At 43.0% G+C, this 855,000-nt stretch overlaps 3 protein-coding genes and 5 non-coding genes across 9 annotated transcripts in view; 3 read left to right on the top strand and 5 right to left on the bottom strand.

Moving 5' to 3' along the window:
• BACE2 (beta-secretase 2) overlaps positions 1 to 35,529 on the bottom strand; it is a 68,173-nt gene extending 32,644 nt beyond the window's left edge. The window contains exon 1 of the mRNA XM_049785430.1: positions 34,922 to 35,529. Within this exon, the coding sequence (XP_049641387.1) occupies positions 34,922 to 35,233 (312 nt within the window). The 5' untranslated portion in view covers positions 35,234 to 35,529. The remainder of the gene's footprint in view (positions 1 to 34,921) is intronic.
• A 105,798-nt stretch (positions 35,530 to 141,327) lies between these two features.
• On the bottom strand, positions 141,328 to 141,434 carry LOC126026663 (U6 spliceosomal RNA). The gene has a single exon (XR_007501887.1). It is a non-coding gene; the product is annotated as a U6 spliceosomal RNA (small nuclear RNA).
• Positions 141,435 to 145,665: 4,231 nt separating this feature from the next.
• Positions 145,666 to 145,772, top strand: LOC126026758 (U6 spliceosomal RNA). Its single transcript, XR_007501978.1, has one exon. It is a non-coding gene; the product is annotated as a U6 spliceosomal RNA (small nuclear RNA).
• Positions 145,773 to 178,725: 32,953 nt separating this feature from the next.
• On the top strand, positions 178,726 to 768,414 carry DSCAM (DS cell adhesion molecule). The gene is given in 34 exon segments (XM_049785384.1): positions 178,726 to 178,846; positions 283,252 to 283,569; positions 294,719 to 294,865; positions 515,477 to 515,623; positions 525,658 to 525,936; positions 533,549 to 533,824; positions 540,185 to 540,481; positions 541,167 to 541,442; positions 568,342 to 568,620; positions 581,441 to 581,560; positions 601,622 to 601,795; positions 635,627 to 635,823; positions 637,848 to 637,944; positions 638,521 to 638,649; positions 642,609 to 642,776; positions 651,073 to 651,143; positions 670,791 to 671,031; positions 673,463 to 673,609; positions 676,549 to 676,704; positions 684,277 to 684,410; positions 709,521 to 709,607; positions 709,610 to 709,676; positions 711,507 to 711,624; positions 712,725 to 712,888; positions 714,357 to 714,455; positions 717,087 to 717,275; positions 718,406 to 718,696; positions 722,616 to 722,792; positions 730,777 to 730,807; positions 737,402 to 737,517; positions 741,678 to 741,827; positions 752,885 to 753,082; positions 754,714 to 755,016; positions 767,987 to 768,414. Coding segments are annotated over 34 exon segments (6,042 nt in total). The 5' UTR covers positions 178,726 to 178,803; the 3' UTR covers positions 768,343 to 768,414.
• On the top strand, positions 269,336 to 269,442 carry LOC126026578 (U6 spliceosomal RNA). The gene has a single exon (XR_007501802.1). It is a non-coding gene; the product is annotated as a U6 spliceosomal RNA (small nuclear RNA).
• LOC126026895 (U6 spliceosomal RNA) lies at positions 594,715 to 594,819 on the bottom strand. The gene has a single exon (XR_007502091.1). It is a non-coding gene; the product is annotated as a U6 spliceosomal RNA (small nuclear RNA).
• LOC126026653 (U6 spliceosomal RNA) lies at positions 629,310 to 629,416 on the bottom strand. Its single transcript, XR_007501877.1, has one exon. It is a non-coding gene; the product is annotated as a U6 spliceosomal RNA (small nuclear RNA).
• Positions 768,415 to 840,894: 72,480 nt separating the features above from the next.
• Positions 840,895 to 855,000, bottom strand: part of PCP4 (Purkinje cell protein 4) — a 50,214-nt gene continuing 36,108 nt past the window's right edge. For both annotated transcript variants that reach the window (XM_049785414.1, XM_049785415.1), the window contains exon 3: positions 840,895 to 841,334. In XM_049785414.1, coding sequence (XP_049641371.1) covers positions 841,207 to 841,334 — 128 coding nt within the window. In that variant the 3' untranslated portion in view covers positions 840,895 to 841,206. The remainder of the gene's footprint in view (positions 841,335 to 855,000) is intronic.

The following is an 855,000-nucleotide window of genomic DNA, read 5'->3' as shown; positions in this document are numbered from 1 at the left end:
CATGGGGACTGGGGCCAGAGTGCAGTGGGAGGCCCTGGCCTTGCACAAGGCCAACCTGGGCTCCATCCCTGGCACCTTAGAAGGTCCCGGAGCCCCGCCAGGATGGATCCCCGAGTCAGAGCCAGGAAGAAGCCCTGTGCATCGCTAGGCATGGCTGCCTAATAAAATAAGAGTGGTGGAGTGGAAAGATGGCTCCACAGAGCTTAGCAAGGGGAGAATTTAGCCTCTGATCCACACTGAGTTGGAACGAGAGTGCATCCCTGGGCCTCATATCCTCGTCCTGGAAGCCTGAATGGACCAACCATCCACCCTGCTGGTCAGAGCCAGGGCCACTGGCCACACACATCACCTTCAGGTTTCTATGAGGTTTTATTGACAATTGTGAAAACACAACTCTTGGTCCCTCAACATGAGCCAAAAGTTTGACACACATCCCCAGATCACTTGAGGGCCCCAGGAGTTTGTCCCATTGGGCCTCATGGGTCCTTGTAATCCTTACCCCAACTTCCTTTTTCCCTAACCTCTTCTTTTGGTATGTAAAATCCCACCTGGGTTGTAGGACCTTCCCCACCTTGGTGGGTGGGGTTCTGGATAATGAAGAAAGGGTCTGGCTTTGGGCTCCAGAGAGAAAGCACATGGCATAGGCAGGACAGGGCAGTGAGAGCACATGGCAGAGAAAGGCCATGAGGAATAAAGCAAGCTGACTCCAATGAATATCTTCTTAGACTGCTTGATGTATTATTTCTCCTCCACTGCCCTGCTTCATCAGACCCATCCATCTAAGGAATTAGAAACATGGTGCTAGGGGTGGGCTCACCAACTCATTGGTTTATATTTTTATTTTACAAATTTTCACATGACCTCATGTGCTTTTCCTGGCACAGGGCTGAGTGCTGCTGATTTTTTTGGGTGGGGGCACACCCAGTGGCACTCAGGGGTTACCCCTGCTCTGTGCTCAGAAATCTCTCTTGGGAGGCTTGAGATGTCGGGGATCAAACCCAGGTCAGTTCTGGGTTGGCCGCATGCAAAGCAAATGCCCTACCACTGTGCTATCACTCCAGTCCCACACACTGCTGTTTTTGAAAGCAGGTATTTGGCCCCTCTGTGTGTGTATGACTGTCTTGGACAGCTACAGCGGACACTCCTTGGCCCTGGTGTCCCCTGATGCATCTCCCCACAATCTTAAAGGGTATCTTAAAGGCTTGTTTCTTGTTACAGGTTTGAAGAATGAGGCTGCCCACATCTATTATTACAAGAGCCATTGTGTGGATGTGCTGTTATCTATCCAGGCCAACAATTTTCTATTAATTAATAATAATAATAATAATACCCAGTGGTGTTCAGCGGTTACTCCTGGATCTGCACTTAGAAATCACTCTTGTCAGAGCTCGGAGGCCCATATGGAATGCCATGGATCAAAATCAGATCAGCCTCATGCAAGGCAAACACCATCCCTGCTGTGGTATCACTCTGGGCCTTATTTTTTATCTTATTTACTATTTTGGTTTTTAGGCTACACCCATTTGTGTTTAGGGATAATTCCTGGCTCTGCACTCAGGAATCACTCTTTATGGTGCTCAGGGGAGCCTATGGAATGCCAAGGATTAAACCTGGGCCAGTCATGTGCAAGGCAAATGCCCTACCCACTCTGCTTTGGCCCCCAACTATTTAGTCTTTAAATTGGCATCAGAATCACACGGTTCCAGAGTCTTTATGGTTGCAACAATGATGCTCCCAAATCGCTGCACCTTCACCACTACTCAAGTTCCAAAGGAACCCCTCCCCCCAGACTTCCCTGTGTCACTCCTGGTTCATTCTCCCCCACCCACACATTCCTTGCTGATTCTAACTCTCCATCTTGTCCCTCCTCTCCCCACAGACAGACTCCTCTATCAGCCCATTTCAGATGTGGGTACTTCTGATCTTCAGGTGGGATAAACAAAAAGCCGAGGGCACTTGGGTTGTTTCCAGATTCTGGGTATTATGAACAGTGCTGCGATGAACATAGGAGTGCAGAGGGCTTTTTGTTTTTGTGTTCGTGGGATATCCCTAGGAGTAGTATTGCTGGGTGGGTCATATGGAAGCTCAAATTCTAGCTTTTTGAGGAATACTTATATTATTTTCTCAAAAGCTGGACCAGTGGCAATCCAACCAGCAGTGAATGACAGTCCTTTTCTCCTGCACCCACTCTGCTTGTCTTTAAGCCAACCCCAAATTGTCAACCTATTTTCCTTCCTTCTTCCCTCTGTCCCTCTTTCTTTCCTTTCTTCCCTCTCCATACTTTCTGCTGCTCCTTCCTTCTTCCTTCTTTTCTTTCCTTTATTCCTTCCTACTTCCTCCTTTTCTTCCTTCTTTCCCTCTTTCCCTCCCTCCTCCCTCTTTCCCTCCTTCCTCCCTCCCTCCATCTTTCCCCCTTCTTCCTTCCTTCCTTCCTTCCTTCCTTCCTTCCTTCCTTCCTTCCTTCCTTCCTTCCTTCCTTCCTTCCTTCCTTCCTTCCTTCCTCTCTCCTTTTTTTCATTTCTTTATTTTTTCCCTCCCCCTTTTTGGAGCAATGCCGAGAATCAAACCCAGGGCCTCACACCCCCAAACAAGTGTCCTATGGCTGAGCCACATCCTCCCAGTAGTTTGAGGAGACAGATCCATCTGGTCTGTGTCTCTCACACATGATTTTCTTTGACATCCTCCCTCTCAGCACTGCCTATGCCCATGCCCATGAGAATATTCGATCCACTAAGAGCCATGTGAAGTCTCTTTATGAAGAAATCTTTGACCTCTAGGGACTGTTTTGCCTTCCAAATCTGTCTCCCACCCCAGAGGCTGACTGAGGTCTTAGCCTTTGCCCTGACCCCTCATGACTACTCCCGGATATCTCAAAGTTCTCAGGCCTTCTATGCCTGGGACATGAATGGAATGGAATCAGGGTTTTTTTTTTGGGGGGGGGGGAGGAAACCCTGGAACTCCACACGATGGCTAGGGAGAGCAAGGCAAGACCTTTCCCAGCCTAGAGACAAAGATCTCAGATGCAGTGTCCCTGTTGAGGCCTCTGTCCCTCAGCAAACAGAGATGGTGCCCTGTGGCTCCAGCCCCCCAGTGCTTTGCCCAAGGGGCATCTGTGTTCAGCCCAAGGCAAGAGATATTTGTAGAAGATGCTTGGGAGAGGAAAAGAAAGAGGAGAGGCAGAAAGGGGACATGTATACCTTCCTTCAAAATGTAGAAAGAGCTAGAGAGGAAGGAGAGAGAAAGACTGAGAGAGAGAGAGAGAGAGAGAGAGAGAGAGAGAGAGAGAGAGAGAGAGAGAGAGAGAGAGAGAGAGAGAGAGAGAGAGCAACCACCCTCATTAAGCAGCCACCCCACTGCATGGCGGCGTCTGGTTCATTGTAAGTCCAGGCTCACCCAAGCCCTGACTCATGCAGTGGCACACACTGGCTGGATGCGCTCACGGTAGCCGTAGCTGCGTGTCTCTGGAACCAGAGTCTCTTGGGTCACTCAGGCAACCGGCAGCTAGCAGCCGTGCGGGAAAGGCCTGCAGCTAATCAGATGACATTCCACCTCCATGCCCAGGGCTCTGGGCTGTCGGCTTTCACAGGGCCATTGTCCTCATCATAATGGCCCTGTGACTGACACAATCTCTCCACCCCAGTCTCTATGTCTTGCTAGGACCCAATGTTTGCACACACACAGATATAGAGATGCACACACAGACACACACATGAACACACACAGACACAGACATGCAGATACACACATGGACACACACAAAGACACACAGATACACACATGGACAGGCACATAGACATACCCAGACACAAACACACAGACATACAGATACACACAGACACACAAAGACACACAGACACAAAGACATACATGGGCACACACCAGACACACCCAGACACACAGATATACACAGACACACAAATACACAAAGTCACACGTAGACACAAACACACACAGACGCATGTGGCTATCCTCTCCCCCAACTTCTTGTTTATCCCACCTGAATGATCAGAACCGCCCACATGTGGAATTGGGCAGGTACAGGAGTCTGCCTGGGGGGAGAGAGGGGATAAGATGGAGAGCTCGAATCAGCAAGGAGAATCAGCAGAGTCAGTCAACAAGGAGCCCTGTGGAGCAGCTGAAAGGGAGGGAGACAGAGGCAGAGAGAGCCAGAGCAGGAGCAGAGAAGTGGCTGCTTGGAAAAGACTCGGCATAGAGGCCATGTGAGGAAATGCGTATGTTAGGTTGGGACTGTGAAATAAAGCTGGCTGACTCCTGGAACTTCATCTGACTGCCAGTGAGATCATGCAGCGTTTAGATCCGTGGGCATAAGGGGCTGCAGGCACCAGGCCAAGCCTAGAAAGGCCTCACCATCCCCACATCAACTCTAGAACTCTTTAATTTATATTAAAACAGCAACACACACGTGCATCCTTAAGCCTCCTCACTGCCCAGTGCTTCCCTTTGCATAAGTGGGTTGCAGAGAGAAGGTCACCCTAGCCACAGAGGGAATTCCTGGCTGCATCTGCCCACTTGCACCCCCTCATTCATTTCTGGTGAGGCAGGAACCGGCCTTCAAAGAAATCTGAGTTAAAGAGAAAGGATCCTGCTCTGGGCTGTGCAAACCAGCTGAGCTTTCCCCAGAGATGAGGGTGAAGAAAAGAGACATTTCTCACATCCATGCCAGACCCGGGACTCCTGTTCCTCTTCTGCCCATCCCAGGTGCAAATGGAGACAGAACCCCGCTGTTCTCCAAATGCTGCCTCACCTGGAACAACCAAGTTCAGAACCCCGTGTCCCGGCTGCCTTTACTCCACCAGCACCTTGAGTTTCCATGTCATCTCCCACCTCCTTGGACTCTTCTCCATCCACACCTGGCCACAGCCCCCCAGAAATGACAAAGGAAACAGACAGAGCCTGCAATGCACAGGGAAGGTTTTACATGTCTCAGGATTCAGAAACACGGGAGAGACATGACAGTATCCATGCAGTGCAAATAGAGAGAGCAGAACAACCCATGAGAGGTGGAGACCCCGGTTCTTTCCCCTTGGCAGCCTCTTCCTGCAAACCCAAAGAGCATCTCGCTCTGTACCTAGGGTGGGTCACTACAGCAGCTCTGTCAGAACCTGGGCCAATATTTACTGATGGCTGGTTCTTTGCTGCTTCCTTCCTGCTCATTCTGGGTTATCAGGGGTAGGCAGGATCTTTCTCATGGTGGGAAGTTGGAAAACAGTAAACGAAGGAGCAGGGGTGAAGAATGAGGGGTCCTGGGTCTTCTCTAACCCCCTCCCCACAATGCCCAAAGTCAAAAATCCAGCCTGTGAAGATGGAGCAACAGTACAGTGGGGAGGACACTTGCTTGCATACAACTGACCCAAGTTCAATCTCCGGCATACCAGGTGTGTTTTCTGAGCTCAGAGTGAGGAGTAACCTCTGAGAGGCACTGGGTGTGGCCCACAAACCAACCAACCAATGACAAAAAGAAACCAACCTGTAGTGCAAGTCCTGAGACCAAGTTTGGAGTCTAGGACCCAATAGGGCACATTTCTGTACATTTCTAAACACAACAACCATCCCTACACAGACACAAACAGACCAACACACAGAGAGATAGATCCCTGCAGCCCTGTCACCACCCCTGTTGCCCAGCACAGCCCACCAGGCTTCCTCCTGACTTTATTTCTCCTTCCAACCCCTCTTCAGCCCCAACTGTTCAGATTCCATTTCCAGTCCAGCTCACCTGTACCAGACACCTCCCAGTGCTAAGCTGCTGCTCTCACCTATTCTCCCTGAAGCTGCAGAAAACCTCAGTCTCCCTGTGAGACTCTCCTCCTTGGCCTTCACCCAGAGGCCCCCTTCCTCGAACTCCTGGAGTTCCTGGAACTCCCTAGCACCCTGCTCTTGATGTTGCCCCAGTCCTGCAGCAGACTCAGCTCACTGGACTCATCTATCTTGTTATAGCACTGGGAATTCTACGTGGCAAAATGCTCTCAAGGGCAGAGAAAGGGGCTCCCAGAAGCACCTGGGCAGTGCATCCTCTTCAGCACCTCGGACAGGGACATGGGTGTTTTGTTTTTATTTATTTTCTATTAACTTTGTTTATTTAATGACTTATTTAAACCCCATGGTTACAAGGTTGTTCTTAAAACAATTGGTTTTTCACCCATACTAAAGTTGTTCATGGTTGAGTTTCAGTCATACAATGTCCAATGCTTGTCACCAGGGCATACTTCCTGCTACAATGTCCTCATTTCCCCTCTTCCCTCCTGCCTATCTCTGGGGCAGACATTTTCTTCTCTCTCTCTCTCTCTCTCTCTCTCTCTCTCTCTCTCTCTCTCTCTCTCTCTCTCTCTCTCTCCCTCCCTCTCTCTCTTTCAGTCTCTCTTTCCTTTTAGACATGGTGGTTTGCAATATTGCAATATTGAAGGGGTACCATACCTAGCACTTTCCTTCCTTTCAGTTCCTGTCCAGAGTGATCATTTTCAACTCTCACTGTCCTAGTGCTCCCTTCTCAGCCCTCACTGTGCTTCCTGTCTTTTAGACAAGTTTTCTTCCATGGACTGGTCCTCCTGGCCCTCATCTCGATTGTCTCTGGATATTAGTGCCACAGTATCTTTTTGTTTTTCACATCCCACGAATGAATGCAATCATTCTAGGTCTATTCCTCTCCCTCATTTCACTCAGCATGATCCCCCCCCCATCTCCATCCATGTGTAAATGAATTTCATGACTTCTTTTTCAGCACGTGTTCAATGAACACTTGAACCAGACCAAGAAGAGAGGCTCACAGCTTCCTGCCAAGCAGTGAAGCAGTGACTGAGAGGCAAAGGCACAAATTCCAAAGGAGAGTGTATGAAGCACATTGCTGCAAGTGAGACACTAGCCTTGCATGCAGCTGACTCCCCACTGATCCCCAGCATTTCACTGGGCACTCTGAGCCCTACTGGGAGTAATTCGAGTGCAGAGCCAGGAGTAACATCCAAGCTCTGCCTGGTGTAAGCCCAAAATTAAAGAAAAAGGAGAGAGATTGAGTATGTGTTGTCTATCAAGCAAAAACAGTGTGGCAGGCCTACTGGTGACACTTAGAAGAACTCCGAGGTACTAAGGGTTTGGTGGATGGGCAGAAGCATAGATGAAGGGTGGGGAGTTCAGTTAATAGTGCATTCTTTTCTTGGGTTACTCCTAGCTTGTTTGTGCCAGGCTCGGGGGGATCCTAGGGGATGCTGAGGATCGAACCTGGTTGGCTGCAGGGGAATATCTAAGGGAAAGCTCCACCAGGCTAGAGATTGGGTCTTGTACAGCTGTTTGCTCCACCATCTGGAAGAGGCTGGTCCTCTCCTGAGGTGCAGGGGGATGGCAGAATTATGTGGGTTATAGTGTTGCTCACACTGGTTCCACATGTTAGCCTCAGGTGCTTCTGCATTCAGCCCTTGTGACAGAACACAAAGTTCTGGGGCTCAGGATTTGAATCTGGGCTGATGGATGCAGGTGGTGGGGACCGGGGAGAGCCCCTACAACCATGCATCAGGTGATGAAGAGAGGCCCTGTCCTCACTCTGAGGGCCCCAGCAACTGCCTCTGTTTGGCGGAACCTGTTTCTTCCATTGTTCAGGGTCTCTAAGGAGAGAGAGAAAGGAGAGAGACTAGAGAGAGACGATGCCTGCATTCACCAACTCAGATGCCCTGACAAGAGAGGAAAGAGCCTTGGTTGGAAGAAGAAACTGAGTCTTGGACGAGGAGAGCTAAAAATGCGGTTCCCAGCTCTTATCTGCTTGGCTGCCCTCATTCTGCCCACTGGTTGCCATGATTTGTCCCCCACTGTACTACTCCCTCTACTGTACCAGCCCCAACTGTGCCTCCCCCTACTGTCTGTCACCCACTGTCTCTCCCCCCACAACACCCCCAGGTCCCTCCCATCACTGTCCCAGTCCTTATTGGCTAGACCTTGGCACCAACCTGCCTGCCCACAGCTCCCTCTCTCCTCTCAGCTGGCACCTAGCCCTCACCCTCTGCACTGCTGCTCGCCAACCGCCACCCTCAGGCAGCCCTTTGCGGCCGCAGTTCTGGGCAGCAGTAGCTGTAGCTATCAGACGTCCCTTCTCTCTCCATCAGCAGCTTAATAGATGGAAAATGAGCCGATCAGCCCAGCAGGGGCTCATTGAGCACTAGGATTCTTCCGGCACTGGCCCATCTGTCGAGAATCCTGGCAGGGGAGCCGCAGCCAGGGCCTTTTGGGCCCATCCTGGAACTGTTTGCCTGCAGTTGCTCTGTGCTACTGCAGGAGTTGACCTTGTTATCCGGGTCTCTTGGAGCACAAGTTAGAGGCCAAGCTCATATCCTCTCTCAAATTTTTGTGGAAGATGGACAAATGAATGGTTACATGCTGTTCTGCCACATATTAGGTGTTTTGAGAGAGAGAGAGAGAGAGTGCATACATGAAGGCCAAAAGACATTAGAGAAATCAGAAGATCTTGAGTTATGTGTCTTCAATCACTACCAGTGCTGGGACAAGGCTCTGAGAGAAAGGCTTGTCTTCTCTACAAAATAACCAGGATCTAGGAACAACCTAAGTACCCGAGAACAGATGAATGGCTAAAGAAACTGTGGTATATCTACACAATGGAATACTACGCAGCTGTTAGGAAAGTGAAGTCATGAAATTCTTTCATACATGGATGGACATGGAGATTATTATGCTGAGTGAATGATTTAGAGGGAGAGGGAAAGACAGAGAATAATATCGCTTATTTTGGGGATGTAAGATAAGTAAAAGATAGTGTGGTAATATCCAGAGACAATATCGAGAGTCAGGAGGACTGGTCCATGGTAGGAAGCTTGTTGCAAAGACCGAGGAGTGCAAAGAAGGGAGCACAATGACAATGAGAGTTGGGAGTGATCACTCTGGACAGGAACTGGGTGCTGAAAGGAGAGAAAGTGATAAGCATGGTAACCCCTTCAAGAACAATACTGCAGACAGCAGTGTCTAAAAGGAAGAGAGAGACAAAGAGAAAGAGAGAGAAGAAAATGTGCTAGAGACAGTCAGGGCGAAACTGTGGACTTTGATGGTGGGAAATGTGGCCGGGTGAAGGGTATGGGACATTACATGACTGAAACTCAATCATGAACAACTTTGTAATAATATCTCCAATGTAATTTCATCTCCAATTAAAGAATCTATTTATACATTTAAACTTAAAAGAAAGGTGAACCACAGAAGAGCAGAATGGCTGAGTCCACAGCCTGGAGGCATTGAGCACTTTTTGGGCCACTTGCTTTGGCTGAATGTAGAAATCTGGGGTGCAGGCAGATTGCTGCAGGGGCTCTGATTGGAGTCACCCTTCTGAACATCCTTTTGAACAGAGATGTATTGATGTCAGTAGCTAAAACCCACCATGGGAAGTAGGATGTGTGGGAGAGGCTGCACAGGTGGAGGGGAATCTGACATGTGACAACCATCAGTATCCCCCTCAAGAAGAGGCATGTGAGGGTATCTCAGGCCCCTCTCTGCCCACTCAGGCTCTTTCACGCACCCCAGGGTCAGTTATTTGTCCAATACTGGTTTCAAGGTCGTATACTGCTTCAGGGCTTAGTGATGTAGAGCTGCTTAAAACACACCCCTAACCCCAAGCAGGGCAGGGAGAAAAAGGATGTAGCACAGGGGTGCAGATGTTTGCTTTGCCAGCTCCCAATTTCCTGGTTTGTGCAATGGAACCATCAATGGAACCTTTCCTTCCTTCCTTCCTTCCTTCCTTCCTTCCTTCCTTCCTTCCTTCCTTCCTTCCTTCCTTCCTTCCTTCCTTCCTTCCTTCCTTCCTTCCTTCCTTCTCTCCTTCCTTTTCTCATTCCTTGCTCCCTCCCCTCTTTACTTTCCTCCCTCCCTCCCTACCTCTCTTTCTTTCTTTCTTTCTTTCTCTCTTTTTCTTTCTCTTTCTTTCTTTCTTTCTTTCTTTCTTTCTTTCTTTCTTTCTTTCTTTCTTTCTTTCTTTCTTTCTTTCTTTCTTTCTTTCTTTCTTTCTTTCTTTCTTTCCTTCCTTCCTTCCTTCCTTCCTTCCTTCCTTCCTTCCTTCCTTCCTTCCTTCCTTCCTTCCTTTCTTCCTTTCTTTCTTTCTTTCTTTCTTTCTTTCTTTCTTTCTTTCTTTCTTTCTTTCTTTCTTTCTTTCTTTCTTTCTTTCTTTCTTTCTTTCTTTCTTTCTTTCTTTCTTTCTTTCTTCCTTCCTTCCTTCCTTCCTTCTTTTTTTTTTTTTTTTTGGTTTTTGGGTCACACCCGTTTGATGCTCAGGGGTTACTCCTGGCTAAATGCTCAGAAATCGCCCCTGGCTTGGGGTGACCATATGGGATGCCGGGGGATTGAACCGCGGTCCTTCCTTGGCTAGCGCTTGCAAGGCAGACACCTTACCTCTAGTGCCACCTCATTGACACCTTCTTTTCTTTTCTTTCTTTCCACACCCAGTGGTGCTCAGGGTTTATTCCTGGTTCTGTGCTTAGGAATCACTCTGGCAGGCTTGAGAAAGCCTATGGGATGCCAGAGATCAAATCCAGGTTGGCTTAGTGCAAGGTAAACACCCTCTCTGCTGTGCTATCTCTCTAGTCCTTACCATGGGACCATTTCTCTCTCCTTGACCCTGTGTGGCACCCTGAGTATCCCTCCAGTGGGAGAACACTGAGCTTTGATCATGGGTCTCTTGGTAGGTCTTTCTGGGCTGTGGAATTTCCTGGAGTTTCACATTTTTCTGCTGGCAGGATGGATCTACCCACTCCTCACTCTGTCCTGTGAATGGATGGAGGCAGATGTTTGAACTGTTCTGAGTGCCAGGCCAGAGCCAGGCCCCACCCAGGCCTGTGGTGCCAATCTAAACAAGGGTCCCTTTACCCTTGGCAAAGAAAAGGCACATGGGATTGTGGGTAAGCACTTAAATGATGGCAAGATAGGTGAGTGTGGGAGGACAGAGGCTTAATTCTCAGAGCCAGACTTATGTGACTCCCAAGTGGTTGTAAATAATGAGAGTTGTCTCCTGTTGGCCCCCCCAAGCCTGTAAGTCCCAAGAACTTGATTTATTCCTTTTACCCCAAAGTTTCCTCTGGCTATTACTTCCCACAGGCATTGAGACTGATTCTTAGAGAAGGTAAAGTGTCTGAACTTTAGCACAGAACTTTCAAGAGTTTCACCAAATGCTGCCTTTGGCTCAACAGCAATTAGAAAGTCATCCCAGATCTGAACTTCTGAGAATAGATCATGGGATGCCACATCCCTGGGTCCCAATTGTACAATAGAGTCTACTCAATATCAGAAAAAAATTGGCTTTGCTTGTTTGTTTTTGGGCCACACACAGCTGGGCTCAGTGGTTACTCCTGGCAGGCTTGGGGGACCCCTATGGGATGCCGGGGATTGAACCTGGGTCAGTCACATGCAAGACAAATGCCCTCCCCTCTGTGCTATGATTCTGACCTCAACACCAGAATATTTTTAATAAAATATTTTCTTTTTATTTGTTTATTATTATAACCAGAGTCTTGAAGAGTCAGTCAGTGCCTGCTTTCATGTGGGGTATTATTTTGGGGGGAGGTGCTCAAGGAGTACTCAGAAGGTCCAGGTTTTACTCTAGAAGTACCTGAGGATGAAGAATTGTTAGGGACCTATAGTTTTGGGGATCACCAGGGCTACCCAGGAATGCTCAGGACTCAGGGGACACCAGCCATATCCAGGAGGCTGTGAAGTGCCAAGGCTCAAACCCAGGCCAGACACAGGCTCAACACAGGCTCTAATGCTACCACAGCTTTGCGACCCCTTGTGAGATATAAAGGCTCATTTCTCAGAGCTTGTGACCACTCGTCTGTCCGCACATCAAAGTTGCTGCTTGGAACTGGTTTTAGTATATTTTATTTTATTTTGGGGCCACACCTGGTGGTGATCAGGAGTTACTCCTGGCTCTGTGACCAGGAATCACTCTTGGGTGGGCTCGGGGAACCCTATGGGATGCCAGTGATCAAACCTGGATCAGCCGCATGCAGGCAAATGCCCTCCCCACTGAGCTGTCACTCCAGCCCCTGATTTTCTATTCTGTACCTGCCTCATTCATGGGACATAAGATTCTTGCGTGGGCCAGAGAGATGACAGGCCTTTGTAGCTTAGCCACAGTCACAGCTACTACCAGCAGGAACAGGGCTGTGAGAACGGTCACCATGTGAGTCTGTAGTGGTGGCAATTCCCAAGAATGCCGTCATCCCATAAATCTAGAAGGAAGAGCCCAGAACACCACATCTGGGCAGTGGAGCCTCAGGAAGCTCCATCTTCTCTCTCTCTCTCTCTTTCTCTCTCTCTCTCTCTCTCTCTCTCTCTCTCTCTCTCTCTCTCTCTCTCTCTCTCATACACCCACACCCACACACATGCATCCTTGTTGGCCAACAGAACACTAGGTGATAAGATTGCATCTATCTGGCTCCCTTTCACCCTTTCTGCCCAGAGAGATATGGGGGTGCCTCCACCCCAGCTTATCATGGACACAGCTGTGCAGACATTGTCTTTGCCCAAACATGTTTCTCTCTAAAATCTTCTTGCAAGTCTCTGGGATCCAGCGAGATTGCTCCCAAGCTAAGCATGGGGCCAACCCTGGTTTGATCCACCAGTGCTGGGCACTGCCCAGGATCCCTCGAATATTACCAGGAGTCACCCCTGAGCACACAGCCAGGAATAACCCCTGAGCACTGCCCCCCCAAATAAGCATTACCCAAAAAAAGTATTTGAGGGATTACCAAAAATGTCCCTAAGTATTTTGAGAGCTGTTCCCTGGTGCTCAGGATGCAGAGGCAAAGGGACCGTCTCCGGTCTCCGCATGGAGTCACGCCTCAGAGTGGATTTGTCTTTCCTCAGTCTCTGCTGACAGTGGAATAAAAGCCCTAGGAAGCAGCATGGTGAATTTGAGGGTTAGGCACTGAGTTAAAAAATGTGATTTTTCAGCAACTTTCTCCTTTCCCTCAACAGCACGTTCCTAAAAGTCCATCTATTGGTCACGTGGGTTAAGGGACTATCACTGACTCAAACAAAGGAGAACAGCAAAAGCCAGTTTTGCAGTGGGAAACAGACCATTCAGATCACAATCTATTCTTGACCTGTGGGCACATAATCCGCTCTGGTCAGCCTTTTCAAAGTGGCCTCTCTAGGAAGCTGCCACAGAGAGCGGGGAGTGTAGTGAGGACAGAGAAGGGAGCACTAGGACAGTGAGAGTTGGGAATGATCACTCTGGACAAGAATTGAGTGCTGAAAGGAGGGAAAGGGAGAGGCAGGGTACCCCTTCAGAAACAGTACTGCAAACAACAGTGTCTAAAAGGAAAAAAAAAGAGAGAAAGATTGGAGAAGAGGGAGGAGGAGGAGAAGGAGGAGGAGGGAGAGGAAGAGAAGGAGGAGAAAGAAGAGGAAGAGGAGGAGGAGGAAGACAAGGAGGAGGTGAAGGGCTTATAACTGAAACTGAATCATAACCAACTTTGTTTTGTGGTTTTTTGGGGTTTTTTGGTGTGGGGGGGCACACCAGCAGCTCAGGTGTTACTCCTGGCTCTATGCTCAGAAATCGTCCCTGGCTTGGGGGACCATATGGAATGCCAGGATTCGAGCCAGTCCATCCTGGACAGGCTGATTGCCAGGCAAATGCCCTACTGCTGTGCTATCTCTCCGGCCCCTCAATCACGAACAACTTTGTAACTAAAAAAAAAAAAATTGTTATGAACCTTGTAAACCACAGTGTTTAAATAAAGTAATTTAAAAAAATGGCCTCTGATCTCAGCATGTCTGAGCCTATTTTCTCAGTGAGAATGTACATGGTGCCATCTGTCATCACAGGGCATTTTGGAAGCAAAGACATCCTTAGGCTATGCGTGCCAGGGGACACTGAGGCTCAGCCAGGCCTTGTCTGTGACTGGTCCTAAGCACTACCTCAGCCCCTCCTAGCTGACAAATCCCCTGCTTCCCAGAGACATCTTTCTAAAGGTGCCATCTTATCTGCATCCCACACCTGAACCTCTCTGCTTAGGATCTGATGCATCCCCAAGTCAAAAGTGTTACCCAAAGGCCATCGCTGGTCTCCGGCTTGAACCCTCTGCTCAGTTCAGGTCAGTTGCTCAAACAGGCTATTTTCTGGGCTCTGGCAAAAGTCTTGGCTCCTTCTTTTTTTTTTTTTCCCTCTTGTTAAACCCATGAGGGCAGGAGAAAGATATTTTAATAGACACATGGCAACCACAGATATCATTCTCTGCTAAAAAAGATGTTTTAAAGCCCTTTAAAACTGAGGCCCCTCAGGACGGACATCCAATCTACACATTTTATGGCATCTAGATAGCCTGAAAGGACGCTGACCCGGGGGAGAAGTAAGGGACACAGCGCTCTGTTACTCCTACGCCCCTGACAGACAGATGCTTCCCAAAGTCGGCTTTATAGAAAGGTCACACGGAAATTTTCCTGAACATTCTAGAAAGAGGGAGAAATGATCACTTTACAAAAGAGCAAATTGCAGCCTCTTAACCTTGGAACCGCTGATGTGAGTGTGGGGGGTTCTGGTGCTCCTGTAGGGAGGATGGAGACAGCTGGGTCCTTACTTCCAGCCCCCTCATAGGGGCTCCTCGCTTGAACCCAACTGCTCTTGGGATCACACTAGACACCATAAAAGGCACCTCAGTTTGACAGTTCCCCAACCCAAGTCCCAACTCGAAGGTTGAGTCTCAGCTTCCTGTTCTCTTGCTGTCTGTCCCACAGTTCACTGTTGGGGTGCCTGATGGGAACCTTCTGGGGTTCCTTTGACACACAAGCTCATGCCCTTCTGTGCTCATAACCAGCGGCTACCCTACTTCTTGGATCACATGCTTCCTCACCCTCCCTTGCATCCTCCCTGTGCTCCAAGGTGCCACCTACAGGGGGACCCCCAGATTTCTCCGTGGCACCCATTGCCCCACTCAGTACTCCCCAGAACCCCCAGTATGAGCCAGACGGAGCTAGTGACCAGACTGGTCAGTGTCCCAGCTGGGACGAAAGGACCCAGAGGACTCGGCTACAGCCTCTGTGGGCCGACCAGGCTCTGGCAGGTCTGAGCATGTGGGCATCTGCCTCCAAATGGAGCTTCTGGGCTAATTGGGGTTAAGGAACAGAGACACAAAGGAGCTGGAGAGAATCTGTGTGCATTGGAAAAACACTGGAGATAGAGGAGGCGTACAGTGAGATAGAGAGATAGAGTGAGATATAGGCAGAGATAGATAAGTAAATAGAGAGAGGTAGAGATCAAGAGATAGGTAGGTAGAGAGAGATAGAGATAGGCAGATAGATAGATGATAGACAGACAGACTATTGATTAGGACTCTCCATCCCTGAGGACAGAGCCTGGCATTTGACCTTTAAATCACACTGCCTGTGGCCAGGTTATCTTTCCACTCTTCTACCCCCCATATACACAAAACAGAAACACACACAGACACACACACAACAGAGACACACTTTACAGAGACACATAGACACAACAGAGACACACAACATACACAGGCACAATTGACACTCATTCACAACAAGCACACACAACAGACATACACAACAGAGACATACAACAAACCCACATAGACACACAACAACATAGAGACACAGAAGATATGCACACAACAGAGAGAGAAGTGCACACAGCCCCGTTCTGCAGGAACACAAGCTTTTGATCCCAGCAGACTGGTTTCAAGTTGAGGGCAACTATTTTAGAGGCTTCCTCATGCCCCAGTTTGTTCAGTGAGGATTTATGGACCAAGCCCATGCTCCATCCTTGGTGGATATTTAGGAGAGAGAATCGGGGGCTTCAGGTTCATCCCCACTCTACTTCTGGTAGACTGAAGGTTGGGGGGGTCAGGGATGGCATCCTTAGTCCCTGTGATACCCCTTTCCCATGGGTAGCTGTGCTCTGGCATCCTGGTCCCCTTGAGTCAAAATCCAGGTGTGAAAACATTGTTACTGGTCTTGCACAGGGCAAACTTCAATTCCAGCACCCCAGATGGCACTCCCAAACACCAACAGGAGGTACTCCTGAACACAGAGCCAGGAGAGAGCCCCGATCACTGCCAAGAGTGGTCCAAATTCCCCTCTGCCCACCCACACTCCTTCAAAGCCCAGATCCAGTCCCAGGTCCCAGTTTAAGGAGCCAGCCACCTTTCCTCCAGCCACCTTTCCTCCAGCCACCTTTCCTCCAGCCACCTTTCCTCCAGCCACCTTTCCTCCAGCCACCTTTCCTCCAGCCACTTTTCCTCCAGTCACCTTTCCTCCACGTACTGCTGGCGCTATCTACCCTGAAGCTACTTACTTATTCCAAGCCACAAAGTCCCTTGAAACTGCTTCTCAGTCCGAGACATGTGGCCAGCTTGTACGATTCCTCCCAACACCATGGAAGCTGCCAGAAAATAGGGGGACCTACTAGGAGTCTTTCACCCCCCTACACCATCCTCTTCCCACATGAAACATCTGGAGTTTCCAAGCAAAACCCAGTTTGTTTGTTTTATGGGCTACACCTGGTAGTGCTCAGGGCTCACTCCTGGTTCTGTGCTCAGACATCACTCCAGGAGGAGTCAGGGGACCCTATGGGGTGCTGGGGACACAATTCACATCCACTGTGTGCAAGAACTTTGCCCCTTTTCTGATATCTTTGGGGCTTCCACCAATTTTTGTTTTAATCAAGGATAACGGACTTGGGGTGTGCTGGCCCCTGAAATATTGATGATTGTTTGGAAAAAATTAATTGATAACAGGTCAATGAATTTTCTCCATGCCCAGGAAGACAGATGCCCTCCAAGAACATGGTGCACAACGGGTGGGACAGAGGAAGCAGACAGACGCCATGACCCGCTGCACCCGTGACCCTCCAGGCCACTGTCCAGCCACCTCCGTCCCCCTCCTGCCTGCAGGATTAAGTGGAGTGGGAGCTGCCACTTAAGTCCTTAAATCTCTGGTCCCCAGAGGAGGCAGCCAGGTCGGATCGATGGGAAGGCAGACGGGAGGAACCGCAGTACTAGGCAGGCTGCAGGTTGAGTGCCGGCTCGGCTTGGGAGGGCAGCGGCCAGAGGGGTGCATGCAGGAGCCCTGATTTTCTCACTCACCGGCTCTGCACGTTCTGCCCTGAGTGGCTGCATCTTGATTTGTTGGAAACACGTAAATGTCACGATGTTCTTGGGGTGTTTTTCAAAGGGCAGAAGTGACTGGGGCTTGGGTCACTTTTTTCTTAACCTTTTACTGAGAAAGGCTAGGAAAGGCAGGGAAAGGCTGGGAAAGTGGGGAAAGATTGGGAAAGACTGGAATAGGGAAGGAAGTTCGGGAAAGGCTGGGAAAGAAACGGGAGCTAAAAATTCAGAAAATAAGGTTGGTCTAGGCAGGATAATCAGGTCACAGTGTCACTTTATTCCTGAGTTCCCATCTTCACCCCTAATCTCTGATGATGCTCTGCTAGGTGATGGGGGGCCTGGAAAGCCAAGAGAGGGGGAGGGTGTGGGGCTGCCCTATGGCCACTCGAGCTCCCTTGGGTTCTGGGAAGATGCGGTGTGTCCACACAGATGGCTGTCACAGCAACACACTGCAGATGACTTTCTTTCCTGGGCCCTAAGATGGATGTGGGGTCCAGTGGGGTGGGCTGCCTGCTTCCTGGGATACACATGGTCAGTCCTTCTCCACACCTTCCAGAGGGGACCCCCATATAAGGACACAGGTCTGACAGGTGGTAGGGCTCAGTTCTGGACCTCACAGCCCAGAAGTGGTTTTCTCTGGTGTCTCAGAGAGCCATGTTTCAAAGTTCCTGGGAATGGGGGGCATGGGGTGCAGAGACAATACCAGGCAGGGGTGATGCCTGAGATTTAGCGAATCTGGGGTTTTATTCTGAGGTTCCCTGGGCAGGGATATATGGTCCTGCCAATCCACAGCAAGAGGGCGTGCAGGACTTGGACCCGGTCCATGAAGTCTCTGCATCCTGGGTAAACTGAGGCCTACGGGAGCCGCTATGAGAATCTGTACAGACGCCCCCTCAAGCTGGTCAAATTGAGTTGTAGAAGCAGGAGAGGTGCTTCTCTGAAGCAGAAACATACCCCCCACCCCGTTTGTCCTCCATCTCCTTCCTCTCCCTGTTAAATAGTAGGAAAGGGGTGGAGAGGGGGTCAGCTGGCCTGGCACCATCCATTCACCTCCCTGCTGTGAGGATTGTGAGGTGATACAGGGGCACCCTGACTTCTCAGAGTTCCAAAATAGAGGGAGGGGAGATACAAGGCTGTAAGTCACACCAACCAAACAGGAAGCAGAATGAACACGGGGTACAGCTCCAGGAGACCACAGTGAGGAGGAGCATGTGTTTGGTCTAGGAGATGCGTTCAAGGTCTCATCATGTCTGGGAAATCCCTGGCATAGGCCGTTGGGAACCCCAGGGCAGTGACATATGGGAAACACTGGGGACCCTAGCTAAGGTCACAGTTGCTCCAGGGACTGGTCAGGGACAGCTGAGCCAGGCTCAGCTTTCCAACAGGCCCCCCAGACCAGGAAGGAATATTTGTGATTGATTCCATATAGAAGGAAAAGGAGAGATCCCACCTTGTTGGAATAACATCTCCTATGTGCTTAGGTCTCTGCATAAAGCTTGACACAGATTGAAATACACACAGCCAGGGCCAGAGAGATAGCACAGTGGTAGGGTGTTTGCCTTGAATGTGGCTGATCCAGTATGGACCTGGGTTCAATTCCCAGCATCCCATATGGTTCCCCAAGCCTGCCAGGGACAATTTAAGAGCTAAGAGCCAGGAGTAAAACCCTGAGCATTACAGGGTGTGCCGCCCTCCAAAATAAATAAATAAATGAATAAATAAATAAATAAATACACACAGCCAGGGACCACCCCCAGGCTGAGTTCAAACCTTACTTAAAAATCACAGTTATATGGAGGAGTCCAGGCCTCAGTTTCCCAACTTGTACAGTGGGGAAAGATAGGGTAAGCTCTCCTCTTCCCTGGTCATCTCTAGCAGGCAGCTCCTGTGATCCAGACAGCTCTGTTCCTTGCCTGTTTTGGGCAGGATGCTCAAAGGGAGTTTTGTAGGTAGTAACCAGGCCCCTGTGCAGGAGGAGAAATTGATGCTGGGTGTGGGGAGGCCAGGCAGTGCCCTGGGAGACACTCTAGAGCAGGGTCTATGGAAAAAAAACTTGAGGTTGACTCCTGGCTCTGCTCAGGGGTCAGTCCTGGAGGGAGCTCAGGGAACCATATGGTGGGTGTGCTGGGGATTGAACCCTGATTGGCCACATGCAAGGCAAGTGCCCTCCTGCTATGCTGTCACTTTGCCCCGAAAAGGAAGATATTTTTAAAATTTCTCTATTTAAACACCATGGTTACAAGGTTGCTCATAATACAGTTGGTGTTTTATTTTTCTCACAGATACAAAGTTGTTTGATTGAGTTTTAGTCATACAATTCCAACACCCTTCAGGGCACATTTCCCACCACCAATAAGCTCAATTTCCCTCCTTGTAACCCTTCCCCCAGGGTTCCTTTACCTAAGTTTTCTTTTGAGATGTCAATCCCACCTGGATAATCAGACCCTCCCACACCTGGGATTGGGAGGCTGTTTTAAATAAAGAATAAAAAAGTCTGGGAGGAGTTGAGGGAAGAAACCGTGAAACGCAAGGAGGGGCAGCAAAAAGCTTAGCAAAGAAAACATGTGAGGACTTGCACGTGGTGGATAGGGCTGTGGAACAAAAGCAAGCTGGCTTCGATGAAACTTTAACTGACGGCTTGTGAATTATTTCTCCGCCGTTATCCTGCATTTTCAGACCCGCTGGCCAAAAGGGCTAGAGGTACTGTGCCAGGGAAGGATTCACCCAACATGCGGATCTCTATATAATTTTAGTTTCATTCAACACCTCCTGACCTCCTCCCTGCCTGCTTCTGGGGTAGACATTTTTCTTCTCTCTCTCTCTGAAAAAGAAGATCTTAGCTCAATGTTAAAGCAAGAGTGATAGCACAATGAGTAGGGCATTTGCCTTGCATGCGGCCAACTCAGGTTCGATCCCCAGCATCTTATATGGTCCCCTGAGTCTGCCAGGAGTGATTTCTGAGCACAGAGCCAGAAGGAACCCCCTGGGAACTGCAGAGTGTTGTCCCCAAACAAAACAAAACAAAACAAAAATTAACCCTGAAAGAGATGGTCTGGATTACTCAGCAGCACAGATTCTGGCATCACTGCCGAGGTCAGCAAACTAGAAACAGAGGCTTCTGGTAAAACATGCCACTGATGCTCCTGCAGATCTCGGGTACTCAAAGCCTGCTCACTGCAGGGACTGACAGTGTGCCAAGGACACAAGCAGAACTAGAGGGCACGCTGGCTGGGGCAGAGGGTGTGCTGGTAGAAGATAGAGAGAACATGCTGGCTGGGGTCAGAAGGTTCTTGGTTGGAGGCAAAGGCTGTGCTGGCTGAGAACAGCTTGGGAATAGTGGGCATACTTGCTGGAAAAAAGGGGTGTGCTGGCTCAGAATGGAGGGTGTGCTGGCTGGGGAAGGAACAAAATAGCTCAGATCAGAGAGCTTACAGGTTGGTGCAGAGGGTTTTTGGCTTGGAACAGAGGTTGTGCTGGCTGGGGGCTGAGGGTGCTCTCTAAACTGCTGCAACTCCTCAGTATGGGGGAGCATATCCCTGAACTACCTCCCCTGTATCCTCTTCTTAAGCTGTATGCTGCTCTCTGTTCCTACCCTCCCTTCCTCAGCGAAGGTTCTGAAAATTGGTCCTGGATCCTTTGCAGCTGCATCCATCCCAGGTGGAGTCCGGCTGACATTTACTCAGCCTGTCACCTGCCCCCCACTGCCGCCCTGAGTCCCAGGACAGACTGTGGACGTAGGCTTTGATGGAGAGCAGTGATCATAGTCCATGGGACAGTCAGCCAGTGATTTCCCTGTTTCCCCTTTTCTCCCCAAAGGAGCTTCTGTACCAGCCCCTGGTGTGGGTGTCCAAGACGAATGCTAGATGCCTACCTAGCCCAAGATGATACCTAGACCCTTGGCTACACGGTCTTGTTTTTTTTAGAATATTCTCTGAGCAGAAATGCCTTCCACTGTCCTTTCCAATCTTGCAGGGAATCTCGGCGTCTTTATTGCTTTCGTAGCAGGGCTGCTGCTAGATTCTTCCCATCCTGTCTCACACCCAAGCACTCCTTGACTGGCAGCCTGACAGAGACCCTGGGGTGCAGTGAGGGGACCCTCTGAGTCAGGGTCTGGCTGCTCGAGGACCCGGCCAGAGGGAGGTGGCAGGGCTGGGACATCCCCTCTCACGTGTGCACGGTGGTGATGGGTGGTTTCTTCAGTCCCTACAGCCCAGTGGAGTTTTTCATGGTGTCAGAGCCAGTCTCCTCTCTCTGTCTTTTCCAACCATTGACAGCTCCCACCTCGGCTCCCTTTTCAGCCTCGACTGTGCCCACCGAGTTGGCCACAGAGATGATCAGGGCTGCCCACATCTTATCACCCTCACCGGCCAGGGAGCCAGGACTGCTCTGACCTGGGGTGCCCAAGAGGTCCCCATTTTTAGGAGCTGCAGGGAGCAGAAAAGACAGCCCCAAGTGGTCGCAGGCGGTGCCAAAGGTGGACGTGGGTTAGACACGTGCAAGGCAAACACTGCACAAAGCCCAGTTTGACTCTCACGGGGAGCACCAAACCGAGGTCACCCGCATCCCAGTCTCCTTCCTTCCCTCCTCATTTGCTGTGTGGAAGCTCCACAGATTAGCTCCAAGGAGGGGAACATGTGTGAGAGTGTCAGGGTGCAGGACTCAGTGGGGGATTCCCTGCAAAATTGGAAAGGACAGTGGAAGGCATTTCTGATCAGAGAATATTCTAGAAAAATAAGACCGTGTAGACAAGGGTCTAGGTATCGTCTTTGGCTAGGTTAGGCAGCTAGTGGGGGTTGGGGGGGGGCTGGCTGGAATCCATTCCTCAGTCAAGAATGTCAAGAGAGAGATTCAGAAAGTGCGTCCGACCTTCTGTTCCTGGCACATAGATCTCTTCAAAGGTGGTTCTGGGACTCTTTCAGCCACCCCTGACCCCCAGCTCACTGTCCCTCCAGAATCTCTGCTTAGCTAGGCCCAGAGTTCAAAGCAGCCTGAGAGCAGACAAGGGGGCATTCCTAAGTGAGAGAGCAATGAAAGAGTGAGAGAGAGTGAGTGAGAGCGATCAAGTGAGAGAGAAAGAGAAAAAGAAAAAGTGAGAGAGAGAGCAAGCGGGATGGAGAGAGAAAAAGATTGAGAAAGAGTGAGCAAGAATGAGAGAGAATGACAGAGAATGCTACAGCGAGCAGGACTTGGGATCAGTAGCGTTGGAGTTGAGTGCATGCAGCTGTCCGCAGACCTTCCAACTCCTCTGCAGGGCTCCGGGCAGGGGGGACACTGGACACAGCAGACCTGTCCTCATCAGCTCTCTGCACAGGGCCCCCAAGTCTGTAAAGGTGCCCACCTGTGCCCTCTGGCAGTATTTCCCACACCTGTCCCACCCGGTGTCTCTTCCCAGTAGCTGAGCGGTATCCAGTGGGTGAGTCACTCGGAGTGACCCCCTGCCCAAGTAGGGGCAGAATTGACCAGTGACCTCCCACTCTGTGACTCTCCTCGGGGACAGCTGAGTCTGTCCCACTGACTCACAGGCTGAACCTGGCGTTCATACCTCTTGGGACTCCCAATGTCATGAATCCCCTACCTGCACCCACACTCTGCATCTGTGCCTTTCATTTTCATTCTGCACTCCACGCTATAATGGGGAGCCCCAGTTTATCTCCCGGAGGGTCAGACACACATTCCATAATCTGCTTTGGGGAGGCCCCAAGACAGCATTGAAGCATTGACAAACAGGTCCCTTTGGCACACACCTGAGTGGAATTTTCTTCCTTCATTTTCATTTTTGCAAGGATAGCCATGCTGACTTGTCAGTGGATTCCCAGATGCATTTTCCTGGGAAATTCCAAGTTCTGGTGATTTCTGGTGTCAACCCCTCAAGCAACCTATGAACCCCTGAAGCCCCCTCAGGTACGGATCCCACCATAGCCTGACTCCAAAATGACACAACTGGTTTTAGAACAGCAGACAGAGAAGCACGGGGGAATGGAGTTCTGATGCCACATTTTTTTCTAATTTTGGGACCCCAGCCAGGGCTTCTCAGGGACTACTCCTGGCTCTGCAGTTGTGGGTGAGAGACTCACTCAGCAGTGCTCAGGGCTCTTGAGTGGAGTGATTCAGGGGACCAGATGCAGACCTGAGGTCAAACCTGGGTCGGCCGTGTGCAAGACCAGTGCCATTATAGTGCTTTGCTGTAGCAGTCCAGCTGTATTGGAGTGTGGCCACTGTAAAACATGGGGGACACACACCCTCTGTGGGGGTCCCTGAGATAGTCCTGTGACCTGCAACCTGAGTCCAGCCACCTGGTCCAATCTGTGATGATCACAGAGACTGCAAATCACGTGCCCTGGCTGAACCTGTGTCCTGACCCTCTTGGCCTCCCCCTGCACAGCCCTGTCCTGTGGGGTCGAGGGGAACCCCCAGGCACAGCCCTGCAGCAGGGTGAGGAAGCCAAGCCCCAGTCCATATCTCCTCACACTTCCTTTTCCTCTACAAAACTCACCCACCAGAGCCAGAGAGGAAACGGCCAAGCACGCGAGTTTAGGAGGGGTGGAGTGGGGTGTATGGGGCAGCTTGGGCCCCTCAGCCTCCTGTGCCACCCGGCCGGCCAGACACTTTGCGAAGAGGCACTGACTACCTCGAAAATAAGCAAAGCCCTGTCCCATCCCTGCTGGCCTATGGAGGACCCTAGTGCTGGGAGGAAGCCTGAGTTTATCAGTGACTGTCTACAGATTCCTGATTCTTGTTCTATCTTTCCCTAAAGCCCTGAGCAGACATTGCCCCTGGCTTGGGGTTGAGTCTCAGACCAAGGGTGTGGAGTTCTCAAGCCCTGGGGTGTCAGGGATACCAGTCCCACTTGGGCTATGCAAAGGGGTCTCCAGGGTTATGCAAAGAGGCACCAGGGTCAAACCCAGTAGATGCATGAGACCCCCCCACTTTATGCTTTCCCATGCCCCCAATGTTTGTTCCTGAAGAGACTCTTTATCTTGATTTACAAATGTTGGCTTGGCCAGCAACATAGAAAATCCTATTTCTTATCTTTTGGTTTTTTGGTTTTGGGCCCGTCAAGGACATTTGTTTGGCTGGATGGATGTTTTTGCCACCACTGTCTGTCCTGCCTAGCAGCCGACTCATCCCAGCCTGCAGTGCTCATGTGTGGGATATGCCCGAAACACTCCGACTCCCTCTTCCTCTCAGTCTCGGGCAGGAGTCCTCAAATTACAGCCCGCCAAAAGCAGGCCCATAACTCCCATTGAAATACTGACAGGTTTGCTGATTTAACTTGACTAGTTTTTCATTTTAAACATTGCATTTGGTAAGCTTCATGTTGTGGGCCAGTTTTTCCAGCCCTCACCTCTATTGTCTCTGTGTATTATTACAATAATGCCTTATTTTTCTTTTTTTTTTTTTTTTGGTTTTTGGGCCACACCCAGTAACGCTCAGGAGTTACTCCTGGCTATGTGCTCAGAAGTTGCTCCTGGCTTGGGGGACCATATGGGACACCGGGGGATCGAACCGCGGTCCGTCCAAGGTTAGCGCAGGCAAGGCAGGCACCTTACCTTTAGCACCACCGCCCGGCCCCTGCCTTATTTTTCTTAAACCCCATAGATGAGTGAGACTATTCTGTGAAGCTTACCACAAAGAGTGATGAGTGCAGTTAGAGAAATAACCACACTGACAACTATCATGGCAATGTTAGTGAGTGAGAAAAATCAAATGCCTGTCTCGAATACAGTAGGGGCTGGGGGAGAGGGGGATGGGGGCAGTGGTGGTGGAAACGTTGCACTGGTGAAGGGGTGTTCTTTTTTTTATACCTGAAATCCAAGTACAAACATGCTTGTAATCATGGTGCTTAAATAAAGATATACATTTAAAAAATAAATTAAAAAATAAATATTGTATTTGTTCCCATTTTGTTTTTTATTCCAAAATAATATAAAAGGTTTGAGGACTGGGATGGAGCAATGATGCAGCAGTAGAGTCTTTGCCTTGCATGTGGCTGACCCAGGATGAACCATGGTTCAAACACCCCCCCCATCCCACATGGTCCCCCAAGCCAGGAATGATTTCTGAGCATATAGTCAGGAGCGTCACTGGGTAAAGCCTCCCAACCAAAAGTTTGAGGACCCCTGACCTAGCAGGTGGAACAGGCTGGCCAAGAATTGGGGAGCTTCTTACCAGCACCCCAACAGCTGAGTCCTTCTTCACTGACCCCCTCCTGTCCTGTGTCTGCACACCAGCCCCCATAATAGATGCTGAATAGGGTTCAAGGGGCTCTGGATGTTCCTGAAGCGGTCTAAGTACCACCAGACCCAGTCACCGTGTAGCAAGGCTTTCCCACAGAAAGCCAGTGGGGTTTCTGGTGACCTTCCTCCTGGGGAAGGTTCTAGAAGCTGAGATTTCCCATCTCTGCCCTTCCCCCTTCTTTTACTCTCACTCTCTTTCTCCCCTTCTTGCAACTGATCATTTTGTTTGCTCAGGGGTTCCTGCTGGCACTGTGCTCAGGAGTCACTCCAGGCAGTGCAGGAGACCTACAGGATGCTGGGGATCAAACCCAGGTCAGCCTCACGGCAAGACAAAAGCCCTCCCCACTGTGCTATCCTCCGGCCTCTGCTGTTGCCCCTTTTAAAGCTCTGCTTCATTTCCGCTGATAACCGGTGGATTAACGATGGAGCCCAGTCTGTCGGAAGGCCGCTTTGGCAACCAGAAATGCTCACGCAGAGAAAGGGCGGCCCAGGAGCATCGTGAGGAAGAAGCCAGAAAGAAGCTGAACAGACATTAGAATGCTCAGCTTCGTAAAACTGCCAAGTTGCTAAACAGAGGAGGTGAATTAGACTTTCCCCTGTTCACCAACAGGCCCAATGAATTTATTATACAGGGCAGATCATACAGGGGTGCAGAGTTTGCCTGACAGGCAGCCAACCCTTTGCCCCCACACACCACGTAGGGTCCTCCCCAAGCCCAGTCATGAGTGACCGTGGAGCACAGAGCCAGGAGGACGCCCTGAGCACTGCCGGGTGTGGTTCAACCACAACTCTCCATAAAATAAATATTATCTGAGTCACACCCCTGCTGCCCAAACACCGTTCAAGATAACACAGTCACCCCATATGCAAGCATGGGCCTGAGAGCAGCGTGCCTGCCTTGTTGGCTTAATGTGCTAGAGAAAGGCCTGTTTCTTGGGGTCTCTGGCTTCTTCTGTAATTTTCGTGTCCTGGGCGCTGAGCTATGAAGACCAGAACTCGGGCCTTGAACTGAAAGGAGGGTTTTGTGGCAATGAACAAATGCCCCACATACCAATCTCCTCCGCAGGCTGGTTTGTCCAGGCACAGGGCTCTGAGCTTGGGCGGCCCAGAGAGGAGGGTTTCACCCTTTAGGACAGGGAAGTTTGTGGGGTGTGGCTGGGCATGTTGGCAGATTTGGACTTCCTGGTGAGGAAATACTTGGGTATTTTCACTTGCCTTTGCACACGGCTAATCCAGATTTGATCACTAGTCTCACATTTTGTCCTCTGAGCCCACCAGGAATGATTCCTGAGCACAGTCAGAAGTCAGTCTTGAGCACCGGTAGGTGGATGGTTCCCAGCTTCCTTGCAAAAGAAGTAGGATCTTTCCAGTAAAACAAGCCTTTAACTCAGAGCTTCTCAAATAGTGGGGCGCGCCCTCGGGGGGGGGGGCCTCGAAGCTCCGTAAAGGGGGAGTGTTTAATCTCGGCAAACACTGTTATAACAAGCTAAGCCCCATATTTATGTCTCTGTATGTCTCTGGAGCTGAGAGTTGCTATGTCCTGCTTCAAACCCCGCTTCGAAAAGCTATGTGTTGCAAAACATGCTCATTGAAGCCATTAATCCAGGCATCACCTCTGATTTAAAAATCAGCTCAAACTGTTTTTATCTATTTTTGTTTTGCAGGTTAAAGTTTTTTTTTAAATAAAGATACTATTTACAGTCACGTGGGGGGCGTGAAAAATGTTTTCTTCTTCCTAGGGGGGCATGACAGAAAATAATTGAGAAGCACTGCTTTAACTAGAAAGGCCTGGTAGAAACTTGCTGGAGACAATCCCAGCCATAACTGTCCATGACCTATTAGCTTGCCCCAAGTCTGCCCATGGCAGGGCACTCCTCGTCTCTGTAGAGCATACTGCAGGTTTCCTGGGACCTTTCTGGTTGTGGAGGAAGCCACTGGCTGTGTTTCCACCTTCCTGCACACAGACACATCCTTTTTGTCTTCTCAGAGGGGCTCCCCAGGGTATAGGTTTTCTACTACAGAGCGAACATTAGTTCCCAATCAGACCCCTTTTCCTTCCTTAGTTCCTGTCAGCCACTCCTGCACTATTCTCATCAAGTTGAGAACCGCCCCCCCCACCCCCCCACCCCCCCCCCCCGCCAACCATATGTGGGTTGGAAGCTAGAGGCTCACCAGAAATGCTCAGAAGGTCTGAGGACCACCTCAGGAAGTCTCAGTGTTGTGACTGGGCCACAGTGAATGTGAATGTAAGACCTTAAGTATAGGAGTGCTGTTTGGGAGAAAACCCCAGACTGCATGTGACTATGATGAAACACCAGAGGGGGTTAGGGGGTTGTGAATTGGAACCTGAGTACTGTGTATTTACTGACCCTGTCCCTGTCCTTGACTGTCTCCCTGGCCAAGGGAGCAAACATGCTTTATTTATTTATTTGTTTATTTATTTATGTTTGGAGGTTACACCAGTAGTGCTCAGGGGTTCCTCCTGATTCTGCACTCAGGAATCACTTCTCGAGGTGCTCAGGAGATGCCAGGGATCAAATGTGGGTTGTGCAAGGCCAATGCCCTCCCTGTTGTGTTATTACTCTGGGCTGAGCAAACCTGCTTTAAAGAAAGCAACAACTAGGCCAGGAATTAAATATCCCATGTGGGACAGAGGAAAACCTTCAACCAGAGACTCATCAGGAATGGGGACATTCCCTCTTCACACACATCCAGAGCAGAGCCACTGACACCACTGACACCCTCACCACTCTGTCCCCAAATCCAGAGCCACCTTTGCCCGATAGGTGGGCAGAGCAGAAGTGGGGGAGGAGGATAGAAGAGAAGGGTCCTCCTGGGAGTCCAGAACAAGCTCAGAACACAGCAGAGACCCCAGAAACCCCTGGTAGGGGAGACAGAACCCAGCACGCACCCCTCTGGTTCCTGTTCCTTGAATCTCACCCTCAGCTGAACCACAGAATCACAAAATTTCCACCTGCCCCAAAAAAATCACCCCAAGTTGTGTTGGGTGCCATTTGTGAATTCACCCCACATGCTATATTTCCAACCCCAGGTGGACAGGTCTGAAACAGGGTAGCCGTGAAGAATTAATAAACCAAGCCAGTCAGGAGAGAATCATGGAGTCAGTGGCTTCTCACCCTGTTGTCTCTCTGCACGCCAGGCCAGACTGACCTTCCTATATTCTCCCAGTACAAATTCACCGGGAGAGGAAAGATAGAGTGAAAGAAATCCAGGTGGACTTTTACATATCAAATGGATAGGTTTAAAGAAAAGGGAAAGATGGGGGAACATCTTTGTTTTGGTTAATAGCTGGGTGTGACTTAACATGCCCCCTTTGAGGTATGAGACTTAATTCATGATGCTCAGATTTATTCCCATCAGATAGGGGGTCAAGCCTGGAGCCCTCCACATGCAAGGCAGAGACACTCAGCTCCTGAACTGCACCCTGACCTTGAAGGTCTGAGCCCTAAAACCAAGTCCAAGACAGATGGACGAGCCCCAGGGATACAAGGATGGCATCCCTGGCTCTGAGTAGCAGCAGCCACTGCAGAAGGAAGACACAGACCACTAGAGCCAGAGACCATGGCCGCCTTCTCTTTCAGCCAGCACCCACCCAGCCTGGGGGAAGGCAGGAAAAGAAGATGGGGGCCTTCAGAGCAGGGGAGACAGGCCCCTGGCAGCATTTGGCTGATAGGGACAGGCGATTGTGGTGAAGAGGAGGGGAGAGATGTCTGCCTGAGGCAGCCCTGTTCCAGCTTTCCCTGCTAGGGCTACCCCCTATGGGCAGGGTGGGCACCTGAACCCCACCTGATCCCAGAATCTAAGCAGGAACTTTGAACCAAGGAATGAGCTTGTGGGAAGCAGCTTTGTTCCTTCTCATTCTTCTCACCCCTTGGTCTTTTCATCGTTTACTGCTCCAGTTGCTGCCATCTGGGTGGGCCTGTTGATCTGAGAGCTGGCAAGTCCATCGATTGGGGCACAGTGAGCTTCTCTGTTTGCTTTGGGGCCACATCGGCAATGATCAGTCCTAGCTCAGTGCTCAGGACTCACTCCTGGTGGTGCTCAGGACTTACTCCTGCCTGGGTGGTGCTCGGGGGAAATTCCTGGCTTTGTGCTCAGGAATCACTCATGGCTGTGCTCAGGGATCACTCCTATTGGTGCTTAGGACTTATTCCTGGCTCTGTGCTAGAAATCATTCCTGGGGGCCGGGAAGGTGGCGCTACAGGTAAGGTGTCTGCCTTACAAGCGCTAGCGTAGGACGGACTGCAGTTCGATCCCCCAGCGTCCCATATGGTCTCCCCAAGCCAGGAGCGATTTCTGAGCTCATAGCCAGGAGTAACCCCTGAGTGTCACCGGGTGTGGCCCAAAAACCAAAAAAAAAAAAAAAAAGAAAAAAAGAAATCATTCCTGGTGGTACTCAGAGCTGACTCCTGGCGGTGCTCAGAGAGTAACTCTTAGTTCTGCACTCAGGAATTACTTCAAGGGGTGCTCAGGGATCACGCCTGGTGGTACTCAGAGGGGCCTTATGAAATGCTGGGAATTGAACCCAGGTGGGTTCAATGTGCAAGACAAGTTCCCTTCTTGTTGTCTTCTCACTCCAGCTGCCAGTTCTTGGAGAAAAAAACCAACTCCCAAGCTGCATAGGATGCACTGGTGCCTGACTTCCATCTGAAATCACCCCCAAATTGAGGAAGGTAGATGATCAAGCCAAATGTGCTGGGTTTAAAATGTGGGTCTCCCTCTCTCCCAACACTAGTGATCCTTCTACACACTGCACACCCGCATCAACCAGACACTTAGCCCGCTGTTGACTGCATCAGAGCTAAAATGCCTCAGAGAAGCTTTCAGTAGAAACCGTGATGCTTCTGGGAGGCCATGGCCTGTCCGGAGACGCAGAGCTCTGCCCCCTCCACGGCTTCACTGTGCTCACACCAAAGCCCCTATTTTCCCTCCAATAGTGGAAATTGCTGTGATTATAATCCCTTTAGAACACCATTATTCTTATTAATAAGAGCAAATTGCTGGTTCGGGCAGGTGCCGTTTCTCCAGCGCGGGAGAGAGTCACATAATGGGGCTCAGACCAGGCATTCATCTCCATGCCAACCCGGCGTGGCTCCCTCGTGGGCCTCTGGGAAGTCACTGAGCCCCCACCCGGTGTGACACCCCCTGGTCATCGGTCATCAGCTGAAGCTCACACGTGGGAGTGCAGAGCTCAGGTGTGGCGGTTTGAGAGATGCTGGTGTGCTGGGGGTGGGCAGGGATCGGGAAGCCTGAGCGAAAAAGCGTCCTCAGTCCAGTGTCCTGTCCAGGTGCCGTTTGTCCTTCTCCCTCTCTCCTGCCCCTTGGTCCTGCACAGGTCATTCTCCCTCCCCTGTATCCCACCCACTAAGTGGGTAGAAAAGCCTTGAGGTCCTGAGTGAGAATGGCAAGGACGCTATTCTTTTGTTTGTTTATTTCTGTTTTTTGGGCCACACCCGGCAGTGCTCAGGGGTTACTCCCAGGTCAGCCGCATGCAAGGCAAATGTCCTACTGTTGTGTTATCGTTCTGGCTCCAAAGATGTCATTCTTTTGTTTACTTTCATTTTTTTCCAGCCATATCTGGCTATGCTCCATGCTTACTTCTGGCTCTGCACTTGGGAATCACTCTTGACTGTGCTCAGGATGTGCTATGGGATGCCAAGGATTGAACTTGGGTTTGCTGCATACAAGACTAATGCCCTCCCTGCTGTGCTATCTCTCTAGCCCCCAAACTTTATTCTTTTTGGGGGGAAGCACACCCAGAGGTATTCAGGGCTTACTCCTGACTCTACACTTAGAAATCACTCCTGACAGTGCTCAGGAGACCCTGTGGCATGTCAGGGATTGGACCAGAGTCAACTGTATGCAAGGCAAGCTCACTATGCTGTCATTCGGCCCCCTGAATTTTGTTCTAAAGTTTGTCTCGGTGGTAATTCACCACTCGCCTTAGCACTATGTTTGTTGGTCTTTGGGGGGGCATCCATCTGGGCTGGTCCCCAAACTGCTGCCGACAGAGGGGAGGACAGGGATGTCCCAGTATGGGTCAGGTCTCAGGCCCACAAAGAATCCAGACAGAAGATTTTACTCAGTGGCTTCCTACTAAATCAGGCTGGCACAGAGGCATCACTTTCCAGCCAGTCTAAACAGTCTGTAGCGGGAGAAAAGACCTTTCCTGGGCTGGAGAGATAGCACAGTGGTAGGGTGTTTGCTTTGCATGCCGCTAATCCAAGAACAGTGGTTCGAATCCTGGCATCCCATCTGCCTGCCAGGGGCGATTTCTGAGCACAGAGCCAGGAATAATGGTTGAGCGCTGCCAGGTGTGACCCAAAAATAAAAACAAAAACAAAAACAAAAACAAAGACCTTTCCTGGAAATGGGGTTAGGCTTAAGTGAAGAGCAGCCTTGAAAACGTCTATTTCCTCAAAAAATTTAGGTGCAGGGAGGCGGGAGCTCATTGGCAAAATGCGACCTGCCTTGCGATGCTTGTGAAGCCTGGCGTTGTTGGGTCCCTGGGGTTCATGCCTGGGGTTCTGTTGTCAGCGGCCTGTGCAGTCCCAGCTCTGCCGCCAGCATCATAGAGAAAGCCACGCGAGTGCTGTGTCCAGGAGTACGGCTGGTACTGGGCAGCAGTGTGTGCGACCTTTGGCGAGCACCCCCAGAGAATGTGTGTGAGCATCCAAACACACAATCAAGTTGGACACTCGTGTAAGCACCGCAGTGAAAAGTGGGCAAATGCCAGTGTTGGCCGGGGCTCCAACAGAGAAAGGGAAGGAGGAAGAGTGAAACGACGGGGTGGGGGCATTGATTCTCTCCTGCTCCTTAGATTTCATCGTTCTCAATTAAGGGGATCAGATTGGTGAATAAGGTGTTACTGATGTTATTGCATTTATAACATAATAATATTCACAATCATATTAATATAATATGATTTTATATAATTATGAGTATCACATAATTATACATACGATCTATTTTATTTTTTAACTATATATAAATATAAACAATATATTTATAATTATAGTTATGATCATGTATGATGTTACATTATTATAATAATTATTGTTGTTGAAGTTAGGGTCCAACTTCCTCCTGGCTCAGTGCTTGGGGCTCGCACCTCACCTGGCTCTTGCTTCTGGCAGTTCTCAGGGAATCCCATGTGGTGCTAGGGATGGGCACAAGAATCTTTCTTCTGGTACCATCTCTTCAATCCTATAATAATTCTTTATTTCTTGTTTTAGAGCCACACCCAGTGCTGTTCAGGGGTCACTCCTGGCAGACTTGGGGACCCTATGGATGCTGGGGGTCAACCAGTTCGGTCACATGCAAGGCAAAAGCCCTCCTCACTGTATTCTCACTCTGGTCCAGTTAAGACATGTTTGTAACTGACTGTTCCAAAGTAAGACGCTTTGCCACTCTCGAGGCTGCTGTCTCTTCCCCTCGCAACTCTCTCCTTTGGTCCTGGGGCCAGACTGCCCCAACTCCATGGTTTTACAGAGTCTATTTTCCTTCTTCCATTCCTCCAAACTAGTGGAGGAGAATTGCACTCTGGACAAGAACTGGGTGCTAGAAGGAGGGAAAGTGAGATTTGCAAACCACGGTGTTCAAGAGGAAAAACTGAAGGGGAGAGGGGGAGAGATACGGGATGGGGGGAGAGAGAGAGAGAGAGAGAGAGAGAGAGAGAGAGAGAGAGAGAGAGAGAGAGAGAGAGAGAGAGAGAGAGAGAGGGAGAGAGGTTGGGAAGGACTGATAAAAGGAGGGAGGGAGGGAGGGAGGGAGGGAGGAGGGAGGGAGGGAGGAAGGGAGAGAAAGAAAAGAAAAATGTCTGCTTTAGAGACAGACAGGGAGACAGACAGGAAGAGGGTGTGAGGGAAACTGGGGACACTGGTGGGAATGTGCCCTGGTGATGGGAGTAGGATGTCATATGACTGAAACTCAACCATGAGCAGCTCTGTAACCTTATCTCATAGTGATTCAACTAAACGATTGATAAAAAGAAAAAATACATAATTTTAAAAGTCCACAGAAGCTACAGTCTGCCTGAGGCATGCTTTCACCATGCCTGGTGGAGGGGGCATGTATGTATTTAATGCCCTTTCAAAAGAGTATCCCGAGACCAGGAAAGTGGGTCCATCCTCCCAGCCTGTGAAGTCTCATGAGGGGCACCCGCTGGGTCCTTCTAGCAGACTTGGGGGGCGGGGGCAGGGCAGCAGAACCACATGAGAGGCTCGAGTTAAGCCTTCTCAGCTTGCCTTCCTTCCAGAAGCCAGGCCAGGCCCACCAGCCCTGCAAACAGTCTTCTTTCTCAGGCCAAAGGCCAAACTGAGATCAAAGACTCCAGGATCAAAGTCTTGAGCAAAACAAGCTTCTGAGCGGTTGTTGTTTTTCTCCTTTATTTTTTTTTTTTGTAATAAAAAAATAATCAAACAACTACAGAAGTTATACGGCAGAGTAGTTTCTTGGAGAGAAAAAAAAATCAGCCCGGTGTGTCTGTCCTCTGAAGAGAGCCTTGAATCAGTTCATTAGATTTACACTCAAGTCATGAGCGTGATCTATTTGTGGAGGAACCCTTGCTGAATTAGAAGCCAAATGACAACGTTAAGAATCTAATGAAAGGGCCCAGAGAGATAGCACAGCAGGGAAGGCTTTTGCCTTGCAGAGAGGGACCAGCAGGTTTTACCCTCAGCATTCCATAGGGTCCCCCAAGCCTGCCAGGAGTAAGCCCTGAACCCAATGCCAGGAGTAACCCCTGAGTTCCGCTAGCTGTGGCCCCAAACCCCTAAATGAATAAATAAATTAATTAAAAGTACAAATACAAAAATACAAAGCCTCCTCTTGGGTGCATTGGACTGATAAGGAAAACCTGGCTTGAATCCCACTTAAGTTGGGGATTTGAAAACGGGAGTGGAATAACCTCATGAGATTGGGGGACTTTTTTTGGTTGTTGGGGGGTGGTTTATAAGATTGCCAAGCCTAAGAAATGGGGAGTCTTGGCAAAAGTGCCCAGAGATAGAACTGGTTGAGAGAGCAGGGGAGCTGTGTGCTCCAATTTCAACCTTGTCTTGGTGGGTAGGTGGGTCCCGCCTGGATCCGGGTTCAGGTCAGCTCTTGCCCCAGAAACTGGGAACCTGGAACCTTCGCCCAAGCCTGGGACCCCTCCCAAATCTCTCCAGAGCCGAGGAACCCCAGAAAATGCCGAAAGCAAGAACCTTGACCATCTATTCGCCCCCCCCCCCCCAGCAGCCTCAGGCACCAGCTCCCGGGACCCTCAGCCTCCTGGGTCTCTTCTTTGGGGGGACGCAGGCTGGAGGTACAAAGCTCCTTCGAGAGCACCCCGGTGCCCCTTAAGGGACTCCTACCAAGTTTTCCAAACGCTTGCTCCAACCCTCGCCCGACAAGCCTCTCGGTGCCTCCTTTCTTCAATCTCCCCATCCACTCTGCAGAAACCCAGCTTTGGGACTTGGGCAGGGGGTCCCGCCCAAAGTCCCCTTTCCCCCAGGAGTCTGATGACAGCCCGTGTTCGTGTGTGTGAGTGGGGGACCACCTTACCTTTTGCGGGGGGGTCCCTAGTTGCATCTCCAGGTAGTAGCCGCGCCCCGAGTCGCCTTGCAGATTGTCCACCATGGCCAAGAAGTTGACCGGGCCCCCCGCGGGTTCCAGGGCGAGCGCCAGACCGTCTGCGCGGGGTGCGGCGAGGGTCCCCGGCTCTTGCGTGGGCACATCCCGGCTGCTGGTGGCGGTGGCCACTTGGAGGGGCAGCAAGAAGGGCGCAGGGCCGGGCGCCGGGGCGGCGCGCAGGAGCCCCTGTGCCAGCAGCGGCAGCAGAAGCGCGCGGGCCAGTGCTCCCATACCCAGGCCCATGCGGGGATCCCGGTTTGGGGGCGCGCCCGTGTCCGTGGACCGCGGGACGTCGGGCTGGAGGGCTCGCGGGGTCCGAGGGGCTGTAGGCTGGGCTGATCGGCGGCGCTGGAGAAGAAGGAGCCGCCCCAGCCCGTGCCAAGTTGTGCAAGTTGGTGGCCGCTGCCCCCTCTGGTGGCCACCGCTGTGCGCTCCTCCCCCGTCGCCAAGGTCAGCTCCTGGCACTGGGCATCCACGGGGCGCCGGGGGCTTGTCCAGCCCGCGTCCTCTGCGCCCCGGGGGGCCCCTGGGGTCTCCGCGCTGCGCACTGCGCGCCTTCGGCAGCCTTGCAGGGCCAGCGGAGGTGACGGTGGCTGGCGAGGCGGCTGGGTCCAGAGGGGAAAGTTTTTCGGGAACCCCTTAAGGGGGCAGCGAGGGCAGAGAATGCCCGCTCGCCCCGAGCCGCAATTACCCCTTGATCTGATTGCGCACCCCGCCTAGGTCCCTGGATTCCTGCAGTGGCTTGGATAGGTGGGTAGGTGGGTGGGTGGATGGGCGGGTGGGTGGGTGGGGTCACCTAGGAAAGTGGAGGGTCTGGGAAGTGCCCGATTCTCCCCTGGAGTCTGCGAGACTGGCCACCCCTTGCCAAGAACATCTCCATCTCCCCGGAGCTTAATTTGGGGTTCCTGGTCTTCCTTTCCAGCCTGCGCCTCTGAGTGAATTAATTTGGAGAGGTCTGGGTGGAACAGCTGGGAGGCGCCCCCCGACCCCCAAGATACACCTCTTTGCAAAAATTGAGGGCGAGGGGCTTGGCTCGCAGCCTGCCCGGGTGCACCCCGGTCCCCCACCCGCGCCCACCCGGCGCGCCCGCCTGCAGCAGGGAGCTAGCTGGTGCGGGGTGGCGTCTGCGGCAGAGTCTGGGCTTGGGCGCCCCAAGCTCGTGCATAATGCAGAACGCGGCTGCCAGGAACTGTCCCTCACCTGGCCCGGCTCCCTCAAAGCCCTCAGCGAAGCTGCATCCCCGTCCGAGCCAGCCAGCTCCGAGCTGCCCCTCTACACCGCTGCTCCCCCATGCCATCCCACTCCACCGCGCGCGCGCGCGAAGATGATCTAATGAATACTCATTTTAGCCAAGGACTCGGAGACGCAGAAATGTGCCAGCTTGGAGGTGTCGTTACTAATCACGGGGGACCCTGGTGCAAACTAAAAGTTCCCGATTGCGATCTAAATCTAGGGGGGGGGGTTGTAGGTGGGACCCCTCACCTCCTGCAAGGGTTTTTTCATCTTGGCCCGTTGCAAAAACAAACCACACGCAGGTAGGTCTTGGAGCTTGGGGCAGAGATGTTTGGTGCTAAAGGGTTCATAGCTTCTGCAGTTGCTAGACGATCTACGTTTGGTGCTCCTCCCACGTGTTCCCTCTTTTAGGGGGAGTTTGGGGGCACACTCAACGATGCTCAGGGCTTCATGCTGACTCTGCGCTCAGGAATCACTCCTGGCAGGCTCAGGGACTCTATGGGATAGAGGGATTGAACCCTGGTTGGCTGCCTGCAAGGCAAATGCCTTCCCCTCTGTGTTATCACTTGGGGGGGGGGGTTGCTGTTGTCGCTCTTGGAGATGGAGGGAACTCTGTTAGGATGCACAGATGACTTGGCTTCAAGGGACACTTTGCCTAGGCAAGACCCCAAGTTTAGCTGCCCCTCCTCCCCCAAGCAAGACCTGGCAGGGTCTTGTGGGGCAAAATTATTCCTGCCCAGGGAACACAGTGCTGCAGCACTCCTAGGTTTATGTTTCTGATTTAAGAGTGCAGGGGGGGTTTCTAGGAACTCTGGAGGAAACACGTGATTTGGGGAGTTCCAAGGAACTCTTGGGGGATCACAGGATCAGCAAGAAACTCACGTAGGACGTTGGCACAGGAGTGATTCCCCTTGGAGGAAGTCTTGGACTCCAACAAGGCTGTGCACTCAGGCCTGGCAGTTGTGTGTCTGTTCAATCACCTTTGGGCTTGGGGGTGGGGGGATCTGGTGTTCCCCACTTCCATCCCTCCTCCCTCCTTCTCTCCAGCCTCCTCCTGACATCATTCCAGTCTCTCAGCTTCCTTCCCCTTTTCCCTTCCCTTCCTTCCCCTGGCCCACCTCCCTATTCTCATCTCTCACCTCTCCTCTTTCCTTCCTGTCTGTGCCCACTTTCTTCTTTCTTTTCCCCCTGTTTCTGTCTGTTTTGGGTCAGGAGGGGTGGGCCTCACCCATTGGTGCTCAGGACTCACTCCTCTGTTCTTGTTGTTGCTTGTTTTCTGGGGACACCCAGCACTGCCCGGGGCTTACTCTTGCTCCTGTGCTCAGAAACAACTCCTGGCAAACTGTGGGGGACCCAATGGGATGCCAGGATTGTGGGTTGACTTGTGTGCAAGTAAAGGCTCTCCCCTCTGTCTCTGGCTCTGGCCCCAATCTCACTCCTTGGGCAACGTGTGTGGTGCTGGCTTGGAACAAAGCCCAGCTCCCTCCCCTCCTGCTCTTCCCCCTCTGGTCTATCTTCCCCTCTGGTCTGTTCCCCCTCTGATTTTCCCTGCCCTGGTCTATGTTTATCCATACACCAACAAAAGTGCATTGTTGGGGGTTCCCCATCATACAAAGAACAAACAAACATCCTCACCGAGCATGTCTGAAGGGAGGTGGAAGGAGTCTCACCTGCCCATGAGGGCCCACAGTCCTTGGCAGGATCAGGATTCACAGCAGACATGGACACACAGCACAGACTGCGCACGCCACACACTCCACATGCAAGCCTCCATATACAACATATATCACACAGCACATACCACACACTGCAATACAACACACTTTATACATAGAGAGTTCCACACACCACACAACATTGTCCATATACAACACACTCTACACAAACATTATCTACCTAAAACACCTACCACACAACAAAGTCCACGCACAACACACTCCATACACAATATGTCCTAGACACATGTCCTGCACACAGATGACAGCGAGATGCACCAAGATGACATGTTCCTTCAGGTCCACCTCCCCCACACAGCACATTCCGCACATAGCACAGCCCACACAGCATGTCTCATACAAGACATCTCTCATAAAGCACATCCTACAAGTAATACATTTCACATACCGCAACCCAAGACGCAGTACATACCACACACAGCATAGGCAACACACAACACATGCTACACAAGCAAGCCTAACACACAGAAACCCAACATACAGAATACGCAAAACACAGCATGGCCAACCCGTAGCACACATAATACACAACACATGTCATACAACACATGCCACACAGCATAGCATATATATAGGACACAGAACTGTGTGTGCACTCTACTGTATGTAGCATGTGTGTGCAGTAGGCAGTCACGTGTGTGACTGTGTGCTGGGGCCTAGCCACTGCCAGCCTTCAAGTGGCTGTCACTGGGTATATTCTATGAGACCTACCACATATCTGGGCTCAAGGAGGAGACACTGGTCTCTATGATACTGTAGGGATCTGCAGCCTTGGAGGAACCCATCAGCCAGCCTGGTCCCTTAGAGCAAGGCCCCTGGGGACCTGCCTTTGGGGGGCAATGTCCTCTCTCCCTGCCCCAGGTGCTGTGGCAGGGCTGTGTCTAAGCACTTGTGAGCCCCGCCAGGGCACAGTTAGGGCCCAACAAGCGCAGGACCCACTAGGTGTTTGGTGTCCCTGCAGGACCTGGTCTCACACCAGAACGTGGGGATGGATGTAGTGTGCCCCATTCAGTCCTTCCTTATCCCTGACTACAGCCTGGGATCTCATCTGTCCCTAGCCATAGAGACCTTCCTGACACTGACTGGATTGTTTGTCTTTTTTTTTTTTTTGGTTTTTGGGCCACACCCGGTGACGCTCAGGGGTTACTCCTGGCTATGCGCTCAGAAGTCGCTCCTGGTTTGGGGGACCATATGGGACACCGGGGATCGAACCGCGGTCCATCCAAGGCTAGCGCAGGCAAGGCAGGCACCTTACCTCTAGCGCCACCGCCCGGCCCGGATTGTTTGTCTTTTAAAATAATTCTTTTCTTTCATTTTTTTAATTATTAAGGTTTTTTTATACATTCTTAAGTTCAATAACCATGGAATACAGAATTACAAAGTTGTTCCTGATTGAGTTTCAGTCATACAATAGCTCATAGCTTTCACCAGGGTACATTTCCAGCCACTAATGTCCCCAGTTTTTATCCTGCCTTCCCCCCTGCCTGCTTCTGGGACAGACATTTTTCTTCTCTCTCTCTCTCTCTCTCTCTGTCTCTCTCTCTCTCTCTTTCTCTCCTCTCTCACTCTTGTCCCCCCTTTTAGACATGGTAGTTTGCAATATTGTTCCTAAGGGGTACCGTGCCTATTCCTTTCCTTCCTTTCAGCACCCAGTCATTGCCCAGTGATCACTCACAACTCTCACTGTCACAGTGCTCCCTTTTCTGCCCTCACTGCACTTCCAGCTCTTTGTAATAAACTTCCCACCCTGGACTGGTCTTCCCTGCCCCTGTCTCTATTGTCTCCAGACATGATTACCATGCTATCTTTATTTTACATATTCCCACAAGTGCACTCGATCATTGTGTCTTTCCCTCTTCCTCTGCCCCACTTCACTCAGCATAACTCTCCATCTCCATCATCCAACATCTAAGCAAACTTTAGATTTCCTTTTCTCTGACAGCCACATCATTTTCCCTTGTCTGGCAGCTTCACTTATTTCTGGTCTTTATTTCCAAGCACAAGGAAGGAGCTGTTCTAGACTAGCAAGTGGCTGGGAGAGCAAGTGAGCTCTTATTTGAGAACCAGGACTCAGGCATGCGGGCTGAGCTGGGGCTACCTGGGCTTCTGCAACTGTTGTTTTCTTTGCTCCTCAGACAGTGACCCCAACCCTCCTTTAGAACTCATCTCCCTTTTCCAGCGCCCTGTGTCAGCAGGAACCCGGCTTCTAGATCCTTCTACGACAGACCCTTGGGGACTAGATGGCCTTAGGGACCCCTCCCAGTTCCAGCCATGGGTATGGGATCCCTGGAGTCCCTGGCTGCTTGCTCTACTTTTATGACTCCTGGTCACCAGTGTTGGTACATTGAATGGCCCATCATTGCCCTGATGTCACTTTGGGAAGAAAAGAGTCTCAGGAGAGACAGCCCCTCAGTTCCTTTGGGGACTGAAGATAAATCCTCACATGAGGAAACAAAGCTGATGCAGGAAATGACTCAAACCATCCAAATCATACAAGAGATGAAACAGGCCAGGAACTGCCACTAGGGATGAGCAGCAAGCAAGCTGTGGAGATCTCCCCGAGTCACAGACTTTACTGAGAAGAGTAGGATCACCCACAAGGCTGGAGAACAGGTTGGGATCGGGGACAATCTTGAGGTTCTTGTCCCACCTTACAAAAAAGTCATCCTGATTAGGGGTGAAACCTGGTTGCTCCAACAACTCCCCCTTGAGTTTTCACTAAAATGCAGAAGTATGAGTTAAACCAGAATAAATCGTGTCTAATGTTCTCTGTAAAATGTGGGGACCTCTATCTGGAGGCTAAAAAGCTGGTTATATTTGGGTAAAAACTGATTACTCCAACAGGGGACCTTAGATTGTGTCCCTTCTCACTGTACTCTCAACTGGGCCCCTCAGGGCAGGAAGGGGGTCACGTCAGGGGTCACTGAGCAAACCCAGACTCAGAGGCTAGGGACACGGCCATCCCTGAGAGGTGTCCCCAGCTCTGGCCACAGACTGCCAATACTCTTGCTCTGCCTGGTCCCCCGGGTTCTGACCTGCAGACCTCAGGGTGAGGGTCTCTTCCTGGCTTGCTTCCAGGCTTTTGTTTAATTTCTCTTTCCACATGCTCCATCTTTTTGGTGTGCTGAATCTCCCTGCTGGAGCCCCTCAGAGCTGGCCTGCTGCTCTTGCTCACACAATGACCCTTAGACTCTGGACCCAGGAATGAAGACCTTTTCAGATTAAAGATTCCAGCACTGCTGGCCCCAGGAAAGGCAGAGGGGCTGCCTGCCAGGAGGACACCTTAGCTGAGTATCCACCCTGCTTTGTCTCTGGAGGGGACTTGTCTGGAAATAATAGAATTTCTGGTTGTTCATCAAAAGGCAATAAGGCCTGTTAGGGGGTCACACAATCTGAGGTACATCTTCACCGTCTCCAAACCTGGGAGTTGACTGTGAATATAATGACCGAAATTCCTCCTGCTATTCACCGCAGAGCATGAATAAATAAACACTTTCAGTTGGCTATGATTTTATTAAAAAACTCACAACAGCAACACTCTATTCACAATATAATTGCATCGTCTGGTGTTATCCTAGGTGTGTGGGGGGAACTTGGGAAGAGAGACCCATCATTTTTTGTTTGTTTGTTTTAGTTTTGGGACCACACTCAGCAGCACTCAGGACTTACTCCTGGCTCTGGGGAGCCTATGGGATGCTGGGGATTGAACCTGGGTTGGCTGCGTGCAAGGCAAATGTCCTTCTTGTTGTGCTATCTCTATGACCCTCAATTTTATCTCTAGTTTTGTAATGAAGAAATGGGTTAAGCTGTTGATTTGTGAAGTATTGGAGTGAGGGAACATGGAAGGGGGAGTTTTAGGTTTCCCTCTCGAAGGTAAACTCCCTTCCTTCCTTCTTTCCTTCTTTCCTTCTTTCTTTCTTTCCTTCTTTCTTTCTTTCCTTCTTTCTTTCTTTCTTTCTTTCTTTCTTTCTTTCTTTCTTTCTTTCTTTCTTTCTTTCTTTCTTTCTTTCTTTCTTTCTTTCTTTCTTTCTTTCTTTCTTTCTTTCTTTTCTTTCTTTCTTTCTTTCTTTCTTTTTTCTTTTCTTTCTTTCTCTTTCTTTCTTTCTTCTTTCTTTCTTTCTTTCTTTTCTTTCTTTCTTTCTCTTTCTTTCTTTTCTTTCTTCTTTCTTTCTTTCTTTCTTCTTTCTTCTTCTTTCTTTCTTTCTTTCTTTCTTTCTTTCTTTCTTTTCTTTCTTTCTTATTTCTTTCTTTCTTTCTTTTCTTCTTCTTTCTTTCTTTCTTTCTTTCTTTCTCTTTTCTTTCTTTCTTCCTCTCTTTCCTCTTTCCTCTTTCCTCTCTTTCTTTCTTTCTTTCTTTCTTTCTTTCTTTCTTTCTTTCTTTCTTTCTTTCTTTCTTTCTTTCTTTCTTTCTTTCTTTCTTTCTTTCTTTCTTTCTTTCTTTCTTTCTTTCTTTCTTTCTTTCTTTCTTTCTTTCTTTTCTCTCTTTCTTTCTTTCTTTCTTTTTCTCCTTCCCTTCCCTTCCCTTCCCTTCCCTTCCCTTCCCTTCCCTTCCCTTCCCTTCCCTTCCCTTCCCTTCCCTTCCCTTCCCTTCCCTTTTGCTTTCTGGATACAGACAAGCAAACTCAGACATGCCTAAAGGACTTGCCTTGAACAATCCCTTCTGCATGCAGCCCCATATACCACTAGGCTTGACCTTCCTCCCCCTAGGGTCATAGTCTATCTTCAACTTGTTTTGCTGAGTCTGATGGACACCCCTGTTTTATGTGGTTGCAGCAACTCATGGCCCGGCTGAACAGCTGGTGAGTGGGTGCAGGGATTTTCTGGAAGTTTCCTGGAAGAACAGCATGAGAACCAGATTCTTTCCCACACTGTCCTGTTAGGCGCCCAGTGGGGTAAGATGGGCTCAGAATGGTGAACCTTAGGTCTCCTTTACCCCAAGTTTCCTGAGCTAGGGGGTGTAATCTGGGCTCCAATAATGGAGAGGAACTGAGGGGATCTCTGCAGAAAGAGGCAGGACAATGGTGCTGAAGAGGGAGTATGACACAGAGAGCACTGGGGTGCCCCAGAGAGATGGGGGGGTCCCTAGGCTGACCTGCCCTGGCTTTCTCAGACAAAGCCACTCACCTGGCCCCAAGATTCTGAAAATGGGGGGTGGGCTGGACATGTGGTGAGTGAGTCCAGAGCCAATGGGGTGACTCATTCTGGGGAGCCGTAGCAAAGTTGGCAGCAAGAAATGTTTTTCTGAACTTGCAACAGGCAGAAATTAATTCAAAATCCCCCCACGCCTGGAATCTGAGGAATTTCTTGCACCTTAGGCCAAGTTACCTCTCTAACCAAGGGCCAGGAAAAGGCTGCCAGGAAGCTGGGTCCAGGGAGCAAACCCTAGGGTGGCAGAGCTGCACTGGGGAGGGGTCCCCAAGAACACAGCCACCAGCCCAACATGGTTGTGTGTCCACGTGTGGAATGAGCCTACTGGAGATTTGTGGAGTGAGCAGCTGGGTGTGGGCTGGTGACCCTTGGACCCAGGAAGGCCCCCAGGAAAGCACCCAGCAGTCCAGCCCCTCAGGGCCCTCAGAGTCCTCAGAGCCAAGCCGCATGGGCAGGTCACGCCACATGACCCTAGGCTGCTCTTGCTGCCAAAACGCCTCTTGGAATCCGCAGCCAAAGACTCATTTGGCAAAAGGCAGCTCTGGGAAGTGGCAGCATGTGGGCAGCGGCCAGCAAGGCTTCTGTGGGGCCTGCCCCGAGCTCTGCAGTGAAAGCGTGCGTGTGTGTGTGTGTGGGGGGGGGTCTCACATGAGGGAAGTTCCCAAAACTTTTCCCAGAGGCCCCTGCTTTTTCTAGGTGCTTAGTGCTCCCCCATGAACCGAGGGATGCTATAATTCCACGGGGTTCCTCACTTCGAGCCTGGAGCCTCTATTCAGCATTCCACAGCTTTAAGTCGGGGCCAGCGCCTCAGTGGGGATCAGACACACGAACAGGTATGGACATACAGTGGTCTCTTGCATGAACATTGGCTTGTCTTTACCCATGAACACATACCAGCTGATGTGTATGGGCATCCATAAACACACACGTGTCCATCTACATAGACCGAGGATTGTGTGTTCATATGTGCTCATATCAAAGCAATCTATTCTCATGTGTGCATATATGTATATTCCTGTGTCTCTGGGGAGGTACCTGCCTGTGTTAAGGTGTATAGAAGCACACGCATCTCTACATATGTGTATGATTACACAGTGCTATGCAGGTATATCATGTGTGCCTGAATGCAGCTACATCTGTTATGTGTCTGAGCATTCATACTAGTGTGTTCTTACATATAGTGTACTGGAGCAATCATATCTATGTACACATGTGTATGTATGCATGCTTAGATGCTGCTACATCTATGTTATATGTCTGTGCATTTGCACTAGTTGTGTTCCCATGTATACACATAGGTGGCTTCATGCACAGACACATGTATCCATACCATGCATGCACTCACCTGCATGTACTCACCTGTGTTGACATGCAGGCACACATATGTTCATGCATGTGCACACATGTCTGAAAATGAACTCTGAGCAGCCATGAGCCCAGGAGCTTTGGGGTCCCGAGGCAATGTGTGACTCTGGATGACTGGGTGATCCTGCATGACCTGTGTGACTATGTGAGTCTGGGTGCAGGATAACTGGCAGGGCTTAGGAGCGCAGGCTGGGTCCTGGCTGTCTCGTGGGATCCTGGGAGATAGTAGAGAAAGAAAGAAACAGCCAGAGTAGAGGAGAAAAGCCGTGAAATGACATTTTCTGTGTCACTGATGAACCACGTGCAGGACCTTCCTGGAAAGAAGCTTCTGGAAGTGAATAAAAAACCTGTGAACTCACCGGACCACACTTACACTCACACCAACTGGGATGGATTTCTCCACTTCATTCGAGTTGTCACTTTCAGATTCTGGGATGCACTGGACACACCCACAGGGCCTCCTGACCCTCCCCCTGCTGGGTGCATACTGATACCTCACTGACCCACACTGAAATGCCCTTGTCAAGGTCATTGCCTCCAGGAAGACTTCAAGTCCATCTACCAAGTCTCACACACCAGGTGGGTCAGGAGACTGTGGTCTCCAACGTGGCCTCCCTAATGCCCCTTCCATATCCTATTTGCTCTTCCGTATCCACATCTCCACCCAGCATGAGTCACCATGGCATGACATGGCTCTGTGTCTGCCAGATTGAGTGCTGGCATCCAAATCTTGGACCATTCCCAGAGTCCTGAAGTTGGCACAGCTCATGGTAAGTTTTGCTCTGAGTAAGTTACCCACAGAGAGTTGGGGGGCTCATGATTGAGGACTCTGGAGAATAGCCTTGCTTATAAGCACCGCCCCTGTTTCCTCTAAGTTTAGGACACAGTGAATATCCCCTAAGCCTGGAGCAAGGAAAGATATAGAGAGGATGAAGGTATTGGGGTGTTGTTGTTGCTTTTTTTGGTGTGGGGGAGGTCAACTTAGCTTTGATTCAGAATGTAGATGCATTTCTGATGGGCTGTGTGACAGCGAAAAGGAAATCTTCCATAATGGGAAAGGCAAGAAAAGACCCCTAAATGCTTTGTGATAGCTCCAGGGACAAATTTAGCCTTGAGACTGCTTGGAAGGGAAGGAGCCAGTGGGATGAAGGTCTCTGCTAAGTGGACTCTTAGACAATGTAAGTAGAAAACAGGGTGAATTAGCAATGCTGGGCGGGTATGTCTGGGGGGTGGGGAGACATTCACCAAGCCAGCTTTCAGATAAAAATCCAGCTCAGTGTACTGGGGAAACAATCTCTTCATGTTGACCAGTGTGTCTTAAAAATAACCAGCAGGTGCCAAAGCAGTAGAGATGAGACACTGTGATGAGGATATGTGCTCCCTCAGATGCGCTTACTGAGAACCAGAGCTCAGACCGAGGCCACAGTGCAAAGCAACAGCCTGCAAGCCCCTATCTTGACACAATCCTGCCTCTGCACAGCTTAGGAAATCACTTCCTAAAGCAGAGATGTGTGGAAAAATAGTCCCAGGAATGACAGAGGAAGCAGAAAACAAATATTGACTTAAACTCACCTCCACGAAAGATCCCAGAGCTAACACAGGCTAAAAGGGGAGGCAAAGAAAGCCTAAAGAGTAGGATTTTTCTACAGTGTTCTAAAAGTATTTTTGTGGCGCTAAATGATGTCCACTTCTGACGGGGACACATTTTTCATGTAGATCACAGACACTTGTTAAGTGTAAATAAGCATGGCCTATGTTTTAATGACATCAAAACTTTTATTTTGTGCAAGAAGGAAGAAGTCATTGAGAAAATGCCCACCTGGAGACATTCTTTTGCAAACTCAATGTGGGGGTGACAAGAGCCTGAAGTTTCTCATTCTTTGGTCTCTCTTGGAAGGCTGAAAGGAGGTAAACCAGTTGTTCCTTAAACTTTCCCCCAGAGTTCTTGGATTTCTTTTTTTTTTTTTTTTTTTTTTTTACATTTTTTTTATTTATTTTTGATCATAGTGGCTTACATATTGTTGACAATGATATTTTAGGTACATATTTACATAAAATCAGGGGGAATTCCCATCACCAAATTGTCCTCCCTACACCTCCGTTTTTGTCCTACCACCCATATCCTCTTCCCTCACCCCCAGGGTAGCTAGGATGTGTGGTTTCCTCTGTATCTAGCCTACTGCACAGTAGTCTTGCACCTCTTTGGTCCCGGTGTCTCCCTTGTTTCCCCCTCTAATTGGGGGGGCAGGACTAGCTAGTTCAAGTTACGTGGTTTTGTTTAAAGGAGAGAAAAGTAATAAACTGGGGTAAAAGTCTAATACGCCGAAAATAAGTGGAATTCTTCCAGAGGTTTTCAACATCTTTTTGTACTGGTGGAATGTTTCACCTTTTTTCTCTCCTTCATTTCTTGGATTTCTTTTTATGTTGGCCACACCCAGCTGTGCTCAGGGGTAACTCCAGGCACTGTGCTAAGAAATTACGCCTGAAGGCTCAGAACTGGGAGAACACATAGCTCACTCTGTCTCTAGAAAGATCCCCCTTATCTGCAGGCGACCGTCAGTCATCTGTTTTCTGGCACAAGCTCCACATCTGTCCTCACACTGGGGAAGGATTAATGGCTAAGACAGTGGTCGGCAACCTGAGGCTCGCGAGCCACATACGGCTCTTTACACTTTTAATTTGGCTCTTCTGTGTGCCAGGCGGCCACTCCAGGAGTCAGGACTCTGCTCCTAGCCTCGGTCAGTGCGTGCCCTGTGTGGCTCTCAAAATAAATTTCAATCGTGGTTTTGGCGAGATTTGGCTCAGTTGAAAAAAAAGGTTGCCGACCACTGACAAACCACATAGATGAGATCTCAGCTCTGTCCCTGCCACTGATAGAAGCAGGCAAGGGACTGAACATCTCCAAGGTATGTATTTTTTTTAAAGACAATGTCAGTTCCCAAGTCACTGAACAGTGTTGGATGTCTCAGGGTTATATTAAAAACAGTCCAGCTGTGGGGTCAGAGCAATAACACAGCAGGGAGGGCATTTGTCTTGTACACGGCTGACCAGGGTTCAATCCCTGGCATTCCATATGGTCCCCCAAACCTGCCAGGAGTGCAGAGCTAGGAGGAACCCCTGAGCACTGCTGGGTGTGGCCCAAAAAAAAAAAACAAAACAAAACCCACCAACCCTCCCCTAAACCAGTCCAGCTGGATCCCTTGGAGAAGCATATGAGTGTGCAAATTGCTCAGAACCAATGAATGCTGGTGTGATCATTTCTTAGGCCAGAGGACTGTGGAGTGAGCACTAGAGGAAGAGAGAGCTCTAGGAAGCTCACATGGAGGGAACCCAACATGAAAAGCAACATAGGGATCACATGTGGAAAAGATGTATCTACACTGTCAGTTGGAAACTGGCTCAGCACTCACTCCTACCCAGTCACTGCTTCCATTTTCTCTCCTCCACTGTGTGGCATGGCCTGGCATCTTTGGGAAAGACACATGCCAACTTCTTCCTGCAGAACCCTGGCACCCTTGAGCATGGTGACTTCTCTGATTTCCTTATGAAGCTAGTCTCCAGCTCCACTGGCACATACTCAGGGCTTGGGACAGTTTCTTCTTCTCTCCTAGGACTGGAGAAGTTGATCTTGGGCAGATCCCCCAATCATCATCTCACAGAGCTGCCCCCACCCTCGGTGTCTCTCACATACCGTGTCCATCTCTGCTGCTGGCCTTGGCAGTGACTCTTGACTTCCTGGCATTGGGGGAAGGATTACAGTTTCCCAGTTGTCTCTGCTCTGGCCTCACCTACAAGTTTGCTTTCCTTTTGGAGACGCTTTTGGGTCACACCCAGCATATTCCAATAGTATAATCCCCCTTCTGGCATTTGGGCCCCAAAATCATTTCTTCACCTCCACTGTGATTGGGTTTGCTTTCAACTGGGAGTTGTTGACTTTAAGATTTCATATTTTTCAGAAAGGAAGCTTGGGTTTCCTCTTCCTCATTTTTCTTATTTTGCCATATTCAGAATCCTTCTTACCCTGGAGTTCGGGAGTACCCTTGAGAAACTCTTCTTTTTAGTGTTTGTCTATTTGTTTTTGAGTGACTTTTTATTTTTCTGGAGATGAGATACCTGGAGAAGGGATTTGTCCCTGTTCACTTGTACAGTATATGTAGGGACACTGAACTCTTTGGCTTCTGAAGGAGAAATGGGTGTTTTCTTTTTCATTGTTCCCCTGCACAGACCTTGTGCCTGTTCCTTGGACAGCTATAAAGAGAGATGAGTCTCGTTGAGTTGGTTCTGAGCAACCAAAACAACTCTATGTGCCTCACTATAGATTTTTGGTGTTTGTTTCCTCTAAGGGATTTGGGACACTGATTTTACCAAACCTTGAACGACTTTGGTCTTACTTCCTCAATGTATTTATTTTTAACTTTTAGTTTACTTTCAGGAGCATGTCTCACTTAGTTGATCATAATACAGTTGTTTCCAGATAAGTGAGAACAACATCATTAACAAGGGAAAGAAAGAGAACCAGAGCAATAGCATAGCGGTAGGTTAATCGCCTTGAATGCTGCCGACCTGGGACAGACCAGGGTTCAGTTCTCAGCATCCCATATGGTCCAACAAGTCTGTCAGGAGCAATTTCTGAGCACAGAACCAGGAGTAACCCCTGAGCGCTGCTGGATGTGGCTCCCCAAAAAGAAAGAAAGAAAGAAAAAGGAGGAAGATAAGAGGGGAAAAGATAAAAAGCATATATTTCATACTCTACTATTTAGTTTCTCTCCACCCCAGGCTCCACCCACTTACCATATCACTTAATATTTACTGCATCATGAAGGCAGCCTTTTTCTCCTTCTCTTTAAGTCAGATGACTTCTGTTTTGGAGTTTTCCCATTAAATGCCCTTTTCTTTCCGAGTGTCCAATGGCTGGATTCCATCCCACGCGGGGTTTCTTTGAGACCCTTCTTGTTCCCATCCAGACTTCTCCTGTTGTGTTTTTGTTGTTCGGCTTTTCATTCCTTTATTGAGATGCCCATCTGTTCCAACATTATGCTCATGTTTTCAATTACGTCTCTCACCACAGCTTGAAGAGTTGTTTTAAAAACCCTTGTCAGCTAAAATTTTATAATACATGCCTTGTCTGGGTCATTTACACATTATTCCTTTCTATGTTTTTTCTCTTTTGGGTTTCAGGGCTACATTCAGTCGTGCTCAGGGCTCACTCCTGGCTCTGGGTTCAGGGGTCCCTCCTAGAGGTGTTTGCGGGGATCATCTGCAGTACCAGGACCAAATACAAGTTGGCAGTGAGGCAAGGCAGGCGCCTTACCCACTCTGCAATCTCCCTAGCCCTACCCATCCATTTCTCTCCAGGTATCAGGGTATGTTATTTTGTTGACAGGCCTGTGATTTATGGACTCGATGCTGGACATGAGAGATGCTGACTCTGATGCTGACATCAGAGAATGCTGACTCATTCAGTGTCTGGATCTTCTTGTCTTCCTCACAGAGTGGTGTAAGTAGCCAGTTTACCACGATTCAGCCCAATCGCTTTTAGGACTTGGTATAAGCTTTGGGCGAACAGGATTAGAGTGCGTTATCTCTAGGGCCAGGGAGTTACAACGCTTCTGAGCATTCCCTGTGTGCTGGGAGCTCTACGGCTTCTGAACTTCGCTACTTCTATATCTTCCAGACTTTTGCAAGTTCTAGAATCTGTTTGATCCACAGTCACCTGGGTGTGGCCCTTTGCCTTTGTTTCTCCCAAAGTACCCACAATTTGGTACCAGTGAAAGACAGACTGAGAACTATACCCCTCCATGACTTATTTCTGAAGTCTGTGATGTTTTCTCTCATCTTATACTCAGTGAAAAGTGCTTCTATGAGCCATCAAACTCTGTACACGTTCTGTCTGGTTTGAATGACGGCCACCTTGTGCTAAGACATGCTTTCTCATGCTGTGGGACATGCCTATGGCGGGAAATGAGGAAGTACTGTGGCTTTCCTTGTACCTCTCTTGTCTGGCCATATCAACATCCAGCGCCCACAAAGAATTGTTCCAGAGATGCCGCCCAGTTTCAGAGCATGTGTGGAGAGAGGGTGGGTTGGGTACTGATTAGGCCCATGTCCCTTTGGGATGGCCAGAGAAAAGGTAAGGAAACAGAGTCAGGCTTCTGAGTTTGTCCAGTCCCAACTCTTCAGTTCACAGATTCATGGAATGATGCTTGTGACAGTTGGACACTGTTTCCCCCGTAGCGGTCCCTTTCTGAACCCCACCAGTTACCTTATATGGCAACAGAAGCTTTGTGTCTGGGTTGAATTAAAGAACTTAGGAAGGGGGCAGGAATTTTTCTGGATCATCTGGGCATGGACACAATCTCAAGGAGCTGGAAAGATAGAGGGGCCAGAGCAATAGCACAGTGGTAGGGTGTTTGCACATGGCCAACCCAGGACACATCTGGGTTCGATCTCCAGCATCCCATATGGTCCTCCGAGCCAGGAGTGATTTCTGATTGCACAGTCAGGAGTAACCCCTGAGTGTTACCAGATGTGGCCAAAAGCCAAAAATAAATAAATAAATAAATAAAGACAGAGAGAAGAGAAAGATAAATAGAATAAAGAGAAAGAGAGAGATAGAGAAAGAGAAAAAAGAGAGAGAAAAGAGAAAGAAAAAGATAAAGAGAGAAAAAGGAGAAAAAAAGAAAAGAAAGGAAGGAAGGAAGGAAGGAAGGAAGGAAGGAAGGAAGGAAGGAAGGAAAAAAGAGAGGAGTGAGGGAAAGAGGAGAGAGATGAGTGAGAGACGAGAGGGGAGAAAGAAAAAGAGAGAGAGAGAGAGAGAGAGAGAGAGAGAGAGAGAGACATAAAAAGGTATCCCAGAGTTAGGGACACTTTGATCATGGCAGAGGGGCACAATGAAGGCAGCACCCCCAGATGATGCAAGGTCAGGGAGACATTCTCCCCTCCAAAAGAAACTGGGCTCTGACATTCACAAGGGCCCGACAGTGTCTGTGCTCTTCCAAACACCAGACCCGTGGTCCTAAGTTACAGCAACAAGAAACTAAGACGGTGCCTCTACTGATCTGTCTTCCCCCTCCCCACCCCTGGAAAGATCCTGAGAAATGCCTTGGTGAGCAAACACTAACAATATTCTCCACTGTATGCCATTTGGATGAGTCAGACATGGGCCTAAGCGAAAGCCCTTCAGGTTTCTAAGAGCCCAGAGGAAACTACAGAGGGGCTTGGATGTCAGCAAGTGCCTGGACCAGAGTCAGGGAGAGCCTGCCTTATTTCTGTGATGCTCAGCCACAAAGGGGGGGGGGGCAGATGCTTCTGAGCGCATTCTGCTGACACTGGAGTCAGCTTTCTTGGCATCTGCTAAAATATTTCTCTTCCAGCCTCCTCCTTCCAAGCCTTTACTCTATTCCCTGGAGTTCAAAAGCCTATAAAGTCCCACAATGATTGGCTGGTTGAGTCAGGAGGGAAAATACTGTATGTATCTGCTGCAGTGAGAAACTGCCAGGCTCAGACAAGCTGCCTCGGAGGGGGTCTCACGCCAATGCTAGGCCTGGAGCCCCATTTGCATCGCAGAGAAAACAACCCACTGGACTTCTGATGTCAAAGGCTCCAGTAGGACTTGTCTTGGTAGTTGAGCAAAAAGGAGACTTCTTATCTGTGCCCATGTGAGCCAGACACCAGCTCCAGGCTCCTTCCCAGGCCAACAAAACCAGCTCTTGGACTATGAAAAGAAGAAGTTCAGTTCTGGTCTCACCTCTCTCTCTCTGGGAAGACCAGCTAGTGGCTTGTGGCCGGAAACCACACCGGCTCAGGAGTTACCCAACAGTTCAATTCTTCCTATAAGATTCTGTACTATCCTTTGGGCACTGTGGCTGGCAAAGGTTGATCTGCCCAGCACAGGTACCCATATCCCTTCAAGGGGCCACCATGGACATCAGACTCACATCTCATTTGGGCTCGTTGTGATTCTGAAGACTCTTGTGGGCCAGGACAAGCCGTTCCAGACTCATGCTCGGGGGAGGGGGTGCACATGGCACTCATTATATAACCGCATCCCTGCCCACTGCCTGGTCTGTTGGTAACGGGCTCAGGAACCAGCTTGCTGATGCTCAGAACCGTTTCCTTGGCAGAACCCCTTGTGTTTCTCCGCAGCCCCGAGAAACTGGGAAGGAGCCAGAATTTCTGGAGATTATGAAATATTACTCACATGATCCTCATGGCCACATGGAAGCAAGGGGACCTGTTTGTGATGTTGGGGAGCTGATTCCTCTGGCGTGGCTGGAAATAGGAGGAAGAAGGAAGATTGAGGAGCAGATTGATTTATTGCCCACAGAGTGGGTGCACCAGGAACCTTCAACTTTTAAAAAAAAAACTTGCCCTGCCCTCTGCTCTGTTATGGGTGGCGATTTAGTATTCCGTAAGTGCCGGGATTTTTAAAAGTTCTATCTGAAGACTCTGGGGAGGACATTTTATGGGGAAAAACATGAATTAAGGACAGGTATCCACCCAATTCAGGGTGTCTTTCTGGCTAGAGCAAAAGGGCTGCCAGGCCGAGTCTAAATGATCTTGTTGGCTGCTTTTATGCTTATTTCTTGCCAGACTTTAACATTTCATTTTATTTTGGTCACATCTTAACAACTGGGCAAACCTTTCTTTCAACTCATGGGAAAGAAGAAGTTATTTGGGCACCTGATGTCATTTCATTGCTAAACTTCATGTAAAACACGATTGATGAAATGTGTAGTTTCTTTACCAGATTTATATTTGACACATGAAAACAGAATAGGAAAGAGAGACCAATTCAAATGTATTTTGCCCTTATTCACTTGGATGACTGTTTTATTCTCTCTCTCTCTCTCCCTCTCTCTCTCTCTCTCTCTCTCTCTCTCTCTCTCTCTCTCTCTCTCTCTCTCACCTTGGGGGGAGAACAGGAACCAATCCAGAGGTACTTCCAGCCCATGAGTGATAAGCACAAGCAATGAAGAATTATACAGAATAGAGTGGAAACCGGTTACTTCAACAGGGAACACTGGGGATCCCTTAGATCCAACTCAGGTGAGCCAAGTGCAAGGCAAGTGTTCTCCCTGCTGTGTTGTAGCTCTGGCCCTTCAAAGGCAAGTACCTTAAGCTCCAGCTGTCCTCTTACACCAAAGGAAATTCCAGGGGGCCGGAGAGATCACAAAAGACCTAGTGCAGGCTTTACATGTGGGAACCCGGGTTCAGTCCTCAGCAAGATTCCCTGAACACTTGCTTCTGGGAGCAGTCCCCAGACCCAGAGTCAGGCATAGTCTCTCCAATCTCCCCACCCCAAAAAGAAAATACCAAGAAAGATGGTCTTGGAGAGGCTGGGTGTCCCCACTGAGGGGCATGATTCTGCCAGTGGAGAGCAGGGAAGGGATGCCACAGACCTGGAGCTGCTGGGTACTAGCCAGGCCAGGGAGGCCTGGTGTGGGGGTGAGGGTCACCGGAGCCCATTTGTGCCCAGGATCAGGTTGCATCTCAGCGGCACCTGTCTTGGGTTCACTCCTTTTGGTTCGTGGCCAGCACAGGGACAGCGTCTCCATTTGTGTCCCTCCAGTGCCCTCTACTGGACACTGCACGCAGCACAAGCTGCAGTGTCCAGAGGCTCAGGAGGTAGAAGGACCTACTTCCTTTGTCTCAGGGCCCCCCTCCTGTGCACCCGGGTTCCAGGACAAGGTCCCAGAGTAACCAGATTCCGGGATCCTGATGGACAGTAGCACATCAGTGTGCATGTGTGTCTTTGTGTGTGCATGTGTCTCTGTGTTGCCATGTTTCTCTGTATCTGTGTGTGTCTGTATGTGCATATGTCATCTGTGTTTGTGTCTCTGTGTGTGTCTGTGTGTCTACCTTTGTGTGTCATTGTGTCTCTGTGTGTGTCTGTGTGTACATTGGTCTGTGTGTACCTGTGTGTTTCTGCGAGTGTATCTGCGTGTGTCTTTCTGTTTCTGTGTACGTATCTCTGTGTCTATATGTGTCAGTATATGTGTGTGTGTGCGTGTGCGTGTGTGTGTGTGTGTGTGTGTGTGTGTGTGTCTGGGTTGGGGACTCTCCTGCACCCAGGCCTCACATTCTTGAGCAGAAACTGGATACACCAAAGACAACCTGAGAGCACTTTGTTTGGGAGCATCTATTTTGCTTTGCTTTGGCACCGTACACAGCTGTGTTCAGGACTGTCTCCGACTTCTGTGCTCAGGGGTCACTGCAGACAAGGCTCAGGGGACCCTATGAGGTGCTAGGGATAGATATGGACTGCCTGCCTGCACGGCTAATGGTGTTGGCACAGTGGGAAGTGAGGGTGTCCACAGGGACCCCCGTCTCTGGCCCTCCTCGGAGACACTGATGTAATATTAATTCCTTTGAACCCTCCATATTTGCCACTCCAGGGGCCCGGTATGAGATTGGGACATGGCCAGCCCTTCCTCTCATGGTGGTGTTTCTAGAAGGATCTCCTGCCGCAACCATGTGTCTCTATCTCCTAGCAAATGCCCCCCCCCCCCATCACCCTGAATCTGAGTTCTGATCAGATAATAACTGTCTTACACTGCATTCACAAGACCTGCATGATCAGGGGGATCTCGTTTCTCTTCAAATCCCCCACCCAATGCCTGGTTCATCATGTGGGACAGGGTGGAGTCTGCTTCTCCAGGGTCACCTCTTGTTATTTGGGGATGTTTGGGTCACACCTAATGGTGCAGGGCTTACTCCTAGCTCTGTGCTCAGGGATCACTCCTGGTGGGGTTTGGGAGATTCTATGGGGTGCCAGAGTGCTGTGTGCAAGAACATTTCCCTAGCTTGCTGTTCTCTCTCTTGCCTGGGGTCACCCTGGCTGTAGAGCCCTCGGAAAGAAGTCCTGGGACTCCCCTCCTGGTGGCCTTCACTCCTGTCCATGTGGGTGCACCCCATCTCCTGGCCTTCACCTGGCACCCACAGGTGGGGAGGGCATTCTGCCTTGCCTGACAACTGACCCTGTGTGGCTTATCATAGTGTTTGCATAGCATTTGTTGGACAGATGAACAAGTTGGGTACATGATCATGGGGGCTCATTTCAGCAAGTTCTCCACCTGCTTGGCTTCTGGTACAACAAGATGCCCCCGAGGAGTCCTGTCTTGCGCCTTGTTCTCTGCACAACCTGCAGTGTTTCCTTCATGCTGGGGGCAGGAGTAACTTTGGCTCAGTCAGCCTTCGGGGCTGGAGAAGATGCATGGGAGAGGGATTCAGGCCACAGGGAAGACGGTCACGGCCAAGTCCATGGCTGTCTGTTCATGAATCTATGTGTATCTGTGTCTCTATGTATTCGTGTGTCTCTGTGTGACTCTGTGTGTCTGTGTGGATATGTGTCAGTGTCTATGTGCTTCAGTGTCTGTGTGTCTGTGTTTATTGGTGCTTGTCTACATGTGTCTGTGTGTCTATGTGTTTTTGTGTGTCTATGTATATCTGTGTCTATAGTATCTATGTGTGTCTGTATACATAGGTGTGTTGTATGTATATGTGTCTGTATCTATGTGTGTGTCTATGTTTATGTGTGTCCATGTCTGCATTTGCATATATATGTGTGTGTCTATGTGTGTTTTTGTGTCTGTATCTAAGTGTGCCTATGTCTATGTGTGTTTGTGTATATGTTATCAATGTGTGTCTGTCTCTATATATCTGTACGTCTATGTGTGTCTATCTCTATATATGTGTTTATCTCTCTGTGTGTCTCTGTGTCTACACTGTGTGCCTGTATCTCTCTGTATCTGCATGCCTATATCCAGGCCTACCTCTGTGTCTGTGATACACCAATAAAGATCATCTATGTGCCTCTAACACATGTGGTCTCTGTCTCCATGTGTCTATATCATATGTTGTCTGTGTGTCTCTCTGTCCTCTTCGTGTCTATTTATCTGTCTGACTTGCACAGTTAGGCTTCTCCTCCCTATTGTTTACTCTGTAGCCTATTTATTCACTCACACAGACCCTTAGTTCCAACTATTTATTTTGTTTTCTGTTACTTCCTGAATTCTGGGGCCCATATCAGGCTTCTCAGGCCATGTTTTGTCAGGGCTCTTCTGCCAACCCATTATCCTCGCTATCTGTCATACATGATGTCGGATACTTTGATGCTTGAGTCTCAGACTTCAGCATTGCCCAGTGGCCCTGGAGTGGCCACATGGCATCAGGCTTGAAACTTGAGTCTTCGACCATGCCCAGTAGCTCTTCCTGACCACTGACTCAGCTCTCCTGCTCCTGTTTTCTCAGGGTTTCAAATCAATTTTCTGAGTAGCAATGGTACGGAAACCACAACAATTTCTCTTCTTATATTTATGATTTTCATTTCCTTTGGATCTCTGCACTTGTAGCCAATGCCTCCCATGATTGGATTTGTGCTCACTACTTCATTGTAGCTACAGGTCAGGGTGACTCTGCCTTCCAGGGTTGGGTGCTCCTGGCTGTTTGCACCTCTTGAGGGTGGAGTATCTCATGACCACATGGAACACAGACCATTTCGCATCTGGGAACCATCAGAAATGCTGGGTTAATTAGCCTCCAGGAGATGTGGACACAGCTTTCCAGACCCCGTTGTGCAGAGAGCTCAGTTCTGCCCACGCCTTGCCACCCACATGATCTCGAGGTCACTCATCTCTTGACTAACCTTGGATTTTGCCTGTAGGCCAGAGTTACTGAGTAGATAATGGGGCCCAATACTCCTGCCAGCCACCATGGCCTGATGTTTGATTTCTCCTTGTTTTAAGCTTGCTGTGCAGTAAAAAAAAAAAAAACAACAACAACAACCTTTTTTGGGGGGTTATGCATATTTATATCTATACCCAACAGAGGTGGGAGGGAACATAGGCGGCTGGAAAGGGTTTGAATCCAAATACATGCTACATGCTAGGTCACTTGACTCACATCCCTTACCCTTATGTTTATTATATTTATGTTGCTTCTGCTTTCTTTTTTTGAGATTACACCCAGAGATTACTCCTGGCTTGCACTCAAAAATCACTTCTGGCAGGTTTAGGGGATCATATGGGATGCCTGGGATTGAACTGGGGTTCTTCCTGTGTTGGCCATGTGCAAGGCAAACATCCTACTGCTGTACTATCACTCCAGCCCTCTGCCTTTTTTTTTTTTCTTTCAAATTTTTGGCCACATCCAGCAGCATTCAGGGGTTACTCCTGGCTCTGTACTCAGAAATAGCTCCTAGCAGGTTTGGGGACTATATGATGATAGGAGATGCCAAGAATCGAATTCAGGTTGATCTTCAACTACCCTGCTATTGCTCTGGTCTCCGTTTTTTTTTTTTGGGGGGTGGTGGTGGTGGTGGTGGTGGTGGTGGTGTGAGGCACACCAGGCAGTTCTTCAGACTTATTTATAGTTCTGCATTCTGTGAGCACTCCTGAAAGGTTCTTGGGGGACCATAAGGGATATCCAGGATCAAGTCATATGCAAGGCAAACACTCTCTCCACTGTACTATTGGCCTGCTCCAATTTTTTTGTTATATTGTATTCCAAAAATTCCCTGTATTTCTGTTCAGCCTGTGGGGCATTCATTTACCACAATACTATGGAAGGTCAGAATTAGTCTGGAAAATCATCCTTCATCATCCTTGATGTCTTGCATGCAAGTCACAACAGCTAGAGGTTAATCTTCTTCTCTGGTCTCTGCCAAGAATAAGCTCTTGATCCTCTGTGAGTCAATAAATTTTGAAGAACAGATTTATATTATTTTTCCCATGATCTTAACTAACTCATTCCTTCAGGATTACTTCATGTGTCTGTGTCTGTTTGTGTATCTGTATGTCTGTTTTTACACAGACACAAAATACTTTGGTTATTTTGTTTGTATGAGTTGAATGCTCAAGGCCTTTGTTTTTATTTTATCTTATCTTGGTTTTGGGGCCCCACCCAGTGACACTGAGGGGTTCTTCCTGGCTCTGCACTCAGGAATTACTCCTGGAGGACTTGGGAGACCATATTTTTGATGCCAGGGATCGAACCCAAGTAGGCTAGATGCAAAGAAAATGCCTTTATTTTTATATTCCACAGTTGTCCAAGGATGCCAGAACCATGGATGTGTTTCATCCTGTAGGAATCGGTAGGTATGTGAGCTCACAGGGTATCTTCTCCTTGATCACAAGTGCTATTTCTGGTCGACTATGTTGACTATGTCTACCTGAGGTGGATGTCATGTTCTTCCCACAGATTCCCACAGTGATCAGGATATTTCCTTATGTGAAAACCCACTTGGCCGGAGAATACCTAGTCTTCTTGGCATGCAGCTTTCTGTGTATTGATTTATTTCAGGTGAGTTTATTTGTAATATGATTCTAGGAGTGACGACCTCTATAGACGTGTAGATTAATCCTTCTTCACCGCCATTCACCTCCCTTGTCTCAGTGTCCTCTTCCCCTCCATCCACTGCTTGGTGACCTGAGTTTGAAAGCCAGGGCCCAGTTGTCATTATTTGATGGTGTCTTCCCTTTGTCTTGCTTCATTGTGCTCCTCAGAAATAGTGAGATTGTTGGTATTTCTCCTCTTTCTAACTCATTTCATTCACCTCAGTGCCATCCAGTTTGATCTACGTTGCAGCCAACTTTAAGATGTTAACTTTTCATAAAGCTGCATTGTATTCCATGGCACTTACAAACCCATATAGGCCTCAGATTTTTTACTTTTTTTTTTTTTTTCGGTTTTTGGGCCACACCCAGTAACGCTCAGGGGTTACTCCTGGCTATGCGCTCAGAAGTTGCTCCTGGCTTGGGGGACCATATGGGACACCGGGGGATCGAACCGCGGTCCGTCCAAGGCTAGCGCAGGCAAGGCAGGCACCTTACCTTTAGCGCCACCGCCCGGCCCCAGGCCTCAGATTTTTTAAATTATTTCTTCTTTTTTCTTTTTTTTTGGGGGGGGGGCTTACCCAATGGTGCCCAGGAGTTACTCATGGCTCTGTGCTCAGAAATCACCTCTGGCAGACTGGGGGACCATATAGAATGCCAGGAATAGAACCAGGTCCCTCCCAGGTTGGCTGCATGCAAGGCAAAAGCCCTATCGCTGTGCTATCTCTCCAGTCCATATTTTTTTATTATTTCTTAAAATTACTTTATTTAAATATAATGGTTACAAGGTGGTTCGTAATACTATTTTTTTCACATTTACAAAGTTGTTGATAATTGAGTTTCAGTCATACAATGTTCAACACCCTTAACCAGGACACATTTCCTGCCACTAACGTCCCTAGTTTTCCTCCTGCCCTTCCCTTGCTCTCTTCCCTGCCTGCCTCTGGGGCAGACATTTTTCTTCTCTCTCTTTCTTTTTTTTCCTTTTAGACACCAGGGCCTGCAATATTGTTCCTGAAGGGATATCCTGCTTATCATTTTATCTCCTTTTAGCACCCCATTTTTGTCCAGAGTGATCCTTTCCAACTCCCATTGTCATAATTAGACCTCAGATTTTTTTTTAACCATCCATCTGTCATTGGACAATTGGTCTGTTTTCATAATCTGGCCACTGGATTTAGTACTCGAGCAGTTTTTCTTGGTGGCGACAGGGACAGGCTGGAGGAAGGAGGCAAGAGAGTAACAGGAAAGGAGGAGGGAGGGCATGGGGGACATGCGAATCTGGGGATGCTCTGGCACATGTGTGGACGGAGGACTCTATCTCTGACTCTGAACTAGGGATCACTGCAGGGAAATGAGTGGCTGGGTTCCATTTTGAAGATTTGCCCCTCCCAGCGTTGGAGCAAGGAGGCACTGCATGAGGCTGGCATGCTTACCCTTGCCAATCCCCAGAATGTGCCAGCTCATCTGGTCCTCTGGGTCCTGCCTGAGTGAAGCCTGCCCAGCGGCTCTGGCTGGAAGCTCATCTGCATGCCCGGCTCTGCGCCCCCAAACTACAGCTCTCTTTGCTCCTCTCTGCCTGCTGTGCTCTAATGACCTCACACAGCTCAAGGTCATGTGGTCTATGAGGGCGAGCATGGTGATTAATGGTGATGTATGCTTGAAGCCATGGAACTTCACCCAACAATGTCAGATAGACAGGAATGGAAACAGAGATGGTGCTGGGCCATCTCGTCCCTTCCCCTGTGAGGGACCCCAAGCTGCCACTTGGTGTAGATGAGTCTGGGAGCCTGAATTTACAACCCAGATTGTTGTCACTGTTCCCTCCCCTCTGTGGCCTCTCTGATCCTCGGCTGGAAGCCACACCTCCCCTGGGCAAGTGGGGACACCCTCATCCCCTGTCTACATTTCCTCAGCTGTCATAGTGGCCACACCCTGCTCTCTCACAGCCCAGACCTGCAGGCCTTCTCCAACCCTCTCTGGCCAATAAATTACCTTTCTCTCTCTCTCTCTCTCTCTCAGAACCATCTCCTTCCCTCCTGCTCCCCTTGTCTCTCCCAGGCCACTCGGGTGGCAGTTCCGGGTTTCTACATAGTACCAATCCCACCACCAGTGTAACATCTCTCCACCCAAGTTTCCTGCCTGCCCCTTTGGAATAATTTATTTAATAATGCTTATTACAGGGGCCAGAGAGATAGAGCAGCAGTAGGGCTTTTGCCTGGCATTTGGCTGACCTGGGAGGGACCTGGTTCTATTCCTGGCATCGTATATGGTCCCCCAGCCTGCCATGGGCAATTTCTGAGTATAGAGCCAGGAGTAACCCCTGAGCATCGCTAGGTGTGGCCCAGAAACCAATTAATCAGTCAATAAATAAAATAAAAAATGCTTATTACAAATAAATTGTAATAAAATTGTTGGAAAAAACCTTCATTAGGGGACAGAGCAATAGAACAGTGTGTAGGTCATTTGCCTTGCATGCAGCCAACTCAGATTTGATCCCCAGGATCCCATATGATCCCCTGAGCACTGCCAGAAGTGACCTCTGGGTACAAAGCCAGGAGTAACTCCTGAACACCACTGGGAGTGACCCTTCCCCAAAACACCCTTTACTAAAATTTTGTAATAATGATCATATCTCTAGGGGCTGGAGTGTTGGCAAGCCGTAGGGCGGTAGGGCATTTGCCTTGTACATGGCCAATCCAGGACCGACCTTGGTTCAATCCCCGGCATTCCATATGGTCCCCGAGCCAGGAGCGATTTCTGAGCACAAAGCCAGAAGTAACAGTAACCCCGGTTACTGTGTGGCCCAAAAAGCAAAAAAAAAATCATTATCATATCATATCATATCATATATCATATCATATCTCACAGTGGAGTCACTAAGTCATTTTCTGAGGGCTTACTAAGCTGTTTGTGTTATTTGAGCCTTCTGTATTATTGGCTTTGTTTGTTGAGTTTAAGCGGCGTCTTCTAGGATACTTTTACATCTAATTTGGAGCATTCCCACTGAAAATACGGGGGTGTCATGCAGCCACATATGCAACCGTGTACTCCAGGAGTTCCAGGATCTGTGAGCTAACACATAGAGCTGGCTCTATGACCTGACATGGTCGTGACTGTAGGTTGTGAGTGTGGCTGCTGAGCATTCCAGAAGTATGGAGGCACCAGAGGAGGCAACCCTCAATAACTTCAAGAAAACCCCGGAATTCCCAGCCCTCAAACGGGCATACCTGGGGTTTTAGATTGTTCTGTGTCCATGTAGTGATCAATGGAAAAGTAGTAAAGCTGGGCCTTCCTTTGTGGTGGTGATTGTAGAGTGTATGTGTGTGTGCATACACAGATTCTGAAGCTTTAGCAGTTCTGGGACTTGCCCTGTACCACCAGGCACCCTAGAGCTGTTAGCTGTGAGGCTGCTGTACCCTTGAGTTAGTTTTTTCAGGTTGGCTTGCCTCTCCTTTTAGAATTAAGTGACTCTTTGGAATTGACCAATTAGCTGATATGCTGGCAGCTGTGGGTGGTGGGTGTGGTTATCAGGACTATGGACTCTAATTCTGTTCCCAGCACTGAGTATGGCTCACCAGAAATGATCCCAGACTACTGTCAAGTATGCATCATCTCAGAAAATTAAAAACCAGTAGCTGCTTGCAGTGAAGAGTAGTATCTTTCTTTCATTCTGGAAAAAAAAAAAAAAAAAAAACAAGACTTGGAGAGAGAGAACTGCTGGGTTTTTTTGCCTTTTTTGAGAGGGGGAGGGATCTTCCCTCACTGGCATTGACTCAGCTGCCTTTGGAACTGTGGTCTGCAGAATAACAGGCCTCCCAGGACATGCATGTTGGAACTATGAAGTCATGAATATATGACATCCTTCGGAAGAGGGGGACAGGGTGCCAAGAAGGGAGTCAGGGTGCTAGCAATGAAGGTGGCTACTCCAGTGACCTTCACATAGAAAATTAATCTTGGGCTACCAAAATAGATCCTATATATTTATATCTATCATCTATCTATCTATCTATCTATCTATCTATCTATCTATCTATCTATCTATCTATCTATCTATTTATCTATCTATCTATCTTCAGGGATCATTCCTGATCACAGACCAAATGTGGCACTGGGGATTAGATCCAATAGGCTTTATGTAAGGTATGTGCCCTACCCTTATTATATTGTTTTAGACCTTCACCAGGAGCTTTTGATAGGGATGAGCTGGAGTTGGGAGACAGAGAGAGGAGACAAGGATAGGGCAACAGGTCTTGAAGTCAGAGGGTCAAACCAGAGGCATCAAATACAGGATCTTCTGGAAAGTACAATACCAAAGAACAGATTCTCAGAAATTTATTCCTGTGAACATTGTGGCTTCAGTAGTGAGGCCCAATTTGGACCTCATTAATAAACTTGTGTCAATGAACTTGTGTTGTTTTGTGATGTTAAATTTGTGACAATTTGTTATAGCAGTAATAGATAAGAAGTAAAAACTTGGATGCCAGGAATGTGGTAGTGATGTTTAGGGAAAATACATGAGCAAACTTTGACCTTGGACTTGGATCTTCAAAGCTGAAAGAACTTTGAGAGGCCTGATACACAGTTCCGAGAAACATAAGCATTAGACTGAAGTGAGGGCTCTGAAAAGAGAATGAGAAGTGCAGTAAAAAATCATGAGTTGTGAAATCACCGTGAAAAGATGGTAGACTCAGAGAGTCACCTGCTGCAGGAGGTGAAGAGAGAAATGAGGAAAGAGCAGTTGGGCAGTGAGGAAAGGAGGGCCTTATTATAACGCACGAGAAGACATGATGGTACAAGGTACCACAGTGCGCAAAGGGCAGTGGAAAAAGGACGAACTTGGAAGTTCTGTTGAGGTCGAAGCAAAGTGTTGATGTCACCAAGTGAGTCCTCTAAGCTCCTCAGCATGAAAGCTAAGATGAGCATGGTCTGTATATCAGAGAAACTTGATTAAATGGACATTTTATTTATATTTTTTGTCTTTTTTTTGTTTTGTTTTTGTTTTTGGGTCACACCCGGCAGCGCTCAGGGGTTACTCCTGGAACTATGCTCAGAAATTGCTCCTGGCAGGCTCAGGGGACCATATGGGATGCCAGGATTCGAACCACCATCCTTCTGCGTCTAAGGCAAACACCTTACCACTGTGCTATTTCTCCAGCTCCCTAAATGGACATTTTAATTTGAAAAATTCTCACCCAATCCACTTTGTTAAAACCATGAAGGCATTCATGGCTGGGAAACCGCTTTTGAGAAAAGACTGCTGGTAGGATTCATAGCTATTTCGGAATGTCACCGAAAAGTCAAGTTATGAGTATTCAGGCACAAGAAAATTTCTTTGAAGAGATCAAGCACATATCACCCACATATCTAGGGTCCATATGGAATGCTAGAAATGGGGATGTAGAGTCCCAATGGCCAGGCCACCCATGTCACAAATAGAGATGGGTTTATCTTGGAGGAAATCCCCATGGTGTGATTAGGAGAGTAGCAAGGTTCTTGAGAAATGAGCACATATGAGAACATAGCAGCTGGTCTAACAGGGAGAGGGTGTTGAAGGAAAGGCTACTCTTGGCTGTGTAAATGCTGAGAGGCAGAAATGAGCTCTTGCAAACTCTGTTGGAACCAGTAGTCATCAACGCCTCTTCTTCTCAGACATCAATGCCTAGTGGAGTTTGTCCAGATGGACTGTTAAGTGTCTTTTGACCAATGACTTCTATTGTTATTTTCTACTTTTGAACTGAGCATCTAAAACTGGCTTCTCCAATATTTGACCCATTGTTTGACATGTGAAGCAAATAACATGTTGTCTAGCTTCATAACTAGAGTAACAGAAAAGGGAAAGGGGAAATATGTACAAGAAGGAGCTGTTACAGTTGCATGGAAAGCACACACACACACACACACACACACACACACACACACACACACACAAATAACTGGATTCCTGAGCTTCAAAGGAAGCATGCATTGGCCAGAACAAAATAGAAGTCAGGGTGCATACTTTGGAGGAGTATTTTTTTATTTTTCTTGTGGGTGGTGTTTGAATCAATGAAGAAATAGAGCCCTGGCCATGTTGCAGAAATGCTCACACCAAAGAACAGGAGCTGCCCTCAGGTGCAGCTGAGACAGTGATAGGACAGAATCATGGAAGAAGGCATCTGTCCTTGAGAAGGTCACAGTGTCACTTGGTAACCTTGGTAAACTGGGAACATCTACTCAAAGTGTTCATGTCCTTGAGGTGGTCCAGATACTGCTTGGGAAAATAAAGAAGATCCTTAGGAATTTCTGGATCTTTCCTCTCCTGGCCCATCCCTTATCAGAGACTCTATAAAATGGAGCCGTTGCTGTGTCTTTGGAAAGTGAGTACACTAGGTCTGTAAGAAAAATGAACAGTGCTTACCTGCTTGGTGGGTCAAGAGCTTTTGGTGGGTATTTCTGCAATAGGACCACACCTGGAGGTGCTTAGAGTTTACTCTTTTTTTTTTTTTTTTTGGTTTTTGGGCCACACTCGGCATTGCTCAGGGGTTACTCCTGGCTGTCTGCTCAGAAATAGCTCCTGGCAGGCACGGGGGACCATATGGGACACCGGGATTCGAACCAACCATGTTAGGTCCTGGATCGGCTGCTTGCAAGGCAAACACCGCTGTGCTATCTCTCCGGGCCCTAGAGTTTACTCTTGACCCTGTTCAGGGGTGACTTGTGGGAATATTTGGGTAACCCTAAGTGGTGCTTAGGGTTGCCCTAGAGTTTACTCTTGACTCTGTTCAGGGGTGACTTGTGGGAATATTTGGGTAACCCTAAGTGGTGCTTAGGGTTTCACTGGAGTCAGCTGTGTGCAAGTCAAGTGCATTAATCCCTGTTCTATGTTTCAGACCCCTGGTGAGCATTTCTTGTCAGAATCTATTACAGATGTGGGAGAACTCTCGAAGCCAAAGATGGTGCCATCCAGTCTCCAGCTCTCCTCTTGAGAAAAAATTTTAAATGCTAATCAAGGATCATCTGTTCATAGTACACTGGGCCCATGACTTCAGACATGGATTCTGCCCAAGTAGATGACATGCATCACATCAATAACCCGACTAGGTTGGGGCATGATTTACTCCTCAGGAGGTTTCTGCAACCCTTGTTTTACTGATCAAAATAATAAGTATTAGGGAATGAGAATTCTGGTGGTGAGTTCTTCTGGAGGGACTTTGACATCTGAGAACTTGCTAGAAGCTTAGCCTGAGCCTAGGTTTATTTTTTTTTTCTGTTCTGTTAGACACTGGGAAGTCAGAGAACTCGGTGGACACCCACAGCTGCCTTGGCTTTTGGAAGAAGTTGTTGTGTGAGTTAGAGGACAGCAAGCAGAATGGGCAAAGGGACATTTTGCAGTGTGGAAGGTGGATTTGTTTGTTTTGGGGCAACATCCTGCGATGCTCAGGGGTTACTTCTGGTTCTGCACTCAGGGGTCCCACTTGGTGGTGCTCAAGGGACCATATGTGGTGCTGGGGATCGATTCCAGGTCAAATGCACGCAAAGCTAAAGCTTTCCCTGCTGTCTTATCTCTCTGGCCCTTAGTAGATGTCTCTCTGTGTGTGTGTGTGTGTGTGTGTGTGTGTGTGTGTGTGTGTGTGTGTGTGTGTGAGTGATAATGAATGTGTCTGAATTGTTTTGTTTGTGGTGGGAAAGGGACACCAAGTGACTCTCTAGACATGGTTTCCAGAACTTGGTGCAGAGTCTGTCCAGGGAGAGAGGGGGGACATGCTCTCTGAGGAATGGAACAAAACCCCACCTGTGGGATTGGACAACAAACAATTACTTGAGCAGCAAATGAGAGTCCCACTTCCAGCGTGCTTGTTGGGGGCTTGTTTCAGAACAGCTGAGCAATTACTGTCAACTCCCGCACAGCCCAGATGGTCTCCACACTTTTCCGCTCCTTCCAATTTCCAATTTCTCAGCCTTTTTACACTTGTCTCCAAGATCGCCGTAACATTTCTGCTCGGATCCTCGCATGAACAACAAACATCGCGTGAGAACTCACTCTGCTGAGCATGGGTGCGTGAGAAGCAAGGATGCTTCCAGATTTCATTTAAGAAGAGCTGGAGAAGGGATACAGTTGGACCAGCTCAACCGTTCACTCATGACTAAGATTGACCGACAAACAATGAACTAATTTGATGACCATCTAGTTTTGGATATTTTCAAACTTTTATAGAACAACTTGTAGACCACAGATTAATTACACTCTGTGCCTCATTCTTCTCAATATTTTTTTGGTGGGGGAGGACAGGGGGTTTCTATCTTTTTGCAGGAGAATGAAGTCTTCTGGAGGATCCTGTCATTTCTGAACCTTCACTCAAAAAATAAAGCAAATGTGTCTCAGGTTAGAGCATCCCCTGAAGTCAGATGGGGCCTGTTACAAATCTTTTTGATGGAGTCAGAGCGATAGCAAGTAGGGAGGGCATTTTTTACTTGCATGCAGCTGACCAGGGTTTGATCCCAGGATCCTATAGTGTTCTCTGAGCCTTCCAGGACTGATTTGTGAGTAAAGAGCCAGGAGTAACCCTGGAGCACCTTTGTGTGTGGCCCCAAACCCAAACCAAACAAGACAATCAAAGAAACAAAACCCCTCAAATCTTTGTAATGAACATGGCATATTGGTCCTGATATGAAGCAGAGGTGCTACGGGGATGCTGCTGCTAGACCCTCTCCTCCCCCTCTCCTTTCCCACACCCCACTTGACCCTTAGCCCTTTTCCACCTCATCTTTTCCATACACTCATATTTCCCAGACCTCAGGTCTCCTTCCTGAAGAGATTGCTTCTCTTCAGTCGTGGCCTGACTCTCACCCACTGCTGGTCTCCACTATACACAATTGTTCAATCTCTGTTCGCTAAGACCAGTTTTGACTTTAATCATTGAATGACCTATTCCTGCTACTCCAGATCATCACAGAAGAATATGGCTGCTTGAGATAGGGACAGATGGATGAATAGATCCATATGTAAAATACCTGATAGACAGAAGATGCCCAGTGGTCGATAGGAAATACACGTCAACCTGTCATGAAAGGTAGAGGTAGCTATATTACAAACAGACTGGCATTCACCAGGAATTGTTCACTTTTGCAATTGGCACCTGATTGAGAGCAGAAGTCGAGGCCAAGTCCAGGGTCAAGAGCTGAAGTTAGGGGATTGGATTCTGGGATGTCCCAAATCTTCTCCCTCTCATTTGCTTTCCAGACCATTTTCCACACCACCAAAACTCTCCCATCCCCTTTCTGGCTGCTTAAGCCAAAGTTCTAGATGTCTCTCAGGTACGTACCCAACAGAGATTGAAGCTAGAAACCAGCAGCCTATTGATTACTCTGCTTTGCTATGAGAAAACATATTCATCCTTGGAGGCCTCTCCAGCATCCGCTTCAGCCCAACTCTCTCGTCCATCTTCAGAGTGTAGCCACTGCCATATAGCCAACCAGGCCTTCTCCCAGAAGCCATGGCGGGTTCTGACCAGTCCTAGGGATGGTGTTTGGGTATTTGCGAACTGAGCCCGCATAAAGTTTGCTCTGGGCTTTTGAGGAGGTTTGCAGGGCCAGGCCAGCCTGAACTTTCTCTCTTCATGGCCAGCAGAGGGGGTCAGTGATCCAAGACTTGGGGAGCAGCAAAGAGAGCACCTCTGAGCGCTGAACCAGGAGTAACAGTTCACATCTGAGCCCCAGGAGGAACAAGAAAGGATGAGGAGGTTCATGGCTTGAAGGTACCCCCAAATAGCCATTTGAGCGAGGCAGGTAATTTCTCTAGGCTTGGTTTGCGACTTTTCTTTGGGGGTTAGTCAATCCCTTCTTGGGTATTTGAAATCTGAAGAATGGTTCTTGGATGTTTAACTCTGTCTATATTGTTGGATCTCTTGGTGAGAATTTTCACCAAGGCTAGAGGGGCCATATCTTCTCAACAGTAGATCGAACTGAGTGTCTGAGGCTCCACCTTCAGAGCTCTTCTCTTTCTGTTCTTCCCCTCTAGTTGTGTTTGTCCAGACATAATACTAAGTGTCTCCTGGATTCTACAATATAGTCCCAGATCAAATTCTCTCTCCAAGTCTAGAGTGCTGATCTGAGTGTCTGTTTAAAGACACATGTCAACTACAGCCATACCTGGAGAAAATGGGGCTCACCAAACTCTAGCCTCATCACATTCAGAGTGTTTTCCACACTCGTCAAGCCCCCCCCCCCCCCATCCATATTCTGGGTGCTCAAGTCAAAGTTCCAGTTTTCCTTTTTGGTTTTCTCTTGTTCTCTGACTCCTTACAAAAAACTCAGCAGCAAGACCAACTAGGCTATTTTCTCTTAAAACATATGCAGTGACCTTTTATACTTTGTGCCACTTCTGACAGTAATGCCAGTGCCTCATTTGCCCCCAGCCCCACCCACTCCATGGAATGACTCTGTCAGTCTCTCCCTGTCTTCCTCTAAGTCTCCTGGGGGCTGGTTTCAAAGCAGGAGCCTCCTCCAAAACCAGAAAATAGAATTTGGTTTCTCTGACTTAGAATCTTTCTATGTGACTACAGAGATAAAACAGTAGGTAAGCACTTGCCTTGCACATGGCCAATCCCAATTGGATCTCTGTTACCCTCTCTGGTCTTCTGAGCACTGCCAGGAACAATAATCCTTCAGTGCAGAGTCAGAAATTAACCCTGAGCACTGTCAGATGTAGTCCCAAAACAAAGCAATAAAACATCTCCCCTAACTTTCTATCTTTTGCAACTAGAACCCCAGCTAGACTTCCCCATTCCCATCTCTCATAGCCTCTCATGCTCTACTCAATCAAGCTGATTTCTGATTCCATTTCCAGTGGTCTCTGCATTCTTTTCCTCCACCCTGTCCCTCTTTCATGCCCCAACACTTGCTGATCCCACTTAGAAGACAAAAATCTTCAGGGGCTTCCCCGCAAACTTCTCATGCCCTGACTTAATATGAGCCTCTGCTCAAATCACTTTCTTGGAGAATTCCTCTTCCCTGAACAGCTCTGACAGACCAATGTTCCCTTACCCTTACAGATGGTGCCAGCACATACCATTCTTGATCAATCCAACTGGTCCACTTGCTTATTTTACCAGATGCCATGAGGAGCAGGATCTTGGTCTCTCTCACTCATTGTTGGTTCTCTATGTCCAAGAATTCCAGCGCCTCTTTGTAGTAAAGTGTATGTCTCTGGTAGTATAGATGCCTGACTCCTCTGGGGTGTACCTTTTATCTTTCATTCTCTGTTGGTTCAAATCCCTCTCAAACTGGGCAAGGAGGGTGTCTCTGTGAACTCTTGAGCCATGGACAGCCCATATTCTTGGATGTTTGAGTAGACGAATGGATAAATGGGTTTATTAGATTCACCGAGGAAGAATGTGATTCTGATGGACTCTTGGACAAATTTGACAGTTGGTTCGCTTTCAGAGCTCAGTTCATGGGTCTTTTCAAAGGGCTGTGTAGACGCCAGCCAGGTTAGTCTTGTGTATAGGGCCAAGCAGAAATAATTTTTGAAAAAAAATCAATGGGTTTATATTTTCTCATTTTCTAGGTTGTCATTAGGTTGTCCTTAGTATGGGTTTGCTTTAAAATTTCAAAGTGTCTGCCTTGTGCCCAGTTCTATTTCCTTGTCCCTGACCACGCCCCCAGGTCTCACATAAAGGGTAAGTCAGAAGGGATACCCCTAGGACATTGTCCAAATGCTGTGTCTTCCTGGCAAGACCCAGAATACAAAGAGTTCAAATCCAACCACTTCCTGCCAAAGCTGATTCTAATCTAAAGAGAAACAAGACAAGTCTACTGTTTCCTTCTGGCTCTGCCACCTGATTTCCATCAGCCTTTGACTCAGCCATGAAAGACCCTGGCCCAGCACTCACTGTGTGGACAATTGAACCCCCATTATTATCTTTCTATGTCACAAAAGATGACTTGATAATTTGGGATAGTCCAATAAGACTTTAGCCAATTTGCTTTTCTTTAGTCTAAAAAAAAGCAAAGGAAAAAAATTAAAAAGGATATGCTATTTGAAGAAAGGGAAGAGAGAAAAGGAAGAAGGCATTTAAAATACAGATATTTTAAAACTACGGTTGAGAAAACTAGCATCCCAACCATTTGTATTAGAATTATAGTATTTTCCATTTAGAGAAGCAAGACAAGTTAATTGCCTAGTTACCATGAAATAAACTACGTGGTAATTACACAGAAACTCCTTTAGAAACCATAGTAATTACATGGAACCAAAGCATTCTAAAATAGATCCAAAGTTACCAAGTTCATACACAATGGAGCCATGTTTAACCTGTGTGCCATTTTCTTCATGTGAATGCTCCACTGCTGAATTCAAATGTCAATGTTTGAAGAGAATGATTTTGAACTAGAGTTATGTTCTAGAAAAGAAGTGCTTAAAACAATATTTTATTTAAAAAAGAGTGAGGAAAAGAGAGATGAGAGAGAGGAAGAGAGTGAGGTAAGAGAGAGGTGAAAGGTGTGTATTTGTGTGTTGGGGAGATCTCATTGAACTTGACTGCTGCAGTCAGCAAGAAAGTTGACTGATTTTCTCACTCAGAGAGGTGCCATTTTTCAAAGAACCAGATCCCTGGTCCTTTCCTTCCAGAAAGCAATGTTTGGTCTGGGCTTCCAGTGCCCTATGAAAGGAAGCTGTGTGGGAGCAAAAAGGGGTCAGAGCAAGAAAGATAGATACCTCACTGCACATGGCTGAGCCAGCCACCAGGTTCTCATACTCTGCCCACAGTCTCCTCCCTATAGGACCAGAGCAAACGGCCCAGGAGTGGGTGTCTGTGTGAGGCCCAAGGCAGGCAAGAAACTATGGCTCTAGCCATTCCCAACAGCCCTTGGGTGTTGCCTGATTTGCTTCTCTTGGGTTTCCCTGTTGCCTGAGCTCAAAATTGCAGGATCTGAAGTATTGATGAACCCAGGAGGAGGGGGAGGAGGAGGAAGAAGAGGAGGAGTGAGAGGAGGAAGAAGAGAAAGAAGAAGAGGAGGAAAAGAGGAAGAGGAGGAGGAAGAGGAAAGGAAAAGAAGATGGAAGAAGGGGAGAAGCAGAGGAGGAGAAGGAAGAGGAGAAAGACTGCCTTCTCTGCCAGCTGAAGAGCATTTTCCAGTTCAACTGAGGTGCCCAGCTTGCCTTTGGGCTTTTTTTTTTTTTTTTTTTTTTTGCTTTTTCTGTCTCCTGGTGTTTGAGCTGTGTTCTCTTCTCCACTAATTCTAGGGTATCAGGCATAAAAACAACAACACAGAAAGGTCTGTGTTCCATTTCACATGAGCAGCCCTTGTCCGTGTTTGCCCGGCCATGTGCAGCTCTAATTGCTGGGATGGTTTTATTTCCTAAATGATCCTTCCGTGCACTCGGGGTGATTTACTAACTGTGTTCTCATGGTTCATGGACAATGGTACTTCCATAGAAACTTCCCGCAAATAGCTCGGGCAGCTGGTGTTTTTAGAGGCTTAGAGATGGAGCTCCCTGGGAGTTGTGTCCCCAGAGTGTGGGTGAGAGAGGTTGCAGGGACCTGAAAGAGCAGGGGAGGATACTGCAGTTTAGGGCACATGACCAGAACTGGCCCCCCAACCTGCCCTTCTTCAGTACATCCATGCTTTGGGAAGCAGTTGATGTCTCCCAGGAGAGCACCGGAGTGATCGAGAGGGTGGTAGTGGCTCTGGGTGCAGTTGGGGGTGACTTTTTCTTTGTCTCCTTGAAGAAGTTATCACATGGTACATTCTAGCACTACACCCTCTACCTGAGTGTGCCTGTTCCCCTCCATCCACCAGGACCCCAGTGCCACACCACATACACACATGCTAAGCTTCCAACCAAAGACTAGTTTTTAGGTTTGCTCTCTTTGGGCATTTGTTATTTCATTACTATGTTACTTTATATACCACATATGAGAGAGAGAGGGAGAGAGAGAGATAAAGAGAGAGAGGGAGGGAGAGAAAGATATTATTCTATATTTGTTCTTTTGTGTCTAATTCTACTAGCATGATACTCTCCAGATCCATCCAAATTGCGACAAATTGCATGACTTCATTTTTTTTAATAGCCAAGTATTATTCCACTGTGTATATACACCACAGTTTTTTGTTTTTGTTTTTGTTTTATGCCCCATCACCTGTTCTTGGGCATTTGGGTTGCTTCCAGACTTTGCCTATTGTGAGCAGCGCTGCAAAACACACAGAAGCTCAGAGGGATTGTCTGAGTGTTTTGGACCTTTGGGGTTAATGCCAAGAAGTTTCTGTTCATCTCTTCTCCCCATTTTGTTTTATTTTCTAGTGAAGTTCTACGGGTATTTTATAAATAAATATAAATATAGACATCTTTATCTTGATATTCTAGCTGGCCAGCAGAGCAGAAGTTGTGTGTCTCAGACTCCTCATCTAATAGCTCATGTTCTCTTTGAGGACCTCATAGACATGTAGCTCTGACTTCCAAAAATCGCCCCATCACATGCAAGTCCAAGGGTGCCCTTGGAGAAAGTCAGTGTGTTAATTTTAGCAGCAAAACACGAGGGAAGAAAGGCAATTAACCGCTTAAACTCATGTAAAAAAACAGCCATGACATCAAGGTCTCCTGGGCACCCTCACCAGGATTCCCTGGGAGAAGACCCAAGTTATAAATAGAGCAGAACCCCCTCAAGACCCCATTATACCAAGTGGAAGGCTTTCACTTGTCCCATACTGAAGCCCAAGTCAGCCCCATGGATCCCACAAACCTCCCAGGTGTGAAGGGTCAGCAGGTGAGGGGCTGTGTGCCCTTATGAGGCACTGGACAGAGAAGCCAATGGTCACACCTGCTTCCTTTCCATTGGGTGGGAGCCCTACAAAAATAAAATTAAAAAAGGAAAGAGAGGAGGAAAAACTCAGCAGCCATGATTTTTCAGATCTGACAGGAAGGACACTGGGTGTGGTATGCCCAGAGAGTGAGGGGAAGCAGAGGGGTGGACATTTGCCCCCTCAACTTCCAGGCAGGTCCTGAGTGAGCCCCTCCTATGTGGGGTCTCCCACCCTGCTTGGCATATCTGGACCCTTGGGCTAGATGCCAAGAAATAGAATGGCGGGGCTGGAGAGATAGCATGGAGGTAAGGCGTTTGCCTTTCATGCAGGAGGTCATCGGTTCGAATCCCAGCGTCCCATATGGTCCCCCGTGCCTGCCAGGAGCAATTTCTGAGCCTGGAGCCAGAAATAACCCCTGAGCACTGCCGGGTGTGACCCAAAAAAAAAAAAGAAATAGAATGGCTGGGCCATTGGGGAGCTCAATTTCTTGTATTTTGAGGAGTGCCCATATTGTTTTCCAGAAAGGCTGAACTAGTCAACATTCCCTAGTTTTCCAAAAAGATACGACTAGTCAACATCCCCAAGTTTTTCAGAAATGCTGAACTAGTCGGCACTTTTTCATCTTCCCTGGGAGATCTGGACCCTGGGTGATGTCTGGGATGCAGTGAACAGAGCAGGACTTGGGGTGTGCAGAAAAACCTGCCCCCTAGCCTTCTTGCCCTGTAGGAATGTGGGCTCTGGGCATTCAGAGGAGGCTGGTCTGGAGCCCTGAGTGGAGCCTCCATGCCCAGCTGCCTTCTTCACGGTTGCCTAAGAGGCTGCCAGGGCTCAGTGTGGGGGCAGGTGGTGACTGGGCAGCTGGCCAGGGGCAGTGCTTGCCTTGGGAGATGGCCAAGCAGTGAGTGGGGGCCTGTCGACTCCACTGGGGAAGGCAAGGCGGGGCGATGCTGTCATCCCAGGGCTATTACCCCTGTGTTTTGACAATGCTTCACGGCTCGCTGTGTCGGTGCAATTACCGTGCAAGTGATCGCACAGCTCGTGGGTGTCAGCCCCACACTGAAGTACGTGACTAACGTCGTGGTGACAGCTGGGCACGCGCCACCTGTGTCTGTGGGGGGGGGGGTCTTCTGGGTGCCAGCCGTGCCCCTGACTGCTTCCCCAGCCCCCTGAATTCTCAGATGAAGAGAGGTGTCAGGTTTTGGGGGTTGGGCAAAGTTGGAAGGTGGTACTGAGAGGGCTTGAGAAGCAGTCCATGAAGTTGGTGAATTTATGATTTTTCTTTAATGAGCACATTCTCTATCTCCAACACAGTATGCTTTCTTTCTTTCTTTCTTTCTTTCTTTCTTTCTTTCTTTCTTTCTTTCTTTCGTTCTTTCTTTCTGTCTTTCTGTCTTTCTTTCTGTCTGTCTTTTTCTTTCTTTCTTTCTTTCTTTCTTTCTTTCTTTCTTTCTTTTCTTTTCTTTCTTTCTTTCTTTCTTTCTTTCTTTCTTTCTTTCTTTCTTTCTTTCTTTCTTTCTTTCTTTCTTTCTTTCTTTCTTTCTTTCTTTCTTTCTTTCTTTTTCCTTCTCTTTTTTTCTTTTTTGGCCATATCTGGCAGCACTCAGGGGTTACTCCAGGCTCTGCACTCAGAACTTACGCCTGGTAGGCTCAGGGGACCCTTTGAGATGATGGGGACAAAATCCAGGTCAGCAGTGTGCAAGACGAATGCCCTCCCTGCTGTGCTATGTCTCTGACCCCAACACAGTACGTGTTCTAATTCATGACTTTTAGCTGTTCCAATTGGATGATAGTCCCAGGTAGGATCGATCTGTAGGAAACAGCACAGCTTCCCATTACTGTCTGCTGTGGGGACACCCCCCTCTGTGTCAGTATTGGGGGGACTCTAGGGCATAAGGCCTTTATCAGGCTCCCAAAACCCATACTGGCAGCAAGTCAAGCTTTGGAACCAGAGTTTGAGATCTTGTCAAGGAGCTAGAGTCAGGCAGTCCCTTGAGTGCCCACCAAATCTGCTAGGCTGGATGCCCCTAGGACCACCATATTGGGAAAGATTGACTGCAGCAATTTCAGTCTCCTGCCCTTCTCACTGCTCTTAGATTCCCCCAAGTTGAGTTTGGATGGCTGCAATTTCTGAGCCAGCACATCCCGCTTCCTCTTCTTATTTGCAATGAAACTCTGAGTAGTCCAGACTGCCACAGCCTTCCTTCCACTACTCCGCTCTTTCTCCACAGTGAAAACCATCTCTAAAGTATAGATAGGAGAGATGCAAGGAAAGGGAAAAGTCCTGTTCTACAGGACAGTTCTTCATGGATGTGATACTATCACTGGACAGGAGAAAGACAGGACCAGTGGGGATGACACTTGTCTTGCAGGTGGCCAACTGGGTTTGATTTCTGGCACTACATAAGGTCCCCTGAGCAGAGACAGCTGAAATAGACCTGAACATCACCAGGTGTGCTCCACACCTCCATAAATATATATAAACTAAAGGGGCCGGAGAGATAGCATGGAGGTAGGACATTTGCCTTGCATGCAGAAGGACAGTGGTTCAAATCCCGGCATCCCATATGGTCCCCCAAGCCTTCCAGGAGAGATTTCTGAGTGTAGAGCCAGGAGTAACCCCTGAGCACTGCTGGATGTGACCCAAAAACCTATATATATATATATATATATATATATATATATATATATGTTATATATATAGTATGTTATACATATATCTATATATCTATAGTTATATATCTATATATCTGTATAGATCTATATAGATCTATATCTATATATACACAGCAACTATAACGATAGGCCTGAGCATTGCAGGTGAGTTTGAAAATACAGTGGGGAGTCAGAGACATAGTATAGTGGGTAGGACACTTGTCTTGCATGCGACTAACCTGGGTTAGATTCTTGATACCCTCTATGGTTGAAGCCCAAGAATCAAGAAGAAAAAAGAAAATATGGTCAACCCTGAAGAGAGTTAGGTGCTAAGAACAGGACCGAAGACCAGAGGGATAGTACAGCAGGTAAGGTGCTTGCCTTGCACATAGCTGACCTGGTTTGATTCCCTGGCATCCCATATAGTCACTTAAGACTGCCAGGAGTGATTCCTGAGTGCAGAACCAGAAGTAAGCCCTGAACACTTCTGGGTGTGGTCCCAAAACAAAACAAAACAAAAGAACAGGACTGTAAGGAAGTGAGTTTTCCCTCTAAGCAGACCTGGCCTACATTTGTTTGTTTGCTCCAGCTACACCCACTCCTCCTGGTCTCTCAGGAAGTTCTACTCTGGAATGTTCCTTCTGGATCTTCATTTTGGAATAGTTGCATCTGAGCTGCTGGCTGAATCATCTAGACAAGAACTCACTTTGCACCAAGTCATTGAGAATTGTCACAGATGTGAGGCCTGGGCTGTGAGTGTTCGTGTCCTTGGATGCTCTGATGTGACTCTCTCCTGTCAGGCCATCTTTTTTCCTTGTCTCCATCCTTGCTGCCAGTAGTCAAGCCCCTCTGAAGGGTATGGCCTGTACTGAGGACAAGTTCTGATCTCCATCCAGCTTTCCTCCCCTACGTCCCAGCTTCTCATAAGCCTACCCCTTCCACCTGCATGGGAACTAGTCCAGAAACAGGTCCAGATGCCTTGGCTGTGACTCAGCATGTTCTAATTCTCCCAATGAAAGACATCACTATCTTCTCTCACCTTATCTGGACTTACTTTCCTACTATAAAAGTTTCCTCCTGGTTGTTTTGAGCCAATAGAGTCATACTGTCTTTATTTTTTCTTGTCTCTGTCCTGGGGTGTTTTGCAGTGTCTGAATGAATGTCACACTCTGTGATCCTATTTTGAGATGTTAAAAAAATAAATAAAACTGCACAAAATCATCCCCAAACTAAAAATGAAAACCACTGTATCTTTGCTCAATTGTCTAGTTCTACTACAATTAAGGACAAAACATGTAAAAAATGACTTCTGGACAACCTTGAACAAAGTTTTGTTCTCTTTAGGTGGCTGTGAAGAGAAAACAAATACAATAACTGGGTATGGCAAAATATGCTTTGTGAAGGCAATTAAGCATTTATGAGTCAACCAAGAACTCATACCAAGAAGTAGTCAGTGGGTGATGGACAAATATATTTTTTAAAAAAGAATATCCATCTCCAGCAGCTAAAGGAATTTGTTCCCCCACAAACTGGGCCTCTGTAATTACTGGGCCTCTGTAATTAGTGCTCACAAAAGTGGTCAAACAGACATACCTAGGATGTGGGAATTATTCTGCCTTTTTCTTTTTTTTCTTTTTTTTTTTTTTTGTGATCCATGTAAACTTGGTTAGCTGCTATCAAGAATACACATAACAATTTGTGGAATGCCATTATTTGAAATTGTGAAATAGGAATGAAATAAACTAATGAATAAACTAAGTCAGAGTTACTGGTCAAATATTTCACTATGCTTTGATGCCTCTGAGCTTGGAACATTCACCAGTTGGGGATGAAAACAGAGTGAAAAGAGTATGATTGTATGGAAACATTTGCTTTACATTGTTTTACAGATGTTCTATTTATTTTATTGTACTAGAAAAGAGATGTCTGTGGTAGAAGAGTTCATAACTAGGAAATGCAAAGGATTAGAATAAGTTAAAATCAATACTTTTATTTTTTTTATTTTCCTCACCCCTTAAATTCAATACCTTTGATCAGCCTCTGTAGACATTTTTATTTCCAGCCTCTTGCAAAATATATATCCTTAGAGCATAGATGAGAGCAATCACAAATATTAACCCTCACTTAAAAAAAAAAACAGTTGGCAGGAACCAATCAGATTAGTTCAAATAAGGAGGAACAGAAATGATATGTTGTCCAGTAATAATTCGACAGATACAAGCTTCTTAAGGGCCAATTTATTTTAACTGAATAATATATATTATATTTTACATATATTTAGCTGATTGCAAACTTAATGTGGGGAAATAATGGCAGCATGATCTTCAAATACAGAATCCAGATCCAGGGAGGTATTTTTTAAAAGTGTAGCTATTACTGTTTGGGAAAATGCTTAAGTTATGCTCCAATAGATAGATATCTAGGTACATACTTATAGTCCTTACAATCATGAGAACCATGTCTATTTTGCTACTATGTGTTATTATTTTATAATATATATGTAAATGGAACATATATATTTTGTATATGCCTGACTATGAATTACACACGTGACCTAGTACATTCTCTATATTTGATATTTTATGTTATACATAGCAATGTCTAATTTACATGACTGTGATTACATTGTGAAGGGGTGAAAATGTTTTAATATATCTGAGTACATGTATGTAATGAGTGGATATAAGAAATAAGAAAATAAGAAAAAGTCAATAATAAATAAGAAAAACTCACCAGGCTGCCTTCCTCAGAGCATCCCAATTTAGCATCCAGTCTCTGCAGTGGGTTGTGAATAAATACATACATTGAAATCCCATGGGGAAGGGGAAAGTCTATCTGGATCCGGGCCACTGCAGGAAATAATCCAAACCAGGCTGAAGAGAGATGAAGTATGGGTCTGGGGACCTTTCCAACACATGAAGCAAGAGCAGAGGCCTGCAGGGAAGGTATTGAGAAAATATAAAACTGTATTTCTTGAGAAGTCAGGACCATTCCCAGGGATGGTGGTGGGGAGAATTAAGGTAAAGAACCTATCTAGAAGTTCTTCCTGCCCAGGTGGGTCTTTGACATGTAAATGAGGAAGCCATCATTGTTAAGAGTAAAAGCTGATCCAGCCATATTGTTTAGGTGAAGCCTGGTTGACCTAACAGTTGGTCTCTGTGATGGGAGCTGAGGGGGGTGGGGAAGCTACTGAGCATACTCAGAAGACCAGATCTAGGGGACCACTTCAGTGGCCAGGGCACCTGAGCTCACTCTGAGCCTCTACTTTCTAGTCATGAAGAGGCCAAACCTAGCTTCTCCCTTAGATTTCCAGCTCTGCCATGTCTGTTCCAGGTAAGGGCAGTGTGGTGAGAGATGTTGTTAGTCTATGTTACAGTTTGGCCAAGCCTGATCACTCATCTCAGAGGGACCCAAGACCACCCAGAGACACCAGAGCTCACATGAGACAAGTCTTTTAGAGCCTCACATCCACCTTCCTGGTAGTAAGAAAGAATCAGGCTATGGGGTTCATTGTAATTTCCTTCACTGTGTCTTGGGATCTTAGCAAGCACTGCTGTTGCCCAGTGTGGGGCTCACACAAGTGTTCATTCCCCCTTGGCCATATATGACCATGAGCGGTCATGTCCCCCGAGCCTGGCAGTATCTCTGTCTTCTGGAGGGAACTCTAACTTTGAGGCCTCCTTGCCTAATGGGGCCCATCCTCAGCATCTCTGCTGATGTCCTTTTGGGGTTACTCTGTCCTTGGGTGGGGGTGGTGGGAGATCCATCAGCTCATAAGTGCTACTGGCTCTGACAGAAAGCAGAGAGCATCAGGGTTTTCATGTGCACCCCCTTTTGAACTGGTGTCCAAAGCCGAGCCTCAACATATGCCCACCACTCATCTGACAAAGGGTTATTACCCAAGCTATATCAATGACTTGGAAAAATACAATCCATCCATTCAGAAATGGGGAGAAAACATGAGTAGACATTCCTTCAAGAAGACACCCAGATGAACAATGATCTATGAATAAAGACTCTCCATCCCTCCTTGTTGGGGAATAGGAAACAAACAATGCTAGATCACCTCACATGTGTGAGACTGGCATACACCACAATAGCAAAACAAACAAACGAAAAAAAAAATCAGTCAGTGTTGGTCTGGATATGAAGAGGGACCCTCATTCACTGCTGCTGGGAAGGTTGCCAGGCTCAACTCCTTTGGAAAACAATGTGAACATTCTCAACAAACTAAGAATTGGTACCAGAATAAGAGTACAGTGGTTAGGACCCTTGTTTTATTTATTATTATTATTATTATTATTATTATTATTTTAATTCCTTTAAACAGCATAGTTTACAAGGTTGTTCACAATATAGTCATTTTTTTCCCTCACAGATACAAAGTTGTTCACGTTTGAGTTTCAGTCATACAATGTCCAACACCCTTCACCAGGGTACATTTCCCTCCACTAATGGCCCCAGTTATCTTCTTGCCCTCCCCCCTTCCTCTGGGACAGACATTTTCCTCTCTGTTTCTTTCTTTCTTCCTTTCTCTTTTTCTTTTGTACACTGTGGTTTTCAATATTGCTACTGGAGGGATATAAGGCCCATGACTTTATCTTCTTTGAGCACCCAATTCCTGTCCAGAGTGATCACTCTCAATTTTCATTGTCCTAGTGGCTCCTTTCTGCCCCACTCTTTGTGACAATCTTCCTACCATGGACCAGTCCTCCTGAGGGATCTCGCTTTGCCTGAGACCCAATCAGGTTTGATCTTTGGCACCACTTATGTTCCCCGAGGGCACTAGGAGTGATTCGTGAACACAAAGCCAGGAGTAAGCCCTGAACACAGCCAGGTATGACCCCCTCAAACCAAAATAAATTACTGTATTTTCCGGCGTATAAGATGACTTTTGAAACAAAAAAAGTCAACCGAAAATCGGGGATCGTCTTACACGCCGAGTATATCCCGAAAAATATTTCAATATGCATCTAAACGAAAATTGTCTGAATCTTGCCACAAAACAAATTTTCTAACTCCATCCTGCACCAGTCACTGCAAGGCTGCTCTGACAGCCTCTCTAACTCAGCCAATCCAACAGGCTTTTTATGCATGCAAATTAGACAATGTGCTGTACCGAATCTACACTGTCAAAAGCCTGCTCAGATGGGCCAGAGTCAGAGAGGAAGTCTATGACAGTATAACCTTCGAACCTTTTCTTGTTGTGATTGGCTCACTGTGGTACCTACAGTTTGCAGCACAGGAACGTTCTGTCTGATACAGCGAATATAGGCTTAACCCTATGTTTTAACTGCAAAATTAAGTGTCGTCTTATACGCCAGAAAATATGGTAAATTAAATTAAAGCAAACAGAAAAGCACAGTCAAGCTTCAATGAATCTTACAATGACCCAAGTCATGGTTCCCAGGGGTCCAATCCAAGGACTCTTGTGACTGTTGCAGAGTTGACATCTATACCACAGGGAAATAAGAAACTCCCAGTATTCAGATGGTCTGAGTGAGCTGGTGAGAGGATTTCAGCTTGCACCCCACAGATCCTGCTTCCTTCAGGACCCCTTCCCAGAGTGGAGAAAACACTGCAGGGAATGTATGGGACAAGCAGAATTGAAGACAATGGAGGAAGAAGTGATGCTTCCTAACAGGAACTATAATCTAGTATTCTTGGGTCCAGATCTGAGACTCTTTATGCCACAGCGAAGGCATAGACCCTCAGTCTGTCTCTGTTTATGCAAAATAAAACAAAATAAAATGCTATTTATGCCATTTCATGTCTTTCTGTGGTGGAAGAACACAGCAAAGTCAGAGGCAATAGAGCCACAGTTTGCTACGTAAGTTACATAACCCCTTTCCGTGAGCTATGAATGAAAATGATGCCTGGAATGAACATAGCATACTGTGGATAATTCCCACTGGTCTGTGTTGTTAATTGGGCTCTGACGGCCTCACCCTTTAATGTGGAGAATACATGAATAACTGACTTTTATGCAAGCCTCCTTTCATTATGTACACATTTAAAATGCACTATTTTTAGAACTTACATTATGCGAGGAAGGATTGTTGACTACTGGTAATCCAGGAAGAAAAGTTGCATTTTCTGCCTTTGCCTGGTGCTTTCTTGCTGATTCATGGATGATGTTCAAATGTTACTGAGAAAAAGGAATGATAAAAATCTTTTTTTTTCCCCTCCCAGGGAATATAGCTCTCAAACAGGTCGAGCATGATTTAAGATCAATTTTAACTTTGTCTTATCAGAAAGTGGATCTTGAATAAATTGAGTCACACATTTCCTATATGAGCTCTGGTGTGTGTGTGTGTGTGTGTGTGTGTGTGTGTGTGTGTGTAATTTTTGCATACACTTAAGGATTCAAGAACTTTTTACTCACCAGGCCCACCCTGCAGCCACTCAGATACCAGAGCCATGGTACTTAAAGCACATCCATATAGCATTTATTCACTGAGTTGTATGGTTGACCAGATGGCCAAGAGACAATTCTTGTGTTTGGATGAGCAAAGACATAGGATGGGGTACAATGAGTGGGGAGTGGTGGCTCTTTCTCTGAAAGATCATGGTGTCAGCTGACTCAGCTTTAGGTGTGCTCTTTTCTGATTCCTTCCTCACTCCATGACAACATTGAGTGGGTGGAGTTCTAAAATACATGGAGCCACATCCCATCTTGAGGGTCATGAATCTGCCTTGTTAACAATTCCAGATGCAAGCTGACACTATGGGACCAGGGACCACACTTGGAGAAGCTCTCTCTATATGTCCCTTGGGCTCTTCACGTACATCTGAGTCTTCCACACAAGCAAATTGACCATTATGGCCCCAGGACTACATTTCTGGGTCAATATAGAGTAGCCAAGACTCCCTCTCATGTTAGAGTGAAGCCCATGAATCTCTCCTGATATTCCTTCATGCCTAATTGTATTTGCCTCTTTTCAATAGTTTTAGTTTGAGGCCATTGATTAGTGGTCATGAACTTATTACACTATCCCAGGATGCTCCTCTTGAGCTCCCTACTTTCACAGTCTCCCTCTACAAAGAAAACTAACCCCGATGATCAAGGACAAGATAAGATGCAAGACTCGCTGGCTTGGCTCAGGTTGTCATCCTCACTGGGCTGGTCTTTGAGTCCAGGTGTGTGGGGCCTGAGGGTGGCCACTTGCCCTTTTCTCCTCTCCACAGCTTCCATCACTAATGCTGAGCCCCATCTCCATCCCCAATAGCAGTGAGTCCCTCCTTCCTGTTGCTCCTAATTAGTAAATGAAGAAAATTCTGCAATTGGTTGGAAGAGCCAAGGAGGCAGAACCACGGACTGGGGCACAGGCTTTGTCTGCTGGAACCCTGGATTTGATGTCAGCATCAGAGAGTGGCCCTGAGGACTGCCTGGGAGTAGCCCCAAATGCATGAAAGTTGCTGCAATGCCTACCTTGTGAGCTAGGCACCCTACATTCTAGAACTCTTCAGCCTTCACATCCCTTGGAGAGAGACAAATTTGGGTCAGTCAATGATGTAAAACCATCAGGTCCACATAATGTCATTTCTTGAAGTAGGAACAAAAGAAAGCAAAGGCCACTGGGGGCCTCCGTCAAGCTGGCTAAAGGGATTTCAGGAGCTTGCAGATAGTGTGGTGCCCTCTGAATTCTCCTCGGGACCACAGGGAATAGAGTCATGGGCACAAACAGGAGCCCCAGGCTGCTGTGAGCTATAGCAACAGGCAAACAGCAGGAAGTGACTTGTCAGCCGCAGGGCTCCTGGGTTCTAAGGAAGAGGAGGCATCTCCCCTCTGACCACCAGCATCCCTGGTGTGCAGGCATACTTCAGGAGGAACTATCCAACCTGGGCTCCATTTCTCAGATGCACCCACTTGTTACCCCTACCCCCAAACTTTCTGACTATCTTACCTGGAGAGTGGGACCCACCCCTCCCTCCCACAGCTGGGAGGAGTCTGTGGTTGACCTGGGGAAAGGATGAGAGAGACACAGCAGGGAGAGATGAGAGAGAGGATGGATGCAGAGGAACAGGAAGAAGGCTGCTTAGCTTAGAAGCCATGTGAGATATGTACATGGCGGTTAGGGCCTTATTAATAAAACTTTATGTCTCCTGAAACTTCATCTGACTGCTGTGGATCATTTCTTCGCCATGACCCTGATACCCACAAACCTGCCAGGCTGTAGGGCTTCAGGCACCAGGCTGGGCTGAGAAAGGCCTCTCCATCCGCCATCCACTGCTAGGACTTTATAATTAATGGTTAATGCAACACCCACTTATGGAGGCAAGGCACTCTCTCTCTCTCTCTGTTTACTCCCTTGGTTCCCTGCTTGCTCTCTCTATGCCTCCAACTCTCCTTCCCCCAAAGTTTACAGATCTCAAAAACGAACAAACAAACAAACAAACAAAAAGTGCACCTCTCCCAAGTAGGAATCACCCCATGGTAGATTTTGTGTTGCTACTGGATTTAGGTTCAGTGGGATTGCTCAAAAAGGAAATGCAGCCAGATCAACAACAGCCCCATAAATATTAGCCCGAGCCATACAAAACGCTCTGTGCTGCACAGACCCCCTCACCCACCCTTCCCAGGATGCTGTGGGGTCTGGGGTTTGCTAGTGGCTGCATTATAATGTCCCTTTTCAAGAGACTGAGGTTGCTCATTGTTCCTCCACTGGGCTGAACCACAATTAGTTAGTGACAGTTTTTCAGCCTGGGGGAGGGGAGAGCCCTTTGGTTTTATAAATGCTGCTGTTTGTCCTTTCCAATTGAGGTTCAAAGCAGTTGCTTGTTCTTTGACCAGCGCTGTGATGACTCAGAGATGATCAATATAGGGAGATGCTTCTGGATATTTCCTTTTCCTGTGCCCCTTCCGCCCACCCCCAGGAGACTTTACAGCAAAGCCTTGGCACAAATGGGCTTGTTGGTGGCCTGCTGGTCTGGGGAGGCACTGCGTGTGTGTGTGTGTGTGTGTGTGTGTGTGTGTGTGTGTGTGTGTGTGTAAAGCAAATGCCCTCTGCACTCCAGTCCGAGCACTGTTTTCATGAAAAACAAAAGATTAATGAGGAAGAGCAAAGTCTGACTGTGACAAAACACACCCTCCTTGATGTTCTCCTTTGTGCCATAGCCATCCCTATAATTCACTAATTGTGAAGAGTGGGATGGGTAGATGCCAATAGCATTGACTGTGCTTGCTTTGCTTGGTAGATCTGTGATCAGAGTGGTGGCACAGCAGGAAGGGCATTGGCATTGCACATGGCCAACCTGAGTTCAATCCCTAGCATCTCATATGGTCCCTCAAGGCTGCCAGGAGTGATTCCTGAGTGCAGAGCCAGGAGTAACCTCTGAGCATGACTGGGTATACCCCAAACTACCCCTCCCACAAACAAGCAAAGTGTAGCTCGTAATATAGTTTTCAAGTAATGCTCCCAAAAGAATAAAACTAAAAGGGATAGAACTGACATCCAGATTATCTAGTCAAATATAATAAGATGATGCAATTGAGGAAGAAGGTAAAATAAAACATGGCATAGCACATAAAGAAAGAACAGAAAGGAAGAGAAAAAATAAGTATAACTGGGGACAACAACTTCAATAATCACACCCAAACAGAGAAATTGACCAAAAATAGATAGGTAAATAAAAATAATAATAATAAATGAAGATAAAATAATATATAAAAATAAACAATGTTTTGTGCTTTTTGTTTTTGTTTTTTTCCCTCCTGCCCTGGCACAGTAAATATTGGGGTCATTCAAAAAGGAATTCATGTGGCCTAAGAGATATGGGATTTCTCCGTCCTTGGAGTATATTGTCATGGGATTAACTATAGAATCTGTTCAGGATCATTTTCTCCCGGTGGTGCTTTTGTGGTGTTTGGAAGACTTCTGCTCTGTCCTGGGTGATACAATCAGGCCTCTGTGTCTAGAGATCTCAGTATCTGCACAGATCCAGGGGTGGGACTTATGATGAAGTCAGTCTTTGTGGTTCTAGAAGTTCTGTTAACTCGGTGTCATTTTAATCCATCTTCTGTGGTTGGTGATCTTGGTCTTTGCACTGAACCTAGGATGGCACCTAGGATAGTGTCTTTTTTTTTTTTTTGTGGTGCTTATTGTTATTGTTGGAGTCCTCACTGGATATTTGACACTTCTTTTTGTACTGGTGGAGTGTTTCACCTTCTTTTTCTCCTTCGTCTCTCAAACCGATGATGAGAGCCTCTAGAAGAATTCCGCTTATTTTCGGCGTATTAGACTTTTACCGCAGTTTATTACTTTTCTCTTCTTCAAACAAAACCACTTAATTTGAACTAGCTAGTCCTGCCCCCCAGTTAGAGGGGGAAATAAGGGAGGCGCCAGGACCAAACAGGCGCAAGACTACTAAGTAGTACGCTAGATACAGAGGGGACCACATATTCTAGCAACCCTGGGGGTGAGGGAAGAGGATATGGGAAGTAGGACAAAAACGGAGGTGTAGGGAGGACAATTTGGTGATGGGAATCCCCCCTGATTTTATGTAAATATGTACCTAAAATATCATTGTCAACAATATGTAAGCCACTATGATCAAAGTAAAAATTATATTAAAAAAAGAAGGTAAAAAATCTGTTATGTATGAACTGATAATTTAAAAAACTGTATTGCACATGGATTTGATGGATATATATTACACACTTAATTTATGTAAATATAAGTAAATAACAGTATTTGACAAAAATAACAAATTCTGTGTGATGTTCAGCTTTGAGATTGTATTCCTTGTCCACGATGGAAATATGGTGCTTAAAATTGGACATAATTTGGACATAGAAAACTGGGCCATAATAAGGTGTGAACAACTTGGCAGTCTGTGACAAGCCCAAATATTTTGAGGGTCCAATTGCTTCCTTCCTTCAACATGTAGAATTTCAACAGATGGAGAGTTGCCTGCAGCCGGCTCATGGCAGGCAGTGTTGGAGGTGGGCTTTGCTGGAAGTTTCTGTCCCGGTTTTATCCATCTGCTCTTGGTCTTTCTTGCACACCTTCTCTCTCAATGCTGTTTCCACCTGCACATTCTGCTTTTCTGCTTGTGTGTGTCCCCATTTTTGAGGTATTTTCTGGGCCTTCTTATTTGCTTGTATTTTCTTTATTTGAGAACTTCTTGTGGAACTCTGGCAGAAATCAGCTTCCCACAATAGAAACAAGGGTCAGGAGGGCCGACCGGTCCAGAGTAGGGAGCTTATTACAAAGAGCAGAGGATGCTGTGAGGGCAGAGAAGGGAGCACTAGGACAGCGAGAGTTGGGAATGATCTCTCTGGACAAGAACTGGGTGCTGAAAGGGGATAAAATGATATGCATGGTACTCCTTCAGTAACAGTAGTGCAAGCCAGTGTCTAAAAGGAAAAGAGAGAGAGAAGTAAAGAGAGAGAGAAAGAGAGAGAGAAGAGTGTCTGCTATAGAGAGCAAGAAGGCAGACAAGGTGGGAAGGAAACTGGGAATACTGGTGGTAGGAAATGTGCCCTGGTGAAGGGTATTGGAATTGTTTGGCAGAAACTCAATCATGAAGAAACTTGGTAACTGTATCTGATGGTGATTCAATTAAAATTTTATTTAAAAAAATTCAGCTTTCCTCATTCTCCTTCCTGGTCATGCATGGTCAACTCTTCACCTGGTCATAGCTCTTATGTTTATTCCTTACATTGCTTTTTTGGGGAGAAGGGTCGCCTAATGGTGCTCAGGAGGTACAAGTGGGAGGACCAGACACGATGCTGTCCTGGCCTGCAAGAAACCAGCTCCATTGTATGTGGGGTCCACTCTTCATGTCCTATGCTATCACTCTGACATCTTTTTGTAACTATCCATTTTATCTTCTCTGACCAAATGTGGCTTCCTGGGTGGGAAGGCGGGTGGCTTGACCAATGTGGCTACCACAGACTCTTCCCCATAAAGGGGATTTCGGGTTGTGAGCAGAGAGTGCTCAAGTCTTTACGCTGTGACTGAGTACTAAGTACTGAGCACCTTCTGGGCACAGTCAAATCCAGCACTGTGGTGGGCATGTATACAAAGTGAATGTTGTACACTTCACTTTGGTTGTGATTTTTGACCACAAGGCTTGCTTAGGTCAACTTCTTCCAGAGCTTTCTTTAAAGTTCTTTTGGAGGCCACTCCAAGTGACATTCTAGGATTCTTCCTGGCTCTGCCCTCAGGAATTAATTCTGACAGGCTTGAGGGACCCTATGAAATGCTGGGGATCAAACCCGTCAGCCACGTGCAAGGCAAACGCCCTCCCCACTGTCCTCTCACTCCAGTTTGACCAGATTTTTCTGTATCAACTCAAAATGGAAACAATTTTTAGGGTAAGTACCCAATTTAAAAAATTTATTGCCTTAAGTTACATATGTGAGAAGGTCTTCAATAATTCAAAACAATAATTCAATAATTCAGAGTGTCTGATGGAATCAGCTTTGAAAACGGTACAGCCTGCACTTGGCATCTTGGTACTGAGGGGACATGAACGAATGGGCTGTTTGTGACTTCCCTGGGTGCTTCCACAGGGGAAGTGTGGGAAATTCCTCTGGGATATGTGTGAAGGCATCAAGAAGCGAGGTGTCCCTATAGTGAATAAAGGGGACCTATGACTCTGACCATGCATTTCTACCGCCTCACCCATTGTGAATATCCCTTTTTCTTGGCTGAGTTTCTGTGGTTCAGGAGAACCTTATGTCTCCCTGCTGGGACTCACTCACTCACTTCTTTGTTATTATTACTCTTCACTGTCAAGTCATTGTGCAATCTTTGTGTGTGTGTGTGTGTGTGTGTGTGTGTGTGTGTGTGTGTGTGTGTGTGTGTGTGTGTAAGAAAGAGTGATTGACTACCCAGAAGATTCTTGAATCTTGTGTGTCAGAGAGAGAGAGAGAGAGAGTGAGAGAGAGAGAGAGAGAGAGAGAGAGAGAGAGAGAGAGAGAGAGAGAGAGAGAGAGAGAGAGAGAGATTCTGTTATTCACATCTTTAAAAGCAACCTCCTCTCTGCAGGCCTCAAACTCCCTGTTTGAGCATGTGTTACTTCAATTTCTGGGAGAGGGTGATTCTGCTGTTTCCTGGCAGGGGCAGATATGTGGCCTTGGTTGGAATCCTTCAGCCTGGTGATGGAAGTCCTGAACTGGACACTCTGACAAGCAAGCCAATGTTCTGCAGAAATTCCTCTTTTCCCAAGTAGTTTGTTTCCTATGGATCATAGCCACCAGAATTCCAGCCCTGTGTGCCTTCTGAAACATATGTGTTGGGTGAACACTGCTCCAGATTGGGGGGATGCGAGGGGATGCCAAGTTTTCTGGTTGTCACATGGCACGAAGCTTCCTCTACTCCAGCAAATGCTCAGTTGGGGATGACCAACCCCACAGGGCATGTTTTATGGGGTCTGATGGGCATTCAGGTTGCCCTCCTTTTCTGCAAGTCTATCAGGCTTGACCTTCCTGGGTATCCACATGAGGGTGTTCTCTCATTGATGAGATCAAGTTCTTCCTTGCCTTCTGAAAAGTTCCTTTCCTTGGCCATGTGCAGAGGCAACTAGGGAAATCTTTTCCAGAAGACTCAGGGCTCAGAACCTCACCCCAGAAGGCCTGTGGCACACCAGGTCTCCTCAGGGGTACCTTTGCTCTGGCATTCCTGCCCACCCACTTCTTTCTGCTGTCTTACCTGAGGTGCCTTGGGCCCCCCACTGCCTTTCAACCCTGCATAACCAGGCCACTGCCTTGAGTCAAAGCCTTATGATCAGGCCTGCATGATAGCAAAGTGGAGAAGGCACTTGCCTTGCATGCAACTGACCTGGGTTTGATCCCCAGCTTCCCATATGGTTCCCTGAGCCTGCCAGAACTAACTCTGAGTGCAGAGCAAGGAGTAACTCCCAAGTTCTGCTTGGTGTGGCCCCCAAGCAAAAATATATAAGAATAGAAAACAAACATCCCCCCAACCATCATGATCAAGGTGCTCACTATGTGATTCTATTCTTCTGAAGTTCACAGATGGTCCAGCTCTGACCCTAGTGTGTCTAAACACAATGCCAACTAGGAACCAGCATCCTGGAACTTTCTGGGGTCACGAACATAATTGCTATGTCAACCTGAGGATGGTTTCAGACTTTACAAATGAACACTCTCACCAATTGCTCTCATAAGATGTATGCATGGAACCTGCCTGTTTAGCCTCCTTGTGTATACGTACCTGACTCACAACACCCGCCATGTGCAAGGCGAGTCCATGTTCCATGGCTTCAGTTTCCATGAAGAATGTGAGAAAGTTCTGGAGCTGGGATAGATTCAAGGTAGCATCCAGTGGCACCTCCACCCACCCACCCTAGAGCATCCACCTCACTCTAGCTTAGAACTCCAGGGCACTCTGTCTCCAAAGAGAATCCTCTTATTTTAAAGCCCAGCAGCTGAGCATGTGACTGCAAGTCTGTGGAACCTGCCTTCTGCTAGGAAGGCACATTTGGGACATTTGTTACTTAGCCGAGCTGGAGATACCCACCTGTGGGTCCATGGAGGGTGAGGGTGAGGGTGAGGAACACTAGGTAGAGAAGGGGATCATCCCGCACTTTCTGGCAGGTCCTCCTCATGCCTCTGGAATTGTTCCTGGGGGTGTTTGGAACCACAGAGAATATGTGGGGACAAGACTGCCCTGTGCTGCCCAGGAGCCCAGATACTGCAGTTGGGTCTGACTTGACTTAGTGTCCTGAGTCCTGGACCCCCTAGGCCAAGAGGGAAGGACAGTACTGGGGTCCAGATCATGTATCTGAGACACAGAAGCACAGAAATCTACCTGAGACGAACACGTGTTGCCAGGGGGCCAGGACACTGGGGACACCCCCTGTGGTAGGCCTTTTGCAAAGCAGGAAACAGCCAGCCAGATTCTCCTTGGTGGGGAAGCTGAGAGGGGCCTGGGTGAAGCCTCACATGGAGGTGTAGAACCCCTTTACTTTCGAGTCAAGCTGGTCCTGTGGTTGCCAAGTGACTCAATGGCACTATGTGGGGTTCCCCTCTGCTCACTGCCATGCTTTGCAGAGAGCAGTTGTCCCTTGGATGGGCCTCTGGGGGGGGGGGACTGGACATCTCCAGGGCTGCCTTTTGGTGGCATGGCCTCCCTTGCAGTGCTCAGAGGTTTCCAAGGCCTCACCTGTTGGTATTCAGGTATCCCGAAGCCCTGGGCATAGAAATTGGGCCAGTTGCACTCAAAGCACCTGCTGGAATCCTGTATTAGCTGTCTGAAACCCAACATATTTTTGAGGCCACTTGCATTGTGTGAAAAATCAACAAGATGCTGAGTGGGCAGGTGTGGAGATGGGGGTGTGGCATGGTGTAGGGACAGCTGCAGTCATGTCACCATCGCAGGACAGGATGGTGTGGACCTGAGCTCAGTAAATGCCACACTCTCGAGGTTCCAGAAGAAACTGGTATTGGGCTGCAAGGATACTTGGAGGGTGTGAATGGATGGGAGAAGCTCCCTGGAGCCACCAGCCTCTGGCAAAGACAATCCTGATGTGCTGAAAGGAAAGTGCTTTGTTGCACTATATTTTCCTATGTTTTTATTGTTGTTGTTCATGTATATTGGGCCCTAACTTTACTTAGGGCATTACTCCTGGTTCTGTGCTCAAAAATATGGATGCTGGGGATCAAACGTGGGTAAGCTGCTTGCAAGGTAAATGCCCTCCTTGCTGTGCTATTGTTCTGTCCCCCTTTTCACTGTATTGTCATCAGAGTGAGTAGTTCCATTTGGTGTACTGGGAGCTAAAATAATTCCAACTCTGTTTTTTTTTAAAAGGAAGGAAAGAGAAAGAAAGAAAGAAAGAAAGAAAGAAAGAAAGAAAGAAAGAAAGAAAGAAAGAAAGAAAGAAAGAAAGAAAGAAAGAAAGAAAGAAAGAAAGAAAGGAAGGAAGGAAGGAAAGAAGGAAGGAAGGAAGGAAGGAAGGAAGGAAGAAGGAAGGAAGGAAGGAAGAAAGGAAGGAAGGAAGAAAGGAAGGAAGGAAGGAAAGAAAAAGAAAGGAAGGAAGAAGGAAAAGAAAAAGCAAGAAAGAAAAGAAGAACAAAAAGAAAGGAGAAAAATATCAAAAAGAAAGAACAGAAAGAGAAAAGGACTTCAGAAGAAGCACATGAAAAAATGCTCCACATCACTAATCATCAGGGAGATGCAAATCAAAACAACAATGAGATACCACCTCACACCACAGAGAATGGCACACATCACAAAGAATGAGAATAAACAGTGTTGGCGGGGATGTGGAGAGAAAGGAACTCTTTTCCACTGCTGGTGGGAATGCCATCTAGTTCAACCTTTATGGAAAGCAATATGGAGATTCCTCCAAAAACTGGAAATTGAGGTCCCATACGATCCAGCTATACCACTCCTAGGAATATACCCTAGGAACACAAAAATACAATACAAAAATCCCTTCCTTACACCTCTATTCATTGCAGCACTATTTACCATAGCAAGACTCTGGAAACAACCCAGATGCCCTTCAACAGACGAATGGCTAAAGAAATTGTGGTACATATACACAATGTAATATTATGCAGCTGTCAGGAGAGATGAAGTCATGAAATTTTCCTATACATGGATGTACATAGAATATATTATGCTGAGTGAAATAAGTCAGAGAGAGAAAGAAAAACGCAGAATGGTCTCACTCATCTATGGATTTTAAGAAAAATGAAAGACATTCTTGCAATAATAAATTTCAAACACAAAAGAGAAAAGAGCTGGAAGTTCCAGCTCACCTCAGGAAGCTCACCACAAAGAGTGATGAATTTAGTTAGAGAAATAACTACATTTTGAACTGTCCTAATATTGAGAATGTATGAGGGAAATGGAGAGCCTGTTTAGAGTACAGGCGGGGGTTGGGTGGGGAGGAGGGAGATTTGGGACATTGGTGATGGGAATGTTGCACTGGTGATGGGTGGTGTTCCTTACATGACTGAAACCCAAACACAATCATGTATGTAATCAAGGTGTTCAAATAAAAAAAATGTTTAAAAAAAAGAGAGAAAAGGAAAAAGAACAGAAAGAAAGAAAGAAAAGGAAAAGGAAAGAACAGAAAGAAAAGGAATTAATGAAAGAAGAAAGAAAAGGAAGGAAAGAAAAAGAAAGGAAAGGAAGAAAGAGGGAGAGGGAGGGAGGGAGAGAGAAAGGCAGGAAGAAACCCCACAGCAGCAGCCTCTTCCCTTTGTGTTTCTACCCTTCCTTCATCAAAGCGAAATTTTAAATCATGGAGCCAGATTATTAATGTTCACCCAGGGACTGGAGCCGAGTCATTAAATCTTACTACAAAGCGAGGTGCAGAAAGTAATTGCACATATTTGTAAGTAGCTTAAATTGATTAAAAATGCATAAAGGAAGGCTGCAGAGGCTCCGGAGCGGGCCAGGGAGGCTCCCCGGGAGAGGGGCCCAAGTGCTGGCTGAGCTGCTCAGCAACCGGGTCCAGAGGACACACAGGATGAGCTGGCTCTGCCCTGCAGCCTGGACGGGGCCTCCACGGTTCCTGAGAGTGTTCCAGAAGTGCGTCCTGCTGAAAGGACGTTGAGCTTTATTATATGGAGCCCACACATCGTCATGTGGAACCATGCCTCATCATACAGAACACACACACTATCATCATGCATCACCATATAGAGGCCTCAGATCATTCTATGAAGCCCATGAATCATCATACAGATCCCACATCACCATACAGAGCCCACACATCAATGTACAGAGCCCATACATCAACATACAGAGCCCACACATCATCATGCAGAGCCCATACATCATCATGCAGAGCCCACAGATCATCATGCAGAGCCCACAGATTATCATACAAAGCCCATACATCACCATACAGAGTCCACAAGTCATTGTAAAGAGCCCCCAAATCATCATACAGAACCCATGAATCATCATACAGAACTCACATATCATCATCCAGAGCACACAAATCATCATATAAGCCCATGGACCACCATACAGAGCCCATACATCATCATACGGAGTCCACATATCAGAGACCCATATTTACAAAGCAGCTTTTGCCCCCAGGGTGGGATAGAGGGGAGAAATGGCATCTGGGGTACCGGGCAGAGTTTGGGGGTGGTGAGAGAACTCACTGAGGAAAAGGCCAGCCCAGCAGATGGGAGGTTTCCATCCGATTCAGTGGAAGTCTGAGTGATTCCCTCAGTCTCTTGGAGCAGGGGGAATGACTGTCTCCAAACACAAGTCACTTTTTACTGCACCTGCTTCATTTATTTTTTTTTATAATTTCTTATTCTTATTTAATTAAAGGCCAGAGCTTTAGCATGATACTGATGGGTGAATCTTGGGCATTCACTATCCTAATAACTGTCCTGCCAGCCTCCCTGCCCAGTGTCCCCTGATCCTTCCATTCACCTCACCACACCTGCCACTGTTCAGGCCCAGCTGCACGGTTGTGTTTAGATAATATGTTTTCAGTGTGTGAGTTTGTGTTGGGTGCAGAGGCCCAGTCCATTCTCTCCAATGACTTCTTTTTCTCATCTTCTTCCTTCCTGCCTTGATTTTCTTGTTCTTTTCTTCCCTTTCCTACACTTTGGGTTTATAGGCGACCTAGGCGCCACCCTTTGCTGTGCTACATTTCCTTGCCTAGTTAGTTAGTCTGTGTTCCACAGAGAAGTGAGATTACTGTGTATTTTCTCTTTGGTGGGATGTTTGAGTTACAAGTTAGCAATCCACTTCGCAGATAGAGCACTCTGATCAGAATCTGTCCCTTGTAGCAAATGGGAATTCCTTTGGGGAACAGGATCAGTACCCCCTGACCTACTTTGAAAATTGCCCCTTTGACCAGAAACAACATTTTGAAGAAAGGTGCCCTTTTCTGACAAGGTGGTTGAATAGCATCCTCTTATTTTCATTGATTTTGGGATAATGAATAAATCCTGACACTTTTGAAGGAAGAAAGAAAGGAAAAAAGGAATGAATAAATGAATGAAGAAAGGAAGGAGTAAAGGTGGGAAGGAGGAAGGAAAGAAAAGAAGGAGAAAGGAGGGAAGGGAGGGTAAGCAGGGGGAGGGAGCATACAAAGGAGGAAGGGAAGAAAAGGAAGGAAGAAAGAAAGGAAGGAAGGAGGGAGAGACAAAGAAAGGAAGGGAGAGAGAGGGAGTGAGGAAGGAAGAAAGGAAAGAAAGAAGGAAGGGAGGAAGAAAGGAAGGAAAGAAGGAAGTAAGGAGTGAGGGAGGGAGGAGGAGGGGAAAGGAAAGAAGGGAGAGAAGGAGGGAGTAAGGAAGGAAGGGAAAGAGGGAAGAAGGAAAGAATGAGAGAGGAAGGAAGGGAAAATGGAAGGATGGAAAGAAGAAGGATGGAGGGAGGGGAAAAGGAAGGAAGGAAGGGAGAAAGTGAGGAAGGAATAAAAGAAGGAAGGATGGAAGGAAGAAGGGAGGAAGGAAAAAACGAGAGAAATAGTTTGATTCAAGAAGTGGCTTCCAGTCCAGAACAAGAGGCTGAGCACGTATGTGTCTGTTTTCTTTTCTTTTTCTTTTTTTTTGTCTCTGAAAATCCTATTATGAAGAGAGTGATCAAATGGAAACTAGATTAGCTCAGAGCCAGGGACACTTGGAGGGCAACTTGCAGCTTCCTGAAGACTACAGCAGGTGGAGAAATTGTGGCTGAGGGGATTCAGGCTTGAAGGAGAGTGTAATGATGAGACAGCCCCCTCCCCATCACTCCCTTATCCTGCGTCCCAAAGCTGAGAGCCTCAGGAGGTGGGTGGGAGAGGTGCAGTTCTTACACGCACCCCTCCCCTGATGTGTTCCCACAGAGCTGCCAACACACAAATGTTCCCCTCCAAGCCAGAGGACTCCAAGGATTTCCCAGTATGTGAAAGACACAGGCATCTGAGTTGAACTGACCATCACTGGAGCCCAAAGCTGTGGATTCCGAGTCACAGGATCTGGCTATGTATATCTTCCCACACTGGCCTGAGAATGTCTGGGGGAGAGTGACATGGACCGACACAGCTCAGCTCTGCCCCTGAACATTCGCCACCATGAATGGGTGAGGGGCTTGAGGTCCCAGGATATTGTGGACAGGCTGCAAAGGGGGAGGATTAAGGCAAAGATAAATGGTAGCAGAAGACAGTCCAGTAGAAAACCTACTAATTCGAAGAATCAAAGTGTATGTTAAATTTTTAAAAATGTCCTAATTGGTATCCTTCGAGAGGTAGGAGAGGAAGTGTAAAACCCATAATGCAAAAACAGCATGTTTTCATTCTCCTTGAAAAAATACTATTAGAGAGCAAGAAATGGTCTCTGGGAAGGAAAAAATATGTTTAAAGCACAAATTCGACTGAAGGTTGAACAAGGAAACCTCTTAGAGAGTGGAATAAAAATAGAACACAACAAAGGGAGAGAAATCGGAGCGTGAGCCTAAGAGACAGCAGAGATCAATTGCAAGGGCCAACAGATAATTAGAAGAATTTCCAGAGGAAGAGAGACCCAAAAACCCTCCCCCAAACAAGGGAGATTCAGGATTTCAAAGGAATCTTAGGGGCCAGAGTGACAATCTGGTGTAGGACGTCTCTTTGCATGTGGGGGACCTGGGTTTGATCCCTGGCACCCCTTATGGCTTTTCAAGACCCACCAGGAGTTGTTTTCTGAGCTCAGAATCAGGAGTAACTGTTGGGTGTGGCCAAAGACAAAACAAAATTCCCCTCAAAACTAAAGGAATCTTAGGGGATCTTATTCTAGAAGGGTGAACACATTCTTGGGTTGAACAGCAATATGTACCTAACAACCGGCTATAGAAAGACATAGATTTCCAATATTTAAGTTTCTAAAAGTTCTCAGAGTATGATCTGGGAGGATACATAGATTGGGTAAGACAGGACGAGCCAGGCTTCCCTAATTGCCCTCACCATATTTCTTCATATCCCACCTGAGAGAACCATCATTCTCTCCTGACCATCTTCACTACACACACCACAGGCTTATTAGTGGCTCATACGCTTCCCAGAGTTGCAAAAATGGTTGCAACTGGCATAAATAATAAGTTTGAGAGTACTTTGCCTCACATGTGGCCTTGCACATTTGCCTTGCATGTGGCCGACCTGGGTTCAATCCCCGGCATCCCATATGGTCCTCTGAGCCTGCCAGGAGTAATTTCTAAGTGCAGAGTCTGAAGTAACTCCTGAGCACTGTTGAGTGTGGTCCCCCCAAGCAAAAAAAGAAAAAAAAGAAAAAGTGAGTGAGAGAAACAGTTGCCTGTCTCGAATACAAACAGGGAGTGGGGGAGGAGAGAGATGGGCATTGGTGGTGGAGAGGTTGCACTGGTGAAGGGGAGTGTTCTTTTTTATAATTGAAATCCAACTACAAACATGTCTGTAATATGGTGCTTACATATATTATTAAAACAATTTAAAAAAGAAAAAGTGGATGATTCCTGTTAAAGTAGATAGACATCAGCTTATTTGGTTCATTTTGTCTTTTGGTTTTTGGGTCACACCCAGCGGTGCTCAGTCTTATTCCTGATGCTGCACTCAGATATCACTCTTGGCTGAACTTAGGGGATCATATGTGGTGCCGGGGATCAATACCAGGCTGACTGCGTGCAAGGCAAACTCACTACCTGCTATATAATCTGACTCACTTAAAACTTCTAGAATCCCAGAGGTCTGAGATATCTAGCATCCAAAATGAAGAAGGACCTAATTAGGAGCAAGAGCCTAGCCCTCAGGGATCCCAGCCTAGTGGGGTTTTGCTTTGAACAAACTCATCTGAGTACATCAGGCCATCAGCCTTGGCCCCAGAGGAAAGCCAGAGATGCACGAAGATGTTGGGATGCTCAGCAGTCCTGAGCTGCAGCTAGGCAGAATGTCAGTGGCTCTTGCTCATGAGATAGTTAGGGCGACCACCAGAGCCATTGGCCATGCTGACATGGGGACCCCATACTGCTGACCTTCCTGTTCTCAATCAATATGGGGTTTCCCAGAGGACGAGATGCTGGAAGTCAAGTTTGAGGACATCAGCCCATCTCCCTGGTGACTGCCTGAAAATTTGGTTTCAGGGGCCACTGGGAACTGTGGGGTGCTGTCTGTCCATGACGTCCCGATGTAATTGTCACTTTTGTTCACTCATATTTAATATTTTCTCTCCTGTCTGCCAGAGGTTTCCACGGCAACAGCAGTGCGCCACTGGTCCTGAGATTGCCTGACCCAGACCATGGACAGCCGGAAGAAGGAGGTGGGCAAGGAAGGAGCCCCCACTTCCTTTCAGGAGAGGGAAGTGAGGTGGAGCCACGTCTTTGCTGCTCTGCCTTTCTCCCTGCCTCTCTCCCTTCCTCCCTTCTTGTCTTTCTCCCTCCCTTCATTCATATCTCTCTCCTTGTCTCCTTCACCCCTCTTCACTCCTTCCACTTCCCTCTCTCTCCCTCTCTATTCCCCTGTCTCTCCTTCTAAGCTCCTCTGGGCAGTAGGCAATGGGCACTATCCACCTGGCACCGTCAGCTGGGCAGTATACCAGCCTCACTTGTCTCTTCTTATCACCTGCTACAGGTATTTCTCTTTGACTTGGGCGAAGTGGAGCCCAGCAGGAGAACGTGCAGGGTCATGTTCCTTGAGGATGTCCCCTGGGCAAGATCAGACATAAACAAAGTCCTGCTTAGACCTAGAGCAGAGACAGAAATGGGTGTCCCCAAAGAGACACAGATATGTGGGCTGGGCTCCCTACCACCTTGGGCACCCCCAGGCTTCCCAGCTCTGCCCCCTGGGATGATAGAGCTCATAGGCTGATAGGGCTGGGGCTCAGTGGTATAGGAGCTCCTATGTCAGTTAAGGGGCATCCTCTCCTGCTCTGGAGCTGGACCCCGGGTTTCTAGTAGCACATCTCCTTTAGTCGAATTGGGGGAGGTGGATGGCATAGGAATCTGTCACCCCTTCAGACATTGTCCTGATTTATGAAGATATAGACCCCACATTACCCCCTAAATCTGGGCCTACTCATCTCTTCAACCTGGAAGAAGAACCTGGAAGAAGTGCCCACCAGTGTCTCACAATCTCTATGTGGTGTTCAACAGAAAAAAATTCTCAAGTAGTTTGAAAGGATTTTCCAGTCCCTTGTGGCTTCTGAAGCAAACACCAACACAAACTAACCCTCCTGAGAGGGAGGCCTTTGTATGTTTTGGTTTGGGGGTGATGTACCCTTTGTTACTCAAAGCTTATTCCTGGCTCTGTACTCAGGGGTCTCTCTTGGCAGTGCTCAGGGGATCCAATTGGGAATGGCCTTATGTAAAGAAAGAGCCTTAACCTCTTTACTCTCTCTCTAGTCCAAGTTCAGCTTTCCTAGAGCATTTGTAAAGAAACAATCTGTAGACATGTCTCAAATTACACTTGCTTAAGATGTAGCTGAGATCCATCCAAGGAGTTAGGTTTCCTTCTCCCTCCCTCCCTCCCTCCCTCCCTCCCTCCCTCCCTCCCTCCCTCCCTCCCTCCCTCCCTCCCTTCCTCCCTCCCATCCTCCCTCTGTCCCTTCCTTCCTTCCACCCTCCCCCCTCCCCTCCCTCCTCCACCTTTCCTCCCCTCCCTCCCCCTCCCTTTCTCAGTCCCTTCCTTCCTTCCACCCTCCCCCCTTCCTTCCCTCCTCCTCCCTCCCCTTTCCTCCCCCTCCCTCCCTCTCTTTCTTCCTTCCTTCCACCCTCCTTCCATCCCTTCCTTCCTTCCAATCTCCCTCCCTCCCTTTCCTTCCCTCCTCCCCCTCCCTTCCCCTCCCTCCCTCTCCCTCCCTCTCTTCCTCCCTCCCTCCCTCCCTTCCTTCCTTCCTACATCCTTTGTCTGAATATATTAAATTTGTTTATTCAGTTTGGTTTTGTTTATTCTACTTTGGCTATTTGGTTCATTTCCAGTTATTTTTTTTAATATTTTGAACAAAGGTACTATGAACAGTTATGTTCAAGATTTTGTGTGGACAAACATTCTCATTACTTGGAGCTAAATACAAAGATCAGAACCATGTGTTGTACGATTAATGTAAATTTATTCTGTCAAAGGTAAACTTTCCAAAATTGGTAAAACTTTATGGTAGTAGCAGGGTGTGAAAGTTCTTAATGCTTCATATTAAATAGGCAGTATTTTGATATGTTCTAATTTATCTACTGAGTGATATAATCTAGTTGAGTTGTTTGTCTTATTGATTTATAATAACATGTTATAATTTGTGTAGAAAATTATTCATTAGATAAGTGCACTATGAATATTTACTTCTGAAATGTGGGTTACTTTAATATTCTACACAATGTCCTATACAAGATAAGAGGTTTTTCGGGGTCGAAGCGATAGTGCAGCAGTAGGGCGTTTGCCTTGCAGGAAGCTGATCCAGGACAAACCTCGGTTCGATCCCCAGTGTCCCCTATGGTTCCCTGAGCCAGGATGATTTCTAAGCACGTAGCCGGGAGTAATCCCTGAGTGTCACAGGGTGTGGCCCCAAAACAAAACCAAAAAAGATAAGAGGTTTTTCATTTATATTTATTCTATCCAATTTATAACTTTTTCTTTCTTCATGCTCTCTACGTTGTCTAAAAAAATCTCCCTTATTTCAAGAACACAGACTTTCCCCCCATATATTCTTCTACAAGACTTAAGATTTTAGATCCAAATCTAGAATCTATTTAAGACAAATGTTGGGATAATTCTGAAAGAGATGTCAAGTCAATAAAACTCCCAAGTACATGGGTCTTTGGGTTGAAAATCCTGAGGCACACTTGGGAGGGAGTAGGCCAAGAATCAGTTTTACAGATCCTGGGGCTCCTGCAGAATGCAGCCGTATATGGTGGCCATAAGGAGCCTTCAAATTCCATAATACTGACAGCCTGGAAGCAATATGGCACATTAGATGGGAAAGTAGCATAGAAGCTCACTAAGAGAAGAGAATAACACAGTAGATCCAACTAGCAACAAGCAGTCCAATATATTCTCAATGACTTTAATAACACCATTGTGAGATACACTTTTTACAAATTTTCTCTTACTGAACTAGTTTTTAATACTTCCAAATGCCATTTTGTTGTAGAAGGAATATAGTTTCTGCTAAGTAGACAGTCTTAGATAGTGGGACAATTGGGTGGGTGGGGTTACACTGGTGGAAGGTTTGGTACAGAACATTGAATACTCAAAGTAATTGTATCATGAACAACTTTGTAAACCACGGTTTCCACATAAAGTTAGAAAAAAATAAAACAAATCTTTGGTAATTTTTAGGTGAGGATAAAATTATTGTCATATTTTTTTGTATGAATTTCCAGTGGATCCAATGCTGACTGTTCTAAGATCCTTGTGCTCAATGATTTGGTGCTTATATATTGCTATACCAATCTATCCCTATCTTGATTGTGGTAGATTTATCATAAGTCTTAACATCAAGATAAAAAATTTAGGGCCGGAGAGATAGCATGAAGGCAGGGCTTTTGCCTTGCATGCAGAAGGACGGTGGTTCGAATCCCGGCATCCCATATGGTCCCCTGAGCCTGCCAGGAGTGATTTTTGAGCGTAGAGCCAGGAATAACCCCTGAGCGCTGCCGGGTATGACCCAGAAAACCAAAAGAAAAAAAAAAAGAGAGATAAAAGTTATAGAATTGGCTTATCAACTTTTACAAAATAATCTACTGCAATATTGACTTGGACTGCATTATCTCCAATTTCTTTCATCAAATGTTTGTAGTTTTAATTGAATACAATTTGCATATATTTGTTAAATTATCTTTAATTATCATGTACTTTTTAATACTATTGGAAAGAATGTCATTGCTTTAATGTTTCCCCCAGTTATTTATAGTTATATTAAATAAAATTCAATTTTGATACTGACATTGTACTTTTCTAAGTTGACTTATTAATTCAAATGATATTTTGTAGAGTCATTAGTATTTTCTATGTATATGATCATGTCACGTACAACCAGAGGGCCTGCCACAAGTGCAGTTAGGCAGAGAAAGGACCATTATGACAATGATAATTGGAACTGATGACTCTGGACAAAACCTGAATATTGAACAGAGATAAAGTGATACGTATGGTACCCCTTTATTAACAGTAATGTAAATTACAGTGTCTAAAAGGGAAAAGCAAAGGAAGAGAGAAGAGAGAGAAATAAAAAGTCTGCCCAACAGGCAGGTGGAGGGTGGTGAAACTGGGGATTTTGGTGGCAGGAAATGCACTAGTGTGGGAGGTGTACATTGTAAGACTAAAACTCAATCATGAACAATTTTGTAACCCTAGTGTTTAAATAGTGTTTAAATAATAGGTAAACTGTGTGTAAATAATAGGAAAATGCAATAAAAGAATAACAGAACATCACTGCAGCAAAAATATATAATATATATGTCAACATATCCAGTGTAAATAGTTTATTAATGTAAACTGATATATCATTAAGGTATGTTATCTTTCTCTTCTATTTCTACTAGTAGTTTCTATTTCAATAATATATTTTATTATGCCATTATTAAATAAGTTTCTTTTTGTTTCTTTCAAAATAATATAAATATTACCCAGTTTATTATTTATAGTTTTAATAAAGCTTTAAAAATGGATAAAACCAATGTTAAAAATGGAAACTTCTCAGACTTGATAAAAGTTTTTGTAAAACTAGCTAGTTGTTTTTATTCAGTTATTTATTTAGTATCTTCCATGTATGGCCACTTCATATCTGTGTATATGTAATAAAGTCTAATTAGATATGAAATAAAACTCTTATAAAGTAATATAATTATCTGGGCATTTGGTGATGTAGTAAAAATCTTTATCCATTAAATAAATTAAAGTCTTAAAAGATAGAAAAAAATACCACCCCAAAACATAAAACAAGTAAAGGGCTGACATTTTCCTTTCTAATCTTGACACCACATGAGTACATGTATAAATACATACATATATCTATATAATATGTAACATACAGGGATTGGTATGCCCATGTGTACATGGCTGAATAAATACGTGTGTACAAATTATGTCTAGGACTGGACGTTCAATGTGAAATAAATCAAATAAATAGATTGGGGGGCTTGAGTTCATTTTTTCAGTTTGATTCTTAATATTTTCATGTGTTTATTCCCCCCTTTCCTTCTATTGGTTATTGTTGTAGTAAGAGTTGCACACATGCTTAGCCATGGTACTTTCCAAGGGTCATATGTTGTAGTTGGCTGGTACCCCACATTCATGGTAGTGGCCATCAAAGGCAGCACCCTCCACCACAGTCCTTTGTAGGGACTGTGTTTCTGTATTGTGTCGTCCATTTTGTCTACTACTACTAATATGGACTAATCTGAGAAACTTACATTTTCAAATTTAATTTTTACATTCTTAAGAGGGTAGTCTTATTTTTTAAAATTTAGTCACTGTAAAATGTCTGGTAGTCTTATTTTTTTTATTTGTTTGCTTGTTTTGGGTCATACCCTATGGCATTTAGGGGTTCGTCCTGGTGCTGCACTCAGAAATTACTCCTGGCAGACTCAGGGGATCTTAGGAGGGATCAAGCCTGGGTCAGCCTCATGTAAGACAAATGCCCTCCCTCTGTGCTATCCCTCTGGCCCCAGGTAGTCTTTTTCTTAAGTAATTCAATGTAAGTCAACTTTCTACATCTAAGAAAATAGACTTTGAAGTTCCATTAACTTTATTATTCAGCTTTCTATCAATGACAAACTCAAGAGGCCAGAGAGACAGCACAGCGGTAGGTCGTTTGCCTTGCACACAGCTGATCCAGGATGGAGTCCTATCCCCGGAGTCCCATATGGTCCCCCAAGCCAGGAGCGATTTCTGAGTGCATAGCCAGGAGTAATCCTGAGCGTTACAGGGTGTGGCCCCAAAACCAAAGACAAACTCAAATAGTTGTTTTGTTTCAAGCAAAGATCTGCTTCTAGGGGGTAAATAAAACAGAGTCCTTAGGAATGGGTGAGAGGTCACAACTAGCAGTGTTCAGGAGCAATTTCTGGTGCTCAGAGAACCACATGTGGTGCCAGGTATCAAACTGGGGTTGGCAGAAATGGAAACATGCACAAGTGCCTTCCCTCTGTTCTACTTCTTCTGCCCTATATTTTTTGACTTTTCCATGGATAATTTTCACAAGGGTGCCTGATCCACTGTGTGATATGATGAGAGACTTCGAATCAATATCAGCATGTACAGATTTTGAATTGATGTTATATGTACTGTGTTACAATTGCATATAGATATTGGTCTGTAGTGAGTGGAAATTTTTCTATTTTCTCACACAGCACAGTTTTACAGTGGTGCTGGCCCAAGAGCATGCAGCTTTGACTTGGTTACCACCTATGACAGGTGGCTTAGCACAGACAACAACATATCCCACTGTGGAGCTCCAGTAGACTTACCTAGAAGGCCTGTTGTACTAGGTGTTCATAGAAATAGATTTTTTTCTGGAGCAGGTAAAGGACACAAGGCTTGGGGGTAGGGGAGTTTCATCCTCCATGTTCCCAGAGTTGATCTACTCATGGTGGCTCTCTCAGTCTCAGAGGCTCCTTCTTCCCTATCCTGTCTCAATCGTCAGAGGAAACCTTGTCATATGCCTGGTCAAGAATCCACTCACCTGGCCCAGCTGGGATGCAGCTCCAGAATGCCTTGACTTGAGCTGTGTTTTCCTTCTTCTCTTCAGAGGTGCCTTCTGGATAGCTGGTTCCCTAAAACATCTCCAAAGCTGTTCCCCTTCAGGTCCTCCTTCCTGCATTTTTTTCCTTCACTGGAATTTATGAAGGGATTTATTTCATTTTTTAATATTTACCTCTCAGTCACAAGACCAAATTTTATATGGTCTGTTGGCACACAAATAGACAAGAATAATGATACTGATTGATAAATATATGCTATGCATGTACTCTAGATATACAGAGATATATGTATGTATTTCTTTTGGGGGGATCCACACTCACTGGAGCTCACAGAATACTCCTGGTAGGCTCAGAGGACCATAGTGGGATGCCAGGAATCAAACTCAGTCTGCCACATGCAACGCAAACACTCTCTCTGTTGTAATATTGCTCTGGCCCAATATATTTCTGAGTCTTGGTTTCCACCCTCAGGTTCAATTGTGCTCAGTTGCTTTGGAATCTCAGCGGCAACCAGGCCATTCTCAGTAAGAAAAACCCTGCCAACATCTACCTGCCAACATCTCTGCCTGGACCTTAAATGGAACAGACAAGAATAAGGGGGTCTACTCTTCTTGAGCTATACTTGTAAAGAGAGAAGTTTCTTAAGAAAGTTGCATTCATGTTAATAAAGAATCTTAATTTACTTTGGAGGGAAAAAACATCTAATTGAATAAGATTCCTCCAGCACAGTGATTTCAGGCTTTGAATAACCTTGTTAATTCAATTCAGCGACATGTCAGTGCTGGGTGAGTTGATGCTTAATCAGAGCCGACAGTGGAGTCAATTGCTTGACTCATGGCTGAAGTCCCTCCCATTCCTGTTGCTCTGCTGTTCCCTCCAATGGCCTTGAGATCACCCTTTTAGCTTTGGTCCTATGTGGCCCTCCCACACAACTCCTGCAGAAAGAGATGAAACCATGGGTATGACGCTGTCAAAAAAATAATAATCGGCCGGTGGATTACTTGCTGTATAAATCTTGCTGATGAAATATTGCTGGTCAGAGCAAAGGACATTGAACATCAAATGAGTTTCTGTTCTGTCTAAGAGACAAGCCTAATTGAATCAACCAAGCACACACATCACTCTGAGGTTCAATTTGTGGAGTTTGAGAGTCAAGGATTGCTGTCTGTCAGGGTTCTGGTACCATGTCTGCTCTCTGGGCCTTGTAGTCTGACTTCCACATGGCTGTGATCTGTGATTTTAAAAGGGACCACCTCTATGTCATGAGAAAACTCATTCAGGCTCCCTGATCATATTATTTCTGCTGAATTGGACACTCTTCATTGTTCATAACTCTTGTTCAACATCATGCCCTCACCTCACTGAATCAGTTCTGTAAGGAGGTATCTTGGCATAGCCTGGCATAAGTAGCACTAATTGGGGTACTCCTTTAGACTCCCTGTACAGCATATCTGCTGCTTCTAAGGATGGCTCTGCCTCAGTTGTCCAGAATTGTCCCCTTTGGTCAGAAAGAGGAGGGGCAGATATGCTCTTCTACCAGGAGATGCTCAATGTTCTTTCTTTCCTTTGTGTACTTTCCATCACTACTGTCATTGTTTCTATCTCTGAAGTCAGACTTTTGTCTTATTGAATGACTGGGTGGGGACTTTTGCAAATCAGAGATTTATTTTTCATTTCTTAGCTGGCATACTAAGCTATTTGCTTTCCCAATAGCTTTCATTCACATATAAACAGTGAGATGTACTATACTTCGGACTTCATTTAAAAATTCTTTAGGTAAGTGCTCTATTTCCACAATTTGCTTAACAGTTTTTAAAAATAATTGGCTTCCTGTCATTGCTTCAACATGACAATTCAGATTTTTTAAAAGAAGACTACCATGCAAGAATAAATTAAAATATGTTGATAGATTCTGACATATGGGCATTATTCTTATTTAAGTACAAGTTAGCTCATATTGGACCATGGGAACCTCTCTAAGTTGTTCTTTTGATACACTTCCATTCATTTTTAATAACCTCTATTTTTCATGGTGTGAGAAATATTTTACATTCATCTTGTGAAATTATCATCTTAGACTTGGAAATTAGCCATCTTTTAGCTGATTTTCCCCTCAACAAAGTGTCAATAAAATATACAGGATGTTGACTCCTGTATCCCAGACATAGAAATGACAGAGTTCTCCACAACAGCTTCAGGAGCCAAATCCCGTCCAGGGCATTCACAATGCTGCTCTGACGCCAACATGCGCCAGTTCTAAATTGATAATCTGACAATGAGGAAATGGGAACAACTTGATCTAAAAGTAAGTTGTCTTTCCTCATCAGCTAATGATAAGACAAAATCAGAAAACATGCCACCCTTTGATCTGTACAAAAGCCAAGATCGCTATATACAGATGACTGGTTGTTTCAACCAGGACTGGACAGTATGCATCCAGGGACCAAAAACAACAACTACAACAACAGCAACAAAAAGCTCTAGCCTAGCTTTTGGTCTACGATCTGTTCAGCAAACAAGATCTCCAATTCCAGAGATCTGACTGAGACAACAGCAACTGAACGGGTCTTCCGGAAACATAACGAAAGACCTTATCCCAGGTTCCATCCTAGGAGCAACATAATGATCAAGACCACCAACTACAGAAGATGGATTAAAACGACATCGAAGAGCATAACTGCTAGAACCACAAAGAAAGACTTCATCATGAGCTCCATTCCTTGAGCTGCACAGTCACCAAGATCTCTAGATACAGAGGTCTGATTTTACCATCCAAGACAAAGCAGAAGTCTTCCATATACCACAAAAGCACCAAGGGGAGAGTAAATGATTATGCAAGGAGTCTATAGTTAATCCCATGACAGTATACTTTAGGGGTGGAGAAACCCTGTATCTTCTAGGCCAAGGGAATTTCCTCTACAATATCCCCAATAGTTACTGTGCCTATGCAGGGGGAAAAAGAAAAGAAAAGAAAAGCACAAAACAATCATTTTTCCACATATTTATTTATCGATTGATCAATTTTTTGACGTCTTTATTTTGGTGTAGAGATTGAAGTTGATGTCTCCAATATTATTTTATTTTATCTTCTATTTCTCTTTCTTTTTGCACTCCAGCATGATTTGATTTCAGAACCGAGACTATTGTGTGGTGCTTGTCTTGAGCTGTAGTGCTCACTGGATATTTAATTTGATATTTCTTTCTGTATTGTTGTGGTGTTTCAATTACCTTTTTCATGTCCTCTCAAACTGAGGTTGAAAGCCTCTAGAAGGACTCCGCCCATTTTCAGCTTATTTAATTTTTTTGCCCCATTCTATTGCTTTTCTTTCCTTCTAACAAAACCACATAACTCGATTTATCTAGCTCTGCCTCTTAAATAGAGGGAGAAACAAGGGAGGGCACCAGGACCAAACAGATATATGACCACTAATAGTAAGCTAGACAAAGAGGGGACCACCTACTCTAGCAGCCCGGGGGGTGATGGTGGGGTATATGAGTTGCAGAAAGGGAATTGGAATGGGGGAAGGACATAGTTGGTTGTGGGGAGCCTAGCTGATGAAACCTGGGACATAGGACACCTCAGTAATTCCTAATCTGGTCACCCACGTGACCAAAAGGCCCATGCCTTGAGAACAAAGGAAATAGACAAAAATAAAGTAATTCAGAGCAGCCCAATATATCCAGCCAGAAAGAAAAATATAGAGTTTGCCTTTGTGTTAGCAAACATTATTAAGAACTCTGTTTGAATCTTATGCCTTTTAGTAAAACGTGCTCAGGTCTACCTCTTTGCCCCTCCCTATTACCTGCCCCAGTTTATGCTAATGAATGCTTGTAACTGTGATTGGTGTAAAATTTGTAACACCCCTGACGTGTTTCAGCCCTTAAAAGCTGATCCCCCAACAATAAACTTCCCTTTTTGAACAGCATGAGTTGTCTTGAAGGCTTCTGTTACTAATTTCTCTAGTTCTTCTTTACAGGTCGGTTCTGCTTGAGTGAACCCACTAATAACTAGCAACTTTCATTTCCACACCCCCGCGGGTCGGGGGACTCCCACGAAAGTTGCAGTTGGTGATGGGTATTCCCCTGATTCAATGTTAATATGTACCTAAAATACTACTGTGAAAGATATGTAAGACATGTTAAAAAAATTGTGTTTTAATCAAAAATGTTCTTTGACTTACATGTATTATTATATTATATTAATTATATGATATGTTACGTTATGTTACTATATTATGTTATGTTAGTTTACCTCAATACGTTAATCAATTTTGTCTCTTGAATAAATTTTTACAATAAAAAATATACAGGATGTAGGGCTGGAGAGATAGCATGGAGGCAGGGCATTTGCCTTGCATGCAGAAGGATGGTGGTTCGAATCCTGGCTTCCCATATGGTCCCCCTAGCCTGCCAGGAGTAATTTCTGAGTGTAAATCCAGGAAAAACCCTTGTGTGCTGCCAGGTATGGCCCCCAAACAAACAAACAAACAAAATATATGGCATGAGGCCAGAGTGATCGTACAGCAGGTAGAGGGTTTGTTTTGCATGCAGTCAACCTGGGTTCAATTCCTGGCATCCCAAACGGTCCCCTGACAACTGCCAGGAGTTATTCCTGAGGAAGTAACCCTTGACCACTGGTGGGAGTGGTCCCCAAACAAACAAACAAACAAAAATTTATGAGATGGTTGAAAAAAGTGTTTGCAAATAATATCTATACTAGTATTCAAAACATGAAAGGTGATCGTAGCAATCAATACCAATTAGAACACAAATAACACAATAGAACCTAAATAAATATTTCCTCTAAGTTGACATTCAAAAAGTGAGCAGATACATAAAAAAAATCATTCACCACCACTGGACAACAGGGAAGAGCTATGTAAAAGCACAATAACACACTCCCGCACATCTTTTCATGGTCTTGTCCCCAAAGACAAGAAAGAGCAAGTGTTGGTGAGGATAGGAAGAACTGGGCACTCTTGGGCACTGGTGTGGGAACACAGACTGGCACGGCCACTGCAGAAAATAGGAAGGAGAATCCTCAAACAAATCTTTTATTTTATTTTATTTTATTTTATTTTTATTTTGATCATATTGGCTTACATATCTTTCACAGTAGTATTTTAGGTACATATTAACATTGAATCAGGGGAATACCCATCACCAAACTTTCCTCCCCCCAACCCTGTTCCCTTCCTGCAACCCATATACCCCACCATCACCCCCCAGGCTGCTAGAGTAGGTGGTCTCCTCGTTGTCTAGCTTACTATTAGTGATCATATATCTGTTTGGTCCTGGTGCCCTCCCTTGTTTCTCCCTCTCTTTGAGAGGTGGAGCTCGATCATTCGAGTTATGTAGTTTTGTTTGAAGGAAACAAAAGCAATAGAATGGAGTAAAAAATAAGAAAAAAAAATCAAGTAAGCTGAAAATGGGCGGAGTCCTTCTAGAGGCTTTCAACCTCAGTTTGAGTGAGGACATGAAAAAGGTAATTGAAACACCACAACAATACAGAAAGAAATATCAAATTAAATATCCAGTGAGCACTACAGCAATAAAGACAAGCACCACACAATAGTCTCGGTTCTGAAATCAAACCATGCTGGAGTACAAAAAGAAAGATAAAGATAAAGATAAAATAAAATAAAATTGGAGACATCAACTTCAATATCTACACCAAAATAAAGATGTCGATAAAAATCAATCAATCAATAAATTTATATGTGGAAAAATGATTATTTTGTGCTTTTTCCCTTTTTTTTTCCTGCACAGGTACAGTAACTATTGGGGATATTGTAGAGGGAATTCCCTTGGCCTAGGAGATACAGGGTTTCTCCACCCCTGAAGTATACTGTCATGGGATTAACTATAGACTCCTTGCATAATCATTTACTCTCCCCTCGGTGCTTTTGTGGTATATGGAAGACTTCTGCTTTGTCTTGTATGGTAAAATCAGAACTCTGTATCTAGAGATCTTGGTGTCTGTACAGCTCAAGGAATGGAGCTCATGATGATGTCTTTCTTTGTGGTTCTAGCAGTTCTGCTTCTTCGGTGTCGTTTTAATCCATCTTCTGTAGTGGGTGGTCTTGGTCATTACATTGCTCCTAGGATGGAGCCTGGGATAGAGTCTTTCGTTATGCTTCCAGAAGACCCGCTCAGGAGAATCCTCAAACAAATCTAAAGGAGAAGTACCCTGTAATGCAGAAATTCATTTCTGGAATATACCAAAGAGAAACAAAAATCTCACTCAAAATAAAAAGTAATGTCTACATGATTCATTCCAACATTGTTCACAACACCAATGGAAACAACCAAAGAGGAAAAATGTCCCTTCAATGCATAGATGGACAAGGAGAATGGGACATGTGTATTACACATGCAGTAATATATTAATTATCCAACCATTATAAACAAGAAAATTTTACCATTTACAATAATATGAATGGACTTTAAAGGCCTTTTGCTAAATCATACTTGAGAAAAACAGTAGATTTCATTGGTTTATATAACCTAAAACAAAACCTAACCTGTGATAGCCTCATATTCCAAGACCAGAACATTGGAGAGACACGGGTGGGTCTGGAAGCAAATGCTGATGCAGGAAATAATACACACACACTGAAGGGGGTGAAATGGGTTCAGGAATTCCAACATGCAAGCCTTCATTCAGCTCTAAGAAGCAGACAGCTCAGTGGAGGATACCCAGAAATATAAGAGAGAGCATTTTCCAAGAATTGGTAATTTTATCAGGAAGAACCAGACAACACTCTGGGGTGAAGAACAAGTGGTCTAAACACCAGTCCAAGGTGCTACATTCAAAGGTGTCCAACCAAGGCATATATTAAGTACTGTGACACCAGTTAATCCAACACAACGCACCAAACAAAAAGCCCAAATTCATGGAAAAAGAGATCAAGATTCAGGGTTTTGGGGTCCACAGGGAGACAAAGAGGGCAGAGAAATTGGAAGGAGGTTTTAAAATATCAATGTCTATCTAGAATATCAGGAAATACAGGAGGAAATATGTAGTCTGATGGCTACAGAAAGCTGGTGGAAATGAGCTTTTAGGAAATGAAGGTGATGTGTCTGGGGTCTTATCACAAGAACATTTTCCTTCCCTCCTCTATTTCCCTCTTCTCCTCTTTCATCCTTCTCCTGCTCTCTCCCTACCTTTCCCCCAAGCCTTTTTCTCCCCTTCCCTCTCTACATTTGGGTGTTATATATAATTCCATAATCTATACAAATCATTCTGTACGCTTTAAACTTAACACAGTGATGTCTGCCAATTTATTCTCTGTAAACTTTTTTTTAAAATAAAAAGTCCTAGATTCTTTTAATAGGGAGCTGTTATTCCAGATCACACTATGATAATTTTGTTTGAGGCAGACAGTTGGGTATGAGGTTGATGACTGTTTCAAAGCCTACAGATTTTGCACATAGAGACACATTCACTCTCAGACATAACACATGAACTCTTCTGATTCAAAATAAAACTATGACTTTTTTTTCCATCAGGGGACTCAGCATTAAGTTCCCTAGAATTCACTCCAAGGAACTGAAAAGAAATATCCACATAAGGTGACTGTAGCAGATTTCTTCATTATTGCCCAAATTGGAAGCAGCAGTAGATGAATGCCCAAACATGATCATGAAGATGATGACATGTTTGCATGGCTAAAAAGAGACACAGGAAGATAAGGAGAAACCAGAAACACATTGGTACATGGGCAAAAGCCACTCTGAAGATGCTGCTTGCTAAGTAATTCCAACTATGTGACATGAAGCTGATCAAATCAAATAAAGGCAGAGCACAACAGAGCTTAGGGGCTAAATAACTTGGTACATTTGTCCAATCATATAGAAAGAAGCCATGGCTGATCAAACCCTAGTGTGGATTCCAGAGTCACATGCAATAGATTTCTGCAGAAAACCGGAGACGGAAGAGTTTTCCCACTCCCCAAACTTTTTTTTTTGTCGTGGACATCCTTCCCCTTTTATTTTTCTCCCAATCCTTCCTCCAAGGCTCCTTCCATCTCTGTGATAGGGGACTGAGGTAAACCACTGTGATGGGTGGACTGAGGAATTTATTCACATAGAGGAGGGAAAAATGTCCTGGGAAAAGTTTTCCTTGCTATGAGAGAGTCTATCTTAGAAAATAAAGCAACAGTCATTGTGTTTTTTATGTATTTAATATGTATTAATTAATCAATATTAAGTATAAATTAACATTTATTAATAATTTATTAATATTTATTGATTTCAAGACCCACCTGTCAGTGTGCAAACATATGTGTGTGTATGTGTGTGTGTTTGGATTTGGCTGAGTCAATAATCATATGAAGGAGAAGTCTGTAGAACTTAGAACTATGGTGAGGGAAATTCACACTACTTCTATGCAACCTAATTGAATCCATCTTGTGTGTGGCTGGGACTAGATGGATGGGTCAATGGAATACATAGAACAGAGGATCTAGAAGAATCTTAGTTCTGTAGGAAAAGCTCAGTTATGCTAAAGGTAGCACTGATATTGATGTAGAGAAGTTGAATGAGTCAAACAGTCAACCTAGTTCAGTCTCTGGCACTGTATCTGGAAAGAGATGATTGAACCCCACAGGGAATATGAAACTCCTGAAGACACAGCAGTGGTTTAAGGACATGGGGGCTAAAAGCCAATCAAAATTGTGGAAAGAAGGAGGAAGGGTGGGAAGATGTTGCTAAGAGAGGAGAACAGCTATGAAATAACAGACACCCATGTGGTCTGTCTAAACACCCAATTGGAGGGCAAACATGAAGAAAGACTCATAGGTTGACAAATGTGTTTGCAAAAGGGGTTAACAAAACTCTGGCATCTTACAGAGAAAGACCCACCAGCAATAAGCGCTTCACTCAGGTAAGAGAGGAGTGTACCAGGAGAGGGAGCCCAGAGTATGGAGGGAAACCATGGATGGGGTGATGCTCTTTCCACGCCCACGGTCAGGATGAGTGGTTTCCAATTTCAGAGTATTGCTCTTTGGAAATGGAACTAATACTTAAAAATGGGTTGCTGGGGGCTGGAGTATGTCTAGTGGATAGAGCACTTGCTTTGCCTGTGGTCAATCTGGGTTTTATCCCTGGTACCCCATATGGTTCTCTGAGCCCACCAGAAGTGATCCCTGGGTGCCAAGCTAGGAGTTAGCCCTGAGCACTTCAGTGTGTGGCCCCATAAAAATGGGTAGATGAAAAAATCACTTTCCCTCCACTATGACTTCTACATATGTTTTATTTTAAAGCACCATAATTTACTATCCTATTCTGTTTCATGCATACACCATTCTAAGATGTTGTATTCTAACATGCATTCTAACACCACATTCTCCACCAGTGTCTCAGAGACCTTCCCTGGACTCCCTTGATAAACTTGGCTCTGTGGGAACCTCAGGTTATATTGTCTCTGACCATGTATTATTCTCTGTTTCTTTAAGTCCCATATATGACATAGATCATTCTGTGTCTGTCCCTCAACTTCTAGCTGACTTTACCCAGCATCCCCTCCAGTTCTACCCACATAGCAGCAAATTGAATGGTTTTGTGTTTTCTTATAGCCAATATGTATTCCCTGGTTATATGCACCACTGTTCATCTATCTTATCATCTGTTTTGGGACACAGAAGTTGTCTCCAGATCTTAGCGACCATGAACAGTGTTGCAATGAACACTATTTTTGAAATTGTGTTTCTGGGCCGTAGTGGATGCCAAGAAGTAGAATCTGGGTCATATGGTAACTCAAATCTTACTTCTTTGAAATGGAGAGCCTGTCTAGAGTACAGGTGGGGGTCGGGTGGGGCGAAGGGAGACTTGGGACATTGGTGATGGGAATGTTGCACTGGTGATGGGTGGTGTTCTTTACATGACTGAAACCCAAACACAATCATGTATGTAATTAAGGTGTTTAAATAAATTAAAAAAAATCTTACTTCTTTGGAGAAGTGTCCAGACTGTTTCACAAAGTGGCTCAGTCAGTCAACATGCCCACCAGCAAAGATGAGGACTCAGCCCATCACCCCCCACCCCAAACCTCACTGATACTGGTTGTTTTAATCTTTTTTATGTGTGCCAGTCTTCCTGGTTTGAGAAATGTCCTTGTTGTTTTGATTTGCATTTTCCTGATTATAGGGCACAAAGGGCTCTCCTCACCATAGACCCATTGGCCATTTGTGTGTCTTTTTATTTATTTTTTTGGGGGGGATGAGGGTCCATACCCAGAATTGCTTAGGAGTTACTGGTTCTGTACTCAGGGGTCGTTCATGGCAGTGCTCAGGGAACCACGTAGGTGCCAGGGAAAGAACCTGGGTTGGCCGCATGCAAGGCAAATACCCTCCCTGCTGAGCTATTATCGTTCTGGCCCAATTCTGTGTCTTCTTTAATAAAGTGTCTGTTCATCTCTTCTCCCATTTAATTTTAATTTTCATTTTTTTTGCTAAGTTTTACAAATTCTTTTTATGTCTTGGATATTAAGCCTTTATTAGTTGAGCACCATGATTTTTTTTTTAATTTGGAAAGAATTTCAAAGTCAGTATTTCATTTGCACATAGCAATATGGAGTTGCCCTTGGCACCAGGCCTGGGTATACCTGCTACGCACCCCTTGAGCCCCCAAAGACTCTCCTGGGACTTGCAATTTCTTTTTTTATTTATAATATCTTTAAGCATCTTGATTACAAATATGATTGTGATTAGGTTTCAGTCATGTAAAGAACACCCCCCTTCACCAGTGCAACATTCCCACCACCAATGTCCCAAATCTCCCTCCATCTCACCCCACCCCCACCTGTATTCTAGACAGGCTTTCCAGTTCCCTCATTCATTCACATGGTTATGGTAGTTCTCAGTGTAGTTATTTCTATAACTGCACTCACCACTCTTTGTGGTGAGCTGGACTTGCAATTTCTAGTCAGGCTTCTTACATGCTCCTCGAGAGTCTGGAGTACGATGCTTATGTTTGTTTCTGTGATAGAAAATACTTTGTTTCTTTATTTCTTTTTGGGCCAACCCAGTGATGCTCAGGGGTTACTCCTGGCTATGTGCTCAGAAATTGCTCCTGGCTTGGGGGGACCATATGGGATGCTGGGGATCAAACCGAGGTCCATCCTAAGTTAGCGCTTGCAAGGCAAGTGCCCTACTGCTTGCACCACCACTCCGGCTCCTGTGTTAGGATATTCTTGAAATGTCTTTATGTTACTCTACTGCAAATATGGTTTTTTTTACTTAAAAATTTCTGGTTTTTGATTCACATTTGCCTGTGCTCAGGGTTTACTATTGGTTCTATGCTCATGGATCAATTCTGGTAGCACTTGGAGAAACATACGAAGTGCTGAGGATCAAACTGATGTTCACTGCTTTCAAGGTTATAAACCTTTGCATTATCTCTTCAGCCCCAGAACTGTAAACTTTGACTTCTCATAAGATCTGGTTTACTCTGCAGGCCTTTGCCCCTGTGCCCAGTAAACCTGGTGCTGCCCTTTTTTACATATGTGCAGGTACATGTGTGCATGTGTGTAGTAGCTCCATCATCCATCACATAGCTACTCTGCCACCTCCCTCTCACTGATCACTGTCTTGCCTTCTATTATTTATATCGATCATCTATAAGCCATTTCTATATCTTCCATACATAATAACATACATCTTCCATGAAAATAGCACAAATCTCTGTCATATGTGAGCAATAGAGGTATGCATGCGTCACATACACATAAATATACATGCAGGCATCTTCATTTTGTTGTTTTTGGCCACATCTGGCCATATTCAGGGTTTACTCCTGGCTCTGCACTCAGGTATTATTTTTGGAAATGCTCAGGGGAATCACATGGGTTGCTGAGAACTGAGCCCAGGTTGGCTGCGTGCAAGGCAAGCACCTTACCCACTGTATTATCTATCACTCTGGCCCCAGGAATTGTCGTTTTTTTTGGCCCTTTTGACATCCGTTGAACACTCACAACTATGTGCTAACACCATAAGGGCTCTCTCTGCAGCTCAGGGACAGTGGACTCTGTGTAAGCCATTCAGCTGTTTATTGGAGCACGGGGGCGGGGGTGGGGAGGCGTGCTCATCTGCTCCCTCACTTCCTCCCAGGGGATCTGCCATTCAGACAACAAAGCATCCTCAGAGAGCCCCAAGCCCAGGGAGCAAGTGAGTCTAGATTCCTTTATTCTCTTTTCTCCATATTTTGTTTTTGGGGGCTGCACTCTGCAGCTTGGTGGGGGTCTCTCTATTCCTCACCATCTCTCCCAATGCTATCTCTCTAAAAAGCGATGGGCTCACTACGGTCTGGTCTGGGGTTCCTGCTTACTCAGAACCCAGAGAGAGGCAAAGCTTGGAGATACAGCCCCTGCTTCACAGGAAACACACCCCAGCTGATCCAGGCAATCACTCCAATACGTCTTCTCCCAACAGAGATGGACAGGCAGAGCCATGGTCTCCAACACATGCCCCCTCCCCTTCAGCCCACCTGGGCAGCATAGTGACCCCAGCTGATGCTATTTGGGGGGATCTTCATGTCACAGCCTCTTCTCTGCATATCCTTTGCACAGACATTTTGGGGGATGCACCATCTTCCTTGTCTTCTCTTATTTCCATTTCCTCCACCTCCAGTTTTATGGGCCACAGTCCCCTGCTGTACAGTGAAACTCCTCCTCCCCTTGCATAAGCTAATGAATACACTAAAACTAATCACCAAATTTGGAGATGGGGAATGTCTTATCTCCCCCTCCAGACTATGAGTTACTCCCTCTCAACTCAAATCCTTCCCTGTCGGATCTGAGTTTAGAGACACAACTACATTGTCAGTCAATTCGGTCCAGAATTGTCAGACCAGCTGGAGTCCAGAATGATGGCCAGACAACCTGACTGTCCTGCAGAATCCCCGAACTTTGGTGCAAGGAAAGAATGTTCTATCCTGGGATACCCCGACTTTGCTCACTGACATTCATTAGCAGCTGGGCTGCATTTTTGAGCAGTTTGAACTGAAGGACGGATTTATTTCTCACCAGAGAAAAAAGATGATTCCTTGGTAGTCAGAGTGGTAAATGAGGTCTCCTAAGGATGGTTTGGTCTTAGAGGGCGCTCTGACCTTGAGCAATTGTAAATTTTTCCTTCATGTAAATGAGGTGACAGAGCTCTTTTCCTTGCTCAGGCCGCTGCATTAATATTTGATAACTGCCTTTCACAGCTGGTTCAGGAGAGAATTCTCTTTTCATTCTCCTCATCCTCCTCTAGCCATCTTTCAGCCCTGGCAACCACTGCCTGCCAGGACCTTTGTCTTGGCTTGCATATGGGAGAGCTCTGGAAATACATGGGGTGCGTGCAACTGTGCATAAAGACATCTTCATGATTGATGTCATGGTTTTTGATGTTTTTATTGACTGAAAAATCAAGGTTTTTGATGTTTTTATTGACTGAAAAGAGCAGCAGAAGAACCCTTGGTGGCACATGAAATAGCACCCAACATTCATAGTTCAGCATTCCTAAGGGTGGTTCTATGAGTGCTCTCTCCCAATTGTTGAGGTATTCTCTCTGAGGTATGGCAGAGAAGACGTAACACAAATGTAACTGCAACGTTTACAAACTGTCATATTCTCTGGCTGCCCCTTTAGAGGAAAGGTTGGCTACTAGTACTTTCCCTCTGGGTGATACCCTCCCAGGTCTTCCTGTGCCTTTCTGTGGACTAAGCATCTATCTTGATCTTCTACATCGGATCCTTTTCCTCAAGTAGTTTGCTGCTCTCTCAATTTACTCTACATCCTATTCCTTGTTCTTGAGATTTCCTCCTGCTTCCTACGCCTTGTTCTACTCTGTATTTCCCCTTACCAAAAGAGCTTCCTCTTCTCCCATCAAGTTGGAAGAGGTAGCCTCAGTTTCCCCTTGCCAACTGCTGTGAGCCGTTCCATTTTTGACTGCCCAATCCTACATTTTTAATGTTCTTGATAATTCCTGGGCTCTTTCTGATAAGTAGGAAGTTAACAGTCAGTTCTTCAAAAACCATAGGATTCTGCCCCAGAGTTTAGGCTCAGTAGGAGACGAAGATTAAGAGGCAATGTCTAAAGCAAATAGCCAACCTCAAAGGACTCAGCACATCTGTAGACCCATCTGTAGGATACTTTGCCTTATCTAGAACATTCTTATTAATTGATAAGAATGCAAAAGAGCCTTTTAAGGCCTGTATAAAGACTCAGGTTTCTTATAACCATCAAAACGTGCCCTACTTCATTTAGTTCTATTCTAAATTTCTCTTCAGGTGGGAAGTGCCTTCTCCTTTCTCCTCTCTTTTCTAGGAGACTTTTTACCTTCTGACTCAAGTTTTAGTGTCTTTATTACTCAATATTTTTATTCTTAAAAATAGGAGGAACCCATGAATCAGGGACCAACACTGAGACCTGCTCTCACCTCTCCTGCATAAAAATCAAAAGAACTTCAATTATTGACAGTGGTTTAGAGATTAAGGAATTGAAAGACAGTTTTGAGTTAAAACAAATTCTTGAGGAGGTACAAAGATAACAGCAAAAATCAAAGACATGAAGCAATTTTAAGACTGAAACTGGCAGTCACAAAACACACACTCAACCCAGTGCAGTGTCAGACCTGATCTACACAATCTGTGGCACCACTATCCTAGTTTTCTGGGTTCAGATTACTTATCTAACTTGTCCAACTTTCAATAATATTTTACAAACATATTAAAAACAAGAAAATTAGTCTAAAGAGTCAAAGCTATCATCAGAATCTGATTCAGCCATGTTACAAATGTTAGAAGTACTTACCTGGGAATTGTAAATAGCGGCAATGAACATTCTAAATCCTTTCATGGAAAAAGTAGATCATATGTGAGAACAGTTGGGTAAAGTAAATTGAATTGGAAACTCTTGAAAAAAAAGTCAAAGAAAATAAAAATCAAAATACAGCAACAAAACTAAAATTTTATTCTTAGACTAAGTATAGTAGAAAAAAACCTTAGAGAAGTTGATTTTTTGTGTCAATAGAAACTCCATGCTTGAAACACAAAGTGAGAAGGAAGAAAAGGAACAGAGTATCCAAAAATAGTGGGACATTTAAAGGATATAGCATGCATATCATCAGAATGCTAGAAGGTAAAGAAGTTGGAAAGAAAATTCCTCACAGACATAGAAAGTTGATACAATAAAAATCGGTATAAATACAAAATATTCTACCTATCTTAGGTCAAATTTACCATAGAAAAATATTGAAAGATGCAAGAGAGGAGAAAAAAATCTCACTTTTCCTCTAGATAATGGTTGACCTTTTATCATAAAACAGCACAAAACAAGAAGAGAATGGGGTGAAATATTTGATGATGAGAGGGAGGGAGAGAAGACGCAAAGATACAGCGACTTAAAATTCTCTACCCAGTAAGGAGGAACAAAGACTTGTTCAGACAAACAAAAACAGGAATTACGTTGACATCAGGTGGATCTTTCCTGAAATATTGTTCAAAGTGCTTTAGGAAGAAAAGAAATGATATAGATCAGCACGAGTAACTAAAAAAAGTAAGAGTTTTAACGAAGGAAAAAGATAAGGGTAAAACAACTTAATTTTTTCCCCATTTCTTTGAATCTAAAAGGTAACTGCATGGAGCAATGATAATAACCCTGTATTTTATAATTTTAGCATATGGATAAATTAAATGACTAATGGCCACATCACAAGGAATTGATGAATATGAAGATTCCTCCAAAAACTGGAGATTGAGCTCCCATACGATCCAGTTATACCACTCCTAGGAATATACCCTATGAACACAAAAATACAATACAAAAATCTCTTCCTTACACCTCTATTCATTGCAGCACTATTTACCATAGAAAGACTCTGGAAACAGCCAAGATGCCCTTCAACAGACGAATGGCTAAAGAAACTGTGGTACATATACACAATGGAATATTATGCAGCCGTCAGGAGAGATGAAGTCATGAAATTTTCCTATACATGGATGTACATGGAATCTATTATGCTGAGTGAAATAAGTCAGAGAGAGAGAAAGACACAGAATGGTCTCACTCATTTATGGGTTTTAAGAAAAATTAAAGACATTCTTGCAATAATTTTCAGAGACAAAAGAGAGGAGGGCTGGAGGTTACATGAGCCTCACCACAGAGTGATGAGTGTAGAGGAATAACTACATTGCAAACTATCCTAACAATGAGAATTATGAGAGAAATAGAAAGCCTGTCTAGAGTACAGGTGGGGGTGGGGTGGGGAGGAGGATTATTTGGGACACTGGTGGGAATGTTGCACTGGTGATGGGGAGGTGTCCTCTTATATGACTGAAACCCAACCACAATCATGTTTGTAACCAAGGTGTTTAAATAAACTATTATTTGAAAAACAAAAAACAAGGGATTGATGAAATCCCTTCATCAGGAATATTCTGTTTTAATTCATGTGAAGAGGTATACCATCATTTGAAGTAGAACAAAAGCTACTTGAAATTTTTACATTTTAAACTCTGGGGGAAGCTTTAAAAGTGTATTTAAAAATGTGATGGTGTAAAGATATAAAATGACTGGAATTATATAGGACACTTATAGTACACTTCTAATTCTCTTTGGTCTGTAAAAACATTTTTTAATGTCTGATGTGGCCACACTGGTCTAATATATTGCTGGTACTTTTGTTGCCATCATCAAGTAATCATTGTTGGCATTAATGAAAGCATATTTTTGTATGAGTTTTTAATTTCAGATTATAAAAACATCTTTAATATTTTTAAGCTTATTACATGTATGTAGGTTGTCATGGTCAATCCAAACCCCAACAAGAGATGGTTATATATAGGGTTTAATTGAAGGATAGGCAATGTAGGGAGGCCAGAAGTCTTATAGTCAACCCCCTAGGTCGAGAGAGAGTGAGAGAGAGAGAGAGAGAGAGAGAGAGAGAGAGAGAGAGAGAGAGAGAGAGAGAGACTACCCAGCAGCCATTCCCCCTACCTCTGCCAACCCCAGTAGCAATTACAAGGAGCATCTGGTAACTGACATCTTTACCCTTACAGGGACAGTAGACAACTTATAGCTAATCAGGGGCCATAGAAGTCTGTATTTCCCTATATAGGTGGTATAAGATAAAGGACCAATATCATTATGTTTTGGGTATTATCTATTCCTCCCAACAGAATAGAAACATAACCAATTGAAAGGGAGGAGGTATTTGCAGTCTATATGTCTGTCAAGGAGTGAATATTTAAAACATGTAAGAAATTTAAACAATTCAATGGCCAAGAAAAATAAGGATAATGAAGGACATTGGATAATCAAGGACATTAGAATAATCAAAGGACATTGTCAGACATTTCTTTGAAGAATAGAAGCAAATGGCTCCCGGGAACATAGAAAGGATTTCATATTAATCATTATGAAATAAAAATTAACAAATACCTTTATACTATCAGAATGGCTATTATAAACAATAATAAAAATTACAATGTATTGATGATAATGTGGATCAATTTAGCTTATTGATGGGAATATAACATGGTGCAGCAGCTATGGAAATTAGTATAGCATTCATTAAAGAATAAAATACTGGGGGCCAGAGTGGTGGAGCAAGCTGTAGGGCATGCGCCTTGCACACGCCAACCTAGAACAGACTGTGGTTCAATCCCCCAAGCCAGGAGCAATTTCTGAGTGCATAGCCAAGAGTAACCCCTGTCACCAGGTGTGGCCCCAAAACAAAACAAACAAACAATGAAAACCTGAATTATCATTTGATTCACTTCCAAGTATTTATTCAAAAGAGTTGAAATTTATATCTTTAAACATTTTTTTAATTTTTGATTTTTAATTATGAGAACAAAGATGCAAAGAAAGAGGACAAGGTAAAGTTACGGTGGAAGGACAATCACCCATAAACAACATTCTCAGTAGTCCCATTGCTGATATCTTAACTTTGAACTTTCAGCCAAAGAACATTAAGAAAAATAAGACAGAACCCATGTAACAATTACTTTGTCCCTCAAATCCCCAGATTGTAATACATAATATTTCTTAGCAGCACACAAAGCAATCTAAAGCCATAAAACTTATGTAACTCCTTAAACATTGAAGGCATAGTACTTTTTTACATTTCCATACACATGCATATTACTTTAAGTTAACCTCAAAAGTTTAAGTGGGTTGTTTTTCTTAAGGATTAGAGTCAAATGAGACACAGTAAAAACGGTGTTAAAGTGGCAATTATTGTTTGCATAGGTTCACCAAAATATGAGGGACATGGAAAGGAAAAGCCACTAAATACAAGAAGACCCTACCCCTGAAGTTTCCTGACATAAGACCAATTCTAGGCTCCAGGCAAACTAGGTTGTCCAATCCAAGTCATTGTAGTGCCAATACACTTTTATTTTTCACACAGTCTCTGTTGTTGGTATCATGCTTCTGTATTAAAGATCCTGGAATCTGCATATCCTACATTGCAGTCAGGATGGTGCAGAGCGTCCTCTCATTTCACCTCACAATTAAAGGGCAATGCAGAGAACCCTGTCCTGTAAGCAGGTCGTTGTTGTCAAGTCTTCTTAGTGCTAAGGAAAGTCTTTTTTGATCAGGTCGATGTCAGAGCCATCTTCCCTGGTAGAGGATTGCTTCCAGGTGTTGTTATAAATAACCTTGGATATTTTGTAGATAGCTTCCCTGGTTCAGAGGTGAATGGAGGATGCCATTCTTCTGAGGCCTGTGCCAGGTCATTATATCAATGTTCAGAGTGTAAGGTCCCATTGCACTACAAGATTTGTGTGTTCCAATCTCTATCAGATAAGAACTTACATGTATGTATAGTATTTTCCCATTTTAATGTGCCTATGCAAACAAGAAACAATGCCACGTGGCGTTATTGGCGCTTATGGGGGCCATAAGAGCAAGTCCAACAATCCCCATGACATGGTTCAATCATAAGCATTAAACTGAGGGACTCTTCCACCAAAATTCCTTATTGAACAGCTCACAAAGAGAAGATAAACAGTGGGTAGAATCATCACGGTAAAAGAATATTTAGAAAGAGTTATAGCTGTCAAAGAAAATACACATAAAATATTCAAAAGACATATGTGTCCATTTTATGTCTTTTGAAATAGTTGGGGGTAGTTAAATCCAATGCACAACTTCGGTCTATGATTAGGACTGTGTAGTACTGAAGTTAAAAATTTATCTTTAAATTATATCTTTAAAATTTTTTTATGATTTTATTATAGTATAGGTTATAATAGTTTATAAGTTGATGGTACTGATGTACAAAGTTACTGTACATCACCATCACCAAAGTGCCCATAACCCTCTGTCACTGACCCTATGTCACTTCTGGCCCAATCTTCTTGAGGAGGCTATATTAACTCCAGTGTTTATTGCAGACTTATTAATAATAACCAACATTGGGAAACAGCCTAAATATCCTTTGATAGGTGCATGGACAAAGAGAGAGTGAGCTAGTCTTAGCAGGAAGTACTATTCAGCCTTAAATGGAAAGAAAAATCTGCCAGATGAGATGTCATGGAAAACAGAATTAATTCTAAAAAAAAAAAAACTACTCATGGAGAGACCAATACTGTCTAGATTCATTGTCACCCGTCACCTAAATTACCAAACACACAGAGGCAGAGTGGGAAGTTTTTTTTTTTTTTTTTTTTTTTTTTAGTTTTTGGGTCACACCTGGTGATGCTCAGGGGTTACCCCTAGCTCTTCACTCAAAAATCACTCCTGGCATGCTCAGAGGATAATATCAGATGCCAGGGATCAAACCTGGGTCTGTCCTTGGTAGACAGCATGCAAGGAAAACACCCTACCACTATCCTATCACTCTGGCCCCTGGGAAGATGGTTTTAAAGATGTAGAGCAAGAAGAAATGGAAAGGAATCATTTAATAGGTAACTTTAAGATTCCATCAGACAGCAAATTCCAAGAGCTTTGCCATAGGATATTGTATCTCTAGTGAACAAGAATATACACTTAGAATATATTTGCAGGTTTAATCTCATGTTAAGTATTCATGATACAAGAACTTACACAAATGAGACACAAAGGAGACTTGGAAGCAATGAGTATGTTTGCAACTTTGATTATAATGATGACTTCATATTCACACAAATTTCCTATGTCACCAATTTGGACACATCAATTCCATTTACTATTTGTGTATCATTTATATTCAATGGAGATGCTTACAAATATGTAAAACATTTAAGTTAAACCACCAGGGACAGAAAAGGGGGTGAAATAAAAATATGAAAAAAACCCCAACATATTGGTAGATAGTAAAATTGCCATAGCAATGATCATTTGAGTAGGATAAACCAATTACAAGACAAGTCTTAACAAAGTAACCATCAGAAGACAAATATTAACAGAGCAATCATTAGAAAACATTATTACCAAAGCAACAATCAAAAACAAGATTAACAGAGTAACAAAGACAAGTATCAACAGAGCAATAATTAGAAAACAAGTATTAACAGAACAAGTCAGAAAACAAATATAACAGAACAAGAGTCAGAAGATAAATATTAACAGCAATAATCATAAAACAAGTATTAACAGTAGATTCAAAACCAAGTGGATTTTTTTACACAATAGAAAGACCAAGTTAGGTGAAATGATCAGGATGGGGGAAGATACAGTATTCTAATAATAGAAAAAAGAAAGTAGGAGAAGTAGTTTAAGGTACAGTTTTAGGCAAAAATTCTAGAATGAGGAACATAACAGAAGGATGGAGGGCTCTATTCTTTTAGAGACAAATGCATGTTTTCATCTAACAAGACAGACAGCCTCAAATATGCGTACAAAATATCGATAGAACTTAAATGAGAAAATTTGGTTAGATCAGTAGGAGACTTCAATATCCATTTTCAAATCATTGATCGATCAAGCAAATAAAAAGGGGGTCATGTTACAGGGTATGTGATCAGCATTACAAATCTGTTTCATTTGGTTGGCAAATGAAGAGCCATCACCCAGAAATGGGAACATGTCCATGCTTCTCACAGACACAGCGACCACCTTCCTTGACAGACTGTCTTCATGGTTGCAAAACCCACTCAAGTATTTCTTTTTTCTTGTTTTGTTTTTGGTTTTTTTTTTTTTTGGGCCACACCCGGTGACACTTTTTTTACACAATAGAAAGACCAAGTTAGGTGAAATGAACGGGATGGGGGAAAGATACAGTATTCTAATAATAGAAAAAAGAAAGTAGGAGAAGTAGTTTAAGGTAAAGTTTTAGGCAAAAATTCTAGAATGAGAAACACAACAGAAGGATGAAGGGCTCTATTCTTTCAGAGACAAATGCATGCAGGTTACTCCTGGCTATGCGCTCAGAAGTCGCTCCTGGCTTGGGGGACCATATGGGACACCGGGGGATTGAACCTCGGTCCGTCCTAGGCTAGCGCTGGCAAGACAGACACCTTACCTCTAGCGCCACCGCGCCAGCCCCAAGCTCAAGTATTTCAAAATATAGAAAATACATGGAGTGTGTTTCCAATCTAGGAAGGCAATAAAATAGATGCTAATAATGGAGAGACAGCTGAAAAATTCCTGAGTATGTAATGAGCATAGAAGCAATTTCTAGTTTACAAATTAAAAAAAGGAAATTTCAAGAGAAATTAAATATACTGAACTAAATAACAGTGAAGATTTAATTTATTAAAATTAGTTGCATGCTGTGAAAATGGAGAGTTGGGGACATTTGTAGCAATAAATGTATAGATTAGAAAGAAAAACTGCAATAACTAATAATATAAGTTTTCATCTTTAAAAATTAGGGACAGGAAAGTAATTTTATCCTAAATAAGTAAAAGTAAAAAAAATGATAAAAATTAGAACAGATGACAATAGAGAAAACAATAGAGAAAAATGGGAAATATATTTTAAATGACTGATAAAATTGATGTCGTTCACCGGGCTGACTAAATAAAAATTATCAATAGCAGAAATTAAGGAAAGTCATATCAATCGATTCATATATATTAAAAGTAATTCTCTAAAGTAATCTTATCTATAAATGTGATAGATAAAATGGATGACTTTCTTAAAAAGCATAAAGTACTAAAATTCAAATAAGTAGGGGGGACCTTTTACAAATTGGCAAAAACAAAACAAAACAAAAAAAAAACACCTGAAAGAAACCTTTGACAAATGTCACATCTACTGTAATAAAGCTGAGCTCTCTCCTACGTTAACGAGCAAGCAAGAATGGCCTGTCATCCCTCCCAGGCAGTACCCAGGGTGTCCTTCTGGTCTAATAATATAACAAAAGAAAATAGAAAGAGTAGAACAGAATGAAGAAAAATGCTGCCTTTATTTGTAGAGGATATGCCTTTCTCTAAAAAAAATCTCAAAGTGTGTTGGCCCAGTCAATCAGTGAGGGCCAACTTCCATCCTCTCCTCGGGAATGACCAAGGACATTCCCCTCAGCTGATGAATGGGAAAGAATGGATCCCAGGCTGATGACCAGAGACACTTTATTCCACTTCAATAATGCTTATATAGGACCAGAGGAACTGGGATACATGCAGAGTTGTAGGGCCAGGAACATAGGAGAAGGAGAGCCAAGGAAAAGTAAGGCACCAGGGAGAAGACGCACATAACAATTGGGCTTAGGAATGTCTCAGGAGCAACACGGTGGGCAATAAAAGTGACCTATAAGGTTAATAGCTAATCTCCCTTAACCAGAGCTCTCTGTGATGGAGAAGGAATGGCCCAGAGCCAAGTCTAGGAGTAACCACAAATCAGGGGGAGATAGATCCCCTGTTTCCGACCCCAGGAGTCTTGTCTCTAAATCTTGCCCCTCAAGGAGAATCCCCAGAGCAGTTTCTCTACAGGGTCTTCCAGATCAGTGGCTTTATGTGGTTTTATCTGCCAGGTGATTCGTGAACAGCATCACAGGAGGCTTCCAACATCAAAAAATTGTTCAGAACCAGCAAATGTGCACAGATAAAAACAGTCAGCACTGACCACCTCACATTGGGTAGGGCTAGAAGTGTATTTCTGGGCTTTACCCCTTCTATCCTTTTCTATGCCTTGACTTTTTAGTGCTCTAAAGATAGGAGCTGTATGATTTCCTTGCTTCTCAAAAAGCCTATATGTTTGGATCATTCTGTCATGCCCTGCTATTCCTAGTTGCCATCAGAAAACAAAGAGTCTCATTTTTTTAAATACAAGAATGAGAACTCATCCCTATGACATCTGCCTCGATACACTTTCATCATCAAGGAGATCGCCAGGCAGGCTATTCTCTGGGCTGCTGGGCCATCAGGTCGCTGAGTGCAGACATACCATCATCCCTTGCTTTGTGTCAGACTGCCACAAGAGTAGAAATCTAGTATTTGCATTCCAGACTTTGAAAGCTATCCTAAACATTCATCAATCTATGGTTCTTAAGGGCATTTTTAGAAAATGCAGTTGCTTAGAATCCAGTCCCTGTATAGAGGAAGAAAAAAAGCACAATAGAAAAAAAATGGCACAATATCATACAAAACAGAAGAAAACTGAGGTATCCTGGGAGCATTTTAAAAAGAGCCCAGAAAATTGCCATTTCTTTAGAAACAACAAAAAGAATATGAAGCGTCCACTTATTAATTCATAGGGGAATCACTTAGAAATACCCTCGTCAAATCACCATGGAAATGGTAAACAGGGGAAAGAGACTCTGGAATGAAGGAAAGTTAAAGAAGAAAATTTAAGTGGAAAATCATCTAAAAATTGGGGCTGGAGCAATAGCACAGCAGGGAGGCATCTTGCCTTACAACTCAGGTTCAATCTCCAACATCTCTGAGAGTCCCTGGAACACTCCTAGGAGTGATTTCTGAGTGCAGAGCCAAGAGAAAACCCTGAATACTGCCAGGTGTGACACACACACACACACACACACACACACACACACCCCAAGAACAAAAACAAAAAAATCATCTAAAAATGGTTCCATGTTATATAATGCCAATTAGGTCGGTGCAGTGCAGAAAAAGGTAGACAGTCCTCATGCTGATCTTGTTCAGTCTCTGGAAAGATGGGACATGTTGAAGACTTGAAGATAGCAGTACCCACAGATACTAAAGTGCTCCCATTTCCACTCCACTGTGTACTGGTGTGCAAGGAAGATGCAGAGTGAGAGAAAGAGGCTGTGGCTGTAAAAGTCGGTGCTCATCTGGGGAATTCCCTAGTGCGGTGGTGGTGGTGGTGGTGGTGGTGGTGGTGGTGGTGGTGGTGGTGGTGGTGGTGGTGGTGGTGTGTGTGTGTGTGTGTGTGTGTGTGTTCGTACATGCGCATGTGTGCAGTCAAGGTCGAGGAGTTGTGGTCTCTGCTTCCATGCATCACGTGGGAGTTTCTCCAAGCATACGAGCCTAAATCATCTCCATCTTCAGTAAACTGATGGAGTTTTCCAAGGATAAGCATTTGGAATCATTGCCCATCTGGAAACTTCCAGGCATTTGGTGATGCTGAGAGGGAGGAAAAAGAGCTGCCTTCCGGAGTCATGTGAGCTCAAATCCTGCCATGCATTGGACTGCTGCATGAGCAGACCTGAGTCCCTGTTTCTTCCTGAGTGGTGTCGGGATGCTGGTGACTTCACCGTGGGGAGAGTCATGCTGATCAGATTACGTGATTTCTCTGGTGCGGGGCTGCACCTCTGGAAGATGTTGGTGAGGAATTTTCTGCATTACTGCCTGGTACTCAGGGAGGGCTTCTGGGTGGCCTGTCTGCAGTAGACAGTGGTATGTGGAAGTGTGCTATCCCCCAAGAGGGCAGGGGACAGTAAAGATAGGATACCAGGATGCTGGCCTGGGTACTGGGAGAGCTATTGGCTATAAGAAGGATTTTTTTGCCTCCAGAATAACTTAGAAGAAATATCCATTTTCTGATGCTTAAGAAACTCTACTCGTCTCATGACTTGGAATACGAGTGTTTGCTCGCACAGCTCTGTAGAATAGAAGCCCCCTTGACAAGGCGAGGAACTTCATAGCCCTGAATTCAAACAGTGGCTTGGCTGGGTCCCCATCTGGGAAAGCTCTTTGCACCACATTGACTGTTGGAAGAACTGAGTTGCATGAGTTTGCCGAACTGAATCCTTGCTTCCTTGCTGACCAGTATTATGCGTAGTTTCTAAAGCTCTTCACCTCAACTCTGGACTTCATGTTTTTTGTTCAGTATAGAAGCAGCCTCTGGAAGTTTTCCTCATCCAATCCCTCCGTTTGTTCTTCTTCCCTTTTTAAGGTCTCGTGATTACACTTGATTAGGGGCTACTAGGATCATCGGGCATGTCTTTCATCTAAAGGTGGCTTATGAGTAGACTTACTGACATCTAAGAAGTCCCTTTGCCAAGTGATGGCAGGAATGTAACAACAGAGATCAAATCAGAGGACCCCAAGGTTACTACCAGGCTGTATCCAAGCCCGCTCCTAAATGTTAGGTTACACCTTATTTTACCTAAAACAAAGGTCATCTCTGGTTTTTTTGTATGTTTGTTTACAACTTGGATTTATCCCAAAAAAGAGATAGTCTTACTTGTAAACCTGGGTGGGACTGGCTCAGGATAGCCTGAGCTATCTGTCCTTATTTTGTCCTTGCTACTCCACCCAGAGGTGCTCTCTGTACTCAATAAAAACGACAGTTCTGGTAGGCATCTGACTCTCCATAGGAGGTAGAAGACTGCCAGACTATATGTATTTTACTCTCAGTCTGGTTTGGATTATTTCATGTGTGAACCTGACTTAGACTCCTTCACCTGAGATTGGAGATATGGCACTTGAGGTGATTTCACACCTAAGTCCTTCACAGCTGCCACTCATGCCTCTGAGTTTATTATCAAAAGTAGGTGTAGATGAGGATTTTTTAGCACAGCTCCTGCCTGTCTGCAGTCCTGTTCTAGTAGTGATACATCTTCTCCTGAAGAGATGGGTGGTGGGCATGGGGTAATGTTCCCATTCAGGATGGGAGATAATTGAAGTTTCCTACCCAACTGGTTTGAAATCTAGCCAAGGAAACATAGTTGGTTCCCAGGGCCTGGGGTCAATCTTCCCAAACTCTTAGCTGGTCCTGGACTCTATCATGACCCAAATCATCTTCTCTTTTTCCTACTTTTAACTCTGTTTCATCAACCTGTTTATTTGTTCGTAGCAGAATTTGCAGGGAAATGGGGAACTTCATCGATTTCTTTCTTTGTTGCATTTGGCCAAAAATGGTACTGCCACAGAATTTGAATAATCTTGTTCTTCCTCATAACTTGAGAGGGAAAATAGATGGTATCAGGAACAACCAGTCTTAGGAACATTGAGTGGAAATAAAGAATGATCAGACTTAAGCACCAAATCCAAAGTCAACAACACCAGAATTGATACCCAATCTACAGCAAGCTGTACACAAAGGAGACCTCTTACATCAGCAGCCCAAGGGGCAAAAGGGGGGGCTATGGGAGGCATGCTGGGAACAGGGGTGGATGGAGGACAACACTGGTGGTGGGAATGGTCCTAATTCTTTGTCACTATGTGCCTTAAATATTACTGTGAAAAGTCACTTTGATCACAATAAAAATTATTAATAAAAATGTAGTATTTCTGAGGCTATACAATTCTCTAGAACCTCTGGTATCTCCCAAAAACCATGCATGAGCTCATTTGATTAAACCAAAAGATTGTTCATGGATTCCCCACACTAAACTATGACCATCAGTGAAAATTTGTCATTGTACCATCACCGTTGTTGCATTTTCCACTTAGGACATTTTATTTTCTTTTGCAAAATTGTAGCTCCTAAAGCAAAGAGAATGCATGTGTTCATGGGTCACATGTAAACCTTGTCACCAGAGATCTGTGGGAGGGACACTCGGGGGAGTGGAATATTATTTGGTTGTGTTTACTTTCATGTTTGCAAACTTTTGACCACTTCTCAGACATTAACTCTAAGTTTATTTGCTATCTGTTTTCTGCCACTATGCATTATTTTACACTGTAAATTAGGAATATTATTAAAATATCACTCCCGCATTCCACTCAGAGAATTCCTGGTTAGGGATAAGTGATAAAATATCACATGTAAATTAATAGACATGAAAGATATTTATTTACTACTGTCCTCTAAAAAGTTACACTGAAATTTGAAATAAATAATGACTGAGCCATTTACTCAAGTAAAAAATAAATGTCATCAATGATTAGCAGTAATCTGAGCTGCCCTAATATCAAGAAATCATATGGCTATCATCAAGGAAAAAAAGGCAATACAAGTGCAATGAAGAGAGCAATAGCAAAGCAGGTAGGGCATTTGTCTTGCATGCAGCCAACCAGAGTTTGATTCCCAGCATCCCATATGGTTCCTCCATCTTGCCAGGAGTGACTTCTGAGCACAAAACCAGAGTAACACCTGAGTGCCACTAGGTGCAGCCCAGAAACAACAACAACAACAACAACAACAACAAGAAAAATGCAATGAAAGGAAAACTAGAACGCCTGACAAGAGAAAAAAATTACAGCAGAGGGGCCCACTGGGGAGGTAGTTTAGTGGGTAGGTCACTTGCCTTGCATGCCACTGACCTGAGTTTGACAGCCTGTATCCCAAATTGTCCCCACAGTCTGCTAGGAGTGATCCCTGACTGTAGAGCCAGGAATAACCCCTGAGCAGTGGCTGGGTAGGCGTTGACCCCCAAAACCAAAACAAAGTCACAGAAGAATCCGGACAGAAGCAGAGCAGCGACTCCATTGTTATAAGCAATGGATTTATCATTTTATCATTTTCCAAATTCAGTATTCTAAGTGGCCAGTGTTTTCACTTTGACCATTAAATAAAATGACCATTAATAACCAATAATAACCTGTTTCCTAATATGAGGACAATTAGAGAAAAAATCAATCAAGAATTGATACACTTGAAGTTAAATATAGAAGAGTAAAAGCAAGACTAAGTGTGAAGATTTCCACAAACAAGTTACAATGCACGTCACAATGCAGACATATGACTTCCATATGTTGGATCAGTTCATTTTTTCTTGTACTATCAAGCTGAGATCTGAGTAAAGCAACTACGTAACTGGAAAATTTTATCATTTCCCAAATTCAATATTCACTGCTGCATTTTGAAAATTAGGAAAAGCTTTCTAACTTATTATAGCCCTCAATTAATCCCTGGGTGTTTATTTCTGAGCTCCTAATATTTAGGTGAGAATGAGGAGAGTTGTCTAATCTAAGTTATAGACCTAGTTAAAGTCAATAAACATGCTACCGTGGCATGGTACATGGAGCTCGTTTGGCCAATCCAATTCATTGGAGAATCTTTCATGTACAATTCATCCCACACAGGCAAATATGAAAAGAAAAGATGTTAATGACTCTTTGGCTGTGGGCATCTTTCCCAACTAAAACTGAGTTGATTTTCTTTTATTAATGAATGTTTCTGATGCAAATACAGTGCCAAGGGTGGCTGAATTGGATGTCACACTCAGTTCTGCCAGTCTATGTTGAGCTTACTCTGTGTTGCAGGGCTTGTTGGTTCCTCTTTGCTGGCTCAGTGGCTGGCTCATTCCCTTTTCTATTTATTTAGAGGTAGACTGTTAACATTTGAGCACACTTCTTTCATGCTTTTGAAGCCAATGTGATAACGACTCCATTAGTGATCAACGTGAACATGTTAACTTGCCAGTCATTTTCAAAGTCAATGGATGTGAAATTCACTCATATTAATGAGGTTCAATGTGACCAGAAATATCAGGTATGTATTAGCCTGTGCTGACCTTGGGAAACTATTATGTAATCTTTTACATTTCTGAAAAGGCTTCAATAAGTGGTTGAAGAGGGAGATTAAAAATAATAATATTCAGTGAAAGTAATTCACTCAGCCAACAAAAGGGACTCTGTTTGTAGTAATGGACCAACCTGCCATCATCAACAACACCACCCATAAGAGGCCACAATGGTGACATTGTGTGTTCTGGAGATGCGGAAGGCTGTGATGGGAAAATTACCCTTCATGTTGCTCCTTCCACTCCATATCCAAAGGGAGCCTTCAGAGAAAACCTTTGGTTAGGACTATGCTTTCAAGATCAAGCACATGCACTTAGAAAAATTGAAATGCATTTGAGACAATGGTCTCACCAGAACCATGTGGATTAGGGGGATTTAACTGTAATTTTAGACAAGGTTAGTCTCCAGAGAGTTGCCAATAGGATTTCAAAAAAAAAAAAAAAAAGTTAAACAACCCTGGTCAATGCCCTGAAATTCCAAGCCAGGTGCCCAGTTATTGAATGAATAATTGAGTTCAGAGAAGACCAGCTCTGTATAACACAGAAGGGCCATGGCACCCCAAAGATAGTCTAATGGTCCAGAATCTACCTAGAAATGTCTGTGAGGACTGAATGTTTCCTGGTTGAAGTGATCTATTATCAGTAACTCGAAAAAATCAAAATTGAATTTACTTGAAATCTTTTAGTGGAAAGTCAAGGTGTTAGACAAAATAGGATAAGAGGCATAAGACTTTGAAGGAAAATAAAAAATATTAATCTTACATTAAAGCCAAGTCTATTGCCCAGAATACACAACCCCAAGCATATGTACTTGCATCATGGCTAATGTGCTCACTCCACAAGAGGGCTGGCCAGGTCTCTGTGGTCAGACAATGACCTTGAGTTCCAGTGTCCCAGTCTTTCACTTTATTCCCAGTTTATCCATATTCTCGTGGCTCAGAAAATCATGCATATTCATGAAATGGACAGTGAGCATGTGCAGTGGAAGGGTATACAATGACCATGTTTCACATATACAGAGAAATGTTGTCAATTGTATGCATTTTGGACATCGTGATGAGGAGGCTGGTGTTGAAGAAAGATTCTATAGTGTGGTGTCCACTGGGAATTCTGTCCAGCTGGGCTCTACAACCCTTATCAGTGCAAAAGTATCTGGAAGTTCTGCACTGGAGTGATAACACAGTGGGGAGGACATTTGTCTTGCACACTGCTGACTCAGGTTTGACCCCTAGCATCCCATAGGGTCCCCTGAGCCTGCCAGGAGTAATTTCTGAGCACAGAGCCAGGGGTAACCCCTGAACACCACTGGGTGTGGCCCTCCAAAACAAAGAAACAAACAAACAAAAATGTATCCAGTACTTCTTCTTTGGCACCATGAATGCAACAAGACAGCTGTCTCCCAGAGAGACACAGCCCCCAAATTCCTCTTAGGTTTATCTACCCTGAAGAGTCCCACTTTGTAGCCGGGAAGAGAGTGAGCAGTTGAACTTGGTTCATTGCATACAAGGCCAGTACCTGCCCATCTGTACTATCACTCAGACACCTTTGATAGGGATTTTAAGGGAAAGATCTAGGAAGAGAGGGGTTTGCTTCAGCAGGAACCAGAGGAACAATAAGATCCACTGAAACACACTCCATCCTCTCTATAAGCTGAAACCAAGTCATGGCTAGGCTGGGGGAAGGTAAACTGAGAACAAGGTGTCCTTCTCCTTAGGTTTTGGGACAAGGAGAGATGTGCTGGTCTAATACTGGTTTCTGATCCAGCTCAGCTGACTCGTGCCTTCTCTTCACCTGTCATCTTGTCCAGTTTTTTCTTCAGCTTGTTTCCCTCTTGCCATGGATCCCTCACATATTTACATAGTGACATGCCAGGACCAGCTCTGGGTGAACAGGCCTGAAGCAGGAACTCTGTGAGGATTAAAAAAACAAGACAGACAGAGAGAAAAGCATGAGATCAGGGAGTTTAGAATTTAGAATTTAGAGCCCTGACTGCTTCATCTATAGTATTTATCATTTAGAAACAGTAAACACAGGCAGGACAAACATTAGCACACAGTTGCCTACCTATGCTAATCTGACCTGGCTACTTCTTTACATATCAAAGGGGCCTAGAGTAGCTAATGCAAAAATATGTGCATTGTTTTCTGGGAAAGGGGCACATAAAAGAATGAACACAGGATCCCACCAATAGGGTCTTCGGCAAGAAAAGCTGCTGTTTCCCCTCATAACTATGGACTCCTTCCTTCCAGGTCTTTTAAAACAAATCCCAGGTTTTAAAACATAAACCACAGCCCACACTGACACAGCCTATCCAGATAGGCTGCAGAACTGGAGGCTGGTTGGTCTGGAGCAAAGCAGCTGAAAGCCAAGATCTAAATGGGGTCCTATCCCAAAGGAGAACTGGCCATTCCAAACACTCCAATTTTCAAGCCAAGACTGTAGTATGTGCATAAATGACAGGAAATACAAGGAAATGTCCCTTGCAGGAAAGCCTGGGGCAGTTCAGCATGGACCTGGAGCAGTGGTTGGTTAGTGTAATTCTTTTCCCTATGTGCATCCTGTAGCATAAAATAATTAGTGATGGGGCTGGATGGCGGTGGATGGAGGCCTTTGTGCTTAGGCCCCAGCCACGTGGCTTCATCCCCCATCCAGCTGGCAAGTTCCAGGCCCAGGTAGTCGGCGTAATCAAGACTCACTCACACGCAGGCTTCAGGAAGAATCATCTTTATTCATGCCCTAGCCACCACAGGTGTGTGGCCTATGTCAACCTTTCAAGCACAGCATTATTTTGCTAGCCCTGCATCTTATCTCCTGTTAGCCATCTTCCCTTTGGGCTCCATGCGGCCCAAAGATCCAAAAGCCAGGAAGCCAAGCCGGGCCAAGAGAGAAACGGCCAAAAGGGCCGAATCCCCTGGCTCAGAGGTTTATCTATCCTTTTCCAGACCCCTCCCAGAAATGGGAGGTCTTGCAGGTAGTTACACCTATTATCCGGTTCCCAAAACTCCTCCCAGATATGGGTGGGTCTTGGGGTACACCACATTTCCCCCTTTTTTAAATATTTTCATGCGCCAACGTAATAAAGTGAAAATTAATATACCAGCCCTTTTCAAAAACATATCATTTGCAAAATATACTTTACACCTGTAACCTAAAATTCTATTAATGCTTTTTTACCAAGCACTATTTTGGAACTTTCATGTTCCTATATTTTTAAACTATATTGGGGGAACTTTACTGTTCCTATATTTTTTCTATACACAAGTACTTCAGCATACATGCATAACATACATTTTAAAAACAGGCTAAGTACATTAAAATACACAGTAAAACATTTTGCAATTGAAAATATTAACTCTGAAAGACAACAAAACACATTTAAATTATAAAGAAAATGACTAAGACAAAGATGCAGGTGGTTAGAAATTAGATGTTTAAATGAGCTAAACTGAATTACTTCCCTTTTATTTTTATTTTTTAACTACTAACTAAGTAAAACTTCTTGCATTACCAACTACCAACTATGAGTAAAATATTATTACCCACTAATTTTCTACACCTAAAACCATAGTTTAGATTAATTTGTCCAACGCTGATCTCACCACGTGGCTTTTGTAAACTTTTAAAGTTCAGATGTTGGTTTGTTCCACGCTGATCTTACCACGTGGCTTTTTTCCGTAGTTCCAGGCTCCGCTGCCGGTTTGTGATCTGGAGCGAGGATTCCAGGTTTTTCGCTTTTCCGGGCAAAGCTGAGCCCAGCCAAGCCGATTCCAGCCGAGATCCCAGCCGAGCCGAGCTGCTTGGAGCTTGCCGCTTGGAGCTTTTTGCCGCAGGGGCTTCACCGCTGCCTTTTTTCCCCTCTGGGAGCACTTTGGATGTTCAGAGTTCCAAGTGATTTAAACTAAAAGTTCAGTTCGAAATTTCCAAAGTCGAAATCCAAATTCAAGCCAAAGGTCATTTTCAGAAAATCAGTCCACTTTAAATACAGTCTTTTTTCTCCTACGTTTCCAATTTAGACTTTTAATAAGTCTTTGAAGAGGCCCAGGTTTTTGTTTCTTGTAACAAAGTTTTAGTTTTGGGCCTGGGCCTGGGCTGGAGGTGATGCAAGCTTCCACCTCTTTTGTTTTAATTGCCCTTGTTTCCCTAGAAGGGGTCACGGCCATGTTTGAACATGGCTGCACGTGGCCCAGTGTTTTGGGCTCAGTGCACCCGAAAAGAGCCAAAATGAAACAGAAGAGCAGAAATATCACCATTTTCGCTGTTTTGTTGGGTCCAGGATTCAGGTCAAAGTTCGGAGCGCCATTTGTAGCATAAAATAATTAGTGATGGGGCTGGATGGCGGTGGATGGAGGCCTTTGTGCTTAGGCCCCAGCCACGTGGCTTCATCCCCCATCCAGCTGGCAAGTTCCAGGCCCAGGTAGTCGGCGTAATCAAGACTCACTCACACGCAGGCTTCAGGAAGAATCATCTTTATTCATGCCCTAGCCACCACAGGTGTGTGGCCTATGTCAACCTTTCAAGCACAGCATTATTTTGCTAGCCCTGCATCTTATCTCCTGTTAGCCATCTTCCCTTTGGGCTCCATGCGGCCCAAAGATCCAAAAGCCAGGAAGCCAAGCCGGGCCAAGAGAGAAACGGCCAAAAGGGCCGAATCCCCTGGCTCAGAGGTTTATCTATCCTTTTCCAGACCCCTCCCAAAAATGGGAGGTCTTGCAGGTAGTTACACCTATTATCCGGTTCCCAAAACTCCTCCCAGATATGGGTGGGTCTTGGGGTACACCACAGCATCCTAGTGAAATTCATTGTTTTGGGAGAAGTAGTTGCCACAATACTAATGTCAATGCTCTTGGCTGCAAAGTTATTGGCCCTCCAGCATCACCAAAGCATCAACACAATCGCTCCCTTGGGGTATTTTGGGGGGCAAAGGGGGGCTCACTCGTCAGTTCAAAAGCTTACTCCTGGCTCTGAGCTCAGGTATCACATCTGGTAGATTTGGGAACCACATAGGATGTCAGGTTTCAAACCCTGGTTGACCCATGCAAGGCAAGGGTCAAAGTACCTTCTGTACTATCTCTCAAGCCCTTTACCCCTATGTTTGGGGGCTTGGGAGCCACATCTGGTGGTGCTCAGGGGCTACTACTAGCTTTATGCTCAGAAATTACTCCTAGCAGACAGACTCAAAGGATCATATGGGATACCAGGGTTTGAACTTGGGTTGGCCACATGCAAGGCAAATGCTCTCCTCACTGTGCTATCACTATGGACCCCTCTGTCACCTGTATTTTGATGTCACTTCTAATTCTTCTCTGTAACTCCACCCTGGATTTAGGTGTAGCTACCTGAGACCCACCCATTTCTGGGAGGGGTCTTGGGAACCAGATATTATGTGTGACCTTACCTGCAAGACCCTGCCCATTCCTGGGAGGGGTCTTGGAAAAGGTAGATAAGCCTTTGAGCCAGGGGATTAGGGCTCTGCCCTGCTGGGCTCTCCGGCTTTTGGGTCTTTGGCCTTTTGGTCTTTGACCAGCATGGAGGTCAAAGGAAAGATGGCTGAAAGGAGTTAAGATGCAGGGCTAAGAATAGCAATGCTTGAAAAGTTATAAGACAGGCCACACACATGTGGTGAATAGGGATGAATAAAGTTGATGCTTCCTGATGCCTGTTTCTGGATGAGTCTGATTTCGCCGTTCACCTGGGCCTGGAACTGGCCGGCTGGATGGGGGTTGCGGAGCCACGTGGCTTGGGATGGCATCCACTTCCATCCAGCCCCATCGTTAATTATTTGACACAACACTTCTCATCTTTCCCAACCCCTTCCTTACTTCCCCATGAGACTTGGTAACCTCAGCTCTAGCTTCAAAGTCCAAGGGTTTGTGATCATAGGACTGTGCCACTTCCCTTGCTTTGTTTCTTTGTTTCATGTATGAGTGACATCATTCTGTACTTGACCCTCCTTTGGATCCTTCCTATCTCCACCCAACTCATGCAAACTCCCAAGTTTCAATCTTCTCATAGCTGAGTAGGGTTAACTTGTGGATATAGACCTCTTGTTTCTCCATTTCTCTGTCTCTCCATGGCCGGGTTGTTTCCACATCCTGATGAGAGTGAAGAGAGCTTCAGAATGGAAGTCATATATCTGCATAGCTAAACTCACTCCTTGATCTGCATGAGCTCATGTGTCTTCTTTAGGTTTCTGAAGTAATCAGGTTTCTTATTTCTCATCCTGAAATGAACTGGGACATCTCTGTCCTTTTTTGGTGAGTGAACTAGCCCAAAGACCCATATGTGGGTCTTCCTGATCTTCTGAGGTGGGGGAAGCCCTTTACTTAGGCCCATCATTGCCTGAAGAGAGATAGCATATCTCAGCCTCTATCTACTCAGACTGGACCTCACTCCAGAGGTGGACTGAAGACTCAGCAGCAAGCTGTCTGGGCATCAGAGTGAACTGCAAGGAAAGAACTGAAGATACAGGACAAAGGTTTTGAGTCAATTAGTTGATAAGACACATTGTGCCTTTACTTGATGATGGGCTATCAAAGTGACAATTAAAACTGGGTAACAAAGAAAAGGGAATATCATTTTCATTTTACTAAGGGATGGCCTGGTAATATTGAGGTTAAAATAAAACTTTTCTGGGAGTGGAGCAATAGTACAGATGGTAGGTCACTTGTCTAGCATGCTGCTGACCAGGGTTTGATACCCATCACCACATATGGCTCCCCAAGCATTAGGAATAAGCTCTGAGCACTGCCAGGTGTGCCACCCTCTAAATCAGTGATGGCGAACCTATGGCACATGTGCCAGCGGTGGCACATGAAGGCCTTGCAGCTGGCACATGGGAAGGTCCGCAATTAATAAATGTATAAAATTTATAAAGAGTTTTTAGATACTAAAATCTTGTTATTAAGGTTTAATTGACGTGCTGGCACTTCGAGGAAATTCTTTGGTTTTGTGCGGCAGTTAGCCATCACTGATCTAAATTAACCCTCAAAAGAGAGAAGCTTAAAACTTTTCCTAGTTTTATCATAAAGTTTGGACGCATTCTTAAAGTACCCCAAGAAAATAGCAAAAACATTAAATTTCCTAATTAGTAGAGGTCGAGTTAGTGAAGAGAAGCTAATAAAAAAAAATCAATTCAATGAAAGGCAAGAAAGGAGAAAAAGCAAAGGAATAAAGGAGAGCAAATTGAAAATAGGGGGAAAATAATAAATCCAGATATGTCCTAATGTGCTCGAAAGATAGGAGAGTTGAATGGTTGCGTCCATATTGAGATTAGGATGGGGATGTGACCCAGTGGTGGAATATTTGTCTTTCATGACATGTTCCTGCATTCCATTTCCAGAAATATGGGTGCACGCACATGCATACGTGCACACACACACACTACCGAGAGACAGTTCAATATTGGTCTTTGTGTATGGCTTCTTGAAAGCAGCATTATGTGTCTTCACTAAAAGGCAATATGAAAGGAATACATTTTTAGAAAAATCTACCTACTCAATTCTCACTCGACGAACCACTTTCAGAGGCTCATGGTGGAGACTGAGAGAGCCAGTGGTCAGCATGGGGCCGAGGAAGCAGAGGGAGCAGGGACAGTTCAGCCAGCATCTCAGGCCCCACACTATGGAAAGCAGAAGGCTCATATCTGGTCACACAACTGAGAAAGCCTGGAAAGAGGCGATCTAGTGGGTGGAAGGGACAAGACACCAAAGGAGTCTTTCATGGCTACCAAGAAAGTGATTCTTTTATTCACTCTTCTTTTTTTTTCCAGAATAAAAATATGGAACGCTTCACGAATTTGCATGTCATCCTTGCGCAGAGGCCGTGCTAATCTTCTCTGTATCGTTCCAATTTTAGTATATGTGCTGCTGAAGCGAGTACTTATTCACTCTTCTTACTCACCCAATATTTAATTACTTAATCCAATACTAGATTACATAAACTCCCTCTCCTGCCAATTTGATTAATACTCAATAATTGATTATTAATCTGTATCAATAACTGATAATACTTGACACTCAATACTCACTTAGACAAATTCCCTCTCTTGACACATTAAACACCAGGTTTTTAATCTTTTCAGTTTTGAGGAATATTTATATAAATAAATACTTATAAATAAATATAATTTTTTGGTACTATTAAAATGATATCAAGATCTTGGGGTAGCCAAATTTCTCCTTCTTTAATCCACTGAAAGTTTGAGCAAGTGTAGCAAGTCAGCCCCTGAAGAGGTTGACTGATGGTGGGATGGAGAATGAGGCCCTTTTCTTCCAGCTCGGAACACGCGTCTGCCACCCTGTCTAGCCCCCGGTTCTGAGGTGAAACGGCGGGTAAACAGCTCGCAGACAATCAGGCTCGTGGAAATATTTGCTTTATTCGGATGGACAAAACTGAAGTCCAAAGACTCAGATTCAGTTCCAGCCAGCCAAAAAAAAAAGGCCCAAAAGTGAGACTTTGTTACAAGAAACAAAAACCTGGGCCTCTTCAAAGACTTATTAAAAGTCTAAATTGGAAAAGGAGGAGAAAAAAGACTATTGAAAATGGACTGATTTTCTGAGAATGACCTTTGGCTTGAATTTGGATTTCAACTTTGGAAATTTCGGACTGAACTTTTAGTTTAAATCACTTGGAACTCTGAACATCCAAAAGCACCCTGTGAAGATGTGGGCCATAAGCTGCTTCCAAAGTGCGCCCGGAGGGGAAAAAAGGCAGCGGTAAAGTCCATCCAGCATCAAAGAAGCGGCGAAAAGCTCCAAGCGGCGGCTCGGCTGGGCTGGTCTGGGCTGGGCTCGGCTGGGCTCAGCTTGGCTCGGAAAAGCGAAAAACCTGGAATCCATCCTCCAGGTCACAAAGGTAAAACAGCAAGCGAACCGGCAGCGGAACCTGCAACCTCATGGTCTACAGAACCGTCTACGGGGCCTGAAACTGAAAGGAAGCCACGTGGTGAGATCAGCGTGGGACAAACCAGCAAGTTTACAAAAGCCACGTGGTGAAATCAGCGTGGGACAAATTAATCATTTTTAGTATAGGAACTAAACGGGTAGTCTTATATTTTACTCATAGTTGGTGATGGGATAAGTTTTAGTTAGATAGTGGTTAAAAAATAAAAATAAAAGGGAGGTAATACAGTTCAGCCCATTTAAACATCTGATTTCTAACCACCTGCATCTTTGTCTTAGTCATTTTCTTTATAATTTAAATGTGTTTTGTTGTCTTTCATAGTTAATATTTTCAATTGCAAAATGTTTTACTGTGTATTTTAATGTACTTAGCCTGTTTTTAAAATGTATGGTATGCATGTATGCTGTAGTACTTGTGTATAAAAAAGGTTTATAAGAACACAAAGTTCCCCCAATATAGTTTAAAAGTATAGGAACATGAAAGTTCCGGAATAGTGCTTGATAAAAAAGCATTAATAGAATTTTAGGTTACAGGTGTATAGTATATTTTGCAAAAATGTTATGTTTTTAAAAGGGCTGGTATATTAATTTTCACTTTATTACGTTGCTGCATGAAAATATTAACCCACCTTTGGCTAAAGGTGGAGTCAAAATTACAAAAGGCTCTTTTTATATTTCAAAAAAGGAGGAAATGTAGGGTACCTATCTGAGACTCACCCATTTCTGGGAGGGGTCTTGGGAACCGGATAATAGGTGTGACCTTACCTGCAAAGCCCGGCCCATTCCTGGGAGGGGTCTTGGAATAGGTAGATAAACCCGGAAGCCAGGGGATTAAGGGTCTTTGCCTTTTGGCCCTGCTGGGCGCTCTGAGGAAGATGGCTGAAAGAGTTTAGACGCAGGATAGCCTGGAATGGCTGAATGCTTAAAAGGTTATAAGATAGGCCACACACACATGGTGGCTAGGGCATGAATACAGCTGATGGTTCCTAATGCCTGCCTGTGAGTGAGTCTTGATTACGCCGATCACCTGGGCCTGGAACCTGCTGGTTCATGGGGGTTGCTGAGCCACGTGGCCTGGGATGGCAGAAAGAGATCCATCGCCATCCATTGCCATCCAGCTCCATCCTTAATTATTTAACACAACATCTGGCGCCCGAAAAGGGACCTGAATCCTGGACCCAAGAAAACAGCAAATATGGTGAGATTTCTGCTCTTCTGTTTGATTTTGGCTCTTTTCAGATGGAGTCAGCCCAAAGTGTTTAACCACGTAAAGCAATGTTCAAAGATGGCCGTAACCCCTTCTAGGGAAAGAAGGGCAACTGAAAGAAGGGAGGTGGAAGCTTGCATCACCTCCAGCCTAGGCCAAGGCCCAGAACTGAAAGAGGATAAGACGCAGGGCAAGCCTAGAATGGCTGTATGCTTGAAAGGTTATGAGATAGGCCACACACATGTGGTGGCTAGGGCCTAAATAAAGATGATTCTTCCTGAAGCCTGCCTGTGAGTGAGTGATTTCGCGTTTCACCTGGGCCTGGAACTCGCCGGTTCATGGGGTTGCTGAGCCACGTGGCCTGGGATGGCAAAAAGAAATCCACCGCCATCCAGCCTCATCTTTAATTATGTAATGCAAGAAGCAAGGACACAGTTTAGAGAACAGTTGCTCTTCAGAGAAGTGCTCAAACTCAAACACACACACATACACACGCACACACACTCCATTGTTACTCCCATCCCCCATTCTTCCTTCGTAACCTTACCTGCTAGTAAGACCTGCCCATTTCTGGGAGGGGTCTTTGGGAGGTATGAAGAGGTTTGCTTAGGGGCACGAAGGAGATTTATTGGGAGATTGGGAGAGATTTGGGAAGAAAGAAGGAGCAGGAGAGGAGATGGCAGAGAGAAGATGCAGGGCAAGCTGAAGGGAGAGAGCATGCTTAAATATGGCAGAAGCCACACCTGTTGGGCTAGGGCCTTGAATAAAGCTGATGTCTCCTGAAACCAGACTGATGTGAGTCTTCCTCGCCACCACCCTGAACCCTCACACCCACCTGAAGGGGTTGCAGACACGTGGCCTGGGCTAGAGGAAAAAGGCCTCACCCTCCATCATTCACCTCCATCCAGCCCCATCCAGGGCTGTTATTCTACACTCCATATCCCATTTACACTGCTGCTTCACTTCCAATCTAGAGAAGGTTTACAGTAGACTTGACACCAGGTGAAAACAAAGAACAGCAAATGACCAGCATCTGCTCTCAGTGTGATCACGTGTGGCCAAGTGTCTTCTTGTTTGCCTGCAGAGGGCATTCCTGGTGGGCAAGGCTATGCTAGGCAAATTCACCCACTGGTTCTCATTAGCAGCTGCTCAGTCTCTAGTCGCCACTATGTTTGGTTCTCTGACTCTGTATCTTGCTGTGTCACCAAGAAAGGCCAGAAAAGGAATTGCAAATTCTCCCTAGGGCTTTGGGTGATATTAAATCACTAGGCTTTGGGCAGGGACCTTATCCTATCCCTGCAGGCTCTCAAAAGTCACTCAGCAAAGGCAGCCACGAACCCACTCCACTGTTTTCAAATCTTCACAAAATAGACCTCTATATCCATTGCTTTTCTCATCCCCAGCCAGACAACTGGTCGATCTGACCTCAGAGGCAGGTTCTGGCCCCGAGGGAAAGAAATTAATTAGGCTAGGAAGCTTGTTCAAAGTAGGAGGCACAGTTTCTTCTTGCATCTCTGCAGACATTCCAAAAAACAATTCCTGCACGTTAAAAATCGTGCACCCATTTGGAATAATTGAAAGTGAAATGTGAGAGGCCTTGTGTTTCACTAATCCGTTTACAATGGTATAAATCGCTTCTCAGAGCCAACTGCCCAACGGCTGCTTGATTTAATAACTTAAATGCTGAAGTGCCCTGGGAGGGCAAGGACACAATTCTAAGCATCCCCTCCACCACTTGGGATGGTCCCAACTTTCTCCCCTGGCCTGTGGTAGCCTGGCTGTGGTCCAGCCAGCTGGCCTCCTCCCTGCACGAGTGGCCTACTGCCCATCCTGAGCCAAGGAGACCAAGGACTTGAGGATATGTCCTGGTCTGCTCCCACCATGGACAGCTCCCTCACTCCCGTGTTGATTGGTGAAGTTGATACAGTGACTCTGTCCCAAGAGCAGGAAGGGGAAGCCTGGAATTGTGGGGGCGTTGTCCGCCAAAAGAATCACTGTGCTGGTGCTCGCTTTGGCAGCACATATACTAAGATTGGAACTACACAAAGAAGATTAGCATGGTCCCTGCGCAAGGATGACACACAAATTCGTGAAGCGTTCCATATTAAAAAAAAAAAAAAAAGAATCACTATGCTGTAGTGATAATTAGTGGGGGAGGACATTTGACCTCGTGGACAACTCGGGTTCAATCCCTGATATCTCATAGAGTTCTTTGAGCCTGCCAGAAGTGATTTTTGAGCTCAGAGCCAGGAACAACCCTTAAACACCTCTAGGTGTGGTCCTAAAACAAAACAAAAAGAATCTACAGAAATGGTTGGACAACCCAAATCATTTTTGGAAATGGAAATTGGGGAGAGGGGAAAGGCAGCCCCTAGGATCAGAGACTCAACCCGACTTCTCCACCCTTAGCTCTGCACTGCTGATGGGGAAAGTACAGCTCCGCTCAGTGGCCTCAGTGTGAAGGCCTAATAAGAGGGTGATAGCAGGAGAAGGAGAGTGAAGGCTTCTCTCAGATGTGCCAAAGGATCCCTATACATTTCCAAAGCACTTAGATCCTCTCCTATTGTCCAGTGATTTCTCCAACCTACTTTTATGGCCACTTCTTTGCCTCTGTTCACTCTGGGCTCTAATTCGCATCCAGCTTCTGGGATCCATTCGGCTTCTGGTTCTTCTCTGCAGTTGGGACATAAGACCACCACAGCCACTTTTCTCTCCTTCCTTCTGCCAGAAATAGCCTCCTTATCCTGGCCTGGCCACAGTCTCCCCTTTTCTCTCCTCATGTATAACTGCAATTTAAGGAGATCATTTGACCAGGACAGCTGGTAGTTTTCCACCTGTCCACCTCATTTAATGCCCCTTCTTAGTGTTACCATCATGTGCCATGCAGAGGTTTGCTATACACCTGCAGAGGCTCAAATATAATGGTACCAGCTGCTGAGGAAAGAAAATTCTGTTACAGCCAGACAAGGGGGAAGAGGTAATATTAGAGATAAGAAGTAAGACTAGAGACAAGAGGTCAGGTTTGAATCTGCCTCTATCATGTCAGTGAGGTAGGAGGAGAGTTATGAATTTGGAAATCAAACAAATACAGTCAAAAGTGGTGCTCTTTGAATCAAGATGATTGATGGGTTTTGAATCAGTCCCACATAAGGTGGATTTTGTTTGTTTACTTGGGGGCCACACCAAGAATGCTCAAAGCTTACTGTTGGTTGAGTGCTCAGTGAGCATTTCTGGTGGGTCTCAAAGACCTCTATGTGATGTTGGGAATCGAACTCAGAGCTGATGCTTGCAAGGTCAGAGCCTTAACTCCTGTCCTCTCTCCTCAGTTCCACAGCAGCATAACCATTTTCCTTATTGTGAGACTTCTTGCTGTAGAATAGATTCTAAAGAGAATATTCGACTTCCAGTCTTTCAATTCCATGAATGGCTGGCTGATTTTCCTGGAGGTGGGACTGACTCAGAATATAAGTGATAAGTTCACCTTCTCCCATTCAGAAAAATCAGCTTTATTGCAAAAGAATTATGGGCTAAAATTAGAGACAGCTTACTGATCGGGAAAAATTTTTTTTCACTCAACACATCAGATAAAGGTTTTATGTTGTATGAAGAATATATAAAGTACACACAAAGGTTAATTGCACAAAACCTAAAAAATCCCATCAAAAATGGGGAGAGAAAATGAAGAGACACTTCTCTGAGGAAGACCAACAGATGGTCAACAGGCACATGAAAAAATTCTTATCAACACTTATGATTAGGGAAATCCAAATCAAGACAACAATGAGATATCATCTTACACTGTTAAGAATGGCATATATCAAAAATAGTAGGGACAATATCTGTTGGCGGGGATATGATGAGAAAGAAACTCTTTTTTTTTAAATAATATCTTTATTTAAGCAACATGATTACAAACATGTTTTTAGTTGAGTTTCAGTTATAAAAAGAACATCACCCTTCACCAGTGCAACCTTCCCACCAATGCCCCCATCCTCCTCCTCCCCCACCCCATGCCAACATTTGAGACAGGCATTCTATTTCTCTCACTCACTACCATTGCATGATAGCTGTTAGTATAGTTATTTCTCTAATTGCACTCACTACTTGGTAGTAAGCTTTGTATCATGGGCCTGTTCTTCTAGACCTCATCTCTATTGTCTCTGGGTATTATTACAATACTGTCTTTATTTTTTCTTAAGTACCACAGATGAGTGAGACTATTTTGTGTCTATCTCTCTCCCTCTGACTTATTTCACTTAATATAATAGTTTCCATGTCCATCCATGTATAGGAAAATGTCATGATTTCATTTATCCTGACTGCTGCGTAGTATTCCATTGTGTATATATGTACCACAGTGTTTTAGCTACTCATCTTTTGTCGGGCATCTGGGTTGTTTCCAGATTCTGTCTATTGTAAATAGCACTGCAATGAATATAGGTGTTCAGAAGGTATTTTTCTATTGTGTTTTTGTGTTCCTAGAGTATATCCCTACAAGTGGTGAGAAAGGTACTCTTATCTACTGCTGGTGGGAATGCTGCCTGGTTCAATCCCTATGGAAAACAGTTTAGAGGATTCTCAATAAACTTAAAATTGAGCTGCCACATGACCTAGAAATCCCTCTTTTGGTTATCTATCTCCAGGACAGAAAAGTATTCATCCAAAAGTATATATGCACATCTCTATTCATTGCAATACTCAGTACAATAGCCAAGACTGGAATCAACCTAGATGTCCAACAAGAGAGAAGTGGATCATGAAGATTATATATATATATGATTATATATATATATGTATATATATATATATATATACACACACACACAATGAAATACTATATAGATGTAAGGAACTGGAAGATATTATGTTAAATAAGGTAAGCCAGAAGAAGAAAGATAAATACAGAATGATATCATTTATATGTGGTAATAAGAATAACTGCATGAAAAATGCAATGATCTAAATGGGAGTTGTCTTGCACACCCTTGGCCCCAGAGTATAATGAGAAGAAGAAAAGAAACTGAGTAGAAGAGAAGAAACACAAATATGAAAGGATGGAGGCCAACTGCCAAGAGGTCTTAGGTATATTGGTAGTGTTAAAAAAGACACAACTAAATATCCAAGCCAAAGGCAACAACAATGGAATCAAGAGACCCAAACTTTAACAATCTAAACTTAAAATGGGCCCATTATACAGTCAGCTAGGGGGCAAAGGAGGTGGTATGGGTTGTACTTTGGGAACATTGGTGGAGAGAGGTCAACACTGGTGGTAGGATTGGCCCTGATTCATTGCATGTCTGAAAACAACTCTGCAGGACTTTGTAAATCACATGGTTTTAATAAAATTAAAATTAATTAAAATTTAAAAAAATCAGCTGTCAATGCTTCAACCAGTTTTGGGAAATTTCTGATCTGCATTTTCAGTCTTATGCCACTACACTTTAATTTACTTTTGACCTGTTCAGTTTTAATGCTTGTTTGCTTGAGTTTTGACCACACTAGAATGTTTTCAGTGTTTACTCTTGGCTCTGTGGTCAGGGGTCACTGTTAGTGGTGCCAGGGAATCATTTAGGGTACTAGGGATGACTTTCATTTGGCTGTGTGCATAACCAGAGAGTGCTTTGTCCAGTGTACCAGCTCTCAGCCTGGACTTAATCATTCTTTTCTCTTCCCCTAGAGAGTAAACACAGGAGTGGATGTCTGTTTGTGGCTCATTGGTCACCAGACACAGAGCCCGTTTCAAACAAGTGTTGCTCATAAACTCATGAAGTCACTTAGCCAGAGCTCCAGAGCAGCTCTTTCCTTCCTGTTGCAAATGATGGCATTTTGAGGATGACAGTCCTGCCCCCCTTCTGGCCCCAGCATCTGGTGCCTTGGTTGAGGGTCTCCCACTTCTGTTTTTCAGACTTCTGTTCCCCACTGGTCTAGCTCGGGGGCATTGGGAGAGAAGGGGGGAAGCCGTGAGTATTTTGTAAATGATTGATATTCTTTATATCTACTATATTTTAGTTAAATGTTGTCAGATGTGATTTGTAGAATTGTTTTTAATAGGGTTTTAGGCAGATGGTGTTTCCACCTCCAGTTCCACTACCCCATTATTTCATCTCTCTACATGTGATCCCAGGTTCCCTCCCATCCTCCAAACTGAATTCTTGACAAATACTCTTTTGTCTGCTTAGTTTGGGACCATACCTGGGGATGCTCAGGACTTACTCCTGGCTCTTCACTCAGGGATTACTCCTGGCATACTTAGGTGACCTTATGGAATGGTTCCCAGAGACTGAATATGGGTTGGCCATGTGTAAGGCAAGCACCATGCTTGCTATGGTAGCTACAGTTTCCAGTTGAATTATTGTTTGGTCCCAGGTTTTCAGTTGTGTTGTCTCTAATGGTTTAGAGGATACAGATCCCACAGTTCTGTAACAGAGATGAGTCCAAAGCCTCTGCGTTTTGCCCATCTGCTACTTCCAGATTCATCTTTCTTCCCCTCTACATCTCCCCTCTCTGTGATAGAGAGCCAATAGTCTAACCGTCTTTGAAATCTTACGCTCCCTAGACATTCTATGAACCACAGATTAGTGAGAACATTCGGTATTTGTCTGGGTCCTTCTGACTATGTAAACTAGATTGCTTTCATGTTAACTAAGATAGTAATAATTATTTGCTGCTGACTTGAAATCAAATTGGATAGATTTGATTTGAGAAACATGCACATCACTCATACCGTATGCCAGGCAGTATGGTCACATTCATAAAAGTAAGCATTGTTACTATTATTATTACTGAATCTTTTTTTTTTAATGGGAGAGATCTGGGCACCTAGACATTATGTAATTTGTCTGAAATCATACAGCCAGTCACGGGCAGAGAAGACTCTGAATAAGAATTGTGACTCTGGTCCTCAGTGCTCTGTAAAACTAAAAAAAAGATGACGAATGATGTTCAAACTCAGCAGTGTAGATAATTGTTGTTCTTACATCTTGGCTGTGGGTTTTGTTTTCTTTCTTCTCTGTGCTTATATCTTTCTCATGACAAGTAGCAAACTCCGATCAGATGGTCATGTGATATGGAGCCATAAGTAACTTTCTTCATAAAGTGCTATGTCATAAACATGTCTCTATGCCATTCCAGGCCATCAGAAGTGTCTCTAAGGGACACGAGGGTGCTCAGTCAAAGGAGGAGTGGAAGGCATTTCTTCCCCCAACTTCCTATTTCCCTAACCTCTTCTTTTGAGATGTTAATCTCACCTAAAGAATCAGACCTGCCCTTACCTGGGATGGGGCGGGCTATTTTGAATAAAGAACAAAAGAGTGCCTGGGGGGAGATGAGAAAGCAGCAGCAAAAGACAGACAGAAGAAAGCTTAACAGAGAAGCAGCAGAGAGCTCATTAGGAGAAGAGATGAGTTAGGCAGACATGGAGGACAGAGCCATGGAATAAAAGCAAGCTGACTCTAATGAAACTTTGACTGCTTGTGAGTTATTTCTTTACTATTATCCTGTATCTTCAGAATTGCCAGCTGAAGGGGCTAGAGGCACAGTGCAGTGCCAGGGACAGCCTCACCCAGCACGTGTACTTTATACTTTATTTTTATATTTTAATCAACAGAGGAGTTAGGGCAAGTTCAGCCACTGGGCTGAGAACTCTGTTTGCCCAAGTATTCCCTTCACTGTCTGGCCCTTGGTCAGAGCCTGACCTCACCCACCTCCAGCAGGCCCCCATAGCCTGGGCAGAGACACTTCTAGCTATGAGTAGAAGGTATCTTGGCAACTGAGCTGAGCTTCCACCTGTCCAGCAGGCCCATTAGTCCAGTCTGCAGGAAGGTTCATCTCCTCAGATGAGAGCTTTCATCTATAACTCTGCCCTTTTGTTCTTCCTCCATGTGTTGGCCCAGTTGGTCAATGAGAGTCAGCTTCCATCCTCCAGTGCATTTAGGACTGAAATTGTTCTCCCCAGCTGATGACCAGGAAAAAGCGGGTCCCAGGCCTATGACAAGAGACACTTTATTTCATTCCAATAATGCTTATATAGGACAAGAAGAACTGGGCTACATGCAGGGTGATAGGGCCAGGGATATAAAAACATACAAAAGAAAGTCAGCCAGGGGGACATGAGGCAGCAAGAAGTTTAGCATAAACATTGGGGTGGAAGGGAGCATCCTGATTGAGTTTGAGAATGGCCACAAGGTCAACAGATTCTCATTAATCCGAACTCTCTGTGATGATGGAGGGATGGTTTGGGGTCAAGCCTGAGAGCATCCACAAATAATGGAAAGATGGCACCCCTCTTTCTGCTGTTTTTCCCCATCTCTGGAGTGTGTCTCTGAAGCTTTCTTGCTTCAAGGAGAATCCTTGGGACAGTTGTTCTATGGGGTTCCAAGCAGTTTGGGAATAGCATCAGAGGGGTTTCCAACACTCTTGATCAGAATATGCTTTAGGAGAGAGATGCCATACTTATGCATGCCCTGTCAACTGCCATATTCTGGCACAGAGTATCCATTCATCTGCCTTCAAAATGGGTTTGTCCATGAAAGTATAGCCCTGGGAGTTGGTGCTTGGAAGTCTGCATTGGTGCTGGGCAGCTGACATGCCCATGACCTTCTAGTGAGCACTCTTCCAACTCACAGATGAGATACAAGCATGAGACGCTGAGTTTATAATCTCTGGGATGTGATTGGTGTTTCTGGCACAGAAGATTCTAGAAGCTGCAATCTGATCTGCTGCTCCTATTCATTATTTTCAGCATCTTCTGTTTAAAAAGCCCATAACCTGGCTTTCTGAGCACCAATAGAATCCCATGATCTGTTGAGCCTGGAATGGGAAACTCGGGTGTGACTTCCCTTCTCCAGATCTTTGTGGTCCTATAGAATTGTTGGGATATATGTAAAAGGGCAATATATACTTCCCATGCTCTGGAAAGTGTAGGGATGAACTATTCTGGAACTAGTTCGACTCTTCTTCCTTCACTCTACATTACTGTTGAAGGTAAGTTATTTTATGGTTTGCACTTTGCTTCCATGTTAAATTGAAAACTGTTATTTTCCCTTTTGGTTTTTCAGCCACATGAAACAGAATTCAGGAGTGGCTCCTGGTCATTCTTGAGGGACCACATGCAGTGCTTGGGATCAAGTCATTTAAGGAAAGTACTGCTTTACTAACTAATTCCTGTACTATCTCTCAGACACAGTATTTTTTTAATACTCTTGTTTATTTTTGTTTGGGGGCCACACCCAGAGACCCAGAGGTATGCGGGTTACTTCTGACTCTTCCCTCACTAAACACTCCTGGCAGGCTCAGGGGACCATAAGGATGCTGGGGGACCCAATCTGAGATATTTGTGTGTGAAGAAAATGCCCTCCCTACTCTATTATAGCTCCAATCCATATTTTTAATTCTTTACATAACTAATTTTCTCCTTCTTTAAAGTGTCAAATCTCTTAACAATCAAGAAGTTGGTGACTCTATAAAATAAATGTGTGTTCCTAAGAAAATTTATAATGGAGATTCTGAGACAATAAATCGTGAACATACAGTTAGGTGAGAGATTGTAATTACTTGCTATGGATAAACTGTAAGAAAATGTTCATAATTAACTTAGATGATGTTACTATTATGTCCTTCATGAGACTAAACTATCTTATTAAATTATTTAAAACAAAACTAAATAATCATAAGACATGTCAAAATATGAGTACTTTTCACTAAATAGTTTTATGTGTGAAAATCATGAATAATAGATCAATCCTTTCACACAATTTAGATGAAATTTTAAGTTATATTGTAATACATCAAAGTCACCACCCTGGCTTTATATGTTTTCTCAGGAACCAGGTTACATACATTTACCTGAACTTGTTCTTTTCTATTATTTGGACAGGGTGGAAGGGGACAGGGCATTGCTGGGAATTATACTTAGGTCCTCACACATACAAGGTAAGTAAGTGCATTACCACTGGGCCATAAAACTGTCTTTCTGCTGCTTTTACTTTTTCTGAAAAAAAAAATCTTTTTTTTCAATCATTTTTTGGCTTGTCAAACCTGGCATTTCTCTCAGTTTATTCCTGGCTCTGTACTTGGGGGCATCACTCCTGGGAAGACCCTGGAGACCATGCAGGGGTCTCAAACTCAATTTACCTGGGGGCTGCAGGGGGCAAAGTCGGGGTGATCCTTGAGTGCAAAGTCAGTAGTAAGCCTTGAACACTGAGGGGTGTGACCCAAACAACTAAAACAAAACAAAACAAAAAAAGATTCCTCTAGGGCAGGGCCACAAAATGTTGTAAGGAGGGCCGTTTGTGGCCCGAGAGTTTGAGACCCCTGCATGGGATGTTGGGGATCAAACTCCAGTTGACCTCATGCAACATGAATCCCCTTCCCACTGTGCATTAGCTTTTGGGGAGGGGGGATTGGGCCACATCCGGTGATGCTCAGGGATTACTCCTGGCTATGGGCTCAGAAATTGCTTGGGGGACCAAATGGGACGCCGGGAAATCAAACCACAGTCCGTCCTAGGTCAGCCACATGCAAGCCCTACCGCTGCACCACAGCTCCGGCCCCATGAGCTATTTCTTTGACCCCTGCATGTCGCTTAAAAATAAATCTCAGCAAGTCTCACTTGATGCTCACAATTCTGGGGCTGCTAATAAACCAGTGAAGCTGTTCAGCTTTGGCCCAGAAGACTCTACAATGACATTTTTTAGACTTTCTCAGATTAGTATTTTTCTTAGTTTTTATTTCCCTCAGAGTGTAAGACCTTTTTCTCCTTTCCTGATTAAGCTAAGAAAGAATGCTTGTCTCAAATACAGACAAGGGGTGGGAGAGGAGGGAGATGGGGGCACTGGTGGTGGGAATTTTGCTCTGCTGAAGGAGGGTGTTCTTTTTATGACTGAAACCCAACTACAATCATGTTTGTAATCCTGGTGTTTAAATAAAGCTATCATTTTTAAAAAACAAATTTAATTTTTCTTAAATTTTGTTTGGGGCTCACACCGGCAATGGTCAGATTCCTGGCTCTGCACTCAGGGATCACTCCTGAAGAAGTAGTGACCTAGGGAGCTGAAGTAATAAATAGCACAATGGATAGGGTGTTTGCTTTGCACGCGTCTGACCTGGGTTTAATCCCTAGCATCCCATCTGATCCTCTGAGCCTTCCAGGAGTGATTTCTGAGTGCAGAGCCATGAGTAACCCCTGAGTGCCACTGTGTGTGATCCAACCCCTCAAAAAATAATTCAACAGCACTAAGAAACTAAGCTCAATTCAGTGACATGGTCAAACATCAGTTGAACTTTAATTTTCTCAGTTGATAGCATTTTCCTTGCAGAGAGGCCCAGAAAGAGGGCCAAGAATGACAGAAATGGGCCCCCAGGCCCATGAGTTCGCCTGGGGGCTGGTTCTACTTTGGGGAGGTCCCTTGCTGGGTATTCCTTCCCCACAGAGGATCTATGCTTGTTGGCCATCCTGGGACCTGCAATCCAGAAACACAGAAGGGAGTCTTGGGGTTTGGCTGCACAAGTGACCCAATGCCCCAAACTCAAGATTAGATGATTGCAAACATGTGCAACCTGGTCTTTGTAGAGGAAGACCTGAGGTGACTTTTTAGCTATCACCAAGGTTATCAAGGGCATTTCACAAACTATGATCCCGTTCTTTGATTTCCCTGCATAAATAGATGCAAAACTATTTATTTGCATTTTCTGGCACTATAATCTAGGAGTAAATAAAAGGACAAAATGGTGCATATGGGTTTTGAGTGTAAGAAAAGTTTGTTAACACTGAATTTGTTAACACATGCATACCATCTCCTGGACTTAGCCTTGGACAGCTAAAGAAATATAGTCTCAGCTCTTTGTTTTTTTTTTTTAACTGAGAAAATGTCGCTGAAATCTGGAAAGTAGGAAAGGACTCTAGGAAGGTGACTTTTTACATTTCATTTGCCTTCAAGGACAAGATGGGTGCTTCTTTTACTTCAAATGCCTAATTTTTGCTTGTACTTTTATTTTTGCCACACCCTGCATTGCTCAGGGGTTACTCCTGACTCTGCCCTCAGGAATCATTCCTGGCAGGCTTGGGGGGACCATATGGGATAGCAGGGACCAAACCCAGATTAGTTATGTGCAAAGCAAAAGCCCTCCCTGCTGTGTTATTGCTCTGGCCCCCACCTTGTGACACTCTTATCCCGTATACATTTTATTATGTATTAAAAATAGCAACAGTGTTCCAAATAAAGTGACAAACTATAATTATCACAGTATATGCCAACAGGAAATATGGGTTAGATTATTTAGATTATAGATAAAACAGGAGTTGAGGTTAGCCTGATTCTTTCCTGGGGCTTTGGGGGTTACCAAGGATAAAAGGACTTGAAGAAGGAGAAGAGACAGTAAACTTTGCGCAGTCCAACTCCCTGTTAAAAAAAAAAAAATCACCCAAACCTGGAAATTGAGCTTGAAATCGTGTTGGGGGAGGAAATAAACCCTCCCAAGCCATGTGCGAGTGCAAATCCGGTGTGTTTCCACAGCAGAAGAGAAGTTTGACTCAGGTGAGAGCTTGTCAGCCCAGACAATGAGGCTTAAGAAGCTGAGCTGAGCTTTGCAGAAATGCCGGGACCCAATCTTTTGAAGCCCTCCCTGCCATTTGGACCCCCATCCTCGGGAATAACCAATCATTGCACAATTGAACAACTGCCCCCGTTTCACATCTGTGCCCCTCGACTTGCGGATCCGCCTTTGGATCTGAACATTCGCACGCTCCCATGCGCTTACATGCCCAATAAACTCTCAATAACCAGGGGTCCTGGGAAGAGTCAAGGCTCCCCCAACATTCAGAGCACCAGCTAGGCCTATGCCAACGGGGGCCGCGAGGTGGCGCCCGGCCGCAGGAAGGACAGGCAGGTCAGGCGAGTGGCATAGCAGGGTCCTTCATTCAGTCTCCAAGAAACACCACCACCAGCTTCGATTTATTTCACTTTATTTCACATTTATTTTAATTTATTTCAAACACTTCCTTTTAATTGGCATTCTGGATGAAAGACATAAAATGCATTACTCTCCCCACCTCCTTAGCTCTTCCTTAAAAAGAGATTTTTTTAATTTATTTTCTTTTTTATTTATTTTATTTTATTTTATTTGTTTTTGTTTATTTATTTATTTGGTTACAAAATTGTCCATGGTTGAGTTTCAGTCACACAATGTCCAACACCCTTCACCAGTGCACATTTTCTACCACCAATAATGGCCCCCATTACCCTCTAGCCCTCCTCTCCTGCCTGCCTCTGGATTATACATTTTACTCCACCCACCCACCCACCCCCTGTCTTTTTATTCCCTTTTAGAAACTATGGTTTGCACTATTGTTTTTGTTTGTTTGTTTGTTTGTTTTTGGCCACACCCGTTAGACGCTCAGGGGTTACTCCTGGCTAAGCGCTCAGAAATTGCCCCTGGCTTGGGGGGACCATATGGGACCCTGGGGGATCGAACCTTGGTCCTTTCCTTGGCTAGCACTTGCAAGGCAGACACCTTACCTCTAGCGCCACCTCACCGGCCCCTGTTTTTGTTTTTGTATTTTTGTTTGTTTGTTTTGGGAGGGGCCACACCCTGCAGTGCTCGGGGGTTACTCCTGGCTCTGCACTCAGAAATTGCTCCTGGCTTGGGGAACCATAAGGGATGCCAGGGATCAAACCATGTCCGTCCTGAGTCAGCCACATGCTAGGCAAATGCCCTACCACGGTGCTACCACTCTGGCCCCTGGTTTGCACTATTGGTAATGAAGGGGTGCCGAGCATATCTCGACAACATCCTTGCATTGTAAGCTCTGCCTTATGTTCAGTCAAAGAACCTGGCTCTGGGTTTCCCACCAACAATGCAGCTGTGGTTCCGTACCCCAACTGCTCCCTCCACAATTCTGCCTTCTGCATTCCCTGCTTCTCCCTTCCTGGTTCTGTGGTTCCTTTGGGAAAGTTCATCACAGTTGAGTCAGTCTAGTTCCACAGGCAAGTTCCTTCCCTTCCTCTTTATCTGTTCTGACAGCCCGCAGTTAAAGGGGTTGCAGTTAAAGAGGTTTCTTTTGGTACCATTCTTTTTTTTTTTTTTTGGTTTTTGGGCCACACCCAGCGTTGCTCAGGGGTTACTCCTGGCTGTCTGCTCAGAAATAGCTCCTGGCAGGCACGGCGGACCATATGGGACACCAGGATTCAAAATTTTGGTCCTGGATCGGCTGCTTGCAAGGCAAACGCCGCTGTGCTACCTTTCCAGGCCCTTTTGGTACCATTCTTAGGGAGACTTCCTTACAACTCTGCCAATCACCTTTTTCATTCTTTCAAAATTCCATTATTGTATGTTCAGAAACCAAGAATTTAGTCTTTCATTTTGATCTTTTTCTCTAGCACGGGATTCTTGTTTCATACTTAAGGCCTTTAGGATTTATTTCTCTGAGATTGTTAATTGTAGAATTAACAATATAGACAAATAGCGCACAGGATACAAGAGCCACCCACTGAGTGGGAGAAACTATTCACCCAAAACCCATTAGATAAGGGGCTAATCTCCAAAATATACAAGGCACTGACAGAACTTTACAAGAAAAAAAACATCTAATCCCATCGAAAATGGGGAGAAGAAATGGACAGACACTTTGACAAAGAAGAAATACAAATGGCCAAAAGACACATGAAAAGATGCTCAACATCACTAATCGTCAGGGAGATGCAAATCAAAACAACTATGAGGTACAACCTCACACCCCAGAGATTGGCACACATCACAAAGAATGAGAACAAACTGTGTTGGCTGGGATGTGGAGAGAAAGGAACTCTTATCCATTGCTGGTGGGAATGCCGTCTTGTTCAATCTTTATGGAAAGCGATATGGAGATTCCTCCAAAAACTGGAAATTGAGCTCCCATACGATCCAGCTATAACACTCCTAGGAATATACCCTAGGAAAACAAAAATCCAATACAAAAATCTCTTCCTTACACCTCTATTCATTGCAGCACTATTTACCATAGCAAGACTCTGGAAACAACCAAGATGCCCTTCAACAGACGAATGGCTAAAGAAACTGTGGTACATATACACAATGAAATATTATGCAGCGATCAGTAGAGATGAAGTCATGAAATTTTCCTATACATGGATATACATGGAATCTATTTTGCTGAGTGAAATAAGTCAGAGAGAGAGAGAAAAACGCAGAATGGTCTCACTCATCTATGGGTTTTAGGAAAAATGAAAGACTTTCTTGCAATAATAATTTTCAGACACAAAAGAGAGAAGGGCTGGAGGTTACAGCTCACCTCATGAATCTCACCATAAACAGGGACGGGTTTAGTTAGAGACATTTTGATCTATCCTAATAATGAGAATGTATGAGGGAAATAGAAAGCCTATCTAGAGTACAGGTGGGAGTTGGGTGGGGAGGAGGGAGATTTGGGACACTGGTGATGGGAATGTTGCACTGGTGATGGGTGGTGTTCTTTACATGACTGAAACCCAAACACAATCATGTATGTAATCAAGGTGTTTAAATAAAACATATATATAAAAAACAATATAGACAGCCTTCCCACCTGACTTTGTTTATTTGATTGTTTTTTTTGTTTGTTTGTTTGCTATTGTCTCTATTTCTGTGTAGCTGTTTCTGCCTTTCAAGTCAAGACCTTTCTGAAGTTTTTCTACATGGTGCCCAATTCTCTTTTAGAAAGAGTCAAAGTGTCCCTAGGAAACAGTCAGCTGATGTGACAGTGCTGTTAATTAGGGCGTTTTTCTTTGTCATCTTTAGCTGAGTCCTGCCTATTCCTAAAGGAATCTCCTCCCTTCCATACCAGTATTTGGGGAGGGCCTTTCCCATTGTGATAATCCTCCTTAGCAGTCTGTGAGTAAAGATGGAACCAGAGCTTGGCACCATGTGTCTACTTTATCCTGAAGCCTCAAAATGGGGAGCAAGTATCTGCTTTGGGGCACAGATTTCCAGCAAATACTTCCGTCCTTCAGTAAAAACCCATCTTCCAAGATACACAGGGTTCCTACTATGAGTTCGAATCTTCTCTGGAGATTCTCTTCAAGTCTCCCACCAGGATCTGAGAGGTACCTACATTAGGGGTGTCTGGGAAGGTGCATGCCCCCCACCCCGTTCCTTTAGCCCCACCCACCTCAGAGCTACTGACAGCTGTATGTAGGTGGTGGCAAGTCCAGACCTCCTTTTGATTCCTTCTCCCCCAAGGCTGTTCTTCACCAGGGTCAAGTTGGGGAATATCCATTTCCCGGTGCCCTGTCTCTGACTCTTGTCTTTCCTGGAAGTATGGGGGTGTATGTGGGATGAGGGTCTTGTAGAGGGTCTCACTGGTGCTTACCCAGAAGCTGCAGATGACTTGGGTTCCATGGCTTTGGGACTGCTCAATCAGAACAGGGATTCAGTCTGGGTGGAGCTGGTAGGAACTGCTTTTAGGAGCTCTTGATCTGTCTGTCTCTAAGCACAGCTCACCTGCCAGTTGTAGGAGGTTGGACAGTAGGGGGCTCAAAGTGCCAGCACCTTGGAGAACTTGTGAAGAGCACCTAGGAGGTGAGGGTGGCAGCTTGGCTACATCAGCCCCATAATCTCATGTGAGATACCCCTCCCTTAATGCCCTATGTCAATATTCCCTGGATGGTCAGACCCACCCACACCTGTTTGGAATAAAGAATATAAAGACCATTCTGCGTTTTTCTCTCTCTCTCTCTGACTTATATTCTGGGGGAAGGGGAGGCAGAAAAAAGAGCAAGGACTCATGGATAGAAGCAGAGAAGAAGCTGCTTGGAAAAGGCTTAGCATAGAAGCCATGTAAGGAAATGCATATGGCGGATAGAGTCATAGAATAAACAGAGCTAACTCTGATTAAACTTGAACTGTCTGCCTGTGAAATTATTTCACCTCTACTGTCCTTCTCCAGACCCACTGGCAGGAGGGGTAAAGGCACCATGCTGAGGAAGGCCTCACCCAACACTAGGACTTTAGACTTTATATTTTATAGTAAAACAACTAGCTCAGACAAGCACTGCTACATGCCTCGGCTCCTGGTCAGTGAAATGGGGAAGGTCCTCTGGACCTCCTGGGAAGCAGGAACTAAAGGTTCTTTCACATGTGGCTTTGCAAAAATAAGAACCAGTAACAAGACTTTGTCCTCTGGGTTACCCCAAGCCCCACAGGAACTCAAAAGCCTTCAACAGAACCAAGAAGTGGAGAATCCAATTTCAGAGTCCACTCAGAAAGGGGCAATCAGCTGTTTCTCATGTGGGCTGACTCAAAATTCCCCAAGAAGAATTGATTTGCCTGGTCTCCTAACTGCGTCCAAAGCTCCCAGCCCTAAGACAAGGAAAAGATTTCATCCTTGCCTACAATTTTCTTATCTAGTTGACTCAAGTAAAGCATTTTCCCTGTTTCTGGAAGAAGTTCACTGACTTCTAGCTGGACAACCTTTGCTCGCTGCCTTCTGTAAGCACCACCACATGGGAGAGACATGGAATGTCCAGTGAAGACCTAATGTTCCTAGGAGTAATTCAGGCATACAAGCCAGTGCCCACCCATGGGAAAATTGTGGGGACCAAAGTGCATGTTGTGGGGACCAAAGGTATGTAGGACCACTGATTGGAAGGGAGGAGGATGAGAATGTTTGATGGAAGCTGTCACAGGCAGAGGGACTAAGGGGAAATGTGGGGAAGGTACATTGTCACTTATTGGTGAGGGCAAGCTGGTTGCTGGAGCAACCTGTTTTCACTCTATTCAGGATAATTCTTTTTTGCTTGGGCTGTCACTCATGGACTGGAAGTATCTCTGCATGGGTCTCCTACCCCTACCTGGCACTTGGGGTGATTCTTGGGAGGTAACCCTGGTGCTGAAGGTTCTTAAAACAGCTTCTTCTTAGTTGGGTTTCTTCAGCTGGGCATAGATCTTTCATCTTATCCTCCATCATTACCTTCTTTGTGGGGCTGCTGGGGTCTCCTCAAGAAGCTGCTGCATATTGGAGGGCCAAGGTCCTTGCATAAAGCACCTCCAGTAGAAGAAAGATGGTAGATGTCGGTGTCTGGGACACTGTCCAGAGTCTTCAGCTCTTTCCCCGTCACTGCCTGCTTCTGTCACATCTGAGGGAGCTTCTGCCACCATAGGTGGGAGGCTGGGGATGAATAGACAGAACCTATGTCAATTGGAAGCATATCTGCTACCTTTCACTGGCATTCTGCCATGTCCAGATACTTTAACAGCTTTTGGACCCCACTCTCCTGTCACGGCATCAAACTCCACAGTCTTCCCATCTCCAATGCTACACAGAAGCTTCCTGGGATTGCTTTTCTTAATAGCTGTTTAGTGAACAAAGGCGGCTCATGTGGTGTCATTTCTGTTGATAATTCCATAATCATTTTAGACATTGAACCATTTTACAGTGCCCAGGTCTTGGATTGCCAGCACTAGCTTGTCTACTTGTTTCAATGCTTGGGGTATGGAGGTATCTCTGGCTGAGTCTTTTTCAGACTCTCTGCAGAGACAAGCTGGCTCATCATTTATGGGAGATGGGGTCTCTCTGGTTGAGTGCCAGTAATCAATGGTAAATTATCAGCCCTGGGAAGACCTTTATTGAGAACTCATCACCGTTGGGAAGGCACTCCTCCCCTCTGTGGTATGTGTGCAAGAGAATCTCTAGAGAGCCTGGCATGTACAGTCCAGAGTGAGAAATGCAGGTAGAGAGACCAGAGCAACATGAAGCCATTCAGAACAAGAGCCATGTGCACCGATGTTCCAGTGAAAGGCACAGCACATTCAGTCCAGCTCAAGGGGGCAGACATGGTGATAACCAACCAATTCACTCATCATCATTGCAGTCTTCTTGGGTCCCTGGGTCCTAGGTGGCTATTTGGGCACCGATTGTAAAATCACGCATGCACCATATCACCGAGCCTAGGTGAATGAGTCTTAAGCAGGGTCACACATGAAATAATATAGATCACAGTGAGGATGAAACATGTGTAGTCTGGCAATCTTTTACCTCATATCTCCACCCCACTGCCAGCCAGGACTGCCATTTTTATTGAGTACAGAGACCACCCCTGGATGGGGCAGTAGGGGACAGTGTAAGGACAGATCTTTCCTGATCTCCTGAAGCTCTCCTCAGAGAGCTAGGAAGGCCCAGAGGCCCAGGAAAGAGATCCCCAGGAAGAATCAACAGTCAAAGACATCATCACAGAGATACTCCCAGAGCTAAAGACTGCATGCAATCAAATCCTGCATGCCCAAAGAGTACCAGCTAAAAGAGACCCGAAGATATTCAGGCTCTTCTGAGTCAGTCCTATTCAGGTTTACAAATCAAGCAATCTCTGTTTGGGGTAAATGCCAGTTGTAAACAAACAAACAAACAAAAAATAACAAAGAAACCAGAAATGATCTTTGTTTTAGGCAAAATAAGGTGTAACCTAACACATGGAGGTGGTCCCTTGTAGTATAAAATAATAAAAAGGCCCTTTGGATGGGCTTGAATGGTGATGGGATGAATGGAGGGGCCTTTGTCTGCCATCCCAGGCCACATGGCTCCAAACCCCACCAGCAGGCAGGTCTGCAAGTTCAGGAGAGTAGAGGGTAGAAAATTCACTCACAGGCAGGCTTCTTTAGGAGATAATATCTTTTTTTGCCCTAGCCAACATGTGTGGCCTATCATAAGCATTTACTCTGGATCCTTATTTAGTCCTGCCTTCTAACTTGTCTTTTAGCCATCTCTCCTCCTGCTATCTTCTCCATTCTCCATCCAGGTAAATAAATTCCCTTTTGCCTCTGAGGCCAAACCTTTTGTAACCTCCCCAAGACTCCTCCCAGAAATGGGAGGGTCTTTCTTGTAGGTAAGGTTATACAAAGAATGCAGGGTGGGGTTACAGTTCCTCTCTTGCCAATAAAGAACTCGAATTAGAGGGAGTAGCAGCTTGCAATTTTGGTTCCTCAGCTAGCTTATCTACCTGTTGGTATCTTTTGCCAGTTAGCTGAAAGCTTGTGGTGGAAGTTTTCTGAACCTGTTTTATTCTCTTCAACCTTGTGTGGAATATTTACTGTGTCTGCTTCCAGACCTGCATTCCCCAATCCCAAGGGATTGGGACATGAGGCTTCCACTACAATGGTGGAGCTAGGGCAGATATCAGGGACTTGCTAGAGGAACAGGAAGTTGCCTTTCCAGGGGAAGCTGTGGTTTGTTAGGGGCCTCTTTCTATGAGAAGAAACCCAGACTTGGTCAATAGAACCAGGTTGAGAGCATAGCTCCCCAAATGTGTTCCCAACATCACTCATTCTATAAACCTTCTGTTTCTCTACTCAGTGCTCCAGATGTAATTTCTAAAGGTCAACTCAATGGTTTGTGTTGTTGTGGATGTGACTAATCCATCTTCTTCCCAGATCTTCCCTCTGGTGTTCCTCCCCAAGGTGGCAAATAGATTGGCCAGTTTCTTATAATTTGTAAATTGACAATACAATTTAGCTACACCTGCATTGTTCTCATAGTTTTACACCTGTGTTTTTGAGCCCATGAACTATTGTTATGAAAATTTGATCTCACATGAAAATGTCAGGGTGGAAAAATTGGATGTGCAAAGAACCTCTATGTTCATTGAAAAATGTTAAACTTTCAATTTTGTTTGGTTTTGGTTTTGGTTTTGGGCCACATCCGGTGACATTCAGGGGTTACTTCTGACTATGTGCTCAGACATCACTCCAGGCTTGGGGGACTATATGGGACACTGAGGATCGAACTGAGGTCCTTCCTGGATCAGCCACATGCAAGGCAGACGCTATTGCTCCAGCCCCCAAAATGTTAAATTTTATGATTAAAAGTCCATAGCATTCCACATGCCTCTGAGTACCTGTCAGAGGTGACACATGGCTGACCTTGATCCAAATCAAGTATTTAACGGCACAGGTGTTGGGTTGTGACCACACTTGTTTGCAAACAATTTTTTAACTCCCCAAAGAAGCACCAATCCATTTTAGCAATTTAAACCTGACTCCCTGTTCTGCTCTGGTGACCTCCCACCCCCCCACCTTAGGCAACAACTGAGTCTTTCTCTGAAGCAGCCCATTCGGGGCATTTCCTAGAAATGGAATCATGCAATAAATGCATGATTTTTGGATGACTGTGGGATTAATTGGATCCCATCCTACTTATTTTATGCTTTGTTGGAAACACCTTTCAATGTAGCACCTTGGATTGGTGTTTAGACCACCTGTTCTCCACCCCAAGGGGTGGTCTGGTTTTTCCTAATAAAATTCTTGGGTCTCAGAAAAACACTTTTGCATTTCTGGCTTGTCCAACTGAGCTACCTGCTTCTTAGGAGTGGAAGGCTTCTAGTGTTTGAATTCCTGAACCAGTTTCTCCCTCGGTGCATGCGTGCGTGCGTGCATGCATGCGTGCGTGCGTGTGCGTGCGTGCGTGTGTGTGTGTGTGTGTGTGTGTGTGTGTGTGTGTGTGTGCGTTATTTTCTAGATAGATGCTTGCTTCCAGACCTGCATCTCTCCAGTGTCCTGGCTTTAGAACTTGAAGATTAATTCTAGATATAATGGACTCTTTTCCCTTCCCCTCCTCTCCCCTTCTCTCCTCTTTTCCCCCTCCCTTCTTCTCCCCTTCCCTCCACCCTCTTCTCTCCTCCTCTCCCATCTTCTTTCCTTCTCTCCCCTCCTCTCCATTTCCCTCTCCCTCCACCCTCTTCTCTCCTCTCCTCTCCTCTCCTCTCCTCTCTTCTCCTCTCTTCTCCTCTCCCCTTTCTTCTCTGTCTCTCCTACCCCTCCCCTCCTCTCCATTTTCTTTCCCTCCCATCCTCTTCTCTCCCCATCTTTCCCCTCCTCTTCCCTTTTCTCCCTCTCCTCTCCACTCTCCTTCCCTTCTCTTCTCTTCCTTCCCTCTTCCTCACCTCTTCACTCCCCTCCCTTTCTCTTCTCCCAACTCCTTTATACTTTCCTCCCATCACTTCTCCCCTTCTATCCTCTCTTCCTCCCCTCTCCCCTATCTCCTCTTTATCTTCCTTATCTTCCTTTATCCTTCCCTCCCCTTACCTCTCCTCCTCTTCTCTCCTCTTCCCACCCTCCCCTTTTCTCCTCTCCCTTCCCTCCCAGCCTGCCCTCTAAAGAGAGCCTAGTGTTCATCTACTGCTAAGACACTGCCCTATGAAACCCCGTGTCCATTCAGATGTGATAGCTCCAAGCCCAGTGTCCTCCTGACCTGCAGCAGAGGGAATTTGGGGGTTTCTTCTCTTGGCAGGTGTTTACTCTCCAGAAGAGAGCTTAGAACATTCTACATACATTTTGGGGTTTCCGTAACACTAGCACAATTTATTATTTAAAAAATATAAACCTTCACCTAGTGGCTATGCACTGCTTTTTTGGGGCAAAAAATGTCATAAAACCTACAGTGATTTTTGTGGTGAACATGGTACCTTCCTGTGGGCACATTTTCTTCTCTGGGATGGGCACTGCCCTTTGCCTTTGCTTCTGGGAAGTGCAACTCACTGGTGAAATGAGTCTGGGGAGACAGGACAGGGAAGTCATTTGCCTTGCACACTGCCATCCTGGGCTTCTATTCGAACCCTGTCATGAGTGATTCCTGAGCACAAGGTCAGGAGTTAGTCATGAACACCACTGAGTGAGGTACCCAAGAAAAGGAAAATGGAGACCCACCTAACCAAGGGGAACTGGAGGGATGGGGAATTTTGTGTTAGTCTCACTTCTTCCTCTATCAGCAAATTCTGGAAAGCCCCAATGGCAGGTACTGGGGCAGATCTGTGCTCCGGTTGTTGTTAACCAGAGACTAGACTCTCAATCTGGAGTTCAGTGCAGAAATGTTAGCTTGTGTGTGTGTGTGTGTGTGTGTGTGTGTGTGTGTGTGTGTGGTGTGAGGTCACCCTTGTGTTTTGTTCTCTGGGACTGAGGCAGCTTCTGTGAAAGGAAGAGGGAGTTTAGAATGGGCCCTTCCCTCTGAAGGACAAGGCTAAGGCTAAAAGCTAGCCTTGCCTTTATCTTTCATGATCAGAAAGAAGACAGAACCTCAATATTAAAGGTTGGTCTCACCAAGGCTTCAATTTGAGAGACCAAAGAAGACTTGGGTTCTTGGACTAGGAGCTGGAGAGAGAGAGAAAGAGAGAGAAGAGAAGGAAGAGGAGAGAAGCGAGAGGAGAGAGTTTAATGTGCTGAGCCTATACTTTGTACTCAGAAGAATCAACTTTGATCCTGTCATTGCATAGTCCCTTGGCACCCCCAGGAGTAACCCCTGAGCACAGAGCTAGATGTAGTTTTGGAGCACTGCCAGGTGTAGACACATAACTCAAAATCCACAAATTCTTTGCAGACTGTTTAGGTTAGGGACGAGAGTATTTTTTCTAAAGGGCCATTTGTTCTTGGTGCTGCCTGGAGCCCAGGAACCTGATAACAGCCAGTAGAGATGCTTAGATGCACCCTAATGACACTGGAAGCTCCCCGGAGTTTAGCAGGATCACAGACAACTCACCTAGTCCACGTCGTGTGGTCTGAAAAGCGTAGATGTATCAGATTGATTTTGCCTTGCTATTCATTTTGTGTTACATTATGCTTACACATAACATTCAATAACTATTCATTAAGGTTCTCTTGGGGGGCATAAATACCTAGATATTACAGTACTCAAAATAAATGCAAAGCAACTGAGTGCCTTGAGTTCTAATCCTGTGAAAAGCTAATGGGTTGAGTTTATCACTTTCCAACAGATGAATTTAATGTGGGAAGGAAGTGTGAATCATGAGTTTTTTTAGTTTACTTTAAAAAATGCATCACAGGGGTTGGAGTGATAGCACAGTGGTAAGGCGTTCGTTTTGCACGCAGCTGTTCCAGAATAGATGGTTGTTTGAATCCCAGCATCCCATATGGTCACCTGAGCCTTCCAGGAACGATTTCTGAACTCAGAGCCAGGAGTAACCCCTGAGCACTGTCGGGTGTGTTCCAATAAATCCCCCTCCAAAAAAATGCCTCACAGAATTGACATAGTTGACATATGTTTCCAGATAAGTCAGAGGAAAGTTATTTAAAAAAATAGAAAGAAAAGATAAAAAAAAGGAAGAAAGTACTTTTTTTTAAAAAGGAAAGAAAAGAAAAAGTACATTTGTAAAAATGGACAAGCACATTTGTGAAATTAGTGTTTCTCCAATGAAGTCATTAATACAATGGAAGATCATATTGTTAGCTGTCTATTCTGTTCCATTCACGTGTTCCTATAAGGATGACACCATCAAACAAATGACATTGTCCTGCAGTTCAAAACACTATTACTAATACTATGGCGTTTGTTGTGTGTGTTCTCAGGTGTTAGCCCTCCGGGAAAAAGGATGATTTAGGGGGAAGGTGCTTACACTTGCTCCATAAAAGCCCTGGTGCTCTCAGTCAAACCTGGCATACCTGGAGTTTGGTCAGATTGGTGTCCCCAAAAGAAAATCGTAGAGAGGTGATGAGGCAGGGCCATAAGCAAAACGGTGATTCTGGGTGATGGATGCAGCAGGTGTGGCTTCAGCAGGATGGTGGCTTGGCCCACCTCTCCTCCCATAATGGCCACCTTCCTGCTGCATGACTGGTGTACCCATGGTTTTTTACAGCTTGGCTTACATCTCATTTGAGAAAATAGTGAGTCTATGGGGCTTTCCTGATGCATTGAATTGTGTATTTTTTGGACAGTAGCTGTCTGGTCTTACAGTGCAAAAATCTGTCCTGTCTCTCTTTTGCAGGAACACCAGTGTGAAGAACAAAGGTTTAGGCAAGTATTTCCCACAGTGAGAAATTCCAGCCCTCAATGGCACTGAGGCTATCTAGGGAGGAGGAATTTTTCTTGGGTGCTATTTTAGGATGCATTCTGCTTCTTCTATAAGAGAGGTTTGATTTCCAGAGGGACACTGATTTTTTTTTCTGAAAAGAGGTGACAGGTAAATAAGTTTAGGACCCTCTGCTCTTGACACTGCATACAATTTGATCTAGTTTCTGACTAATGCCCAGCACAGTCCAGTATAACTATATGCAAATCAGGAAATGCTCCGTGCATGTCTACATTGTTCAAGGCCTGGGCCGCTTGCCACCTGTAGTCAGTTATCATTTGCCATGTGGATAATGGAACCGAGGAGCAACAGTCCTACTAACTCATCCTTAATCTAATATCCTCAGGCTGACAGTGCTGCATGATCGACAATAACATCTTAATCCCATGGACATCTTTTTATGCTGCTGAACTGTAATTTATAAGGTTTCCTCTGCGTTGTAGTAAAATAAATGAATAAGGAAACATTATTTTATTAAAATAAGAAGACTTTGGGGATCAGAGAGTTAGAACCACAGGTAAGGGGCTTGCCTTATGTATGGCCTACCCAGGTTTGATGCCCAGAACCACATATGGTCTCCTGAGCACTTATAGGAGTGATTCCTGAGCACTGGGGTAAGTACAAGCAATACTAAATATGACTTCCTGCAAAGTAAACAGAAAGGTAATAGCATCAGTGAAGTGTTCCTTCTTGTCCGACCTCTGTTCTATCTTTGAGATGCGTCTTTGGATCAAGCTTCCAGAGTTATGTTTACACTTATGAGTGAAAAGCAGTTGTGGAAAACTATTTTCCAGTTCTTCTTCCTTCCTTCCTTCCTTCCTTCCTTCCTTCCTTCCTTCCTTCCTTCCTTCCTTCCTTCCTTCCTTCCTTCCTTCCTTCCTTCCTTCCTTCCTTCCTTCCTTCTTCCTTCCTTCCTTCCTTCCTTCCTTCCTTCCTTCCTTCCTTCCTTCCTTCCTTCCTTCCTTCCTTCCTTCCTTCCTTCCTTCCTTCCTTCCTCCCTCCCTCCCTCCCTCCCTCCCTCCCTTCCTTCCTTCCTTCCTTCCTCCCTCCCTCCCTCCCTCCCTCCCTCCCTCCCTCCCTCCCTTCCTTCCTTCCTTCCTTCTTCCTTTCTTTCATCACCATGAGATACAGAATTTCAAAAGGTTGTTGATGGTTGAGTTTCAGTCATACAATGCTTCTAAGCCCAGCTTTTCACCAGTCTTCACTTCCCATCACCAATGTCTCCAGTTTTCTACCCATAAACCGGTCCTTTAACAGGCACACAAGAAGTTATTTTATATTGTTTGTTATAAGTCTCCAACAGTGTCACTAAAGTCATTGTCTCTGGATTTCCTGGGCTGTTTGGTGCTAGTTAAGCCTTCCAGGTTATTGTTTTGCTCATTGTTCTTAATGAGCTTCCACACATCTTTCGCATCAATTTTGCTGTGCTCCTACTGGGATGTCAGTCCTGTGAAGTTAGGAGGTACCTGTGTGCTCCAAGAGCTGTAGAACTTGGATAATTCAGTAGTTTGGTGTCTCTCTGATATGAATGGTGTAGAGCTTGAAGTTGGGTCATATCTATGCTGGAGTGTGGGTGGGGCTCTCAGGCTCTCAGCAGGTTGGAAACTTGGCCCATCCTCATCTCATGAAGGCTTCAGAGATCTCAGCCTGGTCATCAGTCTTTATTTGTTCATTTAGTCTTTATTTGTTAATTTAAATTTCTGTCCAAATAGAAGCAATAGAAATTAATTTTCTTGCAGTTCCAGAGGCCAGAAATCCCAGACTAAGGTAATCACCAGAATTTAAGTTTGGGGTCATTCTGGTATAGAGACAATCTCTGCCTCACTTAGCCCATACGAGTCCTGTCACTTATCCTGCCACTCATGACCTCACCTTGATGAGTCCCGTCTACCTTTTTGGGTTTTTTTTGTTTTGTTTTTTTGGGGGTTACTCCTGGCTGTCTGCTCAGAAATAGCTCCTGGCAGGCACAGGGGACCATATGGGACACCAGGATTTGAACCAACCACCTTTTGGTCCTGGATCGGCTGCTTGCAAGGCAAACACCGCTGTGCTATCTCTCCAGGTCCCCTAGCTACCTTATTGTATATCGAGTATTGTTACACTCTGGGAAGGAGATTAGGTTAGCACTTCAATGGATGCATTTGAGGGGACACAACACTAACTATGGCTATCTCCTTGGGACCCTCAACTTCATGTTTGTCTTCCAACAACTTTCCAGGATGCAAAGATGTGCTGGGTATGACCAGGATCTACCCCTGACTTGCTGGGCACTTTGGACTTGTGACATTCAGGACTCTCTGAGCTCTGCCCCCACAGCAGGATCCATGATGACAGTGTGTATCTCACATCTCTGGGATGAGAAGTGAGACCAGCCTGTGGCTCATGCAGATTCTATGTCAATCTCCGTTGCACCATGACATCTGCAGTGACATTCTCATCTATCCTCTTTCTCTGGAGGATGACCAACCTTGACATCTGTCTCCAAGTGACGAGTGACAATGTCCTCATCCAGGGCACAGCAATGGCAGGTGTGGGAATCGTGCATCTCTAAACACTCACTCTCTCCCTCCTCCCTGGCCTTCTCTGTTCATCTGTGGATCCCTGTTGGGATGCCCAGTGTGGAGTGATGGCACTTCTGGCCACCTATATCCCGAGGGGATCCCCGTTCAGGATGCTGTGATGTCCCATGCATTGCATTTTCATTCCCATTTTCTTCTTGCCAGCCTACCACATCACGCACATGCACATACACCTACAACTCATGCACAGGCATCAACATGTACATCTATGCAGCACAGACCCCCATGTGCATAGAGCTATAGCTCCCACATATGTTCATCACGTATATATACTCCTCTACCAAGACATGCGCATGATTTGTTCCACACAAGTGTATATTGCACATGCATCCATGTACCTAGACTCACTGACACCCATGCGCCAAGTTTCACTACACACAGGTAGTTTGTGTGTGAGAGTACACACAATACACACATATTTCACATGTGCACACAGCAACATATCACACACAGATGCACATAATCATCTATGTATGTCACATGATACACACTTGCACTTTATGTCCATGCAATTATGTATCTGTACTTCCTTATACACACTTTGTTGCAAGTCAGCCCCTGAAGAGGTTGACTGATGGAGGGATGGAGGATGAGGCCTTTCTCTTCCAGCTCGGAGCACGAGTCTGCCACCCTGTCTAGCCGACGGTTCTGAGGTGAAATGGCGGGTAAACAGCTCGAAGACAGTCAGGCTTGTGGAAATATTAGCTTTATTCGGTGGACAAGACTGAAGTCCAAAGACTCAGCCTCAGTTCCAGCAAAAAAGCCCCCCCGCCCCCCCCCCCCCCCCCCCCCCCCCCGCCTTCCACAGACCCTTGTTTTTATCCCCCAGAATCAGGTACCACCCAATGGTGGGATCAGGTACCACCCAATGGTGGGAACAGAATCAGGTACCACCCGAGGGTGGGGGCAGAATGCCAGGTCACACCCTAGGGTAGGGCACAATCACCATCAGGTTAGAGTCAGTAACATACTAATCCCCTAAAATATTTACATACACAACGACACTTCACAGGTAGAGACAGAGACATGCAGAGACACGAACATGCAGATGGATACACCTCACACAATGCACCGCCAACATTTCTCACACCACAGACCCCAGAGCTGCATGCAGATATATATGCGTGCCTCACCTATGTGCCTTGTACATACATGGACATGCATGTCTGCATGACACATAAAAGATGAGCATACATTAATCTTCACACTGTACACCTATACTCCACACACACTGCATAGACATACACATACACAGCTCATAGTACTCCTATGTCTATGAACACATGCAGAGACCTCACAGCATACACACAAGTACAAACATATGCATAAATTAGATACCGCCAAATACATACAGTGCACACACCTCACACACATGTATAGCATATTCTATAGTTTACATTGCACAGGTGCGTATATGCACCACAAGTATGCACACACAACATATGATGCATCTACATCATACAAGCAAACACACATGTAATATCATAAGCAATTATCTCATACCACAAATACACATATGTGCCTCACCTACCAAACAATGCATGTACAAATGCACACGTGACTCACACACAACATATATCCTTAATTGCATGCACGCATGTGCCTCAAGAACACACACGCACATGTGTAAGCACATCTAGACAAATATACATGCATGTATACTTCATGTTTTATAAACCTCGCAGTTATACATGTACATATATGCTATACCACATACAAACATCACACAACACACAAATATACAAACCATGATGGAATTTATGCGTGCATTGGAACACACAAAGCTCATGCATCTCACACTCATATTCCTGCATGTATATGCCACACATGTACATGCTATGCAATTGCACACAAAATATATGGAAATTTACCCACCACCCACATGATGACATATACCATACACACCAAATTTACCACACAATTAAAACACACACATACACTTATGAGCACTCATAAGGACACATGTACACACATTATACATAAACACAAATCTCATGTGTATGCATAGACCACAATACACATGTTCTACATACCACAAACCTAGCTACATGAGTATGCATAACATACCATGCACACCACAGATATGTTCACCATACGCATGCATGTCATACAACACACTCCATAGCACATATACATACAAAATGTATCCCCACACACATACACATATGGACTGCATATGCACATATGGACATACTGCATGCCTACACAGGTCCCTTGACTGTTAACCCCCTCCCCACACACACACACAGTTGTCAGACTAAAAGAAATGATGTTTTCTTAAGGGTGTTCTGCATTTCTTATGGTGGTGGGAACCTACCCCTGGCCTTACACTGGTATGTCTGCTTATTGGGCCAGTCTCCCCCAACCCCCAGGACCTGAGCAGGCTGAGGTTCAAGCTCTCTAACTCTTTGAACCTGGGTGTCAACTTCACTTATGTGGTGAGGCATCCTCAGGCCCTGGAAGTGAGTTTGCCATCTGCCCTACATCCCTGAGCTCTGTCCTCAGGGTGTATCACAGGATGATTTCAGAGCAAAGGTTGAACTTCCAGGGCCAGTCACTGTACCCCTTTGGGACAAACAGGGCCCTGGAACAAAAGCAGCCCTTCCCAAAGTGTCTGCTCCATCTGGCTTCCTGAACTAGAAATGACTTCTGGACCCAGGTGGGGCCATGGAGCAATAGCACAGTGGGGAGGGCACTTGCCTTGCACAAGTCTCCCCAGGTTCACTCCCAGATAGCCCATTATTCCTGAGCACCACCAGGAGTGATCTTTGAGTGCAGAGCCAGGAGTAACCCCTGAGCCTAGCTGGGTGTGGCTCCAAAACAAAAAGGGTCATGTTATTGGGACTAGAGCCTCAGTGATGGAAGCAGGCCCTGCCTAGTGTCTCTGCATCAACTCAAGCCTCTGGTGGATGGTGCGGTAATGGGCCTGTTTTCCTACTGCCCATCACCAGTTGCCTACATAAGTTTGGCAAACTGGGGTAGGGGTGGGGGGGGGGTCCATTGGAATCTCACAAGTGGTGCCTGTCAAACCTCCCACATTCCAATCTCGAGGAACCTTAGAGTCCTGGAGGTTTGATAGCCACCACCTATAAAATCACCCCACGCACTGTATCTCCAACCCCAGGTGAAAGAGTCTGAATCAGGGTTGCACATGAAATAATCCAAATCAGGCTGACTGTGAAACATGTGCAGTCTGGTAGTCTTTTACCTCCTATGGAGAGCCAGCTGCCTACCAGAACTGTCATTTTTATTGAGTACAGAGAGCACCCTTGGGTGGAGCAGTAAGGACAAAATAAGGACAGATAGCTCAGGCTATCCTGAGCCAGTCCCACCCAGGTTTACAAGTAGGACAATCTCTGTTTTGGGGGTCAATCAAATGGTAAACAAACATATACAAAGAAACCAGGGATGATCTTTGTTTGAGGTAAAATAAGGCATAACCTAACAAGCACCTATGAGACTTGACTCGGCTCTTTTCAATGAGACTCTTCCCTTGACTTTCAGGCCGGCTACTCAAGGCAGGTAAACACCTACTTGTGTATCAACACAAGACTTGTGTATCAACACAGGGTCTGTGCTGGCAGCTTTTTGGGGGGTTGAGTGGGGCTATATTTGGCTGCTCAAGGCTTCCTCTTGGTTCTGTGCTCAGGGACCCTTCCTGGCAGGCTCAGTGGATGGTAGGTGGTGCTGGGGATTGAAGTGGGGTTGGTTAATTGGTTGCACTCAAGGCAAACACCCTCTCTGCTTACTGTACATGGTTCTGGCCTCTGTGCTGGCTTTGTGACCAACCCTGAATGCTCAGTTTAGCTGCATGTTCCTGCCAACAGCACCCCCCTGGGGGGGGGGGCTGGAGTGGGCTGTCTCTTCCAGAGGGCCACAGTTGTATCCATGGGAGTATCCAACCTTCCCACAAGCTGCTCTTCCTTCTTGATTTTGAGGGGACAGTCCTTGGTACCCAGACTCACCGGGAAGTTACGTTTGCTGGGAGTAAGTTCTAGGAATATGGGTGGAAAATTTAGTTTGAAGCTCAGCTAGGCCCTAAGCAAGGTCATTAACTCTTTCTGTCTGACCTGGTGCTTTATGGGGCTGGAATTGGTGTTAGAGGATTGGGGCCAATGCCCAGTGCCCTAACCCCCCACTCCCCAAATGAACCCCTGATGCTCTACAGAAGCTATCTTGAACTCATATTGTTTCTTTTCTTATATATTTTTTGCTATTATCTTTTTTCTCTCTTCCCTTCCCTCTCCTTCCCTTGTCTCCTCTCCTCTTTCTTTTCCAATTTGATTTTGGGCCACACCTGGCAATACCCAGGCCTTACTCCTGGCTCTGTACTCAGGAATTACTCCTGGCAGGCTCAGGGTTGCCATGGGGTGCTGGGGATCGAACCTGGGTCTACCACAAACATGCAAGGCAAATAGCTTCTCCATTCTTTTTTGCTTGTTTGTTTGGTTGGTTTTTTGGGGGGCCACACCTGGTGACACTCAGGGGTTACTCCTGGCTATGTGCTCAGAAATTGCTCCTGGCTTGGGGGACCATATGGGACATTAGGGGATTGAATCGAGGACCATCCTGGGTCAGCTGCATGCAACGGCAAGTGCCCTACTCCTGTACTACCACTCTAGCCCTGCCTCTCCATTCTTACGGAATTTGCTGCACCTCTGCATGTATGCCATCCTGTCCTCCTTGCCCTGAACTGGTTCTGGGACCCCTGGCCCGTCTTATTTCCTACTTCGAGGGCCCCCTCGAGCTCTGAAATCATTGCTGCTCCCTCTCAGATGGCCCCTGGGTGCTGCAGAGGAAGGTGGCCAGTACTTTGCTTTCTGGAGAGAGCACGGGGTGCAAGCAGGGGTGTTGACCCACTTGCCCTGGATTCTGGGAAGCAACTGTCCCAATCTCCCTGTGGCCAGTTTCAGAGACGAAGGCAGGGCAAGTGTCTTGCACACGCTGAAACTCAGACCTCTGAGTGCCCAAATCAGGCAGCTACTTGTGGGAGGGTGACATAGACCAGTCTCCTGCCCCTCAAGGCCTGAAAGCCAAGTTGGTGCAGGGAGGAGCGGGGACCTGAACCTGCCTCATCAGCTGACCTTTGGAACAGAGCTGCACCTGAGTTGAGAGAGGTGGAAAGAACAGGAGATTCCCTTTCTGGGGCTGGGTGGTTCTCAGAGCACTGGGCATGTGCCTGGCATGACGGTTGTCCCAGCTCAAGCACTGCCCAGCTTGCTGATGACCTGCCTGTAACCCCATTGGGTGAGGCTGTGGGGGCCCCTGAATACCCTTGGACTTGGGCAGCATTTTATGACCAGGCCCATGGTAGGCATCTTTATACCTTCTGGGTCTGGGGCTTTAAGCAGGACAGGGAAGGCACCAAAGCTGGATAGTGGGGTACCTCATGGCACACCTGTCCCTTCAGAAAGAGCAACCTCAATTGGTGCTTGGCCTTACAGAGAGGAAGCTGGCACCGTCCCCAAACTCAGTGGCACCATAGCCTTGGCACAGTGACTGTACACTGGGAATGGGGGACCCCTACCTTCTCCCTTGCACCTCATGCTCCTGATTGTGAGCAAGACTTCCAGATTGCTCTCTTCTGCCCACCACACGGTCAAGCGAATGCCATGCATGAGCTGTACCTGGAGAAATGTACCGCAGCTGAGTGCCTGTCTGGGTTCGAGTCCAGGCCCTAATATGTGTGGGCCCCAGGGCCCCCTTCTAGAGGCTCCCGGTGGCAGGCTATGGGCCAGGGATACTCTAAGGCTTAGCACCCACTTCTGATGGCTGATGCAGTATCCCAGTGGACAGGGCCATGTTGGCAATTTGGGGGAAGGGGAATGAAAGGGTAAGGGGGGGCCATAACCCCTGGCCAGCTGTGGATATATTCACGGAAGTTCAATCTAGCAAGGTGGAGAGGTGCTCCCTCACCCCTACCTGCAAAGTGGGCAGAGGGCACTGGTGGGTGGCAGGGCAGGGCAGGGCTGAGCCTACTATCCGAAGTGGGCAGTGGAACGTGACCACCTGCAGCCGCAGAGCTTAGGGTGGGGGCGAGCAGCGGCGCCAGCTCAGCTGGACCCCAGCAGGGGCCTGGCCATCTTGTGTCCAGCGCTGGTAACACCATTTTGTCTGCCTCTGCTTCACCATTTGCTGTGCCCATGGATGTGTGTGTGTGTGTGTGTGTGTGTGTGTGTGTGAAGGATGTTCAGGGGCCGTGGACGGAGGCAGTCCCTGAAGACCCCCACTCACTCACCAGTCTCTTCCCTCTCCCCATGTTTCTCCCGGGCTGCCTTGGCCCTGCCTCTGAGCTCTGTCCCTGAGCCCCAAATTCCAGCCCAATCGGCCCTTCTGTAAAGCCAAGGGAAGCCAAGCCAAGCCAAGGGCCTGGTTTAAGCTCTACAAAATTTGCATCTGATCTTTGCCAGAGTCTTGAGGAAGGTTTCTGCAGCCTTCGGTGGTTGTGGTGGTAGTAGTAGTAGGAAAGAGGTGCGGTGTTCGGAATTATTCAAATCATTCCCCGGCTCCCTCTCTTAGGTGGGGGTGGCTCCGGGGAAGGCGGGGGCTACGTGCTCCACCGGTTAACCATTCCGAGAGCGAAAGGAGAGACAGACGTGTGTGGGCCCCGGGTTGGATTTGGAGTCCTTCTCAGCCTGGGAGATAATTTAGAAAAAAAAAAAAAAAAAAAAAAAAAGCCGCAGCCTGGATTGGAGGCGCGAACCGGGCCAGGAGAGAGGGATGCGGGGTGGTGGTGGTCGGGTGGGGTAGGCAGGCTGGGGTTGGGGTGGGGGCAGTCCTCCGAGCGGGGGTGCACCTCCGCAGCACGAACCCAGCCGCTGGCTAGGCGCGGGCACCTGCCAGCCACCTTGCAGCGAGCGACCTTTCCCGGCGCGCAGCGGTGCCCTCCTTTACCTATCCAAGGAGAGGGCTGGGGGAGTGCGGATCGGGGACCCACCCACCTCCGTCCACCCGACCTCCCCAAATCTTCGGAGCCTCCAGGAGCCCGGGGGTGGGGGCGAGGTAGCAGGGGGGCGGTGGCGGCAAGGAGCTGCTCGGCTCGGAGGCTGTTCAAGAGCCGCCGAGACATGCAGCCGTGCGCCCGTGCGTAACGGTGCGGTGGTGGCCCTGGTGCGCGCGCCTGGGCTCCTGCCTCCAGCGCGCCTCCACTTTCGGGGCGGCCGCTTTAAGACTGCAGAGCACCCCAGCGGCCAGAGGCAGGGGAGGAGGACCGAAAGGAGGAGGAGGACCAGGAGGAGGAGGCGGAGGCGGGGGTCCCCGCTCGCCAGCCCGCCTGCGCCCGCTCCGCGCCCACCGCACACCCTCCAGGCGCCCGGGCAGGCGGGCAGGGCTCTCCGCGTGCGCTCCGGGGCCGGGGGCGCGGGAAGATGCGCCTCCCCGGCCGCCTGCTGCTCCCCGGAGGTGGAGGCTGAGGCCGAGGCCGGGCCTTGCTGGGCAGTGCCGGGGCTGAGCTGGGGCCCGCGCGGGCGGCTCTGCGCACCTGCCCACCTGCCCGCGGCCCCCTGAGCCCGCGTGGGCGGCGGCACACCCGGGTGCCCGCGCAGCCCGTGCCCGGGCGGCGGCGTTGGCGTTGGCGTTGGCGTCGGCGCTGGCGAAGGCGCTGGCGGAGGCGGAGGCGGAGGCGGCGGCGGCGGCGGCGTTGGCGGCCCGCGGGCAGGTGGCGAGCGAGCGAGCGGCGGAGCCGGGCGGAGCGCGGGGGCGAGGCCGGCGCGTCGCTGGCGGGAGGCCGGGGAGCAGAGGGGCATGTGGATACTGGCTCTCTCCTTGTTCCAGAGCTTCGCGAATGGTGAGCCTCGCCGGGTGTGCTCGGGAGCCCTCCCTAGCCGGCGCTGGCCGGCATTGACCGGTGCGGGCATCGCATGCATGCATGATGGTGTGTATGTGTGTGCGCGCGTGTGTCCATGTGTGTGCGCTGCATGCATTTTTCCCCGGGAGTCTCTCTTCTGCATTTTCTTAGCCATGTTTATATTTGCAGGCTCTGGTTTTTTTTTTTTTTTTTTTTTTGCATAAGAAATACACGATTAACATTTTCATTTCTTGGGGAGATGGGAAGAATGGGGGTGGGGATGGGAATTTTTTGCGCCGTAATCATTTCAAGGAGCTTACCTAGCAAAGTGATAGATTGGCGCCTAAGACTTATCCTAAGCAGCTGTCTCATCCGGAATAAACCAGGGTTTATTTGGGGGGGGGGTGATTGGGAGGAGAAGGCGAGATTGCCACTGGCACGCATCTCCTCCCCCCCGAAAGGACACTGGCCATGCGGAGGGCAAGGCAGGTGGAAGGTTAATTAAGAGCATTTGCCTGCAGGTTCTAGGCTTGCCGGGCTTAAAAAACGTTTATTTATTTATTTTTATTCTTTAACACCTGCATTTGCTCTGCTCCTGTTCATTGCAGGCAGAAATGCAGCCTTTAAGAAAACATGCCCTTCCAAATCCACCCCATGCACACGCACGCACACACACACACACACACGCACACACACACACATTACCACCACCACCTTTGCTGGGGAGTATGTCCTCCAGACATTTATGGAAAAATATGCACTGACAAGCATGACATCATCTGCTATGTGAAGACATTTATTTTTTTTTTTAAAGCAAACACCTGGACATTTGTCAAAATGGATCTGGTGGATGCTGCCCCCGGCAGCCCCTTCCCTTCCACCCCCCTTGCCCTGGGTCTCCTTCTCTCTGCTAGGTTTTCTGTGTGGATCTTTGAAAAAAAGCTGTTGCTGGCTACTGAGCCAGATGCAATTAGTGCGTGTGCCCGACCGAACCCACTTCTGCTGCCCCCACCGCCGCTGCCACAGCCGCCACATCCGCGTCAGTCAGTCTGAACTTCCATGTCTGAACACCCGGCCCTGGGCGGGTACGAGAGGAAATCGTCAGCATTTGGCATTGCCAGCCAGGGAGGAAACGCAGCTTCAATTCCTACTTCCCATTTCTGCCTCGTAGGAATGGGTGCCACTCAGAGGAAACCCTTCCTCCCGCAGAATTCTCTCTCTTCCAGAGGTACAGGAGGGAGTCGGAGAGCTGGAAAGATGGAGGAGAGAGGGCAATGCTTGGCCTTTGAGAGAAAAATAATAAACCAGAACCCACAACAATTCAGGGCAAGCAAGCTTAGAATTTTTTTTCCTAGGAAATACATCAGGTGGGCCTGGGGTCAGTGGGGGTGGTAGTGTCTGCCTAGATGGTCTATCTGGCTAGACCCCTTTTAAGGGGTGCACACACCCACCCCAGTGGGCCCAAATTGCCAGAGGAATGGCTGGGAAAAGGAGCAATGAAATGCCACTTGGATTTCTCCCGGAACCACCTGCCAAGCGCTCCAAACTTTCATCCTTCGATTTTTCTCTTTGGAAAGATTGGCAACAAGTTCCAGCAAGTCACCCATCTTTCCCAGGGGGCACTGTGACTCTGCAGCCCCCCAGCAGGCTGGGCCTGGAGGGCTAGGAGAAGAAGGGCAGGGTTTTGGTCAGTGTGCAGATGCCACTGGCGATGGGCAGGGCCTAGAAAATGGGCAATTGCTCACAGAACCGAACCCTTTCAAACAGGCCCAGCTCTACCCCCCGGAAGGGCTGTCTCCTACCCAGGGCTTTTCCGGGGCCTGGATCACAGGTGGGGGTGTCATTCCCCAATGCCTTGGGGTGGATGTTCCCAGATGACGAAAGAGCCGGGATATCACCTTGTCAACCAGCATTATTATTACTGTTATTATTATTTTGCAGTTTCATAGTTCCACATGATAAAAATAGCACACAAGAATGTCTGCTATGGAGATGTTCTCTGTGTATGTTATTTATTATTTTTTAAATCTATTCTTCCTTCTATGTATTTTTTTTTTAAAAAAGGCATTTGCCGGCTAGAAAACCAGAATAGCATGTTTAATGGGGGAAATTGCATGAAAGCACAGTCATCGAATCCTGTTAAAAATATATATAAAAAAAATTCAGTGTCCATAGACCAAGCCTTGTGGGTCATCCATTCCTTTCTCCATTCACCCCCTTTAGAGTTGGAAGATAATCACCTTGGCTCAGTGCTGCTATGCATTGGGGGGACTCTCCAATGTCACAGAGAGGTGGGCTGTGCAAATGGACATTTGCATGGCTGTGTTGCATGCCCGGATTCTGTGCTATGGAAAAGATACAAACTGACCCTGTCTCGAGGATGAGCTATATTATTAAAAAACAGAAAGCTGGGCTGGCTGACAGAACCGTTCTTCTGGCGGTGTGTGTGTGTGTGTGTGTGTGTGTGTGTGTGTGTGTGTGTGTGTGTGAGGGACTAGGGGGGAGGGGAGCACAGCTCTAGGGAGTCTCTGGGGCTCAGAGCGGATCTAAAGCCTCACAGGCAAAGAATCATACAGCGGATACCGGTGTCCAAGGAAATTGAGGAGCAGAACATGCTCCATTCATAAGACCACCTTTCAACATTGCATGCTGCCTCCTCCCAAACCATATGAGACGTTTTGTTTAAAAAAAAAAAAAAAGAAGGCAAGAAAAAGCAGAATTTAGGTTTCAACAGCTGCCGTATGTTCTGTTGATGTCCTTAATTTTGAGGAAGTCCTGGGCAGAGCCATGAATTCCGGATTGCCACCGGCAGAGCTTCCACTGTCAAGATAGATGGCTGAGATTTTTTTTTATATTAAAATAATGTATTTGTCAACATTTTGTAAAAAATAATGGTTTGTTCAAAAATAAAGCATGCAATTTTTTGGAGGGGTGTTATTTGCTATTTGGGGGATGCTGAAGCCCCGCCCCTAAGCCTGCATCTTCTCAGTGCCCGACATGGCTGCTCCTGTGGCATGAGGTAGGCACTGATTTCTGTGAGCACAGGGCGCTGGGCCGGAGGCTGGCAGGCAGCATTCACCAGGGGGGTGAAGAATGAGGAAGCTAGGTGCCGGCTTGTGAGAGGTTAAAGCCTGAGTGACCAAGTGCTCTCACCTCATCAGATGCACTCAGGGGCTGGTGCAGACTCCTGGCTCAGTGCTCTTCCGAAATACTCCCAGGAGTCCTTTGCTCACAGCTCCCGGAAAGAGAGATGGGGCTCCACCCTAGGCATGGGCACTCCACGGGTGTCTGCAGGCCAGCCCTGGGAATCCCAGTGTGCTCACTGTGGCTCCTCGGTGCCCGCCCTAAGCTTTGCCCTTGGGGCTGTGGTAGCAGGAGCAGTAGCATCAGAATCCTGAGCCTGGCATCTTGCCCCAGGATGTCCCTTTCTCAGCCTCCATGTGCCCTTCACATGATCTTCTCAGAGCCACCGAGGCAACTGGGCCATTTTAGGGGAGAGTGTGGTGCTTCTGGAGGAGAAGGAACCAGCTTCCTGGGCCCTTGGGGGTACCCTCACGCACCTGTCCACTGGGACCTCAAGACCATAAATTTGGGCTTTCATTGCAAGGGAGAAAAGGAGCCGTTCTGCGCACCTCGAGGCTTTAGAGATGGATGATTGTCATTGGCTTTGCGTCAAGGGGCTGCGAGTGAGAAATGTTGTCAGGTGAACAATGTCCAATGTCGCTCGGGCCTTCCTCCTGCCTCTCCCTCCCTGGCTGTGCAAGGCAGATTCACACGCCAGCTTGGGCTTTTAGGGGGCTGTAGCCCCAACTTGAGGCCTCTATAGGCACCCAGAATGGCAGGCCGACCTTTGCTAAATGCCAACCTCCCTCCCTCCCTCTCTCTCTCTCCCTCTCTCCCTCCCTCTCTCTCTCTCTCTTTCTCTCTCTCTCTCTCTCTCTCTCTCTCTCTCTCTCTCTCTCTCTCTCTCTCTCTCTCTCTCTCTCTCTCTCATCTCTGGATAACCTGGGCATGTGGTCACAGCCCTCTTCTGCTCCCAGGAGAATCAGGGGAGTGGGTGCTGGACAGGGGTCCAGGTAGGGCACTGCAGGGGAAATAATTTTGCTTAAAAAAAAAAAAGGAAAAGAAAATAGTCCAGTTTGGTCTCTGATTACTAGAACCACAGTCAGTTGTCATGGTGTTTTCGATTGATTTTCTGGGAGGTGGGCAGTGTGTCTTATGGGAGACTTGGGGGGGGGCACTGTGCATTGAAATTTGGGGGTGGAGAAGAGAGATTTACTTACACAGACACCTAGCTACCCATAGATGGATCCTGGAAATCCCTAGGAGAAAAAACAAGGCTGGAATTTACATATGGAGACAGCACTGGGGAAATCTAAGGCCATCACTGTTTCCGGAGAGGTCAGATTGAAGGGTGAGATTGGGGAGGTCCCTGGGAGGGTGGGGACAGTGGGACCCCAGGAGCTACACCTCAGCATCCAGGGAGGAGGGAGTGGCTCCCACCCCTTGAGCTCTCTGGGGGTGTCTTGCAGCCCCCAGAGCTGTATCTGCTCGATGCCGCTGACCAGTCCCATGGTGGCCCCATAGCCAGTAGAGGGGGCCCAGCCACCTGCATGCAAGTCAGCTGTGGGGACACTAGTGGGCGGCAGAGTCACAGCCTTCAGCAGAGCCAAGCTGAGCCTAAGGGGGGAGGATCAGATACACTGAACCCAGACACCCATTTTCCGGGGCGCCCTCCGGAAGAGTCTCCTCTCCCTCCCCAGAGCTCCTGCAGGCAAACCCTCGCCTGAGCGCTTGGTTCCTGCCATCGGAGGACAGGGCAGATCCTGCTGATATTTTCTCATCTAGGAGGGGCAGAGGAAGGAATGAGGAAAACTGAGGGAGGGGGTGTTTAAACCTGCCCCCCCCCCCAGCGGGCAGGGGCCGGTCCCCACCCAATCCCCAAGCCCTCTCCAGGCCAACTCTCCCGGATTCCTGATTAGCTGACCTTTCAATGTCATTATAGCTGGGGGGGGGGGGGAGGTCCTCCTCTAAGGCTCCTGGGTACCTGGAACTCCTCCTCACCCTCCCTGTGTGCTCACCTGGGCCAGGTGTTAACTCTTCACTTCCCAGAGAGCTGCATCCAGACATTCTCAGGCCCCTATCTTGCTCAGGTGCTCAGGTGCTTAGTAGGCTCATCTCTTCTCGACTGTTCTGAGAAGCCCCAGAATTCTTAGTGCTTTGGCCTTGGCTGAATTGATGGGCTCAGAGAAGGCAGCCTGGATGGAAGGTTCCAGCCACTTCATTATACCCGCCACTGTACTAGTGTGATTTCTCAGGCTGAAGCACACTGGGGCTGCTGGTGGGTTGTCGCCCAAGTGCCAGGGGTAGGCATGTCTGGCTGTTGCAGACACACTCCATTTTGGAATGAGGGGGTGTTGCTGACTGAGATGAAAGATCGGAAGGAAGCAGCTCAGAAACAGACTTGGCCATGCTAGATCCTAGTCAGGCTCATCCTCTCCCTTAAAAGTGTGGGGGAGAGATAGGACAGTGGGGAAGCATTTTGTCTTGCATCCAACTCCACGATTGCAGAATCCCCTGAGCCCAGAGCCAGGAGTCAACCCTGAGCACTGCTGTAGTTCCATGACCCTCAATAACAACCAAGACACAGAAGACTGGGTGCTTCCTTAGTGCCATGGAGGACAGCATAAGAGAGTTTGGGGGCTATTTGGAGAAGGGCTTCCCCAGTAAGTGAGAGTTCACCACTTTATACAGAGCTCAAGGAGGTGACAGCAGGGCCCCTGATGCAGGGCCAGGAGGGACTTGAGGAAGAATGGCCCCTCCCCTTGTCCCCACTAAAACCTTCTTTCTTTTTCTTTCTTTCTTTCTTTCTTTCTTCTTTCTTTCTTTCTTTCTTTCTTTCTTTCTTTCTTTCTTTCTTTCTTTCTTTCTTTCTTTCTTTCTTTCTTTCTTTCTTTCTTTCTTTCTTTCTTTCTTTCTTTCTTTCTTTCTTTCTTCCTTCCTTTCTTTCTTCCTTCCTTCCTTCCTTCCTTCCTTCCTTCCTTCCTTCCTTCTTTCCTTCTTTCCTTCTTTCCTTCCTTCCTTCCTTCCTTCCTTCCTTCCTTCCTTCCTTCCTTCCTTCTTTCCTTCTTTCTTTCTTTCTTTCTTTCTTTCTTTCTTTCTTTCTTTCTTTCTTTCTTTCTTTCTTTCTTTCTTTCTTTCTTTCTTTCTTTCTTTCTTTCTTTCTTTCTTTCTTTCTTTCTTTCTTTCTTTCCTTCCTTCCTTCCTTCCTTCCTTCCTTCCTTCCTTCCTTCCTTCCTTCCTTCCTTCCTTCCTTCCTTCCTTCCTTCCTTCCTTCCTTCCTTCCTTCCTTCCTTCCTTCCTTCCTTCCTTCCTTCCTTCCTTCCTTCCTTCCTTCCTTCCTTCCTTCCTTCCTTCCTTGCCACACACGGTGGTTGTCAGGGGTTACTCCTGGCTATCTGCTCAGAAATAGTTCCTGGCAGGCACAGGGGACCATATGGGACACCGGGATTTGAACCAACCACCTTTGGTCCTGGATCGGCTGCTTGCAAGGCAAACGCCGCTGTGCTATCTCTCTGGGCCCTCTTTCTTTCTTTCTTTCTTTCTTTCTTTCTTTCTTTCTTTCTTTCTTTCTTTCTTTCTTTCTTTCTTTCTTTCTTTCTGTCTGTCTGTCTTTCTTTCTTTCTGTCTGTCTTTCTTTCTTTCTTTCTCTTTCCTTTCTTTCTCTTTCTTTTTCTATTTTTCATTCTTTCTCTATTTTTTCTCTTTCTCTCATTCTTTTTATCTCTTTCTTTCCTTATTTAAAAAAACGTGTGTTCATTTGAAGGGCACATGCAGCTCTACTCAGGGCTGACTTTTGGCTCTGTGCTCAGGATCACTCTTGAGGGGCTCAGGAGACCATATGGGGCATTGAGATGGAACTGAGGTTGGCTGCATTCAAGGCAAGCACCCTGCCCACAGTGCTATCTCTCCAGCCCCCCCGACCTTCTTCCTTGCTTCCTGTTTTTGTCCTTCCTGGCTGCTGCATTGACCTTTTTTCCTCTTTGGTATGAGCTGCTGGGAGATGGAACCCCGGAATTGTTTTTTTTTTTTTCCCCTCACAGCTGACCTGCAGGCTGCAAAGCTGGTCTGAATAATTGCATTTTAAAGCAATATTTCTCTCTCTCTCTCTCTCTCTCTCTCTCTCTCTCTCTCTCTCTCTCTCTCTCGCTCTCTCTCTCTCTCTCTCTCCTGTCTCCCCCCCTCTCCTTTCTCTCTCTCTCTCTCCTGTCTCCCCCCCTCTCCTTTCCCTCTCTGTCTCATTGCATCATCAAAACTGGTCAGAAATATCAAGCTTGCACTTGAGTTTCCCCAGGACAATTTTTAAGGATTCAATTCTTATAAAAGAGTCCCCAGAACATTAAAAATAAAGATGAAAACGACTGGATTCCTATCTTCAGAATTCGAAATGCCACTAATTTCTGGACATTTCTTCCTCGTTTTTCTCATTGAATAGCAGAATCCAATGCAAAACTTGGTTCCTTCATCAAAGTAACAAGACGGCATTATGTTTTCCTCATTGAAAAATATCCAGAGTTTCACTGAAATAAAACATTAAATCAGGTGTGAATTGCTTGTAAAAAGAGCGCTTTACTTTAAGCTTGTAATATTTCTCATCTGCCGATTTTGGGAGCTCTGACTGGTTTCTGAGTTGACAGGCCTTTGTGATATTTTTTCTAAATCATTCAATAGGATTGATTTTGGGAGTGGGGTGGGGTCCTTCAACCCGGATTCTGTGCATCCAGGTCACGTGACAGGGTGGGTGAGGGTTTAGCGAGCTCTCTGCCAAGGGAAGGAACTGAAAACAGCGACTCCACCGAGTGGGAGTGACAGGGATTAATGAATTTTGCCTGCATCCTTATTCCAGTTATTTTTACGCAGAAAAGAGTAAGATTTTAGAGTGAGCAAGCAATCCTATTTATAGAAAGCTGCATTTCAAAGCGGCAGCCAGTTGGGGAGAAAAGCCCAGGAACCCTGAGTGATCACCCCAGGCTGAAGGTGGCTCTCCCGGAACCTCCCGCCCTGCCGCCTTGCACAGACAGACTCTTTCAGGGGTGCTGGGGAGCAGCAGAGCCTGCCAAGCCCCGCTGAGCGGTTGAGAAATCATTGCTTTGGAGTCCGCAGAATATTCTAGAATGGCTAGAAATGCCCTGAATATGGGTTGAAGTCTACATTGGAGTTGGAAGGCGTTGGGGCACTGTGACTGTCTGTCTGTCTGGCCACCCGTTCATGTGTCTGACATTGAAACTGTTGGAGTGTGGACAGAAGGTGGAGTCAGGACAAGGGTTTTTTGTTGTTGTTGCTGCCTCTGAGGTTGGTCATCCATGAGCAAAACCTTTCTTGAAGATGTTCAGTCATACAATAGCAGGTCAGGGACTCTGGAGGACCAGTGTCTCCCTCTGAGCTGGCCACTTTGGGGCTCTAGAGCATTATCAGATTAAGGCACAGAGATGACACCCTGCTTCACCCAAAACAGACTCTACACAGCGTCCTCTTTCCTTTCACTCACCCCTTTTGAGAGGTAAAGACCCTAGACGTAGGCTTCATGAGTTGGGAGTTGGAGAACGTTCTTGGGGTCTGTCACTTGGCTCTGCCCCTCCTGGTTGTAGATTGAGCTGGTTTGGCTGGCTCTCAGACTATGAGGCTGAAAGCCCCCCAGCTCCATGCGTTTCTCCCTTAGGTCTGTCTTGGTTTATTTTTTATTTTTAATTATTTATTTATTTATTTATTTATTTTTGGTTTGGGGGCCACACTCAGTGACACTCAGGGGTTACTCCTGGCTATGCACTCAGAAATCGCATCTGGCTTGGAAGACCATATGGGAAGCTGGGGGATCGAACCTCGTTCCCTCCTAGGTCAGAGCATGCAAGGCAAACACTGTACCACTTGCGCCACCGCTCTAGCCCCAAGTCTTGGTTTATTAATTCTCGTGGCCACCCTGGTTCAGACCTTCTCTTCCGGGGTTGAATTAGGGTGAGTGGAGCACTTATAAATGTGATGTGGTGCAAGACATTCCCCACATGGCCAGTGTTCAGGGACCTCACATCTGGTTTTCTCTTCTTCCTTTCTCCCTCTTCAAATCCTCTGCTCCCTGCTTCTCGCCGGACCTCATTTTTCTCTTTGAGCAGAATCCTACCTTTTGGACATGCTGTTGAAATCTGGGTTGAGATAAGGAAAGGAGTTAAGACACTTGCCTTGAATAAGACTGACCCTAAGTGTAATAAAGTCACCTGAGCACAGCCATAAGTGACCCCTGAGATCAGAGCCAGGAGTACACCCTGAGTGTTGCTGAAATTAAGGGATTAATTCAATAGGATGTGGCTTCCAAACCAGAAAAAAAAGGAGAAAGAAATTCTGGGCAAAGACCAGTATTGGCTTCCTCAGAGCATGATGCTGAGCTGGATTTTGTGGGCTTTGCTCTTAGACTATCTGGAAAACAGGATGTTTATTAGCCCATCTTTGCTTGCCAAGGTACTGTTGAGTGAGATCATAGAAGGCGAAGTGGAGGATTTTTTGTTTTTGTTTTTGAGCTGCACTTGGCAATGCTCAGGGGTTCTGCACTGGCAATGGACGCACCTGGCAATGCTCAGGGCTCTGTCCTCAGGAATCACTCCAGATGTTACTCGGGACCATATGGAATGCTGGTGATCAAACCTGGGTCAACAAGGCAAATGCCCTTCCCACTGCTATTGCTCTGGCCCCTGATTTTGAGGATTTTATTGCTGGTTCTGAGTCATCGGAATTCTATTTCTTATGAAAAACTACTTGATTGAATTGTTTTTGTTATCATTCAGAAATCTTGGTTGTAATGGGTATAACATTTATGGGTTTCTCTGTGTCAGATTACCTCCTCTCACCAGCACCAAAGTGTCCAACACTCTCCAGTATGGTCCATATAATTCCTCGACCTCATCATGCTCTTTGGCAAACTTTGAATTGAATTTTGTGTAAAGTGTGGGATATGGGTCCTACTTTATTTTTTAACATCCAGTTTTTCCAAGGTCATTTTTGAAGAGATCCTCTTTACTCTACTTTACATAACCAGCTCTTTTGTCAAAAATTAGTTGGTCATAATCTGGAATTTTTTTCTTCTGATACTTTATTCTGACTTCTTACTCAGAAAATCTCTCTTTAATCCAGTACCATGCTGTTTTGATTACTATAATTTTTTAGTATATTTTCAAGCTAGGAAATGAGATATTTCCCAGATTCTTATTTCTTACTGCTCTAGTTATTAGAGATATTTTATGATTCCATACAAACTTTTCTAGAACTTGAGCCTTCTAAGTCTTTGAAGTATGTCTTCAGAATTTGGATAAAAAATTGCATTGAATCTGTATAATCATTTAATAGGTTGATTATTTTGACAATATTCTTCCAATCCATGAACATGGAATGCAATATTATTCCACTTCCTAAGCTTTTCTCTCTTTCTTAAGTGACATACTCTTATGTTCCAATTTTCTACATCTCTGTTTAAAAATTAAAATATTGGGGCAGGAGTATTAGTACAGAAGGTATGACATTTGCCTTATATGTAGCTGACTCAGATTTGATCCCTGGCATCCAATATGGTCTCCTGAGCATTGCCAGGAGTAATTCCTGAGTGTACAGCCAAGAGTAATCCCTGAATATCTCTGGATGTGGCCCTCCAAAAATTGTTTTAGATAATTTTATTTAGAAAATATAAGAAAAGATGAGAGAGAGAGGGATTTGAGGGATATAGAAAGTGAGGAGGAAAGATAAAGAGAGAGAAGAAGAGAGAAAACCCTATTGAATGAAAGCAAGTGACAATACATATCAAAAAGTTGCGGGGAGCAGGTGACTTCAGAATAGAATGTGCTTAAACTATGCTTCTTTAAATATACTTCAAAACTAAGAATCTGGAACCAGATTTAAACTTGTTTTCACTTAGAATGGAGGTGTTGAGCCTTGTTAACAGCTGGTTCATGAATACAGTCTTTTTGATACTCTAAGTTTCTGATAATTGAATTATTCTGCCAAACTGCTGAAGTATAAACACTTCCTAGGAAGACTGATGGCCATGGAAACTGCCTGGCATTGAGCAGAGCCCTAATCTGTCTTATAGGTCCTGTTTATGCCTTGCATGTGCTTCAGGATGGTAGGGACATGCCTGATTTCATATCCCAAGACAAAGGCAGACTAGAAAGATAATTAGAGCTCCTACAAATCTGTGCTCTTATAATCCGTTCCTTCTCCCCACCCCACTTCTGTAATAAAGGACCTGAGCTATATTATGGAAACTTTTGAGTAAACATGCTTTCTCCTTGGAGAAACTCCACATTCATTTCTCTTCTAAACAGTAGGCCCTCAGTGGTGTGATTGGATCTCAGGCTCCCCTTGGACACCCCAAACTTCAAATCCTCTCCTGCTTAATTACAGTGTTTATTTCTTAATATCAGTGGTAGAGCATTTTTTAATAACGGATTTGTAGCTGCCAGGGTAGAAATAACAATGCTTGGTAATAGTACTTGTGAGACTTCCACACTGAGCTGAAGAATCCTGACAAGAATACCAACAAGCTTGCCTAGCAAATGGGGAGAATTTGACAGCATATAGTTGCTTGCCATAGTTTCTGATTACTCCTGGGGTGGTCATTTGTAGACAGTGGGTTAGTGGAAGGAAAATGCGGAAAAAATTGTGAACTGCTCTCTCTCTCTCTCTCTCTCTCTCTCTCTCTCTCTCTCTCTGCAGAACAGAATTTCTCATACAGAAATGTCTCAAAGTGGGTAGAATTGAAGTTAGCCCTCTCTGGTACCATGACATAGTTGTAGAAATTAGTACAATGATTAATTATTTGATGTGTGAATGTATGTTATGACTCATGCAAATCAATGACCATTACATCTTTAGTGGAGGTTGTTTTACAGTAAGTTTGATGGATAATTATATAGCAATGTAGATGCCAAAAATTTGACCTAGATGTGACCTTGGTCACATTTGCTTTGGTAATAATTTTGCTCCGTGGCTGATTGGTCTTTCTACAAGGATTTCACTTCACCAACTTAACCCCCATTTTTATTCTTTGTCAGAATAAAGTTCTCACTCTTATGTCCATGATATTTAATGCCTGGAGCAGGGAAAACCATTGTTATAGAAAGAGAAACATTATGGAGGGAAGGGATGCTCTGGTTTCTTCCTCTAGGACAGTAGATGAAGTCCAGCTGCCTCAAAGTCACACCAACCTCATGTTTCCAACACAGGTGGGCTGAATCAGAGAGGGATAAAGCATAGAGAAAAATGAGGTTTTAGGTCTAATCCAGACAAGTTCCTGTGTCCCTTTCCCCACCTGTGCTGAACCCCCAACATGATGGGGAAGTTGGCTTAACTAATAAATCATATATTTCTTGAAAGTTGGTCCATTGTTCCACAGTGGAACATGACTATGCAATGTTGGGATTTTCTTGGCCAGGGCACTAGAGCTCTTACTTACATATGGCTACTCGCTCCCCTCTTGAAAAACCCACATGTTCAAAAAGATCAGCCCAGTCTCTGACCAGGGTGGTCAGACACTAGCTAGAAAGTTAGCATGAGCTACATAAATGTATCTGGAGAATATCACATTGATTGAAATTAGTCAGAGGGAGGGGAACAGACTCAGAATAATTTCTCTCATATGTGGTATAGAAAATTTTTTTTCTAGGAGAATATAAAATACCCAAAGGCAATAGAAACAAGGAGCATAACTGATCTTCAGTAGATAACTGGCCACAAAGGGAGTGGGGGATAAGTTTGGGAAGGGAATGCTAGGACAGTGGTGGAGGGGAACATTGTTTGCTCTTAAAGCAGGATGGGGGAGCAGGGGGAAACCTAAGGACACTGATGGAGGGTAATGGACTGTTGAAGGGATGAGACTTGGAACACTGTAGGCCTGAAACTCACTCACAATTATCTTTGTACTTTGTAATTCATGGTGATTCAATTGAAAAAGTAACTATATATAAATATTTAAAAAAGAAAGTACAAATTTAGTTTAAAAAAATGAGTTGAGGGATCAGAGTGATAGCGCCAGGGGGAGGGCACTTGCCTTGTATGAGGCTGACCTGAGTTTGATCCCAATACACCATAAAGTCCCCCTAAGCACCACCAGGAGCTATTCTTGAATGCAAAACCAGAAATAAGTGTTGAGCACTGCCAGATGTGTCCCCAAAACAAACAAAATAAAAAACAACAACAACAAAAGAAATGAGTCAATTTCAATAGTTGAACCCAGAAAATCTGTTTCATTAGAATAGTCGAGAGTGTTAGGATGAGAACAGAAATTTTATTGGTGCTCAAATAAAAAGTGGACCTCAAGGGACAGCCCCTGAATGAATTTATTGATCACTTGGTACCAACCAGCAAGCCTGTAACCCACTTTTCTAAAAATGAGTTTCCCTGTGTTCTTTCTCTGTTGATCGTTTCTTGTGCTCATGCAAACAAGATGGCTATTTTGATGACATGAACACACCTACTTTTAATCGTCAGCATGCTATCAGTGTGTCCAGCTCTTTTTTCACCCATTTCTGCATCAGTTCTTTGATCAACCCCTGGAGCATCAGTGTAACTGAATCTTTATGAATAAAAATACAGTCACATTTTAAGTAGAATTCAATGTATTTGGGGGGAACTTTGCATTTTGAGTAGTGATCCATTGGGTGGGGGTGTTTGTGTGAATAGTCATGTTGTTCTTGATGATCAGTAACGAAGTGTCACGTCTGGGGATTGTTGGCTGTAGGGACCAGTAAAAGGGAAGAGCCTGAGCTGAGGTAGACATGAATGCTCCAAGAGGACAATTCATTGCAATATTAATGGCTGTGTAATGTCCACACACATCAGAAGTCAGTGGATAGAATCATGGACCTAAGAGTTGTGTGTGTATCCATGGTGTCCTTGCCCTTCTCACATGTGCTGTGTTAATGGATTAAGTTTCTTATATTTTCTCCTATTACTCCTTCCTTGTCAGACTGGATCTTTTTGTTTGTTTGCTTTACTTGGGGGCTATATCCATCTGTGCTCAGGGATCCCTCCCACTAGGGTTTCAAAGACACTCTATGGTGCCAGGGATTAAACCAGCAATATTTGAATGAAAGACAAGAGACTAACTATTGTACTATCTCTCTGGCAGTAATTGTGTCTTTTTTTGTTTTTTGTTTTTTTGTTTTAGGGTCACACCCAGCAGTGCTCAGGGGTTATTCCTGGCTCTATGCTTAGAAATCACTCCTGGCAGGCTCGGGGGGACCATATGGGATGCCAGGATTAGAACCACTGTCCTTCTGCAGGCAAGGCAAACACCTTACCTCCATGCTATCTCTCCAGCCCCAGTAATTGTGTCTTTGACCTAAACAAAACTGTGTTACTCCAAGCAGGAAATGAATAACAAGAAAGCTCCTAGGTTACTCTATTGAATGTGCTTGGGAGATCATCTGGGGCTGGGAAGCAGGACCCAGTGATGTGGACGTTTGTGGGGTCAAATGGCCATGAATAACTCTTTCCAGGGAGAATGGGATTTCTTGACCTTGACTTACTTCTTTGAGAAAAATGACCCTTAGTGAATTTTGTTTATCATACAAATTAGATGTCATCACACTAACTTGTTGCTAAGCTTGAAAATGGCAACTAAGGACACGTATGCATTTTTCATGCGTCTAAAAAAATTGAGGACAGATTTTTATTGGCAGAATGCTCCTTTCAAAATACTGTGTCCTTGATTCTTTGAACTAAAATAGACTCAACTGTGCTGGAGAGAGACCTAAATTCAGCCCCTTCCTGCGTGCTGGGATTCTCCTGTACATAATATTAAAGATAACTTTCCCTTCAGACCTCTTTCTTCCATAGGCTGATGTTCTAATGCTTTGGCAGTGGCACCGTGCTTCACAAAAGACATTATCTTTCAGGGCGGCTGCTTGGTTTTGTAGTGTTGGCAGGACACAGTGGGGAAGACTTTAAAACCAAAAACTTGGGAGTTCTGTTCCTGCTGAATTGAACATCAGAAGGAACTACTCCTTGGTCAAAACAGATGAGGGGTGTAGCTTGTGCTGAGAACTCATGGGCTCAACCCAGGGGGGTTGTGAGGAAAGCATCTAGAACAAGCTACGCATTGTGGCCTGTTGGGAGTTTTCACAGGCTGCTTGATGTGGACAGGTCAGCTCTGAGGGAACACTCTGCATCCAGGCAGCTCAACTCTTAGTCACTGCTTCCCTAGGGCCTAGTCACCAGCTACTGTTCTGTCTTCTAGCTAAATAACCAACGTGTGTTGACCCACAAGTTCTTGTCTATGACTCAGCATTTCTCCGATAAGTGAGAACTCATACGCCTTTAATTTATTATTAGGACAAGCCACCTTTAGCTGGAGAATACATTTATTCCATGTTATATATGGAATATATATATATATATATATATAATATGGATGATATTATATATGTTCATGTAGATTTTGTTTATAATATATATTATATTTTAATAGTCTAAATGACCAGTTACTATGTATATTTATCAGTATCTGAACCACATATCTTTATGTATTCTTCTTTATAGATTTATTTGGGCAGTAATTGCTGAATGTTTTCCCCTTTGGGATTCTGCCATTTGTCTCATGTCTCCATATGGACTGTGATTATTGAGTTGAGTTGATATAACCCAAAGAGGAAGAGCACCTGCTCTGTGCACAAGATTCAGAGTTCAGTCTTTGGCACTACATGCCCCCCAAGGCCACAGTACCTGAAAAGACCCTTATCTCAAGAACTGAGTTAGGTCTGAACTTTTGGGATGAGTGTTGCTGGGACTGAACCCCATATAAAGGCAGCAACATTATTGGGTACTGTATAAGACTATAGCATTTGGGGGTATCTAAAACTATTACCAATGACCTGCTGTTGCAGAAATGAGGTGATCTTCATAGAACCTCAACCAGCCTCCATCCACCACCCTCTTTTTCAGAAATAGGAACATGTTTAAGTGCATCAATCTTTTTTATTTGGAAGGAGAAAGTGATAGTCTTGGGGCCTGCACACTGCCCCTTCCCATGATAGTCTCCTGGGGGACATAATACTTCCTTTAGGGGAGCCTGAGACTGCCAGGACCTCTGAAGTTTAGCTGCAAAGAAAGCTGTCTCTCAACTTGGGTTTCCTAAGAGATCTCTGATGGGAAGACAGTCTGTTTTTTATGACTCATGGGAGAACACAGGAAAGGCATGCTGGGTGAAGAGAAAGTTCCAGGTATGGCCTTCAGTTGTAGCTTAAATCCACAAAAATGTTGGGGAGCTGAAAAGGACACCCCCTACTTCTGGCCCTGATGTCAAAGTTTCTAGACTCCTGAGCTCCTGATTTGCTTTCTATAGTGCAGTCTGTGACTTAGATCATGCTACCAGCCTCTGATAGGCATGAGGGAGAGAGATTGTGGGTGTTGCTTAGCACTCTTGGGTACATCAGAACATGCAAACTCTCAAGAATGCCTAGATGAAGAAGCCCCAAGATGGAGCTGTTCTGTGGTTTCTTCATCAGCTCTGGTGGAAGACAAGGCATAAGAATGTTTAGCATCTTTCTTTTTGTTTTTGTTTTTTATCATAATTTTTATTTTGACCAAAGTGGATTGCAAATCATTTACAGTAGTATTTTAGGTACATGGTGACATTGAACCAGGGGCATTTCCACCACCAATGTTGTCCTCCCTCCACCTGTTCCCAGTATGCATCCCATATGGCCAAGGCCAAGTCTCAGCCAACCATACTGGGATATGATGAAGCCTTAATTACTGTTTTAGTCTAGGATTGGTCATGAGTATAAAGACACTATCCCCCCATGAATCTCATTTTGCATCAGTTACTAAGAGCAGGAGGACCAGGAAAAATGAGGTTTCTCCAGCCATGTCCCCTCCAGTGACTCTGCTCCTGAATGTCTAATCTGATGACTATTAGATTTGGTTTACTCCAGTGCGCCAAGGGCTAGAAGGCATTTCTCCCTACAGGCTGCTTGTGGCCTGTTTTTACTTCCAGGCCTTCACTGTTTCCCAAAACCATCTAAACTATTTGACAAGGTGGCGAGAAAGCATTTTTTTTTTTGTTCTACTGGCAAAGGCTAGACTGCGGTCACCTTTGGAAGTAAAGGTTCTGGGGAATTAATTTGTGTAGGACAGGACATGGTGAGTGGGGGGTTTCCCAAGAAATCACCAAGTTTGGGTTCAATGTTCCTGGCATCTTTTCCTGGAGCAGAATGGCAGAGTCTCCTTGTTTTCTTGGTCTCACAGGGACCTGAAGGGAGTGCCTGTGTTTGTTGCAATGGTGCATTTTCTAAAAAAAACAAAACAAAACAATCAGGAAAGAAAAGAAAATTATTCTGCCATTTTGTTTTATTGTACGGTGTTGTGAAGACTCTGGTGAATTTGTTTTTGTAAGCCAGGCCATTCAGGAGATCCTTTTTTTCTGAATTGAATACCTGTGATCTGCAGCTATAAAGTTGTTTATAATCGAGTTTCGGTCATATCATGTTCCATTACTCTCCACCAGGGCACATTTCCCACCACCAACATCCCAGTTTCCTTCCTACCCTCTCCCCTGCCTGCCTCTGGGGCAGACATCTCTTTCTCTCTCTTTCCTTTTCGACACTGTGGTTTATAATATTGTTACTGAAGGGGTATCATTCCTATCTCTTCCCTCCTTTCAGCACTCAATTCTTGTCCAGAGTGATCATTCCCAACTCTCACTGTCCTAGTGGTCCCTTCTCTGCCCTCACTGCATTCCCTGCTCTTTGTGATAAGCTTCCTATCGTAGACCAGCCATCCTGGCCTTCCTTTCTATTGCTTGGACATTATTACCATAATAACCCACAAATAAGTGTGCTCATTCTAAATATGTCCCTCTCTCTCTGACTCATGACACTCAGCATAATCCACTCCATAATATAATGTGCAGTAGAGCTTTTGGAAATTCTGAGCCCAGAGGGGGATGTTATTTTTCCTGCATGAGAAACTAAAAAACACAGGGAGAAACAGAAGAGCAGCATGTTGTTGGCAGGTATCATGAGTAGGCATCAACTCTTAACTGGGAGGTCAGCATGGCCCATTGACTGTTCCACCACATTATTCCTAATTTGACTTTTTTGTACACACCATTGCTTGCTCTGCCCTGCTCTGCCCTTAGCCTTATAAGACAGTCTGCTTACCAGGAATGTTAGTATTTTAAACGTATATAGTTTTATGTTGCATGTGTGTGCATTCCCCTCTCCCTGTAGTCTTAAAATGTGTATGTTTTGATCTGCTGGAATTGAATGGAATCCTCACTTAAGACTAGGATACTAGAGTTGGAACACGACATCAAGTAGGCTGTTGAATTGCATGTGATGGACACAGGTTCGATGGTGGTGGTTGCAAGTCAGCCCCTGAAGAGGTTGACTGATGGAGGGATGAAGGATGAGGCCTTCCTCCTCCAGCTCGGACCACACGTCTGTTACCCTATTCAGTCTGCGGTTCTGAGGTGAATGCGGCAGGAAGAAAGCCAACAGGCAGTCAGGCTTCCGAAGAAAACAGCTCTTTATTCCATGAAGAGGCCAAAGCCAAAAGGCCTAAGACTAGGCCCCAGGAAACAAGCCCCTCGAGTTTCACAGACCCTTGCTTTTATCCCCCAGAATCAGGTACCACCCAATGGTGGGATCAGGCACCAGCCAATGGTGGGATCAGGTACCACCCAATGGTGGGAACAGAATCAGGTACCACCCGAGGGTGGGGGCAGAATGCCAGGTCACACCCTAGGGTAGGGCACAATCACCGATCAGGGTAGGGTCAGTAACATAATAATCCCATAAAATGTTTACATACACAACAGTGGTCTCCCAAGCATTACCAGGAATAATCTCTGAGCATCACTGAGTCTGCCCCCCCCCAAAAGGACTAGATACAAGATGAATTTTCTTATCACTAGCCCCCCATAGTCTATCCTAAGAATTTCTGGGCCCCAGGAATGACTGAATGACAAGAAAGGGAGAAATATTTTCTTAGACTTGTCCATCCTTTGACCCACAGTGTGTATAGATATTTACAGTGATAGAATCTTTAGCTTGTCTCTTAAAACACTCTTGGAGTTCTTCAATTTGTTGTTTTTTTGTGTTTTTTGTTTTTTGTTTTTTTTGGTTTTTGGGCCACACCCGGCATTGCTCAGGGGTTACTCCTGGCTGTCTGCTCAGAAATAGCTCCTGGCAGGCACGGGGGACCATACGGGACACCGGGATTCGAACCAACCACCTTTGGTCCTGGATTGGCTGCTTGCAAGGCAAACACCGCTGTGCTATCTCTCCGGGCCCCGGAGTTCTTCAATTTGAAGAGGAGAATGAGTGAAAAGAATGTTGCTTTTATTGAGTGTCTGTCATGCATGTATCCTTGGCTGGCTGTGTTCTCTGTGTGGGCATTCATGAACACTGGTGATGAATCTGGCCTTAAAAGAGTTGTCGACATGGAGCTGTAGTTCTATTGTAAGTGCAGATATGCTTCCAAAGAAACTGAGGAGTGAATGTTACTATCGGCCTACCCCTAACCCCTTGCCCATAAGAGGCCAGTAAACCACAAGGCACAGCCCAAATAAGCCTGTGTACTGGGGGTCGTCATCTGTCCAGCTCTTCAGTGGAGTGGATGAGTTTTTGCATCCCAGTCCTATGGAACCAAAAATTAGGACTTGGAGGTGTTGAGGGTTGACTGATGCTCATGGATGGGACTTAGGGTTCATGATTCCAGTAGGTAGAGTCATGGCTGTATCACAGGGACTACTTCAATGCATTCTGAGGACCTTTCCTCTTTATTGTTTTTAACTTTATTTAAAGAAAGTGCCTGGAGTACTTGACATAGTTGACCACAATACATTTGTTTCCATATAAGTGAGAGAAAAGTTATTTTTAAAAAAGAATAGAAAGAAAAGAGAAAAAGGAAGAGAAGAAAGAAAATTAAAAAAAAAAATAAAAGCACAGTGACAAGCACATTTGTGAAAATTACTGTATCTCTAATGAAGTCATTAATACAATGGCAAAAGGTTTAGTAAGCTCTTGTTGTTAGCTATCCATTTTGTTTAATTGATATATTTCTATAGGAATGACAGCATAAAACGAATATAGTTGTCTAGAAATTCAAAGCACTGATACTCTGCCTTTAATTGTGGGTACAAAACTGCCAGGTCTCCTGGAAGGAGAAAGATCAGGGGAGGGTGCCCGAACTTGCTCCATAAAGCACTGGTTTTATCAGCTCAAATACTGGTGTACCTGAAGTTTGGTCAGATTGGTGTCCCTGAAGGGAATCATAGAGGGTGGGTGATGAAGCAGGACCATCAGGAAAACAGTGATTGTGGGTGATGGAGACAGCAGGCCTGACTTCGGCAGAGTGAGGATTTGGCCTGTCCTCTCATCACAAGATGGTCAGGTTTTTGCTGCATGGGCCAGTGTAGCCATAATCTTTCATGGCTCAGTTTACATCTTGTTAGAGAAAGAGTTTATAAGGCTGGTCCAGTTTGAACATGGTGACTGCAACTCCCCCCTCTTTAGAAGAAAGACACTTTCTTCATAGGACATTTTTAAAAGTTCAAAAATAAAAATAATCATGATACATCTATAGAAATATTAAGAAGTTGAGTTGGTTTGAGGAAGTAAAATATCAACTTTTAAGAATCAGGGTCTAGGGCCCGGAGAGATAGCACAACGGCGTTTGCCTTGCAAGCAGCCGATCCAGAACCAAAGGTGGTTGGTTCGAATCCCGGTGTCCCATATGGTCCCCCGTGCCTGCCAGGAGCTATTTCTGAGCAGACAGCCAGGAGTAACCCCTGAGCACCGCCGGGTGTGGCCCCCCCCCCCCAAAAAAAAAGAATCAGGGTCTAACCAGGGAAGATGACTTCTCTTTGTTAACCTCTGTTACCCTTCTTAGGAAAGAAGGAGTTGGACTAGTTCTGTTTCCTCTAAGTCAGTGGCAGAAGTGGGACATGACTCTGTTTTCTATGGTTGCAGAGCTTGAGTGAAAAGAGGAGAAAGATATGAACATTATATCCCAGTTTTATGATTTTTGCCTCCTCCCCTTTTTGCCTTCTTTTCTTATGACAGAACCACATAACTTGAACCACCTTGTTCTACCTCACAAATTGGAAGAGAATTAAGGGAGGGTACCAAGACCAAACAGTCGTAAGAACATCAAGTAGAAATAAAAAATGATCAGACTTAAATACCAAATCTAAATCCAACAACAACAGATCAATACCCAATCTATAACAAGCCAGACCAAAGGGGACCATTTATACTAGCAGCTTGAGGGGCTAAGGAGGGGGATGTGGGATGCATGCTGGGAACTGGAGTGAAGAGAGGACAACATTGGTGGTGGGAATATTCCTGATTCAATGTCACTATGTACCTAAAATATTACTGTAAAAGATTTTTAATCCACCATGGTAAAAAATAAAAATTTCTTTAAAAAAAGAGAACTGACAAAAAAAAATTCAGGAATCATCATATATAGCCCATAACTCTTGGGTTTACATGTTGTATCTGTTTGCCACTTGTTCAGAGCTCATCTTCAATTTTCTTAGTGCCAAAATACTAGAATAATTTTTGGGTCATTGTTAGAAAATAAAGCTGGATATACTTTTTCTGCCCGATGAGGTGCTTATGAAGAATTGTCAATATGAGCCTACGTCTACTTGTCACCATAGTGGAACTATTTTTCTGGTGTGTCCCCAGAGCCTAAATCTAGAAAGTTTAGACAATATTGTTGACTCATTGGGCATGTATTAAAGCTGTATTTCAGGGTGCTGCATGAGAGTGCCTGGGTGCACCTTGCCAAAAGAGCATCACTCTCCCATAACTATCAGATCAATCTCACATATAAGACCCAGGAACCTTCTAGCAAGCATGGGAATTTCTGGTGTTGATATGTGGTGGAAATCTCCTGGTTATGCCCATGCTCAGAGTTGGAATCACTCACGTGTCTCTTAGCTGGTGACTTCTAGGTGGAAGGATGCTATTGTCTGGATGGCCTGATGCACACCTCCTGGGCTTTTTTAGTCTAAGGTTTCCATGGGGAACAGCCAGATCCTCAGGTGAACCCCTTTATGAAGTCAGCCTTTGAGCCTATCCAATTATATCTTACTATCGTTGTGATGTGGCTTCAGGAAGTTGTGGTGCCATTGGGTGTCCTTTCTATTGGCTGAGCAACCTGCGCTTACAGAATGCTTACAGAGCTTGAAAGACTTCTGGTCATCCATTCTGGTCATCCATCCCCTATCTTGTCTGTCTGGAGAGTTCTGGGCTAATCCTCAGCAGACCCTCCAATCTTAATGTCAAGGCTTTATGTTCCTCTGGTGAGCCCAAAACAGCCATGTGTTGTCTGTCTATTGACCCATTACTCTGTTCTGTCTACCCTTGGACATTCTCCATGGCCTGTTTGCCCTCTCTTCCCCAGAGTCCCATTGTTTCTCAATGGTTTTTATTTATTTTTCCAAAAATGACCCATTTTTCATCTCATTTCCTCCCTTGGCTTCACTCCAAATCTTGTGCTGTATCTAGTGACCGTAATTCTCACCTGTGGTCTCCTTGGGTATTTGGTGGGCACCTGATCTCCAGTAGAGAAACATTGCTTTAGAGCCTATGGTTTAGACACCTGGTTGAATCCCAGCTTCTGTGTTTCTGTATGGGAGCAGCTAGACAATGTAAAAGACACACCTGCCCTTCTGAATAGTCTCTTGAATCAATGACCCCTCACTTTGGTCCTCAGAACACCCTCATTGCAGTAGATATTTTTATCTTTCCCACCACCCTGAGATTCCCCTTCTCTTTCCATCTTCCAGTCCAGGCATTTGTGAATGTTGTTGCAGAGCCAGAAGAATCACTGGGCCATGCCAAGTAGACTTGTTTTTTCTTTTATCTGCATTTTTTCTTTATATGATTTCATTTCTCCATGATTAGATCCACAGCTTAAAACACCATCTATCTGTCCATGGTATGCTGACCCTATTGGCTGGCAAGTGTCAACTTCTGTCTCCTAGTGAGACCCAGACTTGAAAGTACTTCCCCCAGCTGATGACTGGGGAAAAAACTGATTCCAGACCGATGACCAGAGACCATTTCTTCCATTCCAACAATGCTCATTATATAAGAAAAGAGGAACTGGGATACCTGAAGGATCACAGGACGTAGAAGAAGAATAGAGGGGGGTGAGTTAGGTGCCAGGGACAAGATAAGCATGAACATTGGGGTTTAAGAATGTCCCCCATGGGCCCGGAGAGATAGCACAGTGGTGTTTGCCTTGCAAGCAGCCGATCCAGGACCAAAGGTGGTTGGTTCGAATCCCGGTGTCCCATATGGTCCCCCGTGCCTGCCAGGAGCTATTTCTGAACATACAGCCAGGAGTAACCCCTGAGCACCGCCGGGTGTGGCCCAAAAACCAAAACCAAAAACAAAACAAAAAACAAAACAAAACAAAACAAGAATGTCCCTGAGGGCTGGTGAGGTGGCGCTAGAGGTAAGGTGTCTGCCTTGCAAGCGCTAGCCAAGGAAGGACTGTGGTTCAATCCCCCGACGTCCCATATGGTCCCCCCCCCAAGCCAGGGGTGATATCTGAGTGCTTAGCCAGGAGTAACCCCTGAGCATCAAATGGGTGTGGCCCTCTCGAAAAAAAAAAACAAATAAATAAATAAGAATGTCCCTGAAGCAACAGGGTTGATAGGTATTATCTCCTTTAAACAGAGTTCTCTGGGAAGGAGGAGGGACAGTCCAAGGTGAAGCCCAATTAGGAATCACTAAGGTGGGATAGATGTCACACTCTTTGTGCTGTTCTTCCCCAACTCTGGTGTGGTGGTGTCTCTAGAGGTTTCAGCCTCAAGGAGAATCCCTGGAACAATTGTTCTACAGAGTCCCTCTGAACAAATATCTCTGTCAGGGTTATGTCTGCCAGGTGGTTTGGAAACAGCAGTACAGAGGGCATCCAACACATTTCATCCATGTTTTTGTCTTTATCTGCAACTTTTCTGCTGAGTATCAAGTGAGACTCTTCAGAGTCAACTGCCGGCCCAAGAGCTGCCCTTGAAGTTCTTGAGGTGTCTCAAATGTTTACCTGCCGGGAAATGAAAAACTGTTTTTTTTCCCCTCAGCATTTTCTTCTGTCACATGTACTTTGACTGTCTTTCATGTACTTTGACTGTCCCATTCACCCAGTGCTCAGGATGGAGTCTGGACTCATCCTTCATGACCTTCTTTCACGTCTTTTGTTCAAACCCCAGCAGGTCTCATTGGCTCTACTTTCAGGAAGTGCCCAGTGGCTCACTTTGATTTCAGTCCAGCAGTTACAATTTATGCTCGTCTCTGCAGCCCCCATCAACAGGACTCTCTGCTTCTACTTTACCTTCAACAGTTGCATTTCCAACCAGTAGAGAGAGGGTCTCATGTTTGATTTTTTAAAAATGAAGTCACTGTAAGATATAGAGCTAAAAATTTATTGATAGTTGAGCTTCAATCATACAATGTTCCAACTCCCAACTCTTCATCGGTGTTCATTTCCCATCACCAATGTCCCCAGTCATCCTCCTGTCATCCCACATTTACCCCTTACTCCAGCCTGCCTCTGAGGCAGACACTTCTGCTCTCTCTCTCTCTCTCTCTCTCTCTCTCTCTCTCTCTCTCTCTCTCTCTCTCTCTCTCTCTCTCTCTCTACTGCTATAGATGTCTACCTTTCAGGGTTGGCCCAAATTCCTGAAATAACCCCAAGATTTTCCCCTCAATTTTATCTGACCCTCCCCAGTTGGACTCAGGCTGATCATACCCTATATCAGTCCCAAAGTTATTTTTGGTGTTTTGTCCAGAAGGATGAGCCAATTCCCATCTCAGTGAGTTCACTCATTGCTCTTCCCTTCACACCACAGCCCTCCACTCCAGGCCTTCTCTTCCATCCTGGCCACACTCTGCCCAAGAATGGCTTTTGAAGCCTGCCAGCCAGAAGACTGTGAGGCATCCTGGTCGTGTTGTCTCCCCTTCTATGCTTGGATGTTCTTCCTAGCATTGATAAGTGCTTGGAACAATCAACTGACTTATCATTGTCCCTTTCAGAGGGGAAGCAATGCCCTCATCTGTGCTGCTCCCCCTATTTTGGAATCTTAGGAGAGTAACTGAAGATTGCAGGTGTCCCAGAAGTGTTTACTGAAAGATGCTCAGCTCAACAAATACTGCAGAGAGGGTATACAAGCCACTCATGACTCTGTTTTTTTATTTCATTCTGTTTCTCTCTTGCTTGCAGAGTTATAGCACCTCTGTATTCCAGGAGCTTTTTCACGGGGAACATCTGGTTTACCTCTTGATTGAAAGGTCAGGAATGATGCTCAGGGCTGGAGAGATAGTGCCTGGTTAAGGTGCTTGTCTTGGATGCAACTGATTTTGGTTTGAATCCCAGCACCACAGAGGGTCCTGAGAGTACTTCTTGGCATCATTCCTAGGAGTGGCCCCTCCTGTGCTTAGAAGTTTGACCTAATCCTCACAGCCCCCATGATAATTTTGCCCTAGGAGTTTCACCTGTAGAGCCATTTCTAGAGGAACAATAATATGAAGACCTTAATGAGGTCTGAAATCAAAACTAGCCTAATGGTAGGGAGGCCTTTGACAAAAAACACCCTCTGATCTTGAGTGCCTGGAGAATTAGTGAGATGTAGAATTCCAGGTCAGGTGCATGGAGGCTTTCGGAGAGGAGAAAGGGCTGGACACCCCAAAAATGAGAGTCTCCTCTGCTAGAACAAAGGCTATGCATGAATATCAAAAGACCATCAGCTGCTCCAAGCTATTCTCCTTGGCAACCACCCTAGCAACAGACTGGGAAGCACTTTAGGAAAACGGAATATTAACTAATCTGTGCAGAAAGGGGTGTGTGTATGGTCACCTCATCTCCTCTCTGGGGATGTGGAATTTCATCCTCTAGGGCCTATCCCTCCATCATGGGGAGATAGCCTGCACATATCTGCTTGAACATAGAGTACAAATTCTCTTTTTTCCATTCCAGAGAAGCCAATGTTCTCTCTTAATCCTGGATCCAGTTCTACTTCTCTCCTTCCCTACCTTTATTTTACCCAGTAAACTTGTTTCACTTTACTGTTCATCAGCTCCTAAAATTCTTTCCTGCAGGGGGGAAAAGTGACAAACAGAAGAAGTCTGGCTAAGAATTGACTGACTTTTTTTTTTTTTCCTGCAAAGAGAAGCCTTTTCTCCATCCTGAGTCCACGACTCCCTGAGAAATTGGGTAGCGAAGATCATCTCCCATGCTATGCAGACAAGTGTACTTCAAATGCAGGTTGAGGGCTGCCTTAAGGGTCTGGTGGGATGTATCTGTCCAATGGAAAACAAAAACCAAAAGATTGAAGGAAAGTAGTTTAGGAAGCAAATACAAGCATTGCAGGCAGGAATAGAGGGCATCCTATTATACACCCTAATAGACATCCTATTATGTATTTTAGGAAAGGTGTCTGAAATCAATCCTTGAAGCATGGGAGGTAAAAAGTGAGACAGGCAATGACCAAATCACAACAGTGCAGGTGATCTAAATCCGTTGCTGCTTTCTGTGGTGCTGTTCTGGAACCACTTGGCAGACAGGGTTCTAGAGTTATTTTTTTTTGGGGGGTGGGGGGAGAGGACCTCTGTAGGGCAATTGTTCCCAAGATTGTGGCTGAGAACTTCAGAGACATCACCGCACTAGAGATGGAGAAGGACAGTACAAAGATGGGAGCCAGTATCCCCAGGATTAATTACTTATTTTTTTTTTTTTTTTTGGTTTTTGGGCCACACCCGGAGATGCTCAGGGGTTACTCCTGGCTGTCTGCTCAGAAATAGCTCCTGGCAGGCACGGGGGACCATATGGGACACCGGGATTCGAACCAACCACCTTTGGTCCTGGATCAGCTGCTTGCAAGGCAAGCGCCACTGTGCTATCTCTCCGGGCCCAGGATTAATGACTTCTAATAAAGCTTGACACCAAGTTGTCCCTTCTTTCTCAGAGAGAGCTCTGGTTAAAGGAGATAATACCTATGAACACAGTTACTCCAGAGGTATTCCTAAGCCCCAGTGTTCATGCGTATCTTCTCCCTGGCTCACCTACCCAACTCCTCCTCTTCCTCTTCCTCCTTCTCTACCCCCCTCCTTCTTCTGTTCTTTTTTTTTTGGGGGGGGGCACACCCGGTGGCATTCAGGGTTTACTCCTGCCTCTACACTCAGAAGTAGTTCATGCAGGCTCAGGGGACCATATGTGATGCTGGGGATCAAATCCAGGTCTGTCTGGGTCAACTGAATGCAAGGCAAACACCCTACAGCTGTGCTATTACTTTGGCCCTGCAAGCTATTCTTCTATGTCCTGTTATACTGTAGCTATACCTGTTTCTCTTATCATTTATAGTAAGTATTGTTGGAATGGAGTAAAGTGTTTCTGATCATGAGCCTGGGACCCTTTCTTTTCTGGTCATCAGCTGGGCTGAAGGTCTTCTGTTCATAAACACATCAGGAGGAGGAAGTTGACCCTTGCCAGACATCAGGGTTGGCACAGAATTCATTGTAGTAGTGTTGCTTGCCATGCTGAAACATAGATACTTGGCCTTAGTATAATAGGCCTTGATAATAGGTTTTAAAACAGTGGCTAAGTTGACTGCATAATTTAGGCCAATCTATGCCAATGCTGCTCATCAGGAGATGTATGTGGACTCTCACGTGAGATCCATGCCTGTGTTAAAAGTTGATGCCAACACTCAATGCAGTTGGACTCCCAAGAGATCCCTTTCACTGTTTTCTTTGTCTTTTCTCCTGGTGCTCACCTTAAAGACTTTCTCACTGTCACCTTAGAGATACATCTGTTTTTGCTAATGGATGGTTTTAACTTCACCCAAGTGCCTACACATGTCTGGATTTCATTTGTGTGTTCAGCACACATGCTCTTCCCTGAGGGATTGTCAGTGTCCCTCTCATTGTGTTTCCAACTGTGATAACTTACTTTTGCAGGCCCAAAGTCTTGGCCTCCTAGAACCATGGACATGCATGGAGGAATACACCTGTCAAAACCTTAAACGGGCAGAAAGACAGAGGGCAGAAGGGATGCTAGTTTTCTTCTTTTATAAGACACAGGATGATGCCATCAGAGCAAGGGGTCCAAATGGGCCTGATGGTTTCATTGTGCCAAATTCCTAAAACAGAATGGTAGAGAAATTGGGGAGTGACCTACCAAGTGAATCCATATATCCACACATAGTGAGAGATATAGCCTAATAGTTCATGTAGAGCTCCTTGGTGGTTGGAGATGGGATCCTTGTAGAAGTTGGAGGACTTGTGATCATACGATGTCAACTTAAGGTTTTGTTATTTTTAAATTTGTGGTGTCATGAATTTTAGTTGAAAATGTGTAGTGTTATTTCACAGCAGTTCTTCCCTTTTCCTCGTGGGACTAAATTTTTTTTTTACTAAAAATTCCAAAAGACTTTCTAGACATAAGCCACTTGTCCTCGAGAGAGGAGCACAGGCCTGAAGTGTTCCTTTCTGGGTGCAACCCAGCACAGAGCCTGGCTGCGGGCAATCTGTGCTCAATTATGGTCAAAAGTTAAATTAGCTGAAAGAGAATTTTTCTGGTTACTTGAGTCTTGCTGCCTTTTGGACTCCATTAATCGTTGACTCATTAAATCATTTTCATTAACCCTTTCTAATGAGTCCCCCAAAGAATCAGTTTTTTCCAGCATCTTTCTGCCCTCTGTTGTTCTGGGTTTTCTCAGCTAGGGAGCTCTGGGCCTTGGGAATAGAATTCAATACCACAGGTACTGGATTCCCTCAGTGCTGAGTGAGTGAAGGAGATTGTGTTGCATGCATGTATCTTACTGGAACCAAATTGTGATTTATTTCCTTCAGTCGAGGGGAAATAATCACATTTGTACTGCAGTTCTAAAGTTTCTTTTAAATCTAGAGAAAGCCTTTTCTTTTACTTTTTAATACAACAAGCATTTCATTTTTGCTTTTATTAATCATGCCTCATCCCCAATAATGTAGGTTTTCCTTCTTCCTTCAATTAAATATATTCTGTCCTGTTTTGACTCATACACTCTCCTAAACATGACAATTTCTAATCAGAACCCCCTTAATACCTCCTTGTCCTGGTTGGAAAATTGGAGGGGCATGCATAAAATTGACTCCCCAATTTTTCATTCATTGGCGTCTTCTACAAGCAAACCTTTGTACTCACTTGGGAGCATGGAATCCATGCCTAAGGTGTCTGTGTTGTGTTTCTTTTCAATGAAAAGGTCAAGATTGCATGGAATGAGCCAACCTGTTTTTGTGCCCCAGACACAGGCCACTGCCTGGTCCCCATACCAGGATGGAGACTCTGGTCCCAGGAGTTGCCTCTTGATCTTTGGTCCCTAGAGTGCTCCATTCTTTCCTTTCTCCCCTCTTCCCTCATCGAGAGATGATGACAAATTACCTCTCTGCCAACTGGAGAGTCCCCTAAATGGCATGTGTGTCAAAGCCTTTAGAACAGAATGCTTACTCAGAGGGATTCTGCAGCCCAGGGAGTGGGCCTAATTAGTGTGCCTCTTGGTGAGGCGCATTTACGCCTCCAACTTGCTTTGCTGCCTCTTGAACACTTGTTCTGGATGATGAAACTCATTTCCATGGGTGCCCAGGGTGCTCTGTGCTCTTGTCTTGTGATCTCTGGGACCTGTGTCACCCCCTCCCAAAGAAATGCCTGCACTACGGGCATTCCCCCCAGACACTTGAATAATGGGCTTAGAGATAACAGGCAGGCAAGGGAAATCACCTTTAATCAAAGTTGCCCAGACTTGGCCCACTGGGGACGAAGCTAGTGACCTGATTGGCTGTCACATCCGCACCCCTCCCTCTTCTGACATTTAGAGGGAATCTGGTCCTACAAATGGGGAGCATGTAAGAAAGGGGGGGGGGAGAGTGGGTGTGGAAGGGGAAGCCAGAGTTGTCAAATTGTTAAGACAAATGGGGCTTCAGAATCCTAATTAAATCTGAAATTGCTTAGAAATAGGAAGCAGGTAGGTATTGTTGCTAGCACTGGGAGAAAAGTCTCAATTACAGCGTCTTTTAAAATGACCTGCACCCCTTAATTGGGCCCTACAAGGAGTGGCCTTGAAAGGACATAGAGCTGGGACTTCATTTGTGTATTTGACATTGGCATGTGGCTGTTTTTGTCTTTTTTGGGGGGTGGGTTGGAGTGGGGATGAGGCTGTGCTCAGGGCTGTGCTCAGGAGCATTCTGATTGCTCCTGGAAGTGCTTGGGGGGGACCCATATGTGGTGTTGGGATTGAACCTGCGTAAACCCTTTACCCATTTGCCATCTGTCCATCCCCATTTCTGTTTTGAATGTTTGGGTATGCCCCAAGAAATTGGAAATTTTCTTCCTCTGATCCAGTTCTCTAGTGTTTCTTCCCAAATAAGGAGACGTGTCTGTTTAGCTGGGACTCTGGTTCCCTGAAGGGCACTGAGAGACTCCAATTAAAAGTGGCGATAGCAAATCCTGTCATCACACTTCATGAGGTCAACCCCAGCACCTTATCCCCCTCATTCATAGGATATAGAAGAATACTGTAGCATTTGGCCTTTTAAGCAAATCACCAAGTAAGGAACAGAGCTAAGACTTAAGCCTCTATTTTATTTTATTAAGTTTATTATTATTATTATTATTATTTTATTTTTAAATTTTATTTTATTTTCATTATTTATTTTTATTTTATTTTATTAAGTTATTTTGGCCATACTGGTGGCATTCAGGTATTACTCCTAATTCACTCCTGGCAGGCTCAAGGGAACTATAGGATACTGGGGATCAAACCCAGGTTTGCTGAGTGTAAGATAAACACGCTCCCTGTTTGCTATCATTCCAGCCCCACCACTATTTAATTTTTATTATTATATCACATTATTACTAGTATCATAATTTGTCTTGGCTCAGGTTTCCAAGCACACAAATTTTTTTTCTGTAGGAATTTGGCTTTCATTTAAAATGCTCTTACACACACCGTGACTCAAGAGCCTCTTTCTTCAACAAAGCTTGTGTGTGTGTGTGTGTGTGTGTGTGTGTGTGTGTGTGTGTGTGTGTGTGTGTGTGTGTGTGTGTTGTTTCTGTGGTAGATTGGAGAGAGTTATTACCAAAAAACATCCGGAGCCCGAGCTTCTAGTTCCAGTGTCTAGATTTGGGGTTCATATCCTTTTATTTGGGTCAGTCTCTGGGGCCTGCTGGGTTCTTTTCTTTCTTTTTTTTTTTTTAATTTGTTTTTATAGTTTTTGAGCCACACCAGTGATGCTCAGGGGTTATTCCTGGCTATGCTCTCAGAAATTGCTCCTGGCTCTGGGACCATATGGGATGCTGGGGCTCAAACCCAGGTCCATCCTGGATTGCCACGTGCAAGGCAAATGCCCTACTGCTGCGCTATCTCTCTGGCTCTGCAGGCTCTTATTCCTATAGTCTCACTTGGGACTTTTCAGCAGTGACAGTTATCTCAATATGACAGCAAGGATGACAACAATTATTTTTTAAACACTTTCTGAAATTCAGGCACATTCTTAGGATTTGGATGTTGCATTTCCTTCTCTTGAGTAACCCTTTATTTTATGCTTCCTGCCCTCTGACAATGGGTAAAGACTGGATGAAGTAGGTGGAGCAAATTGTTGTAGGGCAAAGAGGTGGGCATTCAGCTGCCAGTCAGGTCTTCTGCATCATAACCTGTATGATTTACCACAACCTCAGAATCTGTCTCATTGGTTTTATGAGGGTCTTCTGGAAGGAAGTTTTTCTAAAAATCTAGTCAAATAGTCCAGAAGCTTGGACAATACCTTAAAGATGTGATTTGTCCAGCTGTTACTATAATCCTCACAGCTTTGCAGATCTCATTGGAAAGCAAATGTACTCATAGTTGTCCAAAAAGACACGGACACAGGCCAAGTGGAAGAGATTTGATTCACCTTGGAATCTTTTGTCTTTAAATTTTTCCACCAGAGGTTGGTGCCAGCTTTGTCCAGGGAGATAAAGAGATCCCATTTGTTCCTCCTGCTCTCTGAGTCCCTCCGATGAAGGTCTGGGCCTGTGAGGCTTTTATCTGTGTTGGTACAGATTGTGGACTCCCAGAATAGTCCTGGGTTGAAAAAAATGAGCTTCAGTCGGGGGTGGGTGGAGAATAACCTTATCTTGTGTTGTCTGGCCCTGCCCGTTTGTTTCTAGAGTCATAGAAACAAACAAGGACATAGGTCCCTCCTAGTGAACAATCAGAGTTTTGAGTCAGGGTATTTTTAGGCTGATCTGATTTTTTGTTTGCTCTTGGCAACTAGAATAGAAAATGGTGCAGAGTGAAGGATGAAATTGGAGACAATAGATTTGGCTTCCCCACCACCACCACCATTATTCCCATTAAATGTCAGTACTACTGGCCCCATCATGAGGGTGGAGCATTTCTGCCTTTTTCTTCAGAAGCAAATTAAATCATGCTTAGAAGACATGTTATACAAGTGTTGAAGTGCTTGTATTTTTTATTGTGAACTTGTATGTGCCATAATGTTTTTAAGCATTGCTTCAAGAATTGCTGGTTTTTAATTATTAGGAATAGAGAAGCAGTAGACCTTTAAGTTATGATCCTTACCATGAAACAATCAAATATACAGAATGCCTGGGCATTTTGGTCATCTGGTCTCACATCTGCTCTACTTGTTAACTTCATGGTCTAGTTGCCCTTCATGCATGTCCTAGTATATTTTATTCTTGTCTGGATGGTTCCACAATCAGTCACAAATATAGGTCAACATCTCACCTTATTCTAGCATTCTATCTTTTCCTTACCTCTAGCGCCACCTCAATGGCCCCAAACCATTGGATTCTTATCTGCTGTGTGTTTTTTTTTCTCGCTGCACTCATTATCTAGAACTGATTGATTCCTCATTCTGTTTACAAAACACAGTAACTTATATGCTATGATCCTATGTGCAATATTTTATAGACTTTTTGTGTGTGGAATGGAATGATGTTCCATTTCTTTTGTTTGTTTGTTCGTTTGTTTGTTTTATGGGTCACACCCAGCAGTGCTTAGGAGTTACTCCTGGCTCTGCACTCAGAAGTCGCTCCTGGAAGGCTCCGGGGACCTTATGGAATGATGGGATGCCGGGATTCGAACTGTAATTCGTCCTGTGTTGGCCGCGTGCAAGGCAAATGCCTTACCGCAGTGCTATTGCTCCCATCCCTGGTGTTTTGTTTCTGCTGGTTTCCTCATCTCCTAGTTAAGTGTAGAGAACATTAAGCTGCATTTTCATGCAAACAAGCTCTTTATTGTTTTCTTTCACTTTTATCTCGTGTCTCCCTTTATACTTCCAACTCTAAAGGCAGAGCTACACTCAGGGACCCAAGTCCTTACCCAGTATTCATGAGATATTCATGATCCGTCCAAAGGCAACAGCAACTTCTGTGTTGGAAGACTACCAGAGTTGCTAAGTGCTCCACGCTGGTGGCTCCTACTGGAAGCTTCTCCCATGGTTTCCAGCTTCCCTCCCTTGCTGGCTTTCTCCTATTTTCTCACTGCTCATCTCAGTAAGTGCTGGCTCTTGCAAGGCCTTAACACATGCCCCAAAGCTCAACCTCTGGCTCTCTGTTTGCATCCTCCACCTCTCTTTTGGGTGAGGAAATGCACATCCAGCTCTACTTTGAACTTCAGACCTATAGATTCAATGGTATAGCCTGATCCACATGTCCCTTTGAAAGGGAAGGATCTAAATTTTCCCTCATAAAAGAGCCTGTCCAAAGGAGAGTGGGTAAAAATGGCTCCAATATACCCTTCAGGGAAATGTGGGAGGTGGAAGGGAATCTTGTGTGGCTGCTGGCTGAGAGCTTCAATCAGGAGAATGCTGTTGGCTTGTGAGGTCTGGGTCAAGACAGGCTCCTGAGCAGAAACCAAAGGTTCTCCGAGCAAGGAAGGTTGAAGGGCTGTGATAAACTTGAGCTGAAAAATGATGCTTTCGCCAGAAGAAAATGGAGTAGTTCTTACTAAAATTGGGGGCCAGGCACTGCATGACATCAAATGCTAGGGAATCCCAGTTGTGAGCTCTTTGGGATTCTAGGGGTGTCCCTAATGCTGCTCCTAGATTATAGACTGTGAGGTGAATTAGTAACCTCTTCCTTTGAGATGTAAACACCCAAAGGGTAGTTGCTTTTGTATCTGACTTGACCCTCTCCCTCCTGGGATTGGGAGTTTGGTTTGAATAAAGAAAGGAGTGCTGGCTTTGGGCTTGAGTGAGACAGCAACTGGCAGAGAGAGCACATGACAGAGAGAGACCATGAGGCAAAAAGCAGACGAACTCCAATGGCTTTCCTCACTGGGTTGGCATTATTTCTCCTGCTACCCTGCTTCATCAGACCCATCCGCCTAAGGGGTTAAGAACACAGCATGTGCTGAGATGTAGTGTTACATTTTCTCCTAGACTGTGAGACGGTGTTTGAATACTTTTATTTTATAAGAGCCCCATTGAAAGGCAGCTTCATGCTCTTCTTATTCCAAAATATTGTTCCCATAGTTTCTCCTAAGATGTCATCTATTTGATTCCCTAAACCTGAAATTTGGGGAACAGGGAAAAAGCCCCAATTCCCAACATAGAGGCTCTCAATAGAGAACATAGTGATGATGAGTTGCAACCTGAGGAGGGTAAGAAAGGAAAATACCTGGATATCAAGTGGGCAGAGGTGCCCACTTCAGGGGAGATGTTATACACATCTTCATCCAGGAACCCACTCAGCCTGACTCAGACTGTGCGAGGGGGGGGGCACATGGGGTTCCCAGATGAGAAAGCAAATCTAGACCCAGAAAAAAATACAAGGCCTGGCGAATGGGGATCTCAGGGCTCACCAGTTGAGTGTCAAGACCCTTGGCTCCATGTGTCTCAGATCGAGCAGAGATCTGGGCAGTAGTTCCATGGCCCCCTTATGATTCTTTTTTTTTTTTTTTTTTTTTTTTTTTGGTTTTTGGGCCACACCCGTTTGACGCTCAGGGGTTACTCCTGGCTATGTGCTCAGAAATCGCCCCTGGCTTGGGGGGACCATATGGGACGCCGGGGGATCGAACCGCGGTCCGTTCCTTGGCTAGCGCTTGTAAGGCAGACACCTTAGCTCTAGCGCCACCTTCCCGGCCCCCCCCCTTATGATTCTTGCAACAAAGAGCTTGTTCTTGGGAGGACTTCCACTCTCAAGGACTAGCTGTGTTTTCTCTTCATGGTTCATGTCACATAAGGACAGATGTGATTTGAGGACTGGCTGTGATTCCTCTTCCTGATTCATGCCACTGAAAGGACAAATATGGAGGACCAACTGTGTTTCCTCATTCTGGTTTATACCACATGAAAAATGGATGTGATTTGAGGATAACTGTGCTTCCTTTTCCTGGTTCATGGTACAGGGTGGGTGATGTTGGGTCACACATAACATGTATTCTTAGCTTAGGGAAGTACAGACGTAGGAGGAGCCAAGGCAGTTAAGGGCATAGGTAGACATTCAGATTTGCTTGTTCTGCTAGCTTCTGAAATCTAGAGCCCCAAAGCCTGGTTTGGGAGTTCTGGATAATACAGAACACCCTTAGATGTGAGGATGGATTTCAACTCTCCCAGGACTTTTCCCCTTCTTCCTATGTCTTCCCATTACAACATGCAGGACCTCTCCTGTTGGGATGGACAGATGCCCATTGAGAAGGACTCAGACACCCACTTCAGGCATCCCAGCCTTTCCCTTTGTCCTGCTTGATGTCCCCTGCACTGGCTGCTATTTCTTTTGCCCCACACCTTCCCCAAGGCTACAGAGTAGTCAGCTAAGAATTTCCTTTCCTGCATCAAGAATCCTGGTGCCTCATCTCACTTGAACCTGAAGAACGCTGAGGAGAAGATTTTTGGGTGATTCTGATCAGACAAGTAAAGAAACATGTCCATAAAAGGAGATCTGGGCCTCTAGTAAGAGAGGAGGCTCTGGGTGCCAACTAGGAGCTCTTAGACACCTATATACTTAATACACATATGTATGCTGTGGTTCCCCAAATTACCCCAGTGGAGTCAGCTGGGCCTCAAAATCAGGAAGAGCTGACAGGTAATCCTATACCTTTCATGTCAGTCAAAGCAGTTTTCTCTCCTTAAGTGGAGGCTCTTCTCCCATCAACACAGAGGTTTTATGATGGTAAAAATGCATGGTTTTGGCCTCTATAGCTGCTGAAGCATCAAGAGAAGAGAAAGGTTCAAACTTGAGACAATTTGCTGATAGGAATATTTGGTCCCAATGAAAATCGATTCTCTAAAGCCTTTATCATTTTCTTTCACAAATTTTTATTTATTTTTTTTAGGCATTTTTAACCCGTTCACTCAGTGGCTTTTACTGTTCTCTGCTGTCTTCCCAAGTTATTTTCTTTGGGTGTGGGGGTCACATCTAGCAGCACTCAGGGTTTGAAATTACTCATGGCAGGCTACAGGGATCAATGGGATGCCGAGGATCAACAGGTCAACTACAAACAGCCCCGGTTTTCTCAAGTTCTTCATGGCCAGCACAGTGGGCTGAGTGCTGTTTGTGTCATCATCACTATCTTCCTGCCCATACTGAAGTCAAAGGCAGCATTTGCATTTTCAAAGCCAGAGCGGCGATCACATCTGCATTGGCCATATGGCAGATGTGCTCGAATGGTTCTCACACACATATGAGCTTTTAGCTGTGCCTTGCTCGTGGGAGACGTGGGGAAAAGAGCCGGAATTTAAGGATGAGTGTTCCTTTTCCTCTTAGCAACCACTTGTCTGAAGAGAATCTGTTTGTCATGCCTTAAAAATACAGCCAAGAGGATCCAAGTTGCTGCTTTAAGGAGAGGAATTTTCCCCTTGGGCTCTTACCTTGTAGATGGAGTGACAGATGTGCTACACAGGGGGCCATATCTCATCCCTACACCTATGGATGGCATTTTATTTATGACAGAAGAGAAGTTTCCAACCCCAGATTAGTTAGTGGCATCACAAATTTATCTAAGAGGAAGTCAGAGGACCTGAGGAACTGAGGTAGAAGCATAGTGGAACAGGGGTGGGAGGACGTAAGGAAGAGGCCATAAACCAGGGGATGTTGGTGCCCCTTATAAACCTGGGCCTGGTGAAAAGGTTTATTCTCCCTCAAACCTCCAGAGGGAGCACAAACTTGGCAACAATTCAGTGTCAGTTCTCAAACTATTTGGACATATAGCACTCAGGCCTGTAGGATAAGCTACTTGTATGTGGTGAACTCACCAAATTGGATTGGGTTGGCCTAGAAGTGATAAGAAATTATGACCTGAGATTAATTTTGTGTTTTATTTGTATTAAACATTAATTAATTACTTTATTTAAACACCCTGGTTACGAGATTGTTCATATTATAGTTGGATATTTCTTTTTCTTTTTTCCCCACAATGGCAAAGTTGTTCATGATTGAGTTTCAGTCATACAATGTCCAACACCCTTCACAAGTGCATTTTTCCTGCCACCAATTTGTGATCTGCATTTCATAGAACTGCGACTGTGGAGAATGTTCTTATTGCTGCTTCTGCTGGGTAAGAAGAGGTGCTACCCAGAGTGCAAGTGGTCTGGGGTGTTGACCCCTCTCTCTACTGATAGGTGGGATGGATGGGGTCAAGCTGGGAAGATGTCCCATCCCAGGTCATGCCCCAGCTGAGTGGTCTTGTTAAGAAACATAGCCAAGGGGCCAGAACAGTGGCACAGGGCTTACCGAGCGCTAGCCTAGGATGGAATATGGTTCGATCCCCCAGTATTCCATTATGGTCCCCCAAGCCAGGGGCAATTTCTAAGCACATAGTCAGGAGTAACCCCTGAGAGTCACTGGGTGTGGCCCCAAAAACAAACAAACAAAAACAAACAAAAATTTAAAAAAACGTAGCCAATACTGTCCTCGTGCAACAGTTCTATTGTTGCTAGCTCAAGCTCTCCACAGAGCAAGCTGAATTTTCCTTTGGGCTCAGGCTTTCTCCTTAAATATGCGACTACACATTGTCCTTGGCCCATGTATCTAGTGACCCCTAGAAGTGGTCAGTACAGTTGGTGCAAAATTAATTAATGCTTGGCACACATATAACAGAAGCAAACTGTTAGTTCTGAGCAGCAGAGCTGGACATAGGTGAATTTTGTGGCGGATGTGACAAAAATTCTTTTTTTTTTTTTTTTTTTTTGGTTTTTGGGTCACACCTGGCAGCGTTCAGGGGTTACTCCTGGCTCCACGCTCAGAAATTGCTCCTGGCAGGCTCAGGGGACCATATGGGATGCTGGGATTCGAACCAATGACCTACATGCAAGGCAAACGCCTTACCTCCATGCTATCTCTCCGGCCCCCGACAAAGATTCTTGATGAGAGGATTTCCTGTTGTGTTGTATGGCTTCATAGACATTTTCTCCAAATCAATTCTTATTCTTTTAAATATATATACATATGTACATATGTATACATAGATGTATATATATGTATATATATTTGTATTTTGGCCACACTTGGTGGTGCTCAGGAGTTAATCCTGGCTTTGCACTCAGAAATTGCTCCTGGCTCAGGGGACCATATGGGATTCTGGGACTTGATCCCAGGTCTCTGCTGGGTTCACCACCTGCAAGGCAAACCCCATACCGCTGTGCTATCTCTCTGCCCCTCTTTTAAATATAATTGTCTAATTAAATCATTTCTTAGTGTTCTATTTTATTATCTAGGTCTTAGCCAGTTCCCCTACTGCTGTGTATTTGGGGGATGTCTGTAATGTTATGGTGTTGGTTTATAGGCTCTGCACTTAAATGTTTTCAGCAACTTATTTGAAAAACAGGTTAAGAAATTGTTTTGTTATTTTCTCTAAGATCATTAATATTGTCATAGATGTGTAAGATTTTGAGAATCACCATTTACCTTTCAATGTTGTTTATGGTAAGATTATTATTTCATTGTATCTACCTTAGCTTCTCCTTTTGGGGTGTATGTGGTATTTGTTATTTACAGATGGACTTTCTTCCAGCCTGATGAGAGACAAAGTTATAACCATTTTCTCCATTTAGTTTAATGTGATTTCCCCCCCAAGGCTGTGTTGTTGCACTGCTGCTCCTTAGCCAACCACTTAGTTCATCTTGAGTGAAGTGTAGTTTTTTTATTCCCTTGAGCATATTTTTGACCCTAAATCTCTGTTGGCTGATTTGATTGTTTGATCATGTCATCTCACTTCTCAGAAGCTCTAGGCAGAATTAAAATATAGAATAAAGGATAGCTGTCTAAGTATAGACATTGTGATTCTGAAATACTTATCCCATGAGCCCTACACCTAGGCAAAGCAATTTGCATCGTATAAAGCAGGGGTCTCAAACTCAATTTACCTTGGGGCCGCAGGAGCCAAAGTTGGGGTGAGGCAGGGCCGCATAAGGGATTTCGCTAACTGAATATTGGCAATAAAAAATCTCATTAGTAAGAAAATAAATCGCAAAAAATCGCATTAAACATTTGCATACCCTGAACGGAACTGCTCGGGGTATGCGAATGTTTAATGTGATTTTTTTTCTTACTAATGCGATTTTTATTGCGATTATTCGGTAAGCGAATAATCACAAATACTGAGATATTTGAAGGCCGGCCGCAGGCCACAAAATGTTGCACACAAAATATTGTACGGAGGGTTCCAAACGGCTCACAGGCCCCAAGTTTGAGACCCCTGGTATAAGGATCCTTTTCTTACCTTAGGTGGTAATGAAAGTGAAAAATTCTAGTTGATAGTTTCCTTTTTCCACATTAAATTGCAGTCTCTTTTCTTAACCATATAAATTGATCAAATAGAAAAGAGTCAGATCTTTCCAATCACATTACCATTGGATTAAAAAAAAAGATATCCTAGGCCTTGTCCTAGGACCTGTGCAAATACCAAGATTGCTTGCTACAGTGGCCTTATTTTCACATCCACAACTGAGAGGATAAGTTCCTGACACCACAAAAAACAAACAAACAAAAAAAAACCCTGGGATATGGCAATGAGAAGATATGGAGCCAGTGATTGTTCCCATGACAATATGCTTCAAGAGGGGAGAAACCCTAAATCTCTTAGGCCACGGGAATTTCCTTCCTTCCCCAATACTTACTGTGCCTATACAAACAAAACAAAAACAAAAACAAACAAACAAACAAACAAAAAAGTGAGGTAACACCAAACCCTGCCACTGCAGCACTTGTCTGGTTTTGTTTTGTTTTATTCATTTATTTTTTAATATTATTTTCCTTCTCTTTTTTCTTTCTTTTTCACTTTTGTGGATATTATGAGGTGATTTTTTTTTCTTTTTTAGTAGTTGATACCAATTTTCTTCTTCTCTTTTCCTTAACCTTTTTTTTTTTTATCTCCAATAGAATAGCATAACTTGAATCATTCAGCCTCATAAATTGAGGGGGGAAAAGATTGATACCAGGACCAGTCATATGAATATGTAGTGTAAATAAAAAATGACCAGACTGGAACACCAAACAGAATAGATACCCAATCTATAACAAGCTGTAAGGTGGAGACCAGTTGCACTAGGATTCTGGGGGGTAAAAGAGGGATATGTGGGAGACATGCTGGGAACAGGAGTGGAGGGAGGACAACATTGGTGGTGGGAATGCCCTTTATTCATTGTCACTATGTACCGTAAATAATTCTGTGTAATGAACTTCAGTCACAATAAAAAAAAAAGAAATTAAAAAATTAACAACAAAAAGATAGCAGATTAGTAATAGTCATGTAAACTTATTATAAGCAAACTTCAGAACAAGTAATTTGTCAGCAAAAAGGGACATTTAATTAAGAAAAAGAATTAAAATCTCCAAGAAAACATTAAAATTAATTTTATGAATATAATAAAAAAATCAAAATATGAAAGTCAAGGAGCTATCGCTCTTCTTACAATTGTAGATAAGTGTCATTGTACAGTTCCTAAACCTAGAGAATGCTCAGCAAGAGAGAATTCTAAAGTTAGCAATGGACTTTGGGATATTATGATGGTGTCAGTGTATAAATTTACTGTAATATCTATTGTATTGATTTATCTATTATAATACATGTACATAAATAAAAGCATTTTTAAAAATAAAGAAAAAGACTTCTTTCTTTCTTTCTTTCTTTCTTTCTTTTTTTAACAAGACAGGGAACAAACACACTTGTCCAAGTTTTTGACTTCTGGAATTTTCCATTCAGCAATGTTTCTTCTTACATTACCAACAATTGCATAAAAGCAATGCTCAACAAATGTTTATAGAGGCTTCACTCTGAAATACTGATAATGAATTCTACATAATAAGCACACTCCTTTTCACCCTCGGCAGTTTGAATTTAAAGTACACATTTTGCAGTAATTTTGATGACTTCATTTTGAAGCAGTTCTTCAAAGATACTTTGGAAATGTCTCATGCCATAAATTTATTCATAAACCAGTCTGTCAAAAAACTTGACTTCCATGGAAGAATGTTTCTTGAGTGTGTGATTCCTCCCATGGTGGGTGCCATTTTGAAAGATCATGGCTCACATCCATGCCTACTTGGATATTGTGATCTGCTGCTATTAGGATTGGAGAGTATGTGACCATGACGTTTTGCTCCCAGACATGTTTCATTGGTTATGGGGTTTATTCCTCTCTTAATCATAAGGCTGATGAGTGCAAGGGAAGGTATGGTGTATCTAGTCATGGGTCACTACTGATTACTAATCATTATAACTCTTCAAGGGGTTGATGAATCATAAATGGGGAATCATAAATCAATAAATAAATTAAATTAATAATAATTAATAAATTAATCATAAATGGGAAGTGGAGAGAGAAGATTAGTGCATAGTATTATTTTGGCACATAACAAGATGACCTATGAGAAGTAAGAATTGAATATTTGTTTATTCAAGAAAGGGACCATTGAGTAATGACCAAGAGAACATCAAACAGGCAGTGGGAAGGAACTGAAAAGTTTGGCGACTCAAGCACATTCTAGGGTGTGTTATAGTCACCTCCCTATGGTAGTGACAAACCATGGGTCCCCCGATTCTGTACTCTAATTCGCAGGGAAAATCAAGTAATAGCTGTTTTATCCTCATGTTCACCATTCCATCTGGTGCTTTCTGAGAGCATGGAACCCCATTTAGACCTCATGTCCTTATTCTTTAGTGAAAACTTGACTCATTTAATATTTGGGTAAAGTGAGGGTCCTGGGAGGGGTGATTGTATTTATGTTATTCAGTGGACCCAATGGGATGTTTATTTTATGATAGGCCAAGGACTACACTTTGAGTATTGTGCGATTCCCATCTGCAGGAGGGCAAGAATAAGATACTCATGTCTGTAGGTTCAGCGACCCTTCTAATAATAGGGTGCATGTTTGTGGGGATAGAAGAATCCAGGGGATCAAATTGTATGAATTCTGCCTCTGCTGTGGCTAAATTTTGGTAACTCACCCTTAGCTTGTGGCATTTTGTGGCCAGCAGTCACCAAGGTTTATGTTCTGCTCTATTTGTTTATGTTTTGTAGTTGGTTGAGTGTTGCTCAAGCTCTACTCATGTGCCATCTCCCACTCTGCAGGGAATCAGCCATGGCTTTTAAAGGGATTGATTAGCTATGTCAAACCCAAGTCTTTGAACATGCCTTTGGCTAAGGTCAAATCACATGTTAGTAAGGTGGGAAAGAGGCTCCTTTTGCAGCAAGGTGAGCGGAGAGGCCTGAGCCCCTCTTAGGAAGGGTCTAGAGCAGGGGTCTCAAACTCTCGGCCCAAGGGCCAATTGTGGCCCTCCGTACAATATTTTGTGGCCCTGCCCTAGAGGAATCTTTTTTGTTTTGTTTTGTTTTAGTTGTTTGGGTCACACCCCCCCCCAATGTTCAAGGCTTACTACTGACTTTGCACTCAAGGATCACCCCGACTTTGCCTCCTGTGGCCCCCAGGTAAATTGAGTTTGAGTCCCCTGCATAACCCCAGCCAGGGAGCAGTCATGAACTCTTGCTCTCCAGACTATTTCCAGGTTGCATTGAGAATAGATGAATAGTGCTCAGCAATTGTCATGTAGGAGAAACTCAGTACATGTCTGTGAAGACAAATAGATTTGTCTTCCTTGGGCCTTGTGTCTTGAACAAAATCACATCTCATGGCCAAGTGGCTGAGTCCTTGAGACTGAGAAAACTCAGAGTTTTCTCAGTAGCTTCTGTCTCCATGGAAATGTGATCATGGACAGAATTATCTAGCTTCTGGCCCATTAAGTGATTTGATGTCTGCATCTCTCATCCAGTGCATAAAAGGACACACACCATCCTGGTGTTAAAAAGAATCACATGGTCTGTTATTTCCAAACAATTGCAGATAATGGTTTAATTTTATCACCCAGAATTTTCAGAGCTCTTGACTTGCATGTCAGATCATGTGAAGCCACTGCTATATTCTCTGTATTCTGTCCTGAATATTCTCTTATTCTTAAAACATATTTTTTAATTATAACACCATGATTTACCCAAGTTGATCATAACACAGTTGTTTCAGGCATTAAATCTTGAAAAAACTCCCGGAGAAATAGCATGGAGGTAAGGCCTTTGCCTTTTTTTTTTTTTTTTAAGGATTATTTTTTTTTAATATAAATTTTTATTTTGATCATAGTGGCTTACATATTGTTGACAATAATATTTTAGGTACATATTTACATAAAATCAGGGGGATTCCCATCGCCAAATTGTCCTCCCTACACCCCCGTTTCTGTCCTACCTCCCTTTTCCTTTTCCCTCACCCCAGGGCAGGTAGAATATGTGGTCTCCTCTGTATCTAACCCACTACTTAGTAGACTTGCACCTGTTTGGTCTTGATGCCTCCCTTATTTCCCCCTCTAACTGGAGTCAGGACTAGCTACTTCAAGTTGCATGGTTTTGTTTGAAGGAGAGAAAAGTAATAAACTGGGATAAGAGTTTAATACCCCAAAATTGGGCGGAGTCCCTCTAAAGGCTCTCATCATCAATTTGGGAGATGGAGAAAAAGAAGGTGAAACACTCCACTAGTACCAAAAGAAGTGTCAAATATCCAGTGAGGGCTCCAGCTATATCGATAAGCACCACACAGAGCCAACAAAACAAACAAACAAACAAATAGGAAAAAAAAACAAAAACAAAAACAGACAAACAAAAATCACGCCATGGTCTTGAATTGAGAAACATGGCATAGCACATAACGAAAGAGAAGAGAGGAAGAGAAAAAAAAAAAAGAAAAAAAAAAGTATAATTGGGGACTACACTTTCAATAATTACACCCAGAGAATTCGACCAAAATAGATTGGTAAATCAAAAATAGTAATAACAATAATAAATGAAGGTAATATATATATTTATATAAAAAGTAACCAAGGTTTTGCGCTTTTTGTATTTTTGTTTTTTCCCTTCTGCCCTGGCACAGTAAATATTGGGGTCATTCGAAAAAGAATTCACTTGGCCTAAGAGATATGGGGTTTCTCCATCCTTGGAGCATACTGTCATGGGATCAACTCTAGACTTTGCTCAGGATCCTTTACTTTCTCGTTGGTTTTTTTTTTTTTTTTTTTTTTTTTTGGTGTGTGGAGGACTTCTGCTCTGTGTTTAGAGATCTCAGTATCTGCACAGATCCTGGGGTGGGACTTATGATGAAGTCAGTCTTTGTGGTTCTAGAGGTTCTGTTACCTCAGTGTCATTTTAGTCCATCTTCTGTGGTTGGTGATCTTGGTCTTTGCACTAAACCTAGGGTGGCACCTAGGATAGCGTCTTACTTTGTGCTTCCAAAAAGCCCCATTCTGTTACTATTGTCTCTGCCGCACCTTTGGGACTGGGTATCATGATTATTGTGCAGGTCATAGTTCAAACCCTAAACTAGGGCTTTTTTATTGGGCCCGAGATGTATACAGTCTGGTCGTGGATCTAGCAGCCAGTCATCTGTAAATCCCAATCTTGGTTTTTGGACCTACCAAAGGGTGGCGAGACTTCTGTTTTTGTCTTGTCGTTAGTTGATAAGGTAGGCTAATCTGCTCTAAGGTCAAGCTGTTCGCATTTTCCTCGTTGTCAGGATATCATGTTAGAGCTGGGCCTTGTTGTTGGTCTCATCGTATTAAGGCCGTCCCGGATGGAGTTTGTTTCCTGGAGTTGTTGTGAAGAGCTGTGCCGTTTCTATGTCGGGGATCAAGGGTTCAAGGCTGGATGAATGGTATCTAATCACCTGAGGTCTAATTTGATTCCACATGACATATTTTCAAGGCAGGAGATATCCCTATATTTTAAACAACTATGAGTTCCTATCTCTAGTAGATAAGAGCTCTTTTTTTTTTATATGTAATATTTCCCCTTTACTTAGTGTGCCTTTGCAGAGGGAAGTGGTGTTACATTATAACGTCTGTGTATTCGTGGGTGGACTGATGGGGTAACAGACACAGGTCACGTATCAAAAAACGAAGAGAGAAAAAAGAAAAAAAAAGGGGGGGGGGAATTAAAAATGTATGTGCTCACAAATATATATGTAGGATGAACATTCAAAAAAGATAAATAAATAAATTAAAAAAAAAAAGAAATAAAGTGAGTTAACAAAATTTTTAAGGGGCCAAAGTGGTGCAAAAGATTACCTTACATTTGGGGGAGGGCAGGTTAAGAGGTGGTGTATTACAGGTCTTATGCCTATGTTGGAAGTACAGTTTTCCCCATTGTCTTTTGAGTTTTTCTTGTGGTGTGTGGGTTCCCAGGCATCTTCCTAACCCACCCCCTGCCCTTCTTCAGATTGGTAAAAATTTGTGGCAGGGAGGTCTTGGAAGAGTTCTTGCATTGGGGAAACTTTTGGATCTAGGCCCGGTTTCAAGGAGTAGTCCGCGTTAGGGGGAGATGGCAGGGAGGGCCTCGCAGTGTGAGTCCACAGGGGGGTTGGCTGTCTTTTCTTTCAGGAGACGAGGTGTGGGTTTATCTGGGTGTCCTCTCGCCTGGGAGCTGGGTACTGGTTCGTTGGGTAGGGGGTCGATCTTGATGCCTAATAGAATAAGGACTGGGGGTGAAGAGTTTTAATATGGTGGGAGATCTGGATGGGATTGAGGGGTGAAGGGATAGTTGGATTTCCAGAGGGGGGAAAGGGGAAGGTATATGGGAAGGGTTTGAAGGGAGAGAAAAGAGAAAATAACTTCGAGAGAAAAGGGGGAGAGAAAGGGAAAAAAGTAATGCGCAGAATAGAAAAAAAAAGTAGTGAGAAGAGAGGAGAAAATGGCAAGGGAATGCTGGTTTGATTGAATGTGTTCGAAGAATAGAGCCTGTAGTTTAAGTCTGTACGTCTCAGGTACTGCTTCAGTGGTCTGACTGGTCTCGTGCTTCAATTCCTAAATGAAGGTATTACCTAGAGATAAAGTGTATGTTAAAGAGTTTTCTTGTGGCCATCTCGTAGTGCAAGCAAGGTATGGTATCCCGTGTGGTATCACGAGTTGCCACCTTAGTTTGTTCGCCCTTTGTATCCAAGGGCACCTGTGGACAGAAAAGCTGAGAGGTTATTTAAAGTATAGTAAGATAAGGGCATTAAAAGGTAATGTTATGATATGTTGCCATTGCAGTCCGTGATTTCCCTTGGTGTTCTATACTTGTGTTCCTGTATGCGTACTCTAAGGGGTTATTGTGGACCTTTGTTGTAGAAGTCTGATTACATACCTGTTCTCTCTATGCTGCCGTTTCTGTTGTTGCTGTTTTCTTTGTGGTATAATGTGTAGTCAAGAGTTTGCTTTGTTCCTTTTTCATGTATTTTGGACACTTCCCATATCTATGTTGACTATTACGGTGTTCGGAGTTTCTACCCTGTTGAACCCTGTTATTTGATTGTTAGGTATTAGTTGTGTATAAAATATGTGTTCTAGGTTTTTCAGAATAGTGCTACCATTCTGTGTTTATCTTTTGTCTTCTGACTTACTTCGTTTAACATAACATGATCTAGGTCCATTCACGTTGCTGCAAAGTCTGTGATTGTATCATTTCTGACTGCCATGTAATATTCCATTGTGTATATGTACCACATCTTAATGATCCATTCATCTGTTGTTGGACATCGAGGTTGGTTCCAAGATTTGGCTATTATACTGAGTGCTGCAATAAATAGTGGGGTGCATACATATTTTGGAATGAATGTCCTTCCATCTTGGGGGTATATGCCTAGAAGAGCAATTGCTGGGTCAAATGGCAGCTCAATTCTGAGTTCTTTGAGCACTCTCCAGACTGTTCTCCATAGATGTTGGACTAGGGGGCATTCCCACCAGCAGTGGATGAGAGTTCCTTTCATACCGCATCCTCGCCAACAGAGGTTGTTTCCATTATTTTTGATGTGAGCCAACCTCACTGGTGTAAGGTGGTATCTCATTGTTGTCTTGATTTGGATCTCCCTGATGATGAGTGAAGGTGAGCATGTTTTCATGTGTTTGTTGGCCATCCTTCTGTCTTCCTCAGAGAAGTGTCTATTCATTTCATCTCCCCATTTTTTTATGGCTTTATTTGGCTTTGAGGGGCTCAGCTTTCTGAGTGCTTTGTATGTTCTAGATATCAGCCCTTTATCTGATATGTCAAGTGAAAAGATTTTTTCCCATTCTGTTAGCTGTCTTCTTGCATTAAGTAGGGTTTCTTTTGCCATGCAGAAGCTTTTTAGTTTAATATAGTCCCAGTTGTTTATATTTGATGCTAACGTTCTTGCCATTGGTGCTCCGTTCTCAAAGACCTTTTTGATATATAGGTCTTCGAGTGTTCTGCCTATTTTATTCTCAATAAACTTTATAGATTCAGGTCTGATTTCAAGGTCTTTGATCCATTTTGAGTTTACTTTTGTATAAGGAGTGAGATATGGGTCAATTTTCACTTTCGTACATGTGGTTTTCCAGTTGTACCAACACCATTTGTTGAATAGGCTTTCTTTGTACCATTTCAGGTTCTTGCCTCTTTTATCAAATATTAGTTGGCTGTATATCTGGGGGTTTATGTCTGGGAATTCTGTTCTGATCCACTGGTCTGAGGTCCTGTCTCTGTTCCAGTACCATGCTGTTTTAATTACTATGGCTTTATAGTATAGTTTCACGTTAGGTAAGGAGATGCCTCCCAGCTTCTTGTTTTTCAGTATGTGTTTGGCTATCCTGGGTCTTTTGTGGTTCCAGATGAATTTTGTGATTGATTGTTCTATTTCTTTAAAGAATTGTGTCTGGATTTGGATAGGGATTGCATTAAATCTATATAGAAGTTTGGGTAAGATAGTCATTTTGACTATGTTAATTCTACCTATCCATGAGGCTGGGATGTTCTTCCATTTCTTTAGATCGTCGTCAATTTCTTTCTGAAGAGTTTTGAAGTTTCCCTGGTATAGGTCTTTCACTTCTCTTGTAAGGTTGATTCCTAGATACTTGATATTTTTTGATACTATCTTAAATGGGATTGTATTTTTAATCTCTCTCTCCTCAACTTCATTGTTTGTATATAGAAATGCTACTGTCTTTTGTGTATTGACTTTGTATCCAGCCACTTTGCTGTATTGGTTGATTGTTTCTAGGAGTTTTACTGTAGACTCTTTAGGGTTTTTGATGTATATCATCATATCGTCAGCAAATAGAGCTAGCTTGTGTTCATCTTTCCCTACTTGAATTCCTTTGATTCCCTTCTCTTGTCGGATTGCTATTGCTAGGACTTCTAAGGTTATATTGAATAAGAGTGGAGAGAGTGGACAGCCTTGCCTAGTTCCTGACCTTAGTGGGAATGCTTCTAGTTTCTCACCATTAAGTATAATGTTGGCTGTAGGCTTTTCATAAATAGCCGTAACTATCTTGAGGAAGGTTCCTTCTAACCCTATTTTGCTGAGTGTCTTTAACATGAAAGGATGTTGGATTTTGTCAAACGCCTTCTCGGCATCGATTGATATGATCATGTGGTTTTTGTCTTTCATGTTGTTGATGTGATGTATCATGTTGATTGATTTGCGTATGTTGAACCAACCTTGCATTCCTGGTATGAATCCCACTTGGTCATGATGTATGATCTTTTTGATGAAGTGTTGGATTCGGTTTGCTAAGATTTTGTTGAGTATCTTTGCATCTATGTTCATTAGTGAGATTGGTCTGTAGTTTTCTTTTTTGGTGGTGTCTTTGCCTTCTTTGGGAATGAGTGTGATATTAGCCTCATAAAAGGAGTTGGGGAGGATTCCTGTTTTTTCTATGGTTTGGAAAAGCCTATGGAGCAGTGGTAATAGGTCTTCTTGAAATGCTTGATAGAATTCACCTGTAAATCCATCTGGGCCTGGGCTTTTGTTCTTAGGGAGTTTTTTAATTACCTCTTCAATTTCCTCTGAAGTGATTGGTCTGTTTAGACTTTCTAGATCTTCCTTGTCCAGTCTTGGAAGAGGGTGCTTGTCCAAGAATCTGTCGATTTCTACTGGGTTCTCTAGCCTAGTTGAGTATAGTTGTTCATAATATGATCTCATGATATGTTGTATTTCTTGGGGTTCTGTTGTAATCTCTCCCCTTTCATTTGTGATCCTATTGATTTGGGTGTTTTCCCTCTTTTTTTTGGTGAGTCTTGCCAATGGTTTGTCTATCTTGTTTATTTTTTCGAAAAACCAACTCCTGGTCTCATTGATTTTTTGTATTGTTTTCTTAGTTTCGATGTTGTTTATTTCTGCTCTGGTTTTTATTATTTCTTGCTTTCTGGTTGTGGTTGGATTTCTCTGTTGCTGTTGTTCCAATTCTTTGAGATGATCTTTTAAACTGTTGGTTTTGTTGTTTTCCTGTTTCTTGACATATGCCTGTATTGCTATGAGTTTCCCTCTAATTACTGCTTTTGCTGTGTCCCATAAATTTTGACATGTTGTCTCTTCATTGTCATTTGTCTCAAGGAATCTTTTTATTTCTTCCTTGAATTGTTCTTTGATCCAGCTGTTGTTAAGCAGCATGTTGTTTAGCCTCCAGGTATTAGTTTTCCTCCACTGCTTCTTCTTGACATCAATTTTAAGCTCTGTTGCATAGTGATCTGAAATGGTACTTCTAATTATCCTTACCTTTGTGGTCTTACATAGGTTGGCTTTATATCCTAAGACATGGTCTATTCTGGAGAAGGTTCCATGTGGGTTTGAGAAGAATGTGTATTCTGCTTTCTGGGGATGAAAGGCTCTATATAAGTCTATTAGCCCTAAATCTTCTAATTTTTCATTTAGAGCTCTTATTTCTTTGCTATTTTTCTGTTTGGAGGATCTGTCCAGTGGTGATAGTGGAGTATTGAGGTCCCCTACTATTATCACAATTCCCTTCATGTGTTTCTCCAGGTTTACAAGTAGTTGCCTCACATATTTTGGTGACTCTACATTAGGTGCATAGATATTGACCAGGGTTAGTGTTTCTTGATCTAATGTTCCCCTGATCAGTAAGTAGTGACCCTCTTTGTCTCTGATCACTTTCTTGAGGTTGAATACAATTTGGTCTGATATAAGAATGGCTGTCCCTGCTCTTTTTTGTTTTCCATTGGCCTGAATAATTACTTTCCATCCTTTTATTCTAAGCCTGTGCTTATCCTGTAACTGTAGGTGTGTTTCTTGTAGACAGCAGAAGTCCGGTTTATTTTTCCTAACCCAGTTCTCTACTATGTGTCTTTTAATTGGAGAGTTTAGTCCGTTGACATTTAGGGAAATTATTGATAGAGAGGACTGTTGTGCAGTTGTATTGTGTGGAGTGGTTGTTGTTACAATCGGGGGTTTGGATTGTGTAATTCGTCTCTGAGTAAGTCGCTTAGGGTCGGTTTAGTTTGCACAAATAGTTCAAGTTCGTTCATGTTTGAGAATGATTTTAGTCTGCCTTCCCATATGAATGATAGTTTTGCTGGGTATTGGACCCTGGGTTGGAAATTTCTTTCATTCAGTCGTTTAAATATGTCATTCCACTGTCTTCTTGCTTGAATTATTTCAAATGGGAGATCTGGTTTGATTCTTATGTCCTTTCCTTTGTACTTGAGGTTTTTTTTCTCCCTTATTGCTTTCAGGAGTTCCTCTTTCTCTTTGTTTTTTGCCATTTGGATTATTATGTGTCTTGGTGTGGGTTTATTAGGATCTATTTTATTAGGGACTCTCTTGACTTCTTGGATTTGTCCTGAATTGTCTTTCCAGAGGGTGGGAAAGTTCTCTGTTATTATCTCCCTGACTACCTGTTCTTCCCCCTTCCCTATTTCCTCCCCTTCTGGTATACCCACAATCCTTAGATTGTTTCTTTTGTCCTTGTTCATTAGATATTGGATTTTTCCTTCCAGTGCTTTGCCTTTTATTTCTTTGTTGGTTTCTTGATCATTTTTTGATTGCAGTTTTCCTTCGAGTTCTTCAATGTGCTTCTCCAACTCTGTGTTTCTGCTCGTAAGGCTTGTTACCTTATCTTTTAATTCCTTCACTTCTTTTTGTATGGAATCTCTCATGTTCTTTGACATTTCTTCTTTAATTTGGCTGATTCGTTCGTCCAGGGATTTCTTATACTCGGTTGCTAGGGTTTCTTTCAATTCTTTTATTAATTCTTGCATTTCCTTCCTCATGACAGCTTTTAGGTCTTCTTCCCGTGGATCTGTGCATTTTGGTGGACTTGGAAATTTGATAGAGTTTGTCATGGAGTCTCCAGTTATTAGAGATCTTTTTGCTTTACGCATTGTTCTTTGTATTTAATGGTGTATTTTGGAGTGCTGTGGCTTCTAATTTTGGCCTGCTTTGGTCCCCTTCCTGACGGTGTTTCTAGAGGGGCCTGTTGGGTGAGTTTGTTGAGCCTAGCCCTTTCTCCTCCCCTTTGCTACCTAGCGTTCACCTTCCTGCTGTGGGTCTTTTCCCTTATCTGCTCCTTATTTCTGTCAGCGGTGCAGTTCCACTCCTGGCCACAATGGTTACTGGCGCTGTTGAGCCTAGCTCTCAGTCCCCCCTCCTTTCTCTGGGAGTCAATGGAGCTCCGCCCCCTCCACGCCTCCCTTGAAGGGTTCCCTCAGTCCAACCCTTCAGGCTCTGTCCTCACCCTTGGGGAGTCCCTGGTCCACTCCAGGGTCCAGGGGGGTGGACTGCTCTAGTTCCCCTGCGAGTCCAGATGGCTGGCCCTATCTCTCCCGTCTGTTCGGGTCGCTCAACTTGCCTTTCTAGTCACCCACCTGGGGGAAGGGAGTCACTCAACCCTCTCCGGCTGGCACGCAGGGGTCCCTGGGGGAAGGGTCCGTCCCAAATGCCGCGCGCAAAGAGACAGAAATTCCCTCACTCACTCCTCCAGCCGGCCCGCCAAAGGGTCCGACCCAGACACCGGCGCAAAGAGACAGAAATTCCCTCACTCACTCCTCCAGCCGGCCCGCCGGGGTCCCTGGGGAAAGGGTCCGACCCAGACACCGGCGCAAAGAGACAGAAATTCTCTCACTCACTCCTCCAGCCGGCCAGCCGGGGTCCCTGGGGAAAGGGTCCGACCCAGACACCGGCGCAAAGAGACAGAAATTCCCTCACTCACTCCTCCAGCCGGCACGCCAGGGTCCCTGGGGAAAGGGTCCGACCCAGACACCAGCGCAAAGAGACAGAAATTCCCTCACTCACTCCTCCAGCCGGCCCGCCGGGGTCCCTGGGGAAAGGGTCCGACCCAAACACCGGCGCAAAGAGACAGAAATTCCCTCACTCACTCCTCCAGCCGGCCCGCCGGGGTCCCTGGGGAAAGGGTCCGACCAGGCCTTTGCCTTTTATGCAGAAGGTCATTGGTTCGAATCCTGGCATCCCATATGGTCCCCAGAGACTGCCAGGAGTGATTTCTGAGCAGAGAGCCAGGAGTAACTCCTGAGCGCTGTCAGGTGTGACCCAATAACCAAAAAAAAAAAATTTTTTTTTTGAAAAAAACTATTTCATCACCAGTGTTTCCTTCCCTCCACCAGTGTCCCTACTACCCTAGCCTTTCCCTTGGCAGGCACATAAATGCTATTTTATATTGTTTGTCACAACACAAATGGAATTACTTTTTTAAAAAAAATTAATATTGTTATTTAAACACCTTGATTACAAATGTAAAGAACACCCCCTTCACTAGTGCAACATTCCCATCACCAATGTCCCAAATCTCCCTCTTCTCCACCCCACCCTCACCTGTACTCTTGACAGGCTTTCTACTTCCATCATTCATTCACATTGTTAGGGTAGTTCTCAATGTAGTTATTTCTCTAACTGCACTCATCACTCTTTGTGGTGAGCTTCATGTAGTGAAGGCCCTCCTTTTTTGTCTCTGAAAGTTATTGCAAAAATGTCTTTCTGAACTTCCAGCCTGCCTCTCTTTTTGTCTCTGAAAGTTATTGCAAAAATGTCTTTCATTTTTCTTAAAACCCATAGATGAGTGAGACTATTCTTCATCTATCTCTCTCCCTCTGACTTATTTCACTCAGCATAATAGATTCCATGTACATTTACGTATAGGAAAATTTCATGACTTCATGTCTCCTGATGGCGGCATAATATTCTATTGTGTATATGTACAACAGTTTCCATTCATCTGTTGAAGGGCATCTTGGTTGTTTCCAGAGTCTTGCTATGGTAAATAGTGCTGCAATGAATATAGGTGTAAGGAAGGGATTTTTGTATTGTATTTTTGTGTTCCTAGAGTATATCCCTAGAAGTGGTATAGCAAGACCATATGGGAGCTCAATTTCCAGTTTTTGGAGGAATCTCCATATCGCTTTCCATATAGGTTGAACTAGATGGCATTACCACCAGCAGTGGATAAGAGTTCTTTTCTCTCCACATCTCCGCCAGCACTGCTTGTTCTCATTGTTTGTGATGTGTGACAATCTCTGTGGTGTGAGATGGTACCTCATAGTTGTTTTGATTTGCATCTCCCTGATGATTAGTGGTGTGGAGCAACAAATGGAATTACTAAAACTTAGATTAATAGAGATCCATTTAAGTAATTATTATATGTCTCAATGGTGTTACTAAATCATTGCCTAAGGATTTACTGGGTTCTGTTTGGTGCCAGTTGAGGTTTCTATATTACTGTTTAAGTTCACCAAGTTTGGTTGTCTTCTATGTAACTTTCCCATCAGACTTGCTGTGATGCTACTGGGCTGACACTACAAAATTTTAGGGTGTTGTGGCCATGTGGTCTAGGTTCTAGAACATATTTGGTAGCTTGGAATTTTAATAAGATTAAGTTGTGGAGTTGGGCCAATTCTGTCTGAGAGTGTTGGGAGTGGCTGGGGGTGATTATGTCTTCAGGCAGAAAGGGGAATCTGCCCCAATCTCTTCTGAGAAGATTCCAGAGATTACAGCAGAGACCAGACTAAAGTGCCCATTACATGCCACCTCTTATTTGTTGTTGTCACATCTCCAAGTGATGAGGCCTAAGTCAGAATTCAGGAACTTGAGCACTTCAAGAAGCCTGGGTGAACCTTCCAAAGTGTAAAGAAGGTAGTTAGTTGATCTGGTTTTGAAAATAAAAGGTGTGTATGTATGTGTGTATGGTGGGTTGGAGGAGTTAGGGAATGACCCAATCATTGGGAGCAGGCCAGGGTGGGGGGATGGAAATGGGGGAGCAGAGCAGGACTGGGTCGGGATTGACTAGGGCTGATGAATGTTGGAAAAGGTGCAACTGCAACCTTCTGTGGATGGCTGGTCGCCTTGTCATAACTAGAAAATGGAATTGTGGTCAGGAAATGGTTTAGGTGAGGAAGAAAAAGTCATGTTCAAATCAAAGCTTAATCTATCTGGTATTACAACACAAGGAAAAACCAGGCAGAGATATTGTGCAAGGGCTTCAAGTAAGCTACCAATCAACAAACCAGATCAACTCACCAAGGACCCAACATCAAACATATGTGTTACACATATGCCCATCCCTGCATGAAAGACTGGACATCAGCCTCCGCAGTCCTTAGTTGCTTAATATGAGATATTATCATGTTACCTAGACAATTATTTCCTTCATTTTGACCAAGACCTGGTATGATGTGCCTGCAATTCTGGTCGGGAAGCAGCATGTTGCAAAACAAAGTTAATGCATTGAATTTAACTGTGATCTGAATTGATGTCGCCCTTGTCCCTGGAGACCCCTGAGACACAAGTGGGATGGAAAAAGCTGCCATTTGTATTGTTGCCTGATGCTAGAAAAGACTTGAAAAATCAAATGCAATGGGTTGGGCTCCCTGTGCTGCCAGGAACAAAACTGAATGAATTATAAATAGGATGAATAAATAATTGAACTCTATCAGGATTGCCTCTTTATTGCTTGCCACTGGAAAAATTATTTCAATTAGAAACTTAAACTCAGGCTGATGGCCGACAAAGAGGGAATGGCCCAAGATAAATGTAAATCCCTCTGTGATATAAAAATTGGATTGTGCCGTCTCAAGTCTATTAAAAAGAAATTAATAATATCCAGGAAAAGAAGGTTGTGCCAAGGAAGGGTGTCCTTTCCCCACAGAATTGTGCTTATTTTAAAAGAGAGAAAAATCAATAGTCACAGGAGATACTTTTGTGAAAATTGAAACCACAGAGTTCACACACATGATATCTTAGTTGCAGTCAATAATGAGTCCCCCTTTTATTTGGGTTCCTTGTCCAGTCATGTGTGGGTGCATCTCTCTTACAGAGTTCTTGGTGGGGGAGGCCATTGCTTTTTCTCTGAGTATGATGGCCTTGTCAAAGATGAAAGCATGTTGTTTCATTTGTTACCACTGAGAGCAACTAATTTGTCTGGAAGAGTTCTCCATGGGTATTAGTCAAGATGAGAATATTCCAGAAAATTGATGCCATTCTTACACTTCCAGGTTTCTGCCCTGCAAAGATGCCCCACTTCTATTACCTGGTAGATAGGGCGAGATGGTTAGGACACAACTTCTCTCTGTCCACCTTGGAACTTGGGATCCTCCTCATCTCGAACACTCTCATTGCCACTGTTTGTAATCAGAAAATGCCTGTGGCACTGAACCTACCAGGGGTGGTGTGGTGTGATGTGGTGTGGTGTGGTGGTGGTGGTGGTGGTGGTGGTGGTGGTGGTGGTGGTGTGTGTGTGTGTGTGTGTGTGTGTGTGTGTGTGTGTGTGTGTGTGTGTGTGTGTGTGTGTATCTGGAGGAGGAAGAAAGAAGAAATTTAACCATGGGAAGGCCTCGATGGGGATCATTTACACATATTTACCCTATTTAGTGTTCTTGACCATTTTCAGCATGGAGAAGAATGAAGAATGATGAATTCTTAAAACAGTTTTCTTGAGAGCAAACCCAGCTGTCAGTGCCTTTATGGACTTTTTGAGTATAACAGAATAGATTTTCATATTAGGACTATCAGGAAAGCCTTTGATAATAAGATGGATCTGATATAGGGGTCACTTACAGGTATAAAGGAAATCCCTTTGACTCACAAGAGCATCATGTGCTTCTGATTTGGGGGATCATTCATCTAGTCTCATTTGGACACTTCAGAACAGAGGCTGAATCCTGGCTGAGCAGCACCCAGGAGAGGGCTATTTGATATGAGCAATAACAACAGTAACAACAACAACAACAGCAACAACAACAACAACAAAACAAAACACACAGACACACATGTATCCATGTGCTGAAGCCGGACTTTCCATTCTTAGCATCTGACTAAGAAGTAGAGCAGAAAATCAGTCCACTCTTCTGTAAGGTGTGTGATGAGTTAATGATCCACGAAGCTCTCTGGGACATAGGAAGCAGCTGCTGAGTTGGGGACTGTGTCCAAATCGTGTCCAACGTGGTGCAGTCCCATCTAGCCATGGCTTTGTTGCCCACTGGATGTCAGAGCAGATGAAGAATGAGATTTGCTGTTTATCGAGCTCAGACACTGATGCCATCACAGATGCTTTTGCTTAGAAGCCAAACAATTTATATTTGAATTATTGTCTCAAAATGTGTTCTACTTCTTTATTTAGTTGTCTTCTATCTCAGTTTCCTTTTCCCATTTCCTCAAAGAACTACTATTCCTTGATATCTCTCTCTCTCTTCTCTCTCTCTCTCTCGTTTGGTTTTTCGGACCACACCCGGTGATGCTCAGGGATTACTCCTGGCTATTCACTCAGAAATTGCTCCTGGCTTGGGGGACTATATGGGATGCCAGGGGATCAAACCGTGGTCTGTTCTAGGTCAGCGTGTGCAAGGCAAATGCCCTACCACTTGTGCCACCGCTCTGGCCCCTCCTTGGCCTTCTTAAGGTATTGTTAAGTTTGCCTGCTCTGACACTACCCTTCCAATAAAGGATGGTAGCACTTTAAACAATGATTCTAAGAGATTCAAGTCTCTTTCTTAGATCCTTTAATATATTATTATCTTCTCAACTTTAGAGAATGCCAAAAATGTCCCAGCAATAACACATTGAACATTTGCTCATTTCTTGTAGAAAACTTTGTTTCTAGATTTTTTTTTGTTTTGTTTTGTTTTGAGGCCACACCCAGTGACGTTCAGGGATTACTCCTGGCTCTGTGCTCAGAAATCTCTCCTGACTTGGGAGACCGTATGGGAGGCTGGGGGATTGAACTGCAGTCCATCCTAGGTTAGCTGCATGCAAGGCAAATGCCCTACCACTTGCGCCATCGCTCCAGATCCTTTCTGGATATCTATTCTTTTAGGTGGGAGAGATCTCTCAGGAAGTGCTCAAGAGACTTAGAGGTCACTCCCAGAAAGCCATAGACAGCTGGGCCAGTGATTCAAGGCAAAGGTCAAAGAGTAAGATGCCTCTTGGGATCTGTGGTGTTGAAGGTTCTCTGAGCCACTTCAGTGACTCTTGGGGACCATCCTAACTGTACCTGTGGTACCAGGATTTAACCAGGGTTGCACACAAGGCCTGAATTTTAAACTGTGTGCTAGCCTTCTGCCCTTGGATATCAATTCTGATAGCTATTTTAGGAAACACTTCTTTCAATGGTTAAATTTAAATCTGTGGAAGTTACATTGTTACACTTTGAGCACAGAATAGTATAACAAATATAGATGATTAAATTAATCTTTTGGATGGATTGCTACATGGTCTCTATAATCTGGTTTAAATTAAAAGTTGGGTTATGGATTTAGATTTAAATAAGCACAAAATCCCTTCCTTATGTCTTTATAGTAGAGGGATTTTGATATTAAAATAAAATCCACATGTGATATTCACAAGGGAGTTTTACACACAAAAAAACACACATGCAAACAGAACCTAGGGACCCACATCACTGAATTTCTAGGACACTGGATTTTGGAGAAAGAGGCTAAAATTAGATGAAAGCTACTGAGTGTCACTAGTTGTAGGACAGGGAAATTGGAGACAAGAACCAGGGATCTTAATTCAAAACAAAGCAGAGGGGGTATAGCTCAGTGGTAGAGCATTTGACTGCAAAACAAAGCAGAAAGATCAGGCGAATATGAGGAAGAGATGCTGTGGGCTCAGGAGGCCCTGGACCTATTCCATTTGTCCAAGAGTCAATGTTTCTTACCTTAATATTACAAAGGGAAAAGCTCTTTGTCTTGCCAACTGACTGCTTCCACTCAAAGGGACACAGAATTTATTTACAAATAAAATGGAATAGATAGGGGCCATTTTGTGTGTGTTTTTTTTCTGTAAGGTTTTCCTTAATATTTTTTAATATTTTACTTAATGATTGACTTGTTAATTTTTTTTTTTTTTTTGGTTTTTGGGCCACACCCTGTGACGCTCAGGGGTTACTCCTGGCTATGCGCTCAGAAGTTGCTCCTGGCTTCTTGGGGGACCATATGGGACGCCGGGGGATCGAACCGCGGTCCGTCCTAGGCTAGCGCAGGCGAGGCAGGCACCTTACCTCCAGCGCCACCGCCCGGCCCCGACTTGTTAATTTTTAATGTAATGGAATTTTATGTGTTCTATTCTTACCCTCCATGGGTAGATATCACCCCTTAAGGATTCAGTGTTCCTTCTTCCCATCTCTCTTGACCTCTCCCTTTCTCCTTTTCCCTGAAGTTGGGCATCTAGGTTGATTCCATGATTTAGCTGCTGTGAAGCAGTTTAGGATGAGTAGAAGGACCTACATATACTTCCATATTTTTTTCTCGTTCAGATAAATGCCCAACACTTGTTTTATGCCCTTGGAAATTAAAAGCAAATGTGTACTACTTATACACTTTGCTCCCCAATTTTTATTGCATCATCTAGTTTTACAATACCATTAATGGTAGTTTCTTATTACAGTATTCTGACAGCACACCTTGACCAGAGCCAACTTCCCTTCCCCTATGTCCCATAATCCTCTCGTATTCACTCCCCAACCTCACTCAACTTTATATGCTCAGTTCTGTGGGCCACTTCTCAGGTTCTATTACCATTGTCTATTTGCTATTTGGTTAATATGTCTTTTTATATCCAACATTGGTTAAGCATTTTTATTCAGAACACAGAAGCACTACTTTATTAGAACTACACCTGGTGGTACTTGAGGATTTCTCCTGGTTTTATTTTCAGAGCTTACTTCTTGCATGCTCCAGGGGCTCTGTGTGTTGTGCAGAGCATCAAACCAGAGTTGACTGTGTGTCAGGCAAGCATCTTAATCCTTATGCAATTGCTCCAACCTTACAGAAATACATGTAGAGGACAATCCAATACTATTATAGTTTCTTAGTGATTTGTTAGATGACACATTGCTTTTACTCAAAACAAAGGCATTTCCCCAAATTCATCCTTGCTTTAAACCTATCTCTTTGATATGTAAAAGTCTACCTGGATCTTACTCAACACTCCTATGCCCAGTAGATTTTCTATTTGGAGAATAAAGAAAGATCAGTTTGGCTTGAAATGCAGAGAGAGACCACGAGGTGAGAAGCCAACCTGATTCCATGATTCTCTCCTGACTGGCTTGTTTTATTAATTCTTTGTGGCTAGCCTGCCTCCTACTCATTTACCCAGGGTTGGAAATATGGCACGTGGGTGCAATTTCACAGTGAATGCTTTAGTGTAGAATTAAATATGCTTACTTGAGTTAATATTCGAGAGCTTCTGAAAAGACTATGGAAGCTGATTTTGATCCTGGTTTTCCTATGTGGTCTTCCCACTGAGAGAGCTTTCTAAGGCACAGAAGAAATGCTCATGTTTGAGTTAGTTCTGTTCTTGGGTAAGAATACTTCTGAGCTCCTCCACCAAATGCCTATTTTCTCTACTTCTGGTTTGTTGGGAGGGATCACTGCAGTGCTGGTCTTCAGTACTATCAGCAGGGGGCATGAAGAGAAATGGTCCATCTTGTCTTCCAGATAAGATCTTAAATAAGACCCCAAAGTCTGAGGGTAAGTAGAGGTTATTTCAGAGTGTGTGTGAGTAACCAAGCTTTTGAGTCATTTTGATCCTTGTAAATGTCCACGACTGAGGTGGTGAGGTGGTGAGGAGGTGAGACACTGAGGTGACCCAACTTGAAACTCAACAGCATAGTCCAACTGCTGGGACCTGGTTAGGAAGGTGAATCCCATTGTAAAAACTATCATGGTGGAGGTACCTCCAATTTGATCTGAGCAAGTAGCAGTGGCCTGTTACAGGCATCATGGACAATGACAGAGAGCTCAAGTCAACCTTGGGGATGCACCAGGCTACATGGGATTTTCATAGGACACATGACTGTAGTGTGCCAGGAGTGAGTAACATGAATCATTGGGTACGTGCACCCCATTTTCTGAGTCTTAAGTTGTTTGGTGACTCTCTTGGTGGCAGAAATATAACTTTCCCACTTACACTGACATTGCATTTGGGGGATTTTTCACTTCATATAATTGGTGGACAGATTTGACATCTGGTGGTAACTTGTATTTCATAGCCCATACCTGTATCACTTTTTTGTTTATGTGGAGGAGCCTTCCTCCACTTTGAGGAATCTCAGTGATCCACTATGTCTGATTAGCTGCTACTGGGCTGGAGCTAAATGAGCTAGATAACCCGCTCACATTCCCTCAATGCATAAATTGTTCAATACAGTATCTTGAGTCCATAGACTTTCTGAGCTTTCAATTTCCAACTGAAGGAATTTTAGATACGTTGGTGACTTAAACATAATTATATTTTCTATATAACATATGGTATAAATAATATATGTTCTAAATTGTATAGCTGTATCTAGTGCAATGCACAGTAATCATTTAAAATATTAGGCATTATATGTATCAATATTGTAGTTATTACTTCTATTACTCTCTTTTTTGGGGGGGGCAGGGTGACACTCAGGAATTACTCCTGGCTGTGTGTTCAGAAATCGCTCCTAGCTTGGGGGACAATATGACGCCGGGGGATCGAACTGCGGTCCGTCCTAGGCTAGCGCCAGCATACTTCTATTACTCTTGATTTAATAATGGACATCCAAGGCCTGCCTGTAGCTCCCCCTGTAGATCCAAGGCTCTGGGGAAGATATTGGTGACTTATTGGTGACCAAGGAAACCCCATAATTGGACCCACCATTTAGGTTTTCCTCATAGTGCCCAGGGGAGTACTTCCTGGAATACACTTTGGGAGAGACAACTCTCTTGAGATTTTTGTGAGGGTTCTTTTGTTCATAGTGATGCCACATTGTTTTGTGAGACATCCATGTACTACTGTTCATGGTCATGGACCCCTTTACAGGAGTCAGGATCCATGTGCCTGAGATATTAGTGTGTAGGATGGTTTGGGATGAAATAATCTCAAATAAGTAGTAAGCACAGTGGGAAGAGAGAGGGATGGATGTGTGGTAGGGAAGGGTCTTGCTTCATGAAGGCTATAATCACTATAATTACCATTCCATGGTCTATTTCATGTCTTGGTTGAAGACCTGTGACTAGAAACACATGTTACTTTATTACAGTTGTGTCTCCAAACCCAGAATTACTCCTGCAGTGATGCCTCAGTCATCAAAGCAGTGTGAGCAAGAGAATGAATACATTGAACACACACAAAACATGACTGAGTTAGGGAGTGAGTCAGCAAGTGAATGAATGAAAAGATTTAGTTTTGGAGTGATCAAGTGAATGAATGAATGAATGAATGAGTCAAAAGCCTAAGTTAAGGAGTGAGCAAATAAATGAGTTAATGAGTCAAAAGCCTGAATTAAGGAGTGATGAACAGGTGTTTCATGAGAGGAATACTGTGTCCTGTGTTCATTCTCAGATAAGTACTATTAAAATAAGACCAACCTGAATTTTTGTCATGGGTGAAATATAAGTGGGGAGTCACACTATTGAGTTACTTTTAATCCTTGGTTATAATTCAAGGTATAAATATTTCACTCCCTCTTTGGCTGTGGGAGGACCTAAATGTATCATTGAAATGTGTCCTTGGAACCATTCAATATGGAAGAGCTGATTTTGTAGATATAAAACGTTCCATCTATTTATTTGCTAGGGCAACCATGACCAAGTCCACGGATTCTCAACATACACAATAGAAAGTGATTGACACACATTGGCACACAAAGAAAGTAGAACCATCAAGAATAAAGTGTGAGCAGGGCTGGGCATGGAGATATCCTTCTGTGCCTGGAAAACTGGATCTCTTGAGCCCTCGTGTGCTTGAGTGTGTGCATCCACATATCAGTCTCTTCACAGAACACCATACCTGGTGGGTTGGGACCACATTTTACCTTAAGTAGCCCAAATGGAAGCCATATTTCCAAATACATTTACATTTTTATCTCTAGAAAGTCAGAACTTAAGACATAGAAATTTTGAGAGGACACAGGCTAGTTGAGAACACTCCCCAGATCTGGTTAAGATAAGAAAATGAATATGTTCAAAAAAGAGGCAGTTAGACTAGTGGACTTTAAATAGAGTTTCTTTGGCTTTTTTGGAATGAAGCTCAGATGTGTTTTTGGAGAAAAATAACTTTGTGTGGGTCAGAATATGAAGATGGACTACTGGAGTTCATTCTCTACTCGAAGACAATGTTAAATTTGAGAACATGGAAATAATCCCCTTCCTCGTTCATTCTCCTTTCTTCTACTGGATAGAAATCTGAAGACCATATACTATTAGGAATGATGAACCCTGAGTGTTGTTCCAGTCAGAAGTCCCATCCCTTGATCATTTGTCTCCACTCCTCTTTGTATCTCGCCATTAGTAATGATTTATCACTAACATCAACCCTTGAAGTGAACATAATGAATAAATAGCCTTTTGTGAATGGTATAACTAACCAAGTGCAAGCTCTAGTCATGGTTTAAATTTTTTCCTTCTCTCTTTCTTCAATTCCCTAAACACTTTAAGCTTTCTTTTAAGAGAGAAAGAAAGGAAAATAATCCACCATGTATCTGCTTATCCAATGAGAACGTTAATCTTTGAAAATGGGAGCAAGTATTTGCATATTTGTAAGATCTCAGAACATGTTCTTTCTTTTTGGGGGCACACCCGACAGTGCTGGGGTGGATCTTGACTCTAGGCCCAGAAATTGCTCCTGGCAGATTTTGGGGAACTTATGGGGGTACTGGGGGATCAAACTTGGGCTGGCTGCATGCAAGCCAAATGCCCTACCTGCAGTGCTATCTTTCTGACCCCCATACATTTTCTGAACTGACTCTGCATAGATAAAAAATTATTCCACCCAAAGACTATATAAATTGAATAATATTCTGTTGGATGCATTTTTCCCTAAGCTGCCCAAATGGTAGCCAGGGAAAGACAAATCACTTGCCCATAGTCACATGGGCAGCTAGTAGTAATCTGATCTTTTGATCTATGTCCCTTTGCTACTTCTACAGCTCTGTTTGGTTAATGTAGGTATTGGGTGTAAATGATCCACACTGCAAATTGAAATTAAGACTTAGGATTTCTTACATAATATATGCATATGGATGATATTTTGAAGTCTTTCTAGGCCTGTAACTGATAAACGAGACAGTATTCCATAATTATGTGGGAAGGAGAATCATATCAGACCCGAGGCTAGTGATTAGATATGATTAGAAACCACTGAGTTTGTTCTGTGTGTAAACATAAGAGTTACTGCAAATCATGGCCACCCAAAATTTCTCAAAATACATCACAGCATGGTGCAGAGATCAGATCCAAGCAGATCTAGTTACTAAGGCTACATCTTGATGAGATGGATGTCATAGGAAAGGGATGGGATCTATCTGAGCCTTGAAAAGTCTTTGTCACTTGCATAAGATAGTTCGTGATAGTACCCATCTGTGTGATGTGTGAAGAGAACTGTGAAGGGGCCAATTAAAGGAGTAAATGCATAGAACATTTAGATTGGCAGCAGACACTTATTAGTATTACTGAAATACTGGCCTCTCTTACCTGCTGGTATAATCTGTTACCTGGATTTCTCAGATTTTTCAGATGGTGACAGTGGCCACATAGGCAATAGGAGTCAAAGCCTGTCAGAGTAGACACTAGGTATCAATTTTCATGACCACTGATGCTCTTCTTGGGGTCTTTGCACCCTAGAGTCGAGAAGTCTTTGTCACAAGCCCACTGATAAATTTGACTATTTCAGGAGACAAATCCTGTGTATTTGTTTCTCTCTCTCTCTCTCTCTCTCTCTCTCTCTCTCTCTCTCTCTTCTTTGTGAGCTCTATTGTGTACTAGCTAATGTACTAACATTATTTGTCAATGTCTGACCCTTTTCTTATGATATTCATTTTATCTTTATTCCTTTCCTTGATAAGCAAGACTGGGAAGATTTATTTATTTACCCTAGTTTTGGAGAGTGATATTGGGAACATAATCTGGTGACTTCAGTCTACATCTCATACACTCTGGTATAGTGCCACTTACAAGGCCCTGAGAGACTTATTTTAAACACATGAAAACCACACAAGGAATGTTCAGTTCTATATTGTGTGGATCTTATTGTGCTCTTAGTACACATAAGCATATTATATCCCACCCAGACCTCAGAGCAGTAAAGTTGAGGAGGAAGCTCTGGAACATTGCTGGTCCTAAACACGAATGGCCAAGGAAACAATAGAACTGATTCAAGCTCAGACCAAGAATAGCAATGAATTTATAGCAATGAGGCAAGGCCAATATAGACTAATCACAACAAAGAGTACTAGAGCAGTAATGCAAGGCTAACAGACTAAACACAACAAGAAGAAAACCACAGCAATGACACAAAGCTAACACTAAAAATGACTTAAAAATTCAAAACAAAAATGTGAGACTAACAATAATCAAGGAAAACATAGCAGGCATATAAGACAAACACAGACTAACTATGGCCAAGGAAAACATAGCAGGGATGCAACACTAACAAAGGAAGCCTGGGTGGGTCATCTCTATGTCAGCAGAGGCAAACAAATCCAGGAATTAATTCCTGGCCCTGAGTTTGAGAGTCAGGGAAGCTGGATGGACCAAATTGTGAGGAAAAACTTGAGTTTCCTTTCCAAACTGCTGATCAAATTTATGGGAGGTTCAGGTAGCAGAAAGAGCAATTGAAACTGTAGGCTCTCCCATTCAACTTGAAATCTAGACCAAGAACAAATACTCTTTAAATATTTCCCAAACATTATGTTAGACATTGCACCTGTTTCCTAGGGTTTTGAAACAAGTCTCACAAGCTATATAACTGAAACAACAAAGTTTCATTTGCTCACATTTTAGAGGCAGGAAGGCTGAAAAAAACAGATCAGCAGAGTTGAATCCTTTGAGGTTGGCACAGGGTGATGTTTCATGTTTTTCACTCCAGCAGCAAACTTCCAAATGTTCTCTCCTATTTATCTCTGCTGCTCTCAGAGTGAATAAAAGACCAAAGATGTATAGAAAGTGTAGTTTGATTTATTTCAAGTAAAGTGGCTAATATATGTTTAAAAAGTATCTGGTATGCAAAGGTAATAACATAGGGGGAAAAGGCTTGAAAAAAATTGAGAAATTCATTTAGGAAGAAAATCTGCTTGAAAGATAAAAACACAAATGAGTCTTCCTATATTTTGTGATGTTGTATGATTTAGGGACTCTTCAGAGAGATAGGAGAGATAGAGGGGTGAGAGAAGGAAGAGAGAACAAGTGGAAGGAAGAGAGTGAGAGAGAGAGTGAGGAGAGAGAGGAAAGAGAGAGGTCTTAAGAGGGCAGAGTAGCTGAGGGCATCTTATAAAGTTCTAAGTTGATATATTGCAGACCCCAGGATAAGCATTTGTCTGTAAACTTTACATAGCATACAATTGATTGAAAATATCAGTTGGTAAAAATCAGAAATTTGTGGGCTGGAGCAATAGCACATCAGATAGGGAATTTATCATTCTCATGGCCAAACAAGGTACTATCCGCAGCATTCCATAAGGTCCCTAAGCACCACCAGGAGTAATTCCTGAGTGTAGAGCCAGGAGTAACCCATGAACACTGATGGATATGTCCCTAAAACAAAACAAAACAAAAACCCCAGAAATTTGATTTAAAAATATAAAATTTGATTTAAATATATATTTAAAATATGATTGTTTTGAACAGACTGAAAACCAAATCAACATCTCTACAAACTAAAAAATTAGAAAGGGGAAAGAAGAACAAAATTAATTGGCTAGTGCATCAGAAGCACCATATTCCTTGTGTAACTAAGACAGATATCTAAGATATCTGTCACAGAAATAGCATTGATTTAAGATAAGCATAATAAACAAAGAGCTCAGATAATGGCATGGAGTTAACCAGTAAATGTATTAAGAAAGTAAAATAAATCAATGGCCTAAACGAAAAGTTTCTAAAATGAAGAAGAGCAACAGAATGCATCTAGTTGTCTTAGAACAGTGCAGAGCTAGAACCAGAGTTCAGTATGATAGCAGCCTATTCTTTAGATAGACTTAAATGCTAAATGCTTAGTTAAATAGACCAAATAATTCCAAATATAAGTCTTTGAATATGTGGTGATTTATTGTACAATCAGTGAGGGAGTGATAAATCTTCATTGTAAAAATATTAGAGTAACTAGTTATTATTTAGGAAAAATATTAAGACCAGTCAGGTTACTTCTACTAGCATGACTTCTAAGTGAGATACCATAAACATTTATATGTAAAGCATAAACCAAGAAGTGTTAGAAAAGTATGCTTTAATTAAAATATTATCTTGTAGTAAGGACTCTGTCTTTGGACAGAGCTCAACCCTAAAATATTACTTATAATTTAATAAATACTGCGAAATTAAAGTGCATTATTTGGGGCACATATTTCTAATAGTAGCTTTCAAAATGCATAGCAAATAGCTTTTTTTCTCTAGTAAGGAATACTCAGAATAACCAAGACCCAACAGAGACATTAACAACCCATTTAATAGGCAGATACCTCAATCTCTGCTGACAACATGAGTGAACATCAATACCATAGGGCATCGTCACATTTTTACAAGCAAAGGTGTAAAAATGGAATTTGGCCCATGCTTGATCATGGATATGGCGAACAGAGCCTGTGACTTGTAAATTGTATGTTGGCATGTAAGGCCTCATCACAATGCTAGTAGGTCAGCAGACCAGCCACTTGCATCCAGAGACAGAATATGAATTTAGGAACCATCCTCATTTGGGTTTAAGGACCAACTCTACTACTCCGAATGGAACTTATCTCGTTGCAACATAAAAATGAAGGCAACGGCATCTACTTGCCTTGTTTAATTCAGGGATGGCATGAATTAAGTTCCCGGCACATAGGAACATTCACTGAGGGTGAGATTTTACCGTGCATGAGTGAAGAAACACTTACCTATTTGACTTACTCCTGAGTGATTTGTTTTCAGTTTGTTTTCCCACAGACATGTGTGGGAATTGCTTATAGTTACTGGGAGGGAGAGCCCTTAACATCTTAGCGTCTATGCCTAGGTCTTCTGCAAGAATTTTCAGTTCCTTGACTGTACCCAGGGAGCTCCCAGCCACAGCCATAGCACACTGGAGAAGCTTTTCTCCTGCAGGGCACACGGAAGTTGTCCCTGGCCACTCTCTGAAGTTCCAACCCACCAGTGCCTGAGTTTTTTCTTCTGCAGAGAATCAGTTGTGCCCGGCTTGACTTTGTGTCTGCTGGGTCTTCCTTCCTTCCCACTAAGAATGGCAGGTCCCCAGAGACAGGGATCTTGACTCTCTCTCCTGCTCAACTGCATCTCAGAACAGTGGATATAACTTGGGGGCTGTTTGCAATAGGAACGTATCAAGGACACTGAAAATGGCTTAGTACAATGGGAGGGCACTGACTTCCTGGAGGGAAACTGAACAGTTCCTATGAAATATTTGTATCGTTTGCATCTTATTAACCTCCAAATTGCTCCTCCAATTGAGTTCAGAGACATAAAAAGGGCGTCCTTGAGAAGTTTGTGTGTGCGCCATCACTCACTTGGGGCGCTGTTGTCCCTCCTGATATTTGATCTTGCCACACTCCATTCTATTTTAGTAATTTATGCAAGCAGATATTCTTCTTTTCCCCTTTTATGAAGTGTTTCTTGTCTTCAGAGATAAGGTTGGGAGGCCATGATCTCTGAACCATTTCAGGACAGATTTCTCTAGATATAGTTCATCTGTTCAGACTCACAAAAACTAGCAAAACATGGAACATTTATTCTCCTGTCTTTTATTATTTAAGCCACACTCAGTGTTGCTCAGGGGTTACTCCTGGCTCTGAGCTCAGGAATTACTCCTGATGGTGCCCAGGAAACCATAAGGAATGCAGGAGATTGAACCCAGGTTGACAGTGTACAGAGCAAGTTGCCCTGCCTGCTATACTATTGCCATCTGCCTCTCATGTATGTTTAAACATATTGCACTACTTATAATTTTTATTTCTTTTCTTTGTTCAGCAAATGTCTCTTCTTTCTTTTTTCTTATTTAGGATGCATGGATTCTATTTCAGATTTAAATGTAATTGCATGGACAGGAGACCATATCTATTTAAGTTAGCAAAAAGCTACCACTAAATAATCATATTATCAACTTTCTCTATGGAGGGGGAAAAGAAGAAAACAAAAGTGAGGAACTCAGCCTGAATGTAGGTCTTCCACTTAGTGAAAAGGAAGGAAGACCCAGCGGACACAAAGTCAAGCCAGACACAACTGTTCCAGAATATAGATTCTCTGCAGATGAGAAAACTCAGGCATGGATGGGTTGGAACTTCAGAGCGTGGCCAGGGATAACTTTCATGTGCCCTGGCTGCAGGAAAAAAGTCTCTTTGGTGCAATTTTTTAATATAATTATTTTAAGCACTGTGATTATAGAATTGTTCATGGTTGAACCTCAGTCATAGAAGGCATACTTCCTTTCACCAGTGCACATTTCCTATCACCATCATCCTGTTTCTTGTCCTCTTGCTCTGTCTGCCTCTGGGGCAGGTATTTGACTTCTCTCTGTCTCTCGCTCTTCCTTTTCATGGTTTTCACATGGCTAATTTTCTGTCCTTTCTTTTTTTGACACTGGTTTTTGCACTATTGCTAATCAAGGGATGCCAAGCATATCACTTTATCTCCTTTCAGCACCCAGTTCTTATCCAGAATGATCAGTTTCAGCTCTCATTGTCACAGTACCCTAACTTCTTTCACCATTCTTTGTGGCAAGCTTCCTACCATGGACTGGTCATCCTGATCCTCATCTCCATTGTCTCTGGTTATTAACATACTATCTTTTATTTTTCTTACATCCTACAAATGAGTGAGATTATTCTATGTCTATCCCTCTCCCTCTGTCTCATTTCACTCAGTATAATACTCTCCACATCCCTTCATGGATAAGAAAGTTTCATGACTTTCTTTTTTCTTATAGCTACATAATATTCCACTGTGTAGATGTACCACAATTTCTTTAGCCACTCATCTCACATGTGAGATTTTAATGACCTAAAACTGATGTTGGAATTATGGGAAAATGGGAATTAAATAAATTCTGTGGATAGCACTTTTAGGAGTGGGATTAGTCTCAGGAGACCTAAGACCTAAATTTCTTCCACCATTTGAGCACACAGGGAGAAGATGCTGTTTGTAAAGTGGGATGTGAGCCCTCACAAGACACAAAACCTGCTCTCTCACTCTAACATACAAAAAAAAGTGAACTCAGACCACTATGAAACACTGTGCATAAAGGTTAAGTCAAGGTTAACCTTGTTATTGGGCCAGAGAGATAGCACAGCTGACCCAGGACGGATGGTGGTTCGAATCCGGCATTTCATATGGTGCCCCTTGCCTGCCAGGAGCGACATCTGAGCAGAGAGCCAGGAGTAAACCCTGAGCGCTGCTGCTGGGTGTGACCCCCTAAAAAAAAAAAAGACCTCGTTATCATGCCCCAAACCGTAAGGTACATAGAAGAAAATGTAAGCAGAACACTTCATGTCACTGAAACTAAAGGCATCTTCAAGGATGAAGCATCGCTGTCCAAAAAAGTGTAAGTAAAGATAAATAAATGGGACTACATTAAACTGAGAAAATTCTGCTCTTAAAAGCAGTTACTAGGATACAAAGACTACTCACAGAATGGGGGAAACTTCACCCAATAATCACCTAATAAGGGGTTGATATCTAAGTTATAAAAGGCAATGGTAACACTTAGCAAGAAAAGAGCATCTAACCCCATCCAAAAATGGTGAGAAGAAATGAACAGAAATTTATTCAAAGAAGACATTCAGATATGTCATCAAAAGGCACATGAAAAAACTACCTTAGGAACAGGAAAAAGTAATAGTCACCATTTCTCAGCTCTTCAGAATGTGTTCTACTGTTGAGGCTTATTGAATTAGGATGACAGGTTTCAAGGTACTTTGATGTTAAGACATACCTGCTTTTAATTTGTGCGCCTCTGTACTTAAATGCTGAAATTGGGCATTTTTCAATTTTTCTATTTGACTTCCTTCCAGGTTTTCATTCCATATGTTCCCTGCTCCTTGGATTCCAGACTATCCTGGAGAGATGCCCTTCTTTTTTCTTGTTGTCTCTGTTTAGTAGACTCTTCTCTATAATGGTAGTCCTGTGGTATTTGCTTCTTGGGTTTTGTTTGTATTTCATCCTTGACAGGAAAAAACATTGGAGTGAGTGCATAATTTGACATTGATAATAGTTTTCACTGCATCTGCATGGTGCTGGATCAGCATCTTTCTGACTTCCTTTGATGCTCTTGGGTAATCCTCTCACTGTTGAAATGGGTTCCCATGTATAAAGGATTTGTCTGTGTTCTCTGCATTTCAAATCTTCTCAAACTCATCAAAGAGTGCTTAGACATAGATTTCCCCTTTGTATCTTCCATTTTGGGAGTATTTTGTTCTGTGGGCTCCATTTTTACTGTCAGAGGAATTTTACCATCACCTTCCATTTTCTTTCTCTCATAGTTTTTAATCTCCTAAGCTAAGAATGAGGTATATTTGACCTTCTTGTTGAATCTTTGTTTCTCTTAATGTTTCCATTATTTTCATCACTTCAGTGTTATTAAAGGTAAATAAAATGATTTAAAGATAAAATATGATCTTTGGCAATTCCTACTAGATCATTATCATTATAAATGATAATGATGGTGATGGTAATGATGATGACTTTAGTTTTTGTCTTTTGATGTCTTATGAATTTTGAGGGGTTATTGGTAATATTTACAAGATTTTAAGCATCTTGGATATTAAGATTTTATTAAATGAGTGGTGAGAAAATATTTTCTTATGATGTCTGGGGAGTCTTTTCATTTTTGTCACCATTTCTTTTGAAATACAAAAGCTTTTTAATTTGATGTCATCTCATTTGTTTATTTTTGCTTCTGTTTTCTTGATCAATGGCATTTAATCATTAAAGATTCCTCTAGATCAGATGTCCTAAGGTGTTTTGATATATTTTTTTCTAACACTTTATGAATTCAGGTTTCATATTGAAGTCTGTCATCCATTTTAAATTGACTTTTTTGCCTGGTAGAGAAGAGTCTGAGTTTATTTATTTATTTATTTAACATGTGACTGACAAGTTTTCCAAGCAATATTTGCTGAAGAAGATATTTGCCCCTCTTCATACTTCTGGCTTTTTATTTGTTTTGGTCAACATTTTAAATAACCATTAGCTCAGAGACTACAAATTATTTTTAATTTATGATTTGCATTTTAGTGATTTGTTATCTCTCTCTTTGGGATGGTGCATTTATTGAATAGTTGACTGTGTGTTGCATAATCAAGAGTGAACAGTTAGTGGTTGTTAAACAGTTGCTAGTTAATATATTTTAGGTGTAGGTGTGATAATGGCACGGTAGTATTAAAAGAAGTAGATGCTTACAATATTTACTGATAAAATGACACAATACTTAATATTTATTTCAAAACAATAGAGGGGATTGGGTGGGGTCATAGATGAAAATTGCTTGGCATTAGGTTCATAATATAAGATAGATGCTAGATACAAAGGAAGTTATTATAATCTTCCTATTATGTATGTATTTTTGTTTATTTTGGGGTCACACCCGCAGAACTCAGGGGTTACTCCTGGCTTTATGCTCTGAAATCGCTCCTGACAGGCTTGGGGAACTATATGGGATGCCAGGATTCGAACCACAGTCCTTCTGTATGCAAGGCAAACACTACCTCCATGCTATCTCTCTGGCCCCCCTGCATGTATTTTAAATAGTTTATATTAAAGAAGTTTTAGAAATGACAACAAAAATTGAACAGTTAGAAGAGAAACTGGAAATATTACATACAAGTAGTCAAGGTCTAAGAACCTTTTTTATGTTTGTTTTTTTGGGACACACATGACAGTGCTCGGGGGTTACTCCTGGCAGTATTCTGGGAACCATATGGAATACCAAGGATTGAAGCTGGCTGCCTACATGTCAAGCGCCTTCCCTTCTGTGTTATTGCTTCAGCCCCTCTTTGGCTTTTTGGCTCCACACATTGGGACCTGCTGAAATCTCTTGGTTGTTAATCATTGTGTTTTCTATGCTATAACTACTTCCTCCTATTTCTTTCTTTGTTGTTATTATTATAAAGAAGCATTGGGAGGAGTCAGGAATAGATTTATTCTACCTTTTTGCATAAAAAGGGCATTGTTTTTAGTTTTCTAAAGAGCAGTCTCATCATATTAACCTCCTCCAATTGATGTCCTATTCTCCACAGAAGAGAGGCAAGGATCTTGACCTTGATTTCCAAGTCTCTACAGAGTTTTCTTCCCAGATGAATCATACTCACCACAAAAAGTTGAGTTTCCATCCTTCACTATACAATTGACCCCTTTCACCTAATTCCTTTCTCCCCCTCCCCACTTCATTGGTCTTCAAGTCCAAAAGGTTTTGTTTTCAGTTCACTTGTTTTATATCTCTGTGTCCCATGTGAGTGAGAACGTTGAATAATGATCTCCATCTGAGCTGTTTCACTTAGCATAATACTCTAGGTTTCTTTGATGTTATCACACATGACAAGATTTCCTCTCTGCCTCATGTAGCTGAGTAGTATCTCACTGTGTGTATCCACCAAATATTCTTTAGTCAATCATTTACCAATAGACACCGAGGTTTCCAAAATGTTAGCTCTTGTATCTAATGCTACAATGAGCTTGGGGTGGATATGAGTGAGTGTGGATTATTTAGCTAATCATCCACAAGTGGGAAGAGGACTTATGAATTTATGTTAGTACTTTTTCGTGAAGTAAGAGTATTTTATTAAACAAAAGTTTCTTAGAAAGACATGAGGGAACAGAAAGAGAGAGAAAAAAGAGAGGACATGGGCTTGAAGTGCAAGTCTGGAATTATTTGTGCTTGCAGAATTTAATATTTTGAGGAGTTCTCATGGTGCTTCCCAAGATGGCAGTGACAACCTGTATCCCTGCTCACTGTGAGTGAGGATCAACATCACTCCACTTCCTCTTCCTGTCTCTCCACTTCCTATTCCCATCACTCCACTTCCTCTTCCTGTCTCTCCACTTCCTATTCCCATCTCTCCACTTCCTCTTCTCACACACTTCTCTTTTGGTTTACAGCCATTCTCACAGCTGTGAAGTGAGACCTCGTGGCAATTTTTCTTGGACTTTCCTTCATAGGAAGAGATGCTGAAATATTTAAATGTGCCTGTTGGCCACCTCTAGGTTTTCTCCAGAGAAGCATCCATTCAGAATTTCAGAATTTTTGCCCATTTTAGTAAGGTGCTGTCCTTTTTATATCTCCTGGAGCAGGCAGTGATTCTGGCTAATTTGGAACTAGTACATTTTCCTTTAACTGAAAGATCTTTCTTCCATCTTCAACCCACTCAATGCCTGACCCATTTCTTGAACAGCTGGATGAAATTACCATCTTCCATGGTCTTCTAGTATCACATAGCTGTGAGCACTTATGTTTTTATGTTTTTATGATCATTTGATTTAATTGTCTCATCTACAAACAGAAGTGTCCTAAGGATAGTAATTGCATCTTCTTTGCTTTACTGTTTTGATCCCTTTTCTCTTTTGAGGGGACAAAAGCATAAATCAATAGCCATGAGAAAGAGCAACCAGGGACCCTGGATGACCTCTCTAGCCTGTTTTATTTTTTGTTTGTTTGTTTCTAAGTCCTTAGATCTGCACCAAGCCCACTGCATGATTGAGTGGAGCTGTTTAGTAATGGAGTCTCAGGCTCATGTGTGATACTAGTAAGATGAAACAATGATTAACATGGTTTTCAGCATTAAAATGTTATGTATGTGTTATGATGCTTAGTGTGTGGATAGAACCTCAAGGATTTTAATGCAGTTTCACACATTGAAACTAATCTATCTTTATAACTCTATGGGATTTTATATAGGCTCATTTTCATACACTGAAATAAGACTGAGTCTGTCATTGTAACACTTAAGGGATTACCATAAAGGATCCATTAGAAGATGAAAGATGCTCGAATACTTATCCTTTCAGCCAAGTTGGACCAAGAATTTCTGCCCAAGTGCTGCTTGACCAGGTGGCTAAGAGAAGGCTCACTCGCTCCGATGAAACTTCTGGAAGCCAGGAAGACCTCTGAGACTGCCAGTTGCTTCCTATCACTGGGACAGGAACTTCACGAGTCCATACTGACTCCAAAATTGATCCTTAACATGGAGTTCATACAACTTTTGCTCCTTGTTTCACATTTCTTCCCCTTTGCTGGATTTAGAACAGTATCTAGTTTGTCTTCCTGTTTCATATCATGGGCCACTGTGGAATGTACTAGTTCTTTGCCCTGCCATTCAGATGTTCTTCACTACACCTCTTATATTACAGTCTCAGGGTGGAATGTAGAGCTCAAATTGAGAGCCCCACTCTCTGGGAAACCCCTCTAACTGTTGACCATTCTTAGAGGGTGTGGAGTAAACAACACAACTAGGGGGAAGAGCTGTGGGCCTTTCCCACTGCTGGTCAGGGACAAATGTATGTTTCTATTGTTCCTAGTGGGTGAGATGTAACTCAGTTGCCCTACATCCCATTGGGGGTACACTTAAACCCTAATTCCAATGCATCCACAAGGCTCAGAAGTACTAAGCATTGACCTTTCCAAACCACAGCTCATATTAACTGGCACATGAGACCACAGTCATTGTGCTTTCCCACACTTTCCCCTGTAAGAAAAGATCCCACATATTTTGTATGGGGTGGAGAGAGACAAATACTCTGAAATTTTCAACCACAGTGTTGAAAATGTGTCCCCTACTACATCTGGCCCAACATGCCTTTATGTGAGATTAGAGAGAAAAACAGGGGACTTGGGCCTTCTCTAGAAGGCCATGGAGATAATTGGCTTCATTGTCTGTGCTGTGTGTCTTGGGTTGAATGTTGTCTTCTCAAATATATGTTTTCTTGGAACCTCAGGATATGATCTTTGGAAGTGAAGTCTTCAGAACCAGTGAGGATCTGGATGTAAGTCATTGTGGATTTAAGGTTGGCACTCAGCCCAATATCTAGAGTCTTTATAGAGAAAAGAGATTAGGCACAAAAACTGAGAAGAGCAGGTCAAGTGAGCCTGGAGACAGAGTGAACTGAGATCTCTCCTGGCCTAGGCATGTCAAGGATGGCTGACAGGAAACAGAAAAAGGAATAGAGCTGGACCTCCAGAAAAGCTAACCTGGTCTCCACCCCAAATCTAGCTTCCTGATTTCCAGAACAATGAGAGAAGAAATCCTATCCAGTGGGAACTTGGTTATGGAACCTTTATAGCACTAGACCCTGGCAGCAGGACTTGATCTTGGGAAGTGTGTGTGTGTGTGTGTGTGTGTGTGTGTGTGTGTGTGTGTGTGTGTGTGTGTGTATGATGTGCACTGGGAAGGACAGGATGTGGAGCAGGAACATGGAAAGTTGAATCAGCTGATTTGGGAGAATGTGGCCAATGGAACTGGCCTCCCCATAGCAATGGGGCTAAACTTTGAACTCTAGATTAGCAGGTAATTGACTGTAAGCGCAGTGGGGACAACTCTCCAGGACAAGAGGCTTTTAATTGGCCAGAAATCATCTTTTGGGGTGTGAGGCTGGGATACATCTGAGAAGCATCAGAGACCTAGAAAATGTGCCAGTCTCCTGGGAAGGGTTTCTATGCTACATTGAAGTGCTTGACTATGCCATTTTTTCTTTCTTAATTTGGAGATGGTGCTGTGACTGGTTTTATTTATAATTACTTACTTTGGATTTAGGGCCATACCTGGAAGTGCTCAGGAATTACTCCTTGTGAGTCTTGGTGGACCATGAGAGGTTCCTGGGATAAATCCAGGTCAGCTGCATGCAAGATAAGTGCCTTATCTTCTATGCTGTTTCTCCAGCTTTTCTAAGCCCTATTTCTATGTTGAGATTTCTCTGTGTCACTGTTTCTTCATCCATATCTTAAAAAGCTGTAGACCTGATTATAGGTCTGGTTGTATGCCAACTTACAACCACCAGGGGATGTCTTCTGTGTGATAGCCCCACCCCCACCCCAGAAGACACCATATGGCATAATGTGCTGTCACCATGCTTGCAGTCTTTAGTCTTCTAATTTGGAAAGGAGTGTGGGGTCTGAATTCTAAGGGGGGAAGGGGTGTGTGGTGAGGAGTGTGGTTGAGTTGGTGAGGGGTATGGCCTGAGCTGGGAGAGGCGTGGCCTGAGTTGGTGAAGGCTGTGATTTTAATAGGTGAGGGGATGGCCTGAGTTGGCAAGGAGTGTGCCTGAGTTGCAGAAGCGTGTGGTCTTAGTTGGTGAGGGCTGTGGCCTGAATTGAGAAAGCAGAGGAGTCAGCTGATATGGTTGAGATTGGGAAGACTGCTGAGGGCTGACAAGGACAGAGAAGCCAATAGTCATGAACAGTAGAGACACAACTCTGGCTCAGCCTTACTGAGACTGGGGATAATGTGTGTTGATGCAGCAGAGCACTCTCAGACTTTAGTACAGAAATCGAGGCTCAGTTCCCATTGGTTTGACTTCCTGGTTTCAACCTATGTCACCCAAAGGACTATTTTTCATGGCCTCCTTTCCCATTTTACAGAGTAACGGAACATTCACCCAGTCCAACACCCACCTATGATCTCCTGGTCTGTGTAGTTAACACAGTCTGCCTTTCTGAATTTGGATTTTTGCTTTTGTTTCTGAACATGGGTGCATTTTATTTATTTATTTATTTATTTATTTATTTATTTATTTATTTTGTTTTTGAGTCGCACCCAGTGGTGCTCAGGGGTTACTCCTGGCTCTACACTCAGAAATTGCTCCTAGCAGGCTCGGGGGACCATATGAGATGCTGGGGTTTGAAACGCCGTCCTTCTGAAGGCAAGGCAAACGCCTTACTTCCATGCTATCTCTCTGGCCCCAAGGAGTGCATTTTAACTTTCCACTTAACGCCATTTTCTTATTCTTGATGTTTTGTTTCATTTCTGGCACCATATTTTTAAAAAATAAAATATTTATTTAAGCAAAACGATTACAAACATGTTTGTAGTTGGGTTTCAGTCATAAAAAGGAACACCCCCCCCCTTCACCAGTGCAACCTTTCCACCCCCAATGACCTCCATCTCTCTGCTCCCCCATCCCCGGTCTTTGAGACAGTCACTTTATTTTTCTCACTCACTACCATTGTTATGGTAGTTGTCAGTGTAGTTATTTTTCTAACTGAACTCACCACTCTTTGTGGTAAGCTTCATATTGTGGGTAGTCCAGTCAGTCCTCATCTCTATCATCTCTGGTTGTTATTACAATAATATCTTTTATTTTTCTTAAATCCCACAGATGAGTGAGACTATTCTGTCTGTCTCTCCCCCTCTGACTTATTTAACTCAGCATAATAGTTTCCATGTCCATCCATGTACAGGAAAATTTCATGACTTCATTTTTTCTGACTATCACCATTTTCTATAGGTAGGAAAATAAAATGTGAAAAATAAAGTAGTGAGGAGGAAAAAAAGAAGTGTGTGAGAGAGAAACGGGAGAAACAGAGAGACAGAAAGAGAGAGAATGAAGAGAGGAAAAAGAGGAGCCAGGAGGCAGGGAGCCATGTTACCTTGTATCTGGGTCCCAATTGATTGCCAAGTCACAGCGTGTTCTAATGCTCAACAGATCCCAAATGTCACACAGGGCCTCTGTCCATGTGACTCACAGTTCCTCCTGTCTATTAACTGCCCAGTCCTGGCCAGTGCTGACAGGGCTGGAATTAGCACCAAGTGGTCATTTGCATCTGAAATTCAGTCACAGCTGAGCTGCAGCTGGAAATGCAAGACTAGGCTCAGCTGAGAGAGAGAGAGAGCACTGTCTGGAGAAGCAACCAGGCTCTATCTCCTCACTCAGAAGTCAGGTGCATATTCTTCCGGCATTTACTCCCACCCAGGGGTGGAAGCTGGCTCATCTCTGCCACCCTAAATGCCCCCCTTCCGCAAATTGATGGACAAGGCAGGGTGGGTGGTGCCCTGGTTTGGAGAGTGTTGGGGATTGTGCCTGGCATCATCCAGCTGCATTTCTTGGAGCCTGTGGTACCCTGTGTGTGGGGGGGCTCTGTGTCCTCCTCAGCCCTGTTTCTACCTCAGGCTTAACAGTGGCCCTAGAAAGATGGTGTCTACAAGTGGCTGCAGTTAATACCTTCAGGAAAAGAATATCTACCTTAGGTCCCTTCATTTTCAGAGCATTCAACTGCAGTTTTGCATGTTGGCCTCACCTCCGAGGTCCAAACTCTAAGTTGCTCTACTCTTCAGCCAAATGCCCCTGTGAGTTAATCCCCAGCCCTTTTTCTCTGCCCCATGGCAAGCCACTTTCCCCCAGGCCTGCTGCTCTCCTAGAAAAACAGGATGGAGCTGGTGCTGTGGTTGCAATGATTTATTTCTTAATTTGAGGGTCACACCTGGTGGTGTTCAGGGCTGACTCCTGGCTCTGTGCTCAGGAGACACTCCTGGTGAAGCTCTGGGGGACCAGATGTGGTAGCAAGGATAGAAAAACTTTCTACCCACTCTACCACCACTCCTGCCCCTGATTGGCATTATTTGTTTATTTGTTTGGGGGCCACACTTGGCAGTGCTCAGGGGTTCCACCTGACTCTGAACTCAGGAATCACTCCTGACAGACTCCAGGGATGCTGGGGATAGAACCCGGGTCAGCCAAGGCAAAAACCCTACCCACTGTCCCTCTCTGTCCCCTAGTATTGCATTGATTTTAACTCAGTGGCAAAGGTGAGCAAACTTGGCACCTTATCACTTATGTCTGTCTTGTTTGCTTAATCCTCAAGGTGCTCTTGCTTCAGGCTGTTCACCTGGGGACCAGTCGCTCTGTCCAGGTTTTGGGGGACGTTGTCTATGTCCTTGTGCAGCATCTCATTTTCCAGAATGTTCCAAGTCACCTCCCAGCACCTTGAAACATATACCACGACAAGTTCTGATCCAGTGAGCACTGAATCAGGTGCCTGCATGTCCCAGAGTTCCGGTACCACCGTGGCTCCCTGTTTACATGCTGGAGGGCTGCAGAGAACAGCATCGTTCTTGGCAGCTTTGGTACTAGGCTCCTTATTGGGATGAGTAAGATCTTCCCAGGAGCCTTTTCGATTCTTCCCTCTCTCGGTGCTTAATTAGTCTTTTCTTTTTCTCTCCCCTTTCCCTTTGGTGAGTCGACAGAGCTGAGAGGAGGGAAAGGGCGGCAATTCAAGAAACCTTGTTAGAAATTTATGAAGTGCTAAAATGTTTTCTCCCCAGAGGCTGCCTTGCCAGCTGTCACCAGGGCACTCGTCGTGCCTGGTTCCCGTGGGTTCCGACTGGACTAGGCTGCCATGAAAGTAGGCACAGGGCTAAGGAAGGCAGCACAGGGGCAGGATTTTTCCCCGCCCTGCCAGGGCTGGGCAGCAGGACAGCCGGGCAACTGTAATTGAGTTGTCAGAAACCTTCCTGCATTGGGGTGTAGGGTGGGGACCCAGACATTGAGTCTCAAGAAGGATTCTGAGTCACACTCGGCCAGTTGTGGGGACCAGGGGCACAGTTAGATTCATAGCCTGCATCCACCCAGATGTCCCCAAATTCCTTTCTCCAACGGACCACACCTTCTTGCACATGTCTTCTGGGAGTCACCTCTGCTCTGCCTAGGGTGGTCCTTTGTCACCTCACACCCTTTCCTGGCAGGGACATTTCCGTTGTTCTTTATCATACATGTACCTGGAGACCACACTATGCCTAGCCTAGGTGTAGAGGGCAGGATCAGAGCTCTGGGCTGGGGCAGGGGGCAGTAACATCTGCTGCTACTTCTTTTTAGGTGTTCCACCCAGCTCCTCAGTAGACTCTTGGCATATTTTTTAAGTTTTGGGGGCCACATCCTCGGGATATTGGGATCAAACTCAAGTCGGCCCTATGAAGGCAAATGCCCTCCCCACGTCCACCATTTTTGTTTTGTTTTGTTTTCTTGGGCCACACCCAGTTATGCTCAGGAGTTACTCTTGACTGCACTCAGGAATAACTTCTGGAAGTGGTGCTCGAGGGACCATATGGGATGCCAGGATTGAACCCTGGTCATCAGAGTGCAAGGCAAATTTCCTTCCTGCTCTGCTATGGCTCCAACCCCAGGCACCATTTTTAAGTGTTTACTCAATATCATCATGCTGACCGTCCCCAACCCCACAGCCCTCTGTCTGGGGTCCTCAGGCCACCCTGTCTGGGACCCTCATTCACTCAGAGGACTCCACTCTCCTGAACCAAGCCGAAAGCACCCCTGTTAGAAGCACACAGAAATGATGGACTAGTGAAGCTCTTATAGAATTAAAGCAATTTGCAAGCTGGTGGGTGGAAATGAAGCTGGAGGCTCTCTGGGCTCCCAGAATTTTAAAGAGGTGCTGTAAACACCCTGAGGTTTGTGGGGGAAGGAGGTGAGGGAGACATGGAAGGCGGGACACCTGTGATAGTTCCTGTTGACAGTTCCCTGACCTGAATTCCCCTATTCCTTGGTGATCAATGAAATGAATAAAGGAACAGCTGGGACTTCTGTCCTTTTCCCCCCTTGGTCTTTGTTCCTTATGAGCCCTGCACAATCCTGGTAGGGGGTGAGGGGAAGGCACTAAGTTAGGGTGGGGTGTCTTTAAAATCCTGCATATCAAAACTGGAGACTGGCTCAGAGAGGCAGTACAACAAGGAGGGCACGTGCCTTGCATGTGACCTATCTGGGTTTGATCCCATCATTCCATATGGTCCCCAGAGCACCACCAGGAGTAATTTCTGAGCATAGAGCCTGGAGTTAGGCCTGAGCATCAATGGGTGTGACCCTCAAATAAAACCAGAAGAAACCCAAAACTGAAGACAGGACTTCTGTGTTGGGTACCTGGGCTCCTTAAATTGACTCCATAAATTTGCCTCTAGGGCCTTCTTTTAATTTTTGTGCCTTTTCTCTTAGCAAAGTGAAAAGGTGGCATTTGTTGCCCTGCTGTGGCTGTCAGCATCTTAATGTGATATAGGGTAGTGAAGATCTTGCTTGGCCCCACGCATGTTGCAAATGCTTCCTGTGCTCACTTACTGAGTGGCTGCCAATTCTTTGCAAGAAAACCAGGAGTTGAACAATCTTAGAGGCTGGGAAAGAGGTACCCACAGACCATTGACTTGCCCACAGTCCAGTCATGTGGTTGGAATGTGGTTGCATCCACTTGAAAACCTGATGCACTTACTAGTCTTGTAGTGTTCAGTAACGCCCATCTGATGTATTGTCAGAGGAATGGGAGGAATTAGGGTACACGTCCTAAGGCCGTATGCAGGAGAAGATGGTTAAAAAGAACCTCCATTGTTGATCTAATCAATCAGTATTGGTAACTTACTATTTCCTGGTGTGTTCAGGGACCAAGGACATTCCTTCCAGCTCCTAACAGGTCCCAGGCTAATGACCATCCATTATTCCATTCTAACACACAGAGAAACTGGGGTATGTGTAGAGTGGCAGGACTAAGGATATAAAAGATGGACAGATAGGGGGTCTTGGGCCTCTAGGGAAGAGTTTTAGGAGTATCTTGGGAGCATCACAATAGGTGATAATAATGGCTGCAAGGTCAATGGACAGTCCCATTAACCCAAGCTCTCAGAGAGGGAGGAGGGATGACCTGAATCAAGCCTGAAGCAACCACAAATCATGGGGAGATTGCACCTCTCTTTGTGCTGTCGTTCCCCATCTCTGGAGTAGTGTATATTAGAAGTTTTCTCACCTAAAGGAATAATTGCTCCCTGGAACAATTGCTCTACTGGACACTATATGCCTCATAATTTGGGGAAAGTGTCAAAGAGGTTCAACTTCCATTCTGCCAAAGATGGAAGGAAAAGTGGTAGGAATAAAAAGGTGGGGTGTTTCTGTTAAGAAGATGCCTACTGAGAGAACCTCTAAATCAGGCGGCTGCATTTTTGTTTGGGGGCCACGCCCAGCAATGCTCAGGGTCACTTCTGTTCTTGGAAATTACTTTTGGTGGCACCTGGAGATCTTTTGTGATATCAAATATTAAAACCAATTTGAATATGTGCAAGGCAAATCTCCTCCCCACTGTACTATCATCCTGGCCCCACAGTTGCTGCATTTTTATCAGTACTGATTCTTTTATCACTGTACTGTGTTAAGACTAAGAATAATCACTAGTCTTTATTGAATAGTCATTTTAATGAAATGATACAAAAATAATAAAATACACAGAAATAATACAAAAGGCTCTTCTGCAAATATCAGCCAATCATAATGATTCCCATGATTGTGATAAATGAATTGAGATTTGGATAAATTTATGTGGCCCAAAATTCCAATTGCAGTTGAGCGTAACAGAAGCCAAACAGCAGCAAAGCAAATAGAAAAGTTCCTCCAGGACTTGTTCACTACTGTAAATGCCCATGAAACCACCTTGTGCCCCAGTGACTCCTGCTCACTCTTCCTGTGTTCCTGGTGTTGAGGATCATCAGACTAGGAGGTGAAGGGGTGAGGGCAAGCTGGTGAAACCTTTTTCTTAGCTTCACACTATCAGCCCTATAATTGGTCATTTTCTCCATGACTAATGAATTGTCATTCAGAGAGGTTGAGAACATTTAAAGGCAAGCACAGGGCCAAGGGGTGAATGACTTCTTTCTGGAACAGCGCTGCTTATTCTCCTAAGCATGCAATCCCATGATGTCTTCAGTCTTGTAGTGATATCAAAAGATGTGCAGAGGGAGAAGGATAGATATAGAATAACTACACTCATTTGTGGGATGTATATATTCCACAAATATATATGTATGTATGTATGTATGTATGGTAGTCATATCCAGAAACAATAGAGACAAGAATCTGGAAGACCAGTCCATGGTAGAAGTTTGTCACAAAGAATGGGGGAGTCCAGTGAAGGTATAGAAGGTGCACTAGGATAATGAGACTTGGGAATAATCATTCTGGACAAGAACTGGGTTCTGAAAGGAGATAAAGGGATAGCATGATATCCTTTTAGTAACAAAATTGCAAACTACACTGTTTAATAGAAAAATAAGGGAGAGAAATTGTGGGGGATGTCTGACCCCAAGGCAGGCACGGGGGATGGCAGGAGAGAAACTGAGGACATCGGTGGCGGGAAATGTGTCCTGGTGAAGGGTGTTGGGCATTGTGTGACTAAAACTCAATCATGAACAAATTTGGAACTGTCAAAAAAGAAATCCAACTGTATTATAAACAATCTTATAACCATGATGTTTAAAGTAATTTAAGAAACAACATGCCTTTATACATTTTGGGGGGGACACCGTGATGCTGAGGGGTTACTCCTGACTATGCACTCAGAAATCACTCCTGGATTGGGAGACCATATGGGACACTGGGGGATCGAACTGCAGTCTTTCATAGGCTAGCACAGGCAAGGCAGACGCCTTACCATTTGTGCTACCACTCCAGCCCCACAACGTGCCTTTATAACATAATGAATATTCAGAAATCCATTAGTAAAATTATCCATTAGCAAACACACACAAGAAATAAGAATTAGGGGAAAATATATGCTAGCCTCTCATTTCTCACAGGACTTGGCATATTCCATCGTAACCTTGTTATTTTAGATATGCAAACCAGCACTTCTAATTGAAATCGAAGGACAATCATCATTTTGCTATTCAACATGGAACCACAGATGTTTTTTAGAGTATTTTAGTCTCTTAAAACATGGTTTTACATGCATCATATTTAACAAGCAAATGCTTATTGTCCCCCCCTCATCCTGGTTACCCTTAGTGATATTTTTTTTATTAAGGTTTGCTTAGATAATTCCCAAATAACTTAACAACAGAAAACAGCTCTGCTATGAAAGAAAGATAGAGTAGACTGTATTCAGTAAGAACACAGGCAGATGTGGGAATTCCATGATGTGGTTTGCAGGCTTTTGAGAGGGAACCCCAACCACCAGGCTTTGAGGCTTTTGAACCTTTCCTGCTTCCTCACCTCCATCCAGGAACTGGTTTATCCTTTGGCAGAACATGGGGCTGTTCATGGCCCCAGAAACTGTGGCAGTTGTTGCTGTTTTGATATCTTCTAACTGAGTTCTATTGGACATTGCACCCAGGTCAACATCCCAGTCATATCTTTTTTATTTTTATTTTAACATTTAAAAGCATTTATTGAGACATACTGGAATGTATTTATCTATAAAAATTTATTAATACATACTGGAAATCTTAGAGACATACAAGTCATGATTCACAATAAAAATGAGGACAAATCTAACCAGAAAGCTTTCATGTCAATTAAGGCTGGAGTTGTTTTATGGAAGACATGTATGCTGCAGGGATGCAAGGGGAAGTTGTTAGTATTCCTCTTCTTCTTCCTTCAATAAAATCCACACCAACCTCTCCACCTTCTCAAGGGCCTTCAAGAACTCTTCCTCCTTCATGTCCTCACCCATAAACAGTGAGCCACGGTATGCTTGGTGTACATTAGGTCAAAGTTGTGGTTCAGGCAAGCTCAGGCCTCAGTAGTGGCTGCGTTCTTGCTCTACTTATACACAGTGGAAGGCTAATCATTGATTGACTAACTTTGAAGCCAGGGGGACACTGATCCACAGACTTGGTCTTGATGGTGGCATTGGCAGCACTGACGTCTTTGGAAACCACCACACCATGGTATAACAGGCAGCAAGACATGCATTTCCCATGGCGAGGGTCATGCTACCATCTGGTTGGCTGGTTCAGAGCATGCACTGGTGAAATCTGCAACAGGAAAGTGTTCATGGCAGGCTTCCTCCTTGTAGGGTTCACCGGCTGGTGGTATTTGCTCCCTAATCCTGCTGCCACTGTGCTTCCTCAAGCTCCTGCTCTGTCACATCCAGGATGGTTCAGGTGGCTTCTTTGCTATTAAGTCTAAGGTGTCAAGTTCTCCCTGCCCATGTATTGGTGGTGAATTACCATGCATGCCTGCCAGTGGCACCAGCACACTTTTCATCAGCTGTGCTATGCATCAGTGCCCACACACTCATCCATGGAGTTGGCACTCTTGGCTGAGGTCCTTTCACACTTGGCTGCAGCTTTTACGCCCCCAGATCTGATGCTCAAAGTGTGTAGACTTTGTGAGATGTTTCTCTGGATCCCATCCCCACCTCACACCACACATAGATCCACATATATATCCTCATTTAAGAATCAGGTGGATGCAGTAGAAAGAGTGAACACCCCAGATCAAATGGCGTTTAAGAGAAAGTAAGAAGATCCAGGTCAGAAGGGAATCCAGTGAAATGAGTGAGGGAGATGGAGGAGATGACTTCAGAGAGCCTGGGCACACAGAAGGGTTCCGTGCAGAAGCAGCAGAAGATTAGACAGGCTGAAACGGGCTCATTTTGGCTGCTTGGTGCAGAGTGAAGAACAGTGAAGCCCATAAGGTGCCATCTGAGACATGTAGGGAATAGGAAAGGTTTTTGGACCAGTATCTACCAGTAGCTGATTCTGATTTTGTTTGAAAGCTAGACAACTTCCAGATGCCATGGATGTGAAGGGTAAGAAAAGGAGGGAAGCCACGAGGAACCCCAACGTCCCATCTGGCACTTGGATGAAGAAAAGGTCTTCCTCTTTAATAAGATGCCGCTACTTGATGAGTAGCGGCATCTTATTATTTGTGCATGAATCTTGTATGGTTTCTGGCCATTTCCTCCCACAAAGGAACATAGGTGAGAAAGAACCATATTGAGGGACTGATGATCCTGTATTTCCGAATATGGAGGGATGGAATGGTCTTGAAATTGGAGGCAATAATTAACAAGATTACTTATAAAGATTTTTGTGCTCAAGGTGCCTCAATAAACTTGGGAGTGAGGTGAGACATCAACAGCCAATTCTCCATCATTGAAAGTCAAGAGGGCATCAGTGGGCAGCTGGTTGGGTTTCGATGAAATTTGGTCCTGGGAGATGTTGTCTAGTAGAGGGGCCTGCAGAGCTATTCCTGAGTGTGGCTGCCAGGAAGCATATTCTAGAATTACACTCACTAGAGCTTGACTTTCTGTGTTGCTCTGTCCCCTTTAATGCTTTCTTTTAGCACCCAGAACAGTATTTTCAAATTCACTGTTTACATTGTACTGCTTAATTTTCAGACATGTTACTACTTAGGGCAAACACTCCTCCTTTCACTCTACTATTGCTGTGTTCCCCCATTTTGTTTCTTTATATATTTCATATGATAGAGATCATTCTATATTAGTCTTTCTCACGCTAACTTCACTCAGCATAATAATCTCCACATAATCCATTCATGTAGCAGCAAATTGTATGATGTCATCTTTCCTGATGGCCAAGTAATATTCCTTTGTGTAGATGTACCAGATTTTCTTTAACCAGTCTTTATTCTTGGGCACTTGAGTTGTTTCTAGATTTTGGCTATTGTGATAGTGCTGCAAGGAACACAGGCATACAAATATTATTTTCTCCATGTGTTTTTGGTATATCCCAAGAAGTGGAATTTCAAAATAGAAGCTCAATTCCTAGTTTTTTTTTTTAAATAAACATTCATATTGTTTTCCAGAAAGGTTGGACTGGTCAGCACTCCCACCAGTCATAAATGAGAATTCAAATCTCCACCCATCCATGCCAAGACTGGTTGTTCTTATTCTCTTTGATGTGTTGCCAATGTCTAAATGAGTGGTGATGTCTTGTTGTTGCTTGATTTGCATTTTTCTGATTGGTGATAAAGAGCAATATTTTATATGCCATTTTACCATTTGCCTGTGAATTTTAATGGACACACAACTGAAACTTAGATCACATTATAATGTACCATGACTTTAGTGGCAAATCATTTGTTAGGCTGTCACATCGTGGAATTTTGAGGGCCTCCTAAATGTGGTGAAGTTCAAGCCAAAGCCAATAATAATGTTAAACACCCTCTTGGTCAATGAATTGAACTAGGAGAATACAGATCTTTTCATCACCCCACTTGGTTGCTTTTATTTAACACCGTGGCTTCAGAGTTCCGGTTGGGCTCCCATTTTACTCGCCCTGGGGAGGGAGTATTGACAACTCCGCTGGGTGCTCATTCTAATTATAAAAGGTTTTGTTGGCTTCAGTTCATTTCTTTTGATTCATCTTATTTTATTCCTACTTTGCTGATTCTTTCCTGGTGCATTTTGCTGTGTGTTTTTTGAACATTCTTTTTTTTTTTTTTTTTTTTGGTCATTTTGTTTTCTTTCTCCAAGCTGTTGCTTTGTCCTCTCCAGGAAGTCATTCTGTCAGCATTATGATGATGGTAGCCTTGTTTTTTACACTTTCTTTTTTTCTTCCTTTCTTCTTTTGGGAAACAACCCATAGTACTCAGGGCTTACTCCTGGCTCTGCACTGCTGGCAGGGCTCAAGGGACTCTATGTGTGTGCTAGGGATTGAACCTGGGTCTACATGGGATAAGGCAAGCACACACCTGCTGTACTTTGGCTCTTCTCACCTTTTTTATGTACCTATTCATTTCATTTTTAATTTCAAAGGTAAATTTGCATTTATCCCTTTTGTTTTCATTAGTTTGTTCTGTGTCCCTTTCCCAAGTTGTATGCTTCTAAGTAATAAGCAGTCATGTCGAACATTTTGCTTTATTTAGCTCCTTTCTGAGTTGTGACTGCAATTCCCAGAGGGTCCCAGGCTCCTTCTAAATTACTAACCACTTTCATGCCTATTAAAATGTTTGAACTTAAAATGGAAATGCTCAACCCTAGCCAACTTCACGAGCATTATTCATTAGACTCTATATTCTTTTCTGAAGATGTCTATACAACCTCCAGCAATGATAATGAGATAACTTTTATCTGGCCAATGTGACAGAGAAACTCATCTCTAAAATGAATTCCCTATCCTCACAAGGCAATATCCTCTTAGAAGGATATTGCCAGCAATATGTAGATTTTTATGTAAAGCACTAACATGAAAAAATAATTTCTCCAGAGATTTGTAGAACACACAACAACACTTGACTTTTTCCTTGTTGAAAAATAAGTACAAATATTGAATTAGAAGAATTTCCTTTCACATAGTATCTAAAATATTTTTACGTGACTTCTTAGTTCTTTGAGAACATTTTTCCTCAATCACTCCTTCATCTTGTCCCTGGACACTTATGTGTTTTATGGTTTGATAGTTGATATATATGAAACGGAAACAAAACATTACTCTATAGAAGCAATCTTTCTAGTACAGTATGAAATCATGACACCTCTCCTTGGAAACTCATTTATTCATTTGCTAAGAATGGGAAGACTTCTGTAATGTACTACTTACTAGTTGGGCAACTCCAGTACAACATTTTGTACTGAAGTTTAAAGATCAGGAACAAATCCTTAAGAAATTGATGTTTAAGTTTTGATTCAAAGAATTGATGGTTGGAAATGGTGCAAAGATGATGAAGTTGTCAGCAAAGAGTTTCATGGATCCATCCAGAGATGGGTGGAAGCTTCTAGATCTAAGGCATAGAGGAGACTAGCATGCCTGGACCTTAGAAAACCCTAAATGTGAGACTGATTCTCTTATACAGTTTATTTACTTATTTAAAATAATTTTCTTTTTCTTAAAATAACTTGATTTACAACGCTGTTTATAATTGGGCCTGGAGCAATTGTACAGCAGGTAGGGCATGTGACTTGCACCCAGCTAACCCACATTTAGTCCCCAGTACCCCAAATAGTCTCCCAAGTTCACCAGAGTAGTTCCTGAGTATAGAACCAATAGTAACCCATGAACACTGTAGATGTGACCCCCCAATTAAACACCAACACCCCGACAATAAACAAAGTTGTTTGTAATCGAGTTGTTTCAGGCATACAATGATTCAACACCTATCACACCACTAGTGCTTCTTCCCTCCACCAATGTCCCCAGTTTTCCTCCCACCCCCAGACCTCTCCCCTTAGGTAACGAACTTACTTCCTATTGCTTGTTCCAACAAAATTTAAAGGGATGGCAAATGGAGTTATCGAATATAATTTATTTCAAGCCATAATTTTGATCACTGATTTAACCTAGAACAAACAAAAGACTATACTGAATCTCAATACAAACACTGACTGGCATGTCATTGCAATGGCAGCACCAAGAAAAGCATCAGGTCTCAGTTGGTTTTTTAATTTGGATTTTGGTTCTCACTTTGAGTCAAGCAGATTTGTTTCTCATGCTCTTAGCTACATCAGCATTCAGGATTGTTGCCTTCCTGATGTTAATAGCAGGAAGCAGCCGTCAATCACCAGGAGCAGCCTTCTCCTGAAATCCACTTGTCCAGAACAATCTCTCCAAGCCCCACTGTGGTGCTAGTCTAAATGTAAACCCAAACTTTCACTTTGAACCTATCTTTTTTTCCATTTAATATCATTTTCTTGTAGAGGATATATGGTTATAACTTGATTTTTTTTTAATCACTGACCTTTTAATGAGTGTGTTTAGAGCTCTGGGAATGCCAACTTGACTAAACTTTAATTTACACCTTGGTAAGTGTTCCTTATTTCATCCATTCTTCTTTTTTTATTGCTTTTTTCCTTTCTTTTAATGGATTTCTTTTTACTTTAAAATAATAATAATTTGTTGTGGGGCCGGACCCATAGTACAGCAGATAGGGTGCTTGCCTTCACACAGCTGACTGGGTTTGATCCTCAGCATCCCATATGGTCCCCAGGAGTAATTCCAGAACACAGAGCCATGAGTAACCTTGGAGTACTTCTGAGTGTGTTCCAAAAACCAAAAAAAAAAAAAAATTAAATTAAAAAAATTGCGTGCTCGCTTTGGTAGCACATATACTAAAATTGGAATGATACAGAGAAGATTAGCATGGCCCCTGCGCAAGGATGACACGCAAATTCGTGAAGCGTTCCATATTTTTACCCTACCCTGAATGGTGACTGTGCCCTACCCTAGGGTGTGACCTAGCATTCTGCTCCCACCATTGAGTGGTACCTGATCCCACCATTGGGTGGTACCTGATTCTGGGGGATAAAAGCCAGGTTCTGTGGAAGGCAAGGGGCTTTTTTCCTGGGGCTGATTCTGGGACCTTTTGGCTTCAGCCTCTTCCACGGAATAAAAGCTGTTTTCTTCAGAAAAAAAAATTGCATTGACATAACTTACTAACATTATTTAGTACTTACAAATTGAGAAAAAATTTTGGTTGGTTAGTGTCAATGTTTATGTGTTTTAGGGGTGCAATGTTATACTACACCCACCAACCAAATTTCTCTACCCACTGCAGACTAGAGCATCCTTTCCTCCTGCTCCTCCAAACCCAACTGAGGTAGCCTATGTCCCATGGTCTGTTTGTATTGGCCATTGACCCTTCCCTCATGTGGTTTCTACTCTACATCTGAGCAAGATCTTTGATGGTTTTAATTCTCCACTGACTTAGCATGAATGCTTCAATTCATATCAGAGAAAAATGCAAAATTTCATCCTTTTCTGGAGCTGTGTAGCATCATTTTTTATTCACGTAGCAGGTGTTTTGTTTTGTTTTGTTTTATGCAATTGCAAGGTTGTCCATGATTGAATTTCAGTCATACAATATTCAACACTCTTCACCAGGGCACATTTCCCACACCAATGGCCCCCAATTCCTCCCTACTCACCTGACTCTGGAGAGAAACAATTCTCTGTGTGTGTCTCTCTCAGTCTCTCTTTCTCTGTCTATCTTCCTTTGACTCTTTTAGACTCTGGTTTGTAATATTGTTACTGAAGGATCATCATGCCTATCACTTTATCTCCTTCCAGCACCCAGCTCTTGTCCAGAGTGATCACTCTCAACTCATTGTCACAGTGCTCTCTTCTCTGCACTTCCTCGTTGCACTTCTTGCTCTTTGTGGGAAGCTACCGTGAAGTTTGTAGCATTGTTTTGTTTATACAGACAACAACAAATTTCCTCACTCACATGTCATTGGGCATATATGTTATTTCCAGATCTTCCTACCTATTGTACTTTTTTGTTTATTTGCTTTTGGGTCATACCTGATGTACTCTGGGCTCACCCAGGCACTGTGCTTATGGCTCACTATGTTGTCCTTCCCGGAGAATCCAACCAACTTAGCCATGTGCAATTTAGAATTTACAATGCACATTTTGAGTTTATATTTCCTACCTCTAAACAATATTGTAACTTTATGTATTCCAAGAAGCATATAACCCACCTGCCTTTTTGCCAATTCTTTTTTTTTTTTTTTTTTTTTTTGGATTTTGGGCCCCGCCTGGTGACGCTCAGGGGTTATGCCTGGCTATGCACTCAGAAATCGCTCCTGGCTTGGGGGACCATATGGGATGCCAGGGATTGAACTGCAGTTCATCCTAGGTCAGCCGTGTGCAAGGCAAATGCCCTACCACTGCATCGCTGCTCTGGCTCCTTGACAATCATTTTTTTGGGGGGCTCATACCCGGCAGCACTCAGGGGTTTCTCCTGGCTCTCACACTCACAAATAGCTCTGGACAGGCTCGGGGGACCATATGAAATGCCGGGATTTGAACCACTGTCCTTCTGCATGCAAGGCAAATGCCCTATCTCCATACTATCTCTCTGGCCCCCATTGACAATCATTTTTGATTTTACCTCTTATTTTATGAAATAAAGCTCCAAGAGCAATATTATTATTTTGCTTTAAGTTTAAAGTTTAAACAGTAATCATTTTTTAAAATGAGTTAGTATGTTTTTAATATATACCCTTTTTACCTTTTTTGAATGCTCTTCATTTTTTTTTTAAACTTTAAAATTTTTAGAGGGTTCATTATCACTCTGTCTGAAAGAGTTTTTATGCTATTTTTTGCATTTCTGGATATGGTATGAGCATTAAGAAGCAAATCTGACCATTGCACATGTGTTTATGCTCCCAAAGAAATTGCCGAAACTTAGTGAGAAGCTCCAGAACAGAGAAGGGAGTCTCTGGGATTCCAGGGAGAAAAGTTGGGGGTTTCTGGGACTTACAATTTATCTTACTCTTTATCTTAATTATAAACAATTTAATTGTGACTTGTCATGATACTGTTTTCTTCATCTTTCCTACCAGAGCTCATTGCATTTATTAGAGATTCCACTATTTTGGGATTTCAAAATTAAAAGTTTTTACATTAATTCTTCACTATTTATTCTCTTTTCTCTTTATGGAACTCTAAATGTAAAGAAATTAAGCAACATATTATACCTCATCTTACATTTTAACTTTATTGCCTTCAGGTCTTTTCTTTTTATTTTTTAAATGTGCATAGTTTCTGTTGCTCTATGTTCTAGGTCATCGATATTTTCTTCTGCCGGATATCATGTAGTTGTTAATTCTATTTGTATGTTTTAAAGTTTGTGTATTGAATTTCCAGTCTAAACATGCTCCATTTAGCTCTTTTTTTATGTTCTTCATTTCTCTCATCAACATGCATTTGTTTCTGCCTACCATCTTGTAGATCTTAGAGAATATTTACAGGGGCTTTTTTTACTTATTCTTATTATCTGTGGGGTTGGGGATTAGTCCATATCTGGAGATGTTCAAGAACTATTTCTTACTCTGAGGTCCCAGAATGCTCAGGGACCTGTATGTGATACCAGAAATGAAACCAATACTGGTTTCCTTCAAAGCTAGTGTGCCATCCTGTACCATCTCTGTGTCCTGTACCATCTCTGGCCAGGTCTGCTTTTGTGTCATCATTTATCATTTCTGAGTTTTTCTTTTAAATGAATTCATTCTTGGTAAAAATAAATGTTTTCCTATATGCCCACGTTTTTATTGGAGAAGTCAGACATTTTACCAAGACTATTTACATTTTCTTTCTGTGGAATAATCTGGAATTTCTACTTGGTAGTAAACTGGGCTCTAGGATCTAGTAGAAACTGGTATTTTTCTCTACTCTCATGTTTTACTACTCTGTACTGCATGAATATGTAGTAAGAGAAGGATAAATTCAGCCCTTCGTTTGTTTTGTTGTGTGTTTCCTCATAGACAGAGACAGGGTTTCATATTTCTAAGTCTTATATTATTATGATGTTTTATCCAATTCTTATTCATGAGGACAGTCACACCACTGCTACAGGGCTAGGATGGGATGATTGAAACACATTAGAGTTAAATGCACAATTTTTGTAATATATGAGCCACTTTAGAACCCAACTCACAATTATTTCATAGCTTGGAATGCTTCCCAAGCATTATGAGCTCATTCATCTATCTGAGTTCAGAGTGTATGATCAAAATAAAACTAAATTTATAAGCATTTATTCCAACATAAAAAATGGTTGAAGTCTCAGAATCGGGGAAGGAGGGTTCTCTCTAGATAATATTTACACAAGGCTATGTTATGTGCTTTTTCATTTTAAAACACCTTTATAAAAGCAATTATTTTAGCAACGATATTCTTCCCTATTTTATCATAAATTTAAAATGTTTTAGATCTAGAATTTCTTTCACAATGATTATACATAATTTGCAAATCAAACGGGCAGTTTTGAGTTATTATGAATCTGATCTCTCTGAAGCAACAGATACTGTCAAGAACTTTGTGACTAATGGGGTTGAGTTGCTATTCTCCTTTTTTAAATTTAAGCACCACGATGTAAAAAGTTGTTCATATCACAGTTATTTCAGCCTCTTAATGTTTTAACGCCAATCCCACTATCAGTGTAACTTTTCCTCCACCAATGTTCCCAGATTCCCACCCCAAAGATGCCCTCTTAGCAGGCACAATTTATTTCATATTGCTTATAACAACAAAATGACAAATAGAATTCTCAGAACTTTTGATAGTTGGTCGATCTCACAATAGTTTACTAAAGTGATTGTCTGAGGATTCATTGAGCTGATTGCTGCTGGTTGAGCCTTCTGTTCTATTGCTTTAACTTATTGAGTTTGGTGGGCTTCTACACACTCTTCCCATCATATTTACTGTTGTTCTACTTGATGTGAGTGCTTTGAGAGATGGAGGAGGTGTTGCACATCTGAGTATATATGGTCATGTACTCCAGAAACTGTGGGGCTGGGCAACTGATGTGTAGGAGAAGGTTGTATGTAGTGGTAGCTGGATTTTCTCTGGAAGGAAGGGGAATCGGACCACCTCCATTTCAAGAAGACTTTAGAGTTTTCAGCTCAGAGGTTGAGCTATCTGGAGAGATTTAGTCGCTTGATGTCTTTACCACGTCACTATTCATGTTTTCTAGGATTCAGAATACTTGTCTCATAATTTCTTTATCTCTATTTTTTCTTTTCACACTTACTTAAAATCTTAAGCTTTGTAATATTTACAATATATACCTGTAGGAACTACCCAGCATTTAAAGAAAAAAAAATCTAGTTGCTAATTTGTATGTACCCCAGGTACCTTTTCATTCTTCAAGTTTACTTTCCCTAGAAGTATCTATTATTTTGACTCAACATCATTAAGTTGTATCTTGGTATATATGTGTTTTATAAAGGAGGAATAACACAATATGTTCTTTTACCATGTTTGTTTGCCTTAAAATTTTATTTATTTTTAATAAAATAAATTTTAACTAAATAGCCATGATTTAATTGTTCATGATTGAGTTTCAGTCACAAAATCCAATACCTGTTCCTTCACTGGTGCACATTTCCTGCCATCAATGTCCCCACTTCTTCCACATCCTCCTTCCTACCCTATTCCCTGCCTGCCTCTGTGTCAGATATTTTTCTTTTCTTTCTCTCAGTCTTCCTTTTTTTTTTTTCTTCTAGACACTGTGGTTTGCAATACTGTTCCTGAAGGATCATGCATATCATTTTAACTCCTTTCAGCACCAGTTCTTGTCCAGAGTGGTCATTTCCAACCATTATTGTCTTAGTTGCTATATGGTTAGCTGGATCACAATAATGTTATTAATGTCTATAGATCCTTTCATTTTTCACTATTACATAGTCATTTTTTCTGCAAATGCATCCTAAAGTAATTCCTCATATTACTATTGACTGCTATTGAATGTTGGGGTGATTTTGAGTAGACCTCCTAAATATTAATGCTGAGAACATCTCCCTGGGTCTTTATGTGTGTTTGTCCATGCATGTGTGAGTACATGCATGCATTTCCTTTATAAATGCCCAGGACCACATTACAAGGCATACATGTGTTCAGCATTACTAGATAGTGGTAAATTCTTTTCTGCAGTGATTTTTTCAGCTTACATCTCTACCAGCAGTATATGAGGTTTCCAGTGTTCCACTCCATTCAGGTTGTCTTCCTTTTAAGTTCTGTTGATGGACAATACTTAGTGATAACTAAGTATTCTCTTAACATGTGTTCTTTCAACTACTGACAGGAAGTGTAGCTTCATGTACTGTTTTCTATTTACACTTATTCCTCTGTGAAGTGATAGCCAAGTCCTCCAACCATTTTCATTTGTTTGTATTTTTCTGATGGACTTGTAAGAATTCCCTCTTTTTTGGGGTATACGCATCTTGCTTGCCTTTTGGGTACTGACTACCCTGAGGATCCATCTCTGCTTCTTGTCTCTTCTCTACATTCTCTTTGACCTATATCACCCAATCAGGAGCTTCAACTTCCCTATGCAGGCTATGGATCCCTGTTTCTAATTCATAATGTGTGATTGGTTCAATGACTCTTTAGTCTGGTCAAAGTAGCATTCTTGGTCCTTTATCTAGCCAGCTTTGTCTATGTAGTTTCCTGCTTCCTTCTTGGTGTAACTCTGAAACTGGGCATGCAAGCTCTTCAGTTTGAAATATACTTTTTCCTTTCCCTTGACTTCATTGCTCACATGCTCTTGTTCACAATATCTGGTTGCTACTTGTAAGACATAGCAGTAGAAGCAGATTCTCTTATCTTTTCCAATCTCCCATGTTCAGGAAGACATATTGTCACCCACTGCAGTCCAGTCTGGCTTCTGACCTTATGGCCAGAGGGCTAGTTTATGGATAATGTACATCAGTGTCAAAAAATTATGTGGTACGTGGCTTTTTTTCTGTGACTGGCTTTTGCCATATAAAATAATCTTTTCCAGAGTCTACCATATACTAACAAGCAGCATGTATCTATCTGCACATTCAATTCTTTGTTCTGTCTATCATGTGGATAGACAGGATTTTTGTGGTTCATTCTTCATTGGATGAATGTGTGAGCTGTTCCCACATTGGCTACTATAAATAATGTTTCTTTAAGGATATATATACCTGGATTTGCACATGTGTTTATTCATTGCATTTTAATATATTCCTGGAAGGTCACCTGAAGAATAAAGAGCCTACATTTGTTCTTGACCCTACCATCCTTCTGGTCTTTATTTTTGTTTTATATTCATATTTTGGGGGGCCATACCTGGTGGCACTCGGGCATTACTCCTGGCTCTGCACTTAAGAATCACTTCAGGGACCATAAGGTCTGCTGAGGACCAAACCTGGTTCAGCTGTATGCAAGGCAAATGCCCTACATCACTGTGCCCCCAGGCTAGCTTCTGAAGATCCAACCCAAACATAGGTCCAGAGTATGTACCAAGCCTTTCCCTAGAGACATGTATTTAGTAAGTGCCAAGTAAGTGTGGGTGCATAAAAGGCCATAATGAACCCCACACATTCTCTCCAAAATCTTGTCACTTATTTCTACACCAAATCCTGATTTTCTGGTATTTCTCAACTTCCCTCTGGTTAAAGATGACTCAGTAACCAGCCATCTATGTAGTCTTTGCCCTGAAATGATGCTCGTTATTTTCTTGGAGAACAATCTCCTATTTCTCTGAGTAATTCACCTTATAGTTTGGGCTCTTATAGCACTTTTGGAGGATTTCTTAGCTATAGCTTTCAGGCATAGAACCGTCATCAAAACTTGATCTGAGCATAGCAGCTTTCAGACTCCCTCCAGAGAAAAACCACAATTCCTGCCTGATGTATTCCTGGAAGCTTCTACTAAGTTGGGCTCATGGAGGCATACAGGGAAAGGAGTTCAGTGTCATTGCTTTTTGTTGAGTTTTTCTCATCTCTCTTTTCACCTTGTCATGTTTGAATGGATCTTACCCCTTGAATCTCACAATGTGATTCTGCCAAATGTTTTCAGCTTTCTGTTACTAAAATTGCAATTATTTCGCAGAAATACTTACATACACAGACACACTTTTTTATATTGCCCATGTCCTTCCTTGAGCAAATGTGAGTGTGCTATCATTTCTTGAACTCATTGAACATCCTCATCAGTGTCACTAATGACACCGTGTGATGATTTGTCAGTTTTGTTTATGTCTTAGGTGAGACTGTTCCTGCTCTTTGACTTCGATGGGTTTCTGTGTGTTTTCATTATTATTTTTCTAGTGATTTTGCTTTGCTGGGTATGAGTCTATGTAGTTGAGCCCCCACTGGAACATGGATTAAGCTGGAGGTCATTCTCTTATTTTCTCTACACATTCTTACAGAATGGCATGAAGAGTAACTGTGAGCAGTTTGTAAATTGTTAAGTAGATCTGTCACTGCCACATATGTAGCCATATGCTTCAGGAGCTGTGGTGTCAGCTCTTATTATAGTGTAGGTCATGGGTGGATGCTGCTAGGACCCACCAGGTAGAGAGGGACTCTGCACCCCATTCTAAAATAGGGCCCTGTGATGTCAGCTAGAGGTACGACTCACCTGGTCTTGTGGAACAGCAAGTAGAAGGTCAAAGTCCTTGTTTAGTTCAGGTTTGACCTTCCTGTCATAGCCAGAAAAATTCTGTTGAGTTTCTCCATGTTTGAATGATAAAGCAAAATGGGATTCTTTTACTTTCTTCTTCTTTTTTCTTTTTTATTTTTTTTTGCATCACATTCCTATTTATATCTGTTGTGGGAGCCTCGGCGACACCATCTGTTGGAGTCCTGAACAATCTGGAAAATCAGAAACTGTGGGAACAACTTTCTGAAAGCCCCTCTTAACATTTTTCCTAATCATACCCCAGGATATTATCTCTTGAATCTTGAACATAATTCTGACGAATGTTTTGTTTAGCTTTCTGTACTAAAATTGCAATTATTTCACAGAAATATGCACATACATACATATGTGCGCACACACAAATCTTTTTTTTTAAATTGCCCATGTCCTTCCTGGAGCAAATTTGAGTGAATTTTAAGCACAGGAAGTCCTCCATGAGATGAAGTGTTATTATTAGAGTAGATGGGTGGCCTCTTGGATAGAAGAAGCAAAAGCTGTTGGAATAGCATTTTGGTTTTCTTTTGCCTGTGGCCATATGATGTATATCATAGTGGATGAGTTGTCATTCCATTATTAAGCCCAGTGGTGTAAAATAGGAAGGCTGGTGAGCAAGACCTTCAAAATGTAAGGAGAAGTGACAGGAATCCCCCACAGGCCACTTATCTCTAACGACGAGGATGAAACATTTATTTTTAGTTTCTTACAGCCATGGAAATTATTTTGCAAACTGGTTCCAGGATGTGGATCTGGATAGAAGCTGCATGTTTAATTAAGTAATAGTTCCTAATTGCATTTACATTTGCTACCTGGCTCATTTTAACAAAACTACTTAAAGGAGATGAGAGAATATATTTAAATATGACCACTTTTTTTTTTATTAAGTTTGAATCATACACAATTGCATTGACAATAGAGTAAAATGGGAAAAAGAAAAAATCCTGGGTGGAATTAATTAGTCTTGAAGACTGACAGTTACCTCACTTCTAACAATATGTTTGGGGTGATGTCAGTTTCCTAGAAAGCTTAAGTGTAAAATCATAGAGCTGTGATCCGTATTTTTAGTTGAGTAGAACATTGCAAGGCTGAACTACTATCAACCATGTTTCCAACCTGAACCAATATTTTACCTGGCCACTCTTCATTTTTAAATTTCCTGGAGTATTGCTAAAAATAGTAGTTGCATTTTGAGAGGGAAAATCATCCAATATCCACCACTTGTAGTTCACCTCTACCTTCTTTCTCTTTGAGAAAATAGGTCGCTTTTAGCAAGTGAATTTTCACAAATATGAGCTAGCCCAGAGAGTGAGCATTGACCTTGGTGGAAAATTTCAGAGTCTTTGCCCTAGAGATTCCCCAAGAAACAATGGGAAGATACCCAAAGAATTCTGTATCGTGTAAACAATGATTCACTCAAGATTTGACGTTCTAGACTGAAGTCAACTTCCAATAGGAGAAATAGCATCCTATGCTATGTGAAATGGCAAGGGAAGGGCCTGTGACTTGGGGTATCCTATATATAGAGAGAGGAGGTATTGGAAGGGCCACTGAGGAACATCAAACTGATCATGAAAATTTTTGCTCTTTGTCCCCCCAGCTCTTCCTTGATTAGGACAACATAAAACATACAAATAGTGTTTATGATTGACACATAGCCCATGGTCTGCATGGTTTTCCCAGTTGTCCCCACCTTATGTATACTCAGGAACTCTAATGTTTTTTCACACTGGTATTTCCATTCTGGGTTGCAAGGAGCTAGAGTCTATCATTCAAATCAGCATCCTTTTCAACATGTCTGCCAGGATTTGGTCAAGCTTGAAATGTGCAACACATGAACTGAGATTTCCATACCATGTTCCACCACCTCTTCTCCTTGGTGTGGGGGAGGATATTGGCATGTTGGTTTTCCTGGATGGAAGATTGTACCTTATGAAGGGACACCACAGTGAGCTCCCTGATATAACCCCATGTGAACATCACTCCCAGAATTGCCTGTGAGTTAATCAGAATTTATACCGATGAGAGAGTGTCAATGGAAGGACCCAGTATGGGTGTCCTTTCTATTTCAGATGCTTTGTGGCAATAAAAAAAAAATCTTTCTTGGTGCTGGATCTTGCTTTTGACCCACAGTGGGTCCTTCAGAGAGATGCTAATTGTGGGGTGCCAAGGGAGGACTTAACTCTTATATCAATGCTTTTTTCTAGTATTCTTTTAACTGTTGTTGGGTTCGTTTCTCATTGAGGTACACAGATTCTGCAAGTGTCAGCTGCTTCTCTTGGTGAAGGAAGAGGAGCTCTTTTCCAGGGGTGGGGGAGTAGTTCTCTTTGATGTCTTTTTGTTCTGTTTTTATTTTGGGACCATAGCTGGCAGTGCTCAGGATTTACTCCTGGCTCTGCATTCAGAAATTGCTCCTGGCAGGCTCCAGGGATCATATTGGATACCAGGAATCAAACCTTGGTCAGTCCTGGGTGGACTGCAAGCTAGGTAAATGTTCTACCACTATGCTATTACTCTGACTCCTCTTCGGTGACTATTATGCTGCACAGCTCAAACCAAAGGGCAAGGTTTGACTGTGTGAGAGACTGTCCTTGTAGTAATGCAAAGAACCATAGATTATTAAGCATGTATTAATGCTAGATCATGCCAAGGCACTTCACCCACTGTTCTCTCTCTCTCTCTCTCTCTCTCTCTCTCTCTCTCTCTCTCTCGCCCCTCTTCTATATTCATTTCCTGAAATGGATAAGGTCATTCACATATAAGTAAACTATGGTTAATTTTTTGTGACAGTAAGGTAGACCTCTTAAGAAGGCAGTTTTTCCATGTGACATCAGTATGAGATAGAAAATAAAATCATGTCATGGGTGAATTTAACCAATGAAATTTATTAAATGTAACATGCTAGGTATTAAAATCTTTATTTTTTTGGTTTGGGGCCACACTTGGAGGTGCTCAGGGGTTACTTCTGGATCTGCACTCAGAAATCGCTCCTGGAAGGACATCCCAGGACAGCAGTATGTAAAACAAATGCCCTACCACTATGCTATCACTCTGGCTCCAAAATCTTTAATATTTTATCTCAGGAACATGTACAACTTTACTAAAAATATCAGATTAGAAATTGTGTAAGACGCATGTGTTTGGGCCCGGAGAGATAGCACAGCGGCATTTGCCTTGCAGGCAGCCGATCCAGGACCAAAGGTGGTTGGTTCGAATCCCGGTGTCCCATAGGGTCCCCCGTGCCTGCCAGGAGCTATTTCTGAGCAGACAGCCAGGAGTAACCCCTGAGCACCGCCGGGTGTGGCCCAAAAACCAAAAAAAAAAAAAGACGCATGTGTTTGCTTCTGCCATGAAAAGCCTTATTCATGAAGCAAATTACATTTGTCACTATTAATATCCAGTAGAAACCCAGACAATAATAGCAGAAGGATACCCACATCACTACCTTATATATTGTAAAAATTATTGCTTACAAAATCTTTTCTGTCTAGCATTATTTATATTTCATGTCTGCTTTTATTTTTTTAACATTCTATTTTTTTCTTTTTTTTTAGTTTTTGGTTTTTGGGCTTCACTCAGGGTTTACTCCTGATTCTGTGCTCAGAAATTACTCCTAGAAGACTTAGGGGATCATATGGGACGCTGGGGATTGAACCCAGATTAGACATGTGAAAGGAAAATACCCTATCTACTGTGCTATCTCTCTGGCCCCTGTTTTTTAAACTGTGTTTTTTAAACATATATTCAAGAGACTTACAGGGAATATTTCAAACATAATACCTAACATTTGAAGGAAAAAAAACCCTTGAAACTCAGAATGATTGAAGGAGGCCTAATGCAGCCTTGTGTTTTGCACTAAGGTCCCTGGAAAGAGGTGCACAGGCTGAGAATTGGCCATGAAAAGTGTGGTGGGAACATTTGTAGGAAAAATCAGGAAAGAGGCAAAGAGGGTAATTTTGGCAGACTTAGAAGCTGATCTGCAGTTGACCAGAATTTATTTTGATGAAATGACACCAATAAACTGTAATCTCTAAAGGGATTTCAAATGAAGAGTCTGGAATATTGACTCTGGGACTGTCATTGATCATGGGCCATGGACAAATCTGTTCCTGATGGTTGGACCATACCCTAGCAGGGGTCCTCAAACTTTTTAAACAGGGGGCCAGTTCACTGTCCCTCAGACCATTGAAGGGCCTGACTATAGTAAAAACAAAACTTATGAACGAATTCTTATGCACACTGCATCTATCTTATTTCGCAATGAAGAAACAAAACAGATACAAATACAATATGTGGCCCACGGGCCATAGTTTGAGGACCACTGCCCTAGTGCCATGCTCTGCTGAGGTTATTCCTGGCTACTGAGGAACAGGAACTACTGGCCCCAAAGAGGAATCTGGACAGACCTTGAGAATATCTACAACAAGTGGCAACAGGGAAGGCAGCTGTTGGCCAAGAAAGGGCATTGGAAAACGTGCTGAGAGCTGCCTTCCTATTCTGCTCAGAGCTTTGCCTCAGTGAGAAGCATGAGAACTGGGAGGTGGAGTACAAAGCCCAACTTTACACTTGATGAGCAGGTCAAAGCCAATCATTCCAAAGGCACTCACTTGTCTTTAGAGAGAGTATTGGGTATTCTTGTCTTACAAAATCATGTCAGTGGACCCACAGATCATGCCAGTTGTGGTCCAGTCAATTTTACTTTTATTGCTTTAGTTGAATTCGTACCATAGTATAAGACCTATAGGACCTATAGCCCTTCTGTTCCCTGAAACTGAGCAAGACTAAGGTAGAAAAAAACCAATGAAGACCTACTTCTGAAGCTTCCTGAATGAAGGAGAGGATTTTAGCCACATGTGGCTCTAAGGCAAGGGAACCTAAATCCCAAGAATCTTGAGAAGACTCAACCTTTTTTTTTTTAATTTTTATTTTGATCATATTGGCTTACATATCTTTCATGGTAGTATTTTAGGTAGGGAAGACTCAATCTTGCTTCTTAGATCTCCTAACCTGATCTCTGGACCCAGTGGCATATCCCTCATATCCCCAACATCACTGCAGAGTGAAGTTACTCTTGCCACTCACAGCTGCTCTTTGTAAAAGTGAATGGAATAAGACCTCAAGTGTCAGAGCATTGCCTGGTAGGGGCATTCGGTCAGTGATGTTCCTCTCTGCCTGGGAAGAGGATTCCTCACACCTGTGGCCCCTCTTCTCTCTTAAGGATCTGAGGCTGGTCCATGTTAGAACCAGGTTATGGGGATTGTTGGGCTTGTTACCTCTGGCCCCATATTCACCAGTAATACCTTGTGGCATTGTTCCTTTTTGCATAGGCACATTAAAATGGGGGAAATCTTATGTGTGTAAACAAGTTCTTATCTAATAGATATAGGAATACATAAAAAAAGGACATGAGGCTGAATGTGCATTTGTTTTTAGAAGGTCATATATAATTCCTTCCAGGTGCCTGAGATTCAAGCACTTGAGAACTTTTGCTTAAGTGTTGAATTCTGAAAGATGAGCTTTCTTCATTTACAAAAATAACAGTCCAGAACTTTCTATGATTGAAGTGGGCATAGATTCTCAAGGAAACAAGTGATAAAAAACCCAACATGTACAAGCAGGCTTGCATGTTTCTTCTGTCAGCTGGGAAAATCCAAAATAATGAAAAAAAAAAAACAAACCCAAGATGGGATGGAAGAAGGCTGGCAGAATCATACTCTATACATTTCCATACACTAATATTTACTTTAAACCTGCATGAAATTTTGCTTCATTAAAACTTTATTGAAACACAGTGGTCTACAAAGTTGTTTATAATACAATTGATTTGGGCATTCAATGCCATCCCTAGAGCCAGGAAAGGTGCTCTGTTCTGGCCCTGAACTTCACAGGGGGACAGTGGTGTGTCTGGCAGAAATCAAGCATCTGCCCATAGTCTGTTGTAGGGCACTTGTGAGTGATTGCTCCTAGCTGAGCCACTTGGTCGTGTCTCGGTCACCTCAGGGCCAGGCTGGGTGCTGAACTGACGGACTCTTCTGTCGCTCTCTTGCAGTTTTCCCTGAGGACCTTCACTCCAGCCTCTACTTTGTCAATGCATCTCTGCAAGAGGTAGTGTTTGCCAGCACTACGGGGACCCTGGTGCCCTGCCCCGCTGCTGGTATCCCTCCTGTGTCTCTCCGATGGTACCTAGCGACAGGCGAGGAGATCTACGATGTCCCAGCGATCCGCCACGTCCACCCCAACGGCACTCTCCAGATCTTCCCCTTCCCTCCTTCAAGCTTTAGTACCTTAATCCATGATAATACTTATTATTGCACAGCTGAGAATCCTTCAGGGAAAATTAGAAGTCAGGATGTCCACATCAAGGCTGGTGAGTATAGTGCTGGGGAACTCACGCCCTCTCTGTTCGCTGGGGAGTGGGGTGGATGGAAGGGAACAAAGACAGATGAGCCAGTGCTGAGTTTTTCCCCTCAGAATTGGGAGTTCCAGAGAACCCAGCTTTGCTGGAACTAGAAACAGACATTTCAAATGGGTTTGGTTTCAGCACCATCGCAAATGTATCTTCTCTGGGTGCATTGGTGATAGGACATCAATTTTCAGTGTCTTAAGCCCAGCATGCTTGTTTCCCACCTCCCCCCATCTTTATTTCCTTGTACCCCATCCTAGAAACGGGTATTATGAGGGAGTAGAGAAGAGAGAGGGATAGAGAAGAATTGATCAGAAATGAAACCATGGGCCACTATAGATGCAAAGTCAGGAAACAGAGTCAGAGTCAGTTTTCCTTGTCATCTTGTTTTTCTTGTGGAATGAAAAAATATTCTTTTAACACTTCTGTCTATGTTGCTAGAATGTTGTCCATTAAAATAAATCTGGATTTGATTATGTTCCTCGTAACAACAGACTGTAGTTTTGTTTTATTTTGTTTTGTTTTTGGGTCATACCTGGCAGCACTCAGGGGCTACTCCTGGCTCTATGCTCAGAAATAGTCCCCGGCAGGCTCGGGGGACCATATGGGATGCTGGGATTCGAACCTCCGTCCTTCTGCATGCAAGGCAAACGCCTTACCTCCATGCTATCTCTCCGGCCCCCAAACTATACTTTTTATTTTGGTTTTGGGTCACACCTGGTGGTGCTCAGGAGTTACTCCTGTCTGAGCTCAGAAATTACTCTTGGCAGAATTGGGGGGACCATATGGGATGCTGGGGATCAAACCCAGGTTGGCTGCGTGCAAGGCTAATGCCCTACCCACTGTGCTATTGCTCTGGCCCCTATAATTTAATTTTTAATTAATTTGTTTTCTTTTGGGCTTACACTGGGCTGTGTTCATGGCTTACTCCTGGCTCTGTACTCAGAGATTACTCCTGGCAATGAATGCAGGACCATATGGGATGCCGGAGATCTAGCCTGGTTTCACCACATGGGCTTGTGCTTTATTTGCTGTTCTTTCCCTCTGGCCCCAGACTTCATAATTTTTTAATTGCTGCCTATCAACCTTGAAGCACAGCCAACTGAGATTCACAGAGGTGCCAAGTGAGATTCACAGATATGCGGGGGTGGGGGGGCGGGTATTGGGTCATTCTCTACAGTTCCACAGAGAACTGAAAAGCCAAGTCATGGCTAGACCTCGTTAGCAAATGGAGTTTTCTTGTCTCATATTTTTTAATTCCTGACTTTCAAGCACTAGGTAGGATGACATCAGAAGATGACAGGACAGAGAGAGGTGACTTTGATTGTTGTCCTCTACCCTGGGCAGCTGGGGGAGGGGCATTGAACTCATCCTGGCAGCAAGTGAGAAAGTGCCACTTGAAGATAGCACAATAGGAGCAGGAGCTGAGGTGCTTCTGAATCCCAGCCTGTGCTCTCTTTGATGTCAGCGATCACATCCTACCAGAGAGTCATTTTCCCAGTTATATTTTGATCCCCATGACATGCTCGTGAGTTTCAAGATCTGTGCCAAATTGCACTTAAGAGAGGAAGGAAAAGATTTGTTTTAATCCAGAGAGAGAGGAAAAACAGATACCACAAATAATTAAAATCAAGCACTTTCCATGTGACTAGGGACCGGGAGAGGTGCCATGCAGGAGGGGGTCATGGATGCCTTTTTCTCGGCAGGCTGAAAGGCAAATGATGAGCTCTACACAGATTCATAATCTACGAAGTGTCACTTATAGAAAAAAATACCAGGACTTCAAGCAGCTGTTTACATGTGTTAATCTGCTACTTCTGTCTTTGAATTCCTGTCTGATCAATTCCGTGCTTACACTCTCACTTTCATGGCTACTACATGTTTTGTCCCTAGAGTGGATTTTTGTATGTCACCATGAACTTCAGAGGGAGAGAGGGGTCAAAGGTTCTTTTACAGTAGCCCTGTCCTCTTCCTCCTCCTCCTCCACAGATGGGCTCTGACTATTGGGGATCCCAGTCTGATCTCTGGATCCCAACCGAAGATGAACCCAGTTTGGATGTGATTCTCATTTATCAGTATGAACTTACACCTGACACAGGATGTACATGCTCTCATCTATATTTACTTTTAATAAACACATGTATTGTGTATTCTGTATTGGATACTTGAAAATCTGACTTCACCTTTTCTTCATAGTAGTGCTGAGAATTTTCCTGGAATAATCTACTAGACATCAAGGATAATTTCTTCTTTAGCTGTACAGAGGATTCTGATTCCTAAATGTGTTTTCAATGACTTGAATCAACATCTGGTTCAGAAGAGAAGGTTCATACTTTATGCCTCATATGGCAATTTTTTTTACCTTGACTCCTCCATCAAATCTGTCTTGCCTATATTGTTCTAAGGACCAGAATGCACACAAATCCTTTGAAACAGCACTGCTTTTGCAGTACTTATCAAACAGTCATCTTTTGTACAAGTTTGGGAAAAACAAACTGCTTCTAGTTAGCATTTGCTCCTCCAAAGACTATCATCAGAACTGAAACTTCTATTTGCAAGCAAGATGAACTAGAAGGGACCAAATATCTGACATTTACCTAAAACAACAGTGAAAACAGTCACACAGATTGTGGAAAGCAACGTTTTTCAAGTCAAGTCATCAGGCAGCATTAGAAATGGATCCTCAAACAGCTGGAAAAAACAGCAGAGTCCTTTGGTTCTTGAATTTGGTCTTGATTTTCTTATGTATCTTGATGTCTCAAATATCACTTTGTTTTTACACCAATTTTATTGCCATATGTTGGAAGCAGAGAAGCCCTTCAGTAAGTGACTGGATGGTGTGGAGCTCGCCTGCAGGGAGCACTGGTTCTTTCTCTGTCTCTAGTCTGGACCTTCTGACTTTGTGTTCCCTCTGCTCCACCTCAGCAGGACATCAGATATTTCTGGTCACTTTTGATATCTGATCCATTTAGTTCTTAATTTTCTGATACTTTCTTTTTTGTTTCATCATCCTGGCCTTATATGATCCTTTCAGTCACTTTCCAACCACAGACCGCTCAACTGTGACTTGTGCTGATAGTTTTCAGAGTTGAGTAAATGACTTTTCCTCATTAGCCTGTTATAAGTCAATAAAAATAGTCTCAATTTTTTCCTGTATATTTTCATCAAATCAAAGAATGATTTTCTTTGAAATGTAACCAACTGTAATATATCTGCACAATGGAATATTATTCGGTAACGGATAAAAGAGAGGAATAAAGCTATGAAAAAGCATGGGATCATAAATATTGAGTGCTTAGTGAAAACAGCCCATCCAAAAAGTTACAGCTTGTGATTCTTCCTACAGTAACATCTGGAAAAGGCAACATTTATAGAGAAAGTTAAGAGATGGACCTGTGGCTTAGTGGGGAAGAGAACAATGAGTCTGTGGACCCCAGGATATTTCTAGAAAGTGGAATTTCTCTGTAAGGTACTTCAAAGGTGGGGAAATGTTGGCCCTTGAGTGGGTATTTGTCTTGCATGCGGCTGACTCTGATTCAATCCCTGGCATCCTATATGGTCCCACAAGCCTGCCAGGAGTGATTTCTGAGCCTAGAGCCTGGAGTAACTTCTGAGCACCACTGAGTGTGGCTCCCAAAAATGAAAACAAAGGTAGGTACTATTACATCCATAGATTCATATATCCATACAGTACAGAGAGAGCATTGTCTCAAATCATGCATTTTGGATAACAATGTTGAAATATTGATTAATGTATTCTAATAAATTAGCACTTGAATGTCAGAGAAGAATAAGAGTATAGAAGGTGGGGAGGAGTGGGGATGTTCAGAAATTCTAAGACTTCCTGTAACATTTTTCTGCACAATTAAAGAGGATCTAGAAAAAGGTTAATTTTCAAATATTAAAAAATAAGTACATTAATATATAGGAGAAGTCTCCCAAAAGAATAATCCATGAAACAAAAATAAAATGGAGAAAAGGGTGCCAAAGGATAGTGCAATGAGTAAAGCACTTAGTTTGTTCGCAGTCAGCTTGGATTTGATTCCCAGCATCTTAAATGGTCTCCCAAGTGGAGGATATAGTACAGGGATATAGTACAAAGAGCCAAAATTTTAAACTGTGAGAGTCAGAGAGCCACACCACGCAGTGACCTGCCAAAACAGACAAACATTCACATAAAAGCATATAATTTTAACAATAATCTATTAAACATATATTGCATTTTGCCATTTTGAGGAGGGTCAAAATCCTGCAGTGATGGTGACGATGTGCTGCGTTCTCCACACTCAGAACTAACGGCAAGATGTGACACAACATGTGGCACAGGGGTCCCCTACTTAACTGCCTGTGCAGTTGCTTCCGAGGGATGGGAGACAGGAGGAGCAGCCTGGGGGCAGAACTATGCGCTCAGAGATCTCTCCTCAGAGGTCCCTCCTCAGAAGCAGCAGAACAAAATCCAAACATGGCAAAGAGCCACAGTATACACAATAATGATAAGAGGCAAAGAGCCACATTCTTTTTGGCCAGGAGCCACATGGGCTCAAGAGCCGCGTGTTCGCCACCCCGATATAGCTTCTCAAACTTCTACCTTTGATGACTGGAAGCAGCTCCAAGGAGCTCAAAAACTCCATGATCTGATCAATCAAGTCCAGAGGAAAAGACAAAAGACCAGCTTCAAAAACAGGAAACATCAGCCAGAGGAACCACATGAACAAAGGTGCGTTTATCATAGAAGTCAACATGAGGAAACAGTGAGGCAACATTTCTAAAAAACTGAAAAACAAAAAAGCTATAAATATAGAAATTTATACCCAGTGGATGTCTTTCAAATATAAGGTGACACAAAGTCATTTTAAGGAACACAAAAGTGAAAAGAATCCATCTGCGCTGGCCTGAATGACCAGACAAGTTAAAGTCTTATAATCAAAAAACAATGACATTGAATGCAATCTTGGTTTTACTCAAGGAAAGAAGAGTGACAACAAAAACTTGCCAGAGACATGAAGTCTGTTATCCCAAACCCTGTAAAGTTAGTTGACTAAATATGAGTAATAATGTTGAATAATAAAACACTGAATAGTAGTGCTTCTTTTATTACAAGATGGCACATTTTATTTATTTATTTTTTTGTTTGTTTTTTTGGGCCACACCCGGAGGTGCTCAGGGGTTACTCCTGGCTATCTGCTCAGAAATAGCTCCTGGCAGGCACAGGGACCATCTGGAACGCCGGGATTCAAACCAACCACCTTAGGTCCTGGATCGGCTGTTTGCAAGGCAAACACTGCTGTGCTATCTCTCCAGCCCCTGATGGCACATTTTATAAAGTGTGCATATGTATTTAGGATCTTGAGGTGGGGAAACTTGGGCTATACTTGGTGGTTCTCAGGGCTTATTACTGTCTCTGAGCTCATGGGTCACTCTCGATTGTTCTTGGGGGACCATAGATGGTACCTAGAATCCAAACCTGTCCATGTGCAAAGTGAGTGCCTTCCCTCCTGTATTATATATATACCTTTGCCACCCAAAATATGTGTTGTTTTAATTTATTTTTTTAGGTTTTGGGACCCACCCAGCAGTGCTCATGGCTTATTCCTGGATCTGTCTTGTCAGGATTTGTAGGGATTGTACAATCCTCTGTAGGGATTGTACCTAGATTGCCACATGCAAGGCAAGTGCCTATGTATGGATGATCTAGGCAATCTTTTCTACACTGAGTTTCTTCATGCAATTATTCTACATACAGCAGAGAAGGGAGATAATCCTGTGTTTATCCTTCTTCTGACCTACTTCACTTAACATGGTATCTTCCAATTCATCTACATTGCAGATAATTGCAAGATTTTCTTTATTTCTTAAAACACTCCAGCATATATGTATATACATATTTACATAAATATACATATATATGTATATGTATATATACCACATCTTTATAATCCATTCTGTTGTTGGACACTAAGGCTGCTTCCATATCTTAGCTATTGTACTAAGTGCTGCAGTGAATAATGGTGTGCATATGTTCTTTTGAGTGGATATTTTTGTTTCCTGGGGAAGAAATTGGAATGCTGAGTCATATGGCAGCTAGCTCAGTGCTTAGTTTAGTGTAAAATCTCCATACTGTTTCCATGGGGATTGAATCAGACAACATTCCTAGTGGATGAGAGGTCTTTAATTTTTTGTTTGTGTTGTAGTTGTTTTACCATATCTCCACTAACATATGTTGTTCCCAGTATTTTTGAGATGTGCCATTCTCAATGGTGTAAGATGATATCTCATTTGGATTTCCCAACTCATAGGTTATTATGAACATTTTTTTTTATGGCCTATTCATCATCCATCAGTATTTTGGTCTTTCTCGGTAAAATGCTTGTTCATTTTTTCTCTTCATTTCAGATTGGTTTTTGTATTTCTTTATTGATATTTTTGAGTAATTTATATATCCTGGAACTCTTGGATGTGTTCCATGTGAATATATTCTCCTATTTAACCTCCTATGCAACTGTCTTTTAGTTTTGGCCAATGTTTCTTATAACATGTAGAAACTCTTTAATTAGATCCAGTCCCTTTTGTTTATTTTTTATTTTGCTGTCTTTGCCAATGGCATCTCATCATTGAAGATAAATTTGATGTCCAAATCTTGGAAAGTTCTCCCCATATATTCCTCAATGTAATTTATAGATTCTGATCTGATCTCCAGGTCTTTTATCCAGAGACCAAATGCTTTGGATCAGCCTTGAGATATAGATCCAGTTTTAACATTTTACACGTGGTTCTCCAGTTTTCCCAAAACCATTTGTTGAAGAGGCTCTTTTTTTACTTCATGCTATCATGTTTTTGTCGAAAGCTATCTGAATATATATTTATATATTTATATAATGATATATCATGGGGTATTTTATTTTACCCATTATTTGTCACTATAGCTTTATAGCATAGTTCAAGTTTAGTGAAATGCCTCTCAGTTTTTTATTTTTCAATATGGCTTTGACTAGTCCAGGATTTATATTTTTTTGTTTTGTTTTGTTTATTTATTTATTTGGTTTTTGGTTTTTGGACCACATCTGGTGATGCTCAGGGGTTACTCCTGGCTATGTGATCAGAATTGCTCCTGGCTTGGGGGAATATATGGGACGCCAGGGGATCAAACCACAGTCCATCCTAAGCTAGTGCAGGCAAGGCAGATGTCTTACTGTTGAGCCACCACTCCGGTCCCTAGTCCAGATTTTATATGACTCTTTTATTGAATTTTTTAATTCCTTGAAGAATGTCACCTGAATTTGCATGGTTATTGTTTGATAGTAGTTTAGGTAGGATGGCATTTTAACAATATTTATTCTTCTAGTCCATGAACATGGAACATTTTTCTCACTTCATAAAGTCTTCTTCTCTTTCTTGAATGATTTAAAGTGATTTAAAGTTTCCATGGTATAGATTTTCCACCTATTTGTTTAACTGATTCCTTGTTACTTGACTTTTGGACACTATTTTCAATGGGGAAGATTCTTTGATCATTGTCTTCTTTCATTCATTATTTGCAAATAAGAATGTGACTAATTTTTGTGTGTTGACTTTGTTGATTGTGCCACTTTATTGATTCCTTGTTTTAAGGAACTTGTGTGTGTGTGTGTGTGTGTGTGTGTGTGTGTGTGTGAGAGAGAGAGAGAGAGAGAGAGAGAGTCTTTAAGGTCTTTATATATAATATTATATCACCTGCAACAGTAATATTTATTTTCTTTCTTGTTTTAGGGTCAGACACAGATATTCTCAGGGCTTATTTCTGTCACTGTACTTAAGAATTACTCTTGGTGGTGTTTGTGGACCATATAAAGTGTTGGGACTTGAACTTGGGTCTATGGTATTCAAGACAGAAGCTTAATCCATTGTATTGTTGCTCCAGTGACAACAGTGATGATTTGACTTCTTTTCCAATATGGACTCCTTTGTTTCTGTTGTTTTTTTCATGCCTGGTTACTATTGATAGAACTTTTAATACTATATTGAATAAAAGTAAAGACAATAGACATCCTTGCCTTGAACCTGGTTTCAGCAGAAATGTTTTCAATTTTTCACCATTAAGGATGCTATTGGCTATGGATTTGTTAGAAATATCTGTTACTTATTGAGAAAATTCTTTTCTTTCTATTGTGCTGAGTTTTTTTTTTAATCATAAATGGGTGTTGGATCTTGTCAAAAATTTTTCCTGCTTGATTCATATGATTTTTATCTTTCCTTTCAAAAGTTTTCCTTTAACATTATTCTAAAAATCATAAAAAGGTTCTGAGTAAATAAATGAAAATACAGTATTGTAAGGTTTTTTATTTTATTATTATTTTAAAGACACTCCTATTATAATAAGATACTGTTAATAACAAGTGTATTTCAATAAATTTAATGACATTGATATAGTTGAAATTTTCCTTTTAAAATAAAATATGGCATATTAACTAAATAAACTTCTAGTCAAAACCTTCAGTTTGTAATAAAAAAGATTCTACAGTGAAATTCCAGACCTTAATGGCTTCAAAATTGCATTCTTTATAGCACTAAAAAAAAAGAAATAATAAAATGTCTATACAAATTATTTCAGAAAACAAGATCAAACAGTATTTTCCAAATCATTTTTATTATATTGTATATTATGATAGTAAATGAAAAGAGTAAAATATTTTAAGAAAGAAAATTATAGATAAAAATTATAAAATTTTCAGATGAAAATTTTAGCAAGCTGATTGCAAAACATGGAAATGAAAATACAACATGGCAATGTAAGTCTTCAACTTCAAAATATAAGGATTGATTTGTAACTAAAAATGATTTAATTTAATCTAATTTAATTGAAAACGATTAATATAATTTATATATTATGTAAAAAACAATGTGGTAACTTTGATAGATACATAAAATATGACATCTCTGTGTGCCTAAAATAAAATATTTTGGAAAACTAGGAGTAGAGTAAGGAAGCTACCTCAGTCTAATAAAAAGTAAACATAAATTGCCTACTTTAGTTAACATCATACTGGTGAAAGATTGTTTTTCTCCTAAGATCAAGAACAGTACTCCCCAAAATGGGCTATCTCCACTTCTTGTTTAACCTTGAACTGAAGATGTGGTTAGTGCTATACAGAAATAAAAATAAGTAGGTTTGGAGAGATAGAACAGGTAAGGCATGGAGTACCATCCTTGGCATCACGTGATCCCCTGAGCATGTCCAGGAGTAATCCCTGAGCACAGAGCCAAGAGTAAGCCCTGAGAACTACTGCATGTGACCCCCCCAAATTGATGATAATAATAATAATAATAATAATAATAATAATAATAAATAAGATATCAAGATGTAAAGAAAGTGAATTCACTTGCCTTCAAAATGATGCCCATCCATTTGGAACCTGTTGGAATCCACACAGGACAAAAAACTGGAAATAAGAATTGAGTTGATCACAATGACAGGATATAAAATCACACATGTCTACATTAAGAATAGTAATTTTTAAAAGTTCTATTGATAATAGCATTGAAATCCCTAAGACTACTTAGGGATATAACTGACTCAAAATGTGTAAGACCTGGGCTAGGGAGATAGCATACATGCCTTAAATCATACCAACTTAGTTTAATCCCCAGCACATAGGATCCAATGAGCACTACCAAGTATAGCCTTGGAAGCTCCTAAGCACTGCAGGGGTGATTGGAGTGAACCCATAGAAATACAGCCTGTGCAATTTTGTATTCTCTGTTCAGATTAAATCACCTGCCTTAAATTAAATCAAACTTGGGTTGGCTACATGCAAAGCAAATCTCCTCCCTGCTCTGCTATTGCTCCAAGCCCTATCCATATAATTCTTGGAGTCACACTATGGATCCCTTGCACAGTTGTTTTGCTCACTCTGGGAGGACTTAAATGAGAGTCCACAGAGCAAGGTAGAGCTTGGATACAGCTCAGCTCTAGTCCAAGGAACTTTCTGCTGTCTGGGTTGATCTTGTTACTGTATTTTTCCGGCATATAAAACGACCGGTTGTATAAGACAACCTCCTAATTTTACAGTTAAAACATAGGTTTAGGCCTATATTTGCTGTATAAGACAGAATGTTCTGTGTTGCAACTGTATCTTCTACAGTGAGCCAATCACAACAAGCAAAGGTCCAAAGGTTCTACTGTAATAGACGTCCTCTCTGACTCTGGCCAATCTGAGCAGGCTTTTTACAGTGTAGATTTGGGTACAGAACACTGTATAATTTGCATGCATAAAAAGCCTACTTGGATTGGCTGAGTTATAGAGGCAGTCCGAGCAGCCTGGCAGTGATTGGTGCAGGATCAACTTGGAAAATTTGTTTTGTGGCAATATTCAGACAATTTTTGTTTAGCGGCATATTGAAACATTTTTTGGGATATACTCGGCGTATAAGATGACCCCGATTTTGGCTGACTTTTTTTTTGTTTCAAAAGTCATCTTATATGCCGGAAAATACGGTATAGTGGTGTCTTGACAAGTTTTCAAATCCATTTCCTTCTAAACAGGAGGAAAGAGCATTGTTTCCAAAAGCTTTGCAATGTCCTTGCACATTTTCTTACCAAGAGTCCATTTTCATGAAATGTAGATTTTAAGAATTCCAAGAGGAAGGCACACATGGTTCATTTTTATTCTAATTTAGTCTCTTGTTGTAGGGTTGTAACATAGGGGGCCCAGTCAATGGCTCTAGACATGCAAGCTACAAGCCCTACTCCTCAGAGTACCATCCCTATCCTCTTTTCTCCAGTTTGAAAGTCAAATGATTTGTCTTTAAAGTCCAAAAATTCTTTCTTGCTCCTCAATTTCTCCCACTCTCATCTTTTGGAAGAAACTGTTGCTAAGTTGCATTGGCACTAGGCAAGCGAGGGTGTATTAGATTCTGACCTATGGTGGATTGTGTCTCGGATGATCTGGGACTATAAATCTGTAAGTGCCAAAAGGAAGAAATCTTGGTGTCTCCCCATAGGATGCCAGAATAATTTATCTGACAATGTGTTGCAATGGGATGTACTACAAGAATGGAGCCTATCTGTGGAGGGGCTGACCTCATGATGCATGGCGGGCTGCATGTCTACTCAGAGCTTCTCCTTCTTGCCTTGCAGTTTTGCGGGAACCCTATACAGTCCGTGTGGAGGACCAGAAGACCATGAGAGGCAATGTCGCGGTCTTCAAGTGCATTATCCCCTCCTCAGTGGAGGTGTACATCACCGTCGTTTCGTGGGAGAAAGACACTATCTCACTCATCTCAGGTACACTCTGCGCCTCTGAGACTACAAAAAAAAAATAATGGGCCTGGGCAGGGAGCTCTCTTTAAGAGGCTGGACTGTTCTTTTTTAAGGTTGCGCTGTGGTGTTTCATGTGGGCTGGCTCTCATGCTTCTGAGCTCCTTCTATGTGTGCCCTCTTGGGCAGAAAGGACTGGTGTGTCCTGTGCGCACAGACATTAGTGCTCTGATGTGAGACTATTGGTTTACTTCTGTTCTAGAACTAGGCATGAGTGATGATTGGGAGCATGGAATGAGAGCCCTGGCACTGAAATCTCAGCAATGCCTAGATCTCAGGCTTCTCTGTTTATTTTTTTCAGATGTTTCATATATAGTTTTTAAGACATGGAAGAATTATGGGGACCTCTTGTCCCTCTTCCTAGAGATTTGCATGCAGAAGTGCTCTGCATTGCCATATGCATGTAGATGAGGGGAAAATAATGTCCAAGGTTCTTATTTTGGTATCTGGAAATGACACAGATCTGTCCTCTAGAAGGTTATGGCCCAACTTTGTCCCTGGTTTTTAAGTTGAGTTCTCAGGAAACTGGTGGCTTCAGGTGTTTCTCTTGATGCATGTCCAATGTGTGTGTTTTAATGCAATTATCAAATGTCACTTGAATGGTGTTCATTTGTATAGAAACTGTGGTACTTCTACACAATGAAATACTACAGAGCTGTTAAGAAAATTAGTCATTAAATTTTCTTATACATGTTGGATATGGAGAGTGTTATGCTGAGTTAATGAGTCCAAGGAAGAGGAATAGACATAGAATAATCACATTCATTTGTGGGATATAAGAAAATAAGCTAGTATGACAATAATATCTAGAAGCAATAGAGATGAGAACCTGAAGGGTTAGTCTATGATAGAAAGCTTGTCACAAAGAGCAGGGTAGTGTAGTTAGGGCAGAAAAGGGAACCACTCTGACAATGAGAGTTCGAACTGATCACTCTAGACAAGAACAGGATGCTGAAAGGAGGGAAAGTGCAAACCACAGTGTCTAAAAGAAAAAAAAGAAAGAGAGAGAGAAAGAGAGAGTGGAGGGTAGGAGAAAGACTTGGGAACATTGGTGGTGGGAAATGTGCACTGGTGAAGGGTGTTGGGCATTGAGTGAAACTCAATCAGGAACTTTGCAATTATAAAAAAAAAAAGAACAACAAGCACATTACAAACAACCTTGTAACCACAGTGTTTATATAAAGTAATGTAAATGGGTCTGTTATACTGGCAGGCTGGGGAGCAAAGGGTGATGTTATGGGATACAGTCTGGGAACATGATAGAGGGAGATTAACACTGCTGGTGGAATTGGCCTTGATTCATTTTATGTCTGAAACCCAACTATGAAGTACATTGTACTTCAAATACAACAATGCTAGTGACAGGAGGAGGCATGGTGACATCACTTGCACTGGGAGATTTTTTTTTCCAATTTGAGAGAAAATTTCTTGTGGGAAAACCTGGGGGATTGAGGATAATGCCCAGAGAAGAGGAAGGTCTCATGAGCAGTAGCGGGTGGGACATGTTCTTATGGCTACTCTCAACACGCTGAAGAGGGCAGACTGGCTTATGCCCCCAGTAGAAGGCTACACAGGGGAGCAAAATCGTGGGGGGCCCTCCAGGTACCTGCTTCAACTACATGAGAAAAAAGCCAGAAGGGTTGGTGTCTGGTAAGGCTGTCCCAACCACCACCCACATGCTGAGAGCTTTGTTTTTCTTGCAATGTCCCAGGACAAAAGCTGTAGTTGTCGCCCTTTTGCTGAGTTCCAGTAAAAGCTCAGACATCAAAATTCCTCAGCACTAAGATGTTACTTACCCAGTTTTTGACACTCTTTAGAAAATAAAATCATTTTGGGGTGCAGTGTCCACATGATGAACAGTCCAGAGATTCAACTAATTGCGCTGACTTTCTTACACTCTTTGTTCATTTGTTTCTTTTGGCCACTACTTTTATCTTCCTTTAGACTCATTTTGATATTTTTAAATCTCCAATTACCATGACTTTTCAGATACAAACAGAAAATTATACTTTATCATTTTCATTAACCCGAATCCGACTTTATCCATTGATGTGTAAGTGTCTAAAAATTATTTCAGACATAAAAATTTAAGAATAAAAAGGAAGTTTGAATGGTGACCCTAACATCAGCATTGACCATTACGCCCCAAGTTGGCTGGCTGTGGGTGGGATTCTAATGCAGGACCTAATTTTGAGGATAAAATTTCTCCTCCTCCCATGGGCTCCATCTCCATGGCCTTCTGTTTACTACTTACAGCTCTTGCAGGGGCTCATTAGTGGACTATTTTTGGGATTCTCCGTGTCAGCTCCTTGCCTGGCCTGACCTTCCTTCTCAAAGGCACCTGCACTGCCTCCCCAGCTGTAAACAGCTCTGGTTTTAATTACTTTCAGGTGTCAGCAGAATAATATGTAAAACCCAATTTGGGTCATAATAGACTTAAATGGTGAAATTATAAGCAATTGATGCTGAGAAAAAGATAGAGACCAAGACTCTCCTTTGCTACTAACATGCATGGGAAAGATATTTTTCAGTTAGTGAGGGGACATATTCCATTTTCTTTTCCTTTGTAATGCCAGCCCGCCACCACCCTTGGGTACTTGGAACCATGCCCAGTGAGGGAAATGAGCCTTCTAGTGGTTGTAAAACCAATAGAGATGGAGAAACATATGTTGAGGTATCAATCATTGATAGATAACAATGACAGCGGCTAGAAGGATACTGAATAGTTTATACTAGATAGCAAGAGATACGTATAAAATCAATAAATGATATAGATGCCTGGATCCAGGGAAATCACCATCAACTTTCACCCATTGATCTTAAGAGGCGAAACTCCCTGAGTTCTTTTTTTTTATTTGTAGAAATTATTGTATCTCCAGTAAATTCTTTAATACAATAGCAGAAGGTTTAGCAAGTTCTTTTTTTTTTTTTTAAAGATAAAAGATAAAAAACACAATATAAAATGTAGGTGTGTGACACCTGGTGTTGATGTAGAAACCAGTGCTTGTTTTCATAGATGGGATCCAAGGTTCAGGGGTGAATGGTCAATGTCCAATCTTCTGAAGCCAAGTCACTATGACAAGTGTTCAGGGTTTAAGGTCACATTGTAGTATAAAATTTATTTCCCCCTTTTTAATGTGCCTATGCCAAAAGAAACAATGCCACAAGGTACTGTTGGTGTATATGGGGGCAAAGATAACAAGCCCAACAATTCCTATAACTTGGTTCTAACATAAGCTCAAAACACTAAATAAACTTATCTACTAGAATTCCCTACTAAACAGGGAATGGAAGAAATTGCTGCTACATAAGATGATACCCTCAGCCTCCTTCTGAGTCCCTGAGTTCTAAGTGTTGACAACCAAGCACAGCCCGTCTTTCACTCAGCAAAATACTCTCTATATCCTTCCACAGATAAGCAAATTTTTTATTCATTTTTCTTAATAGCTGCATAGTGTTTCATTGTGTAGATGTACCACAGTTTCTTTAGCTACTCATTATTTTCAGATTCTGGTTATTGTAAAAAATGCTGCAATAAACATAGAAGGGCAGAGGGCTTTTCTCTATAGGGCTAGAACTTTTTTAGGAGTGCCCACTAGTGCCTGCTCAGTAATGCTCTAGAGGCATGGCACTGCATGAACCTTTCTTTTATTTTTTTTTTTTTGTTTTTGGGCCACACCCGGCAGTGCTCAGGGGTTACTCCTGGCTGTCTGCTCAGAAATAGCTCCTGGCAGATACGGGGGACCATATGGGACACCGGGATTTGAACCAACCACCTTTGGTCTGGATCAGCTGCTTGCAAGGCAAACGCCACTGTGCTATCTCTCCGGGTGCATGAACCTTTCTCAGACCCAATGCACAGGCTCACCTGGGAACAGAGCTATGGGTGTTGATCCTTATAAAGTTAATCCAGCTCTTCCTATCTCACTTGTGTTAGGGCAAAAATAAGGAGCCAGAACACTCACTGTATATTCTGTCCCCGGACATTTTCTTTTTAATTTCTCTTTACATGTAGCCACTCAACACCCACTGCACCAGTAGCTGTGAGGGAGTCAGGTGGGATGATGGCCCAGGAGATTAAACAGAAGAACATGCAGAAAAATGCCCAGTTGATCATGAACATGTAATTGAGAATGAGAAGAACAGCCACGCAGGTGGATAGCAAATCTTGGTGTCGCTCTTTCACTGTCCTTTCTTTTTCTTCCCTCGCTCTTTCTTTTCTTCCTTACTTCCTTTTTCTTTCTTTCCTGCTCTCTTTTCCTTCTTTCTCTTTTCTTTCTCTTCCTTAATTCCTTCCTTTCTTCCTTACTTCCTTCTTTCTTTCTTTCTTTCTTTTCTTTTCTTTCTTTCTTTCTTTCTTTCTTTCTTTCTTTCTTTCTTTCTTTCTTTCTTTCTTTCTTTCTTTCTTTCTTTCTTCTTTCTTTCTTTCTTTCTTTCTTTCTTTCTTTCTTTCTTTCTTTCTTTCTTTCTTTCTTTCTTTCTTTCTTTCTTTCTTTCTTTCTTTCTTCTTTCTCTTTCTTCCTTCCTTCCTTCCTTTTTTCTTTCTTTCTTTCTTTCTTTCTTTCTTTCTTTCTTTCTTTCTTTCTTTCTTTCTTTCTTTCTTTCTTTCTTTCTTTCTTTCTTTCTTTATTTCTTTCTTTCTCTTTCTTTATTTCTTTCTTTATTTATTTCTTTATTTCTTTCTTTCTTTCTTTCTTTCTTTCTTTCTCTTTCTTTCTTTCTTTCTTTCTTTCTTTCTTTCTTTCTTTCTTTCTTTCTTTCTTTCTTTCTTTCTTTCTTTCTTTCTTTCTTCTTTCTCTTTCTTTCTTTCTTTCTTTCTTTATTTATTTCTTTCTTTCTTTATTTCTTTCTTTCTTTCTTTCTTTCTTTCTTTCTTTCTTTCTTTCTTTCTTTTCTCTTTCTTTCTTCTCCCTCTCTCTCATAGATTTAACAATTTATAATATGAAAGCTTATATCATGGGCAAGGAGAGAACATGGGAACATGGAAATTCATCCTTCATACCAGCAACATAAAAACTTTGTCTATGTTCATCAGTGCTCCTAAGTCCTCAGACATGGCAGCCCTTGTATTTGGTCAGTTAGGAAGAGTCTGTTCATACAGGTGCAAAACAATAGAACTTGCCCATCAGTTTCTTTGTGAAGCAGGGACATCTGAGTACCCAGGGACACACATCAGACACCTACAGTACCTGAATCGTCGGTAGGGGTATATGCTTCCAAAGATAGATAAACAAAGCTCTATCGAAATTATCCCATTTCTCACCCCAATTGTTGGTTCTTCTCATTCCAGGAACAAGCCCCATTGCAAGAACTCATGAGTTTAATTGTCTCTGGCCTATTAATTATGCACAAAAATGGGAGCTCCCAACTTACAAGGCCTGGTGCCATTTGTCACCCATCCCTGCCCATTCCCTCCTTCATTCCCTGAAATTGTGCCTCTGAAGACCAATATTGGATGAAGACCATCAGCTCTGGCTTGGATATTTCAAACATTGCTCCAAATTTTCTCCCTTCTTGATGCTCTGGGGGCCTGACTCTGTATTGAACCCCATAGACACATTATCAAAGAACCCCATTTACCACCAAGGAAGGAGCATGCTTGCTAACAAGAAACAATTGGGTCAAAAATTAAGATGGATAGAGCATGAGGTGAATGTCCTGGTAGGTGCAATCAGGACCCCAGGGATTGGGTCTAGAGTGGCTGAATGAGGGCCATCAATCAAAATCACAGAAAGGATTTCACTGCTCAGTGGAGTGTGCGATATTTAAAATTCCCCACAAAGACAGTACTTAGGAATGCTAGCAGCACCTGCAACGTCCTAATTTATAACAATAGGCTCTCAAAATTTTGATTTTTGATTAAAACGTTTTAATGTGTTGATGTTTTTTGAATCATCCTTGTTGCTGAGGTGCCTATATTAGCTCACCAATCAATATTCGGAAAAATCAGAAATGATACATCTCCTGAGGGTTGGATCTTGCTGAGTTCCTTTTTTTTTTTTTATAATTTTTTTATTTTGTAATGTACAAAATACATTGTACAGGAAGTTGTTTCTCTTTCTTTCCAGTCTCCCATGTAATCCTGTACCCATAATTCTACCCATTCTGTTGTTTTTTTTTTCCGGCCACACCCGTTTGTTGCTCAGGGGTTACTCCTGGCTAAGCATTCAGAAATTGCTTGGGGGATCCATATGGGATGCTGGGAGATCGAACTGTGGTCCTTCCTTGGCTAGTGCTTGCAAGGCAGACAGACACCTTACCTCTAGCGCCACCTCACCGGCCCCTCATTCTGGTGTCTTGATGCAATGGATTTTTCTAGGGCTTGGTTTGATCCATTCAGCCATTAGCTTCATCTAGCAATCTCTCACATCAATTCAGAAATAGATGATGTCTTAAAAACAGAGTCTCTTGGGGCCAGAGCAATAGTACAGCAGTAGGATGTTTGCCTTGCATACATTTGACCCAGGACAGACCTTGGTTTGACCCCCTGGTGTCCCATATGGTCCCCCAAGCCAGGGGCAATTTCTGAGTGCATATCCAGGAGTAACCCCGGAGTGTCACTGGGTGTGGCCCAAAACCAACCTCCCAATAAAAACCAGTCTCTCTCCTCTCATTCTTTGTCTCTGTCTCTCTCTCTCTCTTCTCTCACTCTCTCTCTCTCTTTTCCAGCATACTCAGGGCTTACTTCTGGCTCTGTACTTAGGGATCATTCCTAATGGTGCTGGGGAGATCATATGCAATGGTGATTGAACCTAGGCCAACTGCATGCAGGACGAAGACTTTAACTGCTGTATTCTTTCCAGACCCCCATATTTTTGGGGACTCAGCAGTTCTTACTCTGGAGTGTTATCCAGGAATCTATCCCAGTAAATACACAGGCAACCCTGAAGCTAATGTTTTGGTGTCTATTCCAATGAATCAGAGACAAGCTTCTTTTTTTTTCCTAATAATTTTTATTGTGACCAAAGTGAATTACAAATCTTTCACAGTAATATTTAAGGTACATGTGACAATAAATCAGGGCCATTCCAAACACCAGTGTTGTCCTCCCTCAACCCCTGTCCCCAATATGCATCCCATATCTCCCTCATTTGCCCCCAGACTGCTAGTATAACTGCTCCCCACTGTGTATAGCTTATTATAGATTGGGTTTGGTGTTTGAGTCTGATCATTGTTTCTTTCCATTCAATGTTCATATGACTGTTTGGTCCTGGTACCATCCTTTCCCTGCCTTTTAACTTATGAGGTAGAAGAAGATGATTCAAGTTATGTGGTTCTGTTGGAAAAAAGAAAAAAGAAAAAAACTGAGAGGAGTTTGTCTAGAGGTTATAAATATCAATTTAAAAGAAGAAAGGGAATAAAAGAAAAACATAACAAAACAAAACAAAAACAGCAACTACAAAAAGAATAACAGCAACAAAAAACAACAACCAAACAATAACCATGAGAACAAAAAAAAAAAGAAAGGAAGACTGATGTGGCAAGGTTTTGTTCTCCTCCTCCTCCTTGTCCTCCTCCTCTTCCTCTTCTTCCTCCTCTTCCTCTTCCTCCTCCTCCTCCTTCTCTTCCTCCTCCTCCTCCTTCTCCTCCTCTTCCTTCTTCTTTCCAAAGGCACAGTAAGTATTGGAGGAATTAGAAAGGGAACTTCCTTGGCCTAAGAGATATAAGGTTTTATACTTCTTTTTGTTTAATTAACTTTTTAAAAAATTTTAGGAACCATGATCTACAATTCTGTTCATGGTAGGGTTTTATGCTACTACATGCCAACACAACACATTCCACTAGAGTCTTCCATCCTTAGCCTACTCCCAGACCATGCCTTTGTTGTGCATTGTAAACTCAATTCTATAGTCCAGGTCTCAGGTTCTGGTATCTTTGGACATCTGTTATTCTGTTTCTTTATAGCTAACATGTCAGGAAGATCATTCTCCATCTGTCTCCAGAGAGATAGTACAGTGGGTACACATAGATAGCACAGAAGCTAAGTTTCATTCAATCTCTGTAGACCACCAGCAGTGATCACTGAGCCCAGGACTAGGAATCAACCCTGAACACCACTGGGTTTGGGGGTCCCCAAACTATCAAAACTTTCAGCACCTCAGTTCCCTCAGTGAAAAACGGCAAACTCTAAGTTATAACAAGAGAATGAGTTAGGATAGGTCAAACATTTAACATGGTATTTTGATTTCTGGCATTTAGTAGTTCCTTAGAATTATCTGAAGTGCTGTTCCAAAGCTGCGTGTAACAGGGCACTGATTCCTAATCAGATAAAAAATTGATTTCTTGGGATCGGAGCAATAGCACAGCGGTAAGGAGTGTAGTATGGACCTGGGTTTGATCCCCGGTGTCCCATATGATCCTCTGAGCCAGTAGCAATTTCTGAGCACATAGCCAGGAGTAACCCCTGAGCATCACTGGGTGTGCCTCCCCCCAAAATCATAAAAAACAAAATTAAAAAATTAAAAAAAAGAAAATTGATTTTGTGTGTAACTTGCTAGGGAGAAAAGCCTAAGAAATCAATTTAAAAAAGAGTAGCTAAAAGCAAGGTTTATGACTGATAGTACAACAAATCAGATACTGTTCATTGCATGTAGCTTATACAAATTCGATTCTTGACACCATAGATGGTCCACTAATTCCTGCCAGGAGTGATCTTTGGGTATAGAACCAGGAGTAAGCCATGATGAGTATAGCTGCAAAAATAATAGCTCAATTTATGTGGAAATACTTACCTAAAAGCTTGTATTTTGGGGGCCAGAAAGAGTACTGCAGGTAAGGTGCTGTACCAAGTTTGCTCTCTAGCACACTATAGAGGACCCAGAGTCAGCCAGGAATAAACTCACCAGTGGATGTGGCTCAACAAATCAATCAATAGAGGCCAGAGAGATAGCACAGTATATACTGTATACCTTAAGGGTGTATACCTTATGCACAGCTGACCAGGACAGATGGTGGTTCAAATCTCGGCACCACATATAGTTCCCCGAGCCTGCCAGAAGAGATTTCTGAGCACAGAGCTAGGAGTAATCTGTAACACTGCCAGACGTGACCCAAAAATAAACAAAAACAAAACAATATAAAAGCTTGTAATTTTTTTTTGGGGGGGGGTTGTTTGGGCCATATGTATAGGTACTCACAGGTACTCAGGGATTACTCCTGAGTCTGGGCTTAGAAATTACTCCTGGCAGATTTGTGGGACTCTATGGGGTGCTGGGATCAAACCCAAGTCATCCATTTGCAAGGCAAATGCACTAACTGCTGTGCTCAGGCTCAAAACTTTGCAATTTCTATCCAAGAACAGAGAAGACTATGGAACACATACAGTTGATTGGACTTTCCCCCAAACAAACGATTTTGTCATCACTTCATTAAATATCTATCTACCTTCTCCGCTGGAATGAGATCATGTCAAATAAGCCCAGTGATGTCAGTGTGGGAGGTTATATCTCTGGCCTTCACTAACACAGATAAATCAGACTCTGCATGTGCAAGGCGAGTGTGAGCTCACATTAATGTGAAAGAGATTCTGTCATCTTCCTAATTGTATTTCCCGGAAGTATTTGATACCTCTGGTCAAATCATTAACAATTTCTCTGTTTCTAGACAACAATGACTAATCCAATTAACATTGATGCAAGAGATAACCATCAATAGATTAACATCTGTTTCATTCTCCCTGACCTCAGCCCAACCACCTGGAGTATGAGTTTCATCTACCTCACTTTATAGATCAGTATGAGGACCACAGAGCTTCTATAATTTATCTCAGAATAAATCTTTATTTTTACCTGTTTTATATTTTAATTATTTTTACTTTATTTAATGAAAATCATCACATAGTTGACATAGTTGGCCATTATACATTTTTTGGGGGGGGGAGAACGAGATGGGGGCATTGGTGATGGGAAGGTTGCACGAATAGAGGGTGGTGTTCTTGTTATGACTGAAACCCAACTACAATTATGTTTGTAATCACGGTAAATACTAAATAAATAATTTAAAAAAGACAAAAATAAGTGAGTGCAAAGTTATTTTAAAAAATAGAATAAAAATTAAAATGGAAGAGACTTTAAAAAAGAAAGAAAAAAGAAAAGGCACAGTAGCAAGCATATATGTGAAAATTATTGTATCTATAATGAAGTCATTAATACAGTGGCAGAAGGTTCAGTAAGCTCTTGTTGTTAGCTGTCCATTCTGTTGAATCGGGGTATGTCTATAGGGATGACAACATCAAACAAGTAAAGTTGTCCAAAAATTCAAAGCACTATTATTGATATTGTGGTTTTTGGGGTCATGTTCTCAGTGACAGGCCTCCTGAAAAAAAGGAGGATGTTGTGGGGCGGGTGCCTGCACTCCCTCCAAAAAGCCCTGGTGATATCAACCCCCAAATTGGCATATCTAAAATTTGGTCAAATTGGTGTCCCTGAAGAAGATTGTATAGGGGTGGTGAGGTAAGGTCATTGGCAAAATGGTGATTCTGGGTCATGGATACAGTAGGTGTGGCTATAATAGGGCAGGGGCTTGGTCTGCCCCTTCCTCCTGAATTTACCACAGAATAAATCTTCTAGTTTATCTTTGCATCTTGTTTCTTTGAAAGATAGAGCATTTTCATAAAAACAACAACAAAATTTATTTCAGGGTGCCACAGTCCTCCATGCCAGAGTTGACTAGAATTTCCAATTTAATCACACCGCTTTTTATTCCCCTTCCTGGCAAGCAGGGGTTGTTTTAAGCAATGAAACATTTTCAGATGTGCTGTGGTCTCAGCTAGGCTGAACTTTTCAGGAAGCTGACATATTTGGGGCATTTTTCTTGTGGTTTAAGGACAATGTTTTTTTCAAAATAGTGATGCACAAATAAAGAGAAGTCAAGTAGAAAACATTCCGAGGATAACAATAAGGTTTTTAATTTTGATGTTCTTTCAAATCTTTCCTTTTTCCCCATGGACTCAAGGACAATGTTCTAAGGTCTGACACACACAAGAAGCTTAAGAACAGTCTCTGGGAGGGTCAGTAATGAGTAACTTTTTCATCAGAAAGATGGTGCTTTTCCTTTCCAATAAAAACTCATGTTTTATGAGTAGCTTTATTTTAAAAAAAATACAAGCTCACTCTCAGGGCAGTGTCTCTGTCCAATGCTTATAAATTTAGGCCCTCAGAATATCCTTGAGAGATTTCACAGAACTCTGCTGAGAGATGCAGAACATAGGTTCCAAACCCTGTGCTCATCTGCTCCAAAGCAAAATCATGTCCCTGGAGTTTCATGGAAAGATTTGAGTTCCATGACTTGACCATTTTATGTGATAGCATTTGTTCAAATGCCACATTGAATCCTAGGTAGAGCAACAAAGTGATATTGAGACTGTCATACCTACACTCTTGGGCACATTTTACCCCATTTTCCAGGACCCAGCTCACAATGAAATCACTGTTCTGAGGATATAGCTTGTTCATTTATTTTATGAATTTCCTTGCTAATTTTAATTTATAATACATGATTTATAATACTGTTACTTACAGAATTTCAAGCATACAGTATTCCAACTCTATATTATACCACAGCCATTAGTGGTAAATTCATGATACTTTGTTTTGCTTTTGTTTGCTTTTGGGCCATACTAGTGGCACTCAGGGGTTACTCCTTGTTCTGTGTTCAGGAATTACTCCTGGAGCTGGAGAGATAGTATGGAGGTAAGGCATTTGCTTTGCATTTAGAAGGACAGTGGTTTGAATCCTGACATCCCATATGGTCCCGAGAGCCTGCCAGGAGCCATTTCTGAACATAGAACCAGGAGTAACCCCTGAGTGCCACTGAGTGTGACTCCTGCACCCCTCCCCCCCAAAAAAAAAACCAGAAATTACTCCGATTTGAATGCTGGGGATTCAGCCCAGGTCAGTCACATGCAAGGCAAATGCCTTCCTAATTGTGGTATCACTCTAGCCCCATAAATGCATGTTTTGAGTTTGATAACTATCATTTGGTCACATATTTATGACTGTACTAATGTTAATAATTTTGCCATATAAAGTTACCTCATAACCTCTTCATCAACAAAGTACCGAAAGACCCTCCACCTATGTTAAATCTGATTCACCTCATGGGTGGTTGCCCATCATCTGGATCTTCCTCTTAGTTGGCATTCTCAGATCCAAAATTCCCCATTTAGAACAGCTAGTCCCTTGTCTGGTTTTTCTGTGGACCCTAGACGAGTGAGATCATCAAGTATTTGTCCTTGTCTTGACTTACTTCACTTGACACAATGCCCTACAGCTCCACCAAGTTGCAGACAACTGAGTGATCTCATCTTTTCTTAGCGCTGTTCCCTGATCCACTGTGCATATAGATCTCAGCTTTTATATAATCACCTGTTACTATTTCCATAGCCTGGCCCTTGTATTCAGCCCTCCAGCAAATGTAGGTGTGCACAGATCTTTTTGCATTGTGTTGGGAACTGCTTTTCTTCTAAAGAGATAATACACACACACACACACACACACACACACACACACACACACACACACACACACACCTTTGGTAAACAGTCTCTCTTAGTCTGTTCTTCTTCTTCTTCTTCTTCTTCTTCTTCTTCTCTTCTTCTTCTTCTTCTTCTTCTTCTTCTTCTTCTTCTTCTTCTTCTTCTTCTTCTTCTTCTTCTCTTCTTCTTCTTCTTCTTCTTCTCCTCCTCCTCCTCCTCCTCCTCCTCCTCCTCCTCCTCCTCCTCCTCGTCTCAAAGAGGGGCATCCCAGGAATGTGGCTCCATGAAAAACACCAGACTGTGCGCAAGAGTGTTCTATCCCTCTCACCTTAATGTTATTTGTATTGGTTGTCAGATATGGAACATCCCACCTGAGACTGAATAGCACTGAAGCCCACTGCATCTCTCTCTTTCTCTTTCTCACTCACTTGCTCTCTCGCTCACCTGTGCTTGAGACCATCCGCTTACAACTGCACCATCATTGTAATCCACACACAGTTGAAGATACCTGCAGAAGGTCTTGTGTGGAAATTTTTAGCTCTTTTATGTTGGCTTGGTTGTTTGTTTTGTTAGGAAGAAATGCAGTACAATCCCTCCCAAATTAAGTGGTGAGTGTTTCCTGCTTGGCCAGAAACCATATCACTATATGAATTTAGGGCTGGAGCGATAGCACAGTGGGTAGGACATTTGCCTTGCACATGGCTGGCCTGAGTTTGATTTCCAGCATCCCATGTCATCCCCTGAGTCTGCCAGGAACAATTTCTGAGTGTAGAGACAAGAGTGACGTTCTGAGCACTGCCTGATGTGGCACACACACACACACACACACACACACACAATCAAATTAACTTGACACTCTCCAGAGGGAGAGTCAGTAGAGTACACACCCCGAAGGTCAGCCTGGGGTCCAGGTTTTGAGTTGAATTCTATGTTCTGGAAAGAGTTTCAATTAGTTTTGAAAATAATCTACAGATATGGATTCTTTTATTTAAGTTGCTTCCAGATCAAATTCTCTTAAGAATCCTAAAATGTTGAAGAGGAGATATTTTGTTTGCTTCGATTTCCCTTAATTTAGATCTTGTATCCTTCTTTTAATTTTATTGTCATGTGGCTGTGTTCGTGCTAACATTTATGACTCAATGTATCAAGTTAACTGCAGACCCTTCCCCCACCTAAGGGCCTTGGAAGTGCTCCCCATCCTGGATATCCCTTTAGCTGTCCCCATGTTTCCTTCAGTTTAACCTCTGCCTCCATATCCCACATCCTGCAGATCTTTTCTTTTTCCAGTGACATCAGAAATGGTGACAATCCCAATAATTATTCCCTTTCCTACTCACACCTTCTTTTATCTTCTGCCATTAAGAAAGGGACATATTTCAGCCTGTTTGGGCCATGTCCTCACTGGGAAAGGGGGTTTTTGGTGCCCCATCTCTGAGGTTTTGTGTGTGTGCTGATTAAATTATAAAATATAAAGTCTATGTGTTGGGTGAGGCCTTCCTCGGCACAGCATCGATAGATTCTATGGACGGTGGGTTTGAAGATGCAGGATAACAGCAGAGAAATAATCATGAGCAGTCAGTTCAAGTTTCATCAGAGACAGTTTGGTTTAGTCTATTGCTCTATCCGCCATGTGCATTTCCTCACACGGCTTCTATGCTCAGCTAATTCCAAGCAGCTGCTTCTCCTCTGACTCTCTGCCTCTGTCTCCCCTCCCATTCCCCCAACCAAACTCTATAATTCTTTATTCAAGACACACCCATCCATTGCAAGTGTGGGCGGGTCTGACCATCAACAGAGAGCTTAGGACTTTGGGGATAGGGAACCTTACACCCACCTTCATTCTATCCTATGGCAGACACTTTTCTTCTCTCTCTTTTTTCCCCCTTTATTCTTTTTTTTCCTTTTAGACAATACCCTTCCCTTCCCTGTTCCAATTTCCTCCTGTCCTCTACTCTCCCTTCACTCTCCTCTCTTATCCCCTCCCCTCTTTACCTCTTCTCTGCTCTCCATTCCTCTCTTCTCTCCTCTCCACCCTACCCATCCTCTCCTCTCCTCCCCATTCTTTCTCCATTCCTTTCTTCTTCCCTTCTTTCAGTATGATTAACTCTGGGTCTCCAATCAAGCAGATCCTGGGCCATATTCATTTTCCGCTACTCACTGCCCTTGGGGACAGGGTTTCCCAGCTTCAGTTCCTGAAACAATCATGTGCATCTTTTCAGAATAGGTGTTAGAATACTGTATCTCTGAAAGTACCAAGAATAACTTTGTAAATCATGGTGCCTTCATTAAAATAAATGAGTACGAGCACTCTAATTTCTGTTCCTCATCACCATTTTGCTGCACTGGCTACCATTATTATTTCCTATCATCTCACACTGCACAACGGTCCATTCACATCTAAAAATATTTTTTAACTGCTCTTGGTATTTGCTTCCACAAAGGTATTTGGCAATTGCTGTCTGAAAGGATTATTCTTCACGTTTGTCTTCACGGGCCTTTAGTTTTAATGCTGCCCCAGGCATGTTGGCAAAGTAAGGCTGCAACCTCTGTGGGTCGGAAGGGGTGATGGGGAGGGGTGGCAGAGGTAGGAAGGGATGTCAGAGATGTGGAGGGATGGACAGAGGTGAAGAGGTATGAACAGAGATGAGGAAGGGTAGACAGAGGAGGGAAGGGAGGGATGGATGGTAATGGGCAGGGGTGAATGGGTGCAAGAGATGTTGCTAGAATGTATATTGAGGCTGGATAATATGTGTATCTACTGGTTGGCTCCATGCTCTACAGGTGGGTAAATAAATAATACAGAGGTGGATAGATGGATGGATACATGATAAATAACTAAACCTCAAATCGGTGTGGATACAGTAGTCACAAACTCCTCCAGTTCCTGCATTGACTGTGAGACATAGCACACGGGGGACTTGTTCTGGGAACAGCAGGGAAAGATTCATCGTTTCTTTCTAGGACTCATGGTTCTGTCCGAGTTAAATCCCAGCACCTCTACAAGTCATTAGAAAGGCCTGTGTATTTTGGTGCTCGAAGACCTGGGATAAGCTCAATGGGGCAAAGTGGTCCTTGGGCTGGTTGTGTTCATGTGCCGTGGGAGCCCCTCCATCTACATTTGCACAGGGCCCTCCATTTCTCTCTGGAAGAGCACAAAAGAGTTCATGTCTTTCTTGTAAGCCTCTCTGCTGTCCTAAGGGGTGGGGGCTGGGCTGAGCCGTGGTCATTTGCCATTTCTAGGCAGCCTTAATGTCACCGCTTTTATTTTATTCTTGATTCTACACCTTGAATCTGATGGCAGATTATTACAAGCCATAATCAGACCTTTTTCCGTGAGTGGCATTTTTATGTTTCTGGCTGCATCGATCTGCCGCATTTTTTTCTCCCTCCTCACTCGCTTCCCACAATCCTCTCCTGCTTGTCCTCACCCCATGCAGCCTCCAAGGGTGTCTCTGAGGGACCCACGTTTCCTTGTTCATGCTTCAGACTTGAAAGTACTCTGCAGACGGCTTGTGCAGTTTACAGATTGGCAATTTTGCTATAATTAAGCCTCATGAATATGAAGATGCTGGGAGCAGTCCCAGGATGCTTCATGTGAGGGGGAGGATTGGCAATAAAATCCTTCTCCACTCCCCAGGACCTATTACAGTGTCAGTTTGTCTCAGTGGCAACATGAGATTTATGCCTCGGTGTGCATACTCCATATTAGCTTCTTTTGAAGCCTGAGCAGAAGGCAGCTGAGAGGCAAATTTGTCCAGAGGGCTTGACGGAAAAAAATATATTTGTATGAGAAGGTCAGTGTCTTTGAGGCAGGAGAGATTCAGAAATTAAATGCTAAGACTGTGGACTTGGGGGGGGGGGGTGACATTTTCAGGATTGCCTTTATTATGTTTTCTTTCAAGGGATTGGCTTGGTCCTGGCCAAAAAAATAAAAAATAAAAAATCTCCCAAGATGTCAACTCATTGTCACTAGAAAGAAGTTTCTGCCTCTAGAACATTCTTTTGGGAGTGTTCCTGGCAGGAAGGCTTGCTTGACCAGTTTGTGCCTTGGAGGAGGCAGGCATCTTCGATTGGGTACGTGCTCCTGACTTGTTCTGGTTATTTTAATCCCTTTTCTAAGGAGGACATGCATTCACATTCCTAAACTCAGAAAGGGCAGGTAGAGAATCTTCCAGCTGCAGCAAGTCCCTCCAGCTTCCCTCCTCCCTACATCTAATGCCTCCACTTTGACAAGGGTCCTGTGATTTTTTTCTTGAGCTGTCATCTTTCCCCTTTCTCCTTGCTTCAACACATAAATGCTGCTGATGCATCCTTTTGTATCCGCCATTTGCCAACACATCAGAGCAGCAGTTGCCCTCTTTGGAGCCTCCAAATCTTTGGCAAGGCGTGTGCCAGCCCATCTTTGTGAAGTTCAAAAAATACCATTTCCTGGGGCCGGAGCGGTGGCACAAGCAGTAAGGGTCTGCCTTGCCTGCACTAGTCTAGGATGGTCCATATTGTTCCCCAAGCCAGGAGCGATTTCTGAGCGCGTAGCCAGCCAGGAGTAACTCCTGAGTGTCGTTGGGTGTGGCCCAAAACAAAACAAAACAAAACAAAAATACCATTTTCTTATGCAGAATCTGAAAGCACTCAAAGTTTCTCCTGTTCTTCGCTGATTCTCCGCTGGAAATACAATCCCAGACTTGGTGGATGAGTTCCCTGCCCCATCTGAAAGGCACTTTAACTATGCTCTCTTGAGTTGCTTTTCACTCCTTTTACATCTTAAAAAAGACTTGTTCTCTGGTTTATTTGCTTTTATTGTCTGTGGAAATGGCCTGAATAATTAGGCCAAGGGAGAAGCACATCTTGAGAGCTAATTATTGATAGGAGGGAAAAATCAGGCATGCAGTCTGCCCCTGGTGGCTAGCCATGATCCTGCTGGCCAAGTGGGGGTTGGGTGTGGGTGTAGGGGGGTGTCCACCCAAGGTCATAGCAAGGTCAATGACACTGCATGGTGCTCCAGAGCATCAGAGCCACTCTCTTACATACAGAGTCTCTGCCATACAATAGTTGGCTAAAATAGGGGTCATGTGAAATTCTTCAGCATTTTTAGTTAAGCACAAGTATTGCATGGTAGAGCTGTTAACTAGTTAGGGAAATATGTAAAACTAGTGCACTAGGAAAGGGATGAAGAGTGTAGACAGTATTCTGCTGCCATGGAGTTGAATGGAGTAAAGTCTCAACTCCAGTCTTCACTGGTAAAAAAAAAAAAAAAGGGAATGTTATGCTCATGCTTTTTCCACCTCAGACGTCAGCCCAGCTCCTGGGGTCTTGTCCATACATTACATGTGGATTTCTATTCTCAAGTTTTCATTTTTTTGTTTGCTTATTTGGTTTCAGGAAAGGCCTGAGCCACTCCAGGTGACACTATTTTAACAAATACTTCCAAGCGTGGGTTTGGCAGTACAATGGTGCTCAATTATATTCAAGCCACCAACGTCATCCCTGGCAGTGCTCTGGGGTTCCCGTGGACCTGGGAATTGAACTCTTGCTTGAAACAAGACAAGTACTTTATTCCCTTGAGCTACATCCCAGCCGCATAGAAGATATTTTGTGATGTTCAAAGCTTGAATGAATTCATGAGGAACCTGATTATCAGTTACATTGGTGGTGAGAAGAAAATTTTAGCAAGGAAGAATGTAACTTTTTTTGGTTTGTTTTGGGACTGTGCTCAGGGTTTACTCCTGGCCCTGTGCTTAGGGACCCATCCTGGCAGGCCTAGAGGCCATTCAAACTGCAGGGAATTGAATCCAGATAGACCATGTGCAAGGCAAGTGCCCGCCTCACTGCAGTATCTCTCAGACCCCACAAAAAATTTAATTTCTGTTTTGTTATATTTGGGGTCTACACACAATGATGCTCAGGGCCAACTCCTGGCAGGTTCAGGGAGCCATATGGAACATTGGAAATTGAACCCGGGTTGGCAACATACAAGGCAAGCACCCTATTCACTGCACAATCTCTCTGGTCCCAATGAATGTAACTTTTAAGGGGGTCCCTTGAGGCTAAAGGCATAGAACAAGGGTTTATGTCCCCCTTGTGCCCCCAGGTTATTATTATAAGAGGCTTTAGGTGAAAAATCATATAAAGTGCTAGGAGCAGCATGAGACCAGGGGGTCAACCAGTAGGACAGGGAGGCCATAAGAAAAAAAGGAGGTTGGAAGTTGGCCAGGCTGAGAAACAGGTTGAGAAACAATGATTTATATTATTATTCCCTATGTTGGATAGTTTACTATCATCCAGGGAGTCGAGAGAATGCTGTCCTTGTTGAATTTAAATATTTGACTCCTGTCAAATCTGATTTGACATTATTGTAAGAAACAAGAGTTAGACCCCTTTCATAATCTGGGAGTCTCCTCATTTTTCTTCATGAGAACATGCTTCCTGGCAGAAACCAACTAAACTGCTCCTAGCTGATCCTTAGGGGGTCTGCCCACTCAGTGTGACCCAGTGCTTTCCCTGAATTGGGAATGGGAGATCCTAGAGTACCTGGACTGTGGAAACATCAAAATAATGTGCAGGTCATTATTCATACATAAACAACACCAGACAATATTTTTTCTGTTGCTAAAGTAAGGAATGAAGTATAGTTGTGTCTATCACTGCAGGTTCCAAAGAGAATCTCTGTGCAGAGGATGGGAGCATGTCAGAGTTAGTGAAGTCAGTCAGGAGGACAAGGACAAATTCCCAGTGTGGTAACTCATCAACACAGAATAACATGTTTTTGGGTGGTGGATAAAGCACTAGCTCTGGATGACAGAAACCAAAATGCCAAGGAAAGAAAAGAGGAATAAGGAAGGAAATAGGGGAGATTCTGGAAGGGAAAAGGGGCAAGGATCAGAAGCCCCTCTATGGTGTGATAGGAAAGCCCCTGTATATCTCTAAACCGTTAGATCCAGCACCCCCATAGACCCGAGGGGAGGGCAAACTACAATTAACTATCAAGGAGGCATATTTTGGGTGGGAGGCAAGTGTAGGATAGATGAAGACACCATGGGAATTGGAGAAGGGAGTATTGTAATACCAGAAAACACATTTAAAGAACTGCATAAGAGAGGGAGGGAGGGAGGGAAAGAAGAAAAGGGAAAGAAGGAATGATGGAAGGAAGTGAGGAAGGAAGCAGGACAGAAGGGAAGGACAAAATCAGAATAGAAGGGAAGAAAGGAACATAAGAATAAAGGAAGAAATGAAGGAAAAGAAAGAGGGAGGGAAAAGATGAAAGCATGAATAAAAGAATGAAGGGGAAGGAAGGGATATAGGGAGGCAGGGAGTAAGGAAAGGACAGAAGAAGGAAGAAAGGAAGGAAAGGAAAGGAAGGTAGGATGAAAGGAGGAAGGAAGGAAGAAAGTAGAGCAGAAGGAAAGAAAAAAGCAGAATAGAAGGAAAGGAAGGAACAACGGAATGAAGGAAGGAAGGAATGAAGGAAAAGAATGGAAAGAAAGGAAGAAAGGGAAAGGAAGGAAAAAAGAAAGAAAAGGAAGGAAAAGAGAGAAGAAGGAAGGAAAAAAGGAAGGGAGGGAGGGAGAGAGGAAGGAAGGTTTTGAACAGGTGGCTTCTCAAGTCACTAAGTTTCTTGGGGCCAGAGTGGCAGCACAGCTGTCAACCCAGGTTAGATCCCTGGCATCCCATATGGTCCCTTGTTTTTTTCTGAGCTCAGAGCTAGAAGTAACCCTTGAGTGCCACCAGTTGGACCCAAAAATCAAATACATAAATAAATAAATATATACATAAATAAACTTTTTTCTTAGTCATCTTTAACTCTGCACTAAATATAAAATGCATTAGTTATACATCCTATTCTTGAAATTATACCTTTGTTCACTGGAGAGCTAGACTTTGGACTCTGGATTCAAGAATTTCTTGAAGGTCAGTCATACTTATCTAATAATAAAAATGGCGGAATAGCAAGTACAGAAGGAAAGTAAAACCTGGGTTTCATCTGTGGTGCCCCATATGGTCCTGAAGCACAGCCAGGAATTGTGTGTGAACACAGAGTAAAGTGGTCCTCAAACTATGGCCCCAGGGCCACATATTGTATTTGTATCTGTTTTGTTTCTTCATTGCAAAATAAGATAGATGCAGTGTGCATAAGACTTCGTTCCTAAGTTTTGTTTTTACTAGAGTCAGACCCTCCAATGGTCTGAGGGACAGTGAACTGGCCCTCTGTTTAAAAAGTTTGAGGACCCCTGGAAAAGCCCTGATTCCTGAGCCCTCTAACCTGTCCATAAAAAAGACCCTAAAATGTAAAGTAGTCTGTAACCCAGAAAATGCCATTTCATAGGATTCCTTTAAGCCTGATATTTCCATTGGAGTTTTCAAGGCTAGATTCGTGCAGTTAACAGGTTACCTATAACTATTCTCCCAAAACATGGCTGCTCTGTATCTCAGAAGATTCGAAACCATTTGCAAAAAGGCCTAAATATAATTTACAGAGAAACAGCACTTATACACTTAGAGACTAAAGTGAAGATTGCTGTTTTTAATGTTTTTTAATGTGAATTGATTGGCCTTTTGAAGCAGTAATTACAGGCTCTATATCTTTACAGTAGCATTTGACTGGTGTCAGGCTTGTGAACTGAAACAACTACTATAATGCAGACACACAAAAAGAGAAATGACAGAAATGTCCCCTCACTCTCTCCAGCAAGCAGAGTCCCATGGATATTCACACAGAAGCTTTGCATCCTTAATAAAAAAAAAAATCCCAGGCACGAGGCCAGAGCAATAACAGTGAGGAGAATGTCTGCCTTGCACGCGGCCAACCTAGGTTTGATGCCCAGCATCCCATAGGGTCCCCCGAACCTGCCATGAGTGATTTCTGAGTACAGAGCCAGAAGTAACCTCTGAGATCTGCTGGGTGTGCCCAAAATCCAAAAACCTATGTATATTCCAGGCAGGGGCCAGGAGACCACTCTACGGGCTGGGGCATGTGTTTCACATAGGGCGCCCCAGTTCCAGTCCCCACTGTAAAATAAATCCCTAGCGTTGTGAGATCACTCCACGCATGTATTTCTTGGTTTTTGGGTCATACCTGGCAGCACACAGATTTACTCCTGGCTCTACTCTCAGAAATTGCTCCTGGCAGGCACAGGAGACCATCTGGGATGACAGGATTCAAACCACCATCCTTCTGCATGCAAGGCAAATGCCCTACCTCCATGCTATCTCTCCGGCCCCGTGCATGTATTTATGTATTTCTAACCTCAGGCTAATGGGTCAGAAAAAGCAGAGTAGCAGTAAAGAATTAATAAAGCAAGTCAGTCAGAGAGAATCATGGAGTCAGTTTTTTTTTTTACCTCGTGGTCTCTCTGCATGCCAGCCAAGCCAGAGCCAGACTGACCCAGTCCCATTTCACCCAGGTGAGGGAGGATTGAGTGGTATTTAGGTGGGCTTTTACATATCAAATGGATGGCTCGGATTCATTGTCACTATGTACCTTAAATATTACTATGAAAGATCCATAATTCACTTTGGTCACAATAAAAATTATTAAAAAAATAAAAGAAAGAATAATAAATTTACTTATTTTCTCTGCAAAAAAAAAAGAGGAAGATGAGGGAATGCCTTTTTTTCCTGTTAATAGCTAGGCGTCATATTACACCCCACAATTGCAAGCAGGATACCCTAAGTACCCCCCAGAAGCAACCTTGAGTACTTCCCAGAGCACTAACTGGGAGTAGTCTCTGAGCATAGCAGGATACCACCATCAAAACAGAAACCATCAGCAAATGGGTCAAATCAATTGTAAGTGTCCTGAGTCTTATCAGCATGTTCTCAACATGTATGTAGGGGTGGGGGCATAGCTCAGAGCACAAGAAAACCATGAAAGAATCTAGACTTGGGGAGCAGGTGAATTCTTTTCTGACATACATCCACTCTAGGTGGACAAGCTTGGGTGACCCCTGGAGATAGTCCAGATGCACCAAAGGGTTCTGAAGGGCATGAACCTTCACTCAGTTCTAGTCCCCCACTCCTATTCTTCTGCCTCTCAGGATCCTTATGTGCCCTTATGGGTCCTTATTCACCATCCTTCCTGTTTCCCTAGAAACATCCTATGAGGAGGCAGCAATTCCATGCCCTGTACATTTCCTGTGAGGAAAATGTGGGGTGTTCAGAGAAAAACCAGCTTTCTCTCCCAGAGCAGGGTCAGATGAGACTTTGGGGCATCTGCAGGATGCCATTCTCAGGATCCTCCCTCTCCTTCAGGGGTTTTAGGGTAGGCTGAGAATTTCTCTCTCCTCCCAACCTGCTGCCCTCTGAGCTGCTGCTTTCTTGGTTGCACCTGGCTCACCGCTGCTTAGTCTGGGGCTCCACTGGGCTGAGCCCCAAATTCCATGGAGCTCCCCCTACCACAACTGGCACTTGGCGCCTATTGGGCTCTGCAGAAGAAACACTTCTAGCGTCACCCGAGTCTGCTTCAATCATTCTGAGCTTTGACGGTTTTTCAGGTATAAAGCCAAAACATCCAGGGAGGACCAACATGGAATGAATCTGGACTCCATTTACCATAAAAGTGAGGACCAGGAAGTCAAACTCAGAAGCCAGGGTGGCCCCCAAACTGTCAAGCTAATTTTGGAATAAAATTTAAATTTGATTCACATGAACCCAATTTTTTGTTGTTGTTGGTATTGTTTGGGGGCCATACCCAGTGGTACTCAGGGGTTATTCCTGTCTCTGCACTCAAAAATTGCTCCTAGCAGGCTTGGGGGATTCTATGGGATGTCAGGGATGGAAGCCAGGTCAACCACACACAAGGCCTTCCCCACTGTACTATCACTCTGGCCCAAAATCCATTTTTTTAATAAAAAATCAATAATGGCATTTTCTTCCAATTCCCCATCCTTCCCCAGACACTTTCTGAAAGAGACCCTGCACAAGTCTGGCCAGTTGTGTTTGTTCACACCTTGATTGAGGGGCATAGAGTCCATAGCTGGTGTCCATAGCCATGAAGTTCAAAGACTCTTGTCCATTCTTCTTCAGGGTGCCAGGGGGGTAATCAAAGCCATCACTATCCAGGATGTGGATGCAGAGAGGACATCTGAGGGTCACCCTGCTCTGTTCCGCCCAGACTGCTCCACTTCTGTTTTTGCTGCTTGCCCATAAATCAATCTACTGCCTTCTGCCCTCCAGGGAAATTCCCTCTGGCTGACTCCCCATCTCTAATAAAATCTTGCTCTTGCCCACTGATATTCCCCTGCTCTTGATTACAGACTTCAGAACTCATCCTTGTCTCAGTACATCTTTGAATGTCTATACAGCATATTAAATCAGCTGCTCATGAGACACAGTCACCCCCCAACCAAACACTGTCCTTAGTTTTCATGATTTGAGGGGACATCAGACTATCATCACCACTGAGGGGAGAAAGGAGAATTTTCGGGAGCAAACAGGGCCGGAAGAGAGGATTGTGAAATGATCATGAAAGAAGCTGTTATTTATCATCCTGTCTTCTGGGGAAATGGTGCTGGTTTGGCAGTTCCCAAGGATGCTTTTGTGACTGAATTGACAACAAAGCACTGTCACAGGAAGCTTTCTCCTTTGGAATCTTTCTCTGTCACATTTCATGGTAGAGCCCAGTACCTGGCTTCTGCAAGTCAAGTCAAAAATTGTCTTAGAACCTTTCAGTTGTGTTTTGCAAACAGTCTATGTTAATAAAGAACAAGAGGTAAAGAACAAGAGGACTGATTCCCCCAAATTTTAAAATACGCTCCCTTGTCTTTCATGCTCAAGCCATGGTCCTTCTGGAAGTCCAATTGCTTAAATTCTTCCTTAGACACTACTTGCCAGTACAGTCGAGTCTGGTTGTTTGCTTGGGTTAGAAACATCTTCCTGGGGCCGGCGAGGTGGCGCTAGAGGTAAGGTGTCTGCCTTGCAAGCGCTAGCCAAGGAAAGGACCATGGTTCGATCCCCCGGCGTCCCATATGGTCCCCCCAAGCCAGGGGCAATTTCTGAGCGGGTAGCCAGGAGTAACCCCTGAGCATCTAACGGGTGTGGCCCGAAAAACCAAAAAAAAAAAAAAAAAAAAAAGAAACATCTTCCTATTCATAAAAACTTTGGGGTTCAAGCTCTCAGGGCTGACCACATAGTGAGAGAGGGGAGAATTTCAAAATCTCCCACAATGCATTCTGGGTCTTATTTTGGACCAACTGAGTCAAAGTGTGGGCTGGGCTGTGAGTTGCTGGCCATGCCCCAGAATAGAGATGAGATGTCTCAGGAAAGCAGAACTTAGTGCAAGGAAGCCTCCATTCTCCAGCTATAACCATCATGGCACTGTCAGCGCCAAGCCAGGTTTAATGGATGAGCAGCATTGCTGAGCCCTTTCCCCTCAGCAGTTGAAAGACCCGTTCCCTCCCCCTGAATACACACAGGGCCTTTCTCTGAGCACACACCTCCCTGCCTGTCTGTGTGTTTGGTTTTTAGGCCATCCCAGGCCATGCCAGGCAATGCTTGGGATTACCTATTTGAAACAGTAAGTATGTGGAGAGTACACATATTAACTATTCTCTCTATGTTGAAGGATCTCCAAAGATTTCCATCTCAAGGCAAAATCAACCTACTGTGTTTGAACCTCATAAATTCTTTTTGTTTTGTTTTGTGGCCATATCCAGCAGCACTCAGGAGTTACTTTTGGCTCTGTGCTCAGAAATCACTTCTGGTAGGCCTGGGGGACTGTAGGGGATGTCAGAAATCAAACTCATGCAAGGCAAATTTCCTACTTGCTGTTCTATTGCTCTGACCCCTAACCCATAAATTCTTATCCATACTCCTTACAACTAAGCTATTCTCAATTTCCTCTAATAGATTTTCGGGCATATTAAGTCATGTATGTCACAAAACATTGTTTTTTTTGTTTTGTTTTGTTTTGTTTTGGTTTGGTTTGGTTTGGTCTGGTTTGGTTTGGGTACCTTTCCTGCCAATGCTCAGGATTATTCCTGGCACAAGAAATACCTGTGCATAGAGTGATTGCCCTGCATGTGGCTGACCTAGGTTTGATCCCCAGCATCCCATATAGTCCCCCATAATCGACAGGAGTAATTTCTGAGCACAGATTAAGAGTAATTCCTGAGTGCTACTGGATGTGTCCCCAAACCAAAACAACAAAAACAACAACAACAAAAAGAAAAAAAAAACACAAAAATGTCAATAAAACAGAATTACTCCTGCTGGTGCTCCGGGGACCATATGGGATGCTGGGGATTAAACTTGAGTCTGTTTCATGCAAGGACAGTGCCCTAACCACTGTACTCTCTCTTCAGCCCTCATTCTACACATTTAAAAGCATCCAGGGGTGTTAGAGAGAAAGTTTGAGGATGAAAGTGTTTGCTTACCCAAGTTCAATCTTGGCACTACATATCAAGCACACCCTGATATGACCTTGGAACATCTGCATCTCTGATATAAATGAAACAGCAGAAGGGGGGAGAGAGCTTTTGAAAGCCTGTGATCTCTGATCATCAACAGCAAAATGGGGAAAATATGCTGTTTTCTGTTAGACAAATCGTGAATGATGGGGTGCAACCAGGCAGACACCCCTGGCATGAGAAGCTGCAGCAGAAAGAGAAACAGAAGCCTGAAACAGGGAACCCAGGATCTTCTACATTGGACTTCATGTGGGGAAATGTCTCCACCTTCTCAGACCCACCAGCTAAGGAGGCAGTGTGGCCCAAGGGTCCTGGGCCAATCAGCCCCAAGATACCTTGCACTGCCCTGCAGCTGTAGAGCTGTTTGGCCAATTCCTCCTGAACACAAGTCACAGTGAACCTCTTTGAGGAGAGATGCAAGAAAACTTAGACCCACTCACCAGCAAACACACTGTCCGTACCCATGTTTCCCTAGGTGTGGGGTTTCTGTGGGGTCTCCTTCTACCAGCTAGAGGCTTCAATGACTTTGTTCTAACACAAAACCTAGGTTCAAGGCAATATTATGTTTCTCTCCTAAGTAGCTCACACATGCCCTTAAAGTGCAGGCATCTTGTGTTTCCCTGACATTTTGCAGGGTGGAATGTTTTTTTGTTTGTTTTGTGTTTTTTTGTTTTTGTTTTTGTTTTTGTTTTTGTTTTTTTATGGTGGAATGTTTGCTAATTGTTTCTGCATGTGCTCCACGTGCTCAGGTGTGTCCTAGATGTGGACATGTGCTGATGGACATTTGTGTTCCGTGTGTGAGTTTAGAGAGGACGAGAAAGGAAAAGGCAACTGGACTCTGCTCTTGGCTTGACCTTCTTTCTTTCGAACTAGCCTTTTTGGAGATATTTACCCCATGATGAGAACATCAGTGAAACAGGTCCAAGAGCCTACCTCCCTGGATCTTCTCTTTCCTCCTGACACTCCTTTTTACCAGCTGGAATGCTGGAAAAATCCCACTGCTTCCCCATGCACCTGCTATGGCATCTCTACCATGTGGACAAACTTTCCTGCTTCCTACCTCCCTTCAGTACTTTCAGAGCTACATTCCAGGGTGCATTGAAGAGGAGGGCGTTTCCCACCCTCTATCTCTGGTTTGCAGGAAGTCAGAATTCAATTAAGGGAGGGTTGTGGGGGTGGTGGGGCTGGGGCTACATGTAGGCGAGAGGCAAGCACAAGGGAGACCCTCTGGGCTGGCAGAGTGATAGCTCAGTCTGGAGGGCATATTTTTGCACAAGGCCAAACTGGGTTTGATTCCCCTCATCCCCTAGATTCCACAGAGGCAGAAATAATTTCTGAGCACAGAACCAGGAATAACCCTGGATGTGACCCCCAAACAAACAGAAAAACAGAGGGTACCTATGATGCAAACTCCAGTTGCACAGGGTGACTGCTTTGGGGTGATTTTCCAGAACCTCCTTGCCTGCTCTTTGATCCTTGTCCTTGGAGAGACACCACCAGGGAGTACTTCCCAGCAGAGGAAAGGCAGCTCTGCACTTCCCTCTCCCTGATTCCCACCCCTCTGCTCTCTCCCTCTCTTTCTTTTTCTGCTCTCACCAGCTCCCCTCAGGCCAGCTGCCTTGGTGAGTTGTTTTCAGCTGCACACTGAGCCTGGATTTGCCTTCTGCAGCTGGGTAGCAGCACCACCACCCCTCCGTATCACCCCCAAGCTCATTAAGGGAGCTAATCAATTCCTTGCATTGCCCAAGCACAGCAGATCACCACGCGGCCAAGGCCATTAGCGGGCCCAGCATTAACACAATGCTTTCCCCGGAATCAATATGGGCTCCGTGTTGAACATGGCGTGGGCTGCTTTCCTCCCATTAAGAGACACGGATGCCAAAAAACAAGGCTTGGGATGTTTTCCAGCTTGCTTTCAGCAGGGGGACGGGGCAAGAGTCCCCTTTCTGGGCAGAGCCAGCTTTGCATGGGGTGGTTGTGGGCGTTGACAACTTTGCTTTCTCCTGGGACCCTGTGTCTCTGAGGGCGCAAAGCCTGAGTCACTGTCATTCACATATTTTTCTATAAAGCATCACTGAGGCTTGTACCCATGGAGAACACCTGATCTTATACTGGGGGATGGATCCGCGATCATTTAGATTTGATATTACTCAGATCTATCTTGGGCACAGGGTTCATTCTCTCCCAGCTCTTGCCTCAAGACTTGGCATCGTTTTCTGGCCCAGATACACAAGAAAGATGAATGTCATCAGCTAGAAAATCTAGCAGAAATTCCACTGCATCATCTCTGGCCCCTGCTATACCTTCTGTCCTAACTGTAGTGTAAATAGCACAACTTCAGATCAGCAATGGCTTCTGCCAAAGGGCTTGGGGGCTGGGGTGGTGTATTTTAATAAGATTTTAATAAATCTTAAAGCACTGTGTGCTGATCAGTGTCCGTGATTGTTCCAGCATCGAGGGACATTGTCTTATGGCCTTTATCCTCACCCTGCTCACGTTCTGCTTTTCTGGTCTCTGGGTGCAACAAAGTGGTACTAAGGAGGGGAGAGGGTCTGCATTGAGCATGCAGAAGTGGGGGGTCTTTCTAGCCCCACTGTTCCCCAGTGGAACCACTGTCCTGCCCAGCTAAAAGCAGGTGACCCCAATTCTCCCCAAGTGCACAGTGATCGGAAAGCTCAGCCGCATGACAGTTTCTAGCAACACGGACAACAAGAAGGGCTGCCTTCTATTTAAAAAAATACCCAATGCTCATGGTTTTCATATTTTCGGAGCCTATAATTACTCTTAATCAAAGTACAACAAACAGTAAACAGTAAAAATGAAATAAATGTGGTGACAGTTTGCCAATAATGAGGAGAAAATGTTCCATCTGTGTAGCCGCGAGTAAAATGGGTGTAATTACTGCTCATTTTTCGCGTAATTGCTGAGTTATTAGTTTAGCGCTTACACCCAACTGGTGAGCAGGGGGACCCACCCATGCTGTGATTACAGACGGGCTCTGCCCAGCTTGCAGTCAGGGGGTGTGAGTGCTGAGAAGGCTGGTCAGCTTGAACCCCGCCTGCTGGCCGGGCCTGGCGATGGGTTCCAGGGAGCTTTCAAGATGCAGGCTCCTTGGTTACCCCAATATTAAGCCAGTGTGTCAGTCCTGCTGTCAACAATTCATTGTTAATTGTCCTGGGTTGTTGAATTAAATAAATAGCAATGGTGCTGGATGGCGGTGGATGACGATGGATTTCTCTCTGCCATCCCAGGCCACGTGGCTCCGTAACCCCATCCAGCCGGCGGGTCCTAGGCCCAGGTGATCGGCGTAATCAAGACTCACTCACAGGCAGGGATCAGGAACCATCAGCTTTATTCATGCCCTATTCACCACATGTGTGTGGCCTATCTCATAACCTTTCAAGCATTCGGCCATTCTTAGCCCTGCATCTTATAATTCAGCCATCTTCCTTTGGCCTCCATCTTGGTCAAAGACCAAAAGAGGCAAAGATCCTAAAGCCATCGAGCGCAGCAGGGCAGAGAGACCCCTAATCCCCTGGCTCCAGGGTTTATCTACCTATTCCAAGACCCCTCCCAGGAATGGGCGGGGTTTTGCAGGTAAGGTTACACCTAATATCTGGTTCCCAAGACCCCTCCCAGAAATGGGTGGGTCTTAGGTAGCTACACCCAAATCCAGGGTCTCAGATAGGTACACCAACACTGGGTCTATTCCCATTTGAAGAGACCATTTGGGATCGGTTGTTTAGCATTCTTCGTTCACCACTTTGATGCTGGCATGTGTGTACCACCGGTGGTTCACACTTGACTCTTTAATTACACGTGTTGTAATGCTGTTGTCAATGGTTTAAATGTCAGACCTGGCTACCGGAGTGATAGCACAGTGGGGAGAGTGTTTGCCTTGCATGCAGCCAACCCAGCTTCCATCCTCAGCACTCCATTCTGTCTCCCAAGCCTGTCAGGAGTCATTTCTGAGCACAGATCCAAGAGTAACCCCTGAGTGCCACCGGATGTGGGAATAAAGGCCCCCAAACAAAAACAAAACAAACAAAAAAGCCAAATATGCTTATGAAATCTCCAAGCTCTAGAATTTCTAGAATCTCGGTTTCTAGGTTATCTTGGTCAGCTAGGAAATCCCACTAATATTCTCTGGATGATGTAGCCAGTTAATACTGGAAGCCACAGGATGTGAGCAGAACACCAGAAACCAGGAGACTCGATGGAAAACGTGGCTGACATTTTGACAAATAGAGCCTGACCTCTGAGGTGCCCTTCAGAAAGACTAAGGTCTGGGACCAGAGAGATAGTACAATGGGTTAAGCACATGCCTTACACAGAACCAGCCCAGGTTCTCTTCCTAAAAATCCTTAGGGTCCTCCTGAGCACTGTCAGAAATGATCCCTGAAGGCCCGGAGAGATAGCACAGCGGTGTTTGCCTTGCAAGCAGCTGATCCAGGACCAAAGGTGGTTGGTTCGAATCCCGGTGTCCCATATGGTCCCCCGTGCCTGCCAGGAGCTATTTCTGAGCAGACAGCCAGGAGTCACCCCTGAGCACCGCCGGGTTTGGCCCAAAAACCAAAAAAAGAAAAAAGAAAAAAAGAAATGATTCCTGAGCACAAAGCCAGGGTGGTCCCCCAAACTGAAGCAGACTGAAGTTTTATTCTGGTTTCATTCTGGTTCATGCACCCCTTTGTCCAGGCTGATGGAAGTCAGGGGAGTTCTGTTTGCATCTTGCCTTTGGTTTAAGCAGAAATGTGTGGCTGCTTTCAGACAGAATTCATTGGAGGGGATATCTGAGTCACTGTACTCTGGGGTTAGGGGTCATAAAACTGAAAATGCTTCATCAGGAGGTATTACTGATAGAGCCATTCTTGCCCCGAGATGGAACAGACTTTAAATTCGATGCTGGAAAAAAAGTCACAAGAATCCCAGACTCAAGTACTCAGAAGACTGCTTGGTTTTCCTCTCACAAATCCAGATCTTTATTGAAGTTATTGAAGTAGAGGCACCAAGAACAAGCCAAATCATGTTCTCTTTTTTCCTTTCACCCTAAGTTGCCAGCAGTAAACACTTATCTCTGGTCCGAGACACTACCCCACCTCCCAAAAAAATACAGGCTAGAGTAAGATTTGGTGTAACAGTCACTGGAGGGACTAGCATATATTTTCAAAGAAGGGGACGGAAAGAAGCCTTTGTGGTTCTAAGAGAAGCTAAAATCAAAACAACCAATTCATCCATGCCTGCCTGCAGAAATAGGAGGGACAGAGAGAGAGACAGATAGACAGAGAGGAGACAGAGAAGAAAGAGAGAGAGAAGAGACTATTTTACTACTTGGTTTTAGATAAGCGGGTAGAAATTGTGGCACAGTCTTTAAAAAAATCTCCATTCTAATCCCCCAGAGAGTTGCAACACCCCATTTCTTTTGAGCTCTGCAGAAATGTCTCCCTGTCCCAGCTCATGGTGCATTATGCATAATCCTTTGGTTGTGCTTGCCAGCTGGGGAGCAGAGATAGGGAATGTAGGGTGTTGCAGCTTTAAAAAGGGTGCTGATACTTCACCCCAAAGCAGAGAAATTAAATGGATATTTACATAATCTTTTTTGAGTTATGCTGGTTCCTTGCAATCTTCTTAACAGGTTTGAAAAAAATCTATTCAGAGAATATTAGACCAAAATGAATTTTCCTCAGCAGAAAACTCACTTTTTCTCTCTCTCTTGGGTCCTCTAGGTCTTTTTATTTTATTTTATTTTTTCTAATTTTTATTAAAGCAGGTTTTCTTTATTTTTGACTTGGCTCCTGCTGTTCCCTCTTTGAATCAGAAGCACATTCTTAGGTGAATTGTGTAGCTTTGGAATTTTAAATTCTGAGCTTGTGTCAAATCATTCATTTTACCTGGAACCAAAAAGGCCCTAAAATATGGTGTGGAAATGGTGATGTCTATCTCCTAAAATTGAAATGGAGAAACTGAAATTCACAGTATCACGTGGGAATGTTAATTTCATGTTCAGTTCACACATTTCCTGGTAGAAGAGAACGGATTCGGTTAGTGCCATGGAACTTGAAAGATTTGCTTGTGAGTCACCCCCCACCTTTTCAGGCAAAGCCCCTATTCACACACTCATGTGCTCATTACATACCTAGATATGCCCATCATGCACACCCACTCAGTCATGCTAACACCCAACATATGCATGCCCAGACACACCAAGACACTTACCCTCACTCACATGACACCCACCCATACAATTTATACAACACATCAACTCAGCTATGCTACACTCAACATACAAACATACAGACATACTAGCCATTTACACCCACTCCCCCATTCCCCACTCGGATGTGCTAACTCTCAGATTACACACTAATATACACACAACTATACAACACACCCACTCGGCCATGCTAACATTCAATTGTACACACACCCAGACACTTATATCTACTCAAGTTGCTGATATTCAATTCACACCCATCCACACTCATATACATACATCCATACAATGCACTCATTTGGCTACACAAACACCCAGATATACACCCACACTCATATATATATATATACATATATACAGGCACACCTATATACACCCATGCCCATACAACACACACACTCAGATGTTCTTATATTCTGCCACATACGACACTTACATCCATTCAGATGTTCTAATACTCCTATTAGAACCAGACACATCTGTATAGTTCATCTACTCAGACATTTCTATTACTTTCATACACTCCTCCGAACAACACATCTACTCAGACTCACTCACTAGCACTTGTATTACAGTCACACTTTTCATAATTTTTGTTTTTACTATAATCTGGCCCTCCAACAGTCTGAAGGACAGTGAACTGGCATCCTGTTTAAAAAGTTTGAGGGGGCTGGGAAGGTGGCGCTAGAGGTAAGGTGTCTGCCTTGCAAGCGCTAGCATCCCATATGGTCCCTCCAAGCCAGGGGTGATTTCTGAGTGCATAGCCAGGAGTAACCCCTGAGCGTCAAATGGGTGTGGCCCAAAAACCAAAAAAAAAAAAGTTTGAGGACCCCTGCGAGTACACGAACACACAAATACACTCTGACACACACACTCAAACAGCCATAGATGCACCAAAACTCAGGCCCACCTAGACACACAGACATTTATATATACACACACATATTCAGACTGACCCCTACTCATTACTCACAGATCCTCACACACACACCCTTTCCCAAAAGACTTACATCTTTATGCTATTTTCAGGCCCAGAGCAGCTGGGCTTCCTGTCACTGCAGTGCAACGATGTGACCCCATGGGTCTACATGTCATATGGGTTGGAGTTACTTGGGAAGCCATAATCATACAGAAAGTGCAGTGAGAACTGTCATGTCTGAACTTGTGGCTTCCCAGAGGGGACCCCAATATCGGGGGCCCTATCCTACACTGGCCAGCAGTGAGGAAACCTGTGGAGAGCCACACAACGTGATAGGGTTCGTGCTCTTCTGAGTACCTGTGGAGGCAAAAGTTAGTAATGACTCATGAGATCAAAAGAGAAATCAAGAGTAGTTTTATTTCAGGCAGGATGTGATTATATACTTTTCAGCGATGAGGAAGCGGGGGTAGGGAAAGGCATGGCTATCACCAATCATATTTCGCCAGATTAGTCTTTTGCTCACAGCCCTCAGTAGAGCCGGGTGAAGTTAGTGGGGCTGAGTGAAAAAACCACAAATCACGGATGTCACGTACACATTTTCAGATGACAGTTACAGATTACCAGAGACCAACAGTTAAATTCTTAAGTAACATGTTGTTCTTTATGCTACTGATGTAAAAGGTTTTGTTACTGGTACTCATAAACCTGTATGACACTATTTCCTTTTTCATGGCCATGATTTCTTGATCACAGTGAGAACTGGCAAGAACTGTTTGTCCTTGACATATTTTTTAGAGCTGCGTATATCCTGTTGGCCTGTCCTTTGCAGACTTTCTGGTTTCGGTTCCCATTCTTCACAATCAGGCAGGCATGAAGGCAAGCAGGCAATGCATAGCAACACTGGGGGAGTTCTACTCTCCCGGCTCCTCACATCTCCCCCTTTTTTTTTTGCTAAGCAAGAAAGATGAGCTGCCCTCGTGATGCTCAGCGCCTGTAGGGACAGCATTCCTTGAGGCTTCTCCAAGCTTTAGCACAGCGAGAGCCTAGCGAAGGACGTTTCTTGCTTAGTTTCTCAAAGACTTCAAACTGTAGCAAGGCAGGAGGTGGGGAGGGAGCCTCTTCAGTTGCAAGTTGTTGATACAAAACGGTGGGATGCTTCTTTGTAGCCTCATCAATCTGCGATTTCACGAAGCTGGTGATGCGGCGGAAGGCCCACGGACCAAAGGATAATAGCAGCATAAGGCCGAGAAAGGGTCCCAGAAAAGCTGGGAGTAAAGTAGTCAACCATGGGGTTGTAGAAAACCAGTTCTTATACCAGCTCTCACTCTGATCAAGCTCCCTACGTCTCTCCTCAAGACTTTCCTCAACTCTTTTAATGCTATCTCTAACCAGACCAGTTTCATCCTTAAATATACAGCATTCCTCTTTTAAGGCGGCGCACATGAACTGATTTTGTGCTGCTATATAATCATGGTTTCCCAGTAAGTTGGTGGCCTGGACAGGCCAGATAGTGGTGTAGTCACAGACTATCCCAACTATAGAAAGGGTTCATTCAGAGATGGATTACAATGGTGAGGGCAGATGGGGGAGACATGGGCCAGAGAAAATGTACTTGTGCAAACCCAGCCCAAGACTAGCCATGTACCTACTCACCTTAGTCCATCCCTGAAGAAATTGCAGTGCTGTGGGTACTGGGGTGTCTGGGGGGAATTGCACCCATGCATGCCTGCCAACCCAATGTCTATTCTCAAAGATGTGAGCTTGGTGTTGGGTAGGCAGATGGTAATGCCAGTGCAGGTCACACAGAGCCTGACAGTGTGTCAGAGGCAGCTACCAGGCCTATATCTCCATGGACAGCAAGAACTTGAGCATCTGTGCGGAAGCAGCCCTTTCCTGGAGATGTGCAGTGGGACACATATGTGATCCCACACTCAGATCTCTATGCTCAAATGTGTGTTGAGTACACACTCATGGCAGCCCTTCATTGGGGCATGCTTGGGTATTTTTAAGGTGCTTATGTTGTCTTGTGAACATGATTCTGCCCCATATGCTTCTGTGTGTGGTGCTATATTGAGTCAAATGTGTGTCTGCATATGTGGCACTTGTGTCTCCTTGGGCTTCTATGTGCAAATGTGTTCACTTGTGTGTGTAGAGATGTGTGCACCTGATCAAAGGCATGTGAGCACATGACTTCCTGTGGTGTGCATGTCTCCTGTGCATGTCTGGGCATGGGCATTGCATGAACAGGCATGTATATATACACATGTGCATTCCCTGTTGCTGCAGATGTCTTCCATCTCAGCATTCTCTAGTAGGGATGAAATCCTTCATGAAAGGAAAGCGGGCACACCAACAGACGAATATGAAATATGAAATAATGATAGCACTCACAGAGCATGTGGGGTCAACACATCTTCTGGCAGGAGTGCGACAAGTTTGATTTTTGCAGCAGGGAAATTTATAGGGGTAAAACTAGCCATAGGTGTAGAGAAGAATAATTAGAATCACAAAGCAAAGTACAATGGTGACAATACCTAAGCTAAGGGTGTATCTGTAAAATTCTAAGTTACAAAGGAGAAGGTTACAACTCCTGGCAGCTCTTTGGAAGCTTACTTCAAATGCAAAATTAGGATTAGGAGGAAGTAGAAAATATCTAGGAACTTGGTCTTAGCTGAGCTGAGCTGGGCTCTAATGTTTTAGAGGTCAAGTAAAGAAAGGAGACAAATCCCCTTTTTCTAAGGAGAGTCAATAGCCCAGGATCTGCATTCACCCTTGATACCCAGAGACAAAAATACTGTCCTTGCTTATAGTTGTTAAATATTATCCAGAAAAAGGGGTTCTTTTAGTAATCTTTGGTGCTGGAATTTCTGAGCCAAATTATTTGATAGAGGCCACAATTGTGCCTGAGGTTTACAAAGGAGAGATAGCCAAATAATGACCGAAAATGTAATGCCAAGCATCTCTTTGGAAATTCCTCAACCATCCTCGCAGGGGAAAAAGGCATCCATAGCGGGACTTTTGAGGAATCCCGTGGGGGTTATTTTAGTTCTCCCCAGCAGGAAAATCTGAGGATACATCTGGTGGGCTGAGTTCCCCTAAAAGTTTATGTATGCCGTGGCACCCTGTGGCAGCACATGAGCGTGCACATTTATGTGCTATATGTTTGGACACATAGTACATGCTTTGTGGTGTGCATGTGAGCAAATGTGGTATATATACATGTACAACATATGTGCACAGTTTTTTGACACATTAGCACATGTGTTCCTAATTATGGAGGCGTAGAAAATGTGTGTTGTATGAACATGTGTTCTCTATGCATGTGATTATGGCCTGAGGCACATCTTGATAGCTTTTCACTATTATTTCATTGTATTTGGATTTTGCACCAATGAAATTTCTTTTTTTTTTCTTTGAAGGTTTAGTAAGCTCTTGTTGTTAAAGTAAGCTCTTATTATTGTTATATTGGTACGTTCCTATAGGGATGACAGCATTAAACAAACAAAATTGTCCAGAAATTCAAAGCACTATTAGGCACATGTTCTCAGCTATCAGCTTCCTGGAATAAGAAGGATGCAGGGAGAGGGTGCCTATACTCGCTCCAAAAAGCCCTCATGACCTCAACTCAAATACGGAATACTGAGGTTTGGTCAGATTGGTGTTCCAGAAAAGAATTGTAGAGGAGTGGTGGTTCGGGACCTTAGGCAAAACAGTGATTAAGGTGATGGTTGTAGCAGCATGGCTGCAGCAGGGTGGAGTTTAGCTCACCCTCTCATTCTGTTCTGAGATTACTTGCTTTCTGCTGTAGGGCCATGATTTTTCGTGGCTTGGTTTACATCTAGTTCCAGAAAAGAGTGAGTCTCTGAAGCTTGCCCTGCGTGATCATGGGGACTGTGTTTGTAGGCATGGTTACAGCTCTGCAACAGTGAAATTTCTTAAAGATTTCATTTTACCCCCACATTCGTCTCAAGATTTTTTTTATTTATTTTGTTAAATTTGAACTCCTAAAATAGTTTACAGATTAAAAACGTCACATAACTGCAAGATGTAGATATTATTTGCATCTCTTATAATAAGAATATATATGTGTGCTCTATGTCAAAACTGCAATAGCTTACATCGAGATACACTCTTTGAGTGTAAAAGCCTGCTTTTATTGAGATACTCCATGATTTAAAATCTATATTACTTATGAAAGAATTGGTTTGAATAAGCTATTTAGAAAATTGCTCTATATAAACGGTGGCACAAGTAGTAGGGCATTTACTTTGCATGTGCTAACCTAGGACAGATCACGGTTCAATCCCCCGGTGTCCCATATGGTCCCTCAAGCCAGGATTATTTTCTGAGTGCATAGCCAGGAGTAACCCCTGAGCATCACTGGGTGTGGCCCAACCAAAAAAAAAAAAAAAGAAAGAAAAGAAAATTGCTTCATATGTACATTATCCTCTTTGTCAAACTGTATCTGAAGGATACACATGATGCCCTTACTTGGATAACTGGCAGATTCAAATGTGTAATGAATGTACCCCAGCTTCTTCCCTCCTACTACGACATGTCTTTGGTGTGCATAGACATGGATTAAAGTGAAGAGCAACTGACATAGGAAGAAAATCAGAAATTTTTTCAGTTATCCTCCAGTTTGATTTCTAAACCTACCATATTAGCTCTGCCGGAGAGGTCACAATTTAAGAATATAAAAAAAAAAAATCCATTAAAAGTGTAAGGGCTAGATCTATAATTCAACAGGTAGGGTGCTTGCCTTGCATGAATCCAACCCAGTTTTAATCTCTGGCATCCCATATGGTCTCCTAAGAACCGCCAAGATAATCCCTGAGAGCGGAGTCAGGAGTAAGCTCTGAACATCTCTGGGTATGATCCAAAAGTTAAAGAGAAAATTTTATGTCATAGATGGTATAATATGTATACTACAGGGTACACCTAGCTTCACTGTGGCAATGTTACACCTCCGCCACTTTCCATGGGGGCCTGCCTCTCTGTTCCCCTCTCACCCCACTCTGTTTAGATAGCCTTACTCTTGGTTCAAGTCCTGAACAGGACAAGGTCTATTCCTTGCCTTTGAATCTCCACATCCTACCTGTCTTTCTCCTTCTGACTTATCTCTCTTACTTGCCACCCCTTGTGGCATGATGCAACAGTCCAAGCTTCCTCCTTTCTCATAACTGAGTTGCACTCTGCTGCACTTCAGACCACAGTCTCTTGACCCACTAACCTCTCTTTGGGCGTCCAGCTTTGTGTTTTATCAAGTTTTCTGCCTCCTTGGAGACCAACTGATGTCCACTCGTGGGGCTCACCCTTATCTCCATCTGTAAGATGACACTAAGCTATCAACCCAAAGGAAAGGCATTCCTCCACCTTCCTCTTTCCTTTAAACCTATCCCTTTGCTATGTAAAAGCCCACTTGGATCATTCAACACTCTCTGCATGGTGAATTTTGTAGTGGGACAATAAAAAAAGGTGTTTTTGGCTTGACTTGCAGAGAGACCATGAGGTAGAAGCAAACTGACTCCATGATTCTTTTCTTTTCATTTTTTTGTTTTATTTTTATTTTTTACTTTTTGGTCACACCCAGTGGCACTCAGGGGTTACTCCTGGCTCTGTACTCAGAAATCACTCCTGGCAGGCTCTGGGGACCATATGGGATGCTGGGATTCGAATCACCATCCATCCTGTATCTACTGCATGCAAAGCAAATGCCCTACTGCTGTACTATCTCTTCAGCCCCAATCCATGATTCTTTTCTGTCTAGCTTGGAAATTTATTAATTCTTTGTAGCTACCCTGCTTCTTTGAACCCATCTACCTGAAAGTGGAAATATGCTTGTGGGATGATTTCGCAATGCATGTGTATTGTGCGGTATTAGGGGAGTGAATAAAGTTTTGCTTTTAGCCAGCATGTATCTACTGGCAGAGACGATGCTGGTGCCTCATTGCTCTCCAAAGAAACTCAGATAAAACAGAATTTGAAAACAAGAAAAAGTCTTCAAGTTCTGTGCATTACTCATCTAGTTGATTTTGGACCTGTGTCTCCAGAAGTGAAGTGAGAAGCACGTACGAGTCATTGCATTACTGCTCCAAGAGATAGAGTCCAGGAGAGTGCTCCCTCTTCTGTGTTTGTGATGTGCAAAGCTGGGGTGGCTGAGGAACAGGGGGAGTTTGCTTGGGATGTTGCAATGACCATGCAGAGAAGAGAACCCTGGATGGGGTGGGGGTACAGAGGTGGAGAATAGGGATTTGGAAATCACAAGGAGACTAGGAAATAAGCAAATCACCATCTCCACATGATCTGTGCCTTGAGCATCCATGATAGGAGATCACCCTGGAGGGGTGGGCTGAGCAGTATTACCTACACAGACTAGGGGAGTCCTCTCATCTTTGACTGTTATTAGACAAAAAAAGACAGAAGCCAAATGCCTGTGATTCCCGGGCACCCTGGGCAAGTGTTTTCTCTTGACCATGTATTTACATAAAAAATTGTATTTTGGGCCAGAAAGATAGAAAATGATTGCTATACTCAATCTCTGAATCCACAGGGGCTTTCTCAAAGCCTCTGTTCAAAGGGGAGCCCTCTGTCCCCTCCTCAGCCCAACGCCCCATCATACTCCATGCCTCTAGTTTCTTCTTTTTGAAAGGAAACTCTCCTCTTGCCATAGCAGTTCATTACAGAGATTTCCCCTTGCTCTGGCTAATGATGTTTCTGGAAATATAAATGGAATGAATGTGAGATCCGTCGCTCGTAGCAGCAAGGCTGCCCCTTTGATCCAGGTCTGAATGCCTGTGTTAAAAAAAAAATAGTTGCTGTATTGATTTTATTTGCAGCTGTTTTTGCTGTGTGGGGATCATGGGTACACAGGGAGCTCACAATGCTGTGACATCAAAGCTGGGAGTGACTCTGGAAATGTCACTGAAGCAAAGAAAGACACTTTCTCTTTAAAGATTCCTGTCATTAACCTTCCCTCTGAAAGTTCTTCTTGCAATCCCTCTGTGGAATTTGGCAATATTTTTTCTGCAGGAGAAAAATGAAAGGATCTTCCAGAGCCTCCACAACTTTAAACAATACCCCTTAGAAGTTTGTATGATAGAAACCATGCGTGTGTCTGTGTGTGTGTGTGTGTGTGTGTGTGTGTGTGTGTGTGTGTGTGTGTGTGTGTGTGTGTGTGAAGAATTGGGCACTTTCTCAGAGTCATCCACTGAATAAGATTTATTTTCCCCAATTATTTATCTAATCAATGACATTACTGGGTAGCTCTGACTTCCAGAATCGTGTTGATATCATTTGACATATGCAAGACTATTAATTGAGTAAGCCATGGAAATGTACTTAGGTATCTCATATGTCATTTCTTTATTAGGCTTGAGGACATGGCAAGGAGTGAATACTTGAAACCCCTTCATGGCTTTATCTTCTTTTCTTTTTCTGAACCAACAACATGCCTTTCAGGGTTTTGTGGCTTTTATTCTAAACCATTGTTTTCTGATGAAGTCTCTGAGCCAGCTCAGTTAAAAGAACAGTGAGGAAGACCTCTGGAGATAGTCTGGTTACACCCTCAGGGTCAATGCACTCCTAGACTGTGGCCAAACCTGCCCCTAGGTGCCAAACTGCACTGAATGTTGATGTAGGTGTTCCTTCTGGCTCTGGTGAGAAGAATTTCCAGCGGACAGGAGAGTGAATCCATGTAAAAGTTTGAATTTTTTTAATTGCTTTATTTAAGCAGCGAGGTTACAGCAATTTTTGTAGTTGGGTTTCATTCATAGATTGTGCACTACCCTTCACCAGTGCACATTTTCTGCCACTGATGTCCCCCATTTCCCACTCATGCTCTACCACAAGGATTTTGCTTCTCTCTTTCCCCTTCACCCCAAGACTGTGCTTTGCACTGCCATTAATGAAAGGATGCCAAGCATTGCCACTTTATCCCCTTTAAGCACCCAGTTTTTGTCCAAAGTGATTAGTTCTGATTGTCATTGTCACAGTGCTCCCTTCTCTACCCTAATTGCATGCTCTGCTATTTGTGGCAAGTATTTTACCATGGACTGGTTCTTCTACCTCCATCTCTATTGTCTCTGGGTATTCTTTTCTTTTCTTCTTTCTTTCTTTCTTTCTTTCTTTCTTTCTTTCTTTCTTTCTTTCTTTCTTTCTTTCTTTCTTTCTTTCTTTCTTTCTTTCTTTCTTTCTTTCTTTCTTTCTTTCTTTCTTTCTTTCTTTCTTTCTTTCTTTCTTTCTTTCTTTCTTTCTTTCTTTCTTTCTTTCTTTCTTTCTTTCTTTCTTTCTTTCTTCTTTCTTTCTTTCTTTCTTTCGAGAGGGAGGCCACACTGGCAGTGCTCGGGGCTTACTCCTGGCTCTGTGCTCAGGAATTACTTCTAGGTATGCTCAGGGGACCACATGGCATGCTGAGGTTCAAACCCAGGTTGACCATGTGTAAGGCAAACACCCTTCCCAGGGTGCTATCACTCTAGTCCTGAATTTTGTTTTCTTAACGGAAAAGCTGGGAGGGCTTTTTAACCAGTTATTTGAGAAAAGAATGGAATCAGAGAAGTAGACACTTAGTCCTTCTCCCAGAATGTTCAAGCTGGTATGCAAATGCAGATGAAGACAATGCTATTGGTGCCAGACAGGGACTGAATTCCCTTTATATAGAGGGGGGCTGCACTGAATCAACCACTCTCCCCCAGACCCTAAACCAGCACTAAGACGAGGAGATTAGACCAAAGTCAGCATATGTGTCCATGGAAATTCTCCCTTTTGTCTACACATCTGATTAATGGCTGGTGTTTAGTTTCTTTCAGGGGATGGGATTCAAGTTCCTTAGATGAAGTCAACTGGTTTCAAAAGAAGAGCAGATAAGAATAAAAGGATTCTGTAAGGTTTCTAATCCCCATTACCCAGGGTTCATTCTCAGATTTCATTTACCTTCATTCAATTAGTCAACTGTGGTCCCCCAAACATTAAGCTCTATGCTTACTCCCAGGTTCTGTCCTCACTAGTTCTCCAATTAAGCCAATGGACACAATGCTAGGGATCAGCCTCTGAAATGGCTTTAACCCCCAGTTCTCAGCACGAATGTCCCCTAAGACCTGAACTGTGCCATAATATTGGAATGGGGAGCAGGACATCTGCAGAGGCCAATTCCTGTGTGTCCATCCTCATAGAGTTGGGCACATTCACCTTAACATGTGGTCAAATTCATTCTCTTGATTGTGTATATTTGTGCAAGCTTTAAATTGATGCAGCATATCACATTGGTAGTTACTCTCATCAGATATGGAACATTTTCATCGGAGCCCCCAGTTTGCAGGCACTCCCATTCTCTTTGATACCCCAGAGATTTCCAAGAGCTCCAGGTGTGATGGCTTTCGGAGTTTTGCTTCTGTCTTTTCCTTGAGATCTGACTTCTGGTCAAGCATGCAGACCATGCTGAGACTGGGCCTTGGTGACCCACTTTACTCTTGGTGCTCAGGGGAAATATGCTGGTCCTTAGAAATAAGACCATCAACTTGTAGGTGTATGGTTAGGCTTTGGGATACATCTTGTGCAGGAGAAATAGTTGGTGCCTCCCATTTTGATCATATTCTCCATGTTCTTTTGCTAATGACCCCATATTTGTTCCATAGCAGATAATAAATTCCAATAAATAATCATAGAATGGGCACCAGGTGAGGTGCTTGGTTTTAATTGGCTTGCCTTTTTTTCCTTTTTGCCTTTCTTTCTTCTTTTCTGCTAAATTATAGCCCATCAGCTGGAGGTCCCCTGTGGCGAGCAGCTAATAATGTGCCCAGGTGCAGCCAATTTTGTTTCCTAAATAAGAAATAATAGCAGTGGGTCCCCCCAAAGTGCAGTGGAGAAGGTGGGGTGTAAGATTCTTCCCAGCAGCGCTACTCACAAGGACACGCTGCACCTCAGCCCTCTAGATGAATTTCCTCGAAGCATGGTAGTGCCGTTTATTGGAGTGATACTGCTCATGTTAAAATGGCACCTTCTTTGGTGCCCAAAAAGCTTTATGGAGACTTCTGAACGCCCTCTTCTGATGGTCTGCGGTAAGTTTTCCAATAAAACAAGCCTTTTTAAGAATAAAGAAAAGATGGGGAAAGTAATGCCTCCCATATTTCTTTTCCCAAGGAGTGCTTTAGCTATTTGAGGGTGTTTATTGTTCCAAATGAATACATGAAAAAATGCTCCACATCACTAGTCATCAGGGAGATGCAAATCAAAACAACGATGAGGTACCATCTCATGCCACAGAGATTGGTGCACGTCACAAAGAATGAAAACAAGCAGTGCTGGCGGGGATGTGGAGAGAAAGGAACTCTTATCCACTGCTGGTGGGAATGCCGTCTAGTCCAACCTTTATGGAAAGCGATATGGAGATTCCTCCAAAACCTGGAAACTGAGCTCCCATACAATCCAGCTATACCACTCCTAGGGATATACCCTAGGAACACAAAAATGCAATACAAAAATCCCTTCCTCAAACCTATATTCATTGCTGTGCTATTTAGTAGCCAGACTCTGGAAACAACCAAGATGCCCTTCAACAGATGAATGGCTAAACTGTGCTACATATACACACTAGAATATTATGCAGCCGTCAGGAGAGATGAAGCCATGAAATTCTCCTATACATGGATGTATATGGAATGTTATGCTGAGTGAAATAAGTCAGAGGGAGAGAGATAGACAAAGAATAGTCTCACTCATCTATGGGTTTTAAGAAAAATAAAAGACATTTTTGCAATAATCCTCAGAGACAAAGAGAGGAGGGTGGAAGTTCCAGCTCATGACATGAAGCTCATCACAAAGAGTGGTGAGTGCAGTTAGTGAAATAACTACACTGGGAACTATTATAACATTGTGAATGAATGAGGAAAGTGGAAAGCCTGTCTAGAGTACAGGTAGGGGTGGGGTGGGGAAGAGGGAAATTTGGGACATTGGTGATGGGAATGTTGCACTGGTGAATGGGGGGGGGTGTTCTTTACATGACTGAAACCCAACTGTAATCATATTTGTAATCACGGTGTTTAAATAAAGATCTTAATATAAAAATAAAAAAGAATAAAGAAAAGAGAGAAAGATAGTATATGGTCAGGCACTTGCCTTTAAGTGACTGACCAGGGTTCAATCTTTCACACCATGTAGGATTCTAGAGCCTTACCAGGAATTATTCCTGAATACATCTGCATGTAGCCCCCAAACAAAAATCAGCAAAAAATTGATAATAGGAAACCATTATTGATAGACACTGATGGAAATATGATTAAATATCAGAAATCCCACATTTACTTCCCTAAAAAAAGGTGAGGATTGGGTATTAGTACTTGGATTCTATTCCAGCTTTGGAGAGCCGTATTTGTCTCTGCATAAGAATGATTGAGGTTCTACCTTAAGAACATATGGAAGGAAATGAGGACTGGTGAAGGTGTTGGACATGGTGTGACTAAAACTCAATCATGATAAACTTCCAATTAATTTAGAGTTTATCTCCTTCACTGACTAGTATGCTTCTCTGCTGTTCAATACAAACTCATCCACCTCCTTCAAGATCTCCTCATTCAATATTTTCTCACTCAACATCCACAAATTCTCATTCACTTCACTCAACCTCATCTTACTCAACATCACTTCATTCAGTATCATCTCATTCAATATCTCCTCACTCAACATCATCTCACTCAACATAACCCACTCAATATTATCTCAGTCAACCTCACCTCACCCAATATCTCCTCACTCAATATCTTCTCACTCAACATCAACTCCCTCAATATCACCTCACTCAACATTAACCCACTCCATATCACCCTACTCCACATAACTTCACTCAGTACAACCTCACTCACTGTCTTGTTTGCGGTAGGCATTAATAAATGCTTATTAAATGCGCAAACATCTGATCAAACCAAATTCAGATATTCTGTCCATCTGGACATACCTACACACCAATTCTATGAAGCAGTTATCTCTAAAGCACCCTGAGCCCATATCCCCCCAATGGTGCAGCCTTGAGCCCATTATACCCTGATATGTGGTTGATTTGAATATCCAGGGCTTTGTGTGTAAAACATACTATGCTTCAGAAGTGTGGCGCAACCAAAAGAAATGTGTGCGTGATCTCGTTCATCACATTTTGTATAGCTTTCTGTTGAAATGAGAAAAGTACTAATATTCTGTATCAATTGACTACATTAATAATATTTATTTTACCAAATTTTTTCATTTTTAATGTGACCTTAATATCTAAAATGCCAGGCATGACTCTCATCTATGGAGCATGTTTTGTTTCTCTCAGACATGTGCATATTAGACAGAGGGATCTGTCATATCATGTGTGAGAAGTACCGTAAATACTCACTTGTTAAAAAGTTTATGATGAATATGTCCAAGTGACCTGGAGGCATTTCAGGAAGATGCATGCTTGCTTGAAGCCAGGGCCCTTTGAAATCATGTACCCATATGTCAGATCTTTGAATGCCTTGATTCTCCTCTTCCATGGGATACAGTTTGAGGACATGTGAAAAGAGTTTTGATAGTGGGATACCCAAACCCAAAATCAAGTGTATTCTTCATGGAAAATTAAATCTGGCATTAGATTGGAAGCATTGCTGACAGAATGCTTGGCCTGCATGGAGTAGGAACACAAAAAGAAACAGTTTGAGAGCTCTTTCAACACGTTCAGCCCTTCACATTAAATCAAATAACACACTTCTATATCACTAGGTGCGGAAAGCAATGTCCTCCATTAGTAGACAAAACACACACAGTCCTAGGGCTTGGTATTTTACATAGTGATATGGATTGTTTCATAATTTACATTTATAGCTTTTGGTTTACAACCAAGGGATCACAAGGTGTTCAATGAACAATGTGTGTGGAGAGAGGTGAAGGACAGAGAAAATAAACATGGGCTGAGCAATCAAGAAAATGAGCACCATATTATCTTGTAAGTTCCTTAATTGGTTGCCAGAAATGACCATATTTTGTTATTTTACAGTGAAATGGTGAATCTGCTCTCTTGGATATCACTGATTGTGTTCTTTCCTTTTTTAAGGCCACAACCGGTGGCTTTCAGGGCACACTTGTGGTGGAACTTGGGGGGAACATATGTAGGGCTGGGGATCCAATCCAGTTGGCTATGTGTAAGGCAAGTGCTACTATTTTTATCACTTAAACCTTCAGATTGTGTTCTAAATGGACAAGACAAGATGGAAGCATGTCATTTCTCAATAGAGACTTCTAGGGGATATCTCTTGGGCTATGTCCTAGGCCCTATTTTTTTTTTTGATATATTTGGTTCTCATGAAAAGTGTCTGGCCGCCTCAATACCTCAAAAGTGGTCTGTGAACCCATCCAGAATAATCAGGGTAACTAATTCATCCCAGGAGCACTGAGCCCTGGGATGACAGCATAATCTTGGTTTTAGAATTGTAGTGGGAACAGTTCCAGAGCTTGTGTAACCTTGTAAGTACCTTATAATCACTTGACCTTGCCTTCCCAAGGCAAACCTGACCACTCTCTTTTCCAAATCCAGGGCGGGCCTCCCTGAGAAGTATTTCCAATAGAGTCCCCCTTCTCCTCACTCATCTCACCCTCCAATAAGTGCTCCTCAGAGTCATTCCACCCACCTTCTCTACAATACTCTGGTTCCCCTCAAATCAACTTGCTCTTTCTCAAAGCTTTCATCTTCCCCATGGTGTGATTCAGGGAGCATGACAGAGTACTCTTCTATATCAAGCCAAGGCAATGCATTTCCAATGAGCATAAATCTTAATGGCCTTACTTGCTATAAATCATAAATACCCCTCACCCAGCATCGTTACATATCAGAAGGAAGAAAGCAGGCAGAACGTAATAAAAAGGCATTAATTGATAACTAACCAGGTGTTCTCTCTTGCTTCAGTGTATATTTTACGGCACTAGTTTTGCTTAATTGCTTCTGCTGCCATTAGAAATTCCACATCATGTGCAAGCTTTAACTCTTTCTGTCCATAACTGGAAAGGAACACCGAGTTAGGAATAAGAAACAACACAGCCTACTCAAAATCTTTTAAATAAAAAGAGTCTGAGAATGGTACTGGGGATGATGATCCCATGACCTAACTTGATGCAAGGAGATAAGTCTTCCCAGTAACTTATTAACCAGCATTTTATAACATTTAAGGAAATGGAGAATTTAGCTTTATGATGTACAAAGCGTCTTTCAACTTGGTAATCAATACAGTAAAGCAGCATTTTCCAAGTGGCAATGTGTTAGATGACACATTCCCAGGAGAATTTAAAATGAGTACCTTGGATGGATTCAGGTGCTCAATGTGCTTGGAGTAAGTACCATCCTACGAGTTTGTGCTAAGTGGACCATAGACACACGCAGAGTAAAAGTGCTGAGAGTCTCAGCAGTCAAAATGCCTGTTTAGCTTCATCTAACCCCCATTTCTAAAATCTACTTGGACAAAGACAACTTTGGAATCATTTTTGGGAAACAGGAAAACACAGATGATGCCAGAGAGTTTGAACCAAGTTTCTTATTTCTCTGTTCAGCAGGGCCAGTCTTCTCTCTCTCTCTCTTTCGCTTTGTGAATTGTATTCTGTAAGTTGATTCAGCTTCTGGTACTTTCCAACTTAGATGAATTTTAAAAATACTAGTAGTCCTCATAGGCATGATACAAAGAAACATGGAGCAGGTAATGCCCAAGGGTATCAGAACTGAGAACTGGTTAACAGAAAACTTAAGACAGGGTTGGGGGCTGGGAGAAGAAATTGGACATGGAGGGGGACAGTGGAGGTAGTGGCCACTTTGAATTAGAAGATGATGCTGGAAGGTGGTAAAGTGTTATGCATGGAAGTCTAACAGTAACAGTTTCTTCAACCACGGTGCCTAAGATGAAGGAAAAGTGCCTATCATAGAGGTAGGCTGGGGGTATCGGGTGAGAAAACCGGGGACATTTGCAGAGAAAAATGGACACTGGTAAAAAGATTGATGTTGGAACATTGTATATCTGAAACTCAATCGTGAAGAACTTTGTAAATCATGATGCCTCAATAAAAATATTTTTCTGAGGCCACACCCAGCAGTGCTCAGGTATTACTTTTGGCACTGCACTCAGGGATCATATCTGGATGCTTGGGAAACCATATGGGATGCCGGAGATAAATCTTGGATCGGCTGCATGCAAGGCCAATGTCCTCTCAACTGAGCAGTAGTAGCACAGTGTGGAGGGCATTTGCCTTGCATGAAGCCAAACCAGTTTGATCCCCAGCATCACATATGGTTCCCCCAAGCACTGTCAAAGTCAGTAATTCTTGAGTGTAGAGCCAGGAGTAACTGATCATCACTAGGTGTGGCCCCCAAACAAAAAAAAAAACCAAAATAATAATTTTTAAGGCATCGGTGATGGGAATGTTGCACTGGTGAAGTGGGGTGTTCTGTTTATGACTGAAACCCAACCACAATCATGCTTGTAATTATGGTGCTTAAATAAAGATTTTATCATAATAAAAAAAGAATAAAGCCCCAGAGCAGGGGTCCTCAAACTTTTTTTTTTTTGGTTTTTGGGCCACACCCGGTAACGCTCAGGGGTTACTCCTGACTATGTGCTCAGAAGTTGCTCCTGGCTTGGGGGACCATATGGGGCACCGGGGGATCGAACCGCGGTCCGCCCAAGGCTAGCGCAGGCAAGGCAGGCACCTTACCTTTAGCGCCACCGCCCGGCCCCCGGTCCTCAAACTTTTTAAAGAGGGGGCCAATTCACTGTCCCTCAGACCATTGGAGGGTCTGACTCTAGTAAAAACAAGACTTATGAATGAATTCTTATGCACACTGCAAATATCTTATTTTGCAATGAAGAAACAAAACAGATACAAATACAATATGTGGCCCGCGGGCCATAGTTTATGGACCACTGCCCCAGAGGAATGTTACCTGAGCCTCTTCAAGTTTCCTTTTATGCCAGTCTCCTCACTGTCCACCTTCCAAGTCCCTTCTCTTCTTCCCCTTCTCCCCTACCCCTCCCCAGACAACACCTTCCTCCTCAGCCTGGAAGAATGCTTGGGGTAAATGGATAAATGCTCACCAGACTCCTGTTCAGTACTGCCTGCAAAAGACTGCACATAATCTTCTCAGAAACTAGAATTCGTCCATGACATGAGCTTTCTTGACCAATTCAGCACTAATTAGGACAGTCGTGTGCAGAGAAGTCATATGCAAATAAGCTAAATGCATTTTTAAAAAAATTAAAAGGTTGGTGGTAGAGTGTAACTGATTGGAATCATTTATCTTGCTGTGATTGCTCAGCACAAACATAATTGTGATGGTTTTATTAGTTCTTTCCTGATTAAGCAAACTATAATTGTGCTCTTTGGGGGGAAAAAGTGGAGCAAATTATGAAGTTGGTGGGTTTTTAAAAGCTGTCTGGGAATATGAGCATAGAGTTTATTGATGTTATTTGTGGGCGGGAATGATCCTGGGACTATAGTGAAAACAGAGCAGAGAGTTTCATCCCACAGAGGCTAACAGGGCATTGGATGGGACTAGAAGCTGCTCCCCAGAAACAGTTTCCTTGGCAACCACTTCATAATGACCATCTCCAGACCTTGGACCAGTCGTTTAAGCTTTTGATTTCCCCATAGTAAGATGTGGGGAAGGCTGAGAAGAAAGAACAAGTCAGCCGAACCAAGTGCATCCAACCTGGACACTTGATTTGATCCCCAGAATATGTTCCCAGATTTATTATTCACCATTTCTTCAGTGATCCTGATGAATCTCTCTTCAATGCTGAACAAACAGAATGCTCCCCAGTTGCACCTGAGGCTCCTGCTCTTCCCTAGAATGTTCCAGAACAACTCCTAGAGGTGGTATCATCCATTTTGGGAAATGTTGGTCTGCACGGGCTAAAGCAATATGATGCTTACCAGTTAAATATGGGGGCCAGAGTGACAAGGCAGTGGGGAGGGCGTTTGTCTTGCATGGGGCCAACCTGGGCTGGATCCCTGGTATTCCAGATGGTTCCCAAGACTGTCAGGAGTTATTCCTGAGTGAAGAGCTAAAAATAAGCCCTGATTGCTTCCAGGTATGGCCCCAAACAACACACACATATCTACACACACACACACACACACACACACACACACACTAAAAAAATCTAGTGGTACCAGAACATGGAGAGTTCCAACTCCTGCAAAGCTGTAAATGTGATGATGCAGGTTGCTCATGGCTCTGAGAAGCTGCTAACTCGGGTATCAGGTCCTTGTTTCTTCAACCCAATTTCCATAGCACTGTGTTTCAGACCTAGATTTCACGTTTCATGCCTGCAGTTACTTCCTGAGTAAATCAGAAATAGAACATGCTCTGTAAAAACCACCTTTCTATGCAAAATATTTATTTCCTTTAAAAGGAGATAGAACTTTTGGGTGTATGTAAATTGGATGCATTTAATGCAGACATGGATTTTTTATATTTTTGTTTAGTTTTGGGGTTACATCTGGCAGTGCTGAGAGCTTGCTCCTGACTTGTGCTCAGGAATCACATCTTGCAGTCTTGGGGAGAATCCAGTGGAGCACCATAGATAGAACTTGCGTTGAGTGCATGCTAGATGCTAGTCTCCTCCCTGCAGAATGGTATCTCTCTGATCACATATTTTGTTTTGTAATTTTATTTATTATTGTTAGGGCTTATTATGTTATGCCCCAAAATCTGGTTGTAGGCAAAGTCTAGACACAGGGTAGTACTCAAGGCTTATTACTCAGGGATCACTCCAGGGATTTAATCCAGACTGATCACTACAAGGCCTTGCCATCTGTACTAACTCTCTAATCTTTCATTCTTTTTTCTAATATTTAATTCTTAACCTCATCCTAGATGATGTTTTCTGCCTTATTGGCCTTTGTGGGCATTTCAGTTTTAGGACAAAGACTAGAAAATGACTGCACAGGGGCCAGAGGCAACTCATTGCCTGTATTTGTAATGAAGCTTTATTGGCACCCCCTAAGCCTAGATGGATGTGTGTCTGGATGTGCTGACCACAGGGTGGACTGAAACTGCTGAAGGAAAGATGGAGCCTCTTAATAGAACCAATCATACCCATTCCTTGCATCTTTATGTTTTTATTTTCACTATCAGGGATAGAGTTTGAATCCCACATATTCCTAAAACAAAACAAAAGAACAAACTAAAATCAGTAATTTTCCTTAGACCCATAAAAGAACCAAAGGCACCAGGTGAAGTGGCCTTCTCAGATAGAAACCACATGCCTGCAGAGACTGTCCACAGAGATTTCCACAGCCATTAGAGGCTTCAGACTGTTCAGTTGGTTCCTTCACTGCTTTGACAGGTGGCTGTTAGTGAAATGTGGTTGGATGAGAGCTGACATATCTGGGGAGGCTCTGACTTCCTTTAGTCTGACCTCCAAGATCCTTTTTTGGCGAAGCTCAGGAAAAATTTCTTTCTGTTTTGAGTTTCAGGAATAGGAAAGTTACCTTATGAGTCAGCCAGAACATTCTAGAGTCAAAGTCATATTAAGGAAAATTACTTTCCTAGAGCTTTATCTGACTCTAGAAAGAGCCTTTAGCCAACTTCAATCCTAACTTGCTTCCTATGTCAGAGGAAGGGAGAGAAATAAAAGAAAATAAGTTACATCCAAGGATACTATAACTTGATCAATATAAAGCTTAGGCAGCTTCCCTTCCTCAATGCTTTGCCTCAACACCAATGGGGCTGGAAATGAAGGCTGTGTCTCACTGCTGAGCTGTAAGACCAATCATCAATAATAAGAAGTTCAAGGACACAGAAGCCCCAACAAACTGTTGAGGCAAACATTCAGCCCAACACCCGAACAGATTTAAATGACATTTTACACTAAAACCCTAACTATTGAAGTATGCCATTTTATATGCAATGATATATGCAACAATATATTTACAAGGAATGAGGGGCACATCAAAATACAGATGGAAAGAAAAAATGAGTCAGGACTGGAGGTAAGACATAGATGCAATATTGGGACATTGGTGTTGGAACATAAGTCATGTTGAAATTTAAAACAATGACGTGTTAAATGCTGCCATGGAAAAGGGGGACAGTGTGCAAGAGCAGGTGGAGGATATAGCAGATGAACTCCAGGAAGAAATCACCATGCAATGTTGAAAATCAAGATGGAGAATGCCTTGACAACATCATTAATGGATCTTCTGTGGCCAAGAAAGACTCAAAGCTCATGAAAATGTATTCGTAGAAACTTCTTGAACTGAAATGCGAAGAGAAGAAAATTAATAAGAGAAAAAGAACTGAGTATCAAACATGGGAGAATTATGAGAAGATATAAATCTGGGTAACTTGAATAGTAGGTGAGAAAGAAGAGCAAGAGAAATGTTTCAAGAACAGATACCTGGCATTTTTCTGAAACCAACCATGGCCACTAAATCATAGTTACAGGAATTTCAGAGAATACCAATTATGATAAAACCTCAAACTAGACACCTGAGTATATCAGATTCAAGCTTACAGAAGGTCAAGGAAAGATAGGAACTACGGACAGAAACAAGAAAGTGGAAATATTTTAGCTGAAAAGGAGCTAGGGTAAGGATGGCATTAGATCTCCAGGCACAAACTTTGAAAGCAAGAGAACAGAAAGAAATATGTAGCTTGTTAAAGAAACTAAACCAAACCACCAATGTATTGATTTATTGATGGTTAATTAGAAAGATTTTCATAGACAGAAATTCAGAAGATTCATCACGAGTCAACCTGCCTTGTAAGAAATATTATCATAGGAAGCTGAACCACAGAAGGTGGGGAATGCATTTAGAGCAGAGAAGGGACCACTACGACAAAGAGAGTTGGAAATAATCATTCTGGACAAGTACTGGTTGCCGAAAGGAGATAAAATAATGGGCATGATACCCCTTCAGTAACAATATTGAAAATCACAGTGTCTAAAAGGAGAGAGAGAGAGAGAGAGAGAGAGAGAGAGAGAGAGAGAGAGAGAGAGAGAGAGAGAGAGAGAGAGAGAGAAGATGTCAGCTCCAGAGGCAGTTAGGGGGAAAGAGGGAAGGAGACTTGTAACATTGATGGTAGAAAAATGTGCACTGGTGAGGGTGTTGTACATTGCGTGAATGAAACCGTAATGATCATCTTTGCAATTGTAAAAAAAAAAAACAAAACGATTCAACTGTATTATACACAACCATGTAACCACAATATTTAAATAAGTAATGGCTTAAAAAAAGAAAAAGAAAATATTAAAGGGGTCTTCAGGGAGAGGGTTTAAAAAACAGAGGACAGAAACATGGATGAATGCTAAAAAGGGGGAAACATCCATGAATGAACCCGTGATTCATCAAATAGAGTATGAGAGGAAGATTTAACACACAATATTATTGTAGAGATGTCGCTACTTCCTTCCCCCTTAGTGAGTGACAGAGCCAATAGGCAGGACAGAGGAGTAAGAGTTGGCAGCTAAGCTAAAAGGAATTACCAACAGCAGAACCTGACTGGCTGGTACAGATTCTCCAAAAGCAGAATACACAATTTTCCAAACTCCCATGAAATAGTCACCATGACCAGAATCCCCCACTAGAAAATACACCTCAACAAATTGCAAATCACAGACCCTTAGAAAATTAAGAGTTTTCACACTAGTGCAAAACTACAATAAAATAAAATTTAATTGAGTCATAGGGCAAAATAATTAGAAAATCTCTAAATATTTGGAGAAAGAAACACACTTCCTAATAATAATCTGTAAATCAAAGAGAGAGCATTTCAGGGAAACTTTTTAAAACATTTATAATTTAATAAAAATATAAAAAATGCAGTGAAGGCAAAGAAAACATTGCTTTCATAGAAACATACTACCTAAATAGAAAGGACTTCTAAAGTCAAGCTTATAAATCTGCAACAAAAAAGTCGGAGGAAATAGTACAGTCCAAAAGGAAAATCAATAATAAAAATTAGAACAGAAATCAATTAAATTGAAAGTTGGAAGAAATAGATAATATTCAAGAGGCTACAATCTACCTCTGTAAAAATAAAATTCAGGGATCAGGTGCTGTGGGATTGGCAAGTACTTTATGAGCTTCCATGAAAGCATGACTCCCATGGAAATCAATAGAAAGATCAATAGTGAGATGGATAAATGAAACAGAGAATGAGGGACTCACATACATACAGATCCATACAAATATAATCCACTGATTTTTTTTTTGACAAAGGAACAAAGACAATCTGATGGGAAAGAACAGTCTTTTTAACAAATGGAGCTGAAATAACTGGAAACCTATAATTTCAAAAAAAGAATCTAGGCATAAAAGCTCTTAAAAACTCAAAAATTGTCTAAAAATATAAAAATTATACAACTTTCTGCAAGTAATATTGAAGAAATCTAAGTATCTCGGTGACTTGAGATTGTGATGACTTTTAGATACAACTATAGAAAATAGATGGAGAGAAAATAGAGAACTAAAGAAAATAGACGGAGATGGAGAAGTTGAGCTTTAATGCATTAACTTCTGCACGACAAAGTCTTGCAAGGAATATATCTAAAATAGATTTATATGCATGTGGAAAACATTTAAACTTCAGTAATTAAAATATAAGCTCATGAAAACATGCTAAATATTTAAATAAAAACTTAGCTGAAAAAGAAATACTTATATAGCAAGAAGAATATTTGAGGGATGGAGGGTGGAGTACCGGCAGTGTACAGGATTTACTCCTGGCTCTGTGCTCAGAAATTGTTCCTGGGACAATATGGGATTCTGGGGATTGAATCTGGGTCAGCCACATACAAGGTAAATCCTTCCCCATGGTGCTATTGTGCCAGCCCCAAGTAAACAAAAATAATTTTTTTTTAAAAAAGCTCAACCTCTATGTTTTTAGAAAATGCAAATTAAAAAAGAAACCTACTATTAGATATCCATAAAAATATATAGAACCTTAAATTTTATTAATATCAAATGTTGTTGAGAATACAGAAAACTAAAATTTTTATTTCATTGATGGTAAAATATTATATGGAAGAATAGTTTTAATGAAAAGATTAGCAACTGCTTTTATTTATTTTATTTTATTTTATTTTATTTTGGTTTTTGGGCCACACCCGGTGGTGCTCAGGGGTTACTCCTGGCTGTCTGCTCAGAAATAGCTCCTGGCAGGCACGGGGGACCATATGGGACACCGGGATTCGAACCAACCACCTTTGGTCCTGGATCGGCTGCTTGCAAGGCAAACGCCGCTGTGCTATCTCTCCGGGCCCAGTAACTGCTTTTAAACTAAATTAATATTACTTTAAAATTCACTGATTGATGTTCAAGATTATTCTATCAGCTGAAAATTTTTGCTAAAAAATATCTTACAAGGCACAAAAATTATTGTAACTTTCTTCACAGTTGCCCCAAACTGGAAGCTACCAAATGACCTTTCAATAATGGATAAGCAAAATGTCTCTTCAGAAAGTATGATTCAATGAGGAAAAAGATGAGTGGTCAAAGTAGGAAATAAATGGTGTTTTGCCAAATATGGAAAGTCTGAAAAGTTATATCCAATTCTATGGCTCTCTGGAAAAAATTAAAACAATTAAAACAATAAAAAGAACCGGAATGTATTTATTTGATTGTTTTTGGCACCATGACCACTTTTGTTGGGAGCTTACTCCTGGCCGTGTGCTCAGGGATCACTCCTGGTAATGCTTTAGGTACATTGTGTAGTTTTGGGGGTGTATACCAGGTCAGCTGCATACAAGGCAAATGTCCTGCCCAATGTACTATCTCTCTGAATCCTAAAAGATCAGAGATTTGGTATAAAGGTATGAAGAGAGATAAAATGGTAAAGTGAAATTTTTAGGATATTGAAACCATTCCGAATGCTGCTCTAGTGGTGACCTATATTTTCCAAACCCCAACATAAAGAATGGTACTTAACATAAGCCATGGGCTTTAATTACTAACAATGTGTCAATATAAGTTCTTTGGGTGTAACAAATTTATGATTCTACTGTAAGATATTAATAAGAGGAAAAATTGAGGAAGGAGAATGGGAAGGAGTATCTGGGAATTCATTGCAACTTCTCAAATTTTTAATAAATCTACACTTGTTCTAAAAATAGCCTACTAATTTAAGAAGTGGCAATATAAAAATAAAAGGGTTTTCAGTTCTGATCTAAAGCCAAAGATCTTTTCATCTTAGAATTCTATTGAGATGCTCAGACCCTACTCCTAATTAAACCAACAGAAAAGATGTCATATGTCTGAAAGGTTATTTTCTCAAGAAATCAAACCTCCAGGTAAAATAGATGAGGTCATTTTATAGAGGAGGTGGAAGATTGTTTTGTTTTGACCTAGATGGAGAGGCTACACTTGAGACATAAATGACAGTTTATCACAGACAAGCTATCAGAAGCAACAACCAAGAAACATAGAAATAAAGACATAAATCAATTCCAGATGTTGTGAGTGCTTACTGCTAATTGAAGTGACATTGTGGTATTTGATGTTGGGTACTTTAAAATATGTTGAATCATTGGAATGGGTTTTAAAAACCTAGAAAAATCATTCAAACTAAAAATGCAGTATATTTGCATTACACAGGAAGTTATAAATTATTTTATAAGGGTTAGAGTAAATGTAGATGATAGTGCATTTTGTTTTAATTTGGAATCATATGGACTTACATATTAAGATGAATGTGGAGCATTGAGGACAGGAATATTTCTCTTAATATGATAGTCCAGAATGAGTTTTCCATGAGCTTTTTAATTTCTTTGAAAGCAATTTTAATCGATGAAACTAATGTAAGTTGCCCTTTAAATCACATAAAAGACATCATATTTCCTTAAACATGATCTGAACAGAATTTAATAGTTGCTCTTAATGTGTCCACTTAGTATCACCCAGACTATTCAGGAGGGGCTAACGTTCAAAATTACCTGGTGCTGAAAGGATTAGCACAGTACTGTATTTCTCCTCAATATTTATGTTCCCCCAACCACAAAGATATTCACTTGCTAAAGTTACAGCATACATTCTCCAATAAAGACACTAATGTTTCTTGCATTGTATTTTGCCATAGAAATAGATTTCTTAATTTTATCTGAACTGAATCTTAACAACCAAACAATTCAGTAGACTCTAACTTAGAATGAGCATCCTGGATCTCATGCCTTCATCTTGGCAGTGAACATCAGATTATTGACTGTGACCCAGTGCTCCAGCTGGTACTTTCTTCAAGGGCCGCCATTTTGAATCTGTGAAAGTTTGATAATATTCATCTAGAGCAGGGGTCTCAAACTCGCGGCCCACGGGCCATTTGCAGCCCTCCATACAACATTTACTATCGCAGTATTCGCTATCATTCGCTTACCGAATAATCACAATAAAAATTGCATTAGTCAGAAAAAAAATTGCATTAAACATTCGCATACCCCAAGCAGTTCTGTTTGGGGTATGCAAATGTTTAATGCGATTTTTTGTGATTTTTTTTTCTTACTAATGTGATTTTTTTATTGCGAATATTCGGTAAGCAAATAATCGCGAATACTTTGTGCCTAGCGCAGACGTCATTTCCACTGCTCCTGCCCACTGTCCCTTGCATTATTGGAGGCCTAAGGGAGAGAAGGGAGAGAAGTTTATTACAGAATTAGATTTTGTCATACCTTCATCTTGACTTCATCAAAGTCTGCAGCGAAGAGAAAGATTGATGACGAGCACAGACAATTTAAGAAAAAGTGGGAGACGCAGTATTTCTTTGTTGAGCACAGGGGCATCACCACATGTCTTATTTGCTCAGAGAAAGTTGCAGTGCACAAGAAATACAACTTGAAACGCCATTATTCAACTAAACTTGCTGAGGAATGTGCAAAATATCAAGGAAATGAGAGAGCCAAGCAGGTTGCCAGTCTTAAAGCATGTCTAATGAGGAACAAGATTTCTTCAAGAAAGCAACCAAAGAGAATGTTGCATCAGTCAAAGCTAGTTACATGGTTAGTGAGATGATTGCTAAGGCAGGGGAAACCATTCACAGAAGGAGAGTTTGTTAAAAAATGCATGTTACAGGCTGCAAGTATTATCTGTCCGGAAAAGAAAGGTCAGTTTAGCAAAATCAGCCTTTCTGCCAACCCTGTGGCAGAGCACATTTTTGACATGTCAAGTGACATTTATCATCAACTGTGTGAGAAAGCCAAATGTTTTGATGCATACTCAGTTGCTCTTGATGAGGGCACAGATATAACAGACACTGCGCAGCTCACAATTTATGTCCGTGGTGTTGATTGCAATTTTGAATTGACAGAGGAGATGCTCACAATAATTTCAATGCATGGCCAGACCACCGCTAATGAGCTATTTCTGCATCTGTGTGTTGCCATTGAGAATGGAGATTTGCCATGGAAGAGGTTTGTTGGAATAATAACTGATGGAGCTCCATTGATGACAGGGAGAAAAAATGGACTGGTAGTACTTGTTCAAAAAAAAACTTGAAGAGGAGGGTGTAGAGAAGGCCATTGCTCTTCACTGCATTATCCATCAGCAGGCACTTTGCACTAAATGTCTGCCATGTGACAATGTGATGTCTGTTGTTGTGAAATGCATCAACCAAATCAGATACAGGGGCTTAAAGCACAGGAGATTCCGTGCTTTTTTTTAGAGGAAATGGAGTCAGAATATGGAGATGTGCTCTATTTCACCGAGGTACGTTGGCTTAGCAGGGAAAATGTCCTGAAAAGATTTTTTGAGTTGAGAGAAGAAGTGAAAGCCTTCATGGAGAAGAATGGGAATACTGTTTCTGAGTTGAGTGATCACAAAGGGCTCATGGACTTAGCTTTTTTTGTTGACATCACATATAAACTGAATGTACTAAACAAGTTGTTACAAGGCCCAGGGCAGCTAATCAGTGCTGCCTATGACAACATGAGAGCATTCTCCACAAAACTTGTGTTACGGAAATCCCAGCTCTCTCAGATAAATCTTTGCCATTTCCCAGCATGCAAGGAACTTGTGGATGCAGGCATACCATTCAGTGGTGAGAAATATGTTGATGCTATTTTTAAGCTAGAGAAGGAATTTGATCACAGATTGGCAGACTTCAAAAAGCACAGAGCCACTTTCCAAATTTTTGTGGACCCCTTTTTCTTTGATGTGCAAGATGTCCCTCCTGTGCTTCAAATGGAGCTCATTGACCTGCAATGCAACTCTGATCTCAAAGCCAAGTTCAGGGAGATTAGTGGAAAAGCAAACATGCTTGGGCAATTTTTGAGAGAATTGCCCCCCAGCTTCCCTGAGCTTTCCCGAATGTTCAAGCGCACCATGTGCCTTTTTGGGAGCAAATATTTGTGTGAAAAGTTATTCTCTACATTGAACTTCAATAAGTCAAAGTACAGGTCTAGACTTAATGATGATCATCTTCAAGCCATGCTGAGGGGCTTAACTGCTTCCTCTCTAAAGCCAAATGTGGCTCAGATTTGTGAGAAGAAGCGCTGTCAAGTCTCTGGCAGCAAGGAATAGGCAAAAGATACCATGTTCAGAAGAACTGTTCATGATCTTCACTCAATGTTCTATTCATGTTCAGAAGAAATAATTAAAACTGTTAATAATGACGTTTGAGGATTTTTTTTTTGTGAAATCCCTTATGCGGCCCTGCCTCACCCCGACTTTGCCTCCTGCAGCCCCCAGGTAAATTGAGTTTGAGACCCCTGATCTAGAGGATATCAGCTAACCTGGGTCATTTTACACACCACTTTTTTAAGTATCAAGCGTACATTGTAAAGAAAGCTTTGAGTCAGCTATGTTGGGGTAAAAATGAAAGAAATTCTGCTCCACACTATTTTCTTGGAACTTCTCCCAATTCATTAATCTAGTAAACCATAATCAGGAATTGATTTCTTCAGAAATGTTCCTTTTTCTGATAAAGCGATATGCAGGATACCCTTTCAGTAGCAATATGGCAAACCACAGTTTTTAAAAGAAAAAGAAGACAGTGGAGGAGATAGGAAGAGGAAGAGAAGAAAAATGTCTGCCCCAGAGGTAGAGGAGAAGGAAAGAGATAAACTGGGGTCATCAGTGGTGAAAAATGTGCCTTGGTAAAGGGTATGGGACATTGTATGGCTGAAACTCAATCATGAACAACTTTATGATTCTGCATCTCACAGTGATTCAATAAAGAATTTATTATAAAAAAGAAAAGCAAATGTCCCTCCTTAGCCTTTGTTCAAAGTAAACTGAGACTAGCTAGGGAATAAGAATGAAATAGACATCCACAAACCACATCAACCCTAACCCCAATGCTACACACAGAGTATCATTTCTGGCTCTAGCACAAATCCCTTTATGCTTAGAACTGATGATGATTAGTCTCGGGATGTCTCATACTATCCTCATCAATTTTCTTCCTTTGCCTTTATAATTTGTCATTACAGTTGTGTGGGATCGAAGACTATTTTCACAGTAGAAGTTGCTTTATTTCTCTCTATTTTCTCTTTTTAATAAAAGGCTATGTTGACAGAATATTTCTTTCAGGAAAACATTAAACAGCATTTGGACCTGGTCCCCTTAGAGATGAGAACCAGAGAATAGTTGTCTTGCCTCCTCTTTTCTGTTGATAAAAATTCTTCCTTAAACCGAGGCAGCAGGAAAGAGGCCATGAATTAAACATTAGCTGATCTGATCTGATAAGCAAAATACTGAAAGCTTTCTTTTCAAAGAGAGAAGCTCCTTCACTTACAAAGTCCCTATACAACTTGCAGTTGGTATGGATTAAATGGAAATCAACAAACCAAGTGTTTCTTATTGTTTTTTTTTTTCTGGGTCAAGAAGGCTTCCTCAAATGTGTATGCAACTTTTCCAACAAAATAGACTGACTCACATAGGAGTATGTCTTTGTGATTTTGATCTTTCAACAGCTTGGACTATTTTGCATAAGCTTGTTCCTAATATATCAAAAATAACCCTGTGTCATTTTTGTGCAGCGATGCTCAACGGAAGCCAGAGGTCTTGAAAAATAAGGAGGAAATGCTTCATGTGTTCATCAACAGAACCAGGCTTCCTCTCCCTCAGGGAAGTTTATGCCAAATTTGGGGAAGAAACAAGAAGTGTCTGTCTCTCTTTGTTTCTGGTCAATGCAGATAATGGGAAAGAATGATTTAAGCAAACAGTTGCTGAAGAGTTGGTTGCATTTAGGATGAGAAGGAGTATTCATCTTCCAGAATCAACATAATCTGCAGGCTGCATATACTTGTAGCTGCGTGACAGGTCTTTGATGGGGATGATCCTTGGGGTCCTCATGGGCAATGCCTTACTGCAGGAAAAGCAGATATAATCAGTGTTATCTACTCATTGTGATGATCCTTCTTGCAGGGGCCAGGAGTGGTGTCAGTTTTAATGGTAAAAAATCTCACACCATAATCAATAGAACTGGGATCTGAGAAGATTAAGAGTGGGATGAAGCGAGATGCACAAGATACAGGGCGAAGAAATCTTGAGAATAGGTGGAGGAATTGGGATAGCAGCAGGCAAGTATTAAACTAGTCCAACTCTATTGTATACTATATGCCGTTATCAAAAAACTAAGTAAAACGTGTTCCATCTGAAGATCTGTGTAGAAAAGAAATAAAAAATTGTGGTCTGCATCCACAAACAAAATATCATTCATCTGTATGAAAAGATGAAATCGTGGATTTCAGTAGTGCTTGGACAGAATTGAAGAGTATCCTGGTAAGTAGCAGGTCAGAAGAAGGATAATTTTGTGATCTTTTAACTCATGTGAAATAGAAAGGAGCAAAAGCAAGGGAATAGATAGTGACCAAGGAAGACCATCCCAGGTTCTGTCTTTCAGGACTGAGTTTGCCAGAGTGATGTAGAGGGGTGAGAAGGGATATATGGGTAGTGGTGGGTGTGGTGCTAGATAATTATTTGCCCAAACATTAAGCTCCTCAACTATGCCACCAGCATGAAAGAAGGCTCCTGTTCCTTGATTGTTATTGCTGTCACCAATTGACTGGCCACATGTCCATCCAGTCACTGGGTGTTGGGGTGTAGTCAGTGGTGTGCTGTGTGTGGTACAGATGCATCTACCTCCTCTCCCTGTCATCTTCTCTAACATTATTATGGCAATGACCATTCTCTAGTTACACACCTCCCTCTGCAAAATGATATTCAGTCTTCCAAATGCTATTTCATGGGTGTATTCATGGAAAACTTCTGAGCTGCTCAGTAGTGTCTTTATTTTTTAGATGATGAGCAGGAGGAAAAGAGATAGGAACCAATCAGACTCTTGGTCAGAAAGGATGGTCTTGATACCAATGGGATCAGCTCCAGTGCCAAACTCCCTCCACAATGACCCTCCACCAATCTATATTCGAAGACACTCTGTGCACTTTTACTTTCTCTTCTGTGATGCCTTTCTGGCCTTTGTCTCAATTATTTGGTTAGTGACACTGGTCATCTTCCGCCATGCTTTACAGATGAACGCAATGGTCTAGTATGTTCAATATTCTAACATTTGCATTCAGCTGCAAAAAAAAAAAGAATGTTTTTGAATCTGAGAAATGGTAGAATATTGAATCAAATGCTGTGTGATATAGACAAGGGTCCAAGAAAATGTGAAAATCAAAACAAGAATGATCTTGTGTTCTTCAACTGGTGTTCCTAGGGAGAGCTTTCATATTCCATTTGGAAGCATTAGTTTCAGTGGGACACATTTGTGGATAGGGACCAATTGTTAACAGCTATTTAGAATCAAAGTTGGCTCACTGGTGAATAGTGGAAATGGGTCCCTAGTGACACATGCTTGCAGGGAGCTGATGCCATTCAGCTGTTTGGATGACTGCCTAGGAGTGCCTTCTCTGTGTAGTGACAGGACAATTAGGGAGCACAGATCGTGGTGTGCTTGTGAGGCAAGCAGGTACACCAGTTGGACAAGTATTGGTCTTTTCCTGCTTCTGGCTGGCTGCACAGTGATACCTCTAGGAGTGACCAGCCTCATCATTCACATTTGATGTGTCAGGCAGGGTGACAGAGGAAAAAATTTTCTAGAAAAGAATTTCAGGAAGTCAAAGTGCCAAGAAATTATCTGAAGTTTCAATTAAATTTAATTATTACTTCAGTTATCCAGCCCTAATTTTTGATGATTCAAAAGTGGAAATACTGAACCTCCTTGTAGATGAAGAAACTGATACCTAATAATACTCTAGCTGACATACAGAGAATGGTGGTCCCCTCAGAAGAGGAAAAATGCCAGCAAAAACAGAAGATGGTGGTAAGAACATGCAAGAAGACCACCAAAATCCAAAGCTGTTTCCCTTTGATAACACCCTGAAAACTCTGACATCTCCAGAGAGCTCTAGGCCAAGGCAGTTGAAAAATATTTCCTAACATCTTTCAGGTTATTTTCCTTTCCAGAGAGGCTCACATTCTTTTAAGAATGCCTCTCTCTCTCTCTCTCTCTCTCTCTCTCTCTCTCTCTCTCTCTCTCTCTCTCTCTCTCTCTCTCTCTCTCTCTTTCTCCTTCTCCCTCCATCTCTCTTCCTATTTCCTAAAGACAAAACAAAACCAAAAACTATCTTACTTCATTCCTCCTGAAATTCTCCAGCAACTCTAATTTTTTTTCTGTGAGGAAAGAGAAGAATCCTAGAAAAGCTGAGCATAGGTTGAGACTGAACTTGCTTGTCCTGCACAGATTCAGCCCTTGCTTCCACTGAAGGGCTGTGGCCTGCTGAGAATTCAGGCAGTGGAACAGCTCTTGCACCATGACGATTAAGTGGACTTTAGGTCTAGCTTGATGATTGCCCACTGCAGTCACTGGAATACTGGCACCTGCAATCTGGGGCTGCTCATGGAAGACTTTCAAGTCCTAACTGTTGTATCAAATAATTAACAATGGGGCTGGATGGCGATGGATGGAGGCCTTTGTGCTTAGGCCCCAGCCACGTGGCTTCATCCCCCATTTAGCCGGCGGGTCCCAGGCCCAGGTGAACAGCGGACTGAAGACTCACTCACAGGCAGGCATCAGGAACCATCAGCTTTATTCATGCCCTATTCACCACATGTGTGTGGCCTATCTCATAACCTTTTAAGCATTCAGCCATTCTAGGCTAGCCCTGCCTCTTAACCCTTTCAGCCATCTTCCCTTTGGCCTCCATTCTGGTCCGAGACCAGAAACAGAGACCCCAAAGCCAGCAAGCTCAGCAGGGCCGAAAGGGCCCGACTTCCCTCGGTCCAAGGCTTATCAAACTTTTCCAAGACCCCTCCCAGGAATGGGCAGGGTCTTGCAGGTAAGGTTACACCTACTATCTGGTTCCCAAGACCCCTCCCAGAAATGGGTGGGTCTTAGGTATCTACACCAAATCCAGGGTCTCACACCAACATTAACCACCCAGGTGGTCCCCAAGGGATACAGGTATGTTGAGAAGGAAGGTGGCAGCACTTTTTATTGGGACCACCGCACACCTCTCCCATTGACTTCAAACAGGTTAACAACTTGTACCCTGGCCCTACAGATGCCTGTCCTAATTCTTCCAGGTCTTCCCTGGCCCTGACAGAATTCCAGATTAACTTTCCCTCCTTGGGCACCAATCTCCTTTCCTATACACAGACTGCTCTATATTGCCAGACTCTTTGAGAACTGGGCCATCTTTCATGAGCATCTTCCCATGAGTATCTTCCCAGACAGGGATTTTAAGCCTGATTCTGCTCTTTACTAATCATCGACCTTGAGTTGCACACAAGTCTTTAGTTTTACTTTGAATGTAATGTCAGGACAGAAACCTCTGAGAAGTGTCAGTACAAAATCAGACACACTGGGAGGCACTGACTCTACATCTGACATTATCTGAAGAGAACTGGGATGGGTGAAGGAGATAAAATTTTGTGAGAGGGCAGGGATTCTATACAATGAAAACTCTAATCCTGTTTATGTGGGAAAAGGGTATGAAATTGTTAATTTGGAAGGCACAGTCATGCTAAGTGAACACCAAATTTTCCAGGGAAGATTTCCTACCTAGTAAATTGTCATGGGGGGGGGGGGAGGAAAGAAATAAATAACTTAAACAAGCCACCATCTTTATGTCTAAATATCTCAAGAGTTTGTCAACTAACTCTCATCAAGATTCTTGTGCTTGGTAAAGTATTTCCTTGTACAGAAATATGGGGAAGAACAAGTCAAGACTACAGCAATTTAGCAGTTTCTGACTCAGAACCAAAGTGCAGATGACCCCAGCTTTGGTTTTCCTTCAAAAGTCTTTCTCCCTAGGACCCTGTAACTTCATGTTTTATTTGGTTATTGTTATTATTATTAATGAGGTCCATGACTTACCATAATGTTGATGTTTCTGACTTGGATTTAATAGTTACTGACCCACCATCACTGCTAACGTACCCAAGACCATCCAGCCCTGTTCTAGTCACTTTCGTTCTGTCTCTGACTCCCCAATCTGTGCTTCCTTCAGAAAGGTCCATGAAAATTGGCATCTGCCCCCACGCCAATAGAACAAAGGCTTCAGAGGAGCTCATTTCTCCATTCAGAATGGAGTGTGCAAATGTCTACTGTCTGACTATCCTCAAGATGTCCAGAGTGAACAGTGCTCCTGGGACCCAGTGTACAATGTTCCAAGACCCTCACACTGAGTCCCACCATTGCTGCTTCTTAGTCATGCAAACTTGGCCTGAGTGACTTTATATCTCTAATTCTCACTTGCCCACCTGTGTAAGAAGCCTACAAGGACTATACACTGTCAAGCTACTGTTTTCAAGAGATTATATATCCGAAGTCTGATTTATCACTTTCAAACTTGAAGTTGTCATTTGAACAGCTCATCCCAGCTTATTATAGAATGCTTTCATACACACATATACACACACTCACACACAAGCACACACGTTGGGAAGAGTTTTTTTCTTCCTGGAGACATGCCATGAAATGATGCTTTGAAATCATTTCAAGTACTTTCAGAATGCCAGAGCTCTCTGTGGGAAAATGAGGTTTGAATGCTGCCAGGCAAGGTTACCAATTCATGGCTGAACTCTAGAAGTCAGACTGGAGCCCAGAGGTCGAATTTCAAACATCATTAAAATAAAAAACTATTCATTGTAGAGATGTAGCAAAATACATATAAAAGCAATTTTTTGGAGAAGTCACAATATGTAAAACATAAGTCTGACATCATATTCAGTGTGATTTAATCCCTGAAAAACACCTTACCCTGTACCCCAAGCAGTGGCAAGAGTGATCCCTGAGTGTGGCATCTGGATGTGGCCCCAGTCCTCCCACCCTCCACCCACCTACTCACCCCCACATACACTTCCCCCAATGCCCTTACCTAAACTTCCTTTATAGATGTTAATCCCACCTGGATGATCAGACCCATCCACACCTAGGATGAGACTTCGGTTTTGAATAAAGAATAATAGATGCGGGGCCGGAGAGATAGCACAGAGGTAGGGCATTTGCCTTAGACGCTGAAGGATGGTGGTTCAAATCCAGGCATCCCATATGGTCCCCTGAGCAAAATCAGGAGTGATTTCTGAGCATAGAGCCAGGAGTAACCCCTGAGCATTGCCGGGTGTGACCCAAAAACAACAACAACAACAACAACAACAACAATAACAAGAGAATAATAGATGCTAGCTGGGGGCAAGGGATAGGAAGCAAGAAAGCAGCATAGAAGCAAGCAGCAAAGGACACAGACAAAGCTCTTGAGAGAAAGATGTGAGTTAGGCAGACATGGCACAGAGACCCAGGGCGAAAAAAAGCCATGAGGGAATAAAGCAAGGTGACTCCAATGAAACTTTAACTGATTGCTTGTGAATTATTTCTTCAGTTATCCTGTGTCTTCCACCAGGCCAGCCAAAGGGGCTAGAAGTGCAGTGCTGAAGGAGCCCTCACCCAACACATGGACTTGATACTTTATATTTTATAATTAAATCAGCACACACACACACACACACACACACACACACACACACACACACACATACACACACACCCTAAGGTAGTTCCAATTCTCACTGGGCATGAGAGCTGATAGGTAGGGAAAATTCTCCTTCCTGATTTTGAACCACTCAGCCCCTATATAAATCCCTACATATTTTCAAAATATCTTTTATTTTTTAAACCTCATGTTTTTAGGGTATGGAGTTCAAGGATGAGACCACACAATTGAAACAAAGCAATGTTTTAATTCATCACTCAACAAGCCACACACTGGCTGACCAGGATCACCCCCCAAATAGGTGACCCCACCTGGGGGTCACAAACCAGATTATATAGGGCCAGAAGCAAAGAGTCTTAACCTTTAAGTTGATTGACTGTTGCCTAGGGTGTTTCATCATGTCCTTTTTTGGCTAGATGTCTAGGGCAGTATATTGTGGTTCATAGGGTTTTGGGGTCTGTGTCATTATTGTTGGGATAGAAATTTAGTCCTTAAATGGAAGCTTAATCTTGGTTTGACAAAATGGAGTCCCTTCTGCTCTTGGCTTCACAGTGTTAGTTATCACTGAATGATCTGTCCACATGTTTATATGCTCAGGAGAAACATTTTGTGATGCAGAAAGAAATTTAGTGCTGGAGGAACAAGAAGGGGTGAACAGGAAGTGATGGGGCAGGGTTTAAGTACTTCAGGCGCATGATAGTGCAGAGGTGTGGGATATCTGCATATCCAAACCAGATTAAAACCGCTGAAAGCAGGAGATCCAAACTCTAATAACCAAACTTAAAACTGTGCCAGTCAAGAAGGCAGGGGAGGGCAGTGAGAGGGACCAGGGACGCTGGTGGAGGGAAGTAGCACTGAGGGTAGGAAATGGGCACTGGTGGAAGGATGGATACTGAAACATTGTGTGCCTAAAACTCAACTAGGAAGAACTTTGTAAACTTTAGTGCCTTCATAAAATGATAAAAACTAATTCACATGCAAAGAGTACTGGCTGAGAAAGAGAGCGGATGAGAGTGAAAGAGAGAGAAAGAAAGAGACCAAAGGGGTGAAGGAGGTGGATTGCCTTTCATACAACTGATCCTAGTTTGACACCAATGCAGAGAGCGGCTCTTGAGCATAAAGCTCAGAATAGCCCCTAAGCGCCTTCCCCCCCCCTTTCCAAATTCCATGGGCTGATGCCCCAGAAGAAGTAGGACAGCAAGATCACCATCTCAGCAAATGCAGAAAGCCAGTTGGAGCTGAACTTGGCCTTTGCTTTCTTCCCAGTGGAGAGAGGCTGGTTTCTGAAGACCTGTGAGGGGCTTCAGGGTGAAACCCAGCTGAGCGTTGCTGGTGGAAGCCAGGTTGGGTGTCTGCATTTTATTTTAATTGCAGCCCAGAATCACTGCCCAAACCAAACAGCAATTTGGCCTCCACTAGTGACTTGAGTCTCTGCAGCTCATTAAAATGCCCGGAAGATTCTGCGGCTTGTGTCGCCCTGGGGTATCTGATGGGCATGGAGCTAATGAACTTCTTCCTCTATTCTTATAGGCAGCACTTTGAAATATTTTTCCTGATTTTATTGAACTTGGGAAATAGCAGATTCCTTGGAGGCCAGTCATATTTTTAAGGCTTACCTGAAAAACACAACATTTATACATGAAAAAAAAAATCAGATTTATAAAAACCAAGTAGAGAGGTGTATATGGCCAACCCCTATTAGGTTTCCAGCACTTCAGAGGGTACCTTGAGCACTAACAGGACAGAGAGAGACAGAAATTGCCCCTGAGCACCACTGGGTGTGGCCAACCCTTCCATTTCCCCAATCTTCCAAAAATGTTGCATCAGGACTGTTTAAGTGCCATCTGGAAAATTGGGAATAACCCTCTCCCAGAAGGTGTAGATTCTCCTAAATTGTGCCCAAGATGCAGAACAGAGAGCCTCTGGGAAGTCAATTGTGAGCTGAAGTCCAGGCAGAGTGAGGTACAGTAGCTCCCCAGATGTGTTTCTCTTGAGCAGGAAGGTAATTTCCAGGGTGCACCAGGGAGCCAAGCACAGATCAGACTCCCAGGATTCAACCCTCCACAATAGAGCTGGAGATGGTCACTCTGTGCCTCAGCTACTTGGAGCATTGTATAAATCTCTTGCACTTCTCCTATTCTATTTTGATGCCCTCTTGACTTGGCCTATGATCTGGGGATGTGGTGAAATTATTGCATGACAATTCCACTTACACTGCCCAAGTATGAGTACTTCTGGGAATAGCTCTATTAGAGTTGCTGTATCTTTTTTTGTTTTGTTTTGTTTTAGGGCCACACCCTAAACAGACAGGGATTACTCCTGACTATTCGTTCAGAAATAGCTCTTGGCTTGGAGGACCATATGGGATGCCAGGGGATCAAACAGTGGTCCGTCCTAGGCTAGCGCACGCAAGGCAGATGCCTTACGCCCTGAACCACTGCTCTGGCCCCGAGTTGATGTGCCTTTTAGCTCCCTTGGACCTTTGAAGACTCCTATTGAACAGAGCTGCTGTAGGAAGCTTGCGGGGGGGGGGGGAGGGCGATAAATAAGACCCTCTCCGCCCCTTTTGTAGGGCCCAAACATCATAACACATCTCATTAGTGTGATGATCTCCAGCTTTCACCACATTGAATAGAGGAGCTCAAGTGGCAAGGATGCTTTTAAAGAATGATAAACTCTAGAGACGGTCCATTCTGTTTTCCCAAATAGATGTGCTACTTGTCAAAACCTAGAGTTAGGTGAACCCCTGCATTAATCCAAGAGTTGACCATCAGAAAACTCTTTATGACAAAAAAAAATTTATTTACCACAGAATTCTCCTCTTGTATGGTGGCTTCGTTTGTAACCCCACTTGGTCATTCCTTGATTCTGGAAGGCTCTGTACAACTTCCCCAGCTAAGGGTTCCCCTCATTCTTTCCTGCAAAGCTGTTATCTAGGCTCTGCATATGCTTGATCCTTTCTAGCAGAACCTAGAAACCGGCTTTATTCTCTTTGTTCCCACAGAGATGAGCAGACCGGGGCCCAGATTCCCATTCATGAATGAAGAAGAAACTGATGTCTTTCTACAAGATGGTCTAGAGTAGGGGTCGGCAACCTTTAAGACATAACGAGCCACTTAGACTCATTTTCGAAGGGAAAAAAACCTGGGAGCGGCAAAACCATTGCGAAATTTAAAACAAATATAGCTCTGCATACGTTGTTTCTTATCTTAATGCTTTATACAGGACCGTGCATTTAGTTGTTGATCTGAAGAAAAAAAAACTTTTTCACTTAACAGTGTAAAACATTGTAATTGTGCAAATTAATGGCCAATTAAAATATTTATGTGATCCGCTCCCCACCCCCTTGCTATCGTCCCTGCTGTCGGAACTGCAGCAACGCTTCAAAAGAGCCGCACGCGGCTCTGGAGTCAAGGGTTGCCCACTCCTGATCTAGACTAGAGTATCTCTTTAGGATAGAGGAGAGGGTAAATGGAGGACTCTGGGAAGACAATCTTCCTGAGATTGTTGCTCACCTAGATGCAAGGCTAATGGCTTTTGTACAAGGCCGATGCTAGGATTCTACCTGCTGAAAAGGGAAGACTCCAGGAAGAGTATCCTGCTATGTTCTGTGTGTTGGTAGGGAGAGTGGTTTGGAGGTAATTGTAGTAAGATATTTGTGACAATAATGTCATCTTTACTGCAGTTTATGACTTGAGAAATTTCGTGTTTTGGGTTTCCTATTATTCTTACCTGGAAGACTTGTATTTAAAAAAAATGGCTATTATTTTATTATTTCTTTTTTTAATCTGCTTGGCAAGAAAGCATGAATAAAACATGCATGGCACTGGATTGGATGCCAAAGAATAGAGATTGTATTTGGGAGGGGAACGCGACTGAGTAGATGGCTGTTTCTTTATTGATTACTCCCGAGGAACAAGTGACTCGTTGATAGATTGCATTTCGGTTCCAAATAGTCATTATTTCCATGGTCTTTGAAAAATGACACCCAGAAATAGAGTGACTCTGGAGGGGCTGGGCATGTCGCAGAAAATTGCTTGCTCAAGTTTTCTTTTTTACCATCTAAGCATTAATTAATAAGATGGGAGATTCAGCTTCTGAAAGCACAACACCAATATCATCCTATTTTACTGTGGTTTCTTTTACTTTTTACACAAATGGCTTCACTTTATTTTCCAGAAGAACATTTTTTTCTTCATCTGCCATGGCCAAAATAATTCTCTTTGTTCTCATTCATTATTTGTCTTGTTAAACGATTTTCCCACATGTAGAGTGGCATAAATTGAATAGCCCACCCAGAAAAAAATCATAAATTTTCCCTTCTATCTAGCGCCTGAGACATGAAAGACTTGAGCATTCCTGTATATTCTGAGCATAATTAGTTCTTGTAAATTATTGCTATTTATAACTCCGCTAATCTATTCTTTTAATCAATTGTTTTTGATGTTACCGGAGTAAAAATAAAAATAAAGTCTTCTTTATGTCAACACAGAGGATGTATTGCTCTAAAAAAGGACATTTTCTTTACAAGTCTCCATATTCTCAAGAGCCAATGACACTGGTCTAAGCTCTGTCACCATTCAGCTCATAATCAGAGATTCTGTACATTATTCATCCTATTTAGAGATATTCAGAGGAGGGTGCACAGGAAGTGTCTTTGGTTGGTATTAGTGGAGAGCAGTAGGTCCTCTGGTTATAAATATGGTGTCAAAATGACGTGCTCACAAAGCCATCATATTAACAATATTGCAAATCATGGCGCCTCAACAAAAATGAGGTACAATAAATGTATTCAGAGCCTGTTGATATTTTTTAAATAATTTTTATTGTGATCAAATGAGTTGCAAGTCTTTCACAGTAATATGTAAGGTACATAGTGACAATGAATTAGGGCCATTCCCACCACAAGTGTTGTTCTCCTTCCGCCCTGTTCCCAGCATGCATTCCATATCTGTCTCATTTGCCCCCTGACTACTAGTGTAAGAGGTCTCCTTTGTGTATAGCTTTTTGTAGATTGGGTATCGATTCTGGTATCATTGACTTTGGGTTTTGTTCTTAAGTCTGATCATTTTTTGTTTCCACTCAAAGTTTATACGACTGGTTGAAGATCCTGTTGATATTAAGCAGGAGACTTCTCTAGGTAGTTTTTTCCTGCAGAAAAACTCGCTGTAGGCATCATGAGTTAGCATGATGCAGTTGGAATCAGGTGGGATTTGGAGTCACATGAACTCTAACTACCTCTACCTCCCTGGGTCACTCAGGTTGTTGGGAATAGACCTGGCAACTTCACCCCATTTCCTGCCTGGGGAGCAAAGGAAAAGAAACACAGACCTTGCCTCTGTCCCTGAACTCCACATGAGCTTTCTTGGGGGATTCTCCTGCATCCAGTTTGCAGCATCTCTGTACTACCTGGACTGGTGTATGCCGGTGAGTGGACACAGATGAAAATAAGATTGCATAGCTCAGAGCCATGTGGGCAGCACCAAGCCATGAGTGATACTTTTCATTCAGGCCTCAAATGATTAACAGTTGCTGGGGATTAAAATCCAGACTCACTGAGCTTTGTGGCTTTGATCTCTGCCAAATCCAAGGAAGCAGACAGGGGCTGGGGACACAAGTATATCCAGCCCAGGCCTGGCCAGAGTCTATGCTAAGACATGAAAAGAAAACCCATGTTCAGAAATATGTTGATTTTGACAGAATAGTCCAATTTGAAAGGACAGAAATGTAAACTGTGGCATCTTCAAAGACATAAGTTAGTCTATTTTTAGAGATATTTAGAAGTGGCTTTGGATAGAGATAATGTCATCTGAAGATGTTATTAGAACCTGGAAGGGACTTGCATATTTAAACTTGCCATCAGACACTGGTATTTTTCCTCTCTGTTTCATGCCAAATTACTGTCCTGTACAAAGATGAGGGGCCTGCACCTAATTTTTTTAACTTATGCCAATACCATATTGTCTAACACTTAGAAGACATTCTGCCACATAAAATATAAGGTAACTGACTTCTTCTTGGGGCCAACTCCTAAGAACTCAGTGTCTGAAACACAGCACAATCTTACTTCTCTGTTCTATAAAATCATTGTGTTAGGAAATGGAATGAGATAAAGGGAGGATGCCTAGATTACCCTAGATTATACCTAGATTACTCAGAGTTTAGGGAGGAAAAGGAAAGAGAAATACAGAAATCAAGGAGGGAACAAAGAAGATGAGAAAGGGAAGTAATGGGAACAGGGGTCCAGGGTTTGATTCTAAGGGGGAGCTGGGAGAGTGGTGCAGTTGTACCTCAAAGCAAAGACTCAAAAACACTAAAAATATAAAATCTAAGTGAAAATGGAGTGGCTGATTGAAGAGATAGTTGAGTGGACATGACAGTTGCCTTGTACACAGCTGACCCAGATTTGATCTCTGGCCCCCCAGACATCCAAAAGTGAACACTGGGCACAGAGCCAGAAATAAGCACTGATCACCCTGGGTATGGCTCCCAAATCAATAATATTTATAACCTGTTATTAATTATTAATTACTAAATATTAACAATAATAGTAATGATAGTATAATAAACAATATGTAGCACCAACCATAGCCCAATAAATCCTAGACACTAACTTTTGTAACACCATGGAGAGATAAAACAATTATTTCAAACTGATCCTTATTGATCTAAGTCTTAGTCATTCTCTTTGCCTTTGCATTATAACAACATGAAGTCAATTTATTGGTACCTCCAAGGGTGAAACAAATAAAGAAAACCCTAAAAAGGATGAAACCTTGTTTGTGAGTATTAGGATTTTGGATGGGAAATTAGGAACACTGGTGGTGGTATTGCTGCTAGAACATTTATGACTAAAATGACTGTATTATGAAGACCTTGGTCAAGCGTAGTGTTAATAAACATTGAACAAAAATAATAATAATGTGTGTCCATGTTGATTCTCTCTTACCACCTTGTCTCGGAGTGTGTCCCCAACTACTCCTTGCCAAAATGCCTCCATATTGTGCAGGGGAGCAAAGGAATACCCCTGGTTTGTTTGAGAGCAATCACTCTGCCTAGCCATCTAGCTCTGCATCTTGCCTGGGGTGTGTGTTGTGCCTCTCAGTTGTTTTTCCAAATTTTTCATTTCTGGTTCTAAATACACACATTGACTTCCTGCAAATGTTCAAGATACCCTTTCAATGAAGTCCACATTTTGTGGCAGAGTTTGTCATGACCTTCTTGATATGGACACTATGGAATTTTCAAGGTCCCTGTTCTGGAAGGTGGGTGCATAGAGTCAGCGATGAGATCAAATTAAAATCGACAGAAGTGGGGTTTCATCTTGTCTCTTTATTCTTGTCAAATAGAATTTGAACTCCACTTCTGTGTCTCTTACCTCTGTTTTCCAGTGCCAACTATGTGATCCCACCTTCCTCAGGGACCCCAAGGATTCCCTTAGTGTCCAAACCAAGCAGGCCATGACAAGAGTTCAATTTTCTCTGGATCTTATCTTTATGCACTTGGGACACATACAGTCTCCCAGTGGCTGGAAACCTCAGAAATATGTATTATATGTGTTCATATATATTTATTCATATTGCCTTCACCCCTATTGAGAAAGCAGCATTTTTTGGAATACATTCTGAAACAATGGTTTCTTTATTAGGTAGAACCCACTAATGTTTCTTGCAGGTAACTTAGGAATGATCTTTTCTTACCAGTCTTGCACTTTCTTTCTGGGAAAAGTCCTGGTTAGGCAGGATGGAAAGCAGTAAAGGATGGTTTTCTTGAGTATATTTTTTGACCTATTTGGCTCTCAAAGAAAGGAAAAACCTATAATTGGAAGGTCACAGAGAAAACATTTGATGCAGTTGCTTCTTGACATTGCCCTTCACAGATGCCTGATCACTAAACATAGTTGTGCCTATTTCTACCAACTTATGACTTCTCCATCTCCTCTGACATGAAGACTTGAACTAAGAACCAACCTCTGAGATGTTCATGTAAGAATGACCTGTGGCCAAACAGGTGACACTATGGAGTCCCATCCCAGAGGCTATCTTAGATATCTTGACTTCTGGGCCACAGGCTAGACATCGTAAGCTACCCATGGGCTATTGCTGAAGCACTTCAAACTCAGATTCCAAATCTTACCAGTGCCTGGGATCTGGGAAAGATCAATAAGGAGCAAATGAAAAAAGTGACAAATGGCGACATTCTAAGAGGAGAGTCAGAATCTGGGACTGATAATCAATGGCTGAGTTTCCCCTTTCTCTGCTTCCCAGCAGAGATAGAAATTCCACAAGGTCCAAGATACTGTCTGAGTGATGCCAGAGACTGACATCAAGTTCATGCCAGCTCTAAACCCCAACTTTCATGAGTTTTTCCATCTGCATCTAGGGCACATCTGTGCATTTGTATTGGGGGTATGTCCTAGAAACAACAGCACCTGCCCCAAGGATCCCCCACTCCCTAAATTAATAGATTAATCTCTGTAACTGGAAGTCCTAATTTCTCTGGGAGAGCTGGGAAGAAGGGCTGTGCTTAGGGATGATAAGTTGGGACTGAAATCAGCCAAAAGTTCCTCAAAGCATGCAGGCCTATGGACTCCCATTAGGTTTGGGTGGAGTCGCTCCAGCTCTCAGCTAGACTGATGCACTGGCTGAGGGGAAGACATTGAAGGAAACTTTGATCTGGGCAGCAGAGCCTTCCCTGAGCCGCTGTAAGAAAAACATAAGGCAATCCAGCCACTCAGCCCTGCCTTGCCAAGCACTGACTAGGCCTGGGAGTTTATCTCTGTATCTTGCAAAAGGAAATGTTTGCTCAATTTATTCTTTTGTATTTTCTCTCTTCTCTCTCATTTCCTTGATATAGCTTGGGGTCCTATCTTCCTTTTAGAAGGAAATATGCTTTTTTTGCCAGTTCTCTGCCATGACCTGGGGATGACTTGCAAGCTTGAGCTCTTGTGAATAATGTGGCTGTGTCAGACCTTTATGACTGGCTATGGTCCTCTTTGGGGTTTATAGACTCAGTGGAACACTGCTTTGACCCTAGAGACATGAACTTGTGCCCTTTGGCATGATGTGTGGAACTTGATGATGCTCAATAAAATAAGTCAGGAAGTAAGAGAGTCATTAGATGCTTCCACTCATGTTGGAAATATAAATGACTAAAGCTAAGGAATTGGAGAACCCCGAAATTAATTCAGTCTCAATGTAAACTGTGTTGGTTACAGGAAAGAAGGCCAAGTAGAGGAAGAAAGATTTTTTATGTGTTGAGTAGGAACATTGGTTGTGAATGTGATGAGGCCTAGGCATGTGTCAAGATGGAAACCAAAGCCATCGAATTCTATAGTATTGTGAACAACTGTCATCATCATCATCATATCTATCTTCCATTTATTATTATCACTAATGATAAATGTATTATGAAAGAGAAAGAGATAAATGCATTTAAAGGTATAAATTACACTTTCATGAATAAATTAACTAATTCAGAAGAGATTATCTAAATATTAGAATGGGAGAGATAGTACTGTATGTTAAGTTACTTGCCTTACCTTGCTGTGACCCACCCAGGCTTGATCCCTGGCACTGAATCTGGTCCCTCAAGTGCAGCCTGCAAAGATCTTTGAATGCAGTCAGGAGTAATCCCTGAACATGGCAGGTGTGACCCCCATATCAACCAGTCATACAACCAAAAATGTCATTTGATTAGAAGCAACACAATGACAGAGATGAAAGATTGTGAGCAGTTTAGTAATGGTGAAGAAATTTGGTACATCAAAACCACAAATATTAGCAGTCTTATAACCAAGTTACCTCAAACATAGACCACTTAAATATTGGCCAGAGAGATATCACGGAAGTAAGGCATTTGCCTTGCATGCAGGAGGATGGTGGTTCGAATCCCAGCATCCCATATGGTCCCCGAGCCTGCCGGGAGTGATTTCTGAGCATAGATCCAGGAGTAACCTCTGAGCACTGCCTGGCGTGACCCCCCCAAAATAAAATATGTATGGAGCCAAAGCAATAGCCCAGTGGGTAGGGTGTTTGCTTTGCACACAGCAGACAAGGATTTGATCTCTGCCATCCCATATGGTTCCCTGAACCTGCGGGGGTGATTTCTGAGCTCAGAACCAAGAGTAATACTCCAGTAACATTGGGTGTGGCCCCCAAACCAGAATAATAATAATAAGAATAATAACTATTATTATTAAAAATAAACTATCCAAGCCAGAGTCAATAACCATGCAATCATGAGACCCAGACTTTAACAACCTAACTTTAAAAGGGTGCCTGTTATTTTGGCAGGCTGGGACATAGGGGTATTCGCATGGGATGGACTCTAGAACATCGGTGGTGGGAGGTTGACACTGGCGGTGTGATTGGTCCTGAAACATTGAATTTCTGAAACCCAACTATAAAGGATGTTGTAAACCACAATGGTTTCAATAAAATGTCTTAATTAAATAATATGGTAAAAAGTTGAGGAAAGTAAATGAAGGTTTAAGATATAAAAGTACATTTTCTTCACAGTCATTTCAACACATTTCCATTCCCGTGAATGCCAGATATTTTCATCTTGCCACTTTTCCTACTGTGGCTGATTGTTTTTCGCACGTCTCAGAACTTCCCGCTGCCCAATAGATTGTTCACGTTTTCTGCTGCTTCTCTGGTGTGGATGTGTTCGAAGCTGCTTCTCTAATTTGTTGTCAGTCGAGTGATTTGGACCTGTGCACCTCAACACATACACACCTTGAGGATAATCAGTGCCTCTCTCCCTGCTCTTCTCTTTCTCCTATTTTCCAAGGTTGCATTGTGGAAATTTTTCATTCGACCTCTTTGAATAATGTGTATCCTTTATAATTTCATTGTTTGGTCTGGGGGCCATACGTAACCATGCTCAGAAATTAATCCTGACTCTGTGCTCAGGGATCAATCCTGGAAGCATTCAAGGGACCTGTTTGAGCACACATAGAACAGTGCTCAGGGCTTCTAGTTCGGTGCTCAGGGATCACTCCTGTTGAGCTTAAAATGACAGCAGAATGTGCAGAGAATTCAAGCAAGATCGGTCACAGACAAGGCTAGTGCCCTACCCACTCTACTATCTCCCTGGCCTCCTCCACTGGTTTATTTTCTTTCAATGAACTTGCATTCAGATAGATTGACATATTCTCGGGGTTCATAAGTCACTCTTCCTGCTGGTCTGAGCCGATGGGAAGGGTGTGAACTAAACCAGGGTCTTTGAAACAGAGGCTGTGGTCCTCACAGCTTTCTGGCCAAACAGACTGGAACATGCATACACACATTCTACATCTCAAGAGGTCTTGGTGTTGCTTGCTTAGGGTCTGCTACCATAGCTGTTTATGATATTTTTTTCCCCTCCAGAACTTGTGTGTTATTTCCTCAGGTGTTTTCCCTTTTTATTCTTGATGATGACCAGTCTTCTGTCCATATTTCATGCTCTCCTAGCACTCTGTGTGCTTCTCTGCTAGATTCACTCTGTTGCATTCACTCCATGATGAACTTCTAACTACATTCATTCTGTTGGGCTAGTGACATATGTAAAACCTGATGTGGTTCATTTGATCTTCTGCTTTCTTAGTGTTTTTAACTTTCCAGATACTTAATGCCCATGGTCTTCTTCCAGGATTTCTCTTGGAGATAATTTCTCCTTTTTCTCAGTATCTTAATTTTTCTTTCATTGTGCTCAACTTCTCAACTTTTCTTTTCCCTATTAGATATTCTATAATTTCACTGAACCAAGAGCACTCATCACTGTTTCTAATTCTCATCTGAAGGTTTATTTTTCTTTGTTTGGAGTCTGTTATGGTGGGGAGATCAGTGCTTCTTCACTCCCATGCCTCTGTGATAAAAGCAGAGACTCACATACATGACTGTGAGTATTGGAGATACTGCAAACCTTGAGTTGCCATGTATGCTTTGGAGCTGGAATTCTATATGTGAACAAAGCTCCTTGTACAGGGCACTTCCTCTGTTCTATAGGATCTCCCACATTTGACTGATCTGATTTCTCCAGATGGACACACACAACTTTACATTGAAGAAAGCTCTGCTCATCTCTTTCTCTGGAACCTCTGCTCTTCCTGTTTTTGCTTATCTCTTGACTGTCCTTTCCCATAACACAGAGTAAGGCAGGTATCTGGTCCCACACATTTGACTACCCTCCACTAAGCCACTCCGCCACTCCAGTCATATGTCCTCTCAATAAACTCAGTTTGGACCCCTTCTCACTTGGATTCTGTCCATTTGCAGGGGCTCAGGGTTCATCAACTTCATCAATGGGTGTATATATAATATAATTTTATATTTATATATATAATCATTTCACACCTATCCCACAAAGAGCAAGAAGTGGAACGGGTATAACAGGACAGAGAAAATGTCAGTTCCCTCCTTCCCATTACCTATCCTCAAGACTGCCATGCAATGCAGTCCCTGTTTTTTCACCCCAGAATAGTGTTTGTCAGTCTGTTTTTGTTTTTGAGGCCACACCCAACTGTGCGCAGGACTTACTCCAGACTCTGAGTCATGTTGATGTGTTCCTGAGTTACCCAACCTCATAGGTCTTTTGTCATGGGCCTCTCAGGATGTCACTTGTGGTGGTCTTGCCAGTTTTACAAGTTTGAGCCCTTGTTTTCTGTTTTCAAGAAAACAAGTTTTCCCCGTTTCTCTGTTGCCAGGCTATTGGGTGTTTTCCAGTGTTTGATTAATACAAGAAAGGCGAGTATGCATGTTTTTGTATGAGTCTTTGGGCTGACATATGTTAGCATTTCTCTTAGGTAAATACTGGGAGTAAGGATTGCATATTTAACTTTGGAAGTCACGTTGAAAAAGGTATAATTGAAACTCCTGCCAGAAATGTCCAATTTTTTTTCTTGCTGCACATGCTCCAACTTTCAGTCTAATGTGTTGTCCCCCATTCAGGTGGAATGCATTGTGATGGTTTGCATTTGTTTGGATTGTGGATGCTTCTGAACCACAATATATCTTACAGATTGTCTTGATGCTTTTTAAAAAACAATTTTCAGTTAACTTGATGTGTAAAATAGACACACATGGTAAAGCTAGCAAGTAGGGCTTATATTTTTACCCTGATAATGGACTCATTGCTTTTCTTTCTGGCAGATTCGGCTTCTGTGTGGTATAATATTCTTTCACCTTCAAACAATTTATTTAGCGCTTTGTAACACAGCTTTTGGACTACACAGTCTGTGTTTTTAATTATTTATTTTGGCTGAAAATGCTTCTTCAGCTTTCCTTGGTGATATAGAATTTGTCTAGATTCAGAATTCTATACTAACACTTTCTCTCCACAACCTCTGGAATTTTTAGACATGTATTCTTGTATTAGAGATGTGCCATTAGCTTTCCTACTTGACCTGAATATCAAGCAGGTCATTTTTTGGTCTAACTTTTGGGGGGCACAGGATTTTAATCCTGGATCTGTGCTCAGGGATCACTCCAACAGGGCTTGGAGGACCCTATGTAGTACCAGGGATCAAACTGGGATGTGCAAAGCAAGCAATTAACTCCCCTATACTATCTCTCTAGCCTCCTCCTAGGAGAATACTTTTTACTCCTCTATTTTAGCCTTTTGCAAACTGCCTCTGATGTTAGATATGATTTTTAAATTACGTTTTTAATGATCTCATGTTACTGTTAAGCTAAGCTTATAGGTCCTACATTTTATCAATGAAAATATTGATTATGTCTTTTAAACATGTGTTTTGTCCCTATCTTTTCTACCCTCTGAGACTCCAATTGTTTATATAATTAGATGGTGTGTTACAGAATGCAGGTGCTTTAAATACAGTGGCTCTCTCTTCATTATTTTTGTGTTTGTCTAGTGCCTGGCTATTGCCCAGCCTTTAATTCCACTATTTTGGTCTCATAAAAAGTGTTTGGTGTTTTGGGGGAGCTAGTGCTCCTTGGACGATTTTTCAATTCTGTGGTGCTCAGAGGTCCGCAAGGGACCTGGAAGAGCTCAGGGGACCATATGAGGCCAGGGAAAAGCCTCCTGTGACATGAACACACTACCTTTGGCCTAGCTCTAACCCAACTTATTTGAGTAGGGAGGGCTCCCATGGGGTGTTCAGGATTCCCCAGGGACACCACTTGTGATTCATGGTCATTAAAGCTAGTGGTCCAATGAAGGATCTGAAGATGTGGTGCTATGGACCCCCCAGACCACGCCAGCAATGCTGTGGGCCTCCAGGATGGCACCTAGCAATCATGGAGGGTCATGTGGTTCTGAGAATCAAATCTGCATCAGGCACATGCTAGACAAGCACCCTGACCACTAAACTCAGCCTAACACTGGTCCTTTGTGTAGTTGTGTCCATTCCATTCCCTAGTCCTGCCCCAAAAATCTTCTCTTCACTCATTATCCCATTGAGCTTTGCTCTGATTCCAGGTTTCTGCTGTAGTTCCTCATTCATTCACACTGTTGGTCAAAATTTCCTTCTAGAGTCTTCTCCAAAGATTCCTTTCAAATTCAAGGCTCGTGGTCAGTGTGTTAATACAGCTGGGAGGGTGTTTGCATGACAAGTGACTGATCCAAGTTTGATCTCTGGGATCCCATGTTACCCAGAGCTCTTCAGGAATAATATTACTAAGTGCAGAGTTGGAAGGATCCCCAGGACACCTATCAGATGTGGCCCCAAAAATAACCAAACAGAAAAATCCTGAACCGATCATTCCAACATCCAAGTCATTTCCAAATGTGTGTTCTTATGTAGAAGAAGAGCCCTATTTCCTGGCTTCTTTGTGTGCCTTTTGACTTTATAATTTTTGCTGAGTTTTGTGTTGTAGTTGAAGTGAAGAGTTTTTATCCCTGAGGTGGGCACGGTGCCCTTCTTCAGCCAGAGTGATGGTGAAGGGTGCTATTTGTTAGCCAGGCAACAAATGTTTGACATTCTAAGGAGCTCTCATTTCTTCTCCCAGATTTTCACTTTAGTCAATTCATTTGCTAAATAGATTTGTACGTTTTTTTGTTTTCCCATAAACTTCCTGAGGCTCTTTGCTAGAGCAGCAGGAAGATAAATAATATCTAGATTGCTAAATGTTCTGTGTGTTATTTTTGTATTTTAAATTTATACTGTGCCACATTGATATATTAAACTCAATTTGAAGAATCTGAGAGGAAAAAAGAAAAATAATCAAGTGTGTAAGTGTAAAAAGTTCTACAAATATTATTTAAAGAGTCTTTCACTCATACAGGATTTAAGCCTATGAAAAATAAATGGCTCTTGAGATAAATGTGCATATATGTCAAAGCCCAAGAGACAGAAAACCAGGTAAAAACTCAATGATAAACTGATTAATTGGTAGAATGATAGGTAATAGGTGATGGATAAATGATATATGGGTAAATCAATGGATGTGTAGAAAATGGACAGCTAATAAGTATATGATAAGGTAATAGACAGAGCAGCTAGCTAGATATGTGAATATCTATTCATGTGGATAAATGGACCAGTAGTTCGATGATAGATGATTGGGAGATAGAGTAATAGATCAATAATGGAATATATATGAGTGGATAAATGAATGAATAGCTATATGAGTAGATAGAAAATAAATATGAGTGAGATCAATGTATATAGTGACATATTGGATGGATCAATATATGAGTGAATTTGGATGAATAGGTAAATGGGTGGATAGGTAGATAGACAAATATATGATAAGTACATGACAGAGATAGATGAATGGATAGGTAGATACGTGGAGAGGTGGGCAGAGGGCAGATGGTTGGATAAATAGGTGATAGATTTGATAGATGATGAGTGGTTAGATGGATGTGTGGATAGAAAGATGGATAGATTTACAGGAACTAACCCTCAAGGTGTGGACCTGGTTGAGGGCTCTATCGATGCCCCTGCAACAGACTGGGAGCTCTGGGCTGCTGTCCACAGATAATTTCTTACCCTACAGCCCCTCTATTGTAGCCGAAGATCTTTCAATTGATGAAATGGTTCCGGTCCAGATCACCCAGGGTCATCTTCACCAAAAATGTTTATTGTTTGCTGATGAACCACCTCTACCAAAATCCTCTCAGACCTTTTAGTTGTGTATTGATTAATAACAGGCTGCATACTGGTGTCTGGCCCACTCTGGCCTCAGAGGGCTCTGATGGGACAGTAGGACAAGCTTCCCTGGGGTTTAAGGCCTATCACACACTGCAGTATTTGATAAGGAAGAGATTCAAGGGAGAAAGAAACAAAAGAAGCCCTCATCTGCTCACCATCCAGTACTAGAAGGGTTATTTCCAGAGGTGGAAGTCCAAGTCACATTCAAGGACCTTGCCCCCCTTTCCCATAGGCATTTGAGAAATCCTATAGCTGGAACTGCATATATATGCTCCAACTGCATATAGGTAACAACTGAAGGCTGAGTTGCCTGGGGGCAGGTGAGACCCCTCTGTCCCTTGTGAGGTTGTTGGTGAAAGGGAGAAAAAGCTCCTACAATTGCAGCCTCCAGACTAACACTGGCTCCTTATCCAAGATGCTATAGTGGGTTGCTGGGGCTGTTGACACTAATTTGCTCAATGTACCCTAGTAGTCCAGGAGAACACATCATAAAATTGGCTGGAGACACTTTGGCTTTACAAGATGCAATTAAGTGATCATGCCCCACTTCTTTTCACCTTTTTTCTACACTTACTATAAAGTCTAAAAATATGACTTTAATTCTTTGTTCCAACTTTTCTATTTGTAGTTTTCTGATTTCTTCCCTGGCCAGGTGTAGCCCTCAAGGTCCCCAAGCACTACTTGGTCCACTTTTATTGGCACTAAGCGCTACTGGGGTGGCCCAGGTACCCCCAGAACCAGAAGGCCCAAGTATCATCATATTCTTAGGACCTTTACATTGAACTGAAGGTTGTGTTGGTGAAGAACAACAGACAATGGTATCCCTGTGTTTCCAGAGCACTGCTTGACAGGCCCAGAAGAAGAAATGTAGCTGCCCTAATTTCCAGCATCAGCATACGAAACCCTATTCTAAACACCCATGTTAGTCACAGGGTCTAGATAAGAATTAAACATTTCTTCATGTGAAACTATTAGCACTGTATAAAAAAATGACATTTCATCAGAAAGGAAATATGATTTTAATAGTTTTCCTTTTTCTGTATTTTTGTTTTTGTTTTTGTTTTTGTTTATGGGCCACACTCAGGATTTGGGCATTACTCCTGGCTTTGCACTCAGAAATCACTCCTGGAGGGTTCTGGGGACCATATGGGATGCTGGAAATCAAACTTGGGTCAGCTGCATGCAAGGCAAACACCCTACCTATAGTGCTATGCTCCAACTCTTGTAGTTTTGCTTTTTGTAAAGCTTTCTCTACAGCAATAGAAAGGCAAACCTAGAAGGGAAACTTGGAGAACTCCATGGGGTGACAATGGATTGTGGGCTGAAAATGGAGACCCTGATTCATGGGGCAACCCCAATTGTGGGAAATTGAGTTATTAACATGCACAGAATATTAGAAATGACGAACCTAATACTTTACTCTTCTTTATCTAAACCAGTCTATATTAAAAATAAAAGCATATAGTTGGTTTTTTTCTTAGAACACTTCTTTTTTAATAAACTTGAAAGCTTTTATATAGGACTACAGATATTATATAGGAGATAAAATACTTGAATTGTATGCGCCAAATCTGAGTTTGCTTGTTGGAACCATATAAGGTGATCATCCTGAGACAGGAGTGATCCTGAAAACAAAGCTAGAAGTAGCCAGGTTGAATTCAGCCCAAAACCAACCAAACAAAAAAATGGCAAATTTTCTATCTTTGAGCTTCATGCTTTGTGAAAAAACGGTTGAATAGCTCTAAACTTTAGAAATTCTGGCTGGGGTGAACTTGACAGAAAGAAAGGAAGATGCCCTTGCATTCTTCTCTCTGCCTGAATCAGTCAAAATAGCAGAAATAGGAAGAGTTGTGAAAAATGTTATTCTGCACTCTCTGGAACACAAGATCAAGAGCCATCACTTCAGAGGGAATGAATTTCAAGAAAAACAACCCAAATATCCTCAAGACTGAATCTGCATATTTTTCTTTTTCTTTTTTTTTTATTGTAAGAATCTATTCAAGAGACAAAATTGATTAACATATTGAGGTAAGCTGACATAATAATGTAGTAACATAACATAACATATAATTAATACAATATAATAATACATGTAAGTCAAAGAACATTTCTGAATAAAACACATTTTTTATCATAATGACTTACATATCTTTCACAGTAGTATTTTAGGTACATATTAACATTGAATCAGGGGAATATCCATCACCACCAGTGTTGTCCTCCCTTCATCCCTGTTCCCAAGCATATATCCCTTTCTTCCTCCTTTATCCCCCAGAATGCTAGTGTAACTAAAAGCACATATGTTAACACTAATGTAAATCATTTTTTTTGCAGTTCTAGATATTTTTACTAGTGGTTTCTTAAAGGTTTAGAGTCAAAGGAGCACTGTATAAACAATGTTAGCATGGCAATTATCATTTGTGTGGGCCCACCAAAGTATGGGGGTCATGGAAAGGAAAAACTTTTGGCCTCAGTACAAGGAGACCTTTCCCCTGAAGTTTCCTGACATAAGACCATTTCTAGGCTCCAGGCAAACTAGTCTGTCCAATCCTGGTCATTGTCTGTAGTGCCCATACAGTTATATTTTTCACAGTCTCTGTTGTTGGTATCCTGTTTCTGTACTGAAGGTCCTGGAATCTGTATATCCTACATTGAAGTCAGGATGGTACAGAGCAGCATCTAATTTCAACTCAGAATTAAAGGGCGATGCAGAAAGCCCTGTCTAGTACGCAGGTCGTTGTTGTTGTTTAAGTCTTCTCAGTGTTAAGGGAAGACTCTTTTGAGTAGATCAATGTCAGAGCAGCAGTAGGGCCTTCCCTGGTAGAGGATTGCTTCCAGGAGATGTCATAGACAACTTTGGATATTTCATAGATGGCTTCCCTGGTTCAGGGGTGAATGGAGAATGCCCATACCTCTGAGGCCTGTGCCAGGTCATCATGTCAATATGTTCAGGGTGTAAGGTTCCGTTGCACCACTAGATTTGTGTGTTCCTATCTCTATTAGATAAGAACTTATTTGTATGTATAGTATTTTCCATTTTAATGTGCCCATGCAAACAAGGAATAATGCCACCTGGCATTATCAGCGCATAAGGGGGCCACAAAAACAAGTCCAACTATCCCCGTGAACTGGTTCAAACATAAGCATTAAACTGAGGGACTCTTTCACCAACATTCCTTATTGAACAGTTCACAAAGAAAAAAAAAGATAAAAAGTGGGGAAAATAAACAATCTAACTTAAGACAGTGGACACAATTGTCACCATTTAAGAAAATTTGTGTGTTCCCATCTCTATAAGAATGTGTTTGTATATAATTTCCCGTTTTAATGTGCCTATGCAAAGGAAGAACAGTATCACATGGCAAGATTGGTGCCTATGGGGATGCTAGAACAAGTACAACAATCCAATTGACTTGGTTCTTATATAAACATTAAATGGAGGGACACTTCTACAAACTTCCTTATTTAACAAATAACAAAGGGAAGGAAAGATGGAGAGGGACTCTTTCACCAAAATACCTTATTGAACAGTTCACAAAGAGGAGAAAAGATAAAAAGTGGGGAAAATAAACAATCTAGCTTAAGACAGTAGACTCAATTGTCACCGTTTATAGGAACTAATCAGAAACCTAGTATGGTAGCAACCACAGTTACACAATAAAAGAAGGAAGAGGCCAAGAGGCCGTTGAGAGTAGACCAGTAGGTAAAGAGTACTGGCCTCTTTCCAGCCTGAGAGTCCATTCTCTCATTTTTTTTTTGAAAATATATGGTACCCCCACCCGAAATGGTCCCTTCCCAAACTAAAAGTCCATCCTCCCATTTTTTTAAAATATATATGGTACATGGGGGAGGGGGGCGCTAGCCCCTGCGCAGTTTTTTTAATTGGAGACCAATGAGAAAAAAAATACCAGTGAATGTCACGATGTAATGTCCCAACATACACCAGTGCTGCATCAGCTCGCCATCCACCCCATGTGTCCCCCACTTAGTGTTGGGAGAGAAAGGGGGAAAGCCTGAGGACCACGATAGAGTCCACCTGGGCCGGCAACCAGGGAAGACCTGGAGTAGGGGAGGGAATAGGGGAATGGCTGGAGGCCTGCCAAGCTTCCCAGCACCCCCCAAGCTAGGGAAAATGCCTGCGGTCTGAGGTGTCCCCTAACCCCATACCTGGGAAGAGCCAGCCTCCAGGATCAAAGCACGGGAAGCCAGCTATCTGCCTGGCCCCTCCCTCTGCTCCTCCTCCCTAGAGTTGGGAAGGGGGGAAGCCTGGAGGCCCCTAATAAAGTTCACCTGGAACCCACAGCAGGCCACCCAAGGTGGCACTCAGGACGGGCCTAGAGTCCAGGGGGAAATAGGGAAACGGCTGGAGCCTGCCAAGCCTCCCAGCACCCCCCAAGCTAGGGAAAATGCCTGCAGTCTGGGGTGTCCCCTAACCCCATACCTGGGAAGAGCCGGCCTCCAGCATATTTTTCAAACAAGCATTTCTGATCCATTTCAAATCAAGTCAACTTAAACAAGTAATATTCACCAAGTACTTTGGCAGAGTCTGCCATGGACCAAAGTGTCAGGAAGAATTATCCAGAAGTAAATAAAATGCACCCACTTGTGTGCTCAGAGGGCTGATGTTCCAGCAAGAAGAGACAGAGAATACTCATAATAAATAAGCCATTTTACAGAGTATGTGAGTGACAAGCGTGGGAGCTCAGAGCTGGAGGAGGGGTGGCAGATAATGAGAATGATCATCAAACTAGAATGGATATGTGACTTAGGACATTTTTTAAAGTTGGCCTTTGGATGTATCATGCATTCCTCACTGATGGAAAGGGCCCCAGGCTCTGGAATTTGCTTAGCCTGGAGGCCCCAATTCAGTCACAGCAGCTTCTGAGAGAGATTTCTATGGCCCTAGTATTCAGGGACCTTCGTACTCAGTTGTTATTGGTGCTGTTGATAAGAAAGAGAAGCAATGATAAAAGAATTGTGCCCCAGTGCTTTTGAGTTCCAGTCCTGTCTTACAACAAAGACAAGGGACATAAAATTATGTCTAGGGCTACCTGGTGCCAACAACAAGGTGAATAAGTGGGTGTGGAGTGATTGGCCTGGATGTCCCCAAGCTTGAGGTAAGCATATCGATGACAGAGTTGAATCCACAATAATTTGAAGACATTTAGGAAATATGAATATGTTCTAATTTCCTCTCCATGTAAAATTTTAAAGAGGAATATGGAGCTGGAGCAGTGGCACAAGTAGTAAGGTGTCTACCTTGCTGGTGCTAGCCTAGGATGGACCACGGTTCCGATCCCCCTGCGTCCCATATGGTTCCCCAAGCCAGGAGCAATTTCTGAGTGCAAAGTCAGGACTAACATCTGAGCGTCACTGGGTGTGGCCCAACCCCCTCCCAAAAAGGAATACAATCCAATCTAGATTCACACTTGACTTTATCCCAATACTTGTCCTATGCCAACATAAAATTCATTCTAAAGTGATATTTTATGGAAGGAATATCTCCATTCATAGCCTTGTACCTTCCACATCTGGAGCCAACTGTCCTTCTATACTGTTGTCTAAATTATTTTCTTCTTCATATTGAAGAAAGATACTTCATGATCCACATGAAATGAGGATGTGCTTGGGTCAATCACCCTCTCACTCTCCTTAGTGATGCTGCAGGTGTCAGAGAAGGCAAGAAGGTTACCAAGCACTGACACCAGTAGGTGGTGACCAGATGTACCTGAGAGTCTATGGGCAAGGAAAAAGTGAATGAATGGCTGCAGAGAAGTTTGAGTGAATGAATGAATGCCTGGGTGAACGTGTGAATGCATGTGCCAATGAATGAGTGCTTGAGAGAATGAATTTATCATCAACATAATAGATCTTTTGAATGAATGAATTAGTTAAATATATATATATACATATATACACACACACATATATATATATATATAAATATACATATGTTCAAGTGGTCAGTTGCATCAATGAATGGTTGAATGAGTGAATGAAAGGTTGACTGAAAGACTGACTGAATCCATACATGAGTAAGTAAATGTTTGCATGAATAAGCACTTGAACAGAGATTGGACCCACGACATCACGATTAGTGGGGCGATTTTTTTCCAATTCTTTCTTGCCACTGTGCTTTCTCTTTTCTCTCAGAGAAGTGTGGTCTGGACCGTTGAGTACTTCAGACAATAAGGTTGCTTTCAAAGCACTCTGGGTCACATCCTGCATAGTGCCACGAACTAATGGGAGAATTAGAGCTAATTTGGAGCCCTGCAAATGTGCTCCATCTAGACCGTTGATAAATCTAAATGACTCTTGAGCAGTGAGGACCCAACCGGATGGAGAGCAGCTGCGTGGGAAGTGGGTGAACCCCGGCAGACCTTGGGCGAGCACCCAGAGAGCCTTTAATGATGTAGGGGCAGAAGTGGGTCAAAGGCTTGGCCACGTCTGCGCTTTAATGCAGAACAGGTTGAGCAAGGGTCTCTTGGTTATGCGATTAAGATTTCATTCTGACTTTTAATCTCTTACCTTCTCTGTGTGATGAAGTGTTAAGCGGACGCGGGGCCCTGGCACCCTGCCACCTTCTTGGGAAGCCTTCCCAGACTGGGCTGGCTCACTACAAAAGCGTTTGCATAGGCTCCATCGTGCCAGGTGCCCCCACCGCGCTGTGTCCCGAAGCACATGCTTACAGCTGGCTAATTGGAAGACCCTGACCTGATCCATGACACTGAAACCGTGTGACGTATGTGAGCATGATGGTGGCTGGATGAAGTCATCTGTCCTTAAATGATTTGAGCATTCGCATTTTTGCAGGACCGAGGTGTCTTTTCATGTGATCCTTCCAGGGGTGTCAAGTTTATCACCATGGATACCTGTTTTGGGGGTGGGTGGGAGGAAACACATGTGTGGGAACTGATAGGAATGATTATGGTCACATTGTCTCATTTTGTCTGTATCCTTGGAAGCCTGTAGCACAGGAGGGAAACTTGGACAGCTCCCTCTGTGTGGCTGGTAGCTGACCATTTGGAGATGTCACTTATATTTGGAGCGCAGTGCTAAGGAACAGAGTGGGCACCCCAGTTGATAAGGAAGCTTGGCAGCTCATTCCTGCATCGCTGAGATCCCCAAGGCTCAGATAGCAAATGCCTGTTTGTAGATGATAATTCTGAAGCCATTGATGATGTCTAGACAGAGACTGATTTGGGAGTTGAAATATGCTTCAATTTAATTGGTTCATGAGCACAGGAGGTTGCATTTGTGGGACTTACCTCCTGAAGCCTGTGTCCCCCAAGCTTTCCAAAACATCTCTATTAAAATGGAAAGCAGATGACCAAAGTTCTGCAGAGTCCAGTCCTCAACATGCACTAAAGTAGCCAGAAAGAAGCCCCCATTTGGATGATTGAAGTAGCTCAACTATGAAGGTTCCATTGCAGAGGTCCAATTTTGGTATATTGCTAGGGAGGCAGCCTAGACCCTGGATTCTCTTCAATGCCCAGCACAGCCATACTCACCAGTTATCAGGAACCCAACTTGGAACCACATGAGGCATCTGATGACTCTGATGCAGTTTCCTTAACACCAAGTGATCTCACTGTGCATCTGTGTGTGTGTGTGTGTGTGTGTGTGTGTGTGTATGTTGAACCAAATGTGATCGCAGGCATTTTAAATCAAGATACAACACTTAGAGATGGAGGGGCCCAAGACAGCCCCCTCACTGACACCTGTCCCTGATGCTGAGGTGGGGTGGAGTAAGGAGGCCTGCTAACCTGGGATGTTGGCCCAGAATGACAGAAGGAGCTCCTGACCTAGGAGTAAAGTCTGAGCACAACTCTCATAGACTTCTGAAGCCCCCCAAAACATTGAAACTAACAATAAAGAAGTACTGCTATCAGCGGTACCCAACTTATTTTTGGCAATCCCAATTTTGGAAGAGTCCATCCGAAATCATTCTTCATGGGTGACTTTCCTAAATCAGTGGAAATCCTGGACTTGCCCACACTCTGGTTCTGCCTTTCAAGCTGCCCCTCATACTAAGGGCAGGAGCCCTCCACCACTGATGGCAAGAAACATGGGCACTTATTCATGGTCACTTAAACTAAGGAACTCAAGAATTTATTTCATTAAAAACAAAAACAATTTTCATTTTAGCTTGACTTTTTATGCTAATTATATCACCAGATTGAGTGTTTAGTTTGTGGTGTTTTTTTAATTTTGATTTTTGGGCCACACCCAGTGATGCTCAGGGGTTACTCCTGTCTATGCACTCAGAAATCGCTCCTGGCTTGGGGGCCATATGGAATGCCGGGGATCGAACTGAGGTCTTTCCTGGTCAGCCACGTGTAAGGCAAATGCCCTACCACTGCACTATCACTTGGCTCCTGGTTTGTGTTGTGTTTGTATTCTTGGTTTTGAAGCCATACAGGGTTGTGATCAGGGCTTAATCTTGACTATTCCTGGTTGGGCTTGGGAAACCCTATTCATTGCCAAGGATCAAACGTAGGTCAGTAACATGCAAGGCCCTACCCACTGTACTATCTCAACCCATTATATTGTCAATTTACTGTACTCTCTCTTCCAACTCCACATAATGAGGTTTTTATTTTTATCTTGCCTTTTTTATATTTTAACCAAATCCGGCAATGCTCAGTGATTACTCCTGGTTCTGCACGCAGGAACTACTCCTGGCATGCTCAGGGAACCATATGGGATGTCAATGGTAGAACTCAGGTTGAGCGCATGCAAGACAAGCACAGTACCTGCTGTGCTATCACTCTGGCTCTGCACATAATGAGTTGTAATAGCTTTATTCAGACATGATTTATAGAAAGCTCATATTTCATTCACTTTCACCATATTGTTCAATGTTTTGTATATTTTACCAGATTGTGAAACTAAAGTCTCATTCTAGACCCTTCCTAAGAAGAAACCTCACTAGCCATCTTTCCATAGTAATCTGCCTGCTAGTCTAGGCAATCATGAACCTGCCTTTTATTCTTTTTCATTTTTTGTGAATAATTCATGCAAATAGTATCAGAAACTAGATGTAGTCTTTTCTGCCTTTCATTTTTCTCTTCTTACAATGTTTTGGGAGTTGCATCTCACACACTTTGTTCTTTTTACTGTCAAACAGAATTCCCTTGAGTGGAGATATCACTTTCAGTTAACACTTCATGAGTTATAAGTTTAGAAAACAAGTGTTCTTGTGAGTGTTTTGGTCTTGCCTGAGTCATAGGTGATACTATTTGTTATTTCTCAAGCATGGCATGCATTCCAGGGTGAGATAATTCCTAGAAAAATGGGTCATACCTTTGGAGGCTGTGTGAAATTCCTCGAGAGAACAGGGGTGTTGTATGGGCTGAATTTTGTTGGTAGGTGAGGGCTGTTTTGTCTTTGGAATGAAGAATTTGGTTTCTGTTGTCAACAGAGCACCTGCTAGGGATGTTCAAGGTGGGGACAAAACTGTGGTCAGGGGTCCATGTTCAATCCCAGTTCCTTCTCATTCCAAAGGCAGAGCGCTCAAATGCCTCATCATACCCTTCTTTCTGATGATCCCAACAATGATGTTGTCCATTGTCTCTCACTATTTCCACAAAGTAGCATTTCTTCACATTTGCTAACCCATGACTTCTGCTGTCATGAACCATGACATGAACCACAGTATTTGGTCTTATCTGAACAAATCACTGGGACTGAAGATTCCTGTGTCCATACCCAGCTCAATGACTCAAAGTGGGCATCAGTGCTGGGAATACATATGGAGTCCACAGAGCCTAGGGTTGACAGGACTCTCCAAGTCATACCCTTCAGATCCCCAATCAAAGCATAAATTCCTTTAGGATACCTTTCACCTCACTGACTATTAGGTCTCACATCTGCTCTGAGATTTTCTCAAGCAAGAAGATGTCCCAAGGAACTAATTCCATCAAGGACAAACATGTTCCTTCCTTGTGTTGGGTAGCAGGTGTAGACCTGGGCACTCGCCACATAGTTCTGACTGCTTCTTACCTTACTTAAGGGGGCAACAGGGGTGGAACAAGAGTTCAGCAAATACGAGAAGTGGAAGATGAATAAATCACAAAGACACCTCTTAAAGAGGCTGTGCTTCACTATCTTAGTACTGAGACATTGCTCTAGACTTGGCATGAAGCAGGCTCCTGTATGGTTTGTATGACAGGGATCATTGGTATTCTGGGCTTGCACATTTTTGCTGATTGTGTAAATGAGGCCATTAGACCCCAGAATTACAACATGAACTTGTAATGAACTTCTAATGAGTTCTATTCCTATACTCACATGGGAAAAGATTTCATTATTTTCTCCTCTATTACCCACTGCTACAAAAGTAGCAACTTACGATGTCATCTACACTGTATAGCAAAACATAAAGGCAAAACCCAATCCTTTGTGTGTGGGAGGTGTGGGTGTGGGTGTATATACACACTGACACATAAAACACACAGACACATAAACCATTGAATGTTACATATAGTTTCATTCTGTTTCCAGTGAACTTATTCATCCAATGGACCCCAAGATAAAGCAAGAAAACAAAATAATAGAAATTCAAAGAGAATTTTTTGCATGGTTTCTAAAAGTTTTTAAAAGTCCAATTGATTCTAACTTGGTGGTGTGAGGAAGAGATAAATTGTTTTCTTGACAATGTAGTCCTCTTCGAGAGACAATAAAAGGCAAATTGTCAAGGCTCCATTGACTCCTTAATATATTTTGTGTCCTGGTTGGCAAAGGAAGTAAGAGAATTGCTCCCTGCAATATCTGGTTTAAGATCCCATTGGTTAAAGAAATTTACAGAGGAAGGATCTCAAAGGCCAGCCTCAACAACGGTCTGTGCAGAAGTCAGAAGTGTGGTCATTTTTCAAATTAGTGGGTAGCAACTTGAGCACTGGGGAAGGCTGAGTTCTAATTTCTTAACACACCTGCCTAGCCCTGAGCTGACAGGCACCTGGCTGAAATACCAGGCTTCTTTGTGCTTTGATAGAACTCATGTTCATTCCATGAAGCATAACCCCTTAGCTTAACCTCAGGAATATTCTTACTAGGAACATAAGGGGCAGGTAGCTCTTTTTTTATTTCAGAAAAGGATTGCCCTTCACCTTGAAGGGACCCAACCTGCCTCCTGGTTCTCAAGTAAAAAGTTTCTGATGCATAATGATGGGTTATATAATTCAGATTGAGCCTTTGACATCTCTGAAGCACGCACATGCACACACACACACACACACACACACACACACACACACACACACACCATCTGAGAGACTTCTAGAATGGCTGGGTCTGGATCTTTCCATACCTGCCAACTGACACTTGGATACTCAGCCCTTGACTCTTTCTTCTACTAGGTAACAGATTCCTCACCCCCATTCCACACTCCCAAAGAGTATGTCTTCTCATTTTCTCATTGGTAATTATTACTATTTGTTTGGGGGTCACAACCATATGTACTCTGGGCTTACTCCTGAATCTGTGTTCAGAAATCACTCCTGGTAGTACTTGAGATCCATTTGTTGCTGCAGGCATCTTGTGTCTCAGCATCTCTAGAGGGGACAAATCCCTTCACTAAAGATGGCAGGTACACGAACGGATGAATATGAAATATAAAATAATGAGATCACACAAAATACATTGCATGGGAACCCACGTCTGCAATAGACATGAGACAAATTTTACTCTCCAGGCTGAAAGTATATAAAGGGTAAAGAGACAGTTATATCATGAAAGGAATGCCGACATTTGTTTTGAAAGTACAGGAACTATCAATGTCCATTGTTTGATTTTAAAACAAATACACATAACTTTATCAGGGGTCTCAAACTTGTGGCCCGTGGGCCGTTTGAGGCCCTTCGTACAACATTTTGTGGCCCTGCCCTAGAGGAATCTTTTTTTGTTTTGTTTTGTTTTAGTTGTTTGGGTCACACCCCCCAATGTTCAAGGCTTACTACTGACTTTGCACTCAAGGATTACCCCGACTTTGCCTCCTGCAGACCCCAGGTAAATTGAGTTTGAGACCCCTGTTTTAGGTGGTTTGTAATCTTAGAATAGAATAAGTTTCAGTTAGGAGCCAAAGGATAAAAGAAAGGCTAATTTCTTACATATCAAAGTAGTTCCTGGCCCTAGGTGTCATTACTGACATGAATTAAGGAATAGCAGGAATCCTGGTTTTCTTCCTAATAACAAATATCCTTAACCTAAGGGAATAGTTTTCTAGCTAGGGCTAAGACCCACTTCCTATGGTCTGGTTATGGAAAGAGATAAAACTTATATGAAAGGGGTACAGAATTATCCCTCATAAATAGCCTAATTGGCACTGGCCAAACCTGTTTGTTGGCAGGTATTCAAAGTGACAGTGAAAGTCTCTGAGGCAAAGTCATCTTGCTGTGGTACTCAAAGACAAGGAGAGAAGACATTGTCTTGAAGATTCTATGTTTTGACTTGGCCTTTAGAAGTAAAGAGGCTGACAGAAGGAGACCAAGCCTGTCTTATTTGGTGTGAAAATTTCTCTGGGAAAAGGAATTTGATAGAGGCCCTATTTTGGCTTGTAATTTTTAGAAAGGAGGGATAGCCAAATAATGACCAAAAATGTAATGTCAAGCATTTCTTCAGAAATTCCTCAACCATCCACTCAGGGGAAAAAGGCATCCACAGCAGGCCTTTAGAGGAACCCCATGGGGTTATTTCAGTTCTCCCCACCAGGAAAATCTGACGATACATCTGGTGGGTTGAGCTCCCCTAAAAGTTTATGTATGCTGTGGCAATATGTAGTACTGGGGATTGAGCTGGAGTTGTCTGTGTGCAAGGCAAATGACTTATCTCTGGTACTTTCTCTAACCTCATTGACCATTTTTTTTAAAAAGCACATGTTCAATTATAATATTAGAGTGTACAGACATCTTCTACATACATGTTTGTACACGTTTTATTAATTTATTTTCATATAGCCTGGCGATTTTTTCTTTTTTATATTTTTAATAATATCTTTATTAAACACCATGATTACAGACATGATTGTAGCTGGGTTTCAGTCATAAAAAGAACACCCCCTTCACCAGTACAACCTTCCCATCACTAATGCCTCCATCTCGACCCTTTCCCTCCCCCGCCTGTATTTGAGACAGGCTTTCTACATCCCTTACTCACTCACATTGTTATGCTAGTTCTCAGCATAGTTATTTCTCTAACTGCGCTCACAACTTAAAGAATAGGTTTTTATTCCAACAATAATGATGCTCACCTCAAGGTCCTTTAAACCACAATATACCTCTCTAGATATCTAGTCATACAAGGACATGATGAAACACCCTAGACAACAGCCAATCTACTTAAAGGTCATGACTTCCTGCCTCTGGCCCTGTAGAACCTGGCTAGTGATTCCTAGGTAGTGTCGCCTCCTATTGGAAGTGGCACTGATTGATCACTATAGCTAGTAGGTAGATGAAATAAAACTTTGCTTTGCTTTATTACAATTCTGTGTCTTGTCCTTTGACTCCAGACTGTGACAGTAGCATACTATAGTGCTTAGGAAGGAGGGATGAGAAGAAAGTTGAATATGGATCTGGTTGATAAATTTTTAAATTTTGAAAAATCAAGTAAAGAAATAGACTACTTCTTTAGTTTTCTATTCTGGGCCTTCAGAAAGCCCGTTAGGCAGAATGATGTCCTGGAGTTCTAGTGGATTTATGTAGTAACATGCTCAGCTTCCAAAGGAAAAATTGATCTCAGTGATATGCAACTAAGATGTTGATCTACAGAATTTACTAGAAACATTTAGAAGGGAGGTACTGATTCTGGGGTAGGGCATAAACCCTTTCTATGATGTTAAAAATAAACTCTCTTGTGCGTTCATAACAGTGTCTTGAAAGTACAGCAACAAAACCCTGGAAGGAGTTTAAAGCAAGGAAAAAGGTTGAGCTATGCGCTATGTTTTATTTTTAAGCCCTTCTAATAAAAAGTGTTCCTAAGAGGCTTGTCCTTTCCTCCAAGCTGATTGTGCAAGGATTTGTTGTCTTACAATTAGGTGCAGATGGTTTTGAGCTGTAATCAGATAAACAAGATGCAATTTAGGGATGTTTTAATTTCCGGGTTGGATTTGCATCCTAATCCTAGGCTTAAAAAAAAAAAAAGAAAAGAAAAGAAAAGAAAGAAAGAAAGAAATGGAAAGCTATTTTCAGGTGATCCCTAAAGTCATTTGACTCCAAGTACAGTCCTAAAGCACAAAGACTAGCAATGCTTCTTGCTTTCTTCTGTAAGAAGAGCAAAGGCTTTTAAATATAACATATTTAAATGTAACACATAACAAGCTACAACTATTTGTGGTGTCAGCAGTAGGGAGTTTGCAAAGGTAAGAAGGATGGAAATGCATGAAGATTGCAGATGTGATCATTTATTTTCTTGAGAGGAAAAAAATAAATTTTTATTTTCTTCTCCAAAATTTTGATCAAGTGGATTCTGCTAAAAGATGACTCTCCAGCTGAGTATACCAGGATGTCCAAGAATTTGTCTGATGGAAAATCGATAGTGATATTGACCTTGGCTTGGAGATAGTCATTGACCTTGGCTTAGAAACACTGACCCTGGCTAGACACACTAACTTTGGCTTGGAGATGCTGACGTTAATTTGGAGATCAAGATCTTGGTTAGAGACAATAAATTTGGCTTAAAGACATTGACCTTAGCTTGTAAACATGGACCTTGACTTGGATACACTGACACTGGCTTGGCCATTACCTGCAGGTTGGGTCACTGAGAGAATGTTAGGTGGTGGAAAGAAGAGAGAAACACTCTTCATGTTTAGAAGATTGATTCTAGGGAAGTGTAGAGAATTCTAGAAGTTGCTCACCTTGGGCCAAGCTTCCTGGATAACTTGGCTGCTTCTTTGTGATTAGAGGAGGTAGGAGCAGAGATCCCATGCATGTGCTGGAGGCTATAGGCAACTTCATAGGAATAGGGTGTTGTTGCTGTGCTTTTGGGTCCTTTTCACTTCTTTATATTTTAATTAAATAAGTATATTTATTTGTATATTTATACATTTGTTCTAGTTTCTATTTAAGTAATATCGTTTTGTAGTGTTATTTTTTATAGTTTTTCTGACCACACCTGGTAGTGCTCAGGTGTTACTTCTGGTGGGCTTGGGGAACTATATGGGATTCTGGAGGTTTGAACCCGGGTCAGCCGCAGACAAGGCAATCACTCTATCCATATTGCTGAATAGTCCAGCAAAAAAACTCTTCCACGGCTTTGCTATTTTTGTTTTGTTTGGGGGCCACTCCTGGCAGTGTTTGGGGGAGAATCTATGGGATGTGTCAGGGTTCAAACCTGGCTAGGTCAGCTGCAATACAAGGCAAGGTGCCCTCCCCACAGTTCTATTGCTCTGGTCCATATTTTCATTCATGAGGTCCCACAGACACGTGATTGTGCTGCATTGGTCCACCTTGCCGAGACACCAGAGCATTTGTTATCACTATGTAGAGGACTAAAGAAATATCTGGAATTTTCTGCAAGAAGAGGTTGACACCATGGACAATGTGGAAACAGGCCAGCCAATATCTTTCTGCCAATCTTGGCACAGTGAAAGGTTAAATTCATGTCCTGATTCCTCTTTAACTTGCTTCTATTTGTTAGGGGTGAGGAGGGTCACACCGCCTGTAGTCAGGGATCCAAATACAGTGACAGGGATCAAACTTTGGTGCTGTGTGTGAGGCCAGCAACTTATTTACATTTTATTTATTTATTTATTTATTTTGTTTGTTTGGGGGCCACACCTGGTGGTACTCATGGGTTTATTCTAGCATAGAAATGAACATAAAAATCACTCCTGACAATCTCGGGGGATACTGTGGAATGCTGGAGATGGAATCCAGGTGAGCTGCATGCAAGACAAATGTCCTCCCCACTGTGCTATTGCTCTGGCTCCTTATCTGCATTTTAATCTCTTCAGCTATTTTATTTTTTTTGAATTATTATTGTATTTTCTCAAACAAAACAAGAAGCTGAAACAAGCTTTTATTGCTTATCATAATCTCAACCCTTCTGTGGATTTGGGGAAAAATATGAGCCGGACTTTCATTGTTATTATTATTGTTGTTGTTGTTGTTTTGGGGCTATGACTGGTGGCACTCAGGAATTACTCCTGGCTCTGCACTCAAAATTACTCATGGCAGACTCAGAGGGATCCTATGATCTGCCAGGAATTAAACCTGAGTTGGCCTCATTCAAGGCCAATTCTCTCCCCACTGTGCTATCACCCCTGCCCCAATGCATTGGATTTTCCACTCTGGACAAGCTTCAGATTAAATTCCAGAGGGCAATCTGTTCTCTCTGCATGTTAACACATCTTCTGGAAGATACCTCTATGTCCAAATCTGGCTGTTCAAGGGTCCAGAGAGGAAAGGCTGCTGGATTGATATCCATGTGGGCCATGACAAAGGCCTGACATCCCTTCTTTCCAAAGACTCTTCCCTCAGCTCCGGTGATCAAAAGGGATTGACAGAGGAGAATACAAAAGGAGCATGGTTGCCTTAATACAGTTGGAAGTGCTGACCCTGAGCTAGGGCCAGGATGAAGGTGTTTACTCAGCATGTAGCTAGCCCATATTTGATCCCTGGTCCTGATGCAGAAGCTGGGAAGCGCCAGGCTCTGTGGGCATCCAGGATTTGCAGGTTCTTTACAAAGAGTACAAAGATGCCATGGAGGAGTCTGTCTGGTAGGAATCCTCTGGGTTTGGCCATTTGCCTTAAGCACTATCTATTCTCTTTCCTTCATATGGTCCAAACTTGGATGAGATGTGTATTAGGTCAATGAGAACAGAAGAAACTGCTGGCCGGGGTAAACTCAGGTATTCTCTTTCAATTCCACCTTTGGTCCCTGAAACCTTCCAGGAATGATCCCTGAGCTCAGGTAGGGTGTGTCTCCCAAATGGATCAATACCAACTATATTGGAAACTGCTGTAGGAGCTTCTCTCCCTTGTAGTCGTTTTCTCGGTTAATTCAAAAGTGGAAAAGGGTCCAGAGTGATAGCACAGTGGGCAGGGCATTTTTTTTTTTTGCACGTGACGACCGGGTTCAATTCCTGGTATCCATACGGTGTCCCTAGTTTGCCAGGAATAATTTCTGAGAAAAGAGACAGGAGTAACCCGTGAGCGCCACCAAGAAAGGCTCAAAAATCAAACCAAAACAAAAAGTGGAAAAGGAGCTGGGAGTGATTGCAGAGTGGGTAAGGTTTGCCTTGCGTGCAGTCAACCAGGATTTTATCTCTGGAATCCCATAGCATGGAGTCCCCAAAGGAACCTGGCCTGGCAGGAGTAACTTCTGGGCACAGCCAGGAATAACCCCCGAGCTCTACAGGGCATGACACACACCCCCGAAAAAGCAAAACAAAAAAGTGGAAAAACCTGAATAAACATTTTCCTAAGCTTATTACATATTATTATGTATTATGTATACAATATTCTACTAGTTGATTCTGCAAACGACTGTGTGCGTATTTCTACTTACTGTTCCCATGGTACATGGCACATAAGTTCTCTCTCTTTGTCTCTGTCTCTCCCTCCCTTCCTCTCTCTCTGTCTCTCTCTCTGTCTCTCTCTCTGTCTCTCTGTCTCTGTCTCTGTCTCTGTCTCTCTCTCTCTCTCTCTCTCTCTCTCTCTCTCTGTCTCTGTCTCTCTGTCTCTGTCTCTCTCCCTCCTTTCTAATCCCCCCCCATCTTTTTCTCTTCTTTTTCCCATTGGAAATTAATTACCCCGGATTCTGAATGGCGCACGGCTCATTACCAGCCACTACATTGTCTCTGCAGAGGAGGAAATCAGAAGCGGGCGCTTTAAGCATTTACTTACTTAGTTAAAGATCATCCCCAAGCACAGCCCCCTGGGAGCCTGGCTGGCTCATTGGGCCCCATGGGGAGGGCGGTAATTAAACTCCGAAGGCAGCCTCGCTGTTCAGCTCCAAGCTCGTCTTTAAGTAGGAATACACAGCGTAGTAAACTGGAAGGCCCTCGGGTGGCTCTTGCCACAGCACGCGGAGCTGGCACTTGGGTCTTGGAGAAAGCCAAATCCAGGGAAACTAGCTGATGGGCGAGGAGGCCGGCGCGCCAGAGTGTTGAGCCCGGGATGAGCGGGAAGGGGTGCTCTCCAGCCCCGCAGCAGCTCCTCCCTGCAGCTCCACGGCCTCTGCGAGATTTGCTACTACCAGGACTTGGAGATGCAGAGGCCAGGCTGCCTCTGCGGGGGCTGGTGGAGGCGGAGCATCCCTTACTGGAGGACACTTCAAGGAATTCCCCCAGGCAATCATTTCTTGGTGCAGGGGGGCGGGGATAGAAGAGAAAGAGGGGAGAGATAGGATAGATGAGAGATGAGACAGATAGGATAGATGAGAGATGAGAGAGAGAGAGAGAGAGAGAGAGAGAGAGAGAGAGAGAGAGAGAGAGAGAGAGAGAGAGAGAGAGAGAGAGAGAGAGAGAGAGAGAGAGACAGACAGACAGACAGACAGACAGACAGAGAGAGAGAGAGAGAGAGAGAGAGAGAGAGAGAGAGAGAGAGAGAGAGAGAGAGAGAGAGAGAGAGTGCAATATCTCCCAGAATGTGGCAGCGACCTTGCAGGGGTTCCCAGATGGAATGCAGGAGCCCTAGGCGTGGGATGCTGGCCAGCTGTAGCTTGCTGCTGACGACATTGGGCTGACAGTGTCCTGGGTCCCCTGTGGGGAATGGGGAAAGGTGCCCTCTCTGCAGATCGTCCTGTGGTGCTTTCCGGGGTGTGTGTGTGCAGACAGGCGGGTGGGGCTGTTGGGGAACACCTGATTGCTTTGCAGCTCCTTAGTCACCCTCCCTGGGTTTGGGGGCTCTGGCGCTTCACCATCAGCGCTTTGCTGTTCGCAGTTAAAGGCAGTGGTTTTCTATCAGAGCACAGTGAGGGTTAGAGCTAGAGAAATTCTGGGAGTTTGTGACTTCTGGCGAGTCTGTTTGAGATGGCAGGGCTCCCTCCAGGTGGATGGGAGGGTGGGAGAGAGAGAGACTGACTGAGAGACAACCACAGAGAGACACACAGAGCCATAGCACAGTGGTAGGGAATTTGACTATCAGCAGAAGGTCACAGATCAGATTATATAGAAAGGGGACAGAAGGAGGTTCTAGCTTCTGATGATCTTTAAAATGGTTGGCTGTTGTCTAGGGCACCTCCCTACTGCTTCCTCATATTCTTTCCAGATAGGCTACCTGGTATGGCCAAGTAGTTTGGGGCGGTTATTAGTGAAAATAGGCTTGAGAAAGCCTAACATGTGGCTTACAGCAAACATATGGTTCTTACAAAATGGTGGCCCTCCTCGTTCAGAAACTGAGAAGCTTGACATGTGGTGCTTACAAAATGGCTTCCCTCCTTGTTCAGAACCCAGGATCCCACATCCCCTCCTCTTCTTATGGACTTTAGTCAACTCTTTGACACTCCTTGAGGTTCCTCATCCCAGTTCCTGCACATACTGGAACTTAGCACAAGCATCTGAATTGCACCTACCTGAATAAAGTGAGCGAGGAAATTAATTATGCAATGACCTATTAAGAGCATCACAAAAAGAGTGAATGGTGGCCTACCCAGAGCAGTTATTCAGGGTGATTAAGTGAAGCACTGATCATGTCAGGAAGCAGACTCTTTCCACTCCACTCCAGTAAACTGGCTTTCACCTGCTGCAGCATCCCCCAGATAACTTCCATCTATTTCCCTTGGGCCATATACAGTCTACCTTGTTATAAAAACCTTAGGTCCAAACCCATCCTATGTTGCAAGTCCACTTCTCTTAAAGAGTCCAGAGAATGCTCTAGAAGTATGCACAAATAATAATTTTTGACAATTTCTGGGGAATTCTGATCCTAGACTCTCTTCTACTCCATGCTTGATGGTGGGGCTTACACTGGCACCTTAAAGCAGTGTTGAATTGCTGACTCTCTCCTTCTTATTTAAACTGATGCTTCTCTAACAGGAAGTTAGTCTATGTTTTAGTTAGCCTATTGTTTTAAAGGCCCTACTGATATTGGGGGCAGAAAGCTCTGGTTAACAGCACTCCCAAAACTGCCTGAGACCTCCAACCTTAGTCATAGGGTCTTACTCCCTCTGTACTGCCAGGTGGCTTCCCTGACACATTTCTATACCCTCCAGAGAAAGTCTGCCTCTCCCCCACATTTTCAGGGATTCCCTTCTGGACAACAGTAAAATTAGCATGCTCTCAGGGCAAATTCCCTTTTCCATGGTTTGATTTCCACTGTTTTGTTTTTTTTTTTAACACTTACACTTCAGTAGCAGTAGATCTTGTGAGAATAATCAGAAACCCCAAACAAATCACGTAAGTCAAAGTTTAGGAGAGGGATCCTAGGGTGACAGTTTGACCAACAAACCCTCCATCCAAAATCTGAGTAAGAGTCCAAGTATAGTTCACAAGCAAATTGAATGTTCATTCCTGCCATCAGCAGGTGTGCCATGACTATATGCCCTGGCCCCCGGGAGCTGAGTTAGCTGTATCTATAGGAGAGGCTTGTCATTCAGGCTGTGATTCTCCACCATGAAGAGAAAGGGGGTTCCTGCATCTTCTTCAGTCCTGCAACTTAAACAGCTGTTGGGATGGTGAGAATAATGTAAGTCCTAAAATCCGGTTGCCTAGAGAGACAACTGAGGGTTGTTCAAAATGCTTTCCACATTCTAATTCATTTACCCTTAATTTTACCGTGGGAAGCCACAATCTTTGCTGCTTTTTTTCCTTACACAAACCATCCTCTTTAAAAGTTAGTGTCTGGTTGATTATTTCTACTCCACAATCTCTGGTGTAGATAGGCATAATGTAATTTCCAATTGATGTCAATGGCCTTAATGAGTTGAGTTCCACTGGCCCTTTTTGACCTTATTCCCTTGGCAGCTTTCTGCAGACCTTCTTGTTTCACAGCTTCCCTAGAGATGTCACTACCTTAGAAGCCATTAAAGGGGAGTGTGGCTGAAGGTCTACCTTCTGTAGCTTCTTCACACTGGTAAAGGAGTGTAGGTTCTACCTATAAAGGGTAAAATCTCATGCTACGCTAGCTCTTAATGAGGCAATTGACTGGTTCAGTTCAGCAGTTTCAACATCTGAGAAAGATCAGATCGATTAAACAGGAGAATATTACTTAAGCTGATCAGGCCCAGGAGCAGTAAATGGTCCTTTCTATACTTGGGAGGACAGAGCAGTAGAAGTTGCTTCCTCTGAGATGACCACATGGAAGGTAAGCAACAAAAACCAAAGCATCATAGCATTATACCTATTTCCTGAGTATTTTTGGCATCTGTGTGACGTCACACTGCCAGTCTTCCTCAGTATATGCTCTCTAGTGTTACAGGTGTTGCCTGTAGAGGAGACCCAGGATTTCTATTAGTTTTAGTAACAGAAAATAAAACAATTCTGAGTTACTTCTCCTACTGTCCTTTTCAGCATAAGTTTCCCCTGGTAAAGTTCTAGCCAAACTAGTGATCACATGCAAAGGCTGAAGGCTGCCAATGGATGCAAGGATGCACACTGCAGAGGCCCAAGGCTGCCAAGTCTTGGTGCTGCAAGGCTCTCAGGGGACCCTGGGGTGCAGATGCCAGGTGAGGCCTTGTGCCTACCGAGGGTACCAATTTGTATTGACTCCTGTCTGAGACTGAGAGAGAGAAAAGGAGAGAAACTAAGTATTTTTTATTCCTTCTGGAGTTTCAGTATGCTACCAGCACCAGGGGGTTACAGAGAGAGGGAGGAAATCCACTGGCCAGAGTTGGCCATAGAAAGCCTGGGTTCAAAGAAGAAAGAAAAGGGAGTAGATACAAAGTAGGCAGCATCTCTCCAATGCATCATCTCTAGCCCTCCATGGACCACCAGACACTGCCTTGGTCACTATCCTAAGCCCCCTGTAAATGTCCAAGTTTTTCCTTTTATACCTGGTATGACAAGGGGGCATGTCATTCAGTGAAGCTATCCATGGGGTGTGTCCAAGTCCAATTGCCATACATCAACAATCACATGTTCAGCTTTCAGTTCCTTATAACCAGTCTATTAAACCAGTAAGTACACTTTTATATGCGTTACCCAAAAGAAGTGGGATTTAAGTTAAGCTTGCTAGAATTCATTTAATTCAATCAGCTACAGAAAAATAGTTTTTCTCTCCACCTGCATATTAATGCTTGCCAGATGGCTAAATAAACTTGGCTTGTTCCTTTGCATAAACCCAGCAAGACTGAAGAAACCTCTATCTGGGGCACCCACTTATTTAAAGAGAATTTCTGGAGATTGGTCATGGACAGAGCAGGTGGTTTACCAATAAAGGCATCAATACTTTACTTGTCACATCAAGGTTTTCCAGGCTTGGCTGATAGAAAGATGTAGAGGTCAGGTCAACATGATAAGCTGAGAATGGCCTTTGGTGTCCCACCCTCTGTAGGATTGTCCCAGAGGGAGCCTGTCCCACCTCTCTTCAGGTTTGGGAGAGATTCTGATCTCAAGGTTCATCCTAGGCTAGAGCAGGCAAGGCATGAGGAGTGGTCCCCACTAAAGAGAAGAAAACTTTCTCCCTGTACTTGTGCAAACCAACATAATGACATGTAGCATCAAAAATACTGAAGGTGCCAAGTAAAGATTAAAAGCAATTTTCTCAATTTACAGAACTCCATTATGCATATAATTGTAAATCCTATTTGGAAAACCAGATTTCCTGTAATTTCTAAAGCTCCAATTTTCTAAGAGCACTGTAACATGAGTCTAGAACATCTAGATCCAATTATTCATTCTTAGTGTAAGATGATACCTAGCTATTAACAAAGACGTTTCCCCATTTCCCCCCTTTGCCAAATATCTCCTTTGATATGCAAAAGCCCACTGGAATTACTCTGGAGGAGTTTGTCCAGGAATTACTTGTTGTTGTTATTATTATTATTTGTCTGGGACAATAAATTCTCTAAGGAACTTGGGGGTGGGGGGAAAGTGAGCAAATTCCAATCCTTAATCACTGATAGGATCAAATCACAATGTTTCAAAGTCACATACCCTAGCCCACTTGAATTCAGTTTTAAACCAACCAGTTTATTTTCTCTCTAGCCAATTCCCACCATTGGAAAGCAGCCAGGCAGGTGCCTGGCAACTAGCTCCTCAGTACTTCCTTCCATGATTTTATGATTCTGCCCCCTCTTTTCTCTAAACACATGCATATAACCTCAATTGATCTTCCTTTGCTCCCCCATTTAAGAATGGCAGAAATACAGCTAATATTGATCAGAAAACCCAGACTTCTCCAAGACAAATTTAAGTCCTGACAGCCATTTGATATTTGTCTGGCATTTATGATCCTTGGATCCTTATGATCCTTGGATCCATGGATCCTTGGCCTGTTTGTCTCTAGCAAAGCGATTAATATCATACTTGCAAGTCAAGCTATACAAAGACAGACCCAAGACTCAAACAAAGACACACATTTTTTGCTGAACTCAAGGGAGTGGGATTCTCCCTAGAATTTCTCTCCATTTTTTGACCAATCAAAACAGTGATACAGAGAAAACACAGCATGATGGACACAAAGACAGAGAGACACAGAATGACTGGAACCCCAATGGAACTCAAACCCAGGCCATCCCAGATGGGAGTCAACCCCAAGTATCAACCTCAATGGTGATGCTAGCACACCTTCGAGTGGGACTCAAACACATGAGGCACCTAGTGGGAATTGAACCCACGCCAGCATCACCCAAACTAAAGGACATACAAAGTCACTAGGACTTCCAATGGGACTAGAACCCACAAGGTCCCAGGGTGGGACTTGAACCCACATGTCACTCCTGGCAGCAATGCTTGTGCACCTCCAAGTGGGACTTGAACCCGTGAGACACTTGGTGGGACTCAAACCGACATCTGTGTCATTCCCAGTGGTGACAGCAGTCAAACCTCTTTTCTTGATGGAGGAGTAGGGCATCTCCCACACAGTCTCTAGCCCTGAAGATCAAAGCTGTGCCTAGTTTTTCCCCCTGTGGGTCTCCCCAGAGATTTTCTCCCTCTAGGCCTTCACCTACCTTGAGAGGATGCTGGAGATGCCCCCAGGACCTTGGCAGCTAAGTCATTTTTCAATCCAGGACAAGTCAACAAATACTAGGATCCAAAGTCAAAGGATAAAACCACACATTTTTAGTAAAGTTAAACAAAACTTTATTCTGTCAGCCACAAGTCCCATACTGACTGATGAAGACCATCTCTCAGAGAAGATGACCAAGCCCAAGGTTACAAATCAAATTATATAGGAAGGGGCCCGGAGAGATAGCACAGCATCATTTGCCTTGCAAGCAGCCAATCAAGGACCAAAGGTGGTTGGTTTGAATCCCGGTGTCCCATATGGTCCCCCGTGCCTGACAGGAGCTATTTCTGAGCAGACAGCCAGGAGTAACCCCTGAGCACCACTGGGTGTGGCCCAAAAAAACCAAAAAAATTTATATAGGAAGGAGATATAGGGCAATTCTAGCTTCTGGAGATCTTTAAAATGGTTGGCTGTTGTCTACACTACCTTCCTACAACTTCCTCATGTCCTTTCCACATAGACTAGCTGGTATGGCCAGGCAACTTAGATGGTGGTAATGAAAACAGACTTGGGACAACATGTGGTCCTTACAAATGTCATCCCTCCTTGTTTAGAACCTAAGAGAAACCTGACATGCGGTGCTTACAAAATGGCACCCCTCCTTGTTCAAAACCCAGGATGCCACATTATTAATCAGGCCCTTGGGAATGGTGTTTGTTTTAGGTCAATGGGGACAGATGGAACTTCTGGAAAAGGGAAACTGAGGCTTCCTTTTTCAAGACATTATTATCTCATTTTATGCCATGCCCCACACCCACAGTCTTTGCCTCCTTTCATTTCTGTAAAGATGAGCAATGCTTTGTTTTATTAGTGATGATGTGGACACAGCCAGCTCTTGGCTCTGGGCCCTAAGTTGTATAGAAATAAAATATCAACCCAAGTTCAATTCCTTCACCTGTCAAGAGAAAATGCATTGCCTTTAAGAAAGGGTCAGAGGACCAGTGAGCAGTGAGGACACTAATGAGATGGTTACTCAAGTGCTCCTGACTTCCTTAGGGTCTGGGCTTTTCCATCTGTAGAAATACCTTCCTTGTCTTTGTTTTGTTTTTCATATGGTTTATTTGGGGCCCATGTCCAGATGGTGCTCAAAGCTTAGTCCTGACTCTGTGCTTCAGGAATCACTCCTGGTGGGCTCATGGGTCCATATAGGATGCCAGGAACCAAACCTGGTCAGTCACATGCAAGGCAAACACCCTACTTTGGGTGAGTTGGTTACTATCACTATGGCTCCCTGGAAAGGCAATGGTCTTTGGATGGGGGGGGGGCTTTAAGCTGAAAACTAGGTACATGAGAGTACATGTAAAGGGGTGATTGTCCCTCTGAAGAATTCGGGGGAGGGCTCCCCCACATTGCTAAGCACCACTAATCCTGTAGATTTGGGAGGAAGGCCTGCCCTATCCATTCCCTGATATTCACTGCCTTTCTTCTAGCCCACCAATGACCTTTTCTTAGTCTTTTATAAGATCTTATTCAATGAATCACATGTCTATGAAAGGAATGGTCTCCATGTTTAAGAAATAAAAATCACATAGAAACCAAATGCCTTAAAAGTTATTTTGTGGGACCAAAGTGATAGTACAGTAAGTAGGACACTTGCCTTGCATATGACTAACCTGTGTTCAATCTGATACCACATCCGGTCCCCTGAACCTCACAGGGAGCATTTCCCTGAATAGTAAGTATTGATGAGCAATTTTTTATATGCCAACTAGTTGCTCTTCTGGCCTCTTCATGAGAATGTCTATTCATCTCACACCACTTTTTGAATTGAGTCATTGACATTTTTGTTGCTATATATTATATAATATACAATAATATTATATACAATATATAATATGATATATAATGCTTCTAATTTTTTATATTAGTCCTCTATTCAATGCACTGTGTCTAAGTATTTTCTCCCATTTGGTAGGGTGTATTTTTGCATACAAGGTTCTTTTGCCATGGCAGCAAACCATTCTAATGTAATGCAGTTCTATTTATTTATATGTGTTTGTGTTTTCTTTGTCAGTGGAAACAAATTCCTGGTGATACTGCTAAAATCCATACTCTGGAGAATTCTGTGTGTGTTTTTCTCAATATGTTTCATGGATTCTGTTCTAATCTTGAATAGACCCCAGTTTCTTGTCCTTCTCATCTCTGTCCTTGAGCACTTGAGCTGTGTCCAGATCTTAGCTATTGTTAATCTCAGTGTTTTGCAATTTGCACCTATCCAGAGTGTAAAATAAAAATATGGCACATAGACATAAGCATACTTTTTATGATCTACTTTAACTAGAATTTTTGGTGATATTTTAGTCCTAATATTTCTCTTTATTGTAGCTTCACATTTGTGATGAAGGTCATTTACAACCACACCCATAAATAGCATTTTAACTTTACTGTTTGGAGAGTCAATATTTCTTTTTAAAACGTTCTGTAGGGGTGGGTGTGGAAAAAAACCTGTCATTTTATAGATTTGGCGCCCAACCTTGGTTCCATCCTTGGTACCTACTGTGATCCCCTGAACCCCAGCAGGAGTGTTCCCTGAGCTTAGAGCAAGGAGTTAAGTCCTGAGTCCCACCAGGTATGGCCTAAAAACCAATGAAACAAAAACATTTCTGTAGATTTGTAGTTGTTTTTTCACTGGAAGTCAGTTAATCAGAACACAGAATGCTAAGCAGATGGTCTCAAGGAGGAAGAGGGAAACCATAATTCAGTGGGTTTTATGTAAAATAATTCATTCGTTTTTTGTTTTTTTTTGACATGCTCTTCCCTGGCCCCTGTACCAACCTCTAGAGATGTCTTTCTCCTTTAGGACTATGCTGCAGTTGAAGTGGATTCCTCTTATCTTTTTTTTTTGGAGGGAGGCACACCCGTTTGATGCTCAGGGGTTATTCCTGGCTACGCTCAGAAATTGCCCCTGGCTTGGGGGAACCATATGGGATGCAGAGGGATCGAACCATGGTCCTTTTCTTGGCTAGCGTTTGCAAGGCAGACACCTTACCTCTAGTGCCACCTCACCGGCCCCGGATTCATCTTATCTTAAAATGCATGCTTGTATTATGTATTTATTGATTTAGTTTGGGTTTGGGGTCACACCCATCTACACTCAGAGCTTACTCGTGGCTTTGCACTCAGGGATTATGCCTTTCAGGCTCAGGGACCTAGTGGGATACCAGGGGTTGAACTTGAGTTGGCCTCATGTAACATATGCACTTTATTCACTGAGCTATCTCTCTGGCTTTGTGCTTTGAAGGCCATGACCCAGCACTCTTTCTCTTTCCATTAAACAGACCCCACACACCATATCTCCAAGCCCAGGTGAATGAGTCTGAATCAGGGTCACACATGAAATCATCCAAACCAGTTGAGGGTGAAATATGTGTAGTCTGGCAGTCTTCTACCTTGTATGGAGCACAAACTGCCTGCCAGAACTATCATCTTTATTGAGTATAGAAAGCACTCCTGGGTAGGGCAGTAAGGGCAGATAGCTCAGACTATCCTGAGCCAGACCCATCCAGATTTATAAGTAAGACAATCTCTGTTTTGGGGTAAATCTAAGTTGTAAACAAACATACAAAGGAACCAGGGGTGATCTTTTTTTTTTTTTTTTGAGGTAAAATAAGGTGTAAACTAACAATCCATCAGGCCCAAAGCCCAAAGCAAAGATAAAGATACTTTGATCTCAAATACATAGGTCCAGGACAAAGGAGTCTGAATTTGGATCAACTTCAAATTCTGTAAGGTCATCAGCATGTAGAGGCAAAGAAAGTTTCATAATGCTAGCTTTATTGGTTCATGAATTATATCTTATTTTCGAAGAGTTGACAATACACTGACATACAAAAAGTGTCTATATCTTGTGCATGGATGTAAATGTATATATTTATTCTATGCATAACTGTATTTGAAATATCAAAGATATAGCAGTTCAGGATCATGGTATTTTTTCACTTATTTATTATTTCTGGACATCCTAGAGAGCTCCTGGAGCAGTTTTTGCTTTCCCAATAGATTCCAAAAGACAAGGTTGGGTAAATTGCCTCTAAAATAAGATTCAAGGGCTGGAGTGATATTACAGCTGGCAGGTGCTTGCCTTGCACAGTTGGACTGGTTCTATCCCTAGCATGCTGCCTGGTGCCACCCCAGGCACTGCTAGGAGTGATCCCTGAGTACAGAGCTGAGAGAGAGAGAATAAAAAATAAGACCTTATCATAAAAGATGGTATAATTATTACTATCTAATAATGCCTCAACTTTTCCATTAAGTGCATGTAAAATTTTTAGCTCTGAGAAATGCCCTTGGTACTTAATTAGCAAATACATGCTTTTCAATTTATGAATTAAATAAAACCAAAATGAGTGGTGCAAATGGCAGAATGGTAGGAGGATTATGCTTAGGATCTCTCCCTCTCTCTCCCTTTCTCTCAAAATACTTAAAAAGAAGCCATGCCATTTGTTGTAATGCATTTGGAATATTTGTTCTCCTCTGATAGCTATTAGCAAATGTTCTTATCTGCCACTTCTCAGGTGTACTGTTATGAGATACTGCTTTATGTGTGCCTTATTCAGCATGTAGGTCCTTCTTCTTCTACATAGGCCATGTTTCAAAAGAATATTTTAGTGCAGCTTCCTGCCTGCCTAAGGAGACCGTGAGCTGGAGCAGAGGCAGGCAGGAAGTTCTCATTATTCTGGAGTGATGTGAATTGTTTGGGACCTGTGGAAAACTGCTCTGGGAGTTCTCTAGGATGTCGAGAAAACACATGAACCAAAATAGAAAGAGCAATGACTTAGAACAACCAGAAGCCTCATTATCATTCATTCTGTGCAGGAACAGCCAGATGTTTCTATGATGGGCAGGCCTCCCCTGTCAGACTGTATTCAATCCTGTAGCATTTCCTTGATGGACAGACCTCCCCTGTCAGACCATATTCACACCTGCAGCATTTCCTCACAATGCTTAGAAAAGTTGCATCATCAGCAACATCTACTTTTCCCAATCAAAGTAATTCCCTTCAATGACTTCTCTCCTCACAGCAGTTAGTTGGTTGACTCAGGAATATTTGTTGATGGATTAAGGTGCCATAAGTAGATAGAAGAAATGGAAGTGACTACAGAGGGAAGAGGCCAGTGAACAAATAAGAAAACAAAAGAAAAGGAGTTTGACCTGAATCCTGATATATAGCAAAAACATCACAAATGGTGGTCCATGAAAAGGCAGCTGTTTCTTTTTTGCGGAGGGGTTTGGGTCACACCCAACAGTGCTCTGGGCTTACTCTGGGCTCTGCACTCAGCAATCATTCCTGGAAACTGGTGCTCTGGAGACCAAATGTGATGCCTAAGACCAAACCCAGTCAAGTGCCTTCCCTGTGCTGTGGCTCCAGTCTTGTAGCTGTTTTCTTTGTAATGTCTCTAAATCCTGATTTTTGATGCACATTTCAAACCTCTGACTCCCCACAAATTGTTATTATCTCCTTTCCCCAACATAGAAGGATCCTCAGCATGAAGGGCATGCTCAGTGTGGGGGGACTCAGAAGCCCCCTTCCTCAGAAGGGCTGTAGGATCAGAGGAGTTGATGTGTCATTGGAGACCAGCAGTATTTCCACTGTCCAGTACTGAGTACTGAAAAGCTCTGAGTCCTGGGAGAGTAATGGCAGAAACTGGTTATCCAGAGGATCAACTTCTTTGGGGTTTGTTTCATTTGTATTCTGCCTTCTCAATCTAACGGGGGAAGCACAGGAAGCTAATACACAGGTAGGGACTTGCCTTGCATGTGGCCAAACTAAGAATGATCCCTGAGCCCAAAGCCAGGAGTAATCCTGAAGCATAGAGCTAGGAGTAGCCCCTGAGTGCCACTAGGGATGAGCCAAAAACCAAACCAAACCTAAAATAATTCATAAGTTCTAATGAAGATTTGAATATGGATCCTAAATTACCATAAAGCATCCCTCGGTGTGGATGTGAATGAGCATAATAACATTTGTGTAAGGTGACCACTTAAAGTACCAAGAGTGTAGTTTTTATCATGTGTGTCAAGAGCACCTGAAAAATAAGACGGAACAAAAACTGCCAGTAGACAGATGTGGATAATGATTATTTTTATTAAGAAAAATGATCCGTATAATTAACAGGAATGTGTCTGGCTTTTTTTTCCCATAGAGAATCTGGCTGCATGGAAGGAAGGGCATCGATGCCATCCTGACCTTTTTCAAAGAAGCCCAAGTTGTGTAGTTTTCCACTTATTTCTCACATATCATTGTGCCAATAGTCGAGCTGTAAGGAGACCAGAAGAGAGTTTCTTCTCACCTCGACCCAAGGCATGGGGGCTTTTAGCCACTTTGCTCTGGTTCCATTTGTTCCATATAGAAAATGATCAGGGCTTGTAAGATGGTTTTTAGCCAGGCATTTGAAAAGGTGCCCTTCTCTGAAATGCCATGTTGGCAGCAGAAAATCTCAGAGGTGCTCTGCTTGATCCTTAGACATGCCTGGAGTCCTCCCCTAAAGCCCCCCATAGTCTTTCTCTAGAGATCCTGAGGGCTACTGGAAAACACAACAGTCCTTGTGGGAATAAAGTTCCCCAAAGACCCAGGTTATTCTGAGATCTTCTAGTTCCAAATATTGGTGTACAGTCTCTGGGTTGTTTTTCCTTCTTTCTTGTTTTTTTTTTTTTGTTTTGTTTTTGTTTTTGTTTTTGTTTTTTGGGCCACACCCGGTGATGCTCAGGGGTTACTCCTGGCTATGTGCTCAGAAGTTGCTCCTGGCTTGGGGGACCATATGGGACACCGGGGGATCGAACCGCGGTCCGTCCTAGGCTAGCGCAGGCAAGGCAGGCACCTTACCTCTAGTGCCACCGCCCGGCCCCACCTTCTTTCTTGTTAGTGTGTGAATTAGTTTGATTGCAAAGTGTCTTCACCCTCTGCACCTCCATATAAAGGAAGTGGAAGGAATTTGGAATGAAAGAAATAGATCTCAGTGTCTAAAACTTGGGGCCCATTACAACCACCTGTGGGTCTGCCACCCTCCCAGTTTTGTGGGGTAAGTCAGGGTGACTGGAGCTCTGGAACTGAGGCCCAAACAGTGAGGCAGAGTTGTACTTGGAGCTAAAAACCAGGCACAAAAATTGGACCAGGGTGTGGCTCTGGAATTCATAGATGGTGATGGCCCCACAAAAAAGGAAGGGTCAAAGTCAGGTTTCAGCTCAAATGCAGGGAAGCCTGGCTCTGAAGTCAGGGTGGGGCCCAGGCCACCAAGCACAGGCACACAAAAATGGAGGATCTTATCTCAGATGGAATCTTTCCAAATTCATCTGCAATTTTTGTTTCACCCATCTGAGCTCGGGCTTGACTCCTGACTCTGTGTTCAGAGAATCAATCCTGAAGGGGCCAGGTACAGAACTGAGGTCTGCTGAATGCGTGACAAGAGCACTGCCCTCTCTCCATTCTTTCCTCCCTCTTTCTCCTCCCTCTCTCTACCTCCTTCTATCTCTTTCTTTCTCCTGCTCTCTCTTCCTCTCTCTTTCCCTCTCTCCTTCCTTCCCTCCCTCCTTAACTCTTCTCTCTCCCCATCTGTCTCTCTCTCCCCATCTGTCTCTCCCTCTTTCTCTCCTTCCCTCAATCCCTCACTTCCCTTGCCCCTCTATTTAATACAATTCTAAGTGCCAACATTCTACTCAACCGATTTTAATATTTCACCCCACTTTTCCCTGGTTCTTTTGAACTTTTCTCTTCTGAATATAAATTACCTTTAGATAGATTTTGTTTGTTTGTTTTGGGTTACACCCAGTGGCACTCAGGGTTACTCCTGGCTCTGTGCTCAAAAGTCACTTCCGGCAGGCTCAGGGGACCATATGGGATGCTGAGAATCGAACTGGAGTTTGTACTGAGTTGGTCGAGTGCAAGGCAAATGCCCTACCACTATGCTATGGCTCTGGTTCCCTAGATAACATTTTTTATGTTCTATTGAGAAAATTTAATGTTCCAAATAGACTACCACTACATTTTCTAGACTAATTTTGTTCTACATGTGCTAGATAATTTAATGGAAGTATTTAATAAAGTAAGAATGCACACCTAAGAAAACATAATCTCAGAACATAGCTTCATGTTTTGGGATCAGGCATGTACTGAGATATTTATAGAATTCTTTCTACATAGCATGTAAAACATAAAAGCAAATAGTTCAATACTACATGATAGATAATGAGACAGGCATATTAGAGGATGAAGTGGAAGGAACTACTAATTACTAACTTGGTTGATTGGCAGATCAAGATTTAAACACAGAGACTTTAGATTAAAAATTGTTATAGGGTCAGAGAGGTATTACAGTAGGCAGGACTCTTGCCTTGCACACAATCCAGATTAATACCCAACTCATATGTTCCCTGAGCACTGTTAGAAATGATCTCAAAAAAAAAAAAAAATGATCTCAGAGTAGAGAGTCAGGAGTAGTAAGCCGTGAGCACGGTTGGGTTTTCCTCTGCTCTCCCAAAATACAATATTCTTTGCCTTGATTAATTATTGACAAATAGTTTCACACATAGGCATGTGTTCTGGGGAAGGGAGAGAAATGAGACAGATTAGGAGTCAGTTCAAGCTTTAGATTGGCAACCAAACCAGCCCAGCTCAGCCTAGTCTAGCCAGTCCAACCCAGTACAGTCCAGTATAGCCCAGTCCAACCCAGCTCAGGCCAGTCAGGCCCAGTTCTGCCCAGCCCAGTTCAGTGCAGCCCAGTCTAGCACAGCACAGCACAGCTTAGCCCAGTCCAGACATTTGACTACCTTAAACCCTCTTGTGATGTAAAATCCCCTCCAGCTACCCCTGAGATTCCTGAATTTTCTTCTCAGACTCTGAGTTTTGAGTTTTCCTTTTGAGTTCTCTACCTGAGAAAGCAACATCTTGACTTTCTTCTGAACTGTCACAAATGACATTTACTTTTTTCCCCTGTGGAAAGTACTCAAAATAATTAATATCCAAGAATATAATCTTTATACAACTACTTTGCTCCTGGAGAAATTCGAAGGTTAGAAAATGTCAAAAAGAATCTGAATTGATTTTGCCACCTGGGGTCAAATTTTCTGTTCTCATTATAAAAGTCAATTTTCATAAAAAAATCATATTCCTTAACTTGGGAATATATTAATTTCAATGGATTAAAGAAACATACAGTTGCCTGCTTAAATTTTATTTGAATACAGAGCACTGGTATTAAGCCTTTACAGTCTCTTCCATAAACTTTTGATCTTTCATAGGAATAAAGTTAAATCAAAATAATCTAAGTAAATTTTAAATGATACAACCATTTTAAATGTTAGATTATATTTCTATTGTACTATGAATTGTAATTACCAAAAATAAACAAGACTCATTTTAGAGAACCTATTTTAAGAAATTACCCTCTAAGAAGTTAGAATATTGCTAGTAGTATCAGATTATAATCACATAAATTGGTCATAGAGATTAATTCAAAACTTTGTAGTAGAGATGGAAAAATGGATACATGGATAGATGGATGAAAGGTAAATGGATGTTGGATGGATGGATGTGTGGGTTGATGGATGGATGGGCTGATGTATGGGTAGATAGATGGAAGGCTGGAGAGAGGGATGAATGGCTGAAAGGATGGAGGGAGGGATGATGGAAGAATGGATGTAAGATGGACAATAAGTAGTTGAGTGGCTGAATAGATGGGCGATGCAGACCTTTTATATAAAATCTTATAAATACAGTTTTAATTTGGAGCCACTCAATTCATCTAAATTTTTCTTAAGCAGTGTAAACTGAGTTTCTGAAAATAAGGTAAAAACTTTCAAGATATCTCCCTTTTTTATTTCAAGATATCTCCCCTTTTTATTAACATAAAGTGATTTACAGTTTGTGGTTTGGAGGGAGAGAATTTGGACCACTTTAACTATATATGTGAGATAACCGTGGATTAACTTTCTTCATTTTAGATTTCCAGATAAAAAATACTAGGAAAATATTTTTAAATATGTTTTTGTACAGTATTTTTCATAATTATTCTTCCTGTGCCTGTGAGGTGCTCAAGACATAAATGTTCATAAGAACCAGACTACCAGCCACAAAATCTTAAATGCATATTATACTTTCTTCATGCTATTACGTTTGCTGAAGAAGTTCCTAAGTCACTAGGAAGTCTAAGTCGCTAGATTAATTTTAGATTTCTAATGCAATATTTTTTTAGTGGAAAAGAATTTGGGTGTCTGTAGGATTCATGCATCAGAAAGCAGAAGTAATGCTGCTTCTCTGGCTCCTTGACTGAAGTTGCCAGCTATGTGCCAGGTCTTGTCCTTCCCAACATCACCCCACCCCAGACCAGAGACTGGGTCTTTCTGCTCCCAGTTCATTGCCATTAAATGCCAGCATTGTGCTAGGCTGTTAGCCTCAGGTTCACATGACGATTATACTTTCTTCTTCCCAAGACTTAGCTACCCCCAGTTGTGGGTGCTAAGATGGTGGCAACATCAAATAAAGAACGTAGTGAGGAAGAGGACCTTTGCCTCAGCAAATCTTGGGGAACTGGATCTAGACCTGGCAGCCCCTTATAATGCAAAGTTTTAATACCTAGTGAAATGCAATTTGTTCCACTTAAAAACTGGTTCGTTTTGTTTTCTTCTCAAGGTAACATGTACATGTGTGAACTCATGTATAAAATAAACAACCTGGGGCCAGAGTGAGAGTACAATGGTGGGTGCAGTGCTCACTTTGCACACTACCAACCCAAGTCCCATCCTCGACATCCCTCCCATATGGTTCCCTGAGTGCTGCCCAGAGTGATCCCCAAGTTCAGAGTCAGGTGTAATCTCAGAACACCAGTGGCTATACCTCTCAGAATAAATTAATTTGAATCCCCTCTGTAAAATAAACAATATCCAAGAGTTGGTGAGACCTCCCTAGGCACCATGTTTCTCAACCCCATGTAGCTGGATCTGATGAAGCAGGGTAGGGGCGAAGAAATAATACCAAGCCAGTGAGTTAAAGATTCATGGGAGGGGCCAGAGCAGTGGCGCAAACTGTAAGGCGTCTGCCTTGCACATGCTAGCCTAGGACAGACTGTGGTTCTATCCCTCTACATCCCATATGATCCCCCAAGCCAGGAGCGATTTCTGAGCACATAGCCAGGAGTAACCCCTGAGCATCACCGGGTGTGGCTCAAAAACCAAAACAACAATAACAACAACAACAACAACTATTCAGTGGGCTTTTACATCTCAAAGGCAGAGGTTACCGGGAAGAAGAAGTAGGGGGAACACCTTTTTTAGTAAAGCAGGTTCACCTTACATACCTTCCCCCAAAAAAACCCTCAACTCTCTGAATATGACTCTATACTTAAAATTTTGAGAGAGAGAGAGAGAGAAGAGAGAGAGAGACAGAGAGAGAGAGAGAGAGAGAGAGAGAGAGAGAGAGAGAGAGAGAGAGAGAGAGAGAGAGAGAGAGAGAGAGAGAGAGAGAATGCTTCCCCAGAGGCAAGCAGGGGGAGTCTGGGAAGGAAACGGGACATTTGAAGAGTGGGGACATTATGTAACTGAAACTCAACCATGAACAACTTTGTAACTGTGGGGGGGAAAAGCCCAGCTGTATTACCAACAGCTTTGTAATTACATCACTCCATATGGTCCCGCCAAGAACCATCAGGAGTGAGCTTTAAGCACAGCCAATAGTGGCTCAAACCACCCCCAACCTGAATTAAAGAAGGTAGGACCAGAGTGATAGCACAGCAGGGAGGGTGTTTGCCTTACATGAGACTGACCAGGTTTGATCCCCAACATCCTATTTGGTCCCGAAGTCTGCCAGGAGGAATTTCTGAGTTCAGATCCAGGAGTAACCTCTGAACACCGCTGGTTGTGTGTGGCCCACAGATCAAAAAAACTTTTTTTATTATTCCTCTTTCTCTCTCTTTTTTCCTTTCTCTTTCTTTCTAATTCTTTCTTTCTTTTCTTTCTTTGTGATCATTTGATACTATTTTTTTTCCTTTCATTTAAACTCCATGACTACAAAATTGATCATGATTGCGTTTCAGTCACACAATGTAAATTTAAAATATATTGAGGTTGGGAGAGATAGCACAGCTGACAGGCAGGGCATTTGCCTTGCTTGCGGCTGACCCAGGATCAACTAGGTTCAATCCCCAGCATCCCATATGGTCCCCCAGCATCCCAGCCTTCCAAACTAATTTTTGTGCACAGAGTAAGGAGTAACCCCTGAGCACAGCGGGGTGCAGCCCAGAAATAAAAAAAATATTAAAGAACTTTAATTTACAAAGATCTTCGTATTTGGGTTATAGTCTGTTCTGGCACCAATTCCACCACTACTATCTTCTTCCCTCCATCAGGGCTCCCGAATTCCACACCCCAACCACACACCTCTCCCCCCCTCCCCACCATTCCCAGCCAGCTCACTTGCCAAGCACCTCTGAGTCTGGTTTTAAGTTTAGGTCTCCTGTTCTTGCCTCTGTTGTTCGCGTGTTGGGCTCCACTATGCCCCAATGACTTGGAGCCCCTCCAAATCTCCCTGCTCCCCGTTGCTCCTCTATTCCCCATCCTCCCAGTGTCTTTCCTTCTCACATCTTTACTTTTAAAAGTGAGGAAGAGAAGCCCAAAGAGGAGAATGGGACTCGGATTTAGTTAGCGGTGTTTATTATTTGAGAGGGGAGACAATCAAATTAATGAAGGCATTTAGAATGACACTGTGAGCTTATTAAGTACATTCTGTACGGCTGGTGCTCGACGCCGGCGAACACACATCTGACTTCCCCGTTGAGCAAAATGAGCGATAATCAAGTGGAACAAATCGCGTCTATTATCCTTCCTGCTGGTTCGAGTTGCCGCCTGGAAACTGAGCCCCGATGGTTGGTTTGCTTAGCTCCATCCTAAGGAGAGCACAGGCCCTTTTGTGCAGGTTGAAGAAAGAAGAGGGTGAAAGAAGAAAGAAGAAAAATAAGATGAAGAAGAAAAGGAAGAAGTGCAAGAGGAAGAAGGAAGACCAAAAAAGAAGAAATAGAAAAATAATAAATGTTTTCCATAAAGCCAGGCAGAAGGGAAAGTGGTAGAAACTGGGAACATTGATGGCAGAAAATTTGCCCTGGTGAAGGGTATTGGACATGATATGGCTGAAACTCAAATATGAATGACTTTGTAATTATAATTTGTAATTGATGATTTAATGAAAAAAAATGTGTTGTGTTGTTTTGGTTTTGGGTCACACCAGGCAGCACACACTGGTTACTCCTGGCTCTGGGCTCAGAAATTGCTCCTGGCTGGCTCAGGGGACCATATGGGATCTGTTCTGGGTCATCTGCATGCAAGGCAAATGCCATACTACTGTGCAACATCTCCAGCCCCTAATGAAAAAATATTTTTAAATATTGGGGACTGAGGGGCCAGAGCAGTGGCACAGTGGTAGGCGTTTGCCTTACATGTGGCTGACCTAGGACAGACCATGGTTGGATTCTCCAGTGTCCCATATGGACCCCAAACCAGCAGCTATTTGTGAGCCGCATAGCTAAGAGTAACCCCTGAAAGTCACCAGGTATGGCCCAAAAACCAAAAAGTGGGGGGCTGGAAGTATTGCACAGCAGATAGGACATTTGCCTTGCAGGCAGCTGACCCAAGTTCAATCCCTTAGGCTCCCCTAAGCACCACCTGATGTGGCCAATAAAATAAAAAAATATTATTCTAAAAATATCAAATCAAGGATGTTCTCCCAGTATATGTCCCTCCCCAATATCTTCTACCCCCACCCTGATTTATGGAACTCTGAAGTGAACCCCAAAGTTTGCACACACATGCCATTTCTTTCTGCACACAGCCCCTGCTTATTACAGCCTTCCAGGGGGCCCCACTCGAAGCATTACAAACTCCCCTTCCCCTAGGAAATGGCTCAAGGAATGCTGCTGTGTCGGGGTGGGGGTTCATACTGGTTCCAAGATAGTGCAGGTATCTTTCCATCAGAAGCAGGGGTGCAGCTAATGTCTAGCAGTACCTCCCCCTGCACCCACTGAGCTCACCTATGCAACTTGTGTGGCTCAGGGTGCCTCTGTGAAGGTCTCTTCAATTCTTGGGATCCTGCACTTATCAGCCAGAGATGGCAGAGCAGTAGAAGCCATTGAATACACACACACACACACACACACACACACACACACACACACACACACACACACGTCCCAGGCCCTCTAGGGACCCCTGCTTTTGGGGGAGTAATCCCTGGCTAATTCCTCCCTTTGCATCAAGGTCCCAAACCGCTGAGGATTGAGAGTGCAAGAGTGTCAGCCATGGGCCGAACCCACAGAACTTGAGGGGCGAACTTAGCAGGATCAAACTCAGGGATATATCAGAAAGCTGGAGATCAGGGGCATATTAAGAACACCCTCAAGGGGGCCGGGCGGTGGCGCTAGAGGTAAGGTGCCTGCCTTGCCTGCGCTAGCCTTGGACGGACCACGGTTCAATCCCCCGGTGTCCCATATGGTCCCCCAAGCCAGGAGCGACTTCTGAGCGCATAGCCAGGAGTAACCTCTGAGCGTCACCGGGTGTGGCCCAAAAACCAAAAAAAAAAAAAAAAGAACACCCTCAAATATCTGAAGGTTTTGGGGGGAGGTGGGGCATGAACCCTATGCACAGCCAACACACCCCTGACCTCCCTTCCACTCTCCAGCTACAGAGCATCCCAGCTAAATAAACTGCCTTCCCAATGCAGAGGGGTGCAGATGAGACCCTGGGGTTATTTCAGGACTTCTATTTCTCTGTGGATTTTTCATGCATGGCTTCTATCCATGTGTGCCCATACTGGTGAGTGAGTTTCTGGGCACAGAGGCCCTGATTACTGAGAGCAGAATGAGGAGCATGTTCCAAATAACAGAATGGGGTGGGGGCCTTGTATGTGCTTAGCTGCCTCCAGGACAGTCCTCCCAGGGACCACATTGGGGACAGAGCCCCCGAAGGCAGCCATGGTAGTTCATGGGATCAGGGTAGTACTGAAATTTCAATTTTCTTCTGTCTCATAAAAAAGGCCAACACCACACACTGACAGAGGGGCTCTGAGGCCATAGTGGGGGTGGGCGGCTGGCAGGAAAAGCCCCCCATCTTTGCAGAGCTGAGCACAGCGCCCTGCCCACCCCTGCTGGCTTCTCTCCCTCCACCCTCCCTGGAGCTGGCTCCTCTCCCTGCTCTGACCTCTGCCTAGTGGCAGACAGAGATTCAGATGGAGATGGATTCTGACAGGCTCAGACAGAGATGCTCGGTTTCCGTGGCAACGTCAATTGGCATTCTGCAGGTAGCCGGGGCTGGCCACTGACTGCAGGAAGGTTCCAGAAGGGTGTGAGTGTGTGTGTGTGTGTGTGTGTGTGTGTGTGTGTGTGTGTGTGTGGTGGAAACTAAGCTGGCAGGAGGCTGCTTCTCGCTGTCCATAGAGTGGCAGTCAGCATGCCAGCCTGTCAGCCCACTTCCCCACTTACTGCTGAAGAGGAAGAGGCTGTAGGTATGGACTGGCAGGGACCATCGAGGCAGGGAGCCCTCTCTTGTTTCCAGGACCTCCCCCAGAGCTGAATGGCACATGAAAGTCTCACTTGTCCACCCCAGGGGCACCAGATAATTTGTATTTCAGCAGAAGTGTTCTAATCACTGAGTTTCCAGTTAGAATTAATTAGCATTTGGGGAAGTCATGATAAAACCAAGCAGTTATTAAAAAAATTAATTTGAAGAGAATTTAGTTTGGAGAGTCTTGCTTTCCCTTTTCTTTATTTTTCCTTTTTCTTGATATCTTGGCTGTGGGGTGGGGTGGTGTGTGTGTGTGTGTGTGTGTGTATGTGTGTGTGTGTATGTGTGTGTATGTGTGTGTGTGTGTGGTGAGAGTGTGTTGCTAGATAAAACAAAAATATGGAGCACAATTGAGAATATACTAGGCCCCAGAGTAAAAGTGCAGGAAGAGAAAGACAAAGATGAAAGGATGGGTGCCAGGGTCCGAGGGGTCTCAGGTGCATTGGTCGTGTTAAGAAATTACAGAACTGGGGGCTGGAGCAATAGTACAGCAGGGAGGGTATTTGCCTTGCAAGTGACTGACCTAGGTTCAAACCCCAGCATCCCAGATGGTCCCCGAGCCTGCCAGGAGTGATTTCTGAGTGCAGAGCTAAGAGTAACCTTGAGCACTGCTGGGTGTGGCAAAAAAAAAAAAAAAAAAAAGAACTAATTATCCAAGCCAGAGTCAACAACAACAATGAAATCATAAGACCAAAACTTGTAAAACCAAAATTAAAAACAGACCTGTTATGCTGGCAGGCTGGGGTACAATGAGAGGTGGAGGTGTGGGATGGACTCTGGGGACATTGGTGGAGAGAGCTTGACATTAATGGTGGGATTAGCCTTGAAGTATTATAAATCCAAAATCAAATTACAAATAACTTTGTAAATCACATTGCTTTAAATAAAAAAAAAGAATTACAAGATCTAATGATTTAATCCTTCATGGTCATGGTCATGCGCCCCCCCCCCCACCAGGCAGTGACAGCTAGAACCATTGGCATCAATACCAAGTCTTGTTTACAATATCTCTGGAATCCAGATGGAGGGTGGGGATCCAGAGCAACTGTGGGGGGCATCCCCACCATCTCTGAAAAATGCAGCATGACTCTGGTGTATCTATTTGGTGGGTACTATGAGAACCAAGTTCTTTTACAAGCTTGTCTCAGACATACAAGGTACTTCTCAGCAGGCCTGAAGAACAGTTAGAGGGGCTGTTCTTGAACCCAGGACCCTGTCTAGGCAACCAGAAGGTGTGAGATACTCCTGGAAGTCCCCTGCTGAGACCAGACAGACACAGCTTCCTCATCAGACACCTTTGTCCCTGTTGTATTTCTTGGCATGAAAATCAGGAATGTGCAGAGGTCCCAAGGAATCACAGTCAAAGCTGCATCTCTTGCTCCACTTCCCAGCTCTGTGAAAGCTTGTTCTTCCTCTTAAGGGATATGGATGTCATAGGCTCAGATATAGTTTCTAGGCCCTCATGGGCTCTCTTCAAGCCAGCAGTCACCAGAACATCTCTGATTACTCCAGAGAGGTAAAAAAGCAGGGTATAGGGTCAAAAATAGCACACAATTGTCAAGGGGTATGATTGGGTGACAGGAATTGTGGGTCACTGGATTCTTGGCACAGTGCAGTCCTGGTTTGTGTTTATACCACAACGAGGAGTCAACTTGGAGTCTGCAGTTTTCAAGGAGATGACTACTGGGAGATGCGCTGAAGAGAGAGGTATCCTAGGGCTGGAGCAATAGTGCAGCAAGTAAGGTGCTTGCCTCACATGTGCTCAACCAGGTTCTGTCCCTGACACTCCATATGGTTTCCTAAGCCATATAGGATGTAGATCCATAAGGATCAGGAGTGATCCTTAAACTACAGAGCCAGGAGTAAACCTTGAGTACCCCCCAAACAAAACAACTACAAAAAGAAATGGGTGCTTTAGAAATGGCATTGAAATGAGGACATTCAGAAAGGCTTCCTCAGTTTCTGAAAAGCCTCCAAGGAGCTGGCGAAATAATGAGTTCTGAAGTTCTAGATTTTCCTCATTATTTTAGTAAGGATGTTGATAGACTCATGAAGACTAAACCTAGGACTTGACATTTTTAATCAGCTTGACCATAAATATATATTTTTTGTTGTTGTCTTTGGGGGAGGCATATCTGGTATTGCTCAGGGATTACCCCTCACTCTGCACTTAGAAATCACTCCTAGCAGGCTTAGGGAACCTTAAGGGATGCCGGGATTGAACCTGGGTCAGCCATGTGCAAGACAAATGCCCTCCCCACCGTGCTATTGCTCTGGCCTGAATTAATTTTCTTTTTTTATTACTTGTGTATTCTTGGGAGCTGCATGGAATTTCTCTATTGTAAAGTGGGGGAGGTCAGATATGGTCTCTGCTCTTTTGGCCTTTCTCAAAAGTAGCTAAAAACACAGGAATGCACTTTATGAACTAGAAATCAATGGGCCAAGAAGAGAATTACACACAATAAGCATTATATTGTCATCTCAAATAAATCTATTTTGTTGTTATTGTTGTTGGGGGGGTGAGGTTGGGGCCTGGGATACACCCAGTGATGCTTGAGGCTTACTCCTGGCTCATTCCTCGGGGATCACTACTGGTAGTGTTTGGGGTGCTGGGGACCAAACTGGGGAAGCCACATGGTAGGTAGACAAGCTTTTACCCATTGTACTATTTCTCTGGCCCCTATATTTTAAATTTTATTTAAAATAGTTTGTACTAGATAATTTTTTTAACCATTACTACCATACATTCAAAAATTACAATTGAAGGGCTGACATGATAGTACAGTGGGGAGGGTACTGGCCTTGCATGTGGCCAACTAGGATTCAATCTCTGCACCACATATGGTTTCCCAAGCACCACCAGGAGTTATTTCTTAGTGCAGAGCCAGGATTAAGCCCTGAGCACTTCTAGATGTGGCCCCCAAACAAACAAAATATGTCTATATTATTTTTAATATATTGTTTTGAATACTATTATATTTCTATATAGAAATAAATGTAATTATTTCTAGTATTATTTCTGCTCCCAGAAATATAGAAATGAGAGGCTGGAGTGCTAGCATAGTGTTAAGGTGTTTGCCTTTTATACGGCTGACCGAGGATAGATGTGAGTTTGATCCCCAGCATCCCATTTGGTCCCCCAAGCCAGGAGCAATTTCTGAGTGCAGAGCCAAGAGTAAACCCTGAGTGCTGCCGGTGTGGCCCAAACACCCCCCCAAAAGAAAAGAAATATATAAATAATATATTTTTACATAGAAATATATTTTTATTATTTAAAATATTTCTAATTATTCTTTTTTTTGTTTTATTTTTGTTTGTTTTGGGGCCACACCCGGTGATGCTCAGGGGTTCCTCCTGGCTATGCGCTCAGAAGTCGCTCCTGGCTTGGGGGTCCATATAGGACTCCAGGGGATGGAACCCGGGGTCTAGCACCACCACCCGGCCCCTAATTATTCTTTTTTAATTAGTACATTTATTTAAGCACTATGATTACAAACATGTTTGTAGTTGGATTTCAGTTATAAAAAAGATACCCCCTTCACCAGTGCGATATTCCCACCATCAATACCCCCCATTTCCCTCCTCCACCACGACCTGCCTGTCTTCGAGACAGGCATTCTATTTCTCTCACTCACTACCATTGCCATGATAGTTTTTAGTGTAGTTATTTCTCTAACTGAACTCACCATTCTTTGTGGTGAGCTTCATACTGTGGCTGGACCTTAAATAAATGGATGATTTTGTGTGTGTGTGTGTGTGTGTGTGTGTGTTTGTGTGTGTGTGTGTTGGGGGGAGGGTGCTTCTCTTTTTGGTGCCTTAATTGCATGTCAATTCTCAGGTATAAAGTGGGTAAATTGTGATCCTTGTCAAATTTTATGTTCTCCATTACATTGCTTATTGAGTTCTTTACCCCAAGTCACAAAAACTGTGCCTGGTTGTAAATAGAACATTCCAGAATAGCAAATGCCATCAACATCTCCCCTGCACTACATTGCCCTCCCCTTCCCTGGGCCCTGCTGCTGGTTCAAGATGGTCTTCCCAAATATGACTGCTCCACGTTGGGGAGAAAAATCTAAGTCTACCCATTTTTCCACAATCCAGTTTAATAGCTCTCTGTGCAAGGATAGGCTGTGAGTGCAGGAATCTCTAAGTGCTCTTGAGATTTAAAAGGAGCAAGGAAAGAGGAGGGAGGGAAGAAGGGAGGCAGGGAAGAGACCAGCTCAAAGGGGGAGAGCAGGACCAGACTCCACTGCCCAGCCCTCTGGTTTGGAGCAGAGGGAAGGTACTGGAATCAGGGTCTCTGCTCTGGCACTGCACCCTCCTTGTTCGTGACAGTTGTAGAAGCATGAGGTGTAAAGCCTTTGCTTTCTACCAATGACCTTCACATCCTTTTACCAATGACCTTCACACCTTTCACTGATGACTTTCAGTCCTTTCACTGATGACCTTAAATCCTTTCACTGATGACCTTCACACCCTTTCACTGATGACCTTCATATTTCACTTATGACCTTCCATCCTTTCATGGTGACCTTCACATCCTTTCCCTGATGACCTTCATGTCTTTTCATTTGATGACTTCAATGCTTTCAGGGATGACCTTCAGTCCTTTCACTGATGACCTTTAATCATTTCACTGATGACCTTCAATTCTTTCAAGGATGACCTTTACATTTCTCCACTGGTGACCTTCACATCCTCTGGAGCATCTTTTGGGTTGACACTGAATAGTCCAGTGACATAGAAAGTGTTGACCTCCCTCTTACATAACCTCTACTTCCCTGGTTCATCTAGATCTGGTCTTTTGGGAAGCAGACCCATGAGGAGGCTTCTCATTTCCTCCTACGCCTAGATTTAGTGATTGATGGTTCAACGGCCATTGGACTTCAAGATTGTTCCCACTTCATATTTGAATGGAACAACTTGGTTTCAGCGGCTTGGTTTTGTTTTGTTTATTTCACCTCAGAGGAAACTTGTACTCTTCTTTTCCTCTGTGTGGTCAGTTTCTATGGATGCACAAATGTGCACATGTGTGGACATGTGCGTACTACATCTGCATGTAAATGTATATGCATAGGAGATCATGTATTGTTCATGTGTGTCACGGGTATATTATGTCAGAGCACGCTCTGATATGTAAATGCACAGCAGAGTGAATGTATATGTACAAATATTAATATGTATATGCATGTAATTAATGTGTGTGCATTTTCATGTGTGTATGCATGTGCCTGTGTGAAGACATTTGGTGAAATATGTTGTATATGTATGAGAATAGGCAGGTGTGTCTATGTTTGAATCTCCATGTGAGCACATGAGTATGTGTGAGAGTGTGCGCACGCATTGCCTGTGAGTACATAAATAAGTATGCATGGGGAGCATATGCATGTCAGTGTGTGACTGTCTAGAGTGGATATATGCCATGTGCGTGTCTGTGTGTGATAGTGTAACCATGTGTGTATGTGAAGCTAGGAGGGAGGCGAGTGTTGACGGATGTGTGTGCATGTGAGTGTGTGATTCATAGGCAGTCATGGGTGCTGGAAAACAGTGTCGAGCCATCGCCCCGAGGGTTTCATTAACTGATACTCCTTTCCAGCCTGTCTGAGGAGCTCGTGTGTGAGTGGTCACTGGCGGACATGCAGGAACTCAGGGGCGATCGACAGTGACAATACCTTGACCAGACTCATTTATCTTTGAGAGCACCAGAGTTGCTTAGGAAATTCTTGCTTATTTAAAAAATGCCAGGGTGCAGCACTTGAGATCACAGCCTCCCGGTGACCCCAGAGAGTTCTGACAAAACAGCACATGTGAGTTCTAGAACCTTCTACTCTGTTTCCTTGCAGCAGGATGGCTGTGTATTTTCCAATCATGGTTCTTTGCAACTTCTCCAAGCTTGTTTTGAATAAGAAAGCAATTACCTATAGCCAATTGCTTATTTCCTACACCAACCAAGGCCTGGGGATATAGTGTACTGGGTGAGGTGAACTAGGGGGTTCTGAACAGAATCCGGAGGGATGAGCTGGAGGCTCAGCGAGTTCACTGGAAGTGGTGGCTACCACCATCTTGAAGCAGCTCTGATCCTGGCTCCCCCAGAGTCATTTAATCAGCAAATTTGAAGCTGGAAGTTTCTGGCAGTCACCTCACACCATAGCAACTGCCTGATCCCTTAGCAATAGAAGCACTGTCAACAGATGGGCAGGAAGAAGCAGCCAGCATGGAGCGTAGATGGTCTTTGTCACTTGAAGCTACCTGGGAGACACCGTGGGTAGAGTAGAAGGAACCACAGTGGCCTCATCAAGTGTCCAAACAACAGAACAGAGTAATGTCATTTCTTGTCAGCAGCCTTTCTAGAAGTTTCTATTTGGGCTAAATAGCCATGAAGCCAGTTAGGAAGCTATTGGCGTTACTATTTACTAGCTGCCTACATGGATCAACTGTGGTTCTCTGCCTACTGTGACCAGTGTCAATAGGATAATGAGAAAACTGGGACCAATCTCTCCTGGGATTATGAATCCAGAGTCCTTAGGGGTTGGAGCCCAGCTAAATTTCCTGTGATCCATCAACCTTGGGGGGCAGCCACTCTCATAGAGTGACTTGGGTGCTGTGCAGTGAGGACAAGCTTAGTCAAGGGCACTGCACTGTCTGGAAGAAGAGTAGTGTCTTTGGTCTCTCCTCTCCCCTTCTCTTTTCTCCCCTCCCTTGTCTTCACCTTCTCTCTTCTCCCCTTCTCCTTCCTCTTCCTTTCTTATGCCTTCCTCCCTTTTCCTCCACTTTCCTTTCCATCCCTCTTCCCCCTTGTCCTCCCCTCTCCTCTCCTTTACACCCTTTACCTTCCTCTCCTCCTCTGCCCTTTCTACTTCTACATCTCCTTTCCTCCCATCTCTTCTCTCTTCCAATCTTCCAATCCTCTGTCTTTAGTTCTTTCCTTCTTTCCTCTCTCATCTTCTCTTCTTCTGTCTCCTCTTCTCTTTTCCGTTCTCTCCTCCCCTCCCTTCCCCTTTCATCTCTCTTCTTTTCCTGCCCCCTTCCCACCTGTCCTCTCTTCCCTTCTCCCTTTCTCCTCCTTTTGCTGCTCCCCTCTCCTCCCTCCTCCTTCTTCTTTTCCTCTATGAGTCAGTCCTGGAACATAAATTTTTAGAGTCGTCAGATAGGACAGAAAGACTGAGATGTGTGTGTCCCTTGGGTTGGTTCTATCAGACACATTTAATTCTGCTAATGAGCAACTTTAGAGCCATTAGTAAATACAATAACAACTTTCCTTTGAAAGTCTGGAAGACGGTTGCTGGTGGGGGGATGGGCAGTGGCAATGCTGAACCATTATAATAATCAATGACTACCCATCTGCAAAGCAATAAATAGTGTGGAGCTCAGAGCCGAATCCTGAGTATTGAGTAGAGTTCCTAGTTACACCGTCAAAGTGGTTCTCAGCTCTTCAAATATAAACAAGGGCCTGGGATGTGGCTCAGTGGTCAAACACTGGCTTCTACATATGAGGCCTGAGCTCAGTTCCTGGTGTTGAAAAGCACAGTGAGAAACTCGACCAATCTCAATAGCTGTGATTGAAAAAATCCAGAAGCGCTTGATTACATCCTACAATTACAGATCTGCTGTCAACACCCACAGATGGACAGATTCTGGGTCTTCAGAGGGTTTGTCTGGAGAGTTCTGGGAGCCAATTGCAGGAGACAGGAGCCAAGAAGAGTGACACTGAGCATAGACATGGTACCTGCTCCTCTTCTGGCAACATAGACTCTGCTCTCTGTGTCATGCTGATCTTTGTACCCATCAGCAAAGCCTCCTGCTGTGGTAAAGCCAGGCCCAGAAAGACTGAAGATAATTTTTCAAAAGCAAACTTCAACTCTGGCAGCTGTAGAGTGAGAGGAACCACATCCTGGGCTGGAACTAAGGTTAAGTTCTTCTGAGTGGAAGCAGGCCAGGCAGCCAGTAACTGCACTGGGATATGAACAGAAAACTGGGGCAACTCTCCAATCCTTGACTGGCAGAGCAGGGAACTCTTTGAACTAAGGCTAAGATACAGCACCAGATAGCGGCAGGCAAAGTGCTCTGGGACCGCAAGTCTTCACCTATAAAAGTAGCCTACTTGTTAACGCTAAAGCAGACTAATTCCTTTCAGGATAGACACAGAATGAGCTCACTCGTATGTGAGCCCTAAAGTTGCATAGAAAGCAAGCAACAGAGTGCCAGAGAAAACAGGAGAATTGAGCCACACATTTGAATGGCAGTGCTGGTGGTGGTGTTTTGTGTGTGTGTGTGTGTGTGTGTGTGTGTGTGTGTGTGTGTGTGTGAGAGAGAGAGGGGGGGGGGAGGGAGAGAGAGAAATTGAAAGGAGACGTTGCGGAGGGAGGTGGGTGCACTGTTGATGAGTGTAGTGTTGGAATAACCTGCATGGAAAACCGATAATAATAGTATAAGTCACACACACACACACACACACACACACACACACACACACACACACACCTATAATTTTATGACTAAAGTTCTGTCACTTGAGCTAAAAGAAAATACTGGAACAAATCCCTCTGTGGCATTTTCTGAGAGAGCTCAGACCTCTGACACCACCCTCTCTTCTGAACTGTCAGGGCTGTTTAAGCCACTTTCACTTTACAGTATTTGTGATGAATCCTGAGCAAACTGATTCCACACTTTCAGCAATTTTGGCCAAATTTAACCCATGGGGACTCCTCCTGTCCACATGGCACTAAGTTCCTCCAGAAAAGAGAAGGTAGTATGGCTGGTTTTAGCACATTATTATTATGAATATTTGGCCATTTAGCATGCAAGGCCTCCAAATCTTATTCATCTACTAGATGAGGTTTTTTTCCCCCCAAATCTTTAACAGAGGGTGTTCCCCAAGTAGTCTGCTGCCAGCTTCAACCATCTGTAAAATGTGTATTCAGTCATGTGGAATTTAATTTTTGTCACATATGTTTGATTTCATGCTAAATATTTGAAAGTATTAATAATTGCATTGTATAAGAGCATTGGTAATATGGACCACGTCCTATCCTTGAAGTTCATATTCTTTGTTCATCTTCACATATCCCGTTTACCAACACCTCTGAGGGTGATGGGGCTGTGTGTCTCTCCCACAATTCTTCCTGCTCTAACTCCCTCAACTTCAAGGGCTACTCATCCATGGACTTATCGCTAAAGACCAGCATGCTCCTGTTTGTGGTGTGAATCCGCCATAAACCTCATGGATAGCAACATGTACACTTCCAGAATGAATTTATCTAAAATGAAATACTATTCTTGGGAACTCTTGTCTGGATTGTATAAAATGTATATGTCTAAGTGTTATTGTATTTGAAAGGCCTCTGCCTCCTTCAAACTGTTTGATTCTGGCCAATTACTGGAGGAGAGGGGTATTTCTGTTCTGAATGTAAGAAATGATAGCAGTCAGGAAAAGTGCCTCCAATTAAAATCTGTAATCATATGTCACCACTTTCTTCATGAAAATAATTTGTGCCAACACGCACAGGACTCGGCAAGCACAACCTTACTCTTTCTTCCCCTGAACTAGTGGTCATTGCTAAAGGCCCCTCTTCTAGTCTCTCCATTGGGGAAAGGGGATGACAAATCCATCCTGGACTGATGTGAATACAAAAGAATATATTTATATCATCACTCTTTCATTAACTCTCAAGAATTTTGAGATTCGGGAAATATGTGTTGCCTTGCAAAAGGATTATGGACATATTTACCAAGCAATGTCAGAGTGATGGCTTAGTGGGGTTCATCTTCCAAAAATATATAAGGTGTGGGTTTTCAGGTAGGAAAGTCTAGCATGTTCAAGCTTGAATTTACTCATTCGGAAAACCCTCATCATAGAAACACCATTTTGCTTGGTTTTTCCATTGTTTTTGTTTGTTTATTTTGTTTTGGGGGCCACACCTGGTGGTGCTCAGGGGTTACTCCCATGTCTGCAGTCAAGAATTACAGCTGGTGGGCTCATCCTCTGTGGACTGTCATCCCACATGGAATGCCAGGGACCAAACTTAGGTCAACCTCGAACAAGGCACAAACCCTCCCTGCTATGCTATTGCTCTGGCCTGGTTTTTCCATTGCTTTAAAAATACATAGAGTTAATACCCAAAGAGACAGATGTATACTGCAGACCCATCAAACTGGATTATTTTAATATCTATATTCGCCACTGAAAGAGTGATGCCTGGATACAGGCCAAGGTGACCCAACTCCCCTTTTTTAAGATGTAGACTCACAAGAGTCAACTCTCAAATGATGTCAATGAAAAATAGATTAATACCTTTAAATGGAGACAGTTTTTGTATGTCACCATGAATTGAGAGAGAGAGGAAGAGAGAGACTGGGATTATGTTCAGAGAGAGGGCCTAACAAACTGGAAAGGGAAGTGAAAAAATAGGAGCGTCACCGAATTGATATGGAGTAAGTGTTCAAGCACTTGTTGAAACTCATAGACTGGGAGGGAAGCCAGAACTTTAGATAGTGTGCATTATCAGTCAAATTTTAATGTCTGATAAATATTAAAAATTATTAGTGCAAGGATATTGGACAGCTCGTGTAGGACAGATACTTCACATTCTACATGGTTTATTCCAAGTTTCTAATTAACTGGCCCCCTCATTAACCGAATATTGCAAACCCCCTCCCTAGGAAAGAGAGCACAGGAGAAAGGAAGTATAGGCCAGGGGTGAATCTCTCTCATAAGCACAGAGAAGATGAATGGGCGCATCTCTGAAGCCACCCCCTTTTCTGTGACCTTTTTCTTGTCTCTGAACATAGCCCTAGTCTCCCAAGTCCCATGAGCCTTTCTGCTGCACACTTCTCTGAACCCCAGAGTAGATTGATGCCCATCAGCTGGCTTTCTGCTAGGGAAATCCAGAAGCAAGCAGTGTGGGAGATTGTAGGGTGCAGGAGAGGAGAAGGGTCACCCTTGTTTTATTTCTCCTGCTCCATCTATGCCAGGTTGCTGGAACTCCCGCAAGGTCTGCTGTCATTCTTCTCCATTAACCTTTGGGACCCAAGGGAGATAATGGATTTAAACTCTGCTATCAGTCCCTGGGCACTGTGCTCATTTGAGAAATTGTCCCTTTATTAGATTCCTCACAAATTATTGGGTTCGAGGGTGCCATCTCTCCCCTGCGGGAACCCTAATCCAGTGAAGGCTCTGAGTGAGAGAGACAATCTACGCTGTTCAAAGCATGGATTAGAAAGAATACTAAACGCTAGATGCAGGGAAATGGCCCCTTTGGCATGCTGAGGGTTACCATGTAATAACAGAGCCGTGAGGGCACTTTGTCTCTTATAAAATGAAGATGTGCTACTCTGAAAGTGTTCTGGGAGAATGAATAAAAATGGGAGTCTTCCTCAGCTAGGCAAAAAGAAAAAATAATCATTGCCAAAATGTCTCTTTCTATCCCTACCCCTTAAAAAAAATAGAGATCATGAATCCTACATTTATAGAACATGCTTGTTTTAGGAAATTGAAGAAAAAGTAGAAGCAATAGTAGGAAAGGATGAGGGAAAAAATAAGGAAATGATGCCCTTTTCCCCAGCCTTGTGACAATCTTTCTCATCATCCTGATTCCTGTCTACTTTCACTCCAGTGCTTTGGAGTTGTTTGATATTTTCTAGAAAGATCTCTGGGACTTTTCCAGCTCACATACTTTAGACAGTACCTATATCTTAATAGCTGCTTAAAAATTTAATTATATTTCTGCTCCTTGACCCAATTGTCTTTGATATTATTGGCATAAAAACATAAACAAATAAGTGAAACCTCCTAGTTATTTCTCTGAAGGTTCCCAGAAAATGAGAAGGCAGCTTGAAGCCTGTTCTATCCCACATATTAAAGAATACTACCTTGTCTTTAGGCAGATATTTATAAAATAAATATATTATTAAAAAGTTTTCATTTGCGGCATCATGATTTGCAATGGTGTTTATGGTTGGGTTTCATGCCTACATCACTGTCTCCACCAGAATGTCTGATTCTTGCCACCATTGTCCTGGGGTTCCCTTCCAACCACCCTTCACCTTCGTAAACTCAATTCTATAAACCATTTTTCCTCTTCTGTGCTCTATGACCAGTTGTTGTTCCAGCATAGATTATGTTTTCTGAATTAATAACTGGGTTTTTCCAGCTACAGCCACATGAATTAGAAGTTCCTAAGGACTGTTATCCTCTATGGAGTAGAGTTCTTGGTTGTCTGTGTGGTTTACTCTGATTTTCACCCTTGTAAGACGACAAAAGGCAGGAGAGAAGCCCATGCAGACATTGGCTTACTTAGTGAAGCTTTCTGCTAATGAGATGTGACAGAGACCCAGAACATGCTGGATTCTTCAGTTTCCTACATGCCAACATGTTGTGCTTCTCTCTCTCTCTCTCTCTCTCTCTCTCTCTCTCTCTCTCTCTCCTCTCTCTCCCTCTCTCTCTCCTCTCTCTCCCTCTCTCTCTTCTCTCTCTCTCTCTCTCTCTCTCTCTCTCTCTCCTCTCTCTCCCTCCCCCTCATGCAGTGTGATCACATGAGTGAATATGAGTCATCTGCCCCTGGGTTGATAGTTGTAAAGATTTATGCTATTACTTCATTGATGTCATTCAACAGTAGTTTAAGAATTTGTTTTATCTCCAGCTTTTCCCCCTCTGTGAGTTATGATGTGGTGTAAAAACTTCTGCCAGTCTCCAGCTCTCTTTTTTGGTCAGGGCTGGATGAAATTTGGTCAATTCTATTGTTATCACGTAAAATCATCTCATGTTCTCATTCACCTCCTCTGTAGGCACCTACAGACTTTCTGTGGTTTCTAAAAGTCTGTCTAAGAATGACTGTGTCATTGCTTTATTCTGATTTTAAAATTGGCCACCTTTTCTCACCTACTAGTGATGGATTAGAATAGAGTAGAGTAGAGTAGTGTAGAGTAGAGTAAGAATAGAATAGAATAGAATAAAATAAATAGAATAGAATAGAATAGAATAGAAAACAGACTGATAATAAGAATAGGGTAGGACAGAATAAAGAGGTTATGCTAGTATAGAAATATATAAAATTTTAAATTTTTTAATTTAAGCCATTGTGATTTACAAAGTTATTCACAGTTGGGTATTTTACATACAATGTTTCAGCACCAATCCCACCACCAGTGTCAACCTCCCTCCACCTGTGTTCCCAGAGTCCATCCCTTTTCATCACCCCCTACCCCAACCTGTCAGCATAACAGGCACATAAGTTTGGTTGTTAAAGTTTGGCTCTTATGATTTCATTGTTGTTGACTCTGGCACATTATGTTGAGTCTTTAGGCAACTGGCTAGGGTCTAGAGTCAACAGATGAGACAACACAATTGAAATAAAGCAAAGCAAAGCTTTATTTCATCAACCAACAGCTACAGCGTGGCCAGCCAGGAAGTGACCCCCAGGGGATAACAAGCCAGGTTATATAGGACTAGAAGCAGAAAATCTTGACCTTTAAGTTGACTGGCTGTTGTCTAGGATGTTTCTAGGTGTTTCATCATGTCCTTTTATGGCTAGATGTCTAGAGTAGTATATCATGGTTTATAGGGCCTTGGGGTATGTATCGTTATTGTTGGATAGAACTTGGCCCATAAATGGGAACTTAGCCTTGGTTCAACAAAGTGGTGTCCCTTCTGCTCTAGGCTTCACAGTTAATGACCAAGTGTGGGTGTTGTTCTGTGTTACAAAGGGAAAACTGAGGTTAAGCAAGATGATGCCTGTGCTGTATCAAAACATAGGCTTAATACTAAAGCCTATGCTCCTGACCTAGTTGCTTGGTGGCTACCATGGGGACAGCTTTTAAGAGACCCTTGGGTGGGGCCAGATGATAGCGAAGCAGTAGAGCGTTTGCCTTAAAGCGGCTGACCCAGGACAGACATCCTATATGGTCCTCTGAGTCTGCCAGGAGCAATTTCCAAGTACTGAGCCAGGAGTAATCCCTGAATGCTACCATGTGTGTCCCAAAACAAACAAACAAAAAAAGATCCTTGGGTGACACACCAGGGCCTCTCCTTGGAAATCCAGTTCCTCATAATTTAAAGTTGTAATATCTTGATATTCCCTGGTCTTATGGCCAGAGCACTAATATAGCAGGTAGGGCACTTGCCTTGCCAATGACCCATCTGTGTTTAATCTCCAACACCCCATATGGTCCCAAATCCCCATCAGGAGTGATTTCTGAGTACAGATTAAGGAGAAAGCCCTGAGCATGGCCAGGTGTGAACTTAAAATAAAAAAAAAATGTCATAATCCTGTATTAGATCATGAACATGGTCTGGACATGGAAGTTAGGAAGAAGCCAACTTAGTGGTGCAACGGCATCATGCCAAGACCAATGTATGAGCTGCCTTCCCTCGGGAAGCAAATCTCCCAGAGATCTGACTTCCCTGGAGCCTAATATACCTGCCCTGTTGACATTTGATAGCACAGAGAGTGACATCCATAATACGTGCTAATTGTAGCCAATTTTGGAAGCCTGGTTGGGATGACTCTTCGTAGTTAGCCATGGAGAATAAATCAGTTAAGTGTCTGCTGGAGCAGGCCCAGTTGAATGGACACCATGTGGTACATGGTTTCTGGTATACTTCCAGGTAACAGCTTGCTTGTCTTTTCATAAAGTACTCCCTGCTTCCCGTGGTCTCTGGAGGTCCACAATCTACTTTCTGCATAGGGGTGTCCTCATTTTTTTTATTATTTACATGTTTTGTTTTGGAGGCCAGCACTGATGGTGTTCAGGGCTTACTCCTGGTTCTATATTTAGAGATCACTCCTGGAAAGCTCTTAGGGGACTATATGGGTGCTCAAACTCAAGTCTGTCACCTCCAAGCTAAGCTCCACCCCTGGTGGACTATCTCTGGCCTGGATGCCCTTTCTTGTCATTCCCAAAGTGTCTGGGCTGGTCTTTTGTGGGTAGAACATTCTCTGGGATCTAGTCTTGACATGACTTGGGAACACTGTCCCAGGGTATTTCTTATCTGTGTTGTAGGGACATTCACTGGCTCCTGCCATAAAGCTGGAAGGATAATTGGGACCTACCAAGACAAGCTCTGGGATGCCTGAAGATTAGAGATCAGGAGAGTACTGGGTTGGAAGATAGCCTTCTCTTCAACAACCCTCCTTTCACTTGTGTGTGTGTATGTGTGTGTGTGTGTGTGTGTGTTTAGGCCACATCTGTATGTGTTCAGGGCTTATACCTAGCTCTGTGCTCAGGAATTACTTTTGGTACAGCTTAGGAGCCAGAGATAGAACCCAGAGTCTGCTACATTCATGGCAAACACTTTATCATAGTACTGCTGTATTTTCTTTCCTGCCCACTTTTCTCTTATTTTTATATAAGTGACTTTTATACACTGACATTCCATTCAAGGTCATGCATGTACAAACAAACCAACTAGTTTCCTTAAATGAGATTTATTCACATTCCATATACTATTGACAATTTGACAATTGACTATTGACAATAAGTGGTACTTATCCTCAACCCTCATGGTAAGCGCCATAAATAGATATTTTTAATGGAACTTTTCTCATTATATATAATATAGACAGAAATTTCAATGGAACTTATCCTCACCATGTGTAATACAGATAGATATTTCAATGGAACTTATTCTCACTGTCTGTAATATAGGTAGATATCTTAATAGAATTATCCTTACCATGTGTAACACAGATAGATGTTTCAATATCTTTATCGTGAATAACATAGGTAGATATTTCAATAGAAATTTTCTTCACCGTGTGATATAGTGTTAACCATGAATAGCTGCATGATCTAGCAGAATTCTCAGCTCCAGAACTGCACCTTTTTTCTTTTCTTTTCTTTTTGGGGGGCACACCCGTTTGATGCTCAGGGGTTACTCCTGGCTAAGCGCTCAGAAATTGCACCTGGCTTGGGGGAACCCTATGGGACGTCGGGGGATCGAACCATGGTCCTTCCTTGGCTAGCGCTTGTAAGGCAGACACCTTAACCTCTAGCGCCACCTCTCTGGCCCCACCTTTTTTCTTCAAAGAGATGAATGATAAAGGTACTTATGTCATGCCTACTCTGTATCAGTGACCTAGCCAGTGTGTGGTGCCTTAGGGTGCAAGTCACAACTGTCTGTCCTACTAGAACTTTGGTGGAACAACAGTGCCTACAGGCATCCAACATCTACACTTTGGATAGCCTCAACCCCACATTCTCCTGTGTATTGGCAGTTCTCTCTGTACCAGAACATGTGGTCCAGGCCAGCCCTCTCAAGTGGCATAGCTATCTTTTGGTTTGGATTTGGAGAATCAATGGAAAAGTTTGCCTAAATCTTTCCCCAAGAATGAGATGAGGGTAAAGCAAGGGTGGATGGTGGGAAAGGGCTTCTCCTTAACATGGGGCAGGTGATCTCGGTCAGATCCAGATTATGATGCTAAATGCATGACTTTTAAACAAAATCAAGACATATCCAAATGCCATGGATAAATCCAGGATTTTGCAAAGTGTAAAGATCTAAATATAAGCAGAGGTTGAAAGTTTGAATACAGAAGAATCTTAGGAGCGACCAGAAGGTGTGGTTAAGGCCCCTAAGTGAGGCAGGGCTACTAATCATTGTACATAAGGCATCTGGAACACAGAGAACTTTTCTGCAAAGGAGATGCTCCAGAAATCCCAGGTGCCATTGTTTCAGGGGGAGGGATGGAAATGTTTCCTTGTAGAGATGCAAATCTTCAAATGCCCATGGAAGCAATGAGAGCCAACTCCTGAGGGGGTGTCAGAGGGAGCTGAGGGTTCTAGGGAAGCTCCCTGCAGCCCCACCCCAGAAAGAATATGCTCAAAATAACCTTCCTTCTGTCTCCAAAGGAGGACTCCTTTCCCAGCATGGATGGGCTCTCTCTCTCTCTCTCTCTCTCTCTCTCTCTCTCTCTCTCTCTCTCTCTCTCTCTCTCTCTCTCTCTCTCTCTCTCACATGCACACACACACACACAAGCCTGCAGGTCATGAGTATTTATTATGTCTGGGGGAGCACTGCCATGCCCGATGACAACTGTGATTAATGATAATGTGCAAACCTGAGGTAATTTGCTGACATATTGGATCTTTGTGAGGCCCCGGAATGGAAGCGCATTTTTCAAACCACAGTGTTGGCGCTCCAGGGGGCTATGCAGGCTTGACACTGTGTGTGTGTGTGTGTGTGTGTGTGTGTGTGTGTGTGTGTGTGTGTGTGTGTCATGGCTACTGCTTTTAGCAATTTTATGTGTTTCTGATTCTTTTTCGCATTTGGGATAAAGAAAAGTCAGTGTAGTGTAGTCTATTATAAGAAAAACACCCTTAGTTTGTTTCGTCACACTGGCTTTTGTACCTCAGTAAGCATAGGAATATGTGTGTGTGTGTGTGTGTCTGTGTCTGTGTCTGTCTGTCTGTCTGTCTGTCTCTCTCTCTCTCTCTCTCTTTTCGGATAGATGTTTTTGTGTTTGAGGGGTAGATTTCATGAAGTGAAATCACTGGGTGGGATGGAGCTTTGTTCCAACTCCTTTGAGAAATCTCCATCCTGTTTTCCATTGAGACCAAACCAGACAGAACCAACTGCAGTAATCTGGGGGTCCTTAGCACTTCCCCAGCCACATCACCACCAGCACTATTTTCAGTCTTTGATATGTGCTGTCTTCACTGGCCAGAGCTGGATCTCATTGTTATTTTGATATTGATTTCCCTTATGATATAATGATGAACACTCTTTCATATGACAATCGCCCATCCATATGTGGTCCTACAAATAATATCTATCTTCTCTCCCCATTTCTTGGTGGGGCTAGTCTCTATTTTTGTTCTTGTTGAGTTTGCCGAGTGCTATATATATTGAATCTTAGCCCTTTATCTTATTACTGTGTGCATATATTTTCTCCCACTTAATAGAATGTCTTTATTGTAGCTCAAGTTTCTTTTGACATGCAAAAAAAAAAATTTCTGTGTGTCTTTGCCAGTGTAGTTAAATCATTAAAAACACCACTGAGGTCCATATCCTGGGGAATTTCACTTATGTTTTCCTTATTTTATGTTATGAATTTAAATCTAATGTATAGGTCTTGAATCTACTTTGAATTAACTTGTTTATGGTGTGAGGTATGATTCCAATTTCATGTTTTGCCTGTGGCTAGAAATTGTTGTAACTATACACAAGCAAATGCCATGTGGCTGTAGGAAAAGATGAAACCACAGTGTCTAAAAGGGAAATAAAAGGGAGAGGGAAAGAGAGAAAAGAAAAATGTCTGCCCCAGAGGCTGAAAGGGGAGATGGCAAAGGAAACTGGGGACATTGGTGGTAGGAAATGTGCATTGGTGAGGAGGACGGTGCATTATATTAATCACAAACAACTTTGTCACTGTGAAAAAAAGAACTCTATTATGAACAACCCTGTAACCACATTATTTAAATAAAATCATTAAAATATATAAAAATAATAAAAATAAAACCAGTTTGAAATCCTGCAATTGCCCGCAACTTGGATGAACTGGAGGGGATAATGTTTACTAAAATAAGCCAGAGGGAGAAGAGCAAATGTCAGATGATCTCACACATCTGTGGAAAGCTGAGAAATGAGACCAGGGAATAGATAAGAGCACATGAGAGCTCAAATGAGAGCACACCCTTGACCCTTGATTACCAAACTGTGAATGTCAAGTTGGTGGAGGTAAGGGTGGGAGAATGAGAAGATTGGAAATTAAATTGGAAAAATAACCCAGGGACTTTGGTCATGAATGCTTTGGTAGTGGGAGGTGCAGCAGCTATCTATCAAAATCGTAAATATTAGCAATATTTTAACCATGCATCCTAAACAACAATGATTACATGAGAATATGAAACAGTTAAAACTTGTTTATAAAGCAAAAAGACAAATTATGTTGGAAAGTCATGGGATAGAAAGATGAAGGACTAAAAGAATATCCTGAGATATTTTTGGAGTACTTTCTGGAATTTTCTAGTTGTGTGTGTGTGTGTGTGTGTGTGTGTGTGTGTTTGTTTGTGTATGTGATGATGATGATGATCCTTTGTGTTTGTTTGATGGTGGCTCCCACAGCCAACTGTGTGTTTCTCTCCTCTCCTGTCATTTCCTCTAATCCTCGTGGGGTCATCTTTGTGTCTATTCATGTTAGGGTCATCTGGCCATTGTCATTATTGCCAGATCCCTGCTGGTTCAAGGAACTGTGTGCTCCAATATTCCCCCATGCATCAGTGCCTCTGCTCACATAAATGAGTGCCCAGTAGCACTGTGTGACTTTCTGGAATTAGGTAGGGAGTGCCTAGAAAGTTCTTCCAGGATGTCAGCAGCAAAAGAAATGGGAGCCCTGTTGGATTGGTGCCAATAAGCACAGAGGAGGGTCTTCCTCCTCTCCATCATTCATGGTGTCTGTGTCTGTATCCAGGCTCTGAATTGTATCTTTTTTTTTTAACTAAGTGCAAGTGGTGTTTTTTAATAAGCAAGCGCTTTAACCCACAAAAATGAATCCCTCTGAGAAAGAAATTCACAGATGCAATCAAATGACGGTGCTGTTATTGGTTTGATCTCTCTGCAGTATCATCCAACCTCTTTGAGTTTCCTGTCACCTACATTGAAGAATCCAAGGTGGTGTGTGGGGGTGGGGGGGGGTCTCAGTGGTGGAGTATTTGCTTTGCATGTATGAGCCCTGCTTGCATCCAGTTCCTGGCACTAGAAAGATACGACCCACAGGCACATGAATTCTGAGCCAAGTTTTGTCGTTCTTTTAGTCAGCACTCAGAAAACATTCCAGAAGTGCCTCTAGTTAACAGAAGTGAACCAGCAAGACTCGCTGGTACATAGATAGGTCAAAATGTGAGTATTTCCCTCCAAATGCTCCTTGGTTGTGTTTAAAAAAAACTTAAGTTCAGGGCTGCTCTGTCTAGCTCTTTATGAATTCAAAAATATGATTCAAGATGGAAAAAAATCTGTACAGTCTCTCCAAGAACATATGCTTTGAAACATGATGCCATCTTATGTCTCCACTGGAGAAATGTGGGGAATCATTTCCCAAAAGCTGGCCAGAATCCTGGGTCGTACAAGCTTAAGGGAAATCAGTGACCTGATTGGGAAATGTCTTACTAGGGAAAGCATTGGCCAATGCAGGAAACAGCTTGTTGGGGAGAGTCTAGGCTTAGACCGATTTATGGGACAGACAGCCTGGCAGGGAGAGTCCAGCCAAGAGCAGAGCATCCTCATAGTCCCAGGTTTCTTTTCTGGGACCCCATGTCTTTCGCCCATGGTTGCCCTAACAGTTTATCCTTTGTTCTGTGTCCTCTCTCATTATAAAAAGTGTGCATGATAAAAAGGAGACAAGAAAAGGAGGTTGTACCTGACAGAAAAATCGAGAAGCCTTTGGTCTGGGTAGTGAAAGCTAAGCTTGTTGCCCAAACAAGCCAGAGTGTCTATTTCATGCTTTGTAACCGACCCCACTGGACAGAGTTGAAGGTGCCAGTTGGGTTGGCTTCATTTCAGCAAATCACCAGCAAGAACTGCAAGGTCAGTGACCCCATCCTTTCTGTGTTTATACAGAAGTATGGGCACCTGTGTCTTTCTCTGGCACTCCCACGAGACATGAGAGAAGAACCAGTTGTCCCGAGTAGATCCAGGTCAGAAAACGATTTCCTGCCAGGCCTGTCCCTCGGGTGACCTGACATTTGCTCAGCCTCTGTTCCTGGGCAGAGATTTTGGGGGGTCTCAGGTGCAGCTGTTCTGAGGTGTGCCCTTACTTGGGTGAGCTATGCTTTCCTGGCAGCAAAGCATTGAAGAAGTAGTTGGTTTCTGCCTGGTTGGATTGCTGTGGTGGGTTGAGTTCTACTTTTTCTCAGTTTGGAGGGCCACACTCAGCAGTGCTCAGGGGTCACTCCTGGTTTTATGCTCAGGGAATCAAGAGTAAATGGTCACTAGGGACCCTCTGGTACTGGCAGTCAAACCCTAGTCAGCATCATGCAAGGCAAGTTCCTTAGCTGTTGTCCTATTTCTCTGGCTCCAAAGATTAAATTATCTAATATTCTTGCAAGGCACTAAATTATCCAATACTTACCCTGCATAAACATTGAATTTTCGATTACCCCTCATGGACAGCTGGTTGCTGGGGCTGTTGCAAGTACTGGATTAGGCATCATTGTGCCTGCAATAGGCTTATCAAAAGCAGTAGGTGGCAGGAGGCTAGCATATCTGCTGGGTGCCATCTGCTGGGTCCAAACAGTCTGGGCCTCTGCCATCCACAGCTCCCTGCTGCTCTCCAGAAGCTGTGTCCTTATCTTGACAATCTCTGGTATCTCAGCCATGATGGCCAGAGTTTGGACATAGGCCAGAGCTCTCGAAGGAAAGAGTATAAGTGGCAGTGCTGATTTGCTGCTCTTGGTCAGAGCAGCTGTTGAGTGTGCGCACAAAGAATTGTATATTTATGAAGATACACCTATGATCTGGCCCTGGATGCATGAAAGGAAGAAAATAAAGCCAATATAAAATTGATTAGGAGAGTGAGCATTGGGGGCCAGAGAGATAGAACAGCAGTAGGGCATTTGCCTTGCATGAGGCCTACCCAGGAGGGACTCGATTTGATTCCTAGCACTCATTCCCCCAGCCTGCCATGGACAATTTTTTTTTTTTTTTTTTTTTTTTTTTTTGGTTTTTGGGCCACACCCGTTTGACGCTCAGGGGTTACTCCTGGCTATGTGCTCAGAAATCGCCCCTGGCTTGGGGGGACCATATGGGACGCCGGGGGATCGAACCGCGGTCCTTCCTTGGCTAGCGCTTGCAAGGCAGACACCTTACCTCCAGCGCCACCTATCCGGCCCCGTGGACAATTTTTGAGTGCAGAGCCAGGAGTAACTCCTGAGCACCACTGGGTGTGGCAAACAACCAATCAATCAACTAATCAATAAATAAATAAGGTTTAAAAAAATAAAAGGAAAGTCAGCATTGAATGAGAGAATTATAAAATAAAAATATAAAAATTTTATAAAATTATAAAATAGGAGTGTTAGGAAGGGAAAGAGAAGGAGAGGGAAAGAGGAAAAGATAGAAAGGTAGGGGAGGAAGGAAGAGATTGAAGGGGGAGGAAAGAGGAGGGCAAGGGAAAGAGGGAAGGGGATGTAAAGGAAGGTGAGAGAAGGAGGAAAAGAACAAAGGCAAAGGGGAAGGGGAAGGATGGGAGGGGTGGGCAGCCAAAGGGAAGGGAGAGGAGAAGAAAAAGAGAAAAGAAGAAGAGGAAAAGAAATGGGAAAAGGTAAAGAAAGGCAAGCAAATGGGAAAAATTAAAGTTAAAAGTTGAAGAAAGGAAAAGAAAGGAAAGGAAAAGGAAGAGGAAAAAGAAAAGGAAAAAGGAAGAAAAGGGAAAAAAAGACAAGAATGCAGGCTGATTATTCTCCACAAAGTTGCCTCTCCAAGTCTGCTGTTTTCAGGACAAATATTTTAGGACAGATATCAGCTGTAGGTGAGTAATGTTGACATTAGGGAAGCATTTCACCCTCCCATGTAGGACACTTCAGTATCTGTACCCCAGGGGCAGGGTCACAGAGGACTGTCACTTTGCTGTTGAACCCCCTGGTTAGGAGATCAGAAGTCAGAGTGCTTCTGAACTGCCAAGATTCCCACTCACTTCCCAACCACACAGCTGGTCCGGGGAATGAACCAGAAAAGCAAAGGAATAGAAACGGGACCATCCCACAACCTGGTCCCTGCAGGTTACCGGGGCTCAATGCCATGGGGTCCTGTGCCCTAGCAATGGTTTTAGGAGCACTTGCCAACCTCTCTTTGGTGTTGGAAACATCTTTCCATGAGGCTCAAGTTCCACATTCTGGTTTGCAGCCAAAGCGTAAGTAAATGAAGCATGTTTATTCACTTGGATTAATTAGAACATTTACACTAATGATATCGCTTTTAGTTAAAAAAAAAAAAAACCACAGAGGTATTGGAAGATGTTCCTCGAAACCAGAAATATCTAGTATAAAGATGGCACCTGAAAGATGGCCCTAGAGATGGAGACTTTAAACATATTGGAATAAATTTAACTAGGCTCTCACATATGATGTTACAATTATGCTATTTAATAAATTTATATTCCTTTAAACTTATACAACATTTTTCATAGAGTACCTGTCTGCTGAAAGTTTTTAAAAATCAAACATAGGGCTAGAAAGATAGTTTAGTGGGCAGGGCGCTTGCCTTGCACACAGATGACTTGGGTTCCATTCCTGACCTGCCAAATGGTCTCCTGAACACCAGGAGTAATTTCTGATTGCAGAGCTATGAGTGACCTCTGAGTGCTGCTAGGTGTGCACCCCAAAATGCTAGTTTTCAAAAGGCAGGAGAGATAATACAGGGGTTAAGGCAATGCGCCTTGTATTAGGCTAACCTGTATTCAGTCCTGGCATGCCATATGATCCCCTGGAGCATTGCCAGGGGATCTTGAATGCACAGTAGGAGGAACCGCAGAGCATCACATCATTAGGTGTGGGCCCAAAACCTTAATTAGTTAATTAATTAATTAATTAAAATCAAACATGATTTGCAAGTAGTGTCCTGCTCCTCTAAAGAGTTTTGGCTGACCCAGCATGAGTGAACCCGCATAGTTTTCCTCCAACAAGATGATGACTTGTTTATCGATTTGCTATTTAGATCTTTTCTTTCGTTGCTCTAAGACTGGCTTCTCTCCCTCCTGGCAGATGATGACAGATGGGATGTCAGATCATCTGTCCTACAGTCCCAGATTTTAGCCTTATTTTCTCTATCCATTCTACCCATTCAAATACTGTTCACTTTCTTTTTTGGGGGGGTGGTGTGGGCCACACCCAGTGATACTCCAAGTTACTCCTGGCTATTCACTTAGAAATCACTCCTGGCTTGGGAGACCATATGGGATGCTAGGGATCAAACTGAGATCTGTCCTGGGTCAGCCGCATGCAAGGCAAGCGCCCTATTGCTTCGCTATCACTCAGACCCCAATACTGTTTAATTTAAGGCATGTGGGGAACTGTCTGCATGTCCCCTTCTTGCTGTAAACAGCTGAGACTTCATAATTCTACACACAGGATGGTTTTCTAAGTGATCAAGTTTGTCAGTTTAGTTGTCAATTCTCTCTCCCTCGTCCCAGTGTAATTACGCTTTTTGAGGGTAGTTTCAAGTTTTATTAATGTGTGCTACTTATCTTGAAAATATAATATTATTTCAAAGCTTGGGGAATATGCAGTTGATTGTGTTGGAAATGAGTTGTGTAAAAATTAATATGCAACAGTAAATGAGAGCATTTTTAATTGAATCACCCTGAGTTTCAAAGTTATGATGTTATTCAAGATTGAGTTTTAGGTGTTCTAACTCCAGTCCCTTCACCAGTGTCCACTTATCTCCACCACTGTCCACTGTAATTACATTTTAACTAGCTTTTTATGGATTGACTTTCAATACCTTGCCTCTGTTTTCACTATTCTAATTATTGCTGGTAAAAAAATGCCAACATTTGTATAGTTATCTTTGTATCAATTGAGGAGATAAATTATTTCTTAGAATGCAGGCACCTTTTAAGATATGCCATAATTTTAGAGTATGGCATAATTTAAAGTATGTCCTCATTTTTCCAAATGTCCTTCCTAGGTATAGAACATTTGATTTCCTGCAAGTCTGTTGAAGAATGCTTCTCTCCTTTCCCACAAGAAGCCCCTTCTCTTCTTCAACACTTCTGTTTTTTAGTATATTAATCTCACACTTGCCTTTAGTTCAGAATTCTAAACACGGGCTTTTTGAAAAATCAAGCATTCACTCCTTCCCATAAAATAATTGCATGGTAATTTCTGAAGACACATAGGTGCAAGTCATAAAAGACTGAAGTGTAGCAGTTATATATCTAAACAATTGCTTTATGAATTAAATCTATGTGTATGTATACCTTTGCGACTTTAAGGTTCAATTGCCTTGCAATTACTAAGAAAAAGATATTTAAAATAATATCTGATGTATCTTCACAATGAGGTAGCAACAAAGGCCCAAAGTTTCCCCAACATTATGGGAAAACTGATTTACACCATTAAGTTGGGGGAGAGGGTTGAGAAAAAGGGGTGTTTGGGTTCTGGGGGAGGAGGCGGGTACAATGGTGATAGGTGTGGTGTTGTTGAAATTGTGCATGAAAAACCATTATTAATAATACTACAAACTATAGAACCTTAATTAAAATGCATAAAATAAAGTAAAAATTGAAACTATAGAACCTTAATTAAAATGCATAAAATAAAGTAAAAATTGAATGTGTTTTTGTATCAGTAACAGCTTGTGCTTAAATGTGACTTCTGCTTCTACAAGTTTGTACTTTCTAGATTATTTAAATATAGGTACTAATGACCGAAATATGGGAGCCCTCTGGTGGTGAGGGGCCGTGAAAATTCCTTTAGTGACAGGGTTGTGTATTCTTGGATTTAATTTTTTTTTAATTTTATTTTTTGGGGGGCCCCACGCCTGGTGATGCTCAGGGGTTACTCCTGGCTATGCACTCAGAAATTGCCCTGGCTTGAGGGACCATCTGGGACACTGGTCTGAATTATTTGAAACTACATTTGGGTTCCATAGAGACCTCTAGGAGGGAAGGAAGGAGAGGAAAAAAAGAGAGAGAAACAAAGGGAGAAAAGAGAGGGAGGGAGAGAAGAAGGGAGGGGAAAAGAGAAGAGAGCGGGGCAAAGTACTTGCCTCATCTGACCAATCTTGGTTTTAATTCCCAGCACTATGATCCCCCGAGCACTACTAAGGATCACTCTTGAGCATTGCAGGTGTGGCCCCCAAATAGCAACAAAAAATAATTCCTAAAAAAGTGTTGTCCATGAAAAAGAGATGAATATGCCTTTGTTCTCAAGATCAAGGGGGTGTGGATCAATAAGTATTGGACGTACGTTGTCTGATTTCTGCAAGAATAAATCACAGCCCAGAGCCTGTCTTCTCTCTGTGATGTTCTTGGCCTGGACCACACATTAGCTTTATAAAGGGGTCAGTGACTGTGTCTGGGGGATGTTAGTGCTTCTTCCTGAGTAATAGTCCATTTCTTCTGCTCTCCTTTCCACCATGGCTGCCAAGCCTAGTCTCTGAGATGTGTGTCTGTTATGCTGATATCAACCCAGCAGCAGAAACACGCTCCTCTTTTCTTATTTTTTTCTGCTTTGAGAAACAAAGAAGCCACACAATTTGACAATCCTGCTGAATATATTTTCCCCCAGAAAACATATTTATAAGCCAGCAGGTTGCCAGATCAAGAGGCCATTGTTCCTTCCAGAAATATCTCAAGAGTGAAGTGTAATGCCTTTGAAGAGAGAACGTAATTTTGTTTCTTAAAGGAGAGGAGTGGATGCATCGTACATAGTTAATGGGACACAATGTTTAGTGTTGATCTCTGCTATTTTACTAATCACTAAAGTTGCCTTTTCCTATCTACTCTTGAGGTCAATGCTTCTGCAACATGTTTAAGCAGAGAACTGAATTTTTGGTGCAGTGATTCCTCAGAAGAGCTGTGATAAGACCCCATAGGTGCAGAGGAAAGCAAGCACACAAATGTCATGGGACAGAGGATGGACCATGTGTTTCAGATAACAGCAGACAGTGCCCCAAAACAAAGACATGATGGAAAAATTGATGCAGATGAATTCTGAGGATGCAGGGGGAGGCGATAGCACAAACAGAGGAAGTAGAAGAGAGCCTGGACTTGAGATAAAAGAGGAGCCCTAACGTGTGTTTTCAACAGTAAAATAATTCTCTTTCGATTCGTTAGTGGAGAACAGAAAAAGCAACTGCGATGCCTGCAGTGTGAAGGGGTTGGACACAGCTCTCCTGTGGAGAGAGAGTCATGGGTAGACAGAGAATTTCCGCAAGAAGTAAAACTCACAGGATTTCCTGATACCATCATGTGAGTAGGTGGGAATGATGGCGACTTCAAGAATGGATTCCAATTTCTTCAATGCTTGGAGAGTCCTGAGAATTCATCTCCTTCTGGGTATAGGAGTCAGGGCATAGTAGAGTGTGTCCAAATGTGAAACAATGGCATTGATGTAACTCCAGAGCCATACTACCAATTCTATTCACTCCCCTCTTCCTCTCTACCTTCAGCCCTGTACTGTGCTCCTTCTTGGTCAATGTGGCTCCGCCCTTTTAGAAATCAAGTTCTGGGTGGCCAAAGACATTTTCTGTTAAGGCACCTGGAACATTTCTGCACCTGCAAAGTATTCCCAGGAGCCTTGGAGAGGTGGAATAAGTAGAAGCTGGAGAAGCCGTGTTGGAGCCTGGATGGGGAGGTGAGTGAGTCACAAAACAGAAAGTCACACCAGTGAAAGTTAAGTCCTGGGTGTGGAAGAAGCTGCTTCAAGGAGTATAAACCAGTGGGATGGAAAGAAACCCATCAGAGTTTAGAGAAGGAAAGGCTGAAGTGGAAACCGAATCAGGAGAGAAACCAGAAGGATGTATTCTTGAGGGCTTCAGCCTCTGCATTCCTTGGCTTGTGGCATCACTACTATCAAGAACAATGCTACAGGCATTGCCACCCTCTGGAGTCAGTGTATTTGGACCAGTGGATCCATGAGAAGAATAGGGCTTCTCCCCAGGTTCGAGTGAAGCCACTGCAGACATATGTTTAGACCTTCCTCTGGTTTGGTTTGTGTCCAGCCCACAATACCAGCAACCTGGGATGTCCAATTCCAAGTTACGTCTTTCGTGCATTTCCTACAGGGGTAGGACTGGAATTTACCCAGCTCTAATTACTTCCCTTCCTTAGGCTTGTAAGGGTCTGTGGGCTTCCATTGGCCCAGCCAGATGAGATAGGGTAAATGTGACTCTCAATTAGAGGTAGATAGCAAGATGATAATACATATAGATGATGATATAGATATGAATATTGGCAAATATTAGCAAATCTTTTAGGAAAACGGCAATTTTTATTGTGACAGCCATTAGAATTCTTTTATTTAACCTTTGTTTTTTTATGTTATTTATTTGTTTTATTTTATTTTATGTTTTGGTTTATGGATCACACCCGGCTTTACTCAGGGGTTCCTCCTGGCACTATGCTCAGAAATTGCCCCCGGCAGACTTGGGGAACCATGTGGGATGCTGGGATCTGAACCACCGCCCTTCTACATGGAAGGCACACACTCTACAAATGCTATCTCTCCAGCCCCTTTATTTTATTTTTTACTTTTAATCAATATATTTATTTAGGCACCCCAGAATACATTTTTCCAGAATAACTTTTCATTGTATTGGTTTGATCTATCGCTAGCCTTATAGTTGAGCATAACTGTTGGTTTTCTACTGTTCTTTAAGAGAGATTCAGGGGTTCTGCAAGCATTTGTAAATATTTACTTATGCAATAGTTCTTTAATTCACATGTGTTTCCTCACATGTGTTTCTGTTTGATAAATATATTCCAATTAACGTAGCCAGTCTTTTATTGATGAATGATGCAGTTCATGCATGGGAAGCTCTGAAGTCGTTTTTGCACCTACCCGTGTACATTCATGCATTTGCACAGCCTGTTTGTCTTTTGCAACCATTCCTAGAAATGCATCTTCTCGTCCAAGGCAATGCACCTTTTAGAATTTTATCTGTATTCCAAGTGTGTAGCTCGTGGCCTTTCATCCATTTTTATTATGATCCAAACTGTATCTGGAAGGCCTGTGCCTGAAAGCATTTTTATTTCTAAAGTGTGAGAGATGAAAATAGTATCTTATAAATTTGATGAACAGTCTCTCTTATTTTAAGTGAATTAACTGTCTTTCCATATATTCCTCAGCAGTCATAATTGCTTTTTCATTTAATTTCCAATTTATGGCCCTCTCTATGTTTTTAGAAAGAGGTTGTAATTTTCTCTTAATGATTTTAGCTAATGATTTCCTAAATGATTTATAGGATTTTTATTAGCTTAAAACACTATCTCTTTTTATAATATAATTTACCAAAAAATAGCTTATTCTGATTGTTTTGATATTTTTCATTATAGAAATGTATTATTTTTCTGTGGTTGAATTTATAAATTGTATATAGCTTTGTATCGTATACCCATCTCATTTTTTTTCTAGAGTAGAATAAACTAAAAGACTCTGATAATTGCATCCTTTTATTTATGTTGCTTGTAATCTCTAGAATCTATTTTCATTCAATTAATCAAGTTTGTGGTTTTAGTTTTTCCAAAAATTCCAGTTATGTTGATACCAGTTATTTTCTTTCTTCCTTTCTCCATTCTTTCTGTTTCTTTCTTCCCTCCCTCCTCTTTCCTTCCTTCCTTCCTTTCTTTTTCTGTTTTTTCTTTTATTTCTTCTCTTTCTTCTTCTTTCTTTTCTTTCTTTCTTTCTTTCATTCTTTCTCTTTCTTTCTTTCTTTCTCTTTCTTTCTTTCTTTCTTTCTTTCTTTCTTTCTTTCTTTCTTTCTTTCTTTCTCTTTCTTTCTTTCTTTCTTTCTTTCTTTCTTTCTTTCTTTCTTTCTTTCTTTCTTTCTTTCTTTCTTTCTTTCTTTCTTTCTTTCTTTCTTTCTTTCTTTCTTTCTTTCTTCCTTCCTTCCTTCCTTCCTTCCTTCCTTCCTTCCTTCCTTCCTTTCTTTCTTTCTTTCTTTCTTTCTTTCTTTCTTTCTTTCTTTCTTTTTTTTCTTAGATTCTCCTGTTTTTCTCATACTCAAGTGATTATGTTTATTTTTCTTTCTCATTCCTTCTTTCTATTATCATTTTATTCCTATGCACCAATAGTATAGTGTTGCTTTTTCTGTGTATTTGTTTGCCTTTCCTTGTTTTAAATTTGAGTCACAACCAGCAGTGTTCAGAACTTACTCCTTGTTCTGTGCTCAGGGATTACTCCTGGCAGGCTCAGGGGGAGCAATAGGGCTCAAACCCAGGTCATTCATGTGCAAGGCAAATGCCCTACCTGCTGCTCTGTCACTCTGGCCTGGCATAATCTTAACATCGTCAAATAACTGTCAAGTACATTTCTGTCTTACGACTCACATTTCAGGTGAAATTACAAATTGGGGGGGCTAGTTTGGAACAGTTGCTTTTTTTAAATAACCATTCTGGAAAACAGTCTGCCAGTCCACTAGTACGATGTGAAATTCATAGATGATCCCAAGAATTGCACCTAGAAGAATGACCTTCAGTAAGCTTCAGGGTTACTTATCTGGATGCTCTTCGCAGACCCCAACCACAACCTTGCATTTCCTCACCTGGCCTGCAGACATTCTCTCTCTTTGTTCTTATTATGAATGGAATCTTGTTTTTAACACGGTTGCTGTTTGCTTTTACAAAGGCATCCGTGATTTTTTTTGACTCATATTTTTTTTTGTTTGTTTTCACTCAGCAACTTTGCTAGTTATCTTTACCATTGGTGGTGGTTTTCTAATGAAGGTTCATGAATTTTTCAACTCTGCAGTTGTGTTTTGTCCAAGTAATGATCATTTCCCATTTCTGTAATGCATCGTTCTCATTTCCTTCCCCTCCTGAGTTGAACGTGAAAGCATTTGCTTTTACTCCTCTGCGAGTTGTGCTCATAATCATTTCCAGTTTTGTGTTTTCCTCTTCTTTCTAGATCAAGCAGTCACTTCTTTATTTTTATTAATGATTTTAAAAATTCATAATGAGTCTGATTTCTCATTCGCTAATTTTATGGGTGTGTATTGAGGCAGGGAGGTCATACTAGGAACAAAATAGGAGCTCAGATTATGACACATCTGCTTGGCCACTATGCCATACCCTCGGCTCTAATATATTTGTACTTGAATTACTTTTAATTAATTTATTCTTTTTTCTCACCTCTTTGCATTGTTGACATTCGTTTCTAATTCTTTCAGTTGAATGGTTCATTTCATTTATTTTCTTTATTTCCTATGGTATATGTATACAAGGCTGCAATTTTTTTTCTAAAATTGTTTTTGGTACATTCTCTAGGAACTATAATTACTAGCATCATTTTCTATTGTCTTCCAATCTTTAGTTTAGTTTAGCTTTGGTTTGTTTTTGCGACTCAAGAGCAAATTCCATGTGGTGCATTTTGTTCAGTGGGAGTTATTTGCAATCAGGAACTCATGGAATAGAATGTTCTCTCCCATTTCTACTTGAAAAAAAAAAACTAGGTTCTTTGTGACCTAAAATATCTTCACATTGGCAAGCTTATTTAGGGCCAGGTAGCTAGATCAACAGGCTATTGCTTATGCTTTGCATGCTGGAGACCCAGATCTGATCCCCAGTACCACATGGTCTCCCAAGTACTGTCGGGATTCCCCATGCACAGAGCACGTGACAGACCCTGAGTCCTGCCAGGAAGAGCCCAAAACTTCTGCACAGGAATTGGGCAATGTCGAATTGCATTCATTAAGTTGCAGAATCAATTAAACCTAAAGGATATCAAGCTTATTCTGTCTGTTTCACATTTATCAAGCATTCATTCTCTGTGCATGGGGTCACAGACTGTTAAGATGTCAAGTAAAACTTTCCAAAACATTTCTGTAGGTTGGGGCCGGAGAGATAGCATGGAGGTAAGGCGTTTGCCTTTCATGCAGGAGGTCATCGGTTCGAATCCCGGCATCCCATATGGTCCCCCGTGCCTGTCAGGAGCAATTTCTGAGCCTGGAGCCAGAAATAACCCCTGAGCGCTGCCGGGTGTGACCCAAAAACCACAAAAAAAAAAAAAAAAAAAAACATTTCTGTAGGCTTTACTTTAGGTATTTGGACAAGATGTTTGCATTTTACTTAACTGCACCTTTGGGTGGTGTCCATCATCGCTTTGCCATTAGCAGGTTGTCACCTTCATGTTCTGTGCCCAGTGCTAAGACTCTAATAGATGACATTTCCACTGCTTCCTTGCTTTGCATTTGCCTGCTAAGATATCTGCATCTTTCACGTCCAATCCTATGGGTTATTCTGATATGGGTTGAAAAGATATCCCATGACATTGAGCGACGACATCAGAGGAACTCTGGTCGCTGTACGTTGTGTTTTCGATCTCAGGTTATGCTTTCTCCTCCTAGCTCCTTTTGGTTTTGCTCACTTTTCCTTCTCTGTTTCCTGTTTACTTTCAGGATGTGTATTCATTGACTTTTCATATTTTGGAACGTTAAGAGGTGGTTTTTCATTATGTTTTGGCTGACTCTACAATGAAAGCTTTCATATATTTTCTTTTGTGTTATCCTACTTGTCCAGTGATGGTCCACTTCTGTCCCCTGCAGTGTATTTGTGACCAAGGATGTCCCCTTCAGCTGATGACTAGGAAAGAACGGGTCCCAGGCTGATGCCCAGAAACGTTTTATTCCTTTCTAACAGTGCTTATATAGTATAAGAGAAACAGGTAAGTGCAGGGTGACAGGACCAGGAATATAAAAAAAAATATAGAAGGTCATTCAGGGGCACTTGAAGCACCACGGAGAAGTTTCACATAAACATTGGGGTTTAGGGGTATCTAGGGAGTACCACAATGAGTGACAATATGGCAACAGGGTCAATAGCCATCTCAATGACTCAGGCTCTCTGTGATGGAAGAGGGACAGCATGGAGTTAGGCCTGAGAACAACCACTAATCATGGGGGGATGGTGTCCCACTTTGCGCTGTAGTTTCTATCTCTGGGGTGGTGTCTCTGAAGGTTTCTCACCTCAAGAGAATCCCTGGAGCAGTTGTTCTATGGGGTTCCATCTCCAGTTCAAAAACAGCATCAAATGTGGCTTTAACTACTTTTCTTTTTGGCAACATGGATATTAATTCTTCACACTGACCTGTGGCAAAATGACCAAGTAGCCCAGGGATGTGCTGAGGTCTTACTCCTGACTCCACACTCAGGGATCATTCCTGGAAGCACTTGGGAAATTAGGGAGTGAAGGCCAGGTTGGTCCACATGATGTACCTACCAGATCTTTACTCTTGACCATATCAGCACATACAACACTAAGTAGAGTTTGATATTTGCGGTTCTTTTTTATTCCATTAGCTATTTTTTCCTAGCTGTCAAGATAATTTCATACTAACTATAAGTTCTGACAATGTTTTCATTTAAAAATAGGTCTAAAATTACATGCTATTTTTCTTGGATATAATGTTTTAGTACCACTAATATTTTATATTCTCCCACTATCTTCAAATGAGACAGAGAACTCTGACATCAGTATAATTATTAATTACTTCCCTTAGGTGACATTTTTCTTCTTTTGTGATTATAAAATGTTATATCCAAAAGTTAATTAAAATAATGAAGATAAAGTTTTGTTGATTTTGGTATCATATTTTTGGGCATTGTCAACATTTTCTATTATATATTTGAGTTTTCTTCTACAATATTTACATACTACTTCCATAATCATATATTTAATGTAATTTTTAGTTTTCTTATGTGCTACTATTATTTCTTCACACCTGGAGAATGTAAAGTCTGTTTCTCCTTGACTTTTTTATATCTCTTAAGTCTTCCCTAATTTCCTCCAGTCCTTCTTTTATCTCTCTCTCCTTTCCTAAAACTTTTCTTTCATTCTGTTCTTTTCAAAATCTTATATCCCTTTATTCTATTCTGCACTTAGCTTTTTGCCTTAGCTTTGAGAATTTTGTTCCATAGCTTATTTTTATTCTAGCTCTATTTTGTTTAATTTCTTGACTCCATTACTACCATTTCTGGCTCAGTCTTTAAGTTCCATTACTTGTTCCAGTGCTTTTCCTGACAGATGATATTTATAGAGTCCCCACTGCTAGAAACTCTTTGGTTTATTTCACAAATTAAATGGAAATTTTTATATATTACTTACTCAAAAGAAAGTTATTTCAACATTAAAACTTAACCAGATTAGCAGGGATTATTCTCTTGTGTGTGTGTGTATGTGTGTGTATGTTTGTGTGTGTGTGTGTGTGTGTGTGTGTGTGTGTGTGTGGTTTTTGGGTCATACCCGGCAGTGCTCAGGGGTTATTCCTGGCTCCAGGCTCAGAAATTGCTCCTGGCAGGCACGGGGGACCATATGAGATGCCGGGATTCGAACTGATGACCTCCTGCATGAAAGGTAAGCACCCTACCTCCATGCTATCTCTCCGGCCCCGGATTATTCTCATTTCAGAATAAAGCAACTGCTGAGGTTGAGTTCTATTTATGGATGGCTTGTTTTCACTTGCATCACTAGTTTTCACTCAGTGAATTTCTCATCAAAAGCATCAACAGGTTCTGGGAAGTTTCTAATTCAAATGATCTCTTCTCCACTCATTTTCTGTAGACCTGAGATGGGATTGATTCATTTCTACCTCCTGCGGTCTCACATAGCATGGCAAGCTCTGAAGAAGTTCTTGTCCCATCATAGTAATAATGTTTGTGATGAAATAAACCCTTGGACTTTCTCTCTCTAGGTATAATTTTCCAATTATTAGGAGTTTTTTTTCCTGTCTATGATATGACAGATTGATTGTTTTGTGGCCACTTTCTACACGCTTATTTCTTTTTTCCCTGTTTTACTATGGTGATTTGTACCACCCTTAAGGAAGCTTTTTTAAAGATAAATTAGGATTGGTTAATGACAGCATTAATAAGGTACAGCAAAGCCTAGAGGCAAGAGAAAGAGGCAAAGAGAACAGAGTGAGTCCTGGTACCAAAACTGGTTTTTCACCTCCCCATGGCTGTCCACTCTGTTGGATATCCACTCTGCTAGGACCTTTCATAGAATTTTTGTTGCTTATTTCTTTTGGCCCTTGGGCATTTCATAAATTAACAGACTTTGTTAAAACTCAGGTTGACTCTGCCACCAAAAAGACAATAGCTGTCCATTACCAACGTCTGGAGGTATCAGAGCCTCTGGATGCTGACTTTATTGACCCCGCTTCTGTTGGGCTTTTAAGCCCTGAAGGACCACTTCCTCAGGATGCCCTGCAGCTTGAAAAGCTAATCAGACCATCCTTGTGGTCCCAGTTGTGGAGCTGCCAAAGACGGGAATAGCTCGGTGCCAGGAGTCAGAGTCACACTCCCGCATATAATTAATGATTGGGCAGAACAAAATTATTTCATTGTTTTAAGTGCTGACGCTGGAAGCACACTGAGTAGCCTAAGACAGGCTCTCCACCCACCTTTTCTTTTACACACAGAAGGGTGACTTGTCAGAGACTGAACCCTAATATGGAATTCAGCAGGACTAACAAGTCTTGTGTGGCAAGAGTACATAACGTAAGGCATTGGCTAGCCCCAGAGCCCTAAAAAATATCACAGTTTCCCCTCAGACATACATTTCAGGAAGCTTGTAATATCCTTGAAACTTCACTAACCCTGAGGTGTTCCTGTGCCCCTTATGCAAAGATAGCATGTAAAGATTACTTGTAAGATGACTTCTGTAATGTGGGCTGTTTATCCTGCTTTCTCTCCACCCCCTGTAAAAAATTGTGCTTAAAAGAAGCCTGTACCTATCAATAAATGGAGCCTTGACAAGCATCGTTTTGCTTGGCCCCCTTCTTTCTCCCCATTCTCTTTTCAGGCTGGGACCCCTCTATACCCACGAAATAACCTGTCCTGCAGGCCAGGACAGTAATTTAGTGAAAACCCCTTTAGTTCTTCAAACATGAATTGTACCTAGTAAGAAACCCCTGTGAAATCTCTTCTATTTGAACATTATTTTGTGCCAGAACAAAATGGATGTGTGTCTCCTTCCTCTGATTTTCACAAAGTGCCTTTCTCTTCTGGGTAGTGTTTGTGAATTTGCTTCACTGCTATCTTATCCTTTAAAATATTTAAAATAAAAGATCTTAGTTTAAAATGTGGGGATGACGGCCAAGTGAAAATGGGTGCTTCCTCCAGAGAAGTTGTTGGCAGAAAGTTCACATACAGTTTTCTTTCTGTAGTGTTGCATGCTGGGCACCAGGGTCCTCTTTCATAGCCAAGCAGAAGAGAAGTGATAGTCCCAGTCCCACCTCCCACCTACAAAACTGGGGTCCTGCCTCTGCTCCTCACCCCAGTGCTTCACCTCTCAAATCTGGGAACAGACCCCCACATACAAATCCAAGAAGAGGACTTGTCCCCAGAATGTGGTGGGTGCATTGACATTTGAAATCGATCACACACCATGGGCTCTGGCTCTTTCTCGGTGACAGCCTTTGCCATGGTGACATTGTCTAATTGGCCCCTGTATATCTTTGCACTTCAGCACATGGTCTTATTTATTGGCTTTCAGTGCTCGCTCTGTTCCTGCTGGGCTAAGATTCAGGGCCACTCTTGATCTTGCTCCTGTGCTGGGCTCCTAATGGGGACAGGGTGGGGTGTGCGGGGCTTATTGTGATGGGAAGGTCCGGGTCAATACTTGACGTCTTGCTTCACTGCACTACACAGGAAAGAGATGCCTTTGCTTATTAAGGGAACAAGATTTCTGGGTTTTTCTCAGTCTTATTTGTGAGAGATTCCTTCCTCTCTTGAGCTTTCCAGGTAGATTAATTTTGGATAAAAACTTGGTCTGGTCTTTGTCCCCCATAGTATAGCATTTTTTAAATTGCGCATGAAATTCTGGCTTCTTGAGGGAAGAGTGTCCATACATGGGCAGCTCTGTTCTCAATCCTCCATCTCCATCCTCATCCATGATAAGTCCATAGTGACCTCAATGTTATCTGATACTCAGATGGATGGATGGATAATGTCTCACTAGTGTCTCAATCAGGCAAGAAACACCTCCTCAAGGGCTGCTGCAGAAAGGTTGGGACCAATCAGGGTTTCTCAAGTGTGGGTGCACATGAAGAGGAAGCCATGGGTTTCTTTGTCGTGGGCATTCTTTGTGCTGCTATATGTGGTTTTCCAGTCACAGGGCACAATCTGTCCGACTTGCAGCTGTCAGCCTGTCACTGTGACCTTTCCTCCTGTCATCTGCCATGGAATGATATGTCACATTTAATGAAAGTGGTACAACTGGGCACTGCTTTTCCAGGAAGCCTCACCATCCTGTTCTTTCTTCAGGGAAAGACACATTCTAGAAGAGAGTAAAACATAATTATCAGGGCTAGCATGATAAGACAATACCTTAGGCACTTGCCTTCCATGCAAATAACCTGTACTTGAACCCTGGCACCTCCTTTGGTCCTTGGGGTAACATCAAGAGTAAAAGATCCAGTCGTAAGCCTAAGCATTACAGGGTGTGGCCCCTAAAACCCGCTCTTCCTCCCTACCTCTCTCTCTCTTTTTCTCTTTCTCTCTCTCACACATACACTATATTTATTACCTGTCTCTCAGAAAAAAAACCGGAAGTTCGTATATATTAATTTAATGTTATATAATTTGTACATGAAGGTACATATATAATATTACACACAACTCAATTATTTATCTCATATGCACTCAAAAAAATGGAATGCTTTACACATGAATTTCAGTGTTATCTAATTCTGTACATGAGGATATATATATAATTTCACATCCACATTCTGACTTCTCTCTCACACACAAGATATATATTATCTTTCTGTCCCTGAGCTCAGAAAAAAGATGGAAAATTTATACATTCAGTTTAGTGTTATATAATTCTGTACATAAAGGTGTATATATTTAATCTTAAACACACAACTCTATTACTTACCTTTCCCATGAGCTCTGAATAAACGATGCAAAGCTTATACATTAATTTAAGAGCTATGTAATTCTGTAAATGAGGATAGATGTAAAATTTTACAAACACATTCTCTCACATACACACACACATCCTAAAGCCACAGTCATCTTTCTGCCTCCCAGTCTTAAAGGAACTAACTACTGGAGATATCAGCTCTCATTTTGCATGTCATTCTAAATTTATTGTGGAATTATCTAATTATATATCATTGGGCAACTGAGACACCAACGGCTCATTTCAGCCTCAGCTAGAGTGTTGCAGCTATGTCCCATTTTGGAGGATAGAAAAGAACTTTTGGCACTCGGCCTAGATCAAAGCTTCTTGGCAGCTGGAGAACTCTTAGCCTTTATGGAGAACATTTACATATTGATTCCCCCAAAATCTCATTTGATTCAGGCTCTTCTGGTCTGATGTGGGAGAGTTTGCACCTCAAGCTACAGGGGGTGAGGATGAAACCTTCAGGCTGGGACCCTCAATTGTTGGGCAGAGTCAGTCCCAGGAATGAGACTGTGATTTGTTTAAGTCACCAAGTAGCCCTGAGAGCTCTAAACAAAGAGTGGCCTTGGTTTTTTATTAGTCCAGCAGCCATCCTGACCCCCATTTTCATCACGTCCACCATCCTTCTTGAGTTAGTCCATAGAACAAAGGAGAAACTCTGAGTGCAGCTTTGGACATGGGTACAATTTAAACTAAATGATCTTTCTCAGTGTGTTCTACCACCTGACGATAAATGCAATAAAGAAAGTCATTTCTATTTAATTTCTTTGGACAATTCTTTAAGCCTGGCACTGTCACTATATGTTGAGAACCCAGGCAGGATTCTCACGAATACAAGGCAAGGCTAGAGAGCCAAGAAATACTCTACTGCATCCTGCATTTAATGTGGAAATTCCTTCACCTTCTCAAGCAGTCAGAGTTTCATCCGAGTCAGCTCAGTTTATTCCAAGGCCCTAACCGCCATTTACATTTCCTCACATGGCTTCTATGCTCAGCTTTTCATGCAGCCTCTTTCAGCTGCCCTCCATGCATCCTTGCTGCCCTGCCTCTTCTTTCTCCCCTTGCTGCTTTTCTTTTCCCCCTCCCCTCCAGGCAACACCTTTATTTCAAATCTCAGACCCCTCCCAGGTGTGGGTGGGTCTGACCATCCACAATAGAAAGTTTCAAGAGAAACTTTCAATAGGAAGTGTAGGAAAGGAGTACCTCACAATTTCTATTATATTAGAAGAAGAGAAAGAGAAGAGATAGTAAAAAGAGCTAAGGTGTATACCTTACATCCTGCAGAGCCCTGTTTTATCCCTGGTAATATATATGCTCCCTAGAACACTATTGTGAATGACTCCTGAGCACAGAACCAGAAGTGACCCAACAATAAAAAAGAAAGTCAATATACAAAATGACTGTCCAATTTTGTAGGAACTGTCAGGGTTGGTACAAGTTTAATATTTATCTTTCATTACAAATATTTCTGCATTTTGGGTTTCAAAACCATATAGCCTATCTTTTATTTCATTGAATTTTACTTATTTGGTGAGGAATATGGGTTGAAGCTCAGAACTTACTCTAGGATCTGTGATTAGGGGTCACTTGTGGTAGGACTCTGGGGCCCTATGTAGTCCCAGGGATCTACAGCATGCAAGGCAAGTGAATTGTCCCTTGTATTCTTTCTCCTGACTTTTATAATGCCCCTTGGAGATATGAATGCCCCTTTGGGATTTAAATGTCACCTCAGTCATTTTAGGGGAGGCCCACATTCTAATGGGACAGAGTATTGAAAGGATGAGATCAAATGGCCAGGCATGATTTGCTAATGATGTCAGAAATCACTCCTCTCTCTTTCCCCACACTGGTCTATGGAAGAAAATTGCAGGGTTGTTGGCAGACTTGGACCTGTTGTCTGGGCCTTGCCTGCTGTCTCTTATCTTAGTCAAGTCACCAGAACACACCAGGTGAAAAACCTTTGAAGAGGAGAGCCGTGACCCATGAGCAACGCATGGATTTAGCCAATATGACTGAAAACTCAAGATAAAAAACATGTCTATATCATTCTAGCTATTTTGTTTTGTTTTTCTTTGGTTTGGGGGCCACACCGAATGGTAGTCAGGGCTCCTGGCTCTGCACTCAGAAATCACTCCTGGCAGGCTTGAGAGACCCAACGAGATGCTGGAGAGCAAAGCTGGGTCAGCCGTGTGCAAGGCGAATGACCTACCTGCTGTGCTATCACTCTAGCCCACTAGTTATTTTCTTATAAAATATATGGAATTTCACATTTTAATTAGTAGGCATGCACTATTCAATTAGTTTTAGAAATTTTCATCTGAGTTCTGTATAAATTAAGCTGCTTCCTATACACTTCTTAGAATGAAAATGATGCTGGCAATTAAGAAGCAGCAGTAACAATACCACAAGAACTCAGTAAAAATCTCATTATATGTTATTAAAACTATATATCACTTGAATTTTCTAAGCTTAGATAAACATTGCATATATATGTATAAAATAAAAACTCAAAAATATGTAGGAGCATTGGAAATGTTTGGAAATTCTTTTTTGGGGGTGGGGGGAGGGAGCTACAGCCGGCATTACTTAGAGGTTACTCCTGACTCTGTGCTCAGAAATTACACCTGGCAGGCTTGGGGTTTGACCATATGGGATGCTGGGGATTGAAAACAGGTTGGCCACATGCAAGGAAAATATCCTCCCTGCTGTGCTATTTCTCTGGCCCTTAATGCTTAGAAGTTCTTAACTATGAAAGCTTCATGAAATCTATCCAGAACTTGATTCATGTGAATATTCTTTTCCAAAATCTTCAAGTTCTCATTTAGTCACAAACATTGGTTGAGATACCCAAGTCAAAGTATTGAGTGTCATTAAAGAATTGTGAATGTATGAATGTGATTCTGGCCAGAATTTGAGACCAACTTTGGTGCATCAAATTCATTTGGGATATATTTTCAAGCACTAGTCCACATTCAGACTGTTCACAATGCTTAGACTGTACTGGCCTTCTGTAAGCCTGGCATGGTCTGATCTCTGCTTTCCTCCCAGAGTCAGGAATATTTACACAGATCTTCGTGTTATGTTGCCCCAGTTTAGTTAGCCTACAAAAGTGTAGTCATTCCATGCTATACACAAATGGAAATCAGGGCACATCAGAAACTAGAGTGTCTTGTTCACTAGCTCCTGTGTAGCCTTCTAGAACTTTTCAATACAGATTAGCATCTTCGTTAGCATCATTAAACATTTCATTGCATCCAAGTCAAAACTTGTTTATAAAAATGTTTAAGAATTCTTAAGTATTCTTGTTTAAGAATTAAAAGAAAGCTGCTCTAACTTCTGCCTTTGAGGGAATATTTTCTTGCAGTCATCTTAAATTATGATTACTAAGGCACCTTTTTTTACTTTAGTTTTGGGTCACACCCAGTGGTACTCAGGACTTAATTCTCGCTGTCCGCTCAGGGATCACTCTCAGTGGGGCTCAGGGCACCATATGGGTTGCTGGGTCAACTGCATGCTGGACAAATGTCCTTCCTGCTGTGACCCCTAATTATTTACACCATTTAAGAAAAACACACTGATTTAAGTTGACCATAGTTGAACCACTGGCACCTGATAACTGCTTGGAGTAAACCCTGGGCACAGAGCCAGGAGTAAGCTCTGAGTACCACCAGATATGGACTAGGCCACACACACACACACACACACACACACACACACACACACACACACACACACACACACACACACACACACACCCTTGCAAAAAAAAAAAAAGAAGAAAGAAAAGAAAAGGACATATCTTAGGTCCAAAAGAGCTCAGTGGGGAATGTGCATTTCTGAATGCAGCAGAGAAATTTTTAGTTCTCAGCACCATACCTTTAACTCCAAGTACCTTGAGCACTGAGACATGAGTATCCCCTAATCACCACTAGATGTGGCTCCTAAATAAAGGAAATCTAAATTTCTTTCATGAAGCAAATATGATCAAGGTGAGAGAATACAAATGGCCAATTTTACTTTAGCTAAAATGCTGAGACTTTCACCCACCCTGAACACCCACGAGGTCTTCCCTTAATTCTCCCTCTATCCTATCAAAGGGCGACCACCCCTTTCCATGTTCACTGAGCCCGCTTCCTTCCCTGTGGCACTCTGGCCAATGCCAACCCATCACACTTACTTCCTGTACCCAGACTGAACCCCCTCCTCATTACCCCTATCCTGATAAAGAGCCACATGCCCTGTCATGAACTGGCATTGGAAGAGGACAGTCAGTTCTTCACTGAGACCCAATATGCCAAGCCAGGGCTCATGTATCACTGTCCGGTTTCTGGCACCCATGTGGTGAAGAGTCCGAGAAGGCACTCAGGACTTTCTGCTGCATGTGGCCTGCTTGGGCCTTTTCCTGGCTGGCTCTTATCTTCTCCTCTGGCTGCAGTGAGTGACTTGCCCTCTAATGTGAGCAGCATCTCCCAGCACTTTTTGGGAGGGGAGATAAAAGGCTATTACAGACCCAGATATATATATATATGTATGTATATATGTATGTATGTATATACACATACATACATACATATATATGTATATATGTATATATATATATATATATATATATATATATATATATGGAACAGATGCAAGGGGAGCATGATATTCTTTACTGGGCAGTTGGAGACATGGGCAGCAAGAAGGCAAAAGAATAGAATTTTCTCCAAACATATTTTGGGCCTCCTCAGCATTGACCTTCTTGCAGAGTTTCCCAGACTAATGGTTTCTGAGACTAGAACTGTTTTTGCTTGAGTTTTTAGCCATGGATGCTATAGGCAGCCTGGTTCTTCGGCTGTTCTAACCTTATGTTTTTATGATCCCTTAGTTTGGCTTCCACTCCAAATTTATTTACTTATGTATTTATTTATTTATTTTTGGACCACACCGAAAAAAACAGTACTCAGAGGCTACTCCTAGCTCTGCATTCAGAAATCACTCCTGGTTAGCTCAGGGGACTATCTGGAATTCTAGGGATCAAACCTGGGTTGGCAACCACATACAAGGCAAGTACCTTCACCGCTGTGCTATATAGCTTCAGCCCATACCAAATATTATTTGATGGGTTTTCTTGAGGAAATCACGTAAATCAAAGGCATCTAGATTTTATAACTGCTGATAAAGTGGTTTTATAATGAGCTGAAAGGCATCTAAAGATGGACTCTTTGAGTATTCATATACATGAACCAATCAACTGGTTCTGTTATCTTTATTTATTGGCATCAGTATTCATGATCTAAACCATAAAATAATCTTCTGAAAGGGCAGTGAGTGGAGTAAAGTGTTGGGCAACTCTGTGATTTATGGATGAAAAGGTCCCAGACCAGAAGAGAAAGTAATATATTCTGCTTGGCCATTATTACAAGAATTAAAAGTCTTTCTCTGAGACACCACATATAGAGTAAATTTGGCATTGAATACCTTTTATAAAGAAAACAAAGTTTGTGGATGGAGCCATAGTACAGCATGTAGGGTAGCTGACCTGGTTTGATCGTTGGCATCCCATAATTCCTCCAAGCTCACCATGAGTGATCCCTGAACACAAACAGGTGTGTCTTCCACCAAAAAAAAAATCAGAGCTTTTCTTAACATCAATTGAAGAAATTCTTAGAGGTCCTATATGATAGCATTCAACAATTAAAATAAAATTAGGTAAATAAGATATTAAGATAAACCAATGAAGAAGTCACACAGGAGATGAGAAAAGATTGAGTGGACTGAGTTTTCAAGTAATGGAAGGTTTTCAAGTAATGGAATGAATGAAAAAATGAGAGAAAGAGAGGTGGTTGTGGTGTTGAAGAGACCCATACTTTCTCTACACTTACAATTGAAAAATCCATATTGTTTTATTTGTTTTTTTAACTAACCATTAGAACTTTTGACTCAGACTTCTATTATGTTAAACAGTTTTCTTGGGTTGGTTTTTTTTTGGGGGGGGGGCACACCCTTTAGACGCTCAGGGGTTACTCCTGGCTATGCGCACAGAAATCGCTCCTGGCTTGGGGGACCATATGGGAAGCTGGGGGATTGAACCATGGTCCGTCCTAGGCTCTTGCAAGGCAGAGAAGCCTTACCTCTAGCGCCACCTCTCCAGCCCCATTAAACAGTTTTCTTATTAGTCCACCAAATCTGCACAAGATGAGATGAGGTAATGTCAAGACCTCAGAGATCACCTAACACAAGAATTACGTCTGAAATGTTGAAAGTGTTTGAGCTTATGTGATTGAAAGTCACCATTTACCAATGTCCCCAATCTTGCAACAGTCCAAGTTGGCATGATGTCAGTATAAGCTGAGTCACCTCACAGTCCAGTCACTGGCACACAGAATGAAAGACTGATGGTTTTATCTGGTAGAGATGGCAGCCAGCTCGAAGAGTGACCACAGAGCCTTGGCTAAAGAGCACAGGGTCAGATGGGGAGGGAAGAGAGGTAGATAAAGTGGGGTGGAAAATAAATCCCCAGATTCATACCACAAGTCTCTGCTCATTTGGAATCTTGTGTTGTTTTATTCAGAAAAGAGATGAGGAATCTTTTGAGCTTGGTCCTACTCGTCTCTACTTCGGTGTGAGACACAAAGGTTTATGCCACCATCTTGTTATATACCAAATAAGAAAATCAAGTTTCAATGGATCAATCTTTGAGCATATGATGCCATTATTTCTTGATCACGTTAACAACTTAAAATACTAGATGATGATTTTTTCAACACTCTATTTCTTCAACACTTCAACTATTTATGCAACATAACACAGTCCTGAATCTGAGAACATGCAGCATTTTTGCACTTATGTTACCAGGTTGGCTGGAATTTGACTGGCCTCTACTGGGTTGGTCCTGATTGGGTGTGCCATTGGGTGCCCAGTGGAGACTAGGTCAGCCCCACCTGATTCTCTGGTTGCTGGACCAGAGGTGCTCTAGGATTTGCTCTTCTCAGAGCCAATACAGCAGCACCAGAGACATGTCAAGCTACGTATGCATATGTCTGGGTTCCTGACATCCCAATAATATAACCTTGGAGCTAAATTATTTACTCAAAAAGCTGCATATTCTTTAGATCAGTAAAGGCATTAAAGGGAGGAAATAATGTTGAATCAGCCACACACTCGTCTCTGGAATCCTCCATCTGACTTATTGATCCTCTCACCAGCATGATTTGGCATATTTTAATGCTGAATAAGAAAGGTGTAGCTATTGATTTTATATAGGCTAGAGGGAAAAGGGAGAAGGAAAAAAAGCAGTCATTTTTCTTAGCTGTAAAGCATTTTTAAGGAAATTCTCCATCTTCAAAAACCCAAAATATTTTTTAAAAGTTTATTTATTTTGAGGCCACAGTTAGTGATATTCAGAACTTACTCTTGGCTTTGTGCTCAGGTATCACTTCTGGTGATGCTCAGATACTACCTTTAATTGCCAGAGTTGTATCAGTAGGTGGGCCACAAGGAAAGCAAGTGCTTCACACCCTCTGCTTTCTCTCCAGTTTCTGAGTGAACTGTGTATTTTTCTTCACCCACTAGTACATTGTCAATGATAGTATTAAGTTAGCTGCCCAAAAACTTGACTTAAGTTCCTGTTTCTCAAGTTTGTGAAGTAGATGCAGATAGAAATTTGCTGTAGAACCACCCTCAGTTTAGTCGTAGATGGAAACATAAAACCAGGTCATTGCTCCAACCAGGACACAGCCCGTGAAAGTGGGAAAACCCACCTTGTCTTCTGGAACTCCTTGATGGTTCAATCTTGGTTTTGCCAGTGGAATTGTGCCAGATAGTACAGATGCAAACTCATAGATTGTTAATATTATTTGACTTTGGAGAAATAATAGCATGCTCCTTTTGGTTTTTGCCGTTTATTTAAACGCTGTGATTGCAAAGTTGTTCATGATTGAGTTACATCTTAAAATGTACATCACCCTTCACCCATGAACATTTCTCACCACCAAAGTCCCCTTCTCTCACACCCTCCCACTTTTTGCCTCTGGGGAAGTCACTGAACTCCCCCACTCTCTATTTTTATTTTTAGACACTCCGGTTTGCACTGTTGTTAACGAAGGAGTGCCATGCATATTACTTTATCTCCATTCAGCACCCAGTTCTTGTCCAGAGTGATCATTCCCAAATCTCTTTGGCTTAGTGGTTTTTTCTCTGCCCTTTTTTCACTTTTTGTGGCAAGTTTCCTAAGATAGACTGATCTTCCTGGCTCTCATCTCTATTGTCTATGGATACTTTTGCCATACTGTCTTTTTTTCTTATATCCACAAATAAATGAGATTATTTTGTATTACCCCTTTCCCTGTAACTCATTTCAGTCAGCAAAATACTCTTCATGTCCATCTATGTATACATGAATTTTATGACTTCAGCTTCCTTAATAGCTGCATAGAATTTCATTGTGTAGATGTACCACAGTTTCTTTAACCACTCATCTGTTCTCAGGCACTTGGGTCATTTCCATATTCTGGCTATTGTAAATAATGCTTAGATGAGCATAAGAATGCAGAGGGCTTTTCTGTATTGTGTTTTGGGGTTCCTAGAGTATATCCCTAGGAGTGATATTTCTGGGTCATATGGAGACTCAATTTCTAGTTTTGAAAGAAATAGCCAAATTGCTTTTTAAAAGGTTAGATAAGTCTGCATTTCCACCAGAAGTGAATGAGAGTCCCTTTCTCCCTGCATCCATGCCAGCACTGATTGTTCTTGTTCTTTGTGATGTGTGTTCGTCTCTGTGGTGTGAGATGGGATCTCACTTAGTTTTGATCTCCATTTCTCTGATAGTTAATGATATAGAGTATTTTTCATGTACCATGCTCTACTTGGGTGTGTGTGCAGGTAATGCTGAAAATTTGGGTCTTATTATTATGGAGAAACAAGCTAAGAAGAAGTGAGGCAATGGGGTTAGTTGTCCCAGGAGATACACAGATGAGAGCCCGGGCTCCCGTCAGGGGAGTCCAGATTCCTGGGTGATCTACCAGCAATGAGACCCCTGAGTGTTCTCTTTAATTAGAATATGTTCAAATATTGCCAAGTGGGAAATGTTTCCAAAATAATGAGAAGAGTCAATAGCTTTGACTAATGCACTCTCATTTAGCTTCTTAAACTATAAGTTTGTGACTCTACACCTGGTCATGATAATCAATATGGGGATCACAGAAAAATTGGGAATGGTAAAATATGCATGAATATCAGCCAGAAATCTACTCATTACTAGCTATGCCATAGATCCAGTGTGTATTGTGTGTGTGTGTGTGTGTGTGTGTGTGTGTGTGTGTGTGTGTGTGTGAAGTTGTTTGTCATTGGAGAGGGTTTAAGAAACTCTGCTCAACAGCAGCATCACCTCATGGACCAAGAAAGGGAGAGTGTGTGTTCAGATCCATGCAGAGTTTACTCTAAACTTGTATAAAATTTTACTTTTGGTGTTGGAAAAAATATGGGGGAGGGCCCGGAGAGATAGCACAGAGGAGTTTGCCTTGCAAGCAGCCGATCCAGGACCAAAGGTGGTTGGTTCGAATCCCTGTGTCCCATATGGTCCCCTGAGCCTGCCAGAAGCTATTTCTGAACAGACAGCCAGGAGTAACCCCTGAGCACCGCCAGGTGTGGCCCAAAAACCAAAAAAAAAAAAAAAAGAAAGAAAAAATATGGGGGTAAGATGCTTGCCTTACATAGGGTTGAGATCTGTATCGGATTTTCTGAATATCTTCTGCAATGATTCCTGAGCACAGAGCCAGGAGTCAAATTTGTGTGTCACAAAAAGAGAGCATGATGGGAGCATGGTCAATAGCACAGTGGGTAGGGTTTCTGTCTTGCACAAAGCTGCCCTGGGTTTGATTCCAGCATTTTCTCATGATCCCCGGCACCCTCCAGGAGTGGTCTTTGTATACAGAATCAGGAATAAGACCTTAGCATCACTGGCTATGCCCTCCAAAAACAAAAATCAAAACAAAACAGAAAAACAAAAAAGAGAAAGCAATAGAGATTTCTGCCATCAGCATTGCTGATTGTATCATCATTACAGATCTATAGGATAGGAAAAAAAGGACAGAAAAGAAATGCTAACATTTCTACAGTGCTAATTCCTTCAGTTCAGCCTCTCAATGCCTGTAAGTTCATAAAAATGGAAATGGTGCTCTCTTTTCAGATATTTCATGTGTGTCCAAAATACATGCATATGCACACACCGACACACATGGGCTGTGTCGGAAAGAAAGGATTCTTGGGCATGCCATATGCTTCATCAAAAAAAGTTTTATTTCACGTGGGAAGGTTGGGCATTAATAAAAAGTAAATAGCCCAAGTATTTTAATTGATTTTTATTCTTTAAAGAGAATGAATACAAAAGTAGTATGTGCTCATGATTGAAAAACCAAGACATCCATTTAGAAGAGTAAAAAAATCACTTGAATTGCCATGAAACTTTGGTGGATACAGTGACTCTTTCATTTATTTCTCATCTCCATGTAAATATTTATGTAAATCCTCCAGATGGAAGTTTTTAATATGGATTTTTAAAAGAAACTCAGTAACTGATATATTAGGTTGTCTTTTTTTTAACCTAACAATATATTATGAATCACTTTTTTTTAGGAATAGATATATTTGTAAAGCAAGTTACTCTTTCCTCAATAGTCTTTTGATTCATTTTAATGGGTTCTCCCTGGGACATCCAGGAAAAATAAGCCCAATGGCCTTTAACAAAAGAATAAGAGCAGTTCAAGAAGGAAATATCTTTTTATCTTAACATAAGGAACTAGAGCGCTTGGATATTCTTGGTCCAAAAACACTTAAGTTGCCCACTTTAATCATGTTCTTTGGCAAGAGCAATGAAGAGTTCAAACTGGGGATCCCTATAGAGAAAAGGCCCGGCAGGGTGGAAAGTGCCCAGGATGAGAATGAACCCCTAAACTTAAACTCAGGAGTCATGCTTATGCTGAGGAGAGTCACTCCCTCCCACTACTTGGGTCCCCAGTGAGGGAAAATAAATGAGCAAAGAAAGAGACTTAGGCTTAAACCTCATGTGGGAACATGTTTGTTTCATACTCTACTACCAAATACAAAATACAAGACTCTATAATACAAATACAAAACTTAAATACAAAATAAAACAGAAACACATTTTTGTTTTAAATACAAAACTCTATAACTGAAAGTTTGACTTGAATGGTTCACACCTCAACTATAGGTAATCCATTAGATATGTTCGGGAATGTTCTATCAGCTCTGGTGTGGGGCCATGAAGCTGTGAAGTGAGTCCAGCCCTAGCAATGCATGGTTATCACCTGTCACAGGTCTGGAAAGTACTGATTCTGGAGGAGTATCAATCACCCAGTCACTTCTACAATAAGAAGCATTTTTGTGGGCCATTTGACTATCACTGATTTATTCTATTTATTAGAAAATGTTCTTAAATATTGGTGCAGTGAAATATGTTTTAGAAGCTGTAACCTCTGGGTCCAATTTTCTATCTCTTGCCAGTCTCGAGATCCAATTCCTAAATGATATTATGTGGGTTTTCAATGTTGTAAAAATAGAACCTCATGTTGACTGGTTGGACAGAGCCTTATGGGCAATTTGGAGTATGATATACACTTCAAATGTCTACATGGCTCATAACTCATGAGTCCTGCCTTGGGATACTTTGTGTATTGTTCATGCTTAGCATCACTTCATGGAGAATGGTAAATAATTATGCAGATGCAAACATCTTTTCACTTCTTCACACACAGGGCACCTTGGAATCGCTTTGTCGTAATTACAACTGAGGTGCTGCCTGTTATTTTGTTTAATTATTTCCACTTGATAGCTTGATTAGGCAAATAGCTCCATTGTTTTCCAGGCAAAATGCACCATTGGGAGCAATGACTGAGGTGGACTCTTCCCCTTGTCCTCTCCCCCTAGGGGTACCCTTCATTTGGGGGTACCTACCCCAAATGAGCAGAACTTGGTGAACCTAGGGACACTGGATATCAAGCCCAAATTTAAATCTGTTTTTCAACGCAGCAGGTCACATTGGCTGGTGTTTGGCCTTATTTTATGTCCTAGTTGTATATCTCATGGTTCATATGTTCTGGAAGGGGATGAGTCTTTGTCAGGTCTATCTGCCTACCACTAAACTCTCTCCTGATGGTCTAGGGTGTCCTCAGTGTTTAAGAAGCTACTTTGGGGGTGTTTGTAGGGAAAGGTAGAATAGAGTGTTTGTATGGAAAGTTTATATGGAGAATTTGCCTGTGTTCTGTAACAGAGCTGCTAAGTCAGGTGCTCAAAAAAGCAGAGACTCAGAGAGTACAGAGGGGTCTTGATGTTCCCTAGAAGGCAAGACCCCACACTGTGACCTTGGACTCTGCAAGGACACTGTTCAGCAACTCTTTGTGTGACTGGGAGAAACAAAGGACTCATATCTGTTCCTGTTACCAGCTGGTTATGGTGTTTACCTTGAATGCAGGTGACCCGAGTTCAATCGTGCTATTGCTCTAGCACCTAGATTTTATTTCTGTATAGTTTTTGGGTTCTTGAGGTATAGATGCCACAAAGTAGGATTTCTGAGTTCTTTGGAAGCTCAATTCCTAATTTTCTGAAAAGACTCCATATTGTTTTCCTAAAAGAATGTACCAGTCGACATTCCAAACAGCAGTGGATGGAGGTAAAGGAATGCCTTGGAAGCTCTTCTACATCACCCCTCCCTCTTCTGTTTACAAACATCCCCCCCAAGTCTGGTTGCTTCCAAAGACAAATATCACACACAGAATCATGGTGTGTGCAGACTCATACTTCTGGAAATAAATCCTAATTGCTGTTAGCTTTTAGGTAAGGTGGGAGAATGGTCTGTTGTTCATCAAATGGTCAATGATCATGGGAAAGACACGCAATAGAAGCTTTGTTTGCAATATTGCTTTTATTTTTTAATCCCAGAATACCTTCTTACCTGTCCCCCCAGCCCTCTGCATTTAGATATTTGCTCCATAAGCCTGAGAGCACAGGGCAGTTACTAATTTGATCCTCCCATGGATGGTGCATCTTCAGGCTCTCCAGCACTTGTTGTTTTTAGAAAGGATTCAGGTTATGAATTGAACTGAATGAGTCTGAGGCTGAAGGAAGCACTTCCACAATACCGGTGTACTTGTACAACAGAAAATTTCTGTCATTTTTTAGACTTAGCTGCATTTGTATCCCCTGGCGTACAAATCTCCCCATCATCAGTGCCCTTTCTTGAAATCTGGGCTGATTAGCACATTAAAATGACTTTGTTTTCATGGATTAACATGGCTTCATGATATTTGTTGGGAAAAATGCATGAAAGGGAATTTTCTTTTCTTTTACATATGTGTCTTCTTTTTCTCTTGACTTCTGTGGCATGGTCTCAAGAGTCCATTAAAGCTTTATTAAAGTGATTGTTGAGAGACAAGAGTGATGAAGGCCAGAAGTACCAGACCATGGTAGAAAGCTCACCAGATGGAGTGAAGCAGTGCAGTAAAACAGAGACTGGGAATTGGTGGTGGGAATGTTGCACTGGTGAAAGGGGTATTCTGTTTATGACTGAAACCCAACTACAAACATGCTTGTAATCATGGTGCTTAAATAAAAAATTATTAAAAAAAAAAAGGAAAGAAAACAGAGAAGGGACCACTGTGTCAATGATAGTTAGAACTGATTATGCTGGACAAGAACTGAGTATTGAATTGAGATAAAGTGATAGTCACTGCACCCCTTCATCAACAGTAGTGCAAATCACAGTGTCTAAAAGGGGAAAAATGGGGGAGAAAAAAGAGAGGAGAGAGAAGAGTAAAATGCCTGCCCCAGAGACTGGAGTGATAGTACAGTGGATAGGGCGTGTGCCTTGCATGCAGCTGACCCAGGTTTGATCCTTGACATCTCATATGGTCTGGCAAGCCTGCAAGGACTAACTTCTGAGTGCAGTGTCAGGAGTAAGTCCTGAGTGCCAAATGGATGTGACCCCTAAAAGAAAGCAATAATAAAAATTCTTGTCCCAGAGGCAGGCAGAGGAAAGGGTGAAAGGGAAACTGGGAACATTGGTGATAGGAAGTGTTCCTGAGTAAAGGGGGATGGTTCACATGGTAAGACTGAAACCCAGTCACGAAAAACTTTGTGATCACAGTATTAAAATAAAAGGAAAAATGTATCAGTTATTATCCTTATTAATGGGGTCCTGAGTCCCATCCATCTGTGCCAATATCCTTGTGAGGAATCCAAACTGGAAGCTGATATACCAGAGTTAATATGCAAAGGCTTCCATGAGTTTTGCATTTGTGGCCGCCTAGGAAAGTCAGGAAAAGGTAAATAAATTACTCAGGCAATGTGTGCAATGCCCCCTGGACTTACAGGCCTTGTTAGAGTGTCCAGTTACAGAAAAAAGGAAGGGGGGAACCCTGGGGTTGCCAAGGAGACATCGAAGTCCTGACAGCACCTTTTGCTCTAATAGTGACAAATGGTACTTATTACATCAGGGCTAATTTCATCGGATTCTGCTCTGATAAAGATACTTAACCTTTACTGATAGAATTGTGCCATTATAATTACTTAGCAAAAGACCTTATTAGACAACAGCTTCTCTGTCCATAGATGCACATTTTAGGGAGGAATAATTTGGGAGTGAAAATTTGTGCTTGCTGCAAGATCTCTAATGCTGGGAAAGCTGGAAAGCACAGGATGCTGGCTTTGTGGCTCCCTCTACCTCATTGAGAAAAACAAAAATTGTGGCTTCTGAAAGTGATTATTGAGGATCCTTGGCAAAGCGTATCCCTTTTCTTAAAAATAGTGGTCTTGGTATTCAACGTTTTAAAATAAGGCAGTATCTGGGGCTGGAGTGAAAGTACAGTGTAGTGTCTTTCTTTGCATATAGCAGACCTGCATGGGGAAATCGAAATGAGTTCCTATTTGTGTGCACATCAACCATACCACAGATACATAAATAGCGATAACTTTTTGTAGCATTAAGTCCTAAGAATTGGAGCTATGCTAGTAAGTGGGTAATATTTCGTAGCCTTTTCTTACCCCTTTGCTAGCATGGTTTCAATTTTTAGGTGCTAATGCTAAAAAAGTTGTTATTGATAATATTCCATGTTCTCACTCTTGACACCCTAAGATGACTACAATTCAGACTAAGGACTGCGGAGACAGATCTATTGTTTATGCTCAAATCACCAAGACTTGGCCCTGTTCAGGAAACCACACCTACTTGAAAGTCAAATGGTTCTAGTCCTGAGTGATATCCCAAAGGTTCCACCCCTGTGCTAGATGTCTATACTGCATTCTGTGCGAAAGGAACCCGCAAAAGGAACCCACGAAAGGAACAGGACGAATGCTGGCACTACTTTCTGAACACAGCGGCTTCATAGAGTGTTCAAAGGCAAACCCTGTGATCAGAGAGGACATAGGTATGGCAATCCTTGTTCCCTGCCTCTGTCTCACCACTTCATGTCTATTCAGGTTTATATTGGGGCTTGGGGATAGGAAGAATGTTACAAGGGATGATTTAGAGGGGAGACTTGAACACAATTTTCTCCACCTTGCTCCAGGCCTTGAAATATACTTCTTCCTCAGTGTGTCTCCAGAGCTGTCACTAATATCAGATTAGCATATTGGTTAGAAAGTAGCGTGATGATGAAGACTTACCTGTGAATGTGGTTGCTCTTGGGCTCATCCTAATTCAGTAGTGTAGTAGGCCTGCATGGCTGAATGTCCAGTTCACCACTAGAACTTGTCATATCCCCATCTGGTGGGGCAAGTCCAGAATTAAGATACAGGCAGGGCTGGGTCTATGTATGTTGAGAAAAATCTGACCCAGGTCTTTTACGAGCTTCTAGATGGTTATCCATGTTATAGCAGCATCACCCCAGTGCCATCCTCCATCCACACACAGATGGAGTTTCCCCGTGTGCCCATGTCCACTCTCTCATTGAAATGACAATAATGGTCATATTGGATCAGGACTCCCTCTCAAAGCTTCATCTCAAACAAACTTGTTGTATCTGAAATACAGTCATATTCAGAACCATGAGTTGAGGAAGCTACAAGAGTTCAATTGAAGATGGAGGTGGAAAGGGGAAAGCTCAATTCCATTTATGACAGGAATCTTCTGATCTTCTCTTGTTTGCCCAACTCTGAAAAAGGTAGGCACTCCTGATATCCTTAAAGGTTAACTCCATTCTTTCAGTACTCTAGACAATTTCTAGTGTTTCCATCTTCAAAATAAAACGCCAATTTTTTATTATAACTCAATAACAAATTAATAGATCCCTATCCAATCACAGATGTTAAATGCACTTAAGTCCATATTCATGATTATCTCATTGGTCTTTCATATGAAAGACTTTTAAATTTTTTATTTAAATCACTGTGACTTACAAAGTCCTTTATATTGGATTTAAACATACAATGTTTTTGGACTAATCCCACCACCAGTGTCAATCCCACCACCTCCACCAATGTTCTCAGTGTCCATCCCATGCTCCCATGCCACGGCAACCCACTCCAGCCTGCCAGCAGAACAGGCCTACATTTAACTTTGATTGTTAAAATATGGCCCCATGATTTCACTGTTGTTAATTCTGGGTTGGATACTTGATTCTGTCCTTTCTTTTTTTTTTTTTTTTTTTTTTTGGTTTTTCAGGCCACACCCGTTTGATGCTCAGGGGTTACTCCTGGCTAAGCGCTCATAAATTGCCCCTGGCTTGGGAGGACCATATGGGACACCGGGGATTGAACCGTGGTCCTTCCTTGGCTAGCGCTTGTAAGGCAGACACCTTACCTCTAGCACCACCTCGCCGGCCCCAATTCTGTCGTTTCTTAACACCACCAATGCACCTGAGACCCCTCGGTCCCTGTCCCCATAAAGGAATTATTTTTAAAATGAGAATCAAGGTTATTTTATGGAATTTTATATCATCTTATTTCACCAACTGTAGTTTGTGGTTGTTTTATAATTATTATTCAATTTTCTTGGAAATATGAGTTTCATGGAATGGGAAAGGCATTATCGTTGATCTCCTGTTTTGTTTTTCTGCTCAATGTGCTTATTTCATTCCCTTGAGATGTCCCTTTTTATTAACATTTTCAGTGGCTATATTTTCAGAACTGCTTTTTCTCAAGAGATTTAAAATGCATGCATTCAGCATTTATTCTAGTCATGATTATGCCTAACTTTTTATATAAATATATGCAAACAATTTTCAAGTTATGAAAACCAAGAAGAAAGATGTATGTGCCTCATGGGTGTTCTGTTGAGTAATTTTGTGTTTTGAATTCTGTTACTCTCTTCCTGCTGGTGTGTGGTTTGAATAGCAAGGGTCAAGGATTTTATATGATTATGAGGATGATGGGGCAGTGGAGAAGCGTTGATAATGATGAAATAATAGTGATGCTGCTGCTACTAATGATTGTTGGCAATTTTCTTAGTTTTTGTGAGCGTATCAGGGATATAGTCTAATGGAATTTATAGTTAAAGTAGTTTCAGGTTTTTTAATATATCATCAGATTCATTATTTTGTCATTTGATAAGTTGTAGTATGATATACTTTTCCAGAAATGGTATTTGGGGGCAGAAATGATAGCGTATTAAATGTAGAAGAAACTCTTGCTTTCCCTGCATACAACCAAGGCATAATGGCTAGCTAGAAGTTTGTTCAAATGTTGTATATTTGGCTTTTCTAATAGGTAATCTGCTTGTGTTTTGTATTTTAAGTGTTTTTCATATAATTTTCAGAAGTATAATTTCCTTTGATGCAACTGTAAATGACATCATTTTCAATAAAATTGCTTGATATTTTGTGAGTTCTTCCGATCTAAAAGCATGAGCTTTTGTCGTCTCCTAAAGACCTCATCTGTTTGTTTTACCATTTCTTTCATTATTCTAATTACTTTAAGTATTACTTACTGCATATGGGCAGATATCATGCTTTGTAATAAAACCATATCTCTATTTTAGGTATTTAAGTATATTTTTCAGAATATTACCAGATAATTATAAATAAAATTATCAGTATTTTAGTATTTTTATCCTACTTATTCAAATCATGTGGTGTTCTATCTTATATATTATACATATATATATGTACATATATTTGTTTGTTTTGTTTGGAGGTCACACACCTCCATCTTATATTTTCAATTCAATAGATCATTTTTTTTCATCTCCTCTCAAGTTGTAATCATTCAAGATTATATTTTCATTTATCCTATTATTCTGATTTCAAGTATACTATGTTTTCTTTTTTATGTTCAGGTCATTAGATGTTTTCTAAATCATCAACTGTTTGCTAGAACATTCATATTTTTGCCTTTCAGTACCATTATTCATGAAAACCATAGAGAACTCAGTGAAAAATAAGTTATTAAGTGAAAATAAATTCTCCTAGTGAGAGCCATGCTTTACTGGAATGTTGTTTTGCTGGGCCTAGCTAGATATTGATAGCCCAGAGCTATCAACTTTGATCTGCAGAAGTCAGAGTTGGAGTCAGCATCTTTGAACATTAATCAAAATTGATAAGTTAATTAAATCTGAGGTTTGTGTCGGGGGTGTTCAGGTCATCAGGGTAACATATGAGAGTGGAGTCATCTCATTGACTCCTTTTTTTCTGGTTAGCTTTACCTTTATGTCTTATCAACTAGACTACTTTTTAGAAGCAAGGTGAACAGTGCTGAGTGCTCCAACCAACCCCTTTGTTCTTTGCTTTCATTTGCTTTGTGGAAACTGTGCACTTTTTAAATCTTGGTAAGTCAATGGTTGTCCTTAAGGCCTTTCTCATTGCTCTCATTGGGAAAAGTAAAGAAGGAAGGGGAGTAAAGAGAAGGGAAAGGAATGGGAGGGAAGGGAAGGGAAGGATATAAAAGAGAAGGGAAGGGAAAGAATAGAAGGGGAAAGGGAGTGAAGGAAAAGGGAGGGGAGGGAGGGGAGAAAAGGAGATGGAAAGGGGGAGAAAAGCAAATGTGAGGGAAGGGGAGGAGAGAGGAGGGAAATAGAGGGGAGGAAAGGAAATGGGAGAGTAAAGAAGGGAAGGAGAGGGAAGGCACCAAAAGGGAAGGGAAGGGAAGAAAAGAGAAAAGGAATTGAAGGGAAAAAGGCAAGGAAAGGGAAAGGGTCAGATGGTAGGGGAAGAAAGGGAAGGGAAAGGAAGGAATTAGAGAAGGGTGTTGTAATTCAGCCCTGGATGGAGCAGGAAGGTGATGATGGGATGGAGGATGAGGTCTTTCTCCTCCAGCTCAGACCACACATCTGCTGCCCTGTTCAGCTGGAAGGTCTGAGGATTCAGGATAGCGGCAGGTAGAAAACTCACAGGCAGTCAGGATTCAGGAGATGTCAGCTTTATTCAGTCGATAAGGCTGAAGAAATCTCCCTGCCTCCCTCAGACCCTTGTTTTTATAGACAAGAATCAGGTACCACCCTAGGGTGGGAGCAGAATATCAAGTAAGGAATAATCCAATATACTATCCCCAGGTCACATCCTAGGGTAGAATACGTAAGATAATAATCTTCTGGAAATGTTTTCATATATAACAAAGAAGAGGAAAAGGAAGGGAAGGACTAGCATGGGAGGGCAGGGAGGGAAGAAAAGGGAAAGGAAGGGAGGAGAGGGGAAAGAATGGGATGTGAAGAAGGGGAAATACATAGGAAAGCTCAATATGGGTTTACAACAGGCTTTTATTCTCTGAGTGACTCTAGGCCAGATCTGGATTCATTTGGACTTTCACCTTTTTCACTCAGACACTGACCGAGAATAAGGAAACATTTTTCTTATGTTTAAGGAGACCACATATATTACAGAATTTGTTAGGTTTTATTAGTACAATCATTCATTTCTATGACCACAGGTTAACTTAAATGTCTTGCAAGGATTTGGTTTCCAAAGTCTTTGTATTTTTATGACAAATATTTAACTCCAAATTTATTTGCTGAGTTAAACTGAAATAAATATGTCTATATAAATGGAACTGTATTATAAATACATCATTGACCAATAAAGTTAAAATTTATATACATGTATGTAGCATCCATATGGTAAATAATTCAAAATAATATATAATGTATACATCAATTATATGTCTATATATGCACACCATTTTCTTTCATCAAATGTCAAATTCCAATCATGATTAATGTGTGATCCCATTTATGAAATAAATTTCAGTGCATTTTTTTCTGCTGTTCTCTTTGCAAACACTTTACAATTATGGAACTATCAACTATTCGTTTCTCTTATATCTTAAAATGTATTTCATTAAGTATTATATATCATTAATGGAAAAGAAAAACAAATTAATATATTAGTATATTATTATTCAATTCTTGCAGCTTTCCAATGCTACTTAAAGAGAAATTTAGGACATTTTCTGTTCTATTTGGAATGGCCAAATAGGAAGTGAAATGATGATCACCAACTTATATGTAAAATATAACTGACTGAACAGACCATTGTTACCTTTTCTGGTAACTAAACATTGAAATAAAAAAGTACAAAGGTGTATTAAATATTCTAGAACATTTTAATTTACATATAAAATAATATACATTTAAAACATTCTAGAACATTTTAATTTACATATAAAATAGGAGCTAAGATAAATAAAGAATAGTAACTTGAAAAGTTACTAATTTGAGAGCACCATGAGAAGTTCTTGAGATTTTTCAGCATATAAGATTTTAATTACATGATGTTTATTGAGTGTAGAGCTAGAGAGATAGTACAGTGTTTAGGGTGCATGGCTTGCATACCCAAGTTCTATCCCTGGCATCTCGCGTGATCCCCTGAATCTTACCAGAAGTTCCAAGCACAGAGCCAGTAATAATCCTTAAGCATAGCTGGTGTGAATCCCCCCCCCCGAAATAACAACAGAAAATTAAATGTTATGTGTATTGTCAATATCCTTTGCATTTATAAAACTTTCCTATTATTTATTAATAATAAATATTTTATTTATTATTCTGAAAGCATCTTAATCTATAATCCAGCCACTAGAGCATAGTATAATGCTAGACATTGACAAGAAATAGTATTTTCATTTTTTCAGTATTCTATCTCCATTACTTTACTTTATCTTGCTACTTCTAGCTATTCAATTGACTGTATTTCCATGCCCTTGATTCTTTTTACAGACTTCAGAATGGGATTCCCTTAATACATGCTGGAAGCATCTTCTAGGTCAAGCAATTATTTCTCATCTTGGTCTTCTTTGTCCTCAAACAAGAAGCGTGTTCTTTAGTCCTGTCCCCAAATCACTTGTCTGCTTACTTTGGCAAAGCAGCAGAATTTGCATTGAACAATAATCAGAGAAATGTCTGTTTTGCTTGTGAGATGTTAATTCAAAGAGCATCTGCCAACCTCCCAGAACCTACCAACTCTAGACCTTCCATGGTCTGTCTCCACAAATCATTGCATGCAACTTCCCTCCTGTAGTTGACAGAACAGGTGCAGCTGAGTGAAGACAGATTGTGGACTGAGGGTGGTGGGTCATGAAATCCACTCAGAGGAAGACACGGACTTCAGGACAGAAAGGAAACCAGCCCAGCAGAGTGGATGGGAAGAAGCCACAGAGGAAACTAAATGGAGTAGAGAACGGGAACCCTTCTACTAGGGTCAAAAGCGACCAAAGAATGAAATCAAAGATAGTTGATGCTTAGGAACAACCACCCTAATTTCACCCAGGACAGGAACTTTCTGACTGCCCATGAAACAAGGAGCAGGTTATTGTGTAGAAGGCTTGCATGCCTGGAAAGATGAGTAGCATAAGAATGGTGAGTCTTCACTCATGCTAGCTTTAGGAGTTACAATGCCATTTTCTTTTCTGCCCTCTGGAAATAGGGAGAGAGAAAAAGAAAAAAAAACATCATAAAGCAAATATGCCATTGGGCCCTTACTGAAGGGGAGATGATGTCACATCTAAGTACAGATCTTTTTGGTCTTTTGAGCAGTTACCCCTCTATGAAGTGGAGGTTGTGATGGGATGTATTCTACGTTTGTGCCAGGTGAAGGTGTGGAGAGAAAACTTGGGTTATGGTCAGTGGAGGGTTCTGGGTAGGAAGAAAGCGGTCTCTAGAGGAAGAGTGTGTGTGGCCTGTCTAGGAAGAAGAGTATAGAAAAGGGGTACTAGGTGATGGTCTGGGCTTGAAGAAATATCGGGGCTGGATGGGGCACTGCCAGTTTTGAGTTGACTAAATTTTATTAATGTGTTATTGAACTATCTCCTAAGTCCAATGGGGAGATAGAAAGGGGAAAAGGAAGAGTGGGTGAATTTGTGGGTGCCCAGGTCTCATTCCAAAGAGAAGTGGATATACAGAATTTGTTTGTCTCACAGCTATGGTTTAGAATATTAAGAAATTTGAAAGAATTTTTAAATATTTTCTTCACAATTTCTTCTTCAAGCATCTTCTTCCCCCATGATACCCCCATCTCTGCTTCTCCTTTCTTTTTCTTTCTTTCTAAATCTCTACAGGGATTCCTTTTTAAGCAAAGTGAAATGGTTTTATTTAAAGACATTTACTAGAGAAATGTGTGTCTAAGAGAAAGAGAGGGAGAAAGAGAAATGTTTGAAGGTTTGAGAGCAGGGCTTTTGCAGAGGGAAAAGTCTCTATACTGATTTTTTATTGCTTGATAGTCTATACAGATAATTTCTATTTTGCTTGTTTTTAAAATTATTTTTCTGTCTTAAAAATATCTATATTTAAGAGCTGGAGTGATAGTACAGTGGGTAAGATGCTTGCCTTGCATGTGGTCAACCTGGGTTCCATGCCTGGCATTCCATTTGATTCCCTGAGCAACACCAGGAGTAATTCCTGAATGCAGAACCAAGAGTAACCACTGAGTGATACTGGGTGTGACCCCAAAACAAACCAAAAAATCTTTTATTTTGGATCGTTTCTATTGCCACTTTTTCCTTTTCTTTATAATTGTTTTTATTATTATAGTTTGGTAGCATGTGGACAATAGCTAGTATTAACATTTATGACCTTATGTACAGTTAATACTTCTTACCACTACCCACCAAAGTGCCCAAGAACCTCGACTGTGACCCAATATCATTCCTAGTCCACTTTATTATCTTTACGCTTCACCATCATTTCAGTTGGTGTTTGCTTTATAAACCAAATTCAAGATTTTATCATTATTCAATACTGCCTATTCCCACATAGCATCATTAGTGCTCTTTGTCAGTAGACCAACTGTTGGATTAACCAACCTTCACCCTAAATTGTTATGGTATATTGGCCTTCACCCTGATCAGTGATGGCATCCTCTTTCACCTGTCAAAGACCCACCTGGGTGGAAAGAACTTCTAGATAGGCCCTTTACCTTAACCCCTTTTTCACCCATGGAGCTAGTCCTTTCTTCCTAATAAATACTGTGGTCCCAGCCAGCCTCTGTCTCTTGCTCCACATGGTGAAAAGGTCCTCAGACCTCTGTCTCATCTCTCTTCAGCCTCGTTTGGATTATTTCCAGTGATGGCCCTGCTCCAGACCCACTTTTCCCTTCCCCATGGAATCATTCACAACTAAGTATTCAATTCACCCCCCACTGAGCATTTTTAATTCAGACATTGTAGTTCTCATGTCAAGTTTCACTTGCGCCTAATTTATTAATAATTTCTCCAAAATCATCCTTTTCTATATCTTCCTGAATATATATGGCACAGTTTATGATTGTTTTAATCTTCTAATTTATTAATTCCATCACGTGTTTGACTTCTTTGACTTAAAATTTCTCCTTTGGGCTTTTCAGTTTGTTTTGGAGCCACACTCTACTATGCTCAGTGTTTAGTCCTTATTCTGTGTTTAGGGCTTAGACCTGGTAGTTCTTCGGGGACTGTATTGTGGTGCTGGGGTTTGAAACATAGTCAATTCCAAGAAAGGCAAATGTCAGGACTCTCTAGCCCAAGGCACTTTTTCTAGTAGATTGCTGACACTTTGAATTTTATGTTGTTGGGACCTAGATTCTTTAAATATTTTAAACATATTTTGGGGCCTCTTCCTGATCTGCAGTGGTTATTGAATTCACTCTGAATTTTATGCCATGTCCTGCAAGACTCTAGTCCAAACTGATTTTTATATTTTTTTTAATGTTTGAAACTTTATTTAAAAGCCATAATTCACAAAGCTGTTCAGAATAGAGTTGTTTCAGGTATTCAATGTTCCACCAATCCCACCAACAATGCGGCCTTCCCTGCACCATTCTCCCCAGTTGCCCCCAACAAACCTGCCCCCTTAGCAGGGACAAAAATGCTTGTTATAAGACATCTCACAATGGTGTTGTTGAAGTTGTTGTCTGCGGATTGACAGAACTGATTGTTGCCAGTTGAGTCTTCTGTGTTGCTGTGTTTGCTCACTGAGTTTAGTGGACTTCTACATAAACTTTCCATCTAATTTACTGTCCTCTTACTGGGTTGTTAGTAGTGTTAAATTTGGAGATGTTTTGTATCCACAAATTTGGCCACTCACACCAGAAGCTGTGGAACTGTTTTGTATTTTTCTTTAAAAAATTAAAATAAAAGACATTATTTTAATAATGCCAGAGACAATAGAGATGAGGGCTGGAAGGACTGGCTCACGATATGAAGCTCACCACAAAGAGTGGTGAGTGCAGTTCGTGAAATAACTACACTGACAACTATGGTGACAATGTCAACGAGTGAGAGAAATAGAATGTCTGTCTCAAATAAAGGGGGGTGGGAGGGAGGGAGATTGAGGACATTGGTGATGGGAATCTTGCACCGGTGAAAGGGGGTATTTTTTTTTTATGACTGAAATCCATCTACAATCATGTTTGTAATCAAGGTGCTTAAATAAAGATAATATTTAAAAGGAAATAGAAATATAATTGTGGCACCGGTGTGATAGCACAGTGGTAAGATTTTTGCCTTGCATGCAGACGACCCAGGGTGGACCTGGGTTTGATCCCCTGAATCTCATAAGGTCCCCTGAGCCTGCCAGGAGCAATGTTTGAGCTCAAAGCCAGGAATAAACCTTGAGAGCTGCCGGGTGTGGCCCAAAAGTAAATAAATAAATAATAAAAGATTAAAGGAAGAAGAAGAAGAAGAAGAAGAAGAAGAAGAAGAAGAAGAAGAAGAAGAAGAAGAAGAAGAAGAAGAAGAAGAAGAAGAAGAAGAAGAAGAAGAAGAAGAAGAAGAAGAAGAAGAAGAAGAAGAAGAAGAAGAAGAAGAAGAAGAAGAAGAAGAAGAAGAAGAAGAAGAAGAAGAAGAAGAAGAAGAAGAAGAAGAAGAAGAAGAAGAAAGAAGAAGAAGCTGTGGTACTGGGATAATTTAGCATCTTGGTGTCCCTTCAGAATTAGTCGTGGAGCCAAACCATTTAGTTTTGAGTCACCCCTGGTTCTGAACTCAGGAATCACTCCTGGAAGGCTTGGAGATTATATGACATACCAGAGATCGAACCCAAGTCAGCTGCATGCAAAACCAGCAGAGGTGGGCCATTTCTATGCCAAACGAGGTCCTTGCGTGGAAGGTGGAGTGTTGGATCATTGAATAGAGCAGATAAAGGACTCAGTCCACCTATACCTCAAAAAGGCTTCAGAGATCTCAGCCCCAAGATCTGAGATGTCTCAGCTGCGGTGTCTCCCCTAGCTTCATTGCAGAGCTGGGTTTTTGTATCTTGTCCCTTCGCATTTACTATCTGGCTCCCCTTGAATTCAACATCAATTTGCAAGGGATGGTGGGAGCCCAAACCTTACTCCTGGTAAGGAGTCACAGCATTGCTGTGACAAGTCCTTCGAGAAGCTTCTTCCCAGCCTCAGGCAATTTGCTGTCAGGCATTGGCAGGAAAGGACTGGGCTGGCTACACACAAGCCTGCAAAAACCAGGGTCCACTGCTTCTCCTTGGAGTGCCCTCTTGTGGTAGCAGCGATTTAGCTGCCTTCACCGCCTTGAAACTGAAAACTTGGTGAGCTCCAGAGTGGGGTTTTCTTTCAGAGAACATCCATCAGTGGACCGGGATTCTCCTGTCTTCTCTATCAGTAGCAGCTGAGGAGAATCATGGGAATCCCTTCTCTTGTTCTCTCTCTCTGGAGCTCTGTCCTGGCTCACTTTTTTTTTCTATTCCAAAAATCATGATTTTATCAACTTTCTTGATGGCCCAGGTTGTTTATAATTAAAGACTAAATTTGAATCTCATGAGTTACTGAGAAAATGCGTGTGACAATCTGCAACTTAGCTCTAATAAAATCTAAATAATGTTTTATGAGGCTTTCCTGCAATCTAGATACACAGATTCTATATTTAAATCTCAGATATGCAGGAAAAGCTTTGCCTCCATGTATCTGCATCATATCTATTGAAACAAACATTGAGAAGTAATATTAAAATCCACTCTGACGGGGCCAGAGCGATAGCACAGTGGGTAAAGTGTTTGCCTTGCACACTGCTGACCAAACAACCCAGGTATGATCCCTGGTACCCCATATGGCCCCCTGAGGCTGCCAGGAGCAAATTCTGAGTGAAGAGCCAGAGTAACCCCTGAGCACTGCCAGGTGTGGCCCTCAAAAATAAAACAAAATGAAAAAAGAAATCCACATATCCACACTAACATATTTGCCCCCCCATCTCTCTCTTCTCTCTTTGTCTCTCTCTCTGTCTCTCTGTCTTTCTCTCTCTGTCTCTCTCTCTCTCTCTCACACACACACACACAGACTCTCACACACAGATATTTCTCCAAAAGCATTTGTGTTGGGCCAGAATACTGGGGTTCAAAAATTACCCAGTGATTTCTCAGAGGAAAAAATAACTACAAATTGCCTCTATACCTAAAGACAAATCTCGTCAAGAAGGGTCAGGTGGTGATATGCAAATCCCACTCATAACTCACTGGAAATGGATGACTTAAAATTGCTATCGATAGAGGAAAAATGCCTCATTCGTCAAATACACCTCAGCCCAAGAGCTCCAGTCATTATAAATGGCTGAGGGGCCTCAGTGCTGGCTGCACGCATGAGCAAGTTCTGCTAATAGGCCTTGCTTGGGGTGTGTGATGGGAGGGGTCTGCCTGGAGCTTCTCTGCGGAGATCTAGGATCAGGGCAGGCAAACACGAGCCAGCTGACAAGCACAAACAACGCCTCCGAAACATCCGTTTTTATAACTCAGTTAACTTCATCTTGGCTTTGAAGTATCTCTAACAAGAACAAATGCCCATTGCAAACCCTGACAAGCTGGTGGTGATGTCAGAAGTAGAAGGAATTTAGTTTTCAGGGTATCCATATTCCTTAGGAAACATCTCTTTCAAGCCCAGTGTGACACCGCCCAATGGCCTGGCATTATTCTTCACACTTTTGTTACTGCTGTTTTTCCTTTCTGCCAACTCTCCTGAATCCAGCCTTTTCTTCCAGGTAATGAGTGTGAAGTCTCCAAGACTCCCTGGAACCTCACAGTCCTCTCTGTTTCTGCTGTCTTTCATTCAGAGGACAATCCGTTGTATTTAGTTATCTAGTAGTGTATCTAGTTGCTCCTATAGCAATGTGCTACCTTCCACGCAGCCTAAGTGACTTTATTTTTTTGTTTGCTTGCTTTTTGGGCCACACCCGGGGGAGGGCTCAGAGGTTACACTTAGCTCTGTGCTCAGAAATTGCTCCTGGTTTGGGGGACCATATGGGATGTCGAGGATCGAACTCAGGTCCGTCCTGAGTAAGCCACGTGCAAGGGAAACACTCTACCACTGTGCTACTACTCCGGCCCCTCCTATACAATTTTAGATGTTACAAATATCCATTCTCATTTTCTGCACTATTGACGCATCTTGTTCCTAGTACCTCAGAGTATAGAGTTAATGCCCTGCCCAGTTTCCTTCATTGAATCACTAATGATTCATTGGCAGTTCTCTGATTGTTTCTACTATCTATAGTCGGTTTGATCAGACATGGAGTTTAGAGCTTATATTGTTGTAGTGATCTTTTCAGATGAATATGGATTCCATCTTGGTTATATTTGTTTGTTTGGCTGGTTGGTTTTGCTGTTGTGATGAGTGTCTCTGAGCTTTCTAAAGACAGGGTATCTTAAATGGTATCCTGGAAAGGCGTTCTTGTATTAGAGTAGTTTGATTGTTTCTACTTCACATATAAAATGTGCCAGATATCTAGCAGATTACCACGCTCATGGAACATTCTGTAGCTCATGATTCTTGGAGGTTGAAAACTGAAAAGGGCACAGTGATGGTTGCTTTTTTCTGTCATAATATCACAAGGGGTGAACCTCAGGAATCAAAGGCAGCCTTCTCATTTGTCCAGCTCTACAGCAGAGGTGGCTCCAGTGACTGGCCAATGCCTAGGTTCTTTGTGATGCTACTATACCATTATGTAACATCTCTGTCTGGAGTACCTAGTCCTCCACCATCTATCTTCCACCTGGCTTCTTTTCTTTAGGGTAGTTTGCAACTCTTCCTAAATGGCTGCCTTCGCCAAAGTAAACAGTACAGATTGTAAAGCTTTGGTGTTGAAATCTGCCAGGTTGCTTGTATAACCTTCTATTAGTTGAAGCAAAAATGTCTCAAGATTTGAGGCTGGAAGGGGAAAGAGTCCCCATCCTGAATTTGGAGGAGTTTCATTACAACACTCAGAGAGTATTGACAAAGTATTGATACCTTTCATTGAGAGATTCTTTGGGATCTGTAATACCAAGGTTAGTCTCAAGACTGGGCAAGTAATTACATTGCTAGGTCATGATAAAGTAGCACAGCACAGATTTTAATGTAAGCATAATTTTTATGCAGGTATAGTTTCAGGAGGAGAAGATGCTTCTCTGAGCCTTCTTAGAACTTCTGTTTTGTTTTCCCAGACAGAGTTCCTTGTGCTCAGGGCCCTTTGCATACTACCATGATTCAGCAGGAACCTTTCCCATCTCTTTCATTAAACTCTCTTAGGAACATGAATCACAAATTATAACCCCATTTGCCTTTGATCTCTCTGCTACTGGGCATAATTTCTGTTACAGCAGAACTAGGGTTACTAGATAGAAGCAAATAATTCTAGTTATTTTAGTGAGTGCGTTTTTGGGTAAAGAAACCAAATTCAAACCCTTCTCACAGATCACATTATTTGTCAAATCTCCTAAATGATTTGATTCTTTCTTTCTTTCTTTCTTTCTTTCTTTCTTTCTTTCTTTCTTTCTTTCTTTCTTTCTTTCTTTCTTTCTTTCATTTTCTTTCTTTCTTTCTTCCTTCTTTCTTCTTTCTTTCTTTCTTTTTCTTTTTCCTTTCTATCTTTCTTTCTTATTTCCTTCTTTTTTCTTTCTTCTTCTTTCCTTTATTTCTTCTTTCTTTTTTCTTTTCTCTTTCTTTCATTTTTCTTTCCTTTTTGTTTGTTTTTGGGTCACGCCCAGTGGTGCTCAGGGATTATTCCTGGCTCTGCATTCAGGGGTCATTCCTGGCAGTGCTCAGGGGACTATATGATATGCCAGGAATTGAACCCATGTTAGCCACGTGCAAGGCAAATGCCCTACCTGCTGTGTTATATCTTCAGCCCCATAGTCCCTATGTTTTCTGTGTCTAGCCATCCAATGCAGCTGCATGGATAATAATATTACAAAAGCAGCAAAGATGTCATCCTGCTTCCCCTGATCCCAGACCCTGCCAGTCTCTTCCTGAAACTCAAAAGGTTATTTTATTTTATTTTTTTTACAGAATTCTTTATTTGACCTGACTGGCAAGCAGGACCCAAATAGAATTTCAATGATTTTATTCTCCTGCATGAAAGAAGTGTGACTGTGTGGCGATGCCTGCAGAATGCATGTACATCAGTCACTCAGAAAGAGAAGCCATTTGGGCTTTGAAAGAACAGAAACACTAAGCAAACAAACAACAACACCAGGAGTATCCCTAGAAGATGTTTTGCTGGTGTCGAGGTCACTGTGAGCTCCAACTAAGGAACCACCCACCTTACCCCCAATTCTTCCCTCTACTCCCAATATTTGGCATAAAGTCTAGCATAGGAAACTGGCTGGATGAATTCTAAGCCAGAATAGAAGTTTCCAAAGAAGACGCCCCAATATTGACTTCCTCCCCTGCACTGATTTGTTTCAATGAGCTCTAGTTCTAAGATCAGATTTCTAGGTGCAGAGGTGCTTGGGAAATGTGCCCACGGAGCTCTGCACCATATCAAAGGAGCACCATGTTTCCAAGGAAACCCAATTGCCTTCCCTTGCCCAGGCTCAGGAAGCCATGTGAGAGCATCATTGTCCCTGACTCTTCAAAGGACTGGCTCTTGCAAGCTCATTAGCAAAAATGCACCCAATGTCACAACCTTCCTCTGAAATCATTGATTTCACAGTTTCCTGCTTTCCCTTTGTTCCTGTGATTTGAAAGGTAAGTGTGGCATCTCAATCCTTTCATGTGCATTTCCAGAGCATTTTGCAAAATGGAGCTTGTTTTGCAGTAGCCTTTATGCCATAGAAAGAATTTCTTTGAAATTAGGCTTTATTGAGATAGTTGTCAAGTGATGTATGGTGAACTGGTACTGTCCTATGAGAAAAGGTGAGACAGAGAAAAAAGAGGGAGACAGGGGAGCAACTAATGCCCAAAAAGGGAGAAACTATGTATATTTATGAGGTGCTAGAAACAAAATAATTTTGTTCTCTCTCCCCCAATTCTTAGTGAACTTAATCCCAACAGTGAAGGAGTTGAGAGGTGAATCTCTTAGGTATAAATTGGATCCTAAATGTGGAACCCATATAAAGGGGCTCAGTGCCCAGATTAAGGGAGCTTTAGGAAGCGTCCTTGTCCTCCTCTACCATAGAAGGACCAAGTGAGAAGTGGAACATAGAGGACCCAGGAAGAAAATCTCACACCAGCCACCAAATGTGTGAGTTCCTTAAAGTTGACCTTTCAGCCTGAAATGTTGGTTATTTCTCCCAGTCTATGATACTATTGTTCTAGCAGCCTGAACACTGACATACAGAGAGATGAAATGAAATAGTCTATGTGCATTTATTGGCACAAAGCCTCTCAAGTAGTTGCTGCTGTGTCAGGTATAGACTTCGAAGAAATGACATCCTTGTGGAAGCACTTAACTCACAGGGCAGAGTTAATAGGGGCACACAGAGCTTAGGAGAAACCAATGATATTGGGGTCCTACCACCCTCCAGATTCATCTGAGGTTCCGTGTCATTTTAGACATGGTGATGGGGGAGCTGATAATGTTCTTACATTTCTGTAAACGTTAGAGGAAATGAAGAAAATCTCAGGGGACTATTTTGTCAGGTACAGTAGGGACTCACTCAATGTCATTTGCAGGAATCAAAAATGATCAAGGCAAATCTGACCTTGAACTTAGGATAATCTTCTATTTGTGTACAGATAATCTTCTATTTGTGTAACTGTGCTCAGGGCGGACTACTGGCAGTGCTTGGAGAACAATATGGGATTCTAGGGATTTAACTTGGATTGACAACATACAAGGCCAGCACCTTAGCACCACAAGAAGGCAGTTCAAATTGAGGCCAAACAACAGAGAATGAAAAGACACCTTCAACTTTATTTATTTAGGTTTGAGGACCACACCCAATGATGATCAGGCTTACTCCTGGCTTTGCACTCAGGAATTACTCCTGGCAGTATTCAGAGTATCATAGGGGATGCCAGGGACTGAACCCAAGTTGGCTACGTGCTAGGCAAATGCTCTATTTGCTGTACTATCACTCCAGCTACCCCTGCAGGTTTAATAATACCCAAATAATGAGAATGAGGAAACTTCCTATTCCCAGCAACAACCAATTGGCTACAAACACACAAGCATCCTAAGGGAGTGTGCAGATGGCTTTGCCCTATGTAGTTATTAGAGTCACAATCACTGTTGTTCTGTGGATATGCAAATATTGATGTTTGTGAAAGTCCCTGTGTTCAAATCTGACCTTCACTCTATCTCCAAAAAAATATTCAATGGAAAAGAATGTTCCCGAATAACTTAATAACCGCAGCTATCATCTATCTAGGGGCCTTCAGATACTCTTGTTCTCCTCTCAGAAATGGCCACAATTCCCCTTTCAAGGTTCTTTGTCACAATTCTCACTGATTTTTGGAACATACTGAAGGAAAAGAAAAAAGAAAAAAATTCCTCATCCATTCCCCTTCTCACCTGGTAACCCTCAATCCACAACTGAAACCAGAACAGCCCAGATCATCTAAGGGGAGAGATTCATATTATTCAAACATTAATTCTGATCTAACAAATATAGCACATTTCTTGGGTTGCAGGGGATTTGACAAGATCCTGAAGCTTGTATCTGCTTTCGTGAATTTATGGGTGATCTTCAGTAAAATTTTGTTCTGCGTTGACATGTGTTGTTTAGTGCATAAACATCTTTGGGTGCCTATTTTTGGTAAACTCAATAAATAATGTAGAATTTGAACTAACGTCCTCTTCCCACAAAATGAGGTTGCAGGCGAGACTGACATAAGCAACATCCTTCTCCTAAATTCAGTTTGCAAATCGTACATGACCCCTGGATGCTGGAAACTAGAACAGTCCAACATGCTTCCGAAGCACCAAGTAATGAGTTGCCCTTGAGTCAGGGAGTCTTGATGAGATGCATTTACATACACACAGGCACAAAGACAGCACCACTCTGATAATGGCTTAGATGGGGCCGCCAAGAGAGAGCGGGTAATCAAGGCTGACATTCGGAATTGACAGCTGATGGTTCAGAAGAGCCAAGGTAGAGAGTCCTTTCAGGGACTTTTGATGAGACTTGGCAAATGATTAGGACTCAAAGTCAGTCACATTGTAATTGCCAATACCTCACCTGAATCCATCTATGCCTCAGGAGACTCCAGAACTGAAAGAAAATTAGATAAAATCAAACGGAAAACAACAGAAAACACAAAAAAAATCTAAGAGAATTGTATCTAAAGAGCATGATTCTTTACTAAAATTGTGGAGTGATCTTTTTTTATGGTGTTTAAAAGGGGGGAATATTTTCATTTTGCTTTACTTTTTTTATATAGTCACCATGAAATTGCAAAGCTATTCATAGAAAAAAATCTTAAGTGCAAGATTTTCATACTTTTTTTGGGTGGATTCTTGTCATTGTTGTTTGATGACTTCAAATGAAAGCCAAGAGACATTTCTTGACAAAACAAAATTGATACAGTCTTCTCCAAGTTTTATTATTGAATAGATTGAAACTCATCAAACAGTGCTAAAATATGAACTACAAATTGCTTTTGGTTCTTCCAACCTAAAGGAGAAGAAAATGTGACCATCTAGTTTAGTTTTTTGTTTTTGTTTGTAATAGCTTCATTTTAAAGCTCGAAGCCAAAAAGACTCAAATTTTTTTGATCGGGAATTTTTCTGGAAGTAAAAATAGACCTGCCCTTTAAAGAAATGTCTTGTCTTCAAATCTGATTCACACCTTGTTTCTTTAAAACGAAAATAAAAATAAGAAGAACATTCTAGAATAGTCTCTTCTCAAGTTAAAAATATAGATCCACAACCAATTATTTTTAGAACGATTAAATTAAGTCATCGGGTTCCAACCCTGGAACACTGGTAAGATGTTTGTCTGGAATCAAATGACGGTTCTGGAAAAGAATTCACAAACCACACATGCATGTAAAGAGGAAAGACTTTGGAAGAGTTCTCCACATTCCCCTTCTCTCCTCTTCTCTAGCAACCACTCCAAACCGCTCCAAGGAGGTCCAGAAAATAAAAAAGAGTTATTCCTTTCCAACCAAGCATTTTTTCTGAGGGAAAACAGCACACCTGAAATGTGGGATCATCCAATTTCCACACCAATCCAAGTGCTACATTCAAAGATAATTCCATCCCCCGTGAGTAACAATGCCTACAGACACAGCCTGTAGTCCTACATCTCCCCTCTATTTTACTTGATAGAAAAAGTGCATAAATAATCCCACATAGAACCAATTGAGACAGAAAAGGAAGGAGTAAGTGCACATACGAAGAATTGCCATTTTTTGTATTGGAATTCGAGTTCTCGTTGAGACCTTCTAAGTTTTAAGGAATTAAACTAACTCAATTCAGATATTCCTGTCATCTTTTTAGTCAGCACTGAAGAGCAGGGCAGAAGTGCCCACCATAGAGGCAAGTTGGGGGTGGGGTGGGGTGAGTGAGAAACTGGGGACATTGGTAGAGGGGAGTGGACAGGGGTGAAGACATGAGTATTAGAACATTGTACCCTGGAATTCAATCACAGGTATCTTTGTAACTCATAGTCGATCAATAAATTAATTTTTAAAAAATAATTAGCACTGTTTGCCACGATGTAAGAGTCATTTGTTCTAGCTCCAGCTTACCCTTTCCTAAGTTTTTCCTTTATTTGAACTTTTTGTTAGAAGCTCTTTGGTATATATATGAAAGGTCCTGGGCTTTGCTCATTGAAAGTTTCTCTTTAATTGGAGACTTGACGTTCGTTCCAATCCCAGGCTTGCCCAGTGCTTTCTAACCACCTACACCATGACACTGATGGTGTAGCAGTTCTATAGATAGATGACAATGAGCTCAAGAATCATGCTAAATATGGGGCTGAAGCGGTGGTGCAGGCCATAAGGCGGCTGCTTTGCGTGTGCTAGCCTAGGACAGACCACGGTTCGATCCCCCGGCGTCCCATAGGGTCCCCCAAGCCAGGAGCGATTTCTGAGTGCATAGCCAGGAGTAACTCCTGAGCGACAGGGGGTGTTGCCAAAAAAAAAAAAATACATGCTAAATGTATCATCTGTTACTCTTGATTCGGGGGTTGTAGAATCGACACTTTTTAAGCATCTCTTTCCCCCTTTCCTAATTGTTATTGCAATGACAGGGGTCGCACACTCGGTTGCCATACCTGACTCGTCCTCCCAAGTCACTTTAGCTGTGCTGTTGTGCTACTCAAACTAGCTTGGAGCAACACACCAGAGACCTTCACTCAGGTTCTCCCAGCCTGGCTCTTGGCACGCAGGGTAAACCCAGAGAAGAGCCCCATAGCTCAGGGTCTACGAAGCAGATGAACTACTCTCAAGCCATTCCTAGATCTGAATAAGATTATCTTTCAAAATAGTTTTGCACCATTGCATAGAGAGTATTGAACAATGGCAAACCCTTGGTCTTGGATTGCAAATCTAACACGAGCAAAAATGGCCAGAGGGGACCAGCGAGGACCTAAGGCTCTTGATGGTTTAGCTACTTTGGTGGAAGTGAACTGCAATATTTTTGTCCATCAAAATCACGAACATGGATGCTTTTCTAATTATACATTTAAATAATATTCAAAATTTTAATCATAAAGGAAAAATGGTTTACTCTTAAAAACTCCTCTAGTGGATCCCTGGTATTCATTCTGGCTGCCTTGTAAGCAGAAGCAACTCTCTTCTTGGTCTTCAGTTCCATGCTGCCTGTTGAAGAATTTTGCTGAGTCACTGGCTGCCATTGCTTCCGAGGCCAAAATCCCTTCAATGCTGCTGTTTGGTCTCTATCTGCTGGATTTTTTTTTTTTTTAAGCTTGGCATGGAAATAGCTCAGGGTTGGGAGAGGGCCCAGAACTTTCTCTGACTCACACTGGTTCTCTCTTTCCCCTGAGTTATAAATGCAAGAGACACTTTCCAGTGGGAACTGGGGGAGGGGCTCATTAGAACCTGCTTTCTGGGCTCTTCTAGGTCCTTTCTAGAAGCTTCTTCGTGACCTCTAGGGCTATTTAAAGGACAGCCCAACAATGACTGCCATCTCCATTTGATTGGGGTCATTTCTAGAAAATAGCTACTCATGCATGCTCCATGGGAGTATTCTTTCTGCATTCACTTTTATCCTAAATCTCTGATTCCATTTCATTTTATGAAAGGTATGAGCCTCTTATCTGATTCTCTAGGGCCATTTTATAGGTGTTTGTACTTTTCCAAGTCCTTTTTAAATGTTGTTTCTCTTTAACCTACTTTCATATAATAAAGGAGTCTTGCTCAATGTTTGTCCCTATATTTTTGCTTATAGATGTGGGATTTTTTAAATAATATTAATAGATTAGCATGGCCAGAAGGAAGCCTTGAGGGCTAAGTCTGGAAATTTGGATCCCTAAGCAGAAAAGTGAAGTAAAGACAGAGCTAGGGAGGAAGAGGGACTCTCATAGACCATGGAGGGCCTGAGTTCCTCAAACCTGCCACAGATGAGGAGAGAGCCTCGCTGCAAGGGCTTTGGGGAACAGGATGCCCCCCACAATCAGTGAGCTGCCTACTTATAGAAATAGGAGATGCAAAGTCTTATTGGTGATGGTTACCACAAGCAACTTAACCTTATTCCATGGTCAAAGAAGAGGCAGCAAAGGTGAAGGGGAAGCAAGGGGCAATGACTATTGGCTTGCGTGGACCTTATCTCCCTGCTCTGAGACCTCCCAGTCTTTAAGGTGCCATGAGCTTGTCAGTAGAGATTATGGTCATCCTTGGGTTGGTTCTGATGGGTCCTTCTAAAATCCTGAAGATCTCACAGCTCTGAGTTCTTTGCTCCTGGACCATGAAGGCAAGAAAGAACCAAGGCTGAGCTTTTGCCTAGAGATCAGAGTCACTCCTCTGTGGAAGGATTAACTCAAAACCTACAGGAACAATTATGAAAAAGACCGCAAAACTCATTGAGGGCATTTTAGTCTCCATTCCAGAGCTCTCTCCATGGGTTCAGGAGGTAACTGTGGGGAAATTTATGTGAAACCCAGCTAGCAACTAGGATAATTTTTTTCCATAATATGAAAAACCCTCCACAAGATGAATAGAACCTTTACTTCAGCCTCTACCCACATGATCTATCCATAGAAGATATTGTTGCTATCATTTATCCTCCTTCTCCTCTACCCTGGTCTCTTGCTGCCATGTTCTCTAAAAACTTCTGTCCACATGAGTGACCATGTGTCTTGTTGTCATTGAAAGCTGTTGACCAGTGTTCAGGAGGATGATTCTGGAAGAGTGATTAATCCATCCAACAGTTGTAAGAGTCATTCTTTCTTTGAAGAACTAGAGTTGTTGGAGAGATGGTATAGCATGTAAATCACTTGCCTTGCATGCAACTGACCCCAGTTTGATCTCCATGACAACATATGATCTCTCAAGCCTTCCCAGGAGTAATTCTTGAGCATAGGAAAGTGTGCTCCTGAAACAAAACTAGATAAACAAAAAAGAACAAAAGCTGAGCAGATACTTTATAACGCCCTAATTGGATATATTTTAGACTTAATTGAATATTTAATCAGTAACAGAATTTCTTTATACAAAGTCTGTGGTTTTGATGGTAGGATGTCCATAGATGTTTGTCAATTTAGATCATCCAGTTGAGATGATTTTAAAAATGTAACAAAGAGTTTAAGAAATACGTCTAGCAAGGGTTACTGACAATGGATTCAAGTTTGGCAATTGAGATTTGCTTTTGTTTAGTCCTCTGTTATTGTTGAGCTCATTGGACAGTGTCAGAATGGACTGGAAATAAGTTGTCCTCAGCTGCTAGATTCCTTTTGTATAACATTAGCTTTCTTTTGATAGCTCTCATTGATGCTATTTTTCTTTATAAAATATTGGTCATTTAAAAAAGATATTCTCTAATTAAAAATTGATGACAAGAAATGAAAGAAAGATGGCTTCAGTGCCAGACATTTATAATGACTTATTAGATCTTTGCTCAAATGACAAGTTGAAGTTTTCTCAGCATGACATGAGAATAATTTATTATAAGACATCAAAATGAGTAAAGGCTCCATTGGAGGGAATCCTTTGTACTCTCTCTGAAGAGGAGCGAATAGTATTTTAAAACACAAGAGCTTTTTTAATTCATCCTTTACACAGGAACATACTACTTTTATTAAATACATGCTGAATTACACCAAGGGAAACTCAATAAAGTTAGTGTTGTCTCCCACAATTTCTGAATAGCCCAGGGTGGTAGCTCATATAGACTATATCCACCATGAGAATTGCTTATAAGACAAAATGAATATGTTCTACACGAAACTTATAAACAAATACTAAATGATGAGATGAAAATGTAGGAAATTGGAGCCAGAGCGGGGGAAGAGGGAGGGAAAAGGGAGAGTACAGCAGGTGAAGCATCTGCCTTGCATGTGGCTAACCTGGGTTTAATCTAAGGCACTTCATATGGTCCTCTGAGCACAGCTAGAAGTGATCCCTGAGCACAGAACCAGGAGCAAATGTTGATGGATCCAGGTGTGGCCCAAAGAGGAAAAGAAAGAAAAAAGGAGGAGGAAGGAAGGGAGGGAGAGAGGGAGGGAGGGAAGGAGGAAGGGAAGGAATATGACTGCATATCTTGAAGAATATTCTTTAGTTCCAGGAAAATGTCTATTATTAGTTAGTCTCAGCAAAAGACAATTCCAGAAAATTTTCCAAATTTTATTCCAAATAATATTTGTTAGTCATTTTTCTATTTTTTCTAAAATGGAATTTACCCACCTGTCCCCTTCCCCACCAAGTGCCCTCCAGCAAACTTCTCATTCACATGGATGATTCCCTTTCTTAGCAGGCAATCTCCTGGGCCATTGCTGAGGTTTATTTTACTATGAAAGAATTGCATCTAAAATAAATCTATCAAGAATGATACTTCATTATTGGTTGCTTTATTTAATTTTCTATGCAATTTTCCCGTTTCTTGACTCCATTGGTGTTCTTTCATTTTGGTTCCATTTTATGTCCGTGAACATAGAAATGATTGTAGAGTATCCATATTCAGCTAGCCCATTTCCAGAGACCTCTATAGTTCCTTTCAAGTCCTTCTCAGGGCTATTTACCCCCTACTCTGCTCTGCAGTTTGGGATAAATTCCTTAGAATCATGTGGGAAGCTTGGCATTGATTCTAGAAACATCCCTGATAAATTTGCTCTCCCAGGACTTGGCTTCTTCCAGAAGCTCTAGGAAATTGGGTCAATGAATACTCAAATTTAATGTCAGTCTTTTCAGACTCTGCAAAATCTGTGACTCTAAATCTCAATTCCAATAAGCATAAATCCTCTGATTAGACACTATTTCAACCCAAAGTGCAGGTGGAAACTGCCAAAGGTAGTTCCAAGATTTTCCCACCCTTTTAGTGAGAGTGCAGCTTTCTATAGTTGTCTCTTGGACCTGCTTAACATAAAAACATTCTCTTTTATCCCACCAACTGCTCTTTATATTTGGTTTTCTGGGCCAGGAGATAATTCATCAGGCTGAGTAAATATTTTGCATGTAGAAGGCCTGGGTTTGATCCCTGCCAATGCAAGCTCCCTGGACCTCTGTTGGGTGAGACCCCCCAAGATAAACTTTAGAAAATTATGGTTTTCTAGACGAGTTAGTGTAACATCTCCCTTCCTTTCCTTCTCTCTTCATTTGTAGATCCAGAAACTACTTCCTACTGGAGAACACTAATTTTCAGTTTTGGGACAACATGCCACCCCATCCTTGGGGGCAAAAAACAATTCTTCTTATTGGCTCTCATGCTCAGAAACAACCTGGTCCATTCTCCAACTTCCTCCCATTCAGGTCTCAGCCTCAGAAACTCTTTCATATGGGGCCAAAGAGGTAGCACAGCAGTAGGATATTTGCCTTGCATGCAGCTGACCCAGGATGGACCACAGTTCAATCTCCTGGCGTCCCATAAGGTCCCCCAAGCCAGGAGCGATTTCTGAGCACATAGCCAAGAGTAACTCCTGAGCATCACTGGCTATACCCCCCCCCCAAAGAAAAGAAAAAAATTCTTTCATAAGACTGATGGCCTGTTCTGCAGTTTTCTTTCCACTTTGATAAGATGGACGCATAGAATCATTGTGAGTGACATGGCAATGGAAAGACTTTCCTGTGTGGATCCCTTGTCATGGGCTTAATTTTCTGAATTTTGCCCATGTTAAAACATGTTGCCATGTTAAAGTGTGGCCCAAGGTAAAGCAATCAAAGCTCCTGAGATTCTTCTGGAGATAATGGTACAGCTGCTGCATTCATAGATCCTGGCATCTCTGGAACAGCAAATGTCTGTTCTTCGGTGCACAGTGGCATGGTGGCATGATGGCATTGCAGCACGATGGACAGTTTCCAGAAGACCAGATACACCTTTCAATTGCCAGTATCAGCAAGCCTGGGAGAAAGGACCAGCTTTCAGGCAGAAATTGGCATCTATGGTTTAGCCACCCAACATGTCTGTTTCCTTAGCCAGAATCGTTCCATCCTCTGAATTGCAATTTGTGATTAGTTTGCTCCTTGGAATCAATCCAAGCCTCTTCTTCCTGACAAAGTGTGTGATTCACACTGCACATGTTATGCTCTTGAAAGCAAGATAATAGACCATAAGTTAGGAAGGACTTGCAGAAAACAGGGTGGATCCCAGTCTGGCTTTAGAGTCCTGTAAACACAGTCACCCACACCAAAGTAGGACCCTCCATGTTCCCAGTGTGTCTTTAAAAAATCACATTGCTGCTCAGAGAGATACCGTATTTTCCAGAGTATAAGATGACCCCTAATTTTACAGTTAAAACATAGGTTTAGGCCTATATTCGCTGTATAAGACAGAACGTTCCTGTGCTGCAACTGTATGTACCACAGTGAGCCAATCACAACAAGCAAATGTTCAAAGGTTCTACTGTAATAGACTTCCTCTCTGACTCTGGCCAATCTGAGCAGGCTTTTGACAGTGCAGATTTGGGTACAGAACATTGTCTAATTTGCAAGCATAAAAATCCTCTTGCATTGGCTGAGTTAGAGAGGCGGTTCAATCAGCCTTGCAATGTGATTGATGCAGGATCAAATTGGAAAATTCATTTCGTGGCAATATCCAGATAATTTTCGTTTAGTGGCATATCGAGACTTTTTTCAGAATATACTCGGCATATAAGGTACCCCCGATTTTCAGTTGACTTTTTTCGTTTCAAAAGTCGTTTTATACACCGGAAAATACAGTAGTACTTAGGTTAAAGCACTTACCTTGCCTGCAGCTAACCCTGGTTTTATTCTTGATTCTTTGTTTTATCCCTGAGTCCTGCCAGGAGTGATCCCTAAGTACAAAGCCAGGAGTAACCCAACTTCCCTGTAACCTCTCCAAAATAAACTTAAAGTTGGTAGCAGAATCAAAGCCAGTTTTTCCATGATTAATTATCAGCTATGTGAACTGAAAACAATAAGGTAAATTAGAATCCTATGCTGTACCTATGCTGTATAGTGTGTGGATGTCTGTGTGTGTGTGTGTGTGTGTGTGTGTGTGTGTGTGTGTGTGTGTGTGTTTGCTAGAGAGTAGTTGAATCTTTCCTGGGGAAAAGAGATGTTTGAATCAACGTAGCTTTTTAAGAGAAAAGTCAGAATGAACTGTGAGCCAAGAGCAATTTTTCTCTTTCTGTGAAGTTTTCTTTTTTTTTTTTTTCCATTAAAGTAAAAGGTAGTGATCAGTGGAGTGGGGCACACAGCTGGCCTGTTTCTGTGTAAGTGGACTAGAAGGGTTGTTTGCACTCTCTACCGAAGTGAACAGAGGAGGAGGGAGAGAAAGGAAAGGACAAGTGAGGAAGGAGAGATGGGAAGAGGGATCAGTTTTGTGTCCAGAATGTCCCATCATGGGTAAGTGCTTATTTGTGATGAGCCATGTACCCACTTTTGCTGAGCACTTCATGTTGCCTAATGGGCTTTTCCCCAGGAGGCTCAGTTTTGCCACCCCTATTTTTGCAGAGCTTTTAGCTACCTCTCTGCCCTGTGCCACAGCATGTTCCCAGCTCAGCACCTTAGAGGGATTTCTGGTTCCCTTGGGCTTACCCTTCTTCAAGCACCTGAAAATCATGCCCCGCCCCTGAGCCCATCATGGGTCTATTTATGAAACCAACCATGTGAGGCCTCTTCATTGTGTCCCTGGGCCACCCTATGGCCCCATGCTTCTGCTCTGACCTCTTCTGTGAGCCCAGATTTTCACAATCAAACCTAAGAGTATGGCCACAATGATTTGCCAACTTCTCCCAGTCTCATCCTGTTAAGTACTTTCAAGTTTCCTTCCTAAGCACCTAGGATGATCCCATCCTTCAAGGAGAAACATACAAACACTTCTTAGAAGCATTGCGAATAGAATGGGGCTCACTTTTGGGTCATTCAGGAACTGACTTGAGGATTTCTGCAATCATCCAATAACCTCTCTACTATTCTTTATTTTTGTCTTGTCAAACCTCGCCGTTTGCTTAACTCAAACTCTGCAAACAATTACAACACCCCTTTACCTCTGAACAGTACTAGTGGCTGATTAATGGTACATTTGGCTCTAGGTATTGCAAGAGCAAATGCAAGGAAAACATACAATAATATTAGGTCTGGTCAATTGGCTTCCAGGGACTCTAAGCCAGTGGCTTACTTTCCTGTCATTTTTCTTTTTAGAGAGATGGACAGTGTCAGAGAGTGTCAGATGATTTCTTTGCACAAAAAGATCTTGAGAATTTTCCTGAAGTGAAACAGAGAAGCTCATAATTGGTGGTCAGATAAATGACAGCCTATGAGATATTTCCTGCGAATAAATCAGGGGGACTAAAAGGATATAGAAAGAGAAAACATCTCACTTTATTCTACACACTCACATGCAGAATCTCATTATCCAGTACAGCTGAACCATCAATTTTAGTTTTCACTCTTTGTTTACTAGAATATGGGTATATCTCCCCAAAGTGGTCTTTCACTCGACTTGGCAGTGTTTGTACTTTGATGCTTTTCCCTTCTAACTAGGAATGAAGGTTTGTGAATAGAATAGTGAGAGGCCACATGTTCACTCTAACCTGGAGCTGGAAAACCACTAGAAGACTGAATAAGGAATTTAGTCCTTAAAGGGCTGTGAGATGTCAGAATTGGTGGCAAAAAGTTCTCTCCAGAGTCACTAAGCCAGACAATATGGAATCAAAAGCTTCTGGCAGAGGATGACCTGAGCAGTTATCTAAGATGTTGCTTTTACCTTAGGGGGGGTTTGTAGATACAGACTGGAACTTTTAGGTATCCGAGTAAACTCATTAAAATTCCTTTGACTTTCTCCTGTCCCCACAGGAAATACACATATTCCAAGACTGTCAAATGTTATGGCTTAAAAAAGAAATGAATTGCTTGTCTCGTCTGCCACTTTTGCTCCAAATACAGCCAAGTCCATGGTCTTAAGATTTGTCAGTCTACACAATTAGGGAGAATGCTTGAAGAATCCCAAAAGTCTAAGATCTGGGCCTTACTCTGACTAATGGGAACACAAACTAGAACACAAAAGAAGCACTTTCATTTCCAGCATGCTTAGTGGTCCTTTACAAACAGTTTTCCCCTCTGATTCATGGTAGGAAATACATAGAGGGAAAGATATTTATTTTGGGTTTCAAGGTATATAAATATACATGCAGATACATGCACATACACAGACATACAATTTGAATAGGAAGATATGAACAACTCAGTGTGTTCATGAAAGTACTTAAACATATGACTGGCCATGTATACTCATTATCCATATACTGCATTGTATTATTTATGCTTTAGTGGGATGCCCCAGCACAGTTCAGGGAGTTGGTTCTGATGTTTCACAGTCTTACTGTGTATAATTGTGCAGAGTCAAAATTGGGTGATACATGGTTGCTTGGCCCTCTGATACTTGGGAGGACTATACCCAGTGGTCTTCAGGGTGTCAGGGATGGAAGTTGGACCTTTAACATGCAAAATAGATGCTTCAAAACTTGTAGAAATCTCCTTAGTCCCTTCATTTTACTTAAAAATGTACAGCCTGGACTGGAGCAGTGGTGCAGCAGTAGGGAGTTTGCCTTGCATGCACTGACCTAGGATGGACCATGGTTCGATCCCCCAGTGTCCCATGTGGTCCCCCACGGCAAGAACGATTTCTGAGTGCAGAGCCAGGAGTAACCCCTGTGCATTACTGGGTGTGCCCCCCCCAAATATACAGCCTCTGACATTTTTATGACCCATAAATAGATCACTAACTAGCACATAGAAACCCATCTCCTACCCCACCATTAGAATAGGGGGGAATTTTCAAAACAGTGTCTATTTTCATTCATTAAGGTTCCTGTTTTCCCATTTATTTTACCTAACCTGCATGGGTGCAGAGTCAGCTGCTTCTGCATTGCACAAGAAAGAAAGCAAAGTCTTCCACCCAATGGTAGCACAGTGTGCGCCAGGGATGTGGGGTCTTAGTGGGTTCCAGGACTGCACTCAGCTCACACTTCACACCTTTGCCTTTGTGACCTTACTGTTCTTTCATCAACACAATGTCCCCAGTCAGGGCTGGAGCAATATTAAAAAAAAAAAAAAGCACAAGCATCCCCTTTCTTCCTCCAATCACAGAAATGTCCCTGGACTGGAAATAAGGGAGGATTTCCTCTTTAAACAATAACCCACCTGATCCATCACTGACCAGGTAACAATTATCAGTAGATACACTGTTCTGCAGGAGATATTTTGAATTTCCTAACCTAATCAATCACTGACCCCCACCCAGTCTTCTGGCCTAGTATGCCCATCCCATTCAGCACCTCTCCCCAAAATCTCAGTCACTTTTCCCATGATCTCTTTCAGGGAACCTAGGCAAAGTTTATGAACTGCGGGTTCCATTTTCCAAAAGTATTTCAGTTCCTGGAACAGTTTATAGTTTCTCACCCATCTCAAGACCCTTTCTCAAGGGTCTATTCTTCCTCTACCTTGGACTTTCTTAGGATTCTCTGCACACCCACTCTCCCTGATTGAAAAGAGGACTTCCCTCTGGCCCCCCATTTCTCATCACTGTTGTTTTGAATAAAATATAAAGTCCTATTGTTGAGGTGAGGCCTTTCTCAACACGGCACCTTTACCCCTCCCACTGGCAGGTCTGGAGCAAGGTAGTAGTGGTGAAATAATTTCACAAGCAGCCAGTTAAAGTTTCATCGGAGTCAGGGACTGGCTTTAGCTCAGTGGTTACTTCGGCAAGCTTGGCTGTACAAAGTTTCATCGGAGTCATGGTCCTAACCGCCATTGCATTTCCTCACACGGTTTCTCTGCTAAGCCTTTTCCAAATAGCAGAGCTCCTTTTCTGGCTCTCTCTCCCAGTCTCCCTTTCAACTGCTTTCAAGTCTTCCTTCTGCCTCCTTCCCTCCCCCCCCCTAGATAACACCTTTTATGTGTTTTATTCCAAACCGCAGACCCCTCCCAGGTGTGGGTGGGTCTGACCATTCAGGATAAATTAACACAGGCTACTGGGAGTAAGTTCCTTACACATCACCACCCCTCAAAAGATGCTCTAAAAGTCTTAGATCTCTACAAAGCACTGATCACACTTTGTGACCATTATCCTATTTTGCTTCCTGTTGCCCCAACCCAATGCCTTCTCCAGCATCCCAACAAAATACATTCCATTCAGGTTTGAGAAACTTCTTTGTCTCTGTGTCAGAGCTGCAACAATAATGCCTTTAAAATGCAAACAGTTCTTTCCAAGGATCTCTTCTTTTAAATAACTAGAAATCTAACTAGAGGAGAGATTAATGACAGGCTGGGATGCGAGCTTGAGGAAGAAGATCTGGTCATTAACAGCCTAAATAGGGTGATTAGGTATACAGTCAGAAGCAGTGTGCAGGCTTAAATTAGTAGTGTGTAATTGAGCCTCATTTAGCTGCAGGAGAATTTCACTGAGAGAATTTTATTTACATAAGAAAAATGTCTTAGTGCAATTGCTTTAAGAGAATGGAAACATATAGATGCCAAATCACTCCTTCTTTAAGAAAGCTCTTCCCTGCCTCCTGAGCTCCTCCCTCAGTTTCAAAGGTAGGAGCTACAGCCTTTCTGGACAAATTATTTCTTCCAGGAACTTTCTCCTCTTAGTCAGTCTTTGTACTTCAAAAGATACTCTAATTATGCTACTGCAAATTGTGTTTATTTTTGGGGAGTGGAGCAATAGCACAGAGATAGGTTATTTGCCTTGCAAGTGGCCAACCCAGGTTTGATCCCCAGATCCCATATGACCCCCTGATCCTAATGGAATAATTTCTGAGCTCACAGTCAGGAGTAACCTCTGAGTGCTGCTGGGTGTGGCCCAATAAACACACAAAAATGTATTCATTTGGGGGAAAGGGATATTGATGGCCACAGCCAGCTGAGTTCAAAGATTATTCCTGATTGTTCAGGGATCACTCTTGGGGAGTTTGGGTAATCAGTGATGTCATGAATTGAATCTAGGTCAGCCACATGCAAGGCAAGTACCTGACCCACTGCACCATCTTTTGACCCTGCTTTAAACATCAACCGCAACTCTTGCAAACATGACAGAGTCCATAAGTACAATGGCTTTCATGGACTGAGCTTATTAGGGAGTTCTCATCAAAAATGAACAAGCCCACATACAAGTCTACACTGTACAGTTGTGTGGTTGAGTGGGATCAGAGGTGAGGAAGTTAGCATGAAGCTTGGCTTCTCCTTGGAATGGCAATACTGCACCCACAAAGCAGCAGTCTGAAATACTGAATCACCTCAACAGTGTAGGGGGAAAAGGAGGTACACCTCACTGTGGACAAGACTTAGAAGTTCAGAGATTTGAAGGATAAGGGTGATAAAGACTCAAATTGTCATGGAATATCTCTCCTTTGCTTGGAACTTGCCTGATTGTGACCAGATTGAAAAGGGCCATTGCTTGATCATTTACTTTCAACCCAAAGACAGTTATAGAAACCTCACTTTCTCCTCTGTTATACTAGTCAATAACTTTCCTCTATGTCCACAGCATTAACATGCTCAGCACTCATGGACAAATCTCTCCAAGTGTAGTTTCACTTCATAGACCTGAAATTGTGGACTCTTCCCCTGATGGGATCAGATATATAAGACAAGGACACAAGACCTAGAGTTCCCCCTAACCCAGAATGATCATGGGGGCCACTGTGATTTGCATGTGCTAGAAATTTGTGATGCTGTCCTCCCCATCCACTAACACAAGACCATTGTCTCCCATACATGCTGTCTGTCTCATTGAGCCTTGGAGACACTTCTATCAAAGATGTTGAGATTCACTTGTGTCTCTTTTAGATAACTACATAGAACATATGTGCCTTTAGTGGTCTGTCTAGATCTTAATTGATGAATATTTGTTATAATCTCTTTTGAGGGAGATATTTCAAACCAATTTGTTGAGCCACTCCTAAGGCTTATTGGGCCATACCTGAAGATGCTCAGGTTTTACTCCTATCTCTGTGCTCAGGGATCACTCCTGGTAGTGCTTTTGGGAAAGTCCATATACCATGCTGGGGATGGAACCATGGTTGATTGCCTGAAAGGCAAGCTCCTTAACCACTGTACTGTCTCTCTAGCCACTATACTATTTAATGTCTTAAGGAATACTGAGTGTACTTTTCAACAAACAGCAATGTGTGTCCATAGGATTCTGTCTCTGAAGAAGACCAGCAGACCTGAAATTTGTGTGATTCTTCTATTTAAAATCTGAGAGCTTCTGCCAGAAACAAATTACCTTTCCAGTAGGTATTCCTTTCCCTGGATCTTTGTCAATCCTACATAATGATTCATAATTTAAGGTGTTCTTCTAACTGATAAAAAAATCAGTTTAATCTTCCAATGGTGTGGTCATACTTTAAATAACTTTGGTTCATAGATCAATAAAACCATGTTGAATTTTATTTGTGTAAAATTAACACTTTTGTTAAAAATCATTATGTAAAACTAGACTTTATATTCACCTGGTCTTCTATTGTGTGCAGTACCGATAATTTATAATTATTTAATTTATATATTACTGGCTACTTGGATCTGTATCCTTCTATTTTTATTGATCTAGTGAGTGTGATAGTTTGTCATTACATTTTGTGGCAGATAAAAGCAATTCTGGAGGTCTTTCTCTAGTAGACGCCATGCAGATATTCTTATGTTGAGACTTTTTTTAATATCACAATATCTGAGAGAGAAGGTAATGCCACTCACTGTGTAGATGAAGAAGCATAGATATGTTCAGGCCCCATTTGTATCCCAGGTCATGCAAAAGTAATTATTTTTATCAGGTCACTGAATTGCTCAGACATATCTGTATTTCCTTCAGGTCTCCATCTACTACATCAGAGAACTGACCATAACACAGAACCAAAACAGGAGTTAATATTTTGCTCCAACCTTCTTTTGAAGTCATAAAAATTGGGAACTAGAGTTATAATAGATATGTATATGTATATTTTCTTTCAGCCCTTTTCGTTTCTACATTCTCTTTCTACATTTTTTAAACTATAGCAATTGTTAGAGTATTATTGTTTTGTTGTGATTTAGTGCAATAAAACTCAATGCATTCCACCAGAGCAATGGTCTGATATACATTTCAGGTGTGAATCATTGTCTATTGGCTTGTATATGCACTATATTGAGTTGACAATGGAAAGTCCTGCTCCATCCTTCAACTACACTTCATCTTTAGACACCAATCAACTGCCCCTTCTTCCTTCACCCCTTCTATTAATTGTCTAATGGTCTAAAAATTATTTGCTATTTTACTTAACTTATACGTTCTCTTGGTTTCTTGCTGCACCACCTATGAATGAAACCATATGGTACTTACATTCTGGACCTGACCCGTTTTCTAAAACATGATATCTTCTGAGTCTATTCATATTACACTTCTGGTTTGTTTTTAGCAAATGCCAAATTAACTTTAAAATGAAAATAAATGTAAGCGATCCATTCAGATATGCATCTCTGTCCAGTGTTTTATATTTCAGAGTTGGGCTTATATTTTGTCTTACTAAAGTAACTGTCATGAACATTGCTGCAAAGAAAGCCTGGTTTCATTCCACAGAATGACTATAACTAGAGGTGGCAGGCACAGCTGATAAAGTTTTATTCATTTGTGCCACCATTTGGCATCTTATTAGGAAAACCATCTGTTCTTTTAATTACTATTAACTCAGCTCAGACTGCAATTGCAAAAAAAAGAAAAAGAAAAAAGAAAAAGAAAAGAAAAAAAGAAAAACCTAAACTATATTTCTGACTAAGTGAAAAATTGAATCTGCTTTAAAAATCTTGTTGAAAATATTATTACCCCTGCTGAAGATATAATCTCCAGACAGTAGAGTAAAAAAAGTCACAGAGCATAATGGAAGAATAATTAACATCAGAATCGTAAAATGGGCTCATTTCCATAAAAGAATATATTATAGTCATTCTTAGAGGGGGAAATGCTCCTTTTATGTAAAGCATATGAGGAGTTTCATGTTGAAATCTAAAAAGGGGTGTTTCACCTTGCTTTCTTTTGGCTCAGACTTAAGAAGAGACTGTATATAAGCAGTGATAGACTCTTTTACCCACCCATCTCTTGAAGCAATATTTTCAGATGGAATAACCAAGCACTGTGTCTGTGTAACAGAGATGAAAAATTGAACCAGATATATAAAATGCTTTCTGTTCTAGTTCAGCTTTTCATCTCTGTTACACAGAACAGTGCTTGGTTATTCTATCTGAAAATATCTCTTCAAGAGATGGGTGAGTAACAGAGGATGCTCAATCGATCAGAGCCATATACAAGGTCACTTTGTGGAATGAAGCAAGTGCTCTGAGCAAGAAAACTAGGGCTGTGGCTAATGTATGTTGATATTTCTGGAAAAGTTGAGGCTATGAACAGAGAAAGAAGTTTTCCAGGTGGAGATCTGAGCCTCTGGATGCCCCATATTTCAGGAAGAAACATCAAGAAGAAGGATGCTATCTGTGACTAGAACCTCAGTGTAAGGAGCTCAAAACCACCAGAAAGTATCAGGTCTAAAGCAATGCTTTTCAATAGGGGTGACATTTGGCAAGTCACAAAGTCACCGAGAAAAGCTACTCTAAGAGACTCTAGACCTCTAGATTCTAGAGGTCCCTGATATTATATTTTGTATGTTGATGACAAATGGGCTAGAGAAGGAGTGAAAACAAAGTGCTAAAAATCTGGACTTTTGAACCTGAATATTGCTCTCGAGAAAAGAGAGAAATGGACCATTCTGGACACAATTTAGAGGAAGGTACATGTATATCTAGCAACATCCTTATACTGGGTGACATCAGAAGGGCAAGAACGGTCCATTGAACAATTTGTGAATATGTGGATTATGTTCAAATATTGAAAAAGATGTATGGGCGATTCCTATTGTCTGATAATGGTTCATAGAGGATGACTTGGGATAATCTCAACTGCCTAATGATGAGCAGAGAGAAGGTCCCTGAATTCCAAGATAAATAAAGGTGATGTCTACAAGGTCTTCTTCCCTCTGCCCCTCATTGAAATGCCTGAGGTACTTTATGGAAGAGTGACAGCTTTCTGTATCATGCCAATGCTCTTTTGAAGGACATTTTTTCAGAGAGGTATTAGGCAGGCTTTTCCTATGTGATAAGGCTCCAAGAGGTAGAAATAGGATGAAAACTTATATTTGTTACTTCCACTTGGGTATTTTTCGGCATATAGGGGCTTTCTTAGCATGAGCAAGCAATAAATAATAGAGAATCCTTTACCTATGTGTCTCTGGACTGTCTGTTCAGCTTAGGTATGTCTAATAGATGTGGACATCATGTCTTTTCTACATACTGTAGATGAACCTATCCTATAAAAAGCCATAACAAGCATCACACTTATTCCATAAATAATTTTTGTGATGCACGGTTGTCTACTTAATGACATATGTGTGCTCATTGAATTTTCCACAGTAGAACAAAGAGGTTTTTTGTCATTATCTTTTTGTCATAGAATAATGAAACCAACATTGAACAAAGTCAAATGTCTTTTCTGAGGTGACCCTGCTGTAAAGTGATGTTGGCATGGTTGAATTTGAGTCCTTGAGTTAAAACACACAAATAATTTTTCTTCCATAAGGAAATAAGTGAGTGAACTGCTTCCACTAAGTGCCAGGGAAATATCATTCATATGTGTACTTCATAAGTATAGAATAAAAATAACTGGATGAGAGAGATGTCAATGGGTTAAGATATTTTCTTTGCACATCAACAACCCTAATTTGGTTCCTGACATTGCATATGGCCCCGTGTCCTGTGAGCACTTCCAGAGCACAGAGCTAGGAGAAGGTTCTGAGCACAGCCTGAACAAACCCTCTCCACAAAAAAGATTGCAGTTTTGCATAGTTAAAATATTAGCAGACAGCTCTGAGTAGTCAAGGTGTATGTGGGAGGGGGGGGGTGTACACATGAGAGAGACAGAGAAAAAATAACAATTGTCTTGTAGATAATAACCCCAAAGACTAATATTTTATATGTTGAATGCTCTCATAAATGCACATTCTTAAATCCTATTTAAGAATATGAACCAACCATTTAGTCCAAGTATTAGAGGAATTTCTCATGGGGAAAGGCCCTCAGCAAGTACTATAAGAAGGCAGGAATTTGTGAACCAATATTTGTCACCACAGAGGCAAAACATGGTGTTTTCTGTTAGCCTTCATGACTTATGAGAAGGGTTTCAGACTATACCCAAGGATCCTGCCCCATTGGGGCCCTTCCCTCATCAAAGGTTTCAATCAAGTTTGCTCTATATTTCAAAATGTGACTGGGTCCTGAGATGGTCTTTGATGAGAAGTGAGGAAAAGAGCCAAGATCATTCCAACGGAGTTGTCATCAAACTTAGTCCTTTCTGTGACAGAAAACTGAACATTCAAGTTATTCTGGAACATAGAAGAGAATCTTCTTTAGCAAACTGAGTTAGTGAGAAAATTAAGGTCAATTATTCCAGGAGTAGTAACTGGAATAGAAGTATCCATCAGAAAGTATCCATGTAGTCCAAATATTGCAGGAATCAATGCATGCTAAGCCTAATTCTTTCAGATCATTTGTTATCACTTTGTACTTCTGGCCATTACTGATGATTGCCAGTCAAATCTAGTTGGGTTGCTTTACAAAAAGAAGGAACAAGAATAACTTTAACAGGCATTATTCTTTGGAGGAATGTTTGTTTTTTTTCTCACTTTGTACTATAAAGAGGCTGTTTTATTAAAGTATATAAATATGAACAAGGCCACTAAAATGGAAATACATTTCAGTGATATCCAATGTGTAGTGAAAAGAAATGTTTGATATGTGACAAATTGTAAAAGTTATTTTTAGTGGCTTTAATGTCTAGAATATACAGCATTAGCTCACCCAGTTATTCATAAAATTGCATATTGAGGACATATTTTAAAATAAATAACCAAATTAAATTGTACAAGAAGTAAATTTATTAGTTAGAGGTACTTCATGCAATTTTAATAGCTAACTCAAATTGCTTTGAAAAATTTACACTAGGTCATATTTATGATTTTTGTCAATACCCTTTTGATGGCTCTCATCTTGCCTAAGAAATCATATTTTCATTTAGCTAAACAACCAATCTAAAAATAGTGTCCTTATAAGAATGAACCAGAGTTGTATGAATTATGTTTGCAATTGCCGTATTTGAAATCTAAAATAAAACAAAGCTCTAGGAAAGACTAAAATAAACCACAGGCAGTTTCAATGAATCTCAGGAAACAAGCAATAAAATAAGGTAAATTTGGAGCATTTAATCTTTCCCCAAAGAGACAAAATTACCTATTTTTTTGGGGGGGTCCCACACTATTTGATGCTCAGGGGTTACTTCTGGCTAAGTGCTCAGAAATTGCCCCTGGCTTGGGGGGACCATATGGGATGCCTGGGGGATGAAACCGTGGTCCTTCCTTGGCTAATGCTTGCAAGGCAGACACCTTACCTCTAGCACCACTTCGCCGGCCCCAAAATTACCTTATTTTTTAAGTGAAGAATTTTATTTGATGCAGAGAAATATCCACCATGAGAAAATCCCGATCTTGGTAGGAAATAAAACTTGAGTCACTATCCACTTGGCAGTCTACTTTCTTTGTCATTCAGAGTTTCACTCTGCCTTTATTTGGTGTATCAATGACTTAGCATTGATTGATAAAAATTAAATTTTGCATGTTTCTATTTTTCCAGTGAAAATAATTTTTATCCTTTTTCAATTATTTTTATTTTATTCATAGAACAAGCATCACATAATTTACATAGTTGACCATAATAAAGGTATTAAGTGAGAGCAAATTATTTTTTAAATGAATAGAAAAAGAAAAACATAAAAGGAAGAAAAGAAAGACAAATTTTGGCCTGCCCAGTGGTTCCCAACTGTAAGAAACTGTGAGTGTTGCCTGTGCATGTTTTTCTACTGTCTTTTCTCCTGAACCTCTTGGGAGTGGGCCGAAAAGGGCCCAGAAAAATCGCTCTCCCAGAGGCTCATACAGCTGGGCCAGCATGCCAAGGAACTGCATCCAAACGTGAAAACCGGCTATCAGCAGTATTTTGCAGAAAGGCAGGTCCCCTGTTTGTGACATCAGCTGGGAAAACCTACAACTGCCCAGTGGTTCCCGACTGTGAGAAACTGTGAGTGTTGCCTGTGCGTGTTTTTTCTACTGTCCTGTCTCCTGAACCTCTTGGGAGTGGCCAAAAAGGGGCCACCAAAACCGCTCTCCCAGAGGCTCCAGAAGAGCACGGCCATAAAGCAATGTGGAGCCATGCATGCTTCTAATGAAAGAATGCCACTGCAACAAGAAGAAAAAAATCACACTAGGAATTGTGCTGGATCTCTGAAGTCCAGCATTTCTCTCTGGACTGTCTTCTCTGCTGCATGCTCGGGCCTAAGATTTGATCCCATGTGAGGCTTCATCCACAGAGGGCTCCCCTTCTTTGGAGGCGAGTCGACCCACCCAGAAAGGGTGGAGCCAGGGGAGAATGGCCGCGCTTATCATTTAGCCAATGAATATCACCACAACATGTAGAAAAACCCAAAATACAAGTGTGACAATGGGGAAACAATACAGACCAACATCAGATGTAGAGAATGAAGATGGCAACTCTGATGACCAAAAAACGGCCAACCAACTATTCAGTCTCTCAAATAAGGAGTTTTGAGAAGAAATGTGGAAGATGCTCACAGAACTCAAAGAAACCATGGATCGCGTTGAACAGAACATTAATAAGAACCAAGAAAATATGAAGACAGAAATCACAAAACTCCAAACTGAAATAACAGGTCAAATAACAGGTTTAAAAAACTCAGTAAATGAATTGAATGAAAAAAAGGATAAGCTCTCCAACATGGTAACAGAAGCTGAGGACAGAATTAGTGCTCTGGAAGATGAGATAAATAACAACTCCATACAGTGGGAGAGATTGGGAAAAAAAAAAACCTTAAAGCAAATGAACGATGGAAAAATTAGTCAAAGAATGTAAACAGATGAAAATAGAAGTCTATGATAAGCTTAACAGAAACAACTTAAGAATCATTGGGGTTCCAGAGACCCAGGAAGAAAATCTCCAGGAATAATCAATGATCAAGAACATAATTAAGGAGAAACTACCAGAGCTAAAGAATATATGCGATCAAATCCTGCATGCCCGAACAGTACCAACTAAAATTGACCCCAGAGAAAACACCCCAAGACACATCCTAGTCACAATGACGAATCCCACAGATAGAGACAGAATTCTGAAAGCAGCAATATCAAAAATGGAAATTACATTCAAGGGAACATCCTTGGGATTTACAGCAAAACTGTCACCATTAACACTCAAGGCCAGAAAACACTGGTGGGACATAGTGACAAAACTCAATGAAATAAATGCTTCGCCTAGAATACTTTACCCAGCAAAACTCACTTTCAGGTTTGAAGAAAGAATACATGGTTTCACAGACAAACAACAGCTCAGAAACTTTACAGACTCAAAACCAGTCTTAAGAGAAAAACTGAAAGACCTACTTTAAGACAAGACTGACCAAAAGACACACCAAACTTCGATATAAAGATGGCACTAAATCCCAGGACAATTCTTTCTCTCAATCTCAATGGACTAAATACACCAGTTAAGAGACACAGAGTGGCTAAATGGATCAAAAAACTCAATCCAACCTTCTGCTGCCTACAAGAAACGCACCTGAATAGTCAGAACAAACATAGACTCAAAATAAAAGACTGGAGGAAAATTATCCAAGCAAACAACACCTATAAAAAAGCTGGAGTGGCCATACTAATATCAGATGATGCAAAATTTATACTCAGTACTCATAATAGTTGTAAGGGACAAAGATGGACATTTTGTATTAATCAAGGGATATGTAAAGTAGGAAAAAATAACTCTCCTAAACGTATATGCACTGAATGAGGGGCCAGAAAAATATTTAATACAATTGTTGACAAATCTGAAAAATAATATCAGTGACAACACAATAATTGTGGGGGACCTCAACACGGCTTTGTCAACACTTGATAGGTCAACCAGACTGAAACCCAACAAGAATATACTAGACCTGAGAAGAGAAATGGAAGAAAGAGGCCTAGTAGATATATATAAGACACTCCACCCCCAGAAACCTGGATACACATTTTTCTCCAATGTACATGGGACATTCTCCAGGATAGACTACATGCTGGCACATAAAACATACCTCCATAATATCAAGAGGATAGAAATTTTGCAGGCTACCTTCACTGACCACAAGGCTCTGAAATTATATGTAAAATCCAAAGGGACACAGAAGAAAAACTTTAACACCTGGAAGTTAAACAGCTTCATACTGAATAACCAGTGGGTCCGAGATGAAATTAAAGAGGAAATCAAATCTTTCCTGGAAACAAATGATAATAAAAACACAAGCTATCAGAACCTATGAGACACAGCAAAAGCAGTACTAAGAGGAAAATTCATAGCTTTGCAAGCACACATCAGGAAGAAAAAAGGGGCCTACCTGAATAGCTTAATGACACAGCTCATAGAATTAGAAAGTGCTCAACAAAAGGACCCAAAAATTGGGAGACAGAAGGAAATAACAAAGCTGAGACCAGAAATCAATGAAGTGGAAACCCAAAAAACAATCCAAAAGATCAAAGAAAGCAGAAGTTGGTTCTTTGAAAAAATAAACAAGATTGATAGACCATTAGCAAAATTAACAAAGAGAGAAAAACTTGATAACTCATATGAAAAATGAAAAAGGGGAGATCACTACCGATATTGCAGAGATTCAAAGGGTAATCAGAAACTACTTTGAGAAACTCTATGCCACTAAAAATGAGAATCTGAAAGAAATGGATAAATCCTTGAACTCTTATAACCTCCCACGGATAAATAAAGATTATGTAGCATATCTAAACAATCCCATCACTATTGATAAAATTAAAATGGTAATCAAATATCTGCCCAAAAACAAAAGCCCAGGCCCAGAGGGATTCACTAATGAATTCTTTCAAACCTTCCAAGAGTAACTACTACCAATTCTGACAAAACTCTTTCATGAAATCAACAAAACAGGAACACTTCCATATAGCTTTTATGAAGCCAACATCACCTTGATACCTACACCAGACAGAGATGCTACCAAAAAACAAAATTACAGACCAATATCCCTGATGAACACAGATGCAAAGATCTTCAACAAAATCCTGGCAAATAGATTCCAAGAAGATCATTCATTATGATCAAGTAGGTTTCATCCCAGGAATGCAAGGATGGTTTAACATCTGAAAATCTATCAATATAATACACAACATCAACAACAAGAAAAATAAAAATCACATGATCATATCAATAGACACAGAGAAAGCATTTGATAAGGTCCAACAGCCATTCTTAATCAAAACTCTCAGCAAGATGGGTATGAAAGGATCCTTTCTAAATATAGTTAAGGCCATCTACCACAAGCCAGTGGCAAATATTATCCTCAATGGAGAAAAACTAAAAGCCTTCCCTCTAAATTCTGGCACAAGGCAAGGCTGTCCTCTCTCACCTCTCCTATTCAACATAGCACTGGAAGTACTTGCTGTAGTGACCAGGCAAGAAAAAGATATCAAGGGAATCCAGTTAGGAAAGGAAGAAGTCAAGCTCTCACTATTTGCAGATGACATGATAGTCTACTTAGAAAACCCTAAAGACTCGACCAAAAAGCTTCTAGAAACAATAGACTCATATAGCAAGGTGGCAGGCTACAGAATTAACACACAAAAATTAATGTCCTTTCTATACACCAATAATAATAGGGAAGAAATTGACATTAAGAAAACAACCCCATTCACATTAGTGCCACACAAACTCAAATATCTTGGTGTCAACTTGACTAAAGATGTGAAGGACCTATGCAAAGAAAACTATAAAACTCTGCTCCAAGAAATAAGAGAGGATACACAGAAATGGAAACACATACACTGCTCATGGGTTGGCAGGATTAACATCATTAAAATGGCAATACTCCCCAAAGCATTGTATAGATTTAATGCGATCCCTCTAAAGATATCCATGACATTCTTCAAAGAAGTGGATGAGGCACTTTTGAAATTAATTTGGAACAATAAACACCCTTGAATAGCCAAAGCAATTATTGGGAAAAAGAATATGGGAGGCATGACTTTCCCCAACTTTAAACTGTACTACAAAGCAACAGTTATCAAAACAGCATGGTATTGGAATAAAGATCCTCAGATCAATAGAATAGACTTGAGTACTCAGAGAATGTTCCCCAGACATACAATCACCTAATCTTTGATAAAGGAGCAAGAAGTCCTAAATGGAGCAAAGAAAGCCTCTTCAACAAGTGGTGTTGGCACAACTGACTAGCCACTTGCAAAAAAGTGAACTTGGACCCCCAGCTAACATCAAGTACAAAGGTAAACTCCAAATGTATTAAAGACCTCGATATCAGACCTGAAACCATAAGGTATATAGAACAACATGTAGTTTTGTAAAACACTCCGTGACATTGAGACTAAAGGCATCTTCAAGGAGGAAACTGCACTCTCCAAGCAAGTGAAAGCAGAGATTAACAGATGGAAATATATTAAGCTGAGAAGCTTCTGCACCTCAAAGGAAATAGTGCCCAGGATACAAGAGCCACCCACTGAGTGGGAGAAACTATTGACCCAATACCCGTCAGATAAGGGGCAAATATCCAAAATATACAGGGCACTGACAGAACTCTACAAGAAAAAAAAAGACATCTAATCCCATCAAAAAATGGAGAGAAGAAATGGACAGACACTTTGATAAAGAAGAAATACAAATGGCCAAAAGGCACATGAAAAAATGCTCCACATCATTAATCATCAGGATGATGCAAATCAAAAAAAAAATATGAGGTACCACCTCACACCACAGAGATTGGCACACATCACAAAGAATGAGAACAAGTAGTGTTGGCGGGGATGCGGTGAGAAAAGAACTCTTATCCACTGCTAGTGGGAATCCCGACTAGTTCAACCTTTCTGGAGAGCAATATGGAGATTCCTCCAAAAACTGGAAATTGAGCTCCCATATGATCCAGCTATACCACTCCTAGGAATATACCCTAGGAACACAAAAATACAATACAAAATTCCTTCCTTACACCTATATTTATTGCAGCACTATTTACCATAGCAAGACTCTGGAAACAACCAAGATGCCCTTCAACAGATGGCTAAAGAAACTGTGGAATATATACACAATGGAATATTATGCAGCCATCAGGAGAGATGAAGTCATGAAATTTTCCTATACATGAATGTACGTGGAATCTATTATGCTGAGTAAAATAAGTCAGAGAGAGAGTGAAAGACACAGAATGGTCTCACTCATCCATGGGTTTTAAGAAAAATGAAAGACATTTCTCATCAATTTTCAGAGACAAAAGTGAGGAGGACTGGACGTTACAGCCGACCTCATGAACCTCACCACAAAGAGTGATGAGTTTAGTTAGAGAAATAACTATATTGCGAACTATCCTAACAATGAGAATATATGAGGGAAATAGAAAGCCTGTCTACAGTACAGGTAGGGGCAAGGAGGGGAGGAGGGATATTTGGGACATTGGTGATGGGAATGTTGCACTGGTAATGGGGGGTGTCATCTTATATGACTGAAACCCAACCACAATCATGTTTTAACCAAGGTGTTTAAATAAAAAATATGAATAAAAAAGAAAGACACATTTTTAAAAAGCACAATGATAAGCAAATTTATAAAAATTATTGTATCTCCAATAAAGTCATTACAGCATTGGCAGAAAGGTTAGTAAGCTCTTCTTGCTAGCTGACTATTCTGTTATTTCATTTATTTCTAATAATTAAGTGACCTCAGTTACACATTGACATCTAAATTAGTGTGTTCCTGTGGGAATGATAGTATCAGACAAGTGAAGTTGCAGGAGTTCAAAGCACTATTACTGATACTGTGGGGAGTGTTCTCAGCTGTTCGGTCTCCTGGAAGTGGTAGAATATCGAGGAAGGTGAGAGAGAATGTCCATACTCACTCCATAAAAGCCCTGGTGAGATCAGCCAAAATACCAGCATAGCTGAAGGTTGGTCATATTGTTGTCTTTGCAGAGAGTCATAGAGAAGTAGTGATCCAGGGTCATAAGCAAAGTGATGATTTTTGGTGATGAATACAGTAGGAAAAGTCACAATGATTTTTAATCTCAATGTCTATGTGTCTGAATTCATGCAGACAACAGCCTCTCCCTTCACTCAGCGCTCCATGCTGGCTTGGATGATGAAGCACTGTGATAACTTGGATCTCTCTATAATAATACTTATTACTAATTATTTGAATGTAAATTAAGAGAGAACCAAGTATTCAAAAAGTGTTCTCAACTTTTAATCAATTGTGACTTTTTCCAAACCTGTTTTCTGTCTGTGACTCTTCTATCCTACTATTCTATCCCTATTCTCACTGATAGGACTTTCAACTAAGGACCATTTTGAATATACTGGGAGTTCCCAGGAAGCCATATGGTTCCCATTTGAGAAATGCTGTTCTAAAACACTACCAACAGAAACAACCTAGTTCTGTCTTAAAATAGAGAGATGAGAGTTGGTTAGTATTTTGGCAAAATAGAATAGTCCTTTCTGGAAAGTTGATGAGATATTCTTTTTGTTTTAGAGTCAAGTACTTTTGTGCTTCTTTTTTTGTTTGTTTTGTGTTTGTTTTTATTTTTGTTTTTGGGCCACACCCAGTAATGCTCAGGGATTACTTCTGGCGATGCACTCAGAAATCGCTTCTGGCTTGGGGACCAATTGGACTCCAGAAATCAAACCGAGGTCCATCCTGGGTCATCTGCATGCAAGGCAAATGCCCTACCACCCCGCTATCACTAAGGCATTTCTTTTGTGCTACTTGAAATAATTAATACCATAAAAAATTACATTCTTTCTTAAAATACACAAGTACAAAAGAAAATACTACCTTCTAAAAATTGGATAAATAAAGAAAATTAGTTGCATTAGCTACGCCTAAAATCTATGCCAATAACTCTGTTGCTGTAAGATAAATAGGTGGCCTAAAACAGTCATTCCAAAAAAAATCAATTCTCTTTCCGGTGAGAAAACTGTTCAGAAATTTAGTTGATGTTACTAGGTTGTGTTCTTTCTGTTTTAATTGGGCACTTCTCCCTCTCTTTCAGGATCTAGATTTCTCATCACATCCACGGGAGCCTTGTATATTAAAGATGTACAGAATGAAGATGGATTATATAATTACCGCTGCATCACGAGGCACAGGTACACCGGGGAGACAAGGCAGAGCAACAGCGCTAGACTTTTTGTATCAGGTAAAAACTCATCGGGACAATACTCTTGTTTGTGCATCTGTGTTCGCATGTTCTATCACTGACCAGCACTATTGTATTTTCTTTTTTTCCCCAGCAATAATCAAGGGTTGCTCCTGGCTTTGCATTCAGAAATCCCTCCTGGCAGTGCTCAGGGGAATATATGGGACTCTGGGAATTAAACCCAGGTTGACTATATGCAAAGCAAGAACACTACTTACTACTACTATCAGGCCCCACAGATATATTTCTTAAGGATGAAGAATTTGAAACCTACCTCTGTTGAAACCTACCTTTGTCCTCATAGTATGTCCATGTCTAGATTAAAAGGACATTCATATCCTCACTCCCTCTAATAATTATTCTAACTTGCACAAATCCTAGGAACCTTTGAGTCTAAGCAGGTCAGTTTCTGCTTTTTTGAGGAATTACATATTGATGAAACACAGCCCTTTTGTACAATCTTTAAAATTGGCTTTTGAGTGGTTTTCTGGCAAACTAGTGAGCTATCTATCCATCCATCCCTGTGGTGAAGCATTAGCACTTTGTGGAGAAGCCCAGGATTCTAACATGCCTTTTCCAATGGTAGAAAAATAAAAAGCCAATCTTGGCTGCTGTTTTAGAATAAGAAATCAGGCCATGTTTATTCTGGTGGTGTTTTGTGAGGGGCAAGATACTTAGGATTGCAGTAGTTTAAAGTATTGTCAGGGCCAGAAAGATAGGACAGGAATAAGAGTGCATACCGCAGTTAGAGAAATAACTACATTTTGAACTGTCCTAATAATGAGAATGTATGAGGGAAATGGAAAGCCTGTTTAGAGTACAGGCGGGGGTCGGGTGGGGAGGAGGGAGATTTGGGACATTGGTGATGGGAATATTGCACTGGTGATGGGTGGTGTTCTTTACATGACTGAAACCCAAACACAATCATGTATGTAATCAGGGGTTTAAATAAAATATAAAAAAAATTTAAAAAAAATAAAAGAGTGCATACCGCATGGGATGGGATCCTGATTTTGTCACCGATACCACTTGCCCTTCCCTTTGTAACCCTGGTAGCTCCCAAGCACTATTGAAATGAACAAAGGGTTCGCTGGCACCACAAAGCCTGAGCAGCATCTTATCCTCAAGTTCTAGCCTTCAATCATAGAGTCTTATTGGCAGAGAATCCCCAGTGAGCAGCTTGGGAGGTCTTCTCCAGCCCCCACATCTCTCAAAAGAGCATCGTAAGTCAGCTGAAAATCACTTACTTTGAGGTAATCTTCTCTTAGGATCCGTTTTCTCCATTCTCATCAAAAAAGCAAAACCCACCCCTATTTCAAAGTCCAGCACAAATACAAGTTAAAAATCAGTGATTTTTCCACTAAAATTAAAAAAAAAAACTTTTCTTCAAAGACTGGAGAGATAGTACAGTGGTTAAGGTTATTATGCTTTACAATATGGCTGGTGCTGATTCAAGCCACCATTTGTTGTTTTAAAAGTTTTGTTTTGTTACCCCTGTAAATGGCCAGAATCATAGTTACAATAAAAAATAAACTAAAAAATGTTGAAGAAAAAAATTGTAGGAGAAAATGAATCAAAAACGTAATCATATGCTGTTTCTTCCCACCTGAAAGTTCCTTCTCTTTTCTCTATTTTCCAATAAACTTGTCTACCTTCTAAAAAATGGATTGACATTTATCACCTAACTCTTTGTAGCCATAATGAAGATACTGTGTTCTACTTGTTTGAGAGACTCATAAGAAATCTTGTTTGCATTGAAGAGAAGCTTCATGATGAAAACACTGAGACATGGAAGGATTCAGGGTATATGGGCAATCTGAACTGATGATGGTTGATTTGATCCTGGATCAGAAAGCCAATTAGCATTTACCATTGATGATTAGTATAGATAGCATAACCTGAGAGTCCATCCTTTCTTCTAGGAAAGACTTAAAAAGGAGGAAAACTGAAAAAGGAGGAAAATCTGAAGGGGGTGATAAATGCCCAAAGAGTGACCCTGCTTATGCTAAATCTTACTAATATTCAAATTTAATTCAGGGTTCAAAAAGCAAATTCCCTTTTTATAATCCCAGGTTCTTTTATTTTAAAAGAAACACTCACTGATGTTTCAGAATTGACAGCAGAACCCATGAGCATTTGGTTGCCATGGGAGCAAAAGGACTTGCTGAGATGGATTGCTTCTGAGCATGGTTCAAAGAAATGAGGGTATCAGCTCCTAAGCTACTGAATTGATATTATTGATAGAGGCACCAACATAAGAGAAGACAGGAATAAAATGCATCACACTGGCATATAAAGTTGCAGCTCTGTTTTTGTACAAAGGATAAGGGATCAGGAGTGCCATGTCCCCAGAAGGCAATTTTAAACTTTGGTGGCAAGTAACTCATGACTTTCTATCACTATCACACAAATATTAATAGATAATTGTGGATGAAACTTGATTCCAAAGAAGGGAATGAAAATCCTGAGTGCAATTTTCTGTCCTAGACTTCCAAGTTTTCAAAGAAAGAAGCAATTAGTTTATTAAAATCAGACTTTTTCTCCTTCATCTCCCAAATCGATGATGAGAGCCTCTAGAAGGATTCCACCCATTTTTGGAGTATTAGACTCTTACCCCAGTTTATATATCTTCTCTTTTTCCGGCAAAACCATGCAACTTGAACTAGCTAGTCCTGCCTACAGTTAGAGGGGGAGATAAAGGAGGCATCAAGACCAAACAGGTGCAAGACTACTAGGTAGTGGGTTGGATACAGAGGGGACCACATATTCTAGCCGCCCTGGGGGTGAGGAAAGAGGAAATGGGAGGTAGGACAAAAACGGAGGTGTAGGGAGGACAATTTGGTGATGGGAATCCCCCCTGATTTTATGTAAATATGTACCTAAAATGTTATTGTCAACAATATGTAAGACACTATGATCAAAATAAAAATTATATTAAAAAAATCAGACTTAAGACTATTAAAAATGTAGGTGGCTTTTGGTGGCCATGAGGAAGGAATATTACAACAAGGTTTTGATTGATCCTGAAATCTTTCAGAAACTATAACAAAACAAATGGTGAAAATAACAATAAAACACATGCATGTTTATTGACCAGACAGCCAGTCATGATCAATCAGCCAGAAATGGTCAATTCTGTCCCCCAATGCGTTCTGGACTAAAGGCAATCTCTCCAGCTGATGAATGGGAAAGAACAGGTCCCAGGCTTATGACCAGAAACACGTTATTCCATTATAACAGTGCTTATATAGGGCAAGAAAATTTGGGAGATATGCAAGGTGACAGAGCCAGGGACATAGCAGAAAGATAGCCTGGAGAAAGCGAAGACACCAGGGAGAAGTTAAACACAGACATTGGGGCTTAGGGATGTCTCAGGACCATCATAGTGAATAGTAAAAGTGCCCCGTATGGTTGATATATAATCCCCTTAACCAGGGATCTCTGTGAGGGATAAGGGTATCTAAAGAGAGAGAAATTACATAATCTTGGAATTAGGGGAAAAAAATTTTTTTGTCATGGGGCCAGAGAGGGAGGACAGCAGGTAGTGTGGCTGCTTTGCCTGCAGTCGGCCCAAATTCTATCCCTTGCTTCTCATACTGTCCCCCTGATCCCTGCCAGGAGTGACCTCTGAGCACAGAGCCAGGAATAATTCCTGAGCATTGCTGGGGTTGGATTCAAATTCTTCTAAGCTCCCTTCTAAGCAATGATAATTCACATAATAAAAATTAAGTTAGAAGGAATTATCACATAACTTATAAAACAGAAAGCACGGTTTGAAAAGCCATGCAGTGGGGGCCGGAGAGATAGCGTGGAGGTAAGGCGTTTGCCTTTCATGCAGGAGGTCATCGGTTCGAATCCCGGCGCCCCATATGGTCCCCTGTGCCTGCCAGGAGCAATTTCTGAGCCTGGAGCCAGAAATAACCCCTGAGCACTGCCGGGTGTGACCCAAAAACCACAAAAAAAAAAAAAAGAAAAGAAAAGCCATGCAGTGAATAAAGAAAATGGCAATAAGAAAAATGAATGAAAAATGTAGAGAAAATGAGTAACAATGATCAAACAAATAATTAGTCTCTAAAGAAAAGCAGTCAATAAGTTAGAATAGATATTGAAAACAATTCAACAATTTCCTGTAGTTAAATAATGTGCTGTGACTACATATTGGAAAATAGCACGTGTACCTGGAAAAATGGTCTTGGTATGGCCTGCACATCCCTATTCTAATAAAACGCATAAATTGTACAGATTGGGGGGGGGGGTGGAAGGGCTATTTATACATCCATAGGATAAAATTAATTTATGCTAGGTAAAAATATGAGAAAAAAATCAATGACTGTTAAAACAGATGACAACAGAAGAAAAGTTTATGCACATTAATTTTTTAAAAGAATGAGGGGCTGAAACAATAGCATAGAACACAGCTAGGAGGGCATTTGCTTGCACATGGCAAACTGGGGTTCAATCCCTGGTATCCCATATATCCCTCCTGAGCACCAACAGAAGTATTTCCTGGGTATAGGGTCAGAAGTAACCTCTGAGTACTGCTGGGTATAACTTCCAAAACAACAAACAACCAAAAAACCTCACATCAATGAAATCAAGTTCCCTAATTTTTAAGCTATTGTGGCAATTTAAATGTATGAATCAGGGTTTTTTTAAACCAATCTCTTATTTTCTAAATACAGCTATAATTATAGTTTAATTTTTTTTATTTTGACCAAAATGGATTACAAATTTTTCACAGTAATATTTTAGGTACATAGTGACATTGAATCAGAGGTATTTCCACCACCAATGTTGTCCTCCCTCCACCCCTGTTCCCAACATGCATCCCATATACTCCTCTTTTACCCCCCATGTTACTAGTATAAGTGGTCCCCTCTGTGTCTAGCATGTTGTAGATTGGGTATTGATTCTGTTGTCAAAGGCTTTGGATTTGGTGTTTAAGTCTGATCATTTTTTTTATTTCTACTTAATGTTCCTAGACTGTTTGGTCTTGGTATCCTCCATTATTTCCCCCTCTATCTGTGAGGTGGAACAAGATGGTTCAAGTTATGTGGTTCTGTTTGAAGGAAAGAAAAAAGAATAATAAAGTAAAATGGGGCAAAAAGCAAACAAGCAAAAAATGGGAGGAGTCCTTCTAGAGGCTATGAATATCAATTTAAGAGAACAAAAAGAAAAAGGAAGAAAAACATAACAACAATAAAAAAAATCAAACAAAACTCAAAGAGCACCACAGCAATAAGGACAACAACCACACAATAACCACGGTCCGGAAATAAAAACAAAACAAAGCACAAACAACAACAATAACAAAACTAAAAAAATTAATTTGTGCTTCTCTCTTTTCTTTTCTTGCATAGACACAGTAAATATTGGGGAGATTAGAAAGGAAACTCCCTTGGCCTAAGAGATACAGGATTTCTCCACCTTTGAGGCTTAATTTTTTTTTAAAGGAAACCAATTTCATTAGTTTACAGTGAGTAGGAGATTATGTGAGAAATGAGAAGGTCATGGTTCAGAAGAAGGGGACCCTAAAAATATAGTTCAGTGCTATAGGACAATTACCTTAAGAATTTAAGGTCATAAATCCAAACCCTACTCCTACTTCATGCTCAATCCCCAGTGACCAAGCTCAAATGAGCTGATAAGATATGCGGTATGACATCCCCACCTCCACCATCATTGTAGTAAAAAAGAGCAGAGGGAAGGGAATTATGTGTTAGAGTCGAGGGAGTTGGGGCATAGAATCTAGAAGGAAAATGTCACAGAATGAGCCTTACACTAAAGACTGTTTCTGTGTGGTTGACTTTGGAACCAACTATCCTCATCAGAACCCATCTTGGGGATGATTCCCTCAGAGTAGTCCGAGGTCTGTTCCTGGACTCCAATCTTCAGTCTGATTCTTCAGCAAACTCACCTAAAATCTAATTTTTCTGCAGACATATGCGACTTGCTTGAAAGTTGACTTCATTGGTTGTTTTTTTTACCTTTGGAGGTTCATGCTGGTTGGAACAAGTATGGGCTGAATCCATTTGCATGCATACAACCCTCCCTTGACTAGAGTTTATCCTCCCCCATAGGGACCCTTTGTACAATGGGGGTCCTAATAGGCTCTGCCAATTTTCCCAAATGCATTCTAGAATCTTACATCTGGGTGTATGCAATGATGCATGAAGGTCCTCAAGAAATGATGCAACCATCTAACAACATATTTCTTAGACTATGATTAAGAATTACCTGATGCTGCATATACTTGGACCATTTACTCCTTGATGACATTAGGATTTTGACCACCTTTGAGTATTGGGAATGACTCTCCTATGAGCATTTCTGTGCCAGCCTCAGAGTGACAGATGCTTTCATTTCTTAGAATAGACAACAAGAAGAGGAACATTGGATCCCATGGGAAATTAAGGTTGAGCCTTTCTCTGTTCTTCAATATTCTTGTGGAGATCTGGGTGGTTGCTTAAGTGTGTGGTCTGGTGCAAATTCTAAGCAGTATGAATTAGAAGAGAGGTGAAGAAAAGGTCCTTGATTTTGCTGTTAGCATACAATTAGGGATCTTTCTTTTTTTATATACTTTATAATAATCCAAACATCCTACCTGTAAGCTTATTACAGTGAACATCCTGAGCTCATTACTTTGGATATTTTGCTGAGTGCTTTCCTCTGACCTAGTTCTTAAGTGCTGTTTACTCTTTCCCTTCCTGGACTCAAGAAAACATGATTCATGAAAGAAATTAAAGACAAGACTCAGGCCATATGTCCAGCATGTATTCCAACTGAGTTTCATTTTTGACACCACTTAGACCCTCGAGTTTCACACAGTATAGCCACCAAACATCACCAGATGTGCTGACCCTGTCAGCTGACTGTTGGCTGGAAAAGGTCAACTTTTCTCTTCCTATTTACTTAAATCAGACTTGAGTATTAAAAATGGAGCTGACTTTTGGTAGCCAAAATGAAGGACTATTACAACAAGGTTTTGATTGATTCTGAAATCTTTCTGAAAGTATACAGAACAAATGGTAAACTTAACAATAAAACACACGTGTGCCTATGTTAATCCAGTTGGCCAATGATAGTCAACTTCCGGCCTTCTTCCTTCCTATGGTGTACTTAGGACCAAGGACATTCCCACCAGATGATGGCCAGGAAACAATAGTACCCAGGCTGATAATCAGAGGCAATTTATTCCAATCTAACAGCACTTAAATATGCCAAGAACTGGCAAACCCCAACAAAGGAAATAATCTATGAAGTTGAAGAGGATGCTACAAGTCCAGGGAAATTCCACCACAAGCTTTCTGCTCCTAACACTAAGGCCAGCAGACAGATAGCTCAGTTGTGGAAAACCAAAACTGCAAGCAGTTTCTCCCTGAGACCCACAGTGTTTTTATTGGGAAGTGAAAAACCACACCCTAAAGTGGAGAACAGGTAAGGTAAGGGACCAAACCCAAAGGTACTTCAATCAAATGAGTGATAAGCACCAGCAAAGAAGAATTATCCTAAATAGAATGAAATCGAATTATTTCAACATCTCTCCCTTGACTTTATAGAAAAATGTAGAAATATGAGGTAAAACAAAGTAATTCATGTCCTAAGTTTCTAAGCAAAAAGCTTATCTAAAAGATAAAAGGGGTAGCGGTTTTTGTTCAGGCGTCAGTTACAAAATAAATCTTCATGTTGTGAAATCACCCCATATGCTATATTTTCACCTCTGGGCAGATAGGTTTAATGCAGATAGTAATGAACAATTAATTAACCAAGCCAGTCAGAAAAGAATCATGGAGTCAGTTTTCTTCTTGCCTCTTGGTTTCTCTGGTGCCAAGCCAATCTAGCCTTTCTTTATTCTCCCAATACAAGTTCCACTAGGCGAGGAAGGATAGAGTAAGAGACAAAAGGACCCATCCAGGTGGACTTTTATATATCAAAGGGCTAGACAAAAATTAAAGATTAAGTTGGGGGGAATGCCTTTTTTGTTTTGGATTAATAGTTGGGTGTCATATTAAAACCCAGGACCCCAAAGATGGGCTCACCAGGAACTTGAGGCACTAAGGCGAAAACATCAACATTGGGAATTAGAAATGTTTGGGAACAATACAACAGGTCAGAAAAGCAACCTTAGGACTGGAGCAATAGCACAGCAGTAGGGCATTTGCCTTGCACACAGATTTCCAGGACAGACCTGGATTTGAACCCCATTGTCCCATCTGGTCTCCCAATCCAGGAGCTATTCCTGAGTGCATAGCCAGGAGTAACCCCTGAGCTTCACTGGGTGTGGCCCAAAAACCAAAACAAATAAAAAAAGCAACCTTATCTCTCTTGACCATAGCTCTCTGTGAGGTAGGATGGACAGCCCTGAGTCTAGCCTGAGTTATTTCTGATTATGGGAAAGTGCACCCTTCTTTGTGCTGTCCATTTACCATCTCTGGAGTGATGTCTCCAAGACTTCTGCCTCAAGGAAAATTCCTGAAGTAGTGGCTCTACAAGGGTCCCCCAGAACAGTTGATCTACAGGGGGTTCCATCTGCCAGGCAGTTCAAGAACAGCATCAGGGGCCGGGAAGGTGGCGCTAGAGGTAAGGTGTCTGCCTTACAAGCGCTAGCCAAGGAACGGACCGCGGTTCGATCCCCCGGCGTCCCATATGGTCCCCCCAAGCCAGGGGCGATTTCTGAGCACATAGCCAGGAGTAACCCCTGAGCGTCAAACGGGTGTGGCCCAAAAAACCAAAAAAAAAAAAAAAAAAAAAAAAGAACAGCATCACAGGGGAATGCAACAACCAGGATTGCCCTGGTATTTCCAAGCATTTCCAGACCCTCACCTCCCCCAAAAGCAGGGCATCCTCAAAATGTCTCATTGAACCAACAGTCCAGTTGGTCACGTGTCACTTGGAAACAACCCCTGGTCCCCACATACACACAACTTGGGATAATTTCCAAAATTTTAAAAAATAAATCAAGAAAAAAATGAGCTTGTACATTGTTTATAGATATTTAAAAAGAGTGTCACAGTCAATCTTCTAGAAGGTCCTCTTTTTCATCATACCTGACTGTTCATCTGACCTTAGTTTAAATCTTCTCTGGGAGTTGGTTCATGGAGCCCAACTGCAAAATCCCCTGCCCTTCACATGACCCTTAGTCAACCTGAACTCATTTGTGGGACCCTGCATATTTGTTCCATTTCAGTCCCTACAAGCTATGTTAACTCTGTATGTCAGTTAACCTATTCATTGTTATTTTCCACACATGTCTCTGATGTCCTATGAGTCCATCAGAGCATCATTCCTGACTTAATTTCACCCACATGTCACCAATTTTTAAGACCCTGGACATAGCATTTACCTGTAATTGTGAAACTAATAAAGGAAATACTTCCAAATTCAATAACTCTATTAAAGCTCTTCACTGTAGCTATATAATTATTTACTATAATATTAGACATGTGGCTAACCCAGTTTTGAACCCAGCATCCCATATGGTCCTCTGATCACTGCCAGGAATGATTCCAGAGCCAGGAGTAATCCCTAAGTGATAAGGGATATGGCCCAAAAACATAAACAAAAAATTTTCTGCTAAAGGTTGAATTTTTTTTTTTGTATGGGGAAGCACATACCCAAGGGTGCTTGGAAAGTACCTCTGGTGCAGAATTCAGTTGGCAGTACTCAGGATATTGGTTAGTACTAGGGATGAAATTCAGGGTTCTTGTATGTGCTCTATCCCTATGACCCGTCTCCATGACCACTGCTGTTACTTTGCAAGAAATATCTGACTTCTTGTCTGCGTGCCTATTTCAAGAGTCTTTTATTGTTTAGCAGGAAATGAAAATAGGGGACACTGCGCATACATGTATTGCAAACTCTGAGTGGGAGGAGTTTCTACAAATTTATCTTTTCCTCACTGGTATGCCAAATATTAGATATTGATATCCACAGCTTCTCTGATGAAGGGTGATGACATTCTCCAGGAAGGCTTCACAGTTCACAGTAGGTCCTTCCATGCCTCACGGACATGTGTTCTTTTCTTTTTTCTGCAGATCCAGCGAACTCAGCCCCATCGCTCCTGGATGGGTTTGACCATCGCAAAGCCATGGCAGGGCAGCACGTGGAGCTGCCTTGCAAAGCGCTTGGGCACCCAGAGCCAGATTACCGCTGGCTAAAGGACAACATGCCCCTGGAACTTTCTGGAAGGTTCCAGAAGACGGTGACGGGGCTGCTCATCGAGAACACGCGTCCATCTGACTCAGGCAGCTACGTCTGTGAAGTGTCAAACAGATATGGAACTGCCAAGGTCATTGGCCGCCTGTACGTGAAACGTAAGTTACTCCCCTCTGTCACCTGCAAGGAAAGTGCTGCCTTTATTATTGGGGTTCTTGTTTGGGGGTGAACTCTAGCTTTCACTACAGTCCTCTATCAGTTCTCATGGAAGACCTGTTGGAATGTAGATAAACCCTATTTTTCAGGTGAGTCAAGGTCACAGAGGACACTAAGTGCTTCAGTGAATGTGGTTGGGGTTTTGACTTGAAGCTCAGGCTTGTTGCATCCCCAAATTTAGGAGATTTCCTTGAGACCCCAAGAGACCCTTCAACATTATTGTTCTTGGCCTCCTTCCAGCTTTTGTAATTTGGGGTTGGAGTGATAGTAGAGCAAAAAGGGGGCTTTTGCTTTGCATGTTGCCCACTGGGTTCAATCTCTGACATTCCATTTGTTCCCCAACAATATCCAGGAGTGGACCCCAACAACAGCCAGAGCCAGAAGTAACCTCTGATCACCATACACATTGTTGTGGGGTCACACCCAGCAGCGCTCAGGGGTTACTCCTGGCTCTATGCTAGAAATAGCTCCTGGAAGGCTTGGGGGACCATATGGGATGCGGGATTCAAACCACCAAGGCAAGAAGATATGGACAGTCTTACCTCCATGCTATCTCTCTGGCCCCCATAACAAATTTTTTTAATTCTTCTTTTTTTTTTTTTTTTTTTTTTTGGTTTTTGGGCCACACCCTGTGACGCTCAGGGGTTACTCCTGGCTATGCGCTCAGAAGTTGCTCCTGGCTTCTTGGGGGACCATATGGGACGCCGGGGGATCGAACCGAGGTCTGTCCTAGGCTAGCGCAGGCAAGGCAGGCACCTTACCTCCAGCGCCACCGCCCGGCCCCATTTTTTTAATTCTTAAATGAGGCTCTTCTCAGCACAAATATAGGACTCTAACTTACAATATTTTGGACTTGGACTCAGATTACAGAGTATATTTCTACTTTAATTAATTTATAGGAATTGTCTTGAAGAATGACTTGAGAAAGAGGGTAGAGTAGAATCCAAAGAACAGTGGGAGAAAGGTCGGGGTCACTCTTATCTAGTCAAACACACTCTATTTCACTATGAAAGTAAAACAAAGTGAATTATACAGGGCATGTTTGTATATGTCACTTTTATAGCACTTGGTATATTTTCTTTGGTTAACTGAGCTAAACAAAATGCACCATTTTCTAACCCTAATTTTGTTTCCAGTCCCATGCCTATGTCTTGAATCGCCTCTCTGATATAACTTGGGGTGTAAACTATTCTAATACCAAGCTTACCCAAAATGATGTGTCAATAGCCCCATCCTACCTGGAATCTACTGTGGAGGTTGAGTTCTGTACAACAGACAGGCTTACCCGGAGAAAAAATGGATAATAGAGTCTGTATAGCCATAGCTACATAGCTGAAGAGCCTGAGTGATGAAATAATCCATTTTAAGAATTATTTCAACTTCTCTGAAAATAAATGTCTTATGATCAACTAAAATAAAAGAAAATTATTTCAAAGGATCAAATTCTCTTCCTGATTAACTTGTCTTTCAAGGTCACTCCCCCACACTTCCAGTTGAATAAAGTTGATATTTGAAAATATTATCATGAGCATCTCAACTAAACCTACCCAATTTCTATTCTTTTGCTTTAAAACCATCTTTTTTCTTCTGAATCGAACTTACCTCGACTTCCTGCACAAAAGCATTCTTTTTCTGATTGCAAGCCACGCTGCTCTCTCCACATGAAAGATTCTTTTGAAATACTTGAATGCCTGCAAAGAAAAATAAAAAAAAAGAAGCCTTTTTAAAAGCCAATGCGATGCCCTGTCTCTGTTCCCTTCCCTGTCTTCTGCTGACTTCCAGAGTGCTTCCTGTCTTTCTCTGCAAAGGCATTTAAGTGCTCTCCACATTTTCAAAGTATTTGTGGAAGCATCTGACTTCCTTCTACATTTTTTCATTCTTTTCCTTTCCTGCCACCTTGGGATGAGATTGCCAATGACACTGCAATGTTCTTGTCTCTCTATAGTTCCTACGTTTTTAATCTCTGCCATTGTACAGAATACATTTCTCTTAGGTGCCAACTTCAAAACTGCCCTGGATTTGATGGCTTCTTTTGCTTTTAATGTTCAGTGTAATTTTAAGACTATAAATTCTGCTCCAATGACATATTTTGCTTCAGTTTCCTTATTTTATTTATTTATTTATTATTTCTTTATATGGGGGGTGGGTTTGGGGACCACACTTGGCAACACTTAGAAGTTACTTCTAGCTCTACTCAGAAATTGCTCCTGGCAGGCTTGGGGAACCATATGGGTTGCTAGGACAAACCCAGGCCTTTCCAAGCTTGGCCACATGCTAAAAATGCCCTAATCCTGTGCTATAACTCTGGCCCCCTTCTTTTTTTAATTAATATCTTTATTTAGGTACTATAATTACAAACATGTTTGTAGTTGGGTTTCACTTATAAAGAAAGAACACCCACCCTTCACCAGTGCAATTTTTCCACCATCACTATTCCCCATCTCCCTTCTCCCCCCAATCCTCTGCCTATCTTTTATTTCTCTCACTCACTACCATTGTCATGATAGTGTCAGCATACTTATTTCTCTAACTGAACTTACCACATTTTGTGGCAAGCTTTATACCATGACATCCTTCCAGTCCTCATCTCTATTGTCTCTGGGTAATACTACAATAGTGTCAGGTTTTTTTTTAAGCCCAGAGATGAGTGTGAATATTCTATGTCTATCTCTCTCCCTCTGACTTATTTCACTCAGCATAATTGTTTTCATGTCCATCCATGTATAGGAAAATTTCATGACTTCATTTCTTCTGACAGCTGCATAGTATTCCATTGTGTATATGTACCACAGTTTCTTTAGCCACTCATCTGTTGTCAGGCATCTGGGTTGTTTCCAGATTCTGTCTATTGTAAATAGTGCTGCAATAAATATACGTGTGCAGAAGGTCTTTTTATGTTCCTAGGGTATATCCCTAGGGGTGGTATACTGGATAATATGGAAGCTCAATTTCCAGTTTTTGATGACCCCCTTCTTTTATTTTTTTAAATTATTGTAATATAAAATTTACCATTTGGGCTACTTGATGTTATATTTTATACAATTTTTTACTGCTTTATCATATGTTTAAAATAATGTGGGATAAAAGTCAGTAGCATCAGCTCTTATTTGTGTAGGCTCTATTATTCCCACCACCACCATTTCACTGTTGTTCAACTACCAAAAAGAGCCCATTGACTCCTCATTCCTTCCACCATCCACCATTTTCCCTCCATGTCACCATAGTTTTCACCAAATCTGTGAGTTACTTTGGCTGTTATCAGTTCATTAACTTTAGTAATTTATATGAGCGAATACATATGAGTGAAACTACATTGTAATGATCTTTCAATTCCTTATTTCACTGAACATAATGACCTCAAAGTCTATGTGTTTTGTTCTAAAGAACACAGTCCCATCTGCTCCAGTGGCAGAGCAATATTCCACTGAGCCAATGAACCATGGCTGCTTTATCCCATCATCTGTCAATGGCCATAAAGGTGCATTTCATGTTTCCCCATCATGGAAATGGCAGCAGTGAACATAGGAGGAGAGACATCCTTTTCAATTAATGTTCTGATGTCCTTCAGGTAAATTCATCTTCCTTATTGAGTAGCAGGGGAGCAGTTTTCCCAAATGAAGAGAAGATATTTAGTGAGATTTATTTTATGTTTATTGGGTGGGTGGACCTCAAGCAGAGATGCTCGAGGTTAGTTGAAGTAATGCTCAGGGAGTCCTGTGAAATACTAAAAATTAAACTGGAATCCACAAGGCAAACTATTTTAATTTTTATATAAATGGCTTTCTTTAAAGATTATGTATCACATAATTGACATAGTTGATCATAATGCATTTATTTACAGGTAAGTGGGAGCAAATGTATTTAAAAGGTATAAATAAAAGAAGGAGAAAGATAAGAAGAAGAATAGGAGAAGGAGGAGGAGGAAGAGGAGAAGAAGAGGAAGAGAAAGAAGGAGGAGGAGGAGGAGAAGAAGAAGAAGAAGAAGAAGAAGAAGAAGAAGAAGAAGAAGAAGAAGAAGAAGAAGAAGAAGAAGAAGAAGAAGAAGAAGAAGAAGAAGAAGAAGAAGAAGAAGAAGAAGAAGAAATAGGGGGAAAATAATTTTTAAAAAGTACAGAAACAAGAAAAATTGTGAAAACTATTGTATCTCCAATGAGGTCATTAAGTCACTGTCAGAAGGTTTAATATGCTATTGTTGCCAATTGATCATTCTGCAACTTCTTTTGTTTCTGAACATTAGGTGGCTTCAGATACACAGTGGCACCTAAATTGGTGTGTTCCTACAGGAATGACAGTTTTATAAACACTGGACTTGTCCAGAAATTCTAAGCACTACTGCTGATACTACAGCTTTTGTTAAAAGGCTGCCAGGCCTACCTGAAGTATGAGAAGGTGGAGAAGGGTGCCTGAACTCATTACAAAAAAGTCCTCATGACATTAACCTTAAATACAAGAATACCTGTAGTTTTGGTCAGATTGGTGTCTCTGTAGAGAATCATAGAAGGGTGGGGAAACAGGGCCATTGTAGAAGCTGTGATTGTGGCTAGTGGGTGCAACTATTATGGTTTCAGCAGAGCAGGGAGTTGGCTCACTCTCTCCTCTGAGATTAAGGCAAACTCTACTTTTAAAAAAAAGTAAAACGCTATGAGATAAAAAGCTAAAGGTTATTGATCATTAAATTTTAGTCATACAATGTTCCCACATCATCCCTTCACCAGTGTTCATTTTCCGCTACCCTCCTGCCTCACTCCCCTAGCCTTTAGCAGACACTTTTTTTCTCTCTCTCTCTTATTTTTGGGCCGCACCATGTGATGCTCGGGAGTTACTCCTGACTCTGTGCTCAAGAGTGACTCCTGGCAGTGTTCAGGAGACCATATGGGTTGCCAGGAATAGGATCCAGGTCAGCTGCCTGCAAGACAAACACCTTATGTGCTATACTACCACTCTGGCCACTCTCTTTTACCTCACCCTCTCTTTCTTTCTTTAAGTCACCGTGCTTTGCAATATTGTTACTGAGGAGTATTATGCATATCACTTTACTTCCTTTTAGCTCCCAGTTCTTGTCCAGAGTGGTCTTTTCCAATTATTATTGTCATATTGGTCCTTTTTCTTTACAAGGCAAGCTCTTAACTCTTATATTAGCCTTAAGGGACACATTTAAAGAGCAGAATCCTAATCACACTAGTTACCATTTCCTGCCACGTTCCAGATATGGGGTCTCCAATGTGTCTCCTTTGTACTACCCACTCTGCTCTGTCCTAGATTGAGTCCTCATTGTGCTGTAAAAAGATATTGGCAATTATACCTATTTGGCTGACTAATTTCCATCTTTCCTTAGTGCCCAACACAGGTTGATCCATTCATTGCTTGAAGTAGTGTTTCCTGATACCACTAACAACCTGGACATTCTTTAATGCTGCCTATTGTTCTTTCTGATTAAATCTGCAAATATCCAGGTTCTTTTTGTCCATTCTGAAGTGCAGTTGTTGTTTTTAAACCATTGTTTTGAAGATTCTCTCTCCGTGAGAATAGAATCAGGAAACGTTTCTGATCTGTGGTTGTATGTCCCACCCCAATGTAGCACTTCTGCTCATAAAATGCCTCCTTCTTGCTGTATCTCTAGGCCTACTGCCAACCCTTGAGATCCGAGAGCATCCCCCACTGACACATCTAACTCTTAAATAGACTAAATATCTCCATGGAGTATTTAAAAACATGTATACATTTATTTAAGTACTATGACTTTATAGAGCTTTCATAACAACAGATATGTGGATAGTGGTGAATTTCTACAGAGATGTACATTTAATGTTTCAGCTCCAACACTACTATTCATATCAGTATTTCCTCCACCAATGACCCATGGCTTTCTCCTCCCCCCCCCCCTATTTACTTATCAAACTCACATTGTTTAAAAAAAAAAAACCTGGGGCCAGAGCAATAGTACAGTGGGAAAACTATTTGCCTTGCATGGGGCCAACCTGGGTTTGATCCCTGACACCCAATATGGTCCCCTGAGCCCATCATAAATGGCTTATACCCTTGACCAGTACCAACCCACCTTCCTATCCCACTTGCACTCCCTCCTTTCTTTGAGATTCTCATTTATGTAATACAGAGCCATTTGTTTGCCATTATTTGATACCTCTATTCCCTTGTCTTGTCACTCTGTATACGACAGATGAATGAGAACATATATATGATTTTTGGTCTCCTCCCTCTGACTTTCTTTACATAATACTATGCTTTTCAGTTTACTCAAGCTTGCAACTAATGGCATAATTTTATCTTTTTTTATGTATGAACAATATTCCATGGTTTATCTGTACCACAAACTTTTCTAACTAACAGTCTACTGTTCATTATTCTTTCCCTGTTATGGCTTTTGCACTAAGTACTGCAGAGAACACAAATGTGTGAATATCTTTTCAACTTAATGTTTTTGTGTTCCGAGGGCTAGAAGCCAAGAAGTGGAATTGCTTCATCATATGGAAGCTCTATTCTTAGTTATTTGAGAAATCTCCACATTATGCTCCAGAGACTCAACCAGACAACATTTCCACCACCTTAGCTCATACTTACATCTCTCTTTTTCACTTCAAAGATTGAACCTATTAGGCTCAAAGATTTCATCTTCCAGTGTCAAAAGTCAGGATTAACTAGAGTAGAGAACTGACTTTTGCCATTTCCCTATTGAGTGGATTTGGTTAGTAGATCTGTATTGAATCTGCATTCCTCTCTGTAAAGATTTAAACAGAATTGGCCAGACCCAGAGGAACTGAAAAAACATTCAAACATATCTCACAATTTTCTGGTACATGCCTCACCATGTCATTTGGCATTATCTCGCATCCAGATCTTGCCTGATTCCAGGCCTGCATAAGATGTTCTAGAAACATTTGCTGCAGTAAATTTGGATTATTGAAAGGAAACATTGGATATTCCATTCTTGTCCAGACCACTTAGCTTCATTTTAAGGAAAATCTCTGTTGTCATGACCACAGATGCTGATAGTAACCTTTTTTCATACAGCTGATGTATACATAGTGTGTGTGTGTGTGTGTGTGTGTGTGTGTGTGTGTGTGTGTGTGTGTGTCCAGACAAACCTCTCAATACCATTTTGGGACAAGCCACTAGGATTTCACTTTTCTATATCCCTATTTATATAGGAAATATGTATTGTATTGCATCGTGTCTGTGGAGTAATCACCCATTTTCTCAGTAAGAAGGCAAGCGAACCAACACTAGTGCCTCCGATAATTGGAGTAAGGTGTTCAAAAAATAAGCATGCAGGCAAGTATGTGCTTATTCCTAAGTGAGAAGGGCACTAAGGAACTAGACTGAGCAGCGGCATCATGAGGACAGTGCTCCAGCAGTATTGCATTCTCTGGCCCTTGCACTGAATTGCTGACCTTGTTGACTGAGTATCACAAGGAGTAATCTCCCGCCCCGGCCCCCTGACCATGACATGGGAGAACCCCAACCAAAGAGTGTGCTCCAAGAAGCATTCATTTGCCCAATGTTTTCACCAGCTGTTTCTCTTTCCTACCTCTGCAGAACCTCTGAAAGCGACCATCAGCCCCAGGAAGGTGAAGAGCAGCGTGGGCAGCCAGGTGTCTTTGTCCTGCAGCGTCACAGGCAGTGAGGACCAGGAACTCTCCTGGTACCGAAACGGTGAAATCCTCAACCCTGGGAAGAACGTGAGGATCACAGGAATCAACCATGAGAACCTTATAATGGATCACATGGTCAAGAGTGATGGTGGCGCCTACCAGTGCTTTGTGCGCAAAGACAAGCTATCTGCCCAGGACTACGTGCAGGTGGTCCTTGAAGGTCAGTGGGCCATGCTTTAGCACTTGGCTGAATGAAAGAACCCAAACCCACAGCTCTTACAAAGGGACCCAAGGTGGTGGTGGACCTGAAGATTCCCAGTTACACAAGTCCTTCTCTCTAGTCTGCTGCTAGCTCTGCCCTAATTTTCTACCAACAAGAGCAGGACCATGGAAGAACAAGTGTGAATGAAATGAACACTGTAGATGTTAGAAACAGCATCAGTCACATAAGTTTAAGACACATTCCTGTGTTCAAAGGAACTTGGGGATGCATATCTTGGAAAATTTCACACCTATAGTCTTGTTATTCACTTCTCTTTTCAATGCTATTCTAATCCTCTTTAGGGCACACAGAGAGACTCAGAGTCCTGGACAAGTTTAAGAATTTCAAAAAAGTGTTAGCCAATGACCACACAGGGTTCTAGACTCCAATTCTGCAACCTGATCACAAATCTTTCAAGCCTTTCTAAAGGAGGGAGGAGAACATATTCTCCTAGAGCAGATGTACAAACAAATGAACAGATATCTCCACCAGGTTACAATTGTCACAAAGCAGTAGGGACCAGGGCTACAATTTCAAGATTAGTTAGTAATCAGAAATATCCTATCTTTGAACTTGATTGCTGTTATGGTTTTAGGGGCCACTTTCCAGGAAGTTGTCAATCACTAAACAGAATTGCGGTGAATCTGTAAGGGTTATTTATGGAGTTCATTTTTGAAGGAAGACAAATGGCAAGATTGGTGGTCTGGGGTCAAGATAGTTGTCCTAAAGTTAAGCCATTACAATACTCTGAAGAATTCTGTGTATTCTTTAGCCCCTAGTTGCTAGAAGCTAATAGAACTCATCCTTCAGGGCCGAAGTGATGGTGCAGAAGTAAGGCATTTGCCTTGTACCCGGCCAACCTGGGAGGAACTCAGGTTTGATTCCAGACATCCCACATGGTCCCCTGAGTCTGCCAGGAGCAATTTCTGAGTGCAGAACCAGGAGTAATCCCTGACCATGGATGGATGTAACTACAAAAAAAAAAAAAAAAAAAAAAGAACTCCCCCTTTAGGTAATGACAGCCAAAAACTGTCCCTGTGTTCTTTTGGTGGGGAAACAAACTTTGGAGGAAAAAATGAAAAGCACCTTTGCAATTGAGTACTTTATGAAATGGAAAAAATTAGTACTCAGGGGTCGAAGAGATCGAACAGGAGGTAGAGCATTGATCTTGAGTACAGCTGACTCCAGTTTGAATGCTCATCCATAGCACCATGTAGTCCACTGAGCCTTACCAGGAGGGAGACCTGAGTTCAGAACCAGGAATAAGTCCTGCCTGTAACAGATCATTCTCCACTCCTGCAAAACATATAGGATTTACATATTTCAATGAATCAAATGTGTGAGGAATTACCTTAGGGCTATAATAATAGACTTAAGTCTGTTGAATTGTTTCCTTAAGTACCCACTGTTTACTTGATCTTCAAGCTGACCCACAGCCTGAAAGAGATTCTCAGCTCTCAGGTGACATTCTAATGAGACTTATGCTTATCACCAGATAATTGAAGTAGCTGTTAAATATATATATATATATATATATATATATATATATATATATATTTGCATGCCCTGTTGGAAATGCTTTAAAATTAATCTGCTATCAGTTGACTTAAACAATTACACAATTTTCATTTTGCCTAAAGGGAAAGAAAATAAAATCCACCTATATAGAAAAATAAGTCTTAACATGTCTTGATGCTAGAGACTTCTAGCACTACACAGTTTTAACCACAAATAGTATTTAAAAAGAAGGAGGTTTGGCAATGAGATTCTTATTTTGATTCAAGCACTCACTTGCAGACCGAAGTTGTTGAAAGCCAAGATGAAATTAGCTGCAGGCATGATACTCATTAAATGCCTGACAGTGTGTTCCACGTAATAATTAAGTGCAGAAAGTAATCAATTTGTACAGAGCCAGTTTGTGAATGAAGCACTGGAGACCTTAGATAGTCACTATTTTTAGGTTCTTTGTAGAAAAGGGAGAGATTACCTGTCTAATCCCAGTTACCTTGGCAACCATCTTGTGTGACTAAGAAAACTCAAAGAGCAGATTGATAATCCATAATGATGCCGAAAGAGTTCAGGTTATCAGAGAGTGACAGCAAGAAAGATTTCAAAGACACCCAGTCTCACTGGGAAAATAAAGTCTGCTTTCATCTCCCCCAAAGCCTGTCACTTGAATAAGAAAAGGAGCCAAGCAGCATCCGGAACAGACTCCTGGCTTTATTTGTCCGTGTCCTTTTCCATTCAGGATAAGAAGCTTCACTTTATTTTTGCCTCTTCTGAGAGATGACAGTGCTAATGCAGCAGAAGAGTGCAGAGATGCAATTACAGATACATAGCAGGTTTCTGCTTCAGCAGTGCCCAGCAATCCCAGTACAGGCCTTCTAATAGTCTTAGGGAAATAGACTTGCAGTAACAGAAGTTATAAACACTCCGAATACTATGAACTCAGAATGGACACCTTTCCATTACAGAATCTGAGGTGGTTTCCAACTGATGTCTAGGGAACCTTTTGCAAAGTAATTCTTCAAAAATATCTAAGACAAGAACACTGAAGAGATGGAAGAATACTTTGGATGTCAACTAAAGAGAGTTGACCAAAATATGTATTTGTAATAGGAAGGAAGAAAAATAGCTATGAGAGACTTGATTTATTTTAATTGGCAGGATTGTACAGGGAGCACACATTAGACCAGACGTTATCAAACTCACTTGGCCTATACTATTCCATTTTAAGAAAAGAATAATCACTCAACTCTCCCTTTGGCCAACTGCTTCTCTAAGCAAACAAACAGAAAGCTACCTCCCCATCCATTGTACCTAAGTCTATTCCATATTGTTCCAGTAACCTCCCCCAGTTGCTCTATTTGGAAACACTACTTTAGCTCAAAGGTTCTATTATTGTAGATTCTTTGGTTCTTGTCTTCAAATAGTTAAAATTAGAAGTCAGAGAGAGAGAGACCTGACAGCAACTAGCCAAATTCGGTAGAAGATTATAGAAAAAGGAAAGAATGGAGAGAAACTCCCAGATCCCTAATTTCCTTTTTATACCTTTTAAATAAAGATGGGCTTGAACCATATCTTCATTATGTTTAGACAATATGGGCTCTTAAATGGGAAAAAGATGCTGAAATATTGGTCCAGCCCCAGGGCAGAGGTCAACCTGGTTGCAAGCTCCCTTAGGCCCATTCTTTCATCCAATCATTCTTTCCCTCCCTTCGGGCAATATCTTTTTATTCCCCCTTTCCTTACCACTGTTCCAATATTGCATTTCTTTTGTTTTGTTTTGTTTTGTTTTTTGTTTTGGGGCCACACCCGGCGGTGCTCAGGGGTTACTCCTGGCTGTCTGCTCAGAAATAGCTCCTGGCAGGCATGGGGGACCATATGGGACACTGGGATTCGAACCAACCACCTTTGGTCCTGGATAGGCTGCTTGCAAGGCAAATGCCACTGTGCTATCTCTCCGGGCCCCCAATATTGCATTTCTTAACTTTTCCTACCATACTATGTAATATATAGTAATATAAGAAGTACACACATATGATTATATGAATTTGAGCCTCAAGACCAGGCAAAAAAAATGGTAAAAAAAAAAAAAATAGAGCACTGAGTGGGGAGGATGGGTGGGAGGAATTGATTGAAAGGAGGCCCAAAGTGTACTGGAAACGTGAGGTGATAGAAAAGTTTAAAATCTTGATTTTTTTTAACGCTTGCATATATCTTGAAATTAAACACTTTATACTGTGTGTCAAATTTTTCTACCAAAAAAAAAAAGTTCACTGAAGAAAACTTTCCTAAATATTAAAATAAAATAGTTAAAGATGTGCATGGGCTTAAAATCAGGGCCAAGAAAAATGCTGAATTGAAAAGTTAGGTATGATGACCTCTGCCTTTCTGAGTATGAATATGTTGTCTATGTTTGTTGCAAAAAGTAGGGCGGTTGTCTAACTTCTCCACGGAATTAGTTTGTGGGAACAGTGTCCTACTCTGAAAATGCAGGTCCTTTCTTAGATTATGTTGAGGAGCCTTATCTCCAATTTAATAGGACATGAAAGGGAAGGTTTCTGCCAAAAGCCTCAGAGTATTTCACTATTATGAATGCATTTGGGGTGGAGGTGGGGGTAAAGACATTAGGCAGATTTTCTCCAGTCACCCAAAAACAGGAGTAAATTCATGAGTAAAATGACTCAAATTCATGAGTACAATGACTCAGGAATTTGCAAATGAAAAGTTTCTAAGGTGCTGTCTTTCCCAATACATGGGGGTAGGGGGGAGGCTCTTGAAGGTGTTATATTATTCTTCTCTCATTTTCTTTTTTTTGGGTTTTTCGGCCACACCCGTTTGATGCTCAAGGGTTACTCCTGGCTAAGCACTCAGAAATTGCCCCTGGCTTGGGGGGACCATATGGGACACCAGGGGATCAAACTGCGGTCCTTCCTTGGCTAGCGCTTGCAAGGCAGACACCTTACCTCTAGCACCACCTCGCCAGCCCCTCCTCTCATTTTCAACAAGGAATTCATAAGTAAATTTTACAATGAGAATAAAGACCTAAAATATGTTTTTTGTCATAATACCTTAGGAGATAAACCCTGAAGAGAAGCCTCCAAATTCTTCTTAGATCAAGGAAATAACTCAGGGAAGATGATGACAAAGTTGGCCTATAGAGGAACCTTAGTTTAAATTCCAGAGGCACATGATCCCTTTCAATACAACTGGGTGTGGCTCTGAAGGGCTCCCAAGAACTACCACTTGTGCCCTTAGTGGTCATCAGCAGCACCACCTGCCCTGAGTAACAACGCACTGCTGGGCCTTTCATTGACCGTCCATTTCCACTGTCTGGGATGGTATTAGGTCCTCTGAGCATCACTTGTGCTCTCCAGCAAAAGCTCCCTCTGCAAGATTTATTATCAGATTTTGAAATCCTGTTGCACGGTCATAATTATGTCAGGATGAACCACTAACTATGTCTAGAAAAAAAAGGAAGGTGTCCACGGTGACTCATTAGTGGCTATTCTTTTTTTATTTTGACTTTCTATGGAGGGACATAAAAACCCACATTTGTGATTACTACCATAGATGTCATCATTACTACTATAATAATTGCATGGGATGTGATGGAAAGAGTCCATATATGTGAGCAGAAAAAGATTGGAATGTGATAGTTTGTTCTATTGAAGATCCTATGGGGATTTGTAGGGTTTATGCTTATAAAAATTGTCATTGCTTGCTTGGCATGATCATGGGATAGATCTGCCCTTCTGAGGTGATTTTTCTGGAGCATCCATTTTATTCTTAAGTGCCCCATCTTGAATGGAAAAGGATATGGCCATTTAGATACTTTTCCTCTGTAGAGGCTGGGAGACTCTACCTGCCTTGAGTTTCCACACTCTCACAGTTCTCAGGAAACCTAGGTGCATTTATTTTCCATTTGCCTTTAATTCCAGAGATTGTGGTTTCTTGTGATAAAAAGTGTTAAAGAATTTATGATCATTTTTGTTTGTTTTGAGGCTACACCTGGAAGCACTCCAGGGTTTACTCCTTGTTTTGTGGTCAGAAATTACTCCTGGCAGGCTCAGGGGACCGTATGGGATGCCAGGGAATAAACCCTGGTTAACCACACGCAAGGCAAAGTCCCTCCCCACTGTGCTATTGCTCCAGCACCCTGCTGGTCTGCCCTATATTCATCCAAGAAATCCCTCCCCACTGTGCTATTGCTCCAGCACCCTGCTGGTCTGCCCTATATTCATCCAAGAAATCCCTTGGATACAACTTTGGATTAAACAGAAGGAAAAAGCCAGAGAGAACACTCAATGGGCTGAGTGCCTGCTTTGGATGAGGTGGTTTGGGTTCGATCCCTGGCACCATCTGGTCTCCTGAGAACCTAGACGTTCTCAGGAGAACCCTTGAGAACACAACAGTGTGTAGTCCCTGCACACTGAAAACAAATATTCAAATTGACCTGGAGAAAAATAACAGTCTGAGGCATAACATGAAATCATTAGCTCACCTTGGCTGAGGCAAGGCCATTTTCGGCTCTAATCATGCTTTCACACCAGCATCCAGCTTGTAGTCTTGTCTGCCCTACGACACCAAGAAGGAAATATAGATTTAGTAGAACTCAAAAATGTGTTGTTTATCTGTCTGGAAAATGAGAGTTAGTTCTGACTGAAGTTAGCTTAGCCGATCAAACCTAACTAAAACTTTTTGTCTGTGTGTCCCTACCCTGGCCTCTGTCTACCTCCTGATAAGGAAATGCAGTGTTTGAAGCCCTTTAACTGCTGTCTATGCCACTTCCTTCCATCCTTTGTCATCCTGCAGATGGGACTCCCAAAATTATTTCTGCCTTTAGTGAAAAGGTGGTGAGCCCAGCAGAGCCTGTCTCCCTCATGTGCAATGTGAAGGGAACCCCGCTGCCCACCATCACGTGGACCCTGGACGATGACCCCATTCTCAAGGGGGGCAGCCACCGCATCAGCCAGATGATCACGTCCGAGGGGAACGTGGTCAGCTACTTGAACATCTCCAGCTCTCAGGTCCGCGACGGGGGTGTCTACAGGTGCACGGCCAACAACTCAGCGGGAGTCGTCCTATACCAGGCTCGAATAAACGTAAGAGGTGCTTGTCAAATCAGCTCCTCAAAAAACACACGTGACTCATTGGGGTGGGAGGCAGGGCTCTGCATGCACCGAGCTGGGGCTTGGAATGCCAGTGGGTAGACAGCGACTGCCCACTCCTACCCCTCGCCCCGCCACTTAGGGAGGGCACCCATTGGGCTGAGATTGGAAATGGCCTTTGGGTTCTGTAGTCAGCCTAATCTCTGGTGGATTCTGAGAATTTCCCACTTGCTCTTTCTTGGTTATGCTCTGCATGATCTCCCCCTTCTTCCTCTTCTGCTCTTCTTCATTTGTGTTAAACCTCCATGGACATGGTATCTGAACTGGCATAACCTTCATCGCCATCATCTCTCGGGTAGAGAGGTCAACCGTGGAAGCACAGAAAGAGCACGAGTGTCCCCAGGCAGGTGACTCGTCAGATCATCAAAAGCATTTTAATGGTGGTTGAAATACAAGGGTCATTGGATTCACTGCAAAATAATGAAACTAAGAGACCAGACCAACCAAACCAAAACAAAAAACCCTTTTTAGTAGAACGTGTCAACAGCAGAAAAGTTGCTTAATTGGAAAAGAAGTGCCTACATGCAAATAACCTATAGTTTTACAATCCAAGGAAATGCGTACCCATTTCTGCACGTGAGATATACCCTTAAATTATTTTCAAGAGTTTCTTTATGTCTCTGCAGGGCCTGCAAGCATTCGACCAATGAAAAATATCACAGCAATAGCAGGGAGGGACACATACATTCACTGCCGTGTGATTGGCTACCCTTACTACTCCATCAAGTGGTACAAGAACTCGAATCTGCTTCCTTTTAATCACCGCCAAGTGGCGTTTGAGAACAATGGAACTCTCAAACTCTCAGATGTACAAAAGGAAGTGGATGAGGGCGAATACACGTGCAATGTACTGGTCCAGCCTCAGCTGTCCACCAGCCAGAGTGTTCACGTGACAGTCAAGGGTAAGTGTTTCTTCTCTAGTCACTGAACTCCCAGCTTCACTAAACCACTCATGAGGGACACGCCACATCTGCATAGTAAGAATTGGAGGGTGTAGAAAGAATTGCTCAATGCTTTCACTTACTCCTTCCTTTTCCCAAGAACTGTAGCACAGAGAATTTGCTTTTCATGTCGTGGCTGACTTTTCTTTTCTGGGAATGTGTGTTGTCACAGGATCCTACGAAGCAGAAGCACAGTATCACATAAGATATCTACTTCTTTGGTAGATAATTTTAGAAAAATTCACTTTCTTTTTTAAAAATATTGGGAAAAATTTATTTCAGAGTCCTACCAAAAGATAATATAGTAAGTAATAACTCATAGTGAGTAGGAACAGATGCAGTGTTTAAAAGGAAAAAAAGGAAGAGAGAAAGAGAAGAGAGAGAAGAAAATGCCTGCCACAGAGGTAGGCAGAGAGGGCAAGGGGAAGGGCAAGAGAAAAACTTGGGACATTGGTGACAAGAAATGTACCCTGGTGAAGGGTGTGTACATTATATAACTGAGACTCAATCATGAACAACTTTGTAACTGTGTATCTCGTGGGGATTCAATTAAATAATACGTTTATTAAAAATTGTTTAAAAGTTTATGAGTCTAAGAAAACAACACTATTCAAACTACATAATTAAAGGCCCTATAGAGAATTTTTCTGAGTTTGAAATTATGCTTTCCATGCTGACATCTTGACATAGGTTATAAGGATGAAATGGGAGACCAAGCAACTCAGCTCCAATTTTCTAAAATGACCTGACAAACCCAAAGGTTTCTAGTGGCAGATCCCCAGGGGAACCATTTATTTCCTGAGTTAGTTCCCTCACCTGCTCATAAAATGAGAATTTCCAACAATGCAAATAAGCAACATAAAGTGGAGGTGAAAATAGGCCTGAACTATCTAGAAGCAATTTCAGAAATTGGTGGAAGCGGCTTCCTGTCGTGATAACAGCATGCTCAGGCTGTTGAAGCTTTCTCCTGAGTCCCCATGATTGGCTCTTAATTCTCTGGATGCAAAACTGCGTAGGTTTGTCATTATCTCCAACTTTCTTTTCTCACAAGCCCGTGCGTTTACAATTTTAGCAACACTTGTAGGTGCACACACATACATGTACTCTTATAATGTTTGTCATGTTATACATGATGAATTATGGTTTACACTATTGATAAGACTCAAGTCATTCTTGAAAACCTTTTCATTTCCATGTAGGTAAAATTTTCTCAAGTTATTATTAATTTTGCTAAAATGATACTGGCTATAGCAGCACAAATGGTCAATTAGTAGCGAGGCTTCTTTTTAACCTTTACTTACGGCTGGCTGTCTTATTAAGGCACTACCATGGGCCTGGAAGGAAATGATGATATGCTCAGAATATGCTCCTTCCAATCACAGAGACAAAAGATAAAATATATCTAGCAAATGACCAAGCCATACATTACTTTGTAGTCTATAGCATTGTGCAGAGAAATAAAATGCGGCAGTGTCTTTGAAGTGAGTCCCAGAGGAAAGCTTGAAGCTATGTCTGTTGTACACTTTGGTCTCTTCATTGTCTTGCTCTGTCTTGCACTGTCCTTTTCACAAATGTTGAGTTCTCGGAAATGATTGGTTCACTGAGTTTAGACACATCATCCAAACATGTCCCCAATCAAGTCCATATCCCAAACTTTCCCAGGATTCTCACATGTGTGTAAGAATAGTCGACCATCTCATTACTTAGCTTTCCCGGAAAATGTCTGCTAACAGCACATTCCTGAATTCCTCTAGTCTTTAGTCTTGTCATCTTTAAACTCATGAAATTCCATGAGAAGGGGGCTGGGGAGTTCCTGGTGGAGGCTGTCACTGAAAGCACAAAGTGTTTTCCTCACAGAAACGTGTCCTGCTCAGAGACTGTGGATGCCCCACATTTCTTCCCATTGCATGGCACCAGAATATCACAAAGGCAATGCATGATTAACATTGTTTATTTGAATTTATTAAAATATTATTGTTTATTACATTTATTTAATTTTATTAAAAATGTCATTGTTTTGGGCCACAGTGGTAGTACAACTGGAAGAGCTACTGAACCAGGTTCGATTCCTGGCATCCCATATAGTTCCCCTGAGCCCGCCAGGAATAATTTCCTGAATGCAGAGCCAGGAGTAACCCCTGAAGTAACCATGTGTGGCTCAAAAGCCAAAAACCATTATTAAAAAAGTATGATTATTTCTATTGTTTGGCCAAGTTAAAAATATGATTGTTTCTATTGTTTGACCAAGTTTCTGTAAGTGAAATCAGGTTCAATGGAAGATAGTATGTGAGGTAATGACCAGTTCTCAGTAAATCCTCAAATATATTGGTGCTCCTTCTCAAACCGATGTTAAGATCCCACTGCCTTTATGCCAAGGGGCTCTTGCCTGCTATTTTTTATCCATTTATGCAAATGCCCAAATTGTGCGAAAGGAGAATAATGCCTTAGTATTATATAAAATGCTTAACTTCTAGAATCTTCCTGTCATACAATGGATGCCACTCCAGGCATCCCTAGGAATCTTCAAACAAACTACATTTTGTTTTTGTTTTGGGGCCATATTCAGAAGTGCTTAAAGCTGGCTCTTTGCTCAAGGATCACTCCTGGAAGGGCTCAGAAGACCTAAGTGGTGTCAGGGATTGAACCCAGATCAGCTGCATGCAAGGCAATCACCCTATCTATCTATCTATCTATCTATCTATCTATCTATCTATCTATCTATCTATCTATCTATCTATCATCTAGTGCTATCTATCACTCTGGCCCACAAATTGCATTCTAAAATTATCTATTCTAGTCTAGTTAGCTTGTTGCCAGGGTTTCTCCATTATAATAATATATCAAATAAACTGCTTTTCACGTTGGCCTTTCTCTGCCTTTAAGATTATTTATTTGAGAAAAGGTTGTAGAAAATATAACTACTAGGCCATATGGATATAAATATATTCAGGTCGATGTTCTAGAAGCCATAAATTCAAAGAGAGGTCATTTGAGTCATTAACATTTATGCTTAGAATGTTCCAGTCCACCATAAATATATATATATTAAATCTTATTTTCTTGAGTTGAAATAATAGCAAAAGTCCACTTCAATTAGCCTTTTTCCCTTCCCCTCCCAACAGAGTTTTGACTCCTTAGAATATATCTATGATACTAGCAAAGAATTTTTGGGTGGCTTGTTTTGTGGCTACACCCTGCAGTGCTTAGCCCTGTCTTTGTGCTTAGGGTTCACTCCTGATGAGCTCAGGGGACGGAATAGGATACTGGGGGTTGAATCTGGATCTGTTGCATGTGAAGCAAGTACCCTACTCATTGTACATACTATCACTCCAACCTCAGTAGCACACATTTTTATGAGCATAAACCATTCATGTATTGAATCACCTACTCACTTGAATATATTAGCTGTTATCTAAATGTTTAATAAATAAATTCTTTAATTGGATCACTGTAAGATACACAGTTACAAAGTTGTTCATGATTGAATTTCATTTATATATTACCCTTAATCAGTGCACATTTCTGTCACCAATGTTCTCTCATTTCTCTTTTGTCATCTCCCTTACCCTCTCCCCTGCCTGCCTCTGGAGCAGAATTTTTTCTTCTTTCTCTTTCTTTCTCTCTCTCTCTTTCTTTTATTTCTTCTACATACTTTGGTTTGCAATATTGTTACTGAATGGGTACGAGGCATATCACTCATCTCCTTTCAGCACCCAGTTCTTGTCCAGAGTGATCATTACCAACTCTCATTTCTTAGTGGTTCCTTTTCTTCCCTAACTTCACTTCCTACTCTTTGTGACAAGCTTCCTACCATGGACTGGTCCTCTATTGTCTCTGGATATTATTACCTGTCACAGACTGATTAGTCCTGACACTAAGAAATCTTCTAGTGTCCCTTGAAAAGGTGGATGCAACAGACGTTGGTGAAGGGCAACAGAGGCCGAAGACTCAAGTTGAGTTCAAGCTCTGTTCCGTTTATTTAAAGCAAAAGGTGAAATACTTATCCTTGACTTCTTGGCAAGGTATATTTTCAGACAAAACTTTTACCAAGCAAAAATCACAGGGGCAAATTGTTCAGCATATTTTTATGTCTATAATTTTTTGACCTAGAACAGCTTCTTGAGTCGCTTTTGCTATTCGAAGTTTTAGCTACCATGTTCAGTTCCCAGAGACTGGTCTTATTTATTATTTTGACCTTATTCCAGTTCATGCATTCTGAAGGGGGCCTGAAATATTAACCCTTGATATGATTGCATGTAACAGCAAAGCTAGATTTGAGAGTAGTAACTATTCTGTAAGACTTAATAAGCAATACTTGAATCCACCCAAATGTTCTCTATAAGGTGTGTTTATAAACCTGAGAAATCTTTAAAATGTCAGCTGAAGGTATGTCTCAATTAATTTTTATGCTACATTCCCTTTTTCCCTGAAAGCCTCTTGGACAGGTGACTAAGGTTTTTCAGGGCCCTAATGCTTGTGAGTACAGGTTACTCTTCAAATGTCCTCCTCTGCAGGTGCAGGTGCTGCTTTTCAAACACCTTCCCTGCGAGTTCAGGCAGCTTTGAAAAGATCCTTCAAAAGTACAGACAGCTTTGAAAAGTAGCTAGGGCCTTTTCAAACTTGGTGCCTTCCTAGGTCTTAGGGTCAGTTTATACAGGGGATGATGTAGCAATCATCATACTATCTTTTAATAATATCCCACAAATGAGTGAGATTATCCTAAGCAACAGTTTGAAATAAACTGCTTTTGATCACCAGAGTTTGTCTTCGTGAAAGCAAACTCTATACAGCTTTAGCAGAAAGTAGGACTTGTGTGGAGTATGTTATCCTGGTAGCATAAAGAGGCTTGGCCCACAAATAGTGAGGGTCAGTTGATGGGTTTAGGATCTTCAGAATTTTACAAGAAGGTAGAAAAAGCCTCCTTGGAAAGTGAGATATGAGCAAAGACATGGAATAGTGGGAAAAGAGCCAAACAGTGAACTGGAGAGCATCCTGGCAGGGAGAGGGGACCACCATAAAAGTACCTGACCACACCATAGGGTTGATCTTCCCTGGTGGGAACACAATGAGCTGAGAGCATAAAGAACAGTTTGGAAGGAGCAGGCCATTTCCAGAGGGACCAGGACTTCAGCATCAGGACTTGGTGCTGTGCATGCATGTGCTCAAGTTAGATGAGATTATTAAAAACATAAGTCACATGGCCTAGCTCAAATTTGGAAGGGTGCTTTTGAGTGGGGTGTGTTAATGGGGTACAGGGAGGAGAGATAGGAAAGCAGCCCTAGAAGGGCTTGGAGTAGACCAGGAGCATAAGGGAGGTGGGTAAAAAGTAGGAGGTTTGAGTCATTGCTTTATGTATTTAAAAAGTGCATATATGAGCTACTTAGGATAGCTGGATGAGGAAATAGAATGTAGTGAAGGGAGAGGCCTAGATCATCCTTAGCTCCAGAATTTATAAAGGAGAAAAACAGAGAAGGAAAGAAGTCAAGGAAGGAAGATGAGAAAAGGAAGTAATGGGGAAACAGAAGTTGGACCTGTGGTTATATTGGGGATGTGGGAGAGTGGTCCACCACTACATTTAAAACACAGACTCAGGGCCGGGAAGGTGGCGCTGGAGATAAGGTGTCTGCCTTGTAAGCGCTACCAAGGAACGGACCGCGGTTCGATCCCCCGGCGTCCCATATGGTCCCCCCAAGCCAGGGGCGATTTCTGAGCACATAGCCAGGAGTAACCCCTGAGCGTCAAACGGGTGTGGCCCAAAAACCAAAAAAAAAAAAAAAAAAACAAAAAAAAACACAGACTCAGCAACACCAAGAACTAGAGATCTACACTGTGACCTCTCAGTTCTGTAAAGGGCCTGGCATTTGGGGGTTTGTGGGTGAGTAGGATATTGGAGTCTGGAAGCATTGGTGGAAGAAGTTGACACGGATGTTGAAACATGATATATTTAAGACTCATCTACCAATAGCTTTGCAGATTATGTTTTTGTAATTTAATTTTAATGTATTTATAGGAGCCACATTGATTGATAGCATAATGGATAGGGCATTTGTCAGGTCCAATCCTGGCATCCTATTTGTTCCCCCAGCCTACTAGGAGTAATTTATGAGTGCAGAGTCAGGAGTAACCCCTGAACATTCCCACGAGTGGCCCCAAAACTAAAAAAAAATTACATTATAGATGGTTAGTTGTTCATAAGATGGAAACAGAATGATAGAGGGTAGGGCACTTGTCTTTTATTATGCCAATCTAGGTTCAATTCTGGCTCCTCATATGGTCTTCCAAATCCCACCAGGAGTAACCCCTGACATAGAGACAGAAGTAAGCCTTGATTATATCCAAGTGTGATTCCCCAAGCCCACCAAAATGGATATCACACTGTAATGTATATATTGAGTACATTTACTATATATATATTTATATATATACATAGTATTGGATTATTGTTTATATATTTTAAGTGAAACATTTTTGAGGTCACACTTGGTGGTACTCTGGGGTTACTCCTGGCTCTTCACTCAGAAATTACTCCTGGCAGGCATGGGGGACTATATGGCAAACTCCCTCCCTGCTGTGCTATCATTCAAGCCCCTTAAGTGAAACATTTTAAAGCAAATGGTAGAAGATTGTAAAGCCTCTAAATACTTCAATAGGCCTCTCTAATACAGGACATTTTCCTTCATAACAGAATCACCTAACAAATTTTTTTCTACCTAACAAAATTACATGTTTACTTATTTGTGTTTTGACCTTTAAAAAACCGGAAGTAGTGGAATAGGAATGTCTTTTCTTTAGATTCAGTCATTCTTAGTGTTTTTCCCCATTTGTCTCACTGTATACTTCTTCTCTTGTTGTCTGGTTGGTTTGGGTTAGCATGTCAGAGGTTAAACTGCTTCTCTAGAAGTTCTCATGGCCAGTCATCCCTGCACCAAAGTCCCAGGGTCTGTGTTAACTGCATTTTAGAAAAAAACAAGTAGTTGGTTCTCCCTGTGGGTCTAGATTCCAAAAAGCTTTTAAATGACATTTTAGTCCAATAAGCCAAACTTCCTTTCCTGAGACATGACCAATAAGCATTTGATGAGTAATTTTTTAAAAGGTTCGAGTTTTAATGATATATATTTTTTATCTTTATTTAAACATCATGATTACAAACATGACTGTAGTTGGGTTTCAGTCACAAAAAGAACACCCCCTGAATAATTTTGAAAGAGCAAATCGGAGTCTCAAAGTTGACCAACTTGTTCCATTCATAATGTCGCAGTGGGGCAGAATCATTTCATTTGGTTTCTGGAAGTTTGGCTCAGGGTATAAGTATGAGCATGCACATGAACTCACATGTGTATATGTGTCCAGGCATGAACATCTGTACATGTACATGTCTATGATATTTGCATGGTGTGCATTGTGATGTGTATGCCTATGTGTAAATAGTGTCTGCATTTGAGCATGTGTGTATGTCTGTGTCTTTTGATAATATTAGAACACTATACTAATTTTTAATGCTGTCTCTGCTAAAAATTATGGCCCTTCATTTTTCTTTGAACAAATGTCTTGGATAATTTGAAAAAAAAATTCCAAGATTTGATTTATTAAAAAATAACACATTAGAGGCTGGAGCAATAGCACAGTCAGTAGGGCATTTGCCTTGCGTGCGGACAATCTGGGTTTGATTCCTGGCTTCCCATATGGCCCCCTGAGCCTGCCAGGAGACATTTCTTATTGTAGAACCAGGAGTAACCCTGAACACCACTGGGAGTGGACCCAAAACAAAAACAAAAATAACACATTAAGTATTTATAAGACCTGAAACTTCTATCTATTTTTTGTTTGGGGGCCACATCTAGTAGTGCTTGAGACTGACTCCTGGCTCTGGGTTCAGTGATCATTTCTGGCAGAGTATGGGGACCAAATGGGCTCTGAGGATCAAATCCAAGTCAGCATGTGTGAGGCAAATGCCATACTTGCTGGATTACAGCTCAGATCCCTTGACTCCCCAGAAGTGTTATCTTCCCACCCTCAAACACATAGGGAGAAAAGAAAGTCAAGACTCTTTCTTTCACTTTATTTCCATTTAGCAAGTAGTGTTATATTCAACACATTTCGAAGCTCTTTCCTTCTCATTTTAGGTGCCACATTGAACTTGAACAGAGCCTAATTGAGTGTTCTAATTGCTAGGGACCAACACTGCCAAGAAAGTTAATTGAGTGCTAGATAAAAGTGTCACCTTATATTTATATTTATACAAAACTTTAGAGTTTACAAAACACTCTCATATGTGTAACCTTAATTAATACTCAAAATGACTCTGTAATGTAGATTAAACATAATCAAGAAACAAAAAGTGCCACAGCCTCACTCAAAAACTCTCCAGCAACATATGTAAGACTCAGATATTCTGTTTTGGAGACTCTACAACGTGAGGCATGTTTTAGAAAAGTAAATAATTTGTAGTGGAACCCCAGCAGCGAAGCAAGGAAATATGAAGGCAAAGATCCCAGGAATAAATAAATATTTAAATCAAAAATAAATATTGATTTAAATAATCAATCAAATTGATGAGCCTTAAGAGAAAAGGTGAACAAAGATTATGTGTTGGATTTGTTGTGAATGCCCAAGACATATTTTAAACTCAAACTATCTCTCCTAACTGTCTCTTAGATACGCATGTGTATACACTTAATATATTAATTTAGAATTCACGTTCTATGTGTCTATGAATACATATACATATGCAAGTATGTTTAGCAGAAACATGAGAAGTTGATCTGGTGCCAGGTTTTTTGACTCTGGACACTATGCTGAAATTACTAATTACCTTTGTCTATATGTAATTTCAAATGTAATTTGTAAGCAGGAAGTATAATTGTTAGATCATAGAATTTAACTTCATTTTGCTGATGATAGCATAGCACTCTATATTTATTTTGTTTGTTTTGGGGCCACTCTTGGTGATGCTCAGGGGTTACTCCTGGCTCTGTGCTCAGAAATTATTTCTGGCAGGTTTGGGGGACCCTATAAGATGCTGGGGATCAAACCCAAGTCAGCCACATGCATAGCAAACACCATGTTCCTGTGCTATCACTATGACCCCATACTTTTTACATTCTTGATTAGTTTATACTGGAACCAGCCATAACTGAGAGGTTGAATTTTCCCATCTTTGTTGATATTGCTCACTTTTCTGATTTTTAAAATATGGGTCGGATTTCCCCTTTTTTAAATATGCCTTTGCAGGAAGAAATGGTGCTACATTATATTGCTGATAGATTTGGGAGTGGAAAGAGAAGAAAACAGAAACATGACAAAAACTAAAAATATATATATGCTCACATATATCTAAAGAAAAAAATTTAAAAAATTTAAATAAAAGAAGTAATTAAAGGAACAAAGTGGGGCTGGAGAGATAGCATAGAGGTAAGGCGTCTGCCCTTCAAGCAGAAGGATGGTGGCTCAAATCCCGGCATCCCTGGTCCCTGTGCCTGGAAAAAAAAGAGAAAAAAAAAGCACAAAATAATCCTTTTATCCACTTATATATTTATTCATTGATTGATTTTTTTTGACTTCTTTATTTTGATGTAGATATTAAAGTTGATGTCTCCAATTTTATTTTATTTTATTTTCTCTTTCTCTTTCTTTTTGCACACCACCATGGTTTGATTTCAGGACCGAGACTATTGTGTGGTGCTTGTCTTTATTGCTTTAGTGCTCACTGGATATTTTATTTGATATTTCTTTCTGTATTGTTGCAGTGTTTCAATTACCTTTTTCCTGTCCTCTCTCAAACTGAGGTTGAAAGCCTCTAGAAGGACTCCGCCCATTTTCAGCTTATTTGATCTTTTACCCCATTATATTGCTTTTCTTTCCTTCAAACAAAACCACATAACTCAAACTATCTAGCTCTGCCTCTCAAATAGAGGGGGAAACAAGGGAGGGTACCAGGGCCGAATAGATATATGATCACTAGTAGTAAGCTAGACACAGAGGGGACCACTTACTCTAGCAGCTCAGGGAGTGAGGGTGGAGGATAAGGTTGCAGGAAGGGAACAGGGGTGGAGGGAGGACAAAATTGGTAATGGGAATTCCCCTGATTCCATGAAAATGTGTACCTAAAATACTATTGTGAAAGATATGTAAGCCAATATGGTCAAAATAAAAATAAAAAAAAAATGGGTCAGAACAATAGTGCAGTGGATAGGGCATTGTCTTGCATGCAGCCAACCTGGATTTCATCCCTGGCACCATAGAGTCGTCTGAGTACTGTCAGGAGTGATCACTGAGTTCAGAGTCAGGAGTGAGCCTTGAGCACTTCTGACCAAACTCTCTCCCATCCCTCCAAACTCCAATCTAGTGAGTATAGAGTTTAATGGCTTTTTTTTTCTTCATTTTTGCCATTACTACTGAAGTTAATCATGATCAGATATTGGATCATCTTATCATATCTTTGAATTTTTATGTATACCATCAGTCTTGCTGATATTTCTTCTGGAGTTGCCTAATCTTCCATGAAAATATGGATTTTTATTGCTTAGAAGACGTAGTATGTAACTTTTTCAAGAGAGTCTTTGTCTCTTTGTCTTTGATTGTCTTAGCTGAGTCCTGATTAGGAAGTCTTTAGTCCAAACAAGATACAGCCCTACATATTTTCTATGCTTGTTCTATGTTTATATTTCCATTGTTTACATGTAGGTCTTCAACTCATAGTGAGTCATAAGTACCATAGCAGTGAGAGATCAATTTATTTTTCTCTATACATGGTTCACTTTCTTGGACCAATTTTAACTATCCCTTATCTCCATGTAGGGTTGTTTTATAGAAGTGTGGTCAGAGATCATTGTATTTCTGTGAAATATGTTCAAGTGTTCTCTATACATGTGCCATCTATTTTATTTCTTTTTCTTTTTTTCTTTAGTAATATTTAAGGTACATAGTGACAATGAATCAGGGCCATTCTCACCACCAGGGTTGTGTTCCCTCCACTCCTTTCCCCAGCATGTGTCCCATATCTCCCTCCTTTGCCTCTAGGAGTGCTAGTCTAACAGCTTGTTGTAGCTAGGGTATCCATTCTGTTGTTGTTGACTTTTGGTTTGGCGTTTAAGACTGATTATTTTTTATTTCCATTCGATGTTCATACGGCTGGAGAAACACTGAATTTCTTAAGCCAAGGGAATTCTCTTTCTTATTTCCCCAATACTTACTGTGCCTATGCAAAAAAAAAAAAAAAGGAGGAGGAGGAGGAAAAGGAAGAAGAAGAAGAAGAAGAAGAATAAGAATAAGAAGAAGAAGAAGAAGAAGAAGAAGAAGTAAGAAGAAGAATAAGAAGAATAAGAAGAAGAAGGAAGAAGAAGAAGAAGAAGAAGAAGAAGAAGAAGAAGAAGAAGAAGAAGAAGAAGAAGAAGAAGAAGAAGAAGAAGAAGAAGAAGAAGAAGAAGAAGAAGAAGAAGGAAGAAGAAGAAGAAGAAGAAGGAAGAAGAAGAAGAAGGAAGAAGAAGAAGAAGAAGAAGAAGAAGAAGAAGAAGAAGAAGAAGAAGAAGAAGAAGAAGAAGAAGAGGAGAAGCATAAAACCTCGCCACACCAGCACGCCTTCCTTTTTTCTTTTTATTTCTTTTTCTCTTTTTTTTCTTTCTTTTCTTTCTTTTTACTCTTGTGGTTATTATTTGATTTTCTGTTGTTGTTGTTGTAGTTGTTGTTGTTGTTGCCGTGTGCTTTTTCTTTTTTTGGTAATTACTGTTTTTTTGTTTTATTTTATTTTGTTTTTACTATTGCTTATTGGGGTTATTTTGTTATGTTTTTCTTCTTCGTCTTCTTTTTTTTCTTTTTGGTCTTCTTTCAGCAGAACCATACAACTTGAATCATCTTGTTCTGCCTCATGAATGGGGGGGGGTGGGGGCGGATAAAAATGAATGGTACCAGGACCAAACAGCTGTGTCATCTATTTTAAACGCACTTTTAAAATATCTTATGAACATACATATGTCCAAATGACTTAGAGTAAATTTAATAATATATTCCATAAGTGTCTGAGTGCTTGCTTTTCTTCCTTACATTGATCCATCATCAAATTGTCTATATATATCGTTAAATATAATGGTGGTTGCACCTATTCTGCTATAAACCTATTTTCTTTGTCTTGAATTATTGATTGTAGGTTTAGAAAACAACCATAATTTTCTATTTCACAATTTATGATAGACCTTTATCCAATTTCATATAGTCTAATTTTATGGTGTTGCCTGAATCCCCTGAACATGTGTGTGAGATGCTTTTAACATATAAATGTTTAACTCATCTTATCAAAAATTATTCTAGTCAAAATACTCTCTTCTTTGTAATTATTCTTGCCTTGCATTTGTTAAAGGCACATGCATACTGATAATTAGCTTGATAATGTCTGTTTATTCCGAATTTTCATGAAAACGTTATCACATCCCTGTACACATGAAATTCTAGTCCACCTAACTAAAAATTCAGCTTACTTAAAAAAGAGCCAATGGTTTGTTATAGACAATATCCTGGCAACATATAATCCCTAGGCTTTGCATACTTGAACATTTTAAGTTATGTACAAGTAATAAAACAAAACGTCTAGATAAATTCTCACTATTCCTTGCCATCTAAGAGACAGGTCAAAGCTTGGAGCCATCTTGTCTGAATCCTCACCACGAGGAAATAGAAAATGCGAACAGGCCCTCTGAGCTGGCTGGAAGAGCAAAGAACAGGCTTTAATCAGATTGTGTTGATGTGACTCTTGTATGAATCTTGTATGACTAGTGTTTCGCAGGAGATAACTATGTAGTCATAATTTTTCTTTACTAGATCATTAGTACCATACATGCAACTTATCAAAATCATTCCATTTCAGATTTGCTAAAATATTGTAACTAGTGTTTTCAATCCCTTCCTCTTGACTATGATGCATTTCGACATTTGCCACTCTCCTTCCCCCATGCAGCTACTTCCAGTCATTGGTGATGAATGATCAGGCTTCTAAAGGAGGCTACAACTTTCAAGTGGAGGTTGTGCAAAATGTAGAGCAAATCCCAAAACAAGTCCAGAGTAAATACTAACAGCACTTGTGGGAGAACCTGTAAGAAGGAAACTGGGCTTTAAATGAACCTCAGGACTTTGTGCATCTAGGTTACCCCTTTAGTTGTTTAGCTCTAGCTGTCAGCTCTAGTTTGAGCCTCATGATATTGTTTCCCTCAACTGTCCAACAAAATATAAAAATCAAACAAAATATGAGCTGCAAGTTAGCAGATGCCTTTTCTCTGCTCGGATTAGGGAAATTATATGCCACGTTTTACTCTGTTCGGGCTTGTGATTATTTCAATCATTTTTCATTAAAGACAGCAGAGATGTTCAGGATTGGAGTTTTGTTTGCATTAGTCAGAAACTTTGCTGCTTTATTATGGGGTCTTCAGTGTCAATGTGCTCCTGGTGCCTACGGGCATCCCATGTGGTTGAAGGGATCAGAGAGGGGACCTGCTCACCTCCCCTTTCTGGACCTCTAAGTGCTAATGACATTCTCATGAATTCTAAAGCATTGTTAATGAGTAAAAAGCTTATTTATGTCAATGTAGGTGTCCATTACTATGAAATACCTTCCATGAAAAGTTGCCAAGAAACAACTTGTATGTCTGCCAACCAGAAGTACTTCAAGAATTACTCTCTTTTCTATTCCTCTCCTGTAGGCAGCTGCCGGTTCCAAACCCAGGACTCACTTTCTTTGGACAGAGAGACTGCATCTTCTCAGAGCTTGTTTTTATTCTTTATTCCTCACATCCCTTTGATTTGTCTATTCTTAACTTTAATTGGTATCTATCTTTCTAGCTGAAGAAACTACTTTTGTTTGTTTGTTTGTTTTTGATTTGGGGCCTCACCCAGAGGGTCTCAAGGGTTACTACTGGCTCTGTGCTCAGAAATCACGCTGGAAGGCTCAGAAAACCATATGGGATACCGGGGGATTAAACCCAGGTTGGTTGCATACAAGGCAAATGTCCTATCTGCTGTGCTGACACTCTAGCCCCAGGAAACAACTCTTGTCTTTTCTTTGTTGTAATTCTAAAAACATACCTAAACATTTACTTTTTCTTCCCTTATTTTAGTTCATGGGGAGGGGTATTTTTTTCTTTTGCATTTTTATTTCTACTTTGATTTATGGTGCTCCAATCTGGCAATTCACAGAGAGCATCCTCCATATATGACCAGGTTTGACCATCATAGAAAACTTCACTGGGACCAGCTCTGATTTACTCCAAAGTTAAACTACTATCCTCTGACAGTTGGTATTCAGCTGAGGAGCCCCAGACTTTAGATTTACCATGTGGGACTCCTATGTCCTATACATATATATGTATATGTGTGTGTGTGTGTTTCAATTCTTTTTGGCATTTTTTAATTTCTAAATTCAACCAAGATTTCTTGAGTTCTAATACCAATGTTAGTCTTGTATTCATCCTCATTGTACTCTTATTTGTTTGTTGATTTGTTTGTGGCCACATCCAGCAGGGATTACTCCTGGCTCTGAACTCAGAAATCACTCTTGGCAGACCTGGGGGACCATATGAGATGCCAGATCAAACCCAGGTCAGCTGCATGCAAGACACTATCATTGTAGTCTTATTTAAACACATACTTACTGAATCTCTGTGAATATGCAAAGGCCCATATAGAGAGACAGGCATGATTTCAATTTGAGAATGAAGTAGATGAATACTGGATAAATGGATAAAATGCTGAACCTGATAAAAATTAATAATTAAAAACTAACAGGAATAGTTTTGGGGGTACTATTAATCTTGAAACAGTTTCTTTCCCTTGCTTTTTATCATCTTGCCTCTGTCCTGTAGAAAAATATTAAGGTGGGCCCGGAGAGATAGCACAGCGGTGTTTGCCTTACAAGCAGCCGATCCAGGACCAAAGGTGGTTGGTTCGAATCCCGGTGTCCCATAGGGTCCCCCGTGCCTGCCAGAAGCTATTTCTGAGCAGACAGCCAGGAGTAACCCCTGAGCACCTCCAGGTGTGGCCCAAAAACCAAAAAAAAAAAGAAAAGAAAAATATTAAGGTGCCATTGTTGGGGGCCAGAACAGTGGCACAAGTCTACTTTGTGCATGCTAGCCTAGGACAGACGGACTGCAGTTTGATCCCCTGGTGTCCCATATGGTCACCCAGGCCAGGAGTGATTTCTAAGCGCATAGACAGGAGTAACATCTGAGTGTTACTGGGTGTGGCCCAAACACTCCCCCCCCCAAAAAAAGGTGCCATTGTTCATGGTAGAGGGGGCTTCTTAAGAGAAAATACATCTTAATAAAATAGAGATCATTCTTCTATGGGCATGGTAAAAGACTAGAGAGACAGAGGCAAAGTTGCAAATAGGTCTCGTATGGCTATTAGTAATACATCACTTTTGGTGCTAGATAAATTGGACTGTTGTAGGTTAGTTTCACTCTTAACCGTCTCCAAAGGAGTCGGGGAGTTATTTTTCAAGGTAAAAGGTCAAAGGGCAACCAGTTTCCATCTCCTGTGAGCAGAGTTAAGAGGACAGGTTGGATGGGTGGATATCCAGAGGCAATGGACAGTGATTCAGGTGAAAGAAAATTTTATTTGACCCTATTGCCAATGCTGGTGAAATAATTGCACTGTAGAGTTATCATGAGTTAGGACAAAATTGTTTCTGCCCCATCCTCACCCCAGGGTCTAGTCAGTGTCACTCCTGGAAGGTGAGACACATTCTTCCTTGAACAAAATCTGTGCCTCACCTTCCCAGGCACATAAGTTCTTGCCTATCCCACAGATGTCAGTCAGCTCTCCCTGCCAAAAAAAAATCAACACACATGTATTTGGTCATTTAATTACTGCCATTCTAATAACATTAGTCCAATGTTTCAAATAAATGAAAACTCTCCCAGTGAAAGACCGTGGTATAATACGACTGGATCTTTGTCATCAAAACAATTTTCACTCAAAGAATCTCTTTGGGGATTTGATTTCTGTGGTTTATTTCATTTATTCCATTAATATCTGTGAAGCGGCTGTTAATGAGATCAAGTAATAATAGGATGGGTGCTGCCAACAAAGGCCCAGGCAGCGGAGGACATGCAGATGAGAGACTAGAATATGTAGGATGGGAGACAAAGTAGTCTAGAAGGACCAGGATAAAAACAAGAGACACAGGAACTGGTTCTGGAAGAACAATGGACACTCCAAGTTCAATACCTCATGAGCCAGAGAAGGGCAGGAAGAATTTGTGAAGCAGAGACAGGTCAATATTGAGTGTCAGGATGGAAGGGAATAAAGACTGATGTCCAGAAAGGTTTTCCCAATGAAAGCAAGTTACATCTCAAAGGCCCCTGGAGGCTGAAAGGGAAGCGTCAGGGTTTAATTTTTCCTCACTAGAAGGCCACTAGGGTTGAGATTGGGAGCCAGATGGGCCCTGGGCAAGAGAGAGATCCTGTCATCCCATTCATATCCATGTTGCTGAGTCAAAGAAAACTTAATATTTTTTTTTAATTTGCTTGTTTGTTTTGGTTTTTAGGGTCACAACCTGCAGTGCTCAGGGGTTACTCCTGGTATGCTCAGAAATCGCTCCTGGCAGGCTCAGGGTGTCTTATGGAATGCCGGGATTCAAACCACTGTCCTTCTGCATGCAAGGCAAACGCCCTACCTCCATGCTATCTCTCTGTTTTATGATGAAAAAACAGGTTGGGTCAGCTGAAACACAGGTTATTCTAGCATTTGGCCCTCTTTCTTGACCAGAAAGCCTGTAAAATTGTTGAAATAGCAGAACATAAACTCAACCACATTTTAGGAAAATTGAGGTATTTAAGAAAAACTGCATTACTGAATTAAAAAAAAAAAGTAGATTTTTCAGGGAGGGACTTCAGAGCATAAAAGCCGGCTATCCTTTGCAAAAGCTGGCTCCCTGTGTGTGACACCAGGCGGGGAAAATCCGCGAAAGTACACCGGCCCAGTGGGGCTCAGCTGTGAAAGACTGTGAGTGTGACCTGTCTATGTCTGTCTACTGTCCTCTTGCGTGAAACTCTTGCGAGTGGGGCAAAAAGAGCCTCCAGAAACCTCGCTCGCCCAGACGCCATTTTCAGGGAGGGACTTCAGAGCATAAAAACCGGCTATCCTTTGCAAAAGCTGGCTCCCTGTGTGTGACACCAGGCGGGGAAAATCCGCGAAAGTACACCGGCCCAGTGGGGCTCAGCTGTGAAAGACTGTGAGTGTGACCTGTCTATGTCTGTCTACTGTCCTCTTGCGTGAAACTCTTGCGAGTGGGGCAAAAAGAGCCTCCAGAAACCTCGCTCGCCCAGACGCCATTTTCAGGGAGGGACTTCAGAGCATAAAAACCGGCTATCCTTTGCAAAAGCTGGCTCCCTGTGTGTGACACCAGGCGGGGAAAATCCGCGAAAGTACACCGGCCCAGTGGGGCTCAGCTGTGAAAGACTGTGAGTGTGACCTGTCTATGTCTGTCTACTGTCCTCTTGCGTGAAACTCTTGCGAGTGGGGCAAAAAGAGGCTCAGAGGAGCACGGCCGCTCCGCTTCGCTACGCGGCCGTGCACTCTTTCTAAGGAAAGAACTCCATTGCAACAAGAAGGAAAAATCACACTAAGAACGGCGTTATATCACAGAAGCAAACATTTCTCTCTGGACTGTCTTCTCTGTTACATGCTCGGGCCTAAGATTTGACCCAGTGTGAGGCTTCATCCACGGAGGACTCCCCTCCCTTAGAGGCAAGTCAGCCCATCCAGAAAGGGAGGAGCCAGAGGAGTGTGCTGCCTACATCATATAGACAATGAATACCACTACAACACGTAGAAAAACCCACAATACAAATGTGACAATGGGGAAACAGCGCAGGCCAGCATCAGACATAGAGAATGAAGATGACAATTCTGAGGACCAGATAATGACTGAACAACTAATCAACCTCTCAGATAAGGACTTTAGACTAGCAATATGGAAGGTGCTCAACAGACTCCAAGAAACCATGGATCGAGTTGAACAGAACACTAATAAGAACCAAGAAAATATGAAGGCAGAAATGACAAAACTCCAAACTGAAATAACATGTCAACTAACAGGCCTGAAAAACTCAGTAAACGAAGTGAATGACAAAATGGATAAGCTCTGGGACAGGGTATCAGAAGCTGAGAATAGACTTGGTGCTGTGGAAGATGAGATACATAACAATTCCATACAGCAGGAGAGATTGGACAAAAAACTTAAAGCAAATGAGCAGACAATGGAAAAATTAGTCAAAGAATGGGAACAGACGAAAATAGAAGTCTATGATAAGATCAACAGAAACAACTTAAGAATCATTGGAGTCCCAGAGACCCAGGAAGAAAATTTCCAGGAAGAATCAATGGTCAAGAACATCATTAAAGAGAAACTTCCAGAGCTAAAGAATATATGTGATCAAATCCTGCATGCCCGAAGAGTACCAACCAAAAGAGACCCCAGAAAAACCACCCCAAGACACATCCTAGTCACAATGACAAATCCCACAGATAGAGACAGAATTCTGAAAACAGCAAGATCAAAAGGGGAAATCATGTTCAAGCAAGCTTCCCTGAGATTTACAGCAGACCTGTCACCAGAAACGCTCAATGCCAGAAAGCAGTGGTGGGATATTGTGACAAGACTGAATGAAATGAATGCTTCACCCAGAATACTATACCCAGCAAAACTCACTTTCCGGTTTGATGGAAGAATACATGGTTTCACAGACAAAAAACAGCTCAGAAACTTCACAGACACAAAACCAGTCTTAAGAGAAAAACTGAAAGACCTAATCTAAGACAAGACTACCCAAAAGACACACCAAATTTTGAAATAAAGATGGCGTTAAATCCCAGGACAATTCTTTCTCTCAACGTCAATGGACTAAATGCACCAGTTAAGAGACACAGAGTGGCTAAATGGATCAAAAAACTCAATCCAACCTTCTGCTGCCTACAAGAAACGCACCTGAATAGTCAGAACAAACATAGACTCAAAATAAAAGGCTGGAGAAAAGTTATCCAAGCAAACAACACCCATAAAAAAGCTGGAGTGGCCATACTAATATCAGATAATGCAAACTTTATACTCAGGAAGGTTGTAAGGGACAAAGACGGACATTTTATATTAATCAAGGGGTACGTAGAGCAGGAAGAATTCACTCTCCTAAACATATATGCACCGAATGAGGGGCCAGCAAAATATTTAATACAACTGCTGACAAATCTGAAAAATAATATCAACAACAACACAATAATTGTGGGGGACCTAAACACGGCTTTGTCAACACTGGACAGGTCAACCAGACTGAAACCCAACAAGAATATACTAGACCTGAGGAGAGAAATGGAAGAAAGAGGCCTAGTGGATATATATAGGACACTCCATCCCCAGAAACCTGGATACACATTCTTCTCCAATGTACATGGGACATTCTCCAGGATAGACTACATGCTGGCACATAAAACATACCTCCATAAGATCAAGAGGATAGAAATTTTGCAGACTACCTTCGCTGACCACAAGGCTCTGAAATTATTTGTGAACTCCAAAGGGACTCAGAAGAAACACTTTAACACCTGGAAGTTAAACAGCCTCATGCTCAATAACCAGTGGGTCCGAGATGAAATCAAGGAGGAAATAAAAAGGTTCCTGGAAACAAATGACAATAAAGACACAAACTCTCAGAACTTATGGGACACAGCAAAAGCAGTACTGAGAGGAAAATTTATAGCTTTGCAAGCACACATCAGGAAGGAAGAAGGAGCTTACCTGAGTAGCTTAATGACACAGCTAATAGAACTAGAAAATGCTCAACAAAAGGACCCAAGAACAGGAAGACAGAAGGAAATAACAAAGCTGAGAGCAGAAATCAACGAAGTGGAAACTCAAAAAACAATCCGAAAGATCAACGAAAGCAGAAGTTGGTTCTTTGAAAAAATAAACAAGATTGATAGACCACTGGCAAACCTAACAAAGAAAGAGAGAGAGAGAAACTTGATAACTCGTATCAGGAATGAAAAAGGAGAGATCACTACTGATATGACAGAGATTCAAAGGGTAATCAGAAACTACTTTGAAAAACTCTACGCCACTAAAAATGAGAACCTGGAAGAAATGGATAAATTCTTGGACTCTTATAATCTTCCACGGTTGAAGGAAGAGGATGTAGCATATCTAAACACCCCCATCACCATTGATGAAATTAAAACAGTAATCAAATGTCTGCCGAAAAACAAAAGCCCAGGTCCAGATGGATTCACTAATGAATTCTATCAAACTTTCCAAGAGGAACTACTGCCAATCTTGGCAAGACTCTTTCATGAAATTGAACAAACAGAAACACTTCCAAATAGCTTTTATGAAGCCAACATCACCTTGATACCTAAACCAGACAGAGACGCTACCAAAAAAGAAAATTACAGACCAATATCACTGATGAATGCAGATGCAAAGATCCTCAACAAAATCCTGGCAAATAGGATTCAATGCCTCATTAAGAAGATCATCCACTACGATCAAGTAGGTTTCATCCCAGGAATGCAAGGCTGGTTTAACATCCGTAAATCTATCAACATAATACACAACATCAATAACAAGAAAAATAAAAACCACATGATCATATCAATAGATGCAGAGAAAGCATTTGATAAGGTCCAACACCCATTCTTGATCAAAACTCTCAGCAAGATGGGAATGGAGGGAACCTTTCTCAATATAGTGAAGGCCATCTACCACAAGCCAGTGGCAAATATTATCCTCAATGGAGAAAAACTGAAAGCCTTCCCTCTAAATTCTGGCACAAGACAAGGCTGTCCTCTCTCACCACTCCTATTCAACATAGCACTGGAAGTACTTGCTATAGCGATTAGGCAAGAAAAGGATATCAAGGGAATCCAGATAGGAAAGGAAGAAGTCAAGCTCTCACTGTTTGCAGATGACATGATACTCTACTTAGAAAACCCTAAAGACTCTATCAAAAAGCTTCTAGAAACAATAGACTCATATAGCAAGGTGGCAGGCTACAAAATTAACACACAAAAATCAATGGCCTTTCTATACACCAACAGTAATAAAGAAGAAATGGACATTAAGAAAACAACCCCATTCACAATAGTACCACACAAACTCAAATATCTTGGAATCAACTTGACTAAATATGTGAAGGACCTATACAAAGAAAACTATAAAACTCTGCTCCAAGAAATAAGAGAGGACACACGGAAATGGAAACACATACCCTGCTCATGGATTGGCAGGATTAACATCATCAAAATGTCAATACTCCCCAAGGCATTATACAGATTTAATGCCATCCCTCTAAAGATACCCATGACATTCTTCAAAGAAGTGGATCAGACACTTTTGAAATTCATTTGGAACAATAAACACCCTCGAATAGCTAAAGCAATCATTGGGAAAAAGAATATGGGAGGAATTACTTTTCCCAACTTTAAACTGTACTACAAAGCAACAGTTATCAAAACAGCATGGTATTGGAATAAGGATAGGTCCTCAGATCAGTGGAATAGGCTTGAATACTCAGAAAATGTTCCCCAGAGATACAACCATCTAATTTTTGATAAAGGAGCAGGAAATCCTAAATGGAGCAGGGAAAGCCTCTTCAACAAGTGGTGTTGGCACAATTGGATAGCCACTTGCAAAAAATTAAACTTAGACCCCCCAGCTAACATCATGTACAAAGGTAAAATCCAAATGGATTAAAGACCTCGATATCAGCCCCAAAACCATAAGATATATAGAACAGCACATAGGCAAAACACTACAGGACATTACAGGCATCTTCAAGGAGGAAACTGCACTCTCCAAGCAAGTGAAAGCAGAGATTAACAGATGGGAATATATTAAGCTGAGAAGCTTCTGCACCTCAAAGGAAATAGTGCCCAGGATACAAGAGCCACCCACTGAGTGGGAGAAACTATTCACCCAATACCCATCAGATAAGGGGCTAATCTCCAAAATATACAAGGCACTGACAGAACTTTACAAGAAAAAAACATCTAACCCCATCAAAAAATGGGGAGAAGAAATGAACAGACACTTTGACAAAGAAGAAATACGCATGGCCAAAAGACACATGAAAAAATGTTCCACATCACTAATCATCAGGGAGATGCAAATCAAAACAACGATGAGATACCACCTCACACCCCAGAGAATGGCACACATCACAAAGAATGAGAATAAACAGTGTTGGCGGGGATGTGGAGAGAAAGGAACTCTTATCCACTGCTGGTGGGAATGCTGTCTAGTTCAACCTTTATGGAAAGCGATATGGAGATTCCTCCAAAAACTGGAAATCGAGCTCCCATACGATCCAGCTATACCACTCCTAGGAATATACCCTAGGAACACAAAAATACAATACAAAAACCCCTTCCTTACACCTATATTCATTGCAGCTCTATTTACCATAGCAAGACTCTGGAAACAACCAAGATGCCCTTCAACAGATGAATGGCTAAAGAAACTGTGGTACATATACACAATGGAATATTATGCAGCTGTCAGGAGAGATGAAGTCATGAAATTTTCCTATACATGGATGTACATGGAATCTATTATGCTGAGTGAAATAAGTCAGAGAGAGAGAGAAAAACGCAGAATGGTCTCACTCATCTATGGGTTTTAAGAAAAATGAAAGACACCCTTGTAATAATAATTTTCAGACACAAAAGAGAAAAGAGCTGGAAGTTCCAGCTCACCTCAGGAAGCTCACCACAAAGAGTGATGAGTTTAGTTAGAGAAATAACTACATTTTGAACTGTCCTAATATTGAGAATGTATGAGGGAAATGTAGAGCCTGTTTAGGGTACAGGCGGGGGTTGGGTGGGGAGGAGGGTGATTTGGGACTTGGGTGATGGGAATGTTGCACTGGTGATGGGTGGTGTTCCTTTTATGACTGAAACCCAAACACAATCATGTATGTAATCAAGGTGTTTAAATAAAAAAAAAAATAATAAAAAAAAAAAAAAAAAAAAAAAAAAAAAAGTAAACCAGAAAGCCAGTTAGGTTACTATGGACAATATGTTCATGGAAGGTGATGGTAGTGTGTTTGGGGATAAGAGGGAAAGAACCAGGTCACAGAGATTCTGAGAAATGAGGTGACAGGATAATTTTAATAAGAGATTTTTCTAGTACTGATTAGAATAGACGATTGAAGACGAAGCTCAAATTTAAAAGCTACATGTGAGGCCTGAGAGATAGTGTGGATTATGGTTCTTATGGGACTTACTGCCTGTTTCCTTGAGCAGACCAACCCAGGGGGCAGGAGACATTTCTGTGTGAACTGGTTCTCTGGAGTCAGGAGAGGTCAAGCCAGACAGACACAGTTGACCATCTCTGGCAACGCATGAATTGAGCAGTCTCCCAAGAGCCTGGTGCTGCTGGAGGAGGAAGAACATGAGTTTGGAAAGATGTTGTGTCATGAAAAGGGAATTGGAGCTTTCCCGGACAGAATCAGAAACACATCCATGCAAACATGGCTGATCCGCTCAAGAGAACCAGTTTACACAGCATCAAGAAGTTGGCACTGAAAATGTGCCTGGATCAGTAAGACTGAGTCTGATTCTCTCCAATTGGTCACTTATCCTCTCTTTAGGAGGAAAGTTGATTCAGTGAAATTGGTACCAAGTACTCAAATAGGGGCCTCCCTTGTCTCTGCCACCTAACTAACTTGTCATTATTTTACCATACAAAGGACATATCTTCTGCTCAAGCCTTCAGAATGGGTCAATATGCTAAGTGAACACACACACACACACACACACACGCACACACACACACACACACACATCTTTATCTTCACAACCTATAGTGTGATCCAAGTGTATATCTCCTGAACTTTGGGTCCATCTACCTTTGGAAAGAGGCAGGTACATAGATCACACGAATCCAGCAGGCAATACAGTGATGCGCTGCTGTATAGAATCTTGGACAATAGGCTCCTGGACTGGGCAGAGAACAAGTTCCATTGTATTGCTTGAGTAAGTGGAGAACTTAATCATGGGGGCTCGGTAATGGTCAACTTCGGAACTAAAAGTAGATGATAAAGCAGCAGGAATGGGCTTCTGGGGATGGAGAGCACCAGCACGTGAATGTCCAATATATGTCCCACCCACTCAACTTGGTCCTTCTTCCTCTGAATACGAGATGCAAACCATAGTGTGAAAAAAGAAGAGTCAGAGAGAAGGAGAGAGAGTAAATGTTTGCCCCAGAAATAGGTTGGGGAGGGTGGGTTGAAGAGAAGAGGGCATCAGAGAGAGTGAGAGAGAAACTGTTGACTTTGGTCGCAGGAAATGTGCACTGGTGAAGGTCATTGTATATTGTATGACTGTAACTCAATTATGAACAACTTCATTTGTGGGGAAAAAACTGTAGTATGAACGACCTTATAACCATGGAGTTGAAATAAAAAAAATAAACAAACCAAGAGGTGAGTAGCTCTGACTGGCTGCCTTCTACCTACATCAGGTGGGGTCTCCCTCATGCCAAGAGCATTTACTCTCAGCATCCAATGACTCATTGCAAACTCCAAGCTCCAGCCTTATCCTGAGAAGCCATAGCAGTTCTGGCATGGATGCTCTCACCTGCTCTGTCATTATTTTTTGTCTCATCATTGGTTGATTTCTTTCTCTGTTGAGATCTAACTTGAGACACTGGTTTGTTATTTTTTAAATGACTTTATTTAAACACTGTGGTTACATGGTTGTTCATAACATAGTTGGTTATTTCCCCCCACAAAATTGTTCATATTTGAGTTTCAGTTCTACAATGTACATCACCCTTCACCAGTGTGCACTTACTGCCACCATAGTTCCCAATTTCCCTCCCACCTTCCTTCCCTCCTCCCCTCTCCACTGCCTCCCTCTGGGACAACTGTTTCCCCCATCCTGTATTCCCTTTAGACACTCTTGTTTGCAATATTGCTGCTGAAGAGGTATCATGCATATCATTTTATCTCCTTGTAGCACTCAACTCTGGTTCTTAGTTCTTATCAATCAAGTGGTGTTTTCAATTTTAAATTCTTGACCCAAATTATTTCTAAAGAGTAAAGTAGTAGTAGTAGTAGTAGTAGTAGTAGTAGTAGTAGTAGTAGTAGTAGTAGTAGTAGTAAATGGTGGAATCACCACTAACCAGTGTTTTTACTATTCACCACCTATGACTGTGCATGTAAGCTCCGTTGGGTAGGGCTGGTGTAGTGTGTTCATGGCTATCTGCCTGGCACACACAATACTATCAATTACCAGTGCTCACTTAGCACTCTGAATGGAAGAATGAATGAGTGAATGATTTTCCATCCTGATGTTTCTTCACCGGCTCCTGCATATCTTCCTTGAGTGGAAAAGGAAATGAGACTGACTGATCTGATGAACAAAGCCTGAAGGTACCCTGTTATTTAGTTTGATCTTCTATAAAAATCATCCAGTGTAGGAAAGGATTCATATCCAGTTATTAAGAGCCTTGCCATCTTAGTTTGCAACCTTGCTTAGTTTTAGCTTTCTCTCAGTAGTGATGTAGTTCGATGGCCAAGAACAAAGATGTGTTTGAGTCTCATTTTCCCTCTCCCTTAAGTGAGGTTAACTTAAAAGATCCCAAGGGCTGATAGTAGGAGTATAGGAAAAAATGCCAGTGACCCCATCCCTCATAAGTAACAGAGGCAGAATTCTCACATGACCTCTCTAGAGCCCTTTGAACCACTTTATACTACAAACACTTTATGAGACATTTAGGAGGAACGAAGGAAAAATTAGAATTTACCAGGAACATTAATTCAAGAAAATGCTTTGCAAACCTAGATTGACTATGTCCACAAATGGTCAGGCTGAAAGCTATAACCTTGTCTCATTAGCTACGCATCTCAGCCACTTAGAAAGCTGTCCAAGGAGCAACATGAAATTTTAGGGCATACCCACATAAGCATAAAGTCAAGGGGTACAGATTGAGGAAGTGATGATTTTAATAGAAAAATGAAACATCTACCAATATGTATTAGATGTTGGGCATAAAATGTTTCCCATTAAAATTAGGATCTATGTTTCTTCGACTTTTTTTTTTTTGGTTTCTGGGCCACATCCAACAGAGCACAGGAGTTACTCTCAACTCAGCACTCAGAAATCACTCCTGGCAGGGTTAGGGGGCCATATAGGATGCCAGTGGTGGAACCCAGGACTTTCACATACACAGCTAATGCCCTACATGCTGTGCTATAGCTCCAGCCCCTGTTTCTCCAACATTTTTAAAGTATTACTATTAGCAAAACAAGAAATAGTGAAAGCACACAGTCCTAGTTGTAGGGCTCTATTAGTAAATCAAGAAGAATCTGCTCTCTACTCATCACTGGAAATACTTCTAGGGAAAAAAATCAACCCAGATGCTTCTTTTATCATAATAAACAAAAAACATTTGCTAAAGTACAGAAGTCAAGCCTTGCTTTTCTATAGGTTAGGGCTTCTTAAATTTCTCCCATTTGTGACGACTTGAGTCCATTCCATTTTTATGTGACTCCAATTATGTAAGTATCTAACATTGGTATATAAATCAAATGCTGTCTGATAGTAAATCCCCAAGATATTTCTTTTGAAACAAACACTTTTTTGTTTGTTTAATCTCCACATGACCCCCTATGGTTGAAGAAGTTAGAAACAGGAACAATGGAAAATTGAAATAACATGGGGCAATTTCACATCTTCTGTCAGACTCTGGACTCATATACCAAAGCACTAATGATTTTTCTTTCAATATGAAGAAAGGATCAAAGGAAAGAGAATATGGTGTGGGCATGCAATCCCTCACCTCATTTCCTCTGTTAACATTTATTCTTCTCCTTTCTTTCAGTTCCACCTTTTATCCAACCTTTTGAGTTTCCAAGATTCTCTATCGGACAGCGGGTCTTCATCCCGTGTGTTGTGGTCTCAGGGGACTTACCCATCACCATCACTTGGCAGAAGGATGGACGGCCAATCCCTGCCAGCCTAGGAGTGACCATTGACAATATTGACTTCACAAGCTCACTGCGCATTTCCAATCTCTCACTAATGCATAATGGGAACTACACCTGCATTGCCAGGAATGAGGCCGCAGCAGTAGAGCACCAAAGCCAGCTCATCGTCAGAGGTAAGGGGAACAGAACAAGGACGTGGAGTCCATGTGGTCAAGTTCAGTCAACTCCTAGAAGGGATCACTTGGGTTCTTACAAAAATTTATAGAATTCATAGAAGTTGCAAAATTCATAGAATTTGCACTTTGTTCCAGTTACACATGTGTACATATGATTATAAGAACCAACAACAAATTCTGAATTGACCTGAAAAAGGAAGTTACTAATTATTAGCAACTAAGGAATATTGAGGCCAGATAGTAAATGTGGGACCAGAGAGAAAGGACATGTAGTGAATCCAGATTTGATCCCTGGTCCCATCAAGTTCCTGAGCATCATGGAACACAGCCGTGTTGGTCCCTGAGTTCCACAATGGTGGCCCAGAACCTCACCACTGATCCTCAGGCCTTCACTTTGAACAGCCAGCACAGTTGGCTGAAAATCTCTAGGAGGGGTCGCTGAGCATTGCTTGGGAGAACACCCTTCCCCAAGAAAATGTGTAAATAATGAAATAAACATAGGATTTACATAATTTGATATTTCCTATTAATTTCTGAGGACTAAACAAAGTTCAAAGGATCCTTGAAAACCTACTGATTGTACTTGTTCAATAAAATCTTAAAATATTATTCCTACAAGTGACTTTAAAATAATGTTTATTAAAACTTTATATCCAGTTTATTATCTACAGAAACATGAAACAGTGAATTTGTTATACTTTTGTTTAGTTGCAGATGTGTGGTTATTTTTCTGGTTCTTCTATTGTGCTTAGTATTCAAGTTGTCATGGTTTTAAGAGAGTATTGCAATATGAATTGAGTTGGGCCAATTGTGGTCATCTTTATAAAATAATTTAAAATTATTTCTGGTATAGAGAACCATAAAAAAATCTCTGAACATCTAAAACATAAGCATTTGTCATCTCAAATCTCTGCTCAATTCATCAAGTTTCCAACAAGGTAAACTCTCCTGGGACCAGGACATAGAACAGGAAGTTAGGCTCTGACTTTGCATGTGACAGATCCCAGTTCAATCCCTAGTGCCAATGTACTGCCTTTTAGCTATTGCAAGGAGTGACTCCTTAGCTCAGAGTCAAGAATGGGCCCTGAGCACTTTTTCCAGGTGACCCTCCCTCGAAGAAAGGTATCTTCTCCCTTTCCTAAAAAATGAGTTGCTAGTAGTCCTTAAAAATCTACTGAGCTGGGACAATCAGTTGTTTTGTTTTGTTTTTGTTTTTGGACCATACCTGGTGATGCTCAGGGGTTACTCCTGGATATGCTCTCAGAAATCACTCCTGGCTTGGAGGACCATATGGGATGTGGGGGGATTGAACCAAAGCCTAGGTCAGCAGCTTGCAAGGCAAACGCCCTACCACTGCGCCACCTCTTTGGTCCCAACAATCTGTGGTTTTATGAATTTCCAACATGTGTTTACTTACAAGGTAAACATTCACTTACGTTATGAAAGTAGCACTCTGAAATAAAAAACTTAGAATTACATTTAAAGATTTAAACTTACTCATTATGGTACATTTTTATTGCTATCCTTTGATTTTTTTATTATTTCAAAACATTGGCTCCTCAACCTAATAGTCAGGAGGACTTGGTTTCTGTGATCATCAGAACAGTCCATGGGTTCAAGAAGAGTCTGGTTTGAGCAGCAGGTTCCCACATCTTCTTTCCACCCTTTGACCTCGTCCCCAAGACACCTCTTCTTTTCTGCCTGAAAAAGAAATTCACTGTCTAGGTAATTCCTACTCAAAGAAAGAGAAATATACTTAATATCGAAATGTAGGCAAAAAATGTTTCAGGAGTGAATTAGCTAAAAAAGATGCAAATGGCATTGAAGCAAAGGGCATTTGAGCTTTGAGTGTAAAAATTGGACTCTACATAATTCCTTCACTTTCTAAAGATAAATAAAATGGAATCATTTTTTGGAGTCTTTAATTTAACCATTAATTGGAGTCTGTTTCCCAGGTGTTTTTTTTTTATTTATAAGAACTGACTCTTGCTATCATTTGTGAAAAGCAACATAGAACATCAATCCTTTCCAAGGTAATCTGCTCTGAAAGATCCAGGTCAGGGAACAAAAATATTAGATAAAAATGTCCATCAGTGTTCTCTCTATCACTGTCCCATGCAGGAAAGAAAACCAGATTTATTTTTACCAAGATAAAGGTCAGCTTCACTGAAATCCATCCTCAGCTCATGGAATAAAGTCATTTATCACAATTTGATTAAAAAGCTTTCTATAATTATTCAAATATGTTAAGCTTCTGTGGGTTCAATATTAACTCACAAGTTGGTTGATAGAAGTCCCAGAAAGGAAGTAGCTAGAGAAATAGGTAAGAATAATGTGATGGAGAAAGAGAAGGTTCTCAGTCTAAATTTCACCATAGTGACTCTGAAGATTTAAGAAAATGCCAATAGTGATTTTCTGGTCCTATTTTAGTCCCATTAAATCATAAAGTTTTGAAGTAATTACAAATTCAGGTATCTGATGCATGATTTTTATCCCCAAAGTTTATCCATTCATGGTCCAAAATGTTGTCACACAGGTGAATTGCATGGGGAATATTTTTTAATCTGCTGTCTGTTATAGCCATACTAAAAAATAACCTTTTATTTTGTAGGTGAGAACAACATTCGTTGTCATTAGCTTTAGGGTTTTGTAAAATTCCAAAGCCAAGTTTGAATGTGTAATTTGACAAGGCAACCTTTGAGAAATCTGGATATTTTTCTCTAACTGTACAGAGCTCTCAGTGACTTTCACTATGTTAGGGATATGATTTGACTTATCTTTTTAGTAATTTTTAGCCAGCATCTATATGAAGAATATATTAATTGAAAAAGTAAGGCTAGCTCTTAGAAGGCCAAGCACATTAGATAAAGGTTGAATTTCCAATACATTTGGAGGCAAATTCATGACCCATGCTTATAAATTTAATTTTGAAATTGATTAAAAAAATGCTAAATTTACAATGAAATAAATGTGTGCTGGAAGTTTGTTTAGTTTAAGGAAAATGGAAGTCTCTTGCCAATCAAAGTGAAGAAGTAGTAAAGAGTAGTAATTTAGAAAATGGAAAATTAACTAGAATAAATGAAAAGAACTAGATTCATGGAATTCCAGCATTTAAGATTACAGTCAGAATAATATCCACAAAAGACAACAAGGAAGAAAGAAACAGTAAAGCAGAGGAAATGTAGTAGAATCTGTCTCCTGGATATGCAAGAAAAAAAAGACCCATGAATAGAATTAATAGCTTTGATCAACTCCACTGGAAGTAAAAAGAAAATGTAGCCTTGATCATTGGGTCTAAAAAGCTCAGTATTGTTAAATCATCATCAAGATGACTGGTATTGATTTTGAAGAGTTACCTGTTTTATCTACAGTGAATAATTGAATAAAAAGTCTTAAGGAAAGGCAATATATATGTATGTGTGAAATATATAGAACAGTTGTAAGAATGTTTGCTATGACAGGAGGCAGAGAAAGGGAGATGAAGTTGCAGATGGAATAGGGGAAGAAAGCTTATGTGGTGATGGGAGAAGACCAGTAGAAAGGGGAAAATATATGTGGCGCAAAAGAGTAAATATTCACAGAATTAACAAATGACCTTGAGTTAATGAGTCAGCATTCGAATTTCACTTCGGTGGAATAAACTCAAGCTTATACAGTAATAACCATGGTAGAAACACCAGGAATTAGAATCCACAAAAGCAGTTAGTAAACTCAGGGAGACAGATTTGGAGTCAAATACTTGACACATCAATTTTAAAAATTAGTAAATGGGTTCTTAGACAATACCAGGTGGCAGATGCATTTTTCTCAACATAAATAACTCTAACGTGGGATACAAAATGGTAAAGTTACTGTTTTCAGGCAATGGAAAAGGGAGCACAGAGTTGTGTTTCTTAAGAGAAGGGAAGTGAGTTGAACTCAAAATTTATTCTGATATTTGCCCTAGGCAGTATAAAGTAAATGAAATAATAAAAGAAACTTTATTTTCAAAATATAATCTTCACATCTGCCCCAATATTGTTGGGAACCATACCGTAGTCATTGTGTATCCCTGAGGATGGTTCCCATCACTCCACATGAAAAAGAACAATTAGAAGGATGGATTGGAAGAGGATTTTATGAAAGGAGTGTAAGGCACAAGTTTACCTTCAAAAAAAAATTATTTTTGAGGGTCATGGATGTGGCTCAAGAGGTAAAATATTTGTGCTTTTCCTGTTCCTGAGCCTAAATTCTGTCTACCACATCCCACACCCTCAATACCAATAGATATGGATCTCTCAACAATTATAAAAGAATCATTTTGTCTCTGACTCTACTTCCCAATGTGTTAAAATTGCCTTTGGGAATGGGGTGGGCACATTCAGTTGTGTTTCAGGGCTGCTTCTGCCTCTGTGCTCGGGGGTAGCCATTGCCAACAGTATAAAGGGAGGGATCTGCTGAGAAGATAAGCAACTGAGCTCCTCCTATACAGGCTCTCTGGCTGCTTCCAGGATTTAAATTCAAATTTGTTTGTACACCCTCCTCTAAAGCTATAGAATCTATGATAAGACACATGGAAAATATTCCCTCTGCATGATTGTGATTAAATATTTCATGTTTTTAACTCTTTAAAAATAAAACTAGTGAGGCTAGAGAGATAGCACAGTAGTAGGGCGTTTACCTTGCACACAGCTGATTCAGGACAGACGATGGTTCAAATCCCAGCATCCCATATGATCTCTTGCTGCTTACCAGGAGCGATTTCTGAGTGCAGAGCCAGGAGTAACCCCTGAGCCTGCCAAAAAACAAATAAACAAACAAAAGTTTTTTTTTTTTTTTTTTTTTTGGTTTTTGGGCCACACCCGGTAACGCTCAGGGGTTACTCCTGGCTATATGCTCAGAAGTTGCTCCTGGCTTGGGGGACCATATGGGACACGGGGGATCGAACTGCGGTCCGTCCAAAGTTAGCGCAGGCAAGGCAGGCACCTTACCTTTAGCGCCACCGCCCGGCCCTGACAAACAAAAGATTTTTATAAGGTATATATAGTTCCTTTAACCTCTCCTGAAGATAAGTTTTGAATGTGTTATATTAAAGTTTCAAGTTGGGAAGGTCCCGGAACTGTTGTATAGTTACCCCCATTAGGTCATTATTTTGAATTCAGAAAAACTGTCATTTTTAAATAAGCACTACCCAGTGCCAAAGCAGCTTTCTCTGAACCTAATTTCCTTCTAATTTCAGTTGGCATGGTAACAGCTAAAATGAATTAGCTAAGGACTATAAGGTACTATTCTCGCTAATGAAGCACTTTTCATTTTAAAGTCCAGATCTGTAGCAGTCTTATGCTCTTGTTTTATCAACGTTTATTCCAGTCTGATGTGCTTAGTATTTTATATGCTTTATTTGATAGCATCAAAAGTGGGTTATTTTTATCACTATGTTTTGTAGTACTGTCAATAATAGGGTCTCACGCATATGGTATACAACCCTAGACACCTAACCTCTACTAGAGTGTCAGTGTCACTCCATTATTGCTTTAGTCCATCACTAATCACCTCCCCACCTTCTCCTCGATGGTAACCAACTGTTAGGTTCCGTTGCTTTTGTCTGCTTTTTATTTCCTTACTATTTTGCTTTATATCCCTCCTATGAGAGAACCTTCTGTCTCTGTCCCTCTGCAGTGAATGAGGATGCTCCCTGATGCCATGCTCAGCTGGACAGTTGTTTATTGAGCCAACTCTGGGACCATATCTGTGTTACCATTTCACTTCATTCCATCCTACACTCTTCCAAGCAATGTTTATTAAGCATAAATTTTATCCTGGATTTTCTAGAGGTTCACTGGTGATTATAACAGTGTAATTATAGTCCCTGCCCTATAAAGCACACATGTTGGTGAGATGACAAGCAAAGAGGATGTGAGAATAAATCCGGGTAAGAAGAGAGACCACTGGAGTGAAGAGAGTGATATAGGTCAGAAGGACAGTGAAAGCGTCTCTGAATACATTTGGATTCTGGAATTCTCAAGACCTAGAATCACTGGGTACTCTGAGCCAAGGAGCCTGTGGATCAGTGTGAAGGTCTGAGGATGCAGAACTGCGTGTGCATCCCTGTGGTGTCAGGAATTACATGGGCCACTTGGTGGGGTTGCTCTGTGATGGTCAGGGACCCCCAGGACTATGCCCAGTTATGCTGGTGGGCCCACATAGTACGGAGGATTGAACCATGGGCTGATGTGTACAAGATATGCACTTCAACCCCTGTAATGTATGTCTAGATTCTGAAGACATTTGGAGCATCCACTTGATGTTGGTGAACAGAGAAAGTCACAGCACTTTTGCAGAAGTGAGTTCTAAACAGTTCCAGTCATCACTGAGTGCCTGACTTGGGGCGAGACATGAGCAAAACAGCAAAACAGACAACAGCAAAATCTTGAGCTCCTGAGATGGAGGCCTGAAGATTGTGGCCAGAGCATCTGTTAAACAGGGTTAGGAAGTGATCTGGTTTCAGTTTCCAGGGTCACCTATTAAAAAAGACTTGGAGCAACTGTCACCATGACCAGCTGCCATCCAGTAATAAAAAACAGTATCAGTAAGATATTGCAATTACTCTCATCCCAGGTACCTGCTGGCCCTCTCAGCCTTCCAGAAAACTCTATTCTTGACCAATATTAACAGTGAGGGAGCCTACAAGTTTTTAGAAATATAACTCCCTGGAGTCTATGTTTACCAAGAGAAAAAGGGAATGTGTTCAAGATGAAAAAAAAATGCTTGTCACTTTTATAAACACATTATTTCCCTTTAAGACAATGATCCAGACATAATTCCCCTTTTAGTAAGCAGATCGGACCAAAGATAACTATATTTCCAGCAACCTCATTCTGAACCACATGAGCAGGAAACTTTCTTGACAGTTTCAGGCCATATGGGTCCCTTTGCAAGATTGTCAAATTATATTATGACAAGTATTATGATAGTGATGAAGAGCAAAGAGTTAAGTGGATCAAAAGGAGCCAACTGATGGCTCAATAACCCCCATTTCCTTCCTCAGATGGTTCAGTTCCTGGAATATTATCTTATAATATATTCATACACATATATCTACATATGCATACACACTGGGGAAGACTGGGTGACAATTGTGCAGTTTTGATCGGGAAAATGTCTGGCAAGAATTGATTACCTTGAAGGATGTGAGATCATTTGGTTGAACCATTTTTCCCATCTCTTTAATCACCCTCAACCACATCAGAAAAAGTTTTCATCATGAAGACTATTTTGCCTAGTATAATCACTGAATTATAACAAATGAAGTATTTCAGAAAAAGGAATTAAAATACAGCTTAAAAAAGGAAGTCAGAAATTTGAAGATATGATCTACACAGACATGGAGGACTATTCAGTGGTTGCTATCTAGTGCACTTTAGCCCAAATGGCGACTGCTGTATAGTTTCACTTCCTTCCACCTCTGTTTCTTGGTGTGCTTGGCCAGACTTCTCCTGGAATGTTTCTGCTCCCTTCCCTCTGATGGTGTTCCTGGAATCATCTTACCTGAAGTCCTTGGGAAGTGGTCTCACTCTCATCTGCATGGTTACATCTATCATGCCGTATTAGATGAGACCCACATTCCTATTTGATAAAATGAGAACAATACTATTTTCATTTACTCGTGTGACTCCAAAAATATTTCCGAGTGATTTTTCTATCTTAATGCTATGTCCTGAGGGTCCAGTAGTCCTCAAGAAAGGAACAGTTTTATCTCACAGAGTGTGTAGCATGGTTTGGGGAGCCAAGAATTCAACCAACAAACCCATCAAGATGCTCACAATGATGATGATGAAAGAGAAAAGGCAGGGGCCGTAGCAATAGCACAGCAGTAGGGCATTTGCTGTGCATGCAGCTGACCCAACATGGACCTGGGTTCGATCCCTGGCATCCCATATGGTCCTCCAAGCCAGGAGCAATTTCTTAGATCATATCCAGAAGTAAACCCTGAGTGTCACCGGGAAAAAAAAGAAAAAGAAGAAAGACAGAAAGAAGAAAGAGAAAGAAAGAAAGAAAGAAAGAAAGAAAAGAAGAAAGAAAGAAAGAAAGAAAGAAAGAAAGAAAGAAGAGAAAGAAAGAAAGAAAGAAAGAAAGAAAGAAAGGAAGGAAGGGAAGGAAGGAAGGAAGGAAGAAGGAAGGAAGGAAGGAAGGAAGGAAGGGAAGGAAGGAAAGAGAAAGAAAAGAAAGAAAGAAAGAAAGAAAGAAAGAAAGAAAGAAAGAAAGGAAAGAAAGAAAGAAAAGAAAGAAAGAAAGAAAGAAAGAAAGAAAGAAAGAAAGGAAGGAAGGAAGGAAGGAAGGAAGGAAGGAAGGAAGAAAGAGAGAAAGAAAGAAAGAAAGAAAGAAAGAAAGAAAGAAAGAAAGAAAGAAAGAAAGAAAGAAAGAAAGAAAGAAAGAAAGAAAGAAAGAAAGAAAGAAAGAAAGAAAGAAAGAAAGAAAGAAAGAAAGAAAGAAAGAAAGAAAGAAAGAAAGAAAGAAAGAAAGAAAGAAAGAAGAAAGAAAGAAGCAGGATTCTGTGCAATTAGATTTCAATTACAGTAGCCAGAGCAATAGGGGACCTGCAGCATAAACAAGTCTTCAAATGACTGAAACACAGTCTGAAGAGGAAGGGGACAGGTGATTAAGATGGATACCGAGGACCCAAGCCATCAAGAGCTGAGAAAATATTCTAAAGTGGGTTCTCCAAAGAGCAGTGAGGCTGTGCCCCCATGATCTAAAACAGGGAAGTCACAACCTCTTACGTTTTTGAAGTATCCTTCAGACCACTGTGTAAGGATGGATTTGAGAAGTCAGGAGCTGGCAAGTATATAGATGAGATAAGAGGTGTTCAGAAACCCTGATAAGAATTGATCTTATCCTCAGGAGGAATTTGGAAGACAGCTTGAGGTGCACACTTTCCTGGGACTTGCATACCTAAACCTGAGAGGGTCTTGCTTACCTGGATCTAAAAACAAGAGAACAGGGAAGATGTTGATGATGTGGGCAGTGATGGCTTGCTGGCCCATGAGAACTGCCCAAGAAATCAGGGAGAATAGTGGCTCTCACAGTGTGTTTCAGGACTAATAGCACTTGGAAACCTGTCAGGAAAATAGAATTTTAATTTCTCCTCTGGTCTACTGAATTGCAGTGTCTGGGGAGTGGATTCAGCAAATGATTCTGATGCCCCCACCAAGCCAAGTCAACATGGGAGCTCCTGGTTCACTAAAGCTGGCCCATTGTCAAACCAATGCCTTCCCCTTTATGTTTTAATTCTCCAGGACAAATATGAAACCTGGATCACAGTATTCTCAGGGTTGCACAGGCTCATAGTGTGCCTAGGTCAAGTGCAAGGGGTCCACTTAACTTGGAGGTGCAGAGATACATGGAGGGCACCTGGTACTAGATGGCAAACTTCCAGTTTACCCATTATGCTCATGGTATGGAAGTGAAGATGGGGGTAACTTAAAGACATATAATACATTTTCTTTTGTTGTTGTTGTTGTTGTTGTTGGGTCACACCTGGTGGAATCCAGGCTCTGCGCTCAAAAATTATTCCTGGCAGTCTCAGGGGATTATATGATATGCCAGGTATTGAACCTGCACCTGCTGCATGCAAGGCAAATGCTCTCCCCACTGTGCTATGGCTCTGACCCATGTAATACGTCTTCAAGGAAGATTCTCAGTACCTTAAGCAAAGAAATGAAATCAGAGAGATGAACGATATTCTCAGTTTTATGGGCCATTTCTGTCTATAATTACCTTCTTTTTACAGTATGTCAATGGTGATTTCCCATGTTAACCTCTTTGATTGCTTTTTAAGCAACATTCCTTTGGATTGGAACCAAATTGGAGGGCGGGGTCATGGATCAAGTCTAATTACACACTCTTCCAGAGGAAATGCAACAGATTAATTATGCTGCCCCTTTGACAAGAGCTTCCTGGTTCTTGGCAGAATTTCAGACCAAGAGAGTAGAATGAAGATGACTACAAATGTACCTCCCACTTTGGCCAGAAAAATTCTGACATATAGTAAGCTTCATTTTCTCCTTAAGGTAGATTGGTTTGTTTTACCAGGAAGTTGTGATTTTTATCATCTCTAGGATTATTCTTAGAAATCACCATGAGGCAGCCATTTTTATGAGCTTATTTTTAATACATATCACATTTTATTCAGTGTACTTATTTCAGAATATCATCTCAATGAAGCAAAATTGCTTACTAGTGAAGTAATATTAAAGATTTTACTAGTTGACTGTGCAACTAATGTATTTAATTTGCCATTTGGGAATTATGTTTCCTAAGGGTATGATAAAGCTGGATATAACTGGTTTTATGAAATGAATCAATGCACATATGAAAACTAATTTTTATAGTTCTTTTTCAAATATGAATGCATTTAGTCCTATGCTGAGTTTATTGAATGACTACCAGAATCATCAGAATTGACAGATTTGGGTATTAAGTCAAAATACATTTTGAGAACTTGCACAAACTCATTCACCTGAATGTAACAGAGCTAGAGCCCAGAAACAAAAATCTATTGATGATCTGGCTCCTCAGCTGTACCCAATAGGAACTCAGCTCTGAGTTCCATCACCAGCTGCTTCCCATACGTTAATATGCCCTCAGCTTTCACAGTTGTATAGCCAAATGCTTCTGTTGTTTACGTGTGCTTATATTCCCCTTGTTAACCTAGACAAGGATTATCACCCTGGTCCATTTCCTGTGCTTCCTTGAATTCTTATCAATTTTAGAACACGTTTTTGTCTCAAAATGAGGAGTTGGGAAAATTTCACAGTAGACAAGGCTAGCCTTAGAGGACTTGGAGACTGGGAAGAGGGAAAGAATTCCTAGATTTTAGGTACCTGATAGATAATGGCCATAGTTCAGGTCCTCTTGCCAACTTCTGCCTAAATTCTGCCTCTTGCCTAAACCTTGCATAATTCTGAGTCTCATTCAAATTCAATAATCAATTATTCATCTTCTAGGAAATATTATTGTAGGATTCTAATACTTTCAGATGCTCCCTTTTCTTAGAATAATATATATATTTCTCTTTAAAATCATGACTAAAGCATTTGCTTTCTGATGACAGGTGAGTTTTCTCAGACCTCATTAGTATGTTTTGGTTAGGGATGATTTTTTTCTTAACACTTTTCAAAACTTAACCAGCTCTTTTCTTCTTTTTTAAATGTAATCACTTTATTTAAAAACCATAGTATCACATAGTTTATATAGTTGATTATAATACATTTGTTTCTGGGTGAGTGGCAGCAAAATTATTATAAAATGGAAAAAAACTGAAAGAAGAAAGAAGGGAAGGAAGGAAGGAAGGAAGGAAGGGAAAGAAAGAAAGAAGGAAGGAAGAAAGAAAGAAAGAGAGAGAAAGGAAGGAAGGAAGAAAGAAAGGAAGAGAGAGAGGAAGAAAGAAAAGAAAGAAAGAAAGAGAGGAAGAAAGAAAAGAAAGAAAGAAAGAAAGAAAGAAAGAGAAAGAAAGAAAGAAAGAGAGAGAAGAAAGAAAGAGAGAGAAGAAAGAAAGAAAGAAAGAAAGAAGAAAGAAAGAAAGAAGAAAGAAAGAAAGAAAGAAAGAAAGAAAGAAAGAAAGAAAGAAAGAAAGAAAGAAAGAAAGACGTGTGTGTGTGTGTGTGTGTGTGTGTGTGTGTGTGTGTGTAGACACCACAGCTTAACAATCTAGTTATCTACCATTGGACACCAAGGTTGATTCCATCTCTTAACTTTGTTCTGAGTGCAGCAATAAATAATGCTCTTTTGTGAATGAAGCTGTTGTGTCCTAGGAGTGCCTCTTTTTTACTTTTGCCTCCCTAGTGGTGCTCAGGTGACCCCAGAGCCCCTCTCAGGGATTCTCAGCCAGTCAGGCCTGTGGTTCAGTGTAAGGGTCCAAGAATATGGCTCTGCCTGGTTTCTGTAGAGCTAAGATTATAGGGCTACATAAGCAGAGTTTGGCGCTCCAGGGACACAACCATTAATGTTCAGGATACCATGAGGTGCTGGAGATAGAATCAGGAATTGCCATAAGCATGGTGTGAGCCTTAACCCGTGTGCTGTCTTCTCTAGGACCCAGAATGGCCTTTTTCTCCAGAATTTTGTTTACATAGTGAAAAATCACCTTGGGCCTTGATTAAATGTGAGGGCAGAGTTCAAAACCATGATCTGTTCTTTATTGCCATCAAGAAATGCCCACTCCTCTTCTCCCTTTCTATCCTGCAAGAGGATGAATCAACATTGTCTCAAGCAGTCCTCCCCCAACCCCGAAAAGGATATTGAAGATTCTCTAGGTTAGAAGTACGAAATAGAATGGGAGCTGGGGCAATGGTTGGAGGATTAAGGCACTTGCCTTTCATGCGAACAACCCAGGTTTGACCCTTGGCATTGGCATATGGCCTCTGAGAACTGCCAGGATTTGTTCCTGATCAAAGAGACAAGAGTAAGCCAGGTATGGGTCCAAATTAACAACAATAACACCTCCAACAACACAACACAGAAACCCCAAACTCTAACAAACAAAACCCCAGAATATCCCATCTTCTGGGTTCAGCAAAACTCCTATGCAAGAGTCCTGTGTCCCCAAGGCAAAGCCATTCCTGACTACATAGGCTCGGTGAAATAAATCATAATGTCTGTCTGTCCTAAGACTGTTTCCCTATTTCTTCTTGGGCTTTCCATTTTTCTCTTATATCCATAGATGTTAAATATATTCTATACCTTGTAATGTTCATTCAGATTTCAGAATTTCGTACCGCTGAACCTTAAATAATTGTTGGGTCTTGTCTAAATTACCCGTTTTATTTCTCTTTTTCAGTTCCTCCCAAATTTGTGGTCCAGCCCCGGGACCAGGATGGGATTTATGGCAAAGCTGTCATCTTAAATTGCTCAGCTGAGGGTTACCCTGTACCCACCATCGTGTGGAAATTCTCTAAAGGTAGGAAGTGACTTGTTGGTGCTTTCTGTATGCAAAAAATGCATTGTGTTCTAAAGAATGGAAGGAGCATTTCCGGTGGTGAAATCCTCATCCCCACAGAAGCCAACTGTTTAGACCGAAGAAACCCAACTCCATGTTTCAAGTAGCCCCTCACAGCATGTGTTCTGATCTAGCAGATCGCCACACCTAGGAGATGCTCCATTGTTCACCTCTAAGGGGTAAGCCTGGTCTGCTCACACTGGAGAGGAAGAGAGTTTCTCATTATTAAAAACTCACTTCCCCCATGCTCAGATATAAGGTTTGAGAAAGTCACAGTTACTACAATAAATAAACAGAACAGAATTTTTGGGTTGGTTTTTGGGTCACACCTGGTGTTGCTCAGGGGTTACTCCTGGCTCTGTATTCATAATTACTCCTAGCAGGCACAGGGGATTGTATGGGATGCTGGATATTAAACACATATAGGCCACATGCAAGGCAAGCACCTTACCCACTATGCTACACTTCTATTAAATAATTAAGAGTTCATTACAGATTGATAGGACAAATAGGCAGCAAATATATAAAAGATGAAGTTGTTATAATTGTTATAATAAGAGCAGATGTTTTATCTACCTGGTTACCTTCATACAAAATGCTATATACTGTTGCCTTGGTGTGTTCTTTTAAAAATAGTCATCAGGGATTGGAACCATAGCACAGTGGAAAGGATGTTTGCCTTGCATGTGACTGATTCAAGTTCAAGTCCCATCCTCTCATATGGTACTCTGAGCCTGCCAGGAGTAGCACTCCTGGGTGCAGAGTCAGGAGTAACTGCCAGATGTGGCCGCTCCAAAACAAACAAATAAATAAATAAATAAATAAATAAATAAATAAATAAATAAATAAATAAATAAAATCGTCAAAAATCCTTCAACACCTGATTCTGAGTGTCCAGTGATTGTTCCCTCAAGTTTAACTATGTTTTCTCTTCAAAGAAATAAGAACATGACAAGTTTATGGTGGAATTATCCACGTTGTATACTTAAAAGTACATCAAATGGAAGCTAATGTGGAAAGCATGTAGGCTGGAGAGACAGTGCTGTGGTTTGGACTCCTGTCTAGCCCATGATTGACTCAAGTTCGGTTCTCAGTACCACATTAGGTTTCCTGAACACCACTAGGAGTGACTCATGGGCACAGAACCCTAAGGAAGTTCTGGGCATTGCTAAGTGTGGGTGGTTCACCTCCCCCCAAGAAAACCAAGCCTAATACTTGATGCCTGATTATATTCTCTTATTGTCTGATATCATCTTACTGTATCAACCATTCCAGGAGGAAAGATCCCTTAGCTGTATTTTCTGATGATGAATTTTAATTTAATAATTCATCTATTAAATAATTGAGGGCCCATTACAGATTGGTAGGAGAAATAGGCAACAAATAAATAAACCATGAAGCTATTATCATTGTTATGAATGTACTTATTGATTTGCTTATTTAATCACGGTTTGTATTTGGAATGAAGCTCTTTGAAACAAAATGGGAAAGAAAGAAGCCACAATCAGGGCCCAGGGAGGTAGTAGAGTGAGGAGGGCTCTGGCCTTGCATGTGTCTGACTCTGGATCATCTCTGGAAATGTCTATAGTCCCCTGAGTAATCCTGGGGTGTAACTCCACCCTGGATTTAGGTGTATCTACCTGAGACCCGCCCATTTCTGGGAGGGGGTCTTGGGAACCGAATATTACGTATAACCTTACCTGCAAGACCCCTCCCATTCCGGGGAGTGATCTTGGAAGGTTATATAAGGCCTTTGACCCAGGGGATTAGGTCTTTTTGGTCTTTTGCCAGCATGGAGGTCAAAGGGAAGATGGCTGACAGGAGTTAAGATGCAGGGCTAGCTAAGAATGGCTGAATGCTTAAAAGGTTATGATATAGGCCCCATATGTGGTGGATAGGGCATGAATAAAGTTGATGCTTCCTGAAGCCTGCCTTTAAGTGAGTTCAATACCCATCGCTTTCCTGGACCCCAGACCCACCGGTTGATGGGGGATGAAGCCACGTGACCATGGCCTAAGAACAAAGGCCTTCATCCACCATCCAAGTCCATCCTAAGGGCGAAATGCTACACTGGAGCACAGAGCCAGGAGTAAGCCCTCGGTGAGGCCAAATGTGCTCCCCCTCCAACACAGAAAACAAAATAAAGGAACCATAAGGAGAAAATGAGAAACTTGCCACAGTTCCTATTTAGCATATTTTCTTTAAGGAAAGAGGGTATAGAGGGGAGAGATTGCTTGCAGGAGGGAGCTCACATATTTATGTGGGTTTGTTGATGTTGTTTTTTTTTTTTTTTGGTTTTGTTTTTAGGGCCACACCTCATAGGTTTCAAGGGTGCCTCCTGGCTCTGCACTCAGGAATTACTCCTGGTGGGCTCAGGGAAACATAAGGGATGTCAGCTCTTTCGCGTGCAAGGCAAAAGCCCTGCCCACTGTACTCTCACTCTGGCCCCACATATTTATATTTTAATAGGGGCCATTCCTACTCGAATTCAGCTCTCCAAGCTGCTTATCTTCAGACAGGTAGTGCTCAGAGTTGCCTGTGGCACTATCTTCTGTCACTCAGATCCTGACCCATTCCAGGCCACCCCTTGACTTATCCCCCGATCTACACATTTTTTTAATTTGAATTTACTCCCCTAGAACACGACATTGACAATGTCCATATTGAACATTTTTTTCCAGACAAAACTGTCCTTCAGATTCTCTTTTCTCTCACGATTTGTGTCATGATTTAGGTAATGTTTGAAGCCTTGTTTCTTTCTATGGAGTCACTGAACACATTGGCTTTTGGAGCAGCTGAGCAAGCATGCCATAGTGAGCATCCATTGGGGCACTTGTCCTCTTCAAAGTGACTTTGACAGTGTGGCCCTGTGAGGCAGTCCCCATGCTGCTAGACTGTGTCTAGTCTCTGTTGCACAAATACTGCAGCAAGCAATGCCCTAGTGTGGCCATAGAGCCTAAGAATGAGTTGCGTTCTTTCTTTCTTCTTTCTTCTTCTTTCTTCCTTTCTTTCTTCCTTCCTTTTCTTTCTCTTTCTTTCTTTTTTCTCTTTCTTTCCTTCCTTCCTTTCTTTTCTTTCTTCTCTTTTCCTCTTTTTTTCTTTATTTTCTCTTTCCTTTCTTTATTTCTTCTTTCTGTTTTCTCTTTCCTTCCTTTCTTTTTCTTTCTTCTTTGTTTCTTTCTTTTCTTTTTTCTTTTTCTTTTCTTTTTTTTTTTTTTGTGGTTTTTGGGTCACACCCGGCAGTGCTCAGGGGTTATTCCTGGCTCCAGGCTCAGAAATTGCTCCTGGCAGGCACAGGGGACTACATGGGGCGCCGGGATTTGAACCGATGACCTCCTGCATGAAAGGCAAACGCCTTACCTCCATGCTATCTCTCCGGCCCCTCTTTTTTTTTTTTTCTTTCCTTCTTTTTTTCCTTGTTTATTTCTTTCTTCAGTTTTTGGCCCACACTCAGCAGCATTCAGGGGTTACTCCTGGCACTTTGCTCAGGAATCACTCCTGGCAGGCTCAGGAAAACCTATGGGATGCCAGAGATTGAACCCCCATCAACCTCGTGCAAGACAAATGCCACCTCCCTGTCCTCCCATTCTGGCCCCTGTTTTTCTTTCTTGAGGCCAACTCCTAAGAGTAAAGCTCTTGGCCAACACTGACCCTAAAAATATTAGAGCACTTCACATATTTTCCCTACAATCTAGTGTCCTTTTTCTGTTGAATCTCCATAGTGCAATGGATAACTTAACTTCCTAATAGCATTCCCATAGCCAGATGACTGAAGATTTTAACAAGGTTTTCATGGTTTTTATACTACCTTCTTCAGTTTCCTTTGCAAGAGTTTCTCACTCATGCTGCTTATCACATCCTTAGCTTCACACTCTCTCTCTTTTTTTTTTTTTTTTTGGTCCACACCTGGAAGTGCTCAGGGGATACTCCTGGCTTTGTGCTCAGGGGTCATTTCTGGCGGTGTTGTAGAGGCCATATGTGATGCCAGGGCTTGAGCTCGGGTCAGCTGTGTGCAAGGCAAATGCCTTCTCTGCTGTGCTATCACTCCATCCCCCTCAGCTTCATTCTTATTTATGTGCAAGTGTATTTATTTTTATGATTGAAAAACACTCAATCTGTCCCAGATAGGACAATTTGTTCTCAACACCAGTATGCGGATTTACTTGTAGTAGTCTTCTTTTATCTTTTTGTTTTGTTTTGTTTTGTTTTTTGTTTTTGTTTTTTTTGGTCACACCCATTTGATGCTCAGGAGTTACTCCTGGCTAAGAGCTCAGAAATTGCCCCTGGCTTGGGGGGACCATATGGGACGCCGGGGGATCGAACCATGGTCCTTCCTTGGCTAGCGCTTGCAAGGCAGACACCTTACCTCTAGCGCCACCTCACCGGCCCGTCTTCTTTTATCTTTATATTTTATTTACAATATCAAATGGTCAAAGGATAAAGTCAATTTGGCAACAGAAGAGTTTTCAAGTGCAATGAATCTCCAGTAACACAAAAGAAATTCATATCATTACTTTAAGCATTACATTTTGTCTTGAGTTCTGTATTTTTCTCTAAATCTGTTTGTCTACCCATAGCTATGCACAGAAAGTTTACATCCTTTGATTCTTCTAATAATCTTCTTTCAATGAATTTCTTCAATTTCAATGAATTCAAGAAGTCAATGAATTCATTTCAATGAATGTCTTTCCATGAAATCATTTCCTGAATGTCTTTCCATGTCTACAGATGTAGATGTAGATTGCTTCTAAATGCACAGATTTTGTTTGCACACATTAAATCTATGCTTCAAGTTCTCTCTTGCTTTTCTTAGGACTGAGTTCAGGAGATTGATCCCCTTGAGCTTTTTGCCCTTGCCCTTAGAGGTAGCTGCACATTATAGTTTGGGGACCAGTAAGTCTTTCCCCTGAAGCCATCATCAGCCCACTTCCTCTTTCCCCTTCCTGTCCATTGCTCCTCTGCTGCCTGCCTTCCCACCTGATGTCCCAGCCTCATTTCTAGGCAGAGAAAGTATGGAGGGAGGGGGGAGGGATGCAAGAAACTCAGCTGCTGGGGCCAGCTCTTAGGAATGCTGCCAATGTGCCAGAAATAATTTCTCTCAGCATCTCACTGGGGCTCAAAACCAGGTCATTCCTCCAACACAGTTTAGGGTGCAGCAAAGTGCATGTTGTCACAAAGCAGCGTGTCATCCTGAATATGTGTGCGGTTCAACGAGTGCAGGAGAGTAGATTCTGGGCATCCTGGGCTGTCCCATGTTACTGATGCATGGATGCTGAGTCTGTTCTTTCCACTTTCACCCTTATCAGAATATCCAAATGACTTTCATCTCATTGATCTTTCTGCCTGGGACCATTCTCCCCACCCATGGGAAGAGTAGAGCTCTTCCTTCCACATCAAGAATGAGAGCTTGTGCCATTTCAAGGTGCATTACCCTTGGGATGGTGTCTTACTCCTCACCAATGTCCCTCCCTTTGCAAAATTTCCTGTTCTTACAACCCACATCAAGGCTTTAGTCTATTGTTCAACACTAGGCAACGTTTTGTAAAATTGCTTTATTTAAACACTGTGGTTTACGAGCTTTTCATACTATGGTTGTGGTTTTTATTCCACAATTACAAAGTTGTTCATGGTTGCATTTCAGTTATATAGTGTACAACATCCTTCATCAGGGCACATTTCCCACCACCAATGTTCCCATTTTCCTTTCCATCTTCCCCCATCTCTCACATGCCTACTTCTGGGGTTGATGCTTTTCTTCTCTCTCTCTCTCTCTCTCTCTCTCTCTCTCTCTCTCTCTCTCTCTCTCTCTCTCTCTCTCTCTCTCTCTTCCCTTTAAGCAGGGTGCTTTACAATACTGTTACTAAAGGGGTACCATGCATATCACTTTCTCTCCTTTTAGCACCCAGATCTTGTCCAGAGTGTTCATTCCCAATGCTCGCTCTCATAGTGCTGGCTTCTCTGCCCTAACTTCGTCCACTCTTCATGACAAGCTTCCCACCATGAACTGGGCTTTCTTGCCATCATCTCTATTGTCTGTACCTATTATTACCATTCTATCTTTTTTTAATATTTCACAAATGAGTGTGATCATTCTAAGCAACACAGTTTTAACTATGAGACATTTTATAAGGAAAAAAACAAACTTTGTTTATAAAATGTGCCTTTTATTTATTTAATAGTCATGGACATATCCCTTCTCTGGCACAAAAAGGCACTCTAGGTTGGCTGTATTTTTTTATCTGATATAGGCCATAGTTTAATTCTGGGCTGCAAAATTTTAGAGCAAAAGCAATGGCTTCCAGGCAGAGATTGTAGAAATGAAACTGTCTTTGCTGAAAAATCAAGTTATTCCATTTCTGACTTGGGGTATGGATTATTTTTATTCCATCTTCATACTTTTTTCTTCACATATCTGAGCACACAAGACTGCTTATTTGAAGTAGAGTATTTTAAACTTAGAAATTAATACCTTGATGAACCTCACTTTGTAACCAGAAATAAAAGAATGAACATATGGATGCTGTTTATAGCAAAAGAAGGGACTTGAAACAGTGTCAGTGTCTGTAGAGCCAAGAGCATCTCTGGCTTACTACTGGGGGGACTAGTGCACTTAGGGTTATTCCTGCCCGCCAGGGCAGCTTGGTCAGAGGACAGATGTGCCCAGACATATCCAGGTGCAGAGGAAGGAGAAAAGAGAGAAGAGTCATAAAGGTATGAGGTGATATCAAGGATATGGTGACGTTTGAATGTCAGAAACAAAGTGGGATGAATTTGTATACATATGCCTAATAGATAATATATCACAGAAGGGGCCACTGAGTGTCAAATGAGAAAAGTGGAGCTATGCCTAGAATTTTCCAGGAGTGCTAAGGAGTTTCTGAAGCTGAGTTGGAATGAGTGACCGGTGATCTTAGAGCTCCTAGAGGTCCAGATCGTCTGTGATCATTCTCAGGAGCAAGTGAACCCAGTGGAGTCCAAGGCAAACAAGAACTTTTGTTGTGCTAAAACAGGAGATTAATTGGGGCAACCCAGAGGAGCCATGTGCACTGCCCTTAAGGACCTTCAGTAGACAGTAGAGCGGAAGGAACAGCTGGGAACACGACCTGTAGCGTGTCTGTGCTGAGACCTCGGCCAATCATATATCAAGAAGGAGGGACAGGGAGTTGGACTTCGGATCTGTTTGGAAAATGGACTGGATGTGGGTATGATTGACAGAATGAGGGGAGGGTCTAAGACTGTACCTGAGATTTTGTTCTCATCATTTCATAGAAGAAGTTTAGGGCATACAGAAGCACCTGCCAATCTCTGTAGGTACAACTCTTTGCTTCCAGCAGAAGTGACACTGCATTTTTTACACATCATCCTCATTTTTAGAGATAAATATTTTCTCTTCTACTGGAGCTGGAGACTATCTACAGTCTCCTCTGCACCATTTGTCCGGATGTCCATTCTTCCTATCCCCTTTCCTGCCACTAACCACTATAGATTTTTTTATTAAATCTAGGACTTCGTTTTGTTGAGAGTTTTAGTTTTTGATTTTATTTTTTGGCTGTTGTTTTATGTTTGGGGGATATTTTGCCATTTTGTTTGTTTTGGCTGTTCTTAGTCCTCAGTTGAGTGAAACTACCCAGTAACTGTCTTTCACTTCCTGACTTATTCCATGAGCACAGTCACTTCAGGATCCATCCCTTATTTGTCTGGAAGTACGTGATTTCATTTCTTATTAATTGCATACTTTATTTCATTGAACATATAGATCATAGTTTCTTTCTCCAACTCTCTATTGATTAACATTCCCATAGTGTTGGTTGTTTGCGGATCATGCTGCTTTGAACATGTAGGAGAAAATATATTTTCAGATAGCAGCAAAATGCTTTAACATAGTGTTTTAATATCCTTTTGATACATGCTTAGAATGTTACTGTTGGATCATAAGCCATTTCATTTATATTTTTAAAAGAAATTGTACTGGTTTTCATGACCACTATACCAAATTTCTGTTCCACCAGTAGAACACAAGGTTCTTGTTTATCTGGATCCTCATCACTTGGTGTTTCCTCTTTTTTTTTTAAATGTAGTTTCAAGTAAAAAAAAATATTTTCCTCTGTTCTGCCATATTTAAAACCTAGCTCTTATTGTTTCCATACTCAGAATGTTAATTCTGGGCATTTCTACAGAAATATAGGTAACAAAGGAACTAAGAGAAACATGGTAGAAATTATCATTTTAGAGAGAAAGCTGATAGCATACCCTTGGAACAATCCAGTCTGATTCTGGTAAAGCATAAAAATGGTTCAACCCATGTGAACCAGGGCTTCTTTGTATGTGAAGCAGATACGTTAATTGGATTTACATGATGATTTAGCAAGACAACTCATAGAAAGCATTTATAATGGTTCCTGCCACATAGCAACTAAGCAATACACATTAATCATTATCATCACATTATTGTCATTATCATCAGCTCCCATGCTTAACCAATTGTCCTAAATCTCATTTCTTAAATAGACCAACCCTTTCTCAAGATGTTGAATTGCTGAAAAGTGACTGGAAAATGTGTCTATTGGAAGCTAGGGATTATTTTTTTTCTTTTAGCCTTTGCTTACATCTATTGCTGTTGGGAGTTTGCTCAGGTAGTGTTAGGAAGACCTTATGGTATTGGGACCTTGGAGGCTCCTGGATGTCTCCTTGGTCTTGTGAAAAAAGATCTGAAGAAGATCAGTACTAGATCTGGCCTTCTGCATAAGTCCCCTGCAAAACCCAAGACATCCACCTTCCTGGATTGATCGAGCAGCAAAAATGGTATCTCCTTTCCCATCTGAACTTGAGCTCCAGGCCTGGCAACACCGCAGGACTATTGCCAACTCTGGCTTTCATTTCTTGGGGTCCCCACAAAGTTCGCAAGCCCCTATCAAACCCTGTGAAGAGTCTGACAAGATAGGGTAGAGGGTAAAGCAGGGTGAAACCTACCCAGAGGGGGTACTGCTGAGTCTCAGAAGTGAAGGGACAGTCTGGCCATCTGGGAGGATCCACTTTGTGGGTGCAGAAGTGACAGTTCCCATTGGCTTGAAGACAGTGAAAGATGCCTATAAAAATGTCAAATGGGTTTGACTATGAAGCCTCAAGGAAAATCTCACTGATAAATTTCAACCAGGAGTATAGGGGTGACTCTTGTCTGGGAACAAACTCAGCATGCTTTGCATGGAGAGTGTTGTATTAATGATTAATTATGGAGTCCTAATTATGGATGGATGAATGGTGAGGCCTTTCTCAGACCGACCTGGCACCTGCATCTCCTTTGGCCCATGGGTCTGTAGGTACAGGGTGATGGTGAAGAAATGATCCACAGGCAGTCAGTTGAAGTTTCAGAAGACATCCAGCTCCATTACAAAGCCCTAACCACCATGTGCATTTCTCAACATGGCTTCTATGCTAAGCTTTATGAGCAGCCTCCTTCAGCTATCCTCATCCATCTTGCTGCCTCTGCCTCTCTCCCCTTCCTCAGGCAACCTTTAATTACCAATCACTGACCCCTCCCAGCTGTGGAAGAGTCTCACTATCCAGGTGAGATTAACATATGGCATTGGGGAGAAAGTAACATCATATACCTCTGTTCACTTCTGGGTTCTAGATTTTCTGGAGCAGGGACCCCAGAACTCAGCACACCTTGCCTGGAGAGAAACGGGAATGCTTGTTGGCTTCTTCCCAGTCCCACCTCATTTAGGTCTTGGATATGACTTTTGCTCCAGTTCTCCAAGTATTGTCACAGAAATAGAACCCTGTCCCTCAGCTAGACGACCTGGTTTGCTGTTCTAGAACTGTGCTGTCTCCAGAAGGACCCAAGAGGCTGGGGTGTATTGCTTAGTGAAAGGAACAGCTTAGGGTTCTTCCCTTGAGCTTCAAGTTGAGACACTTTTCACTTTTTGATTCTACTTTTCTCTATTCTTGCCTCATCCATTCTCCAACCTTTCCCGGCTGCGGCATGAACAATCACACACATACGGTACATTCATGTTGCCTTTGGTGCTAACAATGATCTTTATAGGGTATATGTGGATCATTCCTCCCATTTTAGATATGATGAGTGTAAGGATTCTGAGAGAATAATTGCCTCAGGGCCATGCTCACCAGCTTCAGAGAGAACATGGGCCCCTAGTGCTTTCATTCCACATGGGGACAGTAAGAGTGGAAGAAAAGATGGAATAAACAGTCCTGGCACTCGGCAGTTCTATCCCCATTCTTTTTCCCCAGCCCTGACAATGCTACTTGGCATCTCTTTTCAGTATATAAGTTCGTATATTTGGCTGTACCCAGAAATTCATTATGTGCCTTTATTATCTGTAGCATATCTCCCCACATAATAGAGCATTAAAATGGTGCCAACTGGACCCCTGCTGGCCACAGAAAATTGACAACTGTTTAATGACTTCCGGTTCCTAGAAGGTAGATGTTAGCTAATTATTCAAATAGCTTGGTTTATGCTAATGAGATGATGGGATTTTGCATATTGTCTTAATTTGCATATTGTTCAATCTGACTTTTTATATTGAGGGAAAAATATATCTACTTTACAGTAAAGTAGATGACGGAAAATTCTGTCAAAGCCTTGTCCAGTCTGCCCTCTGCTCTAAGGCTAACCCTTGAAACTGACTCATGAGTTGATTCACTGTTATTCAGACCAGCTAGGGTGTAGAAACAATTTAGGTTCATAATGTGATTTTTCTAAGTCTAATGATTTTTGAAGGCAATTATTTTATCTTCATCTTCACTTAGTATGTTAAGTTATGAAAATACTTAGTTCAGTCTACATAGAAATTAATCAGTTATTCTTTTCAGCTCTTTCGTTAAGACCACTTAGTGTAGTAGTTAAGTTCAGCCCTGCAGTTTCCTAGTACAAATGTGTCAAATAATAGTGTTTTTTTCTGGTGATAATTCTTTGAGAAAAAGAGAGCATTTTTGGTTTTGACATGAGCAAAGCTGGAATTTTATTTTCAATTCATTGGCAACTTTTCCCCCCAGAATTTGAAGGTTATTTAAATTTTATATAATATAGAGATGGTATAGCTTTGGGGAAGTTGCCTCGTGGATTTATATCTAAACTCTAAATTTAACTGAATTTAACTAAATTTAGCTGAATCTGAATTTTCAGATTTTGTGTATTTGACTTAAAAGGACCCTGATTTGCAATTAACATTGAGAAATTCATCAATAACCTATATGGATTTTGAAAATGTGCATCAAATTTAAGAAATTAAATAAAAATGTGAGACTTATCTGCTGACTTTTAAGTCTCAATAAAATCCTCTGTACTTACTCTAAATAACATATGCAGAGTTTTCTCGATTTTTAAAACCAGATCTTGGAGCTAAAGCAGTAATGCAGTCAGTAAAGCACTTGTTTGCATGTGCCTGGGATGATTTGATCCCTGGCATCCAATACTGTTCTCTTAGTCCAGACAGGATTAAATCCCAAGCACAAAGCCAGAAGTAAGCCCTGAAACATTGGCATGTGTCCCCTCCCCACCTCAAATACTTATGTAAGTACAGCCAACAATATATATTTATATATAGCCATGAAGCCCCTGCAGGAAGTATTCAGAAGACCTGGTTGGGGGGTTACTCCTGATTATATTCAGAGACCACCAGGATAGCTGAGAAGTGCTCAGAGGCCCATATAATAATTGGTATTAAACTCAGGACTTTGTATATGTTGGTATGTGCTCCACCCCATTGAGACTCATATCTGCTCCCTACTTTTATATCAATAGATAATGAAAACATATCTCAAGATCTAATCTGAGTTATACAACAGAATAATAAAATTTGTAATTGGGAGCATAAATAATTTTTTATGGTTCAAATTAATTTGGTGATTAAAAAAGACAAAGACCAAAAACACAGTAGATAGTCGGTTCTAGGACAGAGATGGGCTATTCTGAAAAACAAGTCCAATTTGCTAATACATTTATAAACAATCACTCAGACATATCAGTAATCAAAAGTAAACACAATAAAAAACAAATATTAGAAAAAATCATGAAATTAAAGTAAAATAAAATTTAATGAGATTTTACTGTTTTGTTGATCAAAATGAGAAAACATGAAGACTAGTTTTCAAGAGTTACCCTGGGGCAGAAGGTAGACTAAGTAAGGAGTTGACAGAATTATTTGATATCAACTTTAGATTCTTTCTGACTGTAAGTCAGATTCTAACCCCTTTCATGTCTGAAATTCAATTCAGTAGAAAGTAGAAAGAAAGTTGAACAACTTAATATCTACACCATCCTATGAAAGAATTTTTATTAATAGCTACAATTTACAGGGGAAGTGCAAGAAAAGCTGATTGCATAGTTTCTCACAGTGTGATAGTGATCAATTGCTATGTAACAAATGTCTTCAAGACTTTATAACTTAAAAAAATAAGCGTATGTTACTATTCAAAAAGTATTTAGTTGCGCAAATAAGAAGTAGGCAAGTCCCTTGGTTTAGTAACTGCAGCACTGTAGTGAACTGAGATATTTGATCCTACTGGGACTCAACCAGGACAGATTTTCTGCAAACTAATTCATCTGACTGCTAGCAGAATTCAGCTTGACAGAGGGCAGTTGGGGGAAACCCTACTGGAAATCTCATTTTAGGGTTTTTCATAGTGATCTCACTCCATAGGGACAGGAGGGGAAAGGGCAGGGCAAGGTTAGAGGAAAGACAAAGAACCCAGAAAAAAAAAAAACTCTGATAGCAGCCCCAGGATATGCACCCAGGATATAGAGCAGATAATGCTTTCAGACACCCTGTTCTTTCCCAGAGCCCTTCTACCATCTTGCATGTATTAAACTCAATGAGGGTGAAAGTATATTCCTAGTAGAAAATATAAAAAGAGAAGGTTTCCTGGAAAGACTACCATTGAATGCCACCTTTGGTTCCCAATCCTTTCCATCCTTTTATAAATTAAACTTTCTATTGAATTCATTTGTCTTGTCTCTGCTTTCAATGTCTTGACTGCCTATAGACAAAAATTAACAATAATATATACTTTTTCCTTATTAAGAAAGTTCTCACCACTGCAGATGATGGAGTTGGGATCTTGAGAAGAAAAGAGAGCATTTTTACATTTGTTTCATGTTGAGTTTCTTCAAGAATATTCATGTCATCCTTGTGCAGTGGCCATGCTAAATCTCTGTATCATTCCAATTTTAGTATATGTGTGGCTGAAGCGAGCACTTGTGTTGAGTTTCACAGATCCCTAAATTGTAAGTCTCATATTTTAAATCCCAGAGAGGAAGGTAGCTTTCATTAATTCCTTTTTCAAAAACAATCTTCATTTCCAAAATCAATCACTTATTTACTGATTTGTTCATTATTTATCAAGCATGGATTTATATCTTCAGTGAACTTTCATATACATTAAATTTTAAACTTATGACACATTTCTATTAGACATTTTTCTTTTAAATATTTTGATCATTTCTATTATATGTATGGCTTTAGGGATACGACGGGTTTGTTTATTGAGCTTAACTTTATATGATATTCAGCGGCTAATATTGAAGAAACATTGAAACAATACCAAAAGCTACCATTGTATTCCTAGAATTCGTTATCCTTGATTTTCCATTTTTTTCTGTTTAATACACACTTTTAAACTTTTCTACTTACAATGGTGTTATGAACGCTAGCACCTCATGTTTTAAATATGTGTATTATTAATATTATTTTCTCACTTCCAACTTTATAATCATTTAACATATCTATACTTCTCACATATTTTTAAAATCAGACAGGTGCACCCAACTGGAAGGCACACATGAAATTCTACTTACAGCCTGGTTTTGTAAATAAATGATATTGGAACACAACTAGGAAGCTTGTTTCTAGCTATTTCTCTGACTACTTTCATTCCTCCATTGTAGAAATAAGTGTTTGTGTTGGACAGTATGTCCTACAAAGGCTAAAACATTTACTGTTTGACTCTTTATAGAAAATGATGTTCAACATCTGAAACTATTGAGACATTTTATCCTTGTACCTGGTATATAGTCTATTTTTAGAAATATACATCTATTTTTAGCAATAGCTCTTATTGTTTTTTATTGCCTAGTCTCAAACCTATTTTGTTAAATGAATGTCTGCTAAATGTTCTGAAGCAAACTTCATTTGGAAATCTCAATAGCTTCTTGCTAGGACACAACAATAAAATGAACATGAAAAATTGGATATTGATGCATCCTGACTTGATGAAAATTATTGTGCATGCAACTTTATCATATTAGCTCTTTATATAGCATTGTATTGACTTTGATCATCTTTGTAAATAATGATGTTATCTATTCAGTTATAGTCTTTTATCTAATACATATGCATTTCATCCTATTTTCTAGTCTTATTTCTTTTACTAGAGTAACCTAAAAAACATTGAATGAAAGAACAAGACCAGGCATTCTTGCTTATTGCTCTTTGGTAGAGGAAAATTCTCTCTTTCCCAATTTGATATAATATGAGTTGTCAGAATTTTTAGAAGTCCCCTCTGGTTATCGGATTATTTGGGTTTATTTCTGGTTTATAATGAGCATCAGTAATGGATGTTGAGTTCTATGAATTATTTATGTCCTTCCCAAGCACTGCCAGAGTGGCCCGGTCACCCTAGCTCTGCAAGGCTCAAACAACAATGCAAATGTGGGCCCTATCATTGAACATGGCAACCAAGAACCAATATAAAGGATCCCTAAGTTTGCTGATCACTGCTGGGGTGACTCCACCAAAACCCAAATTTTTATTACCCCCTTTCTATATTTAAGTTGTTTTTATTACCACAGCAGGATTTACCAAGTTATTTATGATCATTAAGGACTTTTTAAATTTTTCGTGAGGAATTTAGCCTGTAACAATTTTTAGTAACATTTTTTTCTAATTTTAGTGTTATGATTACTCCAATCTGACAAAAATAAGTTTGTAAAGTGTCTTCATCACTTATATTTTCTGAGTTTGTGCATATTTGGTTATTACAGTTATTTCAGGAATTAAATATTTTCAACACCAATCTCACCATCAGTGTGACCTTCCTTCTATCCATGTCCCCAGTTTTCCACCCACCACTCTAGGCTTCCCTGTTGCAGGCACAAACAAATTGACTTCATAGTGTTTGTTAAGGCAAAGACAAATGGAATTATCAAAATTTAGGTCAATAAGAGTCAATAAGAGATATTGTTATATTTCACAATGCTATTTTTGTTTGCTGCTAAAGTAATTGTCTGAGGATCTGCTAAACTGGTTGGGGCCAGTTGTGCCTTCTGTGTTATTGCTTAAGTTGATCGAGCTTGGTGGTCTTTGATGCAACTTTTTAGTCAGATTTATTGTGAGCCTACTGGCTGGCAGTGCTATGAAATTTGGAGCTAGCACTATTTGGTGGCTTGGCAGCTTGACTCGGTTCAGTTGTGAATCTGGGTTGTTCCTATGCCTACTGTGCCAGATGTAACTGTGGGCTGCTCTGCCTTTAGGGAGAAAGAGAAAAGTAATCATATCATGCTGTAGTTATTTTTTTACATATTGTATAGTAAATGTCATTGGCTAATTTTTCAATTTATAACAATCTTGTATTCCAAGTCTCACTTGGTTGTAGTACATTATCACCATCATCATTGTTGTTGTTAACTATTTTATGGAAGTACCAGGATCTATCATGCTGTTAATTATACTTTTCATACATGCTTTATTCCACTATTACATTCATCCCCAGGTGGTTTCTCCACCACTGTCCCAAGAGCACAGTCATTACAACTATTTTTCTTTTCCTTTTGAAACACACGAAGAAGTACTTAGGGCTTACTTCTGGCTCTGTGTTCAGGAATTTCTCCTGGTGGGTTCTAGGCACTATATGGAATACTAAAGCTCGAACTTGGTTCTGCTGTATGCAAGGCAAGTGCCCTTCCCACAGTGCCGTCTCGAGGTCCTCATCAGTCGTCTTTGTCGGCTCAGTTCTGTGAACAGTATCTCTAGTTGCAGAGACTGGTCCTTTGTTCTTCTTCCCTTGTTATGTTTCTTTCTATCCCACCTCTGAGAAGTTTATTTGATATGGAAGTACTGACAGATGATTGAAGTTAAGCTCATGAAATTCCCCACAATTGTAAATTAATGATTAGTTGAAAAACCTTTATTTTCAAGACTATCTTTCTCTTCTTGTAGGTATATAAATTTTGAACATTAATAGTCTGAATAATTCTAAGCTAATACAATTTAAAATTAACATGAAACATATAAATCCTACAAATACACAAGTTAGTGAAGAGGAAGAGGAAGAGTTAAGAAAATTATAAGGAAAAATTTGAACAGATATATAAAATATAAAAATTGTGTTTTATGCTAAAAGGGGGATGTAGACTTTATATTAGAAACTACAGCTAACGCTATATATCCGCATTAATAAGTAAAATATTATAACAAAAGTTATTTTTATAAATTGATCACCTGACTGGGTAATATTTGATTATGATTTTTTGTGTGAGGAATTTTGACCTGTACCAATTTTTAGTAAGCTTTTTTCTAATTTTGGTGTTAAGATTATTCTAATATGACAAAATCAGTTTGTAAAGTATCTTCATCACTTACGTTTTCTGAGTGTGCGCATATTTGGTTATTATTTCACCTGTAAGTCTTAGTGTTTATTATCAAGCCATGTGGGCTTCAAGTATTTTTATGAGCTTTTCATATACAAATAAAATTTGTTAAACTACAGGACTATTAATGCTATGTGATTTTCTTGAGTGACTCTGCTACTTCACATTTCAAGAAAATTTCTCTTAAATCAACTTTATTTCATATAGTTATTCCTAATTTTTCCCATCATGTTAACAGAAGTGGGTACTAATTATAATTCCATGCAATTTACCTTGCTTCTTGATCAGTCCAACTAGAGATTTGTCTACTATATAATCTTTATAAAGACCAGTCATTTAGTTTTGTTTTCTATTGTTGCTGATATATTAATTATAATTTTCTCTTATTTTCTTCTCTTTACATTGGTTTTCTTTATCTATCTCTGGAAGAGCTTCTTAAGGTAGACATAGATCACAGATTTGATTCTTCCTTCTTAAAATAAAGCATTTCATGCCACAAACTTCCAAACCACTGATTTTAACAGGATCACACAAATGTTAGTATGTTTATGTCATTCTATTATTCACTTAAGTATAACATATAAATATTTTTACTTTAACTTTTTATTTGACTCATAGTTACATATAAAGTGTTTTTTTTTTAATTCTCAAGTATTTGAAAGCTCTCAGAAATCTTATTTCTATTGCTTTCAATATTTTAACAGTAGCAATATATTGACTTTATAAAATGTATTAAAATTTCTACTTTGGCCCACAATATTATCTCTGCTACATTCATTTTTTATAAATGTCAGAAAGCCAAACTGAATGGTAGTATTATTATAGTTATCTATATTTCCTATATTATTTCATCTGCTCTTTTCTATCTCACTTCTTTGCAGATTATAATTACTTAATTTTAAAATAGTATATATTGCTCCAGAACACTCACATCATCGATTCTGTGACTTTCACTCTTTTGCGTTTATGTTGGCTTAGCTTCAAGTTCACTGGTTTTTTTTCTTCTCCCATCACTATCTGTTGATTGACTTGTTTAAGAAAATCTTCATCTATAATAGTGTGTTTATTATTGCTACCATCTTATTTGTCTCTCTTCTGATTTTAATATTCATTTTTAATATTCTTTTTAAATGCCCTCAGACTTTTAAAAATGTAAATAATCATTACAGCCCTGTCCCATACCAAAGTTCTGTTTATGATTTATTCTCTAGACATAAAAAGATTTAATAGAATTTCATAACACTTTATGAAATTCTGTTGTGCATAAAAAAGAGTAGTGATTGAAGTCAGTGATGCATCCTTTTACTTCTTACCTGATCTCAACCAGGACACTGCCCTTCTGTTCTGTGACAAATTGTAATTGTTTCTATATACCCAGGTATCCTTACAGTATTCTTTCTTTCTCCATTTTGATTGAGGCATCTTTATTTATTATGTTAATGATACAAATTTATGCATAGAATGTTCCAATACCACATTCCCCAACAGTGTGTATTTTCCTTTACTGTTATCTCCGGGTTCCCTCTCAGCCCCCTCCACTATCCCCAGGTATGCTCAGTTTTGTAGATCAACCCTCTCAGGTTCTGTTGCCTTTGATCATTTATTGTATCTCTTACTATGTTTCCTTACATTTCACACATGAAAGAGATCATTCTATGTCTGTCTCACTCCTGATTGATTTCACTCGGCCCCCTAGTTTTATCCATGTAGCAGTAAATTGCATAATTTCATATTTTCCTACAAATAAACAGTACTCCTTTGTAAATTTCTTACAGTGTTAACTCTTTACAACTAAATTTACCCAATGGTATGAATCTTCAGATTTCTGAGCCACTCGAGGATAGAATGATTTGCATGTTTTCTATTTTTTGGCACTTAAGAAGAAAGGCAACATTGTTTTCTGGATTTTTTTTTCATCCTTTTCAGAAATAAACTTCTTTTTAATTCAAACGTTAATGCTTCCTCTCTAATTTTATTCTGATTTTTTAAATACTTTTTGAGGAACTCTGTAGACCCTTAATTCAGTATATATAACACCCCATTATCTTATCACTTCAGTATCTGAGATAATGATTGCAGAAACAAGGGGTCAGAGGATAATGCTCTCTTTGATGTTGTGAATTAAAGAATCCCATTGGGCAAATGGTCAGTTTGCTTGGGAACAGACACTGGAAGAAATGCCATCCAGTCTCATGTCTGCAGAAGCGAAGTTTGAGCTTTCCTACTTGGTCACCATGATACCTGAGTACTTCCTGTGTAGGTTCTAGAACGATCAAAGTTGTAGCTTTAGATTTGTTCTACAGTGAAAGCTTTTCAAAAAAAGATGGGACTGGTTCTCACTCAAGGCATCCCTCACCCCGCCAAATCCTATTTCACTGAAGAGCACAATCCTATTAATCTCTCAAGGATTGTATTAAGGGGATGCTACATAGACCCAATTTCTCCAGGAAGGCATGGCATGGGGGTGCAGTCAATATGACAGCTCTATTCAAACTTCCATCTTCCCATAAATCTCCTAGGACTTTGATTTTATTTTTTTTTCATATAAATTGTATCACTTAATGGGGCCGGAGCAGTGATGCAAGGGGTAAGGCATCTGTCTTGCCCGCACTAGCCTAAGACGGACCATGGTTTGATCTCCCAGCATCCCATATGGTCCCCCAAGCCAGGAGCGATTTCTGAGCACATAGCCAGGAGTAACCTTTGAGCATCACCAGGTGTGGCCCCCCAAAAATTGTATCATTTATTTCATAGCATATCATACTGTAACATTTTTAAAAAGAAATACACATACTTAGGGCAGTAGTGGTTTAATTACATGACGTAATGCGCGTAATGCATTGACTTGACTTATTTATTTTAATATATGAACAGTGTTTATGAGCATTGTGTTTCTAGACTGGAAAAGAAGGTCATTTGGCAAATAAGCCTGCAATACTGGTATTTTCATGGTAGCTTCCCATGTGTACCTGCAGTGAGGTTGTCCAAATGCCACATCTCTGGGGCATTCTATGTTTACATTCATTATAAATCCCAAAAGAACACAGAAATTTGCTACCGAAAGAAGTGTCCACTTCTCTCATTATTCTACTGTGATTTCTTTGAGTCGTTTATCAGCTACTTAATACTCAAGAAATTGCCTTTTATGCAGGAACAATCTGAAAGAGTTTTTCTTCCATATTTCATAGTCTGAAATCTTGCTGTTTTAAATTAATGTGTTTTCCTCCAAGTCATAATTTCTGTGAAGAAAAGACAACAAAGGTCTGAGGTCTTTTCTTGGTGGAGGTGATGACTATCTCCCATGCCATATAGGACCAGGACATCTCATAATTAATCTGTGAGAATTTGGGTCCACTATCTCCCCAGATCCATTTAGGTTGATTTCATTGTTCTTTTTTTCTATTCTATTTCAGGTGCTGGGGTTCCCCAGTTCCAACCAATTGCCCTGAATGGCCGAATTCAGGTCCTCAGCAATGGGTCTTTGTTGATCAAGCATGTTGTGGAAGAAGATAGCGGTTACTACCTCTGCAAGGTCAGCAATGACGTGGGCGCAGACGTCAGCAAGTCCATGTACCTCACGGTTAAAAGTAAGAAAGAAGAATCCTTCATTTTACCTCAGTAGGTCTCTGGGGCTTGGGTTTTTGGTGGTCACTGTGTCCATCTGTTTCAAAACAGAACAAAACAAAATGTGCATTTGCTAAAATGAAAGCATGACTTAATATTGACCTAGTAAAAGAGTGATGCAATGAACAGAAGGGTGTGATGCAATAAAACCCACCAGTCATCATAGATTCCCATGTGCTCTTGTGTCTAAATGTTGGACCACAATCTCCCTCTGGTTCTCATGGCTCTTTTATTTATATTAATAATTTTTATTTGACCAAAGTGGATTACAAATCATTTACAGTACTATTTAAGGTACATAGTGACATTGAATCAGGGGCATTCTCACCACCAATGTTGTCCTCCCTGCACCCCTGTTCCCAGCCTGCATCCCATATCACCCTTTCTTTGCCCCCTGGGCTGCTAGTATAAGTGGTCCTTTCTGTGTCTGGCCTCTTATAGATTGGGTATTGTTTCTGTTGTAGTTGGCTTTGAAATTGGTGTTCAAGTCTGATCATTTTTTATTTCTATTCAATGTTCATACGACTCTTTGGTCTTGGTGCCCTCCATTATTTCCTCCTCAATTTGTGAGGCAGAACAAGATGCTTCAAGTTATGTATTTCTGTTTGAAGGTAAGAGGAAAAAAAGAAAAGAAAAAAGTGGGGGCAAAACTTCAAGCAAGCAAAAAATGGGAGGAGTCCTTAGTGCAGAATCTGAGCAACCTAGTAGAGAAATATCTCTTTATATTTCTATTCTATTGATATTTTTATTGTGTGTAGATGGGGAAATATGCTCTCAATTGTATTCTTTTCAAAGGTTGATTTTCTTGCATATCATTACACACAAGTTTGTTATGTTCATAGATTTCCTTTAGTAGATCACTATTAAAAAACAATCAACTGAAACTTTATTACTAAAAACAAACACCTACAAGACTAAAATGTGTAGTGCTATGTTTAAAGGGCTTGTGTTGCTGACCCATTTTATAGGCAAGAGCATCTTACTAGTAAATTAGTTTTCAGATTTTGTTTAACTCAACCTTCAGAGAAGGTCCATCATAAAATGGACTAACTCAGCCTAGAAGTGGAGGGGTATCTAAATCATAAAGACGGAGTTATGTTTCTCTCTCTCTCTTTATATGATGTGCCATTGGGGAAGCCATGAGTTCTTCCTGACTACAAAGTTTTGTTCAGACTTACTCTTTTTATATTACTTGTGATATTTGTGGATCAAAAAAAGCATCTGCTTCATCATTTATTTGAATAAGATTATTTAAAAGTGAATTTCAATTTCAAGTGCATGTGTTTCGAAAAAAGGCCAATTATGCAAAAAGTCATATCCATCCTCTCTTATAAAGACTATTCCAGTTAGGTTCATCACTTACACAGAACTATGAAGGTATCAAGTTATCTTTTAGTTACTCATAGATATCATGGGAAAATTATAATTACAAAACAGGTTTATTTTTAAACAAGATTTGAGCATAACTAGTAATTTGGGCTTCTACATGTTATAATCTGGACAAGCTGATTTGGAAGAACATAAAGTCATTTATGCTTAGCATACATCAGCGTGGAACTTGATATTAAAATGTATATAAATCAGTTTAGAGTGATAGTACAGTGTCTGCTGTGCATGCAGACAAACTGGGTTCGATCTCTGGTACACATATAGTTAGTTCCCTGAGCATCATCGGGAGGGATCACCAAGCAAGCACAAAGCCAGGAGTAAGCCTTGGGTATTGCTGGGTGTGACTCAAAAACCAGAATAACAAAAGACTAAAGGAATCTTTCCTGAAAACCCCACAGAAATCTCTTCTTACATCTCTCCTGACCAAACAGGAGACAGGTTTAATTTTTTATATATAATAATTTTTATTTTGACCAAAGTGGATTACAAATCATTCACAGTCATATTGTAGCTACATGGTGACCAATTTGCTGTTGTCGTTTGTGAAGGGGTGACACCGCACAGTTCTTAGAGCTTATTCTTGACTCTGCATTCAGTACTGACCCCTGACAGTGCTTGGTATAACCATAAATGGTGCTGGGGATTGAGCCAGGTTTGCCTATGCACAAAGCAGATAACTAACCTCTGTACTATCTCTATGGACCCTTATACTAATTTTATTCATAGAAGACTAGCCTCATCTGGTTTCTTGTAGCATTCCATCTCCCAGGAAACCAGATTTACCTAGTAGCAGATGATCCAATGCTTATCTTTTGTTTTTTTCTGGGGGGGACACATCCATCAGTGCACAGAATGGGCAAATGTGCAGACAGAATCTAAATGGATGCATTCTTCTCTGAGCTAGGATGAGTGAAAATGTAAATTATTTGCTACTGACTCATGTCCTGTCCTACAATGGCATCAATAAGTATACTAAAATAACTAAGTAAATTAAAATTAAACCATCTCTTGGGTCTGGTACTCAAGGACAGAAAATCTATTCCCCCCTCTGCTTGATTGCTGCCTACCTTTCCTGAGCATCCCTCTGTCTAGTAGCCATAAAGTTCTGTCCTTCCTATGTGGACAAGCTGAATCACTTTCAGATTTCATAGCTAAGGTGCTTCCTCTCCTCTGGTCCTCTTGCATGGAGGTGGAGCATCTCTGATCTGGTCTTGGGCTGGCTTGGTCCCTTTGTGGTGGCACTCATCTGGCTTCTCTTCAACAGTTCCTGGTTTCAGTGCCCCTGCCTGCTTGGCTATCCACAGGAGCCCTCTTTTGGTCCTGCTGGCACATTCAACTGTATTCTCTGAGCAGTCTCTAGTATCAAAAGTGGTTCCAGACATCAGTTCTTCCCTGAACAAGAAGAAACACTTCCTTGGAGAGCACTAGAAAAGAATGGACGGGTGGAGAGAGAAATCTTGGTAAAGAGAGCAGCAAGTACAGAAGCTACAGAAATAAATCAGTTGAGAAGGTAAAATGAAACATATTTGGAGGACAACAAATGAAATGAAGGCAGAGAGTTGGCAAGGTTCAGTGTCCTGTTTAGGTCCTGTGCTTTGTGTGGTCACCTCTTCTCTTCTCAGAGGTGATCTAGACACACCCCTTAGACCAGTGTTGAGTCCAGGGCTCCAGCAAGGCCAGGGCTCCTTCACAGGGATAAATCTCCCCTCTTCTACCTCTACAGAATCCATTTGTATGTTTATGAATATGACAATAATTTCTTCACTGAAATAAGAAAAAAAGCCATTATTTGACTTTTATGTAATTTATAGTAGTTTATGCATGGAGAAAATGAAAATACAACCTAGAGAAATGAAAGAAATCTCTAAATTAAATATCTGGCAGGACACATGTATTCACAAATTTAACCATTCAGCAATAAGTCATAAATAATTCAAATCAAAAGGGACAAAGCTTGAAATTTTATATTGAAGAATATATACAAAAGGCCAGGGCACATCCACAACCTTAGTCATCTGGAAAATGCAAATCAAAATCTTAAGCTACTACTTCCCACCTTGTTGTTGATGTTTTAATTGGGCCATACTAGTGGGTGTTTAAAGATTGGAGCATGTAAATACTGGTGGAAGATGAAATGGGTAAGTCACTTTGGATAAGAGGTCTCAGTTCCTCCCAAAGTTAAACATAAACTCACCACTGAACTTGACCCTTCCTCTACTGATTACATATCTTAGAAAAATAAAGACAACCAGAATCTAATCCAGGGATCTCAAACTCACGGCCCGTGGGCCGTTTGCGTCCCTCCACACAACATATTGTGGCCCTGCCCTAGAGGAATCTTTTTTGTTTTGTTTTGTTTTGTTTTAGTTGTTTGGGTCACACCCCCCAATCCCCCAATGTTCAAGGCTTACTACTGACTTTGCACTCAAGGATCACCCCGACTTTGCCTCCTGCGGCCCCCAGGTAAATTGAGTTTGAGACCCCTAAAGTCCATGGATGTGGATGTTTACACTTGTATACAAAGTCCTGCATGTACGTTTAACCATCCATCCACTCACGTATCCATCCACTCAACTAACCACCCATCTATCCATTTACCTAACGATCTGTCCATCTATTCATCTATTCTTCCAATCATTAATCTACCTATTTTAAAGTCTACCTAACCCATCTTCTGCAATGTGCTGATAGTTAGATTATCAGCAGGGCCTCTACATTCAGAGCTCAATGTATTGGAAAGCTATAAATCTCTTGGGAGCAGGAAGCTGCATCCTGCAACATAGATCTCACATAGACCAGGGCATTTTACAGAAGAAAGCCACTACTTTCACCTGAAACATTAATAAATATTTCAGAGAGGGGGTGTCCTTGGAGCTGAAATGAAAAATTTCCCCCACTTTCAAAGAGCAGAGAATAGGAGAAGGATAGAAAAGTTATTCTGACATTTGGAGCACCCTGAGGGAAAAAAAAAATAATAACCAGCAACTCAAGGCTGGAAAACATTAAATGTGGTAGCTGGAAACGGGAGTGCATATAATTTACTGGCAACGTGTGGAAGATGTTCATTGAAAGCAGAAAAAATGTAATCAGGAAAGTGTTTATATGAAAACGTAATTAACATCTCTCTCAATGCAAGACGAATGGGAGCAGAGTGAGTGGGGTAGAAATAGAAGCCAAAAGCCAAGAAAAGATAATTGCCAGAGCCAGAATGTAAGGTGATAAATATCAACTCAGCACAGGTCAAGCAAAAAGAGACAGGGAATGGCCTCCTCCAGGCTCTCAGCAAGGAGAGTCCAAATAAGAGAAGCTTCCATTAGGAGGTGGTTACAGAAGTTTAGTGTTTCCATTACCTGCCATCATCATGCTAGAGATGCAGAAAAGCCCATCACAGAATCCTGATCCAGTTCAAATGACCTGAGACCACAATGAGTTCCACTCCCCAACAGAAGACAAGTGTACCAGCACCAAGAGGCAGCAGAAAGCAGAAAAAAATGAACTCAACTTTCTTCTGAGTCAATTCTTCCCAGCCACTTCACAGAGAGAGGCTGCTATCCATGCTCACCTATGAACACCCTCTACCACACTGAGCTTGCTCATTCCAGGACTCATTTTATGGGGAAACTGCTAAGACCACTCTAGGGAGTGATGGATTATTTGAGCATCCTACAATACTATCTCATTAACACATGAAAAAGATAGCAGTGAACACTCATAGATATTTCTACTAGTGAGGCTGACTTTTGCCTTGATGGCAACTTCACTGCTTGGGGGTTCTCTTGGGGGACTCTGGGGATAAAAAGCTTTACTTTCTCAATAACCTGAAGTTTTCCTGGAGGAGGCCAATTCCTGTTTGTCCTACACAGATATAAGGGGGCTACAGCTGACTTATGTGCTCATTAAAGTCCAAATAACTATTTTATGTTGGTCAACTGGGCTACCTGCATAAATTCTGAAGTTTGAAGACCTTCATATAAACATGTATTCCTCACAGTTCTGGAGCATCATCGTTCCTGCAACACTACTTGTACATCCTCAGCAGGCAGGACTGATCTCAGAGAATGAGACACACACAACAAACACACACAACATGGGCTGTCCATGCTTGCGATCACCAGCCATGAGTGGTCTCAGAGGCAGATTTATTGAATAAATATCAATGCCATGTTCAATTTATTCAATACCCATATACACAACATATTTATTCAGTAACATTTATTCAATATTATATCACTCCCCCAACCAGGTTCCCAACACCTGAGTGAGCCATTATGTTGACCAAAACATTAGGAACAGTTAGTGAGCATGTCACACATCTCTAGATGCACGAAGAGCAGAGAGGCTGGCTTATTCCTCGCAGCCCATCAGTAGGCACTCTTAAGCTCTGGAGTCAAGTTGCCACAATTACTCTTCTTTATTGACTACATTGCCCTAAACATTAAGAGACCCTACACTGTAGGGGGCTGTTCTTTCCTGGGCACTCTCCATTTTGCTGTCTCATTTATTCTTGATCTGTTTTCTTCTTTCCTGCTGTTCTGTTCTTTCCTGGGAGCACATTTGCATATTCCTTCTATATTCCAAGTTCCTAAACTGTTTCACTTAGGGGACAGTCCTAACCTTGGGGGTATAGTTAGAAGGACAATTTCCCACACAGGAAACTGGAGTCAAAATTTAGGTGGTGACCAATTCAGTCTGGATGATATCTTCCTGGTCTGCAGGTGACAGTCTTCTGGTCAACTGTCTTTGTCTTATAAGAACTTTTTCTTAAGGTGTACACATGTACACAGGAAACAGATTTAGGGATGGAAGAAGACAGGGAGAGAAAATCTGTTCCTCTTTTTATAAGGCCACTAATCCCACCAGATCAGAATTTTACCTTTATGACATGATTGAACCTTAATGATTCCCTTTGTCACTCACTCAAGCCTCCTTTTTCCTGGTTGGAAAATAAAACAGTTTTAGTTTTGCCTTGGCACCCTGAGAGAAAGATTACAAAGTGCAAAGCCTCTGACTCCATGATTCTCTCCTGACTGGCTTTGTTTATTAATTCTTTATGGCTACTCATCATTAGACCATTCACCTGGGGTTGGAAATATGGTTCATGGGGCAATATCACAGATAGGGTCACTCTCCAGGGGCTGTGGGCTTTATGGTACTTACTGAGCATTCAGACACTCCCTCTGAGTGCAGGAAAGATCTCAAAATTTGTCATATGGAGATTCCACAAAAAACAGGAAATTGAGCTCCTATATTATCCAGTTATACCACTCCTTGGGATATACCCTAGGAACACAAAAATAAAATTCAAAAACCCCTTCCTCACACCTATATTTATTGCTATGCTATTTACAATAGCCAGACTCTGGAAACAACCAAGTGCCCTTCAACAGATGAATGGCTAAAGAAACTGTGGTACATATACACAGTGGAATATCATGCAGCCATCAGGAGAGATGAAGTCATGAAATTTTCCTATATGTGGAATCTATTATATTTAGTGAAATAAGTCAGAGGGAGAGAGAGACGCAGAATAGTCTCACTCATCTATGAGTTTTAAGAAAAATTAAAGATATTATTGTAATAAGACCCAGCGACAAAAGAGTTAAGGGCTGGGAGGGCTGAAAGGACTGGCTCACAATTTGAAGCTCATCACAAAGAATGCTGAATACTGTAAGGGAAATAACTACAGTAACAACTAGCATGACAATGTTAAAGAATGAGAGAAGTAAAGTGCCTGTCACGAATATAGGCAGGGGTGGGGAGGGAAGGCATTGGTGGTGAAGGGGGACATTCTGTTTATGACTAAAACCCAACGAAAAACATGATTGTAATCATGGTGCTTTAATAAATATTTATTAATTTAAAATAAATTAAAAAGAAACAGTAGGAAAGTAACCAATGGTCAAAGCAATATAAACTAAAGATTGTGTCTATAGAAATGAGTATATGTGTGAAAGCAGTAGGAAAAAAATGATCTCCTAGGATGGTCTCTGATAATTTCAGTCATGAAACTGCATGGAGGGGCCTTAGATCATGAGGTTCCTCAGCACCCTCAGTTCTGAGGCACAGAGAAGCATCCACACAGGAGAGCAGCCATCTCTGGGTGGGCATGAGCAGAGACTGCTTTGTTCTCTCCAGCCAGCTGAGCGCACAACCTGAAGTCTTCAAAGCAGGGTGCTGAGCTCCACTCTCCAGGGTTTCAGAAATTTTGGAGTGGGTATCTCCATCCCCAGTCATGCTTGAGGGTCTGGGGCTCATTTCTAGTAGATCTCAGCCTGGCTCTGCTAACAATGCTTGAGGCAAGGTCACCATCTGACCCAGGAGTCGTCAGCGGATCACATCAGCTGTGCTGGGGAACCCCAAAACCACAACTAATGGCACTGCTGGGCAGAAGACACACAATGTCAGGGTTCAAACCCTGGGCCTTGCTCATGCTAGACATGTGCTCTATCACATGAACTGTCCACTCTGGTGTTTGGGGGTAAGATCAGTTCTTACACTTCTGTTCATGTGCTTTCTTACATGGCAGTTCTGTAGGGACATCACATACAACTAAAATCAAGCCCAGCCCTTACTCTGCACAAACCATGGAGCTATTTAAGGATGCTATTGATAAGTACTTGTGTTTAACAGAGCTGAGTTCACATAGCCTCAACTTTCTAATCAAACTGTGTCATGGGGAAAACACCTTTTAATTAAAAGGCAGCATGAACTCATTTCCCTCCTGAATACCAAAAGCCTTAAATCTCAACCTGGGGCTAAGACAGTGCATAGAAACCCACAGTATTTTTAGAAGTCATGAATTCCATTAATATTTGATGGCACGCTTCATCCAGCAGCTCCTCCTCATTGTGTTTAATAAACTCAGGCTAGATCCATGGAAATGGAGCTTCCTTAGTCTTGACTAAGGAGGAAATTTGAGCAAGAGTCACCACCTGGGGTTCATTCAAGACAAAGCAGGACTTTGACTGCACCTGACTTCAGCTGACTGACTGAGCCAGTGGTGGCTCCGTTCTTGACACGTCCTTCCTTCCTGACCTCTGACCTCTGACCTCCAGGACTCGGCAGTTAAAGAGAAAGCAGTGCCGCAGGACAAACTAATGGCATTCATTTCTTCACATCAGAGAGTGTTTGTTTTGTTGGGGGCCAGAACCAGTGGTACTCAGGGGTTACTCCTGACTTTTCGCTCAGGGGTCATTCCTAACAGTGCTCAAGGAATCATATGAGATGTGGGGATTGTACCCAGTTTGGCCACATACAAGGCAAACTTCCTCTCCAATGTGCTGTCCCCTCATGTCAGTTTTTTTAATGCATAAAACCAGCCAATCTATAAACATTTTACAGCTGTTTGTGAGAAATGCTAAGTTATTCTCCTTAGGATCAAACAATTTCAGTTGTCCTTCCATACCACAATGCCTGAGAGATTATCTTGTGTGGATAGCACTCTTTGTTCATGGCATGGTATCAGAGTTACTTTGAGAAAATTTCCCTGGAAGCAATTTTTCATGGTCTTTTATAGAGAAAAAGAAAATGTGTGTCCTATCTGCATCATGAAGGTGGCCATGTTACCAGAAAATATGGTGTGAGTGTCCCATCCATGGAGAAACCAGGAAGGGCAGCTAGGGCAGGAATGAGGCTTGATTGAAAGGGGCATTTTTTTTTCAGGCAGGGTGAGACAGGACTTAAATTGGCTCCTCAGAGAGAGGATCACTGAGTATTTTAGGATCATTTTTGGATGCAAAGCAGAATAGGTTTAGTCAAGAATTTTTTATGAACAGAGTATGGGTTCTAAGAACCCCAGTTCCTACCTCCATTAAGTCCTTAGTAAGTCTCTAACCGGGGAGTGTTTATTTCCAATGCAAATGGTGGGCAGGTGTGTCATTTCGCATGCTAATATATTGGGATGGAAGTATAATGAGGGAAATTAATATTTCAGAAACTATTTTGATGTTTATTTATATTAAGGCATTTTTGAGTTTGAATGATTTTAAGTTTTATTATCGTTGAGGTAATAGGATTACCGTCATGTTCACATTTATGCTTATGTGCGCAAAATCATCACTTCATGGCCAGAGTTCACAAGGCCCTCCTCCAAGTCTCCTTCTAGTCTACCTTTCCCTTTCCCACCTTTGTCCCAACTTGATTACCTTAGCACTGTACTAGAAGTACGAGGAGATTTCTCACTATATCCCATCTCTTCCTTTTCTCAGCTTCTCTATTGGCTGTATATAAGTGTGCTAATTTAATGTGTTATTCTCTTTCTAATCCTACTTATCATGACCCCTCTACCTCCATCTAAGTTGTAGAAAAAGTCAAGATTATTGCTTTTTCTAAACTCATCTTTTCTTATTGTGGTGCCGGAGTCTCCAACTACTTTACCCATTTAGCCATGTTGACTTTTGGGTTGTTTCCAGTTCTTGGTAATTATCAAAAGTGCTGTAGTGAGCATAAGTGCACATAGATCCCTTTGAATGAATGTCCTTGTGTTCTTGGGATCAGTGCCAAGTATTAACCTCTCTGAATCAGCCCTGTAGGGGGATGAAGGTTGGAAGAGCGATCTCTGGCTGCCATCTTGAACTCTGCTGGTATTGGCAGGTGTGAAAGTACATACAAAGATTCACTGCAGGGTGGCAGAGAATGAGTGTGAGTCACATCCTGCCAGCTTGCATAGCCCTGTCTCTGTTGGGCTCAAAAGGCATAACAATGTCCTTTTCTTTCGTTTCACTAAGTTCATCCTTATGTCATTATTAAGTCATTACTAAGTTATGAAAAATGTAGGCACAGATTTATATGGTGGAGGAGGTGGATATAATTACATAGTAATTTATAATAATAATAAAAAAGATTTTTTTTAGTGTTCAGGGTTCACTCCTGGCTGTGTGCTCAGAGATGGCTTCTAGAATGGCTTAAGGAACCCTTATGGGGTGCCAGGGATCCACTTTGGGTCAGCCACATGCAAGACAAGCATCCTACCCACTGTATTCTCTCATATCCTTATAATACTACTATTCTGAAGAGCTAAAAAGAAGCCAATGCTTATGTGAATTTTTGGTTCATCCATCTAAATCACTAGATGGTACTTTTAAATGCTGTGTTTAAATAAGCTTTTTACTGTAAAGTAAAATACACGATAGACCTACATTTTTAGAAAGCAAGATTTGAACTCTGGGTGGGGTGTAATCTTGACAACGTAAAGTGAAGCATATTAAAGAGGTACAAGCATAAGAATGAGAAGATCAGGAAAGATGGGTGTGAAATTAGATTCCTCCTTTGGGCCATATGATGGGGAACATAGGTTGTGCTTATTATGGACGAGGTCTGCTTCCCCCACAAGGGGGACTTTATCTTGTGGCACCAAAACCCCAGGTTCAATATGAAATTCATTTGTCTAAGGTTGACTTCAAGTAAATTCCCTCTCATACTAGCCATCTGGTTTCCATGAAGTATGTTAGAATTTTGTTGCTCGCTCTTCTCACACACACATACACATATATACACACACATATATACACACACCTTACTTTGGAGTTGTTAAGTGGTTAGAGATGAATAGAAAGTCCACAGTGTTAAGTCTTTGTGATTTCTAACAAGATTCTAAAATCAGCAGCCTTCACCCCTAGACATTTCTAAGAGCTTCTCAGGCAGCCACTGATTTCATATAAATTTCATTAAAAATGGATCATGGTTTTGATAAGAGGCCAAAGGAAATCCTGGCATGCCTTCTCTGGCTTTAGCTTATCTCTTACTCCACAGAAGGAATATTTGAATTAAATGCATTTTAATGCCAGAGTCCTTGCTCTGGAGAGCCTCAGCTACAACGGCTAAATTTCAAATAAAAAGGAGATGAGAGAAACCATTTATCCTGTTGGGTTTTTTTTTTTAAGTCATATAGACAAATGATAGCAATTTATTTCATTACTGAGTTAATATTTTAGTTCAGTGAATCACTTGAGTCTCTCAAGAACTACAATTGACCAAGAAAGAGCGACAATATGGACCTTTTCTCATTGTTAGTTTTTTATGGGGGGGGGCAGACTTGGCAGTGCTTAGAGGGGATCCTTGGCTCTGTGCTTGAGGATCACTCCTGGCTGTGCTTAGAGATCCATTTGTGGCACTGGGGGTCAAACCTGATCAGCCACATGCAAAGCAAGTATTTTACCTGCTGTGTTATCTCTGTCACCACCCTTTCCAATTATTGCTAGAATTTGGGGGTCTTTATTCTGAGAATAAAAGGAATAGCCTTCAAGGTACTGCTTCCTCTCTAGCATAGAAGTAACAGAATTTCAGTTTCTCAGACAGAATATTCATTTGGTTGAAGGCCACTAACCTATTTACCCGAAAATAAAACATTGTCCTATATTAATTTTTGCTCCCAAAGATGCAGTAGGTCTTATTTTTAGGGAATGTCTTATTTTTCCATGAAGAAGAATATAGTATTTATTGTTAAATGATAATAAAGGGAATTTATTACCTGTATACATTATGGCATCAGGACTTTGCGAAACATCACTGGTTGCTAGACACAGGCCAGGGTGGCCCTAGAAACCAGTTGATTGTAAATTATTTTTCATTTTGAGACGGAACCTGGGAGGGGGGCCTAATTTTTTAGGGTATGCCTTATATTTTATCCAGAAAGAAACCTGTAACTACTTTTTATTTTAGGAGGATGTTTTATTTTGGGGGAAATGCAGTATGATCTGCCTATCTTGGGCCTAAACTTTGCTTCCAGATGATTTGCAATATGGAAGGAAGTGGTGTAGCCAGATTACAAAGCTCATTTGGAACATTCAAAGCTGGAGGTGGGGCAGGAAAAGGACATGGCTGATGCTTCAGGCTGAATATAGTTGACCCCAATGGCTAGGTGAACACGGTCCAGGCCCAGAAGGCTCATGCAAGCCTTGAAAACGTATAGAAAATAATAGCAACAACAACCAAAGGGTATTTTGTCTTTCTTCCTGACATGTAGAAAGGCAAAGGTTGTATGATTACTCTTGTCATCATCACAGACTATAAAGAACAAAGCAAAGGAGCAAAACCAGCACTTAGATGTGACAGGGAGGATTGAGAATGGGCAAGATGCTCTTGAACTTGAGCTAAGCAGGACCCATCCCTGCTGGCCACATGGGAACCTGAGAGAATGTTCTAGAGAATGCACGGATCATATAGAGTGATCATGCCTTAGGCATGGTCCATTATCCTACCTAGACTCTGGGCAGAATGTTATGGTCTTGGGACATGAGAGGAATATTTCAAATGTGAGGCAGCTTTGGGATGAAGACTGTGCCCTGTCAGTAGGGACAAATGGGATTGCTGGCAAGGGGAAACTGAGGTTCTCTCTTATGTGGGTGGGGCACAATAGCGACTAAAGGTAGATACCACCCCTTCCCCTGGTTCCTGCTCCTAATAGATTAAAGCAGGAGCCAGGTCCCCATGCCACCCTGTGCTGCTGAGGCTCTAGTCACCTTGACCAAACTGGGTGACCTCTTAGTAAGTAGGTGTGGCTGCTGGCCCCTAAGATTCTCTTTTATTTCATTTTATCTTTTGGGCCACACCCAGAAGTATTCAGGGGTTACTCCTGGCTCTGCAGTCAGGCATCATTCCTGGCAGGCTTAGGGGACCATATGGGATGCCAGAGGTCAAAAGTAGGTCAGCATGTGCAAGGCAAATGACCTCCTCACTGTGCTATCACTCCAACCTCTTGTCTGTTTATTCTTCCACAGAACTTTGAACTTGTCTCACAAGCCAAGCAAATGGCCTTCTTAGTTTTTGGTTTCTGGCCCGGCTATCAACTACATAGTTTCTTGGATTTTTTTCCATATAATCATTTACAATTCTTTTGCATCTTTTTTGTAAATATCAGGAGAAAAAAGAGGTGTTTGCTGTGCAGCATATTTAGAATTTATTTGATTTTTCATGCCACACAGTGCTGAAGAGCAAATCCAGGTTTCATGCATGCGAGGTTCATGTTTCTCCCTGAGCTTCACCCTGGCACTGTGTTCAAAATTGAAAGAATCAGTTACTCACTGCAGTGGTTACACGAGTGCCCAGATCAAATCTGATAGCTCTGCCAGGGTCACTTAGGAGGCACTGGGCGCTGGAATGCCCCCATTTCTCTGGAACAGTGAGGTCCCATGTGTAGTCTTGGATAGCAAAAGTGTAGAATCATGGTAACTAGGAGGCATAGAGACTTGGGGGTTCCTTCCTAGATAGGCTGATACCCACACTGTACTTCTCACCTCCCACCTGTACACCTCCGCAGCTTCCAAGGCTTAAACCCCACATGCTGATCCTTTTTTCAGGGGATACCTTCACTCGACTGTGTTAGCTGTAATAACAGCTATTGTGCTTTAGCTTGCACAAACACAGACACATACATACACACACACACACACACACACACACACACACTTCACATGTTTGAAGCCCCTGCCCCATCTCATCCCATGACTCATTCTGAGAAGAGTTTTCAGGAAAAGAGATATTATCACGCACTGATTGTATGTAGGATCCCAATTCACAGTCTCTCCTTGGGATCCCCAATGCCCTCTGAGAGAAGGAACAAGGCTGGTGACATTCGTACATGACCACAGTCACACTAAAGGACCCATAAGGGTAAATTCCCCACACCCAGTGTGGATGAGAAAATAATGTACCCTGTCTTCACTGGGGGGTGGGGGGTGGGTTCTTGAGTGCCAATAAATTTTCAAATGTACTGAATGTACTGGAGGGGCTGTAGCAATAGTATGCCAGGTAGGGCATTTGTCTTGTATGTGGCCTGCCTGGGTTTGATCTCCAGAATTTCATATGATCCCCCACTCCTTCCAGGAGTAATTTCTGAGTGCATATCCAGGAATAATCCCTGATGTCTCCAGATATGGCCCCCAAACAAAAACAAAACAAAAAAATCTAAAACAAACAAAATCAAACATACTCCAATGTTTACTTCACCTCTTCTCTATCATCTCGAAAGAGAAATGTCCAGTGAAAATGTTTACCTATTAATTCGAGAAGTCGGGGGAGTCAGGAAGTGGCTCAGACACTTGAATGGGCCCTTTTCCATGGCTTGTTTTCTGGAGGGTCATGCAGGAGAATCTAGGCATGTAGTTACACAAGTGAGTGGGGGACACACTGCACTGTCCTAGCATGCAAGGTAGGTGGCGAGTGTGCTCTTGGAGTCAGGTTTTCTTCCAGCTTCATTGTGAGCCAACAACCCCTTCACTGGTGCCCTGGGGGCACAGTTGCATGTGTTACTTCACAAGCCTGGAAAATTGACACCTCCCCCAAATCACTGGGTCATAAAGCATCCCCCCCATGAACAGTGCAGCTGCCTTTGTTCCTTTTTACCTGGTCCCTTGTAAGATTGATCCATAGCCAGCCATAGAAAACGCCAAGCAAAGCTGCCTGTAAGCATTGAAAAGATCCCTGTGAAGGTACTGTAGTACGGACAGCTGACACATGTGATATTTGGGTTCACTCCAGGCCTCTGGCATCAAGCAAGCCAAGGCTGTGAGTTTAGCTATTCATGAGTTCACACTAGAGTGAGTGTGGAGTGTGTGAGTGTGGGGGTGGAAGCACATTCGCTGCCCTTCCTTTTGCATCTCTCTCCCACAGTTCAGGACAGCTGCAAACCCCTTACTCTGTTTTGTTTGGGGGCCACATTATGATCCCCTGAGCGAGCAAGGAGTGATCTCTGAGCACAGAGCCAAAAATAAGCCCTGAATACTGCTAGGCACAGCCCCCAAACCAAGTTAATAATAAAGTAAAATGCCAGGGGGGGGGCAGAGTGATAGCAGAGAGGAGAGAGCATTTGCCTTGCATGCAGTTGACCTGTGTCCAATCCCCAGCATCCCATAAGGTTCTCTGAGCCTACCAAGAATGATTCTTAAGTGCACAGCTCAGAAGTTATCCTGGATGTGGCCCAAAAACAAACAGACAAAAAATAAAAATATAAATAAAGTACTAGGTATGTTGCTAGGCAAAATCAACAAAACAGGGTAGAGAGATAGATACATTGATATATACATGCATACATAGATGAGTAGATATAGTAGAAATTCCACTATATTTCAGTAACATAACCAAAAACCCGTTATATGTTCCTTAGAGAAACTGATGTTGAATCCATTTGACAAAACATTCACAGTGCAACTGTTGATAAAATATGGTACCGCTCGGGGGCCAGGACAACAGCACAGTGAGGAGGGCATTTGTCTTGCATGTGACAGATCCAGGCTTGATCTCAGCATCATATAGTCATCCCAAAGCCTGGGCCAGCTAGATGTAATTCCTGAGTGCAGAGCCAGGAGTAATGAGCACTTCTGGGTGTGGCCACGAAAAACAAAACAAAACCAAAAAAATCTGACACTACTCCAACTGAAATATGCACATAAAGAGCTCTGATCCAACAACCAAACACCTCTAGGCCTTAAATACTTAAGCACACACATATACACTTGTGTTACAGGTATTATCCACATGTCACAGAATGAAAGAAGCTTGACAGAAGGCCCAGAGTGAAGTGCTGCCACCCATGCACAGGTCAGCAAACAGGCAATTCTCAACTAGGCTGTTTGCACTTTGCTCCAGTGAAACAGCATCTGCTGTCTGGTCCAATCATTGGCCACCTCTACCAGTGACCAATCTCTGTGCTTCAACTTCCACACTCCAAATCGGTGTGGAAGATCTTTCTCTTAGGCTGGCTGTGAAGTTTCAAAGCTAAGAAAGTTTCCTGCATAGGGTTGAATAGTCACCCACTGTAAAAATCAACAGCATTCAGACCCTGAGGGGTCTTAATAAGCAACTTTATGTTCTTGGTACCCCCTGTGTTAGATGATAAAGAGGAGAAGGGGAAAAAAGGATTCAAGAGCCAAATAAAAGGGAATACTCTTGCATCATGGACATGATGGGAGCATGCCACACACAGCCAAGTGAAGAGGTGCTGTGGGAAATTAACATGGGCAGAAGATGTGGACCCAAGGCGTTGTGGCAAAGACAACATGTCAGTCTCCAACACTGTGATGAATTATGGAATGAAGACAGGAGTCAAGTTCTGGGCATTGGCCTACCTTGGACAAGAATTTCCAGGTGGAAGAAGACATTGGAGTGTCCCAAGGAGGGGAGGGTGTGAAAACAGCTGACCTCCAGGGATGACTAATCAAGATGAATTTGCAGGACTAGCAGTAGAACCCAACAGGGGTCACCACCATGACTCGGGACAGCAGCACTAACCCTCTTGTCTTTTTGCTTCTTCATGACAAAGGTCTATTCAAGCTTCTACTTAAATGAGAACCAAGCTTTGAACCTAACCATTCTGTGTTTCCATGTCAAAGCCTTGGAAAGGGCTGGTTCTATTTTTGTGACAATGTCTTGCTTCTGAAGTACCATGTCATAATTCTCTAGACGAAGGAAGGCTTGGCTGAACAGCGAGCGCCATCTCTACCTCAGAGATGTCGTGGACTGTTAGCCACAAGCTTAGTCATCTCCATGGACCGTCTGAGTGTTTAGTGTTCTGGGCACATGTTAGCAAGATTCTTTGGAGCATGGTGACAGAGAAAGAGAAAGATCGTCATCACTCAAATTGAAGCTACTTTGGTCTCTCTATAGTATAACTGCATCACCTACACTACAGGAAAAAACTGTAGGAAAATGTGGGTGCAATAGCTGTGGGCTTTCATCCTTAAGAATGCAGGTCACCTTAGGGTCTCCTTAGGAAGTGTTTTATACACTGCTGATGACATTTGCCTTGCTTCATATTCTGAGCATAACCATGATGCTATATCCTGTTGTCTTAACTTGAAAAATATTCTTTTTCACTATCTCTGAAAGACAGTGAAGTCTATCAAAGTCTAGAATTAATTTAATTTTTCCCCAGCCTGATTATTAGGAAGCTTTTTTTATGGGCAAAGTAGGAGTATCTGTGTATTTGGCCACACATACAAAAGAAGGAAATGGTCTGAGATAATATTGTGAATTAGAGGTGAACTGGAAAAAGATTGTTTTGGGCATTTTTTGATTAATGTTTGTTTATTCATATCTACCACACCAAATAGACCATCTATTTTTGTTTTCACTTGGAGGCCACACCCAGCCATGATCAGCAGATATAAAAAAACTTTTCTTTTTGGAACTGCAGTAATGTAGCTCATAACCAGGTAAGAGTGAATATAAGAACCAGCAATGCCCTCCGTCTCTTGTGGGACACATTTAATCATGTCGCGGGGCCCTGGCAGTGCTATCAAGAAGGGAAGATGTTGGCATTCTTGTTAAGTTGAACAACAGAAATGGCCCACTGTAGCCTGGAAACACACATTTGATTAATGGTGATAATATAGGCAACTTTATTATGTAAGCACCATCACCCAGCTGAGCCGATATTTTCATGTGTGCGAAGAACTTATTAATTGCTGGCTGGAGAAATCGTTTTCTTGATGGTGGTTAGAGCTGCCCAGTAGGCATCCTTCCTGCTAAAACTTTTATGAACAATAAGTTCTTGGACAGGAGAAGTTTTCTGTTCTGCCACAGTGATATTGGTCATAGTATTGGGTAGTAGAGGGAGGGTGCTTCTTCCAAGGTTCTACTCACCTCATCTCATTTATTTTTGATACAGCCTCAAGATGTTTGGGGTCTCATTGCTCTTACTAAGGAGGGAATGAAAGTAATGTTGTGAAACCAAGAATTCAAATAGTAAAAAATGTCACTCATTCTCGGAGGGGTCTGGGAAGAAACCCATGAGCTAAAATTGCAAACCATCTCCTCTCAAGGTGCTAGATATTTTCAAGAAAAGTAATTCATACAGCAATGAGTAACAAGGCTTCAGTTTCAATAGGTAAGAGGTATAAAGTAGCCCAAGAATCCACTGAAAGAAGAGTAGATCATCAGAAGATGCCTAACAGAATCCAGGCTTAAAAATAATGGAGTTTCATGCATGTCAGTACTTCACTGGCCTAGTGAAATCATCCTGTGAAGAAAAGATGAATGCTTTATGGCTGCATCTTTGGAAGTGGCCGAGGACCCTCAAACTAGTGAAGACAAAACACAGTTTAGTGAATGCATACATAGGGCACGGAGAGTGTGTGCAGAGAATCACCGGAGGAAGTTGGAAGGATTCTGAGATGAAGAAAAGTGAAGATTGCTCACAAATGGCCTATGCATCAAATGTCTCTTAACTATAGATCAAACATGGGCAGTTTGGAGTGAGGAAGGTGAAGAAATCTTGGATAGTACTGCAGTTGGGCATTTTGCCTTGCATGTGGCCAACCCAGGAGGGGCCCTCTTTGATTCCCAGCATCCCATATGGTCCCCCAGCCTATTGGGGCAATAGTGCTGAAGATGGAAATGGGGTCAGCTGCATGTAAGACAAGTGCCTTGTACTAGTTCCTATACTGTCTCCTCTGTACTCTCTCTGTGGTCCCCAATCATTCTAAGACTGCACTTATTCATGTGTTGCTCCAGATGGTCAGTGATGGTGTGTTCAGGACCAAGGACATCATTCTCGCTAGCTGATGACCATTAAAGAAAAGGTCCCAGACTGATGACTAGAGTCCCGTTATTCCATTCTAACAATACTTATGTAGGGCAAGAAAAACTGGGATACGTGCATAGTGGCAGGGTCAGGGTGAAGTCAAACATAAACACTGTAGTTTAGGGATGTATTGGGAGCAACACGGTGGCTATAAAAGTAGCCTGTAAGGTTGGTAGGTAATTTCTCCCTAAACCAGAGATCTCTGTGAGGGAGGAGGGATGGCCCTTTCCATCTGAGAGTGACCACTAATTATGGGATGGTATTGCTCTTCTTTGTGCTATTCTTTCTCATCTCTGGAATTTTATCTCCAAAGCTTTCACCTCAAGGACAATCCCTAGAGCAGTTGATATATAGGGTCTCCCAAACCAGATGCTCTATGGAGCATCCTGGAACAGTTGCTCTCTGGGATCCCATGGAACCATTGCTCTCTGGGACCCTATCTGCCAGGCACGTAGGGAACAACATCACAGGGGGGCATTCAACCATTTATGCTCAAGTTTTCCAAGAGTCTGTCACTCCCAGACCTTCTTTCTCTCCCTGCAGAGTCTCTAGGCTGCCTCTCTTCTCTGGCTGTGCCTGAGGCCCGTGCTTGCCAGAATCCAGAGAAGGTTCTCTCTCTTATATCTACAGAACATGACTTCTCTGGGGGAAATTCTGATTCAAATCTCGATCATTTTGTAACTATCTTGGGTTTTGTTTGAGTATTGTGTCTGAGTTGGACACTAAACCCTTATTGGGAATGTAATATACCATTACATTACAATAGTGTCACCCACTAAGTTCGAAGACTTCCTTAATTATGATTTCTTTTGTTGCAAGGGATCATTTTTTGTCTCGGGTTTGCTTTATTGGACTGACTTTTGTTTCTGTTTTCTTTTGCCATGGGAGACAAATTCCTAAAAAGATTGTGGTAGCTTGATGTCTCTGTTTTTGTCCTTGTGCTTTATAAATTTGGGTCTTAAGTTCAAGTGTTTAATCCATTGTCAGTTGATTTTTATGTATTAAGTGACACTCATTTCATTTTATGGCATGTGCCTATCAATTTTTCAGTACCACATGTCAGAAACTCCCCTTGCTTTGTTTAATGCTCTGGAGCCTTCTGTTATAAATATAAAATATATATCATGGGAATTTATTTCTAGGCTCAAAATCCTGTTCTATTTCTCTCTTTCTGTTTTTAAGCTCATATCATTCTATTCTAATAATTAGTGCTTTGAGGATTAGTTTCAAATGTGGAAGTATGAAATCACCATTTCTGTTTCTTTTTTTCAGGATTGTTTTGGCTGTTAAGAATCTTTTGGTTCCAAGGAATTTTAGAAATTTTTGTAGTATCCCATCTCCCAGGAAACCAGATTTACCTGGTAGCAGATGATCTAATGCTTATCTTTTATTTTGTTTGGGGATACATCCATCAGTGCACAGAATGGGCAAATGAATTTATTTGTTTAAGTATATTATCATTTTAATGGTGTAGATTTATGAGCACACTAGAAACATACATTCACATTGTTTCTTTTTACAATGTCACAGTTTTCAGAAGAGAAATAATCTATTTTGGATAAACTTCGGATAAATTTTCTGCCCAACTTAATTTCATTTCCAGCATAAAGAGAATAAAGCATTCATATTCCCACTGAGAACGTACATGTTTCTTTAAAATCAGAAAACATAAAAATTCCAAAATTTGAAAGAATACAAAGATATTTGTTTACTTTATTACCTATAGCTTAGTGACCTCAGACCTGGAGGAAAAAAACAAGGAATAAAGAAAAAGATATAAAAGAAATCAAGGATAGTGTTAGTTATCATAGGGATTAATGAAGAAAACATTACTGCATTACTTTTTATTTATTTATTTATTTTGATTTTTGGGTCATACCCAACAGGACTCTGTGCTCACAAATCACTCCTGTCAGGCTCAGGTGACCACATGGGATGCCAGAAATCAAAGTAGGGTTAGTCCTGAGTTGGTTTCATGTAAGGAAAATATCCCTACTTCTTTACTATCTCTCCAGCCAAAAATTACTCCTTGCAGGCTCAAGGAAGCAAATGGGATGGCGGGAATCAAATGTGGGTCAGCTGCATGCAAAGCAAATGCCCTACCCACTGTGCTATCACTCCGGACCCTTATGATGCTATTGATTTGTTATTCTATGACATGAAATAAGACTTTGGACTAGGAATTGGAAAAAAATGTAAAGGGTACAGGCTCTCATTTAGTTGACATTGACCCTCTATTGACCCTCTAGTTATTTTTTTACTTGTAACCAAAGGGCAAAGAGGAGATAAATTTAAAAAGCCATCTTAAAATTCTCTTATATTTTAATTCCATCCCTGACAAAATAGGTGTTAGTGTCTGACTCTATTTTATCTCCACAAAGACATCTGTTCAAGTAAATGTAAGTCCAATGAATCTGTTAGCAATGTTATTTCTACATCTCTCACACGTATTTATAGCATAATTTGGAATCTACTTTAAATGGCACTATAATTATGTCTCAGGATGTGTCTATGATCAGAATTTCTATAGCATCAAATTGTCATATCAATTAAATACATGCATAGTAAATGAGGGAGATCTTAACATATATTCAGATTGCATTAAGCTTAGCTATTGTTATTATTATTATGCAGTTGTGAAGAAGCAGAAGGAAGGAACATGAGAGAATAAAGAAAGAACATGAATAGAGAAAGAAAGAAAAGGAAGGAGGAAAAGAACAAGAGAAAGAAGGAAAAGCTAAAGGGAAAGAAGATCATATTTAAAATTGAAAACTGAATAAGACTCAGGAAAAAATCCAGTTGAGTTGCTTAAACATAGGCTATACATTAGAATAGTTTGAAATTTTTTTAAATAAAGTCATCATGAGCAGTGAATCCTAGATGCTGAGTTTCTTGTTCTGGTCTTGGGTCTGGGTACTAATATATTCTAAAACCTCCTCAGATGAGTTCAAAATTCTGTGGTAGCTTCAAGGTGGCTGATCTCATTTAGTGTCCAGTAAGTCAGATGAGAACTCCAGGACCCAGGGAAGTCACTGTGTGTGAGGGTGAGATTATGATGGTAGAACTTGCTCCCATTCTTCTTTATCACCTCCTTGATTCTGATTCTTCTAGAAAGGCCTTGCTCCAGTCTAAGACCACATCAGTGGAATCTAGGAGAAGACCCATTCAGTGGGTTGATCAGCAGAACTCAGGGAGATGGTTGCCCTCCAAGACCCTGACATTAGTGATGTTCTTTGACTTCTGTTTTCACCTAATCTGTTTTCAAACTGAAAATCATGTATGCAGTATACTTTGATTGATGACATTGGAAGCTAATGTGAATTAAAATCTATCAATAAAATGTGCCTTATGCTATACAGGCACTAGGAAAATGGTTACTCAGCCTCAAGGGAGTTTGAAATCTCTTTGGTGATTGGCAGGAACAAGTAGAGGATGTTAGAACAAGATAGCTGAAGACTTGGCTTCAGATCTCTCTATTTCAGAATGGCTTCTTGTCCACAGACTGGCCTCTTGGAGGCACAAATATTCTGCCTCTGCTTTTCCACATAGGCATGAGGGCAGCCCTATTGCCTTGGCCTCATGACTATGGTCTTCTGGCCCATCTCTTTCTTAAGAATTAAAATGCTGAGTATTTCCAAGGAAACAGAACTTCCTTGCTCAGACATAGGAAATGCCTGAGAAATTTGGCCATCCTGAATATTGAAAGCCACTATTATTGAAGATGATGATAACTTTAGAATAGACTCTCCCCCTCCATTATTTGAAACTGTACCATAAAGCTATAGAGATCAAAAGAGTATAGTACTAGAGCAAGAACAAATTCTCCAACTAATTGGCTAGAATCTAGTATCCAGAGACAAATCCCCATATCTATATCCAACTAATTTGACAAAGAATTGGGTATAGAAGTAGAGTCAAGCTAGCCTCTTTAACAAATGATGCTGAAAAAACTGAATATCTATATGTTAAAAAAGGAAGCTTGATTCATATTCAGACCTTATACAAAAGATGATTTAAAGTGGATCAAAGACTTTTAAATCATAAAAGATTCCATAAAATAAACACTGAGTAAAATGTAGTCAGAATTTTTAAAGAGTTGGAACTCAAAGGTGTTTTTAGTGATATGAATCCATTGGCAAAGGCAACAGGCTAAAAAATAAACAAATGAGATGACTGCAAAGTAAAGAAGGGTTTCAGTATGACAAATGAAACACAGACAAAGTAAAAGATGCCTACCTACTTGGGAGAAAATATTTACTCTGAGTGTACCAGATAAAGGATTGATACCCAAACTATTTATAGTACCCACAAAGATCAGCAACAACAAAATCCAAAAACACCATTAAAATGGGGAGAGGAAATGAGCAGATTCTTCTCTAATGATGTGGACAGATGGTCTATAGGCACATGAAAAAGTGCTCATCATCACTTAGCCGGGAAATCTAAATTAAGATCACAATGAGATATCATCTCACACCAGTCAGAATGGCACTTGTCAAAAATACTAGAAACAATCTGCATTGGTGGGATATGGCAATCAAGGATCTCTCTTCCATTGCTGGTGGAAATGTTATCTGGCTCGAATCCTATGGAAAATAGGACAGAGATTTTTCAGAAAAAATAATTGAGCTTCTTTAAAACCTAGCAATCCTATTTCTAGGTGTCTACCTCCTGATCACAAAAACTTTCACAAAGACATACAGACACCATTATTCATTGCAGTACTTTCACACTAGCTAAGATATGGTATCAATCTTGGTGCCAACAGTATGTGTGGATTATGATGGTATGTTATACATCCACAATGGAATACTATGCAGCTGCAAGGAATGAGGAAATATGCAATTTTCTGCTTCGGATATGGGGATAAGGGATGCCATGTTAAATGAAATAAGTCAGAGAAAGACAAAGCCAGGGTGACCTCATTTTCTGTGATATATAGACTAATAGGATGAGGAAATGGAAGATATTTAAGGGGGGACACGTAGATCACCTGCGAACCCTGAGTATAGGAAGAGAAGGCCATAAATACATGGGGGAAGAAGGAAGAGGTGGACTAGAAGTAAAAGGGGCAGCAGGGTCAGGAACCTCGGCAGATACAGGTGAGATAAGAGGAGTAATATATCTATATATCAAAACTGTAGAGCCAAGAACACTGAAATCATGAGATCCAAAGTACAACAACCAAACTTTAAAATGTGCCTCTCTAGGCTGGGAGATGGGAGGAAGCCAGGGGACACTGGTGAAGGAAGGTGACAGTGGTGATGATATCAGTGCTAGAACACTGTATGCCTGGAACTCAACTATAAAATAGTTTTGTAAATCATGGTGCCTTAAAAAATTAAGAGAAAGTAAAGAATAAGGCCCATTAACATCAGATCTTGTTGGCGCTGGCATCTTAGTGTTCTACTTGTTATTTTTGTTTTGGTTTGGGTTTTGGACGAGGTGGGGCTACACTCAGTTCTGCACAGGGATTACTCCTGTTGTGAATCAGGGATCATTTCTGGGGGGCTCATGGAACCACACAGGATGCTGAGAATGAAATGAAGATTGGTCATGTGCAGGCAAACACCCTATCTTCTGTACTAGCATCTGACTTTTCTGTTCGCTGTTAAATGAAGGGACAGAGTCAGAAGATCCTGGCAGGAAGCTTCTGAGTTTGGGATATTTGAGGCTGCCTGGTATCTGTTTTTGTTTGTTTGTTTGTTTGTTTGTTTTATCAGTGGCATTTTAGTTGGGGAGGGAGAAAAGACATTTGAAAACTTTAGGATTTGTTGTCTGTTGTTGCTAAATTCATCAAAGGAAGAAAGAAGATCTTGGGCATAATGTTTAATGTGAGTGCCTTAGTAATATAAATTTCTATTTTTTGTATTTGTGTGGATAAATCAATATGCATCAATTTGTCAGATGATTCAATGATGTGTTGTACATATCAAGACAGGAGTTATTGTTATATATAATAGTAATGACTGTCCCTAGGTAAATTTACCACCTCTGGTGTTATATATGAAAGGCTTGGTAGTCCAGATGCTACTCCGATGCAGAGAAATGAAGAGACAGTCACTCAGGCAAAAGCTCAAGTGGGTTCTTAATTCTAGCTGCCCAGGGTCCAGTGCCCGTCCAGAAACAAACAGAGGCAAAAGACCACGTGGCTTTCTTTGTTAATCCTTATATACCATAAGAAGGGGAGAGGGGGCAGAGACGACTTCCTTATAAGAGCATAACGTCTGCTAAGACATTCTGAGGTAATACAAGTTCCTTATAAGAGTATAACATCCGCTAAGACATTCTGAGGTAATACAAGTTTCTTATAAGGGCATAACATCCGCTAAGACATTTTGAGGTAGCACAAGGTAACACAGGAGCTTAGGGTTGGTATAAGCTTCCTTTTTAGGACAAAAAGGGTTGGTACAAAAAGCAGGTATAAGCATAGAAAATTACAGAATTCTGGTTACAAAAACCTGACCTTTAAATTCCACGAGCTACAGCAGTGGGGGCTGGTGTAACTAGTTGTTGACTTCCCATTTCATATAAATACCTTAAAAGCCACTAATATGGGAACCAAAAGATAAGACAAGGGGTAAGACATTTGACATGCATGCAGCCAACCCTGGTTCAGTTCATAGCACTGTATTGTCCGCTGTGTACCAGTAGGAGTGATCCCTGAGCACAGATTAGGAGTAACCCCTGAGCACTGCAGATGTGCCTCTAAAGTAACAACAAAGATATCATTGCTAATATGGTGACACTCTCTCCTATGAAGTTTGCTGGACAGTTAAGCCATGAAGTCTTAGGGAGTAAAGAGAGGGACCAACCTCCTGGTGCCTATTGTTGGCTGATTTCAGGAGTATAATTTCTTTTGCTACCATAGATATCAAAATGAGCAAGTATTATCACAAGGCAGTAAAGCTGGGCTATACTGGGTAGAATCAAGTCTTCCTGGGTCATGACAAAGACAGCACTACATCTTTCCATTGCATGAAAGTATGACAGATGTTTTGTTTTGTCTTAGTGATGCAGATTTTCTGTACATAAAGGGCTGATTCAAACATTAATGCTGAAACATTGTACCGGAGAATGTCTTCCTTCATGGTTCCTCTACATAGAGCTCTTAGGCCTTTTGCCCTCAGCCCTCATTGGCACTGAGTCCTGTGAAATCACCCCATCTTTGGCTTGGCATTAGAAAGACTTCTTAGGAGAAGTCATCCTCCTCTGGCTAAATATTCTCTTGTGGTTCCTTAATTGTGATCAGTAAGAAGGTTGTGCTGTCAAACATTCACTATTTTAATAGATAAATTCTGTAATTAAATCACTGTGAGAAACACAGTTACAAAGTCATCATGATTGAGTTTCAGTAATCCAATGTGCAACACCGTTCACCAGTCCATATTTTCTGCCACCAGTGTCCCTAGTGCAACACCGTTCACCAGTCCATATTTTCTGCCACCAGTGTCCCTAGTTTCCCTCCCACCTTTCTCATTGCCCTCTCTCCTGCTTGCCTTCTCTCTTTTTCTCTCTCTTTCTTTAAGAAACCATGGTGTGCAATATTTTTATGGAAGGGACACCACACATATCACTTTCTCTCCTTTAAGTACCCAGTTATCGTTCAAAGGGATCATTTCCAACTATAATTGTCATAATGGTCCCTTCTCTTTCTTTTTAAGAACCACATGAACTATGTGGTTAAAAATAATCTTTCAGATCATTCATTCCTTTAAAAGGCTGCTCACGAGATGGAGAGATAAGCCAGCAGAGTAGGATACTTGCTTTGCACATGGCTGACCTGGGCTGGAGCCTAAGTACCCTTAAGGACCCCTAAGCCCCGCTGCAGTGATCTTGAATTAGGAGTCAGCCCTGAGCATAGCTGGGTTGTAAAATCACCCCATGCACCATATCTCCAACCCCAGGTGAATGAGTCTGAAGTAGAGTTGCTGCACAAAATAATCCAGACCAGACTGAGGGTGAAATACATGTAGTCTGGCAATCTTCTACCTCGTATGTAGAATGAGTCTCCTAGCAGAACTGTCGTTTTTTTAGTACAGAGACCACCTCTAGGTGGGGGAATGAGGACAGATAGCTCCGGCTATCCTGATTCAGTATCGTCCAGTCCAGGTTTACTTGAAGACTATCTCTTTTTTGGGGTGAAACCAAATTGTAAACAAACAAATACAAAGGAACTAGGGATGATCTTTGTTTTGGGTAAAACAAGTTGTAATCTAACACTGGGTGTGCCCAAAATGAGCAAAATTAAATCACAAAGGGCTATTGACAGGGATAGGATAGGATTCTGGGGCTTCTCCCAGCCTTTCTGACTAAACACAAAGGTGATTTCCGGGAACTAAATTACCCATTGTGGAGGGGTATTTTTTAACCGAAGAAATATGGGACCAGGAAGAAGCCATTTTGTAGGGTGAGAAAGGCAACCCTAAAACGAGGGGCTTGTCATGGGTATTACTCTCATGAGAACTTAATAAAACTTCATTATTAAGACAAAATGGGAGGGACAGGAAATGTTCCAACACTGGGAATCCTGTCAGACTTTTTTCTTTTTTCTTCTTTTTTTTTTTTTTTTAAATATAGAACACTTCATGAATTTGTGTGTCATCTTTGCGCAGGGGCCATGCTAATCTTCTCTGTATCGTTCCAATTTTAGTATATGTGCTGCCGAAGCTAGCACTTGTCAGACTTTTTTCAAGAGCAATATCATTCCTGCGAGAGGTTTGTTGAAGGTCAAGGGGGAAATGACATTCCAGAAGAACTCTACCTTGGGCTGCATTTGTTTCCCTGCAAGAGGCCAGAGCCCCAAATTTCAAATTTGGTTTCCTCTCCCTGAGTCTGAAGTGATAGGCATAGATATATTGCCATGTACACTGTTGTTTCCCTTTCTTCTATGGACCCAGCTTTTGAGAGCTCTGAGTCACCCTTGGCTCCTGGACGCCTCTGAGTTACCCAAGTACCACTTTGAAAAAACAGCCCTTGGGGGCACTGGGTCGTAGGGTTCAGGGCTCCATTATGGGGAGCACATAATAATAATCCCGATTTTCTGGAGGAAAAAAATGAGTCAACGTTTTTTCATGGTCACTTTCACTGATTTATTTTTTTGCAATTTGTTTTATATTATTTAGTTTGGGGGCCACACCCAGTGATGCTCAGGGGTTATTTCTGGATTTGCACTTAGAAATTACTACTGGCAAGCTCAAGGGACCATATAGGGTGCCAGGAATCAAACCCTGGTTGATCGTTTGCAAGGTAAATGCCCTACCGTTGTACTATCTGTCCAGCCCTGTTATTTTGCAGTTTTAAGAATCCGATCTGGTGCTCAGCCATAAGCAAAATAATGAATTTTATTAGTGTTGTGCCCCTATTAAGTGAAAGATGTCTTAGAAAAGAAATCTTGTAAGGGAAAGGCACCCAGGATCTGGGAAGACCAAAGACTCCCAAAGCCCTGCCTCATCTGAAGACAAGCCCTCCCTCCGGTGCTCAACCCTCATCAGCCACATGGGGAGCACTGACTGTGGGCAGTCCAGAGCATCTTCTATCCTCTCAGTCATCCTGGCCATTGACATGAGGCTAAATGGATGTCCAGGACATTCATGAACACAGTAACACATATGAGGATTTATTCACCAGTTGTGAACACATAATAGTCTGGGGACCACCCAAACCCCTAATGTGGTCCCGAGTTAGACTTTCTCCTTCCACTGTACTCACTTTACCTGGCCTGCAATGAACATTGGTGTTTCCAGAGTAAAGCCTGTGCCCTCTCTAACCAGAGTCTAGAATAAAAGTCAAGATTAAGGTCAGCTTCAAACGCTGCTCAGGACTGATGAGAGAGGAGGAGTTCGGTCCATGCTTTGCATGAGACTCACCCTGGATTTGTCCCCAGGATCACATGGTCCAAAAAGCGTCAGCAGGTGCAGGTCTGGAAGGCTCTGAGCACAAGTGAGGTGGTCTGGGTTATCCCCCAAACACCACTGACTGCATTCTGTGTCCCTGACTCAGATGAAAAAATCTCCCAGAGTGGGCCCCTAAACACTTCCTGGGAGACCCCCCTCAAAGAAAATGATGCTTAACCTCATCATCATTGACATCATCTTCATCCTTCTCCTCCTTCTCCTCCTCCTCATCATCACAGTGGATGAATTGTTTCTCATGTAAAATGTCTCAGAGAAGCCCCAGTTTGGGGCACTAGGTTCAGGCTGACTTTAAGGGCCAATTCTCTATCTCCAATACCATCTCCTGGCTAGGCTGCCCACTGGAGCCCTAGCTAGGGGGTGCTGATTACTCTGTCCCAGGAGGAGCTAAAATACCCAGGAGATACTCCAGAGGTCACCCAAAAATGCTTCTTGCGGTTTTCTAATCACATTGACACCCCCCCCCCCACTATAAGTTCTGTTGACCTTGATTTTGAATCACTTGAAGGTGACATTAGTTTATAATAATGCAAGTGTCAAGGATTTAGGGGTGTCATATGAGCTCTCTGTACTCACCATACTGTGTTAATATTCCTCGTTCATCCCTTCCTTTGAACCCTTTAGTTCACTCATCAACCTTGAACACCTGAGTTCCATGGTCAGTTGTTGAGTATGTAAACATTTCAATGGGATTATTATGTTACTGACCTACCCTGATCGGTGATTGTGCTCGACTGTAGGGTGTGACCTGGCATTCTGCTCCCACCCTAGGGTGGTACCTGATTCTGCTCCCACCATTGGGTGGTACCTGATCCCACCATTGGGTGGTACCTGATTCTGGGGCATAAAAACAAGGGTCTGTGGAAGGTGAGGGGATTTTTTCCTGGGGTCTCTTCACGGAATAAAGAGCTGTTTTCTTCAGAAGCCTGACTGCCTGTTGGCTTTCTTCCCACCGCATTCACCTCAGAACCGCCGACTGAACAGGGTAACAGACGTGTGGTCCGAGCTGGAGGAGAAAGGCCTCATCCTCCATCCCTCCATCAGTCAACCTCATCAGGGGCTGATTTGCAACAGTCAGTCCCATTTGGCATTTATTGACATTTTCTCTTCCATGACTTTGTTGCTTTTATTTGTATTGCACACAATAGAGCTCATTTCATATTTGCATTCTCCCCTTGACTTATTTCACTTAACACAATCCACTTCCCAGTTCTGGGTAGCAGCAAAAGGCAAGATTTTTTTTTATCTCTTTTCATATCTGAGTTATATTCCACTACATAAACCACATCTTCAGCCATTCATCTTTCCTTGGACACTTAGGGGTTGGCCAGATCTATGGCTCAATAGAGCTGCAGCAAACAAAACTGTGCATAAGTCTTTTTGATTTTGTGTTTTGTGTTCTTTGAATAGATACCTAGAAACAAAATTTGTGGGCTCATATGGTAATTCTTGGCTTGTGGTGTGTGTGTGTGTGTGTGTGTGTGTGAGAGAGAGAGACTAATCATACTATTTTTTCTAGAAGCTAAACCAAATGTTATCATCCCAACAGTTTCTTTTACTTAATTTGTCTACTAGATGATGTGTGTGTGTGTTCTTAATATCTTTTTGGTATAGGTCATTCTCACAGTTGTAGGGTTATATCCGTACTGTTTTGATTTAAAATTTTCTGCAAATTTGTGGTGATAAACATTTTTTCTTGTATCCCTTGGTCATACGTGTGTTTTCTTTGGAGCAGTGACTATTCAACCCTTCTCCCCATTTTTTGAAGAGCTTGTTTGGGGTTGTGATTTTATTTTATAAATTCTTTATATATCTTGTACATCAGCTCCTTGTCAGATGGATGGTGTGCAAATATTTTCTTTTTTTTTTTTTTTTTTTTTTTTTGGTTTTTGGGCCACACCCTGTGACGCTCAGGGGTTACTCCTGGCTATGTGCTCAGAAGTTGCTCCTGGCTTCTTGGGGGACCATATGGGATGCCGGGGGATCGAACCGCGGTCCGTCCTAGGCTAGCGCAGGCAAGGCAGGCACCTTACCTCCAGCGCCACCGCCCGGCCCCAGCAAATATTTTCTTCCATTCAGTAGGGTGTTTCTTTGTTTAAATGATGATTTGTTACTGACACAGTGCAGATTTTCTATTTTGATATAATACCATTTGTTTATTTTTTAATAAGAGAGCAATTTGCCTATATTTTCTTCTATAATTATTGGATTCAAGTTGAACATCTAAGTTCATTTTGAGTTAACTTTTGTGCATAGGGAGATAATAGTCTAGTAAAATTCACAGTATTTTTTTACTTTTTCCCCTCAATTCTTTTATTGAGATTCCATCATTTTATTCTTTATATGTGACTATCCTTTTCCCATCCCTACGGTCATCCCACTTGTTAAAGAAACTTTCATTTTTTACATTGATTGCTCTTGGTTCTTACATTAAAAATTAACTTCCTATGCTTGGGGACTTATCTCTGAGCCTTCCACATTCTGTTCTACAGGCTTGCGCTTTTATTTCAGTCCAGAGTGCTTTTATTCCTACAGCTGATAATATAGTTTCAATTCAGGACATGTGATACCCCCCCCCCATCTTTTTCTCAGCATTGCTTTGGCTATTATGGGAGTTTTCGATTCTGACAAGTTTTTTTTAATGTTTGTTCTGTTTCCTGAAAGAATTCATTGGAATAATGATAGGACTGCAATGACTCTATATCATATTTTAGGTATGATATTTACTTTAACGATGTGAATCCTTACAATTTAGGGGCATGAAACACTTTTCCATTTCTTCCTGTCTTCTATTGAGCGGTAGCAATCTTTTCATGTATTGTCAAATTCAATTCACTAGGTGTCACAGGAGATCTTTGCATCTGTGTTCATCAGGGCTAGTTTGCCATCTTTGTCTGCTTTTGTGAATCTGGGTAAAAATTATCCACTGAAACTGTTTGAAAGAAGGTATGTTTTTTCAGATTGTTATTCTGGGTGTATCTGTGAAGCTGTTCCTGGATAAAATTTATGTTGGAATAGGCGATCTGAGTGAAAAGGCAGATTGCTGTATTTATATATATACATATATATTGCTATATATGTAATAAATATATTGCTAATATGTAATAAAAAGGAATGTATATTTCTTCAGTTAATTAAAAAGATAGTTCCTTTTTATTAAAAAAGATAGATGAGAGACATCTAAAATATGGTTTGTTTGTTTATGTTTTTGCTGGAGGTGAACTTCTGATTATTGTTTCAATTTCCTTGTCTGAGGGCTGAAGCAATAATATAGTGGTTAGGACATTAGCCTTGCATATGGACAATTGGAGTTGAAACCAACTAGGTGTCCATATCAGGCAAAGATGTTTGGTCCCTGGCAAGGGAGTATTTGGGTAGCACTGAAAATGAATAATGAAGAATATGAGCATGAGTTTGACTTCAGGAATAAGGGAGGGTTATTTTCCTCAAAAGGAAATAAAAATCTGGTGACTATCTAGAATTATTTGGGCTATTTTTTTTAACTCTTCTCAATGCTTTTTGCTAGCATCTCATTCCTTTTTCTTGTTTACACACAATATCTTTAGACACAGAGTGTGTAGTGTTCTTTGAGTTTATGTGTATGTGTGTGGTGTATGGTGTGTGATGTGTGTAAGTGTGTGTGTGCCTGCTAACTGACCATGCCAGACTGTCAACCTGGCTGCATTATTTCCTCCCATCTTATACTTTGATTCTGTGAACTCCTGTTTAGCAGAGGCATCTCTGGGATTATATGTGTATTTGGTTGATTTCGATCTTAATCCTTCTCCATAATTTAACTCCAGACCCATATCAGGTTAGGCCAAATGCTCAGGGAAAACAGTTGTCTTAAATCATTAGGCAGGTTATTTTCCCCTTGGCCATGATGGGCTTTAACTTATTTATTTATAATATCAGCCATCTGTTTGCTAGGACCCTTGGAGGAAAAGGGTATGGAGATCTTGTTATTAACTTCCTGTCCTCAGGAAGATCCAGCATAATTCCTTGGCTGGTTTTGCAACTTTCTCTGTGCCTTCTGCTCTTGAGTTGAAGCTCACTTTCTCATAAATTTCTTAGACACCTATAGAATTTTGTTTTGTGGGTCTCAGAATTTCTCATGGTTTGTGGCATGCGAGTTGGATTTACAATCCCCAAAACACTGCTGACATGGAAATCTGTAGGTTAGTGTGGAGGAGGGAGGGCACTGCTTAAGAATTTTTACCAACAAATGCCTCTGCTTTCTCAATGATGGGAATGAAATTTTCTGCCTTAAGTAATGGATGGAGGATATGCTTGATCTCCATGAAAGTTTATAGATACTGGAGTTAAGAGTCTGGGAGAAATCTCCAGAATTCATTCGCAACAGCAAAGATCCTACCTTCCTTGATAATGAAGGTGTTTGTTTGCTTTGGGTTTTTTGTTTTTTTACTTTGGGGACCACACCTGGGGGTGCTCAGAGCTTACCCCTGGCTCTGCAACTGGTGGGCTTGGGGGTGCCATATGGGATGCCAGGGATCAAACCTGAGTCTGCCATGTGCAAGGCACTGTACTATTGCTCCAATATGATGCTCCCTGATGATGAAGAGTTTGTTTCCAAGGTTGGAAATAAGAGAGAGGCAGAAAAGCTGAGGAGAAGCAGCATGTCTCTTCAGGACAAACTCTTCTGCAGTCAAACCTGCATCCCTCTGTGTCCTGGGAAACATGGAGCTATGCCCCTTGATTCCCAGCTCCCCTGTTAGTAGAAAAGACATGAGAAGAGCAGATCCCACCACCCCAAACAGAACCCATGTCTATTCTACTTAAAGTTCATCCATCACTCTAGCTCTCTTTCCTATAATTTTTACCCCAACAGGCTCTTTATGACATTATCATCTCACAGGGCACTCTTTCTGCATGACTTAGCTGAGTTTATCTGCAAAGGGTGGAGAAAGGAAGCTTGATCTGCTTAATAAACCATCTCCCCTTTGGGTTTCCAGTTCCTGCAATGATCACGTCCTATCCAAACACCACCCTGGCCACTCAGGGGCAGAAGAAAGAGATGAGCTGCACAGCGCATGGGGAAAAACCCATCATTGTCCGCTGGGAGAAGGAAGATCGCATCATCAACCCCGAGATGGCCCGCTACCTGGTGTCCACTAAGGAGGTGGGCGAGGAGGTGATTTCTACTCTGCAGGTCAGTTTCCCCCAAGCCCCCCCCCCCCTCCAGGCTCCCAGCATTGGAGTCTGACTCCACTGTCCCCATAATTATGTCCTTTCCCATGAGTGGATGCTGGAAGGATGAACAGGCTATCACCCTTTGGGATTTATTTATGAAGCACCATTTCTCTCCTCCGCTCAGCTAGATTCCTGAGTAGCCTATAAAAAGAACGGCGGATCATGCATTATTAAGAGGAAAAGTGTTGTGCACACAGCAGGGACCCCAACTGCAATAAAGATGTGAGCATTGTTTCCTGACAGCCGATCCTAGAGGAATGGTCCCTGCTGCCATGTGGCTGCTCTGACTTCCTCGAGAAAGAAAAATTTGATGGGCTATGGGGCCAAAAATATTATGAGGAAAAAGATACTCTTCTTCTTTTATTCATTTTGGGTTAGGGGGCTATACCAGAAGTGCTTGGGGATTACTCGTGACTCAGAAGTCATTCTCCGCAATGTTGGAGACCCTATGAGGTGCTGAGGAGTGAATCTGGGTTGTCCACTTGCAAGGCAACTGCCCTACCCAAAGTACTATCTCTCCAGCTTTTTTCGAAAGATATTGTCTAAAAATAGTTCTTTCCTGTAGGAACACAAGAGCTAGTAAAAAGCCTCATGCCTTATATTGTGAGCAGTATTGGGATTTTCCTGAGTGATGCTCTTTAATGAAGTCTTGACACATCTGTGTGGAACAAAGCCTGTGTGGCAAACACAGATGTTGATTCATTCTTGGAGTTCCATCCTGGAGTTCTCAGCCAGAACCTAGGGAGGTCCTGGAGGACCCTGCCCTTATGGTAGCTCATAGGGATTTTTCTCAAATAAGCGGATAGCATTGGACGTGGTAAGGAACACTACGAAGAAAAGTGTTTGTGTACTGTAGCTCAGCCTTACTGTGATGTTCTACATACATTCCACACCCATTCTCAAGCAGGCAGCTCCCAGGGAGGCTGTTTACTGAACGGATGCATCTGAGCACTTGTAGAAATGATTGGCAGTGGGAAGTGTAAATGAGAATGTGTGTGCGTGTGCCTATGTGTGCTACTGTGCTTGCTAGTGTGTTTGCATGTGTATTGAGTGTGTGTACATCTCTGTGCATGTGCACGAGCACACACGTGCATGAATGCGTATACATGCTTGTGTGTGTGAATGTATGTGTTCAAGTGTGTATGTGTGTGTGTGTGTGTGTGTGTGTGTGTGTTCAAAGGAGCTGCTCAAACCCAGGCCCTGATCAGGTTGAGCTTTGTTTATCAGCAGGTGCCCAAAGAATTTACCAAGGACAAGATGGTTAAAGCAAAGGCAAAACAAAATTATTAAAGAGATGCTTCACATGGTTTCAACTGCACAGTGAATATCTCCAGAGAGAGAGAGAGAGAGAGAGAGAGAGAGAGAAAGGGAGAGAGTGGGGGTCCAACTAACATTCTTGGGGGCTCTTTTTGATTACCTAATTTTTTAGTGTTTTCAATGGGAAGCTTCTTGTTTCCTATAGATTATTTAGTCCTGGGAGGTGGTAAGTAAGATACATCTACCCAATTGAGAGAGAAAGAAATTTGTAGATAAAATATTCAATGCCACATATATAGGGTAAGAAATATATATAGTAATTTAGATATAGTATGAAATATTCTGATCTAATCATATAAAGTGTGGCCAATTTTAGGAAGTGGATAAAAGCATAGAATGTGTGTCTTTCTGGGCCAAATTGATAAGAAGAGGGTGCCTAGACCAGTTTTAGTTGCTGTGGGTCAGACTGGAGCAATGTCAGATCTTCTAGGGCCTCCTGAGCACAGCTGATTATCTGAGCCAGGAGAGACTTAGCCTCTGAGGCTTTTGATATGGGGACTGAAGTTAGATATCTTTTTAGAGGGTTTTGTCTAGACCATGCCATGCATGTGTGTGTAGTAGGCTAAAAGAAGGGGTACAGGAGTGAGAGATGGTGCATCTAGCCCTGAGCCCTTACCTCACTCTTTGTTCCTGAATATGATAGATTTCCTTCTGCCTCCCATGTAGATTTTACCAACTGTCAGAGAAGATTCTGGCTTCTTTTCCTGCCATGCTATCAATTCTTATGGGGAGGACCGTGGAATAATTCAGCTCACAGTACAAGGTGAGGAGACAGATAACACCGTGGACAATATCTCTGACGCAAGGTAGTGTAGGTCCACACTCAGCATTCATGTGGACTCAACTTGCCACAAAGCCTGTCTGGACTCTCAAAGTGGGTGGGCATCAGTCTGTATAGAGGCTCATGAGTACATCTGGAAAGCCCGAGTTCACCAAAGGGCAGCCCTCACACACAGGAAAGAAAATCCTTCCAGGAATTATGTTGGATGACCAGTGGGCTTGCCCAGGGAAGGACTTGCTAGGCTCTCTTTAGAAATCTTTCTTCCAGACAGTCCTGATGAAGAGGGAAGTTTAACATTTGAGGCTAAAATATTGATTCATTTCTGGATTCCAAGCTAAAAGGGCCGTGTTTACACCCTCAAGGCTTGCCTCCCCTTCTCCCCTGGGGTCACAGTTGGAAGTTTCAGAAAAGTGTATTGTCCCTCCCCACCATGGGCTTTGCAAGGTCAAGGCGTCTTCCAAGGGCACAGAGCGAGTGTTAACAGGCTCCATGTTCCCACTGGTACCTGTGTCTGGGCCATGTGTGAACTCACCCTGGTGTCCTCCTTGCCTTCCACAGAGCCCCCTGACCCTCCTGAAATTGAGATCAAAGACGTGAGAGCACGCACCATTACTCTCAGGTGGACCATGGGGTTTGATGGGAACAGCCCCATCACAGGCTACGATATCGAGTGCAAAAATAAATCAGGTAAGTTCCTTACTTTCTCCAGCTGTCTTTCTACTGCAGATAGCTTGAGGGGGGTTAATAATTTTTAAAGATTAATTTGACCTTTTGAATAATCTTCCCAGAGATTGCAGGAGTGCCTATGGAGGGGGCCTTTCTTCTGGCAAGAAGCCTTTCCCCTTGGGCATGACCTTTGGTGAAGGCAAGCACTTCTGGGGTCAGCTCAGCTTCTTCTCTTGGCCTGCAGGGCCTCAGGCTTCCCTCCCTCTACTGCTTTGGCTTTACTGTCATAAGGTTGCAGAGGGCCACTGCTGACAGGTCTTCCCCAAACAGTATCTTCCCTACTGACTTGTCACTCCTCACTTCTCATTTCTGCCACTTGGAGGGCTGGGCTTGTGCTCCTTATGGATCAGAGCCCTGGACTTCAGCTGTATCGCATGTCTGTCAGATGAGCTATGTGGTGGTGGCATGTGCAGAGGAAGGAGAGCAGCTCTTCGTAAAGGCCTGCTATTTACTTTGTGTAGGGAACATGGTAATGAGCTTCTGGAAATTTACAAGGACAGGGCATGGCACTTAGTGCTGCTCCCCAGAGTATCTTTTTATTTATTCAGGACCAATGTGCAGCCAAGAGTCCCAGAGCTTCTAAATAAAACCCACCATGTTGTCAGAACCATGACAAGTGCATCCAATTATGGTCTCTGAGTGATGGTCCCAGCGCTGTCCTGAGCCCTGATAGGCTGGGGAAATGTGGCTCAACTGTCACAATCTTCAAATGATGAGGATTTTCCGTCTAAGGAAAGGCAGAACAAATCAGGACACTTCCAGTGTGGGAAAGGCGGTCAGAGTTTCTGAGACCAGAAAGTGGCTCAGTTTTCATCGGGCATCTATTTGAGTACACTAGAAAAATGAAGCTGTGGTGACGGGAAGGAATTAGGTCAGGTGCAGTAGACATGTTCAGAAATGCATAGAAGGGGACAGAGTGGATAGTAACAGCACTCTAAAGAGACAGAAGGCACCCAGAGAGGATATCAGGGTCTGCAGGTAGAGAAGATGGTGCACTGAGTCATAAAAGGGGGTCAGAGAGTTTGAGATGCCACAGCGAGGCATCTAAGGATGGAGAAGCACCTCGTGTGCCTCTAGTCCATGATCTTGGGTTAAATGTACCTGGAGTGGCTGGCAAGGGATGCAATATCCCAGGAGGCCAGTGAGAGCTAGCCAAGTAGGATGATGGGGCAGGGGGTTCCCATGCAGAAGGGAAATAGCCCTGTCTTTGTCCTAGAGACGGCAACAGGCAAGCTGGAACTGTTGAATCAGGGATTCAAAGATACTGGACAGATGGACAGGCAGTCTGAGCAGGAAAATCAGCTCTCTTGGGAAGAGAAGGGACTGCAAGGAATGCTCACAGCAGGGACCCGAGACACACACAGACACAGATATAGATGCACAAAGACACTTAGAAACAGACACAGAGACACAGACAGACAGCTACACTTACACATACACAGTAACAGACTCACACAGAGAGACAGTGACAGACACACCGACAGACACAGGCATACAGACTGGTAGTGATTCACACGTGGCTCTGGTGACCCAGCACATGTGCAGGAATGCTGAGACTTCTGGGCACTGGAGGCAAGTGCTCAGACCGTTCCAAGCATGGCGAGGGTTGACACTGGAGGCAAGTGCTCAGACCCTTCCAAGCATGACACAGGTCTCTGTCTTTGGGGTATCGTCCTTTCCTGCTGCAGGAAACCATATCTACACAGGGCCCAGGTTCTCCAGGCCCACAGCTGAGCTTCATGTACCAACTGTTCATTCTCTCTGGAAACTCCTCTGAACTGGCAGGCAGAACCTCAGGCCACACTCAGGGCTGCTTCCGAGTGAATGCCTGTGACTCTTCCAGGCCACTGGAATTATATTAGGGAGGTAGATGCACGCACTGGGCACCTCCTAGTCTTCTCCTAGTCCTAGCTGTGACCATAAAGCCACCAACTCTCAGGCTGTTTTCTGTGTCCAACTCTGTGCTGGACCTCAGTCCAGCCCAATGGAGAGGGGCGCCGTACCAGTTTTTCTTCCTCTCCTGCAGCCCCAACAGCACTGTTCCTGAGTTGTGGTTCATGCAGTTCTGAAAAGAGCTAGAATGAGTCTTGGGACACTCCTTCCTGCCCAGGTCCCAGTGAGCCTGGAGATTTCTGTGGTGGGACGAGTAGGCTCTTGTATTGCAGGCATCACTTCTTTGTCTTGAGAAGCTTGAGATCTATTTAAAAAAGGATACCGGTGGGGCCAAAGCAATAGCGCAACAGGAAGGACATTTGCCTTGCATGCGGTAGAACTGGGTTTAATACCCAGAATCCCATATGATCCCCTGAGCCTACCAGGAGTAATTTCTGAGTGCAGAACCAGGAGTAATCCCTGAATATCAGTAAGGTGTGACCCCCAACCAAACATGAAACAAAACAAAATAAAACAAAACAAAAGGAGATCTACAGTTTCATCAAGTGTAATTCACCAATCCTTAAAGTCACAGTCCAGTCCCACTTTCTCCAGGAAGCTTTTTCTGTCTGCCCACTCCTTCAGTCTACCCTGTCTCTGCTCACCAGCAGTCCATGCATCAGGGGACATTTGGCAGGGGACTAGTGCTGTGTACATATAAGGAGACAGAGAAAACCAGGGCAGGACAAGCTTGTTTCTATTCACTCCAGGGAAGAGGTTAGCATCCCTCAGAGAATAGTATCCATGACTCCATGACATTCCTGGGGAGGGAAAATATAAATGAAGCTGATAAGGTCAGATCCCAAGATGTAGAGGTCACTAGTGAGGCCAGAGTTGCTAGATCTACAAGTCACTGGGGTGAGGCTGGATCTTAGGCGAGTAGAACACTCACAAAGAAACATCCAACAGCCACTTTGGGAGAGTGACTTTATTTTTGTAGGCAGGAAATGGATATTTATATTATTTATATAAGAGAAGAATAGTGTGGAGACTAAGGTGTGGACTCTATCAGCCATTAGAATGTGAGAGGAGATTACAATGTTGTATGTGCTTAAGGTGTTTAGCTACAGGATAGGTGAGCCCATACAGATGCTGGGGAGAAGGGGCTTGTGCATCTTCTGTCTACACCCACATCTTCTCTTACCTTCAGGCCCAAGTCAGCAGCAGCCCAGGCCCCTGGTTGGCCAGAGCCCTGATATCAGGATATGCAAACCAATGGAGGTCAGAAATGATTCCCTAAAAAGTAGCTTTGGTAGGGAAGCGGCATTTGAATGCTAATACCTGCCAGAATGAGTCCACATTTGGTTTGGTTGGGATTTTCGTTCTTGTTTGGGGATAACATTTGGCAGTGTTCAGGCCTCTGTGTTCAGAGATCACTTCTGTTGGGTTTGAGATTAGCTATTTGGAATTGCACCTAGGTTGGCCACATACAAAGCAAGTGCACTACCTGCTATACTATCTCTTTGGTTCCCAAGATGAATCTGAAGCTGGTTTCCAACCACAAAAGCAAGGAGGAAAAGGAAAGGGGTGTGGCACAGACCTGCTTCACAGAGTCTAGGATGTGGACCCCTCACCTGGACAGGAAAGGGGTCCGAGATGCTCTGCTGGCTTTCAGACAGCTTCTGATCTGGGGGTTCTTCTACTTTGGTGTAGAGGTGTGCTATCTAGAATTCTTTTTATATTAGTGGGTCTCCGATGCACTCTATCCACATTGGTCTTCTCTGTGACTTCAGCCAGGTACTATGCCTTCGCCAGAGAGCCCCCTCCATATGTGGACCAGAGAGGCCTGTCTTGTGTGATCTCAGTTAGGGAACCCTGTGTTGAGAATTTACTTGCTTTGTCACTTTGCCTTCCTTCTTCCTTATTTTGGGGGAAAGGGAGATTCATTTTTATTTTTGTTTTGAATTCCTGTGTGTGAACTTTGGAAGGCAGAGGGAAAAAACTCACATCTCTATCTCTTCTTTTTTGAAAAAAACAAAACCCCAAAGACTCCTGGGATTCTGCTCAGAGAACCAAAGATGTTTCCCCTCAGCTGAACTCGGCCACCATCATTGATATCCACCCTTCCTCCACCTACAGCATCCGCATGTACGCCAAGAACCGGATTGGCAAGAGTGAGCCCAGTAACGAGCTTTCCATCACCGCCGATGAGGCAGGTATGTGTGGGGGAGAAGGCACTCAGAGTTCACAGCACAGGCTTGGAGAGCAGAGTCAGCCCCACCCCAGAAACTCCACTCCTAGCCAAGATACCAACAGTATGAATTTTCTTAAAAGAAGATCAGATATGGGCCATGCTAGCACAGTGGTAGGGCATTTGCCTTGCACACAGCTGACCCAGGATGGACCTAGGTTCGATACCCGGCATCCTAGATGGTGCCCCAAGACAGGAGCAATTTCTGAGCAAAACACAGGAGTAAACCCTGAGCATCACTGGGTGTGGTCCCCAAGTCCCCCCAATAAAAAGGATCAGATGTTGGGGCCAGAGTTAGCACATTGGGTAAGCTCTTTGCTTTGCACATGGCCAAAACCAAGTTTGAGCTGTGTCATCTCATATAATCCCCTAAATCTGTCAGGAGTGATCTCTGAGTGCAGAGCCAGGAGTAACCAGGTATGTCCCAAAACAACAACAACAACAAAAGGTGAGATTCAGTCAGCCAGGAAGAGGGAAGGAGAGAATCCAGCCCTCCTTCCTTGCCCCTTGTCCAGATCATGTAAGGTGGAGAAACCCAACTACAATGGAAAAATTTTTTGTCTACCCCCAGAAAAGATTTCATACCTACTTGCTTCACTGAAGCAAGTGAAGAGGTTTTACTCCAAGGCAGTGCTCATGAGTGAGGCCAGCAGTATGTTCAAGAGAAGAGGCAGCTGGCTCATGGCAACTGGGTTTGCTGGTTTGTAATGGGGGTTATCCCTCCAGGTCAATTCTGCTCCTATCAGTTCCCCTAAATGTGTGAGCAACACTTTGGGTGGTTCTCCAGAGGCTGAGCAATCCTGGTGAGTGGCCAAGAAGTTGTAGGTGTCCTGGCATCTATCTGGTGGGACAGTAGGGTGGCCACTTTTTGATTTGGTTTTTGGGGTACAGGGTGAAGGTGGAAGCAGCTGGTCTTATAGCTACAGAGATGCACGCAAGGTGGGCTACAGCTCCTACTGGACTCAGGTGGATGTGCAAACTATGGGAGAAGTGTCTTATTCAAGACCTAGATACTGGAAGAATACCCAGTGGGGAAGACCCCAACTGTTAGTGTGAGGGGATGGAGGGGACAATGGAGTAGGTCACACTATTGATGGAATCATTGATATTTCTCTCTCATCAACATCATGGGCCCTTTTTTTTTTATGGAGTGTTTCAACCTATTATCAAAGACTTGGGGGAGAAAACAGGAGCTACCTCTAGACACAAGAATGGCATGAGCCAAGTCCTGGTTTATCATAGAGACACAAGCATGCTACTATAGCATGTACTCGCACACATGCTCCAACATCATGGTTAGCACCTGGATACTTACCTGAGGTGAAAATAGCAAAGAAGATGGGTGATGAGACGATGGTGGGCAGGAAAGGTGGCAGCCACGCCCCTTCCAGTTTCTTTCAGGAATCGGGGAGCATGAGTTGACTCATCTTTCCAGAAAAAAGTTGCATCTCCCTGTCTGGCTCTTAGCCACCTCCACTCCTCCTCAAAGCACACCTCTAAGTACTGTGTAGAACTGGGAAGCTTCAATTTCCATGAAAGGTGCCATCACAGAATGGCCTTCTCCATCTTTCCTTTAGGACTATGTTTTTATTTGTTTTTTGGACCATACCCAGAAATGCTTAGGGCTGACTCCTAACTGCTCAGAAATTACTCCTGACATTGTTCAGAGAATTGTTTGTGAAGTCAGGGATTTAACCTAGGTCAGCTGTGTGCAAGACAAGCAATTTGCTGGGTGTACCACCTGGTCTACCAGGCTATTCTTGATGACATCCCACCTTTCCTTCTTTGTTGCCCTCATCAGTGGCCACTCACATAGACCAAACACACCTCCCTCACCCCAGTGACCTTGCTCTACATTCCCCCTTGCAATTTCTCATAATGCCTCCCGATACTTACAACGAGAATCCCCAGGGGCCCACATCTTTCTACTAGAAACCTCCCTGATGAAATCTGGCTCTATATTCTTTTTTGTTTTGTTTTGTTTTGTTTCGGGCCCTGATGCTCAGGGGTTACTCCTTGCTAAGGACTCAGAAATTTCCCTGGCTTGGGGGGACCATATGGGACGCTGGAGGATCGAACGGTGGTCCTTCCTTGGCTAGCGCTTGCAAGGCAGACAGACACCTTACTTCTAGCGCCACTTTGCTGGCCCCTGGCACTATATTCTTTATTGCCTCTACCATGACTTTTATAGTCTCAGGCATTGGGTTACTATTATCCCTAGAGTTGCATAGATCCAAACAGATGCCAGATGCCAGATGTTGAACTCCTCTGGGACTCTGAAGTCAACAGTTTCTGTCCTTGAAACTGTTCATAGCCTAGTTCTTCCTAGGAGCACCCACTCACAGGTGAGGGCTCAAGTGCCATCAAACTATGATTGGCTTTCTGCAAAATGAACATCATGGTACACTGCTATTCTTTCTCACCGATGTTTTGAATAATTTGGGAGAGCCCCCCAAGTTTGAAAAGAACACTGCATTTCCAAAAAATATTGGTAATTTGGGGCCAGACTTATAGGATAGGGCTTAATGTGATTGCTTGGCATGCAGCTGACCCCAGTTAGATCCCTGACACTGAATATGGTCCCCAGAGCCCTACCAGGAATGATTCCTGAAAACAGAGCCAGAAGTAAACCCTGAACACAGCTGTGTAGCCCTAAACAACAACAACAACAACAACAACAATAATTTAAAAATAGTAAGTGGGAAAGGAGCATCCCTCTGTTAGGCAGAAAAAAATAGGATCTGCTTCAAGTATTTATGGAAAACAAATACTCATCCCAGAATTGCCTTGTACAGGATATTTGGAGAAATTCAACCCAAACCCCATCCTCTAGCCTTGAAATCTGAGTCAGTATTCCGTCTTCTTTTTTCCACTTAATCCTCTGTTTCCCCAACATACCTTTTAAGGGGAGGTGGTGTCCCTTACTGTCCATAGTACAGTACTCACTGCTTTCCACTCCTCATCTCCTTGCTTACCTCTTTGCTGCTGACAGTCAGCACAGCAACCAACTGGATGGAGACCTGAAGAGGAGGCATTTTGGAGACTGGAACAAAGGTAGCAATGGGCATCTCTGCCCCATTACAGAGAGAATGCTAAGATACCATGACAATAAGCTATGTGTATGTGTCATGAGACATGCCACTGGCAATGGGAAGGCCTCAAAAAGATAGTAGCAAATAAAACAAGGAGTGGAAGGTAGGTGATCGGAGGGAAACCAAGGCAGGAGAAAAGAAAGTCCAGCCCCAGAGCTCTAGCCACAGCCCTAATTTCTCCTGTCCTACTGAACTAGAGCATCCCATTAGCCCTTCTGGGGTCTGTCTGTCTCCTGCCCTGGAGAGGTTCTGAATGTGGTGTTCAAGTTGCTCATCTGGACATGCCCCATCAAAATCTAGATCTTCTGGGTTGAAAGTACAGGACAATGGGTAGGGCAATTTCCTTGTATGTGACTGACCTGGGTTTTATCTCAGAACCCAGTAGGGAGCCCTGAGTTTTTTTTAGGAATTATCCATGAATCAAAGCCAGCAGTAAGCCTGGAGCCTCACTGGGTGTGACAGACAAATAAAAAAAAAACAAATCTAGATCTTCCATTGCTGATGCAACTCTGATGGAAGCCTAGATCCTAGCGGGTCCTCCATCAGCCATCTCTTCACAAGGGCTTCAGGACCCACAGACAGAGCCCCAGTGAGGTCTGCTTTGCCTGAATGAGGGGGTCAGATCCTTGGGCAAGGTGGTTTCTTGATGGAGATTGTATTTGGGTTTTCTGTTGCATCTTCGCCCCCACAGTGGGGTGCAGAGGACTATCCATGGCCATAGAGCCTCTACTTCAGACCAGAAGGGACATCTTTCTCCACGGCCTGCTGTATTTTCAAGTACAAATTCACAAGCACATGATCAAACCTGGACATCAGAAAACAGCCATACTGCAGAAATCACCCTTTTAACTCCTCTTAGTCATTCTCTGACACCCCCCTCCCAAAGAAGACATTAAGAGAAAACAGAGAATTGTAAAAAAGTCAACAAGAGGAACCCCAATGAACTGAGCTAGACACCTACCAGCATGTCACCTCCACTGCTGACCCCCACCCCCAGCCAAACTCAAGTCCACGCTCCCATTGTGTCCCAAAGGTCACATGTCACTCAATGACTATTATTTAACCTAGGGTTCTGGTTCCTTTACTATTCTGATTATCAGTCTGTCCATGGAATGTGGAAGTTCAGTTAAATGGACGTTTCTAAAATAAAATTCCTGACTTGCCTAGCCCAGGAGATGAAGTCAGGGCGGGGTGAGGCAGGCTCACTAGAGGTGTATTCAGATGGATCCTAAGGCAGGGGCCAGGTCTGCTGTTGGAGTTTCCCATGTGTTGAACTGGGGCCTTAGGAAAGTGTATATGGACTCCAACGTATCACATTTATCCACAACCTGGGTGTAGGCCTGGCTTAGTGTGACAGGCACCACCATCATTCAAGAGAAACCCAGGTTCTAACTCTGAGCTCTGCCAACTGCTCCCATAGTTGTTACTCAGTTTCCATGAGCTCTAGTCTTATCTTTTGTCTCCTTGCTCTTCCCCCTTTATAACCTGAACTCTTCTATTGGTTTCTATTGGTTTCTCTAAAATGTCCTGAAATTCCTCTGGAATGTTCTTTACCTGCCTTTTTTAGATTTCTGCTCAGATATTTTCTTTTCAAGAAATTCTCCTTGGACTCACTTTAAGGACCCATCTGCTGCCCCTTTCCCTATCCCTCTCCATTCAACTCCTCCTCTGTCCTCATCACAAATTGTGCATGCAACTGTCATTTGTTCATGAACTATGTCTGGTGCCTCTTTTCAAATGGCAGGAATTGTCAGTTGAGGTCATTTCTGTATCTCCATCACCTGGGATAGTGTGTATCACATCACACTGGATGGGTGGGATGGAAGCAGTCATGTGAAAGAACACAGTATTGATGAAATCCAGGGTCAGACATGGACTCAGCTTTCTGCTCAGGGCATCAACTGTGCTTGGTAGACTTTGATATTCACTCCATACTTTTGGGGGCTCTTTTACCAGCCAAACTCATTTCTCCCAGTCAGGCTGCTGTGCTCACACTTGAGCAGGCAGGAAGGTCTGTGATCTGGCACCTTGATGAGCTTTGTGTATACTTTTATGCCTCAATCCTGGTCTCCAGCCAGTAGATTCTAGGTCTATGAGAAGGTTTCCATATGGAAACCAGAAACAAGGATGTGGGTGTGGTCCCCCATCCCCTGATAGTGATGGGTGTAGTTTGGTCCTGATGCGAGCAAGAGGATCCAGGGAAGCCTGCAATGAACAAACTACTCCACCTAACGCCTACCCTACTCCACCTAGCTTACCTCTTGCTGAAAGAGAGGCTGTGTATCGCCTTCTTCCTGGCAGCTGTCCTCAGCTTTTCTGCACCTGACCCTGCTTCCCCATGGAAACCTGCTTCCTTCCTTGTTATTCTTTTCTCCTCCAATGCAAGCATCTGGTAATAATATGCCTTTTTTTAAAAAAAATTATATTTATTCAGGCACCATTATTTATAAAGTTATTTATAGGTGGATTTCAGATATCCAGTTTTTCAACATCAATTCCAACACCAGTGTCAAGTTCCTTCCACCAATGTCCCATTTATCTACCCACCCACATCATCACAACCCTGCCTCTTTAATGGGCACAATTTTAAATTTGTTACTGTTATTTGGTTCTCTTGCTTTGTTTTGCTAGTTCCGTGATTTAGATATTAAATCACACCTCTCCACCCGTCCCTTACCCCTGTGGCATTCCTTCAGCCTCTCCCCCCCTCCACTCCCTTACAGTTTTTTTTCTTCTTATCAATAGCTCTATAGTTCAGGTTCTAAGATAATATAGGCATCTCCATTTGATTCTCTGCTTGGCCTTACCCTGTTCATCTATACACTACAGATAAGTAAGCTCACCTGATATTTATCTGTATTCCTCCACTTCCAAAATGATATCCTCTATCCAATTGCAGCAAATTGCATGACTATCCTTCCTTTTAGCTGCATAGTATTTTATTGTCAGGGTTAGGAGTAGAGTTATATACACCACAACTTTATCATCTACTTATCTACGATTAGACATCTTGGTTGATTCCATTTCCTAGCTATAAAAGCTTAAAGCTTATAGGCATTATAAGGATATATATATATATATATATATATATCATTTATATTACTAAAGGCTGCCAATGGATACAATGAGATATCACCTCCTGTGAAATGGTAGGTTGTGTGTTCCACAATCCCTAACAAGGGAGGGGGATTCCCATGCCCCAAGTCAGGGTAGGACAAGAGATGCAGCAATTCCAGTGCAGGAAATAATCCACACACAGTTGGGAAGAAATAGCAGGCCAGAAACTCACACTGCAAGCTGTTCACCCACAAACCAGTCGTTCCACCAATGGAATTATGAGCCAAGATGGCAGCTTCCCCTCTAGGCGTCCAAAGCAGCCTTTATTGGGAAAGACAAAGCCAACCCTCAAGGGGAGGGGGGTAAGCCAGAAGAGAAGGCAATGGGGAAACATCTTTTTTTTGTTTTGTTTTGTTTTGGGGTCACACCCGGCAGCGCTCAGGGGTTACTCCTGGCTCTATGCTCAGAAATCGCTCCTGGCAGACTCAGGGAACCATATGAGATGCCGGGAATTGGAACCACTGACCTTCTGCATGCAAGGCAAATCATTACCTTCATGCTATTTCTCTGGCCCTGGGAAACATCTTTTTAACATGAAAATCAAAGGAGCTAATTGAGAGACATCCAATTAGAAGGCAATATGAGGACCAATCGAAAGGTGTCTATCAACAACCTCCTACCAGTGAGAATGACACATATCAAAAAAAATCTAAGAACAATCTGTGCTGGTAGCAGTGTGGTAAAAAAAGAAACTCATATCCATGGCTAGTAGGAATGTGGTCTGGTTCAACCCCTGAGGGAAAGAGTATGTAGTATTCTCAGAAAAACCAGAACAGAGTTACCTGGAACCCAGAAATCTCACTGCTGGGTCTAGAATCCCAGGACACAAAATCATCCATTCAAAAGAACATCTGGGCACCAAATTTTCATAATATACAATGTTTATTCCCACTTGGTATTTACCAAACATCTTCCATGCATGAGCTCCTGGGCTCGTGGAAAAAAACCTACTGAAATCTCTGGTGTGAGAAGCAACCTTTGAACCCAGACATAGAGATTCTGTGTCCCCTCACCTGGTATGACTCCAATTCCAATCTCAGTCTCAGAAGAAGCAAACCAAGTGCCTGGTCCTCTATCCCCTCACCTGCCCTATATCTAGATTTCTCTTTTCACACACAGTCCTTTGAGATCAGTTCCCACTCAGAACTCATTTCCCAGACCCACCCATGCATGCTTCTACACATGGAGTCCCAACATCTGCAGAAATGGCCCTAGCAGAAATCCCTCTGACAACTCTATGGGTAAGCCACCTACAAAACAGACATCATCCAAAGGATGACTTCCAAGCCATCCTTTGCTCCAACTTCTAGAAAGAATCCTAGCACATTTGGTCATCTCCCTGCCTTCTAGCAGTGCCAAATGTGGCCAGTGAACTCATGGTGAGTTCTCAGTGAACATTCAGGGATATACCATTTCAGTGGGCACTTAGGAATGCACCTACACATAGCAGCAGAAACTTTTGATGTGCTTGAATTGATGGTGACTAAATGTAGGTGTAAAGCTAAATGTAAAGCTAAATGAGGATGGTGAGTTAGTCTTGCCTTCCCTTCCATGTTCAACCCCATCGGACTGCTGGTTATTTACTGAAAAGAGTGGAGATCTAATGATATGAGAGACCAGAGACTCAAGGACTTTCCCCACACACCCAGTTCCTCCAAGTCATGTTATTGAACCAGACATCCAGGAGCCATCCAATCTCACACACACACACACACACACACACACACACACACACACATACATAGAACTGCATGATGTGGCTCCTTGAGCCCCACTGGCTGTGGCCCTGGACCTAAAAAAAGAGAAAGAAAAGGAAAGGAAAAACTAGAAAATGCTGTTTTAGGCATTTTCAGGCCCTTGTGCCCCTGTGAAGGGCTACTGGAGAAGCACAGGCCATGTGCAAGCCCGTTCTCTGGAGGTACGAGCCTGGAGCCACCAACTTTCCTCACTGCCTCGAGCACCACCAACTCTCCTCACTGCCTTGGACACAGCAGGGGGGTATATCATTCCTCTGGGACTCAGTCTAAGTGGCCTGTGGTTTTGGTTTTGCAGCTCCTGACGGGCCCCCTCAGGAAGTCCACCTGGAGCCTATCTCCTCCCAGAGCATCAGGGTAACCTGGAAGGTAAGGGGCCTGTGGGTGTTCCTGCATCATGGGATGGGGGTAACAGGTCACTTGGCTAAGTGCTATGAAGCCAAAACATAAACATCTCCTGTAACCATGGTTCTGTCAAAGTCCGTGAAAAGCCTTAAGACCACACCTGCGGAGCCTATTGTAACAACCTTTCCAGCAAATTCTATAGGTGTAGGGTGTGTGCTGTAGGGTGGGCATGTCTCATTGTTCCTTGAATCCTGAGTGAATTTTAAGCACTAGGTTTCCCACAGATTCTGAAAAATGCCCATTGCCCACCTACTCCCTTCTTTCAGACCAGGATGACCTATAGTAAGGGCCTTTTTGGAGTATTTGGAGCAGCAATGGGGACCAGACCCTCTGATCCTCACTGGAACACAATGTTAGTCCGTTCACATGGGGCAGGGGAAACATTTGTGTTACATGTGTTGGTCTCCAGGCATGGTTCATAAGTCAGGATGAGTTCACATGGCTAAGAGTGAAAGGAGGTTGCAGCTCTGTGGACTGGAAGCTGCTTCTCATGTAGTGGGCAAAGTGGCTCTGCCCTGTGTGCAGCAAATCTGAGTGGGGCTTTGGTGTTATGTTCAAAGAGCTGGTATCAAAGCATCTGGACATGCTCCTCTCCCATGAAGTTGGGACATACTTCACTTACCTGGAATGCAGAACCGGGGCTAGAACCACTACCTGCAGACCCCTTTTCTCAGTTTAGTCTACGTCTTCTGGGCTGTACATTTTCTCTACCCTCTGCACTGTTGCTGGGGAGGGTGTAGAAGGCTGCAGATGCCTGCAGGGACTCAAGCGGGGATGAAAATTTTTGCCTCTGGTGCTGGTATATTCTGTCCTAGTCTCATTTTCAGAGCATCTAATGGAGCAAAAGGACTTTCCTGGCTGGGCAGGATGAATTAGCTCGAAGGATGAGCAAACTCAGTGCAGAGACCTCTGTTGCCCAACCAGAGATATGCTTGCCTATGTCAAGACTCATCCTTTACACTACCCTTGGGCACCAACCACTCTGCCAAACCTGGCTACTGGCCCCAGACTTTCCACCCAGCAGGAATCTATCAGCAAAACTGTACCAAGGTCCAGATGGTCACCATCTCTGCTTTGCTGCCTAACTTGCTAGGTGATCACTCTGTGAAGTTCTCAGGCTGGGGAACATCACTTCTGCTGTTTCAAGGGTTCCTTAAATGGGCTTTATTCAGTGGGCTTCACTCAGGAGGCTGTCAATGGCTGAATGCACTGTGTGGGCAGATGAATAAGTAGATGAATGAATGAATATCTTTGAGAACTGGACATGATGGTACTTGAGATTTAAGTGTTCCTAATAACTCTAGTGTGAGATCAGACCCTGCCATGGAGGGGCTGAGATGTGGCTGAGAGAGAAATGAGCCATGATTCACATATGTGAGGTCCTGAGCTCAATACCTGGCACTGGAATGGAAGGAGGGAGGGAGGAACAGGAATAGAAGAGAGGAAGGAATGAGGGAAGGAAGGGAGGGAGGAAGGAAAGAAGGAAGGACGGGAGGGAGGAAGGAAAGAAGGAAGGGAGGGAGGAAGGAAAGAAGGAAGGAAGGGAGGAAGGAAGGAAAGAAGGGATGGAGGAAGGAAGGAAAGAAGGAAGGAAGGAAGGAAGGAAGGAAGGAAGGAAGGAAGGAAGGAAGGAAGGAAGGAAGGAAGGAAGGAAGGAAAGAAGGAAGGAAGGAAAGAAGGAAGGAAGGAAGGAAGGAAGGAAAGAGGGAAGGGAAGAAGGAAGGAAAGAAGGAAGGAAGGAAGGAAGGAGGGAGGGAGGCAGAGATTTCTATGGCAAAGAAGGCAACTCAATCTCTCCAAACTCCATTCTATAATACATTGCTTCATGATACTATGAGCCCCAGAGTATACATTGTATTTCTCCAAGATGTCAATGTACCAGAGAGAACAGACCTGCCATTTTATATATGGGTTTGTACTATAACATATTGAGAAGACAATGGTAGGAATGATCCAATGCATTTAGATTCTCTTTACTCCAAATGAGACATTCATACACCTCACTGAATGGAAACTCCTGGAAGATGTTCAATTCAGTACACCATATTGAGTTATCTCAATCACAAGAAAGGTTCAGAAAGAGCTTTCATAGTCAGATATATTCTAATAATTAGAAAAATGCTCACCAGAGCTTTATTTAACACGTCCTCTAAAACAAGTGCAAATGCTTCTAAAGAAAAGACAAGAAAAGTGATGGTGAAGTTCATCTCCTAGCTCTTGGTTCCTACATTTTGAATATCTAAAGGCTTTGCCTAAGCAAACTCGATGGAATATTCCCTGGAAAAATTCAAAATCAGAAAGGATAAGTGAAGCTACAGAAGATTGGCAGCCATGTAACTAACTGATTGTGAACCTGAAATGTGTTCAACTAATGGAGACATCTTTGTTATTCTCCTTTCAGAAAATTCCTATTTTAGTCAGTCTCCCAAGTGCTCTCTCAAGAACCGCCCTTCCTACCATCTCATTTTCTCAACTCAACCCCTCACTCAGCTGGTCCCACTAGCCCTACACACACACACACACACACACACACACACACACACACACACACACACACACAAAACTACACAAAACTTGGGTTGACTACTCTTTGCATGGTCTCTCACAGTAAAACCTACACATTGGGGATATTTAATTGTCAAAGATCTCAAAAATCTTATTCAGAAAATGCAACTTAAGGTTGAGATCTTTTTCCTGCTGATATCAATGTTTTGCTTCGTTTAAAAGGGAGGTCATAGAGCCAGTCTTGAAAACAATAAAATTTTCAGTTGTCCAACTATTGTAGTGCTAGAAACAATTGTCAAGCCTTGAAGAAAATAACCTGTGTAGATTTTATTGCTTGAAATTGTCTCCTGAGACATCATCTCAAATGAGCCATATTGGGGGGAAAAAAACATGGACATCTTGACCAATACAAATAAAAGGTATTGAAGATGATTAACTTTCACTGATCAGAAGAATGCTTTTTATTTTTATTTTTCATTAAAATATTTTTTGGGGGGTTTTGGTTTTTGGGCCACACCTGACACCTAGCAGCACTCAAGACTTACTCATGACTCTGCACTCAGAAATCGCTCCTGGCAGGCTCAGGGGACCATATGGGATGCTGGAGATCAAATCCAGATCCATCCCAGGTTGGCAGCATGCAAGGCAAATCAGCCCCATTTTATTTTTTGTTTTGTTTTTTTTTGGGGGGGGGCACACCTGTTGATGCTCAGGGGTTACTCCTGGCTATGCACCAGAAATCACTCCTGGCTTGGGGGACCATGTGGGACACCAGGGGATCGAACCACGGTTTGTCATAGGTCAGCTGCATGCAAAGCAAATGCCCTACTGCTGTGCCATCATCGCTCCAGCCCCAGCCATTTACATTTAATTTTTAATTAATTTTTTTCATTAAATCACCAGGAGATGCAGTTACAAAGTTGTTTGTGATTGAGTTTCAGTCATACAATGTTCTTCACCAGGGGATATTTCCCAGTGGCAATGTCCCCAGTTTCCCTCCCACTAAACACTTTAAACTGGACCTTCCATCTTCACAATCCCAACAACCAAATTCTAACAAACAAATCACCATTACAAGCCATTAAACATTATAAGAGAGTTCTAAACTCTCCTTGAAACAAAGTGGTCTATTTTCATGACCTTCTTAGCGATGGTTTCATAAACCATGCTCTGCCATTAGAGTTAAATTCCTCTTTCCATCAGAATTGACCAGCTGCAGGGAAAATATGTCATCTCACCTGGGATTTCCTGGTCCTGGAGGTTCCTGGAAAAGGCATCTGAACATTTACTCTGTGCCAGGTATTGCTCCTAACCCTAGCTCGTGTAATGTCCTTTGACCTGCGCTCTGGGTATACCCAGTGTGGCACAGAAGAGGATGCTGAAGCTGGGGTAATTGACACAGAATTTGGGAGCATCTATTCAACACCATGCCAAATACAGCGCTTGGGCTCAGGCTCTGTCCCCACCATGGTCCATGAACTACTGAGTGCAGGGCTGAAGACTGGCTGGGGGCACAGTTAGGGCTAAGAATATGTGCCCTCACCATGTGCTAAATTTTATACTCTGCCCCAAATATGGGAGAAAATAGACCAATGTACAGTTTTACCTATTATCATTATCTTTCCAGGCTAGAATCCTAATCTCTGTGTACATTAAAAGATTTTTCTTGACATTAATTTGGCTTTATTTTAAAATGTTTATTTTAGGGCCAGAACAGTATAGCACAGTGGGTAGGGCATTTGCCTTTCAAATGGCCAACCTTGGTTCAATCCCTAGCATCCCATCGTGTCCCCCGATTATGCCAGGAATGAGTTCCAGCTCAAAAATGCCCCCAAACAAAACAAAAACAAAAAATGTTTATTCTATTTATCTTGACTTTTGTGCCACACTTTTTTTGCACTCGGGGATCATACCTGGAATGCTTCAAGGGAATGTGTGTGGTACCGGTGATGAAACCCGTGATGGTCACCTGAAAGACAAGAACCTTAACCATTGCACTATCTCCCCTATCTCCACATTGGCTTCAGTTTTTAGCTCTCATGTCAATCCTTTGTGAAGGAAAAATTCTGAAGGTTTGAGTTTGTAATATGAAGGGTTCCTTGTCCCTCAAAGAGGTTGGTGACTGCTTATGACAAATCCCATTAACCGGCATGTCTTATAAATAAAAGGAAGAACCATCCCTTGACATAGAGACAAGCCTGACCTCTTTCAGGATAAGAACTAAGAAGACAACAAAATAAGTCTGATTTACCAACCTCTTGGTCATCCTCAGAGAAAAGAACTATTTATTCTCTCTCCACTTAATGCATTAAATAGTTGGATTGACCATACTCTAAGAGGGGCCAGAGACTTGGCTCAAAGAGCTGACCCCCTACATGTCATGGTCCCCTGAGCATTACTAGGAGCAGCCTCCTGAGCACAGAGCCATGAGTATGCCCTGAGCACTACCAATCTCATCTCCCCAAACAGTGCTCAAAAGACTTGTATTATTTTACTGATTTTTATAAGCTTCGGAATCCACTGTTCTTGGAGAACTAGTTGGAAGATGTTCTAGGGAGGACCATAGCATTACTCCCATAACCCCACCGTACATGTGCTGAGAGTCTCTGGGAGAGAATGAGGGTCTCACCTTCCTTAGGAAACTATATTCTCTGAGACAGCAGGTATGCGCCCTCATCTAAGGTGAACAGCTCTCTAATCACAGACTCCAAATCAGATGCACATATGGATAACAGGGAGGAAAAAAAGATCAAACAAAAAAACAAAAATCAAAGCAAACATGCTATAACCCATCAAGGTTTCCAGACTCATGCTCCCATCACCAGTGTCCTAGTCTCATTGTCAAGTCCAGCTTTAAAGAATGGCCAAAGCCTCTTCATGGGTAGATCAGTTCCCCTTTCTTTGGACACATTCTTCTGACTCCTGAGACACCATGTCTGGCAGAGTGCTTTGTGACTGCAAAGTCATGCCCTGTTAGTACTCAACTGGAAGCTTCTTCCCTACGGTGCTGGTCTTGGAAATTCTCATTTTTTATTTACTTTACAGATTGGAGTCACCAGCTCCCACTTATCTCTGTAGCCTTTTGCATGACCAACCCCTCCACTTGGCTACCCTGCTTATGCCCAGGGCACTTATTTCCTCTAGAAGAAACCTGAGTTTTATCTCCCCTCTGGTGGAGCCATGTACTGTATAGTTGGGGCCAGCCTATGCTCACAAAGATACCATCTTTCAGATCCCTCTGGGGATTCCTCAGCATCCCCAATGCCACATATTTAGGAAAGCTAATGCAGTGAGCTCCCATTTTTCTCCAGAGGGTTGTCTCTGCTAGGTTTCTGGCCACACACACCCCATGGTCCCATAGAAATCTCCTCTGCAGCCTTCTACCCCACCCTTTCTCTCCCTCTTCTGCACATATGCTCTCTTTGCCTCACACTTCTCCTTGCCTATCTTCAACCTCAAGAGTTTCTCTTCCAATTCCTGTTTTTGCAGAGGTGCAACCTGACTCTACTAAGCTGTGACAGTGACTAGTCTCTGCTGCCCCTCCATATAGTGAGGTGATGTTAGCAATAGTGACTGACAGAATCTGGCAGCCAACACATCGTCTCATGCCCCTCTGGTTAGCAGAGACATTTACAGAGTGGAAGTGGACCAAACAGAGCTCAGTCTGCGCATGTGTTCTGCATTCCTTTGTTAGGTCTTGGGCAGAACGAATGGGCTTGGTTACTCAGTTACCAGGGAGATAGATTCAGATCATCAGAATTCAGAATGAAGAGGGTTCCAGCAGCAACAGCTACTCGAATGCTTACTGGTTGGATGACAAGCAGGAGTGCATGCAAGAAGGATGGAATGAATGGATGAGTAAATGGATGAATAAATTACTCATGGGATGAATGAGGAAACGGATGAATCAGTGGGTGTGAATAATTTAATGGGAAAATAAGAGAATGAATGATTCTGTTAGATGAGTGAGTGAATGGTTGAATGAATGATGGGATGAGTGAGCAAATGGATAAATGAATGATGTGGGATGAGTGGGTAAATAGGTGAATCGGTGAGCACGGATAATACAATTTGAACAGAGATAATAAATGACTCAATAGAGGAGTGAGTGAATAAATGGGTGAACCGATGGATGAGTGGATTGGTAGATGGGTGAGTCAGTAGGTGGGTGAGTGCATGGAAGTCAGCAGGTGATTACTTGAATAAATGAGTGGATGAGTGAGTGAATGGATGGATGAATCAGTGATGGGTGAATCAATGGGTGGATGAGTGAATAGAAGACTCAGCAGGTGACTACTTGAAGAAATGAGTAGATGGGTGAATCAGCAGATGGATGAATCAGTAGGTGGGTGAATGAGAGAATCAGCAAGTGACTCGTTGAATAAGTGAATGGATGAAAAGTGAATGGATGGATAGTCAGTGATAGGCAAATCAGTGGGTGGGTGAGAGAACAGAAGACTTGGCAGGTGACTAGTTGAAGAAATGAGTGGATGAAAGAGAATGAATGGATGAATCAGTGATGGGTGAATCAATGGGTGGATGATTGTAAAAAAGAATTAGCAGTGTCTAGTTGAAGAAATGAGTGGATGAGTGAGTGAATGGGTGTGAATGAGTGAGTGAGTGGCTAAATAAATCAGATGAATAATGAGTGAATGGATGTAAGATTGGAAGAGTCCATGGAGAGGATATGTCTTCCAGACATAAGGAATTTAGGGTCCTGTATTAAAGCAGTCAAACCCCACATCAGACTACAGGAGGCTGTTGGGAAATGTTTACAATCCTGGTCTGAGTCACACGCCCAGGCTGTTTCCTTCTCCCCTGCCAGCATGAATTGAAACTGGTGTCTCATCCACCATGGAAGTTCTTGGCCCTTGCACACAATGCTGTTCTGATGTTTCTCCTCCTTGCTGCCAGAGCACTTAAGTGGTGCTGCAGACACTAACCCTAACTCCTGAACCCTAACTCCTGCAGTCCCTTGATTCATCACACAGGGGGATGAGACCTGCCTCTTAGTGGTGCTGGTTGTGATGCAACCTGAGTTGGTCTGGCCTGGCGGTCAGGCCCTCACACTGCTGCCCTCTCAGGGGGGCCACAAGTCCATCATGCACAGGGATGCAGGTGAATGTGGCATTGCTCCTACCTCGCCCTTTTAGCCTCCCTTTGCTGCCTGACACCCACTGAACCTGGAGGATTTTGTGTTCTTTTTTTGTTTGTTTATTTTTGTTTGGGGGTCACACCCAGCAGCACTCAGGAGTTCCTCCTGGCTCTACACTCAGAAATTGCTCCTGGCAGGCTTGGGGGACCATATGGGATGCCAGGATTTGAACCACCATCCTTCTGAATGCCTTACCTCCATGCTATCTTTCCGGCCCTGATTTCGCATTCTTTCTTGCACTCATTCCTTCATTTTCTGCAGACAGAGACCAAAAAATCTAGGTGATTCAAACCACTGGAAAACACATTCTTCAGGGTCAAACTCAATGTGGCCCCACCTGAGGCCAGTTTAGGGCTGCCATTTTCCAAAGCTAAGCTCTCACATCAGACTGTTCACATCATAATCTTCTGGAGGTTTGTTTACTCCTGTGCCAGCATGTCCTTAGTAAGACCTGACTTGGGCCCCCCCAATTTTTCTGACTTGCTCTCCACCCCCGACATGGTCTTCCTGGAAGGATTGATGTGTTCTGCTCTCATTGACCCTGAGGCCCCCTGATCTATTCCCCACACCTCAGTGCCTGTTGCTTTCTCACAAGATGGCACCTACTTAACAAGACCACCCAACCTTGAACTCCAGGGAAGCCCTCTCTCATAAGCTTATCTAGGGATTCTTCTGGAGTACCTCCTCAGCACATACACCCTAGGTAGAATGCCCCCTTCTGAGGTGCCTGGGTGAGACTAGTAACCAGTCTACAGAGTTGGCATTGAATACCCCGTGATCAAGCAAGCAGGGTGGGGGCCACCAGCTGCCAACCATGGGACACAGAGCAGGAGGCTGCAAGAAATACACAGAAAATGTACAATGAAGACCCCTCTACTCCCATAGCACCCAGGAAATGAGGAAGGGCGGGAGGTCAGGCTTAAGTAAATACAGGGGAAATTTTTCCATTCACTTCGACAGAATGACTCAATGTGCAGTGCTATTGAAAGGCTACATTCTGCTGTGGATGCTCCTGGCTCTGCCTGGCGGGAGCTGATGACACTGGCTTTGAGCCAAGTCCCCTCACCTGCAGTGGAAGGGTGGGGAGCAGAAATAGCCCCTGGCTGTGGTTCTGGAGAGATGTTTTGCTTTCATGGTGCCTCCATGTACCACCTGAGCATGACCACTTCTGTCCAGGGTCCTCAGACCAGCTCTGTGGTCCATGATCTTACAGCCAATTTGGACAGACCCACACAACCACACAGACCCTGGCAGCCAGCTCAAATGACATGCAGGGCGCTGCTGTTGTCATGGAGATGAAGAGAGCTTTCTGGAAGGGAGTGGGCAAGCTAGAAGGCTGCCTGCAGCTGGAGGATGAGAGATGGCTACTTGGGGAGATTGCAGAGAGAAAGAAAATGTCAGGGCTGAAGGGAAGGGGGCACAGGGGCCCAGATAGCAGGGAAATGAAGCAAATGGAAAGAGTTTGGGATTGTGACAGGAAATAAATACAGCATAGAAAAGCAACCCCTACTGAGGAATGAATGATGTTTAGTGAAGACCAGTTCTTCACTGCCATTTGTTCACTGGGATTGGAAGGATAGCACAGCACAGTTCTGCCAGGGAAGGTTGTAAGGAGTCCAAAAAGACTCTAAAGTACTGAGTTACTGAATACAGGGAGGAGAGACATCTTCTCCACTTGTATGTTTGTTGGATTTAGTTTCATTGCCAATTCACTTACATTCCAAAGTCTTTCTTAATGCTGAGGACAAGTGCCGGGTGAGATGGGCTGTAAACAGCAGGTCTGCCTAAGTGATCTTCAAGCAACTGTCCTTGAATGGCACTTGAGTACTTGCAGGTTAAAAGCACCTCCTGGGATAGGCTGAACACATGAGCAAATTCTCTGGCATCTGCTTTATTTATTTTTACTTTAGTTAAAGAAAATGTATCACATAGTTGACATAGTTGACCATAATACACTTGCTTCCAGATAAATGAGAGCAAAAGTTATTTAAAAAGGAATAGAAAGAAAAAGGGAAAAACTAAAGAATTTTTTTAAAAAGAAAGACAAAGAATGGGGCTGGAGTAATGGTGCACACAGTAGGGCATTTGCCTTGCACGAACTAACCTAGGACGGACCTCGGTTCAAGCCCCCGAAGTCCCATATGGTCCCCCAAGCCAGGAGCGATTTCTGAGCACATAGCCAGGAGTGATCCCTGAGCGTCACCAAGTGTGACCAAAAACCAAAAGTATGAAAGAAAGAAAGAAAGAAAGAAAGAAAGAAAGAAAGAAAGAAAGAAAGAAAGAAAGGAAGGAAGGAAGGAAGGAAGGAAGGAAGGAAGGAAGGAAGGAAGGAAGGAAGGAAGGAAGGAAGGAAGAAAGAAAGAAAGAAAGAAAGAAAGAAAGAAAGAAAGAAAGAAAGAAAGAAAGAAAGAAAGAAAGAAAGAAAGAAAGAAAGAAAGAAAGAAAGAGAGACGGAGGGAGGGAGGGAGGGAGAGAGAGAAAAGAAAAGAAAGAAAGAAAGAGAGAGAGAGAGAGAAAGAAAGAGAGAGAGAAAGAAAGAAAGAAAGAAAGAAAGAAAGAAAGAAAGAAAGAAAGAAAGAAAGAAAGAAAGAAAGAAAGAAAGAAAGAAAGAGAGACGGAGGGAGGGAGGGAGGGAGGGAGAGAGAGAGAAAAGAAAGAAAGAAAGAAAGAAAGAAAGAGAGAAAGAAAGAAAGAAAGAAAGAAAGAAAGAAAGAAAGAAAGAAAGAAAGAAAGAAAGAAAGAAAGAAAGAAAGAAAGAAAGAAAGAAAGAGAAAAGAGAAAGAGAGAAAGAAAGAGAGAAAGAAAGAAAGAAAGAAAGAAAGAGAAAGAGAGAAAGAAAGAGAGAGAGAAAGAAAGAAAGAAAAGAAAGAAAGAAAGAAGAAAGAAAGAAAGAAAGAAGAAAGAAAGAAAGAAAAGAAAGAAAGAAAGAAGAAAGAAAGAAAGAAAAAAGAAAGAAAGAAAGAAGAAAGAAAGAAAGAGAGAGAGAGAGAGAAAGAAAGAGAGAGAGAGAGAGAAAGAAAGAGAGAGAGAAAGAAAGAAAGAAAAAAGAAAGAAAGAAAGAGAAAGAAAAGAGAGAAAGAAAGAGAAAGAAAAGAGAAAGAAGAAAGAAAGAGAGAAGAAGAAAGAAAGAAAGAAAGAAAGGAAGAGAGAAAGAAAGAAAGAAAGAAAGAAGAAAAGAAAGAAAGAAAGAAAAGAAAGAAAAGAGAGAAAAGAAAGAAAGAAAGAAAGAAAGAAAGAAAGAAAGAAGAAAGAAAGAAAGAGAAGAAGAAAGAAAGAAAGAATGAAAGAAAGAAAGGAAGAAAGAAAGAAAGAAAGAAGAAGAAAGAAAGAAAGAAGAGAAAGAGAAAGAGAAGAAAGAAAGAAAGAGAGAAAGAGAAAGAAAGAAAGAAAGAAAGAAAGAAAGAAAGAAAGAAAAAAGAAAGAAAGAAAGAAAGAAAGAAAGAAAGAAAGAGAAAGAAAGAAAGAGGGACGGAGGGAGGGAGAGAGAGAGGAAAGAAGAGAAAGAAAGAAGAAAGAAAGAAAGAAAGAAAGAAAGAAAGAAAGAAAGAAAGAAAGAAAGAAAGAAAGAAAGAAAGAAGAAAGGAAAAAGAAAGAAAAAGAAAGAAGAAAGAAAGAAAGAAAGAAAGAAAGAAAGAAGAAAGAAAGAAAGAAAGAAAGAAAGAAAGAAAGAAAGAAAGAAAGAAAGAAAGAAAGAAAGAAAGAAAGAAAGAAGACAAAAGTACAGTGGCAAGCAACTTTGTAAAAATTTGTGTCTCTCCAATGAAGTCATTAATACAATGGCAAAAGGTTTAGTAAGTTCTTGCTAGCTGTTCATTCTGTTACATTGGAGTGTTCCTATAGGGATGACAGCCTTAAACAAATGAAGTTGTCTGGAAATTCAAAGCACTATTACTGATATTGAGGCTTTTGTGGGGCATGTTCTCAGCTGCCAGGCCTTCTAGAAGAAGAATGCAGGGGGAAGGGTGCCCACGCTCGCCCAAAAGAAGCCCTGGTAACATCAGTCCACATACCTAACTTCAGTGTACCTGAAGTTCTGTCAGATTGGTGTCTCTGCAGAAAGTGATAGAGGGGTGGTGAGGCAGGCCATAGGCAAAGTAGTGATTATGGATAATGAACACAGCAGGCCTGGCTTCTATTTTAAAAGACAAGGATGTCCTTGCCCCAGCAAACTCATTTCTTGGGAAGCTATTCCCCTCCTGGTGATCTCATAGGCACAAAGGCTGGATCCTTCTAAACTTTGCCTCTTGGGAGCTCTGTCAACACATGGGTACTGTGCTTAGAGACAGGATGGAAGGGAGCATTCATTTGGAATCCAGTGCTCCCAAGAGCTCCTCCTCTACCCATGAGTCTAAACTCGGAGATTGGTGGGTTCAGGCTTGTGGGTGTACCTATTTAAGACCCTAGACCCACCCTTTTCTGGGAGGGGTCTTGGGAACCGGATAGTAGGTGTAACTTTACCTGCGAGCCCCTCCCATTCCTGGGAGGGGTCTGGGAAAAGGTATATAAGGCTTGAACCAAGGGAATTCGGCCCTTTTGGCTTTTTGCCCCTTTTGGCTCTTTGCCCGTTCTGCGCTGCTGGGCGCTCTGGCTTTTGGGTTTCTGTGTTCTGGTCTTTGACCAGCATGGAGCCCAAAGGGAAGATGGCTGAAAGGAGTTTAGATGCAGGGCCAAGAATAACTAGTGCTTAAAAGGTTATGAGATAGGCCACACACATGTGGTGAATAGGGCATGAATAAAGTTAATGCTTCCTGAAGCCTGCCTGTGAGTGAGTCTTGATTACGCCGATTACCTGGGCCTGAAATCCGCCAGCTGAATGGGGATAAAGCCACGTGGCTGGGGCCTAAGCACAAAGGCCTCCATCCATCGCCATCCAGCCCCATCGTTAATTATTTCATGCTACACAGGCTCATCTCCACATTTACCTGCCCTGAGCTGGTCTATAAATCCACAGCTGAGCCTCAACTTCCACTCTCAGGTGGATCAAAACCATTAGAGTTTCTCCAAATCACCCATGAGAAAGTGGATTGATCCCTGAGCTGGTGAATCATTATTCCTCAGAAAGTTCTAGTTTGGTGTTTAAAGGAGAGACTCTCAGTCTGTCTCTAATGCTTGTGTCTCTCTTAACCTCGGGACAGGACATCATGTGCCCTATCCCTTCACTTCATGGTTCAGACACTGAATCTCTCTGGTCCTGTCCCACCTGCAGTCTAGGTTGACCTGGTGCTGGTCCTCTGCAGTGCTCTGTGCAGTGTCTGCCTTCTGGTCTGAGATCTGCAGCTGAAATCCTAAAATTAGCACCCCCTACTTGGGCCCTGCCACTCTAGGACCTGTCCCTGGGCCACAAAGGGCCACAACCCAGTAGCTTCCTGTCCTCTTGGCTTTACTTAGTTCTCTGGCCACAACCATACTTGTATGAGTCTCCAAATTCTTGTCTCCATAAAATGCAATTAGGCCTGGAACCTTTCATATTCCTACACTTCCTGAGCCAATTCCCTGGCCTGATCAGTCTTTCCAAAGAGACCTGTGCTTCCTGCTGTATCTGCCAGGAAATCTTGGGTGGAAACTGTCTAAAGTAAAATTGGACTCTTCAGCTTGCACATGAATAATAGAGCTTAAACAGTGCTTGAAGATGGCTTGAAGGCTATAGCACATGGCTGGCAGCATGAGATCCTGAGTTTCATCCTGGCATCACAGGGCATGTCTAGTTGCACTACTGGATGCCCAAGCATGGATGGACCCAGGTAGCATCTTGTCACCAGGCCTTAGCACCAAAATTGCCAGAACCCCGTTGCTGTCCTAAGTATCATGGGAAGTGGCTCCCCTAACTTTGAGCATCACTGGGGAGACCAGACCTCCCGAATGACCTTCTAGTGTCACTTTATCAACCTAATTAGCAAGTTTTGGGAAATGGATATAGTTTATTTTAGCCTTTATGGGTGGTAGCTACTAAATTCAATTCTGAGACATGTCTGAGTTAGAATTTGAACTGCTATCCTTGAGACACTGGTCGACCTTCCATCTGCAGAAGAGGTGAGGGAGATGTTTGTAACTGGCATGGAAAAAAGTGGAATGTTGGCAGAAACCTGCTCCATGGATTGGAGAGACACATGTTGTAAAGTCAATCCCCACGTTGTGAAATCACCACACAGACATATCTCCACCTCCAGGCAGATGGGTCTGAAGAAGCACGGTAGTGGTGAAGAATTAATAAACCAAACTAGTCAGGAGAGAGTCATGTAGTCTGTGTCTAGTGGTCTCTCTATGTGCCAAAACAGGACTGACTCACTTTGCTTTATTCTCAGTACAATTTCAACTAGGTTGGGAGAATGGAGTAAAATCCAGAAAGATTTTTACATGTCAAAGGGATAGGTTTAAAGTAAAGAGAAAAATGGGGAATGTCTTTGCTTTGGATTTTTAGCTGGGTGTCATCTTACAACATGTGTAGGAGGCAGAAATGGTCAAGATGTTGACTATGAAGTTATGGGAGTCGTGATGTTGGCACTGGCACAGATGGAGTTGGTGGCCTACGTTGGTGCTGGTCATGTCAGGGATGAGGAAAGCTCCTTTTCTACTATTTCTATAATGCTTACCACTTTTCCCCTTAACAAACCACTTCTGAAAGTTGAATCCAATAAATCAACGTAAAAATCGAGAAATAATCATAGGCTTTCTTCACACAGCATTTCTCATAAAAATTAATTAGGCAGCCTCCTTACTCCCAATAACAAAAAATATGGTTAAGTAAAATAAATTATCTTTGTACAGAATATGATTTTGGGGGACTAGGAGGACTGTATGGGAGATGGTTGTAGCATCATTTTATTATAATTATTTGTTGGAGTAACTCGTTTTTACTCTATTCAGGATAATTTTTTGCTCGTGCTTCTCCCTTGTGGACTAGAAGTACCTCTGGATTGGTTCCCTACCTGTTCTTCACCAATGGGGGTGGTCCTACTCTTCCCATAAGGACTTTGGATTGTAGGGTCCAAGTTGACACTCGAGTTGGAGCTGAGAGTCAAAGGCCACCTCCTATAAAGCAAGGTGCAAAAGGGAGTTTATTCGGCTAGCCAAGTTCCAAGTCTCATCCAACCAGCGTACATGACAAGGACCTTGATTCAAATCTCCAAACAGTTAGGATAGGAATTTACAAGCTTCAACAATTCAAACATTTCATTGGTTAATACAAGCATTTCATCCTTCATCACATACATGATTGGCCTATTTCCATTTGCACACAAGACACATCATTCCTTTGCTGGCTCAACTTTGTGTTAAGGAGTCCAATTCCAGTGGAACATTCTGGACCCACCTAAGGAAGCCCTCTATTTCAGCAAAACAGGAAGGCTCTTGACCTTTAGAGGGTCATTCTGCAGTTTTATCTCTGGGCTAATTCCCTCTGCCTATGGGAAAGTATTAAAGTAGAACAATACTGTGAGCTTGGACTTTTGACCAAGTGACTTTACTGGGACCACCTTGGTCCTAGGCCCAAGAGCCTTTGGTTCTCACAGGATCAGAGAGACTGCTTGTGGTTTCAGTTCCATAGTAAGCCTGTCTGCCTGCTGGTATCTTTTGCTTGCTAGTAGATAGCTTGTGGTGGAAGTTCCTGAACTTGTTTTATCTCTCCAACCTTGTGTGCATTATTTTATGTGTGTATGTTGCTTTCAGACCCACGTTCCCCAATTCTCCTAAGAATGGGGCATAAGACTTCCACTACAATTGTTATTTTATTTGTTTTGCTTTGGGGTCATACCTGATGACACTCAGGGGTTACTCCTGACTCTGCTCAGAAATCACTCTTGGCAGGCTTGAGGGACCCTAGGGATACTGGGAATCAAAACTGGATTGGCTGCATACAAGGCAAACAGCCTCCCCACTGTGCTCTGGCCCTTGTATCATCTCTTGAAATGAAAATAACTAACAGATTCCAGTGTTCAAAGACAACCTAACAACAGAGACAATGAATGAGCCTTCACCTTTGCTTAAAGTGCAGTCTACACACACACACACACACACACACACACACACACACACACACACACACACGACAATGCCATAGCCATGGAGGCTGTGGGCTCAATTCCCAAGCCAAACCAGCATTTTTCTATACCACACACTTTTCAGAAACCCCTGTTTCTGCAAATATATATATATATATATATATATATATATATATATGCAGAAATATTATATTTCTGTCCTTCCAGAATGACCTAGACAAAAATGTAGTTATTAGAAGAGAAGAAGTCAAGAAGGTACTGTTTACCTAGAATGAATTATGGAAACTAAGCAGAAGCACCTTCACCATCTATTATAATTAAGCTCATTAGAATGTGGTTCCACCCACTGGGCCCAGGACCAAGAAGATCTGACTGTCCCAAACACACAGACTCCAGGAAAGAGGAAACTCCCTTCCCAGTCACTTGGCAGCCAGTAGGCCCTACTACCTGTAGGACTCCGGCCCAGTGGGTGTTGGATCTAATCATTTCATGTCCCCATTTGCTGCTCCTATCTACACTTCCTTCCCGGGCTGCTCCCAGACCCCACCCTGACCTACTAGCAAACCTCACCAGAAGTCAGTTGAAAAGTTAGAATATTTAATGCTCATGAACCCCTTAGAATACATCCGTGAAGATATAGTTGACATTGAGAGCAATGAAATTATCTTTCAAAACTTTCAAGGTGTTTGCCTTGCATGCAGAAGGATGGTGATTCGAATCCCAGCATCCCATATGGTCCCGCAAGTCTGCCAGAAGTGATTTCTGAGCATAGAGCCAGGAGGAACCCCTGAGCACTGCTGGGTGTGACCAAAAAAAAAAAACAAAAAATAAACTTATGATATGCCTTGCATGTGGCTGACCGTGGTTCTGTCCTGAGCATCCATCTTATAGGGTTCCACGAGCTTGCCAAGACCAATTTCTGAGTGAGTGCAGAAATAGGAATAACCCATGAGCACCACTAGGTGGGGCCCAAACAAAACCCCCCCAAAAATAAAATTATATGAAAGGAGCAGATTGATAGTAGAAGGGATAAGGCACTTGCCTTGAATGTGACTGACCTGGGTTCAATCCTTGGCATCAATATGGTCTTTCCTATGAGCATTACCAGGAGTGATCCCTGAGCACAGAGCTAGGAGGAAGCCCAGGGCATTACTAGGTCTGGTCCAAGCCCCTAAATCAAACTATGTAAAATAGGTTTAATGTCTATATTATCCATTTGATATATAGATGATTTTTACAGGAACTTAATTGGATTGATTTATTCCCTGATATGCATGAACTTCAGTGGCGGCAGAAAACAATGTTTATGATATTGAATTCTCCAAAGCAAGGATCATTAGATCTGATTTCAAAACAAACTGCAAAGTCATCTCTGTCACTCATCAGTGCAAAGTAAAATAGGGGCGGGGGCAGATCCCTGCAGACCAAAGCCCAGTTTTGGTCCCCACCACAGGACCAGGTGCTGTTTCTCTGTGTTTCTGTTTCTGACTCTTTGATCCAGCACATTCCTATGCTGCTGTGTTCCTCATTCCCTCATGCTTCTATTAATAGTGCTCTGCTTTGAAGTGGAGAGATAGTACAAGGGTAAGGTGCTTGATCCCCGAAACCCCATAGGGTCCATCAGGAGTGATCTCTGAGCACAGAATCACGAGTAAGCCATGAGCACAACAGGTGTGGTTCCAAACAAAAATAGTGTTCTGTTTTGTGGGGTGGCTCCAGACTCAAGTGTAAGATGAAAATTGGGGAGCTGGATCCATGGCACACCAGGAGGGTATTTGCGTTGCGTTGCATGTGGCTGACCTGGGTTTAATCCCCCCACCTCCTATATGGTCCTCAAGAGTCTGCCAGGAGTAATTTCTGAATGCAGAACAAGGAGAAACCTCTGAGCACCCCCTGGTGTAAAAACAACCCTCCCAAAAAAGATGTATATTTGGCAACAATGGCTGTGTGCATTGCTACTTTAGTACTGACTAACTAATTCTGTTCTTCAATGACAGCATTAATCGACTAATTTTGGACTAGTATTAAATGTGTGAACCTCTACAGGGATGCAACATCTATGGTCCATCCTTGTGAATGCCACCAGTGGCCCACAACAGCATCATATTAAAGAGAAATGTGACTTCACTCCCCTTACACAGCTCAGACGAATCCCTAGATATGCAGAGATCCCTGGTCTCCAGAGAGGCAGCTTATAGGCAGCTCAGACACTTGAAGAAGCCTTTACTAGGCTCACACACACACATACACACACACACACACACACACACACACACACACACACACACACACACACCTTCTGCACCTCCTACTTTGTGCTGGTGATCAAATTCTGCTCTCCCACCCTGCTCACCTGCCTTTCCCCTGTGCCCAGCCCCAGGGACCTCTCCTGCTCCCTGAGAGCTCCAACTCTCCCCACTTCCACCCAGCCCATCCAGTGGTTCTCTTCTTCTCCCCTGACAATTTCCTGTGCTCTGTGCTGAAATGCATATTTAATCATATGCATGAACATGCTCAAACATGCTCCCCACACATGTGATGTGTTGCACACCCTCATTCTCACATCACACACATGCACACTAATTCTTGCACTGCAAACACCTCTACTGCAGACATGGGCACATGCTCATGCTGCACACAAATGAACACACTCATGCTTACACATGCGTCACACTCATGTTGCAGGTATGTGCACTCACACTTGCACTATGTACACCTGTACACATGACCACTCGCACTCATACTACGTATACACTAATGCTCATATGACATGTCAGTGCACATACTTACACTTGTGTTACACACACATGAACACAACCTGCATTGCAAGCTTGCGTTGAATATTGGCATGCGTATAATCACAGAAACTGAACAATGATACTCACGCCATCAAGAGCCAGACTCTGACCAATACACATTCATGTGAATTTACTCACACATTTACAGATACACTCCGGGGGGCTTGCATACACACACACACACACACAAACACACACACACACACACACGTATTCTGAGCTCCCCTCTCGGGTGTGGGGAGGAACTATACACCCTGTGTTCCCCCAGGTAACTCTGTTCTCCAATCATGTATACATAGACCCATTTTCTGAGAAAAGGTCCACCATGCCGGCCTGACATCAGCATTGTGGGCTTGGTGGGGCCCCTCTCTCCACCACTCGAGGCTCCCCCTTAGTGCTCCTGTATCAGTACATAGGTCGGGTCACCTTTGGACACCCCCAGACTGATTTCAAACTTTGGTTTTCAACTATAGCCCGGATATCATGGTTAGAGTCTACATTTATGCTTTTGTGAACAATACCCCTGCCCCTAAATGTCTGATACCCTCCAACTCCCCCCCCCCCATCACCTGCCTCTATCTTCCATCCTCTCTCTCGCCGCTTCAATCCTCATAAGAGCATGACCTTCAAATCCACTGTTTAGCATGGAAAGCACCTTCCTTCTGGAACATTCTATGTGTCACCTTTAATGGGGCAGGAGCTTTTCCTTACCTTACCAGTTCTATTCTCTGGGACCCAAAACAATCTAGACCAATGTGCAGGTTTGGTCATTTCTGCTGGGTGGGTCCAGATACCCCATCCATCGGGCTTGCTATGAAGCCCCTGGTGTGCCTGAAGTCCTGGTCTCCCAGTACTGTTTAGAGACAATGGGGCTGTATCATTCTTACTTCCCCACGGTGTCTGCCTGAGCCCTGATGAAGTGAGGCCAGCTGGGGACTTCCAGGGGAGGGGGCAGAAGCAACTGTGAGACATCCTGAAGGTTCATCTTGCCTTAGCTCACGCCCCCACCCCACACCTCTCACCCAGGGGCCATCCAGCTCCTGTTCCACCTCGTCTGAATGCCTTGGCTCCAAGTTGAACCCCCTAGAAGAGGGATGCTCTGCATTGCCCAAGCCTCCCCAGGCGCAGGTGGTATCATCTCTCTTCTCTCCTCCAGGCTCCCAAAAAACACCTGCAGAATGGGATTATCCGTGGCTACCAGATCGGTTACCGTGAGTACAGCACAGGCGGTAACTTCCAGTTCAACATCATCAGCATAGACACCACGGGGGACAGCGAGATTTACACCCTGGACAACCTCAACAAGTTTACCCAGTACGGGCTGGTGGTGCAGGCCTGCAACCGCGCGGGGACGGGCCCATCATCCCAGGAAATCATCACTACCACCCTGGAGGATGGTAGGTGTCTGCCTGCATCCTCAGAGAAGGATGTAGACCGCATGGACATGGCTGATCCTCCATCCTTCCTGGGAAGGCTTTTCCTTTTATTTTAAATTTTTTGCTACCCAAAACTGGACTTCCCATCATTCTCCTCCCAGGTTAAAATGAGAACTGATTATTTTTAGGAATGAGTCTAACCACAATGTATAAAAGGTAGTTTTCCAGGATTTTCTCTCAAATTACTGTTAAGTAATTTACTTACTTACAAATTACTATTACTATTAACAATTCACCCCCCCCCACACACACACACACTTCTCACCATTCCCACCTCCCCCTCCAAACATATTCTGAACCCAGAAACAAGAACCTGGATTCTGCAGCCAATAGCACAGAGACAGACTGCCCCTTAGTGGCCACAAGGAGACATTACCTCTTGCATCTGGAACAATCACTAATCTCCGCTCCTTCCTTGGACCTAAAAACTGGGTTATCCCTGGGGTCCCGAGACACAAACAGCCTTTTAGGGAATTAGGTACACAGGATGCTGAATGGATAGTAGAATATGTACTACAGACAGAATCCATTTACCTTTCTCCCTTCTGTATAATCACATGATCACTGCCCATCTGATTTCTTAGTTTTTCTGCAGGAAGAGGAGAAGGTCTAGAGAGAGGGAACCTACAGAAGGTTCTGCAAGTTGTGACTTTCCTTCTCATCCTCAGAACCTGTGAAAATATTAGTGATGCCCTTGGCTTTCCTTCTAGGATGAGTTTCCCTTGATGTCTGTCTGAGGGTTGGTGAATATTTCGCCCCCGATGTGTAAAGCTGTCATCGGGGAGACAGGAAGCCAACTCCACATATTCTCCCAGGCTCTCTCTCCCCCTCTCTATGTTTTCTCTTTCCTCCAATAGAAAGTTGCTGGAAGCAGCTGCATTGATGGGCCTGGGTTAGGTTGGGTAGATTTCTAGGTGGGTTAGGGTTAGGTTAGGTGGGTTTTAGGACTTTAATCCCAGGTTTCAGCTTTTCTGTCCAAAATGAATCAATACAGAGGGAAATAAGGAGTCAAGCAAGTAACACTTCAATGAGACTAACTTTCCAGATTTAAGGGAAGTAAGACCTGTGGGTGTGTGCCCCTATACACCACTTAGGGGCCCCATACCCCCAAAAAAGATTGTCCATTTTTTGTTTAGTTTAATTTAAGTGAGCAACACCTGGTGGTGCCCAAAGGTTATTCCTGGCTTTGCACTCAAGAATCACTCCTGGCAAGCTTGGGGAATCCTATGGGATGCAACCCTGATTGGATCCCAGATCCCCATGTGGTCTTCCAAGTCCCTAAAAGAGTGAGTCAAGAGTAAGCCCCAAGCATAGTTGGGTGTGTCACAACAGAGGAGGAGAAGACGAGAAGGGGAAAGGAAGAAGAGAACGGAAGAGGAGAGGAGAGGAGGAGAAACAATCACTCAAATCTTGCAGTGGTCTCTGGCTCTGTTATGATTGGACAGTTAGTTCTTGGGGGACCAGAGGGTGTGGCCCTAAGGTTCCATAACCACACAGCCAAGCTGCACCACATTCTCAGGCCCAGACACTGAACCACCAGGCCAGTCAACCTAGTTTCACTGCAAGTGCATGCCCCTATACACCACTTGGGGGCCCCATACCCCCAAAAAAGATCGCTCTTTTTTATTTAGTTTAGTTTGGGTGAGCAACACCTTGTGGTGCTCAAAGTTTATTCCTGGCTTTGAACTCAAGAATCACTCCTGGCAGGCTCCAGAGACCCTTTGGGAAGCTGAAGATCAAACCCTGGTTGACTGAATGCAAGACAAATGTACTCCCTGCTGTAGTGCTTTGGCCCCAAGAGATTGTTCTTAACTTTTCAGTCAGAACAACACTCTTAAATGTATCTTGCATGGCACCTGGTTCAGGGCAGATTATCAAGCTAGGACCAGTGTTACACACATCTGCAGAGCATCTATCTACTCAGGGCCAAGTTGTGACCAAGCTCAGTGGGTGATCTAAATTCAATCCCTGGAGTGTTGCCTTCCTTCCTCAGTACTGCTGGATGTAACTCTACATGCTAGGGAGGTCTTCACCAAAAAGATGAAGCTACTGAACTGGAAGAAACAGAGGCATCATCATCTTGCAGGATAGAGGCATAAGTTCTTGATATTCTGCTGTTTATATCATATAGATCTTTGTCAGTCCTTATTTTGAGGGGCAGCGTCCACATTTCTATTTTTGTAAGAGAGGGGCATGCCCAGCCATGATCAGATTTATTCCTGCCTTCAGTGCCCAGGGACCACTCCTGCTAGTTGCTGGAGATCAAACACTGGTTGGCCACATTCACTTGCACATCAAATAAGGATGGTTGGCCTAATGTGATTTACTCACTGTTGTTTTGTTAATAAAAATCATTCACCATCATGACTAACCAAGCTCATCCTTATTCCAGTGCCAAGTTATCCCCCTGAAAACGTCCAAGCCATCGCAACCTCACCAGAAAGCATTTCCATCTCATGGTCCACGCTCTCCAAGGAGGCCTTGAATGGGATTCTCCAGGGCTTCAGAGTCATCTACTGGGCCAACCTCATGGATGGAGGTGAGAGAAGCATAGTGTCTTGGGGAACTGGCCAATCTCGGTGGGGTTCAGCACATGGCAAAGCCTCTTTGCAATGAGCATCAATCCCATGTCCTTTCGCCCAATTGAGAGCAGGCAGATGATTATAGCAGAGGAAGCTTAAGAAGCAATGTAGACAGAGGTGTGTTCCTGATAAGGAGTGTCATTCAAGCTTCTCTCTGAGGGCAGCACAAAATAGGATGTTTCTAGAATGTTCTGTGGGGTGTGCGCCCTACAGGCTGTCTTCTTCCTCCCTCTTGACTGAGCCCAGATGAGACTTCTTTAATTGAACTGTAAGGCTTTTAAGGGGAATTCAGGAGCATTTGAGAGGAGTGTAATTTCTTAACTCCTAGGCCCTAGGGGATCCCAAATTTTTGTCTTCTCTCTTCCTGTTCATCCTCCTTGTTCCTCTCTTCCTTCTCCCCACTTATCCGCCTTTTCCTCTTCCTTTTCTCCCTACTCCTCTTCCTCCTTTTCTTTCTATCTTCCTCCTTTCCTCTTCCTCCTTATTCTCCTTACCTTCTTCCTCTTCTATCTCCTCTTTCTCCTTTTCTTCTCCTCTTCCTCCTCCTCCTTTTCTCTCCTCCTCTTCCACTTTATTCATATTTTCCCTTCCTTATTCTCCCTCCTCCTCTTTCTTCTCTCCTCTTCCTCTTTTTCTTCCCCCTTCCCTTCCTCTTTCTGTTTCCCTTCCTCTTCATGATCTGCATCCTCCTCTACTTCTGTCTTTTCTTCCTCCTTATCCTCTTTTTCCTCCTCTCCTCTTCCTTTCTCTTCTTCCTTTCCCCTTCTCATCTTCTCCTCCTCTGTTCTTTCTTGGTGTTCATCTCTTCCTGTGTGTCTTGGATAAGACTTGAAATGATACTCATCAGTTCAGGGTTCTTTGAATTGGTTTCTTGAGGATAATAAAGTGGAATTCTGATTGTGTGATGAAGGTAAGAGTGTGGGTACACGTAAAAGCGAGTGTGTGTAAGTAAAGGTGTGTTGGGTGTTTCTGAGTAGGTGGATAATAGTATGTGTGAATCAATGTGTGGTGGTATAAACGAAGGCATGTGAATGTCGATCTATCAGACTGATGTGATGGGAAGGAGTGTGAATGGAATTGTGATGATAGAAACTTTAATACAGTTGGGTCCACAGTTGTCTCAGTGACTCGAGTGTCAACTGCTCCACTTTAGACTCTGTTGCCATCTTTTAGAACAAACCAAAAAGACTGAGCTCAGGAGAAGACCCAGTTACTCCGGTCTATGTGGCAGTTCTGGGGCAGCTACAAGGAGTGGAGGTCATGGGCACCATGGTTAGGGCCAGGGGTGAGAGCCCAGCACGGAACCCCTCTCTGCCTGGGTCTGTGTAAGAAATGGGTGGGTCAAGGATTAGCAGAATGGTTGGGTCAGCGCAGTGAATGAACAGGGGTACATGGGGCCAGACTGGTATCTGGGCCCACCAGCTAGACCTTCTGCCTTCTATAGGGATCTCTATCAAGGCCCTCCCTTTCCCCAGGACTCTCTCTCTGAACTCCACCTCTCTGAACTCCCAGCTCAGGTGGGGCAAGCAGAAAGAAGGAGTACCTGACTTCCCCCTGAGCCAAGCTGGGGCCCTCTCCCTCACTCGGACTCCTCCATGGCAGCCCCAGAGCATGCATGTCTTATTCCCCACCTTGCTCCATGTCCTACACTTGCCCGCACTGAGCACGGTGCACTCACTCTAGCTCCTTGCATTCTTAGCTGATCCCACTCCAGCAAAGCTCATTTTTAGCCTACTTTCTGACACATGAGCCTGTCACTTAAGCAGAAACACTGAGGGGTGCATCCAAGGTAAAGGGAGGCATGTGTGCCCCCCCCCAACCTTCTCCTTAGCTCAGCTGTCGAAGAAGTTAGCAACTTAAAAATACATGGACGTAAGTTTATAGTTTGAAAACTGCAAAACTCCCCTTTCGGGAGTGGCCATATTTCTTGGCAGTTCAAAATAGGGACAATGAGTGCTCTACACTCCCCAATTTTATCTCTTAGAGGTGGTGGTCCATGCTGGTATTGATAACATGGAACTTGGAGCTCACTGAATGATTGTCATCCTCCACCCCTATGCTCAGCACCCAGTTTTCTGTGGCTGTTTCTACCCAGTCAATCAGCAGTGGTCAACACATTGTGAAGACAATGTGTTCAGGACTGAGGATATTCCCCCTAGTTGGTGACAGAACAGGGAAAGAACAGGTCCCAGGCTGATGACCAGAGACATTTTAGTTCAACCTAACAGTGCTTACATAGGGCAAGAAGAACTGATATACATGAAGGGTGATAAGGCCAGCGACATAAAATATATAAAAGATTGATCAGAGGGATGTGAGGCTCCAGGGAGAAGTTGAGAATAAAAATTGGGGTTTAGGGTATCTAAATAACATCATGATGGATGATAAGAATGGTCACACGGTCATCAGGCATCTCATTCACCCGAGCTCTCATCCCATTAATGTCTTCCCTCTCTTGAGGGAGGAGAGATGGCCAGGAGTCAAGCGTGAGAGTGACCATTAATCATGGGGTGATGGCTCCTCTCTTTATGTTGTCCTTCCCCATCTCTGCAGTGGAGTCTCCAAAGCTTTTACCTCAAGGAGAATCCCTGAAGCAGTTGCTCTGTGAGGTTTCCCAAAACAGCTGCTCTACAAAGTCCCCCCCCAACACCCAGAACAGTTGCTCTGTGGGGTTCCACCTGCCAGGCAATTTTGGAACAATGTCAGAGGGTTCCAACATACAGCCATTTGGGGGGAGGTGATCTTGTCCCCATTCTGTCATGAACCGTATTATAAGAAACCCGTTTCTTTTCCTTTGCATCAACTCAGGGTGAGGCAGAAGGAAGTGGGGCCCCAGTGCCTGGACTGCAGGGCCACAATACATCACCATGCCCACTTGCTGTTTCTTGTCTTCCAGAACTAGGTGAGATCAAGAACGTGACCACCACACAGCCGTCCCTGGAGCTTGATGGGCTGGAGAAATACACCAACTACAGCATCCAGGTGCTGGCCTTCACCAGGGCGGGCGATGGCGTTCGCAGTGAGCAGATCTTCACCCGCACCAAGGAGGATGGTGAGAAGCAGAGCTGTGGGGGCTCAGGGCCAGCAGCCATCACTGCTTTTATTGGGAGCTCACAGCATTTTTCCTGACTATTTCTGGCCACGGTCCACCCAACACCTCTGGCTGGCACCCTGAATTCCAGCGCAGTTAAGACCTTGACTTCCTGTGGCACCTTTTTTGGACCAACCCATTCTTCTACTCTCCCCCTATAATTTTTCTCCTTTATATTTTGACTTTTAATTTTTTTTTGCCAAGTATTGCTTTAAACCTTTTATCCTAGAGCTGTATGACTCGCCATACCCCCTCTGTAACAAAGAGAGTAATTTCAGCAACTCATTAACCATTGAGTGTGAAGCTTTGATTGTATCCAGCCTGTCAGTTGGAAATTAGGCCACGGTTTACGTCATAGGTGCCTCGTGCAGCTTTTGAATCACCCTCAGACAAGTCTATATTTTGAGGGCTTTGTGTTCATTTTGAAAAGTCTGTTTCTGGAGAAGGGGGTGATGAGGTGAACTCCAAGTGTCATGGAGATCTTGGTAGAGGGAATTAGGTTTCTGCTGGAAGTGAAGGGCAGTAACTTTGTACTTCAAAACCACAAATATCAACCCTTATAACTGTATGACATAAACTGTAATAAGTCAATTTTGTTTGTTTCTTGGTGATCAGGACTTAACTCCTAGTACTACATTCAGGGATCACTCCTGGTTGGCTCAAAGGTATTATATGGGATGTCGGGGATCGAACTTAGGTCAGCTGCATGCAAGGCAGACACACAACCTATTGTACTATCACTCTGCCCCCTAAGTAAAATGTTAAAGTTTTGTTCCCTCTGAATTTTAAAACTATAACTTTTTCAGGAAAAGATTTAAAAGTCTCTTTAAATATTTTTAGGAGCAGAAAGATAAGACAGGAGTTCCTGAAGGCCTTGCATATGACCAGTCCAGGTTGAATTCCTAGTACCTCAAATGGTCCCCTAAGAACTGCCTGGAACAACCCCTGAGCACAGAATCTGGACTTGCTGGGTGTGAGCCAAATTACCCCTCCCAAGTTAAAAACTAGTAATACCTAGAAAAAAAGAATTTACTCATTGAGTGCAACTTACATTCTGAGTTATTCCATTTCAAACCATTAATTCTTGCTGTCACCTTAGATAGGTGACTTTGGCTCAAATTTGCAGAGAGATAGATTTTTCTATATTATTTTAAGAGAAACTCTGAGGGGCCATGTCTGGCCTGTTTGCAAAACACATTTTGAATTCCAAAGGGAAATCAAAAATTCAAAAAATCAAGAGGAAAAAGTGGTCTCTAGCTCCAAAAGGTAGAAACCACCATGTCTGATGGACACCCATAAGGGACCATCCAGATTGTCCATAACTTTTTCCCCAGGAAGCTGGTAGCATGAGAGATGTCCTATCCCCTTCTTATGACTGTCAGAGATGTCCCAGTGACCTGTTCTGTCCCATGGGAGTCAAGCTAGAGACTGTCCTCAGAGGCCTGGACCAGCTATTCTGAGCTGGTGGTCTCGAAGTACCTCCCTCTCTGTTCTCAAGCCCAGCTTGTCCCATAGCAGCATGTTCCCCATCCCTCACCTCTCATCATCACTCTCTTCAGCCTCTCTCATTCTAGTGCACATGCACATAGGACTCTAGCAGCCTTCATGCTTCTAGAATAGGCAAACAAGTTTCCCCAGGAATGTATGTCTGATAAACTCTCCAAAGGAATCCACAGATTTAGGAGAAATCTCAGGTCTCAAAGCAATTCTACAAGGCATCATCCATGAGTAGAGAGTGCTATGGTCTCTGTCTTGAGCTCATTTCCAATATGTCAACTCAGGTTCTTTCACCAGCTGCCATGAGGTGTTGGACACCTTTCCTACTTGAGTCCCCCATCAGGATGAGACAGCACAGAATCTGGGTCTCAAGACAGATGGGATGCTCCTGACAGGAGATATTTGATTATCTGATCTCCACACCTTCAGAGCGGGGGTAGAACATGCCTTTGCATTGCTAAGTGATAACACAGATGTCACGGGAATTATTATTTAAAGAGAAAATTGATCAGCAACATAAATTTAGACACCCTCATATTTCAGAGGATGAGTTCAGGAATCTAATGAAGAAGAAAGGATTGCCAGCGCTCTGTAATGACTGGAAAGTTGACGATCAATGCTTTCTCAATCCTCTGGTTTTATAAATGATGGCTTCTGTCTCCAAACTTGTCCCTAAGTCCCAAAGTCTAGTTTGTCAATCAGCTGTTCACCACTTATCTATGTGTAGTCATGATTCTCTTCTGATGTTATAAACCAAAAGGTCAGCCTTAGGGTTGCCAGTTGTCCCAGAGAATTCCAAATGGAAGAATTCCATTTGTGTTGAGGTATAGAACAGTGTTATGCAGAATAGAATGCCAGTCATTATTTGGGCAAATCAACATTTTAAAAATAAAACAGAGCAGGAAAGAGAAAACCTGGCTCAATCATCTCCCATACTTATCTGAAAATTTGTTAATTTTTCAACCGTGAATATTTGTTCCAGCCAATGATGGAGACATCACCATAAAGAAAAATTTGACTATTTTCTAGAAGCAACTACAACTTGGGGATTTCCTGAAAGAAGGAACAAAGGCTAGTTCTCACAGAAGGAATTCTTGTTTAGTCAGAGACTATAGATTTTGTGTATATTTACCTCCAAATAAGATCTGAAAAAGGTTGGATTTGGGATTACACTTCTAACTTTAATTATATTATGTAAAGGTGTAGTTAGATTTCTAACGCAATACCAATTGCTGTCATTGATTAAGTTCTCTATCCACCAGGCACTATCCCAGACACAGAATTCAGTTAAATGTTTGTTCATATTTCCCTAAGTAAAATAATAACGTTGCATCAACAAGTCTGGAAAGAGACCTTATATCCAGACACAGCCAGTGTCCCAGTGTTAAGGCCCCTGGAATTTTAGATCAAACATCATCTTAAAAGCAAAATTTTACTTGCTGGTATAGAAGGTAAAAATAGAATAAAATATAAAAGTAATAAAATGAGCCGGAGAGATAGCATGGAGGTAAGGCATTTGCCTTACATGCAGAAGGACAGTGGTTCGAATCCAGGCATCCCATAGGGTCCCCCGAACCTGCCAGGAGCAATTTCTGAGCGTAGAGCCAGGAATAACCCCTGAGCACTGCGGGTGTGACCCTAAAACAAAAAACAAATAATAATAATAATAATAATAATAGAAATAAAATAGTAAAATAAATAGAATTGAGAATTGACACAAAACTTCTACTTTTGAAGGATTAATTTGTAATTGACCTATTTGATACAAATTGCCTGAAATTTTTCAGTCTCAATGAGAACTCTTGAGGTAAGATATAAAAATAGGTAAGTAGGTAGAGACATTCATAATAATTGATAAATACATTGATGATAGAATGATACAATATAGACACATACATACATACTTTACAGCCATGAACAAATTTCTAGCACAACAGAAATATGATAGCACAGCAGGTAAGGCACTTGCCTTGCACATGGCCAACCCAGGTGCGATCCCCATCTCATATGGTCCCCTGAGCCTTTCAGGAAGGATTTCTGAGTGCAAAGCCAGTAGTAACCCCTGAACACCACTGGGCATGTCCCAAAAAATAAAAAATACATATTCCTGGGTCCATATATATCATTGAGGTTCTCATAGGGAGAATCTATATGTGGCTGGGTTGGCTCTCCTGAGTGGTTCCTCTCCTGAATATCACAGGACCAGGGTGCTAGTGGGGGAGAGCCCAGATCTCCTAAGCTCTCAGCAGTCTTCCTATCAACATAGATGTGTGGTAGTTCACTTCTGCAAGGCCAACAAGGGAGAGGCCACTACTGCTTCAAAGCTCACTAGCTTTCCCACCTCAGATCTTCAGGCCTTCTTTGGACCTCATTGGTCTAAGCCTGGTTTACCCATTTATGTCCAGACCTTGGTAATGCCTGCCTCATTCCATCACCATCACCACATAATGTCCTGGGTCATGGGAGAGTCTGCCACCCACTTTCAAAAGGAACGATGGCCCAGTCACACACCTCAGAAGACAGGATACTTAGGCCATGTAAGGGTTTCACCTGCCCTTTTGTGGCTGAGCATGTCTTTCCCCTCACCCTGAGAATGTTTGCCTTGAGGATCTAGAACAATCTTTCTCCAGGTGGGCAATCCCATCCCTCACCCAGGGGCACTGAAATGATCCAGGATGGTTTGTTGTAGCTTTGTTGACATTGATGAGGTGATTTATCTATCTACCCGAAGAGGGTAGACTTTTCAGGGGGCCACTGAGTGTTGTTTTCCTAGAAATGGAAGTTCCATCCAATGACCATGGGTCCCTCTGGTCTCATGTATTCCACACACTGGCCTTTGTCTGACACAGAACCGAGTGGGCAAATGGCTTGCAGGCTGGTAAGTGGCCCAGGATGAACCCAGCCTCTCCTGAATGGACTTGTGACCAATGAAAAAGAAGTGTCTAGGTTGTTGTGAAAGGTGGTAGCAGGAGGTGTATTGAGTGGACCCCAGAGATGAGCCAGAGTTGCAGGAGATAGACAGAAAGCAGGAAAGATGCTACAAAGATGGTTCTAGGCCTGGCTCCACCTGTGTCAAGGGCCTGGGTCAGGAGTAGCAATCACATGTCCAGGAACTCAAAAAGTGTTCAACGCCCCCACTTGAGGGTCTCTGAGTCTGGACCTATGATCATGAAGAAGTCAGAAGTAGAAATGTCAAGGGCCCCCAACAACAGCACTTGGGGGAACTGCCTCGAAGCACACACAGTTCCAGACACTTCTCTTTGGCCCAAATGAGTTCATGAGCATTGAAAGAATCACATACAATCCTAAAAGGGGTATCAATAAGTTTACTATTGAGGTCAAGTCTTAGAGAAGTTACTGAAGTTACTGAACTTGCCCAACAAATGGTACTTGGTGGGAGAACTGGACAAAGATCAGCAGTAAGTTACATAGCTCACGCATTTGACCACTGTTCTGTGATAAAAATGAGAATTAAAATGTTAAATTCTTGTAAAATATTGGCTGAAAGAAGAATTGAACTTGTCCAGAATATCTTCCACCTCAAAGTTTTTATGTAGTTAATGTTACTTTGTTGTATACAGGAATTCTAATAGCCATAGAAGAAAAGGTTGAAAAAATTAGATCACAAATCAGTGATTAAGGAGCCATAGGGGGATTTATACATCAATAATAGTCTAACAATTAATGATGACCAGTAACAAAATTTTGTATGATCGACAATTAGTGGAAATAATCTGTGAAAGCCAGGGATCACTAAATTTTAGTGACCACACAATATACCTTAAACATTTAATTTTCACTTAAATTATATAAATATATATTCATGTTATAATCATTATTTAATCAAGTGATTTTTAAAGTGTTGAATAAATATATTAGAGTCCTCTGTTACCTTTTATTCCATGAATGCTTTTTATCAAGAATCATATACACTTTCTATAAAGAATTTTGTGAATTGAGTAAAAGCATATAACTGTGAGGTAACAATATCTTTGCTTAAATTTTTCAACACTTTATCTTGAATTTTGACATATATTCCATTTTTCTCAGTGGTCTCTAATGTAAAGCATAGTTGGGTATTAAAAAGATAGAACAATAGCTAAACATAGAGTTTCCAAAGTCGTGCCAACATTAGCCATAGAGAATGCTTCCTTTTGAACGAATTTTCTTGGGAACATTTGATGCATTCAGGGAAATATGTAGGACTTCTATGGAACCAGCCCTCAGCTCACTGTTGCCAAAGCAGCTAGTTTCCTGGAAAAGAGATGGTCGGGAAGAGTCAACATAGTTGATTGGAGACTTTTGGCAATCTGGGCCATCCATCCACTGTCCCCTTGGCACTCAGAGGGAACCCCAGAGACTCTGTCTCAATATATTGACAACTTGGTCAATGCCATATCCTTGGGAAACTGAATTCCACAACCCCTATACTCAGGGCAATGGCACCTTCTCCTAGAACTTCAGAACCCAGATTCCATCCTGTGTGCATGTACTCCCCCATTTCCAGACTTGCTGCTCTCAGGGAGACTTTACCAAAACTGACACCGAGACTACAAATTTCCATTGTGAACCAATATCAGCTCTCACTAGAATTAAGTAGTTTGGACATAGAGGGGTGGAGGTAACTATCATGAGACCATTGTCAACTCCAGAAATATTCCGAGCAGTTCAGCTGTTGGAGAAGGAGGCTCTATGATTCCTCCCAGGGGAAACAAGAGACTAACTTTGGCTTAATGGCCCAGGGTTCCATGGAAGGACTCAAATTAGACTAGTAAAAGTAAAACCAGAGCCTAGAAACTTCTCTTGAAGAAAAGTCAATGCTCTTTTCATCTTATTCCTCCCTCTGTCCTCTCCTCCCCAAGCCATCAACTCTGCAACCTGGAAAACAAATAGAGAATAGTGAGGTGTGTACTAGTTCAAATAATGTCAAATATTGTTGACAGCATGTTCTGTCTTCTCAAGGATTCACAGAGGGGAATTATTTATCTGTTACCAGCTAGAAATCTTGGCACACAGAACTATGCTCAGAAAAAAGTCTGTGTGTGGCGGGAGGGGGAGGAGGGGACCAGAACAATCATACAGCATATAGGGCATTTGCCTTGCATGTGGCCAACCTAGGTTCAATCCCTGACATCCCATATGGTTCTCTGAGCACTTTCAGGAGTAATTTCTGAGAACAGAACCTGGAGTAACATCTAAGCATCTGTAGGTTCCCCCAAGCTAAAACAAAAGCCAAGAAAAGCTTTTCTGTACCTGTCCTGATCCCCTAGATGTGCCATCACCATATACTGGAGGTTAGGATGAGATGTCACTGCTGCCCGACCTTCTTAAGCCCAATATCCCTAATATAAGAAACCTAATAATTATGTCTGCAGCCCTCTCAGAGCCAAACCCTAAAGTTGAAATGAGAGATTCAGAGGCCAGAATTCCTGAGTATGGATGGGTTGAGAAGTCAATTTTTCAGGAAACAGACACTTGGTTGAGCCAGTTCTTATCAAGAATCACTCACGGAGCTGAGCCATAGCACAGTGGGGAGGACATTTGCCTTTCACACAGTCAACCCAAGTTCAATCCCCAGCATCCATATGGTCCCTGACCAGGAGTAACCCCTGGGCAGCACTTGGTGTGGCCCCAAAACAAAACAAAACAAAAGTCACTCACGGATCCCTTTCAGAATCAGGTTAACTTAATCCCAGGGGTCTTTCTCCATCCTTTGGTGTGAGACCCCAAAAAAAGGTTTTGCAGCAGGGTAGAACTCTGAATTGAACTGCTGAATTCGGCCAACAAGTAGCATCAGTGGGAATTAACAGCTGCCCAAAGGAGGAGGATGAATGATTGGAAAATAACTAAGGGAGTTCATCAGGAAAGAGGGAGCCTGGCTAGATCCACCTGCAGGCTTGGCTCTGAAGCAGGGCTGTTGGAGAATGGAAGCCGGGGGTGGAGAACTGAACTTAGGCCATACATGTGGGGTGCCATGAGAGAAAGAGGAGCTGCTGAGGTTCATTGTGGGGGGGACTGAACTTCCGGCTCTTCTAGTTCCAGGTCCACCTGCTGGCGTCAAGGCAGCAGCCGCCTCTGCCTCTATGGTCTTTGTGTCTTGGCTGCCTCCTCTCAAGCTCAATGGCATCATCCGGAAGTACACCGTCTTCTGCTCCCATCCCTACCCCACGGTAAGTCACTGAATAATCTCTATCTCCCCACACCCCTTCCCTTTCTTCCTGTCCATGGGCCAATGTTCCGGGATGTGGTTTTTTTCCGATGTTGCCCTGATGTTTCCAAATACACACACAGCCATGATCTCATTTGCATTTGGTTGGAAAAGACTAATCATGTTATGGGTTTGATATGGTCGATGATGATTCTTGCTAGAATGGCATGATCCCATTGTACTGCCAGCTTGACAGAGAAAAAGCCAAGGCCAGAGAACCTGATCATGCCATAGTCAATGGCTGGTGGGTGCCACTTATTGATTTGGCTGTTGGGCTTCTTAGGAAAGGTCAATCCAATGGGTACCTTTCAACTTCCATCTCATGTGTCTGCTCTGTTTCCATTAGTATGGAGTCCAGAAACCATTTCTTTAGAGTGAACTAGTCAAGAGGGTCCTTGCAAGAGACCCTGGCATTTTCTACCTGCTAATTTCCTTCATGAAAGAGAAATCAAGATTTAGGATTTGGAGCATTTTAGGGAGTATTTGTGGTCTTGAAAGACATCATGCTATTCCTTAGTCTGCAGATGTGTCATGGAGAAGTTGTGGGGGAAATCAAACAGTGTTCCTTCAGAAGGTGGCTGGTCTTTGGGAAATGTGGATAAGGTCCTGAGCCCATGCACAGGCACCCTGCCTAGCCCTTCCTTAGCTTTGTCCACACCTGTATGAAATGACACCTCAGCCTGCAATAAGGATTAGGGAATTGATTGCACAAATTGATTTTGTTTGAATCATGGTCAAACATGTGAAACAAGAAATGTTCCCATTTTTAGAGGGTCACTAGAATGATATTTGGGAGGAACGAGAGCACCTCTTGGCAATAATGGGTCAACCAGGTTGAGGGTTCAGTGTCAAAGCCTGAGGATGTGGTGCTGCTTTAGTCCCCAGGTGTTGCAGACTTCCAAGGCCACTCTAGTGTGGTCTTCAGAGTCATCCCCCATTCTCCTGTGTTGAATATAAGCCCTTTAGATGGACTTGGATGGTGGTGGATGGTGATAGAGGGATGAGAAGCCTTTTTCCTCCAGCCCAGGACCACGTATTGCTGCAACCCCCTTCAGCTGGTAGGTCCACAGTTTCAGGAAGCAGTGAAATTTTCCTCAGAGAGGTTCCAGGAGACATCAGCTTTATTCATGCCCTAGCCACCGCATGTGTGGCCTATAAACCTTTTATGCTGGATCCCTCTTCAGCCCTGCATTGTACCTTGTCCCTCAGCCATCTCCTCTCCATCCATCTTCCTGGCTCAATCTTTCTCCAAACTCCTCCTTCCAAATCTCTTCCAGGTCAAACCTTTCGTAGCCCACCAAACCCCGCCCAGAAATGGGCAGGTCTTTCTTGTAGGTAAGGTTACACAGAAAGAATGGGGGATGGGGTAACATCTGCCCCTTTTTTTCTTAAAACAAATCAAAACAAAAGAGCATAGGTTATCCTTTGTTTTCCTGGCTTTGCCTTTAGCCAAAGGCAGGTAATATTCCCATAGCAACAAAGTTTAAAGTGTAAAATTAACATATCAGCCTTTTCCAAAAAACATCACTTTTCTGCAAGAGAGAAAGCAGGAAGAGAAAAGATGGCTGAGAAACAAGGTAAATGCAGGGCTGAGTAGAGATCCAGCGTAAAAGGTTATGAAAGAAGCCACACATGTTGGCCAGGGCTGAATAAAGATATCTCCTGAAGCCTGACTGCCTGTGAGTTTTCTACCCACCACTATCCTGAAGCCTGAGATATGCTCTCTCCCTACTCTCCCAACCTCAGCCACTGGACCCAACTACCCTGCTCTGTTCCAGTGATTGGAAGGATGGCTCTGGTTTGGTCAAAGAGGTGAGGGCACAGAATGTTTGTCTTGGGGGGGGGGGTCCAGCTTGTGACAGTCTGTGCAGTCAATATTCATCCATCTATGGCTTAACAGCAGTCAGAATTATCTTCCTATGAAGGCTGAGTGCTGTCCCCAAATTGCTTGATTCCTTCCTTGTTCCATCAAAGTGCTGCATCTTCCCAAGTGTAGAAGAGGTTGGAACTCCAAAGTGGAAATTCCTTCATTCAGACAAGACCAGAATATGGCTCACTGCAGCATGTTTTTCTGTGGAAGATTATTGGGTTGTGCTTCTGTGGTTAGAGCCCAGCTTTTGCACCTCTAGATTTGGAGTTTCTTGTGCTAGTCTTGAGAATGTTTTTTTCTGAGGCTTTCTCACTTGGGTTCCTTAAGACAGGTGACTCTTACCTATGGAAATCTGCTTTCCAGACCAGCTGCCAATGGTGCATGGAGAGGGCGTGGCTATGGCTGGGCCAGGGAGTCCCTGTTAGAGGCTGGATGCTGAGGTCCACTCTGACACAGTGCCACCCCACAGAGCAGAAAACAGGCTCACCTTTTCAAGTTTGTGAACACGTATCTCTCTTGCCTGTCTCTATATCTCTTCCTTACTTGCTATGTCAACTTTGTGTTCTCTCTTGCAGTCCTTTCCTTCTTCCCACTCACATCTTTACTTTTAATTACTTTATTTAAACACTATGGTTATGTGGTTTATTATGCAGTAGGTTTTTTCACACAGTTTTTCATGATTAAGTTTCAGTCATACAATATCCAACACCATTCATCAGGCACATTTTCTGCCAACAATGTCTCATTTCCCTCCTGCGCACTCCCCTGCCTGCCTCTGAGGTAGAAATTTTCTTCTCTCTTCTCTCTCTCTTCCTCTCTCTTCTCCCTCTCTCTCTTCCTTTTATATTCTTTTAGACCAGGGGTCTCAAACTTGTGGCCCGCAGGCCGTTTGCGGCCCTCCATACAACATTTTGTGGCCTGCGGCAGGCCTTCAAATATCGCATTATTCACATTAATCGTAATAAAAAATCGCATTAGTAAGAAAAAAAATCGCATTAAACATTCGCATACCCCGAGCAGTTCTGTTCAGGATATGCAAATGTTTAATGCAATTTTTTGCGATTTTTTTCTTCCTAACGCGTTTTTTTATTGCAAATATTCGGTAAGCGAATAATCGTGAATACTTTGGCACCTAGCACAGACATCATTTCCGTTGCTCCCATCCGCTGTCCCTTGCATTTTCAGAGGCCTAAAGGAGAGAAGGGAGAGAAGTTTATCACAAAATTAGATTTTGTCATACCTTCATCATGACTTCATCAAAGCCTGCAGTGAAGAGAAAGATTGATGACAAGCACAGACAATTTCAGGAAAAGTGGGAGACACAGTATTTCTTTGTTGAGCGCAGGGGCATCCCCACATGTCTTATTTGCTCAAAGAAAGTTGCAGTGCACAAGGAATACAACTTGAAATGCCATTATTCAACTAAACATGCTGAGAAATGTGCAAAATATCAAGGAAATGAGAGAGCCAAGCTGGTTGCCAATCTTAAAGCATGTCTAATGAGGCAACAAGATTTCTTCAAGAAAGCAACCAAAGAGAATGTTGCATCAGTCAAAGCTAGTTACATGGTTAGTGAGATGATTGCTTAGGCAGGGAAACCATTCACAGAAGGAGAGTTTGTTAAAAAAAAAATGCATGTTACAGGCTGCAAGTATTATCTGTCTGGAAAAGAAAGGTCAGTTTAGCAAAATCAGCCTTTCTGCCAACACTGTGGCAGAGCGCATTTCTGACATGTCAAGTGACATTTATCATCAACTGTGTGAGAAAGCCAAATGTTTTGATGCATACTCAGTTGCTCTTGATGGGGGCACAGATATAACAGACACTGCGCAGCTCACAATTTATGTCCGTGGTGTTGATTGCAATTTTGAATTGACAGAGGAGCTGCTCACAATAATTCCAATGCATGGCCAGACCACAGCAAATGAGATATTTCTGCATCTGTGTGATGCCATTGAGAATGCAAGTTTGCCATGGAAGAGGTTTGTTGGAATAATAACCGATGGAGCGCCATCAATGACAGGGAGGAAAATGAACTGGTGGTACTTGTTCAAAAAAAACTTGAAGAGGAGGGTGTAGAGAAGGCCATTGCTCTTCATTTCATTATCCATCAGCAGGCCCTTTGCAGTAAATGCCTGCCGTGTGACAATGTGATGTCTGTTGTTGTGAAATGCATCAACCAAATCAGATCCAGGGGCTTAAAGCACAGGAGGTTTTGTGCTTTTTTAGAGGAAATGGAGTTAGAATATGGAGATGTGCTCTATTTCACCGAGGTATGTTGGCTCAGCAAGGAAATGTCCTGAAAAGATTTTTTGAGTTGAGAGAAGTGAAAGCCTTCATGGAGAAGAATGGGAATGCTGTTTCTGAGTTGAGTGATCACAAATGGCTCATGGACTTAGCTTTACTTGTTGACATCACACATAAGCTGAATGTACTAAACAAGAGGTTACAAGGCCAGGGGCAGCTTATCAGTGCTGCCTATGACAACGTGAGAGCATTCTCCACAAAACTTGTGTTATGGAAATTCCAGCTCTCTCAGACAAACCTTTGCCATTTTCCAGCATGCAAGGAACTGTGGATGCAGGCATACCATTCAGTGGTGAGAAATATGTTGATGCTATTTTTAAGCTAGAGAAGGAATTTGATCACAGATTGGCAGACTTCAAAAAGCACAGAGCCACTTTCCAAATTTTTGTGGACCCCTTTTCCTTTAATGTGCAAGATGCCCCTCCTGTGCTTCAAATGGAGCTCATTGACCTGCAATGCAAATCTGATCTCAAAGCCAAGTTCAGGGAGATTAGTGGAAAAGCAGACATGCATGGGCAATTTTTGAGAGAATTTCCCCCAGCTTCCCTGAGCTTTCTCGAATGTTCAAGCACACCATGTGCCTTTTTGGGAGCACATATTTGTGTGAAAAGTTATTCTCCACATTGAACTTCAATAAGTCAAAGTACAGGTCTAGACTTAATGATGATCATCTTCAAGCCATACTGAGGGTCTCAACTGCTTCCTCTCTAAAGCCAAATGTGGTTCAGATTTGTAAGAAGAAGCACTGTCAAGTCTCTGGCAGCAAGGAATAGGCAAAAGATGCCATGTTCAGAAGAACTGTTCATGATCTTCACTCAATGTTCTATTCATGTTCAGAAGAAATAATTAAAATGGTTAATAATGACGTTTGAGGACTTTATTTTTTGTGAAATCCCTTATGCGGCCCTGCCTCACCCCGACTTGGCCTCCTGCGGCCCCCAGGTAAATTGAGTTTGAGACCCCTGTTTTAGACACTATGATTGTTAATAAAATGCATATCACTTTATCTCCTATCAGCACCCAGTTCTTGTCCAGAGTGATTTTTCCCAACTCTCATTGTCCTAGTGCTCTGTTTTCTGCCCTGATTGCACTCTTTCTCTGTGACAAGCTTCCTAATGTAGACTGGCCCTCCTGGCCATTGTCTCTATCGTCTCTGCATATTATTAGCATACTATCTTTTCATTATATCCCACAAATGCCCACTCATACCTTTTCCAGTGAGTTCAGTTTAGTAAAAAATGATCTTTCTTCACACACACACACACACACACACACACACACACACACACACACACACACCATCTCATTCTCTCCTGCTCTTCCTCCCTCCACACTGACCACCTCACCCAGTACCTTTGGAACTCCCCTGTGGGTGTTTGTCCCTCTACATTTTGGGGGTGACTGGAATCTCCATCTTCCCAGTCTAAATAATGCACCATCCACAATTGGAAACCTCACCATCTTGAAAACATGCAAGAAGAGACCAGAGGGTGGAGGAGAGATGAGGTTTTCTCTGTGTTTTCGGAGAACTAAGAAATTTCCCGAACCAGAGCCTTCTCCACCAGAGTAAACACCAAACCTGCCAGAACAGGTGCAAAAGCGGTTTGTTCTTTGCCCCTCCAGGGCTTCCAACTGTGCAGTGGGTGTCTCTGTGCTGCCTCTGATCTCTGAGAATAATGCACACTGGATGAATAAAGGTGCTATGAGTGGGTGTAGACAGTCTCCCCCATTGCCTGGAAGGCTCCGTGTGCAGAAGGTCCCAATAAGACCCTCACCCAATGCCTCATCCCTAAAACCCCACCACTGTGCCTCACTGCAGAAGAGCATCTGAGATTACAACGCCTATTTTAATAGACTTTATTTTTAGAGCTGTTTTAGTTTGACAGCAAAATTGAAGAAAAGGCACAGAGATTTCCCCTCTGAGGCTTATTTTTAAAAAGAAAAGCATTCCATTGCAAGTAAGGATGCTGGAGAACAAATCAATCTGCTCTGAGGAGCAAAGGCCCAAACATGCCATCAGCTGTATGTTTCTTTTTTCTTTTCTTTTTCTTTCTTTTTTTTACGTGGAATTCATAAGAATTTATCAAAAAGGAGGGTCCCTTTCCATTCCAATCAGTACCACTTATTTTGGAGTCAAATCACTCCGACTTTTCTGCTGTCGCGCCATATGGGCACCAGAGGGCAGCACCGGCTCTGTGTGTGCTGATGGCAACCCTAGAGTCTTCCCTGTGAAATGATTTCATGGTTGAAGGCAGAGAGCCCAGAGGATAAGTGAGGACACGTCGACTCTGCGTTCAGTCTTCCTGAGCAGAGTCAGCCCCTCAGCACACCTCGTTGTTGATGTACCTTTTCTCGAGATAATCCATCATTTGACTGTTGGTCTTTGTTTCCAGAAAGGTGGGTCATCTGGGTCATCTGGGTCAGACTCGAGAATTGAAGACGCTGCATATTGAGAAACCATAAATGTAACCTCCAGTTTGCTCATTCAGAAGTGCTGAGCCATAATGATCAGCCACACGCCATCCTCAAACACTCCCTCCCCAAAGTTTCAAAATTAATTTTGTTCAATCTCTCATGCCCCAAGAATGAGCCTGAAGCAGATAATAGACAAGACGGGAGCCAGGGTGATAGTACGGTGGGGAGGGCATTTACCTTGCAAGTAGCTGACCTGGTGTCCTCCATGGTCCCCCGAGCACTGCCAGAAGTCATTCTTGAGTGCAGAACCTGGAGTAACCTCTGAGCACTGCTGGGCGTGGACCAAAAACAAGAAAAGAAAAAAAGCAAGACAGACATTAAAGAGAAAAGCTTGGAGTCAGGGGGCTCACAGCCCCATGAACTGAGAGCCCTGAGTCCCCTTCACATCCAATATTTATTGCTTAGAACCAGTAAACACAGGAAGAAGAGTGAATATTAACATACAGTTGTCTATGCCAATCTGAGCTGGCTGTGCCTTTACATATCAAACAGAACTGAAGTGACTAATTCAGAAGTCTCTGTACTGCCTTCTTCTGGGCGAGGAGGCAGGTAAGAGTGAACACAGGACATCATCAATAGGCCATTCCCTAAGGGTGACGGCTTCTCAATAATGAGTAATACAGGGTCCCTAAATCATTTATTCAGCCCCCATCCTCAGACTATCTTTCTAGCTAAGTATATTTACTTCCTAGCTGTCTCTAAATCCAACAGACTCACACATAGAATGTCTTCACTTTGTTCATTTTGATATATGGTGACTTGAATGCTCCCTCCATACAATCCAGCCACACAGTCTCATTACAATGAAAACCCAAAGGTGTGAGCTGGTCTTTGACCATCGGAAAAATCTCAGAGGCATGAAAGTCTTCTCGTTAATTCTCTTTCTGGTAGAGAAGCAGAACAAAAATTATCACTGATAAAAATAAATTTCAAAAACTTATTTTCAAGTGAATAATTTATAGTAGAAATTTACTCAATAAATACTTGCCAAGTAACCAATTAGAAAAGAAAATTATTGGGGCCGGAGAGATAGCACAGCTGCGTTTGCCTTGCAAGCAGCCGATCCAGGACCTAAGGTGGTTGGTTTGAATCCTGGTGCCCATATGGTCCTCCGTACCTGCCAGGAGCTATTTCTGAGCAGACAGCCAGGAGTAACCCCTGAGCACCGCAGGGTGTGGCCCAAAAACGAATGAAAGAAAGAAGAAAGAAAGGAAGGAAGGAAGGAAGGAAGGAAGGAAGGAAGGAAGGAAGGAAGGAAGGAAGGAAGGAAGGAAGGAAGGAAGGAAGGAAGGAAGGAAGGAAGGAAGGAAGGAAGGAAGGAAGGAAGGAAGAAGGAAGGAAAAAGAAAGAAAGAAAGAAGAGAAAGAAAGAAAGAAGAAAGAAAGAAAGAAAGAAAGAAAGAAAGAAAGAAAGAAAGAAAGAAAGAAAGAGAAAGAAGAAAGAAAGAAAGAAAGAAAGAAAGAAAGAAAGAAAGAAAGAAAGAAAGAAAGAAAGAAAGAAAGAAAGAAGAAAGAAAGAAAGAAAGAAAGAAAGAAAGAAAGAAAAGAAAGAAAGAAAGAAAGAAGAAAGAAAGAAAGAAAGAAAGAAAGAAAGAAAAGAAAGAGAAAGAAAGAAAGAAGAAAGAAAGAAAGAAAGAAAGAAAGAAAGAAAGAAAGAAAGAAAGAAAGAAGAAAAAAAAGAAAGAAAAAAGAAAGAAAGAAAGAAAAAGAAAGAAAGAAAGAAAGAAGAAAGAAAGAAAGAAAGAAAGGAAAGAGAAGAAAGAAAGAAAAGAAAAAGAAAGAAAGAAAAAGAAAGAAGAAAGAAAAAAGAAGAAAAGAAAGAAAGAAGAAGAAGAAAGAAAGAAAAGAAAAGAAAGAAGAGAAGAAAGAAGAAGAAAGAAAGAAAGAAAGAAAGAAAGAAAGAAAGAAAGGAAGGAAGGAAGGAAGGAAGAAAGAAAGAAAGAAAGGAAGGAAGGAAGGAAGGAAGGAAGGAAGAAAAGAAAATTATCATTTATTATACACTATCTTAAAAGATGCTATCGAGAGACATTATTGATACAGGGAGATAGACACTTCCTGCTTTACAGGAAAGGGAGCAAAGGGAGCAAATTTCAACTTCCTGAAGCATCAGCCTCTAAAATCTTGGTGATCTCAATGAGCCAGGATACAGGTCGGTTTCTCCAGCTACAGGTGACAGTGCCATCACCTGCTTCATAGAGCCCATTTAATTGGGTGGACAGACAGGAGTGAGCCAGGCAAGCTTCTTAGCCATGACAAGACTTTCATCGATGAAACTCTTCACCAGCTAGCCCACCAAGCAAGATGGGAAGCAAGGAATGAAAAGTTCCCCAGGTCCAGAACTCCTAAAATCCAAGGCCACAGGTGCAAATGCAAGCAGAGCTTACAAATAGAGCTGTGATGTGACTGAACACAGGGAAGCAACTCTAGACAGATACACAGGAATATTCCAGAACCTCTAGTCAAAATATGATGCCTCAGTGAAATCAGACAAGTAGCGTCTTCAGGGGCCATGCATCTCTAGTGATTTCAACCATTTTGCTTGTTGATTCTATCTTGGAAGACCTCAAGGTCTTCATGTTATAAATACCCACCATTTTCTCCTTCTGCCCTGTGTGTTTCAGGTGAACCAGGCAAATACATTGCTTTTCAGTTCTCACATCTGGGCTCTGCTCCATACTTTGTTTCTCCCCAAACCTACCTCCTTACTCTCCCCCTTGGGCATTTTTCATAACTATCCTTTCCGTTTAAATTCCAAACAGCGTTGTTAAATGCTTCTGAACTCATTTTTTTCTCACAATCCACAATTATAAATACATTAAAACCTAACATTGCTTATTGATTTATCATTCATTTGCAATAATAGCATGACTGTATTCATTCTCCTGGCATTTCCTTTTATTTAAAGTAATCAATTATCCTGCAAAGAATTCCACAAGTTTAACTTGTCACTCCTGTGTGCAACTGTCAGCACACCCACTGCCAAATGTTCAGCCCTGTCCAGTACCCCAAAAGACCCCTCTACCCATTCCTTATACCCATAATCTCCTCTCCTGCCATTCACCTCCAGATTACTCAGGGAGTCTTGGGGTTCATTTTGTTGTTGACATTGCAGTTTGCTTAGATTAGTGATTCAGAGTCCGCAAGATGAGGGGAGCCATCTGGAAACCATCTCTCATTTCCTGAGTTATTTCATTGAGCACCATCACCTCCACTTCTGGCCATGCTGCCCCATTGGGCAGTTGGATGTTCTGTGAGCAGCAGATCTGTGTTTCATGGGGCACAGAAACCTCGGTATGTTCCCCATCTCTTGTTGTCGGACAGGTAGAAGGATGTCTCGTTTGTCCACCATGATATTGCTGTTATGGACACAGAGGTGCAAATACTATCCTTCCAAATTCGTGTATTCACATCCTTTGAATCAATGCATGTCTACAGATGGTATTGCTGGAGGATGTAAAATACGTTTGTTGGCCCTATCCCACCACCTAGGATCCTCTACCAACTAGTCCAGCAGGTCAAGAAGAGGGTGAGAGGAGGTGGAGCTACTCATCCCCTACAGTGCTGGGAGGCCCTGGGGGCCACAGTTACTCAGGGCATTCCAGGGCTACACCTGGCGATTTCTGGGGTACCATGTGGTATCAGACCAGGGGCTCACCATACATGCTCCCCAACTGTTCTTCTATCCTCTGGCATTTCCTTTTATTTAAAGGGATCCTCATGCCTTGCTCCACAGAGACTGTACCCACAGTGCGCACAGTTCCCTCCTCCCTACATTTCTTCCACACTTGATGCCTGCAATCCTTTGACACGCAAGGGCCAAACTCCAGTTGCAAGGGGGGTAGCGCCTGCGATGCGAGTTCGAAATTTTGTCATCACAATTAGCTGAACACCCCCCGAGGAACATCTCACAAACTGGCTTCGACTCACTCGAGGACATGAACTCCAAGAGTTTGCCTCCCATTTGGGCGTCGGTTCTATTTCATTTCTCAAGTGGCTGCTCTGACCTACTAAATTGCTTCTGTGACCCACATTCCTGAGAAGGCAGGTGGCTCTCAATATCTTTGCTTTGGTGGTGCCAAGTTGAGGGGTGCAATTCGACCAGAATACATACTACTTAGCTAGGTGAAAAAGGGTCTGTACTGCCAGGGTCTGGCTTTTAGGCCCCCACAGTAGTCTCTATCTAAACTCTGATCCCTGCCTTGACCTCCCCCCCCAACACACACACACACCAAATTCCTTTGACATTCCTGCAGCCTCTTCTACTGACTTGACATGGAGTTTGCTCACTGAAGTGCAGGGTTCAGACTTCTGCAGAACTGGGACTCTGCCTCTGGAAACCCCAGTGTCTGGCTGAAAGTGGCTGTTCCGCATATGTTGTGTTGGAGGAAATTGTACGGCCGTGGCTGTGAGTCATCCTTCAGAGGTCGGGCTGTGAAATGAATGCTCTTTCTGCTTAACCAGGCAGGAAATGTGTGGGATTTGCTTTGAGATGCGCGCTCTCTCTCTCTCTCTCTCTCTCTCTCTCTCTCTCTCTCTCTCTCTCTCTCTCTCTCTCTCTCTCTCTCTCTCTCTGTCCCTCCCTCCCTCCTTCCCTTCCTCCCTCTCTCCCTCCCAGGAGCTAGAGATAATGCGGTTTGTTGAGGACATAGACAGGGATACCATTCTTCCAGCCATTGTACTCTCCAAAGGGCCTGATAGAGGGAAACTTTCTGCTGTGGCAGTGAAGCTAGACATTTGGAAGCTGCCGGAAGCTGGTTTCACAGTTTATGGCTCCCTCCCATGTATGTGTGTCCAGCTGAGTGCTGGAATATTTCCATGGGGTTCTCTCTAGGCTCAGGAGCTACCTAGGTGCACTAGGCATTCAGCCCCTTTCCAAGTCCAGGAGACTTAGGGGAAAGTACACTTAAATGATATAATATTGTCAGGGTGTCCTGGACAAATGAAAGCAATCAATACTGCTTTTACTGAGTCCCAAAAATTCTAGATAATTGTGTCTTCATTTTCATTTGTTTCCAGGAATCTTTTTATTTTCTCTCTGACCCATTGTCTATTCAGTAATGAGATGTTTAATTTCCAGGTATTAATCTTATTTATTAATTTTTTTAATTCACATCTATTTTCAGTGCAAGATGGTCTGAGAAGATAGTTGTTACAATTTCTATCCTCTGATTTTATGGAGGTATGTTTTATGACAATAGTGCAAACCACAGTGTCTAAAAGGAAAAAAGGAAAGAGAAAGAGAGAGAGAAAGAAAATTTCTGCTTCAGAATCAGGCAGGGAAGAAGATGAGACAAAAACTGGGACATTGGTGGTGGGAAATGTGCACTGGTGAAGAGTGGTGGACAGTATATGGCTCAATCATGAATAGCTTTGTAACCATGGTGTTTAAATAAAGTTAATTTAATCAAAGATGATTTAATCATCTTTTTTTAATTTAATCAAAAATTATTTAAAAAAAAGCAATGGAGGAAAGAACACTTAGAACTTCTTTGAAAGCACCTTCATATTTCATGACCAGGGCATGGTTCTAAATCCTCTGTACATGTTTCATGCTATTAGAACTTGATTCTCTGGAGCATGTTGTCATTTGTAACCTACTTCTGAGGTGGGTTTTATTTTCCCTTTAACCAACCCTCCCCTGTAAACTGATCAGTCAAATTCCATCTTGTGTTGTATCCATATTTGAGACAGTTGCCTCTGTCCTCAAGGTCATTCCATGCAATTGAGCACCTGAGAGTCGATCTAGTGTTCCTCTCACTAATTCAAACACAGGAAGCAGCTACTCTAATGTTGGGAGCAAGCTAGCTAACCTTGGAAATCACACGCCCAACAAAAGGGAAAGCCAAGCAAATAGATGTCCAGCTGGACCCTGCATTTCCCAACTGACCCTGGAATCTTTTTGGCTTCTCAGTTCACACCAAACTGCCCACCCAATGTTGCAGCTCAGTTTCTAGTATTTCCAGATTTCTGGGTTGGCAATGGACTCATCACACTGGGCACTAGTAACTTGGCCACACTGCTCACTGCAACCCAGTGGCCACAGATTAAAGTGCCCTTTTGATCAATGAGCTGTCACAGCTTCACCACATGAGCTTAGACAGCATATTCTCTTGTGTCTTCCCCTCATGCAGACACTATTTTAGGAAAGTGGCTTCAGAGCTTTTCTTTTTTAAAAAAACAAATGCATATACATTTCTATATAATTTTTACAGGGAATGAAAGTAATTTATTATAACCTTCTATCTTTTTGTATTTAACACTTGGCATTTTTCTTTAATTTTTGTGTATGTGTATGACTTCTCATTGGCTTGCAGTGGTATGAGATTTCAGGGGTTTAGTTTCACACGTCTGATGTGTATAATTCTTTCCAGTCCCAGCACCAAACACCAAAGCAATGTTTCTGGGGTGCAGTAATATTCCCATCACTTTCCCATCCCTCCAGTCTCCACCATGGTTTTGTTGTTGATGATGCTGTTGTTGTTTATTGGGCGGCCACACTTGGCAAAGCTCAGGGGTTACTCCTGGTTCTGCATGCAGTAATCACCCCTGGTGGTGCTCAGGCACCATATGGCATGCCAGGGAATCAAACCCAGCTCAACCTTGTGCAAGCAAGGCACCTTCCCCACTGTGCTATAGCTCTGACCCCTTCACCGTGCTTTTAATTGAGCATACATTTGCTGGTTCTTGCCTATGGTTTAACTTTTAGTAAATTCTTATTTATTTCTCCTTTAGAACAATAAAATATGTATTTTTCCCAATACACTGTTTTATGCATCTCTGATTTCTATGACTTAAACTAGCCTTTCCTAATTATTGACTACAAAGTCACAATGAAACAGGTCATGTACAGTGAGAGATCATTTGACAGACAGTGTTATGACCACAAGGGACATGCTGCAATACTGGAATAAAGGGAAGAGGTTGTGTTATTAAAAACTGAGGATAGGGGCCAGAGTGATAATGCAGTGGGTATGACATTTGCTTTGCACATGCCCAACCTGTGTTTGTCCCAGCATCCCTTATGGTCTCCCAAGTCTGTCAGGAATGATTTTTGAGTACAGAGCCAGGAGAAATCTCTGAGCCAGGTATGGCCTAAAACAAAACAACTGAGAAAAATCCTAATAATGGTGATCTGCTTCATTGCAGTATCCTAGGTTCTAAAACAGTGATGGGGAGAAAGGACTTTCTTGCCTGCCTTTCCTAAATAATGACTTCAACTCACTTACCAAACATTCTAAAAATAATCTTTCTATCTCGACAGCCAAAACTATCATACATAGTATTTGGAAGACTTTTCCAAAGATAGCCATTAGTTTTTCATATATCACAGAGGTGGTTATCAGAATAATCTAGAGAGGATCGTATCAAAGACACAACAAGAGGCTATAATCACTTCTTTCTACAACACTGACTATCCCAATCTGGCCCTCCAGAGGAACTCTGCACCAGATTTTCTTCTCTAAGAGAAGGAAATTGTAAAATAAAGGGTACATGAGAGCAGCATTCAGTTTACACAGGAATGAAACAAGCAGGCACATCTAAGTTGATGTAGCTAAGTGTTATTCTCAATATAGCCCAGGTCATTTCTCTGCCATGAGCAGATCTCACATACTTTGGAAGCGCTAATGCCCTATAATTAAAAGAACTATCCATTGTGTTTATTCTGCTTTGGGGGAGGTTTTTTTTTTTCTTTTTTTTTTTAATCACTGCTGTAAATGCTCCATCTACGAAATCAGAGCAATCAAGTTTTTTTAACTGCACATTAACAATTAGATATTAGAACCTCTTCAGGCACCATCATTCTTTGATAGACTTTGTTTTTCATTAAAAAGTTAATTGAAAATTTTTAAGTGGAATTCTTTTTATAGTCATCAGACACGCTGAATAATTTGATATGAGCTTACCGCCCCTCCACCTTCTTTCCCTACATATTATTATTTTTTTAATTCAAATAATTTCTAGGTCAATGTGAAGCTCACTTAGCATGCATTTTGGAGGGTAGAGTCCTGTGGGTAGTCCATGTGTGCCACTGAGGGTTTCTGAGGGGGATGTTGGCTGAGATTCTCTGAAGAAGACTAAATCATGCCCAGAGAAGGGAGAGTTGCAAAAAACCTTCCAGTACACACTCCAGAGTGGAATCCAGACGGGAACCACAACATTCAGGGGTAAGCAAGGGTAGGATGGGCATCAGGGAGAGGATGAGAGACTAGCAAATTTCCCCAAGCTCAACTATTGAGGAGAATAATGAGAACGATTTGTAAACAAATTCAGCCATTGAGTTGAAGCATCTGATTCTACAGCTCTTTTTATTTGTTTGGAGACCATACCCAATAGTCTCAGAGCACACTCCTGACTTTGTCCTCAGGGACCACTCCTGTTGATAGTTTAGGGAGTGCCAGGTTGGCTGCATGCAAGGCAAGTACACCACCCACTGGACTATCACCCCAACCCCTTATTCCATAGACATTTCTAAAGAGCATTTTAATAGTTCCTTGTGTTTGATTTTCTCTTATGAAAGATACTACAATAAGCAACACCAGAAAAAGGTAATGTGGAAGCAAAGTTGATCTGGGAAACCCCAAGGCCAGAACATGAAGCTCTAGAGATCACTTTACCTATTCCCTTTCCTTTATATATAATGCTTAGGAACTGGGGACTTCTTTAGAGATTGGGGCTCACCCTCCAGACCTAAAGTATTCACTGAGAAAAAGGTGGGCTATTAAAAAGGAGGCCCCAGGACCTCTGCCAACACCTACCTTTTTCACTGGGGACACAGTATGGGGAAGATGGGTCTGCTGAAACAAATTTACTGTCTAACAAGGGGGGGATTTTCCTAAGCATTTTGGATGTTTGTCTGATCTATGTCTTTAACTATGGCCCCTATAGTAAGGTAGATTGGTGAAGGGTATTGTACACTATATGACTGAAACTCAATCATGAACAATGATATAACTGTAAAACCAAAAAAAAAAATAGAAACTATTATAGGGGTCGGAGCGGTGGTGCATCAGTAGGGCATTTGCCTTGCACATGGCTGATTGAGGACAGACTGTGATTTGATCCCTGGCATACCATATGGTCCCAAGTGATTTCTGAGTGCATAGTCAGGAGTAACCCCTGAGCATCACTGAGTGTGGACCAAAAGCAAAACAAAACAAAAAACTATTATAAACAACCTTGTAAACCATAGTGTTTAAATAAATTCTTAAACAAGCAAACAAAGGTTTTATATGTGGATTGTTTCTGTATTTAAACAATCATGAAGTCATTCCTGGTCTCCTCCTAAAACAAATGTTGACCGAGTTAAAATCATACATTAGAAATTAATTCACATAGTGAAGATAAGGGAATCTGCCAGGATGGCCACTGTTTCTTCATTGATTGTGAAGACAACAGAGCTAGGCAATTTAAGAAAATGCCACTTTTAAATATTGAGAAAACTTTTTTTCAGAAGCATTTTTTTTCTTTTTTTTTTAATTTTTTTATTTTTAATTATGAGAACAAGGATGCAAAGAAAGAGGACATAACTCCTTAAACATTACAGGCATAGTATTTTTTTACATTTCCATATACATGCATATTAGCTTAAGTTAACCTCAAATTTTAAGTGGGTTCTTTTTAAGGATTAGAGTCAAAGGAGCACAGTAAAAATGGTGGTAGAGTGGCAATTGTTGTTTGCATAGGCCCGCCAAAACATGAGGGACATGGAAAGGAATAACCTTGGCCTAAATGCAAAGAGACCCGACCCCTGAAGTTTCTTGGCACAAGACCAACTCTAAGCTCCAGGCAAGCTAGATCCAGGCAAGCAACCACCACTCCCCATGCACATGCACAATCTTCTTCTTTTGTCATATTTTATTTTTGTTTTAGGGCCACAGTCAATGCTCCAGGTGCTCAGGACTTATTCCTGGTGCTGCAATTCAGGAGTCACTTATGGTATGGTTCTGGAGACCCTCTGGGGTTCAGGGATTCAACTGGGTTGGCCATATGCAAGTCAAGCACCTTGTAGAGAAGGCCCTCTCTACAGCCCTGATTTCTAAGCAAATACATTGTGTTTGCTTATTTTTATAACACATTTTTTTGTCTGATTGCCCTAATATAGAAGCTTCATTTAGACCTTTTTGGGCCTCTAAACTCATTTAATGCTTCAGCATCTTTGCTGAATTATAGTCATTCTTATACTGGAGGACCTTATACTGGAAATAAAATAAATTTCTTCTCACTGAACATCCACAACACTTCAAGGGAGCACCCCACAACAAAAATGCACTCAAAAAGACGCACATTGTTTTAAGCACAGATTGCCCTATTAGAAAATCTGGTAGCCAGTAACAGGCAATTAAAGAAGCATAGATATAGTCCATGCTCTTACATCTCATATTAAACCAGCCAGGAAAATGTTTCTAAGAGAGAACATTCATTATCCCTCTCTCAGAGTGGGCATTTCTGGCTAAAATCTTAGGAGAAGTATTAAGTCAAATAGATTTGCTCAGCTGCCTGAAGGAACTTTGGACTGATTTTTTTTCCCATTTAGCTCTTTTGCTTCTGACCATTGCTAATGCATACCCTTGGTAGCAATGGCCAAACAGGGTAGCCATGCCCTAGGTACTGTCTGTAGATAAATGATGTTGTCATAGAAAAATAATATATGCTTGGGGGGAGGGCATGCCCTTCTCTGAGTAGTATCCCTGTCAAGATATCTGGTCTTTGGAGCCACATGTGATATGCTAACCCATGTAGAAATACTGCTAGTCCTAAGCAGACTTCTCCCCATTGTGAACTGCTCTAGCTGTCTCTGTTCTGATTGACCATAGTCTTTTCCAACATGGTTGCTAAACCCTAATGTTCCAGATGTCCAGCTCTTCAGATGACTTCCTGTAGCTCAAAGTCTCTTTTGGAAGCTCAGCTTCTTTATGCCAAACACTCATGCCCTCATTTTTTTAGACTATCACTGAAACTCCAAGAAAAAGAGGGAAGCTCCATTTAACATACTGCGTCTCCGAAGGAGAGCAAGAACCACTTGGATTGTGTGAACTGTTCCCAGAACCATGTTTCTGCTTTCCCTTCTCCTTGGAGACATGTCACTCTAATCTGAGCAAGTTTCCCTGAATAAACCTGTTTCCCTTTGTCCTTGCCTGATGTTCCAATCAAGTGGAGCAAATACTGTTGCATAAGAAAACACATCTTTATTATTGACTTTTATTTTAGCTGTGACCCTGGGTTAAGGCAGGAATTAAATAAATCACATATTTTGGAGGTAATCCAGGGCCAGTTTTTATAGGCAAAAAGTTCCCTGAATTTTCACTGAAAGCTATGTGCTCTTCATGGGAAAATCCTTATTTTGTAAATATCAATTAATGTTCCATGAATTTTTAATGTTCCGTGATGGCAGATGTTAGAATGTGCACATCAAGGGACTTAGCAGAATTTAGTTGGCAAGCCCAGAGCCAGGGACCATTCCAGAATCTGAACATACACACAGCCTGAGGATTATCTCCTCAGCTGACCAGGAATGCAGCCAACCCCATCTATAATAATGGGAGGCGCAGCTCATTTTTTCATAATGCCGTGAAGTGGGGAGTGGTCTTCACATAGACATCACACACCACCCTGCACGCTACGTCAGAGGATCTGGGCAAGAGGCCTGAAGCTCCATTTGCTCAGGGATAATCGCTTTGTTCCTAGAAGTGAACTGGTGGCTCAGTCAGTGCAAGGCTCCAGACATCTTGTCATGGGTGCCTCAGAGGGACAATTATGTAAGGATTTGTACCTGTTGATTAAAGAGCCAGGAGATTGATACCTGCTGACTAGCATAGGGTTTATTCAGCCAACCACATGCAGGGCAAGAGTGGGTAGGTTCATGGTGTGTAGGTAACAGGCAATGTAGACAGCTCAGTTACAAGCCTGAGCTACGAGCCCTGCATTCTGCACTGAACCCCGCTGAAGCCCTACTCTGCCTGTGCCGTTGCTTCTTCATCTTGGTCAGCTTCCAAATCAAAATCACATGCTTAGAGGCTTCACCGACATTTATTCCCAGAGACTGAAAATCAAGGAGCCAGCAAGGCTGGGATGTGATGAGCATTGGGGGTCCTGGCGTTACTATTATTGCCTCACACTCTGGGGTCTGAGGGCTTTGTTACCTTTAACTATATCCAGACAACACCTTGTTTGTGAGAGCTCCAACTCTTCTGGAAGCTTCATCTCCTAAATGCACAATGTGGAGGCCTAGAGAGCAGTATCTCACGGTACCACTGCCTGACCCAGTGTCACTCAGTCCTTCCCAAAGTGCTCTATGTCCCCACACATTCCCCACTCATCTCTGCAGCCTACTGTCCTGCAAACTGCCCTCCAACTCAAAAGTAGGATGCTGCCAGGATGCTGCATCCAGAAGGGGAATTTTCTCCAACTCTTCTGGGCGTTCCCCTGAGATGGGCTTCCACAGGACCCATTCCCCTTGTCACCATAAAAGAGAAGTTGTGGTGCATCTCAAACCAGTCCAAGCTGTTCTTCAGAGTTGTAGGTGAATAAGAGACATTTTCTTGCATTTAAGACTTCCCTGTGGGCCCTTCTCAGTGAAACCCATGTCATTCAACACTATCCATCCACAACTCTCTTTGTTGCAATTCTGGGGAGCAGAAGAGGGTACCTAGATCCCAACATAGATGACCCACTCCCAAGACTTTAATTAGAGCTTGTCTGGTGGTTGAGGCCAATCATCAACCTTGTTCATCTCTGAATAGCTCTTAGATCGAGCCTCATTTCTCTGGAAGAATGTCACAGTCTCAAGGCTAATTCTCTGTGGCCTCCATCTTATAGAACACAAATGCTGCTTTCCCCTTCCTTCTCTGTCTTCCCTAATCCTGCAGGGCAAGTGAGCCCCTTCCTCCTGGGTTGTCAGATAAGGTCCATCTTTCAGACCACACCCACTTCCTCTAGCAGTGAATGCCAGGCCACACCCTTAGTGTTCTCATCATCTGCAATAGAGGAAGGCTTGACACTTTTCACACTTACATCCTAGTAACTTTTGGCTTATTGATTCATTTTTTTTAAACTTGATTGGTTGATTGGTTAGTTGGTTGGTTGGTTGTGCTTTTGGGGGGCCATACCCAGCGGCACTCGGGATATTCCTGCTTCTGCACTCAGAAATTGCCTGCGGCAGACTGGGGACCATATGGGATGCCGGAATTGAACCGGGTCCTTCCTTGGTCAGCCGCATGCAAGTTAAGGGCCCTCCCAGCCCTTAACTCTATTGTCTCTGGGCCTTATTACAGTAATGTCTTTAATTTTTCTTAAAATTCATAGAGTGATATTATTCTGTGTCTATCTCTCTCCCTCTGACTTATTTTACTCAGCATAATAGATTCCATGTACATCCATATATAGGAAAATTTTGTGACTTCATCTTTCCTGACGGCTACATAATATTCCATTGTTTATATGTACCACAGTTTCTTTAGCCATTCATCTGTTGAAGGGCATCTTGGTTGTTTCCAGAATCTGACTATGGTAAATAGTACTGCAATGAACATAGGTGTGAGAAAGGGATTTTTGTATTGTATTTTTGTGTTCTTAGGGTATATCCGTGGGAGTGGTTTTTCACATTTCTTGCCTTGAATTTTATTCTAAGTTGTCAGGAGTAACCAGGCTACACTGCTTCAGTTATTTACTCAGAAGTATCATCAACAAAACATGCTATGTTGCTGCCCTTGGCTCTTGGCACAACACTAGTAGTCTCAGCCCACTGCCGTGTTTGAACAAGAATCGACTTTTCGCTATTATCCAAACATGTTCCTCATTTCGACTTGCCATCTCTGCTCTATTTCATTGTGTACTGTCAGATGTCTCACTGGTATAATTTTTCTTCTGCTGGAGGAAACATTCACGTTTGACATTTCTTTGTCTTATTGAGGTAACCTTGGTTTACAGTACTATAAATGCTTGAGGACACTGTTTGACATCTTCTGAAAATAGGTGTTACCACCACCAACATCCTCCACCATCTCCATTAGAAGCCTTCCCTCAGCCACTCTTTCCCCCATCTCCTCTGGTCCCCTCTATACTGTGTGTGTCCCAAATCCAAGACTGTATGATTTGATGTGGTCTGTCCCCTGGCTTCGTGGTTTTCTATCCCATAAATGAGATTATCCAGTATTTGTCTTTCTTCTGATGACTTACTTCACTTAGTATGACCCTTTCCAGTTCCTTCTAGGCTGTAATAAAAAAGCTGGTTTCCTCCTTTATTAAAAAAGTGATTTTTGGAACTACTACTGGCAGTGCTCGGGTGCTAAACCAGTGCTGGTGTTTGGGGGATACACTCCTGGCAGTGCCTAGGGAGTCATCTGAGGCTAGAACCAAACCTGGCCTCTCTCTCTCTCTCTCTCTCTCTCTCTCTCTCTCTCTCTCTCTCTCTCTAATTGTGCTTGTACTTTTGTATTTTCTCTCTAAAAATTGAACAGCATTCTTCTGTTCTGAGTAGTGTATAGAGCTGCCCCTATTCCAGTTCTCTATCTACGGGCACTTGCTTCAAAATTTAATTGTGGTTCTATGTGCGATGAATTCCACCAGTTTGTTTTGTGTTTGAAATACTATTTCTCTTTCATCTTGAATTATGTTTGTTAGGTTAAAAATTCTTGAATTATTAATCTTCTTGCAGTTGTTTAAAATGTATCAATGGGCCAGAGAGATAGTAAATAGGTTAAGGTGTTTACATTGATGTGACTGACCCAGGTTCAGACCCCAGCATCAGGAGTGACCCCTCCCCCAAGTGAAGAGCTAGGAATAAACCTTGGACATGGCTGGCCATGGCCCCTAAACCCCAAAATAAATTAACTAATTAATTAAGTAAATAAAAATGTATTGCTCTGATTTTATACTTGGTGTCTTAGCTCAGGCTTCTATATCACAATACTTTCCATAGGGTGGTTTTCTAAGAGTTATAAAAGCTAGAATTTTGGGGTTACAGTGTCATAGTAGTGAAATTGAGGTGACATCTTTTTCTGGACTGCAGTAACCCTCATATTGACCCCACACTGAGCTAGTCATCTCCCAAAGTCCCACCTCTTAGCTGTCCCCCAAGAACTATGGTTTAGCACAGGGGTCCCCAAACATGTGGCTTGCCAAGGACATTTATCTGGCCTGTCAGGTATTTTTGCCCACTCTACCTGTAATGTTTAGCAGCCAACTAGTCCTGGGCCCGCAGAGTATATATGTGGGATGTGTGCTACACTCTCCAACTCCCTGCCTTCTCTCTGTCTCTCAATTTCTCCTCTCAGTCTCAGGCAAGGGTCTTCAAACTACAGCCCATCAAAAGCAGGCCCATAGATCCCATTGAAATACTGGTAAGTTTGTTGATTTAATTTGACTTGCTCTTCATCTTAAATATTATATTTGTTTTGTTTGGTTTTGGTTTGGTTTTGGTGTTTGGGCCACACCTGGCAGCACTCAGGGGTTACTCCTGGCTCTAGGCTCAGAAATCACCCCTGGCAGGCACAGGGAAACATATGGGATGCCAGGATTCGAACCACCGAACCACTGTCCTCCTGCATGAAAGGCAAACTCCTTACCTCCATGCTATCTCTCTGGCCCCTTGTTTTTTTGTTTTTGGGTTTGTTTTTTTTTTTTTACTTTAAAATAAGACATGTGCAGTTTGCATAGGAACTTGTTCATAGGTTTTATAAACTATGGCCTCCAATGGTCTGAACTGGCCCCCTGTTTATTTTGGGGGAGGGCCTACACCCGGTGATGCTCAGGGGTTATACCTGGCTATGTGCTCAGAAATTGGTCCTGGCTTTGGGGACCATATGGGATGCCGAAGATTGATCCGAGGTCCACCCTGGGTCAGCTGCATGCAAGACAAGCACCCTACCACTGTGCTATTGCTCCCGACCCTGAACTGGCCCCCTGTTTAAAAAGTTTGAGGATCACTGGACTGTGGCATGTAAATTGTGGGCAGAGAACATTCATTGCTGACTCCTGGATTGTTTTTGACAAACTCTCTAAGGCATCTTTATTTTTGCTCTTCCTTCTCTAGCAGGACATCTCTCTGATTCCAGTTAAAATGATCTCTGGTTGACTTTGAACAATTTGAGTATAAATTTTCTTTAACAATCAGAGTAGGTATATTTTTCTTCCTAGGTGATTGGACTTCAAAGACTTGTACTTCCATGAGTCTATGGTTTTTATCCAACTTGTAAAATTTCCAGCACCTATGTCTTAACTTTTCCCTGTCTTCCTCTTCTCCCCCTCTCCATGACCCAAACTATGTACATTTTAAATGGTATCATCATGCGCCCCCATTCTCAGAGGCTCTGTTACAGATTTTGCCTCTCTATTTCAACGTACCTACTCTTTGCATATCTTCAAGTTCACTGACCATTTCCTCTGTAGTATATGAAATGCTGTTTATCAAGCATGGTATGTGGTCCTCCTGACACGTGTAGATTTATCTCAAGTTTGACTGGGTCTTTTCAGAGCCTCCAAATGCCTGCTTTATTGCTTTGACATACGCACTTAAAATAAATCATAATAACAGTCTCAATAGCTAAATTCTGCTGAATCTGATATCTGTTTATTATGGGTCAATTTTTCTTGACTGGATAAGAGTTTCCTTGTGAGTCTTTTGTTTCTACTTCTCTGAATTTCTGGACTTTTTGTAATGATCACTTCTTAGATATAATCCACAAGCCATGTGATTCATGCTTTTCATATATACACTTAAGTGTTTTGCATTATTAAAGTTTAGTAATTAATTGCTATATTTATGTGAAACCTACAATTTTATAATATTTTGTACTCCACAGAGACACCCTTTACCTAACAAAAAGTGCTTCTCAGACTCTTCTCTTTCTAGCCCATCCTTGGCAATTACCAATCCACTTTCAAATCTCAGAAAGTTGCCTATTCGGGAAAATTTTATACTAATGGAATATAAATATTTGATCTTCTGTGATGAACTTTTTTCTCTTTCTTTGTTTTTGGTTTTGGGCTACACCCGGTGGCAGTCAGAGATTACATCTGGCTTTGCACTCAGAAATCACTCCTGGCAGGCTCTGGGAACCGTAGGGGTGCCAAGGATCGAACCTGGATCTGTCTAGGTTGACTGCATGCAAGGAAATCGCTGTACCATTGTGCTATCTCTCCAGAAGCTTCTTTCTCTTAGTATGCTTTCAAAAACAGATTTAATAAAACATATATAAGCAGCATATTACTCCTTTCTGCTGTTGCTATTAAAGAAATTCAATGTGTGTCCTTTATAATTTGCCACTTGATGGGAACTTGTACTGTTCAGATCTATAAAATGATTTTGATCTGAGGAATTAGGGCACCTAGAGACTAATATGCTAGTATTCCTAGTGGTACTTGATCAACAAGGGCAGAGAAATTCTAGGGCTGAAAGATGCAGTACCCACCTGTTTTTGAATACCAAGGACCACTTGGGCCACCCTAGCCATGCGTAGGAGTCTGTCAGGTCATACACAGTGATGCTCAGGGTGCCAGGTGACACCAGGGACCCAATCAGCATCAGCAACATGCAAGGCAAGCTCCCTACTCCCATTAGTAGCTCTCCAGTTCATGGAAATTTTGAACGCAATGTAAAGGTGGATGTTTGCTTCTTTTGATAGTGGATATTTGTCTTCCTATCAATATTCATGGCTTATTCTTAGATGTGGTTAAATCTCAATGATTCAGATCTTTATGAATCTTGCTTTTAGCTTGTGAAGTAAAGAGTGTTCTGGGGAAAATTATTCTCTATCCCTAAATAAGACCGTTGTAGCCAGTGGCCCCAAGGAATTCCTATAGGGCTGATACTGTTGACTCTGTCCCCAGCACGGTGAGGTAAGCATAGGGCCTGGGGACTTCTAAGCTCCCTTTTACTTGCCTTCAAACAACTCCTCCTTGCCTGCACAGGTGTCTGAGCTCATATCTCCTCCTCCAGCTCCTCTTCTCTCTACTTTGTGCTTTCTCTCCCAAGACTCCATACTGCAGCTCCCTCCCAGCACCAAGTTCTGGCTCCTCCACTTAACACCTCTGATCTCCCCTCCCTGGACCATGGCCTGAAGTCTCTTAGAAATACAAAAGTCCTGTTGTACCCAGGGGCTAAGCTCATTGTCCCCCATATCCAGCTCTCCCTTTCCTACCTAATATTCAGTTTCCTTGAATCTGTTGCTTCTTTGGTGCATGTTCCTTAGTGATTTGAGGTATGTCCAGTTCTGCTTTGCAGAGGCGTCAGGACCTAGTGTTGAAAGGCCATATTCCTCAGGAAATGAAGCTCACGAAAAGTACAATAAGACTCTCAATGGCGACACCTAATGCAAAATGTGTCCTGAGACTTCCAACTGATGCAATGTGAATGACCCTTCCTATGGTATGACCGGGTAGCCTCAGTCCTTGACTGTGGGAACATTTATGTCTCCTCTCACAGGTGATCAGCGAATTTGAAGCCTCTCCTGACTCGTTTTCCTACAGAATTCCTAACCTGAGTCGCAATCGCCAGTACAGTGTCTGGGTTGGTGGGCCGTGACCTCGGCAGGGAGAGGCAACAGCAGTGAGATCATCACGGTGGAGCCCTTAGCCAAAGGTGTGTCTCAGGGGCTGGGAAACATGCCCACTGTCACTGAGCTCTGGCATCTCTCCTCTGCCTAGAAGAAAGTTCCCCCGTGTTTGAAAAATGCAAGAAAACTGAGGTCCCAAAAGATAGTTCGGTAGTTTAGACCACTTTCTTGGCGAGCACCAGGCTATAAGAATGGAGCATTGCTGGGGATCAACTCCTGGTGAATGGGGCCTGAAGCAGGGATGCCATGAAGATTCAGAAAACAAGAGAGACATAAGAGAGAAAACTAGGGGCCAGGGGGCTCCCAGCCTCATGGACCAAGAGCTTTGACTGTCTTTCATGTACACTATTAATTGTTCAGGGACAATCAACATGGGGAGAAGAGCGAATGCCAACAGGCAGAAACCCATTTAATAGTAATCAAGCCTAAGTTGGTCTTTACATCTCAAAAAGGGGTGTGTATACAGTAGTAAGGCATTTGCCTTGCATGGGCTCAATCCTTAGCATCCCACATGGCCCCCTGAGCCAGGAGCTAATTTCTGAACACAGAGCCAGGAGTAGCCCCTGAGCACCAGCAATGTGGCCTAAAATCCAAAGGAAAAAAGGGGGTGTACAGAAGAGGAAACTAATATAAAGTTTCTGTGAATTGTTTTCCTATGGGAAAAGGGGGCAGGACAAAAAGGTGAATACAGGAGAGTCTACAGGGATTTCCCAGCAGGCACCAGTGTTCCAGTAATTTAGAAATGAAAAGTCCCTTTTCCACCCCTCTCCTTGGACTATCAACTCTCTAGATAAACTTATTCAGTTGTGGGATGTCTTGATATCCAAGAGAGGAAAATGGCTCAGGGACTGGAAAATGCCAATGGTCAACAGCTCCTCTTCCTTCCTGCTCTTGCCCACTATTCTCAAAACAACAAAACAAAAGTTCCTGGTGTCCTTGGTGGCCATGACAACTTCTACACCAGCCTCAGATCCTAATGAATTCATTTCGGTCATTTCTTTTTTACTGGAGCTCCAGGAAAATCTTGAGAGTCTGATCCTCACCCACCCCACTTGTCTGTCATCCCCACCTGTTTATCCCATGTGGTACAGGGTCCCAACCCTTATCCCTTCTTTATGGATCCAAAATCCCACTGAAAATACCTTATAACCCAGGTCTGGCTGACATAGTTGAGCTTCCAGACCTTTAGCTGCTGAAAGATTTGAGTCTAGTTGACTAGCCTGGATGTCCTCCTCAAAGCACTTGCCCTCTGTCACTGCCTAGCACCTGGTCTTCGGGAGGCATCTGATAATTCAGGCCTCTGGTTCTTTTTTTTTTCCCTCCAGGTCAGACCCTCTGCCTCTATGACCATGCCAGGTGGCCCTGGGAGCTCAGTTGCAGCCTCCCCATTGCTCTCCCCAGCAGGCTTTTGTTTCATAGGGGTGTTTGCCCTGCTATACCTATTTTCCTTGCTGCCAAACAAGTGCATGCAATCAATTTTCCTCCTCTCTTTTGGGGAATCTCTGCTTGTCACTGACTATTTTCTCCTATGGGCAAAATTGTCTCTGAATGTGCCATGTGGGGGAGTTGAGATAAAGTGCTTAATAAAATGATTTGGAAAATAATTGGGCTCAAGGAAAGTATAGCTTGATGCTGATGGGCTGAGGACATCCCAAATATTAAATCTGGGATACTCCTGATTAGTGAAGAAAAATCAGACTGATTGAAGACCCTCAGCCATTGATACAATCTTGCAGGGAGAGTCCCCAGCATGGGCAGGTGCAGTGTCTGGGAGCTGTGTTCTACCTGTTTCTCTGAGCACTGCTGTGCAGGGGAAGGTCAACCTGTAACCTCACCAAGTTCTGTTCTTTGCTCAGCTCCTGCTCGTATCCTGACCTTCAGTGGCACAGTGACCACCCCCTGGATGAAAGACATCGCTCTGCCCTGCAAAGCTGTGGGGGACCCTTCACCCGCAGTGAAGTGGATGAAAGACAGGTAACCAGTTACCCAATTTAGATGTCCATAGGGGAGCTCAGGAAAGGCTGGGGGGGCGCTTATGCCACATTTAGAGGGTGGGCTTCACCCTCCCTCTGCTTTTGAGCAAACAGGGACATCTCACAGCTATTCAGAAAGTGTCTCTGGTCTCTCCACATTCAGATGAAGAAACTGGGTGTCACCAGCTTGAGATACTCTCAGTTTCTCTGAGCCCCATAGCCTATGGCTCTGAGGTCAAGAGAGGTCGAGTACATCTCTGTTCCTCCTGAGATAATGGACCAGCCACCCCTAACCCCCTGCTCTGAGAAAGCAAGTGAAGAAACAGAACACATTAGCACTGCAGGGACGCCGACTCTGGCTGGCTGTGCTCAGAAGTAATGACTGAAGAGGCAGCAGCTAAGATAGAAGTGAGGAAGTGGGCGAGAGGCTTTCTGTCCTTGGAACTTTGTCAAGTTCTTTCTCTCTCCCCAGGAAGAACTAGGCTTGATACAAGGGCTGAGGACTCAGGAAGGAGCAGAGAGATCTAATGCGATGGATTCCAATGAGTCTATCTATGCAGCAAAGGCCCTGGCAGATGTAACCACTCACAATTAGGGTGTTAGTCCATCATTGCCTTGCGTCTCCTCTCTGGGTCACTTAGCCTCAAAGTATTATTGGTCAGACCCAAGGTCTGAGGAGAGGTGACCCCCGAGGATGTGCAGGCATGTCCCACCTTTTGATGCTAATGAGGGGGAAATCCCATTTGGGCTGAGCTCCACTCACCCCCACCTTGGAGATACTGAAATTCCTGCTGTCTGCCGGAACCCAGGACTTGTGTCTGCAGGGGCGTGGCTATATTGACAGGTGGGAGAAGTCCAGACCCTCCCCTCCCCTCATTCCTAAAGAGAAACACAACAAATGAGTTTTTGTGTTTTTCTTTCCTTTTCTATTTACAAAGAGCAAAGTTCAGCTCTTGAGTGGGTTTTTGTCCCATTAACCATCACTTAAGTCTTCCATCGCCAATATGTTGTTGACTCCACAAGTTTTTCTGGTTTTCCCCCAGCTCAGCTAATGGGGATTGTAATTTCTTTCATCTGTGCCTTTTTCTTCCTGTGAGGCAGTAACGGGACCCCCGGCCTGGTAATGATTGATGGGCGGAGGAGCATCTTCAGCAACGGGAGCTTCATCATCCGCACAGTGAAGGCTGAAGACTCGGGCTATTACAGCTGCATCGCCAACAACAACTGGGGCTCCGATGAGATTATTTTAAATTTACAAGTGCAAGGTACAGAATTCCAGGGTCCAGTTGCCTCTATGCTATGTCATGCATGACCACATGCCAAGAGTACATCCACTTGAACATATGTACCTAAAAAAAATCCATCTTCATAAAGAGTTATTTTTAATATATGTTTGTCTTGAAAAAGTGTGAAACAGAATATGATTAACAGCATCTTTAAGTCCAGATATAACATGATCTGTATAGAGTTTATTGCCTGGATGTGTTCATCTCTGAAAAAATTATTCCAAATAACTTTTGATAAGGGACCAATTTACATGATGATGCATGTATAACTCAGAAAATACAAAGACTAAACCTGAATTTAATGATCGCATGCAAGGAAGAGACAAGGGTCACTTACAGAAACTCTAAGTATATAGTTGTGATGTTTGTCTATTTGTGCTATCAGTATTGCACACAATAAAATGTGTGGCCAATTTAAAATGGTCATGTAACTGGCCATTCATAGAGTTTCGGCATGGACACAGTGTTCATTTATTAGTGGGAGAACAACGTGTCTGCTTCTTGGCCTCTAAGTGCTTCCACAGTGATAAATCACAGCAAGGAAAAATGAAATCTTTATTGTGCTCGGAGGAAAGGGCTAAGGAAGGCTAAGAGTTTATCTTTTAAAAATAATGGAAAGCTAAGCTGGAATTTCAAATAAAGGACAGTGAGTAATGGATAACATTCAAGAACACACTGTTTTGTAACTTTAAAGAGATGGCCCACTCATCTGGTCTCTGGCCTCTGGGTTGCCTATAAGGGCAAAGAAAGCCACGTTTGAAGTGATTCTTTCTCTACACTTGGAGCACTTAATTCTGATGTGCCTCAGTGTTTCTGAACTTAGCCACAATGATAGCGAGGCCCATGTTAGATGTGTGTTCTCCTCAGGCCTGTGTGATTATTTAAGCTTGAGGAGCCCACCCTGATATTCTAGAATAGTGTGTGTACATGAATGGATGTGTGTCTATGAGTGTGTTCACATCTTGCATCTTGGTGTAGGAATTTAAAAAGTGGAAACGCTGTAGCTCATTTTTCTACTGGTCCCTCTTCCCCTGACACTTTAAAATCCTGTGAGCAGAGCAGCTAATTGTTGCCTTTTTACTTTTTCGCCTCAGTCACAGCTGAATCTCAGAGTCAAATAATGCACGTAACCTTCGCAAATTGAAAGATGATTTTAGTGAGTGATGAGCAACTCATCCATTTAAGGAATTCGTGAGGAAATGAGTTAGATAGGAATCCAAGTAGAAATGGAGTTGAATTGTCTTGAAATAATAGATTCACTCTGCTCTATCTCTTTAGCCCAGGATATCAACTAAATAGACATTTTGACAGAGCGAATTGCATATTTTGGCAACCTAAAACACTTATTTAATAAATGGCTGTTAGAAATGATTTGGTAAATGACTGTTAGCAGAGACTAGAGATAGGAAAAACTAACTCTTATTTTCTAAAACTGTTTCCCTCTCAGTCCCACCAGATCAACCTCGACTCACCGTGTCTAAAACTACTTCCTCCTCCATCACCCTCTCTTGGCTCCCCGGAGATAATGGTGGCAGCTCCATCCGAGGTAAGGAACACTGGGTCATCCACAATGGTGGATTCTCTTATCCACAGGCTGATAAGAGCCACCTCTTCACCTAGTACCTAACAGTGCATTCCTTTAAGCCTTCAAAATAAAAAACTTGTCATTGTCACATTTCTGTAACAAGAAACCACATCTATTTTTATTGCATTGAAATGCAAGTCATCCACCAGAGGAATCCCATTCACAAAATGGTTGTCCAACCAATCCAAGTGACATGTTCACCAGGGCCAAAAAGGAAGTTGCCAATATCTGACTCCAGGAGTTCTTCCATGTTGTGTGATTCATTGATTCACATAAGCCATCATTCCTTCATGTGTCTTCGACCACCGTGACTTTTTGACCAACAGAAGAAGACCAAAAGGTGGAGAACCTGGAGCTATTTCCCTTCCATGGGAAGCTTCTGTGAAAAGAATTCAGGCTAATGATACTGCATGAGGGAGCAGGATCATTCTAGCTATGTGGGAGGATCATTCTAGATATGGGCAACTGGTCAACCAGGAAATAGAGAAAGTTTTAAGAAAAGACCTCAGAAGCAAGGGAGTCTGGCTGACTGAAAAAAGTGGTTGTAGGGGAAGTAGCCCAGAATGGTCAGCTCTGATTTCCCAAGACCAAGGCACACTTTCTCCTGCTCTTTGCATAGGGGAAATAGAAGGAGTTAGAAATCTCTGAGTGTTCTAGGGGGAAGACAGTGAGATATTGGAAATCTCCAACCTGCCAGCTCACAGGAGCACCTTATTGTTTCTCCCACAGCCTAACACTTGGGGACCACCAGCTGGGAATATTTACACACTGTGAAACTGTACATGATTCTAATCAGGGGCACTTTCCTTCCCCCAAGAGCCATTTGTTAAATATTTATTAGCACTCTACTGGGTGAGGGGAGGATCTTCCCTTTTTTAGAGAAAAGAGAAGGTGAGATTATTTTTTAAAAATAGTTGGATGATTAGGGGTGAGGATACATTTGTGGGCTTGAGGAGCGTGGGAAAGATTCGTAACAGCTGCCATGTGAAATGCTCAGGGAGTCATTAATAGATGAGCAAAGTCATTGCCAAGTGGGAGCAGGGACCCAGCTGCAGACAAATAGCACATATTGTCATGGTCACAATGATTACAGTGGATGACTTTCTCTAGTGATCTTGGACAACTGGGAAGAGCTGTGGATGGCAGGGGATGGATTTGGAATAGAACATGAAGAATATTAACAAGTCTTCTTTGGGTCATGAGCTACTGAAGGCTCTAGGCTGTTTAGAGAACCTTTTAGGGAAGAAATGGGGCATAGGGGAAAGTGTTCAGGAGAACCTGGAATCCTAGATTTTGGTTTTCTTAGGATGTAAACATCAGAGGAAATGGTCTAAAATATGAAACTTATTTGATGATAAAAAGTTTCCAAGTAAATGGCAACTTTGGGTCCCCCAAATGGGATAGTGGTCCAGAAATTAGCATGGGAGCTTCCATCAACATGGTGAGAATAGCTTCTTGGAGTCATCCTAGATGGTGGCTGTTGACAGAGAGGAGTGTTCCCTATAACAGAGAGGATGCGCTGGGCAGAGCTGAGTGAAACCAGAAAGTGGAAGTTGGAGCCTGAGCATGCAAGTCCACCAACCCACCCGCTGCTTTAAAGAAGGGATGTAAGGATGCATCCTGGGTTCCTTACCTAACTGCCCACAAGCCCAATATCTTCACTTACATGTGGAAACAATACCACTGTTTTGTAGAGGGACAAGGAAGTTGGGCATTGCTTGGCCCAGCGTGAGTGTTCAGAAACAGCGAGTTGTTGAGACAGGTAGGTAAGAGTGGCCACAGAGATCAGAGCAACCACTACAAACATGATGATACCATGGAACCTGCTCCAATGGCTATGGTCCATCCATCCTTTAGTACGAAAGGATCAGGTCTAGATATGTTTCCCCATTTTTTGGATGGGGGTCCACACCTGGAAATTCTCAGGGTTCCTGGTTGACTCAGGGGACCATATGGGATGCCAGAGAATGAACTATTGTCTATTGTGAGAAAGGCAATCTAGAGACCTTGACCTCACTGGTAACATAGCCCTTTTCCAGGGCTTTTGTTCTCTTAAAAACCGCCCTGCTTTAGGATCAGAGAAATAACACATACGTTAAGGTGTTTGCCCTTCTGCACCATGTACAGTCCCCTGAGCACTGCCAGAAGTCACTGCTGAGCACAGAAGTAGAACTAGGACCCAAAGCATCTAAACAGGCAGACCCACCATAGCCCCCTTTCAAAATTAAAATTTTTTAATGATTGCACTTTAGATCACTTCTATGTTTAAGGATTTGGATGAGGACAGGTGAGTTCTGAAAAATGGATTTAGCCAATGTTGGTGTCCAGCTCCATGTGGGATTTGAAAAAGGTGGGTAGAGGTGACTTTCTTGTGGCCACACTAAGCTGCCATGCCACCAGAACAGTGCCATGTGTAGTCTGTCTTCTTCATGCTCAATCATCATCACCTCAGACCAGCACTTGCTCTGTCATCCAGCCTGGAGGAAATTTCCTGGAATCAAAACCAGTACAAATGTTGGGATGATGAGCTGTGTGGTCCAGCTGGGGTGGGTGGTGAGTTGAGTCCCCTAGAATATCCCTTGCTTTTCTCAGGGTACATCTTGCAGTACTCAGAGGATAACAGTGAGCAGTGGGGAAGCTTTCCCATCAGCCCAAGCGAGCGATCCTATCGCCTGGAGAATCTCAAGTGTGGCACCTGGTACAAGTTCACACTGACAGCACAAAATGGAGTGGGCCCAGGCCGCATCAGTGAGATCATAGAGGCGAAAACCTTGGGCAAAGGTAAGCAAAACCTTGAGTAAATATGCTTTTCTGGAGCACTCTGATCTACCATATTGAAGAGGGTCATCAGAACCACAAAAGATGGGCTCCTTCATGTGTTGGCGCTTTGCAGGGGTAGTCGAACTTGGGTATTCCTGAAATGGACTAACTAGTATGAGAGGTGAGCTGGTCTTGGCATTCCCAAGTCCTCTGGTTCTCTTTGTGATGGTTTCATTTTCAATTTTAAAAAAGGTAAACAGTGGCCAGAGAGATAGCACAGTGGTAGGGTGTTTGCCTTGCACACGGCCAACCTAGGAGACAGTGGCTCGATTCTCTGCATCGTTGGTCCCCAGAGCCTGCCAGGGATGATTTTTGAGCACAGAGCCAGGAGTAATCCCTAAATGCGACCCCCCACTCCCCTCAAAAAAGGCGAACATTCCTTGGAGAACCAAGAGCTTTCACATCAGCATGGAGATCTCTAGAGTGGTGATCATGACTGTGACATTTGTCTTCTCGCCTTCTCAGCTTAACTATGACCATAGCCCTTGGCCATACTGTGACCCTTCTATCTAGAATTGCCACATTTTCTGATAGAGCCTAATTTTTACATGGAAAGTGGAACAACTTGGTACTCTCTTATAAATCTAAAGTATCATCCCCAAGGAAATAACATTTAGTGAGTGACACTTGTAATGGGAGGCCGAAGCTGGATGTGAGTGTGAGGTGGTGAAAAGAGTCACATGTGATCCTTGCTTCCAAGTCTTACCTAATGGGGTGGCCTGGGAGGCGGCAGGAGAGAAACACAAAATCTTTGAGTGTTGAATAACACACACAGAGGGTGTCGAGGAGGCCAGATTCATTTCTGCAGAAATAAATCCAGTGCAGGGAGAAGCATATGGGGACCCCTGGTCCCAAGTCCAGCCTCCTTCTCCTGAAGCAAGTCCTTCCACGTACATGGAAATGGGTCAGCAGATGGAGGGGCTGGCTCTGAATCCAGGAACAAAACAGAGAGGAAATACCAACGGGTTCTTTAGGGCACCCTGCAAAGACAGCCAGTTCTCGTCCTGACCTCTTCCCAGAGCAGGGAAGCATCTACGGGGCTGGGTCCACCCCACTCCACCCCTGCTGACCCCTGTGCACCCTTCCCACAGAACCCCAGTTTTCCAAGGAGCAGGAACTTTTTGCCAGCATCAACACCACACGCGTGCGGCTGAACCTGATTGGCTGGAACGATGGTGGCTGCCCCATCACCTCCTTCACGCTCGAGTACAGGCCCTTTGGCACCACCGTCTGGACCACAGCTCAGCGCACCTCCCTGTCCAAGTCCTACATCCTCTACGACCTGCAGGAGGCCACCTGGTACGAGCTGCAGATGCGAGTTTGCAACAGCGCCGGCTGTGCCGAGAAGCAGGCCAACTTTGCCACGCTCAACTACGATGGCAGTAAGCGCCCACCCTGCCTCCCCTCTGCAGCCCCCCGCGTGTCACCCACTCTATCCCCCAGCAAAGTTCAACAGTCGGATCCCGGCTCAGACCCCAGGCAGAACCGTCGGCATCTCTTTATCTGTTCAAAGCTCACAACCTATCTGACCTGCTTCTCATCCTCCACTACTGTCCTGTAGTGACCCATAAAGGTTGGGTCTCTTTGACACCCCCAAGGTTTATTCACCCAGAGACAGGCCTCTGACTGGCCCAGGTCAATGCCTCTTTTGTTGTGTGCCTCCGGGACCTCGTTTAGAGAGCTTAGCTTTCTACCAGGAGTGTTCTTGGGGTATAGGTCCTATCCCCCCTAAAACAAGAGATTCCTAGAACCCAAGGATCCTCAGAAGAACTAAGGCAGGAAGTCTAGGAAACTTGGGTCATCTCCCTGGATCCGTACCCTGACCGAGAGCCATTTCCTTCTACCCTGATATAGATGGACCCCTCCCCAACCCACCTTCACAGCTACTGCTATCCAGGGTTATTTCCCCATAGTCCCCCTCTTCTAGCACCCAGGAGCACCCAGCATTTCAGGGAATGTGTCGTGGTTCTGAAGTCGACCCTCTCAGAGTAGGTTCCATGAAGCAGAGGTTTCTGCAGAGAGTGGGGCCCTTCCCATGACCTGCCTTGTTTCCTGTGAATTCCAGGCTGCTTCTCTCCACCAAGCAGTACCCACCACTGCTCTACCTGTGCTTGCCCCAAAGCTGATGGGCTCCCCAGCACCCTCGAAGGAGAGGCCTTTCCTGTCCATCTCTTATTCTAGATCAGGGGTGGCGAACAAGTTCGACACAAAGAGCCAAACTTTTAAACTGTGAGAGTCAGAGAGCCACACCACACAGTGACCTGCCAAAACAGACAAACACTCACACAAAAGCATATAATTTTAACAATAATATATTAAACATATATTGCATTTTGCCACTTGGAGTGAGGGTAAAAATCCTGTTCGCTACCCCTGCTCTAGATCACTGGCTTGGACTTAGTGCTCCCATAAACACTCCCAGGCCCTCAGCTCCATACTTTTTAGATAAAATGTTTGTCAAAACTTTTTATTTGCAGAATCCAAAATGATCTTTCTTGCTAAAAAAAGAAAAAAAAAGTTTGCTACAGACTTACAAAGCAGCCTTCCTATTTGGGGTATTTTGACATTTTGGTTTTTTGGGGGAAAAGCCCACCCAATGATACTCAGAGCTTTGCACTCAGGAATCACTCCTATCAGGTATCAGGAGGGGGGCTATATAGGATGCCAGGTGTGAATCCAGGTTGACCATAGGCAAGGCAAGCGCCCTCCCAACTGTACCATCTTTTCAACTCCAGACTTTCCACTTTGGGTTTTTTTATTTTGTTTTTTATTTTGGAGGACAACCCATTAATGCTCAGAAATTTGCACTCATGGCTCACTCCTGGTAGGGATCAGAAGATCCTATAGGATGCCAGGTATTAGGCCCACATTAACGCTGTGCAAAGCAAGCACCCTCCCCGTATGCTATCACTCCAGACTCACTTTCTCATATTGGATGGAATTGTAGAATAGATTCCCCCATAATTCTACCAAACTATAGCTGCTATAGTTCTGCAATCGGAAATGATACCACCACCCTAAGAAATGAGGCTGTCTCGTTACATTTTCCTAGGGGGCGGGAGGGAGGAAGATAGATTTGGGGGAGCTAATTTCACGGATCTATGGCTTTAATATCTCTGTGTCACATATGCCTGTAGAGAATTTTCTTTTCATTTAAAGGAAAATAAACAGTGGCAATTAGGCTTCACATCTTTGCCTGCAGAACAGACTCTTACGGGTCTCTGATAGTCACAGTTTTGCCTCTCGGGGTCTCTGCAGACCTGCTCCTCCCACGTGCACCCTTAAGTGAGCTTCTCACTGCTCTGACTGGAGGTCCATCAAGCTCCTAAGACTGCACTTGGCAGAGTGCAAAAGGGTTGGGGGTTTCCCATTCCATAATGCTCAATGGCACAGGAAAAATAGAGTTTTGCCCACAAGTTGTAGATTTTTTTGCATTGCTTTCCTAAATTTACAGTTTTCTGTCCCTCCTTTCCCAGAAAAAAATTCATGAGATGATGTTTGTCATATAACTGAATGACAAACTCCCTCTAAAGGGACTATTAGGTTCTAAATATTTGTGCCCTGAAGTTGCATTTTGCCTCTGCAAAGGAGAAGAGCTCGGGGTTAGATGGGACAGATAGTCAAAGGGACAGACTCAGTATGTGGGAGGCCCAGCTCCCTTCCCCACAGCATCTCCAGGAGTGATTCCTGAGCATTGAGTCAGGAGTACCCCTAGAATACCCTAGGTGTGATCCCAAAACCAAAAACTGAATTAATAATTTTTATAAATAATTATTTTGGTTGACTGGAGCAATAGCGCAGCAGGTAGGGCATTTGTCTAGCATACAGAAAACCCACGTTTGATCCTCAACATCCCATATGGTCCCTCAAAACTGTCAGGAACAATTTCTGAACACAGAGCCAGGAGTAACCTCTGAGCACCACTGGGTGTGGCCCTCCAAAAGACAAAAATTATTAATTGAATCCCCATGATATACACGTTACAAAGTTGTTCATGATTGAGTTTCAGTCCTACAATGTCCAACACCCTTCACCAGGACACATTTCCCACCACCAATGTCCCCAGTTTCCCTCCTTCCCTCCTCCTGCCTGCCTCTGTGGCAGACATTTTTCTTCTTTCTCTCTTTCTCTTTTCCTTTTTTCTTTTAGACCTTGTGGTTTTCAATATTGTTACTGACAATTATCATGCATATCAAATTATTTCCTTTCACCACCCAGTTCTTGTCCATAGTGATCACTTCCAACTACAGATGGGAAGAATTAACAATTTTTCATTTTTATTACAACACTGTTATTTATCAAGTTGTTCATAATACAGACATTTCAGGCATTAAATGTTCCAACACCAATCACACCACTTGTGTAACCTTCCCTCCCCCAGTGACCCCAATTTCCCACCCACTCCTATATCTTGCCCACTTGCAGGTAAAAACAAATTTATTTCATATTTTTGTTATGACACAAAGGCAAATAAAATTATCAAAACTTAGATCAATAAAGGTCAATTTGAAATAATTGTCAGATCTCTCAATGTTGCTAAAATTTTCTGGGTAAAATAGTGTTTTAAATAATAAAGAAACAGGGGCCGGGAAGGTGGCGCTAGAGGTAAGGTGTCTGCCTTGCAAGCGCTAGTGTAGGACAGACCGCGGTTCAATCCCCCGGCGTCCCATATGGTCCCCCAAGCCAGGGGCGATTTCTGAGTGCATAGCCAGGAGTAACCCCTGAGCGTCAAACAGGTGTGGCCCAAAAACCAAAAAAAAAAAAAAAAAAAAGAATCAGCGGCCAGAGAGATAGCACAGTAGTAGGGCGTTTGCCTTGCACAAGCTAGCTTAGGACAGACCAAGGTTCAATCCTCCAGCGTCCCAATGGTCCCTTAAGCCAGGAGCCATTTCTGAGTGCATAGCCAGGAGTAAACCCTGAGCATCACTGAGTGTGGGCCAAAAGAGAGAGATAGAGAGAAAGAGAAGGAATGAAGGGCAAGGGAAAGGGAGAAAAGAGGAGAGAATAATGGAAAAAGGGAAAAAGAAAGAAAGGAAGGAAGGAAGGAAGGAAGGAAGGAAGGAAGGAAGGAAGGAAGGAAGGAAGGAAGGAAGGAAGGAAGGAAGGAAGGAAGGAAGGAAGGAAGGAGAAAAAGGAGGAAGAGAAATAAAAAGATTCTCGTGGGCCAAGCTCAGAGCTCTCCCATGTCTCACCCTCTGGATGCCCTTGGGTCCCAGGGCATGATTCCCAGAGCCCCCATCCCTGAAGCCTGGACCTCTCTTCCTGGCGACTCTTCTCCTGACATCCTGGTCCTGCTTTCAGGCACTATCCCGCCCCTCATCAAGTCCGTGGTGCAGAGCGAAGAAGGGCTGACAACAAATGAGGGGCTCAAGATGCTGGTGACCATCTCCTGCATCTTGGTGGGCGTCCTGCTGCTCTTCGTACTGCTGCTTGTGGTGCGAAGAAGGCGGCGGGAGCAGCGGCTGAAGCGGCTGAGGGGTGAGTCTTTGCTTTCATCCCTGTCACCCTTGGAGTCCAGAAGCAGCCCCAGAGCCTGGCATTTCCCTGTCCCAACACCCTCAGTTCCCCGGTAGAGGAGACTAGAACAGCAGGAGTACCACACTTGAGGGAACAGTCCTAAAAATGAAAAGTGACTTTGAGTTGATCCTAAAAGGAATTTGATCATTCTCCTCCCATCTCTGTGGTCCTTGGCAGAGAGGTTCAACTTCTCAGGCACTTCTGGACCCATTCCTGGGAAATACATCTGTGCTGGCGAGGGCACCTTTGGGCTACCTTTGAAGGGCCCAGTCTGGTCTGTAAGATGACACCCAGCTATTAACCCAAAACAAAGGCCTTCTCCCAACTTCCTCTTTCCTTAAAACCTCTCCTTTGATATGTAAAAGCCCACCTGGATAGGTCTCTCCTCTCTGTCTCTCTCTCTCTCTGTCTCTCTCTCTCTCTCTCTCTCTCTCTCTCTCTCTCTCTCTCTCTCTCTCTCTCTCTCTCTCTCTCTCTCTCCTCTCTCTTCTCTCCCCCCCCCCCAGTGAATTGATAATTGGTTTAATATAGAAAGATTGAGTTTTGCTTGGCGCTCAGAGATACCACCAAGTACAAACAGACTCCATGATTCTCTTCTGACTGGCATAGTTTATTAATCCTTTGCCACTACCCTGCTTCTTCAGACCTGTCCACCCGTCCACCTAGAAATGTGTGTGTGTGGTGATCTCACAAATCTTATGGATTTTGTTTTACACTAGTATGCTCTGAAAAAACAGAAAGAGATTCTCTTGCAGGGAAGTGGTGATGGAGGGTTGATTGCATAGTGAAGCAGAGACTGCATTGGTCTGAAAATGTGAGCAGAACCCAGGGCTGACTATGATTCTGAGACTAAAATGAGGGGCCAGGAGTGAGCTGGGACCCCCTCACTAGCTAACATTGCCTGTTAGCTGCCATGACCCAGCTAGATTACGGTTCTGACCACAAGATTATTTGCCGCCTGGTCCTGGTTGGCTGAGGTAATGTAATCAGGGGGACAGTGAGTTCTTCCCAAATACATCCCACATTGGGACAGGTGCTTCCTATCTGCCTGTTATTGCTGGCCACTCTGTTCTGGTGAGATACTCATGTGTGCTTTCCTGTGATCCTCTCGGGCCATATGCAAGACATGTCAGGAGCATCTGAAAGACTCAAGTAACGTCTGATTCTGGAAAATAGACAGCCGCATGCAGGGCACTTGACTGGCACAAGTAGACCTAGGTTTGATCCCCAGAATCACATATTGTCTTCTGAGCACCACCAGTGATCCCTAAGCAGTGCCAGGTGTGGCTCCAAAACTGAAAGAAAATTTAGAAAAAGAGACCTCAGAGTTCCCTAGGGATAGTCTGGAAGCATTTCTTCTAAAATAAACCCATGATATACACATGGTTGACTTTCATGAAGACAACAGGCTCTTCTCTAGACACAGGAAGTCCTGACTTAATCCACTAGTAGGTTCTTAGTAACTAAGATTTTAATTAAAATAACCCATTGGAGGGGGCCGGGCGGTGGCGTTAAAGGTAAGGTGCCTGCCTTGCCTGCGCTAGCCTTGGATGGACCGCGGTTCGATCCCCCGGTGTCCCATATGGTCCCCCAAGCCAGGAGCAACTTCTGAGCACATAGCCAGGAGTAACCCCTGAGCGTTACCGGGTGTGGCCTAAAAACCAAAAAAAAAAAAAAAAAAAAAATAACCCATTGGAAACCAATGTGAACAGGCTCATAGACATCAACTGGAATTCAGTCCAGTGCTGACATAGTATCACCAATCTTCAATCAGAATACGCCAAACACCTTCAGAGTCAGAATAGCTGGTGTTGTTCAGAAATTCATCATCTAGACCAACGATGGCGAACCTATGGCACGCGTGCCAGTGGTGGTACACGAAAGCCTTGTAGCTGGCACGTGGGAAGGTCCACAATTAAGATATGCGGCGCATGCCGCATAATTTTTAGATACTAAAATCTTGTTATTAAGGTTTAATTGACGTGCTGGCACTTTTGAGAAAATTATTTGGTTTTGTGCAGCAGTTTGGGCATGCGGGCTCACCGCAAGGGAAAAACTCCCCTGGAAGTTATGCTGATCTATGTTCGGACATAGTCCAGATAGAGCCACAAAAATGGGATGCAAGCTCCTGCCCACAGACCCCTCTTCTGACGGCTCCTACACCTCCTGATCAGGTTGCTGTCACTTTGCAAGGAGTGGCCATCTGTTCAGCATGCCACACTCCACCATACATTTTCACCTTCCTTCCAGTCCTGGTCTTCTGCAACTCTCACCTGTAGATGTATCTCACTAAAATCCCCCTTTGAAGCCAACTTCACCTTTGCATACCTGACTTGGGTGCACGTCTGTCCCGAGCTCCCTGCCTGGGGCTCAATGGACAAAGGATTCTAGAAAGATCCTCCTGACATGAGGCTTGGTGGAGGGGAGATGTACAAAGAAAACAGGCAGTAAAAGGGTAGCTAGCAACTCCCCTGACTGCAAAGAATCTTTTAATTCAATGGAGACAGAAAGTGATGAAAAACAGTCCTGCACAGTTTGTGGTAACCAGGGAGTGAGAAATGCCTGCTGATAAACCACATCTCACTCTATTCACAAGTGTTCATCCCGGAAACACCAAGGAGGTGTTTGGTGACCCTCGAGCAAAAACCAGACAGCCCACCCCCTGACTCTGGACCTTGGGGATGGCTTTGTCCTGGGGTTTAGACAGCTAGACTCACCAGTCCCGTTTTCTTAAAAAGGAAGTGAGAACCTGTGCATGGGACCTGGGACATGGGACATTTTTAAAGACCCACATTAATTCATTTTGATGTGACAAAGGATTTGGTGCAAAGAGGTTCAACATCCAAGTGATATTTCTAGCTAGTACATCCACTCCTAATTCATCTCTTGCCCCCATGCTTACTGCTCATTTGTGGCTATAATTACTGTGTTTCCATATTCTTTCTATAGACTACCACCCCACCTAACCCCATTTTGGTTTGCATTCTTTATCATACCCAGTGATTTAGTCATGGCTCTGCCAGGGCTCCAACCAAAATACAACCTGGCACTGGATTCTGGCACTGGATGCTGACTCTGATTTTGTTGTTGTTGGCTTCCCCCCTTCTACATACAGGTTCACTGTTGTTGATTTCAATACAGAAAGCAGTACATTGCGTCAAAGTGCATGACTTTCACCCCGGAAGCAGTTTGATTTTCTTAGTGCCAGGAAAGGGATAGACACAACAGTGAGGGTCAGTGGGAAGCTGGCATGTTTGAGGTCCAAGGGACTGTATTTAGCCAGGATGCTGCAGCCTAGGGATTCCTGAAAAGCGGGTTACCATGGCCCAGTGGGCTACCATGGCCCAGTGGGCTTTGCATCAGCATAGGGCAGGTGCTGAATAAAGATTTCCTAGGCAAGAGTCTGGCTAGGAGCAGCAAGAGTGCAAAGAGCTAGGACTGTGTCACCAAACAACGAGATGTTCAGAACTTGATGCCTATTTTTCTCACAAATTTAAAAGACTATCAAGGATTTAAAAAGCAAAAGCAGGGTACAGAGCAATAGAATAGGTGGGGTGTTTGCCTTTCATGTGGCTGACCCAGGTTCAATCCCCAATCCCTGGCAACCCATATGGTCCCCTGAGCACTTCCAGGAGTGATTCCTGAGCACATAGCCAGGAGTAAGCCCTGAACCTCACTAGTTGTGGCCCAAGACAAAAATAAACCAACAAAAAACCCTAAAAGCAAAAAAGCCTACAGACCTGAGACTTGCTGCTTGAGAATGTGACCAACCTTTCTTTGAGAAGCCACATCACTCCATTCTCTGAGTCACACTGTCAGTTGGCCCAAGATAGAGCCCTAGGAATAGCTTTATACTGATAAGGGCCCCCAAATCCTTGGGTGGACAGTACCAGACAATGGAAACTACACATAAGACCCCTCCTTCACTTCTGCTCATTCATTAGCATACTAAGTAGTCCACCCCCAAGTGGTCTCTCTTTTCTGTACCCAGTCTGTATGTCCATTGTATGATCTTCAACTACGCATGCCCTCTTATTCCTTCTGAATATGCATGTCTAGAAAGTGACATCACCCTAATTCTACCCAGCAGAAACTCAGCCCCCACCCCACTTTCTTTCCATAGAGCTTCTTTTATACAGCAAACATAAGCTCTTTTCATGCCCACGAAATCCTCTTTCCTAACCAATGCACTCTGTGATCTTGGGAATGTAGCAAAATCCACCTGCACCTTCAGGCCAGGTCAGAGTGGAAAGAGATCTAATCACAAATCCAATCACATAAAACATCATCCCCAGGGGACAGCGAGGTGGCACTAGAGGTAAGGTGTCTGCCTTGCAAGCGCTAGCCAAGGAAGGACTTCGGTTCGATCCTTCAGCATCCCATATGGTCCCCCCAAGCCAGGGGCAATTTCTTTCTTTCTTTTTTTTTTTGTGTGTGTGTGGGTTTTTTTTTTTGGGGGGGGGGTCACACATGGCAGTGCTCAGGGGTTATTCCTGGTTCCATGCTCAGAAATTGCTCCTGGCAGGGCGATTTCTAAGCGCTTAGCCAGGAGTAACCCCTGAGCATCAAATGGGTGTGGCCCAAAAAAACAAAAACAAAAAAATTAAAAAAATATATCATTCCTTCTCCACCATGCACCCAGGGAAGCATCTTTAAAAACCCATCAGTGAAACAGTCCTATGAGGCTTTTCTGTTTGATCACGAGAGTCTGGAAAGAAAGCAGGTCACTAACCAGCCCAGCCCTAGGGTAACCCACATTCGGGTGATGGTGATAGAGGCTTAGGAGGGCAGCTCATCTCTCTGGAGCAGTGATAATGTACTAGAAAAGAATTTGCTCTAGAAAGGCCTTTGATTTTAGCCCTGCAGGGCTACTAAAATGTTAGTTACTGAGATGAAATGTCTTGCTCTGTTGAGCGTAGCTCATTAGTAGAATCAACCAATTATAGCCTGACCCACATCTACTCTGATCTGGGACCTGGGTTAGAGCTAGTGCAAATGTATTTACAGCTTTGGCAAATTCATGCATTGGTTTTCCCACCACCAGAAGGAACTTTCTGAGACTATGCCAATGTTTAGCTGAGCAATCACCAGTCAACATCAATATGGGCAAAAAAGAAAAAAAGAAAAGAAAAGTGGGACGACAGAAAACAATAGAGTTGTTTAATATTATTTACAAATAAGCAGACTTGTTAATGAATGTTGAGATGGTCACTCTGAAAGGCCCATTTCAGTGACTCTGTTAGAGTGTTGGTCACTTATACATGTTTGCCAGCAGGCTATGCTTTGCCATATAGACCAGCAACCTAGTTAGATAAATACAACATAATACTCTTTATGTAAAAACTGGGGAAAAGAAAATGGGACTCAAGTAATTTAGCCAACCTATATTCTTCCTTCCTGAGTCCTCTACTAATTTTAGAACACAACCTCCTAAAGTCTCAATTGTTTATGAGTGCTACTTTCTAAAAATCTAGAACCTAATGCAGCCACTTTTAATGATGCCCTGTTTCTCCCACAGCTCACCACCAAATTCTTTGAAGCATGTGAGGTGATGAGTTGGGGACAGAGCCCATTTCTCAGCATTTGATTCTCATGTAAGGCAGTCAGCCCTTGTTTGAGCAAAAGCTTTGGTCAGAGTTTACTAGAAAGATACTGAACTTCGTTGGCACCCACCTGGGGAGTTAGCAGTGCCAATCAAATACCCCTTTCCCAATTTCCAGTAAGCTCAGAACCCAATCATTTAGTGGCTTAAATGTTGACTGTGCTACTATAGTCTTCACTGCAGTCAACAGACTTTGAAATCAATTTATAGTATGAAAACGAACCTTCTGGCAAGTCCTCCTTCCCAAGGAGGATCAGGGTTCATCAATAGGCAAAGGCACAATTTGGGGGATCATGCCACTCTTGCATCATTTCATTAACTCAACAATGCCATTTCCAGCACTGCCAGTGAATGGTAACTCATTGGGTGACCCTCATTGGGTCCACCCTCATTGGGTGGACCAAGACTTAATTCCAACTTGACTTATCTAAAGGAAGTGCTTGGGTATGAAAACCAAAGAAACTTCTCAAAGAGAAAGCTGTGAAGACCCAGTGGCTTTGAGAATGGAAGGAGAGGTGATAAGAGGCAACAGGTTCATTGCACAAAAGTCTAGGCCTCAATGACCTGCAAATGGTGATCTGAAGAGCAGCATCTGTTCCTTGTAAGGGACTGCTCTTTGTCAAGTTATGAACTGGATAGTGTAGGAGGTGTTCAGAACACAGGCTAATTCATTCCAAGATCCTGACTGGCATAAACACGCACATATATACATACACACAAACACAAACACCACATACATACTTTAACTGTGTTAAGTCATTCCAGAAGAGAAGAAACTCGCCATCTTTGCTTTATCTTTTATGTTTATCTAAACATAGATAGGAGCTAGATATTAAACACCCTTTCCTGTGTTTCCTCTCATGGATGGGAACAAAGGGACCCGATCTTGCCAGAACCTCTCTGTTTAGGCACACCGCCACCCCCATTGTGAGCTTGTCAACAGAAAATAGTGGGGCTGACTTCAATTAGCTTTGGTACTCATGTGGGTGAGTCCACATGCATTAGCCATGCTGTCAACTCCTTTCAATGATTCCAAACATACACATGGAAAAATTGCATTGAATTGTCCGTCTCTTCAAGATAAGATGAAAAATGCTTCAGTGTGAGCATTGTCTATCAATTTCGTCACTTCATCCACAGAATCCATTTCCAGAAATTTCTCTTCATCGACACCATATTGACTTGGCTAAGCAGGGGGTGGGGCAGGAATTTGAAGAATGAAAGCATTCCTTTTTCCCTGGGACAAATGTGTAAAGTGAACAAATTCTATTTTAAGGAGAATGAGAAATTCAAATCAATGGCACTGAAACAGAAAATGTTATCTCTAGATGATTTTCAGGCATGATTTTTTTTTATCAGGAATGGTAACCAGGTCTCTGTAAGCAAAAGTAAAGATGAAAATAATTTCCTTCATGAGTTTACTATAAACAGCAAAGTTTCCAGGCACAGGGATATGTCATTTATTCCATTTTTTTATGAAACTGCAGTACTCATAGCTTCATAATAATAGCTTTTATAGTGATCTACAGTGCTGTGAGCTTTTAGATTTTGATGTTTTGATAACAAAGAGTAGAATTTGCACTACATAAATGAATTGCCTTTAAAGTGTTACCTTTATAAAATTATTTTCCTTACTTATTTGAGAAATGCTCTTTGTGGCAAATAATTCATAGTGAAACCTTCACTGGGTGCTTAAGAATTTTGCTGCTGCTGTTTATATACTTTTACATACATTCATACACACATGTATACAAAGTAATGCATACACCCATCTGTGTGCAAATATAGCCACCTGTCTGAATGAATACATATTTACTCATACATGGATGAACATACCTGCATATAATGGATGCATATTTGCATGCACCAATACACACATGCACCATTGCATATATGTGCTTGTGAGTATATAATCCAAAATATGTGATATACAAATACATTGCATATGTATGTAAAAGGAATTATAGACCCCATGTAGACGAAATATCCCAGAAATCTCTTGCTTCTTAGTAGTCATTTGGATGTACAACAACCTTTAAAAGTGGCTTTCGGGCCAGAGAGATAGTACAGGGGGGAAGGCATTTACCTTACACGTGGCCAGTCCTAGTTAGATCCCTGGCATCTCATGTGATCCCTCCAAGTCCACCAGCAGTAATTCCTAAGCACAGAGCTAGAAGTAATCTCTGAACACCGTCCAGTGTGGCCCAAAACCCAAAATAAAACAAGAGAAAATAAAGTAAAAAGTGGCTTTAGACTTCTCTCTAGAATGATTGTCACATATGCCCTGGTGGAAGTGAATGAGTTATTGATGCATTGCATTAACACTTGGTTTCCTTTCCACAGATGCGAAGAGTTTAGCCGAAATGCTCATGAGGTAAGAACTCAGACTTTCAGAGAATGATTTCCAGCTCATCTTAGCCAATTTTGAAGAATAGCCTGACACTGACATGATTGTAGTTTCTATGATTTCTCTTCTATGCCCCATCATCCCTCTGGAATGCTGAGCGAGATATATAGATATCAAGTAATGTTTTTTACACTCACCATATGAGTTGGATTATTGACTATTCTTGGCCTATGGGCTGTTCCCCAGTGACTAAAAAGGGAAGAGGCATGAAGTAAGGAACACTGAATGAGCTAACCCAACATTCTTTCTGCTGGAGCCATGTCTCTTCCTAATAGAGAGAACAGAGTCTAAAGGAGTCACCAAGAAAGCACTTTTGTTCTATGGTCCTCTGTATCCTCAGCCTTTTGAGAAAGGCTTCCCTCACCCAAGCTCCCCTCTACACATCTGCTCACCTCTGCTGCCAGTATCTACTCATTGCCTGGTCTGGGAGGTCACCGTGACTGTTCCACATGATGTGAGGGGCCCCTGCACTGTCCTTGTTCACTCAGGAAGGGTGATACCTGAAGACAATTGTGTAACTAAGCACCTTCCCCATTGTGTGTGTCTTCAAGAGTAAAATTCTCCCAAAGATAAGAGGGATAGAATGTAGGGTCCAGAGAAGGAGCAAAGCGGAGTGCTTGAGGATGACCGTAATGTGGCCAATTGAGGACAGTGATGAGAGTGGAGAAAGGAGAGTATGGAAGGAGAGTGCTCCTCTCCAGTCACCCACCTCAGTGTTTATTACACCATTTTCTGTGTGTGACATTAATGCACTGTTGGAACCCCCCTTCGACATTGTTCCTGAACCATCAGGCAGATAAGCCCCTGTAGAACAATTTTTCTGGGAGACCCCATTAGAAAAATCGCCCTGGGGATTCTCATTGAGGCAAAAGCTTCAGTGATGCCATTCCAGAGATGAGGAAGGACAGCACAAAGATGGACACTGTACCCCAGTATTTATAGTTATTCTCAGACTTGTCTCTGGGAGGTCCCTCTTCCCTCACAGAGAGCTTCAAGTTAATGAGATGCTGTTCACCTTGTAGCCATTATTATCACCCCTTGTGATGTTTCCTAGATACCCCTAATCTAAGCCTCAATGTTTTGTTGTTTGGTTTTGGTTTGGTTTTTGAGCCACACCCGGGGATTCTCAGGGCTTACTGGCTATGCACTCAAAATTCGCTATTGGCTTGGAGAACCAAGTGGGACGCCGGGGATTGAACCACCATTCGTCCTAGGTCAGCCGCGTGCAAGGCAAATGTCCTACTCTGTGCCACTGCTCTGGCCCCTAAGCCTCAATGCTTATGTTAAACTTCTCCCTGGTGCTTCACATCAGGTGATGTTACCCTGGTGTCTGACACTGCTTCTCGGCCTTTTGGCTAAGATCAAGTGTAGTACCTTGGTGTCTGACCATCTTTTTTATCTCTTATATCCCTGGCCCTGTTGACCTGCACATATCAAAGTTTCTTTTGCCCTATGTAAGCAACTGTTAGATTGGAATAAAGTATCTCTGGTCTGAGACCATTTTTCCCAGTCATCAGCTGGAGGAATGTCCTCAGTCCTGAAGGTACCAGAGGAGAGAACTTGACCATCACTGGCTGGCTGGGTCAACACACTAGAATCTCATGTCCCATGTCCCAGAGTATTTGAGGCAGTAATTTGGTACCCCTGGACCAAAGATTCTATTTCCCTTGGGTGTCTTTGATGGTACTGTGATTTGAAACAATATGGACTAAAATGACAAGGATAGGATATGAAGCATAACTGAACTATGTGGATGGAACATCAAATGAACCTTAGTACCATGTGCCATCAGTGACCACGTGAAAGTTCTAAGGGAGACCTGACTGGATGGACCTTCTTCATTTCCGTAGGGCACAAGGGGTATTGGTTGGATAGAGAACTTAGTGCCAGGTTGAATGGGTGAGAGATGATCTTTGAGGATCCATGGCAGTGTCCAACATCTCACTGGGTACAGAGATACAGATCTCTGAGGAGAGGCAAAGAGGTGCGGATAATTTGCAGAATCCTTCCTTCCTGATCGGTAGCACATACTACTGTAGCAAACTTTCAGAGATCATGATGAAAATCTATACAAAATGCCATAAGTCCCAGTGAAGGTCCATACTTGTTTGAAGAGCAAGAATTGGGACATTGGTGGTAGTCCTAGGGAAGCCTACAGACACACAGGGGTACTTATGTGGCATGAATATGACAAAACATCAAGAGTCAGGCCATAGTCAGGATAATGAATGATCTGGCTGATGAAATGATGTTTCCAATGTAGACTTAAAAACAGGGAAGTATCGATGCTACTTGGTGGGGAGTCCAACAACTTCAGGTCTTCTATCATTTTTTGCAAATGCTCCAACCACGTGGGCACAGCCTGGTTGATCCAGCGTACGTCTCTGTCTCCTTGAACCACAGTGACGCATTGGCTATGCACTATTACTTCCTGTGCCATCTTTTCCACTGCTTTTCTGGACCTGCTACTTCCCACAGCCCACCCAACATGCTTCTGACCACCTTCCTTGAGCCACCCCATACAGTAAATGCCTCCAGCACTAAGACGACAGCACTGGAGGTCATGCGTATCCTCTGACATCTGGAGTGTTTTTTTTTATTTTTGCCTTAGGAAGATTGTGGGTACTCATTAGTATCCCCCATATCTGAAAAGAAGTTCCCTTCTTCCCTTACTCATTGGCTCCAAGCCCGGCTTTAGCCAGAACTTCCTTCTTCCTTATCCTACCAGGACAATCACATCACCAAGGCTAAAAGGAATTAGCCATCATGGCCCATGTTGACCGTGACAGCAGGAAGTCGAGATTAAGTTCTCGTTGCTCTCACTTGGACTCAAGACAAACATTTTTCTCCTCAGGGAGGAAATGGTTACAAAGGAAGAGATCCCCTATGCCAACCCATAATGGGTCTTGTTGAGACGCCTGTGGAAGGGAAAGCTCTGTTTGGGCTCCTGAAGGGCCATGAAGTTTGAGTGGGGCAGATTAATGGGCAGAAGTTAAGTCACCTCATCTCCAACCTGGTCCACATAGGGCCAAGGGTACAACCAATGTGACTGGAAGTATAAGTCAGGCAAAGAGGAGGCCCCAAGCAGCTGACTTTGGCTATGGGGAATGAGGAGCTATGCAGAGAACAAAGAACCACCAGCTTTATGTACATCTTCTCTGTTTTCTGGAGCCTGTCAACTCTTTGTCCCACTTCCCTCTCCTCCAACCCACTGTTTTTTGATCACAGTGAAGGCAGAAGGCTTTGCCAGCCACATTCTCCAGGGAAGTTCTTGCTTCCCTTTAGCAGGGTACCTGATCTAGGCAGAGGTAGCAGGAGGAGCACATACAGTCAGGAGCCTTCTCTGAAAAAGCCCTCCAGGAACCCATTTCCCATCTCTGGGAAGATATGCATCCATTTCCTCCCATATAAATCACTCTGGGGATTCAAAGAAGAGAATTTGCCCACCATACAGTCAGAGGGTTTTTTTCTTCATCTCGTTGACATGAGTTTATACGTCATGGTTCAAAGGCCATGGCAGTTCCTCCACAATATGAGGTTGGCCTGTTCTTAAGCACCAACTAATTCAGAGTTACTCACAAGGGTGGACCTTAATAATAGAGCCAGTTCTGCACAGAGAAAGGTTCTTTTGAAGAGCTTCACTTTGCAGGTTTGAGGTTCATACTTTTATAGACAGGGTTAAAAAAAAATCCATCATGAGATAGGATCCTGCTAGCCCAACAGTCCTTTCGGACTCACAGAATGTTCCACAGCCTTTTGTTGAGGGGCAGGGTGCTTTGCAGATATCATTGGCTTTTCCACGTATCACACAGATATACAATAATGTAGCCATGGAAAGTCATTATTGACTGAGCCCAGGAACACTCAGCCTTGTACAGCATCTTCTCTGGCATCTTACCCGGAAACCCAGATGGCAGGTATGCGGTGTAAGATCTTATCACAATGCTAATAGATCTAGGCTGATCCTGTAGCATATCGAAGATGCTATCTTGCTTTTTCTTCCGGAGTAAAAATACTTCGAATCCTTGTTCAGCTCACAAATAAAACTTTGTTAAATATCTTCTTTCATCCTTTTCAGATTTTTGTTGTAGCAGCCAAAAAGATAGTTCTGTGGGAGGATGATGGGAATGTCCTGGCTTTTTATGCAGCCAACACTGATTCAATTCCCAGCACCGCATATGGTCCCCAAGTAGCTCCTAGGGTCATTCCTGAGGACAAAGCCTGGAACAGCTTTGCTGGATATTAAAATTTCTTTCCCCAAACTGGAAGAGATATGCTCCTGTTCTGATGACCAGTAAAGATTCTTGAGAAAATAGAAGAAGCAAAAGTGGTCGCATATTTGTTTGGGCAATTTTAATCAATGGGATCTAAAATCAAGAAGTGGATGGAGTTTCTCTAGAAGGTCAACCCTGGTCCAGGGGAGAAAGGGCATCTAAGCCTAGGCTGAAGGAACCAACCGCATGGGTTTGGGGTTGAGGTGGGGAGCAGAACACACAGTAAGTACAAAGGGAGGGAGGATCAATAGCCTTCAACCCTGGCCACCTTTGTTCTTAATGTTGATTATAATCTAAGTCTTTAAGCCCATAGTAGGGGCAATAAGGCTATTTGACTAGCTGTGTGTATCAGTCTGAGAGGGAACCCCATATTTGTGGCTTATGTCTTTCTTGTGCTCAGAGTTCATGGCTGTTTAATAGAGCAGAAGCTGGTCCCTCCTCCCCACTCATGACCAGCAGAAGGAACTAGCTCATGTTTCTATTTTTGGTACAAGGACGATTCCAGGTCCCTAATGAAGTTTCTAAACAGGTCTTTGAGATATTCTCAGAGGAGCCGTTCCCCATATGTTTGGGAGTGGGGTGGGGGAAAAGGACTGATCTGAACCCAGCATCACACAGTCACCCTCCCTCCTCTCTGCCTCACCGAAAGGCTCTTCATTCCATACAAGTATCAGACTCGTTGATTTCTTGAAGTTGGACATTTCAGAACCCATGTGAGAAATTCAGGTCACACCATTTGCACACAGGCTCTGCCTCATGAACAAGTTCTGGCTGCGTAACCCAGTTACTAGGGAATCCGGTTCAAGGTCAAGAGCTCAGGAGGCAAGCAGTAGCACTGTGCTTCCCTTGTTGGTTTGTGGACAGGCAGAGGAAGACAGACCGACCCATTCGAGGCAGAACAGGGATTTTTTGTCTTTCTGCAAGCCAGTTCCTTCAGCCATAGGGTTCAGCAGCAGATGTGTCCTCAGAGATTAGAAGGACTTGGGGCTCCTGGTGACAGCTTGATGGGAGAGAAAAATTCTTATGTAATAGAAGAAGATTACCTCTTTTTCTGTCTTTCCTGAATGGAGTTGAGTCATTATTGAGGGAGGGTACCTAGTGCAGAAATATGGATCCAAACTGGCCATAAATGATATTTACTGAATTGGATATATATATGATCCCATGGACAAAATTAATCAGCTTTGGAAAGTGGGGTTCCCAGTAGACTTTGTTGATAAAGTAGGCAGTAGAGGGACTAAAGCACTTGCTTTGAGTGTGGCTGTCTCTATTTGGATCCCTGGCACCAAATGCCACCCAAAATGATTCAGGAGCATAGATATCTACACACTACCTGGTATGCCCCAAACTCACTTCCTCCTCAAATTTAATGGCAAAGTCTACAAATTTGTACTGACCCCATCTAAGTTCTCTTATGAGCTACTAATTACAGCCTTTTCCAATTCCTGTAGCTTTCTGGGCAGTTCCCAGAGTTTCCTTAACACCAGTTGCTACTGCATTGGATCATACCCGGCAATGGCACTCTCTTGTTTCCATTTGCTGAGAGAAGCCAGATCTCCTCCCAAGAGTGATTTTCCGGTACACAAATCTTGAGATAAAATTCTTAATAGTAATTGCTTTTCTCCTCTTCTACCCTCCAATGTAATTTTGATTAGGAAAACAAAACTCGTGTGGAGGATGCTAACAAGGTTTATGATTTGTTGCCACAATGAAAATAAGATCACACCAGATATAAATGTAAATGCATCCATCGAATGCATTGAGGGAAAACCAGACACTTTCTCTGACTTGTTATCGGACTAGCTCATAGTTGAGAAAGGAAAATATTATTACTTTGAAAATAGCTTTTTTTTGGTCTACTTTAGATTTTACACAAGAAATGAGACACCATATAATCCATATCTGATGATAATTATTTTTTGTTGTTCTGGGGCCATGCCGAAGAGCTCAGAACTTACTCTTTCAGGAGGGACCACTTCTGGTGGGGTTTGGGAACCCCAACTGGTGCCAGGGCTCAAACAAGAGTTGGCTGTATGCAAGACAAGCACCATGCTTGCTGTGCTATCTCTCTGGCTCTATAGTTTGTATTTACAAACCTAACAATGCACTACTGTATTTAATATAAGTAAATAGTCTTTAAACAAGATAGGGAGAAAGCTTCTGGATTGAGCCCCTTTCTACAAGGCACTCACATCAATAGGCACCAAGCCAAGGAGTCACACATCGGCTGGATGTGACAAAGAGCAGAGCCAAGCATGCTCACACTCTCTCGCTCTTTTGTTTGCAGCAAGAACACTCGGACATCAGACACCTTGAGCAAGCAGCAGCAGACACTGCGGATGCACATCGACATCCCCCGTGCTCAGCTGCTGATAGAAGAGAGGGACACCATGGAGACCATTGGTAAGGTGCCCTGGGGGTTGCTGCTACACACAAGGTTGTCATGGGCCTGCTCTCTCACTCCAAACCTGGGTCAGAAGGTGGCATTTTCAATACAGTAGCCTCTGGCAGAGTCAGAAGCCAGATTGATGGCTGAGGAGAATCTTGAAGTACCAGCAAAAATGGGGGGGAAATGAGTTCTTAGTGGGTGCTGCAAGAGGTCACCTGAGACAAGAGAACCCCACGAACCCCACTCTCTTCCACATGGAGTCTTCCCTGAAAAAGGCACAGCTCCACAGAGCTGTGGTGTGTTAAGCAGGAGGCTTAGGCTTGGGAATCCGACCTGTGTGCCCACCCGCCCCTCCTCGCTCAAAGGTTTCACCTAAAGAATCAACACACTGAAGTCACCAGCCTTTTCTCTTTCTCTCTACCCACCCCAGGCCCTTTCTGCAACCAAAAAGGGTTTGTGTGTGGTGCTTTGCAAACACCCAGCTTCCATCTTCTCAGACAGACACATATTAGTGGAAACTCTATGGCAGGAGTCAAATTTAAGCTCTTTCCATTTAGGCTCCATCCCCCTGCCTCCACCTGCCTGGCCAGTTCTAGATGCTTTTCCATCATGTTGAAGACTAGGAGAAGAGTGGGAATTCCCAGGTGCCCTCACCACGTGCTGAAAGCACACAGACTACTCCTACTGTCCTAAACTCCCAAGAGAGAGGCAGAACTGGAACCCAGAAAGTAAAGAAGTTCAGAGACTGGAATGATAGCATAATGGGGAGGGTATTCGCCTTGCATATGACCAACTCAGGTTTGATCCTTCACATTCCATATGGTCCTCTGAGCATGCATGGAATAATTTTCAAGTGCAGAGCCAGGAGTAACCCCTGAGCAATGCTAGCTATGGTCTCAAAACCAAACAAACAAACAAAAAAAGTCGAATGTAGGACCTAGTCGAATTCTAGGACCTAGAATTGACCTGATGCAAAGTCAATGGGAAACAGAGTCAGGAAAGGGACCTGAATCTAATCTACACCCACATCTGCAGTCTCACCCCAGAGCCCTCTCCTCAGGGGCCCTCAGCCCTCCAGAGCCCCAGGGTAGGTGTCTGAGGCCAAATGCTGTCGCAACTCTGATCAGTGTTTGTTCCGGAAGGTGCTTGTTGGCGGCACCTACCAGGCCACCCACTTCCTGCCACCCGGTCCAAACTCAACACCTCCTGGCACTGGCCCAGGACAGCTCTGCCAGTAAGGGAGGGCAAAAAGCCAGTTGGCAGGACATCCTCTTGTCCCTGAGGCCTCACCTGCATTTGGGGTGTCCTGAGAGAACAGTGACCCTCTTCTGGATTAAGGACTCCCCATTCTCAGGTTTGGGCTATACTAGCATGGGTCCCCAAGATCAGACTAACTTAGTTCTGAACTTAAGAAAGGTTGACATCCAGGGGATAGTTAGCCAGTGAACCCACGGTACTATGCCTGCATCTGCATCGGGACCAGGCCCCAGGGGGTTGACGTGGGCTCTCTCTCCCCTTCTCTCTCTCCCTTCCTCTCTCTTTTCATCTCTCCCACTTTCTCCTCCCCTCACCTCTCCCCCTCTATCCCTCTCCCTTTCTCTCTCATTCTCCATTCACTTCCCTTTTTTTCCTCTCACTCCCTTGCGTCCCCTCTCTCCCTCTGCCTTTCTCCCCTTCTCACTCTTTCCCTCTTTCCCTTTTCTCTCTCTCTCCCTCTCCCCTTCTCTCTCTGTCTCTCTACTTCTCTCATCAAAATCTGTAGCTGTGATGTTCAGATTCAATTTTCTGCAGACCCTCCACTTGAGAAACTAAAAGGTTTCCCTGTGCCTTTCAAATATGGTCTGGACATTTTCTCCCTGCCCCTGGGTGGAAGCATGAATGAGCCCCCCAGAACGGCAAAGCAGACCTGGCAGAGGGGCCACCTTTGTTCGGGGACTCTGAGCTCAGTGTTGCTGTAGGTCTGATGCCCTCAACCCCATACTCCACGTTTACAGCAGGAGGGGGGTGTCACCCTGTGCTCCCAGCCTCCTCCTGCCAAGGTTGGAGGCATCTTCGTATGCCAGGAGCAGACAGGAGAGAAGGAACTTTTCAGAGTTCTGAGCTCCCATTGGGAGCACCCTCCATTTTATCCTGATCACCCAGATGCCACCCTATAGTCTGGGTGACACCATAGTCTCTGCAGACACCATTATGCCATGTTGTGTGGTCTGATTCAGAGACAACCCAGCAGCATTATTCTTCTATGGAAGGAAGTGGGGGAGTTGTCACTCGGTGGTGCTTGAAGAGAATCCCTAGCGTGTTGCTTGGGGATTACTCCTGGTGGTGTTCAGAGGACCATGCAGTGCTAGAGAAGATGGAGTCTGAGCCTCCCACAGGCTTAATCCTTGGGGCCACCCAAACCCCACTTCAGTGCCCTTAGAGACAAGAAATGGTGGCAGACCTGAGAGCCCAGCTGCAATGGCCCGATGGGTCCCCATAGAAACTGATGGAGTGTCTGTGGAGGGCTCGAGGGCCAGACCCCCAAACCAATACCAGGCTCAGCCATTTAGCTCCTCGATGCCCAGTCCCCCCAGGATGCCAAGACAACTTTTGGCTGACATCCCTGTTTCTCTGCCAACTATTTTGTTTCCACTTCACGGGGCTTTGCTGTACTGCCAGAGGCTGAAAAATGTTCTGGGTTTTTCTCTGTGCAGAGCCTTTAAGAGGGCCCTTAGCTGGGCTGTTGATGAATTTCACCTGCCTGCTCTCTGATAAGAAGAGGCACATGTACCCCAATGGACCATTTGGGGGTCCTCACAAGCATAAGCACTTCAACGTTCTGAAAAATCCCAAGATACTAATAAGGGCAAACAAATGGCTCAAGGAAATGAGAACTTCCCTCAGTACAACTGTGAAATGGGGAGATATCCTGTATTCGGCCCAATAGCACTCCGCCAATGCTCCTACACTCAGGCCCCTGCTTTCTGGCCTCCCAGATCTGCCCCAAGACCACCTGGGCCATCTGGCTGGTGCATCCTGGAAGAAGCCAATGATAGAGTCTCTGCAGCAATCCGAGCTCAGAAAATGGGACCAGATCAGTACTGAGTAGCCCTATGTCTCCCCACATGCACCATTCATGGTGTAGATGGCATCGGTGTTATTTGGCAGAGACACTGGGTGTTTGGCGAAAGTGGCAGCTCTGTGCCCAGCAGGGCACAGACGAGTCCTGGCAGGAATGTCTGGATGGAACCTCAGACATGAAGCCTGATCGCTGCTGCACGGTCTCTCGCTAGCTGTGCTGGGGGCAGGAAGCCCAGTGCAGGAGGGAGGTGCAGGCCTACTTCAAGGAGTTACTCTTAGCTTGGGATCCATGTCAGCTCACATGCCCCCTCTGCCCTTAACCTAAGCTCCATCACTGCTGCTTAAATACCAGCCACAGACCACTTGCTCCATGGTGGACAAAGGTTGACAAACATCAGTCTAGCATCTTTCGAAACCTTCATTCTGTTCTTTGAGTAGGTTCTGATAATGCTGTTTTTGTTCGGGGCTACACCTGGCAATGCTTAGGGCTTACCTGTTGTGTTAAATAATTAAGGATGGATTTGGATGGTGAAGGATGGAGGCCTTTGTCCTTAGGCCCCGGCCACGTGGCTTCATCCCCCATCAACCATCGGGTCTGGGGTCCAGGAAAGCGACGGGTATTAAACTCACTCACAGGCAGGCATCAGGAAGTATCAGCTTTATTCATGCCCTATCCACCTTGTAAGCATTCAGCCATTCTTAGCTAGCCCTGCATCTTAACTCCTTTCAGCCATCTTCCCTTTGACCTCCATGCTGGCCAAAGACCAAAAGGGCAGAGCCCTAATCCCCTCTGGTCCATACCTTATCTACCTTTTCCAAGACCCCTCCCAGGAATGGGCAGGGTCTTGCAGGTAAGGTCAAGTTACCTAGGGTGAAAGGGTGGGGGATGAGGCTTCACTTACCCATACCTCTGTGCTCAGGAATCACTCCTGCAGGCTCAGGGAACCCAATGGGATGCTGGGGATTGAACCTGGGTCTGCTGTGTGCAAGGCAAATGCCCTCCCCACTGTGCTCTCACTCCAGCCCGTCTAATGATGCTCTGAAGCCCAGCTCTGGGCAGGAAGAGGACAAGCCAGGGGTTCACCTTTCTGACTTTCTGGTTCACTCCTTACAGATGATCGCTCCACAGTCCTGCTGACAGATGCTGACTTCGGAGAGGCAGCCAAGCAGAAGTCGCTGACAGTCACACACACAGTGCATTACCAGTCCGTGTCGCAGGCCACGGGGCCTCTGGTGGATGTCTCAGATGCTCGGCCGGGAACCAGTGAGTGGACCAGTTCTCCCCTGACACTGACACTCAAACCCTCCCCCTCAAAACCACGCAGGCCCTGAGGACTCAGAATCCAACCCTGACATTGCATCTTACCAGTGATTGCAGTGGTACCGGCGGCTATGACATCACTGCTGATTTTTGCCCATGGCAAGATCATGGGAATAGGGATGCAGAAGGCAGTTAACCAGCTAGATGAAGAGGCCAGACTGGAAGGCAGGGACTGTAGAAGACATGCATGTGTGTGTCCCAACTTACAGGTCTGTGCCGAGGTTCTGAGCACAGGGGAAGTCTGAGGGGATACCTGTGATGGGCAGGTACAACGAGAGCAACTTGACCTGTCGCTTATCTTCAAAGGTTCTACTGGTCTGAACATATTGGTGGGAGAAAAAAGAACCATTTTGGCTCATCTGGGCATTGTGTTTGGCTACAGATTAACTATGTGCATCCAGCTTAGATGGATATTACTTAGGGTGATGAAATGACACCCCTAATATGAACCTAGCTATTAATTAGGTATTCTGGTTTGTTCCCATTGAAACCATCCCTCAGTTTCTCGAAAGGCAGAAAAATCAATGTCCTTACTTAGGATCTTTTGAGGAAGATTGTGAAATCTGTCGGTGAAACCTCAGATCATGCTCTTGGTAGAAAAGTTTTATATATTCTCAGCCCAGCGTCGTTGTCATCCCAAGAAATGACAATGACGTGAGTCCTGAGTGATAGTACATCCAGGAAGGCACTTATTGGTTTGGCATGCAGCCAACCTGGTTCTACCCCCCAGTACCCTGTTTGGTCCCCCCAGGCTGTTAGGAATGATCCCTGAACATAGACCCAGAAGAAAGCCCTGAGCATTCTTCTCTGGGGCTTTTTGGCGAGGCGAACCCCACACTGGCCTCTGTGCTGAGGATTGGGGTCTTCCCCATGCTTCTGTTCAGGCTCCCACAGCCACGAGACACTTCAGTTACTAAGGAGATACTTTTTCCCTTTGTAAACATCATCACATCATATTTATAAACACCAAAGAGACCCCACAGTTACACATTCATCTCTCATTCCCCCAAAATGGGAAATTAAAAATATAGTCGTGTGTGTGGTCTTTTCAGAATAATGGCTAGGAAAAGATCTTGGGGGTTGTGTTTTTCCTAAATATTCTTCCCAAACTTTTCCAGGGGATTTCCAGGGGATAAAGGATTCTTTGTTGTCTGTTTGTTTATTTAGTTATTTATTAGTTTTATGGGGAGGGTCACCCAACAGTATTCAGGGATTACTCCTGGCTCTACAAGGATCGGTCCTAGCAGGATTCACAGATACTATTTGGTGCCAGAAGTAGAACTTGAATTGGTTGAGGGCAAGGCAAGTGCCCTGCCCTCTATACTATCTTCCCAATCTCCCTTTTTCATTTGGGGTAGAGATAGTGGATGTGTACCCTCTCAGCATATACTTCCTATCTATCTGCTTCCTGGAGCAACTCGTTTCTCAGGGGAGGGGATCACTTCTTGTCTCCCCACTACCTCTCAGAATCTATCTGGTTCACTTGGTTCCAGCAAATTTGCAGAGATGTAGTGCAAGATTGTTTCTTCCACTACAAAAGACATTATGATTCTGTTCTAGTACTCTCGGGCCTGTCTTGTCACTGTAGGGATTTTCTGTTTGTAAGAAACGTCTCTGGAATATGTTGTCTTCACATCACCCAAGTGCTGTTCTTACCACTCTGTTCATGGTCATAGATATTCTCATTGGAAATCTGGGAGTGATCGCTCTCTGGGCCTGGCTCGTTACCTTTTAACCCATGAAAGCATGGGTGGGCCTGGCCAAGTGGACTGTGCTGTCCAGCACCCCTGCACCCTACAGAGACTATGAATCATGGGAAAACGGAGCTCTCTTCGTGTCCATCACCCCACTTTGGCCTCAGGATTGGGCAATACGCAGTGAACAACTAGGCAGTATACTTCAAAGCCATCAGGTACCACTATTCTGAAATTGACAGAATGCTATGGGCAAGAACGATGAGTTAAAATCTTAGTTCTCACCTCGCAGTCCCTTTCTCACTCAGCTTCTCCTAATTCTTTTTGAAGTGGGAGTTAGGGTATGCCCAGCAGTGTTCAGAAGTTACTCCTGGCTGTCCCAAGGTCACTTCAGATGGTTCAGATGGTTCTTGGGTGACCACGTGGTGCTTAAATCAAACTGGGACTGTCCACATGTGAGCCAACTATTCTGGGCTTTGCACTATCTCCCAGCCTGGATCCCTTTAGTTCTGTGTTAGTGGTCACTGATTCCTTGAGGAAAAAAAAACAAAAAGTACCTTCATGGAGCTGAAGTGATAGCACAACAAGGAGGGCATTTGCCTTGTATGCAGCCAATCTGGATTCGATCTCTGGCATTCCTTAGGGTCTCTAAAGTCTTCCAGGAGCGATTCCTGAGCCCAGAGCTGGGAATAACCCTTGAGAACTGTCAGGTGTGGCCTAAGAACCAGAAAAATGTGCCTTCAGTTTTTTTTCTTGTTCTCCATTTCCTGAGATATCTTCTGGGGACTTGGGGGGAAAAAAACAACACACTCCTTTAAAAGGGTCCTTTCAAGGCATACATTCACACACACACACACACACACACACACACACACACACTTTGTGAAACTAGCTTCAGGTGACGTGTATGCAGAAGAACTTAGATCTCCTCTCTTTGGGTCAGGGGAGAGGGTGAAGGGTTTAAAGGGACCCTCCAATCCTCTTGGCTGACCACGTGGTGGCTCAATAGAAAGGCCCCAGGATGTAGTGCTGTTTGGGCCCAGCAGTGCCAGGGATGACTCTTGGCCACACCCTGGGATACTTCAGGGAGCACGTGGTGCCAATGATGTAACCTAAGTCAGATGCCTGCAACCCAAGCACCCACACCCCTGTTCTATCTGCTTTGTCATACTAGAACTTCAGGAAACTCTTGGCATGTGCCACTCTCGTTATGCCGAAGGCATGCAAAAAAAAACAAAGTATGACAGAGCAATGACTGATATGGTCTCTTTGGGTATTCCTGGGCTCATCCTTGTCTGGCACTTATTTCTTCATTCGTTATTCATTCATTGATCCAAAGAGCATTACCCAGAGGCCCTGGTATGCAGAGGCTAAATTGGGCTCAGTTGCTGTCCTGACTGGCTCTACAATTGGGTTCCTCTTGCATCTCAGCTTCCCCTAGTACCTATTTTTGATTATCATTTTTGTGGGTCTTTTTCTGCGGGTTTTTTTTTAATTTTTTTATTTTTAATTATGAGAACAAAGATGCAAAGAAAGAGGACAAGGTAAAGTTACAGTGGAAGGACAATCACCCATAACATAATTCTCAGAAGAAGTCCCCTTACTGATATCTTAACTTTGAACTTTCAGCCAAAGAACATTAAGGTAAATAAAACAGAATCCATGTACAATTACTTTGTCCCTCAAGCCCCCAGATTGTAACACATTATAATATTTCTTAACAGCACACAAGGCAATCTAAAGCCATAAAACTTACGTAACTCCTTAAACATTAGAGGCATAGTATTTTTTATATTTTCATGAACATGCATATTAACTTAAGTTAACCTCAAATTTTAAGTGTTTTTTTTTTAAGGATTAGAGTCAAAGGAGCACAGTAAAAACGGTGTTAGAGTGGCAATTTTTGTTTGCATAGGCCCACCAAAATATGAGGGGAATGGAAAGGAATAACCTTGGCCTAAATACAAAGAGACCTGACCACTGAAGTTTCCTGGCATAAGACCAACTCTAGGCTCCAGGCAAGCTAGATCGTCCAATCCAAGACTTTGTCTGTAGTGCCAACACACTTTTATTTTTCACACAGTCTCTGTTGTTGGTATCATGTTTCTGTATTAAAGATCCTGGAATCTGCATATCCTACATTGAAGTCAGGATGTGGGGTGTCTTCTCGTTTCACCTCACCATTAAAGGGCAATGCAGAGAGCCCTGTCCTGTAAGCAGGTCGTTGTTGTTGTTAAGTCTTCTCAGTGTTAAGGAAAGTCTCTGTTGAGCAGGTCAACGTCTGAGCAGTGGTAGGGTCTTCCGTGGTAGAGGATTGCTTCCAGGTGATGTTATAGACAAACCTGGGTGTTTCGTGGATGGCTTTCCTCGTTCAGGGGTGAATGGAAAATGCCCTTTCTTCTGAGGCCTGTGCCAGGTCATTATGTCAATGTTCAGGGTGTAAGGTCCCTTTGCACTACAAGATTTGTGTATTCCAATTTCTATTAGATAGGATCTTATTTGTATGTATAGTATTTTCCCATTTTAATGTGCCTATGCAAAAAAGGAGCAATGCCATGTGGCATTATTGGCGCATATGGGGGCCATAAGAACAAGTGCAATAATCCCCCTGACATGGTTCAATCATAGCATTAAACTGGGGGACTCTTTCACCAAAATTCCTTGTTGAACAGCTCATAAAGAGAAGATAAAAAGTAGTTAGAATCGTCACTGTAGAAGAGAATATTAAGTAAGACTTACAGATGTCAGAGAAAAAACACAAAATATTCTAAAGAAATACGTGTCCATTTCATGTCTTTTGAAACAGTTTGGGGTTGTCACACACAATGCACAGCTTTGGTCTGTGATAAGGATTGTGTAGTACTGAAGTTAAAGAGTAATGTCGGTTAGTGATGTTTGGGGGGGTGAGAGAGTTAAGTAGTAAAAATGAGCTTTGTAGGGGTGTGGGAAAGGGCAGAATACAAAATGGACATTCTGGATATGCAAAACATAACATAGAGATAAGGAATAACTCTTAATACATACAGTGCGTGCTGGGGCTAGTGCCCCCGCATGGTTTTTCATATGTAGACTGGTCAGAATTGCCAGTGACAAACTTAGCGCAACCGAGCAAATCTCAGCAAACCCCAAGTTAAGACCCACCATTTCTGGCCGCCTGGGCTGCCACCCCAGAAGGCCTGGAGGTCGGGGGCAGAAGAGGGGAAGACTGGGGGCCTATCAAGGCTCCCAGCGCACACAAGTTAGGGAGAAGGTTTCTACAGGTTTTTCTATATGAATTTCTAGCTTCCTGCATCCATGTACCAAATCTCCACTGCCATCTTCCCAGTAGGCAGAATGGGCTTTTTCTATACCAGCAGGGATCACTCAGGGATGATAGGAGAGATCACCAGGTTTCCTGAATCTTTTACTTTTCTTACTATGTCTCTTCATAGTAAGAAGAATAGACAAAATAGTTGTCTGTTGCTGTCATCTGGGTTCCCTTTCTCAACCACCTGCACAATTATTTAGTATGAATGATGGGATTTAAAGGACATAAAAAGGCTTTCCACCCCTTTTTACATGCATTTTAACTGTGGAAACCTTAGAGCATGGAGGATGTCTCTTTAAGCAGAGGAATTCAAATCCATCAGTGCTCAGGGCCTACTTCTGTTTCTGCACCCAGGGATCACTCGTGGGGGGCTCAGGAAATGCTATGGAATGCTGGGACTGAAACTGGGTTAGCAACATGCAAGGCAAGTACCTGACCTGCTGTATTTCACTCTGGCCTCTGAAGACATCATTGTTGTTTGCAATTCTGCCCCCAGCATGGGCCCAGACATCCTACTGACAAGGGAATGAGATCCATCAGCATAGAATAGTGCTTCATAAATGTGTCATTACTAAATTATATGAATGTTCCAGCCACCCAATGCAATCCTCTCTATGAAGTAACCAGTGTATCCATAATTTAAAGCCACGGTCCCAGCACCTACAAAATCTGAAAACCAGTAACAGGGAAGAAAAATCACTGATAGACTTTTGCTACAATCACAGCACATATGACATCTTTGTAACCCACTGCGCACAGAAACCTCTTACCCAAATTCAGGATCATTCAAATAATTTGATTCCAGAGGAAGAAACTGAGTTCAAACTCATGCCCCATGCCGTAAGGCCAGAGTTGCTTTCATCACACACCCTCTGCTCACTTGCCTGTTGAGCCAGAAGGTGTGTGTTCACTGAGCTTTCTAGAGAGCAGGATGTTGGGGAATCAAAGAGAACACTGCCCGTGCAGGCACAATAAGTCCCCGCATTCACATTCATGTGGCTTCTAGATGAGCTCATAAGTATGCACGGGCATCTCCAGAGTGGAATTCAAGTGAAACTCATCTTTTAGCTGAGCTCTCGGGAGCAGAGCAGAAGAATCCAGCTCGGGTAGAAAGGCACTTGCTAAAATGTCATTAATCAAAAATAGGTGGGGACAGGGGATATTTCATGCAAGTCAATGCGGGCCCTGGTTATGACTTTTCAGAAAATAACAGAATTGAAGCCAGAGAAATAGTATAGCAGTTAATGCCCTTGCCTTGCGTGTGGTTGACCTAGGTTCACTCCCTGGCACCTATATAGATGCCCCACCCTGAACCCATCAGGAGTGATTTCTGAGCACAGAGTCAGGAGAACCTAGAGCACTTCAAGGTGTGTTTCCAACTATAACAACAACAACAACAACAACAACAAAACCCTAAGAATAAATTGCTGGGACCAAAGAGATAGCACCGCGGTGGGGCATTTGCCTTGCATTCGGCTGACTCAGGAAGGACCCAGTTCAATTCCTAGCATCCCATATGGTCCTCCAGCCTGTCAGGGGCAATTTCTGAGTGCAGAGCCAGGAGTGACCCCTGAGCACATCTGGGTGTGGCCCAAAAACCAATCAATCAATAAATAAAAGTAAAAAAAAAAAAAGAATAAATTGCCTGAATTGAAGTAGCCCAAAGTTGTGTGGCATACTTCCTTGTGAGATACTGCTACTGAATTCTTTGAAAATGGAGAAACTGAGTCACAGCCCATGGAAGGATGGACCTCAGAGCATGAGAGTACAAGAGTGTGTAAAGCAGTGTGTAAAACTATAGCCCTCATGAGATCCACATACAGCCCCCTGAGGACATTTATCTGGCCCACTGGATATTTTTGTTTCAGCTGCCTGAACGCATAGCAGCAGACTCATCCCGGCCCGCAGTGCTCATGTGTGGGATGTGCCCCGCACTCTCCGACTCCCTCCTTCTCTCTGTCTCTCAACTCTTCCTTTCAGTCTCCGGAAGGGGTCCTCAAACTACTGCCTGCCAAAAGCAGGCCCATAGCTCCGATTGAAATACTGCTAAGTTGGTTGGTTTCACTTTACTTGTTCTGCATTTTATATATTGTGTTTGCTCCTTATTTTTTTATTACTTCAAAGTAAGATATGTACAGTGTTCATAGGAATTTTGTTAATAGTTTTTTTAAACTATAGTCTGGTCCTCCTACTGGCCTGAGGGACAGTAAACTGGCCCCCTGTCTACACCTGGTCTAAAGGTCATGATAAGAATCTGAAAGGCTATAGCACAGATAGCACATTGGAGCTATAGCACATTTGTCTTATATGGACCAACTCAGGTTTTGATCCCTGGCATCCCATAGGGTCGCCTGAGCACTTCCAGGAATAATTTCTGAGTAAGGAGCTAGGAGTAAGCTCTGAGCATTACCAGGTGTGACCCAAGAAACCAAATAATAATAATAATAATAGTAATAATAATAATAATAATAATAATAATAAATCTGAAAGGACCAACAATAAGAGTCCTTATACGGTCTTTCCTATGGCAGTGCTCTGAAATTCAGAATAAATTTTAGGAGTGCAGAGAACTCCAAGCCAAGACCATTTGAAGAAATTGCATATAACCTTCTCCCAAAAGATGATCTCTGCTTTTTTCCCCCTCTGGAAAATCCTGTGTTCTCTCTTAGTATAGACGTATATATATATTTACCCTATACATTATATATCATATAACATATAGTGTATACAGTAGATGTTTCTAGTGTATACTATAACATTTTATAGTGTATAATTTTATGTTATATAGTATATACTTTAAGGATAGAGTTTATTATTTTATATTATATAGTATATATCTTTACAGTATATACTTTTATAGCATAGAGTATATACCCTGTGGTATTAATATATAATTTATGCATTAAGTATAGCATTGCTATGTGCTATTAGTGTATAAAAAATGTGCATGTAAATCATTTTCCCTAGTATTCTTCTATAGGAACCAATTCCCCTTGGTTTGATTGCTTAGCGAGAAGGAACTTCAGACCATACTTTAAAGAAAGTAAGACTAAGCCTGTATAAAGTCTCTGGAAAAATTTTTCCTAGATTTTTCATCTAGGAAAATAAGATATGAGAGTTGGAGCAATATTACAGCTGAGAGAGCATTTGCCTTGCATTCAACTGACCTGGGTTGCATCCCTAACATCCCATATGCACCCCTGAGCCTGCCAGGAGTGACTACTGAGCACAGAGCAGGCCCAAACCCTACCAAATATAAAAATAAATCTTGATGGGGCTGGAGTAGTGGCGCAAGCAGTAGGGTTTTTGCCTTGCATGTGCTAACCTAGAATGAACCGCAGTTGGATCTCCAGGCATCCCATATGGTCCCCCAAGCTGGGAGTGATTTCTGAGCACATAGCCAGGAGTAACCCCTGAGCATCACAGGGTGTGGCCCCAAAACCAAAAAAAGAAAAAAATCATGAGAAAAATTGACTCGGAAAGAGTTGTGGCTAAACAGAATGGGACATGGGTACCCTGACCTTGACTCTACAGCAAGGGCCTTTTGAGAGGGCACCATGGATGCTGAGCTGGGCAGAAGAAAAACAGGAGAGGCCCTAGGGAACTAGAATAAACAGTGTCCTTGAAGTGGGGTTCATCACTCCCTCCCCCCCTTCGCACAGTCCCCAGAAGCCTGCAGCAAAGAATAAACTGATCCACAGCTGTAGCTGCAAGAAAACTCTAAGAGGAATAAAAAAAAAAAAAAATGAAACGACTCCCTGCCAAACTTACAACTTACGTAAGGGACTGGGTAATTTTCTGGCAGAAATTCATTAGCATTTAAATAACCAGCTCCACTTATCAAGTCGATAGTGCCTGGAAGACATTTCGCCTCCTACCCATGCGTGTGTGTGCGGGTGTTTTTCTGTCTTTCTGAGACTCTCTCTCTCCCATCTCCCGGTATTTCAGTGGAGAGACACAATTATCATTCATACCTTGCTGTCCAGAAGCTTGGCACTCTGGCAGAAATCATTTGCATTCTCCTCAAGACCCCCAAATTCTTCCAATCAAGTTTTCTTGCAGAATTGTGCAAGGAAGGGACAAACGCTGTCTTAAAATCAATAGTCAGAGACTCTGGTCCAAGGAGAATCATTTTGATGATCCAGGAGATGTTGAAATATCACGACTCGGCTCCTCTTCCTGGAATACTGGGCTGGGTTCGAAGTCGTAGAGCCAGAAACTGGCAATGAAGAAAACCCTCCTTTTAGGAAGAAAATCTTTTGTGATGTCTTCTCCTAAAATCCAACAGTGATATCTGATGGCAGAGTGAGGGTCTTGGGAGGGAGGTCTCTGGACATCCAGGTGAGCCTGGGTTCTAGTTTTGCCCACTTGAGAGCAGTGTTGTTTCTCTCTGCAGTCCCAGTGCCTCCTCCACCAAGTTTAGCTGGGCTGCATCCAGGGGGTTCTGAGTCCCAGCGATTCTAGTCCTTTCTCTGGCTGCCTCCAGCATGAATGCCACCGCCTATCCTGGAGAGACACCCAGACTCAGAGAGCTGAGAACAAAGTCCCTGAGACAATGTCTCTCCATCGGGCTCTTTGCTTGAGTGGAGAAGTAACTATTTAGAATTTCTTAGAAGTGTCCAGTCCGTGGTCACAGGGGCCTACCTGCATTTCCTCTTTGTGAAGCAGAGAGTTGAAAGGTGGAAAGAGGCCATGTAGGTCCTAACTGGCCCCAGAAAGAGTCATTTTGAGGAACTGGACAGCCCACACCCTATTTTCAGAGTTCCAGAAAAGTAGATATTGGGATCTATTCCAGTGATCGATGTTCTATGCTCTTTTTGCTTAGATGTTGACATATCTTAGAATAGGGAAGTAGAATATACTTGAATTTTTACTAAAACTCAGAGCAGAGGAGCTTTATTTTATTTTTTTTTATTGGGTTTGGGCCATACCCAGAAGCACTCGGGAGTTATTCCTGTCTCTGCACTCGGAAATCACTCCTGGTGGTGCTTTGGGAACCATTTGGGATGCCGGTGATAAAACCCAGGTTGGTTACAAGGCAAATGGCTTACCCACTGTGTTATTACTCCAGCCCCAAGGTTTTTCTTTTAATTATGTTTTTATTATTTTGGTTTGGGTGCCATACCCAGAGTACTGAGAACTCGCTCCTGGCTCTATTCTTTGAGGTCACGTCTGTTTGATTAACTGGTTTCCATCCTATTCAGGATATGTTACTCATTGAATGGATGGAAGCACCTTTGATTTGAAGCAACCCTTGAATTTGTTTCTTACCCTACCTGTTCTCAACCCCAGGGTGTGCTCTTGTGCTTCCCAATAAAGACCCAGGGTATTGGGGGCGGGAGTGAAGTAGGGGGGGGGGGATGCTGCTTGCAGTTTTGGTTTTTCACTACTGAACTTTCTGCTTAATGGTCTTAGTGCTAGGAATGGAAATTCTTGAACCTGTTTTTATCTCTTTAACTATGTGTGGATTATTTCCTGTAGCATCATTTGCTTTCAGACCCATGTTTTCCCAATTGGGATTTGGGCATGAGGCTTCTGCTACAACTTCTGGCCATCAATGGGTTGCTATCTAGGGTTCCAAGGATTGAACCCAGGAGAGTCGCATTCTAAGAAAACAACTTACCTACTGTTCTACCTCTCTGGGCCACAACAGAAGGCATTTTCTAAAGGAAATCCTGTGAGAGTCCACACACGAAGCTCTCACAAAGCTTCTTTATTTCACAGAAGCATCACCTTCTCAGAAAGCTTTAATAACATGTCAGCTCACAAAACCACTGAGGGCCACTTGCAAAGTCCAAAGCCATAACTCTCAAGTCTTGAGCTTGTGTTGACTCCCCTACAGGATTTGCTAAATGCCTTAGGACCACATCATGTCAATGGTCCAGACTCTGAGAGGAAAGACATGGGGTACTCTGCTCAGTCAGGAAGGTTAGGGCCAGCAGAGGAGGTCTTGAGCTGTGTGAGGACAAAGAATAGACGCGCATTCTTTATGTCCACAGACCCAACCACGCGGAGGAATGCCAAAGCCGGGCCCACGGCCAGAAACCGGTACGCCAGCCAGTGGACGCTCAACAGACCTCACCCCACCATCTCCACACACACGCTCACCACAGACTGGAGACTGCCGACACCCAGGGCTGCTGGGTCCATGGACAAGGAGAGCGACAGTTACAGCGTCAGCCCCTCCCAAGACACAGGTGGGCTCCCATGCAGACCCCATCCATCCTACCCACACCCTTGGTCTTAATTTTACTACTTTGGAAGTGACTTCCAAAGCTTTGGACACCTCTCTCTTGGGGGCCAGGAAAGTTGTGTGCCTATAACTCTTACCTGGGATTCAATGAATATATCATTCCAAATTGAAGCCCAAGGCATGAATTTTAAGACTCTCTGAGTCCCAGATCCAGGATCTCTCTTCCTTGACATTGGCCACTTACTAGAAAAAGAGGGACGGTATTCAATGTTTGCCCGTACGCTCATACGAATTTCTGTGTGTCTGCCCCATAATGATCATCTTCCAGATTCAGACACTGCCCCAAAGGGACGTGAGCAGGGTCTAGTCCCCTCTCATAGCATCACAGGCTGATCCATTTGGCCACTAAACAGGGGCTAATGATCAGATAGGCCCTCCTGTCTCTGCCATCTGCCACCAAGCTCTCTTTGGAGATAATACATGGCCTAAGAATAGCGGTAGGTTGCCCCCTCTCCACATCTGAAATTTTGAAAAGAAATTATATCTAAGTGTAATCACTGTAGGGAATTTTCATACTCATTTTCTTTTGTTCTGGCTGATCGACTTCAAAAATAGCGTTTCAAAGGTGGGGTGTCACCAAACGCGTTTATTTTTATGGCTGTTATTTCACTTCCAAGAGTCCCAGAGTTCTACAGAGGTGACATCCAAACTTTCTGAGTAGGCTGGGAAGGCAGATGATTCTCCGGCCATGATGTAGTCCACCTTCTGTCTCTGTTTTCCAGGAAGAGCAGGGGACAGGAAGACTGAATCTACCTAAAATAGGAACATTTGTTTCCGCCTGCTGGACAACTTTTGTGCAAACCCACAGCTTTATCTCTAAGTCACAACATTACTTCCAAGGCCACAGGAGTGGAACTGTAGAGCTTAATCATTCATCCTCACTGGAATCCCCAGGAGTCATTGATTTCAGAGGCAGAAGGGGGGCAGAGCAAGGAAGGAACAGATTCCACACTTTTCTTGCAGCATCCCAGTGGATTTTGTCCTGAGCAGAAAGAATTTCCTAAGGGAATGTATTCCTGAATCTTGGAAGCAAATCCATGGAAGTTTTGCAGGCTAGGGACTAAAGGTGTTGACCATTCAGCTGGTTCACAGTTCCCAGAGTCACAAAATTGACCTCACAGTTATAAGAAAATAGAGACTCTTATGGTCCCTGGTCAGCCTTAAGAGTGTTATTGTCCCTTTAAGGGTGAAGACATCAGTTAACCAGAAGCCTGCCCCTTGTAACTGCCTCAAGATGGCAGTTGGCCAGGGAATATAAAGCCCCAGGATGAAGTGCTAGCCGGTACGAGGAGACTCTGCCATTGCCACCCCTGCCAGATTGCTCCTGCTGGAGGGTCACTACTGAATTGCTAGAGAAATTGTTCACCAGACTCACAGATCCTGCTGTCTTTTGCCTCCTCTCCTACTGGTCTGGGACTAACAATAACAACCGTGACAAGTTTCCCCCTACATAGAGGTTGGGACTCACTCAGGGTAGCCTTGGTATCCAGGCGATATAGCTGAGCGGGGAGGCTGCACTTATCATGCCAACTTCCAGTCATCATTTGTTCACACTTCCCGTTTTCTCTTTTCCAGACCGTGCACGGAGCAGCATGGTCTCCACAGAAAGTGCCTCCTCTACTTATGAAGAACTGGCCCGGGCCTATGAGCATGCCAAGATGGAAGAACAGCTAAGGCATGCCAAGTTCACCATCACCGAGTGTTTCATCTCTGACACATCGTCCGAACAGTTGACGGCAGGGACTAATGAGTACACAGACAGTCTGACCTCCAGCACCCCTTCAGAATCGGGGATCTGCAGGTTCACTGCATCTCCCCCAAAACCTCAGGATGGAGGGCGAGTGGGGAACATGGCGGTTCCAAAGGCACATCGGCCAGGTGAGATGATAATCCAGGGTTTTTTTGGATGGGAAAGTTCATCCTAATTCTCCACATCAGTGTCAGCTCTTGAGATCTAGATAGGATGTTGTTTCTCAGTCCCTCACAAGGGCCCCCATACCAGGTTTAGGGAGGTCACATAACAGCCATCATTCACGTTGTCCGACATGGGCCCAGCCCCTTTATGTTCCACTATGTCTTCTATAGCACAGGCATGCTTAAAGAGGGAGTTTACTTCCAAAATGGTCCACTCACCTGTTAACACTGGTTGTGAGTCAGTGCTGGTAAGCTGTAAGCTCTCCCTAGGTGGGCTTCTTGCAAAGATGGTTGAACTTCCGCCTGTCACAGTGGCTTAGTTCATGTTAAGAACTAGAACTCTCGGAGTGAGGATAGTGCAAGTAGCCACATGGGAGTTGCAACACAAACTTGGTAATGTTCAGGAATTGCTCCTGGATGTTTGTTTGGGGGTTGTTCTTGTCAGAGCTCAGAGGACCATTTAAGGTGCTGAGGAATTTAATTGGGTTTGACCACACACAAGGCAAGCACCTTCTCCCCTATAAGACCACAGAGAGTAGATCTCAACATATCTGCCATGTTATATTGAACCAGTAGAGAGAGAGACTTCAGACTCCAGAAAAGGAGACTCCTCTACTTGATGAAAGATGCCTCATAATTTTGTTTTCAGATTCTTGTGGGGAAGGTTTCTTGAAGGAGGGAATCCATTTCAGGGAAAACAGATCCAAAGTCAGCAGCCCAGAGCTGCTGAGCTGTCTTCTGGTTTTTGCCTTGAAGAACTGGGTTTGTGAGTAACAGCCACAAACTCAAAGGCCTGCAGGGACTACTAGATGCTTCAGAAAGGAATGCAGGTAGCAGGGTTCATGGGAGTATGGACACATGGGAAGTGAAGGTGACTCAGAGTGTATGGGGGTGGTTAGACCTGAACAAGTTTTCTGCTCCAGATCACTAGGGGAAACAGAAATGCATATGAAGGAGATTCTTGAGAGAAGCCAGAGATCATTGTTGGCGGGTTTACTGGGCTTTTTGTTACTAGTTGAGCCTTCTCTGCTGCTTTGTTTAGTGAGATTAGTTGACTTCTATGCTACTTTCCCAACTACTTTGGTGTGCTCCTACTGGGGTGCCAGTAAGTAAGAGCTTGGAGGTACAGAACTTGGTGGTTTCTGTGTTCCATAAACTCCTAAATCTGTGGAGCTGGGCCAATAAGCTGACATGGAAGCAGGAATGGGGCTTGGGTGTGGCTGCTGTGACTTCCAAAAGTACAGAGGTGGATAAAGACACCCCATTCTCACTCCAAGAAAACCCCCAAGTATTCATCCCCTAAACTGGTGTATTTGGTGTCTTTACAACTTGGTGTCTGCAGAAGTTAGTTGGGCTGTTGGCATGATGGTGGCTAGGGGTGGGTTTGTGCCTTGCTGACCAGGCATCAGCAGGGGAGGAATTCTGCCCTCCCTCTCCCCTAAGGGATCCTCAACATTTTCAGCCACAGGACCCATGAACCTGTGTATCTTTTCTAAGCCACGCTGCCAAAATTTATGGGTTCACAGGTCTTTTCCAGTGTGAATCTGTGAAGCTGGGCCGACAAGCTTCATGGTTTTATGTGAAAGTTTTATCTTTATGTGTGGGCACAAACCAAGGCCAAAGGAAAATAAAACATGACTTTTAGTTAAACCCAAACTATGGTCATGATCCCTTTTTTCCAAGCCTGACCAATCAAAAATGAAATTCACTCCACTATGTTGATTCCATCTCTAAATTTGTCTTTACATTTTTCTTAGCTTCTTTAATTTTTGAGGTGTTTTTTTTTTATTTGGAGGGAAGCATACCCAGCAGTGCTCTGGGATTATTCCTGCCTCTGCACTTAGGAATCACTCCTGCTGGTGCACAGGGGACCATATGGGATGGTGGGGATTGAAACTAGGCTGACCATGTGCAAGCCAAGTGCCCGCCCCAGTACACTATCACTCTAGCCCACACTTATCTTCACTTTTTAAGTGATTGTGACTGACCCTTTGGATTTGAAGGTAGGTGATCCAGCAGAAATGAGCCTAATACATGCATTAAAATGCCTCTATGAGGCATATAGCCACTGATCTTCCAAGTGCAGTTGAGACGCATGCCAATCTCCCCCCTAACAAATGATGGTCTCATTTATTTTCATTCTACTAACTCCATGAACCTGCACTTCATGAATGTGTGTATATTTCAAGTATTTCTGGTCTTCAGCATTTATTTGCAAGACAAAGGCAGACTAATGATGGAGAAATGCTATGAATCTCTGTGGCTGGGCAGCAGAGGGTGAGGACAGGAGAACATATGTCATGGGGTGTACTGTAGTGGCCAATGGGCCAGCAGTGGTTGGTCCAATCATGGTGGTGGTAGGATGACATGTGGCAACCCACGCTGACTCATGGTGCAGTGATGAGAAAGAAAGATCTCTCTGTGTCTCAAGAAGGAGACATGGGGGAACAGAGCAATAGTACAGCAGGGATGGTGTTTGCCTTACAAACGCAGTCAAGCCTGGTTTAATCCCCAGCATCCCATAGAATTTCCTGAGTAATTTCTTTCTTTTTCTTTTTGTTTTTTCAAAAATCAACAAAAAGTTTATCTTTCATATGCAGTTTATTGTGGGTTTTTTCATTTATATTAATTTATTTTATTTTTTAGTAATCTATTTAAAATAATTTCAAAATTACAACCATGCTTGCAGTTGTGCCTCAGTCATGAAAAGAATATCGCTCTTCACCTGTGCAACATTCCCATTACCAATGCCCCCATCTTCCTCCTCCCCCACCCCCTGCCTGTATTCGGACAGATATTGTACTTCTCTCACTCATTACCATTGTTATGATAGTTTTCAGTGTAGTTATTTCTCTAACTGCACTTACTACCCTTTGTGATAAGTTTCATATTGTACGTGATTTCTAAGCACAGAGCCAGGAATAACCCCTGAGCACTGCCAGGTATTGCCCCCCAAAAAACAAAAGTAAACATACTTAGAAGGACCTAATGCTGCCTCCCCCCCCCTATGTTATTTGCTTGGTTTGTGTTTATTTGCCACTGGCATCCTGCATAGTATCCACTTAATTTGTGTAACCCCATTGGCTCTTGTGTTCAGGGCTCCCATCCTCTGCCTCATCCACCTGCAAATTAGACACCCTAGATTAGACAGATAAATCAGTGCAGCCCTTCAACACACTTGTTAAAATGGTTCACCATGACTTGCCTTTGGGTAACTGGTTTTCCTGACCTCTGGATTTATTTTTAGTTTATTATTTTTCCATTTGAACTATTTTCATAGACCTTGGGGCCCACCTCAGTGTCCTTAGACGTCCACAATGAAGTGCCTTGTCACTTAATACACCAGTTAGATTCCAATGACTTTCTAACTTTGGATGTGGGACTCATTCTAAAACCAATGTGAGTTCTTCCATCTGCTAACATGGCTTAGTGGATCCCAGAGGTCTTTTAATTGAATGCTGGATATACTTTTTTTAAATTGACCATGTATGTCTCTTCTCCCTCACTCTCCCTTTCCTCCTCTTTCTTTCTCTCTCCTCTTCCCATGCCCCCTCTTTCAAATAGTAGGGAAAAAATAGTAGGGCAAAAATGTCATGCATTTGTTCCCCCTTAATAATGCAATTCTATGCTGGGCACAGAATCCAAGGTCAGGATTTAGCATCCTGTGAACTGGAGCCCATGTGGTACCAGCATTTGTTTGGGTGGAGAACATCTGTTCCCTGGGAGTTCTGGCTGACTGAAGTTTCTGCAGTGTTGTCTGAAGCTTAGAATATCTTAGATGCCATCCCTCTCATTTCTGTGGCTTGCTGTTTATCTGCTTGTTGGGTTTTGGGTCAGACCCAAAACAGTGTTCATAGCTTACCATTGATTCTGTGCTTTGTAATCACTTCATGTGGTGCTCAGGGGGACCATCATGTGGTGCTAGGGATGAAGCTTGGACTGGCTGCCTGCAAAGCAAGTGCCCTACCCACTGTCCTATTTCTTCAGCCCCTCATTTCTGAGGGGTTGTGGGAGGTGTTTATTTGGCCACATTCTGCAATACAATCCTGACTCTACACTCAGGAAACAATACTGGTTGGCTTGGGGTACCATATGGAATGCCAGGGATTAAACCCAGGTCACCAGATGCAAGATAAAGACCCAACCTACCCTCTCTGTACTATCACTCCAGGCCCATCTCATTTCTATATGTTTTCCCATTTATAACACCCAGTTTTTTTTTTAACTCTTCAAGTAAAATGACTTTGGCCAGATTCCAGCTCCAGAAAGATAAGAAATATGCTCTAGTCACCTTCATTTTCCCCCCTGGTCTAGCAAAAATCTGGCCCATAGTGAGTGTTCAAGAAATACATTTAAGTGACCTGATGGAATTAAATAGTGCCTCCCGCCTCCTAACACTGCATCCAGCACAGAGGAGGTGTTTAATCAACACTCTGAAATGAGTCTATCCCACTTGTGAGCCTGACAAGACTGAAGGACTTGGTGAAAATCTCATATTTTCCAGAAAATTATCTGTAAAATATCACTAGGCATGTATGTGCCTACTCTATCTCATTAACCAATTTAAAACAAAGGCTCATTTTTGTTCTTTTCCTTGAAAAATTAAAAGTCGGGGCCAGAGCAATAGTGCAGCAGTAGGGCGTTTGCCTTGGACGTGGCTGATCCAGGACGGACCTGGGTTTGATCCCCAGCAATTCATATGGTCTCCCGAGCCAGGAGCAATTTCTGAGTGCATAGCTAGGAGTAACCCCTGAGCATCACCAGGTGTGGCCTAGAAAAAAAAAATTAAAAGTCAACGGGAAAGTAAATAGATAAGACAGTGGGGAAGGCACTGACTTTGCACATGAACAACCATGGTTCAATCCCTGGAATCAAGTATAGAGCCCCACCAAGCACTGCTAGGAGTGATCTCTGAGCACAGCGCACTTAACCACCATTGAGTATGGCCCAGATCTCCACACAATGAAGTAAAATAACTGAAAAGAGTTTAAATAATTCTCCCTTTTTGAAGTGGTTCCAGGTCCTCCAAAAATGAAATAAAATAACTGGAAACAGTTCAAATAACACTCCTCTTTTGAGGTGGCCCCTGTGAAATGTGGCTGACTCACCAAATCTGGAGGCAAATCTCAGGTCAGCACCTTCACCAAATGTCTGTGTGAGTCCATCCGTTGCATTCTGAGGCCTTGTCTACCTAAAGCAAATGCCAGTAGTGGGTCAATGTCTGCTTTTCCTCAATAAGCCCCAACTATGTCCACCTCAGACAAACATGAGTCTGGCAGAAATAACTGCCTGAGAACTGCTGCCCTCTGTCCTAGGGTTCAGGAGCCCAGAACCCATCTCGGGAGTTCATGGTGATGCTGCTGCCTCATTCCTGAACTGTGGCCAGTGCCATTGGCCCTTCCCATTGCAGGAAGGTTCTTGAATCTGGTTAAAGCTTGGGAAATGCAGCCCAGCACTGCCTGGTCAGCTGGGCAGCAGAGTGAGGAATTCTGGACCTTCACAGGCTTGAGAGGTTAGGCCTCACTGCCCACGTGTATGCATGTGTGTGCTATATGGATCTACACATGGATACACATGAATCTACCCTGAATCTACCCTCTCCATGTGTACTGCAGACAGGTGAATACACAAAACATGTGTGGCCACATGCACAATACAGACGTGTGAGGTGCTATGCACACACACATGAATGTACATGACTCTGGTCTCTGCCCTCCTCCCCCAGGCACCATGTTTCTCTCCCCCCTATGTACCCCTGGAGTGTCCCCTAATAACAGGCCCATGCTAGAAAATGAGGATGCAATAGAAGTGTCACCCCAAGCCTTGGTGAGCAAAGAAAGGGCAGCCTAGGGCTAGAGAGATAGCACAGCGGTAAAGCGTTTGCTTTGTGTGCGGCTGACCCAGAATGGACCTGAGTTCAATTCCTGAAATCCCATATGGTTCCCTGAGCCTGCCAGGAGCGATTTCTGAATGCAGAGCCAGGAGTAACCCCTGAGCACTGCTGGATCTGGCCTAAAAATAGGAAGGAAGGAAGGAAGGAAGGAAGGAAGGAAGGAAGGAAGGAAGGAAGGAAGGAAGGAAGGAAGGAAGGAAGGAAGGAAGGAAGGAAGGAGGGAGGGAGGGAGGGAGGGAGGGAGGGAGGGAGGGAGGGAGGGAGGGAGGGAGGGAGGGAAGGAAGGAGGGAGGGAGGGAAGGATGGATGGATGGATGGATGGATGGATGGATGGATGGATGGATGGATGGATGGATGGATGGATGGATGGATGGAGCAGTCTCTGGGCAGGCCTGTCATCTGTGGGACTCACCTGGCCCTCAATACCCCTAAGTCCACCCAAGCCCCACAGTCCTGCAGGGAACTCTCTTCCAGGCTCTAGGTTGGCCGGTTTCTCACATCTATCTCTCTTTTTTTGAATATCTTGGTTTTAAGAACAAACCATGCACGGTGACCAGCAACCGGTCCCTTTCTGTACCTCCGAGCAGCATGCAGGTTTTCAGCGAGAAGGATCATTGACAATCTGAAAAATTCATGAAGCTCTCTCAGCCCGGACCAAGAAGAGAAGCAAGCACCCCTGGGCTCTCAGAGCACCGGGCATGGCTGATTGCAATCTCGCATTATTCATGTTGCTTTAGATGCCTTTACCAAGAGATGGTTCACAAGCCCCCATTGCCAAGGGACCGCATTAATATTCAAGTGAGAGAGTGCTGAAGCTCATCTGTCTGTGGCGGGGGGGGGGGGGAGGAAAGGGGTGCCACGCCACCTTTTGTTAAAACACCCTCAACCCTTGTTTCTTGCTTTCCCATCCCCAAGTGAAGCCAGCCCAGAACTAGTGAAGCATCGATTGCGAACCTTGTTAGAAATTGATGCAAGTTCCCCAGACAAGACAGGGTCCCCCAGGGACTCGGATTCGCTTTCATTCTGCACAAATTGGCTTCAAGAGCAACTTGAGCTTCTCCAGGTGCTGGGTCGGATCTGCATCATTGCAGTGAAAAGAAGGCACCCCATGTCCCCTCCTTACCCCCAAACCATCCTTATTCTCTACTCTAGAGGTGCTGAGCCAATTGTCTAAGGCCTGACACCTGAGCAAGAGAAGGAATCGTCCAGGCTTCCAAGTCCTCTTAGAAAGGTTCATTTTCAGGCTGGAGGGATAGGAGTGAGGGGGTGCTTGTCTGGCCCACGATTATCCTAGCTCTGTCTCTGGCACCTAATATGGACCCCCAGAGCCTCACCAGGAGTGATCCCTGAGTGTCACCTGTTTGACCCAAAATTTCTATAGCAACAGAGGGAGGACTCACCCTGAGGCCAGCAATAGGTGGAGACCAGGCTTGTCCTGTGAGCTCCCAGGGAGAAATAAAACTGTAGGTCCTGATGGAGACCCAGGAGGACTCAGTGGCTTTCACAGTGCAGTCCAGGAAAATAGTCCACATGGGAGAGAAATGGGGATCATCCAAACACATTTCTCATAGCAGCCCATGCGAGAGGTGTGTGTAGGGGTGGGATGGGGTGGCATTGGGGAGCACTGGAGGGAAACCTTCACCTCTGCAGTAGTAGTACCCTGTACGCACATGCGCATGCACACATGCGCGCACACACACACACACACACACACACACACACAACGATGACATCTGAAAAAGGCTTCAGTCATTGCACGAAATTCTCAGCACGCAAGATGGCCGAGTGTGGGCTAGATAGATGCCTGTCCTCATACTGCACATCCTTTGTGGGGTATTACAAATTCAGGTGTTCCCTGTGCAGTGTGGAGGTCATTGCCCTTTTCCCAACAGTGTGTGAAGCCAAACAGCTCCAGGTTCTGTCTCTTCTTGTGTGAAATAAGGGGTCCTGGTTCTCAGCACCAGGGCAGGTTAAAGAAAGGGGTTCACATTGGTTCATGCTGAGCCTGGAAGCAGTCACATCCGGGCACATACGTGAACATACCTAGATCCTATGCTGGAAGGGTGTCCTTAGGACTCCAGAGGAAACACTCAGAGGCAGGGAAGATCAGTGAGCTGTGCCCAGGAAATACAGCAATAAGACTCAACATTGCTCTTGTGGCTGCATCTTAGCAGTTCAGAGGAGATGAGTCCATGGAGTATCTTCCAGGGTGGGCTGAGCAAGGGAGGGGTGCAGCTTGTAAACGGGCACAGCTCTTGATTGGGGGCATTGCTAACCAGTTGGGCTGCAGCTCACCACCTGGCAGGTAGTTTATGATCTGCAGTGTAGTCGGTCACCTGAGCTTTAGCATGTAATCTGGGTATAGAAGGTCATCTAGGTTTACAGATGTTGATCTGGGGGTGTGGCTCTTGCCCTGCAGCTGAGGGGGAGTGGGAAATAGCACCCATTCTGCAGCCCAGGACATGGGCTGGTGTGGCCTTTGAGCTCGTTCTCCTCTCAGACATCCCGTGTCTGCCCACCCCTTTCCACTTCACCTTGCTTGCCCCTCCCATTTTATTTCTCCCCCACTTCACCCCACTTCACTTACACCTCCCACCTCATCCCTGCCCACCTCTTTGTCCCTTCCATCTGACTCAGATCGGTTTATCACTATCCTCAGGCCCGATCCTATCCAGTGAGGGCTCCTCAGAGCATCTGTGGGTGATATGTCTTAAAAGCCACAAGGGACCCATGAGATGCTGCCCCTATTTTTCACCTTATTAGCTTTCCTTGAGCAAGGAGGGTGCTAGAATACACCCAAATTAAAGGCCAAGGGAAGTGAGCATTGGACCCAGAACCCTTTCTCTTCAGCTTTCAGTACATGGTTCTTCTCCCTCCACACTTTCTCATCTGCAACCTTGACTCACACACACACCATCACACACCCCTACCTACAATATGCATAGATACATAAAGACACAGACATACATTTATGGATAAATGCACACTTAAATATGGGTACAACACACACAGACATATGTAGACAAAACCTTCATGGACACGCAGACACAAACACAGCCTTACATGCACATATTCAGACACACATATCCTGTGGGCATACATACACACATGTTTGGACACACACACCACAGATGCATTATAAAAACATAATACCTGCAGACATCCACACACACACATATTGCATCATATCTGTGCCTGACTGCTCCCTCCCACCTCACCCCTGCCTGCCTTCACTTCTCCCCTGCCCACCCCTCTCTGCTTACCCCTCGAACCTTCCACTTAATCCTACCCTTTGAAAACTGAGCTCTAGTTCCCCACTGACCCATCTCTCCTTGGAGTATTCAACGTGCACAGACACAGCACCAGCAAACAGATCATCTGTGGGTGATGTGTCTTAAAGGCCAGAAAGGTTCAAGCATGGTGAGATGGGAAGGGGTGGGCAGGGATGAGATGGGAGGGGTGCCAGGGGTGCGGTGGAAGGGGTAGCAAACAGACCTTGTCCCACCAGTTACCCATGGGTGAGCCTCTACTCTCAGCCCTGCTAACCTCATAGCACCTCATTACCAGCGTCTGCTCATGGCTCCCTGCTGCTAACATGCAGCCTCTCTCTGCAAAGGACTCCACTGGGGGCTCATCGGGAGCACTCCCATCATGAACACCAAGCCACCAGAAAGCAGGGATGACTCAAGAGGGGGCAAGTGTGCAGCACACAGCAATGAGTTATATTTGTGTGTGATGCTGAGTATGTCACCCAGCGCTGCGACATTCTCCAGCCTCCCCCAGGCCTCGCCAATCAGTTCCAGCAGCCCCCCTCACCCACCCAATCACCGCTTCGGCAGCCGGCACCTTTGCGCCATCTTTGTGCCATCTGTCACGGATGTTTTGTCTCTCAATTGCAGGCACATTTGTTCCGAGTAATCTAGGACCTGAGCATCCTGCAATCCAACTGGGGCCCCATTGTCATTGCTTATGGGGGACTAATAACCCATGCTCATTCTGTACAGGGTTGCTGGGAGAGACCAACCCTCCAGCTATTTCAGGTGTTGGAGATTTCTGGGTCTCGAAAAATAGCGATGTCTAAGTTATCCTGAAGGCAAAGCACATTCTACTCTTGCTCACATGTTTGAACAAAGGGATCAAAGAAATCTGCCACATAAATCACATAAATAAGGGTTTGTAAAATCAATAATCCATGTTCCTGGGACTCTTTGGGCAGATGAAAGACCCTCACTTCTAGGAAATTAGATGGATCTGAACCCGCACATTTCAAAATCAGAGAATTTCAAGGTGCATTGATTCCACTGCACAATATTCCTCATGTGACACAACAATTTTTCAGGGCTTATTTATTTATCTCCAAATAGTTAGCCATCAAGAGAGAGGCTAGTGAGCTCCCCTTTTAGAAGTATTTGCAGCACCATCGTGGATGGAGAGATTGCATGATAGTTTCTCTTCCTTGGTAGATAGGAAATGTTAGTAAAGAATTTTTAGTTACCAGCTTATCCACACCCATGACCAATAGGCCTGGTCTTTGCCATTAACATATCTGGTGGTAGACCATCTGCCATTATTTTTTCTACACCAAACTCCACACAAATTTATCAATACTTCAGTCCCAGGAATGCTGATTTTTTTTTTATGTCTTTCTCCTAGAGTCCTGTGTCAATTATATTGTTGATACAACAATTGTTTTGTTGATACAAACCATTTTATGGGTTTGTTTTTTATCCCATTGAGTGTGCAAAGTCAATGACTTTGATCCAATGACTGAGGAATGAGAGCATCCTTGATGTCAGTGTGTCAAAGCCAAAGTGTGACGTGGCCAATCTTCATGAAATGCACGCTGCACTTTCAAGAAAAATTACGTCATCACTTACCATCACTCTCCAGGCTAAAGTCATCCAGAAAAGCAGAGAAAATGCTGACCAGATTCTTGCATTATAAATATAAAATGGCAGGCCAGTGGCCAGCAAAGACATGGAAATCGACCAAGTCCCAGAGAAGCTTTTGCTTTCTTTGATCCTGGAAGGGATTGAATAACATAAGGAAAGAAGTCACATTTGAAAATTGTTAGGCTCAATTCAGCTGTTAGAGGTGCACCAGAACCTCTGTGGACTCATTCTGTAGACTTGCTGTCTCTTGTGTTTTGTTTGAACCAGTCTCGAGTCTTTAGCACAGTTCCTGGGTCGGCCCCTGTCAAGCTGACATTCAAATGGGCAGACTCATTTTTCCAACCAGACTTCCCCAGGCTTGAGTTGGATGAGTTCCTAGGTCTGGTGCATGGGCATTTTTGCTGAAGACAATCTTCAGCAACTAGCTGGATGCATCCCACTGAACCATCCCTCCCTTGAAGACACAGCAAACATGTAACAAGGCAGACAGGAACTCCCAGCCTGGCCAGGGTACGAGGAGGTATTGAGACCTTTCCTCGCTTATAAGCAGGAACTGGTGAGAAAATGAGCTAGTAATGTGCACCTCTTGAGCCAGAAGACCGAATGAATGAGGAGGAGAAGAAGTGGGCAGACAGGGTAGGGGTCAAAGTGATAGTACAGCAGAGAGGGTATTTGCCTTGCTTGCAGCCTACCCAGGTTCAATCCCCAGCACTTCATAGGCTTCCCCAAGCCTGCCAGGAGTGATTTCTGAGCACAAAGCCAGGAGGAATTCTGAGTGCCACCAGGAGGAATTCTGAGTGCCACCAGGTTGGCTCAAATAAACAAACAAACCAAAAGACAGATTGAGCAGTCCACAGATACAGAGGCTGGCCTGGGCCTTGCAAAGGAAGGAATAATCTGGAGGCAAGAGCCTTGGGTCAGAACACACAGCTTTATAGGTGGGTCAATGTTCCCTTGTAGAGAATTCCCACTTGGAGCAGAAATATGCTCATCAGGGTAGCCCTGGCATCCTGGGTACAGTTGGAGACAACCCCAACCTCAGTCCTGAAAGCAGGTTCTCCAGGAAGAAGGCCTGGGTCTGGTGCCCATGGTACCATGAAGCCATAGTCTGACCCTGAGGATGTGCTAGAGACACTAAGACTTGCTCCACATAGCCCTGGACACTCTCAGAGCACTAACTGGAATGGGCGGGATGAGGCCTGGTCTGTTGTGCAGGCTATAGTTTTGTTTGCTTTGTTTTGGTTTTTGGTTTTGAGCCACACCCGGTAGTGTTCAGAGGTAACTACTCCTGACTCTGTACTCAGGGTTTATTCCTTGCAGTGCTCAGGGGTCCCTATGGGATGCTGGAGATGGAACCTAAGTAGGCCACGTACAAGGCAAGCACCCTCCCCACAGTGCTATCATTTCAGCCCTAGGCTATGGTTCTGGGAAGGAGAGGGCTGGCGAAGCCCCCACCCCACATTTGTAGATTTGTTGAGACAAGACCCCACTCTGGCCCCTCCACAGGCCCTGATTCCTCCTGGGTGCTTCCAACTAAGCACAAATCCTGCAATGGGTCCACTTTGTTTACACGTGTGAGCATCCTGACTTTGTCTTGAGAGTCTTCTCCCAAGGGTCTTATAAACCCCTCAACTTCCCAGATCAAAAGGTAGCATTTGGGGCCGGAGAGATAGCATGGAGGTAAGGTGTTTGCCTTTCATGCAGAAGGTCCGTGGTTCAAATCCCGGCGTCCCATATGGTCCCCCGTGCCTGCCAGGAGCGATTTCTGAGCATAGAGCCAGGAGTAACCCCTGAGCACTGCCGGGTGTGACCCAAAAACCAAAAAAAAAAAAAAAAAAGGTAGCATTTCAAAACTTACATCAGGGCCCATTTGGCCACTCCTGGCTCCCTTTCATGGTTGCATTGCTGACAAGTCCCATGAACATGAACTCCCCACCATCTCCCGTACCCTCTCTTCTCTCCACCACACTTGGGAAGCTTCTGTATCTGAGTCATCCCAATAGATGCAAACAATGTCTGGGACAGGTACTGGGGGTGGAGTAGGCAGGATTTTTCATATGCTAAAACCTGAGACTCGCCCCATGTTATCAAGGATGCCGGACACCCAGTTAATCAAGCATAGAAACCGACTCACTGTGTTTGTTTGCAGGTGACCTCATCCATTTACCGCCGTACCTTCGAATGGACTTTCTGTTAAGCAGAAGTGGCCCAGGACCCAGTCGGGATGTAAGCTTAGGACAAGCGTGCTTGGAACCTCAGAAAAGTCGGACCCTAAAGCGCCCCACGGTCCTGGAGCCCATCCCCATGGAGGCCTCCTCGTCTAGCTCCTCCACGAGAGAGGGACAGCAGTGGCCGCAAGGGGCCGTGGCCACCTTACCTCCGCGCGAAGGGGCCGCCGAGCTGGGCCAAGCAGCTAAGATGAGCAGCTCCCAAGAATCCTTGCTTGACTCTCGGGGCCACTTGAAAGGAAATAATCCCTACGCAAAATCCTACACGCTGGTATGACAAATGGCACCCCTCTGGACAGCAGTTGTAAATATGATTTAAAAAAAAAACACAAAACACAAAAACAAACACCACACACACACACAAAAAAAAAATTCAATCCAAGCTACCTTTTTTTTACGGAATTCCAATATTTATAATTAAAGAAAATTGCCAAAATATATTAAAAAAAAATAAGAGAAAGATACTGAACCCCCAGACAGTGCAAAGACTCTCCCACTTTTTTTCAGTCTGAGTGTGAAATCCATCTGCCTGGGCGTCTGGTTTTTGGGGAAAGAAGTCCAGTTTTATGATCTTCACAGGCGACTGCATTTTTACCGATTTTCTACAAAGTGCATGGGGGGACTAATTCCACCTTCTGACTGGAAGTTCTGAGAGCACATACAATTTAAGAGAGGATTTGGGGGGGGCTGAGGGGAGTAGGAGGGACCGCACCACCCCTCCCCCATTGGAATCGCCAAGGACTCCGCTGTGGGGAAGGGACTGAGCTCGTGTTCCACGCACTTTGCTTTCCCAGTGGACACGGCTCCTCAATGTGACCTTCTTCTGTTGTTAAGTAGGACCAGTGCCGTGGGGGGAAAGGCAGCGGCGGGTGGGTGGGGAATCAAGTTGATTTTCCTTTGGTTTATTTTTTAATTTCCTGAGACACTCTTTGCATTTTGTCTAAGCGAAATAAAAAAAGAAAAAAGAAAGAAAGAAAGAAAGATTAAAAAAAAAAAGGTGGCCTGCCTTTATTCCAATGTCTGCTTCTCTTGTCTGGGCCCAAGTGGCATGCATGCCTTCTGGCGTGAGGCTTCAATGTGCACACTGCAGGAAAACTTGGGTGACTGGTTCTGCTCAGAGCTTCCCAGGGAAGCTGGAATTCTCCCTGGGAAGACACAGATGTTCCCAGGTGTGGTTGAGATCAATCAGATGTTCTAAACCTCCCCCAAATACTCTGCTCCTGGCTTCGTCCAAACTCCAGGACTCCACAAACCAGTGTCTCCAGACCAAACTCAACCCATGGCTCCTCTTATCAATAAAATTTTATCAGGGGTTGGGTAAGGCACTTGCCTGGCATGCAGCCAACATACCCAAAAGGATCTCCCCAAGCACGATAAGGCGTGATCACTGAATGCTGAGCTAGGAATAAGCCCTGAGCACCACTGGGCCCCAAACTGCAATAAATAACTATTTGTGTCTATAAAGTTTTGTTGGGACATGGCCATGGGTTCATTTCCACAGTGCAATGGCAGAAGGGGAGTCAATACAACACTGGTTTGGCCTGCAAAGCTGAAAATATGTTCCAGCTGGCCCCTACCAGAAAAAGCTTCTCCTTTTCAATGATCCTTGACTTTAGCCCAACTTGCAGGAGAAAGGGAATGAATCTTTGAATCCTGCCCCTCTCAGATAGGCATCTATGTTTGCAGTAGACTCTATAGTTCACTCCTCCGTGCCTTAGACATCTGCCAGGGAAAGCGGCCTTCCTCTGAGCCTGGCTTTGAAACTATCCTTCCTCTTGGCTTATGTGTTTTCCAAGAGCTTGTCCTCAGACCAAATTAAGCCAAAGTAGGAGGTGCCAGTGTTCTTATATCTGTCCCCAACCCCACAGGGCTTTCCTCTGCTTTAATGAGTCAAAGGGATTAAGCCACACTCCCTTCCCTGGAAGAAGGAAGAGCAGGTCGACTGGGCAGAGGCCTAGTGTTGACCCCAAAATGAGCTTCAAGCACCTGCCCAAACTGAACTGACCATGTAAGTACCTTCTTCTCCCTTCACATCCCACACTGGGGCCTGTCATCCTCCAAGACAAGATCAGACCCTTAGAACTGGAATCACATCTCTCTCCCCTCTCCTCTTTTCCCCTTTCCTTCCTTCCTTCCATCTTTACTTCCATCTTTTCTTCCTTCCATCTTTCCTTCCTACCTTCCATCTTTCCTTCCATTCTTCCTTTCATTCTTCCGTCTATCCTTTCTTCCTTCTATCCTTTCTTCCATTATTTCTTCCTTCCTTCCTTCCTTGCTTCCTCTATCTGACCCATTTGCCACCCAGAAAGCAAAGACACCCAGCAAAGCAAAAGGCCCAGGATCCTGTGACCTACCCTAAGCTCTATCCCCAGATCAGCTCATGAGTATGGGATGTGCATTGTTGGTTTCTTTTTTCTCTTGCCATGATTTCCATTTTAATCCTTGTTGACAGATGATGGTTTGAAAATCTCACCAACTCTCACAAGACTTGATGCTTTTTAATGCATAAAAATGAAATGCTCTTTCTGGGAGAAAATTTAAGCTCTAGCTTTCATCAATTTCAAACTTATCTATTTTCCAAACTTCAAAGCTTCACTTAAAAAATAGTTCTGAGGGAATGGCGAGGTGGCGCTAGAGGTGAGGTGTCTGCCTTGCAAGCGCTAGCCAAGGAAAGGACCACAGTTCGATCCCCCAGAGTCCCATATGGGCCCCCCAAGCTAGGGGCAATTTCTGAGCACATAGCCAGGAGTAACCCCTGAGCATCAAATGGGTGTGGCCTGAAAAACCAAAAAAAAAAAGTTCTGTTTATTTTTTTAATCTTGAGCTGTATTAAAATTAATTAATTAATTAATTAATTAAAAAGCTGGTATTAATTAATTAAAAATGTGGTAGCACATGTTGCTCTGCTGTCCCTGAGCCTTCACCCAGAGAATTTTGCTCCTCCTTGAAGATACAGAAAATGCTCTTGCTAAAATCACTGCTCACACGAGCAGTCAACCAGTTCTCAGCTGAGTTCCTTCTGGCCTACGACCTTGAGTGACCACCTGCAAAGCTTCCTGGGATCTTTGAGGTAATGACTGAGGCCATCTGCATGCTCGGGGTCTATAATGACTTTTCCAGAGACATCAGACATGGGAGAGACAGCCAGACCTGAGGAGACCAGCTTGCTGTATGTGACCTGCTCTACAGTGGTTAATAGTGTTGATGGTTAGTTAATGGTTAATGATTATTGGTTAATGGTTTATCATTGGTAGAAGTATTGGTTGCCATACCTGGTGGTTCTCAGAGCTTCCTATGAGGTACCAAGGGGATTGGGCCAGTTAGTTGTGTGCAAGGCAAGTGTCTTATCCTTGCCTGGCTCACTAGCCCTAAAGTATCTATCTTTTTTAAGGGAGGAAAGAACCTGACTATATTCAGCTGTTTTCTCAGATGGCTTAAGGACTTGAATTCGGGGGGTCTCCCCAGCTTTCAGAAGGTCATTTGGGAAGACTAAATAGCATCCATGTAATCTTCAGGGGGCTGAGGTCCACTTTCCTCTCCTACTCCAGATGACCCTTAAACTGAGTCTGTGGAAAGGAGCAGGAGTGGAGGACAGGTTGATGCCACCTTAGGGCTGCACTGGGATTTACTTTAATGTAGATCAGAAGTGCCTGAAATAAAAATGATCCATGTTTGCTGTCTTCATGAGTGAAAACTCATGGCAGGGAAATGCAGGGATAGCTTGAAGAAGCTGGGAGTCCAATGAGCCAGGACTAGGACAGAATGTCAGAACCGTAGCCCAGTGCTCTGTGAGTGGATCTGAGAATAGGATACACCCAGGGTTGCCTGTGCTGGAGTGAGCCCTATGGGCCCTCCTGCCATTCATCTCTTCTGCCTGCCTCTGAACAGGTGCTGGTGACTTTGCCTGTCCCAGTGTGCAGGCTAGGCTCTCTGTCTCCCTGTTGGATGAGAGACAGGTGACTCTTTCTGACCAAGAAAAATAACAGGGGCCAGAGCCATGGCACAGCGGTATGGCATTTGCCTTGCACGTGACTGACCCAGGACGGACCGTGATTTGATCATCTGGGGTCCCATATGGTTCCCCAAGCCAGGAGAGATTTCTGAGCACATAGCCAGGAGTAACCCCTGAACATCACTGGGTGTGGCCCAAAAAATAAAAATAAAATAACATCAGTCTCTCTCAGCAACCAAGGTTATCAAGTTGACCCACTGCCCCTGTTGTAAGTAAGTTGGAGACCTGGAGGCTAGAGAGATAGAGAGCAAAATGAGCAGGGCATGTGGCTGTCCAAAATTTTGCATGTGGCTGACCCAGGTTTGAATATATGATCCCTGAACACAGAGTCAGGTGACTCAGTCCCTGAGCACTAGTTGTTGGCCAGAACCAAGAACTAAAAACTAGAACAAAAATATATGAATTAGGGCTTGCCTGGGCACTAGGCATAGGCAGTCCAGCCTTCACTGGATTGGTTCTCTGAGTGGTGCCAAGTCGGACCCTTCACCCACCTCATTTCCATCTTGCGGGGGCCTCCCTCTGTGTGGCCTCATGACAACCCACTCCTGGAATCCCTGCCCCATCTCTCCTCAACTCTCTATCTACCTTCCATCACCTATGGCCCATAGATTGCAACATATGGCTACAGGCTGACCCATAGTGGTTATTACTCACTCTCTGTCTTCTAGAACACCACTGCCAAAGGAGACAAGGTCTTGTTTTGCTCATTTTGTCCCAGTGGTTCAGATCCTACAGCAATATCTGACCCAGAGTGACTTCTTATGTGCACTAGTAGAAGAGGAAATCTGAGGGGTAAGTTGAGGGTTTCTGAAGTTTAGAGTTCTTCCACTGGGGCATAGCTCTCCACTGTGTTCTCAGCATCTATATGGCTGCTCTATGTGACCCTTGGACCTTGAGGACCCCAGGGAATTAATAGGTTCGTGGCATCCATACCAATGCTGGGCCTTGAATGTGTTTCGTCTGGGACTCAAGAGTCTTGAGTCTTTTGAGTCTTCTTCTGTGCAGGATTGACTCACTTGATAGGTTGAAGGATGGTCCAGCCCAAGCCCTCTTTATCTCAGCACTGACTCTGGAGCCAGCTAACAACCACTTTTTGTTCTAAGGAATAGCAGTCTTCAGTGAAGACTTCCAGGTGTAATCAACCCATAGTATACTTGCAGTTGGGTGGAAATCTATTACTTTTTTCCTTCCTCTTCTAAGCATCTAAAATAAAATTACAAAATAAAATTACTTAAAAAAAATAGTAATTTGGGGCTCAAACCCAGATAGGTTGGCAAAGCCAGTATGTGTTTGTGTCCCCAGAAACTTCAAACCCACTATAGGAAGAAAAGGTATTGCTACTTATTTCTGTTGTTATGCTTCTAAAGTGACAGTTGTGTGCTACACAAAGAAACCAGACTTCCTGGAGAAGGAGGAACAGCTGAATTCTAAGGGCCTATGTGTATATAGATTGGGGACAGGCCCCAGAAAGGTCTGTAGAGAAAACAAGTTGTGACTGTCATGTTCTGCTATGGTGACACCATCTTTTGTGATCACAAAGAAAGCAGGATGTCCAACCAGGCTGTAAGTGACTGTTGGTTCATAATTTACAACTTGGTTTCAACCACCCAAAAAGATCATTCCTGTTTTCTTTTTATCAGTTTGTTTACAACTTGGTTTCACCCAAAACAGAAATTCTTCTACTTACCATCTTGTTTTACATGTCTCATGGTGGGACTGGCTCAGGACAGGCCGTTTGTCCTTACTCCTCCACAGGGGGTGGTCTCTGTAGTCAATAAAAACTGCCTTTCTAGCAGACATTTTACTTCTTTCACTCTCTTTGTCTCTGTCTGTCTCTGTCTATCTCTGTCTCTATCTCTGTCTGTCTCTCTCTGTCTCTATCTCTGTCTGTCTCTGCCTCTCTCAGTCTCTGTCTCTCTGTCTCTCTCTCAATGAGATAGAAAGCTACCCAAGCATGCATGATTTACCCTCTCAGCCTAGTTTGGATTATTTCCTGTAGCAACTTTTGTACCAGACCCATTTCCCCAGGATAGGATGTACAACATGTAGGACTTTTAGAGGTGACCACAGAGACCTAGCTATAAAATGTTTTTGTTCAATTTTTGCCTCCACCTCTCAACCTCTAGGGTCCCCCAGAAGCAGACACCCTTGGTGAATATAGGAGACTTTCTCTAGCTACGCCAAAAAACATATTAGCAGTCCATGCCAAAAACAAATTTTAAAAAGATTCTTGTTTGTAGCTCCATCATAGCATTATTTCTGAGCTGGAACCATAAAAGGGCTCAAGTGCTGTTCTGACTGTAAGCTCAGGGGGTGGGACAGCAATGACCCACACTTGAGCGAGGGAGAACAACATTCTCATGCAGCCTCTACTCTGCCCATGAGGTGCCACCCAAACCCACCCCACAAGCCTCACCTCCAGCCCTCTGTCACCTCTGTTCTGCCCAATGGGCAGTGTTTCTGCCCTTACCTAAGATGGTGTGCTTATGACAGTGTCACACACACACGTGTGTACACACACACACACTGCAAAGCAGAACTCAAGACAAGTCAAGCTGCCCATGTTGAACCTGATTGCATATGAGTCAGAGCCTGGCCCAACATACAGCCCCTGTTAGCTGGATGACAGAGAAATCTGGGCAGCTCATAGAAGTATCACTGTATCTTCTCTTACCAAACTGTCCTCATCATCATCTGCTTGGAGAAAATTGTGAAACCTTGTCCCAGAAAAAATAAACATAATTTTCACTCATTATTCCCACTCAGCTAGTCTTAAGTAAACCCACCTCCTGACCCCAGCATTGGTTTTTGTCAATGATCGCTGCTTTATTGCTACAGAGATAGCTCCTGTCATGACTCACTTGTTTTATTATAGGAACTCCCTTATCTGGCCCAGAGACAGGGGCCACCTTATAAATTGCATAATTCCCTTTACTGGTCAGGTACAGAGATGGGGGTCCTCTCTCTGAAAAGAACCATCTGTTGAAACTTTAGTGAGGAGAACTAGTCACCTATTGCCCTTGTAACTGTAACTCCATCCCCCATTATTGTGAACCCACTTAATCTACTTGCGTATATCTTCTTAGGGGGTACCCCACACTTTAAAAGGACTGGAAGAACTGTGTTTGCAGCTGCACTTGGCCTTCTTTTGTGTGAAGGTGGTCACCTTGTGGCTAATAAAGAATTCCTGACTTACGCTTGACTGAGTGCTTCACATCCTGGTCAACCTGGGACATAACAGAGATGAGGGGACAACATTCAATCTCAGCATGGAACTGGAGGGATTCTTCAACATCAAGGTGGTGATGTTGTTAAGCTCTACACAAGTCTAGGAGGAGAAAGGGCCTTTTACATCAAGCCAAGCATGAAGAAGATGCTTCCAGAAGGGTTATGGCCAGAAGAAAGGAGCCATTCTAATGGCTCTGAAGATGACTGGGCCAACTACCAAGTGCCCATCCTTGGCCAAGACTGGTCTCCAGATGTCTGCTTGTCTGCCTTCTATGTCCCATCTACTGAATATCAGTGAGGCCTTAATGTTGCAAAGCAGAATGTTTAAGAGTAGGGAGACTCCACTCAGCTGCCCAATTGCAGCCTACCAATTTTGAGAATTCACACAAGCTCCCCCCAGCTCTGGTTTGAACTACTATAGCCTGACAAGAATGGTCCAGCTGCTTCTCTAAGCCTGTTCAGATAAGCAAAGAAATGGCCTTTGGCCATGGCAATCTCCTTGGCTAAGTGTTGGAGATCTTGGAAGCATGTGTGAGGGGGTAGAGATGCTTTTCATTGATTTTCTCTATCCCAGTATTTCATGCAACCATCAACCCAAATTGGTCAATGTCTTTTTTTAATTACTTTATTTAAACACTGTGGTTATAAAATTGTTCATGATTGAGTTTAAGTCATCATGAAATTTGTTTATACACGGATAGATATGGAGTATATTATGCTAAGTGAAATGAGTCAGAGGGAGAAGGATAGACAGAATAATCTCGCTCATTTGTGGGATATAAGAAAAATAAATGGTCAATGTTTTAAAAACAATGCAAAATGAGTGCATAGTGGCAAGCAAAAAGTGTGCTCTAAATATCCCTGAGCTGAGAGGTAAAAGATAATTTTGAACCTTTTTAGTCAACTCCCAAATGCACCTAATAGTGTGTTTTCTCTTTAGTCTACCCCATGGGACAAAGTGAGGAAGGGAGTGAAGAAATACCTGATTATCTGAAGACTTCAGCTTACTTAAAATCTCACAAACTGGTGAACAAGATGACCTTCCCTCAGGCCATACCGAACCAAAAGCTGTTTTTAGGTTGGCTCTATTCAGCTTACATTTAGCAGACTCCTCAGCTTGTGCTGGTAACCCTTGTGTGCCTGTCAGCAGAAAAGTGATCTTTGTCATGCCTGGCATGGTGGTCAATGGGCTGTGGTCAACCCTTGGCAATTCACACCTTTCACTTGAAAATGGATCCAAGCATCTCCAGCGAAGTCAATGATCACCACTGAGACACCAGGGTGATCAGCCCCACTGTCCTGTTCTGAGAGTCACACCAGTCCTAACACTCTCCAGACTCAAAGTCAGGCACTCTTCCCTCTCCCAGCCCAGGTAGCATGACAGTAGTTGCCACCAAAAATAATACTTCCATTTTTTCATGTGCTGTTTCCAATTCCTGGGAGTCTATATTCTTTCTTTCTTCTGGGATTGTAGACCAAAACATGCCAGTCCTAGCCACAGTTCATGTCTGATTATGCACTGGCTTAGTCCCGCCCCCTTTAGAAGACTACCCACTTCCGCCTCTCTGCCCACTCGCTGGGTCTACCATTTTTCAAACCCTGTTCAAGTCAAGGTGTTCATCCTCTCTCCTAACAAGGACAAGCACATCCTTCTGCTTCCCTCCCCTCACTAGAGACATTGTTCTCTGCCACCTCCCTTTTCACACTACATGATGATAAAGAAAAGACCATATAACACCATAACCTGCACCCCATTTTGTCTGCAGCACTTTCTTACATTCCCCTTTTCCCCTGAAGCTGTTCTCCTAGAGATCATAGGGAACAAATGGGAAGCCAATTCCTTGTCCATTCTCATCTTGACCAACTTCTGAAGCATTTCAGTGATTGCTCCTCTCCTCAATTATTTAGCTCCTTTGGGTAGATTCTATTCTATAAACACAAGGTTTATTAGATTTGACTGGAAGGGTATGCTACTCACTTTTCTTATTCTTCAAACCTCCTTGTATATGTCTGTGTTCCTAGAGCTGGACTCTCTGTCTTGTGTATTTACTGCTAACCCTATGCAACTTGAATTTCTCATCTGCCATTGTAGCTTTAATGAACACTGCCATTCTGCTGATTCCATTCCTAGACTGTGTGCACAGAGTTCTGAGTTTGCAACCCACAGACTTAGATATTCCACCTGCATGTCCCAGGTAGACCTCACACTCCACTGAGGCAACTCTAAATGTTTTAGTGACCCCACAGCTAATACTGGTTCCCCTCCTTTTGAGTCTTTGTCTCCAAGGACAGCTTGACAGCCCACCCAGCACTCTCCATTATCTGTACATCCTCTAATCATATCTCTGATTATCTGATTCTTTCCTTTCTGCTTCCTAATCTCTCCACATAAGCTCAGTTTCTAGGGCTTCTGTCCATGCTTGTTTATAGTCTCCCAAATATGGGTCTTGCTGGCTTACATTCTGCCAGCTTCCTGGATTCTGTCTCCAGATCTGTACTATCTTAGTTGTGCTAACATGCATTTCCAAGGGTCACTCATGCTTAATAGCTGCCTGTGATCTTCCCATTGCTTAAGTAAAAGTGCCAGATGTTTTAGTATGTTTGTTAGGACCATAAATGTTTATGTTGAAGATGTAGGGAAAAAAAGAAAGATATGAGGCCAGAGTGGTAGCACAGTGGTAGGGCATTTTCCTTGCATATGGCTGATCTAAGATGGACCGTGGTTCGATCCCCCAAAGTCCCATATGGTCCCCCAAGCCAGGAGCGATTTCTGAGCACATAGCCAGGAGTAACCCCTGAGCATCACCGGGTTGGCCCAAAAAAAACAACAGAAGAAGGAGGAGGAAGAAGAAGAAAGAAGAAGAGAAAGAGGAGGAGGAGGAGGAGAAAGAAGAACAACAAGAAGAGGAAGAGGAGAAGGAGAAGAAGAAGAAGAAGAAGAAGAAGAAGAAGAAGAAGAAGAAGAAGAAGAAGAAGAAGAAGAAGAAGAAGAAGAAGAAGAAGAAGAAGAAGAAGAAGAAGAAGAAGAAGAAAGACGTGAACTTGTTTGGAAGGACTGTACATTAACACAACAACCTTCAAAAACAATATGGTAGGAGCTGGAGCAAAAAAAAAAAAAAAAAGCAGCAGGTAGAGCACTTGCCTTGCATGTGGCTGACCTGGGTTTGATCCAAGGCATCTCATGTTTTCCCCACAAGCAGTGCCAGGGTATTTCCTGAGTCAGAATCAGAAGTACCCCTGAGTATTGCTGGGGATGGCCCATAAGAACAAAATTAAGCAACAACAGAAAGCCAATATGATGTTTCTTCAAGAAACTTAAATAGAATTACCATATCACCCAGCAACTAGCAATCACACTTCTTGGCATCTATCTAGAGACAGGAAATTATCAACAAAAAGTTCTATCCACCCTGATGCTCATTACAAGTTGATTTACAATGCTAGGATACATCTAAGAATCTATTAGCTTACTGTGTTAAGAAAGTGTGAAGAATGTGAAGAATGCAACAAAAAGCTGGCCAACTTGGGAGGAGAGGGTGGGCCAAGCCCCACCCTGCCTAAACCACACATGTGCATCCATCACCCAGAATCATCATTTCCCCAATGACTCTACCTAATCTGTGACCCCCTAAATTTTCCTTAAGGACACCAATATGACCACACTTCAGGTAGGCCAGTTTGGGTGTAGGAGGGGCTTATATCACCAAGGCTTTTTAGAGCAAGTGCAGGTACCCTGCCCCATATCTTCCTTCTTCTAAGAGGCCTGGTTGCTGAATACAGGCCCCTAAAAGTCAGAATATCAATAACAGTACATTACATTTCTGAATAACTTCATTTATTTGATCTGTCATCCCTTAAGGAATACCCTGAATTTAACAGAATAAACAAGAGTTTACTAAACATTAGTATGCCAGCATATTAATGACTTCATTGGAGATAAATAATTTTCACCAATGTACTTACCATTGTACTTTTTTCTTTCTTTCTTCTTCTATTTCATTTTTATTTTTTCTTTTATTTTTTCAATAATTTTTTCACTTATCTGGAAATAAATGTATTATAATCAACCATGTTAACTACATGATGCATTTTCTTTAAATAAATAAAATTTTTAAAAACAGATGTGGTGTATATACAAAGGGAATGTTATTCAGCTATTTAAAGAAAAAGAAATTTTATCTTTGTAGCAAGGGGAAAGGAACTGGAGGAGGGCTCTGAAAAACAAAGTAAGTCGGAAGGAGAAAGACAAATATTGGATTTTCAGCCATGTGTGCAATATAAGGAAATAAAATTGATTAATGAACAGAGCAGAGTGAAATAAACCGGTTGACAAGGAAACCGAGGTTACCTGAGGGGAAGAGGAGAAAGAGGGAAAAGGGAGAGAAGGAAATGCTTGTTAACTTTTAAAAATTACTTTTTGGAAAATAAAGAAAAAGATCATCCTTATGGTCTAGCTTCTTCTGCCTAGTCTGTCTAGAACAAACTACATATTCAAATTTAATCTTTGTCCACACCCTTGACCCCACACTTCTCTGTCTGACTGATTCTTTCCTATATCTATAGCTTTGATAAATGCCACATTATTTTCTCTGGTTTTCAAATGTTATTTGTCAATCTGCATAGTTTCCTTCTTAAGAAATATTATTCATTTGTAATAATCTTTTGTTTTTTATTTTTTATTAGTTTGTAATAATCTTGTGAGGATCATCTGCTGAGATGTTGATCAACTTTGTCTAAAGTTTTCAATGTATAATGCAAATAAATATTTCCACCAGTAAATGAAAAAAATATAAGATTGCATTCCCCTGCCATACCCCATACTCCTCTGAGTGCCCCTAGAGGATAGAAACTATAGGACCAAGGGGAGACAGATAGAAAGCAGTCTTCAAGCTCATGAGTACTGTGTCCAGCAGAGCACTCAGTAGAGTCCACACCTAAGTTTGACCCTCTCTACGGGTCCCAAAAGGACTTTGCTGGAGTAGGAGCACTGTAAAAGACCTTTTCATCGAAAGCAATAGGCTGAGAAAATAGGCCCATGAATCAAGGCTTTGAAGCCAAGAAGGGGAGTCAGTGGGTTCTTTACTGGGGCTAAACTCAGCCAGGAAGTGGCCCATTTTAGCAGTACCTTTGAAGACTGGTTCCATTCCAGTTTCATAACCTAATGAGGATGAACATTTGGACCCATGGCACAAGCTTTCAAAGCTCGGCACTGAGCTATTTCTAGGTCTCACAATCCATGTGATACTTTGAACACTGCTTCCAGAAACAGGAGTCCAGCTACTTTGTGAGAATCTGCTAGGAGGAGGCTGAAGCTTCTAACATCTGGGACAAGAGATGGGGAAACTTGCCCGAATGTGCTGTTTTCCTAAAGAGATTTATCCTATCCCCTGCAGGATGTGTTTCACATGGAATCCACAGGAGCGACTCTAGGGTCCAACATACTAATCCTGGGCCAAGCTGCCTCATTACAATCCTTCTTTCTGTGAAAGAAGCAGGTGAAGCAGCTTTGACATCCAACAAAGCTAGGTCTGTTCAAACAGATAGGACTGCTGGTGAGACTCAATGGCCTGATGAAGATTTGTTTTGCTCATCCTCAAAATGCAAGTATTAAGGTCCAGAGTCAAAGGGCAAGACCATGTGATTGAAATAAAACAAAGCAAGACTTTGTTCTGTGTTCTGTCAACTACAAGCCCCAAACTGGCTAGCTAGGGCCTCCCCCTGCCCAGGGTCACAGCCAATTTATATAGGGAGGGGACGAGAAGGTTCTAGCTTCTGATGATCTTTAAAATGATTGGTTTTTTTTGTTTGTTTGTTTTTGTTTTGTGTTTTGTTTTTTGTATCCTATTGCTCCCTCATGTCCTTTCCAGAGAGGCTACCTGCTACAGCCAGAAAACTTGGGGCAGTATCAAATGGAAACTTAAGCTTGAGAAAAAGAAGCCTAAGAGGTTTACAACATGGAGTCCTGTACAAAATAGCATCCCCCTTTTTCAGAACCTAGAGCCCCACTAAATTACTGATTCCCCTAGGCATACTAACCCCATGGGAAACTGGAACAAAATGTGCTGAAGAGTGGGTGAGAGTTGGACTCAGATCTAGGCTCTACCGGGCCTCAATATTTTCATCTTTCATATGAGAAATGGCAACAATTCTCCAAAGGAAAGTTTTGAGTATGAGAGCCACAAATGCACCCAAAAGGTTCCCAATATTACCTGGTGTGTGCTGGTGTGTGGTAGATTTCTCCATCAGTTTTAACAGTTGTCATCAACTTCTCCTTTGATTTACTAAAGAATGTTTGAGAAGGTTAGAGGTGTTGGTCAGACAGAGAGATCAAAAACTAGAGCACAAGCCTGGCATGCATAAGATTCCAAGTTTGATCACTGGCGCTGCATATCCCCCCCAAACAACACAGAGTATAGGTTTGGTGGCCCCCAACACTAACATATTCAAGCATGGAGAACTGAATTGGCCAGTCCATGAAAACAGGCTGAGTACTGTAGAATGTGAACCGTGGGCACTCTGATCACCTCTTGGGAGCCCACCCAGCAATAAGAAATGCTAAGTGACAAATTAGCAATGCAATGTGTCCCCAGACTATTCTAGTATTATTTCAATATTTATATTAGAAAGGTTTGTTGTTGTTGTTGTTGTTACACTTGGATTTGTGGAGATGAGGCTGTATCTCATAGAACATTTGGGGGAGTGTCTGTGGTTGTGGAACTCTATCCCAGTCCACCACATGTCTGTGAGTGTGGTTGGTTGTACTAATACTGAATCATGTAGTTCTTTAATTTTCTGACCTGTCATCTGCTTTAGTGAGCCAAGTTGGTTCGTAAACTAATCGTATTAACATATATTTTTTAAAGGAGAGGAGAGGGAGAAGAAGAGAAGAAGCTAATTAAATCCATTTCGTAAAAGATGTCTACCCGAAAATGTGGAAATGACAGCATGATGACTTGAGCTTCGAAATTGTTCCCCCAGTGCCCTCCTAGAAGCAGGTTTACAATTTCTAAATTGTCAGTAATGGTACACATGTTCTCATTGGTTTTTATTTATAAGATTTAATCAAAGTCATAAAAGCCAAGTTCCTGTTTCAATCGGGCTGTATCTTCTTTTAATGGCTGAACAATGCTGAACAACACATGTGAAAGAGGGAACTACTTCACATGGCCTCGGATCGTCTTTGGTGCCAAAGCAGACTTCCTGTACAGGAATCCAGAGAAGTTGCCCAGCAGATTGATGGTTCTCACCATCTCCAGAGTCATGATAAGTCAGACTTTGTCATCCTTCAACAACTAAGATTTTCACTAGATTAGACATAGAAGCCTGTGAAGACATTCTTGAAAACTATCTCAGCATCACAGGATGAAGCAGACAGACTCCCTCCCAGAAAGCAAATGACCCTTCCATTGCCTTAAACATGCAATGTCACTAGGTGAGTGGAAAGCAAACTGAGCATTTACAAATGCGGCAAACAGACCCTCAGGTGCCCTAGCCAACCTGGATCTTTAATGCCCACATTTTTGTATGATCCTTTTCCTTCGGTAAGTCCAGGATTTGTGACGACGGTGGCTGAAGTCACTTCAACATTCCATTGTAATAGAGGTCACCTTGTTGATCAGCTCATGTCCAACCTGCTGCCAGCATTCCAGAGGTCATGGGGGCAGAGGGGAGCCCCCAGCAGATGGGGCCATGCCTCTGAGCAGAGATCATTCCACTCTCTACTGGTTCGAAGAAATGAATTTCGGCTGACAACCCGAGTGCTGAGGAATGAACTTCTCCCATGTGAGCATTCCCACTAGACCTCATCTCCAGTCACTGTTTTTATACCGTCTGGGGGGGTCCATAGCAGAAAGCCTAGTTAGAGGTGACCCCAAATCAATGAAAACTGTGAGATCACTCATGTGTATTGCGCTCTGCCGTAGAGTCAGCAGTCATTTGTTATGCAGTAGTAAGCAGCTGACACATACAAAAAGATTCAGTGCTATTAAGATGAAATGGTCTATTCACCAAAAGTGAGCTCAGCCTCCATCTCAGTCACTGGCTAAAAAAATATTAGCCAAGCTCTAGAACCAACTCAAGTGTTCAAGAATAGATGACTGTGTAAACAAATTGAGGTATGTTCTACATAACGGAATACTACTCAGCTAGATCTGAAAGATGAAATCATACAATTTGCCAGTCTGTGTATGGAACAAGCTGTGTCCTGTTGAGTGCAGCCAGAAGGAAAGGGACAAATAGAGAATGATTTCTCATATTTGGAATATCAAGAAGCATAGTAAGTGAAATAATAAGTGGCCATAGGCAACAAACAGATCCTGAGAGCTGGTCTATAGCAGTAAGATAACCATGTGGGAGAAGATGGGGGGACCATGAGACAATGATGGAAGAAAGCAGACACTCTAGTGGTGGATGTGGAGTTGAAACAGGTTAGCCTGACCCCTAAGATTAACAATGCCTTGTTTAAATTTGGATGGAGGAAATAATAAAGCTCAATGCTAGGGAAATGATCCCTCCCACATAGAGGGGAGAACTTATCCAGCCCTTTGAACCTCCCTGTTCTTTGGCCATCCTTAGATGGGGCAGAGGACCAGAATTTGCATATGCTCAGGATAGAGAGGGGCCTAGGGCTGCTGCCTGGTCTCTGGACAAGCCTCAGTCTGCCCTGCCAAGGTCCTAAGCAACCCCTCCACTCTGGCATCTGGGCTAGCTTGGAAGTCTGTTTCCTTCCAGAGATGGGAAGTACCTGGGAGAGATTCAACCTCTTCAGTTCAACTTCTCTGCTCCCCCCAGGGCCAACGCTCTGACACCATCCTAAGTGGTTTGCAGACTCCTCAGGCTACACTGATGAGCCTTCTCAAGTCTCTGAAGCACCTTCCATGTTGAATTCTCATTTTCTATGGCACAGAATGGAATGTCTTTGCATTTGTGTTCTCTCTTCACCACCCTGACTAATTCTACCCTCTCCAGGCTCAGCCTCGCAATCACTCTCACCAAAATGGAAGCATTTTTGTTTCTCAATGAAGCCCAACTCTTGCGCATCAAAACCCCTTGGTGTGCAGACTGTTACCTTCGCAGCAGATTCCAACATCAGGAGATGGGACTAAACTCAGAATTTAGTCTTTGTTCTAGGCATTTTCATGCTCCCCAAAACACACGAGAGCTATGGAAGAGAAGAGTGAACGAGGGGAATAGATCAGTGACTGTTCTGCCCTGCACAACTGTGCATAGTGAACTCTGAAGGCGAGGTGGGAAGATAGCTCCCCACAAATATGCTGAAGTCCTAAATCTGGTGCCTGTGAATGTGGCTTAACTAAAAACGTTCTTTTTCCAGATACAATTGAATCAAACAAAAGTCACTTGATTTGAGTGGCTTCCTCCTTTAGTTTTCTTGAGACACTTGTGGAAAGAGCAGAAACATTGGGTCAGATCTACAGGGATAACAGGCACATGGCAATGAGGAACAGACATGGGGAAGACAAGGTAATAAATACCAAGAGTTAACAGCATCACCAGAAACTAGGGGCAGGGTGGAAATAGGCTCACACTTTGGAGCTATTTTGTCATGTGAGCATGGCCCTGCCAAGTCTCCATTTTATCAGATCTTTGGTACTGAGAGAGAGAGAGAGAGAGAGAGAGAGAGAGAGAGAGAGAGAGAGAGAGAGAGAGAGAGAGGTGTGGAGGAGGACAGGAGAGGAGAAAGGGGGAGAGGAGAGGAGAAGAGAGGAGAAGACGAAGCAGATGAAGAAGAAGAAGAAGAAGAAGAAGAAGAAGAAGAAGAAGAAGAAGAAGAAGAAGAAGAAGAAGGAGGAGGGAGGAGGAGGAGGAGGAGGAGGAGGAGGAGGAGGAGGAGGAGGAGGAGGAAGAAGGAGGAGGAGGAAGGAGGAGGAGGAGGAAGGAGGAGGAGGAGGAAGAAGAAGAAGAAGAAGAAGAAGGAGGAGGAGGAGGAGGAGGAGGAGGAGGAGGAGGAGGAGGAGGAGGAGGAGGAGGAGGAGAGGATTTCTGCTGTCCTAAGCCACCCAATTGGTGTCATTTGCTTTGGAGGCTCTAGGAAACCCAGTTAACCTGACAGGGACTGGTTACTACCATGAAATGATAACTCCCTCTACCTGTCTTTTCCATCAGAACCCAAGTTCCATGACCATTGTCCTCCTCGCTATGTGCAAGCAAGCACCCAACCTAACATGATTGAGCAAGAGATTTCATTGGTTTAAGCATAAATTCGGGGAAAAGCAGCTGAATCCAGATGCTTAGAGACTTGAATTCTGTCTCTTCTATCTGTTATGGCCTTTACCTTTTGAAGATCAATCCTTCCATGTTAAAAATAAATCCTATATTTCTACCTACCTGCCTTCCTACTTTCCTTCTTTCTTTCCCCCTTCTCTCCCTCTTTTCTTTTTCTCCTTCCTTCTTTTCCTCCCTTCCTTCTTTCCTTCTTTTTCTCCTTTCTTTCTTTTTCTCTCCCTATTTTCCTTTTCCTTTTTTATTTCTTTTTTCTTTTTGGATTTTTGGGCCATACCTGGAGACACTCAAGGTTGCTTTTGGCTATGTGCTCAGTAATTGCTCTTGGCTTGGGAAACCATATGGGACATCAGGGGATCGAACCGTGGTCCATCCTAGGCTAGCGCCAGCAAGGCAGATGTCTTATTGCACCGAGCCACTGCTCCAGCCCCTCTTTTCCTTTTTCTTACCTTTTCTTCATAAATTATCTTTTTTCTTTCTCTGTTCAGCCAATCAATCCACCAACTAATCAATTGTTATTCTGAGAGCTGATTTGGCATGGAGCAATGGTCAAGAGCACAAAGAGCTTGGAAGATTATTAACCCTTTTTCCTGCTAATCTCTGTTTTTGGCTGAGTGATTTAACCATCCTTGTGCTTTGGTTGCAGAATGGGGGTAGTGACAGTAATGACCTCCTACTGCTACTTTGAGAATTGAGTGGGTTAAAAGATAGCACCCAATTGAGTGAGCTCATGCAGAACACCTGTGATTAGTAGTAGGAAGCACAGTCCTTGTTCCTGTTTATAGACAGCTTGGAGGCTTCTGCAAAGCCCTTGGAAACAAAGAGCATGTCACAGCTCGGCAAGCCTGAGGCCTGTCAATACCAGATATCACAAATGAGAGACTGAGGCTGACAGGTTGTCTTATCCAAGCTCACCAGCCACTTGTGCAGCTAAAATTAAAGAATGTGGTTTCTAGGCAGGACAAGAACTCAGAGTTCAATCACACTGATGGCCTGGATGTGATCTCAGCTCGGCAGGATCCCTGAGTACCACTGGGAGTGAAGCCTGACACCAAGCGAGGAGTAGCCGCCACCACCACCACCACCACCACCACTGCTGCCCTTTGCACTGCAGGGTGTAGCCCCAAATCACCCCTTTCAAATAATGGGTTCACATTTCCAACTGTGGAGACTCCCACTGCCTTTACTTGGCTAGTTTTTTTGCTCAACTGACAGGCCCCAGTATTCCCACATCCTGAAGTGGGAAATTGTCCCCCTAATAAAAAAAAACCTGAAGTCAGGACTGTCCCCTGGGTAAAATTCAATTAGCTTGGGGGCTCTAAATGCACAGTCAAACAGGAAACACCCTGGTTGGGCAGGACAAGAGCTCACCCAATTTCATTGCTTCCTATACATTAAAAGTCCTTGCTGGTTGTTTATCAGCCTGTAGCCACAGGTATGTAATAGCTCAGCCTTTGTTCTTGACTTGAGTTTTAACTCATAAACAATGGCCCTTGTGATGGGAACATGGGCAGAATTATCATAGTAGTATTTTTTTATTCCATAAGACAAACTTTTTCCCCCCCAAAGATGGGGGGAAGCGTCTATACATCTTATGGAGCTAATGTAACCTGAAGCTGAAGCCTGAGTGCAAGAGTCTTTTTTTTTTATATTAACAAAAAACGTATATTTAAAATATATTTTTATTTTCTGATGTAAAACATGTTAGATAACCACATTTATCATTTTTTTAATCACAATGTACTGTAAATATACTTCAGTCTCGAAGGCCGGTAGCTCACTGACATCTCTTGTTTTCAGTAAATAAATAAGCCAAAAATCCCTTTCCTTGGGACTTTGAGACTAGATTGCTGCCTAGATTGCATGTCCCTGTGTCTGTCTCATTCTCTGCATCCAAAGTTGAAAGTCTAGATATATACATATACCACACCTTTGCCCCACTAAGACCTTTGACTTCTGGTGCTTCTTTTTACTTTATTCAATTTTTTTTCTTCTCTGTCCTCCTCCTTTTAATATGCTGAGATCAAGGGTATTATAGCTATTCCCCTTAAATGCTTTGCATTCCCTCATTCAGTTATTCTCTATATCAGATAAGTGAGATCACCCTGTGTTTGTCCTTCTTCTAATTTACTTCACGGAACATGAAACCCTACAATTTCACTCAAGTTGCAGCAAATTCCATGTCGTCATTTCTTATAGCTTCATAGAAGACTTATCTGCATAGCATTTCACTGTGTCTATCAAACACACCTTCCTAGTTGACTTCTCTATCCTTGGACTTCTAGGTTGATCCCTTGTAAAATGGTGGGTTGTGTGTTACAATCCCCAGAGAAGGAGAAGGATTCCCATTCTTCCTGTCCAGGTAGGATAAGAGATGCAGGTCCGGCAGCAATTCTGACACAGGAAATAGTCCACATACAGTTGAGAAGGAATAGCAGGCCAGAAACTCACACTGCAAGCTATTCATCCACAAGCGAGCCGCTCCATCACGTGGAACCACGAGCTAAGATGACAGCTCCTCCTCCAGGCCTCCTGAGTAGACTTTGTTGGGATAAACAAAGCCCACCCCCAAGGAGAGGGGATAAAATCAGATGAGGAGGCAATGGGGGAAACATCTTTTTAACAAGAAAACCAAAGGACCAATATAGAAACATCTAATTAAAAGGCAATATGAGAACCAATCCAAAGGCCTCTACCAACAATCCCTTACCTTAGCTATTGTCTCAAATGCAGCAACAAATAATGCTGTATCTGTGTCCTATCACATTAACGTTCTTGTGTTCTGGGAGTAGACGCAGAAGAATATATCTAAATCACAGATTCAGCAATAATGAAAGCACAAGATTCAATCTACAACAACCAAACATAAAAATGTGCCTGTCAAAAAGATAGACTGGGGGTGGGAGGGTATCTGGAGACACTGGTGAAGGAAATTTGACATAGGTAGAGGGGTTGGTGCTGGAACATTGGATGCCTGAAATTCAACTATGATTGTGGTAAAGCCATGGTACTTTAAGTTTAAAAACAAGTTTTAAGAGTTGATTATTGTAAGAAAACTATTTTTTAAAACATGTTCTGACTAGTTAAGGGCCATGACTGGACACACTAAAAATAGATGCCCTCCAGCCTGCTGGGACTTAAGTTTCTGTGACCCTACGTCCCGTGACCTGCCTCCATTTTTCTCGAATCAGATCCCATGGGAGGAAGGAGCTGGCACGCAATACTTACAGCTATCAGACCCTGTACACTCTTGAGTACTCTGAGCTACCGTCCCAAAACTCTTCCCTTGAAAGGCCAACCCAGTTGCGTGTCTAATCCTGTGGCCTTCTGTGGTCTGTGTTCTCTGCATCAGCTGCCCGTGGATTCTCCATTTTAAATCACTTTTAATTGTGCCCATAATTCCCAAGTCTCTCTTCAGGCAGCTGAAACAAAACCCCAACTGGTGCCATTTAAGCATAAGCCATTCATGAGTCTGGGAGTCCCAGATTAAGGGACTCCAACAGCTCTGGTCCTTGGTAAGGCTTCTCCTCCTGGCCCACAGATTCTCCTCCTAATTGAGTCTTTCTACAACCTTTCTTGGTGCTCACACACAAAGTGGCAAGGCCTAGTTCCTCTTCTTCCAAGGTTACAGATCCCATCTCCTTTCTCATGACTTCATCTCAGCCCAGTCACCCATATCCAAATACCATCCCATTTGAGATTCAGGCCTTCCACAATGAATTGGTGTTGGTGGGCTAAAGAATGTACAGGGTCTGGTAGCTTGGAGTGTTGAGTGTCTAGTCTGTAACACTTGTTCTGCATCACTCTTGATATCCTGGGTCATTACAAGGGTATATGATGTATATCTCCTCACACATAGCCCTACCAGCCACCAAGCCTTCCCCTACTGGAACCAGAGACATTATGACTTCAAATAAGTTTTAAGATTACCTGGAAATGAGCCAGTGCTGAATCCCTACCCTCGGGTGGGGCGCAGGACATGTGGTGTACAGAAGACCCACTCCCCAGCGCCGCTCATGGGGGGGCCCAAGTTCTTTAAAAAAAAGAGAGGAAAAAAAGATTACCTGGAAATAAAGATGTTCAAGTTCTTTACCTCAATATCTCAACCCTACCCTCTTTCTTTGAAGCTATAAACCCAAAGAAAAGGTGCAAAGAAGTGGTTTTTAATTTCTCCATCTCTCTTCCTAGGAGGAAGGGAAAGAACTAAATGTATACAATGTGTTGAGAAGGAGCTATGATCCATCCCAGGATGAGTTCTAAGAAGAGGAGGCAACAGTTGTCTGAAATGATGAAGGCCTGAGAGTGAAGGACCTCTGGGGATTGGAGATAGGGTGTCTTACAACATGGAGCTTTAGACACTAAGGCAAGTAGGAAAAAAGCATTTTGAGACTCAAGGGGTATCTGAGCCACTCAGTGTTGAATGAGCCATAGTTGATGCCTCTTAGCCCAGAAAAGGCTGTTTTCTCTCCAGAAAATTGTTGAACATGACCCCTACCCCATAGCACTTCCAGCACATTTAGAAATGCTGCTCTGTGTGATATATGTGAGACACTGAGTTATAATGATTTGCAATAACCTACTGCTCCATCCTTGAAGTCCTGGCTTGCTAGAGACCTTGTCATAGATGATCTCTAATCTTCCCTTGTCCTCCCTTGCCCCACAAACAAGTCAGGTACAGGTGAAGAGAGACCACTTTGGAAAGGTAAGACCCTTGTCTGTGAAGCTCACCCTTGTTAGAAGAGGCTCAAACCCCGATTTCTAAGATCTAGGGCAACCTCTGCACCACCTGTCAGGAGAGCAGTCCCTTATCTGCAGAACATGTGCAGTCAGGACAACCAAGTATTCCTAATGCATCTTTTTTCCCTGACTTTCGTGGGGACTAAAATGGTTCTTCCAGAACCATCTTGAATGCTCATAAACTACCACTTGTCTGCTACACCCACAAGACCTTGAGTTTTAGGACCAGCAGGTTTGTTTCATCTTAATATTCCAGCGGCCTAGCTCAGGGTATGGAGCTTCAAAAGGTGTCCATAAGAGTTTGTGGAATAAATGTCATAATAAAACAACCATTGCAGGCTGGTCCTTTTCACATGTCAAGACTGAGGCATGATCCCCAGTAATCCTTCCCGAATCCCATGAGCTTATAATCTTTATTTTTCAAATGCTACAACAAGGGAGCTGTAGTAACTCCTCTACCATGGTTGAAGTCAGGGGTAGAGTATAATTTCGTGGCTCAGATTCTTAACCCTTTACTCTGCAGTGACTGCAAAGTTTTAATGCCCTCCAGGCCATCAGCAGATGAGAAACTGTGCTCAAGGACCTATGGAAAAGCATGAGTTAATGTTCCTGAAATAAGTAGCACTGTGGGCTCTTTGAAGACAGCAGGGTGGTTTTTAATAAGGTTCCTTTTCAGTATCAGAATTACAGATCTTAACCAGCTGGGTTCAGGTCCAGTTGTGAACGCATGGGGCCTCTTGAACGTGGAGAGTCAACAGTCTTCCGAACAAGGAATAATGGTACATATTTAACAAAGAGGCAGGGTTCCATAAAAGGATATTTACCCCAATTTTATTTAGGAAGTAAATGTGATCAGGCAGAGGTTTCACAGAAGCAGAGCCGAGGCAATCACTTTGGATGTTTTGCTTCTTGGGTTGACCAGCTGTCCCTTGCAGAAGAGCCACAAGCTCCATGATGCAAGATAGTCTTTTTCTTTGACTGTATTGTTCTGAAAATTTTGGAGATTTATCATTTAGAATTAAAGAAAATTTGATGCTATAAACAGTTTGAAGATCCTCCTTAAAAGGGAAGTTCTCTCACAGTAGTAAACACTGGCTATTTTTAACTAAACTTTCACTGCTAATGTTCCATGACTTTCAAGAAACTACTCAAGATGACATTTTCAGCCAAAGAATGCTCTGAATTTAGACCTGCAAAAACAATTTGTGAGACTTAAACGCACTTTACCCAATGCCTCCAGATCAACAAGGGGTGGCTTTCAAGGTTTTGGGGGGTGGGTAAGGGGTAGTGCTTTTAATTTTGTTTCTTTTACCTTAAATTTTAGATTAATAGAGCTCTTTTGAAGCACAGTGCACCTCTATTTCTTCTCCAATCCACTCATAACTCTCCAATTTTTCCCATTCACGTGATACCATCACCCTCCATGCTGAATTCTCTCCAGAGGGAGGCTTTCACATTGTGAGTACTGCCACATGCCTGTTCCATCCTTTAAATTCAAGAGAAGTAGAGATAAATATATAGATGTGACCAGGAATTCAATCACAGAAACTATTTGAAACACTCAGAAAAAAATAGTAATCATAAATGTCAGGATCTCTTATTATCCTTATCATCAAAAGTTTGCTTTAGAATAGCAGACACCACTTTGAGTTTATTGTATGTGGGCACAAAAAACATTCAATGCAATAGCTGTCTTGGCCTACTCCCACATTATTAGGTTGGAGACCTTGAACATGTTTCAGCCATCTCCCCTTCTAGAAATATAAACTAATTGGTGGAGTTTATTGAGAATACCTGTGAGTTCAGATGAGTTAGAATAGGTTGGAATCCATATTGGAATGGCCCTAGTTTCTGTCTTGCTATACTAAAAAGTCAGAGTAGATTTTGGAAGCCAGACAATGAAATGAGGAGGAAACAAGAGTTATTTCTGGACAGGAGTGGCCAAGATAGGAAGCTGGTTATGTATAAGCTGCCTTGAAAGAATTTACACTTCTGATATTTTTTTTAAGGAACCACTGCATTGACACAAATGGTGATGAGAGTTGATTCAAGAATATTCTTCATTTTAAAGTCAACATCTTGAGAAAAATATTCATAGGGATGGAGGCTTGACTGTCATTTTTATATATTACCCAGAACAGAAGTCATCACCCACTCAACACAGTTCAGTGAGGAGCCAGAAATAGGGAAAGGAACATGACCAAACTGAGCAAGAGAGAGTAAAGAATTCAGGCAAGAATGCAGCAGACAAAGGCTTACCCAGGTTTGTCCAGAACTCAGGAAAATATAATTTTTCACTCCAAATTCCACACCAAATTCTTCCTATGACTGCACAAGAATTTGGACTCATTATACTCATGCTATAATTAGTTTCCTGCTTATTAAACTACCCATCCATTTTTCATGTTAGTATTTTGTCCATTGCAACTAGTTCCTTGAATACCTGTAAGTTACTATTGAGAGACCCCTTTTATGGAGACTTAAGGAAGTTATGAAACAGGAGATCCACAAACATCATCTACAGTTCTAGATCTCAGAATTGATGTTTCAGGAAAGGCCCATAATTGGTGCCTTAAGTGGAGTCTCTTCTCAATAGAACGCTCAGAAGAATTATAATTTGCTGTATAAAAATAAGCCTGATAGGTAGTTATTAATCATAGGTCTCTTTAAGCATATCAAAATTGACCAATAAAAACTGATTAAAGGAATACTTGAATAATCCAATCTTCTAAAATCACTTTATTCCAGTTTATCAATAAGTATTGAAGTATCCACTAAGCATCCAGCATTTTGTAGTCATCAAGAGATGAGTATAAATGTTGGAAAATAGGATTCTCTTCTTCAAATATTTTACCATATGAATACAAAGCTATGACAACCACATTTGACGTATAAAAAGGACCAAAATTGATCACATTTAGCGTCGAACAAGGCATTCCAGAAGAAGAGCCATTAAAGCAAGCTTGATCAAGAGGGTCAGTTATGTCAGTCTTAAAGGAGGATGGATGAGGTCAGAGGAAAGGAGAGTGTGGAGAAAGGATGTGTGAAGGGAACATGGTATGAGATATGCACTCTCTTGAAAGTGAGGACATCAGCTTTATAAGTTCATGGAATTTCTTAGAAAAGCAGATCTATGTAGTTGATATTCATCCATTGAAGATGAAAAGAAAGAGATTTTGTAGGCCCTCCAGAGGAGCCCTCATCGCGCTCATCTGACATCACAAATCCTAAAGTTAGCCTGAAGTAGCTAGGTCTTCCTAACCTAAGGGTACTGCTGGCTCCATATTTCCACCGATTTTTCTCTCCCAGATTTCTTCGGAGTGGAAAGAGGATGCCATCAGCTTCTCTACAAACATAGATTCTGGGTTTTGTCCCTTGACTCTCCCAAACCCACAGAGCCCATATTCCTCCATAAAGTCCAAGAGGAGAGGTTCCAGGACTCTCAGAAGTTCAAATCGTCAACATATGATGTATCAAGAGTCTAAGGGTTTTTCTTATGAATAGTGATCACCTCAAGTTGTATTGACTTGTGGCCACCCAGCCACGATGGGATTCTTCAGAATACCTGAGAGAATCTGAGGAAGAGACTTTATATCGTGGAGGCTTAGGAGGAATAAGTTTTTCCAAAGAACCACACTTCAGAGCAATTTTCTCTTATTCTCAACAACCTAAGTTTCAGTGCAAGGAAACACATAATTGGTGTTCTCTGATCACTACTTATTATATACAAAGATACATCCAACATCCATGCAAAAGTTCCATGTTCACACAGACAAACATCTTTTCAACTCAGCCACTCACATAAAGCAGGTTGATGATTTCCATTCCTTTGATTGTAGAATAATTCCTATAAGGGGGGGATATTAGACACTAAATAACAGAAAGTCATGCTAACCTAAAAAATGAGAACATTCACATAACATCGTCACTATCTTTTCCCATGATTCTCTGTTTCCTTTTTCATGCCTTCAATAGTGATGAGTGTCCTGCCCCCCACTAAAAGCACTAGGGGGGTATCTTCCAAGACCAACTGTGAGTGCCCAGAAAAGCATTTGTACTGGCCCACCCTAGGACTCTCTGCCTAGTTAGTTTGGCACAAAACAGATGAGGCTCTTCCCATTTGTCTTCCTTCTGCTGCCTCCACCTCCCATTTTCTACCCAGGCATGTGTTCTCCATGCTGTGTTCTGTTAATATTACTCATCAGAAGGTATGTGCTGCAGAGTTTCTGACCCCATCGGGAATCCCAAGCTGCAACCATATTCCTTCTTCCCCTCAGTGCTGGAGATCAGCCCTTGGTGAATGGGCCTGAAACAGAGGTGCCATGAGCAATAGCAAGCATGTAGGGTATGTGCCTTGCATGCAGCCAACACAGGTTCAATCCCCAGCATCCTATATGGCCCCCCAAGCCTGGTAGGAGTAATTTCTGAATGCAGAGCCAAGAGTAATCCCTGAGTGCTGCCACAGGTATGACCCCAAACCAAAAGAATGTCAGGGGATCAGGGGGCTCACACTCTCATGGACTTGAGAGCCTTAACTGTTCTCCACATACACTAGTTATTTATTCAGGGCCTCCACATGAGAAGAAGGGCAGATGTTAATAGACAAAATACCTACCTAAAGCTATCAAGCCTAAGTGGATCTTTCCATCTCAAAAAAAGGGTTGTGTGGGAAAGAGAAAGCTAATACAAAGTCTTTGTGGATTAGCTTTCTCCATCTTCTCTCCTTGGACTCTCCATTCTCGAGCTAAACTTACTCATTTCTTGGATGTCTTCATATCCGACACTTCAGCCCTCTGCCTGGGTCTTGCCAGCAACAGGCTACCTGAAGTCTCATATGGCATGATTCAATACATCTGTTGCCCACCAAGCCCCTGGCCCACAGGCATCTCTGGCATCTGGTTGGCCAATAGCATTTATTGCCCCAAGAGTCAGGGTGTGGAAAAACCAGGACAACCAGGGTTGGTACAGAGCCCCTTGGCCAGACTCCTGGGATCCTTTGCAGAATCATGACTCGGAGCACTCCCAAACCACCGCGACAGACGCCTCCAAATTTGGGCAACTGAGAGAGAGAGAGAGCACGGAGTGGGAACACAGAGCCAGGACTCAGAAATGCCGGCGTCTCTATTTCTGTCTTCTCATCCCATGGCGCATCTGCCCATGAATCACCCCGGTCTGTCTGGACTCCAGTCACCCCAGAAGAAACGCATCTTGGCCCCCAGCATATGCCCATGCCGAGCCTGTGAAAATCAGGGTTCATGTGAGAACTCAGTCAAGGAGTTTGAGAGCCTCAGCTGTGGGCAAGAAGAGACTATTCTGAATATTGGGATCTGGCGAGAAAAAAAAAAATATGCCTAGATTTCAAGGAGCAGATGCAGGAGAAAACAACCAGTCTGCAAACAGCTCCAACTCTGAGTGGGTTGCCTGGCTGTTATTAGTAGGCAGAGGCTCTGACCTCAGGCATCCTTCCCCTGGGCCAGATTCTGACCTGCCAGGGATCTGGGCTAAGTCCCAAACCTCACCCAGGCAGCCAAGCTCTTGAAGTCATCAAACAGGGTGAGAAAAAAAAAAAAAAAAAACGAAAGCAAAACAGCTTTGGGATGACCTCAAAACTAAAGCGCCCTTACTGGCCTGCGAGATAGAACAGGGGTTCAAGGCTCTTCATGGTTTGCGCACAGCCAATTGCAGTTTGATCTCAGGACCCCCTCAGCCCCACCAGCAGTGACCCCTGAGTGCAGAGCCAGGAGGAAGCTCTGAGCACTGCCCGGTGTGGTCCAACCACAATCACCAAAGTTAAAAATAAATAAATATTAAACTGCAGCTTACCTGCCACAAAAATGTCTGTCAGTGAAGGTTTGTGTCCTTAGGAGGAGTTCTGATCATGGGGGGCCCAGTGGGAGCCAGACCCAAAAAGGGTTGTTATCTCTGTCAAGGAAGAAAGAGGCAATAGAAGGGGACACCCCAAACCAGGACTGAGGGTGACTGGCAGAAAAACAGGGGGTGGTCCAGCTAACTCATGGGTACCCCAGATGCTGTGCAAAGCCCTGCTTGCAGGACCCAGAGTTTACCCACAGTTGGAGCTGGGGTTCTGGAGAGTAAGAAAAGGAGGCCTGATTTGGTGTGATGATGCTCAGAGAAGGGGAATTGTGGCCTGGGGGCTGCAGAGAGGGAGGAGAAGGGAGGAACTTGCTGAAGAGAGAAACTGAGGCAAGCGCTCTTGGCCTGGGCAGGAAGGAAAGCTGCCCAGCCCCCACTGAGCGGGGGCTCCCAAATGACCCACAGCTGTGGTTCAAGACTCCTGCAGATCCTGAGACTGCTGTACTATTGCTCTATTCCAAGAATGCTGGGGATGGAGAGGGCTGGAGAAATGGCACAGCTGTAGGGCATTTGCCTTGCATGCAGCTGACAGGAGGGACCCGGTTCGATTCCCAGTAAGCATCCGGTCCTGAGCCTGCCAGGGGTGATTTCTGAGTGCAGAGCCAGGACTAACCCCTGAGCACTGCAGGGTGTGGTCCAAAAACCAATATCTATATCTATATCTATATCTATATATAGATATATAGATGTAGATGTAGATGTAGATGTAGATAGATAGATGATAGATAGATAGATAGATAGATAGATAGATAGATAGATAGATAGATAGATAGATAGATAGATAGATAGATAGATAGATATAGATATATTTAAAAAATGCTGAGGAAGAGAGACCAGAGATGGGTGAGATTTCTGCCAATCCACAGTCCCCAAAGCTCAATTCCCTGGAGCAGATGCTGCTCAGCCCTTGAAGGAGCTGACCTGCAGCTGCATCTCACACCTGCTCCTCCAGATAGGGCAGATAAACTGCAGCTGAAGCCCGCCAGGCTCTGAGGCTGTACCGCACCTCCCTGCAGCGTTAAAGTGCATTTCATCGAAAGGCAGTCGTCGCAATGCTGCTGTTCTTCAGAATGATGGGTGGTGGGAGAAATCTGGGAAGCACAGTTGGTGCTTAAGTGGGAGTTATACAAAGCACCCAGGACCACTTTGCAGTGCTGATAAACTCCGTGTACTCTTTCCCCATAAAAAAAAATGCACATAAAACTCCTGCAATCCTTGTGGACTCTAAACGTAGCCTTGGATGTAGGCTTGGTCTTTAGAAGACTTTGGTCTCCAAGGAGGTGTCAGTATAAGTCTGGAGTTCCAGTAGGGCCAGTAGAATTGCATTAGCAAACAACAGCATAGTTCTGTAATGCTTGTGAGTGCTGAGACATTTCCTGGGTATAAAAAAGAACCAGAAGTTCAGCAGACAGAGGTGGAAACTGGGGAAAAAAGAACTCAGTGACTAGGCAAGAAGGAGATTCAGGAACATGATGTAAAAAAGAGGAAGAATTCCCCCCAAAGGAGAGGCTCGCACACATCCCCAAGCCAGTTAAATTTTCATCATAACCAGAGAATGTCTTGGGGTTGCAAAGCATCCCCAGGAAAACATAGATTCAGTGGTCTCCAGTTCCCCTGAACTAGACTCCATCATCAATTCTTCAATCTTCTTGAGAAGAGATTTTCCCCCCACTAATTTATTTTTTCTGCTGTTGCAATATATTTATCTTTAAGTGTCTTCTCTAAGACTTGGATTTCCCAAATCAAATCCATGGTCCACATTTAGAAATGAGATTATTTTATGACTTATGAATTTATTTATGAGAATTTTTAGAAGTGTACAGAAATAAAATCACTGCATGCTTTCAGCAAATTGGCTTTATTGAAAAGAACATGAAAAATGTCTCAGAAGTTAATAAATGAAACCATTGGGATTCTGGACAGTTTTGTACATGGAATCTCAGGTTTGGAGAGTACTACACGTTCTTTTCACGTTGAACTAAGAGAAGGAAGGAAGGACGGAAAGAGAAAAGAAGGAAGGAAGGAAGGAAGGAAGGAAGGAAGGAAGGAAGGAAGGAAGGAAGGAAGGAAGGAAGGAAGGAAGGAAGGAAGGAAGGAAGGAAGGAAGGAAGGAAGGAAGGAGGGAGGGAGGGAGGGAGGGAGGGAGGGAGGGAGGGAGGGAGGGAGGGAGGGAGGGAGGGAGGGAGGGAGGGAGGAGAATTCCAAGCAAAAATTAGCAGGCCAGACAGAATTGCCATGGCCCTGATTGAAGAGTGAAAGAGTGAAATAATGGGCCAGCCTTGCCTTTTCCCCAAATTTCTTCCCTTTGCCTTAACTAGTCAGGCATAGAATTGCCTCTGTGCATTCTAAAGTCTGCCAACCTGAGTGGGCCCTGTGACAATAGTTGTCACAGTCAAGGGTGCCACACCACAGCAAGGTGTGGGATCTACTTAAATGTGTTACAAGTATTGAATTCTTTACACTTCATTGAAACTTTTCCTCTCAAGTTCCAACTGTTAACTGGATGACCATCAATGGAAAACAGACCGAATGATGGTAATAAAACTGGTAAACACATTAAGAAGATGTGTGGGTGGTGGAGAGATGCAGGAGAGGCACTGACCAGCTGATACAGGTGAATAGAAATAAAAGGGTCCCCACAAATGGTTTTAATACATGCAACATTTTTTATTTCTAGTCCAAACCAGTACAAGGCAGTTGCTCATATCAACTTGCTGGAATGAATTCTTGGTTACCGTGTACTTATTTTCTAAAAGAAAAATACCAATTAGCACAAATACTCAAAAGGCCTTACAGGCCATTAAAACCTCATTTTTTTCTACCAACAGAGCCCTGGATTATTTTGAAGCAGGCCTCTTTTAGGTAACATCACAGTCAAGACTTCTAGATCTTCAACATGAGTTTTTCATGAAGAAACAAGATTGTATTTCTTGATTGGAATCCATCTGCTACCCCAGGAGGGAATTTAATCACTTCTTGATTTCCCAAGAGCACAAGACTTCTGAACTGTAAAATAAATTCCTCTTCACGGTGGTTCTCACTGGAGCCTGGACCACATTGTTTTCTGTTTACAGGGTTTTAGGAGCGAGGTACTGAGAGAAGGGCTGCAACCACTGGTGTGTCCCTTGGTGAATTCTGCCAAGATATTTATAACTCGGAAACATTACCTCTGCCAACAGGAGCTTTGAGCTACACTTGCCTGGGAGGGAAAAAAAAAAAAAAACCAAAAACCTGCCTGCCAGTAAGTTCGGAATGTAAGAAGGTTGAAAAAGAAAAATTCAGCTTGGCAAACCCTGGGAAAATGCACAGTTTTAGAGAATCGTCTTGCTGTGACCCTCTGATTCCTTTTTACCTTCCCTCTCACCCCCTGATCGATGATTGTTTTAGAGGAAATTACTGAAGACAGAGGCAAGTGTGAGCTCTCTAGGGCAGCCAAACCATGATGCCCGTCCTCTTCTGCAACCGTAGGAAGAGATGTCCCATCCTTTATGACAGTAGGAGCTCATCTAAAGTGCTGAGGACATTGTCCCTAAATCTTTAGAAGATGTACATGGTCAAGAAAGAGAAGTGGTACATAGAGTTGTGTTTGCATAAAAGCTCACCATTTTCACTGAGAACATGTCCAAGTCTCTAGTCCTGCCCAACCCTACTGATATTTTATCTGTCCCTCAGTGCCTGTAAATAAAACAACCAGAGAAGGATCCTATGATATTGGGATATCATCATCTTTCTGCAAATGTAGGCCTCTTTTTCTTTTTCTCTCTTTCTCTTTCTCCCTCCTGAAAAAGAAAAAGAGAGTTATAAGATTATTGTGTTCTGTTACTAATTGGTCCCTCGTGAGGGAGGATAGCACCCTGTGAGTTAAGTATCTTGTACATGTGCTCCATGTATTTTCAGCATTTCAGCTCCAGCATTTTCAGCAAGAGCTGAAAGATGGTGGAGGTAGGATTCTGCCTGGAAGTTAAGCTTCTTCCGCTCTGTGTTGATCAGATAGTCTTCACTTGCCCCATCTAACAGGCCTGCATCGTGCCACTTCCCCAGCGAATATACATATCCACCAGCACAAACCCCTCATGCTCCATCCTGCTCCCTCAGACAGGCAACTGCTCCTCACTCTCACTGAGCTAGATGCAGAAACCTTGGACAGACCCACTTCTGCTTCTGCCTTGCACCTCCTTCTCGCCTCCCTCTGCTTCCAAGGACATGAGAGTTCTGCAGAACAATTCCCTTAGATACCAAATATCCTGCACAACCACTCTAACGTCAGAGGCAGGGGTGGTAGGTTCAGGGGTAGAATTTGAAATAAAAAAAAAAATATATATATATATATATATATATATATATATATATATATATATATATATATATATATAAGAACTGACCAGAAGAAAATAAACACATGGCACTGGCCCAGGAATGAACTCCCAGAAGCCCATAAGATTGGTTTGACAGCTGCTAATGTAGATCCAGTTCTCTCTGCAGCTGAAGGGAAAAATCAGGTGCCAGGAATGAAGGTCTTTCTAGCTGCTCTTCCCTGTTTGCTAGAAAATTCTCAAGTGTTCCACCTTGTCAGCTAAAGGATTCATTCTGCTTTCCTGCAGTCCCTTTGATATGTAAAGGTATAGCAAGGTTACATTAGCATAGAGAGGCAACTGTCTGTTACTCTTTGCCCTTCTTCCAGTCTTTATTAGTTTTGAACGATAAACACTGAACACGGCATGTAAAATCAATCCCCACGTTGTGGAATCACCCCACATGCATATTTCCACCCCAGATGGACAGGTCTGAAGAAGCAAGGTAGCAGCGAAGAATTAATAAGCCAAGTCAGTCAGGAGAGAGTCATGGAGTCAGTCTGCGCCTCTTGGTCTCTATGAGCCTGCCGAGCCAAATTGACTTTTCTTAATTCTCCCAGTTAAATTCAACCAGCGAGGGAGGGTGGAGTGATATCCAGGTGTCTTTTACATATCAAAGGGACAGGCTTAAAGAAAAGAGGGAGATGAAGAAATGCCTTTGTTTGGGGTTAATCTTTTGAGTGTCATCATGCAATGGAGGACAATCTGAGCTCTCAGACCACAAAGCTGGGAGCCCCCTAACCCTGTGCTTTTTTTTTTTTCTTAAGTCTGTCTTATCTTTTAAGTCCTCACAGTCCCCTGCTTTAGATTCATTCATGAGGGGTCTGGGTGCCTGGTCCCCAGCATGTCATCTCTCTGCCCAATTATTTTTTCCAAAAATATAAATAAATAAAAACTAACATTCATCCCCTTCCTGAGTCCTCTCTACCCTTGCTCCTTCTGCTAACCTCAGTTTGTGGTCAGCTTTATTTTAATTGAGTTGTGTCTGCTGACTAATTGTATTTCTTGAGTCCTCACAAACAGGTGAATCTATCCCCTATTTATAAAAAATAAAAAAAAAGAAAGAAAGAAAAGAAAAGAATAATATCTCAAAGGAACAATATTCTTTTTATATGTTTTTCTCCTGGCTTATTTGGTTTTCCTACTTCCCTTAACTTGCATTTCCGCTGTAAGTGCCAACATTTCTTTTCTTTTTATTTAGTTTTTGTTTTGTTTTGTTTTCAGTCACACAAAACCCTTCAGGGCACGAACCCTAAACTAGTCACTGCTGTCTCAACTGGGGAGAGAACATGCTCTGGTGAGAACTCCTGATTCTGGCTGCATATTGTGCTGGAAAATCCATGGACAGAGAGAGGACAAGACAGGTCAGACTACATCAACCTTCCCCCACTCCCAGGAAGCTTTTCCTTCCCCATAAACTGCATACTCAACTCTATTGGATTCAAGTCCTTTTTTATTTAAAAAAAAAAAAAAAAAAACTTTGTGGATACTTCATTTTTTTCTATTACACCTTTTTAGAAAATTCACAGAGACCTGTCAACATAGAATGACTTGAAATCCCTGCAGGGAAATTCCAGGTCCAAGTGGACCCCAGCAGAGTAGCCAAGTGGAAAGGAGCCATCAGAAAGATGCTCCCGAATTAAATACTTCTGTGTCACTCCCACCCCCAACATGTGCAGGAGCACACATCATCAGGCCCTTGGCTTGTCAGCCTGGAATGTGCCTCCCTTCCTGACTCCCTTACTTGGTGATCCGCAAAGGTGCCTTCCTTCGCCCTAGATGCGTTGAGCACGGGGACACAGGACCCTTGTCCTGCAGTGTTCTTCATTAGCCACATCAAGGGCAGGCTCTGGTCCTCGAGCTGCGTAGGCAAGAAATCACCCTCGGATTCAGCCATTCTGGCCCCTTTGTTTGTCCACCACCCACCCACCAAAGGGAGCTGAGGAGCTTAAAGAGGCAGTTGTGTGCTTCTGGCAGAAAGCAAAAGACTTGGAAAATCAGCATTTCCAGCTGGTCGCTCGCGCTAAAGCTTTCTGGAAGGCTGGCACAACTTTCTCTTCTTTGATCCCTTTCAGGTGACACCAGCATCCTGTGGAGCAGCCTCCTGGTCAGAAGGTCTGGGGTCGAGGGGCCAGGAGCGAGTGGGGGCACTGAGAGCTGAGCTTTGCCTTCATTTAGGGGTCATGGGCAAGGTGGGAACTGTAGCCTAGAAAAGTTAACCCCTCATGCAACTCCCCCTTTTTTTTGCAGGGTCTCCATGGCTGGTCATGCAAACAGCCCATGGTGGCACTCAACAGGATCACACAGTCAATTTTTTTGTTTGTTTCTTTTTGTTTTAACTGTGAAGACTCATTTGTTCACTGGACTATTTTCCTTTAATATTTTTCCAACTAGAAGTTGGTTTCAAATAGGGCAGAAATACTGCAGAATTGCAAGGTTTAACTTCACATCCCTTCATGTGTGTGTCTCTTTGTGACCAACCCTTTTCCCCTTTTCCTCCAGGAATCACATGGTGTTCATCAAATCTGGGAGTAAATTTCTGGAATATTAGGGCTTTTTTGTTTTTTTTTTTTGTTGTTGTTGTTGTTGTTGTTGTTTTTTGGCTAGTTCATGCCTTACCTGCTGTGCTATCACTTGGCTCCTAATTTTCCGTTTTTAAGGAATCTGTATAAAATTTTCTATAGAATCCCCACCAGTTAGCATTCCTACTAACAGTGTATCAATTTATTTTTCTTCCACATATTCACCTTATTTCCAATATTTTTACTTGAGTCAATATCACTGGTCTGAGGTGGTATCTCATATTTTTATTCTGGTTTTTTATTGATATCACCTACTAGTAGGTGACATTGAGTAGTTATGAGACATATAGGTGTACCTAAGGACACCTACATGTCTTTAAAGAAGTATCTCTTCAACAATAGAGACAAAGGCCAGGTAGACCAGTTCATGGTAAGAAGCTTGTCACAAAGAGCAAAGGATGCAGTTAGGGCAGAGAACAGAGCACTAGGACAATGACAATTGGGGATGATTGATCACTGGACAAGAACTGGGTGCTGGAAGATTAAGCAATGGGCATGATGCTCCTTCAATAACAATATTTCAAACCACAGTGTCACAGAGGGGGAAATAATGAGAGAGAGAGAGAGAGAGAGAGAGAGAGAGAGAGAGAGAGAGAGAGAGAGAGAGAGAGAGAGAGGTCTGCCCTAGAGGCAGGCAAGGGAAAAGATGGGAAGGAAACTGGGGACACTGGGTGAGAAATGTGTATGGGGGTATGGGACATTGCATGACTGAAACTCAATGTAACCATGTTGTTCAAATAAATTAATTAAAAAAGAAGTGTCTGTTCAGGTCATGCCCACTCTTGCCTTCGTTGTTGCTTTGTTGTCGCCCACTTTCTTAATAGTGCTGCTCATACACAATCATGCAGAGCCTCACACCTTGCTGCGGTGCTCACTCAACCTTTACTTGCTGTGCTCACCTGAGAGTTTACACTCTATCTACAGTGTTCATGTTTGGCTGTGGTGTGTCTACCACAGCAGGCTGTGTTTTGGTTCTTGTTGTGTTTGGGTCCCATCCAGCAGTGCTCAGGACTTACTCCCGGCTCTGCACTCAGGGCTTACTCTTGGCAGGCTCAAGGGACCATATGGAGTTCTAGATCTCAAGCCTGGATTGGCCATGTACAAGGCAAGCTCCATAGCCCTATACTATCTCTCAGGCCCTGCACTGGCCCGTTTTGTTGCTAGTTCCAGGAGCTCCCACCAGTAGGAGTGTAACAGTGATGGGGGCTGGCACATGTGGGCAGGACCAGAGATTGAATAATATTAAGTCTGTTGCCTGCAAAGCAGGGTTTCTGCTGCTGAGTGATCCCAGGGCCCATATGGGGCTTCTTAATGGGTGACTCAGCTAGAAGTGACCCTCAGCAACCAGCACACAAGGATCCATGACCTGAACCAGATGTGAAACTGTTAATTATATCTTAAACCATCCATACTCCTGGCTATGGTGCATGAGACAAGACAGAACCCTAAGAAAGAAGTAGGCAACAGGGGCCAGAATGATAATACAGAGGCAAGGAATGTGGCCAACCTAAATTTGATCCTCAGCATCCTCTATGTTCCCCCAAACACCACCAGGAATAATTCCTTAATGCAGAGACAGAAGTAATCCCTGAGCATTGCTCAAAAACAAGCACAAAAAGTAGGCAATAAACTCATCCGTAGGTGAACATCCTAGAAATCTCATACTGTTCAGTATTCTACTGGGGTTCTTAAAAATTGCATCCAATAAGTAAACAAATAGGAATCTTTGCATAGAGTTGGGTGACTGTAAAGAATAATAAGTATATATGTACACATAAACACACACATATATATATACATACATATACATATATCCCCAGTTGAAATAGATACATGGAAACAAGCTGACAGGCAAGGATGCAGAAGGAGAAACTGCATTTGCACCATGAAAGGATGCCAAGTGGAAATGGGAGACTTGGCTGAGGGATGGAAAGAAAGTTCCGGTCCATTTCAACTCATTGAGATTCCCGCCTATAGGACAATTCTGTTTGCTTCAGTAAGAACGAAATGCGCTCTTTCCCACTGATGCCCATGACTTAGCGGCTCCCCCTGAGACTCAGCAAGCAGAATTAAGCAGCAAGACTCTCCAACATTTCCCCCCCAAAATAGATTTTTCCTGATATGCAACATTAAACACAACTTCCCAGCCAGATACTTTTTGGAAGCTGTTGTGAGTCTCCGAGACAAATCCGTGTCTAAGTTATCTTGACAAAGGCCCTGACCTATAGAAAATACCTTCTCCAAAGTCACTGGAGAGATACAGAATGAGAAATCACACACTTGGCCAATAAAAGCAAAAGCAACACATTGCTTTTTGAAAGAAAGAAGTCACGACTTTAACTTTAAAGAAAGAACGTGGCTTAAGAAATTAACTTTGAACTTGACTTTTGTGAGCTTGATGCACCACCAATTAAAAGGTCACCTACCCTGGTTATGTCAGTGCCAGTGAATGTCCCCACTTAAAAGGCTCTCGGCATTTCGAATATTGTGTTTGCATCAGATAAAAGTGCCTTAGAACGCAAAGGTCAGATTTTTCAAGTGATTTATCTCTGGAAAGGAGGCATGCTGAGTGTCTTTTCAATGAAGCCATGGATAATGGCGGTGAGAACACCTTTAATGGCCAGTCGATGGCCAGTGACTTGGAAGGGACTTTTTCTTCTTTAGCACAACCCGCCCAAGGCTGCCATCTTGGATCCTTGTTAAAAACATTTATTTTTCTGTTCTCTTCTCTTAGCATCTGGCCATGCAACATTAAAAAACAGCATCTGGTCGTGGGGGGGGGGCTGTCCATGTTAGTACCCTCCTGATATCCACAACCCTCAGAAATGGGGAGACTCACTCTGCTTCTACAAAGAAAGCCATGAGGCTCAGCACACAGGGCCTCCACTTGCTTGGTTGCAGACATGATAGGCTCATAAGGAGCCCTGGGGCAGCTCTGTACATACACTCCTGTATGTGTCCTGTAGATACCAATTCACTAGCTGGCCCTTGAATATCAATAATTCACAAGTAAAATTAAAAGTTCAAAGAGTAACCACTAGGAATTTAGAATGCTCTAGAAAATTAGAGCTTGAGTTGGCTATGACAAGTGTCAACTTGGGCTATGGGGGCCAGGCATGGGTCCAACATGACTCAGAGTGTTTCTGGACAAGACAATAAGTGAATCTGTAGACTGATTGAAGCAGGTGGCTCTCTTTAAGGAGGTGAGTCTCACCTGATCCATGGAAGACCAGAACAAATTGTCCAAGCAAGAAAATAAACCTCCCTGTCTTCCCAACTGTTTGAGCTGGGACATCAGAGTCTTCGTATCTTACACTGGAACTAGATTAGAACATTTCTGTGGGTTCTTGTGGGTCTCCAGTCAGACAACTGATGGCTCCTGAGATTATGGACTTTGAATAATGATAGTCAGTGAGATAGATAGATGAAGAGATGAATGAGTTGATGGTACAGTTCTAATCTAGCCAATAAATTTATACATATACACACTGTGTCACATATTCTCATTGTGTAAACTGTACCTCTTTTTTTTACCTTCTTTTTTATTGATTTTTTATGAGAAGAAAGATGCAAAGAAAGAGGACAAGGTAAAGTTAAAGTGGAAGGACAATCACCCATAAACAGAATTCTCAGTAGTCCTATTGCTGATATCTTAACTTTGAACTTTCAGCTAAAGAACATTAAGAAAAATAAAACAGAACCTATGTACAATTGCTTTGTCCATTAAGTCCCAGATTGTAGTACATAATATTTCTTAGCAGCACACAAAGCAATCTAAAGACATAACACTTATGTAACTCCTTAAACATTGAAGGCAAAGTACTTTTTTACATTTCCATGCACATGCATATTAGTTTAAGTTAACCTCAAAAATTTAAGTGATTTGTTTCTCTTAAGAATTCGAGTCAAAGGAGCACAGTGAAAACGGTGTTAGAGTGGCAATTATTGTTTGCATAGGCCCACCAAAATATGAGGGACATGGAACGGAAAAGCTTTGGCCTAAGTACAAGGAGACCCTACCCCTGATGTTTCCTGGCATAAGACCAACTCTAGGCTCTAAGCCAACTAGTTTGTCCAATCCAGGTCATTGTCTGTAGTGCCAATACACTTTTATTTTTCACACAGTCTCTGTTGTTGGTATCATGTTTCTGTATTAAAGATCCTGGAATCTGCATATCCTATATTGCAGTCAGGATGGTGCAGAGAGTCCTCTCATTTCACCTCACAATTAAAGGGCAATGCAGAGAACCCTGTCCTACAAGCAGGTCATTGTTGTTGTCAAGTCTTCTTAGTGTTAAGGGAAGTCTCTTTTGAGCAGGTCGATGTCAAAGCCGTGGTAGTGTCTTCCTGGTAGAGGATTGCTTCCAGGTGTTGTTATAAAAAACCTTGGATGTTTCTTAGATACCTTCTCTGGTTCAGGGGTGAATGGAGGATGCCCATTCTTCTGAGGCCTGTGCCAGGTCATTATATCAATGTTCAGGGTGTAAGGCCCCATTGCACTACGAGATTTGTGTGTTCTGATCTCTAGTAGATAAGAACTTATTTGTATGTATAGTATTTTCCCATTTTAATGTGCCTATGCAAACAAGGAACAATGCCACGTGGCGTTATCGGCGCATATATAGGGGCCATAAGAACAAGTCCAACAATCCCCATGACATGGTTCAATCCTAAGCATTAAACTGAGGGACTCTTTCATCAAAATTTTTTATTGAACAGCTCACAAAGAGAAGACAAGATAAAAAGTGGATAGAATTGTCACTGTAAAAGAATACTTAGAGTTATAGCTGTCAAATAAAATACACATAAAATATTCAAAAGACATATGTGTCCATTTTGTCTATTGAAATAGTTGGGGGTAGTTAAATCCACTGCACGACTTTGGTCTGTGATTAGAACTGTGTAGTACTGAAGTTAAAAAGGGTAAATGTGGGGTACTGATGATTGGGGGTGGGAGAGTTAAGGAGTAATAATGAGCTTTGTAGGGGTGTACAAAAGGGCAGAATCTGTTGGGGTAGGAGGTCGGTCTTGGTGCCTAACAAATTAGAGAACTGAGGGTAAAGAGGGTTAATTAAGGGGAAGATAACGAATCCGGATTGGGAGATGAGGGAGTAGAAGGGGCTCTGGTGTGGAGGAGGGGAAATACATCAGAGGGGCTCTATACATTGTATAGATGAATTGTTTATGGATTAGGCTTGGCAGTCAGAGAGGACCACTGTATAGGAAGTCACGTCTACATATACACTGATTTTAGAGACCTATTTGAATATTATCCTCCAAATCTAGTGAATTCCATTTTTTTTTCTAAAACAGTCGAGAATTAAGAATATTTTGGGTGTTGTTAAAATATATATATAATGCGCCCGCACGTAAACTGTATCTCGTAATGGTTGAGTTCCACTCTGAATGAATGAATATTCTCTCTCTCTCTCTCTCTCTCTCTCTCTCTCTCACATACACACACACACACACACACACACGAACACACACACGAACACACGCGTGCACACATCAGTTCTGATTCTCTGAAGAACCCGGTTTACTTTATCCCTTGAATAGAAAGAAAAAATGAAAATAAACACAGGAAGTCTGTAGAATGAGGTCAAGAAGGATGTGTTTTGATCCCCAATAGTCCTCCAGTATGAGCTGTGGCTCAGCCAGAGTGAAGGTCAAGCCTTGTTGTCAAGGCTCCATTTTCCCACCTAAAAGTCAGGGTGTCAAGAAGAGGGAAATCTCCCAAGACCTGTGGACCCAAGATGCACTCACACCTAGGAAGTAATGTGTTGGCAGCATCAGCTAAGCCTACCCCTATGTGTTTGCTAAGTGAATGCTCTAGTCCCTGTGGCACAGTTGCCATTAAAGATTCATTCATTTGCCTTAGCAACGTGAAGATCTTGGCGAGCTGGTGAGAGAATCACAGTTTCTTTGCAGAGAAGGCATATGAACTGTTACCCCTCTGCACTTCCTGGGCAGGTATCTCTACTAGACATTAGGCATTATTAGCAGAATGAGTAGCATCTTCTTGTGGGATAGTACAAGTGGGACAGGCAGAGAAGCGGGTGCCTAGAACATGCCTCCTGCTTCAGGATCTTTCCCTGTGCTTGTCTATGGATTGCAAACAACAACCTGCTGTTTTTCTAATCTGGGTGCATTAGTTAGGTGATTCTGATGTGATAGGCACAGTATTAAGTGATGTATATCAAGGATTCACTCCAGATACTGGCCATGCACCCAAAAACAGATGAATGAATAAAAACACTGTATAGTACATTTGCATAATGGAATACTTTGCAGCTATTAGGAAAATTAAGTCATGAAATTCACTTAAACATGAATGGCTATGGAGAGTATTGTGCTAAGTGAATGAGACAGAGGGATGAACACAGAATGACCACACTCATTTTTAATAGCAATTAAAATGGATAGTATGATAATAATATCCAGAGACAAAGGCCAGGAGGACCAGTCCATGGTAGGCAGTTTGCCACAAATAACGGGGAATGCGTTAGGACAGAGAAGGGAGCATTAGGACAATGAGAGTTGGGAATGATCACTCTGCACAGAAACCGGATGCTGAAAGGAGGAAAAGTGATAGGCATGGTATCCTTCGGTAATAATATTGCAAACCACGTTGTTTAAAAGAAGGGGAAAATAATGAAAGGACTGATAGAGAGAGAAGAGAAATGTCCACTCCAGAGATGGGTAAGAGCAAGGGAGGGAAACTGGGGACATTGGTGATAGAAAATGTGCATTGGTGAAGGATGCTGAAAATTGCATGACTGAAACTCAATCATAACAACCTTGTATTTGTGAAAAAAGACTCAAATGTATTATGAATAGCTTGTAACTACAGTATTTAAATTCTTTTTTTTTCTTCAAAAATAATAAAAAATTTACTCCCAACCCAGTCAGTACTGAGTGGTTCCTGGTGAAAACACTGTTTTCCTGGGTGTGAGGCTGGTTGCTATCTTGTCCTTACCCACTGAGCATTACTGTTTTAGAATCATGGAGTTCTGAGTCTTGGGACTGCTGATCCCCACCCAATGTAAGCCTGGTGTGAAGAGTTAGCTGTGCCATCTTCATGCCCACTGAGTGGACCCTGGCTTCAGCCAATCCATTAGATGATGTGTCCCAGCTTCTGAATCCCATAGGGGACCCCCAGTTACTGGTGTGGATAAGGCAGTGGGCTCTGTAGCTACACACTGAAGCAGAGATTTTAGAGTTCTGCTGTCGGGTACACTAACATCTGTTTTGTGTGTTACCAGTTGCCACAGTACTGAGGCCCAAACTGGCAAAGACTTGCCCTCTTCCCTACTGCTCAGTCTACTTTGCTCCCATCCTTTGTTCTGAGCCAGCTTCTCCTGCTATTAGTTCCAGAAGTTTCCCGGGAATATGCTTCAAAATTCACTGGGAAATTCCTGCTTTCCCCTAAAACTATTGGTGCTGCACAAGCCTTCCTAGTAGGCTCTCAAGATGAGATAAGGAGAAAGTCCTACCTGGATTGACAGAGCCCCATGGTTTAACCCCACCCGGAGACTTGGGAACCAGCCCCATTGACCCCCAGCCTTGGTTTCTTCATCAGGCAGATACTGTTGAGTCTCTAAGCCACTTTATACTCTGATGGAGAAAGTCTGAACAAACAGGTCACAGTGGCAGAGCTGTGCTCCAGGACCATGAGTCGAAAAGCTGCCAGCTTCCCTGGAGCAGGGAATCTGCTTCCTGAGATAAACTGCAAATTCACTCAAGGACACACAGGACTGGCTGAAAGAAAGAGGCTTTTAGATCTTTGTGCCACTTCTGGGCTTCAAATGTAGTATTTTTCCCAACAAAATTATGCTACTTGATCTTATGGACAAAAGAGATGGATTGGGCTTTCTCTTCTAACTGCAAGAGTGGTTTTTGTTTGTTTGTTTGTGTTTGGAAAGAAATGCAGGTCTGAGAGAGAGAGAGAGAAAGAGAGAGAGAGAGAGAGAGAGAGAGAGAGAGAGAGAGAGAGAGAGAGAGAGAGAGAGAGAGAGATGGAGCTTTTGGTGTCTCGGTGGTGTCTTTGGGAGTCTTGCCAGCCAGGGTGAATGGAGAAGTTCCAGTTCCTCTTCAGAGATGTTTGCTCTATTCCCTAGTCTGTCTGAATGTTGAGTTTCCTTCTGCTGCATTCAACTCAACTGGGTGGTAAATACAAGATGAATAAGATGCAGTGAAATTTCTGGGTAAAAGGGTCTGGCCTAGTACATATAACTCAAGGGATGGCTGGTATAGTTCATAGAACATGTGGATGGGTGGTCAGTGGTGCACAGCTGCACCTAACTCAAGGCAAAAACCAGTGCAAGTGTTGCTAATATAGTAATGAATTGGACCTGCCATATCTCTCTCTCTCTCTCTCTCTCTCTCTCTCACACACACACACACACACACACACACACACACACACACACACACACACACACACACACACTGACTCTTCCTGGACACTGAGCTGCTTCCTGAGGGCAGTTTGCACATCCCAGGTTTTGTAATCCACAATCTTTTCTTTCATGGTGACATCTCAGGACCAATGATCAGCTTTTGAATCTAAAAATAATCTTTGCCATTTGCTGAAGAAACTGTCACTTAGTGTAATGACCATCTGGGTCATAGAAACTGATCCTGAGAAACCCAGGGCAACATATTTTACACCATAAACAACAGATAGGAAAGAACATAGGGAAAGTGACAAAGTTTCTCCTACAGCAGGAGATAATTGTAACAGTCCCCAGAATGTGAAGAAGACCAAGAAAGAATGTCTGATGGTTTCAATGGGTGCCTAAGAAAAGACCTCATGTCCTTCTCCTCCTAAGCACTGGGGTCGAGGATGATCTAGGTATCCTCCCTTTATTACATTACCTTTTCTCAACTAGTTATTTTATATACCACAAATAAGTGATATCATCATGTGTTTGTCTTTCTTCCTCTGGCTTATGTCACTCAACCTGAGATCTTCCAGTTCCAACCAAATGGTGACACATTCCATAATTTCACTATTCTTTGCGACTACATAGTGTATATATGCCACATCTTCATAATCTTTTCATCTGTCATTGGTCACCTAGATTAATTCCATATCTTAGCTATTGTACCAAGTGCAGTAATGAATAATGATGGTATGCATATATCCACCCAAAAGTGGAATTGCTCGGTCATGGCAGCTCAAATTCTAAGTTTACTGAGGACTCTCTATTTCATTTTCCACAGGGGTTAAACCAGACAACGTTCCCATCAGCAGTGGCTGAGAGTTCCTTTTTCACCACTTCCCCACCAGCACAGATTGTTCGTCCTATTTTTGATATGTGCCATTCTCACTGGTGTGAGATGATTTTCCATTATTGTCTTGCAAATATGCAGACTTTGATTATAGCAGAGATGAAAGGATAGTCTCATACAACTGGTTGAGAGCTTTAAAAGCAAGTTCTGAGCTTCTCTGGAAGGAATATGATGAGGATGATGATGAGGAGGAGGAGGAGGAGGAGGGGGAGGAGGAGGAGGAAGATGGAAGACCAGAAGATCCCCGAAAGAGCAATATTCAGCTTTCATATCTCACACTCTCAGGAACTCACAGGACCACCTTTTTGATTTACAAAATGGCCTTAGCTTCAAATACTTAATTTTATGTAACAGTCTTGTAAGGAAGAGAAGAGAAAATCTGTATCAAAATATGGATTCTTAAGTCCTGGCCTGGTTATACTCATTTCTCTGATAAGGTGCTTGTTCTCTTGTACTTTCTATGCAATTTTAGTAAATTAAAACATTAAGTATGTGCTATAAATTTTGAGTTCATGTCCAGATTAGGTCTCTGTAGGTACACAGGATGTAACATTGTGGCATTGGTGAGGGGTCTTGTCTTGGACACTTGTCATGGGAAGTACCTCAAGACCATAAATATTGACACGATTGTAAATATGTTACTTTGACTCTAATTTAAAAAAAAATAATGTAAAGTAAAACAGTAAAGCCTGAGTCATATAGATCAATATGTGTTTACAAATAATCAAGTCTCAGTACAATAGAAATAAAGGTTCTGGAAGTCTTCATTGCAATTTTCAGTATCTGTAGGTATAAAACTATAACCATAGAAGTCACTTCCTTTCCTATGGAAAAACAAACATTCCTATTTTGCCCATTTAGAATCCATCATCTTGTATAAATGAGTGTTGCTATTTAAAAAAAAATGAATCATTAATTTTGGAGTTCAGTTGAAAATAAGTTCAAAATAGCCGATGGGGTATTTTGATTTTATTATCTCTTTTCCCATTAAAGAGCTCAATAATTTTCTGACATGGGCTTTGATTCTAATTCATGACCTAGGGCTGGTAGGGAACAAAAGGATCCTTCTATGAAATTGAGTATATGTCCTATCAACAATATATCATCCACATCAAAATGCAGTTTCTAAAGGTTATTTAACTCCCTAAGGACATCTTGTGTTGGAAGCACATATAAAGCTCATATGAAAATAAAAAACAAAACGTTTCTAAATAAAGGTGAACAATGGGTCGGAGAGATAGCACAGTGATGAGACATTTGCCTTGCATGGGGCAGACCCTAGTTCTATCACTGGCATTTCATAGTGTCTTCCCAGCCTGCCAGGAGTAATTTCTGAGCACAGAGCCAGGAGCAACCCCTGAGTGTCTCTGGGTATGCCCCCCCCCAAATGGAGGTGAACAGAGCACCTCATCATTTAAAGTATTGGGTGTATGCATAGGGGTCACTCATAAGAAAGATATAAAATGCCCTATGGCCCTCCAATCCCTGTATGTTCCTGCTTTTTCTATAAAGTAGGGAGAGTTGGGCTCTTCGCCAGGTCTTTAAACACACCTTCAAAATAGGGTGTTCTATAATAGATATGGAAAATTCTACAGGATTTATAATCAGCATGAGTTTGACTCACCCCCCATGGTTAACCATCTTCAGAAGCTGATTCTGGCAGGCTGACGCTATGAGGCCAGGTCTGAATGACTTTCTAACTTGCTGATGAAGGATTCAGGAAATGCAGCTTGCAATGACTAGTTGAAACTCTATTTTTTTTTTTTTTGGATTTTAGTCCACACCTGGTGGTGTTCAGGGGTTATTCCTGGCTCTGTACTCAGAAATCGCTCCTAGCAGACTCAGGGGACCATATGGGATATCAGGGATAGAACCTGGGTCTATCCCAAGTAGGCCACATGCAAGGCAAATACCCTACCACTGTGCTATCACTCTGACCCCAAAACTATTTTTAACTGGTGCAGAGCACCTAGGAGTAATCCCTCCCTGTGTTCATTTACCTAACAAAAATTTTGAACACTTGCAAATTCAAGCTCACCTCAAAGAGCAAAGATTTACCAAGAGTAAGAACTTTAAATCTTGGTGCCTCAGTTTCCTCCATGGGATTTTCTATATAAATGGCCAGGCCTCTCCATTGTTCAAAGTCCTCCCTGCATACAAGTAGGGATGAAAAACTAATCTTTTCCCATTCTGTCCATCTCAGACTTATTGAAGAGGCCCTCACAGTGAGTACTCAACCAGGAATCACTCCCAGACATGCTGAGAACTTGACCTGGATTATTTTAACAAAAGAAGAAACCAATAGTTTTTTTTGGGGGGGGTGGGGGAGGGTCACACCCAGTGACACTCAGGGATTACCCCTGGCTATGCGCTCAGAAATCGCCCCTGGCTTGGGGGACCATATGGGATGCCTGGGGAATCAAACCACAGTTTGTCCTAGGTCAGCCACATGCAAGGCAAACTCGTTACCCCTACGTCACCACTCCTGCCCCAGAAGAAACCATTTTTAAGGAATAAGTAAGATATAAGAAAACAGTTCCATTTGAGTTACAGCTTCAGAAAGGCCGATGCATGAAGGATCTAATAGGATACAGGGACAGTTGCCAAGTTTTGTGACAGTTGTTAGTAAAATTCCTCTGGGCTAACCCATGTCCTAAGTCTTCTCCAGTGAACTTCTGCCTTCCTAGAAGAAAAATAATTTTCTACTGTGAGACAAACAAGGGAAGTGGGGAGTTTCCTTAAACCTATCTTGTTCAATGAACTCTAAGTAAATCATATGCCCAAGTGACATATTTGGGGCAACACAATATGCCAGCTTTTCTACTGGGAGCAAGGAGTATCAATTTAATGATCAGCTTGATTTAGGGGGTACCATGATATGGGTACTCATACACTGAAGTGAAAATTGATCATCATTATGACAAGGAAGCTCTTGACTTGAATGGACATGGGAGAATGGCAGTCTATGGGGAAATTTAGGAGAACCCATCTCTTTGGGGTAATATCTTCAGTAGAAACATGGAGAACTTTAACAGACACATGTTTGTTATTTCTTGTAGGCACAATTTTTTTATTCTGTGTTTGAGATGACAGCAGGATATCGTTTGAACCTGGTTTTCTCAAACTAAACAGTGACTTCTGAATTTTTCAAAATATCAGCAAAGGTGACCTCTTCAATCAAAAACTTTCCTGACAAACCCAGAATTGGCAGCTCAGATAAGTGACTGAAAATGATGCCAGTTAGGGTCAGCATGTGACCAAGGTTAAATGTCAAGAGTTCCAGCCACCAAGAGTAACCACTAAGGATTGAAGTTTGCATGGCACATGAAGTCTGAGAAACAAAGTCCCTATCATGCTTCCTCTTCTCAGAACTTTCATACAGATTATACTATTGAATTGATTCATTCCTAGCCTGTGCAGCCTAAAATTTTATTTTGGAAATTTTTAATGTCTCTCCTGAGTCCAACTACTCTGGCTTTTTGGGATGGTATTGTGCCTTTACACAAAGGACTTGTTTTACATGTTCTCTTGAATTCTTTCCTGCAAGAAAGCTATGAATCTAGATCCCCAGGTGCTGTCAAAACAAAAACACTGTTGTTGAGTGCTATACTTGTGTAGACTCTTGGGTTTGAATTTATTTAACAAATACTATATGCACATCATCAACTGCCTAGGTAGGCATTTATCACCAGATAACCAGTAACACCCAATATGAAGCTCAGACAAACTATATTCTCTGCCTTTGGGAGATACTGTCTGATGCACAGAAAATTCTTTAATTGGGATAAGAGTTGGAGGCACTGGAGAACAGAAGTTTATTCACTAACAATGAAAACTGTACTGGAGCCTGTGAGACATGCAAATCTGAGCATTTCACCAGCAGTGCTTTTAGGAACATATGAATTGCTTGAACTGGTGGTATTGGAGGCAAAATACCATGCATATCCCTGAACACCTTCTAAGAAATATGAACTTCAGAGACTCCATCATTATGTGTCAGAGAGGGGGCACAAACCTAGATGTCCTGGCTTTCAATTGCATTGGTCAAGTGGTCATGCTACTGATGGTGTCGGAGGCTTCCAGAATCTACCCAGCACCTGAAATCTATGGTCAAAAGGGATTGGCCACTGGAAAAAGACCACACCAAGATCATGAAAGTCTGTTTCTTACCACCTAGACTTCATTTGAGTCACATATATCCCCAGAGAGATGACTCATAACCATGCTGTTTAAGACACAAATGATTCCACTACTGGGAAGAAACTGAGGATCCAAGCAATATATGGTTGGCACAGAGTCAACAGGACACAAGTGCCAGAGGAGACCCCCATCTCCATACAATGCTGTGTGTTGGGGACAAGAATCCAGAATCCAGCTCATACCAACCCAACCTGGTCTCCTAGTCTCCTGACTGCCACCTTTATGCTCAGGCAGAGAGAACCCAAAGCTGGTTGAACCACATGTATCTGCATCCACATTTCTCCAGGTTTCCACCAGAGGAGAATGTTGGCTAAACCCAGGATAACTCCACAAGAGAAACTATTGGGACCACCATTGACTATGCTGTCTATCCTGAACAGAGCCGTCATCATGGCCATATCAGGTGATTACATGATTCATGACCAGATTAAGTGATTGATGTGGCTGAAGGAGCACAGAAGAGAGAAAATGTTGGACAGGAGAGAGAAAGAGAAAATGAACAGTTTCAGGGAGTGCTAGCCTTTGAGCTAAATCCTAGGGCTTATAAAATGATTTTAGCAAACAGAAACACAAGATTTTATAGCATATAGAAAAAAAGAGGCCAAGAAGGTCATTTAATGAGCTTCTGCTCTTAATCTAATGGACATTGAGTGCCCAGCATGAGTCAGGCTCTGCAGGCACAAAGAGCAAGAAAGCATGATTTTCCTGAGCTCCCCTCCAGTCCACAGATCCACAGTTCAGATTCCCTCCATTCCTTCTCTGCCTACACAGCTTCAGTGACTGCTCCTTTTCCCAACTGGAAGCCTGTGCTAGTCCTTGGGCTGAGCATCCACCAGGACTAGGAATCCCCCTTCCCATGGGTTCCTACTGCTGCCAGTGAGTTTATGCAGCACTGCCAATGGGGGGGGGGGGTCTTCTCTATCAGCTAGGCTGAACTCAACTCAGAAGAGCAGAGGAAGGAAGGAAGGAAGGAAGGAAGGAAGGAAGGAAGGAAGGAAGGAAGGAAGGAAGGAAGGAAGGAAGGAAGGAAGGAAGGAAGGAAGGAAGGAAGGAAGGAAGGAAGGAAGGAAGGAAGGAAGGAAGGAAGGAAGGAAGGAAGGAAGGAAGGAAGGAAGGAAGGAAGGAAGGAAAGTTTACTGGTTTAACAGGAGAAAAGGAACATTTGCAGCCAGACAGTGGGAGAGAACAAAGCAAGATTGGGTTTGTGCTGAAGAGCTACCCTCACCAGAGGAGAATCATCGTTGGAGTCCCCCAATGTGACAGGATCCCAAAAGAGGACAAGAACAATTCTGACAGGAAAGGAACATGGAGGTTGGGGGTGCCCAAAATTCTAAAGGTCACCCATCACTTCCTAAGCTAGGTCTAAGCCAGAGCCTTCTTCCAATACTATCATGGCTTTCTCTTTCCACTCTCTCCTTGTCCCACTTTAGGCAGAAAGAATGGCAGAGGGTTCTGGTATTTTCTGCCAAGCTCTACTTTTTCAAGCCAACTTGCCTTCTCTATGTGTTCTGGCTGACCTGAAGCAGTCATTTCAAATTTTAGCTCAAGCTGTTAAAAATAAAAATATAGAACAAGCGTGCTTTGAAGCAACACCCTTTCTGTGCACATTTTTCTCTGATCCCTGGATAATGATAACATACAAACCTACAGAGTTGGAACTTCCAAACTATGCCTGTTTCATGAAATCCATGGCAGGAAATCATCAGATCAGCACATTTCTCACAAAAAAAAAAAAAAAAGCCAATAAGAAACACTAGGTCATTGCACAGTCAGCTATGCAACTCAGACCCAGGAAAGATGACTAGGAAGAAGCTGAGCAAAAATCTCTCAAAGTAGGGGCCAGAGCGACAGCACAGCTGTAGGACATTTGCCTTGCACGCGGCTGACCCAGGATGGGCCTGGGTTCAGTCCCCGTTGTCCCATAGGTCGCCCTCACCTGCCAGGAGCAATTTCTGAGTGCAGAGCCAGGAGAAACCCCTGAGCATCACCAGGTATGACCCCAAAACAAAACAAAAATTCCTCGTGGTACCTACAGCCCCACTACCCCTTTCCACCCCCTCTAAAGAGTGTATTTTCCCAAAATCATTTCCAGAAGGACCTGGGCACCCAATGTGCCAACTTAGATATTTTCTGTAGATGCCACAATGCATTCTCTTGGGGAGCAGCCAACAAAAGTTTTCTTAGATCACTGTAGAAAAACATGAAGCGTTGACCTCATCACACATTCCTGAAAATGTCATCATCCTCCCTAGATAAATGTAACTGAGAATCTCAGAATCACCCTTAAGAAACTTACTTTTTGAACAGTTATTGGAAGGGAATCTTAAGTAGGACTCAGAATCCCTGGGTCCCTCCTAGTGATACTTGGCCAACCAGGGTAAAGATGTGGTACTGGGGATCGTACTAAGTCTCTGGCCCCTGAGTGGGTTCGATAAAGGTGTACTTAGGAATCCGTCTCCACATTGTAAACAAGGACAGAGTTAGCAAGCAATAATTTCTTAAGCGATATTTCTATTTCCCTAAATTCTACCATTCTGCAACTCCCAAGGTCAGAGCTTATTTTTAACAATCTATTTGGCAGTGTTTATTGAGCATGCTAAAGCTAGAAGAAGCTAATTTTTCATAAGTTTAATTGCATTGCCATGACATTGGCTTGCGCTTCGAAATTTCAAAGGCATTCATAAGCTTCTAGAAATAGTTCCCTGTGACCAAAGTTAAAACACGGCCAGTTGTTATCAGCGGGAAGTCTGCCTGTCCCTTGAGACACCTTTTTGAGCATAACAAATGCATTTGACAAAATTCACTTTGGATGTGGGACTTAGTCATAAAGTGCCAGAACAAATTCCGTGGAAGTTTATGAGGAGACCAAATAAATCCTCCCCAAAGGTTGCACCCAAGAGCTAAGAACAACAATTTCAGCACTTGAAATTATTACCTCTAAAATATTTGACATTTTAAAATATTACTGTGATAATATCCAAAATATTATGTCTATAATGTCCAAAAACAGTCACCATCTCATTTCAAGCTGCAAAGTCTTGATAAAAATCAATAAGTAGGGGCCGGAGGGATAGTACAATGCGTAGGACATCTATTTTGCACAGAGCTAACCTGGGTTTGATTCTCAGCGTCCTGTATGATCCCCTGAGGACCACCAAGAGTGACTCCTGTATGGAGAACAACCTAAGGTAACAAGTGATCCCTGAACATCACCAGGTGTGCCCCCCAAAATAAAACTAAATGAAAATCAGTGAATAAATCCAAAAAAAACTATCACCTAGATTACTGCTCTGCAAGCAAAGCATTTCTTATGTATTTCTTGAGAATTAGAAAAGGTCCCACCATAAACCTGTGAATTAAACTTCCACAGCCTTTTAGCTTGCTAACAATTCCTTTCTTGGGGGAAAGGCCACAAAGCCACTCATCTCCCAAATAGATTGTTTCCATTTTTAGCAAAAAGCACTCACACTATTCTCTCCTAACATCTTCCCTAGCTAACTAGACAAACACCAAGGAGAACAAGTGTTAAATCTGATTTCTATGTTTTAGGCCAGAGAGATAACACAGCAGGTAGGGCACCTGACATGCATGCAGCCAACCTGAGTTCAATCTCCTACATCGAATATAGTCCCCCAAATGCAGAATCCTGAATGCAGAACCTGAATAAATGAGGCCTCTAAAATCAAAACTCAAAAATCTGATGACTATGTTTTATAGACACTAACCAGGCCTCCCTCTTTTTTGTAGTTGTTTTTAGCTTTGTTTTGGGACCACACCCTAAGGTGCTTAGGGCTTACTCCTGGCTTTATTCTCAGACATCACACCTGTTGGGGCTCAGGGGACCCTATGCAGTGTTGAAGATGAAACCCAGGTTGGCATGTGCAAGGCAAGTGACCTTTTCATTCTACCATCACTCCTGCCCTGCCCCCAGGTCTTCCTCTTTAAAGGGACTATTTGACCACGATTCCTCAAGAACATCACTCTGGTCAGTCAGGTGATGTGTAAGAGCTTCTCTTGGGGGAAGTAGCACCAATGGCACTGGTAGGAAGAAGTGGAAAATAAAGAAAGAGAAAGAATGACTCCCCTAAACAAGAAGCTCCCTCTTGGAGAATATTGGCAACACTAGCCCGGAAACTAGAGTGCAAGGTTAAGGGAAATTTTTATATTTGTTTGTTTGGAGGCCAGTCCTGGTTCTGTGCTCTGTGCTCAATCTTGATGGAGCTATTTCCCTATCTCTCTAGCCCTAAATTCACTAGAAATGAGAAGCTAGAGAATCCAAACACATGCCCATCTGAATATAACATGAAAACAACTCTTAGCATTTCTCTTTTCTGATCTCCGTTTAATCAAGCAATTGATACAGAACAGAATTTCAAAAGAAATTTTACTCCAAAATATAAAAAAAAAAAGATACAAGATAAAAAAAAAAATCTCGGGGGTAAAAATAAAAAAAAATAAAAAAAAAAATCTCGTACCCTAGGTGGATTTGGTCTAACATCAAAATCCAACACAAGTGAATGTTTCCTAAAGGGGCGTGGGGGACAGGGGCAGGGTGAAGTCAGGACCATGCAGATGTGAAAACTGAGAAATAGTTTCATGGGATTTCCCACATACAGAAAGCAGACAGCCCTTGACATCCTGCTTTTGAGGTGGAAAGGAAGGAAGTACCTTTTCCGTGCTTGGGGGTGGAGGGATGCCTTGGCTCAAGGCGCTGTGTTTCTTCATCTGATCCCATTTTGTTTTTTGCATTGTTTATTTCTAGGGTACAATTGCTCCCAGACATTTCCAACAAGCTGTCGTAGCCAGCATAACCAAGTGGCACATTTAATAATAGCTTTTCTAGTAACATCATTTGCTGCTTAATGAGCGACTGTAGAGGATCCTCAGAACTTTGAATATAGCAGATTAGCTGAACTCCATTGATTTCTAGCTTGTTCTTTTTTTAGGGGAAAACATTTTATAGACTCATTAGTGAATCTAGACTAATGGGGGAGGCTATGAATTTTCAAAGTGACTCTCTTTAGATGGGTGCAGGAGACAAGAAATTCTCCCCCAGGGTAGTGATGAGTGTAAATATATCATTCCCTAGGGCTTCTGCAAAAACCCAAGCACTCAATGTCTTAGAATATGAGGGTGGAAAGGAAATGGCGAGTCTCCTGCTGAGTGAAGTTAGTCAGAAGCAGAGGGACAGAGAAAAATCTCTCTCGTTGACAAGATATAAAGATCATGGTAGGGGAATAAACAATGCCCAAGGTCAACAGAAAGTGAGAGCTGGTCCTCACTAGGGAGCAGGTGAGAGTGGTGGAAAGGAGGGAGAGAAATTGAATCAGCAGGAGGAGTGTGGGGTGCTGGAATGTTTCATGTAAAAAACCCTCCTGAAAACAATAGGTCTGTAACTCATAGAGCTAATATAATATAATTTAATATAAAATATAATATAATTATATAACATAAATAATATAATATATAAATGACATAATATATTATATTTTCTATAATAATATAATTATGTAAAAAATGAAAGACATTCCTGCTTAAAAGAATAGGGAAATATATTTATCTTCCATACTGTGGTAACTCTATCATCGAGGTGTCCACAAACTTGACCTCCCCATGAAAGTTTCTGGGGAAATTTCTCTCTCCCTTTCTAGTCTCTGGTGGTTCTATTCATTTTGTGACCTTTGATGGGATTGCTTGTGTGTGCCATCATGGGCATCCCTGCTTCTGACTCTATAATCTGCATCCACCTTGTTCTACTAAAGACATTTGTCATTGATTGACTTTCTGGCTCACCCAGTCACCCAGAATGAACAGTTCATCGCATGAACCTTGAATAAATGCCATCCACAAAGATCCACCTAAGATTTTGTGTCTAGGTTCTGTAGGTTGAAACATGGATGGATTCCTTTGATAACAGGTTTTCCTAATCACTGAGGAAGCTCACAGATATTGAGACCAACCTCTGGTCAGAAGGTTGCAACAACTCCAAGAAGCAGAAGAAAAGTGATAAAGATGATGAGCACTTTTAGTAGAAATAGGCCTTGGTTCTCTAAATGGGATCTCAGCTCTGTAGCAACATTTGCAACTGGCAATTGTTAAAATGCAAATTCTTAGGCTCCCCCCTCCAGGCCTTCAGAGACAGAAACTGATGGTAAAGCCAAGAAATCACTCTTAACAAGGGCTACAGGTAAATCTAAAAGCACTGCAGTGTGAGAGCTGCTGGAGTCTCAAGTTTGAGTCTTGGCCAAACGAGAATAAAAGAGCAAAGAAAACAAAACAAACAAAAAACATAAGTGGAACAGCACATTTGAATTACATGAAAAGGTTTGTGAAAGGCTTACAGGCCAAGCCCTATAATCGGTCTGGGTGGAACCCGAATGAAGGTGTTTTGAAAAAGCTCCCCAGGTTATCATAATGTGAACCAGGTCCAAAACCTCAGACTTAATCCCGAGGCACCATAATGAGTATGTGCGTGACTGTGGGCTTCAGAACAGGGTTACCTCAGTCCTTTATGCTCCAAGTCACATAATAAACAAAACTATGCTTTTATTTTGAATGTAGAATGAAAGGCCATAAGAGTTCTTTGGTCTTGTTGCAGATGAACTTTAAATTGTAATTTCAGGGTAATTTGTGAAGCAGAAGTATGTTAATAGTTTGAAGTCACAAGGAATCCAAATTAGAGTCAGGTAAGAAAGGATTTCATATGGATGAAGGGCTGAATTACAGATTTCAATGGGCCTAATTTCCATCCTTGATAACATGAGTGCCAAGAGCCTGAAGCAGATTGATCACCTGACATTCCCTGCTTCCATAGCCCTGACAAAAATAGAAATAATTTGGGTACCATCTTTTAACCTCCCATACAATATGTAAGTTAAGTATATTTATCCAAGTGTGTCACTATTTTAAATCAGGTTATGGAGATTTGCTATGATATAAGTAATAGTATCCTAAATAGAGGAAATGTAGGTTAACCTTGGAGTTTGAGCCATTTTCCACATTTCATAGTGTGCTGGTGAAGGAAAGACCCAGTGTATAGGTGAACCCTTCCCCCAACTTCCTTTTCCCTTAACCTCTTCTTTTGGTATGTAAAAGCCCACCTGAATTATAGGGCCTTCCCCAACCCTGGTGGTGGGGTTCTGGATAATAAAGAAAAGAGTCTGGCTATGTGCTTTAGAGAATGAGCATATGGCATAGGGAGCATATGGCAGAGAGAGGCCATGAAGAAAAAAGCAGGCTGACTCCACTTAATCTTTTTCTCACTACTTGGTGTATTATTTCTCTGCTACTACCTTACTTTATCAGACCCATTGGCCTAAGGAGTTAGAAACATGGTACCTGGGATGGCCTCACCCAACTCGTGAATTTTATTTTAATTTTACAACAGTGAAAGGGAACGAGAAACCACACATGAAGAAAGTGCCGTGACAAAGCTCAAAGAAGTACAGAATGGTTCTGAAATGGTGCAAGGGAAGATTAACATCAGAGACAAGACAAGGATGGTAAGGACCACTCCAAAGGCAGGCATGCAGATAACTCTTTGCAAGTACTGTTATGATGGGAAGGAGAAGCATCTTTGGGATTATAGCCACGTCATAATTTTACCATTGAAAGGCAGAATAAGCAACCATATCTAACCATTTCTTTGTAAGGGATAGTACAGGGGTGGAGGTGCTTGCCTTGATTGCAGTTGACCCCAATTCAATTCCCAATACACATCCAATTCAACAACTACTGCTGGAGTTCTCTCTGGGCACAGAGCTTGGAGTAGTCTCTAAGTAGTGCCTGGCATGGCCTGTAAACAAAAAATCAAGACAACATTCCAAAGCCACCACCATGTAAGCAATGGTTCAGCTTCACCACAAACCTAGGAAGGCAAGCCAAGCCACTGAAACTCATGAATATACAAGTTTTCAGACTGAAAACTCTTGGGCACACTCAGGAGGGAGGCAGGCCACCCTGGGGCTTCACTCTGCTGAAGCCCAAATAGCCCGCCACACCACACCCAACATGCAAATGTTTCAGCTTCGTTGTTTCATGACTAATATCAGTAGAGACCCCAAAACTGATGAAAAACTCCAGGTGCACCCGTTTGAAGGATAATTCTGGAATCTTTTTGGGGTGGTGTCAGAAAGTCTCCCTCCGATCTCTAAACAGCTGGAAACCTATATAGCTACATCCATATCCCACAGCTGCAACCATGGAAGCAAGGATACAGCTTCACAGCTTCATGAGTAATCTAGGAAGAGCTGTAAAAAAAAAAAAAAAGTAAAAATAAATAAATAAAGTAAAGTCAAGCAGCTAAAACTCATTGGTCCAGGAGTAGAGGTCCGGTACTTCCTGAAGCAGGTGGCCACATATGCAGTAGTGTGACGCCTCTAAATTCCACCATGCTGACAGTCTGGTAGGAGCACATACAATTAGATGGGAAGATAGCACAGAAGTTAGGTAAGCTCAATAAACAAAAACAATAACACAGAAGGCTCTGCTAGCAACAGACAGCTTTGTAGCCCTTTAGACAATGACTTAATGTGAGATAAGATAAATTTCACAAAATTATTTTATTAAACTATTTTTTATCAATTCCATTAGCCATTTCGTTGTAACAAGCAATACAAAATTGTGCCTATTAAGGAGACAGGCTTGGGGAGGGTGTGTGGAAACTGGGGACAATGATGAAGAAAACATCATACGGATAGTGGGACTGATATTGGACTGATATTGAAAGTCCAAAACGACTGTATTGTGAACAACTTTGTAAACCATGGTGTTTACAAAGTAAAAAATTAAAGTTAAGAATATAAAAACCTAGCTCATGCCTAAATAGGGAAAGAATAAGGAGGACTATGTCAGAATAATAATAAAAGAAATTTCACTTTATATGAGTTATTTGAGTATTTTCAGGATACCAGCACTTTGGGTAGAAAGTTTGAAATTAAATCAGTGGTAACACAAAAATAAAGCAAATTAAAAATTAGGTAATCGCTAACTCTGAAGGGAGATAAAGTAATGAATGGCAGGACATGAAATAAATCAGTGGGGGATTATATTCATATCGATACCATTATAAAAACACAAAAGCTGACTGGTGCATAATTATATTGAGAGAATAGGAAAACGGGACCATGAGAGAGAAGCAAATATTTACATCCCATTTAGAAAGCTAAAACATGCAATATCTAAAATACAAATATATATATAATATCTAAAATACGAATGTTACATAAATGTTCTATAAGCATTTTTTTAAATGTGGGGATATATGCCCAAATATAAACATCTGAAAAACTTAAAAGATATTTATTTTGGGAAACAGTATCTAGAGGAGGTAAGGAGTCATCAGAGCATAGATAGTTTTGAAACAAACTTTTAGAACTATATTCGCCAAGAAAATATAGGCAAAAAAGAGGGGAAATGAACCCTAATTAAATGGATAGGTAGAAGCAGAGGATAAAAGTAGGATAAATGAGGGGCCGCGTAGGTGGCGCTGGAGGTAAGGTGTCTGCCTTGCAAGCGCTAGCCAAGGAAGGACCGCGGTTCGATCCCCCGGCGTCCCATATGGTCCCCCCAAGCCAGGGGCGATTTCTGAGCACATAGCCAGGAGTAACCCCTGAGCGTCAAACGGGTGTGGCCCAAAAACCAAAAAAAAAAAAAAAGTAGGATAAATGAGATTGGTTAGAAGGAACATGTATAAAGATCTCAGAGTCAGAGACCATCGTGTTGATGTAAAGCTAGGTCAGAAAGTAGCTGTAGTTAGAGCAACAGGGAAGGAACTAATGAAGAGAGCCAGGGAATTTAGCACTTCGACTAGAAAGAACATTTTGTTTCCAATTCCATCTCTAATCATTTTTTCTCTGTAGACTAGGTCTCTAAACATCTCACTCTACTTCTCAAACAAGATGTCTACTTCATTGAATTATAATAATTTATTAACAGAGTACAATCCAAATAGCTAATAATAGAAAGATAATAGCTGGTACTGCACAGGACACAAAATATTTACATATAATATCATGTTATGCATGTTAGAACGTTGTCTGTCTGCAGATTATGTGCTTATCTATAAATACCCTGATCTATTAAAGCAACTGAATGTTTTCAAGACTCATGATGAACATGGTTAAGAAAAAACTGCCTAGATTGTCATCATAACACCATGATCTAAGAAATTACTCCAAGTTTGAAATCATAGATAAGTCAAAAACTCCTAAGCTTGACTATAACCAGTAGCTTCAAATAGACCTTCAAAATGAAATTAATTATAGCTCGCATCTCACTGGATTGACATCTAGGTTTAAACATGATTAAAAATGATTAAACATGAAATCACTTGGCCCAGCATGGATACTCACTGTGTCTTGTCAGCAGTAATAGCACGAGTTTGGTAGAGAAATTTATGGCGGTGACAGTGGTGGAAAGCATGATGTCCATCATTTTGGTGGTGATGGTAATGAGGTAATCGTGATGTGGTGATTAGTGGCAGTGGTGGAAATGGTGGTAGTTATGGTGGTGATAGTGATAGCAATGGTATATGATGACGATGTAGGTAGTGATGATGGTCACGATGATGGTGGCGAGGGTGTTAATGATGTAATGATGGTCTGTTGGCACAGTTGGCATAACTGGTGTAAGTGTTTATGCCCACGCACTATGAAGTCTCCACCATTTTTTTTTTCTGGAACAGGCCTTCCATCCCGATTTTATTAGCTGGGACTTAGTCACATAGTCATACCTAATTCTGAGAAAGGCCAGCTGTTCCAAAACCAAGGAAAGTACGATCAATCTAGTGAACTACTGGCCATCTCAGCTTCAATGTCACCTTAATGTGCTTTTTCCCACACCAGTCCAAGATTCCTATGGATTTTCAAAGTTGTAATTGTTGCTCTTCTCACACACTATAAGTATCTTCTTGCCTATGTTTTCTAACTCATACTTGTTCATGAAGAAGACTCGGGGTTAAAAATGATCCCATCCTCATCCCATTTTTTGGACCCATCTGTCTGTGCCAAAAACAATTTGCAACTTTCATCTTATTATGAGTATGTCTATCAGCCCCATTGCAAAACAAGCTCCTTTCAGACAGATGGTCATGTCTTAGCATTGCACCTAACAAAAGCAGATGTCTAATTGCATTGTTTTCCCTGTATTCTTGGAGAATTGGTACAACAAGTTGCACATAGCAGATGTCAAGTTCACTCATGTCTCACTTGGGACCTGACCTGCCCAACTCTATCTGTAGGCTGACCACACAGCTCCAGATCCTAAGATGAAATCTTATGTACCCTATGAACTTAACATGAATTTCCCCAAATTTCTTGAGGATGTGAATATTCCCTAGCTATGCACTTGTCTTGGGCAGAACTTGTCTAAAATCAAGCTAGAGAAATTGTTGTCTTTCCCCTTCTTCATTGGTTCCTTTTCTTTCTTTCTTGATATTTTTATTATTTTTATTCTTTTCCCATCTTCTTCTGGTTCTTCTTTTAACCTCACCCTACTCCTGGATGCTCCCTTTAAAAAAAATTTTATCTGCTCCATGTACAAGACAAATCTGGATCACTAGCTCATTAATCAAGTACACAATTGCTTGTCTTAAAACCCTCTTTGGACTTCTGTAAGCCAGCAGAAAAATTTCCAGAGCAGAAGGGAAAGCAGGGTGGAAGAAGAGAACCATGCTCATCACCTCCCCACACCCCAAGAATCCAAGGTCTTCTTGCTGACAAAGATGCTGTATGGCTCTGTTTGGACAAGGTAGTTTGGATGCACTTCAAATAAGCTGCCAATTGATGTTTTGCAGCTCAACGTAGATTCTGCTTGGACTGCTAAAAAATGCAGCCCTGTGAGCAGCCAAAATAAAAATAAATGTGCAGTGTCCGCTCACTCAAAAGTCAATAATTGTGCTTGAGGAATGCGCATCGGGCCCAGCCAGCCAGAACCTCCATGGTGGCTGATCAAGCTGTCAACATCTTCTTCAATCAACTTGTAAGCTCAGCTTGGGTGTTTCTGTCCTTTGGGATAGCCCAGATCCTGGGTAAGAAGGTAATGGGGCTTCATCAGTGCTCAGTGCCCTTGACCATGTCAAGGAAGAGAAGGAAGCTGGAAACTTCACGAGATGGAGAAATGTTAGTAGAGGCCTTAGGATTGGTCCTCATATTGCCTTCTAATTAGATATTTCTCAGTTGGTTCCATTGGTTTTCCTGTTAAAAAGATATTTCCCCATTGCCCTATCTGGCTTTTTCCCCTCCCCTTCGGGGTGGGCTTTGTTTATCCCAATAAAGGCTACTTAGGAGACCTGGAGGAGAAGAGGCCATCTTGGCTCATGGTTCTATGTGGTGAAGCAACGGGCTTGTGGGTGAACAGCTTGCAGTGTAAGTTTCCAGCCTGCTATTCCTTCCCAACTGTGTATGGATTATTTTCTGTGTCGAAGTTGCTGTTGGATCTGCCTCTCTTGTCCTACCCGGACAGGGGCCATGTGAATCCCTCTTCCTCTCTGAGGATTGTGGAATGCAAAACCCACCATTTCACAGAGGAAAATACAGCTCCAACAAGAGGAGATGCTTGGTCAATACTTGATTGAGTCAAGTCAAATAAGCCAAGTACCAGCTTGGGGATCCCTGGGGAAGGTGTGTCATTGTGGGAAAAGAGCAAGATTTGGGATGTTGTGAAACTCATCCTTATCAAAGTTACAGACACAGGTGTAAAAAATAGCCTGCTCAGATAAAAAGAGAGATCAAAATATGTCTGTCTACTTATCAGAATATAGGATAATAAAGAATTTCTTGTAAGGATGGAAATGGTTGCAAAGTTCTTAGCCTGGAGTAAGTGCTTTGTTACTGCTGGCAGGTGTGGGGGCTGGACAGGAGCTCAGTGCCAATATATTATCCTTTGGGGCACACAGAAAGCCCCCATGCTCCCAGCTCTCAGGGGTGGGCAATGCGCCCTGAGGCTGGCAGAGAATAGGAGTGGACCTTTGTGCCACTTCTATGATTGGCAAAACAACAAACCAAGGGTAGTAAGTTGAAAAGTGGTCCCAAAACATGCATTTGACTCCTAGAGCCTGGGGCATGTGGTGGGGATCTTATTTGGAAAAGAGGGTCTTGGCAGTTGTAACTAAGATTCTCTAAAAGAGGTAATGGTCCCAAATCAAGGAAATATTTTTTGTTTGCTTTTTGGGTGCAATAGCTGAAGTGTTCATGATTATCTCCTTGCTCTGCACTCAGAAATCACTCCTGGTGGTTGGTGCTCAGCAGACCACATGGGATGTCAGGGATCAAAGCTGAGTAGATTGCATGCAAGGCAAGCACCTTACTTTCTTATCATCTCTCCTGCTCTCTATTGCCCTAAGTCAAATATAGGTAGAAAGAGAGAGGGTTGAAGAGAGGAAAGGAGCCCACGGGGCAGTGAAAGAGGAGGTTGGATTCCATGTTTACAAAACCAAGGAAGCCATGAATTGCCCAGAGTGGGTAGAAGAGGAGCCTGGAATGGCTCTGCCCTTTGTATCTCTAGAAAGATTCAACCTTGAACTGTATGGCCTCTGGCCAAGACCACACCCTTTGCTCTTTCAAGACACCTAAAGTTTGGTGGAAGTCTGAGTCCTCAAGATCTTTCTTTCTCTCAAAGTTGGTAACCCCTGAGAACAGTGTTAGGCAAGAAATAGTCCTTGTTTCCCTGGTCATCCTCTATAACAGGATAGCTACCTGGAACTCACTAGGCCACAAAAGTGACAAGTGACTCCCTGGATCTTGGACCACAAAGCAATGCCATTGAGGCAAGATGTCGGCCACTTGCCTCACTGAGTGATGCAGCTTTTGCTTCCTAGATTCATGATCTATGGCCAGAGCCTGGATGAGATCAAAAGGAAGAAATTGGGCTTCAGGAAAGCAGAAGAGAGAGGAGTGCATCTTGTCATCTACAATATCCAAGTGTGGACTTTCCCACGGCTTCCAGGAATCACTGTCTTGCTAGTTCCGCCTTCTCCCTGAAAGTTGAGTGGCACCTTTGGCTGAGAGACTAGTCAGACCACTTCTGACAAGCCCATTTTTAAAGGCCACCAGCCCCTAGGAGTGAGGTTGGCCTGATTTCCTAACTAAACCTCAAAGGAATCGACTGTGTGGTTCAGGCCAAAGAAAAACACCCCAGAATCAATGGAGCCCAGACATCCGGCTTAAAGGAAGATGAAAAGGACTTGCCTGTCTGGAAGATAACTCAGGGTGGTACAGAGCCTATTATGGCAACCAGGAACTCACAGCCTGGGGTTTGGAGACAGATGGAGGAGAGGAGGGCTGGAGGCTGGGAAATCTTGCTGGGCTGGAGGCCCATTGCTTTGCCACACTGAACGAATGACGGCTGGACTCGGTTTCCCTCGTCCCAGGAGAGAGCACAGATGTTGTCACTGGGCTCTGCTGTGTGTTGCCTGAGACCTGAGTCTCCCATGCCAACATCTGGGCCCATCCCACAAGCCTTGGTACAAAGGGGCCTTCTGGGGACCAGTGGCCGCCTTAACAGAGCACATTGAAGAAGTGACTGAGATCCGGGCAAACACAAGACTTATTCTCAGGCTAAAAAAGGGCTGGAGATCCAGGTGCAGCCTCTCAGCAAAGGTCAGTGACCATCTGAAGGAACAAAGGGAGCCAAGAGGACCCTGGAGCATCCAGAGTGCGCATGTGCAAAGGGCACCCCATTCCTGTGGAATCCAAAAAAGAGGCACCGAGGTCAGACATTTGGGTATCCCAAAGTAGCAATCAAAGAAGACAGTCCAGCCCCAAAGGTACCTGACATTCAAGGGAGTCAGGCTGAAGAGGCAGAGTTGTATGTGAGGGCAAATGCCAGGAAGTCAGGCTTTCATGGCAGAAGGGAGAGGTGGGGCATATGATGTCACTTGTCTCCCAAGGATCTGTAGGATCCTGCTCAAAAGACCTTTGACCTCTGGCCCTTTTCTCCAGTCCTAGAGCTTCTGGGGTCCCTGCCTGTCCATGAAGACTCTGTGTCAAGGACAAGCTGTTTCACATTACATGCCTGACGGGTCTCCTCATACTGCCCTTCTTCTGGGCCTTTTGCACTGACATCCTTATGCCCATGGGAGAACAGAGTGCGGGTGCCACAGATTATATCTCTTGCGCGCGCTCGCTCTCTCTCTCTCTCTCTCTCTCTCTCTCTCTCTCTCTCTCTCTCTCTCTCTCTCTCTCTCTCTCGCTTTCTCTCTCTCTCTCACATCCTCTCACTCTCACCCAGTCTCATTCTCTCATTTTCAGTCTCTCTCAGTTCTACTTTCTCATTCTCACTCTCACTCTCTCTCACTCACTCTCTCACTCTCTCTTGTGACCAGAACCCACCAGCACCTTAATACCACCTGGTTTTCAGCCTTTCACCTTCTGGCGCCCTTTCGGGAAAGTTCTCCCTGCAAAGAAGGGAAGGAAATAACTCTGGCTGGGGCCAAACAAAGTCAGCCCTTACCCAGTTCCATCTCAAGATGCTGGTTTCTTAATAAAAGCAGGTGGTGGGAAAATATGATGTAAACAAAGCATATGTTCCATATGGTCTTGAATTCTCAGAACCTGGAGTTTTAGCTAAAAATGCACACATCTCCCTTGCCTTATGTCTGAGGTTTGGCTTCCCCAAACTCGAAGCAAACTCGGAGGCCAAGAATTTGAATGGAAGTGTTTTACCTGCAAGGTCATTCCAGGGGCACGGAGAAGGCAGAGGGCTTGACCATAGGGGAAGGGGGCACCTCTCCCCACATGAGAGCTCTGGTGCACAGAAATGCCTCCTCACCTAAGGAGTAGACAAGTCTTCAAAGCTGTGACCTGCAGTACCACCAAGCATGGGTTGGGACAGTGCTGAGCCACTATGATGTGCATCACACCTTCCTGTGTATATGCCAGGGGGGAATTTGGGGAGTCACTGATGATTGCAGGAGGAGCCCCAGGGCATAGGTGGAAAGTGGGTGCTGTGGATATGTTGATGAGCATAGAGACCATCTCCTCTGCTCATTAACCAACTCCTCTGCTCACCAGCCACAGGCCAGGCCACACTCAATGAGGGGACAGGTACCAACAGCCTGGACTGTGCACAGGCCTGGGTCACTGTTGCCAGAGCAGATGCAGAAACTCCATTTAACCAGCCACTACTTCTGAGTCCCCTTACTGCACTTAGAGTAGAGAAGAAAAGAGAGAAGAGGGGAGAAAAGGAAAGAAAGAAAGAAAGAAAGAAAGAAAGAAAGAAAGAAAGAAAGAAAGAAAGAAAGAAAGAAAGAAAGAAAGAAAGAAAGAAAGAAAGAAAGAAAGAAAGAAAGAAAGAAAGAAAGAAAGAAAGAAAGAAAGAAAGAAAGAAAGAAAGAAAGAAAGAAAGAAAGAAAGAAAGAAAGAAAGAAAGAAAGAAAGAAAGAAAGAAGAAAGAAGAGAAAGAAAGAAAGAAAGAAAGAAAGAAAGAAAGAAAGAAAGAAGAAGAAAGAAAGAAGAAAGAAAGAAAGAAAGAAGAAGAAAGAAAGAAAGAAAGAAAGAAAGAAAGAAAGAAAGAAAGAAAGAAAGAAAGAAAGAAAGAAAGAAAGAAAAAGAAAGATAAGAAAGAAAGAAAGAAAGAAAGAAAGAAAGAAAGAAAGAAAGAAAGAAAGAAAGAAAGAAAGAAAGAAAGAAAGAAAGAAAGAAAGAAAGAAAAAGAAGAAAGAAAGAAGAAAGAAAAAAAAGAAAGAAAGAAAGAAAGAAAGAAAGAAAAGAAAGAAAGAAAGAAAGAAAGAAAGAAAGAAAGAAAGAAAGAAAGAAAGAAAGAAAGGAAAAGAAAGAAAGAAAGAAAGAAGAAAGAAAGAAAGAAAGAAAGAAAGAAAGAAAGAAAGAAAGAAAGAAAAAGAAAGAGAGAAAGAAAGAGAAAGAAAGAAAGAAAGAAAGAAAGAAAGAAAGAAAGAAAGAAAGAAAGAAAGAAAGAAAGAAAGAAAAAGAAAGAAAGAAAGAAAAGAAGAGAGAGAGGAAGGAAGGAAGGAAGGAAGGAAGGAAGGAAGGAAGGAAGGAAGGAAGGAAGGAAGGAAGGAAGGAAGGAAGGAAGGAAGGAAGGAAGCTCTGTGCTCAGAAATCACTCCGGGGGGGGGGGATCTATGGGGTGCCAGTGATCAAATCTAGGTTAGCTGCTGCGTGCAAAGTAAGAGCCCTACCCAGTGTGCTCTCACTCCAGTGCCTGCTTTCTTCAACCTTCTTACACTGTAGAACAGCACCTGCTCTGTGCACCAGAATGCGGAAGTGTAGCTTGAGACCAGTGGTATTTCCCCTGTGTACATTGCAGTTGTGCAGACTGTGTGCTGACCTTGGAAGATCTCCGACTCAACGGTTTGGTTGAAGAGCAGGCTCAGGAGTCAGGCATGTGAGCCCTGTTTCTCTCCCGTTCTCAACTTTCTTCTGAGCTGGGAGCCGAAGGAGGCATAAAGAGACCCACTGTGGGGCCAGAGCCATAGCACAGTGGGGAGGGCATTTCTTTGCAAGTGCCAACCCAAGTTTGATGCCCCTGCATCCCATAGGTTCCCAGAGACTTCCAGAAGAATTCCTGAATGCAGAACCAGGAGCGGAAGGTAACCCTTCCCTCAACGTCCAGTTTCCCTAACCTCTTCTTTTGAGATGTTAATCCCACCTGAATGATCAGACACGGCCACACCTGGGACGGGGTGGGCTACTTTAAATAAAACATAAAAAAAGTCTGGCTGGGGAGGTGAAGGAGAAGCAGACAAAAGCAAAGAAAGAAAGGGGTGGCAGAAAGCTTAGCAGAGAAGCAGATGTGAGGAAAGAAAGGCCATGAAATAAAAGCAAGCTGGCTCAGATGAAACTTTAACTGACCGCTGTGAATTATTTCTCCTCTGCTACTACCCTTCTTCATCAGATCCAGTGGCCTAAGGGGTTAGAAATACCATCCCTAGGGGGAACTCACCCAACATGTGAACTTTATATTTTATAATTTTAACTTCTTTTTTTTTTTTTTTTTTTTTTTGGTTTTTGGGTCACACCCGGCAGTGCTCAGGGGTTCCTCCTGACTCTACGCTCAGAAATTGCTCCTGGCAGGCTCGGGGAACCATATGGGATGCCGAGAGTTGAACCACCGTTGGTTCTAGGTCAGCTGCTTGCAAGGCAAATGTTCTACCGCTGTGCTATCGCTCTGGCCACAACAGCCAATCTTTTTTTGTTTGTTTGTTTTTGTTTTTTTTGGGGGGGGTCACACCCAGCAGCACTCAGGGGTTCCTCCCGGCTCTACGCTCAGAAGTTGCTCCTGGCAGGCTCGGGGGACCATATGGGATGCCAGGATTTGCAAGGCAAACACCTTACCTCCATGCTATCTCTCCGGCCCTATATTTTATAATTGTAATCAACACAGGAGTAACTCCTGAGAACTGTGCCCCCAAACAACAACAACAACAAAGAGAGACACCCTGTGTGTTTCTGCCATCAGAGGGACTATTAGTAATTGAGCATGCAAGCCTGGCAGCGGAGGATCTCTCAGGACCTGGTGGAAGGTGTGTGTGTGGGTGGGGGTGGGGGGTTGACATGCATCTGTGAACAAGGTTGAGCTTCCTCTTCATGAACCCATACCTGAAGGACCTAGATCAGCCAGGAATTAGAGGATGAGCCCTTGAAAGACCTGACAATTTGGTGTTACAGTTTTCAGGTTTTCAAAGATGAGGAGAGCTTCAGGCTTTGCCTATAAACTGTCAGAGCAAGAGAAAAATGAAGGTGGATCACAGGCAGGGAAGCTGCAAGTCATCTCTGTTCATAGACCCAGCAGGTGGCCAGAGCGGCACCAGCCAAGTCACCCTCAGGGCCTGGCTTCCCTCCCCATCACCTGCTGACTAGGAAAACCACTTCCTGTCTCAGCACCATGCCACTAAGTGACTCCTTTTTCTTTGCTCAAAGCCTCCTGCCAGGAGAGAATTGGGGATACTGAGGGTCCCTGTAGGGGGTAGAGGCTTACCCTGCTCCCCCTTGCCCACAGCCCTGCAAGGAGCTGAGCTCCCTTCTTCCCTTTCTTCCCCAGTTCACCCCATTGTTCCTCATCTTTATCAACTTGGCTCCAAGTCCTGCACTGGGGAGACTGCTGGCTGCATTACCAGCACACAGAACCTGAGCTCCTGGGGACAAGGAAGAAATCCAGCTCCCCCCTGCCCCCCCCCCCCGTCGCCAGACTTGAATTAGGACCCCCTTTGTGGTGTGCTCACCACAGTGCTCAGTGTGTCTCTGCTACAGACATTCTGGAAACCACCATAGGGCTGACTTGGGACTGTGGACCACGCCCCACTCCCTGCTGAGCACGCATTCCTCCTCTCTGAGCCTCCACAACCTCCTCTGTGCCATTGAGAGAATGATTTTACATGCCACAATGCTCAGGTCATGTGATGTGAAACCCACGTTGGTTTTTTTGTTTGTTTTGTTTTGTTTTGTTTTTGGGTCACACCCGGCAGTGCTCAGGGGTTACTCCTGGCTCTATGCCCCGAAATCGCTCCTGGCAGGCTCAGGGGACTACATGGGATGCTGGAATTTGAACCACCGGCCATCTGCATGCAAGGCAAACGCTCCACCTCCATGCTATCTCTCCGGCCCTGTGAAACCCATGTTGGAGTCCTTAGGGTATCAGGCGACATTGAGGCCAGAGCTCTAGCCCAGTTCTATGAAGCCTCCATGTTCAGGATGGTCCATCTAGAGGAGAAGAGGTTGAGAGCAGAAGCCAAGGCCTCTAAGGTAGGGAGGACAAATAGAAAGAAGAGAGAAGAGAAGAGAAGAGAAGAGAAGAGAAGAGAAGAGAAGAGAAGAGAAGAGAAGAGAAGAGGAGAGGAGAGGAGAGGAGAGGAGAGGAGAGGAGAGGAGAGGAGAGGAGAGGAGAGGAGAGGAGAGGAGAGGAGAGGAGAGGAGAGGAGAGGAGAGGAGAGGAGAGGAGAGGAGAGGAGAGGAGAGGAGAGGAGAGGAGAGGAGAGGAGAGGAGAGGAGAGGAGAGGAGAGGAGAGGAGAAGAGAGGAGAAGAGAAGAGAAGAGAAGAGAAGAGAAGAGAAGAGAAGAGAAGAGAAGAGAAGAGAAGAGAAGAGAAGAGAAGAGAAGAGAAGAGAAGAGAAGAGAGAGGAGAGGAGAGGAGAGGAGAGGAGAGGAGAGGAGAGGAGAGGAGAGGAGAGGAGAGGAGAGGAGAGGAGAGGAGAAGAGAAGAGAAGAGAAGAGAAGAGAAGAGAAGAGAAGAGAAGAGAAGAGAAGAGAAGAGAAGAGAAGGAAGGAAGGAAGGAAGGAAGGAAGGAGGAAGGAAGGAAGGAAGGAAGGAAGGAAGGAAGGAAGGAAGGAAGGAAGGAAGGAAGGAAGGAAGGAAGGAAGGAAGGAAGGAAGGAAGGAAGGAAGGAAGGAAGGAAGGAAGGAAGGAAATTGTATATTGCTGAAAGAAGGGGCAGAAGCTACAATATATTCACTGAACCCTGCTTGTCGCCCTCCTGGACACACAGGGAGACTATCTGTCCTTCTTCCCTAAAGTAGGTGTTACCCGAAGCCTGGCTCTAGCCTGTTGGATTGATCTTAGCCACATTGGACATGGCCCATTGCAGACCTATGTCATTCATCATGGTGTGTGGCTGTGGATCTGAACGCCTGCATCAGGCTCTGCAGGAGTGTGCAGGAGAGCCTGCTGGGAGCAGAGCATATCCTTCAGCAATGAGCTTCATCTCAGCTTCTCCAGGCAGTTGCCTGTCAACTCAGAAGCAGAGGAGGATGGTTGGATAAGAATGACAGGAGGGAATCCTGGGCTTCCAGAGGACCACTTAGAAGACCCCAGCCCCCTAAAAAAGAAAACAAAAAATAATCTTTTAAGACTTGATCAAAGATTATCCTCCATATTTAAAATCAGCCAATCCCCAAGGAAACAGTCAATGAAAACAAAACAACCCAACACAACCTAAAGAACTCAAGGGTGACTGTGAGCAGGACAGAAGTGAAGGAAGTTAGAAGCAATGGAAAGAGACTAGAATGAAAAGAATATCATTTTTACATGATAGAGCTGTGCACCCAGAAAGAACTGGAGCAATAATACAGAGAATAGGGTGCTTGCTTTGCATGCTGTCGAACCTAGGTTCGGTCCTTGGCATTGCATATGACCTCCCGAGCACTGCCAGGAGTGATTCCTGAGTGCAGAGGCAGGAATAAGCCCTGAGCATTGATGGTTGTGGCCCAAGCCCCTCCACCAAAAAAGAAAATTTAAAAAGTGTGTGTCTCTGTGTGTATGTGTGTTCTGTAGCTCAGGGAGACGAGAAAAAGGTTAAACCTACAGCTTTCAACAGTGTGTCTAGATCACAGCAAAACTAGCTAAGGATGATAGCCAGAGGGATAGCATAGTGGCATTTGCCTCGCACATGGTCAACCCAGGTTCAATCCCTGGCATCCTTGGTTCCCCAGGTCTGCCAGGAATAATTTCTGAGTGCAGAGCCAGGAGTAATCCCTAAGCACCACTGGGTGTGGCCCTCCCCCCACAAAACAAATAGCTAATGATTACTTTGAGGTGTGGAGGGCAGCAAGATCCTACTCAGAAACACAACAGCCCAAAATAGAAGAGAAAGACCTCGCTGAAGAAAACTAAAAGTCTACAGAAAGCTACCGCATGCTCTGAAGACAACCTTATGCGTGCTTGACTTCCTCCCCCTTGGTGCTGTTTATTTCTAAGCTGAATGTGATTCCGCCTGTCCGTGGCATTCTATTCTCTGCTTGCATGTCTTGAGGTTCTATTCTTGGGTGTCTATGAGACCTGAATAATTTATCTGATTTTAGCTCATGTGAGTGGGTTTCTGCTCATTAAAACCAAATGACTAACTCAACCTGGGCTCTCCCTGTCACTCAGGGGTCCCTTGATCTTCAGTCTGGAATCTTCATGGGTGGCCTTTTACACTTCTCTTTGAATGGGCGTTTTCAGCTTCTTAGAAAACCTATGTGGGCAGGCAGCCTCCTCTAGCTACGAGAACCTTCAGCTACCATTTCTCCTTTACCAGGGTCAGGAGCTCTGACCTGGCTCTATTCCTCTGACTATTTACTTGCATCCTCAGGAGGAAGATTCTGATTGGAGATCCCACCTCTGGGGGTGGTGCCCACTGTGGCCAGCTGACTGGAGCCAGTGTGGTTGAATTGACCATGGGGACTCTGCCATGTGGCTGCCATTCCTCATGGCTCTCATTCAGTAATGCTGAGTTTCTGCCTATTGTGTCTCATTTTCCATTTCTCACTTGGTTTTATTCATGGTGTGTAAAACACTCCATCTCAACTTTGAATTTGGGGGCACCTGCTGGGTCTGCTCAAGTTGGTTAACCCTTCTGTGCCCACTCAGCCAACCTGGAAATTGAAGATGAACTTAGTTCCAAGGTTCAAGCTTTTGAACCCTGTTTCCTACGTGGTCCAAATGTGAGAAGAGTCACAACCCCCAGCTTTGGGCTCTTGGTCTAAAAATCTGGATATCACCTTCCTCCAAGCTTCCTCAACCACTTCACTGAGGCTGCCCGACCTCTTTGCCTACTAGCTTCCTGTATCTTTCTGACAGCTGTTCAGGTCGAAGTTGCCTGGCAAGGTTGGGGGAATCATCTCAGCCCAGAAAACTGGCTCCTCTGTTCTATCACCTCACACATTCTCCACTTCATCGTCTATCTGGGCTTCTTCTGCCTCAGCCTACTAGCCCCAAGACCAGCGATTGGCCTTGACAGTACCTTTGTACACACACTTTCTATGAGCGCAATAAATATGCATGAAGCAAGACTGAATTAGTGATGCTTCAACTCTACCCATGTAGCCCTACTCTGGCCTCTTCTTCCCTCTGGAATGAACACTATAAGCAGCTGTGGATCTAGAAGATCCTTCAGAGCCTAGAACCTGGGGTTCTAGAAGAATCTAGAAAACTCTCCAAAGCCTGGAACCTGAGGATCTAGAAGCATCTAGAAGACTCTCCAAATCCTGGAATCTGAGAATCTAGGAGGATCTAGCAGACTATACAAAGCCTGGAACCTGGGGATCGAGAGGGATCTAGAAGACTCTTCAAAGCTGGATCCAAATCTCTCTAGAATTATCTCCAACACCTAGAGCTCTTCTCCTTCCTCTAGTCTAGTTCTATGTGCTTATCCCCATATAGAAGGGGGTCTTCCCCTGCTATCTCTTGGAATTCACTTAAATTCAGCTGAAATACAAAAGCCCCTATCTCACACACACACACACACACACACACACACACACACACACACACACACACACAGTTGTGCCCCATGCTGGAATAGAAATCAGGGAAATACAAGAGAGGCCTGAGGGACCCTCCTGGATCACAGCCCTCTCTACTCTTCACTTCCTTCAGCCCTGTGAGCTTCGTTACCAAAAAAATGTACCCTTCTCCAGGAAACAGAGAGGAGGAGCGCCTTCCCCCGAAGTCTCCTACTCTGCAGGGAGTGTTTCCTGGGGTAGTGTAGCCAGATGGGCTTTCAGGAGGACCCCAGATAGAGAAGACCTCCCCATAGGCACATCATTAAGGGCCCCAATCCCCAAAACTATGCAGTATTTGGGCTGGGACTTGAGGCCCACAGAGTCCTCCAGGGGTGCAGGCACTGGGCTTGTTCTCAGAACTTCCTACAGGAGAAAGTGGTGCAATCTGCATCATTTCTGGGCATCAGCACTCCCAGCCCTCAGAAGCTCTGGGAAGACTGCCAGCCATGGACAGTGGGGTAGGAGCACACCTTCACCATTGTGGGGCCACATAATAGCTCAGTTCACAGGAGACTCAAGGACAGCGGCTCCCGAAGACAGGAATACACTCAGTCTCCTGGCTTCTGCCTCTTGGGGGGGGGGGGCTTTCTCAGGCTTTCTGCAAAGCCGGATGTGGTGTGGGAAGATGAGGGTCAGGCAGAGAGTTTCTATCACCTGGCAGAGGGAGAGAACCCAAATAGGCAGTCAATCCCACGGGAGGAGCAACAGGAGGAGGTGGGCCAGAGGATCTAGGTGGGCTAGAGGATCTTCCCTCTGAATCCCACAGCCCAGAACTGCAGGGAAGCCCAGGACATTTTGAAAAATGGGGTACAGAGGGTGTTTGAACCGCAACTGGGTGATGCTTCAAAGTAAAATGCATCCCCGGGGAGTCATAGGGTCAGTGATGCTCCAGAGTTTTTGGTACCCAGGATGCAAGACTTGGCCCCTGCCCTTGCTGAGAGATGCGCTGTGCAGCTGAGCATATTTTGGAAGTGTTGCAGCAGCTTCTAAGTGACAAGTCTTGTGCTCAGGGGCAAAGGACAGGGGACAGGCAGCCACCTCTGCCAGGCTGACTTCCAGCTACAGAGAGAGGGAAGGATGCAGAGACAGGAATCAGGCATCTCAATTCCTTTTTATTACAACATCAAGGAACACAGGCTGGTTGCGGGAGGAACGATTCTGGAGATCAACACAGAGATGAAGCCACTCGCAGGTGCGGTGTCTACACCTTCCTCTAGGGGGTCTATGTCACAGGTGTGTGTGTGTGTGTGTGTTTATGTGTGTGTGTGTGTGTACATGCATTGAAGGGGGTGGTGTGTGCGTGTCAGGGGTAGTGCACACGCTCTTTCGAGGGTGTCTTAGTTGGTTGACAGATGAAGGTGAAATCTGGACTCTTCCAGCGGGTGGTGAAGCGGGGCGTCCCCCCTATGACTGCGAGCCAGCCTTTTTCTTCTGGAATTTTCTGAACTGAGACTGAATGGCGACAGCCGCCCGCTCTGTCTCTGGTGCGTCCATGTCAATGTCGAATTCTTCCTGCACTTTCTTCTGCCCATCTGCAGTGAGAAAAACAGAGACATCAGACTCCTTAGGGGCAGAGAAGGACCCCAGAGTCAGGATGAATACTCCCAGGTATGTCACGGCTTGCCCTCTGCCTAGGCACCCCAAGCACAGCAAGGAGAAACCTGGTGGCATACAAGTGTCCTGGGCCTCCTTCGAGATAGAGCTGACCTCAGTCTGGCCTCCTGAACGTTTATCTGCCTGTGTGGACAAGACTAGCCAAGGACACATTCTCTCCCCATCAGTCCCTTTCTGTGCATCATTTTCCCTTCCAAAGAAAGTATTTGATGGGAGCTGAGTACATCTCAGCGGCACCATCATCCTCTCACAATAACCCATCTTGACACAGCTGAAATAATGCCACAGCCCATCTGAGCTGCCTTGTGAGCTTGGAGCAGCTTCAGATCCTGATCAACCAGACTTACCTCCTTGAATCACCCACTTTCTGCCTCATTGTCATAGCTCCCTGACCCTGTAGGCTTTTTCCAGTTGGGACCCTGGAAACCCTGTGGCTTATACGATCACACAGAGCCAACAGAGTGGGGATCCCTCCTGGAGCACCAGCTGTGGGCTGATGGCTAAAAGTCCCCAAATAAACCAACTCTTCTGGTCACAAAAGAGTTCATTCCAATACTTCTATCTTGGGGAACACCCACCATCAGATTCTCTTGTTTGTTTTGGGGTCACACCTGGAGGCACTCAGGGCTTACTCCTGGCTCTGTGCTCAAGGATCACTCCTGGCATTGCTCAGGGGATTTTATGGAAGGCTGGGAATTGAACCTGGGTCAGACACATGCAAGGCAAGTACCCTCCGAATCTTCAAGGCACCCTTGTTCCTAATGCAAACATAGAGTATATCTGGGATCTGCTCTGGAGCTAGGTCAAGGCAGGTGAGCCAAGTTCAGGGAACCACAGAAAGTCCCACCCCACAGCCCTCTATCCACACTAAAGGCTGTGCTGGACTCCAGCAATCAGACATCTACTGGACAGAAGCCTATTCCATCTGCAGGGCACAGTGCCCAGGAGGGAGAGGGAGCCCTGGTGTGGGGGTGACCAGCTCCCAGCCCCTGGCAGGAGCCACAGGGACACTTCTCCTAACTGTCCTGCAGGCCAGGTTACTTGTTCCTGCAGGGACTGAGACAGGATGGGCCTGGGCTCAGCTTCCATTCTGCCTGGCCCCAGAGGGAGGCCTGGAATAGCAGGAAATAGTGTGTCTTTTCCTCTGAGTATCCATGAGGTTCTCCTTGCAGCCCACCCTGGGTCCCCTTCACAGATCCCCACCTGCAGACGCAAAACAGACTCATCATGATCTGTGAATAGCAAAGAGCAAGGCCAGGGGATTGTCATCCTGGGCAAAACTCCAGGGGTTTGCACTTAGCAGGTACATGCATGAGGGTCTGAGCTGAGAGATCTCAAGTCTGGTGTCAAAGCAAAGGTGCCACCTTATTTTGTAGACACCCATAATTGGCGACAGGATTGAGCCCCATGGCAGGTGCCTAAATCACACACCTAGTAGCACTCAGGGGTTATTCCTGGCATCTGCTCTGTGGCTCTGCAAATAGTTTCTGGGGCTCCAGGGACCACTGGCTTTCTTTTATTTCCTCATTTCTCATTCTTTCTCACATGGCTGCTTTCTCCTCTTCATCGAAGAACCCCCAAGGGGTTGGAGAGGAGCTCACACTCCTGCTAACTCACCTCTCACAGTTCTAGGGCTAGGTCATGGCCCACAGTAGGGAATTTGCCTTGGTGTGTGAGGCCTGGGTTCAATATCAAGCATCCCCTGATTCCCTGAGCATGCCCCCCCCCAGCCAAAATAATCAGGGGGTAGCAAGATAGTACAGAGGTTAAAGCACTTGCTTTCCATATGGCCATCCCAGGTTTGATCCCCAGAAAGTTCCCGCAACACCAATAGAAGGAATTTCTGAGCAGAGAGCTCAGGAATAAGCCCTGAGCATTGCTGGATTTGGCCCCCAAATAAACCAACTGAAGAGAAATACAATTAAAAAGTGAAGACTTGGTCTCCCTTCTGAGGGCCTTGGTCATAAGACTCCAGCTTGTGAATTGGGGTGAAGGGAAAGTATGGCCTTAACATCACATCACCTCGCTGTGGTCATCGAGCAGCTACTCTTCTTCAACCCACCTGGCCCCTGCCACCCCCAACCCCGATTTCACTTCTTATTGTCCGGGTCTTGTTTGCAACCGGGTGGAGTTTGAGGTGTCCAGACTCACATGGCCCTCCCGACCACCACAGTTTCTGTGTCACCCTAGTTACTCAAACCTCACTCCTCAGCCCTCCCCACACTCATTCCTTTGTTGCTTCCTGCCCATGGGTTTGTGTAGAATTCGTGCTCATTAAACCACATCCAAGTGTGGACCAACACTGATGTTGACTCTTCCCCACTCACCAGTGAAGCCAGCCTGTACCCGAGCTACATTCACTTCCTGCTTTGTTCCACTGAACATTTTTAAGCCATTTTTCCCTAAAAGGCACCATTTCATCTCATCTCTTTTTTGTTTGTTTTATTTGAGGGCCATACCCAGCTGTGCTCAGGTGTTACTCCTGGCTCTGTGCTTAAGGATCACACCTGGTGATGCCAGGGAGACTCTATGGGATGTTAGGAATGGAACTGGCGCCAGATATGTGCAAGGCAAATGCTCTCCCCCACTGTATTACTTATAACACCAGCCTAGTATTTCCTCTCTTGAACAGCAACTGTGCATGGACCATCATTCCTTATCTAGTCTTCTGTAGGGGTGGGTTCTGTGGTGGGTTTCTGGTATATATGAAAATATTCCCATAAGATTATCCTTTGCCTCTTGTCCCACCTTGACCTTCCAGGTAGGGGCGCTGTTGAAAGCCAAATAAATAGCTTGAGTGCCAGGCATTCGGGGTCTTTTGCCAGAGTTGGCTGCCTGTCTCGGGGTGTGTTTAGGAGCTAGCAGCAGGCTGACAAAGGACTCTCTTCACCCAACCTTTTACCCCTTAACCCGTCTATGTGGATTATTTGCTGCGGATAAATATTAGCAAGATTTCCCCCCCAAAAGGGGACAAGGGGATGGGAATCAATTTCTCATTCTGGGAGCTCTTTGTGGATTTTCAAACAACCAATAAAGAAGTAAACGGGACCCAACAGGTCTCTATGAGCAAAGCTTCTATGAGCAGAGGACTTCAGTTCAGTGGTTGGTGTTGTGGGTGATGGGGACATGGAAGGGGGTCCCCAGCCATGGCCTCCCCACACCAGGCACATGTTCTACTGCACATGACATTCCCAGTCCATGTCTGTTCTGAGAGTCTCAGGAGAGATTGTCTCCAGGTCACAAAGCCAACAAATGATGGTGCAGAATCCCACTCCCACTGCAGAGCAATGACTTCCCACAGACACCTTGTGAGCTCAGGTCTTGTTCTTCATCTGCTCTTAATTCAATAGTGCTGCTCTGTTTCGAGTGCTCTGACCCAGTCTGTAATGAGAGTCTCTTTGTGCATAACTCAAGAGGCCTTTTCAGCCAAAGGAGTCTATCCCTGCCCCAGTGAAAGCAAAGATTCCGACACGATTGTAAGGAATAATGTAATCATGACATTTGCTGCAACATGGATGAAACTGGAAGATATTATGCTAAGTGAGGTAAGCCAGAAGATAAATCCAGAATGATATCACTTATATGTGGTATTGAGAATAACTGCATAAATAACAATGATTTATGTGGGAATTGTTGAGAACATATTAGGCTCCAGAGGATAGTGAGAAGGAAAGAAAGCGAGTGATGGAAGAGAAAGCCAAATGCAAAATGACAAGAAAACAAGGGCCAAGGGGACTCAGCTGTATGGGTGGTGTGAAGAAAGGACAGAACTAAATATCCAAGCAACAGGGCCAACAACAATGATATCACAAGACTCAAATTTTAACAACCCAACTTGAAAACGGGCCTGTTAGGATGGTTAGCTAGGGTGGTAGTGGTGGCAGGGGATGGACTCTGAAAACAGTGGTGGAGGGAGGTTGACACTGGCGGTGAGATTGCTACTGAAAAACTATAAATAACTTTGTAAATCGCAATGGTTTAAATAAAAAAATTAAAATAAAAAAAAAGCAAGTAAATATTTCAGGCAGCCAGTCTGCACTCTGGGTTTTTTTTTGTTTGTTTGTTTTTTGTTTTTTTGTTTTTCGGGCCACACCCATTTGATGCTCAGGGGTTACTCCTGGCTAAGCGCTCAGAAATTGCCCCTGGCTTGGGGGGACCATGTGGGATGCCAGGGGATCGAACCGCAGTCCTTCCTTGGCTAGTGCTTGCAAGGCAGACACCTTACCTCTAGCGCCACCTCGCCGGCCCCCAGTCTGCACTCTTATTTACATGCAAACCTATCAACTGCTGCTGGTTTCAGACAGCCTCCCCACACACCGCCTAAGCCACCCCCACACACACACACACACACAAGCCCAACAGGTCTGTGAGTGACCAAGAGCCTCCATAAATAGAAATAGGAAGAACAAGCCATCTCCTGACCTCAGAGCCATGTGCAGTGCCTACCTTGGGCATCACCGCATACCGAATAGGGCAGGGTCAGAAGTACCAACACCCAGGAGAAGGAAGACAGCTGGGAAGTGAGAACTAAGACCCAGGATCTACCCCACCCCTGCAGTCTGAGCCGGGCTCTGGGGTGACTGAACAACAGTTTTGGGGGGAAAAAATTATCCTCCACCCCCGAATTCACAGTCCAAGTGGCAGACGAGTCGATTAGCATAAACCTGCAGAAACAGAACAGATTTGGGCCTCCTCCCGCCATGACGAAATCTATTCATGGATCCTGCACAGCCCAGAGAGAGGAAGAGAAGTAGGGAACTCAGCAGCCTTCTTGCACCCAAGGAAGCCTCCCCATGCTAAACCTGAGGCCCTCTCGACAACAGTGCTCCTGAGTCAAGGACAATGTAGGCAGAACCAACGTAAGGAAGGTCACGCACCAGGTCAGACACTCAACGCTGGCAAACACACTCCCACCAGCCGAAATGCAACTCTGTGTATTTTAAGGTTTATGAGAGAAACCAATTACCTCCTAAGGCCTGATCCTATGGATCAGAAATTTGCACAGAAGCAGTAAATTGGGATCTAATTGTTCTGAGTAGGAGCATGCTCCGATCACATTGAGCCCAACGCAGAGTCCTATAGAAAAGGAGCTATATTTTAGAACCCCACAAGGGAATAACAGTCATTTTTAACAGCACAGGCTACCCAGAGGGGTCTTTTAATGCCACGGTTCTTAGAGATGCCCTATCTTTTTACTGCCCCCCATGCATAATGGTATGATGTTAACTCACAAACAAATTAATCTCTTCATTTAGGGAGCCCTTGATCAATTAAAGCTAACGGCACAAAGATTTGCCCATTTCTTGGGAATTCACCCTCTCTGCCCCAGGATCCCAGACTGGCTCCAGAGTGTGAAAATGGCCTTCTGAAGGGCCTCAACCCAAGCCTGCATGATGGGGTGGGAGCAGCAAGGATCAGAATGTTGATCCCAAAAGCCTCAGCTTGGATGAGAATTGATGTCGAGAACAAGGCGACCAGTGTTAGGAGAAGCTGCGTCCTCCCCAGGGGAAAAGGAGTCGTCACAACAAATACATAAGCCTCCCTGGCACAGACCTTGGCATGGAGCCCCAGCTTACGAGATGCCAATGGAAACGCAAAGGTGGCGCATTCTTTAACAGCAGGACATGGAGCCAGCAAAGGGCACGGTCGCCCTTCAGCCAGATTTTCCTAGATTCAAAAGGCCCTGCAGGGACAGGCAGAGGGAGAATACCAGGGGTCCCCCTTTCTCCCCACTGGCTGCATGTTATTGAGTGGGGGCCGCTGGTGCGGAGAATTGCAATTTTCCAGGTTTTGGCAAAGCGACAGAGATTAACGAGCAGGTCCGAGGTGGCCCCACCAGGAACACGAGGGAACAGGGCTTTGGTCTCTGCATTTCTGTCTCTTCTCTTCCCATAAAAATTTATTTGGGACTTTGAGTTTTATAAGGGGAGAGAAGAGAAGAGGAGGGAAGAGGAGGAGAGGGGAGGGGAAGGGAGAAGAGAGGAGGAGAGGAGAGAAGAGGCAAGGAGAGAGGAGGGAAGGTCAGGGGAGGGAAGGGGAGAGGAGGGAAGAGGAGAGGCGATGAGATGAGGGGAAGGAAGGGCAGGGGAGGTAAGGGGAGGGAAGAAGAGAGAATTTTTTTGTTCTAAGACAAACAATAACCAAAAAATTTTTTGTTTGTTTGGGGCCACACTGGTAGAGTTCAGGACTGACTCAAGGCTCTGTGCTTAGGGATCACTCCTGGCAAACTCAAGGGACCACGCAGAATGCTGAGGATCAAACCCAGGTTGGCCAACACCCTACTTCGGTACTAGGCAGCCAACAACAAAGGATTTTTAAGAAAGCTATTTCTGTACTCGCAAAATTTCCACTGTTTGCACTGGGCTTTGCAGTTCTGAGTGCAATTGGATTTGGCCAGCTGAATGGGCCAGTTTACCCCTGACTAATGCAAAACGATTGCCAGCTCCAGGCTTCTTGGCACTTGTTATCTCAAGCCAATGTTAACCCGAGCACCCTGGGACACAGACCACGGGGCAGCTGGGCAAGGCTCTGAGCAGGCCCACAGGGATTCGCTGTAGGGCTGAGCATAGCGAGAAGTGGCCCCTACCTGTCCCCCACACCCTCCAGCGCTACCTAGGGATTCTTAATGATGACTGAATTGAAGGGGGCACCTCTGGGCAGGACAGAAGAGGAAAGAGCAGCATGAAAAGCCATCGCTGGATCTCAGTCCAGCTCACCCAGAAGGCCAAGTGGAAGAGGCAGATAAAGAAAGCCTGGAGGGGCCAGGGCACAGTAGGATGGGTGTTTGCCTTGCAAGCAGCCGATCTGAGTTCAATACCTAGCATCCATTAGGGTCCCCTGAGACTGTCAGGAGTAATTTCTGAGCACAGAGCCATGAATTTTTGAGTACCACCAAGTGTAGCCCAACAACAAAAGCAAGAAAATATGGAAAACATGGTGTTTTCCTCTAGGTTCTGGGCTACCCAGGGAGTTTTGGGGAAGACCAGCTAACTATCCCTAGCCAAGGGATGGAACCAAGACATGGATTCAGTCCATGATAGATGAGTCTTCCCACTCCTCTCTGTGTTCCCCACCCATGCCTTCTTTGTGGCTGAGACCTGACTCCTGTCTTTCCTCAGGATGTGAATCATCCCAGAGCTGAGCCCCAGGATGACCTTGATCTCACTTCAGGACTCCGGCAAGGCCCAGTCACTAACAACCTGGTTTGAGGCGAGGGCACTGAGGCCGAGACACAGAAATGTGACCACAGCAGCCAATTCTGAACATCCGGCAAAGGCCATGCAAGTAAAGACAGTGGAGAATAGGCAGATGCAGCTCAGAGAGCCAGGACATGGGGCTTGGGCAAGACACCATCCCTCAGCAGCTCACCCCAGTTCAATGTCTGACACTGCTTGGTTCCTTGCGCACCCCAAGGAGCCTCTGAGCACTGTTGGATGGAGCCCTGAAGCACCATCCAGATGACCCCAGATAATCCCTCACCCCACAGGACCCAAGTAGCCCCACCATCAACTCCTGCCCAAGTAACTAAGAACTGCCAGGAAAGCCCCGGGCCCTTAAGCACTGCTGAGGAGTTCTTCCCAACACCACAAACAGGCGGATTTGTACTGTCAACACCTGCTGCATCGGGGAAGGAGGATCCAAGTCAAATCTGACTGCTGGGAGGTGGCCTGAGGTGGCTTCCAGAGCTAAAGTCCTTTTCTGTGTTCAAAATGGGTGTGATAAGTAAAGGACACCCCAAATTCAGGCTCTACCTCCCAAGAATACAGCACCAGTCAGCCATCTGCATAGTCAAACATACATATAGTCAAATATACAATCAATCGTGCATATAGTCCACCATACATGCAGTCCACCATACGTACAAATAGTCATATACAATTAAACATACATACACACAAACATGCATACATACAGTCAAACAATGCTTATATATCATACGTCAGTCATACACCTAGTCAAACATACATACAGTCAAGCATAGTGCTTATAGCCATACAGATAGTGAAACACGCATACATACATGGCCAAATATAATGCATACTAACATACATACACAGTCACAATATAGTCAAATATACATACACATCCTAACAGCCATTCAGTCAAACATGATGCTTGCATCCATTAGTCATATGTCAAACATATATACATAGTCATATATATATTGAAACATGTGGCATACAGTCAAACCAATGCTTACACATACATAGTCACGCATAGTCAGTCACTCATGTAGAAATAGCCACACAGTTGTGCCTATAGTCAAATAAGGCATACTTACATACATGCAGTCAGTCATAATTACTTCCCTACAAACATAATGCATGCTCGCATACATACCTCCAGATAGTCAAACATACATGCATCCTTCCAGCCAACAGTCCCAGAGGCCTGAGTCTCTTTGGGGCTCTTCTGCCTGCCATCACCCGCCCACCAAACCCCTTTCCTCGAGAGGAATAAACTCCCCGCACTTCAGCCTGGTCCTTCGAGCCTTTCCTCTCCTCAGAGACAGAGGTGATGAGACGCCTCTCCTGACACTCACACCACAGAAGTGCCGCACGCACTTGGAGCATCTCTGCTGGTAGCAGCGCTCACTCCCCATCTGGCCATGGCATAGACCTTGGCTTCCTGTTCCTCTGCCAACCTTACATGCTCTCCGCTGCTATCGGCATCTGCTCAGCTTTCTTCCGGAAATCTTTCTAGCATGTTCCATAACCCTACCTGCCCTCCTTTACTTTCGTATTTTTCAAATACTTGACTTTTCTTCCCCTTAAAAACAAACAAAAACCAGCATTTTAGAGGTGAGTGTTCTGAAACTTGGGATCTTATTTTGCTCTTTGCCTGGGAAATGGGTTCATCTGTTACTTTTATAAAAGAGACAGAGGAGCTGGAGAGATAGTACAATGTGCAGGGCATTTGCCTTGCACATGGCAGATCCAAGTTTGACCCCAACATGCTATATGGTCCCCAGAGCCTGCTAGAAGTATTTTCTGAGCACAGAGACAGAAGTAACCCCTGAGCACTACAAGGTGTGGCCCAAAAGCAGAAAGAGAATCACAGGAGAGACAGTGCAGTGAGTAGGGCACTTGCCTTGTATACAGCTGACCTGAATTAGCCCCTGGTATCCCATATGATCTTCTAAACTCCACCAGGAGTAATTCCTGAGCACTGCTGAGAGTGGCCCCCCAAACAAACAAAAATGAGAGACAGAGTGTTGGTACAGGGGGTAAAGAAGGCATTTTCCTTATACACAGCTGACCCTAATTCGATCCCTGGTACCACACACGGTCCCTCAAAGGTGCCAGGCGTGATCCCTGAGCACAAAACTCGGAGTAATCCCTGAGCACCACTGGGTGCAACCCAACCCCCACCTCTCCAAAGTAAGAGAGAATAAAATCTAAAAACCACAAAGAAATAAAGGTTTATGGTTTCTGGAATAGGTCTCTGAGCCACAGAGCACTCCCGACTTGGCTCTGAACAGCAGAGACTGAGGCTGTGTTTGAAGGTGCCTCCTCCATATGCCGAGCTAGAGCTAAAGAGAGAGGGAGAGAAAGAGAGGGAGGGAAAGAGAGGGAGAGGGAGAGAGAGCAGGGCCCAGGGCATGAGGCATCATCCCTGAGTCCCAGAATCCCCTCCAGCAGGGGCAAACCCCACGAGCTGACCCCCTTTTGAACAAGCTTCACCTTCCATTGACACTGTATACCACAAACAATCCCCCCAATCCTGATGTTCCTCCAGACCAGAAACAAAGCACTTTTATTTTGAGATTTTTTTTTTTTTCAAAACAGAAATATCATGTGGCAGGAGACAGGAGCCTCCAAGCACCGGATCTGGCAGTGTATTAGAGGAAAACCCTATAACAGCAACCCACGGCCAAACGCTGCCCTAGCTCGTGATCTCAGGAGAGTGGAGAAGCCTTGTAGAGGCTAAAAAAATTTTAATAATATTTTTAGAGGCCAGAACTATAGCACAGCGAGGAGGGAGTTTGCCTTGCACATAGCCAATCTGGGTTCAATCTCCAGCATCCACAGGTTCCCTAAGCACCTCCAGGAGTGATTCCTTAATGCAGAGCCAGGAGTAGTCTCTGAGCACTGCTGGGTGTGGCCCCAAACCGATAATAATAATAATAATTTAATGTAATCACCATGATACCATAACATAACAACAGTTACCAAGTTGTTGATGACTGGGTTTCAGTCATGCAACGTGGAATACCTTCACCAAGGGCACATTTCCTGCCACCAATGTCCCCAGTTTTTCTCAAGTCGACCTCATCTGAGTGAGGGTACCAGGGCCCAAAGAGATGTTAGGTACCAGGTGTCTTTAGGCTGAGGCTTGGAATGGCAGGCTGAGAAGTTCTAAGAGTTACCTTCCCCTCAGTTCTGGCAGCAAAATGAGATCCAGACACGGCTCCGAGGTTCCACCCTGGTGAGGGCATAGAGGCTGAAAAATTAACCCCCAAATCTTCCACTACATGAGGAAGTGCCAAAGAGATAGTGGGCTGGTATAGGCTGAGCCAGGAATGAACTCAGTAAAGCAGGCAGCTGGGGCAGGAAGGGTAGACGTGCAAACTGAACTAAAGAGGTTTCGTTTGCCTGGAAACTGCACTCTCATCTGTGAAGTGGGAGCAAAGTGAAGAGAAGGCTCACAGCAACGTGTCAGCTGATGTGTGAGTCTTGACCTCTGAGATCAAAGATTCTGTGACCTTGAACCTATAAGCAGTTTATTACTAAAGCAGCAGGTCTGCCAGTGAAAAAAGGTGCATGGACACTGGGCTAGGGGAGTCCTCATCAGTCACCTGGAGAAGGGCCCTGCCTTTGGGCTGGGGGCTCTAAAGTGCTCCCCAATAGCTCCTCCCTACACCCTCTGAGTCCGGCCAGTCAACCTCTCCTTTTGTTGATGGTAAATCTCAAAGCCAGGTCCCAACTGGGAAAATCCAGGCCACCGCTGTGAAGGGACAGACTGGCCGTGGCTGGAACACACAAATGTACAGAGTGAGGCTGAGTCAGAGCATCCTACTGGGGTCAGGACAATGGGAAAAAGAGAAGGAAACTTCCTTCCCAGGAGATGGAATTCCAATTGTCTTGTTAACTTCAGTGGAATGGGGTGCAGAAAGTGGGCCTTGCTATCAAAGACAAGGACAGGAAATAAAGCCCTTAATAGAAAAGCCAGTGGTATGGAGCCTTGGGGCAGAGCAAATAAGGTAATTACATTGCACACACAAGCTGGGGTCAATCCCCAGCTCCACAGAGGGTCTCCTGAGCTCTGAGGACTGATCCCTGAGCTCAGAGTCTAGACTAATCCCTGAGCACTGCCAGGTGTGCCCCCAAAACCAAAAATATTTAAAAAAAAAAAAACAAGTGACAGAAGGAGCTGAGAATTCAGGCAACATTCTGCTAAGGATGCTCAGGGACCCGGGGATGGCTCCTGTCTTTGCTGTTTTGTTTTGTTTTTGTTTAGCCACATCTGTCTATGCTCAGGGCTTACTCCTGGCTCTGTGCTCAGATATAACTCCTGGTAGGGCTCAGGGAATCCTATGTATATCAAGGAATGATTCTGGATCGGCCACATGCAAGGCAAGTACCGACCTACCTTGCTGTTGAGACCAGAGTAGCTTCCACATGCCCTTCCCTATCTCACAGCCGTTCCTCAGTCCCTGCCCTTGTCCCTACCAGGGCACAGCAGCAGAGGGAAGGAGTTTTCCCTTTGCTCAAGAGCCGCTATGGGAGAAGCAGGGTGCTAAAGGCAACCAGCAGCAATTTCTGGGAAAATAATATTCTTGCAGCTTCTAATAAATGCACCTGCCAGGACATTCTTGGCAAAGCAAAAAATTGTAAAGAATCGCATTCTGAATTCTATCAAACCCACGTCAGCTTATCCTCCCCTCTTGAACTTTCCAACTATCCTTTATAGTACAAGCAGGCCCTCAAATCCTCCTTTCTTCACAAACCACTTCAACTTGCAGAAAGAACGACTCCCAGTCTGTGGGGACTACAATGGGGGTGGAGAAACTTTCTGGGCTTGGTTGTTGAGATACCAGCAGATGAATTGGATCACTGGAAGTTGCTTGCCACTTGCGATTGCAGCTAAAGGATTGAAAGAGAGGCCCCCACTGGATTCCTCCCAGCACAGCCCAGGAGGGCCTGGTTGGAGTCCTTGTTCCTGGAGCACTGGCTAGGGAGCTCAATGCTACATCTCACAGTTATCCAAGGTCCCCTGAAGCTGATGGGGACCCCCTAATATCGTCCTTCTCTGCAGTCAACCTAGCTAGGCAAGTCCATAGACTCAGTGGGTCTGCAAGAAGGCAGCCATTGGAGAGGGAGGGAGTGATATTGGGGACAATCATGATGAGAAACATGCACTGGTAAAGGCAGGGGATATTGTTTGACTGAAACTCAATCATAAACAATTTGTAACCACAGGGCTTAAATAAAGTAATAATAAATAAATAAATAAATAATAAATAAACAGCTTTCCTGGTGGTATATTGGGAGTTGACTTTCCAAACATCAGCTCATTTTCGGGGTCCCCTTTGGAGCCCGATTTGGTAGGCCCAAATTTCCAGAGGCTGTAAACAGTTACCTTTCCATTTCTGGCTCCGTTTTTTAGCTGGACAGTCTGAGGGCATCCCTTCAGGCTGGCTGGGATGGACACTGCCTTGTCTCCCACACCTCAGCCTCTCTGGAAATTGCATCCCTCCCTACCTTTTTGTCTTTGACCTTCCTCCCTCTGTTTTCCTCCATGATTGCTGACAGCTTGGGGGTGTGGGGCCCTAAACTGCCTCAAGAACATGTGTTCACCTTAACCAGGGACAGCCTAATTGCTCCAAGAATGTCACATCTCTCGGCTCTCAAAAACAGAGCTGACAGTTTTTCTTCCCTGAAAAACAGGCAAAACCAAGCGGTGATATAACACAGATCAAATCAACTGGCAGATACTGGCGGTCAGCATGTACCATGTCCCAAAACCTATCCAGTATGTCATTCCCCCGGGGGTAGCCTGGCAGAAGGGGATGTAGTCAGATTCTAAAGGCACGACCCTGGCCATACCTCCATCCATCATGCCAAGCCACTTTGAGAAAGACAAAAGAAATTTTAGTAAAGGACACTCGCTCTGTCCTGAAAAGCTGCAGAGACTAATGTAATAGGACGGTGATATTTTGGATTAGGGGAGACTGGGAGGGCCCCGACCGTGCTGGGTTCAGGCCCAGTAGAAGGGGGGGGGGCAGGAAAAAGGGAGTTCTCAGCTCACACCTCCTCTGGGCTCAAGGCAATGCCTCTAAGTCTATAAACCCAGATCCTGTGCCTGAAAATTGTAGTAACCAAAACTGGGTGGGATTGGATTAAGAACTCTGTCAGCTGGAAAAGCATAAAGAGCACAGAGACAGATTCTTGGGTTTATGGGCACTTAATCTTTAAGAAAGAAGCAAAAACTATGAAGTGAAGCAAGAACAATGTCTTCAAATTGATAATAATGGGAAAACTCACCAGTTACATGTCCCCAAAATGATGAGCTCTTTCTAACATCATATACACAAAAGTCAAATCAAAAGGGACTAAATACCTTGATATTAGGCCTGAATGT

Source organism: Suncus etruscus, chromosome 13 (genome assembly GCF_024139225.1).
Source record: "Suncus etruscus isolate mSunEtr1 chromosome 13, mSunEtr1.pri.cur, whole genome shotgun sequence".
NCBI lineage: Eukaryota > Metazoa > Chordata > Mammalia > Eulipotyphla > Soricidae > Suncus > Suncus etruscus.
The sequence above is the reverse complement of the archived record's forward strand: the minus strand, read 5'-3'. Positions and strand labels throughout refer to the sequence as shown.